Genomic DNA, 1,153,433 nt, shown 5'->3' on the forward strand with positions numbered 1-1,153,433 from the left:
CAATAGAAGCCTTTATGGATAGCAAGCAGATGAAGTTAAGCGTACAAATGAGAAGAACATACCATTTGGTACCTGGAGAATTCCTCTTAGACTGACAGGATGTGCTTTACAAATGCTGTAGAAAAATGCAGATATGCTAGTTAGAAGGAGCAGCAAATCTTACCTTGGGAAATAACTCTAAAATTAGCAGCTATGAGTGAGCTGATAGCATTAAAAATGTGTACCTGATTTGATCTGATAGGGTGCTAGAAAGTTTTAAGTGTTTAATGTTGTACAAATCAAGCTCTCTTCTTGCTTAAGTGTAATGAGACACTAACTATTGGATACAATCACGGCAACTGCTCTACAGAAAGTCAGAGCCTAGAGATTTGGTGTTGACCAAAGCAGCCTCCTCTGCTGTGGCTGAATGGGGTCTTTTGCATGGTGTGACTGCAGGATGAGCATATTGCAATGTTGTTTCCACACACAAGGCCTTTGACCTAATTCAGCTGGAGCTTTGTCTGACCTGCCTGAGAAGCTAAAAGCCCACTGTAATGAAACTGGAAGAGAAAGGAGAAATGTGGCATGGATGTTGAGCTCTTGCCCTTACCCTCATAGTTGATACAGCCATTTGAGTCCTCCTGGCCTTTCATGAGCTCGTCTACTTCTTCTTCTGTCATCTTTTCACCTGGGAGTGGAGAGAACTTGTTTCATTCTTCCACACAGAACTGAGACTGAAACATACAGCTTTCCAAAGGCTTTTCTTATTTTCTGAGTTAGTGAAAAAACGCCTATCTATGACATGAGCTTAATTAATTTTAACTATCTTTAGAAGACAGAGACATATATGCATAGGCACTCTAGTTATTCCTACAGATGAGGAAATTTCTGTACAGCAAATCCTCTACTTTTGTCCATTTGTGTACTGAGATGTACAGACTTTTGTCTCTATTTATAAAATAACAATCACTATTAATATCTTGTCTGAATTTAGATGTCATAAGCCTAGCCTTTTCCTTTGGTCTTTAGTAGGGACCCAAAATCTCTGTTTGCTTTTTTTGTGGATTCAAGTTAGGAAACCCAAAGTCTTGTCTGACTTGGTAGCCTCCTACCTCTTCAAACTGTTTGGACTACTTTTCCTGCCTCTCTCATGCCTCCAAAAAGCAGCAGCTTTGGAAGTGCTTGCAGGGAGGATGATCCCTTACCCAGGGTAGCCAGCACGTGGCGGAGCTCAGCACCCATGACTGTGCCATTGCCTTCCTTGTCAAAGACACGCAGACCTTCAACGAAGTCTTCAAAGGTGCCCTGTTCCTTGTTGTTGGCAGCTGCTTGCAGCATGGGCAGGAACTCTTCAAAAGTAATCTTCTTGGCATTCATCTCTGGGAAAAAAACACCAGTTGTTACATGTCAGGCGTTTGTATGTGTATTCCTTAGGCATATTTGCCCTCAAATGTGGGAGAGCTCTCCTTTTTACAGCTCTTTGTAGCCTTTACTCTAGTCTTTGCCTCAGAAGTTGACAATTCCTTTCCAGAATCTGGATTCTCTTATCCTATTAGTTTTCACATACATCTGATTTTTTATATCCAGGATCCTTCTCTCATAGCTTCGTATGCTTGTGTGCATTCTATATTTTTCTTTCAGAAATGAAATTTGCTACATGAGTTAATCTTTGAAAATATTTGGGGAGTGAGAGAACTGCAGAACACATTCAAACTCAAAAATCTTGAGCCCCAGCAATGGAGAAAAGGTAACCAGAGTGGGATGAGGTGACTTAGACAAGATGCTGAGGTTGCTCACATGTTACTGACCTCTTCAGGGTCTCTTGGATGTGGTGGCAGAGCCTATTAGCAAAAGAATAAACTAAGTAAAACTAGAAAAGTACATTGTTGTGGGTTGTCAATAGTAAATTTGGGCATATCTACGATGGAGGTTTAAGACCTCCTGAGCTTAGTTCATCTAACCCCTTTCCTCTCATGAGGAAATTTCTCCAAAATTTGTAGTCCTCAGTGAGAATTCCCCAAGTGTTTCTCGTTTTGGATTATTTTGGGGTTTTTATGTTGGTGTTTTTTGTTGTGGTTTTTTTGGGGGGGCTTTCTTTTTTTTAATTCTTTCTTCCTCCCTCCTGGATCTTTCCATTGCCAGCCTTCATCTGGGCAGCTACAAAATATAATACATGGAAATAGATGGGCAGATATTTCTCATTACACAGTTGTTGCAAAGCCTATTTTACTATGCAGCTGTATCAAAGTCATTGTCAGTTATTGCTGGAATAACTGAAAGTCCTGGTATGATTTCACCTCTGTGTTAGTCCTCAATGCTTCCTGCTGATACCAAACTTTCTAAATTGTTCCTCAGAGTTGTCTTTGTCAGGCCAGAGGATGTGAATATAATTTAGCCTGTCTTAATATGGTTCTGCATGACTGAAATTGGGGATAACCTGCTTCTAGGTCCTTGTTAAAATGAGGGGACTATAATATTTATCCTTTTTTTTAATCCCTAAAATGGAGGAAAAAGAAATAAAAAATGGCCTCAGTAATAAATGACCAATGCATGCTTCAGTGTGCCCAGGTTTGTACGAGCTTTGGGAAGACCATTCCAGTCAGCTGAAATATAGAGGTGGGGTTCCAGTCCCAGGGCATGTCTTGGCTTATGCAGAAGTCCTTACAGTGGAAGGACCTGAAGAGCTGAGTATCAGTTGTTAGAAATGGACTCATAACTCTCCAAGCAAAGGCTGGGGCACTAATGGACTGTGAGCAACGAGTGTGTGCTATACCTACACTGATTTGACACCAAAACAGTCCCTACGGAGAATTCTCCATGTCTTAAGCAGAAGATTTTCTTCTATTCTCCATCAGCATTGTTGTCTTCCAAAGGAATGAGTGAAATACCATGGATTGTTGCACAGTCCCCCTCGCTCCCCATCAGAGCACAAGCTCCCCTCTCTCCTGCTGTGACTATTGCTGTTGCCTGACTGCTGTTCCCCCATCTCAGGAGCAGCCCCAAAGGACTGTAGGGCACTTACCCTCTTTGCTGGGGTTTCCCAGAATTTTGTTGACCTCTGCATTTGTCGGGTTCTGCCCCAGTGCCCGGATGATATCGCCAACCTGGCTGAGGGTGATCTTGGCATCACCAGTCCTGTCAAAGAGGAGGAAGGCCTCCTTGAAGTCTGCAAGAGAAGAGCAACATTGAGCCAGGCAGTTCTCTACTGACAAAGATGTGAGCCTGCTGTCTCCTGGCGCTGTTCCACTGACTCCAGCGGAGTTAGCCAGGGGAATCTTTGGCCCATAGTCCCAAGAAAAACTCCTCCCCTCTGACATTTCGGTTTCACTATTTTTAAACTTTTATATCTACCTTTCATGTCTTTCCTGGCTCTAATAGCCATCAATAGCTTTTTGATTGACCCTGTAGTTATTTCAAGAACGGGGAAAGATAAGTTTTCTACCAACACTGTCATTCAAGAACGGGTTCTTGCACATGATGTAGCAGCAGGTGGTAAAAATGTTGTTATCCACTCCACCTCATCTCTCCAGAGGACTGGGACTGTCACGAGCCTAGCAGTGCAAAACCTTTGCTTGCTTCAGTGGGTTCTGCCTTCAATCCCAGCACCTCAACTACTCAGTGCTAATAGGGAACTTGAAGGTGGATTTCAAATGCTTTTACTGTTGTTCTACCTTAAAATTGCCTTACAATGTGATTTCCAAACATGTTTGTTCCCTCTTTTTTTTTTCCTATTCTTTGTAGTTTCTCCCTGCTTCTTACAGATGCATGAATATTCCACTTTTCCAGTGGAAGTACTCATGTGGTGCTTTTTCCTGTGGCTTTCCAGTGTGTTCACTTTGCAACTTCATTTCTTTCAGTGCTGCCAAGTGATCAGTATTCACTTATTTCCCCTTGTTGGACAAGACCTTTGGGTACAGGCATTTCTCCTACAAAAATCAGCACAGATAGTTGCCTTCATTGCATTGCCAGCCTTCATCTTCTGTTGTGAAGTTCCATGTCAATCATATCAGTCTACTTTTTGGCTTTTTAGAGAATTTGAATAAAGAAGTGTGGCTTTAAAAAAAGAGGAGGGGACAAAGGTCAACTGTGTGGCTAAAAAGCTATCTTTGAACCCCATATGCCACAAGCATCTTGGTTTATGCTGTTGATCTCTTCAGCACTGCAGTGTCTGATGATGCTGTGCTTTAGCTCCAAGTAAACTGAGTAAAATGTCTTTTCCTTGGCCATAATTCTCATCCAGCAGCCACACAGGCTTTGTGTTCCACAGCCTGTGTAATGTTCATTCTGCTTTGGGGCAGGTTTAGGAGTAAAAAGCCACATTTTGGATCATGTCTTCATTCATCTTGTGCTGGGGACGTGATGCAGAGGTATTTAGGGTGTTGCTTTAGTCTTCCTTGTACCACCTTGGAGTGGTTGCTGGCACCCAGTAAAAGTGCTGATACACAGTGTCAGCCTGCCTGGCTGTAATCTAATCCATCTGAAACTAATCCTTTTACTGCCTCATTTGAGACACCTATAATCCTTTGCTGCTACCTCTCTTTCCTTCCAGCTTTTATTGCAGGGTATGAAATGATGGCCTTCTGGACCAGTGCAGAGCTTCCTGGTATCAGCTCCAGCAGCTGAGATGGGTGGAGCTGTAGTGATTTATACCATATGATCTGATCTTTCCTCTTCTAAATCAATGACATTTAGCTGCAGTGAGGTATAAAACAATGCCAGTGTGCTAACAGCAAAGCCATCAGGAGAGTTTCTCCATTTTGTAAATCCCATCAAATATTATGTTCACTGGGTTCTGAACACAGCTCCCCAGCTTGGAGAAAAGGACTGATTGATTTTTGACTCTCAGGCATGCATTTCACTGCAATATATCTTTGCTGTAGGTTTTTATTTTTTATTTATTTTATTTTGTTTTTTTAAGGGCCAGTCCTAGTTTATACCTCTGCTGGAGCAAGCATGTTTAAAGTCTGTCTGAGGATGGTACTACCCAGCTGCTGGTGCATCAGCATGTGCAGATAGTTATTGAGGGTGGGCATATCTGCTCCTGGGAAATTCTCCCTCTCTCAAGTAGTTTCTATTTGCTCTGCTGCTTGGTTCAGCCATTGTAAAGTTACAGCAGCTGGATGATCTGAAATGCATAGGGAACCTGAGAGAAATATTTTGCTTTCGAAATATTGCCAGCAGCTTTGAATTGAAGACATTTTCCCATAAACCCACCCAATCCTTTTGTAAAATTTTCAGAATCAAGAAGTAAGGAAGAGTCCAAATGCCTTCTTTTCCGACCAAGAGAGTTTGGACTGCAAGAAGAGAATTGTTACCAGTCTCACTTGCTGCACTGTACCTCTCCTTATTGCTTTGGTGGAGTTACCGAGAGCAGGCTCATCTTCAAAAAGCTTAGGGCTCCCTCAAGACCTGTTTCTATTCCACTCCCTCTGAATTTCTAGGAAATCCTTGTATCTTCCCTTCTGAACACTTTCTTCAGTCTACTGTATGTCGTGCTGATTTTTTGACATTTTAAAATATTACTTAATATAGCCCAAATGCATCTCTTAGCCTATTTGAAATACTTAAATTTCCAGAGTTTCAGTGAGAACTATTGTTCATGTCAGGTTTTTATCTCTTTCTAGAAGATTGAAACAAAAAATTTGGAAGCTGCAAGTTGCTTGTGAATCAAAGAATACAGCAAGATGCTCAAGAATTGCAGCATATCCACACCACTGTGTAAGCAGAAGTTTACACAAGTCACTTATTTGCTGACTATTTCCATGCTTAAAGAATATTTTTACAGTAAAATAGACCTTTGTTCCTCCCCTTCCAAAACACCTCCTGGCAAAAGTGGCATACAGAACTCTTGCATCTTCTGTTCATGTGAGATTGCAAAGTCACAGCAGCTAAGTTAAATTTTCAACCCACTTCCTCCTTCTGTTGTCCTTCTTCTGCCTGTTTCCCCTGGGACTGTCAAGTTCAAGACTTATTTTCAGCATCCTTGTGAAGAGCCAGAAGAGGAGCACAAGTGAAGAATGTTCAGTAAGTAGAGACAGTGTTTTTCCTCTTTGTACCATGGTGTAAACTTCTCAGTTCAGACAGCAGGTAAACAAAATCCAGATAAATTACACATAGATCTACAGCCACCTTCTTGTTCAGCATAAGTCATCACTGCTCTGAAGTCAAGAGTGTGGTGGTTTATATCAGATGAAGTCTTAGCTCATTGTTTTATAAAAGTTAATTTCTGAGCCTGTAGCTCTTTTTGAACCCACACACATGTAAAACATATCAGCTCTCTTGTAACTTACCATCCTGTTGCTCCTTGGAGAACTCGATCTGTTGGAAGGAAATCAATCACAAAAAATAGCTTAGGAAGGGGGGCTGGGGGAGAACCTGTGTGTTTTCTAAAGCATCCAGCTCAATCCATGAGTCATCTTCCAGAAGAGCAAAAAAGTGGCCTGTCAAATGTGCAGAAGTAATGCAGATAGCCAAAGAGCTGTTAAGGCTAGTGAAAATATTTAGCATTTGGTAGCTATTTTTTTTCCCCCTCCTGCCCCCCGGTAATGTTTAACTTTGATTTCACTTACCATTGATTTCATCAGCAGAGAAGGACTGCAGTTGGGGAGAAAAAGAGAGAGAAAAAAGAGAACTAGTACTGCTGAAAATGCACTGAGAGAAAGTAAATAGCACCAAGTACCTGAGGCTTTCACTTCTGTCTTGCCTAATGTAGTTAGGCCATAGCAACCTAATCTAGCAACTTCCTGCATAAAAATGCACCAGCAAGTCTATTCTTAAAGTTTGCCTTCAAATCTACATCCCAGGGAAAGACAGAGCTGTGGCAAGAAGCAACAAATAGAAAGTCTCTTAACTAAAAAAACCCCTAATTAATTACCATCAGGTCCATTTACTGTTTTAGCATAGATCCATTTTAGTTATACAATTTGAAATAATATTTCTAAATAAGCAACTCTTTTTTATTAACATAGAAATGAAATTATTCCCCTAAAGTTTTTGTCTCAAATTAGTTTTTGATTGCATGCTGTTTCATAAAGTACTAATATATGATGTTTGTTTGTATAAAATATGATTTTTCCTTGCCACTTTAGCTGGTTGCATTTGATTAAAAAAAGCTTAGGAAATTGTAACTCTTCTGTCAGAAGCTGTGGGATCTGCACCACTACTGCTGCCTGTATCAGAACTGGAGGATAACTGAAAAACCTTTAGGTTTTAACAGGAAAACCTAAAGCAAACCTAAACTGTCTCCTGGACTGTCCTTCCCCCACCCCCCAAGACCTAACATGGGCAAGAAGCCCCATTTACTTCTGTAAAATACACTGGCTGGCTGCTAACTATTCCAGTGCACCCACCATGGTTGAGTTGGAAATGCAGAGCAGCAGACAGGCAGGAAGGATTAGCTGGGAGGTCTTGAGAGTGGTCCTGCTTTCCTTGCCTTTCTTCCCCTTATTTATCCAGCAGTGCTGACGGCATTGCCTGGATTAGGTGTCAGAAGGAAGAGGTCCCTCCCCTTGGCGAGTTCTTTAGCTTTCTTAGGGCAAAGTGACAGGAGGCTCCATGTCTTGATAGACATCTTATGATGGCTATTTTTAGGAGGCTGAAGAGGGGCAGGGAGTGACAAGCAATAAGTTTGATTCATGTCAGCACTTTCTGGGTCCATACCATCAGGAGGAGATATTCCTTGTCCAGACCTACCAAGACTTCCTTATAGGGAAGGATTCTATTTCTCTGATAAGCTGTAGAGTCAGGAGCAGTGAGGGTGAGGAGCTGGCTGGTTCCACACGTGGCTTGCAGGATGTGTGAGATGCAGCTGAATGGTCCTCATGTCTTTGCTGGGCTTTGCTCAACGTGGATAATCCAGTGCCCAACAGTAGATGAGTAGTACTGCTGCCTGTCTGCTCAAGGGGTTCCAGTTGTTGACACTGAGCAGAAAAGTTATCTGTCAACAGAGAAGCTGACAATCCTTCTGGGAAGCTCTTCCTCTGCACACTCTGATTACATTTTTCCAAATTTTTAACATTTTAAAGGGAAAAATCATCTTTGCAGTTTGGAACCAATTTTATTAAGTGAGTGGCTGATGTGTAGATGTACCCTGCAGGGCAGTGGGAAATCTGTATTCATAGGAGCCTGGGATCTCTAGGATACTTTTCCTCTGGGGCTTGGGTTAGGCAGGGCACCAGGGTGCTGGGTTTGGAGCTCCCAGGTGTGTATGGAAGTGGTGCTGCTCAGGTGTTTGTGAGGTTGAGGCAAAGGAGAAGCTGTGATCGAAGCTAAGGACCCCAAAAGCCTTTGTGAACTGGAAGGATGACTTCTCTCAGTGGGGAATGGGGTACTTGCTTTTTGGGTTGCAGGGTGGTTGTGGTGGGCCTACACACAGGGAGCAGGAGGTAGAGGCTGCAGTTTCTGTAGTAGCAAAGACTGAGGCCCACCATGCAGCATCCCCCAAAACCAGGTCAAATATCTCAATGGATGGTATGACTTGTAAAAGGATTGGCAAACTTTGCTCCAAACTTCTTCCATTCCCTGTTGCCTCAACAAGATCAAATGTCATGAAGCCAGAGTGGGGGTAGTTGTGTGACAACAGCAGACTCTCAGTTCTGAACTCAAATCCCCCCTTTTAATTTCTGTTGGTTGCCCTCCTAAGCAGTCACTGCTCCTGGTTGTCTAAAGATGAAATGTGATTAGTGAGAAAAACCTTCTCCTGTAGCTTAGTTACCCTGAAGAGAAGCATAACCTTTCCAATTGTGTCTTTTCAATGTGTTGAATATTCTGAATGAGAGAATCAAATCAATCAGATTATTTTACTGGTGTTTCTAAACTGAGCAATCAAATTAAGTGGATTTGAGATACTAGACTCCTACCTCCTATTAAAAAAAAAAGAAGATGCAACTGCAACGATTTTTCTGAGCTTACCATTTTAGCTGGAAAACGCTCTGTTCAAACAAATTATTTGCAATTTTTTTAGAAATATCTGGAAATATACAGAGTTTGAAAAAAGCTCTGCTGACAATTCTTTGCTTTTGCTTGGTTTGTTGCTGGCTTTTGGTGTTTTCTTGCTATTTTTAATAGCAAAAATATTTTGCAGGGATGTGTTCACGATGGTGTAGCCACAATCAGGTGTGGCTTCATAGAAAGGGGGCTGATGGTTTTGCCCTGGATTTGCTGACATAGATTTAGCACAGTGCAGAGCTCCTGATTTACACTGGCGGGGGCTGGAATTCAGGCAAGTGAGAAAACTCCTCAAGATCTTGGCCATCAGTCCCCATGCATTAATAGAGGAGCTTTTGAAGGACTTTGGCAGAGTGTCTGAGTCAATGTAGTATGTTGCTTTTTGTGGAATTTTCTTTCTGCCTTCAGCATCTTGTTCTCCAGCGCTGGCAACTAGGAAACATTCCCCTGAAAACAGATCTGAATTTTTTTGTTTGTTTTTGACTTTTTTTTTTTGTTTTAGATAGTTTGTTTTTGTTTTAGGGAAAACTTAGACTCCTTTTCTTGAGCAGGTAGGTTCTATGTTTGGCTACAACAAAACTCATTCCAAAAGATGCCAAGCAGAAAATAACTGCAGTGCATTTGTTTTGGGCATAGAAAACAGATACCTGGATTAGTCATCTGGCTTAAATGGGCTATCAAATATTATCAGCTGAGAGGGGTCTACATATAAGCTGGTTGTCTTTTGACCATATGGGAGTTTGGCTCAGAGTTCAGATGAGGAAAAACTAGTACACCATATCAGCCTTTCATTTTAGTACTGATCCTTGAATAACATCTCACTAGACAGAGTTTTACTGGGGAGGAATATTCTAGCATGGGCATGTTGCATTCACTTAAATTAAGAATCTGCTCTTTGACAGTAGGTCTGTTGGGGGGTTAAAGCGTACTTGCTTTCAGTAAGGGCAGCTACCAAATGGACTAGATGAAAAATATTTCAAATACTCCTTAAAAGAAGTTAAAGGTGAGCTCTAAAAGGAGCTTTCAGAAAATTCAAAAGGGACAAAGAAGTATTTTGCAGTGATTTGGTCTTTGTTCTGAAGAACAGAGTGTTCTATGGTCAGAGGACACTGAGTCTTGAGGCTTTAGGGATGACTTTGATATTTCACGGAGCTCAGTTTAACAAAAACTGAATGCCCCACCCCTAGCAAAAAGAATGAAAGGCTGAAGCAACTTGAACAAACAGGAAAGACCAGAACTATCTGGATATCTCTAACTTCATATAGCCCTTATTTCTGGGCAGGGCTGTTATCCAGAGGGCTATCTGTGCCAAAGAAAGAGGTGGTGTTTTGAGTTTGGTTTTTTGTTTATTGGTTTTGTTCCTTGCATTGTCTGTGACTACTTTCTAGTAATTTTCTTGCCAGAGGTATTTTGAACAGGTCCCAGTTAAAGGGTGGGGCAGATGGGGTTGTATACAACTATTTTTCATCAGCTAAATGGAGAACCAATCCACAAAAAATTCCAAATTATTAGCACAGTTCCTGATTTCCCACACATCATTAATTTCTGTGCCTTAGGGCCCCAAGCTTTGCAGTGTGATTCTGTGCTCACCCCTTTAGGCTGGTGGGCACTGGGACTGAGCACAGCTGTCCTGAGGGGCACTTGAGCTGCCTTGAGCTCACTGTAACTCAGGAAAGGTCTGGACAGGATGGAAAGCCCTGGGAGAAGGTGCTGCTGGGAGTTAAAGCATTAAGCTGCTCCATTTTTCTATTACCTTTTGGATGAATGACAAGAAGTGAATCATCTTAGGAGTTTATTAGAAAATCACCAGCTATTTCAAGGTGCTGTCTCTTTAAAAAAGACTAAGACATATAGGATATCTTGGAAAATCAGAGAGGAGAAAATCTGAGATACTCCTAGGATACTCATTGTATATTTAGGCTTCTATTCAGGACTGGAGGGGTTTAAATTAATTTTTTTAAAATGAAGTTTAGAAAGGATTGTGCCTACAGTAGTTTATATGATACCTGCTCACTATTAATGTCTGCTCCTTGATTAATACAGCTGCACATCTTTTCTAGTACACATCACTGAGTGCAGGATTACACAGCTTCCAAACCCCTCTGAAAAGCAGATTGTCCTTTTCCCATCCCTCACCTCAGTTCCATAACTTGTGCAATCAATGCCACAGGTTTTAGAGAGGCTGCTTCTCAGTTAAGTAAGAATTAACAGCCTGATGGATTTAGCTTCCTGCTGTATGAGGCAGAGAAACATTAGAAGAAGCGCTCTTGAGAAACTGAGGTCTGTTTTGAGAACAGAGCTGCCTAGAAATACAATTGAAGAAAACATAAAAACAACCCCCATCAGTACAAGAGAGAAAATTGCATATGTGAGATACTATGAGATTTGAAAGAATAATTCAGAAATGTCTCTGAGTTTAAATGACTTGACTGCAGATTAATTTGACCTTTTTCCTAAGCATTTTCTGTAACTTTCCAGTTTATAGCTTTTTAAAACGTCACAGTTACTTTGCAGCTGTGCAGAAACTTTTGGATGAGCCTTGACGTTTAACTAATGTGCCCTTCTGAAATGTCTGGCTGTGATATGTGCTCTTGCTGCACTCTTGATCACATTTCTTCAGCTTCAGGGGGGAAAGTGCCTTCAGCTGTGCTCATTTGTAAACATGTCCCATTTCTAATTGCTTTTGTGCTGGAATGTGTATAATCAAGGGGATAGACAAGATGTGAGGCTCTGGAGCCCTGCTTTTGGAGGGATTTCTTGTTTTAACATGCCTCCCAGTGGCACTGTTAGAGTATTAATGTAATTTAAACCCTTGCTACTTGACATTTAAGTGCTCTGTGGTAAACCAGCCAGCTGAAAGTGCTTCTTGGCAGTGGGTATAAGATGTAATAAAGTCTTAGAGAAGCAAGGGCAAATTTCCAGGTTGCTTGTTTCAGATGTCCTTACAGACAACTTCTTTCTCTGCTTGTCATTGGCTAAATTTGTCACCTTCTTCTTGCCTTATGTAAGATTAACTCAGGTATCTTGTTACTATCTTTTACAACATCTCTGTGCTCTGAAGCGGCTTAAAACAGTATTTTAGAAATATTGTGGGGTTGTTTTGATGGGACTAAGGCTCTGCCACATAACTCCTGTAAACAATTGAAGTTACCCTGTGAGCTCTTAAAATGTTACATTTTGTGTAATTTGCTTTCCACTGTTTCTACCAAAGTCTGCCATTCACCAGAGCATCCAAAGGCTACAGGTGTTCTTTTTAAAATGCTGCTAAAGCTGTGAATTACTAAGAGTGAATCTTATTTAAAGAAAAAAAATCATTATTTTTCAAACAATTTTTCCAGTTAGCAACATTAAGGAAAAATTTCTACTTATATATGTGGGTAGTCTCTACTTTTGATGGGCTCCTTGCTTAGCAGCAGTTTAGGAAGGCAAAGTTCTTCTGAAAACTTTGTAAACAAAACTAAGCTGCGGGTTTTGTGTGTTGTTTCCAACAGCGTGCCCAAGGGATGTTTGGTGTGCAGCAGTCCTTGTCCAAGGTGCCTCTTCTGGGACACCTTTATGCTGTGCCTTGCCTGTCCTGGGTTTGTCAGCAGCATGGGCTGTGATGTGTCAGTGGTGAGGTCCACAAAGCCAAGGGCTGGGACTGGGGCTGTTCTGGGCTGGATCCTGGATGGGGCTGGGTCAAAGCAGTAGCAGGAAGCTGGTCTGGATGGCATCAGAGAGGCACCTTTACATCTCTTAAGACCGAATTCATATTGACATTTGTCCCCTTCCTACCTGTAAGGACACTTGGGACTGGTGACCTTGTCCAAGAGATCACCCATCCTAAGGAATCCTTCTGGAGTCATAGCTGGAGAAAGATCAGGCACAATTTGAAGATCTCAGCCAAAAGTTTCAAGTAAAAACCTGCTGTCTCATAAAAAAGCCCTTAGCACTTTTGAGCAAAGCCACTGTTGACATTCCTGCTCTCACTCCATGGCTTCATGTAGAGTTTGTCTGCAGCACAACAGCTCTCCAAGTGCTTCAGCTGACATTTGCAGTGCTGCTTGCCCTCTAGCCCAGGAGCTTTCTGTCAGTGCATTTTACTGAGTTTCTCTCTCTCTCTGATTATATCCAAAGCAATATCTCTTCAGAGATGACCTACTCAAGTAGTGAATGTAACAAGAAATATGGATGATTGGAGAAACACTTTTTACTGCCTTAAGAGCTCTGCAGTTAATCACAGGCTTGCTTCCATGCAACAGTCATCATCAGCATGCATCACACAGTTACACAAGATTTTAGCAAGTCTTTACTAGTTGGTAGCCTTTAATTGTTTTTCTTCTAAATATTTGGGTGTCTGATCTGCAGTTGGGTATGGCATAATTGATGTCCTGGGATTTCAGTCTTGAAAATACAGGCATGGGAAGCCTTGTGTACCCCTGAACCTCACTTCCAGTGTGGACACTTACCCAGTCTCTGTCTGTACTCAAGAGAAGATACTCAGCTGTATCCTTGAAGTAAAGGACCTAGTGTGACACCAGATCAGGGCACATTCAGATCACCACCTGCAGAGTGGCAGCCTGTGAAGCACTGGCCTCAGCACCTTCAGCATTTGCATCCCAAAACATCCTAGCTGATTTTATGAGCCTGGGCTCTGTCCAAGGGCTGGTTACATGTGCTGGGAAGGACCCTTAGATTTCCACCAAAAAACCAAAATACTTTCTGTGTTGGTAATAGGAACTAAGTTATACAGATTTGTGCAATGGGAAATTCATCCATTTCCCACTGCCTTAGTTGCAAAACCAAGCATGAGACATCTGCATCATTCATGTTTCATCCCAGTTGTTGCAGAAACAGACCGTCAGTAATGATTTTCATGAGTTAAACATTTCTTCTCACTCAGGCTTGTGTGAGAGAAGAAGGTTGATAAAACCTATAAGCTGTGTTTTTAGGAGTGTCCTGGGCCACAGTTTTAATTGCAGAATTCTTGAGGGTCTCTTAAGAAAAATTATCTATATGGTAATTTTTCTATATGGTTGGTTCTTAGTGATGGCTCTCAGCTGCTTCCACTGCCCTGTTCTCTTCTCAGTTATTATTTAATCTTTAACTTTTGTGCCTATGCAAATCCAAGACATGTTAATAATAAGGAAAATTGGAAATATACATTTGGTCTGGAAAGGCTTGTGCAAAGATTGAGTTTTTATGCTGTTCCCTGACTAGATGGAAATAGGTCATCACACTTCCATTAAAAAGCAAGTTCTTCATCCCTGCCTTCACTCTCTTCCTGTGGCTGTTATACTGTAGGCCCAGGTGAACTGAAAGGGCTCCATTTAGAGATTTGAGTCTACCAGTATTCCTGTTTCTCAGTTTTATAGTCAATAGATGTTGCTGAAAAATAGAACATCTTATATCAGCTACTGGTGGCACTAGCAAATCACCAAATATTTGCTCCAATTTGGTTAATTTCAAGAGATCAATAAAGAACAGAGACAAGTCAATGGCCTGTCACAACTTTATCACAGCTTCTGATAGTGATACACAAACCCAGCTTGAGCTCTCTTAAGGAAGGAGGGAAAAAAGTGCTAAAGTTGCAAAATGTGTACTCCAAGAAGTCCAGAAAACCAGATTCCCTGAAGATGGGCCAAGAAGGGCATATGAGTGGGGAGGTACCACCAAGAGAATCACTACTCATGTTTGTAAACCACCATGTTTGTTTTGGAGGCTATTATGATTTCTGATGCCAACTAAGAATGAAGTGCACAGCCAAATGTGGCTTATTTGGCTGCTGTAAGCTCCAATTCTCCCCTTACTCACCCCAGCTGTAACAAGGGGCTTGGATGTGTCTTTATAAAAGCTAACAAAGCCTTTCTGTGTGTTTAGTTGCTGTGTGGCTCCCCAAATCATTGTGGCATTCAGCCTCACATTCCCAGTCACCTCTCTCAAGCAGCAAGCTCTGGCATGGCTGCTAATTCCCTGAGGAGGGAAGCACAGCCCCATGGATCCCCTTGTTTAAAGTGATGTGGGTTTTGTCTGCATGTCTGGTAAATCACTGCAAAGAGCCCTGGGTCAGGATTATTCACTGAGTCCCAGACAAAACCTTCATTTTTAAGTACTACCTGCCTCCAAAGTTGTGCTGGAAATGGTGCTGGAACTTTTACCTTGCTGAGACTTTGGTGATTGAATGGAAGGACTGAGAAATAATTGAGGGACTGGGCTAAGACTCAGAAAACTGATTCCTGGCTCTGCCACATATCCTAGACAAATTACTTATAACCTGAAATTGTTTCCCTTTACTGCCTGAACTCTCAAAATAGGAAAAGGGGTAACAATCCATGGTGGTTAGTTGGGACCCTGGAAGAAAATATTTTGTCTGGTATCTTTTAAAAGAAAGTCTCCCTAAATTCGATCTTTTTTTATCTGTCTGAATAGGACAAAACCTGGAGAGTTCTCTCTGTTCCACCAGTGTTTATTTCTTGCTGTATGTTTCCTTTGGGTAAAGGAGTGAACTGCAAAGATGCTTCAGAGTGCAATTTGACATTTTTTAGCTGATAATATATTATTATTTATGTAAAGATAGATTAGCTAGGTTCAATGGAGTTCAAAATTCTGTTTTCTCCTGATTACCTGGACATAGGAAGCTATCATATTAAGTTATTTAGCAGGAAATCTAGCTAGGTTCCCCATCATCTAGTGCAATGTGAGGCCTAATCTAATTTTCAGACAGTATGCTCAAAACTTGTGGGTTTTTCATCTATTCTTCAAAATTCTAAGTATTTCAAAATGTCTTTTTTTTTTTTCCTCTTGTCAATAGCTTCAGCTTCAATCTTATGAGAAAATACATAATTTTTTAGAAAAATACTGACTATAGATTGGGAAAATTAAAGTAAACTTGGAGAAGCTTCACTAAATGGCTTAACATCTCAAGACTATATGTATTAAGGTATCTGAAATACATTTCTTCATGTATAGGTCTTATTAGTAGTCTTTGTCCTTCTTTTACCCATAACAGGCATGATTCTTTATGTAGAATTTAGCAATTTGGTCCTGGGACCAATCAGCTTGTCAGGTAGGTACAGAATAACTATTTATAGTCCTACTCAGAGAAACTAGTCTGTCTCTTCATCTCTTAACTGCTTAGCCTCCCTCTCCTCTTTCCTAAGTAAAGAATCTCTCAAAATGGAGGAGTTTTCTTCAAAGGGTCAGGGCAACAGTTAGTGATGTTGTTTGACATGCAAAATCTAAAGACATTATGAGAACAAATGACAGTGCAGTCAGAGGGAAACCTCCAATAGATTCTTTCTCTTTGCTGCTTTCAATTTGCACCAGATTATAAATTCTCAGCAAACATGTAAGAATGAGAGGAAATCAGTTGAAATGCCTCCATCCATGGCTTTCTTGCTCATGGTCTCACCAATGCTTCTTGTACAGTACAAATAAAAAGAAAATAGGCAAAACTGCCAAATCTCTCTGTTTTAAACTGTTTTGTGTCTTTTAAAAATAAGTCATATTGATCTCAAAGCACATGACCAAAGGGTCATCAGGTGGTTCAAAAATTTGGAAAAGAATTTTAAACTATATAAGATGGGGTTTTGTACAGTGCTATGGGAAAACATTGTTTTTCATATTTCAGTAACCCCATTCCTGTCCTCATGTACCTGCTTTAGGGTATTTGCAGGGTTTTTTTGTTGTGTGTTTATTTTAAATTTATCTTCACCAAACAGGTGAGACTGGTACCAGTTGGGCAAAAATTTCTGAGGTCCACACTCCAACATACTTTTGTCATTGCCAGGCTTCACTCCCTTGTTAAATCATGCACCATGCCTTACCCCCTACAGCTACTAAAACACTCAAAAGCTTGGGCAGCTCAGCAAATCCATGGGCTGAGGTGACTCATTCATTTCCCTGCAGTCCCCAAACCGGAACCAAGCTCAGGCCAGGCTTCAGTGCAGCTCTCAGCCAGGACTCTGCTCCCTGTCCCCTGGGCCCCCTCAGCACATGCTCACCCCTTTACCTTGATGCTCTTGAGGTCGATTGCAGGTTCTTTGGGCTTGGCTGGTGCAGGTGCTGGTGCTGGTGCTGGTGCAGGCGCCGGTGCCGCAGCTGCTGCTGGTTTCTTTACGTCCTTCTTTGGTGCCATTTTGTGTTGCTTAAACTGGAAAGTAAAAGTGCCCTAAAAAATGTTTGGAAAAAAAAAACCCAACAACCAACCAAACAAAAACCACTTAACAAGTGATTCCTGGGAGAGGAGCAGTGGTCAGAATGAGCTACAGCCTGTACCCTGGAGGTGGACCCGATGTGCTAAACCCTGTAAGGGCATATATATATTTCACTTAGTGCCTCATACAGTCCTGACACATGCAGCTGGATTGGACAGCCCGATAATCAAGGGGGATGTCATTCTAGCTGGAGCTATAAATGGAATATAAGAGTTCAGGGCTTCATGAGATCAAGGGACTTTTTTCCCCTTTAAAACACAGTCCACCTCCCTGTCTTTTTTATGCGTGCAAAGGAGAGGGAAATATAACAAGCCCAGTTTCAGATCTGCTGTTGATCTGAAATTTGGATATGGGTTGAACCGTCCTTTTTCTCCTCAGAATTTTAGTTCTGCTTAAGTAATAAATCTTTCTTTCCTACCCTCCCTTCCCCTTTTCCCCCATGCCTGTGTAGTACTCCAGGAGGATTCAGTTTCAAACAGTAATTTTGACTTTCATGGCTGGGGAGATCATATTTTTCCAACCCCATTAGCTTCTCTCTTTACAGCCCTTCTCTCCTCCTCTGCTTCCTTTTTGTTCAAGGAAGTGTTGCTCAAGCAAAGGCTCTGGGTGTTTAAAAATAAAGCAGACAAGTACAGAAAACACCGCAGTACCTTCAGCCAAGGCATCTCTCCCTGACCTGACCCTGGGTGTCTTTCAGCTGTTCTGACTTTTCCTTTCCATCACATTAAGACTGTGTTTAAAATTGAAAACTGCTTCCTTTAATCTTTTTCTTTGATCTTCTTTTTCCTCTCCTAGGGTTAAGCTGTGCCCTAATAGAACAGAGATCTGCTGGATGTTATCTTCCCACACTGAAAGGTTTCCCTTTGTAATATGTTTATTATTGTAAACTAGCCATCAGGCAATGGAAGCACTTCTGTTTTCATCTGTTTCACCTGCCATCCTGTGTCCCTTGTTTATCTTTCTACCCCTCAGTCTCCCAATGGATGTCCCTGCTCTCCATGCTCTCCAAGAGATACAACTTTCAGGAGAAGGTGACTTTTGTGTTTTCACTAGACTTTTTCCATGACAGCAAAACAGCTTCTAACTCCTTAAACTTGATGATTTCCCTGAGTCCATGTGATTGAGATTTTCCAAAGAAAAATCCTGGAGCACTGATTGTTCCTCTAGCAATCCCTCTCCTATTTCCTCTCCAAACTCCTGAAGTTTTGTGTTAGTAAGTGCAAGGCTTTTGATGGGGCCCATGCTTCTGTCTCATGAACTATAGGTGGTGTTTTGTACTTAGAAGTTAAAAGCTTGAAGGCCTGGACATCCAAAATCTGGCAGGATATCCAAGCCCTTGCTTTTTCAGTTAATGTGTTTTTTTGGTAAGTTTACCTTCCTAGGTAAACTTACCCAAAATATGTATACCAAGAGGTGGGATGGAGAGTGGCTAAAGTTGTACTTTCATGCAGGATCATGCTCAGATCTCTTCTTTGCTACAGCCCATGACCTTGAGCAAGGGACTTTTTGGAAGTTGAGTCATCCCTTTTGAATCAGTAGTCCTGTACTGATGGATAGAATTTGAAGTTCTTGGCTCAATCTCTGCTTTAGGGAACACAGACTAGGAGGGACTTCATTTCCCATTTCTCTGCCTTTAAGCTTGTAATGTATAAGCTCTCCTGACTGCCTCCAAGATGCTTTATAGAGGGATTCCTGCTCTGCTAAACTGTCTGGGAAAGAGATAACATGGACTCTGCACTGCTGCTGATCAGCAGGACCCTGTGGGCTGTCATCCCTAAGGGGCCTGGTGGGGGCCTCTCCAGTGATTCTGGTGTTTTACATTGCGCAAACTAAACTTCAGTGAATCCATCAGTAGATTGAATCCCGGAGGTGTAACTTGGATGGAAATAGTCGAGACCAATTTTTATGCATCACTGCACCTATGAGAATTTTCATTGCAAGAAAGAATTGGTGATGATCTAATAATTTCTATGATCACCTGTGATTTGCAATAAAATAAGCCCAAAAGCCACCACCAAATATATTTTTAAAGGAAGAAACGATTTTAGGAATGAACAAGCTTAGTGGGTTTTTTTGCACAATTGTGGCCTGTGTAATAATGCAGATGTGTCTGGATATGCTTCATTCTGCCAGTAAAGGTGGTTTTGTGATGTGCTGACCCAAACTAATTGTATATTGATTGGCTGAGAAGACAAAACATGTATGGAGGAGGAGGAGGAGGAAGATAGCAAGTCCTTAATTCAATTGCTGGGTTAAGGATTTGGATCCAGTCAGTTCTCTGTGTTGGGACAGGACGCCACAGGTTTATCTGCCTGGCAACCTTGGATGTGTCCCAAGACGTTTCTGGGAATACATCAGATATGTCCCTAGGGAGCAAAGTCATTCCAGGTGATGCAGAGCTGTGTCCCTGTGGCATGCAGCTGTGTCAGGAGAGGATTAGGTAGGGTATTAGGAAAAGGATTTTCATTCAGGGGGTGATCAAGCACTGGCACAGGCTCCCCAGGGTAGTGGTCACTGCACCAAGCCTGACAGAGCTCAAGAACTGTTTGGTCAATGCTCTTGGGCACTGGGTGTGATTCTGTGCAGGGCCAGGAGTTGGACTCAGTGATCATTGTGGGTCCCTTCCAGCTCAGGATATTCTGTGATCTTGCACAGGAGCTGAAGTTTGCAGTTCTCTGGCAGTGCTGTACTATCTTACCCCAGGCTGTGGGTTCCAGGGACTGCAGCAGGAAGGCTCCTCTTTCACTTTTAGCAGGTACTTTTTGCAAGCAGGATTGCCAGAACAAAATCCAGGGTCTCCCTTGTGCTTGCCAGGACTTGCCAAGATCCATGTCCCAGGGAAAGCAGCAGCAACTGGGAATGAGAATTCATGGGCATCTGCCTTCTTGGGTACACAGCTCCTGGGCAGGGCATGGATGCTGCTCTCCCACAGAGGAGCTCATGTTGAGGGGAATGAACAGTGATGAAGCTTCAGCTTTCCCAAGGGCCCAGAAAATTCAGTAGTGAGAAAGGTGTTGGTTGGAAGCCATGTCCTGTTAGCCCTGCTACTCACTGACACAGGGGGCTTGATGGGGCTTGCCTGGTTTTATTGGTTTAAGTGGTGAGGATACAGTTCTGGCCAATGCAAAACTTCTATGCATTTGGGCTGGATTTAGTTGAATTAACATAAGGGAAGTGTGTTTTACATCCAGATCATTGAACTGACTGATTCTGACACTTCTCAGAGTGGAATATGTTCCTTTTGTCAGGCTAAAGTCACAGAGAAGTGGTATCAATTGCAGCACCAAAATGGAAATGGGAATACCTGGGCTGCACTCCCTGTGTTTGCTCTGAGATCTCTGTCTTTCTGGTCCAGTTTTAAAAGGAGAGCTCTGTTTTGAGCTTCCTGTAGCCCAGGGAGTCAGGCCCTTCTTCAGGAGGAGGGAGCTAATGGTTTAAATGCATATAGTGAAGTAGAAGACAAGATGTTCTGTATTTCAGGGACTGTGCAAGCCCTGGAGCTTTTGGAAGAAAAGGTGAGTGCTGTTGCTTCAGCTCTGTTTCAAGATTAACTCCCTTTGAGACTTTTGCCTTTTGCTGTCTAAAATACTTGAAAATGCAATTAACTTCCTATTTGTTTAGTGGAATTGTAAGTGAGTTCATGGCAGTATACCAGATCAAGCACCAGTTGGTTGCTCTGATGGGGTTTGCTTTCAGGCAAGATGTGAGAATACAGACTATTTACAAACACCTAAATACAGTCAACATATTCCACTCTTTTCCTGGAGACTTTCTCCTGTCCCATGCACACTTACTTGCTATAATTTCAGCTAATGTGTTTTCTCTTTCCTGTGATCAGCTCCTATCTGACACCTGTTGCTGTTAAATATGTGTTCCTCTTCTGAAGGCTGGGTGCCTGCAATGTCAGCAGGAAAAATTACAAGTGTACATGAACCATTTGGCAGGCAGCAATCTCAGAAAGATTGCCGTGGTCTGGAGCTGTCCCATGGCACAAACACATATTTTATTCAGCCCATAAGTGATAAGTGGTCTCATTTTCCAATGTAAATACAAAGATATTTATGGAGGAGTCTACTGAGCACAAACAAGGAGGGAAGTTCAGTGAAATTTAACATTAATACATGCAAATTATATTTTTTCCCATCACCGCTTTAATCGTACACCTTGGAAGACTGTTTGAAGCCAAGAACCTGATAAGATCCAGGAAGGAACTGGGTATTTAGGCAGTTATCAGGAATGACTTGGAAAAAATATATAATTCACTTCACTGTGCTCGAGCAGTTCTTGAACTGATTGAGACTGGATGCATTTTTCCACACCAAGATGCTGCAGAGCTCCTTGTGCTTTCTTCAATGTGTGATTCTTGCCATGAGAGAGAAGGACTGCTTGTCTGGTTTGATTCTTGCCTATTTCATCACTGGCTTTAAGTATTAAGCCAGGGATCGACTTCCAGCAAACTTTAAGGTCTGAGCTTTAGCTGTAATGCTGGCTGTGTGCCACAGACTGCCTAATTAATTTGCTAATGATTTGGCTTTTTAGTGCTCACAGCATGGAAACCGCTTTCAACAAAATAGCAAAGCCTTTTGCTATCCAGGATGCTCAGCGCTGTAGAAACTTTTGTAGAAGAGAGTCAAGCCTGAAAAATTGCTTGGTCAGCATGTTTTAGAGTTCCTGGTCACAGGAGCCTGTCAGGAAGGTGGTCTGGGAGCAGGGTGCAGCATGGGAGGAGATCTTGAGGTGACTGCAGGGTTGTCACCAGCAGACAGCCAGGAGCAGCCCCATGGGATCTGAGGTGGTGGGAAACAGGGCAGTGATGGGTAAACACTGGACACAGCTCTATATAATGGCACAAAGATTGGATTGCATGGACACATGAAGGGCTCTGCTGGCTCCAGGGAAGGTTTGTCTCTTGGCTTCTTTAGGTGCTACGTAAGGTGTTGCTAGCCTGAATGCAGCCAGGGACACGTAGCAGTCACAGGGCAGTGTGGGCTGAAGTCAAACCTTGCTGAAGGAGCAGGCAAAGGAATGAGCATCTAAAGAAGGGGAAAGAAGGCACCAACTGGTACGCCACATATAGCACATGGCTGACTTAGCACTTGTGTCCTTCTGCTCAAGGATTTCTAATTCTGGCCCAGACGATGTCAGCGTCCCCCAGCAACTGGCAGCAGCACATACAGGGCGTTCCCTGGAGAGCGTCTGTCAGCCCCCACCCTGCCCCGGGAGGGTGCCTGCAGGGGGAGCAGCTTCCTGAAGGTGTGGCTGCTTCTCAGCCTTGCCCAGGTGGCCTGGGGGCTCCTTTCAACCTCACCTTTGGGCAGCTCACCTTCCTCGTGCCATCGTTCCCTGTGGAAGAAAGTGCCACCCAAGTGCTCTTTGCTTTCCACTGGCCTGTAAAGCTTCCAGTCATTTTTTGGCACCTCGGGTTCCTCGGCATGAGCACCAGCTTATAGATCACTGAGCAACCAGGCTCTGAAATGCCAGTGCCTGCCTAAATGTAACAGCAGTGTGCATGGACAGAGGGCGATGGAGGCAGAATGTGGGCATCCAGTCCCACCAGGCAGGACTCTCTACCAAGGAGAGCACTAGTTGGCAGGCCTGGTGGGGTGCTGTGTAGTTTGAAACATAATTATCAGGCACTGGATAAGATGTTAAATTCTGCATGCTGTCTCACACTTCACAGGATAAAATTCCCTTGGTGCTCCTTTGGGCCACTGGGATTCCTGTGTCTTCAAAGCTCCACAGCCTACATGTGAGCTGCAGAGATTCCCTTGCCTTTTCCTTCCTCTCTTTTCCCTGGAGCATGCAGCAGAGGATTTAAATTACTGCCATTTAGAATGATCTGTCTTTCTTGGATCCCATATTACTCTACTAGGAGATGGAGTGACTTCAGGCTTGGAAAGGGCACAGAAAGATAGCTCAGTGTCTGGCCCAGACTCCCCACATACCTGCATTGCCTGGAAGGTTTCATTGTGACTTATGGGGCATCAGCCTCTTTTTTCACTTTTTTTCTTCTCTCTCTCTCTTTTGACATGAAGCGCTCCAGGTCTTGAATCAGACCAGGAACTAAAGGACTAACTGGCTTAATGTGATGTGGTTTAACTTTTGCTGATTTCTGTTAGGGATCAACTGGGCTTGAAAACTCAAAGGTCATATCTGTTTTTAGGAAATCTGGTGCTTTCACAATCTAGACCTCATTTTCCCTTCAGTCATTAGTAAGACTTCTCAATGAGTTATGGATAGCTTTCAAAACAAGGAACTTGAAGGTATGAGCATCATTCTCTGAGATCATATGTTCTTTGTCCTTGTCACTGGAATCCTGTCTTTGCCAAGCACACAGTCTGCATTTGCTTAATTACTGCCAATAGCCCAGACACTCCAAAATGTGTTTAATACACTGGAACACTCTGTTTTCTAATTACCTGTATGATTCTTACCATTGTGTTAGAATTTAAGTGGTATGTGGCTCAGTTTATACAAGCCTTGAGATGGCACAGCAAGAACAAAGCTGGAGCAAAATTTTTCAGCTATTTCCAGGTTTAGCAGTAAGTACTTTGGATTTATGAAACTTGTGTAGGTTTCAGATAATATTTGTGCATTTTGAATCATATCCATGAAGATGATTCTCTTTGGGGAGAGATGGCCATAACTACATAATCATATAATCATTCACATTATACATATCTCAAAAAGCTGTTTTAAGAATGTAAGTAGGGTTATCAAGGCTTATTAAGCCCTGACAGAGGTCCCCACAAATATCTAGAATGTATGTGCACCACAGTTATCTGAGAGGACACAAATGACCATAAAGCATTTGATGAGCTCCCCTTTTCTCATGAATCACTATGATAATGTTTCTAAGCATCCTGTGTAAAAAGTGTCTGTATTTAGAGAATTGACATGGAAAGATGGAGCTGACAGTTTGGGCTGGAGGTCTGGGAATTCGAGATTATTGTGTCTGGTGGCAGTGTTCCCTGTGGCACTCCCAGCTGTGGCATCCCTCTATAGTTGATGCTGCTGCTTTGGTCCATTCTCACAGCCATCCCAACTCAATGCTCTCTCTAACTGACATTGTTCTGTACCATTAACAGGTTCTTTTGGGTGGTACTGTATCCTCTTGTCCCAGCAGGATGTTCATTCCCAGTGCAGGAGAGGTGTCTTCCACCCAGCAGGCAAAGGAGGCTACAGGTAGGGCCTGACAGGCTTTTCTTGCACTTCTTCAACCAGTCGGGGCAAAGAGTCTCCTTTCAAAAATGTGACAAGATGACAATGAGGGCCCCTTAATGCTTTTAGTGGGAGAGGGGAGACTCAGAAACCAGTCATGCTGCAATCCAAGGTGAGAGAGCACAGAGGAAGGTTTCACTGCAGCCAGCCATACAATGGTAGAACCTGGCCAAGCTGTTTAAAACCAGCTGTGATGGAGCTTGGCAACTTGTGCTGTGCTCTTAATGTTTGTGTGTTCACTCTGTGTGTGAAAACAAACTAGGTGAAGCACTGCAAAATCTTTCCAATGAAGCTTCTCCTCAGTGCAAGCCTGTTTTTTGGGGAGCAGTGATGTAGATGTAAGAAATGTCTCTCCTTCAGGGTCTGTCAAGAAGCTGTGCTGGCTCTAAATAGACTGCTGCCACTGCACTCCTAATTTAGCTGTAGGCAGGCAAGTGACATGGTAAAGCTCAAGAATGTCACTTTGCTTCTTGTGTGACCTATGAGATCAGAGGTTTATAGGGGATACACAGTGACTCTTGCAGAGAGTGCTGCTGGATACAGGAGGTGGAAATCCTGTGGGACTAGGCAAGATGTCAGAATATAAGGGATAAAGGACCCCCTGGGAGGGTCTCTGGCTGTAGGGAGGGACTGAGCACCTCGAAGACCCTACAAAAGCCTTGTTTGTGCTGCCTGGAGTTTGGCAGCCAGTGCAGGCTGCCCATGCCTCTGCCTGCAGCCCTTGCAGTTATTACCTCTAAAGTTGCAATTTCATATAAGACACATGTAATCAGGTGTTTGGTGGTCTCCTAGAGTGCAATATAAATCAGGCTTATATATCAGTCACTTCTGTTTGAATAGCTAGACCTGAGAGCTTTTCTCCTGCTTGTTAAACTTCTGTCAGAGTCAGATATTTGCAATATGAGATGCTTCAGAGCTGCCACCACGAGGCTGATGACATATTTTAGAAGACTGTTACTCCCAAAAGTAGTTCAAAAATGCCTGGTATTGTTATTGAATACTTTTCCCCAAACTCATCATCCCAAGCAACTCCATTAAACTGATAGAACTGCAGCAGTTGTCTGTGGGTTGCTCTGTGTGTATGTGCAGTTTTTCAACACTTTGCTTAGGAGGTTACTTCTACCTTTCTGCTTGAGAAATCTTAGAGCCTAGAAGTGGGAGCAGTAAGTGCAGCTGAACCCTAAGTGCCAAAGCTCATTTGGGTGATTGTTTATAGCAAAGACAGTTTAAGTCACTGTGGTAAGTACAGTGGAAGGCAGCTTCACTTCTGTAGTTTTGGGGGGCTGTAGAATAGGTGGGAGATTGGGTTCTGAAAGGTTATGCTGCCATGCAAGAGTTGTCTAACACAAAACCCAATGTCATGGCTTCTTTAAATTAGTTGTGCTGCAGTGAATGCAAGCCAGTGCATCCCCTCCAGAATAATCTCTGAAATTGTTTCATGTGTGTTCATTTGTGATTTGTCCTTGTGAATGTTACATACAGATGATAACTGATTAAGTTCTTTTATTAATCTTTATTGTGTTTAAGTGAGTTGGCAGGGACAAAGGTGATTGGTCAGATTTAAATTGCAAGCTTTTGGGGGCTGAGTATTTATACAGCAGTTTTAAAAAGATACCATCTTCTAGTTTCAATGCTGTTCTCTGCCATGAGTGTGCAGGTTTCTTATTACAGTAAAATCATATTGAGATAATTGAGGGATGTGAGAATCAATCTGGAATGTGGCTGTGGCTATCTAAACTTTCCCTTGTTGGATGTGTCTTCCAAATGATGGGAAGTACTGCAATGTTAGCAGCCTCCTGCCAGTGCCTCTCTTCTTCCTCTTCCTGACTTGAGTGTCAGTTTAGCTCAGCCTTTATAGGGTACCTTGAAGTGGAGGGCGGTTCTACATTTAATAATGGCATAATTACCAGCCTGAGAGGTATGAGGCTGGAATATCACATTGTTGGGGGTATCTGTTGTGGTGGTTTTTATGATCTGAAAGGAATTGAGAGCCTCTGTTTCTTGTAAAATTAGATGTTTCTTCAGAGCATCACTGTAATCTCTTCCATTTTCTCTTTGCATCACCTTTTCCTTTTCTTTTCTGTTTTTTAACCTTCTTGCCTTTTGTTGCCATTATGGAGGCAGAATTTTTATCCTTTGAATCCCTTTGAAAGGATATTTGCAATTTTTAAAAAGATTTTGTCTAGTGTTTTTATAATTTTAGCAGTAATTATAGAACCATAATCGACTCTGTCTGCTGTGGGTTTTAGCACTTAATACAAGTGTGCTGGTAATCCTGCATGTTTGCTTCTCTGTCTGAGGGTGGTGAATGCTGAAAAGCACCTTGACCCCACTCCCAGTGCATGAAATTTAGCAGATCTGCTTGCTTCACAGCAGAGTTCAAAACTAACATTCCTCAGTTCCTAATTAACTTGACAAGTCTTTCTCACCCCACAGTCCTGCCCTTTCACAAGGAAGAAGGAGAAACCCGAAGACACATCACAGTTGTGAACCCTTGTGGTCTGTCTGCTGCTGGGAGGGGAGGAGCAATGTGTTTGCTGCAGAGGGATTGAACAGCTGAAGAAAACAGCCCAGCAGAAAGTGGCAGGGGCAGCTCCTGGGAGAAGATATCTGCCAGGAGGAATGTGTTGTTGGCAACTTCAGCCACTGAAGGTTTGTTTTTCCTCTGATGCAGACCTGCTTTCCCCGTCAGCCTTTGCTCAGTAATGAGGATGGTAATTGTTATTTATTGGACAAGGATATCAACAGTCACAAGTGATTTTGAGAGTCTTTGTCTTGGTTTTTTAAAAAGTGATGCACACTCTCCTCTTAAAAACAAACCAAACCAACCTATAGCCTCCTTTCGTGGATTTATAAGGTGAATATCCTCCAAATCAAAGTGTCTCAATTCAAGTCATTTTGAAAATCAGTTACTACAGATGTATTTCTAAAGAGCAAGTGATGGCTAAGTCTGTTTCTAATAATGTGTCTGGAGCCCCAAGAACATGAATTATGCTGTACATTATGCTGCATGATTAGGATTTAAACTAAGGAGGAAAAGATCCTAATGGGAAACAGTGGTAAGAGGAGGTTACAAGCAGACACAAATATAGGCAGGCAGTCTGGTAAGTGGGTTCAAGGGAGATGTGTAAACACAGAATTTTGGTACCCAGTACCTTGAAATGGTGTGATCTGCAAAAACTGGGTGCTGAATTGATGGGAACAGTTAAACAAGGGTCTAGCACAACTTTTTCTGTTCTGAGTTTTGGGGGCAATTCAAGTCTGCACAGTGGCCAGATCATGGGGCCTGAATCCCCAACCCCAATCTCCTGCAAGCTTCCAGGGCTGGGCATTGCTGCCTGGGAGCAGGGAGGTTTTCTGCCCAGCTTTCCCCCTCTAGCTGAACTGGCAGGCCTGGCCAGAGGCGAGGAGAGAGAGTTCTAAAGGGCTGGCTAAAGTTCTAAAGGCTGGCTGGCTAAAGGGCTGGCAGCTGTCTGAGATTCACAGAATTCACAGAATGACTGGGCTGGAAGAGACCTCCTAGATCATTGAGTCCAACCCAACCCCAACACCTCAACTAAACCCTGGCCCCCAGTGCCACATCCAGGCTTTGTTAAACACACACAGGGATGGGGACTCCAGCACCTCCCCAGGCAGCCATTCCACAACTTTATCACTCTTTCAGTGAAAAACTTTTTCCTGATATCCAATCTATATTTCTCTTGGTGCAGCTTCAGGCTGTGACCTCTGGTTCTGTCAGTGCTGCCTGGAGAAAGAGACCAACCCTATCTGAGCACAGCCACCTCCCAGGGAGGTGTAAAGAGTGAGAAGGTCACCTCTGAGTCTCCTTTTCTTCAGCCTAAACAACCCCAGCTTGTGGGCTTCCCCCAGAGATGTGGGATTCTACCTTCTTCCTGATCACTGTGAATCCAGCCAGAGCTCATCTTCTTGCCATGGTAGTACTTTCCTGACTTTATTACAGGGAATAATCAATGGCAGAGCATGATGATAATGGGTTAATCAGATGAGAAATCATTCACACATTTCTTCATTTGGGCACTGAAGCACTTCTGTGAAGACTTTTCCCAGACTCTCTTTCACATCACTCAGAAAGGCATATTGGAATCATAGCATTTGTTTTGCATTGCTTTGTTCTATATTTCTATATTTGGAGTTTTAGGTACTGATTTCTTCCTCAGCAGCTTTTAAGCATTTTTTAAGTGTAGTAAAAATGTTACTCTTTGCAATGTGACAAATGCAAAAGAAGCATTTTCAGATTTCAAGCTCTATTTTGGGTCTCTCTGTGATGTGCCACATCCAGAAATAGTGAGAAACTCTGCATGAGAGATGGAAAAATGAGCAAAAGAAATGAGAGAAAGCCATAGCAGAGAGCAACCAAATGACTCATTGGAGGAACCCCAGCTTGGCTCTTCCGCTCATTTGCAGGCAGAGGAAGGAGACTTGTCTGCTGAGTTCAAGGCAAGGCTGCCTCATCTGGGCACCTTTCAAACAGCCTCCAGACATCTTCTCTGAGTTTCTTTCCTTTTGATGAAATGACAATGTTTAGGGAATTGTCAGAGTGTTATGTAGAGATGTTAGAAGCTTGAGTCTAACCTTTAGTGGGTTAGACCTCCAGCCACCCTAAGTGGATGGAGGCTTTCTCCTAATTCCTAGTGGAGTTCTCAAAGCTGCCTTCAAAAGTGGTGTGGGGGCACTGTTTTGAGCTGATTGGACACAGGAGACAGGGGGAGCCCATCTGGAAATGATGTGTCTGCATGGGGCTTTTGAGCAACCTGGTCTAGTGGAAGCTGTCCCTGCCCACATCAGGGGGTGGAACAAGATAAGCTGTAAGGTCCCTTCCAACCCAAACCATGCTGGCATTCTGTGACCTTCCTCTCAGACCAGAAGTGGTGGCAGGATGGCACGTGAAACTTCCATCAGCTGAAATCATCAAAGGACTCAGCTCTGCATGCACAGCATGAACCATTTACAGTTGAAAATGTGTTGAGGTTAGTAATGTAAGAGGGCTTTCTTTTTTCCAAATGGTGCAATTCATTGTGGAATTTGTCCATCATCTATCTAAGGAAGATCCAAGTAATGTGAATTGTTTAAGAGTTTGGTTCTGGTATATCTAATCTATTTTCTAACTGAATTCTTTGACTGCAACCTCCAAAGTCTGGATAATGTGATTCAATCTTCTTGGCCTGGTTTCCTAAGAAGGTGAGGCTCTGGTATTTGCCTTTCTTGTCCATATTTCTATATTCTCTCAGTGATATCTTTTACTACTTTTTTTGTTTTGTTTTGTTTTTCTCTAAATCCAGCAAAAAAATAGAAAGAAGGAGGGAAATTTGTAGGAAGGTGATTGTCTTCCTTATAGGTTTTGTGACAATTGTAGCTGGGAAGGGTCCCAACTCAGGCCCTCTTGCAGTAAAATACCTTTCATATTTAAACCACTATAAGCATGTCAGATCATATTTCTTTTATTACAGAGAAAGTCCATTTCCCCCTTGCTGACACCACCTGTCCCAAATCTGGGGTTTAGGGAGTAAGTGCTAATATCATTCTCCTGAGGTTTCCAAGGGAGCAGTAATTCCACACTTGAATGCATAGACTGTTCAGTGGAAGGCTAAGTGATTATTGGAATAAGTCAATGAGATTACTGCTGCTGAAAACCAGGGAACTGGCATTGTGGATATAATAAAAGAGGATGATGAATGATGATTGTTGTGTTTTAAAAAGGGTCTGTGTGCTCCCAAACCCCAGATTCACGTGTACTCATTTGGGATCCCTACATTAGACTGTCTTCTCCATATGCTTGTAAAGCCTGGGGTCAGCCCTGCTGGAACAGGATATTTCCCAGCCTTTGGGGGGTATAAACACCTTGGATTTATCCCCTGTGATGATGAACCACCAGGGGTTCCCAAAAGCTTCCACTGGCAACTTCCCCCTTCTGGTCTGGAGCCCCGCTTCTTGCAGATGAACTTGTCAGGCTTGCAAGAATTAACACTGCAGACTAATGGGGTGGTGAGGTTTGTCCTCTTTCCCATGGTGATAAATGAGCTATGAATTCCCAACAAGGGTATCCCTGGATGTAGGATATAATTCTATTCAAAGTTTGTATTTTATGGTGATTTTCTTGGAGCATCTTAAAATTTATTTCTGGAGGTGTGTCTCTATTTTTTTGGCAATTCATAAAAATATTATCAATCTGTTGCTGTCCACTACTGGGAGTGTCAGGTTGGAGGCAGAACACCTCATTTACAGAGAAAACTGTTCCAAATATCTTCTGGGAATAGGGGAAACCCCTGCAATTAAGGGCTGCTCTGTGTGTCCCCTGTGAGGAAGCTGTTTGGCACCACTGTGGTCTCCCCCTCACCACTTAGGGGTATCCTTAAAGAGGGGGATCTATAATAAAACTTGACAAAATGGTGGAAATATGATCCACTCCTCAGTGTGATTAAGGCCAGCAGTCATTATGTGGAACATTTGCTCTTGCCTTGTATGCAGCTCTACACTACAGTGTAACTATTTATGGGCCTGGCTCCAATGGGATTTATGGAAAGCAAAATCCTCCCAGTGGATTCGATTACTGCCTGCCAACGCTGCAAATGCTGCAGCAAATTGCAACTGCTGCAAAATGAGCTTTCCACAAGAGCTGCCTGACACATGTCCTGCTAGCAGGAAATTCCCCAGCCATGAGGAGATGGAGTTAAATGGCTCCTCACAGTCCTGCTCTTTTTTCCCTTCTTAAGGCTTACGAGTTGGTTTCAGTGCTGCCTCTCTGCCTTCTCCATTTCTGTCTGTCTTCCTTGACACAGAGCAAGCAGAGCAGTGTACTGTCATACCCATGGCCAGTCATTAGAGGGTCTATCGTGCTTTTCTGGCCAAATTTGTCATCTTTTGCCCTCTGGGGAAAATGAAGGCATTGCAGGGCATCTGAGGGTGAAGGGTGGCTGCAAGTTGTCCTGTCCAGAAAAGAGGGTGGCAAAACCAAATGGCTTTTGTCACTCTGAAGTTGAGGGATACATGAAAAAGAACTTTATTCTCTCCTTTCCTTGCTGCTGGTACTCTTAGCATCCAGAATGTCCTAATACTGGGAATGGGGTTGTTCTTGGGAGGTCCTGGACTTCCTCCCTGTGATCTGAAGGTGGGTTCAGGTTTCCTTGTGTTAAGGAAGGAAGGGTTCAGTTTCCTTGTGTTTTCTTGGTTTTGCCTTCCCCCTCACATTGCATTTTGCCTTCCCCTTGCTGTGCTGCTCTAAACTGGATTTGTGAAATGATCCAAAGTAAAAGCTACCACCCTTGTACCCAAAAGTGGCAGCATGGAGACAGAAACAAGAGTGGGTGACTGAGGGAGGGAGACAGGTAAAGCAGAAGTGGCAGGGACCACCATGCTAAGGGTGACAGCTGGCTTGGGGGAACACTTGGGAATACAAAGCTTTGTGGGTGAGGCAATAGCAGACTGTCTTGAATCAGCAGCTCGATTAAGAATTGGCTTGTTCTTTTCCGCAACAGCTTTTGAGGGAGTGGATTTGATACTGACCCAGGAAAAATCCTGCAGGATTCAAAGATACACTAGTTCTATCTGGGTCTCAGAGCTGCCATGCATTGCACCTGCCCAGGAGACAGAGATCTTTGTGCTCATCCCCTGCTTTGAAAGGTTAATTGTGCCAGTGGGATGGCATGAGGCTGAAGGGCAATGCTCATCCCCAGACTCCAGATGCCATGTTGGCAGTAGTGCCAGCAGCCTTTATGGGCTTGTAGAGCATTACCCAAGCCAAGCAGCATCACTCCTGCAGTAGCAACATCCCTGATCCTTCCTCCAGAGCTGGGAAGGAGCTCTCTGAAGCCCAGCTGGTATGTTGTGATATATTGTAACCTTTGGCAAAGACAGGGGGTGCAGGAGGAATGTAAATACATTTGCCTTAAAGGGAGAATGCTGATGTATCTCTTTCCAGTTCATGGTAAGGGGATGTTTGATGAGTGGCATCCTCAGTCTTGGAAGAGTTTGCTTGTTTCTTCAAAAAAACACAAACAAATAAAAACCCTTCCCCCATCCCCCCAACCCAAACAAATAAAAAAAGAAAAATGAAGTAACAAAAATCTACCTGTCAGATATTGCTGGGATCCAACCAAGACTTGGTTTTAAGGTCAGGCACAAACAAGCTTATTAGCTAAGTCTGAAATTTGACCAACTGTTCAAAGTTAAACAATTCCCCTGACTCCTGTATTCAGCTGTTGCAGAGGGGCTGGATCCTAAACTGCCCTCAGTCAGTTGCAGCTCCAGAACCGGCCCACATGAAGGTAAAAAATACTTTTTGCCAAGGTTATTGGACTGTGCTTGGTAAGTTGAAAGGCACAGCTATGGAGATGCTGCAGTATCCATTCACACCAGCTGTGACACTGAATTTGGGGGTTTAAGTCTGTTGGCCTGGGCTTATCTGCTTACTGCTGCATTAAGAGTGAGTTTGCATGGTAGCACTGCAGCCTAGCTGTGCACAGAGATCCCCCTGAAAACCTGAAACAAAGCATGGCCTGAGACCCTCCCACACTCCTTAAGGCCCAGTTCCTTGCCTTGTGCTTCTCTGTCCTCATGCACTGCTGAAGCAGGGGGATTGCCTGCAAATTCCCAAGGCAAGCAGCAGCTGAGAGAGACCGAGGTTGCTCTGATCAATTCCTTGCTGTCCACTAGTGGGAGTGTCAGGATAGAGGTGGAACACCTCATTTACAGAGAAAACTCTTCCAAATCTCTTCTGGGAATAGGGGAAACCCCTGCAATCAAGGGGTGCTTTGCCTGTCCCCTGTGAGGAAGCTGTTTGGCATCAGTGTGCCAAAACTCTGCAAGCCCATCTACAGGAGCCATTTCAGCTCTACCTAAGCTGGGTTTTTCCCTTGACAAATACCCCAGTGGTGAGCCTTGGTGCCTTACACATATGTCCAAGTTGGATTTTCTTGATGCTCTTGCCCTTCTGGGATGTCCCCAGTCCCTATGGCATTCTAAGGGGAGGTATGTTTGGTGCAGCAGACTTCAAAGAGTGAAGGGCAACCAGTGGAAAAGGAAGTATTTGGCTCTCTATTCTCTGCAGGCTGGCAGTGGTTGGTGGCAGGGCCTGTGTAATGTCTGTAAAGCTGATGTGGGGAGAGAAAGTATTGTCACCCAGTATGTGGAGTGTTTCCTTGATAACCTGAGCACCAGCTGTCCTCCCCTATGGGGAGCTTGAGTGGCTTCAGGCAGGACTGGGAAAGATTTCCTAATTGTTTTTTTTCTTTTTCCCAGGGATGTATACGACTCAGAGGCTGTGATTTCGGAAGGGCCTCCATGATTGTCACACGTGTCATCCCACACAGGACACAAATACAGCCTCTCTCGTGCGGGCTTTTTTGTGAGTGCCTTTCCCAGGAGCCGAACCCGAGCTCTCCCGAGGTAGGACCGAGCAGCTGAGGAGTGCGGTGTGTGCCTGAAGCGAGAGGGTGGCCGCTGCTGTCAGGCTGCATTGCCACCTGCTGGGGACACCAATGCCCTTCTGCGAGGTGTCCCCTGTGGCATTCACATTCTCTGAGCAGACACACATAATTCTCTCTCCTAAGATTTTTCTTGGGGAAGGTAGTGAGAATCTCAGAGAAGAAAACAATTCTTACCTCTATTCACTACTCTTGTTGTTTTGCACATGTAGAATGTTTAATAGAAATTGTTTGCTTGAAGTGATTTGTTAATTAGACACAGGTGAAAGTTGTTTTGAGTGACTAGCCAATCACTCAAAGCTGTGTCTGACTGTCTGGAGACAGTCACGGGTTTTTCTTTAGCATAGTATAGTATCTTTTTAGTATACAATTTATTATAGCTTAATAAAGCAATAGTTCAGCCTTTTTGAATCATAGAGCACATTATTCCCTACACTGGGGTTGCCCTGCACTGATAGTCCCCAGGCTAGTGCCCTGCCAGGGTGAATCTGGTTGGCTCCAGCCTTTTTCTTCAGGTGCTCATTTTGAGCTGATCTGTTGCCTCTTGCTTTGCTGGAGTTTGTCTTCAGGCACTAATAACGTGCAAGTTGTAACTCAATGGAGTTAAACTTCCTGATTTTCGTACTGGCCTTCAGGTTTCTTTCACAGGTGCAGCCAAAGGGATGCATAGGGGACACTCTGGCCAAAGGACTTGGACATTCTGGGCAGGAACAGGTGAGGAACCTGTGTTGTTCTTCTCAATGTAAAAGAAAAAAAAAAAGTATTTAAAAAAAAAAAAAAACAACCCAAAAACTCTTGCTACAAATTATGAGTATGTGCTGGGAATTGGCCTGGAGCAGGACTTGTGGACTTGTTGGGACCCAGCCATGTTCCCTTGGGTGTTGCCATCAAAGAATCCCACTCAGATTTGGCCCAGCTATTACACTGAGGTGCAAAAACATGGATAAAAAAAAATAGGGGAAGCCAGAAAGATGAGACACTTTAAGACCAAGCAGTGCAGTGCAGTGAGGTCTGGCTGGATAACTCAGGTGAGCCAGCAGCTTTGGGGCACACCGGCTGCTTCTCCCAGAGCTGCTGTTGTGGGATGTGCCACCCTTATTCTCCACCTGGCTCAGCTCCAAGCCTGTCAGATAGAAGCAGTCTGTTCTGGGGCAGGGGGATGAGCTGGGGTTTATGGAGGCTGAGATCTCTTCTGCTGTGCTTTTCCTCTATTAACTCTGGGAGAGCATGTGCCGTGCCACAAGCCAGCAGCCTGCTGCAAAGTGCTTTCAAAGGGAAACCAGTGTGCATCAAAACCCTGCAGGGGTAGTTCATCAATGGATTTATCAGCTCAGTGTGTCTGACTGCTAAGGCTACAGGGGCTGAGGACAGCTCATGGCAGGATTTTTTTGGCAAAAAACTTAAAATAATGTTGGCCACTGATTTAGTGTGCATGCTGATAGCTGTTAGTGGGCATTTAAAAAGTTAATATGAAGGAATGGGAAATGAAGTAATTCAGGCAGACACAGCACTATGTTGCTCCCTTCCACTGCCTCTATGTCACATCTTTGATAGCTGAGGCTGCTGTCAGCTCTTGAGAGCAGAAACCATGCTGGGCTCTCAGGGGACATGCACACATACAGATGGCATTTAGTTAACAGTCCTTGGGATGTTTTTCATCTTGCTGATCACAATTGTATACACAGGACGTGAACACAAACTGAGCCAGATGATTAAGCATTCAAAATATGTTTTTTACTTGTTTCTTGGGAATATAGGTTATATGTTTTTTGCTTTTTAAATAGACCACCACCATGGACAAACACAACCAGCAACGAGTGTCAAATATCTACACTTCTGATTAAGTCCCTCTCAGGTGGCTTGCTGAAACAGGACCAGTTGAATTTTCCAACCTTGTCTTGGTCCTGCTCCCTCCCCTTGGCACAAAGGTGGGTGGAAGTGGGCAGCACCACACCAAACCCCTGTATGAGAAAGGAAGGGTAACCAGAGAAAGTGCACTATGCTGTTTTCTCATCCTCATTGCTGGACCTCCTTCCTTAAGACCTTTACCACAAATCTTAAACCTAGAAATTATAGAAAACCAGGTTGTGTAAGACCTCAAGCAACTTAACATATGCTTGTGCTGGAGGGCAGGATCACCTCTACCATACCACTCCTGACAGCTTGGTCTTAAATTAGCCTCTGCTGCTGAACAGTCACAGCCTCCCCAAGGTGCCCTGTTCCTCCTTTCACTGAGCGGGAGGTGCTTTTTTGGTGCTTTTTTAGGAGGATCCACCTCTTCCTTTTGGTGGCCAGCACTGCACACAGGTGTATTTTGGTGCAACCTGCAGGACTCTGGTCTCCAATGGAAGCCACAGAGGAAGGATGCAGCCTTGCATGGAGACACCAGTGCAAAAGGATGTCCTGGGATGAAAGCACAGCCTGCAAGGGAAAGCCCAGGACCGGCCTTGATGGATGGGAGATGAGGGAAAAATGTGAAATACCCTTATACTCAAGGTGGGTGGAAGGCCACTGAGCCTCCAGGAGCTGCCAGCACAGCACAGCTGTTGTGGGATTTGTTGATCTCTTCAGACATGAATCCTGGTCACAAAGCAGGGGGTAGAAATAACTCAAAGTTCGGTTGTTTCAGTATTTTTATTAGACAGTGCTCCACTCAACAGCTGTACACATGGCCCTGATGCTCCCCTGATCAGTGCACAAACCTTGCGACATAATGCTCTCATGCCACCGTGACCCAGGCTGCACAAACCATCTCCTTTTACAGAAGGGGTGCCCAGGAGAAACCCAGGCTCAGAGCAGTGTCCCTGCACTGCCATCACACCAGCCAAGCTGGGAGGTAACTTCAAGAGCTGTTTGATTAGGCAACTCCTCTCTGCTTCCCAGTCACCTCCCTGCGCTGCTTAGGTCCTGTCAATGATAGGGGATGCCTGATGCCGGGTCCACATGAGCCTGAGGCTTCTGACAGGGGTGCCCACTCTCAAGGAGATGACCTTTTCTGCAATTCAGGCTGTCTTTTGATGGACTTTCAGAGAGGCAGCAGGAGCCTGGGCTTTGTGGAAACAAATCAGCATTCCAGGGCTGGTTTCTGCTCCTTGCCTGCCCAGGAGGTTTTTGTGGAGCTCCCTGTGCCACTGGGCACAGCTGCCCTGCATTCAGGCACATGTGAGTGTAACCCTGCCAGCTTTGGTGGCCCAGGAAGAGTGGCTGTGCTGCCCTGCTATTTCTCCCCTGCCCTTCTGGGACTTGAGGCACTCAGCAGCTCAGCCCTTGAAATATCAAAACCCATGGCCACATTGGTGCAGGCTGAGGAGCTGCTCTCAAACAGCACAAAGCTGTGTGGCTACATCTGTAAACCTCCCTGAGCTCAGTGTTTAGCTCATGCTCAGTGCTAAGAAAGTGGTTTACAGAGCCAGGTCCCAAATTTCTGCAAATTGGTGCAGCATCAGCTAAGGATGGAAAAGCACATTTACTCCCTGCAAGTAACTGACCTGCCTGACACACCAAAGCCAGTTAACCTAGTGCAGATTTTCCAGTTGGGGAGATGAGTGGTTGCAAATGAAACCACAACAAGCAGTAGCAATGCAAACAAGTGACTCAAATTATCCAGGTTTGGGAGAGCTTAATGAAAGCAAACATGTAAATAACATCTATACAGCTAATAGGTTAAACACTGTCAGATCTCAGTGGCATACATTTCTTTTCCCTTTTTGCTGCTGGTGGGCACCTGGCACCACCTAATACACAAATTTAAATAAAACTGCAAAATAAACTCTCAAAGCTAACAAGAAGAGACCACAAAAGCAAGCATGCTTAGCTCACTTTTGGACTGGAGTTTGCCATTGGATGACCAATGGAATAGCAAGGTTTAATGTAAGATGGCAGTGGATTACTTGTCTGTCACTGGAACAAATGCACAGAAGAGCTATACATAGCCTTTGCCTTTAGAGCAGATAGAATGCAAACTCAGGACAAGCCTTTGGTATGTAAGTTCCAGCTCTGCCAGTTGCAGTATGATATTAAAAATATACATAAGACTCCACACTCCATCACATTCACTTCACGTGGCACAGCCCAGATACTGAACCATCTGCTCTCTGGGTGCTCAGAAAGAAAAGACTTGAAAACAACTTCCAGGGCAAAGTCTCAGTTTTCCATCTGTTGTTCTCCAAAGGCAGCTAAATTCCTGCAACTATTTGTTAGCACAAAAAGAAGTTAAATAGCCCAGGTAACATTCAATAGAAAACTTCTTCCCAGGAAATGGGATACAGGAAATAGCAAAACTCTGTAGCCAACAAAATACTGTACAGTTCTCCCTGCTCCCACCTGCAGCCCTGAGTTTTAAAGGGACACCAGCAAAATCTGCATTCTGTCTTTTAAACTAAACAATGTAATGAGACAACTAGAAATGTTAGAGAACTCAGCATGCCCCCAGGAGGATGGATTTACGTTCAGTTAGGCGAACAACGGTGAGTCTGGAAAAAGAAGAAAGCAGCCTTGAACTGCATTTCCAAGTGCAGAAGGACACAGGGCAGCCAACTGCCAAGCAGGATTCAGATTTAGAGTTCAAATGCAGGGAACTTGGCCTTGGTAGGCACCAGCAGGTCAGCAAGAAAGTAAATTGTTCCAGCCATTCCTGAGGATGAAAAAAACCACACTGTGCTTCAGAGAAATTTCCTTTGGGCACCATTTTTCTCAGTTATCCAGGGAGTGAATGAGTTATGAAGACAGAAGAAAAGGTCCTAAATATTTTTCAAGGTTTACGCCCAGGTTTCCCAAGAAACTTTGGTACCTCAGTGTGGAAAAGCATTTTGAAGTTAATTAAACATTGAAAAGCACCTGGCAAAATGCCATGGGTCTTTTCCCCCCTCCAGCTCCCTCCCTTCTCCTTTACCCATCCACGAGTTCAACACTGGGCAGCTTTGTTAAACTCTGGTCTTTGAGACACTGCTGGCCAAGGTCCTGACTGATGGAACTTTGCTGTCCCTTGGCCTGCAGCAGCTTGGGGAGATGAGAGCTAGCTGGGGGGCTGGCTCCTTCAGCAAATACCTGCTGATGGCAGATTTGAGGGGAGCTCTTAGCAGAAGGCACAAAGAAGCCAACAAGGCCCATAACAGCAGCCCCATTTATTCCTCACCTTTAGAATCAAACTGGAACACTCATGAAGGATTTCAACCCTTAAAAATGTACAGAAAAAAGACTGCCTGAGAAGCCAGGCTACAAATAACCAAAAGGAAGCCTGTAGCCATGAAAGAATTCTCCCTGAGATCTGTATGTAAATCTGTGTGGAGGGCCTAGGAGGACAAGATGCTCCAGCTAAGACATTATCCTGTGCTATAGGGTGACTGCTTCTGGGCAAGGGTAGAAAAACCCAGTGGGTACAATTTCCTTTCCACAATCTACACTGAGTTTTGCAAAGACTCCAGTGGAGCTTGTATTCTGTTTTCCTTGATGCTAGAACAGCTTAGGTCCAGGAGCAATACACAAGGCTAGAGACTGAGATTACCTTCAAAGAGAGAGAATGGTGTGTCTGGAGTCCGGCACCCATGCTGCCCATAGCTTAAACACCACTCTGCAAACTGAGAAAAGAGGTACAAAAAGTGTTCAAATTTGGGTAAAGGCAAGTCTTGAGAAGAAAATACTATCCCTTGTCCCCACACTACTCCTTGAAGAGCAAGGCTTCTGAGGGAAATCCCTTCTGTACAGGCTGTTAGACTCTGGCTGCACTGTTGAAGGAATACTCTGGGGCAGCTGGTCAGATCTAGCTGCATGTCTGCCCCCCTAGAAATTGGATTTCAAAGGCAAAGGCAGTGCAGAAGTGAATAAGGCCCTCTATTGCCTCACACACACTCTTACCTTGCAGGCCCTGTAGAGGTATTTCATGTTCTGAGTGAGGTTGTACAGTGCCAGGAAGGCATAAGCATTGCCAGCTGTGCCATGGCACAGCCCATAGCCTTTCTTCAGTAACCCATACTGCCAGATCACTTCTGCACACTGCAGGGCATCATTCAGGTACTGCTGCTCCCCAAAGACCTGTGGAGACAAGAAACTTGTTGTCCTTGCTGAGGCAATGTCCTCCAAACAGGGATGCAGAGGCTTGGGTGTCCTGCTGAAGTGACTCTGCTGTTTACTTTTTAAGGAGGATATTTTTGATATCATGAGTAGGGGTGTAAAACCATTACTTCACACACAACTAGCTGTCACCATCCATCACCTGCAACAGGGCAGCCCACACAACTGGTGGGTATTTTCAGAAATGTTTTCTTAAAAGACTAATTTCTGTATCAGAGGTTAGCGTGGGGTGATTTCACTTTAACAAGCCATCCTCCAGCATCTTCTCCAGAGGAAGTTTCACAGGTAGGGGTCTCTGAAGGGTCTTTGCAAGGTGTCTGGTACCTTGTATGCCTGGAGAAGCATGTAGATCACACCTGGTGCTCCATGGCACCAGTGGACGAGGAGGTCTCTGGTGTCACCGACGCAGGGAGGGTAATTCCCAGATGGGAACTTGAGCTGGCAGACATAGTCCACACTGGGCTTGACTGTGTTGTGCAGCTTTACTTGGCTCACTCCAAAGCCAGGCTAAGACAGAGAAAACATTTAAATCAGGGAGAATTACCATTCTGTCTGTCCCTAAGAGATCCAAGGTCTGCCCAAAAGGCGGAAACAAAGTCAACTATGGCTGCATTCCCTCTTGCTCCTTGTAAGTTAGGTAATTTCTTTGCTTTGAGCTTTCACACTTCACATTACCCACTCAGTCACTGGATGTTCTGCCTTTTGGCAGGAACTTATTTCCACTCCTACCCTTGCATCCCAGAACAAAGACTGTTCCTAGCATGTCACATGGTCCTCTAAAAAGAGAGCTTGCTGCTGCTTTTCCTAAAGATGAGCAGGAATGGCTTCAGGTACCCAGAGCTGAAGTAAAGCGTAAAATCAGTATTAAGGATGATTCCTAGCACCTAGAGCATCTCAGCCCTTGGCTGCTGGGCCAGCCCAGCTGGCAGGCTGCAATTCTGAATCTTCACAGAAGTTGCTGAGTGATTTCAAGAGGCTGACTTCACTGCTGACCTCAGTTGGAAGCAAGGGAGTGGCTTCAGTGTCCCAAAGACACTGCCCCGTATGAAATCTGTGCAGTTCTAATTTCCCATGGCAGACTGCAATGAACACTCTCATCTAAGGATCACACTGTTCTCAGGCTAGTAACAGGAAAATTAAAAATCAATACTTGTGCTGTAAAACCATCAGAGATAAAAGATGTTTTCCTCTCCATATTTCACATTCTTGCTTCTCCCAAGGCTTTTTATGCATCATGCTTGGCTAATCCAGGGTCCTTTTATTCATACAGCAGAGAAGCATAAAGCCCATGCAGTATTTTATGGGAGACTTAAAATTATTTAAAACAGCCACTTGGGAACAAGCTCAGGGACTTGGTACAAATTTAGGCTCACAGCACATTGCTGTCTCCCCTGCTCCTAGCTTGCTATTCTGTGCTCCTGGGCAATAACCACCTTGCATCCCCCTCTTGCCAAATCTTCTACTTAAAAACCACCAGCCATCTCTTCCTCTCTGAGCAACAGAAAAGTTACATTCACAGGACTTCTACTGATCCTGTATATGGGCTTTAACTTTGACAGTCCTGAAGGAAAGCTCAAATGCTTGAAACCTGGTGGCTTCCTTTTCCACCTGCTCTAAGAGTTATGTCTAATAAAAGATTACAGACTATTTCTACACCAAAATAATTTGTGTCACTTATGGGTGCTCTTAATAGTTTAAAAATTCAATGTTATTTTTTGCTGTTATTTTTCTAAGTGCTCGAACACTGTAAATATATGCACAAAGGGACCCACATAGGGGAATTATCACCCTCATTTTTTTCAGAGCCAGAATAGGGAATATTGACAGAGCTCCAGTTGCAAAATAGTGACAAAGCATCAAAGCAAAGAAGTACTGAATCTCTCAGACTCTTGTCTTGCTCTGCCTGCTTCAGGCACTGCAGAACTCAGTTCCTTTATCAAAGTCCCACCTCTTTCACCCTTAGAAGCAGGTTCCGCTTTTGATACAAAGGCATTTCCCACTTTCCTACTATAAGCACAACTTTTTTCACCATGCTTTTCTCTCAGAAATTCTCACTCTGCTCCAAGTAACCATCTCAGAAAATGCAGGGAGTCAGCAGATACCAACAAATGTGAACAATTTAGAAGCAATTAACATGAGGGGGAAACAGACCCAGCTGAGCTGCAGGCCTCCACTATGTGACACTGCTGGTTAATGCAGGTCACGTTTCTCCACAGATCTCCAAGGTCAGAGATTCAACCTTAGGTTTGAAGAAAACTTTTACAATCGGAAACGCATGATAAACACATGGGTAGGTCCATCAGACAAGGTATCTTTCCCAGTTTGACATTACCAAGAGTCAATTCAAATGCTGTCCCTTGTTCAAAGAGATGTGAAACAGTGCTAAGGGCCCATCCCCTCATGTCTCTTACCTGCATGAGATAGTAGTAGATCCCAGCCAAACCATGGGCTGCTCCAACATAGTACTCCTGGTACCACTCAAACATCAGTGGGGTCTTAGCTGTGAAGTTCCTCTTTTTGGCTAAGTTCTCTCCCGAGGCTACCACTGCTTCACAGACCTGTGAAGGGATGGGAACAAATGTGGGGGAGGGAAATGGTACTGCCCTGGACACAGCACAGTGAGTCTTCTGACGCAGAACAAGATTTGTTTTTCTGCCCAAGCAGAGTGTGGAATGAAATGTATGCCAGTCCAGTATTGCCTATGGATTTACATGGACAGTGGTGCTTTGTCCCTTTAGAAGAAAAGCAGGTATACCATGATGTGGTTTCTCCCTTATTGCCAGAGTTCTTTACATCTAGCATTGATTTTTACCGGCCCCAAGATGAGTTGCACAGGAAGAGCCAGATAACAAACCAGCAAAAGGCACAGTACCTGCTGAATGTGACTCTGAGGGATCTTTTCCTCTCCGAAGTGCTTGTTCACAAATATCAGTGCAGAGAGATAGCCCATGCGCCCGTAGAGGAGCTCATCTGGCACTCGTGGGTCAGCCTTGTGTAGGTGCAGCAAACTGCAATGGAACATTCCCATGGGGGAGATGAGAGGGAAATGCACTCAAACATTACACTCAAAGCCATGGAAACAAGCACTAAGGCTGGAGCTCAAAACCATGGTTTGTTCCTTCATGCTGCTGTATTGGAAATCAAAGTGACCCCCATGGCTGGGAGAAAGGTGAGGAGGACTCCATAATATCAGAAGGTTAATTAATTACTCTATTATACTATATTACACTATATTACATTACATCTAAACTGAATCTGCACAAGCACCCAACTCAACTCAACTGCCCAGAATCTAGTGACTGTCTGCTGACAGTCTGGACACGTGCTTGGCCCTGACAGGCCAAGGAAACAAAACACCATCACTTTGGGTAAACAATCTCCTTATTGCATTCTACTTTGGCACACCACAGGAGCAGCAAATGAGATGAGAATTGTTTAGATTATTCTTTTCTCTGCTTCTCTCAGGTTCAGAGAATGTGAATCCCACACTGCTGTCAGGCCAGGCTCTGGCTCTCAGCCTTCCACTGCATGAGGCATGGAGTCACCCCTTCCCTTCTGCCTTTTGTTAGGCTGATTGCTTCAGTCTGCTCTGCTCTTCACAATGCATTCATACTATGTGCTTGGGTTTTAGAGCACCAGCTTGGAAAGCTACAGGAGGGGGAAACCTGGGCTAAAAAAAATGGTCAGCATAAAGCTGCTGACTGCTCAGGAAAGGCTGCCCACCATTACCTCCTTGTGATGTCATTGGCAAGGTGGACACTGCCAAAAATCACCACTTTCAAATTATACAGCTATCCTTTTAATTTGGTTGCCTAAGGAATATTTGAAAGTCAAACTAGTGTTAGTGGTATGTGGAAAAATCTCCCCCCTAATGCTCTCAAGTCCTGATAGAGAAGCCCCTTCCTCTCCATGCCTACAAATAGCCTGGGCTATGCTGTCAGGTGAGAAAGAGGTGTCTCCCTGAGCTAAAAATCTAAGAGGTGGAGCTACACATGTTGTTTAACATCTAGCTGCTGTGGCACATGGAAGAAATATCCTCTAGGGAGAACTGAGCAGCAGCAAGGACAGCTTAGCAAAGTGGGAGTGCTGGGGCTGGCTGAGGAGAGCTTCCTGGGCACCAGGCTTTAGCCCACAAGTGCAGAGTGAGCTCTGCTGCAGTCAAGTATTTTCTTTGCCCCTTTTGTATTATGATATTGCAAAGCTGGTGATATTCCTGTAGTTTTAACAGAGACTGACAGCACTTCACACTGGTGCTTTGTAGCCCAATTCACTCTTGAAGCAATTTTTCCTTTGTTTTACCTCTCATCACACTTCCAGAAAGACTGGATGTCCTTTCCTGTCAGGGCATCAGGTAGCAGTGTGATTGGATTTGGCTTTATCTTCCTGTTCACCTGTAAGACAGCAATCTGAAAAGTGCCATCTTTTAAAATACCAGCACAAGTGACTTTCAGGCTATTCCCTGACTGTTTCCAGCTGTGAAACCAGCCAGGAAAAGCTTTGTGTGAGTTGATTTTCCCTGCCACAGCAGTGTGAAGAACAGAAAAGGTGCCTAGGCAGCCTTGGCTCCAGGGACTTTGCAACACTGTTGCGAAGTAAAGAAGGAACCAAATGCCTCAAGATGCTGGGCTGTGACTCCTCAAAACCCGAAACGTTTTTCCCTTGGCACTGGCCTCAAAGTGAGCAGGGATTCTGAAGGAGAAAGGAGGGAGCAGTGTCTCAAGGTAGACTGGCTCTTCTACCACTTGACATGTGGACTGCTCCATGGGGGGAGGTTTCTTTCTCACAGATTAAACCCAAGAGACAGATTTACACCCAAGGCATGGGTTCTTCTCTCGGCTGCAGGAACTGAAAGGAAAGGCCTCATGGTGCCTGTTGCAGAGTCCAAGGAAGGCAGGTGAAGAGGGTTTCCAAGGAGCTGTTTGGACAGACAGACTGTCTGGCAGCAGGCTGGTCAGAAGAGAAGCTGGCTGGTCAGCTCTGAGATGTCAGGAAATGTCAGGTGACGTAGAAGGAATGGATGGATGTGTGAACAGTAATACCAGTGCCAGGGATTTTCTCAGTTCTGGATGTGATACCTACTTTTTATGGGGAAATCTGGAGCAACTGGACCACTTTTCTTGTTCTTTGTGCATTACTGCTTTACCTCTAACTGCTTTTCCAGCATGATCATCAGGAGAGGAAGCCTGCCAGAAGTTCCTGCTGTTTTTGAAACATGGTCATGCATTCAGAAAAACATGCCTGGGATGCTGCTGGACTGATTGCATGCAGAATGCATTTCTCAGGTGTGTGGGGTAAATTGTGGTCTCTGAAAGAAAGAGCCACTCCTATTCACATTATCAGCCTATCACCTCAACTGTCAACAATCAGCAGTTTCTGGACAGAGGGAAATCAAGGCAGCTATAGAGCAAAATGGGATTTTTGTACACCATTGGCTCTGAAAGCAAAGCTTTGACCTTCTGAATTGGTGGGAGGTAACAGGAAAAAGAGGGCTCCTAGAACATGGCTCAGATTTTCACAGGCTCTTGGAAAATATGCTGCCCTGAAACATCAGTCTCTCTAGAGCATAAAAGCACATTTTTTGGTCATGAACTCATTTAGGAAAAAGCAAGCTTCTGTCTGTTCCACTGCAGGTAAAACCTGGCTGATGGATTCTCTCCACTGTCTCTGTAAAGATGAGGTGCTTTAAAAGATAGAGGAAGAAATGCAGAGAGGCCGTTCTCCACAGCTCTGATAAAAATGCTCTTTCTATGCACTTGCACTACACAGCTTAGCAATTGTTCTGTAACTAAACAGCATACTGAAAAACCATTTAAGAGTTTTGATTTAGGGAGCTACTTCTCAAAGAAATACTCTATTTTAAAAGGAGCATGGTCAGGCTAACTGCTCTGGGAATTGGTGGCTGAGTAAGGACAGTATAACTGTTCATTTGAGAAAGCCACATTTTTCTGTTTTCCTCTTGCAGATGTATGAAGAAACCAATTTCCAGTGTTCTGACTTTATTATACCATTAGATGGCAGTGCAAAATTAATCACAAGACTCCACTCTGCCACCAAACCACAAGCAGAACAAGAAGGATATGGGGAGGAGAGACCTCAGCAAGAAAACATGAATTAGGGATTGTTTTTACAACCTGGGACTTATGCACTGACCACAATTGACAGGTACTGTTTGATAGATTAATTCCCTTTTTGTTAACGAATATATTAATCTTAGTGAGATTTGCCACTCTGTCAAAACAAAATCTAACCCACAGATTATTATTATTAGAACAAAGAAATAGTTCTGTCCTCAGACTGATTGTATCTATATAAACCAGAAGCTACTCTTGGTTAAGAGAGTGGAACTTGTCCAAACCATTCAGACACCTCTGATTCCCACCTGTGGCTTTTTAAAATTGCTATTATGCATCACTTTCTCATGGCTGTTTAAGGGCAGTCAGTGTTCTGAAGCATCAGGGTTTTGTCTTTCTTTGTGCTGATCAGGTATGAGTGGAAACTCTCTACAGGGCTGTTTCTCACCTTAAAACCCATCTCCCTAAACTGAGAAATGCTTGCAAATACATCTCCTTAACTATTTTCCTTCCTCTGCCACATGCTGATCTATGCCTGCTTGTTTGTCCTTTTCTTGTCTTAAGTACCCAACAAAAATGCATCTGAAAGCAGTCGAGGAAAGGCAGGAAATAGAAATAAATGAATCATAACCAGCTGCATTCTGCAGTTGAAAGGGATGCTGTCAATCTTAGGTTTAAGTCAAAGACAACTAATAAAGAGCAAGTGGAAGCAAGTACCAAAATTAAATCTAATAATCTTACCACATTTTTCCTTTTCATCAAAATGACTGTAAAGCTAAATTAAAATGTTCTCAAAAACCACCAAACCCCACCTTCTGGGGTTTTTTTTTGTTTTTAATTTCGGCACTTTTTTCTTCCTGTGTTTATCAGAATTATTTTTAAGATGGCAGTAGCAGCTGAACAATAGAGGCTTGCAGGCTGCCACGCAAACGTGTCTGTCCTTAAACCACCTCTTTTACCAGGGCAGGAAAAGTTTGTGCTGCCTTGCTAAGTTACTGGACTACTTCTCGCACAAGACTGCAACAGAATGTATTCACATTTGTCAGAGAGTGCCTCATATAAGGCCAGAGCAGCTCTATGAGCAAGAGGAAGGTCAGATCAGAGACATAAGCAAGGCTTTTACCGGATGATGCAGTCTTCTGCCTGCTTCTCGTTCTGCAGCTTGTGGTAGACGACAGCAGCCACTGCCAGGGGCCCGGCATCACCACACAGGAAAGTGATGGATCGCCTGGTCAGGCACCTCAGGCTCTTCTTCACGTACTCATGGGCCACCTGAAGGTAGGCTGGATCTCCATACACATCAAACAGGTGCAAATACAGCAAAGCAATGCCTGCAGAAGGAATAGAAAGGTTTGCTCTGTTACTTCAGTCATGCTGAAAGTCTGGCCTGGCCCTCATTTAGGGCATAAGCCTGACAGACAGGCTTCTCAGGGACATAACCCACAGCTTCCTTTCCTGCTTTGTCATCTCCTTGTTACTTGATGCTGCTTGTGAGTGGATGGCAGGTCAAGACAACAGCAGGGTCTGACCCAGGAAGGCCTGGAGAACAGAATTGCATAAAATTTTGTATCCAATTACATGCAATTTTCATAGCAAGGAGCAAAAGATGAGACCTAGATAAACCCACCTAAATCCATACACTGTACCTGTGACTTTTGCTCAACAGTGAAAGGGGAAAAAAAATCATCTTTGGGCAGATGGTACTTGTGACAGAGCAGAACTGAGTTGCCACCCTCTCTATCTTTTCCCCATCATTAGGGGATAAGGGGTTCGGTCACTTAGCTTGGACTGGATTTTAAAAAATCAGCACTGAGAAACAGACATCCTACTTGACTCTTTTAAAAGATTTCCATCTATTATTCTTTTTTAATTATTTAGAATAGAATAATTCTTTTTTATTATTCTTCGTTTCCACTGGGAAGCACCAGCAAGGTTGTTGCAGTTCCCTGGACATCATCTCCTGCTGTTGAGCAAGTCCCATGCCCTAAAGCAAGGGCTGGTGCATCCTAGAAAAAAGGGACTGCCCGATTCTCCTCTGCAGCACATCACTCATGAGATCAGCCCCTGTCTGAAACACAAACAGCTGCCTGGAATACTGGAACAGGCTGCAAGGTCCTCACTAGAGGTTTCCAATGGACTGGCCAGCTACAAAAACAGTTCTGCTACTGAGCAGTCACATCAATTGCTGTCCTTTGCCTCTGTCTGCCTTGCCTTCACCCAGCTCTTGAAGCTTTCAGTAGGTGAATGAGGAGTCCTCAGTAAGTCTGTGTCTGACAGGTCTGTCACACTTGAACCATCCTTCTGATCTGGGAAACATCTTCAAACCTGCACTTAAGAAAGCTAGTGGCCTATATGACTGTGAGAAGAGCTTATTTCTGCCCTCGACAATATCCATTTCTAAGAAGACTCAGGTCCTGCATTAAGCCTAAATTAATAGAGCCAATCTCTGCAGATTTTGATGTGTTAAGGTCAAGGGGGCAAGCATGCTGCAGAATTACAGTCCAAGGTACTGAGGACAATTTCAAACTTGGATAATTTTCTCATTTTGCATGGGTAATCTCCAAAGCTTCATGTTACAGACAATTCAATTCCACATGTACATTATGTATAAAATTTCCATCTCCTGCTGAAGCTAATAACCTTGTCCTCTCTCTAAGCAATTCAGTGCCAGCAATTCTAGAGAGAGCTCAGCTGTACAGTGCCATCACTCAAGTCTGTAAGGATGTGGATATGAAGCCCTTCTTTAAAGGGGAACCCTCCTTTTCCAGCTACAAAATGTCAAGTGACTCTCCTTGATTTATTTAGTATCTAGCACATCTTCTAGACTCTTATTAGCCTGATAGCTGTCTGAGCACAACTTGCACTCTTGACTTATCTGCTTTAATATACAACTTTTAGCTTTGTAAGTAGTTTCTATTCCCACTGCCATCATACCACCCTAATTATGCACATAAGTACCCTGCCAAGACCACTGCAAGGACTGAATTCTTAGAAAGTAAATCTCACCATTGTTCTCCTCTGATTTCTTTGCCTCTCCTCTTTTACAACATTTCTCACCCCCACTCCTCTCAGGCCCAAGCATCTTTGGAAAGACTCCAAAAAACCACTGACCTGTACTAAAGAATGAAGCTGCTTTCCCAAAACTTTCACTTTTCCTTTTTATTTAAAACTGAAAGGTCTTATAAACTGCATCTAAAGCTAGTTTTCTCAATTCATTCCTGTTGTAATTTGATACTGGGAATACTCCAGGTACCCATGAAAGCTGTTTCCTCACCCTCTTCTGTTATAGTTGGGCAGAGAGACGGGGAAAAAAATTAAAAAGGGGCTCAAGGGGTGAGATAAGGATTGGGAGAAAAAACACTCTAAGGGCAAAACAGGTTCAAATTTAAAGGTATAGAGTAAATTTATATAAAGTAAATTTATTACTAACAGAGTCAGAGGAGGATAATGAGAAGTAAAATAAACCTTTAAAACACATTCCCCCCCCCCCCAGCTCCTCCCTCCTTCCCACTGACAGCACAGGGAGACAGGGCATGAGGGTTTTGGTCAGTTCATCATTCCTGATCTTCTTCTGTTCACTCAGGGAGAGGAGTCTTTTCTCAGCTATGCTGTGGGATCCCTCCCATGGGAGACAGTCGTTCCAAAACTGCTGTGGTGTGGGTCACTTGTCCAGGGGGTATAGTCTTTTAAGGACAGGCTGCTCTAGTCTGGAAGCAAGGGCCCTCTCTCTGCCTCTGGAAGCAGGAGCCCTCTCGCTCTATTTGGGTCTCCCACTGGATCACAGCTTGCTGTGGCATCCACCCACTCTGGCATGAGCACTTCTCCCATGGGCTGTGAGTGGATCTCTGCATCCCTGTGGACTTCATCCATTACAGGGGCACAGTTGCTTCACCATGGTGCTCACCACAGCCTGCAGAGGAATCTCAGCTCTGATAGTTGGAACACCTTCTTCCATTCTTTTTCCACTGACTTGGTGCTGCCATGTTTTCACCCACATGTCCTCACTTCCTCCTCCTTTCTGACTAGAAGACAAACTGCTGCTTGTAGTACCACTGTCAACAGCTCCCACCAATTCAAAGATTCCTGCAGGTTCCTGTAGCACTGAGAAGTTGATCTCATCTAGGCCCCACATCAGGGAATTGCCCATCCTGTTTCCACTGCTGGCCAGGCAGCCCTGCTGCCATCGTGCAGGCAGCGGCAGCCACAGCAGTGCTGGTGCTGTTTAATGCTTCTCCTCATGTGGAGAGGGGTTAAAAATAAAATCAAGGTGTGCAGGTTCCACAGAGACATAAGGTGTGATCTGTACTCCCTCTGTTTGGCACATGGCTCCATACATGTGAGGTGCAGGGAAGGAGAAGCTGCCAGCCTGGCCCTGCCCTTTCAGCCACAGTGTATTGCCACAGACTGTGCCAGCATGGCAGCAGCCATGGCGCCTCCCCACCCCGGGGGAAAAACTGTATGTGTGCTGTTTTGATTTTCTTCTTAACTATGTCATCACAGAGGTGTTACCAACCTCTCTCATTGGGCCAGCAGCAGGTCCATCTTCAGAGCCGTCAGATATTGGCTCTGTCGAACATGGTGGAAGCTTCCAGCAGTCTCTCACAGAAGGTACCCCTGTGGCCCTCCCTGGCTACCATAAATCAGGCCATGCCAAATCAACACAATTCCTCAAGGAACTCCTTCCTCCCAAACTGATCAGAAGGGGGCAAGCAGTGCTGCCTTCAGCTTGCTGGTCACTCTGTTGCCACCTGTGAGCCCCAGAAGGGACAAGGCAGCAGAGGAGGGCAGGCACAAGCATGAAGAGGCAATGTTAACAGGTGTATTTAGAGGGCTACAAAACAGTCACCCTGGTGGGGATATCCTGTATTAACCTGTGTGCCAAGGTGCAGGCAGAGTATTTCAGAGGCAGTGCAGGTCAGAGACAAGAGTATCCAGGCAGTGGCCTTGGTTCAGTTAAGGCAGCGTTGCTCTGCAGAAGCTCTTCCACAGCTCTGCCTCACTCCCTCTCCAATGCCCTCCTCATCCCAACTGACTGGGTAGGTTTGTGACTGACTGGGTGTTTGTCTGGCGTGCTTTAAGTGGTACACAAACATGGCATCACCAGACACATGGTGCTATGTAAGCTGTGGATCTGCTCCATTTCTGTGTGCCCTGCAGGTCTGATGTTCAGTGTCCCACTTGGAAATGTGACCTAATTATGTGACATCTGACTGTTTCCACTCAGAACTGCCATACAGTGGCTGCCTGTGGCCTGCTACTGCCAAAGAGGTCTGGGCTTTGTCCTGTTGATTGTTTATTACTGGACCTTTTTCTCTGTAGTTTCTCAGATGTCCAAGTTTTTTGCTTCTTGCCCCTGATGCAGAGCTGAATGAGATGGGGAATGCATCAGGGAGTCCTTGATGGTACAGGGCTGCACTGAACATGTGCTGCTGACAGACCAACAGGGCTCTGCTGACTGAACCAGCCACCTCCAGCATGCAGAAAGCCAATACTCAGGAGTTGAGTGTCAATGCCTGAGATGCTTGCTCACTGCAGGGAATCAGGAGGCCAAAGTCAATCCTGCATGTCTCACAAAGCCTGCTTAGTCAACACCTTCAGAAGGAGAGTAAACAACACCTCTCCTCTCACCTTCCTGCAGGGTAGGTGCAGAGGGCAACTTTGCATTAGTGATTTCTTTAGAGTGGGGCAGTGGAGTTACAATTGTGCCAGTTGTGCCAGAGTTACAGCCAGCTTGTGCTGATGCTCTGATTTCAGCAACCATTGCTTTCAACAGGGCAGGCACTGCTGAAAATACCAGGTAAGGTCTTGCTTGTGAGCTCTGCAGTAGGCAGAAAGAGAATCTCATCCATATGATCATTCTGTTGATGAAAGAGAAGCTGTGCCTCAACTTCTCTGCAAGTTTAGACTTGCTCTTTTGTTGGTCTGCAAGCAGTTTGCTTTGCAAGCAAGTTCTGAACTTGAACTTCAGACTGTTCTGAACATGCCTCCTTGCCCAGCAGGAGCTGAGCTGGGCTTCTTCTACCAAGGAAAGGAGGTTGCCACAAGAGGGTATTTTGTTCCAAACCAACCACCTAGAGCTCTAAAGATCTCAGTGGTCTTGCATTGACCCAGGACAGTAAATCAGCCAGCAGCCTCAAAGCAGGATGTCAAACACAGAGGAAGAAGCAGAATCCTATCTCTGCACAGTGATGAAGCCTGGTGGCTTCTAGTGAGACAGCTGATGCCATTTTATTAAGTCAGCTTAATAAAATGGGTTAAAGAGCACAGATGGCTCAGTTTTATTGCCCAGCTCAAAGGATAGTTAGCATCTCTACTGGTGCAGACACACTACCTTGCACTCCTAAATGCATGCCAAAGCCACGTTGCATGCAACAGTGAGACACCTCTGGAAGTCCATGTTCAGAATGGGCTGGGCAGCCAGTTTGCAGCGTGACTGATTATCCAGGATGCCTAAGCATTTATCCTGCCTTAAAACCTGGGTAACAGAGCTTCTTCTGTGAAACCTTTTACCCCATCACAAAATCCTACAACAGGTTAGGTTAGCAGGGATTAGTGGTGATCTGCTTCAACCCTCTGAAAGGAAGGTCAACCTCAAATTTGCATGCCATTGCTCTGGGCCTTGTCCAGTCAAACACTGACTGTCTTCAAGAACAGAAAATTCACAAAAACTACCTGCCAAACATTTGGCAGGAGTGTGGTTCATGTGAGTGACCCAAGGCACTCTATTATCTCTCAGCAAATGCAGCCTCACTTTCTCTTGTTCTGTAGGGATTATCTGAGGATTTCCATTATTCTGAACAGGACTAAAAGGGACGTAAATTCTCTGGGTTCTGAGGTTAAAATGAACATATTGCACTAAAGTGAATGAAAAGTGTTTTTCCAGAAGTTTTCCTGAACTGGTTCAGTTTTAATTTCATTTTTACATGGATTTCCTTTCAAAAGACAACTGAGCTCTGCTCCTTGTCCCTACCTGCCAGTGGGCCAGCCAAAAGCTGTGGATGGGGCAGGCCCGCTGAACTCACTGGGCAGTTCAAGAGGCCCTCTGTGACTAAGACATTGCCAGAGAAGGAGATGCTTTAATGGGAAATAAATTCCAAATGAACTACCACAGTGTGGAGGAAGGTGAATCTCTCCCTTGTATACTTCATCACCCTGGAAGGATGCAACAGTCCAGTAAGCACTGGACTCAGGAGCATCCTGGCTTCAGCAGTCACCTGGTGACAGGAGTGAACTCCTTCCATTCCCTTTCCATCAGTTATGCTCCCAGTCAAGACAGTCTTCAGAGCTAGGCCTTTTGCATTATCGCAAACACCAACAGGCATCCAGGTATCCCTCTGTATCCTCAAGCTAATCTGTTTGGAAATGGATGAGGCTGCTGTGCTTCTACCAGGATCTGAACTGCTTCTGCCTCAGAATTAGCTTAGAGCAGTTTAGCTTCCCTCAGTCAACACTGTGATACCAGTGAAACAGATTAGGGAAAAAACTCTTCCAGCAGTCTCCCTAAACTGATGAAAAGCCAAAGCAGAACACAACAGCTGAGGCTGGGCTGTACCCAGGCACGTACCAGGGGCTGCCTATGGGGCCCCGATCTCTATGGGGAACTGAATGAGAACGTAACAAGCTGATTCAAATATGTTTTGAGGGCATTCAGCCATACACTGGATAATCTTGATCCAAAGTGTGTTTTCACTGCCTCTGAGCTGAAAATCTGAGTCCTTCCTTCCCTCTGCTCCAACTTCATGTACCAAGGAGCCGTGGCTTCCCTGGCACGAGTGCACGCTGGGGGAACAGGGCTCTGTCAAGTGTGTTGGGAAAGAAAGGAGCCCCAAAGTAAAATGCCAGCATATGCTGTGTATTACTGAGTGCAGTGTAGTACACTCAAGCACGTTACATTTCACAGAGTTTGTGCCAAGAGAGCCATATTTCAAATCTCCCTTATTAGTGGCCACAAGAGTGAGGGCTGATTTCAGACTGCTGGGCAATGATTCACATGAGGAGATACTCAACAAGCCTTTCCTACACAAGCAATTACAGGAAAAAGCTGCTGTCTTGGCCCAATTAATTTTGTCTCTGGAAACCAGCTCTGAATAAATTAATATAGCTAGAATTGGAAAAGAAGGTAGGGTGACAAAGTTATAGTGTAACATCTGCAAGCTTCACCATGCTGGCTGTGACTTCCAGGAAATCTGTCCATGGATTTTTTCCTATTAGCCAAGGCAAGAAGGCTGTGTGCCCATAGAGGAATGATCTCTGGGAAGAAAGAAGAAGAATCCCTCTTGAGACACTCCCTTCCAAATGAAAACAAGCTGAAATCCTGAACCAGAGTTCTCAGCCACTTTTTCATAATTGCACTTTCATGAAGTACCTTAGGACCACCTTAAGAAAAGGAACACAGCCTCTGGGGAAAAGTGTTTTCCTTCCCCCCCATGAGTACTCCTAACATCAACTATCCTCCTGCTTTGTCTCCTGAATTTTCTGGTCAGAGGCAGACTCTCAATCATGACTGAAGACCACCTTTACCACAGCAGTTCTCATCAGAGGGGACCCCAGCGCAGGGTCACACAGACTGGAAAACTGAACATGTCTGCCAAGGTGAAATCAGCCAGCACTCAGCAGAAATGTATAAATGTATAAATTCACTGGCAGCAGGAGCAGAGTGCTGCCAAGACAGCAGCTGATGAAATCAATGTTCTCCCACGCTGGAATTTAATACTGGCATCCTAGCATTTCTTATAAACTGCTCTTCAGTGCTCTCAGTGCCTGTTTGCCTTACTGAAATTTTGAAGCAGGCATTTCTAGCACTGCTGTCATCAAGCTGCAACGTTAGTTTAGCACCAGCACACTGAACACCACTCTCTTAAGCAAACTGTTGGCATTAAGATCCACAGCACCCACACACAAGCCAGCCACACCCAGATTGTACTGTAGAAAGTTGCCATTTAGGATTGCAGTATTCAGCAAAAAGAAAAGAAGCAGCACCAAAAAAATCTTGCAGCAAGGATGAGATTGATTTCAACTACCCTAGGGTCCCTGAATAGGGCCTGGCACATCACAGAAGGCAGGAGAGATGTCAAAGAACACAGCAGCAGCTGAAGTTGGGGCACAGAGAAAGGCGTGTCTTCCCTGGCACCACTGGGTAGAAATAGGGAAGCAAATGCAGGGCACACTTCCAAGGAAGGAAAACCAGGTTGAAAATGCAGAATTGGAGAAAGACAAGCTCCTGGAAGCTTTGCAAACAAGTTAGTATGAGGAAGGCCTCCACACTCTGTTATACTCACATTAGTATTTCTGCTCCTTCTGGCAGGCACTGGAGCAAAGCTAGCGCTCACTAAGTGTAGTGGCACTACCTGGGGAATAGGAATGAAGCAATCTTCCAATCAGACAAGGTCATCAGAAAAAATACAGCCCAAACAGAAAAGACAGACATTATCTCAGGCCATTAAGCTCATTGCTGCCAGATGCAAGAGCTCCTTGCAGGTCAATGTCTTACACCTGCCTACTTCATGGAGCAGTGGATGGAGCACTGGTTTTGTTGTCATCACCCCCACCATGGCTAGATTTGGAGCATGTTGCTTTGCAGGCTCCCATGCCTACTCTCAAACAAGCACCGCTTTCTCTGTTGTGTAAGTCGAGCACTATTAACCAAGACTAGACCCAATCCTGCCCTGTGGCACTGTGGCCTTCCCTCTGCAGCATGAAACCTGCCTCAAAAATGGGGAGTCCAGAAAAAGACATCCCCTTGCTCAAAGGGACTAAAACATGAAGTGCCATTCCTGACATGGATCTCCCGTGACCATTCCAATGCCAAACCCCCACGGTCTGCCATGGCCTGATCTAGAGGTGAGCTCCGGGCAGCTCCTGCTCCATGGGATCCGACCCTACCTGTCCAGCCAGTGTACGCGGTGCAGTCATGCGGGTCGGCGGACTTGAGGCCCTTCTCCATCTGCTGCAGCAGCTCCCTGATTTTGTTATTCAGCCGCTGCGTGAATTCGGGGGTCAGCTGCGGAGACAAAACCCGCCAAACGTGAAGGCAACGCGGGTGGGCATCGGTACACCGGGCAGCCCCGGGGAACCGCGTTTGTAACCAGACAGGTCTCTGCTCTACACGGCCTGGGGGCAGATCCCCAGAGCCGCCTCACCCCAGCCCCGCTCACCCGCCCGGCCGCGTCGAAGTAGCTGGTGGCCAAGGACTTGTCATAGTCCGCGTAGGGGTTCGGCAGCGCCCGCTGCGCCATCATAGTGCCGCTGGGCTCGGCTGGGCTCCGCTCGTCCCCGCTCCGCTCGGCCGCGGCCCGCCCCGGCTCCGCCCCGGAAGGCGCCGCTGCCGCCGCTCGGCTCTTCCCGCGCCAGGGGCGGGCTCGGGGCTGCTGCCGCCGCCGGCGCTGAGGGGGCCGGGGTCGCTGTCGCTGTCCGGCCGATCTTGTGGGGGTCAGGGCCTGTTGCAGCGGGTTGTGTCTGCTTTAGAGAGCCCTGTGGAGCTGAGCTGATCATGCAGGGTTTCATGTAGCTGATCATCGAGGGGCCGGCTGCAGCTGGCCCTGTGGGTTTAGGGTCCCTCTGCTGCGGGCTCTGTGTCCTTTAGGGAGCCCTTTGGAATGTAAGGTCTCTCGCAGCTGGCCTTGTGGGGCTTAGGGCTACTGAGGGTAACAGTTTCTGTCTGTCTTAGGGAGCCCTGTGAGTTTTTGGGCCCCTTCCAGGTGGCCCTGTGGGGTTTAAGTGTCATGTGGGGCTCCCTGTGGGGTTTGGTTCAGTTGGCTGTGTGAGCTTGGAGACCCTGTGGGATGAGGGGCCCCTCACACCAGCCTGAAGTGGAAGGGCACCACATGGATTTGGCAATAAGCTGGTACTGACAGAGGATCAGCCCAAGGAGAATGTGCTGAGCAGGATTTCCTCTCTTGGGGTGGGACCCAGCCTGCATGGGGGACAGGGGCTCTTCCTTGCTGTACCTTGCTGAGCTGCTGCATCTCACCTGTGCTGGCTGAGCTACATCCTCCTCATGAAGAGGTTAGGTCCCCATGACTCATAGACCTGAGCAGTGCTTTTTCCTCCCAAGTGCAACATAACTGTGCTGCCATGCTGCTGGGGGTCTCCTTGGTGTTGTCATGGGGCAGTGTGCCCCTGTGCAGCCACCCATGTACAATGTCCTTTGTGCTTCCAGGTATCATTCATGGGGCTCACGTGTTCTTGTGTGCTGTGTTCCTCAATCCAGGCCTTGCTGCTTGGTGTAACACTATGCCCAGCTCCCTTTCTTCTGGCCCTGTGGACCTGAAATGAGTTGTGATATCTCTGCTTGAGGTGTGGGTACTGAAGTGTGTGACAAGTGCAGCTTTGGGGCTCCCCAGCACTTCTAGCACTGCAGGCTTGCATGTGTGTCTCTTGGAGAAGTGCAAAGGGATGCAGCTGAGCTTGAAGCTCTTGGTGGCTTGTCAAGGTCTAAGTGCGGTGATACTGCCCCTTGTAGGAGCTGAATCCATCTGGGTGGGTTTAGGGGAAACTGCTGCTCTAAGAATTTACACATTGGTGACTCTGAGCACCCTGAGAATCCATTAGGCTCCTGCATTCATGTCTGTGACAGTTGTATTATATAAGGGATTCTGATTTTCTGTCCACATGTCCGTTCTTTATTACAATCAATAAGATTAGATCTCAAAAAAAAAAAAAAAGTAAATTATTTCACTCTATGGCGAGAAACAAGCATAAAAGAGGGAGATGCAATTATGTTTCAGTTCTTTTTTCACTCAGCTGTTGCTTGTTTAGTGAATTTCAATCACGTAAACATTGCCTTGCATTCAAGGCAGGGAGATGGACTGCAGTTTTAGTATTCAGGGAGGCAGCTCTAGCATCAGCAAAAAATAATGTGGGGTCTTCTGCTTAAGGCCAAATTCACAGCTCTATATTATGGTCTTCCATCTGCAGGTCAAAGGAGTATTCACTGCCCTTCTTCCCTCAGGCACAGTTGAGTATTAACTTTCAGCATAAAGCACAGCATTTCAGCTTCTTTCTTTGATTCCTCACATTAGTTTTTTCTCCTGATCACTTAAAGACAAAGATGGTTCTCCCAAATTATCCTGCCAAGGAGTTATGTTTCAGTATATTATTTCCTAATTGGTCATGGTCACTTTGGCTTTGATGCACCTCTTGCTGCCCGGGATGAACCCAGCAATCCAGGCTGCAGCTGTCACTCAGAGCCCGAGTAAGAGACTCATGATTCATCCTTAGTAACCTACCTGTGCAGAATGGGGAATGAAAGAAGGAAGTGATCTTGAGAGGAAAGCTGCTCATGTGTTCTTGCAATCATGGTCACTTTGGGCTGTTTGGTGGGCCTGTTTGTTTGCTTTGTCTGAGAAGGGTCATGCTGCGTTCTTTGAAAAAAAACCAAAAAATTAAAAGCTGTTCCAGCAGATCTCTTAAGAACACATCTAGAGAGGAGCTGTGTGTGGATGCAGCTATGAAAACACAGGGAAAATGGTGAGAAAGCAATCTCTAGTAGCCTTCCTGGCAGTCCCATCACAGTTAGCCCCAGAAAAACTGTCTCTGACGTGACTTGCAATGGTTGAATAGATGTCCCCAAATCTTTCTACCTGTGACAAAATGAAAGGATGCAATACTTTCTGCTCCACAGCATTGTCTAAAAGACAAATCCTTACTAAACTTTAGCAACATAAGAATCCTGGCTGTTTGTGGTCCCAACTGGACTGGTAGCATATCTGTGGATTATGAGAATGAAATGGATGTTTCACAGTCCTCCTTGAAGAAAACCTCAGCATGCCTGGGTGTCTGCTCCCTCCTCATTCCAGTGAGGATATGAGACCAAAAATCACTGACAGATGTTACAGCTGCTTGCATACTACATGGCATCCTGCCTGAGGGCATACAGAAACATCTCTTTCCTGAGAGGAGCTGTCTCCTGCTGGAGACTGTCCTTCACTGCCTGTAGGCATCCATCAGCTCTGTAAACTCACCTGCAGCGAATCTCCATGCAGCAGGGGCCCAGTGTGGGCAGGGTGGATGCAGACTTGCAAGTGGCCTTTCCAAAATGGTAGTTTGCCATCTGCCCTACATCCACAGCCTCCTCTCAGGGTCAGAGCAACCTCACACAGCAGGCTCCATGCTGTGAGCCAGATGGGCTTGGCATGGTAACCCCACAATAGCAAATGTGAAGGTTGCTTGATCTCCTTTGCAGTTGCATGCTGTATGTGAGGGAGTGCAGTGAGCAAGGGTAGAGTGTCCTTTGTAGCCTTGTCAGCTAGAAAAAAGAATTTGAGAGGCTGTGTGGAAGTGCTCCACAGAGCATGGTCATCCTCAAGGAGTGTCAGAATGTCCTGGGAAAATGTACTGGCAAAGTACTTGGGCAGTGGGAGGGGTTTCATCTGCTGAAAAATTGCCCAAGGGATGTCTCAGCAGAATACTACCTCACAGAACTACTGCAAGACAAGATTTTTGTGGACATCTAAGAGATGTAATCCAAGTTGTGGCATTTATCTCCCCATCTCTGCTTTGGTTTGTTTCTTTTTGGTGTTGGCTTCTTTGTGTTTCTGTTTCAGACAGCACAGAGTAAAAGTGAGAAGCTTCCCAGCTGTATTCATTAGCCTCTCTTACACATTATTTATTCAGCATAGCTGAAGATACTTTATACCTAAGATTGATGTCCAGAGTGTCCTAGGACATATAACAGATCAAAATCAAAGATGCCCTTTTCTTCATTTTAAATTACAATTTTGAATATCAGATGTTGTTTCTGCCATGGTGCTCTGTGTAAACTAGAGATAACTCTAGAAACTTTGCCATTCTTTAGTATTAGAGCCACAACTCTCCATATTCAATTTGAGTAAAAATGCAAACCTACATCAAGAAATTGAAGATCTTAATGCTGTTCTGAAGCTAGTAGCTTGGATTTGGAAGGTGAGGCAAGTGTTGTATCTGAGCATTATGGATGGATTTTTTTTCCTTTTAGAGGGATATGCAGGAGAATGGAAAAGCATTTTACTGTATTTTTTTTTCCACTTTACAGATGGCATTGGTTGTTTTTCTTTTAGCAGCTTGTATGAAGAGATCAAAGGCTAAGCATTGGTCACAGAATTTGACCTGTTCTAGTTGATTCTATTGATAGTATTTCCAGGGAGCAGAGCTGACTTGTACCCTGCCTGCACTTATTGTGGCCTGGTTATTAAGCCAAGCATTCAGTACAGAGAATTCTGACTCCATGCACAAACACAGTGGGGAGCTTTGAGTTAGTGGTTCCCACTCAGATCTCAGAGCTGTACTAGGTACTTCTGTGAAAACGCTCCTCACAAGGCAAAAGGAAAAAAAAAAATGGAAGTAGGAAGGGAAAAGAGTGCAAAACTAGGAGTGCTGTTAGATGTGTCTGGGTTCACCTACATCTCACATACTGTGTTATGTCCTGATCTCACCTCAAACAAGACAGAAAACTAGAAGCAGGAGGCAGAAGTCGTAGGACTAGTAAGGCCAAAAAAGAGATCATCAGCTCTGTGCAATGACTCAGGTGCAAGCACTGAGTTGCTAGGCCAGGACTATTCAGGCTGGAAAAGAGGTATCTGAAGAGGGCTGTAGTGGGTGTCTGTAAAGCCTTGAACCGTGTCATGAGTATGAGCAGGGAACAGTGACCTGCTGGCTCTCAAAGCTAGCAGACATCAGCTGCAGCAGCTCTCAGAGGTGAAGGTTTTCCATGGAGCTACGCTGTTGCAGGCTGTCAAGTACAAAGACGCAGCTGGGCCCTTGCAGGGCAGGGGCTGAGCCTCAGTCCCGCTCCTGGAGAGTTTGGTGGCTGTGTGTGTGTGTGTGTGCTGTGCCCTAGCACACTGCCCGAGCATCCAGCACAGCCTGGCCTCTGGGAGGGTTTGCTCTGGGCTACTGGGCCTGGTGCCAGGTGTTTCTATTTTGCTTTATGGCATGCGAACCTGGGCAGAGCAGCTAGCAGCCGAACAGCTTTGTAGCAACCTGTCTGCGTGTCGGCGGCAGCGGCAGCATCCCGCTGAAACTACGAACACATCCTTGGTTGGAGTGTGATGGCTTTCCCCGAGCGTTCAGCGCTCAGCCACTAGGTGCCTCTGTCCCACAAGGAAGGAGCCGGCTGTGCCTGTGCTCTCAGCCCGGCACACCCATGCCCAGCTCAGTGTGGGACGGGAGGGGTTTAGTTGCTGGGTAAGAGAGCTGTGTTCTGCACGTAGCAATCCTCTGTGACATTTTACCATTTTCTCCTCCTTGTGTACCATAATATATCAATATCCTCCAAAACAGTGGGAATCCATCCTCTTTTAGCAAATGAAAGAGAAAAAAGTTGCAGAGAAGACCTCACTGGGAAGAGGTGATCAGTAAGGGCTACATATGGTCAGGAGCAAAGAAAACCAGTCAGGAAACTGCTAAAAACTGGACAAAGAACTTTGTTTTGGTGATGAGGTAATTTGGAAGCCAGTAGGGATTGTTGAGACTTTGATAGAATTTGACCCCTGTATAGGACTGACATCCAGTCAGATCTCTTTTGCTTTGCTATAATGACTAAAGCAGTTGTGTGTAGGGCACTTTCATACTGAAACCTATCTTTAAAGTTCAGCAAGAGGGTTGGATGTGATTGCCAATGTGTAGATGTGACTGATTGCTCACCCTGCCTCTGTGTTGGACTTCTGTCTGAACCTCCATTCACCTTTGCATAAGTACAGGATAAGCTGTGGTAAATATGACTGCTGACTTATTTGCTTAGCTGTGTGAATAGTTGGGGTGCCAGTGCCCAGGGTCTCTGTGACACTGAGCAATGCAGGTGGGCTTTACAGGTGCTCTAAGGACTCTGAGGGGCACTGTGAGGACCTTATTTTTCATTTGGTACTTTTACCCCTTCTTTAAAGTGGAACCTGCTGTTGCTCAGAGTGCACAATTCTTTTTTGTGGAAAACTATTGAGTGTCATGTTTCTAAAGGACCTTCAATCCCAAGTGTTTATACTATGAACAATGGGACAGCCAGGCAGCATTGCAAAGTCTGTCCTGATCCAGCAATGAGTTGGCACCTGTGCCAGTACCTTGATATTTATTATCTACATTTATGGTAATAGTTTTGTCTAGATTTGTCTTGGTCAGTAAATATGTACCATTAGGTCCTAGGTTTGCCATCCTGGTAGGTTTGAGGTGTCTGCTGTTTCTCAGAGATCCTGTAAGGCAATTCTTAGAAGATCACTCCTCCTGGATTTTCCATCGACTTTGCTCACCTTGGTTCCTGTCCTTTGCTCCTGCTAGGTTTTGTCTGACTGTTTTGTTTCTGTGGTCCTTCCTATCACTGGAGAGGCAATTAGTTGATGGCTCTGAGGAGGAACTTATTCAGAGCTTCTCATCTCCTTCAGGGAAATTACAGAATCACAGAATAAGCTGAGTTGGAAGAGACCCACAAGGATCATCGAGTCCTTGAGAGCCACACCATCTGCCCAAGGGTATTGTCCAAACACTTCTTCAGCTCTGTCAGGCTTGGTGCCCTAACCAGAATTTTCAGCCTTTAGGTCCCAAAGGGAAGGCAGCTGGTGAGGAAGCAGAGATTTTCATTCTGATGCAAAGCCAGTCACTGCAGGGAATCCACAGTCTCCAGCTTCTCAGAGATTGGCTGTGATAAAATCTGTGGCTCAATTTCAGCCCAAAGTGTTTTCTTGCAACTGGTGTCCTAGAAGTCTTCCTGTAGCTTACAGATTCCCTTCCAACCACTCTCTCTTGCAAGTAGTCAGTGAGTCACACACCTACAAGGCAGGGGTATGCATTCATTAGCATCATCTAGCAGAGCCCCTGTGCTGCTAATAGCTGTAATTAACAGTGTCAGTGCTCAGATGCCCTGTGACATCTAAATAAATGACTTTAAATCCTGCCCCCATAAATGTGCGATGCCATGTAATCAGTCCAATTTCTTATAGACTCCTGTCTCTTGTGGAATAGAGGCTGTAAACTTATGCTGAACTCTCTCCTGGTTCAGATGTTCAGAACAGCTCCTGCCAAAGACTTTGGGTGTCTGCAATGCCCCAGAGGCATTCACTCCACTCGGAGTGAAGCTGGATTTGGAGTTACCTTGAATTCAGAGGATGAATCTGACTGTCCTTTCTGACACAGCTTTAATTGTGTTGACAGTTTTATGACTGAGCAGGGACTGGAGAGTTAATAGTTATTAACATAAGAAATCTGAAGTGGTGGTAAAGAACCTTTGGAGCTTCTGGGTATCTCAACAGGCAGGTGTGGTAAAGGTCCTTGTCTTCAGCTGTGGTGCGGGGTTTGGTGCTGCTGTGTGCTCTTTAGGCACAGCACAAAAAGAAAATGGATCAGCAGGGCTTTTCCCAGATGACCCTCAGAGAGCTGTGCTGAGACCAGACTTTACTGACCCTGTCAAAAGAACTGCCCTGACTGCATGGCTTGGATATGCACCTAAGAATATTATTTCATACCTCAGATGTGTCCCTGACCCCACAGGATTAATTTTTCTCTTTAAAAAGCCAGCTGCTGTGCTGAGGATTTTGAAAAGAGGGCTCATCCCACCTGGCAAAGAGCCAGCACAGCTGCCTGTCACTCAGCCACAAGCCATGCTGGCCCTGCCAGGACACAGCACCACTCTTTCTTCTCTGGGAAGTGACATCTCTTGATGGGTCACTGCCTGGAAGACAGGAACAGAGCTTGCTGTGTGTCAGGGAGCTTCCTGCTCTTCTTGCATCTGAGGTATTTTGCCCTGGTTTTGATTTCAGAAGGGCTTTTTAAAGCTTAGCCATTAGGGATTGAAAATATTTTTCCAGCTCATAATGTTGCTCAAAGCAAAGGGGCAGTGTCCTCACTACATTCTCAGCCTCAGGGTTTCCTGCCTTCCCTATGCACTTTTATAGGTACTTGGAGGGGGGGATAAGGGAATGCAAACACAATAGCATTTCCAGTGTGGTGAGCTTGAAAGCTGGCAACTGTCAAACATATAGAGTTCATCATTCCTTATTTTGCTCGGATGATTTTTAGTTATTGCTTATTTGCCCTTTGGAGAAACCTAAAAGGGGTTCATTGTGATTTTTCCTGGGGGATGCAGACAATGAAAATATGAAATTTGATCTCAGTTCTCCACATGATCCTTTGCAAATTTGGAAAGGCTATATGTTAGCTGACTGGCAGTATGGATAGAAATGTTGTTAGGGACCTTTACTAGAGAGGAGTGTGGCAGATGCTATCAAAATGGGTGCTGTCCCAACAAAAGGGACATCATAGCTTGAAACAGATTTATTTATGTCTTTAGCTGCATCTCTTGGAACCTATTTCCTGGAAAAAAGGCAGAACTGGCAAGAGAAGCAGTCTGAATTGCCCCAGCTGAAGCTATGCTCATGGCTGATATTGGGCTAATGCTTAAACTTGGGTGTCCAGATTTCTTCCACAACATTCTGCCTTTATTTTCCCCTCTGGGTTCTCAGCAGCCTTTCCTGCCTCTCCCACCCAGTTCCTCACTCTTCTTGTGCCTGTAAAATTACAGTCCATCTGTTGCAGGAAGCTGATAATGAGAGGATGGTGGTAAACAGAAAACTGGAAGCATTCACAATGTGTCAGCACTGCTGTTCTACCTGCTGGATTGCACAGGTAAATGTATTAGGGTCAGAGTCTGATGAAAAAGCCTGCATTGCACAGGGTAAAGTGATGTGGTAATGGTCAGGAGAGGAGAAGGGCTAGGGCAAAACCAGAAATTTGTATGGATAAAGGCTTTAAGCTTCACAGGAATCAACAGAATAAAAAGTTTGAGTCTTTTTCAAAGCCTTTTCCAAAGTCATGGCTCAAGACCAATTTCTTCTGCTGTTGATGCTGGAAATCAGACCCAAGCTGCCCAAAATGAGCATCTAAACTCTTCAAAGCACACTCCTGAGTGTGCCACAGCTGCAGGGGATTGTTAGGGGCAGAAGGGAAGGAGAGAGAGAATTCAGCTCTCTGGAAATGTTAATGTTAAATGTGATTGCAGGAATGTGTGACCAGCTGACACTCTGGCTGGAAGAGGAAAGACGTAATGCTTGGGTAAAGCATTCTTGGGGTCTGTGTCCCTGTAACATTTCCACTCACCCTTTTTACAAGCCAATATTTGCTTTCCACTATACCAGTATTCTGTATTTTTCAAGCCATATTTCCTCCCTCAGGTCAGAAATGACAAACTGAAGCTCTTCTTGACCATTTATGGCCGATATAAATTAACTCCTCATTTTTGCTGTGATCTCCAAAGCCCATGTTGTTGCTGTAATCTCTGTGATCAGAGTAAGGAAAGGAAAACTTCCCAGCAGCACTTAGCTATTGTGGATTTCTGTCAGGTTTTTTGTCACACCCACTGGAGTGGATGTGGTAGTTTATGGTTGCTTTGGTTACAATGGGTTGTAGTGTGATAGAATCCAGAGGAGGTAGAAATAAATGAATTTATTTTTGTTTGTTTATGGCAGTGGATAAAGATGGAAAAGTGAGTATTTAAATTACTTTAATCAGTACAGGAAAGCGAACAAACTACCTTTGGACTACTCTGCTTTACAATTTGATTTCTCATTTTACTAAAATCTGATATAACTATAACGGCATCTGTTCATGAAGTAACCTATCTGAAAACTAAACCCTGTGTTTATGGCTCTTAGTCAAAGCAGGCTCAAAACCCCCACATATTTGATATATTCAGCTTTGACTGTTGTGGGGCTGAGTCAAATCCACAGATGTGCATGTTTTGGGGTTTTCTTCTGTTACTCCTGTACCATGTTGACACTCCTGACCCTGGCAGTGCAAGGAACTCGATCCAGGAAGCTCAGAGAGCAGTTGTCAGAGCATTACCCAGACAGGCCTCTTTGGTGTCTCCAGCTCTGTGCTCAGTTCCTGTGCTCTTTGAGGTGGAGGTCTGCATGCTTAGAGGAAGAGGGAAAAGCATCTTGTGCTCCCTTGGCCTTTTCAGGGGGAACTAGAGCTCCCTAGTTTTCCTCAGGGATCACCTACTTTGTCTTTCCTGAAGCTGAAAGAAACAAAACCATATTCAGTATTTGAGATTCTGTCTTCTTCAAATGAATGAAGAATTAGGACCTGCTGCATTGGGATGTAGAGTGATTCCATGGGTTGGTTGATTTAAATCTTGCTGAATGTTTTTAGGTGTCAGGGTGAAATGGGTGACAGGGACAAAACTCTGCAGAATATCTTCAGGGGAAGGACAGCCTAACTGCATCTAAAGCCTCAGCACTGCTCCCACTCACATGTCAGCCAGTGCTTTGTGCTCTCTTTTAAGATGTGCAATGAGAGCCCTCGCTCAAAAGCACAGATTCTCTTTGAGCCCACTGGTCATTGTGGGGAGGAGACTGTTCCTAGGGATTTTGCTAAGGAAAATGCTGTGTTTGTTAAAGAACGGCAGTATTTATTAACCCCATGCACTTCTACATGTAGGCACAGGGTTTGTGATGATTGGGAGTGGGGCTGGCCCAGCCTCATCCCCACTGGGTGCAGCTGTGCAGGACAGGTGAATGCTATTGAAGGTAACGAGCCATGGAGTGCCCAGGGGCACTGACCAACCAGCAAAGGGAACAGAGGGCACACAGGTGCACTGCATCAACAGGAGGGGATAAAAGGCTGGGCTGAAGAACAAGGAGGGCAGATGCTTGCAGTCTTCTGCAGTGCCATGGTGTTACTGTGTGTGGGTTGGAGCTTTCTGAAATTGTGTGGTGATACTCTGTGCACTGTGGCCATCTCAACTGCAAGGTATGCTGCAAAATCTGTAGGCTGGAAAGCAGCTCTGTGGAGAAGGACCTAAGTGTCCTGGTGAGCATCAAGCTGTCCATGAGACAGCAGTGTGCCCCTGTGGCCAAGAAGCCCTCAGGAATCCTGGGATGCATTAGGAAGAGCATTGCCAGCAGATCGAGAGAGATGATCCTGCCCTTCTACTCAGCTCTGGTGAGGCACATCTGGGGTATCCAGTTCTCACCTTCTTGGTACAAGAAGGGACAGGTAACTCCTGGAGTGGGTCCAGAGGAGGCTGCAGAGATGAAGGAAGGTCTGGAGCATCTCCTGGACCAGGAAAGGCTGAGAGAGCTGGGGATGTTCAACCTCAAGAGGGTCCTTCATCCCTGTGTGCAGGGAGGGCTCAGAGCAGGGCCCAGACTCTGCCCTGTGGGGCCAGCAATGGCACATGAGGAATGGGCAGGGACTGATGTTCAGGAAGTTCCACCTGGACAGGAGGAGAACTTTTCAGAGACCAGAGAGGCATGGAGTCTCCCTCACTGGGGATATGCCAGACCTATCTGGACACAATCCTGTGCCATGTGCTCTGGGCTGACCTTGCTGGAGCAGGGAAGTTGGACCAGATGAGCTACTGTGGTCCCTTCCAGCCTGACCCATCCTGGGATTCTGTGTGTTGCTGGGTACAAAACTTTTTCTAGTGTCTGCCATCCCCATGGAGCATGATACAATCCTATGACTGACTAGCTCATAAAGCTCACTTGCTATTAGAGCAATGCTATCTGGATAGACCATGCTGGAGTTCTGAGGTTGAAGTCCTGAACGCTTACCTGACAGCATCAATTATTTCTTCAAACCTCGTTGCTTTCCAGCCCTAAAAATGTTTTTAATCAGCTAAAATCATATCCCTTCTCAAATGGCATTACAGATCCATATAGCAAGACTTTGCTGTGCTGTTTGAAGAGAAATCTGTATCCTCATGTGCGTATCTGCCTAATGCTTGTATCTGTGTGTAAGTTAAAGAAAATGCTTCAGTGCATAGCCCTGTGTGCAACAGTCAGAGCTTTCATCTTTTCTCCCCAGGGTATCCACAGGAAGAAAAAATAGTAGGACTGAGGAAAAGATTGAGACAAACAAATTTTGCAAATCCTTCCAACCTGGAGCACCAGGCATGAAGCAACAAGGAAAATGCTGAGTGATCACAGATGCTGTATATAAGGTGAGAGGCCAAGGCCACATTAAGTAACTCCTATGAAATGTTAACTCTCTCTCCCAGAACTGGGGACAGCTAGTACTGCATAGGTGCTAAAGGGTAAGAAACTGGACTGGAGAGAGGTGTTGAGGATATCCTTTCCAAAGGGGAAATATTTTTATACTTGAGGGATGATTAATTAACTTTTAATTCTCAGGAAATTAGGGAAGAAGCTTTCTGTAGAAAACTTTGTTTTTTCTCATATAGCATATTTCATTTGGGAGGGACCTACAAGGATGATCCAGTCCAACTGCCTGACCACTACAGGGCTGGCCAAATGTTATAGTGTGATGTTAAGGGCCTTGTCCAAATGCCTTTTAAACACTGACAGGCTTGGTGGATCAACCACCTCTGGGAAGCCTGTTTCCAGTGTTTGACCACCCTCTCAGTAAAGAAATGCTTCCTTAATGTCAAGTCTGAATTTCCCCAGAGGCAGCTGTGAGCCTGTCCTGTCACTGGGTATGACATCTGTTGTGGTAAAAGAGATGTTAGGGCATGTTATTAAGAGAGTATTTCTTGCTCAGATAAGACTGGGAGAGGACACTTCACCCAGATACTTGAGGTACAAGCCCATAAGCTAATCATTGAGGCTGATCATTTGTCACACCATTTCAGTGCAGCTGCTTTTTTTCCTTAAATTGAAGGCAGCTTTAGGCCTGCCCCACTAATGTGCTGGGAACAAGAAGCCTGTTTTATCTGGGTTTTGTTGTAGTCCAGGCAACAGGTAGCTGTCCTACCAGTGGCAGCTCCTATGAATCACACTTCAGAATGCTGTGAGTACCTCTTATTCTAGGAAATATAAATGTCTATAACACACATTTCTGTTGGTCTTTATCTCCTCTGATGGCTGCCTTCTCTCTCTACTCATTTCCTTATTTCTCTTCTGGGTTGCCCTGGTCATAGACCCAAGATCACAGGGTTGTGTGTGATGGGCCTGGCCACAATCTTCTCTGCATGCCCACCAAGAGGTCTGTTCCAGGTCAAATATCCATGAAAATAATTTAGTAATAGAATTTTTTATTTTATTTGGGGAAAGGATGAAGCTCAAGTCACAGAAAAAAGACAAAACTGCACAATGAACACAGTATGTGCCTGTGCAAATGCACATAAACAGTTATTTGCATAAATTAGCAGCTTGGGGACAGTACTAACACTGTACTGTACAACAGTATATTATAGCCTTAAATTATAGCCTTATATTATAGCCTTCATCCTAGATAAAAGTCTATCTATTTATTATATAATCAACAGCAAGTCAAATTTGTTTTTCTTTGATACACCAAACACACTGGGATATGATTACCTATCACATATTTACCCATAACAGGGCTGCTGCAGAAGGAAGCAAGTGTAAGAGGAATCTTGAGCAAATGTAGCTAATCTTGCATTGTAAGATCATGTTATTTTTATACTCTATAAAGAATGTGTAGCATGGGCAGACTGGATTTGTGTAAGCTTTTCCTAAAGCCAGTTTGGCCTTTTTAATAATCCATAGTAGCAAGGCAGTGAAATGTCTGAGCCTGTAGAATCACAGGGGAAAAAGGATGACTGCCAATCCTGGCCCCTGTTTGGAAAAATGTCTGTTTAGAAAATGTCAGGGAATGAGAAATATTGCTCCCTCCAAACATCTTCCAGTGAAAGGAGTTCAGCTCCAACCTGCAGTGAAACGCTGCAGATACCTCCTGGGTATCTCTGAGATTGCTGGCACCAGTCTCCCTCGGTGGCATCACCATGGAAATAGGAGTTGTGTCCAAGGCGTGGTGCCCATTGTGGCTCTGGGAGCAAACTGCACTCTGGGTTATCCTTATCACCCTCCAGCAGTGCTCTTCTGCCAGCTCTGGGCTTTTGCTGGCTAAGGACTTTCTCAAATTGACCTGCTGGAGTAATGTCAGTCATTTCCAGACACTGCAAGGGTTTTCTCTGTTTCTTCCAAGTCAGCTGATCTAAGAGGAGCTGCTAATCTCAGCAGCAATGAAATTTGACCCATTTTCAAGATGTTGATTCTTTTTCTCTTGCTGAAGATAAGAGCCTTATCTTTGTCAAGTTTGGGTGAAGCATGGGCTCAGTATCCCAGACAGAGGGTTGTATACCCTGGGCTGTTCAAGCCTTAATAAAAAGTATAATCTCCTTGAAAATAGATTTTCTCTAATGTGGGAATAGTTATTGTTAAGCGTTTTATAAACTTCCTTTATTAATCAAAATGCTGTCTTGATTTTTGCTTAAAGACAAAATTTGGAAGAGAAGGAATGTGCCAAGTTAGGCAATTCAGAATTAGCAAGGAATTTGCTATTTTTTTAGAAAGCTCTTTCACATGGCATTGATTTGAAATTTACAATGATGTTACATTATTTTCCTTACAAAATGAAAAGTCTTTATTAGCTTTTAAAACTATCATATAGGGTGTTAATTGAAACTGTCACAGGGTCTGTCGACTGTGAACACTTTTTTATCCTGAATTCCTGTGGGATTTGCTACCGTCCCTGGATACTTTGGTTGTTTTGAGGCATGTTTCTTTCCTTTTATGAAACTGTGAATAGGGCATGAGGGTCTATTTCCAGAGCAAACTGTTTACCTCACAGAACTGAATTGCTCTTAGCTGTCAGCTAGACTGAACTAATGTTTTTGAAGGAAAATGACACGGCATCTCAGTTTGATTCTGATGCTTTTTGACATTTCAATTAAAATATCAAAATGAAAATCTTCACTTATTGTGCTAACTGAAACGTGCTTTTAGGTTTGTTTTGGAAAGTTTGCTGATTTGTTTTTAAAAAAACCAAACAAAGATTGTTTTTTTGTTTTAATTTAAAAGAAGAAAAATAGTATCTCTCTAAAAAAAGTGTTCTGTAGTAGTGAAAATAACTACTTGTAGTACTTAATAAAATCAGATTTTGAGCAACTCAATTTAAAACATTTCTTTATACTTCTTTGTTTGTTTGGACTCCCAAACAAAAAGTGTCATTCAGTCAGAATTAGGAAGATGCTTTGAGTTATAGGTACTGTGTTTTCCATCCCTAACTATGAATGTATCCATATTTTCTTCAGACTGGGCCTTTGTCAGCCAAAGATCTTGAAGAGGACAGCCTGAATTTTGGAACTTTGTTTCTCAGTCCCTCACCAACATGAAGTTTGTATGTCCTGTTCAAAGCACCTTGTGTTTTTGATAAATTTACATTGGCTTGGGGCTCAGCTTTGTGTGTTCTCCTTTACCCAGAAACACTTGTTTTCTACACATGAGGGCTGCAAGGTTGGGACTTAGGAATAAGGTTTAAATTGTGTTGTTAGAAACAGATTTCGTACTGGTTTTCTTATGGATTATTGCCTTCTGCAGGAAATAGTTAAAGTTTTGTAGGATTCTTGCTATTTCTAAGTGAGGAGTAGTCACAAACTGAACTTACGTAGTCTGGAGGGTGGCTTCTGTCCTGTGCAGTGTGCTCAAGGGACAGCAGCTCTCAGGACCCGTGGGGTGGAGAATCAGAGCAAGGAGCTGGGAGACTGTTACTCATGCAGAGAAACTGTGGAAGGGAGCAAAGAGCAAAAAGCCAGATCTCAGGGGTAGAAAGGACTTGAGACTGAAGAGGACTGAGCACTTTGTATCTCAGGGAGGCACTGAGCTGGATGGAAAACAAGCTGCAAGCAGAAGTACAGTGGGCAGCTAGGAGCAGTCTCTTTTTAGTTACTGTTCTTGCCTTGTCACTTGGAATTGTTTCCATCTGAAATAAAAAATTGTCTGACTTTATATTGAATCATTCCTGGCACAATCATGTGAGTTAGTAAGACTAAATCAAAAAGCAGTGCCTGAATCTGAAGATCTGCTAAGAACCTCTCCTGTTAAAATTTAAAATACCCTTTTCTCCAGACCTCCTCTTGATGCCTCATGAAGGCTGACCTGGAACAGAGGCCAGACAGAGTTAAAGAATAAAGTAGGGATTTAGTAAAAGGCCTCAATGGATCCACCTTGGGCAGCACAAGAGCCCAGCCAGGGCTGCACCCAAGATGAACCAAAATGGTTACAAAATGCCTGACTGGTCATGGGGTGTCTCACTTTTAGAAGTTCTGGTCCATTTGCATATTGGAGTTAATTGTTCAATTAGCTCCAGTCCCATCCCTCTTGTTTTTCTCTCTTCAGTCCATGTTGTTTATGCTCTTGGGCCTGAGATTTGCATCATTTGTCCTTGGTCCCCAGCTAGAGAAGGAATTGTTTTGTCTCCCTACTCTGTGAAGAGAGCTCACCATCCCTTAATATGAAGCTCAGAATCACACACTAAAGCAGCACAGAATCTGAAAACTATAAAAGCTAAAACCTGAGGCATCACTCTAAAATAGAATAAACTCCATGGAAAAAACCCCATGTTCTGGCTATGGCTTTAAACTACAGAATTCAGGAGAGCTGAGGGAAAAGACTTGTACTTGGTTCTTATTCCTTTCAGTTTCTCTCTGTATACACAGGTGAAGATCAGCCTTAGTTTTGAAATTCTCAGCTTGTGCTGCTTTGCCATTTTCCATACATTGTAGGGTTTTCTTGAAATGCTTCATTTGATCTGAGACTGGATCAAAGCAGCTTTCTCTCCTGCAGCAATCCAGGAGGACTGGGAGATGGGGATGTCTGGATGGTGTTACTTCATTTGCATGTGAACAAGAGAACTTTGTTTATTCCCCCACTGCATACTGCAGAAAAAGTTATTGTCTCTGAGGTGATGGGGTTTGATCAAAAATTGCTACCTGGGTCTGCAGTGATCTCTCTTGATAAAGTAATACCTGATTAGGAAATATATGGGAAATCTCAATATTTTTCAGGTGCTTTCAAAACACTTCATTATAAGTTCCTTGGTGAGCAAATGGAGCTTGCCTTGAAATGGAAAAGAGGGTTGCAAAATCACTTTGGGGGATTTTGTGTGAGCTGTAGAGTTGGAGGAGAGTATTTGTCTTCTTCCCAGTGGCAGCAGAGAATTGCAATTTTGCTGGAACTTTCAACTATTCTGCTTTTCCAGTCAATATTTTTCAAATGTAATTTAGTGGAGACAAGACAGGGTGGTCAGATATTAGACATAATCTGACATATGGCAGGAGAGATTTCCAAAAGTATCTGAAGGACATATGGAGGGAAAAAGCTTTTCTCTGGTTTCACCCATAAGAAATAGAGTCCAATCAATTTGTGTGGGCTGCTTGTTACATTTGTCCCAATCCAGGGGAGACTTATGCCCCTTGAAGCTCCACTGAGCTGAAGGCAATTACTTGGGACTTGCACTGATGTGAATCTGGCCCAACATGCTCACAAATTGGCCCTGATCTCTTGTCTCTCAAGCAAGACTGGAACTATCTTGTGCTTTTTACAGAAAACTTGAAAATGGAAAATCCTGCTTAGCTTGGTTGCTTAAAGCAGAGCTTCCCAGCTGTGACAAATGGCTTTAGGTGCTCCCATTTTGGGGCACCACTTCTGGGGCATCTAACCAGGGCCCCATTTGCTCTGATAACTTCTTAAGCTCAAGCTCTTTGTTCTAAACCTCTGAAAATGTCGGTACTTGCCATTCTTTGAATCTCTTGTCCCTGTGGATTTGCAAAGGCACAGACCACTGATTTTGTTTCATTTTTATGGTCCAGTGGGGCTGTGTGAATTTTGTTTCTGGGGTTTTCCACTTGTAAATAGTAACAAAAAGTTCCCCATTTTGCTCTCCTCCTCCCAGTCTCTCTCTGTACCATAGTGTAACTGAATATGAAGCAAAAGGCGCTCTGCCTTTCTCTAGGCCAGAATTGCAATTTCCCACCTTTCTCCCCCAGTATCTGAGCTTTTCTTGTCTGAAAATCTTCCATTGCTGATTTCTCTGACTGACATCCTTCCTCCAGAGCCCCTGCCCAAACTTTCTATCTGTAGGGCTGCTGCAATTGGAAGTCATGTCCTGGCTGCTAAGTTCTAAGCTTAGGCAGTGTGGTTGCATTTTCATAAAGCCATGGGTCTCTGCTCTTTTTCCACTATTCTTTAGGTTTTTTTTGGTTTTGATTTTTTTTTTCACTTATTGATTCCATCTCTTAGTGATTCTGCCTTTTCTGGTCTTTATGTTATATAAAAAGCACACTTAAAATCTAGCCAAATCACAGAAGGTTTGTTTGTGCATTAACAGGTTTTCCAGAGCTGAGGCTTCTTTAGGGAATGCATTATAAATTTTCTGGCCTTAAGGTGGCAATAGTTTGTGACCTTTTTTTTTTTTGCATGTTGGCAGTGAGACAAATAGCTTGGATGCTCTGGTTTTGGCAGAGGGAAATTCCTTTATCATGGAGGAGGCTTTAAAACTCTTATAGTGGAGTTATAACCTTCTTCAACTCAGAAGGTCTGAGGTGGGCTTAATCAATTTTGATAATAAAAATAGGGAAGACAGCAGGGTCAAATATAAAGCAGTAGTCAGTGGAATATCCTTGCTCTGTAGGTGATAAAGGAAACTATTTTTTTGCCTGTTGTTCACCCATTTAGCATTTAATCCTTAACATGCAGCTGCCACGTGAGGTCTGTATGTGTACAGCAGATCCCTGACACGCTGAACACAGGGTGCATGTGGTCATGCAGCTGTTTGCAGCTGCACAGCACCACTCTGCCAAAAGGCATGGTCCATTTTCTGCTCATTCCTTATGCCCTGTGTTCATGAATGGCCTCGTGGTGGAAGGAAGGGGTGAGGTTTTATGTGGATCCAGCAGCTTCGTGGTACAGCCTCACTGCAGCTCACATGGTGGAAGAGAGAAGTTAGGAATTGGCAGTTAGGGTGCTGAAACTGTCAGCATAGTTTTATTCTGGTTCAAACATGTAGCCCAGGGCCCAAAGTCACTCCCTGATGGTGGCAGAGAGTAAAATGGAGTGTGGAATTTCCTGTTCAGTACTGCCATAACAAATAACCTTCCAAGTGCTGTGTATTGCACTCCTGGCAGTTTCAAGCTAGCATAATGTGAAATGTTACTTTGGAAAAAGCTGTCTCCTGAACTGCATGTGTGAGCTCACGTATGTTTGGGTATTAAGATGACCTTTCTTGTTCAAAGTAGAGGTTTTTGCAGTCCAGTCACTTACAAGCATGGCTGTGGCTTCTGGATCACAGACTAGAGCCAAGCAAATGGAGGAAGAGCTAACACAAACATTTCTAGTTCCCTGTATTTATTTGTTTTTGTTTGTTTGCAAAAAGCAAAATCTGAGTCTTTCAAGTGCCTTCAACAAATCAGAATGATTGCCAGATAATTTTTCTCACAAGAAGATATGCCCTAAACCACAGTTACCAGGAATTATTGTGGGCTTGGTTCTCCTGGTTCTGCACACCTGTAAAGGCCATGTTGAAGCAGTGAGCCTTCTCTACACCCAGGCTGTTGTCTGCCCTATCTCTATCTTTTTCAATCATCTGGAATTGCACCTTTTCTATGTTTCTCATTCAAATATCCAAAAAGCTTTTCATGTCATTCAGGGTACCCAAAATCTGTTGCCCTCTCTTCTACCTTTTATGATGTTCATAACTGTTCAGTCTGGTGAATACATAATGAGCTGCAGAGGAAATATTTTTGTGTGGTACTGGTGTCAATTTAGACTAATCTCAAACCACTGCACAAAAAGAAGTGATGACTATTAATGCCACTGATTAAGTCACCTAAATCCTTTACAGAATCCTTTACAGCAGAACGAAGTAAAGGATTACTTCAGCTGCACAAAAAAATCTGGGTGTATATTGCTTTGAGCCAATTAAAACTTTGATCACCTGGGTTTCAAAAGATTTCTTCTTTTTAGTTCTTGAAGAATAATAAATGGGCATACCTCTCTCCCAGCTTTTGTCTTAATGAGGCATTTTCATCTCTGGCTAATGAGGAGTATTATTCTTTATGAAGAGCATAGTGTTATAGGCAAAATATTCTAGTCACAAAATCTGTAGTTGGGAATAATATGTGGAAAAATTCACCTCATTCAAGTGTTGATCATTGAAATGTTACCAAAAGATGTTCTTCTTTTGGAACCATTTGTTTTTTGTTGTGAAAAAATTATTTTTCATTTATTCGAGGACAGACAGCACTTTGGAACCTGTGCTAGTGCATGCTCTCCAAACACAGAATAAAGATTTCACCTTTCCATGGGATTTGGTCTTCCTGCTTCACATCCTGGTAGCAGCCACAGGCTGTTCAACAGCCAGCATGCAGACCCCACATTGAGAGCTCTCAAAACCATACTGTGCACAGCCTGTGCTGTTCAGAATCATGGAGTGGTTTGAGTAGGAAGGGGATGTTGAAGATCATCCAGTGCTACCTCCTGCCCCGGGCAGGGACACCTTCCACTATCCCAGGTTGCTCCAAGCCCTGTCCAATGTGGCCTTGAACACTTCCAGGGATGGGGCAGCCACAGCTTCTCTGGGCAACCTGTGCTAGGGCATCACCACTCACACAGGGAAGAATTCTTTCCTAATATTTAATCCAAACCTGCTCTCTTTCAGTTTGAACCCACTCCCCCTTATCCTGCCACTACATGCTCCTGTATTCTTGGGGTGATTTCTCTTTCAGGCTTTGCTGTTTCCAGATGGTGTTAAAACCCCCTGTGACAGTGCTCAGAGACCAGCCTGAGGAGGAGAAATGTTGCAAGGGTGCCTTAGCAAGCACCCCTCTGAGGAGGGGTGGGAGGAGGTGGGGCTGCACCTGGGAGTTTTAATGGCATAATAAATGGGAGGTGGAGGGCAGAGCTGTACAGTCACTTCAGTGCTCCTGCTGTGCCTCTGTGCTCTTCCCCTGTGATCTACAGGAGTATATTGTCAGCACCAAATCTTGAAGAAATCCATACAAGCAGATTTTTGTTTTCTCTTCTGTGCTTTAAACTTTAGTTACCCGTTGGCAGCTTTCAAGATGACAAGAATTTTGACAGCTTGCAAAGTGGTGAAGACTTTGAAAGGCAGATTGAAGTTTTGCAATGTGTCTGCTGATCACTGGAGTTTCTCAAGGACAGGTACCAGACTGTTGAGCATCAAGGTAACAGTGACTGAACTACTGTTGTTTAATAGATGTGTTTGGCATGCAGAGATAACTTGCTGCAGATAACAGGGCTTACCTAGAGACATGAACCAGAGGAAATTTGTCTGAACACTAAGCAAGGGGGTTGCTTGGCTGCATGGTCTTATTAGCTAAGCAAACACACTTTTTGTCTAGTCTGGAATGGAAGTTATAGGGTAAATTATACCAAAAGGTCTAAGTTCAAGGTTTCAGTTAATTAATATGTGATATTTTCTTTAGAAACACCTCACCCTTCTACAGGACTGATAGCTAACAGAAGTTTCAGTCCATATGAGAATGAATTGGCTGAATATTCAGAACTGTGCATCATTTGAAGCATATAATTCTACTGAATCCATACAGAATCCATTTTCAAAGTATGGCTCTGAGGTTAATTGGAGAGGTAGACAACTTTTGTGAATGCATCAGTGTATCAGCTCTTGATTTACTGGGGCTGGACCACTCACTTGATTTCCCCAGCTTTCTACTGCCCTTTGCTACAGAGCTGGAGTAAATGGGTGAAATAGGACTTTCTGTGGCAGTGCTGGAGCACTGAAGTGCTGGTGAGCTCTCTCAGCATGCACTTTGCATTGAAAAGGCCTTTTTGCACAGGTTTTGTGTTGAATGAACAGTGCAATAGAGTTAGCAACTGGAGGGAAGAGCATAGAGAGACTTGGACTGCAGGTGCTGCCTTACCTGGCAGGGTGGTCTAGGGGGCTGATCAGTATCACTTGTGTCTACTGAGGACTGGGATTTCTCTTCCTTGTCCCACAGCCACTCATTTTTCAGGAGTTTTCTGAGCTCCTCACAACAGAGCAGTTATTTGACAGGACAAAGGGGGAATGGATTCAAGCTGACAGAGAATGTTTAGATTAGATATTAGCAAGAAATTCTTTATTGCAAAGGTGGTGAGGCCCTGGAAACAGGCTGCACAGAGAAGCTGTGGCTGCCATATCCCTGTTCAAAGCTAGGCTGGACAGGGCTCTGAGCAACCTTGCAGTGGAAGGTGTCTCTGCTCATGGCAAGGAATTGGAACACAGTGAACTTTAAGGTCTCTTCCAACTCAAACCATTCTATGATTCTATGATACTTTTAAACCAAAAATTGCTCTGCAGAGGAATTCAGGATAATTCAGGATTCCTGCTTATACACCTTCCTTCAGCATGTGAGTTCCCAGTTTCTTTGCTTCAGAGTGTGGAAGTTAAATCTAGTTATGAGAAAAGTGAGCAAGCAGTGACCCATGGCTGGGTTTGGTGTTCCAACCAGCCCTAGAGGTAATGGGTATTTTTGAGAAATTTGAGGAAAGAATGAAATGCAATGTAAGCATGCTAAAGAGGTTTGGACAATACTGTCAGGCACATGGTGGGATTCTTGGGGTTGCCCTGTGCAGGGACAGGAGTTGGATGAACTTCATGAGCCTTGTGGGTCCTTTCCAACTCAAGATATTCCATGATCCATGATGCTGTGTGTGGACTAATGGCAGTATTAGGTAATGGTCTCATTCTTCCATTATTGCAGGCTTAAATGAGCATTAGTTGCCTTTAATTGCTTTTTCTCAGTGGGCTATTTTAGGAACCATAACAAAATATAATGAAAACATCTAACCTGTGTATAAGTTAATATTAGCATGAGGGAGAGTTGGTAGTTTTAGAAAAATACTTCTCCCAAGTTTGTATTCTGTCCAGTTTAAGCTCACCCTGTGTGGGGAAACACCATGGTAGGTGAGTTGTGTTAGATGTGGGGACTCACAGGTCCATATTTCCCTATTATATCCCATCCTTTCATTCTAAAGAAGAGATGGGCATCCATGAGTGAAAGAGGGGCAGAGAGCATACCAGAGACCCCTCAGGGCTCTCAGTAGGGATAAAACCAGTTTAGCATCACTGGTTTCAGGTTAATCAAGCTTGTTTAAAATTCAGGAATAGGCAGAGAGACTGCTGGCTGAAGCTCTTATTGTTTAATGCTCTTCTGAGGCCGATGTAGTTAAATGGGCATGTAAAGGTAGTATGAGCAATAAATAGGTGGCTTGTAGCAGTACAGTTGGCTCTGTAAGGAGAGGTTTGGGAGAGCTATAAAACCACCAGGAATGAGCTAAAAATGTAGTCAGAAAGAGAGGGAGATGAGGAAAATTTTGTGCTGGCTTTAGAAACTATTTCAGATTATTGTGAAAAGACTCTTCAAATATATTTGAGGCAGGTGGAAAGAAATGGGACAGTGACTGCAAGGAGAGTAGAGAGGTGGGTGAGGAAGCTAAAGGTGAGTCACAAGGTACTCCACTCCTCATTTTGGAGATGAAGGGGATGTAAAATGGGGCCTGTTCCCATGTAGATGGGGGAACTTAGTGAACTGCTACTGTGGGGGAGGAAAAGCAGTGCACATTTCCATGGATCCTCAGTGACTTGTGCTAGGTATCTCAGCTGGCTTGGTTCACTCTTCTCCTTTGAATTTTGTGAAGGACAAATATTTGTGGCATTGTTGTGAATAGCCTTGAGGAGAGTTCAAGTTGTAGGAACTGTAACTTTTCTACCATGTTGCTTTTCTTTGTCTTGGATGATAAAGGAATGAATCCAGTGCTTCTCCCCAAAAAATATCTTAAGTGTGAGGCTTCTTTGGTGTATCCCAAAGCACTCATCTTGACTCACTGTTTTTTCTTTCCCTGTCTTCTCTCAATGTTAGCCAGAAACAAATGTGCCAGAGCAAAATCAGATAGATACAGATAGTTATACATAGGGTTGGCAAAGAAAGTCTTGACTGTTAGCCATGCCCAGACAGATTTCCAGCCTGTGATGGCATAGTACTCACAAGAAGAGTAAGAATCAGTTTGATTTTTCTATCAGAGAAAATTACTCCTATTTTGCTGGCTATTTGGTCTTGGGAGAGGGAAATGTGGATCAGTCCTGGCACCAGCTTTTTATTGTAGAAGGAATCTTGGAAGCTTGGATTCTTCTCTGCTTCTGATATGCCAGCTGTTCTGTAGCCAGCCAGATGTGAGCCAAGAAATGTGGCAGAGAAGTTGTGCTGTGTGGAATTGTACTGTAGATCTTTTGAGCTTTTTGTGGATCTTTATCATCCACTTTTTAGATGGGAAGAGCTGCTCCAGCAGGGAACTAACTGGAGCTAGTTTCATCTGCTTTCTTACTTTCTTACTGGGTTTAGGTTTGTTTTTCTTTTAACTTAAGTGTTTTCTTTACCTGATATGTGAAGTGCTTAGTGAAGTGGGACCTGAACTAGTTCACTCTTCAAGCTGCTTTGACAAAATACACAAAATCTGTCAATGTGACATCAGCATGACCCTTCCTGTTAGCCACCCTCATCCTCAAAGCTCTTGAAGAGTTCTGCAGCCTCTCTAGAGCACAGGGCCCTCTGCTAAAGGTGAAGTTACTGATGTGTAGGAAGAAGAAATCAGATTGCAAATGGCATATCTTACATTGGGTAGGTGTGGTAGAAACAATTTACTTGAGATTACAGCAGAGATTTATCTGAGGCAATGTGAGGATGCTTTTGAGAAGGGTGAAGACAAAAGGACCTCATGGAAGCTCTGGGGGGTTGTTTATTTCTTGCTTGTTCTTTTTTTGAAAGTAAGTATTTCTCCCAACTGATCTCTGCTTGAGCCAACAGGCTTTCTCTGTAGCCTGTAAATCACTTTTCACCTTAAAAACAAAACTGACAAAACAAGGTAGGCTGGCAGCTTAGGGACATGGTAACACCTCCACTGGAAATGTAAGCAAGAATAATTGCTTTGAGAATGCTCAATGAACCAACCACTTAATTAAGAATAATAAATCAAGGAAGGGAGGGAAACACTTGAACATCTATCCCCTGCTATAGCTGAACTTGCAGGCAGCTTATGGTTGCTCAGGGACATTTTTCTCCATTACCTGAACACTGTGTAGGGGCTCTACTAGTATAATAAGGGCTTCTGTTCAACAGAAATGATTTCTGTGCTGTCTGGCTTAGAAGGGAGGTGGGCAGTGGTGGGAGGAAGGCCATGCAGATCCCTGCTAAGTTCTTTAGTGAGTGTGAGGCTCTGGAGCTCACAGTGATTGCTCTGGGGTTTAGCCTTCAGCACTTGGATGAATCTTACATTTTCTGGTCATTCCACCATTGTGGACTTTGTTTCCAGGAGGATTCTGCCAGGGTTGGTGGCAGGACCACAATTCAGGCAACTGCCCCAAGGAGTGCCCCGTGGTGGGACCCATTTGGAGATGCTGTTTGTGTGGACTTCAAACTGTGGCCTGCTGGGGGAAGGGATCCAGCCTTTAACACCAAGGCTGGGAGAAACTGTGTCCAGCAGACAGTGTTCCATGTGGGCAGAGCAGGTTGGGCTTTCACCAGGCTTCCCAAAGGGCAGAGGTGCTGTCCAAAGCCCAGCTGGAGGCACCCACACCACCTCTGTGCTGTGCTTCGAGTGTCTGGCAGTTCTCTGCAGGGAGATTAGGGAGCCCACCAACCTGTCATTTTAATTTGGCCTAAACCTAGGGGATTTAACCACAAAAATTCTGTTTATAACTGGGGAGGGAGGAGATTTTGGTGTTGCTGACTAAACTGTCCAATGGTGTGGGAAGGTTCCAAAAGTTATGGCTAAATCTTTGGAGAATGACTGGGTGTTTGACTTTAATGAGGAAAAAATGGCAAGGCTAAAAGCATCCCAGATGCACAGAATTCAATTACTTGGCAGTTCAGTTTGATTTTTAGTGTATTTTGCAGTACATTAGTAATTGATCTGTGTGGTATTTGTAACTGCAGAGGGGCTCTAAATGAATGTTTGGCATGATGGTTACAAAATGTTCAATACTGAGAATGAAATTTCTCCTTGCTGTGATTGTTCATCTGATTTACAGCTAATGGAAAGTAGCTCTCCAGCTCCTTTCTGCAGCAAATTGATCTTGATTTTTCTTTTAAAAATCCCAGTAAGAGGAATAGTTCTGTAAAAGAAACCAACATGCAGCTAAATCATGTTCGGAGCTGCTTCCTCTGGACATGCTTGGAACATTTCCTGTGGCACAAACCACTGGGATTTTTGCACTGGTGGTCACTCTGCCTGTGCCTGGGAGACAGCTTTGCTTGCCTTCCAGAGGTGGAGGTTTATCAGGGTCCTGAAAGTCATAGTCCAAATTCTTTTAGGCCAGGAATTCATTGGCAAATTTATTTACAGCTTTGCTTACTCCTTCTCTTCCTCTGCATGGCACCAGTGATCTTGCTGTCTGAGGGAATCTCCCAACTCATTCTGTCACTTCTGCTGTGCATGTAGTCATTATTTATTTATGAGAAGGTGGAGTTCTCTGGTAGTTTCCCATCCAGTGCCTGTACAGGCTAACAAAGGTTTAGTTTCCAAGTGGGGCCAAAGAGGGTGGTACATTTAGTCTGATATGTGCAAAGACCCAGTTGTGACAATCAATCTCTTAAAGACTTCTGTAAAACTCACTCTGTCCCACTTGACTTGGCTGTAAAATAGTGATGAAGCCTGTAAGGGATCCCTCAATTAGTGTAGGACCCAGTTCTGCTGAACCCTCTCTGGAAGAGGCATGGTTTCCTCTAGGCTGCTTGTTTCATAGCTGCTTCTTCTGGGACAATTTATGCCTGTCCCTGAGGTAGCTGAGACCATGAGCATCCATCTGATCCATGAGTTCCTGGTCCAGTGTCCTACAGCAGAATACACTGCTATTTTGAATTTTGCTGTCTGACACCAGTTCAACTAAACACACACCTATTTTTAGTGGCATTGCTGCATGGTTGCACCAGAAGTTAAGCACCTATCAAAGGTCAGAGCTGGGTGAGAGCCAGCAGAGTCAGCAGCAGGCCTTGAGCAAACACTGAGGAGGCAAGTGATCCTTTCCCTGCAGGGTTATGATGTTGGTAAATTGCAAGATGTCATATGTGGAAAAAATGAACTAAGCCATAGGGAAGGGTGATCCCACAGTAATAGCAGCATATGCTCTGCTTGCAGTGAGGTTTGCCAGCTCATTAGGATAACAATGTTTCCTAAGAGTTAGAAATAAAAAAGGCATCAGACTGGTAAAAGAAGTAATGTCTGGCAGCTGGGAGTGGGAGAAGGGCAGAAATACTTACCGTGCTAGGCATGAAAGGCAGGTATCCTAGGTGCTACCTGTATAAACATCAAGCCTTTTCTCCTGTGTTTGAGTCTCTTCATGTGCCTTTCTCTAGGTGCAGACAGCAAACTTGGTGCTGGAAGATGGGATGAAGATGAAGGGCTATTCTTTTGGCTATCCATCCTCCACAGCAGGGGAAGTCGTGTTCAACACGGGGCTCTCTGGGTAAGGCAACAGCAAATGGCATATAAGCATCAGTACTTCTCTGGAAGTTTGTTGAAAGCTGCTTTTTCCAAGCTTTTAGGGTCCTGATCCAGGCAGGTAGTTTTCTATATTTATTATATTATTCTATTATTTTATTCTATTTATTTATCTCTATATATTTTCTATATTTTCTTCTACTACATCGTAGTACAGAGAGAGAGAGAATGAATGAAGATGTCTCAGGCAGACCCCTTGTGCCAAAGCATTTGTGGTGATAAGCACCTTTAAAGGCTGATCCAATGATGATAAAGAGATACATAGGGATCTGATCACTTCCTACTGAATTTCTGGGTTAGAGCAGAGAAGCTGTCTGTTCTCCCTCCAGTGCCCAGATCAGCTATAGAGGTTTGAAGCATCTTCAGCCTTCTTGGTAATGGAACTTGGCTTCTGAGTGCAAAATTTTTACACCCCAGGTTGGTCACCTTTATGACCCATCTCTTATGTAATTTGTTGGCTCACACCACAGGTAAGGATGCTTTTGCATTCTGTGCTTTTCCAGCTAAAGGGCAGGATCAGATTCATGCCTTACCTAGCATGATTTTGTGTCTTCTTGTGTGGTAGAAACCTATGGCTGACTTAGATTGGCAGCCAAATGCTGCCAGTGCTTTTGTTGGACTGCTTGAGCAGAGGAATGGGCTTTTGGTAAGGACAGGGATATGTCCTTGGGGATTTAAGATATCTCTGAAGTTGTTGATGCTTGAGCTTTTTCTGCAGTCATTCATAGCTGTCTTTGCTCATCTGCTTTGTGTTCCCTAGATTATGCTCTCCTTTGGAGATCTCAGTACTCACAGGTTAAGTTTTAAAATGATACCTTTGGTAAGAATGTTAAATTGCTGCAGAAGGGAATCAGTTTGCAGAGTTTTGCGTTAGGAGACAATTATTTAAGCATTTTGACAGCACTAATTACTGGCTGTGTTAATATACCTGCCAACAAGCCACTGTTTAATATAGATCAGAATGATGGAGGGCACCAGAGTTCTCTTCTCATTGATAGATTATGGGCCATAAATCTTGGCACATCACAAAAGTCAAGGAGGACCCGAAGGATTAATTTCCTCTCCACATGTTACTGTGGCAGTAGAAGTTGTTTGCTCATTGTCTAATCATTTGGAGAGGATGCTGTGACAGAGATTTCTTCTGTTCTGGGCAGCATATGGGCATGGAGAAAACACTAAAAATGTAAGGAAGTATCTTCATAGCCCCCTGTACAGAACATGACCTTGATTGATTCAGAGAAATGGAAGACAGAAGTTTGCAGCATTGTTGAAGAACATAAAGGTGGCAGATTGCCTGCCAGTCCAGGGGTTGCTGTCCATTGAAAGGAACCCTGTAGCTGTACCTGCTGCTCCTGATCACAGAGATCAAGATCTGGGTATCCAGAGGAACCCACTGTCCCTTCTCCCTGACACAGGAAGCAGCTGTGCCAGGGTGAAGGAGGTGCCCAGGCTGCTGGGGCATGCAGCAGTTTGTCACGATAGGGAGCAAGAGGTGAGTGCAGGGGTGCTGATAAGCCTCAGACCTGCTTTCTGTGAAGTGGGTGTTTCTGGGTGCTGAGTGGGGTCAGCATGGGCTCTGTCTGGGGTGATTAACAGGCTGCTCTGCACCATGACTCCTCATCTGGACCCCCATGGTCTGATTCATGGTATAGAAATGGGAGGCAAAGCCCTGTATGTGCCTGCAGCTCTCAGGCTTGAAGTAGCTGAAGCTTGCCGAAATGTTGACAATACTCTGGAATAGAAGGCCAAGAACACTCTTTTAGGGGTGAAATGTTGAATTTTTGATAGAAAAGCAAGAGGATGAACTTCTCAGAAGCATTTGCTGAAAAAATTAAACCTACTGTTGCAGCCATATGTTTAGTATAGGAACAAAAAGAGGAGGTTTCCCATTAAGAAAGAAGAAGAGGTACAACCCATAAAATGTCCCATGTTTGAAATGGCTCCATAAAGGTGTTTATCTCTAATAAATGTATGTTTCCCATGATATTTTATTGAGAGAATGGGTTGACAGGAATTTACTGAAATCAGGCAGACCTCTGTGCTGGCCCAGCAAAGATTAGACCTTGCAGCACGTTTGGAGCTGGCGTTTCTATCTGCCCTTCTGTGCTCTACATGACATTATTCCTGGGCATTGCCTGAGCTCTGCCTGCACACCCCACCCAGAGCCATGACTCTCTGTCCTTGTTTGCTGATCACAAATGACATGCAAAGGTCAATGACATTAGCTTTGTCAGTAACAAGTAGTCTTTTGGAGACATAACCAATTAGCTTGGGAGGAGAGAACAATGCCCAGCATGCCTGTGCCATGTGCCTGGTACCTGCTGCAGTTTTGAGATCACGCTGCACTTAGTGTGGTTGGTTACCTGCAGCTGCAAATATAGATTTGAACATCAGGAGAGGCTTACCTGAAAATATTTTCTGGCCATTGTTAATTCAGCCTGTCATTTTTCAGAGCTGGCTGGTGTGCTGAGTTGTCTATATCTGCCAGCAGCCAGTCCTGCTTTTGTGAAGAGTTTCCCAATGTTTGACAATTAATCTTCTGGCAGTAAGTCTGGTGTTCCATAAAAATGTCTCTTGTGACTTGCTGATATCTGGTAGATGTCTGGAGTTGCCAATTAGGTGTTGTTTAAACAATTATGACAATAATTTATTATATTTTGTACAGGGCAGATTCATCCCAAAGTGTCTTTATGCATTTGGCTCAATATTTGTGGGGATAACTTCAACTGTTGCTAAATTGCAGCTGGTTTTGGGTTGAAAGACAATAATTGTTTAAGGGATAGTTGCAAGAGCATACTACAGAATCAGGGAGAAACTGAGGGGCTGTCTGTTAATTTGGAGCTGAAAAATAGGAGCATATAGACCACATTTATCCTGACCCCCTATATGTGGTTGAAAGTGGGATTGGATCTACTAGGTCCAGAGATATTTTGTGGAATCCTAGGTTTGGTCCTCTGCTGCAGAAGAATGTTCCAGTGTGCTTTTAGATCTGTCCTTGCTGAGAAGGGCATCCAGGCAGGTGCTTAACAAACTGCCAGGCTTCTGCTCTGGGGCTAATGACAGGACATGCTCTGGGGCCATGTGACCAGGGGTGCAAAGCTAAATCCCAAAGCATTGTCTTCAACTTGCCTGCTGCAGGGATACAACCAAGCTTCCAAGCACTTAGGAGTCTGGTCAGGTGAAATGAATGGTGCTCTGTGGCTGGGAACATGGAGATTGCCTAGAAGAGATGCTGGGAGACACTACAGCAGTGGGACCATGGCAGGGTTTGACACAGCAGGTGGCAGAGAAGGACCCAGAGCAGTGATGAGGAATCCCAAGGACTTGTCCATGTCCTCTCCCACAAAAAGAGCAGTTACAGTCCTGAGCATCCCAAGACAAGCTCCAGAGTGTGGAAGGGACAAAGCCTGGGCAAACAGCTCTCTTTTCTGCTGGCTTTTCAGTTGGAGCCTTCTGCTGCCACTGAGAGGGGAAAGCTCTTACAGCTCATGGAGGGCAAAGCACTGCCCAGGGGTGTGCCCAGGAAGAGGTCAGGCCAAACTGGTATCAGTGATACACTGTGCAGGGCTGAGGTCTCCCTGCCCTCTCTGTACTCGTTTCACATGTTAAATCAAGGGACTCTGAGTTTGTTGATGTGCTTTCCTTAAATGAAACATGAGAAACCAAAGCCTTTCCTTGTTCTCCATGTCAAATGTTTCACCACAAATGGCAAAATCAGGGCATATTCACAGATGTGTTTGCTTTTATTCTGAGAATACCTTCACATGAATTCCATTTCTGTCTTTTTGTCATATGGGAATTCAGCCCTGTCTTGTTTTCACTAGTTCTTTTGTGTTCCTTTTGACTCCAGACCAATGTACTTTTCTTCTACTGTTTCTTCACCTAGATACACTGAAGCCTTGACAGATCCCAGCTACAAAGGACAGATTCTTACCCTGGCTAACCCCATAGTTGGGAATGGTGGAGTGCCTGACACGGCTGCTTTGGATGAAATGGGCCTCAGGAGATTTCTGGAGTCTGATGGGATCAAGGTAATAGTGGGAGGAGCAGTGCTGATCAAAGGGCTGTGCCAGCAGCTTGAGTGTGTAAGAGTTTACTGGCTCCCTCATAGCTCCCTCAACCTTTCTTTTTCTTCTTCTGGATATTATCCTGTGGAGGAATGGTGGTAAAAAATACTCCATCTTGATTTCTATACTAAGCCATGTGCCTTCTGGAAGTATCTGTTCTGAGGGGAAATAACTGTTTTATACAGTAACTCCATTGAAAAATCGAGCTGACTTTTGAAATGAAAGGTTACTTGAAAGCAAAAAGTTTTCTTATTAAAAAACATCAAAACATTTTGTCTTGTCCTAAATTTCCTTTTTCTTTCTTTTGCCAAGAAGTATTTTGCCAGCTCAGTACAATTTGCAGCTTTGGTTACCAAGGCACATTCTTCTATGGATTTCCTGGTCAAAATGCCCAGGTACAATCATGAGCTAGCCTGAAGTCTGTCCATGGTATGGTTTATGGTGATTGAATAGTGCAAACTGAAGGTACAGGATAACCACAAAGGTGATCCTCTAGTGCAAACTGAAGGTACAGGATAAGCACAAAGGTGATCCTATAGTGCAAACTGAAGGTACAGGATAAGCACAAAGGTGATCCTATAGTGCAAACTGAAGGTACAGGATAAGCACAGAGGTGATCCTCTAGTGCAAAATGATGTTTCTTCTCTCTACAGGTTTCAGGTTTACTGGTGCAGGATTACAGCAATGAGTACAGCCACTGGCAGGCTACTAGGAGCCTGGGAGAGTGGTTGCAAGAAGAACAGGTGAGCAATCTAGATGTAACAGCACAATGAGAACTGACCTGGATGGAAAGGTGAGCTCTTTTTGCGCTTTTTAGAGCAGAAACTAGATTTGAGCATCTCAGCTATTTATGAGTGGGAATAAGGAGGAGAAGTGGAGAACTGCAGTGAGGCAGCATTGGTAAGACTGCTGCTGAGAGCCTGAGCTCCTAACACAAGGCCAGGCTGGATGGGGCTGTGAGCAGCCTGCTCTAGTGGAAGGTGTCCCTGTCCATGACAGGGGGTTAGAATGAGATGAGCTTTAAGATGTCTGCCAAACCAAACTGTTCTATGATTATGTAACATGTTCTCATAAAAGTGATCTGGCTGCTGTCTTTGTTCCATTTTTTTAGCTGCTTGTTCTCTAACTTGACCTTGGGTTTCTTCAGGTGCCTGCACTGTATGGGATTGATACCAGGATGTTGTCCAAATTAATTCGTGACAAGGTAGGATCTGCTTCCCTTGATCCAGTTGCATTAACCCTGCTATTGCTGGGCCCTTTCCAAACCTGGAGCAGCAAGGGTACTGCTGGGCTGCCTTGACTTCAGATGTTGCTCAGATCTGTGTGCTCTTCCAAAGGCTTCAGTGCTGCTGGGCAATGCTCTAATAACAAGGAGCCTCTTCTCCCTGGCTCTGCTCTGGGTTTCCTGTCCTGCACAAGTGAGCCAGCACAAGGTGATGTAAATGAAAGGCCTCAGGTAGTGTCAGACACAACAGGTGGTAGTATCAAACACAACTCAGAAACAGCCAAAGAGAGCAACAAGTCTGTGAGATATTGTGGGTATTCATTCACAGACAGTAGTACCTTTGGGCAGTGGAAATTGTCCTGCCCCTCTGAGACTGAGGAATGCCTACAGTCATCCAAGATGTATTCCTAACCTGGTTTCCTTTGCCTGAAGCCTGCTATTATTTTCAATAGTCATTACTTTTCTCTGTTTTCCAAGAGCTGACAATTGAAGGTGATGGTAGGGTTATGTTATGGAGTGAAGGTTAATGTGGAGGTACACTTCACACTGGCTGAAATGGTGATCAAAACCAGTCTGAATGTAAATTTGCCTTGGAGGGCTTTCTTTTCTAATGGATTATTTGAAGCTGCTCTTTTCTTTAGATGATCAATTTTCAGTCTGCAGCCCAACCCTATGCCCCCTTTTATTCCACAGAACAAAACAGGAAAGGGCCAGCTTGAATAAAAGAATGTTTGTAGAAATGAATTCTATTAGGAAGATGTGGCATTGTCCTGCTCTTAGAGATAGCACACACGTACAATTTAATACAATAGAAAATGGCAATATATTTTCTGCTTTCTTAGGACATAATAGATCACCATTCCTTTTATCTAAAGTTAATACTTTCAGTGTTTGTCCTGTAACTTAGCAGTGTGTGGTAGTGAGTCCCATTGTACCATGACTTTGAGTGGTATTGGTGTATGGCTCTTAAAAAAGTGCATAATGTCACCTCTTCACCCAGCTCTCTCAGGTTGAAAAAAACTACTTAATATTTCACTCTCTGTCTCCATAAAAACTGGGGGTGAGAACAGGGCCTCCTTATGATAAATGCAGAAATAAGCAGTGGCTTGTTAAACTGGACTGAAAGTAAATGCAGGGCACCATTTGGCTGAGGACAAGGAGCTTTGTCATCAGCATTTATGAACTCACTGCATGGTGACACTCACAACCATGGCTCTCAAGCACCACTCAGGAGTCTCATTTCCAAGAACAGGACTTGCTGAAGATGATGGTTATTTTCTTCTGCTTCATGTAAAGCAGCTTGGAGCATCTTTTGCTTTAAGAAAAAAGACATAGGATGTCAGCCACTGTTAGGGGCAAAATTCTGTCCTTAAAACTTGTTCTTATTAGTGTGTATGGCAGTGCAAGATATTGGCTGCTGCTTGCCCTAGAGAAATGGCAAGGATACTTCAGGTATGGCAAGCCAGGGAAGTATCTCACAGGAGAATCACTAAATCCAAGGAGCAATCCCAGTGTGAATACTAGTGTCATAGCCACAGAGCAAGCTGAGTTTAACATGTTTGATCATGAAAGTGGGATGTGATAAATTTACCACAAAACATTGATTCCTCTGTTTTACTTTCCCCTTCCATCCTTGAAAAGTTCTGTAGTACACACTTTGTTCCCAAGCTGAGAAGAGGTTAAGCCTAGGTTAATTCCACTTACTTCAGGAGTGAGGCAAAGCCAAAGAAGGTGTTTTTTTTTCCACTGAGAACTTCAATGAGAAGAAGGATATGCTGCTGGCAGAGCAAGAGTGTCCTAGCTTCTGCTAGGTGGGAACAGCAACACAGAGTAGGGCTTGCTAGAGGTGATTTTAATTTTTAACAGTTTATTCAGAAAACAGCTGTGCTGACCTGCCTCCTACATAGCTTTGCCTTACACCAGTTCTGCTGCCTTGTAGCTGTCCACAGGAGGCAGCTGAAAACCTCACAGTGGGTTTCCAAAATGAAAAAAATCTTCAAACTGCTTGTGGGTTACTCCCAGATCTATGTGACAGTTATGTGGGGATCTGAATTCCGATCTTCTTGGAAGACAACTCAATTTCATGTCACAGCACAGCTTGCCAGACTGCCTATTAACAAATATTACTGCTGATAATGTCTCTCCCCTGAAGGAAGGGGGTTATACAGATTTTTTTTATACCAAGGAAGGCTCATAAACTTCTGAAAATGTTAAAAATGGTTATAAACTGCCAAAACCCCATATTCAAACAGCTGTTCTGGTAGCTGGGCTTGTCAACACCTTGTCCCAATGTTCACAGCTTCTCCTTTGCTCATACTTTGTTTTTTTCTGGTGTATTTCCACAGGGCACAGTACTTGGGAAGATTGAGTTTGAAGGTCAACCTGTGGAGTTTGTAGACCCAAATAAGCAAAACTTAATTGCAGAAGTTTCAACAAAGGTGAGAAGTTCTTCCATAGTATTAGGGCTGTACACTCCAGGTAGTAACTGCTCCTCATTTGCTCTGGGAATCGACCAGTTTTTCTAAACAAACAATTTGGGGACTTTTTTAAACCATGCACCTTTCTAGACCTTTGATGGACTGTTTTTTCAATAGCCCCGTGGTTCTTTATGTGCAGTGTTGGAGATAAAAATGGTTTGTTTTGAGCTGAATGTGGTCTGATTGTGTGTTATAAAGACAGAGAAATATTGGGCATACAGTTAGATCAAGTATATTGTGGATGTTTTCAAACATAAAAAGAATTGATAAAAAGAATGGTTGCTTTCCTTAAAAACATTTCAGGAAACATCACAATACCATTTGATAATCTGTGTTGAGGTGTAATTTTGGGGGTGATTCCAGAAGAGATTTCTCAATGTCAAAATTGGACCACATTAGGAATCCCCTTTATCTAATATTACTGGAATTAGCTGCTGTGCCCATAGATCTGAGCAGACTGCAGGGAAGTTTTTACTTTGGTAGCTGGGCATGCAAACAGTGTTCAACTACAAGTTGAATAGAATTTTAGAAATCATGGGGATGTGCAGGCACTCAGTTTGTGGTGATTGGGAGTGGGGCTGGCCCAGCCTCATCCCCACTGGGTGCAGCTGTGCAGGACAGGTGAATGCTATTGAAGGTAACGAGCCATGGAGTGCCCAGGGGCACTGACCAACCACCAAAGGGAACAGAGGGCACACAGGTGCACTGCATCAACAGGAGGGCATAAAAGGCTGGGCTGAAGGACAAGGAGGGCAGACACTTGAAGTGGTGAGGTGTTACTGTCTATGGGCTGAAGTTTTCTGAAACTGTGTGGTGATTCTCTGTGGCTGTCTCAACCGTGACATGTGCTGTGACAGGGATGTAGGAAACCAGGCCCAGACTAAAAATAGTAACTGTTCTTGTACAAATGCAAGTCCCAATGTCTGAAATTGTGGCCCCTTTTGGGGGTTTAATTGGGCGTAAGGAGTGCCCTGGATGCTTAATCCCATTAAGAAGTGAGAACCGAGTGTATCATTCCCTTTTGCAAATTCCATGCTTGCTGTGGTTTTTGCAGTTCCCTCAAGATCAGTGAGGCTCTGGAAGAGCTCTGCAAATAGTTGCTTGAGTACTGTTCTGCACACAAGGCAGTGTGTTCGTGGTGTGGGTGAAAAGCAGTCCTGAACAGAATGGTCAGCAAGCAAGGGGGAGCTTGAAGCACTCTCCATCTCCAAATCTTGGATTTACAGCAATAACTGGCATCCTGGGATGCCACTGCAATACAAAGGGTGTCTTCCAATCTCACTGTGGGGGATCTCCCTCACTAATGCCAGCACCTCCACTGTGTTCTGAGTCAGGGCCTTGGTGCTACTCAGAAGGATGGCAATTGCTTACTGAGGTTGTGATCTAGGATTGCAAGGTGCAGCTGGAGCCATTTTGTGTCAGTAAATCTCAGAAACAGGTAAGATTGCTGATGCTAAACTCTGCAATTACTAAGAATTACTGTAAAGATGCTGAAAATAGCTTCTTAAAAGGAGTTACAATAAGATTAACAGCACTTTGGCAGTCTTGTTATGTTTAGAACTTCATTTTATAGGCTTAAAAAACAACACCACATATAAAGCTGTAAATGAGGTAAGCTGTTTAATGTTGCTAATTACTGGACATGATAATCCATCTGTTGCCAAATGGTGATTTTCATGTAAATCAGCATACAGTATGATCTGGAACCTGCTTATCTATTGTACACTAGGAGTGATTGATTTTCTTATTATATCCTAGCCACCCCCTGCTACCTTGATTAAATGTTACTGATACAGACTGTGCTTGCTAACATTGTCTACCCAGGGCAAGGAGTGGAAAACTGACAGTGTTCTGCAAGCACTCTTGTTGGGAGATTTTTTTTTTTGTGCATGTCATCATCAGGGTTGCAGAGCAAATGAGAGATAGGCAACCAGTCCAACCAAAAGGTCATGTCTCTTCATACATGCAGGTCCATGTACTTCTTTTGTTCTCAGCACTGGTACCACCAGGAGCTTTTACTCTCCCTAACCACCGGTTTGTAGCCCTCTCACATAATCCTTTCAGACTGGGACAGTTTTTTATGGGCTGTGCTGTGAGCAGGTGAGGGAAATCCTCTGGCTTTAGAAGGAATGGGTTTTAACAGTTCTGGGATCCAGCTCCCAGTCTAGTCTCTGTCTAGACACACTCTTGGCCAGATGCAGGAGACAGGTCAGGTCTCTGCAGGACAGAGTGTGACAAGGGGGTTGTAGCGACAGCAACATCTAAAATCAGTCTTGTTGCTGAAGGAAGTGTTGTAACAAATCATAGCTAATTAATTTGAGTGGGAAGAGTTTTGGAAGTAAGGTTAATTAAAGTACCTTGAAGTAGTGTTTCCCCACAACTCCCTCTGGTCATGAGAACAGCTAAGGAGAACCTTTGAAGTAGGTCTTTGCTTCATGGTATTTTGTTATTTTTTAAAGTATGGATATTGTGAGAAATTGAGGGATCTTCAAAAGCCCCTTTAGAAAAGAACAGTGAGTTTTTCTTAAGGATCTCTGACACAGGACACTAAACTAGTTTCTGTGAGGATGACCACCTTAATGTTCTTGGGATTTTTGAAACCCATCACCCAGAAGCTTGAAGGACAGCCGGTAGAGGATCCATAAAATCCCTGTGGAGTGATGCAGTCCCACTATGGACTCTTGGAACCTGAATCTGATTATGTGCAACTCACTTTTATTTATACTTTTCAGGGTATGAGGCAGTAAGGTGTCCTTGAGTTACAGGCTTAGAGAGGAATTGTTTTGTCTGAATAAAACAGGAGAACAGCAGCTGACAGGCTATGGAGTTTTAGAGTAATGCATTAAAGCAGTCCAGGATCTGAAAAAATAAAAGCTGAATCCTAAGGCATCTCTAGAAACCTCTGCATTCAATCTCTGCAAAGATAAAAGTTCAAACAAGAACTGAGTTAGTATAACACATGGGGAGGAGTTGCAATATTCTGTTAACAGACTTCATCTTGAATTATCTGCTGGGGGAATATCTTTCCTTCTGGCTGGCCATATTTCTCCTTTTAAAAAATTCAGTTTGTCACCGTGCACCAGCCATATTGGACATGGATTTTAGTATCTTTTCATAAGGAGGTCCAGATGTGAAATACAGATGCCAGGGAAGCTGATTAAAAGGGAATTACTTGGTGTAAAAGAAAAAAAAGAAGAAAGACTTGTTTTTTCCATGATGCCCAAGCGAAAAGGCACTTGGGGCAAAATACATTTGTCAATCTCAGCTTTCAGAAGCTGAGTGTAACTGAAGGTAAGCACAGAGTTTGTTTTTAGGAGGAAGAAGGCAGCCTTATGTGTTTATTGATGAATAACATCAATAACTGCTGCCTCCAGTCATGTAGCAAGTAAAATAATTCAGCAGGCTTCAGAAAGAAGCTATTCATAAATAACTTTACATTATGCTAGAGCTGTCTGACAATGGCACAGTACCAAGGCCATATAATATATATTGGTTTGACTTCACTTTCTCCCATTCTGGCTGTGACCAGTAGATAACTGGGTGTACAAAGCATGATGATCCAGATTTGGGACTGGTGGCAATTTGTTTTGTGGAATGGGTTAAGGAACAACAGCTGGAAAAAAAGTTGTGAGATAAAACTGCCAGGTCCATATGAACAGGGCTGGCCTGGTGCCACTGTGCACAGAAGGTCACTCCCAGCTGTCCCCAGCTGTGCTGTGCTCTGACTGGGACTGGAGGGCTGGCATGGTGTTTCATATGATGGATCTGTAGCTTTGCTCCACTGGCATCAGCAGGATGACTGCACTTCAGCTGAAAATCTCTCACTGGGTGTCTGGCCTGTTTCTCTTGGGCTGCAGTAATCTGGGAGAACTGGCCCTTTGCTTCACTGCTAATGAGGTGACACACAGCAAAAAAGCTTGTCATGAGCTATGGAAATGAGTGCTTGCTTAGGAATTGCATTACTGCTGTTGATGCCTTAAGGAGCTGGAACAGAGGCTAGACAGAGTTAAGAGGAATAAAGTGGGTATTTATTCAAGTGCCTTCAAAGGCTACACCCTGGCACACTCTGCCCAGTTGGCTCTGAGATGGAAGCAAAAGAGGGTTTGGTCATGAGATCTCACATTTTTATTACTTTTAGTCCATTTCCATATAGGAATTAACTGTCCAATTAATAGCTTCAAATTATGAAGTTTCATCCTCCTTGCTTGCTTGCCCACCCTCCTCTTTTCACATTGTTTATGCTTTGGGCCTGAAGTTTGAAAAGATTGTCCTTGAGTCTCCAGCTAGGATAGGATTGCTCTGTCTTCACCATCCTGTGGAAAGATCCTTGTAACACTTAATCTAAAGCTAAAAGTAGCACACCAAAACAGAACAGAAAAACTTAAAACCCCAAGGTATCACTGTAATCAACAGTATATAAAACAGCATTATAACTTCTACTTTCACAGAAAGATGAAGGAAGCACTAATGTCTGCAGTATTCCTGGAGATTTCCACAGAAATTAAGTACCAGTTGCTACACATTGGTGAAAAGTTATTCTGCTGCCCATCTTTGTGTTTGGGGACATCTGTCATTTACAACATGGTCTTGTCTTTTTATAGGAAGTCAAGATTTATGGCAGAGGGAATCCAATTAAAGTTGTAGCTGTTGACTGTGGGTTGAAGCACAACATTATCCGTCTGCTGGTAAAGGTGGGTCAGTGCTTCGTGTCCCTTGTCACTTCTTTTGCTTTGGTAAGAGCCTCACCTGTGCTCACAAGCCTTCCTTCCACCTGGACACATGCATTTTAGAGTTAGTTGCCCTCCTGGAGTGAGGCACAATTTTTAGGATGATTTTTATGCACTGGGAGGTGTTTTCTGCACTTGGTTCAGTGTATTGAGGAGATAAGGAAGAGGACCTGTACAGCAGCCTCACAGCCATGGGGAGTACCACAAAAGATGAGTTTTTAAAAGATGAGGCACAATTTCTCTAAATAACAATGAAGGAAGGTCAACCCAACTTTGTTAAAAATAAATAAATGGAGGGGAAATGCAGTGATGGTGGTGAATGGTTGAAACCGGCCTAAAGTACTTGTGGAATGTTCATCATTGAAGATATTAAAAACACAGCTTCCCCAGGCTCTCAGCAACTTGCCCTAAAGTGGGAATTACCCCTGCTTTGTGCAGGGATTGGACCTGATGACCTCATGAGGTTCATGCATCCCAAGTTATTCTTTGATTCTAGAATTCTGTGAAAAGCTTTTTCTGTTTTTAGCACAGTGATGTAGCAGTTATTGCTTCTTCAGCCACACAGAAGGACAGAAGGCAATGTCCTCATATTCTCTAGATGCACAGGATTTCCCTGATTCAATTGTTTAATTAGTGTGGATCTTTGTCTCAGTTTTGATGTGTAGGACTACTTCTGGCATGCCATAGAGCAAGGCTGTGAAGCCCTAATTCAGCAGTCAGGATGAATGCAATATGTGAAAGTGAACATATGTTACAGGTGTGCATACACACTTATTTTGCTTTCCATCAGTAAATGTTGATCTCATCAGTGAATTTCAGAGTAACTTGACAAGCACTGAGATGGCTCCAAGAGGCCAAGTCTGCCAGTTTTGTGACAGTAATATGGTCAGATAGTGGAGAGAAGCTGATCATGGGAAAAGGAGATAACTGATGACTGAAATACAAACTCAGGCTCTGGGACATGAGAGCATAGGAAGAACCTCCTTACAGAAGTTTGTTTCCCTCCTCCCTTCATTTCTTATTCCCGTTCTTGTTTTTGTTTTTGCTTTTTTTTTTTGTTTGTTTGTTTTCTTAGCGAGGTGCAGAAGTGCACTTGGTTCCATGGGACCATGATTTCACTGGCATGGATTATGATGGTCTCATAATTTCTGGAGGTCCAGGGGATCCCATGAAGGCCCAGGAAGTGATTCAGAATGTCAGAAAGGTACAGTGCAATACCTATAGGCCGATTATACTTTTTAATTTGCCTTTTTTTTCAAGTGCTTGAAGAAGCAGTTGGTTGTACTAACCTGTTGTAGGCCAAATGTTGTTCAGACATTTCAGCTGCCTGGAGTATTCCTCATGTTGGTCTGGTGGGATTTGTCTCCAGCCCAATAGTTACTACAAGGCTTTACAGACCTTGGTGAACAATACATGGCAAACATGGTGACCACAGTTACCAGTGCCTTGAAGTACCCTGTGCTCTTTCAGGTCCTCTGTGACCTTAGGAAAGAACAGCACTGGTTTCAGAGCTCCCACCTGGAATCATGTCACTAATTGTCTGTAATGCAGTGTCATTGCTTACTCCCTGCAAGTAGTCTGACACCAAGCTGTGCTCTGAGGCTTCCCTCTGAACCAGAGGAAAGTTTCCTTCATAGGCTGTTGCTACTCTAGCATTGAGCTTTTTCCCAAGTCTGTGAGGGAACTGGCATGGTTTGTGCTGGAATTGCTGGACAGAGACACTCCAGTATCTGTTGAAAACCTTTTCATTTTAGGTCCTGGAGAGCAATCGCCCAGAGCCCCTGTTTGGAATTAGCATGGGGCATCTAATCACTGGAATAGCAGCTGGAGCTACTTCCTACAAGATGCAGATGGCCAACAGGTGAGGCAGCTCTTCTTCCCAGCCAGAGCAGCTCAGCACTGGAAAGGGCTATGGAGCAGCAGGGCTCTGCTGCTGAGCTGCCTTAGGAGCAGCTGGCATCTCAGTAATATTGCCATTTCCTCCCAGCCATTGTCCTTGCCTTTCATTTAAACTGCTGTCTTGGTTTGAACAGACAGGTGTCTGCTAAGGAAGGCAGGAGCCTCCCTTGAAATGAAAAATGTAAACCCCCTTCTTCTGAATTATTATAGTTTTGAAAATAAGGGGCTCTCAGGCAAAGATGTGGGAGTAGGAATAACAGTTCTTTACTAGGAAAAAAAAAAAAGTAATAGTACAAAAAAGAAAACAAACCACTGCCAGAGTCAGAACAGGAGCTGACCCCCTGTGGGTCAGGGTGGTGGCACTGTCCCATCCCATGGGGGCTCAGCCCTCCTGCAGTGCCAGCTGTGGTTCTGCTGGAGCAGGATCCTGTACAAGGGGGGAGTTTTCCTCTGAAGGGCCAGGGCTGCTGGAGATGGGCCTGGTCTTCCTCTGGGAATGCAGTGGGCAAAGGCTGCTGTGCTGTTCCAAAGGTCAGATTGTATCCAGGTAGGAATGCTTGGCTCCTCCCCTGGGCAGAGCATCTCCCCATGGGATGATGGAATTTGATCAGCCCTGCAGGGACACTCACTGGCCATGAACAGCAGAGATCTCCTGGAGGGAGGATGGGTTGTGGGAGAGGTAAAGAAAACTGCCCAGAGAACAGAAGAGAACTGCCCCACCTCTAACAGATGGAAAATAGAATACACACATTATCTTTCAATCCAGGACAGCTGCCATGTGATGCTCTGCTTTTTTTGGGTGTTTTTTGAAAGGATTTGATATAATCTATCCCTATCAAGCTGAAGAAATAGCAAAGTTTCTCCTAGGATTTATCATTTTGAGATTGGCTGCCAGTATTGCTGTTATATATAGCATAATAGCATACTGCTGTTATGTATAGCCCCACAATTATCAGCTCCTCCTAATTGTGGCACTTGAACACATTTGGCACTTCTGTCCTCTGATCCCTTTTTCTTGCAGAGGCCAGAACCAGCCTGTGCTGAATGCAGTGAGTGGCCAGGCTGTGATCACTGCTCAGAACCACAGCTATGCCATCGATGGCACCTCCCTCCCTCCTGGCTGGAAGCCTCTCTTTGTGAATGCCAACGACCAAACCAATGAGGTGAGCTCTGCACAGGGAAGCCTCTATTTCACCTCCTGTGAGCCTGCCCTTACATTATCAAGGCTAAATTTGTTGATTTGACCATCTGCTTTACTTGGAGCTCTGCTTTACAGCCAGGGTATGATGGGCACCCCTCTGTACCAGCCCCACTGCACTGGATTGCAGCAGTGACTTTATAATTTCCCTGAACGGAAGCCTTACTAATTCCCATGATTTCCCTACTGCTGGTGTTGCTCACTTAGCTACCATTTGTGGTATTTTTGGGGTCCCCTGTTGTGGGGAGGAAAGATGAATCTGACTCCATGTTCTTAGAAGGCTAATTTATTTCTTTATGATATTATTTTATGTTAAAGAATGCTATACTAAAACTATACTAAAGAATAGAGAAAGGATCCTTACAGAAGGCTTAACAAGATACTAATGAAAGACACGTGGCTCTGTCCAGAGTCCTGACACAGCTGGACAGGGATTGGTCATTAAGTAAAAACAATTCACATGTTGGATAAACAATCTCCAACCACATTCCAAAGCAGCAAAACCCAGGAGAGGCAAAATAGATAATATTGTTTTCCTTTTTCTCTGAGGTCTCTCAGCTTCCCAGGAGAAGAAATCCTGGCAAAGGGATTTTTCCAGAGAATGACTGTGACAACCATTCTCTCAGGATTTATGCCACAGCAGTGCCAAGCCCCTGTCACCAGTTTGTTGTGTTGTTTCTGTGCTGCCCAGCACAGAAAAAGGATATCATTGCTATCTAATTTGGTCTGCTATTGTAAATATAATTCCAGTGACTAAAGTCATGAGGAAGAGGGGCTGCCCCTAGAGAATAGCTTGTATGATCTAAGATAAAAGTCCAATGTCAAGTAACATCCATGTTTGACATTTCAGGTTTCTAATTGCCCACATCAAATGTTTTCCATGATGCCCAATGTTGTGCAAGTTTGCAAAATCTTATTAGTTATCAGGAAATCAATGAAAAGAAGGTATTTTCAAAAGCAGTTTCCCTCATGGAAATATGCCTCTCTCTCTTGTTTGGTATGAATGCTCAGTATCAAATCTGGCAGATTGAACGGTGCTGTTCTGAGCTACCCATCTGATGATTTTAGAAGAAGTTTGGTTTGTCATTTTCTGTTCTCTTTATCCTTACAGAAGGATATCTAAACACAGAAAGGTATCTAAACATAGACAAATTTTACCAAACAAAACATTGATGCAAAACAAATTTACAGCTGTTCAGCTCAATTCTTGTAATGAGTTTATTTTCACTGTGTTGGCAAACTAAACCCATTCATTCCCAGGCCTTTCATGTTTGCTTTAGCTGGAATTTGGAGACAAAGGTGAAAAGGTTGGACAGGAATCTTATGGATCTAGTAGAATGATGTTCTTTCATGTGAGCCCCAAAGTAGCAGCAGTCTCTTAAACCTTCACAGATGGAGAGGGACAAGGACTGTGTTGGTTTAGCATGCAAAAACAGGGTCAGGGCTGAATAGTCTGTCATGTAGAGTCTGTTGCATTCCTCAGTTTGAAAAAAAAAAAAAAAAAAAAAGGCATTTTTTTGGTCTGACCTGACCTATCATAGCTAGACAGGACCAGCACAGGTTTCTAGACTCTGACAAGGCATGGAATGAACACTTTTAAAAGTTTTTAAATATATTTTTTACCTTTAAAAAAGTATTTTCTTACATTTATATGTATATACAAGGAACATGAGCATTTGGGGAAAATGTGACAGACTGCTGGGATTCTTTACTCCGAGAGCAGAAATTCATTGCAAAATGTTTGGTCAGTAGCTCATTTCTCATCCCTGTCCTATGCTGGCATCCCACCCTGAAGCTCTGGATGGCACTGTGGCTCTATGTGAGACTGTTTGGGCTCCTTTGTCCATTCCTAAGGGAAGCAGGTTGTATCAGGGCTGCTTTTCCTTGGATTTCCTCTTGAGGAACTTCTCTGCCCCTGTCTGGAATTGGGGACCATGAGCACACCTCTGGGGTGCTCTCCCCGTGGATCTTGCTTCTTGGTGCTATCAGGCCTCTCAAATGAGAAATCATTTTTTCCTGGCTCCAACTGAAACTACAAACTCTATCTCTAAACTCAGTTTAGGTCCTTCATAGCTGTTGTTTGTCCACAGCAGTGGTCCCCTTCATCACTCTGCCCAACCCTGTGTCAGCATTTAAAATGAATTATGGAAATCAGGAGCGTGACTAAAACTTTTTCTATGACAGAACCAATCAGCTTGGTGTGGTTAAACCATTCATTCCATAACAGCCTTGTTCCAGGTGATCTTTTCTTGCCAGGTATGTTTTTCTTTTCTGCCCTGTCTGTGCAGGGAGCCCTGTGTAGCTGCTCTGTCAGATGCTTATAGCTTATCAGTGTTTGGTGTTGCAGTGAAAGCTCTGTCTCCTGGACAGCTGAGTCTTGCACAGGCCCTGCAGGGTTAACAGCAGAGCAGGAGGCTGGGAATGAAATGGGGGTCAATTTGACAGCCCCTAGAAACACATCAGTCCTTTGGCCTTCAGTGCTTGCAGGGATAAGGTGTGGCTTTCTGTTCACTTGCTTGTCAGGAGGTGTCTAAGAGAGCCCTTTTATTCCTGCAGGGAATTATGCATGAGAGCAGATCGATTTTCACAGTGCAGTTCTATCCAGATGCAAATCCTGGGCCCAGGGACACAGAGGTAATGCATGGGGGATGATCTGGGCTTGCTTTCTGATGGCCTTGTGAGTGCAAATGTTTATCAGCTGCTGTACCAGTTGGTGGTGGTCCTAAATCTTGGGTCTGGAAGTGTCAGGATCCCAGCAAAGGGCCCAGTCATGCATAGGCTTGTGTCTGCTTAGCTTGATCTGGAGCTAATTACAATCAGCAGCAAGAGCTCTATTGACTTCTTAGTGCTTTGGATCAGTGATTCCATTCATATCATGTGTATGTATGCAGTCCTGGTGGGATTATCTGTGTTGGAAGTTACTAAAGTGCTTAAGCCTTTGCAGGATCAGGCTGAAATCTCTTGCAAAAGAGACTGCAAAAGGAATAGGATTTTATCTTAAATGTAAAAAAATACTAGCCAGATGCTTTGTAATAAAATCATTAACTTTCTAATATACTTTAGTTCCACTTTCAAATTTTATAATTACTGTAGAGTTATGTAAATGGATTCATACTTCCTCACTCTGGTTCTCCTAAGCGAAATGAAATTTTAATCCCCCATCTGTGACTTCACACAAATTTTGTAACAACTGGTTGCATAGTCACAGAATATGACTAAGCAGCATCAGGGGATGTGGAAGGCAGAGGAAGCATGTCTGAACATAAATAAACTATTTAGCATTTCCTGAGAGACAAAGATGGAAGAATACCTAGAAATGCTTATGTTAATCTTAATTTGATGATGTTGATTAAATCTGCAAGTAAATCTCTTGATATCAGGAACTTTCATAGCAATCTGATTGACTAGTGCGTATCAGAGAACTCCAAAACTCAGCTGTGTCTCTTCTCCAAATCTCTGCACTCCCACTTCTGGGATGGTTTGATAACATAGAGCCTGTCCTGACAGGCTTGCAGGACCATCCATACTCCTTCCACAGGTAATTCCCAGCAGTCAGGAGCCTCAGGCTGTGTGCCAGAAACCTGGCAGCTGTGGGGTGAGTGGGACAGTGGTGTCCCACTGCCTGTAGCTGCCTGTTCCCACTGAGGATCCTGCTGCCTGCCTGCTTGGAGAGCCCTTTTCTGGTACCTCCTCTGGGAGGACAACACTGATTTAGCACAACTGATGTTTGGCTCTGCCTGCTCAGAGCCCTGCTCTGTCGTAGGCACCATTGCAGATGGTTCCCTGAGCTGGTTCAGTGTGTGCTCCTCTGTGTTTTAGCTTCTGGTGCACGTTCACTCCTTGCACTGGCAGCCACAGAGAAGCAGAGCACACAGACATGATTGATGTGTGTTTTCTTCCTGATTATGACCTCACTTTGTTGAATGCAGCTTTGTCAGATATGTCAAAGTTGTTATATAAATTTCAAATAATGATTTCCTCTTCTGAGATGGTGTAAATCTGCCTGCTGAAGGCAGCAGAGCAGAGCTGATTGCATGAATTCACAAATGGCCTGTTTTTTCCTTCTTTGCTTGGTATATATTGAGTTCAGCTTTGGCAGTAAATACATGTGTTTGTTTTTCCTAGTTCCTATTTGATTCATTTATTTCCCTGGTTAAGAGAGGGAAAGGCACCACCATTCCCTCGGTCCTTCCCAAGACTGGAGTGACAGCTTCTAGAGTGGAGGTCAGTGTACAGATATTTTCATGCCTGTCAGTGAGCCTGGGAGCAAGTTAATTCCTACTGAACCCACAGAATGAACTAGCACATGGAAGTCAAAGGAGGCTTCTCTTATAAAAGTCCTGACAGCTGCTTATCTCACAGTCATCTGGCCTCTCTTGTGTTATTAACTCTCTTTTCTTTGAAAGAGTTTTAAGTTCTGATGTTTCATGTATTTTCTTTGCAGTTCTCCTGAGAAAGGTACTCTCATAGCAGTATAATGAGGTGCCCTGGGATAATCTGGCCATGAGATTTCATGCCAGCAGTATAATGTTGGTGCTTGGTTGCCTAGCAAATAAGTCTGAAATTCCTAACGTGAACTGAATTTCAGTTTTGCTGTCTTAGAGGCAGCAGGATTTTGTGGGTAGCCAAAGTGAGGCATTGTTGTCTATAAGCACATGATACAATTAAAATGTTTATTGTATGGTCTATCCATGAGTCACATGTTTCTCTAAATGGAGATATATGGGAGAATTCCAGTAGAAATACTCCCAGAAGTAAAACTGAGGTGATTTTGAAAGCAACTTCTCTTTTGAAAATGTATGTTCTGTAATTTAAGGCTGTTCAGTGCTGCACAGTCTCTATTCATTTCTACATCCACCACACTGGGACTGATTGATTTCATGCCATTTGACACTTGCAGGTCTCCAAAGTTCTCATTCTAGGATCCGGGGGTCTGTCCATTGGCCAGGCAGGGGAATTTGATTACTCTGGATCACAGGCTGTGAAAGCCTTGAAGGTAAGGAGATACTGTGAAAATACAGAGTTCTGTGTGGTTATAACCTCATCTTTCCCTTCTCACAGCCAAACTGATCCTCCAACTGTGTCCAGCTGGGCCAAGGAAGCTGGTGAGGATAAATGACCACAGGGAGATTAAGCAATTTTTGTTGGTGAACTTGCTGGTTGAGTGATGTGAGTTAACCACTCAGAATTATCTTCCAAAGAGAGGTGTTCTTGGGGTTTCCATCACAATCTTCAAGCAGTTTGTTATTTGTGATGTGTGCCTGGTTACTCCAGGCTTGTTAAACTGAATGGAAATGGAGGAGGTGGAATATGGTCAGATGTACCTGAGGTGAGAATCTGGAGCTTTTGTGGTCTGTCAACACACATTGCAAGGTACACAAACAAGAACAGCTGGCTACTGCTATACAAAAGAACCCCTCATCAAGGCAGGTTTTCCAAACAGTATTTCTTTTAAATGGGATGAATTTTTTAAAGGTCATATATGTCAAGTTTTGTTTCCAGAACAGGTCCTAGAAAGATTACTAGGGCAAAAGGTCATACTAGGAGAAGGTGTAGAGGGGTAGAATGTCCTGCAGTGGGGTTATTGCTGGTATTGTAAGAGTTACCCAAGCCCCAAGTTCATGTCTAACCTCATGTGAAGAAGGAACAAGGAGCTTGCAGAGCCCAGACAGAGTCAGAGCAGAAGTAGCAGCTGCCTTCAGATGAGGTGATGGTTGTGAGTGGTCCTGAGGCTGTCCTGATGCCACAAACATTCTATTCCTGTGCTGACCCTGGAGTGAAGGAAGGAAAAAAATCAGTTTCAGTAATGTTAAATATAATCTGGGCTGCTCTGGTTCATCCCCATATTGCAACACATCTTGTATTGCATGTGTGTTGTTTGTGTACTGTATTGCTGTTGCTGGCTACTGGTTCAAACTGACCACATCATCAAGAGACAAGTACAGGGCAGGAGTGGAGGATCCCAGAGTTGGGGAGTGTCAATATTTGGAAAAGAGGTATCTCCTTTTTCTATTTTCTATTTTTCTTTTTCCCCCTCTCTTGTCCTTTAAACTCAGCTTGGAAGAAAGTGGAGTTTTTAGTGGTAAACCTCCCCAGCTTGACTTCCCACAGAGTCCTTCCCCTTCACATGGCCACCCAAGAGCTGCTGTGATCTGTGGGCTGATCCAGAGGCAGAGCTTGCCCTCCCTGACCTTGCCTCTGGCAGAGGCATTCAGGGCTGCATGTGAGAGAGGAGTGGCTGGTCAGCCCTGCCAGGGAAAGCTGCAGAACATGGCTGGGAGAGAACATCCAATTAACAGGATGAAATTTCTTTTCCCTTAGACTTCTTCATTTTGTTTTAGTTTTTGTTATGAAGCAGCACTGATTCTCAGTGCTGATGTTCTGATTCATTCTGCTGTGTGCTCCTGCTCTTACTTGGCTCTTGGATGCTGATTCATTATAAGAAGGTGCTGATACTGATATTCAGTCCTGGACAGTTAAATGGTTGCTTCTTTTAAAGACTAAAAAGTCTTGAGGAGATGGGACTTTCACAGTCAGTAAATTTGTATCTGAAAAAATATTAATCAAAGGCAAGAACATCCCCTGAAGAGCAAGGCCTGGAAGCATCTGTGAACAACAGACTGGCTTGTGGCCCCCTGGAAAACCTTCTGTGTGTCACCTGGAAAATCTTCTGGATAACTTTCTGTGGGGATTATCCCAACTCAGCTGAATACAGGTGGATATTACACAAAAAGAGAAATGGAACCCTCCTGGAGTATTAATAATCCATTGCTTTAATTAAGCTGTGACAAATGTCTCCATCAGGATGGGTGGTCATGACACAGAGTTTTGTATGTTTATAAAAAACTAAAAAAGGAAGAAGTTGAAGGAAAGGGTTGCAAGAGGAAACAACATGTGGATTAAAGTCCAACATCCCAAGCAGTTGGGCCAGAATGATGTGATGAAATGAAATTTGTCTCTCAGCACAGAGAGCATTCATTCTCTCATTAATTATCCTCATCATCACTGCTAGTTGATCTTTAAGATACCTTGTCCCAGATAGGCAGGGGAGAAAGAGCTGAGATGTGCAGATAGTCCAGCTTGTTGAAAAGTGATAAATTTTTCCTTCCCCCATTTGTTTCAACAGAATTGTAGCCATCAATTTCTGAATACATTTATTACAGAAGAATGTTTTGATCTTCACCATCACCATGAAAACTACCCAGTTAAGGACCATTTGTCTAAATCCAAAATATTTTCCATACAGATTTTAAATGTTCTTTCCCTTCCCTGTTCCACGCATTTCTAAGGAAAGTGTGTGCTTCAGAGAAAAAAGATTAAACTTTTTACAGGGAAAAAAGGTCAGCAGAAATTTACAGCCAGTCTTTAAGGCAGTATTTTAAGTTATCAAAGAAAGGAGAGGAAATGTTATCCAACACCTGAACGCTGAGAGCTCTGAGTGAGAATCCCACTGTTCCAGGTGAGTTATTTTTTTGTTTCCCCAAAGCAGTGAGACAAACAATCACAAATTTTAAACAAACACAGAAAAATCCTGTGGCATTTTCATGCTTATTGTGAACTGAGGGAAAATAGCACTTCCATAGCATTTTCTCCAGTCTGTTTCTTTAAAATATTTAAAAAATATTGTTCCTCTTTTCAATGGGAATTGTTGTTTTTTAACTTTTTGACAACTTCCATATATATATATTCAAAATCACATTTTGAAATGTAATTTGCATCTATAATTCCATATATATATTCAGAATTACCTTTTGAAATGTAATTTGCATCTAGCATTTTTTGCAAATGTTTGTTTGTAGTTTTTCACCCTCATCTGAAGTTGATGGAGATTAGAATGAGCTCATGTAAGAATAAGGCCACAGCCTTTGCACTTTTCAGTCCACCTTTGCAACAAAGCAGTAGAACAATTTTCTCTGCATGTCTACTGCATGTGGTTGATGTGGTTTTTTTTTAAGTTCGGCCACACTCATAATTTTTAGCAAAACTTGGTTGGTTTCCTCATTAGGTGCTGATATTTCAAGAATGAGGAGGATTGATCTGCCCAGTTCTGACTCAGAATTTTCTATTAATGAGCAAATTTAGTGCATTTCTGTCTGTAGCTAAAGAGCAGCAAGACTGTTATAGCAGGAAACAGATAAACTTTATTATCTATTATCACTCTATCTCAGTTTCTCATCTGTGACAGAGAAAGAGCAGAGTAAAATTTTGGCCAACCTTCATCTTGCATAGAAAGACAGAGTTTGTCTTTTAATATCTGCAGTATCAAATAAAAAAAGTTATGGGATGAGATTTTTAAATTGATAATACCAGTACAATAAGGTATTTCTATGGAAAGTCAAATAAAAAAATGTGGTGTTGTTACTATTACTAGTTGGTACAAAAATCTGAGAACTTCAAACACCTACTGTTTGGCAAAAAAATATTAGCTTTTGATTAAATTTTTTGCTTTTTCACCTTTAATCTGACTTCCAAAGGCAGACAGACATGAGTGAGTATGCTGCAGTCTGTACTGTCTCTCCTATATAACTCCTAAATGTGTTAAACAAGTTCAATCCAGTTTCTGAGTCATGTGGGAATCTCCATTCCCTCAAGACTCACAGGCACAAAAGTAAAGAATTGGCATTGGCTCAGCCTTCAGACCAGAGGTCTCCTATAGGACAGTACATAATTTTTAAAATTCTGCTGTTGGTAAACTGCTTGATGAATCCCATCTCTTCTTGCTTCTGTTGCTTTTTTCCCCACATGTGCCTATTTTTAACACAGATTTTTATTTTTCAGGAAGAAAATGTGAAAATTGTCCTCATGAATCCCAATATTGCTTCAGTGCAGACCAATGAGACTGGCTTAAAGCAGGCTGATGCTGTCTACTTCCTCCCCATCACTCCTCAGTTTGTCATTGAGGTCATCAAGGCAGAGCATCCTGATGGATTAATCCTGGGCATGGGTGGCCAGACTGCTCTCAACTGTGGTGAGTGTGGTACAGGTGCCTTGGCACTCCATGCAGGCCAAATCATGATTTTTACCAGATAACAAGTACAGTAATAGGGCACAGGACCAGAGGAAATGACCTCCAGTTGCACCAGGAGAGGTTTAGGTTGGGTATTAGGAGAAATTTCTTCACTGAAAGGATGGTCAGGCATTGAAACAGTCTGGAAGTGCTCAAAAGGTGTGTGGTTGTGGCACTTGGGGACATGATTTAATGGTGTACATAGTGGTGATAGGTTATTGATCTTAGAGGTCTTTTCCAACCTGGGTGATTTTGTGATTGTACCACATGTTCTGCAGATTTTATTTCTGCAGACATCCAAATCTCACACATTGGCCAGGCTACTGAGGGACAGAGGCAGAGATTCCAACCATGGGGGTGTAAGTCATTCCTAAGATGTGAACTTAACATTTAATTGCTGGGTTTGGTACTTGAAAATAATTCATATGTCCTGCTTTTCATCTTAAATCTTAGTAATCATAGTTAGATTTAGGATATTGTGACCACCTTGAGGCAGAGATCAAAAGGAAAAGTTACCTTCATTTAGCTTCTTGCACCAATATTCATCTGTGGTGCAGGTGGTGGCCAGCTGGTAACTGTAGTATTATCCCAGGTTTCATAGATATGAGGATGGAAAATTTCATGTTATGGTTATGAGTTCTGAAAAAAAAATAAAATTAGTTGTGGATGAGGCCAAACAAGTTTTCAGCTAATCAGATATCTTTTGAATACTATCTTTGTTCTCAATTTTCTAAATTCTTCTGTGTGAGGGTGGTGAGGTCCTGACACGAGGTGCCCAGAGAAGCTGTGGCTACCCTTTGGATCCCTGGAAGTATCCAGAGCCAGGCTGGATGGGGCCTGGAGCAACCTGGGGTAGTGGAAGGTGTCCCTGCCCATGGCAGGAGGTTGGAATGAGATGAGTTTTATGGTTTCTTCCAACCCAAACCATTCTGTCTTCCTTTAATTCTACGATTCTTTATCTACTATCAATCCTCAGAGCTGTGTCCTGGTTTCCTCTGCAGGAGTGGAACTCTTCAAGCAAGGGGTACTGCAGCAGTATGGTGTGAAGGTCCTTGGTACCTCAGTAGAATCCATCATGGCTACAGAGGATAGAAAGCTTTTTTCTGATAAACTAACTGAGCTAAATGAAAAGATTGCTCCCAGCCTTGCAGTGGAATCGGTAAATCAGATCAATTTGAAGATGTCATTGCTATTACTGCTGCCCATTTGACTTGGTAGAAATATTTCTCATGTTGTAGAATTAAAGCTGAATGCAGCTGTGGATGCTGTAGTGTGTACAGCACTCCTTGGGGATTAATCCTGGCTCACCATGATTTAAAATGAGTGAAAATGCAGTTAAGCACTGCAAAAACCTAACCTAAGTTACCAATTGGCAAGAAAAGCAAATTATATTGGGGTGACTTCTCTGCTGCAGCACAAAAGTATGTGGCATGTCAAGGGTACTTTTCTTAAATCATATACAAGACATTTAGAGTTAGGATTGGAGGTCCCCAAAATCAGCATGATTGAAATCTTTCTTGAGGATGGGAGTATGAAAACATAAAATTTGGTTTGGTGGAAAGGTCTGTTCAAGTTTGGAGGAAACCAAACAGGTCTTCAACTGGGATATCTTTAGGAGGGGTTATTTCATCCTGAAGTCTCTGAAGACAGATCATGTAAGGACATTGTCCATGGCAGCTCAGCAAGGAAGTCCACATACAGCTAAGGACAGAAATCACCTCCTTGACTGCGTGTTCCAGTTTGCTGCTATTTGGCAGAAAAGGGGAATATTATGAAATGAACTTCTATTATTTTAATTTTATCTTCAGATAGTTTAGTGTCTTAGTGATGGGATTTCCAGTTAACCTTGTAACCAGAGTTGAAGACTTTATTTATCTGAATTGCTATCTATTTCTGAAATGTATTCCCCTTTCCTTTAAGGTTGAAGATGCTCTGAAGGCAGCTGAAAAGATTTGCTATCCTGTCATGATACGTTCTGCCTATGCCCTTGGTGGGCTGGGGTCTGGAATTTGTCCTGATAAGGAAAGTTTGCTGGACCTTGGTACAAAGGTGTGTCTGGAGCTGTAAACTTGGGGAATATCTGAACATCTGATTTTCTTAAATATTATTCTAATGTCATAGACACTGGAATTGAACATACCTTTCATTTCATCTTATCTGTAAAATGTTGCCCTGGTTAGGAACTGCCCTCTTTTCATTATTCCTGCTGACAGATAATGAAAATGGCTCAATGACAGATCTTTAGAATTCATGACAAGACATAATTTGAGCAAGTTTTTCAGCAGTTTTGGTTTGAAAGGAAATACCTTGGTCTAGATTCACCTACTTTCAAGAGTAAACAATTATGAACAGTGTCAAGGAAGTGGAAACATTTGAAATGCTGAGTGATAACGTGGTCTTAGGGACAGAAGGCTGGGAGGCTTGGGCCTCTTCTGTGTTTTTGTCAAAAGATGGTAATTCTCCTAGGTCATTTAACAAGATGACACTTCATAATTTGACAACTACCAGCTGTCTCTGGCTATGAAGACAGCTCTTTTTCTATAGAAAATCCAGGATTGTTTAAACATTGCTGTGAAAAGTAAACAGATAATTGGGGAAAACAAATCAAAATCTTTTTTCCTTGTCAAAAATGCAGAATTTTAGGAAATAAAACTCTATCCCTATGGGTCTCTAGAATTCTTGGGTTTGTCTTTCCCTGGTTTGCCGAGCTTCTTAATCTTTCACTTATCTCTAGAAAGAAATACTGCAGATGTCACTTAAAGGTGTATGTGCAAATGACTTTTGTGCTCCCCACCTCTGCTGTCATGCAAACAGACTTGGGTCTGGTGTGCTCACTGCTGAACAAACACTCCTTGGGTAGTGTCAGCTGTGGGGTGCTCAGGGGACAGGACTGGCACAATCTGGGGAGGCAGGAGGGGCAGGAATTCCACCTTACAGATCCATGGTGAGGTTGGAAAAGTGTCACTCACTCAGGCTCACTTGTGGACTGTGTTTAGAGGAAGCACAAATTCACCCATAAACCCTGAGAGTGCAGCTGTCTGACAGGTTTATATCAAAACCTTTTTCAGCAGGAAAACCTGATTTTGATCACCACATTGTGTTTGTGGTTTTTTTCTATTTTTAAGTAAGACTGCTGCCTTCCAGGACCCTCAGATTCCTGTCTGCAGGGCTGTTCCCACTTAGTGCTTCTGCCAGGTGGTGCTTCATTCTAAGTTTGAAGTCTGGCATTTCTACTTGTTAAATGTCATCCCATTAATCATGGCTTAATGCTAAAATTGATCTGGATCTCTCTGCAAGGCCTCCTGTCCCTCAGAGACTTTACACCACCTCCCAGTTCAATATTGATATTTCAAAATTTACAGTGAAAACCAATTTGGGTCTTGTTGAATTAAGTAAAATTTGGATGCTCATTTCCAGAGCCCAGCAGTCATGATTTGTAGTAATTCAGTGAACTGGATTTTCAGGCATTGGATTGAACTGTTTATAACTCAGATAACTGAACACTGGGTGTTGGATAGCACAGCTAGATCAGCTAACCTGGCCTTGAGGTTGTGTCTTCTGAGTCTGCTCATTGAGTGAGAGAAGGATGCAGGAGCATCCAGGGCTGCTTTGCAGGAGTGGTTATGTGTTCCTGCTACATCCCCACCAGGTCAATGCCTGCTTAAGCCAGTGTGAAGTGCCATTTCTCTAACCTTTTTTCTTTTTTTCTGTGTGATTTTGGCAACTGAGCTAAGGGCAGGGTTTAAGTAACAGCTTGAGTTAATGACAGATGGGAGCAGACTGAAGAGCCAATTCATGGGCAGCATTATAAGAAGAAGCTTTGCTAAAGGATGGATTGATAATGTGCCCATCACTTTCTAGGGTTTTAAGCAAGTATTGATTAATGTTTTCTATCTGCTAATATTAAAGCCATGTATTCCCTTAGATTATGCTCATTTACCAACAAACTGTATTTTTCATTTTTGCCTCATGTGCTGAGGAATACTTTCAAGATTAGTTTAAGAATAAATCATGACCCTTGCCTCTGGTTAGTATGCCAATGACAAGCAGCATTATTAATGCTATTAATTACATTCTGTTTGCTGGCACCTACACTCCCATCACTCAGTCATTTTGCTTTTTACAGTGTTCTCCTATTGAAATCCTTGGGGCTGCCCACATAAAAGCGTGTCTGTTGCATGATTGAAGCCTTAAATATTCTTAAATTCCTATTTGTTATTTATATACTGCTGCCAACAGACATGCCCAACCCTTTCTTTCCCCATCATATCACATACATATTCTCAAATGTGTCTTTCAAATATGAGTAAAGCAATTTTTAAGAAAGAAAGAGAGAAATAGAAAGTGTTTGTTATCAATGTTTTGAACTTATTTTCATCTTTCATTTGGTCTGGGATGTCTGGAGATAAGTCTTCAATGTGCAATATGGTCTTATAAGGGGTTTGATGCAGGTTTTTGGGGGAGTGTTGTGGGGTTTTTTTGGTGTTTATTTTCCCTAACCTATTCCCAGGCATTTGCAATGACTAACCAAATTTTGGTGGAAAAGTCAGTTGTTGGCTGGAAGGAGATAGAGTATGAAGTTGTGAGAGATGCTGCTGATAACTGTATTGCTGTCTGCAACATGGAAAACATTGATGCTATGGGAGTCCACACAGGTAGGCTTGGGCAAAGGCTGGCTCAGTGGCTTTTTACATGCAGTACTGCTCTGCCTGGTGTTATTGACAGAGCTTTGTGATTGATAAAGTGGGCTGGAAAAATACTGTTCAGGTCCTGAATACAGCCAGATAGGGCTTGAAACAGACTAAACCTACACCTGTGGTTGTGTTTTGCATAAGATTCCCTAGCTTGTCTCCAACTCTGGGCTTCTGACTCTCTGTGCTTTTCATCAGCTGTGCATGCACAAGTGGTAATCTCTGGTAATGTTATTGTCATAGTGGGTTAGCAGAGACAGTGACTTGTGTGGCCACAATTTCTTCTCACTTTCCTTCTCTGCTACCTTGTGACAAACAGGAGATTCTGTTGTGGTGGCTCCCAGCCAGACGCTCAATAATGAGGAGTTTCAGATGCTGAGGGATCGTGCCATCAAAGTTGTCCGACATTTGGGCATTGTGGGAGAGTGTAACATCCAGTTTGCTCTGCATCCAACTTCCCTGGAGTACTACATCATTGAAGTTAATGCCAGGCTCTCTAGAAGTTCAGCTTTGGCCTCCAAGGCCACAGGGTAAGATTATTTTAAAAAATCCAAAGCGTTCCAGAACAAACAAATGAATAAACAGAAAAATTGAGGAGAGTAGAACAGAAAGAGAGAGGAAGGAATTTGGATTAATGTATTATTTAAGTGAGTAGGTGACAGCTACAAGGAAAAAGAGCTGCAGCATCTGCCTTCCATGTAGTTGAAACGTGGAGTTGTAGCCCGCATTCTCATCAAGGAAGACTGAAGTTGGCTGTTAGAGAGAATTCTGGAGCAGTCAGGTCAGTAAGGTACAGATTTCTGCATGGGAAGCTTCTAAGAACAGCTCTTGTCAGCATCTGTTAGGTTTGACCCTTGGAGAGCTGGTCCTGCTGGGAGATGGAGGGTGGGGTTAGCGAGCCCTCCAGGTCATTCCAGCCTGCTGATGCTGTTACTGCAAATGGAGAAGCTCCCAGGAGGCAAGTGTGTGGGAGCCTAATCCTTGCAAAGCACATCCACTGCATCCATATGTTGGCTGCAAATCATCTCTGGGACCCAGAGGGCAGAGTTATTAATGAGCTGTCTGTCAGATTGATGCAAATGGCATTGCTAGCTGCCTTTGTTTTGTTGGCTAATCATAAACTAATCAAGATAAGGATGGTCAAAGCAGGCTGTTTAAAAATTGGCTTCTTAATTGCACTTTGCAGATGCTGTTGAGAGGCACAAATTAATCTCTAATTTGCAGTTCTCAACAACTCTTATGGTTATTTAAGACCCATAGCAGGCTGGAGATAAGCCATGTTGTTGGACAGTGGGTGTTTGATTGTTTTCTTTTTCGATGACAGACTTGCAGCTAAACATCTGTTAGAGTGGGCTCACAGTGGACGTGACAGCTAGTAAAAGGGGTGGCATGGTGGATAAAAAAGCAAGTCCCAGATCTAGGCAGGTAGCTCTGCAATGTGTTTGAGGTAGGAGGCTGGGTGGGTCCTGCTGTGCTTGAGCACAGGAGCCTTCCCTTGCATTGAGGAGGGATGATCACCTCACATCTGTTTAACTGGATCCACTCCAGGGATTTGCAAATGCAAAGTTCTTTCCACTCTGCTGTTCTCTGTTTCTCCTCTCTGACAGGTATCCATTAGCATTCATTGCTGCCAAAATTGCCTTGGGGATTCCCTTGCCAGAAATCAAGAATGTGGTGACAGGAAAAACCTCTGCTTGCTTCGAGCCCAGCCTGGATTACATTGTGACCAAGATACCCCGCTGGGACCTGGACCGTTTCCAGCACACTTCCAACCGCATTGGGAGCTCCATGAAGAGTGTGGGAGAGGCAAGTGCCACATTCTCACCTTCCATTCCACCACTTGGGAAAGCCATTTCTCATTCTTGGAAACCCTCAGTGTGTCTGTCTTCAAGGACCTAATGAATTGGAGGATGTATATTAAGCTCAAATGATTTTTACCCAGTACTATAATTAATGGAAATTAGGCCTGTGTAATGTTGGATATCACAGTATGGTTTGACTCCTAAAGGAAGAGATCACTATGGATCACCTGGAGTTGACTTCATTCCTTACACTCACTCCAGGGCTCTCAGAGTTATTTTTTTAGTTTGAGGTTCTGTAGTGGTGGTTAATTACAGTACAGTTTCACAAATAGTAGTGTGTTAAGATTTTCAGTGGTGCCCATGAGCCAGAGCTTTCAGTTCTTTCTGAATTATTTGTCCTCTGTGATATGTCAGATTTCAGCCTATTTCTTCCCTGGAAATCCAAACACAAATGGTCATCTTGCTCTCAAGTTTTGCCTTCTTTTAGAGATGAAGTCTCTTACATCAGATTTTAAGATGTCTGGACAGTAACAGTATTTTCAGACCATGTTTTAAGAAGGGGAAAATGAGACAAAATCATTGTATTACCCACTTAATTAGTTGATTACGTATCATCTGCCAAGAAAAAATCATTGTATTTTTTCAGTTGTCTTTTCAAATAGTTATTTTATTAAATTATTTTGACATGCAAGATGTTCCTAATATCATTGTTGTCATTGAACAAGAAGCCTTCATCAGAACTGGAAAGATTAATTAGAATTTGATCTTCCATTGGCAGGTTTGGCTTTTAATGGTAATGAGGTGTTTTTTTTGTTTTCAGTGAGATGATGCTTCCTGATATCAACCCTCTCTGCTTAGGGGTTTTGGAACTGTTCTGTAGAACTGGAGTTCCTAAATAGAGTTGCACCATCAGCTGTAGGAACTTCCTGGCTGCACACATTTGCAGAAGGAGATGTTGAGTCCTTCAGGTGTTCATTTGTCACAGAAATGCCTGAACCTGTGTCCTTTTCCAGGCAGGACAGAAATACAGGGAGAGTCAGTGCTCTGAAGCAGGGATGGAGAAGCCCAAGGGATGCTGTTTGCAGCTGGTGGGGGAACTGAGCAAGAATGTTAATCTGCAGGACCTGTGGGTAGGAGATGGAGGCTTTGAAGCAAAGAGTTTCTTGCTGCTGTGTCTCTATTAGTATGGAGCAGTCATCTCCCCAGGCCTGAACTTGAAGCCAGATTGCAGCACCTACTGCATTTTTATTAATTGAACAGTCTGGCCTGGCTTTTTCTGAGCTCTGTTGTGCTGGGCAGTGGGCCTGGAGCTGTGAGAAAAGAGAAAGCCATGTTATTTTTTCTTTTGACATTTTTCAGCATTGTGTTTGAGAAGATTTTTATGCTGTTAAGGTCTCACTGCACTGGGAAATAAAAATGTAAAAGTTTGAGAAAGAGCTCTGTTCCCTCACAGATTTCTAGACAGAAAGGCTTGTTTTCTTATTAGATATGGTGTCAAGACTGAAGGAGGGAAACCCCTTCAGTGCTGCTACGCCAAGGAGGAGTAATCATTTAAAAGAACTCTCACAGGGGAGAGTTACTGTTAAATGTAATTTAAAGGAAGCAGGAGAAGGTTTCTCCTGAACCTTAAAATTCACACTGTGAATTTCTATCTCTAACAGGCTGTTAAACAGAACTATTCTTTTATATTACTATACCCATGCTGCTGCATAATGTTTCCCTCTACCAGAGTGCTTCCCTTAAAGCAGTTTACAGAGGAGAGCAGCATTCTCCTGTGTGTTACAGACAGAGAAATGGAAACCTAAAGTGCAGGCCACCAAAACAAAAAAAAAAACCAAAACAACAACCAGTCACTTGTCTGGAACTCCTAGATCTGACTCTGCTCATGGTATCAGTGAGAAGTGGGGCTACCAAGGCTCAGTCAGCAGGACTGTTTTAGGGAGGAGTCCCAAGGCGACCATCTCTGTGTGTGCTTGTCTTTGTGGCTGGAATTCTCCCCACCCTGTTGCTCAGGGCACAGCCAGGCTTGGCTCACCGTGGCTCACGTGGATGTGCTCTCCCTTTCCAGGTCATGGCTATCGGCCGCACGTTTGAGGAGAGCTTCCAAAAGGCCCTGAGGATGTGCCACCCCTCAGTGGATGGCTTTGTTTCACAGCTGCCTATGAATAAAGCCTGGCCAGACATTGTGGATCTCCAGAAGGAGCTCTCTGAGCCATCCAGCACTCGGATATATGCAATAGCCAAGGTAACAAAAGATAGAAAGACCTGGACCTACTGTCTTGGTTTGAACAGACAGGTGTCTGCTAAGGAATGCAGGAGCCTCCCTTGAAATGAAAAATGTAAACCCCTTCCTTCAAAATTGTGATAATTTTGAAATGAAGAGGCTCTCACGCAAAGATATGGGAATAGGAATATCAGTTCTTTACTAAGAAAATTAAAAATACAAATGTGGTAGTACAAAAAGGAAAACAGACACTGCCAGAGTCAGAACAGGAGCTGACCCCCTGTGTGTCAGGGTGGGGGCACAGTCCCATCCCATGGTGGCTCAGCCCTCCTGCAGTGCCAGCTGTGGTTCTGCTGGAGCAGGATCCTGCACAAGGGGGGAGTTTTCCTCTGAAGGGCCAGGGCTGCTGGAGATGGGCCTGGTCTTCCTCTGGGAATGCAGGGCAGGAGAAAGCTGCTCCTCTGGGAATGCAGGGCAGGAGAAAGCTGCTCCTCTGGGAATGCAGTGGGAAAGTCTCTGCCTGTGCTGTTCCAAATGTCAGATTGTATCCAGGTAGGAATGCTTGGCTCCTCCCCTGGGCAGAGCATCTCCCCATGGGATGATGGAATTTGATCAGCCATGCAGGGACACTCAGTGGCCATGAACAGCAGAGATCTCCTGGAGGGAGGATGGGTTGTGGGAGAGATGAAGAAAACTGCCCAGAGAACAGAAGAGAACTGCCCCACCTCTAGCAGATGGTGATAGAACACACACCCATGGTCAGGGAATGTGTTTGCCTTTTGATGGTGCAATCTTAGCCTGTGCTCACTGCATTCAGCATCAGGTGCATTCTGGTGTCCTGTTACTTTAGTTTGAAGCTGGGTGGTGCTGGACACCTGGATTACTTTCCTCTCCTATGAGATTAAATTTGTCTGTAAACATTGGCTAGTGTTCAGCCCTGATTTATATCAGTGTAAGTGCCAGTCAAAATGGGTCACTTTTGCAGATTACCAAGGAATAAATAAAGATCCTTTTGAGAACTGAAACCAAGGATGATAAAGAATGGCAAACTGCAGTGTGATAGCTGTGTCTACTTGCAGTGGTTATGTTGGTATGGGTTTGAAACTAAAAGAACTACACAACTCCATGTTAAATTTCACAGACAAGAAATCCCCTGTTCTCCAAAACCAGCTTAGCTTCCTGTAGCATTCTTTTGAACCCCTCTTCTGTCATACTGGTCAAATCACTTCAGCCTTGAAGGTGCCTGTGTAACAGGGAATGTTGTTGTGAGGAGACTTGGCTGCAAATTTATTTCTTCCTCCATCTTCTCAGTGTTTGCCTGTGTATATCATGTGGTAAATGTGGGGTTAGTTACTTTAGAAGGCAGGTGCAATTTCACACTTTGGTTTTGCTGCAGGTAACATGTCCATCTGTCCATACCCTCTATGAAGAGGAGGGCACAGCTGTCTTTTTCACCTCCTGCTTACTTGGATGGCTTGCTTTTTTTAAGATTGCAAACCTTCCTGGCAGGGAATGCCCAATTACTTTTTTGTGCCCCCAACTTTGTGTGGTGGAGTCTTTAAGCCCTTTGTGCTCATGAGTAGGTACATCTCATTACACCTCCACATGAGTGAGGAGCTGAGCCAGTGCTGTGTTAGTTAAAAGGTTTTCACTAGCTGTTCCTCTTATAAATGGCCTGAAGAAAAATCAGAAAGTGTTTTATAAATGTGTGGCTTGTCCAGCTGTTCCCTCTTGTTTTTCAAGCTGGGAAGTGCATGTCTTCATCCTTCAGCAGCTGTGTTTGCTCTTTATTACAGCCTTTTTCTTGTGACTGAGAGAAAAATCTTACTTCTTGAGTCTCTGAGTGGTTCAGAGAGAGTTTATGAAAGATTAAAATTAGACCCATGTTAACACAGGGCATCTGGGGAGATGAAGGTGAGCTTGGGTCCCACTGAACAATGGGTGTTCCCAGCTGCTGGTATTTTCACTGGGATCTGTTGGAAAAAGCAAGAAAAACTCTTTAGTCCTGCCTTATAAAGAGTTGCTTCTGCCCAACACAAATTCCTCCCCATTAATAAGTGAGGCAAGCAGTACAAGTAAGAGGTGCTTCTGGTACCTGGGGCTGTCTGCATGGAAATCCCTTCTCAGCTTGTTGACCTTTAAAAACCAACAGTAAGTCCCCATTAGCCATCAGCTCCATTTGAAACAGGATGAACCTTTGTTATATTTTATATGTTTTCTCCTCTCCTCCCCACTAGTCAGCCCTCCGAGGCTTTGTACTTTTTTTACTTTTTCTCTCTCCTTTGCCTGTTGGATGATGACAACAGCAAGTGTTCAGGTGCAAGGAGAGGGAGTTCAGCTGCCATTCAGAGCTATTGCTGTTGTAATGGGGCTCCCTGTTGTCATGTTAAAGAAGGCACAGGAGAGAGGCTGACATAGATGAGACTTGTTCCTTGGCTAGAGTGGGATTGCTGCAAGGATGGAACAGCCTGATGAGCAGGGATGTTCAGGTTGTGTCAGGTGTTTTCTGCTGCTCTTAAGTTTATGTACAAGTGGCCTCAGAAGGCTTAGGCTGTGGAATTGGTGCATGCTCTGTTTCACACTAGCCCCTGGTCTCCAAACTGTCCACACTACAGATGTGCAGTTTGCACTTGTGTTGCAGGTCACAGGCAGCTAAATACTTTCTTTGGTGAGGAGCCAGGATGGAACTGAAGCCACAAAGGTGCTGTCCCTAGAGAAAGCATAGGCAGCTGAGCTGCCCTTCATTGCTTGGCCTGGAGGGCAGGCTTGCTCCGTGGCTCTTGGTGTGAAGGCACTCCTGTAAACCCCAGTCCCTATTGGATGGGATGCTCTGGAAGTTGAGCAGGGCTCTAAAGTCACACTGTCTCTCTCCTCCTGCTTCCATGGTGTGTTTTGGCTGTACTCCTTCATGTAGGTTTGAAGAGAGGAAAGCCATTGGAGTCCAGGGCCTCCCTGAGCAAATTCTACACAGTTGCCTGGAAACCTGATTTGCCTCTGGACTGTGGTGATAGGGAGCAAGAAATGTATGCAAACTCACTCTTCTCTCCCAGTCTCCAGATTTATGCAGGAGGGATGAAGATGGTTGATTTTTCTCTGCTCCTCCTCTGATGAATGAGTGGAAGGGATACATTTTTTTCAGTTTCCTTTGAAGATCCTTGGGATTTTTTAAATAAAGTGTCCTAACCAGCTTAAGAGTGTAGGGTCATGCTGCCTGTGTGTGTATGTGAGGCGCAGGCAGTATTGACTGAATTGGAGATCCTGAAGATGTACAAGTCTGCATGTGTTTTGTAAAAATAGATGGACCTGAAAGGAAAAAAAGACCTGATCACATCCCACTAATGTGGCAGTGTGACCTCAAGCACTAAAGAATCAGGATGGGAAGGACCCCTAACCACTTGCCTCATACCAATAGTGTACTGAAGACTTGGTATGTGCCTGGGTACTCTAAAGGAGCAAAACATGTGTTAGATGTTTTCACCACTGCTTGTGAGCACACAGGAAATTCCAGTGAGCAGTTGCTACCTCTCAGAGCAAGCAGATAATTACAAGAGCTGACTGGGAATTCTTTAGGAAAGGCAGAAGGTGGTGTCAGTATTTTGCAGGGAGATGCCACCCATCCCTTAAATCCCCTAAGTGACCCATTTCTCTGAGCTGGCAGAAGATCTCCCCATTGCTGAAGGCCATGGTGATGGCACCAACATTGGTGCCCAAATTTTGTAACTTGAGGGAATAATGCTCGGCTGCAGTGGACCAAACTCATTCCTGGATTAATTCTGGAATTTTCTTCAATGGCATTGCTCTGGCTTTGTTCCAGGGATGCTGCCCTACAAGAAAACAATTAAGCATGGTAAGAAATTAATGAGCCTGATTAGCTCAGCAAAGATGCCGTGCTGGCATTATCATTATGGTTGATTATAGTTGCTTTGTCAGGAGAGTTGTAACTGTACACCACTGGTGAGACCCAAGAAATTGCATTGATAGAAAATACATCATATTTAGGGCTCTCTGAGGGGTTGGGGTTTTTTAATATTACTGTGTTTTTTAACCCATTGTCTTATGAATAATATCTCTGTGGGGTTCTTTTTTACCTCAAATTATTTAGCTGTAAATAATTGATTTTATAAAAGCCCATCAATAACCCCAGCAAGAAAGAAGGGAAATTTGAATGGTCTTGGCATTATCTTGAGGTAGAGTGAGAGAAGCTAGAGCTGTGCTTGTAACTGCAACATCACCCCAGACCTGACTTTGCCTCGCTTCAGAGGTAATGCAAGGCCACATGCTCTCATTCAGCCCTGTATTTCAAGGCTTTATCAAGATTTATGCTCCAAAGCAAAATGTTCCTTCACATCTGAGAATCCAGAGCTTCCTGTTTTATATTTGCAGTTAGGGTGCTGGCAGTGAGCCTGAGATTTAGGCAACTTGAGTGGTAAGGGGTGCAGATGGAGGATTGGTGACTGCAGCCCGAATGTGGCTCCCTGTAGTCAGCTGAGCATGTTCTCAGTGGCCACCCAGCCTAGTTGCCATCAGCTTGTCTGGCTGCTGGCTCTGTGAAAAGCTAATTACCTCTCTCACTGAAACAGAAGCCAGCTTTTGGAACAGGGAGAAGTGGCTGGGGCCTGCCTGCACTCCTCATGGGGCACAGTTTCTGTTGCTGCAGGAGACAGGGTCAGGAGGTAGATGAACATTTGACTTGTACAGCTTGATCTACAAAACTTTTTTTCTTTATGATTTATACTAGATGTTTGCAGACTAGATGTGTATTTGTGCAGTGTGTTGGTGCTGTCCTGTTTTTGGCAGGCCTTGGAGGATGAAGTCCCCGTGGATGTCATTCACCAGCTCACAGCCATTGACAAGTGGTTCCTGTACAAGATGCGCAGCATTGCCAACATGGAGAAGATCCTCAAGGAAGAGAACAGGTAAAAAAGCCTTGTCCTAGGACACAACAATTCTTCTGGGAATTGAAAACTATGGTAAGCACAGGTGCAGTCAATGCTGAGAAGTTTATTCAGGTGCTTGGAATAAATGGTGTTGTCTTAAAACCCAGTTCACTGTCTCAGCAGGAATTTTGGAGCACACTCTTTTTGGTAAAATAGCTCCTTGGATTGTGGAAATTATGGTTTATTATGGAAAATCTTCAGTATCTCTGAGACTAAAGACTGGGAATGTGGATGGCATGCATACCTAGGACAGAGTTACCTTTCAAACTCCACGCTGAACTTGTCCTGACTTACTGCACCTGAGGGTCACATACAATGCATTTTATTTCCAGCCTGGAATATTGATTTTTAAGCTTTTCTGCTTTGCTGTAATCGTGCAGCATCTGTGAGTATTGCTTTTGTACCATGCTTTCAAACATCTATGGTTCCAAACCTATTTAAATATAAATCTTTTTCCTTCAAGAAAAATGACCATATAAAATCCAACAGGAAAGATAGCAGTAAATTAAAGGAGTGGGCTATATTTCAGCTCAGACTCTTGCTGACTTGAGCTTTCCCTTCATGTTTTACGAGGCTGAGAGAGCCTCCTTGCTGAGTTATTGGCTGAGTGTTGGCTTTTGTGCCTCTGGTACCCGTTGTGCTCACTCGTGTCACCACACGATGGCACTGGGAGCGCAGCGGAGGCAGCGAGCTCTGAGCCACTCCTCGCTTCACCTGCCACATTTCTGCTTTTAACTGAGCAGCTCTTGCTCTCCCTTGCACCCAAAACAAGCGGCATCTGGAGCCAAACAAAAATAAATGTGGAGAGAGAGGGGGAAGAAAAGGAGTAACTTGATGATTTGCAGGAATCTCTTGTTTGGCTGCAGAAATTTTTGTCCTCTAACACCTATGTCACATGGCATTTCTATCTGGCCTTTTAAACATGTTTGTGCAGCTCCTGAGGGGAAAAAGCCAACATATCCACAATGAGTTTGTCACTGTTGGAGTGGCAAGCTCTGGAACGAGTTCCCAGAGCTGCATCCTTAGCTGCTATAAGTGCAGCATCACTCCAGAGAGGCTGATCTTCCTGAACCCTCCTATATCCCTGAGGCTGCTTTCCCTTTCTCTGCAAGGGGGGGCAGAGCAATCTGCTTTGCTTTCCTGTTCTCTGCCATGGGTGGCAGGTGATTGTACAAGCAATGGGCAGTAGGTGGTACCACCCTACAGAGTTTTTCATCCTTGTGGTGCCCAGGAAGCACAGACAGCCTGCTACAGAGAGCCCTTGCACAGTATCCAGCCTTGCATTTGTATCAGACTCAAGCAATGCTGTCTCCCTTGGAAATGGATTCTTGCAATTCAAATCAGATTGTGGGTGGTATCATAGAATCACAGATTGGTTTGGGTTGGAAGGGTCCTTAAAGATCATCTAGTTCTCACCCCCTGCCTTGGCAGGGACACCTTCCACTACACCAGGCTGCTCCAAGCCCTGTGCAGCCTGGTCTTGGACACTTCCAGGGATCCAGGGGCAGCCACAGCTTCTCTGGGCAACAATGCCAGGGCCTCCCCACCTTCACAGGGAAGAATTTTTTCATAATAGCTAATCTAAATCCTCTCTCTGTATGAACCTGTTCCCCCTCATCCTGTAGATGCTGGTCCTAAAATCACGAGCCAGACAGAGGTGATAAAAGGGGTTACCTTTGTAAGGATCCTTAGGTGCACAATTCACCAGGGGGAAAATACCAAAGATGCACACACAGCATAACATGTATACAATTTTTTAATAGGTTTTACAAATTAGCATATCTGACAAGAATCCCCAATTAGAGACATAAGTAGTGAGGTTATTCCCCACTGGCTCAACTCTCTTTGAATTCCCTCCTCTTTTAGATAGGAACTAAACTTTGTGTATGAAAATGTGCCTCAGAGATAGTTTCAACTGTGGCTTTGCAGAGAATCTAACCTTGGACCCACAGCTTGGAGCTGCTGGGGAATTTATTTTGTCTTCCTGCCTAATAGAGTAGGTAAAACACTAGTTACAAATACTATGATAGGTTACAGAGCTACAAATAAATATGTCAAGAATACAGATAATATATAAAAGAAAAAAAAGGCAAAAATCAATTTGACATCACTGTCACTCCATGCTCTTTAAAACAGACTCTTTCCATCTTTCTTGTTGGCTCCCTTCAGGTGCTGGAAGGCTGCAGTTAGGTCACCCTGAAGCCTTTTCTTTTCCAGGCTGAACATATAAAGTATCTTAACCTCATTCACTTATCAGTGCAGATTTTCACTCCACTAGAATTGCTCAAATTGCTCACACTTTTGCAAGAAAACTGTCTTACCTCCCAGCCAGCACTGGAGGGAGGGGATGGACTGTCCAGCTACATTACATTGAAGGCACAAAGGCAAAGAGCCAGGGAAGAACACTTGGGACTTGAACTGAGGCTAGTCCAGTGAGCCACATCAGGAAACAGATCTCTGCCATAGCCAGGGGAAAGCTAATTGAGTGATGCAGATGGGACTTGGCACACATGTGCTCTTCCTGCAGCCAGCTGTTTCCAGTCCCCAGCATGCCTGGCATCAGTTCTACCTGTGCTACAGAGTAATTTCCAATTGAAAAGGATGAGGGGTGATGCCATCACTGCTTTAAATCTTTCTGTTAGAGTACAGTTACCAGAAGCAGAGGTAGTTGCCCTGTTCCTGGGCACTGCTGCTGGTTACAGGCTGTTTGGATGCATCCATCCCTGCCTTTCTGTCTCTGTGTTGGTCTGGGGGTTCTTTGCAGTGAGGTTTTGGATGCAGTTGGAGTAACAAGAGTCTTGATTTGGCCCCTGCAGAGCTGTTGTAGAGACTGGCAACAAGGAGCTGGTTTCTGCCAAGAGGAAATTAAGAGCTAGAACAAGTGGGTGTGACACACAGATGGGAAGGGGGATCAGAGGCAGGTGAAGGCCTTTGAGAGCAGTTCAGGAAGCAGCTCTCACACACCACATGTTGCCTTGCATCCTCACCATGTGCAGGGATTCAGAGGTGAGCAGAAAAATCTCACTGATCCATGCAATGAATCTGCTTACACATGTGAGAGGCTCTGTGGGATAGTGCAGTGCTGAGGGAAAGACTTCTGACCTATGAAAGTTTGTAAACAGAAATTAACAGAGGGAAATGAATTGCCTCTGTGGTGTAGAGGCAGGGACAGCCCTTGCAGGCACAGGAGGGACTGGGAAGAGCACCCTCTGCCCCATTTACCCTTGTCCCATTGAACTTTTTTCTAAAGAAGATCGGGCCTGGGGACTGTACAGCTCTGTCATGCTGCAGCAGTGGTTCCATTTCTGCCTCTGGGCCTTCTAGGATGGAGAAGGAGTTGTTTCAGATATGTGATGTGGCTGCAGGAAAGCAAATGGCCTGAGCTGAATTGGGAAAAGAAAGCCATTTTGAGTGTACTTGTGAGAACAACAAGTAATATCACAGACATGTCAAACATGTGCCTCTGCTGTTTCTCCTGTGACCTTACATATTTTTTATTTTGGAAACTTACATTTGAGGGGGTTTTTGTTGTTGTCTGACCAATTACCTTTATACCTGCAGTGTGATTTTAACTTCAACCTTCCCCACCATGCACATAAACAAATCAAACCCTTGTGCACACTCACATGGAAAGAGCAAGCACCCTGCCATGCTGTCAGTGCATTACAGGTGGTGCTGCATGAAGCAGTGCAGTGCAGCAGGATTAGTGCAGCTATTATCTGGGAATTATTTCCCTAGATTTGGCCTTGCCAGTCCTGTGAGTGAAAATGGCAAAAAGGGCCTGGAGTGACCCCAGTGGCTTTTCATCACACTGACAGCTCATGAAGGAGGTGAGAGTTTGGACAGACCATGCTCAGCTGTCTGAGGCAGCAAGGAGTGAGATGTCACTTTTAATTATGGACCCAGTCCTGTGCAAATCAGATTTGAAGCAGGGTCCAGTGATACCAAGCATCCCCAGGAGGACAGCTGAAACCCAGAAGTAACTCAGTTACTCAGAAGTAACCTCTAAGGCATACTTGGCTAGGCCTAGGTGCAAGGGAAAACCTCTTTTGGAATTTACATCTATTCTTTGACCGTAGTGAAGATTTGTTTGCATGTAGCCACCATTTTTTTTATTTGTTCCTAATTTTGGGATCCTTGAAAACAGTGGCTGTGTGTAAGGAGAATGTGCAACAATCATGATTAAATAGAGGTAAAGAGGCAGCCATGGGGAAATCATCACTTCAGCCCAAGTGACATGGGGACAAAAGCCTTGTTGAAAATCAATAGGACTTGTGTTCCTAAGTCACTTAGGTATCTCTGTAGCAATGGAACCTGCAGTTTATTGTATTTGCCACCACCTGAGAGCTCCTAGGGATGGGGGAAAGGTAGGGGTAGTGGGGTCATGTTCACTGCTGGAGAACATCCAAGTAAAACCTAGGAAAGCCATCTTGCAGCAGACAGAAGTGTGAGTGTATTGCCCAAAGAGGAACATTTTGATACTGATTAACAGCTGCAAAATAGAATTCAATTGAGGAAAGAGGAGCGTTATAAACACCGTTGTGAAGAGCAAAGCACAGAGATGGTGAGCTTGCCCAAAGTCTCAAAGACTGTCAGGCTGTGCAGTGACTTGAATTCTGTCACCTGAAATCTCTACTCTTCAAATTAACCTTAGTGGAAAGAGCAAATCATCTTTTTGGCAGATACTGAATAGCCAGCCTGCTAACAGGGAGAAATGATGGCACTAATCATATTTTGATAATTTTATGCTTGGGAGCTTTGCTTTGAAGAAAGATATGTCCTTGCTCTGTGAGTGTTGTGAGAAAACACCTCCTGGCCTGTTTGTGTGCTTGAAAGGAGGAAGTGCAGTCCTGACTATCACTAACCCAAAAAGACTTGGAATAATAAAGGGGAAAGACAGAAGTGGGAGGCTACAGACCCAGGATTAGCCCAGCATTTGTAGCTGGGTGCTCTGCCCAGTTACCCATGGGAGAATTGTTTATTGCAAAGGCCTTTTGGGAGCCCATGGCCCTGGGTGCCTGCAAGGTGTGCTTTGAAAGCTGTTTGTTGGGAGCCTGGCTGTGGTGGAGTAGGCACAGAAATACAGGTGCTGGAATTCGCACCTGGCACCAGCAGGTGAGCTGGGAAGCACTGCAGGGAGGGAGACTCAGACAGGCCATCAATAACCTGGGCTCTCTGACAGGGTATTCTGCAGCCCCACTTTTCTCAGCAGCAGTTTCTGCTGACCCATGTGACTCTGTCCCTGCTGGGCCAGGTCAGAGTGTGGCACACAGGACTTGTGTGACATCAAGCAGACCAGGTGCAGTGGTAGGAAATGAGGCTGTGCTGATTTATGCAGTTGGAGGAGTTGTCACTGACGTGTTTGTAGTGCTCTAGCTAACTGGAAAGATTACTTTTGTCTTCTTTGTCAACTGTAGGGCAGGAAAGGCTTGGGAACAAGTTCAGAATGCAGTACATGAAGAGAATAAAATAGAAGCAGCTATTCAGCACTGCAGTTTGTGCTTTGTGTGGATCTAACATAAGATATTTTCTATTTGTCTTGTAGAGCCACAGGTAATAATTTCACAGCTGTATTTTCTTCCAAAGCATCTGAACATTTGTGAAAATGCAATATGTATGTTTTCCTTGATGCAGGGGATATCCAGGCATTGCCTTAAAAAGCCATTGGGGAGCCTCTGTAACCAGTATGTGCAATGCTAGGAGCGGGGCAGTCTGTACCATAGCATCCCAGCAAAGACCTCAAAGCTCTCTTTTACCAGGGATGGAAAATAGGCTTTCAGGAAACATCTACAGCACATTTCTTGGCTGTGTTTTGGTGTGAGCTGCTGCTTTAGCTCACTTAATCTTGTGAGTGAGTCATTCAGGTCTTAGGGCACAGTGTGAGGCTCATGTTACTTAAATCAAGATGTCCACAATGAGATTTATTAGCCCAGGGACCAGAATGTTGAAGGTGCAGAGAGCTGGAGTGACAATTTCTCTGTGAGAGAGATTTGTTGGTTTACAGCTCCTGTTTCCTTAAACACTCCTTTGACATCTTTTTGTCAGTCATCTCATGAGTTTTGTAGGAGGGGAAAATCGGTAACAAACTGTCTCCTTGAGAAGAGGAGCAGGGAGAGAATTTATACCATGATCTTGTTATTTTAATTGTAACATGTTGAAAATCTTGTAAAACATCAGAAGTAATCAAGGAAACCACTGGGATCCTTGAAGCAGAGCAGGACAGTGAGGAAATGAGAAAGACTTTGCTTTTGTACATAATTCAGCAGGTTTTTGAAACCTACAGACTACAGAGAAAGGAAGAGCTCTCTCAGGACTGGGTATAATGCACTTTGGTCCACTCTGCTTGCTATAGCAAAACTGGGCTTAAAGTTTAGTCTGGGCTTAAATCACTTCAGACTTGGGAGGAGCTGAGTGCAAGACCTGTGGGCTCAGCCAGAATGTGCTGACCTTTGCAGCTCCTCTGTGCATATCCACATTTGTGGCTTCTGAGATGGGGCAGGGAGGAGCCTGTGAGCTTGCAGAGCTCGTGTTAATTGGGACACAGCACACAGAGTCATGTCCCAAATGCTCCCAGCTCAGGCTGTGGCTCTCAGCACACAAAATATTCCTGATCCTTTTGATCAGGACCCATTTACGTGGGCCTAAGTAATATGTGGATGGGCATAAACCTGACCAGATACCTGAAAAGAATCAGAGGCTGATTTGGGAGACAAAAAGAGTGATTCTTCAGCTGGCATCTTTATTGGTGGGTCAGGTGAAAGCTGGTCAAGTGGAAAGAGGGCTCTGCTGAAGGGAGCAGGGTGTCCTGATAATTTCAATGCTGTCAGTGTTCTTCCAGTCAGTTAATAGATTTCTCCAGGTTCTCTGTGCCAGGTGAAAATTTCCTCATTAAGCAGAATTTATTCCATTTTCTCTTATTGTTTATTGTTGAAGTGGTGAATAGATGGAGTTCCAAAGATGACAGGGTGGAATTTTAAATTAAAAGCAACTGCAAATCAGCACTGGAAGCTGAAACAGTCACAAGCAAGGTTGGGGAAAGGCTTGTTTTGTTTATAAACCACAAAATGAGCAGAGGACTATAGTCTATTGAGAAGGTGAACAACCATTTAATAATCATGTCAGTGTGCAAAAGTCAAATTGTCTGGGTTTGAAGCTCTAAAACTCCTGACTTTCATTTTGCAAAGGCAAAACTTAGGAAGAGGAGCATTATAGAAGTCTGAAATCATGGTCACTTAGCCTTCCCTCATTTCAGAATTCATTCTAAGTCAGTGAGGGGGTTTAATCTTTGGAAGACTTTTTGCTCTGTGTAGGAAAAGGGAATGATGCTCCAGGGGAAAGTGGGAGGCAGTGATGTAAGACTGGGTCATGTGATTTAATGTATCCAGGACTGAGAATTTTTGTCTTGTCTTTTAGTGCTGGATTTCTGGTGAGCTTGAAGGGTTATTTGCTGTCAAATATTCAAAGATATCAGCCTGATTCTGCTCTTGTTGGCTTTAGTGTCTCTAGCTTGTCTAAAGGGCTGTCTCTGAGCAAAGGCAGTGGGAATTGTCCCTTAAAAATTGTCACCCCTTAACCTCTGCAGGTCTGCTTTGTTATCTGCAAGATAAGAATCACCTTACCATACTGTTTGCATGGTTCTTTATATTATTTCCATGAAAGTTGAGACAGAAATGCTAAAAATTACCATGATTAGTAAATGGAAGTTATTCAGTTATGAAAATGTGTGTCCAGCACATGTAGAGAGGCAGCCTGGTTTCCATACCAGTGCTGAGGATTTGCAATTCTCTGATTCAGTTCCCATTAAACATGATGGACCAATTCTGCTGGTTTCTTCTATCATGCTTTAGGAGCAGCAGAGGAAAAAGTGCATGGGAAAAAAAAAAAAGCATGGTTCCATTTCCCCTCTAGGAACTTGTCTTTTATCTTTTGCATGCTGGTTTTCCTGTAAAAAACTAGTTACCTTTCTGCATGGATTAGTGAGTGGCCTAACCTAAATTAAGCTGCTAGCCCAAGGCAAATGAATCATGGTGCAAAATAATCACTGCTTTTGTTCTACCCTCCCAGCTGGGAGGGAGGGTGACAGTGAATGATATTGTTATAATGAGATACAAGAAATGGAATGAAAACAAGCTGCAAATGAAGGCAATTTGCTGTCTGTGACAGTAATCAAATGACAGCCAGCTATGTGTGTTCCTGAGGCAGAAGGGAGGGAGGGCAAGGGAGTAAACGGCTCAGAAAGAGGCTCATTTTCTTGGGGTCATCAGGTCTACTCACTCATTCTAAGGAGGCTGAGTCCTTAATAGCCAGTGACTGCTAGCATCAGTTCTGACAGAGAATTGGTGGAGTTTGCTGTGTTTGCTTCTGTAAAACACACACATATCTGTGCCTTCAGTCCTGGTGTTCATGATTTGTGCAGGAAGTCCTGCCTCTGAGCTGGGATCAGAAAGCAGAATGGGCTGAGGAGAAGTGGAGGAGTTTCTGCTGGAGGTATTGCAGCATGGAAACCATGAGCTTTAATACAGTGGGGTGCCACAAAGTGGGTCTTACTTTTGGAAATCCAAAACCTGGGAAGCTCAGCCTGCAGGACTTTTTCACCAAATCATAGAATGGTTTGGGTTGAAAGAGATCTTAAAGCTCATCTCATTCCACCCTCTGCCCAGGTTACTCTGAGCCCCATCCATGCTGCCCTTGAGCACTTTCAGGGATGGGGCAGCCACAATTTCCCTTCTGAGCCTAAGGAAGAGGAGGCTTTGGAGGTAAGAACAGGGATGTGGTGCAGGTTGTAGAGAAGATCCAGGATGTAGATGGTGCTCTTGCCTGGAGTCTCCTGAGGGCAGAGCAAGCTCTTGGTGGGGCCAAGCTGGGGCACTGTGTAGAGGAGAGGAATTACTGTGAGTGCTTCTTTCTTGCAAATGTTCACCAGCTTTTCCTTTCTCCTGTGCTGGTTGCAAGAAGGTGGAGTGCTCTCTTTGCATACTCCAGGGCAAGGAGGAAGGTGGCATTGGGTAAATGGAGAAATCCTATCTAGCCAGGGATCTGAACCCAAGAGTTTGTGGTTCCCAGTGCTGCTCTCAGAAGAGCTGGTTTGACACTTGTGTGACTCTTATCTGTTTCATACTACTCTGACTTTACTGAGGGCAGCAGAGCTGCTCCATGCCTAAGCCAGAGTGGAAAATCCAGTCCAATGACTTTTTTTCATGCTTCAACTTCCTGACATGTTCCAATAAAATGGCCTTGCCACTCTTCTCCCACACAAATAGTATTTATTTTAAAATACTGTTGAGCAAAGGACATAATTCAAAAACTCTGATTTAGGAAAACAGCTTGTTTGTTAATCATTCCATTTTCCTTATTCAGAGCTTACTTGCTCATAAAATATTGATTTATTGGGCAGGCAAGAATGCTTTTGGCAATGAAGATGTAAAGAAGTAGTACTGATAAAAATACAGGCTTTTAAAAATGTTTTTGAAAAAACTAAGCTTATAAAAGGTGGCTTAGAAAGAGAGGGAGGCGGAAACCAGAAGAGTGGAGTTAAAACAAAGTGGGATGAAGAGTAGAGGGGAAAAGAGTAGAGTAAATGAAGAGAGGATGGAGAAGATGAAAAAATGAAGAGCAAAATGGACAGGTAATTGTTGATCTTCAGAAATGGCAGGGGGGAAGCAATGTGTTTAAATAAACAGCAAAAATGAGGACTTCTGAAAAGCAAAACCAGGAGAACAAGAATGTATGGAAATATTGAGAGACCCTGGTTGTAAGTATGAAATCAAAAAGGTACCCCTGCTTTGCCAGGTCAGTGCTCCCTCTCCATTTGCCTAATGCAAGAAGAAACACTAAGATATGGAAAAGGGTCTATTGAGACTGTTAGAAGAAAAAACCTACCTTTTTGGGAGCCTCTGAAGGTCATTTCTGCTGCCCATCTCTGAAGGGAGATGCTTTTTCCAAAGGCTGGCCATTTCAGAAGGTAGGCAGAGCGTCTTCAACAACAGAAAGAAAACTTGGTTGGAACAAATTGTAGGTGTGTCTCCCAGCTCAGCACAGTGGTCACAGGGTCAGGGCCCAGTTTTGCCTCTGAATGGCTCCATCCCATCCCAGAGCTACAGGAATTTCATGCCTTTGAGTGGAGTGGGCAGCTGCAATGAGAGGCAGGAGGTGAAAGCACATACATAATGATTGGTCCAGCCCAGTCTGCTCAGGCTTAGGTTTAAAATTTAGACTGAGAGGGTGAAGGTAAGGGGGATATTAAGTTACAGTTTGGGCATGGAGTTGTAGGGATACTGGATCCAAAAACTGAATCACTGTAGGTCTTCTGTGGAGGCTGAAATGGTAAATGACCATAGAGTTGTTGGGGTGTCAGGGTTTGACACTGGCTAGAAGCCAGGCACCCGTGAAAAAGCATTCACTTATTCTGCTCTGCTCTAGCTGGGCAGAGGAGGGGGAAAGAAAAACTAAAAGTCTCATGTGGTGAGATAAGGATTAGGAGAAAGGGCAAAACAGACTAAAAACTTAAAAGTTATAATGAAAAATTTATTAACAGGATTAAAAGAGGATAATGAGAACCAAAAGAAACCTTTAGAACACCTTTCTCCCCACTGCCAACCCCCCAGTCCTCCTTTTTTTCTCATTGACAGTGCAAGGAGACAAAATGAGTTTTTTACTCAGTTTGTCACTTATTTAAAAATTCTTCAGTTTGGTTAGGGAGAGGAGTCTCTTCTGCTATGTCATGGAGTTTTCCCCACAGGAGACAGTTCTCTGTGAACTTCTTCAACGTGGTTCTAATTTTTACAAGTCCCTCCCACAGGCAAAGCAGTCTTCCCACAACTGGGTTTTTTCATGGGTCTTTAGTTCATGGGGTGTGGTCTTTTAAGGATGAGCTGTTCCCTTTGGAAGCAAGGGTCTTCTCTTTCTGTTCAAGTTTCTCATTAGATTGCAGCTTTTCAGCATCCACACACTCTAGTGGGAGTAACTTTTCTCATGGGCTGTGGGTGAACTTCTACATCCCCCTGTACACTTTGTGAATTACAGGGAAAACCAGTTTGTTATATTACAGCCCTCAGTCTTTCCTAGACACTCTTTATCTTTTGCATACAATGACAACCTCTCCCCTCAAAAAAGTGATTTTGGATTAGTCATCCCATGGCAAATCCCTCTCCTGGTGCTTCAACACCTTCAAGATACAGCGCTGAGGAAAGCCTACAGTAAGAAATGGCTGTGAGGTGTTTGACCTCTCCACCAAGGAGAAGGGAGCCTTCAAAAATGGGTTCATGTTTATCTTGTAGCTGTTTCACAACCAGATCATCACTTTTTTTTTTAATCTTTTAGAATTTGTGACCAATAAGACTGGTGTGTGAGGACAATAGATCTTGAAAATAGGGGCATGTTTCTTACAGCTGGTAAGAGAGCTATAAGTGGCACAAAGACCACGGCTTGCAGAAGAATTTTTTCATTCTTAATTATGTCATCACAGAGGTGTTGCTAACTTTTCTAATTGGGCCAGCCAATATATCAATTGTCAGAGCCCTCTGGATTAGCTCTGCTGGACATAGTTGAAATTTTGAGAAACTTCTCTCTCAGAAGCAGCCTCTGTGGCTTCCTCTGCCCCCACTAAAAGCCAGGTGGTGTTAAACTGACATGTGGGTCTGTGGCGTTGTGAGGTCCCCAGGATGAGGTGAGAGATGAGAATTTGACTCCATGTTCTTAGAAGGCTGATTTATTATTTTATGATATTACATTAAAATTAATGATATACTAAACTATAGAGAAAGGAGACATCAGAAGCCTAAAACAAGAATGATAATCAAAGCTCGTGACTGACTCCTCAGAGTCTGACACAGCTGGACCACAATTGGTCATTAATTAAAAACAATTCACATGTTTGGATAAACAATCTCCAGGTTGTTACCAGGTTGAGGTAAAACGTTCCAGAGCAGCAAAACATGGAGAAGCTGAAGCTTCTCATCATCCCAGGAGAAGAAATCCTAGCAAAGGGATTTGTCAGAAAATATCATAGTGACATGGGTCCAGTCAACTTGTACTAGCCTGATGGAGCTCATCATGAATCACTGATTCCTGCCTCAAAAATGCAGGGAAAGTAAATGTTTCACTTCCTACTGCTTGCAGTCTGCCTGCAGACTTTACCACAGAGGTGTTTGTGTGGGGCACCGAGGACAAAAAAGATGTTTTATGTTGAGTCTTCTTCCTTTCCTTGCCTTCACATGCATGATCCTATAGCAACTCTATGCAGTGTAGAGACAGAAGCACTCATGTATCTTCTAGTTATCCTCATGCAGAGGTGTTTTTCTTATTTAATCCCAGCAAAACAATTCCAGAGGAGACACTGAGGAGAGCCAAGCAGATGGGGTTCTCTGACAAGCAGATTGGGAAATGCCTGAGGCTGACTGAAGTCCAGTGCCGTGAGCTGAGGCTGAGGAAGGATATAGTGCCCTGGGTGAAACAGGTATGTGAGAAACATCACTGGGCCTGCTGGGGGCTTCTGAGAGTGGCAGGACACCTCTGTGTCTTTAGAAACCCCTGGCTCTGTTAGCATCCTCAGGAGTTTAGATGTGGGTGTGAGGAGAACAGTCACCCATGTAGCTACTCATTCTGCACTGCAGGCATCAGTGTAATGCCATGAACATTCCCAAAGAGACACTCAGAGTATTCTTGTTCAAATTCTTTGTGGCTGAGGAGGAAGCACATGTGGCTTCAGGAGAAGGCTGGAAATGCTGGCCCACCATGGTAGGACCATGGAGAGCATCTCTCTTGGTAGTAAATTTTTACAGGCTAATACTTTATTTGAAGTGTGCTATTGTTATGGGTTCATTTGTTATTCATTGTGATAGCATGAGCCTAATGAGCTCATCTGGTATTCATGGCAGTGTCATTAGGTGCTGGCTGTTGCATTTAAGGTATGTTGGTATTAAACTGCCACCAGCTGGTTTTCTGTCCTTATAGATGGTAAAAAAAACCAAACCCAAACTACTGAATGTTTCTGAAAGAGTTCATTTGTATCCTCAGGCTCAGTTTGAGGTGCCAAGTCTTTTTCTGTTCTCCAGCTGCTGTTTTTCTTCTGTGGCTCACCTGGCCACAGAAGCGTGCTTGGTCTTGCACTGTGTTCTTTCAGCTGCATATGGCTCTGCAGTGCTGGATTGATTTTTGTGCCAAGGTTCACTTAATAAGGTCATTCTACTTGTGCCTGCCTGTGTGCCTTCAAAGCATATGGAGCCATGAAGTGTAAGTCAGTATCAGCAGCAGTAATGAGCAGCAGACACACGGTGCTAATGATGTAAGGTCACATTCTCCATGATTCACAAGGGTTTGGACAGGCAGTGGGGATTCCTGGAAGTGCTTGAAGTTTGGATAGATTTTTAAATGGTATAGCACATAAAAATTCATGTCAAGACTGCTTTCATATTGTTCCCTGTTCAGTATTCTCTGTAGAAATGTTTCATTCAGGAAACTTCAGCAGTTGCTGGTGACCCAGATGGACCCAACTATAACATGCCATGAGTAGTTGACACAAATAGTTTATGAACAGCCTCATGGGCAAAATATTCTTCTGGGCTCTCTTGTGACTAATTACATAAGAAATTGTTGAAAACTACATAGAAAAGGTGGCTTAAAATCGCTCTTGCTATGTGTACCATTTAATTATCAAAACATGAGTTATATTGTAACATAAACACAAAGTAATTGTGCTGCCACTCCACAAGATTTCTAGGTGGTATTGTGTGTGTTTGTATTCAGTGTGGGAGTCAGATGGGGTCAAGAGTCTGAAGATTCCAGGCAGCCTACTTATAAAGGACAGAATTCCTGGAGGAATCTTTGTAATCTGCTGAACAAACTAGAGAATGAGGGCCTTGGCAAGCAGGGCAGAGTTCCTGGGCTGTATAGGTGTTTCACCCAAGAGGTGCAAGAGCTAAAACTGCAGCTTAGAAGGAGATGGTAGAGGGTTGTGTTGACTGAACTGCAGGGCTGGGGCAAGGCCAGGCATATGCTGTGTTAACAGCACAGGACAGTTCAGGTCACCTCCTTTTGGGGAAAGACATGATGGGAAAATAATAGGAGTGAAACAACAGTAGAAAGGGAAAGAGGCAAAAGAAAACAACCCAAAAATCTGCATGTAGGAAAGATCTTGCACTGGCCAAGTGACAATGCCCCTTTGTTTCCTGTACAGATTGACACCCTGGCAGCAGAGTACCCAGCAGTGACTAATTACCTCTATGTCACCTACAATGGGCAGGTAGGCACCCTCAGAAACAACATTGCTGTCTGGTCTGATCTCTTTTCCCTGTTCCATGTTATTTCTGGAAATCTTGCAAATGTCTTGGTCTCCATAGCAATTCTTTTGGATGGTTTTACATAAAATCCCCTTCCAGCAGGCCTGGAACTTTCTCTGGCTCCAATCTTGATCCAGTGCATTTACTGTTAATGCCCCAGTGTTGTTAAGAGCCTGTCATTTATCACCTGTACATGCACAGGTAGGTGCTGGGAATGCAGAAGTCCTATTTCCTTTATCTCATCCTAACATGATTTTGATATGAAACTTCCCAGGTCCTTAGGCTGCTTGAAGAGCCATATTAGAGGTGCTGTTTGTCTTCTGGCCTGAGTGCAGCACCACTAATTCCAGGAGAGCTGCACTTGATTTACCCTGCAGTGAGCAGGATCGGACTAGAGCCCTGAAGGATCAGATTGTTGGATTTGGGCTGAACACCAGCAACTGTTTATTCTGAAAAGCACAGAGTTAGGTGCTGTGGAGTCCAGATCCCAATGACTCTTTTGTCTCCCTTCCCAGGAACATGATGTAAAATTTGATGACTGTGGAGTGATGGTGTTGGGCTGTGGACCGTACCACATAGGTAAATCTTTCTTACAACTCCTCTGTTCTCCTTGTCCCCTCAAGCCTTCTTCAGATATTCTTGTGGTTCCTTTGTTCTTCTTCTCATATGGTGAAAAAAACCTCCAGAGCCCAGTGCACAGGACATCAATTCTAACAGAAGGTTTGCATTTTATACTTGGAGATTTCATTTCATGCCCTGAAAAAAAGCAGAATAATTTTATTACTTTTCACTTGGTACTTAGTTGTGATTTCCACAAAATTTTACAGAATTTTTTTAATCTCACTTTTTTCACATGTTGAAGTCTTGAGAACCTCATTCCTGTATAGAAGCTTGTTGCTCCCAAGCCTATCTTATATGTTTACTGCCAGCTCATGATGATATTGTCACTATGCATTTTACAGCTGTAAGTGTAGGTGACTCTGAAAATATTTTGATCTCTTCAGCTGCTTTTGTGTAAGCAATTGTTGTTTTTTCTTTCAACCCATTCAGATCATTATAAAGAGTAACAGTTTCCTTGTGGCTGTGAGTATTGGGTAGACAGACTGCTGAATTCTCTATGTGATGACTTCCACTTTTTCTCTCCATGGATCTCTCCAAATAGCTTGCAATTATTGACAAGGAAAAAAATTGCTTGTTATTCAGAAATATTTCTGCTCTGCATCTCCCAGAACTGGTGATGGGTTATGAAAGCTGGAATTGAAAACTGCATCCATTTGCTTGGCTTGGATTGGAGAGGTCACATGCTGCACTCCTGTTGCTGTTTGTAGGACATGTCTTTTTGAACTCCTTTCCCAGCATGAATGTTGAGATGACTGAAATCAGGAGCAACACTCCATGATTAGGCTTATTTTTTGTGAATGATTCTGCTGTTCAGCAGAAAAAAAATGGAAAGGATGGCAGGGTTATTTCACAAGTTGATTGAATGTGTGTGAATATATTTTGCACTGCTCACCTAAAACTCATTGCTTAGAACAGACATGCAGGTCTGTTCTTGGTCTCATCTGCTCTGCAGCTTTGATTAGATCCATCAAGGTCATCTTTGGAAGAGGTTGTAGCTAAATATTTTTTTCCTAGATGCAATAGCCAAGTTGTTGTTTTTTGGTTTGTTTTTTTTTTTTTTTGTTTTGTTTTTTTCTCTTTTTTATCCTTTGAAGGCAAGTAAGCAGTGTGCTTTTCCTCTATGCTTTCAGTATAGTATTCAAAATTCAGTGGGATCAACTCAGTGTACTCTTCCAGGTTAGAAGAGGCTAAATGATTTGGATGTAAGTTAAGTATGTGGCATTATTTTTCCTATTTCCTTTTTGAAAGCTAAGTTTTAGGTTAAAAAGAAACAAAACAACCCTTATGAATTTTATTTGAAAATAACTGAAAATATATTGCATATGAATAATATGTTCACACTTCTGCAAAGAAATAAAAATATTTCAGGGAAGTGAGGCCATTTCAACAGTCATGCTGTATTCTGTGTCTAGAAAGAAAATTATTCAAACCAAAGAGGGTTTTTTGACATTTCTTGTAAGCTAATATGCCAAATAGAAACATGATATGAGTCAATGCAGTTACACACTCTTGAACTTCAGTGCTTGCTTTGGCACATTTCTCCTGCTCACATGAAGCCTCAGCAATCCTCACTCTTCACCTGCTTCCAGGAGGGGATCTCCTGTCCTGGAAGGGGTTTTGTTTGTCTGTTAGCCCTAAAAGCAGTATAAATATATTTCCACCAGTGGCATGGGCCAGCAGAGTACTCTGTAAGTTTTAAGGTGTGCACATAGACTCAGTGTGGTTGGAATGTGGAAGTGAGTTCAAAACCATGCAGGTATTGATGTAGCAATTGTCTCCTGAGGAGCAGTGTCTGGCTATGTTACAGCAGTCATTACTGGTATTACTATTTATTTTCTGTCTTCCTTCTTCCCATGTTTGGGTATGATCATTACTGGCTGTGCCTGGAATACACTTAACAGCTGTTCAGCTTTTTCCCAGGTTGTCTCTGAAGCAGTCAGATGGGGGCTCCAGATGACCATTGTGTTCCAAAATTGAGGTTTCTTATGCCTATAAAAATACCTGTGTAATGGAAGTGGAATACAAAAACTGGATGAGCATCTGGTGTCCTGTCTTGGAAACATCCAGGCTCAGATTTGATTTTCTTCTCTTTTCTGTGGGGTTTTAACTGAAGCTTAGGCATGTTTTGAGGTTCTTGTTTGACAGAAGTGAGGAAACAACTTATGTGCCTGTCAGGGAGTGACCTATGCCAGCCATCAGTTTTTGACTAGGTGGTGGAGACAGCAATTAAGCACAGACTGAATTTCTAACATGTCTTGTCACACAATTAAATATAAAAGTAATATCAGTGGTTAACAATCATGTAATGACAGAATGCAGCAGGATGAGGCCAAGATTTTTTAGTAGATTGTAAGCATAACCACTGAATGATATTCTTTATGCCTCATTCTCTGTTTGTGGTACCTGTTTTAGATGTTTGAGCACAGAAATGTATGGGGTAGTAGCTGTTTGCACAAGTCTTGATTCAAGTGTTCCCTGGAGCCTGCAGCACTGCCCAAGTCCTGAGAGCTGCAGCTTGCCCTAGGCCAGGCACCAAGTCCTGGTGCTCACCCAGGCCCCCTCTGTGCCTCTTTCCTTTCTGCATGGCCACAGTGCTCACTCAGGTTGTGGAACAGTGGGATGTGTTCATCCCACAGTGTTGCCATAGTCACTGTAGCCTTTAAAGCAAGGTCCAAGGATCACAGAGTGGCTGTGGAAATGTTGTTCTTCTCATCTGCCTTACCTGGAGTCATTGTACAGGAGTGTCAAACCCACTGAGATGTAATTCTTCTGTTGTTGGTTTAGCTCTTCTGGAAGGGTAAAAACCCCCTCAGACTTCTGTTCTTCACACAACTGTGCAAGTGCTTTGTGTTTCCTGGACTAAGCAGGATTGCCTTATAAAAATGGAAGCTCTGTTTGTCCCACTGGTCAGTTTATTGTGGAGTGCATTGGTTGGGAGGCAGCAGTGTTTGGATGGAAAGCAAGAGCACACTGAAGTGTTTATGAGCACAGGATGACAGACATGTTGGAGAGGTCTGTCACTCCTGAGCAGCTGAGCCAACTTACCTGTTGTGCTTGGAGCTTCACATTTTGTGGATGATTAATTTCCATGGGAGGACGATTACATTTCTGGCTCTGAGCTGACAGGAGGCATTGCTGGTTTTCTTTTTTTTTTTTTTTTTTTTTACTTTAAGCTGGAATGCTGAGAATATCTATTTATGTTTTCTTCTCTGCATCCTTCCTTTCCTTGCCCCCTTTTCTGTCTCCTGGCAGGCAGCAGTGTGGAGTTTGATTGGTGTGCTGTCTCCAGTATCCGCACGCTGCGTCAGCTTGGCAACAAGACCGTGGTCGTGAATTGCAACCCAGAGACAGTGAGCACGGATTTTGATGAGTGTGACAGACTGTACTTTGAGGAGCTGTCACTGGAAAGGATCCTGGACATCTACCAAAATGAGGTAAAGAAAAGCAGAAGCACTATAAAAAGCCACGAAGCAACCCAAACTTTTCAAAATTCCTGTCACTAGCTTGCGAAGCAGCTGGGGGTGAGTGGAGAGAGCAAAAGCTGTTTGCTTTGGATCCTGATGTTGCATTTTACACATCACTGATGCTCCTAGCAGGCTGCTCAATAAAGAATGCCAAATAAATATGAAATTCTTTTGCAACATGTTATATTGTGCAATATTTACAAGCAGGCTTAATTTGCTGCACAGACATTTATCGCACAAACTGTTCTCCCCTTGCACTGCTGGGCCTTAGCAGTTAAGCACACCCTTGATTTGAAGCACAAGTCCTCCACCTGGAGCAGTTGGAGGAATTCTGTGCATCATACCAATGTGTGCTCAAGAATTTGTGGGCTTGGCTTTGCAAGTACAGTTGGCAAGTAGGTTTGGTCCAGCATACGGGCAGGCAGATCCGGGAGGGGCACTGGAATTGCCATCAAACCATAAAATGTTCCAGCTCCTGATGTGGACTTTGCACTGGTCTTTTAGCAATTTTCAAGTGTCCAGAAGTGCTGATCTAAGAGATAGAGTTATTGTATTTGCAGGGATGCTGCATCTGACTCCATGTTCTCAGAAGGCTAATTTATTACTTTATTATATTATAGTGTATTAAAGAATACTGCACTAAACTATACTAAAGAATACAGCAAGGATACTTACTCAATGCTAAAAAGATAATAATGAAAACTCATGGCTCTTTCCTGAGTCCCCACACAGCCTGGCCCTGATTGGCCAAAAAGTCAAACAACTCCCAGCAGAATGCACTGAAATAATCACCTGTGGGTGAACAATCTCCAAACACATTCCACACAGGAGCACAACACAGGAGAAACAAATAGGACAAGAAAGAATTGTTTTCCTTTTCTCTGAGGCCTCTCAGCTTCCCAGGAGAAAAATCCTGGGTGAAGGGATTTTTTCAGAGAATGTGAATGCCACAATGGAGGAGAGTCCCAGACGTATTTGATGATGAGTTATGTAATGTAAACAGTTGGCCCCAATATTGAACATGTTGATTTCTAGTGGATAAAACACTCATCTTGGATTTGTTGCTGCAGCTTTTAAAGGTGTTTTCAGGAACTTCATCTACCCTGAAATTTAGCATGAGTTGGCCATGTAACTTGCTGAAGCAATTTTGTAGAACTTGCTGAAGAACTTTCCAGAAACGTCTGTAATGTTCTCCAGATCATGTTAAATTTGTGATTTTTCTTGACTCCTTTTCCTGGTATATGAGGATCTGAGCTCACCTCCTTTGTGAATGGGTGCAAATTTCTAAAATGGTTTTATAATCTGGCCATGTTTTAATCATTCCCAAATTTGGAGCCAGGCCAAAACATATCAGAAATTAAGTCCCAGGCTCTAGGCTCTGTTCTTCAGCCATTTGCAAAATACTGTCTGTGACCATTTTCAGATTGCATGTTCATACTTTCCTGTTTGTACAGGTTGTTTTAAATTTTTGTAAAAAGGAGACCACTACTGGAAAACATAGCTTTTCAAGAGGCCAGAGACTCTGGTGGCTCTCTGGACTCTTAAAGCCTGATTTTTGGATGTTTTAGGATTATCCATGAGGCTCAGCCCTAAAAGCACTGAACTCTTGTTTACTTAACAGAACTGAACTTCTGAGCAGGGGCGTGGAGGAAACTGGTGTGACAGTTTGTCAGACAAATAACACTGATGAAATACAACATCTAATTACTGCAGGATCAAAGAGAAGGTAGAGATAGGTGATGAGGGAGCTCATTTCCACATGGAGTGCTAGTAATTAGCAGGTTGGGTAAGAAAAATATGTGCAAAGAATACTGACTACATATTGAAACTTGCATTATCCTGCTTGTCAGAGCAAGGCTTGGCCAGTTTGATGGGGGGCAATGCAGATCTCCAGGTCTAAGAGCAGCATCCTGTCATACCCAGAGTTTGCAGAGGACTTTGCTACTCTGGCATGGGTGTCAAAACAAACAACTTCATGTTTGTGCTGGAGGTGTGAAAGCCATCAGAGCCTGAGCCTAAACATCCAAAATCAGTGTTGTACTGTCTAATAATTCTCAAGGTGGATAGTAAATACAAATAGTAAAACCCCTTTTCTTCAGCAGCTATACAAGGTAATGGTATTATTATATCTAATTTGCAAGTAGGGAGACTGAGGAGCAGATAGGCCTGCACAGAGAACAAAAGAACCTGGGCAGAGCTGGGGACAGAGCCCAGACCTCTAAGTATAGACTAAGTGTAGTCTGAGATACATTATTTGTTATATGTTATTTCTTTAGAAAAATGAGTGAGCCAAATGCTAATGTCCTGTTAACAGAATATTTCCTCTGGCAAATGCAGTTGGAATTCAGCCCCTAAGAAAAAAACCAAATTAAAAATGAATCTGGAAATGATCAAGTTAAAAATGAATCTAATTCTGAGATCCTTCACCAATCCTGTAGATAGCCATCTCTCCCATCTTCACACACAGAGCATGAACAGTGCCATGGTTTCAGACTGTTCTTTTAACCTCTCCTGGTCATTTGTCTCCTCTGGTGTTCCAATGGACAACGAACTGTCGGACATAACTGTAAAGTCATGGATCATTGGCAAACTGTATCTGAAACCATCAGCAAACATTGTACATAGCCCTGAACCCTTAGTAGAGATGATATTTCAGCTTCCTAAACATTGTTAGGATTAGCAGCAGAGCTTGGGCAGCTGTTAAGCCCAAGTGAATAGGTGCACTGATTTGTCCCTGCTTTTGTGATCAGATAAATTAGGCTGCATCAAGGAGAGAGTTTACCAGCAGGACTGAGACAGCTGCAAGCTTCCCACCAAGAAATGCTCACAGCTTCACACAGCCCTCTCCCAGGGATGTGCTCAGCTGTCCCCCCTCTTCCTTGTGTCCTCTGTAACCTCCAGGTGACATTCCCAGCTGCAGTGACTCACCAGAGTCTGAGCTCTGCATAACAGAGTTGTTCATTGGAGGAAAGTTTAATTTACTGCAAGTGTGCAGAGTTAGGTGGTAGTCTGTGAGGACAATAATTTAAAAAAATAAATAAAATTCCTTCCCTCAGATTTATTGGCTTTTTGTTTCCAGAGAAGATGTTCCCTTTTTATTTTAATATCTATCTGCTTGAGGGCCTCTACTGATTCTTTTTTCTGTTTTGGAGATTATTCTGAAACAATTCATAAAAGTAAAGGAGGCTCCTAGGTACAATTTTAATGGTCTAATTTGTTTTCAAACTCAGGGAAAAAGAAACCCCAGCTCTATTACTAATGACATAACAGCAAGGTAGTAATAAAAAGAGTGATTTTTGTTATAAAGGAGAAAATAATTCTCTCTAGGCTTCTCTCACTAGATTATGTATTGCGTGTATTTTAACGATATCTAATGGCAAGGATGTTATTAATTTTCTTTATAATTAAAATATGGCTGATGACAAAGTGATATGCAGTGGGGTCCCTTTCTGCCTGCCCACATTTCTCAGAGGAGCAGTTGTGTTCCCTGTCAGGACAGTGGTTGCTCTTTGGGTGGGAACATGCTTTGAGAAACAACAGCAGAATTTTAAAGTAGAGAAGTAAGCAGCAGCTAGATTCAATTTATGGTTCTTCTTGAGTAAAAGTGAGTAGATGATTCTTTGCTATCTGCTTGAAAAAGGAATCTCCTCTGTCTCCTTAGGGCTGAAGTCCCTAATTCTATCCCAACTTTGATGTAGGCAGTATTTGGATTTCAGATGTGCAGTAACTGGAATTGTTTTAAAGGCAGAAATGAGCAGCAGCTGAGGAGAAGCTGTTAGCTGGGACACTTCACATATGTCAAGGATAGATTAAGATGTTGGTTGACCTGGAAATAAAGCTACTTTGACTTGTTGCCCTCCTTCCAAGGTGCAAGGAGGGTTTGCTTATTCACACTCTGGTTCCTATCCTTGTGGGATGATAAAGGGCCCTGGGACTAGAGGGAGTTACTCTGGTTTGGATGGGTCTGGAAGCACTAAGGCATGGATTTCTCTTCCAAGCTGGAGATGGTGAGCTCTGATGTCATGAGACAACTGCTTTTGGGCACAAAACAGCCCCTGCCCTTTTTCACTGCCTGTCCTAAGCTCTTTCACATGGTTGCTGTTGGCCAGCAGCATCATGGCATCCCATAAGTGGCTGCATAGGAAAAAGGGGAAAAAAAGGAAAGGAAAAAAATAATCATCTTATGCTGTGTATTAGCCTGCTGGGCAAATAACCTTGGGCTAGCAAGTGCTGCTTAAATGCCAGACTGTTGGATCTTTATCATGGTAGGAAATTCCCACATCAAAGCTGAGTGGGGACTGTACTAGCATTTATCATCTTTTTTTGCCCAGTCACTTATAGTCTATTCTGCTCTCAGTTTACAGTTTTGCCATTCCAAATCCCTTTAAATCCCTGATGAAAGAATGCCTCTTCCAGGAAGGCCAGTGAAGAAGCTGACCTTCTTCAGGAAAAACACACTTGTTAATTAAAAGAACATTGTTCCTCTATCTTTTAGAGCCAAACCATGGATCACTTGCTTTATGTTTCTCATTTGTTAGAAGTGGGTAAAACTGTAAAACACATTTGGTTCAAAAGAGCCCTTCACTGGAGCTGTTCTGTGTGCCAGATTGTCCTTTGGGCAAAGTTTCACCATCTTTAATTTGAAAGTAAAGTGTTCTTTGTTGTAGGTACTCTAAGGCCTTTCCTTCTATTGCAAAATTTCACACCTGACTAGATTCTACTTGAAAGCATTAGGGATTCTATGTAAAAAGAAAAAAAGCCCATATTTGCACCTGTAGAAAGGTGTGTGTTAGCAAGCAAGATCACCTGTCTCTTCTTATTTACTGTTTATTATTTTCTCACTTAAAATGCAAAGCTGCCCAGTGACAGACATGAAATGCTCCACTGTGGCTGGAGGATGCTGTGCCACCTGTTCTGCCCCATCTACCTGTGGAACTGGAGTGTTTACAAATGACCTGGGTGGAAATGAGCACCTAGGACAGTTTGCTGAAATACTTGCTACCATTCAGGGCACTGCCAGAAATGAGAAACTGGTCAAGAAGAAGGAGCATTGATTAAAACAAAGGGCTGGGTGTATCCATAGCTTTGCAGACCGTATGATGGGTTGGGCTCTGTTGATTTACACTCCTTAAAGACTGGCTTCTGGGGCTAGCAAAGGTGGTCTGCTTATTGAGTAGCAGTGCTGGCAGGAAAAAAAAAACAAATTCCAGCTGTTTCCCATTGTCTCTCTGCTGGAGGTTACTGCCTTGCATCTCTGGAGTAAAAAAAGATTTTGCATGAATGTCTGTTCCTCTGGAAATCTGACCATGAGCATGGGAGAGGCTGTTTTCTCCAAGAGCTAGACTGAAAAACAGAGAAGCCCTCAGCATCTTGTTTGTTTGTGCTGCTGGGTGCAAAGGCCACAGCAAGCAGAGGGGGTAGGCTCAGTTGTAGTGAGAATTTCCATGTCCACATGGGTAGGAGCACATGGGAAAGGAACCTGGCCCCACAGGGCAGAGTGCTGGGGTTTGTTGGTGTGCAGTTCATGTTCTAGTGCAGTGCCCTTCCCCTGGAAAGCAAGGCAATGTGTCTCAGCTCAGTGCTTTGTCCTCACTGGGAAAGCAGAAGCACCTAAACCTGACATGCAGACAGAGGAACAGCCTGTGGTTCAAGCAGGAATTAGGGAATCATGGGTGGATGGGAAAACTGCAAACCTCTCTGGTTCCCTAGGGAATTTGGACTTCAGTTATTGCTGGCTTTTGAGTGATATTGGGGAGGGTATTTCTGGTTTAGGGAGGATACACACTGCAAATCACACTTTGCAGCCTGGCTGCCTCTGGATCAGCACAATTATGGTAAAATCAAAGAATGGCTTGAGTTGGAAAGGACCTTAAAGATCATCGAGTTCCACCCTCCTGCCATGGACAGGGACACCTTTCACTATGCCAGGTTGCTCCAAGCCCTGTCCTTGGGCACTTCCAAGGATGGGGCAGCCACAGCCTCTCTGGGCCGCCTGTGCCAGGGCATCACCACCCTTGGAGTAAAGAATTTCTTCCTAACATCTAACCTAAATCTCTCTTCTTCCAGTTTTAAATGATTTATCCTTGTCCTATCACTATCTGCCCATGTAAGCAGTTGCTCTCCTCTGTTTTAATAAATCCTCTTTAGGTTCTGGAAGACTGCTGTAAGGTCTTCCTGAAGCTTCTCTTCTCCAGCCTGAACAACCCTATCTTTCTTAGCCTGTCCTCACAGGAGAGGTGGTTCAGCTCTCTGATCATCTTTGTGACCCTATGATCTGTCTTTGCTCACAGCAATCTGAAAAGGGACATAATCTAAACACTGTATTTTTGTTGTGACAGCTCTTCCTATTAAGATAACTTGGACATGACCCTGCTCCTTTCTGCCTTCCAACAGGGATGCAGTGGCTGCATTATTTCTGTAGGTGGGCAGATTCCCAACAACCTGGCACTACCACTGCAGCAGAGTGGAGTGAGGATTCTTGGCACAGATCCTTTAAAGATTGACCAGGCAGAAGATCGTTCCGTGTTCTCAGCTGTCCTGGATGAGCTGCACGTGGCCCAGGCTCCCTGGAAGGCAGTCAGCACGCTGGTAAGTTGGGATGTGCACCTGGGAAATGCTGAAGCAGCTGGGGGTTGGGATGGGCATCTGCTCATCTTGATGCATTTCAAGATTTTAAAAGCATTGGACAGTTTTTTACTGCCTGTGTTGAAGAACTTTTGGGTCCCTGTAAAGTGATGCTGCAGCAGCGCTGGCAGAGGGTGGGAACTGGAAGTGTCTTTAAAGCACCTCAACAACCTGTGGTAAATACCCAGCAGAAGTTAGCACCACTGACAGGCTGGTCTAGGCATCCTGCTGGGCTCGAGATCTGCTCTAGCAGGTGGGGATTGCAAAGGAGTAGAGATGTGTTGGCATTGCTCTTTTTGCCCAGTGAAGCTCTGTGGACAGGAGAGGTCTGAAGGTGCTAGCCCTGAAACCAGGAAATTGTGTGTTACATTCAGTGCAGGCTGCAGCCTCCAACTTCTTTCCCCTCATCTTAATTGCTAGTAAAGTATAAATGCAGTTAGAATTGGAATTTTGGAATGACTTTAAAACAGTTTCTTGTTCACAGCATGTTTTTCCTCCCTTTCTTTAGAGAGATGCAGTTGAATTTGCAAAGTCTGTGAGTTATCCATGCTTGCTGAGGCCCTCCTACGTTCTGAGGTAAGGCTCAGCTGTCAGAGCTCAGCAATGTGGGGTATGAACTCCAAAAACCTCTCTGAGACAAGGAAGAACAACTTCAGAGGATATGTGGGAAACTCTGTGCTAGGTGTAAGTGGCGTTAGGCTGCCCATGAGACACCTGCTCCAACCAATTAATAAAGCCAATGGAGCCCTGCAGTCCATCAGGCACACATCAAAGGTAGGACATAACCATAAGAATCTCTGTTGAGCTGTATCACCTTTTGCATATCTCAAGGCCAAAACCACAAACCATCTGGGATATTCTTTCAGGTTCCTGAGATTGTTACCTTTACAATTAAGTCAGAAGATTGCCACCAGGAAAAGGAGAAGGGAACCTGCTGAGGTTGTTTATTGAGATGGGCATCTGTTTTCAGAAAATGACAGTGCATCTTTTGAGTTGAGCTTCTTATTTGCCAAGCTTCTCTGCTTACAGGCATGTTTTATGTCCCTACACTGTGGCAGCTGCTTCTCATTAAACAGACATTGTACAGAGTCCCTCATTTCCAGCAGCCAGACAGACTTTTTGAGGAGGTTACACCAGCACATGCACACAGCAAACTCACAAGTTCTGAATGATCACTCTTGTCTCTGAGAAGTTTCTTCATAGCTGGGTGACTCAGCACAGAGAGGCACTTTGCTGGGCACAGTTTACAAGTGAAAATAAATTGGAGACAGGATCCTTTTCATATGAAAGACACACATATCAAAATGAAGAAGCTCAATATCAGTTTTTGGGGCTGGGGGACAAGCACAATTTTTATTTTAAAAGAAGAAAAGGAGAAGGGTTTCTTTATCCCTGAAGGAAATATCCTTTAGAAGCAACTCCTGGATGTGACTTTTCTATCTGGTATCTAAGACTTGCAGTAGGGTTTCAAGCAGAGTTAGAGAACAGTCTTCCTGTCAGGAGTAAAGTTGAGTATAGTTAAGTATAAAGTGACAACTGCTCCTGATGTAATTCTCCAGATATTAAGGAACATTTCTTTTAGCCTGTTGTTTCCATCTTTATTAAAATCATTATAGGACCCTTCTGTGTTAAGTATTTGCTAATGTGTGTTAGTGCAGGGCAGGGGGGCTCCAGGGAGAAAGATGAAACTGGAGGATGTAAAAATTGAGGAACAAGAGTATGGAAAGCCCTAGCACAGTCCTCTCCCTGGTCTGTCTGCAGAACAGCAGCAGTTCACAGCTAGATTTCTTCATCCTCTGAGCAGATATGACCTTTAATATTGGTCAGTTCCCTTGGAAAACTGAATGCCTTTCCCCACCAGTTAGGTACTGTGTACACCAGCTCTCATCCTCAGTGGTACTATTGACACAAGTTCATGGATTTATTGAACTCTATTGATTTACATCAGCCCAAGAGGTAAATATAATCACCTAGGTACCTGTGTCTATTTATCTTAGGATAAAGTGACTGATTTGTGGCATAGATCCTTCTTCCACTTTCCCCCACAGTCTCTGTGGACTTGCCCAACAAAGCAAAGGGGAAGCCGGGCATCAGTGGTAGAAATGGGACATAACATTTTTTTAATAAGATTTTTGTCTTTAAAAAGGACTTGAATCACATACTCTGGACCCATGTTCTCCCAGATCCCCTTCTCTGCTATTACTGGCAGTTACAATGAAAGCAGCTTTCAGGTATTTGCTGTACTGTGTCCACTCCCTTAAAGAATAAGACATTAGGGGAGGAGCACAGTGACATGGCCAGCAAAGAACAGCCTGTTTACATCTGGATTTGCACTGTCACAACCACTGCCTGTGAGCCATGCAAGCCTCACTTCACCTGTCCCTGAGGAGCAATTGGGCTGAGTGAGTGAGCCAAGTGTGTTTGTCCTGAGCTCCTGGGGAGAGTCTGGGCCTTACTGGGGCTGGGTGGCTGAGGAGCCATCTCCCCCAGCTTAGGGGGACCTTCAGGGGCTTGGCTCAGGAAGGGCATTTGGCAGCAGTGCTAAGGCTATGAAAACACAGTTCTTCCTTGTGGTTCTGGAGGTCTCCTGTCTTCTCTGGGAAGGATAATGGAGAGTAACACCTCTGCCTCTCTCTGAGTCAAGAGCAGGGCAAGTGGCTGGAGTCAGGAGTTTCCTTGGCTAGTCTGTCATGCAGAGGTAGTTGGTAACCTTGTGAACCCTGTGCCCTGGTGCCTAACACTGATCTCTCCCTAGAATTCATAAGGGAGGCTGACCTGGGTTCTCTTCTGTTGGGTTTGTGAGGTCCCCAGGATGAGGTGAGAGATGAGGAATCTGACTCCATGTTCTCAGAAGGCTGGTTTATTATTATATCATATTCTATCCTCTCCTACTAAAACTATACTAAAGAGGGAGAAAGGATACAGACAGAAGGCTAAACAAGAATGAATAATAAAAACTCATGACTGTCTCCTCAGAGTCCCACACAGCTGATGGTGATTGGCCATTAAGTTAAAACAATTCACATGAAACCAATCAAGCATTCACCTGCTGGTAAACAATGTCCAAGCCACATTTCAAAGCTGCCAAACACTGGAGAAGCAATCAGAGAATTATTATTTACATTTTTCTCTGAGGCTTCTCAGCTTCCCAGGAGAAGAAATCCTGGCAAAGGGACTTTTCAGAAAATATGGCAGTGACACTCTTCTTTCCTGTTCTCACAGTGGATCTGCAATGAATGTGGTATTCACTGAAGAGGAAATGAAGAAGTTCTTAGCAGAAGCCACCAGAGTCTCTCAGGTACCTGTTTGTGCTGCCACTTCTTTTTGTGTTCCCCTAATTTGTTTCATCTCCACTGTGATTTCTCTCTGTTTCCTTATTGTGTCTTCCTCACTCTTTCCCTTCCTTGCCTGGGGAGGAGACAGTTTGACTCCTCAGTTTGTTCCCTAACAGATAATATCAAATATCCTTACTGACCCCACCTGCATGGAGTGGGAAGAGCTGTTTTACCTGCATGTACATTTCTGACCAGTTAATTCTGTAAATGGCTGTAGTCCTCTGAGCTGGGACCCTTCCAGGCTTGCCAGTGACTGGTTATGCCAACCAGCATAGAAATGGGAGCATCTTTCACTTCCTTTCTCAATTGTTCTGCCTGGCTTCTTTGAACAACTAAATACTTCATCTTGGCATCTCTTCTGAAGGTGTTTTCTTTTCTTTTTTTTTTTTTTTTTTAATGGTCACTGTCCAGAACAGGGCTGTGGCACCATTAAACACTGCTAAAAAAAAAGTAGTTAAAAATAAATTAATCAAAGAGGAACTCTCTGAAAACACAAGTGGCTGGGGAAGTCAGACATATTGCTGCTTTCTCAGGATTCTTAGGTGGTTAAAGCTTGAAGAAGAATTAAACCAAGAGGTCTTTAAGTGCATGAGGCAAATGGTGCAAGTTGAACTTTTCAACAAGAAATGGTGGCATGAAAGGGAGATACTTTTAAAGTAATAATATCCTGAAGGATGGGTTAGTGTGGAGGCAAGGAGACCACTTATTACTGTCTTTGCACAAGTTTTAGAGGGGTAGTGCAACTGTTACTTCCATGAGAAGGAATTCTTTCACTATTCTCAGAAGGTTGTGGGGTCAGCCTGTGGTAGTGTGCAGTTCTTAGCACTGCTGGGCCTCCCAAAATGCCAAACTTCCCTCTGTGCTTCATTTGAAGCACCCTGCTTCGTGTTTACACTCACAAAAGCAGAGCAGGCAGCAGCCTTAAGCTCCATTCAGTGGGACACATCACATTCTGGGCGCTGGGGGGCTTTGTGGTGGCCCTAGAGGAGGCTCTAGCCCAGAAAAGACCCCATGTCAGCTTCATCTGTCACAGCTTGGCTGACTTGAATTGGGCAGTGCTGTTCTTTGGTTCTGAGATGTCACATCCCTGCTGCAGGAGGCCTTTCTGGGAGTTGCATTTGTAGAGTCTAGCCAATACATGACATACTCCTAGGGGAAAGAGAGGGTGTTCCCACAGGATCCTTAGGGTATCCAGTTCTGCTGCCCACCCAAGGAACTGCTGCTGACTGCAAAAACGGCCAGTTGCACACCAGGGGGTTTTGGGTGCTGTGGTTCTGATCCTGAAGAGACTTACCCTAGATTTACATGCTGGTTTTTTCCTAGTGTAGTCAGACTGCCAAAGGAAGAACTTCTTCCTTCATCCAGTACTGTGTATTGACAAAAGCTATGGCAGAGTTGAAGCCAAGCTAGCAAAAAGCAAACCAGAACACAAATACAGCATTCTGCTTCTACATTAGGGAGGATTTTTCAGTCTGGCCAAGGCTTTGTGGCCTGTGAGTGGTTCCACAGAAGCTCCCAGTATTAGTTGTGGGGATCCTTTGTGGGACACAGGCTCAGTTTTTCTGGTTCCAAAGCCTTACCTAATTCTGTTTCATCCAGCAGACCTCTTCCAGATAAAGGCCCTGAGTACTTCTTGTTCTGTTGTTTTAATGACTTTGCTGTTTCAGTGTTGTGTCATTATGGCATTTATGTTGTCAATAACGTTCAAAACTTCTAATGCAGGTTGAGACAGATTGAAGTAAACAAGGTTGTGTGCACATATAAAATCTTCAGGTGAAAAACTGCAGCAAGACAGGAAGTATCAGGACACAAGCCACTAAATTTATGAAACAGTGTAGGCTTCAGCAATGTCCTTGCCTGTGAATTTACCCTTGCACTGATAAATGGAAGGAATTGCGTCTTGTAACTTCTGGAGTTGCTTGATATTTTTTCAAGAGGAGCCTTTAAAACATGCACAAACTGTCATTTATTTCATTTTATTCTCTAATAAATAATAGGCAGCTAATAGTGGATGGAACAGGTAAAATGTTGAGACACAAAGCTGGCCAGGAAGAATGCAGATTAGAGTTTTTTTTTGAGCAAGTGTCTGGAAGGAGAAGGTATTAGAGGAGAGTGGAGGTGTGTGCTAGCATTCCAGAGACAGGCAGGAAGAAGAGGAAGGAAAACAACTATCAGGGAAGGTAGTGAGGGTCAAGGCCACATTGTTCCTGGCCAGCTATAATTAGTGCCAACCTCTCCCTGGGAGACTTAGGAAACCAGGCAGAGAAATCAGAGAGGAATGGATCAGTTGCATAAAATATGTGACTCAAAAATAGCAACCAAGCACTCTGAAAAGTCATTGAGAATGCCAAGGATCAGTTCCTCTGTGGAGCACCATGTCCAGTGAGATGGCTGGGAGGCTCAGAGCAAAGAAGAATTGAGGACCCTGGAGTTAAGGGCTGTCTTTAGGAGATGGGATTAGAGGTCATCCATGAGATTCTTGCTATCTTCTTTGTGCCATAACCTCTGTGATTTTGCCCCAAATTTCCCTGTCCTGGTGTTGTTATGGAGAGCTCAAACTTTTTTTGCATCAGTGGTTTTGGGGAAATCGTGCCAAGTTTCCCCAACTATATCTTTACAAAGTTCACTTATCTGTGGAAATAAGGATATTAATAGATTGTTCTTCTTGTTTTTTGCTTCCAAAGGGTCCTAGGTGGTCTGCAAATATTCTCCTACAAAAGCTTTCTAATTTTTTCTTGTCTTGATGGCAGGATTACCCTGTGGTACTCACTAAATTTATTGAAGATGCCCGTGAGGTGGAAATGGATGCTGTAGCCAAGGCAGGAAGAGTAAGTGCTTTGCTTTTCTTTAATATGAAACTTTTTTTAAGGATCTGAGATCTGCAAAAATGTGTAATTTGAATGATTTACTACAGAGCCATGGATTCATGCTGAGGAGAGTAAAGAAACAAGAAGAATTCATCTTAGGCTAAAAACTCTTGTGCTTGAAAAGCTCCACCTCTTGATTGTATACATCTAACCAGTTATTTTTTTAAGCATTGCTTATCCATGTAAATGAATCCTTTTGAATATAATTTTTACCAGATTTGCAATCACTGCCTTCAGAAATGACTTTATTCAGAATTTTATCATGGGTTATGGAATTACCGCAGTTATTCAATTTTTTTTTTTGCAATTTTGTCTTGTCTTTTATTACTCAGCAAAGGCAAAAAATTACAAAGTTCACAATTAACAGAAATATTTTTTTTAATTTTTAACCAGCAGACACAATCACTTTTTTTGCTAGTGAGGTTGTATGCCTTGATGCAATTAATTCAATTTAAATCCTTAATCCTGGATTTCCTCTGTTTGCTTAAAACACCACAAAAGAGGGGGAATAAAATGATATACCAGTGATGTTAGTTCATGCTTGTTCTTTGTGTTCTGGCAAGCAGAACTTTAAAAAGCTAGTTTAAAGCCTCCTTAGCTTTTACCTTTTGAGCCTACATGTGTTGGAGAGAGGAAGGAAACCCTAGGATCTCCAGGCTGTGGTAGATTTTATCATATTCATGATTTGCTTAACCATGATAGCAAAGACACTGATGTGGTCTCCTTGTTCACATGCCCAGTGTCTGCTTCAGGCATATTCTCCCCAAAATTTTGGGAAATTCACTTTTTGTTCCCTCTCCATCTGTATCCTTTTTCAGCTACAGTTCTGCTCTAGGCTGTGCTGGGGAGGAAGGAGCAGTTTCTGAGAGGGTGAAGTGACCAAGTATTGTATTTGTGGGGTGCCCCAAGGAAGGAAGGATGAATCTGACTCCATGTTCTCAGAAGGCTAATTTATTATTTTATGATAGTATATTATATTAAAGAATATACAAAGGATACTTACTGAATGATAAAAAGTTAATAATGAAAAATCATGACTCTCTCCAGAGTCCTGACACAGCTTGGCCCTGATGGGCCAAAGAACACATTCCACATGAGCATAAAACAGGAGAAGCAAATGAGATAATATTGTTTTCCTTTTCTCTGAGGCTTCTCAGCTTCCCAGGAGAAAAATCCTGGGCAAAGGGATTTTTCCAGAGAATGTGAATGTGACAACCAATGAGTGCTCTCTTCTTGCTGTGTGCAGGTCATTTCCCACGCTGTTTCAGAGCACGTGGAGGACGCAGGGGTTCACTCAGGAGATGCCACCCTCGTGTTCCCCACACAGACCATCAGCCAGGAAGCCCTGGAGAAGGTGTGTGTTGCTCTAGCACTGAAAAGAGAAAAGGAAATGAGGGTTTGACTCTGCTTTCCCTGCACCAGCAATGAAGAAATCAAATCAGCAATGATTTTTTTAAGGCCAGTGTGGTATGTGCAAGTGAAGGATGTCAGAGTGCCCCTGTGATTGGCTTGATTATCTGAACTGTATCCCAGTCATTTAAACAGTGCACACTTTTAGACCCATAGGATTTTTTTGTTTCCTTGGTTTAGAACCAGCTCCTGTAGCAGTAGATTATTGTATAATTCATACATAAGCCATGGTTCTCTTTCCTTTTCTCTCACAATACTTAAATGATTATGTCCAATGCATGACTTTCTAGCTGCCTGCTTTTCCAAAAATAATATCAGGATGAATGAACCTTGCCTTTTAAAGAAACCTTGTGATACAGAGTTAGTTGTGAAGATGCATTTTTAAATCAAATGTGCCATGCTCCTTTATGTCACCCTGTTAGGGGTTTGCTTGGAAGCCAGCAAAAGCTGTAATGCAATGATCTGTGCTCCAGCTCTGTTTCCAAGAATGTCCAAAGTCTTGTTTCTAAGAATAGCCATGTCCTGGAGCAAAGCTATTCAAACCCTTGTATTGACACACCTGGGAAATAAGGCTTGCCTCCCAGTTTGTTCCAGAGTGTTCCTACTCAGACACCTCCCACTGATCTGTCATGGCACAGGTGTGTTGGTGAAAGACTTTCAGGACACTCACAAACCTGATTAGTTATTCTCAAATAACAAACCATTATTCATTGTGTCACTAGGAAAGGTATAAAGACTCCAGTGTAGGAATTACTACAGGGCAAGGCTTTGATTCTTTGTTTTCTCCTTCTCCCCTCTGCTTTCTCACACACACCAAAATCTGATTTTTACTCCTGCCCTCACATGGCACTTCAGGCTCTAGGTTACTAGGGAAATTAAACATGTTTGCTTCTGAAATAGTGCTATTGCCAAAATGTGGGTATAGAGAAAAAGGCAACCAGAGAGATATGGTGTTTAAAGAAATCCACAAGTTTAGTGATTTATTGCCATAATCCTCACTGTTTTGTGAAACTTAATTATTTATTCTATATACACACATTAACTTTCTGAATTTGGTTTCTTAACAGGTAAAAGCTGCCACAAAAAAGATTGCAAAGGCTTTTGCCATCTCTGGTCCATTCAATATCCAGTTCTTGGTGCAAGGCAGCAATGTGCTGGTAAGAGCTGCTGTGAGTGTGGCAGGGCCCGTGCTGTGCTGAGCTCTGTGGGTCCTGTGCCTCTGCTGGGGGCATGGTGGCAGCCAGGGCACCAAACCTGCCTTGGCAGAGGGTGTGCCAGCCTTGGTCACACAGCTCTCCCTGCCTGCCTGGCTGAGAGCATCCTCCCCTGCCTTCACACTGGGGGTGAAGGGAGTCTGCTTGCTTTGTCTGTCAGCTTTGATTCACTCTGGGCTGCTGTCCTTCCCTAAACTGTCAGTTTGGAATAGGATGGGCAGCACTGGGACCTGCATCTCATCCCATGTACTGGACAGCATGGCTTCTACATCTCCAATATCTTCTCTCAGATTTAACTATATTTTGATGTTGAATTAAACCTTCAAAGGGATTGAAAAGAAAACAAGACCATGTAAGTGTTTAAACCTTTACTATAAGCTATTAGGAAGGTTATCTGAATGTTCCTAGTAGCTATTAACAACAGAAGTACAGCAGTGTCTGACCCTTTCTGGGTTATAGCTGACTTTTTGTAGCTAATAGAAGAAGGTGAGAGAAATGTGAACAGAGTATGACTGAGGATGCAGTGGATAGGAAGAAAACTTGACAGGAAACAGAAGAGATGCATTATTGGTGGAAATTCCTGTTTGGGCTGTGAGTTGAGTAAAATGTACTTACTGTTCTTCACCTTTTCTCTGTTTCACACATGGTCATTCAGAAAGGTCATTCCCAGATGGAGAGAAGAGAGTTTTCCCTTCCTTGCTTTCCCACAGTGGTGCCTGTCTTTCTCTGTACAGCCCCTGCTTTTCAGTTGTACCTTCAATATTCTTCACTCCACTTCATTCTCACTTCCAGTAATTCCTCTTCTGCTCTTGAACTCCAAGAGAAGAACTTCTGCAGAAATTCTTCTTTGGTACTTCCCTGCCTGGCTGAATGGCTGCCATATGTGGGTGGGGGAAGTCAGTAATTGGCATTCAGGAAGTGCCATCACCACGGGAAAAGAGCAGGTTGGACCTCTGGATGTTGTTCCTAATACCTGTGCATATGTTCCTCTTGCACATTAACTTGGGATATAGCAAAGCACATTTTCTGAGTGAAGTCTGGCTCCCCTCAGCTCTGATATTCAGACAGTAGAGATGGATCTCAGCTGCTTGTATCTCAGGCTGGCCATTCCCCACTCCTCTTCCCTGTCTTAATAATGAACCCAATTTTTGTGTTTCTTATTTGACAGTCTGAAGAATATGTCTGCCAGGAGGACTCAGGGCTCCTTTCAAAAAATATGAATCAATGTATTTTTTCCCTGCACAGTGCCTGACCCTGCTATTTCTCTTTTTTGAAACCCACCAGGTTATAGAATGCAACTTGAGGGCCTCACGTTCCTTCCCCTTTGTATCCAAGACTCTGGGGGTGGACTTCATTGATGTGGCCACTAAAGTGATGATTGGGAAACAGGTTAATGAGTCATCCCTCCCCACGATGGAACATCCCATTTTCCCATCCAGATATGTTGGGATTAAGGTATGGTTTCCAAAAGAACCACAGGAACCCCACCACAGAGCCAGCACATAACACATTAATATACAATTAGTGCTTTAATGGCCAAAGAGAACAATTTACTCATTGGCCAAAGGTCAAATTGATTTTTTGGAGTTTCTGTCAAGATAATCTGTTTGGAAACTTTAGAGAAAAATCAGAGAAAAATTATCCAGTGAAACGAAATCTTCCTTTATTTTTAGCGTCTAACCTATTCTGAATCCTGTTTATGAACTGCATAATAATAAATTTGCACTTGCAGAGTGTAAATACACATGTGGACATGCACAACTTTGTGTTGTGGGTGCCCCCCACATTTTATCTTCAGGACCTGGGACATGGGCTGTCAAATGCACATCATCCCCTTTATATACACCACTGGTTAAAATAAGGGTGGAAGTCTTGGATCCTTTGATTTCAGTAAGGCCAAGGTTTTACTTTCCATAATTGCTAAGCTTGTATAAGACTCAACAGAATAAAATGGATGGTAGATATTTTTGAATGCTTAGTGAAAGAGAAAAAAAAATGTAATCATAAAAATATCTAAAACAGTGGTGCAGAAAATCCAAAGGATAATGAGAGTTGTTCATACAGAAACCTTCAAGCTCTAATAGCTTCCATATAAAGTGAAAACTGAGGAAGCAGAAAACACCTAACATCTTTCTACTAATAAAATGTTCAGAACTATTAAAATGCAAGCCAAATTTATATCCCAAGCTAGCCAATATAGAGATATCTTTACATTTTATTTTGATGCCACAGATAGGCATTATCCAAAATTCAAACTTGAGACTTTTTTTTTTTTTGTGAGCCTAATTTATTTTTGTACATTTCTACTATTTAGACCTGAGGCTTCTGCACTATTGTTAGCTGAACTGCCAAGAGTTTTGTCTCTCCTGGGAATGCTGGCTACAGAGAGCAGAAAACCCAGCTTTATTCTTGAAAACTTCCCTACAAAGCTTTTTATACTGCTTGCATTCAGAGTGGATTTGTCAAATATAAAAACCTGCTAACACCTTTGGAAATGCTAAACTTTGAAAAACATCCCAGTTTAGCCTGTTTGTTGTTATTCATGCATCATATTTTTTATCCTCTTACAATTTATTGCTAGTAGTATTTACATGGACACAGGATCTTTTTTCTTCAGCAGTTCTTAAGAGAAAATACAAAATTCTTTTCTTCTTTGTCAACATAGCTGCTCCTTTGTGGATTTGAGTACCACTGTTTAAGCTTTAGTGACTGAAATACTGTCTTGCCATGACTGGTGCAAGTATCAGGGCCTGACCAAGATTAAATCCTGGGTAGAGAATGACTAATTTTTAAATAGGGTTTAGTTGCAGTACCAGAGTCTGCTCCTGATGATGCATTTTCCTGTTCATGGCAGATAAAAATTAGGGAGGTGGTGGAAGGCTTTGCTGCTTGTTACCTTTCAAGACAATGTACTATGATAATCCATGTATTAAATGTATTAAAATAATCCATCTTAACTGTCATATCTCTGCTTGAGTTGGCCACTGTAAACATTTTCTCTTTACTTAAAGTGGAAACAAAACATATCTAAAAGTCACAAAGACACACAACATTTTTTGAGAAACCTTTTGAATTTCTCCTGTCTCATTTTAACTGGTCATTGTTAGGCTTCAAATTTTAAAATAGATTTGTTTCTAAGCAGAAATCTTGCTGCCTTTCTGTAAATACCATTAGTAGTTTAAGACATGGAGAAGCCCCCCAGAAAATTACTTGTTAGTAGGAAATTTGTTCCATGTTTGCTACATGTGGTCATTGGTTCTTTGACAGAGACTTTCTTTTCCTCCCACCCCTCCATGTTTCTTATTTTAAGATCAAATGGGACAAGAGAACTCAGTGCTGTGATCTGAGTCCTCTGATGATGATAATAATAATAACCACAGTGATCAGGGGGCTTAATATTAACATATAAAGAGAAAAAAAATTACAAATGTATATTTCTGGATGGCAGAGGGGAAAAATACAAAAATAATTTGCAAATTTTCATCTTGTTTGCACCAAAAAAAAGGGCATTCTTGTGAAATAGTTTTATTTCTGCAAATGAAACATTTAATGGAGAACAGCATTCTCTGCAAAACCAACTGGATTCAGATAGCATCTTTCCTTGTTCCATGAATTAAGTGCTTCACAGCCTCTTTGTTTAAAAATGTGCCCTTATAACCATACTGATAGTGGGCTACTGATACTGATTGAAAATGGAAGGGGAGCAGGATGCCAGAGTTAGATGACTGATGTATTGGTGGAATAGATGAGCATTTGCTCCAGTCCATCATCAAGATGCCGAGGGAATTATTTTGCCAAATAGTTCTTTGCTTATCAGCCTTGCCCACTGTTTTTTGATTTTTTTGGTTTTTTTTTAATAAATTCATGTCTCTTTTTGTCATTTCCAAGTGTAGGTGGAATTCTTATATTTTTTTAAATGATCCAATTTTTATTCTTTCTCCCTCCTGCCTCTTTCTTTCCCCAGGCCCCAATGTTTTCCTGGTCCAGGCTGAGAGATGCTGACCCCGTTCTCAGATGTGAAATGGCCTCTACTGGGGAGGTATCTTTTAGATTTGCTTTTTTGTTTTTTAAACCAAGTTGACTTTAAACATCATGAATCTTTGAAAGTGATCTTATTACTGCCTGAATCATGATGGCATCTGTTGCTTCTTCAGAAAATTGAAAACATCTTTCTTAGCTGCAAAACCCACAATGTCCTGCAAAACCCAGTTTTTTCAGCCACTGGATGTCCCTGTTTACCTGCATGTCAGCTCCCTGAGTAGGACCTGGTTGGTGTGATAGCCTGAAATGAGTTTGGCTGAGAATTTTTGGGTTCTGCGTGGCTGTTTTATGACTCATGTGCTTCTGAAAAACAAGTGGTGGCAGCTCCCAAGCCCCGTGGACACTTGCTGCAGCAGTGACGTGGAGGCCCCTGGGCATGACTGGTTGGTCTTGGCATGTGCCAGTTGCTTAAAGGCAGCAAAAATGTGTGGTGATTTCTTGTTGCCTGATAAAAAAGCCAAAGAAAGAGACAATAAAATGTGGTGGCTGCTGGAATTGTGGATGCTTTGAGCCTGGGCAGCTTTCCCCACTCTCTGTGCAGCCAGGCTGTGAGGTGCTGCTGGAATGTCTCCTGGTGTGGCTATGGCATGCTGTGAGGGCACAGGGCTGGGCAAGGCTCAGCATCCTCACCCTCACAGGCACAGGTTTCCATCCATATCACCTGACTCACACAGAACAAAGGGTTTCTTTTTGAATTATTGCTGAGCTATCGAGGGTGTCCATAGATACAGCCAAGTAATCCTTAAATTTCATGTGTTCTGCTTCTTCTGGAATGAGTTGCAGTAGCAAAATCTTATTCTGGGCCAGAATACCCTCTTGGAAAATGATTAAACACTAAAGCAATTTGATCAGACTTGCTGTACCATCACTAGGCAGGTGGCAGATCTTGGGCTGCTCCATTGGATGTGAGCTTGGGTATGTCCAAAGGAAACATTTACCATTTTAGTATGGAAAAGTACCCTACCCAGATACAAAGGAAGAGCAGCTTTTAGGTCTCCTACATCAGTCCTGAATGACTTTATTTTACTCTTCATAATATGCTAGAAACAGGTATTGCAGAAGATTTCCTTTCTGTATAGTTAATGGGCAGAAAGAAGTCAAGTGACTTCTGTGACTTCCTGATTTTCAGAACAAAATAGAATACAGAGACAACCTCCTCACCAAAAAAAGGCATAAAAATGTAACTGGGGACAAGAATTATTTTTCTGGGCTTTATACAGAGTTAGAGATTACCATGGTCATAAAGGAGGGATTATTAACTTTTATGAGTTGGAAAGATCCATATTCACAAATGCCATAAAGTGTGACAGTTCTGAAAGTCTTTCTTATAGAGAAGTAAGGATAATAACTTGCTTTGGGTAAAAAGCTCAGTTATTCCTCACAGACATTTTTCACACACATGGCTTGATCTGGGCTTGAATGTGTCACATCTGTCTGGCAGAGATTTATTTTGCTGGAAGCCATGGTTCCCACAATAGGAGAAGACACAGTGCTGGGGTCCCTTTGAGTATTGTGCCTGTGAACCATGCCATAATGATAAACCTCTCCTGGCAGGCTGGGAGCCTACAAGGCAGGGTCTGTCTGTCACCCTAAAAAGTCCAGGATTATAGAACACATAGAAACACATAGAAAACATAGAATATATCATGTTGTCATGACTTTTTTTATCCCTTCTCTTGTGGGATTTTTATTTGTTCATTGTTCTTTTTTTTTTTTTACTTCAGTAGATCTTGGCAAATCATAACTTATTTTTCATGAAATACTGTTTTCTGCTCACTATGGTGAGACCATGAATGTGAGGGCTCACTCTGGGATGAGAAGGATCATAAGAGGAAAATGGGAGAGCAATTCTCAATCAGCTCCTTTATCCCATCTGTATATGTTGGTAGATTTGTTATTTCACACACAAAAATCAGTGACAGTTTCTGCTTCTGATTGTTTTTCCACAAGTGTGGAGCTGACCAGAAAAAGTGAAGGTTGTTTGGTTGGTTTTTATCTTTTTAAACTTTCACAAGAGCTCATGCATTCCTCTATTTGTCACCAGAATTCCAAATTTTGGTTAGGAATGCAGTTGAGCTCTTTCAGAAGGTTGTTATCATATGATAGTCTGTCAGCAACTGAGCTCCACATCCAGTCCTGAGTGCTGGAGAGCTGATAAATGATTCTTGCCGGTTTCTTCCCCAACTGTTTCTTTAAAATTATAATTTATTTCAAATAAATTATTATGAATTTTCCTGATTGCTTTGTTCTTAAGTAAATACTAAAATTTACTTGAATTTTGTTAATCTGTGGACTTTTAGTGGAAAAGCATCTTTATATCCTGTGCTTTTCCTTCACAAGCAATGCCAGTGGTGCATGAGAGCACAAACCCTGCCTTACCCTGGTTTGCAGGCACACAGAGGAACATGCTTGTGTGCACAGCTCTCACTGGTGCCTAAGCCTTCCATAATGTTAAATAATTTGCAGTGCAATCCCAAACATTGGAGCAGAGGCTGTGTACAGCATCCCAATAACTTAGCAGAATCAATTGTGACTCCTCAGTGTGCTGTTTGAAATGAAAGCATTGCTTATTCCTCCATTATTGCTTCATTCAAATGATGAGATTTGTCTGCAGTGATTTTTCTGATTTATTCTGTTCCCCGTGCCTGCAGGCTCCATGCAAAGCAGTCTGTCTTCTTCACACAGAAACAAAAGATCCTGTTTGAAAATGGCACTCCTGTTTCTTTTTCAAGCAATGTTTTTGGGTTGGTTTTGGGTTCCCCCTCATGCATTCTTTGTGCATTTCTGCAGGTTGCATGCTTTGGGGAGGATGTGTACTCTGCCTTCCAGAAGGCTCTGCTTGCCACAGGGTTTACATTTCCTAAGGAAGGAATTTTGATTGGAATCCAGGTGAGTCCTAAAAATCAGAGTTTAGAAAGGACCAACACAGAGGAGCTCAGCAGCTTTTGCCTTGCTTTCATTCATGTGACTTTATAGCTCAAATCTGTTTCTCTGCATTTCATCCTGAAGTGCAGTGTCACAGTGAGGAGCAAACACCATGGAGAGATCTTTACTGCACTCAACAAGGCTGGTCTGGGGGGTTTTCCCTCTTTCTATAACTATCAGGGTCTCCTGGCAACTACAGAAGTTTTTTCTGTCACACAGAGCAACTTTCAGTGGTGACAGCAAGAGCTGAAACCCTAAAATCCAAGCTCTAGTCTAGCATGAAGTCAGGGCACCTGCAGAGTCTGCATCCAAGAGGCAATCCCTCTGAGGAGGTAGAAGAACCAGGAGTTTGCTGTGGGAAGCCATTGGGGATGGCTGCCAGCACAGACTTGGGATCAGAGAGCTCTAAGACATGTATTTGGGGAAACAGAGGCTGTGGATGGTCAGTTCAGAGAAACATCCCAACCAGAACCTGGAGCTCCCTCTTTGCTTTGCCTCTTGCCCTTGTCAAACCCATTCTCTCCCAAACAGGGGGCAGTTTCCATGCTGCAAAGCTGGATCTGCTAAGCTTTCCCCATGAAGACACAAGTTTCCTCCCAGCAGAGCTGTAGCATCATTGGCAGTGCAGAAAAGCTGATGTTGTTGGGGGGCTGTGGGCTGGTTCTTGGTGCAAAGTATTGGGCTGTGAGGCCTCCTCAGGTATGGCACTGTCACATCCCTCTCCTTGCTGGAGTCACAGTGGAATACACTCAGGTGGGTTGAGTGGTTAAAGGGCATCAGTCTGCCACCAAATCTGTGGCAATAGAAGAAATTCTCCAACATCTTTTAATGAGAATCAGGCACATTCTGGCCACAGTTTTTATTCTGGCTAGGTTGAGCTATAGAAATCATTCCATCCACAATTGTGCAGGTTGTGCAGTGGAAATCATTCCATTACACAGAGTTCTTTACCAGACTTCTCACATATTTATACATAAAAACCCCCAAGAAATTCTTATTCATTTGTCCTGCATTACACAATTCTTAGTATTCAGTCTTCTGTTTGTCATTGATTCCTTCACCTTTGATGCTGATCTGGTTCTCATTCTTTGGTTCTCTTATCAATCTTTTCCCAGAGCAGATGTCTCCAACCACACCAGGGGTAATGTCTATTAATGTCCATTTATCTCCTCTGTATCTTCTGGCTACTTCCAGTCTGTAGGTGTTAAAGTCTCAGAACATAGGAATCTTCTTTTTGTTGGTTGAAGCCCATCAGAAACTCAAACCCTTGGTGAAATCTTCTGAAGAAAAACCCCAATTCCCTACCCCCTTGTCAAAGGCAGACAAACCCCTGACTGAAGTTCCTTTAAAAATTTAGAAGCTGTATCATTTCCAACAAGTCTTCACCCTGCCCCCCACATTTCTGCCATCAATCCTTTGCCTGTTTGATCACTGTGCACAGCCAGTCTTGTTCCCTATCCTACAGCTCTGTGAGCCAGAAAAGAAGAGCCAATGCTACATTTTAGTAGTGATGTTGCTAGTTTCCACTCTTTGTCAGAATGACCTCCTAAAAGGGATTGCCTCTTGGATGCTGACCCTGACTCCATGCTAGACTAGAGCTTGGATTTTTTAGGTTTCATCTCTTGCTGTCATCACTGAAAGTTGCTCAGTGTGACAGAAATGTCATTATGGGGATGCTCTCCAGTGCAATGGGTTCTGCAAAGAGCCTTTATGTGAGGAAGTTCCCAATGGGTTTTCCTTAGGAACAGCCCTGCCCTTTTCACAGGCCTGGATCAGCTAGGAGGTTGTGTGTTTCAGGATGAAAACACACAGAAAAGGAAAAAAAGTCTTGGTTCTTTATCAAGGAATAGTTACTGACTGCATAAGGTGCTGAAATCAGAGACATTTGTAAACTTTAGGGTGTTCCTCAAAAATTCATGCACTCCTGATGCATCTAGAACCTTCTTGGGCCCCAGAAAACCATCTGATTGCTTCCTGCCATTTTCACATTGTGCTTGCAATAAGCTGATGCTCTACATGATTGCATAAAGCTGATAAAACAAAAACCATAGAATAGATGAATTTTCCTGTCAGACAACTGGGGTGTGAAAAATGTCTTTGGCTGTTTGTGCCAGCAGAGGATGTGAAAGAAGTGTGTGAAAAGTGGCCAGAAAGGAACATGACTTCTGCTAACAAGGATTACTGCTGAGTCCTTAAATGTCAACATATATACACACATCTGGGGATGGAAACAGTTGCTCTAAGTTACCTCTAATTAGCAGAAGAGTTGCTTGCTACCTAGGTAAAGTTTAAAATTTCAGTATGAAACTCTGAGCAGTTGGTGCTGTAGATCTACTGTATATACTGCATATTTTAAAACAGCATTTAAAAAAGGAGAAAAGCAAAGCCAGGAGGAGAAAAAAGGAGAGAGACCAGTGTTTAAAATTTAAATGTATTTTCCAGATAGCAGCTAAAGAGGAATGGGCAGAAAAGGAAGTCATTTTAGCTACAGAAAGCATTTATGTAAGTTCTGTGTCAGTAGCTTTTAAACTGAGCCAAATGTTCTTTGTACAAAGGTGTTAAGAAGAAAAAAAGAGGGGAAAAAGAAAAGATAAAACAAAGCCCAAAGCTCAATGCCACAAACCTTTTAAAACTAACAAGATTCTGTCTTTTTAATGAGTGGTTTACAGTTTATTTTCTTGCAAAAGAAACTTTAAAACAACAGATGAATCGCTTAAAAATCTCTCTGCATCTCAGCATATTTCTTCTATAATTAAACTCCAAATCAAGAGGTGTAGAGTTGATTCTGAGAACCAGGCATTGCCCCTTCCCCAGGCTGGAGATTGTCACCTATGTACTTTTCAATGATCTGCTTTCAAACAGAGGGGCAATAGAGCCCTGTGGGAAGGGAAGGTTGAAATGTTGACCTTCACCTGACATGTAGACTGTAAGTGGTCTTTGAGTAGGCTGGAAAAAAAAGGAGAGCCCCTCTCTGCAGAAATAAGAGGCACAAGGAATGTGGCATCAAGCAGGCTGTGAGCACCAGCACTCTTCTTGTTTCAATCACAAACATGAACCCACCTGCCTCATACAGGCAAAATTGTTGGGGTGTCCTCACAGGGAAACACAGCCTCAGAAGGACAGATAGTACATAGCTCTCTCAACCATCTGAGTGTTTTTAAATGCCAGGATGATTTCTGCAGCTTGGTCTGGTGCTCTGGGGGCTGATCATTGTCAGGGGCACACACACAGGCTCCCCTGGTTGTCTCTGAAGAAGGTGCTGTGATTCACCTGCAGTGGATGGTGTGCTCAAAGCACACCCCAGTTTTGAAGGCTTCATTGCTTCACCTTGCTCTGATTTTTAGACTGAATTTTTATCTATTGCAGAAAGAGAAATAAGAAGCAAAATGGTCTTGAATTCTGCTTCTCCCCAAAGCAGCTAGGCTCATATTTCAGTGATTTGGTATGCTGCACATCTATACCTTTGCTATTAATCATGTTGAGGTTAGAGGACACTGCCTTCTTGAAGGTAAAAGTCAAATGGATATAGTTAACAGGAGGAGAGAGGGAGATCTTGGTTTCCATGCAAATGTTTCTGGGGTGTTTTGCAATTCAAGAGTCAAATGGTGCTGCTGTGATCTGCAGTCCAAACTGAGCCCAGGATGCCCAGGCAACGAACCCACCTTGCTGGGAGCTGCCAGGCTGGTGTGCAGTTGCAGAGGTGCCCCTGCTGGTGCCATGCTGAGCTGGAGACAGCCAAGTTACCACCCAAGATCAGGCAGGGGAGTGCTCCTTGACGTGCAGGGGACAGCACAAGGCAGGTTGGGCAGCTGGTGGGGACTGCTGGGTTGTCCTTTAGCTGAGAGCACTCAGTGACACTGCCCAGGGCAGGGGTCCCCAGGATCTGAGAGGTCTGATGCTCTCCCAGGGGAGATGGAGTATGACTTCCATGGTAGACAAATGAAACTCTGCCAGTTTATGTCAGCTGATAACCTACTTCTTCCCACAGTCTGGAGAAATCTATGATGCTGAAACCCTGAGTTGGCCATTAAATAATTTCTATTTTATGCAAAAAAAGTTGAAAAGCTAGTTTTTTTCTTTCCTGATTGGGCTATTCAATGATATCTCTGGGATGGAGTGCATCTGTCTAACACACAAGATACAGAAAGCATTAACAGAGTATTTTATTTTTCAAACCTGGCACTCCAAGTCTGTTGTTTCAAGGTAACCTTCTGGCTTGGCTCCTTACATACCAGAATTTTTGCATTCTCCGCTGTGGGTTTGGATACAGAATCCAAGATTATCACAGGAGATGGGTTGGTTTCATTTTGAGCTGGATCTCAGTGAGAACTGATGTGTCTGTATTGAATGAGCTAAGGATGTGGTTCTTTACAAACAGCAAGGCTTGCTGGAAAACATGAGGTGTTATAAGAAATAGAACTTTTCAGATAAAGGAAAAAAAAATGCAATTCTCCTACAATAAATACCTTCCACTAAGTAAATCTGCTTGTACTTTTCACCTTTAGTAACTAATGGTTTCTTACACAGGTTATTTCAGCCAGCTTGTAAATCTGAGGCTGCTCCAATGGAAGCTGACAGCTGTAATTTCTTTTCATAGAGAGGCTGTTTTATGTGTCACAAGTGTTCAGTACATGTTTGATAGAAGTTTATAATACTGTTGTGAAAGCCAACACCCCTGACCAGAAGGCAAAACCACTCTCTCTGACTGGGAAGCTGCCAACCCTGTCACACTGTATATTTATATTTTCCAGCTAATGTACAGAAAGAGATGGCTTTCAGAATGAGTGCTCACGGAAAAAAAACCCTGTTTAGTCCTTTTCTTCTTAGGAGATTGTTGACCCTTCAGGATATTGCTCTCTCATCCATAAAGGTTAAGCTATCAGTAGCTCCAGCAGGAACAAGGGAGCTTGTAATAATCTTACTTGTAATATGTGTATGACCAGACCAGGCTAAAGTTAAAAGCAAGGTTTGGCTTGCCTTGGGAGTGAGGAGAGCATGTGTTGCAGCTGATATTTGCATTGCTGTACCTTCAACATCCCAAAGATACTTAGGCTGATACTTTCTCTCACCTGTTACTCTAAAACAGCTTGTTCAGGTGCAGGTGTCTGCAGGAGGTGGTTGTATCTTTCTGAATGGTGTTGAGTCTGGAAATGCATTATAAGACAGTCTTTCAAAGGTGCTGTAAGTCAGGCATTCAGGTCCCCATGGGAATGTGGCATCCCAGTCTCCTGACTCCATTTCCATATTCCCATAGGGCTTAGAATGGACTCACACACGCACAAGCTCTTATTTGTGTGAGTGTGCAAACAGAGCACTCAAAGGCAGCCCAAAGCCATCCATATATGTTATCTGCCAGAAGAGAAAGCAAATGTTTGAGCAATGATTGAAAATATATTTAATGAAGAACTGAGGAGACTCTAGTTGGTGTATTTCAGAAGGCAATTGCCCAGATATATTTAATATACAGTAGCAAATCTTTAGTGGTTGCAGTGTGACTTAGTATAGGAACATTTACAATATGTCTTAGTTCAGAGTCACTTGGGCTTCAGGATCCAGACAGTTTTTTTGGGAATGGTGCTGTACATGCACATGCAGACATTTCTGTCCATGCACATGCTCAGCACAGAAAGGTGTATTTGCCTCTTAGCACAGTGGGGATGAGCTTCATGTTGCCCAAAAATTTACTGTTCAAATCCTACCTCTGGTGCTATAGCTAAAAAATTTCCTTTTTCAGGAGTCCTTCCGCCCCAGGTTCCTCAGTGTGGCAGAACTGCTGCATGAGCAAGGCTTCAAGGTAGGTGGTTCCACTTAGTTAAAGCTGGAGAGCTTTCAAAATCTCACATGTCTCCAGCCTGCTACAAGAACATTGGAGTTTCTTTGGGGATAGAGAAGAAAGGGTGTTTTTAATGTACAACAGGGATTTTTAGCTGAGTGATCCATAAAGTCAGCAGGTGCCACCCAATTAAAAGTTTTCATGTTTGTTTAATTGAGCATATGGGTCTGTTGTAAGGGCAGGAAACACCTTGGCTCTGCAGCCAAGATGACATTGTACATCCCCCAGCTTCTCCAAGAAATAAAAATGCCAATGGGGGATGCCATGTATGGCAGGAGACAAGGAAGGGAAGACCTTTTCTGTGGAGTATATTTGTATAGTGCTGCATTTTCAGTGACACTCACAAGCTGCAGATACATGAACTTTGTGGTGTTTACATCACTCTTGTAACTCCTCTGTAGTATTTTGCATCCATATCTCTATGGAAAAGCAACACAGCCCCAGAAGACTGGTGAGAGTTGTGCTTTTCAAAACTTAGCACTAAGCATTAAAAAAAAAAATAAACATGGCCAAAAAAAAAAAAAATTACAAGTGATTGAACTTAAGCCCTATTGAAAGTCACAGGGATTAAGGTTTTCCCAAGCCACTTCACTGCTCCTGGAAGTGCTACTACCATTCAATGACCATCATCCATCAGGAAATCACAGATAACAAAAAGTTGGGAAGGTTGTTCTATTCTCTGTGTGTCTCTCTATATGGAGAGACACCCTTTTTATGAAAAATGCCCTCCAAAATCAGCTCTGACAACAAAGCTGTGTGTTGGATCAAGCCCAGATGAGTTCAGTGAAGAGTTTTGGTATTGTGAAGTACATAGTGAACATCCTTTTTTTTTTTTTTTTTCCCTGGGACAGCTTTATGCCACAGAAGCAACCTCAGCCTGGCTCAATGCTAATGGCATCCCAGCAAATCCTGTGGCATGGCCATCACAGGAGAGCCAGAGTCCCACCCTCCCCTCAGTCAGGAGGTAAGAGAGCAAGCCACCTTGTCCAATGTGTGTTTACAACCCAGGACAGCAAATCCAAGGGGCAAATTGCTGGTCCTGTTGAGATCAATGGTAGGGATTTAATGGGGCTTTGAATTCAACTCAAAAGTTTTGGTTTATCTGATTCTGTCTGGAGTTGCCACAGCAGGGAGGTTTCAGCTTAATGAGCATCTCATTGGACAGTCCTGTTTAGTATGGCTTACATGTATTGCTCCATGTTATTTTTTCATACAAGGATAGATGAAATCTGAATATTTAGCCTTTTAATGACAGTCAGTCATGCCTTTAACTGAGGCATGACTGTCATTAAAAGGCTAAATAAACATCTCAGCTGTGCTGAGCTGTATCAAGGCTGAATATTGCTTTGCATTGCTGACTAGAACTGAAATAAATCCAAAATCCTGAATCAAGCTTAGTGCCTTAGCCCCTCCACCCTTGTTTCTTGAGCAAAGACTAAGCACAAATGACATTTTCCAGGGTTGTTTAGCTGCTTGCCTGTGCTATTAATTTGAGGTTTTCATTAGGAAGGACACATTGTCACACTGTCTTGTGCCTTGTCTCTGCAGGCTGCTGAGGGATAGGAAAGTAGATCTGGTGATTAACCTGCCCAACAGCAGCACCAGGTTCGTCCATGATAATTACATGATCCGGAGGATGGCTATTGACAGTGGGACTGCCCTGCTCACCAACTTCAAGGTACTTCCCATATTGTTCTTTCTCCTCTTAGACATGAGAGCCTTCAGAGCTTCCAAGCCCTTGTGACCATAAATTCCAGTCTGTTTGGAGCCTCGTTATCTCTGACAAATAATGTATCTGAAAATCATGGCTGCACAGTGGTTTAAATATATCTTCTTTTTTTCTGCCATACAAAATGACACCAATGGCAACCAAACCAAATCAAACCAAACAAAAAAATATAAATTTTGAAGTCCCGAGTCCTGCACTGTGCAGCTGAAATTGTTGCTGCATCATTTTCACTTCAGAGCACACATCTCACACAGGGTTGCATGTAACATCTTTAAATTAGACATGGGAAGTGCTTTTTAGTGGAATATTATCCTGGTATAGTCCTTAAACCTTACCAGCAGGATGTAGCTGAGCTTTCCTGAGTGATCCTTGGGGAAGTCCAGTTCAGAAGTGCCATCCAAGTGGAATTGCTGCCTGTCCTGTTGCAGTCCCAGGTGCCAGTCACTGTGGGTTTGTAACTCCTGACAAAGCCCTTCACACACTGATGGGTCACACAGATATTAGGTAATGCAAGGTGGAACTCCTGCTGCCAGCAGTACCTTGCCTCCCTTTGCAAGGGGCTTTGACTGTCACAAAAGAGCCTCATCTGGTTCTCATTAAGCACAGCAGCCAAACTCCCACTGATTTTGGTGGAACCCAGTGCCTTGAGCTGGTGTCCAGCTGTTCCAAAGCTGCTGCTGTGATTGGAGTGAGTGGAGAGCAGGGAGAATGACAAGCTGAAGGTTCACAGGCCAGACATGATTAGCAGGAATGGGGAATTGAAGATGCATCCTTTGCCTACTAGCAAAACACCTTCTGACAACCACAACAAGGGTCCCCAGCCAAAATTTATTACCACACCTGCTTGATGCCTTTCACTGAACTGTGTGGATTGTAGAGTCTTAATCTCTGAGTTTGAGAGAGGAAAACAAGCTTGGTTCTCTTTACATTTGGGCTGTAAACAACAGCTCTCATGGGACAGAGCTGTCTTGCAAAGGAAGCCTGGGCACATCTACATCTCTGCAGCTGGACACACAGACTCCAGAGGGCTGGAGTCAGCTCCTGTGCCCAGCCTCCTTGAAATTGCTATTGATTTGGATGGACTCAGGGACTGGACCTGCACCAGGAAGTTTCAGGGTGACAGAGCAAAAATGTGGAGCCTGCTCTGTCATGCAGCCTTTGCAATGCTCAGTCCTCCTCTGCTTTGTATTGACAGGTGACAAAGCTTTTTGCTGAAGCTCTCAAATACTCTGGAAAATTGGACTCCAGGAGTCTCTTCCACTACAGACAAACTGACAATGGGAACACTGCATAGAATTCTCTCCAGCCTGCAAACTTACTGCTTCTGGTGCCTCAAAAGAGAGTGGATTTCAGATCCTCCACCTAACTATCTTTCCATGTATTTTGCTTTTGTTTGGTCTTTTTCAGCCTGCAGATTTGATGGGAGACAAAGGCTGCATGTGTGTGTCCTAGAATTGCTTCCATGTTCTGCTCAGTCCTTTGGGCTATTACCATTACTATTTTTTACATTCTCATTCAATACTGTGAATTCAGGTGGCTCTCCCTGTATCATAAAGACTCTTTCTCCACCTTGTTTCTGCCTTCAAAAGGGGAGAACTCCCCAAAGACTTCCCACATGTTGCTGTCCAACACTTTGTGCCGTGATTGTGGGCATTAAAATCAAATCCTTTGGAAATGAAGCGAAAGTGTTGCAGTGCTTTTACCCCCTCCCAGTTAAATGACCCTTTCATTTCCATTCCACCCCCTCTGCTGCTTTTTCAGCTCTTCAGCTGCTGTCTGTGGAGCAGATCCCTGCTGTGTCCTGCAGCATATGCAGTGCCTTCTCTAAACCTGGAGCATCCAAGGAACACGTGTCTGTCATGCTTGGCCTGCAGTGTGCACACAGCACACCCAGGAGCTGGGAGCATTCAAAGCTGGACAAGTTCTCTGATACTTGCTAGAGTAAGCTGAAGTGGAATGTTTTCTTCCAGCCACACTTCTGCCTGCCTGGGATTCCAAATCCAAGGCACCTTTTACATATCCCTCAATGCCTGCAGGCCCTGCCAAGACATGCTGCTGCCTCTGCTGCTGGAGCTGGCTACCACCTAGCAGTGCTTTTGGAAGCTGCTGATAATGCACTGAAGGTGGTGTGCATGAGATGAGCAAACCTGGGCTGCTTCTTGTGTGTGCTCCCAAGTTCTCTTGAGTCCCAAGAGGCTTTGAGTGTGGAGGGAGAATCAGGGTGAAGAGGTTTTCTGTTTGTTTTTCTTGTTTTGTTTTCTTTTAAATTAATGCTGAAAGGAAGGATATAAAATCTGATGAGAGCTGTTCCTGATATGAGCAAAGGTATGAGCAGAGTCTGTGATTGCCTTTAGTCACTAAGGGACTCTCTGAACACTAGGTGTGAACTACCAAGACTAAATTTTGAGCCAGACTTTATTTCTGGTTGCCATCCCAAGTGCTTTTTTCATGCTATTTCTTCAGTACTATATTTTGTGATGAGCACAACCCTGCCTGCTGTGCACAGGGAGAGCTTTGCACTTTTAGAGTAGAGATGTTATTAGAAAAACAACAACAAAAACACCCAAACTAACCAAAACTCCAGAAGAGCCCAAAGGCATAAATTGCTCACCCATTCAGTTGTGAAATGGGTGACTAATGGTGGTTAATGAAGCAGCTCTCCAAAGGCAACCTGTGCATATTTTTTCAGTGGCAAAAATCCCATTAGCAGCTGGTGTCATCTCACATCCACCCACCCTGCTTTCACCTCCGTAGAGAAAAAAGTAATATCTTAAAACATCTGTATTCTCTTGTTCTTCTTTTTTTGTTTTGTCACTCACCTTATGAGTTGAAAATGAAATAAATGGCTGGATTGTGGCAGCTACTCATTCTTAAATTCTGCATGGCCCAGATTCTGCCCTTCTTTTTTTAAGTCTTTTTAAAGCATTGATGAACACTGGTCTGTTAGGAAACCATCATTCTTACATGTGACAGTGACCACATCATTTAGTGCAGAGCTGCTGAAATGCCTCAGAGGTGAGGGGGTGCTGGGAAAAGAGCAGGAGGACAACGACTCCAGCTGTGTGTGTTCCAGAGAAGGGAGAAGCCCTGATCCCCTGAGGCAGACCTGTGAAATACAAGTGAGGAGACAGAGGATAGAGCAGTGGGCTAACAAATATTGGAGAGATGGGAACTTTCATAAAGGGGCTGCCAGTTCTGGAAAAATAGGAGAACTTTGCTATTGATTCAACTTTGTGAACCAGTGTTCCTGTGCCAGTTAGCTGACAGCGTGCCTGTATCCATCTGTACTTGTACACACGTTGCTGTTGCTGCAGCAGCTGCAGGTACTTCATCCTCAGCTCCTCTGGTGTCCATACAACCAGAGTGGAATCCTGTAGAAAAACACACCAGGGCTGAATGCACTCTGAGTACTGGGTAATTATGCAGTAAAGTTAGGGGTTTGCTGCTGGTGCTGAACACTGGGCTCTTTCCCCTCTCTGTACACACACCATCCCCTTTGCTGCCTTTGCTCCATCTCCTTTTGCTGTCTCCTCCCCTCCTTCCCCGTTGCTCTGACTGATGCAAGATGAAACTCCAACTTCTGTCATGGTCAGAAGGAGTCAAGAACTCATCCTCCAGCTTACTTCAGGCTGACAGTGATGCTTGGCTGAATTCTTGTCTTGATGTGCCTTTCTTTTTTTGTGCGGACACTATAGGAAAAGATTTTTAAGTATCTACAGCTGTTGGGATCAATGCAGGGCTAAAAAAAAGTTACAATTAGGATCCTTTGTACCAAGCTCATCTCTGCTCTCAACGGATTCTCTCTTACAAATGTCTTTTTCTTATTAATCTTGGGGAGGTTGACAATGACAGATGAAAGAGGAGGCTGTTCAGAGTTAAGAAATATCCTAATCTACGAGCACTCAAATAATTTTACTCTTTCTTACTGTCTTAAAAGAGAGCTGATAAAAGAGATTCATGAAGGTATAAGAGACAGTACAAAGCACAACTTTTGAGATAAGCACAAGAAATGGTGACAAGAGCCCTGATGAAATATAAAGGGAACTAATTTTTAGGAACAGTGGGGTTTTTTTTCTCAGTAGTCAGTCTGCTGAGCACACTTTGGAGGATAGCTCTCCAAGTGTGCTGAATGATGGGAAGCTCTGGAGGCTTGATTTCCCAGGAGACACTGTTGAATATTGAAGTCAGGCTCTTTCTCCAGTTGATCACCTTCCTGGCTTTACTCTTCTGAAGTTAGCACCCTTTAAATCACTTGGGGATTGCTCAAGCAGCCCCTGCACAGGTTAGTAGCCAGGCTGGGATGGTTCAGCTTAGTGAAAGCAAAAATAAAAGAATGTAAGATATTGGAATATTTAGCATTACCTCTTTCTGCTTTCCTGTACAGCTCTTAAAACACAGCAAGATGAAAGCGTATTCTTTATATAAATCAAAGTAAAAACCTTCTTTTTTAGGAAAACTTTAGGAAAGCTCTTTGCTCTGAGGCTATTTAAAACAGTCAAAGTCAGATTTGTGACAGTCCTAGGAAACAACCAAGTAGAAACGACTCCATGATCTGAAAGAGCTCTGGGCAGTGAGCAGAGAAATGAGTCTTGCTTGACTTGCAGGTTGCTGGATCTCCTGGACTGGATGTTGCCACCAGCCTTTAAGGCATCTTCTTTTCCTTCCCCCACATACCACGTATATTTTGCACTCCCAAGGTTTAAAAGTCCATTTGTGCTTGCATCAGAGACATCTAGGAGTCTGTCTGGGAGATCAGCACCTCTGTATCTTTGTAAGAAAGGGATCTATGAAGGTAGGGAAGGATTGGAAGTTATCACAGTACCAAGACCCACAACTGCAGCGTGTGCTGTGCCGAGCCTTGACGCACACCTGCTGCCTGTATGCCAGTCTGATGCCAGCAAACACTGGCAGGAGGGTGGGCTCATGCCACAGCCCACATGAGGTGGTAAATGAGAGAGGACCTCTGGCTCCTTCTGTTCACAGTGTTTCTAATTCTAAGCCATAGAGCAGCCTGGGCCTTGGGAAGTTTCCATCCCATGGTGCTGCTGCCATCTCTGCCTGGGCAGGAGGTGCTGCCATGCCATGTGAAGCATATGAACACTACTGCATTAGCCATCTGCAGGACATGGAAATCTGCTCTGCTACACCAGTCAGCTGCCAAACAGTTCCCAAACCCCCTGTTTTTCTTCCTTCTGCATCTCAACGTCTACCACTGCATAATGTAATTTATAAGGAATAATCTTGTGTCGCCACATTTCTCTTCACAGAAAAAAGCAAGGCACAATTCTTCCCAAGAATATTTCTGGGTTTCACATTCTCTGAACCTGAGAGAAAGGAAAAGCAATTCTTATATCATTTGCTGTGCCTGTGTTTGTGCCAAAACAGAATGCAATATGGAGATTGTTTACCCAAAATGATGGTGTTTTGTTTCCTTGGCCTATCAGGGCCAAGTGCGTGTATGTGCTGGGACTGTCAGCTGACAGTCACGAGATTCTGTGCAGTTGAGTGCTTGGCAGATTCAGTTTAGATGTAAGGTAATATAGTGTAACACAGTATAGAATAATATAGTATAATAAAGTAATTAATTAGCCTTCTGATAAAATGGAGTCAGATGCATCCTTCTCTCCCCCTCATCGGGGGCTGGCCTGTTTCAATAATCTAGTTATGCTATAACATTTATTTCACCTTTACATTGAAGAGAATTTAAATATAAACCTTTTGATGTGGCCTAATTAAATGGAGAACATTTTGTCATTATCTAGGAAAGCTCAACTCTCACTCATCCTCATAATTAAAATATATTGAATTCTGCCGGCTGATAGTACCACTTGAGATAAACCCTTTTAATTTAGGGAAGTTTGTAACGATGAAACTGAAAGACAAAAGCATTTGTTGCAAATCATGTTCAAGCTTTATGATAATGAACTTTTGGGAAACAATGAATAATTGCTAGGGAGTAATGCTAGTGCTTTGGGATTACCGTAATCTTGGATGAATGCTCTGGACTGTCTGAAACAATATTCAAGGGTGGCAAGTGCAGCTGTTTTGCAAGGAACTGCAAGGAGTGCCAAGGGTTTGTAGTTCTATCAGAATTCATCCTTGCAGGGAACATTTCCTGTTATTAAAAGCCAGTTTTTTTACTCCTATACTATTGTATTAGCAGGGGATGCCCCGATAAAGGCAGGGATGATGCATCTGACTCCATGTTCTCAGAAGGCAAATTTATTACTTTATTATGCTATATTAAAGTATACAATACTATACTAAAGAATACAGAAAAGATACTTACTGAATGATAGAAAGATAATAATGAAAACTTGTGACTCTTTCCAGGGTCCTGACACAGCCTGGCCCTGATTGGCCAGAGAGTCAAACAACTCACAGCAGAATGCACTGAAACAATCACCTGTGGGTGAACAATCTCCAAACACATTCCACATGAGCACAACACAGGAGAAGGAAATGAGATAAGAGTTGTTTTCCTTTTCTCTGAGACTTCTCAGCTTCCCAGGAGAAAAATCCTGGGTGAAGGGATTTTTCCAGAGAATGTGAATGCCACAATATATCATGAAGTTTCTTATGGGTATGGGATTTTGGTAGCCTCTATGGAGTTGCTTGCACTAGTGCAAAGCCAGCATAATGTTGCTGTGCTGATTTTACACTTCTTTTAGCCTCTGGGGTAAATGATCACCCAAGATATTAATAGGGAGAATCAGGTGCCTTTTCAGGAAAAATATTTCCTCTTCCAGCTCTAGATAATCTTGCTCTTTTTTCTGACTTCCTGAGCATTACTAAATGCTGCCAAGCTCTCCTCCTTCAAGATCTCTTCTACTAATGAGACCTCATTCTGGCTTAAAGTGTCCCTCCGCTATTCACTGTCTTTGAGAGGCATTACAATCCATCCCCTTCTGACAGAAGCACAGGGAACAACTCTTAGAAAAGTGGGTTATGTTCTGACTAAGCATCATAGGACATGGGCTGAAGTGTTTGCTGCCTGTCAAGATTCATGGCAGACGAAATGGTGGAGGTAAAGTGGTCAAAATGTGACCTTTGCTGAGGGTCAAGCCTGAGCCTTTAGTTAAATTTTGAATTCATTGATGTGGCCAGCTGAAAGGACATAAATAGTGTGTTCAGCAGGGCTGACTTCCTAATATATCCTGAAACAGGCATTGAGATTTTTTTAGTGCTCTTCCTAGAGCTATAAAGATGCCAGAATTTATCTGGTTTGCAGCTTAGCTCATTTGGCTCCCCAAGCACCTGCTGCCTCAGGAGTGGTGCTGCACGAGGAGCGTCCCTGTGCAGTTTTCATACAGAAAACAAAACGTGGCTGTGAGCTTAGCAGGGTAAGCAAAGAGGTGCTGCCATGGTGCTGAGGAGGAGGTGTATGCCTGTGTTATCCTAGACACAAGTGACACACAGGACAGTAATGTCATTCACCACCTGAAACAGAGAAAGCAGACCCTGAGGGAACTTGGGCGTGAGCCTCAGAGGGCACAGAGTCTGCAGGGGAAGATGGATTGACATTAAAATCATTAGGGAAATTCTAAATACTTTCGTTTATGTTTCTAGTAAGGGCTTTTCAGTAACTCCTTGTAGACAGGATTGCCCCACATCTTCTTAGATTTTGAAGGGGTTGGAAGCTATTTCAGGTGCAAGAGCAGTTGTGCTCTGTAGCTGGTTGGGAGAGAAACAGATGAGGAGGACATCAAAATGAGAAATACCAGGGATGGTCCTTCTCCACCTTCATGCTCTCCTCATGTAGTTCAGGCTGGCTGAGACAGGCTGCTAGACTGGAGGAGAGTAGGTAGTTTTCTGTTTGAAATTGAAGCAGCACCTGGCGCAGGAAAAAAGTGGATGTGGACCACAGCCACATTGACACAGAGCAGGAGTCACCTGCTTTTGCTGTGGTCTGGGCCACATCACTGGTACTCCTCACCTAAACAATTGCATGGCAAAACAAACACTTGCAATTTCCATTCTTACTACCAAGAATGTGCCTGAATTGAAGCTGGAGACATCCTGCTGTTCTGAGCTGAAGGCACCCCTGAACAGATAATAAAGATCTGAGACCTCAGCAGAGAGGAGAATGCCAATTATATAAAAGCATATTGAGGAGTTCCTTGAAGATTGTTTTTCTGTCTTGTGGGATCTCAACTTAGCTCTGGTTTATATACTAATGTACGCCTAGGCATCCTTACTGAAAGCTGATTTTTAAAAAAATTAACTGCAGGAAAACCAGCCTCAACAAATTCTGCTCCCTATCTGCCATCAAGAAAAGCCTATTAAGAATAATTGTTGGGTTTTTAGTTTTCAAAGAACCCATAATTAAATTTTATTGTCTGGTAAGTGATTAGAATTAATTGCTTTCACAATAGCTCTGTTGCTCATTATCTCCTTTAAATTGGGAGTGGCTTTTCAGCAGAATTCCTTCGTTTACCACAATTCCTTTCTGTTAAGTTCCTCACCAGAGAGAATCCATCACAAAGGCTGTTCCCTTTGAGGAATTACTGAAAACTGACAGGTGTTGATTCAATGTATCATCTTCAGCAGATCAGGATTAACTCAACAGAAGGGCTTCTCCCAGTGTTGAAACAGAAATGCGAGCCTAGAGAAAGCCACTTCCACACTGGTTAGATTTTCAAAGCCATGTATTAATGGGCAGTACTGTATGTAATTTTTTTTTTTTAAATGGTTTTCTGGTGCTAATCTGAGAACTCATCCTGTGTAGAGGGGAGGAGATATTACAGATTTACCCAATCAATAATGGTAGTTGTCTTTAGCTGCCATTATGCTGGTTGAAGACCCTTTTCTCACCCATTTGCTTGGCTTGAGTTTGACCATCCACTCATTTGAGCTGTGACTTATATTAAGCCTGATTTGGAAGCAGTGGCTTGGTGCTTGGAATTCCTACAGACTTCTTGAAGAGCCAGAGTACACCTTCCTGGAGACCAGCCACACCTCATTCTCTGTCTACAGCCATCCCTTGCAGTGGCATCTCCCCAAGAAATCTCCTGATCTCTAGACTGGCAGTATCATACCTCCCTTTAACAAATGTCTTCTCCAAGGGCCTTTCTGAAGCTTCCAAGAGCTGCAGGCTGAGGTCTGTGCTCAGCAGCAGTGCCCCTGTGGCTCAGCTGAAGAGTAAGGCTGATTGCCTCATGGTTTTTTGTGGGTCATTCTCTGAAACAAATCCTTTCCATGCCATGCCCAGTGTTTGGCTTTTCATCTCTGATATTAACCCAGAGCAATGGGCAGCAGCATAAAATCCACTTATGCAGAGAACCTAATCCAAATCCTGCATTTCCACTCATGTGTGGCTGGCCACTGGTGAGAGGATGACTTAGAGGATGCCTGAGTCCTTCAAGGGCACTGCCTAAAGCATCTGGTGAATGGGGTTGCATAAGTACTGGATAAAATAGAAAACTATGGTACTAAATACAGTGTGACTTCACTCTTAGGCTGTATTTTTAGATTGTTAGAGTGCTTCAGAGGATGTATTTATAATGAGATGTTTTCTCTCAATGCAGGATGCTGCTCTTAGAGAAAAAATCCTATACAATTTTCATACACTTGTCATTATATAAATTATATAGAGTATTAGGCCCTTTGTTATGCCCTGTGGAAGTACAGCTGACAAAGACTTCCTCCTTCTGAATTGTGATAACTTCTGGAACTGAATGAATTTAATTGAATTATCTGTCCCACAGAAAGTTATTACTGTCTATTCAGTTCCAGGACATTAGCAGAAGGTAGGAGTGATTTGCCCTATAGAAATGGAAGAATTTAAAATATAAGGAGTGTAGTCACAGGTGACTTACATGGACAGTTTCCAGTCCAGCTGAATTACTTCACATATGTGAAATTATTAATTTGATGGGTTTCATTAAAATGTGCTAATAGCACAAGGAATGCCCTCAGTTGCTCAGTTCAGTCTGCAGTAGGTGCTTGGGGAAGGAAGATCCTCGGGAAGACCAAGGTTTTGCTTTGTGGTGAACCTCGAAAGCTTCCCTGTGTTAGAATCCATAGTTACAGCATTCTGTAATAAGCAGCACCACACATCACTGTGATCTGGGCTGCAGGGGGGAACAGCCTGGAGCTCCTCCTCAAGGATGTGTTACCCCTCTCTGCAGAGCAACCCTCAGGGGAAGCTGGGCAACCAGCCTGGCCCATCTAACCAAAACAGCTGCCCAGCATTTCCTCACATGGCCCCGAGCACAGGGACTGCTTTGTACCCCAAGGAAAGGTTTATTTCTTTTTGTCAGGAATGTAAATTGTGCCACTAGTGGAGATTCACCTTCCCTGCAAACCCTGCCCTGGGCTAAAGGCTGCTGGCAGTGTCTTGTAGGCGCTCAGTTTGTGGTGACTGGGAGTGGGGCAGCACTGACAGAAACGAGCCATGGAGTGCCCAGGGGCACTGACCAGCCACCAAAGGGAACAGAGGGCACACAGGTGCACTGCATCAACAGGAGGGGATAAAAGGTTGGGCTGAAGAACAAGGAGGGCAGGTGCTTGCAGCCTTCTGGTAGTATGTGGTGATGCTGTGTGTGTTGTGACTGTCTCAACTGCTGTATGGGCTGTGCTGTGCTGTATGGTGACCCTGACATGATTTGGGATTGGGCTGTAGGGTGAGGTACAGCCAGAGATGGAGCCCAGTATAGCATTGGGAGCAGCAAGCAGACCCTGCCTGGTCTGGACCAGACTGATTTTGGCACTTGAGGTACAGGTGAGCCACTGGGGACATAATGGAAAACAACTTATCAAGTGAAGAACAGAGTGTAATTTTTTTACTCTGTGTATTGTGGCCATCCCAACTGTGACATGTGCCGTGACAGTGTCTGAAGGAGTGATTTGTAATCATACATTTACTATAGTAAGTGTACCCTGGGCTTGGGTGCTAGAAGGGGTAATCCCTTTGATGATCTGGCTGCCTTAGCCAGGTCAATGGTCTAAATTAGTACCTGGAGTCAAAGGGATTTTTGTTACTCTAGATAAGGATCCCAGACTGAAGCTGCTCAGGATTTTTTGTTGGCTGGTTTCCAGGTGCCCTGGGCCCATCTCTTTACCTCTGCTACCTCCTCCAGGCTGCAGTGGTCGGTTGCCACACTGAGAACTTGATAAGTAAGAGTATTTCCACAAAGAAACCTTATTCCTTTGTGACTTTAAGTGCTTCTTTTTTTTAAATGAAGCAAGTAAAGAGGGAAAATAACTTTGGTCATCTTTTCAGGATCATTTTTGTTTATGCTTGTGTTAAAAAACATAAAGGAAAAGCTCCTAAAACCAGACTCTTCCCAGTAAAATGAGTAGTGAATAGTGCCACTTCGGTAAATGTTACCATTCATTTTTCAATAAATTACCAATTTATACTTCTGAATGTAGCAATAAAAAGAGATAAAAGGACAGAAGGAGGAGGAAAACTTAGGAGGTTTATGTTTATGGCCAAGCATTTGGTTTTATGTTTACCTCATGGAAAGTAACTCCATATATCATAATAATTGACTTCACCAAGTAGCTTTGAAAAAACAGACTTTGCTACAAAAAAGCCTCTTGTTCTAGAGAAGCCTGTGCATGGTTTTCCACTATGGAAAATATTCTCTTTTGAATCAATGGTTTAAGCTTTTTACAATGTTTCTACCTAGTGGTTAATTTGCTCAGTTGGGGGCTGAGAACAAGCAAGATCATGGCATAAATATAAGCAAAATGTTTATAATTTGTTTGAACCCCAAACAAATCATCACTTATCCGCCATCACTCCAGACTGGTTCCTAAGAACTTCCTGTAGTGAAGGCCTCCCCCTACCCTACACACTTGCAGATATTTGCTTGTTACCATTTTGACACCAGTGATTCATGGGCAGCTCTTCCACAATCCTGACCAGGGATTTTGATCCACCAGACTTCTGAGGGTTTCACTGGATTTTTCCTTGGCATTCTGGCACAGGAAACAAGGACTCTCAAGCTGCTGAGCTGCTGAATTTTTCCATCATTTAACACAACAGAAGCAAGTTTTGTTGCTGATCTGTTTAGGAAACAATATTTGTGGCAGTTCCTCTCTGAGTCAGAGAGCAGAGGACTGGATTGTGGTGGGCAATAAAAAACCCTGGTGTTCCTATAAAGACTTTAATTACTCAGCTCGTTACAAGTGAGACCAAGGGAGGCTGGTGGCAATGCCAGCTTCAGGACAGCTGCAAAGGATTTATTTTTCCTCAATGATGAGTGGAAAAGGCTGTAAAAATACTGTACAAGGTTGGCTAATAAACTGTATTTTATTAGCCATTCTTATTATGAGTGTTTACAAGCTAGTGTGCTGATAGGCATTTTGATGAGATAGTATTCCTTAACTGTAATCATTCTGGAATTAAAAAATAAAGGACAGAAAGCCAGAAAGCTGGAAAACATGGCATATGCATATGTCAGACCCAGATTTATAGCCAGACAGTGAGAAGCTGGCTTGGCAGCAGGTTGCTCTGGATGGTTACAGTGCTGGCCTGGCCAAGTCCTTAGTGGCTTGTTCAAAGTAGATAGATATTGTGATTTGTGGATGTTTCCATGGATGTCCTAGGAACATCCCAGGGCCCTGAGGTGTGAAAACAGACCAGCAAGTTGATGGCATCCCTGTCTTCTGCCCCTTGTTCCCCTTGGTGTCTGGGGTGGGCACAGAGTATGAACAAAAAGGCCCGGACAGCCTCCCCAGCCCATCTCACAGAACGAGCCCTTTGCAAAGTCAAGGCTTAATCCTGGGGATTTGAGTCCCATCCTACCACCACTGAGCCCCATCATGGTGCTCTTTGTGGGCAGTTCTGATGCAATTTCCTGCTCCCAAAGTGGCCTCTTCCAGGCTGGAGCTGTTTTCTAGCATGCTTCCAGTAGGAGCAGTGCACTTCCCAGGAATGCTGCCTGGCTGTGATGCACTTGTGTGTTGGCAGCATTACACCTCAGGCTATGATACACCAACAGTAACAGTCCCATAATCACAGTAATGACAAGCTAGTGGGAAATTGAGTTTAACCTGAGAAGAGGCTCTGTGAAAATGTCCTTGTGGTTATTGTCTCTGGCTCTCTGTTTATTGCTGTTCAGTCACACAACCAAAAACGTGCTCTGTTTGCAAGAAGAAAGGTTTTACTGACTATTTTTTCATTGTGTTTCCCTTCTGCCCTCCTCTTCTGCTGGCAATCCTGCAAATCTACCCTGGGTTGCCAAGGTCCTGCTGGTTTCTTTACTTTTTATGTCTAATCTCCAATAATAACTGTCCTGGAGGGAAGCCCCAGCCTTGGTGGCAACTGTGAGTGCTGTGGGCAGCTGGTGTGCCCTGGGGCATCTGTGTGACCCTGGTGCCTCAGCTATGGTGGCCTGCTGGTCCTGTCACCTAAGCAGGGAAAGGAGCTGTGGAAAGCAGGTAGCATTCAGAGCAGCAGTCACCTAGGATCAGATTTTTTAGGAAATTAAATTTATAAAGAGGCAGATCTGGCAAAGTTTCATGGCTGCGTGTTTTTGTGAGTCATACTTGGTACCAGTGGTTATTCCAGGTCTTGATCAAATTCAAACCTTGCCTGTAATCTCAGTTCCTCCCTGAAACAAAGGAAATATGCCCTGCTCTATTAGACTACTGTAAGAATACACCTGTGAATATCCATGATGGCGATGGAGTTTCTGACTTGAAGCCTCAGTCCTCTTGGGAGACCTTCCATAATTTCTTTGGGGTTTTGGAGATCCCAGAGGATTATTTCCCCAGATATGAAAGGATCGAAGAGATTTGTAGCTTATCCTCATCTCTCCATGGGCTGATTCCCTTTTCACTGTTTGCATCTGGGAAAAGAAGCAAGAACACATATATCCTAATATTTTAGGAAGCAAGCAGTGGCTGCAGCTGTCATGGGAATGTGATGCATTCACAAATGGCACAGTAGGTGTTCTGTGGGTTTTGCTAAGAACCAAGTAGCAGTGGTGAAGCAGGCATCCAGTTAAAGATGTGGCCGTGCCACCAGGCATCTCTTTGCTAAGACCCAATTTCTTGAGGTTGAGGTGATGGGGGATTTTGTACAGAGTGTAATTATGCTAAGCAGATTTTTACCAGAACGCTTCAGCATCCACATGGCTGGATAGATGTGTTCTGAGATTGGGTTTTTTTTGGTCTAGTTCTGGCAACATCTTAGAAATTGCACATGACTATTCTTCTGTTTTGAAAAGAAACTGCTGATTTCATTTAACTTCAAGAAGGGCCTTCAAAATGGTTTTGTTTTTTCAAATGCAGCAGAAAAGCCCTCAAATCTCTAAGTATGAGTGCTGTGAGAGTGTTAAAAAAAAAAAAGACCATTTTGAAAGCTGGTAAATTAAAGACAATTTTAAACAGCTTTATAAAGATAATTTCCTTTGTGCTCAGTGCTTTGGCATCTGATTGTCAAACAATACAAATAGGCAGAAGAGCTGGACCATGTCACTGTCACCTTTCCAAAACCAATCTCCAGCCAACTGCAGAACTGGATGTTGCTCACCATTAATCCTGAAAGGAAAGGAGACACTTTATTCAAAGCCTATCTTTTACTTAAATATCACCTATCTAAATACTGAGCAACTACAACCTTATGTAATTGCAGGACAGCAGAGGATTTTTTTCTCTTTTTTTACAGAACAATGCATAAAATAAAGAACTCATTTTCTAATGAACAATCCATGTGCTTCTCTCTTCAGGGAGAGCAGTGTTCATTTGTCCAGCTGAACAGAGAAGAAAAATTATCAGGGAAACTAGCATCAGTTCTGTCAATCTGTAAGTACTCTAAAGCTGAAAGTTAGGAACAAGTTGGTCTTGTGTGTTTGAAGAGGATGATGAATATAGTGGCCATATGTGTCAGCACCTGCACTGGAAGATGTAGGAGTAATCATGCTGCAGGAACAAGGCTTCAACAAACACAACCATCTCCCTCCATATGCTCTGTGTGACATTGCAGGTGACCTTTATGATGTGAGAAGGGCCTGTGATCTACAAGGAAGAAATTTCTGAGACCTTAAATTTGAGGCTTGAATTTAGGAGCAGGAAAAGATTGAAACTAAACCCCAGAAGGTGTACAGCTATCCTGCAAGCAGAAGTGGGAGCTCCACAGTCACTAAGCTGGTGTCAGTAAATAGCTGTGTTTGCAGAAGATGCTGTACTGCCTCTTGTGGCTGTTTGCAATCTTAACAGTGAGGGATGGGAAGGGAAAGTCTGTGGAGATAAAGGACTGAAACTTCAACAATATAGTTCTAAAACTAACTCTAATCTGCCATTAATTGCAGACCCACTTTGCTAGCTGGTTGTATAGAGGGGCTTGACATCACAGAAGCTTTCTTATGCCTTGGACTTTTGTGAGCTCAGGGATTAGAGCATTCATCCTGCTTAATTTTTGCTGTTTAGAAGTCACACATCTTGTGGAGAAAAAGAATCTTCCACAGCTTGCTTATCTGAAATGTCCATCTTGGATAGACACCAGTCTTCCTTTGGAGGGGCCTGTCTCTGTTCTGGTGGTACAGAGTTCTTCAGGGTAGGGGATGAAGCCTGTGAACATCTTCAGGAGAGGAAGTGGCTGAGTAGTGAAGTGTGAGGTACAACACAGTGTAACATAATGCCTTTAAGAAAAAAAGAAGCCTAAGATCTTGTGGAAAACAGTGGGCTTTGACTAGTCCATTAGGAACAAAGAGATGAGGGCTGCAATGGAAAGTGTCATGAAAGTCTGGGCCAATGCTTAGCAAAAACCCCAAAATACTGGCAGGATTGGGAAAGCAGGAGAGGTCATCTCTCAGTGAAGCTGTACAAAATCATGGATGGCCCACACAGAGAAACCTGTAGGCAGTTCTCATCTCTACATCAGATAAAGCATGTAAGAGAAAGGAAAAGGACACAATGCTTATCAAGAGTTAGTTTTCATATATTGAATAAGCTAGAAAGCTCTGAATCTCTGTGGAGGAGTCTGAAAACCTGTGTGGGGAAAGAGAGAAGGAATGGGAATCACACAGTCATCACAAGTTCATACATACTCAAGGAGACTTGGAACATGCTCATGAAAAAGAAATCCACTGCGTTATAAATGCAGATTCCTTCCTTCAGGTGTGTATGACCTCCTTGGCAGCAAATGTGTGAGGATAATATTTGTCTGTGTGAAATGGTCAAATGCCAAAGGGCAGGGGATGCACTACTCTAAACACTTTGGGTTTGCAGAAAGTCTAAATCAGGTCTGAACCTGGCCTGTGGGCTGCAGCAGCCTGTTCCCTGTTTGTACTCCTAATTTCACACAGGGTTTGGGACTGCTGAGAAATTTAAAAACTGATGTTTTGGTTAGATTTGAAATACCCCTCCCCCCAGCACTATCCCTGCTTAAAATTCCTAGCTATCAAACAGCTACTTCCTCACAGATTATTGGCTTTTCATGTTGCTCAAGTGCAGCCTTTTCATCAGACCGCATATGTTCTGATCACTTTCTGGCAATTTTTCTTATTGTAAATAAAGCCCATTCAGGCACAGTTTATATAACCACTATCTGGATAATACCCTCCTAATGACCAACTTTCCCTGGAGAGACACAATCATATCTCTTTCCCCATTTCTGCCAACTGCATTTGAGTTGGCCACACAGCCAAGCGTGGCCCTGCTATTGTATTAGTGCAGATGGGTGGGAGTCACAAAAGCCTGAACTGGAAAATTCCCAACCTGTAGGCAAGAGCTTTGGTTTGCTTCTTTCTGTTGTAGGGGTTCCCACTGATTGAGTTGGATAGAAGTTTTCTGTACTTTCAGACTTTTTCATGAGCTTGAAGGGATACACTTTCAAAAGGCTGGTGGAAAATGGGAAGGTTTGTGTTTGGGTAGGATTGCAAACAAGAAAAATACCTCAACTCTTGTCTGATGGAGTGTTGTCTGGAATTAATTCCATGGGCTGCCTCTTGCCATAGGTGTGCACTCCTCTCTTGTAAGATCATTGGGGTCCATTTAAGCTGCTCCAAGTTCAGGCAGCCTGGGGATCCAGGGCAGGGGAGTGCTGGAGGACAAGTGAGAGGTTCTCACAAGGTGCAGCCAAGAGCTTTGCCACCAGCTGGCAGGCAGTAGCAAATTGTGTAGGCAAACATAGCAGCAGCTTGCATTGTAAGAATTGCCAAAATCCTGCTAAATTAGATGGTATTTGGAAGTGCAGTGTGCCAAAAATCTAGCTCTGACCTCAGTGCAGCTGGAGTGAGGAGTGGTGCTGAACATGTGCAGCTGGCAGTTGCCTTCTGCAGGTATTGATCCCAAAACTAACATGTGCTGAGCAAAGACTTCCTCTTTCTCGAGCTCTTTGTGTGAGTAATTTGGTCAGCTGTGTTTGCCTGACCTTTTAAGCTGAGCCTGGCAGGGAAAGGGTCAAGAATGTTCTTGTTACTGCTTTCCTTCAGGCTTCCCTGAGCTCTGTGACATGTGGAGGTCTCAGGGAAAGGGTTACAAGACCACAGATGCCAAAGTGTAGTTCCAAGCCAGGAGGCCAGTATCAACCCTCTCCACTGTCTCATCTTGTGCCAGGTGAGGCCAAGGAGGAATAGGTCTGATGTTCGGAGAATTTATTTTGGGTTAGGAAGCAAGGCAAATTGTGCATGTTTTTTTTCTTCACAAATAACTTATACCCCAGAAAGGAAGCCAGCTGGTGAAATGCAAAGACATGCTTTCAGATCCAGCAGAACAGAAAGAAAAAGGGGAAACAAAACATCTTTTACACGCCTTCGTGTGAATCAGACAGACAGAAAATTAATTATCCTTGTGTCTTTTCTGGTAAAAACAGCATCATTTGTTGTCCTTTATTGGGAAACTCCAGCCCCCTTGCAGCCCCCCTTGTTGTCCATGCTAGGAGAGCACAGTTTGCTCGTTTTGGTTGGAAGCACAGTGACAAGGTGGAGCCCCTTGGCTCAGACTGGATGCATGGCCCGAGGCTCACAGTTTAGCTAGGGAACCATGTGTGCAGCATGGACTGACAGCCTGGTTGGAAGTAATTCATGGCAGAGGTTTCCCATGAGGCAATGAAAGGGAGAAAGGGAATCAGTTCTTGATGTCTCCAGTAGCCTTTGTTCATCATGAAAGGCCACCCTTGCATTGCTCTTTCTCATGTTTTTTCCCCAGCATCCATTATCTGCAATAAGCCCAGTGACTAAGCATCAGGGGTGGGTTGTGGGCCAGGAATCTGTTGGGCCACATGCCCTACGTGGACCCCAAAGAAAACCATTACTGCCCACAGCACTTGGGCAATGACACAACTTGATAAATGTACCCCAAAACTGAGGAAAATTAATCACTCATCAACTGCGTTATGCTACATCAGGACGTTTGCAAATTGTTAGCAGAGAATTTGAATGTAAAATATTTCTAAATTCTTTTCTATTTTTAATATTCTGTGGAGATTTGGCTGATATAGCAATTCTTTAAATTGCACAGAAATATGATATACAGCGTACTGCAGAATATATCACCGTGTCTCTCCAGATCCCTGCCAGCATTCTGGGGATGATTTCAAGGTATGTCTGTATGAGAAAATCACTGCTGGCTCAGTGATTAAGCAGCAATGCCAAGTCCTGTGACTTTGGATCTCATCTTTCATTGCTTCCAAAAGGCCTGATTCTGCTCTGTTATAGTGCCAGTGATGCCCCTGTGAAGAGAAATCAAGTCCAGAGCTCATACTTGGGCCAGATGGCCTCTCAAACCTGCAGGTCAGGCTGCAATCTCACTGACAGGAGGCTGGATCCACCTCAGAGTCACATCACCTTTCATCTTGCTGCAGTCACTCTGGTATGATGTGGGTAAGGGGCAGAGAGCCCTGGGTTTGGCTGAATGATCAACAAGGCCTTTGCGGCTGGCTGCAAATTTTTAAATGCCTCTGTGGGTCTTGCAGTGGATAAAACTGGCAGAAATGAGCTCCAAATGTGGCTGGCTCAGACAAAGGAGTCAGCAGTGCTCAGACTCAGAGAAACCAGTAGCAGCTTTTTGGCCCAGAAGAGAAAGGGAAAGTGAACCCCAGGATTCAAAACAAGAGTCTGGCAGAGAAAATATAACCCAAAGAGCAACTGGCTTAAGCAGGTGAGCTGATTTTGCTGCTCTCTTGTGTTGGTGCCATCTACCTATTGCTATATTTTTTTATTTGTAAGGAAGGGATTTGCAAAATAATGGCTGAGCTGTAGAAGCTCCCACAGTCTGCAAAGCCTGCTCACAGCAATGAGTCCCAGCAGCTGGATGAGACAAAGGAGCCCTGGAGCAGGGTCTGCCCTCATGTTGGCTGCCTGAAGAGTGTCACACGTGGCTCAGGGATGCAGGGCAGACTCTCACTCCTTAATGCTCATTGCTGCATGAGTGCTTGTGAAACCTTCACACAGCATCCCTCACAGGATCTATCCCAAGTTTTGGTTCTAAAAAGATGCAGTGAGAAATTCTGAGTTCTAATATTGCTGGAGAAACTCCACTGGCCAGAGTTCTCCCTGTGCAGGTGATTTGAACAGAGCCATTGGCTAGCACAGTGACACTCTGGGGCCAGGCAGAAGATGCCATGGAGTGTTTTCTGATCATCTCTGGAGTTGGGAGAGCCTGTTCTGTACACACATATCCCCGTGGCAAAGGAGGTGTATCTGCACCTCCCCTTCAGGCATTCTCAAGCCAGCTCTAAATTCCAAATTCAAGCATTGCTGCAGGTTAACACTGCAGCCCTGAGTAACTGCCTGAATGAGGTTTAACCTTGATTTACCCTTTATTTTACAAAGTTTAGCCCTTTTTCAGAGTACAGGTCCCTGAGTACAGTACCTCCAATCAATCCTGTTTAAGATAGGCACCTCTTCTGAGCCCAGCTCTGGCTGTAAGAGAAATGGGTAATGATGAAGCCTTGTGTTTGTTCAACTCTGTTTGGAATTTACAGCGCTTTGTAAATGATTTATTGCAGTCATAATAATTGATGCCTCTGCAAATGGATTCCCGTCAACAATACATTCAGACCCAGACCTTCATTTCAGGCTCATGGGGACAATATACATTTAATGGGAAAACTGGTCTGGTTGCTTTTGGCTCTTATTTATGTACTGCAATGAAGTGCTTATCTGCCTAGTGGTGGTTCTTGTTTCTCTAAAAGGCAAACTGTGGAGGGAGCAGACCCATCAGGTGCAGGAGCTGTGATACACATCCTACCTGTGAACAGGCAAGACAGATCTTTACCTCTCACTCTTCCCTTCCCCTCAGCCCAAGATGGAGACTTCTCTTGCTGTTCTTGTCAAGACTTCTAGAGACCATATAGTTTCTTACTTGAATTCCTTTATGGCCATATGTTTGATGCTAAAGAGATAGGAGAAACATCTTCCACCATGCAGGTCTGTTTGAGATTTTCCATTAGATTTCCCCTTTCTTTTTAACTGGCTGGCTGTGAAAGCTTCTGGATGAGAGTCCTTGTCTTGCAGGTCCTGTTGCCCTCTTGTTAGGTTTGTTTTCATCTGCTTCCACCAGTGTAAAGAGCTCTTCTACTGATGGGCACTAAGTGCTCTCTGCCTCTGTTGACATAGGGCACTTTGGGATTGTGGAGAAACAGGCAGTTTCCCTGTAGCTGTAAAAGCAGTTGCTCCCACTAGGGAAAATATCAGTGTGGAAAACACTAGCAAAGAAAATATGGGGATGTTGCTGTTGCTTAGTAGTGTCTGTGAACATAGCACCACCATTAAACTGACTTGGAAAGCAGGAATTCAAGGAAGGAAAGGGACCTGCTGAGTAAGTTGTCCGTGTTCACCAATCCACTGACTCCACTCTTGGGGTGTTGATATCTCCAGCTTCAGCCACAGTGACCTGTGGTCTCAGCTGTGACAGGGAATGTCATTATCCAAAGCACACTGATTATGTATTTCTGAAGTAAGGATAAAAAGCTTGTATGGGTTTGTGAATAAATGCAACAGAAATGTAATACAACTTGTCATTTAGAGTCAGCAATCCCAAATAGCCAGAGATTTGTGTTTCACCTAGAGCCTGATTACTCCTTTCAGTCATCTCATTAAGTGCCTTATTTCAGGGTGACTACAACACAGTATCTCCACAGGGTTCAGCACAGCAGAGTAATTGAGACCTTAAGATTCTACGGTCAAGTATCAGCAGAAAAGAGGAAAAACTGGTGTTTTTTTAAACAAGGTACTTCAAAGCAAGGAATTGCCTTCCAAAAATACTAGCCAGCACTTTCAGAAGTCAGTTGTGGTTTTAAGGTGCTAACTGGTCTCTGGTACATGATTTGCTACATCTTTAGAACTGCAGGTTTTGGAGAAGTGATTTCTGTCTTCACTATACGGAGTCATGTAAAGGGACTGAAGTCTTTTCCCTTTTCATAGGGAAAAGACTTCCAACTCCTATTAGAAAGGTTGAGCTGGGAAGGGATGGAGTCTTCTAGGTATGACCCATAGGTGTGGTGAGCTGGCCTAATCCTCTAAGATAGCCCCATATCATGTCTGGAGTTCCCTGGAACAAAGTGGGACAGACTTGTTCCAGGTGGCTTTTTTGCTCTTAAACACTGCTCAAGTTTTTTCCTGGTCTTTATGCTTGTGGCTCAAAGTAAAGACACCTTAGAGCCCATGGCATAAGTGATAGAATAGTTTTTATTGGAAGGGAGTTCATCTATTCTAACACCTTCCATTAGTCAATCAGCTGAGATGTGTTTGCTGGGGACTCTTTTCCAAACTAACTACCTTTGGGTAATTTTCTGGCTGATCAAGATCCAATTTTCATTATTTTCTGTCACAAATTGTGCTGGTGGGTTTTGTTGTGATTGCAAGGCAGTCTTTGCTCCCACAGGGAAGAAAAGCTGAGAGAATTGGGATTGTTCAGCCTAGAAAAAAGAAGCTTTGGGGTGTCCTAACTGTGGCCCTCCAGTACATGGTGGAACTACAAGAAAGTTGGAGAGCGCCTATTTGCAGGAGCATGTAGTCACAGCACAACTGGGAATGAAGTCAAACTAAGAGTAGGTTTAGATTAGATATGAGGAAAAAAATCTTCACCTGTGAGGCTGGTGAGGCACTGGCACAGGTTGCCTGGAGAAGCCATGGATGCCTCATTCCTGGAAGTGTTTAAGGCCAGGTTGAACGAGGCTCTGAGCAATTTGATCCAGTGGAAGGTGTCCCTGCCCATGGCAGGGGCTGGGACAAGATGAGCTTCATTTTCCCTTCCAGACCAAACCATTCTCTGATTCTATGACTGAAACATATCTATGACTGAGACATATGCTGCTTAAGTTTTAGGATGCCCTCATATTTCAGAAACCACACAGTAATTTAATTAGACTCCATCTCATGTGGTTTGGTTCTGTCTCTGCAGGCAGGAAATGTTGGGGGCATTGGCAAGGGAGTGCAGCAGTAATTCCAACGTGACGTTAGCAGGGATCCCCTTCTACACAGTGTCTTGGCACCAGCTCTCCCCCTTAACTCCCTCCTTCCCAAGGAAATAAAAAGAGACATATTGGCTTCTCTCCTCCAGCAAATACCCTGACAATGGAGGAAGGTTTTCCCTTCCCTTCCTCTTCCCTATTCTTTTGCCTGGCATAAGAAGCACTGGCAAATCCAATTTCTTTATCCATTTTTCATTCCTGGTGGTCTGTTTGAAGCAATAACTGGTGCGATGGGAAATGAGCTGTGGTGGAAGTCCACAGGGAGGCAGGGTTGCACAGACACTGATGGATTGTGGAAGTCAAGAGAGTAAAGGAGCTGCTCTATTCATATTTAAGGCTACCACACAACAGACTGCCCAGATTGTCTGCACCCACAGAGGTTTCTTGTTAGAGACATGTTTGTCTGTATTACTAATGTTCACATCTCCTTGTTTTGAAAAAGCCTTGCAATTTATTTAAGAATGGGATAAAAGAATTTCAGTATTCATTTAAACACTTGTTTAATGCATATTAATTTAAACACATTAGTTTAAATGTTTGCTCTAAATCCATACTTTCCAACTCAGGATTGCACTTGGCTTTACTCACTTCTAGGTCATGGTTGTATTGCTGTTTGGTTTTTGTTTTGTTTATTAATTTCTAGCCAGTTAACCTCTTCCTTTTCCTTCTAGCCTGGAGATACTGACCTTGTATGATAATCTTTTTTATGTTGTTTGTTAAACACTACTGTCTTGGTTTGAAAGACAGGTGTCTGCCAAGGAAGGCAGGAACCTCCCTTGGAATGGAAAACATGACCCCCTTCCCCCCAGATTATAATCACTTTGAAATGAGGGGGCTGTCATGCACAGATGTGGGGAAGGGAAGCACAGATCACTGCCAGGATGCATTTGTATACCCAGACAAACACAAAAGCAGCAGCAGCAGCAGCAGCCCCGATCAGCAGCCCCAGCCCCCGCCCGGCTCCTCCCGCGCTCGGCGCTTTCCCTCGCTGCAGTTCCCGTCCCGGCCCCCGGGGGCGCTGCTGGCTGCCGGCCGGGCGGGGCAGGGCAGGGGGCACGGGGATTCCCGCCCGCCCAGCAGGGGCGCCGCGCGGCGGGCGCTGAGGCGCCGCGGTGATGGTGGCCGGGCCGAGGGGGTCACGGGCGGCAGGCCGGGCTCCTGCTGAGGTGGCCGCTACAGGGACAACCCCATATCAGCTCTGAGCCCCCCAAATGGCCAGGAAACAAATAAAGAACCAGCAGAGTTGCAGGGCAGGAAAAGTGCAGCAGGCCGGGTTCTCCGAGTCCAGTGCTCAGGTGGGGCTGCGGCAGTGCCTCAGGGGCAGAGGGCCCGGCAGAGCCCATCCCAGCATTTGGGTGCCTCATGGGCAGAGGCCCTGGCAGAGCCGATCCCGGTGTTTGGGCGCCTCACAGGCACAGGGCCTGGCACAGCCCATCCCGGCGTTTCAGCGCCTCACGGACAGAGGGCCCGGCAGAGCCCATCCCGGCATTTCAGCGCCTCACGGGCAGAGGGCCTAGCAGAGACATCCTGGTGTTTGGGCCCCTCATGGACAGAGGGCCCAGCAGAGCCCATCCCGGCGTTTGGGCCCCTCATGGACAGAGGGCCCGGCAGAGCCCATCCTGGCGTTTGGGCGCCTCACGGACAGAGGGCCTGGCAGAGCCCATCCCGGCGTTTGGGCGCCTCACGGGCAGAGGGCCCGGCCGAGCCCGTCACGGCATTTCAGCGCCTCACACGCCTCCTGAGCTCCGAGCGGCAGGGAAGCAGGTAAACAACTTCTCTGTCCCCTGATCCCAGACACGGGACTGAGCAAACCCAGCCAAACCTCTGGGGGAGCCCCCTCATGTTTTTCTTGCCCCCAGCCAGGGGGAATTTCCATGGAAGGTTGTGACACCCAGCCACATCTTCTGTTTCCTGGTTGTCCCATTTGTCTCTCAGGCAATGCCATCCCACCCCTGCATTGTCCTTCTTCCAGGTAGCAGATGGGAGAGAAATTCACTGACAAAACCAAACCCAGAACAACTACTTTTGAAGCAAGGCAAACTAACGACATGGGTTATTAAACCTTACACTTGAGGATATGAGATGATTGGCAGACTCTGGATGGTTTTGTTCCCTCCCTACATCCACTCTCCCTGGCCATTGTGGTGCACAGGTACCAAGGGCCAGTGTGAGGGTAGCGTCACCTCATTTTGGAGCAGTGACCTTATGAGAAAGACAAGGGCTGTCGGGGACCAAGACATATCTCTGCTCTGTCCCTGTGTGCCAGACTTCTGGGTTTCCTGAAATCTCAGTCTGAGTTCTGGTGTCCAAGATGATATGAAATTTAAATTTTTTTAATGTAATTTTAATCAGTTTTCACATAATCACAGAATGAACTAGGTCGGAAAAGATCTTTGAAACCATCAAATCCAATCTATGTTTGCTTTTGCCCAGGGGGGAGGGAACTGAAATTTCTTTCCAGGGCATTGTTCCACCAGGTGAAGCCTCATGAGCTTGGGGTCTCAACAGACTGGGATTAGCTCAGAAGATACACAAAAGATAATGACCATCAACTACAAACATCACCCCTGGCATGGTGGGAGACACCTGGTCTGGAAAAGAGAGGTAAGAATGAGGACCTAATTAGCACCTAATTAGCATCAGAGGTGAAGAAATCTGAATGCAATAGGAAACCAAATACAACTGTGTAACTTGGGACCAATGAACACAGAACCAATGAATTTCTCTGGGGTTTGACTGGGTAAGTATCTGAAACATCTAGTTAAATCCATGTGTCGTAGCATGATTTTCTCTGCACACTGTGTGTATGAAATTATTTCTGTTGCACATCCTGGCCAGAACAGCATCCTGGGCAGAATAAGTAATGCTTTGATTCTCTAACACTAAAAATGTTGTTGGAGGGATTTTGTTTTTCCTGTAGTTTTGGTGACATTGGCAAGGGGATACTTCTACTTGCAGCGAGTTCCATATGCTTAACTGCCAAGAATCATCTTGAACAGGCCCTTGACATTAAAGGGTTACTCTGCCTTTGTAAACATTAGGAGTCATTAGGGAATCCACCTTAGCTGGCATGGTCTTGGCCAAATTAATGTTGCTCCCAGGTAGCACTTCACCTTGCTGTGTGGTTGGATCTGCTCCTTCCTTTCCTTATATAATAGGCCCTGACATGTTCCAGAAGCAGCCATGCACAGATCAGGGATCAGCTGTGACTTTGCTACCAAGACCAGAGAGGTGACAGTAGTGACAACTTTTGGAAAACCTCACTCTATATTCTACCCTCCTTGTCTCTGAAATGAGAAAGAGGACTTCACATTTTAAAAATATTGCTTAATAAGTGGGTAGACATCAATTCTTATCCCACTAAAGATATAACTCCAGTGGAAGAAAACAGCAAGCTGTTCATTAGCTGTTAGAGATATGGTAAGTTACTTCCTGGAGAAAGCAATAAATTTGTTTTCTTGCACATTGGCACACTTTCCTCTTTCCTTCTGCTCTCCTTGCCTGGATAGTAAAGACTGTTTAAGGGCAATTTCTGTCACCCAAGCATGTCACTGCCCTTTGTTGGCATGAGCTGATAAGCCCTCTGCAGCATATAATGCGATGGCTTATTTTTGCCAAGTTCAGATGACCACCACTCCACTTGTGGGATGCCTGTATAAAGAGGACATTATCTATAGCATCATTTAATTGTTCCAAGCAAAGAGAAAAGCATGGAAACAAAAAACAAGAGGAAAGATACAGTGTAGATAAGCTTATGTGTTCCATTCTGAACAACAGATGAGAGACCTGATATAACAAAGACATCAGCATTTATTGTATCTCTGGCCCAAAAGCTGCCTGATAAATTCTACCTAATTTCAGACTTGGTTTAGAACAAAGTAGCGATCTCTTCTGAACCTCCTTTATATGCCCATTTTTATTGTAAAGCTATAGAGTGATTTTATTTTTTTTATGATTTGCCTTTTAATGTCCTCCAGCATTGTGCCTTTGCTCATCCATTAGCTCCAGCATGGGCTGACATGCTGCAGCGCTCTTAATACTGAAAGGCAGTTCCTGTGAGTGGTTGGAGAGGCTTAGGCTCTGAGGTAAACTGTCACACCTCAGTGGCACAGTGTGCACAACTTTGCTCAGCAGATCCTTAGCAGCACCGATCAACAGATTTTCCTTGGCAAAGCCCTTCAGGCCATACCTCCAAAGATACAGCGTGGAGTGGGAATTTATGTACCCTGTGTAATGTGCATCTCCTGGACTGAGTCCTGCCCTAACTAAATCTGCTAGACACTGTCCTCATAAGGACTCAATAATATTGGCTAATAAAAAGAGCTGCAGTTTCATCTTGTCATTATTTCATTACAAGTACTTGCTGCAAGTATTTTTAGACCATTCCCATAGTTTGTCATAAATTTTTGCTTTTAACACTTGTAATTCTTAAATTATTTTGACTTTCACATTTATATGGCCTATGTACTTGGATTAGCATTGTGATTTCAGCCGACAATTCTTAACCAAACCCTGTGTTTTTATTGTGAGCCTGGTGCCAATTCCCAGATGCAGAAGCCAAGTGACTTGGAGTGCTGCAGCATAAGTGATAAAGTCACAGAAGCTTCCAGTTTAGCATCCACCTGCTTTTCTTTTTGATTTTCTATGAGAAACCCCACCAGGAGCCCCAGTCTGAGCAGAGACCAAAAGGGGAACTTCCCAGGGAGCAGAGGTACCAGCTCAGCATAGTGCTGACTTCCTTCAGGGAAAGGAGAGTGATTTGGCTACCTAACAGTTTCTTCAAGAGTGGGAAATGCAGGGACAAAAATTAGAGCCCACTGGAATGAACCAGTGAATTATGGTCTTTCTAAACCCCAAGTCTGCAAGCTGGTTGTTGGCACTGTTGTGTTAGACATTTCCAAAAGGCTGCCATCTAAAAAGTAAAATATGTTCGCCTTCCCCCTACTCCCACACACAATCACCAAATACTTTCACAGGGGAAAGTAGAAAAAATAGAATAAAAAGATGAGCCCTTTCAAGGTCTCTGTAAATGTTCCAGGGACTGAGCTATATCCCAGGAGAGGGAGCTGTCTGTCTTATACAAGAGCTGCTGGAAAAGCACATGTACCCAGGAACATGTTCATTATGATTCCATTAAGCTCTTCAGTGATGTGCTTAAAGATATGGACAGAGTCAGGCTAATCATGATCTCTCTCCCTTTCTTCCCTCCATCCTACATTTCAACAGCCTTGTGGCCAGGTCTCTCAAGTAAAAAAATATCTCTAGAAAACACTTTTCTTCCTCTCATTGTGCTGCTTGTTAATATTCATAGCAAATGGAGATGCAATTTGAAATAATTTAGGCTGTTATGCCATCATCAGTGGTGGCTATTTTAGACTGGATATTAGGAAAAATTTCTTCACTGAAAGGATTATCAAGCCCGGACACAGTGTTGGTGTAACCACCTCTGGAGGGGCTTAAAAGCTGTTTTGCTGTGGCACATGTGGGAAATGGTTCAGTGGTGGACTTGGCAATGCTGGGGGAACTGTTAGACTTGATGGCCTTAGAGGATTTTTGCAACCTAAATGATTCTATGTTTCCATGACAGTAAAATGGCACGTGGTTGAGGAAATCTTCTCTTTTGTAACGTGGGACTTTGGTCCCTAAGTTCAGGAAGATAAGGCAAACTCACTCGGTACCTCTGGGTGTTGTGTGCATTTGGAAGCAGAATCACTGGTGTGGTATTTCTGATGGACGCCTTTAGCTATGTATAGGTAGGGAAGGGACAGGATGAGGCCTCAGGTTTGGAGGATGCAGTTTTGCTTCTGGCCAAAGCTTTGTGTGTTGTCTGAAGCAGACTTATGGCCAAGTCTCACCCAACTGAAACCTCCCTCTGCCTTAGCGAACGCCTTCCCCTCCCGGGAATGATGGATGAAGTAATCTGTGCTGTGGTGCTGCTGGCTGGAAGGCTGTAAATCGCATGCATGTGCTTCCAGAAATATGAGATCCCACAGTGTCTTTTAAAGAGCTGCAGCTACAGGGATGCTGATGGAAGGTGCCCCTCGCAGGGGGTGCGCGCTGAAGCACAGCCCGTGCCCAGACAGGCCCATGCATCACTGGCGGATGAGCACAGCACCCAGCAGCAGATGCTTCCCTTCGGGGGCTGCTGAGCCCAGGGAAATAGCTCTTCCCAACGTGTTTTGTGGGAGCTTGGCATGTAACCGTACATGAGCTATTGCTGAAGTGATTGCAGGAAACCAGGAGCCATTTAGAAACAAAATGAGAATGAAACAAATCATAGAAGAAAAACCTTTCTGATTCAAAGCGATGCCTCTGTCCCTCAGCCCTGGTAACCCTGTGGATTGGGTCAGTAGTTGGTATTGTTGTCCATCTTTGCAGCAGGTGATGCCAGTTTGTACCAGGTCAGATATTCACATCAGCAAACAGAAGTCACAATGCAAGAGCAGCAGACACACTATTGTCATTGTTCAGCAGCGACTTAGTGGGACCTTGGCAACACCTGCCTGCCAAGGAATGGGCTGTGGCTCTGAGTCTGTGCCTCATGCTGATGCTGGCTTTCTCTGGTAGTAAAAGTGATGTTTGCTGCCTCCTGCTTGTTACCTGAGTAGTTGTTGAGGCTATGCTCTCCAGTCAGTGCCACGAGAAGGGTTTCAGTGACTTTCACAGGCTTGGTGGTTTTCTGATTTTCACAGAATTCACAGAAGGACTGGGTTGGAAGAGACCTTCAAGGTCATCAGTCCAACCCATGCCCTAACACCTCAACTAAACCATGGCACTGAGTGCCACATCCAGTCTTTTTTAAAACACATTTTGTGGGATTTTACTGTCATAGAAACATAGAATCATATAGGTTGCAAAAAACCTCTAAGGCCATCAAGTACAACCATTTTGTTTCGTTTCAGTGTTCTGCCTAAAGCAAAGCTTTGCAAACTCTTGTACTGGTACAGTTTGGGGGTAGAGGGATGGGTGTGCCATGTCCTCCAGTGGCATGATGCCAAGAAGAGAACAAATTATTAATTTGTGCCCAAAGGGTAAGGGCAAAATCTGTCTCTCCCTGTAAACCTGAGTCTTTGGATGGCAGTGGCTATGGGTTGCCTTGAATTAGCCCCCATGGAAATGCTTGTATTTGAAATGAGCTCTTCTTGTATAGTCTCCCATTTGAGTTGCTTATTCATGGCTGTAGCATATTATATCCTTCTGCTTGGTCTCCTGTGTAATAAACACCATGTCTTTCCCACCTGCTCAGAGTCACGGGCTAGCTGGGGCCAAACTCATATTTCAGAGGGAAAGGCAGCAGAAGTCCAAAAGTGCATTTACAAGGTGGGATGTGATTGCGCTCCTCTTAAGCTGATGGAACTGTGTCTGAGAGCTGCTTATCTCAAATAGAGCCAATTTTGGAGTAATGATTCTGATTTTGCTGGAGAAGGTGTTTAGGACTGACAGCTGTAGCACTGTCAGCTGTGTGATGGCAAGGGGGAAAAGTCTCCTCCTGGCATTTATTTCTGAAGAAAGTGCTGCAGGGCCCTTCAAAATGAAAAATAAAGTAGTAGCTTGAGCAGAAATTGGCTCTAGTCTAGCTCACAGTCACCCCAAAACTGTTTGTGAGCTGCAGCTTAGGGAAGGCAGTAGGACCTGAACTAATGGGGAGAGGAAGTAACTGCATATTCTGGGGATTGGGACCATCGTTTCTGTCTGCTCAGGACATGAGGTTGAACTTCACCTTTCCCCTTGGGAATGGCTCTGCTGGGAAGCAAGAGGTCCCTGTGGAGGCTGAGCGAGGCTGCAGGCTGGCTGTCAGCTCTCCCCTGCCCCCTCCTGCCCCGCCAGTCCCGTGCGGAATAGCCAAGCAGCCTGGCAAATGCCGATTTTGCAATACAGCCCAGAGGGGGTTGAGGGAGTCCAAGAGATTCCCAGTTTGCCTGAGCAATGCAAGGGGAGCGTGGCACCAACCCCACTGAGCAGTTCCTGCTGCTGCCCTGTGCCTGGCTGTTCTGCACAGCCACTGCCTGCTCCATCCAGCCCAGAGAAGCTGCCTGAGCGCTGCTACAGGGAGAAGTGACAAAACTGCAATATAAATGTGGCTCTTTGAAGCTCTGTGAGTGACAGAGAACACCTGACACACTGTGTTGGGGAACACTGCCTTTTTCTTGGTGTATTCTTGACAGGGGCATTAAAATGTATTTATATAACAGCTGGGGATGGCTTGCCCTGAGGAGTGAACTTAATTCTTAGTCTGCCAGGCACTCCTTTGTGAGTGACAGTGATTTGTCCCCTGTGTGTTCATTCTCCTTTTTGCCCTCTTGCTTTCCCTGTGCATTTTATAGAGCTGTATTTGACAGTCTAATTTCATGTAACTAATAACATTATGTAGTGAAATGAGCTCAAATGTCCGTTTATCTCTCCAATGCTGAGCTATTTGGTAAGCACTCCTTTTCTCATCTCTCCTCTTGAGCCTCTGCCATGGTTCAGTTTTCTAGTCTCCCCTTAAAACAAAAATTTTGAGGAGAGAAGTGCTGCCACATCTATGTTCCACGTGACTAAGCCAAGGAAGTGCTTTATACAGCCAAGAGAGGCTCTTTGGTGACAGGATGACACAAGTAACTAAACAAAAAGCTAACCTGAAATTGGCTATTTTAATTCCTCCAGTAAAACTCTTGACAACATTTCTACACTTCCCCTCATGTTGACATTGAAACAAAATGAATGCAGAAATCCCAGCTGTGCCAAAATCAGGGAGAGTGTCTGTGCTGACTTTGACAGCATCAGTCTTTGCTCCTGCAGCTTCTGTTTTTTGCCATTCTTCCTTGATCTTCAGCCACAGAGATCTGTGTCATTTTGCCCGGCTGAGAGGAACCTTTCATGTAGAGGGGACTTGGGCACACATTTTACAGCCCCCTCTGTGGGGGTGGTGCAGCCCTGGAAATGCAGAGCTGAAGGTCAGCACAGGACATGTGACAAATGACACCTCTGGGTGCCTAATTAGAAGGATTTCTTTAGTAAGACTCACCTGAGGGTTTGTAGCTGAAGATGTTGCTGAAGATGTTGCTGTGGGTGCACACAGGCTGCAATCACCCACAGAAGTGTCAATAGGTTTTGTCACATCTTCCACTGGCCTCCAAAAAATCTTGGGGCAATCCGTTCCACTGGGCAAATTCATTGGGAGAATCTTTGGAGCAGACAGGTACATCTCCTGGGTGTTGGTTGGAAAAGGGGCAAAGAAGAGCCCATGTGCCATCATCAACTTCTTTATTCTTCACTAGATCTTCAAAACCTTGTTATCCCCTTATTGTCCCCTTTGTATATCCCATCTGCATCCCCTGTTCCTACAAGGAGGAATCAGATGCAGGTCACTTTGAAAAGTCAAAGTTCCCAGACCTTTTTCAAAGCTAATGCTTTTAATCCCTTTTTTTCCCCTGAATATTTGCCTTTTTCATCATATTACACCTACAAATAATTTGGTTTAGTCAAATCTCCCATCAAATTCCTTTTTAGCTATGTGCAACACACCCCTTTGATTGAAAATGGCACGTTTTACTGTGGGACCCCGTGCCTCATCTTTTCCTATCCATGGTCAGCCTTGGTTTCTGATGTTTGCATGGACTTTTGTGGAAAATAAGTTCTCAGTTAAGGGAAGGGTGAGGGGCAGGCACAGCTCAGAGCTGGCAGCTTCACGTATCTCATGCATTCAACAGAGCTGTGCAAATGAATCTGCTTGTTACCTGCTTTGTGGAATATCACAGTACTTCCTCCTGAAATGGGAGAAACTGCTGTTTTCCTACTCATTACTTGCACTCCCACATGCCATGTGGGAATGGGACAGGCAAGGCTGGTGGTGGAGCAGCAGAGCTTGCCCTCTGCATGTACACTCTGAATCCCTAGATAACATGCATGGACAAGGTAGCTCAGACCTATAGGATTGCATCCAGCACGTAATAAAACAAGTTAAGTGTGGAGGCAGCTCCCCCAGGCAGTGGGGCCACCCCAGCAGCAAACCTGCTTGCTCTCCACCTTGGTCCTTGCTCTTTGGTCACGTGGAGACACCTGCTCCTGGTGAATTATAACTTTGGGATAAAACCCTCTGTTTATGGTGAGGAAGTAGAATTCTTGAGACAATAAATGAGTATGGACAAAGCAGTGGCTCAGTGACATATTGCAACTCAGCTTTTAGAGTGCTGGATCTGGCCTTTAGATCTTTCAACTTGTGTTTTGCCTTTTCTGTTCCTTACTATGCCATGAAAACAGAAACCAAACCAGGAAATGTGATTCCCCTTCAGGATATAGGAGGAGGGAGAATATCACGTGGATATCAAGTGGGCATTTCTCTATCTCTCAGCTCATATGGAGTGCAAACTCAGTTCTGAAGAAGCCAGAAAAGTATTTAATATTTTATTTTTAATAAGAAATATGGCCATGTGAAGTAATTAAAAAGATGGCAAGTGCTAGACTGTACAGGAGTTGCTTTCTGCTGTTTCCATTGACATCTGTTCTTCTGGCTGCCCTCAAAACCACAGCTGATATGCCCTAAATTAGCAGAACTGAGCTTCAAAACTGAACAAAGCTGCAGATCTTTATTTTTTTCCTCCATTTTAACATTCTCTACAAAGTTGGCTCAATGGGTTTTTTCCTTTCATATTTATTAATATACATTTTAAATGCTTAATTTAGAAGCGACCACAGTCCTTGATCACCTTCCTGTTTACATTTTGATGTTGTATTCAGAGCAAAGGGACCCCTCTTGTACTTCTTCTCCCTCCTCCACTCTTCAAGCTTTGTCGCTCTCCTTTGGGATCTCTTTTCAAAAGATCAAGAGGAGAGAAAAGGCTTCAGATGCCATAAATATTGCAGGAACCAGTGTTCATCAGAGAATGGCCTCCTTTAAGATCAATATGTCTTCCTGAGGGGGCATTCAGTCCTTCAAAGTAAACAAGCTGGGAACATTAATTCAAATGCTTTTATACTAAATACATATACATGAATTAGACCGTGTGGCTGTGATAAATAAGCCTTATATAAGTAAGGTTTAAAGCAAACCACACATGCAAAAAAAAAAAAAAAAGCAAACTCTGCAAATTTGCAAGGAATGAACCGATGCCTGCTGCTGATCTTGTGATGACCGAGATAATTTTGTTAAAGGGCTAAAAGGAAGTTCTCTTCACCTTTGTGAATAGATTGATCTGGGCAATCAGAATCTTTTCCTGAGAGGAGGAGTACCATTATGCTGATGTGTAAGTCAAGATATATTTGAAAATGTGCTGAATCTACATTTTGCAGTCTGTCATTGCCTGGGTTTGGAAATGTTGTGTTTTCTTGGTGGGGAGAGAGACAGAGACAGGGTTACCTCCATCACAAGCAGGGAAGGTGAAAGCAGTGTGTCTTCATTTCTTTCCTTGTCAGACACTGAAAACTGGGTCAGGCTGCTGTCAGGTGTTTTGAGTGGGTTTGTAACCTGCCCTCCTCTTGGAAAGGGGCAAGTAGCAAAGGTATGGCTTGTACTGGAGATGGAGAATACCCATCTCATCTTTCATGCTTCTGATACCAGCTTCCCTCCTTCCATGCCACAGGGTACCAGGACAAATGAAGTATTCTGGAGCAGGGAACCATGGAAACTGAGGATAATTGGGATTTTTGTGATTGAATTATTTTGGGCTGTTCATGTTCAGGATAGCCCATCTCCCCCAGTGAAATCAGAATCTCCTGCAACCCTGGAGGAGGTAAGTGTTCACAAGAACATTTGAGTCACTAGGTTATTAGATCTGGACAACAGTTCCAGAGGAAAAAAAAATAAATTGATAGGAGCATAGGAGAGGTCAGTCACAGAGAAAATGTTGCTAATTGTGACACATTTAAAAAACAAATCGGAATAACCAAGTGGAAGGAAGGGTAAGGAGAAAGAATCTAAATGAGTAAGGAAATAGCACAAAAATATCCATGTGGTAATTTTTTCATGTTTGGCACAGCTAGATATTCAAAAGAATCTCTTCATACATTGGCCAACAGGCTGGCTGGTGGCTAAAGCCTGGTGCAAGTTGCGTGGTTGTGTCTTCTTCTTTTACACTGCTGTGGTCTGGGCCTTTTTTGTACTTAGACAACTGGAGGATTTCCTCTTAAGCCATAATCTCTCTAACTCAGCATGATGGAAAAAATCAGACACTTCAGCATGATTTTGCCAAACCTGGTGATTGTGCTGGTCATTGGGACAGCAAAAACGTTTCTTTGGGCTCTTGCAGACTTGGAGTGTTGCAGACATGATACAGTATCAGCACCTTGATGTCAGTGAAAGTAGGTACATTTTCATCCTTTCAAGAGTTTAGGCTGTCTAAATAGTTGATCAATTAGCTTTTATACACTACTTAATTCCTTTTCTGCCAGGTTCTTATGTCCAGAGTCTCCGATCTGGGGTGGTGGTGAGTAAGAGGATGTATATCACAGCATGGTGTATTGAGCTGCTCCAACGCCAGGACTTTTTTCTGGGCAGTTTCCTCCTGAATCACAAAGTCTTCATGTCACAGCCCTGGGTGCTGTGAGTGAGACTTGTGCAGAGACCATCCCCAGGACTGTGTTCAGGGCAGGCAGTAGGAGAGAGTTTTGGGAGGTGAGAGTCAGAGCAGGCAGCTGAAAGCTCACAGCTGAGAGGCAGTCCTGCTATTCTCCGTGCTCTCGGCATTGCAGGATGAACTCCATCTTTTTATTGCAGAAGGACAGGGTTGTAAATAATGCTGGCAAATGACACTGCCTGCTCACAGGTCCTGAGGCACCCCCAGTTAGCCACTGAAAAGGAGTTTCCATTCATCTTATTCCTTACCTTTAAACTAATGGGCTGAAATCTCCAAGCAGTTTCTTCTGATCTTTCCACCTTGGGGCCATAATGGTCTGAAAGGAAGATGAAGTGGGTGCAAAACTACCAGCCAGGAGGGTCAGTTTTCATGTGGGCAGCCTGGTGCTGACATTCAGTAGATACAATTTAAAGGAATGTTATATAGGATGGATGGAGAATCACATAGTAAACCCAGCAAGTCTGGTAAGGCTCCTGTGAGTTATTCTCTGACCTTAGGTAGCTCCACAATATTTATGTTCATTTTGTTCATGGCCTTCCATCTCACAGATTCATCTTTGCTGCTGTAAGGGGGATAATAAAGGCTCCTGAGACATTTCTCAGGATCTCTGATACAAAACATACAAAATCCTCTCCATTACCCTCATTCAACACTGTTAGAATTTGTCGGTTTGTTTAGGACTCTGCTCACTCTGTGTTCCTCTCAAAGTGTTTGAGACTGTATTCCTCTGATGAGTGTGAAAACGTGTGCAAATTATGTGGGGCATCAATTAACTCTAAAATCAGTATGAATGTATATATTTAATCAATATTTGTAGCATTGTAAATAATTGGAAGGTCATGTTTGACTGGAATTTGGACTTACTGGATGGACACATTCTCCACATATGTAGATGGGAGGTTATGTTCTGAATTTATGTTATTCTCCTTCAAATGAACTTTGACAGGAATCAGAATTAATCAAAAATATCCAAATAACCTGGAAAGGAGGTGCCTCCTGCACAACACGTTGTGCAGGGTAGATGTGTATCTCCTTGAGCAGTGCAGTATAATTTGTCCTTTCATTATCTCTAGCTCTAGAGCTCAAGTCATTGTTTCACTTCAGAGAAAAAAGTCTTGAGAGGTGCAATTCTCCCCATTCTTCCCAAATCAAATTGGGATTCAAAGTTTCCTGTAGGCACTGCAAAGACTCATTGACTTCAAGTTTGTTTTTTTTTCTTTTTAATCAGACTTTATTCTTTTTAAGCAGAGAGAAATGCAGTTACAACCTCTCCATCCCAATCTTCACCTGTTTTTTCTTTGGGCATCTGCAGGTTCTTTACTGGTGTGAATTTTTCTTTCTAAATGTGGGATGCCCTGTGCTCCATACCATATGGACCATATGTCCATATGGTCAGTGTCAACAGAGGAAGCCAACTCTCTGCCTGAGGAATGGACTAATGTAATAAAACCCACCTGTCTAGAAGTTGTGAAACAGGTTGGGGTGGGCTGTGCTCAAGTGATTTAATTTGCTGCTAAAAATCTGTTCCTCGGGCTTAGCAAAGCAGTGGGGTACTGGTGCCAGTCAAGCAGAGAGCACATCAGCCAACTGGAGTTAATGCAAAATGAGGCTTTGCTGTCCCTGGGAGCTTGATGAGAACAGGTCAAATACCTGCTTGGGTTAGCTCTGTGCAATGCTTCCCTCAAAACAGCTTTGTCTTCTACAATTTGGGATTTCCAAACTCCAGGGAGCTGGGCTCACCAAACCCTCCAAGGCCATGTGAGTCAGGCTGCTGCTCTGCAAACCTGGGAAATAAATGACAACAAAGACTTTCTGGAACTTCTCATTCTGTTTTAGTTCTGGTTTATTTAATTTGCCTCCTGACACATCTAAAGGTGGGGGAGACATGAGGCAAGCAGTATGAAAGGGTAGCTCCAGAGAGGGCTGAGGGAGGTGAACAAACAGAAGCTGACACTAAAAAAGGTCAGCTGTTTAAATGGCCTGATTTAACCAAGGCACGTGTCAGGCTGCATGCCCCCAGAGGAGATTCCTTGTGTGCTTTTATGAACTCTGGGAAAGGGGCCAACTTAGCCCTAATTATATTTTATTTAATCAGCTATTTAAATACTGAACTGTTTTCTTGGCTCTCTTCCCCATCGAGATCACATCTTTATACTCTTGACCTTTGTATTTTATGCAAGAGGCTCTCTCTTTGGTTTGGACTGAAGTAAGTCAGCTGCACTTAGCTTGTTCTTGCATCACCTCTCTTCTTGGAAGACAGAAAGCCCAAGGTTGTTTATTTCCCACGTTTTCAAGATGAAGGAAATACAGAAGTTAATTTTTTCCATTTTCACTATGCAAACCCAAGAAGACCCTCTGGAATAAGGGGAAGTATATTTAATGATGTAACATAAGTAGATTTCTAGACAATACCAGGAACATTTTGTAGTTTTGCTTTGAGAAATGTTTGAAGAAAAACATAGCTCAGCTATCTTGAACAGATCTATTGCTCTTCTCTTCTAAAGCTTCATTTTCTGTAAAGAAATGACAGAAGTGTAGGGGAATTAACTCTCTGAGACAAGTATGCAGTGTGTTTCAGAGCAGTGTTCATCACAAATAATGAGTTCCCTTGAAATTCCACAGGATTTGGACATATATTGGTTGAGAAATAGAGGACTGAAATGATGCTTATGCTTTTCTGTGTTGGTTTTGCACAGCCTGATTCTTGGTAGTGGGGGAGCCACAGAGGTGGTTTCTGTGAGAAGCTTCCACCAGGTCCAGCAGAGCCAATCCCTGATGGCTCCAAAGATGGACCTGCTGCTGGCCAAGGCTGGGCCAGTTAGAGAGGTTGGTAACACCTATGTGAAACAGATTTAAGAAGAAAATCAAAACAAATTGGGCCACAGTTTTTCTTCTAGCTAGAGAAGAGGAGGAGGTCAGAACATGTGAGGGAAACATCCTGGAGACACCAAGGTCAGTGGAGAAGGAGGGGCAGGAGATGCTCCAGGGGCCAGAGCTGAGATTCCTCTGCAGCTGTGGTGAGACCAGGGTGAAGCAGCTGTGCCCTTGCAGCCCCTGGGGATCCACAGGGGATGCAAAGATCCACCCCCAGCCCTGAGGGATCCAAGGGGGATGCAGAGATCCACCCCCAGCCCCTGGGGATCCAAGGGGGATGCAGAGATCCACCCCCAGCCCCTGGGGATCCAAGGGGGAAGCAGAGATCCACCCCCAGCCCCTGGAGAGCCATGGGGGATGCAGAGATCCACCCCCAGGCCCTGGGGAGGTGCCCATGGCAGAGCAGGTGATGCCTGGAGGAGGCTGTGCTCCAGTGGCAGCCCCAGTGGAGAGAGGGGGCCCTGCTCCCAGGCTGGAGCAGGCTGTCCTTGGAGCTCTGCACTCCGTGGCAGAGTGACCCACGTCCCAGCAGTGTGGGGAGGACTGTGTGCCCATGGGAGGGACTCACTGCAGCAGTTTGGGCAGGACTGCTGCTCCTCAGAGTGGATCCAGGCTGGAGAAGTTCACAGAGAACCCTGTTCACAGAGACCCACAGGGGTCTCACAGGGGAAGGACTCCTCTCCCAGAGCAGCAGAAGAAAACCTCAGGGCACAAACTGACCAAAACCCCCTGCCCTGGCTCCCTGAGCTGTAGGTGGGAAGGACGGAAGGGCTGGGGGAAGAAAAGGTGTTTTAAGGGCTTATTTTACTTCTCATTAGTCTCCTCTGATTTTGTTAGTAATACTTTTTACCTTTAAGGTGAGCGTGTTTTGCCCTTGGAGTGTTTTCTCCCAGTCCTTATTTCAACTCACAAATCCTTCATTAATTTTTTTCCCTCTCCTCTGCCCAGCTGTGGCAGGGAGGGAGAGTGAGAATCTTTTGTGGGTGCCTGGTGTTTGGCCAGTGTCAAACCACAACACTTTCCCATCTCTCAGTTTGCAACAGAGTGAGATCTGAGCCATGTAGACCCTCCTTTCTGAAGAGGTCATATTAGGAAGCCACCTGCTGGGGGATGGAAATCTGCACATTATCTTTGCAAGAGGGAGACAGCCATATCAATTATTGTTGTAATTTCCTTGGATCAATTCTAAACATTTTAGTTACTTCTCAAGAACTTAGAAAACAATTTAATCACAGTTGTGGACTTAACATGAACAAGATGCTGTCGAAGAGCAGCTTGTGGATTTTGATGAGGAGCATGCTGGCCTTACAGTTTATCTTGTAGCTAGACTCTGGCTTCCCAAGTGGACCTGGAAGTTTTAGCAGCAGTAGTCTCATTAGCCTTGGCTGGGAGCAGCTCTTTTGGCTTTCTCCCTTTAATTTAAAAGGAGCATCCTCATATTTCAGTCCCTGAACTAGCCCTCTCCAAGAAAGGTCTCTGCTTTCTCACCTCCACTACTGTGTATTTATGGCTAAAGAAGTTTTGAAACTAGGTTTGTGACAAAAAGGGCCATTGGTGCTGTGGAAACCTGTCTGATTGGACCCTGCTCCCTCTCTCCCCATTTCCCCCTCTGCACAGATCAGGTGTCAGGCTCCTCTCTGCGATGGGCACAGTTCAGATTACCATGCTCCAGCCTTGAGCTCCTCTTTGGACTCAGCACATCCTGTGTGTTTGATGAACCCCTCTGGAGTGCTGGCAGGATGTTGAGGGGTTGGTTTTGTCTTTGCTCTTGTAGCAGGATGGGATTCTGCATGCTCAGGAGCAGGAGCCTGGGTCAGATGGGTCAGGTGTACACCGAGCTGATGCATGTGCGCAGGCTTTCAAAGATACTTTCAAAGTATCCCCATTTCACTGTTGAAACACTGATGTGCTTCTGGTGCAAATTCTGCCTTTTCTCTACTCCTCCTCTTGTGCACCCAGGAGTGTCATTTCAAGGGAAGCTAATGTTTCTGCAGTGCTGGTAAAGGCAGTTTTTCTAAAGGGAGGAGGCCTGTATTTTTTGGCACCCTTCACCCTTACACAGCTCATTTACTCTCTGGTCCAGAGGAAACAGGCAGACTGAATTTTAAATGGCAAACAGGCACCCAGATTTTGTTGGCACAACTTGGCTTTTGGAGGAACATCTGATAAAAAAGGCAACTTTTGTCAAAGAGGTCCCTGTGCATGGCAGGGAAATAGCAGTAAAAATCATGTGCTTTTGAAAACAACAGAATTCTCCCTCTGCTGTGCATTTCCTTTCAATGCCTCTGTCTCCCAGAGGGAAACAGCTCCACACGTCCATGATTGCGAGAGCCTAAATGAGTCAGATGTCCCTTTCCCTCTCAATAAGGTAGGGCAAGCTCCAGGATTTGTTATGCATCTGATTTTGTATCTCTAATAAACTAAATGTAATTAAAAAATAGAGCAGGGCCATTGCATTTTAACAGCTTGAAGCTTTCCCTGTAGAAGGATCATCAAACAGGGAAAGAATATGAAGATTCAGCTCCCCAGCACCTGCTGGGCAGCCTCTGTCAAGATTAACAGCATCTCACCAGGTTATTAAAGTGAACATGAATACTTTGGGGGCTCTGTGGGTAGTTATGGTATCACGTTTTATTATCTTCCACTGAAATGAAATTACTTATTGTAATTGCTTGTCAGTCACAGACCAACAAATCTGACAAAGGAAAGCTTTTTTGCTGCTAACGGGGAGCAGGAACAGAAGGGAGTGGACAGACTGAGCAAAATTCTGCTCTGATTCTTTTAGGGGGAAGGTAGAGGAAATGAACCAGAGAGGGAGAGAAAAGGCTTCAGCTTTGCACAGTGCCCTGAGACAGCCAATTCTAGCCAAATGACCTAAACTGAGTGAGCATCTTTCAGAGCTGCAAAGGGAGTAAGCAGCTGATCCAGTGTGGTGTGTTAGGCTGGGTGGAAGTGACTGCTTTATGGGCAGTGTATCAGACACAGCAGCTCAGCAGTTTCTTGATAACACCAACTATTATATCTCTTGGAGACACTGCTGAAATTTTATGCCTGGGGTCCACCAGTCAGCAGGAGGTGTGAGCTTTGCACAGTGCAGAGATCTGATTCAGACAAGAAAATGATCCATTTGGGTTGTTTGCTTTTGGGCATCTCAGCCTTTTCTGTTAGATATAAAGGAAGAAGAGCAGCACCTGGGAATGAGGGTGCTGGGAGCAAAGGGGACAGCAGGGGATCCCTGCAGGTATTTGGAAGTGAAGATTGCTGTACCAGAGACAGATATGCTCCTTTGGGAGCACCTCGGGAAGTGCAGCTGGCAGGACTCAGCAATCAGAATTGCATAACCTGTCTGGTGGAGAGATGAGCTGTGCTTATTTTACCTGTGGGCAGGCAGCAGTTCCAGCCCTATGAGGAGAGCAGAGCTGGCTGCAGCTGTTGAGGCAGGGGTTGCCTTTTCCATCTTAAGAGGATCTCAGCTCTGCAGCAGCAGAAGGCAAAGGGCTCAAGGTGTAATTGAAATAGAAGCATGCCAGAGACAAGGCAACCAGCCTGGTTTTGCCATTTGACATATAATTATATGTGTCCACCAAGTAATCATGCTACTCAGTTTGAAAACCCTATAGTAAGCCCCCTTAGCATTCCCTGTAGAGGTCACTATAGGTTCCTAATTGAGGAAAAAGAAAAAAAGACAGGTGCAGTCTCAGAATCTCCAGTTAAAAGAACAGCCTTGAAAGGACTGTCTCATGTGCAGCCACAGCCAGCCTCAGGCAACAGGAATGGGAGAGACTTGATGAACAAGCAAATAATTCCCTATTTCCTCAGATTTTATGCTGTTTTCTGACATTTGCAGTTCCAATTTCCAATTTCCAGTTTTAATTCCTCTTGCACCCATGATGCTGGTATGTCTTTTGGAATCACTGTATTATGTAGCATCTGCAACCTTTTGCAGTATTTGAAGTAGGTAACTTCCTTCGTGTATTCTGAGCTTGTCACTTCCTGTCTTCATTTGATGCCACCTCACTGCTGCTTGAGAAGACTGTGAACAGCTGCTGTTTATGCTCTGGCTCATTCTACTCACAAAATGCTGACTCAGGGACCAGTTAAACTAAACCAGTTATGAGAAAAGCTTGGGAAATAGCAGCCTCTAGCTTCACCAGGGGAGTAGAAGTAAACCATGGCAGTGAACATCACAGGTCATGCTGGAATGAAGTGCCACATCACAGAGCTCACTAGCCCCAATGGCTCATCCATGTCATGGCTGAGGGACACAATCCTGTATTTACACACGAGTAAATGTACTAGAACTTGTTAGAGAACTAAGCATGTTCAGCTCTTTAATCATTGTTTTGTCTACTGTATCTAGTTTCCTAGTGCATGAATCCCTGTCTTGAGATAGTTTTTGTTATGTAATTGGTGTTAACGATTAGTGTTCAGCATTAATTAAACAGATTGGTTTTCATTCTCAGACATTTCACTTAAGATGCCTTCAGGCTACTAGACTGGGAGGGAGTTCTTTTTTTTTAATCATGTCTTCATTAGGGCTTATGTCTCTTTTATCTGCAGATGAGGATTCTCTGCTTCCTTTGTACTGCAACATCAACCAGGGTACTATCAGCTTTTCCTCCTCTCAGCAGCAGCTAAGCTCCAGTACTTTATTAGAGGCATAAAGAATGCCTAGTGATACAATTACAGCTCGTACCTTTTGTTATTTTGGTTCCTGTTCTCCTGGCTGGTTTTTGAATCATGAATGATAGATAGTATGATATTTACATACCAATTTTACAACTTAATTTTAATTCTAGCTGCATGCCGTGCACTAGTGTTTTCAGCTGAGCTCTAGGGTTTAACAATATAATTTCCTTTATAAAAGTTTATTCTATGATAAAGTATCCAGATGTGGACAGGTAACAACTGCAAATTTTGTAAACAGTAAAGGCAGGAGGACTCATTGCCATTGTTTGGACATCATGTAAAACACAAAGTGGAAAATGTCATTTAATAACTACTGCTTTTCTACTGTCTCGTGTGTGAGATACAGGAAACTATTGCGAAAGTCATCCAATCTTCACTTACAGAGGAGGTGAATCTATCACCTTCCTGTGCTCCTGTGGTTAATTGTCTTCATCACCAGAAATGTGAATCCTGTTTTGCATTAGAGCCTGTGCATTTTCAGCTTTTGGTCCCTGAATCTTTTAATTTCTCTGCCTCATCTATGCAAAGCGCCCTAACCTAATGGAAATCTTTACTTCCAGAAAGATATTTACAGGTGCCCAAGTGTTATGTCTATTTTGAATTTCAGAATGGAACTGGTAAAACTCTGGAAATATTAGTGAGAAGGATTAAACTGTTCTAGATTTTCATGGGTTTAGAAGGTGGGATGCTTCTGTAACAAGTTAATCAATATCCTTCCCGAAGAGGCAGGAGTTGGTTTGTGGGTCTCTGATCAGAAGATCTGCCCAAATGAGCAGGGTCAGGTAGATTTTTGTGCACCAGTGCGGGTTAGAATGAAAGAAGTGCTATACTTTTCCAGGAAGGGAGACTTCTGTTATTGCTGCTTGTCACCTTCATTTCCTACCTGGTTTTGGATTACAGATGATGAAGTTTGATGGGTCATTTTGCACTGGGTAAAGTATATAGCAATGCAGAATTCTTGTGAATGACAGGCACCTTCCTTTCTGAGGTGATCTGATCTCCACAGTACTGACCTCTCAGCTGTGCTGTGACTGCCATTTAGAGCCATGGGCTGAATTCTCTCTTAAGAGCTTGGGTGGGACTGAGAGTGTAGAAAAGAGTCCAGATTTTCAGCATTTAGCAGCAACAACTATGTTCAGAGTTCCCCAGCTGTCACCCATTACCCCAAAAAAGTGCCTTAGGTCTTGAGGCTCAGAAGTTAATGAGGAAGGAACAACATGAAAGCAGCAACAAAGTATAACCTTGCCTTGGTTTTCTCAATATCATGTGACAAGAGGCCAGGAGGAAAAAAATAATAGAGCTGGCAAAATACTCCTGAATGCCACTGTCCAGCCATTTTCAAAAAGGAAGAATTCTCCTCAGCATGGCATACTTGTAAATGTTTCATATTCTCTTGGATCTCTGTAAATCCTATAACAAATTATTCCAGCTCTTTATTGTTCACTTAAGCATATTACCTAATACAAATGACAATCTCTCTTTTTTTAGTTTCAGCCCTGCTATGACACACACACCTTGGTCACAGAGTGGGATTCTGGGGGATCCCACAGAGTGGGATTTAACACCAGTTAAACACTGGTGTTTACTTGTAGCTCTTTGCCAGTATGAACCTTCTTTTTAGGTGATCTCCTTGTGCTTCTGCTTCTGACCTCTTTGAGGAGATCATACCAGTCATGAGTTAAATGTTGGGTTTGGTTTTGTGTACATGGAACAAACTGCAAGGCTGGGTTACAATTTCACCTCTTTCATAAATACAGTCTTCATGTTCACACCTGCTTCTATTAGCAAAGAAAGGTGTGATATAATAAAATGGAGAAAGAGTAAGGCTAAGGTTCTGCTCCTTGCTCTGCCCAAACACTGTATCCTGGGCAGCCTTCACCATCACATCCAGCACCAGGGACCTTTTCCAAGGCTCAGCTGAGTCAGCTGAGACCATTGATTTAAAATGATGAATGGACTTTTCATTGCACATGTGAGTAGGGTGATTCATCTGCTTTGAAAAATAATGTCCTCTGGATGGAGGAAATGGCCAGGAGACATAATCCCTCCCTGATTCCCCAGTAAATCTTTCCTTATTTGAAAATATTTATGTTATTTTTTAAAAATATAATTTCTCTCAGAAATGAAATTGTAACTAAATACATTGTGGTGCTGATTTCAAGGCTCATTTCCTTGGTGGATAATCTTAGGTTTATATTGGTCTAATGTTTTAACACTTTCAGAGTCAGTAAATTACAATTTGGTGACAGCAGTTTTTACTCAAATATTTTCCCTCTGTAAGGTGTCCTCCTAACAAGGGGTCTGCAATAATATTATAATTGTGTGGTATTTTTAACTGACTGTTTAAATGTGCTTTACCTCATATTAAAATCAGTTGATATAAAGAGTATTCTTTCAAATGCTGCTTAAAAGGACATATTTAAAGCTCCTGGAAGTACAGCTGGTTTATTTTCCCCCACCTAATCAGATTAAATATAATTTACAATGCCTTTCTGTAAAGGAAAGTAGAAGACACTTTGCCTTAATTTAAGAGGAGCCTGTAGCAGTATTTAAAAAAATTAATTAGAAGTTGTTCACTTTAGAGGAGCCAGCCTGAAGCATAGATCCTCCTACATGGGTTTACATTTCTAAAGCCTGCCTGGCAGACAAACATGTGCTTCTTCAAGATGCTCCCATCCAACTCCTTCACTCTGGCACTTTATGGTGTTGGCAAAGCAGCCAAGAAGACCAGTGAGGGACTGGCCTTGACTGGGAACACTCCAGAGTTACTGGTTTGATATTTATTACAAGGCCCCACCTAATTTCCTATCTTCCTATCAGGAAATTTCATCTGGGAAAGTGTGAGCATTTGTAGACAAGGCTCTTTAATGGCACATGTCGTGTGGGGCTCCAGGTGTTTGTTGTATCATAGCAGCAAATGCACAGCAGATCAGGCAGAGTGGAGAGAAAAAGGCCACACCACAGAGCAAGGTGAGCTGCTGAAAATCCAGAGGGAATTTGAGGGCCTGCATTGCTCATCTCAGTGCTTTTGGACATGGGCAGAGGATTTGCTCTTACTGCTTTGAGTAGTGCCTGCCTGTCTCCCTGAAGGTAATGAGGAAACACTGTTATCCTGTCACCTGAGCTGGAAAAAAAGGGAAATAAAACAAGTGATTCCTAAAAGTGGAAAAGGAAATACGCTCTTGCAGGCAGCAGGTGGTGATTAAGAAACAGAGCCTGTGTTTTTTAAGGACTCTATACTCTTTACTTGCCTGAAGACTTTTTTCCCTTTCTTTTTTATTTTTTTTTCCTTTTTCTTTTTGCAGTGTGAGATTGTGTGGTTGAAAATGCCTGACATCTCACTGCTGAGCAGGAGGGGAAAAAGCTGTGTCTGGGCCACATTTTCAAGCAGACAATGCAAAGAATGGATGAAATGAGAGAAATCAAATAGCTGCTCCATCAAAACTCTCTTGGTCTAGTGGGTGATCCTGCATGGATGGAAGGGAGCAGTGTAAGGGCCAAAGAAGTTGTGCAGCCTTGGAATTGTTCCATACTCCTCTTCCTGAGGCTGGGGACAATACATTTACACCAAATGGTGTTCTCTCTAAAGGAAAACTAAATGGGGTGTGAAGAGCAATTCAAGTCCCTGGGGAAATACAAGGAAACTAAATCAGATTGAGCATGTCAAAACCATCTCAGGTGATAGAATTATAGGAGAACAAGGAAGGATGTAGACAAATATGGGAAGGAAAAATAGCTGCTGAGTGCTTTGAAGCCTTCTGCATCAATCCAGCTGGGACCAAGGACATCCTGACCTTCCCAGGAAGCTGCTCAAGAGATTTGTCCTCAGGGTCTTCAAAAACCAAAGCTGAAAAAGAGCTAGACAGTAAAAATGGGGGCTGAGTTATTCTGACTGTATACTAAATGATGCTCCTAGCCCAGAATTTGGTGAAAAAGCAGATGGCATGTTCCTCTTTGAGGAATGGTGATGAGTCCTTTTAGAACGTCCAGAACTGAGATCACCATCATTTGTAGCCATGACTGGGAGCAAATGGAGCTAAACCACTGGAAGAAATGAATTGTCAGTGAATTGTGTCCCCTTTTAGTGGAGTGTCTCAAGATCTATGTAAAGTACCACTTTTTTGTGTCTTTGCACTGGTGCAAATTTTCTAACAGAGCCAGCTTTATTATAATTTAGAAAAAAAAATGTTTTCTGGGGAATGCCACAGAAGCCAAATACAGGGAGTAAGACTTAGAGAAAATAGGTGAAAATAGTGGAGGAAGACCATCCTAAGGAAATCCTAAAGTATGCCAAGCGACATTATTAATGCTATCTTTTGGAGACATGAATGGAAGGAAGAAAAAGAAGCTAGTTTCTCCTTGGGAAGCTATTTAGAGATGATATTTTGAAGAAGATTGCCTATAATTGAAAGAGACATGAAGAAAATGAGCATGAAAAAGGAACACCCTGTAGGTGTAACCAAGCAGGTGTAAAATGAAAGTGGCAAATCTCCCAGTCTCTCCTCAGTTTCCTCCAGCTGCAGATCAGTTACAGGATAAATTGTTTAGAAGGGAATTATGGACATGAGGCATTAAAAAACAAAGTAACAAATACTAGAAACACAATTCATGGGACAGAAAATGAAACAGAAATACAGCTGACTCCTGTTGTGTGAAGATCAAGATATGTCATCTAATTACACTCCCAGTGCCATGGATAAGGGATGTTACTGGAGGTGACTCCCCAGGTTGTCAGCCTTGTGTCTGTGTTCAGAGCTGGCTGCAACCTGGTAATCATCCCTTGCAGCCAAGAGCATCTGTGAGGGTATGTGGGGCAGATAATCTTTTCTTTTCCATATGTATTTGAATAAATTGTATGAACTATTATTAGAATAGGAGGGGATTCACAGGAATGAGAAATCATTTAGCCTGAACTGCAGTGAGAATCCACAGCTTTTATGGGTCACTTTCACTTCTGTGGCTCTAGACAGTGTGTGAGCAAATCTTCTCCAGATTCATCAAAAGTTTGCCATGGGAAAGAGAAAAGTAATTTTAAGCAGTTACCTTTGGAAAACAAACAAAAGATCAAATTGAAATGAGGCAGGAGAAGCTCTTCAGTTCCTAAGCAGTCTTGGCTGTTGTTTCTATTCAAACTCAGGACAAGAGAAGCTCAAAATCCAGGGAAGAAAAGATTGTTTTTCTCTGTTCAGGACACAGCATGCAAAACCTACAAGAAAGGCAGAGAATACATATGATCCCTGCAGGATAAAGGTCTTGTCTTGGTCAACATTTACTCTCTGGATGAAGGAGATGAAATCATCCCAAATGTACACAGTGCTGTTTCTCTTCTTTATCCTCATTACCTGAGGTGCAATCTGAGGTGTTCCAAGCTGCAGTGATGGCAAAGGATTTCCCTGTGTTTCCTTCCCCAGCAGAGAATCCAGGCACAGGATTTCCCTGTGTTTCCTTCCCCAGCAGAGAACAGCAGGCCATCAAGTAGGTGGCTTCAAACACACATGGGCTCCCTAATATCCACACCTAATGATGCTGAAAAGGGACTCAGAAGACAGTGAATCCCTTTGCTTATATTCTTTGTCCCAGATGGGACAAATTGATTATGAACATGGGGAATCACAAGTCCCCCAGTGACAGCCCAACAAGTAGTTTGTTTGGTTAAAAATAGTAGAAGCTCAAAATTACCAGTCTTCATGTTTACAGGGAGGTTTTATTTTGTTAAATATTTATGTCAGATTGGCTATCTTCTTCTAGGAAAAAAATCAGCTGTCAGTGTGATTGAAAATAGCAGGGGACTCTTGCTTTAAACTGTCAATTTAGTTAAGCAAATTCAGCAGTAATTTTTTTCTATGATGTCAGCTTTTCATTAAAAATGGCAAGTAAAGGGTGATGAAATCCTGCAGAACTTGTCCCTGGCTTTTCTACTGCATTGCTTTTTTCTGCAAATGGAAGCAAAATACTCTTTTGGAGCCCTCCAGCCAGAGTGCCTGTGTGTCTATGTTCTTCTGGAGTGCTTGGCTAGGAGAACTACTGGACTGAAAGCCATGACAGCATGGTTAGAAGAAATTAGGTTTTATATGTTTGCCATAAATCAATGAACCAAACATCCTTTCAAGTACCGTCCAGGTGTTTTGATACTCCTCCACTGCATTTGCAGGTGCAGAGCTGTACCTTGCAGCTTCTCTATTGCTGTGCCTGGCCTGAAGGCAGGGTTAAATTCAGCACAACCCTTTGAAAGTGTGTTGGGATGTTGCTCATGTCCAAGAATGTGGTTGTGTTTGCAAGGGTCCCAGGACGAGGGAAGAGATGAGAATCTTGACTCCATGTTTCAGAAGGCTGATTTATTATTTTATGGTATATATTATATTAAAAGAAAATGATATATTAAAACTGTACCAAAAGAATAGAAGAAAGGATTTCATCAGAAGGCTAGCAAAGAAAGGAAAGGAATGGAATGAAAAATAAAATCTTGTGACTCACCAGAGTCCCAGCACAGCTGGACTTGTGATTGGTCATCAAGTAGAAACAACTCACATGGACCAATCAAAGATGCACCTGTTGCATTCCACACCAGCATTTACATTTCATTTCTGAGGCCTTTCAGCTTCTCAGGAGAAAAATCCTAGCAAAAGTATTTTTCAGAAAATATGTCCGTGACACAAGAAGAGAGAGCAAACATTGTTTTCAGAAAGGTTCTCGAGGCTGTGTTGATTACATATATTTCAGGCCAGTTCCATGTATTGGCAGCCGGTTTCCCATCTAACGGCCCAAGGTACATGGTGTCTGTAAAGCAGCCTGGGTATTTTTCATTTTTTGGACTGTGACTCCAGCTGTGCCCAGTCTGCTGCCCTAGTGCTTAAATAAGCAGTAGTATAAATCATTGTACTATGGAGAGAAAACATATTTCAGCAAAGGCTGTGGTTTTCTTAAGAGCCTTGGAATTATGTGTTTAGTCCTTTTAAATCTCAGTGAGACTTTGAATACTTGCAAATACATTTCAAAAACCCCCAAAACCTCTGTCTGAATAATTCCCAGGTTTACTGCTCCCCCCTGGTCTATCTACCTGTATCTGCACCTGCCTGCACACCATTGTATTCATTCCAGGAGCTCTCCAGACTTTATCCAGAAAGAATGTGCCCAGAACAAGCTGAAATATTTTGGAATATGTACTGAGACATTTGAATTAGGGTGAACCAGACCAGGCAATAGAAGTTACTTACAAAAGATGGCTGCTGTCTATGCTAAGATCACTCAAATGGTGAATTTGGAAGTAATGAGGTAATAGTGAAATTTATTCAGAATTAATGTGTTCATATAAATATTCTACAGTAAATTATTTGCCAAATAACATCCATTACTTTGCAGCAGAGGTCATATAATTGAGAAAATGTATTTGTGAATAAATTATTCAACAATTAATGTAAGATGTAACTGCTAAATTATTCACAGAGACTAATTCACCCAGTTCTAATTCATTTCCACTCTGAAAGTGTTTTTGGGTACATGTGCATTTGTCCCTGCCTGTGGCAGGGGTGTTGGACTAGATGACCTTTAATGGTTCCTCCAACCCAAACCTTTTAGGGCTTCTGTGATATGAGGCATGGCCCCTGCAGCCAGTAGTAAACACCATTTACTGTCTCCCCCTGCAGCTGCAGTTACTGAATTTCATCCTGTGTGGAGCCTCACCTACAGAAATCCATAAAAATGCTTCTTTTTGTCTCAGATTAACCTATTGCTTGCTTGGATCATTTCTCTCATTGTTGACTACACTGGTATTAGAAAAAAAAGAATACCACACATGCAAATTATTTTTAAATTGAATATGATTTCAAGACCAGCATCATTGGAAGTCATTATGTCACATCCCACCAGCCCAAAGTATTTTTTTAAGAACCCAAACCCTCTAAGGTTACAGATCTTAATGTTCTTTTTCTGTGAAAGAAGTGGTTTGACCTCCATCAGCTTCAACCTGCAAGATGATGATGTGATCCCTCAAATCACAGATGTGCAGAAGAGGCTGGAACTCTGGTTTGTTCATGGAGAGGGCAAGCAGAGCTCCATGAACCTTTTGATTGCTAGATTGACTAATGACAGGAACATGGTGTAACAGCACTGCTTCTGCTCACCAGCATGTGCTTGTCTTTTCTCTGAGGTAGAGAGGATCAGCACCACTTTGTAATGGCACTGAAATCTGTCCCTTCGTGGAGGGTCCCCATCTCAGGGTGGGCTTTTCTGGGCTCTCAGGGCAGCCCCAGTGTCAGAGCTCCAGATGCTGTTTGCAGGACAGGGAAAAGGCTGGGGATTCTCCGTGACTGCTGCAGCGCCAGACAAGTTAATCAAAGTGCAGGAGGGAGATAAGAATTACATGTGTATTAAGGAGGTTAAGACATGACAGAAAAGAGGAGATTAAAAAATGTCATTTTTTTGTAGCTAATTGTAGTCTAGGGTAACAAAAAATAGTGTGCTTCCTGAAGTAAAATGTGACTGCAGAGAAACACCAGAGACAAGCATAATAAATGCACATAATTCAAGCCCTCATGTTTCCTCTGTTTGAGTGAGGGAGAAGCTTTGCCAGCCATGCTCACCAACTGCTCCAGAAATGTGGAGTGGGCTCCTTTGGGGAACAGCCAGGGCTCCTTCAGGTGACAGGCAGCTGGGGAGTGACTCCATCCTTGGCAGAGGAATCCCATGGCACACAGGGGTCACTGAAGTTCCCTAGTTATGTACCTTGGGGATGGCTTTTTCTTGGATTTCTTTGAACAGAGGCAGGATTTTTGAGTGCACATGCAGGGATGTGAGGAGCAGCAGGTACAGCCTTTGCCATTGTGTGTTTTGCCCAGGTGGTCTCAGGTGTGCTCCCCTCCTACCCAGCCCTTAGCCCTTCCACAGCTCTTTGCTAGCCAGGATGTGTCCATTGGAGAGGGTGGAATTCTCTCACTTTTAAGTGGTTTCCTACCTGAAGCAGCAAAGTGGATATTGGATCCAGCAAACTTTATTTTTTTTCCAAGCTATGTTTGAATCAGTCTTCTTGCAAGTGGAGGGGAAGTGTCCTCCCCCAGAAAAACCATTTTAACCCAGCCATTTTTCCTAAGAGCCAGATCTGCACATTTGGGAATCAGACTCTTGGTAAATTTATGGCCTATGATTAGGTGCTAGGGGCAATTTTTAAGAGCAGCTTCCAGGGCAAATGGGGTATGACAAGGCACATCAAAAATACATAGACTTCCAGAAGCTGAACCTGTGGTGTTGATTTAAATCTAATTTTGGAAATTTAACATAGTCTTTATTTGATAGAGCGGAAATCTAACCTAAAGTGAGAGAATTTTTTTGTTTTATCCTCTATTTCAAGGACATATTATTTTAAGATAGCTGTTGTCTGTAATACTCCTTACTTTATTTTACATTTTCTCCCATATATCACAACCAGAAATTTGGAACAGATCACTTGTTCCATTGACACAATTTCTTATTCCCACTGAACCAGAATGCCCAAATTTGCAGTATTCATTTACAATTTCATTCTGTGCTGCTGAAGTGTAATGAATACATAGATGCCTCAGTAGGAGACCCTGATGCCTTGCAAAATAATCATGAAAATTAACCAGCCCAAGCATAAAATGTACTCTTGCCCTTACCATGATCATATTGGTATTAATCAGAAGGAAAAGAAGCTATTAACTGAATCTGAGTCACAAAGACTATGAAAGAAATTACTCATTTCCAGTGAGTGAGACGCTTGAGTTTTCACAACAAAACTCTTTTATGCTGTCCACAGTCACCATGGTTGCAGCTGCCCAACTTCTACCTGCCTGTGAAAGCTTTTTGACAGGCAGGGCTGGGCATGATGGCTTGGTCCTCAGCAGTTCTGGGCCCCAGAACTGTCTCAGGACGTGCCACTTTGCCCTGTGTTTTTGTGTGAAATTTAGCAACAAGTTCTGCGTGAAGGAAACATGTTAGGCTCTGGAACACGTCACACTGCAGGTCTCTGTGGTCTCCCTGAGCTAAATGTGCTTTGTTTTTATGGTTGGTGGCAGGAGCAGCTGCTGATGTGTCTGGTGCTACAGCAATGAAACACCCAAATCGTGTGCCTGAGAGAAAGGAGATCTGACTCAACAGAGCTCAGGCTCAAAGTTGGGTTAGTGCAGCTTAATGAATTATCCTGTGTTAGCTGAACAGCGTGTGCCTGCACCCAAAAGGTGAGTCAAGAAGACCTCTCTGACATTCTGGTTCCACACAGCTGAGTGTGTGCCTGGCAGGAGATCAGGAGGTGGCAGTGTTCCTGTGCCACAGCAGTCTTCCTGCTGCTGCCTCTTCATTCCCCGCTCTGTCTGACAGGAGGGCGTTCTGACTACACAGAAATATACTTTTTATAATCACCTCTAAGAATATTATGACAGGCGATTAATAATCTGACAGCAAAGTGACTATTTTTAATGGCTTTAAATGAAGGCTTTAAAGCAATCCTCACTGTAATCCCATTACTGCAGGAGACGTTTGGGGAGCTCAATATGTGCTGCCTTTGCTCTACCTTGGTGAGACCTGGGCTACCACGAGCAACACAAAAGTTTCAGGGCAGAATTGACCTGCACGTACATGTGACAGCAACTTGGTTATAAAATGTAGGTGAAGAAGGAGGGATTATGAGTGACCTCACCCCTGAAAAGTCACAGCTGTACAAATTCCCAAAGAAGAGCAGCCTTGCCCTTGATGGGTTGCAGCTGTGACTAATAAAGAGAAGTGTGATAAAAGGGTGGGTTGGCTGGCCAGGGAGAGCCTTGACAAACAGGACCTAGGGAAGAAGACCTTGAGGAAGAAGGAGTGATCCAGAGAGACACAAAGAAGACCAAAACAAGGGAGAGAGTTGCTGCTGCAGGTCTGCTGTGAGGTTAGTCTAAGTCTGATGGAGTTAGAGGCTGTTGTTGGAGCCTGCAGTCACAGTCGAGCCAGGTAAAAGCCTGTGGTCAGAGGCAGCAGGGAAATACTTGCAGTCATATTCCAGCAGGAATAGCCAGCAGTCAGGGCCTGTCAGAGAAGCCAGCAGCAGGAGTTTGCTGTTGTCAGAGTCAGGATGGTTAAGCTGTAAAAGGAAATTAAACTGGGACCCTTTTCATGTTGTTAGATGAGAGTCTGTGTCTTGGCTCATTTCTACCTCAATTGAGAGGTCTACTGCAACAATGAAGCATCTTAATTAGCCCCAAAGGAGTGTCAGTTTGCAGACAGAATACTATGGGTCTTAGGATAGACACTTGGTCTTTAAAGGGAGACACTGAGGTGCATGTGGTGTACTACAGTACTGATTTTCTTGTTACACAACCTAAAACTTCATCCAGATTCTGCTGAAAACTGAGTTAAAATAGTCTGCAAGGTGAACTTGGAGCATTCCCAGCAATATTTGGGAGCTTTAGATGAGATTTTGCACAGGTGACAAGTGCCTGTTTGTACAGAGGCATCCTTGGTAAGACCTAGCCTGATCATAGGTATAGGCTTCCTTACTACTGGATTTCACCTACTTCAGTTTTCATTTGAGACTCTAAAACCTGCTGTTACTAAAGCCCAGGGGGAAATGTGCCTTAGTCTTAGATGGAGCTTTTGAAAAATAATAAATAAAGTGCCTCCTTGCCTTATAGAGAAAGCTGTTTAGCTTTCAGCTAAAATCATGGTGCTTTAGCAAGATACTGAACAGTACAATAAACTGGTTTTTTTCCTGTGGTGTGTGCCAACACACAATCTGTGTATTTGAAAGAGGATTATTAAAATATTTTGAATGATAATTGGTAAATGTTACACTGTACGTGGCTTAGGTCCAGGGTGTGACAGATGCTGCAGCTGGCTGTGATTCAGGTAAGGAACATGAATGATTCACAAGGTTGGTGGAAGTGGAGTAAGTAATTCTTTCATCTTGATAATTTCCTCCCTGAAGCAAAGTATCTCACATGCAATGACAGCTTTGTAAAATAGTGTGATGGCCAATAAGGATGGGGGAGCTCAGAAAAGACCTGCTAAAGCAGATTTGATTTGATATAAAGGATGGAGCCTATCTCTCTGTCCTTTTAAAGTTGGGTTTTTTTTTTTTTTTTTTTGTTATTTTCCTCTTTCTCTCTGTGTATGTACAGAACTGTTAGGAATGAAAGGTAGCTGGCCCAGTATTCTAATATATATGCTTTGATAATTCTGAGACCTGCTTTATTCAGGAAGAGGATGCAAAGATTTAGAGGAATGTAGTTGCTCATGTAATTTGAAGACCTTGGAAAAAATCCTGAGGGGCAATAGCCTGAGGAACAAATGCAGTTTACTTGTCTGGGAAAATATAGCCAGATACAGCTTTTATGTAGGTTTCTGATGTGGCTTTATTTTAAAATACCCATGTGGTTTGTTTTCAGTTGGCTGTTTTCCACATAGATGAGCCCTGAAATGCACTTAACATGTTTTCAACTGCTGCTGTCTGGACCTTCTCCCTTGCTTTAACAATGTCCACAGAGAGTACCTTTGCCTGAGCTAGTCTCAGAATCTGGTAGGGGTGGGATGTCATCTGTGGAGGCATCCTTGCAGCTGGCTGGAGGAGGAGGAATCACTTGTGCTGCTGAACACAGGTACAACTCATTGGCAGAAGCTGGATCTTGCCAAAGATAAAAAAGGAGGACAGTCCCTCTGCCAGGCATAGCAGAAATGGTCAGAAGCTCCTGGTTTCTATGACCATGACCACCTCAAAATTGCTGCAAGGCTTGACAGAATGATTTAACATAGAATTGACTTCAGTGTCTGTTTGTACCTCTTTTTTCTCTGCTTCTCTTTGTCAGTTGGTTCTTGAGATATTGATCCTTCCTTGTTTTATTTTTTCCTTTCTTCTCCCGTCCCCCTACTCTCCTGAGGCCTAACTGCAGGACATCAGCACAGTGCTTTGTGAGCCTGTAAGCTCAGTTTTGCATTTATTCATCAAAATGCTGCTCATGTGTTTTATGAAGATGGTCAGAAACTTGGGTTTTATTTTGTACAGGGAAAGAAATAGAAGAGAGACACTGGCCTTTAAGGTTATCTTAGTCTGTCCTTCTGATTGTGTGTGATCTTAGAACTTTGTGGATTGGGGTGAAAGCTGACCTTACTGGAGAGAAAACAATGTTGCTCAGCAAATCCACTTGCAAGAAAGCTCAAAAGCAATTACACTAGGTAAACAAGAAAGGATGTGGTAGATCTTGTCCGTTTTTCTAGCTGGGTACTAAATATAAAGCTGATGGGATTATTTGATTTCACATTCCCAAATCCTACTGTGTGTTATCTTTGCCAAATGACTTTCATGTAATCTTTAGTGTGCATAAGTACATGTTAACAAAAAAAAAAGGCAATGAAAGCAAAAGCTATAAAAATCAAAGTATTACCACATGAACATTGTGATATCAGGTTAGTCTTTTGTTGGGATGTTTTTTCCTGTGAAATGTAAACCTATTGGCTTGGATACTGCAGGAACTCATTGTTTTTTCTCCAGAGTGCAAGTTCCTAAAATACCTAATATGGTATGGAAGCTGAACATATCTTATTTGTTAAAGGAATGAAGAAAGCTTTGTGTGGTGATTTTCATCTGAGCTAGTTGCATTTGTTTTCCTGGTTTCTATCAGACACCAATAAATTGGAGCAAAATGGAGGGATTCCCTCTTTTGGAGATTCACCTGTTTTCTGATATCTTTTTGTCCTTTTGAGTTTTGTCAGCATAGACCATAGAGCTCCCCGTCCCTCCCCTGTTTTAGAGGGCATGGTTAAAACTTCAGCTTGCCACCTTGTCTTCAGTGGGTTTCTGAGCAATCAGCAGTAGAGAAGAAATTGTACAGAGCTGTGTAACAACCATAATGATTCTTCATTTCACTGCAGCTGCCATCCAGGGGGGCTGTTGTCCCTAAATTCACAGCCCAGATGGTGCTGTGGCTTCTGTCCTGAAGTTTTGAGGCTCTTTAGCACTCCTCATAGCTATTTCTGAATGAAGTAAATGACATCCTTTGTAATCAAATGTACAAGAGGAAATCAACTAGATCATTTCTCCTTTCTGCATTTCAGGGAAAGCAAAGTACTCCAAGAATTTTAAAAAGAGTTAGAAGTACTGATTTCATGCTGGCTGTCTGGTGTGTTGTCTATTGAATATGCCATGCTGTGTGTCCAGCTTGTGCCTGTGACCTGCACTGTAACACAATGGACATGAAATCACTTCAAAATCTGTTGTTTTGAAGTGATTTCATGTCCAGCCTGGCTTCATCTTCCCTGTTTGAGGACCCAGGGGTATACCTAGGGACAAGTGCATCTACTTTCATGTGAAATTAGGGATTTTAGATTATGTCTTGCATTTCTGATTGCGAATTTGCTTCTGTTTGTTAAATATATTGAGGTTCAAAGGCTTGCAAAACTCCCTCTTGTCCAGATTTGATTGCACGTTCATTGCTCATTACCTACTGGCATGCTGCTTGCTGTACAGTGGTGCTATCAGTAATATCCAGTGTAATAAGCACTCCAAGATAGGAAATCTGGAATCAGGCCACACAAGTCCAATTTTACACCTTGGAAATGATGAAGGAAATGGCACATGCACGAAACAATGTCACCTTAGGCTTGGGCAATTTTTGAAGGATTGCCACAATGGCCATTCTGCTGTAGGAATGGGTGGGGGCTGCAGGTTCATCTTCTACCCTTACAGTGCAGGAATGGCATTTCCATGTGCAGCACTCTTACCATTCATAACTGTGCTGTGCAATTGCATTTCCATTCAGTCCTGCCTGACTATTAGGCTTATGGCAATAGGAAATTCCATAAGATGCCCACGTGCTGTGTGAAGTGGAATCTTTCATTTATTTGACACTGGCATGCTGGTAATTTCATTGCTCAAATTCCTGTTCTCATATTATGAATCAGTAGAAAAAGGAGACATGGATCATTTTCATATTATGCCCTCCACAGTCATAAATAGCTTAACAAAATTGCTTCTAACTGCACTGTAAAGTGAGAATGCAGATTTAATAGTGTTCTACGAAAGGAAAAAAAAGCTCTTTGTTTTAAATCCTTTAGGATGGTCACAGAAGAGGAGGAAGGATTGGAGATGCAGTGCTTCTTAACTTAATTGTAGTTGGAATGAAGTTAGAGAGAACACTATAGGTAAAATAGCTATTCAGTCAAAATGTTATTTTATCAAAGCTGGAGGGTTTTGCAGAGGCATATTTATTTCTGGGATCTTCTTGCTGGGGACTCTTGGGTCTGCGGCAGAAAGCAGTGTTTTACACACTGACCTCTGCTGCAAAGGACTCATGGTAAACTCATCTTTTGTTCAGATAAGGGAAAGCAAGAAAAGGAAAAAAAATGCCTTAGAATTTGCAGTCCTTGGGACTTTGCACCCTGCAGATCTTCATATATGTTCTTTTAGAAAAAAATGTGCAAAGTATCTCTTCTTCATTTGGCAGGAAGGCAAATTTTGGCATCTTGGCTTTTACCTTGAAATAAAAATCCTTGCTTTCTGCTTGGAGCCTTTCATCTTCTCTGACCTTGCTGGGGAAGTCTAGGGAGCACTGGGGAATATCTGCAGCATATTCCTGGTACCTGGCTGGGAGGAGGAGGGGAAGGGGGGAAGGATGTTCAGCCAATTGTTAGGAAATATTTGTATTGGTATTTGTTTTAAAGTATCACCTAGGGAACAAGTCACAGCTTGGATTGCCACATAGGGGGGTTCCCCTTTTCTGAGGAATCAGACTTGTAAAGTAGGTGAGGTAGAAAGTGCATGGGAGGAGGGAAATACTCCCATGGGTTTAATAGAGGGGTAAAAATGATGTGAACTGATCTAGATCTTGATGGCAGCCTGCAGTAGAATTAGAGCTGCAGGTTAAAGATTGCCCAAGGTTCAGAGGAGTCCTTCAGCCTCTCCTCAAGCTTGGGAGCTCCTCTGCCTCCCCCTGTCCCAGGGACAGCCAGGAGGTGCCTAGCAGTGAGCCAAGGCAGGTGATGGGTATAGCAGATACTCCTTGTGTGTTCAGTAATGTGTTTGCTTATGCCAAGTGAGGTAAGCAATGCTGGCTCCCAAAAAGCTCATAATAAAATACATGGGTAGTAATTGTGGTCTTTGTGCCTCATAAACCCTCCCAAGCGTCAAGGCCTTGTTTCACTGGTGGCTGTGCAAATGAAAAGCTGAATCTTACCACTGCCCCAGCTGAAGATGCTTTCTGAGCACCTTTTTCCTCAGGAGAGGATAATGCAATGTGTGCAGTGATCCAAAACTATGAAATGAAAAAGTCTTAGCTTGCCACCTCTTGCACTAATTCCTGGTAGTGTTTTGTAGGCACTTGCCAGACATTGGAAATGAATGCAGAAGGATGGTGTTAGTATGACAGTAAACTATTACTATTATGCAAATAATAGTTAATATAATAAAAAAGTCATGAAACAGAAGGTAAAGACTCATTCATGAATCCCCAGCCCTTTTTTACCCCCAAATTATGGCATACTTAGGTTCTTCCACCAAGAGACATCTAGCTATCATCCCCTTTGCTCTCTTACATTCTTTGGTGTGGAATTTTGCTCTGCTGCAGTTAGTGAGACTGTCAGTGCTGATGTTGAGATTTCACCCCTGGTACTTTCAGGGTGACTGAGATCTGCAATGGTTTCTGTGCAGAGACCCGAAGGAACTGAGAGCTGTGAGGAAAGTCTGCAACCTGCTTTCCTGCCTCCTTTCTATGGGGTGTGAGACAAACTGCTCCTTCTCAAAATACCAACTCTTCAGATTCATTGGTGCTTTGCTTAACATGAAATAGTCTTGATTTAAGGGATATTGAAGCAGCTGGAGTCAGGTGGTTTTTAGACCTTCCTGAATTGTTTCCTAAATGTAATGTAAGTTGCAGTGAGAAATTTACAGCAGTATGAGAACAGGCATTTCAAAATGTCAGGTTGTGTCTGTAAATTGCCATGTCTGGTAATAAACCCGCCTGTCAAGTAACTGGCAATCTCAGCCTGCTGGTGAATCTGATTTTGCTGTCTGCTTTCTCCTGAGTGAATCACGGAGAGAGCAAAACTGGTGATTCTTTCTTATGCTCTTAACATTTTTTTTTTGAAATTCAGATGAAAGCAAATATGAGCTGTGAAGTTAAGTGGAACCAGTTAAACGTAACTCAAGAAGATAAAATTTTTAAGCTGTATTGTTAAGCGTTTAAGTCAGGAATTCTTTAAACTGGGATTTGTTCTTTGATTCAGCTTCTTAGCATGGTTGTATGTATAAGAAAGAGTAACCTAAAGAAATCTTCCTTTAAATATTTGGTTCACCATGTATTGGGTATTATCCCTAATGAACATTTTGAGCAGGCATATGGTATGATGTCTGATGGGCTTTAATTCTTCTAGCTCAGCCATCTGATCTGAAGAAGGAAGCAAAATTATAGCCATAAAACTGTACCCTCTGATTCACCTTCCTGTTCTATTTATGATTTTTGCAGCCAGGATGCATAAACTCCACAGTCAGCATTCAGATGGGTGGGTATATAGTTAGCTCATTTCTCTATGCGTGTCCTCAGCATGGAATAGTAAATCTGGTTATTTCTGAGAACACTGTTCCGCAATAGTGTAATTATAATTCTTTTGGCATGTTTGTATTTAAATGTGGTATATGAGAGGAATGAGACCGTGTTCTTGGAGTGCTATCTCTGAAGGTCATTAAACATCAGTTGTATTAAAACACTGAAAAGATACCAGGGTGTAAAGCCTCTGATTGGCACTTATCCAAAATTCTTTGCCCATTGTCTGTTATTGCTTATTCTTCCTCTTACCAGCACACACAGAAAGCTGGAGCAAGGAGAATTTATAATGGAGTGTTTTTTAATAAATATTTGAGTCTTTCAAAGTGCTTGACCTTAAGAAAGTGCATGCCTGCCTCTCTGCTTTAATGGTTGCTGAAACATATCCAACTAAATTGCAAAAAAGATACACTTTGATGTTGTAGGCACAGAGTTTGTGGTGATTGGGAGTGGGGCTGGGCCCAGCTTCATCCTTAATGGGCTGCAGCTGTGCAGGACAGGTGAATGCTATTGAAGGTAACGAGCCAGGGAGTGCCCAGGGGCACTGACCAACCACCAAAGGGAACAGAGGGCACACAGGTGTACTGCATCAACAGGAGGGCATAAAAGGTTGGGCTGAAGAACAAGAAGGGGTAAATGCTTGAAGTCTTCTTTGGTGGTGGTTGTGGCTCTACCGTCTTCCTGATACTTTGGCCCTGAAATTGTGCCAGCATCCTAAGATGTATTTCATGTACAACTTCCTTAGTAAGGTGAGCATTTGTTTGGCAGTTTAATTCTTGGTGTTTTTAAATTTTTTTTATTCAATTTGTTTTCATGCATGTTCAAGCTCAGGCTAGAACCATTTTGGTATCTCTTCTCTGCAAGCAAACCCAGTACAAAACCTGTCCTGAGCTGGGACTCCCAATGTGCTTTGGGTAAGAGCACCTAGAGCAGGTCAGCAACATGGTGTGGTGGCCTCCCTGTGCCTGCCTACTCTTACAGTGTGCTATGATTACATGCTGGGGAATGGTTCAGTGTCCGATATGCAAGGCTCTGTGTTCTCGTAAATATTTTGGTTTCAGCACTTTCAGTCCTGGAGAGTTTTAAAAAAATTGTGTGATACTTAGGAAATAATTAATTTTAGTCTCCAGCTACCCCTAGTTATGGTTGGTGATTGTTTCAAAGGGTTTTCAACTTTCCATCAGTATTTCCACAGTATAATCTTGCTCTGTGGCCATATCTCTGTATAAGGAAGGAGAAAAAATTTGGGGTCTTTTTCTCCCCCCGTCCTTTGCAGCTAATTTGGTAAAGAATCTCAATGTTTAACTGTGCTTTAGTTAAACTTGTCTTCCCCACCCAAGCTGAGGCAGATGTTACAGTGCTGTGAATATCTCTTGTGCAGTGGAATGAGGGGGGCTTGAGTACAGGCAGATCAGGGACTTGATCCCAGGTCACCAAGCAACAAGCTGGGTGTCAACCCTGTTTGGGTGGCTACCAAAAAGGATGCTCATTTGAGCAGAAGAAACATCAAGAATATGGCAAACACAGCAAACAGGGGCTGGGGGATTTAAGCAGATAGTATCTTGTATAATCACTAATTACAGTACATCTACGGCCTAATAAACATCCAGATTGAACAGGACTGGGAGAGGTGCCAGCTTGGGGCAGTGCCAGAAATCAGCCTGGCATTTTAAACCCCATTCTGGTCATTCTTTTCCACACGACAAAGCACGTCTGCAAATGTTTATGAAATGCTTTGTTGCTGTGGGGTGTTACATGTCCTTGCCTTTGGTACATCCCTATTTTCCCTCCTGTGGATGGTGCTTCACCTGGCTTGGTGTATAGCAGGACAGCTTTAGCACTGCTGTATTGCTGCCAAAAGGGTAAATCTGATTTCCTCAGGAGTGTTATAAAAGCACAGAGGACATAGAAGACATTTCTGAAGCTCAGGAATTTGCACAAATGTATTCGGGATATTTATCAAGTATTGCACAAATGTATTTGGGATGTTTATCAAGTATTCTCTTATATCCCCTTGCCCCATCTCTTTTCAACTGTTACTTGTCCCAGGCCACCCTTGTTATTAGAATTTACAGAAGAAAATTGGGGTTTTTTTCCTTCTTCCTGGTAAAGGCTGATGGTACAAGTCACCTGAGGAATGCCTATAAAAATCACATAAGCTCCAGACATCTGAAGTTGCTCTGGTTTTCCTGAGAATGCAAATACTCTTGTGAAGCTGTTTTAGTTGTTCTAAGATATCAATTTGATTAGCTGAGAAATGCTGGCATGGCTGATGTGTGTTTGTAATGGGCCATACTGCCATTTCCTATAGGAAACCTCATGGGCAAGGGATTCTTTCAGGAAGTTCCTCTAGTAAAGCTGCTGGTCCACCAGCTAATAATGTCCCTTGTTCATTAGCCTGACAGAAGGCTCTGAGTTAGGAAATCACAGGATTACTAGGAAAATAAAGCCTTGGGAAATGGTCACTGTACCAGAAATGACCATGGAGAGTGTCCCAATTCTGAGAGGGTGCATTAGGCAGTACCTCTCCTCAGAGCCACAGAGTGTCCCTGTCAGACACACCACTAGCTGGGGTGTGCAGGGTGATACTGAGTGCATGTTGACAGAGTTGCTAGAGATTCAGGCTGTTGTGGATGCGTGATATAACAGATAATTTCCTTAAGCTGTTTTTATCCATAAAGAATGAAATAGCTTTTCCTCTTTTGAGTGACTCCACTTTAATCCAGCTAAGAAACAATGCCAGGCTTTATTGGTGTAAAGGGACTTGCTTTGCTCTCTGCATGAATTGTTCCTGTGCTACAAATCAATATGAACCTGCAATATTTATGTGACATCCCAAAATCCTCTATACAAAAGCTCACTCTGGCAACAAATATATGAAAATTTCCTCCACTTGGTCTATTAGAGCCTTCAGCTGGGAAATGTCAGCAAAAGACAGCTCAGCTGAAACATGACCTGCAGTTTTTCTTGAATGGATGAGACATTGGTGATGCAAACTATTGATGTCCTCAGAAAGGTGCAGTTAAACAGCATTTTTATTTATTTTACAGCATCAACCTCTGTTCCCACAAATGAAGTCATCATTTACAAATAACTTTAACACAGAAACAACCAGTCCTGCAGAAATTTTTACCTCTAAGAGCTGGAGAAGGTCTATGTTACTCTCCACTGGACTAACTGTAGGAAGGTTTCTTTGTTTGGGTTTTATAGGTACAAAGCTGGATTTCCTAAATCACTGCCATGTGCTCTTTTAAGATTTTTGCTTTTTCATCTTCTATGTCTATTACCTTATTCCTTCTTTAATTGTGTAAATTAATATTAACTGGTGCTAATTCTACTTTTTATTGAGAAATACCCAGAAAAGAAGGGGGTGGCAGAAACCCCTTAATTCTGTGCTTGACTTAGCCTATTAGTTCTAATATTGTAAAGTAGCTTTACTCCTAGATCAGATTCAGCAAGCAGCAAGTGAAACATGGCTATTGCAGAAGAGAGGCATAATATTCCTGATTGTGCTTTTTGCATATAGTGTGGCATCTCAATTAAACATGGTGGTTTTTTCAAAAGCTGCTGAACAGCCTATTTTTAGATTTAGAATCTGGCACAACCCACTAATGAGAAGTTTATTCTTTGCTGCTGCTAGCCACAGCCTTTTTTTTTTTCCCACCCTTAACTTTGTTTAAAAGCCAAATAAGTAAATATTGCTGGGCTCTTGCCTTTTAAATCTGAAGATCAAATCATTCCCATGAGGAGCTTCTGTCTCTTCTTGTACAGCTGTACTCCTTCTTAATCAAGGGCCAGCATTTTAAAGTGGCTGATAAATATTGAGTGCTTTAAATTCTGGGTGCTCAGTTTGACATGTTCAAAAGGGCTGATTTTCAGAAAGTCCCCTGACACCCACTATTAAAATCTCAGTATTTTCTGACTGGCTCCACAGAATTCCTGGCCAAACATCTCTACTTTGTGGTGGTATTTTAAGGCAAGATTCTTTATCAGGAAGAGTGGTGTCTTGTGGAAGCAGTGCCATCGCTTTGGGCCTGTAAAGTAATATGGGAGCTCAAATGCATCTCCTGTGGGTCTGCCTCCTTGTTGCCAGGTGCAAGTGAGGGGAGGGTGACCCAGGGACAGGGCTGAAGGCAGTGGCTGTTGGTGGCAGTGCAGAGACAGGCAAGGATCCTGCAGAAATCAGAGTTGAGCTCTGTTGAACACAGCTTTGCTCCTGTTATTTAGGTCTGTTTGCTCTCTCCTCAAGCATTTGAATCACATAAACTTGCCATGTGTGTTTGCTTGCAGCTCTGCTGCTGTTTTTCTGCCATCCCAGAAACTGGAGGAAGTAAATCACAAACTTCCACTCAGCAGGAGGTGGTCTCAAACAAAACTCCTTTCTGAAAGCAGAGCACACTAGGGTCAGACCAGCTCTGTGCCAGTCACTGCCTGCTTTGCCATCAGCTGCTGGGGCACATGGCAGGGATTTCAGTGTTAGAAATTTGCTTTTAGCCAGCTGGCATTCTTCTTCCTGGGCACCTCTCTTTGCAATGCTAAAGGCATCTCTTCCAACAAGATCTTCACCTGTACTGAAAGTTAGCTGAGCACTGATTAATGACAGCTGAGCATCTGACCTTTGTAGTCCAACTTGCTGAATTCCCTGGCAGCCCCTCAGTCCTGAGGGGGCATTCTGCAGCTGCAGAAGATGAAGGACATTGCTTATGGTCTGTCATAAATAGTTCAAACCTTTACAGGGAAAAGTCCTTCATTTCAAACATCTCATAATGGAGGCAGTCTCTCATGGGTGAAGCTCTCTCTGAGTTTCTTGCCATGCCAGTCTAAGGAACATGGTTCTTAAAAGGAGGCTTCTGCTATTATGCCTTGATGATTCTTCAGCCTGGATGTGATTTGATGAACAGCTTTTAATTTGTCATGGAAATGAGTAATTTAAAATAGATTTTTTTTCATAGCTAAGTGGACTCGCTCAGGGTGACTCATTACCTGAAAAGCTTCACTTTGTGCACCGTGTGAATCTGGAACAACATTTAAATAGAATAAATCTAGTGGGAATGAATCTGGAATCAAGTCTCATGTCTTCAGACATCTGTGGTAGTTTCAGACCTTGCAGGAGGCTGTTTGAGAGACTGCCCCTGGGTGATTTAATGCCCCCCAGGAGAGTGTCTCTATGATGGAGTGGCACTACTCATTAGCTGCAGGCTCTGAAGGTGAAATAGATAAACTAAGAGCAAGAGAAAGAAAGCAGGTCTGCCAGCTGTTAGTAGGCCACGTGTGCCTGTGCAGCTGAGGGTGAGAAAGCAGCCTCTGAATTTTCTGTGTGCAGACAGTGTCAGGGTGCTGTGTGTGCACAACCCACTTGCAGGCATGGGAGGACAGCATCTTCAGATCCTACACTGCGTGGCTTTTAAAGGCAGCTGAGTGATGCTGGATCACAAGCTGTCATTTCAAGTAGATTAAGTGATCTATGAGCTGTGCATAGTGTTTTGTGGTTCCTCTGGACTGTTGGGTCAGTCCTCTCTGCCTCAGAGTCCAGCACTGTCAGTACTGGGGTTTAAGTTTCCTGGTCAGTGCATTGCAGCTGGAGAGTGTTCCTGTTATGTGGCCAGGATTGGTGGCCTCCAACATCTGTGGGGGCCTTTGATGCTTACTAAAGATATAATTTTCAGATTTCCAGATTTCCCACAATGCTCATGCCAAAGGAGATTTTCCTGTTACTCCACACTGAGCAGGGAGATGGCCCTGCCCTGGGCTCACCCCTTGGAGGGTTTATAAGGCTGTCCTTGGGAGTTCTACTGAAGTGCAAGAGCCCAGTTTACTAAGGGCTGTGAAGGAAGTGAGAAAAGTAGCTAGTTATCCAGGCAAGAGCATGCAAACTTCAAAAATTTGCACATGAGTTTGAAAACATATTCTACCCCTTTATCTCTGCATAGTTTCTTAGCTGCTGCTTGGCCAGATGGCAAGTTGATTAATAGCCCAAGTAGCTCTTATGCCAAGAGCTTGCTGGAGAAGTGGTGATGTGGATCTGTGTTCCTTTCTTCCTGCCTCTGCCAGGTGCAGCAGTGAAAGCTGACAGCAAAGCAAAGCATGTGCATATGTCCCATTCAACGCCCTCATACTCTAATGTTGAGGTAAAAAAAAAAGTAAATATTGGGTGTACATTTCTCTGCTCTGGATGCTGGTGATGAGGCTGTTAACCCTCAGCACTGCTGAGTTAATGACAGGTTTCTGCAGAGTAAAGTTGGCTTGTTCTGTCTTTGTTAATGACTGTTCTTTGGTGACCCTCTTTCAGGACCAAAGTGACAAAAATAGTTGTCTTCTCTTCAAACATGGCTGTTTCTCAGTATGAACAGTCAACCTTGGTGTGCTTGGGTGATTTCAGCAAGCAATGAGGGTCATCTTTTGACCCTGGATCTTGAACTGGTTTTTTTTCTGTTTCTACGTTCAATTTCAGGGGTAAGGTAAGCAGTTCTAGGGAAATCAACTTTTCTTGATTTTCATCCCCCTCTGTTAAAAAATTAAAAGGCTCTTGAAGCTTATGATCCTGTAAATGAGAGCACTGCTGGGAATTTGAGTGCACTGTTGGCTTTATTAGAGCTAGTGCTGAAAGTAAATTTGCTTAGGTGTGGTAGTGTTTGTGTGAACCTCCATGCAGGGGGAGAGGGCTTCCCAAGTATTTTGATAGCTAGGAAAGAACCCATAAAAGCACCTTTAAGCCGTTTAGAAGCTTGTAATCTTTCTTTAGTGTTAGCACACCTTCAGAAGAGTGAATTTCCTATGCACCGTGTCTGACAACACTTAATTTTGGATCCAGTTAAAGGCAGCTGGGAGGAGCTGGCTGAAAATTTCAGCTCACAAACTGCATATGTTCCATTCTGTCTGGATATTGCTGACATAAATATGGATCATCAGAGTCTCTACAGCTGTCAGTGTGTTTACCCCAGTGCTAAAGCAGTGTGATAAGGCTGCATCTGGTGTCTGTCATGAGTCATATGGCTTCACTTTTTCATGTCAGTATTTTTTTTCCTCTTTTTTTCGGTTTGGTATGACAAACATTTTAACATATTTAATTTATTTTTAAAAAACCCCAAGCCTTGGATGATGAAGGCCTAGGTAATTCTGAAGTCTGAGATACAGCAAAACCAGGGTAACATGCCTAAGGTACTTCTGATTCTTCTGGGTCATTGCGTTATTGGGAGTTACATGCGTGCTGAAACAACACAGGTGTTTTATTCATTTTTACAAAGAAATGACAGCTTCAGTCTGTAAATACAGTGCAATCTGTAGTCTAAGCAAAGCTGTTAATGGGAGAGTTGGCCAGAAAAGCAGAGGGTTGACTTGTGTAGCTCAGTTTTGTGGATGTTATTTACCAAGACTTTAGTAAAGCCTTTGACACTGTGTCACATGGAATTTTCCTGGAGGAACTGACTGCTCATGGCTTTGACAGGTGCATTGTTTGCTGCTTGAAAAACTGGCTGTTTGTCTGGGACCAGAGTGGTGGGAATGGTGTCAGACCAGTTCATGGCCAGTCTCTGGTGCTCTTCTTCAGGGCTCAGCTCTGAGGTTCAGTGAAGATCCTCTTAAATTTTGAAGAAAAGTGTTTGACTTAAGCTGTGTTGAACAGCTTGGCAGTCACTTGCCCACTATGTTTAGGCAACAGGGAGAGGAGGTGCAAAGCTCAGCTTTAAGGAAGAAGCAACTCTGTGTTGGGTTCATGGGTCTGTTCTGAGGAGTCAGCAGAAGTTTGTGCACCTCATGTGACCCAACTTGTTCAGTCATTCTTGAAATAATGATGTGGCTTCGTGCAGGAGGAACCACTCTGAGCTGCTCACAGGTTTCCTGATCTACTGCTAGGGAACTCGGTGCATGTAAAAACCAATCACTTAATGTGATAATTCACTTGTGGGGAATTTTGGAAGGAATTTGAGATGGGATCTCTGAATTGTTTTTGGTGATGTGATTTATTTTTCCTATTTTCTACATAAACAGGAAGGGTGAGTTTGGCTCACATCTTCACTGCATGGTTCAGAAGGTCACAAGACCTTTAGTTGCAAGACCTTTTAAGAAGTTATTGACTAATAAAACACTGCCAACACAGATATTTCTGGTTTTGACCCAATCCTTCAATGTTTCATCTCATGGACTCATGTTACAGTGTAAGCTTTCTTAGATAATCATGTTATGGCAGACAAACCTACAGCATTGCATTCTAAACTTCTCGTTTACCTTTGTAACTACTTTTATTTTTTCTATATCCTAAACTCTAAACATTCTTCCATGTAACATGTCTCTGCTTTAAACTGTAAATCCACATTCTGGCTTCTAGCATCTAAGTTTAGAAGCCTTTTCCAAGGTCTCGGATCGAATCCTGTGTTTAATTCTAAGCTTTGGCGTATAGACCCAAGGTTCTGAGAGTTCCTTTCATTTCCAACAACTTAAGATCATTATTGAGCTTCTGGGGAAGATGAGCTGAGATCTTACTTGGATTCTGCAGTGACAATACATGGCATGAACTTAACTGGGCTCTCTGGGTAAGGATGGGTGTTATGGGCAGCAAGAGTGCTTGTGACAGGTATGTCCAGTCCTCCATTCAAGAGGAAAAAAACCCCACTTTTTAGACCAAATGTTGTTCTTGGAGTTTATCCATATTTGGGTTCTTTACATGACTTTTCACCTTGCTGTGGTTTTGCCTGTCTTTTTTGCCGAGTGTTTGAGGTTCAAGTCCAACCACCAGCTGAAGGAGGCAGTGAGGAATGGAAGGACCTGCTCAGGGACCAGAGAGGACACAGCTCTCTAGCAGGGCACAGTGATCAAAAGAGGGATGTTTCAGAACCTGGCACCTGGTCCATCCCCTGAGCACTGTGGTGATTTTCTTCCTAGTACAGTAAACTAAGGGGATTTTAGGCAAACTATTCTCTTAGCTGCAGAGGGGGCATTTTTATGCAGTGGGTATTGTCAGTCAATTCTCTCCCTCTTGTCTATAGTTTGTCTTTACCTCATGAATCTTCTTTCACTTTCACATAGCATCTTCAAAGTGTGAATTCGATTTCTTCTTGGTGATGTTTTTCCTCTCCTTTCCTCTTCCTCTGATAAAACTACCATGGTTTCTGGGTTGAATCCCTTTTTTGAGTCTAAGAGTCAAGGTTGAATTAAAATTCTGGGTTGAATCTTTTGTTAGAGTCTGTGAGTTTAAGACTTTTGTTACTCCACAAATGCCAAAAGCATTACTTTTGTGCAACTGGAAACAGAATCAAGCTTTTTATCTATTGCTGGATTATGGGACACCTGTCAAAACCATCTGATTATGTTTTAATATATTGCCATTCAGGGCCAAATTCTGGGAGTTTTTTGGGTTTTTCTTGTTCTTTTCTTCCTTGACAACCCTGGGGACAGAGGGTACCAATTGTGCAGAGCATCTCAAAATGATACTGTGGGGTGAGTGGCTCCTGCCTACACTAGTGCTATGCCTGTGGAGAACACGCCCAGCAGCATTCACAGAGCAGAGCTGAGCCGGTGGATGTTCATGTGAGGCCATGCCTGCCTTCCTTTCAGCTCTTTATTGCTGGGCATGACTCCAAGAATGTTTCCTGTCATTTTCCCTACACTCTGACCGAGTGTTAAATGAGGTTCCTTTGCCTTTTTTCTTTTAATAGCCACTTTTCCTTTCATCAGTGCTGCCTGAGGCTGGGCAAAATAGCTACCCTGAAAACTGCTAATATGAGGAGGTACTACAGCTCCAAAATTATTTTCCAACATTAGTTAATGTATTTTAACCTTATTCTAATTTAGTTCTATCTTCCTCCTCCTTCCTTTCCTTCCATCAGCTCTCTTTTTACAATCTGATATTCCCAATACACAGCAGAATGTGTGTGATCTTGTCATAGAACCTGGATCTTCTTTTTGCACAGTAGAGTATTAACTTTTCCCTTTACATCTGCAATAGTAACATAATTAAATAAAGTAATAATTCTGACTTTTACTGTGCTAATATGATGGTCATTACTAGTGTAATCACCATGGAAAAGTCTCTTGCTAGTGGTAAATATTTGCAGTTAGCACAGAGCTCTTGTTTTTCCAGGATTTTTTGTTTTGTTTTCCCATTCCATATTACTTCATTTTTCTTTTATTTTTAAATTTTATTTTATAAGGAAGAGCCTCCAGAAAACTTTAACTTCATGTTGTCCACTTTACTCACCCCATGAAAATTAAATTCCAGTCCTGTTCTCTCTGTCTGTCACGCTTGCTGACTGTTCTTGGACCTCTGTCGTGGGAGTGTTTGGGAATTCACCACTGAAATTTGTAATGAACAGCTTTTACCTGTGGATGTCCTGGACGATTGTCTCTCACCAGAAGGCTGGAGCCATTTGTGGTTCATGTGCTCCTCAGGGGACAATTGTGTGTCTGCCTAGGTCTGATTTCCAAAGATTGTGACTGAAAAGGTTTCCAGCAGTGCTTTCTATGGGTGCTTTAGTGGCTTAAAAGCCTTTCTGAAATCATCAACAGCCTATGTTTCTTTCCATTTTGCAGGAGAGATGGACTGCAGGATGGGCAGGGAAGTCAGTGTTTCAGTGGGATGGTGGGGACTGGCAACAGGAGCCCAAGCAGCTTCCTGCCACCCCCCTTCCTCTGCCCCCAACCTTCCCCTGAGTGCCAGGGCTGTGGAAGCAGCAGTCTGGCCCTGTAATTAAACCTCAGCTAGTGTGCAGTGTTCAGGAGCACATCCTCCCAGCCCATCAAGAACCCATCACTCAAGGGAGATGCTGTTAATTGCCCGTGGAGATAAGCAAGAGGCAATTGCAGCAAGGCGTGTCGAGCTTGCTGCTCCCAGCCCACCAAAATTTGCTTTCAGAGGGCTGTGTTTAGTCAAGCACTTGTGAGGGGCCAGCTGTAATTTGTACCTCCTCGCATGATTCGAAGGTAATGGGATGAGATGTTGTGGCAGGGTATTGACCTCTCACTGCCACAGTTGCTCTGGCACGGGGAGTAAACAAATGTTATGGTGGAGGCGGTGATTCTCTCGGAAACAGAGAGCAGGGATGCTCAGATGCTGTTTCTGACAGTGAATAGCTCACATTGAAAACAACAGATGCTGATTTCAGGACAATAACAGCATTTTCAGGCAATGGTTTTCTGCAAATTCAAAGAGCTTGGTAGACTAGAATTAATAAGCTCATGTTACTGTGGGATGTTGGTGCACAGCAATAGACCTGTTTCATTGTTGGTTTTCAGCTAAGCCCCTGTTCTTCAGTTAAGAGTAAATTGTTTTTGCACAGAAGTATATTAAAAAATGTTGGACTGGCTTTTATGAATGGGCAAAGCTTCGAATGATGAGAGGTTCGTGGTTCATTTATCTTACCAGTTACTCAGTAAGCTGCCTGGTGGACAGCCCAGTGTGGAGCCAAGCATAATATACTTATCTGCAATTAATAGAGAGGTCTTTTCCAAGGCCTTGCAGTTGGAGAATACTGACTGTTCCAGCCCTCTGGCTCAATCTGTAATCTCAGCACTGCTTTCAGCTGGGTGAATTTGTGTACTGAAATGTTTCCCTGCCCTGATTCACTATTCCAAGATCTCTGAATCTCAGGCATTCCCTGAAGAGCAACAAAAAGCTGAAATGCAAAATTGAGCAGGACAGTGGACAGTAGAATACATAATATATATATATATTCCTGATAACAACATGACAGCAGATGTATTTTTCTATTAAGATGGGAAAGAAACAGAAGACCTGTTCTTTTGGGGTTAGGCTCTAAATACACTGCAGGCTGAAATTTGGTAATTAGGTTGGAACAAAAACCTGGTGAAAGACAAATATTTTAAAGCTGTGTGTAACTGCAGGAAAAAAGCATGTCAGTAAATATCTCCTGGTCCATGCTCATGGTGTGGAAGCCGTGTAGCCAGTTGTTTTCCAATGCTAACACTGCCTAGTAAGTGAATCTCCCCTTCCCAGGGAATGCCTTCTCCTCCCAAATCTGTTCTATGATGCAAACATTGCATGTAAACAGAGAACTCTTGAAGCTGTTTTGGGTCACCAAATAGAGCTTTTTGTCAATACAAGCCCTGTGTTTTGCAGTCCCTCATCCTGGAGATTTCTGATTTGACCCTCCCTGAGAGGCCATTCCAGATCCTTGTTGCTTCAACCCCAGAGATGTTTTCCCCCTTTTTAACATACAAGTGCCATGTCCTGCCTTCCCTAAATGCTGATGATCTGAGATCAAAGTTAACTCATTCCTCTCACTTCAGTGCTTTGAAAGATCTCTTGCTGCAGTGCACCTCTCTTATCTTACTTTTGCTGCTGAAAGAGCTTTTATCAGCTGTAGTAATTTCCTTCAGAAGATGTGACCTGCTTTATTTGTTGAGCAGTTAAGGGGGTGTGCTCTTTCACCACCCCTCCACGGCAGCAACTGTTTGACTGCTTTTCAAAAAATGAGAGTCGTGAGTGCTTTCTGAGCCCTGCAGATGGCACTGCCTTCCTGGGCTTACCCGAGTGCCCGATGCATGCCCCTGTGGTGGGCTCCGTGCAATCTTCAGCTGGAACAGCTCTTCTTGCAGCTGAATAAATAGTTCAGAAGTTCTGGCTCTGCGATGGTTTTAGTTAACAATGAAAAATAATATGGAAATTGCTCGGAACTTTACTTGCCCTTTACTCCTCTTTAGGTGGTTTTGTTTTCTGGACTTTTGTTCTTTTTGAGGTTTATCTTCAAAGGGCTTTCAACAACTTCACTGTACAGCCATTTTTTCTCTCTCTGATATCTCCCCATGCCAATTAAGTACTGAATTGGCTGCAGAGATAATTGCCATTTACTAGGAAGACACTAGTGGAGAGAGAGGGAGGGAGCTATCTTGTTTTCAGTGTTCTCTTAGGGCAGATATGCCCCCCTTGTAAGGAAATGGCAGCATTGATGGCACAGTGATAGAGATTCATCTCACACTGTTGTTGCCCCTTTCCCACTGCAGCAGGAGGGGTTTTTGCATGTACTCTTCAGTTCCCAAGGCTTTTCCTTAGGGTTTGCCAGGTGTTTGAGATGTACCTGTCCTGTTCTGCAAAGGTGGAGCACTGCTGGCCATGTGCTCACAACTCCCCAGTCTGCAGGGGCACTGATGGGAGATGTTTGTTTTCTGGGATGTCTGCACAGCCCTTGGGAACCTACTGCCCGGAGCCACCAGTGGCTGCTTGTCCAGTCCCTCTGGGGCTCTTATCTGTGGCCTTCATGATCATTTTTATATCATCTTATGTCCTATACCTGCTACAACACAGAGAAATGACTCATTCAAAGCCTGATGATATCGCATATAGCTGGCAATTAAATGGAGATCTATTTTTTATGGCTGTTCTCTCTGGGTTTTCATGGCAGACCAAACAATTTGTTTGCTGTTGCAGCATATAATGGAGGTAGCAGCTATCATATGTGAGGGATCTGCCATATTTTCCAAGAGTCAAAATGAAACTCAGCCGTGGCGAGGTGTTCTGGGTTGTTTCCTGTCCATAAATCCTCAGCTCCTTGCCTTCAAGGTCAGTTGGGTATTTCATGCCTCAGAAATGGTTCATATTGACAAGTGACTGGGTAGCAATGCTGCCCAGACATATTAAATCTCTTGATTTCACTGCTTATATTTCATCTGTATGGAAACATTTGAATTGCAGTTTGCATCATTGCCTGTATGACTAATCCCATGTGCACCAGGAGATCTGGACAGGCTCTCACAGGATGATGGCCCTGCCACACTTGGTAGGGCTGAGATGCTTTGTGTCCAGCTGCCTAGGGTGGAATGGATGATGGGAATGCACCATGTCCTGGGGATCTGTTAGCACTCACCTCTTGGAGTATTTGAAAGCAAAGTGTTGTGTCTCTGTTGCCAAAAAACTTGGCTAAACTGGCTTTTATGTTGAGAAGTTTAATCTGCAGCTGTATGGGAAAGCTGATGCTTCAATAGTTTTCTTTATGCATAAGTATATTTTAGACTGGTTTTGTACATTCATGCATGCAAGATCTTGTTAGAGACTTTTGTGTGCTTCCCAGCTCCGAGACAAGCTCCCAATGACCAACACTCAAACTTTAGGCTGGGAACAAAAGGAAACAAAATCTCTGGGCTACAAAGAAAAGCCTGAAAGCCACTGAATAGTTAAAAGTCCAGGAGGTAGTCAGGTGTAAACTCAGAAATATGTTTTAGTCTGAGTGTAATTCTCCTGATGGCAGGTTTTGCGTGGTTGTGACTGCATATTGCAGCACAGTGAGGACTGGTTGAGGAAACACACACACTCTGAGCTCCTGTCTTTGGGCTTTAGCAAATTAAGCTCTCCATCAAATGTTTGAGATGAGATTAATTAGCACAGCCATCATTCATGTTACAGTATCAGTAGCATAAAATGATTTAAAATATTGCTGTTGGACATGGATCTCTTATGTAGTTAGTTGGGTTTTTTAAATTAGAGTTGGTCAGGAATTAGAAGTTAGATTGCTCTGAAATCACTGTGCTTTATTTCCAGAACCTCACATATCTTTGCCAAATTTAGGTGGGCTGTATGTCTCTGCCATAGTGGTGTTTTGCAGGATATTGAATCCATATTCTTTGGTATGGTGATAGAATTTTCTGCAGGAAAGAGAACCATCTCTCCACTAATTGCTCTTATTTTTTAATCCTTAAAACAGGTTTCCTCCTTCCCCCACCCCATTTAATTTCAAAAATAACCACACCATTAAAACTGCAGTCCTCTTTCTTCTTCCAGACAAAAAGGCTGCTGTGTACAACGGCTCTCACAGAAGATATCAGTCTGAATGGGGGTGGTCTGACAGAACAAATCCAAGCTTGAACATCATCATAGACAGGGAAAATTTTGAGTAACAGTAAAGATCAGTGAATATTGCCTACACAATTTGTGGTAAAAGCTAGAATACTTTTTAGTTGCTTTAGCCTCTCAAAAAAAGCCTTTCAAATACTTTTGTCATATTTTTGAGAATTTCTGAGCATTAGAATCCAGAGATACCGAGGGAGGGTAATGAGTGAAAGATATTCCAAGCATGAGCAAATATGTATGTAAGTGTCCTGGTGCCTTGATCTTTGCCACTCTCCCCACAATTATCCCACTCATTCCATCTTTATTTGTACATGACCATTATCTATGCTCAGTGCGGGCACAGAAATTTGTAGAAATTTAGTGTTGGAACAGCAACCACAAGAAGTTCAGCTTTCCACTGCATCTTCATTGTCATTATGTTTTTTTTTTCTGGGGCACACAAAACCCCTCAGTACTCAGGAGTCTGGTACTGCAGCAGCATGTAGCCCTCCTGCCACATTTGCTTCCTATCAAAGCTGCTGCACAGAGGCCACCAAACCACAGAGGGCTCTGACTGTTCCTTTGAGGACACAGTTTCTACACAGTTGTCCATGGCACATCTGCAGAAATGTGCCTGCCATGGAGAATTTTTTAATTCTTTCCAAGTTCCTAGTTTTGGAGACCTTTTGCGTGTCTGCAAATGCCAGGTAGGGCTTGATGGTGGTACCACAGACACAGATTTTTCTCTCCCAGTGCTGAGCTAAACCCAAGCAAAAATATCTTTTGAAGGTTAACTAGGGCCATGTTCTGTTTTTATATCTGCTTAAAATCTTGACTTACAAATGAGTTCCTATTATATGCTTCTCTAAATATTAGATTTTTTAAAAACTGTCATTTGAAGTTATTGACTTAACACTGCTGTCACTGAAGCAGAATTGAATCGAGCACTTCCTGATTGTTATCAGCTGTTCCTGGTTGGCTACAGTGCATGATTGGTATTGATCTTGTGGGAATAATGCTAACAATTTTTCTGGTTTTGCATCTGGAGACATATTTATCTGGAGACATATTTATCTCTTAATCTCTAACTATCATTTTCTATAAAGCAACATATCCAGGTTTGTATATTCACATTACACTTATACATTTTATTTTTTTACCAGCGTTTTTAATTGGAAATATTGAGCAAGATGCTAGTTTTCTGTTGTACAACTTTTTACTCTGGTAATGTTTGTGAGGGCTAATGGATATCAATATGTAGGGTTCTGTTAGATGGATGGGATGGAAGCTTTTGTCAGCCTAGGTCTTCATAAGCTCTCAGAACTATATGATCATTTAGATTTTATTGCATATATATTTCACTTGATATTGTATTTGAGTCACATGCCCAGCTATTTAATGAGGATATTGATTATTAGCTTTACAATCCTATCAAAAAGAGAGGAAAGAAAAAAATGTAATAAACAATCATTTGTATTAGTTTATCCTATGCCATGATGTTTATTCAGATGGGTTTTCTGCATTGAATTTGACCTGAGAACAGGAAGGTTGCTAGAAAAAAAGTGGTTAGGCAAGCAAGTGTTCCTTTGCACCCTCTGATGCCAGGGCAGGAGGCTCCTGGGAAACAGAGCTGCAGAGGGGGATATCACACCCCTCCATTTGACAGGTTTGTTCTTGTCATACCTGCAATCCCAAACAAAAGGATGTTTCAAGCATACCTTAGAGCTTTGGTGGGATGAGAACCAAACAAGGCATTTCTTCGCCTGCTGCTTTGCCTCAGCCTGGTGATTCACTGGCAGAGATGAGGTTGGTGCTTGCCCACGTAGGAAGCACCATGCACCTCCCTTTTGTGCAGGGATGGTGTCATAGCAGTTTTCCTCCTCTCCTGCAGCCCTGCAGGCTCAGCCACAGCCCAGCATTGCTTCAGTGCAGCTGTTATTCCTCTGAAGTTCATTGCTAGACTGGGGCTCCAAAATCCTCCTGGGAGCAGTGAGCTGAGAATGCAGCCTGCTGCCATCTTGCAGTGTCATTAAGGCTCTCCCCAAAAAAGTTGTTCCCTTTTAGTTTGGATGTGGAAATAACCTGAGATGTGCAGGATTTAATGCAGGGAAAGAAGTTTGGTATTTGTACCCCTTTCACTCTTGAGGTTTTGTAGCAGTGGTTGGGTTGATTTAAAATTCTTCATGAGGATTCCATCCTCTGGGGCAGAGCTCTGGGAAACCTGCAGTGATTTAATGAGATGAGTTTGGGTTTTACTTTACTTATTTTAACTTTCCTTTTTCTTTAATTCTGTCAGTTTCCTCCCTCGTCAGTTTCCTCCCTCGTCAGTTTCCTCCCTCGTCAGTTTCCTCCCTCGTCAGTTTCCTCCCTCGTCAGTTTCCTCCCTCGTCAGTTTCCTCCCTCGTCAGTTTCCTCCCTCGTCAGTTTCCTCCCTCGTCAGTTTCCTCCCTCGTCAGTTTCCTCCCTCGTCAGTTTCCTCCCTCGTCAGTTTCCTCCCTCGTCAGTTTCCTCCCTCGTCAGTTTCCTCCCTCGTCAGTTTCCTCCCTCGTCAGTTTCCTCCCTCGTCAGTTTCCTCCCTCGTCAGTTTCCTCCCTCGTCAGTTTCCTCCCTCGTCAGTTTCCTCCCTCGTCAGTTTCCTCCCTCGTCAGTTTCCTCCCTCGTCAGTTTCCTCCCTCGTCAGTTTCCTCCCTCGTCAGTTTCCTCCCTCGTCAGTTTCCTCCCTCGTCAGTTTCCTCCCTCGTCAGTTTCCTCCCTCGTCAGTTTCCTCCCTCGTCAGTTTCCTCCCTCGTCAGTTTCCTCCCTCGTCAGTTTCCTCCCTCGTCAGTTTCCTCCCTCGTCAGTTTCCTCCCTCGTCAGTTTCCTCCCTCGTCAGTTTCCTCCCTCGTCAGTTTCCTCCCTCGTCAGTTTCCTCCCTCGTCAGTTTCCTCCCTCGTCAGTTTCCTCCCTCGTCAGTTTCCTCCCTCGTCAGTTTCCTCCCTCGTCAGTTTCCTCCCTCGTCAGTTTCCTCCCTCGTCAGTTTCCTCCCTCGTCAGTTTCCTCCCTCGTCAGTTTCCTCCCTCGTCAGTTTCCTCCCTCGTCAGTTTCCTCCCTCGTCAGTTTCCTCCCTCGTCAGTTTCCTCCCTCGTCAGTTTCCTCCCTCGTCAGTTTCCTCCCTCGTCAGTTTCCTCCCTCGTCAGTTTCCTCCCTCGTCAGTTTCCTCCCTCGTCAGTTTCCTCCCTCGTCAGTTTCCTCCCTCGTCAGTTTCCTCCCTCGTCAGTTTCCTCCCTCGTCAGTTTCCTCCCTCGTCAGTTTCCTCCCTCGTCAGTTTCCTCCCTCGTCAGTTTCCTCCCTCGTCAGTTTCCTCCCTCGTCAGTTTCCTCCCTCGTCAGTTTCCTCCCTCGTCAGTTTCCTCCCTCGTCAGTTTCCTCCCTCGTCAGTTTCCTCCCTCGTCAGTTTCCTCCCTCGTCAGTTTCCTCCCTCGTCAGTTTCCTCCCTCGTCAGTTTCCTCCCTCGTCAGTTTCCTCCCTCGTCAGTTTCCTCCCTCGTCAGTTTCCTCCCTCGTCAGTTTCCTCCCTCGTCAGTTTCCTCCCTCGTCAGTTTCCTCCCTCGTCAGTTTCCTCCCTCGTCAGTTTCCTCCCTCGTCAGTTTCCTCCCTCGTCAGTTTCCTCCCTCGTCAGTTTCCTCCCTCGTCAGTTTCCTCCCTCGTCAGTTTCCTCCCTCGTCAGTTTCCTCCCTCGTCAGTTTCCTCCCTCGTCAGTTTCCTCCCTCGTCAGTTTCCTCCCTCGTCAGTTTCCTCCCTCGTCAGTTTCCTCCCTCGTCAGTTTCCTCCCTCGTCAGTTTCCTCCCTCGTCAGTTTCCTCCCTCGTCAGTTTCCTCCCTCGTCAGTTTCCTCCCTCGTCAGTTTCCTCCCTCGTCAGTTTCCTCCCTCGTCAGTTTCCTCCCTCGTCAGTTTCCTCCCTCGTCAGTTTCCTCCCTCGTCAGTTTCCTCCCTCGTCAGTTTCCTCCCTCGTCAGTTTCCTCCCTCGTCAGTTTCCTCCCTCGTCAGTTTCCTCCCTCGTCAGTTTCCTCCCTCGTCAGTTTCCTCCCTCGTCAGTTTCCTCCCTCGTCAGTTTCCTCCCTCGTCAGTTTCCTCCCTCGTCAGTTTCCTCCCTCGTCAGTTTCCTCCCTCGTCAGTTTCCTCCCTCGTCAGTTTCCTCCCTCGTCAGTTTCCTCCCTCGTCAGTTTCCTCCCTCGTCAGTTTCCTCCCTCGTCAGTTTCCTCCCTCGTCAGTTTCCTCCCTCGTCAGTTTCCTCCCTCGTCAGTTTCCTCCCTCGTCAGTTTCCTCCCTCGTCAGTTTCCTCCCTCGTCAGTTTCCTCCCTCGTCAGTTTCCTCCCTCGTCAGTTTCCTCCCTCGTCAGTTTCCTCCCTCGTCAGTTTCCTCCCTCGTCAGTTTCCTCCCTCGTCAGTTTCCTCCCTCGTCAGTTTCCTCCCTCGTCAGTTTCCTCCCTCGTCAGTTTCCTCCCTCGTCAGTTTCCTCCCTCGTCAGTTTCCTCCCTCGTCAGTTTCCTCCCTCGTCAGTTTCCTCCCTCGTCAGTTTCCTCCCTCGTCAGTTTCCTCCCTCGTCAGTTTCCTCCCTCGTCAGTTTCCTCCCTCGTCAGTTTCCTCCCTCGTCAGTTTCCTCCCTCGTCAGTTTCCTCCCTCGTCAGTTTCCTCCCTCGTCAGTTTCCTCCCTCGTCAGTTTCCTCCCTCGTCAGTTTCCTCCCTCGTCAGTTTCCTCCCTCGTCAGTTTCCTCCCTCGTCAGTTTCCTCCCTCGTCAGTTTCCTCCCTCGTCAGTTTCCTCCCTCGTCAGTTTCCTCCCTCGTCAGTTTCCTCCCTCGTCAGTTTCCTCCCTCGTCAGTTTCCTCCCTCGTCAGTTTCCTCCCTCGTCAGTTTCCTCCCTCGTCAGTTTCCTCCCTCGTCAGTTTCCTCCCTCGTCAGTTTCCTCCCTCGTCAGTTTCCTCCCTCGTCAGTTTCCTCCCTCGTCAGTTTCCTCCCTCGTCAGTTTCCTCCCTCGTCAGTTTCCTCCCTCGTCAGTTTCCTCCCTCGTCAGTTTCCTCCCTCGTCAGTTTCCTCCCTCGTCAGTTTCCTCCCTCGTCAGTTTCCTCCCTCGTCAGTTTCCTCCCTCGTCAGTTTCCTCCCTCGTCAGTTTCCTCCCTCGTCAGTTTCCTCCCTCGTCAGTTTCCTCCCTCGTCAGTTTCCTCCCTCGTCAGTTTCCTCCCTCGTCAGTTTCCTCCCTCGTCAGTTTCCTCCCTCGTCAGTTTCCTCCCTCGTCAGTTTCCTCCCTCGTCAGTTTCCTCCCTCGTCAGTTTCCTCCCTCGTCAGTTTCCTCCCTCGTCAGTTTCCTCCCTCGTCAGTTTCCTCCCTCGTCAGTTTCCTCCCTCGTCAGTTTCCTCCCTCGTCAGTTTCCTCCCTCGTCAGTTTCCTCCCTCGTCAGTTTCCTCCCTCGTCAGTTTCCTCCCTCGTCAGTTTCCTCCCTCGTCAGTTTCCTCCCTCGTCAGTTTCCTCCCTCGTCAGTTTCCTCCCTCGTCAGTTTCCTCCCTCGTCAGTTTCCTCCCTCGTCAGTTTCCTCCCTCGTCAGTTTCCTCCCTCGTCAGTTTCCTCCCTCGTCAGTTTCCTCCCTCGTCAGTTTCCTCCCTCGTCAGTTTCCTCCCTCGTCAGTTTCCTCCCTCGTCAGTTTCCTCCCTCGTCAGTTTCCTCCCTCGTCAGTTTCCTCCCTCGTCAGTTTCCTCCCTCGTCAGTTTCCTCCCTCGTCAGTTTCCTCCCTCGTCAGTTTCCTCCCTCGTCAGTTTCCTCCCTCGTCAGTTTCCTCCCTCGTCAGTTTCCTCCCTCGTCAGTTTCCTCCCTCGTCAGTTTCCTCCCTCGTCAGTTTCCTCCCTCGTCAGTTTCCTCCCTCGTCAGTTTCCTCCCTCGTCAGTTTCCTCCCTCGTCAGTTTCCTCCCTCGTCAGTTTCCTCCCTCGTCAGTTTCCTCCCTCGTCAGTTTCCTCCCTCGTCAGTTTCCTCCCTCGTCAGTTTCCTCCCTCGTCAGTTTCCTCCCTCGTCAGTTTCCTCCCTCGTCAGTTTCCTCCCTCGTCAGTTTCCTCCCTCGTCAGTTTCCTCCCTCGTCAGTTTCCTCCCTCGTCAGTTTCCTCCCTCGTCAGTTTCCTCCCTCGTCAGTTTCCTCCCTCGTCAGTTTCCTCCCTCGTCAGTTTCCTCCCTCGTCAGTTTCCTCCCTCGTCAGTTTCCTCCCTCGTCAGTTTCCTCCCTCGTCAGTTTCCTCCCTCGTCAGTTTCCTCCCTCGTCAGTTTCCTCCCTCGTCAGTTTCCTCCCTCGTCAGTTTCCTCCCTCGTCAGTTTCCTCCCTCGTCAGTTTCCTCCCTCGTCAGTTTCCTCCCTCGTCAGTTTCCTCCCTCGTCAGTTTCCTCCCTCGTCAGTTTCCTCCCTCGTCAGTTTCCTCCCTCGTCAGTTTCCTCCCTCGTCAGTTTCCTCCCTCGTCAGTTTCCTCCCTCGTCAGTTTCCTCCCTCGTCAGTTTCCTCCCTCGTCAGTTTCCTCCCTCGTCAGTTTCCTCCCTCGTCAGTTTCCTCCCTCGTCAGTTTCCTCCCTCGTCAGTTTCCTCCCTCGTCAGTTTCCTCCCTCGTCAGTTTCCTCCCTCGTCAGTTTCCTCCCTCGTCAGTTTCCTCCCTCGTCCGTTTCCTCCCTCGTCCGTTTCCTCCCTCGTCCGTTTCCTCCCTCGTCCGTTTCCTCCCTCGTCCGTTTCCTCCCTCGTCCGTTTCCTCCCTCGTCCGTTTCCTCCCTCGTCCGTTTCCTCCCTCGTCCGTTTCCTCCCTCGTCCGTTTCCTCCCTCGTCCGTTTCCTCCCTCGTCCGTTTCCTCCCTCGTCCGTTTCCTCCCTCGTCCGTTTCCATCAATGCACTGCTTGTAAAGTTTAGTGGTTATTTGCACATCAGGAAATAATAGATTATCTCTAAATAATGTAATTTTAAGTTCATACATATGTAATAAAAACTTTTTACTCATCTTGTGCCATTTATAAGGAATAGGAATTTAAACACTGCCTCACAAGTTGTCAGAGCATTTTGACTTGTTGACCTGAAAGCTGTATGTAGAGAGGAATTAAACTCTTTGTGTGAAGCAGAATTGTAGGAAATGTTTTCCTGAAACTTCTTTTTTTTTAAAAAATGTACTTTTAAAAATAATTTTTTTTCTGAAAAAATACTGCATCACAAAATTACTACTGAAGTCTCCGTGGCCTGGAAAGATGGTAATGAAAAAATACTATGTAGTGATCTTAATATTGCACAAAATAAAAGCACTATCAAAATGTGCTCTTTAGTGGTTCAGATGAACCATTGTATAATTGTGAGCATGTCAAGAATTGGCTGGATGTGCCCTCTAATTTCTCACTACAGAAGGCTCAGTAACAATGGAAAATAAAGACAATGCTCCCAGCTTTTTTGTGCACTTTCATGCTGCATAATGCCATAAGACACTTAATAGTGGGCAAATCTAAGGAGGAGGCTGAGATAAGAGTTTCAGAACGCCTCTTAGAATTGCTAATTTCTGTGTTTGTTTGCATGCACAGGGAGGGCTGGTAAAACAAAACAAAATCATCTGAATAATTGCTGTGAACAGAAGAACACACAGTGAGGAGATATAATGAGAAATAGATGGGGAATTAGTGTGTAAATCACAAGTTATCCAGAGGTTATCTTCAGCTGCTGGTGCAGGCAGACATGAAATATGTGTGTGTACAGGAGAAGAAAGTTAAAAAAAAAAAATATTCAGAGTTCCTGATTTTTTCTGAGCTTTGTGTGTGCACTTTGGGAGTTCAGAGAACTTGCCCTCTGTGAGAGGTTTGACTGAGCAGGAGACAAGGCTGCCAAGAGAAATTCTGAATGCTGGTGATGTACTCTGCTGTGAGTACTGTGAGGTGATTTGTGGGATCAAACTGCTTTCATTGCCTTTTGGTGAACTTCTTGGGATAAAAGATAATTACATTTCTAGGTTTTCCTTTTCAATGAAAATGTAATTTCCTAATGCTGTGAGTCCATGAGCTGAAGTTTCACAACTTTTTGAGAGCTGTCATTAAAGTTGTGTCAATCAGGCCCACTGATTATTAGCTGTGACCACTGTGTGTGTGTGTGTTCAGCTCCTCTAAAAAACAATATGCTCTGTAAGGGAGCTGCACAGTACAGTCTGAAATATCTGACAGAACAGTCTGAAAAAACTAGATCTGTCCACACACTGAAAGATGTCAGTCTTAGGCAATGAAAAATTATCTGGCAACAAGGCAGTAGAAGAGGCCAGAAGAAAGACCACACATTACCTGATGTTTGCCATAAAGGCAAATCTTAAGGTATTGGGTTTTATTATTTTTTTCTTCCACTGAGGAAGACCATCCTGTCCCTACTGTGGTTACAGCTGAGGACTGAGGTCAGCAGTGACAGAGCTGTGACTAAAATTTCCTGGGAAATATGACCTTCCCAGGGAGCTGTCAGTGTCTTGCCTGAATGTCCTAGTCTCCTGCCAACACTTCCTTGTACAGGGTTGTGGCTGCATGTGCCTGTCTTCCTGTATTCCCTAGATATTGCCTCTCACATGGATTTTTTACTATGGATTTTCAGCAGGATTAAGTGACTGCATAAAACAGGTTGACAACCACGGTCTGGGAAAATGTTAAGTGCAGTTTCAGCCACCGCAAAGTTGAGTTTGATTTTCTTTGACAGAGACACACAAACTCCTACAGTGGATACCCTGCTGTGAGGTTTAGAAGTAAGTGTATTGACTCAGCTTAGCAAGTCTCAGGCTGGTTTCTTGCTTGGCTTAAATGTTTTGTTTGTGGTCACTAGCAGAGTGATACCTCAGCTTTTATATTTTTCAGATTCTGTGCTGCTTTAGTGTGTGCTTCTGAGCTTCATATTAGGGGATGGTGAGCTCTCGGTACAGAGTAGGGAGACAAAACAATTCCTTCTCTAGCTGGGGACCAAGGACAAATGATCCAAATCTCAGGCCCAAAAGCACAAACAACATGGGCTGAAGAGAGAAAAACAAGAAGGATGGGACTGCATGGGCTAAAGCTGTAATTGAACAATTAACTCCAATATGCAAATAGACCAGAACTTATAAAAGTGAGAGACCCCATGACCAGTTGTCCATTTTGTCCGTTTTGTTCATTTTGGTTTATCTTGGGTGCAGCCCTGGCTGGGCTCTTGTGCTGCCCAAGGTGGATCCATTGAGGCCTCCTAATAAATCCCTACTTTATTTTTTAAGTCTTTAATTCTTTTGTCTCTGTTCTAGGTCAGCCTTCAGAAGGCATCAAGATGACCAAAGAGAATGGCCTGAAGCTGTGTCAGGGGAGGTTTAGGCTGGACATTAGTAAAAGGTTCTTCCCCAAGAGGGTGCTTGGGCATTGGAACAGGCTCCCCAGGGAACCCCAAGGCTGCCAGAGCTCCAGGAGCATTTGGACAACACTCTCAGGCACAGGGTGGGATTGTTGGGGTGTCTGTGCAGGGCCAGGGCTTGGCCTCAGTGATCTTTGTGGGTGCCTTTTACCTCAGCTTGTGCTGTGATTCTGTGAAGTTGATCTCAGGCAGGGTGTCCCCAGTCTGTCCCCCTGGCATTGTTTCTCCAGCAGGTTAGTGGACACTCCCTTCACTGGAAGTGTCCTGTTTGCAGTGCAGGGTCTTTCTCACTCCCTCCCTCCTGGACTCTTCCCATTGCACAGAGGAATGTGGTGGCTGTAGGTACTGAAGACCCTCCCCAGCTCCCTCCTAAAGAGTGCTGCCACCCACACAGAGGTCAGCACTGCTGGCTGAAAGGCAGGTTTCCCTGCTCTGCTCCTTTATTAGAGTCAGTATTTCCTTTCCTTTGCACACAGGCATGCGGAACAAAGCATTTCATTACAGAGCAAATGGAATGTCAAGTGAAATGATTTGGTGGGGTTTTTTTTTCTGCAGAGAAAAAAATGTTTGATCCAGGACTCTTTGTCATTTTTATTTTCACTCTGTATTTTTGTGCTTCAGCAACCAGAAAACCCATTGTTCCCACAGCCCCCATGCAGAGAGAAAATGCAGAAGCACCTAGAACCATGTAATCCAAAATTCTGAGTTAGAGGTGGCACTGAAAACTTGGGACATATGCAAATGTCTAAATACTGCTTTAAAGAGAGTGATAGAAATATGAGTGTTTGGAAAATTGCAACTTGTTCATAGATCCATTGCATATAAAAATTATGACATTTGATCCTGATAATTGAAATTAGTTCCACACATCCAATTATCTGCCTTGATTGTGATCCCATGTATGGCTTAAGCCACCCAGTAAAAAAGTTGTTAGGCACTGAAATGAGGTGTTTCTGCAAAAAACACTTTTATTTCTATTTCTGCAACAAATGGAGCCCCAAGACCAAACTGGGATCTGCTGGATGTGTAGGCTCAGGAGAGGACCCCTGGCCAGGCAGAGGGGTGAGGCTGTTGAGGCAGGTAAGGGTAAAACTAAGGCTGGGAGCAGTGGGGGGTCCTGGAAAAGGGATAGAGTTGGAATTGTCTGGAGTTTCTCAGGTTAGGGTGGGGCTGCTAGGATTAGCTTCCCAAGCAGGATCAAGATTGGCCTTGTATAGATTTTGCTGTTAGTTTTGTAATTGTTCTGCAATTATTACAATATTATTACATCATATTAATTCATAAAATCCTGGTAACCTGAAGAAGTAAATGATGCAGCCTTGCAGCAACCTTGGAGCAGTGGGAGTCAAGGCTTACTGATCCAGAGTTTCCAGAGGCACAAGTTCTCTATTAATCAATGATAAATTGATTTTCGGGCTTCTGTGGCTCCATTACAAGTGCACAGATATTTGTTTTGCCACCTTTTACAGCCACTTCATGAGTGGCTTAGAAGCTCTTCTCTTCACACTGTTAGTGTAAGCTGTCAAGAGGGGATCCTCCAGAAAGGAATTTGGGTCTGTGAGTAATTTTCAGAAAGAAGCTAATTTCTGCCACCAGGCAGTGAAAATAGCCTAAAGGAAAGCATCACCAGGCCAAGAGAACTCTCCCCAGAACCACCTTCTCCTGCCCTTGGTTGAAATTCTTTTCCACTATCTTTCATCAGCAGTTTTACTACTGAAGAATAGAGCAGCAGTCTCAATGGGTGTCAGGTCAAAGTACTTGGTTTTCATACTTTTGAATAGTGTTTTGCTGTCAGGGAGAAGTTCAAATCGTTCCCAAAGGGAATTAGGTTTTAATTGTCCTGACCCTCCCCTCTGCTGATCTCAAACACTGACTTGGGCTTTCTGGAGCTGCTGGTAAGTGTTGATCCCAAAGCTGTGCAGAAACTGAGATTTATCCTTAGTTTAGTCCCTTCTTTTGTTCATGAAAAACAAGCGGCAGAGACCTCCAGAAAGTGTCACTGGGTGTGTGGCTGTGAGTTCAACAAAACTTCCCCCTCTTCTTTTTCAGGAAATGAAAATTTGAGCAAATAATTGAGCATAGTTCCCAACTTAAGCTGAGCAGCTGAAAGGAGAGAAAGAAAGGTGGAGAGGAACTTTTCACAAGGGCATGTAGTGACAGGAAATTAGGGGAATGACATCAAAATGAGAGACAGTAGGTCTAAATTAGATATGAGGAACAAATTGTTCCTGTGAAGGTGCTGAGGCTCTGGCACAGGTTGCCCACAGAAGCTGTGCCTGCCCCTGGATCCCTGCAAGTGTCCAAGTACAGGCTGGACAAGGTTTGGAGCAAGCTGGGCTAGTGGAAGTTGTCCCTGCTATGGCAGGGGTGGGACTGGATGGGCTTTAAGCTCCCTTGCAGCCCAAATAATTCCAGGATTCTAGAATTCCGTGTCTGAGGAAAACATGAAACTCTGCTGGTGTCATAGACAGGTGGCTTGTAGAGGAACTTGAATTATGTTTTTCATCTGAGTCTAAAAATGCTTTTTAATTAAGTATTCCAGTGCAATTTTTGACATCTGTAAAGGCATTTCCTGCTTGCAAGATATACTTAATGTTATAGACTATTTCCAAGTACAGCAAAACTCACTGTAGGCAAGTCTTAACTTACAAAAGGATTGTGTTCTTTTAAAACCTTTCATTTGTGTCTGTCTACACTGGAAAAAAGTAAAATCAATCTCTTAAAAATTGCACTGTATTTTAGAAGAATACCCTGTCATTTATAATGCTTTGAAAGCCCTATTATTGACTCAGAGATATTCTCGATTAAAATATTAAACTGTAGAGCCTAAAAAAAGTCACTAGGAGAGATCCATTAGTTCTGAGTATTTAGATGGGTCAGTGTAACTTGGGTTATGTGGTGGATCACTGTAATCCTGATCACATCACATGGCTCTTGGTGACAGCAATCCAATTCCCACATGAAAGAAAACAAAAAATCAGTGATACCAAAACTCCGAGCCCTTGAGAATTTTACAAGGCTTAGTGAGTTCAAAAGTCAGCATCTGTTCTGCCTAATTATTCCATAATAATTAGTGATGCAAATTCCACTTGGGGAGGATCTTCCCTGTGCTTTTAGAAACTAACAACTAGAAGACAGAGCCCTGAGAGCTGAGGTTCAGTCCTCAGTGAGGTGATTATGTAGTTATGTTGGTAAGGATTACAAGGAGAGAGCCAGCTGCCTCTGCCACTCCTGATAACACAGGAAAATTGTATTTTCTACTTGGTGTGATTTTTCAAGACAAAATGCAAAGTATTATCTGATGCATCAGTGATTTACAGCTGAGCAAATCTATATAGACTACATAAATTATAATTTTTGTTTTAAACCCAGATTCCTTCTAAAATGTTTATTGCTTTACCATTAAACAGCTAATTAGAATGAATTCAGATGGAATTAATTTCCAGTTGGTTGACAAAATTCCTCTGATAATTCCCTTTTCGATGATCTTATCTCACATGATGTCTGTCAAACCTGGCTGCATGGGAGGATTTGGGCCTTGTGACTTCAACTTTTTCTCTTTATGTTTATCTCAGCTTGAACATTCTTCTTGCAAGATTAAAAATTAAATATTTTTTTCAGTTACTGTAATTATATCTTGAGAGATTGTGAGTCATTCAGGAAAGGATTTATGCTGTCTGGCAAAAGTTATCCTTAGTCAGTACAAAGTCAGAATAACAAGGGCAATGCTGAGAGACCACATGTTCTGGATCATGAAATACAGAAGCTTTGTGCTCCTGTTGTTCCTGATCCCCATAAGGCTTTGATTTTGTGCTAAAACTTCCAGAGGGGTGTTTGCACTGTCCTATCCTCAGCATCAGGGCCAAATATTTCTCTTTTTCAGAGACAGCTGTTGGGCTTAATTATATCAGGCCACCTCTCAAGACCCTTTTACTGTTTCTCTCCTTAAAATTGTCTCTCAGTAATAGGTGAAGTGTGATTAGCCTCATAAGTGATAAACTTTCCAGATACCATCAGGAAATTTCATATTCAGTTAATAGTTTAAGCAAGTTTCTTACTTCCTTGTTGAACTTTGTGTGCATTCCTTCAGCCCACTCCCCAAGCTTCTCGGAGTTGGTAGAAGCAACAGGTCTGATCACTTCTGCACCAATCTCTGATAGGATGATATGTGCTGTCTGTGCAATATCATGTGATGCCATGTATTTATATCTTAATTGATGGAGGGGAGCCACAGCCATCTACATGTGTGCAGAACCCCATTATTTATTGTCATGTAGGATGCAAGGGTTGGTAAAATAGCAGGACAATAATTTTAAATGCTTATTTTGAACTCATGGTGGCTCATCCATGTGCCAAAAATGCTGCCTTTGTGCTGAAAATCTGCTGGCTATTGCCCTTGGCTTGTTTGAAGGACATCTGAGCACCATGGCCAGTGAATTATGAGCTACAGCACAGACAAACCAACTACAGAAAAGCTAGTGGTTGTTGCTGGATGCTGTCCCAAAATGGGAACCATGGCTTTAATTTAAAAAGAAATAAAGTGGAGACCCACTCTTTTGACTTGCTAAAATTACTGGACAAGTAAGTCTGCTGTTGCTTTTGGGGTTTGGTCCATCTCTGCATAAGAACAGCACACAAGGGACTGGTTTTCCATTCTTTGTGACTTACTAGGATTTAGGAAACCCTCTTAATTCTGCATGGAGAGAACAAGTGGGACACTGTGCCTTTTCACTTAGACCCTGAGCAAGATGCCACTGTGGTATTGTGACAGTATCTTTTGTCTGAATGTTACACACTAAAATTCAACTTTCCTTCTTGCCTGGGTCAGCTTGGGCTCAGCATCCTTGTCCCTTACACAGCAGGCAAGTGCTTTAGCTGTGGGTTCTACTCTGCACCTCTCTGGTTTTTTACCAGAGGTTTCATTCAGGACCTGAGGAATCCAGACAAAAATGAACACCATTCAAACTTTTAGTGGTAAATAACAGACATGGTTTTGATGAGTCAACACTTTCTGACAAAAGCAAAATATGATCAGGAAATCCCTGACCTGATCTAAACCTTACCAGTCTTAGTCAGTGTGTAAATTTTCTTCACTGAAGAGTTATAAATCATCATTTTATTACAGACATTGAAAAATTCTGCTCTCCTGATGCAGAAACAGTGCTTCCATCTCTTCCAATTAATTTTCATCAGCATTCTCCTAGTAAGTGATGTTTTAAATCTCCTTCACCTGAATTCCTGTGAATATTAGCTTGGTTTCTGTCTCACTCTGCTACATCATCTGCCTCTTACTACACTGATGTTTTATTTCCACATGTGAATACTGTGATGTCTTCTCTCTTGCTGTTGGCTGTTTTTGTTGCATAATTAATTGCAGAGGTATTTGTTGAAGGGGATTTTCTTTCAAGAGGGTCCAGCCTTTGCTGTCCCTGCTTCTGTTGCAGTGAAATGCACTTCCAGAATTAACAGTTAAGTGGGGATGTAAATTAAGCTGTTGGACTAGCAGATAAATGAATTTGTCACAGGTGTAATTGCTAGGCAAAGTGGCTACAACTTTAGCTATTTTCATTGGCTTTTTATGGTAGTTTTCCATTGCTTAAGTAGTTTTTTTTTTTTCTGTAGACAGAGGTATGAGAGAGCTACTGCATATGCAGTAAGGTAGGATGTTGGGAGGGGTTTGAACCATCCTGCATAGGAGAGCTTTGGCAAGCTGGACAATAACAGTTTAAAGGGGATGCCATGCTGTGCTGGCTGCTTTGCCAGGGAGCATGGGCAGTGTGCTCCAGGGAGATGCTGAGAGCCAAGGATGGGTGCAGGGAGCACCAGGCTGAGGCTCTACCAGCCTGCATTCTGTGGTGGTGCCTCAGAATGGGCCAGGAGCTCCACATGAAATCAGCCTCTGTCTTGTCTCTTTACCTGGGAGCCTTTTCCAGGGACCACATCTCACCACATGTAAGCGCCAAAGCTCACTCAGTGTTTAGCATGGGGATGTAATGCAGTGCCATGGTAGAAAACACAGCCAATACCTTTAAAAAGTATTGACAAGCTTTCATTTTTCCCCCCAAAATAATTCTTTCTTAATGCTTGTTTACCTTGAAAAGGCACTATGCGTGTATTTGATAATTTTCATTATTCTACAGCATCCAGGAGACTTGCTCATATGCCAGATGACTGGAACTCAGGAGGGAAACAGGAACAGTTTGGTACATGCTTTTGATGTGTTTTTCAGAAGGCTCTGTGTAACCTGAGCTGTCTGTTATTTTGTGGGTACTTGGAGCACTCAATGGTACTTGCTTTGGTACATCAGCTGGATGTTTTGATTAGCTAAAACTTTCATTTTGGGAAAATGCAAGATTAGAAATTCAAGTTTTATTAACTGTGCCCACGGCAGAAAGTCATTGGAGTTTCAAGTGTGTCTCTAGAGCCTGAGAAGCTATAAATCATTCAAGCTCGTTAGAAAGTTGCCTAAGCTCCTTTGTTTACTATCTTAAAATTCTCTACTATGCAGTATTTCATTCTATATATAAAATCCCTACAATGCCTTATTATTATGAAAAACAGGTGCACAACCCTGTAATTGCTTGCTCAGTTTTCATGGAAGAAACTTTTTGAGATATTACACGAAGGGTAAGTAGTGCACAATAAAAAAAACAACCACAGAAACACCAAACTAAAAAACCTTGTGGCATCTTTTGACAAAGCTTCTGAGGCTGTTCAATCCCCCCATGATATGGTGGGTAAGTGATGGAAGCCCCATTTGTAGTAAATTAAATTACTCTAAGGTGTCTCTAGTGGGTCACTCAGGCATAATTCCTGCTTCTGAAAATACTGACCTCAGTATAAATCTTTACTCTAAAATTTATAAGTAGCACTGTTAAAGAAACCCTATCCAGGGCTGAATTTTCTGCTTTTAATTTGGGAAAATCATATACTGTAGTCTTTGAACAGGCCATGCACAGTTGCAGGTTCAATTCAATTTAAGGAAGGTGTTTGGTTTTTCTGCAATTTTCCAATATTACAATTTTCCCAGAAATATTAGCAGATAAAGATGATAAAGAAATTTTAGCTATTCCTCTGTGGCACCCTCTGTACTGATTCCAGGCTCTTATTGAAATGCTAATATATCATCCTCAGTGCTGTATTCTTGCAGCCTGTTCCCCGAAGGGGATTCAGATTGCCTTCTCAGTAGCAGATTATTTTCTGATCACATTTCTCATATTAGGAAAGCCTTGAGACAGCAGTGATCATTTTACAATTTAGCTTTATCTAGTCATCTATTAGCAAGTTATATGATATATCAAGTCATTTTTGCTTTGATGAGGGAAAGAACTTACCAAGACATTAAGCATGCAGTAGTTTGTATACAGAGCAAATTGGTCCCTCAAAGTATCTAAATAAAAGCATCTAAAAATCAAAAAATATAAATAAAATGCCACCTGTTTGCCTAGAAAACAGATATTCCTGCAATCAAGGGCATGGGATGATGTTTACAGATGCCTTCATGTGTCTACTTTGCTGGACCATTTAATGCTAATCTAGTGTTAGATTACCTTTCTGAAACTGCTAATAAAATCTGTTACATTACCTTGCTCAGGCTGAGGCCCCAGGGCTTCAGAGATGAGATTTCTATCCACTGACAGATCATGTCTGGCTGAAAACTCAAAGCAGCTACTTTTCTGCAACAGATGTGCAACACACTCACATCCTAATCCTGCAAAAGGACACGATAATGGAGAGATGTGTAGAATGCTTGTTTATTCCACAAGAAGATATTTCAGCTGGGGATGAGGGCATATATAAGGGAAGTATATATTCTTAAACTACAGGCAATTGCAATAAGGCCAAAGTGGCTGTAAATATGCTGTTTGGTACCCAGGAAATGTAGATTTTGGGGTCCAAACACAGTACAGGGTGTTCAAGGCTAAGATCCTGATTTCTTCCCAGCCCTGCTGGTCTCATTGATGAAAACAGTCCGGAGAATTCAAGAACACCTAATGCCTCTCAGTGGTGAGTGGCTTGATAAGAGATGTTCACACTGGCATAAATCCTTTCATGTCCCAGTGTAATTATGGCTATTAAATTTCTGGGGAGCATACTGCAACAGTTAGTGAGGAAAACAGGTCTGGAGAACGTGTCTCCTGTATGGCAACATGTGTGGAAGACTGAAATTTTTCCAGGAGTAACATGACCCATCAGAGTGTTGTGCTCATGTCATTGCTGAAGTTACACTTCTGCATTTTTGCCCAAACGTTTTCGCTTTTAAAAAAAAGACAAACTGGTTTACAACTGTTGGTATTCTTGGATGATTGCTTTGGAAAACACTTCACATTCCTTTGTGCAGGGAGCCTTTGGGGGTCTTTAATGTTTTGGATGTATAGTACTCACTAGTGCCCAATAGGAATGCAGTTGGGAAGGAAGCTTGAGTTTGATTTTTCACAGCATTGTGTCTTGTGTAACCCTTGAAATCTGGGCACTGGTGTAGGAGATAAAACATCTCCTAGAGAAAAATTCAGAGACCATGCTGGCTTTACTGCTTTGTTCTTTCTGTACTGCCACCAGAAACAGGAAACCAGCGGGAAATAAAGCCTTCTTTTTCTGCTTTCAAAGTAATGAATCCACTTCCTTCTACTTCAGATGGCAGCAGATGAGCTACTCATCCAGGCTCTCCTTATAATCACTGCTAAGGAAGAGGCATTCCTAGAGCATGATTTGTGTGAGCTGTTTCACATGCTGGCACAAGGAGGAGGGAGGATGCACAGCTTCCCTCTGCCATCTGCAAGGAGAGGCTTTCCATGTCTGCTTCAGAAGTTGGTGTCTCCTTTTCACTGACAGAGAACCTAGGCCATATGTTCAGCTGCTTCCCCTGATTGTCTTAGTTGGCCCTCCTAAAGAAAAAGAATTTTTCTGAGTCAAACTCTGTGGTTTTTGGCAGCTGAGCAGTGCAAAAATGCAAAGCCTGGTGCTGAGATATAATTTGTCCTCCAACTTAGAACAGGCAATTCCCAGATGAAAACCTCTGTGTTTCCAAGGCATGCTCCTATTGGAAGAAGTGCTTGTTGATGCCCTTCCAACAGAAGCAGTGGACTCTGCAAGGGGTGAGTTACACTTTTCCAAGGCTGGACCCCAAGCTTGGTGAGATGTGGGTTCCTTTTGGCTGCACATAAAAGAGGACAGCAATTTCCTTTCAGAAGTGAGTACCAATAGAAAAGATGGGACCTGACTCCTGCCTGTCTGCTCTTATTGCAGTAAGGATTGCCTCTGCAGCTGGCTGCCTGCTGCCACACCTTTTCCTTCAGCTGCCTCACCCCTCTCCTGCAACATTTTGCCAGATTTTCAGACTTACACCTAGCTATGAGTCTAATGGCAGAAAAATGAAGAATGACTTAGAGGCCCCAGCTGAAGAGTGAAATAACTCTGCTTCTACAGGGGAAAAATATTAAGAGTTAGCTTGAAAAAAACCTGGGAGATGAAATGAAGATAAACTAGAAAACAGCAAGCTGATGGTAGACTGGATGGTCATTTTTTGTACTTAAAAACTCTTACAAATACCAGTAACCCTTGAAATATCTCTGATTGATTGGACAACTCTGCCTAAGTGGGGAACACAGCAGTATATTTTTCATATGGACATGTCCTAGAGACAGTCCTGCTAGTACAGGATCAGTAGCATCTTTGATAGCTTTTTCCTAAACCTTTTGCATTGCTATGACATATTCTGCAGGCTGCCAAGGGAGGAACAACAAAAATCAAGCCAAGGGAGGTCTAAAAACCTCGCTCTATCAAGTACAATGTCTGCTGTGTGAATTGTCAGGAAAGGTTTAGATATTGGCACAGACTTCTCTCCTGGAGGCAGGACAGTCAGGCAACTGAATTATCCATAAATTTTCCTGTCATTCATCTGCCAGGAGTATTTTTCAGAAATGCTGCTGTTCCATCCAGGAACTCCCCTTTTGTAATCGAATGATGATTTATTATCCGAGCAATGAAGAAAAATATATTACCTTGGAATTTTTGAATGTGTAATGATATGTAAGCCATAATAATGAATCACTCCTTTCCCTCCCCTCCCTTCCTCATGTATATTTTATATATAAATTTCCATTTCTGTCCTCCGAAGTTCTCCTTCACGAAGGGGAATTCCAAGTTAAGGTGTTGGAGAGTTTGAGATACCTGAGTTAAAGAACAAACAAACAGAGCCATGTGCCTTTCAGCTCTCCACTCCCACATTTCCTTACTCTCCCCACGCTGAGTCTCTGTGTGAGAGCCATCTCTGTCTGTGAGTGTTGGATTAGGCCCTTTTCTGACTCAGAGATGAGGCAACTGAGAGGTGTTTCAAGAACTTTTGTTGTTTTCAGTCTCATGGGAAGGGTGAGACAATACAGATGTTATAATTCATGCCACCCCAATCAGAAGCCAACTATTTCTTAATTACAATACTTTATAAATGTTTCTTGGTCTATCAGTTTTTGCCACACCATGCTGTAAATGCCTTAAAGCTAATAATCTAAAATTCTCCCTCATGGGTCTTTCTGCAATGCATCTTCCATAGTTCTATTTCTCCAAAGTATCTAGTCTTATTTGTAAGGCTGTCCTTTAAAACTTGTTTCTGCTTCCATTTCTCTCTCAACACTGTCTCTCCTATTCCATGGCATTTCTAAGTCAGCATTCTTTATCTCAAAGTCTGCATACAGATGCACACAGTGTGAGCATTCTGTCAGGCTTTGTGAACTCTCTACAAACCCATTTCCCACATTTCCCCCTCTCTTGAACAGAAAAAACTTTTTTTATGATCTTGTTTGTTGTTTGCTGTGTACAATGAAGTATTGGCATACAAATACATACTATGTAAACCTTCTATCAAGCTTTAAAAACTCTCTACAAATCCATTTCTCACATGTGATTCCCCTGCAGTTGTATTTCTGGTTTGGATATCAATGTACTGAAGGTCTGGATGAGGAGATTTGCCCAAGTCTGAGCACAGGCTAAGGCAACGTCCTTGACCCCTTTGCTCACAGTGCATGGTTCAAGAAGGACTAGCACAGAGTCAGAAGTGCTCCATTCCCTGCAGGTTGTTGTGGTGAGAACAGCTTAGGGTGACCCCCAGGACAGCAGTGTTGTGTATCCTGAAGTCTTTCTCTACTCCCCATTCTTAGGTTTTGCTTGTATTAAATTAACTCCTGTGTATGTGCTGCTCTCAGGTGTTGAAGGGCCATTCACTTAAAGGCTGGGGTAGATGATTCTTGTGGGTCCCTTCTAACTCAGAATATTCTCTGATACTGTCTGCAAAAAGAAACTTGGCAGTCATGATGCCTGGCTTTGCCTGCAGGGTTATTTCTTTCACTCTAATGCATTGCTCCTTCTGGACCCATTTGGGAGACAAGGTAGTGACACACATGATGCAGAGCCATTACAAAGGAAGAAATTGGTCTCAAATAACTTGAGAAGTGCTCGAGCTTTATTCAGTGGTGTGGCCTTGGCCAGTACTGTGTCTGTCAGATGGGGTGGGTCAAGAGCTCTTTCATGACAGAAGTGACACCAGTAAAGGAGCACGTCATCCCTGCCACATGCTCCCTAAAATTCTCTCCTACTGCTTGCCCGGGAATCCTCTAACTAGGCTGAGGCTGGTGCTTATTTTCTATGCTTTTTTGCAGGGATTTACTTACAAGCTTCCTCAGTTGTTTACTGTTATTTTTCATGAAATCTAGTCAGCTTTTTTTTCAAAAGAGCTTTGTGGCAGCTAGAAACCCAGATCTACTGAAATTCAGGGGGACCTGGCACCTAGCGCATAGAAATTTCATTGAAAATCCCCTGCTAGACCTTTTGCTATGCTTGGTATATTCAGATCATGTCACAGAAAAAAAACCACGTTGCCCATAAGATCTGTAGGGAACAATCCCACAGTTTCAGATGCTCTGTTAAATTCTCATAAGTCAGGATAGACACTGCAGCAGGCTTCATCCCTCTGGGGCTACGCCACGTGGTTCTGAAGGGATTAATAAACACACTGTCCTTCAGTGAGGGCTGAAACAAGGTGGTAATGCAGAAGTGGCTCAAATACTGAGTAAGACTTCAGGCACAGGCAGGCTTTTCAGGGTCTGGACCTGAACACACAGAAGCACTCATCTTGCTCAAGATTAAGCTGCTCTTTAGCAAAATGAGAATGTTGATGGAAAAACATAGAGCTTTGTCCATTCTTTGCAGGCTGCATTTGCATATTCTTTTCATGCTTATAAAAAGTGTTATATTAATATGGTGTTTTCCTTGTGTTACTGTATGCCTTCCAGCCTCCTAGAATTTAACTCCATTGTAATCAAAATAACCCCCAACAAAGGACAAAAACACCCCTGTTTATACTAGGGAAGGAATATGGAAGAGTTTCATTGTTCCGCCTGCCTGAAAAATTCCTTGACTGCCATCACTAAAAATATAGGAACAATTCTCTCTATGTTTCTTTGTTGTTAAAATGCAGCTGAACAATAGGAGATGCAGTGGTTGGTATAGCCCAGAGAAGAAACTTATTAAAAACAGATAAAACACTTATCTTGGGGGTTTCATTCTCCAGAGGTGAATCCATATGACAGTGACATTTTTGACTTGAGCTGCAAGGTGTCACCCCGACATTTCTGCAGGCTGGGACGTGTATTTGTTTGGGGGGACGTGAGATGGGAGATGACAACACAGAGTCCCCAGCAGTGGCTGGTGCCATGAAATATCCTTGCTGATGGTGCTATGAGCTCAAGAGCAGGTGGTTGCTTTTGGTTCTGGTGCAGTTCCTTTTGCCCTTACACTGTCTTGGGCAGAACTTGGTGCACTTGGCCCCCTGCAGCAATGCCTCTGCTCTGATTTCTTTCCATTCTCTGAGTTAGGTGCTGAGCAGGATGTGAATATGTGAACTTAAATTTGAAGCATCACAGAAAAGGCAGAAGGGAATTTTCTGCAGGCATAATAGACTTTAGACACATGATATCTAAAGCACAGTAATTACAGTTTCATGGTCACAATATGAAATCTACTGAGGTATCTCAGCTGCAGTCCCTCATTAAGTTGCTATTTTATCAGGAGGTTTGTCATGGAAACTCCACGTCAACTCCAGCTCTAAGGATGAAGCCTCTCTTTTGAGGAACAGACTGATTTGTTTAGCCTCGCTAAACTTAACTGCAAATTCTTGCTGCTAGTTGCTAGTGATTAAATTTAAAAAAAGGAAAAGAGTCCCTCCTGGGGTTCTGGCTGACTGCATGTGTTACAGCCCAGGTGATTGGTGGTCTTATTGGACTGGCCTCACAGAGAATGGAGTGGCTGAAAGAGTCAAGACCAGCCCTGCCTGATAAGACAAGGCCTGGTGACTCTGCTGAGCCAAATGTTTGAGTTGCACATGCTAAGCTAACAGACTATGGTATTTACAAGGCTTCACTAAACACTTAAATCTGTTTTGTGGACAAAAGGATTTTAAGTTAATTTATTTTGTTGAGAGAATAATTTAAGCAAGTTAGCATTTTGTTGACAGAATTATGATGAAATTCATTTTGTCTACATAACTGATTGGACAGTTAGCTGAATGCATTTTCTCCACTGAATCAAGTATGTGCCAGGACTGTCAAACAGAGTCTCCTCCATGATTTCAAGACAGTTTGTCAACAAAATGAATATTAAATCCTTTTGTCTACAAAATGAACTTAGGTGTTAATTGTTTGTCCATAAAGAGCACAAAGCCAAATGATTCTCTGTTGAACACTGATAAAAATGTAGGAGAAGATGGGTGTGTGTGTAAAATAAAACCAGACAGCTGTGTACCTTGCTTAGTTGCTGGAGTCCAAGGTGCTGCCACAAAGCAAGCACCTGGCAGGGGACAGTGTCTGATCCAAACTGGGATGAGACATGGCTGGGATATCATGTTCATGTTGAGAGCATCACAAGGAATTAGCTTGTGTAGAAATGCAAAACACGGGGGCTGTGTGGGAAAGAAAAAGAAAGCTGTCAGTGTTGTTTCTAGCAGGGATTCAAGCCCTCCCACTGTGAGGGTTGATCACACTTCTGCTTGGTACAGGACAAGCACGTGTGGGATGCAGGGGTTTTCTGGCCCTAAGAATTGTGTCACAAGTAGTCATGGCAGAGGAGGAGCAGAGGGAGGATGTGCTGTGATGCAGGTCATGACAGCTGGAAACTGAGGCTTAAAAAGCAAATGCATTTCTTTCAAGCCCAATGGGGAAACACCTCTTGCAGACCAGGAATTCATCTGGGTTTTCTTGATGATGTAAAGCCCGCTCTCCTTCTGGACAGATGCTTATTAAAGTGGTGCAACATGAGTTCTCTGCCAGTACAAAATGGATGTTTCACTTAATCCTTGATTTTAACCATGACTGGACTCATCCAAAGCCCACTGATAGCTTCATTTTCCATTGTAATTTTCTTCCCCCCCAGCCCCCACATTTTTTAGGTACACTGTGATTGTAAGTATTAAGGGCTTAGTTTAGAAGAGAGCGTCTGGGGTGTCAAGTCTGATCATAATAGATAAAACACTGTGAGTTCTATTCTGAAAATTATTGCACTTTTGGAGCAGTCTCTACTTAACAGTAAATATCTGGAAAGGAAGAAGAAAAATGAAATATTCTCATTTAATTTGTCATAAAGTTGCACAAAATTTTTTTTCCTTTTCTCTCTCTTCTTTTGCACTTCTTCTAAGAGCATTAAAGTCAATCAGGGGCCTAAACCAGAGGGTTGGTGTCACAGCCAGAGAACTGAAATTAAGGAGAGGTACATTGAGTATGGAGAGATGAGGTGAAAGGAACAGAAGCAGTTTCTCCTAATGCCATTTGTTATTTACAGAGGTGTAATCTTCTCTGTTTTCTGCAAGGAATGTTTATCAGGGAGTGCAACAGCAGACCCCTGTTTTTGTGGTTCTTTGCAGACTGTGACCCTTGGGAGAATGCAGCCCCATACCTGAGACACAGGTCAGACACAGCACACATTGCAGCAGAGCTTGTTGGAATCTGAAATGCGGGGAGTTCTCAGAACTTTGGGCCTGTAAGCCAAAGCTTGGAATTAAACATGGGATTTGATCTGAGACCTTGACTAAGGCTCCCAAACTTAGGTGCTGGAATCGAGAATGTGGACTTATAGTTTAAAGCAGAGACATGTTAAGCTAAGAAGAGGAAAGTTTAGAGTTTTAGAGTTTAAGACATAGAAAAAATAAAAGTAGTTACAAAGGTTAAACAAGAAGTCTAGAATGCAGTGCTGTAGGTTTGTGTGTCATAACATGATTGACTAAGAAAGCTTACACTATAGCATGAGTCCATATAATGAAATAGTTAAGGATTGGGTCAAAAACATAAATATTCTTGTTGCCAGTGTTTTATTGGTCAATAAATCCTTAAAAGGTCCTGTAACTAAAGATCTTGTGACCTTCTGAACTGTGCAGTAAAGATGTGAGCTGAACTCACCTGTCCTGTCTATGTAGAAGATAAGAAAAATAAATCGCATCATCTAAAAAACTCAGAGGTCCCACCTCTAACTCATTGAAAATTCCTTCAAAAACCCCCATAGAGCTGAAAGAAGCTTGGCTCATAGCAGGGCCTTCCACCTGCCACTGGACACAGATTGCAGCTGGCCTCACCTCAGGATGTGCCAACCCTGGTCAGGGTTGCAAGTGCATTGCTCCTTATTTTGTGCATTTTTTTATAGTGCCTCCAAGATGTTTCCCTGCTGGCTCTTGCCTTTTGCTTTCTGCTCTGAACAATGGGTCTGCATGACTGAGAAGGAGCAACAGTGGGGTTTTGCACTTTAATTATGTCATTTATTCCAGGTGTTTTGGTTGAGCATGTTGCTTGGTGTCTTTTGAAGAGCCAGGATTGCTCTTGCTGCCAAAGATAAAGCAAATGTGATGTGTCAAACTCCCTTGTTGCTCAACAGTCACTAATAACCGCAGCATATGTTGCTGCTTCCCAGGCCATGGGGTGTTCAGGACATCTGTTACTCCTCCAGGATCCAAGTCCTGTCAATGCCGGGATCCCTGTGCCCTTAGTTCCAGAGGGACTATGCTGAGAAACCTAGGGACAATTAGTCTACAACTGCATGGTAATGTGTAACACATTAATGGCGCAAGTATCTTGCAGAAACCCCAACCTGGAAATAAAAAAGTTGCAAATTGCAGGTGCTGTATTAACATGGGTTCATAAGGCACTCACTAGAGGCTGTGTGCATAAATTGTCCAGGCAATAAAAACCTGCAGTGTCAGTGCTGAGGGACCTCTCAAAATCCAGGAGTGTCAGGTGGAATTGGTACCTGTAGTGAGAGTTGTCTGTAAATCTGGCCAGTGTGCTCTGAATGTAAAGGTAGGAGATTGCATTTTTCAAACGACCTGGTGAAAACAAACTGAGCAGAAAAGGCTTTAGTCACATCTGTGTTTCAGATACCTCTTCACTGCTCACCAGCTTTCCTCTTTGCCTGCTTCCCAGCAGATGACATTGCATTTCCATTTTACCCTGAGGTCACATTTGCAGTGTAGGCATTCAAAGTCACACCTATTCATAAAACTGATTTTGCAGCCTAATAACTATTCAAGGCCAGGGAGAGGAGAGAGGGTTTTTAATGCAGGCAAAGGCAGGACACTTGGAAATAATAAAAGGTCTGAACTAGAAGGAGAGAAGGGAGTACTTGCCAATAAACTCAAAATGTCATATCTTATAATGAAACCAACATTTGAGCCATTAGAAAAGCCAAATCCTGCTCTTCTATGTGTATTTTCTTTGCTAATGTAATTCCTGATGCTGGCTGTAGCACGATCATCTCCTAAATGACTTGGCCAACATAACATGCCTCTTCCTAGGGGAAAATGTGTCATTTTATTAGCTTGAGGTGAGGTAAGAAACAGTCTCAGTATGTAAATTATGATCAGCCTCATTTAAAGCCCTAATAACTGAGTGCATGAATGACTAGAGATTCTTAGTAAGGTAGGTCTGCAAAGGTCACATGGGATCATTTTTACTGTAAACTGCAAAATTGGTTTTTGGGAAGGCTATGTGATATTTTGGCCATAAGTGGCTGTAGTTTACTCAACCTATATCAAAAGATGTATGTGGTTTACAGCTTTGTGTGAAGGAGACTGCAATAAAGGATCACCCTCACTGTATGCAGACCACTGGAGGTTTCTGCTGTTCAAGGCGTTTGTTCCTCTTTCGTCCAAAAAATCCCAAACTAATGGAGCTGTCGTTGTAATCTGACAGGTAGCTAGAATATAAAGGAGGGAAGATACATGGCTCAGAGAAGCACTTGTTTGGAGCTTTTTCATTAGTCACATGCAGGAAATGATTCAGAGAGCAGTGGGGTTCCTGTAATTCAAATGAAAACAAAATGTATGTTTTCTTTATAGTTTGTGCAGGTGACTGAACAGATGCATAGGATTTGTAGGTAAACTGCAACTTAGAGGGAGGGCAGCCAGCTTGAGAGGTCTTGTGGGTGGGCAATCCCAGATCTTAGGGACAGACTGGGGTTCAGAGCTGGGTTGTCCTTCTCCCATGGCCAGAGAGCCAAATCCTCATCAACATGCTGGCATTCTCCTGCGCATCCAGGATTCTGGGCTCTGCTTGTTCCTTTTGCTGCCTCTCAGTCATCCCCTGGTCTCTTTGTACCTTAGTCTCCCCCTTGACTGGAGATCCATGGCTGGTATTAAACATTCATGGCACCCATCAGGCAGATGAGTCCCTCTCTGGTCTACTCAGCACGAGTCCCACCACCAGCTCCTGCCTCTGAAAGGAGCAGGCAAATGTACAGAGCTGGAAGCAGAAGTACCAAAGATGCATCACATTAAATTCTTATCTTTAAAAATTGCTTTTGCAAGCTCCCTTTTAGCCTGATTGAGGCCCTAGTAGACATTTGGGGAACAGATTTCACTTATAATGACCAAAGACAAACCCCACCTTTCTTTCTTTGGAAAAGAAAGCGCAATAATGTCATCGAGAGAGGCAGCAGTGTTATCTTTCTTCTCTTTTTATAGCCAGATGAAAAAGCATAAGAATGATGCTTACAAATAATAGGGTTGACTCATAAGGACTGACTGTACATGACTCATAAAATTTGAGATTATTCTAGAGACTTGAAGTGCACATAGATGTACTGCGACTTGGGCTTGGGGGGTTGTTTTTCATACCTGGAAGAAGAATGCTCGCTGTTTGTGTTGAGATGTGCATTGCCATTGTATATGTGACTTATGAGATTCAGTGGCCTTTCTAAAACATTCCTGGTCTCTGAGGAAATCCAGCATTAATCATGTTTTCCATGTGATTTGCTTTAACCTGGAAGGCCAACAGCTGGTACACTGGGGCTGTAACTTTTTAAAGAAATTGAAATCACCAGCTTTTGTAAGAGGGAGCCTGGCAAAGGGGGTTGGCTTATGAAGATCCCCAGTGTCATCCCAGGATCTTGCACTGATTGAAGCCATTTTGCTTTGAAATACTAGAAAAGCCTCATGCAAAAATACCTGTGCAAGGCACAGAAAATTAAAGTCCCCTTTAAGCAGCACAATTAAACACCAAGTGTCCCTGAGTGACAGAGATGTGTGCTTTCACTGGTACAGCCTCTCTGACCAGCCCACGTGATCCATCAGCTGTCCTGTTCAATTAGAGGAGATGTCACTTGCCTTCCCTCTGCCAGAAGTGCCCTCACAGTCAGCTGGGCAGAGGAATAACCTCACATTCCTCCTGGAGCAAGGTTTGGGGTCACTGCTGGGCAGTACCTTGCTCCTGGCCGGGGGAGCTTCACTGGTTTCCCTGCCAGAGAAGTCTTTTGCAGCTCTGCTTTTCCACGTGCCGGCAAGGAAATGCAGGGTGGTGGAATCATAAATGAACCTGCTTGAATGAGGCTAGAAGCTATCAAGGAGCTTTCCCTATATTTCTATTGTTCTTTTGGATTGCAACCAGTTACTTTTTCCTTAAAATGAAGAAAAGTCTTGGGATTGCATCTGCCAGCATTATTTTCCACTACTGGGATATATAGTAGCATTTTGTCACATTAGTTTGCAACTTGGAGAATATAAAGGATAGCTCACCATAAAAGAGGATAGTACCACAACTGGGTTGCAGAAACCACTTATTTCAGAGGGAAAGCCTTTCTTAGCAGCTTCTGATCTCTTTTTTTGGTTGAAAATAGGAAAAACTGTTGCTTTTCTTTATATGCATCCAGGTCCTTATTGCCCTTGAACTCTTTACTGTGTTCCAGTTACTGAAGTACTTGAAAAGACTGAAGTAAAGAACATATTTGGCATACTTTTTTATCTAAAACTGATTATTTTGTCGTGCATTTTGTACTACATGTGATTGTATATTTGGGGACACCTTCTGAGAAATCCCAGCAGCTTCACAGTTGCTAGAAGGAGAGGAGATCCTTCTCAGCCTTCTCACTTTGGTTGGGTGAGGTGGAAGGGAAAATGCCAGCCTAGCTAAGCTGCTCAGTTGGACTGCATTCCAAGTAATTGTTTTTTCCCAGATGATATACTCATGTTGGGCTGTGCACATGCTTGGGTGGGAGAGAGGCATTCAGCCTTTTCCTGCACCACCAAAATCAGGGGTTGGAAGCTTCTATTGGGAAACTTGCACCCTGAAGAGGCCCACCCTGCTGGAAGTGGATCTAAGCACACTGTGGATGTGTGTTCAGGCTCTGATCACCTCTCTGTGCTCTGCTTGCAATTGTTTATCAAAAGGAATGTGAAGAAGCTGTCCCAAAACCGTGCTGGGCTATAAATAATGACTTTTCTGAGCCAGCTAGGAGCCATTCAGTGACTGAGCACAGACAGCTGCTGACAGAAGGCTGAATTGTTCAACAACAGCAGACACCAGGATTAAGTGTGAATTTTGGAAATTGCCTCATAACTTGCACAGGAACGTTAATGTGTGACATCAAAGACTATTGGTACTGTCAGGCATGCATTCTCACAGTGAGCTTGCTTTGGGCAGGATTTGCCTCCTGGAGGAAATAAGAACACAGGTTTGTGTAAATCTTTCCAAATTCATAGCTTGCTTTGAAGATATGGTCTGTCACTCCCCTTTATCACATGCAGCCTTTCTCCCAGTTTTCGTAGGGGATCATTCAACAGTGTTTTGGTCAGGGGGGCATATAACAGCGACAGAGAGTATTGTAAAGAGCAAGATGTCTTCTGAAAACCTTTGTGTGGTAAATTAACCCTTTTGGCCATGTGCAAGTCCAGTACCAGGCTTGTCCAATCATTACATATCATATGCAGAAACCTGGGCTGAGGCTGGGAATTTGTCAGCACCACACAGCTCAGTACACTCACCTACATTTGTCACCTTTAACAGTAGATGAATTGTCACTGTGATATTTTATGAAAAATCCTTCACCAGGATTTCTTCTCTTGTGAAGACAGGAAGCTTCAGCTTCTCTCTGTTTTGCTGCTTTGGATGTGATTTGGAGATTGTTTACCCAGCATGTGGATTGTTTTAACTTAATGACCACTCCCATTCCAGCTGTGTCAGGACTGGTCAGTCATGGGTTTTTATTATTCTTTCTTGTCTAGCCTTCTGATGTATCCTTTCTCTTTCTTTAGTATAGTTTTAGTGTATAATTTCTTTTAATATCATAAAATAATAAATCAGCCTTCTGAGAACATGGAGTCAAATTCTCATCTCTCATCTCATCCTGGGGACCTCACAACACCACAATGAATTACTTGTGCATGTGTTAGAAAGTGAAAAGCTTTTCATGATAACTGTGGTTTAGAACATGTGACTAATACTAGATGCCCACATTAAAAAGTGCAGCACTCCAGCAGCTTGGTGGTTGGGGTGTGGGGTTACAGAATCATTCCTTCTTGTGCCAAGATCAATAAGCAAAGTCTGTATTAGCAGTGGAACAGAAGCTTGGCAGCAGATCCAGAATCTTGGCAGAAGTTTAAAAAAAGACCAAATCAGAGTGAATCCACAATTTTTTTTTTTCAGGAAAGGAGTAATTTTATTTGTGCCTGATCATGTAATTTGGCATCTACAGTGGAGAAAAAGCAAACTGTTTTGTTCTGGTGACACTGGCAAACAGTGAGAGTGTATCTCAGCATGGTTCCTGGCCATTGCAGACAAATATGTTTTGCTGTAGTGTTTAAGACAAAAAGCAGGGCTTTTCCTGCTCCATTTGAGAGGGACTGCAATAGATCTGGGAGATGTGAGTTGCACAATGGCTTTCCTGATGTTTTTTCTCTATTTTCCCTGACTCAATTCCAGTCCAATTTTTAGCATTAGAATTGGCTAAAGTGGGAAAAGAAGTTCTTTGTTTTAGGGACTTTGTTGAAAATCCATACAAATCCATCCCTTTTTAAGGGACAGATGCATAATTGGCAGCATCAGAGGTTTTGATGAACAACTCTGTTGGAAGGATTAAACAGATAATGAAACCTTCTTGCCCTCCTTCCTCCCTCTTGACTGGAGAGCCTTATTCTGGCAGATGCTTGACTATGGGACTTTTGTCTGTGTGGTGAGTGTGGTTGAAGAGCTTAAAAGTCAGAAACATCAGTATCATCTTCACTGAGGTGCAGCCCATTGTCATAGACACAGAGAGAATAGCGAGGAATAAGCTACACAGGTTGAGGGTGGGCTGAATTTTCAAGGATTCAGAGAAAAAGAATACTGCTTAGAAGTTTTAGAGATGAGTAATTAGTGTTTTGGGAATGAAATCTCATTTCAGTGTCCCAAATAAATACCTGATCACTGCAGGAGGAGGGATTACCTGTTACCCCAAAATATCCTCCCAAATCATTAGTTTGACCAGTTTTCTAACTGAAATGGTGGTCCCATTTTTCCTGGTTTTGTGGTAGGTTTGAAATCAGCTGTCTCTTCCTTTCTGGTCCAGTGAATGTAATGAAGCAGAAGACGATAGTGCAATGTGTCACGCATTATGTGCAAAACAAGAACATCAGGACAGGGATGGTTGCAAATGGATACTGAAACCACAGCTCTTGTGAATGGCTTGCCTCAGTGACTGTGTACTTCTCTGTTCCCCTGGTTTTACTGGATCATCTTCTGCTGGGCCATGGTTGATGTGTCTCAGCCATTATTCCCCTCTCCAAATTCCCACTGAAAGCACATCATCCTTTGCTGCTTCTTTTGTTTGTACTTTGCCATTGTAATTCATAGTCCCTTGATGGTCCTCTCTGAAGGAAATACTCTGAATACTCTGAAATGCTTTTTGAGATTGTATGAAGCTGGAAAGCAGAGCCACACATATTCTTGTGGGTCTTTTAGGCAGAGAAATGTTTCATGTCCCATGGCCTGCATTGGCCATACTCCTGTAAGCAGGACTTCAAGGGCAGACCTTCCCTCTCATTGCTTACAAGAGCTCTCAGTGCTTTCACCCCATGGCAAGCCCTGAATCTACCAGCTACACACAATTCATGTGTTGGGTACAAAGCCATGAATTTATTTATTTATGTAAGTAACAAAATATTTTTGAATCACGTTTTCCTTCCTATTAAGCAGCTATGCCTCTATATAATGATGTATTTATTGTGTTAGCATAAATGAGCCCTAATAAGACCAGATGGAAAGGGAGGTGAAATTTGAATAGGCAAGCTTAGTGGGAAAAGTGCAAGTGGTAGAAGTGCGAGAGGAGGTGAGGTGGCTCTGAAGGCCTTGTTAGATGTACCAGTTTCAGTCACAAGTGTGAGTTATCAGCACATCAGCTGGAAATAGGAGGAGAAAAACAGAGATCAGGGAAAAGAAAGTTTATTGAAACAGGATCAGATTGCACCCTGAGAAGAGGCTGCAGAGCCATCCCCCTGGAGAAAATCTCCCCACATGAAGCGACCTCTTAGTCCCACAGCTGATTCCCAAGACTCCTGCCTTCCGCTTGCAGCGACAAGTTAAACAGCTTTGATCCTGGGCAGGGCTTGACACTGCAAGAGGGGATCAGGGCTGCTGTAAACTCATTAGGGACTTGCTCCTGCTTTTTCTGAAGGCACAGATAAAGGCAGTAAGAAAAAGCCTTGCAATGAAGGGAAGATTAGGCTGTTGCTTAGGCAGCAGTGTAGCCTGGGAAGCTGTAGGTGCTAGGTGTTGGGAAGTAGCTATGGAGCAAGGAGAAGGATCACTGCCTGCTGCCCTGTGCAGAGAGGTACTGCCCCTTTCATAGCTCTTCTCCTTTCTTTGACACCAAGATTTAAGGACTACTTTTTCCCATTGTAAAGCTACACAACCGTCCTTGTGTCAGGAAAAATTGCATTTACAAGCTACGCAATTAAGCTCCAGGAGATCTGATGTGTAAGGGAGCTGTTTTCTTGTTTTCATCGCAAAATGAGACAGCCACAGCTAGGTAACAAAACCTGTGAGCAAAAATAGCTTTGGTATTTATCCAGGATATGAAGAACACTGTGAACAGCTGTGTGTGGATTACAATAGATGCATCAGATAGTGTTTTCTTTACCTTGATTTCCTGGAAATTGCGAGGCTGTATTTAATTGCTGATAATTTTTTCAGTCTTTAATTGCTTGGGTTCATCTTCTGTACAAACACAGCTGTAAGGCTGACATTGTAAAATTGCTACTATTTTAGCCAAGCCCGTTCACCTGTTTTTGAAAACAAGGAATGGAGAATGCTGCTTTGATCTGTAGGTACAAAAAACTCTGAAAAACTTTCCCTCAAGTTTTTGAGCAGTAGTGGCTGTTGCATTCAACACGTGGCTTTCTGCTCTGCCAAGGTAGAATAAGGTTGGTGAGGTGTTTGAGGAAAAAGGTTTGTACATGATGAACTGTTGGTTGTATGGTGGAAAAACCTCCAGTAAGTTGAAAGTCTTGGAGCATGTGCCATCCTCTAGCAGTGACTGATGGGTGCAAGTCTGAGATGGCTGCAGCTTTCTGCTCACACTTTTATCACTATGTTAGTTTGCATTTATTTGTGCATCCTCCTGTTTGCACAGGGCTGGCAGGGGGCCTGTCCTGTTCAAATGAAGACTGGATGGGAGGGTCATAAAAATGAAGGTGTACTGCTGGTGTTCTGTGAATGTGATGTTATAGTACCAGTAATGACATTTATCAAGATTTAGAGCTTGTGCACAGAGTTATGCTGGATTGAGAACTTCATCAATGGTGCTGAGATTCCTTTTTAGAGCAACTGGTGGTAGGAAAAGGACTGTCTACCACTGCTTCAGGAAAACCTTTCACTTGCAGAATGATTCCTTTGTATCAAATAGAAAAACAATTTGAAATATGCCGCATATTTTGAATTATAGATGTCCAAATCCTGCAAAAATGAATGAACCCATCTCTGTTACCTTTGTGTATCATCAGATCAGAATGGCTTCTGAGTCCCCAGGAAAGGTCCTGAACACAAATTGATTGCTTTTAAAGGCTTCAGAAAGGTGGCCAGATTCTCTGTCTTCTTGCTTCCATTTGTTACTAGCTTGTTAACTCTGACTGACCTTTCTGTCACCCCGGTGCTGTGTCCCAAGTGCCACATGCCTGCACTGAGATGAGTTTGGGACTCCCTGCTGCAGGCACCCAGCTGATGTCTGGTTGTTCCACATCAGCTGGCTGAATTGAGCTGTGGCCTCACCATTTCTGAATCTGGAAACCCTCCTTAGAGCAGGAATATGCAAATCATAATCCAGGGCATATGTTGAGAAGTTGCTGTGGAGAGAGGAGGAGAATCACTGGCTGCTGCCCTGTGGGGAGAGGTACTCACCCCTCTCATAGTTCCTTTCCTTTCTTTGACACCAAGATTTAGATTTACACTTTGCTTCCCCCAGCTCTGTGGACCAGGAGGAAGACTTTGCCCTAGGGGATTTTTGATCCCACATTGTGGCTAGATGGGAGCCAACAAGGGTCCCCATTTCTCCAGAGATGATGAGACAAAACTCATCCCAGCTTTGTTCCATCTTTTGAGGAGAGTTAATTAGTTCCTGGAAAGCATGCAGCATGGATGAGCTGAACTGAGCTGAGCAAGCTCATCATAAGTTGTTGCTGACCTGCTTGTGCAGTGCTTGCACTCAAGACCTCCTCAGGTCCCTTCCAGACTTAATTATCCCATGATTACTACATGCACCAGCTGCTTCAGAAATTCCTGGCACAGTTCACTCACCTTTTCTGCCACGGGTTTTGCATACAGAGATGGAATCATACTGAGGACAGCTGGAATTTCAGGCAAGGCATAAGGGACTTTCACCAGGTCCTGGATATCCTGGCACCAGGAGTCACAGGAATTTCCTGCAAACTGTGGGCTTCCTTCTAGTGCAAATTTTGGGGAACCATGGGAAGACAACACTGCTAATGTCCTAAGTGGGAGTGGGTTTGCTCTTCAGTAAAATCCCTTCTTCCTGCTCCTCTCAGGCCTCATATTTGTAATTCAGCTGGGCTAAAGCCTGCACACTGTGGTTGTTACCTGTGATTAAACCCTGAAGGAGCAGGACAGCTGGGAAATATGAAATTTTCTGATGTGAACAACAGGTAAATGGATTTATTCAGCAGCAAAAGAGTCTGGATATTTCTTACAATTGTTGAGCATTAAATTCTGGCTCCGTGCCTGCAGTTTATTCTGTCTTTCAGTCACTATTCATCTTCCCTCCTTCCCTTTTTTCTATTATTTTTCAGATGCCTAAATGAGAGCCTTTGCAAAATGCACAACATGTTTTCCATATATTCCTGCCCAGTCTAAGAGTAAATTATAGCTTAAACTTGGGAATGCTGCATCTGTCACTAGTTGTGAAGCGGGCCTCGAAGAATTTTGCCTTGGCAAGACTAATTGCTGATAACTGCTTCTTTTATGCAAATCTGGGTGCTCACAGGACTGCTAATTTAGTGGTGGGCTCAGGGAGGCAGAGCTGTGGTGGGCAGGTTGCCTTCCCAGGCACTGCTCTGCATTGCAATGGGATGCCCCAGGAAGTGGGTTTTTCAAGCATCATTAGTTTAGATACCTTCAAAAAACAATGTGATATTAGATTCAATCCCAAGGAAAACAACTATTTAAGTTCGTGCTCATCCCTAAATTAGTCTTCAGTATTTATTCCTGAATAAAAAAGAAATTGCCTCTGGAGGTACCCACAACACCAGTGTGATCATTCTGCCTGCCAGCCTGGCTCGTGGCACTCTCTCTGCATTGTTTCCCCATCTTACCTGCTCCTTGCTTCTTGTAGAAGCATTTTCTGCTCAGCAAAACTTTGAGTTCATGAAGCTGCTGGCCCCATACTTGTCCTCCAGGTGTGGCTGTGGTGCTGAGCAGCCTCACACCCGTGTGTGCTTTGAGGAAATAAAGTGACTCACTCCTTCAGCTCCTTCAGCAAAGGAAAAACAGCTAACGGGGGTGGTAGATGGGAAGGATGTTAATATAAGGCAGCATGCTTTGCTGAGCATCCTATGGAGCAGCCTCTTCTTGCTCTAAGGCTTTGCAGGAGCATATTCTCCTCACTGGGAATCTGGCCACTCACTTAACAGTCCTAGAGACAGGTGCTGTCACAGCACCAACTCTGAGCATAATGTGCAAACTGATAGCTAGCTGAGGTTTGCCCTCCTGAAAATGGAGTGATTATAGAGCACAGTGGGGCTCAGTGTCACAGGGGAAGTGTGTGTTGAAAGCTACACAGCCAGTTGTGCAAATTGCAGTGTCTGCTTTACCTGGAAAGGTCAGCAAGCAATGCAGCTGGGTGGCTGTCCTGTGGCTGCCATGGCTGTCTCTCTGCAGCCTGTTCTCAAAGGCTGATTCCAGCACATCCCCGCCAATGATCCCTCCACTTTTCCTTTTTTTTTTTGTGTTTCAGGGTACAGGAGAGGTCCTGAGTCCCAGTGTGATACAGGACGCAGAGATACAGGGCCTGGCAGGAGAAGGAAGCTTTAGTTTTGTGGGGTTTTGGTTTTGCCTTGTTAACAGGGAGAGACTGAGGGGTTATTTGTGCAGAAGTGGCACTTCCTTGGGTCCTGGTCTGGAAGATGTAAAAGGATCAGCAATACCCCATTCATGTGAGGAGACTTGGTGCTGTCATCTTGGCAGCATGTCTTGCAGTATGGACCTGCTGAGCAAAGTTTTCATGTCATGTAACCTCTTCCATGCAAATGTAAGCTGGAGTGCAAGGAAAAGCTTAACACTGTGCTGCAAATCCACATGCAGCAGCTGCCACAGTGAGGGAGGTGAGGAGCTCACAGAGGAAGCCTGAAATCAAGTATCAGCGAGACATTTTGGATTAAATCTGAGTCACATTGCAGTAAACTCTTTAAAATACACCAGGAGAGAAGATTTCCTTTCTTTTTACAATAGTTGGGGTGATTTCCTTGAAAGGTGTGCTGCCTTTCTGAAGGACAGGAGGTAACATTGGCAGGAGGTGAGCTATCAGCTCCTGTGTCTGGGATTTCTTATCAGGTGACACCATTTGTGTTTCCAGCAGCTTTCAGAAGCAGAGGCAATGTTTTGTTGTGGTGTGAATTTGGCAGGTTCAGTTATCACTGCCATAGACTGTGTGTCCTCTCATTTATCCTGCTGTTTTCAGGTGCCTTCTACCATGTCACTGATTTTATTTGCTGAAAAAGAAAGAGGGCTTTAATTGCATAATTCAGAATGTACAGGGATCATATTAACCTGGAGAATTCCTGCTGGGTCCCACTTCTTTTCCATCACTTTTGCCACAGAGAGCTCAGGTTTGCTGTCACAAGCTTGTGTGACACCACACTGCAGACCAAGCTGGGCTGCAAAAGCACAAAGGCTGCAGTAAAATGCAAATAACACACCCTACTTTTCCTTGGCTCTTTGTTTCATTGTGGAGGGATATTTCTTCCCTGCTTTTTTATGAGCACTTTGGGGCAGTCTTGCTGCATGGCATGCCAAAGGTGAGGATGGAGAGCACAGGCTCCTGCACCCTCATGGTCAGCACCATCCACAGAAGCTGGAGCTACCACCTGAAGAAAATATTTGATAGAGGAGGGAGAGTGTTGTGACAGGGTTATTTATTTTTCCCCTGCTTGAGATTTTGTGGCCTCTGCTGAGGAAAGGGGCCTGGGAGGAAATCTTTGTTCTGAGCATGTACTGGATCTTCTTATGCTCTTACAATCACTGATGTCAGCCTGTGATGTCATCCCTCCATGCCTGTGGAGAGATGGGCTCAAATATCTGATTTGCCACTTCCAGGTGATTTGTGCTTCCTGAAGTTACTTTCTTCTCAGGAAGCAAAAATCCCCTTAAAGCAGGGTTTTAACAGTGGTGGTGGAATATAAATTTGCAGTAATTCTTCTGCAATTTATTTTTGATATATAAATATTATATGCCATCTCAGTGTTACCTGGCAGAACTCAGGGCCATCAGATATCTTGGCTACCAAGTACATTGCAAGATAAGAAGAATAATCAGCTTTTAAAATTTTTTTGTACGAGTAAAAAAATGCTTAGTAGAGAAAATTGAAGGACCTAGGGAGATTTTGGAGGGGCAGTAATCATAGTTTAGGTAACAGAACCATTTCCTTCCTTGAGGAATCTTTCTCTGCAGAACTTCTTTTGCTCGGCTCTGGAGAAGCTGGAGAAGTCTCAGTTGTGCTCCCTGTCAAAGCCTTGTGTGGTTGTCTTTTCAGCCCAGGAGAGAACTTGCCTGGAGGAGAGCAGTCTATGGTACACACTGAAATGTGATCCCCAAATTGAATATTGTCCAAGACCTCTACAAAATAAAACCAGCAAAAGTAGTGCATCTAGTCTGTCCCTGAAAAATGCAGAGTACTTGACTAGCAGCTGGTTTGGACAACCAGGATGCTGGAGCTAGATGGGTAGTTCAAAAGTCCCAGTGTAACTGTTGATTATTCCCTTCAGACAGCTGTGTTCAGACAAGAACTGCCATGGCACCCCAGGAAAGGAGCTGTTGCCTCTCAGCATGGAGGAGCACCACAATCCTTACTCACAGCCCAGTCCTTTTTCCTTCACTGTCTTTAATGAAGAAACTCATGCAAGCAGGACAGAGGAAAAGGAGCTCTTAGTGCTTCAGGTCCATGACTGTCCTAGCACGTGTAATTACCTGGAAACAAATAGGATTATAGACAATAGTCTATAGTCACAGGCTATTGGAATAAATCACCCACTGACTCCATTTTCTTCATGGTAGAAAAAGCCCATTCTTTATTCACAGAGCTCCTTTTTATACTGTTTCACAGACCTTGTGTGTGACTCCAGCTGGTTAGTAGCTTTCTTACCAATTACTTTATTGGTTAGTAACAAGTTGCTACCCTGTATTGATTGGTCACTCAAACCCCCAGTGTGTACATGCAGGAAAGGTTGGTTGTGAGAGATAGTTTTCATTTTTCCATCTAAAGGTGCAAAAACAGTTTATACAGGTGCTGGTTGTTTTTCACCCAGGAATAGATTGTTATGTTAATGAACTGCTCACACCAGGATTGCTTTCACATGGGAGCTTGCAAAGGGCCAGCCTGACAAGGCCAGCCATTGATTTTAACAGAGCAGGCCTGATTTTATAAGGCCTTTCTTTATAATTTTTCTACCTTACTGCAGCAACAGGCAGTGTTGAACAAGTCATCTGCTTAACAGGGACTGTACCTCTGAAACTGCTACAGCTCTGTGGATGACTGGCTCTTTTCTATGTGCATAAATCTGTGAGTGTGTAGTAGGCTGTAAAATTTATGAGCACTTTAGACCTTATAAATTTTATCCACTGTGGCCTTTAAAATCAAGGGTTGTTATTAGTATTAAATACAGATTTTCATTATTGTTAACCCTCTTCCCACCCTTTGCCTTATGCAGGGGGAAAAGACAGAAAATGAACATTAAATAAAAGGGAAAGAGAAGATTTAGTTCATTGGATGAAAGTAGTGAAATCACTTTCAGGTCTACAGATTGGCAGACTAAAGCTTGGTAGTAAAGATTATATAATCCAGATGGGAAGAATTTGAAGGAAGATATTCCCATTAAATTTTAACTGCCTAAATGCAGCATTGCTAAAATAAAATATGTATGAAATAAATCACCATTCACTACAGCTAGATGGGAAATCAACTGGTTTTCTTAGCAGAATTTAACTCAGTTAAAAATGTGAGATATAATGCTGTTGAAATATGTTGCACTGGCATTTTGAGGATGGAATTGGTAACTGGAACTTTGAATATAAACCTCTGTGCTCCTTTTTCCATGATTTGACTGTTTTCCTGAGGAGATGTCCAAAGCATGGCTGGAACGTGCCTGGGAGCAGGGCAGGGTGAAGCTACCCTGAGCCAGGCTGCAGGGCAAAGGTGTTTTACAGATCTGCCAGGACCTGGGACTGTCACAGGGAACACAGGGTGTTTGGTTCTCACAGACTTCTTGGTGGGTTAGTAAAACTTATGCCAGAGCAGTGTAAGGATGTCCACACTGCATTGCAGGCTTTGCACCAGCCCTCATTACTATCAGAGCAGTGTATATTCTCACTCCTGTATTTTCTTCTCTTCTTCCATGCTTTCTTTTTTTTAATCATGGAGTGGAGTGTTTTTGTCTCTTATTTTTTTAAAAAGAAAAACTGGTGTAAGGATTATGTCCTATTACTTAAAGTGCTTGTTCTGCTAGGTGTACACACAAATTTGATTACACTGGCCATATGAAAGATGCATGAAGGCTCACTTTTGGGAAATATGCCAAAGAGATCTGAATGTGTAGCTGTTTGATGTAGGCATGTGCATAGTAATTGAATTACTGACCAAGTACTGTATCAATGAAATAATCTTTGTAAGTTCTGTATGCTTAAGTAGCTATAGCCTCGATGTTGTGGTAAATGGAGTCACCCTGCATTGATTTTTGTTGTTTTGTTGTTGAATATGCATATTTTATGCCTCTTAATAAGGCCATCTTTTTCTAGCTGTTTCTGTGTCCTTCAGAACTGAGGCTTTTCTTTCAATCACTTGTCACTGCTTGCGCCAAGGAACTTCTCAGATGTCCTTTTCAAGGCCCCTTTGCTGCCTTCCTCCTCAGCAGTGAGTAGCTCTGCACTGCCACTCCAGTGAATCACCCTCTGCTCCCTCTTCCTTCTCCTGTGGCCCTTGCAAGTAGGACATTCTCTTCTATTCCCACTGCTTCCCCAAAACCCAAACTTGCTCTAATTTTGTTGGAGTTTTGTCAGAAAGTCCATTTATATCTTCTGTGCTGCTTCTTCCTTATCTATCCCTCCCTCCCTACCCTTTGTATTTTCAGGAAGACTTAAGGTCACAGCATTGCAGGATGAGAGTAGCAAATATAGTCCATGCCTGGTGTGTCTCAGGGACAACAAAAGTGGGTCCATCAAGATCCTATGGACTCAAAGTTAGTTGCTTCTCCTTCCCCTCTTATCATTTGTGTTTTTTCTCCTCTGTAGCTGGCTGCTTCATAGTTAGTCTCTGTTCCAAGGGGTAGCTAAATTGGTGCTCATGGTGTTGGCATCAAATTGCAGAAAAAACAGCTAAAGAAAGAGTGAGCATCATCCTGGGATCATCTTTTGCAACAGCTTTGGAAGGTGCTTCAAGGCAGCATAGGATGGCAAATATAATAACCCACAATGCAGTAACTCCATGAGTGTGTGACCCAGGGGCATGGATGGCATGCAGGGTGGGAACTTGAGGAGAAGTTATTTTGCAGACCTTTATTTTGAAGTCAGTCTGAATCCCAAAGTGAGACCTGAGCATGTCCTTTCCCTACAGCAGAGCTGTTCGGCTCCCCCTGGTCAGGACTAGGCCTGAATTATAGGTGGCAACAATACAAATGACTGAAGAAGGTCATTTAAACTCATTTTTGGGATGTACACATTACAAATAAGCTCCTAAAATATGGCATCAGCAAGAAGCACAGTTTTAAAAATTGACCCATTGCTCAGTCCAAAAGAGGATCTCACCCTGAATGTTGTCAGTGGGTTTGTTCTGGCAGCTGCAGCTGCCAAACCTGGAGGGCCACTTTTTGTTCTCCTCCAGGATCTTGACATTTTATGTCCTTTACATTGGTGCCTTCCTCCCACCCTTTTCCAGTTAAAGAAAATTAAAATCAGAAATTATTGGGCATTAATGTATTTCCACTTGTTGCTTGTGTTCACACAGAGAACTTCAATGGACATCTGCCAGCAAGGAGAATTCATTGTTTCCCAGTGTTTGTTCTTACTTAGGGCACATGTGTGAACTAATGGGAAAAGAAATGTTTGATTTTCTTAAACTCAAATGTCCATAGAAAAGACAAACAAGAAATGATGTGTCTTCACTGGTAAACAGAATCAAAATTATGTAAATACCTCTGAACACGAGTTTATAGATCTGCCAGAATGAATCCTGGAATACTGTGAGTATTCTTCCTTTGATGTTTGAGGTGGGGAAAAAGCCAGTGTTTTGCATCACATTCATAAAACCAATATCCTCTTTGTTGTCACGGATAGCAGGTGGGGCAGGAACTTAAGCATCACTCTCTTCTTTCCCAGAAACCTCCCTCTGAGGCATTCTGTCTCAATGTGATAAAACTAGAGTTCCATTCACCTCCTTTGTGAAAGCTTTTGCTTCCTGCAAAATAAAGCTGTCAAAGGAAGTGGGAAAGGGAAAAAAGGAGCTGTTTGAAGCTTTAGAGTAGAGTCTATCACACTCTGCCTGTCCAATGTGCAGAGCTCCTGCTAGGGAGGTGGACTGCGCTGTCAGAGCCCCAGCACTGCACAGACCTGCTCACTTCCATGGGCTGGGGCAGCAGCAGTATATATTGATAAAAAGAAAGGTTTGAAGGCCAGGCTTTCATCCTGTAGGGCTCTGTAAGGATGCCTGGTGATGGAATGACTTTTCTCTCTGCACTTTCCCTCTCTGCTGTATTAATTTGATTTGGAGTGGTGAGGATTGTGGTTTGAAGGCTTAGATGAACAAGTGGCAGAGGGCAACAGTAACAAGGATGCATTCATAGCTAATTTTGTACAGGGCCTTGTACAATGAAAATTCTGAATGCTCCTGGCCCCTTGTAATTGATGTACAGATTCTCTCAGACCTTTAAAATCAGGAATTAGAAAATAGATGGGTTTTTTTCCTTATATGGACTGGAAACTCAAAAATCATGAGGTGATGCAGGAGGTTTGGGGATTTTCTGCAGTAGCAGGACCCATAATGTTGGGAAGAGACATAAAACCTGGGGGCTCTGTGACAACTCATGGACATCCTAAATGGTCTTGAGGTTCCGCCATGCTCTGGGCCTGAAAGCTTTTGGCTCTATTTTGTGATTTACCCCTGAGATCAGCTCATTGAAGGGCCAAATAGTTTTCTCTCAATTCCATGGATTTAAAATGCTTGGAGCTAAGCTGAGCTCCAGGAGCTGCTGGCTCAGATATTGCAGGCAGGAAAATTGAGAGAATGTGATGTCAAGCGGACTGGAGCAGAGCAAAGGTACCTATCAGGGCTGCAGTTCTCTGGGGCTGGAGCTGGGGGAATGCTGGAAAGGGAACTTTGTGCAAAGTCATCAGTGGGACTGCAGTGCAAAGAAATTTTTTGTGCTGCAGGCTGCAGGATCTGAGTGATGCTTCATCCATCTGGAGTGTGAGTAATTACTTGAAAAAAAAAAATACTGTGTCTCTTAGAGAATGCTACAGGCAAGTGTAAAAAGGGGGAAAAGTCTGACAGTCAGTAATTGAGAATGAGAGAGTTTGGTGGGACATGAGCATGGTGGGGTGGACACACAGAGTGGGAGGTACCTGGGCTCTAATCTCTAACCCCAAACAGTCCTTCCCTTGAGGAGAGCTGTCCAGCCCTGCAGCAACATCTCTCCCTCCACTCTCACTCACTTAGACCGTCCTCTTGTATTCAAAATGACTTTTTGGGAAGGAAAAAATTAATTCTACAAGCAGAAAGCCAAAATGTTGAGCAGTTTCCAAACATGTGTACTGTGTTGCATAGGAGGATTGATGTGTCTGGGTGTGCATCACAAACTGATGTTTATGTTTTTTTTCTGAATTTGGTTTTCTGAGTGTATGAGCAAAGTGTGACTCTTGGCAAAATTTGATTTGAAACTTTGAGCAAAGGGGCCTCTGTGAGCAGCAGGTGCACTTTCTGTTCTACTTGTAGTATGTTTTAAAGATGAAGTTATCCCCAGTTATATCCCCAGGTGAACCAAAAACTGGTGTGGCTGAATTTTCTTCAAAGAAATCTGGCCTTGCATGTGGTTGAAACTGTGGATGGATTTAGTCATGTAACACCTTCATGAATGCATGGAGGATCTCCTTTTTTAGGATCTCCTTTTTACATCCCCTAGGAGCTGCAATCGAGAGAGTAATGATAATAACATAGAGACTGGCTTAAATTGGGTTATAAACTCAGATAGGAACTAAAAGCAAACTTGGAATATTTTAGGGTGTTTAGGCCTATGGTTTTACTAAGAAGTTCTGTTGGTGCCCTACTTTCTGAGTGATCTAATCAAGGACCTAAATTGACAAAACTCTCTGACCCTCCCTCTGTCCTCTCAGCTCTAAGATTTTAAAAGCTTCTGAAGTGAGGGTCTCAGAACATCTGAAAGAGCAAAATAGTCAAATTCTCAGTTATGTTTTTTGTCATTTTAAGCAACTCCAAATGTCAGTGGTGTTACTGGTGCTCTGGTTTGCCTCTGATTCTCCAGACTCAGTAACTGCTGATGAGTGCAGTTTGCAGCTCTTGTGGATTGTTGTGCAGAATAATACCACTTCAGGACTGCACGTGTCACTTCTCTCTCCTGGGGACTGAAAAATTAATACAGCTTTCCACTCAATAAATGCTGTCACACCATCTAGTTACCATCTAGGGTGTTTTAAGTCTATTACTGGGGCAGCATACATGCAAAAATGTTACTAAAAATCTGTTGTCTCTAGAGAGGTAGACAGAAGAAATATAGTGACAGTCATAAGTATCTGGGTTTCAAATACAACATTCATAAATACACCTCTAAAACTCCATTTTGCTGGAAATCTGTAACCTATTGTGAAGTGCAAAGTTCCCATCTCTCTTTAAATGATAAAAAGAAAAATGCTGATTGGATCTAGTATATTGTAGGTAAAATGTAGGTGATGTTTAAGCTGTTTAACAGATTAAATACCATTCATGAAAGCCCACAGGCTCCTTCTGCTTTTACCTTTTTTTTCCTTAAAGATCCTTATGTCATTTAGCCATAATGGTACTGCTTCAGCAAAACATTTTTGAAAAGATTCAATTAGGGAAGTCTTTAAGCAGCGTAAAAGATTCAGTTATTAAGCAAATAAAGAATAGGTGAGGAATAATCTCTAAAGACCACGCATTGTTCTGTGCCATGGCCCAGTGCCTGTTGCACTCCTGTGTATAGGGGAGCTGCACCTGCAGGAAATAAGTCCAAATTTGCTCTGTCAATTGCAATATAGCAGATTGAGAAGTCTGGAGGAAAAAAATCACTGTCCATGGAAAGCATGCAGCTGAGGAAGAGGCCTTTGCAGAGTCTGGTAACCTTTCTTTACAGTATCATGCATGAAGTGTGCACTGCTCTGCCAAGAAGTAAGAGACACTGTTTCCAGTCCTGTTTGCACTTCCATTGTCTGCATATACAGACGTGTGGATTTTCTTGATTGCTTTATCTAGTGATGGTTACTATTCTTCATTCCTCTGTCATCTGATCTGCTGGGTGATAGGAGCAGATGTCAGAAGCAAGGATTTTGTGTTAGAAACCTTATCAAAGACAGCACAGGCTTGATGTGGCAGAAGCAATAAGCTCTGCAGCTTCTGGTGTGCAGTGAGATTTTTCTTATCAATTAGCCCACCACTCACAGGTCTGTGCCAGCTTTCTGGAGATAACTCTGCCTTTTCTACTGGGTAAGCATGTTTTTCCCCTGTAAAAAATCCCCCTCCATACTTCCCTGCAGTTGTACAGCTCTGTGGACACAGGTCATTGCTGAATTGTGCAGATCATATGCTAAGACCTGTATACAAAACACTCTGGAGGAGCCTAAACATATGTGTGTGGATCCAGGTCACAATTAAGCAGTCCTGTCCCTTTCTTTTTCAGCAAACTACCCTGGACAAGTGCTGATGCTAAATGCCACCATTGGCATTCCTCCCAGGCACAGGAGTTGTGCTGCACAGGACTGATTCTGTTCCTGATGGGAATTGCACGTCTGGATTCAGACTGAACAGAGGATGGGTTCTGCCAGGAGCTGGCAGGTGCCCAGGGGGAGGTGGGGCAGAGGTGTGGCACCCTTGAAAATAACTTATTCCTACCTCTGGTGTAACTTCCTGGAAGTTGAAAACCATCACTTTCACTGTTACTACCTATGAGTACCTCTCCTTAACTGCAGGCTTGGGGCTACAAACTACTTACAATGTGTTTAACTTACACTGTGTGCTCCCTTGAAATGCCATATTTTATAGAGTTGGTTATAGTAGAAACAGGCAATCCCCTAGTCAGGGAATAATGTGCTGTGACTCCATGATTCAGAAGGCTGAACAATTGCTTTATTAAGCTGTGTTATATTACACTAATGCTATACTATATTACATACTAAAGAGATACTACACTAAAAGAATACTAAAGAAAAACCTGTGACTGTCTGCAGACAGCCAGGACACAGCTTTGACCCAATTGGTCAAAGAATCAAACCAACCTTCACCAGTGTCCAATTAACAAATCACTTTGGGTAAACAATCTCTATAACACATTCTACATGTGCCAAACCACAGGAGCAGTGAATAGAGATAAGAATGGTTTTCTCTTCTTCTCTGAGCTTCTCACTGCCTTCCCCAGGAAAAATCCTTGGGAAAATTGTGCCTGCTGCTCTCTGTGAAGATAGCTGTGGCCACAGTTGGTCAACTCTATAAAATTATCAATTAAAAAATTAAATAATCAATTATTAAATTATCAATTAAAACAGCTCCAGCATAACAGGGTTAACTGCAACTTGGAATTGAACACTATGGGCAGCACTCAAGACCAGTGTACAGGCTGCCCCAAATCCATCTCATTCAATTCCATGCTGGTTTATAATGTTTTCTATAGTTCCTACAAATTTATGTAACCCTTTTTCAGGATTTAAAAAAGTTGAACTCAGCCTCAGTGAAGGTAGACAGAGTTCTCACCAGAGGTTTTAGAAAGGACATTGCTTCAGCTTACAGGCTTCTCTATGGGTGCAAAGTGCTCAGCCAGATGTTTGTAGTAAAAAAAACCCCATGGGCAGATACAAACAATATAGCAATGTAAATATGCTTCTAATAATATAAACATGCTTGGTTTAGGGTTGTCATTGCCCTTTTGTTCCAGGTAGAGGGTCCAGTCAGACCAGTGTTCTTGTTTTAATCTTTATATCAGCAAGTGCTGTTGGCACAAGATGCCTTTTTGGTCAGTCCTCACAATGTGATGGGCAGGCTCAGGCTGCCTGCCAAAAATCCTGGGGCTAAAGGCAGGAGACACTGAATCAAAACACCTCTGACATTCTTGCTCTGCATAGGCTGATGCAGGTTGCCCCCATGTTGCAGCTTGGTTTGATTGAGAACTTCAGTCAAAATGTTTGATGCTGGAATAAAAATATTCTGACACAGGTGCTCGTCCAGCTGGAGCTACTGACTGACTGCAAATGGCAGACAGTCAAGGGAAAGATCACTTTTATTCCCTGTGTGAATGCACATTAAAGATGTTCTGCTGGCTAAAGGTGTCTGGTGAAATGCTGGAAGTTCCTGTGACAATTTATATACTACTTTGTGAAATATCTGAATTTAGTTTCTATCTATAATATAATTTTGAATAATATGTCTCTTTTTGTTTTTTTTGTTTACCTATTCCATGATGGTGAAACTATTTCAATTCTCAAAGCAAGCCTCTTCATTTGAGAAGATATGTGAGGACAGCCCTTTGGCTCTCTGTCTGTCCTTAGAGCACACAATTCAGCAGTTCAGCCCATACTCCTGGGCTAAGCCATGACAAAACCTTATCCAACTCCTCCATAAGCTCCTGCAAATGTCCTCACTGGGGAGCTGAGGTGTGGGCAGTGCTCCCAGAGGAGCACCAGTGTCCCCTCTTGTGCCACCTCCTACCAGAGCTGCTGTTCTCTGCTGGAGCAGGTGTTGCCACTCAGCCCTGTGACCAGAGCTGCTGTAGAAACTCTCCATTGCTTTAGGACTGGGAAATCATCTTTCTGGGACACTGTAAAGTGTTGCCTCAAAGGCAAGCTCAGATGGCCACGTTCTGCTCATTTTAAAGGGAACTGGCAGACTGGGAGAGAGATCCCTGCTGGCCACTTTGAATTTCTGTGCTGAAAACTGGGGATTCCTGCTAATAAAATATGTTGCATCCATTGCAGGAAAAATAAGAACATTAGTTTTGAACTAATGTTATTTGACTCATGTAACATATGCTTACAAGTTACTTTATTTCTAAAATCCTAATAATGGGCCATTTCTTGGGAACTAGGGCAATTTTCTCCCAAATTTTTCATATCCTTCATATTTTTCACCCTATTTCCATTTCCCCTTCAGGCCTTTGTTCTTTGCCAAACTCAGCCTTGCGCAGAACTTCTCTCTCTGATTCTCTGAGCTCTAGCAGTACAGCTAGAGCTGTTTTACAAGCACAGGGTTTGTTGTGGGAGAAGCTGAAATGCTTTCCTGGTGTAAGAGAAATCTCTGCCACGAGGAGTTCAAAGACTAAGATGAGAAAGCCTGGGTTAAGAAGATAGCAGGCCATTAGTGATTTGGGTATTACAGCCTGACTTGGGTGAGCAGATAATATTCTTCCCACAAGCACAAACCTCCTCTTTGACCTGGGGCACACCATGTGGACCCAGACAGTCAGAGATATGCAGGCAGCAGTGATCTGGGCATTATGTAACTCCCACCTCTGTGGAGTGCTTAAAAAATAAATGTGTTAAAGACATTGAGACCTCCAGATACCAGCAATGAGAAAGGGATTAAGTGCATTAGCAGGGATCAGGACAAGGGAAGCTCCAGCACAAAGGATCATCATTTGTTGCAAACTAGAATTAAATTTGAAAGCACAAGAGGGGTGGTTATACTGAGCTCTCTCACAAAGTGAATTGGCATGTGCTGAACCTCTGCTGGCACAGCCTCCTCCTGAAGGCATTCCTACCACATCAGCAGGCTGGACAGGAGGAATGCCCTGCACAAGAGTGGCAGGAGCATGAAGCAAAAAAGTTAAGATGTGAAAATTTACAAAAATGCTGAAATGCACAGTGTTGACCTGTGATTTAAACATGTGAAAGGGATTTGTGAGATGTTCAAATATACAGCCCATGCTGTGTACTCAGTACAAGTCCTTTTTTGCAACCTTCTGCTGTTCTGTGCTTGCCACTGAATTGTGAATGAGTTCATGGCTGCATTTCCTGCCAGTCAGCCTGGAATTTCCCATTTATCCACTAGAAAATGACACAAACAATGGCATTGTCTTTTCTGACTAAGGATCCTGCCTCAGGTTTGAGCTTGTGTGGCCTGAAGATACCCATGTCTTTATCAGGAAACTTCAGTTCAGTGTGAACAGGGTAAAAATAAAAGCCAAATATCAGGGAGGGAATAAATTTGTTTTCTGTGATACTGTTTGTCCTGTAAACCTCTTGTGGGGATTGATGGATAAAACTGGCCACAGAGTTGAGAAGGAGCTATTTAGTCAAAGTGAAATAATACCATAATTAGGCCTGAGTCTAAAGCTCTCCCCTTGATATATAAAACAAGGATGACACCCTCAGGACCACTAGGACCAGCATGCAGAAAGTGGATCAGGATTCCAGTGTTCCTTTGAGCTTCCAAAAACAGCATAAATGGGGTGGGGAGGCACTGACTGTGCTGAATTTGGCACTCTGAAATTTGTCACTGAAAACCAGTATTTCTAATGCACTATTCTTTCTTACCCTCTGTTCAACAGATCTGAGAATGAAAGGGGTTTAAGCAATCTTCTGGTCTAAAATATGGATTGAACATTTATTAAAATATTATTAAACATGTACTACTATATCCAAAACCATTTATTGAGGGACTGCCTGAGCATTGTGCAGCTGTGCTACAGTTACTATCCATGTTCTCCAGGACATTTCTTTAGGATTTAATGATGCACAGACAACAAAAAAATCTTATTATATATAGCCTCATGCAGCTTTCCTAGTTTTCCCACTGCATATGACCCTGGTTGGAGAAGAAGATGGTTCAAGGAATACATGTCTGCAGCAAAGTTCCTCTAAGTTCATCTTCCATGAAAAGGGCCTTCAGTTCTTGTTTCATTGTGCACAATGCATTAAATAATCCTGTGGTCTATGGTGTATTTTAAAGGGCTAAAAGAGGCTAGCAAATCAAATTAATTTATTTTTAATTGGTGATGTATGATGCATTTCTATCTTGTATTAATGAATTACAGTATTTTTTGTTGTGCTTTTAACTACAAGTCACTTCATTTCATGCAGGAACCTTTGGAATGTCCATTGGCAAAAACCTGATGAGAAGCAGTGATGCCCTTGAAATGGAAACTGGAGAGCAAAAACTGTGGATGTTGGAATGAGACACCTAGAAAGAGTCAGAACCCAGAGTTCTCCACAAGGAGGAACAAGTGGGTAATAAGCCATGAACTCTGGATCTTGGTGGAATCAGGAACACCCTGCCTTGGTCCTGTGCCTCTGGAAGTTCTCTGCTTTTGTTGGCAGCAAAGAGCAGGTTGGTTTCAGTGTTTGCCCTTCTTAGAGCTTGCTTGTGACTAACAACAAAATACTGAGTGACAGCTTCTCTGTAGTTTTAGTTAGGGTGGACATTTGCATAGAAATGGGCAAAATATTCCCCAAAATGTTTTTCTGCCCATCTGACAACACAGTGTGGTTCAGGAATAAGAATTCCCATTCTCTCCTAGATGAAATCCTGGCACCTGCCAGCCTGCTAGTCCCTTAAACTCTGTCCCCTTCCTACCCTCTCCTCCTTCTCAAAGATGACTGCCTTCTCCATTAAGAAAACCTCTCCCTGCACATCTCCTGGATTCCTACGGGCACCCCCCAGCTGTCAGTGTTTTCAGAGGGACAGAGGAATACCTCCAGGTGCTCTCCCTGTCCAGACAAGCATGCTCTTTTTGCATGGAACCAGCTGGGCTGAGCTCTTTTCTGTCATACCACCCCAGGAACAACTGCAAAGAGAGGTAAATTTAAGGATTCAAGGCAAAATATATCACCTGCTCCTCTAGAACTTTTTCTTAATCTCTAACAGTGACTAAACTGAGCTCAGACCTTTTCTTTGAAATAGTTGCTATAACACAAAATAGTCTCTTTACCCACACAGAAATCTGTGTTAGTGTTACAACTGAGCTAGTCAAGCAAAGTTAAAAAACCCAACAAAATTGCAAAAAAAAAAAACCAAAACAAAACAAAAAAAAAAAAACCAAAAAGAAGAACCAGTCCCTTCTGCTTTACTGTAAAGAAGTTTTCCTCAACATTTTCATGCAAAGGATAGGGGTAAGCAAGATATGAAGTGCAAGGGAAGAGGCATGCATTCCGTAGAGCATTCCAAAGAATTCCATTCATGACTCTGCTTGGCATGACCATAGAGGGGTGGCCAAAGCCTTGGGCTGTGCATCCTCCCCCTGCATGGACTGGGCTGTCAGGAGCCACCCCCACTCCTCTGGGCAAGACTGGGGGCTCAGTCAGGCTTAATTAGATCTTCATTAACCCTTGGCACTGTAAAGCTGGGTTTGTTGAGCATGAAAGTGTGTGAACTTACTCTTTGACTTTATTCCTCTTTTTCTCTTTGAATTTCTTTAACAAAAGTACAGCTGAAAGCCAAAGGATTCTGCTTTTGAGTCAGTAGCAGTCTAAGTTGTTGGAGCCTGTGCTTTGTGCTGAGGTTAGCAATGGCACTTTCACAGGTTTGAGGTATTATTGAATCTTCATTCAGGTAGCTCACTGAGGGAAGCATTCATAATCTGCATGAATTTTCAGCGCAACCAATATAAAAAGTGAAAAAATAAAAGGAATCAGAAGTAATTAAACTGAAAGTTAAACCTACACTGAAGGAACTGTGGGGTGCAGAAAATCACATAGCTTATTTTTTCAGGAGTGTGCCTTTTGTTGCCTTCTTTCAAGTGATTTCAAAGACTTTTCAAAGGGAAGATTCGTGCTGTTCCTAAGTTAGGCTCCAAATCAGAGCAGTCATATGGGATTTGTTTCACCTGGAGTTCCTTGCCCAGCCTTCCTGAGTTCAGGTCCCCTGCCCCAAAACCTGCCACACACCAGGGCATCCCCTGTGGCACAAACCTGTGTCTCATTATCTCCCCATTTGTGCCTGGGCAAAGGCCAAGTATGAGAATACAACACTTTCTGGTCATGTCTCTGTCAAAGCAACCTGAAAACAAATTTATCACTTTTATGATTTGGAGTCACGGAGCCAAAATCCTCCTCCAGCATCAACATCCGGGGAATTTTCTTTGGCTCACTGTACCCTTAAAGGAATAAAAAGCATCATGAAAGCAGGAAGGAGAGTTCACAGCATTTGTAAGGGTAATTTCCTGAGTACAAGTTAGCCATTGCAACAAATATCTCATCTGGTTGTGTTGTCATGCACTAGCTTTCAGTGTTGCTGTTGCTGGCACTAAGCAGGAAATAAATGAAAACAAAGATGCAAAAGGAACATTTAGGTATTAATTAATTCAATTGCCTCCAGAGCCAAGGTTGTTCTTATTTTTCCAATCTGCAAAAATTACCTGAATTTCTTTGTTTTCCTTTCTTCTACATGGCCATTTAGCTCCCCCTTTTTTTTTCTTTTCCTCTATGTATGAGTGAGCAGGTAAGTGTGTGAGCAGTACAGGGGAGTGTAATTCTTGCTGGGGTGAACAGGAGAAAAAATGGTGGGACCTTGCAATCAAGTATTTTCTATTGACCCAACAACTTTTTCGATGCAAAGAAGTGGTTAGGGGAAGCCACAAAACCATTAGCAGTCCCTCAAGCTATGGAGCTAAAAAGGTACAAAGTTTAAGTGCTCACAAACCCATTTCCCTATGAAGTGTCAGTGATTCCTCATATTCCTACAGGACCCATGTCCAGAGATTGGCAGTGAATGTTAATATGAGGGCTGAGAATTTTCTTGAATTTATTTCTTGTATGTTTGTTAGATAGTTTGCATTATTTTGTGTCATAATGTCAGAATTTATATCTTTTTATATCCAGCTCTCCCCAGAGAGTTGAAATTTAGTGATAATTGAAATATTTAATAGTAGCTTCCCATTTTTTTATATAATATAATTTTTTCCACTGAAATATGCCAATAATAGTCATGTATGTTTTGTGGAATGCACATATAACTATGAAAGTTAGAGAGAAACATGGTACTCTGAAACTCAAAATCTTTGAATGTATTTTGCCAGTGTGTATTGGAAAGAAGACAAATGTTGACATATTTCTGCAGAAATCTGTCATCTTAGACATCATGAGTTCTAACATTATTATAGTGCAAGGATTTCGTATCACCAGGGCTGCATTGGGGGATAAGATTACCTTCTATACCACCTTCATTTACCCATACTGTATCCCCTTACAAGTCCCTTTTTTTAACCACAGAGTTGAAGCATTTCCAGAAGTATATATTCAAATAAATTAACACCATGACATATCTGTACGTTTCATTTAGAACTAAGTTATGCAAATGTTCAAACAGCCTGTCACAACACAGATATATATATTTCTAAATGTTAGTTTAATTCTACAACTTTTCCAAGTTTACAAAGCACCCATCTCCAAGGTCTTTTACACTCATATTCAACAAACACCAAGCAAGAGCTGCAATTGATGTTTTTGCTAATAGTTTAGCATTCAAATCCTGTTTCACCAAATCCACAGGGTTATCTGGTCAAGTCCTGTTCCCCCAAATCCATGGGGTTTTCTGGTCAAGTCCTGAATCCACCAGGAAATATATTTTAGTCCCAAATCCATGAGTCATCCTGAATCCACAGGGTTATATGGTTTAGTCCCAAATCACATCAGGGTCACCATTTGTCATCTTAGATATCATGAGTTCTAACATCATTATAGTGCAAGGATTTCATACCAGCAGGGCTCCATACCTCCTCGATGTTTCTGGCAATGCAGCTCATCCATCCTCTGCCTGGCCCTTGCAGCAGCCATCTGACTCCTCTTTTCCCAAATCCCCCCAATCCACTCTTTTATACCACTTGTTCTTATCAGCTACAGGTGTGGCCTGTTAAGATCAGGCCTGCTTCTAATCTTTAGTAATTGGTCCAGCTGCAACTCACTGGGGGATAAGATTACCTTCTATAGCACCTTCATTTACCCATATTGTATCCCCCTATAGAAATCCTGTCATCTGGCCAAGTGTACTCATTAAAAATGACAGCAAAAGAGAAAAATCAGAAAGCAAAAGAGATTGAGAAAAAAACAAAGTCTGGGGAGACACAAGAAAGAGGTGACAGGATTTTTTAAAAAAAAGTTATTTTCAGACTTAGGCGAGTCAATGAAAGAACAGCATATTATTCCCAGAATACCATGTCCCTGATATTAGATAACTGATCCCAGGAATCAGAAGAAGTTCAGTTCTGGTTATTGTATCTTTTAATATAATCATCAAACTAAGTATTTACAATTCATATTAATTTTTTATTAATTAATGATGTCTGCATTGTGCCAGTCTCCTCTCACCAAGAGAACAACATTCTAAAGTGGCTTCTTGCTGACTCTAAGGTCCACCCAGGAGAGAAAAGCTCTGCATAACTTTGCATAACTTGGATCCACTTTTAACACCACCAATTTTTTTGTAATAATAATTTGGGACCCAAAAACATGGCTGAGGATTAACGGCTTTAGACATGGTTTAAGACCAAGGTTCTATTGCCTGATAAAGAGTGTAAAACAGTATTAAGGGCAGAAATTCAGTGTCCAGGATTGGAGTTTGGGGTCTGCATGGCTCAAGGTCTCAAAGTGTCCCCAAGAGAAGATGTTCTCAGGGGCTTCACATGGGGCAGTGTCTCAAGAGCCCTGTCAGCAAGTCATCCTTTCCAGTTCAGGTCAATATTAAGACTCACAGAACAATCAAATTAAAGTAAAAATAACTGCTCTTTTCTTAGTTTCAGAATTTGGAGTGAAAATTGAAGTAATTTACAAATTAATTTGATTTGTATCCAGTTGTCCTCATTAAAGAGAAATGAATGGCTCTGCCACAAGGAGCTTTCCCCTGCTCAGTGGAATGTGTCTGTGTGGGAGGTACTGGAGCAAAACTTTGTGCTGATTTCTGCCTGGTTTTCCCCTCAGAGGGAAGCACTCAGGTGCCTTTTCCAGCTTGGAAGAGGCTGTGCATCCAGTGGGATGCAGTTTCAGGCTGTGATCTTTGATGTGCCAATGGGCAGCTCTACCCTGGTGATAATGGCACCATTACCTAATGCTGGCTATGGATGCTGGGAAGGGGCATTGCTGGAGGGTTTGCAGGCTCACAGCTTCTCCCTGAAAGTCTCAGGGTGGTGTGTGGTCTGGTTTACTGCCTGGGAGGAGATGAGATCCAATGACATGTTGTCAGAGGAAGGGATGGAATTGTTGTGGATGAAAGGCAAGTGTTCCGTGCCCACTCAGTGCTCCCTTCCTTGCTCTCTGGACTGTCTTTCTTCTTCAATACTACAAATAATTCACAAGATTCCCTTGTTTCAGCTGAACCTCACATCTTTCCATCTGATGGACAGCAAATAGTGGTCAAAACAGGAAAAAAAGGATTAATCTGAGCAGCAGTGGAGTTTCTTTTGTGTTCCTTGGGCTGGAATTTAATAAGGGATCTGACCCTTAAAACCGAGTGAGCTAAAATGAAACACTTCACTGGACCTTAAGTGTTATCAGTATTACACCCTTGGAAAAGAAATTCAGAGCCTGAGAGAGGAAAATACAGAGGAGCGTGGTAGGAACTGGAGAGGTATTCCATTTAGCATTTGTGCCATCTGAGCCATGACTGTGTCTTGTGATAAAGGCATAAAAACCAAAACAATAAACTTTTTTCCCAGTTACCCCTTTGCTCTGAAGGTAGGCATCATTCATCTAGGGAAGGGATAGACCCTGAAGGCTACAGAAAGCTTCAAGTATTTTTTCTTTCCCCTCTGCAGAAATGTAAATGTATTGTGCCTCTACATCCTCTGTCACAGAGCTCTCAAAAACTCTCAAAAACATTTCTGCCATCCCTTTCTCTGGACCTTTGCTCTTGCCCACAGCTTCTTGCTCCTGGGAGTGCATGGAGAAATGGTGCCTGCTTGGAGGCTGCTGCAGCTGAGGATCCAGGGGAAGTCCAGTCCCCCAGGATACCTGGTGATGCCTTAAGTTTTAGCTTTTATATTTTTCAGATCCTGTACTGGATTAGTTTATATCTCTGAACTCTGTATAGAGTGTTAGTAAGCTCTCATCACAGTGTGGTCAGGCCTGAGAATCAAGGTCATCATCACAGCCTCAGGCCCAAGAAGTATAAACAAAAGTAAATTGGGGAGAGCAAACTGGGGGAATGTGACTTCATTACCTGAAGGTGTAATTGGACAATTAACCCCTGATATGCAAAGAGACCAAACTTATATCTGTATCAAAAACTCGTGACCATGATCCACCTTGGGTGTAGCCTCTGCCAGGCTCCTGCACTGCCCAAGGTGTACCTGTTAAAGGCCTTTAATAAATCCTCACTTTATTTTTAACTCTGTCCAGCCTCTGTTCTCGGTAGCCAGTCCAAGGCATCACTGGCACAGTCCATCCTGGCTCCAGGAGGGCTGTGGTGCTCCTGCCTCCCCATCCCCTCATTCTCCACAGACCCAAAGTCAGCACCCTGAAGTGAGCGAGTTTTATCAGCTGCAGCCAGCTGGAAGTCTGGCCTTGCACCAGCCAGCCATGGTATAACTCAGACCATTCCATTTTCCACAGCCCTCTTTCCATGAATTAGTAGGTGTAAAGCACAGCTATGGGCCGCAGCAAATCTTCCCATAATTTCTGCTTTCTGGAGCCAGGTAACAGTCCAGGTTTCCATCACCACTCTCTCCCCCTCTTTCTTGCTGTCTTTTAGGGGCAGGTAACAATAATAGTCCATATTACACATCCTCCTTAAAGCTAGATAACTAATAATTTTCACTGTGTGTCTGCCAGAATTAGGTAACTGCAATACTCCTCATTTTATATCTGTCTTAAAGGCAGTAACAGCAGTGTTCTAAATTATGTGCCTTTCTTCCTTTTTCTCTGTCAGGCAGATATTGTTATATTCATTTTATGTGTCTTTCTTGGAGCTGTAATAGTTTTCATTGTATTTCTTCAGAGCTTATTATGGTAATGTTCCTACCGCATATCCCAGAATCATAAGTGGGTATTTTTGAGGCATCTCTGCTGTATTTTACCTGCAATATTTATTGCAATTTGAGTAATTAAAATAGTGTCTTAGGTTAACAGCTCTCAGAAGGGTTGTGCTTTTCCCTTCTGGAGCTCTCCATGGGCTGTCTTGAAGTTGGAAGTGTTCTGTAAAGAGACCTCTGTCTGCTCTTGATCCTGGGAGTGGCTGGTACATTCTGGAATTTAGCAATGCTTTACTGATGCCTTGAGAAGGCTGACCTAGAACAGAGGCCAGACAGAGTTAAAGAATAAAGCAGGGATTTATTAGGAGGCTTCAATGGATCCACCTTGGGCAGCACAAGAGTCCAGCCAGGGCTGCACCCAAGATGAACCAAAATGGTCACAAAATGGACAACTGGTCATGGGGTCTCTCACTTTTATAGTTCTGCTCCATTTGCATATTGGAGTTAATTGTCCAATTACAGCTTTAGGTTATGAAGTCCCATCCTTCTTGTTTTTCTCTCTTCAGTCCATGTTGTTTATGCTCTTGATCCTGAAATTTTTATTGGTTGTCCTTGGTCCCCAACTAGGAAAGGAATTGTTTTGGCTCCCTACTCTGTACAGAGAGCTTACCATCCCCTAATATGAAGCTCAGAACTTCACACTAAAGCAGCACAGAATCTGAAAAATATAAAAGTTAAAATTTAAGGCATCATTACTGCCAAGTCACCAGGACTGTGGGTGCTCAGAGGGGCTTGGCCTCTCCTGGTCTCAGAAAGCAGGTTGTCCCACATGCCTGCGTGATCATGCCCAGCATTTTGCCAGCTGAAATGCTGAATTCCTCAGGTGAGCTGGCTGCTCCTTCACAGTGCCTAATGCCCTCATTCTTGATTTTGATTTCAACCCTCTTTCCTAGCTCACAATATGAAATTTGCTGAGCACAGGCAGCTGAGACAAGCTTCACAAACTCAGCTATGACTCCTTGATTATTTCCTGGGATTTCATTGCTTGCTAGACATTTTTCTTCAGACAGCACAGGTGTCTTCTATGAGGCCCTGGTGGAGCAGAAACAATACTGTGTGTTTTAGGTGATCTTCCTCTTTGCTGCATGTATACTAAACAGGGTAAAAAAACAGTGGCTGTTCCTCAATTTATGTAAAATAACTCCAAGCAGCAAGACCAACCTGAAAATCTCTTAATAAACTGTTCAGTAAATGGATCTGTGTAAATAATACACAGGAATAAATTGGAACTGGTTTGAAAGCAGAGAAGGAGGGCTACGTTTATGGCATGGTTCAGAGATTATAAATTAAATCACACCAATTTCGTCTCCTGTTCCAACTTTTATTAGAGAATCAAAATTCAGATCAGGCTCATAAAAAGAGTTCCTTGTACTGCTTGAATCTCATAAGTGAGTCTGACTCTACTTGCAAGAGAACACTCTAAAAAAAATTAAACTGCTGCCTGGCCATGATACCAGCAAGAAAAACCTGAAAGGTAAAATACATTATAAGAAACACTTTGTTTGAATTTTGAGATGAAATGAAGTAGAAGCTGCTTAGAAAACCAATGTGATGTGGCTCCAGGTTAGGGGCATAACATATAGAGAACTCTTAAACTTCATGGGAAATTAATAGATATAACTGAAGAGGGTAATTTCAGGAGTGTAGCCATAGAAGTTGATGCAGACCTGTGAATAACATTGCACCCAAAATTGTGTTATTAAAATTTCCACCTTATTGCCTGGCATGGACATAAACCACAGAGGAAATCAGTCAGAAGTATAAAGGTCTAATCAGGACAAGCCAGTGAAAATGGAGGGCATTCTGCAACTTGGAAAGAAGCTGCAAAGTTCATTGCACTACATTTAGGAGAAGGGCTTCTAGCAAAGCTATTCTAAGTGAAGTTACCTTCAGCTTAGATGAGAAAAATATGCTGGCCATATTTTTTCATATAAAAGAAAATTGAATTCTTAGCCAGAATAAAGAGAGAAAAAAAATATTGGAATCTAGTGTGATTGTGAAATTCCCTCTGTGGTAATCTGATCTACAGCCCATCAGCCAGAGGAGGCTTTATCTGTCATTGCCTGACAAGGAGAATTTCTAAAGAAGAATATGTGGCCACTCCAGCCTTTGCCAGGTGTGGAGGCTGATGGGCACTGAAAGGCCACCAGATTGCATCCTGACTTTGCATGTCAAATGTTCAATTTATCAAAGTGAGGTAGGGTGTGAGTATTAATGTGATTTCTGCCACAGAGTTTTGCACAGCCCATCACAGGCTGGCTTTAGGCCCCCTGGGAAACTCAACAAACCATGAGTTCACCCACACTTGTGGCCCCAAGATCAGGACCAAATAAGCAGGTTCCCTGTCTCAGATTAAGCCTTTTGAGATGACACTGACAAAAGTCCCTGCCTGGTACTTGCCTTGTTGCATTGAATAAGCTAAAAGAAAGATTTCTACCTACTTGCTAATAAAAGAAAAAAATTAAGCTAGCTATTCTGGGTGTCTAACAAGGTCTGCCTGTCTCAGATAGCAACATTTCAGCACAGGCAGCTGTAATAAAAGCCAAGGAATTTATTGAGGAGGAGCTGAAGAAGTTAAATTCTGATAATGGAAAATAATTTATATTGAGGTAGTTTTTCCATTTGTTTCAAACAAGGCCCTATCACTCAATTATTTCTTTATAAACCTGATAGGTTTTTTACAGATTTAATGTGTTCAAGGTAGCTTATGCTTTTAAAGAGATCTGCTTTCAGTGATCTGCAAATACTTATGTTATGATGGAGGTGGTACTAAACAAAGAAAAATTACATAAATGCCATGGAGCAGAGGCTTCATGTGTTAGGAATATTAAAAATAGCTCATCAGTGCTCACAGGGTCTGATTTCAGTAAAGCAGGCTATGTTTTCCATCCTTTTATGCATGACTTCAACTAGAAAACCATTACAGAATTGAGAAGTATCTGAATATCCAAAGCACAATGCCCCTTGGCAGAACTCATGAGAAAACAAGAGGGCTGCAGAGGGGAAACACATTTAATATTCATATATTAATTGCCTGTAAAGTCAGTGCATTCTGTTGCCTTTCTTTGCTTAGTCTTTAGTTAAGTGTGACTGTTTTGTGTCTGATTTTCATCAAGCTCCAGTGAAGCAGCACACAAAAGAGAAAATTCCTAAACAGAAATGTCCCCAGTGAAAATTGGATTGGGATGATCCATGGTTTGGGGCTTTCTGTGTTCAGATGGGGCCCAACTTTGAACTGCTGGATCCAGATTCTGTAAGGATTCAGGGAGGGTCTTGAAGCCTGATTCCTTAACTCTGCTTTCAGGTTTTATGTGAATCCATACCAAATCTCTTCCTGCTCTTTTAGCCTGGCTTCAGATATAAAATTTGTCTCTGGTGGGGATAGTCTGTCAGTCTTTCCACAGTAACTTTTGAAGCTGTTTATTCTAACCTTTCACAAGAGATCAGAAGTCTCAAAATACAGTATTTCCATGAACATAATGAATATAAACAGCTGGATAAAGTAGAAAGAGTGTAAAACTCTTTGCCCACTACAAATAAAGAGGTTGCAGTAGACTCTTCCTCATACCCATCCAGAAGTTTGGAACCAGAAGAAAACCTCAGGAGAGAGCATTTTTCTTCTTAGGTTTCAAAAATCTAATCACAAAACATGGAGCCATGGCATTTTAGGCTTTTAGTATAAGATTTTCTCTTACCTGGGACTAGCAAAATGGATTTGCTGTGGTGGGATACAACCCTGTTGCTTCTGAAAATTAACCTACATACTCAAGCCACTTTTTCAAACACACAGTTGACCCCCTGATTCACAAAGCATGAAAGAGTGATTGTAGTCCTGTAAAAAAGTGAAATAATTGAGTGAAGAATTATAGGTTTAGTTTTTCCGAGTTGGTTTTGGTTTTTTTTCTATTTAATTCTAATTAATTTTGAGAAAGAGAACAAAGAATGTGATCTCTCAGAGTGTTTCACTCCTCTTCAGAGAAAAGGAAAGAAATCCCAAGCAAATAAAAAAATCTTGATTATTTCAAATAATTAATTCAATTTTTGGGGTTGTCAGGATGTTTGAATCCCATCAATTACTTACATGCAACAGGAATTCACCTGTGTTTATATTCACAAAGGCCTTGGAACTCGTGCAGGAAACTAATTTTTCTTAATCTCACTTGCAGTATGGAAATCAAAGGAAGAGCTGCTTTAACAGGAAACCTCTGATAAGATTGCAGTGTCTAAGATTTCCCAGGTGCTTTCCTGGGAGGGTTTCTGGCTGTCTACTCCTGACATCAAACCCTGGGTGTGAGTTTCCAGCCTTCTTCAGTTGTTTCTGAAACAAACTGGACTGGGCAGGTGTCAGTAGATGGTTGGCTCACCAGAATGTACCAGCAGAAACTGATAATTATATTAATTTTATTAATTATATTAATTTTGAAGTATTTGTAGTGGTTTGGTCTTGATCACTGCCAGGAGATGAGAAAGGATGAGGAATACTAGGGAAAGGATGAAAGGAACAGTTTTGAGGCCAGTTTTGGGGGAGGTTGGCTTAGTTTACTCTCCAGTCAAGCTGGGTTTCAGGAAAAAAGTTCCCACTCTAATTGAAAAACAAATTTTCAATAATTTTTTGCTGACCTTAAAAGCTAAGCTGGGAAGTGACATTCACCTGGTGTCAAGGGTTAGAGATAGGATTTCAAAAAGAAAGAAGGTCTTTTTTTCCATATATATATACGTCTGTATGTATCTCCATGGGGAAGCTCATATATATATCAAAATATGTATTTCAAACCTGTAGAAATATACATTTATAGGTCTACATTAACCCTTTATAATTGCAATAGAAAGAACCATTCTGGCTATTAGGGCCTGGTTATCGTGGTGTATTTGGAGGTGAGGATTAAGGATAGAGTTTACCCTCTAGAAAGACACAAGAAGGATTTCCAGTGATGCCTATACTGGCAATAATGTGAAAAATATGGAAGTGAATGACTTCTTGAAAATTTATGTAGAGATACTGCCAAATCAGATGTAGGTTTTCCTGGGGTTATAGTTAGAATGAAAGCAGATCACATTATTTTCAACATATATAAGGCCAAATAAATATTCCACAGGTCTAGATAGAGGTATTACCAAATTTTTTTTAAGGCAAGCAATGTGCAGAACAGTTTTCACCCATGCATGGTGCTGTTTAGAGAACAGTCCTGACAGAGGCAAATACCTTCCTATTACTGTTTTGTGTAGGCAGTTCTTACCTGTGTGGGGGGTGTTGCCAGGGATTTAAAAAGAAAGCAATGAGGCATGCAGTTTCCTATGGATTATTTTGAGGTTAAGAAGAAGAATGATGTTTGGTAGGAGCAAGTGGCCTCAGATTTGTTTCAATGCTTGGCTGGCTATGGGTTCCTGTCCAGCAGCTATCACAGGGAGCACTGGAGCACGGTTTCCAGGCAGAAAGCACTCAGGAGAGTGATCCTCCACTGTTTCTGCTGTGCCCAGAGAGCTGTGTCAGAGCAGTGGGAGTTACACAAGCTCTGTTGATTTGAATTGATTTGATTTCCAAAAGGAGCAATCAGGAGAGCAGCTTGCTTCTGATTCTGCTGGATTTGAAGCAAAAGGTTTTCTAGGAGCAAATGCTTTTGTGCAAGTCTCATGATTCCCCTGCTGTTTTCTGATCTGCCAGAGACTTTTGAGAGAAAAAGCAGAAGTTAGAGAGGTAAAAGCTTCCAGGGAAATGGTGTTGTGCTTCAGACTTTCTGGGATCTCTGTAGGCTGGGCAGCTAAGGCACATGAAGAAGGAGAAACATTGGACCCCGAAATGCCAAGCTCTACTCTGGAAATGAGACACAGGGCTCAGATTCCAGGTGTCTGTCCTGGGTCTTTCTAAGCAGGCTGGAGAGGATTGCTTTGTCATTGAGGAGCCCTGAAGAGACACAAACAAGTTAGCTCTGAGTGCCCTGTTGATGCCTTAAGTTTTAGCTTTTATGTTTTTTCAGATTCTTTAGTGTGCAGTTCTGAGCTTCATATTAGGGGATGGTGAGCTCTCTGCACAGAGTAGAGAGACAAAACAATTCCTTCTCTAGCTGGGGACCAAGGACAAATGATCCAAATCTCAGGCCCAAGAGCACAAACAACATGGGCTGAAGAGAGAAAAACAAGAGGGACAGGACTTCATCATCTAAAGCTGTAACTGGACAATTACCTCCAATATGCAAATGGAACAGAACTTATAAAAGTGAGAGACCCCGTGATCAGTTGTCCATTTTGTGACCATTTTGGTTCATCTTGGGTGCAGCCCTGGCTGGGCTCTTGTGCTGCCCAAGGTGGAGCCATTGAGGCCTTTTAATAAATCCCTACTTTATTCTTTAACTCTGTCTAGTCTCTGTTCTGGGTCAGGCACCTCTGTCAGTCTTGGTACTGTGATGAAGGTAAGAAGAGGCACACAGCACCCAAAAATTGTGTGGGTGGAGAAGATGTGCTCAGGAGCCACTGCAGAGATGCTCTGGTTTGTGCCAGAGAACTGAAAATGCAAACCTTTAGCGGCATGGCATGACTGGAATGTTATTAGGACTACAGACTGTCAATTGACTCTTGGATTATTGACATGGGCAGTGTGGCTCAGTGCCCCAGGGTGGGTAGCAGGGTCTCTGTGAGAGAGCTGTGCTGCCATTACAAAGCTTAGAGGTAGCAACACTTCCACACTGGCAGTAGATTACAAAAAGGATGCCAATAAACAAATCCCAAACCCCTTCTCTGAGTTCACCCTGCCTTAACTCCTGTGATTACAGCACAGTAGCATCAATACGTGCTGGAGAAAAATGAGATCATTAAAAAATAGCAGTAACTGAGCAGCAGGAGATTTGTCAAGCTGGGGAGTTGCAGGAACTACAGAGAAGATGGCCAGAGTGAACTGGGGACAAAGCCTGGGGTCTCTGGACCTCTCACACCTGGGAGTCATTTGAAATAGGAGCTGCTGGAGCCTGGTGCCATCACAGCTTTCTTTTTCCAAGAAAACTTATGTAGGTAATGGTATGCCCTGTTTCTGAAGAAAATGACAACAGTTTCCCCTTTGGAAAAGACTCCCTAGAGACAAGTTGATGATTGAGTTTTGCAGAAATTAAAGTATATACAGACTCATTCAGCAGGGCTGCTGTGCCAGTGAAGGGGTGGAATAAATCCCTCAGAGAAGGAAAAGTGCAGGGACAGCTGTGGTGTGCTGGAGACTGGCAGCCCTGTGCAGTGCATGTGGCACCCAGAAATGTACAGGCTTGGTCCAGAGCTCTCAGCATGGCCCTTGGAGTCAGAGAAATTCCTGAGGATGGAGGTAGGCAGTGCACTAGAGCCTGTCAAAAACACTTCATTACATCGGCTGGCAAGGGTCAAAGAGCACTGCAGAATACCTCCAAGGGCAGGAATCTGAGTGAGGAGTTGAGAGGCAAAATATGTCCCATGGTGTCTGGGTCTGAAAGAGCCCTGGGGGGCAGGACCCTGCTGCCAAAACCTGGGGCTGGGATCTGCCTGGCTCAGGGCTCTCTGCTGCCATGGTGTGGGTGCCCTGAAGGCTTTTGATCCCCCCCCGGGAAAAATCTCATGCCACAGGACCTGCATTTCTGCTTCCTGCTGCATGAGACTTCCTAGGCTCCGTGGAAGGTGATGTGCTCTTTCTGGAGGAGGGCTGGGGTTGTGCCTGAGTGTCAGAGGGAAACACACAGCCTGTCCTGAGCTGAGCTTCTCATCCCTGCAGTGTTCCCTCCTTTCTTATTACACCTGGAAAATCCTGTTAGCCCTCCAGTAAAGCTCATTTAAGGGTCACAAAAGTGCTGAATGCATATGCAACCTAACTAAGCTATGTTCCTTTCTTCTGATTTTATGTATTTTAATGGCAATTTGCAAGGACTGTTCCAACACATGAGCAAGGCATCTAAACATGTTTGTGATTTTGTGTAGCTGCTGCAGTTGGTTTGCTATAGGGGTTGGATGTTATATTGGATAATATTATTTGTGTTCTTTTGCTTTTGAGACTGCCAGGATTTTGTAAAATCACACTTGTGTGAAATGAAGTCCCTCCTCTGAGGCTATGGAGCAACAAGGAAAGAAAAGATATTCATGCTTGTACTTTTCTCCACAGAACTGGAAATCACCTTGTGGCTTTTCTGGGTGCAAAGCCCGTAAAAGTGGCTTTTAAAGGCCAAATACAAGTCTGAAGGACAAGGACTCAGCTGCCAATCCATGAGCTGGTGACTCCAAGGAGAGATTTCCCACAGCAAAGCTCTGCATTGTCCCCATGTGGGTACCTGGGGACACTTTGTCCTGAGTTGTTTTGCTCTGTGCCTTCTCCAGGATAAACACAGGTGAGGCTCTGCTATGTCAAGACTCCACACCTATCAGCAAATATGGTCTCAGCCAGTCTTTTTGGAGGGGTAAATATTTTTTATGTCTGGATGGATAACTCTTTTAGCTGTGTTTTGAAACCTGGAAACTCACACATAATGCTAAATGTATTAGTTATACATACAGCCAGTTTATTTCCAAGTAGTCTCATGACCATTTGGGTAACTGCTCTGTAATGTGAACCTGAAGAGTCCTAGAAAATCTTTTATTGGCAAATAAAAAATAATTCTAACCTTCAGTATTTGTGAAAAATGGAGAAAAAAAACTTAATAAATATGTATCTTTCTGGGGTTTTACATTGGTTCCCTTTTTATTAGCTTGGTAAAGCAATTTTCAAAATTACATTTGAGGGCTTTTAAGTGACTGCAGTCTCTGGAAATATCTTTGGACGATTCAATAGATTTATACTGTATTTTTCTGCACAGTATACATTTTATACAAGCTCTCTTTTCTTCTTTGTGAGAGAAATATTGATTCATTGATTGAAAGTTAGTTAATTTAAGGTGGAAAGCATCATCCACACGGGCACTGAATACATCTGATCTTCCCCTGATGTCCATCCACATGGCAGGGCCCAGTTACAAATGCACAACAGTGAAATGCATTTGGTGCCCAGTCAGCTGTGCTCTTCCACAAGGAGTTCCAGGCAGGATTTTAGCAAATATCTTGAGAAGGAAGGAGTTGAAGAACAACTTTCTTAGCCAGGTCCTTTGCAGGCTGAAGTCATGATATGCCTAATCCAAAGTGAGAGCTCAGGCACATTCCACCCGTGGCACCCCTTCCAACCCTTGGTAGCCTGGCATCTTGCAGGTGGAGGCTGCTGGTTTGGAGTTATTCTTTGTGGTGTTGTGATTTGGTGTCACCATCATATTTTCTGAAAAATCCCCTTGCCCAGGATTTCTCTCCTGGGAAGCTGAGAAGCCTCAGAGAAAAAGGAAGACAGTATTATCTCATTTGCTTCTCCTGTGTTTTGCTGCTTTGGAATGTGATTTGGAGATTGTTTGTACAACATGTGAATTGTTTTACTTATTGGCCAATGATGGCCAAGCTGTGTCCGACTCTGAGGAGAGTAATGAGTTTTCATTATTATCTTTTAGCCTTCTGTCTGTATCCTTTCTGTATCTTTCAGTATAGTTTAGTATAGTATTCTTTAATATAGTATAGATCATAAAATAATAAATTAGCCTTCTAAGAACATGGAGTCAGATTCATCATCTCCTCCCTTCGACAGGGGTCTCAGAAAATACCACAGTTGGGGTGGAAAGGATGCTGCCAGGAAGCTTGGGAGAGGCTGGAAGCTTGGTTTTGCCTACACAAGCTGGATGTTGAAGTGTAAAACATGGTAGGTGCAGGCAGATGGCTGAATTGAAGAAAGCAACACGGTGTTACTAATCTGAGTAATTGTTAATTCATAATACAGATTGAAATCTACACGTGTGCCTTTATGTATTTTATATTTCGTATACATATGTATTTATTTTGTATACATAGTCTCAAATTTGTGTCCAGCTTGAAGCTCACAAATAACCAGAAAGTTTGCAATTCCTCACTCCTTGGACATCAAGGCTCAGCTGTAAGGAAGTTTTGGGAAAGGATATTCTCATTTCATTTTGTGAGGCTTTTTTTTTTTTTCTTTTGCTAAGTTTTAGTGTTTGTTCTGTTTTTCCTCTTTGAGGGGGAAATTTATTCTGGTGGAGTGTTGAGACTTGACATGCTGCAATTAACAGCCTGTAGGTTAGTGATCTATTTAGACAATTTTGAAAATCTTTCATGCCACTTGTCATTTGGAACGGCGTGGGGTTAGCAGAGAGCTAAAAGGAGTGCTCACTGCACACCAGTGACCACATTCAGCTTGCCACAGTGACACCAAAACATTTTCAAATGCAGTCTTTTGATGCTTATATGAAAGTGACCTAAACCCAAGCCTCATGTGACCTGCATCCCCAGGGCCTTTCCCTGGGCAGCCACTCCTTCCCCAGCCTGCCCAGTGTTGTTGTGACCCCAGTTCAGGACCTGCCACTTGGCCTTGTTGAATATCTGTTGCTCTTGGCCCATTCATCCAGCTTAAAATGAAATAAAATAAAAAATATCCCATCAAATAAAATATAGAAGCAGCCTAAGGGGGCTACCTCTGCAATAAATTCAATTTTACTCTCTGAATCCAAATGGGATTTTTTTTACTGTGGTCGCTAGAGCACACTACAAAAATGGGGGTAAATTTAATCTTCTAAAGGGCCACTATAAGGTCCTCATTTGGGTCCAGAGCAGCTCTTCCTACAGCTGTCACAATCCTGTGGACACATTGTCACAGGTGACTCAAATATTCAGTGTTTTGCTTGTGTGCAAAGGGTTTTAATTCTTTGCACACAAGAAAGGGTTTTAATTCTTCTGACTCCAAACCTGCTCCGAGTGCCCCATGTTCCTCTTTTGAAGTAGGCTTAAAAATGTAAGAAGAAAGAAAGAACCTTTTTCATTCCCTTAGAGAGATTTCTTTAAAGTGTCTTGCTCCAAATGGCTCCAACTAACCTTCCCAGAAACAATTAAATAGAAAGAAAACTAGCAAAGTTTTTGAACCACAAAGGCTAAGGAAAATGAAAAAAAAAACATCTGCCTAAGCAAAGAAACCTTGACACAATGCCTAAAATGAGTTCATAAGAAGATGTACAGACACTGTGCACTAGTAATGAATTCATATCATTAGTGTGATGAAAATAGCAAATTATGTTAATGAATATGGAAAGAAAGAAATGTATTTGTTGGTGCCAGACTTGGAAACTTTGTAAAAAAGTTATAGTTTTGCATTTAAAAACTCTTCCACTTTCCCCACTTCTGGCTTTTTTGGTAACTTTATGTCATTAGAAGATTGGAACAGCTTTTGTCTGTCCCATAGGGTAAAGCTGAATATTGAAGGTGTTTGGCATTGCCAGCACCCCACACACCTGGCTAGAGGTATTAGAGCATCTCTCCTACTGCCCTCACATCTGCTAATGCAAAAACCAGAATCTGAAGGATGGTTCCTGTCTGTGGTTCCACCTTTGGAGTTAGCCAAAGTTAGTCTATTCCTGTTCAGATATTCTAAAATCCTGGCTTTTATCTCTGGCTCCATTGAGGTAAGGCTTGAGCTTCTGTTTGTGGAGGCTGGTTTTTCATATAGTTTCCAGCATGGCATTTTAAAAGTGCTTTTTTTTCCTCCCTCCACTTCTGGGATTTTAAAATGGCCAAAGAGATGAGAATTTGTGCACAGAAAAACATAAGGCCTTCAAAATTCACCTCTTAGGAAATATAGCTTACTGCTGGACGTGGAGGGGTCAGACAAATTTGAAATCACATACAATTGCTCACCTCATTCCCCAGCACGTTCCCTGCCCAGATCCAGAGTCCAGGTGTGCAACAAAATTGAATAAGTGGCAGAGAGAGGAAGGGAAACAAATGAAGCTTTGCTCCTGTCCCTTTTAATGCTGCACATTGCCTCCAGAAAATACTTATTTATCAAGAGCTAAAAGGACAAAGGGGGTTGGTTTCCCTCCCTGGAGGACCTAATATGGGCCTTCTTTAACTTGCTGAGGACCAGCAATGATAAATAGCACAATGTACTTTTAGCTGTATGGCACACTGCATTTTTCCTGTCGTGGGTATGAGGCAGGAGAATGCTGCTCTGCTCTCTGCACAGCAGGAATTCCCTCCAGTAACTGTCAGGAGTAACTAAAGCTTCTCCTCGATGAAAAACATGGATTAATACCTAATGGTAATGCCTACTAGTATTACTACCTGGTAATACCTAATTAGGAGTGCTTTTGGAACAGAGAGAATTGTGGGGGTACCAGTCAGTCTCATAATCTGGAGAAGGTGAGTTCAGTCCTCACATGGGGCACCAGTTGTGGCAGTACCAGTTGTGGGTTTCTCTGGGTCTGGATTGAAGGCACTTGAGACAGTAATTCCTGTTCAGACTCAAGTGTTTATTATTTCTTATCAGTTAAAAAGTCTCACTGTGAGTTTGGCAGCTTTTCATTAGAAGGCACAAAATGGCCAACAATCTCTTGTCCCAAGGTCTTTTAAACTATCCAATTAAGAACTGATACCTAGATTATTTCCCCTTTTAACCTAATAACTGATCCCAAGGAGCCCACAATGCAAACTTTTCTGCCCAATTACAAAATGCCACCCAAACCCATGGAGGAGGAAGAAGAAGCATGAAGAAGAAACCCAGGACAAACCCTGTACCCTCCATCTCGCTTCCATCCACAACACACTAAAATCCCAAAACCTAAATTCCTCACCAAGGGATACACCTACACTACTCTCTGTAATCTATTTCACACTTTTGTGGATTCCAGTCTATCTTGAACTCTAGGAAACTTTCTCCATGAATGAGGGTCAAAGCCAGTGCTCCCCTGGGGGTCAGAGCACCCCAAAACAGACAGAGAAATATTCCCAGTGTGCTGGATGTGCATATAGAATGGGCCTGATGCTTCTCACCCTCCCAACACAAAGGTTGGGACAGAGTTTAATCTTCATTTAAAATCATCTGCAGTGTTCAATTCTCCAGCAGTGTTTTCAGTGTGGGAATCAGCTTCAGTTGGGACTCTGTTGTAGGAGAGGATGGGATTTGGGTGGGTGTGATGGCCCATATCCCCTTTCTCTGTGTGTCCAGGAGGCAGCAAACCCAGCATATCCAGAGCATCCTGGCTGCCTGCAGTGCACACTTCCCTCTCACTCTTAAAAAAACGCAGCACACTCCTAAAACTTCCCGTGCTAATTGCTGACACAACCAGAATTATGTAGTCATAAAGAGAGAATTTTACTGTTGCATGGGGAATTATTTAGAGTACAGCAGTATGTGAATGCCGAATTCTCTGAATGATTTCTGTGTGAATTTCACATTTAACTTATGGTAAGTACCTTGATAAAAGCCCTGAGAGAATAATTCCATCTTGTAACTTTTCCATGATTGCTATTGTATGGGTTATCAATCTTACACTTTACATTTAGATATGCTAAATAGGGCTTTTCTTCCATTAATAATCAGAAAATTTCCCTTTTTTTGTGTACTTTTCAGATTTAAAATCAGTATTAACATTATTTGGCTATCTGTTTGGACAGGGAATTTCAATGATGAGAGAAAGAAAGTTAATTTCATTTTTAGATGAAGATTACTGGGTGGAGAAGAGCCACACAAAGGAGAATTTATAAGATGACTCCTCTCTAGCTGGTTCATGAGCAGTCTGAAATGAGTAAAATTCTTTTATTTTTGCAGAAAATAGTTTTACAAGCTCCTCCCTGCCTTAAAACTAACATGCTTATTCTGTAACACTAAAATGTGGGCTGCCAGTGTAAGCATGTTTGCAGGCTCTCAGAGCCCTGGGGTGAATGGGGCTAGCAGCAGTTTGCAGCCCCCAAATGGAAGCTGCAATTCTGCAATTCTCCCTTAATTCTGAGCCTTTCCTGGTCCCAAACTACTGCACAAGCCTTTTTCCTCTAACACAAAGTCTGCAGCAAGCACAAACAGGTTTTCAGGTGAATTATTATTTACAGGTGAAGTATTTCTAAGGGCCATCTTTATTTTTAAAAGGTTGATCTCACTGGGAGAGTCCTGTGTGCTCCACAGAGAGAGGCTCTTTCCCAGGGGAGTGGATTGTTGGGATTATAGTTACTGTGTGAGTGCAGGGCTAGAGCCTCTCCTGTGCTCCTGAGCCCTCCTCTGACAGGTCTTATCCTGGCTAGCACAGAAGCAGAAATCAGAATTTTAACCATAGCTGAAGGATGCCATTCTTTCCTGTGTCAGTTTTCTTCTTTCAGGTTATTCAAATTCTTTCAGTGTTTTCCACAGAAGTTTTTTGTTTGTTTGTTTGTTTGTTTGTTTTATTTTGTTTTGTTTTTTGTTTTGTTTTGTTTTGTTTTTTTTCTGGATCTCTGATTCTGTTCAGTTCTCCAATCTAAGCTCACGGCATCTGATTTTTTGGAAATGCAGAGCCTGAATGTTGTTTCTCACCAGTTCCTGACAGATGAGAGAGGGCTGGGACTGGGTTTGTGCCTGTTTGTTTGCCTTGCTATACATATATATATACATATATATATATATATATATATATATATATATATATATATATATATGTATATTAGTAAAGAACTGTTATTCCTTTTCTCATATCTTTGCCTGAAAGCCCCTTTAATTTCAGTTATAATAACTTGGAGGGAAGGGGATCATATTTTCCATTCCAAGGGAGGTTCCAGCCTTACTTGGCAGACACCTGTCTTTCAAACCAAGATATTGTTCCACTTTGGTTTTTTCTTTTCCCAGGATTTCATTTTGCTTCTTTCTCATTTTTCCTTTCAGAGGAGCCAAACCCAAGGGTGTGCACACGTGGACACTGATACCACCCATCCCACATGGGTCTGCTCTTTCAGGTAGGGCAGAGATGATTCTGTGTGTGGAGCAGAGACAGAAGTTCTCTGCATTAGTCCAGGGTGATAAATGTTGGTGACCAAAGGCTCTTTGCAGAAGGTGTGCAGACAGCCTGTCCCAGTTCACATAATTCTCATTATTCTTCTGGGAGGTTTTTTTGCACTCACATTGTGAGTCTGCCTGCTCAAGAGCTCAGAACAGACCCTAATTTTTAAGAGTCATTTAGTTTCAAGTGTAAACTTTATACAGGCAGTTACAAAATGAAAGCTCTCTGTTACAGAAAATGGTGTTTATTCTCTTTTCCTCAATTCCCTCTCCTGTAAATGAGGTCAGGAATGTTATGAATCCAACATCATTAGTGGTTGCAAAGTGTTTTGAGATCCCTGAATGGAAGGACTTATATAAGTGGGAAAGCCTTATTAGGATAATTATAATTGCCAACAGTACTGGCACAATGTAGATCACTTAATGAGTTATTTGGCTTTTCCTTTCTCTCCCTTTCTCCTTCTCAGCTCCCCTAAGCCACATAAATAGACTGATTTTTAATTGGCAACTTTAATTTCTAGCAACTGGATTTCTCTCCGAAGTTCAGACTCAGCAGCAACTTGCATTTAGAAAATGCAAGTTGGTTTCAGATCAATTGGAATTTGCAGGGCCACAGTAAAAAGGAAAGTCTCTGAGCTAGAGAAGCACAACTAAACCGTGCCTTTTGAATTCCCAGCACTTTTCACTGCATTGTCTTGGCGGGCTCACCATTCGCGGGTGCTTGTGACCAATCTGTTGAAGGGAATTGGGGACTTTAGGCTGGTGAGTGACAGGACAGAGCTAAATGGTCTCTGCAGGGAAAAGAAATCCCCTTTGCACCTTGGTCTCCCATTTCCTTTGTGTTGGTTTGCACGTGTGGTCTTCTGGAAGTGATGCAAAGATGGGATGATAAGACCAACTTTTGCTGTTGTATTAGGACATAAAATACTATTGATAACCAGGCAGCTTCCTCCCCATAGAACTTTTTCTCTCAGCTGCAGTAACCACTCATGTTCATCCCTGAGAAAGCTGCTTAAAGCTCTATAAAAGTAGATTAAGACAAATAGAACAGTTAAGGAATTATGATCTCCTTGTAGGTATTATTACCTTCCAGGAAGTAATACCAATGCTTAAATCAGTAGGCTTTTTTTTTTGTTGTTGAGCCCTGAACATTTGGTCTAATATGCAATGTGGACCCATCTGGAAATGGCAGGGATGTTGATTGTATGCCCTTTCTTTCCTTCCTTACTTCTGGTGTATTAGAAGTATCCTTAGAACTCCTCCACTTGTCCTTACAAGTTATCCCAGAGGTGTTTGCCCATGCATGGGAACACGTTTTATATAATTGCCATAATAAGGGCCCAGGACTTTATTATCATGCCTGCTAAACAACATTCAGCTGAAACATCCAGATCTGTCCCTCTCTGTTAAATGTCTTTCAGATATGCAAGTCCCAGTCTGTATTTGCTGCTGCATCAGTATTTTTCTCTGATAGCAAAACCACTTGGAGAGCAACAAAACAAAAGCAGTTACTACTCTGTTTAACTTTCCTGAGGAGCTGATATTTTCTTGCTCTATTCTTTAGGATGCAATGTTTGCCTCAGGAGACTCAACCATACTTTTAAAACATGGGGAAGGCAGATGTATGAATAGTGAATTGTGCCTGAGGCTCCTTCTGAAGCAGCAAAATGGGCTGAACTCTTCCTCTTGCCCTCCTCACACGCCTTTCACTTGCTGGAGAGAACACCTTACATTGTAGAGCTGCTGTCAGGTTTTTTCCTTGGACAAGGCAGGAATTTGCATCTTCCTGCCATCCTTACTAAAGATAATGCTGATGTTTACAACCCTGGAAGCCCTTAGATAAATGTACTGTGTCCACACTGCCTGCTTTGAATCCAAAATGTTCTGGCAGCAATCACACCCTGTTCAACACTATCAGCTCCAGCAGAGACCTGTTACATGTCTAATTAGCTCTGGATCTCTGTGTAGAAATAAATATCTGCATGCCCAAGTCAAAAAGCACTCGACATGAAAGCCCCAGAACATCACCAGGGCTCTGAGGGAATTGTGCCTATCTCTTCTCTGCCTCACACTTCCCACCTTGTGCTTAGTACTCAAGATAATGTTTCTGGTGCCCTGGGGTTGGAACATGCTCAGAGTTGAGCTGGTCAGGGTGCAGCTCTGGGGTCTGGCTACAGGATCCATTTTGGGTACAGCTCTGGGGTCTCTTGCTTTGTGTGTTCCTGCAGTTCTCATGACAACTTTTTTTTTTTTTAATGTTATTTTTAAAGGCCTTTCCCTTCACTTAAAACAGAAATTGCTAATATTGAAGGTATGTTACAGTTTCTAAAATCAAAGGGAATAAAGTGGAATGGCCAACAGTGTGACCAGTGCCACCAGTGTGTGTGTTGAGCAAGTTTCCATTTAATGCTTCACTTCACACTGACAGCTCTGCTTCTGGGGAGCCATGTGGCAGAGCAGATTGCTGTGCTTACAGGTTGAGGGCATTCCTGGGGCTCTGGGTGAGTGACTGAGAGCAAGGAGGCATTTATAGAATTCGGGAACATTTTGCCTTTCCTTACCATGGAATATTCCTGTGCTCTTAAAATACCCCACAGTTCTTTCAGTGAGTACTGAATGCTTTGATTTCTGCCCTTCTGTGGGGGGTGATGTGTTCTAGAATCTCTCCTTGCTCCTTCCTCCCAGATTTTGTGACTTTCAGAGAAGGAGTTGGACCAGGACTGTGTGGTGGGTGACAGGTCCAGGCATTCCCTTCTGCTGCTGGCCAGAGGAGCAGTGGGAAAAGCTGAGGACATATAGAGAATATATCAGTAAAGAAGAAAGAAAAGACCGAATTTGCTGGCTCGGTGGGGACCTGGCAAACCCTAATCATCCCTAAATGGAAAAGAAGATAAAAGAAAACTCTCAGCTAGTTCACACTGAGGTTTGCAAAGAAAACTTGTTTAGCTTTTCTTTCAAAAAAGCACTTCTTTATTTAAATATTGACCTAACATTTTAAAAGGAGAAGAGATTTAGAAAAAGGATCAATAATGTGAGATGAAGCATTTTATTTTGGAATGAATGGAGCATTTACCCAAAATTGCATTTTGAGGGGTTTTGTCCTTTTTATTGGCTGAAAGATATTTTTACTTGGACTGGAGTTAATTGTTTTGTTTCAGCATTACAAACTGCTGCATCATTTCGGGGTGACACAAATAGGGGGGACTCAAATTATTGTTTATTAGCTATGGACAGTGATGCTAAGGGAATTAATTCTTAGACTCGGGATTTTTTTATGCTGTTTTTCTATGCTTTATGAATTTTGGTTAATCCTTACTTGCTGCCTGCTTGCATTAATCTTTCTTTAAGTACCTTTTTAAATGTGAGACTAGCAGCATTTTTTTAGTTTGAGGGTTTTTTCCCTCTTTTTATTTGCTGTTTTTTAATTGTTTCACCTACAGAATGTTGAAACTCTTAAGGTATCACCAAGGAGAGGGAAATGTGGATCAGGACTGGGCCCGGCTCAGCTGCAGCATTCCTGAAGGTGTAGCTAGCAGGAGACATGGACTTTTAAAGAGAAATGATGACCAATAGGTGTATTTCTAGGTCACTTCAGTGCCAAAATTCAGTTCAGGGCAATTTTATGCCAACCACTGGTGCCAGAAGCAATCCCTGTTGTGGGCACCTCGTAGTCCAGTTCTTGGTTTGAACAGACCGGTGTCTGCTAAGGAATGCAGAAGCCTCCCTTGAAATGGAAAATGCAAATCCCCTCTCTCTGCATTATTATAATTTTGAAATTAAGGGGCACTCAGACAAAGATATGGGAATAGGAATAACAGTTCTTTATTGGGAAAAATAAAATAAAAATGCAGTGATACAAAACAACACTGCCAGAGTCAGAACAGGAGCTGACCCCCTGTGGGTCAGGGTGGTGGCACAGTCCCATCCCATGGTGGCTCAGCCCTCCTGCAGTGCCAGCTGTGGTTCTGCTGGAGCAGGATCCTGGACAAGGGGGGAGTTTTCCTCTGAAGGGCCAGGGCTGCTGGAGATGGGCCTGGTCTTCCTGAGGGAATGCAGTGGGAAGGTCTCTGCCTGTGGTGTTCCAAATGTCAGATTGTATCCAGGTAGGAATGCTTGGCTCCTCCCTTGGGCAGAGCATCTCCCCATGGGATGATGGAATTTTATCAGCCATGCAGGGACACTCCCTGGCCGTGGACAGCAGAGATCTCCTGGAGGGAGGATGGGTTGTGGGAGAGATGAAGAAAACTGCCCAGAGAACAGAAGAGAACTGCCCCACCCCTAACAGATAGCAAATACAATGCACAGACCCAGGCACATCCTGCATTTCCAACCTAATACATCCAGGTGAACACACTGGGCTAAATAAAAGCAGAATACTGGACAGGTCTCAGGTTGCAGTAGCAGGAGCTGGAAGAGGCTGCTGAGAGGATGGGTCTGTCTGTCCTCAGTGTGGGTCTGGCTACACAGACCCCAGTGTGTCCAAGAGGAGGGATGGGCACTGGAAGGAGCTAGCAGGAGATCCCTGCTGCTCTCACGTGTCTCAGGAAGGAAAGCCAGACGGCTGGATGCCATCTCCTACAGTCAGCCTGCTGTTATCCTGATCTAGCATGACAAATTGGTGTTCCCAGAGTGGCAGCAGAGTAATCAGACTGTGACAAATGGTTTACTTAGAGCAATTTGTTTTCATTTTACTGAAAATTTCCGCAGTCTCAACAAAAGGTTCTCTCCTGCCTCCTCACTCCCAACTGCCTCCCTCTAATGTCATTTGCATGGTGTTAAGAGAGGGACCTGTGCCTCAGAGGGCAGTGTGGCAGTTGGGAGATCACATTTCCAGGGATCCTGGGCTTTTTGCAGCTGGAAGCTGTTGCTGGAGGCAATGTGCTTGTTGAGTGTGGAGTTAACCTCCATTAGCTACAGACCATGCTGTGCTTTTGCCTCATTTCTCACCCAGGAGCTGAGCTACCTCATACTGGATGAAGTGTGTGGGGTCAGGGATCAGTTCCCAGTGTCTGCAAAGGGTGAGTGTCAGTCTGGCACTTTTCAGTTGCTAACCCTGAGCCAGGTCACTAAACAGCCCTGTAGTAGTGATGTGGCTGGAAAAGGGGAGCAGTGCCTACCTGAGGTAGTGCCAGCCATAACTGCCCTGTGGATGACAGGACAGCTGTACAGCTCCATCCTGGTCCTGGCACAGCTGGATCCCTCTGCTTCAGCACACTGGCAAAAGTAAAAAAGTACAGAGAATAGGGAAAAACTGCCAGAAATTAAACAGTGCCAAAAACAGCTGGGGAATTTTAGATTGTTCGGGTCCCTGCCATGCCAGTGCCTGCAGCTGGCCCTGGGATGTGAACCTCATGGCCTTTTCCTGCTGAAGGGTCAACCCAGGCTTGCCTGGGGCTTCTCATGCTGTGGTGTCACTGCAAGGTTAAGCCTTTCATGGTTTGACCTGCTTGGCTTTCATAGAAGAGAGGTGAAAAATAGCTAAACTCTCCATTGCCTCTTCAGGAAATTTTCCCTGTCCTATGGCAGAGAAGGAATTGCCACAGGACTGACCCAACGTGGGCTCCTCCTGTTCTGCTTGCTCATCTGCTCTCATTTATAACAATTACCTGTTTCTTTCAAGCACAATTCTTGCAGTTTCAGCATGCAATGCTTTCCATGGGCTGCAGGAAAGGGAGACCAACACCTTGTGTAAAATAAAAAGACAGTGGCATGAGGGGACTGGAGCTGGGAGCTGTGTGCCATGGAGAAGGGGACAGAAGGGCAGGGAAGAGTCAGGCTGGTGGCAGGGTGCCCCAGTGCCATGGCCTTTTCACATGGGTTGTTGAGATGAACATTATCCAAAATCATGCCCCAGAATGGGCTTGGTGCCATCCAGCTCTTTCTTCAGTTCTGACTTCTTTCCTTCTTAGACTTTTTCAAAAACACATCACTGCCCAGGGTAGAGTATCTGGGGCTCTGCAGGCGTGACATGTGCTACTGCAGTCCTTTCAGTCCTCCCCAAAGCCAGGAAAACTTATTTGAGGCCTCCTGGGGTGCAAGCCTTCTTTCTGGATGTGTGGTAGTCTGGAGCAGTAGAGAAGCGATGGAGTCAAGGCTTTTCTCCATCATGCTGCCTTGTGCCTGTTCCTGTTTTGTACCTGCAAGCAGCTGAGTAAGGGTACCAGGCACAGTACCCTTAGTACAGTACCCTCAGTACAGGCTAATGGGATGAAATGCTCAGGCCACTCTCATATGGGAGTTAGATGTGACAGTCCTAAGACTCCTTTGGCTTCCAGGTCTGCCTGCAGCCTCAAGGACTTGATTTGCCAAGCTCTGTTGCATCAGTGCTGCTGCTTCCTGTGTCCTTGTGCTACTACACAAATACTCAATGGTGTGATGGAATTTACTGCTGTGCTCCCCCTCCAGGCACCAGAGACATCCATCATGGTCTGGGGGGCAGCCAGGACAGCCCTCCTCCTGCACTTTGTCACAGTGGCAGCTGGGTCTGAAAAGAGAGCAGTGCCACTGAGAGAGCCTGGCAGTGGAACAACTTCCCTTAAATGAAATTCCCACTCTCTTGGCAACTTGGCTCTGCAGAAGCCCCTGGAAATAACAGAGTGCTGTGTAACTAAGTGGTGCCCACTGGAACATGTCCCTGGCCTTGGCTGGAACGAGCTTTCTGCTGTGTGCTCCTACAGCAAAATGACTTAAGCAAGAGTATTATCACAACATGGTTTTCATAATGTATTAGCAAACATAATAAAGCAATGGGAAATTACTTGCACTAATCGGACATCCATAAATAGATTCAAGTCATAGGTTTGACTCTCCATTGAAGTGAATAATTTATCAGCTGATTAAATCTGATCATTTTGTACAACATGCCAGTAGTTTTCCAGTGCATGTTTTTAGTGCCCATATATCTCCATTAGATTGACAGATTTGGCTGGTTCAGAATGGTAGTAGTCAGGGAAATGCCATGTGTAAGCAAATAAAGCTGGATTTATAGCATCTGGGCCCCATTCTCAGCCCTCTAACACAAAAATGGGGTGCTGTTACATATTTAAATAAAAGCTGCTTTGCATCTCACAGAGGCCTTTAAGTTACTCACTGGTCTCTTCTGCTGGTTGGATATGGGACATTTCCCCAGATAACAGAACAAAGTCTATATTTGAGTGCAGAATCCTACACAGCTGCAAAACTTCCAAAAAGAGTCAATTAAAAACATTATAATTGTGCATAAAATGAATATTAGACATCTGGGGATGTCTTCGATAGAGTCTTCAGGGAAGTGAAGCATCACTGAAGGCCAAGAGCCCCTGCTCAGACTGCAGCAAAAGGAGGTGGATTCCACACAGCTCCAGTAGGAGCAGCTCACATTTGTGCAGAGGAGGCAAATCTAAAAGGGTGATGAGGAAGCTGAACTGCTCTTTCTTCTGCAAACAGTTGAGGTGTGCAGAAATCCAAATAGAGATGCTGTCTGGGTTTTTTGGCTGCTTCTTTTGCTCTGAGGGAATGTGGCCTGTCGAGCCATGGAGCTCAGTGCTTGGTGTGATACCCCATTTCTGCTCTCCTCGGAGAGCTCACCAGTGAAAATTGTGCTGGCTTCTCTAGGAGGAGAGGGAGGAACTTGACATGAGACAATTTGCATGGCTGCTTAGCTGTAATTTAAAAGAATTAAAATGAAAAGCAGCAGCAGTTGGCACAGCAGCATTTGTAGGGTTAGCTGTTTGTGAAACAGGGATAGGAACTGTTGCCTTTTCCCTTCAGATTTGTAGTTTAGATATCCCTGTGATACCCAGAGGCAATCAGTTCTGTTTCTGACTGAGGAAGAAGGAAAACTGAGAGCAAAAGCACAGATTTTCTGTGATGGATCAATACTTCAGGCAGATAGAGATGTGGATATAGAATAAATACAAAATATTACTACGTCTATCAGCATATGAAGATAAGCATATGAAATATACACCTTGAACAAGAATAGAGTTAGTGCTGGTGTTGTTAGTTTGTACTGGAAACATTTCCTGTGTCTATCTCAGAGTGCTGGCAGATTAGAACCCATCTTAACAGATTTAATTGATCCATCCATTTAATAGAGATTAAAAGGCTTTTTTTTCCCTTTATTATATTGCTTCAAGACTTCACCCCTGCTGGGACTGACACAGAACACTGACATTTGGAGAGTACCTAAGAAGACATTTTAAAGGAGAGGGTATCTACATACACCAGAAACACAATTACATTTCTTTACTCATTGACAGTGTTGCTTGTTATTTTAAAAATGGAAGCAGTTTCTCCTTCTGTCACTCTTCAGACCAGCCTGGGCTAAGCATGGCGTGAGTGAGGGATGTGGCCAAATAGGGAGAACAGCCAAAGTTTTGGATTTGGCAGAGCTTTCTGCTGCTCACCTTTCTTGAGTAGAGCCACTGCCTTCAGCAGGACTGGCTTTTGTCCAAGCTGCTGTATAATTAGCACCACTGGCAACATTAGCCTGCTCAGCCAAAAGCAGTTTGTAGCTCTAGGCTGGCAGGCTGGGATATGCAGGATTGTTGTTCAGAGGCTAGAGCTGTGTTTTGCCACTTGCCAGTCCTCTCACAAGAAGAATTAGCTCAGTTCTTGGATCAGGTCTTCTGGGAATGACCAGAAATGCTGCTCCACCACAGTTTCTCTTCTGGCTTCTTTGGCTTTCTGCATCATTAAATCAGCCTTGAAGATGCTCCCTGGTTTTTGCTATTTATCAGCATTGCAGTTTGTCTTTCCTACTTGAAGGGTCATATGTTTGGCACAGCTGCTAAAAAAAAAAACCAAAAAACCACTGTTCATCAATTAGTGAGGAGCTAGTTAGTGACAAGGAGCTGATGTTCAGGTATGTGGCCCAGCATGGCCCAATGGTTTTTGCTAGGTTCTTTTCTCTTTCAAGCCTCAACATGACCATGGATTTTGCCCCTTCTCTTACTGAATGAAACAGTGGGATCAGGATCTTCTTAATCAAAGTTTCATTGTCATCATTTTGAAAACAAAGTTTTGGTAGTGCCACAACACTTCCTGACACCATTTTACACAGCACCATTTGCAAATGGGAAGGAGGATAGTGATGGGAGGGAAAATACTAGCTTTTACTTTTCTACATCATCCCACCCAAAGAAGATATTCCTCTTGAAACCAGTTCAAGCAAAATACTGCTGCAGCTGTAGGGCACAAATCCTGAGCCTTTTAGCAAGGCCAAAATATCAGATTGTCAGCACTGAGGCAGAGGAGGAAGGTGCAACTCAGCTTCCCTCCCCCAGGCTCTCAGAGGGCTGTAGAAAGGTGGACCAGGGAAGGGGGATATGGAAAAACATATCTCATCCCAGTTACACCCCGGTTACCAGTGACTGCAGCACTGCACTGATGTGTTTGTGCTAAGGATAAAAAGAAAACCTCCATTCTTAGAGGGCAGCAATATTTTTCCCCAGTGCTCACCCACAGCAGGGCTCTGGCATATCCCTGATGCAGGAGGGGCTGGGAGGGCAAACTGCTGTTTATCTTCATTCATGGCCTGAGGCTTAAAAAAAAGTCTTCCTCAGCCTTGAGTGTTTGTCCAGCACATAATGTACAGCTTGGTGCCTCAAGTGACCTGCTCATGCCCCACTGGCTTTAGCACAGCTCTGTCATCTTGGAACATTGCTCTGAGCCTGGCTGCAGGAAGCAGCACTGGGGGATCCCAGCAAAGACTGATTTCCAAGAACTAAACAATTTATTATTGGAGAGCTCTGGAGGTAACCCTGGTCAAGCCTGTAAGTTTGTTGTTTGTGCTTTTACCCACTGAAAGGTTTGAGTGTTTCCAGTAGGGAGAAGCAGTGGCTGGATGTGAAGTCAGGTCCTAAAGATTCATGAACAAACTAACCAGCAAATCCAGAGGAATATAAATAGTGCTGGAAAATCCAGACAGATATTTACCTTCAATCCCCCCAGAGTGTGGAGGACCCACTGTGTGAAATTCTGTCTGAAAGAAAAACCTTTCATTTTTACCATTTATTGCAACAAAACTGAAAGCAGACTGCAGTGTGTCTGAAATGGGAAGCATAGCACAGTCAGTATTGCATTTTCCTTCTGGATGCAACAAGATGACCTTCATAGCTCACTTGAGGCTCTGTCCCTTTAGAATTATGGGCTATTCCCTTGTTAGTGGTAATAAGCTGCATTATATTCCTCTTCACACTGATGGTTCTTTCCTACATAATGCCAGGGAACTTAAAATAAAAAAAGGAAAGAATAAAGGTCAGTGAGTTTCAAAATGTGCTTTACTGAAAGGGATATAAAAGGGAAAGAGCTTGTATCACTTCTGTGGTGACATATGTTATGTTAACAAGCCATTATGCTTTGAGCACTGTTTGTAAGTGCTGTGCACACACAGTTTGGGATGGTATTATGGTGTCCATGTGGGTCCCAGATGTTCAGAATTTAGAATGGACTGGGACAAAAATCAGGGGGAGGCACAGAGAGGCTGTCTCCTGAAACTGTAGAGTTTTACCTCAGTCATCTGGATCAGTGGCTGGTCCCATTATCTGATGCCTTCCCAGATTTTTGGCTCTGCTTTTGAATAACCCAACCTGAATAGCAGAGACCAGCACAGTGCATCAGTGCAAGCCCAAAGCCCTGTTGAAGTTGGTGCTGTTCCTTTAAATAACCATCAGAAGCCCCCTTATCTCCCCTCTGCACCTCTGACCTCCAGCCAAACCTATAATTAGCACAGATCTTTCACATCCTGGCTAGATTGGAAATTTGGAAGCACTTAATGAAGAAGGTCAGTCACCTTGGCTGGGCTGAAGTTGCATTTAGAGGACATTTGCCTGCATATCCATGAATATTAAATTAGAAATGCAAACACTGTGGGGATGGCTGCTGGGATAGGACCCTGCATTCCATGTGATATCAGCCCTGAGGGATTTCTCCTCTTGGGGGGCATTTCCTTCTAAACCTCCTAAGGCAGGGTTTGCACATTGGGACATGACTCCACGTCCAGATTAAATCCAGATTATCAGCCTCCCATATGATTTGAGCCAAAGACCAGGTCAAAGTCACATAATTCTTGCATGGTAGGTCCAGCATCTCATCCCCCACAGTTTTGGTGGTAGTGCCAAAGCCTGTGTTCCCAGTAGACCTTGTCTTGGGAAGCTAGGTTTTATAGGAGACAAGGTGAGGTTTTGATTTGGGGTCAGGATCAGGGCCTCTAGGATTTTGGGTTTATATTCTTGAAAAAAGGAAGTACAGGTAACATCCTGTCTGCAATCTTGTTGGCATTGGGGTGATGTAAAAAAAATTAACATGAGCACAAGAACACTCTCTGAATATAGAAAGGGAGAGTCTCTGTGTCTGGTTTTGCTGCATCTTCCTGGATGCCTCCTACTTGATGTTTGTGGGCTGCAGGATGGCAATTCCAAAACCTTACATCCAGTCTGGGAAGTGATGAAAGGAGTCCGGTGGAAACTGAAGAAGACTTGTGAATCATGATAGGATTTTCTGTCTCTCCCTGCAGGTTGTGAGTGTAATGCAGGTTTCTGTGACACTGGACAATAAGTGCATATTTTTATTTGTCTGTGTCAATCTCTCTGACCATCATCAGCTATGACTGAAGTAAAAGAAGGAACACACAGAGAAAATTCTGCAACCATTAATTTAGGGAAGCTCAGATTCTTTCATTTCTGGATCTCTTAGGTACAGTTAATATATAATGGGGAAAAAAAAGTTCCTTGTAATAATTACACAGTTTGAACTGAAGCTTAGTGTAGCAGTAAGGATTCTTTCTATAATGTGCAAAGCATCATGTCCTATATGAAAAAAAAGTGCCTTTAAACATTTATTTTTACTGTGTGTGTTTAATACTAAAAATTATTATAGCACACAGCTCTTCACCTTAATAGTGTGGCAAATGTCATGTTGTAAAAGCAAATCCCTCTGTTGCCATTAGAATACCATGGCATTGTCATGCTGCCAAGAAGCCCTGCAAGATGCTTAGGAGAGAACTCCCTCTGTAGCACAGTTTGTCAGCATTTTGTAAACCTTTCATCCCTCAGAAATGAGTGGGTTTTTTTATTCCTACCTCTTTGCACCTGGAGAACAGAAGTACAAAAAAGGCCCAGATCCCCTATGATCCTTGGGTGAATAATTCCCTCTGAGTTATAAGTTCATCCCACCAGACTTTCAGGAACTGATTGACAGGAGGGTTGTGCTGGAAGTTTAGTTATCCTTAAAAATCAGTTCTCAACCAGACCACTTTTTTTTTTCTTTTTTTTTTTTTGCTTTCCCTTCCAGTTCTCTAGAGCCCTAAAGGTGGAAGTATTTGAACCTCCGCCACAATTTGGTTGCAGTGTTTGGTTTCATTTTTACGGGCCAAACTAATCCTTTCCATTGACAACTTTTGTTCCCTTCTAAAAAACCTGACTAGGAGGAGAAGTCAAGGAGGGTCATAGTCTGTCTGTTCTTGGTAGCAGTGGACAGCCAAGCCTGGTGCTGACAGCCTGGCAAATGATCCCCTGCCATGACCAAGGTGAGGGATTTGGCACTCATGGGGGAACTGGGACCCTTGGGAAGGCCAGGAGTGGGCCCTCTGCTTGGGGGAGAAGCAGGGCTTGTGTGTGAATTCAGGAATTGTCACAGACATATTTTATGAAAAATTCTTTTATCAGGATTTTTTCTCCTGAGAAGCTGAGAGGCCTCAGAAATGAAATTTAAATAATAATTATCAGCTGCTGTGAAATGCAACAGGTGCATCTTTGATTGGTCCATATGAGTTGTTTCTATTTAATGACCAGTCACAGGTCCGGCTGTGTCAGGATACTGGTCAGTCACAAGATTTTATTATCATTCCATTATTTTCCTTGCTTGCCTTCTGATGAAATCCTTTCTCTTTCTTTAGTATAGTTTTAGTATATAATTTTCTTTTAATATAATATATATCATAAAATAATAAATCAGCCTTCTGAAACATGAAGCCAAAATTCTCATCTCTTCCCTCATCCTGGGACCCCTGCAAACACCACCACAAGGAATGACTAAAACCCAGAGTGAGGTGACCAGTGCATCTGTTCACAGCCAGGAGAAATCCATGCATTGCACCTTTGTCAGCTGTTCTGAATTGGTCAGGCCTGCTCAAACACAGAAATTGCACAGTTCCATCTTCAGCATCCTCCTTCTCACCTGGTGCACCTCTTCCCTTTCCCAACCCCATCCACCCCTGTTTGCATATTTCTGTCTCCAAAGAAATCACTAAGGGAGAGAGATCTTTCTTTTCAGCATTGTGCTGACCCCCTTTTCTCCTCCCCTCGAGCTCTGAAATTAATTAAATGATGTCACGCTTGGTTTTAACTGATTTGGAAGCAATTCATCACCCTTTTGCTTGTTCTATTAGTCCAAGCGATCAGCACATTAATTCATTTGTGAGACTAAGCTCAAGGGTAATTACAGTGAGGAAGCTTAATGCCTAAACTTGTTAATGTCTGTAATCAGAACTATTTCCTCAGTGTGGAAAAATTGTTAGACAATTACACTTGGATATGATTGCTCTGGTAGGCAGCAGAGGCTGTGTCAAGAGAGGAATAGCAGGAGCCAGAAGTGTGCTATCAGCAAATCCATCTCTTTGCAATCTCTCTTCAGGATTCTGCCCAGCTCACCCCTTCCACAGGTTTTGCATTATTAATCAAGTTGAAAAGTCATCATCCTTCTCTCTTTTTCAGGTTTGGTTCTGTGGGGCACAGGAAAAGAGACACCTCTGCTTTTTTTCCTGATATAAATGTCACTAGCTTTTGCTTCTGGTGTCCTGGTTAATGAGCATGGGGAGGAATAACTGATGTAATAGATGGCACTTTACTTCCCAGTAGACTCAATATTTTTTCCTGTACAACAATCAGTGCTTTCCAGTGAAGAGATATTAAGTGATGAACTTTAAGACTGAGACTTCCCCTGTTTTGCCCATCTGGTGGACTCTTCATTAACCTCATGGTGGGGAAATGTCCTGACAGGCTGATTCTGGACTTTAAAGGAAAAGTAGCTGTTGATCAAGGGAACCATGTGGGCACAGTGGGACCACACAAGCATAGCAAGTGGGCACAAAGTGTTTCTGAACAAGGACATTTTCTCTCTTGTCTCCTCCTCTGACTGAGCTATCAATGCCCTCATCTGACCAGAGAGTTTCTAGTGTTATGTCAGGTATCCTAAATGTGACTATTTCCTTCAGGTCAAGCTTCACAAGGAATTGGGAATGTTACAGCTACTTGTACAAAGTCCAGCTGTTAATGAAAAGGCAGCAGTGCAGAGTGTCAGGAGATGCCCTGTCTGTACAACAACCCTGCACAGCCCCTGAGATACCCTGCAGTGACCTCTGGGAATGACAGCCTGGTGTGGGACAAGCAGACACACTGCAGACTGCATGGATCTTCCACTGCTGCTGCATGAATCCGAGCACTGTGGCTTTTCCCCTGGGGAGAGATTTCATTCCAGCTCAGCCTGGACGTCCTCCAGTACACAAGGCACTGCATGTTACAGGAATTCTCATCTGGGGTAATGTCCCGTGCACTGATGCTCTTCAAAAGTGTTTTTCTTGGTATTTGAAGGAAACCCTCTGGTTGTGCTGCAATCTCAGAGGCCCCTGTGTTAGTTCTCCAGAGCAGTCTCAGCCTCCTGTCACAAATGAGGCAGGGCAGGAAATGAGTTTACAATGATGTGTTTTGCAGACATGGTGAAACTTGTGCCAGTCACAGCCACAAGAAGAGCTGTCTGCTCTGATGGTTTCAGAGGCTGTCCACACCCAAAGGAAGGCATGGTAAATCTGAGGTGTCTGTTCTTATTAGTGGTACATGTGAAGAACAAATATTTCCTTCTCCTCAAGAGAGCAACGCTCTGCTCTCCAGCTGGACTGGCAAAGCAGCTGTGGCTATGAGCACTCCTGTCTCCAGGGCTGTATTAGAACCTGCCTGCTTTCTCCAAACCCAGCACACAACAAAACCAGGCTGGGGTTAAGGTCTAAGCCCTCTCTTAACAGGATCTGTGGCACGTTGATATCTGGGTTTGCTGTCTGCCATCCCAATGCACTCTTCCATCTTCTCACTGCCAGCTTGCCAAGCAGTGCAGCACAGCAGGTGGATTTTGAAAGGATGGTATGAAAACCCAAAAGATATCCCCTCTTCAGTGAGTTAAAAAGTAATTTAATTCAGGGCAGAGCCACATACCTTCTCAGCCAGCTGTCAGATCTGACAGCAGGGAGTGTGAGCACAGCACTGTGTCACAATTTAACCCAAACTCAGCTGCACACGATGGACAGGGCAGAGAATCAGAAAAGTAATAGTGAGGAAAATTGTGAATTGAGACAAAGGCAGCTTAACAGGTAAAGCAAAAGCTGCCACAAACAGGCAAAACAAAACAAGGAATTAATTCTCTCCTTTCCATGGGCAGGCAGGTGTTCAGCCATCTCTAGGAAAGCAGGGCCCCTTCATGTGTAGCAGGAACTTGGGAACACAAAGAACTCTGAATGCTCCTCCTTCCACCCACCCTGCTTTATATGAACGTGGTTTGATCACATGATCTGGGATATCTGTTGGGTTGGTTGGGGTCAGCTGTCCTAAATGTGTCCCCTTCCTGTGCAGCCCCACGAGCCCATGCTGGGCTGCAATACAACGTGGTCACCTGCTCAGCAGGTCCCTGGCCTGGCAATTAGGACTTCAGGGTTTGTTTGTTGGCTATAGCACTTAGGAAAAGTATCTCCTGCTATCCTTCCCCTGCCTTGTGGCTTTAATCCAGACTCTTAATTCTCCTGATAAGTTCAAAAGCATTTTAAATCTGTTATTCAGAAAGGCACTGAAGCCTGGGATGGCTGAGCTCATTGTGCTGTCCAAGGTTTCCTGATTTTCCTTGTGGTGCCCTTGTTGCAAGGAGCAGCAGGAGACATAGCCCATCTCTTGTGTTATGGATGTCATTCCTCAAGATTATTCCCAAATTACTGTAGATACCATTAGAAACTATTGAATAATAGCTTCTAAAATATCCACCTACTCCTCTTCTTTTTGTCTTTATTAAAAGCTAAAGAATATTTCTAATGTGACAGGAAACATGTTCCATTGTTTCTCCATTCTGTTTGACTGAAGTGAAGCAGCTTCCCTGCACAAAGGTACCCACGGAATAATTCACTATTCTGAGCTCTGATAATTTTGGAGCCTAACTTATTTTAACTATTGCAGTTTCAGAGAGCCACCTGGTAAAATTCTTCCATGCCATTAAAGCTCAGTGGGGTTTTGCCCCACTTACCTAGAGAGACCCAGAACAGTATGTGGATTCCAAAGAAATACACAATTAAATCAGCTGAATCATTTATGAGATTAATGTTTCCATCACCTCTCCCACATTTGGTAGCTGGATGCAGGGGATGGAGGCAGACCCCTGAAGCACTGGGGTTTACAGCCTCAGGTGTTTCAGCCTCTGTGCTGGGACACAAATAGCTGCTTTTGATCACTTACATTACAAATGCCTGGCTTTGATCCACCTGCAGACTTCTTTGTAAATTTGTGTGACATCAGACCCATCAGAAACTGCTTGCTCACAGATTTTGGTTGCCACTGGGTGTGGCTCAAAGAACAAAAAAGCAGCAGGAACAGTAAAACCCCTGACTCTGAGTTATTTTTCCACTGTGTGCTGAAGTTGTCACTGTGGCATTGGTACAGAAACAGGGCTAAAACCAGCTGGAGAGCACAGGGCTGTGGGGAGGGGAGTGGCAGCACACCTGAGGCCTCTTCCAGACAAATGATGCATCTCTCCAGCCTCACTGGTGTGCACAGCTGTGCACTGTGCCTCCATGAGCACTCCCACAGCCCGTTTGGTGTGCCTGATCCACCTGTCTGCCTGGTCTGTGCCCATCCCCTGAGGCCAGTGAGCACATGGGGGTGTTGGTGCTGACAATCCAGGGCCTGGCAGGGTCAGCTCGTGGTTCTGCTGCCCTTGGGGACTTGGGAGCCAGCTCAGGCCATGGTAACTGTGCTCTGGGCCAGCACTGGAAACCTACTCAGTCATCAGTCCTGCCTTCCATGCACAATCATTTTCTCCCTTGAGGCTAAGAGGTACCTTCAATCAAAATGAGAATGTTTTACTCTGCTCTGGAAACAATGCAAATGCAGTGCAAACATTTCACTGTCTGATGCTTGGTCTTTCTGCATAAACTGACAATTCTGCACAGAGCAGATAAAGCAGCAGAGAAAGAAAGTTCTTGCCTCATTTCTCTCTTCTGGCCAAGACAATCCATCTAATGGCAGGACATGCAATCTGTCTGCCCCAGATACACAAACCACTCCTGTTTAACTCTGGCTCATATCATGTGTTGGGGTTCTCAGAGGCTTTGTGGTCCCCACTTCCTTCCACAACCTGTGGTTCCTGGTTGGAAGCCACCACAGCCCCACCAAACACTGTTTTTAGCAAAGCAGCAAATTCATTCAACAAAATATTTCTCAAACAATTCCTTTTCTGCTTCCCTGCTCTCTGTTCAGGTCACTGAGACTGCACAGCATGGCAGTGCTGGGGTAAATGGCTTTGTTCATGGCCTGGTGCCCCTGCCTCTGGTTTTTTGTCACTTTAGTCAGGGCCTCCAGAAATGCCTGCTTCAGCTGAGGGAATTGCCTTGCTGGGAGGCTGGAGCATGCCCAGGACACAGCTCCCTGCATTCAGGCAGCACTGACAGGGACATGCTCCTGCTGGGTTTCTCCTCATGTGTAAAGCATGGCAGGGTGGCCTCAGTGTTCAGTCATATTGGCTGTGCATCCCTAACTAAGGTTTGTTTCCCTTGCTTTGGCAGGATTCAGGGGTGCCACAGCTCCTTTAAAACATAAAGCAATGATGTGGCACTCGGCACAAATGGGGGACCCAAAAGTGCCATTTGCCATGTCAGAAGGTGACAGACTAAGGAAACAACTCCTCTGTGGAAAACCACTACCCTCTCTGGCAAAGGAGGAGCAAAGGGCAGGTGTTTCCATGCCCAGGTGCTGCTTTGTGTCTCAGAGGCAATGGAGCAGGAGCACTCACTGCTGACTGACCTGTGTTTAAAGTAGCTGGACCCTGCTGCTGCCAAGCTGGATGTCACTGGAGCTGTGTCCTATGCCTTTCCAGGTGGCTTCCCTGTGCCAGGCTGCAGTGTGTGATGGTTCAGCTGCTGAGCAGAGCAGGGGCAGTCAGTCCTGCAGTGCCCAGCTGGGCCAGCAGGCTCAGAGGCAGAGACACAGAGGGAGACACAGGTGCCAAAGCAGCAGGGCATGAAAAAGTTCAGATGCTTCTCATGGAGTCATTTGCTCATCTCTCCTCCCCTCCCCTGGGCCCACCCCCTCCCTCATTTGGTCCTTGCCTTGCCAGGAACACATGCTGGTAAGAGGTCTGAAAAATCTTGGTGATTTCTGTTCTGTGGGAACAAAATATTTCCTTTGTTGTTTCTCCTTTGTGCAGCCCTGTGCAAGGCCCTTGCAGGGGGCACAGCAACCAGTGTCCTGTGTGACAGGGACAAAGCAGATTTCTGTGCTCATGGCTGGAAGGAAAATATGACTTCTTCCCTTGTTGCCACAATCTTGTTGACTTGCCAGTGTGTTGTACAAAGCAGCTTATGCAGATTTTCTTGCATGACAGCAAAGGCTTTTCTTGGTGGGAAAAAAAAGCAGAGTAGTGGGGAGGATTTATCATAGGGAGAAGAATTTTGCAGTTGTGCTGGCTGTTTGTCAGCTGTTCCCTCTGGAGCAGTGAGCAGGCATGGTTGCCCCTTTGGAATTTGCTGGCTGTGCCCTTGAGCAAAGGCTTTGGATAGACTTGTGTGATCAGGGTTAAAAACCCAGCAATGCCTTGTTGTGGTGGGGGAGATGGGCTGGAATGGAGAGCTGCAGACAGCATGGAAAGTTTTTTAAGTATAATAATTCAATTTTATTTTTTCCTAAATAGGCACCTGTAAAGACTCATGCCAGCTCCCTGAGCTGGGCTGTGGCCATGCTGAGGAATTCACTCAGCTGTTCCCAGCTGTATCATCTCTTGGAGGATGTGGCTCTCTGTGGTCTCAGGGGCTCTTCTAGGGGCAAATTACTGTCACAGGTATCCATGACTGCCCAGACAATTTGCCTTTCTGTGTGATAACCACCATGTCCCATGTCATTTTGAGACAGTCTGGGAGGTATGTGGTGGCCACAGACTGGGACAGCCCCTTGGTGGCTGCACTGGAGGCTGGAGAGGGCTGACTCAAACAGCAAAACCCCAGGTGAGTGAGGAGCAAAGGTCTGAGCTGGTTTTGATGGTTTTGCTTCCTTTCTAGCCAACTTCTAAATAATTTTTGCCCCAGGAAGGAACAAGCTTTGACTGTAGAAGAGCAGATTATCTGCTTGGGAGAGGCTGGAGGGAGCAGGGAATGCACTGGTGCTGTTCCAACACTCCAAAACATCCCTAGGAACCTGCTTGGGGGGAATCTGTGCTAAAGAAAAAACCCAAATGAGAGCTCCCCCAATAACACAAACCCCAAAAAGCACCACTGCCCCTACACCACCCTCCACCAAACTTTCAAAAGGACCAAGGAAATGTTTTGGTTGACTGGAGCCAAAATTCTCCCAGCTGTTCAGCTGGCACACAGTCAGTGATGTGCTCTTCAAATGCCTCTGGAGGACCCATTTCAGGCTCAGCCTTCCTGTGCCAGGAGAGGATTTGCCAAAACCAAGGGATGAGGGAAGAAATCCAGCTTTGCAGGTAAGCTCCCCACTCACTGCCCTTGCAGCACTGCTCTTGGCTGTCTCTCAGAGCCCTGTGTTCCTGCCCAGCCAGAGGGAATGCCTGGTACAGCCTGTCCCAGCACCAGGATGGGCTCCCTGCCAGCCTGGCACAGAAATTAGGCTGAGCAGTGTCTTATAGGCAGGTTAAAGGAGCCAAAGGGCAGCCTGCTTTTCTCTCTCCTGACTTTTCCTGGCTTCTGGCAGCAGCTTCCAAATTGTTTGCTGGCCCAGTTGTTGAGAGTTGCTGTAGGAAAGGCTCCTGAACCTTGCAAGAGCCTCGGCCTCATCAGTGGAGCTGAGCTGATTTTTACCTGCTGATGGTTTTTACTTTCCTGTTTTACTTCACGTCAGTGCCTTGGAGAGCTTGTTTGAAATGAGAGGCTCATTTGGCCTCTTCAGCAGCTTTACAGCCCTTGTGTGGTTTGCAAACTGAGTGCAAGCTTTAAAGAGATTTGTCTGAATTCTGGGGCTGTTACTGAAATTGCTTAAGCAGCCTCTCCTGCTGGGAAGGTCCCAGGCCTTAACAGAGTTGTTACAGTGCTACCAATGGCTGCTTATTTTGCATTTGGAGGGAGAAGAACCAATTTCCCCAGTGCTTAGGGCACAGGCTCGTTGCAGTGGGACAAAATGTGCCAGCTGGCCAGTATTGCTTCTGCAAACCTCAGTAAGCTGAGCACTGAGCAGCCACGGGCCAGACTGATGTGTGAGGATACAAGAAAACTTCACCTCCAGTAACACAGCATGAAACTGCTTGCAAAAGCTGGACTGTGCTTTCCAGTGCCCCTTTAAACAGCTGAACCCCTTGGCCTTTGCCAAGCTACTCTGACTGAGTAGCAGAGGGCTTTAAATTAATGTATTTCACTAGAAAATAGGTGATTGATTTACACTTGCCTTCATATTTTGGCCAGTTAAGTAAAACCCACTTGGGGGAAAGGAGTGTGTGTTAAAACATGTTTTTCTCATTTCTGAAGCATTTCTGGAGTTCTATCATGCCCTGGTTTATTGTGAAGATCTCAGTGATGCCAAATGTTTGCACCAGGCACTGTTTCTAGCACCTGGGGCTCCACCAATGTATGTGTGTGTGTGTGTGTGTGTGTGTCCCTGGGTGTGCTCCAGACTTGTGGTGTATGCCTGGAAATGGACTTGCAACAGGGCTCTTTCACTTCCCCTTCCCCTCCTATGGGAAACAGACTTCATATTCCTGACAGCTCTGAAGTGGGAATGCTTAATTCCATCACCCTAACCAGCTCTGAGTGAGTGATGGTGTTACAGCTTGTGCTCCTGCTCCCTGGAGGCAGCAGGGAACACCTCAGGATTCCAGCTCTGAGAATTGTGTGGGGAATGCTCCAGGATTCCAGCTCTGAGAATTGTGTGTGGGGAATGCTCCAGGATTCCAGCTCTGAGAATTGTGTGTCTGCAATGACCTTTCCGGGCTGCTGGGGAGAAAATGTTGATGCCATTTGTGAAACAAAGAGTTTCAATTCAGGGAGACTGGAGTGTTTTAAAATGTGCCTCAAAGAGCCACATGACCTTTGCAGGTTTCTAGGTAAATTTAGAATGCCTCCAGAGGCCTGGCAATGGGGGCAATGCTCAGCAGCCAGCAAGGCAGACTGGGGGCACTGGGACCAGCTGTGTGCCAGAGCCCATGGGAATTAACCTGTGGCACTGGCAGGGATTCAGGTAAATCACTGGCCTCAGGTAAATCCCACAGGTCTGTGTGTGAATTGTGGGTTTGAAATGAGCCACAGAATGGCCATTGCACTGAGGACACCTGGCAGCTCCTGGGAAGGGAATCTTTTAATTCACTCTGAGAGCATGGCAAGCATCTCCAATGTGTTTTCCAACTGGATTTAAAGGTGCAGCTGCCAAAGGCAGAGCCAGCCCTGGCCAAGCTGTGGTGCTGGGTGTGAGATGAAGGCAGTAGGTGTGGGGTGCACCCCAGAGGGTGCCTGTTGGCATAACAGGTATGTGGTGCTTGGGGTTAGATTTTATGTATGCACTGAATTCTGTGTCTAAATACAGATAGGCATCATTGCCCCACACCACCCTCTGCAGCAAAGAAGCTGTGCAGATAAATCACCCAGCTGTGCCAGGGCAGCTGTGGGTAAATGAGCTGCAGCTGGACACCCAGTGAGTGAGCTGGGGCATGGGCACCAACACCTTCATGGGCCTTGGTTTGTTTTAAAAGGAGTGAAAAGCTCAGAATTGCACAACCCTGGGACTGGGTGTGTAGGGTCCAGGTCAGGGCCTTCCACAGACGTAGAGACTCTGTGGCACTGACAGCACCCAAGCCACCTTCCAAGAGATTTCACTTGTGCACAGAGACTTTGTTTCATATTTTATTGAATTTCATTTATATTAAATTAAAAATATATTTCTGACAGATTCATGTAACAAAAAGGCAGAACAGTTTTCAAATTGTTCAGCTGGGATGAGCGTGGGTTGATGCAAGGTGGGTCGCAGTCTACATTTGCCTTAACAAACAGATAAAGCTCTACCCCAAGGACCATGAGGAGAAACTCTGGGCTGCACACGGGAGTGGGGAATAGAACCACACAAAGAGAAGATCCACAGGTTTCTTCCCAGCTTCCAAACAAGACAAAAGGGCAGGGAAAGGAAAAATAAAACAAAAGAAAAAACCCGAGAAACCATGAAAAGAAGGGAAATTATGCTAAAATATGTACCTAATATTAACCCAGGTCAGTAAGTATTTTAACAGTGTATAATTCCCAACAGCTAAAATATGAGAAAGGAAAGGTTAAAGGAACATTACGCCACACACGATTGGCATACCCTACTGTGTAAGCAAGTGCAGAAAGTCTGAACACACCACAACAGTGCTAAAACACAGAATCACACAGAATGCTGAAAATGGTACCTCTAACCAAAACCAGAGGGTGGGGAGGGAGAGAAAGGAAAGGGGAGGAGCGGCTTAAATCACAAGCAAATTACCTATATACAAATCAACCCTAAGGACAATTATGTTCCAAACAATGGTGTCCACAAGGAAAATAAAAGCAACATTATCCTTATTTACAAATGCAACTAGCTGTGTCTTTAACAAGCTATAAAAATACTATTCACATTTTCAAAGTAACATACAGTAGGTATTGAATTTCTTTTTATTTTTGTTTCAGAAAGGCAGCTAACTCTGAATGCATCACTTTGCAAGAAATGAGTGTCTTCCCCAACTTGCTGACACTTCTCTTCTTCTGAAGGTACTTCATAAGGCAGAAGTATTGTTTGATGTTGTGGCTCTTTCAGAATGTGGAGGATTGACAGACACCCAAACACCCCACCTGTGTGTGCTGCTGGTTCCTCTGGGCTGGGCCATGGTGGCACCAGGAGCTCAGTGCTACCCCAGTGTCACCTGCCAGGTGTGGGAGCCTTTGATTCCAAAGGGGACAGTAATGTCATACCCCAGGCCTGAATTGGAGCCCCATCTGAAAAGTCAGTGGTTCCAGACCACCAGGTCAGGAAATGAAATTTGGCTATCTCTGTTCTTAGAAAGAGACTTCTTTTCCCCTCAGTTTCCCTTCCCTGATACCTATTTAGCAATTCCAGCTTACAATATTGGGGAAGTAGCAAAAACTGGGCAAAAGAAGGGATTAAAACCATTGTGAATAATGTATCAAATGGGTACTGATTTCCATCTTTAAAATGCTATAAAAAATTCCCAGTTTTCTCATTCACCTGCATTTCCCTCTTGCATTACCCCACCATAAGTACCCCCACAAGCAGCCAGTACCTACCTCCCATCCCAAATCCAGAGGAACAGTGATTTCATGCATTCAAAGTTAGCTACCCCCTACACAGCTGCTCAGTTAATAATCGACCCATTTAACAGCAGGACCAGTTTATGCTACATATGTCAGAGTACCTTACCTCGAAAGAACAGCATACATATCTACACTTAGAAAATACCACTCACAGTTCCCTACTGTGGTTATCCCAAAAGGGTTTAGTCTTCAGAGTGCTATGGACAATACAGTGTTTCCCCCCTAGGAGAGCTCAAAGGTTGGGCTGGGGACCAAACTGCTGGCAAACGGCGCTCGGTGACAGCCCGTGGCTCCTGTACCTGTGGCTCTGGTCGCAGCTGAGCCAGCAGCCTGAGGTGCTGGGCAGGATGCACCTTCCCAGCAGCTGAAGGCTTCATCCACAGCACTGCTGGAGGGTGATTGCATGGCTTTTTTATTGGTGAGGGGAGAAGAACTGGGACAGAACTACTCACACTGCCTAACGCCTCACAAAACTCCCCTTGAAACCCCTCTCTGCCAAGGTCCACAAAGTTCACTTCTAAAATTAAATTTTAAAAAAGAGGGGAAATTATCCAGATTTGACTCCTCTTGTTTCCTATTGGGATGTTCCCCCTCACACCTTTTCCTGTATTGCTGCCACAGACCCCAGCTGGAGGACACCCTGGGCAGAAGGTGTCCCTCTGGCTCTGGTTAGGAGATGAGACTGGCTACAGTTCAATCCCCAAAGAGTCCCACCACCATCAGTCAGACCTGAACAACCACAAAGTTCCCTAAAAAGTGCTCTGCATTGTCCAAAACTACAGGGACATCCCAGCAGCACCACCAACCTCAGCCTCACCTGTCTGTGATTTCCTCAAGAGCAAGGAGCCTACCACTGGAACAAACCACTATTCCACACAGTGGTAAAACAAAATTGTGCTAAAATAACATCAGAACTAGCATGGAGACATGATTTTTGGACATTTTAGAGTGGTGCTTCTACCCACATAGCTTTATTTTTGTTATTTGTTCCCAGTCTGAAAGCCCCATTTGTAACAGTGACCTTTTTTACCTTTATAACTAATGGTTAGCAACAGGGATAAAATGGAAAAGTGGGAATCCTGTATACACAGTGGCGCTCCATTGAGGCTACTCTATGGGACAACTGCAGCTCCCTGCTTGATGAACATAAGCACTAGAGCCAGCCACCCTACCTAGAAAAACAATCTGAACCCAAATCCAAGATTTTTGCATAACCACAGATGAGCTGTTTTGTCAGCAGCAGAGGTCCAAGATCCACAGGAGTGAGATTACAGCAAGTGACAGCTGGGAATGAGCAGGTGCAGAGATTCATGTCCCACCACTTTTTGAAAAAGCCTTGCCAAAAGGACATTGAGGTGCCATCATCCCTTCTGAGGTGCCCTCTAAGAGCCAAAGAGGTGACTGAAAACTGCAGGCCTGGCTCCCATTAGTCTAAAGCCTCTTTTTCACCAGTCACCCTCAAGCCAAGCATCCTTCCAAGCATGTAAACACCTGTCTGAGCTCCAAAGTTCTGAAATGCACTTGGGAAACCAGGGTGGGAGCAGCCAGCCTGACTCATGGGGACCGCCCAGGGCACCTCTGTGGCTCCCATTCCTTCCTCCCCACAGGGCTGGCAGGCTGCAGTGGGAGTGTCCCTGTGGGTGCTGTCCCTTCTGTAAGGGCTGCCAGGGAAGCACAGCTCAAGGGGATGTCTCCAGTTATCCTGGGGAATTCATGACCCACAGCCTCATTCTGCCTTGTCTCCTCATCTCCCAGATGGAATAAAGGAGCTCAGACAATTCCATCATTTCATTAGCTGCCACCATGATGTGCAACACCTACACAGACACACCATTAGACAAAAATAGATCTTTTTTCCTTAATATTTGATTTTCCAGCCCCAAAACCAAGGTGTATTTCTAGGCTGACTCACCTCACAACTCATACTGTGCTGCCCAGCTCTACCTAAAGCTATGGAAAGAGTGGATCCACAGAGTTAGGGCTGAGCTGCTCTTCCAGAACTGCCACTTTCCTTCCTTCTGGGCTGGGATTGGTGGTGGCTGAGGGTGAGATCACATGTCAGATCATTGCATATGAGTCTTGCAGTCAAGAAGCACATTTCCTACCAAGTAAGTGGTACATCTAGGGGTAATACAGCATTTCTTTGTACATAGAAAAGGATTTCAGGGTACCTCAAACAGACCTACATGGTGGCTCCTATTGCAGATTTATTTCCATCTCTTGCTACCTGAGTGAGACAACCTGTTTGAAATATAGTTGTAAATACTCTGCCACATCTGAGCCAATGGCCATGTAAAAAAATCCCTCCTGGCTGTTTTGCAGAAAAAGAAAAATCGGAAAAGATCTGAAGAAGTAAATGTAAAAGGAGTTGGTTTCAGCCAATTATGTTACAGTGAGTCAATTGGCCCCAGCACCTGCTTGCAATAACCCTCAGGTAGGTAATAACAGCTAGGACAAGTAACACTGAAAGAGATCAGGAGAAAATAATAAATGTTGTTCTCTTTCCTTTAGCAGGTTGCTTTGTGCCTTGGATAATGGCTGATCCACACTCAGGTAAAAATGTGCTCTTGAAAAGTTGCTCACTGCTCTCCTGTGACACGGGCCATGACAGGAGGAACCAGAACATTTATAAACAGGAGACTGCATTCTAAAACCCACAGAACATAACCAGGTACTTCTGTAGCGCTAGAGAGTGAATCACACCCCAAGTACTTCTGTTGATATGCTCACCTGCTGCTTTGTGCTGACAAAATGCAGTTTGTGTGTGGATATATGTGCTTTCCCCCCAAACCTGTCATTATGCATTAAAGACCATGGCCCTCATCTTTCATCCCATATGAATCCCAGTGGAATGCTTGCCATGATTTTGCCATGTGCACTTGCCCAAGTTCTTTCCCCAAGCCAGCAGCAATACCCAGTAAGGCAAAGAAGTGAGTTAGCCAGGAGTTTCTGCTGGAATTAAAGCAGCCAAGCAGTTCTGCTCTCAGATTCCCTTTCTTTTTTTCTTTAGCCATGATTAAACTATCTGTTGCAAAGAGGCAAAACCTGCCAGGTAAGCTCAGAACTTCTTTTGTGGAGGAAAGGGGCAGGGTTTAGATATCTTCTGCTCTCTGGGTTGGTTCACCAGCAGCCTCAGCACCACACTGGCCCATCTGTTGGGCAAGGGGTGACTGGCACAGCATGGAACTCAAGGGCCAGTTTTGGCAACTGCAACTCAAACCAGAAGCTCAGAAAAGAGTAAAAAAAAAATAAATTGAGAAGCTGCAGTGTGTGGAGCTCTCCCTCATCCTGAATCACTGTGTTCATTAAGCCTCTGCCTGTCCTGCTATCCCAGACCCCACTAGCATGGCTCTGCATGGCTCATCCTGGCTGCCAGGCAGAGCCCAAGCTCCTGTTCCAGCTTTCCTGCTGCCCCACCTGCAGGAACCTCTGCATTTCCATGCTACTTAATATATTATAGCACACCCACAGTCAACAAATAAAACTAATAAATAATTCAAGCCTTGTAAGAAATAAAATGTTAAATTGTTAAACCCCACCAGTATTTACATTTGGATTACTCCATGGGCTTGTTTCTAACATGAGCACTACTTCATTACCAGAGGAACAAACAGGCCTCACCTTTTGTGAGCAGCTCCATCCCAGTGCCTGGCTCTGGAGGTGTGCCTGCCTCTGCCCCAGCAGCCTCTGAGTTCATCTCTGAATTCAAACATGTGAGCTGAGCCAGCATTTTATTTTATGTTTTTTCTCCATTAGGAGTTACTCTGTTACAAGACCTGTTCAGGGACAAATCAACCTTTCTCCACCTAGCTCTGGTCCTGCTGAAACGGGACACCCAGGCTCCTGTGCTGCTCTCTGTCCCCAGGCAGCTTGGCAGCATTGTCCCAGCCTGGCAGACCTCGACCTGTGCACCAGGTGACCCCCTGTGAGCACTGCTGTGGGCAAACCTTCCCTGGAGCAGCCACCCAGGGCCTCGTGCCACCCCCTGTGCCCCAGCCCCTGCCCAGTATGTCCCCTGCCCCTGAGGAGCTACCAGAGGCACCAGGAGAGGCCCCTCAGTGCAGATTGTATCCATCTATCCCATGACAGGGGTCATAGCACCACAAACCACCTTGGTAACACTTGACCCAATATCTTCCTTTACCAGCTCAAAGATCTGTACCTGTTGTTGCTGCTTTCAGAACTTTCAGCTTTATAATTGATGCACACCTGGACACACCTGGTGCACCAACAGCCTTGTGATCACAGTTTGCTTTCCATCTACAAGGGAAACAACCAAGCCAGGTTTAACATCTCTTCACACCTTTGCCAAGCTGACCTACTAAGCTTCAGGTAGCTATTGCTTGTTTCTTATTCCCTTCCTCTGCTTCCCTAAGATTAAAGGTGGCAAGATGTTGGAATAGCAGGAATTTAGAGGAGGGTGATGCCATTTCCAGACCACTGGTTGTTGCTGGTTTTGTTGCCAGGTTAGGTCATCCCAAAGATCTCAGCCCTACCAGAGCTGAAGCACATAAACTGAAATACTGTTGCATCACCCAAGGTTGCCATCCACCGGGTATTGTTCCTTCCCTTTAAAAGCCTTGATGGAGATAGGCAGATCTCCAAAGGTTCCTTAAGATGTTTGGTGGGAAGTAGGCTCACAAATGCTCTCACACACAGTGCTGGTGTGCCAGGAGCAAGCCTCGGTGTCTCCGGCCCTTGTGCCTCCTTTCCCACCAGCTCCATCTGCCCCAGATCACTAAAAACGTCCAGAACTCTGGTTTGAAAGACATTTCCAAAGAGGAGCAGGTCAGGGGGTGTCTACCTAAAAACTGAGGTTGATAAAAGCAGAACTAAGTGCAAGGAGACTGACTCATACTTATTTACATTTTTGACAGAAAGCTCTGCAGATCATGCACATTTTGACTTCTCAAACCTCATATGCACCGTCTTCTGTGCCAGAGTAATCCTCCTTTTAGAAAAACAGTATTCTGTACTGTGCTGCAAGCCAGAGCAGGACATTTGCCTCCCCTGATCCTTTCGAGAGCCTGCTCTGCTGTCCTTCATAGAGCAGCAGGAAGAGCTGGCTGCTCTCTCACTGTATTCTCTGAAGCAGTCACTGCATCGGCCTCTCAGGAGTGGCAGACATTGTTCCAAAGACTCGATTTGCTTCATTTTGGCATTTCCACAGTCATCCTTTACAAATAATTACATTTCTTTCTTTAATTTAAAATTATTATTTTGTATTTTGCTGGTCACTTCCATATTGCTTCATTCAAAATCCAGAAAACAGTTCAAATAAAATCAGAGGTTAAGTGCAAACTAACTTTCCAGTGAACCGCTATGTGCGTTTTCTCCAGTCCAGTGTCTGTCTTCCAGTTTAAAGGACCCTTCCCACCCCACCCCACAGAAAATCAAACTCTTCAGTTCTCTGTCTTGTCCTCAGTGTTGCCTGACAGCATCCCCAGCTCCCTTCATGACCATGATGAAGAAAAAGAGGGAAGAATTAGTGACAATCTTTTGAAGTGTTTATAGTCAGCAGGTATAAAACAGGAAAGCAAAGCTTTTGGCATAGAAATCTTCATTTCTTGGCCTGGTTTTTAGCTTCAAATGAACACATTGGAGGTGTGGTTTTGTTTCTCTCTTCTGAAAGGTATTTTGTGTTTAGAGTGATTGTTGTGTTGGCACACATACAAAAATGGTCATGTCAGGTACCAGTTCTGAGCAGGAGTCTCTGTGGCTGGGAATTGGCACAAAATCACGGTGTGGCTCAGAAGAGGGGCTTAGCTGTATGTGGGAGTCACATCATCATTTCTTGGAAAGCCACAATGAAGATCTGAATGTTTTTGAAAGGCTATGTTAGCCATTTTCAGTTGCTGGGATAGAAAGTGTTAGAGAAAGAAATTGGATTCTCAATCTCAATTACTACGCTATCACACAGGATATAAAAATTGTCCATTTTTCACCCTGATGGAAATTGCATGGAGATTTCCAGGAATGCTGTACAGACTCTCATCAGTTCCTGCTGAAAGAATCAGCCTTTCTGTGGCTTTCCCTACAGTTGAATCACTGAGAACAAGCTTGACAGCAGCACTGCCACTGGCCTTTCCTAGTACCACCTGGCTTCTCTGGGCATCCAAGCCCTTCGTCTGCCGAAAGTGGGAAAGGCCAGGTCGTACACTCCTTCTTTCAGTCTCTGTCCTTCCTTCCTTCCAGGCTCCCAACCCATTCTGCTACCAACTCCAAGACATCCTTTCACTTAGAAATATCAAAAATGAGTGAACTGGCAAGAAGAGGAAGCTCATGGGAGAAAGAGAGGGAGGGAGGAGGGGCAAGGGCAAGGAGAAAGGGGGAGCGAGAGTGAGGCAGCTAGAAGGGGTTGCCTTTCCACTTGAGTGAGAGCACAGCCACTACACCACGGTGTTCCGGTGTCTGTAGGGCGGCGGGGGCAGCACAGTGCCAGGCTTCAGGGAGAACTCAGAGAGGTATTCAGGATTCTCTGCCACTATGGGCCGGATCCGTCCGTTCTGTTTGTAAAAGTATTTTGTGCTGTACTCTTGCAGGTAGTCCGGGTGCTGGAGGGTGCTCCGTGGGGGCAGGCTGTGGTTCCAGTAGTCTGGGTTGTCAAAGGCCTTCTTGGCTTTCTCTGGCAAATTGTTCTTCAGGTACTCGGCGTTTTCCAAGGTGTTGGCGAAGGTGTTGAGGTACAAGGGCTCGTTCACGTACTCGTCCTCTGCTTTGGGCTGCCCGTTGGGAGCACTGTGGTACTCTGGGTTGTCCACAGCTTGGAGATCTCCGTTCTTTCGGCGGGAAACAAATGGGTTCTCTTCCACTGGGTTCAGGTAATCTGAGGAAAGATAAAAAATAAGTCAGCCTAGAGTGGTAGTAATCCATCCATGTAGAAGCGCTTGGACTAGAGCACCCTCCACCTCAGCCGTTCCAAGAACTCCAGATGGGATCAGGAGCCAACTATGTTGAACACACACTTGTGAAAAATGAAGTATTTACAAGCTCAACAGACAATGTGGGTTAAAACAGACACCTTGGAAGACTGACAGCAGCACTGCCACTGGCCTTTCCTAGTATCACCTGGCTTCTCTGGGCATCCAAGCCCTACGTCTGCCAAAAGTGGCAAAGGCCAGGTTGGACGCTCCTTTCCGTCTCTGTCCTTCCTTCCAGGCTCCCAACCCAATCTGCAACCAACTCCAAGACATCCTTTCACTTAGAAATATCAAAAATATTTCAATATTTCCGTATTTTTCTCCAACACACTGGCTAACTAAGCTACAGCTCTTACTGAGCCAGAGCCCATGTGCTCCCCTGGACTTCCTCTCACTGTATGATCGACAGACCCAAACACACTGAACGACTTCTGCCTCTGCAACCTTGGATCTATTGGCAAACCCTCTGCTCTGCAGTCCTTCCATCCAGAAAACTCTATAGGAATCGTAGTTAGGCTCTCTGCACAAAGCCTATCCCCAAGGGCTAACTTTTAAGACAGCTTCATTTCTAACAGAACAATTTGCCTGATTAAAAACCTTCCATCCCTGAAGGACAAAGGGCCTTGAAGCATTATGAAAAAAAGGTTGTACAAATGATCCCTGGAAAGGGAACAAGAGAACCTTAGATCAGCTGCAAAATGGGACTTGGAGCAGGCTACAGTTGCCTCAAATCACTTGCTGTGGATTAACACCCCATTTCCAGCATCACTGTGCTGTTCAGGGGCTCTGCACACACCTCCACAGAGTCCTGGTGCAAGGGCCCACCTGGTTTCATCCAGAATGGGGCCAAAACTATTAAAGGCAAAAGTCCAAGACCCAGTAAGCAGCTTTGAACCTGCAGCTAAGATGCCACTGAATATGAGCTGAATAGTGGGAACATTTGTTTTTTTCATGATGACAGCCAAGCAGTGCTTTGGTTTGAACCCTGCAGCTGGCAGGGAACACACAGTGTGTGGCCACACCGTGACAACCCTGTGTCTGTGCCCAGGGGGTCAGGAAGGAGCTGCTTTCTCTCCTGAGCTGCTACTGCCACATCCCTGAGGGCTCAGGTGGCTCCTGCAGAACTCTGAGGATCCCCAGGGTGCACCCGGATGTGTACATAAATGTGGGTTCACACTGAAAGTAAATCACTGCAAGGGAGACTCCCAGAACTGCTACTGCCATGGGTCAAGCCCCAGGGCTCCCTCCATTCCTCCATCCTGTAACACAAAGGACAAGTGGCTTCCAAATTCTTAACAAACACAGTAGAGACATAATTTACATTTGCATTTATTAATTTCTTTAAAGCCAATGCAAAGCTTTGGAAGCAAATTAATAATGACACACCCCCTTACATCTAAATGACTGCTATCATTATTGAAAGAGGAAGGAAAAATTGAGGGCAAACTGGGAAGTGCAGCACACTGAGCAGGCACAGATTTAGGCAATCTTCCCCTTGCAGTGATGCTCTCTTTAAAGCACATCTTGTTCTTTCAATCCTAGACTTCTCTTGGGTATAAAAGGCCAGCTGTGTGTATCAGTTCTGTGATAGGTTCAACATGACATTTACCAAGCACAATGCCAAGAATAAGAAGATCAATAAACAAAGCAAAGTTGGGACTATGGCCGGCTGAAGATAGATCCTTTCCTTGGAAATAACTGAAGATTTGTGTTTGGCTAAGAAGGGGGCTTGGCTTTTTTTCATTCCTCTCATTATTTCTTAAAAAAAAAAAAGTAAAAGGGGGACTTACCAGCTTTGACATACTGGCACATTTCAGCATTTCAAAGTAGAAAATTAAGGAGAGAAAACCAAATCCCCGTGTAAAGGAATATTATCCCAGTCAGAATGCTTCAACCTGACAGATAACTAAATAAAGCCATTTTTGATGAAAAGCTGCTGATGGAAAAAGAAATGCAGCCAGGCTAGATCAGGAGCGTCTCTGGAAGGCAGCACTTTACCTGTTTTAGCTTTGTCTCTCATCGGTGTCATGTACCCGTCCTCATCCAGCTCTCCCCGCACGACGCGCTCGGGAATGAAGACGGTGGGGTCAGCGCTGTACCTCTGGGTGCTGCTGTCCTCCTTTGCCAGGGTTGCCACCTGTTTCTGCATCGTGCCATTGCAGCAAGAGTCTTCAAAGATCTCTGCCGTGGCCCCTTGAGCAGCTGGGGCTTCTGGAATGATGCAGCCCGGAGCCCTGTATGGCATTGGCACCTCGGCAGTGTAGCCGCCATCCCGGTACACAAACTGGTTCTGTTGGAAGAAGGAACACACAGCATGGGAAAGGAGGCTCCTGAGGGGAGAAGCTTCAACAGCAAACCATCAGGTCATGGCTGAGCCTCCTGTGCTTGCCCTGCCCATCCTGAGCTTCCAAGCTTCCACAAAGCATCCATCTGCCCAGCGGTGCTCAGTGGGGTAGAAATGGGGCAGGAAAACTTGTCTTCTACTCAGCACATGGAGGCTGCACACACACAACTGTGAGAGGTGAAGGGGGTGTTCCCTCTTCTACTACTCTGGCAGCCTTCCCTGATTTCTGATCAAAGCCCTTTAAACCTCATGTTTGGGAAATCTCCTCCTGACTAGGGATAGAAACCACTATCCTCTCTGTTTATTCTGGGGTGATACTTTGAGTGTGCCCTGTGGTGGGAATCATGGGGTCACCCACACCACATGGGAGTGCATTTCAGGCTGGTGAACTGTGCTTGTATTGGCACCTCAACTCAATGGTTTAACTCAACCTACCATTTTGCTTGTGAGCACAGGCATGCAAGGAACTTTCAACATCATGACCTACAGAAAGGAAGGAAAGATGTACACATCCATCCAAGCCTGTCACCTTTTTCAAGAAAAGTTGTCAGAGTTTTGGGTGTGGATCCTTGGAGTTTGCACATGAATCCAGGCTGAGTCTGGAGATCTTAACTATTTGATTCCTTATATAAAATCCCTTCATTACCTGGTTTTGAGTCATTTATGCAGGAAAAAGGAGTTTGGAAAAGAAAAAAAATAGTGAAGAAAGAAGGAAATCCTGAAGGATGAAAGCTGAATGTGAAATACTTACTCCTGACATAGGGGTGTAGGCAGGAGGAGGGCTGTGTCCAATTTTACTCTAATAGGAAAGAAAAATGGATGATGGATACATAACAAGAGGCCACATGAATGAAACAAGTCACATGAGCTGTGTGAGCTAGTTGGGAGAAACATGCACCTCAGTCACATTTCCTAACTGCACCCAAAATTCAGATTCAGTCAGGGCAAATGCCTCACCCCCCAAAAAAGGTGTGTCTTAGAAAAGCAAGCCTTTTGCCAAGAGGCTTGACTTCTGCACACAGGGCTCTACCCCTCTGCCAGTAAAAGTTTTGAAGATTAGCAGCTTAAAAAAATTCTGTTCCAGGATGGCATTGTGTGTCTGTGGGCTCTGCTCCACCCTCAGCACAAAAGGCTAAAGCCACTGTCCTATCTTTAGCTCTTCTTGGCTGTGACTCTAATATTTAAATACATCCTCTGCAACTATAACACCACAGTAACAGCCCCTCTCAGCAGAGCCCAGTCCCAAGATGGCAGCAGACAATGGACTGCCATTGATGTGTTTATTGCTATTTTTGCTGACAAGAGCCTTTCCAGTCAGTGGCCTGCCAACTAAGATCACTATAATTGTGTTTTTTCATGCCTCCTCTTTAGTGCTGTAATAAATCTGTCTTGCAACACCCTTTACCATAGAACCTTACACTTGGCTCTTCACCACTGCTGTCTGCACTTTTTTAAACTTCTTTACTGTTTTTCCTCATGAGCTGATACCCTGTGGCCACTGCTCCATTAGAACAGGAGGCAAAGAAAACAACTGTGGTGCCATTCAGTTGGCTTGAAAATTTAATATAAAAAAATTTAATATAAATGTTTTAGTTTGCTTAAATTGACTGGTAAATACAATGTGAGGTCATAATTTTGTAGGCTTCCAAGATTACCCTCAGACAACCCTTACTGGTCAGGACATGTGAGAAGAAAATATGTTTGGATTTTACCAGGTAAAACAAAAATATGTTTTATATGTGAAATGCAATTTACTTTGCTGATTTTTGCTGGGGTGGGGGGTTTGCTGGTGCTGTTTTTGCATTTTAAATACTATCTTGAAGAAATCAACAGGTGTTCCTTTACTGAAAAGCTCTAGAATTTTTGATTTCTGATTCTAAAAATCTCACTGGAATTACCATCTCTGCATTTTTGAGACAGACATTAGTGGCTGGTTGCTCGAGGACCTCACTACATAAGCCTACTTAAGAAGTCTCAGCTTGTATAAAAAAAAAAAATCAATCCTAGCTCCCTTTTGATGCTGTGAGTTATCCCCATTAGCTGTGAGTGCACACATCCACTGACAGGGGAACTCATCACACTCCAGAAGGAGCCTCACTTTAACTGCCCACGAGCAGCCCTCCCCAGAAATGGCCAAGATTTCATTCTGTACACCAAATGATTGAATTTTAGGCAAAAACATGACAACGAGGAGAAAGAATAAAATCCAAGAAAATGTCTCCTAAAGCCTTTTTCCAAGGCCCTCTGGTACAAAATACCAATGACACATCAGCTGTTATAACAGCCAATATTTGTGTAAAATGAGCCCTGATCCAAGAGTGGTAAATAACATTTCTGTGAATATTGGCTTGTGTTATTGCTTTCTATTCATTAATTTCATTTTCCAATTCCTTGCTTCTAAAACCTCCTGAAGGTAAATATCTCCTCCCTTATAACAGGGACATAATATTTTCTGGCTGCATCTTAAACTGCAATGAAATCAAAGCCTTGTTGGGTCCAAGCTGGTTTTCCTGGCCAGCTACAGAAATGTTGGTAGGATTGCACAATCACTGCTGTTCCTTGCTCTTAAGCAATCTGCAAACCTCACAGGACTGAAAGATTTCTCTCTGCTGAAGGCAAGGCTTTGCCAGCATGAATGTACACACACATGTTTGAGCCCACTCTGGTACTGCTCAAAGTGCACAAACCCAACTCCCTCCTCCTCTCCTTCACAAAAAGCACCAAACACAGAGCAGGAGTAAAGCACTCCAGCCTTGCCACTGGGATGCTGTTCAGGAGCATCCTGTGCTCCAGGCCTCAGGCAACTCAATAATTATCTGCTTTGAGTAAAAACTGGCAACACTTTGTACCACTCATCAGTCCTGGGCTGTGTGCCCCCAGAAACAACTCCCTCAACTCCTTCCCCCGGAAACTCTTGCCCTAATTTCAAACCAAGGGAGTATCCAGGCACGAGTCACCAAACCAAAGCATCCTAAGATACAAGACCTTGCTGCAAGCACCACAATTTCTGATTAATGGGAGTGGATCTGAATAATATTTGGGATGGTCTGGTGGCACTGCAGGCAGAGCACACAACATAGAGTGTCCCATCAGCCCCCAACCAAATTCCAAGGGAGCAGTCTGGTATTTTAGAACTGATCCAGACTGAAATTCAAATAGGAAAGACCATGCCAGGAGAACCCCAAGCAAATTCCAAGGGAGCAACCTGGTATTTTACAACTGATGCTGACTGAAATTCAAATAGGAAAGACCATTCCAGGAGCACAGCCACCTCTGCTTGGCTGCAGTCCTGCTTCCACAGAATTTGCAGATTTCTCTGCCCTGCTCCAGACAGCAAATATTTCTGAGATGAAAATCAAAAGGAAAAGCACACACTGTGAGATCACTGTGCAATGTTCAATAGAAATGGAATGCTGTTTGTACAGTAATTGCTGGAAGGCTTTGCAGACCTCTGGGGGTTTCTGGTCCCAGCCCCTGCTCAGAGAAAGGCCATATATAAATAGAAAGGATTTGACACTGGTCTGTTAAGGTTCAAGCATATCCATCCCTACAGTTCACAGCACCTGACACGTGTCTGGCACTCTCTGGCCATAAAGTTGGGGACTGGGGAAACTTTATGGGAAATGATGACATCCCAGCCCCTTTTCCAGCAGTATTTTTTCTCAGAATGTGTCACATGTTTAACTTAAATGTTGATCACAAGTACAGAAACAGTGTAAGCATCAGTTTGCTCCAGTCTCCAACTGCTGCTTCTACCATCGAGACACAAAACATACAGCTTAGATCAGCAAGGGAAAAATAAATATCAGAAACAAAGATTCAGTCTTCTTCTGCATCTAAGTTTTTTCTGGTTGCTGTTTGCCAGAGCACAGGTAGGATTTGCAGGCAGCCTGGGCTCTAACTCAGCTCCCATAGGCTGAGATATGCCAGCCCATGTCCTGGCAGAATGGTGGCTTTAAGACATCCCTGAACCTCTCCAAAGTCAGTTTGGGTGTTTCACTGACCCCTGGGCTCAGCTCAGTACTGACCAACTTCTTGGCTTCAGAGAAATCATCACCACCCTCTCTTGCATCATTTTCTCTCATAACAGCTGTCTGTTTTCAGACTTGTTAACTCTTTTAGAGCAGTCCACATGGATTGGGACACCCAAACTGCCTTCTAGGATTAATTTAGTCTGGACTGTGAGCAGTAAATGGCATACATCACAAACAACATCTTGGCATGGGAAGCAACATACCCATACACAGCACAGAGTATTTCCTGTGCTGTTGCTGGAAAATGCCAGATATAAACCATATATTTTCAGTCTAACACTTCACCAAGTAGAGAAGTCAAAGATGACAATCCCACCAATGAAAATAATCTCTTAAGAGATGCCAAATTTAGGCACAAACTCAGCATCCAGCTACACTGACAGGAGAGGGTAGGGGAGATGCTTTTCTGTAGCCTCCTCTCTTTGAGCCTGATACCCAGGCTGGAAATAAAAGCATTCTGCTGCATGGCACCAAAGGCTTGGAAACCCAGCTGTTCTCTGGAGCTCAGAAACCTGCATCCATCCTCCACCCCACCTTCAGAGGGGCTGGCAAATGCATTTCAGCTGGCACAATTTGCACTTTGATCTAAGCATGACACAGGAATGGAGATGCAAGGATTCCCTTTGCCTTTCAGTCTTTGTTAATGCATCTGAGTGTCAAACAGAGAGCAGAGCAGGAACAGAGACAGCTGGCATTGCCTATCTGTTCCTTCTAAACCCCTTGACTCCCCCATCCTTCCTGTCACCCATGACTAGCTTTCTGTCACTCTCTTCTTTAATACACTCTCCAAGACACTTTACAGTAAATGGCACCTTTTAGCACTGAGCCAATTCCCCACGATTTGAGAGGGATGAGGCACCATTTCCCACCTGTTCCAACAATTCCCTGTGGGACAGAGGGGTCAGCACTGCTCCTGCTCCTCTGCTGTCCAAAACACAGGACAAGCAGCATCTCCTTTTCTGTACAAACCTCAAGCTTCAAATCCCAAAACAGGGAAAGGATGGAGAATAAGACCAAAACCACAACACACTCATGATTTTTTGATTGTGACATGGTAGACAAAAAAAAAAAAAAAAAGGCACAAAAGAAAGTTGATGAGCGATGCTGGGAGCAGCAGCAGCCTCCTCCTAGTGCATGCTGCACTGCCATCTTCCCCAGCCTTTTTTATACAGTAATCAAAGGATATTCTGAGCCTCTCAAAATGCCATCAACCCTCATTGAGAATGAAATAGAGCACATCTCCATCGAAGCCTTTACAGCAGTAATCATTGCCACATGCTGGCCTGAACAGGGAGCTTTTACAGACAAAGATGAGGTTTAAAAATAAAATAAAAAAGCCTTCCTAAAATCTGAATAGAAACTTGATGATAATCTCCCAATTTTATTATGCAAGGGGGAAAAGAAACCCATAATTGTGCACTCTTGGTCTCTTAAAGCAAAGAATAGGCTTCTTGATGAAATGCTGAGTTGATTTAGAGCAGGGCTGAGGTTCTGGTGGCAATAATAGTCTAAAAGAACTAACCATCCAGCTGATTTGGATAAAATAATCATTTTTCAACATTCTAAATCTACACTTCATCTGTGCCTCCTCCCACTTCTCCCAACTGCATCTTTTGGAGAGTCTTTTTATAGCTTTAAAAATTATTTTCCCCTCCCCTCCTGCAGCATTCAACAAGAAAGGCAGACTCTTTACTCTGGCTAACAAAGGGCATTTTTTAGGCTGTGCTGGCATTTAGCTCCATTGCATCTATGTTTGGAAAGTACAGTATTTAGTATTTATTTGCCAGGATGCTCTCTAGTCCTCCTGCCACCTGGGAGTCCTCCCAGATCATTATCCCAGGAGTCCCACTGCCCTGGGACACTGAGCTCTCTCCACCTTGGGGGCCAGACTGCTGTTTAAGTTGTTAAGCTGCAACTCCCTGCAGCTCTGCTTGGTGCCCCCTTGGATTTTTCAGGTGCTTTTACTATTTTAAGAAAACCACAAATAGTGTTCCTCACAAATGGATATTTTCCACTAACAATTTCTGCTTCACATCTTGTCACAAAAGAAAAAATTTTCTCCCGGCTCTCATAATTATTTCCTGACTCTCAGTCCACTTTTCCATCTACTGAATTATGTAGAGTTGTTTAGCTTGCTGTTTTCCAAGAATGCCTCATCAGTGCAGTGTAAAAATATTTATTACTTACTCTTTTTGTATCTATTGACTTTTTCTTTTCAGGATAGAAAAGAAGATGGATCAGCTGTGAGCTCTCTTTACTGTTAACACAGCCAGCAGCTATTCATGGATCAAACAGATGCTGCCTGATTTTAAACCAGTTTATATTAAAGCTCAATGAATTTACATGTCACACATCAAAGATGGAAGAATGTACAGCTCCAGCCTCTCCCACCAGTTCCACTGAGCTTGCAGAAGGTACTGTGAGGTGGTGGTTTTGTTTTTAATCCATCTTATAATTTGTAGAGGCCAAAATACCATCCAGTTCTTAAGGAAAGTCTCTAACTCTTTATGCCTTTTAACTCTTTATACTCTTCTCTGACTCTAAAGCTGTATACCTGAATACAGAAGCCTGAATGTGACAGAAAACAACTAATGCATTAAAAAAACCTCCTGTTTTAAGGCACTTCCGTGCAAAATCATGAGTTAATTTGACCAGTTGATCCTGATAATCAGTTCAGGCTGAGAAGGGTTTACTCCTTGAGAGGTATCACTGATTTCAGCCAGCCTGGCTGCAAAGCAAGAAACTAATTGCAATAAGGCACTTTGAAAGAATTCTCTCTGAAGACCCAGGAATTATCTATTCCATCTGAGCCCTCCATAGGAATTTTCTGCCTTTCTCCTCTAGCAAGACTGGCACATTTTAAAAAGCACATATTTAAATAAAAAATAATTAAATACCTGTTCTAGATACACATATTTTGTAAGAAGCTTTCTTTTTTTATGTAAAATATAAAGACCAAAATATTTTTATGTGATATATTTTATAGTGTATTTTTGCAGCTTATTCTCATACCTCCTCACCCTGAGCAATGAGATTAGGCTCACTGGTATTAGTCTGGATTCATCTCCTGCTTTTCATGGACAAGGTTGGCCTGGTGCTATCTACGCTTTCAACAAAGACTAAAAAGAGACGCAGAAGAATTTTCCAGAAGAAAAAAGGAAAAATGCTTGTGGTGCTGTGCCAGACACCAACTAAACACTAACAGCTCTGGGGAAGTGCTTAATGCAAAAGGCAGAGCAGAACAGACAGGAGCCTCTGACCATCAGAATGTCACTATAACTTAGGAAAAGAGAAAATGGGAATTGGAGATCTTGAAAGGGGACTTGGTGGACTTGCAGAATTACCCTAAAGTTCTGAAGGCAGCAAATGCAGGAGTTGCTCAGACTCTCTTAGGGAAATACACAAAATGTAGTGTTTAGCAAAAGACACACAGAAGGGCTTCATACAAACTTCTCCAATAATCATGCAGTTTTAAAGAAGCAAGAGAGCTGATATAGAGCTACTCAGTGTAATCATCTGAAACACTGTGAAATGCTTTGAATCAATGTCTAGTTCATTTACAAGACCATCTGTTCTGGCATTGGAGATTTTATTCCCACACTTGCATAAGGAAGTGACAGAGGCAAAATAAATGACTACTAAGATTTTCAGAGAGTGTTTGATCACCTTTAAAGGAGCAGCAATTAAAGAAAAGGGATAGAAATAACTAAAGAAGACCACAACCTGACAGTCTGCTCTAAGAGGTATCAAATTTAGGGGAAGATTTGGTCATGTTGTTTTTGGGAAGATCCTGCAGAAGCAGAAAGGTAGCAAACACCACAAACAAATCAAAAAAAAAGGACATCTGTGTTGTCATCATTGAACAGCAAATACATACAAATGGTAATATCCTGTTCAGCCTTTTAAGCAGAAGGATCAGAATCACAGAATATCCTGAACTGGAAGGGACCCCCAAAGATCATCAAGGGCAGCTCCTGGCCCTGCACAGGACACCTCAAGAGTCACACCATGAGAACCAGAGCTTTCTAATAGCTGGCAGCTCCTTAGATCTAGCACAAAAAATTGTGCATGGCAGGCTGGAACAGGATCCAAACCCTGCTAAAGAGTCAGCATTAATTGCCCAGTGAGACAGTGATGTATTTTCCACCCTACCTGACACAATCAGGACAATCTTTCTAAAAGACAAACTCCACCTCAAATAGAATTTCTGCACTTGATGCAGAAATTAAGAGACAAGAGACTCTTGTCCATGCTATGCCAGAAGGTTGGACAAAATGCTTTTAGTGGCCCCATGTGGTATTTGCTGGGTCCCCAGGGTGAAGGAGGAATTGAGAATCTGACTCCAGGTTCTTAGAAGGCTAATTTATTATTTTATGTTAAAGAATGCTATACTAAAACTATACTAAAGAATAGAGAAAAGATACTTACAGAAGGCTTAACAAGATGAATGAATGCTAATGAACAAGATGAAGATGCTAATGAAAAACTTGTTTCTGCTTCCAGAGTCCTGACACAGCTGGACAGGGATTGGTCATTAAGTAAAAACAATTCACCTGTTGGATAAACTATCTCCAACCACATTCCAAAGCAGCAAAACACAGGAGAGGCAATCAGATTATTATTGTTTTCATTTTTCTCTGAGGCTTCTCAGTTTCCCAGGAGAAGAATCCTGGCGAAGGGATTTTTCCAGAAAATATGACAGTGACATTCCCACACAGCCTGGAGGTCTCTTTACATACATTTTGGATTAACTTCAAGGTTTACTGCCATCAGTCCCATGTGGCCACACACCTGGAGAAATGACATGGGCAGGAACACCTAATTTCCTTCTCTTAAAGGAAAAGCAGTGGGGAGCAGGTACTGCTAAAGCCCTGGACACAAGAGGAACCATGGTGAAACCACAGCTCCCTCCTGGCCTTGCCAAGGGGCAAGGATGCTGCACAACCAGACCTAAGGCCATGTCAGGACTGCAGCAGGGGCACACCAGGTCCTGCTCAGAGAGCTGAAAAATGGCTCCCAGTGTCCCACAGGCTGCTTTAGCCAAGCAGGATAGTCTCCATGGACACATGGGATTAGACAGCTCTGAAAAAAAATTGCTTGATATTTAATTGCAGGGTTGGCAGGTGCTGCCATGTTATACAGTGCATGGAATAAAATTACAGGGACAGCATCAATAAACAGTATGGACAGTTTTCATCAGGAATTAGCCAAGGATTTAGAGCAAAAAGCATCGTGGGGCACACAGAGTGCTTGCTGTATTAGCATTATCTCTGCACACACAGGACAGAACTCGTTACAAATACCTGAATGAATCATCTAGTGGATGGGAATGCAGGACACTTGAGCACTAGCTGGGGTCCTGTGCTCATGGAAACACTGCTGAGGATTCAGCTTATCTCTCAGAAGCACAGAGCTTCTAAAACTCTATTTTTCCAGAGTATCTCTGGACAGTGGAAAATAAAAACTGGAAAAAGCCAGAGATGAAATTGCAACTGAAGAGTTTCAGAGCCAATGAAAGAATTCAATTTAGCTAAGGATGCTAATTTTTATTTAAAAGCTGGACTTCACAAGAGAGGCCAGGGGCAGAGCCTGTGCAGGGCTCTGCTCCCAGCAGCACAGGTAGGTCCCAAGGACATGCCAGCAGGGAGCCAACATGGATGTGATGGAAATGCTGGAGCTGTGTCTGAGCCTTGCAGCTTGATAAATCTGTGTAACCCTTGGGGGAGGAAGGATGTGAGGCTTCCTGGGGAGCTGGCAACTTCCCAGAAGCCTTCCCTCTCTCCAGTCTTCTATGCAGGGGCTGCAGCACTGCAGTGCTAATGCACATCCAAATAGCTCTTTTGTTCCCAGGGGTGGGAGTGTTTTACACAAGCCTCCTCCAGTGGTGCCTCTCCCACCAAGAAGCTGCAAGGATTTAGACCTGAGACCACCACAGGGAAACTTCAGGGCTTTCCTGAGAAAGTAAATGTTCCTGTTCTTCCTTTGTTCCTTTGTGGGAATCAGAAAACAGAAACTTCTACAGACGCTGAAGAGTTTAATCTCTAGCCTTGGAAGGGGCATGGATTGATGTAAAAGTAAGTACACAGACATTAAGTAGAAAAATCATAAACTTCTGTTTCTGTAGTTGTAAAGAAGAATATACCTTAAGTAAGAAACTATTGATAAGATAGTGAAGGGTTTATAATGTAGGGGTGTGGCTGTATAGAGCACAAGAGAATTCTAAGAATTCTGTTAGAATTTTCTTGTACTTAGAGTTCTTAGAGAGTACCATAAGTACAAGAAAGTTCTAACTTCTAAGAGTCTAGAAGTTATAATTGAAGCATATGTGTGTAAGTGTGACAAAAGCCTATTAGACAAAAGTACCCACAGTGCAGTAGGAATAAGTAAAGGTGATAGGTTAGAAAAGCAAAATACACCTTGGAGCAGCTGTTCATTAGATTAGAAAGTTCTGTATTGTCTTGTAACAAAGAACTTGTGACTACTTTGAGCTATGGCTGACTGCTTGCTCCTTAAAAAATCTCCTGGCCTCTGAGACTGATGTTTATCTGAGCAATAAATGGTTCTTAGTCCAAAACCAGTCCCATCCCTTCATTACTAGCAGCAATGATGATATTCCTTGACTTCAAAGCTTATGAGTGAGAAGGTTTGTGATCTCCTTGCTTTCCTCCTGCCCATCTCTGTCCCTAAGGAGCTGTGCTGCTGGAGCATTGAACCAACACTGCCAGCACAGAGAAGGAGCACGGTGCCCTGATGGACTCCTTGGCCACTAAACCTGCACTGGAGCAGCTAAGGTGGGAAATACAGTATCTTTCATGCTTCTTAATCCCTGAAAATGACATGGAGCTCATGCAGCTCTTGTCTGTGTGTTTTCCTTCACCAAGCTGCCTCACAATCTCCCCACAAAATGCAATTTGCCAGACACAGTGAACACAAATACCTAAGCTGTATCCTTTCATTTGGTGTCCATGGCTGCAGCAGCACCATAATGAGTTTGTGCAGTATCAATATGCACTATGTTAAACAAGCATAGCTCAGAGACTATCCAAAGGAAACACACAGACAGAATCAGACAAGTGCAGATAGAGAGCTCTGACAGCATTTCAATTCCATGTGACTCCTGTACTGACATCCATCTGTACTGGGCTATGCACAGCAGATGCAGTTACCTTAAAGGGGTGACTGTGTTATGTTTAAATCAATCTTCACTAAAAGAATAGTGAATGTACTGAGAAACTGACTGCTTCACAAAGGCAACAGAAATGTATGTGGCTTTCTGCATACAGGTATTACCTCCAGAAAACACCTCTGCAAGGGAAACCAGGAATGCAGGGCTTCCAGCTCAGCCCTCTCTGTCTGATCTGGGTCATACAACTTGGCTCACAAACTGCAGACTTTTGGCAAAAGGTAATTCCAGCTTTGTTTAAATGTTAGATTGTTCTACAATGCCAGAGAAAAACTCCCAGCAAGTTACTGAAAGGAGGATACAGTCTTGCTACTGTCATTAAATTGAATTGCAAAGCAAAGCTCCCACTGTCTTGAGTGGTACAAGATCACAGTTTCAAACCAAGATGGGAAATTGTGAGCTGAGGAAAGGAGACATCACGTTAAGAATGTGATGGAGTCTCTGTATGGCAAAAATGAGGCCTGGGGTCTCTTTCTGCAGCTCTGCTGAGCTCAAGACCACATGTGTGCAAGCAGCTGAAATGGTGTGCTTTGAAATTGGGAAAAGGCTTTGTGAAAGTTATTTGAATTTTCATGTAATACCACCACCACCATTAATGATAATATTAGAAATAAATGCCTGTGTTTTCATTCCATGAATATCCCAGTGACCATGCTGGCTGCCCAAATAACATGCTGTAAATAAATCTTTCAGAATATTAACTCTAGGATTTTTGTTGGAATCCCCTCAGCTCTAGTGGGCTCCTCAGCTGGGCTGGTAGTAGGACAGAGGGCAAAGGGAGCTGCTGAAAAAGCAAGTGCTTGAAAAAACACCTTTTTCTACTAAGTCTTTCTCCTTTAAATGTGTCCCAGTGTTTCCAGCAAACATGGGAGTGGGATGAATGTAACAAAGCCACTGGGTCAGACCCTGCCCTCTCAGCCCTGTTGGTGTAAGAGGCAGCACTCCACTGTGGCAAACCAAGCTCCAGTGATTTACATCCCTGTGACAGTGGGTATCTTCCTAAGGTGACTGCTCTCCTTCCCTTCTTTCCTCAGAAACAGGCAGGAAAGGAAACAACCTCTCCAGAGACAGCTAGTAGTAAACCTGATGTATTTCAGATCACCATCAATTAATTCTTGTAGCCACAAAATGAAAGTTTCTCACCTATTGCTAAATTGTGCATCGTGCCCACCTCCCTGTTGTTCAGTGATGCAGGAGAAATGCTACATGAATCCAGACATCTCTTTGCCTTTAAAATAGCAGCAATTTCCTTCCAAACTGGCTATGAAGATCAGATTTTGTCTTCCTTACTCCCAGAAAGCCCTGATTTCCTCAGGAGAGGGTAAGGAGCTTCCTGCAGGTATGGCCAGAGCATGGACACTGGCTTAGGTTACACATTTGGCTCTTTCACTCACGTGTCTCACATGCTGTACTCAGTTCACACCTGGGTATGAATTTGGAACCACCTCAGCTGAGGATAAGTGTCCAAAAGGTGTCTAAACTATCAGGAATAAACAGCAACATTTCAAAGGGACTATACTTAGGATTTAAACTGTGATTCTGGACCAAAAGGAGGCTAGAGAGAAAACAAATCCCTGCTTAAAACACACCTGGTGCCTGTGTGAATGCCCTCACATGAGTAATGCATTTCACCATCTCTTAGATATGTGAGAAGGGGTGGCAAGTGAAATGTTGAAAGGCTGGAGTCAAGCAGAGGAACAGGCAGAGGAGAGAAAACAGATTCCAGACATCTGACTCAGCTCCTCACCTCAGCAGGGCACAGACAAGCAGGACAGGATTCAACACCCCAGGGCTCCCACAGCAGGGCTGAGACTGCTCTGCAGCTGTCAGGAGTTAGGGTGCAGAGAAAGACACCTCCAGAAAGGAACTTCTGCCACTGGAAATGCCCCAGGTAGGCAGCAATGTTCAGTACCATGAAATGGAGTCTGGGGGAAGAGCTCAGATTGTATCCCTACCCCACAGAGGGCTCTGTGGAGGTCTGTGAGCTGAATTCCCCTGAACACTCTCTGAGCCTCAAGTCCCCATGGGCAGTGAGGAGCATTTCCTCCCCTGACAGGGAGAGTGCCCAGCTCAGCCTGCCAGCATCTGCCATGTGCTCAGCACAAACACACATTTGGGAAGGGGGGCTATGAAAGCATCACATGCAAACAGGAAAAGGGGCTGGCTTGGAAATCTGCCTCCATTCACAAAAGCTACATTATCTGCATATTCCAGCTGCCCTCAGTTCCTTCAGTGCCAGCCCTGCCAAGAGAACAGGATGGCAGCACCAGGGCTGTGCACTTCCTGGCCACATCACAGTGCAGATGCAGCACTGCTTGACTTCAGGAGCCTCAGCTGTGCTTTCAGGACAGGCAGCTCAAGCTGAGCCTTTGTTCACTCAAGGCTGGGCTATTAATTTAGAATTCACTGAGGCACAATGAACAGGGAGCCCAGTGACAACATTTTTATAGCCACTCTCCTTACAAAGGGAGCTTGTAATTCCCAAGGCAGTGCTGGCCTCTGTTTGATTGGTGTACTTAAATCTCCACCTGTGCTTTTATAATAACCAATATTTTCTGTCAGAGCTTGCTCTTACCCTGTTGGAATCAATTCTTGTCCTGGAGGTGTAGATGGGAGGAGGAATGTTGAAGGCTTGAGGAACAAGATACTCTTCAGCATCCATCATATCTTCCAGGTCTTCCTCATCAAGAAGATTTTGGAAGAACTTGCTGTCATTTGGGCTTGGGAGCTTCATACGATCATCTCCCTGAACAGATTGTATTGAGAAAGGAAAAACATCAAAAGATGGATTAACTTCCTAAAGAGAGAATTTCAGCCTTCCTAATGCCCTGGCAGCCAGGCTGCAGGGACCACACATGCTGCTTTGTATGTTCAAAAGCACTATATCCACATAATTTGTGTGTTTGTTTTGTTGCTTTTTTTGTTGTTGTTGGTTTTTTTTTTTTTTTTGTTTTGTTTCTTTTTTTTTTTTACTGGGAATATGATGACAAAAAGGGAGTAACTGCATGAATCAAGCAAAGCCATGTTTTTGGCATTCTTGTGATTGAGCTTTTATTCTTTCTTCTCTCTTTTTCCCATACAAGATCAGTTTCTGACCCAAGTTCTGACACATTTTGTGAAATATCTCAGCTATTTAAGCTCAAATAGGAGGGGTGGGGAATAACAAGGAAACTGTTGTGTCTGGATGTTTGCTTTATTTTAATTTGCACTTTAAGGGACTTGGAGGGTAAATTTCTCTTTTATCTGCATGTAAAGTTCTGCAGAATGTTAGAGGGCTGAAAACAACAAAAATCAAACAAGGGAACAACAATGCCTTGAAATAACATTTATGAACTGGAGAGGGAAATCCTGGCTGCACTTTGTTGGTGCCAAATAAGACCCCAAAAGGCCCATGCCCAAAACACCTCTAGAAACAATGCTAAACTCCACTGGCTGGCTGGCCAGTGGCCTCCCACTCCTCAAGAATTACTATGCCCCATGTGGAATCCAGGAGGGAATGATGGCTGTGCTGTGGGATCCACACAGACCCATTTAAAAGCTCAACAGCAGCTTTGTCATTGTTGATTGCACCTGGAAGGGATGGGAGTGGTGATGGCAGAGGCACCAGTGCAATGCAGTGACCCTGGTTTGTCCCCCTGGAGCTCACAATGTCTGCAAGGAGCACTGGAGAGAGGGTGAAACACCCACCAGGCCATCATCAGGGGAGGGAAGGGCAGGGGCAGAAATGGAGGAAAGAGTTTTGAAATAAGGAAATTCATCCTGTCTAACAAAGTCATTTAATCAGACTGTTTTTTTCCAGAATCAGCTGAACTTACAATTTACCACAGTGGGGAATACTGCAAGAGGAATTCCTCATTCAACACCAAAGTTCCTCTTGAGTAGTATTTCACTTTCCAACCATATTTCCCTTGTGCTGAAGCTGAAGGGGAGCAGGATGATTCACACACCACAAGTCATGGGGCAGCTCTACCCAGTGAAATCAAACTCCACACTGTGGGACTGGCACTGGAACTATTTGGGACACATGAAACAGCACTGGCTGTACTTCTGGAGGCTCTTCCAGTAGGAATCCATATGTCAGTGTGGAGCTGAGGATCAGCTCAGTACACCTCTGCCCTGTGCTCTATGATGTGGAGCAGATACAGGATGAGAATATCATTCCCTGGATCAAACTATTCCCATGCTCTGGTCTCTGGTGTTTCACCATGTCCTAAGTTACAAGATGTGCCTGGGACTGTGTATTCCATTCCCATCTGTCAGAGGTGGGGCAGTTCTCTTCTGTTCTCTGGGCAGTTTCCTTTATCTCTCCCACAACCCATCCTCCCTCCAGGAGATCTCTGCTGTCCATGGCCAGTGAGTTTCCCTGCAGGGCTGATCAAATTCCATCATCCCATGGGGAGATGCTCTGCCCAGGGGAGGAGCCAAGCATTCCTACCTGGATACAATCTGCCCTGGAACAGCACAGCAGCCTTTGCCCACTGCATTCCCAGAGGAAGACCAGACCCATCTCCAGCAGCCCTGGACCTTGAGAGGAAAACTTCCCCCTTGTCCAGGATCCTGCTCCAGCAGAACCACAGCTGGCACTGCAGGAGGGCTGAGCCACCATGGGATGGGACTGGGGGGTCAGCTCCTGTTCTGACTCTGGCAGTGTTGTTTTGTATTACTGCATTTTTATTTTTCCTAACAAAGAACTCTTATTCCTACTCCCATATCTTTGCCTCAGAGCCCCTTAATTTCAAAATGATAATAATTCAGAGGGAGGAGGTTTACATTTTCCATTTCAAGGGAGGCTCCTGCATTCCTTAGCAGACAGCTGTCTGTTCAAACCAAGACACACCATCACCTCAGCTTTAAGTTTTCATTCTCCTTTGAACTGCTCACACAGTGGGTCCTTACCTAAGATCCTTATGATTTCTGTGGCTGGAGCTCAGCATCAATAAACACACACACAGGTCTAGGCTGCCACAGAATTAGGGAAGGACTCATATCTGCACACGCAGCTCCAGCTCCCTGTACTCACCATCTGCCCCAGGGCAGTTTCATGGGATGAACCCATGAAGGATGAACCCTTCACAGCCCTGCCATGGGGATGTGAAGCCTCCAGAGCCCTCAGAGTGTAAGGAGAACTGAGAGGGAAGCTCCTCTCTAGCATTAGAGGTACCAGTGTGACACAACTCCCTGTCTTCTAAGAAACTTTCATGTTTAGGCTGTGAAAAGAATCCTGCTTGTGATCTCAGCAGTGCAGGGAAAAGACTCAGCCTAATCAATTTTAGAACCAAGGAAGTATTTGGTCTAAAAATAGATCCCCTGTCCACAAATGGACAAAATTTATAATTTGTTCATGAGGGAATGTAAAGCACTGAGCAGCTTGTCAAGGTAGAGACTGTATATGTGCTCATAAACATGAGCTCAGGAAATGAATTTCAGATTGTTTTATTATTATTATTATTATTATTACCATTTTTGTGATACTGGCACGGTCCATTCTACTCCATGCTGGTATAACACTGTGGTCACTGTTTGCTTTAGGTTCAAGAGCAGCTTGCACTTCAAAACATTCAAAGCCAACCCCCCTAACAGTTGGGTGCTGCAGAAAAACTTGTTTTTCCCACCCCTGTCATGCTGCAGTGTTGCCCACCTGAATCACCAGGTATCTCTGAGGGTCTCGAGCCATTCTGGAGAATTCAGCAGCCAGCTCCTTGAATTTTGGCCGACTGTCAGCATCAATCATCCAACCTGGATGAAACATGAGAAAGAAAACAGTTAAGTGTCAAGGGTGGAAATCATTCTGTTTTTTCAAATGCACAAGTTTGAAGTGCTTGATAGCTGTAGCCCAAAGAAAAGCTGCAATAAAGCACCCAGAAGAATGGCAAGTTTGAATTCTATGATGCATAAAAGGGGACACACCTGGTTTTGGCCAGGCTAGGTTGTTCCTTACTACATGGAATTGTCCTCAATTTTCTGGGCTCCTATCTGTCCCAGAGACAGCAACACCACCCTGAAATTTTCTCCATCTTGCACACTTGGATACCAGCCCTGACTGACTTTTATTAAGGATGTGTCTCACCACATGGGACATTTTGCGCTCAACAAAGCCCTTGCACAATTTAATTTCCACACCTCCATGCACAGTACAAGTGTTTTCAGAAGATACTTAATTTACTTCTAGTTGTCCTTTCCTTTTTTTTTGCAGGGCTTTTGTGTACAAAGCAAAAGGGAAAGGAGTATATATGATGGATGAGATGTCTGTATGTTAATCTCACTTAAATTAAGCCAGAAATATCAGAGAGATATTTCTAATTCTTTTTAAATTAGAAGCATAACCTTGGAGGATACTGTCATTAGAGGGGGTATCTTGGAGATAAAAAACTTGGAAGAAACCATGTGCAGATTTTTTTCCTTTTTGACTAGAGTAAAAATATTCATAAATTTTTATACTGGACTAAGAATGATAAAAAAACTAATCCTCTCTGTAGCATTTCTTCTATTAATTTTACTTTTTATTATTACTATTACAATCATCATTCTTGCTACTAACAATAAAACCTTCGTGATTTCTTTCCTCAATATTTGGAAACGGGGTTTCTCCTCACAGCTTTCTCTGGCTGGGTATCCATGTGCCATAATTATTTTTAATACTATCTTTTTTACATCAGAATCAATTGTCATGGAAATGACAAGGGTTTACAATAACAATCATACAATTTTGATTTCACAGCAAGAATATGAGATAACATCTGACAGTAATAAGAGGCTGAGCTAACTGGGTCCTTCATAGCTAACAACTGCAAAACTGCAGAAAGTGTGCAGACAGTGTTTAAATGGAATTTACAGCATCTTGGGAAGATTTTGTTTTGCAGCAGCAGCTTGCCCTGTTTCCCAGCTCTGCCAGACTACCTCTGCAAATGTTTTAAACCAGGGTCCCTCCTGCAGCCAGCACAGGGGTATCAAAAGTGACAATTCCTTACACATCACCATATAAACATCCTAAACTAAACTGCACTAAAAAATACAAAAATACAGGGCTATCAAAAGTGACAATTCCTTACACTTCACCATCACCATATAAACATCAATAGTGCAGATTGGGGGCTGGGGCAGGCGCTCTCCCTTCTCCAGCAGGTCGGGGATCTCTCGAGTTGGGATTCCATCGTATGGCTTCCCACCAAAGGTCATCAGCTCCCAGATTGTCACTCCTAGGCAGAAGAAAGAGTGTCAGTGTTTGGGGTCACACTGCTCAGATTCCCTCACAGCAGAGTAGCCTGGCCCAGTTCTGGACTGCAATCTCTTCTTCTCCACCAGTGACTGGAAAACTGAAGGTGGGACTGGGGGGACAGGAGGAGTGGCTACACAGTGCTCAGCTGCCATCTGGGCTTAGTCCATGACATTCTGCCAGTTAAAAACTCTGGAAAATGGTGAAAAAGCACCTTGTGGTAATCTTCAAAAGCAACTTCCCTCATTTTTATTGGTGTAAGAAACGGCATGATAGACCTGAGGCACACGAGAAAGGTCTGAGACAAATGAAGGGTGGTAAAGTAAATGGGTGCAATAACAAAAGAATGCATCATACTCTTTTATCAAAAAGGGAAATGAGTGCCTGATGTACTCTATTATTTTAAGGGGAAAAAGCACAGATGTTCCCTAAATGAGAGCATCAATTTCCCACAAAGGTACAGCACTGAGTAACATGAGGTCATTGGCTTTGCCTTGGAAGCCATTCACAGCCACTGCTATCATTTCTTCCCTTAAATCACCTCGTGGAGCTGAGTTTATGATAGTGCTGCACTTACAAACCCTAGATTCTCTTTTTGAGAAGCCATAGGATTTGTTTTGGCTTCAGAGCTGGAAATAAAGATCATATATCCTAAGTAAAAGAATTTGTGCCTGAACAGAATCTTAACTATTGAAAATGCTGCTCTCACATTGTTTTAACTTTCATTTGAATTGCAAAGGTCATTTTAAGCACGCCTCAGATCAGTACCATATTTTGATAACTGTCATGCTAATGTGAAAAGTGATGGGCAAAATTACCACATGAGTAAACCACATTTATTTCACCCTCATTCATATCCTTGTTGATATTAAATAACTATTGTTAATATTGTTAACTACTATCAATTGTCTATGGTCTTTTCCTTTCTGATTACAGATATTCTGGGTTTCCTGCATTTAAAATGAATTTCATAAATGAAGGCATATTTTTTCCTGAGTGATCCAGGCTATGCAGAATTTGAAGAGAAAGAGCAGCTTCACAAGATCAAGTGAACTCTCCCAGGCTCTTTTCAGCTGACTAGAAGAGGGCAGCTACCCAGCCACAGCAAACAGTGTCTTTTGCTGCTACCCACAGGTAAAAGTGAGTAATGAATAGAGCTGCACACCCTTTTGGCTCAAAATAATATGGCAACAGGAAATGCAAATAGGACTCCATAGCTCCAGATACTGCTGCAAATTTCCATTTACAAAGGTATACATGATTTTATTAGTAATAGCTGTACCAGATTAACAGGCAGAGACCTCAGCAGATGTGGCAAACAGCTTATCTGAATAGCCATTAGGAACACTGAATGAACGCCTCATTTCTCAAATATGACTTTTTCTCTGTGTGTGTAGCTCACCAATTCCCAAGTTATCTGTGAAATTAAATAGATGCTTGTTCTAGTTAGTTTGGAGAGCCTGTCTCTTCCTTTTCTTTCTCTTGCCATATTTGCTCTGTATTATGACAAATTCCCTTTTATCTGACTCTAGGTAGAGAAAGTCCCATAAGCCTGAAAATGTTTTTTGACATTCATGGCATTTAGAGTTGAGCTTTTCAAAGACTGCTGAAAATTGTGACCTGCAGCTGTATTTTTATGAATCCATGGCTAAGCTGAAAGAGGTCTTCTTCTGTCATAATAATCAGCCAAACTGCTACCAGACCAGACCTGGAGGCACTCACCCCAGCGGGGAACATCATGATAATATATTTCAGTGAGCAGGGAAGTAACACAGGAGACAGTAACAATTGCTGCTTAGAGTTACACATTTAAAGGAAAAAAAACCCCAAACCTCAAGAGCAAATTAACTCCTCTGAGAAAAGAGGATATCTTTAACATACTAACACAACTTGGCTTAATGCTTTAAAAGACACAACTTTTTAAACTAATCACGTGCAGATTTACCATAGCTCCACACATCACTCTGATGGGTAAATTTCCTGTAGTGTATGCACTCCAGAGCCATCCACTTAATTGGCATCTAGGGAAGGACAAGAGAAATGTAACCTTAGATATACATTCTTAAGCAGTACAAACAGATCCTGTATGAATACAACAACTTTTTCTCCCTGCCTCCTTCAATGTGAGATTGAAATAAAAACAGAGGAAATGGCTGTTCCTGCCCTCTAGAATGGGGCTGTGCCTCATAAAACGTGGAGGGGGGGAAAGATGAACCAGCTACCTGCAGAACTTGTGATATTTATTGATTCCAAAGTAATGGAACAACCTGTGGTTTCATCAAACTTTTGTGAAGAGAGACCAAAGCAGAAATTACGTATAATTCCCCTAAATCTGAAGTGCAGCAGAGAAGGTGGAATGCTTTTATTCCTTAGCAGTTTGCAATCTCTGTGATCTGAGATAGCAACACTGCTATCTCAGCTGCTCTCCAATGAGGCCAGGTTACAATGCAGGGACCAAAACACTTCACCATCCCCATCATCATTATGGTGGCAAACAGGCAATGAGGAGAATTTGCAGTGCTTTATTGTTAACTGCCAGTATTTGTTAGAAACCATCCCAGGAGCCATCCCAGCTCTCTGTATCAGAACAGGAGTGGGAAAAGTTGCTCCCCAAACTAAGTCACATTCATTCCTGTGTCAGTGAATCATCTCCTCTGACAGAGAAGGGTGTGCAGGCAAACCAAACCTTGTTCCTGCATTCCAGCCCATCCTCTTGAGTTCCTGGTAAAAAATGGGATTTATGGTGTTTCTCATTCCTGAGCTGGGCCCAGCAGGCACAGCTGATGCCTCAGGGTTTAGGTTTTATATTTTTCAGATGCTTTAGTATGTGGGTTTGGACTTCATAATAGGGCATAGTGAGCTCTCTTCACAGAGTAGGCAGACCAAACAGTTCCTTCTCTAGCTGGGGACCAAGGACAAATGATCCAAATCTCAGGTCCAAGAGCATAAACAACATGGACTGCAGAGAGAAAAGTAAGAAGGATGGGACTGCATGGGCTAAAGCTGTAACTGGACAATTAACTCCAATATGCAAATGGAACAGAACTTATAAAAGTGAGAGACCCCGTGACCAGTTGTCCATTTTGTGACCATTTTGGTTCATCTTGGGTGCAGCCCTGGCTGGGCTCTTGTGCTGCCCAAGGTGGAGCCATTGAAGCCTCCTAATAAATCCCTGCTTTATTCTTTAACTCTGTCTGGCCTCTGTTCTAGGTCAGCTTTTCTAAGGCATCACAACCTTGCAGTGATTTTCTCATCAACAAACACTTAGGAGATTTTTACCTGGCAGGGACTCCTATGGGTTGCCTCCAGTTTGGAATTATGGAAGAGGTACTGGAATAAACCAAAGGAATGAGTAACTGCAGGCAAAATCTGAACAGATGGTGGGTGTAAAAGCAGAGGATGTGTCTTCATTCAAACCCTTATGAAACTACCTTCCATGAAGTTCACTAATGAACATAACCTATAGAGTTAAGGCAAAAATAGCACCCTGGGATAAAGGCTGCCTTAACTCTTGCAAAGACAGTTCATCCTCCCCCACTAAACTCTACAGAAGTGCATTGCTTTCATTCCCATTGGATCCCAGATGTGAACAGGTGCTGAAGGAGCAAAGCTGCCTTGTTCATGATGGGATAACTCAGGTTGGAAGGGATTCAGGAGGCCTCTAGTCCCACCTCAGGTTCACAGCAGGTTCAGGCCGAGGAGATTAGGCCAAGTTACTCAGAGATTTGTCCAGCTGGACTTGAAAACCTTCAAGGATGGAAACTGCATCACCTCTGTTGAAAACCACTTGACTGTCCAGTCTGAACCTCCCTTAGCATGCTGTCAAAGCTGATTCCACAGGATGCTTTTCTGGACCTGGGAAGTGATACATCTGCCATAAATCCTGCTCCAGAGCTCTCAGCAGGGTAACAAGTCCAAGACACACAGCTGCCAGGGAACAGCCGGTTTGCAAGGATCAACTCTTTTTCTGTCATTCACTGTCAGATGGAAGGAAGAGGCTGAGGGGTTACCAAGAAGAGGATTACAGAAATGAGGGAACCAGGGGAAGCTGCCAAAACCCCACCTTTCCTGCCAGGAGGTATCTTCCCATGGGGAAATGGGAAAGTACTGGTGGCTCCTCTCAAGCTCTTCACCTCCCTGACTGCCCTGGCCAGGTGATCCAAGGGCAGCGGCCACACAAAGAAGGCAGCAGCTCATCCCAGAGGACAGCACACTCTGGCAGCAGCTGTTTGTCCCAGACAAGGGCATGAGTGGGCACAAAAAAACACAGGGAGCAAACTGAACATCCAGAAACAGGAATGACAAGTGAAGCAAATCCCTTGGGATTCTGTGACAGACTGAAATGGGGAATTTCAAGATGTTTAGGAGCAGCCAGAAGCACCACCTACTTACAACCTCCTGAATTTTATCATGCATTAATCTGAAATTGGCAGAAATGAGGCAAGGCACTACATGGCCATGGTGTGGTTTGCTAGAAAGTAATAGGGGAAAAGATCTGGTTTCAAAATTATCCTCAGGCTGCCTTTTATTGGAGAGGTGGACACAAGACATAACTACACAGGCTCTTGCAATGTGATAGGAGAGCTAAATTCTCATGTTCTGTGGCCTTCCCTCTTGTCTTCACAGAAATTACTTGTCTGGGAAAATAGGACTGCATGTTATTGAGGTGTATACTGGCTAGAGAAAGAGGCTGGGCAGGAATGCCCCAGAACATCCATCACTCATTGAACCAAAGTATTCAAAACACCTGGAGCACATGAAAAAAAGGTAATTCTGAGTGTGAAAACTGCTCATGCAGTTACATTTCAGTGCCTGGAGAAGCTCACTGTGCAAAAAATGAGCAGCTTTTATGTGTTCTTTCACAACAGAGTCCTTCTGCAAGGCAGGGCTTTGCTCAGTCACTGACAGACTCTCTTACACAGACAACAGTCCCACAGGGACACACTGACCTGAGGAGGACCTTCAAGAGCTGCCATGTCACAGCATGACAGATTTACCTCCAGACATGTTCAGTGCTCACCTTGCCCCCATCAGCATTGTACTCCTTTTCATCCCCTTCCAGGAGTCTGGCCAAGCCAAAGTCAGTGATTTTCACGTGGTTTGGTGATTTCACCAGGACATTGCGGGCTGCCAGGTCCCTGTGCACCAGTCTCCTCTCTTCCAGGTACATCATGCCCTGAAGGAAGAACAGTACAACAATGCTAATTAGCCTGACATAGTTTTGGAAAGCTAACTTTCACTGGTGACATGTAAAATGATGGTTCAATTAGGAGTATTTACAATGAGAAAATGGCCTAGAGGGGAGAAGTTCAACATTGCTCTTGCTCAGAACAGGAGGCAGGATTAGATGACCTTGAGTATGTCCAGTATGAATGATTCTGTAAGATTCAATTACCAAAGAGAAAAAACCCAACAAAATAACATATAGACAGCTCTTTTGCTTCAGCAAGCTTAAAATCTGGAAATGTGAGACAAAGAAAAGAAATATTATGGCCCTTGTTCTTCAGACAGGAAATGTGATGACCATAAAAAATAATCAATTTAGCCAAAGCTCCCCAGAAATTAGACCACACTGGGAAACAATTCCAGCTCTGTCACATTCCAGACAAGTGTCTTTAATTCAAGACAAAGATTCTTGTCCATCTTCAAATGGCTTCTAAGTTGGTCACAAATTTTCACTATCCTCAGTGGATTAGAAGGAAAACAATTCTTTATTCCAAGTGCTGCAACTCCCTCACCTTTTCACTCCCTTAAAATATTGCCTGTAGTATTATAATAAGGCATTAGATCAATGGCCCTTTTTTATGAGCATATATATTCTGTTAGAAGTATATTCTGTTAACAAGCCCATCCAGCTGCCTTTAAAGATAAGGTAACATATACCCAAACTGCCTGGCCTTAACCTTATTCTTATTCTGATGGGAGACTAACCATCCACCAGCAGTATGGAAATTTGCACCATGCTTTGTGACACTGAGATCAACACCAAAGCTTGGTCTTATTAATTATATAACACAAAAAGGATAGTTGGGCAGGGTTACAAGCCTATAATTTCATTAAAAGGCATTTATGACATTAACCACCATTATTAGAACTTAGAGATGAAATCACACACTTGACAATTGCCTTTAAGGTATCTCTTAATATATTAGCTCTGTATAATATATATGATAATTTTTAAAAAGTCATTGCTGAATACCAAAGAGATCATATTATCCCATAATACAGATGATAATTCAGAGAGTCACATGTAGTGATTAAAATAACCAGATTACTCAGTGCCATGGGCCAGATTTGATTATCCCTCCACAGCCTGAGGAGCTCACAGGTACCTGTTCCCACACAAGCTGCCTCCCATGCTCTCAGCAACCAGCCCTGGCACAGGGTGCCCAGGGAAGCTGTGGCTGCCCCATCCCTGGAAGTGCCCAAGGCCAGGCTGGATGGGGCTTGGAGCAGAAAACACCAAAACATGCTTGGAGCAGCCTGGGATAGGGGAAAATTGTCCCTGCCCATGGCAGAGGGTGGAACTGGATGGGCCCTAAGGTCCATCCCCTTCCACCTTCAGGATTCTATCAAAGTGCATGTCTATGCAAAAAGCATCAAATGGAACCCTAAACTGGTTTTAGGTGAAAGATTTCAAGGCAAACACCAGTAAAAGCTTTGAAAATATGTAGGAGAATGTTTGGCATAGACACCACTTCATGCAGTCAATATGAAGGGCTTTTAAAGAGGACACAGGGGCTCTTTGGCATAAAGCAACTCAAGTTATTCTTTAGAAGCACTTCTACTTGAAGCAAACACACTCTCCTGCAAAGTGCAAATCAATCTTTTTGGCTTCTGACCATCAGAATTGTAAGTCTTTAAAAAAATAATGGTTTTTGACATCAATGTTTTTTGACATCAAATTAAAAGCACTAGAAAAAAAGACAAATAAATCTCATGGGCTAAACAATTGTGAGTCACACAAGAATTAGACCCTGATACCAGCTGATGAGGGAATTCTGCTGGCATCAGAATATATCAGGCCCAAATAAAATTATAACCTTGAACAGATTAACTTGTACCTATCAGCACTGAAACAATATGAAAATGTTGCAGATTGCTCCTGGCCAAAATGAATATACAGAATTTGTCTTGTGAAAATCCAAACAGATGAGCTGTACCAAGGCTTTAGCCTCCCGTTTCTAGTTAGTGATGGCAGGGATGGATGGTGAGGTGTGCAAAAACATCCTTCATTGAAAGAGTTACACAACTAAATTCTTAACCATGCCTCTTTGGTCTTATTTTACTGTCTCTAATTTCAAGCATTTTTTTAAACCTATAGGCTAAAGCTTTAGGACATTTCACTGTTTATTCTATTCATTCATTTCCATTTATTCCAATTTTGTGCTATTTTTTAGTATCACTTTAGCAAGGTCCTATTTTATGCATCCTAACCTCACACTCTTCTCAAGAACTGGAAAAATGTGCAATCACCAACACCTTGCACTGCTGCTCAGCAATACCACAGCTGGTTTTCTTTTCTTTTCTGTCCAGAAAGAGGGCAGAAATAACTGCCTGTGGATCACTGCACTTCTCTCCACCTCTGTCAAACAACCTTCTTGGGGCTGCCTCCCACCTGTGTTACATAAAAGCCAAAACCAGCCCCCAGCTACAAAATCCTCTGCAGGGCCCATGGTCTGCAGAAATAGAAATCATCTTGGGAATACCCAGTGGAACCATGTTTGATATTCCTGATTCCCTATCAATAAGATTGAAATGTGGGTGGCAGAAGTATAAAATGTGTATATATATATATATATATATATATATATATATATATATATATATATATATATATATATATATATATGTGTGTGTGTGTGTGTATTTTATATATACATATATTAAAAATATATAATATCTAGAAAATATATAAATTCTATATAAATACACACACACACATATATATGTATGTATATATTTTCAATAAATGAGAACTATCCAAGTGGAAGGAAAAGAATCTAAAGGAAGGGGAATCCTACAGTATTCACTGCAGCAATACTGTCTAAACATATATTATGCAGAGAACCACTATCTCAAGACATTTTTGAACCTGGCAGGGAAAAAAAAGCTCTGTATGAATTTTTAATCTTTTATTATGATACAGAAGTTTGATAAAAAATACACAGTTGGTGGCATCCCCACCCAAAAAAGCCATGAGAGAATGCCAGGAGAACATTTTATGAGTTGAACAGACTAAAAGTTATTCATTAAGAGCTATGAAAAAAGATCTTTTGCAATTTGATTAAGGAGTGTTTATAAATTCTGGCACTGTGACAGCTTTGGAATGGTCACTTCAGGAACAGTCAGGTTTGCTCTTTTTACAAGAAAAATATCAGACCTGAAAATGAGAAAATGTGCTGGCAATAATCGGAAGTGGGACAGCGGAAAGGACACTTTGTGTCAAAAATTCCATGGCACAAGAGAAGACAATGATCTGGGACAGCTTTCTGATCTTTCCAAGTGCTGAAGAGTGGAGAAAACATCAAATTAGGTTCATAAAGTGTTAGGATTTCCAGGGTTGTGGAAATATCACCAAAGCTGGGCTGGTGGATGAAATAGAAGAATAAAAGGATTTTTTTAAAAAAGGAAAATGGAAGTTTTTCTGGCAAATCACAGCTTTCAGATCTGCCTTGAAGTTGTGACCATAATTTGCTGTTCTCTTTATTATAACCAGTGTCACCTTCTGCTACTGCTTTAATTTGCCTCCCAGTTTCTGGGGGAAGCTCTTGAGCAGAGGCTCCATCTGTACAGCTCAGAGTGTGAGAGGTGTGAGCACAGACCATTCCAGATACTGCAACTTAACTCCCTTCACTTTCCTTGACTTTTTGGAGTCCCACCACCCCACTGAGGATGGTTCTAGATTTGTTCCAAAAGTGGCAGATGCTGTGCAGGGAGTGCCCAATATGACCTGCATGAGTCCTGCCTGAAAGCTCTTTCCCTCAGGTACATGGATTTCATCTCCAGAAAAAAGAAAGATAGTCATTACTCAGGACAGAATTCAAACAGGTATGTAAGTCATTAAATGCAAAATCCTTTTGGGATAATTGCTGGAGATGAACTGAAGTGTGTTGAATCACTAACTAAAGTTTAACATATGTCTTCTGTCTTGCATGACACAAGACATCATTTTGCAAGAACAAATCACATTTAGAAAGTATAAAGATCTGCCCCAAGATCTTCAGCAATACCAGCCCACAGCAAACCCCTTATAAATATTTTTTTTTCATTTGTTTTCTACACTAAATATAATTACTTCCCTAAATTGAGGGCATGTTGATCTTATCTCACCCAGGAATTAAGAGCAGCCTTTTTTTTCAATAATAACTTCCACCCACCAAAGCCAGCACACATGGCAGATTCATCAAATTCATTCCTCAGCTACATGAAGGAAGGAAGAAAATTTCAAGCCCAGCTAAATTCTCATGGACATTAATCTGCAGCCTTGGAGACTGCTCTCTTACCATCCTAATACCTCAAGGCTTGCTTAACAATGTGAGTCACTGCAGAAAGCCTCAAATGATCTTCTTTTCCCCTGCCCACCCCATGGAAAAGGTGTCATATTTTGCTCTGGGCTAAAAATACGCTTTCAAGGAAAACACTGTGCCCTTTGTTGGCAGGAGCAAGCACGCTGATGCAGGCAGCTGCTCCTCCAGAGAGAGCTGTGGGACAGAAACACTGACACTGCTCTGCAAGGCCCTGACTCAGCTGCAGAGCTGGGATGTCCTGGGCTGCCCTGGGAGCTGGCACTAGAGGTTGTGGCATTCACATTCTCTGAAAAAATCCCTTCACTCTCAGGATTTTTCCCCTGGGAAGCTGAGAAGCCTCAGAGAAAAGGAAAACAATTCTTATTTCATTTGCTTCTCCTGTGTTGTGCTCATGTGGAATGTGTTTGGAGATTGTTCACCCACAGGTGATTGTCCCATTGGATTCTGCTGGGAGTTTGACTCTTTGGCCAATCAGGGCCAGGCTGTGTCAGGACTCTGGAAAGAGCCATGAGTTTTCATTATTATCTTTTTAGCATTGAGTAAGTATCCTTGCTGTATTCTTTAGTATAGTACAGTATTCTTTAATATAATATAGTATTACAAAGTAATAAATTCACCTTCTGTGAACATGGAGTCAGATACAGCCTCCCTGCCTGCTATGAGGGTCCCTACAAATACAACAGGAGGTCACCTGAGCCAAGGGGAGGGAGGGGGATGCTGCCAGCCTGAGCTGGGGACTCCCTCACACCTTCTAAATGAATCCTCACCCATTTGGGGCACCATTTGTGTTGGCTTGTGGGTTTTTTTTTTCCCTTTCACAAGATGGGACTGCTGGGGTATGTTCCTTGAGCTTTTATGGCAGCCTCAGCCTAATTACATGGTTCAGACAATTGAAAGATGGCAACAGCTCATGTCTAGCCAGCAGCAGCCAAAGATTTCTTTGTTACAGGGCATTTTAAAAACTTTTTAGCCAACAGCACATTGCTAAAGCTCACAGACAATTGTTTTAACTAATTACTAAAAGCACACATACACCTGCTTCACACAATGCTTACTTGTCTGCTCTCTATTAACAATACACAATACTTCATTATTAAGCTTAAAACCCTTCTACTATCTTGCTAAACATATTTTCCTGCAGTCTTAAGGTCTATCTTAGCCAAGCCTAAAACTCTAACTATTGTTTCCTGTCCTTGCCTGCTGTACTATTGTAACTTTTTCTACCTTCTAAGATTCTCTGCTCTATTTCTGAGGCCTGCTTTCCCAGCTTTCAGGAAATCATCTTACCTTTACTATTTTCCCTAGTGGGATGTCCTGGGTGGCCTGGCCTGGGAGCTTGCACTGGCCAAGGGGAGGGAAGGGGATGCTGCCAGCCTGAGCTGGGGACTCACTCACCCCTCATGCTAAGCTTACCTGCCAAGGGCTCCTTGCAGAAAATATCTGCAGTTCTGGCAGCCCTGGTGGAGCTGGCAAGGCAGAACCAGTCCTGAAAGCCCAAATATTTAGGAGTTCAATTCAATCATAGGGGGCGAGTTAATCTCTCCCTCTTTGGTAAAGGGCAGACAAAGAAAGCTGATGTGGAAGTCATGCATTTCTTCCCATCTCCTGCTCACTTGACAAGCTCTCAAGGTTTAATTTCTCTTCAGTTGGAGTTTGATGCAATGTGCTATTAATGTGTAGCAAGCTGTATCTCAGGGTAAAAGTGCTTTTATCTCAAGCTGACCATCTTCAGAGGCACAAAGTTGATATATCTGGGTTTGCCAACAGTTGCTTTGGTCCTGTCCACCTGAGCAGGACCAGATGACAGAAACTCTGCCAGATCTGCCATCTGAGCAGGTGTGACACCAACAGAGGGGACACTGCTGATAACAGCATTTTCTAAATGTGACTTTATTAAGTCTTTTCAGACTAAACAGTTCAGAGTACACAGAAGCAAGACAAAGACTATGTGTACTTGACTCAAGGGAGCCCAGTGCAGCTGGATTATTGTCCCTATGGAAAGGCAAGCAGTGAAAACCCAACTCCTGCACAGGGAACTCCAGCTAGTTCTGCTGGGAAAAGAGCAGTGATGTTTGGAGCACAGGTCAATCTTACATCCCTCCACTTGTGGCTCACCCAGAAATACAAATTCTGTCTGCTCACACGTGGGCTGGCTCAAGTGAAGCACAAAATTGGGATGAGTTGGCTCCATACCAGCCACAGGAGGACACACAACTACCTGTGGCAATACAAAAATACCAGTTGCACATCAAAAGTCTGGATAAAAAGAAGTGAGCACCAGATATTTGCTTTGCACCATGCAAGTTTAGCTGTTCCAGAAGAAGGAGTCCAAAAGCCTGATTTACTCCAATGCTAAACCCCATCCCAGGACACAAAATAAAGATGTTGCTAAAGCACAACAGGTCGAAACAAACTCAAGAAGTCAAAGTGAAGGGAAAAAGGCTAGGAGGCTGATTAGATGAGAATTACAGGGAAAATGCAGTCTATTCCAAAATGACAGGTGATTCACAAAGGGAGAAAAACTGGAGAGAATTGAGAGGAGAAGCAATTTCATAAGCTCATGACATTTCAATGCTTAATTGACTGGACTGAGCAGACATTTTGATGGGCCCAGGCCCACTCCAATCCTAAATTAACATCTCAGGAATGTCATCTCACCCCCTCACAGCACAGATAAGTGGGTCACTGCTAAATTGACTGGTTCTCAATTCTGAGCTTGTGGGGCCCTTGAAATAAAGTTCTCGATGCTGGGGAGGTGCTGGAGCTCCTCAGGCAACACCAGGAGGGGAGTTTGTTCCACTGCAGCATCAGACATGTCCTTAGCCTGAACTCCTGGGGAAAGATGAGTTGTGTCCCAGGCCCCCTGAAATGATGCAGCTTTCTGAATTAGGTGGTGCTGAATATGAAGAGTCTGTGAAGCACTTCACCTTCTCCTGCTGAAAGGTGTTACATAAATCTACTAAGTAGATTAAGCAATGAGATGCAGGCCAGGTGTTGATTTCAATGCTGACCATACTGGATGTGGCTTTGAGTTCTGGTCCCACCAACAGGCACATCTGTGCAGCTGCTGCAAAGTTCATACCCAAATGTGGGATTCCTGAGGGAGGGAGCTGTGGAGCTGGGCCTGATCTCCATTTTGCATTCAATCAGGTGCTTTCTTCAGACAGCTGGGTGCAAGGTGCTGTCCTGTGTCAGCTCCATTCTCCATTCTGGGGGCAAACCGGGTCATGCTGGCTGTGCTGGCCCTTCAGCCAGCCCAGGTGGCTCAGCCTCCTGGGCTGTGTGCACAGGCTAGGTTACTCTCCCTTATTCCCCAGGAGCTGAAAAGGACAGGGATGTTCTCCCATTAGCTCTGAAGAAAACCACAGCTCAGGGGACTGCAGCCCAAAGAGGAGAGAGAAATTGCAGCTGGTACACAGGAAGTGTATCAGTGGTGCACTTTGTGCAGTTCTGGCTGCAGCTGCACCAACACCACCTTTTTTCTGTGAAAGAAGCCTTTAAACAAGAACTAACTGCCTACATGACAAACTTATCACTGCAAAACTCTCCTTGCTGGGCAATAACATTTACTGCAAAGCAACTACAGTTTAGAGACTGGCAGGATCACAGTCCTGATGACAATGGCTGTTTCCAATTGCTGTTTCAAAAGCAAATCATGGTAATCTGTGCTCTCATGCCAGCAGAAGGAATCTCTACAGTAGAACTACAGAGATTTAATGGAGAGGTCTCTGGAGGAAGTGGCCTGAAGAAGACAGAAGAAGTTCCATCTGTGTTTGTAGAAATAATTTAAATGCCATTTACAGAAAAAGATCTTCAAATCTAGCTAGCTTTTTCTGCAGATTATTTGTAAACTATATGCATTACATGGACAGTTTCACTGAGCATCTGAAATACAGCTGTGTTTGAGGGGATTGAATCAGGATTGAGAAGCAGTGAAATAAACCTTTTCAGGAGTACCTGACATCCAAGTCCTGCAGAAATTTATCTATTTATCACCTGTCCTCTGATTTGGGGAGTGCTCAGAGACTTCAGGTTTCAGCCCCCAGTGGATCACATCCTCCTGGAAAGTGTTTGATGCTCATCAAAGTGGCATCCAAAGAGAGCTATCAATTTAACAGTCTTTTTGAATGCCATTCTTCTCCCTCCCATTCATTGCCTCAGTTAGACTAGCTCCAGCTCCTCCCCAAAGCAGCCTATCAAGGAGTTCCCAGTGCAGCTGGAATGGGGGAGCTGTGAGCACTTTCCTGATCCTGCAGCTCCAGACTGCCCAGCAGGGAGATCACTTGGCTCTCCTGGAAGGAAGCCCACTTGAAGCAGCAGGCTTGAACAATGGGCTGCTGCTCCCCCAGCCAGCCCCTGACCTCTTGCCAATGCAATTACAGTCAGGAGAGCACTGTGCAGTGCATTCAGTCTCTCCAAGAAAGTGTATTTAAAATGGATTACTTCTGCTCCTTAGGCAGGCAATCAATAGAGATGTGGACTGCAATAAGTACAGAGATGTCTGTGGGCTGCAGCACTTATCCTCTGTGTCTCTTCAGAAATTAATTAAAAATCAATGAAGTGTGCAGCCTATTAATAAGGAACCTCCAGATTAACAGATACAAGCCCAGCCTTCCCTCAGGTTCAGAACAAGCACAGCCTCAATGCAAACTCTGGAAACTCTCCAGCACTCCAACCATACCCTACCCTGACCTTTCATGCCCATGCCCTGCACCTGGCTGAACTGCAACATCCCCAACTTTATTCACCCTTCACAAATTATTACATGCTGTGTGTTTCCAGTGGGTTAAACGGGAGGAACTGGGGGAAGCATTCAGAGTTTCAGAGACATGAAGCTTAGGGCAAAGCAAAACCACCTGTGTGAAGGTGGGATCCAGCAAACATCTAACAGAGGGTCCAGTCCAATGCCTTCTCTTAATTACAAACTTTTTTTAAGACAGCTTTCTTGGGAAATGACTCCTGAATCCCTGTAGCAGATAATTTTCCACTGGAAGTGTGCTGATAAACTGGCATGTCATGCACTGGATGCAAAGCTTGCCAGTATTCATCTGATGGAGTTGCATGCTATGATAATAAAATATGTGACAAAACAGGGCTTTCCTGCACCCTGTGCACTTGGCTGCTTTGGCTGAGACAGTGTTTTTGGACAGCTGAAATTACACTGCCCTTCTCTTGGGCAGTGCCCATGGAGCAGACGGGGAACACTGGTGGCACTATCTTGTGTGTTCAGACAAAAATCCCCCAGGAAGAGCCCACAACAGCTCCCTGCTTTGCCAAAGGCAAACAGGTACAGAATTCCACTGAAACACTGAGAGGTGAAATTTTTTGCCTCAAGATGTGTTTCATAGAGCACTCTCAGTCTAATTACAAGCTGTTAGCACTATCCTCTTGTCCTCATTCAATTAAGCATGGAGGATTTTATTTTCTCTTTGAGCAAACAGCATGATTGGGGCTGAGTTTCTGAGGCAGGCACCTCTGTTTGAAAGATGCCCCTGAAGCCCACACAGCTTCAGGGCTCTGTATTTTCACCATTTTTAAAATCACCATTTCAGGGTAAATAGGGAAACAACAGGACAATGGAAGCAGCACTTTCAGAAACCAGCACTTTCACAAGCCATTCCAGTGCCAGGGCTAGCAGGCTCTGCAGGAGAAAAGTAGAACAAGGGCAGATTTACCCTGTCCCTCTCCTATTTCCTTCTCTCGTGAGCAGAGCAAGCAGTCACTCTGTACATGGGCTTCTGCTTAGGCCTGCAATACTGCTCCACAAAAGAAAATGTTCTGAATCTATTCTAAATGCTTCTGATACTCTGATTCAAGAGAGTTCTTGAATAAATTACAGCTTTGAACTCCCAAACTCTGTTGCCACTGGGTTTCTGAGCACTTCTGAAAAACCCACATCGCAGGTAACCATAGTTACCTATTACATACATTTTTTTCTCCCTTTTCTAATTGAGTATCTTATGACAGTGACAGAACAGGAGAGGCCAGCCACATAAACAGAGTGTGCTCTCTGATAATGGCTGGAGAAACCTGCTAAATAATCCATTAACCTTATTCAATAAATACAGATGAGTGCTGGAATGGGGTAGTGGAAGGCAGAGATGTGCTTTCAAGAGACACCTATTTCCCCCCAGCTCAAGCATCCCATTGTTATTAATGGCTCAGAGCATTGCTGTGCTGGCAGTGAGAGCCCACAGAGTGTAAGTCAAGCTGCCACCATGCCCCATGAGCTCCCTGCCCTGCCTGAACCTCCTTCCATGCCTGTGTGGGGACCATCAAACACCTTTGCCTGGGGTTTCAGCACCTGCCACCTTTGCCTGGCCACCTCAGGGTGCTGGCAATGGGAATGCAAACCACAGCAGAACACTGGGGTGCGTGGTGTGTCCCCTCCCCTGCTCCTCTGTCCCTCAGCTCAGCCCTACCCAGACACTGACCCCATGGAGATATGGGGGCTACACTCCCAAGGCAATTTAAACAGACCTGGCATTGCTTTGTTACAGGATACTCACAGAGAATAAAGTAGAATTTTACCCTTGAGGTCTGGAGCACTGACTGCAGTGATTTTTTTTTTTTTTTGCCATTTATTGGTTCACCTTCCTGTAAAGTGGTTCTGCAGGTCTACCAAGGGACTACAATCCTACACAGGGGAGAAACTATTTCTAAAGAAGTAAATATCTAAATAAAAACTTCTTCATGGCCTCTAAACAAAGCTTTTTTTTCCCCTAGATCCCAGAAATATCTTAGGTTTGGCTCAAGCTTTTGAAATCCATTTATTTTGAGGTGAATCCCAGCATTGGAGGTCTTAGTTCCCAAACCTGAGAAACCTCTCAGTGAGCATGAACTGACTGTTTTAATTGATCTCTGTACAGTTCCCAGCTACAGCAAATAATTTAGCTACAGCTACTTTTTTGTTAGGTTGTCCCCAGAGCCAGGGATGCCATGACTTACTTGAAAAGAAAAGTGCTCATGACTTTGACACCTCGAGATCTGAGCATGTGGGTGGTGAATACATTGGAAATTTTGAGAGCTGCTGAGCTGAAACATGTGACCTGAGTGGTGCACAGAGCAATCAGGGCAGGTGTATTTCCACTGATAGTAACATTTTAAGTATCTTAACACTCCATTCCTGACTTTCTGAATTTAAAGGGAGTTTTTCCATTAATTACAACTGAGACAGGTTCAAGCCTTGGGTCAGTGCTGCTACCATTGCACAGCACCCAGATGGAACATATAAATCAAACTGAAATGGAATTTTCACTGGGGAAGCAGAGGAAACCCAGCAGCCCTGGGCTCCTCTAAAATCCCAAGTCTTCTCATACTTGAGCTTCCTCCCCAGCTATGACCCCATCACCTTTTGCCTCTCACTCTAATCTATAGCCATGATTTTTCTATGATTTACAATGTCAAACCACAAGCCCTGGCTATGGAATTCACATAGGACATGGCTTGGAGTAGCCAAAGGGCTTTTAAGAGGATTCAGCCTCTTCCTCTAACCTGTGACCAAAACCTCCTGGGGATCAGCCACCAACCCTGGCTAAGAAGGTGTCCCTGTTCTTCCTGTGATTCTGCAGCAGCATTTCCATGCTTCAGGTTATTGCTCCAGCACTGCCAAATTGCCACACAGACACAGGAACCATCTTCTTCTCAGTATTGAAATGAGAAGATTCCTAAAAGGGTCTGCTAATAGCAAATCATTGCAGTGAGGAGAAGTCTCATACTGCTTTTGGTTCATTTGGATCAGATCCAAACGTGAGAAATCTCTAAGCACAGTTCCCACACTCTCTTGGCTGGCATTTTTTCAGCTGTTCCTCCATCTCTTGGCTGCTTCATTCACAGTTCTTCTCTCTCTCTTTAAAACTGCTGAGATCTTTCAAAGGATCAGCTGTAGAAACTCACCATTTCCCCAAGGACCCAATCATGCTGCACTTTTTCTCCTCTCCAATTAAAACTAACATGCACCAGCTTCAAAATATTTCTCTACCTTGACTGAACCACGCTGATTAAAACACAGGCAGAGGCACAACATGACCCCCCAACAGAAATACCTTTAAGGAGATATTTACAGTAAGGGTTCTTTAGGGAGAATCAAGTTGTCTCTGAGGACAGGATAAAACAATCAGGCCAATGAAAGCTGCCCCAGGTGTTATGGAGTGTGATGGAAAGAGCTTTTCTAGGGGCACTGAGGTGGCTGAGCATGCCTGGGATCTCACATGGGCTCCTATGAGCTTGTTCTGACTGGATTAGAACACACCCATATGTAATTCTGGCTCTGCCTCTCCACTAAATTTGCACAACCTCTCCAAATCTCACTGTAATAAAATTACTCCTGGCACATAAGGACATACTGAACTTCCAACCCCAGATTCCAGAACTATTCATTGATAAATTCCTAGCCAAGCTCAGACAGAATGAATGGCAGTGAGAGCTTCTCAGAACTCATCTGCTCACACGTGACCACAACTGTTTTCACTGGAATTGACATTTATTTTCTTTTGCCTCTCCATTGCCACGCTTGGCTCCCTAAGAAATCAGGCTGATGCAGCTGTGACACACATATTTATTTTTCTGGCTGTCTCTGAGAGTTTATGAGTGTTTTCAACCTGATTTGGAAGTTTTGTGTTCCTGTAAGTTTCCTGAAAGCAGGTAGGCAAGGAGAGGTGTAAGGCTGTATTATTTTGCTGCTATTGTGATCACAGTCTTTCTTGGGCACAAGAGACTCCACATAAGGAAAGACATTATTGAGGATACTTTAACTAGCACTAGGAACATATTAAATTCCAGATAACCTAATCATGAGATATAAATCACAGGCAACCAGCTCTCAGCAGCTCTACTGCTCACAGAACTGCTTTTCCAAAGAGCTCCAGGGGGCCTTGTTGGTCACAAATGCATGAAGTTCTACTGGAAGAAAGAATGCATCCCTATTAACATCCACTTATCCTGAAAAAAACTTAGGGCTTCCTGCACCTCCCCTGGGGAGCTGCAGAGCAGCACACCACTGCCCATGAGATGATGGATCCTCTTTGCTTGAGCTGCTGAATGACACCTAGGGGCAGCCACTGTGGTGCTACTAAAGGGGACAGAGAGAACCTGTCCTCAGGAAAACCACTGGCAGTGGGAATTCCTGGGGCAATTTCTGTGACATTGCCTCAGACAGGCTGAAGATCACCTGGCCTCAAACACGTGATAGCCATGGTCCCCTAGGGACAGAAGATGTTCAGGAATGGGAACATCTGGTGCTGCTTCTTGTGATGTACCTGTTTGTTCAACACATACCAAGACTCTGCTGTTTGGGTGTTGCAAATGCAAACACAAACATTGATATGGGTCTGGGATTGTGTTTTCCTTGGCAGATGAAGGCAGCCTGTGGAGCCACAAGATATAAATTACCCATTGACACTGTGAATACTCTAGCAGATATTAGAGTAGATTTAAAAGATGAACTAAACTTTGAGATCTTTCAAGACAAGTTTGAGAGTCAGATACTAGAATAGATTTAAAAGATGAACTAAACTTTGAGATCTTTCAGGAGCAGGTTTGAGAGTCAGATGTTTAGGGAATGTCCTTCTCTAAGCCTTCTTACACCTCCATCCCATTTCCCATGGTTGTGTTTTAAACCCCCAATCCTCAGGGGAATTCTGAAGTCTCCACCTCCACGAGCTCTTCTGATTTCATTGAAAGCAAACCCAGAGAAGTTTTCCCTCCCTGACTCTGAGGGTGGAAATACAGGGTGGGTTGTGCATCTTAGGAAAGCCTAAGCTGCCTGCAAAGGTTGGGTGCAGCACTGATGTTTCAGCCTCCTGTGTAGCCTGGGACCACCACAGCAGCAAGGCAGGAGCCTGGGTCTTGTTTGGGGCACTGCAGGGTCCCACAGGGAGGTCACAGATTCCCTGGACATCCCTGTGTCCCCTTCCACCTGCAGTGGTCACTGTCCTGCAGAGCTGACCTTGTAGCAATGCTGATATCCACAGCCACAAGAAAAGCCTACCAGAGACCAACTTTGAGGATCTCTACCAAAACCAACCACAAGACCCCTGTGAAGTGTGGAGGAACAGCTGGATTGGAGGGATTTAGATCCTTTTCCAGCACTGAATGTTCCCTGAGGGTCCTGCTGTGCCATGCTGATGCTGCAGGGGCACTCCTGCATACACATCCAGGACAAAAGGCTCTTTTTCCTCTGCTGCTCTCAGTGCTGGGGTGCTGGGCAATCTGTGTGGCAAAGGGAAAGCAAACAGGAGCAGCCAGACTCCCTGAGACAGCCCAAAGGCAGGTTTTCCCTGGCAGTCTCCCTCATGGACTCTCAGCTGTTTAATAATGTTTTGAGCCCACAGTGCCTTTTTTGCCTTTAGTGGGAGCACTAATCACAGTCTCATCTATCTAGATGCCTATTTTTATGAAACTCATACAGAGATAATATCTTTGAGACCTTTTCTCCCCTGTCCAATCTGAATAAATTCAACCAACATTTTGAAAAGCTATTGCAAGGGAAACTGAAGAGAGACACAGAGATTGCAATGAAGGTAATTTCCATAGAAAACCAGCCTAAGTCCAAAAAGTTCTAAGAAAACTCAAGCCCTTACACACATCTTTCTTTTACAGGAAATAGCTTCCTTTCCATTTTTTAAAGGAGATTTAAGTAACTATCCAGCCCTGTCCTGAGGGGGGAAAAACCCTGCACTACATAATTCCATTTTGGGCCTTATTTGATGGATACCAAAGCTGACATAGCTCTGGCAGCTGCCACCTGCTTCTGCTGAGGTGTGAGCTGCTCTCAGGAGAGTCACTATGCTGGAGCACCTTCATGCCACAAACTGGACCACTCTGGCACATCCAGAACAGCAAGCCTGGCATACCTTCCTGATATTTTCTGGAAGAGCAGCAATACTGGAACCCCCAGAAGGCAGACTGCCACAGAAGTCAGTCCCTCAGTACTCCAGAAGGTTCACCTTTACACTTACAGCCCCATTTCATGACTTGGTATGAACTGGGATTACAGCCAACATAGCAGACACAATACTGCCAATGTTAAACACTGAAACAATCAAGGCCAAAGTCTCTTTCTTAAAAAAAAAAAGTATATATATAAAAACTTACTAGGTTCTGTTCTAATTTGCCTTTTGGCCTTGCAGACATCTGGGTATACTTTAACTCTGTGTGCATGCTCACTTATTCTTTGATTTAGGTTTCAATGAAATCAGAAGAGCTCACGGAGCTGGAGACCTCAGAATACCCTGAGGAATGGGGTTCACAACACAACCATGGTCAACAGGATGGAAGTGCAAGAAGACCTAGACATTCCCCAAACATCTGACTCTCAAACCAGCTGCTCTGTGGCATTCACATTCTTTGAAAAAATTCCTTTGCCCAGGGTTTTCCCCCTGGGAAGCTGAAAGGCAGTGAGAGAGACCTCAGAGAAAATGAAAACAATTCTTATCTCATTTGCTTCTCCTGTGTTGTGCTCATGTGGAATGTGTTTGGAGATTGTTCACCCACAGGTGATTGTTTCAGTGCATTCTGCTATGAGTTGTTTTGACTCTCTGGCCAATCAGGGCCAGGTGTGTCAGGACTCTGGAAAGAGTTGAGTTTTCACTATTATTTTTTTAGCATTCAGTAAGTACCTTTTCTGTATTTTTGAATATAATATAATGTAATAAATTAGCCTTCTGATAAGATGGAGTCAGATGCATCATTCTCTCCCCTCATTGGTGACCCTACATTTACAATACTCCTGAAAAATCTCAAAGTTTAGTTCATCTTTTAAATCTATTCTAATATCTGCTAGAGCATTCACAGTGTCAATGGATAATTTATATCTCGTGGCCCCACAGTGGCAGGCTGCCTTCATCTGCCAAGGGAAACACAATCCCAGACCCATATCAATGTTTGTGTTTGCATTTGCAACGCCCAAACAGCAGAGTCTTGGTATGTGTTGAACAAACAGGTACATCACAAGAAGCAGCTGGCCCAGCAAGCACCAAATGTTTTGGAAACATCCCAGTGCACATATTTGAAGTAGGAATTTGGGTTGCACATTTCTTATGAAAGAATTAACAGCAGTAAAGGAGAATGAAGAATATTATTTCAGAAGCTGTGTGAAGCAACAAGGGACCAGATGGGAGTGAAAAGCGGCTTTCACTCAGCAGTAGAGTGAGAAGACATTCAGTCAGCTGAATGGATTAGGTGGCTGAGGAAGGGGGGTGGGGAGAGCCAGTAAGCCCAAATGTCTCCAGTGGGCTCAAAACACAGCCATGGAAAAGGGGAAGGACATAAAGCCAGCTGGTTGTCCATATGAGACTGCCAATGACATGCAGGAGGGACAAGGAATAGGACTTCTAGCATGACTTGTAGGAAAAGCTGAGAATGATGGCTGCTGCATTGAATCCAAGGCAGAGGCAAGTCAGGATCTGTCTCCAGAGAAGGACTTTTCCATATATTCTTAAATTAACTACAAATCACAAAGGAAAAAAATTTGTAACACATTATCCATCTGCTAGGCTCATGAAAACAGCACTAGAGATCTCAATTTCTGGCTGATCCTGTCAGTCAGGAGTTACTGACCTCCCACCTTTCCATGTCCCTGTGCTTCCAAGGCATTGTGACACAGCAGGAGACCCTGCTCCAGGGAGAGTGAGGCACAAGGACTTTCAGAAACAAAAGGGATGACATTAAATATAAACAGCCTGAGCTGCCAACATTGATGGGGTTCTCAAGCACAAACCCAAACTCTGAGTGAGCTGCAATCCCTCTTTGCCCAGCTTCTCTCCTCTCCTAGCCCTGCTTCTGCCATCATTCCTGGGTAGAGGGATGTGGTTCAGCAAAGCCAGCACAAGTGACTAACCTTTGTTTAAATATTCCTAGCTGGAAAAAAATAAAAATAAAGAAGGGATAAAAACAGGGAAAGATAAATTTTGAAGGAAATTGTCATATTTTCTCATGTAATTAGCTGAGCATTAAAGTCAAAGCTATACTACTTAGTTGCAGTGTGTTTACTGTTCTGGGTCGTGATTTTTTACAGGTCTAATACAATTTTAATACTTCTATCTTTTACAACAGGACTTAGCTCAGACCAAAATAATCACTGTATAACTTTTTTTCCTTAGCTACAGAAAGCAGTCCACTTCATTACTGCAGAAACAGCAAGCCTCCCCAGTCCATCATTAATTCTCTCACTGTTTTAATTACGAGAAAGAAAAAAACCCAACATTCTCTCTGGAAGAGTTTGTGCCTAATGACACTGTAAATACAAATCTTAACACAAAGCTACAAGGTACAAACCAGACAAGTCAGCTGCTAAAGGCAGGTTCTGGTAAAGACCAGATTTGGTAGGAAATTAATTTTTCCCTCTGTCAAGCTGGTCTTATGCTGCTCTAAACCCCCTGAAATTCACTGCATCACATCTGTCTGCATAAGAACCAAGCCCTTAAAGCTGTCCTAACAATGAGTTCAAACCACATCCCCACATCCTAATTTGAAAAAGTTCAGGGAAATGTCACCTCTGAGTGTCTAGAAAAGAACTATTTCTATAATGAGGATGAACTGGGATTCTAATCCCAAACAGCTCTTCAAGGTGGGGAAAGTTTTGATGAAGATGCAAACTTGGTCTCATTTCTAGTTTGGGCTGGTTTCTTCAGCTGCTTTCACAACAGAAGCTGAATCAATAAACCCAGAGCTCATCTACAGGAATACAGATCTGTGATGGATGGCATTTCCAAAGGTATGAACAGCCTTAATTAAGAACATTTCGACCCCATGGCTTTTGGATCTCAAACTGAAGCATGAGACAAGTGATACAACACAGAAATTGCATGTTCATGTTCCCGAGATGGAATATTTGGAGTCCAGCCTGTGCTTATGTAGCACCTCAGAGAAAACAAGTTTGCATGTAAATTAGGAAATTGAGGAAGCTTCAGGTGATGTGGATGAATGCATATGACTGAAAGGCATTTTTTGTTTGTTTTAATTTTAATAATCACTGATATAACTGTGATAGTTCACATTTCAAACTGGTAAGAATTAGCCAAAAGGAGATAAAGTGAGGGAAAAAATCTAAATGTAAACCCCGACCTTACAGTGAAATCTAAAAATTCCTCCAGGTTGAAATTTTGAGAAAGAAATTTTTTTTATAAATAAATAAATTTTGGTTGCATTTGTGAGGCAACACAAATGACCACAGCCAGCACCCAAGTCCAAGAGATGCAATCTGAGAGGATTTTTGTGTCAATTCCTCATCTAGCCCTGAAACTTTCTGTCTGAGAGCTGTGCCTGACTCAAATTTATTTGCTTCCAAGCCCTAAGTCTTCCAATGCTGGGAAATAGATGTGATTAGACAAATAGATAAGAAACTCCAGGGATCTTGTTCATGGTCAAAGTTTCCTGCTTACTCAGGACTATTTTAAAAGAGTATTAACAGAAGCAAAGAGGACAACAAGAACACCTGGCATTCAGGCAAAATCAATACACAAGTTAAAGCAAATCCAGAGCCAGAGAAATAGATTCTTCTACTAAAATAAATACATTTTTCTTCTTTTATTCATTTTTACAGCTAATGGCTTACTTGTACCAGGACTTTTTATTTGTTCACGTCCTGGTTACACTGCATTCAGTTCAACTCCTGAAAGATCTACAGGTATATTATTAAAAGGAATCTTCTAGAGCACACAGAAAGGGAAAAGCTTCTTGCATGTATCTTGGCTGATTAACAAATTCTAACAGTAACAACTGGAGCAACAGTGGTCAATCCAAACAACTCACTGAATAATTATTTTTATACACATACACACAAAAAACCAACAAATATGAAGCATTTACTCTGTACTCTGATACAGAAAATGTCTTGGCACCTGTCAGCAGTGAGACAGGTCACTTCTCACTGACTGAAGAGAGACCTTTTCAACTTCTATGGCCTTTGCATTGAAGTGAGTAAAGTGAGAAATACAGAGAGCTGCTGAGAGGAAGCAAAATGTACCTGGACATGCTGCAGACCTTCAAATACTGCATGATCATCAGGTTCAGCTTTACCCTCCATCCTCATCCTCATCCCAATACTGTGATCAAGAGGCTGATCAGACCCAACTCATGGATTGAAACAGGGAGCACCTATTGAAACATCTAACATCAATTGAAATCATGGAACAAAACCCATCCCATACCATGGAGCACCTACTGAAACATCTACCACCATCTGAAATCATGGAACAAACCCCATCCCCTACTGGACAGAAAACACAATTCTGCAGCCCAGACAGATTACTTTTCATGGAAGAGTTAGTGCAGAGATTTACTCCATAAAGAGCAGGAGTTTGTACACTGAGGCCACCTCACTAGGAGAGAAATAATTCCTTTAAGGAAATAACCTTGTTCTGGCCCTGAGCTGTCTGCCTGCTCTCCTGTATTTCTAGCAGCTGCTCACCTCTTTCCATGGGCATCCTGGTTCACAAAATCCAGTAAGGCTGCTCACAAATAAGCAGCAACTAGGAAAGCTAGCAGGGAACAAACAAGAGACTACTTCAGAAACCCTGAAGCCTGAGGTATCAAAAGGAAAGGATTTATTTCAGAGACATAGTTACAAACAGCCCACAGTTTTGCAGCCACTGAGAAAATTAGCAGAAGAGCCTGCCATGACCTTATTTATGCTGTATTTACTAAAGTGCAACATGCCAGGAAAAATGTAGACTTCCTTTTCACCCTTCTCCTGTAAAGTAGCTTTTTCATTCTGATTTTGTATTTAACATCTCAGGGCCCATGACCAGTTTTCAGCAAGACAAAGAATACTGGTTGGGCCTTCCCTTCCCCTCTCCTTTTCCCTTCCCTCTCATTTTTCCTTTCCTTTTTAATTTAATTTTTTCTGATTTTGAGCTGCCAATGAACATGGATATGAAGAATTTAAAAGCCAAGCAAAGGTAATGTGCCAGGAATTACATTATTCCCCTCAAACAGATTCCTCTTCTGTCCTTGCCCCCTTCTGATCAGGACCATGGTAATTGCCTTATTTAGTGGGAAGGGGTCCTCAGGAGCCCTGGGCAATTTCTCATGGTGACTGGCAGAAGTAATCACTTTAGCTTTTAGGCAAACAAAACCAGCTACCAGTTCTCACAGGGCTTCTAAGCCCCACAAGAGCTGCTCTGTCCCCTTCCTTTGCTTAAGCTATTTGCTGACTGGCTGGCAGAAGAATGCCATCAGTGTTTGCTCACTGCTTATAAAGCTTTTTTCCAAAGGTGAAAAATCATGGCTCCTTCACCTCTCCCCTGCCAGCCCAGACTCTGAGCAAGACTCCGCTCTCCTGTCTGCTCACTTCTCTCCCACCCCTCTGTCTGCCTCTGTCACCACATTTCTCTTCACAGAGAAAAGCAAGGCACAGCTTCCCAAGAATATTTCTGGGTTCCACATTCTCTGAACCTTAGAGAAAGAAAAAGCAATTCTTATCTATGCCTGTGTTAGTGAGAAGATTGTTTACCTAAAGAAAATTAGTAATTAAATTCTAGTGTGAATGTTTGAATTCACTAACCAATTAAATCCAAGTGGGTGTGTGTGTGTCAAAACTGTCTGCTGACAGTCACAAGATGCTGTGCACTGGAGTGCAGTCAAATGCTTGACAGATTCATATTAGATGAAATGTAACACAGTGTAATATAATATAGAATAATATAGTTTAATAAAGTAATTAATTAGCCTTTTGATAAGATGGAGTCCTCCTCATCATTTCTCCCTGCCACAGGGGTCATCTTGATCTGATATGCCTCTCTTGGAGTGTTTGAAAAACCCCCTGTGGTGTGTTTCCTTTCTGCACTGGCACACATTTTAATGCCAGTTCTTAGCCTGTCATCAATGAACTCTGCCAGCTGAACAGAGCTGAAGCAGCTCACAGTTGGCAGCATGGATCTATTGAAGCACAGGGTAACATTTTTTCAATAGCAGCCTTTCATGTAAAATACTCAACTCCAGTGCAGTCTTTGTGCTACAGGGTGTGATTAAACTGTAATTCCCTGATAGACTTAGAGCCATGATTTCCTACCAGCTGGCCTGGGAAATGATTGCAGTACTTCACTGGGCAGGGCTGTTCTTCAGAGCACAAGACAGAAATGCATGTTTGGATTGCAGCCCCTGGGCTGGGAAGGCAGCAATGCTGCAGCTCCACCGAGGGCAGGTTTCCACAGTAGATGGCAGCACCCAAAACTCTGAAACTTTCCAGCTGGCCAAGCTGTTCCAGAGGCTCCCAGCTTCTGTGGTCTTACTGCATTTCCACTCATTACCCACAATGGGGACATGTCCCCCTTCCCTGCCCTATCCCTGGTTGAAATAACCTCAGTTTCCTTCCAAAAATCTTTCCCTACACCCTGATGCCTTGTGAAGGCTGACCTGGAACAGAGACCAAAGAATTCAAGAGTTAAAGAATAAAGTAGGGATTTATTAGAAAGCCTCAATGGATCCACCTTGGGCAGCACAAGAGCCCAGCCAGGGCTGCACCCAAGCTGAACCAAAATGGTCACAAAATGGACAACTGGTCACAGGGTCTCTCACTTTTATAAGTTCTGCTCCATTTGCATATTGGAGTTAATTGTCCAATTACAGCTTTAGCCCACGCAGTCCCATCCTTCTTGTCATTCTCTCTTCAGCCCACATTGTTTGTGCTCTTGGGCCTGAGATTTGGATCATTTGTCCTTGGTCCCCAGCTAGAGAAGGAATTGTTTTGTCTCCCTGCTCTGTGCAGAGAGCTCACCATCCCCTCATATGAAGCTCAGAACTACACACTAATGCAGCACAGAATCTGAAAAATATAAAAACTAAAACCTGAGGCGTCAGAATGAGCTCCAAACAACCCTTCTTGGTTTGAAAACTGAGAGCACAGCATCCATTGTCTCTATTATTCTCCCATCTGGCAGAGAGATGTCCCATTACTCGTGGGCAGCAGGGAGCAGGGCATGTTTCTCTCTGTACCAACTCTGTGTCTCCTCACTGAACCACAGAATGGTTTGGGTTGGAAGAGACCTTGAAGATCATCTATCTACAACCCCCTGCCATGGGTAGGGACACCTTCCACTATCCCAGGTTGCTCCAAGCCCTGTCCAATGTGGCCTTGGACACTTCCAGAGATGGGGCAGCCACAGCTTCTCTGGGCAGCCTGTGCCAGGGCATCACCATCCACACAGGGAAGAATTCCCTCAGACAGGGAAGGATTTTTTTCCTAATATCGAATCTAACCCTCTTCTCTATCCTGTCTGAAAAGTCCCAATTCTCTCTGCCTTTCCAGCTGCTGGCTGTGTCTCCTGCCTGCCTTGATCTGTTACACCTGTATAACTCACACAAATACCCCCAAATTTCTCTCAGGTCCCAGGAACAGTGACCACCACCTTCCTGAATGACTCCAACTGCTTTGGCTCATTTAGCCTAAAACCAGCACAAGCAGCAGTGACAGTTCCACAGGCAGGGAGCTCTTCAAAGAGCACCAACACAGCCAAAGGGGACTGTGTGCCCCAACACCAAGGTCCTCAGAAATAGAAAGGGATGGAAGAAAAGGCTGCAGAAGACATGAAGATGAGCTCTCACTTGCAATGACACAGAAATCACAATGTGCTGCTGCACACAGTTTCTGTTGGGTATGTCCAAACCACAAACCACCATGGCATGGCCAGCAGAGGCCACTTTAGGAGGCAGATCTAGTTTTAACCAAAGAATAAAAAGACCCAAATCTGTAATTAAAAAAAAAATAGCTCTTTATTCTGTACTCTTCCTAGTACTGCCTTTTCAAACCTCATTGCTTTAGTTCATGCTGATTTGGCAACAAATGTGTTGCAGAGATTTGCTGTGTCCCTGATGTGGATGAAGCAACACAGGCTGGATTTTTCCTCCAGATTTCTTTGGCAGTGTAATGCACTTGGTGAAAGAACAGCGAGACAAATATGGGTGGGGAGGGTGAGTATAGTTCTAGTACTACCCTGCAATCACATTTGAGTGTGTATAAGCAGATTTCTTAGTGCAAATGCAGAAGTCATTGCTCCTGCAAATAAACACCTGGGTTTGTTTTCTTGTTATGTGCCTCATAATTTAATTTTAGGCCCTAATTTTTTGTGGGCTGCATTTCTAAACCTTTTTTAAGTGCCCAGACCCCTCTGTTTTGCCTCCTACATTCAGAGGTTTTAGTGGCCAAGGACAGGGAAGAAAGGAAAGGCAGCACTGTTTGCTGTGGCTTTCATTCTGCTCCATTCCCTTTCCCAGATGAATGCAATAACTTTCACTGCCACTTTGTCAGCAAGACAGAAATATGCAGCATCAAACATGCCATGTTAAAGTGCTGTCTGGGATATGAGCTGAGGGAGCTTGAGCCTTTGCTTGTGTCAACAGCATCTTTCACATCTCACAGGCATGGGGAGATGAAGGTCACTGAGGAAGAGCACTTGAATCAACACAAACCCAACTGACGGGGGTAAACTTGGAAGGAAAAACTGCTCCCTCTTTCTGGTTCTCATTTTGGACCAAAAATAATAGGAGGAAGGCATCTATTTTAAAATATCACACTGCTAACAGGCACTCACCCCCAGACCACCTGCACCTCTAAGATAATTATAGCACTGTGCCCCCCAGCAGCAGCAATGTGAACCCTCCTAACACTCCAAATTCCTGCCTTTGTGCAGGACTGGGACTGGAACCTGCTTTTCCTACTCTTTAAAGCCACCTTGCCAGCCAGACATTGGATGCCACTGGGAGAAGTCTCTGTATCAAATACCAAGGGGATCAGCAGAAAATGACAGAAGGGGACAGAAATGCACATTCGAGTCTGACTTGGACACTAATACAACAGTGTGGGGCAATCTGAATGAAAGAACAGCAGATAATTCATCCTGGCAGCAGCACTCTATTCCTATATTGTCTTCCAAAAATGAACTCAGAGAATATGAAAAAACTCAGGTAATGAATCACTTTCATTGTGCTTACATTCTAATTAGGTTAGGACCTCCACTGGCACTGCATAGCAGGGAGTAGGAAATGCAGCAGAATTAGGAGGCCTGCAAAAGGTGGGAGAGAAAGTCCAACAAATGTGGTTTATCACAAACATTAGCCCCATCTTGTGCTGTTATCAGTGTCTGAAGGCATTCCACACTTCCCTACTCTTGATACAGAGTGATTTTAACAACATCAAATCAACAGCAGGGATATTGGTCTGCCAAGGGACTGGGAGCTCAATCCCTCTCTTCAACAATCAGCACAACAGCCACTCAAATGCAGCTGCAGGCCCACTCAAAAGATGGCAAATCTACCACATTGTTTCAGGAGATGGAGAGATCAAGGCTAATAAAGAAACAAGCCAGGACATTGATTTTTCATGTTTACAAGATGTTTCAGCCAGAGCTGGTTCTGTGGCAGTTGTCAGAGTTTAGTATGGAAGTAAATATCCTGTGATGCCTGCCGTATACTCCACTTAATACCCATGGTAAATATTTATGATGGGAGTGAAACACGAGGAAAAACATGGGAAAAACATGTTTGCATGTTTTTCCATGATGCAATTGTCCAGAAATAATAAGCTCTGTACAGTGCTGCTGACAGAACTGGCAATTTCCTTGTTGTCCTACACTGCATTCTCCTGTGAGATCTGTGCTGACTGGGAGGACAGACAGAAAGGGATCACCAGCCAGAATCACAGGCACTCCTGTACCATCAGACAGAGGAATGCCATTAGAGTGAATATTAAAGCTCATGGCAATCCCAATCTCTCAGGATTCTCACTCCCTTTGCCATAGGAACATGTGCCAAAGCACAGTTCATCTCCATTTTCCCTTTTGTGCTCCTTAGCTAGGCATCAGATGGAGACAGGAATGCAGAAAAGGAATGTGCTGCCAGTACAGTTTCACTGTCAGAGCTGTGTCCCAACATTATTTATGCTCCATCATCGTTGATGTTCTCTGCTCCAGATGAAAGGAGAGCAGATACAGCCTCCAGTCATGAATTCACAGTCCTTCCTACATTCTCACCTGAAGGGAAATTCCCACTGCAAAGAAATGCCAAGTTGGAAAATAGTTGGGTTTTGGAAAAATACTCAGTTCAGGAGGTAGGAATGTGTAGTGTCCATTTCAGGACAATGTTGAAGAGCAGTCAGCAGGGCACTCTTGCTGTCCTGGAGACTGGTTCCATACTGAGCTGTAGAGCAGGAAATAACCAGCAGCTGATCAGAAGAGATTATTCCCCTCTGTTTAGTTGAAATTGCAAATACATCAGTTAAAGAGAGATATCAGCAGACCAAAGAGAGCCCAGCAGAGGACACATAAGATGATTAGGGAGGAGGAAGAACCAGACAAAATACGAGGGAAGGCTGAGGAAATGGGGGTTTGTCCACCCTGGAGAGGAGGCAGGCCATGTGGGAATCTAACTGCACACCTCCACTGCCAGCAGGGAGCTTACAGAGCCAAGAGAGCTCTGTGCAAGTGGAGAGATTGGGAATTGTCACTGCATAGAAGGAGGCACCCTGTTTGCAATCCTGTGCCACCTTCCCCTTACACATTGCTTTATTGGTGAGATGAGGGGGCTGAAATGTTTAATCCAGGCAATGCCATTTTCTTATCAACAGAATTTCCATCACAAAATGAGAGAAGGAAAAAAACCAGAGAAACATCCAGAGGAACATGGCCCTCAGATGGGGCAAGGACAGAACCTGTCCCTCATTCCTGGGCCAGGCTGGGCCTATTTGTCCCTCACAGCCAGTGCATGGTATGGCACAGTGCTGCCAACTGGCAGCAGAGCCCTGAGAGGGATTCTTCTTACCTCCAGGGCTACCTGTTTCTAACAAGTTTTTCAGGTGATTTAGAAGAAATAGATATTCCTATGCCTCCCCAAACATTTCTGTTTGCAATTTAAGCCACCATGGACATTTTCTCTGAAGCATCCCTGGCTGTTCTGGCAGTCAAACGTGGAGGCTGAGAGCTGTCATGGACAAGGGATCATGCAGGCTTCTTTGTGGTTAAACCCACCCCAGTATTCTGTGTTTACTCACCAGCTGCCAAAGAACAGAACATCATCCTGGGGCTGAAACAAGGGGCTGACTTTTGTGGTATTCACATTCTCTGAACAGAGAGAGACATAATTCTCTCTCCAGGATTTTTCCTGGGGGAAGGCAGTGAGAAGCTCAGAGAAGAAGAGAAAACAATTCTTATCTCTCTTCACTGCTCCTGTGGTTTGGCACGTGTGGAATGTGTTATGGAGATTGTTTACCCAAAGTGATTTGTTACTGGTGAAAGTTGGTTTGATTCCTTGACCAATTGGGTCAAAGCTGTGTCCTGGCTGTCTGCAGACAGTCATGAGCTCTTCTTGAGTATCTTTTTAGTATAGTGTTCTTTAGTATGTAATTTAGTATTAGTGTAATATAATACAGCTTAATAAAGTAATTGTTCAGCCTTCTGAATCATGGAGTCACAGCACATTATTCCCTGACTAGGGGATTGCCTGTTTCTACTATGGACTTTGATATCACTTGAATTACAAAAAGAGAAATACTGCAATGCCCAAGCCATTGCATGTGAGGAAACTGCAGATAAATGATGGCTTCTGACACAAGGCAGTGATAGTCAACAGGAACCTCTACAAGCATCAGTTTATTATTCTTATCATCAACCAAGCACCCACTTCCCACTTTTAAGTCACATGCCACTACTGAAAATTAGCACAAAGATTACATTTAAATCAGGGAACAGTAATGAAATACTCCAGAGAGAATCTGTTAGAAAGCTGGACCTGTTCAAGAGTTACTGGAGTGGTCAGATGATGGCCTGTTCCAAGAAGATGTGAACTCTGCAGTGCACTTCAGTTTTCTGCCTCTGAGGAAGAAGATTTCTTTGACATGTGAATATTCCAAAGAGCAATGGGGACCTCCAAAAAGCAACATCAAATGAAGGTCCTGTCATGACAATTTTAGACTTGACTGTTTACAAATCCAGCTTCAGACAGCAAAGGATGATCCCATTTTCCTGGGAACCCTGCCCCACAGAAGTACTGACCTGTGCAAAAGTGCTTTTCATGACATTTGTCTGAAGACTCAAAGTCATGTACAAGAGGATGAGAAATTGTGAAAGTGTGTGTGGGTTCCTTCCAATCTTTTCATGAACAAAAAAAAGACCAACCCGGCATTACAGCAAGGCAGGTTTAGCAGCCCTTGGGAAAGATTTTATAAAACCTTTAAAAGAATTGTTTTCCCTTTGTAAGTCAGCATTGTTGTTTAACACAATGGCCTCCACTTAGGAGGAGGTGAGGGTCAGGAGCCCTCCTGTGAGAGGTAAAAAAGGTGCCTCCCTGCTCTGAAGGGAGCTAAGTAGATAAAATATTTTAGCTGAAAGAGAAAATACCTGCCTGCAATGACACACGAGCGGGTTTATGTGCTGCACTTCATGTGCAGCTGTAATGCAACTCTCAACAAAGCCCCCCACAGCCTGGGGAGGGAAATGCTGTGTCTGCAGCTCCCTGGGCTCATCTTGCTGAGGCTCAGGATGCTGAGGCAGAGAGCAGTGACAGTGCCTGCTGCCAGCTCTGCCTCTTGCCTGCCCCTGCCCTGGCTGGCTGTGAGCCATCACCACCTTGTGAGTGACAGACATTTGACAAGGGCTTGATTTCACCTTCTCTTTCTCAGCAATTTCTGTTCTCTTTCTACATGAAAAATAATTGATAAAAATCCCTCAATTTTCAGAATCAGGAAAGGGAGAGGCTGAGATCTTCAGGCCCTTATCAGATTTTCACTGAGAGGGAGAGGAGTGCTTTTTTAGCTCATATTCCCTATATAAACTTCCAGTAAAAATGTAGTATAGCATTTTAAATATTATAATAGTCTGTCCTTTTTCTAGGAAGAAGTTGGCTCTCTGAACAGCTGACTAATCTTAAACAGTTTCTGAGTTTTGCTTCTGGAAATTGGAGTAATTTAAGTAATTAGTTCTGCAAAGCTACAATGTAGACAGCATCTATATTTCTACATTTTTGCCTTCCCCTCTCTTCTTAATTCTTGCACTTGGGTCCCATGCACCTGAACTTTTGCAAACACCCACAGAATAACTTGCCTAGTAAAGAGTTTGCTTAAACTCCATAAATTGTTGTAGTTTAATAAGTTGTCTGTTAGCAACTCAGGTGATGCACAGCAGATAAGACTTCCCAAAGAGAGACAAAGGGCTATTAATTCTAGTTAGCTGCACATAGGAAATATGCAGCAAACAACAAATATCCTCAAGAACATACACAGCACACACTTTTTGTTGTCCCAGAGGACAAAACTCAGAAGTAAAAAACCAGGAATGACAGAAAACAACCCTGCAGTATTGCTGAAAACCATTCAGCTTTAGAAGTAGAGACCAAATGTTTGCCTGTGAGAATAGACTAAAAAGATGACAACAGGATCAGAGAACACCCTGTTGTGAGTGGGATTCCTGCCATGATACGAGAAGATGTTCAATAATAAGGTTATTTTGACAATAAGAAGTATTGTGTTGGTTGGCATTTGGTATGAAAAGCAGAAAGCATTCCCCAAATAACAATAATAATAATAACAACAACTTCAGGTGCCTGGCTGACAGCACTAGCACTTTCTAGGTGTGAAGGAGCATAAGGATGTCTGCTTTTATGGTTATTTGTTGGACAGAAGGGGTGTCTATGACACTCATGGACAAAAAAAGTATCCTGTAAGAAATTATCATTATACACCAATTGACTAGGAAGGTCGATGCTAGTGACTGACTGATTAAAAATGAGATTTATAAAAAAGAATCAGCTGAATTGCTTGCATACATGAAATATTGCAAACAACAGATAATGCACCAGGGGATTTATTACTAAAACCAATTTGATTTGTAAGCCTTAGGTAATTTACAACCTGCAGCTGAATAAGAAACAGGCTGTTCTCCTCTAGAAAACAATTCTCTTGGCAAAAAATAGAGAAAAAAACCAGCCAGAGGGGGAAAGAGGAAAAACCCACAACCCTTAAAGGTGGCAGAGCTCTGTGCTCCACAACTTCATGTGCTGCATTGTCAACCAGCCTGGCAGAGAGGAGAAAGCTGACAGCTCTCCAGAGGGGCTGTGCAGGAGTCTGGAACAGCACAGACCTGATCCTGCATGTAATGAGAGAGAGAGAGCAGAGCTGGAGGCAAAATCCCTCCCTGGCTGCAGGGGAGGCACAGCCCTGCTGCTGCTGAGCCCCTGGCACACACACAGCCTCACTGTGCTGGGGGAGCAGGGAACCAGAACCTCTGGGTTCTGCTTGCCAGAAATGTACCACAAGCAGGCATTCAGTTGGACTGTTAAAATAGAATATATTCAATGATATTATTAAAATACCATAATAATATATTATTAATATATGATATATTATCATTATATACTGTATTATATTATTCAATTATATTATTAAAAGCACTCAAAGTGTCTTACTCAAAAATCCAGAGAATAGACAGCTAAATCAAGGAAATACTGACATATCTGTGCTCCTCTTTTATGCCTCAGGTTAAGCATGCTGGAAAATCCTCATTAGCTGACTGTTTTAGCTGAAGGTCTTGTGCACCAGGCTAGCTGAGAATATTAGGCCTCATTAAATTTAAAAAAAAATAAAGAAAAAGAAAAAAGGAACAAATATAGCTGTTGCAATAGTCCACTGGGTTTGTCTAATTCTGCATTAATTGGTACCCATGTAACAGACCTCTTGCATTCCTTGTGGAACTACACCAAACACAGACACTTAACACAGCAAACACAATCAATCCTTAATTTTGCTCCTTCCAATGCTGTCCCAAAAAGGCTCTGAAGGAAGATAGAGACTTTTCATGACCTCCCAGCAGGTGAGTCAACCTAAAAAATGAGGTTGTGGAGGCAACTTTGACTGGAGCATCTCCCAGCTGAGCAAAGGCTGAGGGAGCTGGGGCTGTTCAGCCTGGAGAGGAGCCCCAGCTGAGAGCAACCTCAGCCCTGGGTGTCCCTGTGTGCAGGGAGGGCTCAGAGCAGGGCCCAGCAAGGGCACACGAGGAATGGGCAGGGACTGATGCTCAGGAAGGTCCACCTGGACAGGAGGAAGAACTTTTCAAACGGAGACCAGAGAGGGTGTGGTGCTTCCTGACTGCAAGACCCATCTGGACACAATCCTGTGTGCTGGGATAGGTGGGACCAGATGAGCCACTGTGGTCCCTTCAAGGATTCCATGAACCTGGAATCTTCCCTCTCCTTTCTGGCAGCAATGCAGCAGAAGGTGTTTTGCAGGATGGTTGGACCACCTCCATATAGGTTTATTATAGGCATTATATTGCCTATATTATAATGCCTATAATACAGGCATTAATAAACACAGAGCTGTATATTAAACCACACACACATCTGCACAGACCTAGAGAGCATTGACATGAGAGAGAGACAGAGAAGGAACACACAGATTATTCTTTGCATAATATTCACAGATGTGAGTTGGGGTTTTATCTGTTCTGACATGTGATTTCTCCCATGGCATTGCAAAGTAATGATACAAAACCACCACTTGAAGGCACATGAAATCCTTAGGAAAGGCAGTTGTGCCAGTCAGCATCGAGTGGAGATGCTGCTGGCATGCAGATTTTTAAAGGAAAGTATCTCAAAGGCATTCCTTTGTGTCCAGTGTGCCTCAATTAAAATCAGTCACTGTGCAACAATTTAAAAAAAGTGAAATACCAGCAGAAAAACAAAGAATGATTTTATAGCCTCATGCTTGTGGTGAGTAGGATCTGTATGAGGATTATGGTAATTGTGACGAAATTAATAGGTATTTCATGCTGTAATTTGAGGAAAAACAGTGTATTAGAACAGAAAGGAAGATTGTGGCCTCTGCTCCTCCTCAAAGCCCCAAGGTTGTGCTGCAGGACACTCACACTGGCCCTGCTGACACGGGCTCCACAGCCCTGGCACCTTCTCACCCCAGGCACCCTCTCATGATGTTCCTCTGTCCAAACTCTTTCCAGGCAGTAGGATGAAGAGTCATCAAGAGTTTAGGCTAGAAAATGCTTAAGAAAAGGAAAGGATGCAGAGCTCCACTTTTTAAAGTGCTGAGTGAGGTCCCTTTACTTCCATTAGCAGCACTGCAAAATTACTTGAAATAGGGGAGGGAACAGGAATTTTTACTCTGTTCTCAGCCTGAAAGATTTAACTAAGTTAGGTGACCTAGTACATGCTTTTTAGTGCCCACCATGAAAATAAACCCCTCAGTTTCCATTCCCCTGTCCATTCTGGCTCTGCTCATTTTTGCTCACGTGCCATGTCCTCTCTTTCTGCCCTATTCTACCATAGTGTTGTTTCCTTTCCCTGGATATAATTCATTAATTTATGAGCTACAGCAAAACTAAGCAATCAAAATTCAAACCAAAAACTGCACTGGAAAGATGAGATACCCCTTTTAAACATCAGTGTGCATGCCAATTTAACTTCCCCTATCCAGAACCAGTTTGGCCACCTGAACTCCTTTCAAGAGGTCACTCCTACAGGACAGATGTTCCCTGGAGTGCTCTGCATGGGAAAGGTTGCCAGTGGTGATGTTTTGACAAAAACATCACTTCCATGCTGTCAGCATTCCCCATGGTCAAGGGGTCTCTGACACCCACCCTCAGCATGCCCCAGACAGATCACACAAGCTGTAAAATACTTGTCCTCACATCCATGGCATCTAACCAGACCAACTCTTCCACACAGAAGTTTGGGCCATTCTCAGTGCCATTCCCAGCCTGGGGAGATCGTGGCTGATCCCTCAGCACCACATGGTTCTCTGCACTCTCTTAACCTAGCAGGTCACTCAGTGACAATAAATATCTTACAGTGATTTTTGTCTCTTTGCTCTCCTCAAAGCCAGAAGGGTCAGGCATTGCTCAGAGCTCTCCTCTGTTCTCTTCCTGCCCCTCTGGAATTATCCTCTCTGCTGACTAAACAGGAGCAAGAGAGCTCCAGGCCCCAGCTTGAGTTCCCTTTCCTGACACCTCCTGGAACCTTTGGGAGCTTGCAGAGCTTTGAACACCTTGGTGCAGCTCTGCAGGCTCCACTGGCCCATGCTCTGGCATGCACACACACAGATTCATCCACGCAGTCCTAGGGCTTCCTTCCTGCACTTCTGGCTGATGAACACAGCAGCTTTATAGAAAACCCCCCTGAGGCTGACTGTTCATCCTGCAAAAAGGCTTCTACAGCAAGTAAATAACAAATAATGTGATCCTTGGCTTTGATTTACACATAGTTTCCTTTTTAGTAACATTAGTAACTCTTTGTAACTTCACTTTTTAGTATGCTTTCACAGCATGTTCACTGACTCAACAGTATTTAATAGGAGGCTTATATACTATTGTCTGGGGATTGCATTTATGAATTAAACTGTAAACTTGTCTCTTTAGTTTTTAGTTCCTCTAACACTTTACTATTCAAACTCCTCTTCAAATAGAGGTACTGCTCCAAATTTTCACATTGCCTGACTACTGTTCTCCTCATGGCATCAGATTAAAACCAAACAAAACAGAACAAAATTGTGAGCTAAAAAAAGCCCAGGCACCAAATAAACACTGACCAAGATGAATCCTGAGCTTCAATTACTCAATGTTCCTTCATCTTGCTACATACAGCATATTTAGTTGAAATAAATAGAACCACTTCTATTTCACAGTCACCTCTGTCCATTTAACTGGCAAAACACATTTGACTTTGTAATGAACTGCAGAGCTGTTTAAATAGCTCCATGTTTTGGAATTAAGCAATAGGCCCCATGAAATCACTCATTACCACCAAGTCTGCTGATTAGATCCTCAGGCAAGTGTGAGGGCAGTTAACTCTCTAACACCACAGCTTCCAGGCCCAGCAGGGACTTATTCCCAGCTCTTTCTTCAGTGAGATATGCCATCCCTTCCAGAACACAGCTTTAACAGAGATGCCTTTAAAATGCACATCTCTGACAGATCATTCATTAATAAGTCTGAACAGTAAATACACAGGTTCTGGGAGAAGGCTGGCTCCTAGAACAGCCAAAAACCACGACAATCTTCATTCACAGTCAGTCTCTAGGTCACTAACAAGAAGCCTGGCAGGCCTGCAAAGCTGTACCCAGGATACACTGAATATATCAAATGTCATCTGCCTGTGTAGAGGGATGTGTTCTTTGTTGACAAAGTGACAAAACTATTTTTTGTTTCTTTAAGAAGGAAAAAAAGCTTAGAAGTTTCTTTTTGTAATTAGGTAAAAAGACACTTTACAAGCTCTAACTCAAAAAACCCATCTATCCCCTGTGTTTAATAGATCTGACAGACCTGAGAATTCAACACCTCAATAGATGAGGAAAGGGGGACATGTCCTGGACTCCAAAGGGGACAGCTGGGACACCAATCCCTTCAAGAATGGCAGGACAGAGACTGATCACTTAATTGTAAAGCAAATTCTGCATCCCAGATTTACAGGATTACCTTCAGCAAAGGATCACAGGCTACTTAAACATGGTTCTAAACAGGGAATGCATTCAAAAAACCACTTTGCTCATTTTATGTTCAGTTTGTAAGCATGTATATATATATAATTACACCCAGCTATGTGAATATTTGAGTACTCACAACTTATGGATATTTTCTTTACAAATCTGTTACAAAACAACCCCAACCTTAGTTTCTTTAAACCAAGAAGACTGACTTGCCTTTTTTACATATATTCAAAATTGTTTTTTCTATTTCTGTAATGTCTGATGGACTGTGATGGTGGATGTCACAGCTGCCAAGTTCTCAAGACTTTGGTTTTGTGTCTGCAGCTACCAAGCTGTTAAAGGCTGTGGCTCAAAGCAAGTCTATTTTCAGTTTTTCTGGTGTACACCCAGAATCAACCATATTTCACACAGAGCTGATACTAGTGTTCAGACTTCTTATCAACTGGAAGTTTAATATCACATGATAGGATCACAGTGTGCTGTCAGTGGGATCAAAATGTGAATTCGCTGCTAGAGAGGAGCAGGATTTATTTTCATGCTCTCTAACCACACATAGCCACCAAAATATTTATCTGTGAGACAGGGAGGGAGGGAAGTGAGGTTTTTCAAAGGTGCAAAGATTAATTTCTTGCTGATTATATAATTATATATTATATTAAGGTGAAAACATACCTATGCAATTCAATGTTTTAGAGAGAAATATACAGATAATTGAATAAAAAGCTATCTGTAACACTTGCACTGGCTACTCTATAGAACCACAGCCCTACCTTATAAACCCTTCACTATTTTATCAATACAGTTTCTTACTTATTAAAGGCATATTCTTCCTTACAACTATAGAACTATAAGTTTATGAGTTTTCTGCTTAATGTCTACTTAATTTTTATATCAATCCAAGCTCCTTCCAAGGCTGCAGATCAAAACCCTCCTCTATCTGTGGAAGTTTCTATCTTTCCCTTTCCCACAAGCATGTTCAAACTTTTCTTCTTGGAAATGAAACTGAGGCAATAAGTTGAAAAAAATTGCCTGTTCTTATTTTACTCTGGACATGGAGAAGAACATCCAAGAGCAGAAATGAACCCAAACAAGTTATGTGCTTTTTAAGGCAAATTCTTTGAAGATGTCCCTTTGGGACATGGCAGCTCTAAGGAGTCCCCAGCATTATTTGATGCTCTTGTCCTTTCCCAGCTCAGAGCACAGCTTGCCTTCCACTCCAAGGCTGTTGGTGTGGCAGCCAAGCCTGACAGGAGGATGACAGCAGCTCTGCTCCTGCAAATTACCCTGCCAGCCAAGGGCTGCTGGGGGAGAGGGGCTAAGCCCCACTGCTCAGGCAGCAGGAGCTGCAGTAATTAGCTGGTGTAATGAAGAGTGAGGGAAGGAGAGGAGCAGTGCATGGTGCAGGGCTGTACTGTCAGCAGTATCCTCCTCTGAGGCTCTGCTGAACAATGCCCTGCTGAGCCCCCAGTAATCTCTACACATGGCTACCCATGAAGAGAGTAATTAAGAAATGTCATTGCCTCCTTGGGAAAATACCACTGTGTCTCAAAAGAATGATGATAATCTCCATAACAGCCCTGTTCTCTCTCTCTCTCCTCTTTGTTTTGGTGGGGAATAAAATGAGTTACAACGCGAGGGCTTTTGTTCTTCCCTTTGTCACACACCAACCCAAACAAAGCTGTGCTGGCTGAGCTGAGACAAAGCTGCATTTAGAATTGAGTGCAGCCCCTCCCAAAATCTCTATTACTGGGGAAGCCACATCTGCACTGGGCATCCCTGCAATAAAGAACATTTGGAAGCCAAGCAAAATCTTATAAACTCATGTAAACTCAAGCTGCCTATAAAAGCTTGCACAAAGAGCAAGGAACTCTGGATCCACCAAGCATCCAAGGATTTGGTGAGAGGCAGCACTACAGCCCTGCCAGGGAAGCCCATGCAGGACTGCTGCTCCAGGTGTGAGCCAAAAAAAGCAGCATTCCTGCAGAGGTGTGCAGCTGTGTCACCTGGGAGAGAGGCCAAGGGCCCCAGGCCAAGGTAAACCAGACAAGGGCTGTTTTTCCAGCACTGGGCCAGGCTGGTGTCATCCTTCACTGGTGACCTTTGAAATGGTCATTGTTCATATGAGAAATATTCATTCTTTATCAACCATCCTAAAACTCTGTCCCTGTTAATTGATGCCATGTTAATTGATGCCATGAAAACACGGATCTAAAACTGATCTCAGTGGCTGTGATCTGCAGTTGACAGACAGACAGAAACTAAAGGTTTTTCAGAGAATTCCACACTGTTGGGGAGCAAAGAGTACACACTGCAATGCCAGGAGTCCTTGAGGAAGCTGCAAACATCTCTGCCACTCTTTCTGTCCCTGCCTCCATGATATCTACCACTGGAAATGCATGAGAGCCAACCCTATCTTGCTTGTCACAGCTGTACCTGTAGAAATATCAGCAATCCCCTCTCACAAGGTGTGATTAATTACACAGCAAAGATTTCACAGGAAAAAAGGTGATTGCAGCAGTCTGCTAATGAGGCTGATCAATTCAAATACTTTCTTCCTTCCCCAAAATTTCATTCCAGGTTGTTTACTCTGCTCTCTGAAATTAAGCAGTTGTGTCTACACAGCTAACACACCTTTGATTCTCCAATTCACTGAACATTTGGATTGTACTGGAAGCAAATATTTGCAGCTGGAGAGCAGACAGTTGAGAGTTTAAACATAACTATTGCTATTTCTATTTATTCCAGCTTCTTTTTAATGCCACAATGGAAGGGATAAGACAAGAAACTTTCATCTAAAAGGTGTTTTTTGGGTTACACAGTGCCAAAGGGCCAGGTTCCCTACTGAGGGTTTGCAGCTGCCAGCACAACACCTGGTCAGAACCAGCTTTTGGCACAAACACAGAACATATTCATGTGCCCTGAGATTCTGAGCAATTTTTTCTTCAAGTAGGATTATATACAGAACATTGATGCCATGGAAAACTAATACATGAGATAGTAGTAATAATAATAATAATAATAATGATGATGATGATTGTGATAATAATACACAAAAAACCCAGCAATAATAAGAGCAAGAAGAATAATACATAATGATATAAAATATATGTTATACAAAACATATATTATATAAATATGATTAATAAAGTATTAATATTATGAACAAATTATAATAATAACACTAACAATAGGAATACATATAATTATATTAAAATATATTATATATAATATATTTTACAAAATATAGAAATGTGATTACTAGAGTTATTATTTTATTTTTATTATTCCCATTTTCCAGCCTCCACTGGTTTTGGTCATTCTCCAAATGAACCTGCTGGGTCCCTGTTAACTATGTCTAGCTTCCCAATTTCCAGACATTATCTAGTGACACTGCTGGTTTTAGTCTGGCATTCCCCCTCAGGATATAGTTGAAACCAATCAGGTAAGTAATTAGGCAAAAGATGATCACAGTAAGGTTAAAAATATAATGGAAAAATGAATATTTAAAAAGAGCTGAATACACAGTTTGGAGAAAATAGAATTGATGGAAAATGACAACTCCTCATGGGCAGAAAGAAGAGTGGAAAAAGTCAGGCTTTTTTAATGGCTTTTGGAGGAAAGGCAAAGTATTTTTAATTTTTACACTGAATTATTGCAAAAATACTAAAAAAAGATTAAAGTCTGTTAAAAGTCCAAATGGAGAATTACCTCTGCAGCAGATACATAACCCAGCCTGATAAAGTTGCAATCCTTGCAAAGGCTATATTAAGAGTTTTGGCTTCCTCTGTATCTCTTCTCTGCCTCTTTCTACAGCAAATGCATTTTTCTTCAGCTAGGGATTGGTACAAATACAAAGGGAATTTTCTACATGAGTCCTAAACTTTCAGTAATGATGTCCCCCAAGTCTTTCATTCTGAGTAAAAGTTGCAGAAAAACAGAAGTGTTACAGGGACATGTGTAACTGACACAGCCTGCAAAAGCTGCAGGCATCCTAAATCTCCTTTGGATTGCAGGTACAGAAGCAATTCTGAAGCAGTGGGCTGTGCCCCTTCCTGCCCATTTCTATTAATCTTGTGTACAAGGGTCCTGAACCAGGTGTTGGCAACAAGCTCAGGTAATTTGGATGACTACTTATCAAGTATGGCTGGCCAGGAATCCTTTTTGAAAGCTGTGTCCCTCATAAAATGATTTATCACTACTGCTGCAGCTGACCTCCCATATTATTTTTATTTAGCTTGAACAAATCCCCACAGATGCTTTGACTCCAGTGGATTTTTTTGCAACTAGAGGGGATTTGCTCATCTATTTTCAAAGGGATTTACAGTAAAACATGAAGCTTTGGGTCTATAGTATTTTAGCTAAATACCTGACTGAATGGGGAGATACAGCTTCATCAAAAAGCCACTCCATATTCTAACAAGGCTCTCCTGAGGAGAAAGAACACAGAGTTTCAAAGAAACACTTGGCTGGGCACTCCAGACCCCTGTAAAACACTTCTTTTGTGGGCTACTTTGCTGTGAAGCTGTAAAATGGGAAAAGAGAGAAGGGTAAAAAATGGATGTGGTGGAGAAGGGGGGGAAATTACATTTAACAGGGATATAAAATTTCACCTGACTCAGATCAAATGCTTCTTCATTGCTGTCAGGCAAAATTATGGCATCAGTATTAACAGTGCATGCTTTTGAATCTCTAGTCCTACTTTTCATATTGATTTGTGGCCAAGGGTCAATACAGAATCTCTGAAGAAGCACACATATGTACAGGTTTGGGTATGAGTGGCAGGCAGCAATGCTAGGTCTGTGTGTGCAAGCATGTGCATATTCTGTTTCATTTTTCTCCCATTTGCCACATGAACATCTTTTCAAACACATTCATTATTGTGACAACAGGTTGAATCTGCAATTCACCATCTGCCTAAACAACATTAACCTTCATGCAACCTTCTATTATTATTATTGTTTGGCTTGTCTGAAATTCAAAATCCCCCTAAATAGAAGGTGGAGGGACAACCCTTGCACTTGGCATCATCTGTTCTATTACACACACACACACATCCACCTGGAAACTTGCATTTCAGATGGATTTCCAGCTCCAATTTCTTCATGCCATTTGGGTATGGTATCTCAAACACAACCACAGAAGGTACAATAAAAGATGCCCATTAACCACTTCAAGGTTCATTTCATGGTTTCACTCATGAAACTGCCAACAGGAAACTGAAGCAGTTTTTCTCAGATTTTGGTCATGCTGAGATTAATGTTTCTGCAATATTAAAGATATCTTTATATAAAATGTAAACTTTTGTATGTTAAATGGTTGCTTAGATAGTGGCAGTAACTTGAATTGCTTCTTAACTACACACTCAATGCACTTTGATCCAGAAAGGAGAAATCTAGGAGGGCTTTCAAAAGCATTTTCAGAGACAATACTCGGCTTAATTTTGTTACTGCTGAAAAGAACATGCTGGTGCTTGGCTTTCCACAAAAGTACAGCCTTTAGCTTCTTCTGCTCCCTTTCCTTCCAGATGATACTGCTCCATGCCATCAGTCCTCTGCTCAGTTCCAAACTGACCTTTCCCCTGCTGCTACCAATATCTATTAGCAAAATATTTTCATAAACGCTGTACAATTCCCTTCCATCATCCACTACCACTCTGCACTTGACCTTCAGAAATTGGGCTGGCAGTGACTGGTCTCTGCCCCAAACACCTTTGAAATCTGACCTTGGAGGAAGGAGGGTTTTTGTAGGGATGAGGTTTGAGTCCACTTGCTCAGATTTTACCCTTTTTTCCCTCCCTGTGTAATTGCATGGGCACAGATTGAACTGATATGGAATTAAAATACAAGGTGGCCACTATAACCAAGCCCCCAAACATGCTTGGATCTCTGGGAAGGAATTCTGAAATTTCTGCTCCTCTCTGGTGAGGATGTGTGAGCCTTTATACCTCCCAGTAGGAAGTGCTGCTCTGGGAATGTTGGAGTCCCAGCTCCACAGAGGCTGAATGAGAAATCTGAGGATTTTGACACCAGTGATGGCAAAGATGTGTCACTTTGAAAATAAACATCTTTGTTTTGTTTCTGCATGCTTGTTTGCTCTAAATGCCTTAGCTAAGCCTCAATAGCAATATTTCACTGTGAGAACATTATCTCCTGACAATTATGCAATTCTATTAACATCATTGCCTTTTTAATCTATGAAAGGTTACATTAAACAGAAAGAAGACACACAGGAGACTAGAGAAAGGAAAGTACCTAGCCTTTCAGGATAAAAAAAAAAAGAGAAAGATTATTCAAATGATTATCCTGACATTTATTTTTATATGATGAAAAATAGAACAAGAAACATAACACTGTTTTGGTGACCTGAATGCCAGCAGAAAGTAAATTAAAACTCACAAAATAAATGCAAACGACAGGACAGATTCTTCCCTCTGTTCAGATATGTTTACAAGGATGGGGTGAATAAAATTTAATGGGAAATTGCAATTTTGTGGGCCTGTCTGCAGCAGCCATTACTGAACTGCCTGAAAAAGCAGATGGAAGAGGATGATTTAACGTTTGCCACCTTACAGAGACCCCTCACTGCCTGAAGAGTCAAGGAAAACCAAAATCAACCGCCACTTTTGAAATACTAGCAGTGTAATAGCCTTCGGTGCCATGGGGTGAAAAACCGACTGACATTTATGCACTGCCCAGCACGGGATGAATATTCCAGCAAATTTTCCAGCAGCCAAGCCCCAGGAAGATTCATTCCAAACCCCTAAGCCCAAGAGAGTTGCCTGCAACAAAGAGGAGCTCCAGGCTTTCTCTGCACCTGGAGGTGCAGCATCACAGTGATGAAAACACGACAGCTGCACAGAATTTGCTTATTTTTCTTAGTTCACAAAGCTGGGGGGGGGGGAAATCCCCCTAATCAATCTAATAGATTATGCATTGAATTCTTTGCTCAGTTCTCCCCAGAAGGCTCCCAATCTTGGCTACAATTCAAACTCCTCAGTGTCCAAACATCCCACAGGCTGGGGGCTGTGTACAAATCACCAACAGGACAGGACTGCTGTGGAACGTGCCTTGAGCTGTTTTATTTTCCAGCACCAGTCTCATTACATGCGTATGACAACGATGCCAGCAGCTCACATCCCAGGCAGCAGGCAAAGAACTTAATGTTACAACTCACTTTAAAAGCTTTTTGACCAATCACACCAAGCAAAAGCAGGTTGACAGTAGCTCCATCCAACCACTGTAAGCACACATACCTGTTGTTATCTTACTGCCAAGCTCCCATACCTTCTCAGGGATTTCTCACGGGCAGCTCCTTGCAGCACTGACTCCTTCTTCCTCACAACACAGCCACCAAACCCCAACTCTCTTCTCAACCAGCTAACCAGCTTTTACAGCACTCAGCCTCATTGGCTACAGCTGTGGCCTGTTAAGGGCAGCCCTGTTTCTAATCTTTGGTAATTAGTACAGCTGCAGCTCCTCAGGGGTGAGCTTACCTTCTGCACTATCTTTATTTTCTTACATTCTATCCCCCCACACATACCTTTGGTTAAAACAGTGCTTGCTCATTTAGAATACAATACCTGCTTGTGAGCCTTAAAACACAACACACAGAGCTCCATTATTAAGCTTAGATCTTCCTAATATCTCACTAGAAACACTTTTCTGCAGCTTAGGGAGTTACCCATGACAAGTGTTAATACACAGACCATTGTTCTATTTGTTCTTACTTTTCTACTCACACAATTTTTCTGCTGACCAATCTCATGGCTACTGCTCAGCTCCAATCACAGTTCTGCTGTCTCTGAGGGCTGCCTTTTGCAGCTTCCCCACAACCCCACTGCTTTAGTTCCTCCCAAAGTGCCACCTTCCAGCTGGGGTCGCTGGCCAGCAGCACATGAACCTCTGGGAGCTCACAAATGCTCCTCTGACTCCCAAAGCACTTGTGGCTTGTGCTTTTAAAATAACCCTAGGAGAAGGTAGGCAAATGCATGGAAAAAAGGAACTGTGCATTTTTCTTTCTAAAGCTGAAATAAATGTGCACATGTGGTTTTTATCAAGTATGGGCAGAAGACAATTGAGACAGCAGAGAATTTACTGATGCTCCACTGCAATGGACTGGCTTTCCTGTCTCACAGATCCCACTGCTTATGGCCATTATCTATTCAAGTACATCTGGGATGGCTTATGACCTGTACTTCAGTGGCTCTTTGCATGGCTCAAGGGCTCTTTACCCACCCTTCCCAATGCCATCCTGCCTTTGTACACAGTGTAGGAGGGATCTGCAACCACAGCCCCACAAGTACAGATGGGGGAGGTTACTTCCCCTGTGTTCTGTCTCTGCCTGAGAGGTTGGACAGTGAATGGAGGAGGCAGGAGAAGAAACTGGATGAGAAATTTTGCTTGAGAGCTGGCACTGTTTCTGCAGAAGTTGAACAATGGCAAAATTGCTAAAGAATTCTGGAAATTGCATCCCTATTTGCCATTGGGGCAAAACCACTAACAGCCAGGTTAGGACACACTGCACATGTATGAGCAGAGGTGTTAGGGGCTGGTCCTTGGAATTCAAACTGCCCCTAAGCAAATCACATTTCCTTTGAAACTCTGCATATTCAGTCCTTTAAACGTTTTCAGTGTTCCTCCCCTCACACTTGTTCCTTTCCTAACTTTCACTTTGAGATTTGTGCTCTGCACATGGCTGCTGTCAGACAAAGGTAAAGCAATGCTAGCAGCTCAGTACACAGGGCCAGCATAAGGCAGGAAAGTACAAAGTATCAATTATAAGAAGGAATAATTTTTAGACTTCATTTTGTGATTCTGATAATGTGCCTCACCCTTACCATGAATTGGAAATTTCTAATTTTTATTTCTAATGTGCTCCTCACAGAAGTATTTGTTTGCCCTTTACTAAACAGTCAGAATTACTCAGCCTGCAACTCCACTTTCTTGCCTTGCTTTAGTTCATCTCAAATAACCGTGTTTATAATATTTTATAATAGAAGTAGAAGGTAATGCCTGTTGCAGGTCACAATAAAAGGGTGCAAGCCCACTTGGAAAAATCCTGTACAGAATGATGCTTTGGTTTTTTTCTGGACATATAGGTTGGACTCAATCTTAGAGGTCTCTTCCAACCTCATTATTCTGTGATTCCCTTGGAATACAGAAGTTAGACAATAGGGAAACTTATACCAGTACACATGTTCTCTGGGAAGAGCTGTGAGCAGACACAGAAATGTCAGAAAGACCTCTCAAGGTCACTACTTCAACTTCTTTCTCAAAGCAAGAATATCACCAGTGCTGAGTCTACTATTTAAATATTTAGTGTTTTTAAAACAAACCAACAAGTGGCAAACATTGTGTTTTCTAAAGGGTTAATTTCTTCATGGTCAATGAGTAAGGATCTATGAATGAAGCCATCACACATCTCTCTCCAGCTCTAAGAAAGCCTTTCACTGGATCTGTGAGGTGACCAGTTGTAATTCAACTTACACTGAGTTCAAACCATGAAAAATATCACTCCTGCTTTCAGTCATGGCTTTCCTACCCAAATCTGCTCGAAATAAAACTGAACACTGAAATAACTGGCTGCACCAAGGCAATAGAGCAACATTTGAGAACACCACATTTTCTCTTACTCCAGGCTGAGTTTTTCACAGAGGTCTGAACTATTTAGGCACTGAAACTTTGTTGATATTCCAACAACGATGTTACAGAAGTGTCACACACTAGCATCACCTACACACACCAATGGTCAATAATGACACATCTGGGAAATATTAATATGGCCTGTTTCTGCAGGAAACATAAATTAGTCCCTGTGGGGACTAGTATTATGGGCTGTAATGTCAGCCCAAGCTTCTATGTCAATAGAAGCCAAGAAACTGCAGTCTGAACCACGCTGAACCTAATAAGACATGGCAGCTTTGGAAAGCCATCTATAGTTTTCTTTGTAAATGGCATGCTGTCCTAATAAATGAAATGGTTTTACATGCCTTTTACCAGTTTCCACTAAGGCTAGCTCAATTTCAGAACTCTTTCTTTAATTGTGATGTTATCTGAGAAGAAGCCTTTCCAAATGCCAAGGTAAATGAGCATCAACAAGGTGATGGATGAAAAAAGGAATGTACTCTGCAGCAGACATCGGAATGTAGAGACAGATTCAATTACATAATGTTTAGCTGGGCTCTTATGTTCCAGTCTTTCTATTAGATCACCATGCTTAGGCCCAGACACTTTCAAAAGATTGTAGCTGGCCAGGAAAATCTGTTTGCTGGAATGGGAAAAGCTTTGGGAAGGTAAACATTCAGAGGAAGTTTTCCTCTGACTGCTAATTAGGATGAAGAGAAGAGCCATTCAGCTCCATATGGCACCCAAGTACATTGGCACCCTTGAGGCAGAATTACCTGACTCATTATATGGCTTAGCAAAACGTGGGACTCTTCTGGAGATTGCTGATGTTCCACACAAAGGGCTGGCTTTCCTTTGGGTTCTCACTTGTTTATTTGGTTTTTTTTTCCTTTCTTCCTAAAGAATCACAGGAAGTACTTGGCAATAAGCCAGGGATTGTGTTTCAGAAACTGTACAGAAAACACCTAGAGAGTTGTTTTTTCTGTTATTGAACCTGTACTGACTATTAGGAACGTTAGAACAAGTCGTGTGTTACAGATCTGCTGAGGATCAAATACCTGCTGTTTTTAACTATCTCCAATTGCTGCTGGGCTCAAAATAACATTAGCTGTCTCTCTTTAGGGCACTGAAAGCTCACGTTATCAATTATAAAAAGAGGACTACTTGTAAGTCTCTGCTATCCATTTCTGGTGAGTGTTGGTTTCATAAACCAACTATGGGCCATAAATGATGTGATGTCTCATGTCAACTGCATCTGGAAAACCAAAGATTTAAATTACACAGTCCAGGTCCACAGGCACATATCTGTGCTCCTAATCATTCTTACTCATGGTATTTTTGACTATCTTAACTGGCTCAAACACTTTTGACTCTGCCAGGTTATGTTCCTCCTGGTGTGAACAGAGAGATAATGACTTTTTTTAAAATGGCTGAGATGGAAATAACAGTATGCCCTTGAAACTTGAGAAAACCAGCTATGAGGCATATTCAACACAAAGATTTCATCCTGACTTTTATGCATATTCCACCTGTATTGAGACAGGCATTGCCACATCTCAGACATGCCACCTGCCAGCTCTGATTTGATAAAACACCTGGGAGTGCCCAGCAGAACTGGTTGACATAAACCACCTCCACCTAAACAGCTTACCTAAAAGGGAGCTCACACAACCACCTGTTGGTGCAAGCCAAGAAAGCTGTAACATGAAGCTGCATTTATCAATTTGCACACTCTCAGGAAAGCAAGGTGACTGCTGGCTCTGGAAATTGGAATCTGACTCCTGCACTTCAGGCTGATGTAAATAAACAAACCTGTGACAGGTCTGGAATACATGATCTTATGAAATTCAATTAGAAGCAGCTGAGCAGTAACCCTTGGTATGTGTGTAGTGCCTTGCACTAGATCCTCCAAATGTTTTATTTCATTAAGGGTGCAAGCCCACTTGCTGAACAGAGTTCAATTCATGTGTCTGAACCTCATTAAAAAAAAATAAAAGAAATGAAAAAATCAAATCCAGGAATCAAATCCAGCCCTTTCTAGCCTTGTACCTTGTCTTTTACCATAAAGACAGATTCCCATCTGAATCATTGCCTTCTGAACTGCCACTGGGTGCAGGTGCCACTGAAGAAGCATGTTAGGCCAAGGAAGGTTTGAGCTCAGGAATCAGTGGCATTTTGCTGTCTGCTGCTTTAAAATGTAACTGATCTTCTTTTCACTTTAATTTGTTCTGGGGCAAAAGCTCAAGATTAAAAACTGTGTCTGTTTTCCCTGTGTGCAGCCCAGATGGAGAGCAAGGCCATCAATTCGTGGCCGCCACGTGGAAGCAGAAGGCAGCTCCTGACAGGTCTTGCACACAAACTGAGTGTGAAATGAAAAACTCTCCCAGCTACCTCACTGGAAGTGCCAGGTGACTTCACAAGCTCCACTCCTTTGCTACAAACCCCCAGGCACCTGCTGCAGCACAATTCCTGCACTGCATGAGCAGGAGACAGACTCTGGGCACTGCTGCAACATTCCCTGCAATGTTCCCGCTTTTCTGCTCCTCATTTTGTGGATTCCCACTTTAGATATATTCATCACAGGAAGCTACACAACATTGGACCTTAGCAAGGAAATAAATTCAAGAATGCCATGCATAGTTTCTGTCTTTTGTTTGCTGGGCAAAACACCAAGAGCCCTGATACTTTGCTGCCAATACAAAACCAAGCACGTGCATGCACTAAAAAAGGGCTTTTAACTTTTCTTTTAAAATTTCTCTCCCCTTCCTCAAGGAACTGTACATTATTTTAAATTGTTTTCCCATGTGACATCCTGTAACCATTCTGAAATCAAAATGGGACATCATATCATAACAAAACACATAGTGGTAGTATCAGTTTCTTTTGTGTAAAATTTTACAATAGTAACAAGCATTAAGAGCATCTACTACTTAAAGAAAACTGACACATCTTATTTCTTTGATTGAAAGCATCTCCTGGTCTGTGTTGCAATGAAACAGGCCCAAAGAAGGAGTATCTGCAAAAGTTTTTAAATTGTATTTTGCTCTATATTCTGTCAGAAAAAAGTATGTTATCATATGAGCCACCTGACATTCCATAGTACACCTTCCAGGAGATAAAGTAAAAATTATGGATGTATTTAAAACTAACTTGCTTGAGTTTACTTTTGGATGAAATATACCAAGTGCATTTTTGCAGCTTTGTTTGGAAAGTATAATCTTGCTCTCTTTTCGAATGTTGAAGTTCTGATCAGTGGCCAGCTCTGTCAGGCAAAAGGAGCATCCTCATATATTTTACTTCAGTTATTTTTAATTCCATTCATGCAACAGCCAAAGCAAAGGCTGGCAGTCAAGCTGAAACCTGCTCCAAGAAGGCCAAACAATATGCAAACAACCCTTGAGGTTTTTATAAAAGCACAAATCACCAGGCAAACTGGGCTAAACCACAATTTACTTTAAAACACCCAACATCTTGGACATGATTCTGCCCCATAGAGGAAACCTTCCTAACTTGTGTGGAGGAGACAGAGAGCACAGGAAATGTGCATCACGTTAGATTTCACACAGAAAGGGCCAAAAGCCTGCTCACATTACAGATAATTTATTCATCATCATTTTCTGTAAATTAACCCTAAAATAAGTGTGTTTCATGCAATTCCTGGCTGCCCACCACTTAGCTCTGCCATGGTCCTTGAGGAAGCACAGTTCCCAACCAATCTGCAGTTTTCTATGACCAAAATAAAATGCCACAAATTAAATTCATGCTTATCCCAGTTGGGAGGCAAAGCAAAAAAAAAAGCCCAGAACACAGACCCAATATAGAGCTGTCAAAACAAAGTTTTCCTATCATTTCTATGATTAAACTTCCTTTCTTTCTGACATTCATGGTTTTAAAAGGAGATGTAAAAAGGTTTATTATTAGTCTTAGTCTTATATTTCAAGACACACAGAACTGTATAGAGCATAACACCATTATTAAGATTTTAGTCTCAGAAAGACAGAACAGTGTATGGGAAAGAAAGTCAAGTAAGAGCAAAATTGGAAAGATTACAGAGAAGGAGGTAACAAGCTGTACTTGTACAAAGCAGAGTAGAAAAGAATTCATAACTAATGGGAGGGATGCAACAATGGTGACAGACAAAATGAGACATTATCCTGTGACTACTGGTAATCCAAAAAGATGTGTAGGTCTGAATATCTCACCAGAAACAATGAGAGCTGGAAGGCAAGATAGATAGGGAAAGACTGGGAAAACATAGACTAAATTTCTTTTTCACTAAAATATTGTCCAGGTGGGTGAGCTCTGAACTATAATGAAGTGGTTTTAAATGTAGCCAGAATTGGAGATGCTGTTATTTTATCTTTCCTCTAAGCTGCCAGTTTTGCAGAGTGTTTTGAGTCATTAGTCTCCAACACAAACTAGAACCCTTATGTTTAAATGTAATAAAGTCTTCATTAAATAATTCCATTATGTGTTTTTTCCACCTACTGTATATATAGTTATGAATTACTGATAGCAAGCCCTAGGCAAAGGCAAGGGGAAAACAGAGATGAAGCGAAAGCTTCATTTTCTTTCTTGGGGTGAAGCCTGCTGAACACACAAGATTGATTCTGATGTGTTTACTCACAAGAAGAGCATCATCATTGCATGAATACCCTGGTTGATTTCAATAAAAACTGAGTGATGCATTATTCAGCTCAGCTAACAGAATGAAAATCTGATTTAATTTGAATTAAGAAGGAGTAAGGTGAGAAAGTAAGAAACAGAAAAACAAGAAACAATCCAAAGTGCAAACCACAGCTTGATCTCTGTCTCCTGAAGCTCCAAATTCCAGAGCTGAGCTGTCTCTGAGCAGAGTGTGGGTACACATTCTTTCTTTGTTTATTCTTGTCCTGTCACTACTCAGCTTTAAAACAGGGAAATAAAAGCAACTCTGCCATCAAATTGTGCCCCTTGAAAGCCACTGTGCCATTCAGCCCACACTTGCCTCATAAACTTACCAAGCTCCACTTTAAAATTCATTCATTATCTTGTATTATTTTTATTGGGTTTGAGCACCTTCCCACTTACAGTGGCTAATAACCTTCTTCTAATCTCCACCCTAAATTTATTCACAGCCAGTCAAGACTCATTCATTCTCATGCCACTGCTGTTTTTTACCTCACATACTCGTTCTCCTCTTGGGTATTTAACCATGCTAAATTTATGGCTAACACTCAGCATGCAAAACTGCATTTAGCTCAACTAAATACACCCAAACATTTAAATTCTCTTCTGGTGACCTCACATACCCCCAAACCACTGCACCTTTTACAATCTGACTTCCTTTTTTTGCTGTAAGTGGATGCTTTGCACTGTTAACTAGAGGAGATAAAGTCAGGGTTTTATATAGTGATGACCACACACCTGTCTGGTGTATTTTAGACTTATAGTTAGCTCTGTGTGAGACAAGAAAGTTGGTATTTAAGTCCAAAAAAGTGAAAAAAGAAAACCCAACCAAAAAACCAAAATGAAGTCATTGCAGAAAGAGTCACCCTGCAGTTCAGAAATACCAAATTCTCTATTTGTCTTGTGTATATAAATAAAATTTATGCTTTGTGGAAAGAAAAAGTCATTCAATGGCAAGGAAATGAACCCTAAGATGTGGAAAATAAAGGCAACCTTATTTTCCTAAATAAATAAACCTTATTTTTCTAAAACTGATCTGGTTTATTCATATAAAACAACCTGACAAAAATACCATTTTGGAAAAAAACAGCTCAAAAATTCTTCTGAAAGACAGCTGGATTTTCCTCTTTCTGAACAATTTTAAACATTCATTTAAAAAAAAAAGGTCATACAAATCCAAAGACTTTTCAAAAGTCTCGAAAAAAAAACCTCATTTGGAAAACTCAGAACTGCTCAGAAGTGTTCCAGTTCAGGGTAATGCATTCTTTTAATGCTTGGTATTTTCCAGGGGACACATAACCCAGTTTTATTTCCCCTCTAATCAGGAGATATTAATGTGCTGCAGGAGTGTGGAATATGATCCCCTCTGCTAACACAGACAGTGAATAAAAACAGAAGCAGCAAGGATTTTATTCTGGCCCATGGACTATATGTATATAAAAATATTATTATGTTATAATATTTTAATATTGTAATAATATAATAATATATATTTTACAATAATGCATCTTGTATATAATAACACACCATATATAATAACTATATATTCAATCATTTTATATAATAACAATAACACACACACTATATATATTTTTAATATATATTTGTGTGTGTATTTTCCTTGGCCCTGGTTTTTTTGTAGTTATCCAAGCAGTATAAGTTTTGTTATGTTGAGAGAAAGGTACTCACTAGGGAAAAATGCATTTTAATTTATGGGTATATAGAGAGAACAATCCAGCTTTTGATTCTGAAGTTCTGCAACTTAAAAAAATAGCCAAATACATATATTTCTGGAATAATAATAACAGCTTTGGGCTGAGACATTTTAATGCCACGTCACAGTCCTGCAGAATTTTATGGCTGAGTTATAAACCTGAAAAATATGTGCTTATAATGGAAATCCTGACAGACCCTCATAGGAGCTCCTGTAATATCTTGAATTTGATTTAAGAGTGGTTTTCAATAATGCTTTCCCAAGCCAGTCTGCTGGGGACTGCCAGGGAAAATGTGATGTTGAGTGTGTCCCATGTCCCCAAACGCAGCTCAGTGTGCTTGATGAGAACTCTGGGGCACCAAGGAAAGCCTCCAGAGCTTCTGGAGCCTGAGGCTGTCAGGTCTCTAATATCAGAAACCCCATAAACGTCAGGGCTAAGTGCACCTTTCATTTAACAAAACAATAAATTGTCTGTCTCTGTGCAATAAATCGCTCATTGCTGTGCCTCCACACGGCCTGATGTGATTTGTAAATGACTGGAAATTCTGCTTTGGTTCTTTTTTTCCCCCTAACAATCATGAACCACACTTCTGGGAAGACTGGATTTTTAGAGAGAAGAATTATCTATTTTTAGATAATTAATGAGTCAGATTAAGTCTGGAGAAATTAGGATTACAACCTACTATAAACCCATCCTGTCCCCCACTATCAAACCTTCAAAACCTTTATTATTCATGACTATGAGAGAAATGAAGGAACTGAGTCCTTTCCAAACCCTGGAGTGAGGACATAATAAGAGCTCTGATGGGTGGCAGACATGATGCTCCTGAAGAGAGCCAAGCAGCCAGGGAATGAGAGAGAAAGAGAAATGGTGACACAGGAGAAAAAGCAAAAAACAAGTGCTGACACAAAGCACTGTGAAAGTAAGAAAAAGATAGAAGTAAAGAAAGTAAAAGAAAATTACAGCAAAAGAAAGACTGGGACTACAGTGAGTTGACAGTCCATCTGAGATGAAAGGAGAAAGGGAAATGAGAAGAACTTGGCCAGCATTTAAGCTGATGAATTTTCTCAGCTTGCCTTTATTTTAATCCTTTCCATAGGAAACCTCTGTGGGCTACTGAGTTTGGTAGAAAAGTTACTAAACCAGTTCAATACTTCAGAAGAAATGACTGGTGAACAAAGGGGAAAAAACCAGTGCAAAATTCTCTATAAATAGGTACATAGTTGTGCAGAGAAACATGCCTGGCATGGAAAAAAAAATATCTGAGAGGATCAAGAGAAACTTCCTTGTCATCTCTCATAAGCCCAAGACAACCCAGTTCATCACAGCAAGAAAGAAATGTGAACCCTTCCACCACTTGGAAATGAAAAGCTAGAATGAAGAACGTGGCAAAATGCACTTGAAGTTTGCTGCAAGGGCTTCTCAAGTTTGTATGAACTTTGGGAGCCACGCAGCAGGGTACCAAGAAGTCCCTTGGTATGGGCAAGGCTGGGTAATGCCCCTCTGATGGCATAATGTTTTCTGAGAGTGAGAGCTCTCAGAGCTCTCCAATGTCCATAACCAGAAAAGGATCCTTCCCTTCCATCTGTGAATATCCAAGCTTTGCAGCTGAGTGAGAAAAATAGTCATGACAAATAGGAAGAGAAAAAGCAAATTGTAGAGGGATTCAAGAGAGGAAAACGACACTTTCCCCCATGTATTTTGATTTTGCTCCTCTACAAAATTAAAACCTTGTTTCAATATGGTTGGAATTTCATAGCCCTTGGTTTAGATCCCTCTCTTCTGCACCCTGCACTTCCTCATGGAGCAGCCCATTAGCAAACTCCATTTATGCTAATGGGGCTGCTTGCAGTGCTAATTAAGCCAGGCCTTGGCCCCGCTCCTGGCCAGTGGCAGCGCTGTGTCAGGAGGGGCTGAAGGCCATTATCACTGCACAGTTGGCCTTGTCAGGGCAATAGCTCTGGGAACAGACACATCTTGAAGCTTCAAAGGTGGACAGCTGATAGATGACTGTCATTAAGCTCCTTTGCTCACTCCAGGATGGAATAGCCACTGAGCTGTAGGGTAGGCTCCTTTAATGAAAAGGAAAGACCTTGAACCACAGCCCCGTCCTCCACCTCCTCCCAGCCTGTCCAGTTATCCTTGACTCCTCTTGTTTCTCACAGCTTCTCTTTCATCCCCATCTGTAGCAGAGTAACAAAAGCTGTCTCTAACACTGTTCCTAATCCATTAAATCTTGCTGCAGAAGACAGAGTCCTCAATTCACAGTGCAACCCCACAGGCCCTCCCTGCTCAGAGCCTCCCTGTCTCCAGACATGAGGAGTGCAGCCCAAACCCACTGGCTTTAGGATGCTTCTGGATACGCTTCTCAGCTGCAAAAACCAACATGGATCCTTTGAACTTCACACAGCCTGTGAGCTCACACCCAGCATGGACAGAGGTCCCTCCAGGAAAGCCCTCCTTGGCCAAGAGAGCTGCAGGAGGGCACAGAGCCCTGGCACCCACAGCAGCTGAGCAGGACAGAAAGAAGCAGCAAGGAGGATTTGCAGGAGCCTTTGGCTTGGTGGCTCCTGGAGGCTTCCAGCCGCAGCTCTGTGCCTCTGGAAGGGAATCCTTACACACAGCAATGACCCCAAGGGGCTGCAGTAGCACTCAGCAGAGTTGAAGATGTGCATCTGCTTCATTAAAATTTGATGCCAAAGTTCCTCTCTCTTTTTCCTTCCTGGAGTGTTTTCAAACATTGTTTTCCTGCATACCTGGATAACTGATGCTCTGCAGGGCTTTAGTTAAGGTAATTTGAGAATTCTTTTATATTGAAAAGGTATAAAAAGTAATCCCCTGAAGTACTTGGTTTTCCTTCCACGACATTCCATTGTAACCACCAACTTCTGCTTCACCTCGTTAGTATTCTGAGGGGTTATAAAAGAATTATTACAGTTCAGAACACAAAAAACAGGTCTGGAAGCCCCTGGAGGTTACATGGCAGAACTGGATGGGGGTAAGACCCAGGAGGGCTGAGCTCTCCTCCACAGCTTAGGTGATCACAGGCAAGCTGCCTCATGTTAGGAAGTTTGCTTCCTGACTCTCCCTCTGCCTTGATTTCTTTGGGACAGGAAAAGTTCCTCTGCCCTTGAACAGTGCTCAGCAAAATGAGTGCAGATGTAATGCAAATCAACAGCAGCAGAAAGAACATAATTGTAACAGGAAGAAAAAAAAAAAACTGTGAAAGAGGAGATGGGACTGCCCAGGTCTATGTTGAACTTAGCTTGTGTTGTATGCAATGTTACAGAAGCAAAACTGCATTTCTGTAAGCCCTGAGAGAGACAGAGCACAAAAGCCCACTATCCTAATTCTAACAGAACTCCAGCTTATTTTCCACTGGAGTAACAGAGAGAGAATACAGCCTCAAACACAGGTCCCTTAGACAATTTCACCCAGTGGCAGAGGGTAACCAACCTTTCCTGACTGAAACCCTCCAGATGTATCTTCCCTTCTTGAAGACATTTCCATGAGAATGTCCTTACCCTCACACCTCCAAGTTGTGTGTGTGGATGTGTTGGGGCAGCCCTAGCTGAGAGAATCAAACACATTCAAATATCAATGCACACAGCATTTTTTTTCCTCTTTGTTTATGGAATCTTCCTGACTTATGTGTACCTGTCTCACCCTAGCTGAGAAGGATTCACCTGCTGGGAATTCACTTCCAGGCTTGTGCCATCCATACAGAATTGGAGTTTCAATCCGCTTCTCAAGGAGCCAACACTAAGGGTGTTCATGAAGTATTATTCCCTTCTTCCACACCCTGAGGTCACCAAGGTGGACACTCTTGCTCCCACTACAAAATATCTTGATACATGAGCACAGCTCACTGCTTTACTGGACAGCAAACTCTACATCAAATTGCTGTGCTGATCTCAGAGCTGAAAGGTTAAACATTCATTTCCAAGCAAGACAGTCCCCATGGAAGTGAGACACCAGGAGAAGCCTTGTGAATCTGCAGAGCAGAAGGGAAGAGCCCCCTTAGACACAGCTGCTGTCTAACAACCATGTTTTATGCAGAATGCTTGGGGGCTACTCTATTTTTATAGCTCTCATCCATAAAATAAGAAGCTAAAGCTTCTGGAAGGAGAACACAATTACCCTACAATGATGTAACATCAGAATAAATTCAACACAATCTGTATAAGCTAAGAGAAAAAGCACCCAAGCCTTTTCCAATTGGCAGTAGATAATGCTTTATAACTGCCCTGTCATCAACCTTCAGAAGCTATCTCCAGAGCCATATGTGGGTTGGCAAGCAGGCATTGTGGCTAACTAGCTTTGCATCTAGTTGTACAGAAGTAGAGACATATGGAAATGAACAGCCTGGCAGAACAAGTGAGCTCTGAAGCAATGACTTCCATAAATAAGTGCCTGCGCACTGGCAGATGGAGAAAAGCACAGTTAGGGAGGGACTGTGTCACAGCAGCAACTTGATTTTAAACAATTCCTAAAAATCAGCCTGAACTTCAGACCTGAGGCATTTCCAGTGCCTTCAGTCCTCTTCTTGCAGGGGAAAATCCTCTCCATAAAACCAGGAAAGGTGAGGGTAGAACAATGCATCTAGCAAAAAATACCAGGAGCTGCTTCAGGGAGCAGAGAACAGGACTGGGAAGTCACTGACGATTTTTGCGTCTTGCTGCACTGCTAATCATGCTTTTGATACCTTGCACAAAGACACAACCAATCATTCCCCACAGCCTTGAGGAGCAACAGGTGGAGAGACACTCCCAAGCTGTATGACAGCACCTGAAACTTGGGCACAGTGGGTACAGGAATGCGGGACACACGTGCACCTTTCCTGCAGTGATGGGAACTGGTGCCTGTTGCTGCCTTCTGCACTGATTCCTCTGGGGATCAGTTTATTTCAAGACAAATGGTACCTTTTCCCGTTTCCTAGTCCCTGTTAAATGTGACAGAATAATGACAAAGGAGAATTACTTTAATTCTACTTTTTGGGATGAGGGAACTCCATGCCTGGTGATCTCAAAGGTTTTTCCTCTTAGCACAGCTGAAACAATTCTTTGTGCACATCCTCTAACCCCACTTGACATGATTATTGTGATTTGGAAGAACATACATTTGATTAATTTTCACTAAAGTAGCATAAATAAACTTCTCTCAATAACAGGCCACCTTTTATGTCAAAGGAACTCCCTTTCTCTTCTTGACACTGCATCAGTTGATATTACATTTCTGATCTCACTTCTTTGCACTGCTTGGTTGCCACCTCAGATCTCACATGTCTGTGACACCTCATTTTCTCCTCCCACATCACAGGGCTGATCAAGAAAAGCAGCAGCAACAATTTTCCAAGGAATGTCCCTAAATCCAAACCCCCCATTAAGTTGAAGCCATGTACAGTGGCAATCAGTTTAGAAGCTGCTTCACAATGTGGGGAAATAGTAAAGGTAAAAAGATTTCTAGAAAGCTGTAAAAGTAGGCTTTAGAAACAGAAAGAATAGAAAACTTAGAGCTAGTTGCAGGTGTAAAGTTTGAAAGTAGAAAAAGTTATAGTAGTATAGTAAGCAAGGGTATGAAACTATAGCTTGAGTTTTTGGCTTGGCTAAGATAAACTTTAAGACTGCAGGAGAATATGCTTAGTAAGATAGGAGAAGGTTTTAAGCTTAATAATGGAGTTGATAAAGTAGTTAATAAAAAGAATACAAGCAAGGATTGTGTGAAGCAGATGTACTTTTAGTGATTGGCTAAAACAATTGTCTGTGAGCTTTAGCAACGTGCTATTGGCTAGAAAGTTTTTTAAGTGCTCTGTAACAAAGAAATCTTTGGCTGCTGCTGGCTGTACTTGAGCTTTGCCATCTTTCAATTGTCTCAACCATGTAATGAGGCTGAGGCTGCAATCAAGCTCAAGGATTGTACCCCAGCACACACTTTGGTAAGAATCACCATGGGAAAGCCATGACCTGCCTTCCACAGGCCCTCCCAGAGATCTGTCAGCTCTGGAAGCCGTGGATCAGGCTGTCTGCTCCACTACAAGGCTCACAGCAAAGCCAGCACAGCCATGGTCCATGGAGACAAGGGCCATGTGCACACAAAAAGTGAAAACCATGGAGGATTACCTCTGCAGGGATGGCCCTGTGTAAATGTTTTGCATGAAATAACAGCCACTATCAATCAAAAGAGTGGAGAACAGATGGGGAGGAGGCTGTGTTGAGAGAAAGACTCAAACAGGAACATGGATTTTGTCTCCCACCTTTCCTGGTCTGGTATCAGCCCTAAATAAACCTTTGCACATTTCCATACAGGCAATTCCCATTGCTTTTCCTGTACTCCCCAGCAACTCTGCTTGTTTTACCACCACAGCACAGGACATTCACACATCTACAAAGGGTGCAATGTCAGCTTTGGGTTCTCCCCACCTCTACCCAGCCCTACAGACACTTTCACTTTATTTACCTTCTTCTTCAGGAAGGTTTAACAACAGATCTGATTTGGAAAGAAAACAGTCCCTATGTCCTAACAGTCATGATGCTCCTCAAAATTCTGCTCCTCCTGAAGAACAACAAAGGGCTAGCTGAATTTCTACATTTTCTTATTTTCATAAGAACATTTTTTTATATTTAAGTTATTAAAAGAGGCAAATGTTTACTTAATATTAAGTCCAGCAAAACAACTGCTGAATCTTCAGGTTTCTCTTCAGTGCTAAAAGATTAACATTACAACTTTAATTAAGATTTTGTAATAATAAATGTTGTAGGAAATTCACTTAAGGCTGCACATTTAATGTAAGATAGCAGTCTGTGGGCATGTGTTCATAACAACAATTTTCTCCAAAATAATCTAAAACCTTAAACAACTTCCAAATAACTCAATGCAAAAGGCAGGCTCCAAATTGCCACTTGTAGTAAACAACCCTAGTTTTTCAAAAGCACCTTTAAAATGGATAAGCTACAGCCTTCTACACTGAAAGATCTTGCTATTCTTTGCAAACAATTTTCTTAGTACTGAGTACTTGTTCTTAGTACAAAACTGAATACTTAAACATGCCTAAAACCAGCTGTAAAACATTGTGCCAAGGATAGTTTGTGACCCAAACACAGCAGGATCACCACCTGAGCAGTGACATGAAGGACACGTTTATCTTCCTGGCAGACAACTGATGACAGATCTGGCAATGCAGACCCAGAAGGGCTGAAAACCAGTATATATATATTAACAGTGAACAACAGAGGAGGCAGAAAAAGCACCCTGCGTCCAGCCCCAGATTTCACACAGGGGCTTCTTCCCTCACCTCCCCCTCACCTCGAGAAACAACCCCTCATTAACACTGAGTTTGAGAGTTGTCCTGGGTTGTAAGATATGGTTTGGGGGTGTACTATCACCATCTGTCAGAGGTGGGGCAGTTCTCTTCTGTTCTCTGGGCAGTTTTCTATACCTCTCCCACAACCCATCCTCCCTCCAGGAGATCTCTGCTGTCCATGGCCAGTGAGTGTCCCTGCATGACTGATCAAATTCCATCATCCCATGGGGAGATGCTCTGCCCAGGGGAGGAGCCAAGCATTCCTACCCGGATACAATCTGACACTTGGAACACCACAGGCAGAGACTTTCCCACTGCATTCCCAGAGGAGCAGCTTTTTTCTGCCCTGCATTCCCAGAGGAAGACCAAGCCCATCTCCAGCAGCCCTGGCCCTTCAGAGGAAAACTCCCCCCTTGTGCAGGATCCTGCTCCAGCAGAACCACAGCTGGCACTGCAGGAGGGCTGAGCCCCCATGGGATGGGACTGTGCCACCACCCTGACACACAGGGGTCAGCTCCTGTTCTGACTCTGGCAGTGTTGTTTTGTTGGGTTTTTTTTGTTTGTTTGTACTACTGCATTTGTATTTTTAATTTTCCTAGTAAAGAATTGTTATTCCTACTCCCATATCTTTGCCTGAGAGCCCCTTAATTTCAAAATTAATAATAATAATTCAGAGAGAGTGGTTTTACATTTTCCATTTCAAGGGAGGCTCCTGCCCTCCTTAGCAGACACCTGTCTGTTCAAACCAACACAGCAGTCAAGAAAAACAGTTTGGTTCACATATTGACAAGTCATCTATAATACTGTAAAACAGCCAAAATAGTGTGTATTTTAAGAACTACCCAACCTTCTTGGAAACAAAAACAGGCCTGAAAAAAACCCAACACAAAGAGAAAAGTCATAGTTTGAAAGTTAATTATGAAAACAGTAAGAAATCATTCAAAACCCCCATTATGAACTACATACCTTAGCTATTTGAACACACCAGTTCAGCAGGAGCTGGGAGCCGATGTTATCCTTATGTTCATGGACATAATCCAGGAGGCAGCCATGAGGCATCAGCTGAGTGACCAGCTGGATGGTGGGGCTCAAGCAGACGCCCAGGAGTCTCACCAGGTGTGGGTGGTCCATGCTGGCCATGATGAGAGCTTCCTGCAACGAGAAAAGTGACCCAAGGGTTACCCCAGGGTGCTCAAAGACTCAACGCACTCCAGTTGTTGTAGTAAGGTAGGAAAACCAAAAAGAAAGGCTTCATAAAATCAAGCCTGCTCTCCTTGTCAGGCTGGCCCTTTGCAAGCTCCCATGTGAAAGCAATCCTGGTGTGAGCAGTTCATTAACATAACAATCTATTCCTGGGTGAAAAACAACCAGCACCTGTATAAACTGGTTTTGCACCTTTAGATGGAAAAATGAAAACTATCTCAACTATCTCTCACAAGCAACCTTTCCTGCATGTACACACTGGGGGTTTGAGTGACCAATCAATACAGGGTAACAACTTGTTACTAACCAATAAAGTAATTAGCAAGAAAGCTCCTAACCAATTAAAGTCACAAACAAAGTCATTAAAACCGTATAAAAAGGAGTTCTGTGAATAAAGAATGGGCTTTTTCCACCATGAAGAAAATGGAGTTCCACATGATTTATTCCAATACTCAAGTGACTAAATGGGATCAGTCCCCTGAGCACCATGAATTCCTGTCTGTCCAGTGCTAGGCATTCCGAGGGAGCCTCCAGGCTGATATAGAGCCCACTTGATGTTGGGAGCCCTAAACACAAGAGTCTGCACAAATCTAAAATTCTGCACTGCCCTGCAGAATTTTAGATTAGTGCAGACTTCATTCCCTGTCCTGTTGCAGCCACAGAGGAGATGCAGGTGTGACACACTTCACTGAAGTCTCCCTGGTCTTGTTTTAATGCCTTTTTGGGACTACCTACCAACAGAGGCCAGCTGAAATTAAGGGCATGAAAAGCAGCTATATTTATTGAAGGGCCTTCAGGTACATTTAGGGCAGAGGAAGCCCACCCAGGGGCTACACCCAAAAATTGGACAATGGCTCACGGGTTTTCACACTTTTATAAGTGTGGTCCATTTGCATATTGGGAATTAATCTTCCAATTACAGCTTCAGCTAATGAAGTCATTTACAGCATGTTTGCTTTCTAAATCTGAGCCTCTTAACTCAGCATCTGATTCTTCCATCACCTCTCCCATCAGGTCTTGGATGAGTTCATTTTGGTTTTTCCACACTTAAGCTTTTCACACAGAAAAGACTTTATTTCCCTTTTCCAGACTATAAGAAGTTTTCAGCTACCATGCTAGGTTATCAGCTACCAAGCTGGTCCAGAACCAAGGATCAGAAGATTTAATCTTGGCTATGCTATTTGACCCTGAAGTTCACACCCCTGATCAGTAGCACAGGAGCTCCTTATAAAAACCCTAAATAACTGTTTCTAGAGGTAATACTGCCATCACAAGCAACTGGCATTCAAATATAGCAAGGAGAAAGCTCTTCTCTCTCATTCACTGAGTCCTCCATTTCAAGACCATTTCATCATGGCAACAGAACAATGAGAAGTGAAATGGAATTGTGGCTCCGTAAGGCTATTTTGGCTGTCTTCCTTTTTTTTCTTCCTCAAAAAAACCCCAATATGACATCTGACAACTTACAGAATAACAGCTGTAATAGCGCCAAGGAAAGAAAGAAAGAAAAAAAAAAAGGATGAGACAAATTTGCCACCAAAAGAACATAAAAGTTGGGGTTTTTTCCCTTCCCTATATTAATGCAGAATTAAAAAAAAAATGGTTCTGGCAAGTAGGCTGAGTTTGTATTAAAGGAAATTGCTCATCATAGTACAAAGAATATTTGAAACCAAATTGCAGATATTTGCATAATAGTTCTTTTACTTTCTTTCCCCCTCTTTTTTTTTTTTAGTAAAACAAAAAGATGAACAAGACACTAATTGTAGGGTTTTTTCCCTCCCAATAAGAAAAGAGCAGATGGTCCTTACTGGGGGGAGTGACTCCTTCCCTTTTCTTCCTCAATGTATGTGAAGAAATAAATAAATGAATAAATAGAGACTATTTGATGGGATAATGGAGGAGCAGATCTGAGAAAGATTCTGATGCAACAAATTAGAAAAGGGATCTGAATTTAACTAGTTTTACTCACATTCAAATTAATAGTTCCCACTCACTTAACTCTTAAGTATGGGGACTCCTTGAAACAATTTTAGCCTTTCTTCTGCTGGGACTTGAAAATGTTCCTAAAGGCCACCAGAATAATACCCGTAGACAGGTGAATTACCCAGTCTCCAGAGCACAAAATTACTCTGCCTCATTTTTTTTTCCATTTTACCCCATTCATTTTTCTCCTGCAGATGCATCCAGGGACAGCACCTGCTGCCCTCTCTGCCTCTGAGGAAAGGTAGGAGGTTCCCCATGAGCCTGGAGCTGGAGTACTTTTCTTTCTAACCCAGACTGATTAGAACAAATATGAGATTTTTTTTTTTTTGTCTTCCAAGGGCCCTCACAGAAAGCTTTGAAGCTTGTGTCCATTAGTCTCCAGCTACTTTTCATTGCCAAGTCCATCTGTGTCCAAAGGAAAACCACTTCTGTACAACAATAAAAGCAAGCAGCACCATTTGTCTCATTCTGATGTTACAAGAAAGCACCTGCTTTTCCAATAGTTTTGGGCAAGAGTTTCAGGAAAACAGTGAAAATGTTTTTTATAAAATATTATGGACTTCTCTATAATGAATTAAGACACACACAGAGGGCAAGGAAATCTTCATTATAGGCCTAAGCCACTAATAGGTACTAATTTAGCATGAATCCTGGCTTCACATAGTTATCCTCATCAGTAAAACTATTGTTATTTTTATTGAACTTCCATCTACAGAAGAACTAAAATCAGGGTTATGTGTATCCAGCACAGCAAAACACAAAGTAAAAGAGATTGCAATTGTTCTGCTAGAGCCTAATTAGAGAAAACAAACAACAACAAAGGAAACATTATGACTTAGCAGCATTTTAAGAATGTGTTTAACAAATAAGGAATACAAGTGTCCAGTTTCAAACCATGTTTGGACAGGAAGGACCCTAGAGCTGTAATCTTTGTGGCACTTGGACACTCAGCAGCCTGCTTCCTAATATAATTGTCTAAAACATTTTAAGCAGGTGAGGTACCTAAACTCACATACTTGGCTGGTGGCAGTGGCATCTTTCAAAACCAGCCTCTGCAATTTTCTGGGCCTTTTGGTAGCTGTGGGTCTGCAGCTCTTCTCTCTACACTCAACTGGCACAATAACAGGAATGAGTTTGGAATTCTAATTTAATGGAGAAGAAACTGAGGTATCAAAAGGGTACAGCCTTTTATCCAAAGCCACATGGGAAGGCTGGAGCACAAATGCAAACAGTGTCCCAGATCACTTTACTTTTCTCTCCTGAAAAACTTCACATCCATCATTCCTCTCTTCATCCCTTCTCAATGTGATTATTACATTCTTACTCCATTAAGCTCATTTATACACACAAGCCTGTATTAAACAGTAACATTAAACAATCACATAAATGTTATTTTAATGGTTCACACTTATCTGCCTGCTGTGTGCGCTAAGAAAAAAGACAGAAGCCCAAAGAAGGTTGAGTTTGCAGTGAGCAATCACCAGACCTGTTACTGGTTTCTGTCAGCAGAGCTATGTCAAAAGGGGTCTGGGGAGGTGCAATTGCAATTTGGAAATCTCACCTAAAACTGTTTCCTGATCTATTCATACTCTGCAATCATGTTTGAAATATCTTTAATTTGGCTGCTGTTTCTGAAGAGTAACTCCAGCTAAAGCCCAATTTTCATTTTGACCTTCCAGGATGGGGAAAAAAACCCCCAGTTCTTAAGACAGTGAGAACAAAGAGTGCTCTGAGTACCCCTACAGCACATCTTACAAGATAGCATTTAACTTCCCCATTTCCTACTTTGACATGGTATTGCCAACAATTACAGCTGAAAACAGAACATAAATATTAGCCAGCATGGTGATGCTGAAGAACAGCTTTTGGTACTGGTTTTGTTTCTCTGACCATGCAGTTTGCAAAACAGGGGGCTCAGCAAGGTGCACTTGCCAGTAGCAGTGAGATAATGCCATGTTGAACATTTATTTCCACCCAGAGTGGCCCAGGGCACAACTCTCTTCAGCTCATGCCCTTATTCATTAGTACACACATGCATCTCTGTTCAAGGGGAGCATCACAGGTCTGCTTCCTCACTTTGGCAAGCCCAGAGTAAATGTTACTGCTCCTCTTAAGGCAGATGAAGATATTCACCTGATAAAGAGTTAAGTAAGCACAAAGTCTGAAAAATCTGTTTTCCTGACCTTCTGCTTCTAAATGTTCCTGCCATAAAACGCTCTCAAACAAAGCAAAACAAAAGATGAAAGAACAACTCCATGCCTGTTTTTCCTAATAATTGTTGAGTAAATAAATCTACTTAAAAGCTGACTTCATAGCGCAGTGTGCATTTTTCTGAAAGCACAGCTGAGCTAACAGGAGAGATACTATACTGAATACACTGCTTTTTACATTCCTTTTACAATTCTTCCAGTGGCTGGGGCAAACATCTCTCTGGAATGCACCTTTGACCTGCTGCAGGGAAGATCCAGTCACAGCCCAGCATTTAATATATTTCAAAGCCTTTTGTTTGTCTGCTAGGTCTCACCAATTGTTTAGGTGGTAGCTGACTCAGCCTGTGCAGTCTACGGAACGACTGAGGCTAGGAACAGCACAAAAATACATTTAACAACACCCATGCCCACACTGGTGCTATGACAGTGACACCCATTGCTGTGTTTCCCCTCTACTGCCCATGCAGGATACTGCTTTCATGGCTTTCAAACAATTTTTCAGAAGGCAGCTAAACCTGCAGGCAGCCTGGCAGGGACTTGGTTGCGTCCCCCCAGCCTCACCACAGGTGACTTCATTTGAAGGTTCAGCTTCCAGGTTCAGCTCAGTCCTACCCTTCTCAGACATGCTATTCTGTGTAAAGAAATCATGTCACTGATCATTCCTCTCTTCTCCCCCTTCTCAATGTGGGTGTTATTACTGCTCCTTTAAGCTCAATTCCTGTGATTTATACACCCAAGTCTGGCTTGGGCCAGTATTCCTGAGGAAAGAGGTTTCTGTGACCCCCCAGGTTGTGCACAACATTCTCTTAACTTCTCTCTGGAGAAACAGGACTCAGGAGCAAACAAGGAGGTATTAAAATGAATGAATAATCTTTCTGTACGTGCACCTCCATGCTCCAAGCACAGGGTAAGGTGAATGCTTACAGAAGTGCAGGTTCATCAGAGGCTGTTGCATGAACTGTAGCAGCGCACATCCAGATCCTGCATTCACACTCACCTGGCCAACTGCTTTTTCTTCAGGGGAATGCTGAATTTGGCTGGCACAGCAGGAAATAACTAAAGGTCCAACAGCCCTGTCATTGAGGGGGTTTCATGAGCTGTTAGCCAGAGTTTTGCACTAACACCATCTCCCTGAAACTCCCTCCATGCCTGTTTTGCTTTAGCGTGAAAATGCGTCTTTTATGATTGGCTTTTCGCAAATACTGAAATGAATATTGTATGTGTTGTGTTAGAAAGTGATGCTGTATTAATTCTCTTAAGTAGTGTGTTAAATATACACTACTAGTTTTAGGTTATAACAAAATGTTAAAATAGAAACTATGCTGTGTAAGATACTTTTTCTAAAGAAAGGACTAGCACTGAGATAGCAGCCACAGGACACCTAAATCTCTCAGAGAAAGAGAATTTATTGCCCCATTATCAGAAGAAACGAACTTTTTCCTGCCTCACTTAGCCATGAAGACACAATTAGGATTCAGAGGAAGAAGTTGACACTGACCAGACAGAATCCTGTGTTTGAATGGAATTTATGCATCATGTCTGAGGTGAATGAATATGCAACAGGCTGTTGTTTTTAAGGGTTAATCCCCTGTTAACAGGTGTCCCTTTTTTGGCTTATTTTGCCCAGAGAGAGGTACCAGGACTGTCTGCAACTCTTTGTTTCTATTGTCTCATATTGTCCTAATTTCAATTGTTCAAATTTTTACTACTCATATTACTATTTTTATGACTATTTTATTACTATAAAACTTATAAAATTTAAAAAACAAGTGATTGGCGTTTTTCACATTCAGGAAGCCTCCTTAAGGAACCTCTCCATGCAATCAAACAGAGAAGGTCACATTATGAGTCTTGTTTGCATGTATTTCCTCAGAGCCAGGACAAACTCTCAGGATCAAGGAGGCTGCAAGTTTTGAAGGGGTGGTTTTGGACTTCATATTTTTTGGATGTGAAAGATTTGAGCTTTTCTGAGTTGAGTTTTCAATGAGGACGTTAAGCAGAACATCACAGGGTAGTCAGTGGAGTCAGTGCATACTTACACTGGAGTACAAGTGTGCTGCACCATTAAATGGTGAGACTAAGTTCAGAAAGTTCTGGAAACCCATCTGTCAGGTGAGTCACTACTCTAGGATTAAAACTAAGAATAAAAAATAAAAATTCCATTTCAGGGACCACACCCTGCGGCCTGTTGGTGCACAAATGTGATGGAAACAGCCCCAGAAAAGTGCCACTCACTTGACTCCTCTCAAGCCAGTGCCATCAGGAAAAGATGGCCCCAGGTCAGTGTCCTGCAGCCTGGAGAGGAGCCAGGCATGGCACAGCACTGCAGCACTGTGCCCTCCCCTGCCCACCATCAGAGCTGCCTCTGGCTGCTCTCTCACTGCTGAGAGCCTTTTCTGGAGCTGTGATGTGTCTTTAAATGTGCTGCATCTCTCAGAGCAGGCAACCCCTCTGAGGCTGCCCTGCCTGTCACAGCACTTGCACAGCACACAGGGCACCAGTCTGACTGACTGCTCACAGGCACTGCATGCGTTCTTGACACTGAATAAAAGCCAGCCATTGCCCCATGCGACTCAAATGCATTAGAGCGATGCCCCACTTTCCCCCAAACACCCAAAACTAGCACCAATCAGGGATGTGAAAGCTCTCTCCTCTGAAGGTCATACTTACAGACTGCTGGGTGAAACCTTCCTGCCCACCTCAGAGAAGCACTAGGTCTATTCATGCAGGAATAAACACCTTCATGCACTTACAGAAGCAATGCTGGCTCACTTTGTCTTTTGGAGCAACATAAAAGAAATTAGGAAAAGAAAGCAGCACTGTGATCCCTGTCCTGCAAACACTGAGGGCATGGACCTCTGTGCTGACTCCAAGAGGGCTCAGGTGCTGAGAATTAATGCTCAAATGCTTGGAAGTGTAGGGGATAAATTTTGTACAACCCCCACACCACATGCTTGTTCCTTCTCCCTGCTTTGTGCCAATTAAGTCTCCCAATTCATCAGAGCCTGAGTTAGCAGAGGAGGGACTTCAGTTCTAAAACAATAGGCTTCTAGTGCACAACGAACCACGTGTAGATTTTCCATCAAACACCTGATCAGGGACAGCTCCCACCAGCACTTCTGTCAATCTTGACCCAAAAAAATTCTCATGGTGATGAGAAAAGCAAAATCTAGCCAATTTTCAGTTCACTTTTATGCATAATAGCCAAGGACCTCAGCAACCAGAATTGTTCCCATTGGAAGTTGCCAGGACAAGTAACAGTGGGCTTCATTCTGGGGATTCCCCCCTTGGAGATCAAAAGTAGGTGGTTTAACAGCAAAAATATCATGTCATTGTGACAAATGTTTTGCTTACAGCCTGTGACACACATCATTATTTCAGAGCAGTCTGTCCAAAGTGATTTGTTTCTTACTATTTTAATGCAACTAGCAAAAATATTTGAAGTTGTAACCATGCAGTCTAACAAAGCCATCATTTCAGTGGTGCTCAAAGAGGAGGGTAAACAGACATTACCACTGAGCAGCTTATAGGTATTGTCAGCCTTGGCTGCACATTGCTTTCCAAAGGAGGGAGTTGTTGCTTTGATTTTTGATTTAGAATGAGTGATGGCAAGGTCTCTAGAATGAAAAAAAAAAAAAAAAACCCTATCAAGTTCTCATTCCTTTCTGAACAGTCTTCAGGCATTGCTTTGATATTTTCTGGTATCACTGAAAAGCTTGACTTTATAATCACACATTCCTTCTTCAGGATCAATTTAAAGGGAAAGCATCAGATTAAAGCCTAATTTCATCAAGTGTATAATCAACACTAAGAATTGTTTTAATCAAAGATACTTTTTGCCTGATATTTAATTTCTCACAACAGAGAATTCAAATCAGACTCATCTCCATCTTTCCCTCATCTGTATTCAGCTGCACAAGAGTCTCACACTCAGGACCTGGGTACTGCAAAGGGATGGTATTGGAACATGGCAAGTTTCATTGGACTGTTTGGTTCACTGATAGATTTTTCTTCTCCTGACTCCATCAGAATTCCTCCAAACCTGCCTCCTGCTCCCTGTGTCACATCCACATTGCTCTACCTGTGATTTCCTCCTAAGTTTTACATCTCTGCCTCCCACCTTTTCTTCCCTACCTTCTCTACCTCCTGCTGACAAGATTAGAACTTCCTCAAAAAGCCTTGAAAGAACCCATGGCCCTCAAAGGGCAGGGTGGGGATGGCAGGGGAGGGGCTGGGGCTGCCCACACCTCATCCAGGTGTGGGTGGGATTGCTAACACCTGATCAGCTCTCAAGTATTTCTGTTCCTTGGGAATAAATTGAGCTAAATTCCCCCCTGGATTTCCACAAGATTTGGGCACCCTGCTGTCAGGGTAATACATATGTCACATTATAAACATAATGACTCTTTTTTCCATGTTGATAAAATGTTGGCACCTGCAATAACCCCCAGAGCAAATACAACATCAGATCTTTAATGTATGGCCATGCTCAGGTCCTGGCATCTGTCAGGGCAAGCCAAAGAACTCCCAAACCAAACATGTTTCAATGAGTGGCTGCCTGCCACCAATACAAACACCTCACTCAAATCCATCCATACAACTGTATTTAATACTTTTTACTTCTGCCTGTGTGGATGCTCTCAAAAAGGAAAAATCTCAGTGAATTACAGAACCCAAGCAGAAAATTGTAGACAAACACTATTCAGACTTGCAGTACTGCAGGAGGGAATGCCTATTTTATAAGTGATCTAATTTAAAGATGCTACAAAGAGGGTGAAATAATAATTTATGTCATGCTTTTATCCTCTTTTGTGAATTACCACAATCTCAAGATTATTAATTATGCTCATAAGACAGCCTGGCATCACAGATCCTGCATTTCCAAAGGAAATATCCAACTAATAGGACTCTACAAATCAAGACCCAAACATTTCTTCCTAGCATTTCCTACAGCAAACTTTGACAAGGCCAACTGGGGTGAAAGTGGTTTTAAACAGCTTTGCAGCTGTCTGGGAAAAAAAAGTGAAAAAGGCTCTTTTTAAGTGATACTGCCAGGGAAACTCCAGGCACAGGAAGAACCAGTGGTGTCCCCCAGGGATCAGTTCTGTTTAATACCTTCACTGATGATCTGGATGAGAGGATTGAGTCGTTCATCAGTAAATTTGCAGATGACACCAAGCTGGGTGTGTGTGCCCATCTTTTGGAAGGTAGGAGGGCTCTGCAGAGAGACCTGGAATGGTTGGGCAGAGTCCAGTAAGATGAAGTTTAACCATCCAAGTGCCCAGTCCTGCATTTTGGCACAACAAACCCCTGCAATGCTCTAGGCTGGGGTCAGAGTGGCTGGACAGTGCCCAGGCAGGAAGGGACCTGGGGGTGCTGGTGACAGCCACTGACCATGAACCAGCAGAGTGCCCTGGTGGCCAAGAAGGCCAAGGGCTCCTGGCCTGGATCAGGAATGGTGTGGCCAGCAGGAGCAGGGAGGCCGTTCTGCCCTGCACCCAGCCCTGGGGAGGGCACACCCTGAGTGCTGTGCCCAGCTCTGGGCACTCAGCCTGGGAAGGACCTTGGAACACTTGAGGGTATCCAGAGGGGGCAATGAGGCTGGAGAGGGGCTGGGAACACAAACCCTGAGAGGAACCCCTGAGGGAGCTGGGGGTGCTCAGCCTGGAGAAAAGGAGACTCAGAGGTGGCCTTATCACTCTGCACAGCTCCTGAAAGGCAGCTGTGCTCAGCTCCAGGCAATAACCAACAGCATGAGAGGACACAACCTTAAGCTGTGCCAGGGGAAGTTCAGGCTGGACATCAGGGAAAAATTCACTGAAAAAGTGATTGGGCACTGGAATGGGCTGCCCAGGGAGGTGGTGGAGTCACTGTCCCTGGAGGTGTTTAAAAAAAGCCTGGATGTGACACCCAGTACCATGGTTAGGTCATAGTTGGACTTGATGACCTCAAAGGTGTTTTCCCACCTAGCTCAGTCTGTGAACCATAAGGAAAGCTGGAAGCTCAAGGCACTACCACTGTGTCAAAGTTAGTGCTGGACATATCCAGAGCAGCTGTGTGCATGTGCCATGCAAAGCTGACTTTCAGGTCTGAGGGAGGGTCCATTTGCAGCCTGATCACAAGGCACTAATCCCACCCACAGTGTGGAGACTTCTGTCTGCCAGCACCTATTTTGCATCTTACTGCCACGATCAGCAGTCAAGAGGCTGACATTTAATAAAAAGCAGGAAAAAGCATCCATAGCTGTTCCACCATCAGCCTTCCTAACCAACACAATTACTATTTGACATGACTTCTATAAAGCAGAAATATGGTTACATATAATGAATCCATCTATTCCTGCTGCATGCCTTCACATTCTTGTTTCTTGAAAAGATCTAACCACCACCATGGTGTGATCACCTTACTGGCATCAAAGATGATTCTGCAGCTCAAAACACCATCACTTGTCAGTTCCTTGCTCACTTTTAGTGGAGTTCAGTGCCAGTAAAATGCCAAAGCCCCAGAAAGCCGCAGCATGTCATTGAGAGGCATCCTAGCTGCTTTTTTTGCAGAGGGCTGATCTTCAAGTTTGAGTGGAGCTACAAACATTTAGAAGGTGACACAATGTGGTTTAAGGGGTTTTCTGGAGCTCCAGAACACTTTGAGAGTTTGCCATTAACACTGGCATCAATAACTTTTCTTTTGGTCTGGAGTTTCACTCCCATCTGTGCCCCTCAGCTGATGAAGAGATTTGTCATAGAGCAACCAGACACATCTCCCACCCCTGCAGAAAAGCAGGCAGGACACAGCATTGAGATCCTCAGGGATGGCCTGGCTCTGGAAAATGGTTCCCAGCTGTCCACAGCTTAACCACATGCACAATGTGTTTAACATCCCAATCTGGATTTGACAACATTCTTGCCTAATGAACATAGTCTGAATTTTGAAACAAGGAATGACTTCAAAGGAGGAATTCACCAGAGTTCATTCACAAAGTGATAAAATCAGGTGCTTCAATCACTATCACATTTCAAAACACATCTTCTGGCTGAGGAATTCACTGGAATATATCTCCCATTGAAAGGCTTCAGCAGAAACTCTTCCTTTGAGTTTCAGCAAGTTAATAAATGTTTTATCAAGAAATATTTGTTCAATATTTTGCCAAGAAAACAATTCCAACAGGGAAAATCATTTTCTCTCCTCAGTCCAAATACCATTTTTTTCCAAATGCTTTGGTTATGAAAATAGCTTTTCAGAAGGACTTGTGTTTTTAGCTGGTAACTCTAGTTATTGATCTAAACCAACAAGACTTCATCTAAAAAAAAAACAAAACAATTTGCACAGCTTCAGAAAACAAGAAGCTAAATTCTGCTTCTATGCATACTAAAAACCCCCACTGATCTCTTTCAAAGGGCACTGCCCAGCCAGCAAAAGCATCCTTGACACAGGAGAATGTTTCCAAATGGATCCAGCCCAGGGGCTGCCCATCCACTGACCTGGCTCAGTCTGTCACAGCCCTGGGAACTGCCTGTTGCCAGGCCCTGTCCCACATTCCCCTACCTCATTGAGAGCTTACATTTCCATCAGATCAACTCATATTATCTGATTAGCTGAGAGATAATCTAACTCAGATAATCAGATAAAAGGTTCTTTGTACCTCAGCTGTTTCCTACCTTTGCCCTGCTCCACATCTCAGAATTTACCTGAGCAAGCTGATCAAGGAGAGCCTTCCAAGGTGCAATTTGTCAGCACAGCTCAAAAATCCACATAACCATACTTCCCTAAACGTTTCTGTGTCCTTTATCATGTAAAACATGAAGATAAAAACAAGCCCTGGCCTGTGAGAAACCTATGCAATTCTGTTTTGAACATTGCTTATTCACCTCTGTAATTAAAAGCCTGGTATTCTATATGAAGCAGGAACCTTCAGGATACACTTGTACTCACCTTGCAAGTAACTAAGAGGGAAAAATACCTGTTCTCCCTCTCCTGCTGCTAATACACAATTTGCTTTATGTATCAAGTGTCATTCATGATCTTTAAAACACCTGATCTAGGAAAAAGCTAATGGAAACAACATTTTAGACACATTCTCAACAGATAAAATAGCTTTGTCTGAAAAAAACCCAACTTCATATAGTATTTGCTTGTCTACATAAGCTTCCTAAGGTAATTTAAAACCTGAAGATAATTAAAAAATCAATTTAAAAATTAAGTAATTTTCTCAAAGGTTATGGGATCTGTGTTGCAATTCAGGGTTTCATCTATAAACTGCTACAGTAATAATTATTCCTGTCCCCTTCATCTGTTGTGTCTGTCTTGACTGAATACCTGTCAGGGTGGGGACAATCTCACCACACTTTGATCAGGTCCAAGAGATGCTGTATTACCACAAGAAGCAATACTATCATAGTTAGTATGGAAAATATTGCTCTGCAAAATCTCCTTAATTTTGGAGCTACAGCTTCAGTAGAGAAGGACCAGGCATTTCCAACCAGCATCTGCTGCTCTGTGGGCTGCCAGCCCCAGTGTGACCTCAAATGGATCAGCTTATCCCAATTACTGCACTGATATCTCAAAAGTCTTGGCAGAATATTATCAGCAAGTCAAGAACCACCTTTCCCTGCCTTATTTTTTCCATCATGAGCAGCAGTAGGAATATCTGATTGTCACTTGTAAATAGTATAGGTATAGTATAATAGGTACAATATTCATGCAAGCAGATGTTAATTATTTTTATAAATCTGTGACAGTTGCTGATGTACCAGAGGTGTCTGGATCAGTGCTGAGGCACAGAAAACAATTTTTGAGAGGTTATTTGCAACAAAGCACTGAGGGAGAAGTACTGCAAACTACAGTATTTGGAGGGAAAATGTATTTTGACAGTGATCCTTGAAATTCAGTTCCTATAAGTCTGTGCTTCTGTACCCTTACATCCCTACTAAAAATGGTCACAGCATGATCATTTGTATGAATATATGGATTTTTTTTTCCTCCTTACAACATAAAAAGCCTTGTTCTCCCTTAACTTTAAGTTGTCTTGGCACCTCATTAGATCTGCCATTAACCTCAAACCAGTGATGGCTTGTTTGGGATGCATTACAGTTAAGCTTGTGGAAACAGTACCTCTCTTTTATTAACAGGGGTCCCATAAAACCCTGCATTTTTTAACAGTTTGGCAACATCCTGGCATACACAGTGCCCTTTAGGAACTTAAACATTAACATGTGCCTGTTTATATTGCTAATAGGAGCTGGAGGCACAGAGAAAGAATGCAAAGCTATTTCTTAACTACAGGTTTTCAATTTTAGTGATAAGGCAACACTTGTCACCCTGTTTTCAGTCATAAAATCTGCTTTAAAACTGGATAACTGTGTCAGCTTCTTCTCATAACATATCAAGCATTATTAAAAGACCTTATTTTCCTTAATTTAATAATTTTACCATGTTTTGTCACTTTTATTTCTGCACTTTGCATCTGAATCTCAGACTGTGAGAAGAATCCCAGTATCCCCAGCCACTTTGCTGCTGTTTAAGGAAAACTGTTTCTCCTGTTTGTAATGACAAGCCTGTGAGCTACAGCCTTCCACTCCAGCAGGATCTGTGCCTGCAGAGGAACATTCCCCTCTGCTTAAAATACCACCAACCACTGACTGTGCAGATGAAAAGACCCACACCTGCAGGCACTATATCCTCTTGGGATGAGTCCCCAGAATTCATGGCTTCACAGCATCCAACAGAAATTTTTACTGAAGTCTGTAGGATTACTCTCCTGAAAGCCCACATCCAGATACAAGCATGTATGTCCAGGGAAGAGAAGAAGCTGGAGGAGAGCATTCTGAGCCAGGCCAGATCTAAACCATGGTGAAGGGTGGAAACATACAGCACAGTGCCAAGAAAAAAATACTCCACTGTATTGAGACCAACAGAAAACTCACTGTGGAAATACAAATCCCACAAGCTCCTGATTAAGTCCCCTAATTAAACAATTGTGTATCCCTTATGATACAGCACCACCTCTCTGCTTTTTTTTTTAATATTCCCATCCTTTGCCTGTTCAATTTCTAAACACTTTTTCAAAAGACCTCTCTCCTACTGTGTCCTGATAAAACACTGGCAACTCTGGGATCCTGACCTTCAGAACAATTACATATACAGCCAAGCAAATAACTCACTTCATGTTCCAGTAACCAAGCCCAAGGAGACAAGTATCAACCCTGTTATTGGGGTGCCTTACACATTGAAATAGAGAGTGCAATACAAGATCTCAGTTCAAAATGTTTCCTTTATACATACACACTTTACAGCTAAAATATTTGCATTTGATATTGCAAATTCAATATTTGAATTTGATTAGACTCTTTAATACTTTCAGTCAATCCACAGCTATATTTCCCTGTGAATAAATGAACACTCCCACCTGATTTTCTTCCTATGCACAGATTTACCCAACCTCATGCAGGGTTTCCACATCTTAAAGCACTGCAAAACTGAAATAAGGAGCTCTGCAATTGCCATAACAGAAAGCATCTGAATGTACTTCCTGACTCATTTAGGAGTAGCTCCTAATGTCAGTCCCTCACTAAACCATGGGATTCTTCCTTAAACCTCTGGCAGACTTCTTGGAAGGATTGCTCTGAGGTGAGGTGCTGGCCCTGCTGAATTCACTGGCCAATTCACAGCTCCCATGGATTTCAGTAGTGCTCAGACCTCCCCCATCACAGGCTGTAGGCAAACTCACTTTCCCTCACTGCATTTTCCAGTTAGTGTTATGCCAGCAGAATTGTTTCCAAGCAGTTTGGCTTGTACCTCATCTTTTCTGTGTAAGTACTTTCACCACACAGCCAAATGCTCCTGCATATGGAAAATAAATCCCCCCTGTACACACACACACACCCCTTACCCTCACACACCATGGAGGGGAAAATTACTGAAGCCAAATTTAAAGAAAAAATTATTGCTTCAGATGGAAATAACAGAAATGTAGCCTTGAAACAGTTAATCTTCAGATGACTAAAAGCAGTTAACCTTCATCAAAAATCAGATTTCCAGCTTTAGCAGAGGCTGAGCACTCTAGGGGCCTGTGCATGGTATGCAGCATTCTCAAGGACAGCTGGATCTCTGGCATCTCTGGACACGTTGGAAATTGTAATTGCCATCCCAGTGAGCTCCTGTGCCTGGGACTGGTAGGGGGAGCTCCCCTCTAAGTGTCTCTGCTCACACTCTCAGTGTGCACCAGCAGGGAGGAGGGGCAGTGCACAAAAGGAGGTCTAAAATCACAGGGGTTATGTCCATAACTCCTACAATCACAGGGGTTAATGTCACCCCTTGCCCTCCACTCCTGCAGCTTGACACGATGGAGTGCAAACCTGTTTGAGCTGCAGGGGAGCTCAGAGCCAGGCAGGGCTCACAGACCCCTCATGGCAGCTGGAAAGGAGGATGTGCACAGAAATGACAGCAAAAGAAATAAGGAAAAATGTCTCACTGCTGCCATAAAGGATTTCCTTTGATCCCAAACCTGCCCTTTCAACAGAGAGTCAGGATTAACTCTGTTTATTTCCCAAGCAGCCAGGCAGTCAGTGGAATGACTGCTACTACTGTTAGTAGCAATGTCTTTTCAAATCTTCAGGAGCATCTACATGGTCTGTTGAAGACCTGGATCAAACACTGGGCTGGGCAGGAGCATGATGTGTACACAGAATATTAAAAAATACTAAAAAATATTTAACTTATATTACTATATACTAACATACACTAATACTAAAAACTACTTAGCTATATTTAATTTTAAAAATATTAAAAAAAATCTTACCTAGTCACCCTCATAGTCACATAAGGCAGGATCCTACAGAGAGGCTGAGGGCAAATGCACCTGTGTCAGCTGAGGAATTGTGTATCACAGAGTGTGTCTGTAGCCTCAAGGGATCTATGAATGACACCATGGGCCAAGCAAAGAACCAAAAACCTTGAGCCTAGAACCTTCCTGTGTCTGAAGCCACCAGTGGAAACCAAGAAAAGTGAAGTCTTCTCTCCCCTTCTTCACCTGACTAGCTAGCTGTACTTCCCATCTAGACATATTTGGGAAAACAAAGGAAGCATCTAGGCTTATCCATATCTCTGTGGTGTTTCAGCTGATCAGGAGAAAAAAATCATGTAGCTGACTAGAGAATTCTTTTTGTCTTCAATCCTCTGAACTGAAGATAAGTTTGATATTGATATCCTCAAGCTGAGGGCTTGTCTTTACTGTAAGACAGGCATACAATTTAGAAAAAGCTGTTTCTGCAGCACATCTGAGTGATTTATTCATTTAGTTCATTAGGCCAGACATAAATAAAAGATGTGGGTGTCAGTCCCCTACATGCAGCTTTAATTTGCTTGCTACATGTCTGGTGGAGGTCACTGTCACTTACCACCTCTGCACTTGATGTGACAAATGTCCTCCCACACTCCAAGTGCTGCCACTGCAGACAGCAGCAACTGCAGCGAGCACAGGCCAAGCCAGGAAGCCTCTAGATCTTAATTATAAAACCATAAAAGAAACCAACTGCCTCTGAAGCTCTCTTACTAGGAAACAAATGAGAATGGGAAATTTATTTCCAACCATAAATCCCAAAGCCTTCAGTTTAATTTTTCCCAAGTTAACTTTCTCACCTAGCTAAGCAGCACTGCCTTCTATTATTAGCTTCTGGCCCAATATCAGCTGACCACCATCAGTCAAACTGTCTTCATCTCAATGAGCTCAGGGACTCCCAAGGAACTCTGCTGATGCTGACTTGTGCTTGCAGCCTCTAATTATATTCTAACAGATAATGGAGCATTTAAACTCAGGGAGGATAGATTAAATTTGTAAGTGGATCAAAATCCTGGACACAACCACAGCTCATAGGATTACCTCCTGGAAACATCAAGCTTAGAGGAAAGGCCCTCTCCAACTGTCTGTTTCCCCATGACAAGTTTTTTAAGGACATGATTTCAGCCTCAAAGGCTGTTTGCTATGCTTTCCAACTGCAGCATGTCTTTAGAACTTATTACATGGTCAGCTGAGAATCTGGGCTGATGTTAAACCATCTGACCATGCCAATGGCTACTTGACTTATCAATCACAACAGTCAAATTGAGGCTGAGGAGATGAAATTGTTTTCCCAAGGGGAATTGTAAGTCCCTGTTCTGCTATCAAGTGGCCTCTCAGCTGCACATTTGCCTGTTTTCCTCTCCACAAGATTCTCTTCCCTCCATAAAACTCAGGACCATCATGCATTCTGCTCCCAGCCTTAGGGTGAGGAGCAGGACTGAGCTCCCTCCTGATGCCCCTGGGTCTTGCTGGTGACTCCCTCCCAGACACAGGTGCAGGCAGAGCACTTGCACTCTGAATTCAAACTCCAGCCCCTTCTGGGGACCTGCCAGAGCAGAAACTCTGCCCTGCAACCTAAGCCCATGACCATCTGTAAATATCCCAGACACAACACACACCCAGAAGCATGCAGGGAAATGGGGTAAACCTACATTTGACAAAACACTAACAGCAACCTGTGTGTGGTGAAAATAAAGCCAGAGAGGGCCTCCTGTGCAGTCTGACTCTGCCCTGGTACAGGCTACTTAGCAGATTCCAGCTTGTATTGCTGTAGCAGAGACAGACCTACTGCAGGGATAAATCCAGGGACAAACATAGGGAGGAAAGGGAAAGGGCTAGCTGGGAATGGCTGGAGAAAACATGGAAACTAGACTGCTGTGGCTCCCTCAAGAAAAGCCCCAAATAAGGGCTGTGCTTTTGGATGATGGCCAATTCATCATCTCCTGATGGGAGGTGCTTGGCCAGAGCAGCAGAGCTGGCATCAGACATTATATCATTGCAGTCATCACTGCTCCATTAGCAGGGCTGCAGGCTGCTGAAATGACAGCCCTGGAGCCAAACTGTTTTTCCTTACTCCTTCACAATAAAGTTTAGCAGAATTGCAGGAGCTCACAGAGCCCTTCCAGACTCACATTCTGCCAGCATCACAAGTTATCACCAGATCTATGGGCAGTGCCACTAACATCCACAGCAGCCATTTCTGTGGACACTGAAGTGTCCCAAGTACTCCCTCTGCACACAAACTGCTGCTCCCCAAAGGCTTTCCATTTTCCAGGGCCTTTCTAAGAGGAATGCTGACTTTTGGATACAAGGACTTTCCCAACCCAGGAAGCAGTAACTGCTGACAAAAGCACACCTACAAAGCCAAGGGTGTGACTCATGTAATGACACCTTCCCACTAACCTCCTCTTCCCATTCACTACCAACACTGGCAGACCCTTTTTAAGAAAGAATTAACCCCACCATGTTGACAGTGGCATTTAGGCACCTATATACCTTTCAAAATATGACACAAGTGCTTTTAACCAACAGCCATTATTCACAACACTCTTTTTACCCAAGTACAACTGATGCATTTTGCTTTCAGATGTACATTGGAATATTTCCTCATAAAATGAGTAAACAGTATCCAGTTTTATCAGGATAGCTATACTGACTAAAGTCTTGAAGTGACAATGAGTAAAACACATTTTTTCACTCTAACTTACATTTCAGTGAAAGATATTTAGGTTATCTCCTCATAATTTAAATTTTTAAAATGTTTAATTTTTTTGGGGGGGGCAGGGAGGAGTAGACACATTAAAACAATAAATAATGCTTAGGTCATTCTCTTTGAAAATGCATTGCTTCAGGAACTAAACAACTGGTTTAGAAGGTAAGGATGGCAAAAACCTCTGTATAATTGGATGAGCAATTATTTCACAAGAATGAAATTCAATCATCTTCATCAATGCAGTACAGAAAAGGATTACAAATCACTGCACATATATCAAAAGCAGTACTGATAGAAAACATATTATTTCTCTTTATTGCCACTTGTATCAACTAATGATGATTATGATTTTATTATGATTAAAAACAACCGAAGGGTTATTTTTAACCTCAAGAACTCAAAACAACTTTAACTTTTCTCTCATCTTGCAGCCCCTGGGTCAGAGACTCAGGAGAAACTATTAATTTCAAGAGAAACCTTTCCTACTGTAACTGTACAGTCAAAAATCTCCAGAGTTCCCAAAAGCCTCTTCATTTCTGAGCAATTTATCAGATGCTCTGATGCAAACACTGGGGGAAGTATGGTCCAGTGAACTAAACTGACCTAAGCTGAGCTGTGAAACCTCAGACAAGCAACTTTGCCTTCTACCAAGGACCTTATGTTTTCCTTGCTTTGAGGTTAATCAGTATCAGAGGAGGAGATATTACTGCTATTTCTCTATCAGATCAGGGGTCAGATCCTGATCTGGTAAAAATTGCTCAGTTCTAGACAGTGATAACAATACCTTTAGGCTGGAATCTGTATCACTGACTGACCACTGACATCCAAGTTCACCTCTTTTTTTTGAGCAGCTCTATTATTAGCAAGACTCTTTGTCCATTAAGCAAAAATATCTAATAGTTGTTATCCCTTTAGTGCAATTAATTCCTTTTAAACAGTGCCAAAACTGCCTTTTTTTATTTATTATTTGTGCAAAATGATTACTGAATGCAACAGAACCACAGAATGATAGAATCATCAACGCTGGAAATGATCTAACCAACATAAATGTGCAGTGCTCTGTAAAAACCACAGAAAATCCCTTTCTCTACACAGCCTTCCTTCAACTGCCTAAGAACTCAGACATGAAACAGCTGTCTGAAACACATAAATCCACAACTGCACATTTCTGTTCACTTCTAGGTGGAAGAATAGACTATATAATAATGGGAGTACCTTCTCCTTGTGGCTTACAGTCTCAATTATGCTAACAAATTAGGCCTACACACTGAACAGATCAGCAAGACTTAAAAGTCATATGCAATTTTTATGTTCACAAGAGGGACCTACAAAAAGAGTGCAAATTTCTATGACTTGTCAAAAAATTGTCACTGAATAAGACAAAGATTCATGGTGTCAGTAAGCCTTGATCTTGACACAGAGCTGAAAACTGAGTGCAAAGCCTCTGTGATCATAGAACATTCATGGAAATTACCATCTTGACCTCTCATCCTTGGTATTTCAGATTAGTAAAGCAAAAAGGCTTTTAAATCCAGCATATTTTAATTTTCCCCTTCTTCCTGTTATGCTTTGCTGCTGCTGCCAGCTCCCAGAGTCTTGGAACACCCAAGTGGGGGAAAACTGAGCTGAATTTCTGTTCCTGTGAGTGCTACACCAATACAGACCTGCATACATGGTAAGATCACCTCCTGCAACTCCTCCTCTCTCTTCCATACCTTTTCTGCCACAGAAAGATACAATATCTGGCCCATGAGACAGAGTACTTTTAGTCTTATAGTGACAGAAAAATTATTAGAAAACTCCAAGTATCTTGGGGCACGTGCAGTAGAAAACCCAGCCCTGTCAGGTGCTGTGTACAATTAAATATAAAGAAAGAAAACTGGCAGGAATTTATCTTTAAAACCTTCATGGGCTACAGAAAGACACCACCCCTGCCAAAACCCAAAAATACTGCTTGTGTCTTACTTACATCCATAAATTCCACATTGGCTTTTGGACCAGTGGTCTCGTTAAGGATCTTAATGGCCACAGGAATCTTTACTGTTTCTCCCTCAGGGACCCAGATGCCCTAGAAAAAAAAAAAAAAGAAGACTAATAAAACAATCAGAAAGACTTGATTCAGAGTTACAGTTCTTTTTGACACATTCTGTCATGGTTTGCAGATCAGTTATGGGACTCAGTACAGAGAATACACAAAATTATAAAATAAAAAAAAATCTGTAAAACTACTTACATCAAAACTAAACTCTGATATAAAATGAAACATTTTGTACCAGTGAACATCCTTGAGTTTCTTGTCCACAACAGGGTTTCTAAAAAGCAATGGGCAGTGTGGCCATGATGCACATTTTCTAATGACTCAGATGAAATTCTGATACTGGTTTGGATATAATTAAACAAAATTTGTATTTTCTGTCTGGATTCCAATGCTCAAATTTGAAGCCATCAGTAAACTCTCCAAACAGATTATCACCAGATCATAACATCATGCAGGAAGAGAACACCCTGAGAATAATAGAGTGAATAACTTAGGGGCTCTTTGTCTAATTACTTAATACCTGAGGATCAAAACTTAGGTGTCTAAAAAGGAAATTTAGAATTAAAATTCACCAACTGCCTCGGGCTACTTTTCCATCATTCTTGACTATTGCTGTTTTCTTGTCAACCTCATGGCATCCATCTCTATCACTTTATTATCATCTAAGTATATTCAAACTCTTATTCATAGATCTATTCACATCACCTTGTAGCAAGAGTGGTCTGTGCTTCCTTCCTTTCCTCCCCTCTTTGAGGACAGAGGCAGATGCTCTGACCTACCACCTTGATTTGGCAGGTTTGGGCTGCTCCCAGAGGGTTGGGGAATTGCTTTGACTTGCCCCCTAAGCCCTACTTCATCCCTCTCAGATCTGGACATGACCATCAGATCATAAAAAATAAATACTTGTTTAACTGAACTGCTTTCTCCATTGTGGGTTCCACTCTCACATCCCAGTTGTTAAAGGGTGCCCTGAAGTAATTCACCTTTTCTGTTTAAATGGAAGAAACAAGAAATTTAGCTAATGGCATTGTTTTTACTAGGTATTATTGCTGTTGCATGACCCAGGTGACACTTGTGAAATTAAAGACAGCATTTATCCATCTTTCCAAAAGATGGAATATGATAAAAGATGCTCTACAGTAAGAACAGAAGGGCAAACCTTGGTGCTCCACTCTGCCAGCAGGACAGTCCAGCCTGTGTAGCTCTCTTGCACATAAAAATGACTGGGGCTGACATGTCTTTGCTCACCAAGAAATATTAATTGCATGTCACCATTTGATGCTGAGGATGAGTGTGGCATTCACATTCTCTGAAAAAAATCCCTTCACCTAGGATTTTTCTCCTGGGAATCTGAGAAGCCTCAGAGAAAAGGAAAACAATTCTTATCTCATTTGCTTCTCCTGTGTTGTGCTCATGTGGAATGTGTTTGGAGATTGTTCAACCACAGGTGATTGTTTCACTGCATTCTGCTGTGAGTTGTTTTAACTCTCTGGCCAGTCAGGGCCAGGCTGTGTGGGGACTCTGGAAAGAGTCAGGAGTGTTCATTATTATCTTTATAGCATTGAATAAGTATTCTTGCTGTATTCTTTAGTATAGTACAGTATTCTTTATTATAATGTAGTATTACAAAGTAATAAATTTGCCTTCTGAGAACACGGAGTCAGATGCATCATCCCTGCCTTTGTTGGGACATTTCCCTGCTAATACAATAGATGAGTTCCTTGCACACAATTCCAGTGTCCTTTTTCTGCAGGGCTCAGGAACCACCCCTGCAACAGGCTGCTCTGCTGCAATGCAGAAGTTGACTGCTCCAGAGGTAAAAGAAGGCACTCAGGGCTGTGTGGGGAAGGCTCTCACCTTGTACACTGTTCCAAAGGCACCAGAGCCCAGGACCTTGACTCTCTTCAGCTCTGTCTCCTTCAGGATGCGGAGCTGGGCTTGGTTGGGCGCCGTGCCGCTCGGGGTCAAGGGTTCCACCAGCTGCAAGGAAAACCCAACAGTCCCAAACACTGCTCAACATGCAGACCCAGCAGAAGTTTATACCAAGAGCAACCAACCCAAGGAAATACTGGAACAAGACAGTGGTGGAAATCTATTGACCCCTACCCTGCCAACTCTTGGAGAGATTTTTCATCTTCAAAAGCAAACAAGAAACAGCACAAAACCGAGACCTTGTAAGAACTGTGTGTGGTAGTGCAATACAACAAGACCTGCTAAAGCAAGTCCTCACTCAAATGCAGTAATTTCCCCCTGAAACTGCATGATGGAATTATGAACTGCAAATTGAATTGGTGTCAGAGTAACACATCCAAGGACTTCTGATAATGGAGGCAGTATAAATATTTTCTACATGACAGAAATATAGCATTTATTATCAGTGTACCACATCCTATTTTTGCCCATTTTAGTATCTTTTAAGTTGGCCATATTTCTTTTTAATGGCCTGGACTAAACGGCTCATCACATTCTTATTCTGTTTTGAGGAAGGGATGATTTTTCTGAACTTCTGTTTTACCACACAGGAAGACAGCTTTAGGGAGGAAACACCTTAGAGCAGACAACTAATTTATAACAACCACTAATTTACTGCAATTAAACAATTTGCTCAAGATGTCCCAAGAAACTTTGTAAATGAGCCACAATGGCACATTCAGTTAAAAATGCTCTTAGATCTCATACCATCTCTGCCAGAAAAACAATGTTTCTTTAAAACTAAATTAAAAATAAACGTAGAGCACAATACTCAATACAACACATGAAAAACATTTTGTTCCTTTACAGGATGAGGGAAATAATTCAGAGCTTCTCCTGCTCAAATTGGTTTGAAAACAATGCAGCACTTCAAAACTGCCTGTTTGTAAGGCTAAATGCAGTATGCTCTGCATTTGAGATATAGCTCTTTGGGCACTATGAACTACTTAATTAGTTGACCAAACTAATTAGTTTTGTTCAGGTAAAAATAGCAGTACCTGGCAATTGATGGGCAAGAAAACATAATAAAACCAAACAGCAACAAGTTGAGTGATTTCTCTTTTCCTCCTTCCTACTTTAGATGTTCAGTATTTATAGCATGAAAGAAAGGTTACTGTAAAAGAAAATTAGGCATACTGGCAGCACACTTCTGTATTTTCAGTTTGTGAAGGATGAGGAGAGGTTCTGTGCCACAGTTCACCAACACAGGAATGGCAGGGAGAGGTGGGGATGTGTTGTGAGGGTCTAAACCCAGGCTTGTAGGGTTTGATGGAGAATGATCTACAGAAAAAGTTCTGTGACAGTCTCCAATTAGAGAGAGAGACTTCAACTAAAGCTAATTGCTTGTGTGTTTATTCCAGGATGCTCCTGATTTACTCTTCAGTTTTTCAGCCAAGATAGCAGCTTCCCCACATGTTCAGTAGGAGGCCCTGGTCCCTCAGGACTATTGCCAGCCACAGCTTTTATCTGACCAAATGAAACATGAAATCTGGGCTTCAAAGCCAATGCAAGGAGAAGCACCTGCTTAAAGTAATTTATGCTTCAGTATGGGCTGATACAGTGGCAGAATTTATTCATTTAAAGGCACTGACTATTGTTAAGCTTTCTATACAGCTGAACAGTGTTTAACAAGCAACACAAATTCTAGCCAAACATGGAGATACTTGTGCAAACAGACTGGGGATGCATAAATCATTTACTCCCAGGCTCTACAGTGGAGTTGAGTGGGAGCAAAACCCTTGGAACAGAAGAGAAAACAGCACTGTTAATAATGCCTTATCAAAGAGTCACTAGCTAACAGCATTTCCAAGCTTTATTATCCCACAAAGGGGCACCCTAATTTAAAAATACCATCATTTGCAAAGCGTCTCAAATCTCGGACTGAGGAGATTGCAGTAATCACCACTGCAGCAGCTGATAGATATACATTTAATGTTATATTTAAATATACTTTCTAGCTTGTCCTCTTCACTAGTGACACTTCAAAGAGCAGGATGGATCCATCAGAGCACTCTGCTATAGCTCTGCTACATGCTTTTGCCAGTAAAACTGTGGACTTCAGTTGGTTAAGCTCTGTGAAGTGTCTTGGCTTAAAATACACTATTGTTACTGATCATTATTACAGGCTTTAACGAAATCTGCACTACAAAATCTGAAACTACAAAATCTGGACTACAAAGGTATTGTGTAGGCACTGGGAACAACAGTAAATTACAACATCTGCCTTTAAGCATGAAGTCTGTACCAGAGCTTGCTGAAGGAACTTACTTTAGCCTTAAAAAGTCAACCTAAATATGGCCAGAATGAACCCCTGTAATAGTTAAGCATGAGAACTGCTAAATGTACTGATGAATGGGATAGAAGTTCAGTGGAAAGCAGGATGGGAGTTGAGAAATCTGGTGGGACACTTTTCTTGGTCTTCAGAATCCATGGATCTGTACTTGTGCAGAAAACCAGCATCTTGAACCAGTTCAGTCTGCACAGGTAGGCAGAAGGATCTCTAGAGCTAAGGGAAGGCCTGAACATGACTAATATGAAAGCAGAGTATCCCTGAAAACTCCCCAGGACAGCCTGTGAGGAGCAGCCCAGGCTCACCTCAGTCTCCAGGAACCTTCGCAGCGCTCTCTTCTTCTTGATGCTCTTGCGCCGTACGTACACGGCGAACGTCAGGCCCATGATGACGATGATGAAGAGGCCACCAATGACTCCAGCAGCAATCAGGGGGGTTCTGGCAATCAGAATCAGAGACTTTACTGCCACAGCTAGGGGTGAGAGACCAAAGAATGCTTGGGTACATAAAACACAGTCACGTGGAAAGCTTATCAACTGCCTCATGGAATTCCAGCCCAGATGGGAAGTCAGGGCAAACACATTGACACATGGTAGGAATTTGCTTGTTTTTCATCATTATGCCAATTCTATTTTTGTTTACAAACCCCCATGCACATGTGAGGAGTCGTGTGGACAAGGAAACACAACATGCACTTTGATGGCAAATGCAAATCTGCAATGGCAAAATGAGGACACAGGTATCTGCAGGTTCCTGTGAGAGATCTGCCTGGGCTGACTTTGGCTCCACCCCCATCAACTCATGGGCTCCTGCATTCAGGGGAAAACAAGCCCATGAAAAATCCCCAGACTAAAAACACAGTGAGCCTTACTGAGCATGGAGGAAGTGAGAGGGAACTTCACAGGCAAGATGTGGAGATCACCTACACAGGCAATGGAGAAATCAGGCTCCCTCCAGAGAAAACTCATAGCAGTACCTTAAACTGTGCATTTTCACAGCAAACCAACCGCTTGCCAAGACGAACACACTCAGAGCATTTAACATCCCTCCAACAGTGGCTGGAGAGTTGCTGACAAGATGGGTAAAACCACAGCATGACAACTGCAGAGTACAATGGTGCTGAAACTGTTGCCTGGTAAGCCCAGGACATAGATTAACTGTTGTCAAGATTGTGGAAATGTCACTGCTGTGCTCTAAAAGCCTCCCTCAGTTACATCTGAATGATGATGAAAGGTACATTACAGCCTATTAATAAAAATGTACCACACAGCTATGGAAAATTTTAGAGTCTCCCTCAGAAATACTAAATTGTTTTATACAACCCTTTCTTTATTCTTCTTTTTACAACCTTTCCTGAAGCAGAGCCATGCACCTGGTATGGTGCATGAAGGTGTGTCTGCATTACCACTGAGAAAACCTCACACTCCCACATCCAGTATCTAAATTTATTTATATCCACGTTTTCCTGGGGTAAACACATTACCACAAAGGCCTATTGCAGTTCACAGAAACTCTAAGCTGGCAAATAAAGGAAAGGGAATGTTGTCTGGCTGGGAAATGGGTTAGGGTGTTTGGGGAACATGAGTTCAGTACCACCTCCTCCTCAAAACACATTGCCCTTTCTAACCCCAGTGGTTATTCTGTGATTTTGAGTGCAGAGCCTAAAGAATATGGCATATCCACCCCAAACAATGCTCCTCTTTGTTAGCATGCTTTTCTACATTGTAAGAAACTCTTTAACAGGCAATTATGAAAAACACTGGCCACCAAAAGCCTCCTATGAAGCTTGTACTACCCAATGCTCTTGAGCAGAATAATTTTTAAAATTCATTTTTATGCTGTATGAGCAGTCATATAATTTTAACAAACACCACCAAACCACAGAGTGACTAAACAGGCAGGAGAACTCAGCTTTAAAGTGCATATTAATAACTAGCATAACAGTTGTCAAAGTAAGTAATTGGAGTTTTATAGTACTGTGTACTCTAAAAGTAGTCCAAATAATATTTACATGATAGACTATAATAAAGAAATGGTTCTAAAGGGGACATAACAAGTAATGAAGAAAATAAAATGAAGTTTGTAGCTCTTCTATTGTTATAGAATACAAGGGGGGTTCAAAATGGATCTTTATGATTCATCATGTGAACTCTCACTGACTTTGAAAGAATGTCCTCATTTTTAGTAGGTAATTGAAAAAAGGAAATAATTTTCTTCACCAAACAAGCATTTTAGTTGCTAATGTGAAATATTCTACATTATACCTGAATTTTTAGGAGGTACCACCTAAACATATTATCAAGCAAGCTTAAAAACTATTAAAGGGATAGTACAATGTGCAATAATATATTTAAATGCTAAACAAATCAGTGAAATACAGAAAAAAAAGTATTTTCCACTCAAATAGTGAGCAGTTGCCTTGACTCCCAAATTCACTACCCTTGCATCAAATCCTGTAAGTCACAAACACCCAGCCTGGGATGTGGTCACATAACCAGCAGCTTTTCCTCTCTCTGCTGCTGAGCTCCAAAGTCAACAACTCAGGTTTATTTGCTCCAGGACCAGATGCCAAGTCTCTGCAGCCACAGCTCCCTGTTATCCTTTCCCACTGCTTTCAACCACACCTGGATTATTTCCTATGCCCAGTTTTCAGGGTGCCACCCCATCACCGGGGTTATTTTCATGTGTGTTTGTCGGGTTGACTTTCCTTTTTCTCTCTGTTCTGCTAATATCAGTTCTCATGCCTCAGTTCTCTGCTTATTTTCATGGTTGCAGAGCCTTACCTTTAATACCCTGATGAATTCCATTAAGCTGTTTACCTTTCTGCTGGGCCATTGCTGGGGTTGTTCAACACAGATCCCTGCAAGGTGGCACTGACCAGAGCTGCTCCTAAAGTCACAAAACCTTCTCCCATTTTGTTCTTTTTTTAATCCAACCTAACCTAACAAACTGTTTGGCTTCACAGGCAGCTGGACACGCAAATCTCCTTTTGTCTAGTGGGATTAAGGGTTTAATCCACTTACTTTTGTTACATTACTGTCCCACAGCCACCTCCATGACTGCAACTCCTGACATTTCCCCACTCACACTACTGCCCACTAAAAACTAATTCCATGAGCAATGCTGATGAAAAGACAAAAAATGCACTATCAAAGGCCCCCATCATCATCTTAAATTAATTTTTAAAAACAAGGAGGACTGAAAAGGCTCAGAAAAGCCAAGGTTCCATGTCAGTCCTTCCTGTCCAGCATAATTAATAGACAGCCAAAAGTCAATCCTGGCTCACATTTCTTACAGCTCCAGCACTAACCCACCAACAGGAAACTCCTGATACAGCCACTTCTTTCCTTTACACATTGGAAATCTACTCCAGAGGATGGAAACAATCTCTGTTAGGCATTTCTGGATTTTCATGCTCATCAAAACAGGCTTAGCAGTCCAAGAAACATGGCCCTGAATCATAGTTCAACTCCACGTAATTAATTTGCTATCCCACATCCCTCCCTCAACTGAGGACAGAATACCCAATTAATAAGTGGAAAAGCCATCAGCTGGGGAGGATGTGGAAGGAAAAAAAACCCATAACATGAAAATCCTGCCTCTTAAACTAGAAACTGTGTATCTGTAGCTAAAAGTTGAAAGAAAGATTCCAGTATTCCCTTAGGAGAAATGAATAATATATATGTATTTCTTTTCTAAAGGGTACTGTGTTTTCACATTTAGAAACACCTAACAGCCACTTCCACACACCAAAGCCGACACTGAGTTCAAAGTTAGCATTCCAGGATGGACAAGGATGCTCAGCAGCAGGGCTCACACCATTCCATCCACTCCAAAACATCGGGACAGCTGCAATTCCCACAGAGCCCTGAGAGCAGGTATTAAAGCCTGATTACTGATTTAGATGAGTACAGGGTTGGTCTCACACTTGACTGCAGAGTGCAGCAGGAAGGAGAAAGGAAATCGAGTTGTGGCCCATGGAGTAAAGCTGACAAACACCACCTGCTTCTCCATCCTTGGCACTGACCCACCTGGTCTGAGATGTAAAGAAACTGAGCTTTGAAGCCAAGCTGTTAGAAGGCTCCAAGTTCCTGTATCAGCTTTCTCCTCCTTGGAGTTTTTATCTGTACATCCAAACAGGACTCATTACAATCTTGAGTGTTTGCTAAGCAGTTCCTGCTCACAAATCCTTGTTACCCAGGCATTATTTTCTCCTGATGGATGCTTCCCACACTCTGCATTCCTCACCCCTTCCATCAGTGGGGGTTCAGCCAACTTTGAAGCTGCCCTTTCAGAGATCTGATGGTTTCTACTAATCCTGTAGAGACAATCTTAGTATTTAAAACATACAAGATAAACAGCCAGGCTGGGAAGCAGATTTGTGCGTATTTCACCACCCTCTCTCTGCTGTGCTAAGTTCCACAGCCACAAGGTCCAGAGTGCCTGGTGCTCACCCCAGGGGTGGCAAGGATTCATCTGATGTTATTCTCACCAAGACTGCTTTGCTTTATACTCTTTTTCAAGAACAAGGCACCCTTCCCCCCTCTCCCCTCCTAATCAGAGGGTGTTTGAATACTGATAAATGGCCCTATTTATGTGCAGATTGGGAATTTTTATCAGGAGTAAACACAAATTTGAACTCACAGCTGATCTCACAGTTACACAATTACTCTCAATTCCACATTTAATCCAGAGATGGGCAAACTGTCAACTAGCCACAACTTTTCAATATGCAAAACGACCTGAGGGTTGCAGTCTGTGTCTGGGTGCACTCAGCAGTTAAAAATCACTATAGAGGAGACACAGCTTTCACTTTGGCCAAGGCTCACGTGGACAAACACGTACCTGTTGACAAAAGTGCTCTATTCTTACCCACACTGGCTCTTGTATCAATGCCTGTAAAGGTATGGTCTACTCACACCTCTTTTTTAAGAATGTAGGAGTCCTCATTTCACTCAGCAAAGTAAATGAGGATAAAGAAAAAAATATTAAGTAGAGCTTTGAAAATTATTACAGCCTAACATTCTGCACATTAATATGTATTGATTCAAAATCTGTGATATTTTTATTACCACACACAGTGCACAATGGATTTCTTTAAAAATGGTTTTAAATCTGAATGGCATAATTTAGAACTACCACTCTGTTACGTTTTCACTCTAAATTACCAAGAACTCTCAATATTAACTCCCTGTTAAATACAGCTGACTAGGAATAACTACTGAAATCTCTGGCATTACAGTATCAATATCAAGACTTTTTATGGGCTGCTCCTGCTCTAAAACTGAAAAGTCCCAATAAAATTTCTTGCACCCCTGCCATTTTTAGGCTGAGATTTTTCTTTTCTGCCTCAACTTTAAAAAGGAATGCTATTGTTAAGAGCTTGCACAGAGACTGTTTTGAGGCTTGTGCTTTAAATAAACAGATTAGCATTCTTTTTAAAATATGCCAAGTCAGGCTCCATATAACATAGATTGATTTATCTGTGACACAAAGCCAGTTAAATCCACTAGAATGAACTCACAGGTGCAGCCAGTTCAGCAAGTAAAAGATCATTCTGCTTTATAAAGTTGTCATATTTCCCATTTTCTTTGGAAACTATAATATTTTGCATTAAATAAAGGAAACTAGAGCTGTAATGACCATGGATGCTGGTGGACCGCTCTGAAATCAAAACTATCAGCATTAGCTCCAGGAGTTTCTCTCTGCATAAAGAATTCCTGTTAGAAGCAATCAACTCAGCCTGCTGCTCTGCAACCAGTGGCAGTCAGCTGGCTCATCATGCCTGTGCACATGAAATCATTCATCCAGAAAACACACTTTTCTCCAACAGAAACATGGTCTGCTTTGTGGCAGTTGCTGTTCACTCACGGTCACATCCAGGAGCACCAGGGAGCAGCACAACCCATGGCAGGGCCTGTTAAATTGCTGCAGGAACACGTGAAATCTGAACCCAAATCAAATCTGTACCAAAACATCCAGTAGGAGCTGGGTCACAGGCACAATCCACACTGTAGCTCTGTCTTAGGTTGGAAGATGTGCCTGGGGCTGTGTATTCTATCACCACCTGTCAGAGGTGGGGCAGTTCTCTTCTGTTCTTTGGGCAGTTTTCTTTATCTCTGCCACAACCCATCCTCCCTCCAGGAGATCTCTGCTGTCCATGGCCAGTGAGTGTCCCTGCATGGCTGATCAAATTCCATCATCCCATGGGGAGATGCTCTGCCCAGGGGAGGAGCCAAGCATTCCTACCTGGATACAATCTGACACTTGGAACACCACAGGCAGAGCCTTTCCCACTGCATTCCCAGAGGAGCAGCTTTCTTCTGCCCTGCATTCCCAGAGGAAGATCAGGCCCATCTCCCCCAGTCCTGGCCCTTCAGAGGAAAACTCCCCACTTGTGCAGGATCCTGCTCCAGCAGAACCACAGCTGGCAATGCAGGAGGGCTGAGCCACCATGGGATGGGACTGTGCCACCACCCTGACCCACAGGGGGTCAGCTCCTGTTCTGACTCTGGCAGTGTTGTTTTGTACTATTACATATACATTTTAAATTTTCCTCTTAAAGAAAAACTGTTTTTCCTATTCCCACATCTTTGCCTGAGAGCTCCTTTCAAAATGACAATAATTCAGAGGGAGGGGGTTTACATTTTCCATTTCAAGGGAGCCTCCTGCCCTCCTTAGCAGACACCTGGCTTTTCAAACCAAGACAAGCTCAAAACTGGAACATTCAGCTCTGCAGTAGGTTTTTATAAAAGCAAAGAATGGAGAACATGAAGGAACGTTCAGGAGTATTTAAAATAACTATCAGGAGAAAAACTGTTTGAATATTGTGCTCTTCCTTTTGTTATTTTTTTAAACACTTTTTTAATTCCACTGGTGGAAAGTGCTTGTAATTCACTTAAGTTCAGTGAAGTGTTTGCTGAAATTGAGCTATTCAACAGAAGAAATATCCAAACCCACACGTGACTGTGCCTGTAGACTGCACAGGTGGATTGTCTACCTCTAAGGAGCTGCAAGGTTTCTCTACCTCATGTCCTTAATTTTTACTTCATTTTCCAAATCAACGTCTTTCTTCAGAAAAATGCATTTATCTCTCTTTTTACACCTGCCTGCCATTTCAGAATGCCAGTCTTTCCTGAAAGTACTCCTTCAGAAGATTTAAGGAGCACAGGGCAGATATTTTGTTTAAGTGGTTGAGAACACTGGACTGCTTCCTGTTCCAGCTTTGAGTCATTTGACACAGCAAGCATTTGCTTTCTCAAGCTCCAGGAGTATTTCAGAGTACAGAGCCTCCAAAGACTATACTTGGGGACCAAGTCTGACATTCAGAACCAGATTCCTTCCTCTGAAGCCTTTATGACTTTATGAAAAAAATTTCTGTACATTGAAGAGAGCCCCAACCTCTCCCCAAGCACCTCTCCAAGGGAACAAGCCCCTGCACAGAAGGGAACAGCAGACTAAGGTTCAGCACTGGACACTGGCAGAAGAGAAAAACCAAACACCAAAACTGAAAGAGGGGAGATTTGGATTATATATATGGAAGAAATTTTTCCCTGTGAGTGTGCTGAGGAACAGGTTGCCCAAAGAAGTTGTGGCTGCCCCATCCCTGAAGTGCTCAAGGCCAGGTTGGATGGGGCTTGGAGCAACCTGGGATAGTGGAAGGTGTCCCTGTCCATGGCAGGGGGTGGAACAAAGTGATCTTTCAGGTCCCTTCCAATCCAAACTTTCTCTGACTCTATGATAACAAAATGACAGGGAACACAAAAATGGGACATGACAAACAGATGAGAATAGAACTATCACACTGTGTTCCCAATCTTCAAATACTTGTCATATCCAATAATTTGTTCTGTAGTAAGAGAACAAATAAGGGTTTCAGCTGAGGCTTTTAACAAGTGGTGGCATTAAAGCATCTTTTGGATCTATGTTTGAAATGAGAGTGCATGGAGGATTTGTAGCAGGATGTTTTTGGAAATATGCATCCATCTTTCATGTATTATGTACATTCATGCACACCCACAGTTAAAAATCTTTCCTTCACAGCCTAAATCAAAACAGTCACACTTCACTCTGCACTGGCATGTTTATATAAATAGAGCATTTGAGACATTTATTAGAACACTAGCAATGGCCATGATGCTGTTAGCTTCAACACAGATTTTAGCTACTCATCACTTGAGTTCTAAATATGCAGAATTTATCTTTGTGGAGCATAGCAGGGAAGAAATGCAGCCAGTGCTCATAAATATGGAGGAAAATTGAAGGCAGATAAAGAGCAGGGTATAAGGAATTTCTTTGAGTATGCCTGATGCCGCTTTTGGATTTATCACTATTATTTTACTGGAGGAGCATACTGTCTAAACATCCTACACAAATTATATCAATCATTAGAAAACCCCAGTTGCTTACTGGGGAAAAAGCTCACATAAAACTGATATCCTGTTCCTGACACAGGTTTATACAGGATCACCTCTTATATGATACTATGCCCAAAAAGGTTTCTCTATGTTAATAGAGAAATCAAAAAGTTCTTCTATGTCAATAACTTACCATTCTTATGTTACCAAATGAAGCAGAGAGAAACTCTGGAGTATCTTGCAACTCCTCTTAATCCTAGTTATCATCCCACTGCCAGAATTTCCCCATTCTAAGAAGAAAAGTTGAGCACAGAAACTCCAAACTCACCCACTGTCACTGTTCTCCTCTGTAGCCACAGCCAGCCAAAGGAATCCCATCCACTCTGGGGGCTGTAAAGGAGCCAAGGGCAGCCTTGGCCCCTTTTTGAGCATCATGCTGCTCTCAGCTCTGCTGACCATGGGGCTGTGGTTGTGTTCACTGCAGCCTCCCACCACCTCCACAGTGACAGACAGAACTGGGGTTAGGAAAGCAGCTCATGGCCATGGTGAGGGTACTGCTAAGAGCAATCCCAACTCTCCAACTGCTCTTTTATTGGGATTGCTTTGTAGTACAGTACAGCCCACATTGAGGGAAATGATAATTTAGTAAAATAGCTCTTCCTTCTCCCAAATTTCTGTATAATAGAACATTCCAGAATTTACTGCTTTATCTGTGCAGCCTTTAAATGTTAAAGAAACTCATCTTTTGACAGCTGCTAAAATTCCAGAACAGAACAGGCCAAGCATCTGGGGAAACGGTGATCCAGCTTAACAATCTCTTTTTCCTATTCTAGTCACAACCCCTTTCCTTTCCCCATTCCACCAAATCCCCAAATCTAAGTACCAGTACTCTGGCAGACAGTGGATCCTGCTGAGTTTTTGTGCCTTTCAGGTCACACTGAGTCTGAAGCTCATTAGAGGTCAAGAAAATAAAAAAAAAAACCAAACAAAAATAAGGAGAGAGAAGGCTTCAATACCTTTTTTTCAACCCTGCCTCTGTCATGAGGGAGAGAGGGATTGCCTCTCATTCTACTTCAAAAATATATGTATTTTAAGTATTTAAGTAATCAGCAGCACAAAAAGGCTGATGAAACCGTGAGAGAGTATATCCAACCATACTGATTCAGCTGTAGGTTTTGACTTGCTTTCTTAGTGATACCCTTCTTCTCACTGGAAACTTCCTAGAAACTGCTCTCCTATTTTTAAAAAAAAAATCCATTGACTAAAAGCTGACTCTAACATCCCCAAGTTTGGAATATGCAGCCCTGATCCACTAGTTGATCCAGGAACTGGAAGTAGAGAGAATTCACCCAGAGCTGAAGTGAGACAGCACTGAACTTCACCTGCATCCAAGTTATTCACATGCAGAGGACATCCCTGCCACGAGGGAGGGAAAAGCATATCTATGGGAGATGGGACAGTTTTAAAGCAAGGATATTATCTCCTCAATCTGTTCTTTGCCTATTATCCCTGCTGTGATTGAGACTATGCATATTAACAACTAGTAGTCATTTTAATGCAGGAATACTTTTTACCTTTTCATTTTTTCCCTTCATCGGTCCATTAGGGGCAGGGAAAGATGCGATTTACTTCTGAAATTTGCACCTATTTTTTAAGGAAGGCTGTTCACTCAAGCAGAGCAATGCCCATGGATACAGACACCACTGGCATGAACTGAAAATATCCCCATGGCTGATTCCAGCCTGCTGGGAACTTGGAGGAGATGGGTTTAGCCACTGCCATGCTACTGAATTACATGTGTAATTCTGGAATTACACATCTTCCCTCCAGTCTTCCACATCACTGCAGTTTCTTTGCTTCTGACCAACCAGCCTACAGGATCTGCATACCCTGGTCCATGTTCTCAGCATTATTTTCTGACCAATTTGGAAATGAGCATATTTTATTACCAAAAGCAGGGATTGCAGTGTCTTGCTTCCTCTTCAGCATGACCTACACTGACATCAGGCCTACAGATTCCAACCTTGCAAGATTAACTTGAGCAAAAGAAATGGCAACTAATAAAACTACATCATCCATCCTTTTGCTTCCTTCTACTTTTCTGCTGTCACCACTTCTTTTCACCCATGTTATGGTCATTTACAGCTTCTGTGCCTTCTAAGATGTATCTATACTACCTAATTTCAGTGACACATCTAAACATAATTTGATTTACAAGTAGAGAACTCCGAGTTAAAATGGAACAGTGAATACAATAAGAACATGTAACAAAAATCCAAGTGAGCATTTTAAGAGGTCTCCAACACTGGTGTATTGCTTTGAAATCCTGTGTTTCCAAAGGACACACTATGTCACAGGCAGAGTACTGGGAGTCCAAGACAAATTGTATGAGGAAAAAGTTCACACTTTTCATTATAAAGGTTGATTGCATTTCAGTGTTTTCCTTTAGGCATTACTAGAAAAACTTTGTATCATTGACAAATCAGGGATTACATCATGACTGGACCATGTTTAACCAAAGCTTAGCCCTTGTCCTGAGGATGAGGTTGTATTTGTTCTCAGATTTCTACATAAATGCCACAACTCTCAAGTATGAGAGACTACCAGCTTTGCTGAGATATGTACACAACAGGCAAATACAACCTCCCAACCCTCTGCCAAAGAAAAGCTCAATCAGAACTAGTCAGCACCTGCTCTTCACATTATCCCATAATCTTTCCTTGCCTGTTTTATCACTTGTTCAATCTCAGATAACTACAGAAATTATTTTCAACATTATCTTCTATTGATGAAACAGCCAATACGTCTGCAAAAGATCTTGTTCACCAGCAAGTGAAAATGGTGTCATTAAAAATTTACATCAGATTGAAAAAAAAAATCATGAAGCTTTTTGACAAAAGTACAGATAAGATCTGAATGAGTTTCTCATCTCTGCTAGCAAAGGACAGTGTGAAAACTCAGAATTTTTCCTGACCTAACTGCTAATGAGCAAGCATATGTGAACAGAACAGAAATCTTGTGTAAAGTCATGTGGAACTCTGTGCCTCACCCACAGCTGACAGGAGCCACAGCCCAGGATTCAGCAACTGCATTTGCTTGTCTGTGTCCAACTCAGTACTCAGACTCAAAATTCAAAGGATGTTCTAGCTTAGACCATGAGCTAAGAGCTGATCACAGCTGGAAATTATTGTCACAGACATTGAAGCATCCTGTCACATGGCAGGAGGATCCACACCACCCTCTGCCTCCAAGCTCAACATAAACTCATCTTGCTTGGAGGAAAAAATTCCCAGTCTTGATTTCACAAGCCTAGTGCTGGAGAACTGAACATTACCACAGAAAATCATTCCAGGGATTCATGACCTTCATTAGAAATGCACTGCCATTTTGCTGTTCTGAATGTCTCTCAAATTTCACCCATTTTATACCTGACAGACACCCAACTCCCCTTTTCAGTCTGCTAGACTTAGTGCCATCCTTAACCAAACTTTGTCTTCTTACCTGTGTATTTCTAGAGGAGAACCTGGCTCTACACCTTCACTTTCAGCCAAAAGAAGTTTTAGCTGGTTTGAGTTCCTAAACTTCACTCCAAGACACAAGGTACTATTTCCAATGTCTCCTGTCTCAAACCTCTCAAGCACACCTTGCTGGGAAAACAGTCAGTCCTTCTGAAGGTACAGGGTCTACATTCTTGCTCAACTCTGTCCACTACCACTGTTACCAGGGAGAAAAGAGGCAAAATACCTCTGCTTTACAGAAAGGAGATGCAAAGGAAGCTGAGCTAACAAAGAGAGGCCATGGCATGGGGAATGAGTTTAGTACCAGCCCACATTTCCCATTAGAAATTGAATTTCGTTTTTTAAAATTACTACCCAAGGGTACAGATAATTTACATGACATTTTCCCAGCCCTTTCCTTTACTTTACAGCATGGAAAAAATTATAGTAAGAATAAGTAATTTGGTCTGATGGCTTGATTTCCTAATGCTCTCTTCCTGAATGATTGCTGGTATTTGTGGTGATGCTTCCACCTTTGGTAAATGCTGAGGTACAACTTCCCACACATAGCACCAAAGTCAGGATTTTGTTAATTCCTTGAAACCTACAGCTTGTTTAATTACTTTAACTGGTTTACTACTGTGTTTGCTACACACTAGTAAAGTATCAAATTCAACACTGGTATTTCCATTCCTGCAAAAACAAATGAAAAGGACTGGCAGACAACTATACTATCATCATTAAGAAATTATCTGCTAGTTTTGATCTAATGCTGGGAAAGCTGTTGCAATTTAACTGAGAGATAAACATACATTTTAGTGTGTAAAACAAAAAAGGTAATGCCAATGTACAAATTTTCATCTGCATTACATGTTCTATGCTCCATCATTCCAGAAAACTCATGTTAAACAGGCAATGAAAAGCAGAATGCTCTAAACAATCCCTGCCAAGAGCTTCCTGCTTCATGCAGGAATTGCAGCTCCTTCACACCTGAGTAAGGCCACAAGGAGTAAGCCAAATTGCAGAGAATTAAGTCTGGGCTGGGCTCTCAACTAATATATTTGTCATGTTAATTTTTCTAAGAGTAACCAATCCTACATTGCACAGGTAGACTGGAAGTAAGACCACAAGCTTTAGTTCTGATTTATTATGTATTAAATATTAATGAATTATTAAGGAACCATTCACTGAAGTTTAAACAACCTTACATCTTCCATATTTCTAAAGCTCTAAAAATGTATATTTAATAATAGATAATTAATTTATAAGAACATTAAATCTAAATTAAATCCTCATTTCCAGCCAAACCCATTGGAGAGTGGTGAGATATATACTGTTGCTCTATAATAAGGTCACTTCTCCATGGCAAAACTTTATTTCTGCACTGTGTATTATTTGTGTAGCCAAATCAATACAGACCCACAAGACAAGGGTGATGAGAACCCAAAGCAATCACCTCTGCAATGGCACTGTGTTGTTTTCCATTCTAACAAACCATTTATTAATTTGCATTTCCTATTGCTTCTTTTTTTCCAGCAGTGACCTATCACATTAGGCCTTCATCACTCATCATTTTTTCTGCTCATAGTTTCAGTAAAGATAAGTTAGTCAATTTTTTAAACAAAGAATTTTTTAATCAAAATCGAGCACAGCTCCTGGGAAACTTGGCCAATGAGTATCAACAGTACCAAGATCCTGCAAGAGTTTATTGCCCACATTCTACTCCTTGTACAACAAACTTCCAGGAACATCAGATTTCTGACCTTACTCTATCCTATGCTCTCTCAACAGGATCCTCAAACCACCGGAGCCACAGAACAGATTTTAAACTGCATTGTGTTAGAATTGCTTCCAGTTCTTTCACTCTCCAAACCTTACCAGTTTATTTCTCTCTACAGTAGCATACCCTACTAAGTCCTTCCATACCATAAGTCCATGCCAGCCAACCCTGCTGAGTAAAGCAGATGAAGCACAAACCCTCCCTGATCGCAGACAAATCTTTCTGAAGGTGGTACAGAACAGAAGCTTTAACACATTCAGCCGTTTATTAACTGTGGTCTGACCTCAAACTGAAAGAAGGGAAATTTAGGTCAGATATGAGGAAGAAATTGTTCCCCATGAGGAAGCTGAGGCCCTGGCACAGGTTGTCCAGAGAAGCTGTGGCTGCCCCATCCCTGGAAGAGGTCAAGGCCAGGTTGGATGGGGCTTGGAGCAACCTGGTCTAGTGGAAGGGGTCCCTGCCCATGGCAGGGGGGCTGGAACCGGATGAGCTTTGAGGTCCTTTGCAACCCAAACCATTCTAGGATTCTATCTGTACAACAGGAAAGAAGGAATACCCACTACACCCTTTCACAAGAAGGCCATTCTTAAAATGTGGAAGTGGTAAAAAAATGGAGGAGCTCACAAGATCGCTGCAGTGATCTTTAATTCATGTCCCAGGGGTACTCCAAAGTTACTCCTCCTAAAGCTCCAGGCAGGGAAATGCCATAGCAAGAATTAAAGTACCCTCGGCAAAGGTCTGGCTTCAGAACCAGTTTGGAAGAGGCAGTTCACCCACAGAACTGGGATTTCTCTGTGAGTCTCTTTCATGAACCTGAAAGGAGGATGTAGCCAGGTGGGGATCAGTCTCTTCTCCAAGGCAACCAGCAATGGGACAGGAGGACAACGGGGAGGTTTAGGTTGGGCATTGGAAATTCTTCACAAAAAGGGTGAATGGTCTGCCCAGGGAGGTGGTGGAGTCACTGTCCCTGGAGGTGTTTAAGAAAAGACTGGATGTGACACCCAGTACCATGATTTAGCTGATAAGGTGGTGTTGGGTCACACGTTGGACTTGATAATCTCAAAGGTCTTTTCCAACCTAGCTCAGTCTGTGATTCTGTGAATTTGTCCTGTTAGATGACATGTAAGATCTATGCTACCCACAGAGGAAGGATCTGAAACTGTTTTTTCTAGTCTGGATTTTTAAAAAATAAACCTATTTCTTCAACTGCTCTGTTCTGATACAGCTTCAGAAACCTCTATATTAAGAGTCTCTTGAGAACAGCATCTTTTACCAACCAAGTAACATAGCTTAGCTGGTACTCACAGATCTTATTTTCCCTCTTATTTTCTACAGAGATCCTCTGCCCCTCCAGAATAATATAATTATTCCATAAAAGCAGAGAGCATATGGAGTGCTTTCCTCCAAGCAATGGAGCTGAGCACCGTGAAAACCATGAACATAAGCATTTTATTAGAGGTGGTTTCCCTTCCCCACCAACTACTGAGAGCTGCTGTGAAATTCTGTTGAAGTCCTACTGTGACAGGGTACAAAACAGCTATGAAAGGATTTGCCTGCATTACACAGGGTTTACTGTTAATTAGCTCTTGCACACATAAGCAGTAGATAAAACCACCTTTTTGTTGTTGTTGTTGTTGTTGAGGAAGTGATGATTTGTTGAGAGGACATCCTTTTTGGATACAAAACTAGCAACAGCATTGTAATTAGAGTTAACATCTACACAACATTCTATTGAAGCACTTGACAATAGTAGGCCTGGCTAATTAGTTTCTGTTAGTTAAAAGGGAAATGTAAATGAAATTTTCTTGGGGCGTAAACAGAGACAGCAGCTTACTCAGACCAGGAACATCAGTGCTGCTCCTGGTTCTTTCCTATCACATTTCTAGATATACAATCTCACATGCTCCAGAAAACAGAAACCTCACTTCTCCTTTGATGATCTCTTCTCTCCTAGGATTAAGGTGAAAGAAGCCTAGTAAGGATAAACCAATTAAAATTCATACTTTAGGTAAAAGCTTTGTCCACAGTCACACTCCAATCACTGCACTTAGCCAAATTTTTCTGGTGAACTTGAAAGGAACAAGCCTTTCCCTGACTCTCTGGAGTATTTTCTTAATGAACAACAGAGCATTATTTTTACAGTTTTTGAATCATCCTTTTAGACAACAGTTATCCCAATTTTGGGAGCAGACATACTCATCTTTTTGCTGATTGTTCCAGAATATGCTGGAATGTTCTACTGTGTGCTATTTCAACCACAAAAAACACTGAATGTAATTGCCAGAAGGTAGCAAAAGGAGGAGTGGGATTGTAATAAGAGGCAGGAAAGGAGGATGGATAACTCCTTTGGGCATCCTGGCAAATCCCAGCTGCCTTCTGCTTTCCACCTTTGCTTTAGCAGTTTCTAGGAAAGAATGGAAAGGTGGAACCAAAACCAAAGCCCTACAGGAATAATCCATACAGGAAGCTGCACGAGGAGCTGCTCTTTTGGACAGAACCTTAAGGTTAAAGAAAACCCCAAAACCAAACTATGCAGAAAGAAATGCATTGCCAAAAGTAACGTTGTTTTCCCACAAACTTGAAGGGACAAAAGAAAAGCAGAAGTTTCACCAGCCATTTGGAAAACAAGCCATGTGATGCACATCTGATTCATCTTGATTAAACACGACAGAAAGAATTTCTTTGCTATTCTACCAGGCTCTTACAAAAACCTTCAAGTCAATGGATCATGGCATACACAATTTGCAAAGTAAAAAACTGGAAAGGAAAGCAACACTGCTATGAAAATGGAAATAGGAGAAGATGAAGAATACCTTGTTTGGGTTAAAGGCCTGCTCTCACTTTTGGCAGAAAAACCTGTCCCCTTCTACTCACTGATAATTCACATCAATGGAAAAAACTCAAGTTAACAGATAAGGGTCAGACTGATTATTAATTAATTTAAGATTCATAAATCTCAGGAGGGTGCACAGCTGTTAAAGAGACATGAAGAAGGTTCTATCTGAACTTAAACACATCCATTTTGGATTTACAACCCTACTGTAACAAAAAGTGTCACTTTGCCAGTGCAGTTTTGCCCATTTTTAGCCCAAATAGAATGAATAATTTTCACAATAAAAAAAAAAAAGCACAATTTCACAAATCTAATATAGAGGTATGAAGTTTCCTTCTTTGCCTTGAAAGTGAAAGAATACATACTGACATTTAAACACAGTGCAGTAGTTTTCCTAGAATAAATTCAGCAAGGCTGAAACAAACAAAAAAATATCCATCAGATCCCAAGGAAACAGGAAACATTTGAGGCTGAATGGAGCAGGAGTAAAACCACTGAACACAGTAAAACAATTCCTCTCATTTCTGTAGTTTGATAAGGCCCTTAATGAAATAATAATAATAATAATAATAATAATAATAATAATAATAATAATAATAATAATAATAATAATAATAATAATAATAATAGACAACACATTTTCTGTATTTGTGCTTTGAGTAAAGATGATGAAATTAGGGCCTTTAAAACTGGGGCAGCTTTGTTTGGATGAGTCCATCTTAAAATGAGGCCCCACAGAAGTATCTCAAAGTGGATATCCCAGACCACAAAGATTAAAACAAAACACTGAAATATTGAAAAATTCATCTCCTGCTGCTTATTCATTGGTTAAAGAATTAAGTCAGAACTGATACTGATTTAATAAACAAATGTAGCATCTGATAGCATTTATAGTGCACTGTTTTTCAAGTCCAAATATGTTCTCCCTCATAAGCTAGAAATAGGTTTATTCACATTATGTACACAATTAGAAGGAAAGGCAACCTTAAAACCTTTTGAAAAAGCAAGAAAAAAACTCACATTGAAAATCTTAATGAGGTGGTTTTGATTGAATTTATGCATTTTTCATCTAGTCTTAGCTCAGGAGAGTAATCCCAAAGCCTAGAAGTCATATAAACCAGTTTGAATTTAAGAATGAACAAACTCAATAGCAACGTGGGGCTTTCATGAAAAAGAATGCAGAATAAAGCCTACATTAATTTGTTTCAATTGTCATTACCAAAAAATAAAATTGCTGCAAGGTTACAATTTTTTTTCAAACAGAAAATGAAAAAAAAAATCAAATAATAGTTTTATGTGAAGTAAGGAAGAAATATTGTTTTGCTATAACATTTATGTTTTCAAGGGAAGGCATATGGAAGAAAGAGACTCATTTGCTTTTAAATTTTGTCTTAAGCAAAAAACAACAAAAAAACCCAATAAAGAAAAAACAAGTGCATTCCAATTTTACCAGAAGTTTCACCATCTAATAAAATTTAATTTGGAAATACAACCTGTAGAATGAATATCTACAGGAAATTTCAGAATTTAATCCTTATTGATTTAAGCTAAAAATAAAAACACTTTTTAAAACCAGTCTAAATGAGCAGAATATCTAATTGGCTTTCAAACAGAAAGCAAATTTGGATGCAGGGAGGCAGATCAGCCAGGATACAAGGTGGCTGTGTGTTCAAACTGGCTGCTATGACGTGGCAGGTGTGAAGGATGGGCTGGGGATGTTACCTAGCGTGCTGGGGCAGAGTGGACTGCCGTGTCCATGGATAGAAAATGCAGTCATGACTAGCTGGGCCTCTACACCTGCAGGCAATTACAGAACAAACCACGTCATTGCCACGCCCCAGGACATGCACACGCATGCGCCCTTGTCCACACGTGCAGGATGGAGACACACAGGCAGCCAGCACCCAGGCAGTACCTATCCATCAGCCCAATGCAGTCCTCCAGGTGTGGCCCTATGCACCTGCAGCAAATCCAAAGTGGAAACAGGGAGAGAAAGAGAGACAGCTGTTATTTACACACCCAACGAGCAGGAATCCCCTTAGTGGTCTTAATTCTAGCTCTTCTCTGGCTAACAGAGACCTGTGTCACCAAAAAATTATAGCTTGTGACAAGAGGAACAATAATAGCAACGGCATTCCAAGGCAGGCCATATCTTGGCTCAAACAACGCTTAAGGCAGGTTTCACCTGTGTAAGTGGGAGTCCTGACAACAGGGCTGCTTTTCTTGTGTGTTTTTATGAGTCACCAAACCAGTGATTACTGCACAAAAGCTGTTCATTTACAAGTCGAGACTTCCAGGAGCACAATCCAGAACTTGCTTTTCTTTCTGTAATTGATGCAATTGTTCGTTTTGTTCTAAGCTCCCAGCCAGGGTAACTGAAGAAATATTTTAGAAGCTGAAAATCCTTTTTTAACAGGGAAGCTCGAGGATCAACTTCCAGCAGCAAACACCACAGCAAAATGGTGTCTGCTGACTCAGACACTTTATTCTGCTTTCCTTAGATGCTGCCAAAAGTTCTCCAGCTGCACAATCAGCAGGTGCTCACCAAAGGCATTGGAAATGCAAGGAATCACTAAGTGCAGCACCACCAAAACACAGCCATGGAAAAGAGTTTGTAGAACACACGTGTGGCATGTGTGGATGTCCCTTGCCCCCATGAAGAGCAGGATTGGTTTCCTGGTCCCCTGCATTCAAACAGCAAGTCAAATATACATTTACACAGCAGTCAGGGTTCTCAGAGACCTAAAGCTGAGCTTTAGGGGTTAAAAGCACCTGAGCCCCTTCAGTGCTGCACACCCAGCTAGGCACTCTAGCCATGGGGAGTATCTGGCCCTCAGCATTTAAGGAAACCAAACCATTTATTTCAACTCTTTAACAAGAGCTCAGAGCCATTTTATTAACAGGCCCTTTGGCTGTACATCTGCTACAGGCAGCAGAGGTGATCTGACACATCAGTAGACTGCAACTTACTTCTGTTGAGGCATTTTAAATTTAAGGTGTGATCCCCAACTCTTTTAAAGTTTGCTGTTTTTTCAGGCTGGCTTTGATGGAAGGATATGCATGTCAAAAAATCTGAGAGTTCAAATAAGCTCCCACGAGATCTTCTTTCTGCTTCACCATCACTTGCCACTCCTCAGCTTTTGCTGCATTTAAATTGGTATCACTCTGCCATTAGAAAATGAATTCAATTTCCCTGTACCTGCTCATCAGGGAGAGCAGACCAAGTAACCCTTACCCTCTGTTTGTTTACTTGAATCCTTATTTTTACATAAGACATTTACTCTGACATGCAAACACAAACTGGAAGGATTTCCTCAATGACTGCTTCCTCCAGCGTATGTGCAGACAAAGATGTGGTAAAAATCCAGATAATGCATAAATGTAAGAGTTGATTTAAACACAGTTCAAAAACTTATTAGAGAACTCTTGGAATTTCAGCTGTCCTGGGCATCAGCACTTCAGAATTCAAAACTGTCTGAATTCTAACCCATCTCAAACACATCCAATGTTTCTTCCTTTCATGGCATTCTCAGCAATTTGAAAAAAACAAGCTCAGCAATGAAGGGGGCTGAAGAATTGCTCAGATTGTCCATTTCCTACCATGCTAAAAAAAGCTGAGCTCACACTCTTGCTGTAAATAAAAACAAGGGCATCTTCAAATTAGAGGTCTGAGAGCCTGCTACTGGTTGAGAGAACTGGCAGACTCTGAGCTTGTAGTCTCAGAGTCACTTCACATGTTCATTTGGAGAACAGGATTGAATACAAACTGTACTGCTGGACCTCACCCAGTGCAAGTTGAAGTATCATTGATATTTGTTTCAAATTGTAATCTTCTTCAGTGGGCTTGGCTTCCCCAAGGAGAGAACTCTGTCCAGGTGCAAGTCCATTACTCCTGGTTAGGCAGTTCCCAATTTCCTTCTGAGTGGCTGTCCTGATTACATGCAGGGAAGTTCCACACCGTGTGAATCATGGCAATATTTATTTATAGGGTATTTTGTACCATCAGGTATTTTTCCCCAGGAGGGAACTCCATTCATTCCAGGCTTTTTGACCCATATAAGCCTGACACAATCATACATCATGCTGTTCACACCCACTGTTCCTTCTGCTTGGAGTCTGGATGATATTTTCTTTTCCAAGTTGGCTCTGTAAAATGAACTGGTTAATTGAGACATGCCAATTCATTAATGATATATTCAGTACCTTACAAAAGTTCAATACAGCTTATCCAGAAAATTACACTTGGAGCTCATCCTAGCTTAATAGATAATCATCCTCTGAAAAGAAATTTGGGGTTTTGAAAATTGCAGTAACAACTATTTTTTTTCCAGGAACAACCCAGAAATATTGTCATTTATCAACCTTCTTTAAGATTGAAAGGCAGGGTTTTAACTGCACAGATATGGGGTAGCAAAGCCATTCCATGCCAGATGAATTCTCAAAAATCTTGGTCACTGGAAACGAACAAAACTGATTTTACAATGGTGTAAGTGGTTTACATCTGGGCAGGAGAAAACCTTTTTTGTGATGGTCACCCAACTATTGTTACGGATAAAATCAGACAACTCTACCCAAGGGCTGCTGAGCTAACAGGGGAGAGGAACAAAGTTCAACTGGAGTTTCTTCCAGGAGGAAATTCTGCAAAACAAAAGAGTAACAGTTTTTCTTATCCAGAGTGTATTTGCAATACTCTTTCATCTGGAATTCAAACTTTCTTCTTAAAAATACAACTAAGCTTTAGAGACAACACAGTGTTTCTGCCCTCAGATCCTTTCAGGGCCACACACTGTTGCTGGAGCTCCTTTGACTTGACTGGAAGGTCATGGTCCTGGTCATGGCTTAGAAGGAAAAGAGAGTTTTGGTGAGGAGTTATCCCCTCCCTTCAAAAATCTGTGTGACAAAACATGTTTGTGTGACAAGGGGAGGTGTCCAGTGAGATCCCCCATTTGTGTCCTGCCCAGCAAGGAAGCAGGCTGTCACTTGCTGCTGTGTAATTAGTGTTTTATTCCTGTGCAAGTGTTCAGTTTTGGCTGGCTCTGCAAGAAGGAGTGCCAAATGCTTTCCAACTCTCTTGAATTAAGTGGGATAGCTGTCCCACGTGCCTCAGATCTGCTCCAAACTGGCTGCAAGTAGCTGGTACTCATCACAGGGATACAAGGGCAGGAGCACAGTTGGTGCACCCATGGAAGTCACAGTCTGACCGTTCTTCTGGCCAAAGCAAGATCATTAACAGGGCTGGATAATTACCCACCTCTTAAGAGAAACAGTCATTACACTTATATGAGGGAGGAGAATGGTGCTAGCAAACCTCAGTAAAGCATTCCTCTGCAAATGCCAAGATGGAACTTGTGGCAAAACCCAGGAAACAGAGGTGGGACAGATCCTTTCTTGGTGACAACTGGTGGGGATGACTGGAAACATGTGAGAACTAATAACCTGTTTTATCAAGCAGCACTGCAGGAATGAGATAATACCATCCTGGGAAGCACTGCTCTGCAGCAGCTCAGCCCTTCTGGATGGGTATCCCAGCTGTACTGAGAGGGCACTGGTGAAATTCCAGCACTTGATCTGGCAGCCAGGAGAACAGATGGGGGGGATGAAGCAGAATTAAGTTTTCTCTCCACCTTTCAGCCATGAGCCAAATAGCAAGCTGTGTTCTCTCCACAACCTATTTCAGTGAAGAATCATGACTAAGGGGAATTTAAACACTACTTTCTAAAGGAAGGGTATGAAATCAGAGAATTCAGCCTTGAAGGAGGAAAGGAGAGAACAACTGATTTTCCCTCTCTCTACAGGCATATTCAAGCCCTGACAATGTTAGCAAGAAGATGGACAACCTGCAAACCCCAAACATCTTGCACAGTCATTAATAGCTTCATTAACATAATTACATGCCACAAAGTCTCTAAGAACACTAAAAAGAATAGTAAGCCATGCTAATCTAGACTTGGGGTGAAGAGAGCATTCATTTAAGGGATAAAAAATACCTAAGAATAGACACATCAACTCTTTAATAAGAGGACAAAGATTTCCACAGGGAAATTTGTCATGGAAAAGGGACAGCTCCTCATCTGGGAGATGGGAACATCATGGGTTTTGTGTACATAACTGGGGAGAGACCTTTAGCCCTTTAACTTATCCTTTTTCTGGGGATGGGCACACTGTGGGACATTCTTTCACCTAATCAGAAGGAGAAAATAAAAAGGAGGGAAAACCAGAAGTCCAAGGATTAAAAGGACAACATCACTTGGCATAAGGGAACCCAGCATCAGCAACAGTTGCCAATGAGGACTGCCAAGGTCAGCTAGAACTGCCTAATGCCCTTCAGATTTGTGCATGAATTAGAATGCCACATTTTCAGCACAAGACATAAAAACCTCCCTTCTCAATCCAGGCAGATAAAAATAAACAACCACTTGCAAAATATGAATGCCTATGGAGAAGTGGAAAGGCATGGAAAACCTTCTGCTCCCTTCCTGGTCCAGGAGAAACACAGTTGAGCCACAACAAGAAATAGCTGGGTCAGTTAGAACTCCTCAGGAAAGAGAAGGGAATAGGATGAAGTGTTGCTCCCTGGAGGCCAGGAGAGCTGCAAGGCACAGTAAATCCATCACACATCCATGGCTTTGTCAGATTAGATCAGCATTGGCACCTTCTCCATCTATGAAAGCCAGGACTAGAGCTCCTGGAGTGAGCTCATCATTTCTTCTTACCCTCTTCTTCCACAGTAGCAGCATTTTTCTTATTGCATAACTGATTTAAAGGGTCTGGGGGGGAGACAAATCTGTAACAGATCCTGGCTGTGTCTCTGATCTCCCTCTCATTTCCCTAATGGCTCTATTGTAATTAGATTTGCAAAACCAGCAAAAGGTCTCATTTTGAATGGCAACAGCTGTTGACATCAAGATTACATTGAATAATTTACTGGTTTAATTTTAGCTGCTAAACAATAAGAGCCTCTTGTCGAAGATTATTTCACTGGCTGATGTTTTCTCTTTTTCCCATTGCTGCCTCTTCCTCTCCTTGTATGCTGGACACTTTGAATTGCCCCATGGAAAAGGCAGTTGTAACTCACTGTGCAAAACTATAGGTGCACATGACTATTGTTGTGTTGCACAGGTTTTTAATTCTGGCTCAGATCCACGGGCTATATTATTCCAAGTGTAACAAATTTGAAGTGTAATAAATTATTCTGGACACTTTAACAGGACTTTAGAAATTGATGCTCAGTCTCAGGCTCCTGTACAAAGTCTGGTTTCAAACTCTGTGCATCAGTCCCTGTAGGGAAAGGAGAGCAGTAACACTTTTGTCTCAGGCTTAGTTCACCAATACCAAGTAGTAGATATTCTGTCAAGGAAAAAATACTAAAAAAATGCAATTTTATAGGCCTAAAACTAAGTGAAAGGGCAACCAACCAGTGTAGAAGGAAAGCTGAGAGCATTGCTGTGGAAAGTTCTTCTCTGTGGTCTTCAAAAGGGTTTTATTGTGATGAACTGCTGGGCGTTCCTGACTAAAACCTGAATGTCATGAGAGATCTGAAAATCAAAGGTTAAATTCCTACTGCACACTCTCTTTTCAGGAGTGGGACAAGTGCTTTACTAATGTAAACTAGCTGTAAAGCACCCTGTGCTAGGAGCAGTACACGGATTGGAGGGCTCCCTGCAGAGCTGCCACTCACCCTTGGGTGCAGTTGGGATGACACGGATGGCACTCCCGATCCTCATCGGCGTACTTGAAAATGAAGCTGTTGGCCCCCTGCAAGCCATCGGGACATTTTTCCACGCAATTTGGACCATCCTTAAAATGGAAACACTTTGTACAGTGGTCAGGTCCCTGGAGAAAGTGGATGAAAGAAATACAGAACATTCAAGTTACTCTGTCCTTTCCTGCTGCACTAGGGTTGCACTGGCACACGCTCAGCAGCACCTGCAGCAGCTCCTCTTCCCAAGGAGCTGTGAATTAACTGTGTGGCTCCAGCCTCTGTTAGAGCAGCAGACACATAAATCCTGGTGCTTCTGGCCATTAGCTTCTTCTGTAGAGTGCCAGACTAAACACCAGCCTTTAGATGAGCATGTTAATATTATTGGTGTGCTTAATACAGTGAAGTCAGTGCCCACTTTAATGCTGAGAAAGTTTCTGCTACACTATTCAGTAGTGAAGCAGCTTTGCAAAGCCTTCAGTGGGATCTCCTGCCTCTGCACCCCAAAACTATTTTCCACAAGCAATAAAAGACTACAAGGTCCTTCATTCTACAAGATAAATGACACATGAAGACCAAATTGTTAAGACCGACAAACCAAGGCTCCTGGGCAATGTAAAAGTAAAGTTTTAAAGCTGTGATGACAAGCCAGTGTATAACTAAATCAGGTTGAGCATTGGCCTAGAATTTTATGTCCATAAGCCCTGCTACAAATCCAAATTTCCCTGATGGGCTGAACACTTGAAACATTAGTTTCTTGCCTCATGGCTGTATTGCAGAAAACCACAGTGTTGTAAGAAAAATTATGATGCCTTTCTTTTTTCCTTTCAGTAAGTAAGTCACAGAAATAAGGAAATAAATTACAGGCTGTCTTTTCTCAATTATGAAGAGCCTAAAATACAACTCCTCATTTCCAGTATACTTGTGACTTTTAATCTTGGCAATCCACAGAAAGCTAGAAGAAAGAGACAACTATACGTCCCAAATGAGCAATAATCTTGGAAAGAAAAGTTACTGGCCATTATAAAGGTGAGAAAGAGTTAACTATCATTTAGGATGCATGAAAAATGTTATCTATCAAAAGAACTTAAAGGCTATCTAAGTACAAAAACCTCCCAGCATATTGTTCAAACTGAGGGACTGAGACAAATTCCCCCTTCCCTTTTTTGGGAGGGGGGTGGTATAAAGAATGAAAATAGGGATAAAAGAGGGCACTCAAACCCCAACTGCATGCTGCCAGTCTGTAAAAACTGCATGCATCTGTACCACTAAAGCATTAAGACAACTTAAGAAAGAAAAGGAAAACTTTGAAAATCACTTTCTTAAGGAGGCAGATCTAAAGCAGATCCCCAGCACTAATTTACCACAAGCAGAATTCCTTCCCTACACGCAGAATATGAGTGCCTTCTGGTTTTATTTCACCAATTTGCAGTAGTCTGTAAGCAGGAAAACCCTGTCCTTCAGCACATTTTTGCAAGTTACCCTGAACATAACAAAGCAAGCAAACCAAAACCCCACAAACACAACAGGCTGTGTCCTTACCGGCCCGTAGCAGGTGATCATGTTTTCCTCCATCTTCTCACACTGGGGATCACACTCCACACACACAGAGCCATTTGCAAACTCTCGGAATTCCCTGAGGAAATATTTTGCAGGCAGGTTAGGAGAAATCTGACTCCAAGGTAAAACTGAGCTCACCTGGCTGGGTGGAATTGATCTCGGGGCACTGAGGCCAACAGCCTGTCACGGCCACCACTTCATCCACAGCCACGTGAAGCAGAGACACCTTCTTCACCAGCATAAAATGTGGGAATTTATAAAATCAGAGCTGTTGGCAGGTTCCCATTGTCACAACTATGTAATGAGACTGATGCTGGAAAATAAAACAGCTCAAGACATGTTCCTAGCAGTCCCATCCCATTTGTGATTTGTACACAGCCCTCGGCCAGTGATATAAAACTATAGGGAGGGCCTTCCTGTCATTCAGAAATACAGACTGCATTAACAGGACAAAAGTGCTGACGTATTGGTTTTCATCTACAGGATTGTGGCTCAGATTCAGGGAGCCACTTGCCACATGTGGTCACTGATGACAGAGCTGCCCTTGTTGCAGGTAGGTCGCTATGAACACATGTTTTAAAGACTATTCTCCAAAAGGCTTATAATGTTTTTCAGCAATAATTCTGGGCTGATGTCTCAATCTATAAAATGTCAAAATACATCCTTTTACTCATTTATTTCATGTATCCACAGGAAACTACCACTCAAGTGACTGGTTTTTTATTAACCACTTTTAAGGGGAAAAAAGGTAGTGATGGCAGGTTGAATTTCTTCCTTCAAACATCTCAGCTGCCAGTTACCCCTCAACACAAACCTCCAGCATTCTCCCAACACAATCCATCCCACCTTCTTCTAGGCCAAGATGAATTCACATCTGAGCAAGTTGTTTCTCCCCCACTAAAGACAGACTGAATCTTTGTAGTAGGCTGAGTGGACCAGGCCAAGCTTTGGAGGGGGATCCCATCTTGCTGCATCAACCAATTACAATATTTGCTTTAACCAGTTATAAGTGTGCTGCACACTCTTGTTAGGGGGCTCCAGCAGCATCCAGGTGAAGGTTCTGAGCTCAGAATCAGTAGTCACTGCTCACCCTCCATTCCTCTACAACCATTAGGATCTGCTGAGAACATCAGGATGGAGCTGAGGAAAACCTTACCTGAGCTCACCCTTCCCTGGCTCTGGGAGTGGATTTTTCCCACTGAGGACTAAAACAGATGTCAAACACAGCTTGACCCCACCCTGAAGAACTGTTGCTGCCCTACAACATCAACATGCAGAGCTCTCCCACAAACAAAAAGTTCTCCCCCAGCCTAGGTTATAAATATTTTCACATTTAGGACAGAACTGAGCCTGTGGAAAGTGTCAATGCCATTCACTGATGGATAGAGAGCAGAACATACTGCTTGAGTCTCATCATGCTCTTACTGTGGCAGGCTCCATGGCAGCAAAAGACACCGAGGGAGTATCAACTTATTCCAGTGCACTGACAACACAACTGGGGTCTGCAACTCTCCTTATTGGGGGGTGAAGGGGGAGGAGAGAAGAGAGCCTTTAAGTACATAAAACTGTGCTCTGACAAATTATCTTTTGCAAGCCTTCTCCAGATGGAAGAGTAGAGAACATTTTCATGCATTTGTGGGAGTTGCTTTTGCTCAGTTCAGCTTTACCTTTCTGTTGTAAGGCAGATTCAACTACCTTGTGCTGTGGAGGGATTCCCCCAGTATAAGCAGCAAAAGGAAAAGGGGCAAGAACTCCCACTGGTTTTTAAATTTATATTTGTGTTACAGTTACACAGTGCATTATGAAAGGAGAGTGAGTTTTTTCTATTTTTTGGTCCTTATTCAGACAATTTCTTTATCAGATGCCTGAATCCAGCTCATCTGAAAGAATATAATTGTAAGGTTCAAGTAGGGAAAAATGAGGGGTTTTGGTAACTTTTCACCTAAATCAAACTGTTCACATTACCAGCAATACAAAAGGTGCAAGGTGATGATGCTGTATGAAAATTTCAGTCAGTGGAACACCAGGGAAAGCATTCCACACAAGTTCAGATTTAGAAATCCTGAAATCTCAGCCCATGACATGCTTTACCACAAATCAGTAATACTGGCAGTGGAGCCAGGTACTGATTGATGCAAACCCCAAATGGCTTGTTCCCTGAAGTCCTCAAGAATGGTATTTAGCAGCTTTGGGGAGCGGGCCAAGGGGAGTGTCTTACCCGTCGTAGAGGTTGCAGGAGTCAATGCAGGTCCTGCCCCGGATGAAGCGCTTGCAGGACAGGCACTGGTCTGGCCCTGGCCCCCAGCAGCCATCACTGGAGCACAGCTCGTTGCACACCATGCCATCAGCAGCTGCAGAGACAGGGGTGCTGTCAGGAATGCACACATCCCCCCAAACCCAGGGGAAAACATCCTGGGGGCATCCCACACGCTCAGAAACATCACCGGGGCGTCCCCATTGCCCAGGAGCAGGTGAGACACCAAGCCCAGAGCTCCCTTTGGTTACAAATCCTGAGACACCAAGCCCAGAGCTCCCTTTGGTTACAAATCCTGAGACACCAAGCCCAGAGCTCCCTTTGGTTACAAATCCTGAGACACCAAGCCCAGAGCTCCCTTTGGTTACAAATCCTGAGACACCAAGCCCAGAGCTCCCTTTGGTTACAAATCCTCAGACACCAAGCCCAGAGCTCGCTTGGGTTACAAATCCATTGCAGAGTTAGGTGTGCTGTTTGGAACTGTTTCATTTGTTTGGTCAAATTAATTTACTGCACTCGTAAAAAACCTGTAACTACAAAACTACCACAAACAAAATAAAAAGAATGTAAACTTCCAATCTAGAAGAAGATAAGAAGAACCCCTTAGACCTTGAAACAACAAGCAAACCAAAACTGAAACAACAAGCAAACCAAAACTGAAACTAAAAGAAGCAAACCAAAACTGAAACTAAAAGAAGCAAACCAAAACTGAAACTAAAAGAAGCAAACCAAAACTGAAACAAGAAACAGACAACCAAAGAGCTCTCTCTGTACAAGAACTGATGAGAACAAATTGTAATGTGAAATTAGTAAATAGGTATAAAATAATATAAATTAAATATAAATTTATATTGTATTTCTATTAAAATATATAGAGTATATATATATTTATTATGGTTATACATATTTCTAAAATAGAATTATTTTAAAAATGTATACATATCTAATTATATGTATTTTATCTATTTTTATATTTATATATAGAATTAAATATATATCTTATATTTATATATAAAATAATATAAATTAAATATAAATGATAGAATATAAACAAATATAAACCTATTGTGAAACTTAATACATATACAACAAATTAAGAGACAAAAAAAAAAGAAACTAGACTCCCAGAGAGTAGACATTTTTAAAGAAGTATCCTGCAGGCACCCAGCACTAAAGAAAAATACACACCTGCTTCACAACTATCACAAGTTTTTTATATAAAGCTTTTTTTCCACAAATCACAGGACAGAAAAAAAGCAAATCACCATTGTGCCACAACACAAATACACACAGGGCTCAGCTGGATATTGTACATACTCCTGGTCTGCTCCTTTTAGAAAAAACTGAGCAGGAAAAAGATTTAAGAGTGCTGCAAGAATGATCAAATTCAGAGGAGAGCTGCTAAACCAGGAATAACCAGAGAGGTGGGGGGAAAGGAAATAATAAAGCTTCTAAAATCCTGACTGGCAAGGAGGAGGTGAGTAAGCATGAAACAATTGTTCACTGCTGCTTCCCAGTCTCTCATGGGCATTCAAAGAGACAGGAATCCAATAGGGTTAAAATCTGAGATTTTTCTTCATAGAAAGTAAAGATCAACCTGTAAAATTCCCTGACACATGACATGATAAATGCCAAAAATTTAAAGGATTCAAAAAATCATCTGTCTGAATCCACTGAAGTTCTATTAAACTAAAATATAAAATGCTATCTATGAATTGTGGACTCCCTGACATAAAACTTATGGACAACAGGGAAGCAATTGAAGGAAAGACACCATTAATTGTGATTTTAAAATTATTTACTGCAAAAGCACCTGAAGCACCAAAGAGCCTTTATATTGAAACCCTCAAGCCCACCCAAAACCACACAATGAACTAAGGGTTAGAGAGAAAGTTTGCTTTAAACAGTGTAAGTCTGTATTTTTATTTTATATAAATCATTCTCTGTGTAAATATCTAGAGGATGAGACAGATGGAGAAAATGAGCAAAGAGCAAAAGGAACACATTATCTCTCCAGCATCTGAAGGAAATCTGGGTGCACTTTCAACCTAACCCTGGCATGTGAAAGGGCAGAATTAATTTGAATTTATTTTTGCACCATGCAATGTTTTACAGAAATGGATTCCACCCCGGACTGAGTAAATTAAACCCAGAAAGGACCTGAAATATCAGAGACGGCAACAATACAGACATTTGTTTACTTTTCAAACTATTGGAAGCAACTTAAGAGGAATAATAAATGAAAAGGAGGTGTGCTGCTTGAGTTCTACCAGCCTCTCCAATACTTTCTTACTCAATACACCACAAATAACCTCAGGCATGTGAAGCCTGGACACGTTTTATCAAGGCTAGGATTTAGTTTTTTTCCTTTCTATATCACATATAATTGTTAATGCCAACATCCAAAAGGTACTCAGAAGTATCTTTTTGGTTTTTCTTTTGCCTCAGAGCTCAAACCAGGAACAGCCAAACACAAAGTTATTTCATCTAGGAGTCATTGCAGGTGCTCAGTATGCTTTAAAGTGTGTTAATTATCACAGATTCCAGCACAGCAAGAGGCACTCAGGGGGCCATTTCAGAGAGATGCTCTGTCCTCCTTCCCTGAGCTCTGCTGCTGCAGCCAAATGAGCCAGACCAGCACAGCCAGGAGGAGCAGAGACACAAAATTCAGCTTCTCATTACTGTCCTAACCTGACTTGCTTTTAAGCATATTAACATGTTTATAATAATTATCAGATGTCAGTAGTTCCACTATGCTGCCGCTGCCTGAACCTGCAAATAAAAACAAAAAGAAAAACCACAAATCCACAAACTATCCTAGTTACAATTAAACTAACTTTTTATACAGTTTCATATGGATTTTGTTTTCCAATCAATCACTCATTTTCAACTTTGTCATGCAACAAAGAAAAACTTAACCTGGTTTGGAAACCCATTCATTTCTCATCTTTAATTTTAAGAATATTGCTAGCTCTTCTGATTTTGTTTTTCCACACTCATCACAGAAAGGCAGTTCCCTGTTTGCTTTCTCACCTTCTTTGTATCTTAAAATTGTGAATTACTACTAGTGATTTCCTTTCTTTTCATTTTCCTCACCCTTCAAACTTTGGGATCAGAATTTATTTGCACAGAGTATTTCACTAAAATATCTGCCCAAATAACAAGGGATATTATTACAAGATAGCTTCAAAAATACAGTGAGTAACTGTATACAAATAAAAAGAGAGCAATTCAATAAAAAAATCATGATTACCCCATTGAAATGTAGCCAACACTGTAGTCTTATGAAAAAAGCAACAGAAACAAAAAAATTATGATTTCCTCCTGAAATGTTTTCATAAAAGAATCTTGGCAAGGAGGGAGCGGTTGTTTTGACAACTTATAAAAACTCATTTCTCTCGCCTTTCTCTTTAATTGTGGGGATGACTAAAGAAACATTTCAATTTTTGACACATTATTTGGCAATTCCATGGGCTGAGCATGTTCTGCAGCTCCAGCACATCACATGGCCTTATGTGGAAGGAAATAACATTAATGTTCTTGACAGAAACTGGATTTTGTCAGGAGTTTTAGAAGAAAAGAAGGACTCATTCCTTATTAATGGGGCCACACAGGTTAGAAGCAGAAAGGTTCAATGTTTTTCCCCAACCTAAACAGAACACAAGAAAATTACCTACTAAAAAAAGAAAAATTATTTTTATTTGGCTATATGCTTCTGGGCCTGATCCAAAGCTCCATAAACTCAATAGGAAAACTCCTGCAGACTTCAATTAGCTTTACATCATGCCTGATAATGAATGTAATAATTTATTCAAGTTGTTAATTGGTGGCTAGATTGATGTAATTCATAATAATCACATCTCTAACAACCTTTGCCTAGAAGGGTTTCACCTTACACTGCAGGTGTCACTAAAGCCGAGAGAATTGTTCAAGTGACTTTGGAGAAAAGAACATTTTCTTTTCTGCATTTATTTTGTGTGCACTCATATTTCACATGACTCACCTCTGACTGTTCCATTAAAAAAAAAAACAACCCAAAAACCACCAAAAACATGCTGGAAAAAAAAAGGCAGACTTTTCACTTCAGCATGGAGCGAAGGTAAACTCTACCTACCCTTTCCTTGCTGGTTTGCTCCGTTCCCTGCGCACATGAGCTTGGACACTGACATTTCCATCCCTGAATTTTCTGTTGGGATTGCACTGCCTCCCAGATGGAGAGAGGAAACCACTGCTCCTGTTGGGATTGCACTGCCTCCAAAATGGAGAGAAGAAGCCACTGCTCCTGTTGGGATTGCACTGCCTCCCAAATGGAGAGAGGAAACCACTGCTCCTGTTGGGATTGCACTGCCTCTGAATTGGAGAGAGGAAACCACTGCTCCTGTTGGGATTGCACTGCCTCCCAAATGGAGAGACGAAACCACTGCTCCTGTTGGGATTGCACTGCCTCCCAAATGGAGAGAGGAAACCACTGCTCCTGTTAGGATTGCACTGCCCTCCAACTGGAGAGAGGAAACCACTGCTCCTGTTAGGATTGCACTGCCCTCCAACTGAGAAGAAAAGCCATTGTTCCTGTTAGGACTGCACTGCCTCCCAGCTGGCCTATGTTCATTATACCTTGTCCATTTAATGAACACAGGTCAGAGTCCATTTTTAAAACCAGCCCCTTGGTATTGGAGCTTATGTTGTGACTGCTTAAAAAGGAAATGAATTAGATATACTTTCCTCTTTAAGATTCCCACAGTGTTAAATCTCCTAAAATGTCTCCAGGAGTAGTTTTCTTCCTGGAAAATGGTAAGTGTCTATTATAACAAATCCTCACCAAGCTAGAGGTGAGATGAAGTTTACATTCTCTCTTTGTGTGCAAATGTAGTGACAAGACATTCCATGTGAGAGGATGATGTGACAGCACATCCCAGCTTCCATTTGCTCTGGAAGCCCATCTTTCAGTAGCTGTGGCAGCTTCAAAGGGATTCAAACTGAGTTATGCCAGGAAAGGGCAAAGAGGGGTTTGACAAAGGAGCCCTGACAACTAATGCAAGATTATGTTCCAAACTGCTGTGTTCAGCTGTGTCCCAAAGCTCTCAAAAACAGTGAAACAACTGGGACACTGCTCCATGAAGGGAAAAAGCACCTTACAAAATTCACCTGATTTCCCATTGTCTCCTAACATATTACAGAGGAGGGAAGTTACAGAAACCTTGAAGGAAAGAGGAATTATTACTGTATGAGACAAGAGGCCTGTGCTCCATCTTATTACTGCTCAGTTCCTTTTTATATTAAATGTATGGGAATGAAGGAAAGTTGATTGTTCTTTCATTAAATGCTGCATGATAATCAGACAGCTAGAGCCAATCTGGGGTAAGAAATCCTCAGAGCACCAAGACCATGGTTTGTCCCCCCCATAGTAAGCAGTTTTCCATCTGGTAGAGAGGAAACCTGTGCTCTCTAGAAGGTTCACAAGTTCATGTATCTCCTGGCAAGATGGGACCTACTCAGATCTGGGAATATAACTTTAGTCACTTTTTCATGGTCAACAAAACCTTAAGCTTCTTCCTACTTCTTTCACCCCAAAAAATTCCATATGGGAAATCTCTGAAGGGCTAATTCTTTCTTCATGCCATACAAAACACAGTTGTTAGAGAGCACTAGTGCAGAACTAGGTGGTTCCTCACCACATGATCCTGTTACACTGCAGGGGAAAGCAAAAAGCAGTGCCACATCCCTGAGCAGATGCACCATCCTTCTTGGCAGCACCTCTATTTTCCAAGAAATATTCTATTTTTATAGCTGGCATTTTATGTAGGGGCAGAAGAAAAACTCTACACCCTCAGGCACAGCAAAAACTGCCTGCAGGGACAGCAAGTACCATTTTCTTACCCTTCACTTTTTTAACTTGCATGCAAAAAAATAGCCTAATAAAATAATAATTAAAATGCCACACAACCAAAACCATGTGGAGATCAACCAAACAAGACTTTGTACCTGTGGCTCTCCCATGGTAGGAGAGATTAGAAAAGGAACTGAGCAGCAGAGACAGAGCTCCAGCTGTATTTCACCTAGCACTGAGGGTACATTTACACTATAGCGATGAGCACAGCTATTCTCTCAAAACAGAGCAGAACAGCACTTCAAAGGGAGGGGAGAGGAAAAAAAAAGAAATAAAATCCCTCAAAAAATAACAAACAAAACCACCCTCAAACCAACAGAAAGAAAGAGCAAGCCAAAAATAGGACCACAGCTTGAAAAAACTCAAAGCAAACATTTTTGGCTGGTCAGAGCACAAAAATCAGCAATATCACTTAAACATACAGCAATTTAATGAATCTCCTCTCCTGCAAGCAGTCTAACAGATGCTTAAAATGAACTGCCTTGCTGCTACAATATGCCTGTATTGATGCAATTTGCTGCCTGATTTCTATATAAACAAGTTATTTTATCTGCTACAGAGCTTTGTTTGGCTTTACAGTACTATGATCTCAGCCTAGGTAGTGGCATGCAAGCTTTCCTGAAGTAGTATATTTTATCAGATAGGTCAAATATGAAAAGGGAGAACTTGGTGACCTAAAACAGTCCCAAAAGCACCACTGGATCAAGATAGGGCCACTTAGGGTGGGGTAAGCAGAAGATGCTAATCCCCCTCCATATGGAAAGGGCTGTAAAGTCTTGAACACTCCATCGACAGCCTTTGGAAGCATATTTGTGAAACTGGAACATTCCCATCACGTTAAGGAAGCAGCTCTCTCTCTGATCCCTTTCCTTTGTCCACACCTTAAAAAAATTTCATTTTCCTGCTCAGACTGGGTCAAATCCCTGGATGCTGTAAGTGAGCCCAGCTCCCTGATGCCCAAGGAGCTGCACAAGCCCCCAGGTGAGCTGGTGGCAGGGAGCAGCAGGTACTTACTGCAGTTCTCTGCCCTTTTGTTCCTGTGGATCACTGTCTTTTGGCTGGGGGTGCTGAACAGGCTGGTCCAGTTGACAGTGTGGTAGTAGCACAAATTGCTGTTGTCTGTGATGTAGATGTTGCCAGCACTGATTTGCTTCAAGGACTGGAACTGCAGGGAAGTGATGCCTTGTTGCTTTAGGATGAGCAAGGAAAGGCCACTGGGATGAGAACAAAAGTGAGAGAGAATAGGAATTAACTTCAGAAGGCACAGCTTATTATATCTGGTAAGGAATTACCAACTGAAATTAGTTCCAAGTGTCAAGATGATCTTTCTAGAAAGACAGAATTGTTCAGAAAACTTTTATTTTGTGGCAACACAAATATTTTATGAGTCAACATCCAGTTCTAATGGCTAGGAAATTATGAGTCCTGTCAGGAGTGAGATACCACAAGCTGTGATGCTCATAGCGCTAGGCCAAGTAAGCCAGCAGAACTCCTCAACCAGTTTAATTTCATCCATTAACAGATTTTTTTGAGGTAATGTGCTGATAAAAAAACTGATTATAATTCAGGTTTCTCTTTCAACAGCATTAATACTTTGAACAGCATTAATACACCACATTAATACTAAACCACCCTATGATAGTTTATATGCTAAGGAAAATATATTAAAACATCTTCTGTCAAGCATCAAATTAATGCCATTTCCAGTCATACAGGAAGAAACTCTTATTTTCATGGATTTTTTTTCCAGCCCACTCTCTACATTTCATTTTTCTTTCATTGTAAGATGTGGTTATCACCTTTCTTCATCAAAGGAACAATAAATGATTGTCTGCACAACATGAAAATGACTGCACATATTTTATGACTGAAGATTAGTGAAGACAATATCCAGTTTCTGGGCATCCTTTAAGTTATTGTATTTTAATGATGATAATTGTTTTCCAGCTGTTCCAAATAAAAATTGCTGCCTTGGAACAGAATGCAGGGCTGTAATTCAACCTCAAGGTTTCACTGCTGTTCATATTCTGCTCAGGTTGCTGTTTAAGATGCCAGCAGAATCCATGTCTCATTTACTCCATCTCCAAAGTGGGGATCCAGGGGTTTCTGTATAAATTACTGAGGTATCTCCCTGTTCTTCCCCCAATATTTCTTCTCTTCAAACCAATTTCTCCATCTGAGTTTCCACACAGAAATATGAAACATCTCTGGTAAAAATGGCACTGCAGGGCTCACACCTCACCTGCAAGGTGCCTCAGTGATTTCAATGTTGTTCCACCTTCTACCTCTTCCTAAAACCACTTTGTTGTTTGGGCATACAAGCCTGCATTCCTAATCACAACCATATAAACTCTTAATAATGAGGCTAAGTTCTATTATTCATTTCTTTTAAACTATGTTTCTTCACAAGGTATTTTAAACCATAGATGTAAGTTCTAGTCAATGTGATAATAGCTACAGCCATGAACCAAGACTGGTTTTTTAAATAATTATGTTGAGAAGGTATTACTCATTATAAACAACTGATTAGCAAAGATACTTATAATGAACACCTTGGTGACAGAGGAACAAAATGTATCAATTTACCACGTCCTTCCCAAAGGATCTTGCATTCTCTGCTACTAAACAAAGAATCACAGAACACTAATAAAAAAAATTATTCCACCAATAGAGAAGTACCTTACCTATAGAGAGCTCTCCCACCAATGGTAACCAAGTTAGAAAACACCCTGAAGTCTGTCATATTCTCAGGCCATGACTGTATGTTCAAATACCCTGAAGGAGGAAAAAGCAAACATGTGAACACAAATTATTTCAGCCACATGTGAGTTAGGACAGGCTTAGCTTATAAAGGAAAGACAGTGCCAGCTCAAGGAAAAGAAATAAATAAGGAAAGCTGCAGAGTCTCAGGCTGCTCACCACCATATCCTCCAAAAAAGAGAAGGAGAACCTGTCCTAATTTCCAAGGTGAGGACTTGGAAAGTCCACAGGATGTGTTGTGTTGCACAGACCTCCAGAGAGGGCAACTCCCCATGACTTTGCCTCAGCACTGGGCTGAAATGCAGTGCAGAGTTCAGCACAGGGGTAATTCCACCTCAGCAGCATAGCTGAGACTGTCAATTATTGTGTTTAGGAACGGCAAATAATATTCACCCAGGTGCCAGATTATCTTTGATATTAATTAGGAAGACATGAAGAGTTTACCTTCATTTTTAATCCCTCCAGTTGACTGAAATTCCCAGCTTTTGAGAGGTGAAGCATGCTGAGCTCCACACAGCTACAATCAAGCTGTGCTGCCCAAAGGTACTTTGGTGGGGGGTTTTGTGTATGAAATAGAACAGGTTTTTTGCATTTCCCTACTTCTGTGTAATCAGAAATCAAATGAGAACATTTCTCTCCCTGTCCCCCGCATGTGAAACAAGAACACAAAGTACTGAGTACCCAGCTCTATGATCTCATTGAAAAGTCACAAAAAATGTGACACACCACCACCACATTATACATCTGTCTTTAAATTACAAAAGCTAATTTGCAGCAGCATCCTCTGTTAGACCAAGAGGAGGAGCTGTAAAAGCAGACTAGAACTTTCAAATGCTTTCAGGTGAAGAAAATGACTTTCCACATTTCAGCACCATTTTTCTCATATTTCCCTCCCTTGCAACACTTGTTCTACTTTGCTAACATGGGACCAAGATCTTTGGCCACTTAGCATCTGATATAATGGGCATGGTGTTCAAAGGACAGCACAGTTGTGAAAATCAACACAGACTGAAGTTTTCTGTATTAAACTTCCATTAAAAGGACAACGTGGTGAGCTTCATGAAATCAAGTACCTTGTGTTCTTGAGAAAACCCAACACATGACAGCTATAAATGCAAAGTGAGAATGAATTCATTAATTACTGCAGATTATAGGAGATCAGAAGTGTGTTACCTGTTATCTCTCTCACTGTTTGGAAGATATTTAATTTCTCCGGATTGATGGCAGCGATCGTGTGATAGGGGTCTCTGAAAGATTAAAATCACATAATGTGACACTCTAAAGAAAAAAGAACAGCTTCTCACAGCCATACCATGCAGGAAACAGCATTAAGGTGCTCAACACTTTGCTTTTAGGAGGATATGCACCAAGCTTCTTCAGCCTGTAGTTCCTGCAGATCTGTGTCTAACTTCTCCCACGTCATCTTAAAAGAACATAAAGGCTCAACCCATTCATGGTTTAGCAAATATTTATGCTATGGAAAATGAAGGCATTCTAAACAACCATGAGTGACCTTCCTAAAGGAAAGATGAATTTTCAGTGTTTTTTCCAGGAATGTGTACCAGGACTAACAAAGCTGCTCCTAAGAGCATGCCAGCAGCTCCTGACACATGGCATTTAAAGGACACGCTTTTTAGAAGGTGTTGAACAAGGAACCTCTAAAAGTATGGATCCTTGCCAGGCAAGTTTGTGACTGAGAAATGAAATAATCTCCAAAAATTAAAATTCTAAACTCATATATGCCATAGTGTAAAAACATGAAGCTGATCTAGATTTTGAGAGCGCCATCATTTTACTTTCCTCCTCTATTTAAAAGTCAACTAGAAGCTTAAACAAAACCAAAATTCCTCTGCAATAGCATGTCATGGTATTTTTGTGTATATTCTGAGAACAGGAAACATCCCCAATAAATATGGAGCACACATTTCCTCCTCTGCTCCTTTCCAGAACACGTGATTCTTGGAACAGCAGGTGGATCCACCTGGCTGTCTTTGGGGACAGGACTCACAAATCTGTGAGGTGACACACTGCTGGGGTCACCTCTAACCACCCTGAGCAGCAACAAAAGGAGCTCTAGAACATTAACAAAAAAGCCCAGTGGGCCACAGAGGCATCAAACGCATTTTAACAATGTGGGGCTCTCACAAAACTAAATAACAAGTTTTGACTACCTAACAGAAACACAGCACTTTGCTTTCAAATTGCATTACCATCAAAAAAGGAAAACCCTTGCCTGCAATAAACATGAGGCAGCTGAATTTCACCTCTAAATTCTGAAGATAAAATAGCTTGAAAGATGCAGATATACAATTAAAGCCCTTAAACAGCCAAATGCCTGCTGTTTTATCAACATATAAAACTGTAGAATAGTGTATATCCTAATGACTTTAAATAGATGTGTAGAAAACATTCATAATTACATATATATTTATTTACATAAATTATAACAAATTCACATAGACTTGAAGTTCATGTGCTCAGGAAAGAACTAGGCTACAGAACCACAGGATCAAAATATAGAATAGGATTAATTGCAACAGCACAATTTCCAATGGAGACAACAACAAAAAAATACATTCTGCACTTTTCATTGAAATTATTCTCTGCCACCACCAAAAGCCCTCCAACTCCCCAGAGAACCAGATTTTAAGTCCCTACAATCTAAAACACTAAAAATTCATACTCTAAAATTTGTAGTTCACTGTGAATAAATGGATTTGTGACAAAAGTGAAGTAAAAGCTGGGGAGGAAATAAGTAAAATTGTTGTTTCTCTATACTGTCCATTCATATAACAAGCTACTTGTGTAGTCATTACCATTTTTTAGATTTCCCTTGCATATTGCTGGTTTCCAAAATGCCATTGAAGCTTTAAATAAAAGAGCTGTTCCAGAATTCTAGATTTTTTCATTCATTCTCAAATGTAACCTCTACTAATGTAATCCATGCTGTACAAAAATTTAGGGTTGCAGAACTCTGCCCTCATACTTCAGGCTTGCTGAAGTGAGTTTTCTTCATCAAGAATGAGACACAAAGTGCTACACACTTTCAACATTACACATCCTATACTTCTGTAAAACAGAACAGAATATTCTAACTTTCTGCTTATAGTTCAAATTTAGATTTTTTTCAGACAAGTACAATTTTATTCAAGGTTGGGTTTGGTTCTTTTAACTTAGAATTTTAAATGAGCTAATATAATTTTTCCTGCAAAAGCAGTTCTTATACTTGAAATTAAATTTCATGTAATGCACTGGATTAATGCACACAAAATTGCTCATGGGCTCTAGCTGCTTGTCTTGTATTTCCTTGATTTTTTTCCTGTCCTGTGAGATTTAACAGGTTTCCATCCAGCCTCTCAGTGGGTCATTTGGCCAGAGCAGAGCCACGTGACACTTGGAGGTTTTTCTGGTTCTATTACAATGAGCAAAATTTAAACCAAAATACTGGATTTATACACCAGTGAATTCTGTGTCCCTCTGCAGCAGAAAATTGAAGAGATTCTTCTTCCAAACTGATTGACAAGAGGGCAGCTTTTGTGCACGTGTGTGTACCGACAGCAACCCAGACTATGACAAGCTGTGCTAAGAGAGGCTGCCTCTCTGCATGTTCTTCATGTTACTGCCATACAAAATTTAAACAAACTCATGAAAGAACTTCCTTTCCTCCTTTCTATTCTCTAATCAGCCTTTATTTTAAGCCAGTATTGAGCACCTCATAAAGTAACCAGAGAATCATAGTTGTCTTTTCAGTGCAAACAATTAATCCATCCTTTCTTGTCCTAGAGGTTGAATCTTAAGAATCAAGGCAATGCTTTTCTTCACAATGGAAAGCAGAAAACTAATTTATCTTGGATCTGCTGTTGCATAAAAGAAGCCTGCAACCATCATTAAGAGGTGGATGCAATTGGTTTCAGCTGGTACCATGACATAACATCTTAACATTTTGTCACTCACCCATGAATCCCAGTGACAAGGAAGATAAGGTTGCCATTGATCTTGGTACAGTTTACAAACTTGTCAATGTTGCTGGAATCCACTGTCTGAGCTGACACCAAACTCCCTGTCCCAATGCCATCACATGCTGCCAAAACAAGGAGCTTGTGTAAAGAACTGGGGAAAACAATTACTGAATCAGAACACGTTGGCCTTACAGACACCAGTCTTCATCTCATTCAGCAGAGAAGGGTTCAAACAGCATCCTTGACCCATATTCCCAAAGAAGCACATCCCAATTTAAACCAAACAGTGAGCTGCAGTACCTGCCACAGCACCCTGGCACACAGGTTAAAGTATTTCACATGGGATCTAAAGGTGAGTGTCAGCCACACAAAATCCCACTCAGCCAAGCCTTGCCATTTCTTGGTGCATTTTCTGGGCACTGCATAAACATTGCTGGGGGGAAATGCTGCCTCAGGTTTTAGCTTTTATAGTTTTCATATTCTGTAGTGCTTTAATGTAATTCTGACACTTTAGGGGGTGGTGAGCTCTCTTCACAGAATAGGTAGATAAAACAATTCTTTCTCTAGCTGGGGACCAAGGACAACTAATCCAAATTTCAGACCCAAGAGCATAAACAATGTGGTGGAATGAAGAGAGAAAAACAAGAAAGATGGGACTTCCTAACCTAAAGCTGGAATTGGACAATTGACTCCAACATGCAAATAGAACAGAATTTATAAAAGTGAGAGACCCTGTGACCAGTTGTTCATTTTGGGACCATTTTGGTTCATCTTGGGTGCAGCCCTGGCTGGGCTCTTGTGGTGCCCAAGGTGGATCCATTGAAGCCTTTTAATAAATCCCTGCTTTAACTCTTTCTAGCCTCTGTTCTAGATCAGCCTACACAAGGCATCACAGAGGTCCCCTTCCCTGGTGGATCTGTGGACTTAACCATCCATGCCACAAGGCCCTTTAAAAGGTTGCATAAATAACTTGTTATTTATCAGCTCAGTCAGCAAGTTACTGGTATCTGGAGAAACTGGAAACCAGTGAGGAAACTTCTGTGTAGCCTGTGTAATTTATCACATTTCTGGGACATAGGATGCATCCAGGAAAAAAAATCCCTCATGACTTCAACCATATAATGAATTCTCTCTTCCTGACTGGGCTCCTCTAATAGCAGCTACCAGCAGAAGCTTTTACAAACATGTGATAGATTTCTTCCTGAGAAATTAACGAACTCCATACCTGTGTTTTCACGTATAAAATGATCTATTAAACAACAAACAAAAATTATTTACCACAATTAAGCCAGATGTGGCTTCCATTAGGACTGAGAAGTGGCATAGGGCCATGTAGGAAAACCTATGATGCATTGCTGCACAGAGCTTCATGCAGGGAGCAGAGAATCTGGAGTGTAGAACAGCAAAGTAACCTACAGATTTCAACAGAACCATCACTGCTCTGTCTTTGAGACACTGAGAAAGGGGGTAGAAGATTCTGGGAAAGCAGAGACAGAGCATTGAAATGGAAACCTAATGTTGTATTGACAAAAGGACAATGCTAAAACGCCTCCTGCCCCTTCATTTGTATCTAATAAAAGTAATTGGTTTGGTTATATTGCCATTGCAATTTTAAATAAATTTTCACTCTATTTTATGTGCCTGACACACAACCCACATAGCTCAAACTTTTGTGGGTATTCAAAGGCTATTCATATTCTACAACACACTCATGAAGGGCAATTCATGCCAAAATAACACCCTGTGTAGACTACTTTCAAGTAAATTTATACTGAACCACTGCCTACCTTTAGGACAAATGTCAGTGCAGGGCTTGCACATCTTAATGCCATTTTCTTCAACCTCCATCTTGGAGCTTGGACATGCCCGGACACAAGAGCTGGAATCTACCACAAAGTTGTCTGAAAAGAAAAAGGAGATGTTGGCAGCAAGTGAATAAAAGCTGGGTGTGTTTTTGAACTATTGCTACCTTAGCACTTCACCAGTGATATTAATATTCAAACTTCTGTGTTTTCAGATGTGTATAGGCAAGAGAGGCATGTTATCAGAGATTTATAAAAATCCATGAGTTGTCAGGCTGATGCCTCTTTCTCCCCCCATTTAGCTTTATTATTATTTGTAGGGGGAAAAAAAGTTACAGTAATTGGAGAGAAATAAAGCAAGATGTCTTTTTAATGTGCACAATATACATCTGGGATAAAACAGTGCACAGGACAATGACAAGTATTTCAATTTTTTCCCTGTAAAACAAGAGCTAAAGGGAATACAGAGTGATCCTACTTAACTAAATGATTAATGCTGATAAGAAAGGGAAAAAAAAAAAGAGTAAATGTTCAGTGAAGTATTTGGGCAAAGAATTATAACCCTTATAGTGCATGATATCAGGTTCTTAACAAACTTTTCTTGCTTCAACAAACCTACCACTATTAGAGACAGAACTAGGCCCTGGTGGTCACAGCCCCTGGCTGCTATCAGTCCTCCACAGAGATTCAAAATTGGGATTTTGGGCTGGGTTGAATTATGGGTCCGTTTAATATAGATCACCCATCCTCCTTGCACATACTTTATGGACAAAATAATTAATGCACAACTGTAAACCTTTATGGGATGAAAGGGAGAGCAAGAATACTGTCTCCTTTATTATTCTTTCCAATTAAACCAGCAAATTCAAAGACTGTGTAAGTGATGACCCCATATTTTTTTCTGTTACTTGTCATCATCTGGCTGGTATCTCAGAAGCATGTGGGTTTTACATGCATGGGATTCTTCTTTTTTTAACTCCCTCTTCCCCTCTAACTTTACTCTGGAGTTTTAAGACTGCATTCCTGTCAGTATTACAAGTTTATTCCTCACTGGGACAGAACTGCTCAGGGTACCTTTCTGTCAAATCATCATTACTCCAAGGTAGGGGCATCAATATCATGGAAGCATTTGGTACCAGGTGCTGGTGGTGGACTGGTATTTTTCTGAAACAAAAATTTTTAAATCCCACTATTTTAACTATTTCTTTCCACTGTTTTGGAATTTGCAAATACTGATCTAAAGCATAAATGTAACAAGGAGTTGACCAGGAAAACAGAAACCACCTTTCTTTGGGAAAATCCCTCTAGGATCCGTGGGAACTGCCAGCAGCACAGAACGTCCCTGCCTTTAGCTATCACCTGAGTTATTACAGGCTGCAAGCACACGTGGAGTGGTTGGAGAGATGGTGCTCTGCACTCAGCTCTCATTCTCTCCCTGTTTTTAAGGCTCCTGAAATGCAGCTGCAGGTCCCCCTGAGAGAAGGCAGAGAGCAGGGCAGGTAACAGAGCACTCACGCGGGCACTTCTTGACGCAGAAAGCCCCGTAGGTGTACTTGGCGTTGTGATTGTGCTCCAGCTGGAAGGTGGTGGGGTTGTACACAAAGGTCTGGGGGCACTGTGTGACACAAGCACCACTGTCATTGAAATTCATACAGGCCTGCAAAACAAGGGAGAGAAAAAAAAAAAAGTAATTAAATCGTACAGCTGCTTTAGGGTTGTGGGGGTTTTTTTGGGTGTAAAAGATGGCTTTGATTGTTCAGACTTGCTGCGGCAGTGAGGAGTGTGATACAGAGCTCGCTAACGTTCATTTTGGCTACTTGGATTTTTGCTAGGATCTTGGCAAGTATGTGACTTTTTTAATTAGGGAGTTTGGTGAGCCCTGTTAATTAGCAACAGTCGCCTGTTACAACACTTCCTACAAAACCAAAACAACGGCGTAATTTGTTTCATAACTACTCACAATCAACTAATTCTCAACTTGATAGGACATTCTAAAACTGCCAAGAGTGAGCAGCTATTTATCATCCTCTAAGCAAATGCTAATGACTTTTTCAGAGGTCCAACCCTTTATATTTCTTACAGTGTGAGTACATCATCCAGCTGAAAACTGTAATTCCCAATTAAGAGGCAAGGGGAATAAGAACTTCTTTTAAGCTAGCACAGGAGGGGGCCATTTCCCTAAGTGGCAAGTTTAACAAGGTCAGTTGTTTCACATGCTGAGAGAGGAAAATAGGACTTTGTCCCACTTAGCATTCAGGCTCTGCCACACACAGCTGACAGAGGACAGGGCCCTGACAAATGAAGAGGAGAGTGTGTGGATAACAAAGGTAATGGGATGCAGGGAAAACAATTGACCATGCCAGGCTGGTAATTAGGAGTAGAAAGCCCCACCGATTTTGACATTCCTTATCAGCACACATCATGTCTAAGGTTTTAACTACAGATTATAAGAAAACTGTTGGAGTAATTTTCACAGAGCATACCCTGAATGAAAAATTTGTATGAATATGAAAGCTGTAGCCTGGCTTGGATCCCCCTAGCAGTTTAAGCAGCCACTGTTACTGGGTATTGCCTCCTCACTAACCTGTAATCCAGGCTGCTTTAGAAGTGTTAGTCTAGGAGTGAATCTTTCTGGTCTTTTTCCATTTTTCTTTGTTAAAATACAGATAGTTCTGTCTCTTTAAAGAGTCAACAAGTATAACAATAATATATGCATCCTGTCCCCTTGCCTCCTGGGCTGCAACTGAGAGAAAAGAGAAAAAGATTCCTCTCTTCTGCTGATTTTACTAGCAGTCCTTATCTCCATTTGGATCAGGACCAGCAGGACCCTGGGACCTACCATGCCAGAAGATTTCAGAAAGGAGAAGCTAATAATGTATCCAAGGACAAAATCTGCTGCTGAAAGGAATGAGCAGGGAGATTTGTGATTAAAGCACAGTCCTGCATGGAGCATGTGCTAAGCAAAACTGCTGATCCTGCCTTGCCTGGTCCTTTACAATGCCTAATATAAAACCTGCCACTTTTTGTCATAGAAACAGATTTTTTTTTTAACCTTTACAAAGATAAACACTTTACTCAGAGATGGATGGCAAGTCCACTTGAGGAAAAGCATTGTGGCACTTTTCTAGTTCCACTAGGCAAATCAGCCAGGCCCTGCTATGCATGTCAAGTTCTAGACCTAGTTTGAATCTGAGACAAAAACATCAGTAAAACTTTGCTTTAGTATGTTTGCTTGCATTTATGTCAGATGATGATTACTGTCTTGCTTTTAGAACTGAATATGCAAATGAGTGCATGGCAGCAGATGGAGGAGGATGGATGAATTTTATCTACAGATATTAAAACCGTATTTAGAACGGGATGCTGCTGCAAGATGCCATAATGCTCTAAAGGATTTGTAATGCTTCATAAGCTGTACTTTTGCTTATTAATAAATACTAATTTAGTTTGTTTCCTCAACCCATTTCTTACATGTTGTCTTCAAAGGTACTCCATCATGTACATGACAATTCTCTGATAACAGTTTAGCAAATGCATAAAGTAAGGCACACCAATACTCCTTGGAGACATGGCAATTCTCAGGGAAAATCCATCTAGAAGATCTGGAAACTTTTAATTTATGACTGAAATGTTTTATATACATTTGTAATTGCTTCGATAATATATGCAAATTTCTAGCACTTTGTGCTAAATGCTGCTAATTTGTGAATAAAAGCACAGGAAATACACAGGGAAAAAACCAAAGTTATGTGTCTCAGCTGAAAGCTAAGCACAGTTGTCTACAGCCTAAAGGGTTACACTTTTCACCCCACTGTGTCTAAGCAAGTAATGACTAGGCCTGAAAATTGCCAGACCCCTGCTGAATTTCTTTTACATTGCTCTGGGGCCAGAAGGGAATGAGAATAAACCCTGGATGCCTCTCTGCTGTACCAGAAAAAACATACCAGTTGATTTTTAGCATGTGTATTAACACAGCTGCCACAATTCAGAAAGTCTAACTTTCAGGCTGCAGCAGTACACAACTTATGCCACCAATAACTTGTCCTTTGTGGGCGAGGGTCAGGAGTGATGCAGAGTCCCCAGGCAGGTGCAAAGGAGAAATCCTTATTGCAAACACCAAGCCTTTTTAAGCAGTTAGGCCTTTATCAGTTACATAGCTTTAAATCATAACATAATCCAGTCGACCATGATATGAACACATGATGGTTATATAAATTGGTTTTCTACCCCTAATTCAGCTGAGTCTTTTTCCCACAGTCCTTTTCTACTTAGCTGAAGTAGCAGGCCTGAGCCCATGATTTTTCATAGCTTTCCTTTTGTAAAGTTTTGCTTATCAGTAACAGTCATTAACTTTGAAAATGCTTACATCAACACATAAGCTCTGAGGATGTTCCTCAATGCTCATTTTGACCCAATGACTGCATTTTTCCCCTTCCCTTTACCTATTTATATTGTACATGACAAAATAAAGACTGGTATTTTCCTGTCTCTCTAGTTCAAAGCCAACAGAGAACTTCCAGGCACTGTTGGATCACCCATACCATACTTGTGAAAAGCCACAGAGAACAGCTCTGGCAAATCCTCGTGGTGGCTGTCAGGCCACCACTACATTTCATCAGCAGCCACAGAACTGCATTTAGAATGTGGTTTTGAAGTACAAAACCTATCACTATCAAGCAGTCAGGGCCAGCCAGGGAAAGATGCATTTTTTTGCCAGTTAATTATGAGTCACTTGCCCACAGTTTCAAAATATATGCAGTTTTCCATACCTTCCTCCCAACTCACCTGGCAGTCAATTTCACAGGTATTGGTCTCTTTGAACACATGGTTATCTTTGAAAACTCACCTCTCTGTGCAGGTTTTAAGTCTAGGCTTCTTTAGAGCTAGGTTTGCTTCCCTTAAACCATTAGCAAAATTTGTCTCATCGACCCAGTGTGAGGAGCTACACATTTTTTGAGATCAGTTTTGGGTTCTTAGAAATAATGGATTAGAAGCAAGACAGATTTTCTAAAGGCCTGGATATTTAGATTGTATTTCTTTAAAGAAAAAGCCATTTCTTCTTTCCATCTGAAGCACACGCAGAGTAACATGCATTTGAGGGAGAGCGTTTTGGGAACCACTTTCCTTCCATCTCCACAAAGAAGCATGCCCAGTAAAAAACCTGAATTTAAATAAAGTCTGGCAGAAACAGGGAACACCTTGCACAGAGAATCTAAATAGTATTCTTGCCTTTGATATGAAAAGCACACAGAGCACTAATAAAAACCATGTTCAAATACAATGACAAATACTTTTTAAAATCTGCTGTCACCTCTAAAAGCTAAATTTGGAAAAGAAAAAGATAAAAATCACAGGGATAAGCATATTAATGGTTCCCAGTCTGTATTTACAAATCTCATAGATCTGTTAATGAGTTATATTAAGCAGATAAACGATGCTAATAGAATATGAAAAATCCTAAAAGCTAAAATTCGCATCCTGAATCTGTGAGTGTGCATGCAGTACATCAGAAGGGACAAAACTGTGAATTTCACGGATTAAAGCATTAAGAATCTGCAGAGAGATTGGCAGGAAGAATAAGAAAGAAGAACAAGAAGAATGAGGCAAGTGGCACGTACAAAGCAGTCGGTGTCCTTGGGTCCGTAGCAGCCCCCGGCGCACTCGCGGTGGCAGCAGTCGCTGACGTAGGGCCCGTAGCAGCGCCCGTCACACTGCTCGGCACACACGGTCTTGGTCACTGCATGGGCAGGAAAAGGGACAGTGTCACACACGGGGCCAGGCACGGAGCTCTCTGACTGCTCCCCCAGCAGAACACACACAGCATGCTGGGGAAACCCCCAGGAAGGGAGGGAAACGCCTCAGTGGTGCTCGGATCCAGAATGCCTACGGGATACTTGCATCCAGAAAGCCTACAGTACACTTGTATTCCAGAATTCACTGAATGACTGGGTTGGAAGAGACCTTAAAGATCATCGAGTCCAACCCAGCCCCAACACCTCTACCAAACCCTGGCACCCAGTGCCACATCCAGGCTTTTCTTAAACATCCAGGGATGGTGACTCCAGCACCTTCCCAAGCAGACCATTCCAGGACTTTATCACTCTTTCTGTAAAAAACTTCTTCCTAATATCTAACCTCTATTTCCCTTGATGCAGAATTTCTGCAGGACACTTGTACTCCAGAACATCTGCACATCTGCATCCAGAATGCCTGTAGGGCACTTGTATCCAGAACACCTACAGGACACCTGTATCCAGAGTATCTGCACAATACCTGTATCCAGAATGCCTACACAATCCCATCTTCAGGAGCACACATGTTGCTCAAGGACTGTAGAAAAGGAATTTTTAGTGTGCCCTCCTCTTACCCTTGAAAATTCATGGGGAATGTTACTTTCAAATCATTAGTTTTTTTAAACAGGATATGACACCCTCTCCCCTGCCCCCCAGCAATAACAGAAGAGCCCACCAGTTGCAGGAGAGTTTTCCTCACCAAAAAGAGCAACATGGCATAAACAAGTGAAATTCAGAGTGAGACCACCAATGTCACAGCCAAAGGCTGCCCTTGATGGCAATCCCTTTGGCAAATGGGAACAGAACAGGCTGCAACCTTGGAGCACGTTTGGAAAAAACCACTTGCTATTTCTAAATAATGCAATCCTGCCTTCATTCACAGAATGAAGCAAGGAGATCTACCAGCTGGATTGTTCCACACCAGTGGGGGCTTAACCTTGTGCAAAGAATGGTCACCCAGTGGCCCATCCACCTCCCCTCCCTCACTCAGCTGTAACCTTTATCTTTATTTTATGGAAAAAGAAATTGGTATTATCCACACTAAACCAGCCACCACTGCCTACTGTGCTGTCAGCTGTCTTTTGATAAAAGCTGGGATGATACACTTCTGCAATTAACCTTCAACACCTATTTTTTAAAAAGCATTTAATTACTTCTTGATGAAAACCACTTTTCAGGAAGCAAGAGACAACAAAATTCCATCCAACTTTCTACTTGATTCTACTATTTTAATGTATAAGTAACACCTTTATAAGGACATTCTGATCCAAAAATCCCTTCACTACTTGCCAGAAATACTTAAGGTAATGCTGAAGGTTCTTGCTACATACAGTATTTATTTAAGACATAAAAACGTAAATAACTAAAGAGAAGTGATTATTTGTAATCTACAGAATAAAACAATGCACTTTTAGAGCATTTTCATCTTGCTGATACCGGAGGAAAACCCCCAGAGAGAAAGAAAAGGCTTTTGTGGTTTTGCAATCTAATTTGAGGAATTTGGGAAATTCTGTGAAGGCACTTACTGTCAACACTGCCAGAGCAGCACATTAAAAAGATTTGTTTATTTAAGTGACAGTATTGATAAACATTAAGACAGATGTGAAACAATGGCACCTGTGGCTGTGTGCCACCAGCACACTGTGCGACAGTCTTGGCTCAGGAAAATGAACAAATTCCTCCCCTAGTCTGTGAGTGTGCCTTGTTTTCCACCAGCTCAGGATTTGCCCTGCACTGGGCACTGTCTGCCTCACAGAGGGGCAAAGCCCAGCCTTACCCTGACTTGAGGGAGGGCCCCAATTCCCAGGGGAGAGCACAGAGGCCATTCAGTCCACCCTGCAACCCAAACCCTTTGTGGCCACCCGTGCCACCGCCCAGGGAGCAGCTGGTCCTGGAGCCAAGGGGCCACCACCCAAAGGCTCTGCCACCCCTTCACCAGGGCACCTGGTGACATGGCCACAGCCAGTTCTGCCTTGTGCCAGTGCCTTGAGGTCATGCATGAAGCCCACTGCTAAATGCATTCCTTGCTGTGCCCCACAGCTACTGGACATTTTGCTTAAACCCCAGAAGGTTTGGTGGAAAGCTCTTCTGTGTGGGTAATCAGTGGGAGCCACCAAATTCACCTCTGATTTATTTACCCCAGAACCAGCTGCTGTTGGGTGTGGGCCACAATGTCCACCCTGTCCATGGAGCCACTGGTTCCTCATGGAAGAACAGCTCAGTTGGCTGGAGCATGGTGCTGATCACACCAAGGTTTTGGGATTGATCTTGGGATGGGCCATTCCCACCAGGGCTGATGTAGAGAAACACAGTCCTCTCTTCAGCACAATACTTGAACTGCATGCCTTCAAAAAGCATATTTTGCTCCTGGTTAGACACCAGCTCAAGGAGGGTCTCTACCACGCTGTTCAGGATAGGGAACACTGTGGGTTTTCCTGAAGCAAAATTAATAATTAAAGCAAAGGTTTGTCACTGTTCTTCCCCAGTTGTTTATTTTTCAGAGAAAACAAGCAATGCCAACAGAAATGCCAATGTGTTATTCTAGGAAGAGGCCAGAAGATATCATATCTCTCTCCTGCTTCACTGTATGCCATATGTGCATTATAGCTGCTACTGAAGGCCCAGGGCTGGGGAGAACCTGTCAGGTGTCTTCAGTGGCACCACACACACCAAGACATTCATGAGCTCAGTGGTCTCTGGATCTTAAGGACTCATATTTAAGACACTTCAAAAGGAACATTTTTCCCCAGAAAAGAACTGCCTTTCCCACAAGGCAATTCTGTGTATTGTCTGAAGGCCTGAAACAATCTGATTACTCAGATGCCAATAAACACCATTGGCCAGTTCAGCTTCCTGTAATCATTCTCACGGAAATACACAGAAAATACACCTGGCTGCACTGGTTTAAAAAGATAAGATTTTTTCCCCCCCAAACACAATCAATTGATTTTATGGCTGTAACTCAAGACCTATCTGAACTATAAATATTGCCAAAAATGTCACATTATTTGGCATTTTAGGTGCCAGATACTCATATCTTCACCCAACACAACCATGAGGAGAGCCTCACTAATCCCAGCCGAGACCCCAAGCTTCAAAGCAGACCTTTTGAGGGTCAGCACAACTATCTGCCTGGATTCCTACAGATCCTGTGTGTGATCCCAAGAATTTGGAGGGTTCAACTACACAAACATGTCCCAGTCAGGGCCAGGACCAGGACCAAAGGACAAACACCAAAGCCCTGAAAAATGTGCTGCGCATTGAGATGGATTCTGAGTAAGACTGTCATCTTCTACCAGCATTTCACAGCAATAAACTGTGATGATATGACCACCTCATGTACATGTGCAAATGATCAGTCTCCTTTATATCTTCCCCTCATATTTAATTGGGTCAGGGCAATATCAATCCATGAAGGAAAAAATGGGAAGTAACTGAAATCAATCAAAGTGTTCTAAACATGCAAAGTTATTAGAGCAGTACAAGGGTTTTAATTAAAGATGCTGGCTCCAAGCAGAAATGTGGGTTTCCCTGATTGATCCCAGCTGCTGCTTCAGCTCTTTCTGTGTGCCCCACCAGGATCCTGCTTGCCTTTTGCTGCTCTAATTTGGCACCTTCTCAGCAACACCAGCTGCACAAGGACAGTTTAAATACAGCTGTGCCCTGACCACACTCTTGTACATACACAGAGTCAAGGTGCACTTGACATTTGCTAAATGTTTTGTGCTTCAGGTTTGATTTATAGGTTATATTTGTTTTTTTGCATTCCCTTAGTTGGGTCTATATTCTAATTTAGATTGTTGTCTTTTCAGCTACAATCCTCTGGGAAAAAAGCACATAATCCGTCACTTTAATAATATATTGAATTGTAAAAGTTTTAATTTCTGCAGCAAACTCTTAACAGACACGAACAGAAAAAATTTTAACAACCTAACCATAGATTTTCAAATTTAATTAGTAACTTCCAAAGGTATTTGTTATTATTTTTTCAAGTGGTTTACATTCTATTCAGCGTGTGCCCGATACAATTTGAAAAATAGAGTCTTTTACAAAGTATTTTCACATTAGCTTTTCCTGACACTGAAACAAGTTATATCATCTCAATTTCAAATCCTTCCTATTAGCATCTACTAATATTTTAATTATAAAAGTAAAAAGGATTGCCAACTGTGTATAACAGTGTCCTGGAATTTTATCTTCTCTATCTCCTAACAAAACAGCTTGGCTTAAATTTCCTATTAATTGTCTTCTTAAATACATGAATTTTCTTGTCACATTTAGAGAGACATTAGAACAGACTTAGATGCAGGTGGTGTTTCAGACAGAGTTAGCAACAAAGACATTGCTGGAAGGCAACATAAGCAGCTAGGTAGATGATATTCATGAAAAAACAAAGGGATTTGGCTTTTTTTCCATATGTAATTTGAAATGAAAGACACGGATTAAGATCTTTCATTTTTTTATCCTTTCCCAGGAAAATAATTTAAATCTTATCTTGGGAGGGGGGCTCATTAAAATATTTTGCTTCAATCCTCAATAAAAAAAAGGAATTATCAAAATGAAGCTCTGAGTTGTTTCTAGGATCAAAATGGTTTGGCACTGGATGTAGCACTGCTGGAATATTTTCCTACATGTGTTGGAAAGATGTGCCTCCAAGGTGATAGGGTTAAGGCAGACACAACGTGCACAACACAGCTTGCATCTAACAACATTTGTGAGCCCAAGAGCCAGGCATGTCTTTTAAAATCATACATGAAGGCAGTAAAAGCATAATCCCACTTGCACTTTTATGTTTTGAGTCCCTACTCAAATTCTCTCTCTTCATTCAGCTCGAAGGAAACATGTTGCGCAAAAATCCAATGAAGAAACCCTGCGCCAGCCTTTTCCTTCAATCCTGCTGCTTGTCCAAGGTGCAGTGAGGTCGTGGAGGCAAAGAGGAAGTCTGTGATGTAAAACTAATTGCTGTCCCTGACCATCAGAGTGGGCCTGAAGGTGAGAGGATGTGGAGTAGCTACTCAAGTAGAAGAGTGTGACCTGCGTATCTCCCTGACGCTTGGATGGGTTATGGCTTGTCCTAGGTTATTATTTTAACCCCATGGTTGTGCCTTAGCCTGTCCCCACTGCTGGGATTTGCAAGGGCAGCCACTGTGGAGGGACAGAGAGCTGTCACTCCTGGAGCCAGCCTGCTGTGCAGCCCTGCTGAGCTCCTGCCTTCCCAGCCCTGCAGATAAGCTCTTCCCTTCCTGGTAATTCCACATTAATCCAACAATCAGTTCCCTTATCTGAGAGCAGTGCTTTGTGGAGGCTGAGAGCATGGGAGCTGATCCTGCCACATGGACCTCTGTAGGTACACAGCTAGACCTGCCATGAGGCTGGAGACACAGCCTGAACCAGGATTACAGCTCCTTAAAGAACATAGCTGCCAAGAGCTATTTTAAACTATTGCTGAATAAGATAGCCACAGAAGGCCTGAAAAAGTTTACTGGTTTGGATGGGTTATGCAGTTTCTTACTAGTTTTAATGGACAAGTTTCTCATGAGGACAGAGGAAAAAAACCCATTAATTAATTCTAATCATGATATAAAATAATTTGGTCAGGTAGGGTTTAAGTCTCTTTCCATTATCTACTTAAGCAAACAACCCAGAAACTACTTCTTTTCCTGGTAAGGAGCACTGACTTCCCCAGAGCATTCACAAAGACTGCCAGCAGAGGAAGGAGATGTCCCAGCTCAATTCAGACAAAGAAGACTCTGCTCTGCATCACTGTACCTTAGTCCTACAGTACATCCTGAGGGGTTTTTAACCATGCCTGCAGATAAAGCACAACATGAAGCAGTGATACAAGAACAGGTTAACTTTAGCAGAGCTGTAACTGTGAGCAGCTTGTCCAGCAGAATCAGCTGATGCTCCTAAAGGGAAAGCAGAGCCTCTGCAGGTAGGTGGCTCTGTCCCCTGGGGCAGCAGGGCAGCTTGGATTTCCTGCCCAGACTCATCAGACATTTGCCTCAAGCTGTCTGCCAGTTCTGACTCCATCCTATCTCTCACTCCAAGTAACTAAAAAACAACCCAAAAAAACCCCCAAAAAGCAGCATCTCTGCACTGCTCCTACCAAGTGCCAGGAGAGAGGCAGATGACTCTGGGCTGACTTTCCTCAGCTCAGAGCTTACTTGGGGTGTTCACCTGGGAGTGGCTCACTTGTCACAGTCCTTCCTCCCATTTACAGCTCAGCCAAGGAAACAAGCTCAAGCTGGGGAAGTGTTCTGTGGGGGAGCTCCCAGCAACCACTACATTTCCCAGGAAGAGTGAGACCAGTAAAGGCAACTGGTTTTCACCCCCTTGGAAGCAGGAAAAAAAAAAAAACTTGTAGAAAAAAACAGCCCTCAATTTTCTCCTCTTTTATTATTTGCTAGTATTGTGACTGTATTTCTGGCTCTTTTGTGCCTATGTGAAGGAGCTTAAAGCTCCTTAAGGAAGGAAGAAGGAACTCATTTTCATGCTCTCTAAATTCACAAGGACAGAAAAACAGTGTGAGTGACCCTTCACTTACTACTTCCTTCACAAAACCCCTATTATTCTCTTTCAGTACAACTCAAATATATTCTGAAGTTATTACAAAGAAAACAGTTCTGCACAATAACTAATATTCCCAGGCTACCATTGAAATTAACAGAGTATTTTGGCATTAGGAACTTTGCAGAGTCAGGTGTTCATTAAAGAGCTCCAAATCTGCCATCAATAACCATCAATATTCTCAATATTCTCATGGTGGCTCCATGTTGCCACCAAGTAATGAAAAGAAAATTCAAGTTAGCATAAGGAGTTTTAGAAAGCCCAAGGGAGGAAATCAAAATATCATTCACATGGGTAGAAAAAAAAAAAATCTATTGATAAAAACATATGGGGGAAAAAACCCCCCTTGTACATTTCAGAGTTATACTGAACCCAGAATTTATAGTATCCCCTCACAACTGAAAGAACAAACACATAGGCTCTCTGCTACATTGTTTTCCAGTCCTTTGTTTCTCACTCTTACACACTTACAGGTCTGGCAGTGATTCTCTGTGGGTCCCCAGCACCTTCCCGTGCAGGACTTGTGGCAACGACCACCTGCAGGACAGACAGAAAGAGAGAGATTGGAAATGTGCCTTCCTTTCATTCCTTTAACATCCAGCAGCTGCAAAAGATGAGAGCCCACCTTGTCTTTGGAAGGTTTTTATACTCTAGCAAGGTTGAAACAGTGCCCATAAAAAAGGTCCAAATAAATAACCAGACCTGGTGTCAAACTTCTATGAAATTCAGGTACTTACCTAAATGCTTTATACTCTAAATATCTTTTTGCTATGCATAATGGCCTGGGCATTTTAAAACAAAAAGAAGTATGAGTAAGTCTGGAGGACCAAGGAACAATGTCATCCCTCAGTGCTATCACTATGGCTTTCCACAGCCTATGATTCCTTCACAGGAGAGAAGATGGCTGTGTTGGAAAGGCAATACAGCTACTTACCTCCTGTACAATTGCATCTGAACAACTGGCACAGCACACATCACAGTTGAAACAGCCACAATGCACAGAGTATCACCACACAATTTCAGGAGGCTTTAAGCATTTGCTCATACACAGTAACACCTCACCTCTTCAGAAGGCTTCAGGCACCTGCCCACACACAGTGACACCATGACACTTCAGAAGGCTGCAAGCATCTACCCTTCTTGCTCTTCAGCCCAACCTTTTATGCCCTCCTGTTGATGCAGTGCACCTGTGTGCCCTCTGTTCCCTTGGGTGGTTGGTCAGTGCCCCTGGGCACTCCCTGGCTCGTTACCTTCAATAGCATTCACCTGTCCTGCACAGCTGCACCCAGTGGGGATGAGGCTGGGCCAGCCCCACTCCCAATCACCACAAACCGTGTGACTGCACTGATAGGTTTTGTCCCTGAAGAAAAAGAACTGTAGGTGCTTTCACTGTAAAATGCAGGTGTAAGAAGAAGCATCAGCAATGGTAGGGGTAGGTTTTTATAATCTACCTAGTAATTAGTGACTGAAATCCACTTGGACTGAGGTGGGAGGTCAGTTCACGTGTCCATGTCATGTAAATGCTGACCCATGTGAGAGGGACTGGCAAGCAAGGAGAAGAGCTGGAATGTTCTCGTCAGGCTGCACTTCAACACCACGGGAGAGAGCACTCGGACAGTCCCATACCAGTCTGGGCTGAGAGGGAAGGGAGACTTCATTCCATGGCTGCCATCTGGACGTGGCCAAAGCCCAGGCACACTCCCGGGTGTGGCAGTGCCTGAGGGACAGGCAGGCCAGCCCTTCACAAAGCCAGAGCTGATGGGATGAGCCAAGACACCCAACGTAAGTCCTGTGGAAGACTGCACAGTCCTTACGGCTGCGCTTTTGATCGCAGGAACCCAACCTTGTGTTTGATTAAACTTTTATACATCGCTGAGTGCTGCTGAGAATCTGTTAAGTGAATTTCCCCTCTGAACCTGATCCAGGTTCAATCCTTTCAATCGTGTATTAACAGCTGCTGCTGCTAACACTGCTCCATTACACTAAATCAAATACTTGCCACATGCCCCGATGGGAGACGGCGCTGGAGAAAGTGCAAAATGTCAGCTGAGGCTGGATCACCCTAAAGACAAACACTGCTCCTCTTACAGCAGTGTGCTCACACCTGTGAGATGTTACAGAGCTGAGCAAACCCACCCTGATGGTCATGTGAAGTCAGACTCTCTGTCACTAATTTTTTAAACCAGCATTCCTCCCTTGGCATTCTTGGTGCTATTGATGATGCTGCCTGGTAATTAGCACACTGAATGCCAACTACCTTGTTAAAGCTACCAGCTCCTTGTTGCATTCATGTTCATTTAAAGCAATTATACTTGGGAAACATTGTTGCTGATATCACCAGCACATAATTCTCTGTCACCTTCTACCATCTGTTTATTTAGATCACAAATGTACTATAACTAGATAAATGCAAACTCATTCTGGCTGACAGGGAGGGCACTCCATCTGGCATGAATAATGCAACTTTAATCAGTAATAACGATTATTATGATTATTAAGAGACTACTGGAACCCTGCACAGAAAGCAAATATATCCACACTGATTTATAAGAATGAAAGTTTAAAATGGTGAGGTAAACAGCAAATTAAAGGAAGAATTTTAGCAGATGAGGCTTGATAAGATACAGGTTGTTAGCTGATTTTGGGACTTGCTGAACTGAATAGAAATGCTCCCCTGGAGGTGGGTTTTATTAACTAGCTGCTCCTGATCAGCAGGAGGAGCAGGATGGATGCACACTTTAGGGAACCTTCCCATCCCTGCTGGGGCAGCTCAGGAGCCACAACCCACCCACAACCCAGGCTCCTCAGGACAGCCTCTCCTCTATCCCAGTCCTTCCTCCATGGCCAGTCTCATGCCTCTCTGGACTCAGAGGTCTGGAGCTCAGGGAGGAAGCTGGAGGCCCTGCACCCAGCACCATAAAGCACAGGTCACTTATAAATAAACATTCCTGAGGCACAGTAAGGCAGCAATTTGGCTGCTCCTGCCCCTTTTTGTCCCTGGATCCCACCCCCTTCCAAAACATTCTCTAAACATTGGGCTTTCCACTGTAATACTGCAGTGGGATAACACAGAAGAAACTTCAGCATCCCTACAGTGATCCCTAACTAGAGAGCTTACCCACACCTCTGGAAAAGCTGTACTTAAAATACAAATCTTCATATCTGAAGCACCTAGGTGCTGAGCTGATCCTTGCTATGCAACCAAAAATTTATTCAGCCACCTCTATTCCTTCTGGAAATAAAAGCAATTCAGCATCTTCAAAACATCATTTAAAAAAATTTTTTAACTTGCATGCCTGCTGCTGGTACATGACTTTGTTTGGCAGTGTCAGATGATGATTTGCATTTAAATAGAGATATTTAACAATAAAGCAAGAAAAGGCTGCCAGTTTCCTTTTTTCTCACTGGGAACTCAAAAGTGTCTGTTTCATTGTTTTCACTTTTCTCAGCTGTACAGACACATCCAGGAGCTGAGCTTGTAGGCAGCACACCCCTGAATTGCATTGTTTTGTGTCCTTTTGAAGGTCAAATATACTGAGAATTAAAACCAAACTCCCTCCAAATAGTGTATCTATATTGGCTTGGTTGTTTTAAAGAGAAAAAATAACTTTCCTTGCTCTCAATATGAACTGGTCCAGATTCTGCCCTCACATCCCTCTGTATTTCACCAGGTTTTCCCCACTAAGGGAAAATCTGTCCTGTAATAAAGACAGATTGAAACCCATTAAAGACCAGCTCTGCAAAATTAAGACAGAAATAGTCCTGTGGAAGTCAACATACACACTCAGGAGCATAACAAGCACTCATGTGAGGAGCAGGTCTCACAATGAGATCTGTATGTCAGGCTTAAATGATAATAAATGTATTGGCCTTAAGGTTGACAAGGCCCTTGGAAGAATTACACTACTACTCACAGATCTTCCTGTATATATTTCTTATGATTTTTAGACTGTGAGGCAACAGATTTGAAAAGAAAAAAAATATGAAACAGTTTGTGGCATAAATCATTCCTGTTATTCCTTGTTTCTAAAATATTCTAAACATACAGCAGAAAGGGCTAAAAGAATTTAGCCAAAAAATTCTCTCTGCAGGGCACAACCTTGGCACATTTACTTGATTCTCCACATTAGTGAAGGCACATGTTTTCCTTTTCCAAGCAAGATAAGGAAGAAAAGAACCTAAAAAAAAAAAAAAAAAATCCACCAAAAAAACACTAACCTACCTCCCCATTACAGCTGGGACACCGGAGTACATTTCTGCTCCTGAACAGTAGCACTGCTTTGCACACACAGTGCCAGTTTGGAAGCTTCCATAATTTTCACAGGTTATGTAATGAAATCTAGGTTAAGAAAAGGCAGATTCCCACTGGAACATGAGAATTAATTTAGCTTTGGCAAATTGCACAGAGAAAACCAATGTTTTGTCTCCTGGGCTGTCTTCCCTTAGCTAATTATCTTGGCCCTTGGCTAAGATCTTCCCAGATCTGAATTATGGACTCTGGGCAGAGCACCTTCATTGTCATTTCCAGGAGAGAGTTTTATTTGTGGGAAATGCTTCTGCCTTCCCAGCCAGGGAAAGTCACCAGCAGAAAATGTTTGCTCACTAGCTTGGGAAAGACCAAGGTTACTTCATCCTTGTATTTTCCCGAGAATTGAGAAGGGCTTTCCTTTGACTCCAGACTGACTTTATTATTTCAGAAACAGTAAAACCACAAAGGATTAAGTTACTGAAGAGACAAGAAAAATGAAGTGCTCCTCTCAGCTCTAAGCTCAGTGTCAGACAGAGAAGAAACCCTGCTTCTTCCCCATCAGCTATGCCAGCTGCCTCGAGCAGACCCCTCTCAGTAGGAGAAGGAAAACAGAAATAAGAGAAATGTCTCAGTTTGCACAAAGCTTACATTTACAGATGGTTTCTATCTGGTTGTAAATCATCATTCAGCGTTAGGATACCTGCAACATACTGATACTGAAGTGCCAACAAACACAGACAAAATAAAATGGCTTAGGTGGTTGCAAGCCATAGTTTCAGGCAGCCTCTTTACTTACCTAACAATCTAAAATAGTTGATTAACTATCAAAACACCTGTAAATAATTTATTAGTTTCTGTAGGTTGCTTACAAACTCATCCTTTGCCTAAAAAATTCACTCCTGCAAAAATGTTAGAGATGCCAGAGAGATGTTTCTAGATATAACCAGCCCCAAAGTCCATGAAATTCCACGCATACTCTGTGGTAAGAGTCCCAGGCTGTTCTTTGCATGGCTTAGCTGAGTCAGAAGGTTTTTATGGGCCTGTGCGCTGTTTTTCTAGGCAGCTAAACTCCTTAGTTCTGTGTATGCATAGATAACAAAATCAAACTGTAATTCAAACACTGCAACACAGCATTAAGGAGAATTAAAGAAACTATTGTTGTGATGGATTGTTCTGCCTTTATCAGGCCATAATGCTTTCCCTGTCCTTGTCTGACTATTCCTATTGTCACATGTTCACTCATTCATTCATTCACTCACACTTCTTTGTTAGGTAAAAATAATTTTGCACTTCCTACCTGCCCTGTGCTAGCCTTCAGATCTCTGCTATTGATTTGAAAGTTAATTACCTAAGAGAGTCTCACACTTCCCAGGATTTCCTTCCCTAATGGCAGGAGAGACACACGTTGCAAGAAAAAGTAAAACTTTCTATAAAAGAAGAAAATGTGTTACAGAAATATCTAGTGCTCATCTTCTCTTCCTCTGTAGAAGCATTATGGGATGCAGAAATCTAAGGGTCAATTTTTCCACTGTTAACAAACTCTATGCTTCCACTCATGTCAGATGAATTCATCTAAGGATCTATCACAAACAGTTTTCCAACGTAGGATTAGTCCCATAGAATTCAGGCAGTTCTTTAAGCTGTACCTGCATTGGTGTTGTTACTTTTATTGTAAGAAACTGACTTTTCTGTCTCCTCTTTGTATTTTTGCTTCTCCCATGAAATCTCCATGCCAAGTAGAGATACCCCAAATATTAATGGGATCCCTTTACAGAGAAAACTCACATAGGTTTCATAAACAAACACCTACACTGTGGAAAAGCACAGCACCCGTTGTGGATCCATCCATCCATTCCCTAGAGCCCAACCCTGTGAGAAATCAATTTGTAGAGAATTCTCAAAGTTTGACAGAAGACTTACACAGTATGTATCTGTTTGTAAACCTTGAGATAAGAAATGCTGACTTAGAAATGTTATAGAATACGACAGACATTGTTGTGAGAGAAATAGAACTAGAAATAAGTTTTAAAGGATGGCCTAATCTGACACAACCCCACCTGCCAGGAGGATGCATCCAGCCAGCAGCTCTCTAAGGGTGGAAGCAAACTCCTGCTCACGATCACTTCCAACAGGGAGTTCCACTTCTGCCAGTCAAGACCTCTATCTCCCCCTCATCTTCCTCAGCAGATAAGAAAAGAGACAAACACAAATGGAGAGGGACTCAGGGACAAGCAGCTGAAAAGAAACTGGCCTGGGAAACAGGCCTGGGAAATGAGAACAATCCAAGAGATAGGCCCTGAAAGACAGGCAGGGAAAGAGATACAGCGACAGTGTGAGGGGGAGCTGGGAGGGGGAGCAGAGATAAAATTTAGCCAGCACTAAAGAAAACAAAAACTGAATACCAAAGAGGGACGCATTACCTTGAGTAATGTGGGATGGAGACAAGCCTTGTGTGTGCACAGGGACCGAGTGTCTGTTGAGAACTGCAAAATCACAGAGTATTGCCAGATCCACTGGTGGCAGACAGTTTTGATTTTAAGGGAGATTGGCCACCAGGGGTAAAGGAATAAATGGAAAGTCAAGAAGAGCATGTCAGCAGCAGCGAACGGGCTCAGGCTGCTGGATTCATATCTGCTGCTGACAGCTCTGAGCTGATAGGGAGCTCACTGTAACGTTACTGCAGCTGCTACAGAAAAATGTCTTCAGGCCACAGTAATGACTACAGAAAGGGACCTGAGGGGGGTAATGAAGACACTGGTTATTTTTCTCTGTCTGGAGCAGACAGCGCTGGTAAGGCTGTGTGACTCCATGCATTAATTGGGGGTTTAGTCATCCACACAAAATAAAAACCTTCACATATGACATAGTCTAAAACTTTACACTGATTAAGCAATTAGGAGCTATTAATTATCACTGCTTATAGCTGTTAGCACAGAGCAATGTAAGTGAATTCCCCCCACTGTGATGGTGAATTAGTTCCAATCAGCATCAAATGCCTTCCTGAACATGCACACAGGGATGCTGAACAAATGGGGAGACACAGCCAGAAGGCTAAAAGGATAGGTCAAGTCATACCTGCTGCTTGGCAGGCTCATCAAGAACAACAAAGCCTCAGGAATCCTTCCGTTGTAATCATTATTCTTTTAAAAATCACCCATAGGTAACTAGCCCTCCTCCTTCAGCACAGCAGGAGCACAAGAGCAGCCTGCACACTGGGGACAGAGTGAAATACATTCCCTCCACATTCCCCAAAACACACAGATCACAACCTCAGGCCCCTGCAAAATCTTGGAGCAGCTCTTCTTTTCTCTTTCCTCTGTGGGGAAGGAGAGGGTGCTGTTCCACCACCTGCATGTGAACTCTCACCCAGAGTGCCAAGATACGCCTCTTGTTCTCGCCTTTGCTTCCTGTGATGAAGGCTCTCTCCCCTCGGGTTAGCAAGCCAAGAAACAATCTGGGGCTGCTCTCTGGAAGGGGAGAGCACAGAGCTGGCAGCCATCCCTCCCCAGCACAGCTCTCCAGCCCAAAGGGAGAGAGCTGGGCACAGCACACAACCATCCCTGGGCTCGTGCCCGCAGCTCGGTGGCTGTGATCACTGGAGAGCCATGGATCAGAGCACCCCTAGGAGTTCTGTATTTAAAATAATGATTGCTTAATACTCAGAACTTTAACAGATAAAACAGAAAAGATGCCAGCTAAGAGCAGCCTGGGGCAGTTTCCATTGGGAGGTGAGAGCTAGGACATACAGATTAAAATGCCTTGATGCAAGGAAGGAAACTGAGCCCTGCTCCCCCACACCCTGAAGAACCCCTGAGCTGATAATGAAAGAAAGAGAAAAAAGGGGAGAAAGTCTGTCTTAAGGAGGAAATCTGAGGGCGAGCAGAAGACAGGTCTGTGAGAGGAACTGCAGATTCCAGCAGACAGAGACCACAGAAAGCCAACATCTTCTATGCCTTTTTTTAACCTCATCATTTTGCCCTGCATGGGGCTGTCTGAAGTGCCTACATTTCCTGTCTTAGCAGCACTGACACCTGCATCCTTCCCTACCCGAGCTCACTGCCCAGTGCCTCTCAGACCTGGCACTTTTCTGGTGTGACAGCACAGGAAATCTAAACCCACACACAAGCCCAACAGCAGGGGAGCACACGGGCACCTGTAGCATGCCTGGAATAAATCTGGAGCCAGGTCTCTGTTCATAAGTGCTGCAGCACTAATTGTTTGATGCACAGCTCAGCTGAGAATGGAAGGATGCAGATATAAGGTGTTTTTTGGGGGGGAAAGGATGAACAGCACTGGGAGAAAAAATTCCTGCACCATTAGATGAGATTTTTTCAGAGGAAGCTCTCAACAAACTCAAACACACAGCTCAGAGTGCTCTTGTGTGGGTTTAATAGCAGCTCTTCAAACAGGTCAAGTTAGTCAATGCCACATCAGTCAAAATACTGTCCTGTTATAATGGTCCTGTAATGCAGCCAAAGCAGTAATTAAGTTCCAACAGAAGGACATAAAGTTTTCATTTTTTAAAGAAAATAATAACCTCAAAGAAAGGAAATCAAAACTTGAAATTGAATTGGCTTTTAAAAATAATTTTATTCTTTCCAGATCCCATGTAGTATTCCTAGAGTCTGGCAGGGTATATTTAGAACTGCTAATGTATTAATCAACTTCTGACTCAATTATATGGAAATACTAGAAAGGAATTCCTCATTCCCATGAAAACTGGAGTCCAGTTTTATGCCAGTTTTTAAGTTTGGATAAGCCTCTTAAGTGTTTATCCGAAATGTATTTCTAGCTATTTGAAACAAAACTGATTATTTCAAAGCAATACCTGGAGAACAGAAGCCCCTTCTCTGTTGGAAAATGATGGTTGGACATATATTCTGATATTTAGATTTAATGTTTGCTATACACAAAAAGTTGATGAAAATAATCATACAAATTTCAAACTGCAATTTCCTGGACAATTTTCAGTTATCAGAGATCTGCTAGGAGGTGATGCTTTGGGCATGATGGGGCTGTCACATAAGTATAATACTGCAGGAGGTGTGAAGGGACCAGAAGGACGACCATGAAACTGCCCTGGGTTTGAGCAGACCTGTGGGCAGAGCCCTTAGCCAGGCTGACCACAGGACAGCTCTGAGAGTTTCTGCCAGAACAGACAGAACAAACAAAATCCTTCAAAACCTCAGACATGACAGCAGCAAAGGCCTGGTGATTTTGAGTTTGATGAAGGTACCAACACCGCACCACCCTCTGAGGCACCAACCAAGCCCATCTGAGGACATTCAGGGTGGGAGGCACACAGCAGCTTCCAGATCCTGCAGACACTATTCAGCAGCTGATTTCATACTCTTTCTTTCCTCCCCCTTTCCCTAAGCAGCTCTTTGAAGGCAGGTTGTGAGAGCAGCTGAAGCTTGCTGTGAGAGACCAATCCCACCCACTCACTTGCTACAAATCTGGCAATCACCATGCAATTAGGCTATTTTAAATATTCTGAGTATTTGGGGGTTGTTTCCCACTTTCAAGAAACACTGGTGCTTGTGATAAACAAGCTGCCTGTAATGGAGAGGAATGCTTTCATTCAGCTGAAAGTCCCTCTCCTGTGCAATACCCTGCTTAAACACCAATCTGCTCACAAACAGGTGCTGTGCAGTAATACATTATGCACACACAGGTTGCCATCAACAGATAAGCATTTGCCAGGAGTTCCTACACACCACTACGTGGAGCCCACTTCAGTTCTGTACCTACAGAACCACTGCAATATTTTATACATCAGCATGGTGACCTTTGCCACGGGGTGAGTGACTTTCACCCTGCAACTGCTAAAAGAAGGAAGGAGGATACTCAGTGAAACTGCTCAGTACTTTGGCAGGGATGGGGTTGGTTCTGCAGCTCAGGATTTTTTGTTCTTCTTTTTGCAAAATATATTTCTCGGTGCCAATGGATGCCCATGCCTGAGACTCATCAGAACCTGTTAATGCTGTTGTTTTCTATGCCCACGACTTCTGAAATCCCCATGTCTGTAGCAGTTACTTTGCTGGGGTCTGGCAGCATAAGGATTTCTGTCCCTCACAACATTATTTTTTCTTATTTGTGTTCATTACTTACTTTTTATTCAGTAACTCAGCTGTGAGAGACGTTGTATTTCCATTAGATGCCACGTCTGCTTGCCTTTCAAATCTCTTTCAAGGGCAGTCACCAATTGACAACTCCCTTCTGAAAATGCTGGCTGAAGGTATTTACTAGAAAGCTAAACTCATTCCCTTTATTTAAAACACACTCTTCTGAGTTGAGGAAAAAAATTACAGGCAACTTCAAGCAGTTCAGCTTGCCACTCTAATGCAAATCAAGTTCATTGTACCACTAGATTTCATGCTTTCCTCCATCTTCAGCTACATCTGCTTGGGAAAAACTATTCTTTAAAATCAAATTTTTCTGTTATTGTATTTGCCTTTCAATTCCAGGTAAAGAAATAAATTATGTTTGGACTATAGATTCCTTAATGGAAGGAAAAGCAGCCTCCATGTAGCCTGAACAAAAGGCAGATGTGGGACTTTCTGTCTATCTGATACAAATTTTCTTTCCAACTGAGATGTCCATGAAACCATAACTGCTGTGAAGCCACATGGAAGGAGCTTTCACAAAATGTTTGTGGCTTTTTATGGAAAAGAACAGCTTCTCCCCCTGGCTTTGCTTTGCCATGGTGATGCTGGTGGCAGGGAACGTGTTCTGTACCCAGACCACCTGTCTGCTGAGGCCCTGTTTGCTGGTCTCCAAACATACATTTAAAATGTTAATTGAACTCCAAGTAATAACCTCAATGAAAGGCTATAATTTAACAAACTCTGCAATAACAAATGTCTTCAGGGTGTACTTTCTGCAATGCCATTTTCTCCGTAGGTAGTTTCCAATTTAGATGTACACCAAAAATGATACACTAGCTATTCTGAAAGGTGGCTTTAAGCATGAATTAGTCACTTCCCTCTTTTCTTTTCACCAGCATACATAAATATATTGCTGTTACTCTGGCCTTCTGCAGAGCAAAATCCTCGTGCTTGGAAAAAACACAAAATACCTTGCAGGGATAACTGGACAAAATGTGCTTATCTCATCTGTGTCCTGGTACGAAGGGCTGGGGGCTTGCTTTACAAATACTGAGGATTTCCATGGAATTGTCTCCTGTTACAGAAACAGCCACTGGGTCTGAAGGAAAGCTTTCCTTGTACTTTGAATTCTGCTGCATTCACCCCTCCTCAATCCTTACTGACCAATGCCTTGTTTGTGCCTGAGGGAAAGGACTCCATCCTTTTCCTGCTCTGATCCAAGATTCCATATTTCACCACTGTGGCTGTGGCTTCCCACGAGCAGCAGGACTGGTCCTAAGCAGAAATCAGTTTTGGGTGGCCCAGTTGAACACACTGGTGTGGACATGAACAGCGTTTTTATCCAGTTTAGGCACAGCACACCTGAGAAGTGGTGCAAGGTCAGGACCTTTGGGAGAGATGGCAAGCATCTGACAAACCCCTGTTCTTCATAGCTGTCACATAATTACTTCAGAGTTAAACACCCAATGGCCTGACCTGAGTATAAATGTCCAGATGAGTGTAAAAATGAGCCTTTTCTAATATTGCAACTACTGGTACAAAAACTGAGTTACTGGGCTCTATGAAGAATTACAAGGTCACTATTGAACATTAAATCAAAGGGCTGCCCACCTGTCAGGCCTCATTCTGTAGCTGCAATAAACACATGTACACAAATTCACCCACATCCCTTGCTGGCAACTCCAAAAAGAGACTCTTAATAACCAAGGGAGAATATAAAGCTTATCACTTATACAAAATTCCATGCAAATATCAACTCATGCTTCTTGTGAAAAGAACAAGAATATAATACATATGTTGAAAAGATTGTACACATATCCACATGGCTGATTTTCTCCTATAACAATTAAAAAAAAAAAAAGTAAGGAGCTTCTGGCCTTAAACTAGTTTGACATAAAGACATATCTGCTAAACTCAGTTTCTACCAGATTGTTCCAATTTCTGTAATATTTTAAAGAAGTGTGTTTTAGAAACCCTGTTACTCCTTTTGCTAGCATGTGGAAAACTGGCAGCAGAACATGGCCCAACAAATGCTCAGTTAGCTGGGCTGAGGGGGGGCAGATTAACCTGAAAAATCAACTCACAGTGTGATAGAAGAAATGAAGAAAGGAAAAAAAAAAAAATCACAGAGCCAGCACTGACTCCCATCAACTAAAGAGAGGGATAAATATGTCAAACTGAGCTGTAATGCTTCCAGACACCTGCTCCCAGGTAAGGTCACTGACAGCTTGGATTGCCAGGAGCACTGAGGGCTGACTTCATAAGCAGCTACACAGCTGGGAAGTCCATTTTTTGTTCCTTTAATTAAAATGCAAAGCACTGGCTTAATGGTAAACATTTAATTAGATTTGTCTCTATGTTTCAATATTAATAAAACACATGAAAAATGCATTAAGACCCAGCTAATTGGGGACTCTCCAAAAGTAGCTGTAAATGAGCAATTATAATACAATTGGGGTGTTGCTCCCCAGGGATTCCCCAGGACTGACACTTCTTAATATTCCAGACAAAAGCTTAGATATTATTAAAATATGCCAGGCAATAAAGTGTACAGATGACAAGAAGAGTGAAATCCCAACAAATTACAGTGAGGAGCAGCCAGTATCAGAGAGTGAGCCAGGCTGGCAGCTAAGCTGGAGTCACTCACACCAAATGACTTTTATAGAGCCAAACATACGATTCATATTTCAGAAGAGAACACACAGGCTGTATTTGCTGGGGACAAAAAAGAAGTCTCTAAAGCACACAGAAATCAGAACTGCCTGAACACCAAATTCCTCACATGAGGCTGAAACACAAAGGGTTTAATTTTTACTTCTATTGGTTATATGATGAATAAAATGCCACACACACTTTGGCTTCAACCTTCTAAAAGCAAACTGAAAAATACACAGTTTACATTGATGAGCAATGAAAATTCCCCTGGGGCTGGAAAGAAATTCCTCCTTGTGAGAGATGGGAGAGCCTCATCTGTCCAGCTTTTGGAAGAAGATCAGGAGGTGAGCTGATGACACAATACACAAAGAGAAAAAGCTGGCTAGGAGAGCTCTTTGAGCCAGCCACAGAAAGTGCAAGATGCAACATCTATGATTTAAAATTGGAACTAAAGGCAGCTGCTATTATTCCTTTTAATACTGGCAAGTAACCAACTTCTGGAGGGACAGCTGCACTTCTGCAAAGCTCCAGGGCAGTGCCAGCAGAGTGCACAGAGCACCAGAGCCCACACCCACTGGGATCTCAAAGCCAGGCTGTGCCCAGGGAAGTCACTGAGCTGCACACCAGGCAAGCTGCTGATACTCCAGGTCTCTGCATACAGGAAATAGAGCTAAGGATGATCCAAGGCTCCTTTTGCTCTTGAAAAATCTATGAATCAATTGGCAAAAAAGAGCCAAGTTTTGGAAAAGGGGAGTTTTCAAGCAGTGTTTCCCTGGAATACACCAAGGGATTTATTGAGTCACAGGCACAGCCGGGAAGACCAAGGCTTTTCTCCCTGGAAATCTAACAGCTCAGAACTGGGGTGTTCTCACACCACAGGCTGCAATTAGACACAAAGCAATGACAGAGGAGTACTATGCTGTGAAGAGCACAGAAGTAAAGTTGTTCTGCCTGAAAAGGTACCTTGCCATAAATCCCAGCTTTATTCACAGCTGACAGGCACTCAGTTGAAAAGCCAGATAGACAAAGGGAATTTTTTCTAGAGATCTCACTACACTTCAGTCTGAGCAGAAAGCTGGTTTCAAGAAAATATTTGAATCAAATTTCAAGAGAAGTCCAGATTTTTTTTAAATAACTCCTTGAAAAGCAACTTAATTTTTTTTAAACTTGAAAATTTTAGACTGATTTTTGCATCCATATTACCCAAACAGTCACCAGCTCTATCATGAACACTCATCCATATTTTCAATATTTTTAAGAGCATTATTGACTGATTTGAACACATGTTATTGGCTGTGGAAGTGACCTCAATGCAACAATTCAAAATCCATGAGCTTTTCTGTGAAACAAAAGCTCCAAGTCAAGTTCCTCTGAAAATTCCTATTTAATACTATGGTCTTCATCAAATCCTGTGAAAGAGCTCACCCGACAAAATGTGAGGCTTGTCCAGCTTCTGCTAACAACAAAACTGAGGAGAACACTGAAGACACAGATGAAAGCAGCCAGATTTCCACAGGACTCTCCCAAAAGCTGCTTAGAGTTCTACTAATCTGGAGGCACTTTAGGCAAGAAGCCTAATTCTTTTTCCCCGCTTTATTGATTTTTCCTGCTGGGAGCTGCACCCTGGGTTTCTACCTCTAAAGAGCAGAGCTGCAGCTCTTCAGTTAAGGGACTGAATCCAAAAAATGGATGTCTAACAGGGGAACAGGCTCTTGCAAAGCAAGGCTTCAGCATGTTTGGCCAATGCTTGAATTCATGGCTGATTTGTGGAAGGAGAGAAAATAGATTTTCAGCGTTGTTGCAGAAACAATTTCAATAACGCAAACCTAAAGGGAAAATGTTGTTCCTTGGAGAGTTAAGTGCTCTGGAGATTCTCACTGTGATGTGCTCAGCCTAAAACCCCAGGCTGACAGCACAGAATTCAGGTAAAGAGAAGAGAAGGCTGCTTTCAAGTTGCAACTAATTTCAAAAGCTTCAGCTACGAGACAGCAGAATGGGAAGGTATAGGAGTGTGCCCCCTGTGGACAGAGTGACAAAACTATCCTTTGTCCCTCATAAAGGAAAGAAGCCCAGAAGTTTCTCTCCTCCATTAGGTGAGAAAGGCACCTCCTAGGCCTAGGGGACTTCACCTCAAACTTAAGGATGGCTAATTGGACAGGAGCCAAAAAATCCCACCTGAGCAATTCACTAGAAAAAGAAGATAACAAAGAAACTAATTGCTTTTGTGAGGTGTTTTACCAGGAGCAAGAACCTCTTGCACCTAGATCAGTTTTTCTCTGTTTATTTTGCCTTTTATTAAGCCTTTTTGTTTCCAACACTGCAACAGAAGCCATCCTGCTGATTTTATGCCTCCAAAGCTAGCTGAGCTACCTTGGGTGAGTAATAGACCTCCAAGAGCTTATGAGACCTGGCTCAAGGAGGCTCCTATTACTGGAAGGTGTAAATATTTCAGTGCGTGTGTGTGAGTCAAAATGCCAGGCACAGTGGCTGTGTCCAGGGAGAGCTGAAGCACATGTGCTCTCTGGTGCAGGGTTTGTTTATCTGAGCACTGAGCCAGCAGCCACCGCCTCTGTGCGTCTGAACGGTGACACCGTGTCACTCAGAGGCCTCCAACACGAGCTCTTCTGCATGCGTTTGATCAGAACTTGAATTAAAAAGGAGAAGCAGCACTCAGGATTCACATGTCTGCAGTATTTCTGTCAGTGTTTAAGACACCATGGCCTTTTCAACTGGCTCCTTAGCACTGATGTGACAATGAAAGCCCCTGAAGAAGGGAATCAGAAGCGCTTCATTCCCAGCGTTCACTGGCCATATTCTCATCTGTCTGGCACTGATGTGAACGAAGGAGATTGCCAGTGTGATAGATGAGTAATGCAATGATTGACTCTCACAATTAATGGACAAATTTCATGTACAGAGGTCCAGAAAAGTTTTATAGATTTATAGTTATGTTGTACCCCCTCAGGTGGTTATCAAGGGACAGCTGAAGTTGGGACATCTGGGAGGGCTGGCTTGTCACTGTGGTGACATCTGACCTCCAATCAGGATCTGAGGACAAGATCTCCACCACTGGACAGTGAAGAAGGGGTTGATGGACAGAATTTTGGGAGGGGTTAAAGGGTTAAAAAGGAAAAAAACCTCCATTGTGAGGGGGCTGAGCACATGGCGGGGAAAGTCTTTTGCTCCCCGAGCTGTAACATTTTTTCTTTATTCAGTCTTCTGTTGTATTTTTGATAAGGTTTAATAAACCTTCCTAAACTATGAAAAGTGAGCAGCTATTTCTCACACCAGAATTGGCAGATCCAAGGTATGAAACAGCCACAGAGGCAGGGCACTGATTTTACTTTGGAGCCTCTTTGTTTCACTCCACCCTTTTGCCTTCCTCTGCTGATTGCACTGGAGCAGCAAGAGAGGGTTCAAGTGAAATTATCCCTGAAGTCAGACCATTATCAGCTTGCTGGCAGGGGGAGGGAACAGCATGGGCACCTGCAGTGGCAGCTCCCTGACAGGGCTGTGCCTGGGCTCCCACACACACTGGGGCCCAGCTGTGCCTGGTGTGACACTGCGTTCACATCAACCTGCTGCAGGCACTCTGGCCATGGCATGGGGGTCTCTCTGGGCTGGGCACTCCTCTTTTGGGCATGTAGGCACCTCTGGGGAGGTTTTATGTCCTTTACTGGTGGCTGGAAACAACACCAGTGATGCCAGAGTGTCAAACTGTGTTTGGATGAGGAACCAGATCCTGACACCCACGGCAGGTCACAGCCTCTGTCCCTGCATGTATTCTCTGCCAGGTGTTGGGAGGGGTTTTACAGCAACTTCTGTGAGCCAGAGAAAAGTTTGATAAGAGGATCCATGTCTACCCCTGAAAGAATTTTCTACCAAGATTGCTGACATAGAAACCAAGAGTGAAAGAAGGATAAATAAGAGAAATCTGCAACTGCCTATTCCAATGAGCACTTTGGTGACCAATGAGTAAAGTGTAAACTTATGAGCTTTGTAAGAATGTATGAAAAGCATGCATGTTATAACAAAAACAGTTTGAAGACTTCTGAAAAAGGAGTGTGTTGCTTTGTATTGTCTCTGTCCCAACTATGACAGCCAGGGACCGCTGCCCTCACAATTCCTGGGGCAAAAGGTGCCCTCCAGTCCTGCCAGTCATGGCTAAACATGGTACATGATGCTGCTAGCCAGGACTTACAGGATCTCACAGACTTCCCTAAATTACTGCTAGGATGGACTTTGCTGAGCCTCACACAGCAGGTTTGGTTGGTTCCCTCCTATGAAGGTTTATAAATAAATAGTAAAACCCAGTAGTTCTTTCCAAAATATTTTGACATTGGGATATTCTCAGTACTGCCAAGCAACACGTACTTCTGTAGTTCCAGTGGATTTAGCCAAGATTTCCATTGGAAATTAGGAGACACCTGAGACTTGAACAGTAAATACACACACATGCTGGATGCAGAAAAGCCTGAGTCACAGTCCTTGCAGAAAAGAACTTTGTAATGCACTGAGCATCATCTGCAGCAGTGGAGAAAAGCAAGGCTGGGCACAGCAAGCACTCACACTCCCTAGAAGGTAGTGAAAAGTGAAATGTGTGCCAAAATTGAGAAGCATATACCTTATTTAATGGCATTTTACACCAATTTCCAGGGTGGTTCATTTCTTCAAGTCCTCTCTGTGTGCCTAGTACATGCATGCATCCACAAACAGGTATTTAATTCAGGCTATTTTAAATGGTGACTTCTGTATCTGAGTTCTTTGTTACCCAAAGCCTTAGGACCTTTTTAAGCATTTGTTGGCTTTTTGTATAATGGGGTTTATATTTTCACCTGTGCAAGCTGTGAAGACAAATGGTTTGGATTAGCAAATTTAATCAAATTTCACAGGAGTCATGAATTGTATTGAGATGGGATCGAGTTTCTCAGAAGATACTCATGTTTATTAAATTAAATCCAGTCCAGTTGTGCCAAGGAAAAATAGAGTAAAATTGAGGTGGCTATCTTAATGAAGCTGCCTTGGTATATAGCTCTCAATCATCATTTAAATAATGCTGTTTATCTTATTTATCAAGTACAAATGGCAAAGCACAAATTGTTCCTTCCCTATATTTCAAAACAACTCAAAAGGAATAAAAAAAAAAAAAAAGTTTGAAGAAAACTGGACTTTGCTACACACACTCTTTCATCTAGCTGTGTGTGGGCACTAATATCTGCCTTTGCTTTCAGGGTGTGTTTCTAAAAGTACTCAGAATGGATCTTGTTCCAGTTCTTCTGGAGTCACCTGTAAAACTTCTGTTACCTCAAAAAGATAGTATTGATGTTGGTTGCTTTTTTAAAAGAGCAGAAGCATTTGTCTTGAAGAACTGGGAAAGGTTAAAAGAAAACCCAAAAAGAGAACAAAACAGAGTAAGAACCAAGTCTTTTTCTTGAAGCAATGATTCATAAAAGGGTACAGGCATTCCCTCACCTTCAAAGGTTTCATCAGCTCTGCCTGGAACTGATCATCAGCAGTGATGAGGGTTTTTAAGATGCAAATAAGAGAGCTGGCTGCATTGCAACTATGTCAGGTTTCCAGCCAGAAGGCAGAAGTGATGAGGCTCAGCTCTGGAGCTGGGCTGTGGAGGAGCAGTGCAGCTTGGCAGGCTCCTGGAGGAAGCTTTATCACAAGTACCTGTGCTCTGCTATTAAGGGGAGCAGATGAGACATACAAAAGCAAGTCAGCTTTCTATAAAATCTATTACACCACAAAGCACCTGGTTAAAAACAAGTTGCTGCTCAGAAATTATGGGGACTCATCAAATGGTCCCTATCTAAAGTCTCAACATTTTATTTTTTTCCCTGAGTTGCCCCCATACAACAGAAGAAATGAAATGTTTCCTGGCTGTAGTGAAATTTAGAGAGGCAAATGTGTCATTTATACATCCTTGAGGGACACCTTCAGATATGGAAGGCAATCCAGAATGTTCCCAAATCCAGAATGCTCAGAACAATGTCTTCTGTGGTGCCACCTTTGACATGTGGTATAAACTTCTTCCCAGCCTGTCTCTGAATTTCAGTGTTGGTACATCCTGAGGGTACTGTTTAACAGCACAGCATTCATTCTGAATGCACTTTACTCCATTATGGAATATTTTGCTTAAACACTCTGTATCCCTGTCACCACCATTCACTACAATCCATTATTGCTGCAAGAATCATAAGAATGATTCACTGAAGGCAAATAATTCTTGGGAAGGGAAATAGAAAAACTCTAAGCACACAGATATTTCAAGTTTGGAATGGAAAGCATTAAAATAAAGAAAATATAGTAAAAAGCAGAGAATGATTTGTTATATTGTAAAGAACACCCAATACTCTGCAAATTCTCCTCTCTCTCTTCAGCAATATACACACAAGACAACAGGATAACTGTTTCTTTGAGGTTCACTTCTCTTCTAAAGTCAGAATATCCATGAGCTTTCACCATGATTACTCCAGCAGCTAATTATGATGCCACAGACAGACTATTGTGGCTCAAGGACCAGCCTGAGCAGCAGGAACAAATGCAAAGCAAACAAGAATGTCTGTGCTTCCACAGCACTACAGTGTCTTAAGCAATAAAGAAGGAAAAGAAAATGCAGAAGAAAGCAAGCAGATGAGAGAAAATTCAGAAAATCTATGATGTTCACAAATTCCCTCTATGGACAGTGTTTTTGAGAACAGACTAAGTGGTCCTCCAAGCAGTTAAAAAACTTAGAAAAATGCAGGGAACAATGAAAGAAAATTTACCAACATAATTCTCTGTAACAGAGGATCAGGGAAAACTTGTGGCCATATTTCTTCAGTTTCATGCTGAGGGGATGACAAGGCTGAGAAGAAAAGCAGTACTTACATCCTGAGCTGCCATTGGTTGGAACCAGAGTGAAGTTGGAGGCCCAGGGGTTCCGCACGATGTCTTGCCAATGAATGGTGTCTGCAAAGCACAGAAATTTGTTCTGGCCAACATACACCCCTCCATTCAGTATCTCTGTGCAGAAGAACAAGAGAACAACATACTTGTAAGACTTCAGACACCTGATTCAATCTATTGCTAAATGTCTGTTGGAGAGAGGAAATTTAAATTAAAAAAAAAAATCCTCACTGTAATCTCATTTAATAACCTCAAAACTGGAGGACAAGCAGCCCACAGTATTTGTAAACAGGAACCCTTTATTCACATGCAGAAGAAACCTGATGAAGACTGACACACAGTTGTTTACTTTTTGTTCCAGTGTGATCATGTATGGAGCAGTTTTGTATTTTGTGGGTAAAATAACCTTCAGCACTTAAATGACTTGAAAAACACAAGCAATCAATCACACTATACTGCATTTCATTAATTTGCAGAAAGGCTTAAAACTTAAAAGAAAGAACCATGCTGTGATGAGCCCCCAGGACACGAGAAGGGGCCAGGCAGCACAAGGTCTGCAGAAAATGTTATATTAGAGCCTGTGCTGCTGTAATACCATCATGCAAAACACCCAAATACTCCAAGCAATGATCCAAATTGATCAAATGATCCAACTATGATCAAAAACTCCTAAGGACATACCTTGCTGGAAGCTTTGTGTTAGAGATGGTTTTTTTACAGGTAAAAGTTTGGGGTTTCTTCTTAGGTTGTAGGGCTTTTGTGCGTTTTGTTGGGGTTTTTGGATTTTCTTTTTATTTTCATATTTACAGCAGTTTGTTTAAAAATCCACTCTGTTGGCCTGTCTCTAAAGACTTGATTCATCAAATCTCAACATGAAAATGATCATACAGTTGTTGGCTATAGCACCAGGCTTTCCTCTGGATCAAAAGCATTTTTTTTTTTTTAACCCCCTAAACCCTTGTTCAAATTCACAATTCCTCTACTTAACCTGTCTCTTTTATTTCCAAAGCAGGAGACAATGTCTGTGACTTTGATGAAAGTTAACAGGAAATGTGAGTCAGTGTCAGAGCTTCCAGCCTCAGCAGAGAAATGCTGAAGGTTGACACCTTGGAATGACATGAAATGGTGCTGTAGAGCCAGGAGTGCCACACAGAGACATGAAGAACAATTCCTGACTATGGTAGTAGCAATTAAGGTAGTCTGAGAATCCTCATCTGCCAGGAAAACCTTAAAAAGCTGGAGTGGGAATGCAAACCTTTACACATACCAGTGTGTTTTATTTCTTTTTTAAATCTCAGGGTTTACAGGTCACAGCATGTAAATGAGGCAGCCCCAATCAAGGAATGTATTAAATAAAGGATCATCTGTAAATACATCTTCCCACCATATTAATCAGTATTACTATTTCCTAGAAACCTCTGGTTTTTAAAAGCTTGGCTTTTCATTGAAAAGGGGCTTATAAATGAGAACAATGACAATAATCTGCTCCAGAAAAACAGTCCAGATTAGAGATATAGCAATGATCTGCCTGTATAATATTCTTATGACCACAGAAAAAAACCATACAGCATCTGTTAACAATTTTGCTCTGGGGAGAAAGGGGGGCTTAGAAGAACATCTGAAATCTTGATTAGTGATGATTTCTCTGTGTTGTCCCAGCTATACTGGATTACCTAATCCATTATGGCCCAGATTTTGATTAAAAATAACATAAAACCAGTAAAAAAACTGTAAAATCTTCAATTATTTCTCCTTAAACACACACACACTATTGTTGGATTAAACTTTTTTTTACTTAGAGATGGGGTCACTGAGAGGTGTTTTAAAAACTTTTATTCTCTTTTCAGTCTCATGTGAAGGGTGAGATAATACAGATGTTATAATTCATGCTATCACAATCAGAAGCCAACTATTTTCTAATTACAATACATTATAAGCTTTGAAAATTCTCTACAAATCCATTTCCCACACACAATTCTATGTAGTTTCTCTGTCAGCTGGCACAATTTCTGGGTATCAGAGCATCCCCTCATGACAATGCCTATCCAAGTTTCTTTCCTGCTAGGAGCTTTGATACATTTTTACAGCAGGATTTCAATCTAAAAGTAATTCTAATAGTTTAATTTGTGGAGAAAGACTTTTTTTCAGCACAAAGGTAACCAGGAATTATATACACATGCTATATTTCAGGGAAGCCAACACCTTCCACTGTGATTTAGTAAAAGTAATCACAAAAAATGCTCTGACTTGCCTCATCACTGAATAGCAAGGGTTATTTCTGCTGCTTTTTCCCAAAAATGGGATACAGTACCTCCAATTTCCCTGCACTGCACCATTTTTCACCAGTGACAAAATTAAAGTTCCCAGGTTATTGATGCACTGAGGTGCAAACACACCTGAGTAATATCCAAGGTGTGTTCTTGTGGATATGAAGTGACACTGAGTTCAAATTTAGTACAATCTTTAGAGCACTTGTATTTGACTCCTCCTGCTCTCTGTGCCCCTGATTCTTTTCCGCTCCACCTTCCCAATCCAACCTGCTATCCTCCTTTTCTTTACACCAAGTCCTTGGTGTGTGTAAATCAGCACAGATGCATTGGCTTCACTGACTTCAACTCAAAATGCATTTTGCACTTCTTTGCCCTCTCTTAGCAAGAACAATGCCTGGGAAGAGCTAATAAACTCTGTTACATGTTAAGCAAATGAAGCACAACTGTAATCAATATACAATAGAGCTGCTGTATAATGAACTCATCATCATAAAGTCATCATCTCATTTTAATTTACAGCCCTGAAAGTGAGAGATAAAGTTAAACAATGAACAGGAGGAGAAAGGCAGGATCTCTGCCTGTGCAGGCAGCAATGGAAGCCAGGCAAAGAGAGGTTTCTTCTCCTGTGTGCAACACCTGAGATGCCTCTGTGCTCAGGGGAGCAGAAGAGAAAATGCCAAGTCCCTGAGTGAATTCTGTGAACAAAGAAGCCAGTTCCTGCCTAAGAAGCCCCAAACCAGACTGCTCACAGTGAAACATATTTTTATACCATTTGGGGGTGAGTGTTTTTGTCTTCTAAAACAATTTTTTGTGACACTGGAAAACTGTTAGTGCAAATATGACCCTGCAAGCAGACAAGTGCTACCATTGGGCTTCTACCCTGCTCAGGGACATCAAGGTGCAAAAGGGGATTTCTAAGCACAAGACCCACTAGCTTTCACTGGGAAAAGAGTTCCTAGAGCTGCCAGACAACTTTAGACATCTTTCTGGAAGGTGTGACACTTCCAAGCACTCTACTGGCTTAAAAGCAGTATAATTCTGCAACCAAAGTTAAACAAAAATAAATCAGAATGTGTTCTTGACACTAAATTCTATCATTATTTTGCTTATTACTCTCAAATGATTGTGGGGAACTTATATCTGCATATTATTAAAATTCTCTTAAATGGTTATTTACTCAGGAAGATAAATCAGAAATGTATTATCTGCTGTTATAGCTGCTGTTTTCTTGCTTTCTTTAGGCTAGTGAAACATTCCCACAGACTTTGGTAGCCTACCACACACTGCTAACAGGAGAGATGGAAACGTACAGGTCTCTGACAACCAAGAAACACAAGCACCTCACACTGTGAAGTGCCAGGAACACAGACAGGTACACCACACACAGCTCATACTTTGTCTGCCACGCTCAAAAAGGGACTCAGAGTGTGACTGGAGTCACTGAAAACACATTATCAGCCACCAGAAATATACAATCACTGCAAAGGGACACTGGCTCTGCAAGGGTGCTGTCTGCTTAGACCAGAGAGGGAAACCACTTTTCTTCTTCCATCTGTTGAAGGGCATTTTATTGAGCTGACTTTTTTTGGTGTACAGTGTAATCCCCCCATGGTTTGCTATCCAATTTCTAATGTGGGTTAAATTGGCAAAACGGGCTCTCATTCTGTAATGCATCCTGGAGTGAAAGTTACTCATGTGTGTTTATATACAGTGGGGGTTGTAAACATCGATGTAGCTGTAGAATCTGTTTCTAAAATTGCTACAAAAATGGTTATAAAATGGCTATTGCTATTCCAGGTTGCAAATTAAAAGCTCCTCTCTGGTGCTACAAAATCAGCTGGCACTAGGAACTGGAAGATGGCATGGTGAGAGGGAAAAGAACTAGCTCTGAAGTGGGCAGGCAAAGGGGAGGGAGTTAATTAGGAAAACCTGGGGTAAGTCCACTCTAACCCCTTCAAAAGCAAACCAGAATAGATCTTACACCTTTCAAGCTGGCTATGAAGGAAGCAGCTGTCTTTGACACCCCACCATATACAGGTATATCCTGCATTATGTATTATATAACACATGCTGATGGCACTGAATTCCCAAGGTCAGCCTCACAGGGGCTGAAGCACCTTTGCAGGTTGATAGTGCTGCATCTTTAGCATAAACACCCCAGTGATGGGGATCTCTTCTCCTGTTTCACCACAGATGCTGAATGCATCATCTGAAAACAGCTTAGGCCTGGAAATTTCATGCCAAACCAAGTCTTTTGAGCCCTCAGCACAGTTCATTGCTGATGACCCACTGGGAAAGCACTTCAGGTCCATCATTAATAAGTTCTGTCTTAAAGGGTAATGAGAACTGGGTGCTTCAGGAGACAATAGCTCATCCATCATCAATCAAGATCTGAAGTTTTTATACAGATGATTTAAGAAGAGTTGGACTGTGCAAAATTGAAATGTCACATTTGTATTGGGAGATGGGGGTGTTTGGTAATGAAAATGAGAGTTTTAACCTTCTCCATTTCAGCTCAATGACCATACTCAAAAGCTCATGGATGTGGAATCTATATCCCAAGCAGAAGCCCCAGACAGCCTTCGATCTCAATTATACAATTTCAAGTACAGTTTATTTGGGTCATTAGCTGGAAGTCAGTTTCAAGGCTTGATGGTAACAGCAAGATATTCTTTATTTCTATCCAAAGCAATCAGTGTTATCTGCAGCCTGTGGGTTTGTACTTCCAACTGTTCAATAACTAAGAACACTGCATTGTAGAACCTGAGCATAATATTTATTTCTAATTATTGTAGAACCTGAACATAAATCTACTAATCCTAACCCCCTGTTTTGCTGCTGAAATAAAAATGGATCATTTGATTATCTTTCACTGAGTTGGATGGGGTACCCTCCTCACCTGAGGTGTGTGAAGACAGCCTCACAGGGTTCTTGCAACTATTTAACTACTTCATTAGAGGACAAGAGGCCCTGGGCCACTCTTTTGTAGCCATCTCCCTAAAGGGAATATCTATTTCAGGAACAGGTTCAGTCAGACAAAACATTTCTGTCTCTGCATGCCTTGAATTCTTCCTTCTCACAGCCTTATTAAAATAACACACCAAACCACTTACCTGGTGTCCTGGTTTTGCCAGGTTTTGCCTGGTTAACTCTGTAGAAGGAAAAAACACTGGAAAATATCCAGCCCTTTAGGATGAACACCCCAGAGTTACAAGCTACGCGCCATGGTCACATTTGTCTTTGGGAAGTGCCTGTATGTATGTGCAGGTCTGTGTCAGGCCGCTGGACACTGTTTCACCCTGCACCCTCTGGGCACAAGATGTGTCAGACACATGGCCCCAAAGGGTTCTGTGCAGGGACAAAGTGATCCCAAATACTGCAGAAGAGAGTAGCAACAGTTGAATCCAATGAGTAACACAAAAGCCCTAAACCCATTCAAAAGGGAAGAAAACACTTGGGTGTGAACTCAGTTTAAGATGTGCTTCTGCTCATCAGAAACAGTCCTGTTCTGAAGTGTCATTTTTTTTTAACTCAGTACACTTGGCTTGGGCTAAAGGAAATGGTCTGTGTCCCTAACCCTGCTAGATTCACTGATCTTAGTGCTTCCTTCCTTTACTTCCAGTGACCACAGCAGCGTCTGCCCACTTGGATCTTGATTCCCTGAAGTACCCAGGCCCAGGTTCACATCTGAATCCTTCCCTTCCCCTCCACTCTGGAGGAGGATCTCTGCTCTGTAGTAATTACTCTGCTTTGGGGAGGGAGCTTCAAATCAAGGTTACTTTTGTTAACCACACCCTTGCCATCAGCATTACATGTCCCAGATGTTAAATAACCAGTCAGACACTCTGACCAGCCCCAGGTCTGCCATTTCCTTTGCAGATGGTAACTGCAGGAGCAGCACTGCCTGTTTACAGCTTTACCCACCTCATTCTTTTCCCATCATGAGCTTTTCAAAAGCTGTTTGACCCTGTTGACTTTGCAGGAGGAGCTTTCCTGTAATATATTGGCTCTGTTACAGGGATATTAATTTTCAGGATGAGATGCTAATTGCCTCACTTTGTCCAGTCAAATTCTGAATCTGGTGTTAGAAGCCAAGTGCCTTGAGTTACTGTTTACTCATATGATTTATGGGTTTGACAGGTAGATTAACAGATTGAAACCTTACAACCGGAACAATCCAAGGGGCTTCCCGTAGGTCACTGCAAGTCAGGGAAAGAGGCAGGACAAGCCTGAAGCAGTGATGATTGGGAAGGGGAGACCTCTAATTGCAGCCTGCTTCCACCTAAAGAAGACTAGAGGGGAACACAGACTCTTCTAAGAAGTGCCCAAGGACAAGAGGCAATAGGCACCAGCTGCAACACAGGAAACGCTGATTAGAACTGAAAATCTTGTTCCCAGCTAGAGTGTGGTTAAGCACAGGAGCAGACTGATCAGAGAACTAGTGCTATCTCCATCTCTAGAGATTCTAATAAACAATGAACAACCTGATTCTTGTCTGAAGTTACCTTGCTTTTAGCAAAAGATTGGACCAGATAACCTCCAGATTATTAATTCCAACCCAAGTTATTTTGTCCTTCTAGTAGTTATTAACCATCTACTACCACAGTACTCACAACATGCCATTAGCAATCCATTCTCTCAACTTTTATGAAAGCATACTTCATTTTAAAATTTTACCTACTGGTAAGCATCTGCTGATATAAGACACCCACCTGGAAGTTGACATGTATTTAAAAGCACATCATGTGCATGTATAAAGAAATGATCCAGTATTTGAAATACAGAACCTGTGTCACTGCCACTGTCCCCCACTGCATGCAAAGGGGACATGTGGACTGAGATAAATGACAAAACTGCTGCCCTTCAATCTTCTGATTTTTGGTTAGCAAAAAGAAAATTGCATTCATTTAAGTCACTGGAGAGAATAAATGATGAGTTTCAAATTACTGTCCAGGGAGAGAGTGGCACATGACTGGCTCACCCCAGAAGACACTCTGGTGCACAGTAAGAGCAGCAATATGCCAACAGCCAGGAATGAGCACTCATCTCATTCACAGCAGCCATGACTTCATCCTCAGGTATCCCAGCCCTCCCTGATGGGGATACCTGTGTCCCAGTTACAGGAGCACACTCATGATGAGGTGAGCTGGTTCTACAGGGTGTGCCTCTTCTAACACACCACTCCTGGACAGTGCTTACCTCCCAACTGTTCCAAAAAACACACCTCTGAGTGTGGATTTCAGCCAGGACACCTGAGTATTCAAACATCATTAACCTCCTGAATCCAAACCAAATCTTTCCTCTGCCCTGCTCACAAAAGGAGCAGAAGATGTGATGTGTTGCACACTGGGTGCACCAACAGTGCAAAGTCTGCTTGGTATCCCAGAAGGCTCCAGAAAGCCTGGAGGCTCTGACAGATACCCCAGTAGTGAATTCATTTCTGCTGTCAGGTTATCTTTAACAGTGAGCATCCTTCAGGATGTACTCTGGTGTAATGACCCAAAGCAGCTGTATCAGCGCTTGCCTTGCCTGTGTCTTTCACAACACAACCCTTGTTTTCTGCATCAGGCACCCTCCAAATTTGTTCAGTGAAGGCTGAACAGACCTTAGTGTCACTTTGTGTGCCCTCTTGAAACCTTGCCTGTGCCCAACAGCATCACACTGATCAGCTGACACACAACCAAACCACCTTTCCTGACTCACCACATGTGGTTGTTGTTTCACATTCATTTTTCCTCATAATTTCTCCAGAGCTTTTGCTGTGACTGGAATGTTTTTCCGGGTGAGTGGCCCTACAACAACGTGAGCTGCTGCCAGCAGGGCTTCTTACTGCCTCCAGGGCTTTTCCATCAGCTGCAGATTCCTCCACAAACTCTTCAGTGAGCCACCAGTCCAGGTGTCCAGGGGATAAGACTGCAGAGGCATTCTTCAACCATCCTCCTTCACCTCTGACTGCTCTTACACCTTCTGGTTTAAGACACAGGAACCTAAACCTCAAAAGGGACTCACCCTACCTCCTTCCTTCCCTGATGTCAAGGGCAGGTAGATAACATTCAAGAGAATCTGAAGAAATGTGGGGAAGCAGTGGAGAGAGAGTCCTACTCCAGGACAGAAAAGGAGGAAACTGAAGCTTGGGTTCATGTAATAGGTATGAGGTCCATTGAGCCAAACAGAACCCATAAAGAAACCACCTCTCCACTGAAAACTATCTTACATGTCATGTCATCTCTGTGGGCCAAATTTGAGAAATAGCACTGAGAGAACCTACTTTTATTTTTTCCCCTGAAGTTTTCACAGAATTCTCTCCTCACAGGATATTCATCTCATTTCTTTAGCCAGGATGAGGCTGCATTCTTTGACTGAATCACTTCTGTATTGCCAAGACAGACCCAAGCATTTAAAAGCCTCTCCTTGCCAGGACATTTGCTATCTAATATTTTGATCAAATGATCACATCATGTTTCATGTATGCTGGTGGCAGCTCTCAGTCTGTCCCTTCCATATGTGAGATATGTGAGGCTGCCACATCCCTTTTCTCCTGGCATCAGCTCTTTCTATGAGAGTAAATGCTGCATGGCAGTTTGTCTGGCATTGCTCCTGCATCCAGGCCAGCTTTCCCCATGGAAGTCAAGCAGCAGTAGGAGCAGAAACCTGGGCAGGGCTGGGGCATCTGAATGCAGCAGGGCTTCCCTGCAGCACCCCCAAGAGTTTCAGCTCTGGCATTATCTGGTGGTGTATTCTCCAACTCTTTTCTGACAAACCAAGCAGGCTGCTTTCTATCCCAAGCACATCTGGCACTCAGGCCTTCAACTTGGCAAACAGACTGATGGCCTTCTGTCTTGGAGTGCAAGTGCCTCAAGTACATCCTGATTGGCATCAACAGGCAGAAATTCCTTCTCTCTTTGAAAAAAATTGTCAAGATCTGAATGTAGCGGTACTTTCCTCCATTTTCTGAAAGGCTGTAAAAAATTACTGGCTCCATAGAGCCCTTCTCTTTCAAAACTGTCATAATGTGGCTGGGAATAATCCTGGAAGGGTGCCCAGACCCACGTCCAGCTGCATCCTGAATTTCAGTACAAGTATTTGCATACAGGCTAGTAATTGGCATGCAGCTGGTTTTATGCCAGCTCCAGCAATTGCATAACCCAACTAATCTTTTCTCTGGGCTCGAAAGAGGAGTCTGTGTCTGCTGAGCTTAAAATTTCTGGATGGGATCTGTTCAAGTATGCTCTCACATTTCTATGCCACGCTGTTAACCTCTCCTGAGATACAGTGCTGACTCTTCAAAGAGGAATTTTAATTGAAATTTGTCTGAGCTAGGAGGTGCCTCTGCCTTTCCCTGGCTCTCCCATGCTGAAACTGGGCAAATGACACGAAAATCCTCCTCCTGCACAGAGGACTGTGGAGGGACTCTTGGCTCCTGCCACCTCTAAGACCTTGCATTGCACTTGCCCTCCCAGTGCTGTGGCTGGGGACAGCCAGATAACCAAAAGGAGGACTGTAAAGTGAGGAACATGCATGTTAATCACAGTAATCAGTAAGGCCTTCTTTGCAAGCTCATGGGTATGAGAAGGCCTGAACCTCTACTATCCCAGCTCCTGTTCTTTCCCCCTTTAGGTGCCATAATTGCTAAGGGGTCTCTGTCAGTCTTGCTTCTTGCTTCTGAAGGCACATTTCAATCAGGTTTCAGATCTGATGGGTGTCAGGGAGCCTGTCTATGTGGCTGAGCCACAGAGCCTGTGGTAACACAGATAACATGCTCCTGATAACAGTTCTCCATCCCCCAAACTCACATGCTTTCTGTGATGGTCACATTCCACCACACCTTTTTGACCTTATTATTAAGATGTTTTAAGGGCTTATTTTACTTCTCATTATCCTCCTCTGACTCTTCTACCAATAAATTCACTTTGTACCTTTTAAACTGAGCCTGTTTTTCTCTTGCAGTGTTTTTTCCCAGTCCTTATCTCAACTCATGAACCTTCTCTTCATTTTTTTTTTCTCTTCTCTGCCCAGCTGTGGCAGGGGAGGATGAGTGAGTGACTTTCAGGAGTGCCTGGTATTTGGCCAGTGTCAAACCATGACAAACTATTAACCTTAAACCAGATACCTGGGTGAGGAAAATAAGTACATAGGAATTCATGCCAGAATAACACTTTGTATACAGGGAGCTAAAGCAGTGGGTGACAAAGTGCTAAGCACAAGAGATAGTTCAGGGTGAGTGCATTCCCTGTTTTAAGGCCACCATCAACCTCCTCAAGTGTCCCCTAGTTCTTCCAGCTGCTCTTAAATAGGAGCCCTTCTCATCCTCCACCAATCCTAACTTTAACATCTCACCCTCCATTCTGGCTTTTTAAGAGCAACAATGAAAACCTGTCACAGCACATGTCACAGTTGTGACAGCCACAATACACAGAGCATCACCACACAATTTCAGAAGGCTTTAAGCATTTGCTCATACACAGTAACACCTCACCTCTTCAGAAGGCTTCAGGCACCTGCCCACACACAGTGACACCATGGCACTTCAGCAGGCTGCAAGCATCTGCCCTTCTTGTTCTCCAGCCCAACCTTTTATGCCCTCCTGTTGATGCAGGGCACCTGTGTGCCCTCTGTTCCCTTTGGTGGTTGGTCAGTGCCCCTGGGCACTCCATGGCTCGTTACCTTCAATAGCATTCACCTGTCCTGCACAGCTGCACCCAGTGGGGATGAGGCTGGGCCAGCCCCACTCCCAATCACCACAAACCCTGTGCCTACAAAACCCCTCTTCTTTCTTTCCTTCCATTGCTATTTTGATGGTTACAAACATTCTTTTAAGACACCCCCTTCTTCCCCCAGCAGAGGAATTGCAGTGAACCCCAAGTGCTCTCAGTGATGCTGCAGTAGATCAGGACAGATGCTGTGGCCTGTTGTGACACAGAAGTAAAACTGCAGTGAGATCTATGTCTCCACTAACAGGACATACTCAGCTCTCAGTAGTGGCATTTTCTGAGCCATCCCTGTTCTGTATCCAGGAGTGTTGCTTTCCTGGTCACATCTGATAGTAGAATATATATTCCTCCTAGCAAAAGGATCAGTTTGCTTCCAGTGTTTTACTGCAGTTAAACCAGCCCAAACAGTCTCTCTTTGCAGGCAGCAAATGTGTGGTTTGTCCTTGTCTACACTCCTGCTAAACTGCAGCTGGCACTGATTGATGGTGTTTGTTTCAGTGAGATCATTTTTAATAATGTAGACAACAGGAGGGAAGATCAAGTGCCCTGACCCACCAGTTCTGCTGTACTAACTGCTATCCTTAGCAATAAGAACAACTCTTGCTAATATTTTTGCCAAAGGCCTTCCCAAATAATCCTACACAAGAGAGGGGGAGCAGCTGAACTGCCCATGGGGTGTGAGCAGAGCTGCTGAGGGGGCACCAAAGCAACTCCTTTCCCAGCCTCAGGGCTCAGCTAAGTCAGATTCAAGCTTGAATCTTTTCACCTGCACTGCCCAAGGTTATCTTTGTGCCTTCTCTTACCACAGCCTTTTACATCACAAATTATAAACAAATAAATAATTCTACAAGATCTCCTGAATGGTAATTTCATTCTCAGTTCATTGAGCACCATGCCCAGAACTTAAAAAATATTGGTAAAGGGATGGGAATATTCATCCAATCCAATACAGGGAGGGATGGTGTTCCTGGAATTATTATAACTCTTTATTTGTCTTTAATAACCTGCCTTTCTCTTGAGCTTCAGGTGTCCTTGTTCAAATTGCATAGGCAGAGTAAGGCTGCAGAAGTTATAAACCTTGCTATGCCTGGTCTTCAAAGGCTACAAAACATCTGTTGGCTGGCAAGAGCAATTAATTAGCAAAATTGAAAAGATGGTTCCTTTCTACAAAGGCTTGGATGAAGCAGGGGAGGGGGAGGTGACTCCAGGAAAGTGAAGCCTAGTGAAGGCCTGTAAGCTGTGTGCCTCTGGGCAAATTCCCAAGGCTGAAATCTCAAGGAATTTAATGCTTCTTAATTCCACAGGATCTTTAATTACAGCCAAGAGAAGGCAATGAGATGTGATGTCAATGTTTAAATGAAAATAAAGATAATAAAAAGCCTGTCAAATTTACCAGCCAGTCTCCCAGACACAGTCCCACACACACTGAGCACCTGGGTGGGTGCTCAGAGAAAATAACCAATTCCACAAACACAGTGACAGGAGAGGAAAATAAAAAAGCTCCCAAACCACCCTCCCCACACCTTCTTAGAGGCTGTCTCCTCATTTTGTCTGAGTGATCTCTGCAAATGACAGTGCTGGTGCATGTGCATTTTGAGAACAGCTTATACTCTCACATGAATTGGACCAACATCCACTTAAATACCATCCTAGTAATTATGGACTTAATTACAGGTTTGGGTGTTTGCAAGACACTTTTTTTTTGGAAAGCAAAGCTAACCCTCCTAACCCTTCTAGCTTAATACCCCCAACAGTTCAACAAAACTCCCACTGGGCCACTGCACAGGGTGTATGTGTGCTGCAAACTGCAGCTTGCAGTTTTTAGAAGTTTGGTTATTTTTCACCCAAAAGCTTCCAGGTACTTCCCAGGGGAGCTTAGGATTGCTGAGAATTTTTGCAATGTTCTTCCTGTTCCTTTCCCAAGGTTGGAGAAGCAGCACTTTGGGATGGGACTCAGTGCTCAGGGCCCCAGCTGAGGGCACCATCTCCCTCTGTATCCATCTCTCCTGTGAATTTGCCAGGTGTGAAACTGTCTGGGAAGGGGGAAGCTGGTTCACCAGGGAAGAAGAATTGGGTGACAGCAAGAATTTCCATGAACAAGTGTTACACTGTTCTTCATATCTACATTTTTGTAATGGAGTTTCTCACTCACTTTTATGTAATTAATGGTTACATAAAGGAGGAGAAACTTGATGGACTGTTGGTTTGACCAGTGTGGCAGGAGAGGTGGCAATTTCATCCTCCAATCCATGGTCACTTTTGAAAGTCTATAAATACTGGAGTCAGAAATAAACCACACTTTTTTGCCTTGCGCATTTCGGCGTGCACGTGTCATTCATTTTGTGTCACTTTGTGACAAACAGGCCCAGCTCAGGCTCCTCGCCCTGGCCAAGCCACCTCCTGCCCCTTTGCCTAAGGTGAACAAGGGAGAAATGTCCCTGACTGCATGCCAGCACTTGGCACAAGAGGGACAAAGTGCCCAGGGCTCCAGCAGCCACTCTGAGATCTCTGGAGTCACACTTTGATCAGTCTATTATCTCTCAGAGTGCCCTGGCAGTGTTGCCAGGACCCTGCTACAGGTGCTGACACCTCTCCCACAGTTGTTCTTCTGCACCTGCTCCTGAGTTATGGAAGAGGTGCTGTAAGTCCAAGCAAGCTTGAACCTGAACTTGGAGTTCAGTTGTCCAACTCTGACACAGAGATGATGGCTGGTCAAGCAGAGGAATGAAAGCATCAGGCACCAGCTGCTTCTCCCCAGCATGCCAGCAGGCCACAGGTAACATACTCACTGTAAATTAAAATTAAACCTGCCAGATGCATAGTAGGGACTCAGAGGGATCTAAAGAAATTTCTGTTAAGAAAAAAGCCCCATAAAGAGACTCACTGCACTCTCTTAAAATAAGACAGAAGAAGAAGAATATGGCCACATATCAAATACACAGGAGAACAAGCTTAAGCTGATAAACAACCACCTATAATTAAAAATTAAGGGTTTTTTTCTTCAGTGATTTTGATTTCTTTTCAGAAATAATTAACCTTTCCTAGCATATGAAATGTTTCTGCCAAACAAGAATAAACAGAAGACTAAATATGTCTCAAGGCTGAAAAAAAAAAATCAGATCTGTGCAGTCATGGGGTTCCTGTACATTTTCCCTTTAAACCCATAACTCAGTTTTATATTTACTTTGTTAATTAAAACTGAGATTTATTCAATTTGTATCTTAAAAATCCAATAAAGAAGAAGCCACCATAGGCAAAAGCATTTCCCTTGATACAGCTGTTAAAGTGGGCTATCAATCAGCCATGAACACAGATACACAACAGACTGTGCCTATCAGAAAATTATAAACCCACATCCCACTGATGGAGGGAAGTTTTGATTATTAGCAGCATGTGCCACTATCCCACAAAATACAGAACTGTGTTCCATACAGGCAACTCCAAGGTGATTTTTTTCCCCTCTGAGTTATATTATGCTTCATCATCATCATTATTATTATTATTAGTCCTCCAGTAATACCTAGCTCAGAAACGAATCCAATGCAAGTATTCTGGATGCAGAGAAGCTGGAGAGCAGACAGAGCTCTATAAATAAGGGATGCCAAAAACATGCTGTTCTTTCCCTCAGAATTTTTTCCCAATGATTTTGAACTGTTCATTAAATAACCAATACTCTTTGCCTGAGCAAGCAAGACACTGAACTAAAAGGCAGACGTGCTCTGAGAGCTTTCATGGGCTTCCCCTGGCTGAAGGTTATGCTGAACTTTACTCAGGGTGAGTGCATTGCCTGGATTTTGTGAAGAGCCTGTTGGGTCAGACAGGAGGCACAGCAGAAACTGGATGGGATGTTAACATGAATTTCTTCTGTGCTCTCTCACTGCTAGACAAAATACATATTAGAGAAGTGTTTAACTTTTAACTTGGCTTTGGGTTTGAAGAAAAATGCACTGACTTGAGAAGTTTCTGTCTGTGGATACATTGTGTAATTAACCTTGTGACTGATGAATTTCTAGAAAACTCTGTGTATGTGTCAGCATCCTTCTAAATTAAACACATCCAGTCTTCTTACATGGTACTGTACTAACAGCTGTAACAACCAAAACCTAATTATCCAAATTATTACAGCCAATATTTTGGCCTGAGTGTGGCTCTTGGTGGTGCCAAACAGTTGTAATATGTAAGGAGTGAAACTTGTCATTAAAAATTAACTCTAGGCTTTGAGTTTCTTCACTCTCCATGCAAGTGAGATTTCTCAAAGATTATAAACATGTTTTGGTGATGCTCTCAAATGTTTTCATGTGTTTGAACATGTAAATTCCTTGTGTATCACTTAAAACCAGAAAAAAACATGTGGATGACTTGAAATGTCTTTCACTGCCTCCTATGGCCTATGAGAGCTTCTACCAAGGACCAGAAAATAAAGCCATGAGCAGCACAAGCAGCTCTTCAAACAACAACTAGATTTAACTCCACTGCAATGGTTTTATCAGCACCTTCTGCAGAAATACCTATTCTGTTAATGTGACTGAATTGCTCTTTAAAATATTTTCATTTGAAACAAATATAAAATCATCCTGGGTAACCTGAAAATATTTCTATCACTACTGAACTTTATATTTACAGAAAACCAGTGCTCATGTATATTATTACTATATTACTAGTACAAAATGGAGTGATCCATTTAAAGGCCAATCAAATGCTCAAAAAGGCAAATAAAAATACACGAGACTCATGTGGATTTTAAATTATTCAAGGCCTTTAGGAAAATTAATTAATACCCAAATAACTGTCATTCCTAACAGTTTCTTGTTCAAGATAAATCAGTTATCAGCTCCCAGCCTAGCAATTAGGAACTGGAAAAATACTTGATTGATACAATAACACTACTTAAATTAATGAAGCAGATAATGCCTACAATCAATGATAAAAACCTAGAAAGGGTCTTGGTACATGTTACTATAAAACACACACACATATATATACACACACACACACTATACACTCCATATTATATTATATTATATATATATATAGATGGTATTTTGTGTTTAGGTTTAGATGTTTATTATTTTTATTTATATTACAAGTTGTGATTTAAGAAAGGACACTAATTATTTTTACTTGTAACTCAATAACTAACCACTTGAAGTCTAATGTGGATTTTTCTAATTACAAAATACTACTTAAACACATGAAGAGGAGGTGAAAAAGAATAATTAGTTACTGTTCTAAAACTTTTATTTTGCTCTATATATATTGCTATATTCTAAAACTTAAAACTTTAGGTTTTTTTACTTAGCGATATTACACACTTTTAATTCAACTACATATTTTTAATCTTAGTGTTATTAATAAATTTTGGAAGTTTTTTTAATGGCCTAAGGTTAAATATATTATTTTCTTGTGGGTCTGTGTGTTTTAGCACAGGAAGTTTAAAATTCTCAACATCATACCACAAAAGAGTTGATTTTTTTGGATTTCAGTTTGCCTCAATTTACTAAACAAGGCTCCTTTTACAGGGATTTCATCTCTTTATACACACACAGCAGTTAGAATGTCAGATGATCAATCCCAGAGATTTTTGCAAGTTTATGGGACACAGAACTTAAAGGAAATTTCAGCTGTCTCTCTTTAAGAGTCATTGCTGACTATTTAGAATTTTATCAGAATAACTGTTTTCTGGCAAACCAGAATTTCAGAACCACTCGGATCTGGGGCAGATGGAGAATGCACTGCTGGGTTTAGGAGTCAAAATGAGATCCCTGGAAAGTGTCCCCTCTTCTCAGTGAGTTCAAATTTTCTTTTCTGACCCCTCTGCACACCTACAATCTCATGGAAGCACACAGTATTTTCATTTCTGACAGATTTTAAGCCACACCTACTGATGTGCCACCCTGGTGCCTCTTCTTAGGGGTGGGAGCTTTCACTCATTAATTACAGAATATTCCAGGGCTTACTGCAATTGGCCTTTAGCCAGCTTCCCACAGAGAAAGCCAGGGTAACTGGAAGATATTTCATCATACCCTGACACTCCATATTTCTCCATCACTGACAGGACCATCATCCTGCAAAAGTCCATTTCCAACTCAGCTGTCTGAGAAGAATGAAAAATTATTCCTCTAAAAAGTCTAAGCAGGGGAAAAGAAAAAAAGATAAATAGATTGGACCAAATTTAAAAGTTGTTGGGAATGGAAAATGACATGAGAAGACACAAGCAATAGTTTATTTAGGACAACAGCCTCTGGCATGGGCTTAAATGCCCATTTTTGGTTAAGGCAGGCAAGTGGTCTTTTCCAAAGCTTTGCTTCTCTGGGGGATTCATATTGTGGAGATAATCTCAGTACAGATATGATGTCCTTTGCTCTAGCACCTGTCACATACCCCCTTTCTTGTCTTGCCAAGCTCTCAAGGGGCCATGCCTGCTCTCTGGAGTAGCAAACAGAAGGCATCTGTCAGAGTGCCAGAGGTTGTCATTAAAAACAAATGGAGAAATAACAACAAAATAAAGAAACACCCAGTGCTTGGGAGCCTCTGCCAAAACCTCTCCAGTTTAAGATGTCACTGTTGCTGTAACAAAAGAACTGGATGAAATGCACTTACACAGTGTTGCTACCTTCCTAAATTCCTGGCTGTATGAACAATTTTGTGCTCTGCTTTATTCCAATGGTAAATACCACTGCTGAAAAAAACCTCCACAACCCAAAACATCATAATGTCTGCTAATTGTCCAAAAGATGCAAGCCCATGCCTTCTATCAAATATGTCACCTTACAAGCCTTTCAAATCAATTGTTACCTTTTTTTTTTGTTTGTTTATTTATATCAACAAGCAGAAAGAGCAACTCACATCTACCAAAAGAGAAAGAGGGAGAGAAAAGAGCAGTTGTTAGTGCAGGGGACTCAGAATTCTGAAATACTTTGCATTTATATAGCACAGAGAGGGAAAACCCACAGGCTGCAGTTCCAGAATGAAGTTCACATTGATTCCTACTTCCTACACACTGCTGGATCAAATACCATACCCATTATTTATGACTGGAGGTTCTTAAGTAATAAAAACCCCATAAAACATCCCATTTTTTCCTTCTCCCTTGTATATACACTCATTTTGCAAAATGAGTGTGTTCTTGCTTCAGCCTAGGGCAATCTGCAATCCATCCCATTACCACCCAAGACAGCACATTTAAAACAGAAAGCTACAGCTATAGTATATGACACTCCAAGGCTTTTTGTTTAATACTGGTTTTGGCACACCCATGAGGTTTCTAGGCCAGAAAACAAAACTGGCAGTAATCTGCCATGATATTTCTGGTGCAAAGGCCACACAAAAAAGAAAAAAGGCATTTTGTCATAAGAACCAATCCAAGGTAATTCCTAGTACCACCAGCTCTCCCAGCATTCTCTTCATTGCATAGTACACAATGATGAGCAATAAAAGAAGGCAGAGATCATGAGAAAACACTCAAAATCTACAAAAAGTAGCTTCCACAGAGGATTTCCCTTCTCCCTCTTAAAATTCAGGTTGAATTTTATATTCCAAAGCAATTAAAAAAGCCTCCTGAAATGTCAGCAGTGCCATGAACATGGGGTGGGGGTCTATAGCCAGGAACTCATCTCATCAAAGCAAGGCTCTTGGAAAGCTTTCCCAACAGCTGAGGTACAGCATTTTCCTGATGTTATCACTGACTGAAGGAAATAAAGCTGATTGTTACTTGTGAGATTCAGTTTCTTGACAAATCACAGGGGTAAGTAGTCATGGGCTGCACACTGATTTTAGCCTTTCTTTAGGACTCTGTGTAAGGGGTGGCAACATTAGAAATGAGTAACTTACTGCAGCTCAGAAGGAGGTAAAACAGCTGATGCATTCAAGGAACCAGATGTTCTTGTGAATACTTGCAAAGCTGAGTTGAAGCCATCTGGTCTCAATGCTTTGCCACTTGGAAGATGTGATACTGCATTCTCAATTTCCTCTGTTGATATTGCTGATTCTAATTGAGGTTTCTTTTCCTCTGAGGGTCATGGGGTTTTTAAGTTTCTCCCAGAAATTACACCCGGATTCAAAAGTGACACTTTTCAATGTGAAAGGAAGTTTAAATAAAACAGAATAAAGGCTCTGTCCCTTATTCATTCCCCATGTGCCCCAAGCATTGGAAAGGGATCATTAGGTACCAGTAACAGACTGACTTCTTCTCCAAACCTCAGCCCTCCTTTGCACTTCAGTTACAGGTGACACGTTGTGGTCCTGACACCGTGAGGTTGGAGAGCAATGAACTTTGGCTTGCAAAGCCCAGGGAGTTATTTTAAGACCTTCTGCTCTGTGTCTAGGGCACCCTTGAACACTTGTGCCTGCCAGGGCTGTTCCATGGAGGTTATCTCCCACCAGATGCCTGTTTCACAGGGATTTCTCAGGTGGTGCAACATTCCCAGGGCAGCCCTACCCTTCTCAGCTTGGGAAGGACGGTGAGACACTTGAGCACATCCAGAGAGGTCAATGAGGCTGGAGAGGGGCTGGGAACACAAACCTTGTGAGGAACCACTGAGGGAGCTGGGGGTGCTCAGCCTGGAGAAAAGGAGATTCAGAGGTGACCTTGCCCCTCTGCACAGCTCCCTGAGATGTGCCTGTGCTCAGCTGGGGCTGGGCTCTTTCTCCAGGCAGCACTGACAGAGCCAGAGCACACAGCCTCAAGCTGCACCAAGGGAAATACAGGCTGGATATTAGGGAAGGGTTTTTTTTACAGAAAGGGTGATAAAGTTCTGGAGTGGCCTGCCCAGAATGGTGCTGGAGTCACCATCCCTGGATGTGTTTAACAAAGCCTGGGTGTGGCACTGGGTGCCAGGTTTAGTTGAGGTGTTGGGGCTGGGTTGGACTCAATGATCTTGGAGATCTCTTCCAACCCAGTCATTCTGTGTTTGTGATTTACCTTTCCATGAGCTTGCCAAGGCTGCTCACCAAGTAACAGGGTGGGTGGCTCACTAGGGTTTGGAGGACAGCAGCTTAAATCAGATTATCTTTGAAACCAGAAGTACATAAATGCCCTTATTTTATCAGTGCTGAGGCCTTAGCATGGCACTCCAGCCCAAGTAATGCCTCAGGTTTTACCTTTTATATTTTTCAGATTCTGTGCTGCTTTAGTGTGTGGGTTTGAGCTTCACATTAAGGGATGGTGAGCTCTCTGCACAGAGTAGGAGACAAAACAATTCCTTCTCTAGCTGGGGACCAAAGACAAACGAGCTGGCACAACACTGACACCTGCAAAACAATCTGAACAGTCCCTTCCCCAACTGCTTTTTCTGGGCAAATTCAAGTAAATCAGGACAAAGAATTTCTGACACTTCTGAAGTCCGCAGCATTATCATTGAAAAAATGTTTCTATCAAAATTTTTCTGTGCCCAGTTTATTCTGTTACTTCTAGTAACAGCTCATTCCCCATGTCTGGGCTTTATCTTTCAGAATTAAAGCAAAGAAAGAAGTTAGGCTTTTGTTGCTGCAGCATTCCCAGCCCTCCTCCACAGTATGTAAAATTGAAGACCTTCCAAATCTGGATTCTTTCTTTCTTGGAAAAATCCTACCAAGAGGAAGCAGTTACTAATATTCCCTGCTGCCACCCCATTTCTGTAATGGCAGGTTGCTTGCTTTGTAGTTCTTTATAACAAGGCAGAACAAACCTCACAGCACATCAGGAATAATGCCCATGTACTGGGAACATGCTTCTGTTCCCATGTGAATGCACATTGTTTCAGGAGAGCTTTGATGACATGGTGTCAGAAATAAACCAGCAGAGAGATTGCTCCTGTCAAGTAATCACAAACACCCAATTTTACTGCTGCAGGATGTTTCAGCTCTAACAAGGACCAAGCAGAGGGAAAGCTGTACCTGTCCCTGCCAAGTTCAGGAAGAACAAGGTGAAATCTGAGGTGAACTGAGGCTGCCGGTGTTGGAGACTGAAATCTTATAATTTATAGCTTAAACATCTTCATGAAGATGCCTGTTATAGTAAAACTGTATAAAAGCTGCAAGAAAACCACCAAAACCCTGAATGGGGTCCTGGACTGCATGTTGATACTTAACCCCAGTCACTCTCCCCCTTTCCCCCCAACCCATGCCCTTTCCCTTTCCCTTTCCCTTCCTTCTCAATCTTTTTTCTTTCTCACCTCTTTTACTGTTAAATAAAATAGATCAAGTTTTTTGGCACCAACATCTAAACTCATTTGGTTTTCATCGTGTTCTTGGGTGTATTTCAAACCTTTCTGGGTTCAATCCATTTGATTCACAGAGGCTGAGTTTCCTTTGGTCTTCTGTACTAATTTGGACTGTAACAGCTGGTAGAAGGGGTGTGTGCAGAGTGCCAGAGTTTTGGCCTCTTGAGAGTCAAAAAAACTGATGAGCACTCCTTGAGAATGCCATTCCTTGTTCCCAGCTGCAGCTTCCTCTGGGAAAGTGGGTTGGGGAGGTTGTGGTAAAAGTCAAGGGCCTGACATTAAGGAAATGCTTTTCTTGAGTTCTTGTGGAATTTAGCAGAATCCTGCTAAAGGATTGGAAGGTGCAGGCTTGGACTTGATGGTCTGTCCCAGTGCTGCACCATGTGCTGCAGATCCCCTGTGGAAGGGGAGGTTTTACCATCACTGAGCAGTTGGTGTTCTCACTTCTCACAGCAGAGGAAGCACATTCCTCATTAAAATTTCCAATGTGACATCACAGAAAGCTCAGATCTAACAAATCACTCCAATGACAAGCCACCTTGAGATGACTAATTCCTGAAATCAATTATAACACTGGGAAGAGAAAAAAAAAGTGATGTAGGAAGCTTGAATCTCTTTAAGAAGAGATGTCTCTCCTAAACCAAAAAATGGAGGCAGATAAGAAGACAGCATTTCCAGGGACTCCCAGGCTGGCTACACCAGCAAGAAAAACAAGCATTTGTTAGTTTTCCTGTCACTACTGCAGTGTAACTAGCCAGGGCTCACCCTGTTTAAAAACAGTAAGCAGACATTGTTTTTTGGCTAAAGCCCCAACAAACTTCAGTGCTGCAGTGTGAGGACCACAGCCTCAAAGGAGTGGGAACTTTTATCATTATTATGTATTTACAGGCTCTTCTGGCAAATCCTGCTGCATCCAGGGAGTGCCAACATATCTGTGCTAGTTCTGCTGGCCCAGCACTGTTTTCTGCACTGGCTGCTTTGGCCAATGAAATATCTCCACTGCCCAGGACTGAATTGCTGCAGAAGAGAGATAAATTTGTAAGTGATATTTTGATTTGGGATTAAATCATTAGTATTATCTGGCCTAGTTTCCTGAACCAGTAAGTGAAGACATGTTGTTGTAGATGAGAAAATAATCCAGCTGTAGAGCTGCTACAGAGAGAAAACATGGGAAATAGTTTCATAACCATGTTAGGTGAAGCCTGCAAGTCCTGGTTTCAGGAGATTGGAAATTCTGAAGTCTAACTTCATTGTCTTTTAAGCTGAAAGTCAAAAATTTAAATTCCTCTAGCAAAAAAAGGTCCCTTTTTCAGATCACTTGAAACATTTCATTTCAGCAAATGTAAATATTTCCCTTTGATTTGCCCTGAGAAAAATTTAATATATATTACAAAGGAAAATATTCAAAGCAAAACGTATTTTTTAAATAAAAAGCTGAGATAGTGCATCAGCAGAACTGTCCTGGGAGAGTTAGGAAATCCCCAAAGTAGCTTCTGCTGAAACAGCCTCCCCTACAAAATCAATCCAGTTCTGAGAGAAGCACATATTGCCACTGAACATGATTCACTTGCAGCTTTGCCAGGGTCCCACTTAGACAGTCTCATGGCCCAAAAAAAGCCCACAGGACAAGCCCTGAAATGATCTGTCCTTCCACCAGTTAGGCTCAAAACACTCTCTGGGGCATAATGAAGAACAGAAGAGCATGTTGCCAGCTGGGAGTGAGAAAAAGGGATAGCTGCTAAAACAGGAGCATTACTGCAAAGGGAATATTTAGTATATTACTTAATTAGAAGGGTATTTTCTGCTCTTTCTTGCTAGTTTACAGCACTCAAAATGTCTTGCAAAAAGTGGAGCACATGAAAACTCAAACAAACAGGTTTTACATTTTCATCATGTTCACAACTAACTCTAATTAAGATCTTTTCTCAAAATGTGCAGAATCTAAAAAGAAAGTGTGCATTATCTTGGGAAACTAAAAATATGCTTCCCCAGGCAATAGTAAGGTTGTCCTGTCAGAAAGCTCCCTCCTGCCTTGAAATCTTGACAGGAGAATATGATGATAATGAGATATTAGCAGTTGCACAAAACTAGCAGAGAGGACTGAAATAAAACATACCATGAGAGAGTGAACTGCTTCTTCTCATTATCATTTTGATTAGAAATGCATAAAAAGCCAAGAAATGTTTTCCTCATTACCTTTTCACAAGAAAGGTCATGAAAGGGCTTCCTGATGTTTTTAAGACAAGGGATGGCAGCACTGTGTGATGAATACTTATTTTCATGATATTTGCCTGAAACTTCCAAATCTTTAGGAAGTTTGGCATGTTCAGTCTGAGTGAATTCCAAGCCACTTGTTAAAGATAATACACAACAATTTTACACAGCAAGCTTTCAAGTTTTTAAGGAGACAAGACAAAATAGCTGTCAGGGCAGCTAAGAAAAGTTCCTAATGTGATGATGCTTTTTTGGCCCTAATAACTTAGAGAGCAATTTGTTCTCACTGTCACTGAATTCACCTCCATTTTTACTAAAAGAACATCTGGAGCCCCCTAAGACACTTGGTGGTACCTCCAGCTCCCTGCCTGGGTAACTGCAAAAGCAGGGTAATGGGCAGCAGGCTTTGTGATGGATTGTGGAATGGATAAACATTGACTTAGAAAAGCAGAAAACTTTCAGGATTCTCAGCAGCTTCTGCTTCCTTCCCAGTGTAAAACAAATGCCTCACAAAGAAGATGTTAAGGGCAGAGGTGCATATATTTCCAACACTAACTGAATGGGGATTGGGCACTTGTGGAAGGTTTCCAGTGTGTCTATTAAGTACCAGAAATGTCTGGCTGGGACGTACCAGTGGCCTGGCAGTCCGGTCCAGATGGCCAAAGGGATGGTTCTTAGGGAGAGGAGGTGGCCTGGCTTCTCCTTCAACATCCCAGTCTATCCACAGATGTTGCTTTGGAGATGTCCAGTCCCTTCCCAGCCATTTATGAACTGGTCCTCACTGAGCTTGGCCAAACCCTTTTGAGCCTGCTGGCAGTACCTGTCTGTCCAGACTTACAAGGCAGGGAGTGTTCACCACCAGCCGTTCACCACCTCCTGTGCAAAGAAATCCTTTGGTTTATCTCCTAGAAATCAATCTTGTACTTATTTCACTAAGTGCCCCTTGCTTTAGCATCGCAGCATTTAGTGATCAGTAATTCTAAATTCAACTTCTCCATTGCCTTCCTGATTTTTCAGATGATAATGACACAGCCTTCTACAGTCCAAAGTGAAGTCTCAGGCTTTTCAGACACTCCTTATAACTCCATACACCTGGATCATTTGCCTTTCTCAGTACCTGCTGTAATTTTACAACAGCCTCTTTTGGATGTAAGACCAGTACCATAGCTTTTGTTCTTAATTCTAGCTCTAAATGGTCCAGTTGAACTAACTTACCTTTGAAAAAGTACTGCACAAAGTGTATCATGGAACATCTCTGAAAGGAAAATATAGAACGTGTTTCCTGCATTCCTGATCTTCATCTGCTAAAGCCAAACCATCTCTGATCTTTACCAGATAAAGAGAACCCCATTTCCCAAGTTAAAACCCCAGTTTTTCTAGAAGCCCTGTGGTTTATTGACCACAATAACTAACTATTATCTCTAATAACTTAGAGAGTAATTTGTTCTCACTGTCACTAAATTCTTCTCCATTTTACTCAAAGAACAACATCTGGAGCCACCTGAGACAGCTGAGTTGCCTGAGACCCTTGGTGGCACCTCCTGCTCCCTGCCTGGGCAAGTGCAACACTTCTGCCAAAGCAAGGTAAAGGTCTCTTGTGGTTTTTATTTTAATTTACTTTACCATACACCTGTAATACAGTAACTTTGGACACCATGCTACAACAGGAGGGGAGACATATAATTCTGAGAGCAGAATTTGTTGGTGGCTGCAGCAAGATCTGGGACCCAGAAGACCCAGGCGTAATTTTCTTGCTATGCAACAAAATCTGCTCCCTTGGGCAGGTTTTCCCTATCCTGGCACTACAGACACAGCAGCAAGTCTCTGACTCCTGAGGGTGCTGCACAGCTACAGATACTGAAAACATGAGATCCTCTGCCAGCCAAAACCAGCGGGCAGAAAAAGAGCAGCTGCTGCATCAGGCAAGCAGGGGAAGTCTTGAAGGCTTCCATTTTAAATGCTTTGTCAAAGGCTCCCTGGGGCCAGCAGAACAAAGAACATTATTGTAACCTCAAATCATAAGGTGCTCCTTGACATTGCTCTGGGGAAAGGCTGCTCCCCAGGCTACTGTGGAGCTGTAAGAAGAAAACCACCTCACCCTGTGTGCAATGGTGGGAGGTAGTGCCACTTCCCCTGTTGGCCCATTGGCTGTTCAACCGCCTGTTAACCACATATAGTCAAGGTTCTAGAAGCTTCTTTGTACCCTTGTTAGTATGTACCCCTGTCTGTTTACCCTTGTGTTTCCCTATTGGTCATGGTAATCCTTTTCCTGCCCACACCTCCAGGTGATTAGTTGTTGCTGTTGGCTCCGCCCCTTTGTACCAGTATATAATCCTGGATCCTCTACTTTTCCCTGTCTTTGTCCCTGGACCCTTTCAGTGTGTGGGTGAAGTAAAATTACCACAGGAAACCTACACAAAGACCCTTTCTTCCTCCTCCATCTTAGATCACCACACTTTGTGACTGTGGTATTTGTTGGGTGCCATTTTTGCAGGGCCAACACACAAAGAAATGGAAGTTCAAAAACAGGACGGGAAGTCTCTATGTCAAAAGTTCAAGAAGTCTCACCGTGGAAATACTTGGGATGGAGAACCACAGAGCAAACAATTAGGCCTCAGAGAATACAATTCAGAACTAATGCAAGGATTTACAAGATTTACAGTGGCTTTTGGGTCAGGCCAGTTTTAGGAATCGCCAATGATGAACTTGCACTACTTTTCAGCTTACTGAGAGGAGTCTGCAACATTGACTCTCCCAGAGCCCTCACAGCTGAGGCCCAAGGTATTTGCTGTGTGCTTGGGGGAACTCTCTCCTCATGGGGTCACTTCAGGAAGGTTGCAGCCATCTGCCATCTGCCTAGACTGCAACAGTGAACAAAACCCACCCCTGTTCTCTGAGAAGCACGAGGAGATGTGTGCAGAACAGGAATTAGCTGTTGTCCCCATTCTGGAGGCGCACGTCACAGTGGCTCTGGGGAGGATCTTTCATCTTGTTGCTGCCTGCTCTGCCGAGGGACGGGGCTCCAGCAGCAAGAGACCTTGGGCCTCCCACCACTGCAGCACAGCTTTGCCTCCAAAACAGAATTATTAAGTGCTTTTATTAACTTGCCAGTTTGCTCATTGGCTAAACAGCTAATATGCACCTTGGCTCCTCGCCCCGGGAGGGATCTTGCTGTCTTCAGCTCCCTAAGAAATTGGTTTATTCATACCCACATTGTCCTGTGGAAGGCAAATGTGATTGCTTTTAATATAACATTAATGTTTTGAAGTTTTGATTAAAGCTAGCTGCCATTATGGGAAAATCACTGAGGTTTTGTTTTGTTTTATTTTTCTAATACGTTGATTACTCATCTGTGTGCGCAGCCTATGAAGAGTGTAACAGCAAGATATTTTCAAAAATAAATACGTATTTCCTCTTGGTAAAGCGTTTATGAAATCTTAAAAATCAAAGGAGAGAAAGCAGTCACTATCTTTCAGAAAAAAGAGAAAAAAAAAAGGTTACCACAAAGTAGCAGACACAGCTCTTTCCCAATACCAAAAAATGAGAAATAATGCACTTCTTGCACTTTCAGGTAACAAGCAATATTCCCTTTAGTTTCCTCCACCAAACAGACATTCACTGTTGCACAGGCTTTCTCAAAAGCTGATTTACACCTCAAAGCAGGCTGCATTCCACTATATGCATAAACATTTGGTTTCTGAAGATTTTTGTACAAGACAGGAAGAAATTCAGGAGTATTTACTGGAGCAAGAGGTAATGGAATAAAAATACACAAGAAAATATTCTGTGTATAAAGATGGGTTTAAATTAGAGCTGCTATGTTTATAGCATTCCCTACTCTCTTCTACATTGAACAGTTTTTTTTTCATTGAAGCTTTTGAGCTCTTTTATTTAAAACAAAAAATAAAAAAGAATGATGACTCTGATATTCCCACTTCAATGATTCAGTCAAAAAAATACAGAAACTTCCCTTGGGAATTTCAAAATTTTTTCTTCTTAAATTGAAGACAATATTCTGTAGCTATCCTAGGGGCTAGAGTTTGAAATTGATGCTTTTGTCTATTTTTCTCCTGTTCTCACAGAAGAAATGAACCAACATCCTAAACAGTGTAAATCTAAAATGTTTTTATTAGTATTGTTTTCATGCCTGCAAAAGAAGAAAGGAACAAGAAGTCCTATATTGCTGCAACCTTCAAATAAAAACTGCTAAACTTATCATTAGTGAGCTAAATCAGAATTTGGAAATACAGGAATGACTTTCAGACAAGTAGGAAAAGAGCATTAGACTAACAAATAGAAATTGCTCATACAACACCTGTGTTATAAATAACATTACTGATTTGCCAACCTGTAATTAAATCCTATTGTTTTGATTGTTTTAACTCTGCTGCTGTATACACAAAATCCTCTGCTGCTTTTTCTGTAACCAAGAATAAACACAAACAGAAAATTAAAAAAGTTCCTCAAAACTAGAGGAAAGAAAAGCTATACAAACTTGTAAAAGGGGGAAGGGTGGATTTTTCCCCTTGAAAGGGAAAATCTTCTAGAGTGAAGGAAGGCTGGCCATCATATTTCAGCATCAGGCAATGGAAGGCAAGGCAGCACACACTGGAAACTCCAGAATAATTCCTTGATCCATGAGAGGCAGCTCTTCAGAATGGCTCTCCTGCACCATCCCACCCAGCACAGATCCACACTGCCAGTGGAAAAAGCTTCACCAGCACCTGCCTAGAAGCAATGGTCACCCTGCTTCCCCAAATCAGGGACATGATGCCACAGACATTGAAATTACTGGTCCAAGGATGAAAAAGTTAATAAGCATAAAAAAGAGTAATTGTGTTCTAGACAAATAAACCATTTCAGATGGCAGCTGCAGCATGTAGAAACACTTGAGACAGCAAACTCTTAACTACTGGCTGATCTCCATCACTACTTCCAAGTTTCCTTGCTCAGCAGCTCCCTGAGTACATTATTTCCTTTAACTTGCTGTTGACAAATAACATTTTCATACACAAGATTAAACATTGAGAAAAATCCACTGCTCTTGGAATGGGCTGATTTTTTTCTAAGACTATTCTGACCCTTCCAAATAAAAGCTACCCACCTCTCCTTCCCACCTGCTCAGCACAACACTCTGTGTTTAACCTCTGTCCATGCTGGGGTGGGTTCTGTTCCAGGCCCAGTATTTTGGGCTGTGCAACTGAACTTGGGGAGTCAGAGACTCTCAGGAACACAGACTCTGTCCACCAGCAATAGAGACCTACAGTGTCTGTGGAAACCCCTCAGCACAGGATGTATCACAAAAAGTGACAAAAGGACAAGACTGCAGGAGATGACAATTCAAAGGGACACACACCCAGACCTGTGTGACAGTTCCTACACCATTCTTTGGAAATGTTTGTTAGCTGGGATGGACTGGAAAAGGACAGTGTAAATTTAGAGGCCTGCTTCAGATATCTCAGCAGGGCTGGAGCCTCATGGAGAAATACTATACTTTGTTCCTCTAGAGAAATGCAGCACTGATAACTTCCCCACCAAAGTAAGCGAACACTTGACAAAAGCAGGAATTTCACAGATCTAATATTTTCAGCTGCAAACATTTTCTTCTAATAGTTATACCCAGATGGTGGAGTTAGCACCGTTGTCTTAGGTGCAGTGTAAGATGGAACGAAAAGTATGGATTCTATTACCAGCTGGGGCAGTGTTCTTTATCTTTTCCATGACTCATCCCTCATAACTCTGGTGGATATCTTCTGTTCATGGGCCAGCTGTTAAAACCAGGTGGGGCAGTGTTCTTTATCTCTCCCACAACCCATCCTCCCTCCAGGAGATCTCTGCTGTCCATGGCCAGTGAGTGTCCCTGCATGGCTGATCAAATTCCATCATGCCATGGGGAGATGCTCTGCCCAGGGGAGGAGCCAAGCATTCCTACCTGGATACAATCTGACATTTGGAACAGCATAGGCAGAGCCTTTCCCACTGCATTCCCAGAGGAAGACCAGGCCCATCTCCAGCAGCCCTGGCCCTTCAGAAGAAAACTCCCCCCTTGTGCAGGATCCTGCTCCAGCAGAACCACAGCTGGCACTGCAGGAGGGCTGAGCCACCATGGGATGGGACTGTGCCACCACCCTGACCCACAGGGGGTCAGGTTGTATCCCGACTCTCTCAGTGTTGTTTTGTATTACTGCATTGTTATTTTAATTTTCCTAATAAAGAACTGTTATTCCTATTCCCATATCTTTGCCTGAGAGCTCCTTAATTTCAAAATTATAATAATTCAGAGGGAGGGGGTTTACATTTTCCATTTCAAGAGAGGCTCCTGCCTTCCCTAGCAGACACCTGTCTGTTCAAACCAAGAATACCATCCACACCAAAACGACCCATTTTTCCTACTAGGAATTAGCGCAGTAACAGCCTGATGCTTCCCTGTGCTCACACAGCCTGAAGTGCCACTCGAACACAGAGCCAGCATCTTGATTTTCTGACAGACACTACGGCCTTGTGAGGTTGGCCAGTCTTACATTTTGTGTTCCTTAACTTTCTGTATGACACAAACATTTACTCTGGAGAAGAAGCCACTATGTGAAAAAAACATGAGGTGGGTTTATGCTGTCCTGAGTGCTGCAGTCTGGATCTTGCAGAGGTGCCTCAAGGCTCTCAGCACAATCTCTTTGGAGAAGCCTGGTGTCCAGCCCCGTGTGCCCCTCCCGACACCTGCAGCTCTGCTTTTCACACAGACCAAACATGAGCTCCTTTTGAAGAGCAGCAGCTCTGTCCAGCCCCACTTGCCGCCTCAATTGGAACCGCTGCTCTGTGGGAGATCAGAAGCACCAGTTGGGAATCCACGACACACTCCTTTCTCCAGCCCTGATTAAAGCATTTCTGTTCTCTGCAGCTGCCTGTGGGAAGAGCTGCTGGGCCTGGACTCCTGCCTCCCACCAGCCAGCCCAGCAGGAAAGCGTGGAACATCACAGAGGTGCTCACATCAGGAGCCCCTGGCTCACTGCAGAAGGCCAACACTTCAAAAAAAAACGTAACATCTTTCTAGCAAATACACATTCTTCTACTCAAGATGGAATGTCAGGTTGTCCTGCCTAATATTCTTACAAGCAAACTATGGAAAGACAGTCTTGGGAAAACTTTGGGGGTGGGTAGCAACTGGTTGAGTAGCTGCATGCAGGGAACAGCTGCTGATGTCTTGAGGTCAAAATGAAGCCCTAGAAGGAGCCTTACTCTGATTCTCTACAACCACTGCCTGAGGGACAGACAAGAACATATGGTCTTATGTTTTCAGACAATGTGAAGGTATAAAAACACCTAAAATATACAGAGGAATAAAATAAGAATTCTAATGGTCCTGACATATCCAAAAAATAGTCTAAAAAGAAAAAAAATTCATAGGGACAAGTGCCAAGGACTATCCTTAAACAGAAATAATCCACTGTGCAAACACTGAATGAGAAAGATGAGAAAGAGAGAGTTCTTCAGGAAAGCATTTTGATCCTCAGCCTTAAGATATCATCACGAGCTGTGACACCTTGTCACAAGAAGAGGTGAACAGCCCTGTGCAGTGTGCAGAGAGGCACAGAGGCTGCAGTGGCCGAGATAACCCTTTCACACTGCTCAGCCGTGGCAAGCCAGCAGCTGAGTTTCAGCACTGCACTTCAAAACAGGGTGAACCCAGAGCAAAAACCCAAAGAGAAAAAATCAGAGGTAAAAAATAAGGGCAGGTAGAAATAGGGTTGCTTGGTCAAAGGAGAAAAGGATCAAGGAGGAAGGTGATAAAAGTCATTTGTGCATAGAGAGAGGGAATAATCTCCTTCCCTGACCATGGTGAACAGACATGGAGCTGCAGCAGGAGGAGGAAGGGACCTTCATTAGAGCCAAGGTTTCAAAAGAATTCTTATTTATGTCATTGGGCCAAGATTTTTCATGGGCAATAAATAGTACCAGAAGGGGGTAAGTTGCAATACTGAGAAGAGGGTCATATTTCTAGAGGGGAAAATAGCCACTGCTCTTCAAAACACAAAGTACTTTGAGGAATTTTAACTCTGACCTCCAAAAATTAAAGTACCTTATGAAAACAGAAGCCCAAAGTAGGTCATTGCGTTAGGCTATTTGAAAAGACACACTTTCTGTTTCATGACAGCAGAGGATTGCTGCATGTTTCTGAAGAGAATAAGTGTTATTTATAAGCTTAAACAAGACAGGAAATATCCTACAACCTGCTATCCTGAATGATGAACAGCTGATGTTCCAGGTCTAACAATTTGAAAATCACACTTTGGCAATCATGCCTTTAAACAAGCAACCTCAGGATAAGTGGGGCCACAGCCAACAGTATCAAACAATATCACAATAAGACTGAGGGAGAGTAATTAAATCAAATCGTACAGAATTTTTTACCCACAATTATTTGCTTTTCAATAGTTTGCAATGAACCCTTTTAGAGGATCAAGGCTATATCCTCAAAAAACATGGGCTCAGCTCCAAGAACTCCCTGTAGCAGGGTTTTATCTTTCCTGCAAACTGAATTATATTTAGGACTCAAATTTACTACTTGTGGAGTTCTTACAAACCCATTTTGCATTAAGGCAAGAGGAGCCTGTACATAAGATGTCTGATTAATGGTATCTATGTGAAGCAGCACAAGCTTTAAAAGAGAACCATTTTCCTGTAAACAGTGACTGGTGCTCCAAATATTCTGATTCCTGGACATTCATTATTTCCCAGTAATTAAATGCTTTTCCTTCTTTTCACCCTAACTGTATTATAACACAAAAAGACATAAAAAGGAAAAATGCTGCACTGCCTGCCACAGCTGAGGAGTAGGAAAGTTGTTTTGCAAAGCTGACATTTTGAGAAATTCAGACTACGTTTGAGGGTAGTCATCAAATCTGCAGAGAACTGATAGGCACTGCTACCTCCTCCCTTCCTAGAGAGGCTGTGGCCTCTGTCCCTTTTCCTACAGAGCTGCTCCTCTGGCCTGCTTCACTTCCTCCCTTCCTGCTGAACAAGATAAGCCCAGGGAGCAACAACATCCATTAGCAGGGTTAGCAAGGCCAAGCTTAGCTCTTCGGTATAAGAGGCCCCCAAACTCCCATGAGTGGTTCAAAAATTTGAAGGGTTTGGCTTTGTTGTTTCTGTCTTTTCATTGAAGATAGGTTCTGTTTCTTGCCTGGTTTTTGAGCTTTTGAGATATATGTTGTTCTGTTCCTTCTGTACCAAAAAGTCTTCTTTCTTTTAATCCAAAAGCTGAGCATCATCACTTGAGCTCCAAAACTGCTGCCTGGGCTTCACTGAGCTGCCCCCCATTTTAAACTTGTGTAAAATCACGGGGTCCAGGCAACAAGGAAGGGGGAGAGTTTTCACAGGCATTTTGAGACCCCACTCCACAGTTCTCTTACAGCAAACTTGGACTTGAATGTATATCACAGTTTCTTAAAACTGCATTTTTTGGGCACCCTTTCCATGCTATTCTCCCGACCTCTGAGTTTCCATATGAAATTAATAAAGTGCATTCACTGACTTCAATGACCTGTGACCCCAAATTATACATCAGGTTTGCTTCTTGGTTTAACACAAACATCTAATTATATTTAGAAAAAGTTTAACATTAGAACATTAGCCTTGGCAAATCTTGGCTTTTAATTAGATGTCACAGTGCCCACTGTGCATTCTGAACCTAATAATGATTATTTCACACAGCATAAATATCTACAGTAGGATCAGCAGCATTATTTTGAATGGCAAAACAGTTAATTTGATCACTAGATGTTGTAAATTGCTTATGGCTGCTGCTGGAGGAATTGGTCATTTCAAAAGCAAGCATGTCTGACCCATCACAATTAGGCCATGAGCTGGTTTTGTTTCCTCCAAACCACTGCTGCTGAGTGAAGTCAAGGAGCAGCTCCAGCCCTTAGAAGGGGAATCTCTAAGGTGGCTTTGCTCTGCACATGACAGGGACAGCTTGGTTCCCTCATTCTGACTGCCCAGTGTAGGGCAACACGCTCAGTCATCTCCCATTCCTGCTCTTTCCTTCCCATCACAGCAGAGCAGAGGTCAGGGAAGCACAAAAAGGTCACTACAGAATTACTGCCAGAGGACCCAGGAGATTTCCTTTTGTGACTCCTGCTAGCAGTGAAGGGATGGCAGGATTAATGTAATTTTTTTTCTGGGCAAAATAACTATGATCCTGTATTATTTCATCCTTTAGCTCCTATGAATTACACAAGTTCATTTCAATACATGGGGCTTAAGGATCTTTTTCTTCCAACAAAAAATTAAAAGATGCTAAGCTCCATTTCCATAAGCATTATAATCATAAGCAAAGCAATGACAGACACAAGCAAATCCAAGTAGGAATTACTAAAGCCAGCAGAGGACTGTGGCTATTCTCAATTGCATTCCCAATGACTTATAGAGCTTTGACTTCACATGGCCTTATCTTTGCAGACTGGTCAGTAAAAACAAGACAGCTTCACCCCTCTGTTGGAAGGATGTATCATGGGGAAGAAAAAAAAAATTAAAGAAATTTTTTTCTGTAACTTTTTTCCTTCTTTTAAAATTTTTGCCTCATTTGGCCATAGGAAAGACTTGTGCGAAGGCTAAAAGGGTTTATCCAGGTGTTCCCACTGGCCCTGGAATGGATGGAATGGCATTTTTTCCATTCAGATGTTGTCCTTTACATGTGACGGCAAAGTTTTCAGAGCTGATTGCTTCCATCCATCAACAACCTCAAAAAGGAAGACCATAAATGCACACAGAGCACTGCTGGAACCTCCTGCACATGCAGTGGGAACGAGGAGGGTTGAGATGGTAGAAATGGGATTAAAAGGTGGCAGCTCTTAGGCCATCACAGCTGTGGGTGAGACTGGCACAACAACCAGGCCTTTCACTCCTGCCATTTGGTGCAAGGCTTGCTGTGAGGAGTTTTAAAGGCACCCAGCATTCTCAGCTATATACAGATAAAAGAACAGTGCACTTTATCAAACCAAAGTGATCTGGGTAGGCATAACCACACCTGAAACACATTCCCAGCACACACAGAGAGACTTTTTAAATTCCTGCACTTGGCTTGGAAAGTTAACCAAAACCAAGAGTGCCACATGATTTGAGAATTTCAAATTCTGGTTACAACCAAAGCAGGCTGTTCCTTTTTTCAGAACATGTGTATCTTTGTGCTGCCAGAAAATGACAAACAAGCCTAAATAATGTGCCTGGGAATATAAAATTTGCCCAAAGGCAAGTGTATATGGAATGACTACTTCAGATATCTCCACTATGCAGCCCGAACTTCAACCCTAAACCCCTCACAGGATTTTTAAGGAAAAAAAAAAGGTGGAACAGACACAAAGCTGCAACTTTGGTTACAGGTTTTGCCCAATGTGAACTGTGCAGAAGACTCAAAATGCTTTACTTGAGGTTGGTTTTAAACCAAGCCCCAGGTTCATCAAGGCATCAGTTTTCCTCTTAAAATGTTCCACTGCTCTCTAGGTCTAATGCAGAATTTTACCCCTGTCCTCATGCCTAAGGGTTTCTTTTCCTGAACAAAACCACTTGGGACTTAACAATGTTCTCAGGGGATTTACCCGCCTCCAATTGATTTGGAAAGTCTGGCATTTAGAAATGTCTGCAAACCTCATCCACCTACTCCAGACTTGGAGAAAAAGCCTCCCCCCAGCCCCACCTTGTGTGTCTAATCAAAAGCACTAGACAGAAGAAATTAAAAAGTTCTTTCCCAAGGCATTTTTTTCCAATGCTCCTTTTGTTGTTCAGCTCCTTAGTTCTGTCCTCACTTTCAATGTTTTGTGAAGCTTTGACTGGCACAGAAATTATGCTAAGCATATTTTAAAGTGGTGCTACCAATAAAATATGAAACCTACAGTTTTGGAACACTTGAAATAATATAGCTTGTATCATTTTGCAGCAACAAAACTATGACACTTTACTTTGTTAACAAATTCAGCTGCAACAGACGTGATGATCTCTTGCTTTCACTGATCAAAAACCACCAGCCAAAAGTCATTCCCCATCAGCACTGCTGAGTTTGCCTTTTGCTTATCATGTGCCCTTATCAGGCTTCTTAAGATTTGCTTTGAGGTTTTGTTCAGCTGGAAGCAGCTTTCAAGAGACAGCCAGCATTTGCTAAAACACACTGTAGATTTGGGAGAGCCCAGTAAAGCCTGGAAGGCCTCCCTGGATCTCACAGTGCTTGGTAGGGTTTTATCTGTCCTTGGGAGATGATGACTTTGCTCCTGTGTGCAGCCAAATCAATGTAGCATATTTGCTTCATTTTACATGCACATGCAGTGGCCATTTGGCCCTAATAATTAGGGGTGTTTTGCACAGCCAGAGTTTCACAGCTCCCCATAGCTCTGTGTGTATATATAAAGCAAAGCCACTTTGCCTTCTGCCTGCCTGAAGACACACCCTGACCCTAAAGGACTTTAATCACGTCCTCTGGGTAAACCTATCACTTACACTCTGTGCTGAAGGTGCCTGCTGGAGCCTTACCTCCTGCTGAAACCCCTTTCTTAAACACTTGTTGTCTCCCTGTCTCCTGCAGGAGGAACCTTTCTTCCAGGGGTTAAAGGCTCCAGCACTTTGCCCACACTCCCTGCCACTAAGAGAGAACAGAAATGAGTAACTCTTATAAACTGAGTGTACTGCTCACTCTTTCCGCCTCATCAGAAAATTAGAGAGGAAAAAAAGAAAAGCCTCATCCTCCCCCATAATCATTTCAGATGAGTTCTTATTTCAATTACAGCACTGTTTTGTTCCAGCTCTTGCTAGTACCCTGCAGTTTGTTCACCTGTAGAAGCAATTGTCCCTTACAGCTCTTCTCCCTCATCCCCCTTCCCCTGGGCTTTTTGGGCTTGCTAGAATAGAAAGTATTAATATAGCTTTCCCACCAAATTTCAGCAAGAATATTCAGATGCTTTAGCAGCTGCCTTGGCTTCTTAAGAACTTGGTAATCCTTTAATCTCCAGACACTTTTTTCCCCCCATAAAAGATTCACAAGCAAAACAAATGCAATATGGATCAAAAATTCAATCAGAATGCTTAAAATGCAATTACATTCATCAGGGTGTTCTGTTAGGTCGGGTATTAAATCTAGGGTTTATTCAATATCCTCCTTTTATTATAAAGCAGTATTTTTCCACACTGTAAATCATCTGATCCCTAGGCTAAAGTCCTTTTTGCCCAAAACATACACAAAACATGGTGGGAGATAGCTTGCTAGAAATTCCTGCACAAGATCACTCCTGTGGAGACATAAGGAAGGACAAATAAGACAGGGAGCAAAGACATTTCTACTGGAGCAGGGAGGCTAATTTCAGAATTGAAGATTCCACAGTTATGGCTTTAATAAGTAGTTGTCAAGTGAGTTCCTTCTTGAATTCCATTTCCAAAGCAAATCCATGTGTCTGCCTGCACCTCTCTGTGAGCTTCTTCCCTGTCCCCCCCCACATCTTGCAGTTTTAAAGGAGTTCTGAAATTTAATCACCTTGTTTTGCTCCAGAGATCTCTGGAAATTTTCAAACCAATGAGTGCTTCTTGGGGGAATGCCAGCCCATTCAAACTAGAATTTCTTGACAAAATGCATCTTTTGGGGGAAAGCGGGGAGGGGGGGGGGGATAAGGGGCAGTAACACACCCCCTTTGCTCCCCCCCACTCCTCCTGTTTTCAGGACTGGCTTGGACAGCAGAGCATGAGTGGGATTCCTCCTGCACATGCATGAAGAATTCCATGATGATTTGGGTTGCTCCATGGTCCAAAGGCAATAACTAACCAAGCCTTCATAGCTCCATACACTGCCCTCCCTGATGCCTCAGGTTTTAGCTTTTATAGTTTTACAGATTCTGTACGCTTTAGTCTGAGCTTCATATTAGGGGATGGTGAGCTCCCTTCACAGAGTTGGGAGACAAAACAATTCCTGCTCTAGCTGGGCACCAAAGACAAATGATCCAAATCTCAGGCCCAAGAGCATAAACAACAGCAGAATGAAGAGAGAAAAACAAGAAGGATGGGACTGCATGGGCTAAAGCTGTAACTGGACAACTAACTCCAATATACAAATGGACCAGAACTTATAAAAGTGAGACCCCCCATGACTGGTTGTGCATTTTGTGACCATTTTGGTTCATCTGGGGTGCAGCCCTGGCTGGGCTCTTGTGCTGCCCAAGGTGGATCCATTGAGGCCTTTGAATAAATCCCTGCTTTATTCTTTAGCTCCATCTAGCCTCTGTCCTAGGTCAGCCTTCACAAGGTATCACCCTCACCATTTCTTCTTTTCTGTGAGATGCTTTAAATTTGCTGTCTTTTATGAAAATTGGCCACAATTCTGTACTGCTACAGGCAGCAGTGTACAGTGGCATTTTGCCAGCTGAGACTCAGCTGAGTTGGACTGACAGCTGTCACAATCCAGTGTCTGAAATACCAGAGCTTGGCAGTGTGGAAGGGAGTGGGATCTGTGTGAAGCAGCTGTGCCTGAGCAAACCCTCTTCCATTCCAGCAGTGTTCCCCTCTTGCAGGCACAGGGCATCAGCATCCTTAAAGGCTCTTGGTGTCCTTCAAGGGTCTTCAAAACATATAGAGTCAGATTCTCAACTCCTCAGAGGCCCTCTGATGCACCCTCTTCCAGCTGAGACAACTGCTTTACTCTTCCTGGGCTGTCTACTGCAACACACCACCAACTGGGAATATTGGAAGAGAAATTTCTGAAGATTTTAGATTTTTCCCAAAAATACATATTAATGGAGTTAAAGCCAACTGAAGATCAATTTTGAAAAAATTCTTTTTGAGATAACAATACCAAGTGTTTTGTTAACTTGAATTGAGAGTATTGGCATTTCCATTCCATCTTCTAGAAGAATTTATTTGAAAATAAAGGTAATTTTGGGTGATGTTTATTTCCTTAATTTAAAGTATTTGTTATCAATGATTCACTTCCCTCAATTAAATGAAAGAAATCCATCAACATCAGCCCAAATCTGCATAAAATTTTTATTTGATGGCACTGACAATTTTTATGGGTTGCAGGGACCACTGTGGCACCCTGATCCTGGACACATTTCTCTCCTGGCTGCAGAGAAGGGACATAGAGCAGCCAGCCCAGCCCAGAGCTGCCCTGAAGCCCTGTGAGATCTGGGCTTTCTTGTCAGCTCTTCTGATGAGAAGAATAAGAGCATTCTGCACAAGGGAATTGTGACTATCATTTCCAAATGAGCAATAAACCACAAAAAGGTGTCAACGTAGCCAGATGGAATAATTGGTACATTGCTTCCAGTTAAAGAAACTACTGCTGTTCTGTAATTCTCTTCTGTTTTGCTTTTCCTTTTGTTTGCAAAGACCCTGAATCAGAAGGAGAGCTTAGGTCTTCAAGCAAATAGCTCTACAATGAGCATAATAAAACCACTTTTCTGATTTCATAGCTGAAACCATACATGGAGAAGATGGAGAATATTTGCTTTCCAACACAGATGTTTTAGTGATCAGCAGCAGTGCAAGCAAAATGCAGGAAAAAATTGTATTAAATATATATATATTTATTCCTGCATGTCTATAAGGGTAAAACAGAACATATATAAAAACTGCTAAATATAGAAAGAGTTCTTTGATAAACTGGTTCCATATAGCTAAAACCAACAGCTCAGAGCATGAGTTCCTTGCCCATGATAAAAATTTTAGCTTTTTCAGCTGCTAGGTTATTACTGTCACACATGGAAAAGGCTATTCCTGGTTTATAGACACAGGAAAATACTTCTTAGTTCTAAAAATTCCCTTGCAAAAATAGTGATTTTTTTCTTTTAAATTAAAAAATTAAAATATCTCGTGAATTTACCTGAAGAAGGTTATAGACTTTGGAAAACCATATGTAAAGTAGTCTGTCAGAAACATGAAGATCTCATTAAGGCTTTTCGATTAGGTTGGTGGATCACTTGTATAGCACAAGGGATTTCAAAGCTTTATTAAATTTTTCAGGGAGATAAGGGTTAGTTTAATTCCCTGCCAGCCAAAGTCACTGAATGAGAAGCAGCAGAGTAGCAGTAAAGTCAGATGAGTTGTTCTGGCCATAAAGTCCAGGTGGGAAAAGTGATTCTTCCATGCCCTCAGAAGCTGCTCTCCAACAGCCCCATTTCCCTGGCAGAGATGTTTACAGGACTCTGAGGTTTTAGATAGACAAAATGGGTCATGGAAAATAGCCTTGGTTTTAATAACAGTTGTACTCGTTAAGTTCAGTAAGCAGATGAAGAATGAAATCAGATGCTCCCAGGAAACACAACTTGCTTAGATTTCACCTTCTGTGGCATCCAATTTACAAAAGCTTCCTTTATACTATGCTTCATTTTCACATTCCTTGCTTTCTCCTGCCTGAATCCTTCTCTCCATTTCCGTCAGGGTCGTTGCTGAATTCCAATTAAATCATAATGACGAGCGAGAACAAAGAGAAGAGCAACACAACCAAAGCAGACCTGAGCAGGTGACAATTGCACACTGCTGCTCTCATGGAAGGTCGTTTCAAAGGATCATGTCAAACAAATGAACTAATTACAACATGTCTTCAGTGAACCCAGGATTTCGTGGCAGAAAAACTCTATGTCTAACACAAATCTAAAGACAGGAAGAATAGCTTGTACCCAAAACCCAGCTTCAGTCAAAGGGGCACTCTGAGAGCTTAAACTCAAGCAAATGCAAAAGCTTCTGTCACAAAAGATGAGCAGTAAAGGAGCACAGAAACAGTCAACACAGCTCAGACTAGGTTTCCTCCTGTGTCCTTCTCTGTTCTGTTGTTACACAATGCTGGAAAGAAGGGCCTGATTTTAAAGGAAATGCATTGCTGCCAGTGGGGAGTTGCAGCAGATTCATGCTTGGAAGAGCACTATGGAAGTGAAAGCACCAACATTACTGGTGCCTGCTGCACCCCTGACTGCAGTAGGCACTTCCACAGACCAGCCAGCAGTCTGCAAATGTGTTTATTATTCCTTGCTTCATGCTTGTGCTGTTAGTCCTTCTCATCTGTGTGATGAAAGCCATGAGGAGGGGAGTTACGGTGAGCATTAATCTGTCTGCTCACGTGTGCCATCACTAAATCCACCAACCAACCCAGTACTCACAGGAAATCTCCCTCAGCACCCTTTGGTCTGCTCAGTTTAGTGCAAAAGGGAAAATAATACAAATCTCAAGTTTCTGTGCCAAGATTTGTATCGGGTGCCTGGGACATTATACCATTCCAGGAATGAGTGAGCATTTTGGGATGGTACAACTGTTGCACAGCACCATGAACAGCTTGTTACAGGAGAGGCAGTACTTTCTAAACGATTTCAATAGTTCTTCCTTGTACACATGTCTATATACTTCTTAAAACAGCTTGAGGGGGAAAAAAAAGCAGATGTTTTCAGTGAATTGTTGATCCTTTGATAACAAAGCAAGCAATTTCTGGAACAGCCTGAGGGGAATTCACATTGGGTTTTAAGCAATAAAGCAAATTAGCACCATAGCTTGAAAGGTTAACAGACAGAATAATCCCTTGTAATAGTAGGGGAAGAAGATGAAATGATTAAAAAAATCAATTTGTTGCTATCTTGTGATGTTGTTTATTATCAATGATAGCATAAAATCACCTCCTCTGCATTCCATAAAGAATTCCTGCACACAGAGTGTGCATGACTGCCTCTGCCCTGGGCAGATGGTACAGAGGATGGACAAGGCAGGTGAAATAAAGGCATGGAGACACAAAGGGGAGTGGGACAGAGTGGGGATACCACAGCCAGAGCCACAGCCTTTGAATGCACAATGCAAGGCTTAACCTGTGACCACGGAGCCTCTCAAACACCCAGCAAAACACAGAATACTGAACCCCCTCCCCCAAATGCCCATCTCAGGCATCTGCAGAGAGCAGTGATGTGCAGACCAAAGCTTTTGTTTTGTCAGACAACATCAGAAAAGATTCCTTGGTCCCCAAGCACAGAAAGCCCCACTTCTCTTGAGGGCTGGTGGCCAAAGGAGAAGGGCCCAGCTCGTGGATGCCGTGGCATGGCAAGCTGCCACACACACACAGGCATTCCAAGTGGGGCAGTTTACTGTGCTTGGTGGCTGAGCTTGGAGCTAGTTAGGTACCTTTCTAAACAGATACTACTCTCATACAGATGAGCAAACTTTATCCGTGCTCCGAGTCTCCCAAGAGCTCTGTATGTGCTTCAGTGAGTGCTAGACCAGGGCTAATGCATTCTGACACAGGGTGTTACTGAGCAGAGACAGCTCAGCCTCAGCTGTGGGCACGAGCAGAGCAAACTCACACAGACCTGCCAAAGGCTGCAGACAGAACTCCAGCCACCCTGCAGTTACCAGTGTAAGCACATCTCCTCCAGAGGAGTCACGTCTGATTAATTCTCCGGCGCTTCTTCACTGAAACACCAGGCAGAAAATGAGACTGAGCCATTCTTCTCTGAAAACCATGTAACACCCCATCATTACTCAAAAAACCTTCTGAGTTATCACCTCCCACTTCCTGTCACCACAGCCTTTCAGAAGATAAGGCATATGCACAAGAACAAAAAAGCAGGAAAGCTCCATTTTCTCCAGAGCCCATCAAACACACCCTAGAGCAGACCCCTTCCCTCTTCCCACCACAGCTCACAGGGGTTGTCTGATTGTCAACACAACACTGAATTCACATCATCACCTTTCCCTCCAGGACCCTGAACCTTCCTCCCCAACAAGCACTTGAAAGGACAATGGGTATAGCCACCACAAGCCCTTTCCCTCCACCACTTCCCACAAGACTTGGCTGAACCACCTTTCCTTGGGAGCTTTGGGCAACCAGGACGAAGACAGAACAGAAGCTGTCCTGTCTTGCTGCTGGAACTGTGGGGGACCCTCACCCAGCACCCTGCAGTGCCTGGCAGAGCTCCCTGTGTGCCCTGACCATGCTTCAGCTCACTGGACTTGGGGGCTGGAGCAGCTTCAGCTCCTCTGTGATTCCAAGATATCAGCTCAGCAGCTTCAGAAATTCCCACCACTGCTGATTTATTTCAGTCCCTTGGTAAGCAGCTGCAGTTCAAATAATAGGGAGTATTTTCATAAGAACCTGTGTGACACAATGGCTCTTTAAGGTAACAAGTTGATTGTCTTTGCCTTTAGTCAAACAGCTGGTGGTCACAGAATTACTTGATATTTACTGGTCCCCACGCCAGGGTTTGAAAAGCTGTCTTGTCTGGAACGTTGAACAGTTTGATTTTCTACATGGATGATTTTACCATAACTGAAACTTCTTGCTCCATCATCCCACAGAAGCTTTCAAGTCACCATGTGAAAGTTATTCTCTTCCTTAACGGATAAAATATGCTCGGCCTGAAGATAACACAAATTTCTCAAAACATGGGTTTGGGTTTTTTTTTTTTCATTTTTGGACTTATTTTTTAGAATGACAAGACTACAAACATTGCCTCATATGATGGAAAGAGGGAAGAATTTAAAAAGGGAGGCAAAGAGTACAAAAAACTCTGCAGGTTGGAGAAAATAAAATGTTTCTTTTGGCAAAACCAAGACTAAGTGCAAATACCAAGAAAACAATGAATGACACATCTCACAATGTGACATAGCAGGTGTGGTGACACATGTTATGGACATTGGTAGCTTTAGAAATGGGAATCTGCCAAGAATTTTGTCCAGTTTTACATGCAAGAATGAAGAGTTTGAAGGCTCACAGGTGGTTGTGGGGGCTGGACCATGCTCTGTCAGGCCCCAGTTCTGCCTGTTATATTCACAGCTGAACTGGACAGGGAGGTAAGGGGTCCCAGAAAGAGGGAAAGCCTTGAACAAAACAGTGTGGAGCTAGTTTTAACCCTGCCTCTTCCCCTCCTTGCTTTGGGCACCAGGCTAAGCCACATGGGCAAAACAGACCAAGAGTGAGCCCATGGCAGCTGACTCTCATCCAAAGGACTGTGTTGCCCTGAAATATCTCTTACTTGGAGCAGGACAACCAGCCAGCCTGCTGAGAGCCGTGCCCCAGCCTCTATTCTGTCCTGGTTGTACTGGGGCCAGTTTGGGATCTCACCATTCCTTATTTCTTTACCTTAAGGCTGTTTGTAATGAGACTTGCATATTTAGTACTCTTCTGTGGTAGGATCCTGCATGAAAGCACGTGGCTCTGTGACTGCCTGTTCCCCTAGCACATCCTCAAAGCCTTGCACATCAAAAGGTGCAGGAAGGCCTGTTCTGAACAGGGGCTATGAGACAAACTGGCTTTGTGCACCACCGCCCATATTTTCATTTCAGCTCCTGTGTGGAGTACAAAGAAACCAAGCAGCACTTGGGTTCCTCTGGCACTTTGAACTCAGTGGAGCTGAATGTCCTGCTTGCACTCCTGGTTTGTTATGGAAAGACAACGTTGTGATTTCTAGTACGGAAATGAAGGTAAGGCCTTCCCAGGTGAGAGACTGTGTCTTTGATAATCTGCAACAAAGAGCCATGCCAAGTGCTGGTCTAGTGCTTTTGTTTTAACATGGAACAAGCACAGGTGTTAGCAACTAAAACACTACAGGAATAATGCAACATTGCTAAGCTATCTTTTTGCCATCTGTCAAGTCTGCAATATTTTCAAACTGCTCCCAAGCGAATCGCTAAATCATCACATCTCTGTTCCTATGACATAATCAAATAGAATACAATTGCTAATGCAGGACATTTAACCTCTATCAGGAGTTTGGACATTTGTGCAGAACCATAAACCAGTTGTTAGTGTGTGCCAGAAGACTCCTGGCAGCCTTCCTAAGGATTTGTCAAAAAACAATTAGGATCCCTGTTGCAGCTAATGCGGAGCCACAGGCCAACTGGTGCTGGGCATCCCAACCCTGCCACCAGCAGCCTTTGCAGATAATAAGGATCCAGAGCTGGGGGATTTATTGCTGTGGACAAAAGCATGGTGATTTCCTTTCCCCCGTATCTTTGTCACTTGATGAGTATCACGCTTTTCTCTTCACTGCCCAAATTACCTCCTGGGCTGGGTGCTGCTTGCTTTAGAGTGACCAGGCAATGTTCTGACTCAGAGAGTCCCAGTGAGGCCTGAATCACAGAATCAAACCATCAGCTGGGTTGGAAAAGACCTTCAAGGTCATCGAGTCCAACCTATGCCCCAACACCAACCTGTCAACCAGACCACTGCACTGAGGGCCACATCCAGGTTGTCCTTAAACACCTCCAGGGACAGTGACTCCACCACCTCCCTGGCAGCCAGTTCCAATGCCCATCACTCTCTCTGTGCAGAACTTTTTCTATCATGTCCATTAAATACTGAGTGCAGGAATTAAGCAGTAGAAAACAGCTGAGCTCATTATTTTTCATTTTCTCTCTTCTACATAAAACCAATGGAAGCAGTTTGTGTCCTCCTTTCAATTTAAAAAAATATTATTCTTTTTAAGTGTTAAGAAAGCAAACGTGGAATGAGCCACCCTGACTACTGTTAACTGTGGATTTTACACTGCCCATCTTAGAAAAATAATTAACTAATTCTTTATTCTGTAAGCTCTTCACATATCTGCAATTTTCTGCTTTTCTGCCCCCTTGCTGATACAAGTTTATTGACAGTAAATACCACAAATTTTTATCTTCTCAGAAGAAAACTCTGGTGCTTTGGACCCTGCTAAAGCTGTGGCTCTTCAGGATGACATAAGCTTTGCATAATGAAATGCTATTGAATATTAGCAACTGAAATATTAATAATTAAAAGAATGAAAAGCAATAAGAGCATTTTCCAGATTATGACCACCTATGGATCACCACCAATTAGAAGGAGGCTTGAGCAGAAGCTTAGACATAAGCAAAGCTTTGAAAATAAAAAAGGCAGAGAAGTTAAGAAGGGAGAAAAAATTGCTTCAAAGTAATAAAAGAAAAATCTGGCAGTGTGATTGAAGAAGAATTACAAGAGCTGATTTGATACAAAGAATGTTTCAGTTTTACTTTAAACACTCTAAACCATAAGGGCACGCCTTCTTTTGATACACCCCCAAATGCTTTATTTCTCACAGAAAGAGTAGCTGCAATATATTGCAGGTTATGATTTTCACTAAGAAAGATGTTGGACTGACAGATCAAAACCACCTCTGACCTCTGGACTATTGCAACAACCAGGACTGTTCCATCAGAGAGATCAAGAAGAGATGAAAATAAATGTGCCTAAAGGGCAGGAGGTGCTAAAGCCAAAAGAGAGCAGAGCTGGAAAATGAAGCAGCACTATCTTTACTGAAAAACTGGCAGAGGCTAAGATTAGTTTGAGGAGTAGGAGATGGGCAGGAGGCTCCTGAGGATCAAAGCCAGGCCTGATAATCAAAGAGAAGAAAATAAAAAATGGTCAATCCAGCAGTAGAAAAACAGTGGCTACCAAAGATGTCAAACATTAGTCCACTGCTTTTAGTAAAGTGCTGCTCTCATCAGGTAACAGTCTGCTTTGGAATTTTGGGGTACAGAATCAAAATAGCCAAGTTCATTCCCACCCACAGTGCTAAAAAGGCGTCTTCCACAGTAATGTCACCTTAGCATTTCAAAATCTGTGCATGCACGTGAGTACCACCAGCTGTGTCCTAAAGCAGCTTTTTGGTCCCTGGTAGCTCAGGTCCCTGCAAGACTCCTCATCCTGAAGAAGAGTCCACCCTCTCTCTGTTTTAGCAGGAAAGCCAGCATGGCACAGTGGAACCACCAAGAAAAAGGTCACTTGTTCAAAGAAGGCTGCTTTACATGGACTAACAAAACCTCTAAACACAAGAAACAAATTTCTGTTGCCCCTGAGCTCTTCAAAAAGCTTTTTTAATGCACTTCAGGACTCTGGTATATGAAAAAACCCACAATATATTTTCAAAAGACATTCTCCCTGTCACATCACACAGGGAGTGCAATGTGCAGGATAGATGCCATGGCACCAGAGGGGCTAAAACCAGAAATGCAGAGGTGACATTTAATCCTTCAGCAGCAAAGGGGAGTTTCTCAATGGAATTTCAATGGATGTGGAGCTAACTGTTGCAAGAGTACATTAGGGTGCTTCACCCCTGGGGCACAAATTAGCTAAAAAAAAAATCAAACCCAAAGAACACTTTGTTTCTGAAGAGGGCCAAGAAATTTTGTAGATGTTAATGTCTGTGGGCTCCTGAGCTCGTTACCCGCTCTGTCATTATATCACACAACCTGCTTGCTGCTCTCTCACTAACAGAAATTTTTATATTTCAAAAAGGAAAAAAAAAAAAGAAAAGCCAATTAATAAACAGGAGCAATTCTAACTTGCAATGCTTCACTACTCCAGCTGAATGCCTGTAGTGCCACTCACTGCCACTTTTCCCACATGTTTTTTAATGAGCTCCAGGAAGAAATGAGTCCCAGGCAGGATGGAGTGTGTGAGACTGTCCAAGCTGAGGAGCAGAAGTTGTCACTGCTGCCTCCACAGTGACTTGCCCAAGCCACAAAAGGTGTTGTTTGTGGCAGCAGCCTGAACACAAGTGATGCCAGCAGGGACCTTCCTGCAGGAGCAAATCCTAATGGAGAGGTTTGGCTGAATGGGGTGATGCCTCAGGTTTCAGCTTTTATATTTTTCAGATTCTGTGCTGCATTAGTGTGTGGGTCTGGGCTTCGTATTAAGGGATGGTGAGCTCTCTGCACAGAGCAGGGAGACAAAACAATTCCTTTTCTAGCTGGATACAAATGACGAATGACCCAAATCTCAGTCCCAAGAGCACAAACAACGTGGACTGAAGAGAGAAAAAAAAGAGGGATAGGACTTCATCATCTAAAGCTGTAATTGGACAATTAACTCCAATATGCAAATGGACCAGAACTTATAGAAGTGAGAGACCCCGTGACCAGGTGTCCATTTTGTGACCATTTTGGTTCATCTTGGGTGCAGCCCTGGCTGGGCTCTTGTGCTGCCCAAGGTGGATCCATTGATGCATCCTAATAAATCCCTACTTTACTCTTTAACTCTGTCTGGCCTCTGCTCTAGGTCAGCCTTCATGAGGCATCAGGGGCTATAAAGGTGTGGGGCACCAGCACTGACATCCTGCTCCTGCTCACCTGGGGTGAATTTGGCACAGCTTCTAGAAAAAGACAGCTCTCTTACATTTCCTTTGGTTTCTAAATGTCTTTAAAAAAAAAAAAAAAGTGTGGTTTGCATCCTTAGCATATATATATTTACATAGCTCCCTTATAACCAGTGAACCATGTATATTTACACCAGATGAACATCTAGTCCTACAATTTCAATGGCTTTCCCATTTTAGATGGTCTGGAAAATTAAGATTTCTCAGTTTTGGATGCATTCCTGAACCTCTCTTCTTTCTAATGTGCCTACCCTCTCCTCCTTCTCCTTTCCATTTTAACCCACAATTTTTCAGGTCATTTAGTTCAGAATGCAAACACAGATGAGTTATTAGGAGTTGAACACTGCCAACTGTGCATGTAATGTGACTTTGTTTCACAAGGAGTAATAACCTTATCTACACTAACAAAAAATAAGGACTCACAGCTTACAGAGACATGATACTACAGGGGGAGGCCTCAGTAAGTCCTCTTCTGCCTAAAAACTTTTTGGAACTTTTTCAAGTACTTTTGAGCTGAGAATATAAGCTGAGAGTAGCTAAAAGGACTAGGACAGTGGAATAACCTATAATTTTATGTACAACCACCAGGATGGAGGGGAAAAAAAAAAGGATCATCTAGAGGGGAAAGGGTAATAATGAGTGTTCTTCAACACGTCAAATACAAAACACTACAGAAACACTGAGGTCTGGAAAAGGGCTAGGTTAAAAGGGAAAGGGCCATGGTCACACAGGATTGGAGAAAGTAAGAGCTGACCCCTAAAAAAAGTGTCATTTTTTTTAGACAGGCTGATTCTCCAGGCTCAGAATTTAACTTGTTTTTACTGCTGTTTTATTAGTTTTTCCATTTTGCCATGACAAGTTAATGATTTTTGCAAAAATGTACCATGACAAATCTGCCCCTGCAGGTGGTTTTACACACACTACGTCCATTAAAGACTTTGATCTCTCTTCCCTTTTTAGTTTTTCTCCTTGTGTTACATTTTCAGGGTTTTGTTTCTTTACCTTCCAAAGAAAGAGTAAAGAATAGAAATACAGACACTGAGAACTAGTAGGTAGAACACCATCCAATACTGTGCCCCTGAACCAGAGGACACATGGCTAAAGGAAGGTTTGCAGCTGATTTCTCTCCTATTCCACCTCTTGTAGTAACTACAACTTTATTTCTCTGGATCACATTCCCTAGCATAATTACTACCTGATACCTGTGAATGGGAATAGCAACAGCTGTTGCACAGAGGCTGGGAAGAGAAGATTGGGGGTGAGATGGACTTTATAAACACTTATAACTTCTGAAGATTATTCCTTTTGAAGCTATACATACATTTTAATCAGCTACTTTCATCATTATTCATGAATGAATTATTAATTAGTCCTCTTGACTAAAAATAAAATTTCCAACTTGCTGCAAAAATACACACGCGCACACACACACACACAGAGACAAACATGAAAAAATAATACAAGAAAAGGAAGATATTTCCAATCATTAGCACCAGAGTGAAGGCTGAGTATTTGATCTCAGTTTAATTATGAATGCCTGGTTTGAAAGAACATTTCCACATCAGCAGTCACTAAGGCTGCTGTGTGCACTTGGGTGTAAGACAAGTGAAAAGGCCCTACTGGCAACAGCTTCCTTTTCAGCAGCTCCACTCCCTGTACCACTGGGGTGTGTGCATAACTACCTGCACAAATATATCCCTTGCTAAAATGCCTTTTGTCTTGGGGCTTCGTACTCAGACCTGGGAAAAACCCAACCTCTCAAGCTTGAGGCTGTAACAGGGCAACCTAAGGCTTCAGCCACCACAGGAACCCCAAAGGGAGGGACAGCCTTTGACCCCAAACTTGTGTGGGCACGAGGACAAGAAAAGGGAACTCCAAAGAGGAGTACCACCACTGAAAAAGAAAAGGGAAACCGTAAAAGGATTACTGCTGGTCTGCTTTACAGATGGAGAAACAAGGTAAGAGCAGTATTGATAACTCACCCATGCCAAGCCCAAGATCTCCCAACCTATTAGGCTGCATGACTCCTTTCACTTCCTTATTTACCTAACCATCTAGCAGGGAAAAACCCTCCAGACCATGCACATTCATTCCCTCTCTGACCCCCCTTTCCTCAGACTGGTAATCTGGTTTTTCCATCAGGGAAGGGGACTGAAGGCAGTATCTGGGAGCCAGCAGCTACAGAGGACTCTGATCAGCCCGCAGGTTTTTCCCCCCTATAACAAGAGAGACAATGAACAATTGTGCCTTTTTGTTATCTGAATTGGTTTCCTTGATGAGCACATCCCTTCAGAACCTACTGCAATGTTAATTTCTGAAATGATCAAAAAGCTTCTAAACTAAGGAAATGCTGCACACTCAGGGAAAGAGGAGAAGGGTTCAGAGGAATTGGAAATGACTTGTTATTCTTCAAAAAACTGGGCCAACCTCCCAATGCTGTTATTTTTAAACAGTTTGTGTTTTAAGTACATGGAGGTACATAAACAGTTGCAGAGCTAATAAGGTTGAAAGACTCCAAAATGCTCTTGTTTTACCAGAGGCCTTGCAAAAATTCTAACTAGCAAGTTTCACAAACCCTGCTTGAGCTATTTTAACTGTTACTGTATTACACCTCTGCCTTAAGCCTGCTCCAGGAAAGCTGCAGTTTCTTTCCATGTTTTTCTCATGACCAGAGCAAACAGACTAAGGTTACCAATGGAAAAGAACTCCAAGACACAGCTTTCATCTCCACTTACCAGAAGAGGCCAAAGTCAAAGATGTCCTGTGATAAATACACCAGGGAAAGGACTTACTTACTTTGCACTTACTGCAGAACAGCAAAATTATAAAGAAAGGCCTCCTAAAGTCAAGACTACTCTCCCAAAATCAGTGGCTGGCCTTGTCAGGCTGGCCCTTTTTAAGTTCCCACGTGAAAGCAATCCTGGTGTGAGCACTTCATATTCCTGGGTGAAAAACAACCAGCACCTGTATAAACTGTTTTTACACCATTAGATGGAAAAATGAAAACTATCCCTCACAACCAACCTTTCCTGCATGTACACACAGGGGGTTTGAGAGACCAATAAATACAGGGTAACAACTTGTTACTAACCAATAAAGTAATTGGTAAGAAAGCTACTAACCAGCTGGAGTCACACATGAGGTCTGTGAAACTGTATAAAAAGGAGCTCTGTGAATAAAGAATGGGCTCTTTCTACCATGAAGAAAATGGAGTCTGTGTGTGATTTATTCCCATACAGCAGCATGTGAAGGATGTTTAAAAAATCAGGTATGTGCTTGCAGGGGTATCTGCTGCACTGGGATGCCTTCATTGTCCCAGGACCAAGATGGGCTTCTCTGTCACTGCCTCTTCCCTGCCAGATTCTCTTGGAATCATGTTTACAGCTGTGTCCTGTTTCTTTGCCTCCAGACCTCCAGGGAGATTTTGTTCACTTAGGCCCAATCTTTTCAGGCGTGCTCTTTGAGCTCATTTTTAGCCTTTTCAGCTCAGCAGGTTTGTGGCTGTTGCTCCACTGCCACCCCTGACTCTGATTTACTGTGGATGCCCACCTGCTCACCCAGGAGCATCCCTGGGGACACCAGGCTTGTGGCAGGCTCTGTGCTGACTTGCCTGCTTGCAGAATGCAGAGCACATTCAGGTCAGGCTTCTCCAGAGTGCAGTCACACACACACGTCACTTTGGTTGTTATCAATATTTCATTAATTTGCCAGCTACAGTAGTTTTCCCTTGAGAGATCATTAATAAAATACCACCCAAATAAGCAGGATAACAGGCAAAGTGACCAAACTACAAAACAAGTTTAATTACCTTGGTGTTATACCTTTGCAAGCACCAGCTTTAAATTAGAGAATTCTATAAAGTAAAGCTTTGATGATACTGAGGCCTATTGCTTCCTATGTCTTGGCATTTTAATTACTTCTCCAATTTCCCACACACACTTGCTCTGTTTTGTTTGGAAGAAAAATTAAAGTGCCTGTGGGTGTTAATGGAGGGTTGCTGGGAGGATTTGAGCAAAACTTCTCCGGCACAGATCACTATGGTGGAATCACATTGTCAATATGCAAACCTCACCTTCAATTCAATGCTACACAAAGTGGTAACTCTTCCATGGATAAACAAAAAGATAAGATTATTCAATTAGTTGAATTAAATTTCCTCTGAAGATAAAATAAAATTCTTTTCAATAGCTAGCACATGAGACTTAAACTAACCCAAATAGCAAAAGCAGCAAATCAGATTTCAAATGAGATTTACCCATCACTGAAGAAATGCATTTTTGGCTTTTACACAGAACACTTTTAAACCTAAATAGGACTTCTTGTAAATATCCATAAAATTGCACACTCTGTGTATGCATTTCCTGGTGTATACAAAGTTTATTTTACATAAATTCCTATCAAAACTACAACAGAAATAAACATGTAATGCTGAGGCCAATTCATGCCTGCCTTAATTCATGCAAAAAAAAAAAAAAGGTGCATACACAGATGTGTATCTCTTAAAATTTCTTTCCTGTTTAAAGTGTTTTTGGTTTCAGACTTGAAATTAATTTACTGCACAGTAGGCCCTACCAAACTGTGCTCTTTTTTAATCCTGACAAAGAGAAAATGAAGTAGATTTCTTATACAGAGAAGAAGCTGATAGGTAAAACACTTTGTCTGCCAAGACAGAAAGTCAGTCAAGAAGATTCTTTGACGGTTCACTAAGAAAGCTGAATCTTTAGTGACAGAATAGTGAAACCATTTTGAAAATGTACAGATTTAAAATAAGACAGCCTAGAATAAGGAACAATAAGAGACTGACACATCAAATAAAGAAATAATTGTTGTAGTCTGCTCTAACGCTTAGTGTGACTTTGATCATCTTCAGTAACTCTTGTGATGCACAACAAAATCAGTTCCAGAGCAGATTTGCATAGAGGAGCTTCTTTACAGTGCTCATGGATGCATTTCTTGAGTCACAGCAATTTCTTGAGGCACTGACCAAGTGTACAGACACCTGCATGGAGCCCTCTCTGCCCTCCTGCCAAAGCTACATTAACTTGGGAATAACCAAAGGAAAATGCAAACTATGGGGCTGCCAAGTGCTGAACCCCACCTGAAGAGCCAAGACAGTAAGATGACTCAGGAAACAGTTTCAGTAGTGCCAGGGATGTCAAAGTGTCAAAAAGCAGGGCTCTGTGCAAATGGGGCTCTCAGCATGGCTACCCAGTGCAGCACCCTGGAGTGTTGTGTCTGGTTTTACTGACAAAATCTGAATAAAATCAACTGTGGTTCAGAAATGAGCCATAATGACTGGAAATCATGATTTATTGTGAAAGGCTTCTGAATTTCCATCCCCTCTCTTTTCTGAACTAGAGCTACATGCTGGCTTGATCACAATCCACCCAAACCATGGCAGGGAAGAGAGTCTGGGTAAGAAAAGGCTTGTCATTTTAGTAGACAAATATGCTGGACATGAGCAGTAACACTACAGGAATTCAGGCAAGAATACTCCAGGTGCTCTGAATGGGAAAAGGTACCAGCCAGCCCAGCACATGGCCAGGGCTGAGGCAAAGCTCCTTTGTGGAAGCCTTCCTTCAAAAACCAGATAGGCATTGCATGAATCAATGGCCATTTTTGGGGGCTGTAACTGCACAAATCACACCCTTCCCAGGTTTCACAGTGAGATGGTCTTTGGAAACTGTGGGGCCACATGAGGCTCAGCCCTCTAAGAGCCTGACCATTTGAAACAAAAATATGCAAATAATAACACTGAAGTCTGTGGACAGCTTCTAGAGGAAACCCTTGACTAGACTGTGCTCATACCCCGCAGGGCTCTGGGGTCAGCACCTCTGCAGCCCCACTCTGTGCGGGTAGGGCTTTCAGCAGGGATCTGGGGAGGTTTTTCATCAAGGACTTCAGTGACGCAAAATCCTGCCGGAACACCACCACCAGCGACTGCTTCGGAAAATCCTGCCCTACGTGCATGAGCATTCATTTGTTTCATCCCACTTTTACTATGTAACATGCCTTAAAACATTGCCTTGGGGAGCCTGAAAATGTATTAAAGTGATTACACAGAAATTTATGCAAATTGCTATGGTAATTTTGAAATTACTTAATTCTATATAAAATGCCTGCAGTTTTTAGTGTCCTGTTCTGAGCTGGCTCTTGAAACAATTCCTCAGAGGTGTGAACAAGCAAAGGTGGAACAACTGTCTTTCACATAGTGTCACAGAAGCACAAAGGAAGGAAGCACACACCTTCAAAGAAGCCCAAAGCCTTTCCAGAGGACAGAAGGCCATATCTCCTCATTAGGGCCCAGAAGTACTTGAGGAACGAAGAGGGGCAGAAGCACATGGGGCTCAGTGACTGCTGTCCTCACATGACCACCACCCCAGCTGTAGCTCTAACAGCTTTTAGAGATGCAAAATTTTTCTGCACCTCCTTCCATTAATTTCCTAGCTCCTCTGGAGAAAAAAATTCACCATTTCCTAATTTGGACTGGAAGTCAGTGAATAACAAAAGTTTGCTCCTCTACTTTCCTCAAACCAGGTTTCATGGCCAACTCCCCAGCAGGTACCTCAGGAGGAGGTGTGTAGGAAACTGGTTAATACAATGCAAAGGGATCTACCTGCACAAACCCTGTTGCCATTTCTGATATGGGATACTTCCTGTTTAATATCATAGTTCTCATCCCTGGACACCCTGTCAAGGGTTCCTCCTGCTTTCACACAGGTTTGCTGTTAGCCATTGTTGATCCAAAGATGGCCTGTTCTTGGGGAGCAGTGAAGCAGGATGGAAGGAGGTTAAGAGTCCTTGCTGCAGCACAGGGAAGCCATGGAAGTCCTAAGGGGGTGCCACTCACTCAGAGAGGAGGGAAAATGCTTGACTGCTTTCAGGGAAGGAGGAGGAATGAATGAGGATCCCCCAGTCTGCTGCAATTCTGAATGACAGGTCTTAATAACTCCACATCTCATAGCCAGAGTCCAGTGGACATAGAAATTCCCTCTGGCCTGAATTTCTATGAAGTCCAAATTCTGACTAACAGTGGCTAAATTATGAACTCACCATTTATGGTTACTTGGTCATGATTCTCTCGATGGAAAAGAATCTAAGGAATATTTACATGTTTAGAATAAATCAGTTATAAAAAGAGATTTTATAGAGCAGCACATTAAAGCAGATGGGCACAGTGGAATAAGCTTCCAGCCTTAATTAGTAAGGAAAACAGTGACCTTTTTTCAATTTAAAAAGTACACACAGTAATAATTTACAGGACACAGAACACCCTGTGGCCTCAGTAAACTCCAGGTCTGGCTGACTGTGAACCACCAGTTCAGTATGTCTTGCTAATGCTCAGAGTATGCTTTTAATATGCTAAATGTGTCCCTAAAAGGATACTAAAAGCCTTACATTAGCATATTCTAGATGATCTTTGAATATAGGAGCAGTGCAAGAGAGGCAGAGATTCACTGTCATGGCCTAATTAAAAACAGATAGTGTAGCATATTGACCTAACAAAAGTAATTTTTTCATCTCAGCTTACTTCTGTCCTTGCTTAGTCCTTTGGCTGGAGCCAGCTAACAGCTGAACTGAACTCCCTTTAACAGCCTTTGAGGTGCTAGTTTTTCATCTCAATCTACATACTTGGCTAAAAATTCCTTCAGGCTCCTATCTATCTATCTATCTATCTATCTATCTATCTATCTATCTATCCATCTATCTATCTATCTATCATGGGAGAAGTAAATTATTAAATAATTTATACCTTTCTATTGCTACAATTTGAATTTTTAAGTACTTTCTTTCCATTTTTCTTCTCTTGTACTTTTTCAACACGCAGCCATCCACTGTCATCTTCATTACACACCTGTGCTTTATTCCTCCCCTCAAGAGAACTCTGGCAGGGTTGTCTATTTTGTTTTTCCTACACAGAGCCTCAATGCAGAGGTGCATTACACCCATAGATGTCTTATCAGTCCCTGGCACTTCCTATAACCTTGTTTTGAAGTTCAGTTCCTTTGAAGGTCAGTCTTTTCACTTGTATCTAGTGATTAAAAAAAAAAAACCCCACTGGGATGAATTTTGACAGGCAACATAAGGGAAAAACACGCTGTCACAAACTCATCATTAAATTGCTATTATATACTAGTCTGCTTAATCAAAAGCAAGTCACCACTTTGCAAAGTGACTTCTTTGCCTTCCTGATAAGAACAGTAAACCTGGTGTGTCCCATGAGGTGTGTAATTCAGGTCTGACTGTAGCTCCTGAACTGCTCACAAGCTGCTGCAACTGTGGTGTTAACTTTCAGGGATATTCTAGAACAGATCTCAGGATTCTCACGTATCAGAGCTGGCTGAGAATGAAATGTTCCCTTCACAGCTCTGAACTATCAGACACAGAAATCACAGGCAGCTATAATCTTCAACCCCTGGCACAGAAAACCACATTTTCAATTCCTGCTTAAAGTACTACTTCTTGCTCTTATACCAGAAATGTCTCTGGCAAATGACAGTGGCTTGCCTACACTGAGCTGCTTTCTATTCTATTTTAAAATAATAATTTTCCAGTCTCCAGTGAGAAAATAACACCTTAAAGGGCTCTATCCTGCCCAAGTAAGGCAAAATGTACATTGAATTCAGCAAGTCAAGAACGTACCTGTAATATTCAGGTTTATATTCTGCCTGGGGATGCAACTATGGGTGGGTATCTCAGGTTTGTTTGTAGTCTGAAGCCCTGCCAGGCTCCCTGAATGCTGTACAAGCACACCCTTCAGTTCCACTAATAGTGTTCCAGTTACACTCGAGCACCTTCCCATACTTACATGGTTTTACAAAGACAGCTGATTCCACTTTCAGACTCAACCCCAAACCTAATCCCGCCTTGTAGGCATAAAAAACTCTCTGGGTCGCCTAAAATTACAGCTCCAGAGCTCAGCTTCCTGGGCATAGTGCAACACAGACGGGGATACAGTACACAAGAAGTGTGGCTCTTCCCTCCGTGGTAGGCAGCTATTGCAAGCAGCGGGCAGATGCACTGCCCACCACAGGCACTGACCAAGGGAACCAGGCCATTGCTGACTTACACATTTTCCAGAGGCTATTTTTGAGTCTTGCACGTAATGCAGCAGCATTCAACATGAAATACAAAGAATAACCCAATACTTGTGATGAGGAATAGGGAAGGCAGATGCATTCTCTGCAAATGCCACCCACCCCCCAAAGAAGGAACTGCTTTGAAGCAGGGGAGAAAGCTGGGAAAGTCTTGTAATTGTGGAGATTTTTTTCCCCTTCTCCCCAACAAAATGAGTGTGGCCTGGCTGGTTTGAACTTAATGGGACCTGCCACTGAAGTACACAACTGCTGTTCACACTAGAATTGCCTGATAAGTGATTAGGCTCAGCATGAGTGATAAGATGGGGACACAAACTACGAGCAAGATGCATGCTCCATGGCGGCAGGGATGTCCACACAGCAGGACCATGCTGGATTGCCTCCAGCTGGCCTTGGGGGAACTCCCTGGTCTGGCCTGCATATACCGTGGGTTTTGTGAGTGTGGGTTTGTGCTGTCCCCTCCTGGACCGCTGTGGTGGAGCTGCCTGTGCTCCAGAAGGTGCTGCTCTCACCTGCCCTGGGATCACAGAGCTGAGGCAGCCACAAGTGTCCTTGGGCTGAAAGTGATCTCCAAATGAAAGGCCTGTGAAGAGTGGGAATTCCTGAAAAAGGCTCTTCTCTGTGCTTCGAGTTCTTGTTAAGTGGTGTCTATTTCTGGACAGATTACAAACACTGAAGACAGTTGTTGCCACATTTAAAAATAGCCCTGGAGGAAGGCTTAACTGTTCCCTGACCAGCAGCAAACTGTAACTGCTATTCCTAGATCAAAAAATGCAATTATTTAGCAAATCCTAAAAAAGAATGAAAGGATCAGGAGTATCTCCATGTGGCATGGCTTCAGAAGCGTCACCCCCACTCAGCCCTGAGTCTGTACCCAAGTAACTATCCCAGCGTTGGGAGTCCTGGAATCAAATCCTCAATTTAATTTATTACAGCACTGTAGTAACACTGACTGCAGTGGTCCCCCACTTACTTATCAGCCTGTGAGAGCAGCAGGAAAATGTCCTTGTGTTTAAAGCCTACAGGGACTTCCATTCACCCTGTATTGAACTTTGCAGCTCATTTAAGCTGTGGCTCTAACGCCAGGCATTTGTTTGTAATCCCTGTTTACAAGCAGAAGGTGTTACCTGCTTTAAAAACTAACGCTCAGTGGAGCTGCACTACAGCAAATTCAGCAAGGGCAGCACCCTGACCAAGGGCTTGTACACACACGTTGTGATAGCACCACTGAGGTGTGGATTTAAGGTGGTGCAGTCAGACCACATCAGCATCTCTGGGGATGTTCTTACAGAGGTATGGATGCAGTGCCTCTCACTGCATGCTTGAGAAAGCAGGGAAAGTTTTCATCTGTTCAAGAAATTCTCCTACTGAAATGTAAATGCTGGTACGAGCCTTACACAAATCTATCTTCAATGACTGAAAAGTTTATCCAAGTCATGCTGGCTGCTGTTCTGAGAAATTTCACTTCCGAGCTCAGTGTCAAGCGCTGGGATCACTTTTCCAGCAGAGCTGCTCTGTGTGTACAGTTACACACACAAGTGCATCCACCCAAGGTGGGAACCAAAAGGAAGCATCTCCCAGCCTCACACCCTCGGAATTCCTGTCACTCACATGGTGACACTTGGCCCAGCAACTAAACCAAACTCCCTTCAGCCTGCAGTGAGAGCAACCCTAGCCTGTGACTACAACACTCCATCCTCTCTGCCCTCCTGGCTCTTCATATTAAATATAAGGGAACCGTATGCTTAGGGAGTATTTAAAATACCTCTCCAGGAATAGTCTCAAAAAAATGCTTCCCTTCCTATGATCACATTTTACAAAGGCCTTTTTGAACCGTGGGGTTTACAAGCTTAGTCCTGCCTAACACCAGGGGAGGCACAGCTTCATGGCATGTGGGGAGCCACATGCATTCCCAGGTACATCCCTCCCTACAGCTCCCACCCCAGCCCTGCACAGTACCTGGAAAAGCAGGGGAAATAGCTTCTTCATGGGAGATTTGATGACAAATATAGCAGCAAGAAAAAGTGGTGAGTACACCAGGTAGCTGTGGGGCACTTCAGCCTTGGAAACTTCAGGTAGACACCCTTTCTGAGAAGGTCTTTATCTTGAAAACAATATACCTGTGGCTTTCAGAAAAAAATTCCAGGGGTTGTACTACATATAAAGCATATGTATGCTTTTAAGATAGATACACTTTTTTAAATTCAAGTATGATCAGTAAGGAAATGAGTTTTAAAGCAAACCCCATGCCTTTAGGTTGTGTGGACAGGTACACAGACACAAACCTTTCCTTTGGGCAAATGCTCATCTAACCTGATTCATGTTGTAATAATGTGCAATTTTCTTGGAGCCAAGCACTGAAGGATGTGATATTGCATAAGGAAATTTTTCATCTTCACTTTAAATCATTCTTCTGTCATGGGAAATGTAAAACAATTTAAACATTAAAATATATCACAGACTAATGATAGAAGGTCTCATCCAAAAGTAGTGTGAAAAGCCAACAAGTGGAAAAAGCCAATAATTTTGTTTTGGCTTTATCTCAGATATTACTCTGATTCAGGACAAACTGCCTTGCCACAAACTAAGGACCAGAGGGCAGGGCAGCACTGGGGCAACGAGCCCAGCCCGGGTCTGTAAGGGGATACAGTCTGGGTAAATGAAGGTGCTATAGAAGGTAATCTTATCCCCCAGTGAGTTGCAGCTGGACCAATTACTAAAGATTAGAAGCAGGCCTGATCTTAACAGGCCACACCTGTAGCTGATAAGAACAAGTGGTATAAAAGAGTGGATTGGTGGGATTTGGGAAAAGAGGAGTCAGAGGGCTGCTGTAAGGGCCAGGCAGAAGCAGTGCATAGAGATGCTGCATTGCCAGAAACATTGAGGTATGACACTCTGGTGATATGAAATCCTTGCACTATAATGACGTTAGAACTCATGATAACTAAGACAACACAGGTGTCATGGAAGGAATTGCCAACTGGATTCAGGCAATTCCTGCTGGCAAGGGAGCAGGTTCCTGACTCAAAACTTGACACAGCTCAAACTGGTTTCTCCAAAGGAAAGCAACTGTAAGCACAGCAACCTGGTAAGGAGCTCACATGTAAGTCTGGACAGAGTCCCAAAGACTGTAGGAACATAAAGAACCCTATAAAAGCAGGGGGAAGTTTAAAGTAATAGGTGCAAAGAGTCTTGAAAACAAGGAAGTCCTTTAAACACAAAAGTGCTGTGGGCAACCAGATACAGATTTACTTCACTAAACACAGAAACAGTCTATCTTTAGCCAGTATCAGAAGAAAATCACGTATATAACTGCAGAACACCTCCTTCCCTCTCAATATCTACATGATGCCAGGCTGGAAGTGTGCAAGCAGTCTGCTTTATATCAAGTGAAAGTTGAAAAGCAAGCTCTTCTTGAACATGAATTCTGTAATCAGTAATGACAATGAAATACTGGGGTGTAACTCAATTCCTCATCCTAGAAATACCGTCAGGGACTGCCACTGCCTTCTTCCTCCCACAGCCAGGACAACATTCCACTCCAGGAGATCAGGAGTGAGGAAATGCCCTTCCAGAGGAGGGGAGGAAAGGGAAGTGGTAAGGACAGAGCTACAGGTGTCTGGAACTGCAAAACAAGCAAGAGATTTAAATTTCTTCTGAGCAGCTTCAGTGCTATTCTGGGACAGAGTGAACTGCTGGGTGCTGGTGACATGCAGGAAATGACTCCACGGCAGTAATCTGAGCAATCCCTGTTTGAGCAGGGATGCCACTTTTGTCCCTCGTTTGAAGATAAGTCCATACCCTGAGATACCAGCATCAAAATACATTAGGCAGGGCCACAGGGCAGCACTGGACTGAACTAGTTTAGGGCCATTTGTGATTTGTAATCCCTTTGAGAGTGCAGTACTTATTCTTTTCATGCTGCTTTGGTAAGTGATTAATTAACATGCTTTCAGGAATAGGCATGGCAGTATGAGTTCAGGAGTGCCATAAAGGAAACATACCCCTGTCATTAAATTCTTGCCCTGCAGGAGGGTGGGCAGGGCCCACAAGAGGCTGGTACCCTCTTTGTCTTAGGTACCTCCTAGGAAACTTGCTTTTACTGACTCCTAGGCTAAATTTATTCCACTGGCCAAACGAGACACAATAAAGAGGGGAAAACTTGCCAAAGGTCATTCAGGAATGGGGTGCCTGTATTTGCAGCCACATTTCCTGGGCCTCAGGCCATTGTCTGTCACCTGGAAGACATTCCCTGCCACATCTGATCTGTACAACCCTCTGCACAATTTTTGACTGCAGGTGAGACGAATAGGCACAGCACTCTGAAGTGGCTATGAGCATATATCGAGGCTTATTGAGGCATAAATCCAGGAAGCCATGTGTTCAGGTGATTTCCAAGTTCACCTAAGCCTTATGAAACCTATTTTTTAGCCAAACAACTGTAAATGAGCAGTGTCTGGTGACATTTTATTACATTTTCCCTTATTATGCCTTAGTGGTAAATTCTTTTTGCCAATCAGTGTTGCAATATCGGAGAGACTCTTACAGAGAGTCACCTAAAGAAAGCAGAGAAAAGAGATTTGGCTGGCTGTCTCTGCAAAATGGGCTTCTTTTCATTTTTCAGTGCAGGTCAGAGTTCTGATTAAAATAATAAACCCACACAATGATCAATTAAGAGAGTGGAAAAGCAGGTATGCTGTCAAGACTAGCAACCATCCTATAGGATAAATCAAAGCAACAGCAGCACTAATTAAGGAACAGTTTATGCTCAATGTTGCAGCAAGCACTGTTGAGAATCATGTTTTACAGTGATGATATTAAGCATATTTACATGACAATGACGAGAAAGAGCACACCATCAAGGATTTTTCTTTTCCAGTTGCATTCAAAATAACGTGAATATTTTATATATTAAGTTACAATTACCCCACTATGACAGAAGGTTATCTGCCCATGAAAACACCCATTTTTAAATGGTGCTATTAATGAACAGCATGTTCATAAAGTTTTGAAGGCTGATGAAAAAAACAGGAGCTTAAAACCACAGATGTTTACATCCCCATCCCATACATTTTGGTTAAGACTGCTGTGAGTGTCACATAAACATACCTTTTATTTCCATTGCTGAGAGATTATCAAGGGCTCACCTATTTTGCCATTTGGGATTTCTGTGGGTTTGCTTAAAGAACACCAGAAACCTCTTGTTGTGACCCCTTCTCTCTCACACATCACTCCTGAGCTGGCAGGCACCATTCACCATTTGGAAAGCAGGCCTGGCATGAGGGTGGCAGCTCATTAAATGCTGTTCCTTGGGGCTAATAAACTCCCATTAGCTGAATCCTACATTGCAAGTGTCTGGCAAAGCTCAGACCTCCCTGCTGCATTGCCTGGCCATCACACAGCACAGTGCACTCCAGCAATTAACAGGGAAACTCATGCAAATTCTGTTGATATTTGATATAGAGCTGTGTTGCCTCAGAGTGGTTGTCACAACCATGTTTGCTGATAATAAAGAGTTCCTATGCAAGTGAATGAGGCAGCCTGCAGTCTTGGTGTTTATTATATTGCAGTTAGGGACTCCCAACTCTGAATATTCATGCTGGGGAATTAAGCCCTAATTTTCAGACGCCAACAATAGCTGACGTTTAGTGTTACTGGCTTTTGGTAGAGCTTTAGGTTGTATGAGAAATAAAAAGCTAGACATATAAACCTTCTTTAAAGTAGTAACTGGAAGGAAGGCTCTTAAAAAGGGCACATTTAAACATCAAAATGAAAGACATTCAAACAACTGCATACTTGGAGGGTTTAGAAGCAAACAAAACACTCCAGGCCCTAATTCTGCAAATGTTTATACATATGCTTCTCTAACATTGCAAATCCGTATTTCAGTTATTTACTAATTACTGGTTTATGTCAGTGCTTCACTTTCAGCATTTTTCTAAACTCCAGGTTCAAAGCCTGTTGAAATACTCCTAAGCAAATAACCAAGCAAGGGTAAGCTAGTTACTCTGGGGATGGGTCTGTGCCCTGTGAATGAATCTAACCTTCCTCCAGCTTCTGTTTGTTAAATGTTTTTAAAAGCCTCACTCGTGGTTTTCAACAAACTGTGACAAGGATGAACAGATTTGATGCCTGAAACATCCATCTGGGACAGAATAACTAGGGAGGAGGATGGCACACAGAGCTGCAGGTCCTTACAGTGGTCAGAAGCACATCAGGGAGGAGAGTTCCTGGGAGAGGGGCTTTCCCAGCTCTCCAGAACATCTGACAGAACAGAATCACTGAGGGGCTGCTGACTGGCCCAGCATCCTCTAAGCACTGTGCCTGCACTGAAGCTTGATCTGTTTGTGTCAGTCACTAGATGACAGCAGAAGTGCCACAGCCACGGAGTAGCAGAAGGCAGCACAGACCTTGAAAAGCCCAGAAAACCCACAACAGGCACAAAGTCTGCGCTACATTTTAAGTGCTCCATCAGTTCACTGAATTGTATGCTAAAATATCATTCTTTACCAATAGCCAAACAGTTAATGAGAGACTGAAGCTTATCATAAAGCAGGCTCTTGGAAGTCTATCCTATCCCATGTTGTTCTTCTCCCTGGTTCTCAATAACTAGTTCTGAACAGAGTCCTGCTTTGCAGAGCTTATTGTTCTGGTGTTAGCCCAGAGCCATCAGTCTGTGGCTTTGAGGTGCTCTGTGATTTTTAAATGTAATCATGGAGTCCTTTCTGGTATTCCTGTGTTGCTAAGGAATGTGTAGTTCCTATCCCAGGCTGAAGTTCCTCACCACAATCCTATATTCCCTTGGATGAACACATTAATTAAAATGTCACTGTGCCATTTCTTTCTGCATGAGACCATGGGTTTTTCATTTTAAGAATGCAGCAACAAGGTGGGAGAAATGCACAAGTGGGCTGTGGGAAGGTAAGAGCATTACTAATTACATCTTCCACCTGCCTGCAGTCCTGAGATACTAATGAAATGTAAGAATGAGATCCAAGGACAGCAACAGGCTGCAAATGGGATCCTGGGCACTTCCCAGCTCCCACAGAACCAGTCTGGAAGATTTCAATAGTTGTTCACGCTTTGCAGCTCTCAGTCACAAGGCTTGGACAAAAGACAAAAATTGATTTAACAGCGAGTGAATGTAATGCTCTGCAAGTAGCTTAGACTGCACCAATTAATCAATTACCCAAGTACATTCCACTTTAATACATTCATTACTATTCCAATCTTTAATCAACTGCTTGTTCTACATACAATGAGGTTCCTGCATTTCTATGTAAGGAACAATATTCACTTTACAACAGAAAAACACCACTGCCAGTGCCAAACGTGCAAAATCAGAAGTGTGCTGATGGCTGTATGATGTGAACAATCCTGTAACTGGCTTACAGGCTGTGCTGGCACTTGCTGTGGCTTTGTTTGATATACCCACTAAAAATATTTATTGGGGATTAGGAGCAGGAACTGATCTGAAGGATGTTTTTTGCCTTCATGTCTCAGTTTGGCATGTGCAACTGAAACTGCTGCAACCAGCTACTGCATTTCCTAGAGTCAGGAGCTTTTCGAGCTGTGATTTTTTAAAACTTCTTTAAAAGCAGAAGTAAACTTGGAAAACAGTGCGCAGCACCTCCAAGCCTTCAGCTGTATTGCTTCCCTTGCTCCCTCTCCTGGCTCTAGCTCAGGGCAACTCCACTGCCAAATGGCCCCTCAAAAGCTGCAAAACCTCCTCCCTGACTTCAACTGGTGTCAGAGTACATCCCTAACACTTCTGTTGGTAATTTTTTGATTCACCTAATCTGTAAAATGGGCTAGCTGGATGTGACTGCTGCAAGTCTATCCGTCCCTTTGTACAGAAATGTCACCTATTTGTTCCCACGGGGGAGAGTTTCTGCCAGAAATTACTCTGAACCCCCATCACCAGTCAGGAGCTCAAGAAGGTCTTTCTGTAAGGCCCCCTCTTCATCAGTGAGGAGTCCTGGTGATAGGGGACCAAGGTGTGGGGTGGGAGAGGAAAAGGGAGATCTCTGATTGAAGGTAAAAGTGGATCAAAAATTATCTGCAGGAGTGAGAAAAATGTGTTTGTTGATAACAAGTGCAGTGTTTGATGTGCAGACGTACTTCACTATCTAGCCTTTCATCAAGAGCCAGAGGATTTATCCTTCAGGCATGAGAGATGGAACAGCTTAAAATGGTTAGTGACCACAGAAAGGATTAGCACATTATTATCTTTCTAATCCACAGCATTTACTTTTTTGGGATTTATTTGAGCTAATACAAAAGTGATTAGTGTTCTGGTTTTGCCAAAGTAAGAGGTTGTTTATGACTCCATTTACACACATAGCCTGTAATAAACAGATAGTGCTGCCTGGAAAGTGGCCAGCAACAAAGTTTCATCCTCTATACTGCATTCACAGAAATAGAAATGACTTGTACATTTGTCAGTAAGACCCAATGAGGACTTTCTAAAAGTAAAACAAAAGTATGTTACACTATCCCACCCTGCAAGCGCACAATAAAAGGTGGTGTGGAAAGTTCTTCAGCTTTTTTGCATTTGCTAGACATGCTTTTTTGCATGTGCTATTTTTACAAAAGTGGGATAAACCAGCCCCCAGCATTCCAGAATCTCAGCCAGCCCACGAGACGTCATGACTAAAAAATGTTGAGATGTTAAAAATAATCAATGTTATTTTTTGTATGTGCGGTCCATCTCGTCAGAATTTAGGATTCATATTTTTCACTTCTGCTCTGCCTTTGTGATATCTGGAAATGGATTTATTTAGTTTTAAATGGAAGCTGAAATTCTCAGGCCATCACAAAATTTGAGCATCTAAGGTTTTCAGAAGAATCCTCAAACTGACTTTCACAAGCCTGCCCATGCAACTTAAGCTGTTAAATCTCTTTTTCAGAATAGCACAGGAATCTGAGACGCCAGGATTGTGGCCTGCCCTTTCCAAACTGGAATTGTGTTCCTAGTCCATACCATTTAAAAGGTTCTTAGATGGCTAACTCCTACTAATGTGAGTTACATGCTTCTCTATTTTTAAATATGTGGCCATCGCCACCTTTTGAAAAGAGGGGTTATTATTTTAGATCTTTGGCTACAGAAAGGGACCCTTATAATAGTGCCACAAGAAGAAAACTGGTAAGCTGAAGGGACAGACAGATATGCAGAGAAGCAACAAAGCAGAAAACTTTTTTTTCCCATCTTATTCCTTTGTAATGACTATCTCTACTAAATCTCTCCAACATGTAAATACTCCTTTATTCATAAAGATGCTAAAATGGAAGGAGAAGAAATCTAGCTGTGGGTTGATTCCTTTAGTTCTTCCCTCACTGTGAAGAGAGCTTTCTTTCCTACTCCTGGGTTTGGACAGCAGCTCAAATGTGCATTGCAAGGCTCTGGATCAGGTCAGGATTTCAGGATGTCTGCTTTCCCTTAAAGGTTTCTCCTGTGTTGCAATCATGGTGTCTCAGGTGGATGTTCTGGGCTGGCTTCAGGCCACTCAGCTCTCACCTTGTGAGCAGTATGACTTTGGTAGCATGGGGAACGTTCCTGGCCTGCAGCCCAAATGTTTGCTCAGTGCCTGGGGAAGCCTTTGTGGCTCATGCCAGGTTCCTCACTCCACCTCCAAGGGCAGCTGAGCCGGGAGGCAGCTGGGATTTTCCATCCCTGGGCTCTGTGCACAAGGCAGAGCTCACAGCCACCCTGCACCCTCAGGCTGCAGAATTACCAAATTCTTCATGTACTGAGGTTGCCACTTTCCCCTATAAAGCAGCCCCTCTGCCAGGCCACAGCACCCCAGAGGGGCTAGGGAAATGCTGGAGCTGCTCCTGTACATCTGCATGTCACAAAAGTTATAAAGAATTTAAACTGTAGTTTAAATTACTTGTCACTCTCCTTCCATTCCCTGTATTCACTTCATACCCACATCTTGGTTTCCATTAGGATTGTTTCTTGCAGAGCAAGGCTTTTAAAACAATGCTGGGGAAACTCCCACAAGGATTCAGGTAATATACTTCCCAATCACATGGCAGACAGGTGGAAAACATGAAAGGAAAACAGTCAATAGCTGCTTGCTATCTCACCCTCTCTGAACTGCAAAAATTTCTTAGGGAGCTGTGAATTACTCCCCTATTGTTCTTGCTACATTATTATTTTGAAGTGGCTCATGCCTGTGCTATTTGGCTGGCTGCTTTGTTTGCCTTATCAGTTTGCTGGGTGATGTATAATTAAAAAAGCCCTGTTTTACCACCTCACTCACAGATCCCTTTAGATAATACACCAAGTGTGCTATTAAGAAAAACACAATGTAAACTTCAGCCACTGCAGCTTCCTTGTGCATTTATTGAAACCCTCCCTTCTGGGATCCGTGTCTCTCCTTCAGAATGGGCCTGTGCTACAAAAGCCACTATTTGTTTCCTGGTGACATCTGCGAGCATGACAGTGTGTTGACACAAGAAAGCACAGCCTCCGGTGGCAGGGGAGGCTGGACAACCCTCCCCAGCTGCTCAGCATCCACCACTCCTGACAAAATCTCCCAGGAGGTACTTGGAGGTACCTGGAGATGGCAGTTGCAGATTAGAGCTAGACAATAGCTTTCTAAGTGCCAGGCAGATAACTTGGTCACAGAGAACAAACTCAGCACCTCCTTCAGCCCCAGCCAATGCCACCTGCAGCCCTTTCTCCTCCCACCTCTTCTTCAGAGTCTCAGTCTATGTGACACATTTATGCCACCTCTGTTCTCTGTAACACAGCCTTTTTTTTTCTATCAGTGAATCCTCAGCTCCTGTCCAGGCTCTTCTCATGTCTTGATGACAGCACCTCTCCTTTAAGAAGCAATTTCACTCTTCTCTGTTTCCTTCTGAATTCCACTGTGTGACTACTTCCCTAGCTCACCACTCAAAACAATCTTTTTTCTTCTCCCCGCATCTCCTGTCTCCTCATCACATCAAATAAAAGCAAATTTTATTCACTTTCAGGATCTTCCAGAGCCTATCATTCTCTCATAAACTATTTATGCCTTCTCCCACCTTCAATAGGACCGTCATGCCACCTTTCATCAAACACCAGATACATTTTCAAACATCTTTTGTTCTTTCTTCTACACTGTAGCTCAAAGATGTGGACATGCAGCAAGTTATCACACTGACCTTTCAAATCCTTCTCCTCAAACCCCCTTTGCCTTCAAACAGAAATGAAACTTGGCTGTCTTGCCAGCTCTGGATGTGCAGAACTGATGCTCCATGAGAAGCTGCTCTGGCTCCCTGTCCTTGCTTTACCCACCTCCCTGGCACACTGGTGGCCTCCTGTCTTGATCACACTGAGCTATTTGGCACAGGGGCAATTTTTCTTCAGTGTTCTCCTATGAGTTTCTGAGCTACAACTGGAAAGTGCTGCTTACAGATGAGTCTGCTGTAAACTGCTGACCCTTATGTTCTAGGAAGAAGTAGCTCAGGTCTATACATTACCATTTACAGAGGTTTAGATTTACTTGCAAAATCGTGACCTGAAACAGGAACACGGCCCCTACTTCTGAAGTGTCTGTTCAGAAACACTTTTCATAACAAGAAAAAGAAAGCTCACTGTTTATTGAGGAGATTTTGCTGCTGCTGTTTAATACTGTCTCACCATCTAAACCTTGGTAATAGGTCCAGTAATCCTATGTAAAAATTAGGCAAACCACATTTCTGTAACCCATTTAGGATGCAAAGAGCTTACACAGCACCAGCTATCACAGCTGAAATGCTGAGTGACAATTTATGAACAAATAACTCACAGATCTGGGGTAACTGGCGCACCTGAACCATATCCCACATCCCATCTTTGTGTGGAATAAAGGGAAACCATGGTGCTCACTGCCATGCTCAGCAGGATGGTGGGTTAGGCTTCAATTCCTTTCCACACTGTCAAGTGAAGCAGAGGTTTGGCCACAAGTGTCAGCTTGGGCACTTCAGATTAGCTCTAGGTGGCTGAGATAAAGAGAGCCTGTCAGCTTAGTGGTTGAAGGGACTCTGGTATGTGGCACAAAGAGACACCAAGATTAGCCAAAGCTGAGAGGCACTGTCTGAAAATGGAAACAATCTTTACTCCAGGGCTCCTAACTGTTGTTTGGCTGGGGGGCATTAGGGAGGACGGAAAAGAAGTAAGGTGTGCAAGCCTTTTGTTTCTCTTTCCTTCTCCAGATACCAGGGGACAGAGTACCTTGGGGAAAAAAGGATTAAAGTCTTTTTCAAAGAGCTGCCTTGCAGAAGGAAGGCTGCTACTATCACCTCAAAGTCAAATTTGGGGGCACAGTGAGTAGGGCGCCCCAGCATCACAGTTAACAGGGCAAAGACACCCTTTCCCCCAAGGTGTCACACTGCTCTTGGTCAAACCAGTAGCAACAAAAAAAAAAGGCCTATTCTTCACACACAGCTTGCACTGGTTTAACTGCAATCAGTTTTGAAGTCAAGTCAGTTTGCCAGGTATGAAATCCCAAGAGAATGTACTTAACTTAGTGCACAGACATCAATTTAGCTCATCTGAGTTACTGAAGTAGGCTAAATCAATACAAGGCACTTGTAAATGGATTTAAAAGAACATTCATGTGGGGTTTGTTTCAATTTAACAAGTCACGTTAAGGACCAATTTTGTTTAAACCCAAGCAAGGTTTCTTTGTTGGCTATCCTTGAACCCTAGATTACCACTCTAATTATCCACCTAAGAAAGCAGAGAGCAAAGCAACCCTTCCCTGTATCTCTGAGAGAAAGTCCCCTGAGCAGGGAAACACACAGGCAGCACTGCCACTTCATCCTCAGAAGCAAAGCAGTAAGGCTGGATAGGCCCACTGACAAAACAGTTTTTTTCTATTTGTACCACAGGGTAAATTACCAGATTAATATTTACTTCCAGCCACTGCTACCAGCCTGAGGGGGAAATGGAGCAGAATGAGGCCAGCAGAGGTCATAGCTCATTCAACCCATCAGTGTCATCAAATTTGCTCAGCAGAGCCTTGATTATTTTTCCAAACTTCAAGGCTGGTTTGTGGCAAGGCATTTTTCTAGAAAGGGAGGAATAGAAGGCTTAAAACTAAGGCCATGTTAACATATTAATAAATCTCTCAACTAGCAAAACTATTATCTTTATTTGGGCAGCTGAATGCTTCTGAATATTAAATCAAAACCACTAGCTCTGAACATCTACAAGTCTTGTTCCTGGATGAGGTGGGGGCTGCAGTGAGGTTTATGGAGCTGTCACAGGGCTAACTGCAGAGCCCATGGGATTAAGCTGTTATGCATTCAAAGCCATTAAAATATCCCTCTCAGCTCTTCTGTGACACACAAAGAGGAGGATGCTGCCCTTGCAACCTCACCCTGTGCATACTTCAGCTCTGTGCCTGCTTTTAAGACATCAAACCTCACTCACAGACCAGCACTCTCTAAAGCAGGAGAGCCTCTGAGCCCGTCTGTTGGTGAAGTGTTTCAGGACTGCCACCTTCACCTGAAAGCAGCCCTGCAGAGCACACCTGGATCAGCACTTCAGAGAGCACCTTACTGGGAGCAAATGCCAGCCAGAGGCAACCTGTGGGATGGGGGCTTTGACATCCAGCTAAAGAGTGCCATGTGGGGGGGAATTAAAAAAATTAGGGAGCATGGTATCACCATTTCAGAACAAAACACAATTAATTCCTGCTTGGTCTTGGTGAGACTGGCAGGACATAGCCACGCTATTGATACTCCAGGCTTTGGATGTCCTGCCAATGCCAATCAATGTCCAACTCTCCCAAAACACAGCTTGTACCTATTGATTCAGCATGAAGGAAAATCTTTTATCAGCCCTTGTGGGCTCCTTCCACAGCCTAGGACACATTCAGCTGTGTCCAGCCCAGCTTCCCCACCGACCACATTTGGGACAGGGTGCTTTGCCTTCATCCTCCCTGTATTTGCTTTACCCTTTTCTGCACTATGACTTTTCTGTGGTTATTATTAATGGTTGACTCACCTCCACATTACAATTTTTTATTAGTGTTTGCAGCACTGTGCTCAGGATAATGGATCTTTAACTGGCTGAGGTTTGTAAAGAATATTAGGGGAAGATGACTATTTAATGGAAAGGAAGCTCAGTTAACTCCACCAGAGATGAGAAAGCCATCTCCTGGGCTACACATCCACTCTGCTTCCTGTACAAGGCTAGTCAAGAGTAATTTCAGCAGGATTTGGCCTGGGCCCTCAAGCCAGGGAATGAACTCAGTCAAGACCTAAAGTTCACCACTAGTTCAGGTGCACCTATTTGATGTTGCTTTGGCTTAACAAGAAGGAAGCAGCATGTTTTTATAAAAGGAAATTCAGTCTAAACCAGATTCAATCATTAATGTTCAATTAACATAATTTGTTTGATTGAAAATACAAGTTAATTGTTAGGAGAAAGCATGAAAAGCTCTTAAATAAGCCGTACCTTTTCATTTTTAAAAGACAGGTGGTGCCTAGCACTTTCAGCTCTTTCCCCCTTGTTTTTCCAACTGTTCCTTTCTCACAGAAGGTTTCCCTGTCAGACATTTTTCAATTTTAAAAAAGCTCCTTAAGAATCTTCCACTCACCCTGACTAAGTCTACACACATGAGGCTGGAGGGGAAGAGCAGCAGTTAAAGCAAGAACATCTCGAACCTCCCCATGTAAACCTGCCCTTGCATATTCATACCCCAGAGTCATTTTGGAAGGTGACCAACCTCCCTTCTGATGGAACCCACACCCAAAGTTTTCACAGCCTGTAGCATCAATCTGAATGCATGTCCAGCTGACCAGTTAAACACCAACAGAAAAAAAAAAAAAGCCCCAAAGCAACACCACAATCTCTTCTCTCCACGGCGTGGCAGACAGGGATGTCTTTGATGCTGCCCTTCCTTCTGTGCAGCCTCCCCCCAAATCAAGAGTTTCAAATCCAAAGCACGTGGCTCTGCTATTTCTGACAGGCAGAAGCAGAAGTCAGCTCCCCAAGGAATTCCAACGTGAGCACAGCATTGTACAAGGGCTGGATGGACGGATGTGCTTTCACTTCTAAGCCTTAAAGAAACGAGAGTACATCTATGAAAGTTTCACCAAGGAGAAAAAAAAAATAAAATAGAAAAGAAGAAAAAAAGGCAAGGCAAAGGGGTTTCAGAGAAGACAGCCCCTTGAGCAATTTCCAAACATCAAAGAAAAAGGCCTCCAGCGTGTTCTCCTCATCTGATACCTTTGTTCCCCCACTCCACGCCCGCAGGCATCTTCCTCGTGATGCACAAAAGGCTCCTGCAGCCCCCGGACAGCTCCCTGTCCGCACGCATTACCTGCCTCCAGCTCTGACTCCCTCACGCTGGCATTTCACACCAGTCACAGCTCATTTTCCATGGCTGAAGCCAGGTGGGACTGACCAGGGAGTCTGGAGTCCCAGAGAACTCCAGCAGGTCTGTATCCAACAGCCTGGCTGCTCCTTCATCCCCTGTGCAGGTACAGTCCAGGTGAGCACTGCTGTTCTGCCGTTCCTCCTGGGGAACCTGCTTGGCTCCCCCACCTCTGTTCACTCTGATTTCCCTTCTGCAGGGCTGCATTTCTGTTTTCCTCTTCCTATTTGCCCTCGAGGTTACCTTTTCCTGCCCATGTCTGGCTTGCCCCAGTGTCTTTGCTGAGGTGCAGGGCAGATCCCTACTGTATTTCCCCTGTTTTCAGAGCACACTCACACCCAGCTGTGTGGACCTGCTGCCCTTGGATGCATCCCGGGGCAGGGAGTCACACAAGTCAGGTCAGGAAGGGTCGATTGCAATTGTCACTCAATTGACAATTGTTACTGCAGTTCCCTTTACTTTCCCCAGTCACAGAAAGAAGCTCCTAGCAGCAAACCCCTTGCTCCCCACCAGGGACTGCTGTTACCTGCGTGCAAATTCGGACGCTACCAAGAGTTTTCCTCACCCTGGACACTGCAGGCAGGACCTGTCAGTGCAGCACTGCAGAGGGGCTGAGTCTGTTGCAACTTCTTTTGCACACTAACACCCAGCACATGCTCTAGGCAGCAGTGGTTCCCTGTCACATCCCAGCTGACAAAGGTTGTGTGACCAAACTGTTTCAGATAAGCTCTAATGACCTGCTGCTCAGTGCTAGCCCTGCACTGCTGTACATCTCCAGGCCACTGCAGACCAACCCAAGCTGAAAATACCCCCTGGGGGCTTTGATGAGACTGGTCCCTGTGCTGGGCAGGCTGAGACTTTGTGACACTGCAGCAAACAGGCTTGTGTGCAGCCAAGGAACAAGCAGGCTGTGCTGGAGCCTTGCCGTTGTCAGCCTACGTGACACTCACTCCTGTGCTGAGCATTTGGGGGCTGCCCTGTCTCCCCTGTCTGCAGGGGCTTTCCTGGAGCTAAATGGAGCAAAGGAAAGTTTTTGGTTCATTGCCTCTCCAGTCCCTCCATATAGGGTTCCTAGGGAATTTCTCTCTGCAGCAAATGACATGAAAATGAACGGGCATGAAAATATCCTAGGGACACCAACTACTTCCAATATAAACCTAGAGGTCTGAGCCAACCTTCTTTGAACTCAGGATTTTTTTTTTTTTTTTTTTTTTTTTTTTTGCAATGAATGACGACCTAAACCCAAACTTATTACTTCTACATGCTGGCAAGAAAAGCTAGAAAAAAGAGCTCATTCTTGGACTTGGGTTAAAATGCAGGTCTGTGAGCATATGCTGCTTTCCAGACCTGTGTGCCAGGTCACTTAAATGCCTCTGCTGAGCTTTAGGTTAAGGAACTGAATTGACACCTGATCCCTACAGTTTCATGCCATTTTCAGCCCTAGAAGTCAGCAGCTCCACAGGGCTGGAGGCTGCCCCACCAGTGGCTCACAGCTCATGTCCCCACTGTGGATGGTGACAACTGGACTATCGTGCTCAGCAACTTGCCTTTGGCCAGGGAGTGCAGATAGATTACATTCCCCATGTACCACAAGACTTTAATTACTTTACAAAAGCACAAAATTCCTTGTCAGCTGTAGCCTGTCAGAAGGAAATGAGAAAATCAGTGAATTCAGAAGACTGTAGAGAGAAAGGGGGGAAAACATAAAAAAAATAAAAACCCCAAACCAAACAACAAACACTGAAAGTAATGCTTCTTTCATTCATCTGAAGAAGATATACTACTGGAGCAGCAATGTCTAGAACACTCAGTCAAGACTTAGCCTACACTCAGTCAAGACTTAGCCTAGGCTGGGGAGAACAACCCAGCTGTTTGTTTCTTTCCCAAGCTGGTGGGAGGCTGGGATATCTATTTGTTCAGCAGTACTGTCACTATAAACTGTAAGATCCTTCCCAACTGTAAGGCTTACTGCACTAAACTGAAGTTATAGTGCAGCTCAGCACAGATCTGTCTGCCAAAGTTGGATATTTTGAAATATTTCCCATTCCTGACCTGTGTGATTGAAATGGAGGGATTACTCTGTTCAGATGTTTAACTCTCTGCAAAGCATGCAGACAGAGAAATCCCCATGCTGCTGAAGCTCTCAAGTCACAGAAGCCAGGCACAGCTACTCCATTACCACAAGGCTTCAGCATTACTGGATTTATCTTGATTGCCCACATTTCCAGAAAGCTAAAGGGTGTTTCACACCTCCAGAACTGAGAGAATTTCTTGCTTCATAATTGAAAAATGCTCAGATGGAACTACTGCAGAGAGGTGAAAGAGAGAAATTGCCAAGGAAAAACAGAATGAGTGGTGTTATTATTTTACATGGCATTATCAGGTAACAATGGCAACATACTTGGATGCATTTTTTAATGACATTTAAACTAATGTTTGACAGTGTTAAAGTTGAATCCCACATGTAACCACATCCTCTCTGAATAGCATTTTCAATGACACCCTCAAAAGTGGTCTAATTAAAGCAGGCAAGCATTATTTGCTCAGTTGTAGAAATGGTATGATTCACAAAATAAAGCAGCAGATGTGGAGATTACTGCAGGGCTAGGAAGGATTTCCTCCATCTACCCTAGACCCAAGTCTTTACCTGCAGACCCTTCTTTAGCCAGCAGCCACATAATTAAGACCCTGAAAGCCCAAGGAAATGTGCTTCTGTTTGCAGAGACCATAGTTAAGCAGGAATGATCTGCTGGGTTATTCAGAGAAAGTACGGGGCCCAAGTGGTGTGGTCAGCACCACTCCCAAAGCCAGCCAGGCTGGATGCTGGCTCAAGGATCCCTGGCCAGAGCTCCCAGGGCAGACATGCCCTGAGTCAGCTGTCATTAGCTGGTATTAATCCTGGCAGAGCACCCTCTACACAACATCCTTAAAAGGTCTTAAGTGGATGTTAGGCACTAGTTAACTTATAAATTAAAGTATGAAATAAATTATCCACTGAAGGGAGTAAATGGCAATTTAAATTTCAGTTCATTACAAAGTCAAAGCAAGTAAGCCAATTTACACCAGATAAGGATTAGGCCTCATTTCTCTTCCCCTTGATTTTAAGCCCTGTTTTGTTGCAGGAGAGGCTGTGTGACATGAAGTGATCCTGCAGCATGACAGTACTGGCTCATGTCAATAAATCTGTGCATTACTTTCAATAAGCTGGTTTAGACCATTTGCAATGGATTTGACTCCTAGTTCATTTGAAAGCATTAGGGGGAAGGAGAATACCAGCAACCATGGGGGGGTCCTTTGAATTTCTAGTTAAAAACATTTACCAGGATATCATTATTTGGGTGAGCTTTTTGCTTAAATGCTTGCCATAGTCATTCCAAACAAGGATGCACATTTCTAACACTACAAACAGATTTGAAAAGAGTGAAGTGCTCTGAAATAAAGAAAACTGAGCATAATTTGTTGATCAATGAGTTGAAAAGAACTACAGACATTAGTTATACTACTTAGCATGAAAAATGCATATCCAAACCCTTCAGGGACACGGCACAAAATTCTAGCCTTGCTGAAATTTAAAAGCCAATGTCCCACCTTTGTTACTGGATAAAATAAACTCATGAATATAAATCTCACAAGGCTCAAAATCAGTATTTATTTCTGGCTGTACAAACCACAGTTTTTTGCCTTGCTAAGACCTGAGAGCAATTTTCTGCCAGCTGGAGGCAGTTGCTCCTCAGCCTGCAGGTCCCCTATCTGGGAATCCTCAGGGCCACATCTGCAGCAGAGGAGAGGCTGGAAGCATTCCCAGGCATTGATGCCAAGTGGCAGGGAGCAGCCTGAGCCCGTGCTCCCACTGCCACCAGGGATGGGTCCTGGGCTCTCCCAGCTGTCAGATCACACCTGTGATGGCTGAGGAGAGCAGCAGCTGGAAGAGGATGTTTGTTTTTTTTCCTTGGGAAAGAGTCTAACAGGGGGAGAAAAGACAGACATGCTCTAGCAGGCACACTTGCATTTCTGAGCCTGGGGGCAGCCACAAGCCTCGTTCCCTCTCTCCAAAGGGACAGGATGAGCAAGGGAGACTCAGGGCTGGTTCTTTGCATGTCCCTGAGGTCTGTGGGGCACTGATGCCTTGCAAAGGCTGACCCAGAACAGAGACCAGACAGAGCTAAAGAATAAAGTAGGGATTTATTAAAAGGCCTCAACAGATAGACCTTGGGGAGCACAAGGGCTACACCCCAGGTGAACCCAAAGTGGTCATAAAAATGGATGACTGGTCAAGAGGTCTCACACTTTTTTAAGTTCTGGTCTATGTGCATATTGGAGTTAATTGTCCAGTTATAGCTTTAGCTTATGAAGTCCCATCCCTCTTGTTTTTCTCTCTTCAGTCCACATTGTTTATGCTCTTGGGACTGAGATTTGGATCATTTGTCCTTGGGTCCCCAGCTAAAGAAGGAATTGTTTTGTCTCCCTACTCTGTGCAGAGAGCTCACCATCCCCTCATATGAAGCTCAGAACTACATGCTAAAGCAGTACAGAATCTGAAAACTATAAAAACTAAAACCTGGGGCATCAGTAGCACACAGAGAATCCTTCACAGCCACACTTCCTGTGGGAAAGGAGGTGTTCCTCCCTCTTCTCCTCCCCACTGGCCAGCCACAAAGCTGTGCTGGGATACAAATGCCTCGGTGGGCAGGACAGCTGCGAGGATCCAGGAGAGGAGCATGCCTGGGCAGCCACAGAGCCGCTGCAGCTTCTCCTACAGAGAACTCCTGCGGCAGCCCCGCACGCAGAGGGGCCGCAGGGATTTTTAAACCAATTCCTCACGCCTCCATGTATCCTAGCAACCCCTCTCCGAGGTTACAGATGCGATGCCTCACCCACCTGTTACACAGCCAGCCTGAGGCAAGTTACATGTGGCTTTCTTCCCAGCTCATCCCGATTAAGGAATGCGGGAATGTGTCACAAGCAGCCGGTGGGTGTCACACACAGGCACCCCTGGACACCAGGACTGGCTCTGCATGTCCTCTGAGGAAAGGGCTTTGAGAACAAGGCAAGGAAAAGGGAGTGGCCTTCAGCCCTGCCACAAAAATGGGCCATGCCTGCCTGATGTGCCATCACTCAGGTCCTGCATGGACATCCAAGCAAGATTTCAGAAAGAATTTTAGGTCCAAAAGAGGCACAGTGAACAAAATTTGACTCCTCCCATGCCCTTCCCCTCCAACCTGACTAGGCTACATTATAATTACAGTAAATGAGTTTGTTAAAGGAAAAAAAGACCAAAAAACTGCTCAAAAAGCAACCTTTTCAAGGAGTGATGCTACTCTAAAGTACCATTTAGCATTTTCAGTTTCCTGGGGCGGGGAGGGGGATACTATAATCATCAAACATTAAAATTTTGCTCTGCAGAAAAATAAAAACCAAATTTAATCAAAAATTAAAAGGTAGAAAATCAATTACAAACATCCGTTGAAAAGGAAATTTGCAATTTTGCAAAATTTACTTTCTACATCTGTGAAAATGGTCCTTTTTAAATGATTCTCCTGCTCATCAAATTAGATTTCCTTTATTTGGCTATCACTCATCAAATTGTTTAACCTGCAATATCTATTTCTCATGTGAACCTCAGTAAACTTATCATTCAATTTATCTGCATTCCTGAAAAACAAACAATGAAAACCCCTAAATCTTTTGTTGTGGGTTTGTTTCTTTTTTGTGTAACTGCACTTATCACTGCTAAATCCACCTCATTCTAATATATCCAAAGAATTCAAGGGAAACTTCTATCCCCAAGGCCAATAGGGAAGATGAGGTTGTAACTGCTCTAAGACACATAACTCACTGTAGAGGTCTCTTATTCATGTCCACAGAGGAAAATATGGGATACTTTTGTCTTGGGTTGTAAGATATGATTTTGGGCTTTGTATTCTATTCCCCATCTGTTAGAGGTGGGGCAGTTCTCTTCTGTTCTCTGGGCAGTTTTCTTTATCTCTGCCACAACCCATCCTCCCTCCAGGAGATCTCTGCTGTCCATGGCCAGTGAGTGTCCCTGCATGGCTGATCAAATTCCATCATCCCATGGGGAGATGCTCTGCCCAGGGGAGGAGCCAAGCATTCCTACCTGAATACAATCTGACATTTGGAACACCACAGGCAGAGACTTTCCCACTGCATTCCCAGGGGAGCAGCTTTCTTCTGCCCTGCATTCCCAGAGGAAGACCAGGCCCATCTCCACCAGCCTTGGCCTTTCAGAGGAAAACTCCCCCCTTGTGCAGGATCCTGCTCCAGCAGAACCACAGCTGGCACTGCAGGAGGGCTGAGCCACCATGGGATGGGACTGTGCCACCACCCTGACCCACAGGGGGTCAGCTCCTGTTCTGACTCTGGCAGTGTTGTTTTGTATCACTGCATTTTTATTTTATTTTCTTCCCTAGTAAAGAACTGTTATTCCTATTCCCATATCTTTGCCTGAGAGCCCCTGAATTTCAAAATTGTAGTAATTTGGAGGGAGGGGGTTTACATTTTCCATTTCAGGGGAGGCTCCTGCCTTCCTTAGCAGACACCTGTCTTTTCAAACTGAGACACTTTCTAAATGGTTCTGGCACTTGTGAGTTATGCCTCTTTCCCCTCTTAGGCAGCAATGAGATGTAGCCATCAGGTTCCCTCTGTTTGGAGCGCTCCAAACGTGAGCACTGATGGTGCCCTTTCCCTGGGTAAGCTGAGGCTGACTGCCTGACGACCTGCAGTGGCTCCTGAGCAAGGGCTGGAAGAAGCTGGCACACCTTCTCCCTCAGCACCACCTACTCTGCTCATCTCAGGCTGAAGATCACAGCCAGGATGTCAAACCCTCCTTTTCACTGTGAGGTTACTTGGCAGCTGAATCTGCACACTGAGATGAGTCCAGCTGAGATGGCAGCAGCCACTTCATTAGTTCAGTGTCAGTTTGGTTTTGACACATTTGTGGAACCATTGACGAAGTTTTTGTAAAAAGTGAGAACAGGATTTTTATAGCTAAGATTTTCTGCAAGTGTCACACGCATTTTAGGACATAGTCCTGGGCTGAGCTATACAAACAAAACTCCCTTGTGGTTTGACAGACATTATGAGTGAGAATTGGATCATGTTTTCTGTGTGAGATAAAACTAACTGCCTTCACAGCTGTCATTTTTTTTTATAGTGCAAGGGAGGAAATTCAAGCATTTAAAGTTACATTTAAATATGAAAACTTGATAGACATATCTGGCAATAAAAACACAGCTGTTAACAACACATAGAAAATACTGCAGTGGTACAGCACAGGAGGCTGAAACTCTGTGTCTGAGAAGAAGCTGCAGGTGAGAGCAGCTTCCTCATTTATTTAACACAGGGAGTAGGGCTTGTGTTTGTACACTGTACAGCACTAGGCAGAAATACCCTCAGGAGCCTATCATCCAGCACTGCACGAAATAAAACAGAATTTCCCAGACTCTCATGAACAAGGCATAAGCCCTGGAATGACAATGCTTCACATGCAAGACAAGAGCCATGTAATATTTTACTCAAGTGGAAGAGATGCACGATTCAAAGCCAGTCTCTTCAAATCTGCAATGGACTTGAAGAATGTGAGCCCATGGGGGCTGCTTCCTCTTCAGTTTAGCAGCTCACCCGTGGTTTCTGGGGTAAAACTAAAGAATAGGTTCAGATATTGCTGATCCATCACTGCCTTGCAACACCACCAACTCCCACATCCACCAGTTCTATTTATGCAGCTACTAGTGCTAAGGATGTGTCAGGAAAATTAATGAAGGATGAGCATGCTCCGGGAAGAGCATGCGCAACAAGAGGGGGGTTGTGGGTTAAAATAGCCCGGTGCATCTTCACCAGTGCACAAACTGGTCAGAGAACAGCTGCTGCAGAGACTCATGAGGCCCTGCCGTGGCAGCTAGAAAACATTATGAGTATTTTCAAGCACACACTGGCTCACTTTCAGCACCCAGAAGCTATTTTAAGTGCTCCATGGAGACAAGCTGGTGTTATTAGGGCACTTTTCTTCCAGAAGACAACAATTCATTTTGAGTCAAATAATCCCATCAGAGGCCTTTGTAAACACCTAAATCAGAAGAAGTGGCTCTGATGATCTCATGTTGGGAAAGATTCACAGGCTGAGCTAAGGCCAGTTTTCTTAAGACACCTCAAAAGAAAATGAAACCTTGCTGGGAAGTTTTGATGCTGTGTCTGTCATGTCACAGCAGCTCCCAGAGGGCACCTCTGGAGTCTGAGGAGCTGCCAATTGGCACAGGGAAGCTGATTCAAGACCAAAATTGGAGCAGAAGCCTACAAGATAATTTTTTTACCCTACTGAGCAGCAAAGCCATGGCTAAACAAGCCCTAGGAGTAAAACTCTCACCTGACAGAACCACCTCAGACCCAGGAGGAAAGACTTCCATCCTTTTCTGGCCTTGGCCCCACCTCACCTCTCTGTCTCAGTTTCACCCAGCCTAGTGTCTTCACAAGGCATTTTCAGACCCAAAGTCCAGAAAACATTTACAAAGAAAGAGATAATGCTGTTATCACCCAATGCTGTGGCTCTGTGTGATGTGAAGGCATAGACAGTCACAATGAACTCCCTATATCAGAAAAGTGGGAAGAAATATGGAACAGAGGAAGAAGAAATTGGATTATGACAGTGACAGAGTGAAGAGCAGTACATGGCAGGGATTTAGAGACATTTGGGAAGCACTCTGGTATTGGCATGATGGTCTCAATGAAGAAAATTGTCAAAAATATGACCAGAGGAAAGAGCCTAATCAGAGTCATCCAAAATTGGTTTATTTTATAAAATATTTCAGGCCTTCTTTTTCTTCCTGTTTTTAAAAGCCTTGCTGTACAGCCTGGTGAGCTGAACAGGGAACTGTAAGCACTCGTGCTGCTCTAAATACTGACAGACAAAAGAAACAGAGAGGGGAGGGTGCCTAAATATAGCTCAGAAGGCTCCCACCTCTCCATACTGAGGTTCAATCTCCACAGCCAGCTAAGGTCAGTGATTTTCAGTCAGCTTTCAGCCACTAGCAGATACAAGGCCACATCAGAATTACCAGAGTTTAGGGTGGACATTATCATAGTTGATGAGGAACCAGGTATAAATAACATACTTCCAGTGAATTCCCTAAGAGCCACTGCCTGCTCTTTATTAAGTTTGAATCCACTGACTCTGGATCCTCAGATAGAGGAAATGAATGGTTGATCTACCCCACAGCATGATCCAGCCCTGAATTTACAAGTAAACATGAAGCTGTGGACTTTGCTTACATTTTTGTCTCAAAAAAAAAAAAAGTACTTTTCTCACTATGTATAATTCACTAGTTTTGCTTGGAAAAGGGAGTTCTAAAATTAAATAACCCAAAGATACAGAGGCACGGGGGATGCTAAAGCTAAGGTAACTTGGCAGAAAATGGCCAGCATCTGAAGGAACACGTGCAATAATCAAAGATCACCAACATACTCATGATATCAACACACAGAACTGTGAACTATCGTTCAACAGCTGTTTTTGTTTCAAATTTGCTCTTGCCATGACTCTCATGGATCATTATGGAAAGAAGCACTTTTGTGAACTAAAAAAAGAATGAACAAATGAACACACAACTGCCAGGCTGCTGTAGTACCTCAGTCTCCTGCAGAATGCAAGTGACTGATGGCACTGGGGAAATACTCAGTAAGCTCATTTTTTTTCCTTGCAACTAATCCACCACATTTCCAAGTTTCACTTACCTGTCAGGTTCCTCAAGCCAAGTTCCCTGAGTCCAAAGTTGCCATCCTTCCTGTAGTTAAGGAATATGGCCAGAGCGTATCGCTCCTCGTAGAGCTTGGTGCCACGAACGATGCGCAGGTTCTCCAGGGGCAGGTACTCAAACTGGTTCAGAGCCACCAACACATAGCCCGTGACTTCTCGGATAGACTGAAAGGCAGAAATGAAGCAAACACATCAGACATGGCCCATCTTTAATTGTCCTCAATTTCCCACACAGTGGATAGTTTAGGATCCACTGCTACCTAAGACAAAAGAAAACAAATAGTCTGAAAAATAAATTCTGTTTCAACTCAATGATTTCAAGCACATTCCGGTTTTAATTTTAGTGAGTTTACTGGAAGCAGTTGTTAAAAAGGCAGAAAATAAAGAGGTAGCCATTTTTATCAGTTTATTGGAATGAACAGAAATTCACTGTAAGGTATTAAGGTGCCGCCCTGATTTTTTAAGATTTTCTAAGCCTTCTGATGTTTACATTCTTGTAACAAACTTTCTCACACACTTTCTATAAATAACTTATTGTTTTTCATTTTTTTATTGAGGAGGAGAACTTTGATGAACTGTTGGTTGGTCCAGTGTCATTGGAGAGGTGGCACTTTCACCTTCCAATCCACTGTCACTTCTGGAAATCTCTAAATGTTGGAGTCAGAAAACAAACTTCCTTTTTTTCACCTTGAGAGCAGCGGTGTGTGTGCGTTGTGTTGTTTCACGTTCTGTTAAGGATTATGTCTGATTATAATTAATGTCAGATCAAGGACATTAAGGACTCACAAAAGGATGACTTTGCACAACTCAACACAGAGAGCAGGTCAAAGGCCTCTGCAGTACATGGATAGAATCCACTGGGGCAATGCCACAGTTCAGATGAGATTCTGTCTGCAAGTAACTCTGTGCTGTACAGCGTATTTCAGGGTGGGGCTGAAGGGACATAACATGGAAAACACCTCTGGAAGAGCTCACCATCAAACAGGAACAGATGGGAAACAGGGGGGCTGGTTTGGAAGACAAAACAAAGATAACACAGATCTGTTCTAACACCCATTTTGTGTACTTTCAAATGGAACTGATCACTGAACATTTGCAAAGATTCATCTCCAAGTTTCATCTGGCAGTGCTGGAACCATCCACACCTATATATCCCAGTCTTGGATCAAAACTGCAATCCAAAACCTTTAACAAAATGATTGCTGCACCTTTGAGTTGGCTGAAATCTTTGCTGGCTCTAGATGAACTGCTCAATAACCCTCCTGCTCATACTTGTGAATTGATTGCCTGGGCTGGAAAGGGGAAAAAAAAAAAAACCAAAACCCAATAACTAGAAAAACTTTTTCAAAGTCCAAAAGATTAACAGAACTAGAGATGTTGTTAGGAAAAAAAAATACAGAACACCCAAACCCAGAGAAATATACTCCCTTATAAAATAAAGTTCATTCTAAGGAATTGAAAGAAATGACCTAGAAACACAGAAATGCCTTTGAAAAATGTAATTTCAACACTCACAATGACCCCACCATCCTCAGCAGGACTGGGCACAGGCTGAAGGATGTTCCTAGCCAGATCCTGGAAACAGAATCTCCATCTTGGAGAGGGTCTCTTGAGTCTGTTTTTCAGAGCTCACCTCACCCTGTGCCTTCAACCACTGCACAGAGTGGTGTGTTTGTGTGTGTGTATGCATATTTTAATGGATGGAAATTGATACCGCTACTTGTGTGCTTAAGTGGCTGCACGCACTTCTCCCTTCCCTTTGGCAAAGTCAATACCTTCAACAAAACACTGAAAGAAAAATTCTGCTCTGAGTAACGTGCCCAGACTACAACCAACATGAGGGGGACTCCAGTCGATACTGTAATGAAAACAACCTGACAAGCAACAGCAGGCAGAGAATTCAACCTGTCGTGTATGTATCATTAATAAAGAAAGGCAGCAATGGATTTGCAGCACCAAGGACAGGATCCTGCTTTGCTGCTTCAGCGCTTTGCCATGATTTCACATTTAAGTGTGCACAAGCCTTTTAATTAGGCTTATAAAAGCCTGCAAGGTTATTAATACGTGTGGCAGTGTACATAAGCAATGATTTCTAGGCCACAAAATCTAGGCACTAGCTGTCCTTCTGAAGTCAAGCATTTGTACTCAGCTGAAGCTGCTGAAAAAGCCATTTCCAGACTTGCTTGGCATCTACACAAAGCCCACTGTCCTGACAGGACTCTGATGAGAACCCAGTCACTGGAGGTAGGTTGAGAAGTAGGGTTCAGCAGCTAAATATTAAATGTAGAGCTGCATTACACCCTGGGACACTGATTCCATTATAATCAGAAGCTTTACAGCACTTGCATGATAGCTCTTTGCCTTCAGATATTTGAGCTTAGCCAGTTTGGTCAGGAATTTGCTTTTCATCATATGCAAAAAATTTCTTTAAGCTGCCTTTTTTAGCATCTCCTCAGAATTCAGGAAATACTTAAATTACATTCACTGCTTCAGTTTCTCCACTGATATTCTAGGGATACTGTGATTGCTCTAATTAATTTAAATGGATGTTTAACTTGGAATTGAGTGGAAAAAATTAAAAGCAGTTCCAAAATTGCATCTGAACAGGTCCTCCCTGCCAATTGTTGTCACTTATAACCACATTTTCTATTTTTAGGGTATGTCTTACTGCCAAATAGCAATTCCACCTGAAAGGGCTGCAATTCAGCACAGGACTGAAATGCCGCACACACACAGAGCAGCAAATCTTCATTCCAAACTTGGGGGAGAAAAAAAGCCAAAAAAAGTCCAAAATAAAACAATAGCCCACAAGAGAAAATGGCAAAGCCCTGTTACTGATAATTGTGAACTGTCTCAGAAGCCCTGACTTTTTTTGGCTTAACCAGCTGAAATGACAAAGTATGGCAAGTATTTTGACAAACCAGAAGGTTCTTTGCAGTCCCATGGCTTCCACCATATTGCAACAGACATTTATTTGCTGGACACACTGCCATGTTCACGCTTGCAATACAAAATTATGAGAATAAATCCAAAAGAGTTTTTAATTTCCTAGGAAACAATCACCTGACCAACCAAATCTAGTAGTCTGATATATTAAGATGGGGTTTCATTTTGGGTCGAAATTCAAATAGGAATGCAAAATGCAGAACAATAAGCAGGTATGCAGGGTGGTTTCTGACTGGTCCATCTTGAAAAAAAATGTACTAGCAAGGCAGAAGGCATCTCACATTTCAGCCACTTCTGGCCAACACGGTCATTTGGCCAGGCACTACAAGTTTTAACATGACTCTGCCTGAAAATGGACACCTGCCCACTTGGAGCTCACTCCCAGCCCTGCTGGAGTCACTGCAAAGATGCCTGTTGGCTTCTGACTCACCAATCCTCATGCCAGATCTCCACCCCTGCACCTCGTGCTAAGGTCAGGCATGATTTGAACTTTTCATGCCTTGAATTCAAGGCTGGGCAGTTTCATGAGCAGGTATCCTAATGCTCTGTTTGAACTGCTTTGCTCCAGCTTCCATCTGTATTCCCAAGAAGGTGGAGTGGCTCACAACACTGAGTGCCATCTCCCAGGCTGATTCTCCTGCTCGGGCTTGCAGGCACTTACAAAAACATATTTTCCATGAGTCTGTCCCTCAGGAAAAACAAAAATGGAACTAACTAAGACTATCAAGCATCAGCCCCTGGGAAAGGACAAGCTTCCAGCAGAAATAAAAGGAGTGCTGGAGGAAAAAAGTATTAATCCTTGACTGTCACAGGTGAGATGGCCACGATGCACAAAGTATCACCACACAAATTCAGAGAGCTTCAACCCATACACAGTAAGACTTTAGCAAAAGAGAAGGCTGCAAGCATCTGCCCTCCTTGTTCTCCAGCCCAACCTTTTATGCCCTCCTGTTGATGCAGTGCACCTGTGTGCCCTCTGTTCCCTTAGGTGGTTGGTCAGTGCCCCTGGGCACTCCATGGCTCGTTACCTTCAATAGCATTCACCTGTCCTGCACAGCTGCACCCAGTGGGGATGAGGCTGGGCCAGCCCCACTCCCAATCACCACAAACTGTGTGCCTCCACATATCTAATGCCTCATGAGCTGCTTAAAAACCACACCAAACCACAGGGTTCTGATATATTTACCAGGAAAGAAGCCCTTTATTTCCATTTTCAGACAGGAGATCAGCACCTATACTCCACAGTTTGCTATCCCTGTGTCCAGCAGTGTCCTACACCTCTGGAACAGCTATGTCAGTCTACAAAACAGTCTCCTAACACACTCTACATAACACATAGTCAATTTTTTGGTTTTTAAACGTAAAAATAGGTACCCTGAGATAAGAATAGAGCTAGTGAAGATTCTGGCCTCTCCAGGGGTCGGCCCCAAGATGGGCAGCCCTGCAGAGGGTGAGGAAGAAACTCAAAATGACACCAAAAGCAAAAGGGTTCTTTTTGGAGATTCTTTTTCAGGTGATGAACTGTAAAACTGAGCTCTAGACAGCCCATTCCCTTAATTACAACTAATACTAGCTGAGCACAGATGAAGCACTTGAAGCTCCCAACAGCAAAACCAGAATTATCCTGTCAGCTGGGAGTAAATGAGAGTAAAATTGTGCCCTGCCATCTTAAATCGTCCTTTGGTTCGAATCAAGTGAATCTGAGTGAAGCAGAGCAAAATAACAGCAAAAGCTTCATCATTCCACCCAGAACAACAGATCAATGAACGATTAGGGAAGCTGATGTTTCTTATAAACACTACCAAGGCTTCTTAACATCCATCAGGAAGGCCTGGCTGTGGCAGAGGCACCGAGGAGAACTCTATTGTGGGGTTTATTTCAACTGCAGACACATTTATCCAGTTGCTGAACTTGATCTGGTAATGTCCCTGCTGCCTCAGCTGATCAGACACTGGTCCCCAGCATGAAGTCAGAGCAACAAAAACCTGCCACAGGGGTCAGCTCACACCTGTGGGACCACTGACAATTAATTCTCTTTTAGGGTGCTTTTCCCCTTTCCATAAAAGCTTAGAACATTTTGATCTACTTCAATCTTACTTGAAAACACCAGTAAACACAAGTGCAGGAGGAAAGGATCACTTGAAGAACAAGTGTGTTTAATTCACAAACATTAAAAAAAAAAAAACAAGAACTTTTCACATCTCAAGGGGACTTGAACATAGTATCTCCTATTTCACTTTTTTATGCATTTGTATCTGGTGAGGAGTACCCAACACCCAGCCGGCTAAATTTTGAGAAAACAAATTGTATTACAAGAAAAAAATCCACAATACAGCAAAGTCAACACCTGCCTAACTTTAAATAAGTTCAAAAATTCAGTTGGGCATGTTTGTGAGCTGGTAACAATCAATTAATTTTTTTTTCATACATTTGTACCCATGGAATGCAACACACCTGTCACTGTCACAATTAAAAAATTAATGTTTACTGAATAACCGTAAAGTAGTCTCTAAGCAGCTACATCACTTGCAATTCTAACTCTGGGAGAAATAATAGCAACCAAAATGTGGAAGTAGCAATTTATGGAGCTCAATTAGCTGTTCCATGCATTGCTCATTGAGGGTTATGAATTTCTAATGACACGACAAGCTGAGATTTTCAAAGCAGTTCAGGTATTTGCAGGATCCAGCCTTTGCCAGCTTCTCTCAAATAGGAAATATGTGGCGCACACTGACATTTCTCCTGTCTGAGAGGACAGCCCATTTAGAGACTATGTCAGAGCAAACATGGCATTCATGTAAGGAATTTTGTCCCACTACAAGCTCATATCTTGCATCCTTTAATTATGTCAACACTTGTGAAAGGAATTGTGATGTTAAGCCCTCCTGAGCACCAGTGGTTTTCCAGGGACTCTATACAAGCTTCAGTAAAAATCCCTCAAGTTTGAGCACACTGATCAATACCAGAACACAGCTTGTAGAAAACCTTTTCTAGTGCCTGGTCAGGAGCAAGCAGTGTATCCTAACTAGAGCTGCCCTGGCAGCAGCAGCAAAATTATTGTCCACAGAACTAAAGATGCAGTTTTTATTCAAATTGGTTAATAAAGAAAGAAGATCCACTAGTCTTTCAATTTGCATCAACAGCAAAGGAAGGACTTGGATTTAATGTTGTTAAGAGCTGTACTTGCACTGCTGCATGCTGCAGGATTGAACTGTGATTCAGTTATTTATGACAGTCAGTAGGAACTTTAACTCATACTCTTTCCCTCACAGACATCTGGTCTTCTTTGGTAATATGCTTACAAAACACCCTGAACAGCGGATCAGTGAACTGAACACAGCACTCAATTCCCTCTAAAGCAGCAGTTAGTCAGATGCATCTTTTCTTAAGGCAACTGGAAATTTGTACAGATTTTGCTACATAATTTACAGAACCCACCTGGGGAGTTGTTGAACTAAAGCTCTGTTTTCTGAATGGATGGTCTTTATATTGCATTATTCCAAGAGTGGGACTTTTCATACATTAAAATAGGAGGATTAGCTGTGCAGTTATTTATTTACTGAGCCTGATGTAGGAAACAGATTCTTGCTGATCTGAAGGGAAGTTTGGCTGTGTCTGAGCTAATATACATTAGAGTAGGGTCTAGGCAGGTCTTGGAAGAAAAACAAATACCAGTCTAGAAACCTTTGAACTGCAGGACAGTGTCCAAATCTGGCATTTGGAATGAAAGGTGAGGGGTGAAAACATGGGGAGCCTTTGAAATATGTATCTTGACTCATCTTTAAAGTACTGCTGAGAAAACAATTTGGGACTTGAAAAACAAGAAAATAATAAAATAATGTGGGAATGGGAACATTAAGTAGAAATAGGCAAATAACAGGACCAAAACCCCCAACCCTTTTGCTTTCAAATTTTGAAATACAATTTCTACTGATGTACCCAAATATTCTGCCTGGCTAATACTTCTTCAACTGAACCTCAGGTGTCAGCTTGCCCCATGTGTGTCTGCCCAGTTTTCAGCTGAAAATATCTTCTGAGCAGAGAAACTGAGCAGGGTTACATCAGTATCTGAGAGTCTTCCCAATGTTTCCAGTCTAAAACATAATTCCTCTGTTTGTATATCTGCTTAGAAGTGTCCTAGAAGTGTCTGCTGAGAACTTTGAGGTGCCCAGGCTGGCTGAGAGCACACAATAAATCCTAAGCTGTTTATGTTGAGCCACATTATGACCTAGACAAAGCCTGCACTCTGTAACAAGCCCATCCTCACAGCTAACATCTGTCTGTCCTGAGGAGCACTGTGCAAGATATACACATTTAGCCAGCCAGTAAGACTTTTGACATTACACTGCATTCCCTGATTGGCTTCAACGTATTTGCAGCGTGGTTTCCAGGAGAGTTTATTGTATCATCTCCCAAGGGAAAGCTTAGTCCTAAATGAGATTGAAAAGACTACAATGAGAGCATTATGCTGTTACAAAATGCTTTACCACTCAGGCCGTTCAGTAGATGCTGCATTTTGCAGACACTCAAAGCACATCAGCTTATAGCTGCTCAGTTACAGGATTTCCAACAGCACAGATTGATGCCTTTTGCCTTCTCTGCTTTTGGGAGCTTCAAATCGAGTAAATCACAGTTTCTTTCCAGGCAACGTAAAATTGCACAAACTGCTACTTCATAAACTAAATAATATCAACACTCTGGAAGGATTTTAGGAAAGTAATAACCATGTGCAAAGACATCCTTTTTTATCAATTTCCCTCTGAGAGCCACAGCCCGTGAGAAGCTGAGTGCATCCAAGGGTCTTGGGACACTTTCACTGAAAAAGCCAATGTGAGGGCTGTGCTGTCAAAACTTCATGGTCACATTTACACTGCCTGAACTGCCTCAGCCATCCTGAGATGGCAGTGGGCTGAACCAAGGTGGTGTATTTATTTTGGCAGAACTAGGCATTCCCTACCAAAGAAGAAAAGAGCATTAAATTCCTCACTGTCCCCTCATGTTTTTGCTCATGTTTAAGCTGAACTAAGTCTTAGCAGGCTGCTTACTTGGTGCTCTGGCTCATGCAACTGGTTGGAGCACCACAGGGAGCCATCTATCCATTCCCAAGTCTTCCAAAGGGAGAAAATGGAAGAAAGGGAGGAGGAGGATGGATGCTCAGTCTCTCACAGCTCAGAAGCACTCCCAGCTTCTCCCGCTTACAACCTGAGCAGCCCGTGGCTGAAGAGGAATGGAACACACAGGGAACAAAAGGCAGAGGTGAAGAAGGATGCCTTCCCCACGATGGGTTTGGAAGGTCAAGTGTGTGATCAGAAGTCAGATGCAAGAGTACCCGTGACAAATGCAGTGCAAGCTCTAACAGGGTGTCCAGAATTGCACTCCACGGTAAGCAAGGTGAAGATCCTAGGAATGTTTTGTAGTCATTTAATGGAACAAGGGACCTTTATTTGTTCATTTGATATATGGTGAGTGACAGGCTTTGTACATCAGATATTGTGATTGCTTTTCTCCTACTACACAGCCAGGCTAGTTGATATAAACTACAGGAAAATCTATAGTTAGACAAGTAAATTAAATGCATTTATTAACATTTCTTCAGTGGAAGCAACAGGAGCTCTTGGCTGTTGCAATTCCTACTCTTTGGAATAATGCAGAATGAATTAAACATCCCCGAGATCTGGTACAGGGGTGGAGCTGAACAACAGGACTTTTCTATTTTTTCTATTTAAACTGCAGGTGAAGGTGCCCCACCACTCCTGCAAGCAAAAGGCTGTTTCTATTTCTGGACACAGGAACTGACTACACATAGTGAAAATGTGTTAACCTTGCCAAATTTCAGCTCAACATTCTCAGTCTACGTTTTTGCAAGAAGCAAATAGCTGGCTGTCCAATCCTGGAAAAGCAGTTTGCTTATTATTGGAGAGCTTTGCTTCCCTTTTCCAAGAAAATAAGTTTCCTAAAAACCCACTTTCAGTTTGTTTCATATGTGCAACATCCACTTTTTAATGAGTATTTTAAAAGCATTTCCTGGGAGGAACTGATTTTATTGGTGCTCTAAGACATTTTTGCACACTGAAATTAGTGAGTATTGGAGTTCTTAACTGTCTGGTTTCACTGAAGAGGAGAATCTTCATCCAGATATTGGATTTTAGCAACTCTTACTTCTAGCTGAGTATATATAAATACAACGTCTGAGCTCAACATCACACCTACCTATTGAAACTATTTCAGCCTTTTTAACTCTAATCTTTTCAAGAATAGAAACCCTGAAGAGATTCATTAATAGCTGGTTTTTGATTTGGCTGGCTGGCTTTATTTCCATTTAGATAAAAAGTGAAGAGGCTTCTTGTTTTTAAAGCTGTGTTTTTGTTTTGTTTATCTGCAAGCTGGAGAAGAACTCTGTTACTCAGGCTTTAATGGATTGTTAAAATCTCCTTCAAGGATAAATCCATAATTTATAAGATGTGAACAATTAGTAAATGATCTGATTTTCAAATGCAGAGGTTTACTTTAAGGAAGAAATGTAAACTCCACTTTTTGAGGTTATGCAAGGTGCCACCAACCAGGGGAACAATCATTAATCTGCAGTGACTGCACTAGTCCTAAAATAAGATTTTCCTCTGCATTAATTCCACTACTTTTCTTCAAGGGGGCACATTAAAACTTCTCCCACTCATTGCATTTTCTGTGTGGTTTCTGAACCAATGCACAATCTTATAAGAAACAGGAACTTTTAAATCATGTCCAGAATGACCAGACATCTTAAATGTACCATTATTACTACATGCAGTTATTGCACCAATGAACAAACAGTGGCTCCCTCAAGGTGTGCAAACACTTTTTTTGAATTACAGGTGAGTTTATGGAGGGGGGTGTTGCGAAAGTTGTACAGAAAATTATTTCTTTCCAAGACACAAGAGCAGAAAAAGACATTTGGTCTTGACATAAAAATTCTAAAAAGGTTAAGAATTAAGACTTGGAAAAAAGGTGATTTTATGAAAGGAAAAAATGGGGTACAGAGCCAGAGATAAGAGAAGAAAGAGGAAAAGCTCATGATCAGGAGTGAGAAAGGATAGATGCAGACACCCATCATGCTGGCACTATCTAATTTCTGAGTGCCTGAGTTTGCAATCTTACTGCTTATTTTTATATCATTTTGTTCTTTTTTTAGGGGAAGCGTGGCAGGAAAAGTGTAATACTCTGTACAAGATATAATTTCTTTCGGTACTCATCACCAGCAAATGACTGGACAAGCAATCTTTTGCCAGTAACTTAATTAGAGGAAACCTCTATAGTTAAAAATGCTCCTTAATTGTGTGCTGAACCCCACACAATAGCTTGCTGAAGGAAAAAAAGCAGAGTGGTTATTGTCACAGCTAAGGATGGAAGAAAGGCTCAGTCATTAAAGTCATCACAGAAACAATGTTATTAACTACACAGGAATAATCTCAAGGGAGTTCTGTGCTGACTGACAGTAATGAAATAATGCAGGAAGCTAAAACCAGGGCATCTCTCCTCACCTGTTTTCATTAATACCCTTATTACCTTTCCCTGAAAGACAGCTTTTCAAGATCTATTATTGTGCTTAATATTAAATCAAATTAAGCCTGGCATATTGTCTATTATATCTTCTGAACCCTAAAAGAGAGGGTGCTCACCAGTGCACCCCTCAGCTGGGATGTGCCCTTCATCAGGAGCAGTCCAGTGGCCAGACTCCCAAGAGTCAGGGACATCAGGGGAAAAAAATGCTCATGAGAGAGAGAGAAACGGGAGTGTTCAAGGACCCAAACACATCAAAGGGCCAGCAGTGGTATTTCATTGATATTAATTACTTTACAGTCTGTAAACTCTGCAGAAAGTGCCAGCTGCTGTGAGCCAGGACCATCAAAGGTCAGATTATCATGAAATCATTACAGGAGAGGCTGTTTTTAGTTAGCATATAATTGCTAAACCTAAGCACACTCCACAGAACCAATAGGAAAATGAATTATTTAAATACTCTTCTTTTTAACAAATAGTATTACCATTTTAATTACATCAGTATTAATTTAACTCTAAAAGGTGCCTGAGGATTTTGCAGAATTAAGTTTTGCACCTGTGGAGTATTCAGAAATATCAGAACTGCTGCACAACATAGGTGTTTAGCTATATATGGCTTTTTACATATTTACAGATACACATATGTTTTTTAAAAGTGTGTTTGTGTGTTGTATTCCTGCAGAATTTCTTGTCTTTGGATTTTTTGGGTTTTTAAAAATGCAGTCCTTAAGTAGTTTCCTCAATGCATGCTGCTGTGAGATAAGGGGGCAATCCTGGCTCAAGTGACAGGTTTTTCTCAGTTCTCATTCTCCCAGCACCCTGCCTGTCTTGAAAGCTCAATTGGCAGCTCCAGCGCCAGGTTTAAGTTGCAGGCATTTCTGGCTCGAAATTACTTTTCTTTTACCCAATTCTCTTCTACTTGTAGCTACCAGTGCTTTTGAGAGGCGACTGGGAAACAGAAGATAGCAGGCCATGGGTGTTTTTCTGCTGGAGATGGAGCATCCAGTCTGTACTCAGCATCGGCTCCCTGTGTCCACACTTCCTAGAGTCCCACACACTTTCAGATGGTGCAGCTCCTCTTTCCACATTGCTGCATAGCCTGCTCACCCAATTATTTTTCTCCTCCCTCTTTTCTCACCTGGTGCCACACAAAAGAAGGCACTGGGACTTTGACCAGCTCATTATTTATTCCCAGCTGCTTTGAATTTCAGTTACTTCCCTGCGTGATCCCATGGATTAAGGTGCTCACCCTTCCTCCCAACCCAGTCTGCCCAGCCTGAGAACTCCCTACAGATACACCAATCACACCTTTCAGGCCCCATAAACATCTTCCTGAATGAATAAATCCATTAGTTTTTCTCAGTTCAGTAATTTCATTTGTTGAATAAATTAGTTTTGTGAATATTAAATTGGACAGTGTCGATCCTGATCCTTTGAAGTCAATAACCATAATTTTACAGGCTTTGAACCGTGTTCTTAAACAGGCAGGGTATTCCCAAAAAATCATTTGGTCTCACAAAAACCCTTCATAGATATTTACAAGATGTCTCAAACCTGAAACCCATGAGATCTGTCCCTTTTCTGTCCCTTAAACCCCTGAGATGCAAAAGACTTCTTCAGTGCAGAGCACACCGAATGTGCTTCAGTATTTGGAGGAGTTTGGATGTATAACTGTATAATTCTGCTTCGAATTCTGTGTGTGAGCTGGCACACCCCATGCTCTGGCAGTTCCATGGGTAGGGGCAGGAGTGGCTCATGTTTAGCTCTGAGACTCACAGATGCAGGAAGTTATTTACAGTATTTTTCCTAATGGGTTTCCATGGATGACTAACCTTTAAGCTGAATTCTTTCGCATCCTACTTTGCCTATGCCTGTTACAGTACTTTTCTATCCTCACTTGACCCTGCCAGTCCATGAATATTTGATACTAAATTAAAGCATTACAAACCAAGAGATAAATTCTACCCAGGGTGCAGCCCTCGCAGAGCTTAATTACATTTGGTGGTGTGAATGTTAAAGACCTGACACTGCAAGAGCTGTGGGCTTTGGCTTCTGTTGAACCAGAGCTTGAGAAAGAAGGGAACTGTCACCTGCCCAAGCCTTCTCAAAAGCCAAGGGGGCTTATTTTACTTGGCATGTGCGTGTGTGCTGCCACTATCCTTTAGCTCGAACTACTCCCAGGTATTGGCAGCAATTAGTAGACCATTTAAGCTTTTGTTCTCTACACAAAACAAGCCAAGCTCAGCTCTTCTCTTTCCTCTTCCTTTAGAGACTCTGTTCCCCTTCCACCAGCCCATTAGTTCATCTCTCTGCTTCACTGGTCCCCAAGAGAGGATTTAGCAAATTTTCCTTTGCCTTCAGAAAACTGCCAGCCTTCTTGCCCTCTCTTGTGCATTTAGGCTGTATGCTTTCCAGAAAAGGGAAAGGTCTGTGTCACAGGTGCCCTTACACTGTGTAATGGAATTCTTTAACTGAAATGAAGTTGAAAAGTCAAGAGAAAACACAAATTATCAGTAGTTACAGAGAAACAGCCGTGATCTTTGCAAGACAATGCTAAGAGCTTAGTAAAAAGAGATGAAAGTTGCTGCTCCATGTAAGCATTACTTTTAAATTACTCATTAAAACAGAGCCAATGGTAAGGTCTGCACATCCCAACAAGCCTGCCATTTCCAGGCAAGGTTCACTGGCCTATCCATGTTTTCCTTGCCAGCAGATCACGTTGGGCTTGCACTGAGCCAGAGTTAATGTGTCTCACCAGCACCTAACTATCAGAAGGCACTCCTCTGTCTAAAGAGATCCCTACAGCTCTGGCACTCCAATGCTTTCCCTTGCCAAAATATCAGTCAGAATGGGACAACCCCAAAAATCCCAACACCTGTGTTCACAGCAAACTCCAGGGAACAAAGAACTGGCTCTCAACCCAACTTTGCTTCTAAGGAATAATGTTAGCTCGAGAAATTTCACTATCATGGCCTTTGCCACTCTCCCTGCAAGTATGAGACAGGAGATACAGGTGTGAGACAAGGATCTGGAAGGCACTGGAGGCTCATCCTCATGTCTCTTCACATGTTGGTATTTCCAGTAACAAGGCAAGCTGCATTTTCCTTTTCTGTTGTAGTCATTAATTCACAGAACATCTACAAATTAAATTAAATTAAAGCATCCTTTGCTTTGGCTGCTCTTGATGAGATTCATAACTAAAGCTGAATCCATTAAAAGAGACAGGACTCCAACAATTTCAGTATTGCTCACCGGTGGCCATGAAGTCAGGGGAGATACCTGAGGCCAAATTCATCTAATTGTTCCACAAGAAATCCTTATGTTTAATCACAGGCTGTTTCACAGGAACTCCCAATGGTTTTAATTAATTATCTTCATGCTATATCCTTTCCTGTAACTAGAAGTATCTTTGCCAGCAAGCCATCCCCTCCTGCACTGCAGGACACCCAAGGAATAGGACTGGATAGAGCTGCTGATGGGATTGCATGTGTGTGTGCTCACAGAGGGGAAGGCTACAGAGCAGGAGGACAGACAAATATATTTGCCTTCTTCCAGGGTTGCTCACAACAGGTATTTTCCTTCTAGGGAAGTTGTGCTGAGATTAATTTCAGCTGTACCAACAACACTGAATGTTTATTTCAATATTAGCAGTTATGGGACAGGCCAAGAAGGAGGAAATATCTTATTTCAGAGAAGAAAACAAGCTCAGGACTAATCTGGAGAGCTCCTGAAGTGCTGGGATAACACCAGGAACTCCCTTTGATGTCACCAGAGGCTTTGCTGTACTTATCACTGCTGTAGTCGTGTCCTCCTCTGTGATGTCCATCTTCTCTGGCCGAGGCTCAGCCTTGGTGCAGGCAGGAGAACGAAGAGCCACGTGAAAGTCAGCTACAGCCTGAGGATTTCAGCTGAGGGAGCCACTGAGGGGTCTGAGCTCTGAGTCACAGCACCAAACATTGTGCTGGGTCACCACCAAACAAGCTCCTGAAGCAGATCAAGGATGGATGATGAAATTTTGCTATGGGTCAAGATGTTAATATTTCCAGAAAGACAGATGTGTGTTCATCCTTTACAGCTACTGGGTGACTTTCCTAGGCCCAAGCTGTACTATGAATCTCTCTGGCAGCTGCTGAAGGGCTGATCGTGCACAGTGGCCAAATACCCTTCCTGCTCTTCACATTCTCATTGAACTTTTTGCCTCAAACTACAACACTTGGCTAATCAGCATAATTTTCATTTCCATATATATAACATTTGCTATTCTGAGGCACAGCTAAGAAAGCAGCTCTTCAAAGCTACTTCCATACACAAGAAAACTCAGTACAAGGAAGACAGGCTGGAATAAGAAGGGAAGGAAGGAGTGCTGCCTTCTAGGTGGGCAAAAATGCTGACATGACAGATCTTCTCCCTTAATCAACTTAATTTAACTTCTTGAAAGCTCATGATGACAAACTACCTGGACTGGAGCGGCTTGGAGCTGATATCCCTCAGCATCCACTGCAGTAAATTATTACCTAGCTCTGCTGATGGAGATAGAGAGGGGTGATAGTGTTCCATAACAAAGGATAAATGGAAATATCCACTATTTCTTTCCACTCTGCAGCCAAGCTGCTAAGAGTGCTTAGATTAGGAAGTCAGTACTATTAAAATAAAATGTATCTCTCTTTCTTTTTTTTAATTTTCTCCCTAAGGTGAACAATGGCTATAAAACCCCCATATATTTCCTAATAAATAGTAAGCTGTGCTAGAATCAAATAACTGAGTTTATGCTAAGTTCTAAAATGCATTTTTTTGAATACAAATAGTCATTCAGATATCAATAAACATTGTGCACTTTATCATCATCCTGCTGGGTTTTCATCTGGCAAATGAGCTGTTTATGTTATGTATCTTCAATTCCTGATTTGTCAATATCCCACTGCTGCTATTCCCACCCTCTCCTCATCTTAGAGGTACACATGTGTTGCTACTGATGTAGCTTTCAGCTCTGCTCCTTTGTACTAGTGCATTTAGCTCAGCAGATAAGCTTCTGCTCACCACACCATGGGCACAGGCTGGTGACAAAGGATGGGACACCATGGACAGTTCCTGCAGTCCTGTAAACAGAGAGGTGACTCACAGTGACTCCACAGTGTGGTTCACCTTTGCCAGCTCTGGGTTTAATTACTCACTCCAGAAGGACACGGCCTTCCACTATGCATGAAATGCAGTGCACAGCCTTTTACCAGAGGTCTGGAATTGCTGCAAGGTGCCAAACACGGTTCAGGGACTGGGACACGAGGGAAGGAGGTCAGGCCTATGTAATATGGAAGTAGCAAATGAGAGCCAAGGAGAGAGATGCCTCCATTCTGCACTGCTGCACTGAGGTCAGCACAAGAAACAGGATGCCAGGAAAATGATTAAAAGCAGAACATTGCTTCTCTTCGTGAAAAAAAACCCTGGTGGTTTCAGGGAGTGAGCCAAGAATCTGCCTGTTTCCATAATGCAGGCAAGTGCAGAAGAAAAGTGCTGGAAAACCTTTGATCCTGTGCTGTGTCACTGGTGAGCATCCTCTGAAGCTGGCAGCTACCCTGGCAATCCCCAGGTGAGACACTGTCCAGCACAGCCCTCATTTCCCACCGCCAGAGCCATGACAACTCCCTTCCCACCACCTTCAGCTCTGCCGAGGCTCAGCATGGCAGCTCCTGGAAAACCCACAGGAGGATTGCAGCAGCTTCTTTTTGGGAAGCACTCAGACCTCTGAGTGGAGCAGAAAGGCTGCTACTCCCTAACACAAACCAGCTGCTTTCCACCAGCCCTCTCGAGGCTATGGTGCTTGGTGGGTGCTGTGACAGCTCCTGCCTCTGTGGTTCCTGCATGGGAAATGATCCCCTGAGCCACCAACACATCAACCAGCTCTCCTCCCTGGGCCCCCATGGGCTGAAAGGGCTGTGTTTGACACTGGCTGGCACCAGCACAGCTCCTGCACAGCCAGGTAACCACAGGCATTTATTGCATTTTTTCACTTGGCTAGGTATTATTAGAACAGCACAAAGTGCTGTTGCCTTCATCATTCATCATAATCACATTTCTTTTCTCTGAAAAGCCTTAGATCCTGGGCGTTTCAGCAATGGCTAGATTTGTGGCACTGGCCTTTTCCCCTCCTCCTGAAGCCCATTTGTCAGCAAGCATTAGTTCCCAAGCTGCAGACAGAGCTACGACATTGACTCAAACAGCAGATATCATCCCTGTTTATGAGGTACTAAGACACAACACACAACTCCTACCTTTCTCCAGGGTTTATTTCATTGAAGCAAAATCTGTTTAAGCTGTTTCATTGGCATCATCCCCTCGCCCACTACAACAAACCTCTTCTGTGAGTGGCATGGGGACAGACAAGAAAAGCTGGGGAGACTGCAGGGCTCTGCTCAAGATCCAGAGGTGGGGGAGAGCAGCAGGTTCATGAGCAACAAGAAGCTCAGCTGCTGGTTTCCCTTACTGCTTCCTGGGGGAAGTGGTCTTGAGACTAAAACAGTGTGGTGAAGATGAACTCCAGTAAATCTCTGTGGGGAGGCCACAAGTATTCCATCAGATATCAATGAATTTTGGTCCCTGCCATGTACCCTGTGATTATTTTCTAATCCTTGCTAGAACATGCTAGCACTGTAACCTGATATATCTGTTTGAAACCAGAAAATGACAGTCAACAGGGAAAGTCACTGAGTAATAGGTACACAGAACCCTCGGATGCTTCAGGAACCTGTCTGGGTAAGGGAGACAGCAGTAGAGAAACTGAGTTTATCCACCCATTTACCTGCTCCCTCCTCATATCTGAGCCAGAAGTCAACACGTGCTGGCTCGAGCTGACTCAAAGGAGTTCACTCATTTATGATTCTGACCACCATCCTGGAGTGAAATTCAAGCACTGGGAACACCCCACTAATGATGAAGGAATTGATACCTTGAATTTTCTTGGACAATGAGGATCAGCAATCCCAAAAAACTACTGAAGGTAAGTGTAGATAACCCAAGCTAGGACTTTGAACAATCAATAGTGTTGATGATGGTGGGATTGCATAATAGAGATCATTCAACTCTTTCTCCAGAGGCTTCAGACAGCAGGAGCCTGGAGAAACAAGGCAGACAAGGAGGACAAAGCCACCAAAGGCGTTCCTGCCTTAAGTGGCTGGACACTGCATCCTGGGTTTCTGATGATACATGGGCCAGCTCACCTGCAGAATAAAGCCTGGGACAGGAGTGGCCCAAGGAGCCAGCATGTCCCCAATCCTTCCCTTAGTGCCATGGGCCCTGTGGGGAAAGGTAATACCATCACTGCTGAACATGGAACAACACAATAACCCAACATTTCCCATAAGACAAAGGCAGGGAACGAGAAGGCACCAAGTCAAGAGCCAAAATGTCAGTGTAATAACAAAATGATCACTGCCTCCCTACGCCTGGCACTTCCATTCCTCCAACACCAGACTCACTCAGATGCATTTAAAAAGCATTGGCAATTAAAGATGTCAGCGTGATTGACCGACCAGAAAAACATAAATAACAGAGCCCTAAATTGCATCATTTGGGTAAATATGTATTTATACAGTTTGGAAAGAAAAGCCTTGTTATTCAACTGTTGGACAGCAGCAGCGACACAGGAGCTGTTCTGGTTTATAATGCAAATCATGTAATTTGGGACACCCATTATGGGCATTAAAAATGCAAAGTAAGATCCATGTGAAATGCTGTTAATTTGCAGTAGCCACTTTTCAAAGTATAATTTCTCGGGCATTTACATATTTTTTCAGTAAAAAAAAATAAATTTGAACACTATTTAGAACATTTGCCACATCTTGTTTGTTGGATCAAGATACTTTCGAGCTACAGAAACAGGAAAATGGCCATGGAAACTGGTAAATTACTGACTTTCTTATTTTAAGAAAAAATCAAATATAAATTAAATATAGGATTCTCATATTTCTAATAGGCCAAAAATTTTTAATTACTATCCAATGTCAACTGAATTATATTCTCATCTTTGACAATTTGTGGCCCCTGGAAGAATATTTATGCTGAGACAAGAGAGGCACAGAGCATTCAACAGGAAGAAACTCCAATTTAAACCAGACTTGTACTCTGCCCCACACAGCCTGGCCTTGAGCAGAGATCAAGAGGGACAAAGGACCAGTTGTAACCTCAGTAACAAGAAGGTTCAGCTGGCCCAAGGAAGAGTTTTACAGCTGCTCCAAACCTTTGCTGTAATTCTGCACGTTTCAGCTCTATCCCTCCCATTCCACGTGCCCCAGTGAAGGATTTTCTGAGGACAATAGCCAGGGGGTGCACACATGACTGCCTGCACATTTGTCCTGTAGGCACCTCAACAACCTGTGAACCTTTCCACACGAGGGACTGCTGTGTCTCCTAGAGAGGAGGAGCTGTCTTCTCCCTTCCTTCCGAGCTGGCAGATTCAATCTCTTCTTTGCAGATCCTTAGGAATATCACAGAGACTCTTCATGGGGATTCAGAGGATCACACTGTGCCTGTGTTTGCAATGCCAGCTTCACCAGGCTGCTCTCCCTCAGAAGGGAGCCTGAAATTGGGGTCTGCTCCCAGAGCAGCTTCCTGGCACAGTGAGAAAAGGGGTATCTAGAGAAACTGAGGGACAAACAAGTAATAAAAGTATGTTTCCACTGCAATGCCACTCCAGGCAACCTGGTATTTGGGAACAAAATCTTGAATGGCCAGAAAATGCAAAACCAATTCATACATAAAGACAGAAACTGGGATTTTATTTGTAGGTCTTTTTCTTTGCCTTAGTTTCTCTGCAATTGTCCCAAGTGCACACCTGAAAAAGCTGTCGCCTGGCCAGGGGTGCTCTTCAGCTGTGAGCATCCCTCTCCTCTCACAGGAGCTGAAAGTCTGTGGTGCCCAGGGACCCCCTGCAGTCACAGGCAGGCAGAGGCCAGCAGTTCTCCTGCATGGCACTAATTCCCAGAGCTGAGCCAGAGCACAGAAACAGGATCTCTGTGTGCGAGCCCTGACCCCAGCTCTGCCACGGCAGTCAGCCCGTAACCCACGGCTAGACATTCTGGCATGTGCTCCAATTGCTCCTCTCCAATCCAAACCCCATCCCACACGCTGGAGAGCAGGCAAATCCACAGGCTCTGACAGTGTTTGGATGGTGCCCAGTAATACTTGCTAGCACTCCTGGAGGTTATTGCACGGAAAGTATTATTTAAACCTGGCTACTTTATTATTTTCCCAGCGGCAAGTCAAACAATAACCCTTGAAGTGGTGAAGCCAAGCCACAGTCTTTGTCAGATTAACCTTCCTAGAGGCCCTCTAAAATCAATTGCAAATGTTGGCTCTGAAGGACCAGGCAGATAAAAAAGTTCTACCCCCTCCCCTAACTTTCGTTTCAAGTTGCAAAACCAATCCACAGTCCCATTACAAATCAGATCTGAAAAATACTGCTTGATTATTTTTTAAAGAGCTCAAACTAGGTCACCAAAAATAGAGTCTCTAATGGGCTAAATGCAGAAAACGACTGCTCAAAATTAACAAGTTCCTGGGCTCCAGGACCACACAAAAGCTTTTTGAGTTGATTGCTTGCAACTACACAAACTGTATCCTCTGCCACACATGGCAAAAACCCAGCCTGCCAGATGCTAGGCGATCATTTGTGCAAAGTGTAAAGTAGTTTTCAAAAAACCATAAAGGGATTTTTATTCTTAGAAAATAACTCTCTGGCTTCTTTTCCCTTCATTAGGAAGTGCTTTATAAGCATGGCTCTCGAGACTGGCCGTCTGGGCCAGGGCAAAGCACAGCCTGTCAGCTTCTGCTGCTGCTCTCATACCGTTCCCAGGCATGTGGCAGGGGACAGAATTTGGTCCCTGGACTAACAGACCCCCAGGAAGGTGTTCATAAGGATATCGCTCCATGAGCAGCAGTAGATAGGAAGCAGTTTTGCTGGGTAGCTCTGACCAGAAGCCCCCATGAAATGGTCAGAAGCCCTGCCAGGCTTGATGCCTCAAGTTTTATCTTTTATAGTTTTCAGATTCTGTGCTGCATTAGTGTGTAGTTCTGAGCTTCATATGAGGGGATGGTGAGCTCTCTGCACAGAGCAGGGAGACAAAACAATTCCTTCCCTAGCTGGGGACCAAGGACAGCTGATCCAAATCTGAGGCCCAAGAGCACAAACAACGTGGACTGAAGAGAGAAAAACAAGAAGGATGGGACTGCTTGGGCTGGAGCTATAACTGGACAATTAACTGCCATATGCAAATGGACCAGAACTTATAAAATGAGAGACCACGTGACCGGTTGCCCGTTTTGTGACCATTTTGGGTTCACCCGGGGTGCAGCCCTGGCTGGGCTCTTGTGCTGCCCAAGGTGTATTCATTGAGGCCTTTGAATAAATCCCTACTTTATTCTTTAACTCTGTCTGCTCTCTGTTCCAGGTCAGCCTTCACAAGGCATCAGACTGCCTTACTGAGCTGCCCTCCTGCAGGGCAGGTGAGAATCAGAACACAGGGGAATATTCACCTGTTTGTAATTAAGATTCAAAACCAGGATGCCCTCAACAATAATGAGGCCAGTGACCACCAAGGTCCATGGACCACAGCTTAGGGGCTGTGGCATCAACATTCACAGCTTTTCCATGCACATGCAAAGCACAAGACCTTGAGGATTGCAGGAAATGTGCCAGTATTTTCCATAGCCACCACTTGATCACACATACACACTAAAACCAGGGGCTAAACCCCAGATGATCAAATAGGTCCTAAGAGTACCTACCTTGGGCTCCCTACCCTGCCATCCCTCGTCCCCCAAATCCAAGCAACAACCGGCACATCACCTCCACTCCCTGCAGCACTGCCTGTTGCCCTATACTCAAACTCAGCATTATTTTGAAGGGAGATAAAGCACTGGGAGACATCCTGCTCTGGGGACAATCTCTGGTTTCACTAGTATCCCAGGGATACTGTGCAGCACCTGCCCCTCTCCGGGTCGCTTCCTTCCAACCTAAGTGGATTAAATGCAGAAAACTGTGATAAAGATTCTCAAAGTCATGTTGCATAAACCTCTGATAATAAGGGGAAAAAAGGTTATGTCCCCTGATTGCTTTCTCTAAATAACCTTCCATCTTCTGAACAAACATTGCCATGGATAAAAGGAAGCTCTGCCAGATTCCCAGAAACAGAGAAAACACCCTTCTGTGAAGTACACACAGGTCTCAGTAGTAAACAGCTGTGCTCATGTTTTGGACATGAGTCACCCTCTGCACAAAGCTCATGAAAAATCGATCAAAGGCAAGGAGGAGGAGGAGGCCAGGGCAGAAAAACACGTTTGAGACAGCAGAGCAAGAAAATGTCTGAAAGCCAGAAAGCTGAATTGGTGCTTCATAGCCCCACCTTCATCAAATGGTCAGTCAGAACATTTCATCTCTGCCTGTTTACTCTCTGTAACATTCTGCCTAACACCTGAGACCCTTGGGTAAGGGATGCTTCAGTACAAGCCAAACTCCTCTGAAGCAACCCCTGTCACCAGGAATGTGACTTGGAGATCTTCAAAGCTGCGTGTGTATACTCAAGAGCACTAACAAGGAGGATGTGGTGGTGTCTGCATTTCATTTTTTCTGTACATGCCTACCAGATTGTGTTTCTCATAGAAATGTCACTTTTCTGCAGACAGACTAACCTTTGCAAAAAGTGAAGCATTAAAAAAATCTAAAAAAACCCCATGACTGAAGCCCAGCCGTCATCAGAGAGAACTCCCTCCATCTCTTCAGATTCTCCATCTACACAGTGAGCACATAACTGCACTTGTCCTCTTACATCATGCTACACAACATGATGGAACAACACACTGATAACTACAGGAAGTGTACAACAGAATGAGAAAGCTCTAGCTCTTTCTTTAAGAAAGTGCACTTTTTTTTTGCAAAATCTTGCAATTTTTTGCATATCTTGGAGTACACAGACAGGGGGACATTACTGACTTCTGGGTAGGTGACATGAAAACAACACAGTTTTGCTATTGCTTTAAAGGTGCATCATTAAAATTAATGTTTGTTAGCTCAGGTCACAACTTTATTTTTAGGAGGTCAATAAAAAAAGAGTATTAACATTACAAGGTATGTTTTACACTGGTATGTTCCCACATTTTCCCTTCAATCCAATCAGCTGCTTGGCACTGCATGGTGTGTGGGAGTCTGAACAGGCTTTCCCCACACTAAACATGAGTGTGGCTTTCCAGCGTGGGCAGAAGTCTGCACAAAACCACCACAGGTTACTGTGATACAATTCCACCAAAAATGTCTGTGGGATTGACATAGTTTAGACTGTAGGCACTTGTGCCATTCCAGCATACTTGTGTGTGAGCACTGTTCAGCTAGCATTCCATTTCTGAACGTGGACGTAGGAGTTTGTACAGGGGGAAATGAATTTTACAGGACCATAGCCAAAAGTCTTCTCAGGCAAATCGCCCCCTGATTTCAAGAGAAAGGATCGCCAGATTTTTAACATTTTTTACTCAAAGACCTCTCTGTCTTTATAAGAAGCTGATACCTTTTAACACACATTGCAATTTCATTGTTGTCACTGAACAGAACTTGTTAAGCTTTACAAGAGCTCATGATGTGATACAGCGAGTCTAAGAGAAGTTATCAGGAGAGGATTCAAATCCCCATTGATTAGGCGGGTTAATTTGTCAGAGCAGACACTAAGTTGCCCAAATCTCAGCACTTTCTCGTCCCTCCTTCCATCTCCCAAACACAATTTCCCTTCTCTCAAGCTTTAAAGAGACTCCCAACATGTCCCATTTAATGGCTTTGGGCAAAAGCTGCAGCTTTAAAATCTCAGTTCACAGAGAAGAGTGAAACCACAGATTCTCAATCAAGCTTTAGCAAAATTCCTAATTCATACTCTGACTTCAAATTGACAGCAACATACAGCATTCCTATGCTCAGGCAACCAGCCTGGTGTAACCAGGTTATGGACACAGCTCTAGGGAGGAAGATGGACTTGACTTTAGCCAGATGAAGTACACGACTCACCTGGCAGCTCCACACGTGGGTGTTACAACTGGTCGTAGCAAAATTGTACAAGTCTCTAGAATCAGGAATTATGAACCAAAGTGCTCCTAAACAGCACATCAGATGGGGACCCATAAATACACAACGATGTCAGAACTGCTGATGAGATGTGGGGCAGGGTGAATTTTGGCAATGACCCTCTTCTTTCAGCTGGAGGGAAAATGAGCAAGTTTTCTTTTGTCACCAAGTTATGGATCACAGATGCTCTGAGAGAGCCACAGCTGTAGCAGGAGTGCAAAGGCTTTAGGAGAGGGCAGATTGCAGTGGGCAATGGAAGGATGGGGCAGCCAGAACAGGTCCATGAATACCCAAAGCCTTCCAGCTATTCAGTGCTCTGAAACAAGCCATTTCTAGCACTTAATACTTGAAAAATGCAAGTTTTTACCACACAACAACAAGGAACACTTGTGAGCCCTTCCTTTACAAACGTTCAGCCAAGCTGCAACTTTCAAGTCTCAAAAGAGAGGCACGGGGAGGGTGTCAGTGCTTTCATTAGCCATTTTACTCACTGGAATACTCATCAATAGCTGCACAGTCAGTTTTGAACTTCAGCAAAGCATGTTCTCTCCATAAAAGAGTAAATAAATTAGCTTTTCCATCAATGTCTCTTGCTTTTGCTTGACAAAGAGCAGTTTTTCATTACTCAAATTGCTTTGTGCATTAGTCAATGAAGCCCCAAACATTAAATTCTGCTCATGAGTTTGAAAAATTTAGGCCAGATAACTTTATCTCTATTAGGCACATACATTACAGCACTCCTGTATCTCCCCACAAAACCTACCCATCCTCTGGAAGCATGTATCCATTTCTCCTGCCTGCCATCATTTACTAGCCAGCAAATCATTCCAAAAATAAGATACCAGCATCCAAACACCTGCATGTTTTTGCCACACACCAGACATCCAAATCCTTTTCTAGACAGCAGTACAACATCTTCCTTTCTAATGCAAACTTCCACCCACTCACATACCCCACATAATGACTCAAAAGCAAAGGCAGCGGATTAATTATGCCTCTGATGTTCTCCAGGTTTTGTTCTTGCCATTATCCAGTTGTGAATGGTTGGTGTCCCTGAATTCCCAGCAGCCTCTTTCAGCTGTGGCTCTCAGATGGGCACAGCCCAAACCCCAGGAATGCCAACAGAGCAGTGCTGAGTTACGTCACCCTGAGATCTGGCCTGGAATTTATTACATACTGCCCCTTCAATCACATTTCTACCCAGATACTTCCACAGAACTGATTTTGGTTATTTTCCATTTCCTTTCTTACCCTTAGAAATCTCTTTACTCCAAGACTAGGACCAAAACTACTGTGAGTTTGTTAACTGATGGTGCAGAATATAAAGCATGCTTTTGTTCAAGGGGTGATTAAGTATTGAAGTATTGAAGATCTATTCCCTTTCAAGCATCACTTTAAGCACAATAACCTAAACACTGGAACACAGTGATTCTTCTTTTTTTTTTCTTTAAATGAAGATGAAAATTACCTCAGAAACATGTAGATAGTTACAAAAAACCCAAAGCTACTAGTGTCCTTTTCAACTTCATTCATGACCACAAAAAGCTTTATCCTCCCTCACAAAGAAGCTTCTGCTTTCATGTTTTTGCTGTGGGCTCTTATTTTTTAATAAAAATAACAGCTAATTCAATCTCAGTGCTGAACTGTTTGGGGCTTCATTTCTTATTAGAGACTAACTTTGGAGTTTTGCCACAATTTTGCTGTGTCCACAGTTTATCTGATTTTTATCGACTCCTTTAATTAAAAATGGGTTGTGGCACAATATTAATTGATTTTGTGATAAAATAATTAACAGCAATTAATTCATTTTGGAGTAATTAGCATATGTAATTTTTTTTCTCCAGCTGTCATTCTGTACCAGTCAGAAGCCATGCCCTTAGGGCAGGAGAGGTAAAACAGCAATGCTTCTTTTTCAGGGTGTCCATAGAGGATGCACACTCTCATCCCCTCATCCCAGTGCCTCTGGGAGCAGGGTTTAGTATTCCAGTCACTCCTTCATTGCTCCAGACTATTCATGTATCTCTAGCCAGTCATCTCCACGCAAGTTACACAACCTCTCTCTAAAAGAAATAGTTTGGTGTTTCATGGAGGTGCTGCCCAGGAAATACTAAGACATTGCATTTTATTTTTAGTCTTAAGCTATAATAATTTACCTACTGGGAGCATCATGCACACTCTGTAAAATTAAGGAATCTTTTCCCCATTCCCAGTACCTCACAGTGAAATCCTCAGATTCAGCACACATCCCTGTGAAGTGCATAGGGGCTTCTCCAAAAAGAGCTCACACAGTGCAAACTCATGTCAAGTGCTTACTTTTTCCTACAGGCCTAAAACTAGCTGGGGCCTCATGTCTTATTTCAGAGAGAACTCCATAATTACAACTCTAATAACCTTTGGCTTCCAACTGAACTCCAGAGCCCAGCTCCTTTGGAAGCTGGGATCTGCACATCCCATGGATGTGTGGGGGCAGGCCAGAGGGGGCTGTGCACTGTGTGCTGCCAAAGGAACAGCCACAGAGGCGTTTTGTGGGAGCTGGCAGTCTCAGGGCTGTCCCTGGGAAGCAGTGACCCCGGGGCACAGACAGCCTGGGAATGCTGTGCAAGGAAATTGCTTTAGAAGCACATGGCAATTCTTAATACAGTGTCAAACACAGGGATAGACCCTGGCACAGCAGGCACTCAAGGACTGTCAGGCTTCCATTTGACAATCTTTTTCTGAGGCACTGCAGCATCTGAGAGAGATTATGCTGCTGGTGGATGTGAAGTGGAGCAGAACAGATTTCATAGCCTTTATAATCACAAAATGGTTGGAATTGGAAGGACCCTTAAAGCCCATCTTGTTCCACCCCCTGCTATGGACACCTTCCACTATCCCAGGTTACTCCAAGCCCTGTCCAGCCTGGCCTTGGAAACTTCTAGAGATGGGGGAGCCACAGCTTCTCTGGCTGCACCAGGGCCTCAGCACCCTCACAGGGAAGAATTTCTTCTGCATACCTAACCCAAATCTCCTCTGTTTCAGTTTGAACCCACTACTCCTTGTTCTATCACTGCAGCTGCTGAGGAAGAGTCCTTGGCCTTGCAGGCCCCCTTGAGATACCGGGAGGCTGCTCTTGTGTCTCCACACAACCTTTGCTACCGAAATCTTCCAGACTATGGAAAACTGACAAGAACCCACCCCGGGAACTCCTCTGCATGGTACCATGAACACTCCTAAGGCAGGTATCTCACTGGAAAAGGTGATCTGAGCCACAGCATCCAAACCTGACCCCAGGCACATCACAGACCTGGCCCTGTAGGATGAAGCAGGATGTCTAAAAGCAAAGCAAACTGAACGCTGAATTTAGCTCCGGTGGTGGGGACATCAGAAAGATTTATGAACAGATGTCTTCTTTTTAACTGTTCTACCTTACTAACCTTTTTTATTACAGAATTTTGTATATTCTAAACATTGGTTTTCAAGCTGCTACTTTTTCATTGTCATAACAAGACATATTTTTATCTGTTGACAAGATCTAGGACTGTCTTTGCCTCTCTGTGAACTTTGGACACCCCAGAGGTGAATTATAATTGCTCTGGGAATTGCTTTTCCTACCAGCTCATTCTTTCAACAGAATTGTAAATCTTTCACTGCTTTTCTCAAACCTTCCTTATGCTTATGTCCAGTGTTCAGCACCTGGTAACAGCTTCCTTGGACATACAGATGTTTTCAAAAGGTTGTCTCCTCCTGAAAACCACTTGTTATTTGCAGAAGAGTGGCCTTGGAGGACTTTGCCAGTGATCCCTGATCTATTACACAGAAATTCACAGCCCAAAGGATTTGCTTTATGTTTTGTGATAGGCATAACCCAGAATTCTGGGCACATTTGAACTAAGCTACCAGGAAAGCAGGCAGTTTCAGAGAAAATCCATTGCCCTTTGTTGCACATGTTTCAGACTTTTTCATTATTCCCACTGCCCTCCTTAAGAGGCCATAGAAAACCCTAGCAATGTGCTTGTCTCTTGTCCTGATGGGGGAATGAATGATGATGTCACCTACCATTTCTTACCTGCTTCTGCTCAGTTTTGATTCCCACCTAAATGTTCCTCTGAACAATAAGGATGAATAAAATCCATACCTGCTCTGTTACAGATTACGTAAAATAGGACAAGAATGATGACAAAAACTCATACCCTGAAATTGTAGCAACCATTTCACAGTTGTTCAGCCCAGAAATGACAGTCACAGCTTCTGTAAAGGAGGGAAAGGCAACAGAGATGGATTTCAAGCTTTGAGCCAGAAATGCTCCACTGAGCCAACCCCAGCTTCCTGGCAGTGCCTTTTTCTCTCCCTTTTATCAGTTTATTTAATTGATAATATTTTCTTTTTCCCTAATGTTTTTTTCCTTTACGGTAATTTTGAAAATCCCGAAGGAAAGAAGAAGGTTTCTGTGAGCTCAGATTGAAATATTTCTGAGGAGCTGAGTGGAATAACCTGGTTCAGTTCAGTTCACCCTCAGCTTACCAACGTGTTGCTTCGTGGCACTCACTGATTTCTCACTTTGCTGATTTGGAAGCTGAGCTTGCAGCTCAGACAAGGCGACGACGAGCTCGTGCCGTCACATCTCCCAGCACAATTCCCTCTGCCACCGCCAATGCATTTCTGCATTTGGGCTTTTAATTCTGCCAAATTTCTGGATACTTTAACTTCTCATCCCACATCAGGGTTGCCACAAATGCTGAAGGAGCAGAACTTTCCCAAAAGGCAGGAATATCAATGCTGCATTTATCTTTGTTTTATCCTGCTGCTGGCAGTAGTGGGGAAGTCTTCTGCTGCTCTTCAATAGCTCATTATAAAAATCATTAGGCAATGACTTAAAATATATTTTAAAAACCCCAAACCTTCAAAAAAAACCCTGCCAAGACTGAATGATCAAAGAGTTGAAAGACAAAATACACTTGGACTCACTGACCCTGCAGCTAGTGAAAATCAACACCAGGAAGGGTGGGAGGAATGAGCTGTGACAAGATGAAAAAGTACCTCTACTAACCTTATAAAAGGAAATCTATGAAATGCTCAAGGAGATAAATAAAATCTGTTTCATGCAAGAATAATCAAGGCCTTATTATAATAGGAGGAATAGTAATTCCCTTCTTGTCTCCTCTCTTTCTTCACCCTGACTGCTGAACTATGGAAACAGAAGCTACCGATTAACTACCTGAAGTGGAGAGCTTTTGGTCAGTTCAACAACTGCAATTATTTTAAATGTAGGTAGACTGATCCAAGGTAGGTATTTTCTTTTCCAGCTTTCCAAATTAGTCATTAATGAGATTCTGGGAAATGAACAGATTTTAGACTCCATCCACAAAGCAGAAACGGCACTAAAAAAGGAACCAGGACAATCACATGGATGTTCTGTCATCCTCCTTTAGCACAGCTCCCAAGGGAACAGATTCCTCACCAGAAATGTGTAAGTACCTAATAAAAATATAATCACCATTACTGAGCCTTCCTCCACCATCGTCCTTCAAGAAAGCTCTTGATGAATTCCCAGGGAGCCTTGGGCCAGGGCCCTGTGAATGTTCCATGCACTGGCAGAGGAACGGTGCATCTCAAAAGAGGCAAGTGCATAAGGAAGACAAAATTTTGCACAACTAGTCAAAACAGATGGAAATAATTAAAAAGGGCTTGTTCGGGGTTTGGTTTTGTCAGTGAATTTCTCTCCCATCTGCTACCTGGAAGAAGGACAATGCAGGGGTAGGATGGCATTGCCTGAGAGACAAATGGGACAACCAGGAAACAGAAGATGTGGCTGGGTGCCACAACCTTCCATGGAAATTCCCCCTGGCTGGGGGCAAGAAAAACATGAGGGGGCTCCCCCGGAGGCTTGGCTGGGTTTGATTGGTCCCATGTCTGGGATCAGGGGACAGAGAAGTTGTTTACCTGCTTCCCTGCCACTCGGAGCTCAGGATGCGTGTGAGGCGCTGAAATGCCGTGACGGGCTCGGCCGGGCCCTCTGTCCGTGAGGCAGCGAAACGCCGGGATGGGCTCTGCCGGGCCCTGTGCCTGTGAGGGGCCCAAACGCTGGGACGGGCTCTGCTGGGCCCTCTGTCCCTGAGGCACCGAAACATTGGGATGGGCTCTGCCGGGCCCTCTGTCCGTGAGGGGCCCAAATGCCGTGACGGGCTCTGCTGGGCCCTCTGTCCCTGAGGCACCGAAACATTGGGATGGGCTCTGCTGGGCCCTCTGCCCGTGAGGCGCTGAAATGCCGGGATGGGCTCTGCCGGGCCCTGTGCCCCTGAGGCACCCAAACACTGGGATGGGCTCTGCCGGGCCCTCTGTCCCTGAGGCACCCAAACACCGGGATGGGCTCTGCCAGGCTCTCTGCCCCTGAGGCGCCGCCATGGCCCCACCCGAGCGCCGGACTCGGAGAACCCAGCGTGCTGCGCTTTCCCTGCCCAGCAACTCTGCTGGTTCTTTTTTTGTTTCCCGCCATTTGAGGGGCTCAGAGCTGACATGGGGGTGTCCCTGTAGCGGCCACCTCAGCAGGAGCCCGGCCATCGCCACCGGCTGCCGCCCGTGACCCCCTCGGCCCGGCCGCCATCACCACACGGCGCCCCCTGCTGGGCGGGTGGGAATCCCCGCGCCCCCTGCCCTGCCCTGCCCGGCCGGCAGCCAGCAGCGCCCCCGGGGGCCAGGACGGGAACGGCAGCGAGGGAAAGCGCCGAGCGCGGGAGGAGCCGGGCGGGGGCTGGGGCTGCTGATCGGGGCTGCTGCTGCTGCTGCTTTTGTGTTTGTCTGGGTACACAAATGCATCCTGGCAGTGATCTGTGCTTCCCTTCCCCACATCTGTGCATGACAGCCCCCTAATTTCAAAGTGATTATAATCTGGGGGGAAGGGGGTCATGTTTTCCATTCCAAGGGAATCTTCCTTGGCAGACACCTGCTTTTCAAACCAAGACAGGGCTGGAGGGAGAAAGGCTGAAAGGAAGATAATGAGCCAAGGCACTGGATGTCACTATTGGTGGAACAAGACAAAGGCAGAACAGCTGTGCAGGATGATGGGATCGCTACCAGCAAGCAGGAAAAAACATAAAACTAACAGGTCTATAATTTATTCATCCTTTGAATGTTAAGATTTAGGTTCAATATTACCAAGCAGCAACAAGCGAATGCCAGGCATTTATTTATGTCACCCTTCAACACGGAGCTTAATAGATTGATTTACAGAAAAAGCTTATATGACCTAATTGTGACAGCACTTTTTGGGGAAAAATAACAAGCTTGTACCCAACAACACAGAATGGGTAATGCACTAGATGATTCAAGGTATTTGAACTTACATTTACAGGCTCTAGAATGTCACTGAAATGTTAAGGACCGGAGCAATCTGAAAAGCTATTCAATTTCATATTTGAGGCTCAAGACCAATCCTTCTGTGGGAGCACTGCTAGAGGTGACTGTGCCCATTTCAGATTCCTCAAAGAACCAGCCTCTCACACACCCACACCAATAAAACAGCATATTTACATGGCAGAAAATGTCCACAGCCACAATGCAAAGCACAGCTACATAAAAGCCTCATGAGGACAGAGTTCCCACTGAAGGCACAGTCAGAAATTCTGATAAACTGATGCTCAATGTCAGATTTCCAACACGGGCATCCAAGCCAGGAGCTGCAGGAAGTGCAAAGCACAGGTCACAGCTTCCTGGAAACCAGTTTGCAACTTGGCTCTATGATTTCTATTCCTAAGAGTGGGCACAGTTTAAATACATATGGTGAGGCTCACACGTAATTTTGTGAATCATAACCGTAAGTTTGATTCACCTTCATTTAGTGAGTCAAGTTTTAGGAGAATTTGAATTCTGTCAAAAGAACTATTTGCATATTTAATAGTTACATAGTTTTAGCACAAAAACTCCATTTGATGATTCATAAGATAAACATTATTTGTCTTCAGTAACTCATGAAAACCATTTTAAAAATTAGCTCCAGTCACCCAGCAAGAGAACAGAAATTATTAAGAATGATGTATGTAGATGGTAACAAAGACTGGTGTGATTGAACACAACTTATTAGCAAAAATATCCCTCGGAACAGTTCAGTGCCAACTCATGGCATTTTTCCCAAGTACAGTAGATAGGAAATTCTTGCAAATATTAGATGTGTGTGAAGAATATGAAACTGGCCATCAGCAATTTGTTAACCACATGAAGAGAAGAAACCTCACGCCATTAAAAAACTATCACTTTAAACAAGCAAGTGCTTAAGAGTTCATCTATTTTTAGCAAAGTGAAGCATGTACTTGAGTCCTGCAAGCCAAAACATTTGCTCTGAGTAAAAGAGATGTCAGAAAGCTTTGCTGGATGGTCAGCAACAGACTACAGGTGGGAATGAAGGGTTGATGCATCTACAGGAGTGACTCCAGGCATGATCAGTGATGGGAAACAGCAACACAGTGACATTCTGAAGAGATAACAGCATGCAAATATGGTGTTCAAAAGTCAAAGGTGTTGGATTAGTTCTTGGCAATCCACACAATCTGCTGCATCCCTGGCCAAGAGGAGGGATTTTGTGCAGCATTCCAAGAAGTCTCACAAAGGGCATTAACTTTCAGCAGGAAGGCTTAAGCAGCAGGAAGGTTTCTTGCTATGTTCCCTAGGAAAATAAGCATGTGAGTAGAAAAGTTTTACATCTAAGAACTAAAAAGATTATTTTGAATAGTATTAAAAATGCCTAGTATGACTCCATACTGTACATTCCTAAAATCTCTGGGATGGGGCCTATCTCCAAGTAGGAATGAAGTCCTAACAATTTAATCCACTGGAGACTATTGCTTAAGTCCATAGGATTTCTTCATTGCTTCAAAGTGTCTCTCAACACTAAAATTTCCTTCAGGCACCACAAGGGTCACCAACACAAACAGGGGAAATGCTCACTGCCTGCAAGTTCTTTGAAATATTTCAAGGCACTAAATTTGCTCAATGAATTTCCTTTCTGGCTATTTTTTAATCTATGAGAAAAAGAAAGCTCTTAACTATTTTTGTATTAAGTACACAAAGACTGTTTATTCATGTCATTACAGCACAGTTTGAAAGTCTTTGTAATTTTTCTCTATTTTTAAGTTTTGGGCAGGGGAGAACCACCACCAACCAGATTTATGAGGCTGGCATGGATTCAAAGCCAAATTTGATCAGAAAAAGCTTTGAATAGGAGGCACAATAACTAAGCCAGTGCTGTGAAACTTTTGATATATGTGGTCTTCCCTCAAGCCATGTAATCCTACCAGTGAAACTTCGGCTTGCCTTACTCTTTTTAAGAAACATCCAAAGGCTCCCCAAGCCCAAATCTCTTTGGAGTGATTTGAGAGCATCATCCATGCTAAGTGTTATCCTCTCCTCCATGCCTCAAGCTACTTGAAGGTTATCTTGGCACAGCACGAGAGGCACTCAGAGAACACCAAACCAGGAGGTAAATGAGCTCCCCAGGACACAACTTTTGAAGCTTTGCTGCAGGTCATGTCAGCAGCAGCCAACTCCAACTCCCCTCTTTTAGGGCTGCCACTCACCACCACTCACCTCAAGGCTAAATCACCTTTAAGTGCCAAAAATTAGGTCCAGTCAAAAAATAACCCAAATGCCAGAGCTGGGTTAATTTATGTAGTGCTGATTTATGATTACATACACCAAGTCCTGACCTAGACCCACTGGGGTCAGCCCAAGCATTGCTGACACCAGAGCAAAGCTCTCTCCCCTGAGTCTTGCCTTAAAGTGTAGAGGCCCTTTTCTTCAGAAAGGAGCAGATTTGATTTTAACCACAAACACTTCTGCATGATTCACTGCCACTTCTCACAGCCTCCTCAATTCTTCACTAGGTTGCAAAATAAACAAGGGCAATTGCATTTTATTTTGTCTATGGCCTTGCTAACAAATTACAAGAGTATAACAGTGATAATTGGGAGCTTTATCTCAAGCTTAAAGTCATACCCTCTCTAGGTCTCAAGGCCTCTTCTCACAAGGGAGACAAGGGCAAAGTCTCTTATCCCATTCATCTCTGAAGGGACTGACCTGAAAGCCCATGTTCAAACCTTGACAAAATAGTGTAGGATTGGCTCAAGAGCTGGTGGCAGAAGCAGACATCACAGAACCCTCTGCAAAAACTCATCAACAGATTTGATACAAAATATTGAGGCAAGGATTAGAGAATTTTGAACTATTTTTTTAAACCCCATTAATTAAACCTTTTTTCCATAGCTGAAGAAGGTTTTTGAATAACTATTTTTATCATGCTCCAAGAAAATTTCACCTGCCTTAGAAATCATTGGGCCAGGACACTTTATAAAGATGAACAAAAACCCCAGTGGATGAAGCTGGGAGGGGTTTATATTTCTGTTTCTTGGCTTTAAAATCTCTGGAGATTTGAGTAGTAAAGTTTCCAAGGTTTTTATGGGGTTTTTTTTTTGGTTTTTTGGGTTTTTTTGGTTGGTTGGGTTTTGGTTTTGGGGTTTTTTGTTTGTTTGGTTGGTTTTTTGTTCTGGTTTGTTTTGGTTTTTTTGTTTTGTTGTTGTTGTTGCTTTTGTTTTGGGTTTTTTTTTGGTTCTTTTTTTTGCTTTGTTTTGTTTTTTTTGGTTTTTTTGAGGTGGGACTTAAGATTTTGCAGACACAAACTGATTCTCCTAAAATCCCTCCCCCAGTCACTGCAATTGGCAGAAGTTCTAATCTGTCCTACACTGTTTTATACTTCAGAGATTTTGTCTCCACCTATAGGGACAGACACTTCAAAGAAAGACTGGAGACTCCCTCAGTGCCCCAACTCCAGCAGATTTATTTCCTACACCCCATAACAAAGGCTTCTCTATGGATCTGATACAGAGATATACTGTCAGCACTTATAAATGAATTGTTTTGTACCTACACAAGGTTTGAATGCAAAAAAAAGTGAGGAATGTGAAAGCTGGTACCTATAAAATTAAGTTAAAGTATATCAAATCCTTGAAGAGAAATTTCTTTATGGGTTTGAAGGCAGGCTTCAGTTGAGTTCAGGTGATGTGACTTTGTGCCAAGGGAATGGGTGAGACCCCTACCTCTTGCTAGCCAGAATCACAATTTCTGACATGCCAATTTCATAAGGAATTGTGGGAATTCCCTCACCCTACCATGTGAAAAAGGTTTAAAAAGGGTGAGAGCAATATCCAACCAGAGAAAAGGAGACACTGCCAGAAATATGGCTGGCCAGGAAACAGCAGTGTTAGAAACAACACATAAAATTATGAAAGGCAAAGGCTTTCAAAGGAATAGTGCAGTATTTCCTTAACAAAACAAAATCTGATCAGAGAGGCAGTTTTAGAAACCTCTGCTTTGTTAAGAAAAAAAAAAAAACTTGCATTGAAAACATGGAGGGAAAAAATCATCCAGGTGGGTATTCCTTATTTTAATCTTGCTCACCCAAGCCAAGATCACTTGATCAGCTTTGAAGCACATTAACCAAGCTCTTTTGGAGACCCTGAGCTATGCTGCAGTTGATGGTGCTGCCTTCTACCCCTTCAGCTACCTCTTGGACACCTGTAGCTGGGAAAAATTGAAAATCTGCCCCCTGCTCTTTAGCTGAGGACCATGGCAAACATTTTGCATCAAACAGAAAAAATAATAATTATTGGAAAGTGCTGCCTGCACTATGAAACCCTGTGATACCTTTCCCAACTGCCCTGCATCAAAGTGTATCTGCAAACAAAGAACTTGCACTTGCTTGATGTGCTCCCCTGAGCCCTTAGGTGACCCCCTTTTTGTGACTACTTGCTGTTCTCTTGCAGGATCTAAGAAAAATAGAAAATGTACTGTATTTAGTAAATATTTTTCGCCCACCAAGGCAAGACAGAAGTGCTTGAAAGAAAAATACAATTATCTCATTACATGACACCTCTACAGTGGTTTTTCTGTTTTCTACATTACCCAGCTTTCTGCCTTTGGAAAACACAGGATTTTAAATTGCACCTTGTCTGCAATTACTAAGCTCTTGTTTTATACTGTTTTGCAAGACATAACTCTGACAGAGGAACATTTTATAAAGCGAGAGAAATCCCACTTGCAGCGATGGCCGCTTAGCAAGTGGCTGCTCACAGCCCTTCCCAAATTTTCAGCTAAGGCCTCCCTCCCAGCCTCAGCAGAACAAATAAAGGTCCAAAAACAGTCAGAGAGGAAAAACACCAGGAGTTATTTAAGCTGGTAGTGTTTCAGGTGAAGTGCAGCACAATTTACCATTCACTTGCAATTACTGCCTCACAATTTGGGCAGCTCGAAGCTCGTCACTGCTTCTATCGATTGTTTTCCCCAAAAAATTTGTTGGTGTGGCTTAAAAAAATAAAAAAAACCCTTGCAACAGGCTGGAAGCAGATGCCTGTTTAGGTACCAGCCTGTCACTGAAGGTAAATGAATTTCAACTGGCTCAGTCACAGGCAGAGGCACAGAAAAGGAAAAGATATCTAAAGGCACAATGGGAATTAATAGAGTAATCCCTCCAGATGGCTCCAACACTGCCACATTTCCTCTGGTCAAAGTGCCACACCAGCCCTTATCATAACCATGAAATGGGATAGAGTAAGAGCACATCACCTCACTCTCTGCTCTCCTTTATTCCAGCACCTCTAAATATTTATGGAAACTGATAGCCCAGGCACTGCTCTATGGCCAACTTTATCATGCTTTTCCACACAGGAGGATGCTAATAATTAGGATCCTTCCAGATTTTGGAAATAATTGCAAATCTCCAGCATACAGGGCTAATCTTAACTTTAAAGAACCAGTCCTAAACTACTGCTCTCATACCAGGGATGAGTTTGCTCTACTGCAACTTGATGTAGGCTGATTCACAGGAGTAACAGGAAAGCTGCAGCAAGGCTCAAAGTTCAGAGAAATTCTGGTGTTTTAGATGCTTACCTAAATCACCCCGGCCTCTTCTGCAGCAGCAGCTCTCCACAAGCAATCTTTGACAGATTTTTGGTACTCCTGATAGTTTTAATTATATCTGGTATTTTTGACAGGGGCAGATGAACTAAACAACCCTCCACTTCATCCTCTTGCTGTGTGCAGTATTTCTTTTGGGTGCTACCTATTACCTGCACTGCAGTAGAGGCTGGGGGCAACACTGACCCAAAGAGCAAGTCCCTCCCCTGGCCAAAAACCATGAAATGCAGCAATCTCCTGTGAACAGCAAGCAGAGAGTTCAGGTATGAAGCTGAAAAGCATTATCAGCTGGGGAAAACACGTTCACACTTACTGTGCTGAGAGAATTGATCTGGCAGTGGTGAGCGTTCAAGGGAGTTGAAATTAAGGTCAAATTGAAGCTTTCTGGGCTTTCATCAAGAACTCTCCCACCAAAGAGGTGGGAGGCAGCATCTGAGGGACATCTGGATGGAAGGGCTCGTAGGTTACAAGGCATAATAAAGTGAAAAATAACGGGAAGAGTGAGGTTAATTAAACATTTCTGAGTCTTTAAAAAAGGCTGTGGCTCCCCCTCGGCTGAGGCAATGTTTTGGGACAGAGTGGATGGCATCTCCTCTGCTAACAAGCTGGTTTTCAGCCTTCTTTAGCTTTCAAGTGAGTTAATTTTCCTAAAGCATTCAGCTATGCAGCAGCAGCACAGGCACCTTCTCACAAGGCATGTTGTTCTAATAGATCAAAAGTCCATGTTTTCAAAATCTCATTAAATACATATTCAGCTGTCAGACGTTAGCACACATTACAAAAAGGAAATTGATGGTTGACTGTGAAAATCCAGCCTGATGTGCTGTCCCTGATTTACCCCAGCCCTTTCAGCACACTCTTCAGAGTGTGTGATCCATTACAGCGTGCTCGCCGTAATACCCAAACACAAAAACCCGGTGAGTCAAAGACAGGATGTCAGATCACATTTTTCAGGCTTAACTCAGGATTTAATTGCATTTAGAGGTTTAAGTCAGACTATTACAACTGTCTTTGAGGCAATCTCCTGGTGTAGGAGGGAGTATGGATGCCCCACACCAGCGTTTATCACTGGATACAGCTGCAGTGAGACCAGACCAGACCCCTCTCTTCCCCATTCTCTACTGAATATTTCCTACTGAATATTTTCTATTGAATATTTTCTACTGAATATTTTCTACTGAATATATCCCCATTTTCCACTTGCACTTTAGCCTGCAAATCAGAAGGGCATTGGTGGTGTCATGGCAAGGGGCTCACCTGCTCAGATAGAGAAGCACATGGAAAAACTGCTATGGGGATTTCTCAAAGAGAGGGGCTTGGAAATCATCACTAAAGTCAAAGCTGAAGTTTGCAGAAGCAAGGCACTCAGAGCCCCTTTCTGCAGGATTTTGTGTGTCTAATTAAAAGTTAATGGTTAAACTGAAACTCCACAGAGAAGAACTCCCTCTTCTGAAATATTTTTTCCTGTCATGCTACTCAGGTGGGGTTTTTTGGACTGTGTCATCATACAAATACTATACAAACATTTTTAGACCCAAGACATAATTTTGTGTCTTTTTTTCAAATTGAAGAATCAAAATTATCACAGCCAAGAAGAATCATCTTGCTTGCTATAATCAATCTTTTTAAAAGAAAATACTGAGCTGTGTTTGGCTGCTTGGACCAACTAGTTCAGCAAAAAAGTGAAATTTCTTCTCTTGATCATCAGATAGCCTTTGAATTAAATACTTGTTGCAGCAAGAGAAAGTTTGGGTTGTTTTTGTCATCAGATTTGAGATCAAGAAGAGATGGGATGATCTAGGATGAAAGGCAGAAATGCCAGATGAAGGACTGAAACCCAAAGATTCAAAATAACTGCACAAAGGTGCTGGAAGTAAAGCATGGATAACTCCATTGCCATGCTTTCTCTGTGGCCCAGTTTTTACTCCTAAGTTATTTTCTTTTGGTGAACTTAAGCAAATTCAGCCTGGCTGCAGCAGGATGCTGCAGAAACAATTATGCAGACCTGATAACATCAGTGATAAAACATGCCCTGTCACATTTTCTGAGCCCAGATTTATAAAGGCAGCACAGCACAAATGGTATTTCATTGCTGAATGTTCTTTTTATGGAGAACACTCTCCCTTTTGGGCAGGAGGGAGGGTGTGTTTCAAAGTTCATTTTTCAATTTACAAGCCCCCTACGTACTTTTCATCAGGATCACATCAGGGGCACCCTTGCATAATCAGACAGAAATGGGTTCAGCAAAGGAAGAGCTCTGACAATCTGTGGGAAATAGGCTAAAGTCCATAATAACTATGAAAAACAAACTGAAATCAAGGTAAATCAACAAAAAACATAATGGAAAAGGTGCAGATTAGAGATAATCAGCTATTTTTCAGTGAAGCAATTTCATACCGAAGAAAGAAAGAAAGAAGGGAGTGCAAAACCCAACTTCCAGCTTCAATTCACTTCATGTGGGTTCAGCATCCTCACAGCTGACAGAGATCTAAACTCTTCCTCAGTCTGGAAAAATGCTGGCTCAGGTCTCCAGCCCAAGAGAGGCAGCAACAGCAGCAGGCAGGGGCTCTGGGAGGGCTGAGCTGGGGTGCTCCAGATAAAACTCAGTGCTGGGCATTAATGATTCTGAAACACCTTGTAAATATGTTTTCCATCCTTTGATTTTTTTATCAACACCACAAACCTGTTGCTCTGGAATAACCACCAAGAAATTACCTTGTAAGACACCCAGCCACTGACATTTTTCCTGTGTCTGTGCCATTACCAGTATGGTAATGCTGTTAAATACAGTGGATTGCCTAAGGTGCTTCAAATTGCAGTTGAGGGAGTGTCAAAAAAAAAAAAAAAAAGCCCACACTTATTTCTTGTAAAACCCCACTAGCAGAGAAAACAGCATGTCTGAGAGCCCACTCATTCAAATTTAACTAAAGAAGTTAAACAGCTTCACAGCATCCAAATACTCTTAACTTATAAGCAAACAAACATTATAGAATTAACAAAGAGGTGCCAATCTAATTAAAATCAATCCACAGATATCTCTAAACACCAAGGGAGCCTGATTAGAAGCTGTTTATAGTGGCTGCTTAAGCAAATCGTGAAGGAGTAATAATTCTGATGTTGTCACTTGCCAGAAAGATTTTTCTCACCTCCAAAACATTCCTTCAGCTTCAATTTATTTAAAGCTCACACTTTAAAATGAGCCACATCTTTTGTGCCATAATTCCTTATGTAGAGGGGTTGAGAAAATTGAGAATTATAGAAGGGACTGATTCTTGTGTGCTGCCAAACACTTGGGAGCATCCTCACCTGCTCATGAGGCTGCACAAAGGCTTCTCTTGGTAGAGAAAGGAGCCTTTGGGATACTCTGCTCCTCTCTCACCCACCTGCAATGCCAGACACCCAAGGAAGGAGCTGCAAGCAAAGGAAATCCTGTTGCTGCTCCAGTTGGATGCTAATTATTCCCAGGAAAATGCCCAGAGGGATACAAAAAGCAAATGGGAATCTGTCTCCCAAGACACAATGCTCTGATCCATTGTTGTAACTGGGATTTACAGGAAGGGCTGTGGCTGAGCAAGGGCAGAACCTGGGAACACAGGACACATCACTCCCTAAATAAAGAGGGTTTTTTTTCCCCAGCTTCCTTCCAGGTGTTTGAAGAATGCTGTTTGAGATTTTAAGCCAGGCACCCACCCATGTACCTCAGTGGGGATGTACCCATCCATCCCCACAGGGAGAGAAGACAACAGTTCAAAAAACATACAGATCTGAGGGAAGAATGAAATTGGGGGCTGAGAGAGAGCACTTTCAAAAAGAAAAATTGGTTTTCAGCAGGACAACCAGTTCATGCTGGTTGCTCTGTAACTCAAGAGGAAAATGATGAGCCCCAGGCAAACTTTTAGACATGCTGAAGACAGCAAATCTTGAAAACTCCTCAAGCAAAGTGACAATGTTTCACTTGGGGTGCAGGTGTTTGTCCCCTTGCATGACCTGTGTATTCCATGACTAGTCTGAAGGCAGGTTTTATCAAAAACCCCCTTGGCAAAAGCAGCACAGTGGGTAAAAACTGGAACAGGAGACGGAGGCTGTGCTAGGCACTCCTCAGGACCGAGAAACCCTCAAAAAAGATGGGGATCAAAAGAGAGCAGCCCCAGGACTGTCTGGTCTGCACTGCCTGGGGGTGTCCCAGGGCCAAGATGATCCGTGGGACCTTCTGGGGCTGTGGCACACACGAGATCACTCAGACCCCAAACACCCTTCCTGCTGCCTCCTTACAGCCTAAAAAGTCAAAGGGAGGAGGTGGCAGAGCTTCTCCAGCACCTGGACCCACTCTCCTCCCTGCAATTATGCATTTGTGTCTGAACTGTTTTATTTCTCAGCCACAGGAGCAGCACCCCTGGGAGATGTCCATCTCCACTCTGCCTCCTCCTCCTCTTCCTCCCTTGGCCAAGCCCAAAGGTTGCAGGAGCAGAACGTGCAACCTCAGGCTCTGCAAGGACATCTGCAGCTCCCAACAAATCCCTCCCTGCTGCTCTTTCAGGCTCTGAGTGGGAAAAAAGCACAGTCTAGAGGCTCAATCTGCGGGTGCCACCCCTCCCCTGCCAATGGCACAGCTGCTGAAGAGCATTTGTTTTTAGAAAGGGTTTTTTTCGGTATCCAATTCACAAAGCTTTGCTTTTTCCTTTTTCCCTTTTCTTTTTTTTTTCCTAATGTGTAAAGTGCTTTGTGAATGGGCCAACTAAAATTATTTATAATGAGCTAATTTCCATAAAATTGGGCTAATTAATTTCCATGCTGCCTGATGAAAATTGCTAACATTGGCTTTTTACTGACAATCAAGGTCCTGCAGGCAGTTTCACACCCATCTGACTGGGAGGTCCAGGCTGGATCCTTAGCAAGTGTAAATCAGCAGACATCTAATAAAACAAGCAGAACAGCGTGCTCATTACACAGGAAAAAAATTATTTGGGGCCACTTCACAGTTTATATGGGGCTAACGGTGTGTTATCTTTAATTAAGTGCATACATAAATAGAGGGGCACAACATAAAGTTACTTCTTTAAGTTCCTGAAAACCAAGCAAAGTCTCAGCTCCAGTGAAATTTTTTTTTTTTCCCCAGCAGAATTAGGGAGGATATCAGGTTTGGTGAATCGGGAAGCATCAGGAAGGGCAGCTCAAAGGGAAAAGAAAAAATAACCTTACACAAGTTCTTCAGTGCCCTGAGGGTTTACAAACAGCCAAGGGATTTGTGCACTCCTAATGGATTTGCATATGAAAATTGCCACTAAAGGGATTAATATTACCCTTTTACAAGCCATTTCACACAGTGTTAGTGGACACAGGTCCAGCTATGGCTAATCCTGCTGGGAACAGCTGACTGGGCAAAACAAAACTATCATGTCCTACATCAGTGGGATTTCTCAGGTACAATTAAAGGCAGCATTTTGCAGGGCTCAGGAGCAGGAAAGTGTCCCTTGTAGCAACTTTGTGTTGTGAGCTACACTTTGATGATATTTCCTAAATCATGTTAAGCTTTAAGTACCTGAGTCCAACACACCACATTGCATAATACACACGCTCCATACACTGCATTTTTTAACATTCTAACAGCAGTCAAACACTCAGTTTCCAAGTATTCACAGCATCCCCACCACGAGGAAATGCAACTCCATGAGTCCCATGATTTTGACATCCAAGATTTAGTGTCCCTTGTAACAGCTTTGTGTTGTGGGCTACACTTTGATGATATTTCCTAAATCATGTTAAGCTTTAAGTACCTAAGTCCAACACACCACCAAAGGCAATTACTGTTGGCATCTAGAAATGTATGACTGAGTTGTATCATGGGCTTCTCAGAACCCTAAGAAAAATTCCATTGATACTCTCACATTATTTTGACTGAACTCTTCCCTGTGAGCTCAGAGGTCTGAGTTTGTGACTGTCACACCCTCTGTAATGTCAACATTCACACCTCCCCCCTCCCTGGTTACAGAAACCATCTTTCCTAGAGAGAAAAATCTTTCAGGCTAACACTCTGGATCCCCTTGTTTGCCGTGCTACAGAACACCTACGCAAAGGAAAATGAAACAACTTGTTTTTTTCATGTCTAAATACTGCTAAATGACACTGTCTCCAGCTAATTTTGCCTTAGGCTTATTAACACAAATTGAATTTAGTGCTAATCAGATACCACGTTGGTATGCAATATGGAAATGTGTGATTTGCACTGACTGCTGTAAAATACAGTAATTGTATTTGTGCAAGACATGGATCTTGTAAAAGACCCCACAATTACTAGCAGTCACACATCAGCTGTAACTCATTGGGTACTGCCTGAGCAATTCATCTGTTCTTGGCCTCAGGCCTACACTTTCAAATGATTACATAAATTAGGGGCAGATGTCTCAGCATTTGAATACATCCTGTGGTTTCTCACCTTTAATACACGTGCTGAAGGCTGAGATCTCCCCTTCAGCACAGCCCACCATACCTGGGGTTACTCTTCTTATTGATAAAAATGCCAACCCTTTATTGCAAAGAGCAACCCTCCCCAAGAGGAGCAGAGCTGCCCATTGCATTGTGATACACACACTCCATACACTGCATTTTGAACATTTTAACAGCAGTCAAACACTCAGTTCCCAAGTATTCACAGCATCCCCACCACAAGGAAATGCAACTCCATGACTCCCACGATTTTGACACCCAAGATTTATCTTCATCTCTGTCAATTGATAGAAACTCTTTAGGAGTTCATTCAAAGGCTTCATTTCTGTGCTGTCTCTGTGTTCCCTTATTAGTCAGTAAATATACATCTAGCTAAACACTGATATATGTCAAGCTAATCTCTCTTTCTCCTTTCATTTCCCCTCTTGCCCTTATAAAGACACTTCATTCTAGTGAGATATTAATTATGATTTTTCTTTTCCTGGATGTGTCTGCATTTGTCTTTTGCCTCTATTTACTGCTTCATAACAGCTCATGAAAAGACAGCTCAATAACTCTCCACTCCCAGGAAATCTGAATGGATCACTTGCAAGAAAAGAAGGGAAATTAAAAAGGTGCATGGTGCTGGGGAGGAGGACATGGGACATGGTGGTTACAACCAGCAAGGGCAAAGCCAAAATAAAGAAGACCACAACAAAAGGGTGACCGCTGAAACGGAGAGGAGAAATGATAAAAATATTTCCAAGAATAAGTGGTGGAGAGGAGGTGGATTGCAAAGTCCTGTTCAGCCTCACTTCAAACACACAACCAACAGTGAAAAGATGCAAAAGCCACCAAATTAAACCTGGTTAATTTATCTAAAATATTAATTCCAATGCCAGGTAGCTGTGGCTCTTGCCAGTCTAAGGTGCCCCTGGATTCAGGCATTTAGGAAAGGATTGCAGCCAGGATCCCAAAGCTGAAGAGAGGAAGAATATTCTCAGGTATAAAAGCAAATCTTTTAAGAGTGTAACTACAACAGCTAGGTCTGGGGTACTGAGCCATGCCTGTGACCAGGGCCAAGAAGGAGCTTTTCCTGGGGGGAAGGAGTCAGTGCCTGCATGGCACACCTTTGGCCTGCCCTGGAAAACCACCTTTGACTTCCTCTGCTGCTCCTGCTGCTTCCTGCAACCACCTCTCCTGTTTTCATTCCCACATTTCAACTGCTAGGTTTGGCCCAACCCCAGAAATGCAGAGGTGAAGGAGCTGCATGATGAGTATTTCAGAACCAACAAGCTCACCCCTCCTGCCAGAATCCCACCAAGCCAGAGGACCCACTGTGGGTGGACTCCCAGGATCGCTCGTGCTGGCTGTGCCCTGGCAGCTTGACCCTGATAGGATGTGGGGACCCCCAGGCTAAGAGCAGATCCCCAAGCTGAGCTGAGCAGTGCCAGTTCTTGGGGGGCTCCATTTGGATCAGATTGCCCTGAACTGGAAAGGTGGGGCTGAGGAAGTGCTGAGCTATTTGCACAGTGCCAGCTGCAATCCAGCAGCAGGTACTCCACATCCATCCATCACTGCCACACAGCCAGGCTGAGCTCTCCTGTTGCACTGAAAGGAACTTTTCCTGAGTGCTATTGATATTACATTCTGAAGCTTAAACAGACAGACTTGTTAAGAGAGAACACATCTTCCACGCCTGTGACAGAGGTGCTCACGGAAATACAATTAAATCCTTTCAAGACAGAGAAATGTGCTTTTTACCAGGGAACAAACTTCCCCAGCTTCTAACAGCAAAGGGCCAACCAAATTTAATATATCATTCTGCTCAATAAAAGGTTTTTCTTCTGCAGAACATGGCAAATTCAATTTAGAAAAATATTAAAGTGTATTAAAATGTGATTTTTTTGATCCCATAGCTTTATTCCATTTTGCCTACAGTTGGTTGCATATGAGGTATGTCATTAAAACTGTATTTTAAGGCTATTTTTTTCCAGAGACATTCAAAATACATAGGTGCCTGTTTTTCATTCATCTTGAAGAGTAACTGAAGCTGTACTCAGGCAGACTGGGTTAGCTGCACTGAAACACAGCCTACTGCTAATACATGACCTTAGTAACACTGTTCTTAAACCATAATGAATCAAGGTCCTAAACTATGGCATTCCAGAGGAGAATACAAGAGATTTATGTATTTATATTTATTTATATATTTTAAATATATATATATAGATTTATATATATATTTAATCACATTTATTTACTTCATTCCCAAGGCAGAGTTGGCTTAATGCACCCACATATCCCAGGGCATGGGCACTGGAGCCACAAGAACCCCAGCTCCTCTCTCTCACTCCCCTCCAAAACCCTCAGCCAGTGTCTGCAGGATGCTCTTGGGTTGCCCAGGATCAAGGTGGAGGGAGGTGCTCCTGCTGGCCTTACAGCATGTAATCCCCCTTATAAATTTAACAACCTCCACCCTGAAATTCCACTCACCTCTGTGATCATGTGGCTGCTCCAAAGCTTCTGCTCTCTGATACCTGGGCATTTTTTTTTTTAACCTAAAACTAAGCTCACCCTTATCTAACTCTGTCCTTTTAGCCATCATACTTCTTTTTGCTCTTTTTTTGGGTTTATTCCTTCCCTACCAGCAATCCAATTTCCTTTCAGCCCTCTTTTACTGCACTTCAGTGATTTCAGCTCATGATCCTGAGGGCTCTGCACTGGCTGCCTTTACAGCCAAGCTCCTTGCAGCTCACCTCATCCAAATCCCATTTTCTTACACTGATCCCACCTTTCTGTTACCATCCAGTATCTGTTTCCACCCCTTTCACCAGAAGAACAACATCCTCCTTCCTGCTGCATGGCATGATTTACCTTAAAAGAACATTTTAACATTCAGCTTGGGTCTAACTGAGCAAACACTCTGAGCACTTAGGCTGGGTATGGGACCTCACACTGCACCCAGAGAGCCTGCAGTGGGATGCAGCACTTAAATAAACTGCAGCAAGGCATGGAGCTGACCTGCAAATCAGCACATCACTAAATGAACCCACCACTGTTGCCCTAATTTCATCCCAAATTGGGCTGTTGGTGATGACAATCAGCTGCCAGGTGGTTTGATTTTCAAGAGGAAACTGTGCTGAGGGGAAGGAGGGAAGTTCAAAAAACTCAGAAATTAACAAGTGCTGCCGCCAATATCATCAGCAGCTCTCTAGGGAGGTGTGCAGAGTGCAGGCTGGGTAAAGGCAGCAGTGCTGGGATGTCCTGATGGACCAAGGACAGGGAACAGACCCACCCTGTGCTAGTGCCACACTCCAGGGCTAGGCTGGACTGGGAGACACCCTGACAAAAATTACTGATCTGACAAAATCTGCCCACCAAGATGGCAATAAGGTCTTACAGACCAGTATATATATAATGGAACTATATGTTCATGCTAAAGTGCATCCACATGTTTACAGCATTGTTCTAGCAACTTTAACCACCCCTTAACATAACTTAAGTAATTTAAACATAACTCAAGTAATGTTTATGCTGCAGGTACTTGCTCCCCAAGATACAAAGGCTTCCTTATTAGCTTTGTACAAAGCTGAAAACAACCTGGTCTGCTTCACCAGCAAATGAAAAATCAAACCCAGATATATCACCCCCTCTCCAGCACCTGTTCCTTGATCCTGAGCAGGTTTTTCCTATAGCCTAAGTCAAATTGCACAGGCAGGACAGACCTCACATCTCTCTTTGGAGCATTGATGAATATGAAAACCCTGATTAGTCCTTAAGTGGTTCCCCCCAGTGATGCTGTTGGATGCAAGCTGGGATGTGCCAGGGGCAGCCCAGCACGTTCCCCAGAGCACACCTGACTGGGGGACACGTTGGATTTGACCCAAATAAGCAGAACCCCCAGCCTGGGAGCTGTGAGAGCCAGCCCAGTGCTGCTTTCCCACAGGGACTGAGGGGTGGGCACAGGAGCAGCACAAGTGCAGGGCACTGTTTGTGCCCACCAGGGATGCTCTCAGCACCCCACTGTCCTGCAGACAGGAAAAACCCATCTCAGTTTCAGGTGGTTGTTTGGCTCCAGGACTTCTCCTGTGCAGCAGTTCTGCCCTGCTGAGTAAGTGTCTGTGACCACAGGTCAGTTTGCAGCATCAGCTGCTGTCCTTCAGGGCAGACAGCCATCTGCACCTGGACTGCCTCTGCAGCAAGGGGGTCCACAGGGTCTGCAGCATTGTCCTGGGTTGTAAGATATGGTTTGGGGCTGTGTGTTCTATCACCATCTGTCAGAGCTGGGGCAGTTCTCTTCTGTTCTCTGGGCAGTTTTCTTTATCTCTCCCACAACCCATCCTCCCTCCAGGAGATCTCTGCTGTCCATGGCCAGTGAGTGTCCCTGCATGGCTGATCAAATTCCATCATCCCATGGGGAGATGCTCTGCCCAGGGGAGGAGCCAAGCATTCCTACCTGGATACAATCTGACCTGGGAACAGCACAGGCAGAGCCTTTCCCACTGCATTCCCAGAGGAGCAGCTTTCTCCTGCCCTGCATTCCCAGAGGAGCAGCTTTCTCCTGCCCTGCATTCCCAGAGGAAGACCAGGCCCATCTCCAGCAGCCCTGGCCCTTCAGAGGAAAACTCCCCCCTTGTGCAGGATCCTGCTCCAGCAGAACCACAGCTGGCACTGCAGGAGGGCTGAGCCACCATGGGATGGGACTGTGCCACCACCCTGACCCACAGGGGGTCAGCTCCTGTTCTGACTCTGGCAGTGGTTTGTTTTGGTTTGGCTTTTTTCTGTTTGTACTATTGTATTTGTATTTCTAATTTTCCTAGTACAGAACTGCTATGTCTACTCCCATATCTTTGCCTGAGAGCCCCTTAATTTCAAAAATTACAATAATTCAGAGAGAATGGGTTTACATTTTTCCATTTCAGGGGAGGCTCCTGCCTTCCTTAGCAGACATCTGTCTGTTCAAACCAAGACAAGCATAAACAGCCTAAAATAACTATTGCCAGGCTGCTGGCCTGTTTGGCTGCAAGCACCCTGACAGCTCCCCCACTCAGCAAAAAATGTCCAAGGAAATAAGAAAATAACAGTATCAATAGTGAGTATCACCTCCTGCTGCAAGCGCGGGGAGCTGGGGAGCAGGGAAGGCATGTCCTTCAATATTTAACTTCTTCACTCTTTGTTCTCCATCTCAAGTTGAACAATACGTTAATTACCTGATGAAGCGCTATAATTACTCTAACAGCTCTGCTCTTAGTTATAATTACTGCATCAACACTTTCTTTTTCATATGCTTCAATCTATACCTATTACATTGTCATGATGAAGACACATTAACATTATAATACCGTATAATTAGCTGATGAGCAATTAAATTATTCCACTGCTCTTGTTCCTCTTTGCCAAGAGGTTGCTTTCCAAGCACTATTGTCTTCTTTTTCTCTGGTCTGCTTCAGAGGTTGGGGTTTTATTTGCTCCATTTTTAAAAAAGGACCTCATATGCTTTATTCAAACAGATTTGATTTAAAATTCTGAGAGAGCATGGTAGTTAAGGTCCTAGGAGAAGTTAATTTGCTTAAAATACTTCGAACTTCTCTTCCCTCAAGTTCAAACTGGGTTTGTTTTCCAAAAGCTAACAAGAATAGGAAAGTATGAGAGGAATTTTTGTGTAAAAAATAAATGCATTATTAATTACTCCTTCAAAACCCTTCCTAGCCACAGCACAAATCTTGCTAATAGGGAGGACATGGCTAAACCCCTCAAAATCAATTTTATCCTCATATTTATTTATTTTATACCTCTGAAAAAATCATGAGCATTTCTGCACTTTTTTCTTTAACACCTTAAAGGAAAGCATGGATAACATGCTCACTGTGAGTATTTGAGAAGCCTGACTCAATCTAGACAGCAGCACCAGGACATTCTCAGGGCATTTAGGAAATCTAACAAGCGCTGCACAGCACACAATAATGTTGTGTGGACTTCAGCATTTATCTTGATTATTAGTTGGTCTTGTAGGACTCATTTGCTTTGTCCTCTCACCTGATTTCTGTGGCTCAAAATTGTCCATTTGATTTTCAATCAGTGCAAGCAACTCGTATTTATTGTACAGCCTGCCCCCTCTCTCTCCTGGCTGAAATCCTTTCAGTGTTGGTGGGAATCCCAGACACATCAGTTTTAGGTGGCACTGGTTTCCATCCTGGGGCTGTTACTTCCTTTCAGCCACACCTTCCTGCCATGGCTGTTCCTCTTCAACCAACACTTGGTAATCAAAGAGTTCTTTTGATTTAGTAACACAGAAATACCAGCAAAGCACCTCAGTACAAACAGAGCACAGCAGAGCCTGCTGGTGCCCTCTGACAAGAAGTCTATCCCAAAACAACACTGTGACTTTCTACAGCCACCTCCTTCACCCAAGGTTTGATTTTTTTCCATCTCTCTTAGCTCCACAAACCCTTCATTTCCATTTGAAAATAAAGACAGGTGCTTAAAATCAAACCTGTCATTTGCTATGTTGAATAAATTCCTCACTTTCTACCCACTGAGTCTTCTCATTGCCATCTAGAACAGCAAAGCCAAATTCCTCAACTTCAGGCTCAAGCTGTCACTTGGTCAAAATTTCTCATTTCCTGCAGGCACCTGCCCTTGAAGTTCTCATGGGCTATGCCTGCCTTCATCTCTACCCAAGAAAACCTTGAAAGACCTGACTAAATTTGTCCCAGTGAGGATTGCTAAAAATGTATGGATGGCATCTGAATAAACAGCCAGAGGATGGAAGGTTGGCATAGAGGAATTTGCTTTGACTCTTTGCTGAAGGCTCCCTGTCTCTGCAACACCTGCACCCACCTCACCACTAATAATGCCCCTGTTGGTGTTTGGCATCTGTCCCCTAAAGCCTGGCTTAGTCCTGTCCCCCCAGCTCTCCACCCCCCCCCCCCCCATGCAGGGACAGATTTCCAGGTGAGAAATCCGCTCCCAGGAAGGGTTGGAGTTCACTCCCCTCCTGCCTGCACTAGTCCTTACACTTCTGGGTGGAGTGTGAGGGTCTGAAGGCTTTGTCAGATGGAAAAGCACCAGGAAAACCAGTGTTTATCCTCTTTGATGCTGGTGCTGCTTCCCACAGTGCTCAGGATAAACTGAGTTAATCCCAGACAGAGGGACAGACTGCTCAGCTCCTGCAGCCACTCAAAGCTGAGATCAGATCTGGATGTTTCTTTTCATCTACTGGCAACATTCCTGCATTTAGGCTATTTTAAAAATTACACAGATCAATGATGTGCTATTTGTTTTATCACCCTCCTTTTTTCCATGAAAGCTCCTGTTTGTTTTCCACCAGGTTCCAAAGAACCTGCGAAACCACAGGACAGTGCTGGAAGACCGCAAACTGCTGAAAAGAAGCAGGTGGGGCTGATGATTTCCCATCCTCTGATCCCTGACACCCCATCCCTGCACACACAGGTCCCTCCATCTATGCCAGCCCCAAAGAAGCCCCAGGCTGGTGCTGCCATCTGGGCACCTGGAAGCTGCCTCGTGCACGAACGAGGGGAAAGAGGAACATCACAGCAGCGCTTTGTCTTCCTGGGTATCTCTATCTGCTGGAGGGAGCACAGAAAGTTGAACATCTTGGCTGCATGATGCTGTTTTGGGCCTTTTTTTGGCAGGGTTCTTCCCAAAAAAAGCCATTTGGCAGATGTGGCAGGCAAACAGAGCCAGCCAGCTCGTTTGCTCAGCCTGGATCCTTACGCTTCCCCCAAGGACTTCACACGAGCCACACAGGTGCCTCAGGCAGGCTTCAGCACCACAATTCCACTTCCAGCAGGGCCCCCAGAGACTGGGGGGCACAGGGAGCTGGCACAGGTAGATCTGAACACCAGTGCCTTCATGCAAAGGACTCCCCACTAGCTGCCTCCACAGGAATTATGGAAGGGTTTGGGTTGAAAGGAATCTTGAAGCTCATCTCATCCCACCCCCTGCCCTGGGCAGGGACACCTTTCACTAGACCAGGTTGTTCCAAGCCCCATCCAACCTGGCCTTGGACACTTCCAGGGATGGCAGCTCAGCTTTTCAAAGCTTTCCAGTCTCCTCCTGCAGTGATCATCACCCCAGCAACACTGGGGTCCTGCTCTCCCAAATGTGGCTTTTCTTACAGCATTGCCCAAATCCAGAAGAAGATTTAAGGGCACATCCCAGTGCCTGCTGGGGTCCCCACCCAGGGAGGAAGAGCTGAACTTTACACTTGACCTTTGGAAGAAGGGTCAGCCTTGGGCTTGTGCAGCAATGCTGGCCTGATGTGACCTCTCTCCCCCACTCCCCAACATGCCTTCCTCAGCACTCACAGATCTTCTGCTTTAAAAAGCATCCCATCATTTTCACCCATGCCATTTATTTCCCAATGTTGTTTCAAACTGTTTGCACATGGCCCCTGGTATCTCAGCGGGTGAGCACTTTACAAATAAAGTGATGAGGGGGGTTAAAAGAATGAGACTTGATAATTCACACTAGGAGCAGCCAGATGTCTTATTGCCTTGGAAAGAATCAAAAAGGAGAAAACAGATCATCCTCACGTGGGTTTAGATGTACACAGAGCACTCAGAAAAATGAAAGCAAAATGACATAGCAGATGCAAAAGCTGAAAAGCTTAACACAAGTGAGATGAAAACCAAGTATGCAAAGAAATGATGGGACAAGTGTTTACTCATGCTCTTCTCCTTCACTGGTACCCACACTCAGTAATGGCTTGGTAGCCTAAACCTCTCGTCAAACAAACAGCTCCTGAATACTTTTTTGCTAAAACAAGATAGATTTTTTCCTAGTTCCTAATGAAAAACAGAGTTTGCACACTTAGCAGTGTGATTAACAAGAACAGGGCACGGGAAGGGCAAATCCTGCCTTGGTGCACTTTGCTGATGCTCCTGCATTACTGTAAAAGCTGAGTTTAAAGCTTGTCTCTGCAAAGAAAAAGCAAAACAAAAAGCCACCAGCTGTGTGACACAGTGCTGCTCCTACAAAACAACACGTGGGCAGACTATGGTGCCCAGAATAAAATTATCCCACGTGGTATCAAGGAAGTCCAAGCCAGAGCAGGAAGGGAGCTGCAGAGCCTGTCTCTGCCACACCATGCTGGGGACAGCAGGCACCATGCAGGGGCTCTGGGCTCCAAGGAGGGCAACCAGAGGGTCCTTTGTGTTTTGACACGACCCTCCAAGACTGAACAGACCCAGAGCAGCAAGAATGCTCCTCTTAAGATCACCTAATTCAGAATGATTTGATAAAACAAGCCAAATGACTCAAAAGCACCACTCATCACTTCCAAGCCTCAGCAGAGCTGCCATCTGGGTTCAGCACACAATGCCTGAGATTCTGGGGCTCCCAGCCCCACTGGCAGACTGGGAGAACTATGATCCAGTTTCTTCTTGATTTGAGTGTGTGACTCACAGGAATTTTTCTAATTGTTTTTCCTAATTTATTTCCTAATTTTATCGGGTTTCTAACAACCTCAGTCCCAAAAATAGCCATGTTAAGTCCACACAATCTAAATCTTTCTAGAACTACAAAAAATACATATCCTGATTTTCTTTGGATATGTCCCAAGCCCTGCCCTAATGCTGGGCACACAAATCCTGTCCACACTGAATGATTTCTGGAATTTCAGGGAATACCTTCGGGTGCTGAAGGCTCTATCTGCTGCCAGCACAGCTGAGCTGAGCCTGACTGGTGCTGTGTAAGGTTTTATGTTTTATTTTTTCTTGGTGTTGGCATCCCACAAACACAGCCCTCAGTGTGGTTTCAGAGGGAACAGACACCCTGTGCTTCTGTGTAGGAGCCCTGTGGGGGCTTTGGAGAAGGGCATTTTTCATCCAGTCCTCCAAGATCCAGTGGAGGATCCTGGAGGACTTCATGAAAAATGATCCAGTGGAGGATCTTGGAGGACTGGAGGAGAAATGATCTAGTGGAGGATCTTGGAGGAGTTCATGAAAAATGATCCAGTGGAGGATCTTGGAGGACTGGATGAAAAATGCCCTTCTCCAAAGCCCCCACAGCAAAGTCAGAGCTGGCCATGACCCATCTGTGCATCCCTTGGTGCTGGGGGAAAAGTACACTGCCATCTCCCTTGGGAATCATGCTCAAGGCCTTGCAGAAAAAGATCTTTTCCTTCATGGAAACTGTGAAATTCCACAGAATTTCCCCATCTGAGTGAGCAGGGTTTAGCTGTGAGGCATGGAAGGGGAAAGAGCCAGGCACAAATCTCAGCACGGTAAACGTGATCGCCTTCTAAAAACCAGCTGGAGCCTGGAATGAAGCCTGAACCCAGCTCTGTCTCAGAATCAATAAATAAAATCATAAAATAGTCCTGGTAGTGGACAAATTCAAACTTGTAGGGAAAGTAAAGAAGTGACTTGAGTATCTAAAGGTGCTCTTTTTCCCTTTTTTTCCCCTCTCTCTTAATCAAGAAGAAAGACATTCACTGAGAATCTGAGTTAATGCTCCTTGAAGCCAATTTTCCACTGAATTTCACAAAGCTGTGGATTTTGCTCCTGGTGAACTTGGTGGTAGTTTCAAGGATGATCTCTTCAAATACACAGGTTGCAGGATTAAATACGCCTCTGTATTTACTTAACCCTTTGACACAGCCCTTAGGAAAAACTTGGGCACAGACTGTCATCACTCACAGAAGCACAGGGGCTCTGCTCCCTCTGAAACCACACTGAGGGCTGTCTTTGTGGGATGCCAACACCAAGAAAAAATAAAACATAAAACCTTGCACAGCACCAGTCAGGCTCAGCTCAGATGTACTGGCAGCAGATAGAGCCTTCAGCACCCGAAGGTATTCCCTGAAATTCCAGAAATCATTCAGTGTGGACAGGATTTGTGTGCCCAGCATTAGGGCAGGGCTTGGGATACAGCCAAAGAAAATCAGGATATGTATTTTTTGTAGTTCTAGAAAGTATTTAGAGTGTGTGGACTTAAAATGGCTATTTTTTGGACTGTGGTTGTTAGACACCTGATAAAATTAGGAAACAAATTAGGAAAAACAATTAGAAAAAATTCTTGTGATTAATACTAAAAGAATCCAGATAAAATAGTAATCATTTGGCTTTTTGTGGGTTTCATCCTGGATGCAATACCTGCACTTGCTCTGCTTCACCTGCATTAGCTGGCAATTACACCAGATGTGACAACTGGCAAAATGGAATGCATCCTTGTGCCAATCCTTCCTCCTTTTATGTCCTGGCTGTGACTCCTTCCTTTAGCTGCAAGGACTGTAGCTGCTAATTGGGTTTTTTGGTCATGCCACCATTTCTTTCACATGGGCCATTGTCAAGCAAGGAATTGCCATGGCAGATCCATTCCAAGATAAATAAGTTATCCTTTTCAAGGAAGACATGTATATATTCATATGGTCTGTCCTGAGACAAAAAAAAATCCCAGAAAATATGTTGAATTGGCTTTTACCTCTTATTGCAAAACTGCAGCTGAGGAGTAAGGTAAGTTACACTGCCAGCAGTGACCCTGATTCCTTCCATGTGCACAACTCCTTCCAGCAACCAACATGGGAAATGGGGGGGATTCCTCACTCCTGCCACGCCAAGGGAATTTTTTCACAGCACATTGACATCTCTATAGTTCTATTGAGCAGAAACCTCATCATTTACAGAAAAAAAAAAACCTCAGGGAAAAAAAACCCTCAACCATCTTGACAGTCACCCCCAGCATGACTTCTGTCAGATCAAGCAGGGCAGACATTGCTGTTTTCCAAGGCAAAGGAATTCATGGCCCTCAGCCTGCGAGGCTGCACAGAGCTGGAGACAGAGGCAATTCTTTCTTTCCATCCCCGCCATCCAACACGTGGCAGCACACCTTGGCCAGCACCAGAGCTTCCAGCTCCTGCTGCAGGGCCCACAGGAGGCCTGGGGACAATAAATGCTAAAACCAGTGGGGACAAACACTGCCCCTCCTTTGGGATCAGCAGGAAAAGCAACTGGGCCAGTATTGGAACCAAAGAGCCCCGACCAAGGCAGGGATGCTGCATCTGACTCCATGTGCTCAGAAGGCTAATTTATTACTTTATAATACTACATTATATTAAAGAATACTGCACTAAACTATACTAAAGAATACAGCAAGGATACTTACTCAATGCTAAAAAGATAATAATGAAAACTCATGGCTCTTTCCAGAGTCCCCACACAGCCTGGCCCTGACTGGCCAAAAAGTCAAACAACTCACAGCAGAGTCCAATGGAACAATCACCTGTGGGTGAACAATCTCCAAACACATTCCACATGAGCACAACACCGGAGAAGCAAATGAGATAAGAATTGTTTTCCTTTTCTCTGAGGCTTCTCAGCTTCCCAGGAGAGAAATCCTGGGTGATGGGATTTTTTCAGAGAATGTGAATGGCACAGGCCAGCGACTGTAGCACGGCAGATGCCATGGGAACAAGAGGCATGGCCAAGTCCTGGGTGTGTGGGGGACAGGTGTGGGAATTCAGAGACCCCAGAGAAACAGAGGAAGGGGCAGAAATAGCAGAGCCCCCATCAGTGCAGAACGCCAGGAACCCCTGGGTACAGCTTGGAAGAGTAACTGAAGCAATTACCTCCTCTGATTTTGTAAATCCCTCCTGCCTTGGGAGGAAAAGGGCTCTGGGCAGTGACAGATGGTCCCTTGTGAGCCTTGCTGTGCTGCTTTGAGACTTTGGCCGTGGCCAGGTCTGTGCCTCAGGCCTGCAGCAGCAGCAGCAGCGTGGGCAGGAGGGGACAGAGCCACACTGCCAGCCTGGACACGGAGCTGCCATCGGAGCTGGGCTTGCTCTGAGCCTCCAGACACTGCTCTGGGCTCCATGGCCACGTTTGGAGGCTATGGGGCTGCCCCCTGCGATCCCTGGTGGCTCCAAGGATGGACCTGCTGCTGGCCAAGGCTGGGCCAGTTACAGATGGTGCTGATGGCTCTGGGATGACAGATTTAGAGAGAAAGAAGGAAAAGTTATGGTACAGTTGTAATTGCAGCCAAAGAGTGGAGTGAGGACATGTGAGGAGAGCAACACTGCACACACCAAGGTCAGTGGAGAAGGAGGGGCAGGAGATACTCCAGGGGCCAGAGCTGAGATTCCTCTGCAGCTGTGGTGAGACCAGGGTGAAGCAGCTGTGCCCCTGCAGCCCCTGGGGATCCACAGGGGATGCAAAGATCCACCCCCAGCCCTGAGGGATCCAAGGGGGATGCAGAGATGGGTGGGTGCCTGGAGCCCAGACAGGTCACCCCAGCACAGTCACCAACACAAGAGCAGCCCCATCCTGAGCCTGAGGGGTCTCTGCTCGGGGGACAGGCAGCTGGGATGGGCAAGTTCTGACCCAAACAAACAAATGTGTCAGGGAAATAAACTTGGAAAATGCCTGTCTTCAAAATCCACCTCTTTTCTTGGAGAGAAGTGTTGCTAGGCAGAAGTGTGGGCAAAGGAAGATCAGGAAGGGCAGCAGTATGAGGATTCACTGCAGTGTGCAATCAGCACTGCCCAGGCACAGAGGAGAACAGAGCTCCAGAGAGGAAAAGTGGCAGTGCTGCAGGAATTGCATTGCACCACGCTGCAGATTTGAGAGGGGAGCTGGAACAGCAGGGTCACCTTTTCCTGCCCTGGCCAGGCTTGGATTCCTACCCAGAGGCAAGTGTGAGTGTGTGTGGACTCCAGAGGTGCACACACAGGACCAGACTTGCTTCAAACCTGGAAGCCTCCAGAAAATGCTTTAAGCAAAACATTCCACTTAATAAAAGCAATAGCCAGGCACTTGGCACCTCTTTGTCCCATCCCACCCCAGCCCAAGTGCCCCCAATCAGCATTCCTCCTGACAAATTTATAAAATTAGAATAAGTCCTATTGTGCCAAAAGGTAGTATAAGTTCAATTCCCTCTATTTAAACAATTGCTAGCTCTCATACAGAAAGTACAGCACTTGAAATAGGCAAATTACTTTTAATTCCCTTCTTTTCTACCATGTCAAGTATTTTCTTGTGGATAAGCAGACTCCCCTGCCTGTTCTATTCTCTAACCCTCCTTTCATTCATCATCATCAATCTGAAATGAGGCCCTTGAACACCCCATTACTCAACACAGCATCCTTGTTTATGCCTGTTTATGCTTTTAACCCCCAGCTACCTGCAGAAAAACCTTCAAGGAGAGCACACCAGCACAGGCCTGAGACTGAAACTGCAGCAGCAGCAAACAGAGAACTGACAGTGCCCTATATCACAAGGCAAGAGGAGGAATCCTATTTCTCCCCTTTAATTCTTTCTAAAGAATCCTGTTTAAAGCACTGTTTCCCTGAGAAACACAGCAGGAATGCTGCCTCTGCCACCAGCTTCTAACAGAAGTGATGCTGGTGCTTTCCTGGGGGCAAACAAAACTTTGTTCTGGCTCTCAGCTCACCCATAACAAAACTTGCACAGAACCTGGGATTACCAGGTGAGAAACAAGGAATACTGAGAAGTGGCAGGCCAGGAACACTGAAAAAAATGCTGAGCTGTACACCCTGAACACTCAAATTTTATACAAAGAAAAATGGTAAAAACTGCCCCAGTTTTTAATTTTCCTCCTCAGTCAGCCACCTGTAGTCTTTCCTATAGTGAGAAGTAGGTGGTTTTCATATCGTGCATGCTGATAACAATGTTTAAAAATCTACCCAGCACTTCTCACTGAATTAACTTTTACAGCTTTTTCTTGCATTTCAACATCATTTACCACAGCATTAGAGCTGCTGTGTTCATACAGGGAAATGTGAAAAGACCTGGCTGGAAAAGAGTGGGTTTATTTTTCAGCCCCTCAGAGAGAAAAAAACAAAACAAAACAAAACAAAACAAAAAACACAAAAAAACCCCACCAAACACACACACACAAAAAACCCCAAAACAAACCAGTTTTCAGTCTGGAAAGACACAAAATCCTTAGGATTTTTTTTTTTTTGAAGGAGAGATTTGCTGAGATAGATGATCCTAGAGGGGTGGGACAGATAAGCTGCTATCCTATAGGATTTACATGTATATACTCTACAAACACATAAATATTCCCATTTTCAAGCAAACCACTGCTTGAAATAGCTCAAGCAATGCACACCATGGCTGTGGCCACATATCCATGGAATCAATCACAGCATTTGGCCTAAGCCTTCCCAAAGTTACACACCACATTTAGATTTAGTAGGACAGACTGGCAATTGTTAGAAAATGCTCATTTTCACCCTGCTCACTGAAACAGCAGTGTCTTTTCTCAAAGCTATAGAGAAAAAAATAATTGAAGTCAGAAGGACAAAGGTGACCTGGCTTTGGCCACAGCAAAGGCCATCAAAGCAGAGCTCTGGAGCAGAGGAAAACCACAGTGATTTTCTTGCCTCCCTGATGGTTATCAGCCCTGGTTTTAGGGGTTGTGTATGCTAAGCATGCACTGCCCACACACACACAGCATTTCCATCCTGCTTCTTTAATTGGCCTAATCATGCATTTCATTATTAAGGTAATTTCTAATGTCACACATTGCATTAGCCAAGTCCTTCCATTTGTTTTCTTCCCCACTTTTCCCAGCCAATAAAGGAGAGCAAGGAAGAAGAGGAAAGAAATTCCCCACGTTCAACACTGTTAAAACTTAACCAAGCTCTGTGCAGGCTTTTGAAGTTCACCCTTCCCAGAATTAGGGCAGCTTTTTCTCACTTTTACTGCTGCTGCAGACTAGAAACAATTTCTCTAGAGCTGGGTTTATAGGGCACTGGGACACTGTTTTCCAGCTGGTCAGCTGCAGATAGGTGCTGGGAAATGCTGCCTGCATCCTCAGCAGCTCCCTGCAGCCCTGCCAGGCTGGATCCCTGCCTTTCAGAGCCCCTCTGACAGGGATGAGTGACTCAGTTGTCACTCAGCATCAGGAAGGGCATCCTAAGCCACAGGGCTGATATTTTCCAGCTTGTAAATCCACTAGAAATACCTCCCTCGCCCTTCCTCTCCTCACCATCTCCACGGCTTGCTTTGTTTTAAATGCATTTGCCTGTTTGTTTGCTGTCAGCCAGCCTGCTTCTAGCAGGACCTGAAATGAGCAGAGGACATTGTCCTGCTGGCTCAGTTCAATTAATCATTTCAACTGCTTAATTTAGCTGGCAAAACATCAGCAACTACACTGCTAATCCAGACAAAGCCAAATCCCTAGGGCACAGTATCAAGGCAGGGTGTGGGGCTGTGATCAGATCCACTCTGGAATTGCTCCTGAAGCCCTTCCACCAGGGGCAGAGCAGCAGAAGAGGACAAGACAAGCACTTGTGAGCTCCCTGCCCAAATCCCTGCAGCAGCCCAGAGGCTCTGGGCTCTGGGTAACTGTGCTTTTTGTCTTGGTGGTTTTTCACACACAGGACAGGACTGCTGGGGTATGTTCCTTGAGCTTTTATGGCAGTCTCAGCCTAATTACATGGTTCAGACAATAGAAAGATGGCAACTGCTCATGTCCAGCCAGCAGCAGCCAAAGATTTCTTTGTTACAGGGCATTTTAAAAACTTTCCAGCCAACAGCACATTGCTAAAGCTCAGAGTTGATCTATCCAACCACTAAAAGCACACATGTACACCTGCTACCAGTGCTTGCTTCTCTGCTGTCTATTAACAATACACAATACTTCATTATTGAGCTTAAAACCTTCTGTTATCTTGCCAACCATATTTTTCTGCAGTCTTAAAGTATCTTAGCCTAAAACTCAAGCTGTTGTTTCATGTCCTTGCATGCTGTACTCCTGTAACTTTCCTACTTTCAGACTTTGCAGTGCTAAGCTCTCTGCTCTCTGTTTCTGAGCCCTGCTTTCACAGCTTCCTGAAAGTCTTCTCACCTCTACTGTGTTTCCCACACTTTTTGTGTGGTGCTGACAGCCAGGCACGAAAGAAAGCTGGAAAACAGCAATGTGCTCTTTTGTAATCTTGCTGTCTTGCTTGGGACACTTCACCCTAAATGATAAGATCAGATCAGTGGTGATGGCATTCATAACTCAGGGCAAGCACCCACTACTATCTGGCTTCCAGTAGCTTCCTTGGGCTGGCTGCTCAGTTTCCCAATAATGCCTTTAAAGACCTCACATGGGGATTTCTGAAGGATTTTTGAATGAGTTAGAGACAGGACTTCTGAGTGTTTCAGGTGATGTGATTTATTTTCTTCTTTTCTACATAGGGTGAGTTTGGCTCACATCTTTATCGTATGGTTTAAAAGGTTACAAGATTCTTAGCTATAAGACCTTCTTAGTTACAATCCTTTTTAAGGATTTATTCATTAATAAAACACTGTTAATAATGTTAACACTGTTAATAATGTTTATGTTAATTATATTTTTGATTCAGCCCTTAAATATTTCATCTTATGGGTTTATATGATAGTATTAAGCTTTTTTCAGTCAATCATGTTAAGATATACAAACCCATAGTACTGTATTTTAAACTTCTTGCTTACCTTTGTAATTACTTTTATTTTTTCTATATCTTAAACTCTAAAACCCTAAACTTTGCTTCACTTAACGTTTCTCTGGTTTAAACTGTAAATCCATTCTTGATTCTAGCATTTGGGAGCCTTTTCCAAGGTCTCAGATCAAATCCTGTGTTTAATTCTAAGCTAATTTAGATGATAGTGTTAAAATTTTTATATACAAACCTGTAGTACTGTATTCTAAACTTCTTGTTTACCTTTGTAATTACTTTTATTTTTCCTCTATCTTGAACTCTAAAACTCTAAACTTTCCTCTTCTTAACCTGTCTCTGCTTTAAACTGTACATCCACATTCTCGATTCTACCAGCTAAGTCTGGGAGCCTTTTCCAAGGTCTCAGATCAAATCCTGTGTTTAATTCCAAGCTTTGGGGCTTAGAGGCCCAAAGTTCTGAGAATTCCCTGCATTTCAGATTCCCCACAACCCATTTAAACCAAAGACACAGTGCCTGACACCTCACAGCAGCTGATGAAAGGGTTTGCCCATTTACACTGACCACAGAACTTACTGAAGAGAAGCTCAGTCAATAGGAGGAAAAAAGCTCCTTATTTTCAGCTGAAAATAGAACTGGATAGATTTATTTAATAAGCAGCTGACTTGGAACATACAGGTGTCTCCAGAGTGTCATGCATGATCCTGCAGTGCCACTCAGGCCACCTCCCTCCTCCCGTGGCCTTTGGGGCAAAAATCTTCCCAAATGCTAAATGTTGCCTAAACACAGATAAATTTAGGAAGTTGGATTGACTGCTCTTTGCCACAGCATGATTGACAGCTTGCAGAAACTAGGGAGAGAATTAATGTGTTTAACAGTGCCACAATAATCACAATATATTTACATTTTTCTGACACATTAGTCAAACATTTATCACTTCTTAAAATGCAGCTATGATACTTTGTCTAAACTGTCATGAGTCACAATGTAATTACATGGTAATCATATGGCAATTAATTTATATGATATTCATTTGAAACAGAGAAGAATTAGGCTTGTGATAGCGTGCAAAATTAACAGGCACACCAGACAAGGAATGAAAATCACACCACTGGAAAAAAAAAAAAAAAAAAAAAGTAGGAAAATAAATCTTAAAATCAATGTTTAAACAAATTGCTCCAAGCTTCAGGGAAAAGCTCTGAGACTAAATGATCTTAATTTCATCTTTCTGAATTTCTTTATGAAACAACCCCTCAAAAGTTTTCTTTTTCAACTTCAGTTTAACCCCTTCCACCCAACGAAAAGGATTTTTTTAATCTCCCTCCTCCACAGTTTCCAAGCTGAACTACATAATGAAAGCAAACAAAAGGTGAGGTCAACACACACTAATGCAGAGCTCTTCTGTGTCCCTTTCCAGGATTTCAGGTCTCCAGGTCACTGCCAGGACTTAGATGATGCTCCCGTGCCAAGAGACAATGATGGCAATACTGAGCTCTCCTTCCTCCACACAACTCCAGCCCTGCAATCTCTTTTCCTCATCTATTAGAAAAATAGATTTGACTGCAGGTCAAAACTCACTGTCTTGGGCACTGAGCTCTGGTCACCAAGCTGAACCCTCTGGTGATGGGAAACTCCCAGAGGGACAAGGTCTGAGGGAGGCAGAGATGGTTCAGTCACAATTACAATGTTCCCTCTGTCCAAAACCTAGGAGCAGGATAACTGACTGAAAAACACACAAGCTAAAAAACCACCTAAGACAAAGTTCAGAACTTATGAGAGGCCTTGAACAGCAACATTTTAACAGCATCAGAGAGTAAGTAGTAAAAAAAGAAAAATATTTCACAGTTAAGAAAATTAAGATGCTCTATGTGGTAAATTATTCCATTTACAGCTTCCTTTTAAAAAGTCATACTAATTAATGACTTCAGCAAATCTCATTCTTATTCACAAGACAGCCTGTATTTATTTTGCAGAGAAAATGTTTAAATGGAATAGCCTATTGAGAACTTCCTAACTCATCTTCACCAGTTGTCTTGGGAAACAGCACTGCAGTCATATTTAATACATGCACTGTGTACAGCAACTTTGATGAAAAGGGGAATGAAATTATACAATTATTGCATTAATTATACATTATACACTTTTGTTCAGTGGCCCTTAGTGCTTTTCAGAATAGCTGGGTCACCTGGAGGGAAATTGCACTGCAAAGCTTTTTCATTAACACTCCAAGCAGCTGGAAGAACAAAACCCAACAGTTCCTTGAAAAGAAGCCCCATGGAAGAGATGAGGTGGGGCATAGGGGTCAGGCAGCATCATATTCCCAAACAATCCCCTTATCCTGCTTTGCTCTTGGAAAACACTCAGTCATTCTGGCTCCTCACCTTGGGATGCTCTTCAAACACACCTGGAAGCCTGGGCTTTGTCCAGCAGTTGAAGTCCAGCACACAGGGCTGCCCTAATTCCCCACAGCCCTTCTCCTCCTCACCTGCTCCCACCCATCTGCAGCACCCGGCCCAGGAGCTCCCAGGCTCTGGGAAGTGGGAAGCACCATTCTGGTGGCCCCCTTCTCTAGGCAGCTCCCTGTGCACCCCAGGTGACACCTCCCTGCAGGATCGTGTCCTCTGCCTGTCATGCAGGTCAGGGAGCAGCAAATCCCAAAGGACAGAGCCCAGTCTGGGAGGCTGTGGGTGCAGCCACCGTGACAAACGTGGTGACAGGAATGGCACTGTGCCCACTGCTCTGAGCCCCCAAGCCTGCTAGCCAGCCAGGCCACCCACTGCTGCTCTCATCTTGGCAAAATCACCAAATTCACAGAATCACTGGGTTGGAAGAGACCTCCAAGATCATTGAGTCCAACCCAGCCCCAACATCTCAACTAAACCTGGCACCCAGTGCCACACCCAGGCTTTGTGTCACAGACATGTTTTATGAAAATCCTTTCCTTAGGATTTTTCCTCCTGAGAAGCTGAGAAGCCTCAGGAACAAAATGTAAACAATGATTATCTGCTGCTGTGCAATGCAACAGGTGGATCTGGGATTGGGCTCATGTGGTTGTTTCTAATTAATGGCCAATCACAGTCCGGCTGTCCAGACTGTCTCGGTCAGTCCGAGCCTTTGTTATTCATTCCTTTGCTATTCTTAGCTGAGCCTTCTGATGAAATCCTTCCTTCTATTCTTTTAGTATAGTTTTAATATAATATATATCATAAAATAATAAATCAGCCTTCTGAACATGGAGTCAAGATTTTTGTCTCTTCCCTTATCCTGGGACCCCTGTGAACACCAGCACAGCTTTGTTAAACACACCCAGGGATGGTGACTCCAGCACCTCCCCGGGCCGCCATTCCAGAACTTTATCACTCTTTTTGTGAAAAACTTTTTCCTGATATCCAGCCTGTATTTCCCTTGGTGCAGCTTGAGGCTGTGTGCTCTGGTTCTGTCAGTGCTGCCTGGAGAAGGAGACCAACCCCAGCTGAGCACAGCCACCTTTCAGGAGCTGTGCAGAGTGAGAAGGTCACCCCTGAGTCTCCTTTTCTCCAGGCTGAGCACCCCCAGCTCCCTCAGGGGTTCCTCTCAGGGTTTGTGTTCCCAGCCCCTCTCCAGCCTTGTTGCCCCCTCTGGATGTCCCAAGGTCCTTCCCAGGCTGAGTGCCCAGAGCTGGGCACAGCACTCAGGGTGTGCCCTCCCCAGTGCTGGGTGCAGGGCAGAACGGCCTCCCTGCTCCTGCTGGCCACATGAGTCGGTCTGGATAAAAAAACCAAACCTGTTTCTGAGGAGAGACCAGAGGAATGGTGGCTGGCATTGCCAGGAGATGGTGGAGGTGACACCAGATGTGGGAGGGGATGCTAACAAGGATGCAGGGGAACCTGTGCAAAAGGGTTAAGCTGGGGGGTCACAGTTCCTAGGGGCCTTCCATGGGTGTTGATTTATAACTTCTTGGTGCCTCAGTTGTGAAATGGGGCCCAAAACGACTCTGCCTGTCCAACAGCACAGAACAGAGCCCGTCTCATTCAGGACACAGATGACAAATGACACTTGACAGCATCCCATGGCTTCTTATATATCACAACTTCATTGCCAGCTGTCATGCTGCAGAGCCCCTCTCAGGCTCCTCCACTGAAGTATGGGGAAGGAAATTTCAAGCTCCTGATCCCATTTACCGGTGGCCTTTCTATTTGTGTAGCGTCAATACACCAAGGCTTAGGCAAATAATGAAAAAATAATAATGACCTAATTAATTCTCTGATTGATTTGATAAATGCTCTCCAAACAGAGAGGAAAATGGAATCATAAATAATGTACTCTTCCTCTGATAGAAACAGTTTTGGATAAAGTTGCACGTGGCTCGGTGTTTGCTGAGACAGCGCAGGTACCGCACCTGCCAGGAACTGCCAGTCTGCCTTTACAGGTGGGCAGAGAAAATCTTCAAGTGGTTTGGCCTTTCCTAAAGCCCAAAGTCCCATCTGGCTCAAGCTCCAACACAACAGGGAGCTGCTGTGGCCAGGCAAGAGCTGGCAGCCCTGCACAGCACCCAGCATCCTCCCCAGCAGCCAAAGCCTTCTCCAGGCTCCGCAGCAGATCCATCCTCCTCTCCGTGGCACGTGCCTGAGGCAGCCGAGCTGGCAGGAGAGGCTCCAGCTGAACTTTGTGTCTGTTTCTGCCTGCCCTCCCTGCCTGCAGAGCTCTCACAGCTCATCTCTTTGAGGTGCACAGAGAGCAGGCTGGGCAAAGCGTCAGCAGATAAATTATTTATCGTAGCATCGAGCGGGTTTGGCAGATCAATACGAAGAAACCCCCAAATGCTCTGAAATGCTTAGCAAAGCAAAATCCTTGCATCTACCAGATCAGTCTGGATTCTTCTCTGGATTCTTTGGAGAAGGATTCCCAATGCATGCATGTAGGCAGTCAAACCCTAACCCCACTGGCCAGGGAGCCACCAGTCCATGTGCCACAAGACAAGCAAGTCCAAGACTTGGAAGGACTATCTTGCTCCTGCTTTATATGCTCAAATCAGTTTTCAGAGATTATTCTTGAGGAAAAATGCCTCAGTGGACTATAAATTCCGCCATCTCCTCTATGCCTGCTCCAGGCTCCTGTTAAAAATGGCAAAGACAACTAGTTGTACATTTATAAATTATCCTTCTATGGATAAAGCCGGTCAATGTGGGAGATCAGATCCAGCTCAATTCCCGCCTCCGTGACAGTAATGGGAAAAATACTCTACCATGACCTATTGTAAATCCAAGAGAAAAGGCTCCAGCAGGGACTGAGCAGCTCCTGGGATAATTGTACATAATTAGACAATGCAACAGCACCATTTACAATCATTTCAATGAAGTTCAATGATACACACATTTACAAATTTTATCACAACTTCTGTGATCTTCATTTTCTTTCATTTATAACAATTCTTATGGAGGCAAGAACTCTTTTCATTACAACAAAATCTGACCTGCATTTTTATGAATAACTTGTTTCCATCAAATTTTAACCCAGAAAAGAGAGGGCAGATTTGATAAAATGCCATGGAAAAATCCATCCTTATTAGTTTGGAGAAAGTTTTCAAAAAATAAACATACCGGCACAAGGTGTGGGGGGGGAAAAAATCAATTTTTGGTTGACCAAAGTAAAATGCATATTAATCTTGAGTGTGGCAAATAGATCTGCCTTGGAAGGGGGAGAAAAAACACACAAGGTGCTTATTGCTTTGAAGTTTACTAGAACCTGGAGATTAACCAAAAAAGTTCAACTGTTGTAAAGAAACACTTTGCAGGACTTTTGGTTTGATGAGTAAAATAAAAAGATTTCTCACTTGGGGCAACCACATTTGACTTTTCTAATTCTTTCCCAGTTCAGCTGAGGCATCAAACATTTCCACAGCTCTGGCTTTTACAGAAGTTTAACAAATCCTCCTTTCCCACCTCCCTCACCCTGGTGCTATGCTCTACTATCAGCTCTCTCATAAAACATCATCCAGTACCTTTTTCTTTCCCATATTGCAAAAGCTTTAACATCAACAGCAGGACAATACTCATGAAGCATCCTTTCAATGCCACCAGGACAGCAGCCACACCCCAAACTCCATTGCAGCTGACCAAAATGAAACCCCACCACTGAGAGTCCCCCAAGGCTCTGGTGAGTGCATAACAAACACATTTTTAAAGCTAAAATGGAATAACCCATTTAACTTGTACCAGGGGAATGGGATTCCCCAGTCACTGCAATACCTGGCTGCTGCACTGTGTTTCAGCTGTCTGGCTGCAATTTGCCATTGCTCCAGCGGGAAAGTTTTAGAGACCTCCAGAGATAGACTTTGAAAATAATAAAAAATAACAAGGTGAAAACTCCTGAATGAAAACATTGATTTAGGAATCTTAGGGGCAAACATGATGATACGCCACTGGATCCCTGGGAGAAGTGTCTGCTGGGCCATCACTGCACACAAACCACGGAGAGATGCAGCAAATGCTCTTGGATGGGGGCAAGCAGGTTTCACACTGACAGCCCCAACAGAAAGGATTGTGCTTTGCCCCTCCTGGTGCTTAGGGAAGCAGCACGTCCGTCCTACCTGTCCTCCTGTTCCTCCTAGCAGCCTGCCTGGTTTGTTGCCTCTCTTTGAAGAAGGCAAACCTCTGGGGAAGAGTATCAGCAACAAATCACAATCAGTCTTCATAAAAAACAACAGCAATAAAGGAAAAAGTGTGGCTGCCCACAACAGCTGGCAGCTTCGCCTCCTCCGGTTCCCTCCACCGGCCGCTCCTCCTGATGGTGCAAAGCAAGCCAGAAAAATGAGGAGACAAGGAAGAGGAGGAAGGAGAACCTCAGAAACAATAATAGCCTATGAATCTGAAATTTGAACAACAGCCTTTTTTTTTTCTTTTTTTTTCCCCCTCCTGGTAATATTGTTCCAAGCAGCATGGGCTTGTAAAAGTCTAATCACTTCCCATCTGGCTCATCAATCACACCAGGGAGCCGGTCCCTCGCACAGCAGAGCGAGCCTCAAATTGGCTCCCACCAATAATAAAAGATAGTGGAGAAGGACAATCCCTTCAGAGGATTGTTTAATAAATCACGTTCAGACAGGGAGCACAAGAGAAATGGAAAAGCCTTACAAGACCAGGGCCGTTCCGTCCCGCACGGCTTTCATTATTGATACCAGCTCGCTACGACCAATACTCCTCAGTGAATTTCCATATTTTGATTCTTGTTATTCAACATCATCCAAAATTAAACATGAAACTTTAAATATTTAAAACCAGGCCAAGGTAGTAATTGGAGCTGATGGAAATTGCACGCTGGCACCGTTCCTGCTGCGTGCGCTTGCCTGGCTGCAAAAATGCCAGAGACACACTGTTGCTACTCCTCTATTTTCAGCAGTTGCTGACATTTTACTGTAATTTAGTCTCATTTTCTCCTCTCCTTCTTAAAAATAACAACAACAGTAGTGTCCTAATAATAAACCAGCAGCTCTGACGTCCAAAAGACCTTTTGGCAGAGGATGTTTCTGCCAGCAAAGGGTGCCCGAGCTCAGTACGCACGGACGTCTGGCAGAGCATATCCCATCTTTTAGTCCTACATTTTCCTTCCAGTAGCCTTTCCTTTCCAATGCAGGGGCACAACTGTCAGCCACCAGCAAGATCCCATTGCAGCCTGTATGTGGTGCATTTTTTGATGGCCTCCTCCTCCACTTTTATCTGTCAGAAGCACTGAAGGCTCCCACAAGCCATAAAGTGTTTCTGACATTCATGGCTTTCAGATCCTGGGTTTCAAAGAACTGCTGAAGGTTATGTTGATTAAGCCCAAAGACATATTTCTAGAAAGCTGTAGCTTAAATAAAAAAGGTGTTTTGCTGTCACAGTGATCATCCAAAACTGTTACTGAAGCAGAGCATATGGGAGACATAAGAAAACGTGTGATGTTCCAGGCTGCTGAGGTCTGTTCTCTCCAGCAGAGATCAGAGGCAGGGGGAAAGCAGAGGAGGCATTTAGCTCAATTAAAAAAATAAACAAATAAAAACAAAGTCTGTATTGAACCAGATGCTGGCTGGTTACCTGACAGCTAAGTGAGGGGTAAGAAAAATCGTTGCCTTTTAAGAGTGCTATCAGACAAGAGTCCTTTTGGTTTCATGAGAGCCCCAGAGGGGCACTCTGAGAGGCCTCTGGAGGATGGAGCTGGAGATGTTTATTTAAGGAAACAAGAGAAACCTCTGCTGGGAGATTTCCTGAAGCCAAGATGAAGGCTGGCTCCTTTTGCTTCTGAGAGGTCCCTGCTAACCACACACACAATGGGATTCATGCTTCTGGCAAATTAACATCCAGTGGATGCTGTCTGCAGCAGATCTGATAAACATTTGCATCCACTACGAATTCATGTCATGATGGAGCATTAAAATTTCATGGGAGAAAAAGAAAAATTGAAAATTGCTTAAGGAGCTGCTGGGTTTAGGCTTCTCAGAGTTGCAGGGATAGTCCAGTCAGCAGACATTGTAAAACTACCAGTTGCTTCACGTAGCAAAATTTCAACTCTTATTAGATGTAAAAGTCTATGTGATTTCTTTCCAGAAGGAACAACCCAACACTTTGGGCACAGCAAGGGCTTTAACCAACAACTGAAACTTTAAAAGAAAAACCATGATGAGGCCTCACAACCTGAAGGCACATTTGGAGAAAGGTGACCTTTTATGAGAGGAGTTGAGGTGTGCAGAAACACAACCAAAATGATTTATTTTTAAACTGAAATCTCAGGGAGTAGGTGAAATCTATTCAAAGTCATTTAAATAAAGAGGATTTTTATAACTCCTGGCTGCAGGCTTGGCTGGCTCCAATGTGTTTGTGCATGTGTGTGCACCTTACCTCTCCTATTAAATAAACACTGCACCTTTTGGTCAAACACCAGGCTCACAAAGACAAAGCAAAAGCAGTGTTTTTACATTTTACCAGCATTTTCTTGGTGAATCCTTGCAGCCAGCTCTATTCAGCCACCAGCACGAGCTGAATCAATCCCCAAGCAGGGGATGGCAGGGCTGCTGTGAAAGATGCCAACATATCCATGTTGGTGTAGATCTACGTGTGCTGGACCTACTCTGCCCAAGGAAATGCTGCCTTGCCTACTAGGAATACCTCTAGCTGAGCCATTATTCCATGATTTTGGGACACTGCTGCTTCTTAGCACAGTCCAGGTGTGGGCTGGCTGAGCACGCTCCACATTGATTTGCAAGGTGAGGGGTCCTCATTGCAAATGAAGCAAAAATTCTCAATTTCACTGAGAAACTTTTGCTGCAAAGGCCAATCACACAAGGAAAAGCCTATGTGAAAACACTTCCTTTGCAAGGACTGATCTCCTCCCACACAATATGCAGTGCTTCCCAACAGGCTCTAAGCAGATGTATTTGACTATACATTTGATCATTTTGAGCGATTAGGGTATCCCCAGCCAGGGACACTTACAGGAAGTGCACTAAATAAATGCCCTTTTAAGCACAGTTCATTCTTATCTATGCACTGTTCTGCTGAAATAATTCACTGCCTCCTAATGAAATGAGCAGGACTGGCCCCAGGAACGAATGAATACTCACTCCCTGGTGATGGGTATTTATGTGCAGGGACAGAGGGTCTGTAATACAAGATCCATCCTTAATGCCTGAACCCATTTTATCTTCATTTCACACGATACAAGCGAACTGAGTGTTGTTTTGGGACATAATTGATCTGTAGCTGAAACAAATCAGCTCTGCAGCTCCGTGAGGAGATGAAATAGTGGATAATCTGTAGTCTAAAACCAGCTGTTCTGCTGAGATCAAATTATTGCTTTGGCACTGGAATGATGAGCTGACAAGGGAGCGTGTTCCAGCACCTGCCGTCATTACCGGGCACCGCTGCCCTGACCTCCGGCCACGCTGCTGCCAGGCACCAGAGATAATTGACAGCACAGGGGGGTCAGCTCCCACTTCCTAAACTGATGGACCTCACCTGCCCTCAATTCTGAATGTCAGCATTTCCAGGGGAAAAAAAAAAAAATTAAAAAAAAAACCAGGCAGAGGAGGCAGGCAAGGAGGAAGCCCAGCACCAGTTGGAGAGCTGGGACAGCAACCAGCACCAGCAAAAGCATTGTAGGTTGAAACTGAGCAGCTGTCTCCACTCTCTATGGTGGGGATAACACAGCAAAAATACCTGCAAAGATTTTCTTTTGCACTACTTTTCTCTGCTTGAGTACTGCTGACAATTATTTGGAGCTGAAGTTCATCGTGTCCCTTCCTGCAGTGCCATTCCACATGTTTTTAACACATTTCCCTATTTTAGGTAAGGTATCATGTGCTCATGAGAACATCACACAAATGGGACAGAGATGCAGAGAGAACGTTGCTTTTTCTCTTTCCCTAATCATCCTCTGTGCTTCCCTGATATTCAGAAGGGATTTTGTTTCCTTAGGCCTTCACTCTGCATCACAGTTTTAAGGCTGGACTGCCATTATTATTCCTGGGCTATGTATTACACCAGGGGGTTGTTTTTTTGTTTACAGAATTTAAACCAACCCTGTTGCACATCTCAAGTGCAACAATATACAGATACTTCCACCAGCACCATGGGTATCCTGAATTAGACACTAATGTGTAATATTGTATTATTACACCAATGTGCAATATTGTATTATTACACCAATGTGCAATATTGTATTATTACACCAATGTGTAATATTGTATTATTACACCAATGTGTAATATTGTATTATTACACCAATGTGTAATATTTTATTATTACAACAATGTGTAATATAGTATTATTACACCAATGTGTAATATTGGTTTTTTGCTGGCACTTCAGGATCTGAGTCAATCCCAAAACATCAGAATCAGAAACAAGTGAACACCCCAAAACATGAGAAATCAGAATAAGTGGTGACATCAGGGTCTGGCCACCATTCAAGCCCTTGGACCACTTGGCCACAAATCTCCCTTTCACCATATTCAAAGTGGATGGCATTTGCTTTGAGGGTTTCAGCTCCACACTGTGCTCATTAAGGTTCTTTCCTTAAAGCATGAGCACAAACTCTCTCACAAAATTCATTTTTGGTACAGCCACTCTCCAGTAAGTAGCATTAAGCTATCAGTATTATTTTCCCCTGCACAAAACAGCGCAGGTTTGTCAAAATCAGCGTGATATTTCTGCCTTGCCTTTTGACATTTCCAGGTTTGTTATGTTCAGACGTTACCTCAAAGCACTTCATTCTTTCTCTCTGGAAGGACTAATGACCACCAAAGGGGGAAAAGGAACACTTCATGCCATTCAGTACAGCATGCAGACTCTATTAGCCTTTGAGTTAACTTCAAACACTGAGGACCAGCAGATGAGACAGGCTGTGGAAGTACTGCCTTGAACTAGGACTAAACCCTTGACTTTTTAAACACATTTTTCCCATTCCACCTTCCCATCATGATGTATGACCCTGGGCACATCTCCCCTGAGAAGTCAGTGGTACCTGGTTTCCCTCTCAGAATTGCTCAGAATTTTTCAGAATTCTGAGCTGTAGAACCAGCTCACCTGTGGTTAACAGAGATATTCCTGCTTGTTGGGTTGGGCAAAGCCCAAATCCCCAATCCACAAAGACACATCCTCTATCCCAGCCTGGCCAGCTCCAGCCCCACACAATGGAGCAGCTCTCCATGAAAACACTCCCCTGACATGGCATTTTTGAGGAGGATGCTCAGGAAGGCCAACTTCTCCCTCTGTTCCAGCCTTCCTGGGCACCTAGGATCTGCACAACTGTAATTTGCAATTAGTGGCCAGGTTTGGGGTGGGAGCATTGCTGCTGAATTCTGCAATCTGCTCAGTTGTGCTGACATTTCTGAACCATAAAAGCCCCGAGGCTGGCATCTACAGAGGAAACCTTTAAAATTGATCCAGTTTAGCACAAAAACTGTTGGCTAAGCCTCAATCCATCCCTCTGCTCCTCCACCCCTTTGACACAGCTTACAGCAAAAGACTTTGTTTTTCTTTTCATATGGATTTTAACAGTAATTCAAGCCCATTGATCCAGGACTCTGAGTCGGTGTATTACAATGCAAGATTATGCAGCTCTCTCACAGTTGGTTTCTCTAATTTCATTTTATTCCACAGTAAAATGGGATTGGAGGGAGGGAGTTTGAGAGGGAAAAACTGGCAATGTGCTGCCTAAATGCTCAGGGAAAGAGAAAAACGTTCCTCAAAGGAAAGTGTAACACACTTCCACTTGGCACAGGTTGATATGCCTCAATTACACATGTAGCTCTGTCCCTCTCCATCCCTCATCTGTGCTTCCATCCCTGCTCCACTGAAGGATTTGGGAGAGGAGGTGGACAAAGAGGAGAATAAAGAAGGCTCAATGACATCTGAGCAAAGCTTGTCAGTGAGCAGAGTGAAATGGTAGAGTTTATGCCATACTCTAACTGGGGTTAAGACTTCAAACCTCATTACACTCACCACTTACACCACACAGCCTTTCTTTCTATGCTTGAAAGAAAACTCCTCATCTGCTTTACAACCTAACAAATCCATTCATAATTTAAAAGTGTTTGCAACCACAGTTTTTTTGGTTTTTTTGGGTTTTTTTTCCATTGGCTGATTTAACTTTACTCAGCTGTTGGTTTTACTCAAGTTTCAGTAAGGCCAGCATCTCCAATCCCATTTGTAGGGTAGAGGTTTACATTTAAAGAGTAAGATCATTAACAACATAAGGTGGTTGAGAGAGGGGATAATTGGTTTCACTGGCCTAGGGGGAAGATCAACATTGAAGAGAAACAGCACCTAATTAAGAAGGTTTGCACTGTTTTATTTTTAATAATGTCCTCCTCTCCACTACCAACATTTTTTCATAGTACCCATCCCTGCAGCTTCTGTGGTCTGGCTTAGCCACATGTATTTTACAGACATCCAGGCAGCAGACCCCTTCATGGATGGACAGAAGGAAGATTCTAATCAGGCACTAAACAGTGGGGAAAATAAATAAATTGATAGTCTGTATTTAATTAAAAAATAATAAAATAAAAAAAATCCCAGAGCCACAAACCCAAAGAGTTTTGTTCATGTGAAGTATTCGACTGCTGGTCTGTATTTCCATCCTCCACACATGACCCACCCAGCATGCAAAAGTGGGCAACCCTCCACCTGGAGCAGTGATCCCTGTGTCCTGGGCTTGGTTTTGGTCCTGTGGCACTGCCATGCTGTGCATCCCACACCTGCCTGGGCACCCCAAAAGCTGCCAGAGGAGCCTGTGGGGTTCAGGAGGAGCAGTGAGAAGGACAGACTGCCACCTGCCATCCAGCTGGCAGCCCCCAGGCATGGGGGAGCCACCCCACATCACCTCCCCAGTGCTCTGCTCTGCCTAACCTAGGGCAGCCTCACTGCAGCACCAAAATGGGATAGAGTGAAGAGGATATTGCTGATCTCGAGCATGTGTGTGGGTCTGGGCTACTCTGAATTATTTAAGTCAGGCTCCTTTGATCTCTCTCCTGATCCAGAGTGGTTGCTGCTGCCTTGCACATGAATCAGACAGGCTGCCCAGGCAGCTGGGGATGGGGTGCCTGCTGTACAATAGGAGCTGAATGAAAAATGCTGAAAGACAATTTAAAGAGACTCCTTAATCAAGCTGGACTTCAAATCTTGACCTCTCCTCTCTACACATGATGCAGCTGAAGGATGCTCCTGCTTATTGAAGGAGACACAGGCAAAGAAAGGCTGTGGGAAAGCTGGGGAAGCTCTTGGCCACTGCCAGCCCAGAGAAGGGGAAAAAACGAGCCCCATGGTGGGATCCATCCCAAACCCCCCAAGAGCTCTGGCAGAGGAGCCTCTGAGCTCTCCCTTCATGGGGGGATGCAGAGCAAGGAGCAGACTGATACCCCCTGCTTGTCACCCCATGAGAATGATGGCCTGAGTTTTACACAGCAAATCAGCCACAGGGACATGGGCATGGGGATGTGGCTGCCACTGCCCCAGGGGCTCTGGCAGCTCTCACAAGGGCACCCTGCAGCAGGTGAGGTGGGAGGAGCAGCCCAGTGCCATCCCCATTACACTCAGACTGTCCTGGAAATCTGCAGCCATCCCCCATAACAACCTCCCCTCCCCAAAAATAAAATGCTTCCTGGGGAGCCTCAGAGCACCCAGCAGGCACAGACACAAATCTTCACTCCACATTCATTGCTGCACCAAAACAGGAGCCTGCATTGCCAGAGATTCCAGCTCTTCATCCCCAGATTCCAGCTCTGCATCCCAAAAGATTCCAGTTCTGCATCGCCACACATTCCAGCTCTGCATCGCCAGATTCCAGTTCTGCATCCCCAGATTCCAGCTCTGCATCCCCAGATTCCAGTTCTGCATCCCCACACATTCCAGCTCTGCATCCCAAAAGATTCCAGCTCTGCATCCCCACACATTCCAGCTCTGCATCCCCACACATTCCAGCTCTGCATCCCCAAATTCCAGCTCTGCATCCCCAGATTCCAGCTCTGCATCCCCACACATTCCAGCTCTGCATCCCCAGATTCCAGCTCTGCATCCCCACACACTCCAGCTCTGCATCCCCACACATTCCAGCTCTGCATCCCCACACATTCCAGCTCTGCATCACCACACACTCCAGCTCTGCATCCCCAGATTCCAGCTCTGCATCCCCAGATTCCAGCTCTGCATCACCACACATTCCAGCTCTGCATCCCCACACATTCCAGCTCTGCATCCCCAGATTCCAGCTCTGCATCCCCACAGATTCCAGCTCTGCATCCCCAGATTCCAGCTCTGCATCCCCACACATTCCAGCTCTGCATCCCCACACATTCCAGCTCTCCTCCTAAACACAACTGGTAATTTCAAGTGCGCCTTTCATACCAAGCCACCAAAAATAATTGCTAAATAACATATGCTACAAATCTGGTATAACATTTGCTAGCAAATTTGGCTAAGGCTTGGCAAACTCAGCTTGAGCATTAATTGTATATTGACCCAGCTTTTTAGGGAGAAGGAAGGGGAGGTGTGGGCAGGGTCCCTGGGCTACCAAGCTGCATCCAGCAGCAGCAGCCTGAGGCTCAGACCAGAGACTTTAACACAAAATGAGCAGCACCACGTCCTGTGCCTGCAAAATTGAGTTGAAACCATGACAGGCAGAGTTAAAAAAGGGGATTTTGAGCATCCAAGGGAGGCAGGGACATAGGTGAATTACAGACACCTGCAGTGGAGAGTGGGACAGCACAAGGGGGATAAGCAACAGCAGCACAAAAATAATGTAACACCTCTGAAGACATTTAGGTCAGGAAGTGCTGGATGCCTCTTCCCTACCAGCTGGGAGGCTCTGGGAGTGGTGGGGTCAGGATGGAGCTGGCTGACTCTCTGTTAGGGACTATGAGGAGTGTGACATCTGTCAGTATAAAGGGATGAGGGCCATGGGAACACCAGCGACCACAACAGTGCCTGGCACTCAGCCCCTCACAGTGCCTGCAGCATTTCAGAACCCCTTGCACAGGACAGGCCTGGACAGACCATGCACATCTGTGGCATTCCCTTCCCTGCTTCCTGGGCATTTAGAGAAGAGCTCAAACTGCTGTGGTCACTTTAAGCTGCTATTTCTACACAAGCAAAGGGAAATGGCAGAAGAAGCCAAACTCCTGGAGCAGCAGAGCTGTATCACACATGCCTTCTGCAATTAGCCTTTGCTCCCACTCCACCCTCGGAGACTGGGATGCAGCTCACTTGGAACTCAGCTCAGGTTCAGCCAGCACAGCTGGCAGCTGATCACAGCCCCTGTGAAACATTCTGCCCACGCCAGAAGCATGGCCTGGCATGCAACTGGTCTCCTGTAACCCACCCAGCACAGCAGTTGTGTTCAACAGCGAGTTGGAGGTGTCCTCTTTCCACCCAGATTTGTGTCGATGTCTCAGGTTTTAGCTTTTATATTTTTCAGATTCTGTGCTGCTTTAGTGTGTGGGTCTGGGCTTCATATATGGGGATGGTGAGCTCTGTGCACAGAGTAGGGAGACAAAACAATTCCTGCTCTGGCTGGGGACCAAGGACAAATGATCCAAATCTCAGGCCCAAGAGCACAAACAATGTGGGCTGAAGAGAGAAAAACAAGAAGGATGGGACTGCATGGGCTAAAGCTGTAATTGGACAATTAACTCCAAAATGCAAATGGACCAAAACTTTAAAAAAAGTGAGAAAGTGAGAGACCCCATGACCAGTTGCCCGTTTTGTGACCATTTTGGTTCACCTGGGGTGCAGCCCTGGCCGGGCTCTTGTGCTGCCCAAGGTGGATCCATTGAGGCCTTTGAATAAATCCCTGCTTTATTCTTTAACTCTGTCTGGTCTCTGCTCTGGGTCAGCCTTCTTAAGGCATCAGTGTGGCATGCACATCTCTGACCATCACACCGCTGCTGTCCAGGTTTTGTTTTCTAACAGGTAAGGTCCTGGCAGGGCAATCAGGAACACATAAATAAATGTGCTCAATTTCCTTGTCTTTAATTACCTGGAGGCCAATTTGCCTCTTGCCAGCCAAGGACAAAACACAGGAGTTCTCACCAAGCACAGGGCCATGCGTGCTGACAGAGGGGAGATGGGGCCCTACATCTCTGCAATAAATGTAATATTCACCATGAAACATCCACCCAGACAGCTGCCCTGAAATGTGGCTGGAGGTGCTACACAAGCACTGCTGAGGTGAATGAAAAAAGAACCCATAAAGAAGTGGTAGATAATTTTTGAAGACTGTTGATCGTGGTTAAAAATGAGTTTCATAATCACTTGGGAGAGTTATGGCAGGGAACAGCACAGAACTTTGATCATGTCTTTAAAAATAAATAATCTGAATTGGTTAAATAAAATCTGGGCATGAGAAGACAATTTGCTGACTGTGAATTGCTAAAAGCCAGGGGATTAGTCAAAGATAACTCTCATTTACCAAATGTGTTTAACAGAAGTACTTGCAGAAGATTGGTGTGTGATACACTAATTGTGCATGTTATTTTGAAAATGGAATATGGAGATGTTATTAAGAAATAAGTACAGCCCACAATAGGAACTGCCAGCTCTGCCAAGCAAAACTAAAATAGGTTCCCCCTTCTGTTCTGCAAACAGTTGTTTGCAACATGAGCCAGTGAACAACCTGAGCTTTTCTCAGGGGTTTTTTTCCTGAAGTCCAAAGCAGGGAAGTGAATCTCAGCTCGCTCCTGGACGAGACTCAAGACACGCAGCAGCTCCAGCAGCATCAAAGCATCTGTCAGAAAGATGTCAGGAATATCTGTCCTTACCCAGCCCTAGGCTTAGACACAATTTTTCCTGCTAGGGAGTGCTCCTTTCCCCTGCCAGGACCCCAGTGTGGCCACAGCACAGGGAAGCAGCAAGCTGCAGGAGCAGAGTTGGAGGCAGCACATGCAGAACACGAGTTCATGTTCATGCTCACAGGAAAGCAATGTCCAAACTACAACACAACCAGGAACCAAAATAAAATCTACATTGAGGTAACAGAGATGATACATCCTCCTGCTCTGCTCACATAGAAGAACAGCAGGAAAAGGAACAACTGGCACATGCAATCCCTTCTCACAGAAATCCAGCTCCTCATGAACTGCAGGCCTGGAAGCTGAAGTGGCTGAGCTCTTCATTCAGGTGACAGACAGCCCCTTTTAGTCTTCATCAGCAGATATCCAGAGAGCTAACTCACAGACATAAAGCAAATCTACTTAGGGAATAAATGTCTAAATAAATATGAGAGATGGGATGCTGATCTTTTAATGTTCCTCTGCCACGTAAATAAAATTATGGGCTTTTTTCACTTCAATTCATTTATGCTATTTGTTTATTACTGCATGATGAAAAGGCTCAGCATGCCTTTTCCTCCCTGAACATCAACATGCCTTGGGCAGGTCCAAAGTGGTGGGACTTGCAGGATTTCTCTGCTCCATGCCACTATCAGAACAGCTCGAGTTCTTCTACCTAGCTTAGGTCTGGGTAATTATTTAGAGTCACAGACATGTGCCAGTGCAAACTTAACACATTTTTCTTAGAGCTGTTTAAAAGCCACCTGAGGTACCAAATGCTTTGCAGGTGACACACAGTGTTCTGTCTCATGTCACATGAGTATGTCACTGCTGAATTTCAGTGCTGTGCTCCCAGCTCAGTTTCACATTCACACATTCATTAGCCAGATAAGCTGCAATCTTTTCAGAATTCTCAGGGAGTAGCCACTTAAAGAGAAAGAAGAAAGGTCCACCAAGCATCAAACTCACTTTACACCTACATCCCTACCAACTCTCTTCAGAGCAATGAACTCTGTGAGGAAATAAAGAAATGAAGCAGCAAGGAAGCCTTACCAGGTCCTCCCTCTGCCCTGGAGCAAGAAGTTGCCCAGCCAAGCTGAGCACAGTGGAGGTGGGCACACAGAGCCATGGTTGTCATCAGCTGGGGACACAGATAACCCAGGGCTGCACCAGCATCCACCTGAAGTGTTTTTGGTGGAGGAAGAGGGCAATTACTGCAACAGAGACTGAAACGCTGGAGCAGGCGGAAGGAGCGCGATGTTGCACGGAGAGTTCCCTGCACTGAAGTCTGAGAGAGACAAGCAGCCTTTCTCTCAGTTATGTCCCATCTGCCACCTTCATTTGGCCATTAAAACCATTTTTAATATGATAAAAGGAGTAATACTGCCTGACTAATGAATGTCGAATTATCGGCGTAAATGTGCCAACATTTATTTATTTATTTGCCTCGCCGAGAACATGTTCTCTTCTGTTTGGTTTTCTACTTTAATGACTACAATTTATCATACTAACTAGGCCTTCCACTTTGCTGAGTTTTGTTTCAAGTTCTGCTTTTTTTGCTGAGACATCTGTGAGGGAGCAGATGCAGGTAAAAGAAGTAATAAAACTAATAAAAAAAGCAATAGTAGCTGTCACCAAAAAAGCACAGGTGACCAAACCACCATTTACTGAACAGGGCCTTCCCTTCTTGATCTCATTTGATGATTTGACTGCCTTTTTTCCACCATGCTTATGGCAGCCCTGTGCAAAGAACACCAATTCCTAATTTCCAAGTAATCTGCTTTCCCCACCTCCCAGCAGGAGGAAGGAGGAAGGAGAGCTGTAGCGGAAGGACTGCCTGCCACGAATTCCAGCCAGGGGGTTTCAGCAGGCATCTGAAACTGCAGAGATGCCCCAGTCAGAGCAGGGATCCTGCCCTCACAGAGGAGGATCTGCCACCTGTCCAACGCTGCTCCAGCTGCACCAAGGCTGTATCTATTTCAGAGCAAAGGCATTTGTGCTTCCCCCACCTGTCACAACTGTGAAATGTATGGATAGCCTTCACTTCCGAGGCATTTGGCACCCAAATTAACAGGCAACCTGTGAGTCTGAGTGCAATTAGCACCCCAAGCTTTACCCCAGCCATGTCTGGTGGCTGAGCTTTGCTCACAGATCTTTCAGCAGCCTGAGTCAATATACACCCATGGATGGAGTGGAAAGGCTGTGACACCCCCAGCAAATTCAACACGAAGCAGAGCTAAACACGCTGCTTGGCTGCGCCTTTGCTAGGAAAGTTTTCAGTTTCACAGTTTTACAGGCTGGAACTGAGCACTCAGCTCACCCAGGATCCAGCACAGGGAAGGAGTGAGTGTAACCCAGCCAGCTGGGGCTGCCTCCCACTGCCTCTTCCTGCTGCCAGATTTAAACTCCACCGCTCCTGCCGTGTGAACGTGCCGCTGACACGCAGACACGCATCCTGCAGCCTGGCATTTTGAAGAGGTACAGGCAAGCAATATGAGCAGTGCAAACCCTTATCTCTGTGTCATGGAGAGTACAATCACAGCACAGACTGCAACCACACTGGCACAGGCTGCTTTTTCTACCCTAGCCCTCAGACCCACCTTCCATATTACGGCCACATCACCTGCAGCATCCTCAGATGCCCACCTGGATCGCTGCTTTAGTGGGATGCTTCTTTAAACATAAGGAATGTTTATGAAATGCCAAATAATGATGGGCTAAAGTTCTTTGAACTTGATGTTCACCTTTCTCTCTGGTGGTTGCCAGCAGGGCAACAAGGTATCTGCAAACCACACCGCAGTGTTCCTTCACAAATCCAAAATTTGGTGCAAAGAGGACAGAGGGAATGCACAACCAAGGTTCCCCAAAAGCAGTTCAGCCTTCACCTATCACAGGCCTCCCCTGGCTGCTGGAGATTGTTAGGCTCATAGCTCCAGTCTTCAGGCTCATTCAGCAATCACTTTTTTCTTTCTCTTCAATGCTCCACAAACATTTTCCAGAGTTCTTCCCTTGCTTAGTTTATAAATCAGTCCACATCTAGCATTTCATTAGGATGAGCTTCCCCAGTCCTGCAGTGCTTATCTGCCTGATTCTCTGACCTTCCCAAACCCCACCCCACTGCCCTGGGACAACAACATGTGAGAGACCTGCCAGGTGTCACCTTCCAGTGGCACAGCTTTCTCCCCCACATCCTGGATAAATCTGAATGACCCACACTCAGAGCCCCTGCCACAGCAGTGACACTGCTCTTGTTCTCTGCACATCCCTGCCATTTTCTCATCCTCTCCCATCCCAGCAGAGCTGGTGTGGCAGAGAAGCCCGGTCTTTTCCAGCCCACCCCCAAAAGAGCAGCAGAGGGAAGGAGGGAGGAAGGAGGAGGGGAGGAGAAGAGCAGCCTGCTTACCCTCAGGAAGGAGAGGTCCCTGTTGTGCTCGATGCTGGTGATCTCCAGGTTGCCCATCACCACCTCACAGTTCTCATAGTACTTGCGCAGGGCCCGGTACTGCTGCTCCAGGTCAGACAGGGAGCTCAGCTTGTTCTCAGTGCCAGCACACACTGCAGAGAAACACAGCACAACCCATCAGGCCACTGTGGAACAGGGGCACAGTGAAGTCTGTGCACAGGGATACAGGGAGTGCAACAACAATCTGCAATGATTCACTTGGATACCAGCAGTGGAGACAGGAATGTGGGAAGTACAGCCTGTGATCACCTCTGTAACTTAAACACCTCTCACCAAATGGGATGAAGTGCTGGTGTTTACCCCCAAATGCAGAAAGGCTGAAAGAGCAGAAATGCAGGAAAAAAGCCAAGCAGGTTGACCCCAGCAGCCAAAGGGTCAAACTCGGCTCTCAGCAAAGCCCCACCAGTTCCACCAGTGACAGAATCAGACACTGAGCAGAGCCAGTCCCATCATGGGCTGAAGGGCACAAGGCTGCAGAGACCTGTGCATCCAAAGCTGACCTGGATAATTCAACATTTTCACTATTCTGAATAGAATTTTGGACAAGCCAAGAGCAACCCAAGCAGAAGACTTACACCCAACATTGTTTTCCCTATCACTTTCCTTAAGACCCCAGCTCTTCCCAGCTTTAAACAATTAAATAGGAGAAAAACAACAGCAAAAAACACATTGTCTCTCCACAAGTCCCCAGGCTGGATGCACAGCAAAGAAATGTCAGGAAACACCATCTTAGTACAGTTTTCAAAGGACACTCTCTAATATTCCACTGCTCTGTTCTACATTTTGAAGCCCAGCAAAAGCCACCACAGGATCCCAGCTCTGCTCAGGGTATCAGCCTGCTGTCATCATGCAATTACAAAAAAAGAGAGAGAGAGAGAGAGAGAAATAATTACAGAAGCAGCATCTTACATGATCACCTTTTTACACAGTGCTCAACCTGCTCAGACAGGGATGCTGCTTAAATGGTCAAGTCTGGGGCTGGGCAGGTTTTGGTTTATTTGTTTCAATGCACTTTCTTTTCTCTTAATCAACAGCTCGTGGGTTGTTCTTGTCTGTGAGCAAATTAATCTGGCTATATCTAAACTTTTGAAATGGCCATTATATCGTGCAAAACAGGAGCCTGACCAGAATGGCATTTCTGGAGCCAATCCCACTTCTGGATCAGATCAATACAAACAAAACTCTTCATGACTGGAGGCATAATCAGTAAAATTGGCTGAAACATACTCTTTTGAATGATGCAGGTCCTTTTTATAAATAACAAAAGTAATTAGGTCTCAGAGTACTACAATTATTGACTGTTTATTTACTATACCTCCTCCCCCCTTCCCTTTTTTTTTTTTCTCATTAGAAGTGGGAACAGCTCTAATCTCTGCTCCCTCTGTGCTCTCTCTGCTGCAGAATTATTTGCTCTTGTTCTGGGGCAATTTGAGCTTCCAGCAGCCTCTTGGCAAAGGGCTCCAGCAGGCAGCCAGGAGCCCATGACCTGCTCCAAGTTTTCTCCCAAGGAAACTCCCTCTGCCCCAAAAATGGTAGCAGAATTTCCATGATTCCCATGGGCTGATTTCACTACAAACCATTCACAGGGTGAAAGGTTGATCAGATCATTTCTGGGTTGTGTTTTCAGGGGCTAAAGAGCACAGACCAAAGCTGAACAGGCACTGCAAGGGCTGCTTCTCTAAGCAGGCATTGGGTCTACCCCCCATAGGAAATGCTGGAATATTATTTCTTCCTATGAGCTGGCAAAAGTAAAATTCCAAAGTTCTCACTGCAGTTAAAAATTTGAAATATTTGACCTATGTTCATTATGCTGTGTTGAAGGAAAGCAGAACTGCTTGGCTTGCTCAGGTTTTAAAACAGAAGTCACCACCTCCTTTTGAGGCTTAACTTAAAATCATGAACATTCCAATTTTTAGATTTTCTGTAAAATCTTACCACTTAGAGTAAATCATACCTAAACAAGATTTCATTCATAATATTTTTAACAGCTGTTTTGGGAGATGGAAAGACACAGTCACACTGGGAGCTCACTTGGCTCTGGTGGACTGGGCACACTGGAAGGATTAAGCACTGCAACTAGGAAAATTGATTTTTGGAATACAAAGCCCTGCCCTACAGTTTTATTCAGAAAAGCCTCGAGACCTGCCCTTGTGTGCTCAGTCTTCAGGGAGACACATCCCTGTGCATGCCAGGGCACCTAAAATTCTTGCTTAGCAGTCACAAAATGTTTTTTTTTTGTGTTCCTTCTTTAAATACAGCAGTATCCATTACGAGACTGATCATATTTCCAGCCAGATAAGTATTATTCTGTCTCAAGGCTCCCAAGGACTAATAAATACCTTCCCTTCCATTCTGCAATCCGTGCTAAGGACCAGCACAGCTCAGAAAACAATTCCTGCAGCTCAGCTAATAAAGCTACACGCTGCAACACTGATATTCCATGTTGCACACCCATTAAACGTTTCCTGAAAGCTAATGCAGCCATTTGTGTGCTGAGAGGAGGCAGAAACACCTGGAGCTTGTTCTTGCAAGGGGATTCTGCAGGGGTGAAGCCAGCCCAGATGTGAACCAGGGCCAGGAGTTTGATCTGACTGAGATTAATTTTGTACAGCCAAACCACTGCAGGAACTTCTCCCAGTTTTTGATATGGCTAGTAATCAATTCTTTTGGATTAAAAAAAAAAAAAAAACAAACAAAAGCCTTTAAAGCTAATTTAGAATAAATCATGCTGATCCTTTAAATTTAAATTTATCTCATAGCAATTCTGAGCACTTAACGTCCGTCTTAAAAAGAGAAGTTTCCTTCCACAAAAAATTGGTCACAGATTGCCTCAAATCAAGTCACATACCAAAAGAGATTATCCTACATCAATTGAGGGACACAGAATGCACTTTTTCTTTCCATTGGTACCCCACCAGCAGTGCAAGCTGATGCAGAAACAGAGCTCAGAGCAGGAGAGAGCTCTGACCTGCACAACCAGCTGAAGTCACAAAGCAAACGTGGGTATAATCATGGATCATTAATAATCCATTATTACAGCAAGTCATTAATCTCTCTGTCTCAGCTTTGCAATGTATGCTTTTGATGCACCTAATAATTATGTCACATTCAAAACACAAAAGAGGAAACTATGCCAGTATTCAAGAAAAGCAGGTTGGGTCCTTCACTTGCAGGAGAAAGGGCTGGGACAGCAGCTCCCATCCTTTACAGAGAATCCTTTAAAACAGAGAGATAAGATATGCCCTTGCCAGGTTTTTCAAGGCAAATAACCACCAAAGGGGTAAAAAGGCATTCCTGCCATGAGGGAGAGATGCTGCTGCCAGGGACAATCACAAACGTGCTCCTGGTGGCCCACTGATGCCAGGGAGCCAAACCTGGGAGGGACACCAGCCAGAAAGCAGGCTGTGAACTCCTGCTTTAAATGTTTTATGCCCCATTTTGAGCCATATGAGGCAACTCCCAGCTGCTCCAGGGCAGATATAATTGTTCTGGGTCTGATTTGCCAAGTTAAAAAGCACTGAAGTAACTGTGTGTGAAGTGGGAACTGAGCAGGAGTCACACAAGATTCCCAGTCCCTCTGTCCCTGAGCTCAACACAGAGCAGGAACATATCCCACTCACCTCCTGGAACAGCAACAGGCATCTATGTGTCGTAGCAGCTCTTTAAAATTAAGTGCTAAAATAATATGCAATTTGCAGGGATGTTCCAGCTGTACACAGGCACAAACACAAGCACAGCAAAATGTATTTCCTTGTCACGCCACGCAAAACCGCCATAATCTGTATTTCATGAACCCTCTTTGAAGCACTCTGTTATAGATTGTTAGATGTGAAGTCTTACAGAGCCCCAGAAAAAAAAAAATCAAGATTGTGTGGTCTACCTGTTCCTGCAGCAGAACCTGTGCTGGTTAATAAAAAAGATTCATCCCCTGTCTCTAACACAGTCAAAGAGGAGCAGCTTTAGATGTGCCTCCCTCGTTACTGAGCCTCTCTGGTCACATCCTCTGCCTTGCTCAGGGGAGGCCTTACAGAGGCATCTCCATGAAGGAAACCCTCCAGTGCTCCTCCAGGGCACACCCAGGGAAATCAGACTTCCCCTACGTTTTCCCAGGTCTGACCTGATTTGCTGACACCCCTCAAACCCATCTCTCCACCTAAACCTGCTCAGCCTTTCCTGCTCTCTCCACAACAATCCTCACAGGCTGCTCACATGCAGAGTCACCCACTGAAGTTATCCCAAAGCTCCAGGACGTGCCTCTTCCATCTGGGAAATCCCAAACCAGCAGTGAGGGCACCAAGCCAGGCCACTTCTCGCCTGCACCCCAGTCATGGGGGATTTTGGGTGGGTGCTGGAGCAGAGGCTGCTTGGTCCTCACAAAAGTGGATTTCAGGCATTGCTCACACATTCACACTTCTCAGTCAGCTGTTTACTTATTACCAGCTACCTGAAGTGACAGAGCTTCAGCTCCTAATGGCCCCAATTACAACAGTAATAATCTGTATTGAAATGATGCTTTTCATCAATATTCATGCACATGACTTGATAATTAACTTTCCATTGACATTTTTTCATAAAATAGCCAAATCATTCAAATACTCACTTAAGGTTGGCAAATAATGGAGACATTTGAAAATGTCCATTAGATTCTGCTTTTTAGCCCATTATTTTGCTCTGCTCTGTTGATGATAAATCTATACGTTAAATTAAGAAATCACGCTTGCCTCCATCTCGTTCTGCTCCTTCCCATACTAATGGATTTTATAATCCTCCCAGCTTAACTTCTGGAAGGAGACCATTTCTTATTCAACCCCCTTCCAGATCAGCCCATATCTGGAGTACTAAAGAAGAGTGGAATTCATTATCTCCACCACCTGAACTCCTGGCGTCTCACTCCTCTCCCAAAGCACACTCAAAGAAGAAGTGATGAGGCATCCTCGCCTCTAACTCCGAGGGAGTTATCTCAAGCATCTGAATATATTTTCCTCTGAATCATAAAACTTATTATTATTATTATTATTATTATTATTATTATTATTATTATTATTAGTAGTAGTAGTAGTAGTAGTAGTAGTAGTAGTAGTAGTAGTATTAGTATTAGTATTAGTATTATTAGTATTATTAGTATTATTAGTATTACTATCACTTTGGCAAGGATGCAGGAGAGCAGTGCCTTTGCCCTGCACCAGCCTCTGCCTCAAGGCAGCACAACCTCCCTTTGTCAATCAGTTTGTCAAGTGGGCCAAAAACACAAAGGGAGCCTTAAATTCTTGGACTTACTGCTTTGAGGAACGTCTTTATGAAAAGGATAATCACAGGTTCCTTCCCCCCATAAAAGATGAGCCCAACAACAGTCATCATCTCTTTCTGACACATTCTTCTCCTGCACTTCCCACTTATTTACTTAATTAGCTGTGTTTTTACAGACAGCACCATTATCAGGGTTTCTTGAAAGGCAGCTAACAGAACTGTTTATTAATAACTGCAAACACTCCTGGCAATTTGTTAAGACCCCCAGATGGGGGGGAATACTCGAGCCCCTTAAGGCACAACTCATTACCAGCAATCCCCATTCACTTCTTTCTGCTCCACCCTGTCACGCAGGCACACAGGAAGGGGAAACACACTTTTAATCCTCCCATTATTATTTTACAGTTCTCCTTGAATGAGCTGCAAAAGCCCTGGATTTCCTTGCAATTAGGCACGTCCTAATGAAGCCAGGGCTGACTGCACTCAGAGTCTTGCAGATGTTTCCCCTGAGAAGGCAGAACGCTCCTGGAGGTCACCAGCCATTCTCCCAGTGGTTTGGGAGAGTGCTTTAGAATTGGAGGCTTTCTTTCCCTAGGTGGGAGGCTGTAATGAAGGAGAGCATAATTTTCTCTGTACTCCTAATGAAAAGCTCAGCTGGCACAAGTGTTTTCCTTCCGCAAGGTCTGCTCTACACCAGAAAATTACCATCCCATTTGAATCCAGTTGCATGCAATCAACCCCCGAGAGTGCCACCAAGCCCTGGACAGCCACGTGGCCACAAGAGGAGCTCAGCATGGCCACCCAGCTGCTGCCCAGATGTGTCACTGGGATGAGGTGACACAGGACAGGCAGCACCAGCACTTCCCCCAGAGCATTTCATCCCCACAGCACGGAGAAGCAGCCCCTGTGTTGGACAGAACCAGGGGCTAAAATAATTAATTTCCCCAAATTTGGTCACTAAATTGTCAAATATCATTTCATGTGCCTTTGGGAAAGCTTTCCAGCACGTCCAGAAAAGTGGCAAGGATGTGTGTGACCAGCCTGGTCCCACCTCCAAGAGAGTCTGATCCTGTGCCACCTACAAATGGAAGCTCACTCCCAATTTTATGAACAGAAACAGCTGGGCACAGCAGAGGGTGACAGTGATTGTGACTCCATCAAGAAGGATTAGCTACGTGTGATAACGCTTTTCTGAGCTGATGGAACCTTCTCCTCGTGCCAAACTCTCCAAATCCCTTTGGTGGATGGCACACAGCATATTTCACTGATGTGCCTTCCTGTTCATAGCAGCCAAAAAACACCATCAAAATGTTGACCAGATTTATACAGCAACATTTTCTGGATATTCACCTGCACTGACCATGTCAAGCCATCATCACCAGCTTGTTTTATGCCACTATTTCCAGCATTGTTTCTCTTTCAGTTATGTCACATCTATATTATGGCACAGCTGCTGGAAAGGAATAAATAGGAATAATGTTAAGCAGGACCTGTATCACACAGCTACCGCTGAAAAAAGGCAGAAATGAATACAAGAAGTTTTAACAATGGTTCTTCTGCCTCAAGCCTTGGTACCAAATTTTTTTCTCTGTGTATTTCTGCACTTTTTCTCCCTACTCTTCACAAACAAACACACACATACACACACCTCCTTTCCACATTTTGTTCTGTTTGAGGGTAAATAGTCACTTCTTAACTATAATGTAGGTACTGGACTTGACAAGCAATTAAAGCAAACAATTTCCACTCATCTAACTTTGCCAAATTAGTCATCTACCATCTGCTCTGTCATCTGTCTCTCCTTGAGGTCTTGCTGTGAATCTGGAAGCACTCACTCTGACAAGGAGGCAGCAGATAAGCCTCCAAGCTGGTGGGGAAGCCGAGGGATGGAGGGGACAGTGGGGTGACACGTGGCAGCGTGCTGCTGACCACCACCCCATCAGGATGGCTTTGAGGAGCTGCTTGTGGCTCCAGTGGTCAAACTGGCAAATTAGCAGCACACATGTTGCGATGGGAGAACATTTCAAATTAAAATATTTTTTTTACAGCCAGTTATGCAGCGGGGTAGCTTAGGAAGACTGTGGGATTTTCATACCAGATGCAGAAAATAACTTAGTTTATCAAAATATCTTCAGCATTTGGGAGCGACTTCCCAATGAAGTACATAATCCAAACAAGAAATTAGCATACATTATCTAAGGAAGAGTTGAGTGGTCTCTGCTCCCAGCACCTGGCTTAGCTCAGGTAAGGCCACATTTTGAGACAAGAAAATCATTTTCAAGTAGCTCTGAAATGCAACACTGGTCTCCTTTGCCCTCCAGCTTCTTCTCCTTTTCTCAGGCTCCCATTCTGGGCTCCTTACTGGGCCTCCCAGTTCAAAAGAAAAACAAACCAGCATCCCTCTTCCACCTGACCTATGTTTCCTCCCCAAGGAAATCAACTCCGGAGTGAGAGTTAGTCCATGCAAACAGTGCTGCTCCAAACCACCCCAGAGAGGAACCATCCTCCCTGTTGCTGCTGAAGAACATTCCAGACTAACTCTTCCTGCACTAGTCAGGCCCTTGAGTGCAGCACCCAAGATTAAATGTTTGATTAACCCTTAATGCCACAAACCAAAATTCTACCTGCAGCACCAAAGTGCAGACCATCACCAACACCTTGTAAGATTAACAAGCCTGCAGATAAATGACCGTAATGCAAGGCCACATGCTCTTCCAAGGGCCAAGCTGAAGGTCCAAGAGTGTCCAAATATTGCTCTCCCTGCTTTCCAGCCCTCACTCTTCCCAAGTCCTGCTCCAGGGCAGCACCAGTGGCAGCCTGTTTCCCTCCATCCCTATGTCAGGGTGTATCCTGGCTCCCTACCAGGTGGAAATCTCTACAGGTGCCAGCAGTGAGGAGGATTTGGACTGTTTTTCCAATGCCAAGGGAAGGAGGGAAGATGATGGAGCACAAACCCACGAGGACCAGGGAGGCACACCCAGAGGTGGGAGCAGGGGGGAACCAAGCACTCGGCTCTTTTGCGCCTTCAACAAAAATCAATTTGGCAAGGGATGCCAAGTAAGTGAGATCTGCTATGAGGCTGGACCAAAATAATTTCCCAGCTCCCAAAGCAAGCTGCTTTGCTGGGACACAAAGGGCTCTTTCCCCCAGCAGTGGTCTGCAGGGATGCTCAGCTGGCACAGAGCACTGCCCTGCTGCTGCGCTGGTGGCCGCGTTCCCGGCAGCTCCTGCCGCTCCTGCAGGACTCACCCAGCTCCCGACAGCCACAGGCCTGTCTGCCTCCCTCCCTGCTCCTGCCTTCCCCAGAGGGCCCCCACACACCACAAGCACTCACACAACTTAAATGCATTTTAATTACCAGGCTGCAAACGCAGGAGGCTGTGCGCGCACGGGAGAGCGCGTTCGTTCAGCCGCCGCTCGGGAACGGGACCGCAGCCCTGGCTGCCTGCACGGCGCTGAAAATCTATTGGCAAGGTGCTCCCAGAGCCCTCAGACAGATCCCCCCCAGAAGTATTTAAGCATCATTTATGTAAGAGAGCAGCTCGGAGCGGGTGGGTGGGACAGGTGCTGTTATGTCTCTCCTGCAGCACGGGTAATTAGTCACCGCTAAAGCACACAGCGAGAGGCGCCTCATTACAGCTTAAGCACAAGCCACTGGTGACATGTAAAAGGTATTTCCCCAAGATCACCCACAGAAACCTTCCTGGCGTTACATTAGTAATTATCACATAACCCAAATACCGCCTAATGAAATGATTCAAGGAACTGTGAAATTTCAGCGCCTAAAGAAAAGAAAAAGCTTCCCAACTTCTGGCAAACCAACTGAAACAGTCCCTGGAAAAGCACCTGGGAGTTAAAGAAAACCAGTGTCTCCTCATGGGACACACCTGAAATGGCCAAGACAGGGTTTGGGTGTCCCCATTAAAAGGCAAGAACAGAGCCAACACTTGAGAGCTGCTTTGCTCAAGTGCTTCAAGGTGACTGTGCAACGCAGGAGAAGGTGATGACAGAAATGCCCTATTTGAGCCAACACACACACACACATCTATTAAATGGAGACTGAATGCAGTTTATTTTTCATTAATGAAAATAACAGGTTCTCAAGCAACACGATAACCTTGTCAAGCGGGCAGGAGAATCCAGCTCACGTCAGACAGCTGAAATGGTAATTACTCGGACTTGGGAGTACTGCAGATGAGGGGAAGGCAGGGGCTGTGCTGAGGCTCTCTGGACCCCCAGGTGGATGCCACACCTCATCTAGAGCCAAAATATGCCGGGCTAGGAACAGGGACCACGTCCTGGAGTCTGTGGGGGCTGAGTATGCTGCGGTCATCGAGTCAAAGAACTAATGTGCTCTCTTACACAAGACTTCCTTACACCCAAGGTTCAATTTGCCTAATTGCCCATGGCTGCACTAAGTAATAAACCCCATATGTTTTATTAAAACAGGTGCTTTCAGACAGCAGTTTATAGGCAGGAAAAACAAACTTTCAGTACATAAAGTCTAGGCAATAACCCTTTTTTTTCCCCTCAATATTCTGTGCAGAAGAACATGCAGCCCCAGTGTGGAGGCAGCCTCTTCTGCACAGCCCATCCCTGGGGTGCTGATAACCTCCCTGAACATGAGCAGAATATTCAGGGCAAGCTCCTGCAGCACTGAGGCTGCTGCCTGTTTTACACCTGGGAGGGGAGGACTGCGTGCTGGCGTTCCAGGAGCTCCTCAGTGTGTCTCACAGATTCCTTAAAAACTGGCAAGGCAGCAGCTGAAATCACAGACTGGCTGCTCCCTCTTCACACAATTCCTCCCGAGCCTTTGCCAATGGTTTTGCCTCCCGAGGCTGGAGGGAGCATGGGGGGAGTCCACCTCAAATGCAGTTTCCCTGTAGTGCAATCTCACAAAGCAACTCCAACATCTCTAATTGCTTCCCCCACCCAACCTATTGCTGCACTGCACCAGCCTAAGGCACATTTATTTGTTATTTTTGGTTTCATATACTTGCAGAAATCATCTCAATAGCTAAGTTTTAACTAACCATACTTAGAACCAGGTGTTATAAATTCTTCATGAAACAGTTTGTTCAAATATACTCCCTGTTAACACTTGCTGTTATTTCTGCTGGGCTTTTTAAAACCCACTCCATATATATTTTATAAATGTTTGGGTTCATTCCTCCCTGCCTCCCCACCCCAGAGACTGCCCTTAAACTTCTGTCCATTGATTGTGACGGTATCAATTTGTAAAGGTCAACAGAAAGCTTCTCTGACAGCTGAACTCAGAAAGTAATTTTTAAATGTGCTGTTTCTGTTTCTCCACAAAGCAAGATGCCAGCACAATCAAAACCCAAGGTCTTTATTTCACAGGCCTGACCAGTGCCTTTGATAGGCTTTGGATCCCTGATGGCCACTGAACACTCCTTGGAAATACCAGCTTGTTTGAGGGTCTTAAAAAATAGCAACGTCTGAAATAGCAGGTTTACAAACAGAAAGGGAAGAGAAAGGTTTATTGAAAGAACAACATTAATTTGCTGCTTCTCTGAAAGCCTCTGCAGACCCTGGATAACAAAGCTCCAGGGATCACCCCACAAACAGCACCACTCTGTGGGTTTGGCCTCATGCATTCTTTTATCTATATGAATAACTTACATTTTGCACTAAAAAGCCCCACAACCAGCTAGCTAGTCAAGAAACAGACTATACTAACTTATTTTGACGCTTGCTTCTGATTTCTTTTGAGAGGACAGGTATTTTTATTTGGGATTGGGGTCAAAAGCCTCTTCAAAAGGCATCCACCCTTTCCCCCATGCCATAGTTTACTGAATATCTCACATTCATAACCACTTAAAGGAGGGCTGTGCAATTTATGACATTGTTACACATGAAGAAAACCTGCCATAAATCAAAGAAATCAGTTATATAAATGAGCATAAAAGCGCAGGGAAATGTCACAAGACAGCAATAAAGTATCTTCCAAATGGTAAATCCCGGGAGCAGAAGCACCATTAGTTCAGAATCCTCCACTCAGCAACAGCAGGACTAGTTTATCACAGGAGCCACAAACAGCAGCCCTGGGAGGAAGTTGTAAGAGCAGGGTGAGGGGTTTTACCCTGCAAACAGCCATAAAGCCTCTCACTGACTTCCCAGGCCCCAGCCCAGGCTGCTAGCTGAGATTTGGTCATTTTTCCTGCAAACACCACCAGCAGAAGAACAGACGTGGCACAGCAAAATGCCAGGGAATTTGTAGGGATGAAAGAAATGCAATGCCACATAAAACTCTGCAGCTGACCCCAGAAAAGTGGTGGCAGCACCAGGAGGATCCATGGGCAGATTAAAGCTTCAGTTCAGGGGCATGTGGAGGCGATGGCAGGAGAAAATCTCTCCAAGACTAAGCATGGTGCAGAATATTCCCACCCATGATGATTCTCCAGGGATTCTCCCTTTCCACCCTGCTTGCTCCAGCAAGTGAGCAATCTGGAACAACCACCAGACTGTGCCCTTGGGCTTATTCCTAAGGTCTGCACACAAAGCCATTCCCCATCCTTTTGGACTTGGAGAAGTCCCAAGACCACTCCTGACCTCTCATCCTGCGCAGGGTAACCATTATCTCACTGTTAAAATATCAGCCCGCAGCGACTGCCAGAATCATCTGTTTCCTGGCTCCCAATGCAAGGCAAGGGGGACAAAAGGAGAAGACACAACAGAGGACAGGCTGCTTTTTTTGGATGGCACAGAGCAGAAGCAGCTTCCCATTGCTGCCCCTCCCATGAGGATGACATTTCTGCCCAAAGTCCTCCTCACCTGACTCTACTTTCATGAGCAAACATGGAAGGAGGCAGATGAGTGCAGGTGCCTCACTGCTCCTGCCCAGGCAGAGGGCAGCAGGAATGTTCCTCAGCAGCCTCGCTGAGAAGAAAAGCCAGGAAGCAATTTTCCCAATTTTCCCTCTGCCAGGAGGCTGCTCCCCCCTTCATTAACCCCTTCCTCTCGCTGCCTCCACTGCACAGCCCCGATGAGCTGAAGCTGGGAGAGCAGAGGGAGGTGGCAGGGGGGGCACAGGGCACCTGCCATGTGATTCCTGGGCAAACCTTGTGCTGGAGTGTCTTGGCCAAGGCCTGCTGCTTAAGTGATGCGGGAGCACGTGCGGCCGGAGCGGCTCCGTGCGGATCCACCGGCTGCGGAACGCCCTTGGAGCTGCCAAGGTCAGCAGAGCTCCTCAGATGGAGCCTGAGCTGGTGGCCCCGTCCTGAAAAACACCCAGGCCCTGCCCAAAAGCTTCTCCCAGAGATATTCCCAGGAGATATTCCCAGGAGCAGGGCTGTCTTGTTCTTCCTTCCCCCCCCCAATGCCGTGCTCACTAAATGCCTTCGCTTTTCATTACAGGCAGAGAAAAGCACAATCCAGCTTGGAGTGCTAGGAACAGCTTAATTAATAACAATTAGCTGCAGCACAATTGTGATTCAGGTGGCGTTGTGGAGCATGAAGGAGAAACCTGACACTTCTGCTTGTGTGCACGGACGTAAGAAATTCCAGGCGAAGCGGATGGGAACTGAACAATGCCAAAATTCAAATGTACTGTAAAATTACTGAATTATTTCAATGTCACAGGAAGGCGTCGCACTACTGCCAGGATTATCAGCCCTTGCAGAGTTTTAATAATATTTGGTCAAATACCTCAGGTGCACATGGCTGGGATGTTAGAAAACCGCTGAGATAACACAGAAACCCTTTCACATTTTAGCAAGGGGCGGGGTAGAAATCCCTGATTACAAAAGACAGCAGGCAACGCCCTGGAAAAGCCGGGCGCTCCCTGAGGCCACCTGGTCCCTGCCTGGTGGTGGATGCCTCAGAGGGGGCCTGGCTGTCCCCTCCTTGCCAAGGAGAAGGGGAAGGACACTTTCTGAAATTGCTGTTGTCTAAAGTGGTCGAAACACCTGCCAGTCACGGCAGGTTTATTGGCCGCGCTCCCCGCAAGGGGGGCTGCATCTCAGCGCCTCCGCCTCAATTAGTGTCACTGCAGTCAGATGCAATTTATGTTTAAATATACATGGGTAATAAGAAGACAGTCCAAGTGACTACTTTCAAACAGCAGCAAAAAGGTGGAGGCTTCAAAACTTGCTGTTGGGAATCAAGAGAAATTCGTAGCTGGAGGATGAATTGCCCTGCTATGAACGGAGTCTTTCCCAGGCTGGTGTCATCTTAAAACAAGCAAAGCACGAGGTGACTGTACAGAATCATGTTCTGAAAGCATGAAAAAGCACAGAAAGGTGCACCCAGAGTGTTAAATGTGAACATACGAGGGCGTTTGTGCAAGCCCACGACAATCAGTGTGAAAACCGCAGCCGCGTGCCGATGTTGATTTTCACAAGGTTTCTTGTGGCTTTGCAGGAAGCCATCACCCTGATCTCAGGAAAATAAATGTCCTCTATGGACCAGCAAAGCACACTTATTTTCTGACAAAAAAACCCAAAAAACACATCACAGCCATGTTGCAGGCAGAGGGAATTCCAGGTGGTAATGCCTGGTCTGGAGGGAGCATGTTTGGGAATTGTTCTGATACAGGTGCGATGCAGCTAGAAAACCAAGTGTTTCACACCACTTACCAACAGTAAAACAGGCATTTTCTAAAGCAGGCAGACCAAGAGCATGTGGGCAAACACTGGGAATGAAAACAAGTGGCTCCTGCCCCTAAAACTTGCCACAAATCCTGCCTGAGCTGAGCCCTAGCTCCCAGAGGAAAATCATATGCTCAGTGATGTACGCCTTCCTTATCATTTACAAAATCTAAGCCATATTGCTGTAAAAATATGTCTGAAAGTATGAAAACTCTTCCAGGGCTTCTGGCAGAGCCTGCAGATCCATGGGCCAAAAATCTGCTTCTCCCAGCAGCAGAAATCCACCCTGCTTGTCCCTGGCACCACCACCCGGAGAGCGTGCGGCTGCCTCAGTGCCACTGGTGCTGAACACAGAAATCACCCCATCATGAGCTTGCCAGCTCATCTTCATACCTGCTTTTGTCAGCTGCAGCTAGAGCATGGGACTAGACTTTCATTTTCTCCCAGGTCTCTGCAAGATGCCTCACTTGGCCATGAGAAATTTCCATCAAACTTACATTTGGTAAATCTGATGTAGTTAAGAGGACTGGTTGGTATCGGTCTCCTTCCCATTGGTAGTGCTGCCCAAGGAAAACCTGTGTTTGAGGAACAGCTTTGGGTCCTACTGTGCTACCCACGTCAGGCTGAAAGGCCTGGGGCTCTCCCAGCCACAAACAGGAGAGAATGGAAAAATACACACCTCACAGGTCGCTTGGATTCAATGAAAACTTAAGAAAACACCTTAAGCTCAAACCTTTTGTAAATATACTACTTGTCTGTAGTCATTAATGCAGGCAAGTATTCCTGTGCTTAAGAAAAGCACCACTTTTGGTTTAGCTGCCTTGGTTGTCCTCAGTCATGTTCCTTCCCTAGGAAGGAAAGGTTGGGCTTGAACTCAAAACTAGTTGCCTCTGTAGATTTGGTTCTTCATGGCCCCACTCTGAGGCCCTAAGTTTTAGCTTTTATATTTTTCAGGTTCTGTGCCGCTTTGCTGTGTAACTCTGAGCTTCATATTAAGTGTTAGCAAGCTCTCTTCACAGGGTAGGTAAACAACAACCCTTCCCCAGCTTGTCCAAGGACAATTATTACAAGGTTTCAGGCCAAAAAAGTATAAAAAACGTGATCTGAAGAGAGAAAAACCAGAAGGATGGGACTGCATGGGCTAAAGCTGTAATTGGACAATTAACTCCAATATGCAAATGGACCAGAACTATAAAAGTGAGAGACCCCATGACCAGTTGTCCATTTTGTGACCATTTTGGTTCATCTTGGGTGCAGCCCTGGCTGGGCTCTTGTGCTGCCCAAGGTGGATCCATGGAGGCCTTTGAATAAATCCCTGCTTTATTCTTTAACTCTGTTCTAGGTCAGCCTTCTCAAGGCACCAACTCCTCCTGAAAGGTGGCAGAAATGCCCAGCACAGAAACACCCACCAGGCTCTGCAGATCTGCCTCTGGGGAACAATTAGCACTTAGAGCAATTAATGCTTCCCTGTGACCTTTGTCTCCAGGTGAAAGGAGGCAAACTTCTTCCACTGGGCTTGGAGATAGTGGCAGCACCACCCAGAACAATACAGGGCCTGGAAAACTCACCTGAGTGTGGTACCCCAGTGCAGGGGATGTACCCACCCTGGGGAATGGGATTCTCCTCCCCTGCTTCAGCAGGAAACACCTCTCCAAGCCACACACAGGCTGAATCCTTCCTCTCCCTCTCCTCTCCGTGCCCACTGGTGCTGGGTGATTAATATCACATCAAATTTGTCTTTGTAGACTATCCCACCAATCTTTCTCTGTGTAATGCTCGCTTTACACCGGGTGACAGTTTTAGTGATTCCTCCTTTATTTGCATGTCCCCTTGAAGAAGCTTCATTTCTCCTTCTAATCAAGTCATTAATTTTCAAGAAAATCGTTCCCACCCTGAGATGGCTGGATTCTAATTTGTCTCTGTCACACAAATGACAAGTATCACCTCATTGTCATGCTGTGATGTTCCTCCACATACCTGTGTTTGAGTAGGAAAAGCACCAAAATTCTTTTTCCACAGCCACAGCTGCTTTTCTTTGTGGCAGTTTGATTCTGTCACCATCCTTCCTTCAGGTACTTAGTAGCAGCATTATACAACTGGCTGCTTTTTATTTCAAAACACATCTTGTTGGTAATTTCTTTGTAATGGGAGAAGTAGAAAGGATGGTGCCAAAATGACTTGCTTTTTTATCTTCTTTGCATCCTGTTTACTAACAGAGCTGACCACCTGGGATGCCAGTGCACACTCCCCTGCTGTCAGATTGATGCTTCTCTCCAAAAGTTCTTCCCCTGGCATTGTCAGCACACGGATTTGCACATAACAAAAGCTGAATGCATCATGGTAGAAACAGAATTTATGCAGTGTGAAATCACAACAGGCAGCTCCTCCTTTTCCTTGTGTTCTTCCAGTTGTGTCCTTTCCTTTTCCTATAGCTCTTTTTCCTGGATCCCAAAGTGCCCCCACTAATTCTGGGGCATCAAGAAATGCTTTTAGGAAAGGCAACCTGTAGTGTGGGTGTTAAGGAAGATGGAGGACCCCACTGTTTGCAACTCACACCTCCCTTTTTTTAAAATCAAAACCCCAAAACTCCATCTCTGATTTACTACAGCACTTGCACATCTCACTCTTGAGTGTAGCAGGAATATTTGGCAGAAAACAAAGGCTGAGAGCCAGAATTGTGGCCACTGGACCATCCTTACTCTCACATCCATGAAACTTGCTTCCAACAAAGAGCACTGTGCCACCAATGAGAACAAACAGGAGCTTTTCCAGAGAAAAATCCTCCTGATTTGCAGGGTGCCTGGGATTTTCTTCTGCCATTCACTATAAGGCACTAAGTTCATATTTAAATTTAAAAGCTGGCTTCTCACAGATCTTTAAGAACACTGATCGAATTCTTTCTCATCTCATGCTACTTCTCCTTGAGGAAATGTACCTGAGCCTCAGAACTACCCCTGAAATCATACTTGAAAAAAGGCTGGGGCTGCAACTCCTTCACCAGCTATTCCCAGCACACGGGATATTAGATATTAACCAATTCCAGTCCAGTATAATCAAATAAATAAAATTTTGCTCTTAAAGACAGATTACTTTTGCTTCATTAAAGCACCAAGGTGGTACACAGACCCTTGAGGCTCATCCTGTCCTTCTCATTTCCTTTCTGTTGTGCCTACAGAAGGCAGGAACCAGGGCTGGGATTCAGCAAATTCCAGAAGCCCCTGTGCAAGCATTGAGGATTCAGGAGTGAACTGGGACTGGAAGGAATCCTGTGCACTATCATCTCCCTCCCTTCTCCCCGCTCTCACAGGCTGTGAGATGTTGTATGTAAATTCTGGTCACATTTTTTCCAACCTTATAATTGCAAAAATCAATGGAATTCTCAAGCATAAAAAGACAAATTAGCAGAGGAGTTCCCCGACACATTTCATTGTTGCTGAAAAAATCCGAGCAGATAAAATGAATCATTTTATTTGGGCACCATTTCAAAGCCCAACTTCAGGGAAGAAATTAATTAAATGCCTATTTTAACCTCAGAATTAAACTGACAACAAAAGTTGTGGTTTGCATTTCCACTGTGAAATTCTCCAAATGCATTTCAGTGTTTGATTTGAGAGGCAATGCGAGAGATGTAAAGCACGTGTGCAGGAGGAAAGCCTGTGTACTTTTTCATCAGCCTGAAATAAAACCTCTGCAAGTGACAGCTCAAAGAACAGCAGACAAAAAACCCATTTCTAGATCTGGAGGTAATGCCATTATTTGTAAAAGTTCAGTTGGAAAAAAAATAAATATATGAACTTAGGGAAATCTCTTTTTCCCAGCTGGGAGAAATTGCTATAACTCTTATAAAGTCTTATATATACAGTAAGATATATACACAAAATAAGAAATAATGTAAAGCAATATCAAGCAACACTAGCCAGCAGAAATTCAGATTCATTTGGTTTGGTGAATTTATCTTGTTGGTCCCCAGACAAAAGAACTTTTCACTCAGTTCTAATTTACCCAACTGGGTGCCTGATGTTACAGACACACAGCAAACTCGACACAAATAAATCACCTTGCAAAGAGCAGACCTGGAGCACACAACAGACCCTAAACCTCTGCTCTGCTGGAAAAGCAAACAGGATGAGGGATTTCCACTTTTGCAGGTCCTTGCATTTCATTAAAAAGAAGCTTAACTGGAAATTCAGGCATCTTCTCTTTCTTTCCCAGAGCTATTTCTTTCTTTCTTTCCCCAGGTCACTTGATTCTGAAGCAATCTGTAACTTGAGGGGAAAGCAACCCTGGCAACAATTTTTTTTTTTCCATTTTAGGTATATTCTGGCTGTAACAATATCTGTCAATTTTGCCTTCAGTCTCAAAAAAATACTAGAGAAGAGAGAAAGCTCCTGCAAAGAGGAGACTCACAGATCCCAAACCATTACCTGGGAAGAGTTCAGAGATATCTGGGATTCTCAATACCAGATAACCAAAGATAGGGGATGTGCCAAAACAAGGAGGAAAATAAAAGCCAGTGGAGGAACACATGATAAGGAAGAAAAATGGCAACATGGCTTTCAAGTCAGGAAGGTATAAGGCATCACTAAATCTGAAATAAGAGCATTTTCTTCACTGCTTTTGAAGTTTTTAAATCAGTTGCCTGGCAATCAGTAAGAGCAACAGGGTTTCTCTTCTTATTTTAAACAATATCAACTAAATTAACCTCCCTGTGAGAATTCACACCTGATTTTAAAACTTCCAAGCCTTCTTCCATGTACTTAAGGACCAGGCAGGCACTTAATCACTGCCTGGATTTCAGGCAGTTCCATAGATTTGCTTACCTGAAAATACATTTTGACATGAAGCATGCCAAAAATATGGATTTTTAACCCTATATTTAAAGTATCTGCTTCACAGGGTCGGATCTTAGTGTTGTACAGGCGCAGGCATTTTCCACACGTAATGGAAAATCTCAGCGAAAGAAAGAAGACCTCTGAGAGAATCTGGGTGTCAACACATTGCTGAAATGAAAAAAAAAACAAAAAAAAAAAAAAAAAAAAACAAAAAACAAAAAAAAAAAACCCCAGCCTTACAATATTAAGTGTTACTCCCTTTTAGGAAAGCAACATTCCTGGAAATATTCAGTTTGCTGAAACTAGTGAAAAACCCAAAAAGATCCCTCAAAAAAAAATCCTTTTTTTATAAAATGAAATAAATAAAATAGAATAATATAAATAATAAAAGCCATAGCATCTTGTGCTCAGGTCTGTAAAACGTTTCTGGGGGAATCAATGTAAGATTTTACTTGGTGTTTTGTCAGTTCCCTGTCAGGAATGGTATGCACAGCACTGCTGCAAACATCAGATAAGTGGGATCCCCCCTATTTTATTTTAACTTCAGCTGGCCTGGTAAGTGGATAGAATAAGCAGTTTTTCCTCCACTGAGGATAATAATAAGAATACACAAGTCCTCATCTTTGCTTGTGTCTGCATTTATGGTTTTTCACTGGCTTTTGGGATGGCACAGCAGTAACACTGCCAGAGATGAAGCTGCGAGTCCTTTGTTGAGGGTCAGGATTGATTTTTAACTCCGCCAACTTCCACATCCTCACGCCCTAAAGCCACAGCTTTTATGTTTTCCTCTCTTCCTCAGCAGAAGCCGTCTGGGGGAAGAGAGTAAGGACTGGATTGAGATTGATCATCCTCCCAGTGGCATTTGAAGATTCAAGCTGTGCCTTATCACCAGGCACAGCAGGGAGGATGCAGCAGCAGCAGCTCTGCAGACCTCAGCGGGGGCTACCTGTTCAGCTATTGAGTTTCCAAGGGGCTTAAATGGCTCCTGAGCACCACTCATTAGCAGAGCCAGCACCCTCCTCTGCAGGCAAATAAAACCCACAACTCAAGGAGAGACCCAGCAGCACTTGCTAACTCTCACCTGTCTAGGTGGGGATGTGGGAAGGAAAAGAACAGATGGCTGGGACTGCTTGATTGCTCAGACATGGTTAACAAAATGATTTGGGGACATTGATGATGCTGGGTTAGGCTTTAAAGGAAGACTGGACACCAAATATGCTCAAATAATATAATAAACCTCTCAAAACTTGCTCCCAAACTGAAAGTGCGCGTTATTTTGTACATATCCAGCTCAGGGAGAAAAGATCTTTATCCTGTAGTAAGGAATGAAGCCAATCATGCTAAATTGGGTCATGCACCTTGACCCCAAGTCAGGAGATGAGCTCCCCTCACTAAATACTGCTGAGAGTCTCAGGGGAGGCAGACTGAGAGCAAACAGGACACAAAGTGCATAAAAACTTTCTACTATCAGTTTGCTTCAGATTATTTCCTCATAAATCACAGCTCCCACTGCCTGTCCTGTAACTTTATTAGGCAAAAGGCTTTATCTAGCTGGCAGGTGTCCACTGTGAACTGCCAGAGCCAGGGCTGCAGTGCCAGTCTTGAATAAACTGCACATCTCCCATCTCTCTTCTACTTTAGAACAAAATGCTCCTGCACCATTTCTAGTCAAGGATGCAGTTTACAGCCAGCAACAATAATTCCACACGAGAAAACAGTACCTCACTCCTCTCTGCATCAAGGACAGAAGTCAGTCTGTTTGGGAACAGCATGTATTTTCATTTTGGGAATGGAACAAAGGTGAGCACCCTTGAACTGCCATGAACAAACCCTTTCTATTTTGAAATGCAGATTCAGACAAAAGACAACGTGCAAGATTGCTTTGTATTCTGAATGATCCTGAAGTTCACACACACCTCACAGGATGAGGAATATCTCAGCCTGTGGCTCTTTGAGCCCTAAACCTTGGTGAAACAGAGTAGACAGAGGCACTAAACCTAAAGCACTAAACCTAGACTCAGCCCTAAACCTAAAGCCCTAAACCTAAACTCAGCCCTAAACCTAAAGCAATAAACCTAAACTCAGCCCTACACCTAAAGCACTAAACCCAGACTCCGCCCTAAACCTAAAGCACTAAACCTAGACTCAGCCCTAAATCTAAAGCACTAAACCTAGATTCAGGCCTAAACCTAAAGCCCTAAACCTAGACTCAGCCCTAAACCTAAAGCTCTAAACCTAGACTCAGCCCTAAACCTAAAGCACTAAACCCAAAGCACTAAACCTAGACTCAGCCCTAAACCTAAAGCACTAAACCTAGACTCAGCCCTAAACCTGAAGCACTAAACCCAGACTCCGCCCTAAACCTAAAGCACTAAACCTAGACTCATCCCTAAACCTAGACTCAGCCCTAAACCTAGAGCACTCAACCTGAAGCACTAAACCTAGACTCAGCCCTAAACCTAAAGCACTAAACCTAGACTCAGCCCTAAACCTAAAGCACTAAACCTAAACCACTAAACCTAAAGCCCTAAACCTAGACTCAGCCCTAAACCTAAAGCACTAAACCCAGACTCAGCCCTAAACCTAAAGCACTAAACCTAGACTCAGCCCTAAACCTAAAAAACCTAGACTCCGCCCTAAAACTAAAGCCCTAAACCTAGACTCAGCCTTAAACCTAAAGCCCTAAACCTAGACTCAGCCCTAAACCTAAAGCCCTAAACCTAGACTCAGCCCTAAACCTCCCATCCCCGGGTTTTGCACAGGTGACCCATTACTGCAGGTCACACACACCAGCCAAGGACAGAAGGTGTCACAGGCTTTCCCTGACGGTGTGTGACAGCATCCCTCACCTCTCTGCAGCCACCCCAGCTGGACACCCAGCAGGACAATCTCTTCTGCAGGGTCAAGGCTTGAGGTGGGTATCAGCAGCAGCCTGCACACCCAGCCCTACAAGCCCAAGTGCCCTCTGATGGCTCTAGGGTCCATCAAGAAATGCAGTGACAGCTTTGTGGTCCAAAGCAGTGCAGAACAACCTCCTCTTTTCCTTTCTATTTTCAAATGGTTTAGGATTTAATAGCTTCAGCTGCACACTAATTAGATTAAATGCTCATATGCCATCCAGTGACAGCCCGACCTGGGGTCACCACTGGGGTTTAGACAAGGTGAGTTCAGCCTGCCCAACAGCTCATCCCTTTCCTTCCCTTCTGTCCACGGAAAACCAGAAAAAATAACCCCAGGTAAATGACATTTGGGTTAAAAGAGGGACCACCAAGATGCCTCAGCACAGCTGCACGTGCCTCCCAATGCAGCCTGGCGCAACTCTGTCACAGGCAATGCCTGAAAGTCCTTCCCACCAGGCCAGGACTTTTCCAGGCTGGAACACTTCTGGGCAGTATGAAGGGTGGGGAATCTCACAGCCATTTACCCAAACCACCCCTATCCATCACTCACTGAAATAATGGAAAACTACTCCCATCACCTCTGCTTGAGCTGCGGGAAGACAAAGTGACAACAGAAGCGAGTGACAGGTCACATCTAAGGCAAGAACTTGGAGCCAGAGGACGCCCTGGCATTGCTGGGGGAGCCCCTGGAGGAGCTTGTGGTGGCTCCATGGATGCAGAGGATGGAGGATGAGCTCTGAAGGACACAAGCAGTGGCTGTGCCTTCCATGTGCAGGCGGCAGGAGGGGAGGGGGAGCAGCAGGGACACGTCTGAAGCCTTTCCCCCATAGCCAGGCAGATAAAAGACGACAGCTACAAAGCATGCAGCCTGAGCAGTGAAGGTTAAATATGGGCTCCCCCTGCCATCATTTATCCCATGAAACAGCTGGGAAACTTCCAGAGCAGTTAATATATCATGGGAAGGGAGGAAGCAAGACTGACTGGATAAACACACCTCAGGGCCTGCTACTGTTCCTGTTCCTGCTGCATCCCAACAGGGCTCTGCTGTTTGCCAGCCTCCTGGGCAGGACTCAACGCTGCAGGAAGGCAAGAATTAGGGTGAAACATCCTAAAAATGACTCACAAGAGCTTTTCCAGGAAAGCCACACTGATGTGGTGATCATGGGAGGGGCTGTGGCCACTCACATACTCAAGCCCTCCTTCTGTCCCTGTCACAGCAGCTCTCAGAGATGCAGAACAGGATGCAGTTGTGCATTCCACAGGAGGGAAAGCGCCATCCTATTCCAGGAAGGCTCAATCTGCCAAAGGCAGCAGGGATAAAATCCAATGGTAAGCAATACGTTGGATTTCACAGCGGACACAGGTGAAAAATGACCAAGAGCTGGTCTCCTAGGGGCCAGAATATGTCACCTAGAAGTGTGCTGCAGCTAGAAATAAATTAGGAAAGTTTTATGGGTACATGAATCTGAGACAGCTGAAATACCCTTTTTTGGTGTTACCATCATAATGCCTACAATGAAAGGGGGGCAAAGCTTCAGAGCAGCTCTCAGTTCAGCTTTGCATGAGAGGAGAGATGACACTCCTGCACGCTGCAGCTGCGGGCTCAAACACTGAAGCAGAGCAAGTTTTATGTCCTTTAGGAAGGAAGCCTGGAAAAATAATGGAAACAATCTATTTTGTTTCATGCCATGGTCTACAGGAGGTATCCAGTATCAGCAAAAGTGCTTTTGTGGGTTTTTTGTACCCTGTAAACTTTCTGTTGAATAGTTTGAGAACAGTGAGTCCATAGGTTCACTTGACCAAAGCCCTTTACAGAGACAGAATACACGGTGGTGATGCATTTAAGAGAAGCAAAACCAAACCAAATGATGTCTGGAGATGCCACAGCCCTCTGTCTGTCCAGCCCCTTGCCCTGGGCAGCTCCCAAGCAGCACAAACCACAGAGCCTAAAGCAAGCAGGTCTGTATCCATGCCAGCTCTCTTGAGGGCAAATTGGCAATTTGACTTGCCCAGAAGAAATGCCTGAAGCGATTCAAGCTAAAAAAAACCCATGCTATGGCAAGGTTCAAAGTACTTGAAAGGAGCAGAATCCAACCTTAACAACCACTGTCACTGTTATCTTCAGGAATAAAATGTAATGCAAATGGTAACACAACGAGGGTGCACCAGACAGATGCCTTTGAAATGAAGAAATGGTGATAATTACAGTGCATAAGCAAAAAAAATTAGTTTTACTGTTCAGAAATCTTCTTTCCTTTTATATGGGGGAATGTAGCATCTGCTCCTAATATAATGCACCAATAATTGAAGCATATAGTGTATACTCAGAGGAACCATAAGGCTGTTTTATTTATTCTTGGCCAACTGTGAGGATAAACAGCTTTCACCAAAAGCAGTGCATATGGAATCCTCTCTTCATGGAGAGCCCATATATTTCTGCAGGGAGACTGAAATGCAAGAGAGCCTCGGTTGTGAATGCTAATGGGACTGGCAGAAAATGAGGCAGCACCATCAAGTCTGACCTTGAATCCTTCCCTCTGTGTGGAGGAGGGCCATCCACCTTAGCCAGGTACCTCTGGGGGGGATGGCTTTTAGGGGGAGTTCAAGCTCACTGAAACAAGAAACGAAGCTGCAAAGTCCAAAACTACCACAGGCACTTGCCTGAAACATCAGCAGAGGGATCTAGATTAAAGGTGAACAAGCCAAGAGTGAACACAACTCCCATTCCCTGCCACACCACCTGATGCACAAATAACATATCCACAGACTGCCTGACCCTTACTAGAGATGATCCAGGGGAAAAAAAAAAAAGAAACAACAAACAAATCACAAACAGGTAATAAATACCCACACACACAAAGAACTGAAAGCTCCTAAAGCCTGGCAGGTGGTCAGGACCACAGACGACCAGTTAGCACTCATCCTCATGATTTTCTCTTGCACACAGGTGTTTCATTTTGGATTTGACAGCCAGCCAAAAGCAGACATATTCTGGGGGGTTCCCTCACAGTTGCTGTGTGGAGAGACTGGAAGGGAGAGCTCTGCATTCATTACAATAATCCTCCTTCCTAATGGCTTTAGTGCTGCAGCCAGATAGCTCACTTTGCACTCTTGCAAGGTGATTATAAACAAATCAGCCTGCCAAGGTGCACGGATCTTTTGGAAAATCACCCTAACACAGTATCTGCTCCTTCTCCTCAGCTAAATCCAGCTGCCTTCATCGTTTAGGGAGAGCAGAGGATGATGACAGGAACTCCATCGGGTTCAGCCTTTTGATTAACTCCAGCAGGTAACATTTAGCTTTTGGTGCAGTTTGTGAGCAGAGAGGAAAATGGCAACTTTGCCTAGGAAGATGCTAGATAAAAAAGCCCTAAAAAACACCATTTCCATTGACTCCATAAAAGAGCTGTTTGGCTTTGCACAATCTTGAACTCCGCCGAGTGCAGTGAATTGAAATCTGTGGTAGAAGCTTTCCAAGTACACACAGGAGAGTATCTATTTCTCTTCCTGGGCTGTAAGCAAAAGATATATATCAGCTTGAAGAAGAAGAAACTGCATCTGTTTATGAATGTGAACAGATTACAAGCAAGGGGTTTTTTTAAAAAATCCTAACTCAGCTTCTGTCACCAACTAGCTGAAGGAGAAGTGAATCCTGTCACTTAAAAATGTTCATTGGCTACGTTAGAACGAGCTCAAAATGATTTTACTGACTTGTGGTGACTCTTCAGCAACTTTAAAATGGTCAGGCTGCTTCTCACTTCAAGGAGTGTGCCTGAGGTGTGCAGCAGTCTTTTCTAACTCACCTGCTGCTCAGGCTGTGCACACACAGCCAGACCTTACACCCCTCTGCCTCTACAGGTGTCTGACACAGACATGCTGCATCTCTGAGACAAACACACAGCCCTCTGGAACCATTTCTGCTCCCAGCACCTTCCTGTGAGGAAGAACATGAGCTCTCCATTTTATTTATTGCAGTGCTTTGTCATCCTCAGTGTTACAAAGATACCCCCCAATTCCTGCCTCCTGTGCTCCCTGCTGGCGTTTCAGACCGTGACTCATTCAATGTCCTTCTCTGCAGCACTTTTCATACACAGACACCAGTGATCTTCCTCTGCCCCAGGTCTTTTCTACACCAAATTTTCATCTTTCCCTCTTTTTTCTTTCTGTCCAAACTGGGGGCAACGCAAGGAGCAGCTTCACATCCCCTGATGAAAACAGGAATTTCCTGACACCAAATATGATGCTAACTACCTCCACAGGAACTCATGCCTGGCTTTCAGATTACAATCCTCCTAATCCCTGCATTAATGAAGCCTGTGACAGGGAAATTCTTTGCTTCTGCATCCATTCCAACACAACCTGCTCAGTGTTTTACAGCAAGGTCCTGCCACACACAGGATTAGACTCCAATGCTGAAATTTGCTCTCTGTAATAGCTTCTGCTTCAGGTTACATTTGCAGCAGCACTACCTGAATGAGCCACTTCCACTAATGCAGCAAAGAAGAAAAGATAAAGAGTTTAACAGGTGAATCCCCCTGTGAGTGCTCCAAAAATGAATTTCAGCTGCCCAGTTTAGAGTTTTTTGTGCATTTTTTTTACTCCAGGCCTCACTGGAAAGCCAACAAGTTCCCTGTTGCCCACCATCTCCCAGAGCTGGAGAGCTCCCTCCAGCAGCTCTGCCTGATTTACTGATCTGTTACCAATTTATATCAGGAGCTTCTCCAGGACAAAATTGAAGCCTGCATCTCCATGAAAGGCTATAAAGAAACCCACACACATTCCAAATCATTACAGGGTGATATTTTACTCTGTTAGCCCATTAAACAACAGATGAAATATCAGGCTCCTGGAATCACAGCAGCGCTGTCATTTCTAAGACACAGCCTTTAAAAGACCACATAACTTTTATACTCAGGATTCTCAGCAACTGTATATTTATTTTTTTATATATATATATTCCAGAAGCCATCATCTGCAGAAAAGATTTTATCTTATTGCTTGGCAATGGCAAATCTATTTTCAATAAAGAATGGGTGCTCAGAGGCTACTAGTATCACTCACTACTGCTTGCAAATGTTGGCATTACAACTGTAATTTCTTCTGAGTGGAAGGATGAATTACATTTAGATTAATAACTGCTAGCCCAAAAAAACTTTGAAATGTATTTACCAGGCATTAGTTCCAAAGTGTGCATGCAGCTTGGATGTTTTCTCCAGTCCCTGGAGTTGTGCATCAAGGTCTGTCTGTGCTGAGAAAGCGCTACACACTAAAGTAGAAATAATTTAATGCAGCCTAATTGTTTCGTGAAAGCATCTTTAAAATGATGCATAGTTTGTTTCCCAGAAGTTCTGGGGAAATAGCTGAAGATAAATTGCACTGCTGTTGTCAGCACAGAGCAGGCAGGCCCCCTGTGCTCCCTGTGCCAGGGCAGGGACAGCCCCGAGCCCACGGGACATCACCCAGTGCCCTCCTGCCCCCTTGGCATCTTGGGGGCACTTGGGGATGCTCAGGGGCATCCACACAACTCATGGAGCCTCTGAAAATCTGAGCAGTTTTGGCTGTGAGCAGTCCCAGGACTGAAAGAGGGCCTAAATCTCCCAGGGTGATGCCTCAGGTTTGGGCTTTTACAGTTTTCAGGTTCTGTGCTGCTTTAGTGTGTGGGTCTGGGCTTCATACTAAGGGATGGTGAGCTCTCTGCACAGAGCAGGGAGACAAAACAATTCCTTCTCTAGCTGGGGACCAAGGACAAGAGATTTCAGAAACAACATGGGCTGAAGAGAGGAAAACACCAAGGATGGGACTTCATCATCTAAAGCTGTAATTGGACAATTAACTCCAATATGCAAATGGAGCAGAACAGACCCGGTGACTGGTTGTCCTTTTGTGACCATTTTGGGTTGCGCTGCCCAAGGTGGATCCATGGAGGCCTTTTAATAAATCCCTACTTTATTCTTTAACTCTGTCTGGTCTCTGCTCCAGGTCAGCCTTCACAGGGCATCATTGGCACCCCACAGTATGCACTGAGCCTCTGTTATAAATACACATCATAACATTGGCTTTTTGCAACTATTAAAAATGGATTCTATCTGGATAATGTTGAAGTAACTCTGCTGTAAAGCTATTGGTTTTATTTCTGCTATGAACTAAACTTAGAGTAGTGAAATAGCTGACACAGTTATGCTTGTGATAACTGAACCCCTGCTACTGACATGCCAACCATCAGCACCCACCTGCCTGCCTGCAGAAAACATGGACCAAAGCCCAAGCTGGAGGTGATAACAAGAATGGACTGAAACCACAGCCAAGAAATGGGCATGCTCCAAAAGGGCTGACCTGAGGAGGAGCCAGGCTAACCAGCCCTTGGAACATGGAAACTAGTCTGGAAAAAGTTTAAATATGCACAAATGTTTATGAATATGCAATAAGCTGATGCAGTAGAAAAGGTGTGTAAAGGGTGTCTCCAAAATAGCAGGTGTGCTCTTGGCTGAATGCCTTTAAAACTTTGCTTTATTATCTTTGTTTCCTATTGTCCTTTATTAAACTTTTAAATTTTATCAGGAGAGCGAACCTCATTTTTCACAGCCTCCAAGAAGTTGGACATCTCTGCCCTGCTGGGAAATTAGAAATATTTCCCACTGAGGGCAGGACTGCTTATATCCATGGTCAACCCAAACCATAAATACATCACTTTCTTCACCAAATTCTTGCCAGAAGTCCTGAAGCTTCCAGGCTGCTGGTTTAACACACCAAACAAGGCATCTCCAGGAATGCTTAAATACCTCTAGGAAGGATTTGTTTCAAGAAGTTTCTGTACAAGCAACCTTTCTGCATTTCTTATCTCCCTGCCTCCTGGAAACTTTTGTCTGCTTAGATATGTTACAGCAGTTATGTTTCGTGACTGACAATTATCTCATAATGAAAAACAAGTCACAATTAATAAAGCTCAAAACTAATACCTGCTAAACTCATTTAATGATTTAATGAAGTAGGAGAGAGTCTTATGAAAAGATTTTAAAAGCAAGGGAGTCAATTTCCAATTACAGCCCACAATCATTGGAGAGCCTGCAGGCTCCCAAGGTAAGAGATGGGGAAGAAAGGAAGGGGGGAAAGCCCAGACATTTTTCTGCTGTTTTCCTTTGCATCCTTCTGAATATGACTGTCCTCTGCTGTTCATGCTGATCCAGCCCCTGCAGGTGCACCTAACTCCAAACACAACACAAGTTCAATTTACAGCCCTAAATTTGATTCTTGAATGATGACACACCTTTAAATATTTTTTGCACTTGACCACCTCTGCTAATAAGCCTAAAACTAATTTCATGTTGTGCTATTCATTAATCACTATTATGGAAGAAAAATGCTGAATGCAGGGGACACCCTACAGAGGAGTTTTCACTGTGTCAGACTCTACCAAGTGCACACCACCCCAGCAACAGCTCAAACCAAAAGAGTTGGAATATTTTAGAATTTAGATTTAGAATATTAGAGTAGTATTTGGAATAATTTCTAAAACAAAAGGCTGGAGGAAAACACCACCATCAGCCTTTCAAACAGCAGGCAAAACAAACAGCAGGTGTTCAGGGAGAATGTTTTCTCCATCCAGTTTTCACACATATTACATCAGACCCCAGTTTGGTTTGTAAGGCACTTAAAATTTTCTTGGGGAGGGGAGGAAGAAAACTCACAGCAACTTCAGCAGGCTTTGCCAGAAGCTGACAACTGCAGGCAGTGAAGAGAAGGGCAGGGAGGCAGCTTGAAGTCAGTGGATGTGGAGAAGTCACAGCCAGCTCAGCACCCAGATTTAAGGCAGAATGGGGTCCCATCCCTCTCCCAGCCCAGGGTACCTGCAAGCACACTGGATCTGGGGTGCCCCTTTGGCCATCTGCAGCAGCAGCCCCGGCATTTATCTCATTATGTTCCCCAAAAAACTGGTCACTGAGTAGTTCCACTAATTGGATGGTGATGTCTCATTTCTGGACCTGTCAGGTGGCACCTCAGTGACATCTCCAGCTCTGGGGAGAGTGACAGTTTCCAGCCAGCCTCCAGGAAGCTCACCCCAGGCTGTACACCCACAGCACTCCCCTGGGGTTTCAGAGCAGCCAAACAGCTGAATCCCTCTCACTAACCCATGGAACTCTCTACTGCTGAGGCTGCTGAGGTGAAAAATCCTCTACCTGATGCCTAGGTAACATAAACCTGAGTCCAAGAGGAACTGCAGGATTTCACAATTGAAATAATGAATACACAAATCTGCAGAGAGTTGGGATCAAACCTCACCTTTCATCTCACCTACACCCACAAACTCCTCTCTGTCTGCAGTTACTGTTGAGCTTGTGCTGCTGTTATCCACGACTGCCACAGCTTCTCCCACCGCCACCCTGAGCACAGCACCTGGACCAGGAGGGCAGGGACAGGCAGGAACACATGGCACAGACAGGAACAACCTGCAGGGCTGTTTACACTCGATTTCTCCTCTCCTTATGATTTTCAGCTGTGAAAATATTTTATCTCCCTCAACCACAGGCTCCCCCACAGCCCATGGACACACTGGCACAAGGAACAGCTGACAAGCACAGCCAACTCCACAGAGCAGCTCTCAGCTGGCAACATGCTCTTTATGTCTGGGAGGCTCCTCTACCCATCAGAATATTAAATTTATTAGCCAACTGGATTATATATAAAATAAAAGCTGTGGCAATCACCAAACCAGGAATGACAGAGCTTCTTGCCCACCTGAGGGTGACCCAGCTGGTGGCTGAACTCAGCTGAAAATTGCCTGTGTAAAGCCACATAGGATTTTTATTTTATTTTTATTTTTACTGCACCTACAGAGGCCTCACATACCTAAAAATAAAAATCCTCCCATCATTTTGGCCAACGCGTGTTCAGCTCCTAAAAATGTGCATTTCCAAGGCAGTTTGTCTCCAAATACAAACCAAACTGTGAAGTTGGTATCATTTTGCCCATTATCCCTTTTATTATATATATAAATATATTTAATTTTATAATTTATTTTTTCTCCATGCCCAGGGCTCTCACAAGGGTTTGCAATATAAGAAGTTTGGCAGAGCAGCCAAAAAAGCAGATTCAATCTTTTTCAGTTTCTGATGTCCAGAAATTTCACATTGAGAGCTTGCAGCTGTGTACAGAAAATGCATGTCACTTAACAGCAAACCTCTTCTTTCCCTTGTGTTTTATGGAGCTCCTCACAAAAGGCACAGAGGAGCCTAAGATGACAATTTTAAAATCCTCTGCTAGAGGGATCCTGAGCTGCTTGCCAGTCCCTGATATACAGACTGCATACCTCACACATGTAACTTGGATGCAAACTGTTTATTTGTATGTAAGGCCCCAAATCCTCTCTCTCCTCTCCAATTCCAGGTGCTCTCTCCAGAAGAAAAGAACTATAACCAAACTCAAAAGCTGTTCTGCAAAATCCCCATGAATTTTCCCAGCCCATTCAGCAGCCCAGCTCTGGGTGGTGACAGCACCAGGTACCTTGGACCTCTGCAGCTCCATGGCACTGCCTTGATCTCCCTGTCTTCTCTTCCCCAGCCTGCCTGAGCAGCAACAGGAAATATTTTAAGAAGTTATTCTCCTTCTCTTTTTAATAAAATGTTCCCTCTCTCTACCCCAAATCAAATTTAAATACACAATAAAACAGGCATTAGTCTTCCTGTCAAAAATTGCAATCACATCCCAGGTAGAGCACAGCAAACTCAGCCCCAAGGCTGTAGTTAGCCAGCTTTCATTTGACTATGATGTTCTCCAGGAAAAACAGAGAGAAATCTATCTGTGCTGACACAATCAAGATTGCAACAGCCAAAACACCCCAGCTGTTGTTTGAATATTTCAGATGATGCTCTGCCATCACTGACAACACCAGGGCTCTGCTACAACAATCAGCCTGCCAACAGGAATATCTGCCACCCTCCCAGCTGCAGAGGATCCTCCCACCACCATTCCATCTGGGCCATTATTCCCTCCCTGCCAGGCTGGAGTTTTGCATCACAGGCACTAGAAAGAGGGAAATGAGGAATTGAGCCACCCCAGTGTGACTCTAGGGGCAGCAAGGTGTCCTGCTTGCACCAAAGCTGTGGTTTTGTTGTTTCCTCTGCAAAACCCTGGTCAAACTGAGAAAATGCAAAGTTTAGAATAACAGAAAAAGTTTTAGGAAATCATTTATTAAGCTGCCCTTCGGTAACAAAGGAAAAGTCAGGAAAAAGTAACAATTTGGTGTTTTAACATAACTCTATGAAAACTAGGTCTTCAAGATGAGATGTCTTTACACCAGGCATTTCCAAAAGGCCAAATCTTTGGGACATCACTGGCATTTCTAGAAGTCCTGCCTCACATTCCTGAATGGCACGCAAAACTTATCTGTGGAGCTTTCTGAGGTGTAGGAAAGTCTGACTTTTTGTCTTGAAATACCATGCTGCTGCATTCAAAAATGTGCTGACAGCGTGGCCAAAGCACACATGACAAAAAATAAATACCTATATTTAAAGAAACAGTTGTGCAAGATGTCTTTTTCAGCTGCAAACCCTGGCAGCTTTGAGTGAATGATTCTAACTTGACAAAAGACCATTTCCCTCAGCTATTCTCTGCTGCACAAATGCCAAGGAGCCCTCTGAACACACAGCAGGAGAATCCAATATTTAAGCATGGCTTGAGAAACCACAGAACCCCTCTAATATATTATTATAACCCCCAAAGATTCAGTAAAGGGGTTAATTAAGGATTAGGCAGTCATGCTTACTTGTGTATCTTTAGCCTAGTGATTATTAAAGTGCAGGAATAGAGGGAGATCTTAAAAAACAGGAGGAGTGAGGCTCCTCCTGTGGATTTTTAGCCATCCAAACATGCAATATCTTGCCACCAGACAGTGTTGCCAGCAGTCTGGGACAGAGCCTGCAACTAGAAGGGGGCAATGACTGCTCCATTCTACTGCAAATGACTGCTCCTGTTGGGATTAAATCGTGCTTAGAGGCACCATTTATAAAAGAGGGATGCTGGCATGGATCTATCTTAGTGCTCGAGCAAAATTATATTTCAGCATCTTTTAAACCTAATTGAAGTCAACCTCTCTGGTTTTTGTACGTAGGCTCGCTTAGATTTTGGTTCTTTTGCTTTAAAGAGCTTATCAGGGTTTTACAGCAATTTGTAATTGATTTCACCCTCGCTGAAAACCATTAATTAGTGTCCTGCAAACAGGGTTTCCCAAGTTGGACTCGCAGCAAACAAGGCTAGTTTCCCCAGAAGCTGATTTAATACCCTGGTTTGACATTCATTGCCAGACTGGGAGGAATCCTGTGCTCAGAGGACTGGCCAGCAACTGCTTCAGGAAATAAACTCTCTCAGACATGTGCTCAGCCCACAGAAATTTACTTTTTTAGTCCTGGGATGCCACAGTTTCTTTCTTGGTCAAGACAAAGATGGCTTTCATCACCCTGATGTTTTAATTTGGGATTCTACTGGCAAGCTAAAATACCAGATAAAATAAGTAGCAGATTCAGAACTGGCAAGCTGAGATGGAAACAGAACAAGCCAAGCAGTCAAAAATTCCTCCTTGCCTGGAACTACCATGACACATGGGAAAGAAACTTCTGTTTCAGTGGGTGATGGTCAAGAAAAGGCAAGAGCCCAGGACCCCCCAGGTGATTCAAATTTCTTTAGACACCTGTAGCTGCCTACATTCATTCTCAGGAGCAAAATTCATGCAGCCAAATCAGCGTTGCTGCTGCTGCCCTACCCTCCCTGCATTTTCCCTGCAAAGCGAGCCTGCGGGCTGGGAAGGAATGTAACAGGATCTGGAGTTCACAGCAGAGGACTAAGCCTTGCCCTCATAAATCATTCATTAATAAATACCAGCAAGCAAAGCCACAGCCCTTAATCCCTGCAAAGCCTGGTGAGTGCCAGGGCTGTGATCCTGCGAGGGCTCTCCCCACCCTGCGCAGGAAGAGTGCACACAAACAAAGGGTTAACAGCTCTGCCACAGATGAATGAATCCATGAATGAATGAATGGGCACACTCCAAATTCCCCAAATTCCCACTCCTAAATTTCTAACCCCTTCCCCACATCAAAGCAGGGAGGATGTGCTGGCCCAGGCACCGATGCCCTACAGTCACTTTGGAGGCGAAGTTTGCAAGGAGAGAAGGGGAAATGTCTTTTGTAGCAGGATGGAAAAAGTTTAACCTTGACCAGTAAATAAGAAATGAATCTGCCAGAGATTGTTTCAGAAACCTCCAAGCAAATTATCTGAGAAACATTTTACTGAGCCCCATACAACTGCTCCACATATTTTAAACAGCCAAAGGGTCCCTGTCCTTTTTTTTTTCCTTGACCTGGGGCTAAGGCTACTGGTGTCATTTCAGCTGGGGTTTCTCTCTTTTTATCACCTGTCCTGTGCTCATGGGTAGATTTCTTCAAACTGGCTTGTGACTTCCCTGAGAAATCTCTCTGATCTGAGAGAGGGAGTGAGATAAAAAGAAAAACCATTAATGGGAACAGAACTACAGGGCTGTGCTGGGAGAGGCATCCTCAGGCTGGCACTGCCTCCCTCCCTGCTCATCCCCCAAAAAGCAGCCAGTGTCTCACTTACAGCTGATCCCAGGAGGGCCAGACCTGACACAGGCATGGCTTGCAGAGAGGCTCCATTTATATTCCCAGCTGGTTCACCTGTTTTCTGCAAATTTTGCAGTTACACTGCAGACAGATCAATGCTGTGATTTGCTTCCAGCAGGGTGGTGGGAACCCCCTCTGGCACTTCCTATTTTTAAACAACTGAAGTTGTTTTGTATTTCCTAAACCATATTGATCCACGAGGCTAATGATAGTTTTTCTCAAAGCTCTATTTTGTTCGCTCTGTCACAGAGGGAGCCCTGGAAATTACAATTAGTGATACAGGAAACGATTGAAATCTATTTTACTGCACAAGTCTGCTCCTGCTATGTGCAGAGCAGAACAATAACCACAAATTCAGTGGCTCCCACATGGAATCACGGATGGATGACTATACAAGCAATGAAGAGGGCTTATATGGGGTGCAACATCTTTAATTTACACCATATTGTCCATTATAGGAACTAAAAATACAAATAAAATGGGCGCAATACCACAGTTTGAATAGACTGAAATATATATGCACGGCTCCTCCCCCGCTGTAATTTAATTTTTAGTGTGCCAGTGGAATGAGAAAATTAGTTTTGTTTTTAAAATAATTCCCCATCCTTAGAGGGGAAAAGTCAGTCAAACTTTCTTGTTAACATAAAGGGCATTTATCAAAATAAAAATATAAGAAAGGGATCTCAGCTCTGACAGACACACCTAGGAAATTACAAAAAATTACCTGAGTTTGGAAGTGGCCAAGTGTGACAGAAAGCAGAAGGAATGAGCAGGTTTGGGTCACCAAGAGGCTTTTTGTCATTCCCTCCCAGCACACACAGCGCTCCTGCCTGCCCAGGGCTCTGTCAGGGTTCCCTGCTGGAAAGGATGACACCAGGTGCCCACTCCTTGTCACCTGGTGTTGTCACCTATATCTGTCAGAAGGAATTGCAATGCTACAATCAAACAGTCACTTCTGGAGAAATAAAAATGAAGAATCATCTCCCCCCCTCCAAAAAAAAACAAACCCACAACCAAACAAAGAAACCACACCTCTGTGTTTTCATCATCTGGATCTAAATCACTGTTTCTCCTCTAGAAAAAAAAATTAATTCACATTTCCATAAAATGGTACTGCTGGGAATTAACAAGCTAATAAAAAGGACTTTAAGGATGCATTAAACTTGGGTTGGGGAACTCTCTAGTACTTGCAGCATAAATGCTAATAAAATTATAAATCTGTTATTAACTTTTTACATCCCTGCCAAGTGATAAAGACTTTTTTTTTTTTTAAAAAAGGCATTAAAAAGGCTAGAGATGTGCATTTTACAATGAAAAACCAAGCAGTCCAGACAACACAAACATTTCTTACACCATATGAATTCTCTGTACAGCCCTGAAAAAAACACACCAGGGCAATTCAGGACTCGTATCTGATATATTGTGAAGGGGGGGGAAACGAGAGAGAGAGAGAGATCCATTTTTCCTTTAAAATCTGAATAAAACAGGATTCCCCCAATTTTTTGCCCCAAGGGTTGGACTTCCCCAGGCTTTGATTACCTGACAATGCAATGTTTATGTCAAGCCCTGGCTGATGACTCTTGACTTTCACCCATCAGAGCCCTACAACTTTCCTGCTGTACTTCATACTCCAACCTGCTCAGGGCACTCCTTGCTTCAGCCAGGAACAGCCCCCAGGTGATTGCTACACGTGGAAGGGAAATTAAAAGGATGGCCCTTGGAGACTGCCAGGTCTGCTTCCAAATGAATATAATTAGCAGAGAAGGGGAAAAGATTGTAATTGCTTCGGATTTAGCGGTGTAAGGAAGGATTTAGGGATTAATATTTTGGGGAACAACCATTGTGCCAGCTCAGGATTTGGGAATGCAGAGCAGTGACAGGCAAAGGACCTTACACACAATCCATCCCACCGCCCTGCAGGATGGAAAACAAGGGTCAGAGGTAGGAGCAGAGGGGGGAGATGACCTCCAGGCAGTCCCAGGGGGCTGACAGGAACCAGACACATCCCAGGGAGCTCCCTTCCCTGGCAGAGGCAGGTCTGCCTTACCTGTGCTACAAACACTCCCAAGGAGAACCAGCAGTGTCCCTTGCAGAGCTGAAAGGTGCTCCTGGCTGGCAGCTGAGGCAGTACAGTGGTTTCAACCACAAGCTGTTTTACAGACAGGGAATTCTGGAGCTGTCTGGGCTTGCTGATGGCTCATCCCCTTGTGCAGAGTCCCACAGCTCAGGGGCTGGAGAGCTCAGCCCCCAGCAGGACCTCCCTGACTGTCTGAGCCACTCGTCCCACTCCAACCCATTGCAGGCACAGGCTGTTTCACCCTCCTGCATCATGCTGCTGGGGGAAAAAAAAAAATGTTTGGAACATTCTCAGATGAGATAAATGCCTGTTCAGGTATTGGAATAGAGAGTTCTGATTTCAAAAATCCTTATGAACAGAGCCTGAGAGCCATGCAATTTTCCAAACCCAGCTCTTGTTTAAGTGAATTAGTGGGAGCTGAGTAACTGCTCAGTCTGAACTCGGGACTCTGCACTGAGGTTTTCAGCTTCTGCCCAACACTAAACACAGCAGCACCTTTAACAGACTGACTCACAGCAGCAGGAAAAAGGGTAGACAAGCAGCTGGAAAAGGAAAACACAATCCCAAAGAGCTATGTTCATTTTCTCTCTGCTGTCTACCTTGAAATGAGATCCTCTTCCACAAGATGTGCTTCGATGGTAGCCCTGATCACCACAGCTCCCTTCATGGTGTGAAATACAAAGCTGTGCTTGGTGCCAGGTACACACAGGCAACATATGTAATTGTAATTGTAATGTGTGTGCAAACTGACCATGGGACAGTAATAAAGACTGTATATAAATTCTAATAATAACTGAGAAAAATAAAACATGGAAGAAGGCCTTGAACCTATCCTTTGTTTGCAATTAACCTTTATAAGTCTTAGGTTGATTTAGGAGCATTTGAATTGAAGCTTTAAGGATGTTGCTTTTTGACAGGAACTTTCTGCTCGTAGTTAAACCTTTTAAGAAGGATCTTTTGAAACTATAGCTTTTGAATATATAAAAAGGAAACAAACAGCTGGAGAAAGGAGGATGGACACCAACTCAAGGACTAATAGGTTCGACCAAGGGAAGCTGGACATCAGTGTTATGAGATTTATAGTCCTTGCAATCAAAAGGTGGACCCACATCTGAAGCTGGACTTCACCAGATGAAATACTTCCTCCTTCTTTCTGAAACTGGACCACCACCACCTGGGATACTCCTGTTGGGAAGTACATCCTGAGAAAAACTAAATCACAAGAGTGTATGGAATTGCGACGTAAAAATTGGGAATAGAAACTGCTGATGAGTAAAAAAATTGGGAACAGAAACTGCTGAGAAAGCTGATGAGTACCCCTATAAACACCTGTAAGCCCCAATTATGGGTGTGCAGTTGGAGGGAAAACTTCCCCCACTGTACCCAGCGCTGTGTTGCTCATACTTTACTGTATTAATTGATAAATTGATTGCTGCTAGAATATTGGACTCAAGCTTCTTATTTATAACAACAGTCTCCACTAAAAACAGCACTGTCATTTACTCAACACCAAAATCCCTTCAGTGAGATGATTTTACTCTGCATTCCCCTTGAAGTACTCCCCAAGCCCAGCAGACTCTCGCTGCCCCCGTGTCTGTCACGCAGTGTAACTTCAGAGCCAAGGCTGCCCCAGGCTCACTGATTTCCTACCTGCTTCACAAAACCCATTTTTCTCCCAGTCCCTCGCAGACACAACAGGTGTCACTTCACCCTGCATCTCGTGTGTGTTGCCAGGGAGACCGAAACCAAGCGGAACAGGCAATAAACACTCACATGGCCACAAGTCCCCTGGTCCATGGGGCCTTCCTTCACCTTTCCCTCCTTCTCCAAGATGGGGAAAACCTGCTGCCAGCACGATTCAGCCAAGCATGGATACCTACAGGCGCTGCTCTCTCCTCCCAGCTCTTCACAAAGCTCTCCAAACTTGCCTTTGGACAAGCCTACATCAGAAAGCACAAGCAGCACCCAGGGGGGTTCAGTGAAACACGGTCTGGGCTCCACAGGGCATCTCCTGCAGGCAGGATGTGCACCAAAGCCTGCCAAGCTTTGGTGCTCCAGCTCTCACCCCACCACTCCTGTGTCCTGACAGGCAGGACTGTCCTGGTGGGGTATTTTTGGGGAAGAAGGATGAATCTGACTCCATGTTCTTAGAAGGATAAGTTATTATTTTATGATATTATATTATATTAAAGAATACAATACTAAACTATACTAAAGAATAGAGGAAGGATCCTTATAGAAGGCTGAAAGATAATAAGGAAATCTCATTACTCTCTTCTCAGAGTCTGACAGAGCTGGACAGGGATTGGTCATCAAGTTAAAACACTTCCCATGTTGGGTAAACAATCTCTGACCGCATTCCAAAGCAGCAAAACACAGGAGAAGCAATCAGACAATTGTTGTTTTCCTTTTTCTCTGAGGCTTCTCAGCTTCCCAGGAGAGAAATCCTGGGCAAAGGGATTTTTCAGAAAATATCATGGTGACAGCCCTGGTTGGAGATCCTGGTCTGGGGGTGGAGGTCCCAGGTGGGGCTGCTCAGGGCACTGAATGCTCATTCTTTTCTGGTTACTGACCTCCCTCAGTTGAGTAAGGGATTGTTGGTCCCTGCTGCTGTTCAGTTCTTTAGGAACAGTCTCATTCCTCAGGGGGCAGCACAAAAGCAGTGACATGCAGTTCTCAGAAATGCCCCTGCCCAAATGAAGGTGGAAATATGCCAGTGACAATAGTATGGGTTTTATTTCATAGTAAATATGAGAGGGAGAGAGGAAAAAGAGAAACAAAAGTAGAGAAAGAAACAGAAAAGAGGTGGGTAAAAGATAAATTTCACTTTCACTAAGATGTAAATCACGTGAGAAATGCAGAGGCCACTGAGACCAGTGGGACTCTCTCCATGCAGCTGCAATGTCACCACCCTCACAGCAGTGAAGCCTGCTGTGCTTCAAGACATTTCAAAATGCCTCATTTTCTCCCTTTTGAACGACACCACTGAAAAGTGTCACTCAAACTCAATTTCTCAATTCAAAATCTTTGTACAAATGCACAGCTAAAGAAAGCAACAAAAGCGACATAACTAAGCCAATAAAAGATTGCTTGATCTGTTTTTATGCTGTGTGATTCTAGGTCATGTTAAACCACTGGTTTCTTATTAACAAAAACATAAAAAAGCCCAAAAATTATTTCTCTCCTGCTGCCTACTCCCTGCTAGCTGATTGCACCATCTTGTTTTTTTTCAGCAAGTTTTGAATAAATCAGGGTCTAGCCCCGAAGTGTTTGAATGTCTAAAAATACCATTATTTTCCCTCAAGACTGAGTAAATGACAAACCAAACAGCGTTTTTTAAAACCATGCATTACCTACACAGAAATGGTAGATTACAATTTCAAAGTGCATCAAAAGCAGGAGTTACACAGCCCTCCTGGACCTGCAGCAAATAAGGAATTTGGGTGGGTTCACACTTGGCAGCATCAAGCAGCTGAGCAGGAAACACTTTTGTTTGTGGTGTCAGGGGTGGCTGTGGCAGAGAGCAGCAGCTCTGCCTTTAAACAGTGAGTGCCCCCTGTGCCACCTCCTGTGCCACTCCCTGCTGTCCCCAGCAACAGAAATGGAAAAAAACCCAAAACTAACCTCTCTCTGGAATTAAATTAAAAATAAAATTAAATGGAAAATCAGAGCTCCCCATTGGGAAATACTAATTGCTCGTGGAGGGTGGTCTTAAGGGGAATATTTTTCTGCAATATGCACAAAGTATATTTTTAGGGTTGTATGATTTTAATTCAAACTAGTCTCACCTACAGTGTTTGTTTTACTTTCAAATAAGCAACTACAGGAAGCCAGAATTAAAACAAATCTAAAAGGACAACAAAGAGAACTCTTGATTTCCTCCACAAGTTGTCTCCTCAGTTGTTATAATGTTTAAGTACCTAATGGCTGTTGATTAACTCCCCTCTTTATCATCAGCTGATCAACATGCAGCTCCTACTACATCAAATTACCTTAAAATGATAAAAACCAACAGAGTGTGTTGTTTTCCCCCATTAGAATGTATGAAATCATGCTTGAGAACAATACCAGAATAACCATGGAAGACACAGGAGATGGCTGCTCAGCACAGAGGTTGACAGTACTCATTTTGATTCTAGTCATGTTTTGAAAAGTCCTTGCACCAAACTTCTCAAGAGCAAAAAAGCAGTTGGACCAAGTTTTTCAGACTGACTTCCTCCTCTGTTTTGCTAAGCTCTGAAGCAAGACAGGATCTGTTATTACACATATCATTCAGATTTAAGTGATGCCATTAAGTAAATGAGAAATAAATACATTGATGTTAGGAAACCCACTGCAAAACACACAAGAACCAAATTTCCTGGTGGTTTTGCTGCAAAGCAGCTGCAGCATTGCAGAGCTCATTTTGGTATCAGATAAACTGACTGTAACTAATTTAGTTATTGTGCTAACTCCTCTGTTTTAACTAACTCACAGGAAGAGGGAAGGGAAACAATCCCAACTGGAAGTTTGCTGGCAGTGCCTCCTATCAAACTGGAAATGGAGAGTGTTCATATTAATGGGATTTTGTGACAAATACATGTTCTTATACAGCTGACAAAATACAGAGACATGTTTCAAATTACATTAAGGTTATGACAAACTAAAAGAAGAGAAGGCAATACTCAAGACTCCTTCAACTCCCTGGTGGGGTTCAGCAATGCAGCATGCTCTGTGAGCACTGTTCTGATGTGACAAAGGGACAGCTCGGAAAAAATCCTTCTACCAGTGATCTTCAAGGCAAAAAATGGAAGGCACCAAACTGTAAACATGCAGTTTTCTTAACATGCCAGAGGTTTCTCTTACTCTCTCTCAGGGAAAGAGTGGCACCAGCACGTGAGTGGCTCTGCCCTGTGCTCACAGCAGCTTGAATGAGACACACGGCTGGTGTCAGACTCACCCGTGGAGATAAAGCCCTGAATGTCCTCATTCCTTCATTGCTTTTGTGTTCCAGAACCAGCAAATGGACCAGATCAATGAACAGCACAGCATTTGAGGACTGGTTGGTTTCCTTTAGAGTGTGCAATTCAGTACCAGATGATCTGGCTGCCCTGCAGAAACCCACACAGATGCCAACCCAGCACTCTTCCAAGACTGCTGGTTGTTCATCAGAACCAGAGCACAGTTACTGCCATAAGTTCCATGTTTCTAAGCCCATCTGAAGAAAAGAATATAACCATGGAGATTTCTTAATATACCTCAACAGCATATGTCATATTCTGTTGTTCCAACAAAGCCACAGAGAAGTGTTGTGGACACGGCACAGCACACACTGGCACAATCCTCTGGTCTCAGGGACAGCTACCTATGTCTTTTTTTAATAAACACTGATTATCTTAGGAGAAAATTTTAAATTAACCTAAGATGTTGTTTACAGGCAGCCATTACATTTTTATTTCCCCAGGCTTGTGATTTAACCTGCTGTCACCACAGACCTCATTAGATAAGGCACGAGAACCTCCATCGCACAGCTCCTGTGCTGGGCTGCCACTTGTGCAACTCAGAGCTCAGCTGGCAGCAAAGCCTTGGCCAGGATCACCAAACCCAGGCCAATTTTACACCTGGCTTCACCAGTTTTACACCAAGTTTTTCTCCTGAGAAGCTGAGAAACCTCAGAAAAGAAATGTAAATGATATTTATCGGATTACTTAGAACGTAACCATCAGAGGAAGCATGAACTGCCAGACAAAACTTCTCCCAGGAGCTCTCCTGCTCCCAGACTTGCAGTTTGCCCAGTGTCTGGGCACAGATAATTTCTGGTGGCCACCTTGCCAAGGCCACCTCAGCCTCCACAGCCACTGAGCCAAGAGGAAAGCAGAGTACCAGACACCAGTAAGAGCTCCAGAACCAGTCAGAGCTCCATCACAAGCCTTGTCCAGGATCACCAAACCCAGGCCGGTTTTACACCCCAACCAGGGCAGAGTTACTGCAGAAACACCATCAGAAGAAGCCTGAATTGACAGACAAAACTTCTCCCAGGAGCTCTCCTGCTCCCAGACTTGCAGCCTGCCCAGTGTCTGGGCACAGATCATTTCCCTGGGCCACCTCAGCCTCCGCTCTGAGCCGCTGAGCCAAGAGGAAAGCAGAGTAACAGAAACCAGTAGGAGCAGAGATGACAGAGGAGCTGTAAATGGTGCCAAGAGGTTTGCAAGCACAGTCCTCATCACTCCATCATCCCAGCCCTGAGCTGCTCCTTGTTTCCTGGCCTTTGGTGTCCCAGCCAGGTTATTTTGGCAGCGCTGGCTCTGGCTCAGTGCCAAGGCATCACAGAGCCCCAAGATCAAGGCAGAATGATAACTGCTTTCCTGCCATGCAGTGCCAGTTAAAAAAATACCCACACAGACATCATTTCTGCCTTTTTCCTACACACATCAAGGAGCAAAATGCCCATTTGAGACTTTTTTTAGATTATTAAAGACTTTGCCTTCTGTTTTGCTTTTTTAAACTTATTCTATTTAATGAAAACGCCACCTATGTCAACAGACTTTGGCCAAAAGCAACCAACTGCACAATTCTTGCCAATTTCCTTTTTGTTTTCTACAACATTCTTCAGAAATTACCTTTCTAAATGGGACATTCAGTCCCACTGATGAATACTACAGTTAAAGAGCTGCTGAACTCAAGGGCCAGGCATTAAATGGAAAGACACACTTCTTCCCAAGTAGAAATAACTCTTCCCACACACCTCTGCTCTGAGAGATGTTCTAATGCATTGCAACCCAAACAAAAATAAAAAGCAACATCAGTTGCAGCACCAGCATCATCTGCTCAACATGGAGGGAAGAAAAATCTGATGGAAAATGCAAACAGACACGGTGTGTTAGACACAGAAACTATTCCTGCAACGCCAGGCCTGGCAGAAAACACATTGCTGCCTCTCGTCCTCCCAGTTTGCAAGCTTGGAAATTAATTATTAATGCCCTGGGAAAGGTAATAGGAAATTAAAGACATAACTGTAGTTTTTTTAAAAAATATCTTAATATGTTTAAAGCAGCAGCCGGGCCCTGTATGTTGCATATCTGCTTTATTGTGCCATAAAACTGCAGAGGGGTGAGGGAAGAAGGTGAGATGGGGGTGGGCAAGCAATGCTGCTGTTTGGTGTTTAGAAGTCCATTTCTAATCATTCCTTTGAGGGATGAGGTGAAGCTGTTGTGCCCTTGGCACCAAAACCAGCAGATTAGTTTGATCTGTCGGACTCTGGAAAGCACTAGTCAGCCTGGATGTCAGTGCCTAAGGGCTGCCCAAGGGCTGGGAGTTTCCCATTGGGAAAAATGAGTGTTTTATGATTGGCTTTTCACAAACATTCAAATGAGTATTGCATGTGTTGTGTCAGCAAGTAATGCTGTATTAATTCTCTTAACTAATGTGTTAAATATAGTTTTAGGTTATAACAAAATGTTAGAATAGAAACTATGCTATGTAGGATACTTTTTCTAAAGAAAGGACTCGCAGTGAGATAGCAACCACAGGACACCTAAACTTTCAGAGATAGAGAATTTATTGCCCCATGATCAGAAGAAAGGAACTTCTTCCTGCCTCAAAGACCCTGTCAGGATTCAGAGGAAGAAGCTGACACTGCCCCAGACAGAATCCTGTGTTTGAATGGAATTAATGCATCATGTATGAGGTGTATGAATATGCAACAGGTTATTGTTTTTAAGGGTTAATCCTCTGTTAGCGTGGGCCCTTTTTCAGGCTTGTGCTGCCCAGAGAAAGGTACCTGGATGTCCATAACTCTGTTTCTATTGTCTCATATTGTCCTAATTCAAATTGTCCAAATTATTGTTATTCTAATTGTATCACTATTTTTATAACCATTTTATTACTATTAAACCTTTAAAATTTTAAAAACAAGTGATTGGCGTTTTTCACGCCCTGAGTGCTTCCAGCCTGGATCTCCCCAGGGAGCTGAAATACACTCCCCACTCCTTATTTCCTCCATATTCACCAGTTAACCACTGCACCAGCATGCTGGGACAATAACTACCCACACTTGCAGGCCCCCATTTTTGCTTAAGGCTGGCCACAGTTACTTCCACAAAGCCCAGACATTCACTTGAAGCATCAGCTGGGAATTTCTTAGGGAAATGACAAGCTGTGTAGTCCCAGGGAAGGAAAAACTCCCATTAAAAGGTGCCCTATCAGGCAAGCCAGAAACTGGAACTCCAGTCCCTTCTATCCCAGGTTCCAAAAGCACACTGACATCCCAAATGTTTTGTGGAAAATCTGATGGCTCCACAAAGTATTTAAACTCAAACAAAATGACAGATAAAGACACTCCTAACGACACAAGCCTGAGGAACTTTTGAAGGGCTGATGAGAGGTTGTAAAAGAGACAGAAGAAAGCTTTATGGCTCGGAGGGATGACATCCACAGCTTTTCTGATCCCTCAAGTACAAGACAGCGTGTCCTTTCAGAAGTGACCAAATCAGCAGCCTAGTTTAACCCATCAGCCAGAACCACAGGGTTTTCAATCTGACAAGTGGCAACGCTTTATTTGACTGATGTTGGGTTTTACCTCCTGGTTTTGGCAGAATGCAGATTAAATAAATCTTGACTCCATCTCGAGTTCATTGCAGCTAATGGCTTTGAACTTAAGGGTCTGTTAACACTAAATTGCTATCATTATGCAATCATGCTAAATTACCAGGGGAAGCAGAAGGTACCTCAAAAGAAAGAACTGCACCAGCTTCTGCCAAGAAAACTGGACATCAGTGAATATTGTTGGACTGTTCTCTGCAACACCAGGTTTCTGGCCCAGACAAGCATGTTCCTCATCTACTGTTGTTATCTCCTGCCAATATAAATCCAGCCAAACTGGCTCCATCTAATTCTCACTCAATATGCCCTTGCAGAAACAAACACATAAAAGTGAAGTCTTTATCAAGCAGGAGTCCTGCATAATGCAGAACAACTCTCCTCCTTGCTTGCTTGAGGTAATTATCTCACCTTTTTTGATACTTGCCTTTTATCATCAATTTTAGAGGCTCTGCTTATAGAGGAAGGACTGATGAAGTAAGGACTAACCTAACAGAGTCTCTAAAATCCCTTGAATTCCCTGGAATCTGGATTTTTGTTTTTAAGATGGCATGAAGAGTAGCCTCATTCAAGACACCAGAAATGCTGCCTTTTTTTCATTGAAATAAAGGTTTCACACACAGGTCTCAGAAGATGTTGAAAATCTTGTGGATCAAGAGAAGAACACATCACATTTTGCTCTCTGGTGAGTGCAGCTGGACAGACAGCATCACACAACTTACTCAAAATAACGCTCAAAAGAAACACAGCACAAAAAACACCATGCACAAACCTGAAACAGCTCAATCAATGCCTGAAATACATCTGCAGGACATTGGTACAAATTGTATTGCAGCATTTACAAAATACTCAAAGAAATTTATCAATCAGCTGCAAACCCACACTGTGGATGCACTGAATGAAGAGTAAAGGCTGAGCTTTAGGGCAGATTACCCAAGTCTTACTCTCCCCAGCTCAACTCTGTTTTCCCAAAGCTGAATCCCTAGATTATGAGAAATAAGAAAATATTGAAGCCCTGTCCATGCCACTGAATAACACAGGTTTTTATTTTCATTACACTTTGTTAAATAGACTCATGACCAAAAGATTTCCATCATTAAAAACGAGTAACAAATTAATCCTTTGTGGATAAACAATCCAGCCACAACAAGAGGCAAACAGAAACTGCAAGTTCAATAAAATTACTTCCTCATGCTCATTTAGATCTATTTTTCCCTCGGTGTTTAAAAAAAAAAAATGATTAGCCTTGAGTTTCACATTCTTTGTCTTATTAAATCCTCCCAGAGCAGGTAGAATTGGCAGCACACAAATAATCCTGCATGTGGCAACATCCTCAATTATTCTCAACATTGAGGAAGTATGACTTCCTCAATTATCCCATGCCCGAGACCACGGCAAGGATGTGGGGACTCAGATCTCTTTTTTGAAACCACCACCCACGTTAGCAATCTGAACTGAAATGGCAACAAGTGTTCCTCCTCACAAAAGGTTAACTTGGGGAAGTTCATACATATTTGCATCCAATTTCTCGTGGATGGGAGGGTGTTTGCCTCTTCCTGCACGGACACATTCAGGGGTGCTCTTTGCACTCACTGAGAGTGAGCCCTGAGAGGCTTCAGCATCCCAGAGGTTTGGGAAAGACTGCATCCACAGCCATCCTTCATCCCTGCCTGCAAGCTTCAGTCCAGTGTTTCACAGGACAAGGTTTGATGGAAAACATATCTATCACAGTGGGGAGTGTGTGAGCCCTTTCATCACCTGTGGGCTCATCCTGGCACCACGATATTTGCTGAAAAATCCCTTCACCGAGATTTTTCTCCTGAGAAGCTGAGAAGCCTCAGAAAAGAAACGTGAACAATAATTATCTGATTGCTTAGAATGTAATGTGGAGGTTGCTGACCAACAAGTCCATCTTTGATTGATTGCACGTGAATTGTGTTTAATTAATAACCAATCCCAGTACAGCTGTATCGGGACTCTGGTCAGTCACAAGTTTTTATTCTCGTTCTTTTGTAGCCTTCTGGATGTCTCCTTTCTCTTTCTTTAGTATAGTTTTAGCATAGCCTTTTAATATAATAAAATATAATATTATAATAAATCAGCCTTCTGAGAACTTGGAGTCAATTCTTATTTCTCACCTCGTCCTGGGGACCCTCACAACACCACCACATCATTAATCCATTCCAACAGCTCCCACGACTCCATAATCATGGGAGATCACTGCTCCCAGGGAAGTTTTCTGCTTGCTAACTCTGCTGTCAGTGCTCTGGCTGTGAGTGCTGCTGTGAAACCCTTGCTAAGTGGCTGTGATACATTCTGGGACACGTACTAGCACTGCTTCTGTTTGTGGAGAGGCAAACACAATTTGTCTGCTGGAGTAACGCTTGGAAGACTTCCTGAAAAATCTAACAGCAATTAAGCTAATTTTACCCCTGCCAAGCAGATGCCAGAAATTAAAACTTGCAAGAATGACAGACTTGTATGATAGCTAAAGACAGAAGAAAATTGCAAGATCCAAGATTATGATTCTCTTGCCTGTATAGAAGTGATTGTAATTATTGTTTGGTTCTCAACTATTCTGGGGCAGGCATCAAGCAAAGACATCTATCAAGACATTTGGATTCATTCAGGCACCCTGCTCAAAGGGGTAATAAATGCTGGGCTAAAAATACCATTGACATTTCAATATTAATAAAGATGTGCACTCAAGTATCACTGTAGTGATCCTCCTGCAGTAGCTTTGCCATGTCTCTGCTCACTGCTGCCTTGCCTTTACCTTCCTGAAGGTGATCTGCACTCTGCTGCAAGCCTCAGCCTCTGGCTATCAAAAATCACCACTCCAGCCAACTCCTGACTACAGAACCATCTTAACTTTCCTGTTCCCAGAGTCTGTACTTTACATTAGTAATGTGCAAGTTTATAAGAAATTAAAAACTGATTTAACAAGAAGTTAAAGTGGCTGCTGCTAACAAGCTCAAGATTACATGAGAGAAAGCAAAGATCCCAGTCCTATTTGGTGCTGAAAACAATTTCCAAAAGCATCTATGTTTTATTCAGCTTTCCCTGAGCTTAGAAGGAGCAGTTGGAGGACACTACAGAAACTAATTTGAATACACATTCCTTGAGCACTACATGCTATTAAAAAGACCCACAAACAACCTCTTAAAAATTTAATTTCACTGAGCCCTCTCACCACATTGGCCAGCACTCAGCAAATAAGAAATGCAGACACCAATACTCAACAGAACTCACAACCAGGGCATTAAAATAAGGGCAAACATATTTTTTTTTAGAGCTCCTCATCTTTGCCAGCTCTGCAGGGTGTGCATGAGTGCAAGAGAGCAGGACAGACCTGAGCCACCTGGGATGAAGCATCTCCTCTAAGGAGGAGAAGGAAGGGAGGAGGAAGAGAGGAGGAAGAGAGGAGGAAAGAAGAGAGGAGGAAAGAAGAGAGGAGGAAAGAAGAGAGGAGGAAGGAAGAGAGGAGGAAGGAAGAGAGGAGGAAGGAAGAGAGAAGAGAAGGAAGAGAGAGAGAAGGAAGAGAGAGAGAAGGAAGAGAGAAGAGAAGGAAGAGAGAAGAGAAGGAAGAGAGAAGAGAGACAGAAGAAAGAGAAAGAGAGAGGAAAGAGAGAGGAAAGCTCACTCCTCCCTCCTGGATCCCAGCGCGTTTGGCACGCTGATCGTTCGGAAATAACCAACGCGGAGCTTTGACGCTGCCACTGCCAGGGTGTCACTTGTCCCCTACATCAGTGCCCTAATGAAGAAGCCCCTGGACTAAATGCAGATTGAAGAGTTTCTAGAGCAGGGCTGACAAAAGCACATTTATTCAGCAGCACCTCATTTGAATCCCTGCGTTTCACAAATTCCCTGTAATCATGGGCGCGCGCTGGTTTCGGCTGCTGCTCTCTCCTGGAGTTGGGAGCGTGTTAATAAAAATAAATAAGCCTGGCTTGCTGAAGGAGTTTTAAAGAGGTGGATGTCCAATTAAATTCACAGGCTCCTTTGAAAATCCTAGCATTTTTCACTGTCAGATGCCATTAGAATAAGAAAGGTCACGGGCAAAGAGGATCTTTTTGTAATTCTCTGTGAAGAGCACAGACTGCAAGCAGACAGCATCAGGGGACAGGGCAATGAATGCTTCCCAACAGGAATTCAAAGTTGTCTTTGCCAAAAATACACCCCATTTTGGTTATAAATTACATAAAGAGAACAAGGAAATTTTTTGGTATGCTTTTGAAAAATTTTCCCAGCTACTGTTCAAACCCAGCCCAGGTTGCACTTTAACTCTTGTAGGAATGAGCAGAAAGAGAGCATCATTTCAGCACAGCACACGCCTGAAAAGCAGGACAAGGATGGAAACAGAGACAGGAAGACAGATGTTTTGTGTTTCAACAACCCCCAGAAATGCTTCATGCAACCTGATCAACAAAGCCCTGCGGGCTGTTTTTATAGTGTGGATCTATCTGGAAGGTTAAGTGAGAAAATTAGCTGCAGAAATATTACATATCAGTGCACTCTCACAGAGCAGCTTCCGAGGAGGATTATCCTAGGCCAAACAAACAAAAGGAGAGAATCCCATTAGCAACTGAAAACCCAGGGCCTTGGCGTGGGTGTCATTTGCATACATTACAATTGCACAGTGTTTAAAAACTGCAAATTGGATTTCGTTTTCCCCTGGCTACCTGCCCATTTTTCTTTAAATTGATTTATTAATGTCCACTGTTGCTTTGCAGTTTTATCCTTTTAGCAATAATAGATGTAATATATCACAAAACCAAATTTTTAAGAGTACATCATTAGAGTGATGTAGCACTGGTAATAAACCCCTTCACACTTGGATGAACTTAAATCAGTTTCTCTTTATTGATTTTTGGTCATAACATAATTTTAAAGTTCAACTTAGTTAATAAAAAAAAGATTTGCGCTGCTGTTGTGTGGAAAACACCAATGCTGTAAGTTTTCATGTCATCTGTTGCAAAGGCTCTCGTGGTTTTATATATTCCCTCAGAAGGTGGCTTGGCATTATATAGCCTGTCTTATCTCCTCTGCTGACCTGCATTTATCTGTCTATTTTTATTGCCACACGACTCACTGCACAATAGATCTTTACCCAGTGACCATCTATCCCAGCACATGCAGTCACTTTATCTTCCCAGCAGCTTTTGGAGGAATGGTCATTTGCATTTTACCAAACTCTCTTACTTCAGGGGCTTGACAATACCATTTGTGTGAGCATGCTTTTACTGTCTTCCAGCAGAAAAGCAGTAATTCACCTTTTCCATTTAGGGGTGGGTAATTTTTTTTTTAATACATATATTTTTAAATGTATTTGTGTGCTTGTTCTTTCATGTTTGGGTTTTTTTTTTAGTAGACTTTTTAATCTTCCAGAAGCAGAGAGTTAATGACAGCTGAGCTTAGGGATTTATTGGTTGGAACTGCCTGATAAGGAAGCACATGATTGAGTTGGGTAAATAACCACTCAAGTCCTCTTCTCCTGCCCCCCAGAAAGGCAGGATGATGGGTAAGGTACAGACTAAAAATGTGGCTTCAGTGCCATCACACCTCCAGGATGATGGGTATGGTACAGACTGGAGATGTGGCCTCACTGCCATCAAATCTCCAAAGGACAGCAGAGCTGCTCCTGCTCCTTTGGCTACCAGCACATCTCCACAGCATGAGGTCCAGGGACCAAAAGCAAGGGCCAAACTCAAGAAACGAGCCAAAAAATTCCCCAGGGTGAGGTGTCACCCCTCTGAAGAAGACAAACTGGTCAAACCCTTACATTTTCTTACAGTGCCATTGAATAATTTTAGAGATCAAAGACATGAAACCTACAAGTTCTCAACCTTCCAGCCTGGGTGCCAAGATACTGCCCAAGTATTTTATTTAACTGGTTTTCCTTTTCTCTCATTTCATCTCCACAATGATCTCCTACAGACATAAAAAAAAGAGGAGATTGGTCCTGGGGGAGTTTATAAAAGTGGTGAAGGCTGATAAAATACACAGTGGTTGGAAAGAAAGATAGGTGAGACTGCAACCCCACATCAGTTCTGGAAGATGCTGTGCTACAAACTTATCTGTCCAGCAGCTAACCTAATCCAACAGAGCCTACAGATATCTCCATGCATTGGCTGGTTCCAGGAACTTCAAAGAAATGCACAAAAATGAGATCACTTGGAACTGGTGGCCAATAAGGAGCCTCTGTGATTAATGTAGAGAACAGTTTGCTTCTGTCCCAGACAGTGAATTAGTCACACACACTCATTCAATAAGGAACTTGGAGCTAGTCAAATCTGTATTTAGTGGCACATCACGTAGAAAATTTGTGTTCCTAAAAATCAAAGGCATGAATAGGGGAATCATAGCATAAATCTTACATGCTGACCACCAAAAAAACATTATTCTTGTAACAACAAGGAAATTCTTACTTCAATACATTATCCTTGGCTTTGACTCAAGAAGAATAATTCATTCCCCAGCAAGCAGTTATTTCTGGTTTTCTGCTGAAAGGGCTGTTGGTGTGTGTTCTTAATAAAAACATGCCCTTGCATCCACCACACTGAACAGCTGCAGGTAGGATTTGATTTGCACCAGCCTAGCCACTGACACACAGGGAAACACTGTGAAAGCAAAATACATAAAGCAAAACACGTTTTTGTGACTAAGTTGCCTTGACTGGTTAAACAAAGACAAGAAGAAAAGAAAGAGGCTTTAAGTTTTATCATTTCCATTCCTTGTCTGTCTTAACTTTTTTTTTTTTTTTAATGGATTTAAGATTCATTCCTCTAGCTCTGTCCTGGAAAATTAGCATCAGTAGCTACTTACAAGAAAAAAATACTAATCCTCTACCTGATACATAAAGTACAACAAGAATAAGCAGCTCTGATGTGGCCTGAGAAGGGATTTACAGGGCACCAACTCAGAGAGTGACCAAGCTCCCAAAAGCAGAGGGGTCTTTGTTTTCCAAACCCCAGGCCCAGCAGTCCATCCCCAAAGTGCCCTGCCAACAGCCCCATTCCTTCCCACTCCATTCCAAGGCAGCTGCTAATGAGGAAATCCATAACCTTTTTACAACAGATGCTGTGAAATATTCTTTCTTGATATGTAATGGTGTATTGATTTTTAATTTCAAAATATGCAAACATGACATTTGCAAGAGTGACTCCATATAAACAAAAGCTGTATTTTTTTTTTTACTTTTCGATCTGCAACACATTTTCAAGCATTTGCCATCAATAAGTAGGCAAAAAATCCAACCCTCACCACGAGGGGCTCCTTGCTTGTAAAAACAGTACAGTTATGGATTTCACCCTGAATAAAAGCTCTCATAAAAAGCCAATATAAACAACTGCATGTAATGAACTTGTGAAACCTCAAGGTTAATTTAATGCCATGGTAATAGAGGTATTTCCAATGGGGCTGTACCTCTACCTTGACTCTACATTTCCTGCTATAATCCAATAGCATTTCTCAGGCTCCCAACCTCCTTTATTGGATGTACATCCCTGTCTTTTCTTCCTTTGCAAGGGTAATGGTGCAAACTCCAAAACAGATTCATCACTGGTACAAATAAAATTTAAGAAGAATATGTTTTCCATGTGTAAAAGTAATTCTTATTCCTGATTCACTGAGAAACTGGGAAAGTAAAAAATGTGCAGTGCATCCCCTTTCTGTCAGAGGAGAGGAGGGAGACCAGAGTGGTCCCTCCCTGCTGCCTCAGCAACACCTTTTCAATTAAAAAAAAAAAAAGTTTGTGGCCATGCTGAGCAGCACAACCATCTCTAAATTTAAATACTTGCCCCTCCAAAACAGGCAGAGACAGCCTGTTTTGGAGGGGCAAGTATTTAGAGATCTCTCACTATTTTAAATGCCTGAGCCCCTCTGCAATTCCTCATATACATCTAAATTTTACCTGTGGTGGCAACACCAGCTCTGTGCTATGGACAGATGGAGAAAATAACCACAGGGCACATCTCCATCTTGGACAAACTGGCATGGCTGAGCTGACTTCCATGGAATGACATTGACTTGCACCAGCTGAGACTCTGGTCTTACATCTAGTTTTGAATTCATTACTGATGGACCCAAAATATCGTCCCGGAATTGCTGTCCTGTAATAAAATATCATCCCAAGAGTGCACACACTGAGTGTCAAGGAGAGGGAAACAAAATACATCTTGCACAGACTTATGCTATGTTCATAATCATTATCTTAATTTTTAAGCAATTCAAAAGGAAAAAAAAATTGCTGAATATTTCTTGGGATGCACCCTATAATCTTGCAACATATTTAGAATAGGAAATCAAAGCAGAGCTAAACTACCAATTGTGTCAGCAAAAACAGCCTTTCATGGCAAAATGACAATTTTCTGTCTTTGAAATCAGGCAAGAATGAAAAGTGGTTTGCTCTTTTATTGTGCAAACCAGCAAAAATACATTCCTCCCTGCAAGACTTTTTCCAAATTAAATATGTATTTTTTTTTACTGTAAGCCTCTTTGAGATCAGTCATTTGGTAGCAAAAGATTAAAAAAACCCAGCATTTAACTAGACAAAGACAAATAATCAAGCCACCAGCATTTCGAGCAGCTACAGGTTTATCCAAATATTTAGCAGGTTTATTTTTACCTCCTTCTAAATGCTCTCCCCATGGGCAGTTTTGACCCCATGATGTGAAACAGCACCAGAGCTCAGCCCAGCTCACCTGGTGGCAAGTCACTGTCCCTCACTGCAGGGCCCTTCTGAACGCTGCAAACCAAGAGCCACCAGCATGGCACAAGCCATTTAAAAGGAGGAGTGTGTCTGAGGTGACCTGGGAAATCCCTATTTCTAATCCCTGCCCTGAGCTTCTGTGCCATTTTTGGGGCCATTTTGGTGCACACCTTTAGGCTGTTGTCATTTAGCAGGAGATTTAGTTTTCCTTTGCCTTCCCAAGTGGTTTGCTTTGCATCCCAATGCCCTCTTTAGGCATTGGGATGGTGGTAGGAGAGACAGCAACCATGGAGAGAGGTGGGAGGGATGGATGGATGTATGGACGGAGGGAGGGAGGGATGGATGGATCAATCCATGGAGAGAGGGAGGGATCCATGGAGGGAGGGATCCATGGATGTAAGTATGGAGGGATGGATGGATGGATGGATGGATGGATGGATCCATGGAGGGATGGATGGAAGGATGGATGATGGATGGATCCATGGATGTAAGTATGGAGGGATGGATGGAGGGATGCATGGATGCAAGTATGGAGGGATGGATGGATCCATGGGGGATCCATGGAGGGATGGATCCATGGAGGGATGGAGGGAGGGATCCATGGAGGAAGGGATCCATGGATGTAAGTATGGAGGGATGGATGGATCCATGGAGGGATGGATGGAAGGATAGATGGATCCATGGATATAAGTATGGAGGGATGCATGGAGGGAGGGATGCATGGATGCAAGTATGGAGGGATGGATGGATCCATGGAGGGACGGATGGATCCATGGAGGGATGGATGGATCCATGGAGGGATGGAGGGATGGATGGATGGATCCATGGAGGGAGGGAGGGATCCATGGAGGGAGGGATCCATGGATATAAGTATGGAGGGATGGATGGATGGATGGATGATGGATGTATGGATCCATGGAGGGATGGATGGATCCATGGATATAAGTATGGAGGGATGCATGGAGGGATGCATGGAGGGAGGGATGCATGGATGCAAGTATGGAGGGATGGATGGATCCATGGAGGGAGGGAGGGAGGGAGGGAGGGAGGGAGGGAGGGAGGGAGGGAGGGAGGGAGGGAGGGAGGGAGGGATGGATCCATGGAGGTATGGAGGGAGGGATCCATGGAGGAAGGGATCCATGGATGTAAGTATGGAGGCATGGATGGATCCATGGAGGGATGGATGGAAGGATGGATGGATCCATGGATATAAGTATGGAGGGATGGATGGAGGGATGCATGGAGGGAGGGATGCATGGATGCAAGTATGGAGGGATGGATGGAGGGATGGAGGGATGGAGGGAGGGAGGGAGGGAGGGAGGGAGGGAGGGAGGGAGGGAGGGAGGGATCCATGGAGGGAGGGATCCATGGATGTAAGTATGGAGGGATGGATGGATGGATCCATGGAGGGATGGAGATCCCTGCCTTGGAACAAGCACAGACCCCTGAAGAAAGCAGCAGTGGTAGAGGGATGCCCTGCACCCTTCTCTAGGCAGACTGAAATTCAGCAAAGCACTCGGCTCTTCCCTTCAGCTTCCAAGGGTTTTAGAGTACACCAGAGTGCCACACTTTGGGAAGTTGTGATCTCCTGAGCTTCCTAGAGGGCTAGTGGATTTGCTGCCCCGTCTGCCCGATGCTGGCACTGCTGCCATGACCAGTGGGCAATGCAGGAAGGGAAGAGTTTGGAACCTGGCTCTCTCTGCAAGGACTCCCCTAATTCAGGGACAGGTACATCAGGCCCTAATCAAAGGAGATATTTCTTTGAGTGGCATTTACTCCACTCCTCTGTCACCACTTTAGGGGCCACAATTGAGACTGGGAAGCATTACACAGGTCCTGAGTGCACACTAGGCTTGAACTGCTAGAAACTATACGAAACAGCAGTATCACAGTATTGCTTGGGATAGACTCTGCTCCCAGCATTTGCACTTCAAGATTCAAACATCAGAAATGCCAGAGTGGCAGAGGACAGGAAAAAAAAAAAAAAAGAAAAGCAGTTTCAGGCTGTTGTGTCATTAAGTGGATTCTGGAGTTATTTTACTGACTTGTTAAAATTTGTAACACTGGGGAGAAACGGAGTCACATCAAGGAAAAAATACCACTCTGAAATTGCCCAAGTGAGCTTCAGAATCATTTGGCATTTATTGAAAGAAAAACCAAAACTCAGCTGAGTGCAAGTAAAAATAAGGCTGGCAAACTGAGCACTGGTTTCTGATGGAAGAACAAGGGAAAGAAAAGCCAAATACCAGGGGTGAGAGAACACTCTCCTCTCCACAAGCCTGGCTCAGCTGGGGTCTGCCTGCTCTCCCTGGGCAGCTCTGTTCCCCCCTGCTCCTCAATCAGCTCCTTCCCCACACTCAGCAAACCCCTCAGCCTCCAAGTTTGCCCAATGTAATCAAGTTTTTCCACCCCTCCATGATGCACATATGAAAACACAAATTACACAGCAAAAGGCAACTTCTGCTGCACCAAAGAGCATAGTGAAAATTAAGCTCACTCTGCTGTGTTTGAGCCACCTTATTCAACAAATTATCCAGGAGTCCCCGTTCTGCTGAACACTTTGCATTCAAAGGGGGAGATTTGCCTCTGATTGGATTATAATGTAAGTGAAAATTCATGTGTATTAATGATAAAATCCTTTATTAGGGGTAGAGATAAATGTATAGTCATGGGGCATATTAGTAACTAACTTTAAAAGAGAGATTATTTCTCCAAATAAAAAGGCAGAAATAATCCTTTCTAAACCTGCTTCATTTTTAATACTTGCTGCCAACAGCTAGATCTGCTTTCTTCCATTCCTGATACACCATTAAACCTTACAGCTTGTAATATCTCCTCTGTGTATGTGTCACATCACTTACTCAACAAAAAAACCCCAACTGCAAAACTGACAATTGGAAAAAAACACCTGTGAAAAACTGGTGATCAGGGGAGGTTCCTGCCATCTGGGAAGGAATGATGATCTCCCCATCCCTAGGGGAAGGAGGGCACTGGGTCAGTCACCCATCCTCCTGACATCCATCTCCAAGCAGAGAAGGACAGAAGGACAAGGAGGAAACTGCACCATCATCAGGGCCATCCTCAGCAACACCATGTCCTCTGCAGATGATGGCAGGTGACAATCTAAAAACAGCTGAAGCTCAGCACTAGAGGCATCCTGACAAACCTGAGGATGGACTCTCCCAGAAGCCAAGTGAGGTCTGATCAGCCAAGGGCCAGTTCCAGCCTCGGGGTGCAGGCTGACACCGTGCAGTGGCCAGTGGAGCTGTGGCCCACAGCAGGGCCAGAGGGCCACCAGAGGCACTGGGGTGTCTTTGGGGCTCCCTGTGCTAGGAAGGAAGTAACCAGCTGCCCACACTTCTCTTCCAACAAGAAGAAGGGCCCCATCCCTGCATGCAGTGATGCTCCTGGACCAGCCTAAGTCACCCACTCTGGAGCTGGGTGACCTCCAAAGGGCCACTTGTGTTGGCCTCCCTGTCCTCCTGCAGCCCCAAAATCAGGTAAAGGCTTTAAACAGCATCTCTGCAAACTACTTATCTTACTTACTCTAGGACTTTAGCTCTCTATCAGAGCCAGGCAACAGAATGAATAAATTTGCCTTCTGTCAGGCAGTATCAAAGATATGAATAAAGCATTACAAGGCAATTTCAGCAACGCAGATCTTTGAACTGTGCTCTGCTTTACACCCCCAGCCACAGCAGCAGAGAGAAAAATCCCTATTCAGCACGCTGGGATCTTCTTTTGATGTTGACTAGAGAGGGAAGAGACCATGCTCAAACCCTATGGATTATTGGTCAGTGGATAAAAAAATCCTCATGAAAGATGAGTCCTGCCTGGACTCAGGCACGCTGGTGCAGCATAAATAGCAGTGAGATTTACAGTGAGGAGCTGCTGTGTCCTTTGACAATGCCCTGTCTAAGCAAAAAACAAGTGAGACCCAGTGGCTCCCTGCCAGCCCACTCCAGCTAAAGGCCATGCCACACCAGTCATGTTATCACACTGATGAACAGCTTATATGGAAACAGGGATAACTGTCCATCCCTTATTTCAATTTCTGAATAAAATATAAATAAAACCATTCACTCATGCTTTTGCTCCCTTTATTCCTAGCACTTGTTTTTTTTTTTCTTTTTCTTCCTCATCTCCTTTTTCTGGTAGCCAGCATTTCCAGAAATGGCTGCTTACTCACAGTCCTTAGGATCATACACATCAACAAGGCTGAAGATTCAGCTCACAATAAGATCAGGGAGCTCCAAGGTGGGAGGTATCCCAAACCAAATGCTGCTTCTGAGCACACCACTTTGGCTCTTTCCCTCCACTTTTTAGAGCCTCATCCTGCAAGAAAGTTCACCTAAAGCACCTACTCAGTGTCACAGGATCTCTGGCAGATGAGTCAGGCTCAGATTTAGACCAGGTTTTCTTGGAGGTCTCAGTCCTGTAAACTCCCAAAGCACGTGAGCAGTGCCCTTGACTTCTGGGAGCTGCTCACATGTTTTAAGATGCACAAATGCCTGGGAGCTGGCAGGAGCCAGACGTGCACAGGCATAGAGCAAGCTTTTAAACACGGAGAAAACTGTCCAGTTAATAAATTACTCCTTAACTGATTCTCCAGTTTCAAAGAGAACAACTCCAGCGAGAACAACACATTAAAAAAAAAAACAACAAACATTCTGAGTCCAGCCCTGCAGAACCCCCAGCTCCTTCCCTTGCCAGGGAATTCCAAGAAGGCTGCATGAGGCTCCCAGCCTAATGCATGAGCAGGCACTTCATGCCAAAGAGAATCATCCTTTAATTTTCTCAATTACCTCAGTAACCAAAAGCACACATCTAGAGCTCTGCCATATTTCTGTCAGTAAGTAATGCTTTCTCTGCAGTAAATTCAGTTAGTTATTCTCCACAAAGGAATTGTTTTTAAGGACATCCTGCTACATCTCTGTGCTGTATTTGTGAGAGGGAAAGAACTTGTGACCTGGAATTGCACTCAGTGAAACATCTGTAGGCATCCAAGAGAATATATTTCCTGATGTGGAGACGCTGCATTTTAAATGTGACATTTTTAATGCTCTTAATTTAACCACATCAGCATCACCACAGAATGGACTTCCTCAGAATCATTTGTGTTATACATATATGCACACAAGATATCTATCTTTATATATATATATTCAGAGTTTTCCTTGGTTTAATTCATTTAATGCTTATGTTCTGCAACTTTCTTTTTATCAAAGCTGAAACTCCCATAAATCACAGCAATTCTGGAGTTTGCCTTTCAGGAATGCAAAACTCCACAGCATGGATTTTGAAAGGAAATCAAACTGGAATGAGGGGAATCTGCAGATACTCGGCATCTGAATATTAGACTGGATGCTTTGGTATGGCAAAGTCACAGATTACACAATAATCCTGCACAGTTAAAAAAAAAGAGCTCATACACTGTATCTTGGAAATAAATTCAAGACACAAAAGCAGCTATTCTGCTTCATGGTTGCTTAAAGTTACAGAAACTTTTATGATTATAGCATCCAAACCTTTCCTTCCACGGTGAGGAGCTTTTCTGACCATGAAATGACCATGTCAGCTCTGCTCCTGCACTGGCAGGATCAAAACTTGCCACTTTTTCTAGGAGGCAGATCCTCCAGCACACAGCAAAGCAACCCAACCACCTTTGGCAGTCAGTATTTCTCCCAATCTCTTGATTTCCATCAGCATTCTTCTTAAAATCCTACATTTCCAGTGGCCACTTGTCTCTTTAATATCAGCTCAGGGAAGATTCCCCTCCAAGGGAGATGGTCCACCTTGGTTTTAACATTTTGACATGCTGAAAAGCCTTTCCTGAGGGAAGGGAGTGGTGGGAAAAGTGCCCCCACCAGCACCTAAATCTAAAAATAAAAGCATACACCAGTCCTTGGGGTAACCAGTAACAAAATGCTATTGAGATGAAAGCCATGAACTCCTCAAGCAGCTGACTGCCTGCCAGAAACCCCTGCAAGAGCACAGGGCAGCATTACCCAGCCCTTTGCTGAGCTTCCCAGAGCAAGGGCAGCACCCAGCAGAGCCCCCCCTGAACCTGCCAGCTCTCATCCTATCCAAGAAAACAGCCCCTCCTGTCCAAGCCCTGCAAAGAGCAAGGGCTCACCACCAAATTCTCAGCTGATGGCAGTTTTTTATCTGAGCAGATGGACTGAACAGGCAGGACCCCACAGTATCAATGATTAGCAGCATCATTCTCCTGTGTCCCCTTGTCTCTCAAGGGAGCAGGTGGAATGAAAAGCTTTTTTTCAGTTTCCATTTCTTATCCCTCACCCCTCCCTGCAGCTCTGCTGTCTATTTTGATGAAAGAGGAATGTGTCTATGCCTTCCAGTAGAACCTGAGAATTTCCTTCCAAAACAATTCCCAAATTTTTTTTTTTTTTTTTTTTTTTTTTTGCCTTTAGCCATTCACTTCTTATTTGGATAAAAACCTGAGACACGTCCATTTCTACATGACATTAGGATTTAGAAGAGAAGGAATCAGAACACTGAAGGAATCAAAAGCAACTCTGCCATGTGATAAGCAGAGTTAATCCTGCACAGGGGCTGTTTTGTCATCCACCATACAGCAAAGGGACAAGGCACAGCAACACCAGGTGCAGCTGAAAAATAACCTAAACAAGGTTTCCTGCTACAGAACCACATTTTCTGAAGTTTTCTTTGACAGGGTTTTTCTGGCTGTGTGGGTTTGGGGTTTTTTGTTCACTGTGGCACCTCTCTGGGATGATATAAATGATGATGAAATGACTGCCAAATTCTTTGTCCCCATCATCTGAAGGACCAAAAATGTTGCTCTTCTCATTCCTTCAAATAAAAAAAATGCCACTTAAGGATTTCATCTTACTGGAGTGCACAGTCTCAATGCATGATAACCAAGTACAAAAACATAATACTCAGTCTTAAATAGCCAATCTTCATTTGTGAAAACCATTGCCAACAATAACTGGAAGATTTTGTTTTTAGAGCAAGCATTCTTGGCAATTATTTGTGGTAATTGTGTCTCAAGCTGGTGTGATTTCATCAACAGGGCCATCTCACACAGAGCTAGGAATAACACCTTTTTTTAATATTCCTCATGCAAACAAAGTGAAGAATTACAAACAATCTCTGAGGGGCAAACTAAGCAAAGAGAGCAGAGAGATACTGGAGTGGTAAAACACCTGCATTTAAGCAGAGCACCTTTTTTTGGGAGCTGTACGAAAGGCTCTAATTACAAACCTAAGAGCATCAAAGTTTGTTTGCTGAGGGGTGGCAGGGTCAGGGCTTCTGTAAGAACTTTTAAAGAAGAAGCACAGTAAATTTTCACCCACAAAGACAGCACAGAAGACCTTGTCTATCACTGCTATACTTTTTCCACCCAAGGTTGACACCACAGTGAGAGCCTCACCCCATGCAGCAGCAGCAGGCAATTCTCTCCCCTGCTTCTCCTGCAGCCCCATTCCTTTTCTTTCTCTTTCACACTGTTTTTAGTTTATCTGCTGAAGATAAGGGAGAACATCCAGCAAGTTTCCTGTGCCTTCTTTTGACAGCTGGAAGAGCTGGGGCATCTCTCCCTGTCATCCCAGAGCCACTGGCAAGGCAGGATGCAGGAGCCAGGGGCTCCCTTGGGATGGGGCTGGCACCCAGGGGTGCTCTGCATCTGCTGTGGCACCACGGCCATGGGACACCATCCAGGACAGGGAGAGGAGCACAGGCTGCCCCCCAGCCCAGCTCAGACACAACCCCCTTTGCAATGCAGCTGCACAGCCTAAAGAGCCTTGCTGCTCTGCTTGCACACTGATTTCCCATTTAGCTGCTTCAGAAAGGAGGTGGCATTGCACACAAAGTCCTTTAGCTGCTTACCAAGTCCCCAGAGGAGCAGGTATTTTTCCATGCATCTTTAAAGTAACGTTAATTACATTATACACAGTTGCAAATATACACAGGGGACAGCAGTGTACCTTTTAATTAAGTATTACTACTGCTCCCACTGTCTCTTCCCCTCATTCTCAGCAGAGGATGAGGAAGCAATGTCCCCTCACAGCTCATCCAGCCTGTCCTGCAGCACATGAGCCTCTGGTCTGAGCCCCTCCAGATGCCTGTCCCTGCCTGACAGCATCAACTAATGTCCCTGCTAAACAGCACCAACCTTCATGCTGCTGTTTAAAAAAAAGAAAATCCTCTCAAACAAGAAAAAAAACCCACAACATGGCACCTCAAAAATGCTTCCTGGGAATGGCTGGCTGAAAGGGGGACAATTTTTCAGGCAATGCCCCTCATCCAGCACCACTCAGGGGCTCACACACCTTACCAAAACACACATCAAGTCTACAGCTGACACCCCCTCTGCTCTTTGCTGGGCTCACCAGGTCTCATTCAGCTGATGGGGCCTGTAAATCAAAAGCATTTTTATTTTATCTGGCACTAAATTGTGAGAACAACTTAAAAGGATGTTCCACTCAGTCAGTAAATACTATAAATCCCACAGTGAACGTATGCAGTCATCCACATATTAAACAAGATCATGAAAATTGATTTGCAAATGCACATACACAAAACCTTTTTTTCAGGGATTGCTCCTGTAATTCCTTTATCAAGCTGGCCAGTCTCTTTTCTCCATCATTGTTGCTTTAAATTTATTAAATCAAAGGCCTACAACATATCAAACAAATATAACAAATGTGTATTTCTAACAAATGGGTTATAAAGCCAAAATGAGGTAAATTTCACTTTTAAAAAAAGAAACAGAATAGTTAACAGTGCATTCCTTCCATGGGGGTCAAGCCACTCCTGAACTGTATTTCAGCTTCTCCCCTCCACATGCTGCTGTAACACACAGAGCTACAAGAACAGCCCTTGATGATTTAGCTCATCCACACTGAGAATCTTGAAAAATTGCTCTCCATGTTATTGATCTGAAACACTTTTGGTCTGAACTGCAGACACAATGGGGTGGTGAGTCCAAATTAACCATTCTATAAAAAAAACATTTAGTAAGTCTGCAGGAACAAAGAACCAAACGAAACTATCACAGCCATGCACGAGGTGAGCAGAATAAGCATTCTTCCAAGGGAAACACTCTCTTTATTCAATGTGTGCTTGTGCAATGAGTGTACAAGTTCTGTACAAGTCTCAGAGCTCTGCAGACCAAGGGCACAGGTACTGCAGCACTGATGATAACAGGCTCCAGTGCGTGTGTTATGCTCAACAAATTCAACTCTGCATCTTGCCCAGGTCCAAGGGACTCGAGTGATTTTTAAAAAAACAGCCAAACTTCTCCTAAGCCGTCCCCCCCCTACACTGTGCACACACAATGGATAATTTCACTCAGGGTTAGCAAGCTCACACTCATTTCTGCCCAGCAGAGAGGCTGGCACTGCCACAGCACGCCGCCCTTCAGCTGGGGGAGCATCAGGCACACAGGCAGAGGGCATTATTGCTCAGTGGAAAGGGTAAAGCAAACCCACACCAGCACAAGTCCACTCACGTTTTTATACTTTGAGATAACACTGGCTCTTTTAACTTCCCCCTAATGAAAAGGGAATCAGGCTCACAGCACCTGGGTTAAGAGGCAAAGCCCAAGGTGGTGCAGGGAGCATGGAGCTGTGGGATGGAAGTGACAGCAGGCAGGAGGCGAGGCCAGGCTGCTGGAATGGAGCTGGTGCTCCAGCCTTCCTCCCTCCCTCCCCCCTGCAATATGCATGCATGCTTTGGGGGCAGCAGAGCCTCTCACTGCAAGACAAATTCCGAGCTAAGAGGATATGGCAGCCCTCCACACTGTAGTCTGATTGCATTAGACTGAGCACAGCGCAAGAAATAAATATTTAGACAGGGTAGATGGCACCCTGAACACATCCAAGTGTCAGCTCTGATCTCCGGCGAGCGAAAAGCACCCTCCTCTTCCTCCTGCTCTCACGTGAAGCTCAGCACCTCCCGTGCCTGGTCCAGATGGTGGAGCAGGCAGAGCCCCTCTGCCTCCTTCCCAGACACCCAAAAAGCGCACACAGCCAATCTGCCACCTCATTTCTGTCTGCCCGGGCTGGCTCATCCATCACTGCCCCTGCAGCAACTGCTCCACACACTCCACTCCTTGCTGCTGTTTACAGGAGGGAAGGAAAGGGAAAATCTCCAAGCCCTACATTACAATTCAGCTTCACTTACACAGTAGGCAATTAAGAAATTTGGGAGCTTGCAACTTCCCAGGAGGTAGTGGACTTAATTAAACTTAAAGCAGTTCATTTGAAGAGGGTGGTGTGACCCTCTTTCTGCCAGACTTCGGGGCCCATGGAAACCCCTCACTGGTAGCTGTGTTAGCTCTGAGTGTTAGGATAAATGTTTTCATATGCAAATGGAGCAGCATTCCTCAGTGCCCTGCCTACAGAGTGGCTTTATTGCTTCTCCCACACAGTTGTGCCCAGCAAACAACAAAAGGCAACCTGTGTTTATAGGGCACCGGCCTGACATTCAAGAAATCTCTGCTCAAAATACTCAGCTGTGCCAAATGTCAGCAATGTGATGTGGGAGGTCAAACACTGCTCTGTCTCACAGTTCCCCCATCAGGAAAAATGGAAACAATTTGTACTGCTCTCACACTTGAACCCGTGCAGTTCTCAGAACGGGGATGGGCTCCAATTACAGAGAACAGCCCTAAAACAAGGCAGGTACCCTCTCCACGTCGTCAGTGCCATCTCACATGCTGCATCCTCTCCCTCCTGCTTCTCAGGCTGTCATAAAACCAATTGACACTGGGTAGGTCTGGTCAGTGCCACCTGCAGCCCCAGCCCTGTCTGCCACCAGCTGCTCTCTGCCACCTCGGACGTGGCACAGGGGCTTTGCCAAGGGGGATTGGGCAGTGGAAGGGCATCCCTTGCTGAAGTGTTTGACCCAATTCCAGCTGTGGCAGCAGAACCAGAGGAATCAAAGTGAAGCTGCCAATTTGTGCCAATTAGTCTGTGCTGGATTCAGACTAATTGCCCATCATTAGCTGGAATTGGTGCACATTTCACCAATGTGCAGGGAGAACCTCGACTGGTTTTAGGAGAAGCAACCATGGCTTTAAGGAGCACCAACAAGCACATTCCCTATGGAACATTAAGGCAAGTAGAGTGTCCCCAAAGATGCCACATCAGAGCCAGCCACATTCCTGCTCCACTCACCCTCTGGAGGGCTTCATTACCCCCAGCAGAAAAGGCAGCAGCAAGCTGTACCTCCCAAAAGTACCGACTGTGATGGGGAAGCAGCCAGGTGAACAGCTCAACACACTGCCCAGGGATGCAGGTGAAGCCCAGAAAGCTCACCTGGACAGCCCAGAAAAGCACCAGAGAAGGGTGCTGGGTGCTCAAGTGACCAAACAGCCTCTTGTGCTACAGGGTGTGTTAAGAAGATGCCATCAAAAAAAATCACAGGCTGTAAATGACACTAACAAGGCACATGGACAGGGATGTTCATAAGGCATCTGAACATGACACAGGCTGAAATGAAAGCTGACAGCACAAAGGGAGGAAAAATTATCACAGTGATACAACCTGAGGTTGTAGCTGCCCAGATCCTGCTCTGACATCTGAAAAAGCCCTGGCCCACAATAGTGAACCAAGACAACTTAATTGCTGGTTCATGATAATTAATTGGGTTGGCTGTTCTTCTTTCAGTACACTTTAGCCCACCTGAGCTGTCAGAAGTTCTGTTTGCAGTCTCCCGGGGTCTCTAGCCCCATCCCATCATATCTTAGCTAGAACAGAGTCTCCCAAAACACATGGCACAACAGCAGGATCAAGCAGTGCTGAAAACAGTGGAATGAAGCACCCAGAATCCATAATAATTTCTTCTGTGCTGCTTTTCAATGTTGCTGAACTTTCAACTGTTGGCAACTGTTCAAGCATTCTCGCTGCCCAGCCACGGCTGTGCAAGAGACCAAGGCTCCGTGGAGGGAAACAGAAAATACTGAAATTGTCTGAAAAGAGGTCAGTGAAGTTGAAGTACATTGAGGGAAAAAAAAAAAAAGAAAAGAAAAAAAACCAAAACACACCAACAAGATTTGTAAAGGTGAAGGAAAATGGAAAACAGAAGCACTTTTTTCTTCTAAATTAACAGTGTGGCTCCTTGCACCTGTGATGCCTTGAGAAGGCTGACCTGGAACAGAGGCCAGACAGAGTTAAAGAATAAAGCAGGGATTTATTAAAAGGCCTCCATGGATCCACCTTGGGCAGCACAAGAGCCCAGCCAGGGCTGCACCCAAGATGAACCAAAATGGTTACAAAATGGACAACTGGTCACGGGGTCTCTCACTTTTATAAGTTTTGGTCCATTTGCATATTGGGGTTAATTGTCCAGTTTTAGCTTTAGAGGATGAAGTCCCATCCTCCTTGTTTTTCTCTCTTCAGCCCACATTGTTTATGCTCTTGGGCCTGAGATTTGGATCATTTGTCCTTGGTCCCCAGCCAGAGCAGGAATTGTTTTGTCTCCCTGCTCTGTGCAGAGAGCTCACCATCCCCTAATATGAAGCTCAGACCCCCAAACTAAATCAGCACAGAACCTGAAAAATACAAAAGCCAAAACCTGAGGCATCACTGGTAGAGTGCACTGCAAAAACCCCACCAGCTCACATCCCTTCCCTGCAGCAGCAAGATGCAGCCAGCACAAATTCTGCCTTTGCTATGGGTGACCCAATGCATCCTGCCTGGCCCAAAAAATCCTTAAATAAATTGCAACTAATTGCTGAAGTTGCCAGGAATTGAGATTCTACACATTTCTTTTGTGCACCTTAAGTACACAGGAAGGCGTAGGAGGCTGTGTGTAAACCTGCAACACAGTAGTAGAGGAAACAAAGAAAAATGGCTAATTTATTCTAATAAATTCATTCAAGCCAAGCAGGTAGCTGCCAATTGCTCTGTTTAAAAAGCTCCTATTAAAAGTGGCAGTTTTTCATGTGAAGTGTTTTGATTGTGACTATGCACACTGTCACCTGAATTACTGCAAAGATGAAACTATTGATTTTGCCAGTGTCTGTGTGCAGGGAAGAAAAAAAAAACCCTTAGGTGTTCTTTCTTTCAGTCTATCCCCACTCACCCAAGCACTACAGAAGTGTTTCAGAAGCACTGAAGTCCTCTTCAGTCTTGATTAAACCTTTTTATTCAGCGAAGCTCCCAAGATTTTTGGTGAGAACGCTTCTCCCGCATCGTGTTCTGCCTTCAAAGGGTTGCACAAGGCAACGCCTGAGAAACCCTCCAGTGGCCTTGCAAGTCCCCAGCATGTGGCAGGGTGTCACTGTACAGCAGACACCCTTCAACCCCACATTTTCAAATGCTTTAAGCCAGGTGGGGTGTTTCCATGCTGTTGTTTTTGCTCACTGACTGAGGCTGGAAGGAGCACAAATCACAAAGCAAGGTGCCTGACAAGGCCACGTCTTCCATTTGGGTCTCAAAGCAGTTCATATAAAGCAAATTTGACAAAACTGCAGTGGGAAATCTGAAACTCGTCCCTCAGGTGCATCACAGATGCAGGAAACGTTCAAGGACGAATTTCTGACAAAACAGAGCAGTTCTGCCTCCTGTTTGGATGTGGAATTCAACAGTTGTCTGCAGAACTGCTGCAGGGCTGCTGGAGCAGGAGATTTCCAAGCTACCAAGCCAGAGGGAAGCCTGAGTGAATAGCTGAGCAAAAGGCAGGGATTTATTTCTTGCCTAAGGCCCTCTTGAGCCCTCCAGCTGCCTTGTTTGTCCAGCTCTTTGCCTCCTCTGAGGCACTGGAGGCAGTGCCTGTCCCCATGGGGCTACAAGCATATGAAAGAGCAAGAGACAAATTGCTAACCAGTGTTAATCCTCCTCACCTGCTCACAATTACTAGAGTTTGCTTTGGAGAGATAAAAGGAGTTGCTTTAAGCACAGCTCTGACTGAGATCTGCTGCCTCAGACTTGATCTTGATGATCAAAATCCCCAAAATGTAAGGACAGAGAAATGCAAAACCTGGTCAGGGGCTCATTTACAAGGATGCTCACACTTCAAATCACCCCTGGCCCCAATTAGCCCACAGGCAGAGGAAATGTCTCCAGAGAACACATTCTTTTATCCCTGCCTCCAAAGGAGCAGGATGAAGAGAGTTCAGGGTGTCTTTGACCACAGTGGGAGCATCAAGTCAAATGTGAAATAAGCAGGGAAGGTGAGCAGATCACTTATTTCCCCTGAGAGAAAATGATGCATGGGAGCACTCTGGCACAGGTCTTGAGTACCTGCAGGGTACCCAGGATCCAAACCCCCCCCCCCAGACATCAGATACCCAAACACTGCAGGCAGAATTTGCTCCCAGGATCAGCCAGATTGCCTGGATTCTGTGCTTCTGGTTTTCAGTTCAACTCCCAGCTAATCCAGGATGTGTTTGGGATGGGATTCTCACAGAATGACTGGGTTGGAAGAGATCTCCAGGATCACTGAGTCCAACCCAGCCCCAACACCTCAGCTAAACCCTGGCACCCAGTACCACATCCAGGCTTTGTTAAACACATCCAGGGACGGTGACTCCACCACCTCCCTGGGAAGGCCATTCCAGAACTTTATCACCCTTTCTGTAAAAAACTTTTCCTAATATCCAACCTGTATTTCCCTTGGCACACCTTAAGACTGTGTCCTCTCCTTCTGCCTCATCTCCTCCTGCACAAGGATCCCACATCTCAGGGTGCATCCCTGCTGTTTTTAAAGCAGATGATTTTATTTTATTTTGAACTCTGTGCATTTATCTTACCACAATGCCAGAGCCACCCTTGACTTGTTAAACTGCCAAATATGTGAATTCTACAGACAGGCACCACCCATCATCAGGTCTGCAAGGAAGAAGAAGCCCTTCCATGAGCTTTCAGGTTCCAGCTCCTCAAGGAGCAGCAGGAAGGCAAAACCCCCTCAGAACCAAGTCGTAGCTCTGTTGTAATCTGTGACACACTCTCAATTTTCCAGGAACCAAACTGGCTGGGAAGGCTGAAAGCCAAGCCTGCAGCTCAGTTGGAAGGGCTGAAGCACTCAGATGAGAAAGCCCACATGCACCAAGGGCTCCTTGCTCTCATTTGTCATGGCCAGACTGCTGGGCAGGCTGGACACTGGCACGGTGTGCACAAGCTGCCAGGGCAGGCTGTGGGCTGGGCAGCTCCTCAGCACGAGCAACATGGCACTGCCCAGACAAGAATTGACAAAGAACCATCTAAAATGGGTTCTTCTCTTGAAGAGGAAAGGTTCTCTGCCAGCAGCCCTGCCCACCCCATCCCTGGGTGCTCCTGCCTCTTCCCCTCAGGTGGCCTTGCTAGGAGGAATGAGCAGGAACACCCTCCTTTTGGGCAGATGCAAAGCTGCAGGAGAGGACAAGGAGAAACCTCCCCTGAGCTCTTTATAAGCAGGTGCCATCAAATCCTTTCCCACTTGACCTAACCTCCCTAAAATCCTTTTTAATTCACACACCCAGTGCTCTGTGGCAACGTGGCACAGAACTAATAAAAACAACAACAACAACAAAAAAAACCCATTTCAATTAAATTTTTATGACTCCTTGAAAACCATCTGTGTAATTTTGCAGCATTTCCTTTTAATCCCACTGACAGAATTATGTTCATCTGCCTGAACCACTGCATTTGCTGTGACTATCACAAGACCTCATTTAGTGGACGTCACGGCCCATTACCTGTTTTTAATAGGGACTGCCTGTCCCTCCAGGCTGTGTGTGCTGCAGCAGGCACTGCCACTGCAGCCCCACATCCCCAGGCAGCACAGAGCAAGGAGCCTCTCCTTGCACACCTACCTACAGGTGTTTTGGGCTCCTGTCCCCTCCTTGCTTCATTCCAACGAAAACCAGAATGAAAATGTCATTCTGTGAACGCACCAAGGGCGCTCTCAGCATTTTGCACCCTCTGCTGCAAAACACAGCGGGACCAGAGCAGCCTGGCACACTTGTGAGTACACCTGGAGCCCTCTGAGCCTCACCAGCATCCCCTGGGCCAGGGCAGGGTTGCAAGCTGGTGGCCACTGGCAGGGCAGTCCTTTCCAGGCGTGCCCTCCAAGGCTGTATTTGCAGAGCCCTCAGCCGTCTGTGTTCCTGCAGTGCAGGTAATCCCCCCAGAAAGTTGGAGAATTGGGCTGCCACCACTGCCCTCAGCTCTCCTGCTCAAAAGGCTTCACCTCCTGGTTCAGCACAGCTGTCTAGGAGGGGCTGTTTTTTATTTTCAGCCTTCTGGTGGGTTTTTAAGAGCAAGACAATAGTTTTGAAAGAGAATTATTGGGGCAACTGCACGGAGCTAGTCCAGCATCTCCAGGAGGCATTTTGAGCATAGTTAAAAAACAGGGATGGCAAAGCCACCACTGCCCAAAACCCAACCTCCAGCTGACAGAAAGAGTTAAATTCAACCCTGATGAGGGCCTTCAGCCTGGCCTGACACCCTCCTCTCCCAGCAGGGCTGTCTCAATCTGCCTGTCAGAGTCAATACTGGAATGATTCTTTCAAGTGTCTGTCTCCTCCCCTGTCATAACCACAGGAAGGGTTTACTCACCAACAATTAGGTAGGGGTTGTGCTGCACTGTGTAAATATTTGAAATGGAGATTTCTTGGGAAAGTGAGGGGTTGGGGTTATTTTCTTTCTATGAATCCAAAATGCTGTCAGAATGGTATGTGATAAAAAAAAAAAAGTGATAAAGAATTCATAACACCCCCTCCAGGCTAGAACAGTGGCTGCTTATTGTATTTACTAAGCCACTGCCAGGGAGCCTAAAGCCTGATTTCACACCAATCCACTCATTAAACATCTAGATCAACATTGTACAGATTAGGGTGAAATGTAAACAGCAACAGATCTGCTGCAGGGATCACGGCACAAAGGAAACAAGCCCCATATGTGGGTTTTTTCCTGAAAAATCCTCTTTTCAGCAGCACCAATCAGCACCTTGCTCCTCCTTACTGTGCTCTCCCTCACCTGCTCCACTCCCCCAGGCTTTGCTGAGGGATCAACAACCCAGACCAAAGCATTGGTGACATGATTTTTCATGAATCCACAATCTTATTTATTCCATGGTGCTCTCCTGGGAATAAGCACACCATTCTATTGACTGGTTTTTAAACAGTTTCCCTTGCTAAAGAGGAAGGACTGCTCTCTGGAAGATGAGCTCTGTGTGGTCTCCCCTGTGTATGTTTTCTCCATCTTAATGAGCTTACACAGGAAAGGTTAAAGCTAATATCAGAGATACCAATTGCTCAAAATCATGATCTGATAGGGAGAGATTATCACTCTGAAATGGCTCATTTAAAAGGAGGCAGCTAATAGCCACACTTAAACCCTGGAAAATCTTGCAGAATATATAGTATTCCTACACTTGGGCCAGCTCTGGGTAACTCCTGCATGTCTTTTCTCATGCAAGAGGGGAAAGGAAAGTGTTATTTCCATGGCAGGAACAGCTACACACTCAAGGGAAGATCATGGCTCTCCTGTGTCAAGTACACACAGACACACAAATGAAGTCCAACCTTGCAGAGCCTGAAGTCTAACTATGGGGCTAACAGGCTGTGAAAGCAAGATAGGAAGGGATCAGTCCCCTGAACAAAAATCTGCCCCATCAGGCATCAGGAGCACAGCCTGGATGAGATAACACAACAGGAGTCTCGTGCCATAAAAATAAATAGGTCAATGAGTGCCTCAAAGAGCACAATAATAATTAAAATAATACATTTATTCTAATTACAATAAAACAATAATACCTGGAATCATAATGCAGGTTTTCTGGAAACCCATCTCAGAGGCAGTGCTGGCATTTCCCACAGCCCCATGGCAGCTCCAGTCCAAGGAGCCACCTCTGAGGGAACAAATCCCTGCCTGGTGGCCGTGGCCAGCTCTCTGCCCTGGGAGCCCCTGTCCTCCTGCAAGCTCCTGCTGCAGCTTGGGAAGGACAAAAGGAGAGACAAGAGCAAACAAGGGGGTTTGTACCAGCCCTCCCTGCCACTCTCTCCCACAAAATTTCCCTGAAAACCAGCAGCAGCAGCTGTCCCCTGGAGAGGCTCGGCAGCAATCTGTCTCATTTCACCAAAAAAAAGCTCAAGCCTTTTGATTCCCAGCACTTTCTGGGGGCACAGGCCAACAAACACTTTACACAGAGGGATCCTCCTTTTTCAGACTTGGCTTTCTGAAATGCTGTAGGAAATAAAATGAAAGACAAAAGGAAAAAAAAAAAAAAAAAAAAAGCACAGTGGCTTTAAACTGCCCAAGTGAGGCTGTAATGGAGGGAGGGCTCCATCTCTTTCAGGTCCCCATCTCAGGCCCTGCTCACACAACAGCTGAGCTCTTGTGAAGAGCAGACCATTCCACAGGCCAGCAATGGACAACTGGTGTGGTCTGAAAGAGCAGGGGGAGGACAAGATGCCTCTCCTCCTCTCCTCCTTGGCAGCACTGACATCAGCTGCTTGCCAGGTACTGAGATGCAGGACCCCCATGCACTGCCAGAGCTAAAATCCCAATTTCTCTGAGAGCTCAGCCTCCAGGATCCTCCTCCTTCCCTGATGGTATCCATTTCTACACTTGTGCATAATTTGGTCCCAAATCCTAAGTCAATCCAGCCCTGCTGCAGAAGAGCAGTGGCCATGGAATCCTGCAGGCTGGCTACCAGAACCAGCAGTGTGACTGCTCCAATTAACCCCTTCCCTGCCACTGCCAGGGGGACAAAAGCAGACACCCTTCTGCTGAGCTTGATACCCACCACACTCACTTTTAGATTAATTAAGCACAATCACGAGCTGCTCCTTCTTGTACAGCTCCAAGAAATTAAGGACTGCCTGGCTTTTCAACATGCCACTTGTTAAACCCCAAGTTACTCATGTGTTTAGGAGAGCAGAGATACTATTGATTAGGCAACCAGAACTTCTGTAGACACTGCTGAGTTTTACTTCTATTTGCCCCAAGAAAGAGAAAAAAGTAGTGACAAGGAAACATGACAAGTTCTCCCAACTCCAAAGTGAGGGAAGCATCAGGTGGAGTAAAACAAAGCTTTTTCAAAGCATATGCAAACTTCCCCTCACCTTTCTACTCTTAACAATTTTATTTGAAGTCTAGAGAAAACACTCTCTGGCAGCAAAAATACCATTTTCTCCTTCAGGGTTTTTGGTCCTACCATAAAAACTTTGGCTCCCTGATGCATTTGAGGAAGGGTATTTTTATTTTCCTTGGGCACTGCCCGGGCCATGGCTCACCTTTACACTTTGTGTGAAGGCAGCTCAGGTTTCCCCTGCACTCGTTCACAATCCCTGAGGAATGAAGCAAACCCACACCACCCTTTTACCTCAGTCAGTGGAGCTCAAAATTGCCTTTAAATCTGAGGTCCTGTCCACCCTGTGCACAGCTTCTCACAGAGCCTGCAGGGGCTCCCTTCTTGCTTCCAGGTTGGACTGCTCCCAGTTAATATCCTGATTAATATCCCAACCCCAGCTCAGCCTGGATCCCTTTCAGGAGCACCCTCTTGCTCCTCACAGCAGCTCACACATTTTTTCTCACTGATGGTGAACCTCTGTGTGTCACTGTCATATATTCTGAAAAATCCCTTCTCTGGGATTTCTCCTCCTGGGAAGATGAGAAGCTTCAGAGAAAAAAAAAATCAATATTATCTCATTTGTTTCTCCCTGTTTTGCTGCTTTGGATTGGTTCCATGTGAATTGTTTTTACTTAATGACCAATCACCATCAGCTGTGTGGGTCCTGAGGAGTCAGTCACAGGTTTTTCATTAGTATCTTGTTAAGTCTTCTGTAAGGATCCTTCCTCTATTCTTTAGTATAGTTTTAGTATAGCATTCTTTAATGTAATATAAGTACATAAAATAATAAATTAGCCTTTTAAGAAAAGAGCCACCACTTGGGATGTACAACTTGGGATTTACAGATTCCAGCACAGCACAAGCTCAGGTGCAAACAGCTGGTGACAAGTGACACATCACCTCCTAAATCCCGTGTCCAAGCACAGAAAATGACACAACTTTACTCTGAGAGAGTCTTCCTTCACCTGCACCCCTAGGAACAGAGCTGGTGGGCCACCCTGGGACGGTGCAGGGCTATTGCCCTGTCGCTGTCATATTTTCTGAAAAATCCTCTTTGCCCAGGATTCATCTCCTGGGAAGCTGAGAAGCCTTAGAGAAAAATGAAAACAACAATTATCTGATTGCTTCTCCTGTGTTTTGCTGCTTTGGAATGTGGTTGGAGATTGTTTATCCAACATGTGAATTGTTTTTACTTAATGACCAATCCCTGTCCAGAATGATCTGCAGAAAGCAATCCCTAAATCACAAAAAAAAAAAAAATTATACACAAGACCCAACCTTTCTATTGTTCTATTTTGGGGTTCTTTTTTTTATTTTGTGTGTGCCCTTATTTGGCATGAATGCAATGACATTCACGTGTTCAAGTCCTGAAGGAATTAGGTAAACACAAATCTTTTGGTTCACTGGCTATTCTAGAGACTCAAAGCACTGATTATCACTGCTGGAACTCCATGCATTTCTCTGCCAGGTCTGGTTATTAAAGAAATTTTACACATTTGATGAAGGATTTCCCCCTGCCTTCCAAAAAAGATGAAATCCTTTTTGCAGCTCATGTCATTTACGTGTCTAATCTTTTCAGTTCTTCCCATCAGCTCTGCCCAGCATGCCCTTTAGAGCTGAAAGCCCTGATCAGAAAAGCCAGATGAAATACATTATTTATGATTTAGAAAAATCAGATTTCAAACCTGTGGCTTTCCTTGAGATGCTTTTTTTCTTGCTTGTTTGGATACACAGCTTCAGTTCATAATTTGCTGCTTGCCCTTTAGACTTTTGTTGTAAGTTGAAAGAAAAAAGGCAGTAAGAAAAAGTCTTCAGTCCTACTGCCTCATAGGTGATTGAAACATTGGCCAGAACAGTGCTGGGATGCTGGTTGGTTTGGGTTTTTTAAATAAACTATTGAAGGTAAGCCATGACATATGTTCTGTTACTTTATTTTTTGTGAAGAGAGCTCATTGTGGCAAAGTGATGAGCAAAACCACCATCAAAACCTGATCCAATTTTCCTGGGAATTCTCAGGAGATGCTGAGAGTCACCCAGGCTCAGTGAAGGGTTAAGAAAGTTAATTTTGGATGCTTGATGAAGGAATAGAAGCACATGTAAATAAATGAGGAAACAGCCCTTATCCCCATGCTCTCCATCACAGCCTGAGTGTCACCAGGATGTTTGTGTCCCTCCTCCAGCAGACACGTGCAAACACTGGTGCCCAATCAACAGCACTGAATGCCCAGCTGAACCAGAGCCTGCCCAAGGAAAACATTTTTCAGGAGAAAAGAATGTCTAGCTGAAGACTGCCTCACAGAGCATCAAAAGAAGGCAAACTTAAAGGGGCATGCTCAGTGCAGTTCCTCAGGTGTTCTCCAAATGCTCACCACCTGAAATGCTCTTTTAGCAAGGTTTCTGGGGGATATTTGTAATTAATACAGCAATCAAAAAACTGTCCTGTGTCATTTGCTGAATCATCAGCCCTGGTTCAGACTGCTCAGTGAATATTGTGGGACCAACCCTAATAACCAAATAATCAGCCTAATAACCAACACATCTGACATGTCTTTGCTCCAGCAGGGCTACCCCCAGAGAGGCAATATGTCAAATATTACCCCTGAAGCCTCACAGTTACCTCAAAGCACTTTAATGCTCTACATCTGAATCCTCCTTTGCTTCAACAGCACAAAGTTCCTCACCCTGTCCCAAATGTGGGTGGTGGTACAAGTTTGCAGCATACAAATATTCCAGAGCACAAGTTGGGAGGATCCATCACCGTTTCCCAACCAACCTGTAACAGAGGAAAGCACCAGGTTTCTCTGGAAGGTAACTGCAGAAGTGGGGTCTTTAGGAAAAGTACTGGCTCCCAGAAATTGCTGGGTACAGACTGACTGCTGCCAGCTTAAACCAGTGAGTCATCTGTTCTGGTCCTGTCCTGGGGAAAGCTGCAACAACAACAATCATCTCCATTGCTACACAGTGTTCCAAATATGACAACGGCAAGGATCACTGAGGTTCTTATAAAATTTAGATATTGTTTGTTTTCAGGGACTGTGACTCAACCCAATACCCATAAAGTTATTAAAACTGGCTAGCTACAGGGCTCATGCCATGTCCAACCACACACAACTGAAAATTTTACTTCCTTAATGGATAATTTTCTTTAACCATCAGACCAAATTCTATAAATTACAGAAACATAAAAAAGATCAATAGGTCCATTGAGCTAAGGAAGAGAGAGGGGATGACTTCTCCCAACATATTATCAATATTCAGACAAATTAGCACTGTGTGCTTCAGGAGGACTGGCTCTGTACCCAAGAAGCAGAGTGTGACCCATTGGTTTTGAAACTCCTGGCCCAGCACGAGTGAGATCATGTCCACTGCTGGATGCTGCCATTCTCTGCACAGTGCAAAGCCTTATGAACACAAAAAGCAAAGAAAAAAACTTTAAAAAAAATAATATACTGGCACAACTCAACCAATTACTGCATTAGTGTAGCAGTATCATGACTTATTCTGGAAGGCTTGCAAAGGGCTAAATGTAAAGAACATCTCTGCTAGGAAATGAATATTCAGAGAGGTATTAAAGCAGACATTAGCTATATACAGCAACTCCCCCTGTGCTTATCAGCACCGTTCATCACGAGGCAGGGATGAGAAGTTGCCTGCAAACAAAGCAAAGCAAGCTGGTGCTGCTTATGATCTGATTTGTTTTGACACCAGAGCCTTGTTGAACATTTGCCATTGTGCTTTTGTAGGACGAGGCATTTAGCGCCGGGCTGGCGCTCCCCCACCCTCCCTCCCTGACATTACACTGCTGCTCAGCCACCAGCCAGCACTCTCTGAGCAAAATGTTTAATTTGCAGGCACCTAGATTCCCTTTTTGATTATCTATCTCCCCACACAATAAAATCCAGCTGATGCAGAACTCCACGAGTGCTGCCAAGTCAAACTGCAGGCAAAGGTTCATTTAGCGGCACAGAAACACCTCTGAAATTCTCATTTATTGGATTCTGCTGCCAATCACATTAATTCCAACACAAATGTCAAAATAAGACTAATAAAAAGTTGCCTGATTAAAGGAGTGAGAAACAAGGATGACTTCCTATTTATAGTTTAAAACAAAAGGTTCATTTAATTGAAGCAATTCTCTTCCTTTTCTGCACCTGCAGGCAAACACAAACTCTCTAAAACGAGAGGCAAATATTTAACTGGGATAAAGTTGGCAAGAACTCAGTACCAAGAACTTTCCTTCAGTGTTTAATGAAACAAACCTCTGTCTCTCCAGGCAGGTGTTTGATATATTCACCTTTTCCACCTCCAAGTCCACTATAGGAAAAGTTTAGGCATTTAATCATGGAGTGGTTTGGCTTGGAAAGGACCTTAGGGATCCTCCACTTAAAACCCCCTCACCTTTCACTAGACCAGGCTGCTCCATCCAGCCTGGCCTTGAACATTTCCAGGGATGGGAAGGCCACAGCCTCCCTGGGAAAGCTGTTCCAAGGCCTCACCAACCCCACAGTAAAGAATTTCTTCCTAATATCCAATAGAAAGCTGCCCTCCTTCAGCTTAAGGCCATTTCCCCTTGGAGTCTTGTCACTGCATGCCCTCCTGAGAAGTCCCTCTTGTGACAAGATCTCTGTCAAGCTTTATTTTTGACACCTGTTTGGCCAATGAAGCACAAGGCAGAGACTTGGCCAAACTGGCAGCACCTTGACTCATTAGGCTTAGTGAAATAGGCACTCACTGAAAATGTGAGAGGAAGAACAGTGCAAGGGGATGGGTCTCTTTTACTAAAAATTCATTTATTTCAGCATGTTCCAGACAACATTTTACTCATACCATCATTTTATCCTGTACAGGTTTTCATTGTTTTTAACATACATTGAGTGACTGTCTTTGTGATGTGGAAAATGCAAGAAACTCTATTCCTGAGCAGAGACTGCTTGTTTCTGTGGCACTAAGATCTGCAAGAGACAGCCCATAAACACGGCCCAGCCAGCATACACACAGTGCAAATAAGCATTGAAAGGAATTTTTTTCCCCCCTTTAGATATATAAATGTAGATATTTGGTTTGTGTCTTATTACTGATGTCTTTGTTGAAGGATTTTCCCTACTGAAAAAGATGCAGTGTAAGAAATTACACTACATTTATGAGAGCAAATCCAGCCATGATCTTTTCCTCTTCTGCATATAGGTTTGGATGCCCTCTCTGCTAATAGTATCAAACTCATTTATAGGATTCATTTTCTTCTTCAGCAAGCAGGCTTTGCCCTAGCTCAGAGCTGCCCAGTGTTCTCAGACCTCACTGCATGCACAGAAATCCCTTTTCCTCCGTCAGCCTGCAGACTGAAGTGGGTGAACACAAACCTGTGGGTCACTGACTGCACATCATGCCCAAGATTTGGCTCCTGCCCAGCTCAGGGAAGTGAGAAGACAATGGTGGCCCTAATTTGACATTATCAAGTTGTTCATGGGCTGAGGGTTTACTTTCAATCCCAGGGTGAATTAAACCTCAGCCTCTGGAGATTATCCAGTGCCACCCCTGCCCACAAGAGACACAGCATCTTGAACTCACAGATAAAACCCTGCTGCCTCTGCTCCTCTCCAGCCTGCTCAGAATTAACCCCCTGCCCTTCCTCTTGCCCATGTACAGCCAGGATCCAAGCAGGCCATCAGCCAGACAGTTTGGACTAAATGGGGAAAATGAAACTTCCTCTGTGCCAGCTGCACAGAAACAGCTCATGAAGGTACAAGGCATTCAACCCAAAAACTTGCACTGAACTGCCTGACTGATCCATTGCTGTCTCTGCCAATTAATAAAACCAGAGCTCCCCCATATTTAAATGTGATTCTAACTGTGAATCACAGGGGCTAGAGCAATTCCTAACTCCTCTCACCTTCTCATCCCATCTTGGAGCAACCACTGAAGCAGCATTTACTATAGAAGGCACTCAGAGCCAAAGTGCTAATCTGTCCCTGCAGACCTTATGGTGCACTTTGCTGCAAAAGCAATTTTCATTTTTTAGCTCCAGCAACAAGTGAACAAAGTGTTTCCAAAAATCTCACAGCACAAAACACTTGGAGCTGGTGGGTTTTCCAACATCTTGCCTTTTACCACACCCTTTTCCTTAAAACACACATTTTTCACTCCATAGGCCAAAAAAATGCACCATGGTCTGCAGCAAACATTTAGGCAGGTTCTCTACCAATATTTTCTCACAGTTTCCTTTTTAAAATAAGGATGTGGTGCCTGAAAAGAAGCTGACATGATTTCCAGGATCTTGGGTAACAGGGAGAGCTCCTCACTTGCAAGGGCAAGAAGGTCTAAACAAATCCAGTCAGCACAGGAATGTGGTGGGCAAGGAGAATAGCCAGACCCACCCAGTCTGCTCACCAGTTTTCTGACACAGAGATAAAACTTTAGTTTAAATGAAGCAATTTTCTTCAGTTAAACATGCAATTACTGCACTCCATCAAAGTAATAAATTAGTTGGGTAAACACAAAACCCCCAGAAGACTGGAAAATTCCAGTGAAAAATAGTGGTGTTTTAAAAGCACATCTGTCCCCACTGCATCTGCCACTTGATTGTTAAACATTTCACTTCTGACCAGAACAAGGCAATGCACTATTTCATTTTACATCTGCATTCCCCAGCTTTTGCCTTCACTTCTTAGAAATAAGGGTCAGTCAGGCAACAAAATCAATGGTTTTGCTCCAGCCTTCCTCCAAGGGCCAGCAGGATGGATGTTCACACACTTGTCAATAGTCCCTGCAGTAAAGTCAAGGGTTTTGAGGAGAACAATATATCCTGCTCCCATTTCTGGTGGTCAGACACAAGGATCTGCTTTCTGTGGGAGCCCTTAGCCCCAAACCCACCCCCAAATTATTTTTGCAAAAATCTTACTCACAAAACCAAGAGAGTGGCATTTCTCCTTGTCTAGTAGACAAGCAAAACAAAGCTAAAATTCAAGCTGTGCATAAGCATATTAATTTCAACTTAATAGATCACTTTATAAAATAAATCCTGTGCCATTAAGAGAAGTTGGTGGTGCAAGACCTTCCATGCTCTGCAATGTGCCATTAGGATTGGCTTTGTCAGGGCTATGTTTCTTCTCACAGACATTTTAGAGGGAGCCATAGGTGTGTTTCCTACTGTGGTGGCAGGATTTATTTTCACTATAATGCTGTGACAATGCACCAGCACAGATCATTACTGGATAGCACATTTCCAGTTATTGTGTCTGGGAATAACCAGCAAACTCTACTGCAGACAGAAGCTTCCACTGGAATTACACCTGTACAGGGGTGCTAAGATTATTTTCAGAACACTTTCAGCTATGTTGCTTGCACATACACTGCAGGTGGATTGAAAACAATGCCTGGAGGGGGGTTAAAAAATAATTCTAAAATAGATTATAAAAAATAATTCTTCCATGGATAGTCAACTATAGAAAAAAAAAGTTAAGAAAATTATGTTAACAGAGTGCCAGCAGTAAATCCTGTGTCACTGGTAATTGCTGACATCCCATGCCTGTTTTATTGACCTGATGCTTTGAGATCCAGGTGACAGATCTGTGCCTTGGAGCCTCCAGCTGGTGGAGTAACCAGTAAGTGATTTAGGACTCTTTAGGATTGCCTCCAGCAATTTCAGTTATGGACTGAATGGATCAGTTTTGATGTATTTAAAAACATCAAACCTCTGCACTTGATTTGTAAAAGGTCAAACTATGCCTTCCCTGCCAGCAGGAAAACACCCCTTGTTAGGCGGGGCTGTGGCACGAATTACCAACAGCAGGGAAGCCAAGGAGGGAGCTCAGGGTGGCTCAGGAAATCCAGGCAGAGGGGGAGATGTTGGGACACAATGCCCTGCACACAGCAGTAGCCCTGAGTCAGCAGCTTTGTGCACAAGACTGATAAAAAATCAGATTGTTCTCACCACCTCTTCCCTGGGTGCTATTCAGAGCATGACTGCTTAGCTCTGCCTGGGCTTCTGTGCCTCACACGAGGCCCTCCTTTGTGAGGAATACTTTTTCTTGCCTTTGTAAAAGATTTTTAGAAGTACCAGGTAGGAAAGGGAGGAGCACCACGCTCTAATTTAGCCTTGGTAGCAGAAATTGGGACCTGACGTATTCAGGGCGTGCAAATCAACAGAAAAACTTGTCTCCTCCGCAATCCCCACGTTAATTCTCAGGAACTGCTGGAGAATGTAAGAGTGAGCCATCTTAGAACTTCACAGAGAGCTGACACTGAATATCCCAGACCCCTGATTTCTCCTTTCTCATGGCAAAGTTTCAGACTGCCCCAGTCTGGGTACAGCCACCAAGCACCTTGTTCAACCCAAGCCTTGTTCAGGCCCTTTGGAGGCATTTTATTCTCCCAGAAATTAAAACTGGTGCAGCAGAGCCCTTCCTGGTTATCTCCAAATTCTCCTCCCTGCAAAGCCAGCAGGGGACTCTCAGACTAGAAACATAAGTCTCTTTCACTGTGGCCATAAAACACAAAATAAATAAAACAAAAATCAAGGTCAGCCTTTTTTCCAGGCTGCTAAACACAGCCTGCAGATGGAAGGGAACAAATGTCCAAGAAATATTACTCATACTGCCCCAGATGTAGGAGGAAAGGGTTCCCTGCCTCAACAGGAGCTGTATTATGGCAGGACACGAAGCTCAGTGCCATGGGACTGCTGTCCCCTGTCCTTTCCCAAAGCTCAAGGACCCTGCTGTCCTCTGTCCCCATCCAGAGCTCAGGAAAGAAACATCCAAGGTTGGTTTGAGCCTCAGGGAACCCCTTCTCAACTGATTCCTCAAACAGTGCAGTAGAGGATTTTTAAATTCCAAAGGGAAAAAGAAAAAAAAGAAAACAAAAAAAACAAAAAAAGAGAGGAAAAAGCCCAGAATAAAACAAGAAAATCCCCCAAGCTTGTATCCCTTCCCACTCCAACCAGACACAAAGGTGCATTTATACCCCTTCTTTCTGCCCTCCTTCCACCACCAAGCTCCTTTTCTACTTAATTTTTTTTTTTTGACTATTTATTTAATTTAATACCTTAGAAAAGCTAGGTCATAAGGCACCTGATGACTTTGTAAATGCAAAGGGCCAATGTTGTGGAACAGACAATCTAATGACATAGTGTTTAGTGTTCCCTAAAGCAGGAGACAGATGAAGAGAAACGGTGAACCAGCAACCTTAGCATAATTAAGACAAGCCTGAGTGCTTGCTGGAGTGCCATTACATTAATCTCACATCCCTGGCACCTGGCTAAAATTTATGAGATATGTAAAAAAGGGCCTTTCCCACTGACCTTGATGAGACGCTGTTATTTATCACGTGAGGATGCTGGCTGGGAGGGGGTGGACAATGAGCTCAAAATCTGCTTACAGATGAAATTTGAAACCAGGCTACTCCTGTACAGTAGTTGCATCTGGCAACTGTAATCAATCAATAGACTTTTGTATTACTAGAACACCAGAGAAGAAAGCAGCAGAGCCACCCAGACTCTCAGCCTTGTGAAGATGAAACTCAAAGAGGGCAGATTTTTCAAAGGGGAAGGGTTTTACATCCAGCAATTCACTCTGAGCTTTCTAAATTCTCCTACCATGAAACAAAATGAAACTTGTGCACAAAACTGTTGGAAGAACACCTCTGCACTAAAATTATATAGTGTATGTAACAGCACAAAATTAACCAAACCCAAACTGGGATTTGCCAAAATTACATGATTTGATGCATTTTATGATGTTCTAAAAGTACCAAAAAAAAAAAAAAAAGAGGGGGATGAAATTTTAGGACAAATATCCATATTCTATATCCATAGAAAACCTTTAAGTATTCTAATAAAACCAAGTGAGAGTGTCCTGCAGCCCAGAACAGGCAGCACCTGTGACTACAGACACTGGGTATATGCAAAGCTGGACCCAAGAGCTCAAATTGGCCCCTCCCTGCCAAAACAACACCTCTGCTTCCATTTCACAGAATGAACTGAAGCCAGGGCTGGCAGAGGGCAGGCAAGCAAGGGATTCACTGCACCAAGCTCAGAATGGTCCCTTCTTCTGAGAAACTCCCATTGGAAACTCTTCCCAAAAGTCAGGAAGGAAAACCACCAAACCATATTTCCTTAGCACTAATATTTTTATCTCTCTTTTTTTATTCATTTCCCAGAGAACAAAAGGAGATCTTTTTGGGGTCTGTGTGTGCAGTTGTGGTGAAATATCCTCATTGAAACCCAAGAAACAAGAAAATAATTTACCAAAGGCTCTCGTGTGACTGAAAGAAGGTAAAAAGGGTGTGTGCTGCATTCAATCACAAGCTTGGTGCTAGTTACCAGCAGAGAAATAACATATGCTAAGACTTGTGCCATTTACCCTGCACCACTGGTGCTGCTATTATATTATTATTATTATTATTATTATTATTATTATTATTATTATTATTATTATTATTATTATTATTACTACTACTACTACTACTACTACTACAACAAGAGATCTTTCAGATTCACCACATGGCAAGTTTTGGCTCCTCACCTGCAGATTCTTCCCTGCAATTCAAGCATGGACACCCTTCTCTAAATAAAGTTTCTTCAGAGGGTATTGCCAGAGGATTTGGGCAAAGTGCCTTTGTGACCACCCTACTGCAGTTCACACCCCAGCCAGAACATCCCATCCCTGACAGAAACCTCTCACACACAGCAGCTCACCTTCCTCTTTGCATGAGGCACCAAAGAAAGGGGATCCAGAACATCCCTGTGCTTTTGGTGTCAGTGCCAAAATGCAGAGCTTTCATTTTTAAACTGCAATCAAACAAACATGAAAGTCAATGGTTTCCCACAGCCCTTGTCAAACACAAGGATGCTGCTCTGATGAAATAAAGGCAAAGAAACTGTGACCTACACTTGTAAGAACACTAAGCAAGCAAAAAAGAAAAATGTAATTGATTTCTGATGGGTAGCTACTACACCCAGGCCAGTTTTTTTTTCTCCCTGGGGAATGCCTCTTCATAGATGAAATTTAAAAAAAAAAAAAAAAATTAAAAACCCCACATTATTTTAATCCTTGCAGCAGTATTATTTCAGGGAAAGGAATAACCTTCCAGCAGCATGGATTTTCAGCATCCCAACAAAAGCACAAGTTATGTCAAAAGTGAGGATGCAGGAGGAGCTGCTGGAGTAGCCCTGAGGCAATTCTGCATGGCAAGAGCCACCTTCACCATGCCACAGCTCCAGGACTCAGCACAGGCTCCATCTTCCTGGCACAAGCCCAGATGTCTTTCATCAAATAACACTCCCCAGGAGATAAAATCATACTCCCTACCAGAGTCAGCATCTCTGAGCAAATAGGACAAGACTTGGTGTATTTCTGTTGAAACTAGAGTTGTCAGACACTTCATACAGAGTGTTCCTATCTGATCTGGCTTTCAGAGGCAGTGGATTTGGTTTCAGACAGAAATTTGAGCTCAAGTTTCAGGGAAAGGCCCTTAGACATGGCACTCCCTTCCTCTTGCTTCACCAACTCATTGTGGCAAGGCTTCATGGTTCCCCCTGAAAAATGACATTTTCTGTCAGAGAAACCTGCACAGCTTCTCAGCCCAACTCTTACATGCTAAGAATCACAGCTCTGCTGTTGCCTCCCAGGACAAACATCATCGTGCAAAATTCAGCAAGGCCCATCTAGTTACAGCTCAAAGGAAAAAAAAACAAAAAACAAACAAAGCCAAACTGGGATTTGCCAAAAATGGTAATAAGGGAAATGCCATGGACTTCCCTGAATAAGCCTTCTATAAATAAAAAAATCATAAAGTTACCATGTTATTTCTTATTCAGAATTTCTTAAGCTAGGTTTGAAGAAAAGTTATGAAGACTGCACAAAAAAAATTTGAATACCTCAGCAATGGATTATTAATGACATTACAAGTTTCCTTACAACAAAATTATTTTGATCAAATCTTGTTCCTGCTAAATTCAGGGACTAACCCTGGTGAAGTAAACATCCACAGGGTTTTACTGGAGCAAATATTGCTTCCTTCATGTGACAACAGGAGCCTGCAGAAGGCAGTGGCTGTGCCACATGGTGCAATGATGGCAAGGACAGCCCAGCTGATGGCATGGCAGGCAGGCAGCATCCTCTGCACGCCAGCTTCATCCACTCTGCCCTTATTCCAGAGCATCATCTTCACCTGATGGCTCTCTGCAGGTGCCTTCCTGCCATGCACACACCCCTGCAGGGAACAGGACATACCTGAACTCTCTTCTCTTCCCTGATGCTGCTCTCTGGAAATATTTTGGCCAAAGTCTTGTTTATGAACTGGTGCCTGAGAGAAAGGCTCAAATGGAAACATTATCCTGTGGAAAAAGTGTAGGAGAGGAAGATACCAAGAATAGCAAACTGCCACAAAGAGGAACTATTTGCACATAAAAGGGGTTATCAAAGTTGCCATTCAACTTGTGTTAATCAACAGGTTCAGATAAGAGTAAGTCCTTCTCACGGGACAGGCTCCATCAGACCGTCCAATTTAAATAACCTTGTTTATAACTGCTTTTCATCAGTGCACAAAGGCTCCATTTTCTCTCTCTCTTGCTCTCCCTCTCTCTTTGTTGGTGCTGTTTACTCCCAAGTCTGTCTCTGAACTCTCTGTCTAATTAGCTCTTGATAGATCTGCTGCCCTGTTTCCACAAACATTTAATTCTGCCGTCAGTCCCATTTACATTACAGCATGTTGCATTGTCTTTTACCACCCTAATTTTGTTTGAGAGAATGTAAATCCCATTAAGCAGTCACTATATACCTATCAGACTGTGGCATATAAACTCAAAACCCCTCCTCATTTATAAGAGTGAACATAAGGCCCAATTCATAAAGGATTTCTAGGACGCTGCAATTTGTGCTTTCTCACAAACCACAGAAAATTCTTAAAGGCTGCAAAACTCTTTTCTTCAAGGTAAGATTGTCCAACTGCCCAAAACTCGACATGTTCCAGCCACTGCATACCAACAATAATGCTTTTATAATTCTAATGAGTCCCCAGGAAGTGCTCACTAATTAGAGCAGTGATTTAAAGTTGTCATTATGACTTGTTCTATGTCTACACTGGATTTCACTTCATTTTTTTGTTTGAGAAAAATACTTGGGTAAAGTGTCCAACTGTAACAAAACAAACTCTGACACATCCCTCTTTTTCCTAAGCTAGCTACAGCAACATGAAGGAAGAAAAGTCTGCATGAAACTCATGGAGGTGACCAAAAAGGTTTGGAAATTTCACCTGGAGTGAACTTTCACTCAAAACACCGTTTTCATTTTGCCAAAAAAACCTCAACAGCTCAGATGGAGCCCACTCTTGACTGAGTTTTTCCTCAGGAAATCTTCCCAGCTCACACAGGGCAACCCAGGACAGTCCCAAAGTGCTGAGCCCAGCCTGGTCATTCCCATTTTCCCTGCAATATTTTGCAATGTGTCAGATCCCACCTCCAGCTGCCTCCTCGGTCCTCCCTGCCAGTCTAACACAGCACCAAGTGAACCAGGGCCCTTCTCAGAATCCTGTGGATGCTTGGTGATGGATCACATGGAGTCTCCCATTTATCCCAGGAGGAGTCCTGCCCAAAGAGCAACACTGCTCCTGCCAGAGCAGTCTGGGAGAACTGGTTCCATCAGCTGACACTCCTCTCACACTGCAGCAAAACCTCCCAGTGAAAACTCAGTGGCAGCAAGAGATAAAAATACTCCCACAGATAACAAACAGGCACTGGGAAATTCAAAGCCCCAGAAAACAACCTGCTCTTCAAAATGAAGTAAACTTTTCCTTAGCCACTGAAGGGATATTCCATTACTCATCCACTTGTCCACTTGCTGCTGTCATGTACTCATTTAGTTGCATGGCTCTTATCAACCATAATGCCTTATCCAGCATGGCTCCTTTACTGAATAAAAGCTTAGGACAAGGGCTTTCACAATCTCTGTCATTACACAGATGATCTGAAAGGATGAAACAATTACCAGCATGCCAGTGAGCACACACAAGTGCACCCATTTGCTAATAATTTTGCCTATGGCTCATATGCAATCAGAAGTGCTGTCTCTGTAATTACACCAAATGGAATATATAGTTTTCAGTGCAGTTAAAATTTTTAATTTCAACGTTATAAATAATCAAACAAGCTCAAATAGATGTTTTTTTCACTTGTGTCCATACTTATTTTACACACAGCTTAATTCTGAAGCCAAGAACACAAAAGGCAGATGACACCTGCAGGTGTATGGTACAAACCTGCCTTTCTGTGGCACACTACAAACTTCTCTGGCACTTATGCTTTAATTGCAGCACTTCCCCACTGTTCAGAGGGAAACAGGCAGCAGTGAAAAGGAAGGAACAAATGGGAGGGAAGGTCATCCCACCTGCAGGACTCCCAGGTGACTCAAACACATGCCTGGGGTTAATAACCCTCCTCTCTGCACTGAGCCCATGGCAGAGTGTCATCCTCTGCTTCATCTGCTCAGTGAAACTCCAGGACTCTGGAGCACATCAGTGTCAGTCCCAATGCTAATCGATCCTTAATGTCCAAACAGGCTGGTGATTGGCACTAATTTGTTAATTATAGATTACCAAATCCCTTGGGAGGCTGAATCAGTGTGATGGACTTCACTGTGTTACTACAGCACAAAGTCTTTCAAAGGTTACCTGACTCTGGCACAGCCTTCAAAACTGGTATTCCTCAGAGACACTTGGTCAGCCAAGTAACACACACAACTCTGAGTTACAATGGAAATCTTACAAATCTATTCCAGTGCCTCTGCAAGCAAATTTAAAAGCCACTTTTACATGTCACCTGTAAGTGACTCCAGTGCAAATGAAATTTGACACTGTGGTCTCACACCCAGAGCTACACATTCTATGCTAAAATATTCCAGATTTCCTGAAAATGAAAGCCTGCAACTTCTATGGCAGTTCTATAGAGGCATTTAATATACAGCTCAGAGAGATGTCTTTAATACTGATTTTGTTTAAAACAGAGCTCAACTACTGCTATCTGCTTCCATTATTGTTAAATGAAGAGCTGTTTAGGCAGCTTTCTCCACTAAACCCAATGGAATTCTCACCTTTGGGGGCAAACCCTAATGAAAACAGCAGATAATATTGTAAGAAAAATCCAAAGCCTTTACCTTAGTTCTAATATGGAAAATAACTTTAAAGGCTCTTCAGTCTCTCTTTTGTTACCATTAACCCCTAAACCAGCACGAAATTTTTATAAATAACACCGAGACAATTTGGGGCTCCAGTTAACTGAAATTCTGCAAGATGTGACTGGGATCAAGACATCTGGGATGACTGGGATCCCTTGCATCCCCTGAGCATCCTGCTGCACACAGACATCCATCCACATGTTCCTTGCTCCAAGACAAACCAAGCTGCTCTCCAGGCACAGGCAGTGAAACTCCACTGACAGCAGAGATCAGGGATAATGCAAGTGGATATTTTCCCAGTGCTCCCCTGGCAGGGTGATGTTTCCTCCCTCCTAGTTCCTGGTTGTTTACCTCTCCACAATCCAAGACCACTGTTCCTGTGACAAATTGTCTTCTACCTTATTAAAATTGTATCTTTAAACACAAACACAAACCTCCAATGTTTCTGGTCTAATACCTTGGCATCAATAAAAGCTCACACTAATCCCATCACCTCTTCTTGGACTCTGTATCTGATGCTGTGAACCAAAACACATTTGAAAGGCTTTCTGCACAGCAGTTTGCAGCAAAGTCAGTGAAGCTCTGGTAGAACAGCAAGAAATTATGGAAAACCTGGTTTATTTTTTTTGGGACCATACCTTGAAATACCAAGTTTCCGATCTCAGAAATGTGTTTCATCTGTCAACAAACAACTTTCAGCTTTCCACCTCAGACCTTTCCTGCCTGGGCTCTAGAAAAAAGTTGGGGTTGGATTTTTTTTCTTTCCAAAAGCATTTGAAGTTTTACTTCATTCTCAGTTCTTTTTATCCTCACTATCACCTACACATAATTTATACTGTCGCTATATACTGTCTCTCTACCGTGCATTATTGTTTTTCTTTTTACCAAGTATTAAAGATACACCTTTCAAAACAGCCACCTTCCAGTGATCCCTTAATGCCTCACTTTAAAGAGATTCACGCTATGCATGTGTGTTTTCCCTCTTGCCTTTTTTGTGTTTTCAAACCCACATTTGTGCAGATGCAGAGTAGAGGACACTGCAAGGAGAGAACCACGCTCCGCAGGCTGCACATGTGCACACTCCACCAGCAGAAACAAACTCTTTGGTTACGCTCACGCAGCTGAAAGAGGGAGGTCAGCAAGTGAACAGCCAGAAGGGCATGGTGGGGTGCTAAGTCTTGGAAAGCTCTTGGAGGCAAGTCTTTTAGCAGATTGATTTTCGTGTGCCTTCAGGCTGACACGAAGCCACGCGTGAGAACCCCTCTCGGTTACCCAGTGAACTGGGTCATGTGTGACAGTATTAGTTAGATGGTCCTTGGATGTGACAGCAGAGAGGGAACCAGCTGTCCAGGGCTAATGTGCCATCTGTGCCTAAAATATTCTGCCAATTGTGTTGGCAGAACATAAAAAGTGTGTCCCTTTATCAGGCTATAAATCACAAGCGGGTCTTGCACGTTGTCAATTAAACACTGATATACTGAGTGGCCTGGATGCTTCTCTGACTTCCAGCCTCTTGAGTGGGACATTTGGTGCTATGACCACTACAGAGGTCATCACTACAAACCTAAAACCCAACACAGCCTGAACAACTCCACAAGTGACAGTTCCACAGTTTAGTGCCACACAGGAAAGTATTCAGCAGTTCCATTTGGTGTTGTGCTTAACTACTCCAGACAGGGGAAAAAAGAAGCACTCACGGCAAAGCAAATGAAAACAGATTTCATTATGGTATTTGTCATACTTCTGAGAGACTGGGTTGAACGTTTCTCCATCTCTCTAGAATCAAAGAGTCACATTCTGCCTTCTCACAACTCGAGCTGCAGTGGAACAGCAGGCAGCGAGTTGGCTGGGCTCAGCTCCTGGGCAGCTGCCAGACTCAGGTAACAGAGCTCATGGGCTCCATCGTGCTCTTCTCCCAGTGCTGGGTCCATGCAGGCCAACACACAGCTCAGACAGCCCCATGGAACAGCTCAGGGACAGCTCAGGGACAGCAGGGCTCAAGCATCACCAGCTGCTGGAAGCACCATTAGACAGCAGCCCAGCCTCTGCCCAGAGCCCAGCACAGCTGGAGCAGATGCCAGCAGAGAACCGAGAGTGTGGCATGCACAAACACCCCTCCCTTCACAGCAGCCTCCCAACAAATCCCCAGAGCCTCTGGAGCCAGATGTGGGTTTGCAGATATCTTTCACTGCCACGTTATGGTGTGTGATCACCACCTTGCACCCAGTTCCCAGCACATAAATGCAATATCTGTAATATGATGCACAGATCTTGCAGAACAGACAAAGGCTGTGCCCATGGAATCACCTGGGATGCCAATGCAAACAAAAAAGAAGGGAAGACTGAACACTGAAATCAGTTTCTAGAAGAGTCTCCTAATAAACAGCCACTGACTGGGGGAAAGGAACAACACACTGCTATGTTTTCAGTTGCCATGCATGGTACTTCAGCTAGATTACCAAACAACATTTAAACTGAGAATGAGCTACATTTTATGGCATTCTCCTTGCAATTAACAGTGCCACAAAACCCTGATCCTTAAATTAAAAACAAAGTCAGACTGGCTAACCAGTCAGATATCCATACTTTCTTTATTTTTGGTTTAATTTGCTGATAGTACAGTGCTATCCCTTTCCCCTTTAAATAAGACAACAACACAAAGGAGTTCAAAAGTAAGTTTGCTGTGCTACTTAAGTTTGTCTTTTAACAGCAAGAAATAGTTTGATGTGTCTTGTGTAACTGGTTCCCTAATCCTTGATGCCATTCTGTACAGAGCAGTGAGAAGTGATCAAACTCAAACACAAGCATTTTCCTCAGATCCATGGAAACCAAACAACTCCGCTGCAGATTACTACAAGACACCACTTCTATGGTGCTTTTGCCATGAGCTACTGCTAAAGGGAAGTAGCATCAGTAACTGGAAAAAGCTTTGGTATTCTTGAGAGAAACCATTTAGCTTACATCAAAATAAATACAATATAGTGTTGAAAAAATAAATTAAAAGAAAAAACTTTCAGGTACAACAAACACCTATTGATTCTGATGACATTTTTTTCTGGGAACTGAATCACCACAGAGCAGGCAATCTCTGTTGCCCAAGCAGAAGGAAAAGCAGGGAGCTGGGGGAAGAACTCTGGAGAGACAACTTTCACAATGAAATCACAATTGGATCCATAAATGCACCTTTTGTCATTTTGGTGAGAACAACAAAGACAAGAGGAAGATTACTTCACAACTGCATTCACCTGCATATTAAATTCAGAAATCTGAATGGAGACAGACAGTTGTTTTTTATTCCTGGAAATTATTGCACCAATATCTGAACATTTTCAAGTACTTGTATTGCAAGAAAAATATGAAGACAACATCATTATCGCTTTTCAAAAGCATCATCACCACTAGGAAAAGAAGTAAGGGTGATTTTCCAGGTACCCATTGCATTCTTAATTCACTGTTGTCCTCCACTGTGCCTCTGTGAACAAAACAGAGCTTTGCAGCTGTGTGAAACTCCCTTCTGCAAAATAAGTTACTGTCATTGAGTTAACCATTCCTGAGGAGTTTTACTATGTATTTCTAAATTGTAGGGCCACAAAAGGAAAAAAAAAATGAAAGGAAAACAAACCAATGAAAGCAACAAACAAAACCCTGAAACGCTCGGTCAAAGACTTGAAAGTAAGGAGTGGGAAATTCAGTAAACAACAGTTCTTGACAAGATTTTCTTATCAAAAGGTAAGACTGAGAGAAAGTCAGAGACATGAGTACATAAAAATAAAATTTATAAAATAAAAATAAAAAATAAAATAAATATAAAGTATTTTATATTTTATATATATAATAAAATATATAAAATATATTTTTAAATATAACATATTTATAATAACAACCATTTTAAAAAATGATATTATTGTGGTGGAAAAGTCATGCTATTTTTCTTTAATTTTTTCTTTACACCTGTGCTTGAGCTATTTGCACCAGAACCACAATTCATGTTGGACTGGGCAGTGAACCACTCAACAGGCACTTTCAATCCATCTTTCTGTCTTCCTGTGCTTATTCTGACAGCTTCCTGTTTTTCTCACAGACCTGATTCCTAGTTCTTTGCCAGCTAATAATTCAATTGCAAAAATGAAACGGGAGGAATGGGATTAAGGATGAGTTTACAGAAGGTAAAATCCATATGGCCTTGCAACACCTACTGCCAAAAATCACTGCAGAGCAGAACATCACAATGCTGTCTGGCATTCCCCACCTGAGCCAAAGGCAGGGAAATATGTGAGAACATCATCTGCTGGCAAACAGCAACTCTTTAAGTGAGAATTAAACATCATGGAATACTTCAGAGGTTGCTGAGAGGTCATCATCATCTTCAGTGTGCCAAGAGGTGGAATTTTAGCCTGAAGCAGAACAATTTTTAAAGGTTCTATAACATGAAATTGACATCTACTTTTTGGTTTTTCATGAGCAATTCAGCTAAGAGAAGGAAAAAGGGGCACATTCATATTTGGCTTTTCTAACACTGAAACAGAAGCTGTGGCAAGCATTGATCCTGGGTAGCTTTACTCTACTTCAGAAAGAAACAGATATGCATGTAATTTTTATACAGGAAATACATTTAACCATGGAAAACAGAAATTCTAGCATTACAAGTTTTACCAGAGGATGGCATTAAAAAGAATTCTGATTATAGTTATTAACAGCATTAATCACTGAAATGGAAACAGTCACCAAAACAGCTAAGCTAGAGATACTGAAAGCCATTAAAGTAAATGTGTTTTTCTGCAAAAGGTGATCATTTCAAGTGAGCAGATCTCACTTGAGGATAGTCAATACCCCAGGGAGGTGTCTGCATTACTATGAATGGCACCTCTTTGCTTTATACCCAGTAGGCACACTAATTTCTAACAAAACATTGTGTTGAAGGGCTGAATTATTTATCTGTCAGGAGTCTCGAGTGCATCAGATAACACTGAATGCTTGTTTCTGTCATTCAAGCCCAACTCCAGCACTTAAGGAAATCAAAACTATATGCCCAGATCATTTTGTAATGATTTGTTAAGAGGACAAACCAGACTGCTCCTCCTGAAGAACCTTCACTTGACCAAATTTAAAAAAATGTCAGATTCATCTACTATAAAGCACTGTTTCTATGGAAAAACTTCTTTTAAAAGCAGAGACAAATGGCAGCTGGGCACTGAGCTCCCACTGATACTTGAGCCTAATTCTCAGCAGGGCACATGGAAATCTCCCATATGAGTTTCTTCAATGCCAAGTAGTCCTTTTGCATTCATTTTCAGATGAGCATGTGGTTCTTGCATTCACTACAAACAAAAAGCACACGAAAGGAGAGAGCCCACTACAGACAGTTCACAATCACAGGTGCCTGGAAATGCTATAAATGTGCACCTCTGCTTTGGTCAGGCATGGATAACCAACAGCACATGCCTAAAACATGGGAAACATGTTTTCAGGTTTATTTTCAGGTGCTCTGCAGGACCCTGAGCTATTTCTCTGGAGAGCTCAGATCACAGCTGATCGTTGCCAGCCACGTGAGTTGGGTCACTGCCGTTCCCCACTTTATTTACTCTTTTTTTTTAATAGAAAACATGGGAGGAAATCATTCAGCATTTACAGAGAGACACTTGTGCTCTGTTTGAGACACAGCAGCAATGACCCTGCATGATTCTCATATCACATCCCCAGTCAGAGCTGTGCTCCATCCCTTGCAAGCCACCGGGATGAAGAGCCGGCTGCAGGAACACCCAACTCAGGCACCAATGAGCAGGGTTAGCTGAATTTGTGCTGTGTGAGGAGAGCAGGCAGTGTTTGGGCAGCCCCCTGCTACCCAAATCACCAGGAGTCACGCTGATCTTCAGTCAGGCCAACTTTATTGACAGCAGTGTTTGTAAAAACAATATAACAGCTTTGTTCTTGGCCCCACAATTTCACTACAGTAGGTGCTGGATTAGATCAGCCTGGTTGCTACTGGCATTTGATTCACAGAAAACAGCTTTTCTCCTATGTGTGCATGGCCTCTGCACCTTTCATCCACATCAGCTGCTGGAGCCAGTTGGGGGATGCCTTTTCATCAGCAAATTGTTTCACCTAAACAGCAGCTTCAAAAAGCGGGTTAATTTGCACTCTTCAAACATAATCAGTTTAAAAAAGGAAAGGACTCATTACTTTAGTGATGTTTCCTGGTCCATTGCACCATTGTTGGAAACTCTGTCAGTAAACAAATTACATCTAACACTGTGCCCTTCTGCTAAACAGATCTCCTGAGAATATCTTGTTATGCATAATGCTTTCTTTCACGCCTCTGTATCTGGCAGAAGAACACAAGTATCTCTCTACAAATGCTGAATACTTTTTCCTCCCATATTTTCTATCAAAAAAAGAGTAAATAAAGTGAGGAATAACTAAGCTCAATACTGTAACTTGCCTTTCAAGCGGCAATATCAAAGAAAATTATTTTTTCCTATAGTAGCAACCACTTCTGCTACTTAAACCCACACAGAGAAAAAGGATCAATCTTCAGAAAGCACTGAGGATGCCCTGCCTACAAAAAAAACTTTGTACATGTCTCCACATTTGGCTGTTGCAGTATTTGTGACTATTCACACACTAACCAGGTCCAACTACCAGGTTTACCTGAGGAGGAAGCTAAACCCCAACATTATGGGCAATTTTCCTGTTAATTGACAGGAAACAGATTTGTTTCTGGGAAATCACCACTGCAACACTGTTTGAATAGGATTTTAAAAGGACAGATGGAACTTGCAAAGCATGCTGAAGGCTTTGCTGGCAAAACAATAATTCTTGTGAATTAAATCCATCACTAAGTTGAAGGCTTCCCCTCCTCCAGTAAGCTCATTGCTCACCTCGAGGTTTCTTCAAAAATTATTAAATTTGTGTACTTCTTGCTGTAACAAAATTATAGCAATTAGTGAGAATTATAATGGACAAACAATTTGCTTTGACTCCAGTGGACTTAGACCATTTCTGCAGTTATGGTAATTTAAATGGATTATCCCATGTGGAGTGTTACATCAAATCAAGCATCTCCCCAAAATGTCAGCAGGCAGATGCTGCAGCAGGAGGTTAACACAGCCCATACCCAAGGCAGTGAGACACTGCCCTGGTGATCCTCCTGTCCAGCACAGCAGGGCTCACCCTCCATGGGCACAGCTGTTCCCAACAGGAGCTGTGGGATGCCAAGTGCTTTTGGACACTCACCCCTAAGATCCATCTCTTAACCACAGGGCACTTGGAAATGTGAGCCCTGAAGAGTCTGTGAGACAAGAGCATGATGATACCACTTCATGAGACAGAGCTATTTTTTTCCAAAAACAAACATATTGGAACCCCCCCCAGCCTTTGCACAGCATGCTCAGATTTCAAATTAATAGTATTTGCCTTCAGCCACTGCTGGCATCACACAAAACCAGAGTGTATGCAAGGCAGGGATGGGGGAGAAGGGAGAAATCTCCTGAGGAAAGATATTATACACTGGAAAACAAAATGATTAATGCACAACCTAGGTAAGAACAAACTTTTCAGGAAGAAAAATTATAGAGCGACAGAATTTTCACAAGACAACAGGAAAACAGTGCCATTATTTTGTTTCCCCATCCTGTGAGGGGATGTACAGAGGAGAACAGGCATCCCTTGAGTAATCTCCCAGACCTGCAAGAAACCAGGAGGAGTTTGGAAACATGATAGGCAATTCTAGACAGAACATCAACAGAAGGAAAACTTGAATTTCATCTAAAGCCCTGCTTTAGGGGTTTGAGTGAGACCCAGCATTAAGTATGGAGGAGAACCCTGCCCACTTCTGCTGATTAAAGGAGATGATTTCAAGAGAAAAATCAAGTCATCAAGAAAACAAAAGGTCCAAGAATTGCAAAGGACTACCAGGAAAGGAATGGAAGAACAGCAAAGGGCTGTCTGTGGTGCAGAAAGACTTTGCCATACTTAGCAAGTAGGGCACTACCAGAGTAAGCATGCAGAGAACAATGAACACGCCACTCAGCAGCAGAATGCTCCCATGGAAAGAACTAGAGACAAAAAAACTTCCAAATGGCCAGAGGAGCCTGATAAAACCCCCTATTTTTAGCTCCTATTTATTATTGTGAGTCATCAAGGACATCCATGAAACATCAGCAGGTCTTCACAGTTGCTAGCAAAGCATTTTGAGTGACCCTTCAGAGCCCAGTGCAATCTCTGGGACAGTTTGTGTTCCAGCTGTCCTTCAATTCCAGAAGGGTAGCCCATGGTAGACTTCACAAACACTGGCAGGAACTCTTACAACTTCAGCAGGTCCCAAACCCTGGAAATGTCAGCACCAGAGCGACAGGAACTGCCAAGACCCTCTGGCTCAGAGGCCAGCAGAGAGCTGCTGAAGTGAAAAGTGATGTTCACAAATCACTGTGCAACCATCTGAGTGTGATCTGTGCTCTGGTTTGGGAGGCAAGCCCAGGGCTTTGGAGAAAGTGAGCTGCTAAACATTATCATTATTATTATATCCATGTATCTGTTATTACACCCACTATAATATCTGTTTCAGGGGTTAGGAAAGAAAAAGGAGAGATCAGCTGGGACAGAGACAGGAAAGAAAGATGGAATTATGCTCCAAAAAGTCCTTTTTAAAGTACAGTGTTTTGCCTCTAACTTTTGAAAATGAGAGTGTAGCTTGTTAACAGATCTTACAGCAAAACCCACCCATGCTAAATGAGGAAGGGGTTTCCTTCCCACTGTTTTAAATTGAGTGGTTACAGGATCAGAGAGCCTGTCAGGATTCCATCCAGAACATGGAAGGGCTGACCTCCTTGCTGACCAGCTCTTTCCTTTTCCCTTTTTATTCTTTTCTTGATGTAAGGTCTCATCTGGATGAAGTTTTGGGAACGACATCTTGAAAAGGCGCTTTAAAAAGGAGCAAAAATGGGGATATGCAGCCGATGAGCATGTTGGAAGAGACAACACAGGAAACAAATGCAGCAACCCACAAGTGTGCCCTGGTAGTTCCTAGATGATGATCATCAACAGCTTTGTTCCAGCTACAAAAGGTGTGTTTTGGAGCTGGCTATTTCAAGGCAGGCACCAATCATTTTTAATTGCGTCAGGCTTATTTACCGACTTTGTACTTCATTTTTCCCTTGGACAAGTGCACCGCTAGAAACAAGAAGAATTAAAAAGTGCTGCTGCAGTGGGTAATACTGCATGTATTCCTAATGCCTCCATTCAGTCCTCCTGACAAGACACATTGATGTAAGAGTAATCAAAACACACACCGTGTCCCTTAACCACTCTGACACCGTCCTCGGTTACAGCTCAATATGTTGTGAGCCAAAAATGATGAATGCCAGAACTATGAATGCTGAACAGGATATCTAATGCTAGTAGTGAAAAGCAAAAGGCATCTGAATATGAATTGGTATTCTCAAATTAAACAGCTCTGATTTTGATAGCTAGTAAACATATTTATAATCATTCAGATGCTAAAATATGTGCTTCTAGTCCTCGGATGAATAAACACAAAAGCTGTGCCTGTTGATAAGTACTTATCCGTTCATTTCTTTAGTTGGAATACAAATCATACTTTTAACTATCTTTCTTTCTTTTTTTCTTTTAATTAAAGAGCCCTAAGACTCCTTCAGCAAGTCTCTATCACTGTAACACCACCACTGACTATGAATGGTGCATGAAACCATTAGATGCAATTCCACTGGAGTTTTTCTGACACAGAGATAAACCCTCTTCAGTGCATTTGCCACTTGGGTTGATCAATAGCCTGGTTAATTTCTTTATATGTTTTTAAATGCAGAGCTATTCCCAATTCAGCATTTTGTATTTTAATTATAGCCATAAATAATACCAGTTGGTGTGGTTAAAAGCTTGGGGAGGGGAAGGGAAAAAAATGATAAATAACCAAAAAATAGAAAAACCAAAGAAAAAGGTAGTTAATCACAATTTTTAAGGGACATGTTTTCAATGGGTAAATGGCAGAGCAGGAAAAAGGAAGAGACCATGCAGCAATTTAAACCTACAAGCACTTGGAAAAAAGATCACTTGGCACAAAACCACCTTTCCTTGGAGTCTGAACAGGCTGAATTTTACCTCCTGTGAGTTTTGGAACCGACAGAGCTGACAAGGGAGGCAAAACACAGCAATCTAAGTATGCACTTGAACACAACAATTCATCTAAAGAATGAAAATGCAACTGCTCTTACAGTGGGTTCCAAGACCACCTAGGAAGGCGAGCAGGGCAAGGAAGATGTCCCTGCATGGCCACCACCTGCCCAGCAGCACTGACACTGCTGACAGTGCCATCCCAGGCACTGGGCAGGACCAGGGGATGGCTCCCACATCAAGAGCAGCTGGTGAGCACTCACTGACAAAGATCTGAGAGGTAGGGAAGTGCTCTCAGCCTCACAGGTCAGAGGCTCTTCACCCAAACAGGAAAACCCCAGAGGAGCTAAAAACCAGTGGTACTTTACAGAGCAGCTGAAATGTTTCTTCAGTACTCCCACAAGAGCTCAGGTGATCTACCTTCCTCCTCAGGCAATTAAGACACCTAAAACTGCCCCTAAATACCTGGCCCCATCTGAATTCCTCAGTCTTTGGAAGGTTTGTGCATGTTGCTTAGCATTATGTATTTAAGTATGATACTACCTGGAGGTTTCCAAGTCAGTCTCACAAATACACACAGTATGCAAATCCATTGCTCAGAAATAAATAAAACCATCAAATTGACTCTAAAATAATGAGATATGGGGAAATAAATATCAGTCCCTGAAAATACTGTTTAGTCCTTTCATTATTTTCTTTTCTTTGCCATATGGTTTTGGAGCCTTTCATTTTCACTCCTATTACATATTCCCTGTGAATGTGATGTCCAGAAATTACCTTCAAGTATTGTAAAAAAAAATAAACTCCAAGCACTAAGATTTTCAGAGAAAACTGAGAATAAGTGAGGTCAGTGATTAACTAAGGGATACTTGGAATAGGAATGGGAACCACTAACAGCTGAATAGTACCACTGAAATTCAGCTGTTGCTACTTTTTGCCCCACACACACCATTCATGCACAAGCCTGCAGTTGAAAAGTATGTGAGCACAGCTCAAAGGGGGAAGAGCACTTCACAAATTTAAACTGAATTTTTGGGAAAAACCTCCCTCTCCCAGTCCATGCACACCAAGAGCAGACTCCTCTGCCAGGAAAACTCACGCCAGCCTCAGGTCTGGCCCCAACGGGGCTCCCTCCTTTAAATAAGAGGCTCAGCAGAATCAGAGCTGATGTAGAGACAAGGCTGCTTTGCAGACTGGCTCTTTTTTCTTCAAATTGCATGATTAATATGAACATGAATGCAAAACTTCACAATCTGAATTAAAATTCAAGAGGAAGAGGGAAAATGTGACACCCTGCATTTTAAAGCATAATGTTATGCACAGACTGGACTGCTTTTACCAACCAAGCAAGACATGACATGAAGTTTAATAAATATTCAATAAAAAAGGAAGAAATATGAATTTGATGAAGTTTGCAGGCAATTAGAGCAATTTATTTCACTATTAACATGACAGACTAAATGGAAATCAGCTCTGGGTGAAAATGCAGTTTTACTGCCCAGCATTCAGATTGCTGTGTAATTAAATAATGAAACGGGTGAGGGGCATCCACCACCAGCAAGGCAACCATCCATCAGAGCCCTGCCTCCTGCCAGCCCAGAGCACAGACAGAGTGTCAGGGGATGTGTGTGTGCCTGCCTGGGTCTAGCACTGCAGGGAGGAATTTTTTCCACTCTGTAAAAAAAAAAAACATTTCCCACATGGCCAGCTCACCCCTGCACTGAAAATGCCAGCTGCACTTATGGCCTGCCATGTTTAGCTCACTGCTTGTTTTCTTCATTAAGAAAAAGTATTAATCATGCATTAGGAAAGTCAATATTTTATCCAATTTCAGGCTGAAACTAAAAAGCCATGGCATTCCTTTTCCCCATGAACGCTCATTAAGAAATTAGGATTCTCGTATATCAGATCCTCTAGAAACAAACAAACAAACAGAAAAGAGTCTGTGCTTAATTCACCACATGCAGCTCTTCAACCTGCCAGGAGATCTGAGGAGGAGGGGTGCATGCTGATGCCTCAGAACATGAAGATTGTTCTAAATTTGAGCATGTGTACTCCACGATTTCAAGAAAAAATTCACTATTTCTGTACGTTAACCTATGCCTAAATATTTCCTTGCCCCTTTGACAGCAGGTGCTGCTTTCAACAGATCCAGCAAGTCCATCTCAGTTGTCAAATTGCTGCTGCTGACAGACTCTCCAGCAGTCAGTTGTGTTTGACAGATTGTAGATCTGTTGATAGATAAAATGCTTCCTCTCCTGTGTGCGCTCCCTTTGTCTAGCAGCACACACAGCCATAGATGTGCAAAACATCTGCTCTAAATTATTCCTCCTTTTGCCTAACTTCCCCCAAAAGCTGCCTTCTTTTTTGCAAGAGAACTTAAAAAAGAAATCAAAACAAAACTTAAGACATCAAATATCTCTGTTTGCAAGCTTACATCATCTACAAGATCTAAAGCAGGCAAGTTTGGAACGCCTGATTTATAACAAGCTTTAAAGGAATTTCCTTTCAGGACACTGCAAAGAAAATTTTCTTCTAGTGGTTCCAGCTGGCCACCAAAAATTGCAGATACTTTTGAAAAGTTATTACTAAATTACTCTTGACTTGCAGCATACAACATACAGCTTGACTAGTCCTACAACTTCAGAGCTGGTCCATCCACCAATAGCCATCACCATGGGAACAAGGAAACAGGCACCAGCAGAAGGGAAAGCACTTTTTTAGTCCTTGAAAACCCAGTTTTGCCTACCTTCCCTCAGCTGCATTTCATCCACCAACTTAGGGAACCAACTGGGACTTTGCCATATAAAAATCAATGCAATTCCATCTGAAATTAAGAACACTTATGGATCAGAATTTCAGTTTGAATAAAGATCCCCATCTTTGTTCCAATTTTAGGAAACAAGCTTTGCAGATCAATTTCAGGCTCAGTTTCAAAAGGAAGAAAGAGGGCCCTAAAAGCTTTGATCTGGTGGAGCTTGAGACAAGTATTCCGTAGTGTCAATATTCCCATTTATTTCACCACATGACTACAGATTTTCTGGAAAGAAATCAAGAAAAGGAAGGAAAAAAGAAAGCTATCCCAATGAAATCTAGTCCAATAAGTTCAATTACAGCTATGCATGTAGCAAGTTCACTTATATAAAAAGAAATCAAGCCAAATCAGTGCAACAACTCAGCTTTTGAGCAGACACTGGAGCACCAATGGCTGACATGGCTGATTTAATATTATATCTGTATATATTTTATATATATAAATCTGAATTTAATTTATGTATCTGCATATCCAGTGGCAAAGAACCTGCACACAAACCAAAAGGCACCTTTGAACAGCACACTATTTTGTATGAACACATCAGGCAACATCGTGCCCCTTCTGAAATCAGTGTAAAGCTTGTCCCAGTCCTGAGCACAGCTATAATCACAGCCTGGCATGTGCTGCAGAGACCAGCATGGTGCAGCCCCCTCCAGCATCTCCTGGAACTAGACAGGTTCCTTACTACAACTAAACTCACTAGAGGAGCAAGGAGAGGATTTGATGCACAGACTGACTTGGGAAGGATCCATAATACTGATTTTAAAGTGGTGCTGAATCAAGTGCAAGAGCATGAGAGGGCCAGCCATCCTCTGCACCTATAGGAATACCTTGATCCTGACTTGCAGCTCCACTGCCTGCCAGCTGGTCTGTGGCTCCCCTGTCAGGGCATCAGGAGGCTGCCTCAGGAAGGAGAAGCCTGTAACTATTAATGTTTCATGAGGAATGTGCACTGCTGCGGCATCGTCAGGAGCTATCGATAAGAAGAAATCAAAAAAGCAAGCACAGCATCTTTAATCATCGAGATTTCCCCCTCCCCACACTGCCAAGCTGCAAAAGGAGAGCTGCTCATTAAGACAAAGGCCAGGGGGCACGAGCAGGTTCTCCCACCATGCCCACAGATTCCACAGGTGTGGCACTGAGGATACCACACACAGCCCAGCACAATGCCATGAGCCATCACTCATGGGAGGGTAACAAAACGCTCTGCCTGCAACAGAACAACAGGAACCTGCTCTCCAGGGTCTAAACAAATCCCTCCTCTGCTTACCAAATATTTAGAAGACTACAAGGGAGCAGCACGGCAAATCTACCCACACTGCACCTTCTCACACTAACTGTGTGTGAGCATAACTCATCAGAAATCTCAGGAGTCACCACCCACTGCTATTAACAGAACACATCAATAACAACACCATTTCAATGCTCTTTCAAGTTGCATTTCTCTGTGTGCCAGCCTGCTAGGCAGCGTTAATCACGTGGTTTTGCTGGGACATCGTGTTTACAGGAGCATCTGTTGAGCTGCTAGCATGTGAGACCTGCCACATTTGAATTCTTTTCTGACAACCATCACACTAAAGAGCTGATGGTGCTTCACTGGAGCCTCCAAGAAGTTTCAGGGACACTGTGGCTTCTGCTCTGCATGCACCCCAAGTTTCCCAGAGCCACAGGAAAAACTATGTGGAGACTAAGTTTCTTCCTTCCACATCTCTTTAATTTTATTTTTTTTTCTAATTTGTTCCATGGATGGTTTCTGGAATGGACTCACAAGTTTCTTTCCCCAGTGGATGAACACATGTGGTTTTGTTAGTGATGTCCAGCTTTGCCTGTTACCACCTCACCCCCCCTGGAGGGTCCTGGTTGTGTCCAGACATTTTGGTGGTTGTTGCTGAGGCAGCAGCGAGCGCCTGCAGGGCTGCCCAGGAATCCACCCCCAACATAAACATCAGCACCAGAGGATTCAAACCTCTCTCTCAGCATTTGGAGCTGAAAACACTTCCTGAGGAGACCCCTGAGGCAGCTTCCCAGTGAGGGACCCAGCTCAGTGCCCTTTAGAAGGACCAGGAGCACCTCTGCAGTAAAATGGCCCAAGTCAGGGTCCTGGGAGCTGGAGATCACCAAGTCCCACTGCCAACCCTGCTCAGGTTGTAGGGTTTATTATGAAGAATAAACTCCCTGGTCATATGGATAGGAAAGACCTCATTGAAAAAGAGCTAGCATGTCTTCTACAAAGGGAAATCCTGCCTTGATAACCTGGAGTCATACAAGGTAGTCAACTGGTGTGTGAATAAAAGGGATTTTCAAAATAATTGGATTTTCAAAAAGCCTTTGACAAAGGCCATGCAAAAGATTATTGAAGAAACTAAGCTGTCATGGGCCTGAAGAAAAGTATCTTTTATGGACTAAAAGCTGGTTAGGAAGCAAAAGGGTTGGGAACCAAGAAAAGCCAGCACCAGGGTCCCCCAGGGGTACATGCTCATGAAGATTTCATTCAGTACCTTCATCACAGGCTGGGAGAAATGGTAAAATCTTAGAGCCTGCAGCTGAAACTAAACCAATGGGGGGGAACTCAAATGCTGCAGCAATGGTGAAGAACACCAGAAAGTCAAAAAGCCAGGAGAGCAAGCAAGGAGGAGGCAGCTGAGCCCCCCCAGATATGCTCACATGTAGGGGCAATAACCTCAACCCTGCCTATGTGATGCTGAAGTCGTGGGAGCCACAGCTTCAGACCTTGGAGCCACCACTGACAGCTATCTGAAATCATCTCCTCATTGTGCAGTGGCCTCCAAAAGAAGAATCCCCACAAAGCTGTGAATTACCTGGAGGGACACTGGCAGAAGGACAGGTGCTGCTTTGCTGCTTCACAAGTCCTTGGCACGGCCCCATCCCGTGGGCACTGCCAGCTTGGGGAAGGCTGCAGCTATTAAGCAAAGCCAAGGAACACCATAAGGGGATGGAGCTGCCACCTTGTTGCTGCCCAAGGGCCCAGACTGCCCAGCTTGTGGGCAGAAAGTGAGCAGTTTGCAGCTCCAAAACATAGATGCAGTGGATAAGCTTAAAGAAATGCAGTTTGGCAAGAACAAGACGTAGGGGCAGCTGGTAAAATTAGGAGATTTATTGAAAAGAGATGAAATTAAAAAATTTGCACAGGAGGTGGTGAGCACCTGGGACTTGCTGTTAGCACAGGGCTGGGGAGGCAGGCAGTGCCAGGGGACTCAAAAGGCACTGGACAACTCATGGACTATAGGTAGGTAGGGAGCTCACATCCCCAAAACAACTGTGGGTAGAGGGAGATGCTGTAGGAGAGGCCAGGCTGCCTCCTCCCCCTAAGCACCAGTCCCTTTTGCCATGCAGAAGAGGCAAGAAGGCAAAGAGGCAGAAAACTATTCTCACTCAGCAGACACAGTGACATTAACACAACATGCTACAGTGAAGAACCTTCTATGACCCTTCAAAAAGCTAAATTTTAAAAAATATAATTTTTTTTTAAGTTACAGATTTAATATATTTCTATTTCAAAGGCTTCCCTGCTAAACAAGCATTTCTAAAGCCCTGGAACATTTTCCAGTGTTGATGTGTGGACAGTACACTAGTGTGCTTTAAAAGACTTTTGGGCCACTGGGTAGCAGGGGGTAAAGGAAAAACAATAGGATAAGAAAGAAGAACAATGTCCAAATCATTAGATTGTTCCAAATGCTCAGCTGAAAGCTCCAGCCAGGTCTTCAGTGCCTTGAGTGCTTTCCCCATCCTTGGTGTGTCAGTATAAATTATCATCAACATTAATTCTTTTGTTTCTTCCCTTTCCTAACAGATGTAGTAATCGCACAGTTGGACACTGGCAATATTTCTAATTGTGTAATGGGGGCAGAGATAGAATTAATTAATGATCCAAGTTAGATAGAAAATCTGAGTTAATTTCTTACAGGTTTTTGAGGGGTTACTTATGGCTGGAGGTGCTCTTGCAGACTTTCAGCTCTGTCACAGGATGCAGTCGTGCATGCCAACGAGAAAATGGGCATTTTTGGGAAAAGAATAGGCTGGATATTGATGCACCCACTGCCACAAAAACTACTTCATTTGTGGCAACAAGCCTCAGATAGTAGCTGGAGTCAATGCAAAGCAGTACTGCCAGAAATGAAATCTCCCTGCTGGGTGCACAGCAAAGTGCAAAATTTGAGTGTCTCTTCCTCCCACCACCACCAAACCCTGTTTTTCCTTGTCTGCTCACCTATCTGAATACCTCCTGCATATCAAAAGACATCTGCCTTGCAACAGCCAGAATAACCAAAACAATGACATGTGCATGAAACCACAGAGTGTTTCAAGGAGAATCAAAACAACCAAGGCCACCCCAGTCTGCAGGCAACCACAAAATTGTGATGAGCTCCAGGTGTGATGTGGATCTGATGGCCTGGAGCTGTGTGGGATGAGCACAGAGCACGCTGCTGGCTTGTACAGGTGCTGTGAGCTGCCACAAAACACTGGCACAATGGAAAGGGAAGCCCAGCAAATTGGAATAAAGCTTGTTCACAGTCAGGATTGGGATCACAACCCCTGTTCTACTCTGGAAGTTTTAAAACTTGTTAAATTAATACATCATAAATTACGTGTGTATAAGGTTAAATGTCCAGCAAAATGAGACTATTCAGCTAATAATGCAGTCTTGGATGGAGCTGTTAAGGGCCATAATTCTCAATGAGATGATTATGTTTCACAGCTTTTGAGATTAATAACAAGATTTACATTTCAGTATCTAGTTATTTTGGGTGGCTTCAGTGTGGGTATGAAACCTCCTGACAGAAACATACTTTTCCAAGAAAGGCCTGTGTCCTACCTCTGAACTCCCATTGTCTAGTGTCTAAATTCAGTAGCAATTTCTTTCTCAAATGCCTCCTGCTGTATTTTTGCACATCCTTGCAAAAACAGCTACCCAAGGCCTCTAGAAGAGAAAGATGCACACACATAAAATACTCCAGTGCTGATAAATGACCCCATATCTTTGATAAAGCTGATCTGGTATAACCAGGAAGAACTCTCTATGATCCCCTCTCACCGAAGCTGCAGTTGTTAATCAGCCAAGAACATTTAAACAGAAATTGGAGCTACACAAGACCAACCCAAATGCCATTTTTCCATGTGACCAAGAGAGGAAAGGATTATCTGTTGTACCTGGTGCTTACACAGCCCAATCTGGCAAGGCACAACCATCACACAAGAGATCAACCCCAAGGTCTCCTCCAGCCTGCACAAGAGCAGGGAGCCTCTGGCCAAGCTGACCTCAGCTCTGCATCCTGAAGTCAAACCAAGCTCAGGTCTGTGCTCAGCCCCAGCCCTGGGAAACAGCATTTAATTAACCCTGCTAGAACAGTGCCACTTGTGTACATCGGCCAGTACAAACTGAATCAACTCCCACACTGCACAAACCAGCTGGCCTCAGCTTCTACAGGAGATGCAACATCCCCCGAGGCCTCTATGTATATTTTAGCATCCAACTTCTCTTGTTTGGGTCTGGAATTGCTGCTTTTACTGCCATGACCATTTCTTCAATAAGCAAAATCTGTTGACAAACACTGGGCTCACTGCCTTGCTCAGCAAAGGGCTGCATTTAAACTTCACCATGCCTCCTCACCTTTGAGGAAAACATGACTCAGACACCAACACCACCTCTGTGGAGGGAAAACAACTGGCTGGCTTGCTGTGACAAACATCCAGGATCCCCAAAGTTACCCTTTCACTGGATTTAACCCCTCTGCATCTGCAGCAAGCAAATCCTTAGTCCAGCTCCTGCTTCACTCTCTGCCTCCCATCATCAGATTTTCCCTTCTCAGTGTACACAAGCTGCTGGTAGCTCTCTCTCGTGCTGAGAAAAGCTTTCCAGCAAATTCACCTCACAGTCCCCAGTGACTCTGAGCAGGGGCCCCATCACTCATGCCCAGAACTGCACCCACACCACCCCTGGCATTCAGATAAAAGTGGTTTGTCAATTTAGTGCTGGAAGAAATTCTCTGTTTGAAGAATATAGTGTCAGATGATGGACAGGAACTGAGCAACAAGTTTATCTTGACAAAAACAGGGTCATTTTTAGGTGTCAGGAATGAATTCAGACCCAGATGGTTTATTTTTAAAAATACCTGTAAAAAATTATTTTTCCTTCAGAATTCCAGCTTGGCCTCTCTCCAATGAAGAGCAGGATATTTTTCTTTTTGGTTTGAAAGTGGATGTTGATGTTTAACAGGTTGTATAGCTCCAGGCATTATTATTTTTCAAGCTACCAACAGCTTGAATATGCTTTTCTTAAACTGTGACATTCCAGAAACTCCTAGCTCTAATCTTATATACCAAGACAAAAGCTTGCATTAACTCCAAGTTACAACTGCTGAGGACCTACAGAGTCAAGGAGTGTTAAAAATCAAGGTTACCATGTCATCTGGTCTAATTAGGCTTGTTGCCTCGTTATAATTAGGTCCCTTGCATGACACATTTGGTTAGTTGATTTTTTTTTTCTTTTTAATCATCCTTTCATCAATACTACATTTATCTACACATACATAAATAAAGTGTGGGCTGATCCACACACATATGTAAAGGTCATATTGATATTATGAGTATTTGATACATCATAGCCAGGATCTCACTGATTCTTAGGTACTTGCCTTTGAGAAGGTGGCACTGAGTTGTCTTAGGAAAAGCAGACAAATGCTGGCAGAAATGACATATTCTATACCTCTCCAAGCTGGAAAAGACAAATACTCAGCTACAGATTGAGCAAGACACGACTGAAAGCATCAGACCTCTAAGGAACAGCTGCAAAACACGAGGCTGAAGTGGGAAAACTTCTAATGCAAACAAAAAGAACAAATCTGAAACCAACCTGATTTTCAACACCCCTGAGTCACCTCAGAAAACCGAACAGGGTTATGTTTGCACGCATCATCAGGACAAGAGCAGCCATCAGGATTTGCCTCCTTAAAACCTGCAAGATTCATCCCACTAAAGCCCATTCAGCCAAAGCAAAACAAGCAAATTTTTAAGAGTAATGGGCACTCTTTCAACCCCCCACCCAAGCCTGTCCTTCAGGTTCACTGCTGCACTTCTCTCCATCACTCTTAGCGTGCCTGCTGGTAGGGAATGGAAAGCGAGCAGTCAGCTAAACCAACAGCTACCTGTCGTGAGGGAGCTCGGTGACACTGCCTGTCACACAAAAGGAGGGACAGAAGACACAGCTCCATGGCCATCCTTCAGCCCAGCAGATGCCAAAGGCAGCAGATGGCTGGAATGATGGTGTCTCAATTCGCTTTTGATCACGGATCTGGGCTGGGAAGAACAGCCATGCCCAGGCGCTCCTGCCATCAGATGGGGGAGCTTTGAACACTGGCTGGTTTGACAGCACTCATCTCTCTCTCCTCCAAAGGATGTGAAAAGATGGATTAAGACAGACCTGGTGCCAAGCTTGATAATGCAATTCTAATGACATACGCTAGAAATCAATGCTCCTCCCGTGCCCTGCCATTTCCCTGGACTTGCCAGCAGAGTGGGAAGCAGATACTCAATACCTGACACAGATTACTTCTGAATGCCAAAATATATTAACAACTATATTCTGTTGGTGTGGGCTACCTACACAGTTTCTGGTGCTTGTTATTAAAAATACCACCACTGTGTTAAAGAGAGAGAACAGAAAGGGAAGAAAATCCAACAAAAAACCCCAAACAGCCAGCTGAACTCCAAAGTCCATTGTTAAGTTCAAGTGTCTTATCCAGAGGCCTGACACAATCATAGATGACATCAAGGAATTTGTGGCTGGCCTGATTGAACTCGTTAGTCCCTTTATTTCAGCAGATGTAATTTGTTCTTCTCCCTCTCAGTCATGCCCCTTCCTACATGACATGCTCTGTCTCTCTTCTAAGAACAAGGCAGAAGGGTTTTTCTTTGAAAGAATGCTGCTGCCAGCCCTAAGGACAGCTCATCTACCCTCTGGGGACCAATACATTAGAGAGGGGATGAAAGGAATGTAAATTTTCCTTAACCTATCATCCCCTCTGATTCCACAAATCCAGAATGTGCAAACCTTTTCATTTCTCTGTTAATTTGGGGATAGAGCCACAGGAGTCCATCAGATAAAAGCAAAGGCAGTTTCTCCAAACAGGATGCCGACTCCCATTCCAGCATGAGGGCTACATTAGCAGAACTTCTTCACACTCTCTGAGTTTTGAGACCACTACTGAGTCAAAAACACAAACAAGTGCACATGCACGATGTTGCAATTCACACAGAACAGAATTACCCCATCCCAGAGGTTAATGCACAGAGAAGTAGTGGACAAGGAGGGAAGCTGCTGGTGCTGCTGTGGGGGAAAACTGTAAGTCCTCTCCCAAAACTGTTTTGTAAAGATTGTTAGCAATGGGTAATACACACCAACAGGAAAGAGATGTGGAACATACCACAAAGAAGATGAGCACTGCTGACAGCAAGAACTAGGGAAAGCCCACTGGCAAAAAGAGCAGCTTGGCTTCTGCAGCTTACCCTCTGCTGCACATAAAATGCCACCTTCAATAATAGTTAAACATTTATGATTCCACATCTATTCACATACCTGGGCAGGCACAGGTAGCTTTTTCAACTAGCCAATAAACTGAGGCAGGAAAAAGAAAATAAATATGCCAGGAATGGGTTGTTTTTTGTATATATAATAAATGTGCTTTTGCCAAGGATATTTATGTCTGGCAGAAGGGAGGCAATGCAGAAACTGAGTGACTTCACTGATAGAAGCAGAAAAAAAGTGCCTCAATATTCAGCCTCTTGCCATTACATCCCATTAAGCCAACCAAGCAAGTGGGAATGTAACAGCAAAGGTGTGGCTTGGTACATACATTGTATTTTCCTTGGGTTTATATATTAATGTATAGCTAAGATTGTAAGGAAGGTCTTTCTCTGGCATTTCTTAACATTTTCACTAGGAAAATAAGGCTCTCTTGTGAAACAGTTTCAGCTGATCAGTATTAGTGGGAGAGGAAAGGAAAGGTTCTCAACAGGGCTTTTCACTTCCAGTTTTCCTTTGAAAATCTGACATCTGAAACATCACTCATCTGATTGCCAGGAAGTCAAGGTTCTGTATGAAATGGTGCAGCTGGAGGATTACTGTGTAAAAACTCCACAGCAACTCCTTGTAAATAACAAAAAGCTAACACCACTGTGCTCCATTACTGTTGGCATACTCTGACTATTTATGGAGGCATTCATCTACAGACTGTGCTATCCTTTATGAAAAGGGGGGGTTGCAAGTCTGAAAAGGAAAAATCTCTCATTCATAACTAACTCTGCATCCCTAGAATACTTCAGCCCCACTGTGGAACACATTTGTGAGAGTTTTTCTCTTATGGTGATTCAAGTCATTGCATCCTTGGGCCTCATTAAGCCCATCAAACTGCTGAACAGACATGGCAGGAAAGCAGGCCCCAAAATGCATTTGGGGCATCTCAAGGTGTAAGATTCACACAATCCAGTCTACTCCAACAGGAGCTGGCCACACAGACCCTCTGGAAATGCCAGACTATGCCACTTGACCCTGTCAGGGGAAAAAACAGAAGTCCTGTCTGGAAATAGAAGACAAATGAACTCCATCTCCATAGGAGGGATCCTGCTATCACCTTATAATGATTCAATCTTCTTCACGTCTTCTCTTATTTAAGCATTCAATTCACAAAATACCCCAGTAGGCAAAACAACAAACAATAACCATAATAATAATAATAAATACTGAGAGTAATTCCATGAAATCTGAAACACAGTAGGCTCACCATTCACCAACTTCCAGCCCAGAGCTCAAAAGCACTAATTAATAATGCTTGAAGGCCATTCTCTAGACACATCTCTCATGATAATGGCATCTGCTGCTTGGCCTGAACATACACAGATATTCCCCAAGGGCAAACCCCCTAGGAGAAGAAAGGGGAGGTTGACAACACCCTAAACTGCAGAACTACAACTACAATTCCTAGTCAAACTTTAAACCAGACAAGGGGATCACTGACAAGCTCAATCAAGGTTTACACTCACTGTCACCAAATCCCAACACTGACACAGAGGGCTGAGGCTCCTGGCACTAGGGGCAGCCATCCCTCTGCACCTGTTTTCTCCTTTCCTTTGTTCCCCTGCTGAGTTATAAGCTCTTTGTAAAGGCCTCTAGTCCCTTATTAATTGTTTGCCCTGCATCCTACAGAACTCAACTTCATCTCCATTTAGAGACTGGAAGATAACTTTTATTCCAGTGTGTACAGATGTGTACTGTATGTGCATAAATCCTGCAGGCACAAGGAGTCATTTCTCTGTCACCCTGATTTTTTAAGATTTTCTAAGCCTCCCGATGTTTACATTCTTGCAACGAACTTTCTCACACACTTTCTTTAAATAATTTATTGTTTTGCATTCTTTTATAGAAGAGAAATTAAATAGACTGTTGGTTTGTCCAGTGTCATGGGAGAGGTGGCACTTTCACCCTCCAATCCACAGTCACTTTTAAAAATCTATAAATGTTAGAGCCAGAAAATAAACTTCCCTTTTTTGCCTTGAGAACAGCAGTGTGTGCGTGTCATGTTATTGCATGTCCTGTAGTGACACTTCTCCTCTCAGACCCCTTCCCTTACCCAAAATTCATCATGAAAAGAAAGACAGAATGGTAAATACTTGAGCAATTGATCTTTAAACACTTACAAAAAATACAACAAAGATATCTTTGAATGTTAGACTTAAACCCAGTTGCCCATGCAAGCACACACATGCAGACCTTAGAGCTTGTATCATATTCGTGGCATGCAGCATAACCACCAGGGAAAGCTTTATTAGATGAAAATAAACCTGTTGTAAGAGATTTCCATGCAATTATTCTGCTGCCATTGTCCTGGCCAGACACTGATGCAGCTTTTCAAATTAATATGCTTCGTTTTCTGAGCAGGAGATCAGAATAAGGGAATTCTAGGGGGAACTCAATTACCAAAGAAAATGATTGCTTGAGCATTCAAGAAATTGGAACTACATCTAATTGTGAATAGTAGATTATTATCCGGATTATGGACAGCAGTTTGAAATCAATTCAGACACAGAGCTGTGTCTGCCTCCAGGATGGTATCTGCAAGATTTGTAGGGGCTCCTCTCCGGCTCAGAGGGGCTCTCAAACACAAACCTGAACTAGCAGTGTGGGTTTGTCAGCTTCCAGGCAGGAATGCAAAGAGCCTCTATCCCTGCTGAGAAGTTAAAAAGCAGAGAACAACAACAACAAAATCACCAAGGGAGCTTCCCTGGAATTTGTTCCTTAGCTGTTCTGTATTCCTTTGGTGTGGATGAACATCAGCATGTTCCTGCCTGGTTGGCTGTTCTGCTGCTTGAAGATTGCATTCAGGTGGTGGCTGCACATCAAGAGTGGAAGGCGAAGGCACCCTCCTGCCTTTGAGCTGTGCTACAGCAGAGAGATGAGCTCAACTGGTGAAACAGGAGGGCAAGAAAAACAGGGCTTAGGCCCAAGAAGTTTTGATTCTTCAGAAATCAAACCAGGACATTTTCTTAAGGGAAACAGATCTGATGATTTTGCTCGAATTCTCTCTGACTGTAAGCAAGCGCTACAGGAGAAAAGAAGATTACAGCATTGAGGAAACATTTGAGAATTACAACAAACATGAAAGTATATAGGATCTATAGGATGCACACTGAGTAAATATCTGACAGAAATGATGCACAAAGCACACCTTGAAGAGTGCCATCAAAATGCTACAAAGACTAGAGAAGTTGTCGGGAAAGGTGCTGGAGTTCAGCCAGAGGGAACAAGGCTGTAAGAGCAGAGAAACAGCATGGACAATTCAAGACCCACAGGCACTTATGTGCAGATTTCACACAAGAAAAATCCATCTATGGCACCAAAAAAAAAAAAAAAGTGGAAAACAACCCAGGAAATTAGAAATTGATTGGAGGAGTAAATTTGCCGCACAAGAGAGCACAGCGAGAAAGCAAAGACAAAATCACAAGGAAGAAGTGAAGAAGCAAGGGCTGCTTGGAGGTTTTTTGTTTGTTTTGAGGATGTTGTTTGATTGGGGTTTTTTTTGGTTTTGTTCTGGTTTGGGGATTTTGTTGTTGCTGTTTTGTTGCTGTTTTGTTGCTGTGGAGTTTTTTTGGTTTTGGTCAGCTGGCTGGGTTTTGACTTTTTCCTGGAAATACCATGAGGCAGATGGGCAGTTTTTCAAGCAGGGGCTCTACAGAGGTGGACAAAGACCTGTGTTAGTGCCTGGTGATGGAGCCACAGAGAACTTCCTTCACAGAGATGGTTTCAAGCAGAAAGAAGCTGAGCTACAGGCATGCAGAATAAACACAGAGCCCACGTTCTACAGGTAGACTCAGGGACTTAACTTATTTGGATTTAGAAAGTAAAGTTTAACAGGGCATTTAGTTGTTTCCTATATATACATTACCAAAGAGACAGAATAAATTTCCACAAAACAAAGAAACAAAACCCCCCAGACTGAACCTGTCAAATACAATGCTGGCACCAGAGTGAAAGCAATGTAGGCAATGAGGAGACTCAGACTGGCAGTGAGAGGAAAAACAAAAGTGTGGCAACCTAGCACTCTAGAGCAAGTAAATTTTGCAGAAGGGATTACACAATACAACAGTTTGCTAGGACTGAGGAGAAAACTGGACAGCCTTCTGCTCCCCATCAGGTGACAGCTCATATTTATCCAAATAGAAACACTTCTACCACCACCATCCCAGTGCTGTTCAAAGAAAATGCAATGTTGCCTCGTAATGTGGAAACCCTCAATTCACTGCTCATGCTGATTGTCTTTAAAAATGCCTTCAGGATAACCTTTCCTACACCACACTTTCCCATCCACAGCAAATCAGGATGCAATACACTTCAGAGTCACTGACCTGTGCAGCTGGCAGGTGGTGAAATACCACACAGCTCACTCTGCCCCACAGTGTGATGGCACAGAGAATTGGGGGGGGGAAGGTAAAATCCATAGGCTGTGATAAAAACAGTTTAATAGGACTGGGAAAATAATAATAATAACAATAAAGATAAAATAATAATATACAAAACAAATGTTGCACAATGCAGTTATCCACCAAGTGATGCCCAAGCATTGGCCTTGGCCAGCTTTCCTCCTGGTTTATACACTGAGCATGGCACTACAGGGGTGGCATATCCCTGTCCTGTCTCCTTCCAGCTCTGTGTTCCCCCTGTGCAGCATGAGCAGCTGCAAAGACCTTGATTTCATGTGGGAACTGCTCAGCAGCAATTGAAATGTCAGTTTTAGGATGAGTTGCTCTCACTCCAAATCCAAAACTCAGCACTGTACCAGCAACTAAGATGATGAACCCAGCTGAGACCAGGACACTCACCCCTTCCAGGGACACTTTCCAGACTTGCCTTAGTAGCACCGAGACAATTTGTCAGTAACTCACTCCACCAGCCTTTAAAACCCTTCAGAGGGAGCTCCATTCCTTTTACATGCCTATAAAAGGTGAGTTGTGACCAAGCACATTTTGTGTGCACTCTGACTCCAGGTTTGTTGGCCAAACCATTTCAGCTGTATGGCTTCCTGACACAGAGCTGGTGTTACTCACATGTTCTGAAGGCATTGCCTGCCATTTCTCACTGCAGAGAAAAATTACTTGAGCCTTGAGACTTCAAACTGAGTGCCTTTTCTCTAGAAGGAGAGAAAAACCTGTCCATGAAGTTACTGCATAGCAAATGTGTAGTTCGAGGTTGGTTTCATTTGCTGGGGTTTATTTTCTATTTAATTGCTGATAGATTGCAAAGCTAGAGACCAGAAAAGGATTCCTCAAGTCCTGCTTTTATTTCTACCACTGCCCCCAGTTTCATCAGCCACAAAAGGAGGAAGAAAGGCTTCCACTGGATGCATAACCAGCTGTGTGACTTTGGAGCAATCCCACCAGAGCACCTCACATCTCAAATCCAACATGGATGCCTCTTTCTACTCCGCATTTAATTTTTAAAAAGTTATAAATGTGCCATTGTCTGCCTGCAGCTCAAGGGGAACACAAAGGAACTTGTTGCAATAAAGTGCCAGCTGCTTCCCTGTGGCTAAGTTTATCACAGTTTAACAACAAACACTTTTTTATATAATTTATGGCCTCTGTATGTTAATTCTCTTCAGGTAGGTACCTCCTGAAGTAGACATTTCTAGTCCTCGTGCACAGAAACATAAGGAGGAAGTGCTGGTTACCAAAAAGTAACAGCATATATGTATTTACACATAGATGTTTATGCAGATGAATATGTGCAAACATAAATATATGCATACACAAAACAAATATACATATCAATAATAACATATAATATAAATATATGAGTGAGAAAAATTAACATACAAAAATATATTTTTAAATTATAACTAAATACATAAATGTATATTTTCACAGATGGTAGCCAAAAGTCTTTCATGCAGTGAGGGCTCCTCACTGCTACCACTAAGATCCAAGACTAAGGAAAACCTTTTTCTCAGGTGGCCACAGCCTCTTTGAGCTGAGAGAAAAGGCAGAGTCTGGTACACCAACAGTGGGGTAGAGGGCATTGCTGTGGGTGGGAGTCACAGACATCACATCATGACAGCTGACCATGGAGGATAAACTTGTGGAGCAGAAAGAGTGGCCCTGGAATCCAGGTCTCAGCTGAGCACACAGTGCAGCAAGAGTTAATTCCCACAGGGCTCAGCTGGATTTGCAAACACTCTCAGAGCTGAGCAGCAGCCCAAGTGCATTCCTGAGCAAGAAAGGCTGAAGATCCATTATGGGAAGGTTAATAAGAGGTTTGAGGCAGATATGAATACGGGATGCCACAGTCAGACATCCCTGAGGCTTCCAGCATCCATTGTCACTGACTTGGCCAGCCATGTTACAAGGGTTTATGCAACAGCTTACACTGAGCTCCCCTGACAATTACAATTGCTCAGGAATTACAGAATAAGAAACTGGAGTCAAGGCCTGTTACATGATGATCATCTCATGACCAAAGCAAAACTACAGAGTCACAGGGGCTAGCCTACACGAGTTGCTTATTTTTCATTTCCATCCTGTTATATTCTTACTAAACACTGCAGAACTCCACATCCCACATACAAAATCTCCATTTGGCTCTACCCAGGGTTTGCTTTTCAGCCTCTCCTATTCAGTTACTTTGGGGCTGTAAAATGAATTTCAGTTTGGATGTAGACCCAGAAGCACAGACCACAGCACTCAGGGACAAGCAGAGCTTCTCCAGGGGAGAGGAAAAATGAGGGATGCCATCAATTGAGGCTGCTACCTCCCCAAGAGAAGTCCTCAAACCACAGCAGGTGGAAGCTTAAACTCTACTTTCAAGTCATTTAAGCTTTTGCCTCTCTTTTGCCTCCTAGCAAGTTGTCTTCACAACTTCAAAACTGGTTTACCCTCCAAAATGACTTGATCCTTGCTCTTACTCTTCTTGCACTCATAGACATTACTCAGGGGCAGGAGGTTTGCAGTGTGGGCTCCACAAACACAGGAAATACCACTCCACAGTGCTCTGTGACCCTTCTTACTTGCTTTGGGTCACCCACTGCAGCGGGTCAGCAGTGCTTACAGTGGGCAGAATGTACACAGGCTGTTATGAACAAAGTATAAAGGAAGGACTAAAAGGAGTCAACATCATTTTTTATGGCACTGATAGGTAATAGAAGGAGCTGCATCCTCCAGAAACAAATCAAGTAGCATCTGTTCAAAGCAGTGTCATTTTTTCCCCCAAGTTTAGCAATCCAGAGCAGGCTGTACTCAGTTTTTCTGGTGCTTCACAGAGCAGCACAAGTGAAGGAGCTCTGCCTCGTCTCACTGCAGCTGACAGAGCAGGGGAATTAATGCACTGGAGGAACTGCAATCTCCATGAGGCCATGAAACTTCTGGTTTCCAGACTATAAACACTGTAAGCCCTCAGAGTGTCCCTAAGATAGAACAAGACCCAGGATTTGGTTCCAAAGTCACGGTTAATGACAGCACGTCTCAGGAGCGATATTAAACTGTAAACCTTGCTGGGAAAGGCAGTCTCTCACTATTAGAGCTCAGGGTGAAGCCTGTGGCCATATTATCTTTTACGTCAGCCTCACAGGTTTAACACTTTCCTCCAAGCCTCTGGTATTCTGTTTCTGAGAGATATAGGGGATTTAACAGACTTAAATGTGATACAGGCTGGCCAAAATCTTATAATCCTTTTTTTTTAAATAAAAGGAAAATATCTAATAAATAACAGAACCTTGGCATGAATCTTTGAGGAAGATGCTAACAATGCCAGGTTATTTCCACAGAAATGGACTTCCACAAAACAGCACACATCTATACATAATATTTCTTTACCTTTCTAAATGTATCCTTCTGAAGAGATTCCAAACCCAAGCTTACAAATCCTCTCCATTAAAACATGAACTTACTTCAAAATTTTTATTTAACTAGCAGATGATTCAGGAGTCTCATCAGAGTGCGTGGAGCGGAACAGGAACCATGTGGCTTCCAACAAGATGAAAGAAAACCAAGGGAAAAAACTGACTCTTACAAATTCTCCTGCTTGAAAAATGGTATGGACCCATGCCTAATGCAAGAAGGGCTGGCTTTTCAGTGGGCTGCTTGTTCACCCCCATTTTTCAGTCCTCCCACTCCAACTAATTTAACTAGCAACTTTTATAAATTGGCCAATAAATTATTTCAAAAGGAGAATATACTTCCTGTCTCAATAAATGACAGCTGAAAATTTCCTAATGGGGCTGGCACGTGGGAAGAGGCTAACTTTGTACAACGTGCTGCATGGTTTGTTATCTACAGTTTGTGCATCTCAGGAAGAGCCCAATGGGCAAATATAGCCCAAAAAATAATGGGAATGTACATGGCTGTTTTATCTTCCCCAATACTCCTGAGAATAAGTGAAAATTAATCTTGCAAATGCTTCCACACAAGTTACCTTGCGTGTGAAAACACACGAGTTCCTGAAAGGAATACATTAACCAAGCTGAGAAAAGTCTTTCATAAGCAAGAAAGACTAAGAAAACAAAAGTGCTGGCAATTAGCTGCCTTTATTTTATCAGCAGACCAGATACCACTCCCATTCCACTCCACATGACTGAGCACCAGCAGAGCCCCTCCAAAAGCCCAGCCTTTTTCCACATCATGAATATCCCCCGTGCCATGTGCCGACGCACGGCGACCATCGCAAGATAAACAACGTTAATGCAACACAACAGCCACGCTTAAAAGACACATTTATTGTCAGCTCAGCCCCGTTCCCTGCTTGAGTCACACACAATCTAATCTGCCAGAGCAGCTGCAGACAGTGCAAATGCCACAGGAGCCGAAGTGGAGCATGTCACAGGGCACTGACTTTTAGCCTTACAACAGGCGCAGACATTGAAAAGTTTGCTGGAAAGTGGTCAGAGGCGCTTTGTGTGACTGCTGCGAGGTACAGCTCCTCTGATTACATCACCAATCCCATACTCACTGAATTCAAACCTCCCATTTTCAACTAGGCAAGCAACATTCAGCAGACTCCACAGAGTGCACGGTGGCAGTAAAGAAAACCTACAATTTAAGAGCCTCCTACCAGGACCAGATGTCACCCTCGAGAGATTTGCAAAAAGCATCTGCAATTAAAAGAAGGGATGAAAAGAATTACTACACCCCTCCTATTGATGTCAACTGGAGCCAGCTTAAATCTCCATGCCCTGTCTGCAAGAGCTACTCCCACAATTCTTTCTGAATTTGTATCATTCTGTTGCCTACAGTAAGCGTATTTGTTTGGAAGTGACAGCAACTCTGGGTTTGTGCATGTGTTGAGGCTCCAAAACACAGGAGGGACAGACTCACCCGGGCAGGGATGGTGTTACATCACCTTGTCTCACTTCCAAGTGACCTCCCCCCGTGACCACAGACCTCCAAACTGAAACAATCACGTTCCAGTGCCAAGCACTTCATTCCTGCTCTGGGTCAGGTCTGAAAGCAGCGTGTCCCTATACCCTGAGCTCCTTTATTGTTCAGTGTATCGCTTTCCCTGAACTGCCTCTCCTCTCAACCTCCTTCTCAGGCCTTCACAACTGCTTCATTAGCTTCTCTAAAATAGAAATGGTTACAGTAATGCAGCTGTTCACCCAGTCATCAAGCTGTGTCGACCTCCCGAGGTACACAGCCAGATCACACAACACACAACGTGACCTAAGCCAGGCTCTGAGTTTTACCTTAGAGACAAAAAGACTCTGTGGCTCAAGCAATTCCACTTCTCCACATCGTTGAACCTGTATCTCCACTTTCTTCCCCCAATAAAATCTACTTTATTCCTGAGATGCCTCTTCTCTGACTTTCTTACTTCTTTCAGTCCTTACCTAACCCTTGGCACGTTCCTGAAATAATCATTCTCTTTTGAGGTGTGCTGCTAGAAAAAGATTAGAAAATAGGTTTGGAAGGAAGAAATCCCTACATACAACTGTATCATCACATAGCAAAGTGCAGCAACAACTATGAATGACTGGGGAAGGAGAATATACTCCTGCCAAATCCCCTAATACAATAAGAAAACGGTCTTTTCCTAGGTGTAAAGACAAATGACTTGTCAAAAACTGGAATTTCTGCCTAAAATCCTATTTTGGAACTTAATGAACTAGAAATGCCAATGTTCCCTGGAAAGAAAAGAAATGAGCCCCATCCTGAAACAGCATCAGTGTCCTCGCTTTGCTGCGCTAATCAGAACCACCCAGGCTCCATCTCCCCTTCAGCCCTTCCTCCACTCTTCTGAAACACAAAGATAGAGCACACTCAAATTTCATGTTCTTTCATTAGCAGCCAGGAACTGACAACAATTAAGACTACTGTGCCATGAGTGATACTTAAAAGGTCTAAAAAGTTATTTCATTTTCTACTGAAAGCAATGGGCGAATTTCAAATTGAGTGAAGAGAATATTACAATGCCCACAACCACTTCACAAAATGATGGCTGCCTCCAAACCTCTTACCAAAACTCACCATTTAATCTGTTAATGGATATGTGTGTGTCCAAAGGAAACTGAACAACTGGCTCAGTAGCATTTGGGTAAGAAAACAACCTTTTTCAGACACTGTCCAACCCTGCCATCCACTTTCTGTCATTAGCAACTATTTCTACGGGGCTCTGCTTGGAGGATAGCACAACTAGGAGAGGAAGTGACCTGCATTAGAACAACAAATATACCTGGTGTGAAAGCAGTAACTTTAAAAGCCTTTCAGAAATGCAGAGTGTTATTTAGTCAATCATATACCACAAAGCTGCCCCCCAGAGCTGCATGTCATTTTGATAAATTAACTGGGGAAACTTGAAGCATAATAAAGTCAAAGGCAGACCCCAGACTACAGCAATCATGCTTGAATGCCACATAAAATACTTCCCACAATAAAAGTGGTGCTTGCTACTGATTAACGTTTAAGATAATTTTGAACCTGATCAAGGTCAGCAGTTGCATAATGTGTTCAGGTTTCTCTGCATTTGGGTGCTCAGAATAGGAGTGATACTGAAAGTGTAAATCTCTGGGGAATACCTGCCTCACACTGCCTGGGATTCAGCATCTCTGCAAGCTGGCTTGCCAAAGAAGAAGGGATAACTTTTACAGGGAGAATTCAAGCAAAACACAGCATTTTGTACCTCTGAATTTCTCCACAGACTAAATTAACACTGCACAACATGTGAGAGGCCAGGATGTGCTGCAGACACCAATTTAACCTGGGGACAGAGGAAGATTCCTGCAAGGAGAGCACATGGCTCACCTACAAGTGCCAATAATGGTCAGAAGCCCTCCATGCACAGCACCCTGTTTCTCTCCAGGGGCTGATGAGCCCAGAACTTTTTGGGAGTCAGAGACTCACAGTCCTTGCCAGGGCACCTTCCCCTTTGCTTTCACTTAATTTACTTTTCAATTGTACCACAAAGAAATCCTCCCAAAAGTCCAGTTCTGATGTCACCTTTCAATTCCCCAGGTGTTGCTGGCGCTTGTCAACTTCCAGAACCCATTTTTCATGCCTGAGCAAGGTTTCAGACCTCAATGCAGCACTGCCTCATGAACAGGGATGTGCTGCCATTCTCCAGAATACTAGAGGGTGGGTGGGTGACAGGCCACTCCTGCTGGAAGCCTCTCCAAAAGCACAACTGGTTTCCAGCAGCAAATACAGGCATCTCTGACTTTCTGGAAGATTCTATTTCTTTGCCTTCTGTTTTTGACTATTCCTTCAGCAAAACCAATAAATAAAGCATGTTTCTCTGGGTCTGAAGTGAGCTGCCACAGCCAGCAGTTTCTCTTCCCATCCTTCTTTCCCCACTTGGATGCCAAGGGTGCAGCACAATGGGAGGCCATCAGAGGGGAGAACAGCCCCCACCTCCTCTAGCCCATTCCTGCTGGCACATTCCCACGCCCCCGGGCCCAGGAGGTGCCAAAGGAGCCAGCAATGCTCACGAACTGCCCTTTGTAAAAACATAACCTCAGGGAGGGGAAAAGAGAGCATTACTTTTCACAGAGAGTAAACACCGTGACTCAGTTCTATTTCCCAGGCATCCTGACTAATTCAGTCCTGGAGGAAGGAAAAAAACAAACGATTTTTTTTTTTTTTAACCAACCTTTCTAAAAGAATCCAGTATTCCATCTGCCAGTTTTGCTTTGCCTAGGTAATACCTCTGACAGCAGCACCATTAATCTTACATGAACCCCAGCAGTTCTTGTAAGGCCAGGCTGTAGGACTCTGCCCATCACAAGCAAGGTACATTCAAAACAGCACAGCCACTCTAAAGTCTACAAAAAGTTCACTTCTCCTGATCAGCATCCTTGTTGGAGGCTGCTGAGCAACCTCACTCAGCTCCCCTCCTGAAGGCAGCCCCAATGGCTCCACCACACAACCTGGAGCCAGGCTCCTCTTGGGTTTGGCTCAGATGGGCCTCAAACTGGAGTCCCAGTTAGCTCATTTTTCCACTTGACTGTGCAGCACAATCAAAAACTGCTCTGTTTTATTTTGCATTAGACTTTGGGCATTGCCTTCCTGCTTCTGGTACCATAAATTAAAAAACAGACGGGGAAAATAACCATCACAGCTCTCTGCAGAGCACTTGTGGCAGGCAGCTCTTAGTAGGCATTGAGTTTTATAGTCCTAATGTTCACTTTTCTCTTTCCCAAACCCTCAAATACTGCACATTGCTCTGCTTTCCTGAAACTCCTCTCCAGAGTGCTGCTTCTCTCCCCCTCCTAGCCTTTCCTCCCTCAACTCCCTTCAACCACCACCCCTGCCCAGCAGACCCCACAGGCTCTCTGGACAGCCCTAAATGGAAATGATCCTGCCCAGCCTCCAAATTTTAATTGCTTTTTGGTTCAAGGGTCCACACTGTGCCGTTTGCTTCATTTAAGCAAGTCCTTATGCTCCTGCTCTCTGGACTTGAATGTTGTGGACAGTGAGCAACACAAATCCTACCTTCTCCAGCTGGTCCTGTGCATCCTTTCTACAGCTGGAGGCACCATCAGCATCTTCCTAAGGCAGCAGCTTCTTCCCATTCCCCATCACCCTCAGCAGCAAAACAAGATCCTCCCCCCCCATGCACTTAGAGATATTGTAGAAGCAGCCAGGGAATAATGTGCTGTGACTCCATGATTCAGAAGGCTGAACAGCTGCTTTATTAAAACTATACTATATTACACTAATACTATATTAAAACTATACTAAAGAAAAACCCTTGACTGTCCCCAGACAGTCACAACAGCTTTGAGTCATGGGCTAATCACTCAAACCAACTTTCACCAGTGTTCAATTAACAAATCACTTTGGGTAAACAATCTCCATAACACATTCCACATGTGCAAAACAACAGGAGCAGTGAATAGAAATAAGAATTGTGTTCTCTTCTTCTCTGAGGTTTCTCACTGCCTTCCCCAGGAAAAATCCTGGGAGAGAGAATTATGTCTCTCTCTGTTCAGAGAATGTGAATACCACATACAGAAACCATCCCTGGCCTCTAATTTACCTCTGCTTACACCAAAATTAATACCTGAGCATCATGGCTTCTGGTTATCCACAAATATAAGCAAACCATCTCAAATATCCTTAGAGCACCATCCAGTACCTACAGTAAAGCCAAGGGGGGACTTTTTCAAGAGCATGAAGTCACAGGACAGTGGGGAATGGCTCAAACTGACCGAGGTCAGGTTTTGATCAGCTATAGGAAAGAAATCCTTCCTGTGAGAGTGCTGTCCCATTCCTGGAAGTGTCCAAAGCCAGGTTGGACAGGGCTTGGAGCAACCTGGGATAGTGGAAGGTGTCCCTGCCCATGGCAGTGGTGGCACTGGATGATCTTTAAGGTCCTTCCAACCCAAACCATTCTGTGATCCTATAATGAATCTATGAAAATAGCTCTCATCTTTTTTTGGAAATATTTTCTTTTGGCCCTATGAGCCTTATGTACAAGGAATATTTCCTTAACATAAATACATATCCAAAGGAAAAAAAATTTTTTTTTAAAAAGGCACATGCACATCTGATTGCTTTCCCACCTCCTTGTTTTTCTGCAGCCTGGACGTCAAAGTACCTAGGAAATGAGGTTGATATATCTTCTCAGGTTTCCTGATGCTATTTGTGATAAAAAAAATAAGCACAGGGGATTATTTACTCAAAAATTACTCAGGAAATGCCATTAATCTCTGGCTTCCAGCAGTGCTTTGCCCAGTTTAGATTTTTGCAACGGTTCTTGGTCACAACTGAGGCTGTCTGAAACACCTGACACAGCATGAGCACAGCCAGCAGCTTCCTGAATTTTGATTTAACGCTGCCAAATGAACTAGTAAGAGGAGTGGGAGGAAAAAAAAAAAACCAAACAAACAACAAAAAAGTGAAATTAATCCGCCCGTAGTCACAAAAACTCCCTTCTTGTGCACTTTTAAAACAAAAACGTGCCCATACTCGGGTTTCTGTTCCCCAGCCCCTCAGCTGGGGTTTGATACACAAATGCCTTTCAAGTGGCCCATTTTTCTGCAGGGGAAATTGTTCCCTGCCCAATCCCCAGGCAGGGGTGCTGCTGGCCAGCCCCTTGCCCGTGAATCGGCGTCTGTGCCCCCAAATCAATAGCGGTCTGTGCACACACAGAGCCCGTGTCACTGCAGGCCCAGCCTGGCCAGCCTCAATGATCTGCTTCACTCCTCAAAGGGTTGCACTCCCCACTGAGCCCTGAGCAGGGGAAAATAAACCCTGGCTCAGACAGGGAGGAGGGTGGAAGGCACTACACAAATGTATGCATTGCTGGAGCATCCTCGGCAGCGACGAGGGCTGTTTCTCCAGGGTTATCTCAGCTGGAGAAACCCAGTTTGCAGAGATCTCAGCCAGCACAAGCAGCAAGCTGTGCCTAATATTATAGATCTGTATCTGCTGTTCTGCTTCAGAGAGGTCAGTGCTATATGGTGTGTCACAATGAGCTCATTGTTCTGCTATCGAGTAGGGGCCACGCTTTAATTTTGGTATCGATGAAATAATGAAAGAGCCATTTCCATAGAAAACCACAAGAATTAATCAACCAGAACACAAGGACCCTCCTAACCTGCTTTCAACCAGGGAATTCACTGGTTCATCCTAGTTCTGGTACCTGGAGCACCACACCTCTGACAATACAACCCTATTTTGGGTCTGCATGCAGAGACAGGCAGCCATGCTCTGCACACACATTGCTGTGCATGAACTCACCCACTGAAGTAACATTTATTTATTAATATGCATCCCTTCCCCAAGCACACTCCTCAAAGGTCTTCCAGCTACACATAGTAGTCAACAGGTCTTATCTTTTCTACCTGCCTGGTGGATTAGGCACAAACTTTTTGTCCAAGTAACCACGACTACATTTAGAAACAGGTCTGCAGCCTTCAGACTTTTCCACCAATCTGGTTTATAACTTTTAAACTGCACTGCTCTCCAAGTCTCAAGTGTAATTAATTTACAGAAATGACCTTCATTTCACCTAAAAACAATTTTTAAAATGTTTCTAAGGTAAATGTCACGTGAGCCTAAGGATGCAAGGATGTCTCAGCCTGTTTCCCTAAGAAAGCAAAAAGACTCCTCTCAAATATTTTTGAGCAGAAGTCTCACTTTTGCTTTCAGGGATCCTACTGCCCATGTATTAACCATTGCCCCAGGACTCTCTGCCTTGGAGATGGTGAGAGGAACAGCAGAAACAGCTGAATTCTGTCAGCAGCAGAACAATCTTGTTCTTCTCTTCAACCACAGGGGAAGTCTCTGAAAGGTCTGAAGGAAAAACACATCCATGCTCTTGGAAACAAGAATGAGATGAAGATCACCGCTGCTTGTTCCAAATAACACAGAATGCTGAGTGCTGTGGTGCTGGAGCAACACACAAAATAATGTGGGTAAGTCAGGATTTGAAGGCTGACTTGGCTTAAGCTTGGCTTAAGCTACTGAATAGAAAAATATTATCTTTAATAGGCTTTACTGAATCCCAGCCACATTATTCATCCATAGAGTTTGGGCTCATGGCTCTAAACCTCTTTAGCAGCAGCAAGATCCCTGTATTTGAGCAACAGCTTTAAAAAGCCAACATTTGTTTGGGCTTACAAACATACTTAAGCCTGTTCTTCAAACAGCAGTTGATGAAAACAGTGCTTCTCAATTAAACCAGCATATATTAACATTTATTAATTTCCTCTCCCTCCTTTGGCTTAGTCTCAGGGTGACAAAAAGGCCACAAAGACATCAGCCAGCTCCTGATGCCTCAGGTGCAAAGGAGGTGCAGCCAGGTTCAGCCAGGACAGAGGGAACTCTGTGTCCCCCAGCAGTGGGATGTCACCTGCCTTAGCACAGGCTGACCTCTGATACCCTAAAATGCAGAAAGCTGGTTGTCACACTTGAAAAACCAGAAATGGCACAAGAGGCATTAAGGCATTCCTGGCAGGTAATGAGGTGCTAGAGCAAAAGCCCTCCAGATACAGAAATTACTCATTCCTACTCCATCAGGTCATGGGAACATGGCAAAGCTAGGGTGTATGACTGGAAAACAAACAAAAATCCAGTCTGTGATGTGCTTTAGATCATGTCTCACACATTAAAATACAAGTAAATTTGGCTTTTCCCAGTGCAGAGCTTGAAATCCAGCCCCAGTGTTGCTTCTGGTTCACTGTTGTCTGCAGAACAAAGATGCTGCAGTGTGTAGTACCAGAAATGCTCCCAACAGCATCAAGTGACTGGAGGGAAAAGGTTTTTCAGGAGAAAAAGGGAATAACATGTTTATTGTATAATGACACAGTGTATATGCTGAAGAAAAAAAAGAACTGAAGTGCTGTTTTCTTTCTCCTGAAGTCAAGGAGGACAGAAGCCCTCTCTCCATCAAAGTGAGTAGCCTTGCTTTCCAGACAGCACCAAAAGCTGCTGCCACTGAAAAACACAGGCTTGTGGATGACCAGAATATATCTTGTCCTCCAGGAAAAGAGAGTGTCAAAGTTTTAAGGACTCGTTGAGAGTCATGAGATCACATTCTCCCTTTCCTTTAAACTATCAGAAGAACTGTAAACCTGATGTAAAGTGTCATCTAAAAAAAAAAAAAACCAAAGGCTTCCAGACATCAAAAGCAGTGCAATACAAACTTAAATATTTGATTCCTAGAAGCAGCCATATAACAAGGTAAGGAAACATACCTATGAGTTGCAAAATAAACTCCTAACTGCACCATTTACAATTCTGCCCCTGAGCTCCTGTATTTCAATATACAAACCAGAAAGATAATCTCCATATGCTTTCTCTTCAGAACTTAAACAAAAAAATGTCAGAGCTAAATGAATGCATTTTATAGCCATTTGCTGGGTTATTTCCTATCTTATATTGCAGAGTTTCTGGAATTGGCACTTCCCTGTCCTAGCTCAATCAGGGAGGTGGCTGGCCTACAGCCCCAAAACCTCCCTAACCATTATACCAACAAAGAGGGAAGATTTTGGCCAACTGGCACAACTGCTCACCCCACAAATGGGACAGGAAGTTATTAATGAAAGAAGCAACACAAAATTGGAGGGAGCAATGCCTTGTCCCCAATTAAGTCAATAGCCATTTTAAAACTGATTGTGTTGAGATAAGAACACAAGTCATGGCAATTAAATACTTGTTTCCTTTTTGAAGTTTGGGCTACAATATATTAATTTACTGTTCATCTGACAGAACAATCTGGCTGAAATTTATTTAATGAGGAGAATAAGAGGAAGAAACAAATGAGGCAGGACAGCAGCAGAAGGTTCATGGTGGGTTGAAAAGAGGAGAGAAAAGCAGGGATGTGATTATCTCTCCATATGTCTGCAAGAACTGAACTTTAGCAAAATGAGAGACTTGACAAAGCTGATGGAGCCATAAGATGGGAAGCAGTTTGTTCCCCCAAATAAAATCAGATCAGGTGGATTTAGTATGGAGGTTTTCCCAGGATCTCAGAGAGCAGAGAGGAAGTCAGGCAGTAAAAGGCTGTCCAGCATGCAAGAAGACTTCCTCCCTATCCAACACTCCACATCCCTTGGATGGAAATATCCCAGGGCAGGAAAAGCAGGGAGAGCTGGAGTCACTCCTTTCCTGCCACGTGTACAGCACCCTGCTCCAAGCACCTTCTCCTGCACCCACATCAGCTCAGGGAGCTCAGCACAGCCAAGGGACCTGGAAAATGAAACCCAGGCCCCAACATCCCCAGCACATGCATTTGGGAATTTCAGAGCAGAGCCAACCCCATCCTGTGGATTAAAGGCTTCTGAGCCACTCGAGAGCTTTAGCTGCTCTCAACTAAAGCTGATTTGGAGCACTCCATCCAGGGGAGTCCCAGCCCAAAGAAAGTACCTGAGTGCAGGTACCTGGAGGCAGCTCCACAGCAGAAGCCCAAATGAAGTAAGTGGGGACAGGACAATCTCTTCAAAAACACACTCCAGATGTGATGTGACCCAGAACAGCGACAAGGAAAAACTTCTCCCTAGGAAAAAGCACAGATGCAGCACAAGGAAGCCTAACTGAGCATGCTGCCCAGGGCTGACCTGTCCCAAAACCAAATGCAGCTGCATAAAACTGGCTGTAACTTTTCATTCCAATGAAGAATGCCCTATTCACAGCCACGTGAATAGTGCCAGCCCGGGCAGATGATGGCACGTAGCCATTCAGCAGACTCTACATCCATCCCTGTACAAGCAACCACAGTAATTTACCAGCTTGGACCCTGCAGTGGCAAGCACTTTCCATTTGGAGGAGTCCAGAATATACCAAAATTTGTTCTTTTCTTCTGCAGGGTTGAGCTGGGTTACAATAACAGTCAGAGCTGCACCAACTCCTTTTACTCTCAGATAATGCACACTGCCCTGCTGTACCAGAAATGGATGTGCTATTCAGCTCTTGGATTTATTCAGGTAATATCAATTCAAGCTGATTGCAACCGACTGAAATGGCAACTGCTGGACACACATTTAAATTTAACTATCTGTTGTGACACAGTGATAAATTTAGACTGGCTCCAGGACCAGTGTTTTCTCCATACGTCACTTCACAGCAATGCTCTATGCCACTGAAAACCTCCAGCAGTCCTTCAAGTGCTGTTCTGTCACTTTTTCCCAAACTTAGCCTTTTGAAGAGCACTGGAAAATCCTACAGAGGTGAGAGAAAGTATTGCTAACCCTGCCTGGACACGCAGAGCAATTGCTGCTGGCTTATCTTCCGCTTTCTCTGCCCCAGTTAGAACCATCCCCACCATTTTTCTGTAAATTACACACACACACAAGTAACAAAACCAAAAAAAGGGGCACCAAATGCTAAAAAACCAATACCTACATAAATTCTAGGTGGTCTGCAAGGCTGCCCACTTAATAAAATGAGCACCAGAGGCTCAGAGAGCTCCTTGCTGGGGATTTGCAAAGCGCTGCTTCTTCCCCATCTGTGCAGTAGACAGCTGACATCACATGGGTGGTTTTTGGGAGGCAGTGGGCTGAATTTCCACCCTTCTGTGACTCAGGTATGAACACCCTGAAAATTAATTTATCCTCAGACATTTGTCCCCAAAGGCAAATTGTTTTCCCTGTGAAGCTCACAGAGCTACCAGAACACCACATAAACGAATGTTCTCCATTATGAGGGCAACTAACCTCATTTAAAAAAATAAATAAACCAACACAAAACCTGCACCTTACATTTCCTGCATGTGTTTCCACATATGCTACTGCTCTGCATGTTTAAGCAGCAAATAAATCAGTTCCTCACACAAAGCTTTCAATGCAGGAATACACTAATAGAGAATTTAATCCATTTGTGGTCTGTGCAATCAAAGATGCGTAAGAAAAGCTTCAATTTCTTAACTTCCCAGGTTTGCTCCTCTTGGGAACCAGCAACACACAGCAGTGAGGAATGTGGCAGCCAGGAATGCCAGGATGCTATCTGGCAGTATTTTGTGAGCAAGGTAAACACAGACACTTCTGCTTGCTCCTACATCAGTCTGACCAGCTCAAAAATCACATAGGTATAGGAGAAAAGAGGATGACCTTATGAAACTTTGCATCTCATAGCAGCTCAAGAAGAGGACAAAACTCAAAGCATCCCCTATGAGATGTTTTGGATGATAGTTGGATGTCATTTTGCCTTTCCCACTGGAAGTTCACAGGGGATTTGCACTATAAAGACTTCTGATACCTGAACACTGCTGGTGCAAGTGACATATGACAATGCTATGGCCATGAAACAGCAGAGCACTACGTGCAAACAGCCACACAAAAATTACAATAACATACAGTAAGGAAGTATATAATTTCAGCTTGCATTGAAAATATATTTAGCAACAGAGTACTAGATGGGAAAATCTTCCTTGGAGCAGAGTAGATGAAAGGTTCATGCAGTGATGCATAAGAGATAAGGACAGTTATTGCCTGTTTTCCATAAAACCAGAGTCCTTGTTCTGGCACTATCACCTCAGCCAACCTTTCCTCCCAACTGGTAGAACACCTAACCCCAGGGTGGCTTCCCAGCAAAGGCAATAACAAACACAGAAGGCTTTGTAGGAGGTGCAGTGCAGGAGGGGAATGAGACCAACCCACATTCAGGCTCTTCTCAGCTGCGATTTGTCTGTGGAAGGAAAAGAAAACACATGAGCAATCCCTGCTGTGCTGCATCTCCTGCAGCAGCCCCAGGGGTGGCCTCTCCATGCTTCACTCCCCACAGCAATGTGAGGCTCCATCCTTGGGCAGCCTCTTTGGGATCATCGGGGGCAAGGTAAGTCCCTGCTGCCTTTAATTCCTGCTGGCTGCAGCGAGGATCAAACAGGCAGTGACAGGCTCACGGGCAAGCACATGTGGGGTTTGTTATCTCAGCAGAGATTCTCCACATCATGCATGAAAAATTATCCTCAGGACGGTCTGCCTTGCCAGGGTCTCTCCAATGCGCTTTTCTGCCTAAACAAACCAGGTCTGCAACGGAGCAGGAAGAATACCCTTGGCCTGAAGATTCCTCCAAATCTTACAGATTTCCCCTTAAGGCTGAACAGTGTGCAAACCCAAAGCCAGAAAGGAACCACTTTGTCAGAAGTAAGGGCATCCCTCTGGCTGCCCTGGATGGCTCCAGCCCCTGCCAGGGGCTCAGAGACCTTGGCACAGAGCCCAAGACCCCTGTGCCTTTGATTTTGACCCATGGAAAAAATTACTAACCTTATATGATGAATTACACCCATGAAAGTTTAAGTAGAATGATAGTTAGTTAGTCACATGTTGAAAAGTAGAATTTTGGGGTTTTTAGAATGGGGGTTCAGGGTCCCAAGATGGAGGAGTTTGGGCATGCCTTGTCCTTCTTTCTCCTTCTTCCTAGCCTCCATCTTCTGCTCTGATGGTGGAACTTCTGGATTGGTTTAAGATGGGAACACACTGTCTAACATAGGTGATAGGTATTGGAAAATAATTGTTAATAAAGTGGACGTAGTTCTTAGTATAAACGTACAACGGACCTCAGCAGGTCAGGGAAAGAATGTTATAGATAACAGAAAATAAACAACCTTGAGAACCAGAACAGAAGAATCCTGACTCCTTTGGCTGCTGGGCTAGGAAAAGAGACTCTCTGACACATCTCGGGGTCAACCTGACCACAGAGACCCCTGAGACCACTTCTAAATTCTTCTTGAAAACCATCATGCAGATGAATCCCAAGAAGGAAGAAGACCCCACCGTGCACTCTGCAGCTGCCAAGTGAGAGAAAGCAAAGCTCAGGTAGCAAAAGCAGTATCCATCACACAGCACAGCCAGGATATTCACACAGCCAAGCCCTGGGGATGAGACCCCACAGGAAGCCCCTCCCAAACTCCGCACTGGGGCAAAGGGGGCATCTTCTTCCCCTGGCATTAGACAACAGCAGCCCCTGGGCTGTGCCCACTGGGAAAGACTCCATCAGGAGATGAGAGCTCAAAGCATCATTTCCTCTGTGCTGGTCCTCCACTGGAAGGGGTGGGAAAGCCCTCCTGGAGCTCTCCAAGTGGTTGCTCCAGCACTGTGGCTTGCAAAGAGCAGCTCAGCCCAGCCCAGCCAACTGGCTTCCACCTGGCTGCTCTCATGAGCAGTTTTTCTCCCATAACTAAATACAGGAATTGTGCACAGAGCTGTTAAGTTGGCTTCCTGCTCTCTAAATTAGTAAAGGAGTAAAAAGAACAAGCCAGTCACTTAGGAAGAAAACTGCCCTTTATACAGTCACTTAGGGAGAAAAAGAGCCTCTAAACTTGGAGGGACACAGCTAGATGCTGCAGGAGACAGCGTCCTACAAGTTCTGAGGGACCACATGGTCCCTCAGCTGTTTATCACCAGCCACCTCCAGCACCACCATCATCTGCTTCTGGCAGCAGTCCCTGGTGTTGTGCTGCTTCAGGCTCCAGCCCAGGGCACCTCATCTCTTCTCTTCTGCACTCTTCCTCCCTTCACTTTGCCCCTTCTCTCAGCTTACCCCCTATAACTTTTCTTTTTTCCCCCCTTCTTCCTTCCCTCTACCAGCTCATGCATTTCCCTCACCCAAACCCTACTTTCTGCTCATTAGGAACATGGGAGCAGCTCCCCATTATGCTGTATTTACTTTAATTATATTATTTAGCAACCAGATGTCTTTGTGAGCTCTGAATTCTTCCATGCAGACTATATTCCTTGATAATCAAGGGAGAAAAAGTTGCAACTCCAGCTGTGACTCAAGGAACTCCATTTGTTTCCATTGGTAGGTGCTTAATAAACACCTCCTTACTAAGGAAGCCTCCAAATAAACATCTGAGTACATTTATTTTCATTGCTTACAGGGATGTCTTAGTGAAAATAGGATTTGGAGAAGAAGCTACAGCCTAAGACTTTGGATGTTCCCACTGCATTATTGCTTTCACAAAAAAATGTCTATTTTTATTCACAGGTCAGACCCTGATGGCCTCAGTTCAATTTCTTCAGGAGTTGCTCTGTGTTTCCCTGGTTAAAAAACGAAGATAATTCTAGGATCCAGCTTCAGACATGGCCAGGAGCAGCAACTCTTCCTGCCCAGCAGGGATCAGAGAGTGGTTCTGGGCAGGGATCAGCCATGCCATGGTAGGATGGAGGGATCAGAGTGGTTCTGAGCAGGGATCAGCCATGCCATGGGCAGATAAAAGGATCAGAGTGGTTCTGGGCAGGGATCAGCCATGCCATGGGCACATTAAGGGATCAGAGTGGTTCTGGGCAGGGATCAGCCATGCCATGGGCAGATGGAAGGATCAGAGTGGTTCTGGGCAGGGATCAGAGTGGTTCTGGGCAGGGATCAGCCATGCCATGGGCAGATGGAGGGATCAGAGTGGTTCTGGGCAGGGATCAGCCATGCCATGGGCAGATGGAGGGATCAGAGAGTGAAGCATCCTCCATGCACTGGCCAGCTGCAGACAGGGCAGCACGTGGTGCTCAAGCAGCCCTTGCCCACCTGCAGAAACAGGCAATGCAGGGCCTTCAGACACAACAGAGTTTGAATAAGCTGGGAAGAGAGGGGAAAGCACCCAGCTGAAGGGATGACTAAAGAAAAGGCAGCAAAAAAGACAATTGTGTGAGCACATGAGCCCTCAGCAGCACCTCCTGGAGCACTTGGCTACCCACATCCAGCACAGCTCCCAGCAGTTTCCTCACTGGGCCTCCATCAGGAAGCTTATTTACCAAACCAGGGAATAATACATCACATGCAATGTAATTTACTGCACAATTTCACAGCTGGTCTAGAAAAACTCATCCTGGTGTCTCTGTGATTACCAGCCACGACCTCTGTGGCTGTCTTTTGAGCTGGATGTTTTGTGCTGCTTCATCCATAACTGTAGCATGGGACAAATCAGTTGGCTCCTTTTTTTTGTTTGAAATCCCAAAAGATAACTTCCCATTACCCTTCCCCATAATTGAATAAGTCAACTCACAGTATGTTCATAATAATTAAATTACATCAGCTAATGATGCTTTTTTAGAACAGAGGGTAAAATAAATACTACCTACAATTCTTGGGCGATCTCTCCTCTACCTGGAGGTTTTCACAAGGCAGGTACCCACACCCATCAGCAAGGACTCACTAACAGGACAAAGAAATACACCAGATCAATGAACAGGGATTTCCAGGGTTCCTTCTTGGCTGGCACAAGCCCTGTTCCCCATTTTCCAGCAATCCAAGGAAGAGCAGCAGAGGGCTGGAAAGCACTGCTTTAATTATCACCATAAGTCTCCCAGACAAGGTGCTTGAGATCTTTAGCTGCTCTAAACACTCCCCTGATAACAGGTAAGGAATCTGCTGAAAGAAGGGGGTTTTGGGGGGAAATTCAGGGGTGTGGAGGTGAGTCTGGGGAACACAGAGCTCCAAAACCAGCCCAAAAGGCAGCAAGAGGGCACACAGAAAACCTGAGCTGGCTTCATCCTGTTCTGATGAAGGTCCACCAGGGATGTGTTTGGAGCAGGTACCGTCATTCATCTCTCCATACTTCTCAGCATCCTCCCCCAGTCTCTAGCAGCTCACAGGTTGTTTCTCTGCCTTTAATGACTCCTTGTGGAATTTTCTTCCACAAACGTGTTCCTCACTGTATTTTAAAACAGGTCAAACATTTTAGTGGTGTTTAAATGAACTTGGGAACTTGGGCTTAAAAGCTGTCACCACCATAAATAAGTGATTAATTCCAGCAATGGGTTGTGCCTACTTCTGTTGGAGATTAATTTGGCTCCCCCCACCCAATGCACACAGACAAGCCAGCTTCCCTTGAAGAGGTGGCTGGACTGGTTTGGGCTGGACTGGTGACTGGTCCCACATTTGGGACCAATTCCCCAATCTCAGCAAAAGCATCCCAGCAGATTCCAGCCTCCTTCAGCTCCCCTGTCTCAGCTCTTCACCCCTGGAAAGCTACAGGGCTTTCCCAGGCCGAGACAGGGAGATGGGGAAGGAGTCCCCACCACTGTGTCCACTGCAGGTGCTCCACTGAAAAGCCATTTCCTTGGAGAGATCTGCATGGCTACATCCCCACACCTCTGCACATAAAACCACCAGCTTGACAACCAGCCTTCCATTACAAGAGCAGAGAAACGTTTGAACAGCACTTTGAAGCTACCACTGAGTCGTACTTTTACACATTTCAGTACAACACTGATGCCTCAAGTTTTAGCTTTTATATTTTCCAGATTCTGTGCTGCTTTAGTGTGTAGTTGTCAGCTTCATATCAGGAGATGGTGAGGTCCCTTCACAGAGCAGGGAGACAAAACAATTCCTGCTCTAGCTGGGGACCAAGGACAAATGATCCAAATCTCAGCCCCAGGAGCACAAACAATGATGGAAGGAAGAGAGAAAACAAGGATGGGACTGCATGGGCTGGAGCTGTAACTGGACAATTAACTCCAACATGCAAATGGACCAAAACTTATAAAAGTGAGAGACCCAATGACTGGCCATCCATTTTTGTGACCCTTTTGGGTTGTGCTGCCCAAGGTGGATCTCGAGGCTTCTTACTAAATCCCTACTTCATTCATTAGCTCTGTCTAATCTCTGTTCTAGATCAGCCTTCACAAGGCATCAACACAACATCCAGAGCACCAGCAAGTCACCAGGCTAAAGAAACCCACCCCCAAATCTCTACCTCTCTGCCCACTCCCTTCACTTTGCACCTTTGTTTGAATAAGTTATTTATTAATTAAATGTACTTTTAATTAGCCTACAGACTGCCAGTTTCTGTGTGCCAACAATACAACTGCTTCTTACCAGGAGAACACCACAGTGATAGAGGGCTTCAAAATATCATCAGGAGTGGTTTTTATGTTTGTGAATCCTGAACAGAAGCTGTGTGAGCACTATGCATGCCTCTGCCTCCCCTGCAGCATTGTGGCACGTGTCTGAGTGCCCACACACAGCAGGTTTCAGTAAAACAGCAGTAAGAGCTCAGAGGGCTACTCTGAGCCCTTTCTTCTGAAGGCAAGCAGGTGGAGATGAATGATGATAAACAGAAAAGGGGGAGATTGCAGTTCGTGCTCCTGCTAAACTGCTCACTGACCCATTTTTAATGATTTAGAGGATCACACACAGAGCTTGACTTTTAATACAGAAAATGCTTAGAACAGTTAAACCATGCACAGAGACTCTAATGCAAAGGAGTCAGGGAAATCCCTGGGAGCATCTTGAAGGAGGGCTGAGAAACCAGAGCCTGAGCTGGAGCTGCTGCACCCCCAGAGGCACCCCCACCACTGCTGCCTCTGTTCCCTTCCCAGGTACAGGCTGTTCTGCCCAAGAACTTTTACAAATGCACAAATGCTCTTTACCAGGTGTTTCCAACTGGACCTCCTACTTTTATGTATTAAAAACTACATGATGCACTTCTGTCTTAGGCCTCTCATCTCCTGCTATTAAAATAGCCTTGGTCAGCACTCTCACAGGCTGGGACAGGCTGCTTGTGGGGGCTAAACACTGCAGAGAAGAACTAAGAAAGCTGCTGAACAAATACACATTCTCCCTTTGCAAACTGTATTTGTAATCCAAATGTCTATTGTATTTGTATTTCATTTCCCTCCTTTAAAAAGAACAAAAATAACAGAACCAATAAAACCAATTCTTTTTTCTTTTCCTGCAAATGCAGTTAAATCAACCTCTCCACCACTAGTGATGAACCAGTTGATTACAGCAAAATTTGCTGTAGCCATTTAACAGGGCCAGAAGCACTGTGTGACTTCTTCCAGGATGGAAATGGCACCAAGACCACAAAGGCAAGTCTGGGAGCAGGCCCAGCCTAGGACACACCAGTCTGGGAGAGGCCAGTCCTTTTGGAGCAATTCATCACCTATCAGCCTGATTTCACCCCTATGTAGCTTCAGAAAACATAAATGTGATGGTTAACTTCCCAACACAGCATCCCTCTTTGTTCCCCACTCCATAGATCAGAAGACACAGCTTGAGAGGGACCTGTGAGTCACTAGGGTGGATGCACAGGGTGTAAAAGTTTTGTCTTATTTTAAAAGGCACTGGTTTAGCCCAGGAAGTTCACTCCAAGAAACAACCACCTTATTCTTGTACCCTTCCACCACCTCCCTGAATTTAATAACCTCTAATTAGCTGGAAGAGCAAAAACATCCTCCAGGTGTGCTGGGATAAAAATCACCTTAGCCAGGCCATTTCCATACTGCGTGGTTGTTCTCACTTTGCTGAAAATGTGTCCAGCTGCTTCAGAGGCAGCATTTCACAGGCACAGGTTGCTCCATAAAATCACCAGCACGAGCTCTCTAAATCCCAGGCTCCTGCCCAGAGCTGGATCCTGGGTGCCAGCACGCTGCCAGGCACTAAGCTTTGCCATAAACCTTTGGGAAAAGCAATTCTTCATCTCTGACGGAAAACAACTTCCTTCCTCCACTTCCTCAGATAATTTGATGTTGGACCATCACACAAGAGCATCTCAGTATTTTATACAGGCAGCATAAAAACTCACAAGTTAAAAAACCCCACCTCAGTGGCAGAGAGATCTCCAGTTCAACAAGACTGGTTTAACATTTCCCTGCTTTTCTACCATCTTTTTTTGTTCTTTAAATGCACCTGACATTTCATGCTCTAAGGACTAGCACAAGGTGAAGAGCTTTCCCCTTCTAAAGCATTTTGATGGGCCATCTACACTCAGGTGAGAAATGCTGCTGGGTGTTGGCTGCAGGAGTTATTTAATCCATTTTGTAAAGGTTAGGACAAAATTAAGATCCAAGTTTCATGCTCTCGATGCTTCCTTCTGTCTTTTTTCTAATGGTGTTTTTAAGAAATTATTGCTGCAATAAAGGAAAGGACAACTGCATGTCAGTACTAGAAAACAAATTTATGTCCCTGCTGTGACAAATGGGCCGTGCCACACTCTGTCCCTGGTCAGAGGGGACACCCCAGCCCGGCCTCACTTAATGGCAGCTTCTCATCCTCTCCTACCACGCCAAGTTCCCATCTGGAGATTTGATATTTGCCTTCATGGCTGCTTCTTAATCAAATAGGGTACTTTTAGAATGAAATTACTGTGGCTGAATTACAGATATAAGACATCTCACTTCAAGGGCATAAGCCAACCATTAAATGATGGACATTAGAAAGAAACTTTTCCTTCTGAGGAAGTTATTACATCCCAACGGTGCCACTCACATTTCTGATGGAGAGCAACACTTTTGCCCCACACTGTGCCCCTGCATCCTGCCTGGCACATGGGATTTGCTCCTGTTTCCCACAGGGGAGGTGTCTGCAAGCCTCAGGCTCTGACCTCTCCTGCAATGCCCTTTCCTTGCAGAAAACAAAGTGGGGGCACAGCAAGGACCTTGGTAGCAGACAGGAATACTGATATTTAGCAGCTGCCCACAGAGGCTGGGGTTCCCCAGGCCTGACCATGTACCAAGGAAGCCCCAAGGGCTTCCCCATTGCCAGCAGCAGCATCAGGATGAAGCACATCAGGATCTCATTCATTTATGGACCTCAGAGGCATCTGATTGCCATTCTAGGGGAATGAGAGGGCTCCCATCTCTGGAGAACACTACTGTAGCCATGTGCCACAGCTCTCTGTGGAGTGACAGCAATTTAGGATGATGAAACCACCCAAAAACTTGCCCCAGCAGCTGCCCAGCAGCCCATATGCCCACTGGGGGTTGTATCTGCTGCACGGTACTCAGGGCTGCTCTGTCTGGGGAAGATTTGCCCAGATGACAAAAGGAGAGGCTCCTTCCCCAGCACTAATTCCATTCCAAATAGCTGGGAGCCCCCACACTGTGACAGGCTCCAGATGGACATGTTCCTATGGCATGCACAAGGTAAAGGAAATGGTTCAGCTGAGGAGGCAGAGAAGACTGAGCTGTACAAGATCAACTCGTGAGCCATCATTTTTTGTGGCATTTCTGTGCAGTTACTTTCAAATTATTCATTTTCCCAAGTTTTCTTTTCCTCCCAGCTTGAAGATAATATAAAAATAACTGGATTACACACATTTCCCATCAGTGGCAACAGTACTGAAGTAAAAAAAAAAATTCCTTGTTACTGTCTAGTGCTCAATTTTCTGATTTGATTTTTTCACGCATTTAATACAGCTTGTTAAGTAGCAATATAATCAAGAATGGCAAGTATGAAGACCATTTTTACAGCAATTAAATCATCTCTAAAGAAACCAGCAATAAAAAGAGTTGGAAAGAAAATCTGATCCTAGTGGAAATCTATTTGTTTTAAAAAGGATGGACTTGTTAGAAAGGGAGCTGATTAAATCAGCTGAGACACTGTATAAAATAATTGAGTGGGGGGGATTGGGCTGGTTAATTGTTGTGCTGTAAACATTATTACTGCAAACTTAAGTATTTGCAGAGCTTATGGTTGGGTGTTTGTTCTTCCAGTAATGAATCTGAGATTTTTGTCTGGAACAACAGGTGTATATAATACAATAATATAATGTTTAGAATTCTTAAATATTGCAAAATTCAGGCACAGCTCATTTCTTTCAGCAATAGATGTGTTGGGGAACTATTCTGACTGGGCAGATGAAAGTTACAGGACCCATTTCTGGGCATGAAGCAGACTGTAGGGGAATACAGTATTATCATAAAATCACCCCAAGACACACACTTACACATTTAGGCACACAGTCACTGAATCACTGCATTAATTATGGGAGTCTTTACCAAAAAAAAAAAATGGGAAACAAAAAAATGCAGACTCTGAAAATCCCAGATGATACAAAAAAGGCTTACAAAAGGGGGATGTCATTCTTTCCCATCTTTTGTATGGACCTTCCAGGTCTACAGCCCCTTAACTCCTTTGGGTAAGGGGAGAGGAAAAGCTGGGAAGCAGGAAGAAAGGGAAAGCTTTACCAGTCCAAATCCACAGCAAACTGAGAGGAAGGAAAAGACATTTGAAATAAAGGAGAACAGCAGAAGATTAGGGAAGGATTGCAAGGTTTCCCCACATCTTTCTTCCCTCTGGAATTCCTCTAGAAAACATGTGCCAATTTTTCAGGCTGTAGCATCCTTTCCCCAGCAGGGCCTCCTCTCTTGGTTTTCTGCAATGCAACACCTTTCCCCAAATGGAGTGGTTCCAAAAGCAACTGCAATAGATTGTCAGAGTGGAAGTTAATAAGTGTGGTGGGTGGTGATGCTTTAAGTCTTAGCTTTCATATTTTTCAGATTCATTGCTGCTTTAGTGTGTAGCTCTGAGCTTTAGTTAAGTGTTAGCAAGCTCTCTTCACAGGGTAGGTAAACAACAATCCTTTTCCAGCTTGTCCAAGGACAACTGGTACAAGCTCCAGGCCCAAAAAGTATAAAAAATGGTGAAGAGAGAAAAACAAGGAGGATGGGACTTCAAAACCTAAAGCTGTAATTGGACAATTAACCCCAATATGCAAATGAACCAAAACTTATAAAAGTGAGAGACCCCATGACCAGTTGTCCATTTTGTGACCATTTTGGTTCATCTTGGGTGCAGCCCTGGCCGGGCTCTTGTGCTGCCCAAGGTGTATCCATTGAGGCCTTTTAATAAATCCCTACTTTATTCTTTAAGTCTATCTGGCCTCTGTTCTAGGTCAGCCTTCTAAGGCATCAGTTTGAGTGCTCAGATGTGGTGAGATGCTCACCTGGGGGAAAATTGTTCCAGTGATAGCAAACCAGTCACTTTCCTAGCAAAACACAATTTCATGTGTGTGTCCCCAAGAGTGTACAGCCTGGGGTAGCCCACATGCCAGTGACTCCCTCTCTGGAGGTCCAGGGACCATGCTGGAACTAAAGAACCAAGCAGGGATGCCCAGCCTGTGGCTCCAAGCTGCCATTTGCACACTTCCTCCTGCTCTCTGTATCTCAGTCATGAACTGCATTGAGGCTAGGAAAAAGGGTTTATAAGGAAAATAAACACATCTTTGTTTGCTCTCAACTGTAGTATTAAAGGCATCTGTATGAAAAGTAATATTACAGATTAGCTGGAAGCTGATTTGTTTTTTAAATCAAAAAAGTGAGGACCCAAAGGTATGCACTGTGCCCCATAAATCTACCAGCTCCATGAATACACTAATCCTTTCCTTTGCTCACCCCTTTTCTTTCATCTCCCTACTCTGATTACTTACTGCCTCTTCATAAGCAGCCTATAGCACAGAGCTCCTTTCCCAAAGATGGAAATATTCACCTTGCAACTTCACCATGCTCCTGGTTAGCTGCAAAGATACTTCTGGGCCTAAAATCTGGATAATTGCAGAAGACCAAATGAATGAGCACACCCTTTGCTGGACTGCACAGAAGGGCTCATCCTCACACATCCTGGAATCCAGCAGTGACTGAGAACCTCAGAGACAATTACTTGAGTGCCCATCACCATTTGACCAGCATGATGTTGTCTTCAAGGTCAAGGTCTGCTACTCATCCAGGGAAAGAAAAGAAGAGTCACAGGTTCAAAGGTAATGTGCTATGAAGCTGCTACTCCAATTTGGTGTCTGCTGCCTCCTTTCCCTGCACCTTGTTGTTGTGGTTATTCCCCCTTCAGTCACGTCACAGTGAGATGCTAACAGGCTGCCAAATAAACCCTTTGGAGAACATAAGGACGTTACATGCTTGGTGATTCCTAAAGAGAACATCAAGTGCAGTGTTAAGGATTTTACAGAGTTCCATTTAACTCTTGTGTGCTGGCATTGGGCTCCCACCAACAACAACTCCACACAGAGCTGTGCCTCTGCTTTCTGCACCCTCCACTCAAGCCCTGCAAGGGCAGCCACAGGAGCACTCAGGATGCCCATGAGGAGCAGGCTAAGGGCTGCCCCCCCTTCAGAACTCCTCAGATTTTTGCCTCAAAAACAGCATACTGCTTTGGGAGCCAGGCATCTTAAAGGACACAAAAACAAGTCCTTCCTTGAACTCAGACACACCACTTTCAAGTGGCTACTATTATTTTTTGATAAACTACGCTTGTCCAAAATGGCAGGACGTTTAAGAGAAAATGACACTAATTTATGCAAAAGTCAGCAATATAATTGCAATATTCATTTCCACCTCAAGTCAATTTTCAAGGTGGTAATGGAAACCAATATGGATTGAATGGGAAACATCTGGTAGGGAAATCCAAAGAGAGAGGCTCAGGAAATGTGAGAACTGCAAAGTGACCTGCTCACTTCTGGTGCCAAGGGGAAGGTACACACCACCACCACCCAGCCACACTCCTGGGCACAGGCTCTCCAGAAAACAAGGACTGTTCTCCCTATCCAAGCTCAACCCAAGGAGAGAGAAATGCTACAGAACATTGCAAATGTGGCACAGCATGGCAAACACCCCAAAACAAGCCCTCAGAGAGATGCATGGCTGGGTAAGTCACTGGTGGTAGCGGCAGGAGAAAATTTAGGCAGGAAATTTTGCGATGTATTAACCACCAATGCATTCCCAATCCCTTTCTGACACAGAAATACACCCTGGTAGCATAGATAAAACCTCCTGCCACAGAGCTGGCTGACAACTAAAAGTTTACTTGAAGCACTTACCAGTTCCTCACGTGAAGCTGAGGAATGGAACAAATCACCATTTTTGTGTGTTTCTGCTGCAAAACCCACAATTCCTTCAGTTAATAATGAAAGCCTGGGGGGAACCACAGAACATTTCTGACCTAAACAAGTCTACTCAGCCACCTCTCTTTCTGCTCTGCTGGATCTAAAGCAGAGTGCATACCTTGCATGAGAAGCATGGGGTACCAGGCTAAAACCTGGAAGAGGGAAATTCCTACACTGCTTCAGGAAAAAAATGCTTTCTCACTGTATCACTGCATCTGTCAGGTACAATGTCGAGAGCATGAACAAACCCCACAAAACTGTCCTGTGATGATGATTGTCTCCTCTTGGAGAGATTTAATGAAAAGAACTCTTTTTCCTATATGTAAAAAAAAAAATATAATCTAAATGATAGCTAATTCCCATAATAGCTGCTATAATGGAGAAGAAAAGCAGCAACAAGTGACATTAGTGTTCCAGACGGGTTTTTTAGAGTTCTCTTTCCCCATGAATTACCCTCCAAGGACCCCAGATAACCAAACAAACAGCATTAGACAGAACAGGGACATAGAAAAGACCTCAAACCTCACCACAATGAGGGAAGATTGCTACTACATTCGTAACTTTTTTATTAAAAAGGTTGCTGGAAAGAGAAGTCCTGATGCCTTTTGTTGAACAAAAGCCAGTTTGTCATTAGTACAGTGCAGGCAAGGTTGAAGAACACTTTGGCCATTTCAAACTCTGGACTCTGAAGTATTTTATTACCAAGGCTAGTGAAAGCTTGGATGAATCAATATTCTTTGTGCATCCACTGCACAGTTCAAAGCTGCCTGACTCCATGGCTGCACATATGTCTGTCAAGAACTCTCAAAGCTATATAGGGAAGATGTACATTTGTAGAAAACAATATTAAAAAAAAAAATAAAGTCTGCATTAGTTTGTCCTTCCTTTCCCCCTTCAATTTTCCATTTCTTCACCATCTCAAATATTCCTACAGCACTCTCTTCACATATCCAACAGTTTCTATGTATCTAACAGTCTTCTTCCTTATAATACTGAATATTGAGCATTTATCACTCGTTTCAGGCAGGAAAATGTATTCACTTATAACCCAAATTGCCTGAAAGTCACCAAGAGTCCTTCAAAGTGATGTACAGGGCTGCTCTGGCAGGAACAGCAGCAAAAAGGATCCTTGTTGGCAGATTCCTTTGATTCATCAGTGTCTGTTACCTGGTGTTGATCTGGAGTATCCCTTCAAAACCCTGTGACTTTAGACTTGTTTTAAGTTATACTCCCCAGGTTAAAAGTTGTTGAGGTGTAGGTTTCATATTTAGAGTCAAGAATGATTGCACCTAAAAAATGTGAACTCTTGGGACTCCCAGGTATCTGAGAACAGAAAGCAGATCTTGTGGATGACACAAAATTGTAAAATTAGAACAGCTGCCGTGGTAACAAAATGGGCAATTAAATGAGCTTTAATCCTTCCACAGTAACTTAATAGGACCTGTGGAAATGTTATACTGGGATTCAACTCAGCGACAATGCCAGCAAAACATGGTTTTGATTAATTATGAGAATGAGTTAATCAGTCTGGTATGATTCATAAGGAAAAAATGGGCATGGGAACACAAAGGCCTGCTCTGCTGTGGAGCAGTACCAGGATACTTCCACCTCAGAGCAGGCTCCTACCTCACAGTCTTTCAGATGAGGACAGTGTTAGCCCAGCATCCCTTAAAAAAGCTTCATTTTCCTGTTCCCCAAGTACACACCAAAACTCCTGACAACTTTCACACCTTGAGAATCGTGTCAGTTCTAAACCTGTATAAGAGAAAAAGTATCACTATTCAGAGTTTGAGCTTCCTGTTTCCTGGGGCAAAGCCTAAAGCTGAGTCTTAGCCTCTGACTTAATGGCATTAAAAAACAAAGCAGAAAACATGCTGCTTTACTTTCCTTAGCAAAGCACAGGAACTAATGACCGTGCTTACAATACAGCAAATAGAAGCTGAATTGTTTAGGTAAACAAAGACCTAACTATGGAGAGCTTAGAAAGGACATGATCAGCAGTTCATCATCTGAGACTGCTCAGAAAGCCCAGCACTGATCACTGGGGTAGTCCAGCAGAGACTGGATACAGGATTTCTGTCTTCAGCTAGTTTTTAATTGCACAGACACTCTAAACATTTCACTACCTGAGGATGACCCTGGTGAGCTACACTGAGACTCACAACGTGCCTTTGCCTATTGACACCGCCAGGGCAAGGTGTGGCTCCCACTGCACATCTGGGCCAACAGCCCTAAAGCCATCACTCACATGTGATACAGCATAAAAACCAGGCTCATCTTGGTCAGGAAATTATTCAGCACAAGGTAGTGATGATGTGTCTGTGATGCCTTCTGAGGAGTCACTTTGGGCTGGACACATCCCCAGCTCTGCCTTCATCACAGCAATCAGCAGGACCCTGAGCAAAGCCCCTGTTGGCCTCACTTGGGGCCAGGACTAGCCCAGATCACCTCCATCCTCCTCGGATGGGGCCACCCAAGCTGAGCTGGCCAGCTCAGTGATGCCAGTCCACAGGTGAGGGAGGTGATCCCTGCTTGAAGAGCCAGTCCTGGAGGAAGACACAGCTGAAATATTCACACTTCTCTCCACACAGTGCTTGTGCAACTGCAGCCTCCATCAAGTGCTGTTTTGACAGCCTGAAATGAGGGATACCATTCCTCATGAAGGAATTTGAGCTGTACCCACTGACTCAGAAAGTACCTCGTTCACACTCTGCATCTGCCAATCTCGGCAGTCTGCCTACGCTTCAGGAATAAAGTGGGAAATCAAGGTAATGTGACACGTAGGATATTCTTGAATATTAAATTCATGACACATTGTTGATTCATTTATAATTCATCACAAATTGCAATGCAAATATTTGGCTAAAGTGCACTGATGTTGGGAAAGACAGCCTTTTTTGTTGTTCTTCTTCCTTAAACAGAGACCAGAAATAACAAGTCCCACTTAGTCCAGGGGTGAGTCCACCTCAGAGAAGACACCAAGAACAGCCAAATTCCAAATCCTGTGGACTGGGGCCAAGAACTACAGGGCAAGAAACTCTCCCAAGTAAGGAGGATTCCTCCAGAAAATAAGTAACTGGTGTATATCATTACAAACAGGGAAATGCCTTCACACATCCATGCACGCCATTAGTACAGAAGAATTAATTTGCTGAAATACCCTGTGAAATTGCTGTGTGGCTAAGCAAAGTGAAAAAAACCACAGTCAGATAAAAAAATATTTAATATATATTTAAATTTTAAAAATATAAATTTAATTTTTAAATTACTTTTCCCCACTATTTCATTCCCTCAAGTCAGTCATCCAGACATTTACGCAGTCAGTTTAGCAGGAAGCTTAGGCTTGAATGAAGCAAGAAAGCTTCACCAGGGTGCTGCTGAAAGCCATTTTCTGGACCACAGAGGCTCAAAGGTGGGCAGAGCAAGCTTGTTTTCTGTCTTGAGAGATCAACACCTGCCAGCAAAATTTGTGACACTATTATCTGCAGCCTACAGAGACCTCCAGCAACACCGAACACCAAGGGGAAACAGAGGCAGGTCGAATCCCTTGTCCCCTGAGGAACAGCATCCTTTGGTTTTTAAGCTCCTGTAAGTTAGATTTTGTTTAATTATGATTACTATCGCTCTCTGTTATCCTTTGGTTCTGTTGAGGCGATGTAAAGAAAGAACAGCAATGACTTGAAAAAGAGATAACATCTAAAAAAACCCACAAAAAGTCTGTCTTAGAGGTCTAGTGGTTCATTTGCAGTTCCAATTGCACTAGGTAGGAAAGTACAGGGAAGCATAAGGCAAACATATATAATTTTTTCTTGTAAAAAGAAATACAAAAATTCTATACACACCACTCTTATCTTGAAGCAGTTGTCACAACTTGAAAGTCTTGTGGCTGAGATGGAGAAGATATTCAGGGACACAGCTATGATTAAGCATTTGAAGAAATTACTAAGAGATCACTAGACATCATTCACACTAAATTCCTATTTAAAATGTCTGATGGGAAATGTCTCTCCATCAAGAGAATAAAGCAGATTCAGACAGTGTTAACTAGAGTCAGCCACAGCTGGAAGATTTTGCTGTGTGTGCTGAGACTGCAAGGGCAAATGTATGGCCAGCACGAAGAGCAGAGCTGGAACCACCTGGGCTGAACGTGGCCACGGGAGCTGCCGCTCGAATGGCATCTGGACATCAGCAGGGCTGTGCCACTGAACCTCTGCCAACAGGATAAGGCTCCTCCAGCCAGGGGGAAATGGCAGCAGGGGAGAGCAGAGGGGAGCCCTGATTGATTTTCAGAGCCTCTCCCAGGTGCTGCAGCTCCCTCTGACAGGCATCGCCCAGAGGAGCTCACACCAGCTGTAACTGCAGTGAAATACTAAGGAGAAACTGTCCCAGTTTTGCTTCAGACTGGAAAGTCATCGGGTTTTTTATCATGCATTCTTAAACAAATGACACTCTTACTTCAACAAAATCAGTTTCAGATGCTGAGGAGCTACTTCTTCTCCCAAACACTAAACAAACGAGATGAAAGCCCCACTGATCTCATCACAAAAAGCTCCCACGAATTTAACAGCGCAGGGATTCCCTTCCTGCATTTCCAGGATTACCATATTACTGTGGTGTGCAGAATGGTTTTACACCAGCCTTGCTAATTCAGGCAGGCTCTGAATAGCAGCGAGGCCAGCCAACGAGCCAGTGCCTTTTATTCCTCCCCTGCCGCTTCCTTAGTATGCGCCCGAGCACGCGTGGCACCGAGCATCGGCCTTTTCTTCGCGCTTCCGCGCGGGGCACAGCTCCTGTGGCAGCATCCCCCAAGTGAAGGCTGCCTTCATTCACAGGGGCACACAGGTGTCCTCCCTGCCTGCCAGCAAGGGCAGCAGCTGTGCCAACCTCGGCCAAAAACCCGTGCTGGGCACCCTGGTGCACAGCCAGGGCGCGACGCCTCGCCCGCCCCCAAAGCTTCATCCAGCTCCAGGGATGCCCAGGAGGATCAGGAGAGGGATGGGAGATGCTGGATGGGGACAGAGGACAATAATCTGTGTCTCTGAGTGCATCTGCTGCCCAGCTAATGTGGCCCCTGGTTATGGGAGAGGCACTCAGTGCTGGGTTTGGTCATGCTGAGGATAGAAATCCTTACTTAACCCAACGTGCTATCACACATCACAAATAATTAGCAATAGTAGTTACTATTACTGATTAGGAGTAGTTTTCACAGAGTCCACCAACAAACCAAAAAATAATTGAATTGCTCTCACTTGTTATTTTACCCAACTGAATCTTATTTTCATAAGCACTTGAGCTGGTGGAACAAAGCACCTCCCATTTCCTGGGTGCCTGACAACAGTTTATTCCTACAGATGGCCAAAGCCCCTTTCTGGAAGATAAATGTGTGTGCTGGCACACACATGCTTACACACACCCAGGCACTGCCAGGGCCCCTTTGCAGAAGATCATCTGCTAAGAAAATAAAGCCTTTCATAGGTAATGTCCCAGGTATCTCCTGCAGAAACCACACAAAGCACAAACCTTGTGTCATGTATTTGGCTCAAGGCAGTGCCTTTTTTTTTTTAATATATATATGCATATATATAAAAATATATATAAAGTATGCTTCTGGCTATATAAATATTACTCTCATTTTTAAAGCAATGCTTAAATAAGGAATATTTGCTTTTGCCTACAATTATTTGTCAAGGTTTTTTTTTCCCTACAGAATGACAGATGATACTGTCTTTTCAAAGTGACAGAACAAAAGAGATTACAGTGATAATCAAGTTACCTTAGATAGAAAGGAATGAGAGATTCAGAGCTACTCCTCTACCCAACAATACTCAGACTTCATATTTTCATCCACTGGGTGAGCACTATCTCTGTAAGGTTTATTTAAACATATAGCTTTCCCACTAAAGCATTTTCTGCTTCCTTAGACTTCCTCTAAGGATTTTCAGCTAAAAACAGGTTATAGTTTCAAAGCACAGTCATAAGAGAAATTGGAGAGGATATATCACCGTAATTGTGTTTACCTTATAATGAAAGAAAATAAGGAATATTCCACCTACTTGAACTAGAATTCAAAGAATGAACAAAAAAAACCAAAGAATAAACCCCCTAGGAGGAAACAGAACAATTTCTGTCCATCCCCAGACAGTCTATAACCAAACACTGCAATACTTATCCTCAGACAAAGCCAGCAGGAGAGATTTACACTCCTGGGGTGTACACAGAGCCCACAGCCCTTTGAGCCACATGAAAGGGAAGTGCCAAAATCCAGAGTGAGCACAATGATCCACCTCCAGCCCCCCAGCCACAGAGCAGTCTTCCTTTCCTGTGCTGCAGGTGAAGACCTCCAAGCTCAATCCTCCACAGCTGGGCATTTATTTCCCCCCATTCATTTTTAATAATCAGCATGGTAGACAAGCCACAACTTTGCCACAAGTTCCTCTCTAACTGCATTTGAGGATGAGAAGGGGACAGTGTTGGAGCAGTCCTATAGTCCTCTACAACTGGGTTAAATCCCAGAGCACAGAGGGTTCAAATAAATGCACGTGCCCAATATAGCCCCCAAGCCTTTTGGTCAGTGTCTCTGACAATATTCTTTCACAGAGAGCAAAGAAAAGCCTAGTTTTTATGTAACCTTTCAGCAGCTAAAGTCTGGATTTAACACTAAACTAGCATCAGTTTAGCCTGGGGAGGATCTGGCCTTTTCAGGCTGCTTTTTACATCAGCTCAGCCAGTTAGCAAACACATTGCTAAAATGGGAGTTCTTGACTGTCATACAATTAAAAACACTATCAGGCAACAGTGGGCAAGTATCAAGTTAGCTTCCACTCCATGTTTGAGATTTCTATTTGATGCCAAAACACCAAGTCAGAGCCATAAATCCAACCTGAAACACACATGGGTGAACCTCAGGGCATCTCTCTGGGAAGGCACTTTCACCCACAGGCACTCAGAGAATCATAGAAATGTCCAAGTCTTCATCTTTAATTCTCCTTTTTCTCTCTAAAACATACAACATCAGCTTTCATTTTTTAATTTACCCATTGTTCAGTCATGAGCACAATATTTGCATTTGTAAAAGCTCCTGGACTGTGAGCATTAGAAATGTAATTCTAAGTATTTATGGAGTGGTCTAGTCTCAAAATCACCTCCAAGGAAAGTGTCCCAGGTCTGCCCATCTTAAGTCTGCAGCTCTAAATCAGACCATGCCAGGAATCATTTTTTGTCAACATTTTCTTTTTCCTTTGCTGCAACTGCCACTTCCTCAAAACCAAACCACGCTCGTCTTGAGGAAAGCTTAGTTAGAAAAGGACCATAATTTCAATACCTCTGATATTTTTGGCCATTGAAAGCCAAAAAGCATTGTGGGGCAAGACAGACTTACCTGGGTTACAGGTGCAAGACCCAGACAGAAGAAAAAGTCTCAAGACAACCCCTAAGCCATGTCCTCCCTGTGCTTTTGGGATGCTCATTCCCAAATCCTAGAGATTGAACAAATGGCTGTGAGCACTGGGATTACCAGCACTCTTCTGTTCCAGAGGCTGAGCCTTCTGCCCTAATAAAACCTCTCTTTTTCACATCCAGCTGCTTTTAGAGCCTTTGGTGAGCCAAGGGCAGCACTCTAAAGGCAACCCAGAGATTTCCAAACAAAACATACAACTAAGGTTCACTCCATCATCTGAGAAACACTGCTTCAGATGGAGCCAAACAACCAAAAATATATTTCTTATTGAATTTTGTTTTATATTTCTTTGCATGGCAATTAAAAAGCTTATGGCCAAAGATATAGGAAGCAGTAAAAATGATGCATATGAGAAGATCTTACTGAACTTAATGCAGCATGAAATTATCCAACGGGCTGCTTTAAATACTTTGCTGTAAAAATACACACAATAAGAGCATGTTTCACTGCTCTTTGTTTAATAGTGGAGTTAATTAAGAAAAAAGACAGTATTTTCACAGAAAAAAAAAAATACAAAACCAAAAATAAAAAAATCAAGTATTTATGTTCCCACAGAGTTCCTAGACATACAGCTCACCGAGAGCAGCAGCAGTAGGCACGAATGTAGAAGACCAGGTACTCACTTCTCTTTTTTAATTCCCTGAAACCAGTTTTTTCAAAGCAGTATGAAATACTACAGGAGTCATTTCTATTCTGACTGACTTTTCATTTTACCTGGCTCAACATGTTTAAACCACTATCTTGACGTGAACTGAAATATTCCAGGGTTATGCTTATTTTATAAATGATTATCAGGAGCAAATTTACAAATTAAACCTAAAGTAGCAAGGAAAAAAAAAAGAACACTGAATAATTTCAGCAACACTTCCCAATGTTTGCACAATTCTCTGTTTAATTCCCACTAGCCAAACGCCTCTGCTGGCACGGAGAGCTGGAGATGTAGCACTGCATATTCTGGCCAATTAAAGAGTTCTAATTTTTCTTTTTTTCTTTCACCTAATCTTATTAACTCTTCCAGTGCTGACACAAAGACATCTGTTCCCACTAAACTTCCCATTTTAAAGGTTAATGGGACTTTCTTCAAGCAATCCACTGGTGGCCCACTACATTCGGGGAAGGAACCAGAGCACCCATCAACGTGGGATCTCATGTATTTTGACAGCAATGGTTGAAATTAATTTCTTATCTTGCACCATGTCAGGTGGCTGGTACAGCCTGCCACTTGAAATGCATCCCTTCCTCCTGAGGAGATCAGCCATGGGAGCATCTGAGATGAAGCAAACAACATTTCTAAAATTCAGCAGGAAAGAGGTAGATGCAAAATAATTTTTAAAAAAGCAAATTAAAGCAGCGAGTTTTTCCCACCAAGTACTTCAGCAGCAATTTCAAATGTGGTCAAAAACTGTTATATATGTTAATCTTAATTTCTTTTAAAAACCTTGCAGTTGATAGAATGCTGAAGGGAAACTTGCCTAAATATTGTGGTATCATTCCCCACTCTACTGTATGCCCAAACTACCTGCTTGGTTTTAAAGTATGTGCTTTTCTATTGTACTTTTTTCCTTCCCCCACTAGGGTAAGGAAAGAAAATAATGCTGAGGATACTTATTTTCTAAAATACTCTAATGAAGTCAGTGGAGACTCCAGGAGCTCAATGCCATAAATAGAGAAAAGAAACAGAACATATCAATCAAACCGACCCAGCCTGAATTGCATCTATAACAAAACAAGGAAGGAAACAACAGCCTAGTCAGCAGGGGAATAACAGAGAAAATATTGACTTGTTAAACTATGGACATATTTTGAGCTCTGAGGAGGCTGTAATTGTTTCTAAATAAAGCTAAAAGTCCAGCAGTGTGGTCAGCCTGCTCCTGGAAGGAGTCGTGCTGCTGCACTATGAACAACAGGTGGGATTTTTATCGGGTTTTTTTCTTAAAACAAAAAAAAAAATCGACACCTGCTCATTTTCAAGAGGGTGTGCACACCAATACTTCCTTTTTTAGCCACAAAAAAACTTCTGTATTTACATCACACTTCATTGCTGTTTTTATTGACCTTTCAGATGGCCCTCAAATGAGCCTGAAGTGTACCTACAGCTGTGGCACAACCCCAAGGGCATTTCCAGTGGCCCAAGTCATGCCTAGGTAGGAGCTGGGGTGGAAGAGCAACACCATGAAAGCCAACAAGGAGCGTTCCTGCACCACTGAGGAACGTGGATGCTCCTTCCTGGAGCAATGCTTCCAGGGTTCTAACATGTGCAGCATCCACAGCTGCCTCTCCAACAAACCTGGCTCAGTTTCCAGCAGGGGTTGTGTTTGTTACTGTGGGACAACTGCTGAGGGCCTTCCTTCCCCTCCTGACACCATCTCTCCTGCAGCCATGTGCCAGCTGAGAGGCAGAAAGCCCCCTCCTTTCTTGAGTGGTAATTATATTTCTCCTCGTTACAATGAAATCCTTTCTGTGATTAAATTTCAATCTGAGCAGGCTGATTTCCTCATTTGCAGAGATTTTATTAGTTTGTGGGAATGTCCGCTTCCCTGCCTTTGAATTTATTCTTAAATTACTTTTCCTTTTTTCTTTCTTTTTTTCCCCCTCCAAAATCCCTCTCTTTCAAGTGACATTTGCCAACATTAGCCTGATTTAAGACCTTTTATCCAACCCATTGCCTTTTACTTAACTATACTGCTTCCAAGACCACTGGGATCTCCAGGCATTAATCATTAGCATTCATGCTGAAGCTGACTTTAGGCAATGAGTTACCAGTCTTTGGGGAACACAGTGCACCACCAGCTGAAATGCTCTCAACAATCTGCCCTGGTGAATTAACTCTCAAGCAAACTCTCTCCCCATACCTGTCCTCCTTCTTAAAACTCCCATTGTGCAGCACTGAACACCAGCTCCAGGGCTGAGTCCAGCACACCCCACGCCCAACCTTATCTCATACTTTAATTTAGACTGAACTTTGTCACAGCACATGTCACAGTTGAGATGGCCACAATACACAGAGCATCACCACACAATTTCAGAAAGTTTCCACCCATACAGAATAACACCTCACCTCTTCAGAAGGCTTCAGGCACTGCCCATACACAATAACACCATGGCACCTTCAGAAGGCTGCAAGCACCTGCCCTTCTTGTTCTTCAGCCCAACCTTTTATCCCCTCCTGTTGATGCAGTGCACCTGTGTGCCCTCTGTTCCCTTTGGTGGTTGGTCAGTGCCCCTGGGCACTCCATGGCTCGTTACCTTCAATAGCATTCACCTGTCCTGCACAGCTGCACCCAGTGGGGATGAGGCTGGGCCAGCCCCACTCCCAATCACCACAAACCGTGTGCAGAACTTCCCTCAGTCAAGAGAAGAGAGTCCCATGGTCCAAGTTCAATATTATGTCTTGAGAAACAGGCCAGACCCATCTGGCTTGGCCAAATCAGTCAGTTGTGCTGGTCAGCTGTTCACCAGCAGACTGAAAGCTGGATCACCTTGGTAGGATGAAGTCAGTGAGTGGCAAAGCTCCCACATCCTCAGCTAGAAGGGCCACACCACATGGATGCCTGAGAAACATCTAAAATTTGTCTGAATTAGTAACATAACAAAGTGCCCTGTATGAATCAAAAACTAAACCAACAAACCAGCACTCACCACACCTAAAACCACCATGCACACAGTGTTAGGGTTGCCACCATAGCATGAGCTCTGTGCAGCAGGAGCTCAGCCCAGAGCTCCTGCCCTTCCCAAATATCTGCTCACACTGCATCTTGCAGCACAGCCACTTCCTATACACACCTAAAAACTACTGTCAGTGAGAACCTGCAAAAAAAAACCTTCTCCTCAACCATTGGGGCCATTACATCATAGGGGTTTTTTGCATTTTGCAGAAGTTCCTTGACCTTGTCACCTTGCACGATTCAGGGCGCACTCAGCCCATTGTAGACACTCCATATAAAAACACTGCAGCATTGGTTTCTCGAAGCACATGGAAACTTTCTTCTGCTTATTTTGGGTAATAAAATGGGAGCAACAAGCTTCAACTTTAGCCTCACTTAAATTCAGTGATGTCCCATCAAAGTAGCCTGGTCCTTGCTTTCAGTTTTAAGCTGTATTTTGCATAAATCCCAACCACAATTTAAGCCTACATTGTCTTCAGGGTGTCCAGGAACACCACGGGAGATTTCCAAGGTTCCCAAGGATCCATCATGCTCCCCTGATCCCAAAGGAGTTGCTCTTCCTGGAATACACAAGCCAATTTGCATTGTTTTTATTTGTTCTGTTGGTATTATTGTTAGAGAGCCGAGGTGACATTCCCAGTCAGAACAGATCAGTGGGAACACGGACATTTCCAGGAGGGGAGCACTGAGGTGTCATCCTTAGGTGCTCTTCCAAAGGCATTGGGCACAGGGGCTGCCAGCAGATGCCCAGCAAGTTTTCCAAAAAGCTGGAGTAGGCCTGGTGCTTCCAGTGCCCCCCACAAGCTTTTCCAGAGGGTGGAAGGCTGGTCTACAAGATGAAATTAGAGCAGAGGAAGTCAAAATGCGAATGCAACGTGCATCTGTGATTCCCCACAAATTGCCCACGTGAACAGATTTAATCTGCATTACAAATGTCTTTTCATGGCTGGAGTTGAGGCAGAGCTCTTCTTTCAAGGGAGGGGAAAGCTGAAGCTCCTCTGTTATTGTACATTTCAGCTCAACTTTCTGGCAAATTTCCCTTGCAATGTGTAACTAATATTCTTAGGCAGCACCTAATAACACAACTCAGACATGATACCTACAGGACTATTTTTTCAGAACACCCATCAGAAGGCTGTGAACTGTGTCTGTTAAGTTTTTGTGTCTTTTCCCTGTGATTATGGCATCAGTTTCAAAGCAGCTCTCAGCAAACTCGGCCGCTTCACGAAAATCGGTTGTGCAGGCCAAATGGCCAAACACGCACGCACATGCAATTAAAATCAAATGCCTAGATGATCATTTCAGTTTTAATTAGATTTCACCAGGACTATGAGTTAAGGCTGCAGGCTGAGATGTTGATTTAAAGCTGTAGCTAATGTGTTTTATTGCCAGATTTGCTCATAGTCAAAGCTAATTATCCCTATTATGCTTACATGATTTTTCAAACAACCGAAAAAGAAAAGGCATTAAAAAAGTGAGTTTGTAGCAAGCAGATTGGCCTGCCAGTGCCTGGGTGTGCACGTGCATGTGTGTATTTACCAGCCATGTAAAACCCAGATCTTCAGTCATACAGGGGAAAAAAAATCCCAAGCAATTAGCAGATGAAGTGTGGTACTGTTAAACAAACATCTCATTTCCAAGACCCACCAGGAAATACTGAATGCAATACAATCTTATGCTATTCCTAAATACAGTGATGTTGTGGAAAGTAAGATCTTTAGAGGGAGAGCTAAGAAATGCTGATTAATTTATTGAAATCATATCTTCAAATGTAAGGGGGTCTAAAGGGAATTTTCAGTGGTTTTCAATGGGAAAAAAAATCAAATGCTGTTTTTGGGTTTTTTGTGGTTATTCTTCTCACTATTAACATTCCTTAATTTTATCTTTGGGAAAATGAAGAATGGAAAACACTGAGGAAAAAAGAACAAGAAAATGTAAATCTAAAGATTTTTTACATTTTTAATTCTTAAAACTGCCAAGAAATTTCAAAAGAAACAGCAATTGGGGAAGGAAAAAAAAAGCAACCCGTAACTACTCCGTTTGAAGTAAAGCCTTGCCTCTTTTCCTCAGAAAGAGTTCAGATATGTCTTGAAAAGCCTTCCCCACTGCTCTTCCCTCCTCCTTGAGCAAGGACCCAAGAGTGTTCACTCTTGCTTTCATCTCTCTATCCACTGCCTCCACCCTGAATGGGTGCTCAGGGTCAGCTATCTTCTTGTTCTTCTAGCAGGGAGCCTCCTATGATGTGCAGGCATTCCAAGGAAACTCCAGGAAACTTGTCTTCCATGAGTTAAACCAAAAATAGCACACATACAGCCAGCCAATACTCCCTCACTCCCCACTCCTGTCAGAACAGATTGCATTTTGCTTCTGTTTTGATTTTTAAAGGAAAACATTCTGGACAGAAAGAGAGTATGTTTTCCCACTAGAAAATGTTAGTTTTCTTTGAAAAAAAAAAAGAATAAAAACTCCCCCAAATAACCAATCCTATTGGGATGACACTGTAGGGCTGCAATGCCTCAGTGGTTTCTTCTCGAGGCGGGTCCCCCAGAGTGGCAGGGCCAGCAGGGAAGAGCAGCCTGCTGAATCAGAGTGCTCACTTGAGTCAAAAATTGTTCCATTTCCAAGGGGTTTGGCTCACCACTGGAACTGCTGGTCACCCCTCCCACAAAACTGAAATAGCCTTCCATGCTGTTTCTGCAGGAATGCCATTGGGCTCCACAGGCTGGCAGAGGTACCTGCCGTGGCTGTGAAGCTCAGCACGGTGGAAAGCTGACATAAATGGTGCATTTTAGGGCAAAAAAAAAATCAGGGAAAGGAGATGTTTCACCCTCTCTGAACACAGTGCTGTGTTGCTGAACATGCAGATGGATTTTCACTACAAGCAGGACGTCTCCTGTTTATAACTTCAACTGGTAGTTACTCTGTCGTGGGAAATTATTCTTCCCTAATTCTTTGTGTCGATGGAGACGCCTTCCCAGCTGCTACCCAGCCACGGCATGGAGATCCTCACACTGGGATGAGGAACATCATGGGAACATCAACCCCAGCACAGGCAGATCCACAGAAGGACCTCCTCCAGTGAGGAGACCACTGCTCATGGCCTGACAGCTCATCCCTAACAAGCCAGGGAGGTTCCTGGCACCCTAAGCACCCCTCGAGTAGCAGCCTGCTGTCACCAGATAAGCAAACTGCTTTCTCAACTTTATTGATAGAGAAGCAAAGAACTGACTGCCTGTACCTCCCCAAAGCCTCACGTGCACAGCATTAAAAGACATCCAGTAGTGGACTATATAAAATCTCACTGGAAGGTTAAAGAAAAGGAAAATAGATAGCTGGTTTTAATATTTTAGTTGCCATTGCATTTGACAATTTCAGGCTTTGGCTAGAGCTAGGATCTAACAGAGACTCCTGCTAATAATTGCTTTTGCATTTACAGTTATAAGGCTCCTAAAACAATTTTTATGAGCAATCCTCTAAAACAACTCCAGATTTTCTGACTTAGCCTTGTTTAAAAAATCCAAAATACTGGAGTAGAAAAACACTCAAAACCCATAGATATTTTGCTAAAACAACCCCTACATTATTTCAGGTCAGCTATGATGCTGTTAGATACCCAGCAGCAGAACCAAGGCCAGCCAGAGCACCTCTGATGCTACTGTGCATGTGACACCCCAACCTGGACAGACACAGCTCCCAGGGCATGTCCACAGAATTACTTTCACCTCTTTCCCCAAGGTGTTCTGGGCTGCCCTCTGGTCTTAGCATGTCACCATCATATTTTCTGAAAAATCTCTTTGCCCAGGATTTTCTCCTGGGAAGCTGAGAAGCCTCAGAGAAAAAGCAAAACAATATTATCTCATTTGCTTCTCCTGTGCTGTGCTCATGTGGAATGTGTTTGGAGATTGTTCACCCACGGGTGATTGTTTCATTGGTTTCTGCTGTGAATTATTTTGACTCATTGGCCAAGCGGTGTCTAGGCTCTGGAAAGAGTCAGGAGTTTTCATTATTATCTTTTACCCTTCTGTAAGTATCCTTTAGTATAGTTGAGTTTAGTATTCTTTAATATAAGATAGTATCTGAAAATAATAAATTAGCCTTCTGAGAACGTGGAGTCAGATTCATTCCTTCCTTCATCTGGGAACCCCACAAATACAAGATCAGCAGGTTTGGGGGTCCCAAACCACCCCCAGGAGGCTGTACCAGCAGGTTTGCAGGTGTGTACTCATACCTGTGTGCTGCAGATCACCCATTAGTTGTATCAGGTTTTTGCTGCAGTAATTTTATCATCACTTGCTTTAAGGGAACAACAGCTGGGCTTGCTCCTTTGGTGTGTGTATTTCCAAGCAAGTCAGCCAAGACTGGCCTGTGAATGCAGCAATGAAAGGCCCCTCTCAGAGAGCCTTTCCCTGGGCATCCAACAAAGGGGAAAACGAAGAGCTAAGCCTGGACAAGACCCAAAGAGCTCTTCATATGAATAACTGCAAATGGGAAAAAGATGCCCCAAGAGACAGAGCTGGAGGCAAGTTGTGACAATGGCTAATAACTCCCAAGGCTGGCAGGGCTGAGGATTATTTAACAGCCCAGCATGCCAGTGGCATTGGATGGACACCATCACCCTCTGAAATCCTGAAGGACTTTGTTCAGTCTGCTTCTAAGTGACAGCTGCAGATGAAGACAGAGCTTTTTGCTTTTCCAGCATTGAACAAATTGCACTTTTCAGCAACACCTGGCCAAGGTTTCTGCTTCCGTCTCGTTCTCCTCGTACCTTCTTAGTCAAACAGAATCCAGCCATCATTTTAACTTTCAATCCACAATGGAAAGGTCAGATCCCGTGGACAGAGGCCAAAGCCTTTGTTTGCAGCCCCAAATAGGATTGCATTAGTTAAGCCTTAGCTGCCGTTCTCAATTTTCTTCATTCACAGTATACACTGGCAGCCAATTTAGTTGAAAGAAATTTGGCAACTGCTCTTGGACCTTCATTCTCCACTGTTGCTTTCTCCCCCAGTTAAACCAACTATTTTCCTTTGCTATTAATGACAGATACTAAAGCATCTCACTAGAGCCCAAGCAGAGCAAACAAATGTGTGCCTGTTCAGGAATGACTTGGCCCAAACCATGAGGATCTGATAGCAATTAATGCCTATGTACAGAGACTTTTTTCTTTCTATTGAAGCATTTCCATATATATCACAGAGCACATCGCCACCCAGCAAGCAAAAAGTGACAGCATGCACAGGATGATGTATCTATCTAACTAAACAAAACAAGAATTCAAACCCCTGAGGGCTGCAGAGGGATGACAACAGGATGTAAAACGACTGGAATGGTGGAAGCCTAACTGCAGGCATGGTGGATCTTCTCTGCTGAACAACTTGATATGGTAGCTGTAGGTTTTTATGAAATGGTTTCAAATATTTAGCACTATCAGTACTTTTTAGGAAGAACTAAGAGTATGAAGACCCTAAGACTTCAAAAGAAGCCTTCAAATACTGCTTTTCATGAAATGGACCAAATACAGATCAGTGTAGGTCTCAACCCTGACACCACCAGATGCAATGACTTGCCAGAGGAAGGAGGCAATGGATGTGTCATCTCCTGGCCTGCACCACCAGCATGCACTTATCTGTGGTATTTGTTTCTCATCAGTACAATGGAACCTGCATGCATGGACACACACATTTAACTCACAGGTGGCTATGCCATGGAAGTCTGCAGGGTAAAAGGCGCTTGCACACAAACTCCTTGGCATGCTGGAGTCCTCCGACAGTTCTTTCCCAAAATGAGTGGCCATGAAAGGCAAGTACCTCTGAACGCAATCAGGACTTTAATTTACTATATTCCATTCAAAAGCTGCCTTCACTCAAGTTAATCAAGCTTTGCCGGAATAATTGCATACATTCCCCATGTTTTATTTATTCCTCTGATACGTTAAGAGGAGAAGATTCTGGGTTGTCCATGGGTGCTGGCTGCCAATAAGTATCAGGACTGGAAGTTGCTCTGTTTGCTCAGGGCACTAATGAGAGGTTTGTAACAAAATCACCCAACACTGGCACCATTTAATGACTTTGCAAAACAACCAGTTTCCTAACTCACCATCATTGACTGATCCCATGAAAGTCAGGCTTCAAAGTAAGTCAAAGTCCAATGCCATTAGCATAGCAGGGTTTCCCACTGGCAGCTCACTAAGGGACTGCCAGTCGGATTACTTCCAGCCTTAACCCCTGGAGCTCAAAAATCCCTTTGTACTCTGAACTGAAGGGGAAGCTGAAATGTGCTGCTACGTGCTGTCCTTTTCCAAACCCCACCAGCACAAGCTCCCCCATTGCAGGATGCAGCAGCAGCTGGACTGGAATTTTTTTTTTTTCTGTACAATGAAGGTGGTAAAACACTGGCACAGGTTGCCCAGAGAGGTGGTGGATGCCCCATCCCTGGAAACATCCAAGGTCAGACTGGTCAGGCCTCTGAGCAACTCTCATGTCCCTGCTCATTGCAGAGGAGTTGGACTAGTTAATCTTTAAAGATGACTTCCAACTCAAACCATTCTGAGATTCTGTGATGACATTCCTGACTGAGGAATGGCTGGACTCCTCAACACAACTTTATTTACAATTGAGAGCAGTAAATGAAGAGACAGGTGAGAATCTTGATCCCCACTCCCCAAAACACAACTATTTAGCTAAGTCTTCATTTATGTCTAACTCTTCTTTCAACCTGAGAAGACACCATTGGTACAATGATAATTGTATTTCATATTTTACAACAGCAGAGTCTCCCTGGTTATCCTGCACAGTTTTATTTTATCAGTGGCAGGAATTTTAACATGCCACAAATGCCTAATATCCTACTAGTGGTTTTGGATTTTTTTTTTTCAGTAAGGATTGTATATACTGCAAAATGCCCTTTCACTGAAATAGGAGTATTTAAATGGAATAGATAATTTTCAGCAAAAGTGTAATGGGTAAAAATGTAGGATAATTGCTTCTGCTTTTTCACTTCAATACTGTCAAAACATGTCTGTTCAATAAGCACAGAGCAGCTGTGTTTCAACTCTGTCATTATATTTAGACACATATATTAATTGAATTATATTTCTATTTATTTTACTCAATGCCATTCTGTTTATACACACGAGATGATTCATTATTTTTAAATTATTTTTTCAATACTGGTCATTCCATACAATTTTAAAATACTGCATTTCCTTTCCAACTCTGAAGTCTTGTTTAATGTCTAAAGACAAGCTGCAGAGCAGAATCAACATTCCTCCACAAGTCCTGGCTCCCATGCCTTATACACCAGATTTTTGGAATAAATATAACCAACTGGGGGTTTGAGTCAGGAAAAACTAGCCCTGTTCTGTATTTGACAATCACTGAAGATATAGGCTACTAGAAGGAAGAAATATATAAGGAACAACAACAACAAAGAATGCAAAGACCTTTTTAAGGGTCTAGAGAGAGTGATGCTCTCCAGGCAGGGTGCTGCATCAGATGAGGGCAGATGGCAGTGTCTGAAGGCACATCCCCAAACCAGCAGGGCAACTGCACCCTCACACAAAGGACTGGGAATTTCTTCCTCTAATGCTTCCCAGCACCAGGCCAGGATCCAAAGCCTCTGCCCAAGGGCATCTGCTCATTTGAAATGAGTGCACTGTGCTCCTTCCCTCCTCACCCACAAAGCTGGACACGAGATTTATGTTGGGAGGAGGAGCAGAGTTAATGCGTGAATGACTCCACAAGGTCACTAGAGATTAAAACTGACACAGACTAAATTCTGCTGAAGCCAACAGAGGGATAGGAAGGGGCTTGGGCCGACACTGGGACCTCTGGACAAAATAAACAGTTAATTCAGACTCAGAAAAGTCTGAAATACACCACAGGAAGCAGTGGGTCACTCATTCCCAAATGTCCCCTGGGAGAAGGAGGAACCTTCCTCCCCAGTATCCAACATCCAAAGCCTGAAGGACAAGTAATGGAGCTTTCATTCAGAATCCAATGCCTGCAGAAAAAGGATTATTATTTTTCTTGAAGAGGGGGAAGGTCAGAGTCAAGTATGCTTTTCTTCCTTTTTTTTTTTTAATTTCAATGGGTTTACAAGTTCCTGAAGTCACTTGGGCTACAGAAATGTATTTCTATCATTTTCATTTTGACCAGCAAAGCAAGTGGTGTGTACAAAGGAAAAAAAAAAAAAAAAAGAAGACATGCACACAATATCAACCACAACACTGACATGAAATAAAATACTTCAGAGATATTATGATGTGTTGAGGCACCCTCCTGGCTACTCTTAAAAGATGTCAAGTGTAATTCAGATTTGATTTCTTCCACTGTGGGTAACCCTGGCAGCAGAAAACTTTCATCAATAAAAAAAAATTCAGCCACATGAGTTAAAACTCCCTGTTTATAAACACTAAGAGGATGTGTGAACTGGATCATGAATGTGGTGCTCTCAAATTCCAAGTGCTACAGCCAGCCAGACACAGGGCATATATCCTGGATCAAGACAACAATGTCAAATTAACCTAATTATTTTCTTGGAACAAAGGTTCTGAAGAGTTTTTGTTACAAAATGTTGATGTTTCCTAACCCTGTGACAGCTCATTGGCCCTGTGCCGCCTGGGAGAGAGGGAAGATTTCCAGATAAAACCTTGCCTGGTTCTAAATGCTTTGTTATACTTCTAATAATACTGAAAAATTCTAACAGCACACAGAGAAAATTTTGCCTTGTAAAGCAGATGTGAGGCAGGACAGATGCTGAGCTTTATTTTTCTCCTCACCATTCTTTTTATTCTGCTGAACAGACAACGTGGCAGGAAGCACAGCAACTGGAAGCCAGGAAGGCCAACCTGACCAACAGAAATATGCCCACACAATAAAGTAATTTGATGCAAGAGGAAGAGCAGATCAGTAAGTCAAAATAATCTACTACCAGAACAGGTTGCAGTTTGAGAGGGAGGGTCCAGGGTGGTCCATGAGCCCACCAGCCAGAGTCCATGAGTGCACTGGCAGTGCCTGCAGGACTGGCTCAGACTCTTGGGCCTGGAAAACCAAGCCTGCTATCCTAGTACTGTGCTGAGACAGATTTACAGCTGCACACATTAAGCCATTAGAGACCTAAACACATTTTAAAAGAGAAAGAGTCAAAATTACTCTGAGTTAAAAGGGTATCTTAGCTTTTTTGCTTTACTGAAAACATATTTCAGTTGCTGATTTTTTCCCTCAGATTTGATTTCTGATTTTCTGGTCCTGTAGAGAAAAAAAATTCCCTCTGGATACAAATACACCTGTGGGAGGGAGCTCACAGATGAACTTGGGTCTTCACTTCATTTCCTTTGCCATTCTGCTCCCCATGAAGCCCAGCCAAAGGATGCAACTGATATGTTTCATTCATTCTTTTGCTGTCAACTAAGATTTGGTTCCACAGGGGGGTTTGTCAATTTATGAAGACCTTAAATTACTACTAGAAGTATAAATGACAGCTGAATATGAAGGTTTTACTTTGTGTTTACCCAAAGATATGAAGGTACTCTTTGGTGCTGAGATCTGCCCTGGTACCTCCCAGGGAGCTGATATCAATTCTAGTCCTGAGAAGGAGTTTCAGCCTGCAGCACTAGGCAGGGTGCCCATGTCAGGGAAAATGATCTGCAAATAATAGTTCTCCATCAGCTAAAAAAAAAGAAAGCAGTGGTTAAAAGAAACCAGCAGTTAAAGGTAATACCCATAAAAGAATCACAAAGTCGGATGCTGAGACCAACTAACACCCAGCTCTTTATGCCCTGCTTTCCTGCACTCACACCTAGATAAATAAGAAAGTTGGATGTAAGGAGGAAAACGCAAACATCTGGGAAATTCAGTTTCACATAGAATCTGGGTGCTCCAGATTGCAAGGCAAGGTGTATTCTATTACCATCAGTATGGCAGCTGTCTGGTGTCAAGTGGACAATTCTCCTTATCTCTCTCTCTGAGTGATCATAATCACTCCTCCTTCAGCAGGGAACACCTGCTGATAAGGGGCTATTGAATGTCACCACATGACTGATAAGAACTACAACATCCCATTGTGAGATGCTCCGCCCAGAGGGAGGAGCCAAGCATTCCTACACAGATATTATCTGGAGATTCTGACACACCACACAGCTCTTCTCCACTGGACTCCCCAGAGGAACAGCAGCTGCTTCTACTTCCACGGATCTGCGGAGGAAGAATACATCCCCCTTTTCTACAGGACCCCCCTGCTCCAACAGAACCACACCTGACACTCCAGGAGGACTGCAGCCCCTTTTCCAACTGGACTGCTACCAACACCCTGACCCACAGGGTGTCCGGTTGAGTTCTGACTCTGTCAGTGTTGTTCTAGTGTATTGCATTGTTTTCTTTTATCCTTTTTTGTTTTTTCCCTTCCCTATTAAAGATCTGTTATTTCCTGCTCCCATATCTTTTGCCTGAGAGCCCCTTAATTTAAAATTCATAGCAATTCGGAAGGGTGGGAAGGTTTGCATTCTCTGTTTCAGGGGAGGTTCTTGCCTTACTTAGCAGGCACCTGTCTTTCCAAACCAAGACACTGGAAATTCAGTTCCACAGTAGTCAAGTTCACTAATGATATCTGCTCACATGAAATGTCACCAACGAAACTCCCTTCCTTTAGGGGATGTTTTGTGAAACTTCCTAAGCGACACGCTCATTGTCCTGCTCGGGAAAGGTCATAAAACCCTGCATTCTCATTTCCCACTGCTCTCACCGACAGCTGTGATTTACAGCAGCCCTGATTACTGCCACAGCCAGCAAGAGGCTCGCGCCCACCGATACCGGCACTCCAATTTGGCAGGCTAAAAGTCTCCTAAAATCATCAAGTGCTGCCATAACTTTATATGACTTCGTTCCAAACCCTCAGCTATTTCTAAAATAAAGCGTTTAAAGACATTTCAGGGCTCCAATTACAGCCTCTAAAAGGAAATGTACTGCTGGAGACCTCGCGCTGCTCGTGCCCAAATCCTCCTGCAAATGTGCACTCAAATGCTTCCAAATTGGTTCCCGCAGAGTAAAGTTACTAGAAATCAGTGCACCATTTTTCACTTCATTTTCCAATGATTTTATAAGGCTGGGAAGCGAGAAGCATACTGAATGGATTTACATTGATGCCCAGGGATGCTGTGATGCCACAGCTAACAGCCGGGATGCAGGGTTTTATGGGGCTGTCCTGCTGCTGGCAAACCTTCCCGGTGCTCAGCCCCTTCTCCCATGTGCCCGTTTTATTCCATTTTAGAAAAACGAGTTTAAAAACAAAGAGGCCAAATGCTACGGCCTGAAGGAAGCTCCACAAGCTGGGAGTGACCTCTGGCTCTGTCTGAACAGTCAATTTTCCTGAGCAAAACCTTCTACAGAAGGTCAGGCTTCTGGCAGATCCTCTGCCAAGGGAACACTCCTCTTCAGCCTCAACCTCCCTTCAAGTTTCACAAATCTATTCTAATCCCCAAGCAGAAACATCCACATGCATGAAGCAAAAAGGAGGAAAAATGCCAAAATCCTTTGTTGATACAGATTATATAAATACCTGCAAGGAACTTACAGCAGGTATTAATTTACCATAAAATATAGGTCCTTGAATGAAAAGAAACATTTCCAGAGAGCCTTTCATCCTGGAAAAGCACTCTCATAAAACAGAGGGAAAAAACATAATAGTTCAGGTTTAGCTGAAAATATTTGGCTCCTAAAAAAGGAGCAGAGCATAACAAGCTCTAAACCAAAAGTCTGAAATGGAAAACCCAAAAATTAGAAAATGTGTCTTGGGAAAGGGTTTCAATAGCGGAGCAGGTAATATTTTACATTGAATATTTGTCTTTCCATCTTACTGCCTCTCAGATGTGGTCAGCAGTCTTAACATTAGCTGTTAGTTAAGGAATAAAAACCCATGTAACAGCAGGAAATCACCTTCCAAGTGCACTATGCAATGGGCTTAAAAATATCCCACGAACCCATAACCACGCTGTTTTCCAGTACTGAGCAAGCACAAACGAGTGTCCAAAGGGAAAGGGCCCAAGAACCCACCCTGCTATTGGCTCCTGAACAAAAATGGCCAAGTCTGGATTCTTGTTGGTGTTATGCCTTTGGCACAAAGAAAAAGCTCTGTCCTTTGAGCCTGGCTGATATGGAAGAACATGGTGCTAAATAGTGAGCCTTGTGCCTCCCTTCCCAGACAGCCCCAGTTAGGATGCAGAGTTGCAGTGGAAATAAATGCAGCTCCTCAATTACAGCTGGAGAAGTGTGCTTTTAGCAGCCCTTCTCAGTTTCTCTAATGTCCAAGATAAAAATCAGCACATTGGCATTCTGAGTTTCGCTGATTCCGACCACAAACCGTAAGCTGGATTTGTTTTGGGCTCCTTTGGTCCATGCAGTGCTTGGAATAGTCCTGATAAGATTTTACCACAGATTATTTTTCCTGCAGGGAAAACAATGCTGCAGGGGGAAAAAAAATACAGCACTCCTTGTGCTAACAGGAAAATGAAAGCCCTTGTAATTCTCACATGACTACATTGAAGGGACTTCCTTGGAGGCACAAAGAGCTGTGCATTGCATCGGGAGCTCTGTTTGTAGCTTAAACAGCCAAAGTAGCTCCAAGGGTACCTCATCTTCTTCCTCTTGTGGCTCTGGAAAGGCAGACATGTGAGCTGTAAATGGCCCTGCTGGCTGGCAATGCTCCCAAGCTATGAGCCTGCCCCCTGCTCAGCCACAGCCCGGCCTCAGCCCGACAAGAGCATGGCAAGACACAAAGACACAATGGCAATTCAAGGATTATTAAACCTGATTGGATCTCTTCTTCGGTATCTGACAGGACTGAACACACAGCATCCTCACTCCTGATGTCTACAGAAGGATTACAGAAGTACCAGCTGATTATTTCAACGCACTTTTTTGAAGGTGTTTCTAAATAAACCTATTAAACGCGCACAGAAATGCAAAAACTGGCCTGGAACAAACTCCAAGGGTTCCTCTCTTGCAAGTGCCTGATTGTTGAGACTGAGGTGACTTTTGCATCACATTTGGCTACTACAGTTGACAGTGGGGAAATGCAGATGAAGGTGAGTCCTTACTGCCAGGCTGCTCCAGAGGCGTCAGTGACGAGGAGGCGATGGAATACACAGATTTTATTACACATGGACTGTGCTTTCCCACTGAGATACTGATGCCTGCCTCTTCTTTACTGCACATTTTCCACCATATAACCTCTGTGTGTCTTGAGAACAGAGACACTCAGGGTACCAGGCTGTTTAAAACTTCTTATCTTGAAGTTATTTATAATCGGCCACTTTTCACAAGGAACTGCTGCTAAGGCTTTCTTCCAGAAAGGCGAGATAAGTTTAGCAGTAACTGTGGGAAAGCTTTTAGTAGCAGAGTTGAGACAGGGATGAAGGAAAGTGAAAGCTGTCAGAGTAAATCCTAGGTGAGACGCCTCACTGCATCTTCATGCTGTAAGTTAGCACCAGCTCTCCATGGCAGCCTGCAGCTGTTCATGCTGTCATTTTGGACTTTTTCATCACACGTCTTCCTTTTTATTAAATGGTGCAATTTGCCTTTTCTTCTTTGGCACAGTTATTTAATTAATCTTTCTCCAGCATCCTGCTACCACAGAGTGCATCGTCCAGATATTCCAAGAACCAAATTTCTAGCTGTCTTTTCTCTCGTATACTGTATACTAAAAACTGTATACTAACAGGTGGAAAAATATTTCTTAGAAAAATTAATCAGCTTTCAGCTCCTTCTGATAAGCAAGACTTATGTGCATTTAGCAACTCCTTTTAAGAAAGGCATTTATTTCCCCCCTTCTGTTTTTAGACCTCAGAATTTGTAGTGCATTTGCAGGTTGGATATTTAACTAATTAGCTGTAGTTAATGGAACTTTATATATAAAGCCCTTTCCCAGTTCTGAAAAACAACTTCAAATCCATCTGTTTAAGAGGAGATAAAGCAAGAATCTACAACTCTTCACCCAGCATCACATCAACTTGCTAAAGCAACCCCCATGCCCTATGCACCACACATCAACCATCACCCAAACCGCTCTATGAAGATGAGTTTTATACCCAGCCTCTTTCAGTCTCACACATTTCAGATCAGACACGACAGTTCCTCAATGGGTATCGTTCAAAACAAAAATGTGCCGATGTCCAAAAAATTTGGTTTATGCACTCCTGCACCTTGAGCAAAGTCTTCAACAAGTTCCACAAATGATCATATATTCTACTGCAGAAAACCTGCTGATGGATGCTGCACATCTTAGAGTGCTTAATGACATAAAACCTGCTCCTGGCCTTTGCAATGCCAAGCAACATTTCTGTACATGACTTCAAAAATACACCTGTGTCGATAAACCACAGGACAAATGCTTATTGATACTTCAGCTGTAGTCTATTGGATTTCTTCATAACCAAGCGTCTTTATTCTATTCACAACAGCATTCAGCCTGAGTAATTGTCTTCCATTCCCAAAAATGGCTGTGAAGCCAAACGTGGAAGAAAAGGGAAGAGCTCTGCACAGCATTTACAATAATTGTAATAGCTGTCCTGAAATATCTATTTGTTCTCTGTTATTTCTCTTCTAGATCATTTTCATTTCAAAATATAATGCGCTCATCACATTTGAAATATACATATGTACTTTCTATGTTTTGCATAAAAACAACGTAAGAAGTATCAACCTGTAATAAAGGCAACCTGGGATCTTCAGGAAATTAACTGAACTTGAAAGTGGCAACCACAACCTGTGCCTCTTGAACCTTACCTACCCACACCTCCTGCCCAGTAGCAGGTTTGCACACCAGTTCCACTTTGAGCTGCCCGCTCTGTTTGTGGTCTGGGGGGCCCATTTTGTTACTCTTTGCTTCATTGTTCCATTTGCAATTGATTGCTGTTAAATAATGGTGAATTTTCCTGCACTGCTGCCAGCTCCACTGCCTGAGACATGAGCAGTTTCCTGCCTGGCAGCTCATGCACAAGCAAGAATGTGCTGTCCTGTGCATAAAGTGCTGCAAAACTCCACGTGGTTGTTTGCTCAGAGCAAACCTAGGACGTGTCTTGCTCCCCAGCTCAGTTCCTCTTTCACTGCTGTTAACATTGGGATCCTTTCTTGCTCTGTTACCAACTCACCCCTCCAGTTTGGTGTCTTACCTTGCCTCAGGTGCTGGAAGCATTTCTGTGTAATAGAGTGCAATTGTAATACCAAGATTCTGCAAAGCTCTCTGTTCTCACACCATTACCCAACTCCCTAAAAACAAACATGTACATTTCTTTGTGGTATTCCCTTCTATGCTTAAAATAACAAAAACACACAGTAAGATAGACCTGGAAGGACCAGCAGTGTCTACAAGCCTAATGAAAAGTATCTGAAGGACCTATGTAACTTCGGGTCTCCCACTTGTCCCTGCTCCTTCCAACAGAATGTGTCCCCTGGTATGTCATTTGACAGTCTCTTGCTACTGCTCTAGGCTACATCTCTTCATCCTGCCTTATGCAGGTATCTGCCTCTCTCTGCAGCAACCTGCCTCCTCAAAGCTGTCACCAGGTCTGCCTTCTCTCTAAGCTAAACAACCAGCAGCCACCAAATACTTTGTCCCCTAAACTCCCAATCATTCTTGCTGCTCCATTCACACTCTTCCCAGTTCCCCTTTCCCATTTGGACAATCAACATCCATCCAAGAACGGTGCTCAGGCTGAGACCTCCCAAACAAATAAATATAACAAAGTTTCAGGAGCTGGCAAGGTGCAGTCCAAGCACTGACATTCAGCAGTCCAAGTGGTGATATTCAGCAGCAATCCCGGAGCACTTCTGCAGGCAGACTGTGCCCTCTGTCCCATCAGTCCCATCTGTCACGGCCATGCTGACACGAGTCTGACTAATTCATGAGCTCACCACCCTCACTAACTTCACATGTCACAGTGCACAAGAGGGGAAAGGACTGGATAGACTGATATTGTCAACTGTCAGCTGATGTTGACCTCTGAAGCACCTACTCTGACCACCTCTCTTCTGGCAGTCTCTGCACAAAGAGCAGCATCAGGTGTGTTCTCCACGAGCCTATCACTGCCAGCTTCATGTCTAGAACTCCAGCCACCTCCTGCTCAAAGCTTTAAAAAACCCAATCAAAACAACTGTTCATGTTGTGATGGCAATCTCTTGTTGACTACCAAGCACAGCAGGAAGAGCTCAGGTGCTGCTGGTATGGCTACAAAACAAGTCATTCATTGAAATTGTTCAGATACTCAACTGGTAGGAATCACTGCCACTCCAGGGAAGTCAGAAGGCCAGAACCCTATTCATATTAAAAATAGATAGATCCCCAGAGTGCCCTGCTTACGTTTACCTGCTAGCAATCTAGAACAGTATTTTCTGACTAATCCTTCAAAGTCGTTATTATTTTCAGCCTCAAACTCCTCACATCCACTACTCCTGCTGGGATTTTGTAACTCACCCTAAGACTTATATACATGATTTATCTGCAAGAGCCTTTTCTCCTCTTGTCTGGTTCCTCAACAATTCAAGGCAGTACCCAAGACAAACACAAGGCTTTTCCTTTAGCTGGTCCGGGTAAGTATAGTCCTGCCATAAGTTTTTTATTTTAAGGCATTGGTCTAGCAGGAGGAATTGATATGGAAATGAGTGTCATTACCAGCGTAAACAATCTGTTACTTTCCATACAAGTCAGAGTGTTAAATCACCACTGGTCCACTACATTACCATGTGAATAGCAGGAGGTAGCTAATGGGCCATATGTTAAAAAGCAGGTTACCCGCATCTTCATTTGCAAATGAAAAGCAAGAATGACAGCTGAATGGTGAAGATATGACCATTGATCATATTGCCATTCCCAGGGCCCCCATGCAGAATACCCAGTTATGAGACAACCAGACAGTTCCTCAGTTCCAAATACCATCCACTTCACGACAAGGCTCCAAAGATGATACACCAAGTGTGTCACCCAGCCTGCTTCCAGCTCAGCACAGGAAGTTTCCCAACTGAATTTCACCTATCACAAGAAAATACTTGAAGAACTGCACTACAAAAGGTCCATATTTGCCTTCCCAAGTTGTGACACTAACCAAAGGACCCAAGTTTCTCAAGAGAGCTGCAGGGAGGAAGCAAAACAAAAACTGTGTATCAGCAGGAGTTCATCATCCAAACCAACCACAGGGCAGAAATACCCAACCCTGCCCCATCTCCAGTTTTCAGTCCCAACACCATGAGCTAAGTGATGAAGTCAGCAGCTATTATGCTGACTTTGTACCAGGAAGAACACCAGGGAGCCCTTCTTTAGGCAGGAGTTAATCACCAAGTTGCACTTTAATAGGTAAGGGAGGCAGAAAAGAGTCTCCAGCTCTGTGATGGAGAGCACTTAATGAGTTATCCCTCCCCACCCAGAGCTGCTCCCTCTCAACTCTGGCCACAAAAAGATGGAGAGAGGGGAGAAAGGCATCTTTCTACTTGGTGGGATCATTTCATGCCTTGCCTGCAAACTCATTTACCCTCCAGCAAGGGGAATGGCTGTGCAGGCCACAGGGATGACACACAGCCATAAACTCCCTGACTGCTGCCCAGCGAGAGTGGAAATAGCTCTGTGCTCTGCCTCAGCAGTGCTGCTGCTATTTAATATATCCTTGCAATGATATTGCTTTGCTCTTCAGGAACAGGACTTACCTCAGTGTCCTGGTTTCCCCCCTGTCCTCCTACATACACTCTTGAGCCAGTGGTAAAAAGAAAAAAAAAAAATTATATTGAGAGGTCAAGCTGCTCACTTGCATATGCATTAGAGCTCCCAGAAAGCAAACTAATTACACTGAAAATGATGAGCTATACAGAGTCAGTGTGACACCAAAAATGACCATTTAAGATGTGATAAGCTCTAACACATAGTTTCTCACTCAAAATAAGTCTGGGAAGCTTGAAAAATCTGATTTGTTTTTGCAAAAATAATCCTGCCAAGTGATGGCATTCAAAATGCACCTTGCATGCCAAGCTCTGGCAGCCCTGCCTTGGCTCTCCCACCCCTCCATCATCCCCATGGGAATGGCAGCTCTCCCCTCCCCAGGACTGCATGCCCTGCAGGATGCTCCAGAGACCCTTCCCAGAGGGAAACTTTATTGATAACCCTGGGAGAAAACTAACACTACATACATACCTCATTGTGTTTTTCTCTTACAGGAAGTTTTTCCTCAATCTTTACCAACTTCAAAATTGATCTAAAGTATCCTCTTCTGGTAAGAAAGAATGAGGTAGTTAAATCACAGCACCCTGGCATTTGTAGCAACTAATGGATATAAACAGCATTTTCAAATCCCTCAAAATAATTTACAGTATCTCCCAAAGTTGCCTTTCAGTACAAACAGTTGCAGAGTTAAAAGGTTTTACAACTGCAAATCATTTTTGGGAGCAGTGTACAGAATGAGGGTATTCATCAATGGGTTTATTAATATGAGTAGAAAGAATAATGGATGCAATATCTGCTAAGGGGACATCACATTATTATACATGCTTTAACTCATTTGCAATCTGGAAAAAAAAAAGTATATTGTATTCCAGGGAGGCTCTTATCATTTGCCTACTGCTCTCTTTAGGCACTTACAACACCTGATTAATTAATAATTGTTGCTTGGGTTATGCTGCTCCACAACTTCTGTACCCTGGCTGTGAATAATAATCTGGCACTAAAAATTTAATAGGTGCATTGCAATGCTAGCCAAGATGCACCCTGGTGAGTGTTAAATAACTGATTTTTTGTAAATATAGCCCTTTTTCTTTTTTCAACCTGAAAGCAGCATTACACTTGGATAATTCCACCTGTCACTCAGAGCAGTAATTAACACTTGCATTTCTTCACTGTGAGATTACCTGAGAGAATCCCATTTGGAATTTTCCTCCCCCTCCTTGTTTTTTCCAAAGCCATCATCACACTCAGCTGAGCTGCATTTTCATGCTGTGCAACCAAGTCCCTGGCACACAACTGGTCAGCTGGGGGTGGGTTTTGGGGCTGTTTGAGAAGAATGAGCCAAGGAGGCCAGATTGGGCTGGATGTGAGCTTAAAAAATTTTTCCAGAAAAAAAAATAATGGAGAGGAAGGGGAAAGGGGAAAGGGGAAAGGGGAAAGGGGAAATTAGTTTCTGGGGCAAACAACAACAGTGAGAAACAGACAGACTGGCTGTGTTGCCACTACAAGTGAACAGCAGCAGCAATGGAAGCCAAAAGTCCCTGGTAGTGACACAACACTCCCACAGCAATCAGGGAGATCCAAATGTTGGGATGCAGAACAGATCTCTTGGGTACAGAAACCAGCCCTGGACAAACTCTTCCTTGAGAAGGGCACAGGGAGAGCCAGACTGAGCCAGGACAAGTGCAGGAGGGCCAGCAGGAGTCATCGACCTGCAGAAGGCAGCCCAGCCAAGGGCAGCTGCTCAGGAGGGTGTCTCCATGGCCAGGGCTGGGTGAGGGAGGCAGAGCTGCCTCGGGAGCACATTCCATGGCTGTGGAGGGCAGCAGTGACAAACGAGGTAACTCCGACCTTGCAGCAGCTCTCCAGTGGCAAGGACATCTGATAGCATTCAGTGGTTAACCCAAATATAGCACAAAACCTCAAGGCAGGCTGGAAATCTTGGTCAGGGAGGGCTGAGTGCCACAGCAGGCTCAGAGAGAACTGCATGTTTGTCCCTGTCCCCTGGGAAAGAAAGGCACCACTGATGCCCTCCAGCAGCCACCACCAATTCCCAGGCACATCCTGGTCCTTGCTCTGTGCTCCAGCAGCAATGGAGGCAATACAGAAATACAGCAAATATACAGCAAAAATACAGCAAGATCCAAGAAAAGGAGCTGAACCAGCCCACTGATCCGGGAAAAGCCAGCTGAAGCAGCCCACTGACCAGCATGGATCACCGTGCCTTGCAACTTTTAAAACAACAATTTCCTTTCTGAATTAATTTGCACCCTGTTTTTCTAGTATAATGCAAGTTAATTTCTGCATAAAGCAACAGTGATGGGAGGTTTAGGCAGGCTGTCCCATGAAGGATGATTTTCAGAGTCCTAAGCTCATGAAAGTGATGAAGGAGAGGAGCAAGTGGCTGCACTCTGGGTTTACAATCTCCCCCAGCCTTCATCAGCAGAACCTGGACCAGCTGGGAGAGCAACAAAAATCTGCCTCAGGGTGCCACAGAACAGGCAGCAGTTGCTCTTTCACTGGGTCTGGGATTTTTTGGTTTTGTTTTCCTTTCTTTTTTTTTTTCAGGCTTTTGATTGTTTGGTTGTTTCTTTTTAGTTCCTTCATTTTTGGGTAAGAACAACTTCAAAGCCTTACAGATAACAGATACTGCTAATCTATATCTAACAAGCTTTTTACGGGGAGGTAGGGGGAACCCCTACAAACAAGCAACTCACTCGATAAAATAACCATAACAGCAAATTCTTTAATAACCTCAGCCCACTCCCTGGCAGAGATACCATTTGTCACAAGCTTTTCTGGGCAGAGCTGAGTGCTTCAGAAGTGCAGGCTTTTGGGATTACAAAGAATTTTAGAGATGCTGACAAGCTGTGCCAGGAGGTCTGAAAAACAGCACCTTCTTACAGCACTCAGGATCACAAATGTTTGCCTTGCTATCACTTTCATGGAAAGAGAACAGGAAAGAGTAATAAAGCTTTTAGTAGAACTAATTAAAATTAAATTACTCACAATTTACAATCTGCTTCGTCTATATCCCTAAAAATAAAGCCAATAAAGAGACAGACATTCTGAACTCTCAAATAAAAAAAAATTGGCTCTCCCTTGCTTTTATATGTCAGCCAAAATATAAAATACTGCATCTTCACGAGCAATAATTCCGGACAAAACCATTAATCATGCAAAACTCATTCAACACATTTTGCCTTTTCTACCACGTGTGAGTAATTCACAAATTAAAAGGAGACCAACTAGGGTTACCACAGCGATGATTAAAAGCTTTGCAAGAAACACAAATTCTTGTGCTTCAGGGTGTGCACTGACCTCTAGCTCAGAAGAGCTGAACCAAAGCTGCAGCAAGTGAAACCCAAAGTGCCTTCAGGAGAAAGGCTTCCCCAAACATGGAACCACAGACCATGACTTCTGAGCCTTCTGGGCATGCTGGGTGTAGATTTGCTGTTTAATATCCCACCTTCCTCAATCCCAAAGCAGCACTCTGGCAATCAGGACAGCGGGTAGTGGGAAGGTTCAGTGCCAGCAGGTCTAGGAGCCTCCCAGAGGATCCCATAAACCTGCAAGCCCCTAATTTGTAGGTGCACATCCACACCCACAGGTGTGGCACTGCCTCAGTGTCCTGGAGCCTGGTCCATCCACGGGCTCCTTCCCAGCCCAGGCAATTCCCCATCCCAGCTTTGGGGCACACCAGCCTGTCAGACAGCATGGAGCAGCTCACACAAGGCACCAGAGATGCCTTGTCTACAGGTGACAAGGTAAGTGTGAATTTTGGATAATTGCCCTTTTTTAAGCCAGGAGAGAGTGGGAGGATGGAATCAAGCACTCAACAAAAAAGCATCTTGCTGCATTTTAGAGACAAGCAAATGGGTGAAAAAGTGAACTCTCATCATCCCCAGGAACATTATTCTGACTTACAGCCAAAAAAAACCCCACGAGTCTGTGATGCATGAAAAACTTGTAGAACACAAAATTCAAAGAATGGTACAAAGCCAGAAAAATCCCCAGGATTTTGGGAGTGCTTTTCAAATCAGCAGCATCACAAGTAACAAGTACATGTAATGAGACTGAACTAAAATGAACTTAAGACAAATGCTAAATATCGATGTAACAGTCAAGGACCAAAGCAAACGCAGAAGAAGAAAGGGGCCCATGATTAACAGTCCTACATCTCCTCCTCAGACAGATAATTCCATTAATGCTGCAAACATTGTCACGTCCCTTGCAGAGAATTAACAGAAATGCCTTTTCAGGAAATCAGGAAATCTCTTCAGGAAAGGCACAACCACTTTCCTGCAGGCATGTAAATTTGGCTTCATTTTCAAGAGGATATTTGCTTAACTCCCAAGTGTTTCATGGGCACAGTCAGCTATCTCCCCAAGCCTTACTGCAGCTTTTTAGAGAAAGTATCTCCAAAGACATTTCATGAAGAAGCCGTTGTAATAATTTTATGGATAGGGAAACTGAGGGACATGTGCTTTCAACAGTAAACCCCCAGACATCAAGCCATAGTTGTGGGGTTTTTTTCTTTAAATGTTTCCTTTTTGTGGGAAATTTGAGCAGCCCCTCATTCCTGGGGGATTTTATGTGCTCCTCCTCTCCTGTCTCAGTTCAGCAGCTCGTACACACAACCTGTACTGCATCCTGGCACAAACTAAGGACCCCAGATCATGGTTTCAGAAAGTGAGGCACTGCTCATCACAGCTTTTAAAGCAGACACGAACTGATCTCTTCAGCAGCACTGGAGTGTTCTTCTCTTCTGTCATACTTGCTGCACTATTATCTTCCTTTATTTTAAGCCCAGTGGAGAGGGTTTGCAGTTCATATTGCACTACACTGATCCTCCTGCTTGTTTTTTTGTAGCATATGGCCATTGAGGTTATAGCCTCTCTTTCACTTCTGCGTCTAGACTGATTACCTTAATTTTTTTTAATACCAAAATCTATGTGACACTTCCCTCTGCAGGCATCTCTCCTGTCTCAACTCTGATTGTATCTCCACCTTTTTTCCCTTAACTACTCTGGATGGGCACAACACACAAGTGCAAAGCCTGTATCACCACCAGAGGGTTCAGATGCAAGGAGGAAAAACTTGTGCTTGTGCTCAGATTTTTGTTAGCTCCTAACAATTTACTATCAATAACATTCCCCTATTTGTTAACTGCTAATAATTAGCTAACGCTAAACCTTGGCATCTTTTGCCCCCAGTCTATATCTTGTCACCAAAAAAATGCCCACACAAATTTCCATTTCCTTTCCTGTTCTAGGCAATCCTCCTCTTGGTTTCTGCACAAATCATTCATGGCAGGTCTTACTGCTGTGTCAGGCACCTGGTTTTCTCACAGACCAGGCAGTCCTCCTTGGGAGAAAACCCATGTCTAAACAGAAAGGAGAAGAACCACAGGCCAATCTGTTCAAAATATTTTGACTATGAACTTTCCCTAAGAATGTTCAACCTTTCCAACTGAAACGCTGAGTTCCATTGAGAACTTGTTCAGTTTTGCTTTAGATGCTACCAAGCACTCTGTTGTTTTTACTAAAATGTTTGTACCATTCTCACGGTCAGCCCCAAACCACTGTCACCTGAGCCACATCTGTGGCATAGTGCCAACCACTCACCTCAGACCTTGAGCTGGAGATGGCTCTGACAATGAAAAGGAATTCACTGCTGAGAACTATTTTTTAACTAAAGTAGCAGAATTAAACAGTTAAGGCCTGATCCTCAGGTAACACAAATCAGATCAGATACATCAAAGTAAAATCTATTTATACCAGCTGTGGTTCTTTTAACATAATTTCAAAGCATTTTTATCATCTGCTACTGGCTTCACCAGGAGCAGAAGGCAGAAAATTCACCAAAAGCCAAAGGAAAGAGACAGTAAAAGAGATCTCTTAGTGATGATTGCAGAATAAACATGATGATGAGGGAGACTAAATGCCTATGAATCACATTGTTAAATCTAACTGGGCTGCAGGACAGCAAACAAATCAGAAAAAGACCCCAAAGCGACTCATCTGAACCCCACAGCTACTAAGCCTGTGCAGGTGATGTGGTGCTGCTCCAAGTGCCACATCACCGGGATGCCAGGGCCATGCCAGCCCTTGCAAGCCCCAAGCTGGCACAGCGTGCCGTGTCCCCGTGCCTGTCCCGTGTCCCTGGGACAGAGCTGGCCTCCCGGGGCTGGAGGAGCTGCAGATGCCCAAAAGGGCGACAGAACAAGGGCGGCATTGTTCCCCCTGCACTGCCAGAGCTCCCAGCACTGCTCCTCCCCACAACTTTGCTACAGGCGGGGTTCCATCAGTCATTTGGACATTCAGAAAAATAACAGTGCCAATACAAGGGGAGGAGAGAGGGACAGTGCCCAGCAATGACATGCACAGAGAAATGCAGGCAATGAGGAGCAGGGAAGCCTGGCTGCCCATGAATCTCAGGGGCTGGAGGATGACCTTTTGTGCGCTGCCCACCGCTGAAGGTTTCTGACGTGCAAAGTCCTCCTCTCTGCTCTGCGGGGACAACAGCAGCTCAGGAGTTATTAAAACAGGGCCTGATCACAAGTCAGAATGAATAAAACCACTTGGAAAAGAGAGAGACAAAAGGTACAAAAAGTTTACATAAGCAAGGATGCAGGTCAAAAACCTCCTGAAGGGATGGGTGTTTTGGGGCACGTCTATTTTTGTCTTCCCAGGTGCCACTGCTGCAGAGGAGGGCTGTTAACATCAGTTTTGATGCTCACACCAAGTCCTGGAGAGAGCAATAACTCTTGGTTGGATGGATATCAGTTTGCAAAAAAAGAATACCATGAGAATTTCATTGTCACTTTACAGGACATCATTTCTGATCAGAAAAAGAGCTGAGGCAGTGACTTTCTCTTTGTCTTTGCCACCATCACCACCAATTGTTTCCACTTGTGCCTTGAAAAACATGAAATTTTGAGACCATTGGACCTTAAAGTCAATCACGTTCCTTCTCTGTCTAAACAATTAAACACTTTTGGTGCCAAACTGAAGGGACTCCAGCAAGAGAAACTTTAGCTTCTTGTACAAACTATAAATTACATATAGCTTACACATACACACAAATAGACTGATGGTCACAGTATATACATATATATACAGACATATATATATACAGTTCTAATCTAAAAGGTAGCATTTTCATTTCAAGGCAAAATACAAGTTTCCTGGATTCCTAATTTCATTTTCACAGGAGGAAAGTTCTCCACAGACCACACATCCAGCTGATGGCTTCTCGTAGGAAGAAGCCAAGCTTCAAAATGGAAAGGGCTGAGTCCATTCATAACAAACAGATGGGCACATTTTTCAGAACTTTCAGCTTGGACATAATTTTTTAATGTGATGGGATCACTGAGATATGATACAGTCATTGTCACACCACGAATTCTTTGCCTGCCACAGATCAGGAACTGTAAATAAACTCCCAAGGTAACCAATACCCTCGTGTGGGCTTTAATCTATCAAATATGGTAATTGTTAGCACAATCTAACAACTTGCTGGCTTGCAAATTAATCACTCAGTCTTAGCAGCAAGGTGCATCTTTTTATAGCAAACGCTTGGTACGTGAAGTGTGGCTAATAAGATGTCTCTAATTTAAGAGTCTCACAACATCCCCTTCAGGAGATAATTGCTCACACCGAAGGCCACCATCCCAAAAAGGCTGCAGAGAACCACACCCAGCACTGCTCACCAAATTCCCCTTCACCACTGGAGGGAAATGGGAGTCTTCCTTGGCTCTCCTCCCCTGGCTGGAGAGCCAAGAAGGACACCACAGGGGATTGTAACTTACCAATATATACACAACCTATCGGAGCAGAAAGGTTATGTCCATGTAATGTCATCTCTGACCCTGATTATTCACAGATTTTTAGTAATTTTGAGTTAATAAATGTGAACAATATAGGTTCAAAACCCACAGACTTATGGCTCCTTTCTTCTACGAGCACTTTATCCTCTTGCTGTACAGACCTACTCAAGCATCAAAGTCTTTCCTTGTGCAAAGTCCTCTCAGTCCCCTACCCAGTGTTCAGCTGTGCCCACGTGCCCTCACCCCCTAATTCAGCCAGTCTCTTACCCACCTGCTCCTCAAGGAGGTCACCAAGCTCTCATGGTGTTCAGCCTCAGAGCTTTCCCCCAAAGCTTTACCTGAACTCTTGATCAAATTGATTATTTCCTTCTTGGTGTCTCCTTGCAACCCTTCTCTGACATGAATCTGTTTTTATGACACCAATTTCAGGCAGGGAATTTGTCCTCTTGGTTGAAGGGAGAAGAACCTAACTGTGTTCCAGGGCACTGCAGTGTCACAAATGCTGACAGCAGGGTTGATGCCTTTCCTGCAGAATACCTTCAGAGTCTGCAATGGTTTCCAAAACAGGGTGGTAAGAAATTCAGAGAAAACAGAGGAGTCCACTCATTACATAACATAAATGCAAAAGATTAGGTCCAGATAAGACACCTCTGTGATGATATACTTAAGAAGAAAATCAAAAAAGAGCACGGATAATTTTTTTTCCAGGGGCAGCAGCTTCTCCTTCCTGGCACCCCACATGAGGAGAGGCGTTAAACAGCACCAGCACCACCGCAGCCGCCACTGCCCGCGCGATGGTGGCGGAAACATGGTGAGCAATTCCCTGATGTGGAACCCGGATGAGATCAACTTCTTGGTGCTGCAGAATCTCGCAAGAATCTCTGCATTAGTGGAACTTGTTGGCAATGGTACCCACGAGCAGCAGTTTTTCTTCTAGTCAGAGAAGAGGAGGATGTGAGGGCATGTAGGGGAAACGACATGGCAGCACCAAGTCAGTGGAAAAAGAAAGGGAGAAGGTGCTCCGACTGTCAGAGCTGAGATTCCTCTGCAGGCTGTGGTGAGCACCATGGTGAAGCAGCTGTGCCCCTGTAATGGATGAAGTCCACGGGGGATGCAGAGATCCACTCACAGCCCGTGGGAGAAGTGCTCATGCTGTTGAAGGTGAATGCCAGAGAAAGCTTTGATGCAGAGGAGACCTGAGTGGAGAGAGAGGGCCCATCCCTCCAGAGGTACAGAGAGAGAGGGGGCCCTTTCTTTCAAACTAGAGCAGCCTGTCCTTGGAGGACTGCACCCCATGGACAAGTGACCGATGCCACAGCAGTTTTGGGAAACCATTTGTCTGCGGGAGCGACTGACACTGCAGCAGTTTTGGCAGGACTGCTGCTCATCAGAGTGGATCCACACTGGAGAAGTTCACAGAGAACTGTGTCCCATGGCAGGGACCCAGGGTACAGCAGAGGAAAGATTGCTCTCCTTGAACCAAAAGATGATCTTGAGTGATGAACTGACCAACAGCCCCATGCCCTGTGTCCCTGTGCTGTCAGTGGGAAAGAGGGAAGGGCTGGGGGGAAAGGTGTTTGAAAGGCTTATTTTACTTCTCATTATCCTCCTCTGACTCTGTCAACTATAAATTTACCTTAAATTTGAACCTGTTTTGTCCTTAAGAGTGTTTTCTCACAGTTCTTAACTCATGGGCCCTTCATTAATTTGTTTTTCCCTCTCCTCTGCCCAGCTGTAGAAGGAGAGGGTGAGCAGACTGCTTTTGTGGGAGCCTGGTGCTTGGTCAGTGTCAAGCCATGACAATGCACCATCTCAGCTGATGGGACAATCAATTGCCTGTTTGCACCAGTTCATTCTGGTAACAAAATGAGGTATTTTCATTAAGCATGAATCCCCCTAAAATCACAAAGATGGAGCAGTGCATCCTGCACCTGATTCAGGGATGTGACACCAGACTAAGCAGGCTGAGTCCCCTGATGCACAATGTGAATTTGAGAACAGTTCAGAGATCCCATCTGGCAAGCACTTTTATCTCTGAAGTCAGTAAACAGCACAAAATCACTGTGTCTCCACTGCTTCTTATCAACTAGACTTGAAAACCACCAAGGCTGCCACAAGGCTTCACCAAGCACCTGTGAAACCTGAAAGGAGGTAAAAACTAAGTCCTTTTTCTAATTTACTATGCCCAACAACAGAAGAAACCCAATTCTCCACTTCTTTGAATCTTTGTGCACACAGAGCCATCCAAAGCCAGGTGGGTGAGTGGCACATCTCTTTTACTCTCAGGTCATACAAGTGATGAGCAGCTGACAAACAGCTTTGAAAGAAGTTTGCTGCACATACAAAACAAAATCTAAGGAAACCAGAGAAAGATCATCCAAGGCTACGGTCAGGATCAAAACGTTCCCCCCACAGCAGCTTGAGCACTTTTGGTAACTGCACTGGAGACCAAACTAAACAGTATTAACTAGTAACTCTAAAATGCCCCTTTACAGCACTTCTTTCCCTTCTGTTTTCTATGGAAGACATCAAAATACCTACTTTGAGCACAACAGCAAATCACTGCCAATCTTGTGAGACTGAGCTACTTCTAAATTGGGAACTGTGACAAGAGAGTAGCACAGCACTAAGGCCTACCTAAGGAAATGAGTCACTCAATTAAAGCAGCAGCTATAGAATTTAAAAGAATAAATTGATGTCAACTAATTAACACTTATGATCTTATTATCAGTGGTTTTATAGAACTGTAGGCTAGTATCACTATATGAATGTATAGTTAATTATCTGATGCACAGGACCAAACCCCTCTATACTTCCTTCTGCCAGTACATAACTGCTTGTTTAAGAAAGGAATAGTTGACTGATTAATCAATTCTAAGTTCAAGAGACCAGCACATTATCAGAAGGGCTGACACTGTATTGAGTGAGCTGGCACTCGCATTTTTAATTTGGTATTCCATTTCTTAGTTAAACTTCACTGCCTACCTTATTTATATAAGCCTTTTATCTTCTTGGAAAGCAGGAGGTACCTCTCCAGTAAGATCTATCCTTAGAATGCAATTGCTTTAAGTTTTTCTTCACATCCTTCTTTCCAAAATCACGATGGCCCAAACCTCCCTTCCTGCTGCTCCAGCTGTGCAGGAACACAAAAGAGGTGTACAACTGTTTAGCACGTGCTCTCCTCACATGGTAAAAAGTGGGAACAAAACCTGGCTGTTCCCATATGACAAATTTGCTTTGCTATTTCCAGCCCAAATGATACAAGAAGAGGAGCACAAGGGTTTTTCCTCTACAGCTCCAAGTTTTATGTCTCAGCATGGCAGCACAGTAAATAAGCTTAGAAACTGCAATGTCTGGGTAAAAACAGCCAGACAAAATCTGCCTCAGGTCCTCGCTCCTACAGATGCACAAATCACACTGGGCTCCCCCGCATACCCTTCTGCAAATATGGGAGAAACTGAATGAGTTTCCCTCTCACCAGTTTAAAAACTTCACACTCATGTGTCTTCTCCAGGATTAAAGTTTTACAGGCTCTGGGAGGAAGGGAAAGTGTCAGCACGGTTTACAAACCAGAGGATGATAGTCAGACCGCAGGCACTTGGCTTTACGTCCCAAGGGGTGGAGCAGCTGGGAAATGAGCCCCATAAAGGCCAGGCACCAGTGACACTTCACACTGGAGGCAGCAGCATCGTGCCCCAAGAGGCCATTTCCAGCCGGTGACAGCTCTCCCCCAGGATGGCTGCAGCCCCTCATCGGTACTGACAGGAGCAGGCAGCCTGCCACCGCATCTCACCTGACCTCCTGCTTCCCCAAACGCTGCTCCAGGTACACCTGACAAAGGAAACAGCCGTGGTTTCTGTCAGGATAGCATCCCACCAAGTCAGTGACCTTTTCCAGAAGCACAGAGAAAAAAGCACGTCCCTCTCCTGCTTGCAGCCCAATCCCATAAAGCTTTTTACACACACTTAAGCTCATCTTTCCACATTAAAGCACTGGTGATGAACTTTAAGCACCATCTTATGTACCATGGAAGTTTCTTAAGGTGCCTCTGGAGAGCCTGGTCCTTGGCAGCTTGCTGAACTGGGCTGGTCTGGCATTAAAAGAACAATGCTTTTCTCCAGAAGGATTGTCATTAGTTGAACCATTCAAAATCATCTCAACACAGCAAATCAAATGCACTCAGACCTGATCAAAATTGTTTCCAAAATGAACTGCCTAAATCTCATTTTGATCCTTTCACCACCTTTTAACACAAATGCTCCAGACAGGCTACTCTCCAGCATCCTGCATCCCAACCCCATGGACAATGATGCAGAGTCCACCCACTGGAGAGGGTAGGAGAGGCCCTCAGGGAAGACACCCCAACACATGTTTCCACAGGTACATGCTCAGCCCTGAAATCAGGTTCTCCCTTTCCAGGTGGGCACACCAATTCTGTAAGAAAAAGCAATATGTAGTCACTAATTGCTCTAATTTATTACTGCGTGCCAGTTAACTCACAACATCCTTTAAGCCCAGGTTAGGAGCTAGATTACTAAATAAGCTTTAATCATAATAGTCCTCAAAGAAGAAAAGGCAGGCAGAGAGAAGCCATTTTGCCTTCATCTGTCTTCTCTTGTTGCCAAAGCCCTCTCAGATGGTTCCCCCATTTATCACTTGGATAGCGATCGTTAGCTCTTCTCATTCCAGCTCCTACAGACTGATGATGGTTGTTAGACTTTTTATTTACTTTTTTCTCTAACTACACACAGAGTTAGGGCTGTAATAACTCCTGGTCTTTTATAAAAGTTCTCACTTATAAGGGAAGTACAGAAAATCATATCCAATGCCAGAGACACACCCCTGGATAATGAACAAACAAGGAGATTTTAAAGCAAAATGTAAGCACTCAAATACTTCAAGTCCTGTTTACATTCTATTCTCATAGTATTTAAATTATCTTATTAAATGCACACCTCAAACCAAGTCATTCTGAGTTAGAAATGCAGCTGTTTGCTCAAAGTATGAAGCTCCAAAGAACATATGAGATGTATAATCTGTCACAGACAACAGTGACTATCCTCCCTCCTATGGGCAGTGCTGTAACTGTATTGACATGGTTACCCCCAGGTAACCTCTGGATGACCATTTCAGGATCCTAAAATGTTTCATTTCATTTTCATGTAAAAAGAAAGATACAAAGAAATGAGATGAGAAGGGGGGCAGGGGTAGGGAAGAGGGAATTAACAGTTTCTCTAAGTAAGGCAGTATGAAAACTTGGCTGGTAGGAGAAAAAAATAAAAACAAAAACACAAGAGCAGTTTTCTTCTAGAGAACTTTGACTTAAACCAAGCATATTCTTATTGGAAAGTTATTTATGTGAAAGAGTTTGACCAGCTCTAGATATAACAGGTATAAGTGGCCTAAGTGAATGAACAGGGAAATCAGAATTTAAATTCAGATCTTTGACACTAATTTATTCAAAGCCACAAAAATACAGGAGCTGAATGCTCACCACCTTTAGCATCCAACCCACCACCTCTCATCAAAAAGCATTTCATCTGTCAAAAAATTTTTTAAAAAGAAAAAATACTCCATAGGCTGAAAACTGCTGACTTAGATTTGTTCAGCTAATGTCCAATTAATATTACAGGAAACTCCACATGGAAAAAAGTAGTCTAATAAGAAAGCTAATGAAAATTGAGTATTCTACAAGAAAGTTACCTAAGCATAAAGTCAGCTGGATATTACACTGGTATTCAAATGCAGGGGTACCAACAAGGGAAAAGCTGGCATTCACACAGGAATGAGTTCTCAGACATGGAGGAAGAGAGTGAGCCAAAATCTTCCAGAAGTCCATTCTCATCATGCTAACTTTAGTTTTTTCCCCTAAACATGCATTTTAACAGAACACCAAGCTTTCCATACAATATTTGAAAACAGTTTCCTGTGCATCACTTCAAACAAAAACTTTTGCAAACTCACTTTTGGGAGAGGAAATAGAGATCTGTGGTGGGAGAGGAGGAAATGGGAGCACAAGGTGCAGCCCCCCTCCCTTGCAGCCCCAAATTGCTGAGGATTAGAAATGCCAGAAGACACAGGGCTCAGCCTCCCTGCAGCCTCCTGTCCTGCAAAAACAAAAGGGGCAGCAAATTGTGACATTCCTTACTGTGCATGACTTATTTAAATTTGAGTTTTTTCCTCCATTATAAGGTTAATGAAAGCCTCTGCTGCACTTCAGTGCAGACAGATTTCACTGCTCCTCTCTTCACCGATTTCAGCCACAAAGCCACGCTAATTACTCTGACAGGAAAACAGGAGGAAAAAAAGAAAAGGATCCAGGCAAACACACACATATTCCTAGGGAGCTGTCATGGGTAAAAGAGGGCTCCAGCCCCTGGGCTCGGCCAGTCCTATTGACACAACAAAGGAGCTCCTGGCCCAGCAGCACAGAGCAAAAACTGTGGATGCAGAGAGCAGAACAGGGAGAGAGGAAAAAGGGAAGAAAGAAAAGGAAGTAACACTCATTCTTGTTGTGAGGTCCTTACTATGCAAAGCTTTCATTGCACAGAAAAGTGCTATTGAGAGAAGGTGCAGGGGACCAAAATGCTGGGAGGCAAACAAGCAAACAGCGTCTGCTGCGAGGGGCCTGGGACCCCTGCAAGCACAGAAATCAATCAGCAAGCCAGGTCCTGGGAGAGGCAGCAATTTCAAATTAATGAAATAGCCAATTCCTTGACAGGCTTGGTCTATATTCTGCTGCGAACAGCCTGCAGGTGCACACCTGCACCTTGCACAGCTCAGGCACGCTGCAGCCGCTGCGAGATGGATTGTGCATCCCGTTTTTCTGTGCACACTGTAATGTTCAGGCAGTCACCAAAACTACACCTACCTTGCTGCTAAAAGAGGAGAGAAATTGAATTGTGAGTGAAAACGCTTCCGCTGGACAGGAAGGAATGTCGGCAGGGCAGCCCTGGCTGCAGCCAGCTCCAGCTGAGCACCCTGTCAGAGGATTTCCGTCTGGCTGGCTCCAGACAGAAACCTGTCCTTGCCATAGTCCTGCGAAATTGCCAGCTCTAAACACTGCAATTTACCACAGGCACTGACAATAGCTACCGGTTATCTCCCTTGCCAGGAGCAACAATCACCAGTAACTCACTCTCTTTAATTCGAACTCACAGTTAGAGCCCCACCAACACAGGTGAAAACACCTCGTGCTCTGGGGTGCTTTGCTCACTGAAGGTTTCCCTGCAGCAGTGAGCACCAGCATGGGATCTGCATGTACCAGGAGCTCCCAAGCAGTTAAATAAAAAATCATTTCACTAGTTTTATACTTTTTTTTTTCCCTATTGGATGAAACACTGAGAAATGTGAGCCACACATAATACTATGTGTTTTTCCCTGGGTCCACCTCCCAGTGAATCAAAGGCATTTCACTTAAGAAAGAATCACAAGCCTTAGCGCTTAGACCACATTTGTACTGAGTTCTACTTGGGTTATGAAGAGTTTCACCCATAAATCTCAAAACACTTTACAAACACAAGGAAACCTTATTTTTATCATTTTCCAGTTTGGCAAATAGCATGAGGGAAATAGCATTTTGGAGAGGGGAACCCCCTCACCAGTGGTCAAGAAATGAGACAAAATTCTAAGCCAGGTCTCCCCCATCTTGCCACACTCTCACTAGAGCCTCACCACTCCCTAAGCCCCACCTCTGGATCACTTTGGAAATGCATTTTGGTATGCCCCCCATGAAACACGCAGTATTTATCTCCCATTTCCGGAAATCCTGTTATCTTGACAAGTAACAATTAGTCACTTTCAGCACCAAGAAAGAAAACATTTTCTGGCTCTCCTTTTAATTATACTTTAAACATACATAAACTGTAGTCATGGGAATAAAAAGGGGGGGAATGGGGAGAGGAAGCTTTGTTACAATAGCCACGCTCTGACAACCTGACAGACACAAACTAAATTATTTTGTGTCTTTCCCAGCAAGTTTCGTTCAATCAGCTTCACCACTGAGTTCAAAAGGTGATTACTTGAGACCTATTCTAGTTTGTGGAATTACAGTCCCTCAATGATGTATGCAAAGACATGGGGAAATCTATATTAAAGCTCAGCTGCCTTCCCTAAATACTGAAAGAAGAAAAACAGGGAGGTGGTGGAAGGAGGAGGGCACTTGGCATTCAGATCTTTTCCACGGTGGAACAATTAATTCTCCACTCTGTGATGAGATGACCGACACAGTGGTGCAGCACATGCATAAATACTTGTCTATCAGCACTCAAAACCTCAGGCAGGAGAGCACCAAAACAGGACCTCAGTGATACTCTGCCAGTAACCCCTGCAAGTCCCTGAGTGGCACCCGTTGCACACAAAATCTGATCCTTTTTGCCACATTAGGAAATCCCTGCTCTTCTTTTCAGACTAATGTCTTTTTCCTCCTCCTCTTAATGCCTTTTTTCATTGTTTTGTTGCATTGTTAAACAACTTCTTAATCTTCTTCCTTTATACATCTCCCTTGATGGGAGGGGAGCATACACTTCTGGGTGGTTTCCAGCAAATCAGCCACTTGGGATGCTCAGGGCACTCCTTCATCCTGGGCTGAGGAGCAGAAGGACAATAAATATAAATGGAAAACAAACTCAGGAGTGATGCCCTCAACCCTTTTGCTGACCTCTTGCAGGAGGCTCACTCTGCCTGTCCATACAGCTCCAGACCCAGCCAGGCAAGGAGCACCAGCACCTGCCCCCAGCACTGCCCCAGGGTCTCTGACACTCTGCCTGCATTGCACACATTTCTGAGTACTCAGCAATCAGAGACATTTCAAAGGCTCATTTGGTCTGAAATCTCAGCCCCAATTTGCAGACTTCCAAAGAACTATTGCTTAAAAGTGGCAAGATGTATTTATCCGCCAGCAAGGACAGCCCAAGCAGAACAAGAATGAAAACAATGAAAAGCAACAAAGAAACCCAAGACAAAACAAACATAAAACCCACTCAAAATAAACCCAAACCCATCCAATCCTGACTAGATCTTGAAAAAGGCAGTAACAGAGTAAATTTTCAAGTCCAGGCTTCACTCACTGCCCCTCAGATACAGGTTTCCCACTTTATCTCCTCAGCAGCTTCCAGGTTTTTTTGAGCAGCAGAGTTCAGACCTTCAGCCACATTCAGACCCACTGCAAAACAGGCACAAGAGCCCCAGCTGCCAAGAGCTGCTCTCCCAGAGCAACACTCCAAGCCCAGCTCTGATTCCCACCCAGATGAGCACCCCTCCTCAGCTCAAACCCCCAGGAGTTGTATAGGTTTCTTTAGGCAGGACTAGCAAGGCAGCTCCTTTTACCTCTCTGGCTTTGCTCTGCTCCTGACTCAGCCATGCAAGTGTGCCTGTGCTTTTCAAGATGTCCTTGCAATTACACCTGGAGAGCAACAGCAGCCCACACCACCCACCGAGAGCCTCAACAAACCAAGCCCATCCACTTCAGGAGGGGATGTCTGTGTTTCCCACTTACACTGTGATTATCCATAAATGCCCACAGGTGTGGGATGGCACCCTGGGGAAGCTGTTTCATCATCCAGGGGCTGCCATACACATCCCCCTTCTGTGAGGGCAGCACAGCCTCTCCTGTGCCGTGCACATCACCCCGGAGCAGCAGTCCTGAGCCTTGGACATGCTGCACATCACAGCCGCTTGAAAACAGTAATTAAAATTAAATAATCTGAAATAACCAATACTAGCAGAGCTGTCTTTTCACTGGCTCTCAATTTTCTCACAAGAATGCACAGTAAGCACACAGGTGAATAATGCACCAACTGCATTTCAAATGGTCTCTCACCCAGAATATGTAACTACTAGTATGAACTGCAGGACTCCAACAAATTGTTTAAAATCTGAACAGCTCATCACAAACATAGCAGCCTGACTCAACAGCACACTTTTCATTTAATCAGTTCTGTTATAGCACATGCAATGTTAAAAGAAACAGATTTTTTTTTTATTAATTATATAAATGAGAGTAGTACCACACTAGGTAAAAAGGTGCCACTTACCGAATCACTAATTAAAATTATGTTTCCAGTACCCTTGTTTTACAGATATCTTTGCCTTTGTAGTTGCTGCCATTTGTGGCAGTTTGTTTCTACTTTTTATGTTCAAGTGTAAGAAATTCAGCATCATGTAATCAGAGGGGGAGACAAAAGCTTTAAAAATACAGATATTTGACTTTACAGAGTAAAGATATTTGACTCTACTACCTGCTCCCACTTCTTTCCCCTGGAAGGTTTGTGCTCAAGTAAATTGGAATAAGCACATGTAATTTTCATTGCAAAAAATATCCCTTACCTCATTGCTACAAAAAAAATAATAAAAAAATAAATCATCAAGGTAACAGATATGTCAGTCTTTTTACCATGGCCAATCTAGCATTTGTAATCCCCACTGCATCCAAAATGTCCCCTCTAATTACATCTGCCTTTCTTTACAGCACTTTGCTTACTGAACTAGCACTACACTTTTGGGCTGGTGCACACTCAGGAGCTTTCCTGAAGGAACTGGGCCCACTCAATCCAGAAGTTTTCTTTCACACTTACACTTTATAAACTGGACAAAAACATTAAGTAGAACTGGAAAGCAAGTAGCAAAAGGTCTTTGAAAGCCATCTCAAAGCCACCAGCAACAGCAATCTATTGAACAGGCATCTGTAACAAATGCAGAAGGTGGAAAGCTTAGGAAAAGGGGAAGAAGCAGATGACATGCAGTTCACTGAGTGAAGTTGGTACTACCTGAACACAATAATTTAATGAGAAAATCTAATATTTCCAAGTTGTATTCTAAATTCTAATTGCATTTAAAAAAAAATAAATCCCAAGCTGATATGCCTAAAACCCATATATGGCCTGGTAACATGCAGGGTACTATGTGTAATGCAATAATTGACTCTTACAATTAAAAGACAAATATTACATGTATGTTAAGAAAAATTTTACAGATTCATAGTGATGTTTTACCCTCTCTTGCACTGTAATTACAGGAGAGCCTGGGTAGTCAGGGCATTTAAGGTCAGCTCATTACTATAGTAACACCTGACTTCCAATCAAGATATAAAAAAGTCATCTCCACCACAAGACAGCAAAGGAGTCAATTGACAAAACTTTAAGATAAACTAAAAAGTTAAAAAGCAAAACATCCATTGTGCAAATGAGCACATAGTGAGAAAAAATCCTTTACTCCCAGTGCTGTATTATTTTCTCTATTCAGTCTTCTGTTGTGTTTTTTAATAAGGTTTTAATAAACTTTTTAAAATTTTTAGAAGTGAGGATCATTTCTCACAGTACTTATGTTACTGCCTAAACCCTTGGGAGTTAAATGGAAATGGAAGCAGACTTGGAGACAGCTTTTTCTGAAGCTGTGCAGCAGAAGGGCAAATCCATGTGATGCAATCATACATGGTGAAGGACACATTAGGTCAGAGGCAAAGGAGAAGAAATATCTGCACCTTAAACTTCCCTTAGGGTCTGCTAAGGTACAGTGTCCCAACAAAGGGGATGGCCACCACAATGTATGCATGGTAACAAATTCCCTTCTGCAGAGAGCTGCAGGATTAAGACACCATGAAAAAAGTTTAGCCCCACTGAGTTGTTAAATTCAGGGGGTGACTGCTCACCTTGACCAGATGAATTCCACCCTGGGGAGCCAAGACATAAACGCAAACAGGCTACAAAGCAGAAGCCAAGTTTCTCTCCAATCTTTAAGGCCAGACTGCATTGTGCCAGACACATCCTGTTTGTCCTCATGGGAATTTTTGGAATGTGCAGTGTGCATCTTGGCTCAGAACTTCCCAATGACCCCAAGGGCTGCAAGGCAGTGGCCAGGTACTGCACCCATACCAGCTGTGGGGCACATGTCAGGCACCAGCTACACACAGCCTGCAAGGACTCTCCTCAATCCCTTCAAAATGTACCCATGTATATCTGCATTAGAAACAAAGGAAAACAAGCAAAAAAGGAAAAAAACAATGACAAAAAGAAAACCACAACAGGGAAAAATACATATATATCTGTGTAAATGCAGGAAAAACTGAGTAGTGAAAACAGGGGTAGCAGGGGACCACTGCACTGTCACCAGTGCCCAGGCAGGAGCACAGACAAGAGCTCGGAGGTGCAGGAATGAGGCATTTCGGCTGCCCATCTGTGCAGCATGGCATGCTGCACAGAAAAGGAACATTCACAGCCACGGATCTGTAGAGAAATATCGGTGCAGTTAAGTATGCAAATATTTTGCTGTTGACAAAGGAAGTAATAGGGTACTTTTTCACTGGTTTTGCTTGTGCCTCTCTTTAAAGACATCAAAAGTGCTACGAGAAGCCTCACCATCACCCTCACATTTGACACTGTAAAACTACATTATACACAAGTGCATGCATCCCAACATGCTTTCCTCCTATTCAAAAATGAAGTGCCACTTTTAAATATTTCCACTTTACTTGCTTTGAATTGCCGGAGATCAAATGAGTCAATTAAGTGCTGTGTCTTTTCTGTGTGGAGGGAAGATGAAGGTAATTTGCTGCTCAGTGCATCTGTTTCCTCATCAGCACAGTAAGGACCAGGCTAATTAGGGGAGGAAAACAATATGGTCATATGGATAGGCCAGATTGCCTGTCACTCAGCTATTCAGCAGCCAGGCTGTGCTATGAGGACAGCAAACAGATGAGGAGTCTTCATCTCCTTCCTCATCATGCCTTGGGAAAAAAAGAAACAAACCTACTTCAAGCGCTCAGATGGTTACCTGAATATTTTTAGCATTACTCCCAAAAGCTGCTCCTCAAATCCTGTTGTTGGTTATCACTCAGGATGAATCCAAGGCAGGAGGTGCCAAGGGTTCTCTGAGGGGCTCACAGCACCAAGGTGGGTGAGCAGGGACCCATGGAAAGCACAGGAGAGCTGCAGCACTGCACAGGGAACATGGCACCAATGCATGCTGCCAATGCATCATTCCATGCCTGGGAAGCTGCACTGCCAGGCATCACTCAGCTTCAGGGCAAAGGCCCTGCTCCGAAACCTCCACATGCAGCACATGGGAAGGATCCATCTGGAGGATGACTGGGTTTTAATGTACCAAAATCTTCACAGTCTCTGCCTCCCTACTGCCTCCCACACTGACATTTTTTTAAAAGTACATGTTTGGAAAACAACTGAAAACTGTAAGAAGGAATACAACATCAAGAACCATCTACAAATCTGTTGTTGCTACTCCCTTTGCTCTCCAACACAGAAAATTCTTAAGTATCTTCCTTCATTTTTAGTTTCAATAGATTCATATAGCTATATGACTTAATTCCTAAAGTCCTCAAATTCTGAAACAGTGCAGAATCACAGACCCCAACTCAACAATAATGTGGGGAGTACCCTGATTCTGCTTTAAATCACCAATCCTAAATCTCATGTCAAAAGTTATTTTCTTGGCAAACTGAAAGCATGCAAGTGCATGAGAAAAACAACTTTAAGGAGAGCAGGTAGAAATAAGTAATTCCAAGTCACTCACACGCAGTCCCACTGCAGCATTTCTGTTTATTAGGAGAAGATATGGAATATCAGAGGAAGTTCATTTATTCACTGGCCTGTATTATCAAGCAGCAGCAGACATTACATTTACCACATCCAAGTTTTATTTGCTACTACAAAATGAAATGGTAGAGGGTACAGAAAACAAGTTAACTCAGATCGAGCATATCATGAAGGCAAATCAACCTAAGCAAGGGCTTTCACATGTCCCTGTCAGGCACAGACCGAGTGCCCCACGCTGCAAATACAGCTTCTTGTTTAAAAAAAAAAAAAATATTCACTTTAATGGAGTATTCCCTGCAGATCTCTGGTTTTGCACTGATCAGAAATACACCAATAAAGTCTGCTCCTCAGATGGGGAATAATTTAGCAGACCGTACTAAAAAACAAACAAAAAACCCACCAAGAAAACAACAACAAAAAGAAAACCCAACCAAAAAAAACCTCCACAAAACCAAGAATAGATGTTGAATGGAGTCCATCCTTCTTTGCACAGCAGGGAGGACAGGTTCACTCACAAACCATCTAAAAATACTGCCAGGGAGCATCTTATTGCCTCAGCCCAAAATGAGACAACTTTCATCCCAGTTTTTGGCACACATCCCACACATGGCTTTAACCCAAAGGCTTTGCTTAAACCAAAGGAGCTCTTTGCTCCCATTCAGAGGGCTGCAAAGTTTGGGATTAGTCACCAATTCATCTAGATCCATACACAGACATCTAAAAACACAGATCAGACTGCAGAGCTCCCTCTGAACTTCAAGTCTTTACCCGTGCATCCTTACCAGACCTCACAGAAATTGCATTTCTTCCTTACTTACTCTTCACATCACTATTTACTGAAAGCTTACAACAAATCCAACCCCTCAAACAGGTGAATGTTATCTGAAGATACATGTCAAGGGACAGGGCACAGTATTTGAGTGAAGCTATGATTATATACAGTAATGTAGGTGAAAATAAATAAGCAATTAGTCAGCATGCCATGTAATTCCTTTAACCACAGCTTCTTCCACAAAATTGAGGGCTGAAACTACAATTTTTATCTTTCCACTTCTTGAAACCACTTAAATTGTTCAAAGAGTAAGTCTAAGGACTTGTCCAAATGGCATAAGCAAATTTAGCAGCAAATTTAAGCAAACTATGCAAAAAATGCTAATGGCTGGAATGGCAAACCAGGATATTTGCTTCATTATGCAAATCCAGGCAAGTCTCCATGTCCTCCCCAAGACAGACACTTGACAGGGCAGCCATGGCTCAGATGAAAGGGGAGGACAGGGTGATGTGAAGGACATGCTTGTGACCAACAGGGACCCTGCTCTGCTCACAGGGCCCACCAAAGCTTTGCCACCAGTGCTTTGAAAAAACCAAACCCAAAAACTCCATCAGGACAACCACAGGTTGATCCCAACTCAGCACTCAACTTTCCCCTCAATAACCCCCTGCCCCAAAAAAGCCCCACTGCAAAGGAGCAGGCACCCTAATTCCCAGGGATAGGTGTTGACTGGTGAAGCTGAAGGCTGGAATGGTTATAAATACTTCATCACAGTAATTAAAACAGACCTCAAGCACCCAGAACGAGCCAAACCAGCCACAAGGTCATTACAATGTGGTTTTGGCTAGAAAAAATAGAAAATGCAGTAAGTAAGAAAAAAAAATAACCAGCTCCAAGTTGGCAAATTATTACATCTGAAAAACAGGGATGAGCACACGGCTTCATTTTGGCCAATTAAACTGAGGGGTCTAAAAGTCTTGAGTGAAAACCTTGGAAATTTCAGCAATGATGTGCAATAATCAAAAAAAACCCCAAACTGCAAATAGCAACCAACCAAAGGGAGAGTTGGAGTTTTAAGAGACACCTTAAGTCCAGCCAACACTGAAAACATTTAAATTCTGGCAGCTTCAGAAGTAACTGCCAGCATGAATTTAGATCCCTGGATACATTCAAAGTCTTTCAGTTGCAGTTTCACTAGAATATAATGAAACCATACACAATCAAATCATTATAAATAAAGTTTTTTTGAGCTCAGTGGAAGACAGTACTGATGGATTCATGATCTGTGCTGCTGTAATAGAGCTAGCAATAATTTTGATGTATTGATTTATTTTTTATTCAAAAAAAAAAAGATTTCTGTAAGGAATGTCAGCTCAGGAACTTCAGCAGAACTGAACACTGTATGTTGCTATGCTTTAAGTCAATTAGTAAGACTGGAGCCAGATGGCTGAAAACGACCAAAATTACACAGTACATTCTGTTTATTAGTTAGGATTATTATTCAGGCCATAATTGCTTTTACCAGATTATTTATCATTATTAAGATTACAATGATATGCAAGAAAATTACAAAGTTAAGAAAAACATGATTTTTCAATCGCATCTGTCCCCCACTCTGTTCAAAACTTTTCTAAAATATCTGAACTAGAGAGTTAAAAAAAAAAATTCACCTATCTAAAAATACACCCATTTCATCAGCCAGACACACCTGTTTTGGGACAAGACCAGAGACTGTGGAAAGATGCCAGCAATGGGAAGTTTCCCAGAGCTGATTTTTGCATTGCTGCTCACCTGAGCTGCTGGAAGCCCCTCCCAAAGTAGGAAGGATGCTCAACTATTCCAAGACTGCTTGGACCCCACAATTTTTTTTAATAAACCCCCTTTGAAAAGGACAGCTTGAAAACCTACCTCTAAAAGAACCATTCCTCCTGAACTCCAGGCAAATGAGAAAACATAGAATGGGCAGGTTTCACAGTGAATAAAAACAGAGAAATCAACTGGAACCTCGTTTTTAAACAGTGGCAAGCACATTGCTCCAGCAAAGACCAGAACTTGGCAGGGAAGTAATCAGTTGTTTACACCATGGATAGCAATATATCTGATATGGACATGGATGCCACCATGGATACCAACATATCTGACTCCATCCTTCAACAGCAGAGATGGATCCCTCTGAGGAGTTTTCCTACATCACTCCACTTCCACTTTTTTTTTTTTTTTTTTAGTTACTCACTCATACAAACCACCATGTCAAGATAAAGATGGTTGAATGCTTGCAACCATGAGAGATCCACCACTCAGGAAAAGGCTCCTCCAAACTGCCTCCAGCATTGCCAGTTTGGGATATTTGAGTCTTACAGCTCTGAACCCTTAAAAGCATAAATCCAGGTGCCATTTGCTTGAGATCAGTGATATATTGGGACTGAGAAAAAGGCAAGTACTCCTATCAGAGCTTATCCTTCAGGGGAAGAGCACAGAGAAAACTCAACAGCCTCATGTAAACAGAAGTCCTACACCTCTGATGCTAGGAAGATTAAGCTAAAGAAAAAATCTGGGCAAAACAGGTCTCTTCCTCTGCCACAAATTTTAGGTTCATAACTGAAGTCAACAGCAAGAATTCGAGTTGTGTGTACCCAACCTCTTAAGCCTCTAACTTGCTTTATACACAATATGTTATCTGAAGATTTATCTTTATATCCTACAGCATTTGGGGGGCAGTTAGGTCTAGATTTATCTTTATATCCTACAGCATTTGGGGGGCAGTTAGGTCTAGCTGTCCACCAAACCCCCAAAATTCTGTCTGTCACACTGCAGCTGCACCTCGGCTTTGAAACACAGTCCCTTTGCTACAAAACCCAAGGGCTTTGACACACTGCAACATTTGCACTTGGCCAACCTGCAGGTTTTTCAAAAGCACCCATCTTCTCCCTCCTATTCATACAGACAAATCAGCATTTCATCCCACTGAGCCGTGGTGTTCTCAATGCTTTTGGTGGCTGCTAGGCTGGGTTTTGAAAACTTCCTCTTAGAGGAAAAAAATGACACTAGTAATATGCATAAAGTGTCCTCTAAAGTGGACCAAATACGAGGCACCATTAAGAAAAAGGGCACCAGACAAGAAAAGCATCATCCTTGCTCACCCTGATCCTCGCCATTAAGCTTTGGACAGAACAGTGAGGAATGGAGGGAAGGAGCAGACTGGCTAATCAACAAGTACATCATGCAGATACCCATTAAGACCATATTACATTTTCCAAAATCCATATACCTCCTGTGTTACTTCATCTCCCCCCACACCTACCTCCTCATTGCCCTCAACTTCTAATAGCAGTAATGACCTTGGCACATGGCATTTTCTTACAATTATTAGTTGGCTGGTGTTAATGGCCCTTGGCTACACCTTGGGCCATCAACTCCTCCCAGACAGTCATTAATCCCAAGGAAATACCCTGCACCTCAATCGTTATTACTTAATTACCTCCACACATAATCTGCAGAGCTGTAACACCACACCAAAGCATTGACTGCTGAGTTATGACTGAGGAAAAAACTTTCAAGTTAAAAGACTAAAGATAATGCAACTAGACCAAATTAAAGGCGTTTTAACATGCTCATAAATAAAGGGTAATTCTTTTGGGCTTGAATCCTGCTTACTGAAGTAAGCAAAGCAACTGCTTTTGACTAAGATGAGAGTTCCGAGTGGCTCCCCATTTACAATGTAAAGCCAAACAAAGCTCAAACCCAATCTTGCACTTCAGCAACAAAGTGCTGCCTTTTAATAGGCCATAAACTGCACCAAGTAACAGGTTTTGCTCATCTTGGGGAGACTTCAAAGAAGGTGCACACTCAAGGGCTGCACACAGCAACAAACAGAGAAGCTGTGACATTTGCAATAACATCCTGGCAATTAGGGCTTTCCCAAGTAGTGCTGCATCCTCCTACAAAAGTAGCCTGCCCTGCTAGAGCTCCTCCTTCCATTTTGTTGCTCCTCTCACATATTCCTGCCATCTTCAGGGCAGGTGTTTTTCCCAGATTAGACACCCTCTGCAGAGCCAAATATGATTAACTGTGCTCTTACATTATCAGAGTCACCCAAAGTGAAGACAGACCTCATATTTCATGATGCTGCATTAATGTCTCCATCCCAAAGGACACCAAACTTCATCACTAGCTAATTCAAGCCCAAAGCCTCTTTCATCTCCTTTCCTGGTCCTTGAGGACAATGAAGAAACAGGTTTGGGTAGCAGCAGAGCAGAGGGAAGATGAATGGTCTCATCAAAATAAAATATAATAAAAGCCTGATCCGCAGAGGAAAATAAGCTTGAGGAAACAATTCAGATTAAGAGGAGACCTGATGATTTAAACCGAGACTCAAAGGGAAAATGAGATGTTGATAATTATGAGAGAAGTATCTTTTCATTGCCTGGACTGTTTTTAGCTGGGATAGGAAAGAAGATGACAATCAGAGACTTCATAAATTGTCAGCAGCACGTGCTGCTGCTCCTTTGCATCAAGCAAACATCTGCCCTCACCTGCACCAGCACAGGGAGACAGCAGGCTCCTGCAGGCTGCTCGGGGGCTGCCTTTCCTCCTGGCTTGTCTCCTTCAACCAGTGAACTCTGCTGAGCTAAAAATAAGCATACAGCCTGCAGACAGCATCTTCCAGACCTCACCTTTCCTCCCATGTGCTACAGCCACCTATGTGCCACAACATGCCAAACAGGCGTTTCAAAGCTATTTATCAATGCTCACAGTAGCAGAAAAAGGACTTGTGCATCATGCTGCCCTGTTGTGCACCTCCTCCTCTTTCCCATCATGTGGCTTTTCAGTTTGTGTTTGGTTTTATGGGTTTTTCCTAATAAGGATTTGTCCATGCCACAGAGTTCTCTGCTTCTTCCCTTAGGCTGGCCACCTACCTGCCCTAATAGGTGCATAATTAAAAGGAAAACCACTCCAGGTAACTGGCAAGCTCTCCTAATTGAAAATCAGGGAGATAATCATTTGGCCCTGGGAAAAGCCCAACTTGTATGCCATAATATGGACCACCATCTGTTTGCTAAATTAGCAGCAGTGAAATATCAGCATAGAAATGACTGACACCAATTAGTTTTTAAGGAGTTTGCCTTTACACAGAGAACACTTCACCACCTCACTGAAGCTCTCTGGTCAAAAGGGATAAGACAGAGATGCAGCCAAACTTTCCTGAGCATAAAACCAGTGGCTTACAGGTGATGGCTTTTGCCAGCATATTCAATTTATTGGAACCAGCAGACTCAGTTCTCATTGTCTCAAGCAAGCCTTCATCCTTCTTGCAGGGGCACTTAGATTCTCCTCTCCAGGAAGCTGTTCAGCTTCACATAAGAAAAAGTCAGCCCCATGCCTAGGGTAGCTTCTTAATTCCCTGTGATTAACCCAGTTTTGGTGGAGTAAGGAGCTGTCACAAGCTCTGCCTGGCTCATCCCGAACGGGGGACAGAAACACCACCCCTGCTTTATGTCAGAAGGCTGCATCAGGGCTGCATCACCTGCTTCCCTTGGCAATTCCCACTCAAGCCAAATCCTCCCTATCTGGGGTAGAAACTTGGCCATTTCAGCAGCTACCTGTCAAGCCCCACCTTCTCACAGCTCTGGAAGCAAACACACACAAGGAACACCTTGTGATCAGGACCATCTTGGGCATGCATGTCACCCTGCCCAGCAGAAAGCTGCAGCAAACCCTGCTCACCCCGACATGGAGATAACACAGCTCCTCAGCTCCATCTTCATGAGACTTACCCCCATGAGCATCATGGCAACTGTCTCTCTAATGCTCCCACCTCAAATTAAACTCCAGGTGCCACTGTGCACAGCCACATGGGGAAAAAAACCTGTCCTTGCATCCAAAAATCTTTCCATAAGAAGAAAACAGAGAAAGGAGTGGGAACCAAGGCAGGGAAGAAGTGGCTGGCACAGGGGTATGCCAGTAAACCCTGGGACCAGCTCAGGGCATCACTGCAAAGCCCCCTTCAGCTGCCCTGTCCAGAGCCACAGTGAGAAGATACAGCTGAGGAGTGGGGCCCTTCTTCCTCTCCAGCCTGCATGCACTGAGTGGAAGGCACATCACAGTAAATTAAAACAAGGATGCTACTCAAGCAAGGAATCTAATTTCACTAACTAAAATTGTTACAACGGCTGTAAAACAAAACAACATTAAAGCACGCAATATACTTGCAACTTACAATTTCCCATCATATAGAAAAGGCCTTCTTTCCCCAGCACTGCTTATTTACCTAGGGGTAGGAAAACCTATAAATACACGTATATTTCTCCTAGATTTGTATTTTCCCAGTGCATCCACAGCTTCTGTGGCACACCCTGTGCAGATGGCTTGGGCTCAATAGCATAAAACACCCCAAGTCCAGACCCCATCACTTCTGCCAATACACTGGGATGTTGCACAGGTGCACACACACGCTGTACAGTGACTGTAGAGATGTCCAGCATACAGAGCAGGACACAGGAAATTGCAGACACATGGTGCTGTGCATTTTCTAAACCCAAACAAAGCTGTGCTGCTGAAGCAGCAGTCAGAGGGGCTCCTCTGCATGCCCAAAGCTCCTATTTGCACTCAGGGAACTGCAGGAGGTCCCAATATTGGCTGTAGCCCTGCTGGCCCACACATCTTCAACCTCACATGGCCTTTGAACTCACAGCAAGTGCACTTTTAGGAGCTTAGAGTCCCATTTTAATTCTTCACTTTGACACATGATAATGTTAGCAATTAGTACTGTGAGCAAACTGCTTCCCTCTCTCTTTGATGTTTGTTATTTTTACACTGATTGTTTTGCTGAGAGAGAAATTTCAATTTCACATTATTCTTCAGGGATAATGGAGAAATACTTAATGTAAAACAACAAAAAAAAATTTAAAAATCACCCACAAAGCCTAATATGATACTGAGAGCTATATCTGAAAGCCTTTGCATCACATATTACCATTACAAGGGTCACTTAACCATCTCAAACATTCGCTTCCCCTTTTGCAAGAGATCTATTTTTATTTTCGCTTAAGCATCAGAACAAGTAATGGGGAAAAGTTTGAGGAGAGGCTGTACAAAGTTCCTGAGGCGAGAGCTCATTAGTGACTCACTGCAATAATTAACAGTTAAGCTGACCCTGTCAGGAGTCAAAATGCATTTTTGTCACGGAACTGGAGCGCATCTCCAGAAACCCCAGCGCAGCAGTTCAAAATACACACACACACACACACACAGGTGGCACCCTCAAAAAACACAACTAACCATTAGGGAACTTCATTCAGGTTAAGAAGTAAGTACAAAACAGCAAATAACGAAAATAATATCTGTGTGATGCCTTGATATATTTCCCTCAGATATTTTTCAGGTGTCAGCTGTAATAAATGAAGCGTTTACTGGGTGCAGACGACACTTTAAACAAATCAGCGCAAGTCCCTAAAGGAAACAAGCAGCAGCATATTCGGTAGTATTTCATCATTTGGGAGCTGGCAGAACGAAGCTGACAAGTACACAAGATAAATACTTTGTTCTGTCACGCTGTGTCATGTCGGAGAAAACATAAAGTGTTATATGACCTTTGGAGGCACAGCCCATGGAAGCCTTCCCTCTCGCTTCCATGCCGCAGTTTGCAGCGGGGAAAAGAGGAGATAAAATAGAAACACCCCTCCGAGGGGCTGCCTGGCAGCACCTGGAACTCAAGGGATTTCACAGCCACCTTCCTGGCAGAGGTTATGTTGCCAAAGCGTTAAGAGGGAAGAACTGTTGGAGCAGGAAGCGGCACCACTGCACCTCCTGCAGCTCTGCAAAAACAATAGTAAGGCATTCCTCACAGGGGGAAAATAAAGAAGATGGTCCAAGTTAATTATTATTGATCACTATTTTCCACCAACAGAAAAAGCATTCAGTTTGTTTCATTCTGGACAAAAGAAAATACACCCTTCTGCTCTTGGTAGGATTTAAAAGCAGAAACTGGGCTGAGCAGAAACCAGCCCTGCTGCTTTCAGTGGAGAGCGGCTTTGGCACGGCAGCTCAGCCCAAGGGCAATGCCCTCTGCTCAAAACCAACCTTATTTAGCCAGACAAAACCATGCTGGGACATTACTCCTTCAAGCAGGACTGGAAGCAATGGACCACAGCATTCCCCAGCACCAGCCCCAGTTCAACCTAACCTGCACATCCACAGTGGTCTGCAAGCAGAGCAAAGCACGAGATCCGTGATGATGCAGTGAAGCCTGAACCCTGCACAGACACCCACACAGTAACTTAACACTCATTCTAGCCAGGCTGAAATTCCACTTGTTAGAAATTTCTAATTTTATTTTTATGGCTGTTCCAGAAACATGCCCCAGGCTCCAAGTTCTAAGGCAGGTAGGGCAAGCAGTAGTGGGAAACAGACATGCTATCTCCATCAAATTTTTACATACTTGCAGCCTCACTGCAAGTATTTTGTGACCAGGAGAAGGAGAACACTGAGATGTTTTGGGTAGGTGAGCAAGTATTAATAAGCACCTTTGAATCCTGAACCACTGTGCAATGGGTGTTTTTAAGCCATAAAGCTGCCTGACAGACTACACTGTCCTCCTATCTCATCTTACAAAAATATGCCTGCCATTAGGACAGTGATTTTTTTATTTTTCTTTTTTATTTCAAGAACTCCTCTTCTGAAAGTGCAAGAAAACTGATCCAACAATATAAATATGGCTGCAAAGCCATAAAATACAAGCTAGAAAACTCAGAGCTGCGTTTAACACAGAAAACTGATTTTAGGTATTTTGTGTTTAAACCAAGAATCAAATCTATAATTTTATTTTAAATAAATCACTATGTGTTGTCAAATAACAGTAATAAGGAACCACAGAAATTGTATTAATCACTTGTGACAATGTTTGACGTATTTCCCCTCCCCTTTCTCCCATGAAAGACAACAAGCAACAGACCATCCTCATTATTTACATTGTCACTTTTATGTAACAACCCACAGTTACAAAATCTCCAAAATAAATGATATTTATTTACATCAACTTCCTGGCTTTCATGCTGTATCTAATTACTGTGAAAGAGACGAACAGATAATTAAGCTATTTGCAGCTAAAGCAGACTGGCATTACCAGTGTAAAAAGATAGGTAGTGGAAAGCTGGCTCTCTGGTGTACATAGTAAAAAGCAATAATACTAAAAGTGGACAAGGTAAAAGCACATCAGTAATTATTAACAATATGCCTAGCATTTTAGTGTCACATTATTATGAATTAATTTGACATTCATTAGGGTTGCTCTGATCATAATGAATCCGTTTGCCAATTGCTTTGCTTTCAGATAAGACTCCCATGGTTCCATCATAACCCAGTAATTAAATGTTAATTAACAAAAGCTTTACAATGAAACACTGGAAATAGATAACAAAACAAAGTGGTTTGACCTCCTAAAAACACTATATAAAAAAAGAAAATGGTCAGACAACTTCTCCTATTCATTTGTCACCAAGTTCCTTCAGAAATTATATTTTGGGTGGCTGTAAAGTAGCTTACATCTGTCTAAGTGCTCCAAATCCTGGCACTTCTGGGCCAAGTTCAACTGCCCAACCTGATGCTGAAGTTACCACAGGTCTAACTAGGCAGAAAAGAGGAGCTACCCAGACAGACTGCCCAGCCACCAAGTCAAGAACAGAAACAGCCACCTTCACATCCAGGGGAGTTCAGCACAACATGGGCAACTTCTTCCCAGGTGAGAAACAGAGCAATGTCCACCTCCTCATCCCAACCCAGACCTGCTCACAGAGAGGGGGCAGGCAGCATCATGCCAGCAGTACATATGTGTATTTATCCTTTTCCCTCTGAAAATTACACTGCACAGTGTTTCATGTGCCACATTAACCATTAACTCCAACTGCATGGCACTCTATGCTGAAGAAGAAAAATACTCAGTAGAAAGAAATGAGAGGCAATCCAAGTGATAATTTATTGTAAGCATCCATTAACTAATGCTGAAATGTAACAAAATACTTACAAGAAGTACACAGGGTAGCTGCAGGAATACTAAATGGCTTTATTATTTTTACTGCTTATATGCTGAATATCAAATGAATTCATAATAAAGAAACAGCTGCAAAAAAACTTTTTCTCACAAAGAAATAGAAGCAGCATGACAACTGCTTTTTCTGCACATCTCCCCATTCCCTGGACCTTGAAAAGGGAAAGTACAGAAGGAAAGGGTTAAGTGTCCCACTCTTTTCATATTGAGGCTTAAATACAAAACAAGCTTTTTTCCTCCCTGCATTTCTGTCCCAAAGCCTCTCTGGGGCAGTGTCACCAGCATGTCTTCTACCCTGCTCCCCCACTTTTCACCCTGTGTTGCTGCTACCCCCGCTGAAGTTTGGGGTGGTGCCAACTCCTTCCCAGAGAGCATCTCTGCTCCTTGCCAGTGGGAAAGGATGTGGCTGGTTAGCACATGCAAAATCCCAGCTGGAGGTTTTGTGTGGTTTTTGGGGACGTGGCACCACTACATGAACAGGATGTACTTCACCGAGGCATGCAGCTGCCAGTGCAATGCACATGCATTTCTTCTGACAAGCTCACAGGGACCACAACCCTTCCCAAAAGTGGGAAGTGAGTTTTTCCTGCTACAAGACTCATTTTCTTACCATGAGGGGCCTTGAGCAGGCACACTGCTGGGGGAGATAACTGAGTGCAATTTCACCAACACCTCCCCTGCCCAGCAAGGGGCAGGGCCAATAACTGTATTTACTGCAGGATGACCCCAGCAGATGATGATGTTGAGCAAGTGAGGCTCGCCTGAAAGGGCTCCTAGAAAAACACCAAAAAAAACAAACAAAAAACACCATAAAAAACTCCTAACCATAACCAAACAAAACTGGTTTGTGTATTCTCTCTGCACTGTTGCCCTCTTCCTGCTGCACCCTTCCACCTTCCTCACCTTGCCATGGGAAACCACACCTTTGCAGACAAGAGCTCTTCTCCCACGTCTCCAATGCAGGCCTGTGCAGCCCCATAGAGACAGCAGCAGCCAACAGACAGATGGACACACAGACACACAGGAACACCAGCACTGTGCTCAGCAGTACCCTGATGCTAAAAGAGTGCCAGCTGCCATTCCCCTTCACCAGGCAAAGCAAAGGAGGGATTTAGCCATCCCAACCTGCTGGATCCCACAGCAAAGCCAGGTTTCTACTTCAGGGTGAGCAACTCCCATAAAAAGCTACCAGGAGAGGGGATGGGGAGTGCTGGATCCACACCCAGGCAACCCAAAGCCAGTGGAGCTTGCAGTTCCCAACCCCTAGAAACTTTCTGGCTATCCCCAGAGACAAACAGATGGAGAGTCCACACAGGGAAAGGGCAGGCATCTGCTGATATAAAACTCCAGCACATAATAAAAGTGATTTTTTTTTAGTAGCTGTTTTACAAACTTCAAAAATCAAGCACCTGAATGAGAAAGCAATAAAGAAAACCATCCAGCAAGTGTTACAAACAGAAAGATGTACAAAAGTACAGCCTGCATTCAACCAGTACTCTTAAAGACCTTTACATTTTCCCCCTTCTATTTAGCATTTACTCTTATCTGCAAGAAAACCTCCAAATTAGTTTAACATCACCACCAATCCAGGAGATGAAAAAATCACCAATTGCAGAGAAGTGGTCTGACTACACCGCACCTCACTGTTGTGTAAACCCTTGTTCCTTCCCTCCCCACCCTCTGTCAAAACACTTGAGGAGCCTTCCAAACCACTGTCTTTTGCCAGTTAAGAGCTTGGCTGACTACACTTGCAGGCAGCAGGAGGAAGGCACAGGCTGCACTCTGGGATGCACAGTTTGCAGTAACACAGGCAATGCCACTGCAAAACTTTGGTGTCTCACTGGTACACTGCTCCCTGCTACTACCAGAGCAACTGCAAGCCAAGGTCAATTCTTTTCTTTAATTCCCTTCTTTCTCACTTTTTTTTTTTCTTTTTTCCTGTGGCATGGGAAGAGAGCTTAGTTGTTTCTGCATGGATGCAAAGTGAATGAGGCTGCCGCTTCTCATTGCGGTGCTATTTATTACAGGTCGCTGACATAATACAGCTTCCCCCAATGCCAAAAAAAAATAAAAATAAAAAAAGCAGGCAGGAGTTTTTGAGCATTGTCTCACTTGCTTCTTCAAAGGGAATATATGAAGAAGTTTTATTTATTTATACAGTGATCTTACAATGGAGATGCATCTGCTTGTTTTCAGAGACTTCTTCCAGCTGAAAAAGGCAAGTTTCCCTGGCAGTAGGAGGTTTAAAGAATCCACACACACAATAGAAGAAGAGAAGAACACGTCAGGAAAAGAAACTGCAATATTAACAAGACACACTGATGAAGAAAGAAAAAATTATACTGGAATCAAGGGTGGGGAGAACAGGGGGAGTATTGCAGGCTTGCTCCTGCATAAGCCAGATACACTGTAAGGAGAGAAGCAGGGTAATAAGAATTAAGCTCCACATCCCTGGCTGGTGAAAATCTTGCTGCAGCAGAAGACCCATTCCCAAAAGAACGTCTGGTTTAAGAGTTGGTTCTGGCCTCTCATCATCAGCAGTTCCTCCCAATTTAATTCATAGTTTCAGATGAAAAGATTTTATAGATCTCTGTTCTGTCTTGAGATGAGCTTGCCTAGAGCTCCATGCAATAAATTGATGATGAATCAATTTTCCTGCTCTGTGCTTTGTAGTCTGCTTTTTTTCATACAGCTCTGAGAGCTGTGTATAAAATACCTCATTCCTTACTTGTTTTTTAAAGATAGGCTAATGTCTCTAAAGATCAAGAATATCCACAGTCTATTTTTATATTGCTCACAGTAAGCCAAAACTGCCCTAATAAAAACATCTTTTAATTCACCTGTAATATTTTATTACATGGCCAGATTAAGAGATAAACCAGTCTGTACTAGAGGCTGTAGAAGTTGCAGAGGTGACTCAGGAGGAGGCAGAGTGACCCAAGCACAAGTGTAAAAAGGCTTTGCACGCTCCCTGTGGGACTGGCTTTCACCCCCTCTCCCACCATGAGGCCAAGCCTGCCAACCCACCAACACCACAGTGCTTTAAGTCACACAGCTCCAGTACAAGACTGGGAAGAGAGCAGGTCTGGCTGCTCCTGGATAACACGATTTAACCCTTTCATCTGCCTTTTCCCACAGCAGTACCTGTGACAAAGCACAGCAGTTGCTATGGAGCAAAGAGAGCTATTAGCTCCTCTGTACTAATGTAATATAATTAGTATTATAATTTCCACAGTGCATTTTGTTATCCCTTCTTATCCTGGAATGCTTTGTGGGTTTATATTTTTAGTCAGAAGGCTGTCCATCTCATGAAGCTGAACTGACACCATGGACTAGAAATAATCCATGACTTTGGAGAGCTAACAACCTTCAGGACCACATTTCACACAGCAGAAAAGAGAGCAGGTGGTCATCAATGGCCTCAAAAACTTTTCCAGCAACATCTAAATGCTCTGGGAAGTCCAGCAAGGCCAACCCCATATTTAAGATCACAGAGCCAGCAGCTCCTGCCCACAAACCCCCTGTCCAGCTCCCACCTTCCCCAAAGGCTGACGGGTCCTACACAGAAGAATAAAGAAAAGGCAGTCACCCACACTGGCATTTGAAAAGACTGCCTGTGCATCCCACAAAAAGTCAAAGGATTTTCAATTTATCAAAGCTGCCAGGACAGAGCTCAAAGAGCCTCCTGTGCTCTGACACCACTCCCACTCCCGGCTGCCTCTTTCAAACACCCTACAGGGGCAATCCTCCACCTGTGTTCTTGGCTGCAGGTCAACCACAAACTGTGCTTTTCTGACACCATCTCCCTCACCCTCTGTGGGTGTATAACCCTCATCAAAGCTACTGGAAAGGTGCAAGGAAGAGTTTTGCAACCTCTGTTTTATAAGCACATAAAGCATAAAAGATTTTAGTTTTGCATACAGCAACCTGCAATTCTCTGTTCTTTCTCCCCACAACCTCCCACAAACACCAGCCAAAATGAATTAAATGCCAGGCAGACAAACAAAATTAAAATATATTGCTGGTAATTTTGGAGTTTTGGGCTTGAATCTTTCCACTGTTTTTCCATCATTCATGCTACTGCAGCGTGGAAAGGAAAAGCAGCTTGTTAGCTTTTTCTCTCTCTTGCAGCTCAATTGCCGAGACTACCCAACACACTTGCCCTCTTATTTGCTCTCCTTTCTACCATATCTCGAGCTGTGAAATTAATATGCACAGAGGACATAAACCTCTAGCTCAGGAATAAAAAGTGACCTTAATATGCTCCTGCTTAATCCTTCTCGGGCTCAGCGCAGCGTCGCTTTGGGAAGACAAGCCAGCATGAAACCAAGGTGCCACCTTGCCCTTCAGCCAGAGCATCCTCCCCACATGCACACTGGGGGCCTTCTTGCAGAAAATCCCTCCTTGGGAGGGAGCAGCACAGCAGCAGGAGCTGCATCCACACTTGGACCATTGGCAGCTGGGAAGCCCTGATCTGATGCTCAGATAGCCGCTCCAGCCTGCTGATTCTCAGGGAAAAGCTGCAGGATTTGGCTCAAAGGGCCAGCTGAGAAACTGCTTTTGCTCCTCAACCCACCTACACAGCAGCACTGGGCACTTTGCACAGCAGCACCCACAGAGGGAGCGCCCCACGACACCGCTGCCGTTGAAGCTGCAAGGAAAAACTCCGTTCAAAGCATTTAAAATAAGAGAGATTTCATTTATAATGGCCTCTTGCACTCCCCACTGCCCCAGGTCTGGCCTGAAGGCTTTGCCTAGCCTGTGGTTTCAGCTGTTCAGAGTTTCAAAACTCTGATGTCCCAGACAACAACAACTGAAGGTTTCTGCCAAATTTAATTTTTCAGGCATGAGAAAACGCCACACTGAGCCCTAAAATGTGCACAGTCAGATGATGCCATGGGTGGCAGCGAGGCTCCCTGCTCTATGAGAACAACTTGAATAACAGTATTTCCTGCATCCCAGTCTGGAGAGAAGCACAAGCACACACCACCTTTCTCTAAAGGCACAAACAAGCACTCTCTCCTCAGAAACAGCACCAAATTTTGATAATAAATCACCACCACCTCTCTCTGGAGGATAAAGCCTACACACATTGAGCCAGTTACACAATTATTCCGGATTTTCAGGAAAAGAAAAAACAATGTTCAAACACATGGAGTGGCAACAGAGAGACCAAAAGCCTTGCCCATGTGAGCACCCAGGGACCCTGCCAAAGGAACAAGTGCTTGCACTAACTGCAAAGTGATGACTGTATTTCTACAGATTCCTCAGCTGTTGCTTTGAACTCTTTCACTGAAGTGTTTTGACAGCACACTAGATAAAAAAGGAAAATAAAAGTAACTCTGAAGTGTATGTGAAAATACACACATAAAAATATACAAATCAAACTATCATCTTTTGCCGCTGTGAAAGCATCACATTAAATGTCATCAAAACAGTAAATTCCAGAGCAATTTTTTGTGTGCATTTCTGTTTATTCTTAAATTTAATTCATGCATGGGTGTAGCACACACATTCCCCTCGCAATCTTTTCAACAGTTGTCACAGATCTGGAGCACCACAAAAGCAGAGCCCAAGGGTGCTGAACGTATCAGGAGCTTGTTTCTAACACAGGTGAAGACTAAACCACACCAGTCTCATAAAAGGAAGACACCAATGGAAGGGCAAGGTGTGACAACCCAGCCATCTCCAGAAAGCCATGTTTTTTACCATGAATATTCCAAGCCCAATCTGCAAAACAGGTTAATTTTGCATGCAAATGGACAGTTACACATCTAACTGACCATTTGTGCAAGCAATTACATGTGCTATTACCTGACTGCCTAATTGCATGGGCCTAGTTTTCAAATTGGGTCTTACATTTTCTGTTGAACCTAAATGCTCTATTTAATAAATAGATATTGAGTAGTTTTGAAGCCCAGTCACCTAGACTTACTGACCCCAAACCAAATATTGAAAAAAGATGCTGAAATGTGTATTTACCCAAAAAAGAGCATCACATAACCCTGGTGTAATGCAGTACATGGCCACCAAACTGAGGCACAAGTTTCTCTGCTCAAACTTCTAGTCCTTTAAATTGCAACTGAGAGCCAAATATCTGTACAAACATGCCAGGTATTATTTCCATCAGAAGCACCAGAAAGTTCCTTATTGTAATTCCTTCAGTGAAAGACATCTGGGGCTTTCTTACTACTCAGGATGTATTCTAGGGAGGAAAATCAAAGTACAAACACATTAAAAGAAAACTATTCTTAGCAAGCTGGTCAGCAGCTCATGAGCACAGTTTCTTTAGACAAATCCTGAAGATAAAGCAAAATCCAGCTTTGAATTACGAGGTGATGCAGGATTTTCTGCACATGATCCAAGACATTCATGTCCCAGACCTTCGCATTGCTGACCTCTAGGGAGAGGTTTTTATCTAAATTTAATCATCCTCAACTATTTTCAGCCAATCGTAAGGAGTATTTTTCTTTTATGGAATAATCCTAAATACTGTCAATTTTCCTGTGCATGTCAACCCCAAGTCTCTATTTTACATGTCAAGCAAAAGCTCTGTAAGATTAGCTGTCAGAGCCTGCGAGTTTTGGCCAAATATCAATTTTCTGTGTGGATGACGCATTAAATTTAAGATGCTTGTTGCTACTGGGGGCAAAGGAATATAGCAATTACAAAGCTATTTCTGACTTACAAATCCATAACTAATCATACTGCTGGAAACCCAAACTTGGTGGGAAAGAAATTACCTAGAGTGTTAAAAACAAAGACTACCACTGAAGTAGTCACTGCTACCTCACTCAAGCAGCAAATCAGCAGGAAGACCTGAAGTCACAGTCCCTGAGTCACAGACACCTGCAGAGACCCAGGGAAAAGCAACTCCAATTCCCTCAAACCCAGGGAAAAGCAACTCCAATTCCCTCAGGCATTTTCATTATGCATTCATCCCCCACAACTATATCCAAACCACAGAGGATCCGAGGTGGCTTCTGCTCCTCTCTGTCCTTCCCTGATATTTTGGAGCCTGCCACTGATAGTTTTCTTTATTACATCTCCACAAGACACTAAAGTCCTACGTTGTGTGGCACCCAGATAGATCCTACTTAATATTACTAAGCCAGGCTTGTGTGATCAAGAAATTATGTTGTTGTAGCACCTCATACTGATGACTCCCAAGGAAAGCTTTATTTTACCTGCCAGAATAAGCCTCAGACTGTGCCATCAAATAAACAGGGGGTTTATTCCAGATATTCCTAGAAAAACAGGCATGCTGCAGTTCATACTAGTTCTCAGGGAATTTAATCGACTCCTGGTTTAAGGAACACGCATAAGATAAGCTTTGGTGATCTTCTGCAAGAGTCAGCTGGGAGCCCAAGAAACCCTGGCACTTTGGCTCACATCAGCACTAGCCAAATTGAGGAGTAACAAGCTAGGTAGCAGTGCATCCCTCCTCCTTGCTGGCATTGCTCCAGTGCTCATCCTTCCCCAGCCTGCAGCAGCACTGCCTCATAAAGTACTGAAACACCATCTGTGCCTAAGGGAAACACCAGTATTAAAGCTCAGGACAAACAATGAAAACCTGACACTGGCCCCAAAAGGCAACACAAACAAATCTAAACCTGACAGGGGCTACCCAACACAAGGACCCAGGCACCAGTAAGCCAAAAAAGATGGGCTCCCAAACATTGATGTCAGGAACGTACCAGGAGTTGATGTCACTTCGTCACAGCAATGAAAAAGCCAGTCAGACTAGATTTAAAAAAACAAAAAATAAAAGGGAACTAGTGTCACAGCAATTCTCACACAGCCTGGAACAAATTGGACACTTCTAACACAGGAAAAGCCCAAGGTACAGAGTGTTGGAGCAGAAGGTTTACACCCACAAGGACAGGATCCATCTGGGCCAGAGAGGATCTACAGAAATCACACTCTATGGTCTTTTTTTGGAAAAAGCCACTATTTGCCATGTTTTGTCTCATTTCCATGGGCCTTCAGCAAGACTGGGATTATTCAAATTGACAGCAACAGTCTGGCAAGATTGTTTTCCAGTATCAAAGGACACCTACCCAGTAATTGCTGTACCGTAGCATGAGGCATAGCCCACATATTTTAATGCCTTAACCACATGTCGTGGCAGCAATTGGACCAAAGCTATTAAGTCTTAACGAAGCCACGTTTCCACTGCCAATATCACCAGCAATATTTGCAAGACACTGCAAAGCCACAATTCAATCAGCCCCTGTATAAAATACTACAAAGGGTTTTAAAAATATGGCTTATAAAAACAATCGCTGGAATTTTTCCTCCATTTCCTAAGGTACATGAGTTTTGACTTTTCTCTGCATACAGAGGAGCTAAAGATTTTTTCTTCTTCTTTTTTGTGAGGACTGAGAGTCTCAAAACCCAAGATATTGGATTTAAATTAACATGAAAAAATTTGCAGCAAATAATACTGTGTGAGTCTGTTTGCTAATCTTCCAAAAACAGAAGGAAAAACAAAAAAAAGTCATCTCTTCCTGTCCCCAATCTTTGGCTACCACAAGAAAGTAAAAGCTTTTTAAATAATCTTTTATTAGCAATTTTATTAAAAGTTCAAGCTGAACACCAAAACCCTTGGACAGGCAGAAACATTCAGCACAGACCTGATTTTGTTTCTTTTCTAAGAAGCTGGACCAAGGCAGGGAAAATGTGAAGCATCACTACAGTTGCTGGCTGCTCCAGAAAGAACCCCCCACCTGTGCTGCAGGCACCACATTACTTACACAGCAGCTGCTTGTTATATCGTGACATAATGAAGTTTCACAGTGGCACGTGAAGCAACACTAGAAACAAACCTAGCCCAGGATTTCAGTGTGTTATGCAGCACGAGGGTGACATAAATGCTGTACAAGTTATCACCACTATTTATAGGCTCTAATAATTCCACATTTTTCTAATATGATCTTCCCCATACACAGTGCAGCCCCAGGTGACACCAGGGCCACGCAGCTGCGTGAGCTGGCAGCAGTTTAAAACATGTTGCACGAGAGGATCCAAGCATGCACGATTGTAAGAGCAGTTCAAAACTCCAGGAGACAAAGAAATACTCTATGCTGAGAAATCCAGGGAGAAACTCGCAGTGCTGGCACAGAAGTCCTCCTGTGGCTGAAGGAACAGACAAAGGAAGAAAGAAGAAGGGCAGAGACTTTATATTTGTTTTGAAAATTTCCATTTTCTCTGAATGGGCTATTAATTCCCTTGTTCCCATGAGCTAAGCTGGCTCTGGGAGGAACAACTCCCAGCTTCCACCACCAAAGCCCCCCTACAGAATGGGGTCCCCACATGCTGCACCGGGTCTGAGTCAGCTGATGGAAGAGGAGAAAGAGCAGGGATTGAACCTGAATTTCCTAAACAAAACGAGCTGCACAGCGCTCTGTTTGCATATCGGTTTCTCCCGTCCCCAACGTGCTAATTCGGGCAGCAGCCGCTGCGCTACAGAAGGATGGCTTTCAAATCAAACAGCTACATGCATTATTTCTGCCTCCGTCCTACACAATTCCATGGCTTTTTCCATACACTCCAGTGCCTATGTCCTCTGAGCATTATTAATAGCTACTGAAGAATATTATCTGCCTACCAATCACTTCAGCTTCCTACTTAATGGCAAGTACATTTTTAGAGCATCAAATATATCAACAGGGACAATGGTTGCTAAATTTGAAGTCAACAACAACTGGAAAACGTTAGCTACTTCATTGGTATTTTTACATGCTTGCAGAAATATCTCTTGAAATAAATGAGCCTTTTTTATCCTTTCAAAGAGATAATAAAATAATACTGAATTCTAAATACTGTCACATATCCTCAGCAAACAGCAATTTAAATTTAGATAAATACATTTTTACTGCCAAAGATAATGAGCAAAAATAACTACAATTCAACTTTGCATAGTGGATTGGATGACAAAAAGACCACCTTAAAATGACAGCTGGCTGGCAGGCAGAGCGCAGCCGATGAACGCTCACCAGAATACGGACAATCTTGGAAAAGGGGTTAAAGCAAAATAATTCTTAGGAACAAATGCTTATCGTTGCATCTGGCTGCGACATTAACCTTAAAAGACTACTAAAATATTCCATTAGCATACTAACCACGGTACATAAACTTTTATGTTTAAAATGTTCAATATTTCAACGTAATTTCAATTAATGGAAATTGAACACTGGGATATGTATCAAGTTAAGTGTAATGGTTTTGCTTCCTGTGCGTGCACCAAAGCAGCTCCAACCCGCCCGTACCAGCTCCCGCCACGGGAGCCATGTCCAGAGGAGAAGGTCCTCAGCAGCTCACAGGGTTTCAAATGAGCCAAACACCTCCACAAATCTCTTCCCTGCACATTCAGCTCTGCACACCAAGGTTATTTAAGCATATGCTGAAATGCAAAGCGGGCAAGCACATCTGCAATATCTGCTCAGGGGCCTCAGCAAGAGGCAGCAATCGAGAGGTGCCTGCCCCCTAGGAGAGGCTTTCTTGGGAAAACAGGAGACAATGGGATGGAAGCACCATTTGGAAAGTCTCAGTGGAGCAGAAAGAGCCAAGCCACAGCTAAAGTCAGTAAGACAGGCATAGGTTTCAGAGCTTTATCCAGTGCATCGTCACCCACCCGGGACATGAGTGTGTCCTGCTCTCACAGCAATGCTACAGCCAAGGCTGTGCCACTGTTTCACAGTTTTGGGCTTTTCCAAATTTTCCATAACCCAGTTTTGTTCAGAAGGGGTTTTTGTTTTTTCTTTTTCTTACAGCACGCAAGCTTTTTTATTCAACCTCCCTCTGGCATGATCCATTTCCTACATGAATCACAACTGGGAGGGGTGAGAAAAAGAGAGAGGTCAGGTATCACAACTCTATTTAATAGACATTTATTAGGCAGTTTAGTCAAGCAGCTGCAGGCAAAGGGTCACATAATGCCTTGCAGTGCCACAGTAGCCTCTGCACATGAATTTAAAACCCATCAGCAGCACGTCCCAGCTTCCTCCTCAGTTCCTCTGGGAACGCAGTCTAGGAAGGAGACCATGGGGCAGCTCAGACCCTGGTATCACAGCCAGCACTGCTCTGAGCTCAGGGTGGTCCCCAGTGAGATTTTGGAAGATTTCTGCAAGCTCTGTATTTCTGTAAGCTCAACAGCAGCTGGTGATGAGACACAGGAGCATGTCACCATGTGACAAGAGCCCACGTTGCACTGCTGACTTATTAGGAGATTAAGAAAGATCAAGCTATAAATGCCCATTCAGTTATTGTACGTGTAGCTGCACAGACATTGGGAGAGAAAGGAGCTGAACATAGCATGAGCATAATCTTAGAAGTCACTAAAAAGGACTTTACAGGAACACTTATACAATGACTGATCATTTTTTTATAGTTCAAAAAGAACTGTATGTGCTAAAAGTCTGAGGTTTACTTTGCCTTTTATTTACTTGATTTTCCTACCTCCTCCTTTGTCAAAAGCTAGAGTTTATAGGTTTCAGGCATGGAAACAAAAAGCAGTTACCACCAGAAAAGAAAAGTATTTTTTTATACTCTTTGCAGTATAAATTTCTATTCCTCATATATATTTATATTCTTGGTATTCAGTACAAGCTTATGGTGTGACCAGTATGTGCTCCTGCAGTTTGAATTATTGACTTTGCTGCCCAAACATCAGCCAACATCAGACCCTCACGAATCACTGATGCACGAGCAAATATTCATCTGCCCTGGACTTTGCACACCCTTTATACAAAGTGGGAAGAAGGACAAGTTTCCCTGGCAGGCTGGGGAAAAAAAAAAGAAAATAAGGAGATATATATAGCAGCAGCTGTTCAAAGACTTCAGGAGGCTTGGCATGTGCCCATGTGCCCAGCAGAAGTAGCGGACAGTAGAAATGAGACCATTTATCACGTGGACACACAGCTCATCACAAGGGAACTGCCACTGAGCACGGCTTAAACTGCTCCTCCAAAACAAGAAGTCGCTAAACAAACATTAACTAAAGTTGCTGAAATGATGAATCTCTCTGGCAGATTGCGTACTCCCATGGGATAATTCAGCTTTGGCTACGTGGGCACACACAAAATCCACCAGCAGCCTGCACTTGTTTGCAAAAGCAAACCCTTTAAGTCAGTGAAAATCAGAGCCTGTTGCATACCCCGAGGACTTGTCAGCACACAAGTGATTCAGGGAAACAGCCCAGCTGCACTCACCTCATCCTGCCTTCGCTCCTGCCACAGTAAAAACCAAATCCCAGGAACCAGCCCCCTCTCCTTTCCCAGCAAAATTGCCTCAGTGCATTGAGAGTGTGTAGAGCACACAAGGGCAGACCGGGCTTAGCTGTTTCCACGGAGCTGCCATCACTTGCCCGTGGTTTTAACAGCATAAATGCCTGGCTGCACAGCACTAAACCCCAATCTGCACAGGCAGGACACAAAGTTCAGAAGCTTCCAGGGAACCATCCTATTGTCCCACACCAACCACCATGTACTTGCCCACCCTCACTGTCCTAAGAAAATCAGGAGGGGGTTGTTGTCATACAAAAACACAAAAAAGAAATGAAATCGATGGGCTATATCATCCTTTTGAGCAAGTATACATACTGCAGAAGGACCACCTGATCTGAGCCCGTGCTGCTGACTGATCGTGTATCTTCTATTTTCTTTCCTAGCTTATCAAAACAGTTCCTACACAATTAGGACCAAGCACTTTATTTCCAATTTGAACTCATTCACCTTCAGCACCCAATCATTGGTCTGGTACCAACTCACTGTTTATCTTAACGAGTCATCCAGAGCAAGTCACCTGAGCTCCTCCAGCTGCTCATATTAACCACTTCAGTGTTTGGGTCACTCTCCCAGCGTGCTCCTACACCTCCCCCATCACACATGCAGGGACACAAGAGGTGGGGACAGGACTCCAGGGATGGCTAGTTCCACATTATCCACCTGAAAAGCTGCTCCTCAGCCTGGGAAGGGGATGTGGAGGAGAGCTGAGCAGGAGGACCAGAGCCTGGGAAATCACAGCCCCAGCTCCGGGCGGTTCGTCCTCATGCCGGGAGCTCCTGGGGGCTGCTGCCATCTAGAGATGCTCACAGAGCCAGGCTGCGGGCCGGCCACTCTGCAAGCCCCACCATCACCGCCCAGGAAATGCTCAGCTCCCACGCCAGCAGAACCCCAGCTCTGACCAGTGACCCACAGAAAGGCCTTTCTCCAAAAGCCTTTGTAAGATGTGCACGCTCTGGATCACAGGCTGTGCCTCCAGACACAGCGCGAGTCAACGTGCTGCGGTTTGGTGAAATTTAATTGAAAAACAAAACAACAGAAAAAACCCAACCGAACTAAAACCCCCTGAAAAGTAGAATAAAACATTAGTTCCAGTAAGGTGTGTGGCTAATGCCCTGCTAGAAAACTGAAGGCACAATTCAGAACAACTCGGCATTACGGTCAGGAGTGCAATGCAGCGCTTGGGGCTCAGCCAGGAGCGCCCACAGGGTGCTGGGCCCTTTGCTGCCACGGACCAAACGTGCCTTTCTCTGCTTCCCATCCCACTTCAGTACCGTGCAGGCTCAGGAGAAAGGCTTCCCCCTTCACGAGCTGCTACTGCCAAGTCTCATTTGCCTTACTCATAAGGCATGTATTTCAGGTCCTTATTATTACTGTTTTCATGTTAATTACAAGCACAGCTCCTAGTGCCAAATTCCATACACATAAACATCAATTACCGTCTCTTTTTTTTTAAAAGCGAAGTCACAACTCAGTCACTGGGGCACGCAGCAGTGCCAGTCTCGGCAGGGCAGGTGCAGGCACGGAGCCTGTGTGGTGCAACTCCGTGCTGGAGCTGCCCCAGGATCCCTGGGGATGCCCCAAGAGCGGCACCAGAACCAGGCTCCTCTGCCCTGCAGCAGCGCTGGCTCACAGTGCTCTCAGGGGACATTCAGGGACAGCAGCAGGCTGCCCTGGCTCCCACACAGAGATGTCCCCTCGGACACCTGAAGGGCTGTGTGGCACAGGAGGGACACCAGAAGGGTGCTGAGCCCACAACAGCGCCCGCTGCCCTTCGGTGAAAGGCCCGGATGGAACAACCCCAGCGCAGGGGCCAGGCCCTCTACGGCAGCGAGGGGCTGAAACTCCCAGTCAATATTTATCGTGCCTTTGCAAAGGCACTCGGAGCTCAGCCTAATTTTAACCATCAAATAGACATCGTGGCGGGATAAACGGGAGAGGTGCCAAGGAGGGCTGTAGCAAAGGAGAGGAGCTGCATCTCTCTGAAGGCATGTGGCATGTCCCATCCGACATGGCCCAGAGAGGAGTAAAGGCATGAAATTAAAGACTGCCCATACATCAGCCTGAACACGCTTCTCACTGATAAATTTTAAAAAAAAGGAAATAAAAAAACCCAGAAAAAATGAACTGCAAAAACATTTGAAGTACAATTACTCTCAGAACAGCTGAATACTTCAAACAGGACTAAGTTAATTTGGCTGTAATTATTTAACAACTCACCAACCCCACATATCAGAAAATGGAGTTAATTTATCAGCTATTTTCAAGCAGAACAAAGACTCGCCAGCTTCCAGGTAACAGCCCAAGCTGTTTGGCTCACGTGACCCCGACTGAGCTGTGCACTGCAAACATTATATGCCCAAGCACGGAGACAGAAGAAATCAGAAAACCCCAACGTGTTTACATATTTACACACAGGATAATGAAATCAAAAGTTTGGCCAACAGCTTGCTTGCACAGCAACGGCATCACCATCTCTATGCACCGAAAATGAGGGCAGCAGCCAGAGCCCCATTTATTGCCCCCCAAAAGCCAAGAGAGCCCAAATTCTGGAGGGTCCTAAATACTTGCAAATCATGGCTCCCTGTCCAGCCTGCCTTGCTATTCCAGCACACACCAAGTAGCAAGGCTCAATCATTACTAACTGCCAGTGCCCACAGCAGTGCCTAAAACCCTCAAATAGGAAATGTCACTCCAACCCTTCTATTTTAATAAACGGATTTTCTGTTTTGCACAGTGCAGGGCACAGAGGATTTTCAGCGGCACAGATCCGGGAGGCTTCCCCAGAGGCGACAGGAAAGGCAGGCGAGCAACCCCGGACCGATGCTTTTTTATTTTCACTGGGGTATAAATCCAGCAATGGAGAGTCTTTTGTGATCGTCCATGCCAACAGCCCGGTCCGAGCGGTGGGAAGGATTGCGGGAGAGCACGGGAGCATCCCAGCGGGGACGGCTGCCGCCCAGAACCGGGGCAGGCTACAGGAAAAGTGTGAGACAGAAAAGTATCAAGTGAGGCGAACAGTCAGGCTGCGTGTAAACAGGGAGGCAGGCAAAAAGGTACAGAGAAGCAGCGCCTGTAAAACGAGGAGTGCCATTCTTCTTCAGCGGGGATTTACCGATTCAAACCGCAGGAAGAGAATATACAAAAGAGAGCAGCAGCCCAGCATTTCACCCCTCCCGATTTCGAAGGTTAGGAAACAATCGCACAGCGAAAAAGTAAACTGCGTCCCAAGATCAAAAACCGCCTTCAAAGCCCAATCAGGCAGGCAAAGCCAGGACACGCTCCATTCGCTTCTCACCAAACGTATCCTTCCTTCTCTCTGTTACATAAAGCCCCAAAATATAAACTAAATTGTGAGAACGAGGAGCTGTTGCACCAATACATACCGCCCAAACAGCATAAATTTTGCATCACCGGGGAGGGAAGGGAAAAAAAAAAAAAAGAAAGCGAAGTTACAAAGACTGAAGAAATTTCCTTTTAATGTTTTATTCACAGCAAAGGGGCGATGCAGCGGGGGGCGATCCCCGTGCCCTCCCCGGGCGCCTGAGCCGGCACATCTCGTACTACGGTGGCAAGAAAGCGCCGCTCGGATGCCAAGAGGAAAACAAAATTCAAGCCAACGCTGCAAGTTTCCCTCCAGAAAGTTAAAAATTCCGGGCAGACCCTGCCGGAGGAAAAAACGCCTTTCCCAGCGTTAACTTCCAAGCCGCCCGCTCGCCCTCCCCCGTGCGCGACCCCCTCGGCCCGGCGTTGACGCGGGGGGCCGGGACGCGCGGCGCACATGAACGCACAGGTGTACGGGGCACGAACGCTGCCGCGTCCGCCCGGCGCGCCGCGACGCCGAGTTCGGGAGCGCAGCCCCGTCGGGGCGGCAGCGGCACCTGCGGGGACACGTACGGCGCCCGCCCGGGGCTCCCCGGGCAAGGGCGGCCCCGGGGCCGGGCGGGGACACGGAGCGGGGACACGGAGCGCTGCTGCGCGGGCGCTCCGCGACAGCCGGCTCCGCTCCGCTTCCCGCGGGGGGTTGTCGCCCTCTGGCCGCCGCCGCTCCGCGGGACCCGCACGAACTCCCGCACCCCGCGCCGGGCACCGGGACACGGAGAAGTTGTGGGGAAGGCGCCGCTCCGCCGGCTGCGCCGCGCCGCTCCGGCCGCTCACCCACCTGCCTGCGCCGCCGCGGCGGCCCGCGGGGCCCCGGCCGCCGCCGCCAGCACGCAGCAGCTCCACCACAGCAGCCCCCCGGCCGCCGCCGGCATCGCGCCGCCGCCGCCGCCTCAGCGCCGCCGCTGCCTGGCCGCCGCCATCCCCCGCGCAGCCTCCGCGCTGCCGCCGCCGGCTCCCAAAAGTTGCCGCCGCCGAGCCGCCGCCCCCAGCGCCGCCCCTCCGCGGGCGCGCCGCGGCGCCGACGGGGCGGCCGCGCCGCTGCCGGGCCGCGGGGCGCTGCGCCGCCAGCACGCGCGGAGCGGAGCGGCGGGAGCGCGACGAGGAGGAGGAGGAGGAGAAGGAGGAAGGAGCGAGGGGGGTGAGGGAGGAGGAGCGGCGGGACGGAGCGAGGGGGCGGGCGGGGGCCGGCGCCGCGCGGGACCGCCCCACGCCCCCCCCTCCCCACACGGAGGCTCCGCACCTGCGGAGCCGCGCGCGCCCGTGTGCGCGAGCCGCTCCCGCCTTTTGTCCCCGCCCCGCCCCGCCTGAGGGGCAGGTGCGCGCCCCGGGCCCTGCGTGAGGGGCGGCCGCGGCAGCACCGGCGGGAGCGGGACCCCGAGGGAGCTCGGCCGTGAGGTGACGCGGGGAGTGACCCTGCTCCGGGGCACAGGGACACCTCCCGATACAGCTCCCCGAAAGAGCAGAGCCCCAGTGCGGGCTCGGCCCGTGCCAGCGGCGGCCGCAGGTGGGGTGTGAGGAGCGTCCTGGGCAGCTGAAACGCGCCCGGGCTCCTCTCCGCTGTGGGACCCCGCCGTACGCCTGATCCGGACAAGGATATGGCATGTCACCCTCCTGCCTGGGTTCTGCCCCAAAACACCCGCTGCCGTGAATGCTCATGCCCCTCATGCAGAGATGAGCGCCCCGCCTGCGCCCTCAGCACCAAGGTGAGTGTAGGGATTCCCAGCGCTCAGCCGAGAGGTTTGGGAAGGGCTGGAAGGAGGGAGAGAGGTTTAAAGGGCAATAGGGCAGGTTGGCAGCACCTTGGAGATCGCTCTTCAGGGTGGTAGTGGGTGGACTTGTGGGTGGGAAGCAGCTGATGAGAGCCGCCTTTTCCAGCCTGCCTGCAACTCTGTGGGGCACAGAGGTGTAATGGCATTTCCCACCAATGCATCCCCTCCCTGATGTCCCCTGCCAGCCTGGTGGCACTTCCTAGATGCTCTCAGGTGGGGACAGCTGCAGTGCCAGGGTCCTGCAAGCATCAGCCCAGCATCCCCTTCACTACCACCCACATCAGCACAAGGGCGAAATGCCAACACATACATCCTCCCTAACAGGTCCAGGGGACCAGAGTCTCTTCAAGACTTGTCTTGGAAAGCCAGAGACTGAAAATCTCAACATCTCATCAGAGGTGGGAGATAGCAGCTGCCATTTATCACTCTTGGTGAGTTGACTGGCATCCTCAGTCACAGCTGTACTCTGCAAGTGCACAAGAGAAGAACACCTTCAATTCTTCGCTTCATGCCCCCAAAATGTGTGCCCTAGGTTTTGAAGCCTGCTCACCCTGGTCAAGCCCTTCTGGATCTCACCAATTTTCCTTATGCCTTTCCAGCTAGTCTGTGCAGTACTACTTGGAATGGCTTCCCAGTGATGCTAACAGCTTTCCCTGGCACCCCCAAGCAGATAAAGTGGAAGACTGCAGCAGCAAGTGCCTTCCCTCCAACCAGCTCCAGTGGAATGGTTTTCCCATAGGAATTAACCTCAGAGGAATAACCCTAGTCCCCCCAGCCAAACTGCCTCCTTTCCAGGGAAGCCAAAGGTTTGCATGCCTTTAAAAAATTTTTTTAAAAATCCCCAAATCAAGATAGTACTTCGAGTTGGATTATGGCTCTTTGGCCAAAGAGCTGGAAGTTTAGCTGGAATGAATTGGCCAGGCTTTGCAGAAAGGAGGCTGTAAAGAAGGAGGTGTCGTTGCCCTCGGTGCTGCATCCCACTGCCCACATCAGCAGTGGCAAAGGACAGTGAAACTGGCAGGCAGAGGCAGGTGACAGAAAAGGCAGCCGGGTAGCAGAGCCCTGACATGTTCAGCCTCTTCCTTAGGGTTTTCCCTGAGAACACCACCTGGGTGAGGCCAGCAGGAGAGGCTGGGAGCCAGCCCGTGCCCTTGCTGAGCAGATTTGCAGCAGTGCTGATCATCCCTCCTTGCCACCCCCTGGAAGGAAGCGCGATCCCTGCCTGGCGCAGAAATGGATCCAACGGGAGGCTGTGAGGCGAAACTCGCTCAAATATTGAACTAGAAAAATTTTGCTCGATCTGCCTCTCAGTAAACAGTGACTAATTGCTCTGGCTGGAGCTGCTGTGCCTTCTAGATTGGAAGGTGCAGATGGAGCAACGATAGCGAAGGCTCCTTACCTGACACTGGCTGTACATTAATCACAAATGTTTGCTATGCAAATCTTGTCATACAAAGCAATTATTGCTGTTCCCATACTGACCTCATGTTTATTTATTACATGAGCTCTTTATTTGAACCTTGCCTGGTCTCTCTTCCCATATAAGCGTATTAGTATGTGGCTTCCAAAGGCACCCAGCTGAGAAATTGTAGATTTATTTGTGGCGTGGAGGGATGGCACACGACACGCTGACTGCAATGCAGAGCTGAGAGGCTCAGCTCTTACACCAGTGGCTCTTCATGCAAAATATTCTCACCCCGAGGTCTCTTGCTGGATTGAAGGACACTTTCTAACAGCACAGGGCTGCGACTCTGGCTTTGCTCTGACGCTGCAGTATTAACCGATGGTTAATGGAGACTGTCAGCCCGAAGAGCCGCGCAATAAAACTCTGCTTGGGCTTCTTTAGGGCCCGCTCAGTAAAAGTAAAATCTTACACAGAGCTTCGTCCTTGGCTTTGTCACCTTCGCCTACCTCCAGAATGATGAGTTGCAAATAGATTTAACTGTGCCACCAAGGAAGTTGCGAGTGCGTTTTTGAACGTGGTGGTGTTTGGGTAGCTGGAGTGATGGGTGTCTTTAAGCACCAAATATTCTTTTGCCAGAGGAGTTTTCTCCATGTGATTTAATGTTGGGCAACACTGGCATCCGGTGGGCAGAGGGTTTCCTCCTTAACAGCTTGTGGCAGCTCACTCCTTTGATTTTGTCCTCTGGCTTCTCAAGATGACCATTAAATGCAATTTCTACATTCATTTGGGTTCTGTTTTCCCCCTTCCTTCAGTTTGGCTGCACGGCAGGCAGAGCAGTGTATTGCCTTTTTAGTGTTTTCTTTTAAACACGCTCTCCTATACTGTCTGGGGTCTTCTGAAGTCAGCTGCCCCTCAATGCTGTTCAGTTTTGTTGTGCCTGCCTCTGGGACTCTGCCTGTCTTACACCACATGCAAGTCTCTGTTCCTCCCTTGAGGGTAACAGGAAGGGTCTCCATGGTTCTTGCTTCAAACCAAACCCTCCTGTCTGACCTCTTTGGGCCCCTTCCTTGTCCACAAACATTATTGGTGCTCTTTTACTGGGGGAAACTGTAGAAAAGCCCCCAGAGCCTGAATGAAATCAAATCCTTTTTACAGCCCCCAGCCCTCCGTGCCTCTCTTTATGCTCTTTCTTCTGCTCTCACCTCTGCTTTCAGCTCTTCCCAATGTAGCATCATTTTCTGATGCAATTAACACTTCTTATCACTTCCAAATCATTAATAAAGCCAGTAATTAACAGCAGGCCTGACAATGAACCAAGCAATGCCACACTGTGTACTTTTGCTCCTCTCCAGCATCACCCCTTCCTTAGGATCTCGGCTGGCTTTCTATCCATTCAACAACTTGCATGCCCCAGTCAATTTGAAATATTCTTCCCCCCCCCCAGTATTTCTCTTTTATGGTGCAGCTGTAGCTTTTGCTAATTGTTCATGAAATGACTTTCCCTTTTTTTTTTTTTTCTAAAGCAATATTTTTCTTGAGAAGTTGAATTTAAAAGGGGCCATAAATGACTAATAGTAATTAATAAAAATGAAGAAATAATTGGGCAATGTCTTTAAATGTATATGCCTGGAGTCAAACTGCTTCTGTTAGATCAGCTTGGGGTTTTTATTCTCCCCTGAAGGAGCAGCAGTGCCCAAGACTGTCAGGGAATACTCCAAGTGATGGAATAACTCTCCAACAACCCCAGAAAGCTGAGGGCTGGCAGAATGTGGTGGACCATGCTGGCAGCACATGGCTTACTGCTGCCCTCCTCCCTTGCTGACAGGAGGACTGGCTGTGCCAGGGCAAGAGGGGCTTTGGGGACCTGGTGGACAACTGGATCCTCTTGAAAAACACCGCCTTTAACCCATGGAGAGCCCTGCCACTTCCACAAGACTGTTAGAAAGGGATTAGACATTTAAGGGCAAGACAGTTACATTAAAAAAAAGAAAGCAGCAATAAAAGGCTTTTGTGGTTCAGAGCATAAATCAGCCTTTTACTGCTTCCCCTTGCAGGGAGCACAGCCACAAGCGCCTAACTCAGGGATTTTTATATCTGGTTGTGAAATATCTGGGGGACGGCAGTGCCAGGGAGCAGGCACGGGACCCTGTGCCTGAGTCAGCACTGCCTAGCCAAGGATGCTGCAGCATCCTGGTGGCTTTGGGAGAGAGGCTGGCTGTGATGGCATGGAGTCAGGGACACGATCCCGTCGTGCAAAGCAGGACTTGGAAGTGGCACAGAGATGGTTTTGAGGGCCACTTCACCCCTGCTCCCCTCTCCTGATGATAATTTACTGCTGGTGGTTTTCCTTTGCCAGTGTAGACTAGCAGAAATTCAGATCCACCTCCCCAGCTCATTAAAAGGTCACGTTTTACAAAGTAGCACAGCCACCCTAACCAAATGTGTGTTGGCTAATTGCCTCGGTGTGAAATTAGGTTTGTGGTTTCTGTGGGATCAAGTGTGGCTTCCTCCTCTCCTCCCCAACCTCCTTGGTTGTGTTCCCAGTCGCTGATGAGCATTTGATCTGCAGAAAATACTGCACTTTGCAGCCAGAAACACATGCATTCCAAACCCCTGGCTTTGCTTGCACCCAGGATGGTGCAGAGGCAGGAGGGCTGGAGCAGCTGCGATGTAGCAGAGCAGAAAATGCCACATGGGGCTGAACCTCAGCAGGCAGTTTGGGACCTGTCAGGCAGGGTACATGTAGGTCAACACCTCACTTTTTTTCCACCGCTCCTTGCAACATGTGAGGGGACAGAGCTGGCCAAGCTGGGACACATCTAACCAGCTCCAGGCCCTCCCATTTGCTGGACCAGAGAAGGATGTGTGCAGCACAGTAGTAAATTGTTTAGCTGAAAGCATGGGAGAACTTGTGCCTTGCACTGCAGCATCTCATGTCATTTAACAAAGCAAGCGTGTGTCAGCTGTGGTGACAGAGATGCTCCTTGTCAGCCGTGCTGAACGAGAAGCCCTGGTCCATCAGGCAACACGTGCCAGCATGCACAAAGCTGGAAGCAGGCATCTCTGCACAGAGTGGGCAACCCTGAAACAAATGCAAACACTTGGTGTGAGAGAAATACTCAGCTGGGTATCCTCCTGTCTGCCAGCACAGCCTCACACATGACAAGCAGCCCAAAGCCCATGCAAGAAGAAAGGTTGTGCAAGAACCAGATGACTTCTCACCTGCAGACAGCTGAGACCCTTGGAAATATTTACTTGCCCACCTCAAACTGATGTCAAGACAATTATGGGGGTTTAGGTGCAGGCTTTTCATTTAACACTTGGAGAAGCAGAACAATAAATACAGGCTCCATAGGTGCACAGCTCTTTGGAAGTCCATGGCCTTTGCAGATAGCTGTGGTGAACATCTGTGGGGAGAAAGAGTGACATGGAGGTGTCCCCACCTCATCCATTAATACTCTGCTGCTTGGCCGAGATCCCAGCTCCACATTTCGAGTAGTGGGACCTACAATGGGAGCAGTGTGGAGCTCAGCTGTGTTTGCAGGACTTCAGAGATGATATCATAACCCCAGAGGCAGAGCAGAGTGGAGCTCCAGGCAGGCAGAGTTGTGAGCTCAGCCATTCACTGGGGACACTTAATCCAGCATCAACACTGGGCCCATTGTGGGGTGGCGCAATGCACTACTTTGTCTTTTTTTGTGTGCGTGTTGGGGTTTTTTTTTCAGAATTATTGTTTGAGGAGTAACAAAATTTTCCCTGAAGCACAAAGAAGAGTACTCTAGGAACCTGAAAGAATCCACCCAATTAGATAATAGAAAAAATATCTTATAAAGACAAAATTGCAGCAGCAGCAGCCAATACAATGCAGGCTTTCTAATTGTATTTTCTGTAACTAAAGGCTGATCTCAAGAAAACATTTTAGACTGCACTTGGGTTTTAGTGGTGTTTATATCTCATTCATAGCAAAAAGATTTAAGTACACTCTCGGTTATTGTAAGAGTCCTAAAACAGGCCTATGTTGTCCACTCTGAATTAGAGTATCATATTGTTTCTGTATTTTTTTTCTTTTTTTTTTGGTCCTCCTGTATATATCAAACTCCTTTTCAAGGGCCTCGCTTACATTTCACAAAATCATACAATAGTTTATGTTGGATTTAAAGGTCCTTTCAAACCCCCTGCAATGAGTAGGGACATTTTCAACTAGATCAGGTTGCTCAGAAGCCCATCCAAACTGACCCTGAATGTTTCCAGGGGTGGGGCATCTACCACTTCTCTGGGAAACCTGTGCCAGTGCCTCAGCACCCTCATTCAGCCCAGTAAAGATGCAGTATTTTTCCTGTCACCTACATGCAAAAACATGGGCGGTTTTGTTTTTCTTCCCAACTCCTATATGATATCCAAATCCAGCATCCTCTTGCCTAGTCCTCTCTCACTCATCCTTCTTTCCCACCTCTCCCCTACCTTCTCTGTGATCCTGGTGGTGTGTCTCACATCTGAAGCCAAACTCCTCTCAGCTCAATGATTTCCTGCCATATTCCGTCTTCTTTCTTTTTAAAAATAGAGGAACATGCTCCCAAGTGGCATTGAGCAAAATGCAGTAAAGAAAATGTAGAGGTTATCCACTTGATACCAGGAAGTTTCTGCTTCTTTCTTCTTCTTTTTGATGGATCATACTTCAGTCTGGTGCTGACTTCTCAAGCCACACAGTACAAGCACATCAACATAATAATATCTGCATTTGCTTATGGGTGACTCAGTTTTGCAAGATGACAGAAGGCAATACCAGCCATGGTTCAGCATTATCCTGCTAAAGGCTGGCAGTAATGGGGCTGGGGTACTTCACACATGGTCAAAGCACCCCACTCTGTACAACGGGTTCAAGGTTGCATCTGAAAAATTTTATGGGGGACTTAAGGATGCCCACCCATTCTTCAAAGCACATTTGAAGCTCCCAGCCATAATTATTTACCAAGCAGTTTCTCAAGCATTTTTTTTTTCCTAAAAAGTCTTCCTATGAAAAATTCATTTATACAGCACAAACTGTGTCTATAAATAATAGACACTCCAGCTCACCTGCCTCTTTACATTTCTATAGGCAGTGCAAGCTCTACTTACAACAAAGCAGAGCAAATTAACGCTGCCGCGTTATCAGCACACATCCCCCGTCTGGCACAATTGGCTGGATGGTCCCGTTTGCCTGATAATTCATTGTTTCTATAGCAATCCTGACAAGAAGAACTTCCCATTGTGCTCAAGGAAAAGGGCACTCCCAAGACCACAGCAGCTTTATTAGCTCTAAATACCTTACAAATAGAGTCTGGTTATCAAAATTGGTTTCCAGAAGTCACCATTATTTCAAGCTTTGCTGTTAACACGCCCAGGACGAGATGTTCGGTCGCTCACAGGGGACCAGCCCATTGGCTTAGAAGCTCACACTGGATTGATTTGTAGGAACTGTACCAGTCAGATCCTTCCAGGTCGTTGTTGCCATGTGAAATAGTTCTGTTATTCTAAATTTTCCGTGTATCTGTAGGAGTCATGAAGCTGCCAAGGTGAGCGGAAGCACTCAATAACTTAGCAGACTGCACCAAGGAGGATTTACAACCCAACTCGTTACAAACCCAGGAATTGGACTCACTTGTCCTCATCTAAGTGGCAAAAGCAGGAGCAATGAGGCTGAGGTGGTACCTGGGGGTGTGGGCACTGCTTGGCTGGCGGCTCCCATGGGGGTGGCTTTTCCATGCAGGACACCCCTCCTTGCCTTCCCCACCAGGAACGGCGGCACCAAGCCGAGCAGCATTCAGGGTGCTGCTGCCAAGGCAAGGGCAAAACTTCCGCTGGCAGGCCCGGAGCAGGCAGCAGGCCAGTGGGGCGCCTTGTCTGCAGGCAGCCATGCAAATCTCTGCCCAAATTTTCCCTTCTTTTTTTTCTTCTTTCCTGGAATCCAGCCGTTTGCAAGGTGAATGCTCTCTTCTTGCACTAGTTTTTCTTTTTTTATTTTTTAGAAGCATGCACTAGGTACTATATAAGTCTTGTTATTAAGGTTTAAAATGGATTTTCATATTTATTTTTAACCTCTGTTACTGGCTTTTCGGAATATTTGGTGATCAGGAAATAAAAGAGAGCTACCTCAAATTATGACAAAGGTCCCACCCCCCTGACAACACTAAACAAAATAACAGATTTGGCATGAACACTCACAGGAATTAATGCTGCTGCTTTTTGGACTTTTTTCGATGTGCAGAGGGTCTGGCATGTTCCTCACAAAGATGTCATTTGATAGCTCTTATCACTGAAAAAGGGCAAAGGAAGGTGTAGGAGATATCACGGCACTTTCACATTTCTCCACGGCTTCCCAGCTTATAAAAATACTTGCAGAAGGGAATAAAAGTATTTGTTTTATATAATTTTTCTCCCTCCAGTATTTTTTTCCCTATCATGCCTAGTGTAGACATTTTTCTCAGTAAATTAAGATAAAAATAAAAGGTACTAGCAGTTTATTTTATCTTGATAGACTAAAACTGATTGAAATTCAGAAATTGTCCCTTTTTCAGGTAAAAATAACAATGCCATTGAAAGATCATCCATGGAAAAAAAAACCTATCCCCAAACACCTGGTTCTGATTTGGAATAACTCTCATACAAAGGGAAAGCTGTCATTTTTTTCACCTCACAAGCCTTCCAGTTCTCCCACAGCACCTTCTTAAATTCCTAGCCACAGAATGGTCTGGATTGGAAGGGACCTGAAAGCCCATCTGATCCCAACCCCACAAACACCTTCCACCAGATCAGGATGCCCAGAGCCCCACCAACCATGGCCTGCTTTGACCACACAAGAGGTGACTTGAATCCAGATCTTGTTCCATTATCCATGACATGACCACTTGACCCCTAACTGGCTTCAGCAGAGTTTTCTGAGCTTTCCCCATTTGAGGGGTTTCCCTCTTCTGCCATAAAAACCTGCCACAAATTCCATCCATCCATATGAACAGGAATAGTTGCAAGCTTCCCTCCTAAGGTTTTTAAATTAAGACTTAATGAAGACTCAGAATTTAAGATTAAATGTTCAGCCCCTGGCTAATTATGTTTGTACAGTTCAATTTCCTTGGCAAGCATTTGAGATAAAAAAGAAAACAAAACAAAACAAGCCCCAAACAATATTTACACATTCTAGAACACAGCAAATCCTTCCTTGAAAAGGCACAAGAAATCCCTGTAGAGCACTGGTACACTTTCAGCCAGCCTCCTGTCCAATTTCCTGGGGAAAAAGAAACAAAAACAAAATGCGAGTTCACGACCTTGTGATTTAAAAAAAGTGAAATATCTTACATATTTGTATTTGTTCTGGCTGCTCAGTGTGCATTATAGCTACATATGCAATTAGCTTCTATTCCACACCTCTGCATGGGTGAAGATCTGAAGTACAGATCCCCTTTTGCAGCTGTTATACATCACTTTTCAATAAGTGATGTATAATAATTTGCTTTTAAAGTATTACATTAGGCTGCTGTTTACCTTCACTTAGGTCCTTCGTTACAAATCCAGCCATTGGTTGGATCAAGTTTTCATTTCTATAATATTTTTTGCTCCCTGTTGCAATGCCTTGTAAACAGCTTCCTTATGTATGACTATGAATGAGATGGAAAAGCCAGGGAATATCTTGTGGTATGAGGAAAAAATTGCTGTGCTTACTGCCTTATACAATGCATTTGATAAATTTGAATAATCTGAATTTTTATTGCAACAGTCTTTAAAATAAAGAGGTACCATTTCCTTTTTTTTTTTTCTTAAATTTTAAATAATGCACCAAAATCTTAATAAACAATTTCATCTGAACCACAGGGAAAAATGAAAGGCTCTTCTATGTAGTGACTCACTGGATTATTGAAAACAACTATGTGGCTGCAACTGCTTTGCCTTCCTGATATATCTTTTTCCTCTGTTTTTAATAACGAGATCACTGTAGAGCTTTGATGAAAAATGAAATTTCCTTCTTTTCCAGATTTGATTTTTTGACAGGAATATTTACGTGGGCTGGAGAAATGCATCTAAAATGACACAGCTCAAGTCTACCAGGAACAGAATTTTACATACACGAGTTGTAGAAATCTATCTGCCCATCTTAATTCTCATAATTTATCCCCTTGTGTGTTTTTTTCCCTTCTGTGGATCGGACAATCAATTTTTCCTCCCTTTTTATGAATAAGCCTCTCTCAGAAACGAGACACATGGCTTTAACTTCTGGGGGAAGCGTTGCCACTGCTGCCAAGGAAAGGGATGTGAACTGACGGGCTGTTCTGCTCTGGAACATTAAGCAGATCACACTCCCACTGCACAGTGCCATTGTCAACATTAAACCCACTTGTTAAAAGCCCACTGGTTTGGGGGTTTTTCTGTTTTCCTTTACAAGTGTATCTACAGTTAACTGCGAGGCAAAAAACCAAACAGCAAAACACTGCTGAGAAGGGTCTCCCTCCTAAATGGTGGCACTGCTCAGGTAGATGCTCTAAGCTCTCCTCTCTCCATAGGTATGAAGCAGAAGTGGAGCTGTCTTAACCCATCTCCAACGCCATTACTGACAGTAGGTGATGTTTTAAAAAAGGAATGATTTGCTGTGGGATTCAGGAGGAGATTGTGTGTTCTGGTACTGCTTGATGTGCTGATAAGCAGGGGGAAAATGTTGTCCAGTAAACATAGTTGTCTCTGTTGATTGAGAGATGTCATGGAAAGGTGTTAGCCAGTGTAAAGCCCAGGATACCCAACAAAGAGGGTTTTCAATAAAAAGATAGAACCATTAAACTAGTTCATCTTCTCTTCACAGGCTCAGGTGGAAAGAGAGATGTTACCTATGCATTTCTGTGTATCTCCATGCTTAACAAAGCCACAAGCACATGGAACAAGTAGCATTTCAGATGTCACCATATTCCTTTCAATTAACCTGGAAAACCTGTCCAAGGCTGGGCCCTCCCTCACTGAAACTCTAGTTTAGCATCAGTGACAAACATTCCCTCCATTGTGCAATTTGGGGTGGATTTTTTTTTTTTTTTACTATGCAGAACAAGTGAACCACTTTTTTCTTCCTAGGTATTTACGAGACTTTTTAAAGATCAGAGCAACCAAGCAACCAGGTAAAACAAACTGCACCTGCCAGCCACTTGGACCACTATAAATTCAGTGCTGGAAGGGATTTTCTGCAGAACAGCCTCCTGATCTTTACAAGGCATTTATGTTAGCCTTCCTAATGGCCTCTCTGCACTAAGCTCTATTGGCAGAGCAAGGCTTGGGTAGCCATCAGGGGAAGGTGATGGTACAAATGTGCCCACCTTTGTAAATGAAGTATCTCACACAATACAGGGCTGCCAGTGGTTGGCTTTCTGGCTCCCACACATCTCCTCCTCTTTTGGAGGACCTGAGGGTGCAAAGGGAGCAGAGCCTGCAATGCACCTGTCAACTCAAAAGCAGGATTCAAACCTGGAGATAATCCTTATCCTCTCAAAACTTTAACCTAAGGGAGCACAAAGGGAAAAGTAATCATCTCATGTTGGTCATTCCCTTTGCCCACCATCACAAATATCACAGAAAGAGAGGCCCTCAAGCAGGGTTTGCTTTAGATCAGGAATAACTCCTGTTCCAGCCATTGCTGGGGCTGTTTAGTCCTTCAAGTTTTTGACATATTGAGGAAGGCCTCAACAACACAGACAACTGCAGTGAAATAAGAGGCTGGCTCAAACATCAATGACCCACTGATTGTGTGAGACAGAGAGATGATCATACTGTCTGCCTTGGCAGGACCTCTCCTTTCACCCCCCTTGGTAGGCACTCCTTCAATAACTACAAGGGGCAGAGCTGGTCCCTCAAAATTTTCTTCCTTCCCCCCAGCCCCAACTCCTGTCCTTGTCATACAGAGTAGGAATCAAAAAAAGCCTGCAGCTTTGCTAGCATAGCAGAAGAAAAATCAATCTCCTCGTTGACCTGGTGAAAGAGAGGTGGAGTACCTGAAGCTCTGCTTTCTCATCTCCAGGTGCCACTTACACTGATAGGCAAATTTTCACAGAAGAAAGTTAGTAATCTGCAAGGGCTCTGCTGTAGTGTGGAGTCATCTGTCTAACAGTAGCAGATAAAGGTGAAGGCAGCTCACTACCACACTCACTCAGGTGCAATAGTTTGCATCTGGAGAAAGTTTTGACGTATGGGAAAGAAAAGAAGATCATTTTCAACCACAAAAAATGAGATAAAACAAAGCAGTGTAGGGAAAGGGGCAGCTTTGCACTGTGCAAAGCAAAATAATTTTTTTGGCGTAATTTTACCTGTTTAGTTTGCTTTCACCAAGGAGGCTTTTTATTCTCTTCAAGCCAGGGAAAACCTGAGGTGTAACCTCTCCTCCAGGGCTTGATATCCAGAGGGTCACCTCAGGGAGCACATGGCAGAGGTAGCTGTGATGCTGAGCTTTGGCTGGGAGTCCTCTCAGGACCACGTTGAGTGTGGTGGGGCATCACGGAGCCCTTGATGTGCCAGCTGCCCACCTGTGATTGCAGGGATGTTCAGCTGGCCAAGAGTCACCCTCCAGTGCTGGGGTGCTTCATAAACTGCTGGAAGGTCTGGGAAGGACCTCAAAAGAAAAGGACAAACAGCGAAGAGGAGGAAGGACGAAAGAAGGGAAAAGACGAAATAAGGGAAAGGAAAGAAAGAAGGGAAAGGAAAGAAAGAAAGAGAGAAAATTTAAAAAAAAAAAAAAAGGAGAGAGGGGAAAAGGAGATTTTATTGCAACGAATCCCTGCTGCAAAATACCAAGGCTGACCGCCCCAAAAAGCAGCGCAGACGCTCCGGACCCGCCGGGGCCGGGCGCTGCCCCGTGCGGCCGCCGCAGCCGCGGTCCAACACCGCCCCCTGACGGCTCCGCTGCTGCCCAAACCCGGCGTTCGCGGGGCCGCGCACGCAGCTCTTGCCAAAAATGCCGGCGTTCCACCGCGCTACAGCTCTGACATCCTGGGGATGCACCCCGTGTCCCACGGGGGCAGAGCGCTGCTGGATCCGGCCGCATCCCGCAGTCGCTCCCCGGCTGGAACTGCGGTACGTGGGGTCTATTCCTGCCCTGGAGCCACTCACCACTGACACGGCGGGACGTGGAATCAGAGCAGGAGCTGATTACCCAGCCCTGGCTACACCCTGTGTCCACACTGAGCCACCTTCACGCCAGGTTTACACCCACGTGAAAATCCCAGAAGAGCACATCACCACATCCACTGCTGATGACACCTCGCCTTCTCCTTGTTTTGACTTTGGCACACAAACTGGAAAGAGATGGTTTTCCTTCTCAACGTGGAAAAATTCCCATTGGTGGCATCGAGCTGGCTTTAAGCCCAGGTAAAGCAGATAGTTGCCCAAAGCAGGTGTCCTCGATAGATGACAAGGCAGCAGGTTTGCTGCTGCAGACACTTGGAAAAAGCTGAGCTGGATGCTGCCCCAAGGCCCTTGAGGATGTCTCAGGGTGTGTAGGCAGCAGACACAGCTGGGATGGAAGGAAATAAGAAAAATGGTCTCCCTGTCCCTTCAGTCTGGCACTAAGAATGGATGAGAGTTCCCCAGGGCATTTCTTATCCCTCTTCCCCAGGAGCTGATATGCCCTCTGGCCCAGGCATATCAACTGTGCCTGTACCAAAAGAGGCATTTCCAGTTTAATGTAAGCAATTCCTGGATTCACACACCCTGGGCACCTCAAGCATTTTTATCTGCCCTCCTCACCCCACTTCCCCACAAAAAACACAAGATGCTACTAAAAATGGACAATGCATCCACTTCTGTTGTTGAGCTCATGCTCCTGAGCTGGAAATACAACTGGCTGGTACAAATGTGAGCTACAGTTACATTCTGACAGCCTAACAGTAACCCAGAAAGTTTCAGTCTATCCACTCCAGTTCTCTCCTGATCTGCATCTCACTGCACAACTTTAACCCTTAACATTTACCTTCCTGTTGCAGACCTGTGGCCTCCAGCCCTGTTCCTTTCCTCCTCGGGTGCCATCACTGTCCTGCTCCTCAGTGGTCCTGACTGCATGGTGCTTAACCACATCTTAACTGAGCATCAGCAGTGAGCTGAGGACCAAGGCCTGGAAAAGCAGGAAAAACTACCAAACCTGGGTTTGCTGAGAGATCAAGGTCTGCAGGACTTATCCCTGGTAAGAAAAATAAATGGTAAGTGAAGAAATCAAAAGGTGATACTGCACTGCTCATGGTTTTGTTCAATATTAGCAGCAATGCTACTGTGTGATGTGCTGGCAGTGGTAGGTAAAGAGATTATGGACTAAACCTTGTAAATAAATAGTCCATTACTGAATATATACTTCTTAAATTAATCACTGACACAAGCTAATGACGTAGTCTCAAGCCAAGAGGCTTGAAATGGCTTTGCAGAGGCAACCGGTCTTGATCTTTGCTGGCTGCAGAGTCCTCCTACTTTTGTTTCTTGCAATAAAATCGATTTTGCAGGTGCAATTATTCAGTGGCTGGGGTCAACTCAATGCTCTGAAGGATGAAGGTAAGGTAATCGACTATATTCATCTTGGTATTTCTTTTGCATGCTCTGGGATTGTAATTACAGGATAAAACATTATTGCAGGAGGCTGATATTTAACAAGATATCGGCCAAGGGGACAGGACTTTAAATGCATGGGGATACTGTGCTGAGAGTGGGACTGTTGGGGAGCCCCAGATAAGATGCCAGGTTTAAAGGAGTTGATTTCATAATCTCTGCCAAAATGTGCCACATCCCTGGCTGTCAATGTCACTCCCAACGCCACAGGGTTTCCCCCTTTCCCACAGGCTGGAAAAGGAACTGGCCCTTACCTTCTTCCTCACTCTACCCTCCCCACCAGGGTCTGACCCAGAGCCCCCAGGTCCTGCTAATGAGAGCACTCACAGTGGGAATATGGACACTTACCTGCAGCCTGGGATGAGCTGTGCATCCTTACTGCAGAAGACTTGTTTTCAGGCACCAAATTCCCTTTCACCATCAAGAAGGGAGGTTTGAAGAGCAGCACCCCAAAGGATGGTTTTCTTTGGTGTGACATGTAGGTACTGCAGACCCCTGAAATGAGCCCCCCTTCATCAGTCACACTGCCCCAAATCATCCCTCAGCCTGAATTCACCTGCCTGCCCCACTGCTCACCTTCTGAGTTTGGTATTGCCCTTGACCTCCTGCACAAACACAGCCAGGAAAAGTTCCTGTGGCTCTCAGACTAATTACACAGAGATGAGAGGTGGGTGGTTCAGGACACAGTGCCAGGTTCCACAGGGACTGCCAGAACAAATGTCAGCACAGAGCCATAATGCCAGCATGGAAATCAGAGCATTCATAGGGGCAGGAGAAAGTCTACAGCTGCAGTATCTGCACTCATTGGGGGCATCACTGGCCCTCTATGCAGACCTAAAGAAAAAAAGATAAAATTAGTTTTACTAATTTTTTATCTTTGCAGATCTCCAGAACAGCTTTGAGTCAGGAGAGGGGGAATTTGCAAACTGAGGATTTTCAGAAAAGTCCAGTCCTGCCCCAGTCCTACCTGGGGTGCCCTTGCTGCATGGCAGCAGGAAAGCAGCCTGGGGGAGATGGCAGTGCTGGGCTTTCCTACTAGCAGAAAAATTCACTGCTCCCCTGGGAGATTTCCCATGGGGAAAGGAAGGGTTAGAAATGCTTTAGAAGTACAAAAAGGGATTAGAGCATCCAATCCCTGCATTTAACGCTAAGTGGCTCTTCAATTTATACTCATCACCTACTCTTTGTAAAATTCTTGGCATTCCCAACGTTTTCCTTTTTCTATAGCTCCAGTTAAAGCCCATAAAAAGTTCAGAGGCGTTTCTAACCCCGGAGATACCAGAGGACGCTGTCTCAGTGACACCAATCAAGTGCTATGCTCCAAGGTTTCCTCAGCAGGTCCCTCCTGGCAGACAAATCTCAGTCTTCAGTTAACCCAGAGAAAGGTCAGCCAAGCCATCAAACGTTTCAAAGCACAATTAAGACCCCAAATGAGCAAAGTGAAAGTTTAATGCTGAAACTTCCCTGCCAGTGGATGCTCAGTGATTACAAGGGTCACTTGAAATGCCATCAGCAGAAGCACCATGTGTGTTAGGAACCTGTGCCTGCTGATGGGCATTAGTGAAACTTTGGGCAAGGCAAACAACCTTGCTGTAATGTGATTGAGAAAAATCATCAAAATAAAATTAAAAATTAAAATTTTAATGTAAAAATTTTAAAAAGCAATTCAGGCTGTAGCTGACAGAAAGAAAAGCTGCTTTGAGTCTGAAAATCTGAAGAATTTAGAGGTGATGTGTTTGAATTCCCTTAAAATAATTCAGCTGCCATAGAAGCATGGTTGACCAGAAAAAGTCAGAAATTAACTCTCTATCCCAAGAATATAGCATTTAAAGATATATCAAATATCCAAAGGGACAAAAAAGGTCACAACATAGTCTTATTCAAAAATACCAAATAATTTCATTCATTAGAAAGCTGAAATTTCATACATAAAATCCTATTTCTCTATGTGATGAAATTTTTGCAACATCCTATATTTAAAGTTAAAACAAAAGGAATCACAAAGTCAAAATTAAATTACAGAAAGTTTGAGCCAAGCTTTTCAACAAAAGAGTGAACAGGTAACAAATAAAAACTTGCATCTGAAGGAATCTACATTCCTTCGTTGTGTTGGATTTGAAAAAAGCCCATCTTTTCCAACAGCAAAACAATTTCTGGGAGCCTCTTCACTGCCATCCTACTCATGCCTGGCTAGGCTTTATGGAATGACACTGTGGTATGAGAAAGGGGCAAAAGCAAATTAGGAACTAGGAACCATCAGCTTTAAAAAGGAAGGGCAAAATGAACTTCAGGCTTTTCCTGTCCTGTCCAAAAAAAGATGGCATAAGGAAAATCACCAGCAGCCATATCAAAAAATTCACTAAAGAGCCAACAGTGAAGGCTAAAGGAAAATTGAGCTTTGCAACACTGTTCCTATTGATGGGAAATGGGTAAAATGCCTATGCAGAGAATTGAGTTTTGCCCCTTTTTGGTGAGACAAAAATCTGGCTAATTTATTTCACATTCTCACATATGTATTTAAAAAATTATAACTCTCAGCTCAAATGCCACCTTGATGTATTAGCTATCTACTTTCATTTTATTCATCCTCATATTTGGTGCAGGATATGAATGTGTAATCTGAGTCATAACAAAGGTTTCTCTGTGGTAGTAAGAGGTGTCATTATCAGACATTACATGGCAGTTTATAATGCCAGTGGAATAATTTTGCATCAATGTTACAACGAAATTCTTGATAGAGAAAGATGTTATGGGAAGTAATTACTTCTCTCCCCCCACTAGCTATTAAACTTTAATAGCTCAGATATGATTTCAGGTTTCCTAAAAGACAGGTTGGCATAGAGCTTCATCCAGTAATTCCTATATTTTTGTAGTCAGAATAAAGCAAAAGTATGTAGAACATACTCACACTTTCATTTTAGACAACAAGAGAGGAAAAAAAAAATACAAAATGGTTTATTCATGGTAGATTGAAAGAAATACTGAGTTTAGATCCCAGATACCAAATCTCATCAGCCTGTCTGCTGGCTAATCCCATAAATATAGTTATTTAGAGTAGAAACTGCAAATGACATATAACAGGAGAGATAGGAAGATAAATCTAGGAGATACTTAATGGATTATATAAAAATGAGCAAGAAATGCCCTATAATTATTCCACACTGTTGAGCTGGTTTCTTAGTTGATTTAAAGGCTTAACTACCTCCTCTGGAGAAATAAGAAGAGCCAACTATTGGTGTATATATCCATGTTTTAATAGCCCACTCACAGTGGCTCCCAGCCTGTGCTGTAGGCTTACATTTCTGCTTCTGTTGTCCCATCAGCACAGTATGGCAGGAGCAAAGTGAAGGATCTTTGTAGTGTTGCATCCATGAAGTCTGATAAACCTTTTTTTAGGAAAGTATCTACCCAAAACCAACTTGGCTTCATTCATTTTTGTACCTGAAGACACCCAAGTCACCTGTAGAAATAACGAGTCAATATTTGCCTCGCTGGTTTCTGCACATGGAAATTCCTGGCAAATATTTTGTTTGCTTGTTTCTTTGTTTAAAGACATTTAAGTTGGTATATTATCAGTCTGAATGTGAATTTCAAACGTTTTCTTCATAATCTGGGGCAGAATAATGTATTTTGAACTGGCCCAATCAGCAAAGCCTGGCCTGCAGAAATGAGCCCTGTAGCACTCGCTGCATTTTTGCTCCCTCTTGGAAAAAAAAATGCACAGCTTGGCAGCCCTAGCTGTGTATGCCTGCACTACTCATCCTGCAGAATGACTGAAAAAAAAAAAGTCTGATTAAGCATTTTAAAAAAAAAGGGACTGGGGTTAAGGGCGTGAGGGGGCAGTGGTAGCAAAGCACACCAGAGCTTTCTTCTGTCATCTTCAAAATGGCCTAGAAATTACTACTGCAGATAATAATTTTAAATGCCAGTTAAAAATCAGTAGGTAATCCTGGTTTAAGAAGATAACAAAAAGAAGCATAAAAATTGGGAAAGTAAGAAGTTTTAAAAATCCACTTGGCAAGAATAATCTTTTAAGCAGACTTTGCACTGACTTCTTTCTTTGTAGTGGGGGAAAATCACCAAATCTAGGGGAATAACCATGTTTAAGGGGTTGGTTTTTTGTTGTGGTTTGGGGTTTTTGGTTGGGTTTTTGTTTAGTTGGTTGGTGTTTTTTCTGTGTTTAAGGGCAGCCTAAAGAATGAAGCCAGAGAGAGGAGTCCTATTGCCAGGAATTGCCAATTACTTTTAATTTTTGTCTTTGGGCACTGTGGATCTTTGAGAGTCTTTGAGAGCATTTCCTGGAAGTCATCATTAAAAACAGATCATCAGAAGCAGAAGGAAGTAAACAATTCTAAGGACTTGTATGATAATAAAGGCATAAAACGTTAAGTAACTTATTTTGCAGCTCTGCTGACAGCAGGAGTCCATCAGTGGGAAACTGAGAAAGGGAAACCTCTGATGGCTCATCAGGGATCTGTAGGCTGCCTCTGGACCACCAGCATGAGACTGCTACAAAAAAAAGGACAAAAAACTCTCCAAAAGGGATCAGGAGACCTTTTTTTTCAGAGGAGATAGGAAAGTATGGAGAGTTGTGGGGAGACAGTTTGATTGAAGGAGTTGCTTCTCTCATCTGGGGTTTAGCTCAACTTTCCCTTCTGTCTCTTGGAGAAAGGCATGGTTAGCAAGGGCACAAGAGCATGTCAGTCTAGATGCCCCCAAATGTGTCCAGTCTGAACTTAGAAACATTAATATAATACCCATAATATAATAATGCAGTCCACATCATTACTGAGCAGTTAAACCCAGCCCAGGAGGGCTCCAAAGCTGAAGTCTCAGAGCATGTTTGGCTGCTTTGTTCTAGGCACTAGATGTCAGTGTTTTACCTACATTTACAGAAATTTCCAGTCACTGGGAATGCAGAAGTAACAAATAAATAAATATATAAATAAGTAAACAATGTAAAGCACCTGCAGTACCAAAGCCAAACCTCTCCTTCTCTCAGGTGCCCAAAAGGAAGTGGACTTTGCCTTCTCCCCAGTCTGTTTATGCCCAGAAACATCAGTTTAAGGAAGAGCTGAGTCAAACACATGCAGGATACCAAAAGTACCTTGAGATATACATATATTACATATATGTTTTATATAATATAAAATATTCCTGTGTTTGCTAGGAGCTGCAAACAGAGCTGGCCAAGCAGTTTTAATATTCAGAAGGAAACACACCCATTTCTTTGAAACCTCTTTTTCTACGCTGTATAACATACAATTCACCCTGAAAAAGACACTGGGAAAATGGGGGGGTTTAGCTATTACAGAAAGCTTCATAATTTTGTCAGAAGCAATTTTACTGAGTTTTTAAACTGCTTTTAAGTCCAGGTAACAAAATGGGATTAAGTGTATTTGCAATATGAACTAAAGATGGTATCTTCAACATTTGGTTCATGTCATCTCTCCTTTAAGTTTGAATAAGAAAAATCAAAAATGTCTCAAATCAAGCTATTAAGAAAAATTGTAACCAGGGTTGTTGTATTCCACTGTCATCTCAATATCAGATTAACAGTATGTTACATAGTTCAAAATACAGTCATACCCATACTCCTTGTGCATGCACAAATCATTTCTGTGTGCACAAATCATTTCTCAAAAATATAATTTACATAACATTACAGCACAAATACAGTTTAAATTAGCCCATGCAAACTCCTGAGACAGGAATACCTGCAGGAATTAGGACTTCTCCTTGCCTTCCAGGTGGTCCTGTCTCTAATGTATCACATTTCTGCTCCTCTCCCCAAACCCCCTTTGCTCCCATTCTTTCCCCAACACAGGGATGAAGGAGAGCATCCTCTCACCTCCCTCTTGGACTCCCACAGGTGCTCCATGCTGGATAGCCACAGCATGTTTTCCTTGGCCCTTCAGAGCACTCATACATCAGGAAAAGTGAAACAACTAAAACAACCAACCAACACAGTGAAAGATGAACCCCATCTGCCAACTTTAAAGGTAGTTTTTGTGCTGTCTCTTGTCCATCAGTTTATATATATGCTTTATCTCACTTTGCATATGTTAATTGAACAAGAAATTGTGCTCCACAAAATAAGTAAATCCTCCTCTTTTTTTTTTTTCCCTGCAGCCTGCCTATGCATTACAAACAATAAATAATTCCAAGTATGAGGTGGTAGCTGTACCCAAGAGCAGCATATGGGTCTTGGGGGAAAGGTAGGGGGTGTCTTTGCTACAGAAAGGTCAGTGTTAACCTTGTTGTGTCACATCACTGTTCATAATTTAAATAAAATCTAAGGGTAAGCTGCCCTCTAGAAGAATAAATCACAGACCTTTGCACTTCAAATAATAACACAGCCAAATACAATGCTACATTTATGGCTTATTTTTAGACAAAGCCTGGGCAAAATGAAAAAAAAATACAATTTTCTGGTCTATTTCCTGAAGAATAAGGAAAAAAAAACCCCAACAAAACCAAAATGAAACTCTCAGTGACCATCTAATGATCCATCCTATCCCATATGCTGACAAGTCATTAGTGCTGCCTCAGCCTGAAGAATCTGTGTTGAATCAGTGTGGTATGAACAAGTCAAAGCAATTCTAATGGCTGTGGGCTACATTACATCCCAACATGTGCTGAGGAAGACTGGCATCTGCTACTCACAATTAGCAGGGAGGAATGCATCTGTCAGGCATACCCAGGACCAACAGGATGGAGCAGGAGCAAGGAAAAAGGAATTTCCTCCCTTTTTAACATGAAGCACAGCTTTTGAAATAAAAACCTTTTCACACACTGAAGTGGTTTCTCCAGGGAAAGAGGTGGAAAGCACAGTGGATCAGTGTCCCGCTGGCACAGCAGGTGACTGGAGATCTCTCCCAGATGTCTTTTGTTCTGCTGCTTTAACAGCAGCTCAGAGGGTCACTGTTAATATAGGTTTGAAGGAAAGATAACACAAATTGACATTTCAGCTGTTGATTGGATGGAAGCAATAAATCATACAATCAACCATAAAACAACTTTAAAGCACAGGACAGAACATCAATTTGTTGTGGTGAGACCCAGTCTCTGTTGAAAAGCCAAGTCAGCTCACTGAGAGAGAAAGGATAGCCAGCAGACAGACACAGCAAGAGTTTAACAATCCACAGCAAGTTTATTTTTAACTGTGTCAGGAGCACTTGTCAGCACCTGGTGTGTGGTTTGCCACAGCTCCTGATGACATCAAAAAATGCCCCATCAGAACAAAGTGGTGCTGAAGGAAAACTGTGACTGTGGCAGCCTTTCAGTCCAAAGCAGAAGCACCCAAACCTGTCAGGCCTTGTGAATGAAACATCAGCCATCAACTTTTGGGTTGCAGCTACTGCTACCAGGCAGAGCAGAATGGATCTGTGTACTGCAGGCTATTCACTCCTCAAACTTCTCCTTATAGTCAGCCTAGTTTGGACAGGATGCAACTGATGGAGAGACCTCAGATATCCCACTGTTGTTTAAAGACATTGTTCCTAAAAAGGTCTCCTTGTTTGGAGACCACAAAAGCATAGAAGAAATACATGCCTTGGTATCAGAGGCAGGCAGAAATCAGTGTTGCCCTGTGGAATTCAAGGTAAAAACAAAGGTAGATCAGCCCCCGGGTTTTACTCCCTCCTTTTTATGCTGTTCATGATTCAACTGCAGTCTCCAACAAATAGAAAATATTTGCCTTCTTTCCTGGTCCCAGGAAAGCAGTGACAGAACAATTACTGATACTCAAAGGGCTGATTCTCAATCACTCCATATAAAGCCATTAACAGGTCAGCTGACATGTGTTTGCTAATGTTTTACCTTTATATTTTAGCTTGAAAGGTTCTTCCCCTTTCCATCACATTCAACAGCATCTCTCTTTGTGGCAGAAATTCAGAAAGGGGTCACTTGCCACTGAGCCACACCTAAATAACACTGGATGAGCAGCCAATTCTTCACCTTCACAGAAGCAAAAGAAATAAATCTCCCTGTCATTAGACCTGTCTGCTGAAGAACCTCCCACCAATGACACAGAGAAGGCAGCAGAGGTAAAGGATGCTGAGCCAGGAATAGCTGGTGTGGGCTTCAAATGGGATGGGAATGGGACACTTTACAAGTCTGAGGTAAAATTCAGTATTTGTGAAGTTTTTCATTTGCTTTATATTCAAACACAAATTGACTGCAAGAGTCTGAAATTCTGGTAGTTTGGACTGGGGAAATTTCTGTTCACTCCTTTTTCCCTCATCCTACTACTAGACATTCAAGCATTCATGGGATCATCTAAATTTTAAGACTTCTTGAACATAAAGAAGTTTATGCTGAAGTGGTTCTGTGTTTGAACAACTTTTCAACCATTTGAATGGGACAAAATGAGGATGCAGACACAGAAGTCTCTCCAGGATTTGGAGCAATATCCTTCTCCCATGCTGACACCTGTGTGCCCAAAGCAGCCCAGGAACCCAGCACCAAAGCTCCCCTCCCTGGGAAGGATTAAAACCAACTCCTTTTAGCATCATACTGTCATCCATCAATTCCCTATCAACTAACATTTGTCAGCTCTAAGAGAGCCATGGAATTTCTCATTTCCTACATCACTGGCACTCAAAAATTGAGAGAGCAAATTCAGCACGTTCTAGTTTCTCCAGCTGCATCTGTAACTCTTCTCAAGAACAGGGAGCAGTCTTTGGTGCCTTTTGGTGTCTGGGGCAAGTAATTTGCTAACAGCCCTCAGAGCTACACATCAGCATCCTCCACTGAAGGCAAATGTTTTTGGGTTTCTGACAGGGTTTTCTCAGACTATGTAGTGAACTACAATTAACTTTGAAGAAAACAGAATGGATAATTTCATGCCCCATTAAACTCATAATTTCTTTCTACATTTTTGGACTTGGACAACATTGTTCCTATCCCTGCTCAGCCTTCCACAGCCTCACACCCAGTACTCTAGGGCAGAGTTAATTAAATACAAACCTTTTCCTCGTCAAAGCACTGACTAAGGTGTGTCCAATCCTGGCTCCTCAGATGCCATAAAAGGACCATTAAGTTACCTAAACCCTTCCAGAAAGTGTTGCAAACACACCCCAAATCACAGCAGTGGGAACAGGCACTCAAGGTGCTCATATCCCCAAGTTCCCAGCGCCCCTGGAAGCCTTGCTGGTGTGTCTCTGTAAAATCTGGTTTGGGGTTGGTCTCCTCAACAGCATCAGGCCACACCAACACTCTTTCTGCCCACCTTTGAGGCTGACAGACATAGAAGAGAAGTCTGTATCCCCATAGCATAAGACCTTGTACCAGAGAAAGAGATGTTCCCTCTTTCACAGTTGCACCTTCTGAGCAGGCTGCCAGGAAAAGCCAGGTCTGTACCAGCTCATCTACTGACGGGATACAATGGGAGGGCAATCATTCAAGAACTGAAGGACACACATTTCAGAGGACTACATAGGAAAAAAAGACAGAAAGCCTTAGGTCACATCCAAAGAAAAGTCCCCCAGCTTAAAACTCACACAGACATCTAAGAACAAACAGCCCCACCTGCTCCTTTTATCCCCACATGACATTTCCCATCAGGTAACTTTCAAATCACTTTCACTTCCAGCCAGCTCCCAGTCAGGAGTCCTGGCCTTCCCTCTTCTCCTACCAGAGGTCTGACATCATCTTAGAATCACAGGATCATTTAGTTTGGGAGAGACCCTTGAGATCATTGAGCCCAGCTCTGCCAGGGCCACCACTAAACCACGCCTTCAAGAGCCACATCCACACATCCTGTTGCATGGCATTTCAGCAAGGACCACGTGAAGCTTCCTGAAGCATCACTGGGTTCCTTGTTTCACCCTGGGGAGAATTTAAGGGGGAACAGAAAGTACCTCTGGTAGTGCAGGAAAAATACCATTGAGAGAGAAGGCCAAAAGAAGAAACCTTTGAGAATGTCATTTGCTGAAATGGCAGAGTTGATGAGCAGCAAACCCAGCTCCTTCAGCATGAGAAGTTTCAGTGGGAAGGCTGTCAGCCCTGCTTTGGCCTCTCAGAAACTCTCCAGTAGTTCTGCAAGGGGATCAGGAGCACTCCTGGCTGGAGGATGTGGTTTTTCCAAACACCTGGAAGGGAAAGCAGCTGTAACCCTTTTAAATCACATAAACAGCCCTTTTAGCCTCCTTAGTGGGGAGCCAGGGCTGCCCCTCCAGCAGGTGAGAAACTTCTCAATACTTACAGGGAAATGCCACAGAAAATTGAGGGAAAATGAACCCATCCCTGACAGTTTGCCAGAAAAATGCACATTGAGGGGCATTTTCCATAAACCTACTGAGTCAGTGAATGCCAGGAAATCTTACCAGCCCTTGGTCCTGAGCACACATTTGGACCCAAAATTACAAATCTCCTCTGGTCCCAGTTTGCACTCAGCTCCTTTTGAAAACAGGAGTAAGCAAGATTTCTGAAGTGGGTTTCCAGTTTCTCCCACAATTGCCCCTCACTTCATATGAACACCTTAAAACATATTTCTAAGAACATATTTCTATAAGAACAAACACTGCATGTCCTGAGAGCAAAACCAATTCCTAGGATTTTCAGCTTGATAATGATGGCAACAGCTTCCCTGACTAAAGGCAGATGCTGTTTTTTTGCTACTTCATGCCAGCCTTGATCTTCTTGATCTTCTTTTAGTGTAGAGGGGCATGGTGTGTGTTCACAGATTTGGGAACCACATCATGGTGCTTTCTCCTGCCACTTATCATTCAGCTAGCTTTTAGTTGAAAATATTGATCAAAAAGTGCATTCCTCACTGTAGTCACATATTTTCACACCTGAAAGTTGTTTCAAGTCTCCTTTTCATTTCCAGGGGTGATTTTCCAGTTCTTCCAGGATGTTTTTCCCACCCTCCTGGAGCTGCATGTGCAAGCTTGCCTGTCTCATCTCCTTTGGTTCAACCAGAATTTCATGTCCAAACCTTGACAGTCAAATTGAAAACCTTGTGTCCTCTTCCCATTCCCAAAGTCAACATGGCCCATGAAACCTCACAGAAGGAGCAACTGGGAATAAAATAAAATTCTCCTTTGAGAGCCCCTCCTTCTGAAATGGACAGCCTATTTTGTCAGAATTTGAGAAGTTTTCTTGTCTTTTCCAAAGAAAATTTGACAAAATTTCAGTCTTTTCCCTCCAAGGGCATGGACACTCTTTGTAGGTAACAAATATATAGACCTGCTAGCAGAAAACCATACAAATTACTATTGTAGCAGCATCCCATACATCCCTTGTAATAGAGCCTCTCAAAAAGGCTTTGTTCCTTACATCATTTCACACCATCTGACATAAGAGTCATTCCTGATGCTATTTTTAGTAAACTAATCTGTGTTTGGAGGCAATTCTTCCCCTTAAATATTTCTGTGTGTTTGATAAGCAGCACAGTCCCCACAAATTGATCATTTGTCATCCTAAGTGACCAGAGAAGGTCACTTATGGCCATTTTAGCACCTCCCAGTACTTAACTCTCGTGGAGACATCATGGTCCTACAAGTTAATTAAATAAGTCAGCATTATGTTTCCAAGACAAATTGTTCCAGAATATTGGTTTCATATTAGGTCACAAGAAAGAAATGACACCTGCTTGGATTTAGGAGCATGCTGAGGTGCCAAGGAGAAGGACAAGGCTATGAGAAACCAGGTTCTCCTGGATCCATGGCAGATAGAGCCATCTGCCAGGGTCTTTGTCACACCACTAGGAATCTTGTCTTGGAATATGTTCTGTTTTCTCTAAGCACCACAGCTTAGAGAAATTCAGGAATTCAGCATCACCTGGTTTATAGCAAGGAAATGGTGCATGTCTGGATTGGGTCCATATTTGTACTCCCAACTGAAGCATGCCACACTCTTAAGGCAGAATTACTTGCTCCACATCACTTTGTTGTCAAAAAGCACTAGAAAAATTCCCAAAAATGTTTGCTGTGACCTCTACAAGCCTCTGTCCTTCAGGGTCAGAGCTCCTCCCTTGGGCCATTATGTGGCACTAACTCCTAGGAATGTGATTTCACATTGCTCCCCAGATCTTTAGAGCTACTTTGACACCCATCTAGCCCTGGAGTGTCACCATGATATTTTCTGAAAAATCCTCTTTGCCCAGGATTTTCTCCTGGAAAGCTGAGAAGCCTCATAGAGGAATGAAAACAATAATTCTCTGATTGCTTCTCCTGTGTTTGCTGCTTTGGAATGTGGCTTGGACATTGTTTACCAGCATAATGTTTGACTGGTTTCATGTGAATTGTTTTAACTTAATGGCCAATCACCATCAGCTGTGTTGGACACTGAGGAGTCAGTCACAGGTTTTTATTACTCATTCTTGTTTAGCCTTCTGTCTGTATCCTTTCTCTCTCTTTAGTATAGTTTTAGTATAGCATTCTTTAGTATAATATCATAAAATAATAAATCAGCCTTCTGAGAACATGGAGTCAGACTCCTCATCTCTCACCTTGTCCTGGGGACCTCACAAACACCACACTGGAGGGAGAGAATCCAGATGGAGGATTTGGAAGCATCTCTAGCAAAACTGACACAGAAGGCACAGCTGCTGGGTCCCAGGGTTGTGGGTCTGCCCCAGCCCAGATGGGATGGACATGGGATAGATACAGCACATTCTGCTCTGCACCCACAGCTCTGGCATCTCATCTCAAAAGCAATCATTTAAACTCTGCAAAGCTCCTGCCATTGTACTTCAGCCAGTCACAGTAACTGGAAAAAGTTCCTAAATTATAGCTTGGCTGCCTCAGAATGATGGCATAACCCTCCTTGATTTACAGCCCTGGAGCAAACCTGAAAGGTTTGATGTTCTTGCAGTCCTTCAAACCTCACCATTAGAGTCTCCATCCTATTTATCCTCTGAGTTTGTCTAGCAACTGGAAGAAGTACTTGGACTATTTCTGAGCATTATTTCCTGTGCTGCAAGAGAAATTGGCCCTGTAGCTATAATCAGATTACTTCTTGCCAAGGACCCTGTGTAAAACTTCTATGGCACTTGCTGTTATTCCTACAAAATGCCCATTTTACTTATTTTCCTGCACCAAAAAAAACAGATAATTTTAAATATCCATGTTCAACTTGTATACATTTTTTCAGGATTTTAATAGGATTTGTCATCATCTGTAAAGCACCATGAAATGTAATATTTTCCCCAGAACAGGGTGTGAAATTTCTCTACCTTATCAGAAATTTGTGTACAACTTGCTTCTTGGATTAAGTGCTTGACTCACTGAATAGCTTCTTCTCACACTAAGTGGATCCAATTGGCATGTTAGGAAACACATGGTTCTTTTTTCTTTTTCTAATGGTAGTCATAGCCTCAGAAGGGATGCATGACATTTTATTGTGCATGCATATGTTTATACTTAATTGCTGGAGCTTAAGGAAGAACATTAAGTCTAATTCCCTGCCTGAGTGGCTTTATTGCACTTGAGGCACAAGCATACAGCTACAATACCAACACATCTAGATGCTTTGAATACAGCTCAAGATCCTGAAGATGCACAAACCAGGGGGAGAAATGGTCCCTGATCAAGGATTTCATGGACTAAGGAAAAATAAGGACAGTGGCTGGCATGGACTAGGAGTTCCACACGTGACCAGGAGCAATGACATGTAAATAGCAGATTTCCTCTACCCAGAAGATCCCCAAATACAAAATACTTGGTCATTTCTAGGTTTGGGGTTTGTTCTTCTGAAAGAGCAACTTCCAGGAAAGAAACAAAAAAAAAAAAAAGAAAGAAAGGAAAAAACCCAAAAAAACTCAAATCCAAAGTGTGTTCTGATGATTGCCCCAGACTATAATTTAGTCTTGTGCCTGCAAGTTTCAGGTTTTGTTCAGGTGCATAATGGTGTGGTGGAATGCTTCCCAGCAGTCCCCCAAAACATTCTCTGTAATAACAGAGAGATCATTTATTGGAGAGAATGAGCAGATTCTTGCATAAGCCTCTTTTGTATGAGAAGTTTCAAGGATATGAAAGCAGCAATTATTCTCACCTTGGCTAATGCAATTAAGAAATTCTGAAGTACTGAGAAAACTGTGGAGCAATTAGACTTTGAACACCACCTAGCTATGAATTGTCATTTGCCAGGGAGCTATAGTTAGATCAAATGAAATTGGAGATGAGGGGGGTGATGTGAGAGCAGTCAGAGGCAGTGGGGCAGGGCTTTCCCTGCAGTTTGTTACAGAGCTGCATCTGAGCCCTGCCAACCATGACCATGAGTTATAAGCACTCAGACAGTTTTTAGAGCACTAATCAGGTATTTTTTGCTAACTTAGGCAGAAAGATTACATTATTTTAGTGATAACTGCAGAACTAATTCTACTCCCAGTCCAAAGTTAAAATGTGTTAGGTAAGAGGAAAAGTGCTGCTTAACTTAAATCTCTCATGCTGACTGCAGCTTTTGTGATAGAGGAGGCTGGCTCTAACAAGAGGATCAAAATTTGAACAATTTGCCTTTGATATGAGGTAGAAGAAGCCCTTGCAGGATTACTGCAGCTTAAATGTCATCATTAAGAAGCAAAGCAGCCCTTGGATAAGTGCTGCATTGGCTTTAAGGCAAAGGTATGGACTGCAGAGGAGCACAGGTAAGAGCACCTGTCCAGAAAATAGGACCCAGGAGAAGAGAGTGGAAGATCAGATCAGAGGAAGAAGAAACAATATAAAAAACACTTCTATTGACAGGAAGGAAATGACTTCTTCAAGATGCTCATGAATGGTGGAACCATCCAGAGGTTTAAGCTTGGATCAAAAAGGAGATTGATGATGAGAGTGAGAAACACCAGGGGGCTGGGGAGGGTGAGGAGCCTGCTTTGCACCCACCCCTGGTAGATGTTTGACCTGACAGATTTTGCCTCAGCAGAGAGGGAGTTGGTGGCCCCTGAGAAGGCTGTGATTTCAGCATCCTGTTTCTTGTGAGCATGATACTCCTGAATACTCTGAGAATTCCATTGTTTCTCCTGACCCTGAGTAAATCCTACCACCTTCCCCTGAACCTACCAAGCAGGACAGGGCAGCACAGGGGGGGACCTAATTGTGGCCTTCCAGTTCCTGAAGGGAGCTTAGAAGAAAAAAGGGACAAGACTATCTACAAGATCCTGTAGTGCCAGGACAAGGGGGTATGGGCTCAAATTGAAAAAGAGTAGGTCTAAATTAAATATGAGGGAAAAATTGTTTCCTGTGAGGGCAGTGAGGCACAGGCTGCCTGGGAAGCTGTGGATGCCACATCCCTGAAGGTGTTCAAGCCCAGCTTGGTCAAGGCTTGGGACAATTTGGTCTTGTGGAAAGCGTCTATGCCCATGGCAGAGGAGTGGAACAAGATGATATTCAAGGTTCCCTTCCAGCCTAAACCAATCCTTTTTTTTTTTCTTTTTCCTGTGATTCTGACTGGTCAGATATTAACAGGGTCCTAAGAAAGATGACTTCACAAGCAGCAGGGGTCATGGAAGTTGCAGGTTCATGTTTTATTCCTGCACCCAGACCTCTCCTGGCCTGCTGTGAGTCAAAATGGCTTTTATAGAGTCACAGAATTATTTGGGCTGGAAGGGACCTTAAAGATCACTTTGTTCCAACCCCCTGCCATGGGCAGGGACACCTTCCACTGGGCCAGGTTCCTCCAAACCCCATCCAACCTTCAGTGACTCCTGCACTCAGCAGTCTGAGAAGCACAACTCTTTCTCTTACTAGGTTTCCCATCACTTACTCCTCCTATCACACAGTCAAACCTTCTCAGGGGATAAAGCACAGGGATAAAACTCTTGCCACACTTCAAGCCCTTTGAAAAAGAATTTATATCCACAGTGTAAAACAAACAGCATTTCAAAATCATTTTGGAAAGACAATTCAGTGAAAATCCAGATGAGTCCTGTCTTTCAGTTGGCTCAGTTATACTTGATTGCATTTGCTACGGCGTGGATGCAATTGCAGATTTTGCTGGGGAGGTTCACAAATACAAAGCTCCCTGTGCCTGAAAGGATACCCTGTCCAGAGGCACAGCCCAGCCAGAGGCTGCTCCTGTTGGCTCAGGATAGCTCTCTCCATCTGCTCCAAGGTCTACCAGCATGGACAACTTGATCCTGTGCTAAGCTTAAGTTTCTTTGGAATTGAAACTTCTTTTTGCGCATGGAGAACTCAAAGTGTGGGGATATCACTCCATCCAGATCCCCCACCCCGAGAGCTGCTGATGCTGAGCTCCTTCCCCAGCTTCCCCAGGATGCTGGTGGTAACACAACTTGTGAAGAACATTATTTCTTCATTAGCAAGAGAGACCCAAGAGGTCTGCAAGTTTGTCCTGGGTAATCTCCCTCCTTATTAACAGCAGACTGACACAGACATTGACCCACCTGTAGTTCAATGGGTAAACTGTTTAATTTACAACTAGGGATTTATCTGGGAAAGAAGGAAAATAATTTCATGCCTCATTGGGTTTCTGTGATCCCATTACACCAATGGGTGATTTTTCCTTTATATCAGTCAAATATGAATAGGAGCTGGGGAGCAGAGAGTGCTCGTGAACTCCTGCCTGGGGAAGGATGGAGGATCTGACCCAAGCTTAGTCTCAGTGCTAAGTATCTTCTTCCTTTTCCCAGAAATCTGAGGATCTATGGATAAGTCACCACAGCTGACACACCTGTAGCATCCCAGCAGAAAAGGGTCCCTCAAGCACCTCCTTGCTGCTGCTCCCTGAGAGTGAGGGCTCCAACACTTCCAGAGAGGTCACCTACAACCTTCACAGAGCCATGTGTGGGCAGGCAGGAACAGAGCAGTGTGGAAGACAAAGGAAAGGCACTTCAGTAGCCTGAGGATTACCCACCTGCTCAAAAGCATCAAAGGCATGCTGCAGAGGGGAGGTGTGACAGCTTTTCACAGGAGAGGCTGTCAAGATCTTTTTATAGATGGCAGTCAGCACAGAGAGGCTGTGAGAGGGTTTGTCCTCCCGTGCAGTTGTACAAACAGCTCAGTAGTCAGTTCCATGAGCAGCAAAATGACTCAAGTCTCCTCTCCTCTGCTTTCATGTGCTGCTGAAAGTGTTGGACAATAATAAAAGGTGAACCTGTACCAGGAGCTGGTCCCTCTGTGGGGATTTACTCTGGGGAGTGTTCCTTCTGCCAACCCCTTCTCATGAAGCCTGGAGGAACCATGGGATGGGGCAGAGATCAGCCAAGGAGTTCACATCTGCCCAGAGAATGACAGACAGGTTTCACACAGACACAAGACCTATCCTTGTTCACAAAAATCATACCAGCAGCTGTTGCACAAATGCTGTACTCGACAGACAACCTCTCTCTGATATTAGCTGACTTATTATAGGTTAGCACCATTTTGTGCATCCATTAGCAGCAAACCCAGCACCTAAAGATCGATTTTAAGAGATTAAAAATACACAAGGGGTTTCACACCCGACTTAGCAAGATGAACAATGCCATCCCCACTTTAAAATTGTTCACAAGTACCTCACTTGGTTAGTTTTTTACACTGCACCAAGGTAGGCATCTCCTCCACAAGCATGACAAGCTCAGCCAAGCCCTCTTTTGCTCCCCAACACTCAATGCACTCACAGCTTTACTTTTTGCTCTCCTGCCTTCCTTCATTGATTTCCCTGCTGCCCCTACTGTCCCAAGAGCAAGCCTGAGCACTTGTGGACCTCCCAGCACTGTTCTGAGGTGGCCCTTGAGCTGCTGTGAGCAACAGCACTGCACACACTCCCATCTGCAGTCGCAGGGGGAAAAGAAAAATAATTAAAAAGAAAGGAATGACACCTGTCACCCATCCTTGCCCCCATCCACACAGGCACTGGAGATGACTAAGAGCAATCCAACTGTCCTTCCCAGTTTCAGTGGAAAGGTTTTAGCCTTCAGTGGGGGCAGTAAAGGCACAATATTGGCTTCTTCTCAGTGCAAAGCTATTCCTACTCTCAATCACTGTTCCCTGCTTCCCCAGCAGCTGGGCTGTCTGTGTGCAGAGATTCAGAAAGAGAAGGTGGCACAGCTAACCTCTGACATGCTGCATCCCCAGTATGATTTCACCCAACCCACTTTCTGGGGTGAGCAAAAAAATCCCAGAATGGTTTGGGTGGGAAGGGACCCGAAAGCCCACCCAGCTTCACCCCTGCCATGGGCAGGGACACCTTCCACGAGCCCAGCTTGCCCCAAGCCCTGTCCAACCTGGCCTTGGATAGTTCCAGGGATGGAGCAGCCACAGCTTCTCAAACACCCTCAGGGAAAAGCAAAGAGCAGAGGGAGCAGCCTTGGCCATTGCTCTCCCTCTGCTTTGGCCAAGGCATGGTCAGGCAGCCTCCAAAAGAACTTCCAAACCAGGATCTGATGGCAGTGCTGACTTACAGCTCCATGACACAATGTCACCCTCAGGGCTGTGACAACCATGCTGGCAAAGGCCCACAGAACTAAATATTCACCTCAAAACGTTGATCTACAACCGGGACATAGACAGGAGCCCCTTGTATTCTGCTCAGCCTCCTCTACTCTGAGCTCCCCAAGATACTACAAATTAAATTATACAGGCCTTTCTCCAGTCCAGCAGAGGAAGATTCAGAGCAGCAAACCACCTGGAAATGTTTCTGAAAATAATTTTTATTACCGTGCATACAAAAAGGACAACCCTGGTCTTCATTTTGAACCTGCCTGAGAAGACATTGAGGCAGACAAGGTTTTTCTGAGGGTTTTTTTTTCCTTTTCTGTGAAATCTCAGCAGAATGGAGACATGCTGTCACAACACTGAAAATGGCCTCTGGGAGATGAATATTCCCATCAGACCCAGAGGACAGGCACAACTGTGCCTCCTTTCTGATGGAGTCCAGCACCAAAGCCCAACACCACAACAAAAATCATGGAATCTGATGGCTCCACAGGCAAGGTGCTGCACAAGCATCCAGATGAAAACTCCAGCCCTTGTCTATGACTCTTGGAGCTGTGACACTGGTTTTTGGACAAAACCAGGGACTTCTCTGAAAATCCTTTTATCACACACCTTCCATATTCTAGAGTACTCTACTATTTCCTGCAGACTGTGTTTTACCTGCCTGACCTACACGCCAAGATCATTTAACCTGCCCCTGAAGCCAACAGACTTGACTATGAGAGGCAACAAGCTCCTTCTGATCAGAACAACTTGGAAAACTCAGTGATGGAGCCGATTAAGGTTTGCACTGGTTCAATACCCACAGCCAATTCCAGAAGTTGCCCCAAAGTGAATAACAGGTCAGATAGGAACTTGTCAGGTTTCTTAGCTCATTTGTGGGGGTGCTTCTTCCTGATGATCTCTGAACAACATGGGAAGGACAGATATTCCCTAAAAAACCAGACCAAAGTTGGTGAGAAACCCCTCACAGCCATGTAATGGCATGGTGGCTCTGGAAGCATGTAGCCTGGGTACAATCCTGGCTTTCCTTTCAGCCTGGCTGCAACAGGCACCTCCATTTCCACATGAAAGAGAGAAGCTGGCATCACAAACCACATAAAACCACGGCTGCCCTCTCTTTCCTGCAGCAGTGCCCTGCCAGTAGCACCATTTCTCAGCTGGAGGTGACCTGGAGGATGCTGAGCACATCTCAAGGGACTTTATTTTGTTCCCAAATAAGTTATGCTGGATGAATTTCAGTTCTTGTGCAGGAGGAGCACTGTCCCAGCTGCAGCAGGCAGACCTGTCCCTTCAGGCTGGGGAATGGGACACAAAGTGAAGACAGGAGCTGCTGCTCCTGAACCCTGTCAACCCTTCAATCCAGGCTGGGATCCTGAGGAGGACAGGAATGTAATCCTGGGCTGTATCAACTAATACACCTAAGCCACAGGAATTAACTGTAATTTACAAGTCTTTAAAGAGGCCCACAAGAGGCTGAGCCTTTGAAAAGCACCCGAGGCTGTTCTGAACAAAGTCTCATTGACTTTGGGCAGCCATGCTGCTGCTAGGTGCTGCAGGCATCTCCAAAATCCTACCCAGAGACATAATTCAGGCAGGAGCTGCTTTCTGCTCATGGCTACCAAAGCACAGCAGTTGGATGCTGCAGGATTTCATGCCAAGGTTTTTCTTTATTTCTGACACACCTTGGAGCATGGCCTCCCTCTGGCAAGCTCTGCAAAGAGGCACCGGTGTGGGCAAAGACAAAGCTTCAAAAAGAAATTCGCCCACCACTGTCCCAAAACTGGCTGATTTGGCATGAATTCAGCATAAACATGGTCACAATTCAACCAGGGTTACAGCTGAAGGCTCTCAAAAAGAACTGCCCATTTGGTGGGCTGGGCTGGCACCTCACAGAGGCTGCTCTTGGGCAGGGGTGAGGCACCAACCCAACCTGCTCTGAGACTCTGCTGCCCCCTCTCCACTAGAAACCTTGAATTTTGAGTCCCAGGGTGCAAGTCTGGAGGAATTTTGGTGCAGTCAGAATGGTGAGGGATGGGTATAGTGCCCTTGTTTGGGACAAAATGCCAGTCTGTACCTTCAAAAATGGTCTTCAGCCACAGTGATCCTCAGATATGACAGAATATTTGCACTAACAAACTTCTTGCAAGAAGAAAATGAAATGTTGCTGGTGTGCCTGATACCTGCAGATGGGTGAGGCACAGCTTTCCACAGAGCACTCCGGGGATATTCCAGTGCTTTGCAGTGATGCCGTGGTAAAAGAATAAAGGAAAAAGAGTGCAATACACAGAAATTTCTTTTGTAGCCTTTTCATAGCCTTTTCACTCCTCTTCCAAAATCCTGCTTTGACTCCTTGCCCTGTGGACAAGGCTGCCCTGTCTGTCAGCTCCATCTCCCCTGCACAGCGGGGACACCAGGGGGACAAGGGGACACAGCCGGGCAGGGGGACAGGGCCATCCCAGGAGCAGCGCTCAGCTCTGCCGGCAGGCGCACGCAGCCGTCGCTGTGCAGCACAAGGTGTCGTTGCTGCGCTGCTTTTGTCCCTCCTGCCCATCCCTGCTTCCCTGGCTGGAAGAGCTCCTCCTTTCCCAGCCAAAGCCCGGCAGGAGCGCTCCAGGCTGGCTCACGGGGAGCGCTCCACACCTCCTCTGACAGCTCTGCACAGGTTTCCCCCGCTAAAACACCAGCCTGGGAGGGAAGTACCCGCATTCTGCTCTCACCACTCCTCCCCGTGTGTGAGCGAGTGTCCGTGGGTCCTCCCCGCCGTGGACACAGCCTGGACACGCAGCACTTGAGGCTCAAGCTGGGCTGTGTGTGGATTCTGTCCTGCCTGGACCTTGAGAGCAGGACTGCCAGCACAGAAACACTGCTTGGATGTGATCTCTGGGACGCTGTTTCATACGGACAGCAGCATTCAGGAATAAAACCCCACCTGTCTGGGGAGGGGCACATCAGTGCTCTTCCCAGCACCACACTGGAAATGGAGATTTTTAAAGCTGTGGCTAATTTTGCCTCTTTATCAGCCCCTGAACTTCACAGAGCCAGGAGGAGAAGGAGAAGAGGGACCTGCAAAAGTCAGCAGCTGGCCCAAACCCACAGAAGGGAAGCCAGGATTGTTACAAGCGCTAAAGCCGAACTTAAAATCTCCTGCAGGGACCTTTCACATCCCATCTGCAGATAAAATCCCCAGTCTTTTTCCATGGTGTAAATTTAAGTTCATTTGGCAATGCCTAATTTAGCAGAAGCTCTGCTGGGACTGCAGTGCCATGCTCTAAGTAACCAGACACAGGTCTCCTGCATGTGTGGCACTGACCATCCTTTCTAAATCTATTTGATTCCAGAGGCATTTTGCACACTCCAGGACAAAAACTGTGCTGCTGATCTGACAATATTTGGGATATCTGTTGCTCAGATTGATGGTTTTTCCCTTTATAATATTCATACCTTTCAATGTTCAATATTTTTGGCAGGATCACCCATCCAATCACATTTACTTTTAAAAGAACTTGTGCAGCAGCTACAGTAAACCCCAGCAGGAATTTTCACACAAAGGGGAGTTCATTAATGAAAACCCCATTTTTTCATAGTGTATCAGGTCAGGGAAATTTTCCTTTGTGGATCTAATCCACAGCCTTTCAACTCCAGCCCAAGAGCTTGACCACATGATAGTGTTGGACTATACAAGAGGTTTGGACTCTTGGACACACCAAGAGGTTTTAAGCAGTTTCTTTTATAAACTAAGTGCTGCTTCCAGGATGTGGGGTAGAGAACCTTCCCTGAGGGCTTTCATGGTGGATAAGCCTTAAGGGCCAGCACATGGTTTGGATGAAAAATAAATTCAGGTATCTTAGTCAAAGGAAAAGCCTAACTCCATCTCAAATATCTTCAGTGAACTCCCTGCCAAACTTTTAGTGGTGTCACAGTCCACTTATTCGTAAATCTTGCTTCTATCTGGTGAATTGAAGAGTGAAACTTCAGCACCTTCTCTTCTGGAAGCCCAGAAGTCCTTTACACAGCAGGAGGAAGATCCATAACCTCCAGACTCCTCTAATTCCCCACTCACAAGAAATAAGCAGCAATTCAGCATCCTTTCAAACAGCCTGCCAGAATCCCAGAGGAACTTTACACCCTGGTCCCCAGCCTTGGGCAAATAGCACAAAATAAAACTGCCCATAGTCCCAGCAGGACAAGGAAGCCAGAGCCCCTCTCAGGTTCAGCACTGCACTGCTGGCAGCAGCAGCCACCTCTGAAAGCTTTTTTGGAAAGAAATGAGATTCCCTTACTTGCTGTGCCAGAAGCAAGAGGCTCATGGCATCAAAAACAGAAGTGCCTCTGCAAAGCCACCTGACACAGAGGGGACCCTGTGGCTGTCCTGGAGGTGTTTTTTATAAAAAAAAAAAATTCAGGTAGAAATATGAAATCACACCAGTGCCTGTGTGATGGTCTCCAGACCAGAGGAGAGGACGTTACAAATACTGCCAGCACCTATTAAGGGGTTTCACTTTACTGGATCTGGCAAACACAAATAAGCACTTGAGAGCTGAACTAGCTCACAGAGCTTTAGCCTTTGGATTACTTACTAATGAACTCCCCACAGTCCAGCCATTTAATTTCATTAAATTGCCAAGACGGTTCCAGTTAAAGGCCTGGGTCAAATGACACACTGCTGGTTTTGCAGAGACCTCATCAGGAAAAGGCACATTCCTCTGCTTAAACAGATACCATTTTATAAATATCTGCATTGTGCAATTAACCTAAATGAACTGCTTTCCCCCAGGGTATCACTGGAAAACCCAGCAGGAGGCACAAGCAAGGCTCATGCTTTTTGATTTTGGAATTTTCTGCTCCTGAGGCCAGGAGGTCCTATCAGATCCTGCTGACACAGAAATACTCTCCCAGCCTCAGTTAACTGGCCACCTTTTCCTCTCCTCTAATACCTGGAGCTCAGCTCACAGGACTAGGAAATTGTAGTGGGGATTTGCACCTCAGCCCAGGAAGGGACACTTCAAGCTGGGGCTGATTGCAGCCCCCTCCTATTGCTTCAACAAAATGCTTTGGGCTCCATGGTCCATTCCAACACAGGAGCCAGGCAGGCTCCAGGGAAATACTACCTGTCCTACCCACAGCAGCAGGACATTGGTGTCAAATCCTGCATCCCACGGTTTATGGGCTGACCTACAGCCCTCCAGCAGCCCAGGAAGGGCCTCAGTTTCATCCCACCCTGCCACAGGTGGGATGACCACGATGCACAGAGCATCACCACACAATTTCTCAAGGCTTTAAGCGTTTGCCCACACACAGCAACACCTCACCTCTTCAGAAGAGCAACACCACAGCACTTCAGCAGGCTGCAAGCATCTGCCCCTCTTGTCCTTCAGCCCAACCTTTTATGCCCTCCTGTTGATGCAGTGCACCTGTGTGCCCTCTGTTCCCTTGGGTGGTTGGTCAGTGCCCCTGGGCACTCCATGGCTCGTTACCTTCAATAGCATTCACCTGTCCTGCACAGCTGCACCCAGTGGGGATGAGGCTGGCCCAGCCCCACTCCCAATCACCACAAACCGTGTGCCTGCACCACCCTCATGGCCCCGTGAGCTGATCCCCACTCTCGGAGTCCCCAGCTCCTTCCTGGGGCTGCTGGAGCCTCTCTGGCTGATCTCACGGTTTGGGACTCAGCCTGCAGCAATGTGCACCATCAGCAATCCTCCATGGGGAGTGTGGGGCCGCAGGCCAGGCCGGCTGAGGGAGTGGAATTTAATTAATTGAATTTCCAGGATGGATGGATGGCTGTCAGCGCCGCGTCCTCCCAGCAGCACCGCAGGACTCCAGCCCCAAACCCTCTCACTCCTAATAATGCTGGTTTGTCTCTTCTCACCTCTGGCTTTAAGCCTTTTCCTTCAAACAGATCCATTCCTCCCTGACCCACTTTGGTGCCCACCACGTGTCAGTGCCTTTCAGAGAGGGGGCAACAGCTTGGCACAGCCCCTCTGTCCCTCGGATTCCCCTGCAGCCAGCAGGATCTGTGCTCTGCTCTGCCTCCAGGGCGCAACCTCATCTTGCCTGGATGCTGTTTCCTGCTGGCAGCTCCCACTGCGACAAGCAGAGTGAGTCCTAGAGCCTGGAGCCAGCAGAAAGTGCCCTGAGAAAAGGAGCAGATTGATGTTGCAGCTCTCACCAGTGCCAGGCCACTGAAAAACAGAGCTGAGTAGGGTATCACTAAGTGTGGACAATACATAGCAGGGAGGGGTTTATCCCCAGCAGTAAGGGAACTACTAAAAGACATGATTTAATAAAAGAAAAAGTACAGGTGTGAATCCCCAAAAGACCATTTTCAGGCTGGGATCTGGAGATTTCATATAACCAGAAAGTCAAAGAAGCCAAGAGCATAGCCAACCCCAGCCAGACCTAACCACTGATGCACTGACTCAGCCAAGCTCCCTTGCTTCCTTGGACTGGATTTTGGTTAAGAAGCAGGCCAACATCACTGTCAGAGAGCTCTCTGCAGGTGCTCATCATTCTCAGAGCAATTATTGCTGTGCAGATTGCCCTGCAGTGTGGAAATCAGAGACAACAAGGGAAGGTCAGCAGTAGAATTTTTTTTTTTTCTCAAAGATACGCCCTAGTTCAGCCACAAGTTACTTGGCCCTGTGCAGGGATCACTGAGTAAAGCTTTATCCTGTGTGATGCAGGGGGAGAAACAAGCTGGCCATGGGGTTTCCTTCTACCCTAAGAAGGTCCCACCAGCATGGGACTGCTGCCAGCAATGGAGAAGCCCTGTACATCCACACTCAGGTGTCCCAGATGAGGAGCTGTCCCTTTCAATTACAAATTCAGTGAAAAAAGGAAAATAAAATTTGAATACAAATAAAAGTAAAAAGTCCCAGCTGTTCCAGATCCATCTGGAAAATGAAAAATCAATAGTTTTTAAAAAATAAATAGAGGTGAGATAGAGAAGCTGGTGCTGTTGCATCCATGGTCCATCCCAAGCCCTAGCACGGGAATTGTCGCTGTTGTGGAGCACTGTCAGTGATATCAGAAAAACTTCTTGAAAAGTATGGCTTTGGGCAAGCCCAAGCACAGAGACTGCTCTGGACTCCTTCACATCTTTCAGTCCCTTTGAAGGGTGTGTCTGCACTGATTCTTATTTGCACCTTTCAATTATTCCTATGGAAAGTGCAAGTGGTTGATGTCTGAAGATGACCATTCTGTATGAATGCCATGTTTGCATAAAAAAGTTACTGAAGCTCTTGTGTAATTCACACTGAGCCTCCATATAAAAAGTTTTATTCAGTCAAACTTGGAAGGAATAGAAGAAAAGAAGAAGTTTGCAGAGTGCTGGCAATAATTATTTCCTCCAGGAGAGATGTCCATACAGAGACATAGTCAGGCTCTCTTTTAGTGCAGTTGGGGATTAATACCCTGAGAAGGATATAACAAATGATCAATACACTGGGACTTGGCTACTTGCACAAAGGAAAAACTACTTACTGGGGTTTCTCCTGCCTCTTCCTCTCTCTTTTTCTCTTCAAAGAAGGCAGCATTTTAAGAAGGCCCATCCTGCACTCTGTGCAGCATCCTGGTGTGCCTCTAGCCTAAGAGCAAAGGGAAAAGCCTGGCTTGTCCAGCCCAGCTTAACAGAGCTGTTTAACCTAGATCTAGCTGGAATAAGGAGACTTTCCACACGGCTGTATAGCAGGCGACTCCTGTCCTGGGCTAAGCCAAGTCCCTAACCTATAGTTCACTCATCTGGGGCTGGATTTACTTCATTAAAAATAGTTAATGGAATGTTAATGGTACTTAATTGTATTCACTGCACCAGTTCTGCTGAGATATTTTCTTTTCCCCCTCAATTCACAAAGATGGGACTAAGTGCTAATGTATTGCAAACTTATAACCTGCGGTCATGATTTTAAACACATGTAGAGGTGCTAATTGCATTCAGTTGACACAACTGTAGATGGGAAGATCATTTTTCACACCTTATCGGCGCTGGGGAGGTGATAACTGCATTCAGAAGACACCACTGCTGTTACAAAGGTAATTTCTTGCACTTCATGGGCGCTTAGCACATGCTCAGCAATGCAACCGGCCAAAAATACCACACCATCGGAGTTAATGAGGTACTTGCACGTTTCTTAACAAACGGGAATTGTAAAAAAAACAAACTTCCCCCGTTTCTTTTTAATAAAGAGTAACAAATTCCTACAGCTGCCGTGTCGCTGTTGTTGGTGGCTGCCCGCCTCGATGGGATTTCCGAGCATGTTCCAGGTGGATGGATCCCACCGGGAGCGGTGCCCTGGCGTGGCTGGGACCTGCAGGACAGGTGAAGCAGAGCTCCAGCCCATCTTCAGCAAGCCTGGCTGGTAAAAAAAAAAAACCTGAAGCTTTTTGGCCACAGAGCCAAAGGTAGTTTTGAGATCTGAAGTCACCATTCCATGCAGTTTCCGTGTGTTTGACTGTGCTATAAAGGGTTCTCTTTCCCTCCTCCTCTGCTTTGGGGAGCCTTTGAGTCTTCCCTAAATATGCCTGTGGTCTTCGATGGAAAATCCTGTTCGGTGCTGAGGTTGTTTGGCTGTCCAGGGCAATCTGGACACGCAGCAGATGTGAAGCAGGGCTGGTCTGAGGTAAAAATTCCTACAGAAAGGAGTTTCCCCTTTCCTTTAAATAAAGAAATAAGATTATAAACCTTTAAATAATAGGATTAATAAACCTTTCTGCTGAATAAAAATGGGTGGTGGGGAGCATTACAAGGCTTCTCAGGCAAAGCTAGACAACTAAATACCTAACTTTGGAGAGAAACTGTTTCAAAACAAAGGGGAAAAAAGCATTTCTAATCCCTAAAACATCTTTTGGTTCTTGCCTGAATGACATGCTGAATGATGAAGACTTTTAACTAATAGAACCATGAATATTCCTCCACATTACCTCCACAATTCTTGAGTAAATAAAGCTAATCCAAAGACACAAAGGTAGATTTGCAAAGCAAATTTACCCTGGCAAAACCCACGTGTCACTCCTGGGAAGATGGGGGCAATCACCCAAGCAGATTACCTGGGACCTGAGGCACTGCAGCTCAACTGCACTGCCTCCAACCTGTGTCTTCTATTTTCCTACATGTCTTTTTATTTATTATTAAAATTAGACTTTCTCAACGTCTCCCTGCAGAGCTGGTCAGCTTGTGATCTCTTTCTGTGGGGTTTTTTTTCCTTCTTCTTTTTTATTTTTTTGGTTGTTGTTTTCTTATTAATAGCTCCTTCCTTTACATGAAATAATCACAGCTTTTTGTTAACTTAATAATAAGAACCTCACTGCTTGCACATTAAAAGCTGGCTGCCAAACAGGCTTTTATAGCTGCCCTACTGCGTTTACTAAGCTAAAGGCTGGAGCCCCAGTTTGCACTGGCAGGAAATGGGATGACTTTCTTACTCAGAGTAGCTACTTCATGCCCATCCCTTTCCCCACCAAAGCTCCCTTTTGTCCTGTGTCCTTCCAAAAGACAAAAAACCCCCTCAGCTTTCCCAAGCTCTGGAAGAAACAATAACTTCAAGGGAAATACAGAGAATGTCTTCAAAAGCTTCATTTTATCATTCCCTCTGATGAGTTCCTAGCAGAGCAGGAGCAGGTAGCTGACCATGGCAATTTTGATGTTTAGGAGCAACTCATCCCCACGTTCTGCTCTTCCAAGGGTCCCTCTATTCCCACATTCTGCTCTCCCAAGGGTCCCTCTATTCCCACATTCTGCTCTCCCAAGGGTCCCTCTATTCCCACATTCTGCTCTCCCAAGGGCCCCACACACCCTGGAGCCACAGGTCGCCACAATCAGAGCATCCCTCCCGCACATCCCTCCGTGCTTCTCAAGTCTCCAGCCCATTATGAATTGTATCTAATACACAATACCAGCCCAAAGACAGGGAGGTTTGAGTGAGGCCACGGGTGGGTCAGGGTTATTTTGGCTTTGTGCTGCATGAAGCAGATAGAAGAGCTTTGCTCTGTAGCATAAATTACCGCGATCTCAAGGCAGCATTCATTTGCATTTGCATTCAATGACACACCTTCTCAGGGAAAGGCTTTTCACGTTCAGCATGTTTTGGGTGGCAGAGCTCACACTGTGTGCATGACTCTCAAGTTCAGATGCAGATGGGAAGACGCCGGGAAAGTCTCTGCTGAGCCTTCCCACAGTGAGACACGTCGCGCTGCTGCTCATTTCTGCGGCACGGCAGGAGAGATCACACGGATGGGGAACCCGTGAGTCACTGCCTGCCGCAGCCCAAGGGGGTTCCCTGGCTCCTGAAATGAAAGGTCACTCTTCTGCTGGGCACATTGCACCCCTGACAGCCACAGCCTGGGAGGACCACTTGCCTCTTCCCTTTGTGATGCTCCCACAGAGATCCTCTCCCTCTCCTCTCCCTTCCCCTTTCCCCTTTCCCTTCCCGCCAGCCCTCTGCAGCTCAGTGCCTTCCCTGGTATTAACCTCAGGAGAAAAGGGGTCTTCTGTGCCACAGCCTGGGAATTACACATTCAATTCCCTGGGAATTACACATTTCATTCCCTCCTCTAACAGCACCTGGGCTCTGGTTTTGGGGCCACTTTGTCTTGTGGCTCTTTGCCCAGCTATAAAATGGGAAGAAACCTACTTCCTTCCTGCTGCCTTTAGCCACAGCTCCATCTTTACACCTATTCCTTGTCTATTTGCAGTTCAAGCCAGAGAGCAGGATTGTTTCTGAAGCACCTGCAGGCTGTCTGGGCAGCCTGACCTCTTTAGGATAATTAACAAGGCCACCACAGAGCTGTCCATGTCAGTGGCTCCACCCAGGGCCTGCCAGCCTTCCCTTAGCACCAGCAGGAACTAATAATGCAGGGGGAGCCAAGGACTCTTCCTCTGGGGGAAGAAGTATAACCCAGCTGACTGCAAGATGAAAATTTACTGCAATATGAAGGGATCACCATGGAAACCTCTTTATTTTATTTCAGCCAATCTTTCTGTGCTGTCACAAGCAATATCACCTTCTCACTAGCCATAAAGAAAAGGTTCCCAGAGAGGTTTGTAATCCCTGCTGGCTGGCCAAGCCATCTGCCAGGAAGACATCTTTTCTCCAGGAAAACCATTTTGGGGATGGTTTCCCTCCTCACCAGGTGTGAGTCCACCGGTAAAGGATAAGGCACAGCTCAGTCCTGCATTCCTCCTCCTGCAAGGATGGTCGGTTTTAACTTTGAGAATAAGGACAGGTACAAGCAGGAAAGCCTGCTGTGCCACTGCCACCGTTTTTGTGTCTCCCTTCCCCCATTTCCAAAGGAACCTTCTGTTTTGCCATGCATCTGCCCCTGAGCAGCAGCCCTTGAGGAACTGCAGGTCTTGAATGACAGCTCCATCCATCCATCCATCCATCCATCCATCCATCCATCCATCCATCCATCAGCCATGCCCTGGTGCTGCACCCACAACCTCGGGGGGAGTAGGGAAGCAGGAAAAGCCCAGCAGCTTCTCCATGGAAAACCTACAATGAGACTGAAGCCCCACCAAGTGAAGCTCCACTTTGCAGGAACCTAAGACTTGGAAAAAATGAAATAATCTGTTTTGGCTTCCAGCTGTGCCAAAGCTGAGGAAGAGAACTGCTGTCTCTTTGGAGAAGCTGTATCTGCCCAACACCTGCTTCTCCCAAAACACGCTCTTTGCATGACACAGACCCATCCTAGTCCTGTGCCTGCCACAAGCAGCAGCTTCAAGCTCTGCATGTCTGAATGAGGAGAGCTTTGCTCTTGGGAGATCCCCATGACCCGAATTGCAGAGGGAGATAAATAGGTCAGGCTTTTCAGACACCCGGCGCGTCACATCCGAGTTTCACTTATATCCTCTACAACTAGAATCTCAATTTGCATTTACACTCATGGGTAAAAAGACTTGAAATCACCACCCTGGTCATTCAGAGGAGTTTCTAAAATGCTCAGTGCTCTGAGGAACGCTGGTGCTGTCCGTGGGAGGTGTGACAGCCTCGCATGGCTCTGTTTCCCCTCTGCAGGCGCTCGGGACACTGAATGTTCCCCTACCATTAAACTCTGCTGGCAAGAGAAGATCTCTCCCCTTCTCTCCTCACACCTGGATGAGCACAAGCACCTATTTGCAAAGGAGCAGCCTGGCAGAGCAGCTCCCAGCCCCGTGCTCTGCCAGGTGGGCAGGCAATGGCCACCTCGCCCACGCAGGGTGCCCGCGGTCCCCCGCCGTCAGCGCTGTCCTGCCTCCATCTCCTGGAGCTCCAGCTGATTGCTTTAGCCACCAGGCAGCTGCACATCCTGCTGACCTGATTTGCCCCAGCAAGCACAAGTGCCTCCAGCAAGCAGGGCTGTGTCAGCAGGCACAGCACAGAGCGGGGAGAAGGCTGCGAGCAGCGCCGGCCTCCCGCTGTAAAACTGCCGTGCCTCCAATTACCTGATGCCAAGAAATAGCCTCTGATCCACCCGAGGAGGCACAATCCCAAAGAGAGCTTGCAGGATGGCAAAGCCCTTGCACACGCTTCAAAGAACAGCAGCTACTAAAGAAGCGCCGTCTTGTCTTTTAGGCGAGGAAAAATTATTTGTAAACTCGACATATTCTCCGGGAATAAAAACAGCAGGGAAATCACAGCTGCAAAATGACCCTGGGCAGAAGAAATTGATGTCCAGTTATGGAGTGGCACCTGCACCTGAAAAAGGGCACTAACAAAGAAATTAGCAAGGTATTCCAGTGCTTTGGAAAAAACTGTGCATTTTCTTTGTTTCTTTTTTTTTTTTTACCTTGAATTGAATAAATTACAACAGACACATTTAAACAAAATGAACCTGCAAGCCAGCTTCCTCTCTAAGATTCAGGGTGGATGACATCCTAAAGGACCAGCCTGACTGGCCATGCCTATGAAGTGATAACTAAAGCAATCCCACAGGCAGGTGGGGCAGCTGGACCCTCACACCTTGCAGGGAGGCATCTTTTCAGACATACAAGAGGATTTTTCAGTTTGTATTTGCTAAATAGAAATTTGATAGCCCAACTTCTCATGATGGATCAGTCATCATGGTTTTGCAAGACAGGAATGTCCACCCACTGACTGAACAAATTTAGTCATCCTCATTGCCTATCAGCTCATCTTCAGCTGAGCCACAAGGTACAGCCCGGGACATTTCCAGATCTGCTTCCTTAAAAAGCTCATTTCTCAGCACAAACACTGAAGCAAAGCAGGAATTTTCTACCTCTTTTCACCAGGAGCATGTCTCAGGCCCATCCTGGCTGCCAGAGGGGAAGGATGGGGAGGAGAGATGAATGAACAGAAAATTCATTTTCTGGGGATTCTTTGGGAAATGGCTCAGGATTGCCGCTGGTATTTCACCACCACTTCTGTGCTGCAGTTTTAGGATGCTCCATTTGTCTCCTTCAAGAGCTGGTTCTTCAGTGGAAGGCCATGTCCCAGCCTAGCTCCTGGTGCAGGAACAGCCTGTTCCCAGGCAAGGCCATTCAGCACTTCAGCAATATAAATAACGAGATCTCACATCTATTTTTGACACCATGTTTTCGTGAAGGAAGCCAAGGAATCGTTTTTCCTGATGAACTGCAGTTAAGTACTTTTGAGAAAACATTACAGCATCACTCACAGCAAACATCTGGTGGAACATCCTGCCTTAAGAATATGGCAGGCATAGGCTTGTCCTAAGATCAGGTGGAAAGATCTGCCTCAAAACCATTTTTCCAATAAAAATAAACCTTCCAGGGATAAAAATACAAGCAAATCCTTTTTAACAGAGATGCCCAAACAAGCCTTAACAAATCTGACATTTACAAGGAACTGCAAATTTCTCTTGTTGTTTGTCTCTGAAATTAATGGAATTTTGCATTTTTGCACCCATATTTATGTTAGATTGTACTGCAATATCACGTAAGAACTTTTAAATGAAAAATGAATGCTGCAAAACATGGGCCAGTGTAACCTTTCAGGAGATTCTGAGATAAATTTGGATCAATGGGTCTTGGAAAATTTTAAAATAATATTTTGACTCCCCGGTTTAATATGTGCTAAATGGTTTTCATATACATCAATCATTGTTCTACAGAGGCTTCAGAAAGAGAAATCAGTAGAATGTAATAGAGCCATATAATGCATTTACTTACTACTATACTTACACAGTGGATTTATGGTGCTGTTACCATAAGCTTATTTTGCCATAGGTTTCTTTCTGCCTTAGAGTGTAGAAGTTCATTGGGAAACAACCTGAGGATAAAATCTGCAATAAAGCAATCCATAATAATAATAAAATATTCAAAAGCATGCTTTAAAATCAGAAAGGATTGAATATATTCATGAGGCCTTCACACTTTTTTCAAGAAGGAAAAATGGTGGAAATGTTATTTGTTAAATGTTTTATTTTAAAAATATTTGCTAAATTATGCCATCACAGTTAATCTATCATCAGCAATCTGGATGCTATAAATATTAATAATTATTCTTCAATAAGTGAATCGGTAATTCAATAATTAATGGGAACCTTAATAAGTGTGAATATTTTTCATCATTTCTGCCCATTTTTCCATCTATCTGGCTGTCCTGCCCAAAGTTCCTGCAAAGCAGGTGAGCAGGAGCCCGAAGTGATGCATTTCCTGAGGGCAGGTGCAGAGCACACCACCTCCAACCCACTCCTGTGTGCCAGCACACAGAAATGCTCAGCTGTGCTCTCCATTCAAGAGCAGCAGAGCTGCCCACGTGCCTTGGGCAATACTCCTTCTGCTCTCAAAATGGGAAAAATTTGTCTGAAATACAATTTTGGGGTGCAAGGGTCACAACCTCGTACGAGAGCTTGTCCAGAAGTGTGGAGGGGAGCGTGCAAACGCTGTGCACCCTCAGCAGCCACCTCCTGACTTTCAGTCTTGCCTTTGCTGGCTTCCCCTGCCCATTTAAGGGCCACTCCTGAGACAAAGCAGCTGACAGCTCTCCAAAGGGCTCCTGGGTGAAGTGCTTGCTAAAGGGAGCTGTCACAGAGGGCCCTCAAGTATTTGCCCAGTTCTCTTTTTTTTTTTCCCCTGTCTCTTGCACATTCCAAGCATTGCAGCGGAGATCAAAGCCTCCAGATGGGCTGCTTTCCCCACAAAGCCAACCCGACCGGTTTGGTTTCCCAGCTAAATTCATCTCAGGGATTTGCAAACTAGCAGGGGGATATTTGTCCAATTTCTCATACCCCCCCTAGAAAAGAAGAGGAAGCCACCAGGAAGCTCACCCAGCACATTAGGCCAGGGAGAATCTGAGCAAAGTGAACTCTGTATCACTGTTTTTGCAGCGCTGCCCCTTCCCATCTCCAGACAGCTTTCCAGCCTTCAGGAGGAGCAGGTGCAACAGCCCAACACCTCCAGATGGGGCTAGACATGCCTGAGAAACACTCCTTTCATTAAGTGGAAAAAGCAGCACAAAGTTGTCCAGTACAAAGACTATAAAGGGCTGGCACCTTTCCCTCCTCTCCCGTGCTGCCGATCCGATCCCCTCTCTCCTGCCCCTGTGCCCATCCCGTTTTCTCTCAGCTCATCCAACCACACATGGGGGAGCTCAGCCTGCACTTCACACTGAGAGGTGCAGGTTTTGTTGACAAGCTGTTCCTGCCCTCTGCTTGCAAGGCCCAAGGCTCCTGTGTTCCCTCCTGCTGGCTGGGGCAGCCTGCTCATTTCACTGCTCTTTCTGTATGGGCCGTCCAATTGATGATATTTATGAGCCCCTCCCAGCTCCAAATATTCTGTCATTCCATGAAATTAACCTTAGTAGAAGCCTCTCCCTGTCTCTGCACTGCCCACAGGGTTTAAGAAAGTAGCCTGCTCATTTCACTGCCTGCTCCTTGCAGACCTTGTCTCACCCAGATCTTTCAACCAGCACAGTGGCAGCACCACCACCAAGACTCAACATTAGAGAGGTGCTTCCCATCCAAGGGCATCTCCCTATCCCCAGGGGTATTCTGAATACCAGACTGGCCAAAACATTTCTGAGACTTATCTGCAGACAGCTTTGGAGGCATCTTGCACCATGGTTCAGCCTGGTTGCAGTTCCAGTCTATCATTGCAGTACGTCATGTCCTCTCTGAGAAAGGCCAAGAACACCTTTCCTGCCAAGGTCAGTCTTTCTTCACAGAGACATGTGGGCTGCAGAAAGGCAGAAAGACACAGAGGAAAGACAGAAAAGAAACAGAAGAGAAAAATTAACACAGTGTGTAGCTAGAGAGCAGACACTTATTGGAAGGATATCTGAAATATTAGAGAAGAGAGATGCCGTCTCATCATGAGAGCTGCCTGCTGAGTGAAGGCCAAGCAGAGGCCACTGCAGAGGGCTGGCCACAGTCAGCAACAAGTAAGAAGCCCCCCTAGGAGAGCCACAGCTCCCTGGGACAAGGGTAAGGTAAATAGCCAGAGGTGGTGCTGAGAATGGCAGGTGGTGGGTTTGATTTCTGTATGAGCCCCTCCCAGCTCCAAATATTCTGTCATTCTGTGAAATTATCCTCAGAAGAAGCCTCTCCCTGGCTCTGCGTTGCCCCCAGGAGTTAACAATTTGTATTTAACAATTTTGTACAGCTGCCCCTCCTAAGAGAAGGTGAAGCCCATCTGTCAGGGCTTTGGGTTAGATAGGAGTCCCCCAGCTTGCATGCCAAGGCAATATCCAGTTATCTGTAACTATTGCCTCCCTCCCTGACCCAGCTTGATGTGCCAGACAGACAACCCAGGGGCTCTCCCCTTCTGGCCAGAGCTCACTGGTCCCTGTCACAACACAGCTGTTGTCACCATAAGATGAGACAGACAATCACATTTATTAGCAGGTGCCTGCTTTGCACAGAGTGACTCCTTTCTAGGCAGTACAAACCACTCCCCTTGCACCACTCAAGGCTGAATCGACCCAACAGAGGGGTCCAATGCAGCATTTCCATCCACATCACCAGGTGAGGAATTCTCCTTGAAACCCATCCCAAACCTTGAATTGCAAGGTGACAACTCGAAGCAAAGCTACAAGGCACACACAGGTTAAAGATGACAACAGTCTTGCCCTAAGTAATGAGGAGAGAGCAGCCAGGCTGGGTGCAGGGAACACCAGAGCAGACCTGTGATGATCTGAGGCTGGGTTCTAGCAAACCAGTAGGAGATGGACACTGAGGTCGCTGAAGAGGAAATTTTATCCTGGCTTTAACCCTCTGTTGCCAAAGACCATGTGAAGCCTGCACAGCTGAAGCTGGGGACTCATCTGACAAATTTATTAAAGTGTACCCACCTCAGTCCCACCTTAATGAACAGATTCTGCATTAGCTGGAGGTATACATGGAGATACAGTCCCCTGCCTCTCCAGAATAAACAACATTTCCCACTTTTAATTGTGCCCTGATGTTTTAATGATCACAGATAAACTGGGTAATCATTCATTAAACATGAGCTAATTCCATGTCCTGTTATAATTATTATTGTTTCCTGAAAATATAACGTGCAGTAAAGTACAATAAGTGCAAATTGAAATATTGCTTTTGGAAGGTTATTTATTACTACCTTCAGCTGTAAACATTTATAACTGAAATTTATTAGTCCACGGCCTCTTCATATAAATATTTTATGTTCAGCCTCAGGGATATGTATCTTCTCCTTTAAATGTCTCAGTCTTGGTATCTGCACCAGCAAAATAATCACAGGAGACAAAGTTTGCTGTCCTGTATTATTTGGCCTCCCTGCTGGTAACATAAGGCAGCCTCACATGACCTGCCCACAGGTACCTGCAGATGAGAGGCAGCAGCACACCTGCAGCATTGCTGGGGTTTGTAAATTCCCTGGTGTGGCACACGGAGCCTTCCTGCATGCCACAGGACAGCTCAGAGTCAATGGAGATGTACAGAGGGAGATAAAGAGGTGCTTGTTCAATCCCAACCTCTAAATTATAATAAATCATTTGGGTTTCCATGGCACCCGTCCAGAAAAGTTGAGACTGAAGTAGCTGATCTGCTAACAAAAATAATGTGTGCTTTTCAATGATAAATTATAATTTCTACAGTGGAGGCGCTGGAAGAAGGCCAGATCCATATCAATCCTTTCAAAATGAACTAATGGTTCTCCCAAGACTCCCAGTCCCTCCTCACACTACCAGGAAAAAGCCCAGATCCTTAGGGAATGCAGCAGAGCCTCTGGATGAATATAATGTGCAAAGGGTGAGCCAGCATGAGCCTGCCACGGGAAAAAAACCAACCCACCCAGTCCTAAATAATCGGGATTTACTGAAAGGAGAAACAAAGTAATGGCTGAGGGATAGGCAGGAGATATCATGTGGGCTCTCCAAGGAGCTCGGTCTGAAGTGCCCCAGCAGAGCATTAACCCTTGGAGCATGAAACGCTCAATTCCCTGCACCCAGGGGCTGCTGAGCCTCTTTGCCTCTGGATTCCCCATTCCCACCAACAGATAAACACACACGGCTGCCTCTTCCCATCTCTGCCTGCTCGCTAGGATACTGCCTTCCTTCCAACTCACACCAACGGAGAGTAAAACCGAGGTAAACCTGCCTGAAAGATTACCACCGGCTCTGCAGGTAAAACCCCCGTGCAGCAAAACGGGGCTAAGTCCCTAAAACCACAGCGCAGCGTTGTTTATTTATTTGGTTTTTTTCTTCCCCCTCTTGTTTGATTTCTGAGCAGTCGTTCCCGGGGTTTTAACAGCCCTTGAGTAGTCGGTGCTGCATCACTTACAGTATGTAAGGGGTATTGATCTCTCCACGTTTATCCTTTTAAATGGTTCCCATCAAGTGCCGGGAAGTCAACCAGTTTGAGCTGTGTAGCTCATCTGCAAAACTCAGGATGACACAATTGAGTCCGCTCAAAAATGGGGGCTTATTTGGGCTTTTTTTCCAGAGGGAACTCGAGTGTGCCTGTAGTCATTAAAACACGATGTTTGCATTCCCTTAAAAATAATTTTGTAGCTGTACTGAGTGTCTCCAAACATTAAATATGTTTTATAAGTGGCTGGCTAACTAGCTGGGTGTGCTGTAAAGGCAGTAGTAAATAAAACAATAAGACACTAAATATCAGCTGTATTTCATTGTCAAGGATACTTTTTCAGCCATGCAGCAATTCCTAACATTGGAAACCTTGATTTTTGTTTTTCATGCTACATTGTGACTAGAATTACACCTAATCTCTTAAAGTTATGCTAAATACCTCTCACCTGTTAATCTAATTACCACCCCCCCCCATAAAGTGAACATGACTAATATTGAGCAAGCAAAAACATTTTCTGAGCCTGGAAATTCACTCCCAACATTCAGTAATGTTGTTAAAGCTGATGTACTTGGTTTAGGTCCAGGTGACACTAGAAATCCATTTGTTGTCACTGTAGGATTGCAAATACTGAGCTGGTTTTTGCCTCACCAAACTCCCTGGACAGAGGTGATTTTCCTGGCAAACCCTTCCCACACAGCTGGAGAAATGTGTGGTTTGTAGTTGGTATAAAGAGCACTTGCAAGGAGAAGGGGAGCTGGGGGAGTGCTCTGGGCAGCTGTTCAGGTTAACCCTTCCTAAATTTTTATGTTTATGGCACAGAAACAGAGACAGCAGAGGTCAGAAACAGAACTCTGCCCTTCACCCATCTCCATGCCTCTGAAATCTGCTGGCTTAAAGCAAGTGTTTGTAAGGAGTGGGAAGAAGAGACAGAAGAAACATAAGAGAATATAGAGAAAATATCACCTATGAGTTTTTTTTTTTTTCAATTTTCTGCAAGTATTTCAGGATTTTCCCTTTTACTGCCACAGGACAGGATGAGATCTTGGCAGGAAGAGGCACATTCCTCAGGGAGTGAAGGCTGTACTTGTGCCCATTGCAGTGCCCATCCTGTGGCACAGGACACCCAGATGGAACAAATCCCAGTAGCAGGAGGAGCCTTTCTGCCCCCTGCACCTACACTGAGCATCTCTTCTTTGGCCATCAGAGATACCTGGTGGTGAAAGACCCCAGCCCATCAGGGAATCCCAACCCAGCTGCCCAAAACAACTCAAAACCATGAAGCAATTCTGGCAGTCTTCCTACAGACAATTTTCTTTTAAAATCATAGAATTGTTCCATTTGGGAAGGACCTCTAAGACCATCATGAGCAGCTGTGGTCCCAGCACAAACCCATGACCCCAGGTGCCACATCCTCCAGATCCCCCCAGGGATGGTGACTCCACCACTGCCCTGGCCAGCCCATGGCAGTGCTCAGCAGCCCTCTGGGAGAAGAAATATTTTCTAATATCTGATCCAAACCTCCCATGTGCAACCTGGGGCTGTCTCCTCCTGTCCTGTTGCTCATCACATCGGAGAAGAGACCGACCCCCACCTCACTGCTATCCTTCCAGGTCCACCTGGAGCCTCCTTTCCTCCATGGTGAACATTCCCAGCTGTCTCTGCCCTTCCTGCTCACACTTGTGCTCCAGGCCCTTCCCAGCTCTTTCTGCTTCTTCCAGCACCAAACGTGTCCTTGCCTCCCCAACAATGCAGAACTGACACCTGGCCACCAAAGCACCCACTGAATGTGACACTGGTGTGGCCAAATGTGGCCAAAAGGTGCCAGCCCTGCTGTCAGGAAGAGCTCTGTGCTCCTGGGATGAGTCCCAGCCCAGCACTGAGCTGCCCTGTCACAGAGCTCTGCTGCTGCTGCTAAACCCCATCCATTAATCACAACGGGAGGATTGAAACCAGGATGGAGAATGACTGCAGAGTGCCTGGTATCTGAGATCAATATTAATTTTACAAACCTCTCCAGAAGAGTTCTTTAATTAATTGTTGGAATTAAAATCAAAATTGACCCCTCAATTTGTTTCTGTGGCCTTTAAATCAATTTTCTTTTCTTTACAAATCATAATTTTCAGACTGGAGAATGAAACACTTTCTTTTTTTTTTTATTGAGACACCAAATATATTCTAAACAGCACTCACAACCAGTAAGTCCCTTTCACCTAAAAGAGGGGAAATATGTGTGGCTCATCCCCAAACCAAAATAGCCCCCTGTCCTATGCACCTGTGTACCTGCCACAGCTTCAGACTTTTGCAGAATTTATCCTCAAGGTGAGGAAGAGTGAAAATAGGATTCAGAGGGGTTTGCTTAATGTCACTGACCTCCCAGTTTGTGCAGGCTGCAAATTCCCAAACTCTCATCAAGGGCTTTGTAATCTACCCGCTACCTTTTCCCACATGTTGTCCTGCATTCCCTTATTCCCATCATTTTGCTTTCAAAGAATTGCTAAAAATCCCAAATTGGACAAAAGTGGGCTGTTTTCCTCAGAGCTGGCACACTGAGTGCACCCTCCCAGTGTTTTACAGCTTGGTCCTTACTTGGCATTTTTCCCTGGGAGTGCAAGCAGCTCCCTCCAACCACAGGGAATGCTCTCTCCTGATGATGCCCTGTGCTGCAGACCCAAAACTGGGATAATCCAACTCATTTCCCACCCAGTGCACCCCAACCAGGGGAATTACCTGTAGAGCCCCACTCAGCATGGCCAGGATGGTCTGCAGAGTGGTGCTGGCAGCAGGAGCAGCCTCTGCTGGATCACACACTGACAGCAACACCAAACTTCCCTGCTGACCTTCAGAACCAGATGGAACAAAGCTGTCTGCTCTACACAGGGCCAGGGCACCCAAAAGCCATCTAAAACCCAGCATGAAAGGCATGTGAGCTCAGCACAAAGCATTTCCCTCTGCAGGAGTGTCACTTGGCAGAAAGACCACTGCAAATCAGTCTCTTGGATTTCAAGGAGATTATTCAGAACACACTTAGTTGCACTTCCTCGCTGCAATTAAGAGAATTAGTCAGGAAACAGAATTTTCCAAGACACATAAAATTTTCCAAGGCTGCAGTGGGGATGCCAGGTGGACTCTGAGAACACCTGGAGATGTGGGCAGGTAGAGCCAAGGCACCTGCCCAGGCAGCACAGAGAAGGGCAGTGAGACTGGGCAGATATTATGTCTGCATTCTAATGGCACACTCCCGTGCAGTTTTTTTAAATTGGTAGCTCTGCACGGCATTCACAGATGAATACCATCTGGTGTGCTGATTTATTGCCCCTGAATTTCTCAAGTTACTTTTTTTCTTTTTTTTTTCCCCCCTTTTCTCATCTTACCTTTTCCTTATATTTTCCCTCTACAAAAACATTTTCCATAGAAATGCAGTTGAGAGAGGCATTTCCCTAACATGCTGTTTTATCTTAGGATAAACAGCAGTCTGTCACTGGACAGACCAACAAACAAGTGATGTATGGGATCTATTTAATATCTCTGCAACTCCAGAGCCCTTCTGGTCATATAGGCTGCTCTTTTCCAATAAGAGATGCTTATAGTAGGTCATATAGAAAAATTAATATATGATGTCTGCACTAAGGAGCATGCACAGGGAGAATGAAAACAGGTTGTACCAACACCCCTAACCCGGACTCTCCCACTTGTTTGATGACTGATCTGGAAGAATAAAGAAAACTTACTTTGTAACATTGTTCATTGTGTCTTTTACTGTAATTTTAGTGTAACCTTTCTAACTTTTACATGATTTCCAGCTCACATCTCTCAGTGTATGTGATGTCCATCACCATTGCTGCCAAGTTGTCCAAGTTCTCTTAAACTGACTTTTTCTTTTCTTTTTCCATCCTGCAGTCATACAAAGAACAGACTCTAAGCTATCTATGCAATTGTTTTTACACATCTCTTCAGACATGTCTTTAAACCTCCCTACACATCCAAATCACCCTTTTTACTCACTAGGAGGAAAAGTTTCCCTCGTTTAAATAAGTTGGGCTGAATGGAAACCAGACTGCAGATTGTCTGTCCTTTTACTCTTATGAAAGCATAATTAAAAGTCATGTTAAAGTTGGGAGATCAAGAGGGTTTGTGATAACAGCTTAGATAACAAGCTAGGAGCTGTCAAAGCTGTCAGGCCATTAAGAAACTAAATAATTCACACCCCAGTAATTGCTTTTATGTGCATTTTCCTATAAAATCCAGGAGACATGAGTCACGGGGCCTTAAAAAAGAGCTTTGTTTATCAGTCTCCAATACACCATACTGCACTTTTACTTTCAGGGAGTTTTTGACACAGGTATGGTCCTCTGAACATTTAAAGACAGTGAAAGCAGTGCTGGGTGTCACTGCAGTGTGCCTGGCTCCTCTGGGCACCAGCAGATTTGATTCTGCTTACCTGTACCATGCTAGGAAATTTTGGCTCTGCACAACAGCACGGGACGGTTTTTCTTCCTCCCACCCAATTCTGAGATTCCTCTGGTCTTTTTCAGCTCAGATATGCCTGAGCTCATTAAATCACACCACCAAAACTTGTGCAGTAGCACAGGCCCCCTCCAAAGTGCAGCTTGCACCCAGGGAGCCACAGTGATGTCTGCAGGGTGCCACTGTCACTAACATCAGCGCCACGTGCCCAGCACAAGGAGGGTCGATGCCACCTGCAAAGTTCTGCTGCTCCTCCAAAAATTTTTGGGAATGGCTGGGGGATGAAAATGGGTATCTTGTACACGGAGTACTGGCAGCATTTCTGCAGGTGCAGGCTGTGGGACAGTCCCTGTGTGGGAACCTCACTCCTGCAGCATCCGGCCACTAGATGCCCCTGCAAGCCACGCAGTCTGCTGGGCAGTGCCGGCTGCCGCAGGCAGGAGAGACAAAGCTGAGGCAAAACCCAAGGAAAAGATGGAGCCTGCTCTTTGCCAGGGGTTTTGGCAGCAGGTGTTACCTCTGTAGCCAGCATTGCAAGGGACACGGGGCGGCCCAGAGTGGTGATGGATGAAATCATCATCATCATCAACCACCTCATCCCTGAAACCATTCAGGGTCAGGCTGGACTGGGCTCAGAGCAGCCTGGTCTAGCTGGAGATGGTATTGGTTGGACTAGATGGTCTTTAGAGGTCTGTTCCAACGCTGGCTAATCCATGATTCCATGGGTGTGCAAAAGGGCTTGAGAACCAACCCAGAACCCAGTGGCCCTTGGTCTGCCCTGGTGCCACTGCACATCTCCTCTTGCACTGGCCGCTTTACAGGGCAGAAGAGCCACACAGGGTGACAGAAGAAGCCAACAAATGCTGCAAAAGGCTTCAGGTATCCTTCCTTGCATGATGTAGCATCAGCTCATTCCCACAGATGCTCTTGATGCTGCCTGCCCAGGGAGTGGGATGTCATCCCATGGGCTGATGATTGCTCCCAGCCCGATGCTTCTCAGGCCCCCATTTATTTTACCTACCATTAGCAGGGTAACGAAGGCCCTTCAGCTTTTGCATTCATCTTCCCTTTGCAAGGAATTGCTGGCTCCACTCCACACAGGGAAAAGAAAGGAAAAGTAAGCTTTTAGAAATAACTGTGTGCAGTATATAACTGTATTTCTGGCCCTAGGTGCTGTCATTTCTAGGAGTGAGGCGCTCAGGTTTGGCGCAGCTGTGGCCATGACCAAGGTCAAACCTCGAGAAGAGACAGCACACTTTCCCTTCACAAAGCCTCTTTTGGTGGGGGCTTGGGTTGTACTTTTTCAGTGGTGCTGTTTTCTTTTCCAGTTCCTTTGCAGATCTCTGTTTCTTGCAGAGATTGGCCAAAGCCCGTGTGTCCCTGCGGGTGGGGCAGGGTTTGCCCGGGCAGTGAGGGAGCTCCGGGAGCTGGAGAGGCTCCTGATTCCCTCGGGCTCTCCTGCTGTGCCCAGGACGCTCCCGGCGGGATCATCCATCTCTCCTCGGTCGCTTTTCCCTCAGTCCCACGCTTGGAGTCGCTCTGTGGCACTCGGTGGCACTATTGTGTCCTTGTCCCCAGCACCTCGTCCCTCATCCTCCGCTTCCCTCCGCCGCCTGCGGGAGCACGGCCACGTCTCCCGGCACAGGAGGGCACAGGGGACAGGCTGTGGGGACCCCGAGCCATGTCCCCCACTCCGTCCCTGCCATCGCCCTCCTTGGCTCACGGCCCCCTCCGCAATGCAGCCGCCTGTAAATATTTACCGAAACAAAGATCCTCGGGGATAAGAGGGCCGGAGGCTCCTGAGGGTGACTGCACAGGGAGGAGTGGGGCTGTCTGGGCAGGGACCGGCACTACGGGAGGCTGTTTCCATGGGGAGCAGGAATCCGGCTCCGCTGGGGAACGCAGGAGCCCGGGGATCCCGCTCACAGAGCCGCGGGCATCCTGCTAAAAAAGGGATCCTGCTCACAGGGATCCTGCTAAAAAAGGGATCCTGCTAAAAAAGGGATCCTGCTCACAGAGCCACAGGGATCCAGCTAAAAAAGGGATCCCGCTCACAGAGCCACAGGGATCCTGCTCACAGGCATCCTGCTAAAAAAGGGATTCTACCCACAGGGATCCAGCTAAAAAAGGGATCCCGCTCACAGAGCCACAGGGATCCTGCTCACAGGCATCCTGCTAAAAAAGGGATTCTACTCACAGGGATCCTGCTAAAAAAGGGATCCTGCTAAAAAAGGGGTCCTGCTAAAAAAGGGGTCCTGCTCACAGAGCCACAGGGATCCTGCTCAAAGGGATCCCTCTAAAAAAGGGAACCTGCTCACAGAACCATGGAGATCCTGCTAAAACAGGGATCCCGCTCACAGAGCCACTGGGATCCTGCTCACAGGGATACTGCTAAAAAAGGGATCCTGCTAAAAAAGGGGTCCTGCTAAAAAAGGGATCCCACTCACAGAGCCACAGGGATCCTGCTCACAGGCATCCTGCTAAAAAAGGGATCCTGCTAAAAAAGGGATCCAGCTCACAGAGCCACTCAGAGCCACTGGGATCCAGCTCACTGGGTTCCTGCTCAAAAAAGGGATCCTGCTGACAGGAACACCCGTTCACCTCTCTCCACCCCAGGCGGAGCTCCGAGCAGAGCAGGAGCCCTGGCGCTGGGGATGCCACCTCCAAAGGGAGCCCATCCCGCTAAAGCAGCGCTCCCGGCACCGGGAGCTCGTCCCAGCCCTCCCGGCACTGCCAGGGTGGTCCGGGCAGGGACGTTTCCCTTCGCGCTGCCCTGCACCGAGGATGGGCAGGGAAAGCGCCCCTGGAAGAAGAAAGCCGAGCTCTGGCTGCTTCCCCCGCCCTTTCTTTCCCCGGTGTTTTCGCAGTTTGCCGGCTCTGTGCGATGCCGCTCCCTGGCAGGAGCTGCCCTCTCCCATCCCGCCTTGTCCCCGGGCTGGCGCTGGCGGCCGCGGGAACAATGTGGCTTTGAGGCTCCCGGTGTGTGCAGGGGAGGGGACGGGATGCCGAGCTCTGAAGCGGCTGTAATCCCCCTTTAATTGCTGGATAAACACAACCAGTGATTTCCATGGATTGGAAATAGCTGGGCGCATTGTTTTCCGACTCCAGGAGGAACTTTGCGGCTGAAAAAAAAGCCCCGTTTTCTTCTTAGGCGGACACCCAATTATCAGTACGTCAGCAAGAGGTGCTATCATTTACAAAACTCTGTTAGTGCCAGAAAGCCACTACTGTGGCAGCAAATAGATTTTTAAAATTATCTCTTTTAAAAAAATGAAATTTAAAAAAGTTGCTTTTGGTGCATTTGTTAAATCCCACATAAGCCAACTACTGTGAAAACTTCCTTCTTGTTATAGGAGTAGACTAGACTGAAATTAGGAGGAAAACTTATTTTCCTTCAGAAAGTGCTGATACACAATTTTGGTTTTAGCAGAATTCCACATAGGAGAAAAAAAAAATTCAGCAAAATACTTTGACTCAAAAATGTGCTACTGGGCTTCAGTTTTTGTCCCTTAAAGCCTTTATGTTTTCCACACTTTGTTTTCCACTTAAGTGTTTTTCACCCAAATTCATAAGCCCTTGAAATCTAAAGACTTTTCTAGCTTAGCACAGCCACTCTCTGTCTGGGAAAGCTGGGAGCACACCCTGGGAGCTGCAGGTTGCAACAAAAGTTGGTCCTGAAAGGAGAATGGAAGCAGAAGGTACTGGAAAACCACAGTTCCCATGGGAAATGCTAATGCTTTTTGCACAAAAATACTTTGGTTTTCAGCCAGAACAGCTTGGTTGTCAGTAGCCTGATACATAAATCCCAAGATCTGGGGTAGAAGGCAGATGTGCACGTGGAAAAGGTGATTTTTAGTGAACTTTGCACCAAAGGAAAAGAAGAAGCTACACCATAAATCTGGCGAGTTGTATTTCTGGGAGAGTCCTGTGAAATCTCAGCTTGGTGGGGACTTTGCCATTCACCCCATCAGAGCCAGGACTTCTCTGGTCCTTGTGAGGGCCCCTATCAACACAGGATATTCTGTTTCTGTGATGCAGAAGGGCATGGATATGGCACTGGGAAGACCAACAAATGTTGTGCCCAGGATCTCTCTAAGGCAGGATGAGAACCCTGGGTTTGCTCCAGGGCTGTGGCAAGGTACAAGGTGTTCCCTCTCCATTTGAGTTATTCCAGTTAAGTGCTCCAAAAGAAGCTGAGGGCACACCCATTCTCATGAGTCATGGTGAGGAAAAGCCATTGCATGTCTGGGGTGTATGACACCAAGTCAGGCTGATCCAGGGTTTGGCCCTCAGACCCTGCAGGAGATTTGGCCTCTGGGCAGCTGGGAGGATGGATACAACACACCAGGGATGGGATATTAGTCACCAAAAGAGAGGGATACAGGCTCTCTAACAGCTAAGGATGCAGCTGGTTTGTTATGTTTGTTATGAAAGGACAAATTTTGGCTACCCTTGCAGAAAGTTTTGGAAAAAGTTGCGTTTTTCCAATTGCTGCACCAAAGTTTCACTTATTCTGAAAGGTTTATGGAGATTGCTGGGAAAAACCTTGGTGAATTCCCGTTTGTGCACATGCACATAAAATCCACCAGAAATTCCTGTGGAGGAGCAGGTAATTACCTACTGGGGATTCACAGGCTGGCCCTGCCATGCCTTGGGACACAGGGCTGGGACAGGCTTTGTCATGCAGGTACAAACAGCTGCTGTGCCACAGAACCTGAGAGCAAAATGTGTTTACTGTCACCCCTGCCTTTCATGGAAACTTGTTCAAAGTGACAAGTATTACATCATTTTATATCACTAGACCATAAGCAAGCCATAACCACTGAGCCATCAGATTCAGAGGGGCAAAGGCCTCTCTCTGGAACCCCTGAGGTGCTGCACTTGCAGGCTCAGCCCTGACCATTGACTGTGGGCAGAGAGGATCCATGGGGGAATCCCATGACAGGATGGGATCTGGGCTGTCTGCACCTCCCACAGCCATGGAAACCCCTCTTTTCCAGCACCTTCCTTCTTTTTTTCCTTCCCTTCATTTTTCTTTTTAATTTTTTTCCCATTAAACAAGCCCAAGCTTACAGAATGTGCTTTGCTGAACTCAGATCATGTGGCTGTTGTGTGCTGGAGACTTTGCTCCTCAGCATTGCCCCAGAAGCCCCTCTGTGTGCCCCCAGTCCATCCCTGCAACCACTGGGCACTGCCCAGCACACATCCCAGCCTTGGGATGGTCTGGGACTGTGCCAGGCACATAAAGTGACAGAGTAATTGGTGAGGCTTTTCTGTGGAGAAAGTGTTGCTTGTTTCTGGGTTTGGATGTCACATCAGTGCAGCTCATTTCACTGGTGCATTATCAAATTCCTTTCTTTCAGGTAACTAGGTGCAACCAAATCAGGGAGGGCTAAGAGGATTAATGAAGATGGGTGGCATCTGAGCCTGAAATGAGCTCAGGTGGGAGCAAACAAAAATTCATCATCTAATGACCAGATATCCACAAAGGGCTCACTGTTTCCAGAAGAGCAGCCAAAATGCAGTGTCAGGTGCCATCAGCAGCCCATATGAATCATCCCTGCAGTGAGGCTGTAGAACAAGGTTTTGGTTTGCCGTGTTCTTGCCTGATAAATCACAACCTTGCAAATCCAGGGAAGGCAGGAGAATGTCAAGATTTCATAACGTAGGGATTGGGGTCTGTCCTATGGAATGTCTTTGCTTAAGTCCCATATGGAAAGGATGGTCTGACTAGACAGGAATGGGGTCCATGAGTCTGGTCTCACCCATAACATGGAAAACTGAATTATTTTCATCCTTTTCCTGTGCAAATGGAGACAAATCCTCCACCATCTCAATGATTAATATCTAATACTGACCACAGGGAACCTCGGTACCATGGTGACGTGTCTGCGCAGAACGCAGGATGGAAGAAAGATGCTAAATAAACAGACAAAGAATTCAGTCCAGAGAGAAACAGAGTTCTGGAAAACACTGAGGGAGGTCACTGGAGGAGCAGCAAAACTGTCAGCTGAGCTGAGGCACTGGTCATGAGGGGACTGTTTTGCTGGCTTCCAGGCAAAGAGCTGACCCATGGATTAGACAGGCACGTGTGGAATTGGGAAAAGGGAAGGCAGCTGGGATTTGAAGAGGGTGAGACCCTTGTCCCCATGAAGCACCACCTCTGCAAACAAGGAGGCAAGAGGGGCCAGAGGCACAGGGGATTGGCCCTTGCATTCAGTGTGAGCTGAAAGGCTGGGATCTGGGGATGAGGAAGGAGATTTTAATTCACCCTGAGACTAGCAGGGACCCACCCACGAAGTATCAGGTTGGTTTTCTGAAGGGATTAAGGAGTCCTCACCCTTTTGGGAATTCTCTGTGCTGTTTTTGTTGCTGTCATCCAACAAAGGTGTGGCATCAGAGAGGTCACAGCAGAGGTGAGCAACGTGTTGAGTGCTTTGCTTCCCCCAGGATGGAGCAACATGCAGCAAGCAGATCAGGTGAGTCAGGAGAAGGGTAAGATAATAGGAGAGACCTGGAATGTGCATCTGCACTCAGTCCCTTGTAATCTTTTATACTAAAAATTGGTGCAAATAACTTCTGAATTCTCTCTCCTCTGTTTTGGTAGAATAAGCCACAGGGGAAAGCAAATGAACTCTTCCTCAAAGAAACAGTTTGCCCTATGGATTTGCATGGATTGGACAGTCCCACCTCTCCTCAGGTCTTGAGTCTGACACTTCTCTTCCCCAGCTGGGGAGGTCATGGCCACAGGAAACCCCTTTCTCCTTCAGTAGCAATGCCAAGGAGTAAAAGGAGTGATTCCTGAACACAGAACCAGTAAAAAAGGAAATTGGAGCCAAACTCTACAGGTTCCTGCCCACTGGATTTGACAGGGGGTTGTGATGATGAGAGGGCCACTCCTCTTGGTATTGGTAGGTAAGGGCAATGACCACATATTGGGGTTTATGAGGTTCAGACTGGATACTATGAAAAAAAAAAATGGACTAGGAGGGTAGACAGAGCTGGAACAGGTCACCCAGAAAGTGGTGACATCCACACCCACAGCAGGGATCAGGCTTTGGGCAGCCAAAGCCACAGCTGACATGACCTGGTGTTGGAGACAGTTCTGCTCCAGATGGGAGGTAGGATTGCAGAGGTCTGAGGTCTTCCCTAGGGGAAGGAATCAAGAAAAAGTGGCATAAAAAGAATAATCCTTCCTTTTTGAAGCTTCTTGGGATTTTCCAAGTCACCAAATATGTATTTTCACACAAATGAGGACACTGCCACTCACCAGTGGGTAAGTGCAGTGTGGGCTGCCAGTTCTCTTGCATCCCCCATCTCATATTAGGAAGCAGTGGGGGCAGCTCCTTCCCAGCAGGCAGAGAGGTCTCCTTGGATAAGTGGATTGTGCCTTCTGGAGAACTGCTGGAAGGGCCTCAGTAGCCCATTTTCACTACTGACAGGTGAGAGATTTGGGTGTTTTGATTCCCAGGCATTATCCATTGTCCTTTTTTTGATCACCTGCCTGGAGCCTTTTCATGTGGCACTCACTGACAGAGGTCTCACCAGGCAACTGGGAACAAGCCCTGCTCAGAAGCCCAAAATGACAACCCAGTTTTGCTGCTCCCATGGTGACACTCCAGATAACATGCTTTGTAACTTCTCAAGATGCTCCTGTGTCGCTGCCACCAAAAAAGCCACACTTGGAGTCTTCACATGACAGGGAAAGAATGGTTTCATGATGAGAAAACCAGTACATGCAGCAACAAGTGACTGGGCACACGCTCAGCTGTTAGCAGCTCTGCTGATGCCACTGGAAATGACTGTGGGATTTTTTAAGGACACATCAAATTGATTTGGATCTGTTAAAACCCAAAGCCTTGATCTCCATCTGTGTTTTGAGTGTCCCTGCTGGAGGAGCAGAGGGAAGAAGGCAGGCGAGCGGAGAACAGGATTTTCCTTGCCTCATCCCCACCGAGTGTATTTGTTTAAACAAGATGGGTGGAACCAAAGCCCTGCATGGCTGAAGCTAAAAGGAGTCAGTCTCTGTGCCTGAACACTTCTCACCAGCACATTTGCTCAAGTGTGCTCCCCTGCAATGCACAAGCCAGTGGAGTTCTCGTGGCTCACCCAAGGCAGCAACTTCTTCCCTCCAAAAATTTTTCCTTACCACCCAGGCTTCTAAATATACTCTTTTTTTTTTTTTCCCAGCTGCTGGTTTACTTCTCCCTGCCTCTATTATTCCAGGCACCTTTTAAAACTGGTGGGATGGGCTGGGGATCCCAGTCTGTGCCAGCACTCCCAGGTAACACCCCAGCCCCATTTCCCAGCCCTCCCTTAACACTCTCCCCACAGAGAGGACAAACAGGTCTGTAGCTCATCCCCCATTCCACCATAGCTCATCCATTATTCCACCAATTTCACAAATTCCACCTAATAGATGGGTTGGGTGGGTAGAAACCTTCACACATTATTAGTGTGCTTATTTTCAGCAGTCAAGTAATTCTGCAGGAATTCATCTGTGTACAAAATGTCCCTTCCATTCCTTTGCTGCCTTTGAGCAGATCTCTGCACCACATCAGGCACCTGCTTCACCCTTCCTGGACTGAGGGCTGGAAAACACACTCACATCCCCTGCAAAGAGCAGCTCAGATGTTATTTACAACAAGAGGAGATCTGCCTAGTGCTGCTGGATTTGGCTAAACAGGAGTTAATCAGGAATTTGAGGTCACTGAGCCCAAGCCAAGCCCACAGGTAACCAAACCAAGGCAGACACAGCTTTCCTTAGACTGGAGAAGTTCCCCTGGAATAGTTTGCTATTAAATGGGTGAGACATGGCCATCAGGAGTCTGACAGCATTGCTCCAACACGACTCAGAAATACTCCACCACTGGCATGGGCTGCACTGCACATCTCAGCCCAGCCCTGAGGAGCCCTGCTCCCAGCACCAGCCCCACGCAGAGCTTTACAGGCATCTGTGATCAGACACCATAAAAACCAAGACTGGTGAGGATGGAGAGTTTGGAAACATGTCCTTGGTGAGTAAACACTCTTTTCCTTAAAACAAAACCAACGGCAAAACAACAATAAAACAATTTATTCACACTCTTGGGAAAATGCTAATTAAAGTTTACTTTAAAATACTAGCAGACACGAGTGTGGGCTGTAACAGGAACATACTGTGAAGTGACAGGTCTGCAATAATCCCATCCCTCAGCCAAGTCTAATTCATTCCCATCACACGAAGGTCCGAAATCCAGGGAGGCTCTTGGAGCCCAAGCATGTGCACTTGTGGGAGGTGCAAGAAGTGTCTCTGCAGTGAGAACAGGTGTGAGAGCAGGGGTTCATGGAGGGGGGTGCCAGGAGCCCAGCTCTGCAGCAAGCACAGGGAAAGCTCTGTCTGCTCTGCCATGGCAGCTTTGCAGAGCCTCCCTCAGGCTCCTTCCAAAGCTTTGCTTTGGTCTGGAGCAGTCTGGCCATGGAGAACTGGGAAGAGCCATGGGAAAGGCTTTGCAGAGCCCTCCCTCCCATTCATTCCAAGCTTTGCTTTGTTCTGGAGCAGCCTGGCCATGGAGAACTGGGAAGAGCCATGGGAAAGGCTTTGCAGAGCCCTCCCTCCCATTCATTCCAAGCTTTGCTTTGTTCTGGAGCAGCCTGGCCATGGGGAACTGGGAAGAGCCATAGGAAAGGCTAAACATGTCTTGGTGTTGGAGGATGAGGTGCCATGACTGCTTTGCCTCTGAGAGGATGGGCACAGAATGGAATAACTCTCTTTGCCTCTAAGGGCTAACAAACCCCTTGTTCCTCAGGGAGTCCAACACTGCCTTGAAACTCATGAACCAGGCAAGAAAGGTTACTTGTCTCCTGCTTTAGCAAGGTTTTCATTCGTGCCAAGTGACGCTGCAGCCACCTGAACAAACCCAAGCTTTCCAAATGGGAGCAGAATTCTTCCATGCCCCATAAATCATCTGGAGCCAGGTGTTAGGTGAAACACCAGGCACTGGCAGAGCAGGAAAAAACCCTCTGAGGGAAGTACTGAAAATGAAATTAGCTTGTTCCAGTGATGCCCAGCTCCTGTGTTGCAACTCCATGGCATTTGTGCCCAGATAGGCAAAGGCTGCTGAGGAAAAGGCTGATGGACATAATTTCCATGGCTCCACACCATGTGCTTCCCTGTTCTGTTAAACTCCTATAATGTATTCCAGTTTGAGCAGGGGAAGCTACAGAATGGGATGCTTTTACTAGGCTATTTCCTAATTTACACAGGTCTACTGCTAAAGGACTCAGCATTGCCTTCATTTTGAGGTCCTGCAATAAAAGAGGACAAGAACACTGCAGCACACACAGGTCACTGTCCCTTGAGCAGAAAGGTGGCAAAAACACATTTGCCAGCTCCAAGAATGGCTCAAGGATCATATCATGAGTGCAGCACTACCCTAGCCCTGCCTTCACTCCCTGGGGATGGCAATGAGGAGAGGCATGCTGGGTATGATAGGAAACCATTTCTCCCATTTCCAGCACTATTTATCCTATTTCACTGGGATCCCACCTGCACTCACCACAGCACTTTTCTCCTGGAAATTTTTTCTTCCCCTTGAATTAGATGGGACCAATAAACCATAAGTCAAATGGGTGATTTCACTTTTAATTACATTTCCCAAAAGGTTATAAATAGTTCCATTAAAGCTCACACCAACCACCAGGTGCTTGCCTGTCAATGCTGGTGTCACCTCATCTCTTGCAAGTCTTCCTGCTTAGTGCCACACCAGATTTGGGAGCCCAGGTTGCTCCTCACAGCCTTCTGCCCACCTGATCCTGTCAGGATCTGGCTCACAGCCCTGTGTGGCTGTGGGCATGTGGCACATTTCAGATGTGGTGGCTGCACCTGCTTTAAGTCACTGACCATTTTACTGGGCACCAAAAGGAAAATGGGAAACATCCTCTTGAGTTATCATAGGATTGAAGTGGAAATGATGAATCTCTCAAGTGCTTGGGAAAATTGTATCCTCTATCAGGCTTAGGACTGGTGACACCACCAGAGTGCTAACTGCCTGTCATCCTCTCCACCACTGTACAGAATCACAGCTGTGGATGATGTGTTTGGAAAACCATCACCACAGACACCGAGGGGAGAACTCAGCTCACCCTCCTTCCTCATGCAGTACAAGGGCTTTGACTTCCCTGCACGTGCACCTGAGGTCCCACTTCACCCTCCTGCTCCATCCATCTGTGCTCTGGACACAGCAGTGACAGATCTGTGCTCTGTGGTACAGCACAGAACTGGGGGGAGCTTGCTGAGCCCCCAGGAACCCCCTCACCAGGCACTGAGCTCCTGTCCTGAACAGTGTCACCAGGCACTGAACCCCTCTCCTGGCACTGAGCTCCTGTCCATGCCACACAGAAGTGCTCTGAGATATTCCCTGATGGAGTTTCCTGCCTGTGAAATCCCCAGTGCTCCCTGAGAGATGAATAAATCCAAACCCTAAAAACTAACCCAACAGATGGGAAGCAATATAATGAAGGAGGAATATTTCCTACAGAACCTCCAGCTTCCTCCTTGGCCCTCTGAAGAGTTGAAAAACAAGGTTAGTGTAAATACTTCTGCATCCCAAAGCTGTTTAATGAAAACATCCCTAAGTTTACCAGACTGCTGCTTAGCTGTGACATCTTCCTAATTGCAGAGCAGGAACTTCAGGGTGCTACTTCACTCTGATCAGAGTTTCTGGCCAGAAATCTGGGCCAGATCCACTGTTGCATCACTAGAATTCGACTTTTTCCATATGAAGGGTCTGCTCTTCGTGCTGCAGTGTTGCATTTGAAAACAAGCAAACACCAAGTGTGAACTGCAAGCCCTGGGGATTCTCCTTAGAGGTGTGGTTAGATACCAAAGAAACACTCCTGCACAAACCTTGTGGTCATTGGGTAGCATCAAAACCCAAAGGAGCCTAATCCATCAGTGACACTCGGGGATGAGCAGTGTGACCACTCAGTTCAGAGCAGATGGCCTGGCTGCACTGATCTTGCACTAAAGAAGCAGCATCTGCACCATGATCCCTGAGCAATGTGAGTCAGACTGGAAAAGCTTGAGACAAACCCAGTCTTTAAGTTTAACAAGCAGATGTAGTGTCTAGAAGCTGAAGAAGAATGTCTGCATCCTATAAGCAGATAGTGGAGACAGAGCTGCCATCAGCATCCATGGATGCTTCCCACTAAAATACCTTTAAATAGCAGCTTCTATCCAGTATCCCACAGAAGACAACAGAGCCAAAATATCTTAATAAAGGGGATTTTGTTTTGGTCTAAACATCTCAATTTCAGATTTAGCAAGTGGCAAGCTGTGTGTCAGATATCACCCAGACAAAACCTGTCTTAATTTACAGTTGACACACCACTTCTAACCTCAGGAAAAACAAAATCTCCTCACTTACTGCCAATCTGCATCTTCAAGATCAATGACAAGCACCTGAAAAGATGTGCAGAGCCTCTTGCTGGGGCCTCAGAAGAGGATGTTGTGTTTTTAAGAGCACTGATGGGTGAAAAGCTGGGCAGCCTGCTTGTCCCTTCCCACAGGAGTTTTCCTGACATGCCATAAAATAATGGCTGTGACCACTCCATCTTCCCCAGCTGCTTCTGGGCTGCCAGAGAGCAAGGAGCTGCTCCCAGCCTTGGGAGAGACAGCTTGCATGTGCCCAGTGCTTGTGTTTTCACATCTACTCTGCAGCCCTGTGCACTCAGAACAGCATTTTTGGGACTCATTTATCACCTCTCCCCTCTTCCCTGTCAGCCAGCACAGTGCAGTGTCCCAGGGACACTTCAGATTTGTCAGGCAGCCCAATCTGACCCACAGGGCCATGAGTTCAGTCCCTTGTGCCCACCTCAAGCTCCAGGTTTGAACTGGGATGAATCCACCACAGGAGAGGAGAGAAAAAAGAGACTTATGTCCCAAAGTGCCAGATGCCTAGTGCAGGGCAGGTCAGTGCAGCACAAGGATTTTTGGAGAGAAAAGGAGCTGGGGACTGATGGATCCCCACCTCCCAGCCCTTCACACACTCTACACGTGCTATAAAGCTACAGAAGCTGCTGGCCAAGGCAGGATAGTCTGGAAAGGGATTCATCCCCCAAACTCACACATCCTGTCCCCCTCCCTCTTTGCCCTGAGACAGAGCTGTCAGCAGCTGGTGAGCAAACACCCAGCTCTCCTGAACAACAAAAACCAGCCACCCTCACACTCTGCTCTTCTCTCCCAGCTCCCTCTTCCCCTCCAGCACATCCCTGGGTACCAGGGCAGGTGTGGCCCTGAGCATGGATTCCTCTTTCTGCCCTCCTGCAACTTTTAATCCTTTCCCTCTCTGCAGGTTTTAGTGTATCCAAGTTGTTTATGGCTACTCATGGCTACCTGCAGTTTATGATGAAATAGCTTATGACTCTAAGGACAGGTAGTGCACACACCTTCAGGCACTTCTAGCAATGAGGGGACAGGATTTATTTCAAGGCAAGGCAGTCTCCAGTTTCCTTGAGCAATATTATTGCATTCCAGGGTGGAATTTTTGAGTCTTAGTGAAGAAACACATGGAGAAATGCCTTTGGGTAAAAAAGTAATGAGTTACACACCTGCATAGATTTCTGAAAGACAGACATCACCACTCCAGGCTTTTAAAGGCTGTGGTCTTCAGCTCAAGAGCAGATTCCTCAGGTAAGGGAAAAAGCCCTCATCCTCTCCTTCAAAATCATGGACTGCTTGCTCAGAGTTTCAGTATAAGTCTTCAGATAAAGGTGGTGTCCTGGAAATTCAAATTTGGACAGAGCAAAAGCTGCAGCTGACAAAGTACATGAACTGAACTTATGCAAACTGTGGCATTTTTACCTTCAAAGAATGATCTGTACCCTCCTTCAAATTTCATACCCAATAATTACATGTATTACTAGCTTCAAACATACAACATTGCTCAAAATCCAATTCTTTTACATATTAGGAAAAAAAAACCTTCATGAGCAACCCAAATTATGCATGAAAACTCACAGCAGAACTAATTTCTTAGCAGGTTCAGACAGCATGATGAGGAAAAACAGGCAAAAAATTTGACATTTTGTTTAATCTGGGGGTAAATATTCTTAGCCTGCTTTTAACCATTTGCTTCCAAGTTTTGTAAAAGGACTAGGAAAGTGCCCAAATGCCTGAAGTTTGTATTTTTTCCAGTGAGAAGGTCATAGTTTTCAATCTTTTTTATGCATCACCTTACTTATTTGGTCATCCAAACAGGTATGTGTCCTTTACCTCTCCCAGAAGAAGAGGACAAGCTCTGTAAAGCTGAAGCTGCAGTGGCACGTGAGCATGTGGAACAAAACTCTACAACTGCACAGCCCACACATCATCCCCCTCACAAACATTACAAAAATATTCCTTTCCAGTGTCACAAAACCTCCATAACGGGTTCTGGCTTTATTTTGGACCAACATCCCAATATTCCACATTTTCTAGCACGATTCTCCAGCTAATTTCCCCATGCTGAGGATTGGTGAAGGCTTACCTGGCCTCCCACTGCCTTTTTCAGGGAGAAGGGAAGAAAAGGATTGCTCTGCTAATTCCAGTTAGTCAGGAGCAGGAGACAATATTTCTTCAGAAACTTCCAATGGCAAACCTTTTTCCTGAATATTGGCTCTGAACATTGCTGCTGTGAAACCTGGAGGTCCAACCCGCTGCCTGTGCTCAGCACCCAGCATTCTCTCTTGGAGAAGCACAGAGAGGTCTCTTCCCAGGGCTCTGTAGATCATATCCTACAAAGGAGGCACAGTTAAATGCTGAGAGAAACAAAAGCTGCTCTCAGAAGGACCTTCTGCCCTCAATTCCATCAGAAAGGACTGAGCAAGCAGGGTTTGACAGAGCAAGAGGAAAATCAGGATCATCCAAGCCAGACAGAAGTGTTGGCAGCTATTTTCTTTCTACTTTTGATGGTTCTCATCTATTGCCATACCTGGAACCAAGTCAAAAGCATGCTTATCCTGCTGTGCAAGGCTGTTTCTCTCAGCCTCTATAATAAATCAGGGGCATTAGCAAACTTCTTAGGCAGGTTGCAAAAAAGCACCATCCCATATTTAAAATGCACTAACTTCCAGCTGAGGTCAGTCGTGTTTCCTTTTAATTTTGATTGCTTAATTTTAAGGCAGCTGAGCTCTCCCCTCTTCCAAGACTGCTCATGGCAAGCAGTGAATTCCCTGCTCTCCTCCTGGCCTCAGCAGGATGGAGAAAGCTCCCTGAGCAGCAGGCCCTCAGTGGCTCTGGAATGTCACCTGAGCATCTGCTTCACAGGGAACTGGCCTCACCTGGGGTTCTCTCTGCACACAGAGACTTCACAGCCATGCCACAATGCTCCTCACCTTAACATCAGAGGGAAATTCAAACAGGAGCAGGGTCTAAAAGGGGCAGCAAATCTTCCTCTCTATTGACAGTGTCTCCATGAAGTGCTGGTGTTCATTTTCATAGATATTTGAAACAATATTTCAAATGAATTTTCAGCCAAAACAGCTGTTTGCACATGCCCATACCTCCCTACAAGTCATGCACTCTGGAGGTAAAATGGTTCATCAGGTCTTCCAGTCAAGTCTAGAAAGTTTGAGCAGACCCTTTGAGGGAAGTAGGAGAGCTCTGCATAACTCGAAAAAAGCCAGAGAAACAAACAAAAAAAAAGTTTGTGAATTTTGAATTTTGTAAATTCTGCAATGGAGGAAAATCTGGTGATCTAACGCCAGCTATGAACAGCCATGAAAATATTGAGCAATTCTGAAAAATGGTGAGGGATAAACGTTGGATTTCTGCTGCAAGAGGGTGGTGAACATTTCCCCTTGGGGTGGTGGCAACCATCCTGTGCTATTGCTCAGACCTGAGTAATTTCAGTGAGTAGAGAAATGTACTGCTCAAAATAAAATTAGACAAAATGGCTGAGGAGAGTCTTGACCTTTTTATGTTCGTTTTTCTGTGAAATTTGCAAACTTTATTGGAGGCCACTTCCTGCGTTCACAGAACGCTACTTTTCTTCATTAATACCCCAATAAGTCTGCAGAACCATGTCAGAGCCAGAGCTGCTAAAGACCTGCTTTTAACCATTTCCTTTCAGATAAATGTCACCATCAGCTCAAAGCCAGTTATCAGAAATCAGCTGAAATCTTCTGCCATCTCCTCAAGGGCTTTTCCCCCCCATGAGGAGCAGCACCATGAACAGTCACGTAACCAACTGCTGACAGGAGGAGATGAGGTCTTTGAATAGATTGGCTATGTCATTCCAAGTCCTAGCTCCATAGCACTAACTTTAATTGCCAGATAATTTCCACCTGCTCCTCTAAAATTTTGTATGAATATACAGGAGATTTCCGCTATGAAGTAGCTTTCGACACCATATGGGAGACTAAGTTATTCCCATTTCAAAGATGAGTTTGTGAGACCAAGAAAAACAGCTTGTTGACACTTGAAAATTGACTAGAGGAACTTTTCTGGATGCTCTTAAGCTAGAATAAGAAAATGTATTAAGTCAAGTTAAAATAAATCAGCTTCTATTCCAGAATGAGTGCTATTATATTTTATTCAGTGCATCAGCTTTTATGGCTCTGTTTTATATCTGTGAGAGTCCAAAGGCTCCCACAGGCCATGGCTACACTTAAAGTAATTTTGCTAGGTCAGACTCTTGAAAAGAGGCTGAAGTGCTGCAGCCTGGAGACTTACTGGAGCTCCCAAAAGGCTGATCCCCATAGCAGAAACCTGTGGGGTGGATGGAGTATTCCCTGGGCTGTGAACAGGTAGGAAGAGCTGCACATCTCAAGACAAGATAATTTTAAGCACCACACTTGAGGGGCAGTGGCCCCAGATCAACAAAAGGACCAGGAAAGCATCACTGAAAGATGAGGATGGAGGTGTCTTATCTTACCTCCTCAAAAGTCTGCATTCACTCCTCAGTGCAGCACTTTGATCTTTCAAATCAAGAACTTGGGTACTGAAGAATTTCTGTTTTGAAAAACTAAAAAAACAAAGGAGAAGGAGAAAATAAAACCAAAAGCTTTCATTCAGTATCTCATTGTTAAGGTATTTTTACCCAACATAGGACCTTATTTCAGCCTCTTACAGAAGATGAGGTGAACTCAGAGTGAAATTGTCACTTGAGACTCTCTCACCCAGAAAAAAAGGCTACTTTTCCTGTGGAGCCACCACCCCTCGGCGAGACTCGGTTATCTAACGTGAAACATGAGCCCTCATCCTCCAGACAAACAATGGCAATGTTTGCAGAAGGCTGAGAAGCCCAAAGCTGCCAGAAAAAATGAGTGAGACCATGGTGGCCAAGTGTCTTGGACACTCTTCTCAGAGGAACACCTATGGATGCCAGAATGGAAATACCCTATGGATGCCATAGGCACAGCCTATGAACACTCTGCATTTTAACCACCTGCTTAGCTAAAAGCCTCGAGGACACTCCTCTTCAGACCTCATGTGTGTGTGACCACCCAGCAGAGTCTGTGTTGATGGACTCCAGATCTTCCTCTCTCTACAAGGGAAAAGTGTGATGGATTTCATCCCAAGAGAATTAAAGCCAGATGCTCCACGAGCAGCAGAATCCCCAGTCACATCCCCCAAGACCTATTACCTCTTCTTTAACTGGCTTTTATTTTTTTACCAGCCTGACATTTACCCAGGCATGGTTTTCTGCCCATGCCTGGACCAAAGCTTGGCCTCTTCATCACAGCCATGGCAGCTTCCCTGCCACATCCACGTTTCCCTGTCCCCAGCCCAAACTGCAGCACCCAAAACCTCAATGAATGCCCCTCCTTGGCTCTTCTCCTCCCAAGGGACCCTGGAGGGAAGCTCTTCCTTGGTCCTAAGTGATGCACAGCCCTCTCTGCACTAAGACACTACACTGCCATCCCTTGTCCAGGCCCTTCTGCATTGGATTGTCCCCCTTCCAATCCTTGGGAAGTCTCCAGCCATGGCAGAAAGCACCACACTGTATTTTACCTGCAAAGTTACCTCCAGACCTCAGCCTTGGCCATTCACACCCACCATCACTCCTGCCACAAGAGAGACTTTGAATCTTGCTAAGCCCAAACAGGACAATGCTAATAAAATGCCAGCATTGGAAATGAGTGACTCTGTTTGGAGCCCAGCTCCTTCCTTGATAACCACCTAAAATATTGTCTCCTTGCAAGGCCTGTGCTGTGTTTCCCCCACCCAGTGCAGTTCATAGCTGTCAGACCAGGCACATCCCCTGGGCATGGTCTCTGCAGACACCTCTGACTGCATGCAGCCATCCTCATGCTTACCATCAGATAGGGGCCAGCTCAACAGACACTTCAACTTCACAGGTACCATTTTTGGGGGGGAAACTGATTCTGGGCACCTAAATCTTGTTTATCCCCAAGAATCAAACTTAACCAGTGCTTCTCATCTTTCTCCCTAACTGAGCTTTTTTCTCTAAGTGCAAAAGAGCTGGGGAAACCCATATTGTCCTTGGGCTGTGTCAGATTTTTAGCCCTGGCCTGTCTCTCCTGAGCCAGGAAAGCCCAGGACAGCATCTCCCTGCTCAAAAACCTGGGCCAGGAAAGCCCAGGAGAGAGAAGAGAGCTATCAGCACCCTGATCTCCCTCTGAGCTGTCAGTCTGGTGGTGTTTTCTCCCCGTTTAGCATTACAGCACCGCTGACATATTTCACATGACACACTCTGCAGCCAGATGCCTCAGCTTCCCATTTGCTGTCACACACAGATAATCCCCTGAGTGAGAAAAAAAAAATACAGAGGCTAGGGGAGAAATGAGCCAGCAAAACCTGAAGAAAACGGAGCAGGGGATGCCTGGGGGGAGCAGGCGGCAGCAGAGGGGATCACGGCTTGCAGAAACGGAGGAAAGGCAGGTGGAGCGGGACCGCTGGGATGGCTCCATCACTGTCCCTTGGACAGCACCAGCCCACTGAGCCCCCAGAGGTTTTCGAGCAGGGAGATCCTGTCCTACAGCCTGGAGCAAAGCTCGGCACGGGCAGGAGGAGCAGCGGCGGTGCCGCAGGTTCAGCGCCGGCCGCGCTTGCCAAATGCGGCGGGGGAAATTCAGGCAGAGAGCGCGTCGCACTTTGCCTGGCTCCAGGCAGTGCTATTAGTCTCCCTGCTAATGAGCATTAACCACCGGCACACAAACAAACACGCCAGGCGTTTCCACACAGCCGCCAGTCCCACGGAGGGATAAACACGAGCCTGAGCCGCTCCTTACATAAGGATGCGTTCTGGGAGGGGACGCGGTTCTGCTGCCGCAAGAAATTCCGTGAGAAATTACAGGTGTGCTTGTGGTGCTCAGAAAAAAAGAGTAAGAATTTTAGTGTTCCTGAATTAGGCCAATTGTTCATCCGTGGGAGTGGGGGACAAAAAAAAATTAAAAATCCTGCCTGAGAAGCTTCTGCTTGAAAACAGAGGCAGGTTCTTGACCAAAAAGCAGCTTCTGTTAGAAAGAAGTCAGAAGGAGGTAAAAGAAAGCTCTTTGTTTTTTGAATGATTACTGTTTTTTTCTCCAAGACTAAATCCCAGGGATCTTCAAACCAGCTGCAGGAGAGGTAGAATAGCATCAGCTGAGGAGTTCCCATGGTACAGCCAGCAAAGGATCATTTCTTTGCTACCTACACACAAAGCAAGGCAGGTGCTGTCCTAGAGTGCTTGCAGGAGGGTTGGAACATTATCTGGAGGCCTGAAACTAGAACATCTCAGGGGTGGATTTATGTTTTACCTTTTCATATCAGAACAGAGGTAGCTAGAAAATATTGCATTGCCAGTTTCGTTGCCCCTTTTGCTACACAGGGATCTCAAAAGACAGAGAAAACACCAGGTAGCAAGCAAAAAGGAGAAATAAAGCCATGGAAGGAAGCAAATCAACAGGCACTGATTAGGCTTTTGTTTGGTTTTTTGGTTTTTTTGGGGTTTTTTTGTTCCTTTGGGTGATGAATGGGAAAAAAGAAAACTCATAAGCACACGTTTCTTAGAAGTCCGGCCTTTTAAAAATGCTGCACATTTCTGTATCTGCAGAATGAAGCACCAGTTCAAGCCAACCACAAACTAGTCTGATACGATCTGCAAAATTATTTTTCTAGTTATCTTGACGAGTGAGTGCTGACTAATTAGCATGACAGCAGCTGAAAGTACCCGGGGCCAGGTGGGTGAGCCACCCCTCCTGCCCTGCAGCTGTGGCCTTTGCTGGGGAGGGATGGGGAGACACAAAGCAGGGGACCAGCTGTTCTTCAGGGTGCTGGGGAGATGAACCACACTCTGCCAGAAGTCACTGTCTTCACCTGAGGCAGGATAGGGTGAGATGGGGCTCACCTGCCTTGCACACTAATATGTGAATATGACCTGCATGAAGACTTACCCTGATTTAAGCTATTTTTTTTTACCATGGCAGTAAAACTTGTTGTCTCTTTGTGGTGTTCTTAGACTGCTTGTTCTCCCACAGCCCATTTCAGGTCTGTACTTCTGTGCTTCTCACTTATTAGTGCAGCTAGATGAAACTTGTGTGAGGAGTGAAGGTGGTGGAGTCGTCTTTTTCAACTTTTATTTTTTGGTCAATTGAGTTATAGAGTGACTTTACTCAAGTCAAAAACTCCCCTGAGCCAACGAGGGCTCCTGGCTGCATCTCTGTGCATGTAGCAGCGCTCCCCAAACACAGTGCCTGACGTGATGCCCATCCTCTCCGGGCACAGAGCAGGATTTTCCCCTGGCTCCTCGCTCCCTCGGTGACTTTCATGACACATCCCCATGCCATCACCTCTCCTCACCCCCTCCCCGCTGTGACTTCGCGCATGGCTGAATTAGCAAACCCCACCCAATCTGCTCCCAGCTGTTAATCACCCACGGCTCTTCTGGGAGCTTTGGGAAATTGGATGGCTTTCCTCCTCTCCTCAACTCCCTTTTTATCTTTTTTTGTCTTCGTGTGCCTACACTAGAGAGAAAGCCAAGAAACACCGATGCCCTCTCTGCTGCTCAGAAGTGCTGCAAGACCCCAGCAGCCATCCCAGCACCCGCAGGCACGGGGAAAACCACTCCTGCTCCTGCTCCTCAGTGTCCTCATCGGGGGAGCACATCCAGTGACTCACTGCGGGGCAGAGCCGTGCCCAGGGCCAGTCTGGGGTGGGGTATGCCGAGAGATGCTCTCACTCTTGTCCTCTGGGACATCTGGATGCTCCAGGATGAGCGGCAGCTGAGGCACAGAGGGACGCGCAGAGCATCTGGCACCCTCCCCCTCTTCATCGCCTTTACCTGAGGGTGAAGGCAGAGGGTAATAATTAAGAGACACAAAAACCAAGCCTTTGTGGTGGAGGCACACAGCAGATTATACTGAGTGACAGGAACAATAATTTACTTCTTTATATTTGAGGAAATTTAACCGACTTTGGCTCATCCTTAGACGGCGCATCTCAATCGCAAACTTGCTCAAGTTTTACAGAAGCTTTAAAATGACAACAGAAGCTTCAAAATCTTTACAGTTTTTTTTTTAATAGTGGTCTTTGTTGTAGTCCTACTTGTCATTAGCAACGGGGAACCTGCTTGGTGTCAAAATGGGACAGTGATACCCATCCCAGGTCTGAGTTACACATGAGCCATGACACAGAGACAGTGACCCTGCACATGTAGCACCATCTCCATCCAGCTCAAACCTGAGAGACAGAGGAGAGGATGCTTTACTGGGATGGGACAACCTCAGCCTCAGATGCCTTTCTAGAACTATAAAACAAAGGTTCCCATTTGCTTGACGAAACAAACAAAAATGTAATGTTATTTCTAGAGTTGAACCAAATTCCAGAATATTTCAGCCACAGCCCTGAGCACACCACCTGATGGGGAGGAGGAGGAGGAGGGCCACGTCCTGTAACAGGAATCATCACACATGCTCCACTTCCTCTGCTCTTCTCTGCCCACCAGATCTTTATCACCAGAGATCGCTCATGTCGGGCTGTTTCCTCTTCTTGTTACGATCTCCTGCACAACAGGGACTTCTCAGAATTTTAATGCCTAATAATGTATTTGACCTTTCCAATACTCCAGCTTTTGGTTGGTTTTCATGTTAACTTCATGTTTTTTGGGTGGCACACATCACATATTGGGTAGAAACATGCACCAACAACAATTCATGTTAGAAAACAGCTTAAAAACCAGATTAACACACTCTGCAATTAGGTTTCAAAGAATTCAGGAGTCATTACAATTTGGGTAATGATACTGCCTTTTCAAAACAGAAGTAGTGCCAGGTATCAGAGATTACTAAGTTCTGAAAAAAACCAAGTCATCCTTCTTATTTATTGGTAAAATTCACAAAATTGAAAAAAACACTATTATTTGCCATTGCTGGAGACCAAGATCTCTCTGCTAGTGCTGCAGAAGTTCTGGGCAAACAGCAGCAAAACTAATATTAGTGTGTGCTGGGATTCAAACACCACCACTTCTCAAATCAGCCTTTTTGACATTTCCCAAGAAATCAGCACTAACAGTTTCTTTGCTTTTATATCTCTGCTGCCTGTTTTCATTCTGTGATATAATATCCTGTAGTGGTCCAGGATAATCTGAATTTATCTGACAGCAGTATTTCATGCACTGGTGTATCAAAATGCTTTCTGAGAACCCTCTGAAAACAGATGTTAAACTGCAAGAAAACAAGATACATTTATTGATGCCATTTGTACTGATTCATACTGATTCAGGTGCTCATTTGGGAGCAAAGTGAATCAATTTCATTTGGAATTCTGCAGCTTTTTATATGATCTCATTCCACCTGTGAGGGATTTTCTGGCTTCCCTTCCTTCTGTTCTCCAGAGATTTAACACTGAGTCCCTTCTTTCAAGGAGGATGGCAGAGACCAGCTGTCAATTACCTGATCACTCACCAGATCACCAAGCTGCCACCTGAAGAGCCCCTCCTGCACCACACTTTGTGTTCTCCAGGCACCACATGACTCTTGTGCTCTTCTGCAACTCCTCTGCAAGCAGAAAGCCTCCAGTGAACTGAGGAAGCCGCTCTGTACAAAGGGATTTGGCTTGAGGTCAAACATCAACCAAGCCCAGCAAAGCCCTGGGCTCCAAATGGTACCTGAGATGAACCTCACGAGGCAGTAGGAATCCTTCTGTAGACTTTCCTGGCTGTGTTTTGTCCAACTGTGCACTAAAAATCATCATTTTAGCATGTCCCACTTTGCCAGGCCCTCTACATAGACGTACATTAAAAAATAAGTGTGCCTATACCTTACATTAGGAAACAAAAGAGGAAGGAAAGAGAAATGTCCCTGTTCCATGACATGCTGAAAGGAAGGGATTGAAATTCCTTGGACAGGTACAGAGGATGAGCTGGCTGCCTTTATCTTGTCATCACTGGCTCACAGCCTATCCTCCCCCCATGATGTTTCCTCTGGGGTGACAAAAATCTGTTTCAAAATGTTCCCAGCTGTGGTTTGAGGCTTCCTTGCTGGGGGCTGGCAGATGAGGTGGCTCCTCAGAGCCCAGAGGCCAGCCAAGACAGAGGGGAACTCTACCCTGATCTTATCCACCCTGTTTCCCAACGGGAGCTTTCCACCAGAGAAAATGTGTTTGCAACTCTGGTGGTGGTCACACACCAGCACGGGCTGCTCAGGGAGGTGGCAGTGACTCCACACTTGGAGGCATTCAAAACCCCTGGGCAACCTGCCCTAGGTGGCCCTGTTTGAGGATGGAGTTGTCCCAGGTGATCTTTTGAGGTTTCTGCCAACCTCAAGCATTCTGTGACCCAGAAAACTCCTGCCTGATTCAGAGAACAGCTGTAAAAAGGAGGGAGAGTGACTTTTTACACAGGCAGGTAGTGGTAGGACAAGGACAAACTGAAAGAGAAGAGATTTAGATTAGATGGTAGAAAGGAATTCTTTACTCAGGGTGTGAGGCAGTGGAGCAGGTGCCCACAGAAGCTGTGGCTGCCCATCCCTGGAAGTGTCCAGTACCAGGTTGGACAGGGCTTGGAGCAGCCTGGTGTGGTGGAAGGTGTCCCTGCCCATGGTGGGGGGTGGAACTGGATGGGTTTTAAAGTCCCTTCCAACCCAAACCATGCCATGATTCTGTGATTCTACCAGAAGTGACCCAGGCAATGGCACTGAGAAGATGGTTACCCTTGAATATAACCACGATTAATGCCCATTTCCCCCAGTCATCCACCAGGAGCTGGGAGTGCAGTATCCCATACAAACTTGGAAAGGAAGATCTCACTCCTTTTGTCTTTCTGTTCCCTTGTATAGAAAAACTGCACTGCGGTACCCGAGAAGCAGTGCCCTGACCAAATAGCTTCATTATTCATACTGTTCAAATTAAATTTTGCATATGGGACAAATTAATTCTACTGGTTCACAGTGCAATTGTCAGCTTTTGTTTGTCCCTCCCTCCATTCTCCCCAAATGAAGCATCAGGTGGTGCCTTGCAAGTAGAAGAATATGGGTATCGTCTGGGTGGAGTAAGTGATTAACAATGAATTAATTTGAAAGTGACAGGGAATAGTGAGAACATGGGAGATGACAAGCAAAAGATCTGTGACACATGGCTGCGACGCAATATGCCAGCACAGTGAAATCATAGCTCCACGCTGGCCAACTATGGCAGGCTTCACTCTTCCTCCCCACCTGTGAATGAAGGCATGGAAAAAAATTCCAAAACCAGAGGTGATGTGGTGAAACTGTCCTTAGGAAGCAGCAGGTGTGACAGGGACACCTCCCACAGTGGCAGCAATGATGGCAAAGGCAAGAAGAGCACGAGAGGCTGTGTGCCCTGTGAAGACTTCCATTAACTGCTTTGTTTGCTGCTTTTGCCACTTCCCTGTAGCAGAACCCACTGACAGCTCTTGGATGTGGGAAAGGGATTACATTCCTTTCTTGCTCTCCTTGGAGCTGAAATGATAAAGTCAAGCAAGAGTCTGGCCACCTGTACCTTGGCAGGGCTCAGCCTCTCTAAGGCACACACCAGTGCCCTAAACTGGTGTGGGGAGGAGGGGGAAGACCCTTATGTCAGTTCCACTTCCTGATGATGTTTGCAGCTGCAGTGTCCATGGTGTTCTCTCCAGAACTCCATCCTGGACGGTCCAGAGTGCCCACATTAGCAATCTTACTCACAACTGCCAGGATTTTTATCCTTTTGTGTTTCACCAAGCCATCCAGGGGCAACAAATGAACACCAATGTGTTGTTTACATCAATGGACTTCTTTGCACACAGCTTCAGGGAGAAGAACATTTTCTGAGCAGTCCCTGCCACACTGTAAAGAATGGAGGCACTAAAAAAAAATAAGATTCAAACAGGAAACTAGGCTGAATTCTGTTTAACTACACACATGCTGGTTCTCCAAGAAATTATCTGAATGAGCATCAGTCAGTTCCAGCTGATAAAAACATTTTGATAGATAATCATTCACTAGGAAATGGCTTAAAAGTATCAGCTTAATTCCAAATAAATTAACAAACAAGCTTGCCTTGGCTGTACCTGCTACTGAAATAGGAATGTAAGAGGCAACACATTCACTGCTTTCACTGCCTATATTCAGTCCCTATCTAATTTTTGAAGCTCAAGAAGCAAGCATTAACTTATTGCTATGCTTGCAAAAATATGGATTTCATAGAAATTATTTCAGATATGGAAAAGAGATAACACAGTCTTGGTTTGTTTTTTAAACAGGCAAAGAAAAACAAGGTGACAAGTGTCAAATGATGTCATTAAAGTTCTTTTCTTTGTCAGGAGATTCTGAAAAACGCTTAAAACTCAATAACTTATGTGAACCAAAGCTACCTGAAATACATTCTTAAAGGTCTGCCCATAGATAATTTATCAGCTGATTAAGAATAGAGATTTCTCTCCTAATTACATGAGCATGGACCACTTGAAGAGTTTTCACATTAGAAGAAAGTGAATATTATTCATTAATCAAGTCTCCCTGCCCCCATCCCAGTTCTGCTGAAAGCAGAAAGTTAAGTGGGTCAGGAGAGGGGTTATGGGTGATGCTGCAAGACCAGAGATAAGGCATCAGGCAGTTGGAGGGGAAAGCATTTTATCTAGAAGAACAGGCTTGACTTTCGTTCCATTGAGATAAGCCCTAGAGCTTCTCGATGTGGGGAAATAGCCCAAAATAGCTGTTGTGGAATACTCCTGCCCAAATACCTCCCAAAACAGATAGGCAGGGCCTGCACTGAACCCTCTGCTCAGGGATAAGCCAACTGGTGCAAAGGCTCTGGGAATGATGAATTAGAGGGTACCCTGTCAGGGCAGCAGTGTGAGAATTACCATGCTGTAAAAATCCCCATTTGGCTCATTCCATTATTTAGCCCTAAAAAGAATCTCCAGGTTAGGAGATTGTGTGTGCAAGCCTGGCAGTGGAATGGGGCAAATGACTAAAGGTAAAATGACATCAGAGGTCATCTGTGGTTTATTCAGCCTTGCCTGGGCATGCACAGATCAGCCTGAAATAACAGCAAAGGTTTCTCTACTGACAGCCTGGGTCTCAAAGAAGTCTTGGCAACGCAGTAATTCATGCAATGAAATTAAGTGTGTGAGCAGCCTTCAGTCATCTCAATTTGGCAGAACAGGTGAGCAAGAGATCAGTAAAACATCAACAATTTCACGTGAGGCTGAACCAGCTGGCTAGGGATGTTATCTTCAAAACCTCCTTTTCCTTAAGAGCTCAGGGTTTCTGCTATAACTGAGTCTGTATCAAACGCTGAAAGTCCTTTACATGTCCTCTTACATGAAATTGTCTCCTAAGAGCAGCTGAAGTGTCTTGTACAGGGTCCATCACACCAACTTCAGCTTAGAAATTTCCTTTCCAGCAGATATGAGCAGGGAAAAACAGTCTGTTTGACACTGTTACTGTTTTCCACCTCTCTTTTGCTTTTGGAGAAAACAAAAAATCAGTGCTGACATATTAAAAGGATCAAAGCCCATCTTTCTACCAGTGAGTTTCACCTAGGACCTACGACTAGGACATCATCCAGCTGCAGTGTTTTGAGCAACGTAGATCTGGTTTAGACCCAGATAATTTAATATCTTATCAAAAGATCTAACAAAAAACCCCAGAGAAACAGAGCCGGTAACGTTCGCAGACGAGGCAGATCTGATCAAGATCAGGATGTCAGTTATCCAAAGCCATCCGGATCTGCTGGGCAGCTGGACTCATTTGGCCAGCACGTGTTTCAGCACATCCCAGCCTCACACCCAGCACCCAAGGCCCAGGGATGCTGGTTATGGGCTGGGAGCTGTGTCCTGAGAGCAGGGATGGAGTCAAGGCTCAGAGCTCAGCTACCTCAGGGGACAGCTGGGAGCTCAGCCCACTGCTCCACAAATCCTGAGGAGCTGCTCTGGGGACACAAGGAGATCCATCTCTGTGTACAGCCACATGGAACTACACAGGGAATAGTCTCAAGGAGCAGCAAAATACCAGAGGGACAGTTAATGGAATACAAATCTGATAACCAGGCTCGGACAAATAAAGGAAAGGAGCATTACAGAAAGGTCTTTGGACTTCTGAAACTGAGAAGAAGCTTGTTTTTTTTAAATAATTGGATGCTAAATACATTAGTGCGAGCCAGGACTTATTTTTGCTCAGTGCTAGAACACCACCTAGCTCAGAACAGCTTCTAGAAACAAACATCATGCAAATACTCAATATTAACGCACCCTGACTTGAACCTTGCTGTGTTCTAATGTCTAGTGACAACTTCTGTTTTCTTAGTGGAATAAATGGGGAGGAAAGTTGAAGGCAAATAAAGAGAACCCTTCACCAAAGGAAAAAAATTTTTGAAAAGAGCTCCCAAGAAAAAGCACTTTAAATGCCTCCTGATGGCCACACAGCAGCAGCATAGCACTCGGTATGTGCTGCAGACATCCCAACCATGCACTCACTGCTTGGGAAATACAACCTGTGCCCAAACACTGCACACTTCTGCCACTTCAGGGAAAGGAGAAGCCTTTCAAGCTGCAAGAACATGGGTTGTTCTCAGGTCAGCCTTCAAAAGATCTTTTTGATAGAGAACAATATGCAGAGGTATCCAAGGACAACTGTATTTTCATAGTACGCTGGCCAGAATGGGCCATCAGCTTTGAGTGTGCAGCATGTGACACCTAAATTTCAGTTTTCACAGACACCATCAACTCTTGCTAGTCAGCCTCAGGCACAGGGATGCTACAGGCCTAAAGCTAGCCATAAAAAAATAATTTAAAAAAATCAGCAGTGATTTTACTCCTAGGTCCCAGATTTATCCCAAAATGAGATAGACTGAACTGACAGCTAGAAGCCAAGCTGCACTAACACAGGCAGAAGCTGTAACAATAGTTTTGGCTATAATAGCTGCTACCAGCTCAGGCACTCAGGAGGGGCTGGGCACAGAGGAGGCACAGCCAGACGAGCTCACACAGCAGCCTCAGGGGCTGAGAGCAGCACTGGTGTTGCCCTGTGAAGGCTGACCCAGAGCAGAGGCCAGACAGAGCTAAAGAATAAAGCAGGGATTTATTAAAAGGCCTCCATGGATCCACCTTGGGCAGCACAAGAGCCCAGCCAGGGCTACACCCAAAATGGTCACAAAATGGACAACTGGTCACGGGGTCTCTCACTTTTAGAAGTTTTAGTCCATTTGTACATTGGAGTTATTTGTCTAATTATAGCTTTAGGTTATGAAGTCCCATCCTTCTTGTTTTTCTCTCTTCAATTCACCATTGTTTATGCTCTTGGGCCTGAAATTTGGATCATTGTCCTTGGTCCCCAGCTAGAGAAAAAATTGTTTTGTCTCCCTGCTCTGTGAAGAGAGCTCACCATCCCCTAATATGAAGCTGAGAACTACACACTAAAGCAGCACAGAATCTGAAAATTATAAAAGCTAAAACATGAGGCATCACTGGCACCTCTCAGACACACGGAGCAGATCAGCTCAGCTCCCACCAGGCTGCTCAGGCCACGCAGATCTGCAGCAGCAGAGTGTCAGGTTCATGGGTGAGGTACCCCTGGTGCCTGACCCAGCAGCTCCTCCTTCCCAAGGCAGGAGCAGCTGGAAAGGCTTTGGAGAGCTGGAGCATCTGCGGTCCTGCAGCCTGAGGCTGCCAAAAGGCGCTCACAGCTTGTGGGAAAATACAGCTGTGTTCCAGGCATGGCTTGTGTGGAACTGGGAACAGCTTGGCATCTTCCCTCCACTCCAACAGCAACTGCAGAGCTGCCTGTGGTAGCACAGCCCTGTTCCTCCACCACCCTGAGCTGCGTTCAGATGCAAACCTTTTAACTTGTTTTTTTTTTTAAAGTCGGTTATCAAGAGACAGCCAGTGGCAGGTTATCATGGGAGACGGGTTTGAAAGGCAAGGCTGGTCAGATTTTGCAACTAACTGATAAAAACAAATCAACCGCAGAAACAAATTCCTCAACTCGTTTCAAAGAGGCAAAAAAAAAAAGGCTTCAAGGAAGATCTCTTTTTTTTTCCCATCTTGCAGATTTCTGGGAGTGCTTTGAATTATTTTAGCAAGGAATAAAATGTCCCTGCTCCTGATAGATTGCAGCGTTCTCTGCTCAGAAGACAAATCAATATTACAGATCACAAATAAAATAGTCAGAAGGATTGAAAACAGGATTTACAACTGAATAGCTACCACACCTACATGAAAATAATAATTTACATTCCTCACCACACCCAATCAGCTACACGCAGGCAGCCTGAAACAGGAAAAGTAAGAAAAATAATGGGAAAGAGCAGCAAAGAGTGTCTTGACATTATTTGAACTGATATGAAAACAGGAGTTGAGGGCAGGGAAGTATTTCCTCTTGAAACCAAAAAAAAAAAAAAAAAATAGCACAGAAACCTTCCGAGGGTTTAGAGTTTCAGGCTTTCTTATTGAGGGAAAAAATCCCCAAATCCCCCAAATCTATGAAAAGCATACACTTTCCATAGAGAATGGGTTCATTGAAAAGCAATTTTCTGTTAAAAATCAGTTCTGACAGGATAGTTTCATCCAGGCTTGGATGTTGGATACCACAGGAGCATTTGCCAGGAATAAAAATAGGCATTTAGCTCTGAAGGGCTGGGTTGCCAGCCTTTAAAGATGACTCCTTGCCTAGGGAAGAGGTTCCTGTGTCTCAGGGATGGGCAGTGACAGATCAGAAGGGATAGAGGTTCACGATTTGTGTGGGAGTCTTGAATAATCTGTTCCTATTTTAATGTGAACATGGGTGGTAACATGGAATTACAGCGTGTGGAGGCGGGCTGGTGCGCGCGGATTAATGAAAAATAATGAGATAATATTGAGCACTTCTGTAGTCTCATTACAAGGGCTCAGTTTCTCCACTGACAGAAATCCCTGGAAAATACCATACTCTGGGACTCCAGCCCTAATCTTTGTACCAGGAATTAACAGGCAACACAAAGGCTATTTCACAAGTATATTCCTTTGAAAAGAGCTTTCGTTCTTAGTCTAAAATTTTAGGCGACTCTGCATTTACGCAGTAATCCTTTCAACTCATATTTCATTGAATCCAGAAGTCATTGTGGCTCCTGAGGTACTCTGCTGTGAAAAAACCCAAAACAAACACTTATAATTGCATGCTGGAAGTTATGACCATGTTTATATGATGCACCAAGAAGAGACAAAAATAAGCACTGAAGGGCACAAGGGTAAAGCTGGGTTTATTGAGGACTAACTACATTAGGATCGACTAAAAAGAAAGAAAAAAACAACCCAAGCATGTTCAAACTGCAATCCAAGCAAAATTTATTTTTAGTCCCTCGATTATTGCGAGTTTCATAATGGGATTTTGAGGCCCTGCCGTTGTGTCCCATTAACAAGGGCCCTGTTATATATTCCACAGTGTCATGGTGGGAAATGATTCATGGCAGGGCTGGGATTTGACATTTGAACACAGAGATGGAGGAAAACCTGCTTTGATTCACCACCTTTTAAAAACAAACTCACCCTCAGAAGAAACTCCAGTAAGTTCTTGAAAGTACAGCATAAAAATAGAAATATTAGTGTTATATAGAAGCCAAAGCCAGAAACCAAGGCTCAACCTTTCCTAAGTGGGAAAATGATATTGGTTTTGGTAAAGCTGGAGAAGGCAGAATGCAGGGCTGGACTGGCAGATCAGAAATACAGAAAGCAGAAAAAGCTTACCTGGCTACAGGACTGATCCAGTTATCAATGTGAGGTGTGATGCTGCAGTTCAAAGACCACTGCAGATGCATCATTTGATGCTGCAACAAAGAAAATAATTCAGTATTTTTAAACCTCTGGCCTCCCACAGACCAAAGGAAGACTGGGCGATGGCAGCATTGCCGACACTGGTCACTGGAGTAAGTTTTAAGCATCTGCTGCTATAAAGAGGAAAAGGCTCTTTTTGATACAGTAAGAGTTTCCCAGCTAAAGCCACGCAGAGGAGGGATCAGACACAGTTCCCTGTTGCCTAGATAAGAGTTTAATGGGTGAGGTCAACCTGCCCTTTGCTTGCAGACAGGGTGATCTAAAGCGAAAGGCAATGGCACCCCATGGCGTGACTCCTGCCCAGAGACAGGCACACCACCGTGCTGGCCCTGAATCAAGACCTGGAGATTTCTACGAGCCTCTTCCTTAATAATGTGAGGCCACACACAGTCTCACCCCTGAAAATGACTCAGCAGTCCTAAGGATTATAAAGTCATTTAATTTCTGCCTATAAGCTCTCCCCTGATCATCTCAGACTCTGAGCTGAAGTCAATGAAAAGAGCACCAACATCTCAAATAAGTTTTGGGACAGGACCCTGAGTCCATCAAGCCAGTCATTTCTGTCCTACAATGGCACAATGGGATTTTTGCTGCATGCACTAAAGATTCAGACTGTCCCATTAGCTAAATTTTGAGGGTTTTTTGAAGCAAAATCAGTAATCCAGCAATCCTGTGTGAAAGGAATCAGGAAATTCTGCTCACTGAACAGAAGCATTCCTTGGAGACAATATACATCAAACATGACTTAAAGGAAGATTAACTTTTATTCAGGTGGTATGTTAAGGAATTTCCATTCTCATGTGAATGATGAACACTTTTATTATGGGGAGAGGCTGGTTAATCTTTAACCAAGACTTTACAAGAGATTTGTAAAACAAACAACAAACAATTTATGAAGCTTCATGAGATCTTCCTTTTAGTTGGAAGAGTTTGTACTGTGAATGCTACCAGGTCGATAGCTGCCTTAGGAAAGGAAGGAAGGACAAGCTGGGCAATGAGAAATGCCCAACAATTCCCTATATCACCTCTGGAAGGGTGAGGAAACTCAGCCAAAAACCCATGCTGAGGGAAGGGTTCAAAGGAAATGTGTGTGCAGTCCAAGTGTTTCCAGAAAAACCTTAGGGCACTAATTAATTTCAAAAACACGACAGAGCCGTTGGCAGGTGGCTGATGCCACCATTTGACACGGCAGGACCCTCGTGGACACTTCTCTCTGGGATGCTGAAGCTGATGAAGGCATTTCTTTAGCTCCAATGACTATTAAAAGCAGATCTGTGCTCAACTCTCCCCACAGAACCCATGCTCAGAACCCCAACCCATACCACACTCAGTCTCTCCAGCTAACTTGTGAGCAGGTAGAAATGCAATTCCTGCCAAACCACCACGTGTGCTTCCTGCTGCAAGAAAGAAACGTGTATGCATACACCAACGTGTCCAGAAAGCTTGAATGGAAAACCCTTTCATGTCAGAAGTTTATTTTTATTGGTAAAATATTAAATAATATACAGAATTAAAAACTGCACTTACACTTCTGAGAAGAAATAATTCTTGGACAAATTATATGCTTGTTCCTGAGATTCCCTACATTTATTCCAGTAGCTGTGCACTCAAGACAGTACAAACCTTTATAATATAATTCTTTTCACAAAGTATTACAAAGTTTCTGCAGCTTCTTTTATTTATACACGCACACACACACGGACTCCCACTCTCACATGGCTGTACAACACTCACACAGGTACAGAGCACACACATACAGATGTGCAACCATATGTATGCATGTATGCTAAGAAGAAAATAAAAATAACAACAAGTCCCATAGTTCAGTCTATAGCGGCAAAACTCTTTTAGCAGGGGGATACAGGTTTACATTAGGGTTGCTCACATGCACCACTGTCAAAGGGATTATTTCTGAACTCCTTTTATAAGAGCACCTTCCAATGAACACAAAGAAGTGGGACAACTCCCAGCGTCTTCACTGGCTTTTTGAGTAAACTGTGATGTCCTTTAAAAAATTTTATTTTTTTAAATTTTTTTTAAATTTAAAAGATTCCTCAATTTGAGCTCAGAAGATCTATCACAGAACTAAAAAATTCTTCCACCTGGGAGAAAAAAGGGCTCATTTCCCAGGTGAGTGGCCTGGCTGCGGTCAGGAAAAGAGCAGTGCGGAGGGCAGAGCGCAGCCCGGGGGAGATGCGGGGGAGATGCCGAGAGAAGCGGCCGCGCCCGCAGCTCCGCTCCCCGGCCGGGCCGGGCCGTGCGAGTCCCGGGAGCAGCCGGAGCCGAGCCGCCCGCGGGAGGCTCGCACGGCTCGGCCCGAGGAGCGAGAGCGGCGGGCACCGCCACAGCCGCCCGCACAACGCGGTGTTCTTCCTCAGCTCGGACACCAGGGGCTGGGCTACCATTTTGGCAATCAACCAGAAGGGGATACAGTCTCCTCGCCTTTGTTATTTTTAAAAAGAAATGTCTTAAATACAAATTTTAAAGACAAAAGTGGCTACTGTGCATGCGCAGTAACTGCCTTTCCGAGAAATCTCAATGGGATTTATTTCTTTTTTTTATTAGGTACCTAAATACATATTTACACAACAGCGGCTTCAGTCTACTGGGGGGCGGGAGGGAAGGCATTAAAAATACACTATATATAAATACGTATGATATGTAAAACAAGTCCCATCTAAACTTATATAAGACAAGGACAACTCTAAAGAAGCTTTTCTGGTCTCTCAGGTAGATAAAAGACGTGAGTCCTGTAATTCTTATGCAGGCAAATCTCTCCCTAGAGTAAAGGGCAGTTTTGCCCTAGCTAAGAGATTAAACCTAATCCAAAATCCATCCTTAAAGTCAACAGGAGTCTCCACTGAGTGGGTTTTGGATCAGACCAAAAGATCTTTTTATTTTTTTTGTCATTTTTAATAAACATCAATATTAAGTGCTTTTCTTAAAAAAGCTGCAATTAGAAAAGAAGAGGGAGGAAGAGTCAAGAACAGGTATGTCCTTAATTCTGGATGTGGATGTGTTTCAATGCCAACGACAAGCAGGAGGTAAATTTTGGGCTTTAGCCTTAATTTACAGTTTCTCATCTTTTGTCAGTCGCAATCCGTTTACTTGATCCATATCTTTAAATGCATTTAGGGCAGAGCATTTTGTTTCACTGATTTGTGTGGACTGAGGAAGGAACACAGAAACCACTGTACATTAATAAGATGTCAGGGTAAGTATTGCACTTGAACAGAAAAATAACCCAAATGTTGGCGATTTTTGTTTTAAGAATTGATACAAGCAAATCATCCACGTCTGCAATGATCATGTTTAGAAAGCAGGATCCAAGAATGAAGCATAAGAAGCAAATTTGGGGTTGGTAACCCCCACCCTGGAATATAACAGTAGTAAAACTTTTTTTAAAGCATTTTCTTCCAACAGGAAAAAAAAAATTATATGACTTTTTTTTTTAACTTTACAATTTTAAATCTTTCTAAACATTTGCATTAAAAGTTTCCAGTTTCTCATAAAAAGATATATATTTTAGGAAAAAAAACCAAAACAAAACAGAAAATAAAACCAACTAAAAAGGAAGGCAAATATACAGTATTATAATTACATCACTGTAGAGTCATCTTGAAGGTACCCTAGATCTTTAAAGTGTTACAAAGAGTATGTACCTTAGTTTTTTTCTCTCAAATCGACTTTTTTTTTTCTTTTTTCTGTTTTTAATAAAAAACTACACTTGAGTACAAAAATATGTAAACAGACTGTACAGCCAATGAACAAAAAAAAAACCCCAAAACCACCCCCCCCATACCCCTAGACAGCCCAAAGCTACAGGAGATAAGAGCAGGCCCAGACTTAAAGCTCCAAGAAGGAAAAGGGGGAAAGAGAAAAGCACAGAAAGCCAGAGGAGACTGCTACATGGTGAGGAAGTGAACGTGTTCAAGCTCTGAGGACACTTGACAATTCGTCAAATAATTGATCACAGTTTCAGAATCTGAATGACTACAAAAACAACCAAAAAAAAGTCCTTCCCTTGTTACAGTGGGTTCAGGAACCAACATCCATTTCCAGTAAGCAATGTCAAATCCCAGTAAGTGCATAGTAGGGACTCAGTGACCTCCACCCCTGCAAGAAGCTTTTCTTACTCGATGTCACTTGAGGTAAAACTAAATGGCCCAATTTACTGCAAACTGGCCCAGTTGTGCCCGTGAGGAGAGGTGGGATGGGAGGTACCCATCCTTTATCCAGCCTGGTGACACAGACAGAGCCTGGGGGTACCCAGGTACCACCAAGGGCCAGGGATTAAGGCTGCTACACGGAATAAGGGAACGCCTCCAGCACCACGATCCAGGCCTGCCCAGAGCTGCTGTGCTGCACTCTGATCCCACAGGTGATGGCAGTGATCAGACACACAGCCAGCTGCAGAGCTCCTGTGCATGCCCAGATCCAGCCAAAGGGATGGCACGAGGCTGATGGTGCTCAAATGTTTTCCTGGGCTGCAGTGCAGTCACCTAAACCAACACCTGCCATGGAAAGGAAGCGCTGGCCCCAGCTTTGGGCCAGGCTGCTCCCTTTCTCCTAACAGGGTCCACATGGTACCAGCCCCTCTCAAGACATGATCTGATTAACTTCATTGTCATTCACTCTGTTGAAATACTTCACCTAGTACTGCTAGTCAAAATATCACAGATTTTTTGTGGTGTGTTTTTTTTTTCCAACAGTAAAAAAAAAATTAGTTTTACTACAACTATGCAGGTTTCTGTTGAAATGGTTGTTTCTGTCCACTGATTAATTAGGCCCCAAGATGAAAAGGAGAAGTTTGTACAGAAGGAGACAGCATGGGAAGTTATCTTCAAAGATGAGGACCCAAGTGTGCACACTGATAACCATCTTTCCAAAGGCTGGAAGCGAACAGGAACCAGGAATCTGCACAATCAACTGGGAAGGTAGGTGAATTAAACAGAGACTGGTTTTACTGTTTCCTTGGCCTGTTAAGCATGCAGCATGGCAAAGCCTGAGCCCAGCCCTCTTCCTGACTGTCCTCTGCACATTTCAGAGCTGGGTAGGAGAAGGACACAAGGAAGTCAAATTAGAAACCAAACTGAAAACCAGTGATGTTCTCCTCCTTCGCTCCTATCTCAGAACATCAACGGGATAAAAAGGAATCTATTCACTATGAAGCAAATTCTAGCTCTTTTCTACCTAACTGCTCCCCTCAGTACCCCTCTTTGGCTGCCTTGGCCTGGGCACAGCAGAGCATTGCCAAGGGGGTGGCTCTGGGCTGTTGCTGGGCTCAGGCTCTGCCCAAAGCCTGCTGGCCCAGCCACCTTGCCCACGGTGGCCCTCCTGCCTTGGCTGTGCTGGCACACTCAGCCCTGCAGCCCTGCAGGGGGAACAACTGCACCTGAAACCGGGTCACCAGCCCCTGGGAAAGTCCCAGAACCAGCTCTGTGCTTCTCACAGCAGTGCTCCAGCTTGTGAGCCCCCTGAATGCCTCCTGCTGATGAGCTTCTCTGCTCTCTGTGCCAATACCTGGGCTGGCAGCAGCGCAACAGGCAAACTTGCAAACCCCTTCCAAAGGACTCACCGCATTTGTTTTTCCAGGCTGAAGCAAGAAGCAAGTGTGTTAAAGCCTGCTCCCAGTCCTAAGTGGGAACTCTAAAGCAGAGAAAATTCCACTTCCAAGGGTGCTTTACTTAAAGCACTGAGAGGGAGGAAACAGGAGAAGCTGTCCTGGCTCTCTGTAGGGCACGGTGCAGCTGGGGGCTCCCACAGCAAGTCCTGGCATTGTTCTGGGGATGCCGTGCTCCCTGGGACCAGCTGCAGACCAGCTCTGGCTGGATAGCTGGAATGTACTTTGCTGGGGTAATGTTCAGCCCTTCCCACTCCTAAAAGCTGTCTGACTCCAGGAACTCTCACAGCAAAGTACTGCCCAAGGTCCTCTCTCTGGGTCAAGCTGCCAATGCGGATGCAGAGCAGGAGGAGGGATGTTTCCTTTGGGTTGGTTTTTGTTGTGCATTCTGAAAGGGTCTGGTAGGATATCACAAACTACATCAGGATCTCCCAAAATGCATTTGGAAAAGGCACATATACAATAAAGCATACCTCTAACTACACAATACCATATATATATATATAAATGTACTTTCTCAAGCACTCCAGCTGCCCCAGAGCACAGACCATCTACTTTTGTTTTTAAATGCTATTAAGCCAAGCTAAGATGTGAATTACTAGCAGAAAAGCCAATTTCATCACCCTTTTCCTAAAATCCCACGCTGACTTTAGGTGACTCTGGCAGCCTCCATTACATGAAAAAGCACAGCAAGAGTTAAGGAAAGGAATTCATCCAATGAAGGAACTGCATTACTGTAGCTCCTGCCCTTGGCTGAAATAAGCACCTTTGCAGCAGTCATCTCCAAAGTTTCTCTCTGGAGGAAGGAGTGTCTGTTGTCTGGCTTCTTTCAAATCAGAACAAGCTAGCCCAGGGCCTGGGCAACAGTAATAATGCCCCATGAAAGCCCAGTTTGGAAGGGTTGGGTTTCATTACTGACCTCCTGCACGACAGCACAAATTTAGGGAAGCCCTTGTAAACAGAAAGAAATTTGCAAACTCTGACAATTGAGAATTTCTTCACCTTGCAGTAAACATACTTTAGGTCCTCATGGCTTCTTTGTGAGCTGGGTACTAACATTGTAGAAACCAGTACCACTAAAAACCAGGCCCATTAACCCATTTAAAATCTTCCTCTCTGTTACAGACCACTACAGGTTAATGCCTAGACACATTTCACATCACATCATAGATGAAAACACTTTTTAAGGAGAATAAAATTATTTTAATCCCATAAGTTACTGAGTAAAGAGCAGACTTTACTGAAAAATGCAATATATTTTGATGTGCTCTCCTAACTGATTACAAAGAGAGGTGGCTGTAAAATTAATCAGTCATAACTGCAGATATATAGATAATGCCCTTTGCTCCAAGGATATGGATCACACCAAAAGCAGAATAAGCAGTCACACTTCTCTTTAAATTAATAGGCTTGTAATCCTCTAAACTGAGTCAGAATATTGCCCTTTTTGATGTAAAAGAAGCAAAAGGGTTTACTGGCAGAGAAGTGCCCAGATTTTTTAATTCTTTTTTTTAATGAAAATGGGGAATGCTCACAGGAAGCCAACTGTAAATTTGCAAATGCATGTTTCTAACCGGAAACCCAATTCCAAGAATTTCAAAAGAGTCCAATAAAAATCAGCCAGATTTGATTTCCAGCACCAAATACTCAGAACAAACGGATTTAGAGGCCAAGGATTAGCTACTGAAATTCCTCGTACACTATGAATGACTAATGAACTTGATGAAACTCAAGAGCTTTTCTTAGAAATCCAATTCTTGCAGAGAGCAAGCAAGAAAAAACACCCAAAGAAATCTCTGCTGCCCCATTTTGCTCACTTTTGTGAAAGAACAAACTGCATTACATAAAGCTCTCTAATAATTTTCAGTAGGACTTGAATTCTAAAGTACATGTTAATTCAAAATTTTGTTCAAAATTTGAACTAGAATTTAATCTTTCTTCTTTTCCTAACTCTAGGATAAAAGTCTCCTGTGAATTTTTAGAAAAGGACATTGATAATAAAAAAATCAATGTGACCCCTCAAGTTGCATCCTCTCCAAAAAATGTCCTTTCTCTACGATAACTCCCCAGTGCCTCCCCAGTTCCCTGTGCCCGTGACACCAGGACATACAGACCTCACCTGCTACCATTAGATCAAGAAGCTGGACTTAACTGAAGCCAGGTCCAAAATCAGTGGGCCTCCCCATGAGATCCTTTTAACACCCATAGAATACCTCCAGCAAGGTAGCAGTGAGTCATCAGAGAACCAAAGGCACACTAACCAACTGCAGATGTAATTGCAGCCAACTGATCTGTGCATACACAAGAGATTCTCTACCTTTCCCGTATTCTGGTGCTTTCCCAAACAAAGGCAGACATTTTAAACACTTTTTCCCTAGTGTTAGCTATTCCAAGAAACCACAGCCCAATGTTCTTTTGCTGACCACAGAGGGGAGAACAAAGCGTTTCCCCCAGAGACTGAAAGGATTTGCCGGCAACCTTTCTCTCTAGCTTGGGCATGTGTTTTTCTGGAGGCCCAGGAAAGCCCAGCAACCCTCAAGGCCCAAGAACCTTTCCCTTTCAATCTTGTTCTTAAATGACCTTCCCCGCCTCAGCAAATCACCACCACTTTTTTCTTTTCTGAATTTCCAGGCACATCCTGACACGAAGCACGGCCGGCCGCCTCCTAAGCTCACCTCCCTCACTGCAGAGACTCAGGCACACAGAATAAAAGTGATGCCCTCCAGCATCTCCCTGCTTTTCTCCTGCACAAACTCTTTTGGCTGCACCAGGCACAAGACAATGAAAATGGTTCAGAGGATGGCACTGGTTCATTTGCCCCAGTTTCCTATACATTAGGGTGAAGAAAGAAGGAGGGGGAGGAACCCAACGACATTAAGAACAATGTTGGGAATAGATCTTTAAATCTGTCTCTCCAAAGCCTGCATATTCCCAGCCTTGATAGGTCTCACATTACACAAGATGACATTTCTCTCCATATTGTATTATAATTAATAGGCTACTGCAAGACTTTACCAGCTCCTACTTAATAGCATTGCAGTGCTGGGAAGCAGTCATCAGGTAATCTGGCCATGATCTACTGTATTCTTTCTAAACACAGGTTCTAGCTGCCAAGAATGTCACCATAAAAAGATTTCAATCAATACCTTTCAGCTCCTACTTTCAAATGCTCCAGGTCTAGGAAGAGAAGAAGAAAAAAAAATCCAGTACCCTCAAAACGAACAGCAAACTGGCATATGCATCAAGTGCACAGATTGGAGGGAGCAGATGGGAATTCATTCTGGCCTGATCTTGCTCTCTCTTTTATACTTTAGTAACTTTATCCTTTGGAAAAGGTCTCCCCAGGCGCATGGAGACCGTGTGTGCGGAGGGGGTTAAACCCATCCAGATCTTTCCATTCTCAAGCTGTGCTCTTGTTGCCAAACAACAACATTTCAATTGTGATTGGTACAAACAGTTGGGTTTCAATGGCAATCTGTCCTGTAGGTTTAAGCCCAGTTTTTACTGATGCAACTTGCCGGGTGGTTGCTGGCTTTGTTATTTACTGGGAGATAAAGAAAGGAAACAAAACAGATCGGTGGATTTGTTTTCTTGTCCAGTCTGTAGCTCAAGGATTCTCTCTGGAGTGTGCTTCTTCATTTGCTTTCCCTACAGGGAAATTATTAAATTAGGAAAAAAAATGAAATCTTTAGTCCAAATCAATACACAGCACCTACATCTCCACTTATCCCTTTCTGAAGAAGCAGGGAAGATCATATGTGACCTTTTGGTTTGCTGGGCTTCTGTGCTCACCAGGAGCAAAGCCTATCCAGCAAAACCTGCTAATACTTTCACCCCTAAATTCAGCAGAATTGATGATGTACAAACAAAAGGAAGTCAGTGGTTCAGCAAATTAGGAAGTAAGAAGTCAACAAGAGAAAAAACAGTCAAGGTTGGGATCCTGATGTAGCTGAAATACTTGGGGCAGTTCCATTAAATTCAATGGAGCCAAGAGGATAAATGCTGGCCAAGGATCTGGCTCCTAACGCTTTCCCAGCTGCAAGTCTTAGTTTAGGCTGTTGCCAAGAGGTTAACACTGTGATAGTAGAATGAGAAAGTATTTACATAATTATGTATCTATATATACCTATATTTAAAGAACACTTTTAGTGTTCTTTATCTACTAGTACTTTTGCCATTTTTAAATCCATAATTTTAACCCAAAAGTATTTCTGAAGAGCAGCAGAACCTCTTGAGTAAACTACAGACTCTCACCCACTCCTAGGCCACTTACTGCCCTAGAAGCAAGTTTAAATGTTATTTCTAAATGTTCTTTCTTAAAACTTAGGGTGCAACTAAAGAAATAAGGCTCCCAAGGGTCTCTAGGAAGCCAGTGAGACAACACATAGGCATGGAGTAACAGAATATCAACAGTTCTAAAAAAAGGTGCTTCATAAGTTAAGGAAAAATAAAAATACAAAGCCTCAAATTTACCACAGAAGGCCCTCAGACTTATGAAACTAAACTGCTATAATGTGGTACAGTGTTAAGACATATATTTCTTTTTTTTTTTTCTCCATTTATTTACATTCTAGAGGGGCAATACACACTGAACCCAGGAAAACAGCTCACCCTTGAAAGTAATTTTGAGAGGAATATTGACTTTGATTCATGCTCCTAACTCCCTACCAGTTTTGCTTTAAAAATAATTGTTCATTCTGCAGAACAAAGTTCCCCCCCTTTCCTCCAGCCACCGAAAGCTCACACCATATCTTCACATTAGAAAAAGGCTCTCCTCTGAAATGTTTCTACCTATTCCTCTGAAATTCCAAATGAGTGGCATCTTGTTGGGACTTGAAAGCACCTGGCACGGCTGAGCGACATCCCAAAAGAGGACACGGTGTACAAGTGACTGAGACAGACACAGACTGCCTTCCAATTCCTACAGCAAGCAAGGCGGGTCACTCCCCAAAAACTGATTGCCACAACAAACCCCTATCCATTCCCTTCCTTCTCTCCATTCTTAAGCTGGGCAGAGCAAATGAGGTTGGGTCCACAAAAAATAAGGTTAATAATAATAATTAAACAACGGCAACAACAACAACAGCAACAACAACAAAATAGGCGTCTCAATGTCTGAGGAAAAGTGGGATTGTAAGTGCAGTATTTCTTCATGTGCAGTTCTTGTACTTCATAGGAGTCCCCTTTGGATGAGAAGGCCTAGCGGAATGTGTGCTCCCCCCGGACTATGTGCGACGAGAACTCATAGCGGTCCTGGCTCCGGTAGCCACAGATGTTGCACTCCAGCGGGTCCCGGTAGCCGTGGCAGCCCATGTGGATGGTGTACATGACATGGTCCAGGAAGAGGACGCGACAGTGCTCGCACTTGAAAGCCCTAATCTGCTCCCCTTCTCCGTTGATCACCTTGTACATATCCTTTAAAGAGCCCTTAGAAGCTTTTGTGACATCCAAAGGCTTGGCCTCCTCCTTCACATAAGCCGGGTTTGGCTTGATCTTGGGGGTTAAGGCAGCGTTTCCTGGGTAGGACTGGCGGTCGTCGTGGCTGCTGTCTGAGTCAGTAGAATCCAGGCAGCTATTGCTGGGGGAGCCCTCTCTATCCTGGATTCGACTCTTTGGTCTGATGAGGGAGATGGGGCCATCCATGTTGTTCTCGTGGCTGTCGGCCGTTTCCCTGCTGATGGGCCTCTCTATCCTGCTGGGATGATAGACCTGAGCGTAAGCTGAGCTGATGACCGGGGCCACCTCTGCGATTGTGCTCGGTGTGTGCTGCATCAGGGGGTGAAGTGCCTCAGCTCCAAGGTAGGTGATTGCATTGGTGATGGCTTGGTCCATCATGTGAGACTGCATCAGCTCAGCCTCCTTGTCATAGCTTAGGTTCATATCAAAGGGGATATCTGGATAGCCAAATCTCATGAACTTTTCACCTAAGAGATAAAAGCAAATCCATGAGCAAAATCAACACCATCACGGCAATGTTTCACTGCAAAAAGACAGAAACCTCCTTACTTGGGGTGAAATTATTCCAGAGTCTAAATTTAACCACCTTCAATTTATTACTGATGTCCTAGAAAGTTCCTGTCCTGAGATGGGTAAAACTATAACCTCACCATAAGCTTTCTTCATTTTTTTTTAATTTATTCCAGGTGAAACATGTGGCTGCAGCAACTTCCAGAGCAATTCCAAATCTTCAACTGAGCCTGACCGTGCCCACACTTCAAATTAGGAAATACATGTTAACTGGATTGAAATACTGAGGCCACTGAAGTCTGTTCAGAGTATACCATTAGTTCTGGTAACCATTACTCTGGTTATCAGAGTTTACCACTGAAGTTCTGACAGAGTATGCCATTAGACATACTCTCCCCAAAATTCAAGGGACCATTTCACATGTAGCCCACAATCTGAGGTGCCTCCCACCTACCTAACAACAGGGCTGAACAGGAGAAACCCAAACAACAGGTACAGGGGGCTTGCTATGGTGGCACCTTTAGAGCTACAATATGTAAATCCTTTAACCAGCAGAAAAAAACCCCAAACATTAAATGAGAGCATTTGGCCAAGAATAAAGCCATTTATGGGAACAGTGGAGGCTGATCTTTGCAGTTTTCCTCCCTCAAAAAAAAAAAAAAAAAGATTCCATCTTTTTTGGACTGAGAAAAAAAAGACACACACACTGCTCCCTTCCCAGTGTCTAATTAAGTAAGAAAACAAATAGAGAAACCAGGTGTGTAGCTTTGTTTCACTTGGTAAAAGACAAAAGCACTGACACAGGATAAATTTATACCTAATTATGCTGAAGCTGGCTGGTTCATCACTGTGAATCCGAACTCACATCCTTGTAAGCTTTTAACATCAATGGCATGACAGATGTGCAAAACCAGAACCACATGCTGGTACATTATGGCAGTCACAGGGCACCATGTTACACATCACAGCTCTTCTTGCAGGTGAACAGATTGACCACTGCTTACACCAGGGCTCAGCTCAGCAGCACTGCTTTTTCAGTGATGGCTTTGGAGAGTCAGGACTGGCAAAGCTCATGGAGTAACTTCTTTTTAAACAGGAAACATTATATGTATATGATACAAGATGCACATGCTCCTATGTGTTCACACATACAATTAGCTGGTTGTTGACAGCTAACTTTTAAAGCTGATTTTATGAAGTCTGATAAATAATATCGGTTGGTTTTCATTGTCTTTGTTACTTCACTTCCTTGGTACATAAAACCAGACTTTTCTTCCAGTAGCATAAGTTAATATATTCAAGAAGTCACTACTTACAAGTGGTTTGGCTACTCAAGAATTAAATTACTCAAGAAGCTTCTTCTATCACCTTTTGCCAAAATTGCTTGGAACACAATGTGTATAAACCACTATAAGAAACAGAACTGTAATCCCAAATCTCTTCCAAATTGCATTAGTACATTTCAACACATCTATCACTCAGCATTTTATTTTTGACTATAATAATTCATTCCATTTAGCATGACTTATTCTAAAGTGATGCACAGAGAAGAACCATGATGTCCTTAGAGATGATGATGCATCACTTCTGCTGGGGAACTTAGCCCTGATTATCAAGGTAATTAAATGTAAGTCTAAAGTGAAGCACATGAATATTCCTCCTCTGTTCAGCAATACTGTTCACATGGCTGGACACCACACCACGCTTGTGTACCTATGATGTGTACTCAGTGATGGTCCTGGCAATCTGACACGACTTTTAGATGATTCTTGCCATCAAACATCCTCCTTTCAGTGCTTTCCTGTGGTCTGTGGCAGCCTGTGATGGCTGTGCTGCCACAGACAGGATGGACAGCTCTGCAGCTGGACATGGCTCCAGCCTCCCATGAAACAGTGCAGCCCCTTCCCAAGGGGGCCAAAGGGGGACTGGAGCACAGCTCTAGGAGGCAAGTGTGAATGGTGCCCACTGGTGCCTGTCACCTGCTCTGGCCTCCTGTGTTATTCTTGTGCTTGGATAAAGAAGTAGATCTGCTGAGGGTCTGATCCAGCTACCAAACACACTGTCAGTCCTTTGTAGGCTTTACAGATCAAGAAATATTACCCATCCTTTATGGGCTACTTGCATAAATGATGCAAACCTTATTTTGATTCCTTTCATCATCCATGTTTAGTTACTCCAGCACAGACAGCAAAGAAAGCTGTAAATTGCCAGTGACCTGAATTATTTATTCCTTTAATTATGAACCAGTTCCAAAGATGTCAGAGCCTGAGAAATGGAGTGTGACATAAAAAAGCAAAATAAATGATAACATGGGAAGGAGAGGGCGTAAAATGCAGAGCTCAGAAGTAACCAATAAACAGTCCAATAGACCAGTACAATGTGGTTTCCAAATTAAATTCCTCTTTAGCCCATTCTATACTTAAAAATCATCTAATCAGACCAATCTTTCTGAATTTTCATTTAAATTATGCTCAAAGTCTATTTATCCTTGCCCTACATTAGTGAAGTAGAAGAAAAAACTTTCTCCCCTCTGGCCATATGACATTCAAATAAGCCCCAAAACAGGTATTTGTAGCTAGATCAAAGCACACAGACACAGCTGTCCTGTGATACCTGTAGTTCATCTCATCAAGTATCTAAAGCAGCTGCAGTGCTGGACACTTGGGAGAAAGCTACAAGAAACCTTGGAGGAAGCTGTTCCAGCATTTCCCCCTGGGGAAGTTTCTCCCTGACCCCCATTAACCAGAAGCTGAGTGTAATTTGGCAGCTGGCTGATCTTCATCTGTTCTGAGACGCCCGTGTATTTTTAATTCTTACTCTAACAACCATGGTCTTATCGTAAGCCACATAAATGTCTCCCTTTGCATCCTGCCAGTTCTTAACCTCAGTGACATTCTGAGAGGAAGCTCCAAATTCCAACTGAAAATACATGAATCTGCTTCACATGACCAGCCTGAAGATGGCTGCTTTGAATTTAACTGGTGTCTGCCTCTCCCTCATTGAACAAGAAAAATGAAGTACTCACACTCCTGCACATCCCAAATTTTACTTTCTCTGGAGTGTGCCTCCACTATTTCAGCTGATTTGGTAAGACTAGACCCTCAAGAGCAGATATATAACCAAGTCTCTCATGCAGAAATGAATTCATTCTATTTGCTGTACACTGCTTCCTTTCCTCCTGAAAATTCAGCCATAGGAGAGACTGTGGTCCATAACCACAGTCCCTTGGAGATTGCTGATCAGAAACAGCAGTAAAGCACTGATAGATGTAGCATGCAAAGATTTTAGCTTATGCTTACATGACCTTCTCATAAACACCATTAAGTTGTTTTGGACAGGTGCCATGCTCGCAGAATGCACAGGAAAATTTCCTGCAAGCAACAGAACCATTACACATTCTTCCTGATAGAGCTGAACGATATTTAATTGGGGAGAAAAGGGGAAGAAAAGTGAGGTCATGGTGGAGGGGAGGATAAAAAAAAAGAGAAAGGCAGCCAAGTGAAGACTGCTGTTATTCAATCAAAACACTGTGATGCCACTAAAGATCAGAAAAATAAGATACGGTAAATATGAAAGGGGGCACTTTTTATCCTACATATTTACATTATATGTTACATCAATAGAAAAAAACTGATTAATCTAACAACAAAGCAGTGTAACCTGCTGAAGAGAATAATAATGTGGTATAGCACCTCTCAGGCAAGGATTTCCAATCAGTAAATTTACCTCTGAACACAAGAACAACATTTGGTCAATGGTGCATGAGTGGACAAGTAAAATCACCTTTGTGCTTTAAATATATAACAGTATAGGAAATAATGATGTCTCCCAGTGTTCCCCATGTGAGATGGATCATTGCTGGCCTGACCTGGGCTCAGCACTGATATTTGGGGATGGTCAGCTGACTGAGAGCAGCCAGGTCAGTGTGTCAGTCGCCCCAGGTGAGCTGCTACACACTGCTGGCCCCCTGCTATTCCAAACCATGCAGCTCACTTACAGGCACCTTCAGGGGTGATTTAACTAATCCATCTGAACCTCCATTTAGCTGAGGGGCAACAATTTTTCTAAATGGCTGTGCTAATTACTTACAGTCCTGTGATGCTCTCTGTAAGTGTCCTCAGAGTAGGCAGAATGAGACACCCTTAAGTTCTGTGTGACTGCCCTTCAGGGAGTGAGGGTGGAAAACGCCTATTACATGACTGCAGAGTCTGACACTTACCCCAAACAATTCTCTGTTCCAGCTTCCCTCCTAAGAAGTTTTGCATTGCTTCAGTAGCAGTAAAAAGAAGCTTTAAGTTACAGCTCAAACCAAGTAAAATTCTCCATACTGTCACCTGTTACAAGCTGAATAATTTTAATATGTCAAGATACAAACCAAAATATAAATTCTTGACATAGGATTCTAAATCTGGTAACCAAAAGCCACCCAATGCTGTTTCTTACTCATGCATTAATAAGTTTATTGTGTGCAGAGTGCTGCACTCAGAGCGAGAACTTCTTCCAACACAAGGGATGTGACTTACTTCCTCATTCCAGTATTATCAGACCAGTTGTTGCCAAGTGTCAGGAATTTAATACAAATTAGAAGTCTTGAGATATTTGTTGTTTGTTTTTTTAACACATATGGAGACAGATAATTATATGACAGTCAGCTTGTTTTTGTTTTTTCTGGAGCAAGGAGAGGGAAGATGGCAAGTCTAAATCTCAAAAGGGCTAGAGAGAAGTTTAAAAAAACCCAGAAACAAAACCGTGTGAAGTAGAAAGCTCAAGGTTTTCTCAGGCATTGTCATAACAGTGGACTTCACTTTTGAATTTTCTGGACTGGTAAAATGAATTCAATAATTATCACGATTTCTTGCTGTAATTTACCCACCTCCATTGCTGTATCAGAATCAAGGTGTGAGTGCTATTTCCCTCCTTGTTCTTCTGGCTGTTACAAATAGCACATAATTCATACCCATGCACTATAAAGAATAAAAGGCTCATTTCCAGCTTACCCACAAACTTCTGTGGGGTGGAGCTTTTACGCTTTCCCATGTTGCTTGTCAGCTTCTCTATAACAGCAGGTCTCTCAAAAGGCACCACAGAAATATTGTTGTCCATCACAGGCTCTTGTTCCTTACAATCTTCCAGAGCAGGTACTACATAAAAGCAAAAAAATTGTATCAGACAGGTCTGGTCTACACTTCACAGACAACACAAATAATTTGAGCCCTGCTGATTGTGCAACAAGTGCAGCACAGCAAAAAGCAAGGTGTGAGAACATGTTGGGCATCAAGACAGCAAGCACCTGTAAGCAGAGCCACATTCATAAAACATCTCTCCTTGGGAACATCTTATTTAGCAGGAACCCAAATTTAAGCATTTATAAAAGGGCTTGTTTTGTTCTGGACACTCAAGATCACCAGTGAGGAGAGGACACTTTTGAAAACTCACTCTGTAGGTGACATTTTGTATTGCTCTCTCTCTTCAATACAGTCACCAGTCAACAATGTAAATCTTTAGTTCTCATTCTTTGTGTATTCCCTTCACACATAGAGCATAATTACTCTCAGTATTATCTTCTTGCACTAATCTCAATGATTAAAAATCACACACGGCATTGATGAGTCGTGTTGGCTGGGCCTGGCTGTGTGTTCCCTAAGACAAAGGGTTCTCAAATGAAGGATCAGTTTGCTAGAGCATATTTCCTCTCTTCACACTGTAATGAGACTGTAAAATCAACACACACAGTACTGGAATTGCAAGATTAACATCGCATGGAAATTCCCTTCAGAATCAGACACAGAAACTACCCATTTTTTGATTAATATTTTATCCCCTCAAGCACAGATCTGTCTGCAAACAAAGGTTTTCTGCATCTCACTTCACAGCATCAGGGAGCAGGGATCAGCAGGGAGCATTCCTGTGCTAACTGCATCGGGGGAATGCTCATACACTGTATTTGAGACAAAACCAAAAAATCAATAACTTCTTCTGTCTTTACTCATTTCACTCCTGACATTTGTCAGTTTAGGGAATAAGGTGCTAAAGCTAAAATGTAGGAATTGCACAGGCTTCTAACCAGGGTAGTGAGCCACTCACACAGGGGTTTATGTCACTTGCTGATACAGCCATTCTTAAGCACCTACAAAATACTTTGATTTTGTTGAGCACTCTCTTCTAATCATCCTTTTATAATCAATGGTAGCAGACTGTGGATCAGGCCTGGAGAGTCCCAGTCATTTGCAATATCTACCAAGTGTGTAGCTCTGCTCTGCTGTTATGAGTTCAATACCAAGCCTAATTGTCCTGCATTTATCCTTAGAAGGCAGCAAGAAAAACCTGAGAGGGATCAGCCACTAGGCCACATGCTAATGGGGTGCTTAGAATGGATGGCAGAAAAACAGAAACTGGGGAATGTGGCACAGAGTTCCCGCAGTTTGCAAACTGAGAGGAACCCACTGCATTCTGTGTCTTAGATCAGGCTCCCAGCAAGGTGCTGGGTATTGCAGAGGTGGCAGAGAAGGCCTGGCACCCTCCTGTTCTGCCAGCCCTCCTCCTGTCTCTCACCATGACAGCCTTTTGTGTCACTGACACCTTCTCCCAGACAGTGCCATAAATGAACTGCACCAGCCCACTTTCCTCCCATGGAACTGCACTACCTTCAGGATCCTGGCATGGAATAATCACCCCCCTGTTCCTAAACACAGCTGTTTGCTAGCACATAATACACCAAAAATGGGGTGATAAAAGCCTTGTCTCTGCCTTCTTTCTAGTAAGGAAGAGCAAATACCAGGCAATTACAAAACAGAGTTATCTGCTCAGGTGAACTTCTCAATTCAGACATCCATAATAAGAAAACATGGCAATTTATTCATTTGATTCCATTTGTGCCTCTGCTGCTATGGAAAAGCTGAGTACTTTGAGGCTTAGAATCTACCATATGCTGTAAAATGATTTACTCTGCTGCTTTTTTATTTGTACAGGATGCTCCCCCTGAGCAACACAATGGTTTCTCATTTACAAGGCAGTCCTGCTGGCATCACTGAAAGGGAGGGGAAAAAAGCATAAATATGAAATGAATCTAATGTTGCAACAAAATGGGATGCAGTGTTCAAGTGACCTAATTAATGCCCAGTGCAGACTGGGAGGCCTGGAATACTTTAATAGCTAAGGGTAAAGTTTTAAGGTTAATTAAATATCGTGCTTGGTCAGGGGCTATCTGCACTACTCAAGTATTTACCAAGGAGATTTGGGCAAAAAGAAAAGATGCTGTCTGCTGATTTTCACTGGGAACTGGCCTCTCTGACTGTCCTTTTTGGCTTCCCCAGGCTCAGTGGATGCATGCACACAGGGTGTGAATCCTGGCATGTGAATGCCATGGGCTAGGTCCACCTGGGTGACACTTCAAGGATTTCCAGCCCTTGGTGCACAGGACACACGAGGCTGGTGGTGTGGTACTAGGAAGGTCCTCAATCCCTCCTGTGCATCCTGAACTCGTTCCTGATTATTTTAAAAGCCATCTGAATAAGCCCCAAATGTAGTGACATTTGTATGGTCTTATAACAATTAAGTAATAATTAAATAATTCTGCTGCTGGGCATATGTGTGTAAAATTTCCTACACATAATTTGAAACCTTTCTTCCATGAAAAATGAATAGTGCTAAAAAAGACATCTGCTCTTCTCTAAGTCAGGCAAAAATCCTGCTTGGACTCATTTTAAAACTAAAATCATCAACAATAAAAGCATTTTCTTTTCCAGCTTTCGTGCTGAAGGTACTTTTGCCCACGTCAGAACCCACGTCTATAATCCAGGGCACTTCTCTTTTGCAACAGAATCACTGAGTCACACTAATATTAGTGTTATGATGGAAATAAGTTACCAGAGTGTGTTTTGTTATGCAGATTTCCTGGGAGAAGGGAAAGAAGGAAATAATCTAGTTTCTGAAAGCATTTAAACAGCAGATAAAACTAGACCAAACAGATGAGATATCACATTTCAGATACCCGAAAAGTTAAATATCACATTGACAATTCTAGATACATGAATTTTCATTTCCATTTAAAAAACACACAAATAAAGGACATATAGCCCAGCCTGCTTTTTTTTTTTTTAAGGGAAAAACAAAATAAGAAAGAGGGAAACCAAACTGATCACACGTAACTACCAGTTCTCAACAATCAGCTGCTCTGTAGTAGAAGCTCGTGTACACATTTACTCAGCAGTAAATGCAATTCCTTTTTTGCTGTAGTACATCCTACTTCATTACCTTGAACAGCTGACAAGATATAACTAGCTCAGATACAGCAACTCATTTTATGCTGAGCATTTACAGTCTCAGCTCAGGAGGACTTTTTTATTTAAAAAATCCAACTTCCAGCCCAGGAAAAGCCCACGCTTGAGTATGTTTCTGTTCAGGGATGTTCTTCATCAGCTATCAGGGTGTGCTGCTGGATTGCCCATGGAAGAGTTCACTGCCTCTGACACTGTCAATAGTCAATTGTAATTAATACAAAGTATTGTTTCTGAGCTGAACTCTGAATTCATAAACTTGGATAGTCTTCAGAACAGTCTTTTTTTCCTGAAGACATTGTTTTTTCAATCATAATGAATATCTTTAACTTTTTACTTCTTAGTTTGTCAGAAACCACATGAACTATTAAAAGAGTTTATGCTGTACCAGTGAGGAAAGAATAGAGGAAAAAAAAGAGAAGCAAAAAAATTACCCGGTGTGTGTTTTGCTGATAAATATTTTGTGTGCAGACACCAGACACTGGGCTAAGTCTCAGCTGGTATAAATTAGTATTACTCCATCAACCTCAATTTCCTTTCTGAGGCTCACAATATTGCTATTTAAAAGAAGTGTGTGTGTGCAGAGAAATGACAGGAAATATTCCCATGGACCCTGGTGGGAAGTGTCCTGTGGGACCAGCATTTTAACGATGTTTTAAGCAACTATGTAAGAGGGAAAGACACAAGGCCATTGTGTGTTTTATGTGGAGCTGGCCTTTGAGCCTCACAGCCTAGGGCAAGGCTTCTTTCTCCTTCTCCTGAAAAGAGTACCCTTCTCCATTCCTGGAAGAATTTCTCTGGACTTTTGGCTTTGTGGCAGGGAGAAGAAGATATAACTGGGTGCAAATGTTAGCCAGCCTTCAACATTTCTCCCTGTTCTTTCCTGCAAAGGGCACGTTCTTGGCACGCAGGTACTGTCCCTTTTGTCACCCCCAACACACTGCAGACTGATTTCTCCTTCCAGAGCCAGCACTGCTTAGCTGAAAAATTTCAACAACAAAATCATGGGATCTCTCTTGCAGCATCTGTCCTGCTGAGCAGGGAACAGGAACACAAGGAAGGGCAGCTCGACAGGCAACTGGCACCCTGCAAGAGGATGAAGCAAGACCCAGAGATTTGTATATTCCTACCCACCCCCCAAAACTAGCCCTCCTTCCTCCTCTCTTGTTTCCCCTTGTGGCTTCAGTCAGGTGATCTAGCCATCTGCAAGACAGAGATAATTGAAAGCACCAAAGTAGATGCCTGTAGCATGCCTGTAAACTGATGGGCTTGAGCACAATGCTTGAAAAAAATCCAAACCCTCTAGGGGCTGCTTCCAGTTTTCTGGAACAATTAGTCTCTGCAGAAATAATTTGGATCAATGCTTAGGGTTGGCCAATGCTGGTGTTGTTAAATCAGGAGGAGCAGGATGCTGGCAGGGATCAGAAAATCCCCACGTCTCCCTGTTCTGTGCGCAATGGTGAAGCTGAGAGCAGGAGTCACACCAAAACACACTCCAATGCTTCAAAATGCCCAGCAAAAAACAAAACACCAAGTATCTGGGAAAAGAGTTAGGAAAGCTCACCCCAGTGGGATGCAAAATAAAAGTCTCCAAAACATACTCTTAGTCATCCTCAGGAATATCATTTCCAGTGTGACATGGGAGACAAGGAAATGAATACAGATTTTTCAGGGTTAGTATAAGACCTGACATTAAGCTGAGTAACTATTTTTGTACTCTTCCCTGGTGTCTTTACAGTCCCAGGAAAAAGGACTTTGCTGCAGCCCTCTACAGGCTGGTGCTCATGACCCTCATGCTGAGCTTCACTGGTGAGTGGTGCTGGGATGGGAGTTGGGATTTCTGACTGGCCCCAGCTGAATCTGGAGCTCCCTGTCACTGCCTGTCCTCGCTGTGACCTCTCTAAACAACTGAAATGAAGACACTGGATCAAACATCCCCTTAAACATTCACCAGGGGAGGCACAGACATATTTGCCCAGAGGAGAAAGAGGCACTGGTTGAATTCAAAGTGCTGCTTTCAGCTAATTTTGTTGAGAAAAGTGAAGTGGTTGTGTGAACACTTCTATTTTAAGCCCAAGCAAAGTCAGTCAGGCTGTAAATAAAAGAACTGTCCACATGGGATTTAACTGGTTTAACTTCAGGTGGTAGAAAAATCAATGCAAGGTCAATCACTGCAGCTTCTTTGGGCAGACAAGGTTAAGGACTAACCCCTCTTGTCACGGTATCAGGCAGCTTAGAAAAAGCTTTAGATTTCCTCAGAAATTTCAATTAATTTAATTTATTATTTTAATAAATAACTGTCTCATAAAACCAGACATTGAGCAGCATTTGGGAAGCTCCTCCACAACAGGATCTCAAACATCCTGCTGTCAGAGCTGTGGGCAGGCTCCTGTTATTCCCTAAGGAAAGGCTGACTGAAGGCATCCCTCCCTGGTTAACAGGCACAAGGAGTGGGTATTTTGTTGGGAATCAATCAGTGGTTCAACTCCTACCTAACTGACCAAGCTCACAACAGGTACCTCCAGAGCAAAGCCCTGAAATCTGCCTTTTCACTGACTTTTACCACAAAAAGCCACCTCAGGCACATAATCACTCATGTCAATATCTTTAAAACATCCATGACATTTTAAATGTTGACTTTAGTCTCCAGGGTGTCTACAAAGAGAGAAATTACTTAATAGAGCTGTATGAGTATTTTGGCAACGTGTACTAAAACTGTCTAATGTGCCTTTATAGGCTTAAATTGGTCATGGGAAAGTTCTATTTTAGAATTTTGGAGATTTCTGTCACCAAAATATAGCCTATAGTAGCAATGCTGAATAGATTTTATTTCAGCTTTCATTTTCAGGGTTTTAAAAATGATTTTACAGAAAGTATTTCCAGATTAAGCCCGATGTCTCCACTCAGTCATGATAAGCAAAATGGGACCAAAAAAAATTGAAGTGTTCTTTTTGCCTTTTCATTTACCCACAAGCTAACCTTTTTTAGTATTTGTAGGTATGTGGTAATTTTAAATTAAAATGGAAAACATTACATTTTTATATTTTCTGAATAGTAAAAAACGTTAAAGTCTTCAAGTATCAAATATCTAAAGGCAACTTTGAAAAGTTAAAAAGAGTTCAGTTTTAGAAGAGTTTGTGAGACACTAATTTTGAATAAAATTATAACTGTTTTTGGACAGCTACCATTTAGCATTTAGTGCTACAGATAAGCCTTCAACCCTGCAGTCTGAGACATTATGCTCATTATCCATACTAATAGCTCCAGAAATTTCTGAAAACAAATTCACAGAGTTTGACATTTCTTGCTTTCAACAATCTTTTTGGCAATCTTCAGCCCTTATGTATATTAACACATGCAGTGTTAGTTAACATATTAATACCAGCAAATGTAAATGCATACAAACAATTTTTTTTGTTACAATTACTTTTTACAACACTATTGAATTCCATTCTGCTCTAGAGATTTTTACATCCATCCCTCCCTTTTTTGGAGGCATAAGATAGTATTACAGAGGGTAAGAATAATGACTTCTGAGTACCTCTGCCATCCTTATCTCTTCTAATTATCACTCACTATCAGAAAGGAAGGGGAAGAGAATCATACACTTTATACATGGCTTTGACTCCCAGCATAAGAAGGACATGGAGCTGTTGGAGTGAGTCCAGAGGGAACCTTGGAAATGCTCCAAGGGCTGGAGCTCCTCTGCTCTGGAGCAAGGCTGGGAGACCTGGGGAAGAGAAGGCTCCAGGGAGACCTTAGAGCCCTTCTAGCACCTAAAGGGGCTCCAGGAAAGCTGGAGAAGGACTTGGGACAAGGGATGGAGGGACAAGGCAAAGGACAATGGCTTCCCACTGCTAGAGGGCAGGGATAGATGGGACATTGTGCACAAATTCCTCCCTATGAGGGTGGTGAGGCCCTGGCACAGGCTGCCCAGAGAAGCAGTGGCTGCCCCATTCCTGGGAGTGTCCAAGGCCAGATTGGATGGGGCTTGGAGCAACCTGGTGTATTGTAAGGTGTCCCTGTTCATGGCAGGGGGTTGGAACTGGAGGGTCTTTAAGGACTCTTCCAACCCAAACCATTTTATGATTCTATGACTTTTTGGGTCATTTTGAGCAGGTGACTTGGCTTTATTTTCATGTCTGCATATGTACACATACTAAAAAGTGAAATACTGACTTAAACAAAATAAGCACAAATAGGGCTTTTAAACTGGACAGAGTGAGGATTTCAGCCCATCTTTTTTTTTCTCCTCCTGCCTCTCTGAGTGTAAGCAACGTCTGAGACGGAAGCGATGCGAAGACGAAAGGAAGGAAGAAGAAGAGATGGAAAGAAACCCGCACGAGCCGCTCCAAGCCCCGGGGAGCTCTGGAGGCGGTTTGCACCCACCATGGTGACTCATGACCTGCCCAGCAGCCTCCAGACTGACATTCTGCAGGTAGTTGTGGCAGCGTTCCTTGTGCTCCTCCAGAGAACTGCGCTGCTTGTAGCTCCGGCCGCAGTAGTTGCACTTGTGAGGCTTGCCCACTGCGGAAAGAATGAGAGCATGGGGTCAGATCCACGGCAGCCATCACCCAAGCTCACGCCTCCGCCACAAACAACTCTTGGGATGGAAACACACCTAAGAAAGGTTACTCGAGCCCCAGGTCTTTCTCCCAGGCCCGTTTTCCCACCGCACGTGCCTCCTCCCACCCGCCAGGTGCTTTGCCCCGTCCGTTTTTCACACTGACGCCGTAGCAGCAGAAGGAAAAGGAGGCGGCCTCGGTGGCAAAGCAAATAAACAGATGCTGAGAGGGGGAAAATACCAACCAGCTGAATCACACCCCAGCACCAAGTCTCGTGGGAAAGAAACTTCTGAGGCCTTTGGCCCATGGCACAGCTGCTGTCACTAAAATGAGCTGCCCCAGTGGCCTAATTCTTCTCCCAACTGTGGGGAAACCTATTACGTGGCTCAGAGTTCTTTCACTGAGAGCACTTTGCCAAAATTACTCAGGGAGGGTTGGAAAATAAATTGAAAGTAACTTTGGTAACAGCACTGCTACGTGCCAGAACTGAACAACCACCAGTAATTCAGAGACCAGATAACATAAAAATATATAGCATAAATGTATGTATATAAAAATACAGAAGGCCATGTACAATGAAAATCAAGCCAGATGAATGCAAGACGTAACTCAAGTTTTTCATCTTTTTCATTTTGCTCAGCAGCATTAAGCGCAAACGGCAAATGCTTCTTAATACACGCAAAACCTGGCACCAAATTCTCATAAATTATATCCATTTCATAGTATGTCATTAAGAAACCACAAGAATGGCCTAGCCCAAGGCCAGAAAGCTAGCCAGAAGGTATTTTGCCAAGTGGTGCTAATAAAGGCTTTTAATATAATTTAAACTTGTAGAACATGAACATTTATCCTCTAATAACTAAAGAGCTATTAAGTCAGCGCTGCAAGTCTAGTAAAACACCATTGGCTGCAAACTTCAGATCTTGGCTGAGGGAAGGGGAAGGTCAAACTTCTTCCAGACTTTTGAAAATCTTAGGTAAGAATTTTAGTTTCTGGCCAAAGAAATTGAGAACATCCTCTGTTGGGTAATCTACATGTTTCTATTGGGTTTGTCCCAATATTGAAAGCTTTTCACAGTCATTTACCTAATGAAATCTGAGCTGTACTAATTGCAGCCAAACTGCATTGTCACCACTGGGATGGGGGAACGCGGGGAAGCTGTGGGGGGACAGGCACAGCAAGAACGAGCTGGGCAGATGGCTCAAACATGAAAAAAGGGATTGGATGAAAAGAACATGCTCACAGAAAGTTTTGGGTTTTCCCAGAAAGTTTGTATGCACATTTTAGTGGCACAACCAAGTTTTCCAGCAAGGGAAAAAACCCCCGCTTTTATTAAGTATCCAAACTGTGGATTTCTTTGTTTCGAGATAAGGCTTATCATCAAGAAAGAGTGTCTTAGACCAAAGAGTTGTTGTGGCCCTCATTTTAGTTTGCTCACTTGCTTACACTGTTGCCATAACTGATGCTGGTAATGGAATTCTCAGTGGAGGCCCAGCATGAGACTCATTATCATTCCCAGAATAATTGCCCTTGATGTGAACGATCTGGATCAAGCCCCAGCTCTTAAACATAAACCAGCCAGTTCATTCTGGAGGCACCTTTAGGAAAACACACCAGAGGTTCCCCAGGATGGAGAGGCTTCTATAATCACCATTACAATGCTTCATTGTGCATCTAGATGGCATCAATGCCTGTCAGTCTGACACCTCCATTACAAGCTAATGTGGTGTCTAATAAAAAAATCCAGTGCAATGGAAGGAATTATGTTAACTGAGCTGAAGCAGGGCTGAATTAGCCCACCCAGTCTGGCTACACTAAGCTATCAAGCAACTTAGATAAACTGTAAGACACAAGAAAAAGGGGTGATTGCTTGCAGCTATTTTAGGCAGCTACAATTAATTACATTATTATAATTTAACACAGAGAAATATTATGCTACAAGCCCATATTATAAAAAATTAATAATTAACAGTCAAAAAAGAGGTTTTATTAGACCTCTTCAAATGGTTGCTCCCTGCCCTGCAATCATTTCAGTAACTATTCAGATACAACGTGGCAGACCTTCTCCAATGAGATTTCGGATGGTCAGCTACCCAAATTCCATCAAATTTGAAGGTTAGTAGAGAGGATAAAAGTTAATGATAAAGACATGATTTCTACAGGCAATATGGGATTTGAGGAACGTAATTCCTCAAGGAAAGGAATAGGCCCTGTACACACTTTCTCTTCTCTGGGGGAAGGATAAGAGAATAAACAACATGTGGCAAATGTTGGTCATGTTGCTCAATACACAGCTGTGAAGAATGAAGTTTGTGAGCACCAGTTGAGTAGCATCAAACACAACTCCCTTGGGTTCATTTCCCAACTCTGTCCCCTCTGGCTCTAGAGATGCAATCACATCATAGCCCCAGAGGTGTAAAATATTACACTATAAAATGACTCAGAGATTTACACTATAAAATTACACAGAGTGACTGGGACTTGCGTTGAAGAGCAATTGATCAGGTGAGGCCACAATGGAATCAGTTCTGATAGCAGGAGTTTGTGTCACCAGAAATTCTCACAGCCCGTTTGCTAAAAGATTCAGAGAGCTGAGGCAGCAATTACAGTCAACATTTTAGAAATTGTATCATTGTGACAAATGTCAAGCCACGGAAAGAGCTGCAAGTATCCCCTTGTATTCTCAAAGAAGTTAATGACAAAAAAAAAAATGGAAGTGAATGTTGCCAGTGGGTGTACATTTCTATGTATTTCATATTACCTGATAGAAAGCTGCAAAAGCCTTTTAGAGAATTCAATTTCAGTGATAATCTCAACAGCATACTTTGTTCCACATAACAACCTGACATGAAACCACATGACTGACGAAAAATATTTCAGCCTTTGTCAAATACTTGAGTGTAGGTAAACAGCAATATTCAAAATTTGCCCCCAAAACGTGTAGCTCACACTCCTGGGCATAAGCAGTCTCTGACTAAAGGGCACTGACTTGAGGGGAAGGAGTCCAACAGCACTACATCTACCAAACTCCTCTCAAAACTAAAGACAGAGCTTCTACTACAGAGAAGAATGGCTCTTTCTACCTCAGAGCCATTTTCACTGTGAAACCACTCCCAAGTTTGCTTGATTTGAAGCTGCCTTCTCCAAGATCCACATGTTCACGGACACCACATTCAGCATCACACACAACCATCTCTTGCCAAACAAAGTCAGGCTGGAAATGCCTGGTTTGGGGTAATTATTCTGTTATCAGCTTTTCAGGATCAACAATCAGATAAAAAAATCACCATCACTTACTCTCACAAAAATGACGCGGCACAGTCAATGCAAGCAAGCCCAAAAAACTTGAGAAATCTTTGATCTGTTGTTGAACTGGGAAAGACCAGAACGCTGGGCAAAACCCAGTGGCCACACCTATGAAACAGCCAACTTGAAGAACATAAAAAACCCACTTCATATTTCTTACTGAAATGTCAGAATTTCCACACATTTAAGCTTAGATTTGGACAGATGACAACATGGCACAGAAAACCCACGGTGGAATCTCAGCCTCAAATGGAAAATATTATGACAGTCACAGTGAAAAAGACATTTAAATATGAAGTACAATTTTTACCCTGGAAACAGGTGAACCACTCATCGAAATTCACAGCAAAATGGATTTTGCTTGTGAAATTAAAATGCTCATGTGGAGGGAAGAGGGGAAAGAGGAGGAGGACATAAAAGCAAGGTGTTTTTGAGTTAGGAATACTTTGAGTCCTGTGGGTGAACTTTGATAGCTGGGAAGTCTGCGTGCAGTGACAACGAGATGGTGTAACTCTAAGGTCAATATTCAAGACAGAAAGCAGACTTGGGCCTAAGGAAACTTCTTTACAGTCATAAAAAAAGGTCAGTGAAAGAGAAAGAGCCCTCAAGGCATTCACAGAGCATTTTGCTCTCAAAAGAGATGGGAGTGAATAGCAGAATATAAAGTAAGTCAAAGGGAAACAACAAGGCATCCCAGGTACCACCTTGCCATAAGCATATAAAGCAAGAAAGGCTTATGGAATGGCTTCAGAGCTGCCATGCACTTTAGTGAGCTAAAACCCTGCCTCCCTTAAGAGCACTGACACACTCCCTTGTTTTGGGCAGCACACTGTCCTGCGCAGCACAGCAGAGCAGAATTCCTCCCTGTCCGTTGGCTCATGTCCATGGCCACAGCTCAAGCACTCACTCCTCGGGCAGGGCTGGGCATGGCTGCCCGTGTGACGTGGGCTGGCCCAGTCCAAGGAGCAGAGGCTTGCCCCAGATTTTCACTGCTTTTGCTCTATTGCCCTGGCCAGAGCGTGGAAGTGGAGCCAGCCAGGAGTTTTGCACTGCATGGCCATCTAACACAGCTACTTTTGGCTCAGACCAAGAGACCTCAGCAGTGCGCTGAGTGGGACTTCTGTAAAATTTGAACCACTGCTCAGCCCCTAGCTACCCAGAGCTGGAGAAAACATCAGTATTCTCCAACTGAAGCTTTCTGAAGCAGTGTTAAAGTTAAAATGTTCTTTTGAGCTGATACTTCACAGAATCACAGACTGAGCTAGGTTAGAAAAGACCTTTGAGATCATCATGTCTTACCTATGATCTAACACCACCTTATCAGCTAAACCATGGTACTGGGTGCCACATCCAGTCTTTTTTTAAACACCTCCAGGGACAGTGACTCCACCACCTCCCTGGGCAGACCATTCCACAACCCTAATCACTCTTTCTGTGAAGAATTTTTTCCTAATGTCCAGTGTGAACTTCCCCTGGTGCAGATTAAGGCTGTATCCTCTTGTGCTATTGCCTGAGAGAAGAGACCGATCCCCATCTGGCCCCAACCACCTTTCAGGGAGTTCTAGAGAGCAATTAGGTCTCCCCTAAGCCTCCTTTTATCCAGGCTAAACAACCCCAGCTCCTTCACCCGCTACTCCCAGGTTTTGTGTTCCAGATCCTTCACTTGTTGCCCTTTCCTGGATGCATTTGAGCATCTCAACATATCAGTGAGTCCCCCATCACAATCATAGCCTCTATTCATTCACTAATTGTTTTCTTCCCTAAAACTGGACGGTGCCTAAGTGAAGGGAACTGTTCTTCAGTCACCCAGTGCCTACAGAGCAGGCCCTCTGCCTTGAATGGGACTTATCAGAGCACAATCAGCTTTAACACAGAGGTAGGAAATGTGATTTAAGGCGCTGGGCTGGGACTAGGGAGCATACGGTTCAACTCTTGGTTACACTACAAATTTGTGACTGCAGGCAAGTTATTCTGATTTCCTGGGCTTCAATTATTCATATGTATGATTAAGGTAATAATTCCCTTCTTCACAGCATGTAAATGAACTCATGCACTTTGCCAGATGCACAGAGGCTAATTTTGTGGAGCACTCACAAGCAGGGAGACACAGAAAAATAGCACCGCTACCTCTACTGAGGAATTAAGGACTTAATAATACACTATGATTATATTAGATATGGGAGTGAACATTAAAGAGCGGGAGGAGATACTTAGGATGGCACAGAACAGAGGAACAATAAGAAAATCAAATCAGAAATAAAACAACATGTGGCACTGTGAGGCCATGTGCTGCACGGAGTCCTTTCAGACTGGGAAGCTGAGCGCAGGGGGATGTCAAATGCCCCGAGTTTGATGACATTTACCCCACATGGGACAAAGAAGAGAGGGTGCAGTAGTTGCAGGAAGGTGGCAATAACAGCTGCTGTTGTCCTTGTCTCCTCCAGCTCCCCATAGCAAGGATGCAGCTCTAAGAGCCGGAGAGGGCCGAGGCAGAGCTGAGGCTGCAGCAGGAGGGCTGAGGCTCTGGAGATGCAACACAGTGGCTGTGCCTCGCTACTGTAATTAAACACTGCACCTCGGCTTGTCTAGAGCTGCCTGGCTCAAAGTCTCACACACAAAAATATTTACATGAATAACAGACCCCTGAACGAACTAATCACAAAAGAAATTAGAGTGAGACCTAAGCCCATGCTGGCTCTGAGCAGCACGTCGCTTTGCAAAGGGAACTGCCTCCCACTCTGAAGCTGCATCTCACTGCTGTGCTTAATGACTGTAAATGTGTTAATTGAAATTCACGGGGACTCTTTGATGCGTTGCCTTTTTTTCTTTTTTTTTTTTAATGCCTGTGAGATTAAACACACAATACTCATATATACTGGACTTCAGAAATAAGGTCAAGTCCCACAGCCAGCCCAAGATTGTCCAAGACAACCTGCAGGCAGAAGTCACAACGTGTAAACATCTGAAATAAAGGCTAGAGCACAAAAACACACAGACTGGTGTCAAGTGCATCCTCTCCTGAGAGCCCAGCCTGTGACATCTTAAAGCAATCTAATTTTCAGAAAGAACAAAATCTCTAGTCACATTATGAAAACTTCACATTAATTTTTTAATCTTCCCAGTCCAAGAACAGGCAGCAATACCTTGGGTATGTTTCAAGGGATGTGGATACGTTTCTGTACCTCACTGAATTCTGATGTCTCCATTTCACAAGGACCTTTTAGATTAACATATTTTGGGCCAAGTTTTAGGGTTCATGAGGCCATGAACCCTAATAATAATAGGGTCCATGAACCTTAATAATGATCCACGTAATAAAGGTCTGGGTCACCAGATCATGTGGTACAGAAGTCACACAAATAGATTTGCTCTTAATAAGGTTTCTGGGCACCTCAGTAGGTTCAAAACTCAAAATGTAGCAGTACAACAGAAGCCTACATACAGGTCTTGACTTGGAGCTGGCAACAGAGCACTTGACTGACTTCATGACCTCGTGGCCCAATGCCTCTCAGTCAGCATTATTATCAATTGCAACTGATATATACGTGGCTCTTCAACAGCCACAACATTTTGTGAGGTTCTCAGCAAGTGAAAAGCAGCTTGTCCCAGCTTTTTGCACAGTGGCAGTCAATAATAAGTGATTTTTTGTTGACAGCTACCATGTCCTATTACAGCTGGCAGTGAAACCCAGCTGGATCCTCGTGAGACATCAGCACCCAGTGAAACAACAGCAAAACATCACACCTCCAACTCTGGGGTTCTCTAGACATACCTGCCTCTCCTAAAAACACCTCCAGGGCACAAACCAGCATCTTGACACCTGCATCCACCTGCCAGTTGTTTACAACACTGTCAAATAAGCAGCAAGCAGTGAGTACTGTACCAGTGTTCACTTCTCCCTCAATATGCCACAACAAGCAGTGCTGAACACCAGATTATACATAAGCCCTAAGGACTTCATCCAAGAAGTAAATGCACTAGTCAAGAGAAACTTTTCCTATCCATACCTTGTCTTTAGGAACCACAAAGCCAGAATCTACAGTAAATCTGTAAATATCAGTGCTCAGGTACAGCCTTTAAGGGGTTGGGTCCTTATCTCTATCTTAAGGAGGTTCTGCCCACAGCCTGTTATTACTTTAATAGATGTTTCAATTTATTTTGCAGCAATTAGTGGCTGTGTTATATGATTCATTAGATTGTATTTATTTATTAACTAATCTGCAGAATTTTACAGATAAAACAATGTTTCAATCTGCCACCAGGGTTATAAATAAATAGGTGCCCTTTTTGTGCCAGAAGTTTAACAAATAAACAAACAAACAAACTCCTGTTTCATTGGCACAGTCACAGAATTACTGAAATCTTCCAAATTGTCCAATTATTCACACGGCTCTGTGCAGCACCCATTCAAACCAAGAAAAAGCAAGATTCTTACACCCCATTTTTTGTCTTTGCAGCACAGAAGATGCAGCACATTTTTTTCCTGCAGCACCTGTTCATTTTGCATGTTTGTATGTTGTATCTGTGTATGTGCAAAAAACAAAGGAAAATGTACTTGTCTATGTGAAAACATGCAAATAAATTACGCATCAAATCAAGGAAAACACAGATAGGGATAATAATGCTGCATTTAGCTTTGAAAGAGATGAAATTCATGGGTGCTCTAATTCTATGTCTCAAGAAACACACATTACACTACACAGAAGCTCTCCTCATGTATTTCTCATGGTTTAACTGTTTCCTTCATTCACATCTGGCAAAAGGAACCTGACACTCAATTTTTCATTTATGTTATTGCCAATGAAGCATTCTGATTTCCCTCCCCACTTATATTTGAAAGTTGCAAGTGCAAATATTCTGCAGTTAGTTCTGTGAGGCCACTGACCTGGAGGCAGTGTCCAAGTCCCACACCAACATGTCCCAGAAGGTCCAGAGCCCCAGCACTGATGGGGTTGCTAGGAATTCAACATGGATTCTGACATGATTAAATAATATTAGAAAAGGACTCTGTTTAGATTGCACTCTGGTGCTGAGATGAACTAACACAAACCAGGAAGTGCACAAAATAACTCGTGTTTTATCACCTGGTTGGCTTCAAAGTAACTTACAAGCAGCCAGGTTTATCATCATTAACTTTTAAAAGGGGTAGAGGCCTCCCAAGGAATATAAGAGGTGACTTTGGAAAGTCCAACCTGCAGTGTCTCCATGCTATCTGGATGTGGGTGGGAACAGGCTGAAGAAAGAGGTTAAACCTTAACTCTGTGACTTTCCACTCCACTTCAGACCTTTAACATTATATAAAGTTGACTTGATAAGTGGAGTGTTAATTGGTTCACGAAGAAAACCTTGCAAAATGCACTTGGTGGCTTCTCTTCATTTTAACCCTGCCCCAGAAACAGAGAGAGCAGGTAAAATAAAAACAAGTCTAGGTTGGCCTGCTGTTCCCTCTCTGCTCTGTCCTGTGTGCTCCCTGTCAGTGGCACAGCTCAGCAGGAATGTCAGGAGGTGCCTGGAGATCCACACGTCATCCATTACAAGCGCAGCTCCACTGCAGGTGGGGAGGAACAGCTCCCAGGGGCAGCACAGGGTGTGGGCACCTCGGTGCAGATCAGGAATGCTGCTGGACAAACACTCCCTTCACAGCAGCTTTTGTTTGGGGGTTTTTGTTTCCTCTTTGGGTAAAACAAATGTAGATGTTGGGCCAGATTTCTCTATGGAAGCCAATTCATATCAGCTGTGTACGGTTTGCATTTATTTCAAGTGCAGCCCCTTTGCATATCCTGCAGAAGCCCCTGAGCATTACAAAGCCAACAGAATCTAAGAATTATTTGGAGCAGGCAGTGCCAGAGTGCTAACAGGGATCCTATACTATATAAACAACAGGAGATAGAGAGACACCACATATAGATTTCACTATAACAATAGATAAGTTTTCTCCTGCATAAAATCACTGAGCAATCCCTTTGACTCGTTTCTTCTCATCCCGTGGCAATGATTTCCCCTGTTCCACCTACAAGCTCCTGTGTGAGAAAAAGCATCTTTTAGCACCTGGCACCTTTCAGTTTTATGTCTTGTATTAACAGGTAGGAAGAACACACTCCCTTCCTGTAAGTTTTCCCTTTTCTTGTCAGTGTCAGAAACAAAGTTTTGGAAACAGACAATTAAGACCAAGCTGTCATGAAGATAACAGCAACTTGGGAAGAGTAATACTGACAGCTCCTCTTCGTTTCCTAACCACTGATGTTGGGAGTTTTCACTTATTTTGATCAAGGCCAACATTGAAGGAAATCTTGTTTCCAAAAGCAGGTCAGGCTGTGAAACTAATGGGCTCCTTTGGGACATGAAAATTGTTATTCACACTTTTCTAACTGCCCAGGAATCAGTGTGGCCCATGCCTTCGTGTCACTCCCTCATCAAGATCTGCTGCTCAGGCATGCAGCTCTGCCATGTCTTGCACCAGTGTCAAATGAGGTCAAACAGCAGGAGAGCTGACTGTCTCCTTCCACCTGTGCAGCCTTCCCATCCATCCCTGCCTTGCTCTCTGCCTCACAACATGTGTGTTCATCACCAACAATGCAGAGCAGCTGGAAATAAAGGTGGGACTTTTCTCACCTACACCAGCGGTCCTTACTGCTCCACTGTCAAAATTAACCACAGTATTTGGGGGGAGGAAATCACGAGCATTTTGTAAAAGCAGATCTCAGCATAGCAAAATTAACAGTAAAGGTATCCTTTAAAGGATGATGGGGACCTTTAAGAGGGAAATCTGAGATACTAGGCAGCTTCTGCTCTAGCACAAACCTCTACATCAAGTATCTAGGTCTGATACTGAAGCTAGATTAATCTTTCTAGGTAATAAAATTCTGCAATTCCTGAGTCTCAATATTTTTCCTAGTTTTTTGTTGTTGTTGTTTGTTTGGGGTTTTTTTTTGGGGGGGGGAGGGGGATTGTCAGTTGTTTGTTTCAATACAAAAAATAAAACCCAACGATATCAGAGTACTTCTTAATACCCAGGATTTTTTAAGTTTGTTCAGTAGAGAGAATTAGTAGAAAGGAAGGAAGGAAAGATTTGGGGGTTTAGGATGTTTCCTTTTTGGTGCAATTAGCTTTGCACTACAAGTCCTGGAGAGATTCAGAAACTAATTGTGACTGAAAGGGAGGTTGACAAAATGTAAGGGAATTAAACATGGGTGTCAAATTAAAAGAAGAAAAGGAAAAGAAGAGAAGAAAAGCAACTGCTTAGGCTGAAAGTGAAGACAGAAAAGCTGGAGAACAGAAAATAGCTCTCTAAGCATCCAGAAATACTTTAAAAAGGTTTCCTGTAAAAGCAAGGAATTGAGCAAACTCTGAATATACTTCACTACATTCCCTGATGAAAAAAAAAAAAAATCAAACTGAAGGCTACACTAAGCTCTTTGAAATAGGTGATTTCAGCCAGAAGTCTGGATCAAGAGTGAAAAGATGTAATTTTTCTTGGTCCTCAATACTTGAAAGAAAAAAAAAAATCTTTATCTTTTTTTACATCTATTCTTTTAATTTGTGTAGAAAGTCTTTTAAGTGAGTCAGCAGATGGGAATTTACAACATCTGGGTTCATTCCCACCTGTGACACTGCTGTCTTGCCTTTGTCAAGTCCCTTTTTGTTGGCCCTCTGGGTTCCTCCCCTGAACAGGGTGGCTGGGCAGTAAACCTTCCTCTCCTGTTCTCTTGTGCTGGAACTCAGAGAAATGACTGTATCTCACCAAGAGTCACCTTGGTGACCTGACACAAAGTCCTCTGGATCACCTGGCACAAAGTGGCCTTTCCCTTCTCTTCACCACGGTGTGATCCTCTCCCAGGGCCTGCACACCCAGCACTTCATGCTGATCAAGGCAGAAATCTTGTGCTTCTCAGCCAGAGCTGTACTTGCAGCCTCTCAAAGTTGGCTCATTTTTAGCTCTTGGAACAAACTCTCTGCTTGTAGAAGACCATATGAACATAATGGATACATTTTTCACAATATAGCTAACACGGACATTTTACTATGGCACCTAAAAGCCCAACAAAGCACTTTTCCTGGTGAATGATCTATCCTTTGCAGCTGAACAGCTTCATTCCAACACAAGATGCCAAAAATCAAGGTTTGATGCTGCCTGATGGAGATGTAGCTATGGAGACACACCTGGTCCTACAGCATTAGCAGTACCTGCAGTTTCACCCCAAGTTAGACACCCAGTTCCTGGAGTCAGCTGACCAAAGAGGAAAAGTTACCCTGCATGTTTGCTCACTCCCTTCCCACTCATGAAATAAATATTGTAAGGTAAATAAAAGGGCCAGTTTATCATCTTGCACTCTTATTTGAAAATATCTGATATAGGAATCCAGATTCATTATGTTTTAATTCCTGGGGTCAGAAACTCATCAATAGTATATATTCTGAGGAAATGTGGCAATATCCATGGAATTTATTCAGATTAGCAAAACTACAATTGATACAAAAACATCAGTCAAAACCACTTCTGTGACCTACCTGTTCTCCTACTTGAATTTTTCCATTCTTCGTGCTTCAAAATTCAGAATTAAGATGGATTTTCTCCCCAAATGTTCTCCAATTTATGCCTTAAATAATCTCCCTGTTCCACCCTGGTGTTTTATAGGAATAATACTAATATTATATATGTATCACAAAATAAGGTGTCTCCTGTAAAAGGTATCACCCTGCTAGGAAGCCATTCTAAGTGGCACATTCAGTGTGCATTTACCCTATGGGCTCCATACCCAGTACACCGACTGTATCAGTTTTTGTTTTCATAACCTATTCCTGACACCCAACAAGAACTGGGAGTGCTGCTCCAGGATTTGGCAAGAAGGAACAGGCTGTGGATGAGCAGGTTTCTCTGACTCACCTACACGGATCAACAAGGAAAAATAAAAGGGAGAGGGTGGGGATTGCAAAGGGAAAAAAAAAAAAGAGAGAGAGAGAGGAGTGACGTGTTCCCTTGGATGCAGTGTGTAATGCTGCTGGCAGACTGCCTGCTCTGGTGCCACAGAGTTCCAGACATGCCAGTCCAGCTGACTCAGCTCTTTGGAAGAAGGAAAGGGAAGGGAGAAATTTGTCAAACGTTTCTGATACCTGAGGGACAGGGATTGCTGGGCTCTCCTCGAGGATCTTTGAACCCTGCTTTCACACCAGGGACTTCAGGGGTGTCCCCAGAGAGGTATTAGAGATGCCCACATGATAACCCTGCTCAGAACTGTTTAAGTCTGTATCAAATCCTGCCTCTGTGGTTGTTGGAAAATTCATCAGCACAGCTTTATCCCACAAACCAGAAATGTCAGGCCTTTCCTAGCCAAGGCTAACTGCTCTCAGACAAGACACTGTCTCCAAGGAAACGAGCAAAATGCAGGCACATGAAGGGTATCCAAGTGAGAGAGAGTCTATGGTCCATGTCACTTTTCTATATAAAAATCTCAACATCAGATTCTCTGCAGTGTATTTTTTGCATGTGATTTATTTTTTAGAAAGACCTTGAAGCCCTTAAATCATCTGGGCTCTGGCTACCTGTGAGGCCAGCTCTGTCCCACGAGGCAACACCTGTTAGGAACAGCCCCAGCTCTGTATGGCTGGGGGTGGGGGGGACCCTGTGCTGCTGTCACAGAATCACAGAATGGTTGGGGATGGAAAATCATCCCTTTCCAACACCTTTCACTAGACCAGGCTGCTCAAAACCCCATTCAGTTTGGCCTTGACTCACACTCCAAATAAATGAGGCAGGAGGAAGAAAGCATCCACCTATTTCCTGGCAAAAGGAACTGGAACACAGGCTAGGACTTAGGCTGTCAAAGCCCCTAATTCTCGTTGAAATCAAGCAGACCTCACTGCCTCTAAAGATAAAAGCCACATGGAACTAGTCCCAAAATGAGCACTGGGATGAGCCTGTCTTAATTTTCCAGTCAAGATTCTCCCCAGGAGAGGTCCTTGGTTGTCTGAGAGCACATGAGAACATTTATGCCTCTTGCTGGAATAGAAGAAAAGGACATGTGCTTGGGGAGCACATTCCCTTAACGCAGAGCAGCTGGCACAGATCCCTTGCAGCCCTTCCCAGTGGCAGAACAACTCTTGCACCTTTGACACAAAGAGCCCTAACAAATTCTAGGTAGAAGCTCTTCCACAGGGATAGCTCTGTCCCATCCAGGTGCTCTTTGTCAAAGGTTCAATAGTCAGGGCCTCACCAGCATTTCTCCAGTTCAGGAATGAAGATAGAGATCTCGACTGGCTGTTGCAAGGCAGGGAGGGAACTTGGGGCACCCTGTCTGAAATCAACACAGCACAGTTATGCAAAACATGTGTGCAACTGGCATCTCTTGTGTAATCCTGGCTGCAATCAACCTCTCTAACCACTCCAGAAGGGAAGGAGGGGCAGAGGGTGGAGAAAGTTCACACTTAGATCAAATAAAAAATGGGAAAATATCCAGAGAGCTTTAGTCAGGTAAAAACACAGTTCCCTCTCATGGGAAACCTCCAGGACAAGTTTCCTTGAACTTCACACAGGGTTATAAATAGGAGGAGAGTCACACAGAGTTCAGTACAGGTTCACGGTAAAAAATCTAGACATTCTCATTTTCCTTCTTGAGTGATATCCATCAATATCTTAGCTGTAAGCCAATTCATAATTACAGGCTGCTGAGAGCTCAGGAGAATATATCAGTAGCAGCTTTCCTAAACTCTGCTGTGGTGTGGGTTATGGGTTATTCTTGTCCCCCTTTAGTTTCTCTTGGCTTCCTTTCCAGATGGCAAAAATACCTCTTTACACCTGAAAACATACACTGTCAAAAATGTCAGGGGTGGTTCTCCCTGTCACACTGCCCTGTAGCACAGCTCTGAGATATCAACGAAAGAAGGCCTCACACCACTGTTGGGTTCCAAGCTCAAACATTCCCAAGCTGAAAGGTTTCACAAACTCCTGCAAGAACTGACAAAGGCCAGCTCCAAATGCTGGGTCTCCTTTCCCCAGAGAGGATATGCAGAAGCTTTTTGCCCTTGAAAATAATTTTCTCGGGGAAAAAAGGAACCCAACACTTGTTTGCTCCTTAGAGCTGCTGTGAGATTTGCTGCTCAGAAGTGGCCTTGGCTTTGCTGAGATGAGGGCTGGTCACGTCAAAACCAGGTTTGCATCTCAACTGCATGGAAGTTCTCTTTTACCTCTTGAATCTCTGTTTGCAAAACCCACTGCAGATACCTCAGTGGCTGGCCCTGGAGCAGGAGGGCTCCTGGTGTGCTGCATCATGTCCCTCCAGCTTATCCTAACACAATGAGACGCCCAAATCCCTGCAGATGCAACACCTGCACCTTAAATCCTGGGTTTGTATGTACATGTGCTAACTTGAGCATAAAAATACCACATTTCTGAAACAATCCCTGGTGACAAGAACAACAAGGGAACTGTCTCTAGCTGGAACTGAAAGGAGCAAAGGACTACAGATCTTTAAATACCTGAGCTACTAGAGTCTCACCTGCCAGCCTGTCCGCAGCAGTTGTAGTGCAGAAAGACAAATGATGCACACAAAGCTACCTTGGTGCTTAGGTCCCTGAATTTGCAAATTGGGTCTCATGGGGGTTTTCCTGTTTCATTTTCTCATCACTGAAAAACAGATAACAAGGAGGCAACAACTCATAGCAACTTCACACCGGCTTGGTGCTGATGGAATAGATAGGGGTTTTTAAAGAAATGATGCAAAAATTGCAGGCTAAGTAGTAAGTCCTTTAGTATTATTAATAATCACCTTACTATTGTGTCTGAGAGAATCACGCTGCTCTCGGGGTCTAATACCTCAGTGGTTATGGTAACAATACAAAGTTATTATTCCTTCCACTTTGTAATTATCTCGTTTCACTACTGCACAAAGGCTAAGTAAACCTAAGGAGATCATGTACAGTGCTGTGCAGCTGGGGCACCAGCACCAATGAGTACTCTATGATGTACTTACATGACCTTCATCACAGCAATACGTTTGTGCCTGGCCATGATTCCCACGTGCTGCCCTCTCACCGTCTCAACTAGGTGGAGAAATGCTCTTTATTTCCATTTTACTGGCAGGCAGCTGAGGCAGAGATAAGGTTAAGGGGTCTGCATCTGTACTGGCCCCTGTTTCCAAAGCATCAAATGACTTTGTAATTTAGTTCCCTCATAAACGAGTGAATAAGGGTAGCAAAAACATTCAAAATTAGTAATAAAAAAGAGACTAGAGGATTGGAAGATAAAGACAGACTAGAACAGAATCAATGCTAGATATACAACTACAGCCTATCATAGTGTAAACTGAGCACAGGAATTACTCACAGTCACAAAAGATAGTGTTAGAAAGAGCAATAATCTACACCAAAAGAAAGAATAGTTAAGGTTAAATATCAGGGTGAGAGTCACAGCTATAAAAAGCAGATGGGAAGTGGAATTGTCTCCGTAGGGAGGCAACAGAAACAGTCTCTCTGGATGTTTAAAAAACAGGTTAGGCATGGTGTTTAGAAGCACTGCTGCTCTACATGCAGAAGCCTGACCACATTCAAGCTTTTTTGATGCCAGTGAAATCCCACATATAGCACTGTGGCAGAATAAAAGCCCAGAGGAAACAGAAAGCACTGTCTTGTTTGCTATGCCAGAACAGCGAGGCTGGCCTAGGAACTGGCAGCATCCAGCAGCAGAGAGGGGCCTGTGTGCTCTCCAAATTGTAGCCCAGAAGGGCAGGACCAGGTGCTTTGTTCCATTCCATGTGGCCTGAGGCAACACAGAGAGGGACAGAATCTGGGTAAAGGTGCCAGGATGTGAATTGCTAACGTGGAGGGGAGACAGGAGACACACAGAAAGCTGATGCCAGCAGTTCCATCCCAAACACAAGCTTCCATTCTTGCCTGGGTATTTCATCAGGAATGAACTGGTCACAGTTAATGAGAGATAACCCCATGTGAATCTTACACTGTGATGCTCCTGCCTGAACAAGAGCCTTGTTACCTCCAAGCACTGCAGAGGACTTGCTGGCAAAGCCACGGTGCACTGGGAGAGGCAGCAGGAGGGACTTGTCTTACAAACACCAGGACAAACCTTAGCAGCTACTGATCTTGCTGTGAACTGACACTAAGAACAAGAATGTTCCCAAGGTCTTGGTGCCTGTGGTCTCTAGGAGAGGGGGAATTCCCTATGCAGCCAACTTACAGGGAGCATCCAGGCACTAAAAGCTGCCACCACCTCCTCTGCTTGCATTGGGACACCACAAGGCACAGGGAGCTACAGGACATCTGCTCCTGCTGTCTCAATCACACACTCCAGAGGAGTTGGGGAAAAGCTGATACCTAGTCCTAAGAGACAGAGGGATTCATGAGGTTGGTACACAGCCCATCTACCTTTGTTTGCCAGGACTCCTCCTGTTTCTTTCATCTGTCAGAAGCAGATTTCCTACATTGAACAGTTAAAGATTGATTCCTAAACTACAGCAGATAAGAGGTAATCTTTATGGAATTTCAAGACCAAAACATAAAAGTGAACACTCCTAGCTTTGGATGAAGCCATATCTTTTCACAAGTTGCCCTGAAAACAAAGACCAAATGTACTTCTGCTGGAATGATCAAGATCCTACAGCATCTTTAAATCAAAGATTTCTTTGATTCATCATTTCTCAGCGGCAATTATGCTCTGTAAAAGACTAAGCTTCTATATTGAGCTAATCCTGAGCATAAAAGCTAATCTTTCCATATAACCAATACCAGTATTTATCACAGTAGTTGCTCTGGAGATGAAGAAGACCCCTCCACTCCAAGGACCAGGTCCAGGCGGGGCTCTAGCAAGGCATGGGATACAAGAGGGCTCCACAGAGGATTCAATTTTAAACAAGGATCCCCAGGGCATAAAGCCCTGGCAGAGCAAATTCCTACCCCGTTTTGAGCTTACCTCTAAAAACTCACACACAAATAAATGAAAAGCAGAATATCAGAGATTTTAGACTCCAGCATGGAGTGAAGGCCTCTAGGTGCTGGAAGCAGTAATGAGAAGCAGAGCTGCTGCAGGATTGTGCACATGCTCACAGCAGTTTGGAACCCGCAGCCTGATAAGAAAACCCCAAATGATTTTGTGACGAGGGTAATTCCACTGAGTTTAACTGAAACAGCATAAGAAAACCTGAGAGGAAGAGCAGCTCTGCCTGATTAAATAGAGCTCTAAGTATCAGATCAACAGCATAAATACCCACCAGCTCATCACAACCAAGGGAAGATGCTGTTTGCTAACCTAGCTGGAGAAATGGCATTTGTATGCAGAATATCTCCTTGCCTCACATACACATTTGATTTTTCAGATTGTATCCTATGTGTCTGCTTTGAATTTTTTTCCCCATTCACAAAGTGTTTCAGTCAGTCCAGTTCAGAGTGTAATGAGAACTTCAGATCACAAGATTCATCTAATTATGACATTCCCATCCTCAAAAACATGGTTACAGAGCAGATACCGGGCCTTTTAAGAGTGGAGATGTTAATAGTGGCCAAAGTTCCCTCAAGATGAAAACGAGCAGTCTAAAACATTGACTTCATTATTCTTAATAACCATCCTTGCCACTGTTTCAGCAATTCTCACTGGCTTTTCACAGCTGGGAACTCATGGACAGCACTGGGTACTCCAGCATTTGTTCACCCATTGTTTCAGCCAAAATGAGCTGCCCAGAAGTGGGGCTCTCCCAAACATGTATTGAGGCAGGTGTGTCATCAGGATTGGGGAACAGGTTCCCTCCACCTCTGAGCACAGCTGCACACACAGATGGCACTCCTCAGGTCTGCCATCCACACCTGGGATGGCTCACTGCCACCCAGGCAGGGCTGAAAGGAAAGTCCTCACGGACAAGAAGACATGAGAAAGATGGATTTGTTAACCAACAAATATGAAAGGAGTTTCCACGAACAGGGCATTTTCCTTTTTAATTATAGGTGCCTTTCATCTTGCACACTGTACATGGTTTGCTAAGATTGTGCTTTTGGGAGTTTTTACCAAAACCTTTCTTTTCAAAACAAAGGCTTTCTGCTTTTCTTTTGCAAATAAAGGGGTGCCATTAGTGCAGTGCTATTGGAGAGTTGGGCAGAAATAAACAACATGCAGCAGCAATGCAGGAGAAAGAGTGGGAAGAAAAATATTTCTTAAAAGCAAAAAATTGTTTGGAGGGGACACTTTGTAAGCAGGAAAGCAGAACCTTCAAAGCAAATTTTAAAATGTATTGTGAGGACAATCTTCTGTGAAAAAATAATAATCTGACTACCAATTTTTTTAGGAAGAAACAGACAGTAAAACTGCTTTCATATATGAATAACACTTACATACTCCCACAGCAATGAACATGACTGAAGCTGCCAAGCAAAAAGAAAAATCAGGAAATTCCAGAATTAATGTCCATGTGGACAATCTGTGTGGACAAACATGATGAGACAGCCTTTTAAGCACTAAACAATTGGCACACAGGACCATCCTTACTTAGTGCAATGGATGGATGATGCTCACTAAGTCAAAACCTATTCTGAGTTTTGTTTTCTCCTTAGCAAGTGATCCCATCCCTCATTTCTGACTTACTGCCCAAGTCCTGCTCTGAAAACAGGTGCCTGTGTTTGCTGTGGGCTCTTCCACATTGCTCATCACTGCAGCCTTGACTTTTTCAAACACTGTCAGAGCATTTATGTTTACAATAGCATTATGAGGGGAGGGCCAAGTCAGCCCCATTTTAGACACAAGAGAAATCCATGCCAAAACCTAACTGCTAAGTTTATGTGCCCATCTGAGGGTGCCTGGCTTTTTGGGGTAAAACAGCATCAGGCTGTCATACCTTTCAAAGTATGGAGGCCAACATCTTGGCCAACAGATTGACCTGTCAGATTTAGATGCCTTCCTTAAAACTTCTGGGGTTTGCTCATTAACTGCCTACAGCAGAATTTTTCTCATATAGTTTGTCTTTGCCATTGTCTTGTTGTGCAATTCCAGAGGGGATGAAGACAACAGGCATGTCTCAGGGTGAGCTAAAAGGTACACTGTGAATGCCTTCATCAGACTGGCTTTGCCTGGATGTTTTTCCCCTTAAAACAGCAAAAGCCAGCCAAGGTGAAGCCAATCCCTGCTGATTTGTCCAGTGCATTCTGCAGGAAGGGGCTACCACCTTCTGCTCCAGCACTCCACAGCCTTACATTCCCATCCTGGAAGCCCTTTCTGGCACCTCTCTTCTTTTATCTGGGTTGTGGAACTATGGAGTTAATGCTGAAAACGACACCTGAAAGTCCCGTAAGTACCTTGAGGTACATGCCCACTCTTAGTGTAATTCTGGGCATGAATCTCTCCCCAGGCATTATCCTACTGATGTCCTGAAGGCATCATTATATTCCTGAAACCAAAGCAGCTGCATGTGGGAGGAAAATACAGACATAAAGTTCATCAGAACTGTGTATGTCCCTAAAAGGTAAATAACTGCAGGAGTAAATCACTGCAAGATAAGTCCTTAATTATTTAGGGCAAAACAGCAGTAGGAGCATTACAGATGCAAAGCAATATTTTGTTAACCACTCAGCCTGGGTACACAGTAAGATATGATTCTGCACAAGAACAGGAGGTAAAATGTAGATTGTGAAGCTTAGAAACATTTTCAAACTAACAGGAAATAACTTTAAAAGCATGAACAAACATCAATCCAAAGCAAAGAAAGTATTTTTAAATTACTAGTAAGTATCAGCTCTTTCAGATATCTCAGAGATGCTTCTGCTAATTTCTGTTTGCACCTACATTTCCTTATTTTTTTACCTTTCCTGTTGTACTGTACGAAAACTTCACTGAGCACAGGAAGAACTGACTAAAAAGCAGCAGTGAGAAGATGTCACTGACTAAGTGGTGACACAAGCAAAGTGCTCTGAAATCCCCAAGTCAAACTAACTGAGAGGGAAAAAAAAAAGAGTTAAGACAGAATTCTTCAATTCCTTTATTGCATAATTTGCCTTCCATAGTAGTTTAAACCTTCTTGGGAAGGAGAAAAGATTAAGGGATTTTGCTTGGGTATTTTATTTTTTTATTAATAGAACTCTTATTTAAGTAGGAAAAGAATATACAAAAACTTTCAGAGAATATCCAAAGAATATTCAAAAAAAGGAACTGGTGTTGCATTCATGAAATTGTGCACCAGATTCTCAGCTGGTGCAAAACAGAAATACTTTCCTTACTTAGAAGACGTAATTCCAATCTCCATCAGCTGAGGATCTGATCTAAAGAGCTTTCCTCTTACAAAAATATATTCAGACTCACCTCAATTTAGACACTAAGTGTACCAGATTGAAACTGGCTTGAAGTATCCTATTTCAAAACAGTTTTCAACCTCTTCTTTCTGTATTTTATTTAATATCCTCTTTTCTGGTCAGAAATACCAGAAGATGTAAACATTGACAGAATCATAGAATCATTTGGGTTGGAAAAGACCATCCCTACAGCTGCTGGATCTGCTCCACCTTCCAGGCCTGCTTACAGACTTTGATGTGTATTTTATGAAAGCACAGGATGCTTGTATAACACACTGACATCAAACTGTTTCAAGTCTCTTGGGCACAGCTACCCATCTTCTCCATGATCCAGGTGTGCATAAGCCAACCCAGCTTCTTATATGGCAGGGACAGACACTTTAACTTCCATGCCCATGGCCAGAGTGGCATTTCACCTCTGTGCAGGGGGATAGCAGGTTTTATGGTAATAATGCAGGTTTTAACTCTTCACCTGTGAATGCTAAGAATTCTAAGAACTGCCTTGGAGAGTACTGTGAGAGCACTTGTCTGTTCCTGCTGGCCCTCTGCTGAAAGCTGCTGGACCTGAGTGCTTAGAGGGCTGGCACTTCCTCCACTGAAAACAAAGCCTAAAATTACAAACTGAGCAGAGCTGAGCATGGCTAAGTCAGTTAGGGAAGGAGCTCCAGGGGAACTCGTGCTAAGCAGCTTAGGTGCCTTCTGAAAATCCCACACCTTGACATTCCATCCTCACGCAAAACCCAGAACCATCAGCCACGTGTTCTTCGCACAGGAAGAACAATCTCTGTCAATGGCAGTGTCTGGGTAACAAAATCTACATTCATACTGTGAGAAGGTCTTCAGCTGCAATGTTTGTGTTTGGTAATATGGGGTATGTTTTTGTCACAACTCCCTTTTGGTTTTAATTGTGAACATTTGCATTGTGTTCTGTTTTCTTTTTAAGTTTCCAGTTGAAACTACAGTTCTAGTCAGATGTGTGAAAATTGCAGCTCACAGTTCCACAGACATTTTCCCCTACTGACCTTCAGATCAAATCCAGCTCAAGCATTTCTCTCACAGCCTAGTCCCAACTCTTGTACTCTCTTGGAAGTTCAAAGCTTTCTTTCATCATTTGCCATCAATACAGCATCCTGCATGCTCCCAAATCTGCTTGAAGAAGCTTTACTAGCTTACCCTTTCCTATTCTTGGAAATGCCAAAGCAACTCTGTATCCTAAGACCAATTCAATGCTCCTGAAACAGAAACACCTACTCAAGTGAGATTGACTCTGGAGAAGAAATACATATAAAGGGGTCAGGAAACTCATGCAGGATTTCTGCCTGCAGTTGCACTTCCACCACTGTATTTCAGCAGTCGCACATTTGCTAACACCTCAAAGAAGTTTATTCATAATGCTGCCACTTGCAACCAATCCAATTATCTCTGCTCATTCAACAACTAAACACACAGCCTCTTATAAATGGCCCAAACATACAAGTTGAACCTTCAGGAGATAAGTTAAGATCTTACTCGGGAGTCCTGCGATGTGTGAGTGGGCAGAATGCAGCCCCCTGGGCCAGGGACAGGGACTAAAACCACAGCTGATCCCAACTGCTGGGGCTCCAATACCACACAGCTATGAGACAGGTATTTCTCAACAACTTATCAGGAAACTATATCAAATAGAATTGAAACAGACATGATCCTCTCACTTAACAAGGAAAAAGAAACCCAGTCTCTCTTGACCACCTTCAGCTCTAGGGTGAGTGCCGTGGCTGCCATGAGCTAGGACGTTGCAGCAAGATCCAACTGAATCAAAAATGCAATTTAGAGGGCTTTGAAAGATGAACAAGTTTGAACTCAACCAGCATATGGCATTTATTAGATGAAGAAATGGGTATGAACTGCAAAGCCGGCTTCCAAGAGCCCACAGTTATTCTTTGTGATCTCTGGAATTTCACAGCCACTTTGGGCCCCAGAATGTCAAAACAATCTGCCAGCGAAGCCGGGATACACCCAAGGAGACACTGAGAGGGAAATGCGATAGCATCAGCAGAGGAGCTCAGTTACACAAAAGGAGAGGTGTGGCTGAACCACAACTTTTCTGATTCACATCAAGGCTTTCCCAAAGCTGAGAGCTGCACTCTCTGAAGAGGACGGTACAGACCCAGAACTACGCTTGATTTTCACTACCTGCTGCACTGGGACGGTAGTGATACAGGAAGGAAGAGGTGTGAGGAGAAGCCAAGGTGGGCTCACCAGAGTGTGTCCTGAGGTGTCCTGTGAGGGCGTCCCTCCGCCGGCAGGCGTAGCTACAGAAGGGACATTTGAACGGTTTCTCCCCAGAGTGCAACTTGATGTGCCTCAGCAGGTTCCCCTTCTGGGTAAAAGAAGCTCCACATTGGTTACAGTGGAAGGGGCGTTCACCTGGAAGGGAAGGGGAAGGGAGAGAGCTGTCAACACACATCGGAGGATGCACAGAGGCCACTTTCCCACTCTGCACCAGTGCCATTGCACATGGGTACAGTCCCCACCACCACCATCACACGGCACTTCTAAAGTCAGAGGCCGTTTCTTTTGCACAATGGGCAAAGCCTCCAATAGTGATTTGAGGCTCTTTCCTTGAGGTGATCAATGCTTCCTGGTTTTCTTGAAAGTTCTTCACCTCAGAGCTTCTATCCTTCATAGAAGATGAGCTCTGCTGAAAATTTAGATCCATAGCTGTGGTTTTGCAGTATTTACTTCTATGGTTTTGCACTTGTATTTAGAATAGGTCCAATCCATATGAGTGTTCAGAACTGATCATAACAACTGGACCTCAGCAAAGGTGTTAAGGTCTTTGGTTCAAACCAAACCTCCTGCTTGCCTTATACTTTAACTGACAGCCCCTTCTAAAGGCTGCTTTGCATTGCTAGAGTGACATGAAGGGCATGGATGCGAGTGAGGATCAGGGTTGCAAGCTCTGGGCAGTACCGAAAGTTGAGAAAAATCTTACACCATTAAACTGTAAAGCAAGCAAATTTGCACTCTACATAAAACAAAAAGATTGATTTGATGAAAAACTAACAGAAACCCTAGACCTTACCCTATCACTTCATCCCATGTGTTCACACACACTCACACACACATCCAAAGCTTATTTTTATGTTAAGCCTTCATATTTGCCTTAGACAGTGGGGATTGGGTCCATTAAAAAAAAACCCCACTTTTTAAGAAATTATTATTTAGAGGAAAACCCCTGATGAACTCACAGAGGCTTTCAGTAACATTATCAAAATCATACTCTGTATCAGCATCTGTTGAGGACAGTCAGGCTGCTCCAGCAGTCTTGCACAGGCAGTCAGCTCTAATCACCTGCCTCTGTCCTGCTGAGCAGATCAATTGAACACAAGCATATAGTTGTGCTAGCCACTTATCCAAGTGCCTTACTACAGCTGGACTTTAGATCACAGAATTCCAGAACAGTTTGGGTTGGAAGGGACCTTAAAGCCCATCCAGCTCCACCCCCTGCCATGGCCACGGACACCTGCCACTATCCCAGATCTCTCCAAATCCCACCCAACCTGGCCTTGAACACTTTCAGGATGGGACAGCCACAGCTTCTCTGAGCAACCTGTGCCAGGGCCTCACCTTCCACACAGGGAAGAATTTCTTCCATATATACCTGATTTAAATCTACCCTCTTCCAATTTAAAGCATTACCCAATGTCCACACCAAGCAGGGCCTCAGCTCAACAAGGTTTTGATCATCAGATTTCAGATGTAAGCGACCTCATCCACATTTTTCAGTGTATCACCTATTATAGAATCTTGGCCAAATCCTGCTGTGACCTTCTGAGTTTGAATTCAGTGGCCTGAAGCACAGACCTTGTAAAACCAAACACATTCTGTGACCTCTCACATCTCTTCAAAGCCTTTTACAATTGCTCTAAAAGAGTTACTCCCTCGCTGGACAAAATGAATGCTACCTTTGTATCAAAGCAGTTCATGTGTCTGTCTAGGGTGAAGTCCAAAACACATCTGGAGATTCAAATGGAAGGAGAGGGATGGAGAGAGCTCTTACAGATGTCCACAAGCAATTCTTGTGTCAGTGGTTCAAATCATTGCCAAGACTACGATGCTGCCAGGAGGGCAGCACAAGGTGTGCCACGTATATGCCATGCTCTGCAACTTGATTTCACACGTGGGAGATGGAAATCACATCTGAGGCTGCCGCAGAGGCACTCAAGGAGATACTAAGGTTCCTACAGTCTCACTGAGAACATTATGGAGTAATAATAATAAAAAAAAATCACAGCATAAAGCTCTTCTTCCAATACTCTGAACACAAGCTCATTAGAATTGATAAAGAGTTTGTGGTTTCCCTTTCAAACTCCCACACTATACTTAAATGATCTGATTAGCCATTATCTTCTTTTACATCATTTCAAAATGTCCATAACAGATCTGTAAAGAGACTGCAGTAGAAAAATACATGGGTTTTTTTTTTTCTTTTCTGTTTTGCTTTCGCTGTCTGAGAAAACAGGCAAAACCCTTTTCTTTGACACATTTCTGAGTATTCTGGAATGATAGCTTCAGTTTCAGGATGACAACATGAAAGAAGGTAGCACGTTTCTTACCAAGTCTCAAGTCTTTCCTTTTACTCCTGCTGTATTTAAAATTATGCAGCTACTGCGTTTTACCCAGTACATCACCCACTTATCTCTGACATTTTGGAGGCCACATATGAGCAGGTATTACTCCCCCAAAAACTGGCTGCTCTAAAGATGCTGAAAGCTTTCAGTCAGGAATTCAAATAGCCACTGCACCACAGTTTGATGGCAAAGACGACATGAAAACACTCACCACAAAATCACCCGTAGTCTGCTCCTCTCTTGCAACAGACAGATCCGCTCCAATAGCACACTTTACCTTAAATAACCTTTGTATCTATTTAAAGGCAGCCTGAATTCATTTCTCCTACTGGCTCCATTCCGGGTAAATAGCTGCTTTGATGTGTTTGTTACACTTTTGTCCAATCACTCGATTCCAGCTCCTTGTTTAAGCCGCAGGCTTGAGGGATGCAATTTTGGTCACACCTTCGTGCTATTGATTAGCAGCTTTTACATTTAGCACGGCTAATCTGAGAGGCCATTAGCCAATAGAAGGGTGCACAGAGCAGTAACGACTGCATAGCAAGTAGATTCTGTTGGTTTTCCAAGAACTGTGCTGTCTGATGCCCACCCCAGATACTAGCAAACAAGCCTTTTTTTATCACTTCAATGCCTTGAGAAGGCTGTGTTCCAATTATTTCTCCTGCTGCCTTTTCCTGGTAGTTTTGTGAACTATTCTCCAGAATCATTACTTACCAGTAACAACATAACAACCTTGACATCCTTATTCACCTCCCTCACTTTTCTGTGAAAACTCAGAGGTTTTATCCATAAGCTGAAATCAATCATACTTCAAACTAAACATCCACTCATAAAAAGTCTTTAAACACAGCTTTTCTCTACATGATGGTCCCTGACTGTGCTTAAAGTGTTTTTGGGGGGGGGTGATGGCAACACAGACATACCCAGAACTATGGATCCATTAAAGGCAGCACACACGACTCCAAGAGAGTAATGAGAATTATAAGCATGGTGTGCTTCCCCATCACTTACAGCTATCTATTTCCCGCTTGACTCTATGTATTTACACTGATTTAATAAATAAGAACTCTGCTGAAAGGCAGCTAAGCAAGCTTTGTGCTTTTCAGCACTGGAAACGATGTGACTGCAACATAACTACAAAAAACTTTTCGTCTACTTTAAGTGTTAAACCTCTCCTCTATTATCGAGCTAAACCAGTGCAGAAATGCCTCCAACTCAGTGACTTTCAGAATGGCAAGAGGGGGAGGGAGAGCCAACCAAACAAAAAAGATGTTTCTTTTCAACTCCAGATTTAGAGTCTGAAGCCAGACAAAACCAGGAATGCCTAAAAACCCTTGCTCTCCAGCAGAGGGAATTTAATTACCTAAGTTACTTCAGGAATGGATGAGGCAAGATAAGCCAGAGCTGCCAAGTATTATCTTTCCTAAAGGCTTTGTAAGAGGGGCTTGTGCCAGGGAATAATTAAATTAATAAATAAATACATCCATAGAGTTTTATCATTTTGCAGTTAAATAAAATATTAATTAAAAGGTATTATTTCAATATTTGCCTCTAAGTTATAGTAATATACTGCTGAAACCTCACAGTTCACTGTTAACATGTATCCATTACTGCTGTGTCTCCTCCAGGAAAGCTAATAATGAATAACAGTAATGAAATATTACTGCTCTTGAGTTACACAGGTATCTGAAGCGCACAGGTTAACTTGCTCTCGTGTAAACAAATCCTGAGACAAATGGTGAGTGGCCCCCTGAAGACAGGACAGGCAAGACATGGGCCTTTCTTTCACAGCATCTTTCATACATGACAGCAGGATGGAGGCTTCACTGCACGAGCTACGAGAGCTGGCTGGCTGATACAACCTGAAACCAGGCGAATGAACCAATGAACTTCCTACTAATAGATTTCACAGATGTCAAATGTTGTTTCACAAAGCAAACCAACTCCTTTTTCTGCTTAATTGGAAGCTTCCCTGCACAACAGCACTCCTTTCCCGCCTTGGCACGGAAGTGCTGTGCAGAAGTTTCAGTATGAGTTAACCTTCTTTGAATCTCAGACCAGTGCAAAACACTGATATTTTTGCTGCAAAGCTGAGATATTTTCTGTATTAAAACAGAAATTTGTCTGAGGATGTAGAGCCCACAGACCTGGCAACCAAGCAGATTTAGATTTTCCTAGCCCTTGGCTGGTAACATTTGTCCCTTTGAAAGCAAAAGGAGAGTGACTCACAAATTAATGCACTGGTTCTCAATAACAGAGTCAGGGAATTCCTACAGCAGCAGTCCTGCTACATAAAAACCAGGTCCAGAGGGGCTTCAACATCCCTCCTGCTTAAATGTGTATCTGGGAACTCAACCTTTTTTGTGTGGCAGATACTTTTGATATGCAAAGTACAGCTTAAGTACTTCTCAAACGGGATTTTTCTTTTCCAGCCTCTTAATACAAAATTACTGTGCCCATGCTGCCATCAGAAAGTATTTGCTCTTACTAACAACACCGATTTCCACCCTGCCACAATAAGCTTTTTGTTAATATCCATTTTGTTAAAATGAAACATTTCTCCTAATCCATCAGATGCTGCAACTGCTGTGATTCTGCTGTCCCAGGAACACAGGGGAATTATCAGCAGTGCTCCCAAAGCAGTGACTGCAGTCAGCTCCAACCTGCATTTACCCAAGTGAGACACAGAGCAGCAGACTGCTCCATTTCTCTGTTATTCCAGGGACCATAACTACCTCCTTACTGTTCTATCTGATTCACTCAACAGCCTGCACATCACATGAAATCAGTGATTTTAGTAGGGGTTTTCTTTGGAAAAAACCTGCTTCCAGACAGGGCAATTTATTATAAAATAGTAGTGACAAATCTCTTGTGAAAAATTCCTGGGAAATACTGGGTGATTTCCAATTGAATTGTCCTCGGCACAAATTTATGACTGCATTCTTAAGACAGAAAAATCTTTTAAATGAACTTGGCAAAACTATCAAAAGAATTTAGTTATTGAGAACACATCCTTCTGCTCAGAGCAATTTCAAAAATCTCAGCTCCTCTTCCTTATGCTTAAGTTGGAAAAGAGGTAAGTTTTTAGAAAGTTAGACTTCAGAACCTAAGTAGAAAACTGGACTTTCAGAAATTTAGCCCTAAAATTTTTGATTCAGTGCCAAATCTTATTAACATTGCAAAAGACAGGAAGGCTGCTCTAGGTTACAAATTAGAAATTAAACCAAAAAAACCCCTTTCTACCAGCAAAATGAGAGAGGCAGTCCAGTGGAATTCATCAAAATGGGTTTATATGACCATTTGTTTAAATTTGCTCCTGGTTAGCTGCTTAGGCATACAAGCCTTTTATATGGAACAACACAACTGGGCTTTTTCCTCATTTATTACTTCTGTCCTAAAAAGTTGAACTCTGCGTGGAAGAAAAGTTAAATTGCATTCAGAGTTCCAGGGTTCATAAATTCAGTTGTAACACTAAGGGTGCTAAAGCAGAGGTTGAACATCCCCCTCATGGGCACACAACTCATTTCACTGGTTTATGGTATGAAAATTCTTGTGGAGTCCAAGCAAAGATCTGAGACCATCCTACACCCCAAAGAAAGCCTAAAAGAAACACACCAGCAGCCCAAAGAAAGAGTGGGGCAAGGCTGATGCCCCCACTGCCTCTGCCCAGGCTGTGCTTTGCCACTGTGCTGCTGCTGCAGCCACACAGAGAAAGCATTTAACCTCTGTGCTTCATGAAACATTGAGGATGAGAAGATCCCCAGAGGCTCCAAGGCCAGGCTGGACAGGGCTTGGAGCAACCTGGGCTCATGGAAGTGTCCCTGCCCATGGCAGGGGGAGGAATGGGATGAGCATTAAGGTCCCTTCCCACCCAAACCATTCCATGATTCTATGATGCCAGCCTTCCCTTAGAAATAAAAAGCATTTCAAAATCTAGCAGTGATCTGGATAAGGGACTGGATGTTACAGCAGAGAAAAAAAATTAAAAATAAAAAAAAAGGTGACAATTCACAGCAAAAGGGAGAACAACACGTGGACCTCACAGAGCACAGAAGTACAGCAGAATACAGTTCCTGCTTTACCAGAAACAAAGAGCAAGGAAATTTTAATTCAGACCCACAGCAGAAAGCATAAAGAGGTGAGAAATCACTGAGGTTCCTTCTCATGATCTCAGAAAACCTGGATTATTTGCCTCTTGTCCTTCCCCCCCCTTCCCTCTGCATCCCTAAGAACAAATCCCTGGAGTATCCAATGGCAATATTTTATGACCAAGTCATCTCTCCTGCAGTAACAAAAAACTGATAGAGATTCTGCAACTTGAGGAATGTGCTGTGGAGTATGAAATTTGGATCAAAAGAACACAGTATGGGAAAAGAGGGAAATAAATGTAGCTCATGCTATTTTTCTGACACAAGGATGAGGCACATGAGGGAGGGGGTTACCCTGCTCACTAATGCAGGGATTGCATCACACTCAATTCCCACACCAAGGATTTTATTTATTTTCTGTCAGCAATGACAAATAAATAGAAAGGCCTTCTCCTGGTGCCCAGGCAGAGTACAAAAACACTTCACCTCAATTAGCAGTTTTTCAGAGAAATGCTGTGTTTGGCACAATCAGCAGTGCCACGGGCCCCATGATGGAAGGGCTGCAGCCCAGAGCATCACCTGGACCATGATCTGAGGGATGAACGGGCAATCCCCAGCTTGATCTATCACAGGAAGGGGTGACTGCACACCGGGATCTGAGATGGAACACTGAGCTCACCTACTCTGGCCCCATCCATGCCACAGATTATTTTCCCCATCCCTGTATCTGTTGGACTGAACAACCATAATCTGGCAGAGAAGACAACTGCTCTTCAGGAACAAAGGAATCATGGCTGGATAAATGCCCCTCTCTGGGCATAGCACAGCCAGAGCCCACAGCACAGCTTCTTGCCAAGCCTCGATCCCCTGTGCAAGGAAAGCTGCACTCACCCCAGCACACACACAAATTACAGCCTCTGCTATGGACCACAGCATTTTGGGTGACTTACATAAAATGCTGACAGGTTTTCGGGGAAGGGAAAAGCACTTCAATTTCTGCCAATGCAAACAACTGGCCAGATCATGCTCTGGTTGTGTGCAGTTAAAGAGGAGAGTAAAGCAGGATTCAGCTCCCAAAACATACTTAAGTTGGCTTTGAGAGGTAGGGATGTACATGCCACTTGGATTAGCTGATAAAGAATGTCATCTGTTTCCACTCACGAGGGACAACCTCCCTTCTCTCCACCATTCTCCCTTGGGCTGCAAAACCAGACTACCCACAGGTCAGGGCTCATTCCAGAGCTGGGGCCAGCCCATCACGCCCCACTGCTGAGGAAGTGGCAATATATTTTAAAATACTGCACTTTACAAGATAGATACCAGCAGTATGTTAAAAATATGCCTCAAAATCCAGGATGTGGAAATCCAAGCAAACTTCTCCTTCTGTTGTGGACGGCAAAGTAGCAGCATGTATTAAAAAACAAACAAACAAAGTGGAGGGAAAAAAAATCCTCAGCGAAATTTGCCAACTGGTTTACCGAGAACAGAGCACCGAGCTGCGCATTAAAAGAAATGCCATTTCTATATGCTTGAAATCATCTGTATAGAACAGCACATCCCAGCTCCTCTGCTCTGATGGGAAAAGAGTCAGAGCTCTCTGAGGAACCAGCAGTAGCCCGAAGGAAAAAGCTACCAGTTATGCAATTGCTGCCCATGCACCCGCAGACGGCCGTCTCGCCCGCACGCAGAGGAGATTTTTGTTTCTTTCGCTTTGAATTTACACATCTTTCTTTTAACATGAAAAAGGCAGCTTGCCTGTTTTTAAAAGATGCACCAGCTATTCAGTATCTCAGAAATTCAGACCATTTAATTAAGTACCTAAATCTAAATTTAGCGCAGCTCGTTTAGCTGCTCGAGTTCAAACACATGGACCCTGATGCACCTACAATACATATGCTCAGATACGTGCAAGCACCAGTGAAAACTTTTCGGGAGGTTGAAAGCTGGAGACTCAGTCTGGTACATTCTTGTTTCTCTTTCCCTCTTCTAGTAAGAGCACGTCAAATTGTTAATCAAGGCTTTGATTCTCCAGCTAATGCTTTTCCCCTCTCGTAATTCCTGTCTAAAATCATGAGTGCATCATAAACGATACTGCCACGCTTTGCATTACACATTTAGGTCAAGTTTTTATCAATACAACTCATATACAGGAGATTAACTATGTAATATATATTTATTATTCCTCTGTACAGAAATTCTATTGATTTCTTGCCCATCAAGAGCACACTACTGGACTACAAACTACCAGGTTTACAAAGGGATTACACAGTCTTTCTTACTCTAGATCTCCACCTTTCTATTTCTTCACAGCGTGAGTCTCTCACCCCATTAAATAGTAGCAAAGATAAAAAGCAAAATATCCAAAAAAATACAAACAACAAACCCCCGCTGAGGCTCCACCACAAAAACCTGTGCTTAACCTTAATAAGATTTAAGCATGTATCCAAAGTTAAGCGTATCTTGAAGCCCTTCAGGTGACTTACATGTGCTTAAATCTCATAAAAGTTAAGCACAAGCTTAAGTGCTTTTTTGAATCAAAGGTAGACTGCTGCAAGACCAAAGAGCATCATCTTCTGGCACCACCTGTCCACTTCTGTTGGAGGTGACTTGCTCCCACCTGAGGAGTGGGCAGCACAGGGGAGTGAGTACCAGCTTCCTGGGCACACCATTTTACCATTTTAGCCACAAGTCCCCCAAAATACCCTGGTTTAAGCTCAAGGCTTCATTTTTTATACCACAAAGACCCACCCAATCAGCATATTGAAGAGGTTCCCTGTGCCTCAAAAATTCTCAAACCCAAAGCCTGCTAAGCTATTTGGGACTCCAAATGGTAATAAAAATACAAGTGCTGGGAGAGCCCAAGCACTGAAATCTGACTCCAGAATGGCATTGAGGTGGTGTGGGGGAGCCAGGTGTGGGGTTCAGCTGAGGCCTCCCTGAGGGAGCTGTCACACAAGCAGCAAGCCCTCACTGGCAAGAGGATCACTGGGTAATGAGTGTCCCCTCCAGGGTTTGCTCATCCCAGGCACAGCCACTTCCAGAAGCAGCAAGAGATACCCAGGAAGCTGCTGGTCTTGCCCACCTGTGAGCACCTCCAATAGAAGAACATCTAAGACTCCTCTTAAAGGCTCAAAAGCTTTGCACTGCACACATATGAACAACATGAGCCACCTGCCCCCATGCCAGAGAATGACTCCCACCATGGTGCTCCAGTCAAGAACAGTAAGAAAAGCCATTTCCAGACTTTTGCACTGTCTTTATGAACAAAAGGCTGGAAATCAAAGTAAAGGAAGCACCATGCTCAACAGCAAGAGAGCAGCACCAGAGTTTGGAAAGCAAGAAGAGAAACAAAACAAATGAAGCCCATTTTCCCCCTCCCCAGCCTCCTGCTACCCCAAGAATGAAAAGGGAAGAGATAAGAGTTGTCAGGTAACATCAACATCGCCACAGATTTTCTTTCAGCTGCTTACCAGTGTGGCTCCTTTTATGTACCATTAGCACATTGGGCCCAATGCAAACCATGCCACAGACGTCACATTTCAGTTTACCATTGGGAAGCCGGATTCCTCCCTCGCTCGATAGCTCCTGCATCTTTCTGTTATCCACCATCTCGTTACTCCCAATGAAGGGATCTTCCAGGCTGCTTCCTCCATCGTGAGCTCTGATAATATCTTCATGAATCAGGGGCTTCCTGTCAAATTCCTCATCACTTTGCATTTCTAGCTTTACTGAATTTGCTGAAATTAAGAAAAAAAAAAGAGTTAAACCCATGTATTTTCCACTTCCCAACGACTAATATCATGATAAACTTTTTACTGTTATCAATATTAAATCACAGCCTTGAAGCTCAAACCATCAGAAGTCTCATGGTGGTGATGGCATCACAAGTCAAAACCGTTTATTTCTTTAAGCCTTTGGTTTGTTTTTTTCCAATTCCTAATTTCTATCCCAATTTAAAATCTTAAGAACTCGGGTACAGTACAACCCAGACACCTGCCAAAAGTTGCAGAGATGCAGCAGGATTAAGAACTGACCTCCTGCTTCTCAACTTGAACCACGAGAGTTGCCTTCTTCTCAAGGAGCCCAAGCTATAGGAGCAAAGACAAACCCAGAGCTGCTCCTTCCAGGCCTCCCCTGCCCAGCGCCCCGAGAGGCAAGGTTCCCAAAGGCACAGCACAAGGAAACAAAGCAGGACTGTTCCAAATGCAAAGATCTGGTGAAGCCAGGCTTGTGGGCTGTGCCAGTAATCTCCCAATCACCCTGCCTGCACGGACAGGTTCCCTGATGGAGGGGAGACCAGTCTCAGGATGAGCCTCCAGTGCTTTTTTGCTCCCACCTTCTGATTCATGTCAATGGGACACTGCCAAGGCAAACAGGGCTGCAGCAAATCTTACACTGCTGGATTATTTATACTTGCAAGAGAAATACGTGCAGTTGAAGAACTTTCACATCTGCCTAGTGAGACTGGCAGGCTCACGGCTGATTTCTGTGATCCTCAGGTGACAGGATAAACCTCCTCTAACCACTGAGAGCTTGTGGGATCAGCAAGCCTTTAAAGGAAACAAATGTACTGGGTTTTTTCACAAAGGGGTGTCAGTGCAGGGGTGTTTTAATGACCAAATGCCCCCATTTCAATGCCTCAAGAGTTGGTCAACCCTGCCGAAAGGCCTGTCCCAGAGTCAGAGCCTCCATCCACAGTGTCAGCCAGAAGGCAAGCCCACGTGTCTGCTTCCCTAAGCCTTGATCCTGCTGAGGGGTTTAACAAGGAGGTGATTCAGCCTTCATATCTAAGCAGTCTTTGACCTCTGTACTAAGGCCATTGGCACGAGCGCTGGTGACAGCAGCAGACCTGGAGCACAAATCTGTGCCCTGGGCCTGCCTGGCGTCACCAAACTCTGGCCACACGTACTCCTTGGCCACTGCCAAGGGTTCCCCCTACATGAACCAAGGACAGAATTAGAAGTAAACACTCAGAGGCATCACAGTTTCAAACAGCTGGCCTGGAAATGTCAGAAGAAAAAACCCTACTATTTAGAGTTCTTCCTTCATCTTCCCTCCTTCCCCTTCCCAGAAAACACAGGGTTCAGAGACTGATGTTGACACTGCAATTCTAAATCACTGCTGTTACTACCGGGGAAAGCACAACAAACAGAGTAAAGGAACCAGAGACGAAGCAATGGTAAGATGTTTCTTTTTAATCATAAAACTGTTGAAACTGTTGAAACATGTTCCACTACTCATCAAGGCACTAATGGGAGCTAAGAAATAAAAAGAAAGTACTGTTACAACAAAGCCCATCCAGAGCAAGGACACTACTGCATCAGGTCACAGCAGACCAGGATCAGCACAGGCACCGCCATCCAAATGGTCTTTTGTAACTACAAAATATTTGAGTGCATCACTTGTAGAAGGGAATTAATATTTTTGTTGCCACAGAGATGCATTTATTGTTCTTAAAAAACAGCCCAAATTGAGAGGTCAGCTAGGACATGGCCACAGGCAGTTCCCTGGGGTAGAAACACGACAAGAGGAGGCAGTTTGCACGGGGGAGCAGGAGAGGACTGGCCCCACCGTGGCAGCAAGAGAAGCCATGGGAAGCCATCCTGCCCTGATGCCAAGCCCAGGTGGCACAGCCAACAGCTTTCTGACTGGGAGGGTCTGCCCTTTTTGAGCAGCAAGGAGGAAGAGCAGGAGCTCTGGCAGGTCTGTGGGCTGTTAGGGAGAGAGCTGAGGTCCCAGACCCACCTCCCCATGGAAAGCACACACGGGTGATTTATGGACAGCCCACTTTCAGAGGGAAGGAATGGCAGTTCCCTCTAATAATAGCAGCCTTTTGGGGCATTCAGCAAGTCGGAGAATGAAGCCCAAAGAAACGCTTCGCTGGCTTTAGGAGCGGGATTTCATACACTTGGCCACACAAGTAGCTACAGCAGAGCCAGAAATAGTGCCCTGGGCTCCTCATCTAAAACCCCAGGTTGCTGCCACGAGCCTGCACGCTGTCCTGGCACAGTACTGCACAAAATATCCAAAACCACATCCCAACTCTTCATATTTACATGTACTCACAAGAGAAAGTCTTGGATCTTACGTGTTTTCTTACGTCTATAAATTTTTGTCTGTTTCTCTCGTTTGGAGTAATAAACACTTGAGTGCAGTTAGTGCTGAGCACCACCACTTCCCATTCACAGCTGTGGAGCTCTGCCTGCTCAGCACACATGAGAACAAGGCAGGGAGAGCTTACAAATGGGAAAGACCACTTACTTTATCTTCCTTCCCCTAGCACTTCTTTCTGCTGAATGATGCTTTCATGCAACAGGATGAGCAGCACAACGAGCGGCACGAGCCGTTTGCTGAAGCACAGCCTCCCCCCTCACACACACACCAAGCTCACAAAGCCCAAGGAATTCAAGCTGCATCCTTCAAAACATCCCAGCTATTCCATGAGCTGTGCAGGCTGCTTGTTCCTCCTCCTTCCCTCACCTTCATGCACACAGAACACTGCCACTGCCATTTTCAGAAACCCTCTGGTAGCTGCAGAAAGGTTTCCTCCAGCTGGGACCAGGTCTCCAAGGAGGGGAGCAGGGATCTCCTCAGCTTTGCTAATCAGGTCATCTCCTCTGCCTTACATCATTTGGCTGTATATATTAGGCAGCTTGCAAACAAACAGGCCCTTAAATTGCATATAGTTTGTTTTCTCTGTTCTCAGCCAGCCTCGGAAGCTGCAATCATTTACTAGTGGCACTGTCTTTGTTTTCACAATGAACTCTGATGCAAAGGGAAAATAAATGTTCGAGGGATGTAGATGGCTATCCTGCATCATACACAAGGCCCCACATCAAATTTCACCCTGTGTTCCCCTGCCTTTCTTGTTCACATGCTTGATAAAAGCATAAATAAGTAAATGGATTTTGTTGGGGTTTTTTTAAAGTTTTTGGGACATTCCTAAAAAAAAAAAAAAAAAAAAAAAAAGACAGCAAAAGAGGTAGCAGGGATAAAACTGTAATCCAGCTCACTGCAAAAGCATGAACTTGAAGTCAAACCATTTCCCTCCAGCTAATATACGTTCCTTCTACTTTTTCCAGTCTGGCAAAACACCTTGTGGGGAAAAACATATGACAAGCACCACAAAAGCTTCTGCTTGGGAATACGAAGCTAATGGCACATACTCACCAGTCCACACATTAATGTTGCTTTCTTTTTCATTTTTCTCTTTTTTTTTTTTTTTTTTTGTTTGGTGGGTTGGGTTTTTTTCCTTTCTTTTTGTTCAGCACATAAATCAGCTGATCCTGAATCACACTTTATCCTGAGTGGCCAAATTGAATACAATTATTGTTAATGTCTCATAAGTGCCAATTAAACTCCAATTCCCTGTTAAACAGTTTCCTGGGAACTTTTCAGTACAAAAATATTTCCTTCACCCACAAATTAGTGTGGCTACAAACCAGAAGTTGGAAGGTCCACCTAAAAAAAAACATTCCTGGTAGTTCATCCTCTGTCATGGAAATTTTTTCCCTCAAAAGTCAGATGGGGGGAAAAAACCCTTCTGCCTTGCTTAGAGATTTGATCCTCAGGTGGAGCATAAAATAAAGCACTGGACATCTTCTTAAGCAAGGACCAAGAGTGCAATTCCCACTAAGAAACAAAATTCCTCCTGTCACACACCAGGGAGAAGGCAGCAGGACTGTACCCCTCTGTCTCCCCCACTGTCTGCTGTCCTAGGTCAATGCTTATTTTATCTGTGGCCTTGGAAAGCCGGGCTGGCCACTGTCACTGAGGGTTTGTGGTCTCCAGCTGGAGGCTGGCCTTTCCTGGCAGCAGCCGTGCACCACCAGCCCCTTCCTGCTGCCCCCAGAGCAGCAGCAAGTCAAGCCAGACCCCTCAAGGCCTCCCACACCTCTTCCCCCACCACCCTTTCTCTCGCCAGCAGTAAACAAAGCTTCAGCCCAGCCTCAGACATTCATCCTTGAGGAGGCAAAATTCAAACCTGCCGCCCCCGAGGAGCCTTGGATGGCTCCGTGGGCGAGCACAGTGAAGGACATTCACAGACACAATGTGTTCCCTAAGCAAAGGGACCAGAGAGTGGCTGCCAGGTGGGCCACCAGCAAGCACAGGGTCTGCTCCAGGTTCCCTGTCCAGAACAGAACAAAAAGCAGCATTCAAAGCCTGGATGATGTGCCTGTCTTTACGCCCAGATGCAAAGAAATGACGAAATTGTTGCTACCCTCTAGAAAAAAGCCTGAGTCCTACCTACAGCAGCACAGTGACAGGCAGCTACAGCACAGCCTTGTGCATATCGTCCTGTCAGTGGTCAGTGACACCGTCTATTTTAATCATGCACTTCTCCTAGGCAGTGGATTAATGACACTGCTAATTGGCAGCTACAGACAAATAGAAAATGACCCAGTTTCTAACAGATTTGAACCCAGTACTTACACACCACAAGCCCTGGAGTTGATGTGTCCCTATACTATTAAACTCCCTATTTCTACACTATCAAAAGCACTCAGCAAGAGTGAGTGTAATACAGCTAATTTTAAGAACCAGATTGGCAAACCAATGAGTGTTTTGTAAGATGAAAATTAAAGGAGAAAGGGGGAGAACCCTTCTGTCTTGATGGATTTTGAAAGTTCAAGGTAGGGAATGCCAGAAGTTGGAAACAATGATCCCTGGCTCTTGTTCAGTCTAAGAGCACTCTGGTAGCAAAAAGGGTCCTTAAAGAGGGTGTTTACATCACTCCAGAAGTGTAGTGAGACTTTAATGCATGTTCAAACATACTTTCCTCCTGAAATAGTACAAAATAGTCTTGGGTGAAAGAAAATTTGATCTTTGAGTTTCTTGTTGCTGATAGAATTTGGGCCTTAGTTAACGACTCTTTTCAAGTTCATTTCAGCTTAATTGTGAGCTATTAAATGTGTAAACAAGGGAGCACCAGTAAGTCTCCCCTTTTTAAAAAGGCACACACACAAGGGGTGAGAATGCCAGCCAAGCACTGGCAGAACAGGGCACAGAATCGCCTCCGTTGTCACCTCAGAGCCACAAAGTACTTAGCCAACAGGTTGACATTAAAAAGCAAATAGCTTTAGCAAATACTATTTAGTTCCTGAGAAATGAGCAGGTCCCCCCTTCTCCTGAGGAGCAGGCATCACTCCAAAGCTGTGATGCTGGGGACTAAGCACAGTGAGATCTGCTCAAGGCACCAGCAGCACATCTGCTGCTGAGGAGAAAGGAAGATGTCTCTTCAATGGCAGGTGTGGGCAGTGCTGTCCTTCCAACACTGAAATGGAAGACGTTTCAGTCAGGGGCTAGAAAGGTGTGTTTCAAAAGAGCCAGTTTTGCTCTCACGGTGATTGAAGCTTTCTGGAGGCTTAGAGAGAAGTGAAGCTGAATCTGGATGGAACAAATGAGGGTGAATGTCACCTGCAAAAGAGGGAAATTACCCAACTCTTTTCTTGACTCAAGTACCAAAATGTGTGATCACGGGTGTTCCCAATGCTGGATGTCAAATTTCTTCATTGAGAGCTCTAAAGATTTCACTTTTGGCCACCGAGCCAGGGCGACGGTAGATGGTGATACCATCTTGTCATGAGTGACCTCTGCAGGGTTCTGCTCATTCAGAACAGTTCAATCAAACCAAACAGTTCACAACTAATAAAAAAGAGGAAGGAATGTTTTAGAAACTTTGTGCAGAGTCCTTCCCTGCATACCACAAACGGGATTCTTCAAGCCCACAGGGAGGTGCTTAATGCGCCAGAAATTCAGTGAGAACTGATCGGCTTATTTAGGGATCCTTAGAAATTTTTAGTTTTCACATTGAAGAATCTCAGTTTAAGCCTGCTACCTCTGAAGTCAATTTAAACTCACTAAATGCAACAGAAGACTTATTTCATATCTTCTGGAGGTGGTATGTGCAGTAAGTGTAGACTAACAGGTCTGTTACACCCAAGTTTAGTTTAAATTAGGATGCTGTTGCATAGCTAAGCCAAGCTTCAGTCAGGTTTTAGCTGACACAAACTGTGGTTGCCATCCTCCCTCAATCCCCACCCCTTCCATCTTTTATACTGGCACCAGTAAGCATTGAACTGGGTGCTACACCAATCTGGTTGAAAACCAATCTTCATGAGAAAAATCAACCCTTTTCAGCTGGATCAGGCTCCTGACCAGCCGTACTGTGCCATCACAACAACCAGCTTTGGCTCATGTGGAGCAGCACCCCAGATGTCACCACGCACTTTCAGCAACAATGGTTCTAAATCACCAGGTGGCTTCTCCCAAAGCAGCTCTCCAGGGCCAGACACAAGGAATGAAGACTGCAGCACTAAAATGGGTGAAACAACTTTTAAGCCCAAATGGCCATACAAGCTCATGCAAATATGAAGCTAAAAAGGCCGCAGTTAAAGTTGGAAGAGCTCTGATTTATGCAAACAGCGTCCCAGCAAGAGCAGCATTAAGAGCTGAGATCTCTTATCTATCACAGGGCCCAATTTTGATGGTTTCAGTGACACACATGCCAGAAATGTTTTGAGCCAGCAATCCTCCCAGTCTCCCACAAGGTCACATTCAGTGAGATTCCTGCTGAAGTCCAAAGGCTGGGACACCGAGTGAGGAGTTCCCTGGTGTAGGCAAGCATGGCAGTACCTAGCCCAGAGTCTGCCCCAGATGCCCAGCCTTCAGGCACGACTGTTTGCTCACCACAAGTCACCCATGCTGCATACCTCCATCTGGCAAGAGGATGAAATCCTAATTGAATATATATGATTGCTCAGTGTCGCAAGATTCCTCTTCAGAAAGACCTCAGGCCAAATTTCACCCACAAATGCATCTACGCAAGCGGCACTTACACAAGCCAGTCGTGTATTCATATCCCAGGGTAGGAAAAGTACTCCTGATGACCCAGCCTGCCCCTCCCTTTGTGCCTGTGCTTCCAAAGCCATATAGTGCAACAAATACTGCGCTTAAACCTAATACAAGGTTTCTGCCAATTCCCTAGAGGTGCAAGGAGGAGTTTCCCTTTCCCATTCCCCCTACTCTTTTGCAGGGCCAGAACCTGATCCCTATGCAAGATGAGTGAACACAGCAGGACTCTGCTCCTAGCTGCTGCCCCCTCTACAGATGCTCAAGCTAACTCAGATGATAGTCTTGGACTCATGGATTTTTCCCTAAGGTCAAACTAGGAGCAATTGTTGGATATATCTTTATATCCACCATATCGTTCTGTTGTGTTTTTCCCTGTTTTGATGGGGTGAAAGGCAGCAGGGTGTTTCTTTTGCCTCTCTTTTTGCTGTTATACAAGACAGTTTTTTGGAGAAATGTCATCTGGCAAATTCTGTCTTTACACAAGACCTGCCCAGCCCTTGTGCTCCCCTGCTCTCTCCTCCTGCATGCTGCAGCCATTGGGACTCTGTGCCTTTGTGTGAATGATCTGCCACTTGTTTCCAAGGGGCAGGTGATGAAAGGGGCAGTGGTGCCCAGCAGGTGTTCTCCAGGGCCCCTTCCATTGTGCAGTTCCAGGTCACAGTGGCTGTGCAGTGCAGGAGGCAGGTTTGGTGCTGTGGGTGGTCTCTCTTTCCCTTGCTGACCCAAAGCTAGTCTCTTACTGTCTGCAATGTGTACATTAAGTACTGTCAGCCTCCTCTCCTACCACAGCTCTTCTTTACTTCAGTAGAGCTATTTCTGATGCACACAGAAAAGCAGAGAGAGGAGGAAAAATAAATGCTCAGTCCTGTAGTGAACCACGCTGTCTCTCAAAACATGAAACCATGAACACTTTTTTAAGACCAGTTCAGATTCTAATGAGGGAGCAGAAGAAACACTCATTGAGGAGTGACACAACATTCACCCCTAAGAGGCTGCTGAGAGCTCTATATGGTACAAAAACTAGAAGTTTGTAATGGAAAATGCTGACAAACTACAGCTATATATGGATCATCCCTTACAAACAAAAATAAAGTGATTGATAACATCCATTCGGAGAGACCAAAACCTTATTGGCTCACTTATTGTTGTCTCCACTTCTTAAAAAGTGCGGGACTTCCTAAAATGCTTTCCAGCATACACAAAGGGTAGTAATTATAACAGTAATGGTTGTTTCATTTATAAGGAACTTTCCATTAGGAAATCTACACTATATTTGAAAATACATTGGAAGAAATTGTTTGAAGCCAGTGGAATCACTTCTCTGGGTCAGAACCTTGCTTCATATTCTGGCATTTTTACCACTTAAGACATTATCTTGAATCAGTGAAAGGCTTTCATTACCAAGTTATACACCATCATTCACAGCTTTCAGGAAAAGTTTTATTCATTTCTCATTATATAAACTCTAAATCATCTTAATGCAACCTGACCTAGCCATGTCCTCCTTCTCTAAATAAGGCACCTCCCCAACTCATCAACCCATGGAAAATTATAGGATAAGCACCTGCCACAAAAATATTTTCTGTCTTTGTCACTATATTGTAAAAAGCAGACGAACAACAAAACCTGTTTTTGTTTGAGGCAAAGCCTTGTCTGCACCCTGGGAGGCAGGTGGCTGCTGCAAAGCCATGGGCAGCTCCCCAGGTCCATGTGCAGCCCTGGATCTCTGCAAACACCTTAGAATAGGGACTTCTCCCCGTGCACCTCACAGCCACTGCTGGGCTGGAGTCCTGCGTGAGTAAAGGAAATAAAAGGGAAAGCAGCTCTGCCCAAGCACACTATGCCTAGACAATGCTGAAGGAGACCTCTTAAAAGCCAGTGTTTTTCTAAATGCTGACTTCTGTCAGCGTGGTGCTGCTTTGAAACACGTATTTTTACCTGAGGAAGCTAAAGGAAAAAAAATATGTCCTTACATGGTTTATTTTTTTAAAAAATTACTTGTGATGGCAGGTGAGGATAAGGATTTAGGGATCTGGAAATACCTGCTCACAGTTCAGAGATCCCAGCAGTACTGAGTTCAGCCCATTAAGGCAGAACTTAGAGAAACAAAATTCACCCACATCTCAAGATGCACACAAAAGGGCTGCTCTGAGAGCCACTTATGGTATGTTACAAGGATGGCAGCATCTGGTTTAGTCCCTTAACTTTTCCAAATGTAAAGGACAGTAAAATTGATAGTAATTTTCCATTTTCATCAGTCACTTCAAGAATCCAAATCTGTTTAAACTCAAATTTTAATATACTAAAAACAGGGGGAGGGTATCTCTGCTGCCTCCTTCCCACAACTTAAAACACACCAGCTATTAAAGCAGCAAGACATTTAAATGACTATTCATTCTGATTTTTTTTTAAGCAGTGCTAGGCTTTCACCTGTATCATTATTATGTAGGCAGTGACAGATGGCAATGGAAAAATATAAAATAACTCTTAGAGTATTAACTTTTTTCAGTACCGTATGTGTCAGATTCTTTAGCATAAATAAATGGCATTACACAGTCTCATTAAATCTATACATCTGTGTAGTAACTTGCAATTTATGGATATTTTCTGACACAATGTTCAAACCAACAGGTTTAGCTCACATGTTTCTTTTCTCACCATGCCATCTCCAAGTCACCAGAAAAGCAAACAAAAGCAAAACCCTACACTAAATATTCCTGAAGAATTCTATGAGAAGATTTGCTATTCATCATCTACATACATTTAAAGGAATGAGAAGGGAAGAGAGTGGTGGGATCATGGAAGAAAGGGGATGGAGAGAGTTGGCAAGTAAAACACACAATTAGGCACCTAAAATGTACATCTTTAACGAGTAAGGAATGACTCTCCAAGTTAGATTAAAACAATAGGGACACAAACAGGGACATTTTCTCCTATTGCCCACTGAAGCATAAAAATCCCCCACCACATTTTCACCAGAGCACCCAGGAGCCCTGAGCAGATCCCCCATGGACTGCAGTGTCCAGACAGAGCAGGGACTGCAGGACTGAAGGCTGAGCTGGAACGAGGAGCTCCAGCCATCACCCAGCACATGGAAAGGTGCTGTCAGTGCCTCTGAGCACCACTCACCACTATCCAGGGGAATCAGGAAGTTAGAGACATAAGAGCTGTGTACTCTGAAGCATCTGATACTTCCTCAGGCCTTTCCCAAACATGCCCCATAAACTCAGCTGCTCCATGGGAACCATGTGTCCAACCACCCCGCAGAGCCATGCACACAGGCTCTGGTGGATGGTGGAAGGAGTTCTTGCTTCTGCAGCCCAGATTACAGGGGGACAGCAAGGACACTGCACCTCCTGGGACACAGAGCCCTGAGGAAGGAGGGATGGCTTGTACACACCAGCCTTCTCCAGGGAGCACTCCCAGGCCTGCCTTCATTCATCCTTGAGCAGGAGCTGGGCAGCTGTGAGGACATCACAGCAGCTCTAGTCCCAGTTAAAAAGACTCTTTTTGGGCAATAAGTTGTGTTTGGGAGCTCTCCCTTTAACACAAGAGCCCGCTGGTCCAGGCTGGTGGAACAGGATGCAGCGCCACTTGCTGATACCAAACATTTATTAAAGATGTCAACAAAAGATAAAAATCTGTAAATAGAGCTGCAGTCACAGAACATGGAGAGCAGCAGCCCTGCAACCTCAGTCCCCGTGGTGGTGGTTCAATAGGTACCTCCCCTTACAACTCCCTTGGAGATGTTCTCCCAAGAGCTGCAAAGGAACAGGGGAGCTGCTCACTGAGTATCAATGAACACTCCTGCCTGAACACCAAGTCACACCTTAGACAAACTCAAACCCAGGTGACACATTACCAGTGGAAAGATGAAATCTGGCATTAACAGCAACTCCTGCACGTCACACCCTTTTGTCTGCTTGGGTAAAGGATCTGTTGGGAGCTATTTACGGACTGGCTCTTTTCCTCTAGGAGGAGCTGGTATTTCTGCCTAAAATTAAGATGGCTTGACACTTCCTACGATGAGGCCCTGTTTTTTACTTGCTTATCACTTTGCCAAAAACAAGTTAGGCTGAAATGTATAGACAATATTTTAATTTTGCGAGTGTGTGCCAAACTGCAAATCAAAACAGTTGAACTGGCTCTGACAAAGAGGTCAGAGAAACCACTACCCCTGGTTCTTGGTGCTCAGGTCAGGTGATTCACAATCAGCCAAAATAACAAAGCCTGCTTTCCTATGGATTTGTACCCACAGCCTCGTTCAAGCCCTCTTTCCTTCCAAGAAGTGCAATTTGGATGCCTGCTGCCAAAGACAATGAGTACTTTTTAGTTCCAGTTGCCTTTCCCCTCACTAATGAGGATCAGCAATCCCAAGAGATCCCCTGTCCAGGCAACTTCACCTCATGGGTACAGTTCTACTGCATCAGTTCAAGGAGGGTCAGACCCAAAGACAAAACATCACTGACACGACTTACTTTGCTTTTGAGGACAGGTCATGTGCATTTAAAAATCATTACTCACAGCAATGAAAAGAAGGAGAAAAAAGAAGAAAAAGGGAAAGAAATTGGCATCCTAAGAGGCTCACTAAAGCTCTTTAAAGTGCATAATTCCATCATCATACTGTACATAGCACACGATCTCTAAGGGGTAATTATCCATGGATTGGAAGCCAGTGTGAATATACACACAGTCAATATGATGTGCTTGCTGCTGCTTCTCTTTTTTCTTCCTTTTTTTTTTTTTTTAAATCAATTTTAATTGTTGTGGATCTATTTCTGCTAATAAAAGAGAGTGAACTGATTCTGGTCGGATAGATTTCTGGATACGGAAAATGAGTGAGCAAAACATGTGAGAGTACTTACTGTATTACCAGAAATATTTATAAATGGCTCTTCCCTCCCTCAGCTGGCAGAATATCAAAGCACTGAGGAAGCAGCATGGATGGCTTCTGAAGGGATGGAGAAAGGAAAGGTCCACTCCTCCATCACCAGCCTGGGAAAACAATGCCACAGAGCTTCAGCAGAAGCCCAGGCTGGAACATCTCCCCTCTTGTTAAGGGGCGAGCGCTCCTGTGAGTGCAAACTGTACCAGGAAGGATCAGAAATGAGCCCCTACAGGGAATATATAATGTATCTACTGAGTTGGAACAATACACGAACTGGAGACCCAAGGTTTTTTGTAACTGTGATTCCCAGGAATGTCAGTCATTCCAGCTGAGGACAATCATCTTCTCTGAAGGCTTGATGCCTCCACATACCAAGCTCAGCCCAGACTCCTCGGGCATGACAGTACTGAAACATTCCCTGCAAAACACAGCACTATCACAGTGCATTCATTCGCTGAATTTGTATCAGAATAATAAAACCGTGAAGACAAGCACATTTACCAAGAGCACCTCCAAATCACCCAGCCCTTGCATGAGAACCTGGCTGAGCCAGGAAGGGCTCTGTCTCCCAGAGCTCCTGCAAAGGGGGTTCCTGCAGAGGTACACAGCACACACACAGCAGTACCCTGCAGATTCCTTGCAGGGACACGTGCTTTTGTGAACTCCCACCGGCACGCAGACCAACTTTCTAGAACTGGATTAACCAAACGCACTCTGAACTTTGTCTAACGTCACGATTTGTTTCCAGGTATCCCACTTGGGTGAACTCAGGATTTCCTGGGGGAGATGAGCACCCTGTTGTCTGCTGTGCTCCTGGCTGTCCCCAGCCTGCTCTCCATTCCCAGCAGTGGAGGACTACAATAAGGTGCACCAATTCCCAAGTTGGCCTGTGCATGTGAAAATGCCTGGGGGTCCTGATTCAGTGCAATACTTAGGCAATCCCTGATCTTTAATGGTAAAGTCAACAGGACCTGGGTACATCCATAGGTAATTACATGAATTCATCGCTGGGCTGAGCAAGCATGTTCCAGCTCACAAAAGCAACGAAAGGACAACGTGCAGGAAGAACGAAAAGCCTTCAGGAAAGGATTAGCAGTGTCACAAGTTAAACATCTCCTCCCTGATGACATACAGGATCGGGTCAACTGCGCAGGCAAGCGAGAATGCTGTAGCATGAAGTCACAAATGGTACAGCCGGCTCACTCTACTGCCTGTAGTAGCACTGCAGGTAACGAATACAGAATACTAATGTACAATAAGCAATTCTTTAATAGCTCTACTCTGTAGAAGAGGTAGGCATTTTTCAGTGTTTAACTGCACATCATTGCTATTCCAGATCTCCTACTTGGCTGTTTTAACCTACCTGGCAGATTTAAGTGTAAGAAATAACAATAAAGCTCTCTGTAATCAACCCCTGAAACCCTGTAACTCTTGCTTTACGGTTCTAAAAACCATAACCTAGGAGGGCTATAACCTAATAGTGAGATGCTGTCATTAACTGGCTACTGAATTACAACAAATGATGTGGAACGACCTGAGCAGCAACTCCACCCTATCATTTTAAAAATAGAGTGTTACCTATTTGGTGACAATATGAATACATCTCAGTTATATAGTACTAAGCAACCTAACACTAGTTATAACCAATCTTGGGCTTTTTTTAAAAAAAAGGCATTATTAAAAATTATCTAAATCCACATTAAATATACAAGTTCTTCAGACGATTATGTCTTCTCATAAGTACAGGAAATATCAAGAATTTACAGTAGGTCATTTGAGTCCCCCTCATTTACAGCAGGCAGAAAGTAGTTCAGCACCTGCTGAAATAATTGCCAAGCAAGGAAAAGATAAAGATATAAAGCAAATTTATTGGCTGTCTAGCAGACTTTACATTCAATTTTCCCTTGTCACATTCCCATCAAGCGTATGTACCTGCACAAGTCTAGTTGTGAAGGCTACAATCACAGCCATGTTAGATTCAACTACCCCTGTGCCAAATCTGATCTGAGGGGCTCAGGAAGGCAGTGTGAGCACTCTCAGGAGGGACATATAATTTTATATATCACATGCCATGCTTCATTTATCTGCTTGCATGTGCACAGAGAGTTCACTGACTTCAAGTTCTGCAACATTCACAACCACTTTTATTCATGCATATATGTTAAAGCCTCTTTGCACAAAGTGACTCGCTCATATAACAATGCCTTGTTACTGCTCTGTTGCCAGGTTTCTGGCCTGGGGCTTTGGGATCAGCAGCTTCCTTAAAGATAGCATCGACAGGGGATTCTCACTCCAGGGTAAGAATAAAGCATCTACCATGAGGCAGAGCCTGAGATGTTTAAAACTTGGAGATTTATTTCAGGCAGCTGCACCCCGCACACATGGAGGTGGAATATTCCAGTCTCCAACTTGCAGTTCCGGTAGGAGACACAGGGAAAACAGAGTTTTCACAGTGACTACCAAACACAAAGAAATAATCATATGGGTCAGACAAATGTTTCATTTGCTATGGAAATCATTTGAGTTGACTCAAGACATTTGTTTGGGTAAAAAGAAAATAAAACCTTCCTGAAGTTGTGTCACCTCCCCCTTTCAAGTGCTGGCCCTTTTGAGCTGAAATACGTATTTTTGAAACAAACACAGAAACATTTTCTACTTTCAAACATCAAAAGCCATTTTAGTGTTGCTGAAGTATTTTCTCCCCCAACATTTTCATCTAACTTGACTCAAATTTCATTCTGGTTCCTGCTTACAAGCTGCCTTTTCCAACAAATTTATTATTTGTCATTTCCACCTAGTGGTTTCCATAACAAGCTCATTCCCAGCAGGCAGTAAGGATGCAAACAATTCTCAAGTCAGTCTTTCGCATCAGGAGCTACGGAAGGATTTCTGAAATGGGCATTGTTTAAATAAATTTTTGTTTTTAATTTAAAAAATAAAAAAGCAACATTTGAAACCTCTTTATGTCCTTAACTATACTATATATGACAATTACACAGTACTTTAGAGAATGATAGAACTAAGCCTCCTATCCTGTTCTCCAGCACAGATTGTTAATTCAGAGGCCTTCACTGGCTGCCCAGGCACAACAGGACAAAGCAGTTCTGCAGCCACTACACCTCCATGGTTCTGGAGCTGCACCCTCTGCTGTGCCTGGAAACAAAGCAGCTGAAAATTACCCTGGGGTGGGAAGGGGGCAGTGATGGAATGACAAGGCTGGGAACAAACAGAAAGGCCGTGTGTGTCTGAGCAGTGCTGTCCCCAAGCACAGGGCTCAGGCTCTTCCAGGATCCAGCTTCCCTCTCCTACTGCCCTTCCTGCCTACCTGCTACAACCCCAGGCTCGAGCTAGCTCTGCTCCCAGACACAAGTGAGACCAGGGAAGCCAGCACGAGGCTCCTATAGATACTGCAGTGCCTTACTGAATTTATAAATCCCTTCACTTCTCTGGGCTCTAAACTTCCACTCAAGATCAGTTAAGACACTTTCATAAATCTTACTTGGCATCTAGTTGCATCCTTAGGTGTCTAAACACATGTTTAAACAGGAATCTAAATCTCTTTGCAACTCAGTTCATCTGCAAAATAGAGATTGTAATTCTTTATCTTATGGGGGTTCAGGGACAATAAATTGATTAACGTTGGAGATTAATGTTCATGTGCTTAAGTCAATGGAAGCAGAAACAAATCCTAATTCAGGGTGACAGAGAGCACTTACAGGACTCCCAGCATTTGTAAAGCCAGTGCCTTCTCTGTCACGGACAAGATACATCTGCTTGCAAAGAAACTTGCACAGTATTCCCTCCATATATTTTGGCTCAAGCTAGAAGCAGCAGTCTGCCTCTTTTATGAGCCCTTCAGAAAATAATATCTCCGTACAACCTTTAAATTATCTACTGTTGGGTTCAATGAATTTGATGAAGAAAAGCTTGGAACATAAATCCAAGTGACAACTGAAGTTTAACACAGGCGGCAAGGAAGAGAAAGGCAGGACTTTGCATATGTTTGTACAATAGAGAAATTGTTTGAGCCAGTGGGAAGAAATTTATAAGGCTGATGCCTGAAAATGTGACCCCATGCCAGTTGAGATGTCTTTCACAAAGACCACATCACGTGCTGTTGATTCCATGACTCATTATTTCCAATGTTCAAAGTATGGCTGGATACCATACTAAGAAGGGAAATTATTTTGCGTCACTACAGTAATTTTTTCTTATATTGCAACCAGAATACATTGATTAAAGCACACAGAATCTGGACGTTGATTTAAGGCAAAATAGGTAATTAATAGTAATTTGGAAAGAAGAAGAGACAACATCCACTAAAGTAGCATCTCTTATGAAGAGACAGGGAGCAAAATCTTATCTCACATTCAATCTATTTTATCCTCCATAAACAACACGATGAGGACCAGCTTTAAAGAGGGGCTGCACGAACAGAAAATACTAAGGCGGACATTGTGAAAGTCATGAGGAGGAAGCAGACCTTGATTCAGGTGGAAGGAAGAACCTCTGTCTCCCTTTGGCATCTGCCAGACCCTTTGAGCACTTACTCAGGCTGGCAGAGCCCAAGCTCTTCATGGCACTGCTGCAGCCTCTGCCTTCTAAGCTGGCAAGGGCGTTGATCACGCATCTGTTTTCATCACAAATTCCATCTGGATTTTAGAATTCTCAATTTAGATCTCATCAAGACTCACACACATCTGCAGAGAGCTTTGATTTCTAGACACCAAAGGCTTCCAGTGGGAAAAAGCTGCTCTGAATAGTTTCCCACCCACTCTCACAGCAAGACTGATAACAGTGCATTTGTGCCAGTGCTTTTGATAGAAGAGGTACACACACACATATATACAAATGCAGACACATGTGCTGCTGCTGGTGAAGCTCTGCTCTTTTCTTAGCCTGGGTTTGGATGTCCTTGATTGAAAAACATTGCAGCAGCCTGAACTCATCAGTCTGCCCTGAGCCCAGCAGCACAGGTTTTAATGAGGAAATATCTGCTGATAGCTTTTGTTTCTGCTGTACCTTTAACTGTTAGCAGGAGAATTCAGGAAAGGACTTGGATGTCAGCTGGATACCAAACATCATTGGCCACTGGTCAATCATCAAGCAAACAGCAGGGCTGAATGGAATGGACTTGACCCAGAGGTTACCAATTTTTCAAAATATTACATGTGACCATTTCTTAAGCAGATTAGAAGACACATTCTCAGCCAAACATACACCAGAAAATGGGACTGTTATCCTCCGATTTGCTCTCTTTTTGGAAAAAAAAAACAGAGGGCAAACTTTCAAAACTTTCAACCTTCTTAAAAAGGCAGTGAGCTTTCTGCATTCCTGACCTTTCACTTGCAGAGGGAATGCTGATTTCTTGCTGAGCTACGGCTCTGATCATCCCTGCCAAAGCTAAGACGTACACGAGCTGGCTTACCCTTGTTTCCACTGGCTGCTGGAGCACGCCAAAGAGACTGTGTGCCCTCCTGCCTCCAGCACCCAGCCAAGCAACGTGATACTTTTCAGAACCTTATATAGCACTTTAAGAGCTGTATAGAGGAGCTCAAAACAGGATGACACAGAGGGCAGCGGTGCAGGGAAGTTGAGAAATGTCTTCTACTTTTGCTCTCAAGCAGATCAAATGGTCAGTTCCAAAGTGGGGCATGATCAACTCCCTAACTTTTTGGAGGCAAAAGTTAGCTGAAAGACTAGAATAACACAGAGTAGGAGTGGAAGTGGATGTGCTCACCCACAGACAAAAAAAGAAGGTTTATTCAAGCATTGCAGTATGACAATCATGCAATGCAAATGCCCCAGTGAAGTGAAAATGTGCAGTCAGCCCTGGAGCCTGAGGTTTCAGCATTCCCAAGGCAGGGCAATAAACTGCAGCACTCTGGGAGTGGCCTTTGGTCATGCCATTTCTCCCAGTAAGCCCAACAGGAAACACTAGTGCTGAACAACTACTTCTGAATACCCGAACTACTGCTAGAATATCAAAGCTTGTGCCTGCAGATCCTAAACAGTGCCAGGGTTCCTTCCTGCCCAGTGCTGTTTTACCCAAGAGACAGAAGAAAGGTCTGTCAGGAAGTCTGTACCTGCACTGCCTACTCACCTATGCTGTTATTTACTGCAGTGCCTAAGATGGGCCACAGTCCTATGACATGACTTCTGAATGAAGAAAAAAGGATCAGTGTTTCATTTTACAACCATTGCAGCACAGATCTGGGGTGCTCCCTATCAGTATCAGCACAGACAGGCTGCATCTTCAGGCCCGAGGAGAAGAGAATTTGGCCCAAGATGTTAAAGGGTTATTTTAAGGAATGCTTTTCTCTTTCTCCCTTCTCTCTCTCTCTCTCCATTTGTTTGTTTTGGAATTGATACCAGGAAAAAAAAAATGTAACTAGGAAACAGAATACATAACCGCCTGAGGTGATGTACAAGAAGTTTCTTAGCATTCTCTGACTTTTTCCTGGTTAAAACCAGTTTGCCTGGGGATGGGCCAGCTCAGTTTCGGCTTCTCCTGCTTTCCCAACATTCCACAGAATAGCATGACCTTCATTAACTCAACACAGCAACTGGATCCAGCTAACAAAATCCAACACATGTAGGCACTTGTCCCCCTCGTCCTCAAGGGTAGAGAAACACGGATACCGTTGCTCCAAAACTGGCCTTGTCATTTCCAGTCCTTATCCTCGCACAACAGATGCTATCAGGACTGCTCCTTGCTGGTCAAAGGCTGCAGCAGCTTCTCTGCACCCTTTCTCCTTACTGGATTAACACCCAGTTGCTCTCTTGACTGTGGATCTAGTGAGGGAACTTTGCAAAAAAATAGAAATAGTAAATAGCCAGGAGTCTATACTTGTGTTGGCTGGGTGTCAGGGCATTTGTTACTGAGAATATGGACTTGTTCATATTTTTAAAAAAACAAAAAAAACAAACTAAATTCCAAACCAACAAACCAAACAATTACAGAAAACTTCAGAATTGTATCAGTCTGGATTTGGTTTGGTAGATTAAGAGGCATGGGGAGAGTAAAGGTCTAGTCAGCCTGCTATATTATGTATCTGGAGATACAACATGGATAGTGGGGAACACACTGATGATAACAGAGCGGCCTCATATTTCAATGTTTATTCAAACTTTTCAGGTTTTCAGATAAAATTCCATGTAAAAAACCAAAAAACAACAAACCAATATCTATGGGCAGCAGAAAGCAAGACACTATTATGAGCTAAAATAAAGCTCTCTACCATTCACACTCAGGAACAGCACTCACGAGCCCAAATTTGGCACTGGCAGGTCTTACACATCCCCTACATCCTGCTACCTTCAGTTTTTCTGTATTGACAGGGAAAAAAGTTGCCACATTTTTAATGGGTTGGGGTGCTCGTCACACCTTTGGCATTCCATACTCTCCTACAAGTCAAGCAATCATTAGAACACATCACACTCTGAAATCCCTCTTGGATAAACAGAAAAGGGGGAAGACAGAGGCAACGCCTCAGACACATTTAAATAAAGCCTTATATGTTCGAAATTTTTTGAACAGCTCTTTTGCAAGAGCTGCTCAAAAGAATGATCATGTTATCAAGAGAAGATTCGGACCTAGTAACTTGAAAATTGGACTCTGCACCTCATCTAGGGCATAGAACTGCAGTAGAGGGACTGCATCCTTTTATCCACTATGCTGTTTGTCAGGCTGTACTATCACTGTGACAACCTCACAAATGCTAAATTGGCTCTTAACCCACAAAGGCTCCTCGAGTGAAGCCAGCCCTTTGTGAAGCAGCTGTGCTGCCCAAGGATGGGTCCAGAGGCAGCCACTGAAGCCTCAAAAAGCCACTGTGACTCAGCTGAGCTGCAGATGAGTATCTGTTCTAACCAAGAGTGTGATGCTGGTCCAGTCACTTCCGCAAGGAGATGAAAGCTGGCACAACTCCTACTCAGGGAGGTGTCCTTCCACCTAAGAACAAGGAAGATCCTTGACATAATTCTGACCATGATGTAAGTCAAAGTACTTTCCAGGCTGAGATCCTTTTCCCCATTCCATGTAAAAGTCACACAAAACTCCATAAAGTCCACAGACTAAGTAATCAGAATGGAGATGGGCAATGGGAGACACAGCAATAAGCCTGAGTGATATGTTGCATAAGCAGTGTTAATGTTTCAGTGGGGTTGATTAATTTAGTTTGTCATATCAGCAAAATAAGCAAAGGAAAGTGAAAGTGTTTCATATTTATGATGTTCCACAAATATTCTCAGGACTTTGCTCCTGGTAAGGATTCCAGGTACTGCAGTACCAGAAGGAATAAAAAGTACTATCAAGCTTGTACAGCAGTCACTATATCTCTGTTATTTGAGCAAACATACAGAAATCTATCATTTTTATCCCCGGTTTAATCTCAGACATACTCATCTGATGGTGTGTATATGTAACCAAATTCCTCACTCTAGAGCACGAGTTCCACTAGCAGACAGCACCCTGGATGCTGCTACAAAGATTATGTTATGAGCATGTATATCAAAACAACCACTGCATTTGAAGTAACCAACATGAGAGGTGGCCTCACCATACTCAAATTCCAAAATGGTTTTGGGCACACATTCACATCTCTCTTGGTCCTTCCCCATGGGGAGTTAAACCATCACTTCACCATTTACTGCTGCAAGGGCAAGTTTATGCCACCTAGTTGTACAGATCTAACAGCTAGTTATCCAAGTCGCTGCTAGCACTGCCTAGGTTCCCTGTGAAGTCAATCCAGAGAAATAAGCATCTCCAGAGGGCAAATAACTTCATCCCACTTGTTCTGTGAGATGCTGGTTTCTGGAAAAGCCTATGGTACAAGATGAAATTACTAGTTTGGACTAGATACCTCACCTCTGCAAGGCTGAAGTTCCTCAAAATGAACTCCATGTGGATGGCATGATTCAGTGCAGAACTTCACAGATCCTTCCACACAGAAGCTGGACAACTTTTTATCAGCCATTCCAGCTGAAACCATTGATTACTAAGACAATGGTCCTTAATCATCTTTAGAACAAGTCATTCTTGGCAGATAACAAGTAAAGCTGGACCATATTGCTGTGCCTCCCCAGCTTTGGGGAAGGACACTCAGCCCACCACCCCCCTGTTCTACTTTCTTGCTTATTTTGGTCCTTCAAAAATTCTAAAATTACATGGCTTACCTGTGCCTTCATTTCCAGGTTTTACATGTGATGTTCAAGTCATGTTCTTGCAATATTACAGGCCTTGTCTAGCATTGAGAAAGTTTTAGTCAAGAGTGTTTTATGTTACTGGAATTGCTTATACAAAATTCCCTTTCACGGATTAATTTATGAGAGAAGAAAATCCTGTACTTATCTTAATTACTTTATTGATTCTTGGAAAAAGAAATACAAACTCAAGCTGGGAAGAGGGAAAGATAACATGCGCTTGTCTTTCACACACAGTCAAAATCTTTCCATTGATCCTGTTTTATAATGCCCAAAATCCACTCTTCTGCTCTAGAGTGGTAAAACTGACCCTTTTCTTTCCCCCATTCCCACGAGAGAAACAGCAGGAGGGGAAGGACAGGGAGAGACAGACTAACCTATGAAAACTTTCATACCCTACAACTTTACAACAAGGTTACATGCATTCACACAGAGCATCCTGCAGCAAGAACCTGCTGTTAATGCCCCACTAAAGAAAGGGGTAGGATGACTTAAGGAGTGCAGAGAATGGCAGGATTCAGACACATTAGGATGAATAAATTGTTAGGATCTGACCTGTCCACCCCCATGGACTCCTGTCCATGCCTGCACAGAAGCCACAACTTGTTGGCTCTTAGCTTTCCCCAAAGCACTGACACTCCACTGAAGACGGGGCAGGGAGCTCAAAGGTTTCTCATCAGCTCATTTCACTGCCTACTAAACAACAAGCCCTTACATACCCTGCTCTTCTGGGGACAGGCCTGCTCCAATGGTGTGACCACAGTAATTAACTCAGGACTTGTTACAGGCATGTTGTGATCTGCCCTGAAAATGCCAGGACACATGGCTGCACTCGGTCATCCATCATGCAAAGCTTTCCTTCCCATCAAGCTTCCAGCCAGGACACTGAGCAAGGCCAGCTTTAATCCCAGGTTATGAGTGTGCATGGGAGCATACTGCTGGAAAAGAGTGGATTAACAGGAGCTGGGGTTCCTCCTTACTCCACAAGTATTGCTAGGGCTGAAGTCCTACAGGCTGACTCACACAGTTCCTCACCCACCCTGAAAGAAACAGTCTTCTTAAGGACCTATGAACTGAAACAGAAAAGAAAACCTACAGGTTTGCTGAAAGGGAAAAAAAAAAAGAAAAAGACGGACAAAAGAAAAGATCCTAAAGAAACATGCCTGGATATTTTCTAGGATTTTTTTTTTTAAAGTAATGGAGAAAAATCACTTTTCTTAAATTTAAAAGACTAAGTAATTTTTATAAAAACTGTAACTACACAAGAGAGACATATTGGTTACATTCTAAACCAGAACAGCTACATAAACACTGGAAAATTAAGAAATCCTCTCGCAGAAAACACTGTTTTAGCTTTTGAACTCTGGTTTTTGTATTTGATTTTTGAAGCCCAGCCTGATCACACAACTCAGCCAGAAGAAGAGGAACACACAGCCTGTGGCAGCAAGGACACAAGAAAAAGCAGGCAAGGGATGAGGGTCCTGTCCTTTCCCTGCTGCCAAAAATGGAACACCATGCAAGCCTGGGTCCTTACCTGAGGGATAGAAAAATGATCACTTCTTCCTACAGCAAATCTGTGAAGGATGAACAGGTCTGCTGTACTATTTAAGGAAATTAAGAAACTATAAAAAAGAAAAGACTAGTTGGCTTTTATTAAGAATGGCTGCTCTCAGGTTAGAGGTTACTCTAACAGGCATTATCACCAATTGGTTTGAGTTCTTTGGTTGCTGCCGGAGCAGAACTGGAAAACAGATTTGTACTCCCTGCAATAAATTATTGACTGCTATGACTCTCAGGAAGGCCAAGGTGTGGTCCTTGCTGGCAGGTGAGAGGGTGTTTGTTTGCCAGCCTTTCCCCCAACTGGAGGAAAGGTGCTCATAAAGTAAAACTGCACAAGAAAAGGCCAAAGCGAGAGGCAGGATTCCTGTAAGTGACTTTTTGGTGTTCAGTGAACACAAAGCCTTTGACCACATTTAACCATGGAAGTGTCCTCAGAGCACCAGGGCACCCCACAAGAAACCTGGGGGTTGGAGATGTCTGTGTGAAAATGCACAGAGCTGGCTGACCTTTGTGACATCTCCTTCTCCAGAGCCACAAGTAAATACGGTCAGGAATGCAGAAAGCACAGATCACACACACACCACACAGAGCAACCACACGGAAAGACCACTGTGGTTGTGCCAGGCCACTGTGAACAGCCTCTAAAGGACATTCCTGTCCTGGATTCAGGTGGGATTTAATCAACTGTCTGCCCACTACCCATCCTGGAGGCTGGCAGGGAAATATCCTTACCCCTTTACTTCCTTGGGGAGGAAAAAAAAGCAGAAAGGTGAAGTAGCTTAAGTCTGCTCTCTGATCCAGAAGTAGATTTCACCACCTCCTGCCTTCCAACCCAGTTCTCATTCCTGCAGACCACAGCACCTCTCAGATCTGCTCCAGGTGGGCAGAAAGCACACATGTACTTCATACCCCAGAGGAGGAAAAGTCATAGAGAAACAGGACTCAAGGATTCAAAGGTTTGGTGTGGTTTATAACCAGCACACTGAGATCAGTAGAGACTGATATTATTTGAAAGCGAGCAAAGTAAGAGCATGAAATTAAAACTGGAGCTGAGATGCTGTTCTAAGTGTGATGACCTGACTGCAAACAGCAACTCCTTTCACACTTCCCCAGTGCCCTCAGAAGCCTTCAGACACAAGGCAATTTGGATTTCATTCATGATTCCTTGGTACTACAACAGTTAACACCTCAGAACCTTTTCCCCATATTTTGCCTCCTTGGCAGCAGAAGATTAGTTATAAGTTTGATGAAAAAAATCCCAATTTTATCAAAGGTATCATTCCTTAGGGCATTGCCAGTGCAAAACCCCAAGGGATGTAAAATTAAATGCCTGGTGTCCTTGAATCTTGTAAAATATTTTCTAAGGGTTTTGGTTGCTGAAATCTTCAGTGACATCAGGCTGTTCAGAGTTACCCTTCGTGGGTGTTTTCATCATTCTGACCTCCTATTCTAAAATACAACTGCTAATTCTTTCACGTTAGAAAAAGGACATTTTAATAAATCTGACAGCTCTACCTCATATCATTAGAAAATAATGCTCCTTGCTAACTCCTGGCTGTAAGAAATTGGACTTGACACTAAATTGTAGGCTCTGAAAACAAAAAAGATATCACGGCTAGACTTACAGCAGTGAGCACAAAAATTCCCAGGTAAAACACTCCATGGTCAGAGGCTCTCAAAAAGAGCACACTGAACTTCAGAGCCCTGAAGTTACAGGCTAATTTCAGTACTTGGTGAATCTTAAATAAAGCCTCCATGCGAGCCTTTTTAAGACTGTGGCTCTCATTTGCTTCTAACTGAAGAAATGAAAACTATCATTACATAGCTCTGGAAAAGGCTTATTCCCAAATAGATCCTATTTACAGGTCAAAATTCTACCCTGTCTTGTTTACATGCAACTTCCATAAAAAAAATTAAATACCATGCCCTGAAGATCATGGGATTGTGCAAGTGCCCACAGGCTGCTGAGCATGTTCAGCCTGGAGGTTCCTCTGAGCAGCATCTGCTGCTCCCTTGCTCTCTGGGGGGCTGTGGCACAGCTGCAGTGCCAGGGCTGCCCTGGGCTGGGAGGGTTGGTAGCCAAAACCTGTGCATCGCCAGCCCTCCCTGCCCATACACACCAGCTCATTTGGAGCTGGCCCAAAAGCTGCATCCATGTCTCTGACCAACTGTAGATGTACTCAGAGGAGCACAACCCCAAAAGCTTTTGAAAAACTAGCCCTTGAAGTCTAATTTCAAAGTCAAACTTTGAGCCTATCACAGGCCTGATAAATTAGCAGTTACAGAAAAATTAGTTTCTATAGAAATGAGAAAGGTGCTGCATTTCAGTTAATTTAAGAGTTAAGGCTTTCAAGATGACTGGCATTTTTCCTGTCTCCTTGAAAACACCATCTCGGCCGTACCTTGGTGGGCCAACACAGGTGAAACCAAAACATCAAATTGTTAAATCAAAATCACCTGCTGGGATGATGGAATGCAGCATTTCTTGCTAAAAATAATTTTCAGTTTCTATTGATAAAAAAAAAATTCATTTTCTGTTTGTTTGTTTTAATGCTCCTTATGGGGGAGCCAATCTGGCTGGCAGCCCCCTCCCTCTCCACGCTGCTGCTGAATTTTGACTGCGTGGGGAAGATGGGATGGCTGTTAACCTCTGTATCATCAGGTCAGCATCACAACAACATGCTCCTCCAGCAATCCTACACCTCCTGTCACAGCATTCCTCTACCTCCGCTTGTTTTTCCAAGTTTAATTAAAATCCACTGCAGTTTTTTTTCCCATCTGCTCTGAGGGGTTGAGTGGCTTGGCCGTGTTTCTGCTTCTGGAAAGCAGCAGGAACAGAGGGGTTAATGCTCTGTATTCAGAACAAAAACCACAGAGCTGAGGCAGATCTGCACTCATCCAATCCATTCCCTGACAAAACTTGTTGCTAGTCCTGTCTGCACCATCCTAGATCTCCCAGGTTTCACTGGCTTCTAGCCAAAAGTGTCGTTTTACTCTCATAATGAAGGGGGCCAGAAGGATTTATCTTTCCCAACCTCTCCCTACATTATGTCCATCCCTGCAGAGCAATCTTCTTGTTTTTCCACATTTTCTTGCAGTCTGAAACCCTCCCAAGGGCATATCCCCAAGGATCTGCTGAGATGGAGGGCTTCTCAGCTTACAGCTTCTGCCTACAGTGCTGTATTTAGCCCATTAAAAATCCCAATAAGGTTACACATAAAAGCTCCTTCAAAGTTTTGGCCCTGACACTTTACTCCTCACCTTCTAAATCAAGTTATGCCTTATTTGAAAATCTTCAGAAATTGTTTGGAGGAGTGAATGACCTATTCTGAGGCTTTAAAATTAGATCAAAAGTATAAAGTTGCTTCCTCCCAAGCCACTGTATTACTAAACAAGGAAACGGTCACACAATAAAATTTCCACAAGAAGAATGGAGTCTGTAAACTGAAGCTGTCACAGGTGAAGGAGGAGAAAAAAAGAAAAAAAAAAAAAGCTGATGCTGTAGTATTTATTGTATTTATTAAAATCCTGCAAGTTAATTCAACAGTATACAAATTACAGTTGCCACCTTTCAACTTGTGTCAGGAACTGCCACCCCCAAAAACAATCACCCCTCCCAAAACCCCAAACCTGAATGGTTGAACAGTCTGCACTAAGGCAGGCAAAGAAACTCAGGTTAAGGGGAGAGATGCCAGTTTTGCCTTGATCTGCTCAAGTCATCTGCTCCTCTGCTGGAGTCTGGGGCTTAGAGACAAGTACAAAGTCTGACCACTGGATCTCTCTTTCCCCTTTCCAGTCTTTTCTCTCCCTATAACTTACCCTGCGTTAGTCACAATGTTCCCACAGACTCATGAAAGCTCTCCCAAAGCAGGGAAAGCACACCTGAAAAGCAATCAAAAAAAAAAAAAAAATCCAGCCCTGTATAATATGTCAGGTTTCTCTGAAGGTTTTTTGCCCTGGGCCTGTAAGACTAATCCAACAATAAATTGTTCTCCTGCTGGCCTGTGAAGAAAACTCAACAGTAAAAGATCTGCAGCTGGAACTTAACAAATAACCCCACTGACAAGGAACAAATACCTGTTCTTCTAATGTGGCTGCTGTGACTCCACTGGCTCAGTCACTGCTGAAGTTGGAGTAGAAACCTTCCTTATTTTAGGTTAAGTGAGCAAATAGAAATTTGAAAGCAGGGGCTAGGATCCTGAAGCCAGGAAGCACTATTTTTACACACTAATTGCTGATAAAACCACACTTAAGGAAAGAATGAACATCCATTGTTCCCCATTGCCATGGTCTACTGAAGGGAATCTCAACTAGATCAAGCCTGCCTTGAGTTTTACTGTGTGTTTTGATTCCAGCTTTGATAAGGTCACACCTTAGAAGAGCCATGCATAGTGTAACAGATGGGGATAAAGCTTTCAGCTACTCCCAGACTCCGCTAATAGCATTTCTAAGAGAAGAAAAATCAAATTTTTTTTATATTTATATAAATAGGTATGGGTTTTCAAGTTACTTTGGCTCCCACCTCATCCCACCAACCCACACAGGGATGATTCTGCTGCAGTGGAGGCTGCAACAGCTGAGAGTGCAGGGGCAAATACCCACTCAGGCAGGAGGAGCACCTACAGCTGCCTCCCCAAGGACCAGGATCATACCCAGCCTCCCTGCCGAGCCACAGTCCTCAGGGAACAAACTCCAGCCCTGAGCTCTGTAATCCCCCAGATCCAACAATGACACTCCTAGTTTGTGCCTTTTCTGGAGTAAAGACCTTTCTGGAATAAGCCAGCCATCCCCCAGTGCTCTTCATTCCTGGCACTAATTTCACACTCTGAATTCACCCCTTTCTGCCTTCAGGCCCTTCTCCCTGCCAGTTTGGGATCCAATCCATATTGGGTGTCACTGGTAAGACAGCAGCAGTGTCAACTACAGGATATACTACAGAATTAAAAAAAAAAAAAAGAAAACAGAATAGTGAGGTAATGGTGACCTAATTTCCTAGACTGGCTGTCTGCTAACCACAACTTTAAGGTTTCAGAGACTTTGGCTCACTATCAGCTAGCACTAAAAATGCCTTCTCTGCAAACCAGAAATAAGCCTATTACGGTGTTTTCAGATAATACCATCAAAAAAAGAAAAAAAATGAAGGAGGAATGCCTCAAACTTGCATCCCCATGAATAACAAACCCCAAACCTTTTTTATTCACATCAAACTTTTACAAGGAATATAACCTATTGTATAGAAAGGAGCTTAACGCTCATCTATCACAAGAATTATACTGTCACAAAAATGACCCCCTACCAAAATTTCTACAACATAGACTTAATTTCCAGTGAATTATACTAAAAAGGCCTTCAGTTTAATATCACTTTATATCTGGTAAAGAGATAAGAAGTAATATTATTAGCCCTAATGCAGAAAATGAACTGTGGTGGGAAAGTTTTGGAAACTGCATGCCACAGGAATGAAATGCTAGCATAATGTGGACAGCAATGTGCTTAAGACTGTGGCAGCTGGAGCGAGGCAGAAGAGGTCATGCTTAGCAAAGCCTCTGGAATTCCCAGGGATGGTACTGCAGTGACATGAAGGAATTTCATGGGATGTTGTATACTCAGAGTGCTAAAAAGCAGAAGATTCTGCACCAGACAGCAACAGCTAAGGTGAAACATTTTGGAAGAAGATCTAAGGAGGAGCCTGTAGAGTAAATAGAGATAAGGGCTGGAGCCAAAGGGTGCCAAAAGTGAAAATATTTCAGTTTGGAATGAAATAACAAGTTGACTTCACAAGTCAGTTTAAACCTCTATTTAAAAATATATAGGTAGTTATTTACTTATAAAAGCTCTTCTTGTCTGTTTATGCGTTGGACAGAAGCAGAGAAAGACCAAAAAGCGGCTGTGGTCCACTCTCCCCTTACCATGCTTCAGTGTATAACACTTGCACATCATTTTACAGTTGCTAAAAAGCAAAGTAATGAAATGAAATTGAAAGAGGACTAGATCAGTGAAGGAACAGAGCCATCATATGTCAAGTGATGTTTGATAGAAGTGAGCTTGAAATAGCTTCATCAGTTTACAGCCATATGTGCCTACACTGTTCATGCTTGGGGGTTAGTGTGCACAAGTGCTCAAAACCACAGCTCAGCACACCAGACAGAGCAAAGAACCCAGATGAGGGTCACAAGACTGCATAAAGATGTTTGCTCTGGAAACTAAAACAGCTACAAAAAGCTGCAGAGGAGAGGGGGACAAAAGTCTAGCCAAGTTTAAGATGGGGGTTAAGGAAACTGAGACAGAGTTTCCTCCTCCAGGACTAGGGTCAGTGAGGGTCCTCCATTTGTAACCACAGATCATGCAGAAATGAGGCTGAGAAATGCCAGTACCACACATGGGAACCAGTAAAAAAGCAAATATGGAGTTAATGCATCTAGAAAGCTTCATTCAACAAGGCTCTTGGGTGCAGACTCAAGTCTGGTACCAGCCCAAGGGGCTTGCTCACGTCTTCAGACCCCTGGGGAATGAGGAGAGCATTACTCTAAGGTAAACAAGAACATAAATGTTCATATAATCAAAGAACAGCTTGTGCTGTAAGGGATCTTAAAGACCATGTGGCTCCTACCCCCTGCCATGGCAAGGACACCTTCCACTATCCTAGAGTGCTCCAAGCTCCATCCAGCCTGGCCTGGAACACTGCCAGGGATGGGGCACCCACAGCTTCCCTGGGCACCCTGTGCCAGGGCATCACCATCCTCACAGGGAAAAATGCCTTCCCAATATCCCATCTACCCCCCCCGTCAGTTTGAAGCCATTCCCCCTTGCCATGTCACCCCAGGCCCTATAAATAGTCTCTCTCCATCTTCCTTTCAGCTCATTTCTAGAACTGGAAGGATGCAAAAAAGTTTCCTTAAAGCTTCCCTTACCCAAGCTGAACAATCCCAATTCTCCCAGCCTTCCCTCACAGCAGAGCTGCTCCATCTCTCTGATCATCTTGGTGCTTCCTCTGGACTGGTTTCAACAGGGCCATGTTCTTCCTGTGCTGGGCTGGGGGCAGCTCTGCAGGTGGGGTCTCACCTGAGGGGACAGAGGGACAGAATCCCCCCCCCCTTCTGCCCAGGCTGATTTTAGTGCGTTTGCAAAATCAGATCCAAGACATTTGCTAATACTGAAGAACTTGTATAAATCCCAATTCACTTTCTCAAGAGCATATTATTACTATTCCAGAAACAGTCCAATGAAAAACAATCAGGGAAATGCCAAATACCAAACTCTATACATTATCAAGAACAACTGAAGGAGGCAGGTTGATTCCCAGCAGAAGAGACAATTTTGAGGAGACCTTTTTAAGTTTTTTTATCAGTACAGGAGGGACAGACATCGTTCACACGCCAACTGTTTCACAGGGCTAAAAGGTCCAGAAATGAAGCAGCAGTGTAAAAAGAAGAACAGAAGTACACAGATTTGTTTCAATGCCTGGTTAACTCAAGCAAATGTAACTTGGAGAAGAAATCTGAAGTTTTTAACTGAGCATAGAGCAGACTTACTAAATGTCAGTCCTGGATGAATCTGCCGAAGCCCCTGGATCTAGTGGTTTGTGTTGGACCAGTCGCTGCTGGAAAGCCAGCCAACAGCAAAAATTCCACATCCAGGAGCTCAGAAAGAATAAAAGACAGTGAGCATAAGCCACCTGATACTCCTTCTAGAAAAGTGAAAAACAAAATTATTCCAAAGACTGCCTCCTTTCCCTAAAATGCCCTCAATTTTGCTAGTTACACCACCATCAAGCAGACAAAACCACCAGCTTTGCTCATTTGTGCTGAGCTAAGAACCTCAAATGCTACAGATCACTGAGAGGGTTTAAGAAAAACAGGAAATTTACCATTCTTATCGCACAGCATGTCCTGTATCGAGCAAAATATTAGGAAAGCCCTTGGTCTCTCAAAAGATCCCGTGTCTAAATGGCAATCATGAGCTCCTTCAATGTGTCACAGCGGCTTCCAAAGTGATTATTCCACAGAACTACCAAGAGAACCAAGGAAGACGCTTCTCTGCTTCCTAGCTTTTAAATCCATCTTTCTCAACTGTTCTCCTTTCCCCAGCTTTACTGCAGAAAAATGCTGAAGCCACCAGGTCTTCCCAGTATTGCTAATGCAGTATTTACAGGATGCTTCCTTACACTGAGGTCTGTTTGCACACAGGGATACCAGGTGCCATTTTTCAGACTGCCTCCGGGAAACAAATTCTTTGATTAGAAGAAAAAAGATACATGATGTTCAGTCTTCCATTCCAAGGAAGCAGGTAAAAAGTCAGCAATATTTTTCAACCAGACTTCCTTCCTCTTGCCAAGCAGCTCTTGCAGTGATAGTAACCCAGCAGCCAAAATAGGTGTAGATATGGAAATGAATTTGCAAGGACTGATTCCCATTTGTCACACTATCCATGAGATAATGAATGATCACATTCCAAGAACCCATCTCGAGGTGAGCACGTACTAATCTGTGGTCAATCTTACGCCCTCAAAAACCCACCAAACCACCAAATTATATTCAGTGCATATATCCATGAACAAGTTCGTATTGTTCAAGTCTGACAGACAAGATATCTTGAGGTAAGGGTGGTTGGAATGGCCTCTCCTGAACGGCACTATAGATAGATGTTCCTACAGAAATACATCTCCTAGAAAAACCCAGCTTTTCTAGGCCATATATACCAAAAATTCTCTTGTAGTAGCTTCTTTCAGTATGTACCTCAGATGTGATCAAAGCTGAGAGCATTGGCCAATTCCTACACCTAACAATAAAAGAATTCAGTAAGTTTTAAATGTGCATCCAGAAAACTGTTGACACTTAAAGATATGTTTTCAAAGCAGCTCATGGGAGGTACGTGCATAAATCCCATTATTTGATAGCAGGATTAGTGAAATGTACTTTGAAAATATATCCCAGGCTGTTTTGCCATTAACAGGCACATTTACAGATCTCAAAAACATTAAAACTTACTCTACTAACTACTGTCTGAAAATTCCAGGCAGCCATCTCCAGTTAATCCCTTGTCTCATCTTCTACCCAGGCAGCATACCTTGTATGTCTGACAGAAATCACAGTGAAGGAATGACCAAACTGAGTTTTGAACATTGGGCTGAATTCATTATTTCAACCGTATTACAGAAGAATGGTGTTTGTTTTCTTCTTATGATAAGCACATAGGAAACAAAACCAAGTTTTATTATGGAGCTTTACATTAAATAAAAATGATTGCACATTCAAAAAACAAAAAAAAAACAAAGGTAGTAGTTAGCAAACTAGAATATCAGATGCTCTAAATCAGAAGCCCTTATTAGATCCATACTTATGGCACTTTACGCCAAATGAAAATTTGGCACCAGCTGAGGGGTTTTGATCTGTACAAGCATCTTCCATAAAAATCAAAGCAAACTTGCCAGCCTACTTACACAAAACTTGCAGGAGGTTTTATGAAAAATAGTGTGTGGTTCAGCCAAAATTCTCATAGCCATGAGAATTTCAGTTAGCCAAGGAAGAGTTAACTCTCCAGTGGTTCAGACATAAATCTGAGCATCGATTGCTGCTGCCACTCATTCATCTGAAATGCAGACTGTCTGCAAACTTTCCTTTTTCTGCTACCTTGTGGCACAGTAAATGCAAAGAGGAACAAACTCTTAGTCCTCACTAGCTCCAAGCTCCCCCAGCTCTGTAGTAAAATACAGAACAGCTAAAGGGAGTTCATAACCATACCTTCATTATCCTAGGACTTTCTGTAGGCAACTGCTTCCTTGCTATAGACCTAGCGTAGGTCTTGCCAAGGAAAATCTTGGTTTTCCTACTGAAGCTCATGCCTATCAACAGGGTAGCAAACTCAAGTTGCACCAAGTCATGAAAAGAACACGGAAAAGACATCTCTGCTGCTGCACAACCACACTGTGATCCATGCAAAGGGAGTACTGGTGCATGTGTATAGCCTTTGCAGGCCTTGGCTTGGACTTCAGAGAGGAGAGGGGCTGCCACCAGCCTTGGAGTGAGAATTTGAGAAGATGAGGAAGGCGTTGCCTAGGCTCAGACAGGCACACAATTGGTGACCCCTACAGAGGTAAAAGGTGCCTCGTTGCCCTACGTGACTCTCAGCCCTCCGCCGTCAGGCCATCGTGCCATATGATCCCATTCAGAAATGTGTCAGACTGCTGCCCACATTCTGGCACAAGCAAAAGGGTAACTCTGCCTCATTCCTAGGCTGCTGCTTCTCATGACAATTTTGTAAGTTTAAATAACTTGCCACCCCTGCCTGGTATTTACCCCTTCCTGTACTGCTCAATGGGCCTGATCCCACAGCCTTTGAAAAGGTTTACTTTTCCAGGTGAACTGGACATGGCAAACAGAGCTTCAGTTCCTTGCAGAGAGGAGAGATTCCCAGACTAGTCTGAAAAGGGAGCTCCTGAAACAGAAGACGTCTCGTGGCTGAAGCGCAGACCTCAGCGTGGGCCAAGCTACCCTGCTGCTCAGGCTGGTGAAACAGCATCAGTATTTCCCTTCTCCACTGGAAACACTCTACCTGCAAGATCACATCATAGCACGTGCCATTTTCTTAACTTTATCACACTGCTGCCCAAGAGGTATCTCACATCACCTAAACCCAACCTATTCCTTCTTTCATTTCCAGGCATGCAGGTTACAGTGGAAATTGAGTCCCTGGCCTCTGACCCTGCACCACGCACTCCCACATTTCATCTCATTTTCAATGTTCCAGCCCAAATGTGACAACTCTTCCTGTACAATTTTCTGCTTTTTTCACATCGATATTGTCATTTGACATGAATTAGAAGAGTCATAAGTACCTCCCCATTTTTAATGGCAATTCCTTAATGAATATTTGAAACAAATCTGGTTTGGGACTGAAGGAGTTTGCCACCTCCTTGTAGCCTGATGAGTCCCATCTTTTATAGCCTTCCACAATCTTTCATTTAGATGTTCTCATGCACTTTGAAAAAGCTGTGTAACTTCTACCTTAGTTAAGCTAACATCTTTCTCAGGAAAGCATACCGGCTACAGAACCAAAATGCAGATAGACTAGGTATACTCTAGTCCTTGTTTCCAAGATAAATATATTTTATAAAAGAGAAAGACATGGTGCATCAATTCATACTCAAAGCAATGTAATCATCTTTTAAAGTTGGAGTTTAATAAAGCAACCGGGAAATTTCAGTTAAAATACTGGAGCTAAATCTTGTATTTGGACTTCTCAGCTGTTTTCTAAACAAAAACTATTAGCCACAGACACCAGTGATTTTGCAAATAAATGGAAGCTTTATAGTGGATTAGGCACTTTTTATTACCTCAGGGGATAGACTGTGCACTTATTTAAAAAGCTTAACATTCATTTATTCACACATTTGTTTTACATGTTAATACATTAAAGATAATTAACAGCTTCCTTTTCTAAGTGATTTTTAAATTCATCACTCACGTCAGCCTTATCCTGAATGTGAAATGGAATTGGCCTCAACCTCTCAAACCAGTTTTGATTCACCAGCTTGCAGAGGAGAACAAATCTTTCTGCTTTTCCACCTACTAGCCGCCTTACCCACTTTGACTGAACTCTGAATAAACTGAAGAAAATATCCCCTTACCAACAGAAAAAGCAACAGCTACAGCAATAAAGCACTTTCAGCAACAAGCTCTGCTTTTAGGTGCTGATTTTGTGACATTCCCAATTTTAGTAGCTAGACACTCTAACATTTCAGCGGCAAATATTTAAGCAGCACTTTTGCTGTTATTTAAGTGATTTTTCTGTTACTGTTGATTTACGTTTTAAAATAGACCCTCTCAATTTCAAAGTTAAGCAGGGTTTTAAAAAGTTATTGAATCAAACCTGAAAATCCAATTGACATTTTAAAACTTCCTTTTTAAACTAACGGATATTTACGTACTCTGGTATTCAGCTGGCTCAGCCTGCCTTCGGACAACTTTAGTTGCACAGCTTCCTGAAGGCATTTTCCCCCTCATCCTCTCTCTTTTCTTTCCTCAATTCTCTGTACTATTGAGGTCACACTAATCCAGCTATAGTTGCTCACATGACTTTTGTTCTGAGAGATGCCAGTGGCTACTGTACCATCCCGGTGAGTGGTACTTATTAAACTATGCCTCTGTAGACATAGATTTATTTTAAAAAAAAGAAATCCCCAGGCTTCTGCAAAATAAGTGTTAGCTAAGAGGAAGTGCACAGAGTTTAATGGACAGGGACGGGCATGTTTTACTAACTAGTTAATCAGACTCAGAAAAGCATAAACCCATATAAAACTTCTGCTAAAACTTGGTGCTGTCACAACCAGCCAGGCACTGGAGTGGAGAGGAGCCGCTCTCCACGCTGTCCTCCCCGTGCAGCTGCTGCTCCGTGCGCTCGCCCGGCGGGCTCCTGTTTGAGGCAGTATCTGAGGCAGGATTTAAGGCAGCGTGAGCCGCGCTCGGCTGCATCAGCCGGCCAGGTCAAACAGCTTCGCAGGGACACGCACCGGCTCCAGGCGCTATAGGATAATCCTGGAGCGCTGCCCAGCATTCCTGCTCCTGCTTTCATAATTACACACAAATTACCTGCCTCTAATGAAACGTTCATGGCTGTGTGTGGAATACTGTTGCGTGCCTAATGCCTACCTTCAGGTGCGTAATTAATTGCTCTGCAAGGCATTTTAAGGCAGGGAAAGAAAAGCTCAGCATAAATGCTGATCCAACAGTCTGTAAGGCCAGTGGACTAGAACAGGAAGACCTCCGAGAGCAGTAGCTTTCAGCTACGGCCCCTGCTACCATTATGCAGAGGACTAATTAGGATATTATTTGTTACCATTTGGAGCAACAGCTTCTGAGTTTGGTTAGAGGTGAGCACTAATCAGCTGCTGAAATCTAAACTGATTATGTCTGAAGTGTCGACAGATGCAGAACTCCCTGAGTGAAGAATGAACATGTGTCAGCTTTTTGAGACAAGCTAGGGGAATACTTGCTTAACAGAAAAAAAAAAAAAGGCACATTATTTAATACTGTGCAACAATCATGCACAAATAGAATGAATCATATGGAGAACAGCGGGATAGAACGTACCAGTCTAACACAAAAAATAATTATGTCAAATGTCCTTTTTCTTCTCAACGTAACTGAACTCTTTTCCCACTGATGCTATTCTCTTAATTGAGTTGTCAGGGGTAAGAGAGGGACAAAAAAAGGCCAAACCTCCCAGACTTGTCAACAAAGCACCCTGGTTCACTACTCTCTAGAATGTACATCAACACTGTTGTTTAAAGAAGCATTGTAAACGAGTTCTCCATTCCTCAAACACTTATCTCAAATCCTTCCCCAATCCCAAAATGATCTGTGCACATTTTACACATAGTAGCCTACCTCTACCCAGTATTATCTGCACACAACAAAACAGCAATCTTTGCCCTAAGGAATTAAGAAGGGAATTTCACAGTAATACTTCCATTCCTGCTCCAAGGCAGTTCAGAAGTAGCAGAAAGATCATAGTTTTAACCAGGACAGACATGTTGGCAGCCGGGGAGGACTGCCTAATTTGGAAGGCCCTAAAAATTTTTTAGATTTTGCCAGAGGGACACTCCATCCAGTTTTCAAAATGTCATGGGACTGAACGGGAATAAAACACAACCAGTTTCCTTTGATCTTCTCCCCAGGAGCAGCGGGGTCTCATTCAATGTATTTAGTAGAGTCAGGACTGAACAGTTCAACCTCTAAGAGGAATAAGCATCAACACTGCACTGAATACAAGTTATGCAAACACATTAGTATTTACAGAACTGAGGCTTCAAAGACAAGATTTGAGAAGTGAAAAGAACAGAGGGATACAGAATCCAAAGTGGCACATTTCAGCATAATCACCTGCTCACACAATTACCAGACACAAGACAAAGCAGTCACAGTCATCAGACTATTGCATTAAACAACTTGCACACTTATCCCTGCCTGCACTTTGCTGGACCACATGGCTAAAAATGTGCAACAGCTCCAAATATTCTGTAATATGATGAATTATAAAGACACTGCAAAAGCATCTAAACTACATAAGGTGCTGAGCATATATATGGAAAGAGACAGCCCATATCCCAAAAAGCTTTAATCCTCCTGAAAATTAAAATCCAAACAAACGTGTGGGTTTGAAATGTCATTGTTTAGCACCAGCCAATGAGATATTCCAGTCTGAGTTTCAGAACCATCTGGTAAAGCATCACAACAGCTTTAAGCATCCAAGGATCTGTCAGGGGCTTTAGTTTAGAAATACTAATAATCCCATCATGTGCAGCTCCTGCTGAATGGAAGATATACCTACTCAATGATTTACTCCCCACTCCTTTACCCAACTGCACAAGGGAGAATCAGCTTGAACAAGGCCTGTTAACATTTCTTCATCTGAAAGCAGCACTGCTCAAATTATTTGAGAACTATTACCCAGAATCACAGTCCTTTAGCTTACAAGTCACAGTGAGGACCTTTTGTGGGTCAAAAGGGAAGAACAATTTCCAGGAAAAGCATTAAGGATGTATTTTGCTTTGAACTACTTATTTCTCCAAATTTCATGCTAGCAATTTCTTCCTTTCTTACCATTTACCTTGACTTTTACAGGTGACATTGGGGTCGAGGAAAAAAAAAACAGGGAGGCAGCTTCATTAAACACATTTAACAGCTCTACATAAGCCACAAAGCAAGAAACACCGGTCAGGTGAAATCAACTTGTAGATAGAAGATCAGTGTAGCAGCAGATGTGAGGCTTGGTTGCTGTCTCACCGACAGAGCCACTTGGACCAACTCTTCCAATGTCCAACTGCACAAATTCCTGATCCCCTCAGACATGGTCTAGCAATCTCTCCCATCTTTAAAAGTCAGGCCTACAACATCTCAAGGGAGGCATTCCAAAGAAACAGGTGGCTCCTGCTAAGAGAGAGGAAGCTCTTCTTCCACCTCCAGTCTCTGAAGGCTCAGAGAATGATGCCTGTCCATCACCAAAGAGGGTTTTGAAAGCTTGGCATAAAATACCCTTTTGGAAATGTATCCATTACCTGAGAGTACTAATAAGGGGGGTTTGGAGTTTTTTTCCTTTTGATTCCAGTGGCATTTATGACACCTCTACAAGCATGAAGTTGAACTATCAGTACAGGACCGTTGGTCCCAACACGTGGCTTGTGGTCAATGTCTTGCACGTGGAAGACTTTGATAAAATTAACAGAAATAGAAAAATGAGGTAACACAGACGCCTGAATACAGCACATTTGAAGTATTGCCCACAGGCTGAGAGCAGCTGCTGACCGTCTTTTCGACCAGCAGCCACTAGAACATGGGATACTCCTAGGGAGGCACACACACACAAAGGAAGAAATGAAAAGCTGTTATTAAATGCTCTTATATTCACTCAATGAGACCCATATGCAAGATGGCATTCAGTCTGGAAATTAGAAAAAAAAATAGAAAATGAGCACTTTTTTAGAAGAAACCAGCCTTTGAAAATAGCCTCACTAGAAAGGCACTCTAAGCTCAATACACAGACTCTTCAGGGAAGTTGTTTAAAAATGCTTTGTACACAGCCAATTAACTCTAACTTATTGATTGAGATGGCATCTCTTAATTGTTCGGTTTGTTAAATATTTCTCTTTGAAGAATTTTCTTTCCAAAAAGCCACTTACACCACTTTCTGTAACTTGCCACTCAAGCTATCGGTGGACACATAAGAGTTATATACATGGTGATGAGCTTTTAGCAGTTAAAGAAACCAGCAGCAACAACAATAAGAAAAAAAGTGGTTTGTCTTTGAAAACCGCACTGGAAAATAACCACTTACAGGTAATTCTAAATAGAGACTTGTGAAGTAAAGACAAATGCAACCGAGAGCTAATAAAGCCCTATCTGTTAAACTCGGCATCCTGTGAGCTGATACTGGGCTTCTAGCACTCACTGTTCTGCAAACCACTGGAAAAAAAAGGTAATGGGTAAAACAAAAAGATGTGATAAAGTCTTCCTATTTTGCTCAAAAGCCACATGTCATTGGCATGAACTCTTCAGCAAACCATTGCAGAAAAAGGTCAGCTGTCAATCAGCTTGCTGCTTCTGTATCACCAGTTGATGGAAAAGAGGAAAATAAAAGATATTTTCAAAATTAAGCGTTAGTGATGTACAAAAGCATTAATCAGTACGAAGACCAATGAAATAAGAAGAGTCAAAAACCATGAAGTGTCAGTCCTTGCTAAACTCATATGCTACCAGCATCTGAGCAAGAGGGACAGTTTTAGGTAAATGAAGAACTATTCTTTATTGAAAGTACCCAGTATAGGGTTCATGGCCTTACAGAAAAAACCTCAAATTTACCAGACAAGTCAATGCTGAATGAAAACCTACTGAACACAATTGACAAGATCTTTGTTTTGCTGGCATCTGGGTCTTTTCCTATCAGCATCCAGCTCTGCACTTTCCAGTGAGAAGCAAGTGTCCCCACAGTCAAGCCATGTGTGAAGTCTCCTTCCATACTGGATCACAGTGAGAGAATTTACCATGACAATAGTCTCAGATTATTCTAGAGCAACTTACAGAGGTGAGAATCAGTGTTTGGCTTCTCGGTGTCCAGTTTTGTTCATCACCACTTCACCCACACTCCCTGTCTGCAAACACTACAACACATTATGATTCTACCCATGTGGGTATTCCCAAATAAGCCAAGGCACACATACCAAATCACAACCAAAAATCACACTTTACCCTTGTTAGACCTCTGGACATAACCTGAGATTATCAAATCTTAAGAGCAAAGGTGTGATAAATACTGTTTCTTCTCCCTCTCAAAGCTCAAGAGGCGGGTGACCATCCATGAAATGGATGACAATGTACTCAGAGGAAGAAAAGGCATATCTGAGTTACCCATACTAAGCCAAGCATGCTTTTTTGGGGCAGATGAGGAAGAGGGAATTTAGGCCTAAACAATTATGATGGGTGTAAAAAAATAACTCTGTCATTAACAAATGCCCCTTTTTTCAACCAACATCAGAGCTGGCTAAAAATAATAGCGACTTAAAATGAAATGGAAAAATGAGATTTTTTTTTCTATTAGAAATGATTTTTAAACCAGCTCTAGCAAAAAGAAAGTAGAGGAATAATGAAAGTAAAAGACATGGAAATGTCATATTAGATATACTCCATGTTTTGTGGCTCTTGCTACAGCAATAGCATCTCCCTGCTCCATCCACAATCTTCCTTGCAAGATGAAAACCAGGCTGACCCAGCACCTTATTCCTCCACAAAGAAACATAAATAATACTCCCACTCTTCCTCACTCAGCTACTATTTATCAGTTATAATCACCCTCACTCCTAGATAAAGTATGTTTCCAGCTCTCTGCATCAGGGGATAACTTATAGCAGCAATTCAAAAATGTGTTTGCCCAGCTAGGGAGAATTCAGAGCAAAAAGGGAAGTCCTGCAGGATGTGCTGGTCTCTGATAGCCAAACCTCTGAACTGTTACATGAAGAACCAAGTCTGAACAAGGAAAAGGAAATGTACACATACAACGACTTTGCACTTCTATAATACTTCCTCTCCACTGTTCTCTACAGAGGAACAAGGCATGAATCTTCATCATCCCCACCTAGCAGGGATGAAACCATGGCAGACGAGAGGGAGAATTTCCCCAAGATTAAAAGGGCACTTTTGGTGGGAAGGCAAAGTTTGCACTAAAAAGTGTTACTGGCTCTCAGGATGCTGCTAATACCATCAGCCTTGTTTATCCTGACAGAAGAGTCCCACCATGAAACTGCTTCTCCAACACAACAAAGGGCATTGAACTGGGAGTTCAGGGAAGCAGGAGGAGGGGGGCGGAGAAGGGGAAACCGGCAGAGTTTCAAATCTTTGGTGTGTATTTATAATGTTGTAGAGAAACTGCATTTCAGGATGGAAAGATTATTGATTTCTTAATGGATTACTGCTGCACAAATTTACACTCCCCCCCCTAAACATCAATCTTAGGATAATAATTATAAACCTATCACAGTGTATAGAGCATTCTGACTGGGTAGAAACTTATCGCTATCTGCCGGGAAATGGTCAGTTTTCTAATTTCTCCCACTCCAACCACATTACAGCATGGCAAGGAGCTACTGAAAAATACATGCTATTATAAAACAAAGTTTGTAATAGCCACAGGACATACCTCCAGTCAACTTTCATTAAACGGACTCTTTTAAACTACTGCCCTTAAGACAGTGCCTGATCCATTAGTGAACAAGTTAATTAGCTATTAGAATCCTTTTATGTTATTTTTCTCATTGTAATGAAGCACCCAGCATTGAGTGAGACTCCTTAATGGGCAACATACATTCACAAACCCACACACCCTCACTTTTTCTGCTTATCAGCCTACAGTCAAATGTTTCTGTAGCTAAGTAATTTTTTAGCAAAGGCATCCATAGAACAGCTTTGCTACAAGTAGCATCATGTTGCAAAAATGACTGAAATACCACCAAGACTCCCCTTAACTTCAGCAAGTGTCAGACCAAATCACCGGAGATGGGGCACTACAGAAATTTAAAAATCATTCTGAACCAAAAAGCTCAAAACCCCAAAGTTTGTGCAAGATGCAGGAGTGTGGAAGATTCAAGTCTGTCTCTGTTCAGGGGCTCCCACTCCTACCACCACCACCACTGTTTAACTAAAGGTGGTTACAGTAAATATGAGGTTACAGTCCAAATGTGAGCTGTGAGATAAAAGCAACCTGTGAAAGGGCTGGCTGTGAACCCAGCACTTCTGAGCTGCTGGCCCTGTCCCTCTGCAAGAGGCAACCACCCTTTGCACTGGGTCAGAGGCAGCAGACAAACCAACTGCCTGCCTTGTTGACCACACAGTTGATGACCTGTGTGAGGTATCAGCACAGCTCAGAGTGCCTTTGCCTCTGCAGAAGTAGAAAAGGAGCTAGGAGCTCCCATCCCTGCTCAGACACCACCCTCTCACTGTGTGAGACCGTGCACTAAACTGGATCAGCAAATTGATCCAAGCTAAAAATACCCCTTTTTGTTATTTGGCTTTTCTTTTTCAGAAGAAAATGCTGGCACTGCCACAGAGCACAAGGAATGCTGAACGCTGCTTTGAGTGCTTGTCTCAGGAATAGTCATCTGGGCTAGAAGGGCATCTGGGGCACCTGCCAGTTATAACACCTTTAAACAGCCCTAACTAATGACAGCCCACACACACGGTGCAATTAAAACGTGTGCAGGTTAAAACCCTGCACACAACAGATTTCCAAGCTCCTGCAGCACTGCTCAGCTGCAGATTGCTCCAGAGAAGAGCTGTAGTTACACCCTGCTCAACACCAATCCTGCTGTTCCCAGTGCTGGGCCTTGCTGTAAGCAGTGGTAATGGAACAGCTTGTACAAGCCAAGGGCTGGAATTTAAATGGAAAGCTGAGGTACTGCTTGCTTGTAATCTGACTGTAGCCTTCCATGCCTAAAACAATTTCAAAAATAAATGCAGCCAGTTATGTTCCCCCAGACAATGCTTGTCCCTACCTACAGCTTGCCCCCATGATAGGGGTCGGCTCCTCAAGTGTGTGGAATTAGACAATCGTCCACTGAGTGCAGTGGACTTTGGATAGGCCTTAAATGACTCATGAGGAAGCTTGCCAGCTACAGAGCACATGGATCAGCATCTTAACTCTCATTTCTCTAAGAGGCTCCAATTTAGTTAGTGCAGCAACTTCTACCCTTTTCCTCCTCCATCCCAGGAACTACTCATAGCTGCTGTAGGACAACAAGAGCATCTCCAAAAACCCTCAACTTGAAAGGTAGTTACAAAAAAAACCCCAAAAAACAGCCAAAGCAAGCAGCATTCTCCAAGGAGCACAGGCCACATAAAATTGAAGCAAAGGACCCAAAATTTAACACTTGCAATCAGCTTCAATTAGCAGCAAAGTGGGGTTTGGGAAAACAAGGGCCTCTTCAGAACTGCTATAGGGCAAATATGAAATCCCAGAATTAAACACAAAATCCCCACATGCACATTAATATTCAGAGGCAATTACCTTTCAGCTTAAAGTCAGCCAACATGCATCTTACTACTGCAGCTCTTAAAGCAATCTTGTTTACAACTGGAAATGGATTACATTATCTCAGCTCCACCTATCCACATAATGCAGAGCAAACTGTCAAACATAAAATTACAAAATGGTTATTGTAAGGTATCCCCTTCAGCATAAAAATTAATTTGACCTATTTTATTACTAAATTATTACTCCCACACAAATTTTCTATCATAGATATCTATCAGCACTGACATTTATATTCCAGTGAGGCACTCTCAGATGCCTATTTTCTTCTTCTCCATCTCAAAGGTGTATTGAACAGATTTGATGTAAACAGCCTGCCAAGCTAGTTAAAATCTTTAAACTTTACACATACAATTAGATTGTGACAATAACCATTTGCTTAAAGAGAGAGAGAGAGAGAAAGGTACCTCCACAGAGTTTCAGATTCTGAAACAAAATGCTTCACAAATTAAAGAAATGATTAATCTAAATTTAAGAAGGACCTACAGATATTTTTACTACGGCTCTGGCAGGTTGTTCTGATTGTCACCAAGAGACATGATTTGACACAATGGCCCTGATTAAGAATGTGCTTAAGTCCTATTAAAGCCAATGGAAGTTAATCATCTGTTTAAGAGCTTTGCTAAATCAGGACCAGAACAGGAGACATTTCCAAAAAATCTGGGCCTAAACTGAACACACACTAATTAGCTGCACACACCAATTACATGATTATGGATGAAACACAGTTGTTTAGCATTTACAACAGCACACTTTGTGTGGAATCATTTAGAAATAAGGTCTAATTATCATTCCATAACAGGTCCCACAATGCATTATAACCCACATATAGCATATTAATTTTACTTAAAGGAATAGCTTGAAAAGGAAAAAGTAAAAGAAAAAAGCAGAAATCCTTCCAGTAATATTAGACAAATTCTCAAGTGGATCAAGATCTGACCCTTTTGGAACTTCACTGCATTCACAGGGAGAATGTCTGAGCACTCTTGCTCGGCCCAGTTTCCTTTTTGCGACATTTTGCTTACAGAAAATATTCACTCTTGCATTTCAAAATGCAACATTTGTACTCGATGCTGCCTAATGACTTAAGCCCTGCACTCAGAAAACAAACAAATTGGTATAGAACTGCCTACCCAGGATAACAAATACCAGCAAATTATTCCTAAAAAATATTTGTGCATACAACCCAAAAGTTTTTATAAGTTCATTTGTGAATGATCTCAATCATTTGAACTGTTTGACATTAGCCAGAACTGACAAGTCTCACTTTTATGTCCCTTACACTGACATTTATCAGTTTTTCTTAGCAGCAAGATTTTCAGATATGTGACTAAAAAAGTCTCTGCTTTCATTAAATTAAGAAAAAAAGGCATTCCCAAAGCGAGAGACTGCTGAAAAGCCATGCTTCAGTGCAAAACACAGCTCAGGAATGAGAAGACCCATCGAGAGTTACATTTATTAAACAAACACACATTAAAAATAAAAAAAAAACCTCACGGTATGTAAGGCAATCTTGGGATTTAAAACTTGACTCATGATTGTGAAAGTTTGGAGCTGGCATGCCAACTTGGTGAGCCATCTGCTCACCAACAATTTATAAACGAGACTGCTGCCAAAGCCACCCGATTACTCAGTTCTAATATTAGTGATGTAACTAAAACATGCTTGAAGGGTTTTTCTCCCCATGGACCAGGAAGCACAAAAGAAAAAAACCTCACAGAGAAAAAAAGTTAAAAATAAAACAGGTAATATGTATTTATTCTATATTCTCTTCAAGTCTGGTAAGAAGGAACACTAAAGATTAAGTCGATGCTTTAGGTCTGTAATTCCCTCTAAACCAAGTCAGAAGGAAAAAAAAAATCAGTAGAGTGATTACAAATGATAGGACAAGGAGAATAAGAGAAAGGTTTGTGTTGGAAGAGACCTTAAAACTCATCTCATCCCACCCCCTGCCATGGGCAGGAACACCTTCCACTGTCCCAGGCTGCTCCGAACCCTCTCCAACCTGGCCTTGGACACTTCCAGGGATCCAGGGTCAGTCACAGCTGCTCTGGACACCCTGTGCCAGGGCCTCACCACCCTCACAGTCAGAAATTTGTTCCTGATGTTCAATCTAACCCTGCTCTCTGGCACTGGGAAGCCATTCCCCCTTGTCCTGTCACTCCAGGCCCTTGTAAATAGTCTCTCTCCATTTTTCTTGCCATAATTAGGTCATCCTAAAGCCTTCTCCTCTCCTGGCTGAACAATCCCACTTCTCTCAGCCTCTCCTCATAGCAGAGGTGCTGCATCCCTCTGATCAACTTGGTGGCCCTCCTGAATGATATACTCTGTACCCAATGCCCATCTGTTAAGTGGTAGCTGGCTAAAATCAAACACACCGCGCTCATGTCATAATAGCATTTAATACATTTTGAAAACAGAGTAAAAAAATAATAAATTGTGCATGTAAGCTAGCAGGTCCAACTGCTGATTTTACTTGTGAAGCCAATTTTACCATTAGAACAGGGCAATTTGGGATAAAAGCATTATCCTATTTAAACAAGTCCTTTCTTACTAAAATTCAACATTACAAATAGCAGCAAAAACATGCTGGAAGTTACTCTACAGTAAATAATCCTTGGGGCAAAAGATACTGAAATGAAACTGCATAGAAAATTACTCACTCAATCATTTTTAAAACGTTGAGTCACAATTCAGTTTTGTTGGCCTGAAACTCCAGCTCTATGGCAAGTGAGTAGCAAATCCCAAAGCACAGCCACCATTCCCAGAGCTCTGGCATGAAGATGTGCTGCAGGAGGAAAGCCAGCAGTGCACAATGTCTACACCAACACTTCTACACTACCTCCTGTGTTGCCTCCTGCCCACAGAGGTGACAAAATAGTTTAACCACTGGCTTCAGTGTGAGCACAATCAGGATATCTCCAAGTGCTCTGCAGGGGACACTAATTAGATTCAAAACAGGCAGTCCTGGTGGCATTAATTAAGAGGACAATGACAGTGACAAGCACCGGGCTTCATTTCAGACCACCTTGCTCTATCACTGCCAAAAGGAGTAGCTTTTAAATCTGCAGTTGGAAATTAAATGCATCATCATTACCCAATTACCATTCTAACTAGTTTCCTCAACAACAGATCGGCTTTATTTACAATTAATTTTGGTTAATGAGCTAGTTGTAGTTTTATCTGATGGATAATGGGAGAGAATTAATAATTGCTTAATCCACACAAAATTTTGTTGTTCACATAGCACACAAAATTTTGACAAATATTTCTGAATTCCAGCCAACAACCACCAGCACATTTTTCACCATCTGAAAGCAGCCAAAGCTCAGCAAATGTTACCATTTTACATTGTAGTAGGTTAAACTGTTTATATATATAATTAGAATTATTATTATAAACTACAGTCATAATTATAAATTGAAATTTCATCACTGACTCATAAGGAAGCTTTCCCCCTTCCAAAACACCTGGCCAGAACAATTGATTAAGGTCATCTCCTGGGATGGTGTACAAAGATTTATTCCATCTGTAGTTGCACAAGAAAATGCTGCAGAGACCAAATATGGAGAATAAACTGCTCTGTGCACATTGGCTGTGTTGTCTATATCACACCTCCAATGAACTTAAGCCTGGTTCCAAAGCCCTTTTTAAGCCCAGTCCTTTTTTTTTTCTTTTATATTAGGCATTGGTTTTAAATGGTTTTAAGCCATCATCTTCCACTGCCACATCACCACCTTCTCTCAAAAATACTTTCCCCTTTCCAAATGCTGGGAAGGGCTGGGTTTGCCTCCAGCCAGTTCCATTCTCTTCTTCACAGACAGTACAGCAGTCTCTGGCTGGGGCGCTGTCCACCAGACATAGCATCAAACCTAAGGATCTCCCTGCATCCAGTCATGAAGGAACCTTGGATAATTATATGGCAGTTATCATTCACATTGCTACTGTGAAAACACTTCTACTATTCTTTTCCTAAGGCTCCATTGTTCTAGGCTGTGAAAAAGAACAGCCAGAGTTCTGGGGCAGGAATGGGTGAGCTGGGACACAGATAAAACCTCCTGACATGAAGATGAGGAAGAACATTACGGAGCAGCACTACAGATTATTTCCTGGAATGCACTGCAGTTTGCTTTGGTTTTGAGTACATATGTGATATATATTTACTTGAGCAAAAATCTCACTACTATTGATTTCTCTATAAATATTTAATGGTTACCAGTCAGAAGGTAAATTTAAGTAACAATAGCACTAATGACATTAAATGAATGAAGCACTTTAAAAGTGAGAAAAAAGCAAACACTTCTTTCCAGCATTTCAGACCAAGAGCAGTAAGACAGCAACCTGAAACCATGTTAGATGCTGATAGCCTGAGTCATGTCTGGTCTCACAGGCAGACCAGAGAGGTGATTTTGCACAAACATCTCACAAAAAAGTAGGTTTTGCAAGCAGCAAACTTAGCAGAGACTGGCTTCCAACAACTTTTTCCCATGCATTTGACATTTGAAAAGGGCGGTGCTAAATAGTTTTTCCTTCAGCCAAGGCACAATTCACATACCTCTTTCTCCTCTTCCTGGCTTCCTCGTTTATAAGAATTGCACTTTCCTAGTATTTTTCAAGCCTGTACTTCTCCGTTGTATGTGACTGAAACCCTCTCTAAGTGCCTTCCATTTGTATTACTGCACTGCACATGTATAGGCTTGTCAGCAACCAGGGTTGGACACATTTTCCTATCTTTTTCTTTGGTTGCCAACCTTCTCTACTTGATATTAGGTAATTTGGGGGCAGCTGATGGGTCATAGCATTTAGACTATGAGAACACTCTGGGATTCACAGGTAGGTGCACGGGATTTTAGAAAAATAAATTGCACAATTCAGAGAATACAAATTTTAAAGAAGGCCAAGAATAAGCTCACAGAGCTCTCAGTCTGCTAATGTTATGTACTACTTGACCCTTACATACACAACTAGCACATCATTCTTCTGAACACTTGAGAGCTACCCATCCTCTGACAATTTGCAGTCACATACACAAATTATGAAGCTGACTGCCTCCCACCTACAAGAGCTGAATTCTTCTAAGATTAATTTCCTTACTTTTTCTCCACCTCTTCAGCCTAAAATTTTGTCCACTCATTTTTATCTCTTCAACTGGTAACCTTTGTAAAGTTCTTAAAACTGAAAAAGTGTGATATAACAAGGAAACATTGTGATATGACTCCCTAGAAGACTAGATTATCCAAAAGATAATACCCTACAGTGATAGAGAGAGAGGCATGTGTATTTAAGGTAGGGGGAAAACTTCAAACAGGGGGTTTCAAGTAAAGCTGATAGCCCAGACTGTTCCACACAGCTGCACGGAGTTGTGTTAGACTCACCCAGGAACTACCTGTGCTGGTAACAAGGTCAAAACAACTGGTAAGGTTGACCCAATTTTGGGAGATTAAGCTGTAAAACTATTACTTACAACTGCATTTAGGACATGCCTAAATCTGAGAGGTGATGAGGATTAAGGCATTGATTTAAGGCCCAATGATGCATTCTGAAATATTTCTATACTCAGGCAGACTCTCAAGGGCTGCAGGAGAGATGCCCCTCACCATGACAGCACACATGCAATACAAAGCCTGTACCTAGGAATGAACAATTAAAAGCAGTATGCAAAACTGCTAATTAATAAGATTTATTCTCCTTCAGGGGCCATTATCTTGACAAGGCAAACCCTGCAGGATATCAATTTCTCAAGAAATAAGATTAAAAACCAAACGCCATTTTATTCTTTTGCCTGAGCTGTCTCCCTCTATCACAGACCTGGCTGCTAACCAGAGCAAGGTCTTCAGTCTACTGCCACTCCTTCCTGGAAGCTTTTAAACCATCCACAACTTTAAGAGAACAGCTACTCTTCCTCAAATGAATAAACCTCATATCCCTTCTGAGTAAAGAGACTTGCTGTTTTCATACAGAAAGAAGCAATTTCTTTCATTTTCAAAAGAAGGGAACTCACACCATCCTGTTTGCTGCTCCTTGGACTAAAGCAGGTATTTCATTCACGCTGCTGAAGTTAAAATGATGCACAGATAGAGTTACAAAAACACACTCAGTTTGTGCTTTATGACTAGATCACTACCTAAAAAAGCAACTTTGCTTGCAAAAAGAATCATAAAATGTCCAAAAGCTGAGTTGATGTTTAGGAAAGATTAAGTGCGAATTCTCATAGAACTCCACACAGGCATTCCCAAATCAAAGAGTAATTATGACAAAAATTACCATGGACTTGAGCATATCACAGGGCTCTGCAGCCAGAATTTTGTGCCACTCACCAACATGAATTTTCACAGACTGAGGGAACACATGCCCCTTGAGAAAAACCAGGACAACATCACTTTCTTCTGATGGAATTGGGAGATTTTAAAGGCGGGGGGGGGAATGCAAGGAAAACTAAAAAAGAAGCTGAGAAAACTCCAGCCTGATGCTGAAGGTCACAGCACACAGATACCTTTAGTCTAACACTTGTTTTGTTCAAGTGGAGGAACAGAGGGGATAAACAAGAAAATCCCCCCATGGGAATGTCAAGCTTTGTCATGAATGCGGTTTAACGGCCAACGGAGCATCTCTCCTGTAAGCCCTGCCCAGATCTTCCATTTGCTGCAGAGGAAACTCAGCCCGCCCTTACCTCCTCACACGAGAAGGTTCATAACAGAAAAAGATGGTAGTGGGGCAGGCAACAAGGTGAATGGATAAACAAGGTTTATGTACTTCAGGATTTCCTGCCTCTTTTGAAAAGCATTTGAGGCATCCAGCCCCCAGGACAAAGGGCCTGACAACAGCAGCACCAAGGTGTGGCTGGATCTTCTACTCCACTGCATGAAGTTTCAGGGTAGACAGTAGCACCGAGTCCTCCAAAGGGTTCTCCAAGCCAGAGTCAGGGCAGAGACCTGAATATTCACACTGATCTTCCCCTTCTCTCTCCCCTACTGCAGTGACTACACAGGTGCCCAGAGCAACCTCACAGGAGGTAGGTACCAATACCACAGCAGGAAAAGAGGCTAGAAAAAACCAGTCTGTGCAGCTTCTCCAAGTAACATGAAACCATGGTGGGGAGGGCAGAGCAGACAGGTCTGCAGTGAATCAGATTCCCTGGCTCATGCCTTGTGTAAAACCCACAATCTGCTAAGAAGAGGGTCTCCTACCTGTGTAGGAGAATGATACACTTCAACTCCTCTTTTTTTTCTCATTACCAGCTGGTAGACACAGATATTCACACCATCCACACTGGGGGTGGGAGCATAGTTTGGCCCTAGGACTGACCTCCCCCCCATATGTCACAGCACATGCCACAGCTGAGATGGCCACAATACACAGAGTATCACCACACAATTTCAGAAGGCTTTAAGCATTTGCTCATACACAGTAACACCTCACCTCTTCAGAAGGCTTCAGGCACCTGCCCATATACAGCAACACCACAGCACTTCAGCAGGCTGCAAGCATCTGCTCTTCTTGCTCTTCAGCCCAACCTTTTATCCCCTCCTGTTGATGCAGTGCACCTGTGTGCCCTCTGTTCCCTTGGGTGGTTGGTCAGTGCCCCTGGGCACTCCATGGCTCGTTACCTTCAATAGCATTCACCTGTCCTGCACAGCTGCACCCATTGGGGATGAGGCTGGGCCAGCCCCACTCCCAATCACCACAAACTGTGCCTACACCCATACCTGAGAGGACACAGGGCTCTGACCACCAACCTGAGCTTCACCAAAGGGAAGACCAAAAGCCCTGCAACCTCTCTGGACAGGAGAAACACAGAGAAACCATGAGCTAAAGGAGCTCATACAATGCACGCATAGCCCACTACCTCTGTGGTGCTGTGCCTTGGCCACACAGTCTTACAGGAATAAACCCCCAAACTGGAAGGATTTTTAAAAATAAGAGGCAGAGAGAGAGCAAAAGTCAGTTAAAAACCCAAAAAAGACATTCTAATTCACAGAAGTTGACATGACCTATCAGCATAGAAATGAGGGGGATCAATCAAGCCCATGCTTTTCCAGGAACAGTGTGTGCTGTTTTACGGTACTTTTCAATGTAACACCTGTAACAGCACTTGCAGGTGACCCTGCCAGCCAGGGCTATGCTCAGAGCTAGAGCTTCTGCCAGCATCTCTCTGCCTGTGAGGGATTACAGTTCTTCAAAGCCACAGGCTGACACAGCAGTGCCAGCAGAAGCCGGTAATGTAGACCTGGCTCCGGATCAAGGGCACATTTTGCTGGGCAGTGTGAATAGGGGCTCATCTGCACACAGACCTGGCAATGCTCAGTGGTGTGGGAAGAGTTAAAATTCTGTGGTTGCTGTAATGTAATCACACCACAACAGGGTACTTTAGGACCACCACAATTATTCCTGTGCAGGACAGGAAATAAGCTGCGCTGGTATTAAGGTACTTCTGAATGCATCTCATTGTGGGGTTGCAAAAATTAAATGCAAAATAACCCCTAAGCAAAAAGATATTGTAAAAACATCCTACTTTTGACAAAGGCTAACATGTACCATCCAAGTCCCCATCCTAAGTGATCTACATCTTCTGTGATTCGGAAAATAAAAGGCAAGAGGGAAAAAAAACCCCACAGAAACACGAAGGGACTCCCTACAATGACCAGAATTTGGAGAAAAACTGGGCCTCTGGTGACCTAGCCCAGAGCCATATCTGTCATGTTCACTGCTTCTCAGTGATAATCCAGCTCTGCTTCCTTCCATTGGGATGCAGCAGTTGGCTGCCTGGACCCCAAACAAGCACCCACTACCCTAGGGAAGGGACAACATGCTGTGGCACAGGCTGACACCTGGGCTGGTTACAGGTCTTGATCCTACACAGAGCAGTGGCTCAGACTCCTTTTCAATTTTCTACAGAATTTTAGAACAGGTCAATTTAAAACCTGTTTCAAGGTGGGTTCTTCAAGGATTTTCATTCACTGGGATTACTGAAGCAAAAGGCGGAAAAGGAGGCTCTGCCTTTTCCTCACAGATAGAATGGCATCACTCCTTCAAGGTGCCCTCTTGGTACTGGAAGGACAAGCATTGCTCACCCTCAGTACTGCACAAAGGTTGCACAGAAAGCTGCATTTCCACCTCTAAAACTTAGTCCTGCAAACTGTCACTTAGCTGAAGGATTAGACAGAGCCTGTGGCCCACAGGAACTAGAAACAAGCCTTGGAACCAGTATCATCAGAGTAGATATCCATTGATTTCAACAGGAGCAGCACCTTCCCCCAGATTCAGGGATGGGAAACACAGAACACTCTCTTCCAACAGGTATCTTGTCATCCAGCTGCTATCAAAGTGTCATATTTCATGGAAGATGAGGATTGCTCTTTTAGTTGGCATGTCTGAAAAGGAATTGAAATTCCAGAAGCAAACACTGAAAATTTGCTGACTACAACGCTAGCAAGAGCACAGTGTTGTAACAGGGTGTGTACCAGGGAAAGTTAACTGAACCTGACAGTCCAAGAGAATAACAGAAGCTTCCCAAGAAAGGTGTGTGCTGCAACAAAGCCCTGGCAGATGACCTTTCAAGGGACTTCCATCAGAATGGATAAAAACCTATTTAATGAGATTAACTGATCATTTCACTCCACCCTCGTTATAACACTCACTGAGAGGGAGGAATGTTTTTGCAGCCGAGTGTGTGGCTCCATAGGGAATGCCAGGACTGTGACAGAAGACAGGAAAAACACCCAGGGGAGCCCTTCACCATTGCAGTGTGGGCTACAGATACTCAAACACCAACTCATTTCAGTGTCTAGTCTGGGTTGGTTTACAAAGAGTTCCTATCAGAGGAACTATTTCATGATTTTAACCCCTCCAGTGTGAAAAATCTGAGCTGATATGCATAAAGCTACAACAATTCAAGGTACAGCCCAGGAAATGCTTAATTTCCAGTTAACCTTTCCTCTGTTTGGGTTGTAGTTTTTTTTCAAGAAATACAGTGTAACACTACTTTGCAGAGCTTTGGTTTCTTAGGTGTGGAAAACCCCTCTGTCTCTGTTAAAATCCTGATGATCGCCTTTCCATTTAATATTTTTTCTTCTCAAACTCCAAGAAAGCTAAATGGCTAAAACTTTGATTACCACTACTAAAACTTTGATTACCACTACTGCCCTGGCAATTCCCAGGAAGTCTGAGGATAAAAGACTGAAGCAAAGACCGTGCTCTTGTATGTGCCCAAGGAGCTCACTTCTTACAGCTCCCTGCCACACTTTATTGAGCTCATCCCTCACGTCTGAGCTCATCTTGGCAAAGTCCATCTTCACTGTCCTTCAATCTGCCAAACCACAGGTACATCTGTATTGGGCGTCACCGTGCAATTCCATAGCTGAGTGCTAAAAAAATCAAAGTGTCAAGACTGCAAAGTCAGACACAAAGGACTAGAGGGCATCTCAAGTGACTGTCAGAAGTCCACCTCCCTGCACTGAGGGAGGAGATACCAAGACCAATAAATGCTGCCTACCATACTCCTTAAAGGCTGCTGAGGAAAGAACATTCCTCAGCATCTCGAGGTGATCAGGGCCAAGTTTTTAGCACTTTCCAAGATATTTGGAAGAAAAGGGGACCTGAATCCCCAGTTCAGAGCACAGCAGTTTGGCTGCCAGAATTCTTCATGCCCCAGTGCACACATCAGGGGAGTGACTGCCTCAAAGCACTGATTCAGTCCCTCTCTGCAGCCCAGCCCAGCCAGCTTCAACCACCCTCCCTAAAGGAAAGCCTCCATCAGCTCATCCTGCTGAAAAGCCCACAACACATACTGAGCCAGGAAAGAATCCCAGAGCAAGGTTCAGCCCCACATGCCTGGGAGTAAATTCTGGTGGTGACAAGGCTTGTTTGTCACAGAGCTGAGGCATGGAGCAACTTTTAACTTTATGTGGTTTCATTCCAACAGTCAGGCTCCAAAATTCCATTTCTTTATCCCTTCAGATGCGCCAATACAGCTGTGGTACCTGTAACTCTCTGCTCAGGACAAAACAGGAGTTGTATGACAACTCAGGCTTCAAAAATGAAAGTGATCAAGAAAGATTTGGGGCTTTGATGCCACAAAAAAAAGTGCAACCGACAGTCCACCCTGATCACTTGGAATATAGCATTGGCTACATTATAATGAAACCTTGCCCAAGTTCTCTTTAAACACCACTGCTGAAATCATCCCCACTTAGTGCTGCTGTCCCAATTAGTGATCTCGTCAGACAGCACGATCGTTCCCCACCACAGAGAAAACGCCATCGCCTCATTATTTCCAGCAGCAGAGTCAGCCGACATGGCTTATTCTCTTAATGAATTAATTCTCATAACTTACTAATGCTTCCAGCTACTATAAACACCTCCTGAAAGCATACCACAATTTTAATCGGTTTCAAACATCAGATGTTGGGTTTGATATTTATGATTGTTCTGACTCTGTTTCATTTAAGGGCTCCTTTTGTCTCTGAAAGCAAAGATAAGAAAGTTAACTGGGACACCCACTGTCAAGCCTCTAATTTAAGGGGAAATTGCCTTTGTCGCTGACTGTCAGATGCTAATAGCTGCTGCTACTATTTTCCCTATGATACCAGGCCAGTGATCTTAGAGAAGTGTCCTTCATCCTATACAAAGCAATGATTGAGTCAACTAATTGAACAACTGTGCCCCTGCAGTTTCTAAAGCATACATTCCTCTAAGTCCATTTTAACCTACAGGAAAAAAATATCTCTAATAACTGTAGTAAGAACTCAGTGTGGCATTGTGGGGAGGTGACTGGGAATTATTTCTTTTTAAAGCCTCTTTTATAAGGATTCCCCATTAGCCTTTAATTAGCATGCCAGTTCCTATTCGGAGGTTTCTGATCACTCATAGCCCAGTTCAACACTCACGGACAGGAACAAGACAGACTCCCTTGAACTCGATGGGGTCTGTGTGGGGGCTTAGGGCCATGCAGGGAACTCTGTAGTACCAACACAAAGTTAATTGAGCAAGCCTGTGACACCCAGCTCTGGGTGTCAGCCTTTGTAAGAGTTTTCCTACAGAAGATCAAAAGAAAATCTGGACTTCCAGATTTGGGGCTATGTAAATATATCATCTGTACTCAGCAGGTGTAACACTAATTCATCTTTTGCCGTAGAGAAAAGTGAGATGATCTATCAACCTCTTCGGTTTGACTATTTACATGTATTTTAAATCTTTGCTTACATAAAACCACAGTGAAGTATTTTAGAACAGAGCATCTGCCAACACACATGCAGTGTTCTGCTAAAGGCAGGTATATGTAAGATCATCAGTTAGCTATGACAGGTGATTTAGTGTGATTCATCTTTCAGGATCATCTCATTCACAAGGAAAATTGAGTGTCATCCTCGTCCATAACCTACAAATACCATGTAGATACTTGAAAATGACAATAGGTTAAAGGATGCAGCAGCCAAAATATTCGACCCAAACCTTTTGGAATAGAACCTGAAAACATCAGTAATCCAGACAGAACTATTAACACAGATTGCCAGGGGCTAATGAACATAGAAAACTCTTTATCCAGCACATAATTTTGCTGTTGCTGGGAGAGCACTACTCAGTCATTTCAGCACAGATCCAAGAAATTTCCTTCTTTTGGTGTTTCTCCTTCTGAGCCAGACACAAATTCCGACTAAATTAAGAGCTGTGGTTCAAAACAATTCCGTGGAAGGCAAGAAGAGAACAAAGGCCAAAACTTGGACCTCTATCTTGCAGGTGCACATCCAGAGCACACAGCCAAAGAGGGCCATGCACTTCTGGCAGCGACAGGCAACCAACCCAGGAGTGAAATATTTGGGGTCTGCTCCCTGTATCACCTCCTCCACTCCCAAGTCCTACCCAGCCAGGATGGCACGTCCTGGGCTTTGCTGTAACGGCAGCCAACATCACTTAATCTCCAGCAACCCACTGGAAATCAAATCAACTGAAACAGAACACGGCCACTGTCCCTACCTAAAACAATGGATGATGGCTCAGTCCACTGGGAGCTACTAAATTCATATAAAATATGTCAAACAGCTTTTCCACCTCTATCTTTCCTTTTAAAATACCAAAAAAACCCAAAAGAGTTTTTAAAAAGAGGTGCAGGCCCCTGAGTTACCAAACCCTTAAAAGGATTTCCTGTGCCCCACAAAACAGGTGGAAAGCTCTAAAGCCCAGCCTGGCGATTTAGCCTACACATGCCAGATTCAAGATTTGGCCAAAAACCTTAAATGAACCAATGTAACAGCTGCCACAAAATCCCACAACCTCTGATCAATATCTTCCATGCTTAAGGCAGCACAAGCCGCCTCTCTGCAAAACAATCCTAAGCCTGCAAAGAGTAAATAAATTACAATAAATTTAAGAAGTTTGAGTTTTGTTTGGCTTGGGAAACCCAGGCAGAGCCCTTAACTTTTCAACAGCAGCACATCCTAATCTCAAAGCATTTGAGACACCTATGATAGGCCAAAAAACCCCTCTAAAAAATAAGATATTCACCAAGGCTGCAGATACAAATGTGTTGCAAAGAACTAATGAAGTTTAAAAACCATTGAAAATGTTAACACAATGACATGAAAATACTGACTGTGTTAAAGCCTTTTGCATGACTTCATTCTAGATCTTTTTATTCCTAATTTGACTTTGGTTTTCAGTCTAGATTATAAAGAAGATTTAAAACACAGATACTTTTTTCCCTTCCAATGAAGCCTTCCCATTAATAAAAAGGAAACAAAGAAAATGAAGAAAGTGAGTAGTAAAACTTTTACAACATAATAAAGTATATCAGAATCCCAGTGCAGCACAATTGGAATTGTCTAAAGATGCTGAATTATGGGTGGTTGTCATATAAAGTTCAGTCCACGGTATTAGAAATCATATTCTCCAGCAACATGTATATAATTGAGAGATCTTCATAATAACCCTCAGTTTAAAGGCTCATAAAACTGCGCTTTACCCGTAATTTGCAAGAGGAAAGAATTCTTAAAGGAAAGTAACATCTTTTTCTCAGAAAGGGTCTGAAGGCAATACACTGCATTTTTAAGCAAGCAACCCTAGAAGCTCTCTCTTTCAGAGATTTCGGTAGGGCATTATCCTAACCCTCAGTTTAAATAGATAAATATGTATCTGTAGTACACACAAACCAGAAAGAAAATTAGTATCACACAGAGAGGAACACTAAGTATCTTGAAAGCAAAGCGCACTACATTTTTTTCAGGACTCTAAGTGCAGAGGTTACATTAAGGTAAATATCTTGATGTAACACTGTAACCAACACTTAAACAAGGTAGGGCACTCACACACAGAGAAAATGAAGATTGTTGCTTTTATGAAATTGCGAAAACTACATTTATCCACCTCCCATATATAACAGGAGGATAATTCTATAAATATTATCAGCTCTTTACACTCTCTCTGTGGAGACTCACTAAACTCTCAGTTTCTACCCGACATTCTAAACCAAACTCCTTTCAGTTTGTTAAAATCAACTATAGTTTTGTAAATAAAATGTGTTTGTTTTCAAATAAAGCTACTTCAAGCTGTTTCAGGAAGCCAAGTAAGTAATAGTAGTAATAATAATAACAATTTCTGTTTGGATTTCAGAACCTGAGGAAACAAAACTAGCACATGTCAACCCTAGTGTTTTCCTACCTGGAGCAGGTACGGACCAGCTCTCAAATGCCACCTTAGGATAGTTCAGACTAGTAATCCCATTCATGTTTAGATGAGACACCAGCACGAACAAGAACCCAAAAAAGAGAAAATCTTCCCTGTCCTCCTCTGTTATTAGCAATGCCAACAGCAGTGGCTAAGACCTGGTAAGCAAACCAAGGACCAGGAGGACCAGACCAACCCAACCCTCAGCTAGAGAGAAACAGGCTTAAGAGGAGACTTACTGCCTGCCATGTGACAGGGGGAGGTGTGCTGCCCATTGGGAGTGCTAGAGGTGAGGTCGATGGCCATGCCGCAGTGCTCCCTCTCAGGCGAATAGTCATTGTCACCTGCCAGCACAACACAGGTCCCCGTAAGTTTAAGTTTGTATCCCTTCTTCGGCAGACATACACAAAGATGAAGAACTACAACCCACTGGCTCCCTTCGCCCCTGCCCTTCCCTCCTTCATTAGTGGGGTCTTCCAGGGTCTGTCAGAGCTCGGCTCTCAGTGGCCCCAAGTAACATTTGGTTGATTTTAAGAGCTCCCTCAATGCTGCTGTCACCAGTCTTTTATTCACACTCATGTGGCAAACCTTGTCCCAGCTGTTGGCTTTAAGTAAGTTAGGATTACTCTTCCATTAGCAGGCAGGGACAATCCAGGCTGGGCAAGGGAAGACTGGAATAGTAATCCACCATACAGACCTTCCCCCAAAAGCTCTGGGTTAACTGACAGTTAAACAAAGCACAATCCCCCACACAGAAAACAAGAGAAATACATAGGAAAAGGCATAAAAAGTTTTTGGCTGCAGTTTGAATTTCTGGAGAGGAACTCTTTCTAATTTGCAAAGTTCATTCACCCTCAGCAAATATTTAAACCTAGAGATAATCACCCATGCACCCATCCCTATGCATTTCTCAGTCATACAGAGAGTTTATATTTAAATGCTACTAATTCAGTGTCAATGCAGACACTGTACACAAGGAAGCTAAACTTTCAGGTTTCTGCATTATACAAAGGAGAGCAGGAAAAGAAAAGTAATTCAGAATAATCAAACAAAAAAATGACTACTTACATGTAATATATCCATCAACAGCCTCTGCTTCCATAGTCAAAGTGCAGTGCTGCAAGGCAGAAAAGTACACCCTCAGAGACGCCTGTCAGTATCAACCATTAAATGATTAAACTTACTTAAAGCCCTAAGTAGTTGCCCATTTTATTGCTGTTGCAACCACTGCCTAGAGAAACACACAAGTGCACTGCATGGGCTCGTTTGCAAATCACTGAACTCTTCCTGTAAATTATGTAAGCAGACATGCAGCTGCCTCCTGGCCAGGTGGCACCTGGATCATCCTGGTCTGACCATACCTCTCTCTCTGTGCCCCACTCACATTTTTGCCTGATCTGAGAGTTTTTTTTCCTGACTTTCTTCGTGTTTCTTCAAGCTGGGATAGTAATGCTTTATCAATTATCTGCTCTATCTGCAGCCAGAAGAGACTTTGAGGATATGGATACTACTAACAATTGCTCTTTTCACACGCACTACAAGACACTGCCTCCTGGTCTAAACAAAATAAACCCTCCCATGTCCATTCCCCTTGGACACAGTTGTTCCAGCTTTGTCTCACACCTGTACACACACCTGTTCACTCTAACCCTATTTATTTGCCACAGCACAGGGCCAAACATCACATTTCATACTCCCAGATCACGCATTTTGTGGTGTGAAGCAATCTTAAAGTTTCTGGAAGCACTTTGCTGACACAGAACAAGCTATTACTTTCCCGAAACCCAAGTAACTGTATAGAATGACACCCCCTAGCTATCATTTGATATATATTGTGGGGGGGAAAAAAAAGGAGAGATCAATAATTACAAGTATGTTCTTTTAAGTAGAAAAGTTAAGAATCTGACATGACCAGAGGAAAATTTTATTTCCTCTCTCCTTCCATGGCCTCTTTTTTTGCCTTTAGTTTCAAAACTCTCACTGCACCAGGCAGCTAAATTATTCACAATGAGCCATTTCTGTATTGATCGCCAAGTATATTTAGCCCTGGCTCCTGGAATTTCTCCATTACTTACTGGAAAACAGGCAGCTTCACTTCTTGTCTCCAAAACCACTTCCCTCCCCCTCCCTTAACCCTCTTTCCTTCCCTCCCCCCCCCCCACTCCCTGCCTTTCCCCCAATAAATAAATACTTTTCTCTGTGCTCTTCTTCGGTATAAAGCAGATCAAATTCCCAAGGCATTCAGCACATAACACTTACATTTCAACCTGCCTAGCTGCTACCAAACTCTCTTCAATTACTGATTTTCACAACTCTTAAAAAGAAATCTCAAAAAAAAAAAAAACCAACACAAAAAAGTTTTCAGAACAGGTAAGCCACTTCCTCAAGCCCTTCAAAATTACCTTATCTTCCCCCTAGTCCAGGTAGGCAGGCACACACTGAGAAAAAGAAAGAAACATCAGAAGCAACAGGGAAAGATCATCCCAGCCAATGAAGTGGACGGAAAGAAAGGGGAGGAAGGGAGGAGGAAGAGAATGGAAGACAAAAAGAAACACAGAAACATCCATAACCTAAATTAAAACATGGCTTGAATTTTATTTTTTTATTTGTTCAGTGGGGAGAGGGGGAGGAAGAGGAGAGGGAAAAGAAAAAGTTTGGTCACCATTTTTAGGCTGGTGATGGCAAATCCCAGCTGCTGAGCCTCTCCACAAGGAATGGAGGGAGAGAGTTTTGCTCGAGCTGAAGACACAGAAAGATGGAGAAAGTTTAAAAAATGGTTTTTAAAAGGCGGGAGAAGGAAGGGAGAAAGAGAGACGAGAAGGGGGAGAGGGATAGGGGAGAGAAACTCGCCCCCGCCACTTACAGGTGGGGCATGCGGAGCCGGGAAGCCCCGGGATGAGCCGGCGGGGAAACTCGCTCAGGAATGGCACATACTTTGAAGGAAGATGAAGAACAAAAAAAACAAAAAAGAAAAAAAAAAAAAAAAAAAAAGGGAGGGAGGTCAGCCGGTGCTACAGCAATGCGATTAACTAGCGCGGGGAGAGAGAGAGAGAGAGAGAGAGAGGGGAAAACTTGATCCACCGGTTCCTTACGGATTCCACGGGATCGGGGGGAGCGGAGGGATTGCGGGGCGGGATGAGAAGAGGGGATGAGGGGCGGGATGGGAAGAGGGGGGCCCGGCGGGCGCACTCACAGCCCGCGCAGCAAACCCGGGCCAACTTCCCCGGAGCGACGCTCCGGCCCTGGGCGACGCCGGGCTCCGCGCCTCATCCTGCCTCTCCCCGCCCCTGCCACAACCTGTCAAAGTCATGGAAGTCCTGCCTCGCTTGTCATTTCATTCCCTTTCCCCCCTTCTCCCCGCCGCAGGCCGCAGCCCCCCGGGGGCGCGCAGGTGGCGGCGGGCGCTGAGGGAAATGGCAGCGGGGCCGGGCTGGGTAACGGACCGGCGAGACCCGCCGCGGCTTCTGCCCCTGCTCCCTTCTGCTCTTCGTGGGGAGGGGTTCGTTTGGTTGGTTTGTTGGGGTTTTTTTTAATTTTTTTTTTTTTAATATTTTGGGCTAACAGCAACAAGTCATCGGCGCCCGCGGGGATGCTGCACAGCCGCGCTCGGCTCGGAGACCCTCCGCACACACAGACCCGCACGGACGGACCGAGCCCCGCGTCCCGCCGGCCCCGGAACGGAGCAGTCCCTCCTCCCGCCGGGGAAGGGGGGACCGGGGAGGGAGAGGAGAGGAGGGGAGGAAGGGAGGGGAGAAAGAAAAAGAAAGAAATAATAAGAAGCCAGGCGCAGATTTACCTCAGCCGCGCAGGCAGTGAGTCAGTTCCATCCCCCTTTTGTTTGTGTGTTTATTAGTGTCGGCTCCCTCTGCCCAGTGGAGGTGTGTTTGTGCACGGCAGTTGGCTGTGGGGGGACTAAGGCGGCGGAGGAGCCGTAGCTAAGGGTAATCCTGTTTTTACTTCCTCCATCTTCAGAGAGCAGAGGGTTAGCCTGGGACAGCTGGTCAAACCCCGAGAAACCGATCCGGCGGCGGCGGCGGCCGCTCTCCCTCCCTCCCTCCCTCCCACAGACACACACACACACAGAGACACACACTCCCTTCCCTCCCTCACACACAGATACGCGCACACCCTGCCTGACACACACATACACTCCCTCACAGATACGCGCACTCCCTCACGCCCATACACACCTCCTCCTTCACACACACTCCCTCAGACACACTGTCCCTCCCTCAGGCTCAAACCCACGCACACTCATTCACTCCCTCACACTCAGTACCCCCCCACGGACTCACACTCTCTCCCTCACGCACGGCCAGCCCCTCACACATTCTCACTCCCTCACTCACACGCAGCCCTGCACACGCACTCACTCCCTCCCTCACACTCAGGTCTCCCCTCGAAGTCCCTCACACGGACACACTCGCTTCCTCACTCGCACTCAGTCCCTCCTACACACACACACACACACCCTCACAGTCAATCCCACGGACACTCATCCCTCGCACACTCACGCTCAGTACCTCACACACACTCACACACTCGCTCCCCCCTCCACCTTCCGACCCTTTCCCGCCCCGCGGCGCCTCAGCCCCCGCGGGGCCGGCGCGGCGGGGGGCGGGTGCCCGCAGCCGGCGCGAGGCCGCTCAGCGCGCTCGGCAATCGATTACAGGACAAGTGCGGCCGCCGCCGCCGCCGCCGCCGCCACAGTGCGCGCCCCGCGCCTCACGCGGGCGGGCGGGCGCGCGCGCCCTCAGGGCACGGCCGCGGCCCCTCAGGGCGGCCCCGCGCCGGGCACCCCCCGCACCCCGCCGGCAGCCGCCGCCCAGGGGCTCCCGCCGGCCGGGCGGAGGGACCGGCGGAGTCATGATTCAGCACTTCTATTTATAACCGCCCGGGGGGCGGCCCGGCGTGTTGCTTAATTAAACATTCACGGCTGATAGGAGCGGAGTTTCCGCGTGGAGACGGCCCGGGTGCGAGTAAAGCCTCTATATGGTATTCCCCCCTGGTCCCGGGAAGTCGGTGTGCTGGGAAAAGTGTAAAAACCGGCATTAGCGTCCTGAGGGAAATCCTCTCGCTGCCCTACAGCCAAGGCTGAAGGAACGGCCCCGAGTGTTTCCCACAGCGAGGGGACATCCGCACACTGAGGAGACACCCCCACCAACCCCCTCAGGGGCTTGCCCCAGCCCAACACTCTTGTCTGAGCGTGAATTTGTGCTATGCTTCCTCGCAGAAGTTTTCCCTGCTTTCCACAGGTTGCAACAGCATTGTCCTGCTCTCTTCTCTTTGAGCTGCTGGGCGCTGGTGACTCTGGTAATGCCATCATTCGGCACCAGAGTTCAAGGCCCATTGAGAAGCTGAGGTTGAAATGATGAAATTTCAATTTGCAAAATTAGGCAGGTACCCACTAGAAAGCACCGGGATTCAGGCTGCCCATACGCCCTTGAGCCTTTTGACCCAACAGAGCAACTGATGGCAATAATGGAAGAGTTATCCTTGGTTTTCATTGGTACCAAAGGAGAGTAACACCTGCATTTTGCCGCTGAGTTTCAGACAAACGCCTATGGAAGTACCACCATCAATGCATACCCACAATCTTTGTATATCAAAGGCTCCAGGTACTGGAAAAATTTGCTTTGAGGCAAAATCTTAACTACAAAATCTTGAAGCAAAAGCCTTAACTCTTGCTCTCACTACACTCAAGCACAATACTGTTGTTAGAGACAAGGTGAACCCCAGGTTTTATTAGCACTGCCACTTCACATCAAATGAGGTTCTGTTTGGTAGAATAGCAGCAGAGCCACCCAACCCTGAGAGAGGGAGACAAACCCCACTTTGGAAAAGACACTACATGATTCAGTCAGCCCAAGACACTACAGTTAATTGACTGCTCTTTCCCCAACACCACAAATTTGAGCCAATTAGTCATTATGCCACATCTGTGAAGTGGGTTTAACTTAACTCTTCTCATTTTGCATAGGAAGAAGGCAGAAAGGTCAAGGGACTGGCCACAGGGAGCACTCAGAGCTGAGCCTAGAAAGCAGACTTCATGTTTCCCACGCCTACGTATCAACAACTAGACTTGGCTTGCCTACACCAGAAAATAGACTGGCATAGCTGGAGCTGGGTAATTATACCGTAACAGTTTATGCCGGAATAACTCTCCTTGTGGACACTCTCCTCCAGATGGAAAGTGACTTCCCAAAAGCTGTCCAAATGCATTCACTCAACGGCACACACTTGGTGTTTTGTCTTTCCTCCACCCCCCCTTCCCCTCTTCATTTTGGGGGGTAAAAATTCCTGAGATGGGGGTCTCGGCAGCATTTGTAAGCCTTCGATCACTTTTACAGACCATTAAAAGTGGGGACAAATGCAAAACATGTCATTGAAATGCTACAAGTCTTGTTGTCAAGATTTTTATGGTGCTTTTCATCAAAATGTTGAAAACTGAAAGCTTCCAGCTGGCTCTCCATACAGGTAATAACTTAATAGCTAACAGCTTTTCTCCCAAAGCTGCTGGAACCTGCTTGAGCCATGGAAGCTGATGGGAAAAGCCAGACCCATCCTCTACAGTAAATATTTTCTGATTTTTTTTAATCAAGCTGCTCTGCAAGCTTTTGAAACCAAATGAAGCTGTGAAAACAAGGAGGAGAGACCAAGGGAAAAGTACAGGGTGGGGAATAAAGTGGCAGGACTTGGCTTTGTAAATCAGCTTGCTAACTCCAAGGGCTGCAGAGATGAGCACATCCTCACTACAGCAGCACAGGGCTGAATCGCTGGTTTCAAGGCAGAACTTGGCTCTGGGCTGTAGCAAGAGCTCCACAGTGATTTGCATTGTCCAGCTCAGCAGAGCTGCTGTGCTGATCTTGAGGGCCAAGTGATGGCTTGGGGATCAAGAGAGCTGGATTCACATCCATCAATGACCAGAGGTCCTCTGCATGATTTTGGCCAAGCCGTTATTGCCCTGCATTTCAGGTCTGCATTTCTGAAACACAGCAATTAAAGCAATGAGAGTTTTTCTTCTGCCAAGCAGTGTCCCAAGAGCAGCTCTCAGCTTTGCCACATTACAGAGGTCCCTCTGGTGCACCTCTGAAAGAGGTTCCTGGAGCTCCTGGGAGTCCCTCTCCATTGCCATCCACAGGACCCCTGCCTGCCCTGGGACAGTGTCCTACCACACAAGTCCAGCTGTCCCCGGGATCACAGGCTGTGCCAACAACCACCTACTCAAGAGCTGTGATGTCCTCCTTGGCACTTGCTCAGTCTCCCTGAGCCTTGGTTCCCCTGCTGTGTGCTGCAGATAACAGAGCTCCCCGGTCTCACAGGGGAGTTTAATTTCTCATCATTTGACAGCAATGTGCTTTGATGGGTTTGATGGGCTCAGCCTGTTCTCAGCTAAATATTTAAACATTTCACCCATATACATGTGTGTGTGTGTGTATATGCACATGCACGTGCGAGAATTATTATTCGAAACCTCCATCATTCTTTTTATGTAAATTCTGGTTTAAAGTTTCTAATTTCCCTTTTTTATATGCCCGTATAAGGTGAAGGTGCTCTAGGAATTCACTCCCAAAACCTTCTGTTGGGTGCTCACGTAAATAGTAGCTCAGCACAGCGTAAGCTCCAGGCTTGTGTAAACTTAGCAAATTAAAAGAGACTGATGTGCCACACTGAGCAGCAGACCCCTGCATCGTCTCTCTTCTCTTGGACTGAGCCCTCTCTTCCCTTCCCACAGAAGGGGCACTTTGAAGCCGAACTGGATCCAGTCCCAATATACTTTGAAGAGGACAAACACAGACCTTTCTTTACTTCACTGTGCGTTGGGCAATCTAAAAACCATATAAGCACCAATCTATTTGTTATTCCATCTCCTCCTCTTCCCCTACAATGAAGCACTGTTTTATGCTTATATGCATCAATAAATGGAACTATAAAGAAAATAATGAACATCCTTGAATACCTTCAGAGCATACTTTATTAATTTCAAAAGGGACACAACATACTGCGCCCCTTGTATTTCACCAAGATAAAAGCCTATAGATTAATTCCTATTAAAACAGTTGGTATTTTCAGGACGTGCAGATGTAATTTATGGAGAGGCATAATACTCATATTAGCTCAAAGGCCACAGAAACTGTAGATCTGTGTCTGTTAGTGTAGTTGTACAGGCATTCATTGTACAGAGAGCAGTTGAAAAGGCAGAGTATGTAATCTGAATACTAAATTTGTGAATAGTTTCTCACTTGGGCTGGTTAGGCTTTTCAAGCGCAGCGGATGCTTTGTGGGGGACTTTGTAAAACATTCTGCTAATATATCACATGGTTCCTGTATTTTCTTCTCTTATCTTTACTGTCAGAGCTTTATTCATGAAGACACAATATTTGATTCTTAAAAGGGCACCAGCCCCTGCTCTGTGCTCTCCACCTGAATTCAGTGTGCTCCATGTGAGACTATTTTTACAACAAATACTTCTTCCTTTCTCTATAAAGTGGACAACTTTAGGTGTATATAACCCAGAAGTATACAAGAAACAGATTTTTTCCTTCACCCTCACACATTCCAATTGCTATATCCAAGTTACTTGGAAAATAGTGTTATATTTTCTTTTTTATCATCCACAATAAAAGTGTACAGATTTTGTCTTTTATTATAGAGATATAAATGTATATGGATATTTCACTTATGAAGAAGGGAAATTCTAAAGTGTCCTAACAAAATTTAATTATGACTCAAGCTACTAACAGAGAATCCTTGAGCCTGGGATCATTTTTATTCGTTGCTTGTACAGCACCTAGCACAATGAGGATTTATGCATGACCTAGCTTCCCACTTAGTACTTGAACAAAAATAAGAATTAACTCTTGCTCTGCTTATGGCTGGAAAACACAGTACCAACAGAATTATATACATCCCATACTGCAGAGAGAACACCACAGAATTATGAAGTTTGTGAAGCAGCCAATACAGAAGTGTGCTGGATCTATTTAAATTACTGGAGCTGCTGGAGGCATTTAGGCAGAGAGACAGTTGTTACTCAAAATTTGGCAAAATGACAGGTATCAATTATGTTGAGTATTGCAAAGTACCAGGGAACATTCAGTGACAAACGACCAGGCTCACAGCTTTGCAACAGCTGAAAATTTGGTGGGAATGGAATTCTTCCACTTCTCTGTGACAGAATTACCATGAATGTTGAGGTCAAAACTGCTATTTGGGTTTGAAAGGGCTTCCACAACAGAAGACTTCTACCAAAATTCGGCTATGAACATCATGGGAGCAGGTCTTGTAAGGCTTCCAACACTGACCTGCTGGGTTCAGCCTGCTCTACTCATGCTGGGTGAAATAGAGACTAGATACAGCCACCCAATGCATACATTTATGTACTGGAAAAGAGATTTTAGCTCTTTAAAGCTTGGCAAAGACTTGAGGAATAAGGACATTTTCTCATTGAATCCAGCCTGCTTGTAAGTGCACAGCACTGACCTGTGGCTTCCTAAGGCCCAGGAGCCACAGGGGTGGCCCAGGAGCCACTCAGCAGCCCAGGGTCCATCCCACAGCACCCAGGCCAGAGATGATGGCCAGTCTAACCAAGAACCCTGATTTTCAGGCAAAGCTGTGGCAATGAGGCAGCTCAGAATAAAGCCAAGGAGTCAGCCTGCAGGTCAGGAACAGAAGGGTCCATGGCTTGCAGGGGACCAGCCCTCCTGGGCTGAGCTTACATGAGCTCCTGACCTGTGCTAGGAGCATGGGTGAAGGCCATGCTGAAGCTGATCTGGGTCATTTAGGTCTTAGTGCCAACCCAGCTTGAACTCCGAAAAATACAGAACAAGGAGGAAAGTGAGCGAGGTCATGACCTCATGGAGTGAGGTTGTCTCACTGACTGCGCACACTCTCGCTTTGCAGGAGCTGGTACAAAATCACTGAATCATTTAGATTGCAAGAGACCTCTGAGATTGAGTCCAGCTGTTGCTCCAGTCCTTCCAAGCCCACCACCAACCCATGTTCCCAAGTGCCACATCCCATTAGTTATGTGTCCCCTTCTCCTTTGCTGGAAGAGCGGTGCTGTGCATGAGGGGTGTAACTGGTGTGTTGAGCTCACATCACACCTGATTTTGCGGGAGCTTGCAGATCTCCCTGCAGGTTAAACAGGCTGTTTTCCCTGATTCTACTTGGGTGGTTGCAGAGCCTTTCTTCAAAGCACCTGAAGGATGTCCTGTTTAATCATTTCAGTCCTCACTCACCACATTTCCAAAAACAACACCACCCCTGCTCAGTGTGCATAGCTACAGAAAAGTCAGCACGAATCTACAGGAACGTACTTTACCCTCATCAGTTCTTGTTCCTCTTCCTTCTCTGCTTTTCCAGTATCAAGCCAGTGCTTGTAGAGAGCCAGGAAAAGGCTAGGTTGCTAACAGTGGTTTCTGTGGATGTCAGGGACTGAGCAGGCTTTTCAGCCTGACAACAGCTGCTGCAGGTGTGTGGCTCTGCAGTCGGACCTGAGTCAGGGGGTGGGTGCAGCAGCCCTAGGAGGGATTAGTCAGTCCCCTCCAAGCTGATCAGCACCAGGCATGGACTCAGAGGGAGCAGTGCAGTGTGAGGGATCACAACTGCACTGAGCAGTGAAAAGCTGTCATGCAAACCAGCCCTTGGGTCCTTGCAGAAACGGTGTGTCGTGGGTCTCATGGGTCATGAAGTCAGAACAGAAAATAGTCTGAGAAAACAAAAACGCCCAGTCCTGCACCTCCAGAAGAGGCACAGCTGAGCCAAAGGCTGACACTGTCATCTCAGAGATGAAGGACAGCCTGGGGCCTAGGCCCAAGTCTGGACTGTGGGTGACTAGCTTACAATGTTTTGCTTTGGAGGAGTTCATTAATTTCCCCTCCATTTAGAAGGGCTATTCTGCCATAAGCACCTTGCTTCACCTCCTATTCCTCTTCTTCCAGAGTCCATGGAAATGACTGATGTGTCCATTTTGCAGCTCCAAGCACCAAAATTAGATTCCTGATTGTAGTCACTCTCCAGAGGAGCATTTCTTTCTCCGGTGACTACAGAGGGAGGCTGCATTTACCAGCTGGTTAAATTAGTTCCTTACAGTGGGTGAATATCCCTGTCCCTACTTCTGCTCTTCACCAAGGAAATAAAGTTGATGGTACTGCTTCTCCTCTATCAGCTGTGCTGAGAATCAGCAGCACCCCCGGGGCAGGGACTTGGGCACAGCTGGGGTGGAGCCATGCCAGTGGGCAAAGGGACGTTTTAAAAAAGGGGATTTTATGCCTCCTTTGTGCCTGCAAGCAAAGTGTCATCCTAGAAGTGTCCTGGGGCGTGATTGTGAAAAGAGACACCTGAAATTAACTGGCCACATAATCAGCTTTAAGCAGAGCTAGGTTAACTTTGATTAACCACAAATAACACTTTAGATCATAAAAATAAAACATTAGCATATTTTTATGCTCCTCTTAGCACTGCTTGAAACAACATGTGACCACAGCCTTTTAAAGCTGCATGTTAACTTTTATTGCAAAGCTTTGCTCTGCCTCGCTCCAGTAGCAGAACTGACAGAGTGCTCCACAGCCCTTTTTAGGAGACTGATTCTTTAAGACCTCTTCATTTTCCAAAGTTTTATTTATTATTCTTATTTGACTTGAGGAAAGGAATAACATTTCTCTACATCCAGACATTACCCACACATAACTGTGCAAGCAAAGAAAACACAACTTCATTCTTGCGGTTTGAAAATGCCTCCTTTTTCCTGTTTATTTTTTTTTTTTGTTTGTAAGAGGGAGGCGTTTCTATTTTTTAGTTCTCCTTTGGGGATATAAATCAATGAACATATCATTTGGTCTCTATATTAAAGAGGCAATCTTTTGCTCCCAGCTACATATGTGGTCATTTTCTTCTGAGATGTGTGTTTCTTTCTATTTATTAGTAACTTCAAGGGATTCTTCCAAATAAAATTCTGGGTGGTGGAATGATGGCTAAAGAAGACATTATTTTATCAGGTATTGTTTCTTTAATAAACAGGCCTGAGCTTATAGCACAAACATGAACAGATTCCTCCTACTGACCTCAGCTGAAAAGACTCCATCTAAAATCTACAAAAGTGAAAAATAAAAGATTCAAATTTTACAGCATTATGAACGAGGACATGAATAGAAAAACTTTTTCAGATATTACCGTTATCTTTGTTTTCAAAATTACTATCCTCATTGCTTTTGCTGGTTTATTGGATCCATACCCTAGTTCTGAGAATAACACTCTCAGAACAAGATTTCTTCATGCCAAACACTCACAGAGTGGATTAAGAAGTCCTATGGAGGCCCAAGGTCTCAGCTTAATCCTTCCATTATAAAGGCAAATGCTTTTCCTCGTGGCTTGCTGCTGGTTTGTTGGGCTGGTTTTTAATTCAACAAAGGTATAATTTTACATTCAGCTCTGAAGTTTCATTAAAAATAGGCTGTTGAAAAAGATCCTTAAAACCAGACAATGTTTTCTGTGGAAATTTTATCCAAACTAACTATAGGTCCTTAAATGTTGACTTGATCTTTAAGTGATTTCTTCACTATACTGAGTTAGCTTAATTGGCTGGCAACATAATCACAACCCTCAATGAGGTTATCCAAGAAGGCTCATGCGAGACTTTTGCACATTTACACATATGACCCTTTAAAATAAAGCATTTGTCTGGCTGTAGGTGGTGGCTTCCTCTTTTGTAAGACAAAAGAGCTCTGTTGAAAACCCTCATTTAGTTGTCATTGCCCTAAAATCTGAGACACCGAAAGAGGAAAACTGACTTGTCTAAGAATTACTGTCTGTGACTGCTCTTAAAGTAGACAGAGCTATGAAAAAACAGAATACCGAGCTGTGGGGCAGACCTCAGATTTCTCCATGGGAATGGTTTTTTCCACTGCCTCCTTTAAAAGGTGGTTTCTCACTTTAGATAAGGGAAGCTCCATCAGCTGCTTCATAGAGCAAAACTGACACCCACTGGCCACCCCCAGTACTTGAAACACTTTGAGCTCTGGAGCAGTCCTGGCTTCAGGGCAGAGCGGGACAAATGAGAGCTGGAACAACCTCCCAGCTCATCTCAGCCCTTCTTCCTTACAGGGCATGGCCTCGGCTTTGTCAGTGGTAGCCCCAAAACCCCCCTGCCACAAAGTTGGGCAGACACATGATGTTACACTCCCTTTGGCTCCCGAGCAAAGGTAAAAACTCAGTGGTAAAAACTCAGTGGTATAAGCTCCTTTTACATGACAAATGTCAGGGCCCCATCCCTTTCTGTTCAAAGCTTGACCAGCTTTACTGACCATTTTCCCCCCTGAAACAGCAGCAGATGTTTAATTTGATCAGCCCCAGACTTGCTGTGCCCACGGTCCGCCACACTTCCCTGCATCAGCTCTTTGCAAGCGCTCATCCATGCACTGGTGGCCACTCAGCCAGACTTGCTCAGCTGTGCTCTGGCACAGCTCTGTCTCTAATTCATCCCAAACTTCTCTGCAGAATCCTCTCTCCTCCAGTCACTGGAGTGTTATTATCAAGGCTCCCAAAGGTAATGTTTCCTACCAAGTGCTGTCACCTGTGTGTTGTGTGAGGAAGTGTCTCCTCCTGCCTTCCTGTCACAGCACAGGCCAGAATTGCACTGCCATTTCCACATCTATTTTTCAGTCACATCCCATGTTCATATCTGATTTTTCCACTTAGGCACTTCCAGTGGGATTGCCTTTTAAGTAGCTCCTTCCTACCAAATATCTTTGTTTTAGATTATATTTATCTTCTCATGGAGAACTTCAATTTTCCCTGAGATTCAATCTAATTCCTATTTCCTCCTCATGTCATATATCATCATGTTCTACTCTCTGCTATTACTTCTTGCTCCTGTCTGGGCTTTGAAACTCTTCTTTGCTCTCTAATATGTTACTGATTCCATATAGTACATAATAGCCTACATGGAACATGTCACTGAGCTGAAGGGTACATTACTATATTTTATGTAACCAGAGCTGCTTTTATGCCTGCATGATCAGTTCACACTTTAGCTATTTTAAACACCCCACTAGTACATTATCCAAAATTTAAAGCATGGTATCTCGACTGCACCGTCCTGTTTCTTATCACAGTTTGCAGACAGTGTAGGGTAACTTACAGCATTAGACAGGGAAGAGGTTTTTTTAACACTGAGCAGCTTCATCCATGCACAATCTTCCTGCCAGGGCTGGAGCTGGATCAACCTCAGGGGAAAAAGGAAACTGGGATAGACAGTGCTCTCTCTTTCTGAACACTTTCAGATCATCCCAAGCTACTCTATTTTTTTTTCAAATCCCTCACAGAAATTAATACTCTGACTTGATTTTACAGTTCTCCTTTTAGCTTTTAACTTCTCCAGGCAAGCAAAACAACCCCATCCATTGTCTTAGAGGGGCTCAATGAAGTTACAAGTTTATTTGATGACACATTATTGATGACACATTATTTGGTGATGTTTCATGGTGGGTTAATGAATAAATTGAAGACAACATGTGACAGCTGCCTCTGTAAGGAAGGGGCACAGTGTTGCTCTGTATTTCCCTAGGGCTACATATTTCCACTTTTGCTTCAACAAATTCCTGACTTCAGGACAGGCTGCATGGAGGCTGGGAGTCCCTAGGGAGAGCACAAACTTCCCCGGAGAGTGCCATCAGGGGGAGCTGCCCAAAGACTTCAGGGACGCTCCTTGCCACATATCCAGCACCACTATTACAAGGGACAAAGATCCCACCCTCACTTCCCAAGTCCTGGGTCGGAAGCATGAACCTTTCACAGAGGTCCCTGAGGGACAAGAAAGACAGAACTCCTTGGCCCAGGGCTGCGTGGTGCTCTTTGTGAGCATGCAGAGGTGCCCTGCCTGCACTGCATTTGGGAGCAGTGAGGAAGGAGTGGGAGGGACAGTCCCATCCAAGCACAGACACAGCAGGAAGGGTTGCTGGTTCCAGCTGAATTATTACAGGAAGTGCCAACCTGTCCCTCACAGTACAAATATTCTTTATTGCATCTCACCCCAGTTCCTGGTCTTGCCTGAATTACCATTTCTCCCAAACCACAACGTGCAGCCTCATGGCCAGAGTTTGAGGTGGTTCTGTGGAGAACAAGGAGCCCATTCATCCCCTGATGTCACCATTGCCCAGGGGTGGCAGCCACCAGTGGGACAGAGGGGACACCTTGTAGCCTCACTGGGAGGAACTGGGAGCTCCACATGCCCCACCCAGAGAGGGGGTCACATTTAACACCAAACTGCAGCAGCAGGTACAATGCTGACACAGACACAGATACCCCTGCAGTAGCACATTAAAATAATACCAAGCTGCCGTAGCAATGGCTGATGGCAACACATCATTTATTGATTTTCCCTGCTTAAAGCTTAGCTGGGATTTCAGGCATGCAAAAATGCATAACATCAGAACGATTTGTCTGTAAATTGTTCTTTATGTTATACAGAGAAGGGGAAAAAAAATGTTCAATAAAGAGTCCTGGGATTTTCAGGCTATGCCTAAAGGTAATCATGGGGTTGTGAGACTGCAGGTAAGTCCCCATCCTGATTCATACGCACACAAATGATGCATTTCTCTGCTGATTTCTGTTTGAAAATTCTTCTCCTTATTCAGACTAGATTTGTCTCTAAATAGTGGGACTCTAAGGGAGAGAATTGTTTATATAATGAACCTTGTGCTGCTTAGCTTTCAAATTTCACTTCTCAAAGCACTTTCTGAAAAAGAACCCACCCTATCACCCTCCTGAGTACTTGCTTATCCAAAGTCCACAAAGAGGGATAATTTGGGAACTGCACATGGGTGCCCTCAGCAAACTGATACCGACACATCCGAAGGTTTGGATGCTGAGAAGGCTCTCAGAGAGGGACACCATGGAGACAATCCAAAGTCACCTATCCATGTATTTCACTGGGATCACACCTGCATGGAAACAGTCCCCAGCCAGTCAGTGCTGCTGGGTAAATCCCATATCCCAAATCCCATGGGTGATTGTGTGTTTATATGCACTCACCTGCTGGCTGGGTGTTCAGCCCTGCTGACTTCTCATACCTTTGGGTATAGCTCAAAATCTACACAGAGGTCCAGCCATCCAGTACAATCCATATACTTTCTGTGATATGAATTCAGAGGGAAAACCCCAGGAGCCAGTTTTAACAGTGTTTTTAATGCAACTTTGTTTATAGACTCACAAGCAGAATTTCTGTCATTTTAGCAGCTTTTTCTCTGTTGTGAGACAAAGGCTTGTCTTTTACTTTGATAACTGGGTACTGCAGATGTGGCTGGTGTTTTTTGTCTTGTTCTTTCAGTGGCATTAAATACATAGACTTTTTCCTTTCAATTTTCATGTTTAGGTCTCAGTTCAACAGAATACGTAAACCAACATCTTCATTTTAATTTAGCTCTTTTTTTTTCCATCCAGAAGCTGAATGAGCTCCGTAAGTGCCTCTTCCAGTTTAAATTAACCTTCCCATGCACTATAACAGCTACAGTACTTATATTTCTGCAAGAGTCTCCCTTGACCATCACAGAACAGAAGGGCTGAAAGTTCTTATAATCCACATATGCAAGAAGCAAGGACAGAGCAGAAAGAGCAATATAAAGTGCAGAAAAGAGCTGGTTTCCAGTGGACTAAGATTTTTTTGTAGTATCACAGCTATCAGCTGGAGACTTCAAGGGAAACTGAACTTATCCCAGGTTTTTTTTGCCCTTAATGCATATTTAAAATCAATTGCCAATTTCCAGTCTTGCAGTCACTCTTGTGTTTTGGATGCTTTAATATTGTCTTTTAAGGTTATTAGAAAAATAAATACGCTGATCAAAGGGTTCTCTGGAACTGCAGTTCCATCCTTTCATAAATAATGGGAGCACAGAGCCGAGGCACGGCGAGCACATGGCCGGGCTATTTATTGCTTTTCTCTGGGGCACCATTTATCTTACAACCACTCCAGTTTACTTTTGGAAACGTGTCTGAGTGTAACACTTGCACAGGAACATTCTGAAAGCTGGCTCTGATAATTTATGTACTTTGTGTTCGGCAGCTTCCAGATCCCGTGTTATTTTTAAAGCTTCTCTTTCCACAACGATGTTCCCCATTTTCACTAACACAAAGCAGGGGGGACAGAAAAACTCACCTGCAACAGACCTAAAGGCAAACCTGTGTAGTTGTAGAAAAATTTCAACCACATCACTCTCTACATCACATTAGTCCTTTTGAGCCACAGCTTCTTCCACTAAGAGAAAAAAGAAAGGGAAAAGTTAGGATTTAGTACAAACTACTATGAATTTGTCATAATCATTAGTCCAGAGGAGGAGAAACAGAAGAAAACCAACCAGCTCTGCAGGTTTACTGTAGTGAAGGCATGTCCTTTCCAATACACCTTGACACATAGAAAAAAAGTGCAATTTGGTAGAATCTTTTCCATCAAAACTCTGAATTGTTGGGGTTTTTTTCCTTCATTTATATTTCTGCCAGTCAAACTTGAAAAATGTCCACCTGAACTAAAGTTTGCTGCTTTTGGAAACATATTTCATGATTCATGATCCTCAGTGTTCTCAAGAAAAAAAACCAACAAAACAGGTTGGTGAATGGCAATTAATGAACTGGCAATTTCTTTTTTAAATTTGAATTTCATATTATGAAATCACTAAAAATTTTCAGCTAGTTATAATCTTTATTCTTGCTGTTATTCCATAGCTGCAGGCATGGCAACAGAGGGAAGCGAGGACAGAAACAAGCAGTACCCAGCTAAAGCTCTGTGAAAGGAGAACACATGGAGGTAACTAAGGAATAATGCTATTTGCTTACTCTGATCAAGTTTCCAACAATCAGTGATTTTTTAACCACAGTATTTACCAAGTGAAATCAAGGCTACACACAAACCCCAGGGTATTCCAGATAATTTTTTTCTCTGCAGATTTTATCCCTCCAACACTAACTCAAGTTCACATGGCTGAGCATGAGCAGCTCCCAACAAGTGGCCCTTGCACATCAGGAATTATCCTATTTCTGGCCATTTTTTTGTTTGCTTACCTATGCCTATTTGTTTTAGGGTGCTGTAAGCCAATTTTGGCATGGCAAAGGCCACCTTATCGTGTTTTGATAACAAGCCAGCTTATTATTTTGTGTGATATCAGCCACTTCTCAACATTTACACACATACACCTTGGGGAGGCTGGCTACCCAAAATTAGGGATGGATATTTTTAGGTGTGCTTTGTTGAAGAACCAAGAGCGGATGACAAAGTTGCCTGTGCACTGCATGTGTTTTCAGAGGATCTCTTGGAACCCTCCTAGGGAGAAACACACTCCATATTTTCCCACTACCTGAGCTCCCAGTGCTCTCCAGATCCCCCTGTGTATGGCATCCATCCTTCCCAAGCTCTTCAGCATCCCCAAAACCCCCAAGCAGGGTCCCAAGCTCCTCTCTCAAACCTGGGGAGGCGTGGGATGCCTGCCCTGCTCCCCAACCTGCAAACTTTCCCCACTAAAGGTTACAGAGGCAGCAAGCGAGGGGTAATTCACACAGCAACCCCCAAAACTTTCCACCACACTTGAACTTTCTCTGTGGTAAAAGGCAGAGGAGTTTGAAGTTTATTATCAGTTTTTCCTATTGCCATTGCAGAGTGATTGCAACTGCCACGGCCCAGCACTGCACAGCTGCTCTTTGAAAGCGCTGGGGGTGGCAGTTGGGCAGCACTTGTGCTGCTGGTGGAGGAGGCTCAGGAATTACCAGCCCCCTGCTTTACTTACACACCGAAACAATGCTTTAGAAGTCACCACAGAACACACCAGAAAGGGTGTAAATTGTAGGGGGGGAAAAAAAAATAGAGATATCATAAAGATCAGGGCAGCGTTTCAGCACCTCGCTTTGGGCATGGTGAAGTTTAAACCCAGGGGGAAATCCCACTGATGGGAATGAAGCAAGAGATGCCCAGGCTACACATTGGCCCTGTGATGAGGGTGGAGAAGCACTGGACTAGAAACACTTGAGCTGCTTGGGTTCCCTTTTGTTCTCCTTTTGTCCACCCTAAAGCCTGTTTTTCTCTCTTTTTATAAATTCACTCAGCATTCTTTTTCAGTAAATGTTTATGACCCTATTACAGGATACAGTTTTAGATTACTATAATAAAAGGGAGTTGATAAAACTTCATTATCCCTGGTGGCAGAGAAAGAATAAAATCTTGCACCTTCAAGTTTGTCCATAACATTGGTTGTAATAACCTTGTTAAAAGCCAAAGTGTGCACACACACATACAAAAAGCCCCCTGAAAAACCAAATTCATTGTTATTGAATTCAGCATCAGAATATCACCCCTGGAATGTGCCATATCAAGCAAAACTTTACTAAAGCCACGATTTTTTGTCACTGCATTTACTATTTTGGGGAAACCCCTTTTTGTTTCTTGTGCTATTAGGGTGGGAAGTATGGGAAGTATGGGAAGTAAAGTACAGGAACATCATCTCAGCAAGGGCAAATTTATACCTGAGCTGGGGTGTGGAGCTCAGAAATTCCTGTGGTCTTTGCCTTTAAAAAATAAATCGTTGGTACTTTAATCATTTATCACAAGGAAGAGAACGTTTGTTTCAAAGGCACAGAATGGGGGCTTTAAAATTAAACTCTGCTCATTTTCAGCTTCTGAGGGAATGCAGAAGCATCAAGGATTTTAAGATCTGCAGGGATGTTTTAGTTCCTTTATGTTCCACAGGTTAAAAAAAATAAATAAATAAATCTCTTTTCCTCCCTCTTGCCAGGTGTGCAATAAGGGACATTCTGATAAAACTCAGTCCTCAGATTATAGTTTTATATAAAAAAATAATAAAATATACCAATGCATAAATGCTGTATTAACAGCTCCTGGAAAAGACTCCCTTCTACCCCTCCCATGGCATTTTTACAGTCTCCTTTTGTTTAGAAGATGAGTTTGGCTGGGCCATGGAGCACTGATGCTGAACCACCTACTGCTGGACCAAAGCACCCCACGGGATGTACTGCACATCCCCACTGTCTGGGCAAGGCCATGGGATGGGCTCTGAGATGCAGAGCCTGGAATTCCCATGGGATTCAGGCTGCAGCATCAAAGGGCACAGCCAAGGGCAGGCAGAGGGAGGAGGGAATTGTGCTGCTGGGGTTTGGGGAAGGTTCCTGCAGGAGAACTGGCTGTGTCACATCCTGCAGAATGTTTGCCCAGCACCAGTCTGGAGGAGCATATTGGGCACAAAAACAGAGCTCAGAGGGGTCTTGGATAGCAGAGGGCTGGGAGAGCTACCAGTGACCAGAGCTCAGGGCCAGCCAGCCTGGCTGCAGGGGGCTGCACAGGAGCAGGAGGTGTTGGCTGCACCTCCTGCCCTGCTCCAGCTGCACCAACTCCCCGTCACCCTCTGCCAGCCTCTGTGCATTTCTTGCACTTCCTGCATTTCTCACGCTCTCCTCCCAAAATATCTTTCTCTGCAAGGAAGAGCTGCCTCTATTTGAGCCAACTCCACTTGGCAGCTGTGGCTCCAGATGTGCTGGTGGGAGCAGACCCCACCTGCAGGTGCTTCCCCTGCTCCCAGTGGGGAAAACCGAGGGTGCTGCTTGCTCTGACCGTGGTTACCCTGTGGTGTTGTGAGGTCCCCAGCATGAGGTGAGAGATGAGAATCTGACTCCAAGTTATCAGAAGGCTGATTTATTATTTTATGATATTATATTAAAAGAAAATGATGTACTAAAATTATACTAAACTATAGAGAAAGGATACAGACAGAAGGCTAGAGAAGAATGAATAATAAAAACCCATGACTGACCAGTCCTGACATGGCTGGACTGGGATTGGCCATTAAGTTAAAACAACTCCCATGCTGGATAAACAATCTCCAAATCACATCCAAAGCAGCAAAACAGGGAGAAGCTGAAGCTTCCCAGCTTCCCAGGAGAAGAAATCCTGGTGAGGGGATTTTTCATAAAATACCACGGTGACACTTACTCCTCTGTCAAACGCGGCCAAAAGGCTGCCAGGGCACCCAGACAGCTGAGAGCTGGGGGAGAGAGGGAAAGGGAGATGCCACACAGCTGGGGTGTCCCCTGGGCCCTTCCTGTGAGCAGAGCAAGGAGGCCAAGCCACAACAGAGAGAGGCAGGTGTGCAGGAGAGGAGATACTCAGGGCAGCGGGAGGGGCTGGGTGGGAAAGGATGCAGTGAAGGAACTGGGTTTATGTCCAAGACAGGCAGGAGGAGCACGGAGCCACTTCCTTGCTCATGGCACCGTGGTCTGTGTGCCTCACAGGGAGAGCCTCTCCTCTGAGGCAGCGTGCCAGGGGAATGGGGGATCTCTGCCTGACAGGGCTGTCCTAGATGGAATGCTGGTTTGATTGTGTTTGGGGTGGTGCTGCCCGCAACAGGGCTGGTTCTCCCTGAACCACCTGAAAATCCATCTTTCACTCAGGCCCTGGTCCTGGCTACCCTTCCAGTTTGGGCTCTTGGCACACACCACACTTGGCCTTCCAGCTGGAAGCATGAGGGCTTTAGAAAAAACTCTCATTCCAAACCCTCTTCATATAAGCAAAATGCTTGATATTTGGGGAAACCAGGAACTTCCCAGCCGTCCCGTTTTTTTTTTTTTTTTTTAAGAAGTTAAAAGAGAAACTTGGAACATTCCTGATCTTGAACTTCTTGTATTAAAAAAAGCCCTGTTGCACACACAGATCATGAGCATAAAGCAGGGCCAGGCTTTGGCTCTCCCAACCACTACACATGCAATTGTCCCACCGGTGCTAGAAAAACAGCAAGGCTGCATTTCACAAAGACTTTTGGTCCTACCCCTGAAAAAGATCAGGTGGTGGAAAGAGGAGGCTGAGAGGAGAAGGGAGATGTTTAAAGAGTCCTTGGGAAAGACCTGTTTTCTGAAAGGGGAATCAACACCCAAAAGTCAGTTTTGCTTCTTTATGGCTTTGTGCAACCATGTCCTGCCCTGTAAGAAACTAACCTCAAGCTCGCTCGGTACATCAAAATAAAATTTCAGTTCAATGTCTTGGATGGAAACTGCTCGACATGAAAGAGGCAGTTTCACACAGATGTCATAAGGATTTGGGGTTTCTGCCCACATGCAAGAGAGTGGAAAGCTGCTTTTAAGCCCTCGGAGAAGCCCCATTTGATACATGAGTTTGTGGGACGGACCGTGCCTCCCGGGGTTTGCACAAGGTTTTCACTTAGCCTGACTGGAGCGCCGGGGGTGGTTCAGCGAGCATCTGCCAAGGCTCCTCAAAGGTAGAAGTGAAGCTGGTGCCTATTAGTCAGAAACCACCACAAAGCCCAGCAGCCGGAGGATGCTGGAGCCCTGGCTGTGCTATTTAACACCTGCCAGCTCTCCGAGCAACTGTATCCTATGAGGCTGTTTCCACTTGCACTTGTGGTTAGCAAAACCAAACCCCAAACCTTCAGCAATTAACACTTCTACTCCAAGGTTTCTGCTGCACAGGACTGTCCTTGCACGCCCCAACCTCTCCGAGGGAAAATGAGTGCTGGAACAGGTTGAATGCTTCAAATGGGGTTGTTTTGTTTTTTTTTTTTTTTTTGAGGCTTTGCTTTCAGGAAAGCCAGATGTGGCTCAGTGATGGGGAGAAAGGGATCAGGGAGATGAAAAGATGGCACAAGAAAAGGAGACTGCTGAGAATGCATGGCCTGTGCAGAGTAAAAAAATCTTTCTGGATACTCAAATTCCTTTGAAAATCCAAAGCCATGGGGATAAAGCAGTGAAGTGTCTTCCTTTTAGCTTCTTTTAAAATACCCTCCAGCCTGTGATCATTTAAAGAGGGGCTAAGGAGGGAGATTAATCCACATTCCCCTAAAGCAGCTTCCTGCCTGAAGGCCTGTCTGCTCCCTCCTGTTTTGGCTCCCATAGCCCAGCTCAGACACAAGGCAAGAACCGAGCTCTGTCCTTCAGCCCGCCCTTGCTGCAGCAGGGCTGCCTGGAAATACACTCCCGGTTACCAGGATGCTATTTCACTGTGCTCCTCTGTGAATTCTGCTGCCCTGAGGATGGCACAGGGCTGCTGTGCCAGGAGAAAGCTGCTTGGGAAGGGGAAAAAATATCTACAGACCTTGGCTGGCTGCTCTGGTTCCTGCCAGGCCAGGGGGCAGGGAGGGGAAGGAAACAGGGAACAACTTTTTGGAGGGAGGGGGTCTCCTCTGCACCCTGACCCAGGGAATAGAGGACACGTCAAAGAGCTGCTTCTGCATATCCAGGCCCCTCCTGGCCCCTCTCCCTGTCCCTCCCCCACAGCAATATGGACTAGATAAGGTCCTTAAAAGGCTTTGGAAACAGAAATATTTTTAAACCGAGAGTCTCACGGGTAGTCCTCTTTAACAAGAGAAACTAGAGGAATCATGCACTTGGGAGAAGCAGCAAATATTTATGTATGAGCTGCAATTATTAAATTCTCTTTCATGGTTGACCTCCTTTATTTCTTTTTTCTCCTTTGAAAGGGTTAAGTGGCTTAGAAGCAAACCGGCTTTGGCTCAGTGTTTGAGGCTGCTCTAGAGCAGGCATCCCCAGTAATCCTGCTGTGCAAACCCAGCCCATCACAGAGCTGCTCCCCACCAGCCATCTCAAACCTCCTGAGCAGGAAGCCCTGGCTTTGCCACGCAGTTAAATCAGCACGATGAAATGGGGGCAGAGAGCTGAGCTAACCCATCTGTGTCAGCCCTGGAATAGCCAGGCCATTCGGGAATTCAGCCTTCCCTGCTCATTAGCAGGGGGCAGAGGTGGCAAGGGAGAGAATGGGTAACAACACAGGGCTGGGGGAGAGAAAAAAATACCTGTACACAGCAGTCTCAGCAGGGGAGTCTGTCCTGCCCCCTCCAAAAACAGGAGGGCTTGGGTGAGATACCTGCGTGCTGGGAAAGAGGGGGGATGCATTAGCTGAGCAAAAACCCAGATACAAGTTCAAGTACCTTGGGGGTTTTCAAGGACTGCTGGGCTGCAAGAGATGCAAGGGTCTAACTTCAGTCCCTGGTGCAATTCTCTGCTGCTTGGATTAAACCAATGTCTCTCTGTGGTTGCTGTGGGACATGGTGGTGCCACAGGTTAATGGCTGCATGGCTGGTATCTACAATTTATCAGCATATATTTACATATATATATAATATAATATTTACATATATATATATAATATCTGTTTACATATATATATATATATATATAAACCCTGTAATTTAAATTTGCACACACACACACACATCTATCTATCTATCTATCTATCTATCTATCTATCTATCTATATATATATATATATATATGTAGCTATATCTATATATCTCAGTGATGTAAATTCACATAAGGCCTTCCAGCTGGAATGAGCCACTGGGGGAAAATACCAAAACACTGTACAAGAGCAGTGATGAACAAATTCAGATGCTTTTTAAGACTGTTTTGGCTCCTGAGAGCAACTGGAGGTCCCCAAGCTATTTTGATGGTGGTATCTGACCTTCAGCAATCGCCCCTCACTGACCCAACAGGCTGGGGCTCACATTCACATCCCTGTGGGTGCCTATGAAATAATATTTTGAAATTATTCTGAATTTATCAAAGAATCTTAGAACTGGTTTGGAAGGGACCTTAAAGCTCCTCTCGTTCCATGGGCAGGGGCAGTGTCCGGCAGACCAGGTGGTTCCAAGCCCCACCCTCTGTGACCTTGAACGTTCTTCCCATGGGGTTTCAGCTGTCCCACAGCCACGGGAGGGGATCCCAGAGCAGCGCTGGGAATGCTTTCCCAGAAGGTTTCCCTGCTCTGCTTTCGCCGTGCCGGCAGCGAGCGGGTGCCGGACCTCGACATGACAGATGGGCGGGAGAAATCAGCCCGGTCGTATTCCTACCCGACTGCCACGGGGAGTTAGGCTGCATTCCTGCCTTTCAGTTGTCAGGAGAGTGTGGAAAGAAGATATTTATCGCATTAGCCCTGCATGATCAAGGAGAAGGCTGGCTGTTTAGGGATGCTTTATTAATGAATGCTAGAGGACATCTACCCCTCCTAACGTACAAGTGGCTCGTTACTGAAAAATGCAGGGAGATAAACAGCCGAGTGCTCTGTCTTCTGTGGCTGTTCAGTAGGTGTGTTACACTTGACATGGGTTATTTATGAGTCTCAGATAGTGCCCAAGGCTAAGCCTACCACTGCCATTAAAAAATAAAAGCATATGTAGCCAACAGTAGCGTTCTGCTGCAGGTTTAATAACGAGGATGTCTTTCTCATGACTTAAAAGGCGCAATCCGAAGTGTATCAAAGTCGAGGATAATTTTTCTATTGACTTCAAAGGGTTTGGGATCAGGCTTAATAACGCAGCTGGTACCTCACCCCCTCCCTCCCAGCCTCCTCCCCCAGCACCTGCTCTGGCTGCAGGCACACTGATACCTTGGAGCCAGCACTGCTGACCTGCTCCGTTTGGAACACGTGGCACCACTGCTGGAGCGCTCCCCAAAAGTACCCCATCCTTCCCTGGTGCCCCTGGGGATGCTGCCTGGGGGCGTGAAGGGCCAGGAGATTCTTCTTCCCTGACTGATTTTCTTAGCAGTGCACTGACAGCTTGCTCCAAGCTGAGAGAGAGTCAGCTCTCCCACTTTTCCCATGCCCAGGCACTGGAAACTCCTTCTGCTCCAAAATGTGAACACAGAATTATAGAATGGCCTGGGTTGGAAGGGACCTTTAAACCCATGGGCAGGGACACCTTCCACTATCCCAGGCTGCTCTGAGCCCTTGGCCTTGAAGACTTCCAGCCACATCTTCTCAGGGCAAGTAGTACCAGGGCCTCACCACCCTCACAGGGAAAAATTTTTCCTAACATCTAATGTAAACCTACTCTCTGTCAGCTTGAAGCCATTCCCCTTGTCCTGTCAGGCCCTCCAGGCCCATGTAAATAATCTCTCTCAATCTTTCTTGCAGGCTCCCTTCAGGTACTGGAAGGCTAAAATTAGATCATCTGGAAGTTTCTCTTACCCAGGCTGAACAATCCCAATTCTCCCAGTCTTCCCTCACAGCAGAGCTGCTCCATCTCTCTGATCATCTTGGTGCTTCCTCTGGACTGGTTTCAACAGGGCCATGTTCTTCCTGCGCTGGGCTGGGGGCAGCTCTGCAGGTGGGGTCTCACCTGAGGGGACAGAGGGACAGAATCCCCCCATCCCTGCTGCCCAGGCTGTGGGATGAGCCCAGGACACATTTGGTTTCTGGGCTATGAGTGCACATGTCCAGCTCACGTCCAGCCTTTCTCCCTCCACACCCCCAGGCTGCTCTCAATCCATCCATCAGGAAGCTGTGCTGCCAGGAGGGAAACCCTTCCCCAGGGCTTCACCTGCCTGCCCTTCTCCCTCTCCCCCAAATCCTCACACACCTGTTAATTTCAACACACAAATAGTAGGGGGAAAAAAAACCCAAGAAGCCTCATCAGGAAACCACACTTTGTGTTAAACAACAAGATGTTGTTCACGTCCATGGCATTCCCTATGGCTTGTTCAATCCTGCTACAACTGAACAAAGGCCCTACAGCCATCCTATACCATGCCATGGCAGCATCTTCCCCTCCAGCAGGAGGAGAGCAGGCAGGGGAGGTAAGTGATATATGGTTTCCATACCTTGCCATCGTGTTGCTCTCTTGTGCCAAAGGCCTGGATTTTTACAGCCAACCCTCATTTCCATAGCAAACCACAACAGGGAGGCCCTGGTAACCACAGGGCTCTGTGAGCTGGCTCGTTAAGGCTGCTAATTAAAAGCAAAGGAGCTGATGGCTTGGAGTGTGTGGCCAAGCAGGATGAGGAATGCTGCTGCAATGGGAATCCAGGCACAGGATGAGCCTCTGCCCAGGCTGCAAAACTCATAACACCAGGAACAGCCGGGAATGCATGGCTGGAGTGCAGCCTTTGAAAACAGAGCTCAGGAAACTCCAGCTCTCCGTGAGCTGCTGGCATTCTAACCCTCCTAACACAAGGCAAGGCATCAGGGCACTGGTGTGGTCCACAAGTGATGCTGCAGAGCTGTACCCAAACCTCAGGCTACCTCAGCAGGGGCTGAGGTGTCCATGGCAAAGCTGCAGCAGGGGAGAAGAGCAGGTGAAAGTGCAGAGGGCACCTGATGGCTTCAGCACAGAGCTGGCTTTAAAAATGAAATACTGAAAGAGCTTCTCCCTCCTTCTCTGCCCGTGCTCACTGCTTGCTGCCAACACATGGCAAGTGTTCTGTAAAGTGCTGCTCACTTGCTCAGTGGTTGCTCACGACAGTTTGATTTGGATAAGAAAATTAAAATAGTCTTCTGAAGATGAACAGCCTTTATCCCATGCTACCTCTTTTTTTTTGTTTGTTTGCTTTTCTCTTAATTCTTCTTATTTTTCCCCTTCCAGAACAGCAGTATTCTCCCAAGGGCCCAGCCCTCAGAACACCCTAAGCACCAATGCATTTTCCAGAAGGCAGTGGCTGCTCATCAGCTACCCTTCTGTTACACACACAACAGCAAAATAAATTTATCCATGACTTCTACCAACTCCAGACCCTGTGGACACATCACCCCCTTGGGAACACCTTCATGCAGAAAGAATAAATTTGCCCTCAAACGAGCGGTTTTGGCAGCACTACGGTCAGGTGAACCACGCTGGATTTATCCCACTGTGCTGGATTTATTCCACCATGCCAGGTACCAGCCCAGGCATGGGTTAAACCAAGCCTTCCCTCCTCAAAACAGGGGAGAGCTTTGCTCCTAAGAAAGAAAATCCTGCAGCACACACAGACACTTATTTTAATGACTACACTTTGTTGTAATGTTACCAGATATTTTAAAGAGCGCACCACTCCAGCAGAAGCCACTGCCATCTGTGCTTCCCCAATTAGGAATGCAAGCAAATATGTATTTTACAGTAACATCAATAAAATATAATGCACAAGTGATGTATCTTTGGTTTTGTTTTTTTTTTTTTTTTAAGACACAAATTAGGGAACCAGTCAGTCTTGAAACTGCAGAATTCCCTTGCAGGAAGAATGAGGTTTCTAACCAAAAGAACAATCCAAGCCAGGCCTCTGTTGCAAGGATTTTAGTTTTCAAAGCAGAATAAATGGGCTTTAATATCTTCTTTTTTAAGTGTATCATCAGTATGAGAAGACGGCCTACACTGTTATTTAAAAAGAAACCCTGCTTGCCAGGCTATTCATTAGTGAGCATCCCATAAGAGATGCCTGAAACCTGCCTCCTGTCAGAAGACAGGTGTTGAGCCTTTTCCAAAATCTCCACTCTTTTTTCCCCCCACTGCTGGCTCAGATCAGGCACCCACAAGCTGAACCACTGTAAATCAGCATTAAGGGAGGAAAACACTTATTTCCCCACTCCTTGCAACCAGGAGATCTGGGCGCTCTGCAAATATTTTTGGTTGTTTCCAGAAATCCCTTTCCCTGACAGATCCAGACCACTGCTGTTCCTGTCACCCCGCAGCTCCCCGGGGATAGAAAGAGAACCTTTCAGAGGGCAGGAGGGGAAAGCACCAGGGGAGAGAAAACAACATCGCAAAGGAGGAGAGAGGGCAGGGATGGCCTGTGCGGGGCTGGAGAGCGCAGCCCGGGGGAACGGGGGATGCCCGCGGGGGGATGCCGGGCTCTGCGGGGGGATGCCGGGCTGTGCGGGGGGATGCCGGGCTCTGAGTGGGGATGCCGGGCTCTGAGTGGGGATGCCGGGCTGTGCAGGGGGATGCCGGGCTGTGCAGGGGGATGCCGGGCCCCGCGGGTCTCTCGGGCGGTGCTTGCCGGGCTGGAAGCCGCCGGGCGAGCGCTCTCTGCAGCCTGGGGAGGTGTTTGAAGTCGGAGGGAGCCGTTAAAAACCTCCAGCGCTTTGCACTGCGGTCACTTGCCTCCGTCTGCCTCCCTTCTTCTTCTTCTTCTTTTTTTTCTTTTATTTTTTTTCCCCCCTACCCCCCCTCCCATCCAACTGTGTCTTAAACTGTTTCTGCAGAACACGCAGCCCCCAGAGGGGAGGGGGGGGATCAACCCAAACAAAGTAAAACAGCAACATATTGTCTGTGGCTGCCAGCGAGGCATCCCCTCCCTATCTCGTACTTAATGCGATAATGAATCTTCCCGTAGGAGCTTTTATGGTTTAAGGCTTACTGAATAATAATGTAACACAGAATACACACAAAGCCACATTTTTCTCTCTCCTCCTCTTTTTTTTTTTCTCCTTTTTTTTTTTCCCTTCAAAATACACATCTGATCAAAAGCCAGGCTGCAATTAAAACATAGTATAGTTTGGGTTTGGTTTTTGGTTTTTTTTTCCATGCCACTAAAAGGTATTTCAGCAGCAAATGAATGCTAAGACAGTGTAAGTATTTTCTCCATAAGGGTAATTATAAAGGTTATACTTTATAAGTCTTTGTGCTTTAGCACTTTGACTTTTTAAATGTATTTTAAGTTAAATTACTATGCAAATAGCTAAAAAATTGTGCGTGTCACACAGAAAATTTTACCTGCTTGACAACAAAGAGTGCAGGACCTGCCTAGCTCAAAGTTTCCCATCCTGGCATTCCCTGACCCCGTGTGCAGCTGTGCTGCACTCACCTGAGCATCTCCCTCACCAGACTTAGCTATAGATAACTCGTCTGGTGAAGACCTCAGAGCACCCCTGGTGAGGCTGGGGAGCCCAGAAACAAGGCACCCTTTATTGGCAGGAAAGCCATCCACTGCTGCCATCATTGTCCAGGAATTTCAGCAACCTCATGGCAGTGACAAGAGCAGAGCCAAGCCCTGCTGTGGCCTCTGCTCCTCCCTCTGCTGTAACTTGCTCTCAGTGCATGAATTCCTGTGCTGAGGAGTCCCTGGCACAGCTGGAGGCTCCACACCACCTGAAGGAGCAGAGACAGGGTAATAAACCCAGCTGATCCAACTGAGGCGCATGTGAAGCAGCGTGAGCTTCTACAAGGTCCTCTCCAATCACCAGGGGGTGGCTGGTGTCAGTCATGACCTTTGAGGGGAAAAAAAGGGTTGTAGGACCAGAGTATTAATTCTGTTTTCTGTCTCTGGCTGTGCAAACCCAAGTACAAGACATTGGCTCCTTGCTGATGTGCACAGATCCCTTCAGTCCCTTGGTGAAGAGGGACATTCTCAGCAGGAGCTTCTCTATTTCCATCAGTTGGAAAATTTTCAAATATGTAAAAGTCTTCATTCTCCATAGACCTTCATGTACAGGAATAGTTATGGTCTTCCTTGTGGGAGAAGGATGGAGTATCTCACTTGAAGCCCTGACAGGAGTCACTCAATCACAATTAAAATTAATTACAGAGCTGAGAGATGTCCCTGAGCCTTGCTAATAGAGAAATAATTCATTTTGATGGTCATCTTCATTTCTTCATTTCTGTCTTAACCACAGCGTGTAAGACTGGAAGAGCATGTGTTTCACTTCAGTTAATTACTCTGGCACACACACAGATCCATGTGCCACACAATTAATTACTCAGAGCTCAGTGAGCTTCACAGGACCTCCACCAGAACCATCTGGCTCTTGATTTCCCTGTGCCCAATTGGGAGCCCTTTCCAGGGGGCAGGCACTGGGTTTTTTGGGGCTCTGGCAGCCAAAGGCAGGTGATGTCTGGCTGGTGGGGAGGTCAGCTTAGGAAAGTGCCTCCTCAGCTACCTCTGATCTCTCATCAGCCAGAGATGAAACACCAGGCAAGAAGGAGCTTGGGCCTGGCCAAGTGCAGCTGCTCTTATCTCCTTGGGTAGGAGAAGAAACCCTTGGCAGCTGGAATTAAATCTTAAGTACCTCCAGAAAAAAATTTTGCATGGGAGGCAGCCCAGAGGAGCTGCAGTTCTAGAGAAATGCCTTTGCTGCCGCAGCTCCTGCCCTCCAGAAATAAGGAAAACAACATTTCCATGGCTCCTTTCGGCTGTTTCTGTTGTGTGCAGCCTGTCAGGCCTCCTGGGGAGAGCTGCCTCCTCTCTGGGCTTGCCTGGAGGTGCCACCTGCAGCAACAGAGGCCAAGGAGAGGCATTAAGGAAAAACTGCTGAACAGCAGGGGGGCACAGGCATGGGAATGATCCTTTTGAAGACCCTTGAAGTTGTGATGTCTTTGTTGTGTCTACTGAGACTGAAGAAACTTCCCTCAAGTGACCTAGGCACCATCTGCAAGTGTCAGGACAGATCAAGTCACCTTCAGGAGCCAATTCTGGCCAAGCTTCCAGGGATTCCCAAGGGCCTTCTACCTCACTGGCACTTGGACACTCCCCTACGTAGCCAATAGCCAGTACAAGACTTCACGACCCATTCAGGAATTTATTTTACACACTGATGAAATCTGAACTGAAATCAAGTCCCAGGTGCAAACAAGGATCAGGACATTACAATATCCATGTGGAAATTCATGGATCCCATTGAGACCACACTGAGCTGCTGCATTATGTTTATTTTGAATTTAGAGGCTTGTGCTTAGCGACAGGTTGCCAGTGTCCATCTGTAGCTTGTTTTTTGTTTTCATCCGTGCTGCACATTTGTGTGACAAGACGTGGGCATGTTCAGCATGGAACAAACCTGCTTGTTTTTCACCTCCAGTCTACCCACAGGGAAGGCTTGGCAGATCCTCAGCCAGCAGCACTTTCCTAAAGGCACCTGGAGAAGCTCAGCATCCCCATCCACTGCCCCAGGCATGTGTGGCCAGGCAGGAACATGCCCTGCCCTGTGCAGGCAGCTTCCTCTGGCCAGGAGTAAAAAAATCCACTGACTCCTGATGCTCTGGCAGAGTTGGAGTGGCTTTTTCCAAATATTTCAGCTATAAGAGGCTAATGCCCACTACATGCCTAACCTCACTGAAGCAGTAAAGCTTTTGCTCTGTTAAATAACAGCTGGATCCATTGACTCTGGTACCTTCCCTGCAGGCCTGGAGCTGAGCATGTATTAATTAGCTTGGTCACTCAATTAAGCATGCAAATATTTTTTTTTCTCCCTGCTGAGGCCTTTCCTAGCATTTAGAAGCAACATTTAAATGTGGTAATGGCCCATCCCTGAGTGCCCCCCAGCCGTTTAAACTTCAGGCTGCCACAAGCTGCCCACAGCAGACAGGATGGGGAGACCAGGCTGGCTTAAAAGCAGATTTAAGGATTATCACAGCCCTCTAAGCAAATTGAGAAGTAGACATGCATGTAGCTAACCAACAAGTATGTTTGAGTGGCAAATCAACCTCCTTCAGTTAAAAGGAAAAAAAAAAAGTAGATTATTTTTAAAGCAATTTCTTTAAGAGAAGAGGAGAAGAGGGGAAGAGCTGGATGTTATGCATTTGCAATGACAAGAAAGGAGTGAGCTCTGCCTGGTCTCAAAAATAGGGGGCAAAACAATGCTGGTATCCTGAAAGCAAGCTGGTGCATGCACTGTGCATTTTGCTGAAACCTGAATTTTGGTTTTCCTTTTCCTGCTCCCTTCTCTGCAGAGAGGAGCTCCTGATTAAGGCCCGGGGGGGAAGAAGCCCCAGGTGGGATATCAGAGCTGAATCCAGGGCTCTTCCATGCCTAAGGCAGGGCAGAGGCTCCACCATTCCTCAGCCAAGGTGCCCTTCTGCAGGGGCCAAGCACCACACAAGGCGTGTGCTGCTGTCAGATGGACACGTAGGAGAGCCACAAGTTGTGCCAAGGCTCTGGCTGGGCTGGGAAAGGAAAAAAAAAAGGCAAGAAAATAAAATAATCACCCACACAGAGCAGCCTTTGCTTGCAGGCTTGCTGGCAGTGAGAAATTTGTTGGTGTGCCCTGAAACAGCACCTGGGTATCCCAAAAATGGCAGAGGGGAGCCAAGCAGGAGGCTGCTGTGCAGCTGCTGGCCTCGGGTGCATGGGCTTCCCTTCTGCCACCTGCACTTTTCAGGAAAACCTTAAAAGCAACAATCTCCCTGGTCACAGAAGCTAAAACTTTAGAGGCTATTCTCTTACTAAATTGAAATTCTCCCAGTAATTCAGCCAAGGAAAAAAAAACCAAACCTCAATGGCAGCAATTTGTATGCAAGACACGGGCATAGGCCTTTTGGGCAGCACACCTGGAGGGGGCTGCAGCCTGTGCTGCCCAGGAAGGTGTGTGGGAGGGAAGCAGGGAAGCAGCTGGCACTCAGGATGGCTTTGGAGGGATGGGAACAAATGTTGGAGCCAGCCTGTCCCACCTGCATTAACACTAGGGAATTGGTGTTTTCAGGGGATGTCAGAGAATCCCAGAATGGTTTCCTTGGCAGGGACCCTAAAGCTCATTCATCTCCACCCCATACTACAGGAAGGGACATCTTCCACTATTCCAGTTAGCCCTGTCCAACCTGGCCTTGGACACTTCCAGGGATACAGGGGCAGCCACAGCTTCTCTGGACCACCCAAGTCCCCTGGGAAATCAAAAAGTGACCAAGAAGAGGTGAAAAAAGAAGCTGTAGATGATTTTTACAGCTGCTCCTGCTGTGGGAGCTACACAAGCTCTGCTAGGAAAGCTGGCATAGCACATGTCCAGCCTCAGCTCTGTCCTGGGCTCTCAGAGCTCTCTAACCTGGAGCAATTCCCTTCCTCCCCACGGAGCCTTGCTTCAGCAGAAAGAGGCTCCAAGTAGATACAGCACCTGGAGGACCAGGCCCAGGGGGATATAATCTGCAATATGCTGTGTGCCATTATAACAACAGTGCCTGGGTGTCACCCACCCGAGTTCTGACACAAGCTCTGAGAGTTTAGCCAGCAGTCCAATTTATTTGTTGACATCCTGACAGGCCCTACCTCATCACAGAGAGCTGCTTCCTTTGATCGACACACTGGGAGACCTGAGTCATTTCAGAGGCTCCAAGTGAGCTCCTCAGAAGGTCAATCACCCCAGCAGAAGGCTGGGGAAGGTTTAGGACCTTTAATGCCCTTATTAACACGAGCCAGGCTTTCCTACCAGGACTGGGACTGCTCTGAGATTGGGCTCTGCAAGAGTTCTGCTGCAGAAAGCTGAGCACAGAGGGCAAGTCTGTGGAGTCACAACTGTGCTGCTATCTCTTTGGAAACAAGCAAGGCAAGAGGAAAAGCCAAACTACCACAGACAAGGAATATTATTGTGCTTCTTTGCATGCTGTTGACTCCTAGAGGATGAAATTAGGACTCAGATTGTAAAAGACAGACCCCACACGCTGTGGAAAGCAGTCCCCAGTTACACTCAGTGCCAGGCTTGCAACACCAGCACAGAACAGACCTCAAATTCCCCAAAGGATAAATACAACAGAACCCATCCAACACCTCCACAGCCAAGAGCTCAAACTTTTCACTCAGGACACACCAAAGTGGGGTGCAGCAGACTTTTATACCAAAGCCACTGTTCTCTTGACAAACCCCACACCTCAGGTTGCAGCTGATGAAAGCTGCAGCCAAATCCCAAAGCCTCTCCAACACCAGGCATTTTGTCAGCACCCCAAGTGCTTTCAGAGGGTTTTTTTAGAGGAAAATCTGTACCTCTCATGGATATGGAAAACCCTGGTTCAACAACACTCAGCAGGCTGAAACACCCAGAGGGAAAACAAACAGATCAATGGGAAGTCCCAGTTCAGGGTGACTTTTCTTTAAAACCACCGTCTTTGTTTCTGCAGGATTTGGCTCATAAATTTTGAATACGGGGCAGAAGCCTGTGTACTGGGAGTTTTGGAATCCAAACAAGGGCAAGACATTGGCAGCACCCCTCAACATCAAGTGCTCCTCTAGTTCCACATCCCTTCTTGTCCCCCTCAAACTCTTTTCAGCTGTGCTGTGAGGCTGCAGTCACCACTCCTCCAGAGGAGCAGGAATTAGCCAGCAGGGCTCAGATATTCCTGGCCTTGTACAGAGGACACTTTTTGTGGGTTTGTGCTGTTTTTCAGGTCTTACTAATGAGGAGTGAGCTAGAAACATGTTGGGTGTTTTTGTGATTGTTTTGTCCCCAGTGGGTTCAATGTATTATCATTGCTTGTGTTAGGGAAGCTGTTGTGTTCAGCTTCCATCTGGGAAAAAACACCTTGTTTTCTAAATGTGCCATTGGAGTTGGAAAACTCCTGTCTTGTGACTAAAAGCTCATGGCAGGAAGGAGGTATAAAAAAGTGGAACTGAGCACCTTTAGCTGGAAACAGCAAGAGTCAGAGCCCTAAACACTGACAAGGACAGAGTTGGAGATGATGATGGACTGTCAGGTCTTCTTGTTTTGAACTTAATACTGCTTGGTCAGTTATCATTTGGCTTTGTTGGTTATGGTTTTAGTGCCTGGGCAGGGTTGTTCACTTTGGGCTGCTGTTCTCAATAGTGGATGGGACAAAACCTGCTACTTGTTTTCCTGAATTAATACTTACAGGGTGGGTTGTTTTTTTTGGTAGTGGTTTGTTTTGCTTTGCCTAAGGATGGTAAATGGAACTGAGTTTTAAGAGTTTCAAACATTATTAACCTTTATTCACAAATGGTATGAGCTTAGAGAAAATTGCTGCAGGCATTGAGTTTCCATTCCTGCATTCTCAAAGGTTTTGCTGCTAAGTACAAGGACAAAGGAACTTCTAAAAGGCTTTCAGCATCCCTGAAAACTCACATTTCAGTGTAGTGACTTGGCTATTTGAAGAAGGAAGACACCCCAACAATAATGCTTGCAAAGTCTGCAATCCTGCTCATGGGAGAAGATCATGCACTATGCATCTCATACTTTTTCAGACCTAGGAAATAAAACTAAATAAAACTCACAGACTGTGCTCAGGCTTTGGGGAAACAGCAGAGGCAGTGTCCCTTCATGCTGCTGAGCTGCAGTGGTGGGGCCCCCAGGGTCTTTCACCAAGCGCTGGGGTACACATAAAGCACCCACAGTGATTTTATTTCATTTTCTGTGGAGAGCAGGATTGCTGAGCTCTGAAAGCTGAGGGTATTGTGCCCCAGCCAAGCCCAGCTTGCTGAAATGGGTTTGGTTCATTCCCAGGAGAGCGACCACCACCCTGTTATAATCCTGACAGCACCTTTCAGTTCTACTTCACCAACCAGACCATCCAGCAGTTTGATTGCTACCACAGTTAACTATTATTTCAGAAGTCTGGCCAAGCTGAGGAGGTGGGAACTGGTCTCTGGGTTAGCATTGATACAATAGCTTAAGAAAAAAAAATCCTCTCCCTCCTTCCACCCAAATTGTTCCACTTGTCAAGACACTCGCCCCTCTTGTCCCATGCCCAACCCACCATTCTCAAGTCACACTTCAAAGGCAGCTCTTTCTGAGCCCACTCCCAACATTACACATGCTTTGAAGTACCTGGGCCTCACCTTCATCACCAGTGAGGTGGTTACAAATGGGGCCTGAGGGGAGAAAACCCCTTCATTGCTAATCCTGCCTGCAGAGGTACTGCCCTCTCCTCATTTTCCTGCCACACCTTGTTAAATACCTGCAGGAAATTGCCTGCTTCCCTAGGGCTCTGCTCTCCAGTGCCTCACACAAATGCAGAATGAGGATTAAACACCATTATTGGTCTAACCTGGCTGTGTTTTCCATGTGCCTGCTCTGGTGAAAGGGGCTGCAGGTGCTGTAGGGCAACAAACCCAAGGTGCAGCTCTCACTTTTCATAGTTTCCATCAACAAAAGGCAGCATTCTCTTAAGAAGGCAATCCTGGCTGAAGCCCAGAAGAAAACCCCAGGGGAACAGGCACTAAGGCTCATTGCTGACCTCCATTCTCACTCTTGTGGTGATGCTGAAAGACAGAGCAGTGTTTTATAGGCAGTAATTTTGCAAACATTTCTTCCTTTGCCTACAGAAGTAGCACATCTTCCCTCACCAACCAGCACGATCCAATGGTTGCTGTAATTAAAATGAAGCCAGACTGAACTAATTTGACACTCAAGCAGTTCAGATTTAAAATACTCTCTTGAAAAAACTGCACTTTGCTGTTGAGAGGCAGCACATATGTTTATGTATGGATAATGAGCCTTGCTGGCAAGGACAATTAAGTCTCCTGGAAGCATCTGTGGTCATTCTCCACCTGCATTTCAGAGGGAGGCTCTCTATAAAATATTTGCCATTCTCTAAGGCAATTGTACCATCCCTTGTACTTGGCTCTGGTGGCTGCTGTGCTGATTCTATAGAAGTCTATTCCTTGCCATTTTCCTGACGTGCCTTTGCATCTCAAAGGAGGATAGCAGTCATCACCCAAAGTTAAGTGCATTTTATTTTTATTTTCCTTTTACATGATATTTCTGCCTTGAACCTAGTCTTGTGTTTAGTTATAAAGAAAGCACAACCTAAAAGACTGGATTGCCAAGTACAATTACAATTTATCTAGTAGCAATTCCATTCAGACAGGTTTTTCCAGCCTTCCCACATGTCCCAGCTGCCAGCAAAATAGCTCATGGGGTTTTGTAGGTGTGAAAATCCAGCAAGAGCCTGAGAGGAGCTTTTTCCATGTCCAGTGAGGCAGGATGGGGCCAGCCCTGCTCGGTGACAAAAGGTCCAAACCAGATCAAGTGACATCACCCATCTTCACTGCCAAAAATGACCCCATTTCTGGGTATTTATGAGAATTTTTTTCAGTCCCTTAGGTGGGAAAGCTCTTTTCCTTACCTCTGGAAAAGAGTGCTATTGCACTTGTTTCTAGCAGCTGGCTCTCAGGCTGCCCCTGTGGACTTGGGAGAGGCCAGGGTGGGGATTCTGCTGTGCCTGCAGCCCTACAGCCACAGGTTGTGGCTCTGCATGCAGCTCTGCAGGGAGATTCCCAGCAACTCTGTTGTATTTAGCCCAGCAGGATTAATTAAATTGTTAATGAAAAGTCCTCCTGCTGCCCTATGGAGCCAGAGCAGTGCTAGTGTGTCCTGGCCTTTGTTCAGGCTGGAGCCATTTCTGACACCTTCCCTGACCCAGGGAGTTTGCCAATCTCCTTGCCTTTCCAGGAATTCCCACTTGCTCCAGTGCTGGGGATGCCACTGGACTATAAATAAACAGCTGGTGTTGCAAAGATGATGCACAGGTCAGAAGTTCTGTGCTGGGTTGTGTTCTGGCAGGACAGTGATGCCCAGTTATCAGCCTGTACCCACACCTTACCTAATCCTTTAAAGGACAACTCAACAGAGAAGGAACAAAGGAGCCCTGTGCCTGGTGCTTCTTAAAATTTATATATATATACACACATGCTTTTGGGACAAAGAACAATACAGCATGGAATCCCCTTCTGAAAGAGCCTCTTCTCCATTTTTGCTGTTAAATACAGGTTTGTGGGGGTCTTATTACAGTTTGGTTTTTTAAATTTCTTTTCAAGAAGCACACTTAGAAACAATTTCCTAGCTGTGGACCCATACATCTACTTAAACTCATCTCCACTCCTTTTCCCCCCTGTTATGTTTTTGCCATCTCTAAGACATGTGAAATTCTCAAGAGAAGAGTAATAGTCCTGAATGAGAGGCTTGGGAAGAGCAGACCAACTCTGCAGCACTGCACTTACAGAGCAGGGCTGTTTGGGACATTAATACCAAGCAGTGCA

At 43.8% G+C, this 1,153,433-nt stretch overlaps 5 protein-coding genes across 7 annotated transcripts in view; 1 reads left to right on the plus strand and 4 right to left on the minus strand.

Annotated features, from left to right (window-relative positions):
* The window catches only part of MYL1 (myosin light chain 1), a gene marked incomplete at its 5' end in the record, with an annotated part of 18,077 nt that extends 1,036 nt beyond the window's left edge, over positions 1-17,041 (minus strand). The window contains 6 exons of one of the 2 annotated variants that reach the window (XM_084209152.1): positions 63-115; positions 590-667; positions 1,185-1,358; positions 3,002-3,145; positions 6,270-6,297; positions 16,916-17,041. In XM_084209152.1, coding sequence (XP_084065278.1) covers positions 87-115; positions 590-667; positions 1,185-1,358; positions 3,002-3,145; positions 6,270-6,297; positions 16,916-17,041 — 579 coding nt within the window. In that variant the 3' untranslated portion in view covers positions 63-86. Of the gene's footprint in view, positions 1-62; positions 116-589; positions 668-1,184; positions 1,359-3,001; positions 3,146-6,269; positions 6,298-6,548; positions 6,574-7,328; positions 7,382-16,915 lie in introns of those variants that run through there. The other variant, XM_084209153.1, reaches the window with a different exon arrangement.
* Positions 17,042-36,409: 19,368 nt separating this feature from the next.
* On the minus strand, positions 36,410-56,209 carry LANCL1 (LanC like glutathione S-transferase 1). Of its 2 annotated transcripts, XR_014616310.1 has the most exons (10): positions 56,076-56,209; positions 55,804-55,921; positions 47,045-47,252; positions 42,723-42,858; positions 42,262-42,408; positions 40,175-40,357; positions 39,635-39,811; positions 39,285-39,357; positions 36,955-38,414; positions 36,410-36,736 (listed from the first exon to the last, which is right to left on the minus strand). XR_014616310.1 is itself a non-coding variant. In XM_084209351.1 (9 exons), the coding sequence occupies exons 1-9, from the start codon at positions 56,157-56,159 to the stop codon at positions 38,338-38,340; spliced, it is 1,203 nt and encodes a 400-aa protein (XP_084065477.1). In that variant the 5' UTR covers positions 56,160-56,209; the 3' UTR covers positions 36,410-38,337. The 2 variants fall into 2 exon arrangements, 1 of the variants encoding a protein (XP_084065477.1); XM_084209351.1 differs by having other exon boundaries at positions 36,410-38,414.
* A 20,496-nt stretch (positions 56,210-76,705) lies between these two features.
* Positions 76,706-171,046, plus strand: CPS1 (carbamoyl-phosphate synthase 1; the record flags this gene model as incomplete). Its single annotated transcript, XM_084209012.1, has 38 exons — positions 76,706-76,828; positions 83,015-83,124; positions 87,046-87,190; positions 87,880-87,969; positions 88,374-88,430; positions 90,797-90,889; positions 95,530-95,619; positions 96,731-96,859; positions 97,410-97,516; positions 98,576-98,717; positions 101,309-101,386; positions 102,878-102,976; positions 103,653-103,748; positions 107,531-107,720; positions 108,761-108,918; positions 109,680-109,808; positions 112,270-112,414; positions 112,770-112,980; positions 114,058-114,256; positions 116,321-116,497; positions 121,274-121,392; positions 133,726-133,867; positions 135,587-135,652; positions 136,205-136,268; positions 139,563-139,744; positions 146,168-146,362; positions 146,907-146,974; positions 149,621-149,696; positions 152,484-152,561; positions 153,847-153,954; positions 155,078-155,167; positions 156,509-156,679; positions 159,189-159,263; positions 162,056-162,154; positions 167,925-167,984; positions 168,875-168,987; positions 169,572-169,701; positions 170,948-171,046. 38 exons carry the CDS (start codon positions 76,706-76,708, stop codon positions 171,044-171,046), a joined length of 4,503 nt encoding a protein of 1,500 aa, XP_084065138.1.
* Positions 171,047-345,301: 174,255 nt separating this feature from the next.
* Positions 345,302-912,359, minus strand: ERBB4 (erb-b2 receptor tyrosine kinase 4; the record flags this gene model as incomplete). Its single annotated transcript, XM_084209338.1, has 27 exons — positions 345,302-346,237; positions 348,330-348,621; positions 362,468-362,638; positions 365,531-365,628; positions 366,942-367,088; positions 369,051-369,126; positions 372,126-372,281; positions 430,324-430,509; positions 451,269-451,367; positions 453,195-453,317; positions 455,904-456,036; positions 473,788-473,862; positions 479,744-479,898; positions 481,307-481,400; positions 483,543-483,675; positions 490,480-490,679; positions 492,150-492,240; positions 493,399-493,472; positions 496,180-496,306; positions 497,972-498,085; positions 499,502-499,643; positions 503,605-503,723; positions 510,820-510,885; positions 530,236-530,370; positions 611,935-612,121; positions 692,986-693,137; positions 912,266-912,359. The coding sequence occupies 27 exons, from the start codon at positions 912,357-912,359 to the stop codon at positions 345,801-345,803; spliced, it is 3,876 nt and encodes a 1,291-aa protein (XP_084065464.1). The 3' UTR covers positions 345,302-345,800.
* A 97,796-nt stretch (positions 912,360-1,010,155) lies between these two features.
* On the minus strand, positions 1,010,156-1,116,090 carry IKZF2 (IKAROS family zinc finger 2). The gene is made up of 7 exons (XM_084209008.1): positions 1,116,045-1,116,090; positions 1,115,216-1,115,320; positions 1,057,210-1,057,476; positions 1,047,277-1,047,444; positions 1,024,283-1,024,420; positions 1,016,615-1,016,758; positions 1,010,156-1,011,574 (listed from the first exon to the last, which is right to left on the minus strand). Exons 1-7 carry the CDS (start codon positions 1,116,076-1,116,078, stop codon positions 1,010,850-1,010,852), a joined length of 1,581 nt encoding a protein of 526 aa, XP_084065134.1. The 5' UTR covers positions 1,116,079-1,116,090; the 3' UTR covers positions 1,010,156-1,010,849.
* Positions 1,116,091-1,153,433: the final 37,343 nt, after the last annotated feature.

The sequence above is a fragment of the Fringilla coelebs genome (genome assembly GCF_963513975.1).
Source record: "Fringilla coelebs genome assembly, chromosome: 7".
NCBI lineage: Eukaryota > Metazoa > Chordata > Aves > Passeriformes > Fringillidae > Fringilla > Fringilla coelebs.

Coding starts and splice junctions, on each gene's coding strand:
- LANCL1 (XM_084209351.1), bottom strand. CDS start 56,159: ATGATGGCGCAGCGGGCGCTGCCGAACCCCTACGCGGACTATGACAAG. Junction 55,922..56,075: donor ACTTCGACGCGGCCGGGCGG/GTGAGCGGGGCT, acceptor TTGTCTCCGCAG/CTGACCCCCGAATTCACGCA. Junction 47,253..55,803: donor CGCGTACACTGGCTGGACAG/GTAGGGTCGGAT, acceptor TTCCTTCTGCAG/GCATTGCTTTGCTGTATTTG.
- IKZF2 (XM_084209008.1), bottom strand. CDS start 1,116,078: ATGGAAGCAGAGGCTGTTGATGGATATATTACAT. Junction 1,024,421..1,047,276: donor ACACCTCAGGACACACTCTG/GTGAGCCCACCT, acceptor TTCTTTCCGCAG/TGGGCAAGCCTCACAAGTGC. Junction 1,016,759..1,024,282: donor GCAGGTCATGAGTCACCATG/GTGGGTGCAAAC, acceptor GCTTTTATGTAG/TACCTGCTCTGGAAGATTGT.